The sequence below is a fragment of the Trachypithecus francoisi genome, unplaced genomic scaffold (assembly GCF_009764315.1).
Source record: "Trachypithecus francoisi isolate TF-2019V2 unplaced genomic scaffold, Tfra_2.0 Lachesis_group0, whole genome shotgun sequence".
In the NCBI taxonomy this organism is placed as follows: Eukaryota; Metazoa; Chordata; class Mammalia; order Primates; family Cercopithecidae; genus Trachypithecus; species Trachypithecus francoisi.
Window position 1 is genome coordinate 121,705,997 of NW_022681453.1, and position 1,153,433 is coordinate 122,859,429.

Consider the following 1,153,433-nt stretch of genomic DNA (forward strand, 5'->3'; position numbering starts at 1 on the left):
TACATAGGTACAACCATTGTGTATCCATAATAATTAAGAATAACATTTTTTAAAAATAAAAATGACAAAAAATCTTTAAAGAATAAAATAACAATAAAAGTATAGTATACTAAATACATAACACAGTATCATTGTTTTTATTATCAAATATTATGTACTGTACATAATTGTATGTGCTATGTTTTTTTTTTTTTTTTTTTTTTGAGACGGAGTTTCCCCTTGTTGCCCAGGCTGAAATGTAGTGTCATGGTCTCAGCTCACTCACTGCAACCTCTGCCTCCCAGGTTCAAGTGATTCTCCTGCCTCAGCCTCCCAAGTAGCTGGGACTACAGGCTCCCACCACCACACCTAGCTAATTTTTGTAGTTTTTAGTAGTTTTAGTAGAGATGGCATTTCACCATGTTGCCCAGGCTGATCTTGAACCTCAGGTGATCCACCTGCCATGGTCTCCCAAAGTGCTAGGATTACAGGCGTGAGTCACTGTGCCCGGCTTGTGCTATACTTTTACATGAGTGGCAGCTTAGTAGCTATTTTTATGTCAGCATCAACACAAAACATGTGAGGAATATCTTATGCAAGACATTTTGACAGCTATGATGACATTATGACAGCCACAACATTATGACAGCCACGGCATCCCTAGGTGATAGGAAATTTTTGACTTCATTATAATATTTTGGGACCACCTTTGTTTATGCAGTCCACCATTGATTGAAACATCATTATTCAGTGCATGACGATAGTGTATTAACTTTGTATTCTCTTTCATTTCTTTTCCTGGTTTTGACTTTTATTTTGGAAATTCTCATAATTACCATCATTTCTTATATCCTTCTAACTCTTAATGTTTTGCTCTTGCAGGTAAAACTCCCTACTTTCCCTCATCACTTTTCACTTTTAAGCTTTAGTTTGTTACTTTTCCCTCCTGAAAATTTTCTATCATCTTCTTTGCTACTCTGTGTCTTTCTTTTCTTTGAGACTCTTTTATTCACCCTTTCTGATTATGGTAATTTTATTCATGTTCATAAAACTCATTGAAGGCTCAATGTGTGCTAGGAACTGGGCTAGGTGCCATGAGCATGATGAATACTTAAAGTGTCTTTGGCATAACAGATTGCAAGGAGAGAAATATTTATACACACACACACACACACACACATATATGTATAATATATATCATATATATGAAAGATATGTATATATGTATATATACATATACATGACTATATACATATATATACACATATGAGGGAGAGAAGTAAGAGAGAGAGTGACAGGTTCTCAGTCTGTCACTCAGGCTAGAATGCAGTGGTATGATCATAGCTCACTGCAGCCTGAAACTTCTGGACTCCAGCAATCCTTTCACCTCAGTCTCTTGAGTAGCTGTACTACAGGCACAGCTAATTTTTGAGTAGCTGTACATCATGCCCAGCTAATTTCTGTATTGTTTGTTCAGACAGGATTTTGCTATGTTGACCAGGGTGGTCTTGAACTCTTGGGCTTAAGCAATCCACCCACCTCAGCCTCCCAAAGGGCTGGGATTACAGGTGTGAGCTCCTGTGCCCAGTCTGAGAAATAATTAAGAAATACAGTAGTTTTCCCTAATCCACACTTTGGCTTTCCACAATTTGTTCTCAATGATCGTCGTGGTCCAAGAATATTGAATGGAAAATTTTAGAAACAATAAATAAATGTAAAATTGTGCATCATTCTGAGTGGCATGATGAGATCTCATTCTGTCCTGCCCAGGATGTGAATCATCCATCTATCCAGTTTTTTCACATTGTAGGTGCCTGTTAGTCACTTAGGATCCATATCAGTTAACAGAGGGACTTTCATGGTATTTTGATGTGTGTTTTCATCTCTTATGTTACTTAATAATGGTCCCAAAATACAAGAGTCATGATGCCAGCAATTCAGATATGCCAAAGAGAAGCTGTAAAGAGCTTTCTTTCAGTGAAAAGATGAAAGTTTTGAGTTAATAAGGAAAGAAAAGAAAATTATGTTGAGGTTTCCAAGATCTACTGTAAGAACATATCTTCTATTTGTAAAATTGTGAAGAAGGAAAGAGAAATCTGTGCTAGTGTAGCTGTCACACCTCAGACTGCAAAAGTTACTGCCATGGTGTGTGATAATTGCTTAGTTAAGATGTAAAAGGCATTCAATTTGTGGGTGGAAGATATGAACACAAATGTGTTCTGATTGATGTCATTTGGATTTGGTACTGTATGTGGTTCAAGCATCCACTAAGGATCTTGGAATGTATTCCCCTGAGGTTAAGGGGGGCTACTCTACGTATAGTATAATGTGATAAGGGCCATGGTGAAAGGAAAAGTTTAGAACTGTTAACGGGCATCTGGGAGCACAACGAAAGGACCTCAACTCAGACTGAATTCAAGAAGAATTTCTGCATATGAATTCAGCAAAAGGGAGGTGAAGATGTTTTCTAGGCACGTACAAAACTCACCAGGTATGTTAAAAAAAAATGTCCTGGAGTACATTTTCCAGGCATGCACAAAGACCCAGAAAGGAGAAAGAAAATATGTGTGTGCATGGCACTTCATTAGTATTGCAACTAGTTCAGTTCTACTGAATCAGTATATATGTTACTTTCTGTGAAGTTACAACCTTTTGACCTTTCTGGTGTTTATATTTTTATGGATTTTGTTATTGTTTAAGAATAGGACTTCTCTATTCTACTTTATTGTAATTTACCACATGCTATAATTCAGCTCATAGATAATGGGTGCTTTATAAATGTTATTGACTAATTTCAGTGCCTGGGGCAGTTCTGTAAATACATTTCCAGGTTTGTCATAATGAGTGAGGATTGATATGTATGTTGGTCCTTTTAAGGGGAAGTAAGAATGTGATGATTACAGTGTTTTACTGGCAAACATTCAAGTTACTCTTGGTAAAGTATGTAGCATTTTATCTATCTATCTATCTATCTATCTGAAAAGGGCTATTCTATTCTGGAACAAACCACAACCTGGATTTTAAATCAGAGACTCCTGACATTATAAAGATAGAATGGGTTTTCAATGGTCCAGCCCCTCATATTACAGATGAAGAAACTGAGACCTAGAGAGGTAATAAATGAAAGAGACAACTCTCAGTTGTGATCAGAACTTTTTAATGTCATGTTTGCCTTTATTTCTAATACTTTTGAGAAAAACTTCTGTTGTTTGCCATTTCTGTTCTTTACACAACTTATATAATCAACTTTTACATTAGTAAATTTTTACATTAGTAAACTAGTATACGTAGTATTAATATATAGATTTTTTTCAAATTAAAAAGCAAAGGACTATAAAGAAAGGAGTTTGAGCTTCATATACATATATATATATACATATATATGTATAACTATAGCCAATATATTAGCTGTAGTTAGACTAATAAAATATGTTTTGTGTATTATAAATTTGAATATAATCTATAATTGTTACAATATTATATATATTAAGTATATATATATAATGTATAAAGTATTAATATATATGAATATAAATATATATTTATATTTATTCATTTATTTACTAGTCTCACTACAGCCAAAGTTAAGGATTTCTAGAGGGAAGAAAGTGGAGACTATTTTTTATTCTAGGTGTCTTATGGGGAACAAAGCTTAAATAAATTGCCTTAATTCTGTGATATCTTTCCTTTTTCACATACAAATGAATATTTAAAGATACATCTCCAATTTGTTGCTCTTGTTTGCTGGAAATTATTTTTGTTGAGTCACAACAGTTAATCTAAGTTAATATTCACCATGTTTCTATTAAAAAGGCAATGAAAATAACACTAGTCTCTTTCTACAAATGAGGATCTTGAGGCATTTCAAGATTAGGTTGAACAGTTTTTTTAAGGTCTCTCAGTTAATAAGTAGCATAACTGAGGTCAGTACATGGTCTGGGATATCAGTGCTACAGTTCCGCTCATTCCGCTCATCAGAAGAATAAGAGTGAGAGAAGGAAGAAGAAGGGAAAGGAAGAGGAAAATTAGAAATTGCTTTTGTTTATTCTCCATTATTCACAGTGTTTAGCACAGCCATACATTATTGTTTTCAATCTTCATACTAATCATACATACTTAATACATACTAGATAAATTCTATTTTACAGTTTAGGAAACTAAGTTTCAAAGATGTTATATTCTTTGCTTACAGCCACACAGCAAGTATTAGAGAGACTCCAAAACTTGTCTTTACACTGCTACACAAAACTGACTCTGAGCTGTTCCTTATTTCCTTATGGTTTAAAAAAATAAATGTTGTATAATATACTTTAAATTTGATTTCTGCAGGAAGAGTAGATTAGAAACACTCAAAAACAAAGAAACCAAAGTCTGTGAAGCATGGTGTACTGGTAATATCAATGCTCTTTTAGGGGAAAATATGAATATGTTTCTGGACTAAAGTAAAAGTGGAGAATTAAAAGTTGATATCAAAACAGAAACAAAGCAATGTGTTGTGAAGTACGCTTTAATAGGCGTACAGTGAATCAAAAGATATGATCTCACGTCATAGTAAAACAGGTCCTGCAAGCCCAGGTAACTCAGGAAGCAGAATGGTAATTATTCACAGAAGAAAGCAGGTAGTATACTGTTACAATACTACAGTAGAAAGTCAGAAGGTCACAGAGCTTGCAGGGTAGGTGACAGGACTTGAAACTGCTTGGCCCTCTTTAAAAAGAATAAAAAATGGGAGAGACTGAAGCAACTTTACCTAACACGTCTTTGCAAGGTAAGTACCAACAGCCTATGAAATGTTCACAATCAGAAACTTAAGCCATGTTGATTACAAAGTCTGTGTGTTTGTGTGTTGCACACACGCATCCCTGCATGCGTGTTCAGGTGCCCTGGCCCTGTTTTTAAGATGTTTTTTGCGAGTGAGAAAAGAGGTGGAGATTGTTGATTCAGAGGAAGCATGTTTTCTTAATTGTTTACAAAGACTCAGGCAACACAGATTCACAAATTTGTTGGAGGGTATGGAAAGCTTTAGCCTTAATCCCCAGTATAATGTTGAAGAAATGGTATAACCAACTTCCAGTGCATTTTCATGTTGGACCTTTTCCGACATTAACAGAAACTTGATTTTTGTCTCTACCTGTGGAATGTTTATTGGTAATTAAGTTTTGCCATCTCTGGGGTTTACCAGCTAAATTTCCTTGTAATTAATATAACCATTTTTTTAAGATAGAAAACAGGGTCAGGGGAGAGCCTATCAGTTTGGAGACTGTGATTTATTTCACAGGTGTTACTTAATCAGATACCTTTGTCCTTTGAAAGGATTGGCCTTGTTGACATTGGCTTGACTAGGCGTCTCTGGTTAGAGGCTTGTTAACAGAAACAAATTTAAGGTTACTCACATTTCACATTTTTAAGTAAGAAAAGTTATTTCTTAAAGAATAAAAAGAAATTAGATATTGGGCCTAATCCACATTTTTTATAGACTTCTAGAATACCATGAGGTCACATAGATCTGCATGATCCTAAAAATATTCACCTATTTTATAGTTAAATTATTGTATTTTTCTTTCATTTCTTTAATCTGTATGTAGCCTGCTTAAGATCCCAGAATCTTTTCTTATCTCTGCATATTTCCTAAAAGTCTTTCTTGAAATACTGTGTAAAATGCTACTCTAAAGCATTTTTAATTTAAAAGATTAATTTTAAAAGTCATGTAATAAATTATATTAAAGAAAAACAATAAGGTAAAATGATCATTTTGCATAATGAAAATAATTTATTTCTATGTGTCTTATGGTCAAATGGTATTATGTACAAGATTATAACATATTCCTTATTTGTCTCTAATATTTTTCCTTGGAAAGTATATAGGAAGCATCTAGGTTGTTACAGTTGTTCATATGATAATGATTTTACATAAAATGTTTATTACGGTTTGGCAACCACCTAAATAGCCTATCCTAGGCTGTGTGGGTGCATCACCTATCTATTCAGGGATCAAAATAAACTAAGGAGTAACCAGACCTGTCTCCACTTCCCTCATGATCCCTCTTTGTGTTAGGATCATGGGTAATATTTTTTAATTGAATCCCAGATTGTGTATAATTTTGTTTCTGTTTCTTTTTCTCTGGTGCTTTGTGTATATATTATGTTTCTGGTAACACATATGTTTCACTGTGTAGGGATAGCCTTCCCTTTCCCGTATCCATATATAAGTATAAAAATACAATTATTTTCAGAATTATTAATCAGAAAACCATGCATAAAATTTAACATAAGTGCTATCGTTAATAATTTGAATGGTGTGCTTTAAGTTCAAGAACAACGTGCCTAATCTGTAAACCTTTTGTAGTTGGGGAAAATTTGTTGTATACTAGGATGTTTTTGTTTGTATATTCTGAAAGCTTTTCAATAAAAAATTTATATTATCTTCTGGTCTTAATGATGTTTAAATGTATCCTTGGTAGGTCTGTAAATATTTCAGATCTATCTTCTTGGAGTGTTGAAATCCTTCCCTACCAGTTATATTTGCATTAAGATTCTTAAGAGCACCTATTAATCAAGTGAGAGTTAAAAAGAACCGAAGGTAGTTCAGTTGTTGGTTTTATTTCTGGATTTCTCTACATTATAAAGGCAATGAAATACCTTAACATTTTCCTGTTGTCTGTGTGATACCCTGTCCAAAATCTGAAATTGAGTTTCAAAATGACCAAAGTGAATGAAAAGTTATTTTCTAATGTTCCAATTTCACCTTTGACTTAATGGAATTTACAAAAAATTCTGAGATTCTTTCAAATAATACTGATTCTCAGCTCCACTTACAAACGGATGTTCTTTAGTGGAAATAACTATGTGAAAATAATATGTTTTGTATATTAAACATGTGGATGACTTACGTGTTTTGACTATGAGGATAATATATTATGTAGATTATCACTGGAACTCCATCAGGTGCTTTGAATAATGATTTTCTAAGGCCATGCATCTAGATTTTCTAGATTCACTGAATGATCTCTAATTACAATTTGAAAGGCTAGCCACAGATATTGTCAATGATTATTCATTATAGTGCTTTTTCTGTACATCTCTGACCCAATTTTACTCCCAGGGAGCTAATTGCATGTGCCCTGGTTAGTGGAGCCCATATGCCATTAACATTTAATGTTTTTGGTAGTATTGAGAACCCATCTTTTTCTTGAATAAAAGTGAAGTTATTCCAAAGTTATCTTGAGCTATGTGAACAGATTTTAATTAGCTTTTCAAACATAAAAAAGAATCTCCTCCTTTCAGTCCCAATGACAAGGTAACCCCAGCAGAGAACTGTGTAAAATTGTCATACATGAAGGTTCATAATATTCTCAGGATTCATAAAATAAATTATCTAGGTTAGGAGAGAATGCTAGAATTTTTTTCTAAACTTTACAAATATGAGTAAAGTACAAATAATATGGCATAAGGAATAGGGGTGAGTGCTTTCTAAGCATTGTTATTTGCGAAGGAAAGGATCATTTTTCTTGCATAATGTCTGCAAACTCACATGTACCACTGAGTGGCACTCTATCACTCCATCAGCTTGTAATAGGAGTAGAAGGACATGGCTGGGAGATGGGAGGGAGACAGCTCCCTTCCTGGAAGGGAACTACCTGGAATATGCCTTAGGCTAAAGTTTCTTCAGAGGCCATCCTTGAACTTATAAGGGCTACTTATCTCTTCTCTGCCTGGAAGAATGTCCATTTCCTACTTCTCCCAGTATTCTTATTAATAGGCAGGGTAAGTCCTAGTCAGAATTTTAAAATGGGGAAATAATCTATCAGCATGCAGCTCTGTGCTTCACCTGCTGAGCTCCTCCTACCTCAGGAATCCAGTTCCCATGAGCTTTTAACATGTTCTTTCTCTCCTTTTCATATTTAGTCGAAATATATTCAAGGCCACTTTCCTCTTTGGAAAGAATATGATATACTAATTGGCCCTTGAGATTAATTGGAAAAAAAAAAGTATTTCTGAGTTTAATGCTGGGACAATCTTGTGAGAGGAGGCATCTTTGAGTTAGGCCTCCCCTGGGCTATTGAATACACTTGGCACTCATGCTGCCTACCGGCTGCTTGGATGTTTTGAGTGTTTCTAATAATAGCTCTCCTTCTTACTTCAGTTCTTCTTAGTTCTTTAGCTCTAGGATACCCCTACTCTAAAGGCTATAAAACAGTAGAACTCTGGGGGAAGATGTTCCAAGTACAGAAAAGTTGGCTGGACCCTGAGGAATGCAGAGCTAACTCTAGCTAGCCATCAGCAGGAGGAGAGAACTCTTCAACCCACTGAAGGAGAATTTGGTTGTCAGAGTTAGGAAAAAATAATCTTCAGAAAATTAACATTTTTGAGCTAGAAGATAGAGAGTCTCAAGTCCAGTGTTTTTACTTTGTAGAGTAACAGAGATCCTATGAAGCTAGGAAAATTGTTTTCAGTTTCACAGAAGCCATTGCCAGAGGCCACGTCTCTAGCCTGGTGCTCAAAACTGCTTTTGCTACAGTTTTACAGAAGAATTTGGTGCATTATTTTCTAGAGCAATTTGCTTTCCTATTTCTAATGGAGAAAGCAGTCTTATTAATGTTTTCCATATTGATGTCTTTTAGTTTATATATTTATGGTCTTGAAAGCATTGTTGAGTATTCAGTGAGCTTATTATGGAACCTGTCCATCCAGGCTTGGGTTTTCTCTTTACTAAACAAAAGTTACATTAGCTTGTAAGACATTTAGTTAATTTTCATTACACTAGGAGAAGTTGCCTTGTAAGTTCATAGGCACATGTGTGGAATGTTTCTTCATAATAGAGTCATTGTTTAGAAATGATACTAATTCTATTTAAAATAAGTAAAAGAAAAAAAAAATGCTAGGCAGGAAGAGACTTAGTGTCTGTACTTCCAAGTTGGAGCCTGAGGATAATAGTACTTTGTCCTCCAACCTGTTATACTGGTTTGGTGTGCATGCTTACTTTCTGTGGTGGGAAAAATATCTCTGTATTCATCATCGTAACCCATGACTGTCAGTGCTTTGAAATCTTTCTGATGCCACAAAGAGGACTAACCAGTGTGTGACTCTTCCTTCCAAGCCTACAGAACTTTAATAGCATTTTCAATTAACAGAAGTGCAGGGAGCTCTTGTTGGACCTGTGTTCCATGAGGAAGGCTTTCACTAGCCCTTCATGATAGGTTCAAACACTTGAAGACCTGAGGAATTTCAGAGTTGACTTTTAGATATTGAGGTAACAGGGTGTCTTGGAGTTGAAATTTCCAGAATCTTTGCTGGGAAAGTCTCATAGTCTCAAAACAAAATCAAGCAAATTTGGAGCAAAGGAAGTTGCTGAAAATGTCAAGGCGTGAAATCCAAGGTGAGTCTGACCCAAAAGAGTGAGTTAGGCAAAGGTGCATGTGAAAAGGGCTGAGTACTTTTTCCAGGTACAAGAGAGTGTCTTTGCAGCAGGCAAAAGAGATTAGGAAAACAAAATCTGAAGTAAAGCCTAAGAAATAGTTAATGAAAGCAACCTAACTGAGCTTAGGAGCTAATATTTTCTTTGTCTTTCTAAGTGGAAGTGGAATCTTTACCTTATTAGAAATAAGATGGCAAGCAGCGTACTTGAATAGAACATGAGATAAAGGTGGTTAATGATGTGGTACTTAGTTAAAACCTGCTGTTGGAGGAAAAGCCAATTCTTAAACACTTTGAAATATAGAGCTTATTCCTGGAGTTTGTTTAATCTCCTTTGATTTAAATAATATTTTATGGTACTGAAATTGTTTCAAAGGGAAACATTTTACATTTCAATTAAAGTCACTGTGGAATCTTCTTGAAGAAAAGGTGATACATACCTACAGGATGACTTGATTGTCTATACATTATTATTAATCATGCAATAAAAACTTTTCCATCTATTTAAAAGTTTGAATCCATCTTTGAATTTTTCTTTGAACAAAAGATGCAGTAATAATCTGAAGATTATAAGTATATAAATGTAATTATTACTTTGTATGCTATTCTCTGGATTTTGGAAGGAGTTTAAATAAATTTAGCTAATTGAGTAGGACAGTAAGCCAACCTTCTTTGTATCACATTTTTTTGGGGGGAGTCCTATGAACCAAACATGTACTTGATTTATTATTGGAAAGTATTAGATTTGATATATCAGTGAAGGAATAACAGGTGACTGCAAAGACTGCAAAGAAAATGTTATTAGGATGACAATACACAAAAGGGCATTGAGCTTCAGTTGATCCCCTGAGCTTCTAACTACTCTTCAGGAAAAGTATGTGTAAATAGTTTTATTTGACAATGCTATTTTGTTGCTCTGGTGATAGATATGTTTAACCATCTGCACAGCTGAACACTTTGGGAGGCTCTTTCATAAATGATTTCTGTAATTAATATTGAAATGTAATTTACCTGTCTCTTTAAACCCTTGATGAGTGTAATGCAGGTTGTATATTATGTCCCAAAATATAAAAAATAAAGTTATAAAATCCTACCGACTAAAAAAGTCAAAAGAGAAATACTTTGAAAAGCCAACTGCTAAATTTTTTTTTTTTTTTTTTTTTTTTTTTTTTTTTTTTTTGAGGCGGAGTCTCGCTCTGTCGCCCAGGCTGGAGTGCAGTGGCCGGATCTCAGCTCACTGCAAGCTCCACCTCCCGGGTTTACGCCATTCTCCTGCCTCAGCCTCCCGAGTAGCTGGGACTACAGGCGCCCGCCACCTCGCCCGGCTAGTTTTTGTATTTTTAGTAGAGACGGGGTTTCACCGTGTTAGCCAACTGCTAAATTTAACGTAGTTTATAATGAACATGCAAAAGGTATGCACGTACGCTTGTTTAACCATATAATCAACTTTGCTGTATGACTTGAAACTTCAGTGAAAGATTCATTTTGAGATCTGATTAAACTGCGGAAATCCATTCTATCTCTTGATTCCTTTCTTCTCTGAAAAGTAAGCCCCTTTGAAAACAGGTCATGAGAAGAGAGGAATGAAGGATTACTGTACTTTATCTTCCTCTTTATTTATAACCTTTAATGCAATCATAGACCAGCATATCTTCCATTAAACTACTGATAAATCTTGAAGATTTATCCATCACATCCACATTTCTTGGAGGGAACTTTCAGAGATGGAGAAATACACTGCCTCAAAAGGTAGATTTTGCTTCCACTCTTGCTGATTCTTGGTATTGTTATAATACAGGGATGTAAATAAGAAATTATAGAGGAATCTAGGAATTTACAGAGGGCTTCATAGAGGAGAGATGATTTGAACTTTCCCTAGTGGTTTTGATAAACTAGAATAAGTGGCCAGAAGGAAAAAAGCCTTCACTGGTCAAAAGAACAGGCAAGACAAAGCATGGAAATTGTATCTATTTATGTATTTACTTGCTTTATTTTCTCCTGTCCTTGGAAACAGAGGATTTTTCAAAATTCTCTACTTTGCAATAGGCTATAAATAAATAAACATAATAGAAATAAGGTTAAGACAATATAACAGTTAAAATTTGTACATAAAATATATGCCAGAACGTGCTGAAAAACTGTCAAACAGGTCACAAATTTGCTTTCAAGCTTCCTAGCAGCCAAAAGAAAATAATAAATTGTTTTTCACGTTTATGTTGTTCAAATTATATAGAAACGTACCAGTCATTCAACAGATGCACAGATTTATTGATAGAGATGATGATAGAGACTGAAATCATTTCTATAGATGATAAGAGACAGGCCTAACTAGAAGAGAACATTTTTATTAGAAAACAGTAAGCGTTAAATTTAAAATTGTTATAGAGAGCAGGAAAATAGTATTATATAACTCATGTAAGAATATTGACATAGATGATTTTCTTTTGAGTTCCTAAAACTGTTGCACTATGCTGCCATATATTTGTCACAAAAACATTTCTGTAGAAAAAAACTTCAAATCTCTAGTAAATCTAAAAATAGAAAGGAAAATCATGGAAGAATAATTAAAAATATAGATTGTATAAGATCTATGTATTTACGTGATTTAAACATTTACACTGCTTAAATTTCAGAATAAAAACAGATTATTTTAAAATTTAGGCCTCTATATATATGCTCAAGTGTCTGTTCCAGAGTTCCTAATAAATTTTATGTAGGTGTTTTGCATTAATTTTGGTTAATGAAGGGTTCAGTGCAGTCACTATGGCAGATTTGGGGAAGAGGAGAATAGAGATAAGAATAAAGAAGAGCATATGGGCATTGATAATAATGACTTTATAACCTTCAGATGCAATGAAGTAATTACGTTGCCTAGAAATTATTTTATATGTAAGTAAATAGGAATTTGGAGAAAAAAATTAAGAAAATATTAATGTGTTTATTCTTGACTCTGATTTCTGATCAGTTTTAGGATCATATTTTATGTTTTTTTTCCAGTTTACAATTTGACCTATAAAAATTTATTTGGGGCATCATTTTTCTTTTCTAGATTAGAAAACCCATAACATTGTCTATATTTCTATGAAATACTTAGTAATTACTAAATCATATTTATCAACATACGTTGCTTAGTAACATAATCTACAATAACGTTGGTATATAGGTAATAGAATATTCTGGAAAAGGGGTCTATGCAAAATGCATTTAACTAAATTGATTAGTTAATAGTTTATCTTCATAATCACAAAAATAAAAAAGGGGAAAGAACTAGTAAATTGGGTACTAATTTAAGGCAGAAACTTACTAAGCTTATTTAAATCTCACAATGTTGGCCTTCTCCTTTCTTCCAGCAAACACACCAAGCTGATCCCCTATTAATACTTACATGTTTTGGTTATTTCTGCTGAACTTCCTATATTATGTTCCTTCTTGTCATTCAGTTATCAGCTTAAATATCTCCAGCCTCCCAGACTAAGCTAGCCAGCCTCTGTCTTAATGTGTGATTTTTAATTCTTTTAATACATCACCATAAACCATATTCCTTTTTGATATATTTGTTTATTGCCTATTTCACTGCAATAAAATGTTCTCTTCCTGAGATGAAAGGCCGTGGCTGACTTGTTTATTGCTGTATTTCTAGTGTGTAGATACATAACTAACATATACTGTGTTTTCACAAGTTTAATATGCTCAGAAAAAAACAAGCATAAAATGCACAATCTTATTCCTATGTGTCTATGCAATTTACATTTATTCTAACATGAAAATTAGTTGAGCATAAAGTAGCAGCATTTAACATGATCAGTACAAAACAAAATAAAACAAGAAGCTTTAACTAAAAGAACCATTAGCAAATAAAAAATTTTCTCAAATTGAAACAGACCTTTTTTCAAGAAGAATACTGGTTGGTATAGAGTCTCTTTATTCTGAGATTGGAAGCAGTGCACTGTTATTCAAAATTAGATAATTTGTTTCTCTTCGTTTTCTCTCGTTCTGTGTTACAGTGACTCTGGTTGGATTACCTAGATGAGCACTCAGATAATCTAAGAATGCAAAGGCAAGTAACAAATTAAACTTAGAGCAGCAGAATTTAAGGAGATAAGCTCATGAAAGAGTAAAAAGATTGGTTTTTGTTGGTAACCAGAGGCTAATTTGAAAGGATTCAGACATAATGCTAAGGTACTAGGTTTGATGGATGGCTGCGCATCTAATATAATTACATCTAGAAAAGTTGTGAGGGGTAAAAGGATATTTTGGAAGAAGGAGAAATGTAATGCTTTTACCTTTGGATAAGTTGCATTTGTGATAACAGTGAGGTATCTAAATACTAATGTATTCATTTAGTATGGTTTATTTTACATGATTGTTTTAGATATGGAGGATATGGCTCCTGCCTTTGATGAATTCTCAGTTCTTTGGGAAATATAGTGATGTGCTTATTTATATTTGTATATAGTAGGCATATGTTCCTTATTGGATAATTGTGAAAATTAAAAACATAAATTTGCCAAACACTTGGAGCAGTCCATGGCACATAGTTTACACTTCATAAATGTTTTTCTGTTGCCACAATCCTCACCACCATCATTTTAATTTTAAACCTCATCCGTAGTGTTATCCATCATCATAGTAATGATGAGCTGAATTTATGTGATTATGGTGGGATTTGAAGAAAGAATTTGGGAGACACTTAAGGTTAAATTGGTGTTTGCTTGTACTAAATGAGGAAGAATGAAGAGACTGTGAAAACTTGATTTTTTGCTTGGATGACAGCAAGAATGGTATCCTTAACTGATTTAGAGAATGTACGGTAGGGAACCGTTTAGGGAATAGAAATATAGTGAGACTGCTTTAAAACAATTATTCTAAACTATAATTGCATATTTTGATGAAAATGTCTAGGACTTAAATTGTAAAATTGAGACTAGACTTTGGGAGAGAGAGAGAACTAGGATGGAAATAAAGCTTTAGAAATTATTAAGGCAGAAATGGTGTATGACATTGTGAATAGGTGAGATTATACAAAAATGGATGGTAGAAGAAGAAGACAAGAAGAATGATAATGGAATATAAAGTCTGAGCAGAAATAAAAGAAAATGAAATGAGTCCATGGGAGAGAGAGAAGACAAAGATGACAGAGTTTTCAGAGGAATTCATGCTGGGAATTTCTATGTCAAATGAGAAGTATTAAAGGACAGAATACTCAAACAGCAAAGATTTGGTAAATCAAGCCTGGAACTAAGGTAAGAAATTCGAAAAAATACAACTGGGGAATCACTCGGAATGAGGTGAAAGGAGAAGATGAAATTACAGAGTATAATTTTAAGAAGCTTAAAACAGTAAAAATCCTATCATAAAGCCCAGGAAATAATCATGCTTTGGAAGTGGAAGAAAGAAGAGTGGAAAAAAGAGGTAGTTACACCACAACAGTTCTATGAAATAAATATAATTTTCCCTTTTCACAAATGGAAACTGAATTTCAGTGAAGGAAAAAGAATGAAAGTGGTCAAATAGAAGGAGTGTGCCTGAAGAAGTTGAGGACTGGATTCCTAGGGTAACTTTAAAGAGTATAAATGCAGATTTATCTTTCTGGAAGGAAAAATATGGGTGAGTGTAATGAGAAATTGGCTGGATTACAGAGAGTGGGTAATGGAGCTCTTGCCAGATGGATCTTTGAAGCAAAGGATGAGTTTATTTGGCTAAGAGTTAAGGTGGAGCTGTGTGTGGAGTGATGAATCCATGAAAGATAAATAAAAAGATTGGCTAGCCACAGCTGCAGTGACGTTATGCAAGATACAGTATCAGTGAATGTGGAAAAGCACTAGGAAAAAAATAAAATGCACTTTGGGAGGCCAAGGCGGGTGGATCACCTGAGGTCAGGGATTTGAGACCAGCCTAGGTCAACATGATGAAACAGATTCTACTAAAAATACAAAATTAGCTGGGTGTGGTGGCTCATGCCTGTAATTCCAGCTACTTGGTAGGCTGAGGCAGGATAATCACTTGAACCTGGGAGGCGGAGGTTCCAGTGAGTCGAAATTACGCCATTGCACGGCAGCCTGGGCAACAAGAGCGACAAAACTCCATCTGAAAAAAAAAAAAAAAAGCAGCCTGATTATAAAGTCAGTTTTCACAGAGATGTGAGTGAGTTTGTGAAAGTGTGTGTGTATAAGTGTGTGCATGTGCATGTGTTATCGGCATGTTTGCATTTTAGGTAGACATTGTTATTCTGGAATATTCAGTCTTCGTTGTGTGATACCACCCCCAAAATCCTACTTCAGCCTGTTATCTTCAGATTGTATGCCACTGGACTATAACAGAACTAGAAGAGAAAGTACATGTCATTACCAACCCATCCAGCCTTTGAAAAACAATGGAACACTCATGCTCCATTGCCCATACATTTTGATAGTGGTATATTCTATGTAACATTAGGAAAGCATCCATATATACCACTGGCCATATAGTATGAATGTGATATACCTATGAGACTGAAATGATGAGGACCTACTTTCATTTGACTCTATTTGAAGAAGGCAAAATAAGGTTGGTATGAGTGTTTACCCACTGAAATATGTCAAGACATTCTGATAATCTGTGATTGACATTAGAGTTTGTGTCATTATGTTGTTATTAAGATCACCAATAATAATGAAAAAAATAAAAAAAAACGCAATTAGGCATTTACTAAATGCCACTGAGGGGGAGAGCTAGGATTTAAATCAAGGAGAATCTGAATCAATTGTTTCTTGACCACTATATTTTACAGGTGTCCACTTTAAAAGTGCTACTTAAAAAAAGTAGAATTTTCCAGGAGAGTACTTTAAATGTTTACCATTTGTATCCATATGCAAAAATTACTGACTTAAATTTTATTATTGAAAAAATAATATTTCATTCACAGTCCTTTATATAGCTGATGTATCTGCTTTTCTATAGATACTGCATTTTATAAAAATTCATATAACTTCATGTACAACATAGTGCTTTCTATTTTGATGCATCATGATTCCTCTTTTCCTACCTGCCCTCACACTTTTGTGATATTTCCATCATACCTACATTCCAGGCACTTTTATTGAAGGTGATAAAACTCTGAACAAGTAGTTGAAAGTAAATGGGTTCTACTAAATTCAAGAATGTTTTGACCATTAATCTTCAGTTTGAAGTTTTAGGTGACCAAAAACTAGTATAAAGAAATATAGATTTACCTCTATAAAATACATGTTGAAGATGTTTTTAAACAATTGATGCTTTGCTGATGCAAAGGATATTTCCTCTTCAGTGTTTCTAACTTAACAAATTACATGTAAAAGCCATAAACTCCTTTATATCATCCATAAACATAATAAAAAATGTTACACCACATAACTTTGACTTAGTCAATAATTCTAGGCTTAGCCTTAGGGTTTGAAGAGAAAATTATTCTTGTTACACATTTTAATTATGCTATAAACTTTGGGAAATAGCTATTGATCTTCAGCATCTGGCATCAGAAAGTTGTTTCTTTCTCGTTCTGTAGCCAGTGAAAGTTTGCCACATAGGCTAAACATGAAGGATTATTATTTTTTAAAATTTGAGTAACTTAAGCGTTAGGAAACAAAAGATTATCTTCTCTATACATCTTTCTGCTGAAAACTAGAAACATACATCTGAGCTAAGAAATATACTAACTTGGCGGGGCACAGTGGCTCACGGCTATAATCCCAGCATTTTGGGAGGCTGAGGTGGGTGGATCACCAGGGGTCAGAAGTTCAAGGCCAGCCTGGCCAACATGGTGAAACCCTGTCTCTACTAAAAATACAAAAGTTAGCTGGGCATGGTGGTGCACGCCTGTAGTCCCAGCTACTCAGGAGGCTGAGGCAGGAGAATCACTTGAACCTGGGAGGTGGAGGTTGCATTGAGTCGAGATTGTACCACTGCATTCCAGCCTGGGCGACAGAGCCAGACTCTGTCTCAAAATAAATAAATAATAATAATAAATATATACCTTGTTGTAAGAAAAATGAGAATATTATCCCCAGTGCTACTCTTGATGATCTTTAATATTTTAATATAGAAATAAGGGAGCCTAAGCAGAAAATCTTTTTTGAAATTACAGACTTTAAGGTTCTTCAAAGCTTATATGAAATGATGAAGATTGTGATTATCATTTTGGAGCCGTTATTTCACAAATTTTCATACTTGAAGTAGTAATATGGGCAAAAACCTCATGCTGTTAAGATTAAGCAGATATTCTAACATCTGTGATGCTGATTATGATAAGAGTAGCTACTAACTGGTGAACTATCTTTAGGGGATAGGTGTTACTATAGACATTTTACAGATATGGCCATATTTAAGAGTCACATCCACACATGAAAATGGCCCTTCATTTCTCCATTTTACAGAAGGGTCCATGAGGTTAAGTAACTTACTCAGGATGATGCAGAAACTAGGTGGCAGAGCCGGGATTCAAACTGTCTGACTCATATAATGGCGGTTTACTTGAATAGAGATAGGCTCCTTCAGTTGCCATTTTTGGCAAGTTGAAAACTGAAAAGCATTTCACTGAAGTAGATTCATATTTAAATTTAAACATGCTAAATTTTGTATTATGCCTTTGTTCATCCAACAAATATTTATTGAAATATGATTATGTAGCAGGCATAGTGTTAGTAAGTGCTGAAGCTAAGCTAAATTCAAGGAGACAGGGATCCTAGCCACTCATAGGTTACCAAGGGAAACATTACACTGTAATGCGAAAAAGGAAAAACAAATGTATTCGTCTCTACTCACACACACACACACACACACACACACACACACACACATACATTTCATGTAGTTTCAGGTTTCTCTGATAAATATTCTGAAATTGCTCCTTGAATTTTCAGTACCTAATTAAAGGTATGGTAGTTTCCGTTTGATACTGCGATACCTTGTTTGTGAGTTTGGATAACAGTGGCCTTTGTAACTCCAGTCATTCATTAAAGATGCTATTCTGAAAGCATTGTCTGGGAGTTTATATTGACTTTTCTTGCAACTGGATATCCCCAACCTCCTCACAGTGAGAACTAATGAATATAATTTTCACCCATTTCTTCTCCACCCATTTCTTCTTAACCTACAATGCAATTAAACCCAGTGGTTAAAGAATCTGTTGAGCATTTCATGTATGCAATATGCTAATAGTAGCTCTGGATGTAATGGCTTGCATTAATCTATTTAACTTAGTTTTATGCAATGAATTAAAGTAAAACTCACTCTCTCTGTCTCTCTCTCTCTGTCTCTCTCTCTCTCTCTCTCTCTGTGTACATGTCTATCTATCTATCTATCTATCTATTTATTTATTTATTTATTTATTTATTTTAGATGGAGTCTCACCTGTTGCCCAGGCTGGAGGGCAGTGGCGCAATTTTAGCTCACTGCAACTTCCGCCTCCCGGGTTCAAGCAGTTCTCCTGCCTCAGCCTCCTGAGTAGCTGGGATTACAGATGCACATCAGCATGCCCAGCTAGGTTTTGTATTCTTAATAGAGATGAGGTTTCACTGTTCTGGCCGGGGCTGGTCTTGAGCTCCTGACCTTGTGATCCTCCCACCTTGGCCTCCCAAAATCCTGGGATTACAGACATAAGCCTCCATGCCTGGCTACTTTTTGTAAAAAAGTACAAGCATATATATTTAGGGTTATGTAGAATAATGTGCCTTTGCCAGTGTAGTGCTTTTGAACATACATCAGTCATGGAATTTAGGTATGATTGAAAGTTTACATTTTGAATAAATGAAATCTGGGAAGCCTATTATTTGCCAGGTCCTTATCCTGGGAATTGTATTTAAGTCACCTCATTTCACTCTCACAACAACATCTAAAGAAACTACTAGCTTTTCATTATAATATTCGTGCATGCCATTCTGTTTGGAAGGAAACATATGGAAAGAGGGAAATTTAAGCAGAGTAGATGATACTTGCTTCCTCCACAATGAATAAAGAATTCTGCGGTCAAATAAATTAAAAGATATTTCAAGAATAAGAAACCAGTTGTACAAAGGCATGCTGGCATGACTAGTGTGTTTGGAGAATTTTGAACATTAGTTAATGATATATGCCCAACAAACATTAAGTTACTGGAGTGCTGTTTTTCCTGAGCTGGCATCATACAAGCCTCCAGCCCACTGTTTACAATGGGGTTATAAGGCTAACAAAATTTTAAACAGAGTGGATGGTAGTATGCTGTTTTTACTTCATCTTGGTACGTGAGTACTATATAGTTAAGGCTTTGTGCCTGTTCACCAGATGGCACGTGAGTACATGTGCACATGTTGTAGATGTTACCCACATTTTCAGTGAACCGCTTTTGTGGAATGCTCCAAATTCTCATCATGAATTCACTGCTATATGTGAACAGAATATCAATGCTTCTTGACTACAGTCTCCCCTACTGATACTTAATGTGTCAAGTTAAAATACTTGCATAGTGGACAATAAGGTAGCATGGGGATTTCCTATCCCTATTTCCTGCCAAATTGACAGGTTGCATTGCAGCAGGTGCACAATAATGTGATTAAGAATGTAAGGGCTGACAAAACATGTGTGATGTGACTGCAGGCATTTTATGTGAGTGACATGTCATGGCAAATATTGTCCTCAAGAGATTATACTTGGGGCTCGAGGGTGTGAGGGCGATCTATACATGTGTAAAAGCATCATTGAGAAGGTGAGTACTAAGAAAAAATAACCTTGACTGGGAGTCTTTACATAAATGAAGTACATTGCAATTCAAGGTATATTTTTTGCTACTTAAATATTTTACAAATGTCCTATTTTTATGAGCAGATGAAATTCATATATGTCTTGAATAGTGTGATTATTTGACTGCTGAGCAACTCATTAAGCTGCCAGGACATTGAGAATCTGCTTTGTTAAAATTCCTGGTAGATGCTCACACCACTAATCCTAGCACTTTGGGAGGGTGAGGAGGAAGGATCCTTTGAGCCCAGGAGTTGGAGACCAGCCTGGCAACATAGTGAGACCTTATCTTTACAAAAACAAAAAAATTAGATGGACGTGGTGGCATGCACCTATAGTCCCAGCTGTTTGGGGGTGAGGTGGGAGGATTACTTGAGCCCAGAAGGTCAAGGCTGCAGTGAGCTATGATTGCACCACTGCACTCCAGCCTGAGTGACAAAGTAAGACCCTGTATCAATAATAATAATAATAATAATAATAATGATTGGTGAAAAAAATACAATTTTCATTCTGTCATCTAATTTATTTAATGAGCACATTTAGTCCATGTTATCAACCTCTCCAATTCTAGGATTTCTGACTTATTTTACATGTAAGAAAATAAACAATATTAATGTCATTGCATTTATTAATTTTCAGAAATGATAAAGCAGGAGTGAAAAGAGTAGACTTTGAAGGGTAGATAAAGTAGTTGTTCACGATGTACACACATGCACACACACACGTTTGCATAGAAATACAGGAGAAATATGGACTTCTAGTAACCATTCCATGAACCACTAGTTGACAGACCCCAGATTAAGAATTTTTGTGTTTATGTACCTTTTTTAACAGACAGAGTTCATAGATTTTATCAGATTTTCAGAGTAATCAATAATCTCAACAGCATTAAAATGTTTTCTAAAGTTCTTTCTATATCTAAAATTGTGTAATTAACTTTATATCCTAATACATTCCTGTTGAAACGTATTTGCTTTTCTCCAGAGAAACAGAAATATATCTTATTTTCTAAGAAAGAAAAAAAAAATGTGTGCCTCTTAATTTATCACTAAAATAACTAAAATTTGTGGTTATAACATTGTAACAAAAAATAATTTTTGGCATTTTTTGATCAGCATTTAAAAGCAATCTTAAAGTAATATCTTGCTGGTAATGATTAAGGTGGAATGTTATTTGCCTATTTTTCATTTTACATGGACCATTAAAGCCAAATGTGAGAGTGATAAATGATTAGGAGAAATGAAAAATAACTCAATCATGCTTATAGTAATAATTTAATTTTTAAAAATTTCCTATTATGACTAATCAACTTAAAAGATAGATAAAAGTGAAACCTTGTTTTTTTTGTTTTTTTTTTTTTAGGGAAAACTAAATTGTGTATTTCAAGAATTATATAAAAACAATATTTCAACCAAGTTTATTTCTATCATATCTATTGTAATGTACAATATATATTCATTTTATGTGATCAGATGTTAATAACAAATAATCTTGGACTGTAGCAGCATAATACATTTTGCACAAAATACAATAAAAATCTTGTCTCTGTTACTATATATACAAAGCAAGGAAAGGATAGTGAATAGGATCTGAACTCTTATTCTAAGACTCCATAAGAGCAAAACAGAGAGACAGGACCCAGGAGGCAGAGCTTGCAGTGCGCTGAGATCTGGCCACTGCACTCCAGCCTGGGCGACAGAACCAGACTCCGTCTCAAAAAAAAAAAAAAAGAGAGATACAGGACTCATTGACAAAATGGTGAAGTTGTTGATATTTTCTTTGTTTGTTTTTTACTCTTCAACTTGTTAGCTACATTTCCTTTCTTCCCTGGCTAACCATCCTCTAGCTCTTTTCCCCTCTGTCCCTCCCACCACATAACCTTCTTATAATACTTTGGCCTAAAATGAACCAACAAAATTGTTCACAGTAAATGTTTATAAAATATTTGTAATGGTAGAATTATAAGCATAGGTAGGAGATACAGTTTTGTGTGATATCATCTGCTCTGTGTCCTTCAAAAATATTACTAGAAGACAACTGTCAAAATTTAGAGTTCATATTATTCCACCCTCCTCTTTAATTTTTCCTCATTTACTAGGTAACACCAGAAATTCCACAGAGTGATAATCTTTGTAGCTAAATGGATTCTTTTGGCTTTGTTAATGGTTTATTATCCTTGTCTGTTATATTGAATTTCAACAGCCATCTTTTGCGAGATAGCACATAGAGGAGGAATTTGTGACAGGGATATTTCTTGTGTTCTGTCTTAGTTGACTTGGGATGCTATAACAAAATACCATAGATTAGATGGTTTAAACAATAGATATTTACTTTCCACCATTCCGGAAGCTGGGATATTCAAGATTAAGGTGTTAGCAAATGCAGATTTGGTGAGGCCTCTCGTCCTGGCTTGCAGATGGCTACCTTCTTGAATTTTTCTCACATGGCCAGGAGAGAAAGCACTGGGCTTTCTTCTTCTTTTTATAAAACATGAATCTCATTATGAGGGCCACAACTGCAAGGCCTTATCTCAACCTAATTATCAGCAAAAGGTCTCAGCCTTAAATACTATCACATTTAGCTTAGCCAGCTGAAACTGCTTAAAATTGCGAAATATGAATTTTGGGGGGAGACAAACATTCAGTCCATAAGATGTGCTATTCTAAGAAGCTACTGAGATGCTTACCTTTTAGGTCTATTTTCATGTATTTTACATCTATGTAGATATCGATGCACAAAACTTTAGATCTCAGTAATTCAGTACTGATGGTTAACAAACTTATGAAGTTAGTTTGTGTATCCTTAGGGATTAAAGTGATCCTTCAGTTATCTTTAATTGAGGCCTTCTTTCATAAATCAGCATGTGAAATAGATAGACATTACTTTAGTCTCCGTTCAATTCTCAATTATCCCTATTTCAGGCATTCAGAAAAGGCTCTCACATCTCTCCCATACCCCCAAATCCAACAACAAAGAAAACCATCATTTTAAATATAACCACTTAGTTCCAGGAATTTTATTAACTTTTAACCTTGATTTTTAGGATTCATTTGAGTTTTATCTACTCAGTATTAAAAATACAGCTTCCTTAGGTGCAAGAGTCATAACTATTAGTGTCTATAGCGCTCTTAAAGTATTTGAAGACAGGTGATGTAGAATATGGATCAGGGAGAAGCAGTAAGACCAATGGATAGCAGCTAGAAATCAAAAGGCTTTATTTAGCTGAATGTAAGGAAGGATTTTTGCATAGGTTAAAGTTGGTATGATTTTTCCTCATAAGAAAAATAGAAACTCACTATCATAAGACAGCGAATTCCTTACAAAGAATTATAGCCCAGCATAAGTGGAGTAACTGGTTAGGGGTAATATAGTGGAGACTCATGTAGCTAGAGATGGTGGCTTTTTAGGATACTTCCAAAACCAGGGTGTACTTAAATATTAGCTTTCTATGTATGTATTTGGCAGAAAATGAACTTAACAAAGAAAACAAAGTGATATACATGGACCTCTAAAATTTGGTTACATCGTGTCTGATTTTGAAATAGCTTTTCAATTAACTTTAAATATATAATATAGTAAATATATAGGCACAATCTATCAAGACCTTTGAAAACAAGCAAATTTCATAAAGTATTTTGAGAAAAAATACATATATATGATTAGACACAACGTTTAAACTGAGTGTGTAGTAAATTATTGATTGCCAAATTGAGAACTCAGATGAAAGATTCCTATATATTAGTTAATGCATTTTTTTCCAGAATATTTTTTTTCTCCACCTCAATGAGTCTACTCAATGGGATTTGGCCAACCTGTTGAATCATTGTCCTACAACAAAACGCATGGCCTAGCCAACTAGAACTACTTAAAATAGCATGAGAGAATATGTAGCTTTGAAGAATCCAAACCATTGCAAACTCCTACATGTTTTGATTTTGGCTTTCAAAACTACCTTAATTTAAGCAAAACCTTAATCCCAGGTTTTGCTTCCTGGGATTACATTTCTTTTGTTGCTCTGCACCTAATGTCTATGATTGTTTAATCCATTTATGGAGATGAAATGATTCTCAATCCCTTTTGAATTTTTTTCTTGTTGGCACTGAGCTCAATATCTGTTCTGCCACTCTTTTCTATTTGCCCCTGTACACTGTAGCAAGGATAGGTTAATTCTGGTTTCCTATAGCCCCCACCCCTTCTGCTGTTCATTAAAGACATCATATTTGATATCTGACTTTTTTTCATACCTCAGAAGATATTTGAGATAAAAAATCCAGTTAAATTGAAAAGGGGCCATGTGATTATTTGTCTTTTAAAACAATAATAATAAAAAGAATATGTACAGTGAAGAAGAGGATGCAATATGTCCACACCATGCATTCTTACAGGTTTTGTTGGCCTTGAATACGTGTATAAAATTCTATATTACTGTCTTTCTTCAATCTCAGAAAGCATATTTAGCTAAAGTTATTTTAGGTAGCCCTACATAAGAAAAAATTTATAGCTTTCCCAGTATAAGACAAGCCAAAACAACATTGTATTTTTCAATGTTATACAAGCTTAACTAGCCTTCCAGTGCAGAAGTTGAGCTTTCAAGGTATTTTTTTCTTACCCAGATAGCGACCTTTATATATGTAGTTTATTAATCTTAGTTAATGGGGCATGGAGAATAAGATAAATCTACTTTACTAAGAAACGCCTTGACTGCAGACTACAGACAGTTTTAATTGCAAAGATGAAGAAGAAACCTAATTTTGCTCCCTCTTAGTTTTGCCAAAGCCAAATTTCCTAGTTTATCCCCTTCATTGTAGATTGGCACAATGCTATCTCCAATTTAAAAGCAGAAAGAATTCGGTTCCTTATGTTCAATGACTTTGTCTTTAATATACATATTCTTAAGTGTCTCTGGTTATGGCCTCAAAACATACATTTTTAAAAAAACTTTTATTGTTATTTTTTCTATGGAGGTAAATGCTTCATTCATAATTTTGAAAGGTAAATTATTTTTCCTTTCATATGATGTTTGGATTTCAATGTATTAGATTTTAATACATAGAACAATCTATTTTGTATAAGCACTTGGTTCAAAATAATTAAAAATCAACATTTATAACTTCAAGTGAATGAGATATTCATAATTTTTTTCGGCCTTACTACTCATTTCCTAAACTATAGTCCCATTTTTCTTACTCCTCTTTGTAGCAAAACTCCTTTAAATAATTGTCCTTATTTCTCCCCTCATATTTTATCTGAAGCCCATTTTCTTCAGGCATTTGCTCCAACTATACCCAACGCTTCTCTTATTAGCATTACTAATTACCTTCGTTTTCTCAAATGTATTAGTAAATTCTCAATCCTTATCCTGCTTGGTCTATGAGCAACATTTGACAGTATTGGTCACTTCATTCTCCCTGTATCCCTGGCCTTAGAGTACCATGCTGTCTTGCTTTGCCCCTAATTTACTAGTCACTCCTTGTCAATGTCCTTTGCTGTTTTACCCACTTACACCTGCTCTCTTAATATTGGAGTGCCCCTGGGCTCAACCCATGATCCTCTCTGGCTTCCACTCCTCCCTCGTGACATATCAGCTCTATGTCAATGATTCTTAACTCTCCATTTCAGTCCTGGCCATTCTTGGAACCTTAGAGTCCTATGACCAATTATATACTCAACATATCTACCTGGATATGATTAAACGTCTCAAACTATGCTTTACTTCTGATAGTCTCTCCCAAACCTATTCTGGCATTGCACATCAAAGTTGGAAGTAACTCGTTTCCAGTTGCTCAGCCTAAAAACAAAACAAAAAACTCAAGTACAAACAAGCAAAAACAAAAACCATAAAATTCTACCCTTCTTTACAGCCTATATTTAGTCCATTTGGAAATGCAATATCTCTGTCTTCAGATACATCCAGATTTTGATTTATTTTCTTCACTTCCACTAATGCCATCTGGTCTTGATTGCCATCATCTCTGGTTTGAAATATCTGACTAGTCTTCTCATGGATTACCTTACTTCTACCCTTGCATCTCTCAACACAGACATGATAACCATCTTAGAAAATGACTGAAGTGCTTCTACTTTAGGGCTTTAAACTAGCTCTTCTCTCCCACTAATTCTAATCTCTGCCACTGTCTTCACATGACCTTTCTGTCTTTTTATCTGTGTCTTAACTCTCCCTGTTCTTCTCTTATAAGAACACCTATCACTAGATCAGAACCCACACTATATCCAAGATGATCTCATCTCAAAATCCTTCATTACTTTCGAAAAGACTCTGTTTCCAAATAAGGTCAAAAATCAGAGGTTCCAGGCAGACATATCCTTTGAGGAGCTGCCATTCAAACCATATCATTAAGCTTAGCACAGAACATATGGTATTCCACTTGTATTAACAGACTATCTATTTAGGATTGCAATCTCCCTTCTCCACTCTCCTTTTTACATTAAATCTACAATACGTTATTTCAACATTTCATGTTTTAGAATTTTTTAGGTTTTAGGAAGATTATATGGTACACAAAACATATTACACAATAGCCTCAATAGGGCTTGGGGCATCATACCCTAGTCAAACTTACTCATGTTTCGGTGGTGAAACATATGGATATTTGCATTTGGGATAAATAAGATATGTAATTAGGTTTATATTAGTTCAGGCCATTGTTTGTTCCCCAACTGGTTGGTACAAAACTTAGAGGAAAATTTTGAAGACTTTATGTGTGTTGGTTTATTATTTACTTGTTTATTATGCTTGTTTTTATTGTTTGTCTTTGTCTATCTAACTTGTACTCCATGTGGGCAGCATCTTTGAGTATTTACCTGTTTTATTACTGGATGTATCCCAAGCTCCTAGAATAGTCACTGGTATATAGTAGGTACTCAATAAATATTTGAGCATCTTTTTATGCTGCTCACCTCAGGAATGTTCTCTAGAAATCTGAATAAGATAAGTATGTGCAGAGAACAAGAAAGAAATGCAATTTCAAAAAGAGATAGATGAAGAAATGAAGTTTAACGTATCTTGTATATCTGCTGTTATATTTTATTTCAGATGTTGCAGATTTGGGGGAAGGCCTTTGGTGAATGAGCATTTGTGAATTGAATAATTGAATTATTTAATGAGATTTATCTAAAATGTTTTTACAGTGATAGATTTTAGGCATAAGAACAAGATTTGGTTCCTGTTTTGTATAACTTTAATAGTTTTTGAGAATAAGTCAGAAAAGAAACTGTTTCTTCCTGTATTTAAGGTGATACAGAACATATGATATTCCACTTATATTAAGTAAGATATTTGAATTTTCCAAACTTCTAATTTACCACTGGTTTTCCTAATCAACCCACTTGTTTTCTTTGTGTGTTTGTGGCAGTTCCTTTATAAAAATGCAAAACTATGTGAAGAACTTTAAAAATAAGTTTTAGTCACTAATTATAGGGAGCTAAGAGTTTTGTGTTTTTGGGTTTTTTTTTTTTGTTTGTTTGTTTGTTTTTAATATGGCCTTAAAACAATTAGAAAAGGACACAAAATAGTTAACTCGCTATATTAGTCAGGGTTCTCTAGAGGAACAGAACAAATATAATGTATAGGGGTATGTATGTGTGTTTGTGTGTGTATATATGGTAGACTATTAAGTATTCACTCACACGATCACAAGGTTTTATAATAAGCCATCTGTGGGCTGAGGAGCAAGGAAAGCCAGTCTGAGATCCAAAACTGAACAACTTGGAGTCCAGTGTTGAGGGTAGGAAGCATCCAGCATGGGAGAAGGATGTAGACTGGGGGGCTAGGCTATTCTCTCTTTTCACATTTTTCTGCCTGCTTCTATTCTAGCCGTGCTAGCAGTTGATTAGATTGTACCCACCCAGATTAAGAGGGGGTCTGCCTTTCCAAGGCCATTGACTCAAATGTTAATCTCCTTTGACAACACCCTCACAGACACACACCAGGAGCAATACTTTGTATCTTTCAATCCAATCAAGTTGACACTCAGTATTAACCATCACAAGTCCACCCCTTGTCAACCTGAACCCCTACACATCTCCTGAGATCATTCATAATCTTCAAATAAAGACAATAAGAAGGTCATAATTCACCTAACATGACAACTATCCTTCATACAACCGGAAATGCACTGATCTCCAACCCAAATACTATTACATAAAGTTAGCAATACTTAAATGCTATTGTGAAGTCAATAAATCTTATGTCACATGATAATGGAGAAAGGAAATAAAATGAATATATTTTCTTAGTACAAGTGTATACATGCACAAACATGTTTTTTAACAAAAGAAGGAGTGAATACTCATCACAATTACAGTCCTCGTTTCTGCAGCTGGTCACGTGGTCATAGCTGGTATTGATGACCACCTTCTTCTACTACCCTCTTCTACTACCCATTCTGTATTCCCTTTGCCTTCAGCAAGCACCTCAGCAGGTCGTGGTTTTTCTCCATAGGGTGATCCAAACCTTCATTCCTGAAGGGTCTGGGTCTTTTGTATTCCTGTCTGGATTGGGCAGTTGTAGTTTCCTGTTGACCTTAAACATAGGGCATGGTAATACTAAGAGACCCCCTAATGAACCTCCTGAATTCCATGCATACTCTTCCTTACCTCCATTGAGAAGTAGTAGGCTGATTGCATCTTGATAGTCTGGGCCAGTCACCCCAACCAATACTGTAACTCCCTTCTTAGCCTGTTGACTGAAGAGTAGGAGGAGCCCAAAGTGTCCAGGTGGCAATCCTAACTTCCAATTCAGTGGAATCATCTTTGTGTCTCCTGGTGATGGCATTCCTCCCTCTGGAACTAAGACCTCTAGGACAATAGAATGCAATGTGATGGGAATAGGAAGCAGAAATTTTGCTAGTGGATCACTAGTGGTGATGATGAGTGGTGCCACTTCCACTTCCACCCCTTAATTCCTGAACCCGTGAATGCTGGCTATGAAAGAAACAGTACCATATATTGGATGCTGATTCAGTGCATATGTGACCTTCTGGAGAACTTTGTGTCCCAGCCCTGAAAAGTATTGTCACCTAGTTGGGATTGTAATTGTGACTTCAAAAGGCCATTCCACCGTTCTATCAATCCAGCTGCTTCAGGATGATGGGCAGTGTGGTAGGACCAGTGAATTCCATGAGCATGAGCCCACTGCCTCACTTCTTTAGCTGTAAAGTGGGTGCCTTGGTCAGAGACAATGCTGTGTGGAATACCATGATGGTGGATAAGGCATTCTGTATGTCCACCGATGGTAGTCTTGGCAGAAGCATTGTGTGCAGGATAGGCAAATCTATATCCAAAGTGTCTAGGAGCTGCAACATTGAATGCAGAATCCCTACTTAGTGGGTCTGAATCCACAAATTCAGCCTAATCCAACTGTGTGTTTCTTTGACCATTATCTCACATCCTTAATATGCACTCCCATGCCTGTTCTCCAGATTTCTGTTTATATAAATTAGAAAACTCAATCTATCCTTTTTGAGTATAGCACACCTCCTCATAGGTCACACTCTCAACCTCATCTTTAGGGGCCCGCCAGGACTTTAGTGTACATCTAGAGGCAAACAGGGCTGTTGGTGATGTCTCCTGAGGAGAATCAACATTGTCTTGCCTGGCAACTGTCTCAAGGGAGGCCATCACTGTTGCCTCAGGCAGCACAGGGTTTATCTCCTCAGACAAAGGTGGGAAGGCTGATGGCAGCATGGGCTGGGGAGAGGATGTTACCACTACTGGGGATGGGGAAGCTGTTTCTTCTGGCAAAAATGGTTCATCACAGTTTACAACCTCAGTGTCCCCAGCTTCATCAGGGTCCTCCCAAGTGTCCCCATTCCAAGTTGCAGGGTCCCATTCTTTTCCAGTGAATACCCTCAGTAGACAGTTCCTGAGGCTGTGCATGGACCTTTCATTGCAGGTTAGCCACTCACATGATAAGATCTTGTGTCTGTTTTTCCACAATTTCAGCTCTTTGTCTGTAGGAGATAAGACTCTTATTCAGGGTAATCTTATCAGATTTAAGCCTCAGTATCTGCTTCTGAAGCCAGGAGACAGAATCCCTGAGTTCATCATTTTCTTTCATCACTTTGTCCACTGAACTTAGGGGCAACCAACCAGCTTCATTATGTTTCTTGGTTCTCCACATATGGTCAAAGGTATGATATATAGAATCACTAAATTCCTTGCCTCTCACAAATGGATGAATCAGGAGTGTCAAGTGCAATTATTTTCTGTAACTCTCTAAACAGTTTATGCCAAGGAGTATCAGTGTATTCCATACTATTAGAAGTAGAATTCTTTGCATTTTGGGGTCCAGGCATGTTAAGCAGCCAACTCCAGAAACCCCAAAATTTACAAAAGAACTCCATCCTTAATATGCTGTTCCTCTAGAAGCACTCCTGGTACCAAAATCTGTATTAGGGTTCTCTAGAGGTACAGAACTAATGGAATATATATATACAGACACACAACACACACACACATATATATACATATGTATTATATGTATTTTATATATTATATGTATTACATATTATATTATTATAATATAATATATTATATATATATATATATATATATAGTCTAGCAGTAACTAGCATAAAAATTAAAAATTAAGTAGTAACTCACACAATCACAGGTTCCCACAATAGACCATCTGCAGGCTGAGGAGCAAAGAGCCAGTCCAAGTTCTTTTTTTTTTTTTTTTTTTTTTAACGGAGTCTTGCACTATCGTCCAGGCTGGAGTCCAGTGGCTTGATCTCAGCTCATGCAAGCTCCACCTACTGGGTTCACGCCATTCTCCTGCCTCAGCCTCCCAAATAGCTGGGACTACAGGCGCCTGTCACCACGCCCGACTAATTTTTTGTATTTTTAGTAGAGACGGGGTTTCACTGTGTTATCCAGGATGGTCTTGATCTCCTGACCTCGTGATCCACCCACCTCGGCCTCCCAAAGTCCTGGGATTAGAGGTGTGAGCCACTGCACCCAGCCTGTTCGAGTTCTAAAACTGAAGAACTTGGAGTCCAGTGTTTGAGGACAGGAAGCATCCAGCACAGGAGAAAGATGTAGCCTGGGAGTTTAGGGCAGTCTCTCTTTTTACATTTTTTCTGCCTGCTTATATTCTAGCCGTGCTTGCAGCTGATTGGATTGTGCCCGCCCAGATTAAGGGTGGGTCTGCCTTTCCCAGCCCACTGACTCATATGTTAATCTTCTCTGGAGACACCCTTACAGACACAGCCAGGAATAATACTTTGTATCCTTCAATCCAATCAAGTTGATACTCAGTATTAACCATCACACTTGCCAAGAGGTGTCTTTATATATTTTAAATACTTGATAATGACCAAGGAAAGAAGAGTTAAGAATGATCAATTTTATCACCATTTTTACTGGAATAGGTATATTCTCCTGGTGCCAGACTCTGTTTTAATAATTTTAAATACAAATACACTTTTCAAAGCTATATTCATTTTCTCACATTGCGTCCGGAAGACTCTTTAAAAAGGGTGAATGCTATTAGGTGAAGTTGGTAATAGCAAAAATGAGTGGTGGAAACTTAACCCTATATTTTAAATGTAAATCTTAGTTGGGTTCCAGCTGACACTGAGCCATGTCTACCTACTTCTTTTATATTATCATTTCATTTCTATTGGGTCCTTTGGCCATGTCTTTAAAAATTACTCCACTTACTCTCTTTTCCCGTCACGGTAAGCAAAGAAGTAAATCCTCCAATCAAATAAACAACAGACAAACATGGGTACATTTTTGAGTTGTGCTTTTACTCTAATAATCAAGCTGTAACTCTCCCTTTAATTAGTATCAAAACTTTGATGCTGTAGCTTATATGAGGAGGTTCCATCTTCTTGCCTGCTGTCTGCCTAGCCTTCTACAGCCTGATGTCCACTGCTGGTATTTTGATGCTGTCCTAGATGGTAAATCATTTTAAGTCTAGAAGTTTGTTTTAGGCATCTTCCTTTTTGTCTGCTCTACAGTACTGAACAGTAAAAATGTCTAATTAATTAAATGTAATTTAGATGCTCTTTGTTAACCTTATCATCAGTGTCATTATCACTTAACTGAATACTGAAAGCTTGCTTCTTGAACATATATAATAATTGATATATAAAATAGATTATATGTTTATTAATCTATTTTTAATGTTATTAATTATATATGTTCTGTTTATTAATGTTTATTAGTAGGCCACCATATACATTCTTCAAATTTATCCTTGTTATTCATTTTCTGAGTTCAGTTTAAAAGTGCACTATGACATACTCATCCATTCAGTATTTTCTGATAGCCAGCCATGATGACTTACATCTATAAACCCAACACTTTGGGAGTCTGAGGTGGGAGGATTGCTTGAGCTCAGGAGTTCATGACCAGCCTGGGCAACATGGCAAGAACCCATTTCTACAAAAAACTTAAAAAAATTAGTTGGGTTTTGTGGTGCACACCTGTAGTTTCAGCTACTCAGTAGGCTAAAGCAGGAAGATCATTTGAGCCCAGGTGGTCAAGGCTGCAAGAAACCATGTTCACAATACTGTTCTCCAGCTTGGGCAACACAGAGAGACCCTGTCTTAATTTCTTTTCTTTTTTCTTTTTTTTTTTTTTTTTCTGCTTGAGCACCATTTTTGTTTACATGTGGATACAGTGGTGAAAAATACATGTAATTCTCTTGTCATGGAGCTTGAATTTAACAAAAGTAAGATAAATAATAAATAAAAATACAGAAATTAGGTTATATCAGCTAATGATCAAAGTTATAAAAAATAATGAGGTCATGGGATAGAGAGGGAGCATATAAGGAAAACTGATCTCTTTGGATAGGATTGCCAGGGTGGATGTCTTAGAGGATATAATATTTGATCTGATTTCTAAATGATGAAATAAACCAGCAATGTGAGGATCATGGGAAAAAGTATCCCTAGCAGAGAAAATTGCAGCAAGAAGCAAGACCTTGAAACTTTTTGACGAAGAAAAATTCAGAGTCTAGAATGTTATCAACAAAAACAAGAGAGCTATGCGATGATGTCGTGGAAGAATAGGCAGTGGCCACATAACAGAGGGTTTTGCAGCCTTAGAAATTTGAATTACATTCTGAATATAAAGAGAAGTAATTAGGTCTACAAAGTGAAATAGTGACATGAGTTGATTACCATTTTGATAAATGTAAGAAAGGAAATGCTCACTTACTACTGTAAAAATAGGTTACTGTTATTGGTGAATGTGGTAGTCTTCAGCTGATATAATAGGCTCACTTCACTCAAAGTTGATCAAAACTTTCCATCTACTGCTTCTAAAGTTGCTCTTCAATCGTTTTTAATTTCCACATACAAAATGATGGCTTTACTTATGTTAGAATGTGATCCTAAGAGAGAACTTGGTATCCGAGGAATCTGAAGTAGTGACTCCTATCATTCGGGGCATTTATTTTATCAAGCTTATCAACCTTGCTCTCTGAGCATTTGTATTCTGTGCTTCTGTTCTATTGTCTAGCAGTAACTAGCATAAATATGTAATTATATGTTTTGTTTTGTTGGTAACAGATTTCAAAATACTCTATTATTATGGTGCTGTTTGAATTGTGTTTACTATATCAGCATAAACATATAAATTGAGTCAAATTATTTGCTTGGTTAACTGCAAACCACAAGTTATTACAATGTTGTCAGTTTAAAAATGTTGCATGACAATAAAACCATTTGATTCTCTTTGTTCAGATGTGAATCTCAAAACTTTGTAATTGTTTCCTAAAATATATTAGGCACAATTTTTGCAGAAGGCAGTTGATATATTCTGTAGCACCTTGCAAGGACCCTACATAACTATTTAAACATGTTTTATAATTTCTATAGTGATTTGTGCCTTATTTTAGTGGATAACTTCTACTTAATTTCAAAATATATTTTCCCTTTGCCTAAGCCCCTCAGTCTTCTAACATATACAAACCAAAAATACCATTAGAAAATTCAACATATTTATATTAAAATGTTAACATTCTTTATGATGTTTCCTTTGAGTTTTCATTAGGTGATCCAACCATATTTTAAACTGCTATTAGTCTATTAGGCAATAAAATTGTTTATAATCCTTGCTATTTTATAATCTCTTTTAACTGCTTCTCTTTTCTTCTTCTTCGGGGTTTTAAATACAGACAAACAAAAGGATGTGGGATTTACACCTGACTTCCTCTAGCCATGTGCCACCCACCTTTAGTTCCCTCCTTCCTCTCCTGCTGGATGCCGTTGCTATTATTTTCCTGCTGCACTGTCTGCCCTGTGTGTGCCCTTATATCTCTCATTCTCCATCCTTACTTTTCTGCTTCCAGTGAATGAAAACGGAAAATCTAAAATCAGATTCAACATTGAGAGCTAGAGGACACCGTATTTTATCTTATAATCCAAGCACTAAAAAAAAAATAGCATTAATAATTGACAAGATATGACTAAATTACCTTGCCTTTCCATGAAAGAAGAAAAGAGACCTCCTAGAAATTCAAGTGATTATTTTAATTGTTTTTCTGCTCTTATGATTCTCTTCCTCCTCAATATCTGTATTTAGCTAAGATCAACATTCGTGTGATTATATGAGAATTCTGTCAAATGGGTAAACAGACAGTCTTCTTAATGCTAAAGCAACTGTGAAATAAGTTTATTTTCAGTTTATGGTAAATAAAAAAGCAAGTTTCCCTGAGGACTGGCAGCTCAGATGTGAGTGCGTGAATTTTTCCCCTCTAATGTTTCTTAAAAGATGTGAGTAGAGAAGTTGACAGTAATACTCTACATATGAGTTCAGGCCATGATTCCATATTGTGGGGGAGCTAGAGATCATGAATGTCCTTGAGATATTATCAGTACCATCACTCTAGAACACTGTTTATAACCATCATAATGATATTTCTAGTAATCTCTCATAATATCTTAGTGAAATAGATTACAAATAGTAATAAAGAAAAAGAATTTTCTGTATTTCACATTATTTAGTTGAAGTTACAAATATTTAGAAGTATAAGGAACAGAGTAAATTTCAAATGGAGAATCTCATACCATTCATTCATTGAGTGGTAGGAGTTAATGAGTTCTTATTATATACAGAGAACAGTTGTCTGAGAGACAGCAAAATAAATAAAACACTGTTCTTATCGTGGATGGTTTCAAAGTCTAGTATCAAATACATGTAAATAATAGCAAAAAAGGACTGTATAAAAGAAATATTTTGATTAGGGAAACTAAAGAATTAACTATTGAGGTTGATTTTTAGAGGCAAAAAGAAATATGTTTCCACATAAATATAGAAAGAACATTTGATAATGAAGATGTAGAATGAATAAGCACAGAGAAATATGAAAGGTGAAGTGGATAAGGGAATGACAAATTGCCTAGGTGACTAAAACTAATATGCCTGAGAAGGAATAGCTAAGAAAAGGCCAAAAACAAGTTGTGAGAACCTTTATATTCCATCAAATCATTAACATATGCGTAATACCAGATAACATTTGTTTCTATATCATTTGACAGGGTGTATGTGGTCATACTCCTGCTTTTCTTGATTCTGTGAACAATAATCACTAAATAAATATAAGATAGGAAAATCATAAAAATATTAATTTCTTTATTCTTGAAAATCAACTGCTTGTGGAATTAAGATATTCAACAAGTTTTTTGTGGCCATTACTTAATTGATACTGTCTCTTGGAAATAATAGTATATAAATAAGAAAATTATTTTTTGAATATGATAGGAAACTATCTCTTCTAAATATAGATACTTAAATACTTAAGAAAAATACTAGTAAATAGAAATTAGAAATATTGTAAATGAATTCCATATCAAAAACTATACTTTTATCCAGGAATGCAAGGAGAGCCTCAATAATAATAAATTTTATTAAGTAATAGATAAGTAATGCAACGTTTCACTAGTTGGGAAACACTTGCTAATATTACTAACCACTTTTTTTTTTTTTTTTTTTTACCGTATTAGCCCAAATGTGGCTTCACATTTTCATTTATTTATTTATTTATTTTTATTTTTATTTTTTTATTTATTTTTTTGTTTGTTTTTTATTATACTTTAAGTTCTAGGGTACATGTGCATAACATTTATATCATGTATAACTCCCCAATGCAATCCCTCCCTCCTCCCCCCTCCCCATGATAGGCCCCAGTGTGTGATGTTCCCCTTCCCGAGTCCAAGTGATCTCTTTGTTCAGTTCCCACCTATGAGTGAGAACATGCGGTGTTTGGTTTTCTCTTCTTGTGATAGTTTGCTAAGAATGATGGTTTCCAGCTGCATCCATGTCCCTACAAAGGATGCAAACTCATCCTTTTTTATGGCTGCATAGTATTCCATGGTGTATATGTGCCACATTTTCTTAATCCAGTCTGTCACAGATGGACTTTGGGTTGATTCCAATTCTTTGCTATTGTGAATAGTGCCGCAATAAACATATGTGTGCATGTGTCTTTGTAGTAGAGTAATTTATAATCCTTTGGGTATATACCCAGTAGTGGGATGGCTGGGTCATATGGTACATCTAGTTCTAGATCCTTGAGGAATTGCCTTACTGTTTTCCATAATGGTTGAACTAGTTTACAATCCCACCAACAGTGTAAAAGTGTTCCTATTTCTCCACATCCTCTCTAACACCTGTTGTTTACTGACTTTTTAATGATTGCCATTCTAACTGGTGTGAGATGGTATTCATTGTGGTTTTGATTTGCATTTCTCTGATGGCGAGTGATGATGAGCATTTTTTCATGTGTCTGTTGGCTGTATGCATGTCTTCTTTTGAGAAATGTCTGTTCATATCCTTTCCCCACTTTTTGATGGGGTTGTTTGTTTTTTTCTTATATATTTGCTTGAGTTCTTTGTAGATTCTGGATATTAGCCCTTTGTCAGATGAGTAGGTTGCAAAAATTTTCCCCCATCCTGTAGGTTGCCTGTTCACTCGGATGGTAGTTTCTTTAGCTGTGCAAAAGCTCTTTAGTTTAATTAGATCCCATTTGTCAATTTTGGCTTTTGCTGCCGTTGCTTTTGGTGTTTTAGACATGAAGTCCTTGCCCATGCCAATGTCCTGAATGGTACTACCTAGGTTTTCTTCTAGGGTTTTTATGGTATTAGGTCTAACATTTAAGTCTCTAATCCATCTTGAATTAATTTTCCTGTAAGGGGTAAGGAAAGGATCCAGTTTCAGCTTTCTACTTATGGCTAGCCAATTTTCCCAGCACCATTTATTAAATAGGGAATCCTTTCCCCATTTCTTGTTTCTCTCAGGTTTGTCAAAGATCAGATGGCTGTAGATGTGTGGTATTATGTCTGAGGACTGTGTTCTGTTCCATTGGTCTATATCTCTGTTGTGGTACCAGTACCATGCTGTTTTGGTTACTGTAGCCTTGTAGTATAGTTTGAAGTCAGGTAGCGTGACGCCTCCAGCTTTGTCCTTTTGACTTAGGATTGTCTTGGCAATGCGGGCTCTTTTTTGGTTCCATATGAACTTTAAAGCCGTTTTTTCCAATTCTGTGAAGAAAGTCATTGGTAGCTTGATGGGGATGGCATTGAATCTATAAGTAACCTTGGGCAGTATGGCCATTTTCACGATATTGATTCTTCCTATCCATGAGCATGGTATGTTCTTCCATTTGTTAGTGTCCGCTTTTATTTCACTGAGCAGTGGTTTGTAGTTCTCCTTGAAGACGTCCTTGACATCCCTTGTAAGTTGGATTCCTAGGAATTTTATGCTCTTTGAAGCAATTGTGAATGGAAGTTCATTCCTGATTTGGCTCTCTGTTTGTCTGTTACTGTTGTGTAAGAATGCTTGTGATTTTTGCACATTAATTTTGTATCCTGAGACTTTTCTGAAGTTGCTTATCAGCTTAAGGAGATTTTGGGCTGAGACGATGGGGTTTTCTATATATACCATCATGTCATCTGCAAACAGGGACAATTTGACTTCTTCTTTTCCTAACTGGATACCCTTGATTTCTTTCTCTTGCCTGATTGCCCTAGCCAGAACTTCCAACACTCTGTTGAATAGGAGTGGTGAGAGAGGGCATCCCTGTCTTGTGCCAGTTTTCAAAGGGAATTTTTCCAGTTTTTGCCCATTCAGTATGATATTAGCTGTGGGTTTGTCATAAATAACTCTTATTATTTTGAGGTATGTTCCATCAATACCGAATTTATTGAGCGTTTTTCGCATAAAGGGCTGTTGAATTTTGTCAAAAGCCTTTTCTGCATCTATTGAGATAATCCTGTGGTTCTTGTCTTTGGTTCTGTTTATATGCTGGATTACGTTTATTGATTTGCGAATGTTGAACCAGCCTTGCATCCCAGGGATGAAGCCCACTTGATCATGGTGGATAAGCTTTTTGATGTGCTGCTGAATCCGGTTTGCCAGTATTTTATTGAGAATTTTTGCATCAATGTTCATCAGGGATATTGGTCTAAAATTCTCTTTTTTGTTGTGTGTCTCTGCCAGGCTTTGGTATCAGGATGATGTTGGCCTCATAAAATGAGTTAGGGAGGATTCCCTCTTTTTATTGATTGGAATAGTTTCAGAAGGAATGGTACCAGCTCCTCCTTGTACCTCTGGTAGAATTCAGCTGTGAATCCATCTGGTCCTGGACTTTTTTGGTGGGTAGGCTATTAATTGTTGCCTCAATTTCAGAGCCTGCTATTGGTCTATTCAGGGATTCAATTCTTCCTGGTTTAGTCTTGGGAGAGTGTAAGTGTCCAGGAAATTATCCATTTCTTCTAGATTTTCTAGTTGATTTGCGTAGAGGCATTTATAATATTCTCTGATGGTTGTTTGTATTTCTGTGGGGTCGGTGGTGATATCCCCTTTTTCATTTTTTTTTTGCGTCTATTTGATTCCTCTCTCTTTTCTTCTTTATTAGTCTAGCTAGCGGTCTGTCAATTTTGTTGATCTTTTCAAAAAACCACTCTCTGGATTCATTGATTTTTTGGAGGGTTTTTTGTGTCTCTATCTCCTTCAGTTCTGCTCTGATCTTAGTTATTTCTTGCCTTCTGCTAGCTTTTGAATGTGTTTGCTCTTGCCTCTCTAGTTCTTTTAATTGTGATGTTAGAGTGTCAATTTTAGATCTTTCCTGCTTTCTCTTGTGGGCATTTAGTGCTATAAATTTCCCTCTACACACTGCTTTAAATGTGTCCCAGAGATTCTGGTATGTTGTATCTTTGTCCTCATTGGTTTCAAAGAACATCTTTATTTCTGCTTTCATTTCGTTATGTACCCAGTAGTCATTCAGGAGCAGGTTGTTCAGTTTCCATGTAGTTGAGCGGTTTTGATTGAGTTTCTTAGTCCTGAGTTCTAGTTTGATTGCACTGTGGTCTGAGAGACAGTTTGTTTAATTTCTCTTCTTGTACATTTGCTGAGGAGTGCTTTACTTTCAATGATGTTGTCAATTTTGGAATAAGTGCAATGTGGTGCTGAGAAGAATGTATATTCTGTTGATTTGGGGTGGAGAGTTCTATAGATGTCTATTAGGTCCGCTTGGTGCAGAGATGAGTTCAATTCCTGGATCTCCTTGTTAACTTTCTGTCTCGTTGATCTGTCTAATGTTGACAGTGGAGTGTTGAAGTCTCCCATTATTATTGTATGGGAGTCTAAGTCTCTTTGTAGGTCTCTAAGGACTTGCTTTATGAATCTGGGTGCTCCTGTATTGGGTGCATATATATTTAGGAGAGTTAGCTCTTCCTGTTGAATTGATCCTTTACCATTATGTAATGGCCTTCTTTGTCTCTTTTGATCTTTGATGGTTTAAAGTCTGTTTTATCAGAGACTAGGATTGCAACCCCTGCTTTTTTTTGTTCTCCATTTGCTTGGTAGATCTTCCTCCATCCCTTTATTTTGAGCCTATGTATGTCTCTGCATGTGAGATGGGTCTCCTGAATACAGCAGACTGATGGGTCTTGACTCTTGATCCAGTTTGCCAGTCTGTGTCTTTTAATTGGAGCATTTAGTCCATTGACATTTAAGGTTAATATTGTTATGTGTGAACTTGATCCTGTCATTATGATATTAACTGGTTATTTTGCTCGTTAGTTGATGCAGTTTCTTCCTAGCCTCGATGGTCTTTACATTTTGGCATGTTTTTGCAATGGCTGGTACCGGTTGTTCCTTTCCATGTTTAGGGCTTCCTTCAGGGTCTCTTGTAGGCAGGCCTGGTGGTGACAAAATCTCTAAGCATTTGCTTATCTGTAAAGGATTTTATTTCTCCTTCACTGATGAATTTGGTTTGGCTGGATATGATATTCTGGGTTGAAAATTCTTTTCTTTAAGAACGTTGAATATTGGCCCCCACTCTCTTCTGGCTTGTAGAGTTTCTGCCGAGAGATCTGCTGTTAGTCTGATGGGCTTCCCTTTGTGGGTAACCCGACCTTTCTCTCTGGCTGCCCTTAAGGTTTTCTCCTTCATTTCTACTTTGGTGAATCTGGCAATTATGTGTCTTGGAGTTGCTCTTCTGGAGGAGTATCTTTGTGGCATTCTCTGTATTTCCTGAATTTGAATATTGGCCTGCCCTACTAGGTTGGGGAAGTTCTCCTGGATGATATCCTGAAGAGTGTTTTCCAACTTGGTTCCATTTTCCCCCTCACTTTCAGGCACCTCAATCAGACGTAGATTTGGTCTTTTTACATAATGCCATACTTCTTGCAGGCTTTGTTCATTTCTTTTTCTTCTTTTTTCTTTTGGTTTCTCTTCTCACTTCATTTCATTCATTTGATCCTCAATCGCTGATACTCTTTCTTCCAGTTGATCGAGTCGGTTACTGAAGCTTGTGCATTTGTCACGTATTTCTCGTGTCATGGTTTTCATCTCTGTCATTTCGTTTATGATCTTCTCTGCATTAATTAGTCTAGCTGTCAATTATTCCACTCTTTTTTCAAGATTTTTAGTTTCTTTGCGCTGGGTACGTAATTCCTCCTTTAGCTCTGAGAGGTTTGATGGACTGAAGCCTTCTTCTCTCATGTCGTCAAAGTCATTCTCTGACCAGCTTTGATCCGTTGCTGGCGATGGGCTGCGCTCCTTTGCAGGGGGAGATGCGCTCTTATTTTTTGAATTTCCAGGTTTTCTGCCCTGCTTCTTCCCCATCTTTGTGATTTTATCTGTCTCTGGTCTTTGATGACGGTGACGTACTGATGGAGTTTTGATATAGGTGTCCTTCCTGTTTGATAGTTTTCCGTCTGACAGTCAGAAGGACTGTCTGTTGGTCTGTTGGAGATTGCTTGAGGTCCACTCCAGACCCTGTTTGCCTGGGTATCAGCAGCAGAGGTTGCCGAAGATAGAATTTTGCTGAACAGTGAGTGTACCTGTCTGAATCTTCCTTTGGAAGTTTCCTCTCAGGGGTGACTCCACCCTGTGAGGTGTGGGGTGTCAGACTGCCCCTAGTGGGGGATGTCTCCCCGCTAGGCTACTCAGGGGTCAGGGACCCACTTGAGCAGGCAGTCTGTCCGTTCTCAGATCTCAACCTCCGCGTTAGGAGATCCACGGCTCTCCTCAAAGGTGTCAGACAGAGTTGTTCACGTCTGCATCCCCCCCGCTGCTTCCCCTATTGGACTGCAGCTGTGCGCTGTCCGCAGAGGTAGAGTCTACAGAGACAGGCAGGCTTCCTTGAGCTGCTGTGAGCTCCACCCAGTTCGAGCTTCCCAGCGGCTTTGTTTACCTACTTAAGCCTCAGCAATGGTGGGCACCCCTCCCCCAGCCTCGCTGCTGCCTTGCGGATCGATCACCGCAGACTTCTGTGTTAGCAGTGAGGGAGGCTCCGTGGGCGTGGGACCCTCCCGGCCAGGTGTGGGATATATTCTCCTGATGTGCCTGTTTCCTTAAAGCGCAGTATTGGGGTGGGAGTTACCCGATTTTCCAGGTGTTGTGTGTCTCCGTTCCCCTGGCTAGGAAAACGGATTTCCTTCCCCCTTGCGCTTCCAGGTGAGGCGATGCCTCGCCCTGCTTCAGCTCATGCTGGTCAGGCTGCAGCAGCTGACCAGCACCGATTGTCCGGCACTCCCTAGTGAGATGACCCCAGTACCTCAGTTGAAAATGCAGAAATCACCGGTCTTCTGTGTCGCTCGCGCTGGGAGTTGTAGACTGGAGCTGTTCCTATTCGGCCATCTTGCTCTGCCCTCCTCCATTTATTTATTTATTTATTTTTATAGTTTAAGTTCTAGGGTACATGTGAACAACGTGCAGATTTGTTACACATGTATACTTGCGCCATGTTGGTGTGCTGCACCCATTAACTCGTCATTTTCATTAGGTATATCTCCTAATGCTATCCCTCTCCCACCCCCTCCCCACAATAGGACCCAGTGTGTGATGCTCCCCTTCCCAAGTCCAAGTGATCTCATTGTTCAATTCCCACCTATGAGTGAGAACATGTGGTATGTGGTTTTCTGTTCTTACGATAGTTTGCTGAGAATGATGGTTTCCAGCTTCATCCATGTCCCTACAAAGGACACAAACGCATCCTTTTTTATGTATTCCATGGTGTATATGTGCCACATTTTCTTATTCCAGTCTGTCACTGATGGACATTTGGGTTGATTCCAAGTCTTTGCTATTGTGAATAGTGCCGCAATAAACATACATGTGCATGTGTCTTTATAGCAGCATGACTTATAATCCTTTGGGTATATCCCCAGTAATGGGATGACTGGGTCAAATGGTATTTCTAGTTCTAGATCCTTGAGGAATCGTCACATTGTTTTCCACAATGGTTGAACTAGTTTACAATCCCACCAACAGTGTAAAAGTGTTCCTATTTCTCCATATCCTCTCCAGCACCTGTTGTTTCAGGATTTTTTAATGATTGCCATTCTAACTGGTGTGAGATGGTATCTCATTGTGGTTTTGATTTGCATTTCTCTGATGGCGAGTGATGATGAGAATTTTTTCATGTGTCTGTTGGCTGTATGCATGTCTTCTTTTGAGAAATGTCTGTTCATATCCTTTGCCCACTTTTTGAGGGAGTTGTGTTTTTTTCTTGTAAATTTGAGTTCTTTATAGGTTGTGGATATTAGCCCTTTGTCAGATGAGTAGATTGCAAAAATTTTCTCCCATTCTGTAGGTTGCCTGTTCACTCTGATGGTAGTTTCTTTTGCTGTGTGGAAGCTCTTGAGTTTAATTAGATCCCATTTATCAATTTTGGATTTTGTTGTCATTGCTTTTGGTGTTTTAGACATGAAGTCCTTGCCCATGCCTATGTCCTGAATGGTACTACCTAGGTTTTCTTCTAGCGTGTTTATGGTATTAGGTCTAACATTTAAGTCTCTAATCCATCTTGAATTAATTTTCGTGTAAGGAATAAGGAAAGGATCCAGTTTCAGCTTTCTACTTATGGCTAGCCAATTTTCCCAGCACCATTTATTAAATAGGGCATCCTTTCCCCATTTCTTGTTTTTTGTCAGGTTTGTCAAAGATCAGATGGCTGTAGATGTGTGATATTATTTCTGAGAGCTCTGTTCTGTTCCATTGGTCTATATCTCTGTTTTGGTACCAGTTCCATGCTGTTTTGGTTACTGTCGTCTTGTAATATGGTTTGAAGTCAGGTAGCATGATGCCTCTAGCTTCGTTCTTTTTGCTTAGGATTGTCTTGGCAATGCTAGGTTTTTTTTGGTTCCATATGGACTTTAAAGCAGTTTTTTCCAATTCTGTGAAGAAAGTCATTGGTAGCTTAATGGGGATGGCATTGAATCTATAAATTACCTTGGGCAGTATGGGCATTTTCACAATATTGATTCTTCCTATCCATGAGTATGGTATGTTCTTCCATTTGTTTGTGTCCTCTTTTATTTCACTGGGTACTTCTCCTTGAAGAGGTCCTTTACATCCCTTGTAAGTTGGATTCCTAGGTATTTTATTCTCTTTGAAGGTATTGTGAATGGAAGTTCATTCATGATTTGGCTCTCTGTTTGTCTTTTACTGGCGTATAAGAATGCTTGTAATTTTTGCACATTGATTTTGTATCCTGAGACTTTGCTGAAGCTGCTTATCAGCTTAAGGAAATTTTGGGGTGAGACAATGGGGTTTTTAGTATGGTATTGGCTGTGGGTTTGTCATAAAAAGCTCTTATTATTTTGAGATACGTTCCATCAATACCAAATTTATTGAGAGTTTTTAGCATGAAGGGCTGTTGAATTTTGTTGAAGGACTTTTCTACATCTATTGAGATAATCGTGTGGTTTTTGTCTTTGTTTCTGTTTATATGCTGGATTATGTTTATTGATTTGTGTATGTTGAACCAGCCTGCATCCCAGAGATGAAGCCCACTTGATGATGGTGGATAAGCTTTTTGATGTGCTGCTGGATTCGGTTTGCCAGTATTTTATTGAGGATTTTTGCATCAATGTTCATCAGGGATATTGGTCTAAAATTCTCTTTTTTTTGTTGTATCTCTGTCAGGATTTGGTATCAGGATGATGTTGGCCTCATAAAATGAGTTAGTGAGGATTCCCTCTTTTTCTATTGACTGGAATAGTTTCAGAAGGAATGGTACCAGCTCCTCCTTGTACCTCTGGCAGAATTCAGCTGTGAATCCATCTGGTCCTGGACTTTTTTTGATTGATAGGCTATTAATTGTTGCCTCAATTTCAGAGCCTGCTATTGGTCTATTCAGGGATTCAACTTGAGTGCCAGACAATCGGTGCTAGTCAGCTGGTGCAGCCCAACCAGCGAGAGCTGAAGCAGGGCAAGGCATCGCCTTGCCTAAGAAGTGCAAGGGGGAAGGGAATCCCTTTTCCTAGCCAAGGGAACCTGAGACACACAACACCTGGAAAACCCTAATACTGCACTTTACCCAGGGTCTTAGCAGAAGGCACACCAGGAGATTATATCCCACACCTGGCCCAGAAGGTCCCATGCCCACGGAGCCTCCCTCATGGCTATCACAGCAGTCTGAGATCTAACTGTAAGGTGGCAGCGAGACTGGGGGAGGGGGGCCCGCCTTTGCTGAGGCTTAAGTGGGTAAACAAAGCCTCTGGGAAGCTCGAATTGGGTGGAGCCCACCGCAGTTCAAGGAGGCCAGCCTGCCTCTGTAGGCTCCTCCTCTGGGAGCAGGGCATAGCTAAACAAAAAGCAGCAGAAACCTCGGCAGAGGTAAATGCCCTGTCTGATAGCTTTGAAGAGAGCAGTGGATCTCCCAGCACGGAGGTTGAGATCTGAGAACGGACAGACTGCCTGCTCAAATAGGTCCCTGATCCCTGAGTAGCCTAACTGGGAGACATGCCCCACTAGGTGCAGACTGACACCTCACAGCTCACATGGCGGGGTACATCCCTGAGACAAAGCTTCCAGAGCAAGAATCAGACAGCAACACTCACTATTCAGCAATATTCTATCATCTGCAGCCTCCACTGCTAATACCCAGGCAAATAGGGTCTGGAGTGGACCGCAAGCAAACTCCAACAGACCTACAGCTGAGGATCCTGACTGTTAGAAGGAAAACTAACAAACAGAAAGGACACCCATACCAAAACCCCGTCAGTATGTCACCATCATCAAAGACCAAATGTAGATAAAACCACAATGATGGGGAAAAAGCAATGCAGAAAAGCTGGAAATTCAAAAAATCAGAGCGCATCTCCCCCTCCAAAGGAACGCAGCTCATCGCCAGCCACAGAACAAAGCTGAATGGAGAATAACTTTGATGAGTTGAGAGAAGAAGGTTTCAGTCGATCAAACTTCTCAGAGCTAAAGGAGGAACTATGTAACTAGCACAAAGAAACTAAAAACCTTGAAAAAAGAATGGATGAATGGATAACTAGAATAATCAATGCAGAGAAGACCTTAAAAGAACTGATAGAGATGAAAACCATAACACAAGAACTATGTGACAAATGCACAAGCTTCAGTAACCGACTTGATCAACTGGAAGAAAGAGTATCAGCAATTGAAGATCAAATAAATGAAATGAAGCAAGAAGAGAAGCATGGAGAAAAAAGAGTAAAAAGAAATAAACAAAGCCTGCAAGAAGTATGGGATTATGTGAAAAGACCAAATCTACGTCTGATTGGTGTGCCTGAAAGTGATGGGAAAATGGAACCAAGTTGGAAAACACTCTTCAGGATATCATCCAGGAGAATTTCTCCAACCTAGTAAGGCAGGCCAACATTCAAATTCAGGAAATACAGAGAATGCCACAAAGATACTGCTCGAGAAGAGCAACTCCAAGACACATAATTGTCAGATTCACCAAAGTTGAAATGAAGGAAAAAATGTTAAGAGCAGCCAGAGAGAAAGGTCAGGTTACACACAAAGCCCTTTAGACTAACAGCAGATCTCTTGGCAGAAACTCACCAAGCCAGAATACAGTGGGGGCCAATATTCAACATTCTTAAAGAAAATAATTTTCAACCCAGAATTTCATATCCAGTCAAAGTAAGTTTCGTGAAGGAGAAATGAAATCTTTTACAGACAAGCAAATGCTTAGAGATTTTGTCACCACCAGGCCTGCCCTACAAGAGATCCTGAAGGAAGCACTAAACATGGAAAGGAACAACCGGTACCAGCCATTGCAAAAACATGTCAAAATGTAAAGTCCATTGATGTTAGGAAGAAACTTCATCAACTAGCGAGCAAAATAACCAGCTAATATCATAATGACAGGATCAAGTTCACACATAGCAATATTAACCTTAAATGTAAATGGACTAAATGCTCCAATTAAAAGACACCAACTGGCAAATTGGATAAAGAGTCAAGACCCATCAGTTTGCTGTATTCAGGAGACCCATCTCACATGCAGAGACACACATAGGCCCAAAATAAAGGGATGGAGGAAGATCTACCAAGCAAATGGCAAACAAAAAAAAGCATGGATTGCAATCCTAGTCTCTGATAAAACAGACTTTAAACCATCAAAGATCAAAAGAGACAAAGAAGGCCATTACATAATGGTAAAGGGATCAATTCATCAGGAAGAGCTAACTCTCCTAAATATATATGCACCCAATACAGGAGCACCCAGATTCATAAAGCAAGTCCTTAGAGACCTACAAAGAGACTTAGACTCCCATACAATAATAATGGGAGACTTTAACACCCCACTGTCAACATTAGACAGATCAATGAGACAGAAAGTTAACAAGGATATCCAGGAATTGAACTTAACTCTGCACCAAGAGAACCTAATAGACATCTACAGAACTCTCCACCCCAAATCAACAGAATATACATTCTTCTCAGCACCACATCGCACTTATTCCAAAGTTGACCACATAGTTGGAAGTAAAGCACTCCTCAGCAAATGTACAAGAACAGAAATTATAACAAACTGTCTCTCAGACCACAGCGCAATTAAAGCAGAACTCAGGACTAAGAAACTCAATCAAAACCGCTCAACTACATGGAAACTGAAACCTGCTCCTGAATGACTACTGGGTACATAACGAAATGAAGGCAGAAATAAAGATATTCTTTGAAACCAATGAGAACAAAGATACAACATACCAGAATCTCTGGGACACATTTAAAGCAGTGTTTAAAGGGAAATTTATAGCACTAAATGCCCACAAGGGAAAGCAGCAAAGATCTAAAATTGACACCCTAACGTCACAATTAAAAGAACAAGAGAAGCAAGAGCAAACACATTCAAAAGCTAGCAGAAGGCAAGAAATAACTAAGATCAGAGCAGAACTCAAGGAGATAGAGACACAGAAAATACTCCAAAAAAATTCAATGAATCCAGGAGCTGGTTTTTTGAGAAGATCAACAAAATTGATAGACTGCTAGCAAGACTAATAAGGAAGAAAAGAGAGAAGAATCAAATAGATGCAATAAAAAATGATAAAGGGGATATCACCACCGACCCCACAGAAATACAAACTACCATCAGAGAATATTATAAACACCTCTACGCAAATAAGCTAGAAAACCATTCTTAATAAAATTGAGAATAGTAAAATATTTTTGGCATATTAGAATATACTCTAAGGTGGCAAAACAGAAAGTCCCACCTATCATCATCCCTCAGCCACAAGGATATCAAGTTAACAACTATCTACACAGAAAAACACCTTCATACGAGCCCCAAATCAGGTGAGCACTTACAGTACCTCGTTTTAACTTTGTATCCCTGCAAGAGGAACTCAAGATAGATAAAAATCAGTCCAGAGTCTCTGATGCCACCCCTCCCTCATCCCCCAGCAGCAGCATGGTGCAGAGAGCCTCTCTGGGTGCTGGAGGAGAGAGAACACAATATTTGTGAGGCATCAAACTCAGTATTGTTCTGTTGGAACAGAAAGCAAACCCGGACCAAACCCCACTTACAGCTGACACCCCTTACAGAGGGAACATTAAAATCAGCCTTAGCCAGAGGGGAATCACTGATCACAGTGGTCTGAACTTGAGTGCTGGCAATCCTCGCCATCTAGGGCCAAAGTGCTCTTGGTCTCTAAGTGAACTTGAAAGGCAGTCTCTGCCATAAGGACTATAGCTCTTAGGCAAATCCCAGGGCTGAACTTGACCCAGAAGCAGTGGACTGGGGTAATAGATAATATCCTGAGACACCAGCTATGGCAACCAAGAGAGTGCTGGCATCAACCCTTCCCTAACCCCAGACAGCACAGTTCACAGCTCCAAAAGAGACTTCCTTCTGTTTGAGGAGAAGAGAGGGAAGAGTAGGGAGGACTTTGTCCTGCAATTTGGTTACTGGCTCAGCCGCAGCAAGATATCTCTACAACTCTGCATGAATCATAGCATTCCTGGGCTTGGGGTGCCCCCTAAAGCAGAAACTACTTAGTTCATAACTCACGTTCTTTCAAATATCTAGAAAGCTTTCCCAAGAAGGACAGGACAGCTACAAATAATATGAGGCGGTAAAGACTACAATAAATAACTAACTCTTCAATATCCAGACACTGAAGGGCATCTGCTAGAATTAACATCATCCACAAAACATGACTTAACCAAATCTACTAAATAAGGCACCAAGGACCAATCCTGGAGAAACAGAGATATGTGAACTTTCAGACAGAGAATTCAAAATAGCTGTGTTGAGGAAACTCAAAGACTTGAATTCAAGACAACTCAGAGAAGGAATTTGGAATTCTATCAGATAAATTAAACAAAGATATTGAAATAATTAAAAAGAATGAAGCAGCAATTCTGGACCAGTGTATTTGAAAATACAGTGTCAGAGGAGACCAAAAAAAAAAAGCACATCTATAGGATCTAGAAAATAGCTTCAAAAGGTAAAAATCTAAGAGTTATTGAAGCCCTTTAATAGTAGATATGGAAAGATAAAGGGATAGAAAATTTATTCAGATGAATAATATCATAGAACTTCTGAAACTTAGAGAAAAATATCAATATTCAATTACAAGAAAGTTATACTCCCAGTGCAGTGGCTCGTGCCTGTAATCCCAGCACTTTGGGAGATTGAGGTGGGTGGATCACCTGAGCTCAGGAGTTCAAGACCACTCTGGACATCATGGTGAAACCCCATCTGTACTAAAATACAAAAAATTAGCCAGGCATGGTGACATGTGCCTGTAGTCCCAGCTACTCAGGACGCTGAGGTGTGACACTCACTTGAACTGGGTGGTGGAGGTTGTAGTGAGCCAAGATCACACCACTGCACACTCCAACTTGGGCTACAGAGTGAGACTCCAACCCCCCCCCCCAAAAAAAATACAAGAAATTTGTAGAAAACCAAGCAGATTTAACCCAGATATGACTAACTCAACATATTTAATAATCAAACTCTCAAAGATCAAGGATAAAGAAAGGATTCTAAAAGCAGCAAGAGAAGAGAAATAATAACTTAAAGTGGACCTCCAATATGTCTGGCAGCAGACTCTTCAGTAGAAATCTTACAGGCCAGAAGAATGACATGACATATCTAAAGATGTGAAGGACAAAAACTTTTAGCCTAGAGTAGTATATCTGGCAATAATATCCTTTAAACATGAAGGAGAAATGAAGACTTTCCCAAACAAAAACAGAAGGATTCCATCAATATCAGACCCATCCTACAAGAAATACTAAAGGTAGTACTTCAACCCGCAAAAAAAAAAAAAAGGCTATTACTGAGCAATAAATAATCACCTGAAGGTACAAAACTTAGTGGTAATAGTAAGTAGACAGCAAAACATGGAATATGATAATGCTGTTACTGTGGTGTATAAACTATTATAATTCTAAGTAGAAAGACTAAAGGATGAACCAATCAAAAATAATAGCTACAACAATTTTTCAAGACATAGTCAGTACAATAAGATGCAAACAGAAGAAACAAAAAGTCAAAAAAGGTGTTGGATGAAATTAACATGAGGTTTTTTAGTTTTCTTTGTGCTTATTTCATTGATTATTGATGCAAATAGTGTTAGATTGTTATCAGGTTAAAATAATGGGTTATAAAATGTATTTGCAAACCTTATGGTAACCTGAACCAATAAATAAAAAAGATACAATGAATACACAAGAAAATACAAAGCGGAAACTAAATTATATCACGAGGGAAAATCATCTTTACTAGAAGAAAACAGAAATGAAAGAAAGAGGAAAGAGAAGACCACAAAACAGCCAGAAAACAAATCACAAAATGGCAGGACTAAGTCCTAACTTATCAATAATAACACTGAATGAAAATGGACTAAATCTCCAATCAAAATATGTAGACTGCCCGAATGGATTTAGAAAAACAAGACTCATTGATTGGTTGCTTACAAGAAACACACTTTACGTATGAAGACATATATAGACTGAAAATAAAGTTATTTCTTGTCCATGGAAACCAAAAAAGACCAGGATTCACTATACTTATATCAGACAAATTAGATTTTAAGACAAAAACTATAAGAAGAGGGAAAAAAAGTCACTATATCGTGATAAAGGGGTTAATTCAGCAAGATGATATAATAATTTTAAATATATATATGCGCCCAATATGGGACACCCAGATATATAAAGTAAATATTAATAGAGCTGTACAGAGAAATAGGCCTTGATACAATAAGAGCAATTGATACAATAAGAGCAATTCAACATCCCACTTCTGGCACTGGACAGATCTTCCAGATATAGAAAATCTGTCTAGGCACAGTGGTTCATGCCTGTAATCCCAGCATTTTGGGAGGCCAAGATGGGTGATCACCTGAGGTCAGGAGTTTGAGACCAGCCTGGCCAACATGGAGAAACCCTGTCTCCACTAAAAATACAAAAAGTTAACTGGGCGTGGTGGTACACACCTGTGATCCCAGCTACTTCAGAGGCTGAAGCATGAGGATTGCTTGGGCCCAGGAGGCGGAGGTTGCAATGAGCCGAGATCCTGCCACTCACTCAAGCCTGGGCAAAAAGAGTGAAACTCCATGTTATAAAAAAAAAAAAAAAAAAAAAAAATCAATGAAGAAACATCAGATCTAATCTGCAGTATAGATAACGTGGATCTAATAGATATTTGCAGAAAATTTCATCCAAGAACTGCAGAATACACATTCTTTTTCTCAGCACATGGATTATTCTCAAAATAGACCATATTTTAGATCACAAACAAATCTTAAAACATTCAAGAAATTGAAATAATATCAAGCACCTTCTCTGAAAAAAAATAGAATGAAACTAAATATTAATAACAACAGGAGTTTCAGAATATGTACAAATACAGGAAAATTAAACAATATGCTCCTGAAGCAGTGGGTCAATAAAGAAATCAAGAAGGAAATTGATAAATGTCTTGAAACAAATGATAATGAAAATACAATATACCAAAACCTATGGTATACAGCAAAGGCAGTACACAGAGATAAGTTTATAGCTTTAAGTGCCTACATCCAAAAAGAGGAAAAACTTTAAATAAACAATGTATTGATGCATCTTATTGAACTGGAAAAGGAAGAGCAAACCAAACCAAAATTAGCGTAAAAAAGAAATAATGAAGATCAGAGCAGATATAAGTGCAATTAAAATAAAATAAACAATACAAAAGACTCAATGAAATGAAGAGTTTTTTTTTCAAAGTTAAAAAAATTGACAAAACTTTAGCCAGATTAAGAAAAACAGAGAGAAGATCTTAAAGTAAAATCAGAAATGAAAAAGGAGACATTACAACTGATACTGTGGAAATTTAAAAGATCATTAGTGGCTACTATGAGCAACTATATGCCAATAAATTGGAAAATCTAGGAGAAATTGACAAATTACTAGATACATGCAATCTACCAAGATTGAACTAGGAAGAACTCCAAAACCTGAACAGACTCATAACAAGTAATGAGATAGAAGCCATTATAAAAGTTCTTCCAGTAAAGAAGAGCCTGGGACCTGATGGCTTTACTACTGAATTTTACCAAATATTTGAAGAATAACTAATACCAATCCTACTCAAACTACTCTCAAAAAGAGAGGAGGAGGAAATACTTCCAAACTTGTTGTGTGAAGCCACTATTACCCTGATATCAAAACCAGACAAACACATCAAAACAATAACAACAAAAAGAATGCAAACAAACAAACAAAAAACTGCAGGCCAATAACTCTGATAAATATTGAATAAAAAATCCTCAACAAAATACTAACAAACTGAATTCAGCAACATGTTAAAAAGATCATCACGATCAAGTGGGATTTATCCCTGAGATGCAAGGATGGTTCAACATATGCAAATTGATCATTGTGATACAGCATATCAACATAATGAAGAACAAAAACTATACGATTATTCCAATTGATGCTGAAAAAGCATGTGATAAATTTAACATCCTTTCATGATAAAAAATCTAAAAAAAACTGGGCATAGATGAAACGTACCTCAACATAATGAAAGCCATATATGACAGACCCACAGCTAGTATTATGCTGAATGGGGGGAAAAAAACTGAAAACCTTTCCACTAAGAGCTAGAACAAGCCAAGAATACCAACTGTCACCACTGTGGTTCAACACAGTACTGGAAGTCCTAGCTAGCACAGTCAGACAAGAGAAAAATATAAAGGGCATCCAAATTGAAAAAGAAGAAGTCAAATTATCCTTGTTTTCTGATGATATGATCTTATATTTGAAAAAACCTAATGACTCCACAAAAAAATTATTAGAACTGATTAAAAAAATCATTCAAGTTGCAGGATAAAAAATCAATATACATTTTGATTTTGTTCACAATGATGAAAAATGTAAAAAAGCAATAAAAAAGTAATACCATTTATAATAGTCACACATAAAGGTAAATACCTAGGAATTAACCAAAGAAGTAAAGGATCTCTATAATTAAAATTATAAGACACTGATAAAGGAAATAAAAGAGGACACCACAAAATGGAAAAGTATTCCTTATTCGTGGATTGGAAGAATCAATATTGTTAAAGTGTCCATACTACCAAAGCACTTTACAGAGTCAATGTGATACCTATCAAAATACCAATGACATTCTTCACAGAAATAGGCAAAACAATCCTAAAATTTATATGGTTTATATGAAACTACAAAAGACTCAGAATAGCCAAAACTATCTTAAACGAAACTAACAAAACTGGAGGAATCACATTACCTGACTTCATATTACAACACAGAACTGTAGTAACCAAAGCAGCATGGAATTGGCATAAAAACAGACACATAGACCAATGTAACAGAATAGAGAACCCAGAAAGAAATCCATACAACCACAATGAATTCATGTTTGATAAGTTTCCAAAAGCATATGCTGGGGTAAAGACAGTCTCTTCAATAAATGGTGCTGAGAAACTGGGATATCTGTATGCAAACAAATGAAACTGTCTCTCACTATATACAAAAATAAAATTGAAATGGATTAAAGACTTAAATCTAAGACCTTAAACTATGAAAACTACAAGAAAACATTGGGATATTGGTCTAGGGAAAGACTTATTGAGCAATACCCCACAAGCACAGGCAACCAAAGCAAACATGGACAAATGGAATCATGTCAAGTTAAAAAGCTTCTACACAGCAAATGACACAGCCAACTAAGTGAAGAGACAACCCATATAATGGGGGAATATATTTACAAATTATCCCTCTGACAAGGGATTAATAACCAGATTATATAAGGAACTCAACTCTGTAGGAAAAAAATAATCTTATCAAAAAGTGGGCAAAATATTTGAATAGATATACTTCAAAAGACAACATACAAATGTCAAACAGGTATAAGAAAAATTGCTAACATCATTGATCATTAGAGAAGTGAAAATCAAAACTAGACATACAATTTCACCTCAGTTAAAATGGATTATATTCAAAAGACAGGCAATAACAAATGCTGGCAAGGATGTGGAGAAACGTGAACCCTTGTACGTTGCTGGTGGGAATATAAATTCCCAGTATCAGCACTATGGAGAACAGTTTGGAGATTCCTCAGAAAACTAGAAATATAGTTACCATATGATCCAGCAATCTCACTGCTGGGTATATACCCAAAATAAAGGAAATCAGTATATGAAAGATATATCTGCACTCCTATAATTGTTGCAGCATTATGTACAATAGCTAAGACTGGGAGCAACCTAAGTGTCCATCAACAGATGAATGGATAAAGAAAATGTAGAGTCCTATTCAGCCATAATAAAGGATGACATCTTGTCATTTGCAACAATATGGGGCAGAATTGGAGATTATTATGGTAAGTGAAATAATCCAGGTACAGAAAGACAAATATCACATGTTCTCACTTCTTTGTGTGACCTAAGAATCATAATAATTGTACTCATGCCCAAAATCTCCTTAAGTTGATAAGAAGCTTCAGCAAAGTCTCAGGATACAAAATTAATGTGCAAAAATCACAAGCATTCTTATACACCAGTAACAGACAAACAGAGAGCCAAATCATGAATGAACTTTCATTCACAATTGCTTCAAAGAGAATAAAATACCTAGGAATCCAACTTACAAGGGATGTAAAGGACCTCTTCAAGGAGAACTACAAACCACTGCTCAGTGAAATCAAAGAGGACACAAACAAATGGAAGAACATACCATGCTCATGGATAGGAAGAATCAATATTGTGAAAACGGCCATACTGCCCAAGGTAATCTATAGATTCAATGCCATCTCCATCAAGCTACCAATGACTTTCTTCACAGAATTGGAAAAAACTGCTTTAAAGTTCATATGGAACCAAAAAAGAGCCTGCATTGCCAAGACAATCCTAAGCCAAAAGAACAAAGCTGGAGGCATCACACTACCTGACTTCAAACTATACTACAAGGCTATAGTAACCAAAACAACATGGTACTGGTACCAAAACAGAGATATAGACCAATGGAACAGAACAGAGTCCTCAGAAATACTACCACATATCTACAGCCATCTGATCTTTGACAAACCTGAGAGAAACAAGAAATGGAGAAAGGATTCCCTATTTAATAAATGGTGCTGGGAAAATTGGCTAGCCATAAGTAGAAAGCTGAAACTGGATCCTTTCCTTACTCCTTATACGAAAATTAATTCAAGATGGATTAGAGACTTAAATGTTAGACCTAATACCATAAACACGCTAGAAGAAAACCTAGGTAATACCATTCAGGACATAGGCATGGGCAAGGACTTCATGTCTAAAACACCAAAAGCAATAGCAACAAAATCCAAAATGGACAAATGGGATCTAATTAAACTAAAGAGCTTCCACACAGCAAAAGAAACTACCATCAGAATGAACAGGCAACCTACAGAATGGGAGAAAATTTTTGCAATCTACTCATCTGACAAAGGGCTAATATCCAGAACCTACAAAGAACTCAAACAAATTTACAAGAAAAAACAAACAACCCCATCAAAAAGTGGGCAAAGGATATGAACAGACATTTCTCAAAAGAAGACATTCATACAGCCAACAGACACATGAAAAAATGCTCATCATCACTGGCCATCAGAGAAATGCAAATCAAAACCACAATGAGATACCATCTCACACCAGTTAGAGTGGCAGTCATTAAAAAGTCAGGAAACAACAGGTGCTGGAGAGGATGTGGAGAAATAGGAACACTTTTACACTGTTGGTGGGATTGTAAACTAGTTCAACCATTGTGGAAAACAGTATGGTGATTCCTCAAGGATCTAGATCTAGAAGTACCATATGACCCAGCCATCCCACTACTGGGTATATACCCAAAGGATTATAAATCATGTTGCTATAAAGACACATGCACATGTATGTTTATTGCAGCACTATTCACAATAGCAAAGACTTGGAATCAACCCAAATATCCATCAATGACAGACTGGATTAAGAAAATGTGGCACATATACACCATGGAATACTATGCAGCCATAAAAAAGGATGCGTTTGTGTCCTTTGTAGGGACACAGATGCAGCTGGAAACCATCATTCTCAGCAAACTATCACAAGCACAGAAAACCAAACACCGCATGTTCTCACTCATAGATGGGAAATGAACAATGAGATCACTTGGACTCGGGAAGGGTAACATCACACACCGGGGCCTATCATGGGGAGGGGGTGGGGGGAAGGATTGCATTGGGAGTTATACCTGATGTAAATGGCGAGTTGATGGGTGCTGACAAGTTGATGGGTGCAGCACACCAACATGGCACACGTATACATATGTAACAAACCTGCACGTTATGCACATGTACCCTAGAACTTAAAGTATAATAATAATAAATAATAATAATAATAATTGTACTCATGGTATAGAGAGTAGAAGGATGGTTACCAGAGATTGGGAAGGGTAGAAGGTGGTTAGGAGGAGGGTAGATAGATAATGCGATAATAGATAAATAATAATAAATACATAAATTAAATAGATAATAGTTAAAATAGAAAGAATGAATAAGACTCTTTGATAGCACAATAGGGTGACTATAGTCAATAATGACTTAATGGTATATTTTAAAATAATGTAAAGGCTGTAATTCGATTGTTTGTAACTCAAAGGATAAATGCTTGAGGAGATGGACATGCTATTCTCCATGATGTACTTATTTCCAAATGCATGCTTGTATTAAGTACATCTGAGATACTGCATAAATTTATACATCTACTATGTATACTCATAATAATTAAAGAAATAAAAAATAAAAAATTACATAATGTCGTATGAAAAAAGACAGTCACTAAACTTTTCATAGAGCCATAGATTATATAATTCCATTTATGTGACATGCAACAATTAGATAATACTAAACTTTTGGAAATAAACACTGGATGGTAAAATTCTAAAAGAAAAGCAAGTAAAGTATCTTTGTGGAGAAGGAAGTAGTGATTAAGAGAACACAGAGGATGGGTTTCCAGGGTACTGACAATGTTGTACTTCTTGACTTGAGTGGTAGTTACATGGGTGTTCACTTGTTGCAAATCATTCAGTTAAACATGTTTATTTTGTGCACTTTTCTGTGTGGATGTTACATTTTACAATTAAGAAGTTTTTAAAATGAGACTATTTATTGGCAAGGAAACATATTCCTGAAGTATCCTGAAGTGAAAAAAGTTTACAAAAAAGATACATACTAGAACCTCAGCCAACGTTAAAACTACAAAGACGTTACATACAAAGTGCAAGAACTAAACTAGGATGCTTTTTATCACTATTAATAAAAACCTTTTTAAAATTTTTATTAGAGAAGTAAGACATGAAAGAGAAATGGGTAATATATATATATATTATATATATATAATATATATATATATATATATGAAGAGAAAGGATAAGAGATAATTATTTGAATATATGATACAGTTTGAGTGTGTGGTTCCACCCAAATCTCATGTTGAAATATAAACTCCAGTGTTGTAGGTGGGGCCTGGTAGGGGGTGATTGGATCACAGGGGCCAATGTCTCATGAATGGTTTAACGTCCTCCCCTTGGTGGTGTCCTCCCGGTAGTAAGTTCTCTTGAGATCTGTTTGCTTAAATGTGTGTGGCACCTCCACTGTCTCTGTCTTCTGCTCTGGCAAGGTGATGTGTCTGCTTCCCCTTTGCCTTCTGCCATAATGTAAGTTTCCTGAGGCCCCCCTCCAGAAGCTGAGCAGATGCTAGCATCAAGATTCCTGTACAGCCTGCATAACCATGAGCCAAGTAAACCTCTTTGCTTTATAAATTACCCAGCCATGGATATTTCTTTATAGCAATGCAAGAATGGTCTAACACAATATAATACAGTTTTTCCTGGGAAAAAAATTTCCAGTGATCTTTTTCTATGAATTCCAAGGGCATATGCTTACATGGCCAGAAAAGAACAACAATATCAGCAAAATGCAAAATTTAAAACCATTTCTATATTCCTGAAAGTCCTGACAGTAAAAAAAAAAGTTCTATTGCAAAAAGCAACAGAAAAACTTAACAATTTCAAAATAACTGTTAGCAAGATAAGTGTAGATTCTTTAAACAAAAAATTGAAAACTCATATTTTATATATTAATTTCAACCAAATTTCAGTCAATAGTTGTTTAGAAGTTCGGCAAAACAAAAACAAAACAAAACACAAATTTAAAGAAGATACTAAGGGAAAAGATATTGAGGAGAGAACCAGTTCTACCAGATATTACACCATTTACAAAACACTAACAATTAAATATTAGGTAATTGGCACAAGACTAGTGAAAACATTAGAATTTTATAAACTATCACAATTAGCTTTTATTATAGGTCAGATGGACAAATTAGAATCATAAAATTGGGTAGATATACTAGAAATGCTATCTCAATTCATGTTTTTACCAAAATATAATCAGATTTATTAAGGAGTTAAGTATACTTTTAATCAATGACAAATAAAATCTTAAATAAAAATAAAGCAGCATGTTTGCCTGCCAAATTAGCAAGTAAAAACAATAGAGTATACTGGTGGTAGTTAGGATAAATGAAATAGGTACATGTTTCTATGTGAATGTAAAGTCATACAATTATTTTGAAAAAAAATTTTGCAGTATAGATAAAAAACTTTAAAATTCTGTGTCAATATTGATCAGAAACTTCTGATAACCTAACAAAAGATTCTAATGCATAAACTTTTATATGAAAGATAGCATTATTTACATACCACAAAATTATCTGTAATATAATCTAAGTATTTTATACCATATGTTCTCATATGAGTTAAATCTCAGAAAAAAACCTGAAATAAAAATAACTAAATTTTAACAGAGAGTACATCTGTGATAGAATAACTGGCTATTTAAAAAAATTATCTAACATTTTTGTATGCATGTAATTTTTTAATGACAAAAGTATGCTATTTTTAAAATCAGAAAAATGTTTACTAAAACCATTGTGAAAGTAAAATACAGATCAATGAGCTTCTTTAGAGTTCCTTCCCCTATACTTAGTCATGAGTCTTTAACCTAAATTTATCACTTAATTACTAATTTAAAATATAATTTTGTAAAAATCGATCTATAATTATTTTAGGGACAGAGGGTTGAACACAAAATATAATTTTCACAAAGACACTTGAATATTTGAATGTTTTCAGTTGGAATTAGTGTGTCCAACTGTATTATAAAATTAAACCAATTTGACCATTTTATTTATTTGAATCTATGATTCCGTGCTTGTCACATGGCTAGGGGTTAAAAGTGTCGGTTGTGAAAATGTGATTCATTAACCTGTGTTTGAGAGAGTATTGATGGTGTTTGGACTTACCAATCATGTAGCAAGGAATTATTTTAACATGTACCAAGGAATATAATTTTAGCTTATATAATTCTAATGGGAAAGTTTTCAATCATTTCCAAAATATTTGTGTGATTATCTGAGATATAGATGGAGCTTCTGAGAATTACATGAGCCCTGTCTCTATGGGCAATGGAAGAATGTGGGTAGGAGGCCTAATACTCACCCTCCTAACCAAAAGACATAAAGGTAATTAACATCAAGTAGGCTTTAGAATGTTGTAAGTTTCATTAGGGGCTGACCTTCTGGTAATATTTCCTCAAATACGGGGCTTCAGGTAAATGTCTTTGAAAACATAGCTGTAATGTGAAGCCAAATGGGACCATCTGTGCTCAGTCCAATTTTAGGCCTCAAGATCTTCTGATGAAGAGAAGTTGAGTTTCTTTCTTTTTTTTTTTTTTGGTAAACCCTGAAGGGTCAGCCCTTTATCTAGCCAACTGCAAAGTCCAAGGCCTTGCTGCCACATGCCAGTTCCAGTCAGGTCAGAAAGAAAGAATGCTGGAGATTATGGATGGTGAGTGAGTGGTTTGGTGTACTCAGATCTGTAACTATACACTGGAATGGGCCAATGATCATGAGCACTGGTTTGAATGAAGGCAAGTCTAAGAGAAAAAATACAGTTTTGCACATATATGAATGGGCTTTATCTTGTGATTTATGTATGGCCCCAGGGTTAGCTTCCCTACAGAAGAACAAGAGACTGTAAATGTTCTCTCAAATGATCCTCTATTATGGAAAAGGTGTGGATATCTGAGAAGAGAATGATGCAATTTGTCTCAAAAACAGCGCCCCTTAAACTGTAATATATACATGACACACATGGGAATCTAGTTTAAATGCAGATCCTGATTGAGGTGGTCTGATGCAGGGCACGATCTACTGCCCAGGTGTTGCTGATGCTGCTAGTTTGTTGACCACTCTTTGTGTAGCATAGATCTAAGAGAAATAGCTAAATCCTTTTGTCCCGTCTTTATCATATCTTTTGATATTATATAGCAAAACAGATACAACCAATAACCTTATGTCTGTCTTTTTGACCGTATACTTAAACTCATTGACCCTCTATTTATAAATTTCTAAAACAAGTGATAACTCTTCCCTTGTGTTGTAGAACAAGTTAGAAATAATGTATGTAAAGTATCTACTATAGAACAGATTCTGGCTCATTGTAAATCTCTTCTCCATCCGATAGTGACTATTAATGTAATTATTACATAAAAGAAACGGGGGGTTTAACTAAAATAAGTTGCAACTAATCATTTGAATTCAGACTCTAAAATAACTCAAAAAGAGAATCTCGTGATCAAAGATGTACATGAAAGAATATTAGAACAAAAAAGGAAATATAATCTAGGTTATATTAATAGAGGTTAAATATTTATATTAAGGGAGATATTGCAGAGATGTCTGGAATTTTCAAGGAGATATTATGAGCTCAAAAGTTACTTATCTATTGAAACTTGTTATTGAATTATACCAAGTTGGACTTGGAAATACTGTGGTCAACTCCAAGGTTATTATTTTTGTTCTGGTATGCTGATGGATAAAGTGTACCTGAGGAGGGCGGCACTGGTGGTAATATATCCAAAGGCATTATCTGAGATATAGATGGAGCTTCTGATAAATACATGATTGGGAAATGTTTGAAAGAGATTAGCACATGTTCTCCCAGAAACAGAAGACTGGAGAGGAATTGAGCAGGTTAGGATGAGGAACCATGTCAAAGGAATAAAGAAATAGTCTTACCTCTATCATACTCCTGGGGCAAAACTGATACTTGGAAAAATTATATGTTGACGGTTGTATTCTTAATATAAAGAAGTTATTTCCAATTTCTCAAGTTTCCCCCCCAAATAGCCACTATATTCATAAGGTAACTGTTGTATTAATAGAATGTAAAAACAATGCCTTATATGCCATCGCTGTAGGAATTTAGACCAGACTTATGTTAAAACTGAAGAGTTGAGCTAAGACCTTCATCTCTAAATTCCAGCATTTGAATACATTAGATATTAGTCAAGAAATACTACTTAACTGATTTTGTAGGCACCAACAGAAATGATTTTATAGTAATAAGAAGACCCAATAATCTGTAGTGTTTTAAAGTTTTCAGAATGCTTGTATGCACGTTACCTCACTTAACATTTTAGAAACATTAATGTGCTAGTGTTTTAGCTTACCCCACCCTTATAATGAAGGCTTGGAATGGAGAAAAGCCTGGAAATGGTTGATAGGTTAGTGAACCAATGGTATCTGTGAGTCCCACCTTTTACTCACTAGTCTTTACTGAGTCATTCTAAAGGTTTTGACTTAACAGATACAACTCCTTTTCTTTTTACCTTTTAGTAGTATTTGTAAAAATTAAGTTACATAATTACAATATTAATTTAACTGGCATATGAATGTTTTGAGAATAAACACAATTGATTTTGACAAGCATACAATTCACTGGTAAAAACAAAAATCATGGGTATTATTCCAGAATCACTACTAGCTGGAAGGATGCAGTGTTCCCTGGATATTGTTGAATATATTTGCAAGGGAAATTTTCAGGTAATGTGATTAAGTAGTGACTGATTAGGAAAATTAAAACTTTTTTACAGTCATTTTTGTCCTCATGATCATCATCATCACCTATAAATATACTTTTTTATAAATATGTTTTGATGTGTGTCCTGAAATCCTTTCTGGCCCTGCAAAGGATTATAGATATATCTATAATCTATATCTCTTTGAGTTTATAGATGTATATAGATATATAGTTGTATAGATATAGATATATGTAGTTAAACATCCCTAATTTAAACCAATCTCCTGGAGTAATGCAACATAGACAATCTACGCTATTCGGGATGAGTAAGGGGCCAATCTATGTCTTACTCATCTTAGTGTTGCCAAGAGCCAAAATCTGGTCTCAGTAAAGGTTTGCATTGAATAATTATGATAATGTTGCAATGTTAGAGTGCTATATTGTGTGATATGGTACCAACTTACTAAGAATCTGAGTTTATTCTGATCAATTATATGTTTATAAATTCTCTATATCTGCCAATGAAGTAGTTAAATCACCTTCATTTATCAGATGGAAAGTGTGCCTTGAAAGTTTGGCATTCTGTGATTTGGCATTGTCTATGAAGCAAGTAAACACCAAAATTGACACATTTCCTGTATAATCAAAAGTTCCTACACATTACTAGCAATTCTAAATTGTTTTGCTAGTTGCACGGAAAGTCTACTAATGCCCAAAACATCAAGAACATACTAATAATCTAACATATAATAGTAAAAGTAATAAATTGTAAATCCTTAAGTGGGAGAAAATTCTGCATGCTTTCCCAGCTAGAGACCAGAAAACATAAGTTTAATATCCTTTTACAAATGAAAGAGCATCCTACATCTCTTTATGTTGACAGCTGGAGCTACCATTACTTTTATTTTGTTGTTCTCATACTCTTTATAGCTTGAGGCAATAATTCACTCAACTTGTGAAACAGTTACATCACCAGTTTTGATGCTCTGTATGTTTTCATGTGTATTTGGTGAATTGCTTTTATATTATTAAGCATTTTGTTCTGCGTTTTGTGGGATATGGGTAGTTTCAGTGTTAATCTAAATTCAGTGTAAGTCATAAACATAGCATTAAAACTTTTTTGATCTTTCTTATGGGATAGCTGTATTGTAATTTTTAAAGCTGTCACATAATTAGTAATTCTATAGCAGTTTTCTTATTTTAGAATGACAGAGTTTAAAATTAGTCCAGTGGTAAAATTTTTATATATTTAAAAAATATAAATCATAATTATCAATATTTCAAATTTACTATATTGTCTTTAATTCTAGCTTTTCCATAAAGCTATCTAATTTTTTCACATTCCAATTATTTATTAATATATAGCTGACAAGATCAAAACCTATTCAATGATTATGCATATGCTGTATCATTTAACTTAGTATTTAAATGCTGATTGTTCTAGACTGCAGCACCAACAATCAATCGTATATTGCTTAACTTGGCATAGAATTTGTTAAAGGATGTCACTTTTCTGGATATCCCTGCCTCTAAAATAGTTAAAATTAAATAAGAATTTTGATAAAGTTGATCATAAGTTTCAAAATTCATGGATTTTCAGTAGCATATTCCTAAAGTTAATTGGCATCAGTCCGGTGAAATGGCAGCATGCATTAAACTGTATTTGTAGATAAGTCTTTTTCATAAGACACATAAAACTATAAGCATTAGGGCAAGTAAAACTTTAAAAATAAAAACATGAAACTCAAATATGTAATTCTGTAATTCCTGCTTCATTTTTTTATTTCTGCCATTTAATAAAGCAAAACATTGTATCTCAGGCTATTACATTATAATCTTTTGTTTTACTGACACTGTTTTGTGGGAGAGTATGAGAAGTTGATTAATATGCCTGAGACAGACATGATAAGTCTCTGTTGTGGTATCTGATGTACAAGGGGCAACCGATTTCTGAGAGAGACCATCTAAGGAAATGTGTTTTCTGGATCTGAGACATCAAAATTATCTGGGGTTTTATTATAAGGTAAAAAACCTATGCCCATCACTCAAAATTTGATTTAGTACAACTGAGGTATACCTGCATATTAATCTTTGTTTACACACAAGTAATCTTAAGCATGCTAAAGTTTTCAAAAACACTAATATGTTAATATTTCATTTTTTCTTGATTCTTTATCATATTAAATACCTAGAAATTAGCATTACCCTCATTCACAGTTTAATACTACAATATAACCATGAAGTGCATTTCTGCATATTGTACAAAACAAACTGTTCAGGACATTGTACATTATATTTCTCAATGATCTTTACATGCAAATGCATATAAAGCATTCTTTTAGAACTATAATAGAAACAAGAAGGATTTCTTGAAAGAGTAATTTTGTTCTTTAATGTAATAAGAAACATGCAGTCAGTGTCTTCATCTCTTTTTGCTTTGACAGTATGGAACTGGGGTTCCAACCTTTAAGATCCCTGCTTCTTGGTATACATACCCTTTTGGAATACCCCTCCCTTGAGTGTGGGTTGGATTACTACTTGCCTCTAATAGAATACAAAATGACGGATGGAATGTGACTCCTGAGACTAGATTTTGAAAAGACCATGACTTTCATCATGAGTGATCTCTCTCACTTGTTCCAAGGGAAGTCAAATGTGTGTTGTAAAGTACCCTCTTGATAGGCCTACATGGCAAGGATTTGAAGAAAGCCCCTGATTAGCAGCTAGAGAAGAATTGAGATGCTATTTCCAACAGCCTGCAAAGAACTGAATCTTGCCAACAAGCATGTGAGTGGGCTTAGAAGCAGAATCAAACACAGCCATGTTTCATGTAAGACCACAGCTTCCAACAATTCCCTAACTGCAACTTCATGAGAAACCTTGATCCAGAAGCTTCCAGCTATACTAACCCCCAATTTCTAACTAACAGAAAATGTGAAATAGTATATTTAATTTTTAAGTGGTGAAGTTTTAGAATAATTTGTTATGTAGCAATAGATAACAATACAGAAACCAAGAACTTCATTAATCACCTCAGCTCAGATTCTAGTATCAAAATTTTTCTTATGTGATCACTAATCTTTCTTCTTATATAATTTTATTTATCACAGGTGAGTTTTATATTAAACTACTTCAAATCCTTTTTAAAAATCAGATTGTTATTAATAGTAAAAAATGTCACAGATAACTCATAACTCTTTGTGCCTAGTAAGTCAGCCCTCACCTAGACCATCTCTGTCATTTAATCCGAATTGAAATTGCAAACTCATTTATATATATATATATATATATATATATATATATATATATATATTTTTTTTTTTTTTTTTTTTTTTTTTTTTTTTTTTTCTGAGGCGGAGTCTCGCTCTGTCGCCCGGACTGGAGTGCAGTGGCCAGATCTCAGCTCACTGCAAGCTCCGCCTCCCGGGTTTACGCCATTCTCCTGCCTCAGCCTCCCGAGTAGCTGGGACTACAGGCGCCCGCCACCTCGCCCGGCTAGTTTTTGTATTTTTAGTAGAGACGGGGTTTCACCGTGTTAGCCAGGATGGTCTCGATCTCCTGACCTCGTGATCCGCCCGTCTCGGCCTCCCAAAGTGCTGGGATTACAGGCTTGAGCCACCGCACCCGGCCAACTCATTTATATTTGATCTGATAATTAATCAGACTCTTTCTCAGTAGAATTACCTTTCTAGTAGTACTTAGATCAAAATCATTGCATCACAGAATGCTAGCACTGGAATGTATCTTAAATATTCTGGAGATCAGCCCTTTCGTTTTATGGCTGAGTAATCTTAGGTCTAAAAAAAGAAAAAAAAGAGACACAGCAAATTACCCAAGATGAAGCTGCTGCTTGAACTGAGATCTGATGACTCTTTTCCAGTGCTCATTTGATTCCTTGATCATAAATTTACTGGGTGGTAGAAGATGCTAAGACGTGTTTTGAGAGATGGGTGATATGTAGCCCAGGTCTTGAACATTTTCATGTATACATTCCAAAATGGGATAGCTCCTGTGTACTAATATTTCAAAACTGCTATCAAATTTCTCATGGCTCTATATACTATAGAAGAATGTTACAAAAAACATTGAGATTAGAGTAAAACCACTTCCCTAAAAGGTAAGCTTATCTGTGACTATCTCTTACTACTAAATAACATTTTATCGAGTCCCTAGTGTCTTCCTTTTCTGTGATGACATCACAAAGTTGTCGTACTGCCAATCTTCAAAAGCAAAACATTGATGGTGTTCATTAGTAACATAATTAGGATTGCATTGTGGATCTACTGTATAGACAGTAGTTTGGCTTATTTCTAAGTGAATAAACAGAATGGAGATTAAGACAGAGGCGCTAAAGTTCCCTGCGTAAAGAGTCAGGTCTTTAATAGTTGACTAGGTGCAAGACTCCGAAAATTCATGTCAGTGTTATTATGAATGAAGATTTAACAACATAATGTGTAAGGAAATGTTTTCGACAGTGTAAGTTGCTTTCCAGCATTAAGTAGCATATTTCCTGTGTATATCAATTATCTCTTTCCAAAAGAGAGATGTTGGGTGTTTTCTTTTTCTTTTTTTTTTTTTTTTTTTTTGGCCTGAGATAAAATAATTTCCTTTATCTCCCACTTAATTTTGCAAGTGCTGACTAGCTCTTGCAAGTTTTATGTAAGTGCATGGAACGTTCTGGAATACCTCTCTGGTTGCACTTGGTGGTGAAATTATTACACAAATAAATGCCAGGAAGTCGGGGATTTGCTTTCCTATTACCATGCACTATCAGAGGCATTGGTATCATCTCTTGTTTAAATAAATTTCACCATGTCTTCACACCCCCAGGTGTTTAAATCAAATTAAATCAAAGTAGTTTTAGAGCCCAAGGACAGAATAAGTCACTACGGGAAAGTGTGACAAAGGAAATCAAGCACTCCAGATGGAAACTTCAGACTGGCCAGTATCTTTAAAATGTGAGTGCTGTATAAAAAGGCTTTATAAGCCATCAATCAACGATGGCTCTAGAAACAGGCCAGTGGCTACAGAAATTAGACTTTCTTCACTAAGCCTTAGAAATTTATTTTCAAAGTGGATTGAATTTTAGGTCATTTGTGCAGGTATGTCTCACGAAGAAAACAAAGTGATGGAGAAGGAATTTCTAATAAGATCTTAGTATTCACTAGAAATATAACATATTGCTTTCATAATTCATAGGATCTGAAGTTAATTTAATAAAAATTTGACATATTTACTAAAATAGGCAAGATTTGAACCTGGCTTTATTATGTTTTCATTTTTAGTTTACATGTTTGTTTCAAGCAAGATTAAAAATTCAGAATTAAAAATTGATGTTTGTCTGGATTTTTACATCCAATTATTAGATCTATGGCAGTATCCAGTCAGTTAAAAATAACAATGTAAAGCAAAACCTCTAATTTTAAAGGAAAAAAGGAATCTCAGTGAGGGATGGCTATAGCAACCTTGATGATATAGGAAAATTTGTGCAGAAAAGCCTACAGTAAACAGATTTTCTTAGACTTAAGTGATGTCCTTAGTTTATCCTACTCAAAAAAAAAAAAAAAAAAAAAAAACAGCTCTGCTTAGTTGTGTAGCTATTTCATCTTAACTGAATTCACAGTAGCAAAAATATGGATGTAACAGTATTAGCATTAGTTAAAATTTATAGGCCAGGCACGGTGGCTCACACCTCTAATCCCAGCAATTTGGGAGACTGAGGCAGGTGGATCACCTGAGGTCAGGAGTTCAAGACCAGCCTGGCCAACATGGTGATACCCTGTCTCTACTAAAAATAAATAAAAAAAATCCTGGCATGGTGGTGGGTACCTGTAATCCCAGCTACTTGGGAGGCTGAGACAGGAGAATCGCTTGAACCCAGGAGGCGGAGGTCACCATGAGCCAAGACCACGCCATTGCACTCCAGCCTGGGCAACAAGAGCAAAATTCCATCTCAAAAAAAAAAAAAAAATTATAGCACATTCTATACACACCAGACACTTGTGCAAACTCATGACCATATATTTAACTGTTAGAACAGCCCTTTGAGGTAGGTACTAGTAATAAGGAAATCATGCTAAATAATCTGTATTAATAAATCCCTCCTTTATATCATTATCCCTACTCCAAGATTTCGAATATTGTTGAAACATTCAAACTATTGATTGTGTGGTGGGCTAGTGCACAGACTGTGGGGTTACCTGCTTGGTTTCAAATACTGGCTCTGTCACTTTCTAGCTATGGCACTAGCTATTTGATCCCTTCCTACTTTTGAGTTTCTTTGTGTATAAAATGAACTCTAAAAGGATTATTCTTAGGATTAAAATGATATAGAACATGTAAAGCTATCTATAATAGAACCTAGCACATAGTATGAATATCATAAGTGTCAGCTGTTTTTATTATTTCAATCTCCTTCAGAATTAACAGGCAAGAAATGTACAACTATAGAAGTCATTTGGTTAATGTATATAACTAAGCAAGTTAAGTATTAGTTAAGTATTTTTAAAATATACATTTTCTGCCTTCAAGTTTCATATAATTCAAATAGAGATTATAAAGAATCACATATGCAATGTATAATATTTGCAATGTTTTATGCAATATTGTAGCACAAATAAAATAGCATTTTATCTAAATTGTATTAGAGATTTTAATCAGAATATAGATGATTTTTTAGAGATTCATTTTAAGAATAACTTTATTTTAATAGTTTATATGCATATATATTTAACATACAGATGTTCAGAAGTTTAGAAAACAAAAAAGTGTGAAGACTAAAGTAAACATTACCCATAAATTAGCAACCCACATTTTTCAGAAATTGACTAATATTTTGATATGCTACCTGAAAGTCTTTGTGTGTGTGTATAACTATGTAGTTTAAAATAACTGCATCACTTTTTACATAGAAATTTGTTTTCCTTTTTTCCACTCAACATTATTTAATACAGTTTTCCAGTTTATTAAATGTGGGTCTTATGAGTTAGCTAAGGAAAAGAGAATAGTACTCCTTGACTTTAGGGGTGGTGGGAACTGAGGAATAAGCAGTAAACATAAGAAAACAGTGAGTTTTATTTAGTGAATGGTGAGGTAATTTATTTGGTTTTAAAATAGCAGGAAAGGTAGGAGTTAATTTCACATATGAAGGTAGGAGTTAATATCCAGTCCTGCAGTCCAGGCCGGATGATGCTCTGTGGAATAGTGCGAAGAGCAGTGGGGAGTGAGGGGCCTCAATACCCACCATATTAGTCATATTCAACACTTCAACAACATCAAGTTTGTTACTTAATGGCCACTTCACCTGTGACACGTGACTTGACCCCCTCCTCTTCCCTTGTTTCTTCATCTTTAAAATGTGACATCTGAAATATGGGCCCCAAATTAATAATGTACCATTTTAGGCCAAAGCTGTCCCATGACTATTGCCTAGAATAGGAGAGGTGAACACAAGAGGTAGGGGCTGTGAATACTTTCACAAAACTGACAAGCAGTGTGAAAGGGAAACTCTGAAATATGAGCTGTCCAGGCTGCACTTGCATCTTGTTTATCTCATGGTTCTCAGGGGCCAGCACCTTACCTGGCACACTGAATGTGCCTGAGGAATGCTTGAAGCAATAAACCACAAATAAGTGCAATGGAATTGGCATCCCCCATAAGTCATTTTTTAAGATAAGAACATCTTTTCTGAAGTAGATTCTGAAAGCTGTTAAGTTTGGTGGTCTGGAGTATGCTTTTACTCGTTCTCCCTCACACTGGCAATAGAACACATAGGTCCACAGGTTTGGATATGAGACTCGGTTCCTGCTAGTTGTGTAGCCCCCTTCATTTTGACGTAGTGACTGGTTCATAAGGGAAGGACAGTCAATCAAATATATTTGTGGAATTAAATGTGGAAGAAAAATATTGTGCATTTGGTTAAAATATCAAGGACTGGATTTACCCTCTTTCCAGAAACAAATAAAAACTGTATACAGCATTTGAAGCAACGACACTTGACACTGGCATGAGGCAGTGGATGGAAGTGGTTGCTCAAAGATGGAAAATGAAAGAGGTGACTGGTAAGAGTGCCCCAGTGCACTGCCTGCAGAAAAATTGCAAGCTGGGTTTAGGGAGGGGGAATATAGGCGGAGCAGGGCTTTCTCCCAGCATTGAGAAGAGGGAGTTGGGAGTTTGGGAAAGCCCAAAGGTCACAAGAGTTTACATTCATTTTTATTACTAAGCTACTTCAATTTGGGTTTCAGTCATTTTTAAAGAAATGAGTCCTAGTACACCTTATATTCCTGGTCCATTTCCCTTGTTCCCGAGTTCCATTTTTAAGCTGGTAATACCTCAGACATTGCTGAAGTCTTGTGCCAACATCTGACAAGTGCTCTTTACTATGTAGCCTCAAGTATGTAAGCGGCAACAACCACAGCCTTTAGAGCGATTTTGGATTTAAGTTGTTAAAATGTGTTTTTAACTTAGTACTTTCTGAAAAATCTATTCTCCTGCAGACAGGCTTACAGCTATCTTCCATTAGGGCTGGAAATTGACTTTTTAACCACTGACACTTGACAGGGTGTTTATTTTCCAGTTATAACAATTGCCAATTGTCCACCAATTTCTCTTCTCACAAAAATAAAGAAGGTCAGCTGTGATGAACTATACTCTCTGTAGCCTCTCTCTGATGATTTCTTTATACCCATATTTGATATTGGTAGTTCTCTCATTTTCCATAAAAGAAAAAAGAAATGAAGACAATCAGTGCAGAATGCTGTTACTGGGGGTGGGGCAGCAGCAAGATATAAGTGTTTGCATGCTATTCTCAACCTGACTACTAAAGCCATCACCTAAGGAAGATGGAATGTCAACATGGATCCACATTTAAATTTCTTTTTGAAAAAGTTCTGCAACTTCAAGGTAAAGTGTAACCTTGCAGTTGCTAAGGTAACTATTTTTTGCCCCTCCTTAGGAATAGCAGAGCAAATTAGGTGAAGAAAACATTTGTAAATTGTCAATACATGGATGCCCTAAGGCTGCAATAGCTAAATGTTTCATTGGAATCCTAGGTAACCAAAATGTGGTCACCTAAAAGGTGTTTCTGTTATCAATCTGATTTGTTTCTTGAGCAATTTAACATACATGGATAAAGTCAAATTTACCCCTCCTTTTCTAGCTTTCGCAGTCTTTTTCCCCTTATTAATTTATGCAACTTAATGGCTTTCAGTGTTCCTAGGAATGAATCACAGGATGGAAAACTTCTAGATAGAATAAAATAAGACAAGGTTAATTGTCGGCAATGGTCTGTTTCATGATCAGCACAAATTTAGAATTGTATATTGATATTTTCCTGTTGCTATAATTCCCTAGGGCTTCCCTGTATTGTGGCATCATTAATCTCTCATCATTTTGTGGGCAGGGTTATTTATGAAAATATTTGGAATTAGATACTAATGGTTTGAACACGATAAAGCAGTCACTGTGTTTGCTTTCAAAGTACCCTAATGTATTTTTACGTTAAAAGGCATTGATAATATCTATTTTTCATGGTTTCTAAAATACACACATTTCCACATTTTAATATCCCTGAAATAAAGATGCATCTTCCAAGTGACAGTACCTCACAATTGCCATTGGGCATATTTTCACATTTTAAAGTATCCTGCAATACATATTATAATTAATGACATAATAGACTGGATGAAATAGAGTATTATGACTTATTGGTATGAAAAAAGTTTTGGTAGAACTTTCCCTATAAATTATTTTCAACTTGTCTTACCAACCAGTAAGACAAGTTGAAGGGTTTACGTAAATTGCTAAACCCTTATTTAATGAAACCATTTCTCAGCTGTCATGGCAGTGCTGTCACCTGCAAGTATTCCAGTGGCTTATTTAGGTGTCACAGGATCATCCCTCACTATTTTCCTTTGCAAACAGGGCTTCAAGACAAATGGTTCACTCTGATTACACTGTGAAGGGAAAACCATGTTTACTATTAATTTGTCTTTTGTTGCTGCTCCCTCAGTCTTGTGCTTGAGTATCTGATTAATGAGTAGCATGCATTCACAAGATACCTGGACTACTATGGAGGCTCTAGGTTGTGGTGGTGGTTTTTGCGGGCAGTTGCCTCCACCTCAGGCTATTCATTAGCTGTGTCACCAGGCAAATCAGTTTACTTTTCTCAAACTTGCAATCTCCTCTGCACAAAAAGGGATAAATAATTATTTTACTGATTTGGTTATTGCTGGAAAATTAAACCAAATGAAATACTATATTGCACAGTAATGGGCACTCAATATTTTATCGTTTCTGTTCTTTCTCTATATCTGCCAATCAAATTAATTTTTTGTACCAAATTAATGAAAAATAGTTTTATGTATTGAAAGTTTTAAATTATCATTACTATTCTTAATATGTCCATAATACCATAATAGGTCCTTAATACCATAAAAATATAATTAGAAAAATAGAATTAGAAAATGTTAATCTTATCTAATGGGGTGGTTTGAAGAACTGAAGGAGTTGATTCATGAATCCCAGACTAAGAAAAGCAAAATTCTAGAATTAGTTTTAAATATAGTTTTATAGTCTCTATAAGCATGAGATTATATATTTCATTTCCAGGATATACCTTTTTGGAGATATATATATATATACACACACACATACACACATACACACACACACACACATATATATCTTTTCTTTTTCTTTTCTTTTTTCCTTTTTAATTAGAGATGGAATCTCACTCTGTCACCCAGGCTGGAGTGTGGTGATGTGATCTCGGCTCACTGAAACCTCTACTTCCAGAGTTCAAGTGATTCTCCTGCCTCAGCCTCCTGAGTAGTTGGGATTACAGGTGCCCACCACCACACCTGTCTAATTTTTGTATTTTTAGTAGAGACAGGGTTTCACCATGTTGGCCAGGCTAGTCTCAAACTTTTGACCTCAGGTGATCCACCCGCCTCTGCGACCCAAAGTGCTAGAATTACAGGTGTGAGCCACCAAGCCCAGCCTGGCTTTATATTTTAATACAATTAAAAACCACATTAGATAATGAATATTTAGTATCATATGGGTTGCAGAGGGTAGGGACTTGGGAAGTTGATAGATCTGAATCTGTAAATTTGAATTTCTCTAATTTTAGACTTTAAGTAAGTTACTTATTTGAGCCCCATTTTCCTACAAGTAAAGTTAGACTAATGCTACTGTCATGGTAAGAATAAAAGACAATAATGCATATAAAATATCAAAAAGTATAATCTATGAGTTAGAACAGGTAGTAAATAAATGTACATTTTCTTGATAATCACAGACATTTCTTTAGAAAGGAAAATTTTCAAATATAGGTATAATTCAATTATAATGAACCTCAAAAGACATTTTAATGCAATTTTATTAAAGATTAATTTATTGGAAGATCAATATCTACAGTCAGAAGGAATTTGGAGACAAAACAAATTTGATGACCAGAGTCTTTGTAGCTGAGTGTTGTGGGTTTCAAACTCAATAAGGGAGGAAAAGTAAAATATCAGATAAATCTAATGCAATCTTATAATTATCTTTTCATTTTTGGATGTTTTTAGTGTATGAGTTTTGATGAAAAGGCTAGGATTTCACAGATTTTTATTTTACTTGATGGACTTAAATTTTAAAAATTATACTATAGTTTAACTCTACAAACTCTGTATTCTGGACAAATTCTAAGAGTTCTAGAAAATAATACAATGTTGGAAAACTAGTATCTAATTGCCTACTAATTATTACAACAGGAAGATTTGTAAACACAAATGGTTTAATTGTAAAGCTTAGAAAACATTTTTCATGGTCAATTGGATAGATTATTTCATATAAGCGTCAGTGGGGAGGTATATTTTGAGGGATGGTGGCAGAAGAGGTGTCATATTGTCTTCTGTGTTATCACAGTGATAAAGCTCATTTTGATAATGTTTGAGATTACGCATGTCAAATCATCATGGCTTTGTAATTAGGCTTTGTAATTAGACATACTGAAGTTGCTGTCTCCTCCCTGTCAATGAACAGAGTTTGACAATGGAACTTTGGATATCTTTCTAGACCCAGCTTTCCCAACTTTATGGTAAGGACAACTTCATAGAACTATTATGAGTGGTAGAGACAGGTTTTGAGCCCATGCTGCCTGGTTCTATGACTCATTCTATTGATGGATATGTTAGATGTTCAAGGTGTATTTTGTTTAAAAACTGTTATATTTGGATTTATTTATTATATTTACTGGAGAAATTGAGAGGAAAACAAAATAAGTCAATTATTTACATTGTTTAAAAATTGAATTATATCATATAATACCTTAATAATTTTAGGAAAAAAAGTGTAAGCTAATTTTGACCCAATCAATCTTACAACCTTGTCGTTAAATTTTATATTAAATACTATTCATTGTATTTCATTTGAAAAAGAGCAGGAAAAACACTTCTGGACATTGGGTTAGGCAAATAATTCATGACTAAGACTCCAAAATCAAATGCAACAAAAACAAAAAAAGATAAATGGGACCTAATCAAACTAAAAAGCTTCTGCAAAGCAAAAGAAATAATCAGCAGAGTAAACAGGCAACCCATGTATTGGGAGGAAATATTCCAGAACTATGCATCTGATAAAGGACTAGTATCCAGAATCTAAAAGGGACTCAAACAAATCAGCAAGAAAGTAATCCCATGAAAAATATGGGCAAAGGGCATGAATAGACCTTTCTTAAAAGAAGATATACAAACAATCAATAAACATTAAAAATGCACAACATTGCTAATCATGGAAATACAAATTAAAACCACAGTGAGATACCACCTACTCCTTCAAGGATGGCCATAATTAAAAAGTCAAAAAGGAAAAAAAAAAAAAAAAAAAAAAAACAGAGATATAGACCAATGGAACAGAACAGAGTCCTCAGAAATAATACTATACATCTACAGCCATCTGATCTTTGACAAACCTGAGAAAAACAAGAAACGGGGAAAGGATTCCCTATTTAATAAATGGTGCTGGGAAAATTGGCTAGCCATAAGTAGAAAGCTGAAACTGGATCTTTTCCTTACTCCTTATACGAAAATTAATTCAAGATGGATTAGAGACTTAAATGTTAGACCTAATACCATAAAAACCCTAGAAGAAAACCTAGGTAATACCATTCAGGACATAGGCATGGGCAAGGACTTCATGTCTAAACACCAAAAGCAACGGCAACAAAAGCCAAAATGGACAAATGGGATCTAATTAAACTAAAGAGCTTCCACACAGCAAAATAAACTACCATCAGAGTGAACAGGCAACCTACAGAATGGGAGAAAATTTTTGCAATCTACTCATCTGACAAAGTACTAATATCCAGAACCTACAAAGAAATCAAATTTACAAGAAAAAAACAAACAACCCCATCAAAAAGTGGGCAAAGGATATGAACAGACATTTCTCAAAAGAAGACGTGCATACAGCCAACAAACACATGAAAAAATGCTCGTCATCACTGGCCATCAGAGAAATGCAAATCAAAACCACAATGAGATACCATCTCACACCAATTAGAATGGCAATCATTAAAAAATCCCAAAACAACAGGTGCTGGAGAGGATGTGGAGAAATAGGAACACTTTTTACACTGTTGGTGGGATTGTAAACTAGTTCAACCATTATGGAAAACAGTATGGCGATTCCTCAAGGATCTAGAACTAGAAATAGCATTTGACCCAGCCATCCCATTACTGGGTATATACCCAAAGGATTATAAATCATGCTGCTATAAAGACACATGCACATGTATGTTTATTGTGGCACTATTCACAATAGCAAAGACTTGGAATCAACCCAAATGTCCATCTGTGACAGACTGGATTAAGAAAATGTGGCACATATACACCACGGAATACTATGCAGCCATAAAAAAGGGTGAGTTTGTGTCCTTTGTAGGGATATGGATGCAGCTGGAAACCATCATTCTCAGCAAACTATCGCAAGAACAGAAAACCAAACACCGCATGTTCTCACTCATAGGTGGGAATTGAACAATGAGAACGCTTGGACTCAGGAAGGGGAACATCACACACTGAGGCCTATTATCGGGGGGGGGAGGGATTGCATTGGGAGTTATACTGATGTACATGACGAGTTGATGGGTGCTGATGAGTTGATGGGTGCAGCACACCAACATGCCACAAGTATACATATGTAACAAACCTGCACGTTGTGCACATGTACCCTAGAACTTAAAGTATAAAAAAAAAAAAGTAGATGTTGGTGTGGATGTGGTGAAAAGGGAACACATTAATACTGTGGTGGGAATGTAAATTAGTACAACCACTGTGGAAAACAGTATAGAAATTCCTTAACAAGTACTAAAAGTAGAACTACCATTCAGTTCAGCATTGTCACTACTGGGTATCTACCCAAAGGAAAAGAAGTCACTATATGGAAAAGACACATGCACACACATTTATAGCAGTACAATTCACAATTGCAAAGATATGGAACCAACCTAAAATGCCCATTTACCAACGAGTGGATATAGAAAATGTAGCATATATACACCATGGAATACTACTCTACCATTAAAAGAAATGAATAATGTCTTTTTCAGCAACTTGGATGGAGCGGGAGGCGATTATTCTAAGTGAAGTAACCCAGGAATGGAAAACCAAATATTGTATGTCTTCACACATAAGTGGGAAGTAAGCTATGAGGACACAGAGGCGTAAGAGAGACATAATGGACTTTGGGGACTTGTTGGGGAGATTGGGAAAAGGGTGAGGGATAAAAGACTGCACAGCATGTATAGTGTACACCGCTCAAGTGATGGCTGCACTAAAATCTCCGAAATCACCGTTTAAAAACTTATCCATGTAACTGGAAACTAATTGTACCCCAAAAACTATTGAAATAAAAAATTAAATTACTTAAAAAAGAGTTTGAAAATGCAAACTTTTTTTAGAGTGATTAATACATAGCATCTAGTGTCATTATCTCTACTATATTTCATGCATAATGTTTTTAGCACTATTTCTGCCTGTTCATCATCCCTGGTACACCTGGTGGTAAAGTGTTTCAAATTCTCATTTGAAACTTTATTAGTTACATGCTGAGAGCTATTTTACAATTAAGAATTTGATTTAACTTTGTTTCAGCAATTCCAATTTTTAAAGTGTAAATTAATAACAGTCTGTAATAGGATCAAAGAAGGTTGAATTTTCCCATAGTCAATTGAAAACACATTACTACAATGATCCTTCTTTTCCAGTTCTTAACTGATCATGACTTTGTTCAATAACCTGTTGATGAAACAATTCGGAGGCAGCACGCTTGCATTGTGATTACTGTGCTTTAAATGCACTGTACGTTTTACGGCAAAAATGTACATTCAAAATGCTTGGTCATGACTTTAATTGAATGACATTGAACAAAGACCTGAAACTGAGTATAAATGTAGTGTAACTTTAGCTTTGATATTGTCTATGATGTTCCATAATAGTAGTAACATGTGATCCAGAAAATACCCTCTGGATTTCATTTCAGAATCTGCTGAATACTATTATTTATTTGAATACCTGTAGCACAAAAGAACCTTGGTTAGAGACACACTATTATCTTGCCCATTTCAAGTTGTTTATTAATTACTTCAAGTTGTTTATTAATTACTTGGAAAGTCTTTTCTAGGTCAAATGAGATGAATTATTTGAAACCTTTATGGTTTAGTTAAAATTGAAACTTAGTCTCACTTTCATTTGTTTTAGATCTATTTGTTACTTTTTGTTTTTGTTTTTGTTTTTTTGAGCCATCAATTTTAGGGAATTAAAAAGAGAGAAAATCATTAACTTCAACCTGGCCCCACAGATATTTGTGCATAACAGACTGTTGAAATAAAGATCATTTTCATCACAATTTTCTAATTTTCATCATAATTTTCTAAGCTCGACTGATACTTTGTGTATTTTAAAACTGAAAATAATATTAAAGATTTTCAAGAATGTTTGTAGAACTGTATTATAGTATACAATTCATATTAAATATCTATGATGAAAATAAAATGTTCTCTTTAAAAATATGACATGTTTAGAAACTTCCACTGCAATACTTAATAATTTTTACTATGTAGCATATTTGATCTCATATTAGAAAAGTAGTATATGATTAGGATGCTTTTGGGCTGATTATGAAAACATATCTGTACTTATTCAGAATATTCACTTGTAATTGCATGTAATAATTTTATAAGTTGAGTTTAGGGAGGGTATTTAGTATGCCTGCAGAAAGAAAATAACACACTAGATTTTGGAAAACAGTACTACATACTATAAAAATATATATATTTTGGAGTCAGTGTATCAGTGGGATATTAACCCCTCTGCTTACTCTTGGTGTGAACTTGAAGACTCTAACTTTTCTGTAAAAAATGGAAAAAAAAATTAATCCCTGTATTAGCTATTGTATGAGAAACTACCTCAAAACTGACTGACATAAAATGGTAAGAATTTATTACTGCTCACTAGCTTACAGCTCAGTTGGCTCACTTGTGAAACTGTACTCAATTTTGTGGATCATCTAGGTGATTGTGCTGATCAAGGATCTGGTGTTTGATTGGCTGAGGTTTACTTTAAGATGGCCTCAGCTGGGACAACTGAGCTCTCTTCCATTGAACAGGTTACCTCAGGATTGCTCCCATGGCCAAGAAGGGGGGTCCATAAGAGTGAAAGGAAGCACAAAAGACATTTTAGAACTAGCACACTAATGATTCTATTTGTGTCCTTCTGGTCACAGAAGTCACAAAACCAGTCCGGATGCAAGGAGTATGAAATACACTCTACCACTTGATGAGAATAACCATGAATTGCATTGCAAACTGTTTGGATCAAAGAAAGAATAAAGAATTGTGGCCACTTTTATAATACATCACAGACCCTGTCTAGCAATTTAATATTACAAGCATAATGAGAGATAATGTGGGTTCAGATTGAGACCACTAGAATAAAACAAATATTACAATAAAGCAAGTCATGAAATTTTTGGCTTCTCAGTGCATATAGGAGTTATGCTTACAATCTACTACAGCTTATTAGGTGTCCAATACCATTATGTCAAAAATGTACATATTTGAATTTAAAAATATTTTATTGCTAAAATATCCTAGGCCTGAGGAGAGGGAGGGAAACAGAAGAGCGGCTGGTTGGTGGAGCTCTTAGAACACAGTCAGCATTTGTATATTAGGTTTGCCATCTTATATGGTCATGGTCCATGGTGCCCCAAATAATTACAATAGGAACATCAAAGAACACTGATTACAGATCACCATACTAGCAGTATTACAACTTCAGCAGGTTGTAGTATTTTTGCAGATGGAGGTTCTGGCCTTGGTGTTGATGGCTTCTGACTCATTGTGGTGGTAATTGCTGAAAGTTGGGGTGCTTGTGGCAATTTCTTAAAATAATACATTTTGCCACATTGATTGATTTCCTTTTACAAAAGATTTCTCTGTAAAATGCAATGATATTGAATAGCATTTTACCCACAGTAGAACTTCTTTCATAATTGGAATTACTCTTCTGATATCTTGCCACTACTTTATAAGTTAAATTTATGTAATATTCTAACCCTTTTGTTGTCATTTCAGCAATGTTCACTCACCAGGAGCACACGCCATCTCAAAAAACCACTTTCTTTGCTCATCTGTAAATAATAACGTGTCATTCATTCAAGTATATTCATAAAATTTGAGCAATTCAGTCATCTCTTCAGTCCCCATTTCTAATTCTAGTTTTCTTGCTGCTTCCACCACATCTGAAATTATCTCCTCCACTGAAGTCTTCAACCTGTCAAAGTCATCCATGAAGGCTGGAATCAACTTCTTTCAAACTCCAATTGATAATGATATTTTAACCTCCTCTCATAAGTCATGAATAGTATTAATGGCATCTAGAATGATAAATTATTTCCAGAGGGTTTTCAATTTACTTTGCCCAGATCTATGAGAGGAATCACGTTCTAGCAGCTATAGCTTTATGAAATGTGTTCCTTAATAATAAAACTTGGAAGTCAAAATTACTCCTTGATCCATGTGCTGCAGGACTTATGTGTTAGCAGCCATAGAAACAATATTAATCTTCTTGTACACCTCCATCCCACCTCTTGGGGTGACCAGATGCATTGTCAATGAGCAGTTATACTTTGAAATAAATATTTTTTTCCTGAGCAATAGGTCTCGAGAGTGGGCTTTAAATATTCAATAGGCCATGCTATAAACATGTATGCCATCATTCAGGCCTTGATGTTCCATTTATAAAGCACAGATAGAGTCAATTTAGCATAATTCATAAAGGCCCTAGAATTTTTTGAATAGCAAATGAGCTTAAGCTTCAACTTAAAGTGACAAGCTGTGTTAGCTTCTAACAGAAGAGTCAGACTGTTTCTTGAAGCCTTGAAGCCAGGCATTGACTCCTCTCTAGCTTTGAAAGTCCTAGATGTCATCTTCTTACAACATAAGACTGTTTTGTCTCTACTGACAATCTGTTGTTTAGAGTGGCCACCTTCATCAATTATTGTAGGTAGATATTCTGGATAACTTGCTGCAGCTTCTACATCAGCATTTGCTGCTTCATCTTGTACTTTTATGTTATAGAGATGGCTTCTTTTGTTAAATCTTATGAGCTAACCTCTACTAGCTTCCAACTTTTCTTCTTTATCTTCCTTGCCTATCTCAGCCTTCATGGAAGTGAAGAGAGTTGAGACCTTGCTCTTAATTAGGATTTGGACTAAGGGAATGTTGTGGCTGCTTTATTCTTCCATTCATACCACTAAAAGTTTCCCCATGTCAGCAATAAGGTGGTTTTGCTTCACTATCATTCATATATTCGATGGAGTGGCACTTTTAATTTCCTTTATGAACTTTGTCTTTGCATTCCCATCTTAGCTAACAGGTGCAGGAGGCCTGGCTTTTGGTTTACCATGACTTTCAACATGCTTTCCTCACTAAATTTAATCATCTCTATTTTTCGATTTAAAGTAAGACATATACTACTCTTCTTTTCACTTGAACATGTAGAAGCCACTTTAGGGCAATTAATTGTCCCAATTTCAGTATGGTTGTGTGTCTTTGAAGAGGGAGGCCTGAGGAGAGGGAGGGAAACAGAAGAGCAGCTGGTTGGTGGAGCTCTTAGAACACAGTCAGCATTTGTATATTGTTTGCCATCTTATATGGTCATGGTCCATGGTGCCTTAAATAATTACAATAGGAACATCAAAGAACACTGATTACAGATCACCATAACAGATATAATAATAATCAAGAAACTACAAGTATTGTGAGAATTACCAATATGTGAGGCAGAGTTATGAAATGCGCACATGCTGTTGGAAAAAATGGCACTGATGAAATTGCTTGATGCGAGGTTTCTACAAAACTTCATTTCTAAAAAACACGATATATTATACAAAATGCAAAAAGTGAAGTTCAATAAAATGAAGTATGCTTGTATATCTAGACGATATTTTGCTGAAAACGTTTGCTCAATAAAGTTAATTTAATGGAAATTTACAACTTAACCACTTACATTTTTTATTTTACATGGCATTTATATGATTATTTAATCTTTTGCAAATTCTACTTCTAAAACTGCTTAAAGTAACCAGACTTAAATATAAAAATATTCAAATATGGCAAAAATTATAAGATTAATGTAGAATATAACTTTTAGAAAATATCTTCTCAGAATTTTAAAGGTGAAAAATCCATTTGGCAGGAAAATACTTTTACCCAGAATGTTTGCCCATGGATTGGAGCTCTTGGTTGTGCCACTTATTTATTAGTATCTGTTTTTTTGTTTTGTTTGTCATGGAAAAACATATGTATGAGACAACATATAAGATTTTACTTTTTTAATAATATAAACTATTTTGGCTTATGCCTGTAATCCCAGCAGTTTGGAGGCTGAGGCAGGAGGATTGCTTGAGGCCAAGTGTTTAAGACCAGCTTGGCCAAAAGAATGAAACCCGTCTCTACAAAAAAGAAAATAAAAAATTAGTCAGGCATGATGGTGTACACCTGTAGTCCTACCTTCTTGGGAGTCTGAGGTGAGAAGATTACGTGAATCCAGAAGTTCAAGACTGTATTGAGCTATGATCATGTCACTACTTTCTAGCTTGGGTGACAGAGCAAGACCTTATCTTAAAAAAAAATGATAAATTATGGTTATTTTAAACTTTTTATTTCAAAGTAATTTTAGACTTGCTGAAAAGTTGCAAAAATAAGACACAAGTTTCATATATCGCTCAGTGTGCTTCCTGTAATATTAACAACATAAATAGCCACAGGGCAATCTTCAAGACCTGGAAATTAACTGTAGTACAGCACTATTAACTAAACCACAGCTCTTGTTTGAATTTCATCAGTTTTTCTCCTAATGCTGTTTTTTTTTATACTTTAAGTTCTAGGGTACATGTGCATAACGTGCAGGTTTGTTACATATGTATACTTGTGCCATGTTGGTGTGCTGCACCCATCAACTCGTCAGCACCCATCAATTCGTCATTTATATCAGGTATAACTCCCAATGCAATCCCTCCCCCCTCCCCCCTCCCCATGATAGGCCCCGATGTGTGATGTTCCCCTTCCCGAGTCCAAGTGATCTCATTGTTCAGTTCCCACCTATGAGTGAGAACATGCGGTGTTTGGTTTTCTCTTCTTGTGATAGTTTGCTAAGAATGATGGTTTCCAGCTGCATCCATGTCCCTACAAAGGATGCAAACTCATCCTTTTTATGGCTGCATAATATTCCATGGTGTATATGTGCCACATTTTCTTAATCCAGTCTGTCACAGATGGACATTTGGGTTGATTCCAAGTCTTTGCTATTGTGAATAGTGCCACAATAAACATGCGTGTACATGTGTCTTTATAGCAGCATGATTTATAATCCTTTGGGTATATACCCAGTAGTGGGATGGCTGGGTCATATGGTACATCTAGTTCTAGATCCTTGAGGAATCGCCATACTGTTTTCCATAATGGTTGAATTAGTTTACAATCCCACCAACAGTGTAAAAGTGTTCCTATTTCTCCACATCCTCTCCAGCACCTGTTGTTTCCTGACTTATTAATGATTGCCATTCTAACTGGTGTGAGATGGTATCTCATTGTGGTTTTGATTTGCATCTCTCTGATGGCCAGTGATGATGAGCATTTTTTCATGTGTCTGTTGGCTGTATGAATGTCTTCTTTTGAGAAATGTCTGTTCATATCCTTTGCCCACTTTTTGATGGGGTTGTTTGTTTTTTCTTGTAAATTTGTTTGAGTTCTTTGTAGATTCTGGATATTAGCCCTTTGTCAGATGAGTAGATTGCAAAAATTTTCTCCCATTCTGTAGGTTGCCTGTTCACTCTGATGGTAGTTTCTTTTGCTGTGCAGAAGCTCTTTAGTTTAATCATATCCCATTTGTCAATTTTGGCTTTTGCTGCCGTTGCTTTTGGTGTTTTAGACATGAAGTCCTTGTGCATGCCTATGTCCTGAATGGTACTACCTAGGTTTTCTTCTAGGGTTTTTATGGTATTAGGTCTAACATTTAAGTCTCTAATCCATCTTGAATTAATTTTCGTATAAGGAGTAAGGAAAGGATCCAGTTTCAGCTTTCTACTTATGGCTAGCCAATTTTCCAGCACCATTTATTAAATAGGGAATCCTCTCCCCATTTCTTGTTTCTCTCAGGTTTGTCAAAGATCAGATGGCTGTAGATGTGTGGTATTATTTCTGAGGACTCTGTTCTGTTCCATTGGTCTATATCTCTGTTTTGGTACCAGTACCATGCTGTTTTGGTTACTGTAGCCTTGTAGTATAGTTTGAAGTCAGGTAGCGTGATGCCTCCAGCTTTGTTCTTTTGACTTAGGGTTGTCTTGGCAATGCGGGGTCTTTTTTGGTTCCATATGAACTTTAAAGCTGTTTTTTTCCAATTCTGTGAAGAAACTCATTGGTAGCTTGATAGGGATGGCATTGAATCTATAAATAACCTTGGGCAGTATGGCCATTTTCACGATATTGATTTTTCCTATCCATGAGCATGGTATGTTCTTCCTCCCTAACTCATTTTATGAGGCCAACATCATCCTGATAACAAAGCCTGGCAGAGACACAACAAAAAAAGAAAATTTTAGACCAATATCCCTGATGAACATCGATGCAAAAATCCTCAATAAAATACTGGCAAACCAGATTCGGCAGCACATCAAAAAGCTTATCCACCATGATCAAGTGGGCTTCATCCCTGGGATGCAAGGCTGGTTCAACATTCACAAATCAATAAACGTAATCCAGCATATAAACAGAACCAAAGACAAGAACCACATGATTATCTCAATAGATCCTAATGCTGTTTTTCTGTTCCAGGATCCTATCCAGAAGCCCACATTGCCTTTAGATTCTATTTCTCTTTCATCTCTCCAGTTTGTAAAATTTGCTCAGTCTTTCTTTGTCTGTAATGAATTTGACACTTTTGAAGAGTACAGATGAGTAATTTTGTAGAAAACCCCTCAATTTGGGTTTGTTGAATTTTTCTCACTATTGAAATGAAATGGTGTATTTTCCAGAACAACACTACTAAAATGATACTTTGTGGTCAGTCCATTATATCGATATGATATCAAGATGTATTAGTATTTCTTATTGCTAGTGTTATTATTAAGACTTATCAGTATGTCTTTTTGCTGGTGGTATTAACCTGATCACTGGTGAAGCAGATGTCTTCAAGGATTCTCCATTATAAAGTTATTATCTTTCCCTTGTTCGTAAGTATCTTTGGGAAGATACTTTGAGATCATGCAAACCTGAAGTTGTAGTTTGTAAACATCATTCTACAATAAAAGGAACAAGGCAAGGACTCCTTGGAAAAGTGGTCAATTCCAGAAGGGACAGGGTAAATACAAGATGAGCCTGAAATGTCTTGTGGTAATAGAATTTAAGAAAGTATCAGAAAAAGATGGGGGCTTATGGAAAAAGACACAGAAGCCAATAGCCAATTTTTCATGTTAAGCTCATGAAATTATAAAGCGTAGTTAGCAGCTCCTGAGGGCTGAAGTTGAAATAACTAGAACAACAAAATAAATGATCATTTCAGATTTTAACCCATAGAATTAAGTACATATCCATGAGTACGTAGTGAAACAAATAAGAAATCAGTAATGTTATTTAATCAATAACTAAATATTATTCAAGATGGAGAAGGACAGATATTCTTATACAGTAGAATTCCAGTTAATAAAAGTAGAAGAAAAGAGAGAAATAGAAAAATTACTGTTAGGCAAACAACATAGCAATCAATTTTATCCACTGATGGATTTTTAAATTAGTGAGCAAAAGTTTGAGGGGAAGCAGGATTTGCCTAGTATCTTTGATTTTTTAGAACAAGTAAAATAATTTTCTAAAACATTTCAATGTTTTATTCATCATGTAGTTTTCTTACCACACATCTAGATGCCACCATTTTTCAATATCCTATTCTCAAGTAAAGATAGAACAGTATTTAAAGTGGTTTTTTTATTTTTTTTCCTTTATTATAGTCTGGATAGGTATAGAGGAATAGAAAAAAAATCAGATTCCCTGGTACTTTTGACAGTATCTTCTGTGATTTTGTTAGCATGGCACTGTAGAGGTAGAATACAAAACCTCAATTTGTGATTATTTTTGGGTAGTTCATCAGTTCAAAAAAACCATGTCTTGTCCCCTGGCAGAGTCATTATTAAATGAACACATCCTGTAATGGTATTCATAAATCTCAGCAGCTGTTCATGAAATTGAGGCATAGGACTAGGTTTACAAAAGAAGGAGAAAAAACACATAATGGTATCTTACTTGTTCAGGAATGTTATATGCTCTGTTACATCACAGAGGTAGAAATAGTCTAAAAATTAAAGACATTACTATAGCCACCATCTTATTTTTATGTATTTTTCTTTATGTGTATTTATAAGAAAAAGTGAATGTAAATGCAAATAAAGAGAAAACAATCAGGAAATATAAATTTAAAAGCTGAATGACAAAATGTAAGGAACTGATTGATGCTAGAAGTCATTCAGTTCACTCTGTACATTTAACAATGTGAAAACTATAGCACAGACGTTAGAGATATTGCAAAATTTTGATGTTACCCTTATGTGACATTTGTTATTTATTTATTTATGGAGACAGAGTTTTGCTCTTCTTACCCATGCTGGAATGCAATGCGATCTCGGCTCACTGCAACCTCTGCCTCTGGGGTTCAAGCGGTTCTTCTGCCTCAGCCTCCCAAGTAGCTGGGATTACAGGCACCCACCACTACACCCAGCTAATTTTTTATATTTTTAGTAGAGATGGGATTTCACCATGTTGGCCAGGCTGGTCTCGAACTCTCGACCTTGTGATTCACCCGCCTCAGCCTCCCAAAGTGCTTGGATTACAGGCATGAGCCACAGCGCCTGGCCCTTATGTGATATTTGTAACAATATAATCATAATTAAAGGAATTTGACTTCTTTAGAAATGATATACAACTTTATTTTCAGAATCAGTTATTCACAACAGAAATTGCCAAGCAAATGATGATAGTTATCTCACAACCAATTTTAATATTTCGCTCATCACATTATAAAGCCTAGTTACAGTATTCATAGCTTACTATAAAATTGTAATTATAATAAAAAGGAGTTAGGAATAGGTAGTTATAGGAAGAGAGTATATTTCATTGGCGAATGCAATAGTTTGGAATAATGCTTAAATCCAAATATCATTGTCTTTGGATGGTCTTTTATTCATGTTTGACTCATTGATTACTTCATATGTACAGTGGAAGATGAAACTCATAGAGTCACTTGCCCATATAAAACTTATAATTAAACTCTTTGTGGCTAGGTGGAAAGGAAGAAAACTAATAAGAGATAGATAATTAGGTATTTAATTTTGATTTTATAAGCTGTTATATGGGAGATATGCATCTCTTAGGAGATGACATTTAAGCTGAAATTGACTGAAAAAATAAAGGAGCCAGTGATGAGAAGCCAGTCACAGCATTCCGAGGAGGGGCACAGTTTACGCCAAAGCACTAAGGCTGGAAAGAGGGCAGTTTATAGGAATACATGGAGCAGAGGAGAGCGGGGCTCTGTGTTTGCGGTAGGCCACATTAAGGAGTTTAGATTTTATTCTAAGTATAATGGGAAGTCACTGAAGGATTTCAGTGAGGAAAGTGAAATGTCCGATTTTTTAAAAGAATGATTCTCACTGCTATATCTGAGGAAATAATGATGAATGACACAGCCAGTAAAAGTGCTCTGATATTTTCTTCGTCTTTTTCCTCATTCTACCTTCCTTATTCCCCTCCTTTAAAAATGGTAGAATTATGCTTATAGAATTGTGATGAAAGAATTGTATGGCCTTAGAATAATCTTTTAGAGCATTATATATATATTAATGTATGCAAGTATATATGTGTACATATGTAATACTATAATTATATGCTGATACATATTATTCTGAAAATGTCTTCCATTTTTGCTATCTTTTTGAGAAAATAATTTTGTGCACATAGACTAATGGTCCCTTTCAAAAATTCCATCAGTTTATACCATTGGACTATGTATAGGAGTGGAATTACTGTCCTTGATCTTATTTATTTTCTTGCTTTACAAAATATTTTTATATATGAAAATGAGCAGGTCAATCAAAGTTGGACTCTTCTCCCAGTTTGCTTCCTAGTTCTGTAACTTTAGCCAACTTAATTAATATTTTGATAAGATTTCTTAGCCTTTCCTGTAAAATAGTAGCTACCTCATAAGATTTTTGTAAAGAATAAATGACATAATATATGTAAGGAAGTAAGGATTACCTCTAGCACATAGTATGTACTCAATAATAATGAAATCTTTTAACTTTTATCTCCTCTGCTCTATGTTTATTCCAATCAAAGCCACCTTAATTTCTCTCTTAGTGTACTTTGTGTAGACCATAGACTTCTGAGGAAAGTATGCGTATAGTATCCAGCAAGGACATAATTGAGGGAAGGCTCATTTAAATTTAGAAAGTAAAACGAAACTAACATTATCTGTAGTGCTTAATTTAAAAATTATTAGAATTTGGAAGTTCACGGGAAAAGTCAGTTTGGGAAGTTTTTAAAACCATAGGAAGAATAGATTTAGTGGGTTTATTTTTTGTGTATTATTCCCTGTGACTTTTTTAAAAAAATTTTTGTTTCTATAATATACACTTAGTTTAGCTTTACTTATGCTACATGTATGGACTTTAAGTAACTTAGAGTTATTTTGAGGAATTCTTTCCAGTGAAGGCAGGGGTGGTTATTGTCATTTTAGTGTTTATATTACTTGGATATTCATCAAAACTCATTGTTGTGTATCTTAAAGATAGCCTTAAACAAAGCCCTTTAACCCAGGTGGAAAAATCAAAATATAGTATGAATGAATAGCTTTGGAAAAGTATAAAGTTATATTATATACCAAAAATAACAATTAATAACAATAATATCTCTAAATAAGATGAACATTTATAATGCTATTTGCATATATCCCATATTATGATTGAATTAAGTAGAACTACTTTTTACCTAACTAAATACCAGACATACTGTCGAGTTTTTGATGAGAGGTAGTTCTTTCCTCACACTTTGAAGAGGACATAAGTTTTACACTAATGAAATATATTTCTTCCACTGAACAAGTATTGGGGGCTGAATCAATCAAAATACATTTGTTGACTCTGAAGCCATGTCTGTGTACTACCTAAAACCATGTAACAACCAAACCAGTAATATCAGTTCAGGGAATAATATCAGTTTGGTGAAATTATGTATTCATGTAAAATAATATAAAGTACAATAAAGAATAGGTGTTAAGATCATGGGTTGTGGAGCCAGGTACCTGGTTTCGATTTCAATTTCTGCTTGTGACCACTCAGGAGCTATGTGACCCAGAGGAAGTCGCGTAACTGCTCTGCCTCACTTTTCCAAACATAAGTGGGAACGATACTAAAAGTACCTGTATCATAGAATTATTATAAAGATTAAAGGAGTTTAATTATGTAAAACACTTCAAATAGTTATTAGTACTGTGGTAATGGTCCTTTAGTGTTTCCTGTCATTAAACATTCATTTGGTTTAGTCAAGCAGAAAATATAAAGAATGAATGGCTTATTCTCAGAATTCAGAAGGAAGAAACAAATTATGAGACATCCCTATGGCAGTACTAGAACGTTGACTACCTCTTCATGGGTAGATAAGATCCAAGTTTGCTGGGTTATAAGAACAAAGATGTGGACGTGGAAATTTAGAAAGTGTCTGGGATGATGTGAGATTGTTGATTAAAAGATCGTTGCAAGCATTTGATGAAAAAAGAGGTATGAAAACCAGGTTGGTTAGATCCTATGTTGTGAGGAATTGACATCTAAACAAATAGGGAGCTTCTGAGATCACATAACTTCTATTGCATGATTGCTTGTTATCTGTTTTCACCTTGAAATTTATAATTCATGAGTTTTAGACATCTTTTCTCATGTGGAAATGGTTGAGGAGATTCAAATAACTTCAACAATTTTTATGTGTTTTTAATATATGAAATCAATCGAGTGATGGCAGAATTTTGTGTTGAGATGAGTTTTTCTTGCGGTAGTATTTTTAAAATGTTCACCAATGTCAAGTTTCAAGATTTATTGGACACTCTAAAGACATGAAATTATTGTCGTAATGTTGACCCCTGATGGAGGCATGTGGTGCAGCTTGCAGCGTTTCTCTCACCATAACTGCAGAGTATAACATTTCATTGCTTTCTCCCCAGGAGTTGCTGCATTACCAGTTAGGATATATGTAACAGCATATCATTAACCAGGCACCATCAGATCATCAAAACAAAGAAACTACTCAAGCTGAATTATATGTTCTCACTCTGATAATAAGCATAGTGATATTACATAAAATCAAGACAGCAACAACAGCAAAGAAAGCCTGGACTAATTTTCCATACTTCCAAATACTAGCTTGTTACCTTTGTTTCTTCATCTGTTTTAATTTCTCTATATCTTTACAGGTATAGGAACCATTGGCTCCATAAAGATATGTTCACAGGTAAATGCAACAGAAATTAGATCTCCTGCAATTTAATGATATTAAAATGAAGAATCACTGGGCATATCAGTTCAATATTGATGGGTGAATTGCTGGGCTTTCCTTAGCTTCCCTCTTATTAATAAGACCTGCTAGACACTGGAGTGTCTTAGATGCTCCATTGCAATGGTCTATAAGCAAAAAAATACCATATAGAGTTCTTCATTTATGGTGAGCTTTGTATAAACCTTAACACTGCTTAAAATTCCCAAGATTTAGTTTTGTGACTATGATTTATAGTAATATAGTCAAGATTACCTTTAGTGTAATATGTTATTTAGAAAGCATCGCTTAAAAATTTGTAATAGAGTCCGGGTGCAGTGGCTCATGCCTGTAATCCCAGCACTTTGGTAGGCCAAGACAGACGGGTCACCTGAGGTTGGAAGTTCAAGACCAGCCTGACCAACATGGAGAAACCCCATCTCTACTAAAAATACAAAATTAGTTGGGTATGGTGGCTCATGCCCGTAATCCCAGCTACTTGGGAGGCTAAGGCAGGAGAGTCACTTGAACCTGGGAGGTCGAGGTTGCAGTGAGCCGAGATTACACCATTGCACTCCAGCCTGGGCAACAAGAGTGAAACTTCATCTCAAAAGAAAAAAAAAAAAACTGTAATAGAAACGATTATCTGCCTGTTGACTCTGCTGAATCTTGCTGCCATTTTACCCTTCTAATTGAGGGTGTTTCTACTGAATAATAAAGTAACTGCTCCTTGAAGAGGGAATTTCTTGGAACTTTTGTGTCTTAATGCCAGCCTTTTCTTGCCATAGTGTAGACACATTTTCCCATTCAGATTCTTGACTATTGAGATGTTTTTCTTCTACTTCAAGCTACTCTGTGTTTTATGAGCTGGGTCTTCCAGTTTATTCTGGGAATCTTTATATGAACTTGGGAATCTTTATATGACCTTGGGAACATTCAATTATTAAACCATATCAGTTTTTTAAAGGATGAATTATGTTGCCTCATTATAGGTTCTGACACTTAGTTAATTTTTGTGGGTTTTAGACCAACTATGTTGTTCTTTTTCAAAGCTTCATCACAAACAGTTTCTTTCTTCAGGTAAAATCATCTGTATAATTAAGATTTCACAGTAAATAAATAACCAATAAAATAGTTCGGTTAAAATTCTAAGCCTATTGTGTTACCAACTAGGTAACCATTTTGCTATACGAGCTAGAATAACTGATGTTATTCAAAGATATTTTCTTCACTCTAGGATATCTTTCATTTTTAAAGGAAAATGAACTCCCAGATTCTATAAATATGTTTGCTCTCAGTTATAAAGAAAACTAAATTGAGAGATATGGTCCTATTGTGAACTATAGTGAACAACATTGGGCTTTGGAACTAGGCATTACTGGGTACTAGCTTTTAAAAGGTTTTATAACCTTGGCCATATGCTTAACCTCATTATACTTCTATGGTTTGTGACTTTAGGCAAGTTTCTTCATTGTTCTGAATCTCAGTTTCCTAATTCTAAAAATTATGATAAATGTACATATTAAGGATGAAATAGGAATTCAGACATTATCTTTAAATAATATCTGTAAATGACTTGCTGTGTCCAACACACAAGCTTGGAACAATCAAGGATTCATCCACCCCATTTATTCAACAGTTATTTATTTGGTTCTTCTACTACTACTGCTGACAACAACAACAGTAACCTCTCTCCTATTTCTAGCACCTAAAGTAGGATTTCTCATACTTTACTGTCCAACAGAATTTCTTGGGAATTTGTTTTTTAAAAATATGTATAGATTTCTTAACCAAGAGACTCAGATTGATTACATGTGAAACGAGCAAAGAAGTATCCATTTTTAACTATTATCCCAGATGACTTTGTACTGGTAACCCTCAGATCTCACTTTTGGGAAATTCAATCTAAAGTAAATGACCATTTAAAAAGCTGTTTTCAGTTTCTGATTGAATTACAATAGCATCACAGCTTTAGATATTATTTTTTGTTTCATGACACATTAAGTTTAGTCATTCAAAAATATTTATAAAATATCAACCATGTGCCCGAGCACAGTGGGTCATGTCTGTAATCTCAGCACTTTGGGAGGCAGAGGCAAAAGGATAGCTTTAGCCGGGGCTCAGCCTGGGCAACATACTGAGACCTCCTCTCTATAAAAACAAAACAACAAAAAATAAGCAAAACAAAACTATGTGATAGGCATTGTGTTAGGCACTAGAAAATAGTGCTCAAACAAACAAAAAAACACGATTCTTGTCTCAAAGAATGTACAATGTTGGGGAAAGACAACTAAAAAGTAATAAAAAATGAAGTTTGAAGGATATTATGATTGAGGAATTACAGGATATTTTTAATGATTTGAAGTTTTTAATTGCCATCCTTTTGGGTGGAGCACTGAGAGGGTTTGTGAAAAAGCTTCCCCACATGAAGTCATAGAATCTATGCATTTTGTAAAACTACTAATATATTTTTTAAAATGAGTACGGCAAATGAACTGTCCTCCCTAGCATAAGATTAAGGTCCCACTTTTCCATTTCTAGGATATTAGCTTATGCAACTTCAGACATTTCAAAAGTTGAAAAGACCCACAAATTCAAACAACATTCTGTAAAGTTAATTTGATATGATTGTTCATATAGATGTTGGAAAATCAGCTGAAAAAAAAAATGTTCACTTTCATTTGTAATGTTTTTACTCAGCAAGTGCTCTTCCAATGTGTGACTCTAAAACAATATTAATGAGGAACTATTTTGTATTTGCCTGGGTGTTCTTCACAGATGTTAAGAGCCATTGGCAGACACGTGAAATTTTCTACAGTTCATAATTTAAAAATCCTGGTTCATGTATCTTTAACAAAAGCTGTGACCAATTAAAAAGAAAAAAACAAAACAGACCTTAGAGATATACTGGCTACTTTCATTATTTATAGAATAATTTGATATGTCTTTTGCCTTATCAGTCTCATATTTCAAAATTTGCAGTTGAATTGGTAGTGGTGGAAGTGACGGGGGGGCAATAGCATTGGAAAGAATTTAATTTTTGTGGTTTATACACATACAGACTCACACACACTAAGCTTGTGACTTAAAAAGTTTTGAGTAAAGAGTAAATATAAGGTTTACAATTGTAAACCTTTAGTATGTTATGTTCTTTTAGGTTTCTCTAATGAATGCCTTGTATAATAAATGTATTCTGAGCTAGAGATTAGCTAATAGTAAATAATATTGCAATAAAAGTTAGGAGATGGCATTCTATTTGCCGCTCATGTTTTATAATCATTTCTTCTAACATATATTTTTTGCTAGACTATAAGATTAATAAGGATGCAGAAAGTGTGATAAGTCTAGCAAACTTTAAAAAATAAAGATAGAATATTTTGGATAATTGCCATATTATTGCTGCTATGCATTTGCTGTATTTCTTTTCCCATAATGATGTCAGGACAATGATTATTCATTTTGCAAAAACGATATATGGAGAAGCTGATGTTGCATAACATAATATTATTGTAATTAATGAATTATGTTGTGGAGAAAACAGTGCTCTGGTGGTTGAGAAGGGAATTAATAACTTAATAACTGAAATTTCTATTAAACCTAAGGGTGAGTGTACACTGTTCACAATTTTAGAGTATTTGGTAGGGAACTGGGAGAGACAAGACATTGTTATATATATGTGCTTTCCATTTCCAAGGAGACAGTAATTTGAAACTGACTTTAGTTTTAAAAATAGGTGTTTCCTATATTTCGGGCGAATTTAAAGTATTACTTACTTTGTACTCTACATGTACCTTGAAGAAGTATTATTCTTATATAATAATATTAATCTGTTTAGATGTATTTCAAGATGCCTACTCCTAGACATGGAATATTTTGTTATAAAATGTCCATGAATTGTTTTCTGTACATAATATAGTTAAGTTTGAAGTAGATAAAAAGAATCTGAGAATCAAGTAGCCATAATAAAAGCTACTTACATGTTATATTACTAAAGGTCGCTTGATAAAATTAAACCCAAAAGTTCTATAGTGAAGGCCCATCTCAAAATAGAAGATAAGCCATTGTTAGGATTGTTCTGGTAATACTTTAGTCTGGTCCCACAAGATCATAGCACAAAAAATCTAGTAGTTTTTTGCTTCCTTTTTTGTTTGTAATTCACCTAAATGTGCTTCCAAAGTCCGACTCTCTAGAGCAATTGTAAGCAAACAGACAGCACTGACAGGCCATGTCAGTACTGATGCCTGCTTTTGTAAATAAATTTTATTGGAATACAGTCACACTTATTTATTGTCTTTGGAACTGGAGAGAAAGAGAGTTTGCAGAGGGACATAAGGAAACTTGCGAGGGTAGTGGAAAGATTTGTTGTCTTGATTATGGGGATGATTTCATGGGAGCACACATAAGCCAAAATGGATCAAATTGTTCATTTTAAATATGTGCAGTATAGTGTCCTTCACCTGTAACTCCAAAGGTTGAAATTTTTTTTAAAAAAAAACAGAGAAATAAGATTCGGATTTATTTATTTATTTGTTTGTTTATTTATTTATTTATTTATTTATATTTGAGACGGAGTCTCGCTCTGTTGCCCAGGCTGGAGTGCAGTGGCCGATCTCGGCTCACTGCAAGCTCCGCCTCCCAGGTTCACGCCATTCTCCTGCCTCAGCCTCCCAAGTAGCTGGGACTACAGGCGCCCGCCACCAGCCCAGCTAATTTTTTTGTATGTTTAGTAGAGATGGGGTTTCACCGTGTTAGCCAGAGGGTCTCGATCTCCTGACCTCGTCATCTGCCCGCCTTGGCCTCCCAAAGAAGATTCCGATTTTTAAAATAAAGCATATAAACTACCTGCCCAAACATTTTATCATTAAGTCTAACAGTGATAAAATGATCCTGTCAAATTGCCCTAAGAATTTTAACACTTTTAATGTCTGTACCAATCTCACCAGGGATTAGTAACGAACCTTTCACTGGTAATTAGCATCCCACAAAACACTCATTGAGTAGCAGGACTCTAGGAAATACAGAAGAAAGCTAAGCTACGGTCCCTATTCCTCTTAGATAATTACAATTAGGATAACAATGAAACAATAACGTAACAGGGTAAGACAGATAAAGTGTGGTTCCGAAGTTAGTGATTTAAGGCTTTTCAGTAGACAGTAGAATGAAAATCAGAAAGGTCTTTGGAAACTATCAGGCTAGGATTCAATCTCAATTTATTTCATTTCCTTACTCCTAGACTGTAGAAAAGTTATGAAACTGCTTAGAACCAATTTTGTTATAGAAGGAAATGACAAAAATAATATTCTCTTCATGGAGCTATTTGTATCTTTCAGAAACATGCATGTACTAGGCATTCAATAAATATTTGTTAGCTGAAATAAACAGCCTAAAAAAATTGCATTTCCAGGGTTGCTAAGCAACTTGTCAGAAGATAGTAGTTAGTGACTGTTGCTGATCTCATCTGGTTTATGATTTCTGTCTGAAGGCTGGATTTAAAACATTTGCTTTTGCGAGTCATTAACAAAGCTAACCTAGTATTATAGGCAATATTTGTAAAATTCAAAACTAGTTTCTTTTTATATGAGTATTGTAATTTTCAGGTTATATATGTGCCATAGACAAATATTTATTTTATATAGATATACCCTACTCTTTGCAAAATAGAAAAATATTTCTAGAAAGTGTGTGTGTGTGTGTGTGTGTGTGTGTATATATATATATATATATATATATATATATATATATATATTTCTTTAGCACTTCATTGCCACATTAAGTTCACTGAGTATTTGTTAAAGGTAATCTTTATGGTAATATATTGTGAAAAGTGTAAACATATTCCCTAGTTTTTTGTTTGTTTTTTTGCTTTACATTTTTATTTTAGGTTGCAGGGTACATGTGAAGGTTTGTTATGTAGGTAAACCCCCATCACGGGGCTTTGTTGTACTGATTATTTCATCACCCAGGTATTAAACCCAGTTTGCAATAGTTACCTTTTCTGTTCCTCTTCCTCCTCCCACCCTCCACTCTCAACTAGGCCCCAGTGTCTGTTGGTTTCTTCTTCGTATTCATGAGTTCTCATCATTTAGCTCCCATGTATAAGTGAGAGCATGTGTTACTTGGTTTTCTTTTTCTGCATTATTTGCTAAAGATAATAGCCTCCAGCTCTATCCATGTTTCTGCAAAAGACATGATCTCCTTACTTTTATGACTGCATAGTATTCCGTGGTATAAATGTACCACATTTTCTTTATTCAATTTGTCATTTATAGGCATTTAAGCAGATTCCATGTCTTTACTATTGTGAATAGTGCTGCAGTGAACATACATGTGCATGTGTCTTTATGATAGAATGATTTATATTCCTCTGGGTATACAACCAGTAATGAGATTGCTGGGTCGATTGGTGGTTCTGCTTTTAGCTCTTTGAGGAATCACCATACTGTTTTCCACAATGGTTGAACTAATTTACACTCCTTCCAAAAGTGTATAAGTGTTCTCTTTTCTCCAAAAACTTGCCAGCTTATTTGTTGTCTTTGTAATAATAGCCATTCCGTCTGTTTTGAGATGGTATCTCTTTGTGGTTTTGATTTTCATTCTCTAATGACCAATGAGATTGGACATTTTTTTCACATGCTTGTTGACCACATATATGTCTTCTTTTACAAAGTATCTGTTCATATCCTTTGTCCACTTTTTAATGAGGTTTTTTTTTCTCTTGTAAATTTGTTTAAGTTCCTTATAGAAGCTGGATATTAGAACTTTGTCAGGTGCAGAGTGAGCAGATATTTTCTCACATTCTGTAGGTTGTCTGTGTACTCTTTTGCTGTACAGAAGCTCTTAAGTTTAATTAGATCCTACTTGTTAAGTTTTGCTTTTGTTGTCATTGATTTTGGTGTCTTTGTCTTGAAATCTATGTCCATTCCTATGTCCAAGATGGTACTGCCTAGGTTGTCTTCCAGGACATTCCTATGTCCAAGATGGTATTGCCTAGGTTGTCTTCCTAGGTTTATAGTTTTGGATTTTACATTTAAGTCTTAAATCCATCTTGAGTTGATTTTTATATATGGTGTAAGGAAGATGTCCAGATTCATCTTCTGCATATGGCTAGCCAGTTATTCCAGCACTGTTTACTGAATAAGGAGTCTTTTTTCCATGGCTCGGTTTTATCAGCTTTGCCAAAGATCAGATGGTCACAGGTGTGTGGCCTTATTTCTTGACTCCCTATTTTGTTCCATTGGTCTATGTGCCTGTTTTTATACCAGTACCATGCTGCTTTGGTTACTGTAGTCCTGTAGTATAGTTTGGAGTAAGGTAATATGATGCCTTCAGCTTTTTCTTTTTACATTGGCATTACCTTGGCATTTTGACTATTACCTTGGCATTCTGACTATGTTTTGGTTCCATATGAATTTTAAAATAGTTTTTTATTTCCTAGTTCTGTGAAAAATGTCATTGGTAGTTTGATAGAAATAGCATTGAATCTGTAAATTGCTTTGGGCCATATAGCCATTTTAATAATAGTCATTCTTCCTATACATGAGCATGGGATTTACTTTTATTTATTTTTCTTCTCTAATTTCTTTGAGCAATGTTTTATAATTCTCATTGTACAGATCTTTTACTTCCCTGGTTAGCTGTATTTCTAGATATTTTACTCTCTTTGTGGCAATTGTGAATGAGATTAACTTTCTGATTTGACTCTTGGTTTGGCTGTTGCGGTGTATAGCAATGCTAGTGATTTTTGTACATTGATTTTGTGTCCTAAAACTTTGCTGAAGTTGTTTAGCAGATGAAGAAACTTTTGACCCAAGACTATGGGGGTTTCTGGATGTAGAATCATGTAATCTGTAAACAGAGATAGCTTAACTTCTTCTCTTCCTATTTGGGTGTCCTTTATTTTTTACTCTTGCCTGATTGCTCAGGTTAGGACTCCCAATACTGTGTTGAATAGGACTGGTGAGAGAGGACATACTGTCTTTACCATTTTCAAGAAGAATGGGGAATGCTTCCAGCTTTTGCCCTTTTAATATAATATTGGCTGTGCATTTGTGTAGATGGCTCCTATTACTTTGAGGCATGTTCCTTCAATATAGTTTATTGAGAGTTTATAACATGAAAGAGTGTTGAGTTTTTTCAAAAGCCTTTTATGCATCCATTGAGATAATCATGTGTTTTTTGTCTTTAGTTCTGTTTATGTGATGAATCACATTTATTGATGCACATGTGTTGAACCAACCTTGCATCCCAGGGATGAAGCCCATTTAATTGTGGTGGATTAGCTTTTGTATGTGCTGTTAGATTTGGTTTGCAAGTATCTTGTCAAGAATTTTTGCATCTATGTTCATCAAGAATATTGGCCTGAATTTTATTTTTCCTTGTATCTCTGCCAGTATTTGGTATCAGGATGATACTGGTCTCATAAAATGAGTTGGAGAGGAGTCCCTCCTCCTCAGTTTTTTTGGGAATAGTTTCAATTGAAATAGTACCAGCTCTTCTTTGTACCTGTAGTAGAATTCAGCTATGAATTCATCAGATTCTGAGCATATTTTTGGTTGGTAGGCTATTTATTACTGACTCAATTTTGGAGCTCATTATTGGTCTGTTCAGGAAATTAATTTCTTCCTGGTTCAGTCTTGAGAGGGTAGTTATGTCCAGGACTTTATCCATATCTTCTAGGTTGACTAGTTTTTGTGAATAAAGGTGATTGTAGTAGTTTCTGATGGTTGTATTTCTGTGGAGTCAGTGGTAGCATTCCCTTTCTCATTTCTAATTGTGCTTATTTGGATCTTCTCTCTTTTCTTCTTTATTGGTTTAGCTAGCAGCCTGTCTTATTAATATTTTCAAAAACCAACTCCTGGATTCATTCATCTATTGGAGGTTTTTTGTGTCTCAATTTCCTTCAGTTCAGCTCTGATTTTGGTCATTTCTTGTCTTCTGCTACCTTTGGATTTGGTTTGTTTTGCTTCTCTAATTCTTCCAGTTGTGATGTTAGGTTGTTAATTTGAGATCTTTCTAACTTTTTGATGTGGGCATTTAATGCTATGAATTTCCCTCTTTACACTGCCTTAGCTGGATCCCAGAGATTCTGGTGCATTGTATCTTTGTTCTCATTAGCATAAAAGAACTTCTTGATTTCTGCCTTAACATTATTTATGTAAAACTCATTCAGGAACATGCTGTTTGATTTTCATGTAATTGCATGATTTTAAGCAATGTATTTTTCAGTTTTCTATTTTTCTTGTACTATGGTCTGAGACTGTATTTGGTATGATTTCAGTTCTTTTACATTTGCTGAGGATTGTTTTATATCCAATTATGTGGTTGATTTTAGAGTATGTGCCATATGGTGATGAGAAGAGTACATATTCTGTTGTTTTGGGGCGGAGAGTCCTGTAGAGGTCTATCAAATCTATTTAGTCCAATGGTGAGTTCAGGTCCTGAATATCTTTGTTAATTTTCTGCCTTGACAATCTTTCTAATACTGTCATTGGACTGTTGAAGTCCGTCATCATTATTGTGTGCAAGTCTATTTCTCTTTTTATGTCTCTAAGAACTTGTTTTATGAATCTGGGTTCTCCTCTGTTGGGTGCATATATATTTAGGATAGGTAGGTCTTCCTGTTGAATTGGAGCCTTTACCATTATATAATGTACTTCTTTATCTTTTATGATTTTTGTTGGTTTGAAGTCTATTTTGTCTGAAATTAGGATTTCAACCCTCTGCTTTTTTCTGTTTTCCATTTGCATGGTGGGTTTTCCTCCATTCCTTTATTTTGAGCCTATGGGTGTCATTATGTGTGAGATGACTCTCTTGAAGACAACATACCATTGGAGCTTGCTTTCTTATGCAGTTACCACTCTGTGTCTTTTAAGTGGGAGCATTTAGCTTATTTACATTCAGGGTTAGTATTGTTATATGTGGATTTGATTCTATCATGGTGCTATTAGCTGGTTATTATGTTGGCTTGTCTGTGTGGTTGCTTTATACTGACAGTGATCTGTGTGTTTATGCATGTTTTTGTATAAGCATGCTGATAGTAGTCTTCCTTTCTATATTTACTGATGATATTAGTCTTCTTTTCTATGTTTACTGCTTTTTTACAGATCTCTTATAAGGCAGGTCTGGTATTACTGTACTCCCTCAATATTTGCTTACCTGAAAAGGATCTTATTTTCCTTTTGTTTAGGAAGCTTAGTTTGGCTGGATATGAAATTGTTGGTTGAAGATTTTTCTTTAAGAATGTTGAATATAGGCCCCCAATCTCTTTTTGCTTATAGAGTCTCAGCTGAGAGGTCCACTGTTAGCTTTATAGGCTTCCCTTTGCAGCTAAACTGCCCTTTCTCTCTAGTTGCCTTTAACGTTCTTTCTTTCATTTCAATCTTGGAAAATCTGACAGTTATGTGTTTTGGGGATGATCTTCTTGTGCAGACTCTTGCAGCAGTTTTCTGTATTTCCTGAATCTGACTGTTGGGCTCTATAGCAAGACTGGAGATGTTTTCATGGATGATATCCTGAAATACATTTTCCAAGTTGTTTGCTTTCTCCCCCTCCTTTTCAGGGATGCCAATGATTCATGTATTTAGCCTCTTTACATAATCCCATATTTCTTGGAGGTTTTGTTTGTTCCTTTTTATTATTTTTTTCCTTAAATTTTTGTCTAATTGTCTTATTTCAGAGAGCCAGCCCTCAAATTCTGAGATTCTTTCCTCAGCTTGGTTTATTCTGCTAATACTTGTGATTGCATTGTGAAATTCTTGTATTTTGTTATTAAGCTTTGTCAGATCCATTAGTTTCTTTTTTAGATCAGCTATTTCATCCTTCAGTTCCTGTATCACTTTATTGTGATTCTGAGTTTCTTTGAATTGGGTTTTGCTGTACTCCCAAGTCTCAATGACCTTTGTTTCTATACATATTCCAAATTATATTTCTGTCATTTCAGGCAGCTAGCCTGCTTATGAACTCTTGTTACAAAATTGGTGTGGTCAATCGGAAGACATATGACACTCGGGTTATTTGAGTTACAGGAATTCTTGCATTGGTTCTTTCTCATCTCTGCATGTGAGTCTTCCCTCAATTGCATTGTAGATTGAGTACAGGCAGTAGACTTATTTGTTTGATGTTTTCTCTGGACTGAGACTTTGTGCAGGGTCTTTATTTGAAGCTACTTTCTTGTCTCTGGTTTCCGAGTGTGGTATGTTAATGAAGTATTTTTGACATTGAAGCTTTGGGGTATGACCTAGTAAGTAGCACTTAAGTGTATTGGTCAGTGGGTAGACTCTTGCTCAACTGTGTGGCTCCCCTATGTTTCCTCACAGTTGCAGCCCTGTTCCCTCTCAATACTTTGAAAGTGTGAGTCCCTCTCCCTCTTGAATGCTGGCTGTGAATCATGGCTTGGCACTTCTGGGATGTCCACTGCAGCTCTGGGGCAATCTCAGTGTTTATGTTCCTTCCCCAACTTTGTGGCAGCAGAGGAAGGGACTCTATTAGTAGTTGTGGCCAAGAGGTTTTACTTGTCTCCTGGGGGCTCCACCCCAAAGAGATGCAGGTCAGCAGTCATCCAGTGCAATCAATCCAAGATGGAAGGTCTGTGCTATTGGCCCAGCCGGTGGTTCCCTATTTGGTGATGAGCAGTAGTGGGGACCCATGGGAGATTGACTGGCCTCTTCTACTTGGGTTGACTGAAGCTTGTTGGAGGTGTGGATAAGGTTCTTAGGGTCTTTGCAGCTTCATTAGTCCAAGAATAGCAAGTTCGGTTCCACTGCAGAGGCAGTGGCAGAGAAACTTTCAGTTGCCCCTGGAGACTCTGCCCGTGGAGTTGCTGAGTTGCTAATGGCCCGATAGCTCGGGTGGGGGTAACTGGAGGCCCAGGCCTGGGGGATCTGTCCAGAGAGGAGATGTGGGAACAGGCACCCACCTAACAGTCTGGCCACTTTTCCATAGGGTTGTTGCGGTATGCTGGGCACTCACTCCAGTCCCTAGTCAACTTGGATTTTCTAGTACCTGGAGGTATCACTAGTGAAGGCTGTGAAACAGCAAAGATGGGGGCCTGCTCCTCCCTCTAGGAGCTTCATCCTAGGAAGACATGGACATGTTGTCAGCCTGAACTCACCTGTAAGAGATGGCTAGAGACTCCAATTAGGAGGTCCCACCCAGTGACAGGGAACAGGATCAGGCACCTACTTAAAAAAGCAGCCTGGATGTGTTTTCATAGAGCAGCTGTAATATGCTGGGGAATTCCTTCTGCCCCTGGTCAGCTTGAACTTTCCAAAACCCAAGGGCTGTAATGGCTAAGTATCCCAAACGGCAAAGATGGCGGGCCATGCCTCCCCCAGGAGCTCTGTCTAAGGGAGGTGCAATGCTGCTACCAGTGGCTAGCTGGAATTCCAAGCCAGTCTTATCCTGTGAGGTGCCATGGAAGTATGGCCTGCAGACTGTCACTGCTTAGCATCCTGGAATCAGCTTCTTTCCTAGGGGTATGCATGAGGATCTAACCCCCTGTTTTGTCATGGTTCCAGATTCTTTTGTCAGGAAGCCTGGAAAGCCCAGGTATCTAAGGCTCCCAGGTCTTAGCCTGTGCCTGAGTGGCTGCTCTGCTAAGACTCCACATAGCTCTGTGTGTCAGACTGAAGACCCTGGTGGAGTGGGCTCATGAGGGGATCTCCTTACCTGGGGGTTGCGGCTATCCCTGGGAGAAGCATGGGTTCCCAGGGGTCAAACATTCTGTCACCACTTTCCTGGGCAGGAAGGTTCCACTGGCTCCATGTCACTCCCCAGTGGGCCATCATCCTGCCTTGAGTTTCTTTGTTCTCCATGGGTTGAGTTGTTTCCTTGATTAGTCCCCTTATGAGTACCTGGATGTTTCAGTTGAAAGTGCTGTATTTACTTGCCCCTTCAGTTCCTCTATGTAAGAGGCAGCACACTAGCTGCTTCTAGTCAGCCATCTTGGCTAACCCCTCGCCATCTCGGCTTTAGATTTCTACAAAACAATAATCGGAAAGCTCATGCAGTGCTTATAAACAATAGGTATAAATGAGTATCTGTATTTCTCCATTTGTGGAAAAAGAGGTATACCAGAATTAATAAGAAACCATGTACCAGGCCCTGAGCCAAGCACTTTTTCAAACATAATCTAATTTAATCCTTATAACTACTGTAAAAAGTTAGTACTGGTATCACTACTTGACAGATAAAGAAACTGAGGTTTACGAAGCCCCTTTTGCATGAGGGATGGTAACTGGAGAAGCAAATATTTTCACTCAGGCCTGGTTGATGAATATTTTCTGCTCTTCTGTGATACTGCATGGCCTATTATCTGAGGTTTGGCCTACATTTAAAATTCTAATCTTGAATCCCTGGGGCAAAAATTTGATAGCAAAATGAGTTATAGCACCTTTGGAAAGCAAAAGCTTGAACTACCCACATTTCCTGGATTCACTGAGGTTTTCCAAAGATATTCTTTCATAGAATTCTCAAATGTTGTAAGCACTTATATCCCTAGACTTCAAGATTGAATAAATGAGATTTGAACCTGGCTTGGTTCTATGGGTAATTGGGAAACCTATCTTAAAATTCCTAGAATTTGTGGCCTAGAAATTAGTTAGAAGAATGGAATTGGAGAGGTCCCTTGAAGACTTCCTTTTACTCTCAAAATATTCTTCAGAAGGGCTGGGCGTGGTTGCTCATGCCTGTAATCCCAGCACTTTGGGAGGCCGAGGTGGTCAGATCACCAAGTCAGGAGATCAAGACCATCCTGGTTAACACGGTGAAACCCGTCTCTACTAAAAATAGAAAAGATTAGCTGGGTGTGGTGGTGTGCGCCTGTGGTCCCAGCTACTTAGGAGGCTGAGGCAGGAGAATTGCTTGAACCCAGGAGGTGGAGGTTGCAGTGAGCTGAGATCGTGCCACTGCACTCCAGCCTGGGCAACAGTGAGACTCCGCCTCAAAAAAAAAAAAAAAACCAAAAACAAAAACGAAAAACTTCAGAATGAGATAGAAAAAATGTGACCCAATTCTGTGAATACTCCTTTTGTTTATTTCTCCATGTATTTCTCCAATTCTTGTCCAAGTTTCCTAAGCCTATCAAGGATTTGAGCTCCTAGGTACTTCTTCTTTTACTTAATATTTCTCAATGGAATGCCTTTTTATAAAAAGTAGTTAAATGTAATATACATTAGGTCTTTATTTACGTTAGGCCAATGTATGTTTGGTCTAGTGTAAATAAAGAATATGACAAGAATTCAGTAATTGAATCTATGGTAAAGATGGCAGATTTTGGGGTCACGCTGCCTAGACTTGAATCCTGTTTTCCTAGTTGTATAACTTTGGACAGAGTGTAATGTTTATGTGACTCTGTTTTCTTTTAGTTAAACAGGGAATAGGATGGCACCTATCTTACATAGGATTTTTTTTGAGAATTATGTGAGGCTTTCTACTTTTAAAATCACTTAAGACAGTGCATGGTATAGTATAAAGGAAGTTCTGAATGTATTTGCTTTTATTAATCATTTTTATTTATACACAGTTGAAACATGTTTGTGATTCTGTTTTCACAAAATAATAAAGAGCGAAGGAAGATGGAAGTGTATTATGAAGAAAGGAGAGAGAAAAGGAGAAAGAGAGGGAAGAAGAGAAAAAGAAAGAATGTGGAAAGGTAGATGTGAATAGGAAGATCCATTAGGAGTACACTTAGGTCTCTGACAGTTCTAACAGGTTTAAATACACAGTGAAAACTCTGCATACTTTCTTGCAAGCTTATATTCATTTATACTGAACATATAAATATTTCTATCTTATATTCATTTATACTGAACATATGAATATTTCTTAGGTAGTTGCTTTGCTACTATAGCTCACAGACTTAATAAAGGAATCTGCTACTTACTAACAAAAATAAACATTCAAAAGTTGTGAAGCTAGAACTGTCACTTAGTAACCCTTCACCTCAGCTCAAAGCCATATAAAATCCTTGATATATAACTGTGCTTAAACAGGGTAATTGCCTTGTGCTCAGTTAGAGCATCATAACTTATCTATACTGCATTTATCTCCAGAAGGGTCAAATGTATAATTTCTCTGCCACATGATACTGATTTTTCTTTATTATAGTTATTTTGGCCACGTTGTAGGTTAAAAGCACCTCTCAGCATTGTCTTTTTTCAAGTGCAACATGAGTGTTTTTTTTTTTTTTTTTTCTTTTCCTTTTTGCACAAGATTACATGTTCAGTTATCCCAACCCTTGCAAAGGAAAATTTATAAGACTTCCTGGAAAAGCAGAGCTGAAGACTGCGGTTTTATGGTTTCACTTTGATCAAATGTATAGGTGTAATCTGAATATGACCTTTTTCTAAGATTAACAGTTCCTTCCTTAAGTGCTGACCATGGTTAGGAATGGTAGTATTGTAATTTGAATTTTAAAAAATTCCCTGGAAAGTACTATTCTTTTCAAGACGTAAGAAGAATGTGGGACTCCCAGTGAAAATGGAATTTAGGAATGATGCTAATAGTTCTTCTGTATAAATTTATTATTCTTGGAAAAAATCATTGAGAACTTTTAAGAAACCTTTTATTTTTTTTTTCTTTGGTCTTCTAGTGTACAGGTTTATTAAAAAATTAATCCACATGAATAGCGATGTATATACAGATACACATACACACACATACACTCACACATATACACACACACACATATATGTACACATTCCTCTGTATGTACATATTCTGTTGTCAGTGGTGTCTAAATTATTATAATTATTATTTCAAAGACTTGCACTGAACTTTATTTTCTAATAACAAATATATTTTATTTTGGTAAACACATCACCATTTTAGTAACTAATATTTAATTTTGCTATATACCTACATAGATGTAAATATAGTTATCAACTGCTATTTTTAACATTTTATGTAATCATATTTAATTAGACATGTAACACCTTTGACATGAAACTTGACACATTGTTAATTTTTGCCAGTTAAACCCATAACTAAATTTAATTCTTTAAAATACAAAATGTTTCCTGAAATGTCATTAGGGCCTGCTTACACATCAATATATTCATGGACGCCCATATACAACTTATTTATTTATTTATTTATTTATTTATTTTTATTATTATACTTTAAGTTCTAGGGTACATGTGCATAACGTGCAGGTTTGTTACATATGTATACTTGTGCCATGTTGGTGTGCTGCACCCATCAACTCGTCAGCACCCATCAATTCGTCATTTATATCAGGTATAACTCCCAGTGCAATCCCTCCCCCCACCCCCTCCCCACGATAGGCCCCGGTGTGTGGTGTTCCCCTTCCTGAGTCCAGGTGATCTCATTGTTCAGTTCCCACCTATGAGTGAGAACATGCGGTGTTTGGTTTTCTGTTCTTGTAATAGTTTGCTAAGAATGATGGTTTCCAGCTGCATCCATGTCCCTACAAAGGATGCAAACTCATCCTTTTTTATGGCTACATAGTATTCCATGGTGTATATGTGCCACCTTTTCTTAATCCAGTCTGTCACAGATGGACATTTGGGTTGATTCCAAGTCTTTGCTATTGTGAATAGTGCCGCAATAAACATACGTGTGCATGTGTCTTTATAGTAGCATGATTTATGATCCTTTGGGTATGTACCCAGTAGTGGGATGGCTGGGTCATATGGTATATCTAGTTCTAGATCCTTGAGAAAATACCATACTGTTTTCCATAATGGTTGAACTAGTTTACAGTCCCACCAACAGTGTAATAGTGTTCCTATTTCTCCACATCCTTTCCAGCACCTGTTGTTTCCTGACTTTTTAAAGACTGCCATTCTAAGTGGTGTGAGATGGTAGCTCATTGTGGTTTTGATTTGCATTTCTCTGATGGCGAGTGATGATGAGCATTTTTTCATGTGTCTGTTGGCTGTATGAATGTCTTCTTTTGAGAAATGTCTGTTCATATCCTTTGCCCACTTTTTGATGGGGTTGTTTGTTTTTTTCTTGTAAATTTGTTTGAGTTCTTTGTAGGTTCTGGATATTAGCCCTTTGTCAGATGAGTAGAGTGCAAAAATTTTCTCCCATTCTGTAGGTTGCCTGTTCACTCTGATGGTAGTTTCTTTTGCTGTGCAGAAGCTCTTTAGTTTAATTAGATTCCATTTGTGAATTTTGGCTTTTGCTGCCGTTGCTTTCGGTGTTTTAGACATGAAGTTCTTGCCCATGCCTAAGTACTGAATGGTATTACCTAGGTTTTCTTCTAGGGTTTTTATGGTATTAGGTCTAACATTTAAGTCTCTAATCCATCTTGAATTAATTTTCGTATAAGGAGTAAGGAAAGGATCCAGTTTCAGCTTTCTACTTATGGCTAGCCAATTTTCCCAGCACCATTTATTAAATAGGGAATCCTCTCCCCATTTCTTGTTTCTCTCAGGTTTGTCAAAGATCAGATGGCTGTAGATGTGTGGTATTATTTCTGAGGACTCTGTTCTGTTCCATTGGTCTATATCTCTGTTTTGGTACCAGTTCCATGCTGTTTTGGTTACTGTAGCCTTTAGTATAGTTTTAAGTCAGGTAGCGTGATGCCTCCAGCTTTGTTCTTTTGACTGAGGATTGTCTTGGCAATGCGGGCTCTTTTTTGGTTCCATATGAACTTTAAAGCCGTTTTTTCCAGTTCTGTGAAGAAACTCATTGGTAGCTTGATGGGGATGGCATTGAATCTATAAATAACCTTGGGCAGTATGGCCATTTTCACGATATTGATTCTTCCTATCCATGAGCATGGTATGTTCTTCCATTTGTTTGTGTCCTCTTTTATTTCACTGAGCAGTGGTTTGTAGTTCTCCTTGAAGAGGTCCTTTACATCCCTTGTAAGTTGGATTCCTAGGTATTTTATTCTCTTTGAAGCTATTGTGAATGGAAGTTCATTCATGATTTGGCTCTCTGGTGTATAAGAATGCTTGTGATTTTTGCACATTAATTTTTTATCCTGAGATTTTGCTGAAGTTGCTTATCAGTTTAAGGAGATTTTGGGCTGAGACGATGGGGTTTTCTAAATATACAATCATGTCATCTGCAAACAGGGACAATTTGACTTCTTATTTTCCTAACTGAATACCCTTTATTTATTTCTCTAGCCTGATTGCCCTAGCCAGAACTTCCAACACTATGTTGAATAGGAGCGGTGAGAGAGGGCATCCCTGTCTTGTGCCAGTTTTCAAAGGGAATTTTTCCACTTTTTGCCCATTCAGTATGATATTGGCTGTGGGTTTGTCATAAATAGCTCTTATTATTTTGAGGTACGTTCCATCAATACTGAATTTATTGAGCGTTTTTAGCATGAAGGGCTGTTGAATTTTGTCAAAGGCCTTTTCTGCATCTATTGAGATAATCATGTGGTTCTTGCCTTTGGTTCTGTTTATATGCTGGATTATGTTTATTGATTTGCATATGTTGAACCAGCCTTGCATCCCAGGGATGAAGCCCACTTGATCATGATGGATAAGCTTTTTGATGTGCTGCTGAATCCGTTTTGCCAGTATTTTATTGAGGATTTTTGCATCGATGTTCATCAGGGATATTGGTCTAAAATTCTCTTTTTTTGTTGTGTCTCTGCCAGACTTTGGTATCAGGATGATGTTGGCCTCATAAAATGAATTAAGGAGTATTCTCTCTTTTTCTATTGATTGGAATAGTTTCAGAAGGACTGGTACCAGCTCCTCCTTGTACCTCTGGTAGAATTCAGCTGTGAATCCATCTGGTCCTGGACTTTTTTTGGTTGGTAGGCTATAAATTATTGCTTGAATTTCAGAGCCTGCTATTGGTCTATTTAGGGATTCAACTTCTTCCTGGTTTAGTCTTAGAAGAGTGTAAGTGTCCAGGAAATTATCCATTTCTTCTAGATTTTCTAGTTTATTTGCATAGAGGTGCTTATAGTATTCTCTGATGGTAGTTTGTATTTCTGTGGGGTCGGTGGTGATATCCCCTTTATCATTTTTTATTGCGTCTATTTGATTCTTCTCTCTTTTCTTCTTTATTAGTCTTGCTAGCAGTCTGTCAATTTTGTTGATCTTTTCAAAAAACCAACTGCTGCATTCATTTATTTTTTGGAGGGGTTTTTATGTCTCTATCTCCTTCAGTTCTGCTCTGATCTTAGTTATTTCTTGCCTTCTGCTAGCTTTTGAATGTGTTTGCTCTTGCCTCTCTAGTTCTTTTAATTGTGATGTTAGAGTGTCAATTTTAGATCTTTCCAGCTTTCTCTTGTGGGCATTTAGTGCTATAAATTTCCCTCTACACACTGCTTTAAATGTGTCCCAGAGATTCTGGTATGTTGTATCTTTGTTCTCCTTGGTTTCAAAGAACATCTTTATTTCTGCCTTCATTTCGTTATGTACCCAGTAGTCCTTCAGGAGCGGGTTGTTCAGTTTCCATGTAGTTGAGCAGTTTTGATTGAGTTTCTTAGTCCTGAGTTCTAGTTTGATTGCACTGTGGTCTGAGAGACAGTTTGTTATAATTTCTGTTCTTTTACATTTGCTAAGGAGTGCTTTACTTCCAATTATGTGGTCAATTTTGGAATAAGTGCGATGTGGTGCTGAGAAGAATATATATTCTGTTGATTTGGAGTGGAGAGTTCTATAGATGTCTATTAGGTCCGCTTGGTGCAGAGATGAGTTCAATTCCTGGATATCCTTGTTAACTTTCTGTCTCGTGGATCTGTCTAATGTTGACAGTGGAGTGTTGAAGTCTTCCATTATTATTGTATGGGAGTCTAAGTCTTTTTGTAAGTCTCTAAGGACTTGCTTTATGAATCTGGGTGCTCCTGTATTGGGTGCATAGATATTTAGGAGAGTTAGCTCTTCCTGTTGAATTGATCCCTTTACCATTATGTAATGGCCTTCTTTGTCTCTTTTGATCTTTGATGGTTTAAAGTCTGTTTTTATCAGAGACTAGGATTGCAACCCTTGCTTTTTTTTGTTCTCCACTTGCTTGGTAGATCTTCCTCCATCCCTTTATTTTGAGCCTATGTATGTCTCTGCATGTGAGATGGGTCTCCTGAATACAGCAGACTGATGGGTCTTGACTCTTTATCCAGTTTGCCAGTCTGTGTCTTTTAATTGGAGCATTTAGTCCATTTACATTTAAGGTTAATATTGTTATGTTTGAACTTGATCCTGCCATTATGATATTAACTGGTATTTTGCTCGTTAGTTGATGCAGTTTCTTCCTAGCCTCGATGGTCTTTACATTTTGGCATGTTTTTGCAATGGCTGGTACCGGTTGTTCCTTTCCATGTTTAGGGCTTCCTTCAGGGTCTCTTGTAAGGCAGGCCTGGTGGTGACAAAATCTCTAAGCATTTGCTTATCTGTAAAGGATTTTCTTTCTCCTTCACTGATGAAACTTAGTTTGGCTGGATATGAAATTCTGGGTTTAAAATTCTTTTCTTTAAGAATGTTGAATATTGGCCCCCACTCTCTTCTGGCTTGTAGAGTTTCTGCCGAGAGATCTGCTGTTAGTCTGATGGGCTTCCCTTTGTGGGTAACCCGACCTTTCTCTCTGGCTGCCCTTAAGATTTTTTCCTTCATTTCAACTTTGGTGAATCTGGCAATTATGTGTCTTGGAGTTGTACTTCTCAAGGAGTATCTTTGTGGCATTCTCTGTGTTTCCTGAATTTGAATGTTTGCCTGCCCTACTAGGTTGGGGAAGTTCTCCTGGATGATATCCTGAAGAGTGTTTTCCAACTTGATTCCATTTTCCCCCTCACTTTCAGGCACCCCAGTCAGATGTAGATTTGGTCTTTTTACATAATCTCATACTTCTTGCAGGCTTTGTTCATTTCTTTTTCTTCTTTTTTCTTTTGGTTTCTCTTCTCGCTTCGTTTCATTCATTTGATCCTCAATCGCTGATACTCTTTCTTCCAGTTGATCGAGTCGGTTACTGAAGCTTGTGCATTTGTCACGTATTTCTCGTGTCATGGTTTTCATCTCTGTCATTTCGTTTATGACCTTCTCTGCATTAATTATTCTAGCTGTCAATTCTTCCACTCTTTTTTCAAGATTTTTAGTTTCTTTGCGCTGGGTACGTAATTCCTCCTTTCGCTCTGAGAAGTTTGATGGACTGAAGCCTTTTTCTCACATCTCATCAAAGTCATTCTCTGACCAGCTTCTATCCATTGCTGGCGATGAGCTGTCCTCCTTTGCAAGGGGAGATGCACTCTTATTTTTTGAATTTCCAGGTTTTCTGCCCTGCTTTTTCCCCATCTTTGTGGTTTTATCTGCCTCTGGTCTTTCATGATGGTGACGTACTGATGGGGTTTTGCTATAGGTGTCCTTCCTGTTTGATAGTTTTCCTTCTAACAGTCAGGACCCTCAGCTGCAGGTCTGTTGGAGATTGCTTGAGGTCCACTCCAGACCCTGTTTGCCTGGGTATCAGCAGCAGAGGCTGCAGAAGATAGAATATTGCTGAACAGCGAGTGTACCTGTCTGATTCTTACTTTGGAAGCTTCCTCTCAGGGGTGTACTCCATCCTGTGAGGTGTGGGGTGTCAGACTGCCCCTAGTGGGGGATGTCTCCCAGTTAGGCTACTCAGGGGTCAGGGACCCACTTGAACAGGCAGTCTGTCCCTTCTCAGATCTCAACCTCCATGTGGAGAGATCCACTGCTCTCTTCAACCTGTCAGACAGAGTCGTTTGCATCTGCAAAGGTTTCTGCTGCTTTTTTTGTTGTTGTTGTTTAGCTGTGCCCTGTCCCCAGAGGTGGAGTCTACAGAGACAGGCAGGTTTCCTTGAGCTGCTGTGAGCTCCACCCAGTTCTAGCTTCCCAGCGGCTCTGTTTACCTACTTAAGCCTCAGCAATGACGGGCGCCCCTCCCCCAGCCTCGCTGGTGCCTTGCAGTTAGATCGCAGACTGCTGTTCTAGCAATGAGGGAGGCTCCGTGGCCGTGGGACCCTCCCGGCCAGGTGTGGGATACAATCTCCTGGTGTGCCCGTTTGCTCAAAGCGCAGTATTGGGGTGGGAGTCACCCAATTTTCCAGGTGTTGTGTGTCTCTGTTCCCCTGGCTAGGAAAAGGGACTCCCTTCCCCCTTGCGCTTCCCAGGTGAGGCGATGCCTCACCCTGCTTCAGCTCTCGCTGTTCGGGCTGCAGCAGCTGACCAGCACCGATTGTCCAGCACTCCCTAGTGAGTTGACCCCAGTACCTCAGTTGAAGATGCAGAAATCACCAGTCTTCTGTGTCACTCGCGCTGGGAGTTGGAGACTGGAGCTGTTCCTATTCGGCCATCTTGCTCCACCCCTTATTTATTTATTTTTGAGATGGAGTCTCACTCTGTTGCCCAGATGAGTGCATTGGCATGATCTCCACTCACTGCAACCTCCACCTCCCGGGTTCAAGCAATTCTCCTGCCCCAGCCTCCTGAGTAGCTGGGACTACAGGCCTGTGCCACCACGCCCAGCTAATTTTTGTATTTTTAGTAGAGACGGGGTTTCACCATGTTGGCCAGGCTGGTCCTGACCTCAGGTGATCTGCCCACCTTGGCCTCTCAAAGTGCTAGGATTATAGGCATGAGCCACCACACCTGGCCAGAATTTATTTTTTTATGAATGTTACATTTATCAAATGTCACTAAGGATAACTTTTGTCTGGTACTTTATTGTTACCATTACTACTTAACCAATCTTCCTAAAACTAAGTGACATAACACAGTAATTTTATTATCTTTCATGGCTTCTATGGGACAGGAATTTGGAAGATCAATGAAGATGGCTTTTCTTTCTTCCATGATGTCAGGGTTCTCTTCTGGGAAGATTTGATGGCCATGGTGACTCAAAAACTGGGGGCTGGAATCATCTAAGGCCATCTGCACTGATGTATTTGTCCATTGATACTGGTTTTAGACTGAGTCCTCATCTGGACTGTCAGTTGAAACACTTAGTGTCTTAGTTATTTCAGGCTGCTATAAGAAGATACAATAGACTTGGTGACTTATAAGCGACAGAAATTTTATTTCTCACAATTCTGGAGGCAGGGAAGTCCAAGATCAAGGTGCCAGTGAATTTGGTGTTTGGTGAAGGCCCACTTCCTCATAGACAGCTGTCTTCTCACTCTAACCTCACATGGCAGAAGAGAAAGGGGTCTCTCTGGTGCTTCTTTTATAAAGGCACTAATTCCTTTTATGAGTTCTCTACCCTCTTGACCTAATCATCTCCCAAAGATCCCACCCTCTTGACCTAATCATTCCCCAAAGTTCCCACCTCCTACTACCATCACCCTGGGGGTGATTATTTCAACATAGGAATTTGGGGGAAACATAAACATTCAGGCCATAGCACTTATCCATAGCCTCTTCATATGGCCTTTCTCAAACTCCACAGTAGTGTTTCAGATGCAAGTGTCCCCAGAAAGACAGTGGGAATCTGGTTTACCTCTTACGACCCAGCCTCAAAAGTCACATAATTATCACTTCTGCCATGGTTACAAGTCTGCCCAGTTTCAAGGGGTGGGGAGGGTTGTCACTGATACCATCTCTTAGTAGGCAGCGTGTCAAAGTCACACAGTGTGATGGGGAAAATTGTTGCAGCCATCATTGAAAAATATAATTTTTTATATTGATGTTAAAAACAATTCAGTAATCAGCCATTATTGGCTTTTAATATATTTTACACTACATTGACTTTAGTTCCATCTACAACCTCAAAATTTGGACCAGGACCAACATCAAAAATGAGCCATAATATAAACACAGAACACCATTGCACTGTGCCCTTTACAAAGGAATGTTAGTATAATCTTACAATTCAGTGTAGACAAATGATCAGTGTTCTGTCCTTTTAGGACATGGCCAAAGAAAACAAACAAAGTTACCCTTAGCTACAGTAGCTAAACATTCAACAACAGAATATGTCTTCATTGCTATTCAGAAGAAGTGTGGAGCAAGAGGAATACTAATATGTGCCAAATAATAGCATATGGAGATAACTATCCCATTCCCAGATTTTCTGTGCTCCTTTTCGTTCACCGGTCTTGAGCAGCAGTTCTCAGATTGCTATCCATTGTCTATTTGCATAGGGAACTACAGCCAGTAGGTCAAATCTAGCCTGACCTGTAGTAGCAAACTACAGCCAGTAGGTCAAATCTAGCCTGGTGTCAGTTTTTTATGGCCCAGTTTGCTAAGTATTGGTTTCATATTTTTAAAGGAGTACAAAAAACAATCAATGACAACAAAAGTAAGACACAGAGAATACCAAAGTTTAAAATATCTACTATCTATCCCTTTACAGAGAAAGTTTCATGGCCCCCAGATCTTATATACTTGATGAAAATGTAGATTCCTTGGTTTTACCCACAAACCTACTGAATATGAATTGAGAGTGGGAAGTAGATTTTGGGAATCTGCATCTCTGAAGAGTTCCCAAAAGTTTTATAATGCCTGGTATATCTTGATAATCACAAATTTTGGTTGTCCACAAATCCTTGGAAATATGCTTGGTTTGACTAATTTGACCAATGAACTGATTTTTATTATTATACTCTGCTGTGCAAAACATCCATATACATGATTATATTCATCACAGTAGAGTTTGTGTTATAGCTGAAAAACACTGAGTTGATAATTAAGTGAGCACTATTTTTCTAAAAATGCTAGGATCCTTTTTAAATTTGGGCTTTGATACTTTTAACATTTTTTTGAGCTATATATGGTGTTCTTGAAGACTTCAAAGCCTTTTTTAAAGAAGTCATCCTCGAAAATTATTCCCCCAAATAGTAAGGTTGTGCACAACTTTGTTTTAATTGTCAATAATTTGAAACAATTTTAGCATGCAACTATAAAAGACTAGTCAAACAAATTATATTCATGATATGACATACTTAACATCATAAAGGTAGCATTTTACAAAACTAATAAAATAGAAATATGATCAAACTGAAAATTAAGGAACTTACAAAATAATTTGTAATTTGATTTCATTTGAATCAAATAGCTATTTACATATGTATGTTTATATCTATCTCTTTATTCATCTATGTATCTAGCTATTTATCTCCTTTCCTCTCTATTTTTCTCTTTAGATAAAGGATGGAAGGATAGAGAAAAAGATAAAGGAGAGAAGGATGTTCCAGTGGTGTTAGCAAACATGCCAATCTGTATTTTTCACATTTCTATTTCTGTAATAAAGAAAAATAATTTTACATATAAAGAGAATAATGCTTAAAATTTCAAATTACATCATTTCCTGCACTGAAGACCTATACAACCCTATTTTAGTTAGAAAGTATTCCAAACTTCATTTTGGAATAATACCTTCATGAGTCATGTTAAGTTGAGATGTAAATGTCGTAAAAATACCTTCATGAGTCATGTTAACTTGAGATGTGAATGTAATTCTCAGGAGGGAAGACTAAGTCATTAGCTTTTTCAATTAGAACAGCAAACTAGGGACAGCCTTCTAGATGATATGGTAAGAAAGAACCTGCAAGCTCACATTATGAACTAATATGCTGACAGATATGACTCAACTAAAATGATCAAAAAAAGAGAAAATGAATGAATTTATTATCTCCAAAGTATAGAGAGAGGTTATGCTTGAAAGCTTATTTTATGCTGATACTAATCTGTGTTCTTCCCTCCTTTCTCTAAACCTTTTTTAATTTTAATTGATAGTAGATGGTGAGGCAGTATATGTTTAGATAAAGCTAATATAAAGAGGTCAGGTGATGAAACAAAAGTTGTGCTTAAGTAGCTTTTATATTCTTTTTACTTGTTGATAGAGAGATGCCTTCAACTTTAAATGTCGTAATCAATATAACTTTGTGTTACATCATCCTTACTGCAATATGTCTAGCAAAATACTTCAAAATATTTTACAAATACTTGCTGGTTAACTGTTATTTTTCTATTATTACCCCCACTCTGTTCTTAATGCCATAATTTCTCTTTCCTTAAAACCACTAGTGATGTCCTGTATTATTCAACATTGATTTATAGCCTTGGTCTGTTATTCTTCCCCTATATCAAACCCTTTACTCCAAGCATACCAAACTCCTTTCAGTTTTCTAAACCTAAGATAATTTTATGTTACTCTATGCCTTTGAACATGCTTTTTCTCTTACCTCTGTTGCCTTCCCCTGTCTAATTCATTAGACAAACTCTTATTCATTTTCAAGGCCAAAGATCAAACACTTCTTCTGTAAACTTTTATTTGCTGCATACTACATCTTTGGTACAACTAAATCTCCAGACCCATCAGATTCTAATTTGTGATACCACTATGGTAATCTGTTTGTCTCTGTAACATAGTTCTTACCACATTACATTGCACTAATTTTCTCTACGACACTTAAAGTAGGCTCTTGTCTTACTTATATTTTAATCTTCAGCACTCAGCACTTAGTAAGTATCCAATACATATTTGTCTTACAAATGAATCTCTATTTCCCTTCATGACTCTCTTAACATTAAGCATTCTGGCCTAATTATACAATTCTTAGACTGCAGCTCATATCAATTGCTGATTTTCCCCACTTTAGACAGGAATTGCATGTGATAGCAATTTTCCTATTACCTCAGAGATAATTGAATAAAGAAGAAAGTCAGGGGTGTTTGGCCCTAAATATTGAGTTCAGTATGCCCATTTATTGTGATTGCTTTTCTCTGAGCCACACACTACTGGAAAATGGACCATGACCTCAGTTTATTGAGGAAGGCAGACAGGAACAGATAATAGAAGGGAATATTGGACTGAAACATGGTAATGGGAAGACATTTAAGGAGGTTGCTGAGGTGGTTGTATTTGTAACCCACGGAAATTAATGCACTAAATTGGAATCTATGGTGTTGCTTTTAAAAGTGATGACAGTCGGTACTAAAGATGGATTTCTATCTGGGTATAAGGAAGCCTGCCTGATATTAGGTTTGGATGATGAGTAGTGGAAACAGATGTCACTGATTGCTTGGTACTGTCTCTGCATTTACACTTGTAGGTCAATTGAATATTATTGATATTTTAGTGCCCTCCTCTTTCACTCTCAGTTGTGTCCCAGTGATGGTGGTAGACTATACATCATATTAGAAATGAACCATCTCCTTAGGGGAAATTAGTGATAGGATAATGGTAGGAGGAAATATTCTTTGGGGGCTGCTAAATATATTTTCACATTTAATCCTTACAACAACTCTGTGGGAAGTTACTAGTATTATAATAATCACAGGTTTACAGAAAAAGAAATTGAGGCACAGAAAGGTCCAGAAATGTGCCCAAGTGATATGGTTAATAAACATAAAAGGCAAGTTTAAAATGAGGTCTTGTTTCAGAACTTACAACCTCAACTGGTTTGCTACATGGGCTTCTGGTTAAAACCATTTTATTCAGGAAGCAAAAACCAGGTCATTTAGGACCCAATCTTTCTTGCCTCTCCTCCCCTCCCCTCCTCTCCTCTCTCCTTTTTCCTCCCATCCCCTCCCATCCTTTTTCCTCCCCTGCCCTCCCCTCTTTCCCCGTCCTTCCAATAAATCATTATTAAATACCTACTACATGTCAGGTGTAGTCCTAGGCACTAGACTACACCAGTAAGCAAAACAAAATCCCTGCTCTTATGGAGTTCAAATAAACCTCAGGAGGTGGATATTTAAGATGTGTTTTCATGTATCCCCTTACAGATATTTTGGTGGAAGTCAATGTTGCCTCCTTTGTATAATATGAAACAATAAAATAAATTTGGCTGGGTAAGTAGAGTGGGAGGATGCAGCCATGAATATATACACAAATAGTTGAAGAACATTGTCTATTCCCTTGGGCCATGGCTGACTAGACATTCATATAATTCAGGAAACATTTATCGAGTGTCTACTGTGTGCCGTGCTCTGTTGCAAGCTTTTCCCCAGAACAAGTTACCACATTACTCTCAGAACAGCAAGAAAAGAGGTGCATGACTACTCCATGTTTCTATTTTTTCTAATGGAATTAATCACTTTATTTTTTTTTTTTTCTCATCTAAAACCAAACACACACAGAAACACACATAACACACACTCTGTTCTCTGTCCCCAGTGGTTAGATTTCATGGAAATTAAGGCATCTAAAGTTAAATAAGTAAGCCTTTTACTCTCTAATATAATGTGTTTACAGAAAAATTTTCAGGTACATTCTAATGCCACTGTTCCTTGGAGTCTACTTAGATATGACTTTGGCATATTCTGCCTGGGGATTCGACCCCATTAGTCATGACCCTATTTGCAATATTCCTTCTGGCACATCCACTGAAGGGGATCAAGCCCACTGCCCTAATCAGGCAACTTGAATACTGACAAAACAAATCAATAAGCTCACTGGAGAATTTTACTAAGCCTGGCATCAAATACTTGGGGTATTTAAGTTTATAAAATATTTCCACCCCTTTTACATTTAAACCATCTGAGAAATGTTATGCAGATGTAGCTTGAATGCAACTGTTTGTAGCTCCATTAAAGGTTAAATTTGCATAAAAAAATAAGTCATGAAATGAAAACTGTACTGCATTGAGGATGCATTATATTGTGATTGACAAAACTCCATTTTGCAGATTGACAGTGAGACTTAGATACATTTAGATAATACAGGGAAATAAACATCAGGATATCCTATGAAAAACAATAAAATAGTTGAGAAGGTAGAGCCATTTGGATGCTAACACTGGCTAAATTTAGATAAAAGTGTATATTGTATGTGTTTATAGTGAGATGTATTTGCTGATATTTTTGATCTTTTGGTCCAATGGGATATGATTTGGTACACTCAGTAAATAATCTTCTGAATGGAATGTAAGGACCATTAAAATGCAGATCCAAGAACACTATAGAGAATGTTAAATAATGTGAACATGTAGAATAGCCTAGTAAAATGGGAATGGGAAAATTCCGTGATCTGAGAGGTTTGCTGTTATTCTTCTGTCAGGGGAACCTATGCTAGCTAAAAGACCTTGTAAGAGAAGTTCAGAAAACATTTATACATGTAATTAAAGATTCTCTAACTTAAGACCTAGGGCATGCATCTTCTGGATAATTCATTGAATTTGCAGTTTTAATTGTGGTTAGTGTCGATTTCTGACACTTCTGCATCCGTTAACAACAATACATTATTTTTTAAAGTCTCCTTATAAAAATGCTTCATGAATCTAAATGTAACTCAAAGAGTAAAATTCATTACCTTTAGGAAATGTAATTGAAAACATTTTTTCTTTTACTCCAGTAAAGATTGAAATGGCTATCCAAGTAATGAAAGTGGTACAGTGAAAAATTACGGCCTCCACAGGCCATCAGTTACGGCACCGTCTTCTATTTATATGTAACCTTTTCTTGAAATACAACTACAAATATAATTCATGACACATTTTCAAAGTTGGCAAGTGTACCATATCAGGAGATTCTACCAATTTCCGTAGTTATTTTAAAAACAATTTCTTTCACGTTCAGTGCCAAATAAAATAAGTTCAGAGAAGTTTCACAGACTGATTCTCTGGGGTTCCTTAGGGCATCTCAGTGTTTTAAAACAATAGATGCCTGTTTGGATATTCTCTTCAAGTTTGTCCTTAAATTTTGGAAAGCAGTGAAAGGTTTTAGGATCTAAGAAGACTACTTAACGATCAGCTAATAAGGTTTGGGAATTTACTTAAAGATTATGACAAATGATGATACCTCTCAAATAGAGACACTGGCAGAACAATGCTTGTCTGGTGACTCATACATACCTTTGCTGAAGAGGGTGGTGTGTAGACAAAGGATTAAACAGTATTAAAGTTAAATAAAGACAAATAGAGATAGCAGAGCCTGAGGCTCCTGGCTTCTGAGGCAGGTTGCCCCCATAGGTAATAGTTCATTTGTCTTGTACAGTGTTTTTGTAACTTTAGTGAAGATCAGAATCACCTGGGGGACTTTTTAAAAAACAGATGATCAGGCTCTACCAACAGAGTGTCCGATTTATTAGGCCTCCCTGGGGTGGGACCCCTGAATTTGGATTGCTCAGAAATTTTCCCAGATGATGCTAGTGATACTGTTTCAAAAACTACACTGAAAACTTGTGATTTGTTCCAGTTTTTCCGGGTTTTGGTGCGAATCTTACTGGATTGGTTTAAATACTCTCTTTTTAAATTTCACTTAAGTCAATCAATTTCTGGAGATTATTGCCCAGTGATGATATTCACAAAATCTGATATGGAAAAGAAAAACACTAGGTTGTTAATAAGCTATATGATATCTAGGATATAGCTGTCTGAGGGAGTTAGCTTTCTTTTGGGGTCAGTGGGCACTCACCTCTGAAGAATTATTATTTCTAAACCCTGCTGGGCCCACTTTCTTCAAACCTCTTGGCAGTTTAAAGGGAGTCACATGAAGTCAGTTGCAGAAGATCAGCCTGGATAGACAGCATTCAATAGCCAAGAAATAACTAGGATATATCTGCAGATCTCATTTTCTTTCCATGATTAGAAGTAATCTTGTCATGGTAATCTTGTAGTCCTTTATGGACTCACTAAAGTAAGCATAATAGGTGATGTTGACAATTTGGTTTTTATTTGGCAGAATGATGTCTAAAAAATATAAAGGAATTTTGTCATTGGATGAAACAAATATTTATCTATGAGAGGCAGAGTGCTGTAGACTTTCTGGGTTCAGCTTCTTTCCTAGTTGGACATGGGCAATTTATTTAGCCCCTCTAGGCCTCACTTTTATCTCCTATAAAATAAAAATAAAAGTACATATATTATATAGGGTTTAGTGAGATAAAGTTAAAAACTCCTATAAATCACATAACAAATGCCTGCCACATGTAAATATTCAATTAATATTAGCCATTAGGCTTTATGTATAATCCATAGATAAATGGACTAGCTGACTCTATCTCTTGGAGGATCTAAAAACATTTCTTTGGGCCTGCCAGTTCTGGAGAAGGTGGAATGGGTAGACACAGTGAGGTTAGATCAAGATGATGGAATGGAGGTCCTTTTCCACTGGAGATTGTAACAAGAATGTGGGATGAGAGGAGCATCAGCAGGCATAGGTGCATAACAGAAGAAGTTTCTAATGAGGATTACAAAGGAGAAACAGAACAGTATTTTGCAACAATTCTCATAACTGAAGGAAATGATGAAAGAGAACTTAAACCTTTTTTTCCTTGACACAAGCCATTCTCCTCCTGTTCAGGGATGTAGCATTCTCTATCAGTACTCACCACTTTTACTTTCCTTCTGTCTTTAGCTTTAGTCACTCTCTGCTGTAGTTCTCCCTGCTCTGTTACTGTACATACAAGCTACAAGGGATGCTTATATTTTTGTTCCCTGATAGTCAATTTAGGCCACAAGACTGATTTAAAAAAAGGTGACAAGCATCCTGTCCTCATTCTAAGCATCTAAGCATCTGGGCCTGCTAAAAGGGCTTTGAAGCAATGCTGAGACTTCCTTGACAGCCAGGGGAGAACTGCGTCTGCCTTTTCTCATTCTTTTTCTCCCCTCCCTGCTGCAAGAATGGGAGACAGCACAATGAGTCAGAAGGAAGAAAGGAGGACAGGAGTAAAATAACAGATCAAGCCCCTCTTCCTCACTGCAGGCTAGTGAGCCTAGGCCAGGCCTGAACTACAGAAAGGTGACAAGCTTGTTATCGTTTGTGAGATACGAGATACCTGTTTTGACTTTTATTATTATATTGGATTTTGATTAGTATTTTTGTTATTAATACTTAAAAAGAGCTAGTTATACAATTCCAAAGCAACCTAAGCTGTGGGGTATGCCCCAGATAGCTTCTAGAGGCTGAGAAGGAAGACCCAATGGAAAAAGTTTTAAACTGTGGTGGGAGAATTTTTATTTATTTATTTATTTTTGTAGTTGTTAAGTTCATTCCAAGAAACATTCCATTGACCAGTGTAATATTTGCCTCTTTGATTTATTTTTAGGCTTGGAATAGAATCTTTAAATGAGTAGCATATTAACTTTCAGAGGTGACAGATTCATAGTTTATTCTACTGCTGTTTTCAAGAGAATAAGATAGTTCAATGAATTGAATAAAAGAAGCTTTGAGGCTCAGTGTGTCTAAATTAGATCAGAGGGGAAGGATGAGCAAAACAGGAAGACCAGGATTCCATTTTTGACTAATTAATTCCTGTCTCAACTTGTAAACTCTGCATCATCCTTGGCAAACTCATTTTTCCCCATTGCCAAGATAGTTTGTTAATGTAGTTTCCTTTCTCTGGGACATCTTTTCTTTCTCTGACAGATGAAAAACACCTACTCATCCTGTGCATCACTTCTTCCATGTAACCTTTCACCATAATCTAGTCCATCCTCTCCTCCAGAAGGAACTGACAGCTTGCTCTCTGTTTAAGCATTGAATAATATCCAGACTTTTTTTTTCTGTTTCTTTATTCCTTTATTATAATTATTTATTTACAAGTCTGTCTTTGTCTAATCAATTTGGACGTTATCATATTTCTATTTGCATTCCTAAAATGTAATAGCGTGCTTAGACTATATTAGGATGCCCAATGCCTATTTACTGAATAAGTAAATGAGGATATTGAAAGAGTGGCTTTGTCTCCAAATGGAAAAGAGATCAGGTAGGTGGTCCAAACTGTCAGGAATGGGAAGCACAGATAATAAGATCAAATGTGTTTCCCATAGAGTCCAGTGTTTGTTACATGACTACCTTTATCAGTCCCCAAGGGTTTATACTCTATTACTTCAATAGTCATTGAAATTAAAATTTAAGTGGAGTGATTCAGTAACTGATTACATGTGCAGTTCAAATCTGTTTTAGATTGTTTTTCTTTGTGAATCTTCTACGTGAAACAAGTGCCAGCACAAGGAGAGTTATGTAGTTGAAATAACAAAACTGCTACATTTGCATATCATTGTTTTCATTTTTTCTTCTTACATTACAAATAGGTTAATACATTTGTTGAATTTGGGATAAATTTTAATTCTTGATGAATTCTTTCTATATTTAGACTGCTTACATTCAATCAGTGTGAAGTTGGAAAGGACTATCTTGTACAGTCATAATAAATTTAATTATATCCGTTGTTGCTTGTAGATAATATGATTGCTTATATTAGGTTTGTTTTATGAGGCATTTATACTCACTTAGCTGTGCAATCAATTGTTTATGTAATAATTATCTTTCAAAAAGTAATTATTTCCAAAGTGTTGGCATGTTCTCTTGAAGTTTAAAACACAACAGTTTTCTATTGGTGTTTTGATGCTGGAGAAGAAGTCTAATTCAGGAAATTGTGAAATGAATTTGGTGGACATCTGCTTTGAGAGTAACTGTGACAACAGTTCCTTAAAAATTGTTTTATGGTAGTGTACTTAGAGACATTAGAATGCTCCAAGTTTTAGTTTGTAAAAACCAGGCCAATTTTCAACTGCTTTTGCAGGAGCATATGTGTTTGTTTGGCACTCTTAGGAACTCAGCTGGTACAATGTTACTGGTAAACTGTTGGATAACTATTCACAGGACTATGTCAGAGTATAGGCAACCTGAAAATAGGAATTGTTCATACCTTAAAATCAAGTAAAAATAGACCCTAATCTTGGAGATTATTATTTTGTTGGCAAAACAGATACTTTGTGCCATTGTGCTGCCTGCTGCCCACAGGCTCTAGAAACACACAGTTGTTGATTGTTCTGAGGAGTTATATCACAGAGGGGCACTACTGCAGTGAGTTCACAAAATGTAACAAGATTGCTGAACACAATACATAGGGGAATCATTGAGGTCCCTGGGAAAGATTCTAAAGTATGTACTGCGAATATGTTCATTAAATGATGATCTGGGAGAAATCATTGCAAAGATTAACATGTTTTTCTGGAAGCGTATCTATTGCATGGGAAGTAGTAATTTCTTATCTCTAGGCAAGGCAAAGTTGCATAAGCATTGAGAATGAAGAGTCTAAATTTCAGTGATCACATGCCCAAAGTAATGCCTTTAGTCCAAGTGACTTAAGTGAATACAGGGCTTAGGTACTCATCTTCTAGCTAGATTGTGTCATTTTAATAGGCAAGGCAATCACTTAGATTTGTTAGCAGTATCTTGTGTTACTTTATTTATGAGTTGACATCCATTGATTTTGACAACATTTGTCCTTATCTTATATGAAAGTATCAAATTCTTAAAGTTAATTGTCCCTTAAAGGTCCTGCTCATTCTAAGTGAGTTTCCTGGCCAGTTGGCAATAGACTTTAGGTCTGCTGATATGATGATGGGAGTCTTGCGGGGGCAAAGTTGGCTGCAGACTCTGCAGTTAATGCTTAGGGTAGCAAAAGCTGTTTTCACAAGGTCTGTTAGAAATGGCATGAACTGACCTTTCTATCAGGCAATAAGTGGTAAAGTCTAGATTCTACATTAACCTTATTGTTGATTTTACTAAATTATTCCAGTACTAAACTTTTCCAGTCATCATCATCCTCATCTATAAAATTAGGTGGTTAGAAGATGGTTAAAGTTCTTTTTAGCTCTATTATGGGTTACATCAGAATTAGTATACAAAATATCATAGTTGACAAACAACTCTGTCCTTTTTCTGGAAACACTTTCTAGAATATAGTTTCTGGTTTTCCTGGTATTAAGTGTGATCGTATAACTGAGTTCTGGCAATGGAATGTCAATCATCATTTGGAGAAAAAGTTGCTCTTTACTCAAGGACACTCATCTTGGAGTTACTATGAATAAGAAGCAATTGAGATTTGAGTGTTTATCTAGAAGTATTACCCTACTAATAATCTAGGGCTATCTAATTATAAGAAAATCTGCCAATAGAATGTGTTCTCTGCTTTACCCCTTCATCTAGATATCTATAGCATTTGTGGGATAATATTATAGCTCGTGTATAGGCAGAGGTTTAGAAACAAAATCTTTGATGGTATTGAGAAATAAAACATTATTTTATTCCAAAAGCTACTTTTTCTAAAATATGTAATGAATTTTCTGAAAACCAGTGCAGGGTATTATAAGTACTTCCAACTAACCTAGATAGAAGGACTTGCCTTTTAAAAGAATAAAATCAAATGCTCTAGGTTACTATGTGTTTCAGTTTCATAAGTATGCATTTTAGTATACAAACAACCAAAAAATTAGCTGTGTGTCACTGTGCATGCATATATAGTCCCAGCTACTCAGGAGGCTGAGGCGGGAGGGCTGCTTGAGCCCAGGAGGTTGAAACTGCAGTGAGCCATGATCATGCCACTCCACTCCAGACTGGGCTACAGAGCAAGACCTTGTTTCTAAAATATAGAAACAATATATAATATCCAATATCATTATATAATATTAATATAATATGTAATATAATGACATAATATTAGTAAAATATATATAATACAATAATCTTTTTATTGTTTGTAGAGATAAGGTCTCACTATGTTGCCCAGACTGGTATCAAACTTCTGTCCTCAAGTGATCCTCCCACCTTGACCTCCCAAAGCACTGGTCTTACAGATGTGAGCCACCACACCTGGTTGAGAAAATCATTTTAACTTAGATTTACATGTAAGATATATATATATATATATATATATATGCATATACATATGCATTTATCCATACAAAATTCAGAATACAATATTGATTCTTTATAATATTGCTTAAAAAGCAATCTTAAAAGCAAGAATTTCAAGGGAGTTCTGAAATTTGTAAGTTAATAATTTGATTCAAAGTTTTGAGTAAGACGGGGAACATGTATTTTTCCTGTTTAATTTGTGAAACACTGAACAGGGGAAGGAAAAAATGTCCCCTCTAATTCAAATATCCAATTATTCAACAAAGTATTGTTGTTTAATGGCATTCATTGTCAAAGTGACTATGACACAATTTTTTTTTTTTTAAAGCCTGCAGTTTACACGTAACTGTGAAAAGTTTGCTCTTGTGTGTGATTTCAAATTAGTGAAGTAGATCAGACATAATAAAAGCCAGAATAAAGTTGTGATATAAGTCACTGGTGCACAAAAGTTAAAGAAAAGTGAAGGAGTGGGACGCATTAGCTGAGAAGAAAGGTACTGAGGACGGACTCTTACCTCAGAGAGATAATTGCCTTCTGTCTGTTAAACTGGGAGCTGAAACTTGTCACCTTGGTTACGAGAGACTTGATGCTCAATAGTCAAAAGTGAAATGACGCCGGGCGCGGTGGCTCAAGCCTGTAATCCCAGCACTTTGGGAGGCCAAGACGGGTGGATCACGAGGTCAGGAGATCGAGACCCTCCTGGCTAACATGGTGAAACCCCGTCTCTAAAAATACAAAAAACTAGCCGGGCGCGGTGGCGGGCGCCTGTAGTCCCAGCTACTCAGAGGCTGAGGCGGGAGAATGGCGGAAACCGGGAGACGGAGTTTGCAGTGAGCCGAGATCGCGCCACTGCACTCCAGCCTGGGCGGCACAGCGAGACTCCGTCTCAAAAAAAAAAAAAAAAAAAAAAAAAGTGAAATGACTTGAAGAGTGTTAGTTTCATTGCTAAGTGGACTAAGAGAAAAGTTTTCCTTGGACAAATATAGTTGTCCCTCAGTATCGGGGAGATTGGTTTCGGGATCTCTTGCTGCTGATACCAAAATCTACTAATGCTCTATTCCTTTATATAAAATGGCATTATATTTGCATATAACCTACACATATCTTCCTGTATACTTTAAATTACCTCTAGAATGCATACAATACCTAATACAGTGTAAATGCTATGTAAATAGTTGGCACACTGTATATTTGATTTGTATTATTTTTCATTGTTATTTGTATTGTTACTTTTTATTTTATGCGTCTAATTAATTTTTACCTGCTGTCATTTGAACCCATAAATACAGGGTCTGCAGATATGGGAGGTCAACTATACATTCTGTTTAGATGGCTCTGGTGATACCAAGCTTAACGTATCTCACTTGAATCACTGATACCGAGCAAAACAACTGAAGATACTAGAAAACTTGGTGTGTTTCATGTAGCTTAGATATTTTTAAAAAGGCAAAACGGATGACTGTGAAGAATAATTCATGGTAAACTTTTATAGGATTAGTGTAAATACTTTAGTAACATTATACCTGTGGTTATTTTTTTTATTTTTATTTTTTTGAGACGGAGTCTCGCTCTGTCACCCGGACTGGAGTGCAGTGGCCGGATCTCAGCTCACTGCAAGCTCCGCCTCCTGGGTTTACGCTATTCTCCTGCCTCAGCCTCCCGAGTAGCTGGGACTACAGGCACCAGCCACCTCGCCCGGCTAGCTTTTTGTATTTTTTAGTAGAGACGGGGTTTCACCGTGTTATCCAGGATGATCTCGAACTCCTGACCTCGTGATCCGCCCGTCTCGGCCTCCCAAAGTGCTGGGATTTGGTTATTTTTAAAAAATAAGAAATTGTATCAAGGATATTGGCATGAAAAAATATGAATGTTATAGACTGTCTGAATGTTTTATCAAGATAGGAAAAGGGGGAAAAGTAGAAAAACACTGAAAAATTATGACTGATTGGATGCATGTTTCACTCTTTTGGGGAAAACCTTATCATAACTAGACTGTTTTTAGAAATGCTGTGACTGTACAGAATATCCCCAGACTTCCTTTGCAAAGTTAGTTGACCTATCATCTTCATCTCCATGGACATGACTTCAAGTTTCACACGGCATTGGGGTGATTGGTTTCATGTCTGTGTCCGCCATGGTCTTGTGCACTGGTGAGAATTAACTATTATTTATTTTGATATCACAGTGTTTGTGTAGTACTTGGCACACATTACAAGCTCAACAAAATGTTAGACAACTGAAAAATGCATCTTAAAATAGTGTTTAGAAAATGCAGTGGTTCGGCCGGGCGTGGTGGCTCAAGACTGTAATCCCAGCACTTTGGGAGGCCGAGACGGGCGGATCACGAGGTCAGGAGATCGAGACCATCCTGGCTAACATGGTGAAACCCCGTCTCTACTAAAAAATACAAAAAACTAGCCGGGCGAGGTGGCGGGCGCCTGTAGTCCTAGCTACTCGGGAGGCTGAGGCAGGAGAATGGCATAAACCCGGGAGGCAGAGCTTGCAGTGAGCTGAGATCCGGCCACTGCACTCCAGCCTGGGCGACAGAGCGAGACTCCGTCTCAAAAAAAAAAAAAAAAAAAAAAAAAAAAATGCAGTGGTTCGTAAATTTTTCTTTCAAATATAGATACTGTTAGAGACTGCTAAGTTTAGTAGAAATCTTAACAATGGCAGGGAAATATCTGATCATAATTTTCCAATTATTTACATAAAGAAAGAAGATAATCATTTGTTGTATTTTCTGACAATACAAATAATTTTGAAGGTCAAAATTATCATAAGGAATCTAAGCATGGAATGTACCATAATAATTTATTTCTCCATGCTTTTTGGCATGTTATTAAATCTTTTGGGAAAAAAATACCTTTATGAGCCTTTAAAATGGTATTTTAAAAATATTTATATTTTTCAAGATGTTTTAAACGATTCAACCTTTCTTTCTTCACATATAGTGAAATATTTATTCATTTATAAAAATTTCTAATGTACTTATTTGCCTACCACTATTTAAAGCACCTAATCCCTTTTACCTAGTGCTGGTATGAAAAAGTGTCTTTATTCATCGAGCTTACATTTTAGTGGCAGGAGTAGTAAAATTAAAGTATACAGGCAATCAAGAGTTCTTTGGACATGCTACATTTAAGAAGCCTAACAGATATCTACATGGGAATGTTGAGAAGGAAATGCATATGCCTAGAGCCTACGGGAGAGATGAGGGCAGAAGATAAAGATTTAGAATATAGAATAATAATGATATACAAAGCCCTGATACTGGATAAAATCACCTATGGAGTTTGTATAAATAAAAAAGAGAGGAGACCAGAGAACAGATTCATGGACACTTCAATATTTAGAGGTCTTGCAGAGTAGAATAATCCATGAAAAAGACTATAATGGAGGATGATATCAAGAAGCCTAAAGGAAAAATGTCTTTCAATAAGAAGAGAATAGCTACTTATATCTGGTACCATCAGAGGTAAAGAAAACAAGAACTGAGAATTAACTACTGGGTTTTACAAGATGGCAGTCCTCAGTGGCTCATATATTCCTACTGCTGCTTATAATAATAGTAGTAATAGTAATTTTAATAACATAACACCTCTCAGGGCCAGATACTGTTCTATGTGCTTAACAGGTATTAAACAATTTTTATATATACATATATATAATTTATATATATATATTTAATTTTATTGATGTGATAATTGAAAATATCTAATTGGATTGAGCTGAAATGAAAATGGGAGGAGGTGGTTGTATTGGTTATGTATTGCTACATCAAAAAAAAAAGTAATGGCTTAAAATGAGCAAACTTTTATTTTTCTCATTATTCCTACACATTAGAAATTCTACTTTAGTTGGTTGGTTCTAGCTCAGGGTCTCTCATGAGGTAGCAGTTAGGACAGTGGGTGGGTCTGCAGTCACCTGAAGGTTGCATGGGCCTGAATGATTCTCTTGTGAGATGGCTTAGTCACAAGGCTATTGGCTGGAGATCACAGTTCCTCACTGGCCATTGGCAGGAGGCCACAATTCCTTGCACTCAAGCCTTTCCATAGTGCTGGTACCAATAGGGCTGCAGCCTTTCCTACAAAGCAATAAATCAAGGGCAAATGAAAAGAGACTATGATAATGCTTTTGATGACTTATTCTCAGAAGTTACATACTGTCACTTCTGTCCTATTCTATTCATTAAAATTATGTCACAAAGGATATTTCTATGGAAAATTAGTTCCCACCTTTTGAAGTGAGTGTCAAATAATCTATTAACATAATTCAAGCCACTACTTCAGTGGTGAAGTGTAAAGATTCCAAATATATGCAAATATTGTGATTTTTTTTTTTGATAAGGGTAGCAGAGAGATGAGAAGTTAATTGAAATTAGATATACAATGAAATATTTTTAAAGACAATATTTAGGCGTATTTTGTGCTTATATGAAGGAAAAAACAACATGAAGGCGAGAAAGAGGACATGGAGGTCCTCAAGGAGGTTTGGTATGGGAAAGGATCTATATAAAAAGAAAGAAGCAGTGGATGCGTCTTTCAGAGAAATCAGAGGAAGTTAGAGAATGGTGGGTACACAGTCAGGTAGAGTGGGAAATTATTTTACAGAGGGAAGTTGGGGTAATTTTTAAAGTATGGTCTATTTTCCCTGGAAAATATTAGGTGAGAATAGCAGCAGAGAAGGAGAGACAAGGAGAGGGGTGCTGGGGATTTGAGGACAGAGGAAATAAGAACTGTGGGTTAGCTTGGAGAGTTGGACAATGAATTTGCTATGGAAGTTAAGTATGATTGTCTGACTTTTGTGAGTGCCCATTTGAGATTCATGATCATAAATATAAGTGAATCCAGTCAGCACATTTATACAATTATGACTATCTTAGACCAGATCATTATTACCATGTGCCTGAATTATTATAATAGTTACCCAATGTTCTTCCTTTCCTCAGGTTTCCCCTACTACTGCCACATCAATCTTCTTAAAACCCTTTTCTGCATAAATTAAGCTCTAGGTCAAAAACTTTGTTTCTCCTTGATCTTGAAGGCCAAGCACTTAGATTTTTTCCCTCAGCCTGTCATAATATGGCCATAGACTACATCCCCAATGATGGCAAACCACAAAATATTTTCCATGGTGCATTCATATGATCTGTTTTGTATTTTGGATGGGTTTTTCTGGTCGTTGTATGAAAACATATTGAATTAAGGCATTACCAGATTCACAGAGACCAGCAAGGAGGCTGTATCTGTAGCAAAATGTGATAGTGGTACCAAAGCATTAGCAGTCAGAAGAGAAGTGAGCTGATGGGGATGAGAGCTATTAGGAAGATAAATCTCTTGACTTCGATGTAAGGATAAAGTGATAGGGAGATATCTAGAGTGACAAACAGATTTTTCACTTATATGATTGTTAGATGGCGGTAACAGAGAATGGAAAAGGAAGAAACAAGATGAAGAGAAAGAGAAGTCCAGCTTAATACATATGAAATTTGACATACCCAAGTAACATACATTTGTAGATGTTCAGTAGGAAACTGGAATATTTAAGTTTGAGGTCTGAGTTCTAGACTGGGAATCAAAATTTGGTAATCATTAGCAATGAAATCATAGATTGGTTTGTTATCAAGTATTGATTATATATATAGGATTAGAGAAATTGAGACTATCTGAATCCCTGGAAAAAACTTTAAGGATAGAGGAAGAGATTCCCTCGGGAAAGAAAATAAATGACATAAGGGTAGCAAAAAATAAGTAAGTGTTATTACAGAAAGTATAGGAAAGAGCTTCTTAAGTCCACTAATGTTTATACTTAAAAAGAACTAGGATAAGATATACAATAGTGCTATTTGAACAGTAGTTCTCAACTGTATCTGTTAGCATCATCTGAAGGCCTTCTTTAAAAATCAAGTAATAACTGGATTATATGTCTAATAAATTAAATTGGAATACCTGAGTAGCAGGTAGTAGTGGTCCCCTTTTTAAAGCTCTCTGATGACTCAGATGCAGATTAAAGGTAAAGATCTACTGAGATAGAGTAATTTGACTGTTTCATATATTATATGCGTTAGGATAAGTGTAAATGAAGTTAGATTAAGTTGCCTGTGGCAATAAAATTTAGACAGCGCTATTACTGTGAAAGTGTAAGGAATATGAGCCAGGTATGTGTGGTGGATTGCAAAAAAAAAAAAGGAATTTATTTTAGAAATCCCACTTAACTCTGTATGTACTCTCATTTGCAATTTGACTTTGTTGCTCCTCTCTCAAGGGGTACAGTCTGTTTCTCTACCTCCATAATTTGGGCTGGCCCTGTGACTTGCTTTGACCAATGGAATGTGGCAGTAATGCTATTTCAGAAGTTCTGGGCCTAGGCCTAAAGAGAGCTTGCAGTTTTTTTTTTTATCATTTTCTTGCCTCCCTGAGACCACAAACTAAAGAAGCTCAGGTCACTTTCCTTAAGGGTGAGAAGCCATGTAAAGAGAGAAAGGGAGCTTGCTGACAGCCAGTGCCATCCTCTAGACATGTGATTGAGGCGACCTTGGACAGTCTAGCGCTAGCTGAACAATCAGATGACTGTGAACACATCAATGACTCCAAGAAAAATAACCAGAGAAGCCTCCTTTCTTAGCACAGCCCATCGAAACCCACAGAACTGTGAACAAATAAAACGGTTGTTGTTTAAACCACCAAGTCTTGGGGTGGTTTTTATGCAGCAATACACAGCTGACATACTAACATTAGAAACAATTAACCATCTTTAGATGTAACTGATGAAGCAGTCAGTTATAAATTCTTTTGTCTATAGATAATTTTGATATTTCCTGAGAAATCTATTTTAAGTCTCCCCTTACCACATAAACCTTTAATAAGCAGTGTATCTGAAACATGGGAGTATTGCAGACTACTGTTAATTATTCAGTTTGGTGCATTATCTAATAATTTGTCCTCCCAACTTCGTTTCCTGCCTCTTACTTTGGGTATGTTATTCAAAGAAAATAGCCAGAGATGGTCTGTTACTCTTGCTGCTGCTATTGTTACCATTCCTACTGCTACCACTATAGTAATAGAAACAACTAACTTTTGTTAAACATTACTATTTGCCAGAAGCCCTCCCATGAACTTGGCTTTCTGTGTCTCATTTTCTGCTAACACTGTGTTACCTAGAGACTGTTATAACCTTGGTTTACAGAGGAAATCAAGGCTCAAATACAACAAAATAAGGAAACACAACTAGTAAGTGACTGGAAAGTGATTTGATACAGGTTTGAATGAATCCACAGCCTGTTTTTCTAACTAGTTTTTTTTTTTTTTTTTTTTTGCCCAGGCTAGAGCGCAGTGACGCAATCTCAGCTCACTGCAACCTCTGCCTCCCAGGCTTAAGCAATTCTCCTGCCTCAGCCTCCCGTTTAGCTGGGATTACAGGCATGTGCCACCATGCCCAGCTATTTTTTGTATTTTTAGTAGAGTCAGGGTTTCACCACATTGGCCAGTCTGGTCTTGAACTCCTGATCTCGTGATTTGCCTGCCTTGGCCTCCGTGGTTTTAGGTCCCTTTAAAACCACACCCGACCCTAACTAGTTTTAAAAGTCCTTAGGTCTATATCAAAAGCATTTTCATAATATGCTCCCAAATTTTTCATTTGTGAATTTTCTGAAAGAAAGAGACTTTCGGGCCACTGTTTTTAAATAAGGAAAGAAAATTGCTATTCTTTGGGGACCTGCTAATGTGCTAAGCAATTCATCCATATTATCTAAAATAATCCTCATAGCCATCCGACATGACACATATCATCTCCACTTTTATGCCACATAAAATAGGGAGATTAAATAATTTCCCGAAGGTTATATGACCTGGAACTGGTATAGCTCAGACTCTAACACAGGTCTATGGGGTCCTAAGCCTCAAATTCTTTTTATTATGTTACTTTGGCTTTATCTTTAAATTTATATCCAGTGATGAACTTCATTTTATTTCCCAGAGACCTAGTTCTCCCATCCAGGATAAACAGCTAGCAGATACTCCATCCTTCATGTTATCTTAAATGTAATTGTCTCTGGTAAGTCTTTTCTGATCTCCTAGATTAGCATACTTTCCTGTTATATAGATGCAAGGCACCTTTTTTTCCCTTCTTACTTTTAACTTTTTCTATTTTTATTTCCTCAACTAAGTGCAAATCCCCATCCCCATAAAGATGAGGATATTTTGTCGTCTGCATCATTAAAATTTCAACCCTAGTACCGAGGCTGACACAGAGCAATCTCTCAATAAATCATTTTGTGAGTTAATTCATCAACTTTTAGGCTATGGACAGGCCTGGAGAAATGACATTTGTGTATTTACATTTTTTGTAACTAAAATCCCATAATATAGTAAGAAAATCTTGATGATAAGAGCAGAATAAATACAGCTTTGAGATAGAACAACACCTTCAGGATACAGAGGCCATGATAATGTAAAATTCTCCCTGCTTCAGTAAAAGTCTGTCATGCAGCCCATTGAAATCTTCCCCTTGATGGCTTTTTCCTCATTGTGTTCTCAAAGTGGTGTCTTAGGTCACTGCACTCAAGGAGTCTAGCATTGATAACAGGTTTGTTTCCATGGACACCAATCAGTAGCAGAAGACAGAAAATAAACAAGACCTAAACATAAAGCATTGATATCATATTGTATTCTTCATAAAATAGAATCAAGGAAAAGTACATAATTGAAATCAAGGTAAGAAAAATATGTCATGTGTCTTGGATCAAAATAGCAAGTCAGATGTTGAACTGAGTAAAATAAACTTGAGTTCTGTTGTCATTTCTTTCTTTTCAAGCTTTTTGGAAAGTTGTAATATTTAAATAAATAGGTGAGATTTATGTCTCATAATGGTTAATTCTGGTGATCACCTAGATGAATAGTTTTTTTTGGAAGAGATAACACTTAAAAGCTGACTTAGAACCAGGTAGATAAAAAAATGAGATTGATTGTATTATTCAATTTCATACTAGAACATTAGCACAGCATAAAGCCAATCCAAAGACTATATTTTAAGGCACTTGAAAATAATTATTTCAAATAAATACATAAATGTGAAAATATAATCTATGTAAATGGATGGTTATAGTGAATTAGTATATAACATTACTGAGTAGATTGCTCAGGGTTTCATTAAATAAAAAGGACTAAAGACCTGGGTTAGCAGGAAAAAGCTCTTTTGCTTCCATTTCAGTTGCTTTAGATTGTTAATCTGGTCCAAGATGATCAACTTCTCATTAATTATAATAATTAGAACTAGATTTATTGAGCATTCGTGTAATTTTCAATTACGCTAATAGTTGTGCTATCCTCTATTCATTAATATAAATGAGGTAAATTAGAACCATGGCATTATAAAGAAGAGGCAGAAGCTGTGGGAACTTTGGTGGATCCTCCCTAAATCCCATTAATTTAATTGTAATATGTTGTTCTTCAATATTTCTTTTCACTCTTTTTATTTTCCATTGCTAATGGTTCTTCAGATTGGTTAATGAGCATAGTAGGCTCTTAATTTAAGTGACTGCTATGGTGTGGTCTAAATCATATATACTTATATTGTCTCATTAACCCTTTCTCACATGTTCAATCAATAAGCATTTATGGAGTAGCCACTGATGCGATTTGGAATTATACATATCAGCATAACACAAAAGAAAGGAATTGCATTGTATTAGTCTGTATTCACGCTGCTGATAAGGCATACCTGAGACGGGAAAGAAAAAGATGTTTAATTGGACTTACAGTTCCACATGGCTGGGGAGGGCTTAGAAACTGGTGGGAAGTGAAGAGCATTTCTTACATGGTGGTGGGAAGAGAAAAATGAAGAGGTAAAAGCAGAAAGCCCTGATAAACCCATCAGATCTTGTGAGATTTAATCACTATCACGAGAAAAGCACAGGAAAGACTGGCCCCCATAATTTAATTACCTCCTCCTGGGTTCCTCCCAAAACATGTGGGAATTCTGGGAGATACAATTCAAGTTGAGATTTGGATGGGGACACAGCCAACCCATATCAGGCATCCCCTGTTTTCCAGGAGATCCTAGTCCAGAAGACATTGTAGATTGGATTGATATTGTTAAAGATATGAAAGCAATTTCAAAGTAAAAATTGTTTTCTTCATGGTGTCCTTAAATGTTTGCTTTCTATCTTAAAGATGCCAAAATAAATTCCCTTCTTCACCTTTTATATTTGTTTAGACATTCCCAGAAAAGCCTTTCTTGAAAACACTACCTAAATTAGGTACCCATTTTATGGTCTTTACAGATTTCCTTCAGTCTCAACTTCCTGTCCTTCTGGTATTGGGCAGAAATCTTTCTCAAATGAAATTTTATCTCTTGCTTTTAAGAAACTGCACAAAGAACAGGGTCTTCTTGCACCTGTTCTTTTATAAGTGCCTTCAACTCAAAATAGTCAATATACTCAAGAGTCATATTTAGGGGTAGCATATTCTTAGCTCCTTCGCATTCATTGAGCAATCTTGTACTGCCTTCTTTGTGCTAGACACTGAGAATGACTCTAGGGATGTCGGACATGGCAAGTTTCCTTTCTAAAAAGAACGTAGTCTAGTTGGAGAAACAGTAATGAGAGATGCTCATGCCACATTCAGTGCCAGAACTTGGATTTGAATTTTTTCCAGAGGACAAAAGTCTGTGTTTATTCCCACTAAAACACACTGCCATTTCAAAGGGATTTGGGCTTTATTAAAAACAATAACAGCATTATGATTCTAGCAGAGATTAAATATGGGAGTCATATAATCAGCATTTTCTATTTGTTTATTGTGACCAGAAAACTGGGAATAAATTGGGGGAAGGAAGGCATGAAGGGAGGAGGGAATGAGATAGAGATGCAGAGAGAAAGTATCAGGAGGGCCATTGCATATCCTGACAAAAGGTAATAAGCCAGTAGCAGTAAGAGGAAGAGGAAGGGATAGATTCCAAAGATGTTGAAAGAGTGAAATACAATAGATTTTAGCGGCAGATTAATGTGGAAGTGAGGACAGACATGGATGAGGCAAAGAATGGGATTACAGAAGATCTCCTATTTGTGGCTTGATCATCTTGGTGCATGGGCACCTTGGCATATCACCGACTTCTGTGCTGTTGCAATTCACAGAAGTAAGGAATGTGGGCTAAGAAGCATGTTGGTAAAATAGAAAAAAATTAAAGTTTTCATTTATTTTTGATAGTGTAGGGATAGGTTGAAAGGGGCCCTGAGTATTTCCTGAGATGTGGCAGGCATGTTTCTGCTGTTACAGTAGTTGTTATTGTTTGCTACCAATATCACTACTACTGCTGTCGTAGCTACTACTTATCCTCCCACTTTTGAACATTTATTTATAGCTGTGGATTGAGATAGGCTGCTCTATGTATATTTTCTTTGCAGTTTTCACAACAAACCTATGAGATAAATGTTCATCTTTATTTTATGCTGAGTAAACTGAGGCCTAGTGAGATTTAAGGGTTGCTAAATAACATTGCTGATTGTCAAGAAGTTAGTGAATGTCAGAAAGGAGATTCAACCCAATTCCAATGCCTATGCTCTTTCCAGTGCCTCCTGTCTATTCAATTTCAAATCATTTGAATATTAAGTACCTGTGAGACATCCAGATTTGCTTATTTGTAAATTGTGCATAATTATAACTGCCTAAATGCACAGGAAAGTGTGAAACTGAGATATGCTACCAAGTATGGAATATTGACAAGCTTTTGTTGAAAACCCTTTTTTTATCATTTGGTATTAATTAATTTCTAGAGAAGAATTTGACTGAACTGTGAATTACTAAGTGGTTTTTAATACTAGTAAGATCAAGGCTAAAATTTTCTTGGGAATGCTTGGTTTGTCTTCTATTTAATACCTCCAATAGTGAACAAAAATTATAGACTGGAAAAGTTGAAGCTAAAAAGAACTTTAGCGATTATTTAGTAAAAGGGTTTATATAAAGAAACTAAGTTCTAGACAGAATTTGCTACTGCCAGTCCTTAAATCATATCCAGACGTGTGTGTGTTTGTGTGTGTGTGTGTGTGTGTATATTTGTGTGTGTGTGTGTGTTTTGTTTGTTTTTGAGACGGAGTCTCGCTCTTTCACCCAGGCTAGAGTGTAGTGGTGGGATCTTGGCTTACTGGAACCTCTGCCTCCCGGTGTCAAGCAATTCTCCTGTCTCAGCTTCCCGAGTAGCTGCAATTACAGGTGCACGCCATGATGCCCAGCTAGTTTTTGTATTTTTGGTAGAGATGGGTTTTCACCATATTGGTCAGGCTGGTCTCAAACTCCTGACCTCAGGTGATCCACCCTCCTCGGCCTCCCAAAGTGCTGGGATTACAGGCATGAGCCATCATGTCCAGCCGTGTTTTCTTTCACCTACGTAACATAATAAAGTTGAGTGGTGTCAGCCTCTTTATCCTGCCCTTGAACACACCACCTCATTGGCTGCAGTCTCCGCCCCTCCATATTTTCTTACAGAAACTTTTCATTCATTGATCTGTCTAGCCTCATAGGCCTTATGTTTGTGATGCCTAATCTAGAGACCAGTTCAGTATTATAAGTTATTCAGTTTTACAGAGGGAAATAGAATCTAAGATTCAGGATGTATTGTCTTTCAGTCTGTTAAACCTACCATTATTTTTTGTGTGTGTGTGATAAAGAATGTATTAGTTTGCTAATGCTGCCATAACAAAAACTACTGACTAGGTGGCTTAAGCAACATAAATTTATTTTCTCACAGTTCTGGAGGCTAATAGTCCAAAATCAAAGTAGCAGTAAGTTTTGTTTCTCCTGAGGCCCTTCCTCGGCTTGCAGATAGTCACCTCTCTGTGCTCCCTAGTCTTTTCTCTACACCTGCATCCTTGATATTTCTTTTAATTATAGAGACATTAGTCAACTGTATTAGGGCTCACCCTTATGACCTTATTTATCTTTAATTACCTCTTTAAAAGCTGTATCTCCAAATACAATGCTATTTTAAAGTACTGAGGGTTAGGATTTCAATATATAAATTTCGATGGGTACCCAATTCAATCTATAACAAAGGGTTTTGGTTGATTACATAATCCCACTTAATTTAAACTGGTTGTGACTGTCCTTTCCTAGAGGGCCTATAGCACTGTTTTTAACCTCCATTATTGCACTGTTTTGTAGTTTGGTAATTTACACACTGGCTTTATCTTCATTAAAAGGTATAAAAAAATTTATAGCTCAGTGTCCCTTATGGCATACATTTTTTAAGAAGTTATTATTTGATAACAGAAAACCAAAACATTTTCAATTTTAAAACACTCACTGGTTCATTTTGCTTGTATTTCAACATGAAAGAAGAATGAGTGAAATAATTATTTTTGTTTTAGAAGAAAGAATTTTGGTTAAATTAAGATGTTGTGATAAAAACTATATGGTTTAGTCAGTCTTATTAATATTGAGGTTAATCTCAAATTCCAATGAGTTGCATGTGTTTATATCAATTTTATTTCTATGTGGTTATTTTATGTAAGATAATATTATAGCTCTAATTGATATTTGTTATTAAGATAACTAGATTTTGAAAGTTTATTTCATTGTATTTATAGGAACAAATGTTATTAAGTTAACACAAAACCATGCCTTGTTTAACAACAGAGATATATTCTGAGAAATGCATTGTTAGGCAATTCTGTCATTGTGTAAACATCATAGAGTATACTTTCCCAAACCTAGAGGGTATAGCCTACTACATATCTAAGGTATGCGGTATAGCCTGTTCCTCCTGTGGTACAAACCTGTACAGCATGTTATGGCACTGAATACTGTAGACAATTTTAATGTAATGGTAACATTTATGTATCTAGACATAGAAAAGATTCAGTAAAAATAGGATATTACAATTTTATGGCACCACCATCAAATATGTGGTCCATTGAAACATCATCATGTGGCATAAGATTGTATATCTCTTTTGCCAAGTTGAAAAACTTGTTTCAGGTTTAATTTTGCACTCCAGGAACCAAAATAGACGTGATATAACCTACATCTATGTAAATTGGACCACCCAGTGGATTTTTGTACAGTGACACATTAAAAATTGTATTGAAACTTTGTAAGTATTAACATACATTTAGTTTTTGTCACTGACCTGACTTTGCTGAAGCATTATTTTAAGACCATAACAATAACTATTGAATTTCATATCAATCAAATGCATCCATTTTCCTTACTGGTATTTTGCAGGGTTATTTATAAAATAACTTTACCATAGCTGAAGGGATCAGGGTTTTGAAACTGTCCAGCTAAACTTGCAGCACTTGAAGGATAAACACCCTTTGGCAGTTTGCTATAAGGAAAACTCTCTGACCTTTAGAGTGAGACTTATATGATTTTCTTTTAATTGTTTTAATTTAGTCATTTGTCCAATAAAATTTTTGAAATTTATCTAGGCATCTCAGGTACAAGCAATGCTTCTTATCTGCTGTGGAACTTGGGTAAGTCACTGAACATTTAATGGGCCTTGGTTTTACCTGTTAAGTATTACCTATACTTTTCATGGCAACTAAGGATATTAAATGAGAAACTGTTGTGAAAGCTCTTAAAACAGGGATAGGCACATAGTAGGAATTCCACTAATTATTATTTTCCTTCCAGTCTGGATCCCAGAATGTAGGCTACTACATGGTGATTGTCTGGAATTTAAATTATAGTAACAGAAGAGTTGGAAGATGCTTGAAAATGGAGCTGATATAATCAGGAGATACAATTGTTCAATTGGATAACATTTATTTAATTTTACTCATAGGCTTTCCTCGGTCCTTGCAGCCATTGATAGAGTGGTTGGTGGGAGACAGAGAGAAAGGGAAAGAGAGAGAGAGAGGCAAAATATTTGAAACATATTGGCATTATTTTTCTGTGATTTTCATGATGTGGTTAGATGTCTAATCAGGTTTCAGGGTTAGTTTTTCTCTTAAAGACAATTCAATTTTCAAAAATACTTTATTTTTGTAATTTTCCTTATTTGGGGAAATATAGAAACTATTCTTTACAGTCAATTTGTTTTTAATGAATTAATTGCCCTTTAAAGTAAAATTATTTGCCAGTTTCTTTCAGAGCTGATGCACTACCATCAGGTTGCCATCTGTCTTTACTTAATATAAGAATCATGGCATAGTACAGAGCTAGGGAAACAGACTGCGCAACAGCATATTGGATCCCGTTCCCACTGTCTTTCCCGAGTGACTTAACAACTCTAAAGCTGACTTGACATCTTTCTGCTTCTGTCATTCCCTTGGCTATATTAGATTAATAATGATTCTTGACTATGACAGTAATTATGTTATTAGGAGAACTAATAACTTCTATTAAGTGTTCATGGGAAGAAGTCCTAAAAGACATCCATAATAGCTACACTACTTCCAGTCATATTACAAATAAGACAGAATTGTCATGGCAGGCAGAATTCTAAAGTGGTCCCCAAGACTCCCATCCCCTGGTGTGCATACCTTGTATAGGTTGATGCAAAAATAATTGTGTTTTTTCCATTATGTTTAATGACAAAAAACACAATTACTTTTGCACAAACCAACCTAATATAATACTGCCACCGCCCCACCTTGAGTGTGGGCAGAACTTGTGAATTTAGTAGGACAGTCATTCCTTTCATTAAATTATTGTATATAACAAATGGTGATGGGCTGGTTGCTGTGATTGTATTATATAACCTGGACAGAGTGTTTTCTTCTGTCCTGGAAGAAAGCATTCAACCATGTTATGACTTGACTCTTGGAGCCATGTGGTAAGAAACCATGGGCAACTTCTACTTGCTGAGCAATCACTGGCTGACAGCTAGCAAAACATTGAAGACCTCAGTTCTACAACCAGAAGGAACTAAATTGTGCCAACAAGCTGATTGAACTTAGAAGAGGGCTCCGAACTCCAAATGAGAACCTTAGTGTGTCTAACACCTTGATTGTAACTTTGTGAGTTTCTGAGGGATCAGGCTATGCAAAGCTTAAACTTTTGACTCACTGAAACTGAGATAATAAATGTTTGTTGTTTCATGCTGCTAAGTCTGTGGAAATGTATTATGTAACAACAAAAATCCCAAATACAATCATGTACTATAAATGCAATAGACATAGGTCAGTCCATATTTTCATACTTAGATTCATTATTTTATAATTAATACACTATAAAATATGAAAAGAAGAACTTTTTTCTGTTTTGAAAGATTTGAAAGCAGTTTTGCAAAATGATTAGTTGTGTTTCCTTAAAACTATCTTACAGATTTTAATTATAATTTAATCAGGATGTTTAAATATTTTATGAAGTAATGGAAAAAATTGAGTCTGTGCATTGTATTTTTCATCATAGTATTGAACTTATACGCCATTTTCTTAGCTGTTTTATTTACACATAAGTAAAACAAGTATTTTTTTTAGTAGAAGTCCAATTTGTTTAATGTGTCTTCTTGTATGTATTTATTATATTTCTGGAAGAGAGCTATGAAGAAGTAGCATTTCCTTTGTGTTTGCCTTGATTCAGTGACTGAAGTACTACTGATTATAAAAGGAGCTGCTTAAGCTGAAAATTATTGTACAGTTTAATTTAATAGAATATGATACTAACATAATCAAGCCTTGAAGTGTGTGCCAGTTATATTTGGTGCACTCTGCAGGATGCGAGTGCTTGGGTAGATACACCCAAACTCATTCTCTGCTTTAGAGAAACCACCATCAAATACATTCATCAAACAGCATGTCAGGAAAATAGTCCATAGTAAAGTATAGCAAAATATTGTTAGAGGCCCACAGAAATTCATTATGTTACACTGAAACATTTTAATTTCTTTTCCAGTACCAATGATGATATAAATATAAGTGGATATTAAGACTTTCAGCTTCTCACTTCAGTCAGACTCTAGGATGTGGCAAGAGTCCTTGAAAGGCCCATTAGATATTGTTTCCATATGTTTGGAGAGTTCATCTAGTTCCCAGATGTGAAAATTACCAGCATCTTGGGACAGCTAGCCAGAAAATGTCTGCATTAATAATAATACTCTGGAGATGAAGGTAGGTATGTGTGAGATGGTGGGCAATTTTATAGACAACCCAGTGGACACTAAGGCCAAATAGGATGTAAAAATATGAAGTTTTGGGCCGGGCGCGGTGGCTCAAGCCTGTAATCCCAGCGCTTTGGGAGGCCTAGATGGGCGGATCTCTAGGTGAGGAGATCGAGGCCATCCTGGCTAACATGGTGAAACCCCATCTCTACTAAAAAATACAAAAAAACTAGCCGGGTGATGTGACGGGCGCCTGTAGTCCCAGCTACTCAGGAGGCTGAGGCAAGAGAATGGTGTAAACCCGGGAGGCGGAGCTTGCAGTGAGCTGAGATCCGGCCACATACACACACACACACACACACACACACACACACACATATATATATATATATAAACTTTTGGAGGACATTGTGCTAAGTGAAATAAACCAGGCCCAGGAAGAGAAGTACTACATGACCTCCCATTTCTATGAAATTCAAAAATGTTGAACTCATAGAAGGAGAGTAGAATGGTGGTTTCCAGGGGCTGGGGGCAGGCATTAGAAAAATAGGGAAATGCTGGTGAAAACATATGAAGTTTCAGACAGATAGAAGAAATAAGCTCTGGAGATCTACTATACACCATGACAACTATAGTTGATTATAATGTATAGTTGAAAATTACTAGGAGAGTCGATTTTAAATGTCCTTACCATAAAAATATGATAAACATGTGAGGTAATAGATATGGTAATTAGCTTGATTTAATTATCTCACAATGTGTACATATATTGAAACATTATATTTTATTCCATAAATATATACTTTTTATTTATCAATTAAATATAAATAATTTTTAAAAACTAAAAACTGACATTTTAACCAGTCTCAGGGCAAGCTCTAGGTAGACAAGCAATTTTATTGTTCTTCTTAAATTAAATGCTATTATCAAATTACTACCAAAAAGACCAAAACAAAACAGCAACAAAAAACTGTCAGTGCCAAGTGGGTAGGGACCATGTCAATTGTTTTCCTTTTGTATCACCAGGGCTCAGGATGATTCTGGAACATATAGGTGACTAATAAATGTTTGCGAAACAAACTAAATTATAATAGCATCTCTTCCTTAAAATGAGATAGCCCATAGAAAGCTATGAAAGTTGCTGTCCAAATGGTGGTGGTGTGGCCATTCTTGTGTGTTGTGCCTTAATTTTATCTAAGAATCACGTTTACACTTTTCTTTTAAACTCATTCTGGGCATGAAAGACTATGTACATAAAAGCAATCTTGTCTAAAAAGCCATGTTTTCATTTGTTCCCAGTTAATTCTTTCTATTATTCCAGACTATTGCACTTTTAACTGCATGTGTTATTTTTCTCCTCTAAACTTTGCCTTTGCCTTCATTTGTGTTGTAAAGTATCTAGACTAAGCATGAGCAGTAAACCCATTTTGGCCAATAGTAGTTCTAGACTATTGAAGAGAATTTGTATATGTTCAACAGTTATGTCTATGGTTCTTGTTTAAGACATCAATCCTTAAAAAATAGTCTTTTACTTTTAATTACTGAACAACGTCTTTATTTTTAGAGGGATGATTAATTTTTCTTTAGCATTTAGTTAGCACTGTCATTTGTGCTTAATAAGGAACTAAACATGTGTATATATATATATGTTTGATATAATAAAGAAGTAAATATATATGTGTATATATATTATATATGTGCGTATATATATTATATATGTGTGTATATATATTATATATGTGTATACATATATATGAACAACAAACCAAACCATTAAAAAAAGAGAGCAAAATGGCCAACTAGAGGAACCCACTATCGGTCTCCTTCACAAAGAAGGACCAAAACAGAAGATAAATGACTGTACTTCAGCTGACTAAGGAAGAACACTGAAATTCAGCAAGAAAGTGAAAAAACCTCCTGAGGCACAAAAACTCCGGAGGGCAGGGTAGAGAGGGAGGTGAAATACAAGGGATCAGCTTGGAGACAAGGACTCACAAGTAAGAGGAAAAGGTAAGTGGGAAATTCCTGGTTGTTCCTGTTACTAACAAGGAGGCCTGCAATCCTAGCTAGAAGGGAGCCCCAGAGTCTTCAGGCTCTGAGCTCAGTATACGAAACCACATAGAGTTCACATGGCTGTGTTCCTCCAAAGAAGGAAAGAACACATACTGAGAGCCCACTCTCCACTTCCCCACACACTCCTTGGGACCCAGGCTGCTATGACAGGAGTCCACTTTGGAAATGGAGACACCACTGGAGTACATCCTGCCCCAGGGGCCAATAGTACCTACATCTCTATAGCCCTGGGACCTTGCCATCATCTCACCTTGTCCATACCCACACTGAAGGCTTCAGTGCCAAAATGCCAGGTAGATTGAATTTTTATACACATTAATATGAAATATTTAAAAAATATGAGAACATTTAGAGCATGTTGGCTCACATCTGTAATCTCAGCACTTTGGGAGACCTAGCTGGGAAGATCCCTTGAGCCCAGGAGTTCAAGACCAGCTTGGGCAACATAGGGAGACTTTCTCTCTACAAAAACATGTAAAGAATTAGCTGGGCATGTTGGCATGTGCCTCTAGTCTTAACTGCTCAAGAGGCTGAGGTAGGAGGATTGCTTGAGGTCAGGAGGTAGAGGCTGCCATAAGCCATGAATGTGCCACTGCACTCCAGCCTGGGTGACAGAATGAGACCCTATCTCAAAAAAAAGTGGACATTTATATATTTACTAAATTTGAATAATTGAATCCATTCTTGATCTTCTAATTGGAATAATCAAATAATAACTTAACATCAAGGTATGAAGAGAGAATGGAACCCTATTCAATACACATTTAGAGTCCATAAAATTGTTATAGTTTGTATTACTGAGGAAAATTAATACAAGATAAAAAAGTAGAATGAAAATAAATGATAAACATTTGTAGCAGGAATACAATTTTTTAAATACAACTTTTCCTATAATTATAAAGGTAATTTTTTCATTAAAGAAAATTTGAAAATGATAAACATATAAAGAATAAAACCATCCATAAGCCTATTACCTGTTTTAATCAGTATTAACCTTTATGTATTTTTATGTATTTCATCTTAATCTTCCTTGGTATTACTGTCCAACTTTCTAAGTTATTTATATTCATTTATTTTTATATTCATGTGTACCACTTATCAAACTATTCATACATTCTATTAATGTGTGTCTGTGCAAACTTTTGAGTATGCTTTATCTGAAGGCAGGAGTGGGTAGCCAAGAGAAGTAAGAAAAATAATTAGCCAGTAAGAGCTCAAATAGGGATTGGATCCCAGCTGAACCCTTACTAGATGTGTAATCTTTTTTTGTTTTTGGTTTTTTTTTTTTTTGAGACGGAGTTTTGCTCTTGTTGCCCAGGCTGAAGTACAATGGCATGATCGTGGCTCACTGTAACCTCCGCCTCCCAGATTCAAGGGATTCTCCTGCCTCAGCCTCGCAAGTAGCAGGGATTACAGGCACCCCACACCATGCCAAGCTAAGTTTTGTATTTTTAGTAGAGATAGGGTTGCACCATGTTGGCCAGGCTGGTCTCAAACTCCTGACCTCAGGTTATCCACACACCTCGGCCTCCCAAAGTGGTGCGATTACAGGCATGAGTCACTGCGGCCGGCCTAGATGTGTAACCTTTTTAAAGTGACTTCACCTTTTTCTGCTTCAATTTCTTCATCAATAAATTAGTGTGGTTGAAAAGATTTGTACAAATTTTGTACAAAATGCTTTTCCAAAGTAACCTCCCGTGCAGAGAATTTCAGCCTGATTTAAGGCTATTAGGTCCTCTTTTAAGATGATGTCTTTTAGTTAACTCCAATATATTCACATAAAAGGCCTGTTACCTGCCCCAGCTTTCTTCCCTCCCTACCAGGATGGAACCCCAGGGGAATCTAAGGAAGGCAGTTGAAAAATACTGGCCCTGGATAATCCAGTTTTACAAAGATAATACTTATAAACAGGGATGATATTTAAAAATGTTTAACCACAAACTGAGCATAAACACTAACTACACAGAATATGTCCAGCTCTAAAGATCCCAGAAGACTCTATTGGGGACTGTGGCCAAAATTCAATGCTACCTATAATCAAGGATTTTACTTTTGGAATATTATAATTGTTTTATTATATATGGTCAAAATGTTAGATTTCTAAAAATATTGAGGTTCCAAGACAGTTTATTTAACAGTTACACAGTCTAAGTGTGTGCTAAACCCTATTCTAAATGCTTTATGTGCACCTCACAACCACGAGGAAGCAAACATAGAAAAACCTGAAGCACAGAGAGGTGAATAAACTCAGACAAGGACACCCTGGCAGGTGGGGAGTCAAGATTCTAACCAGGAAGTTTGCTCTTAAGTCTGGACTCGTATCTCTATGCCATCCTATGCCTTAGCATTAAGCGTGACAATGTGTTTAGAAAATACGGTGGAGCTGAAACATTTTAAGTTGAGAATTTCTCTCCTCTGTCTTCAGTGTACATATGATTTTAAGTTATTTAGTCATTTTTAATGTCAGTTTTTAATTTATGTATTCATGGTTGAAAGACTTAAAGAAAGGCCTAGATGCTAGTTGGTGAATCTCACCAGAAGCATAATAATTTTCTCAGTCTTCACTCTTTTTTATAATATAATTTATTGAAAGAGATGTTTCACACAGCTAACAGAATGCCTATCACAAAGTATGGAATGCCATTTACTAATTGCCACTCTATAGATATACTTGGTACTTGGCAATGGACAGGAGAAATCTGTTAATTTTGATTAACCATGCACTTTTAATACTTACTTTATGTTTTCCCAATAATAGCAAAATATTTATTATCATGAAAAACTTTGGAAGGTGAATCCATTTTCCAAATGTGGCTGAGGTAAAACTCTGAGCAATTATTAGTAATACTCAAATGTGATTAAACACTAAATTATAAATTGTCCTAGAATATTGTTTAAACATATTACATCAACTAATTCAAATTACATTTTAGAGCCCAAGAGAGTTAAGAAGAGCCCAAGAAATGATATAGTAGTTTTCCTGGAGGTATTTGTGTTTACTATATTTTATGTAGGCAAATATCTAATTTATTTTAAAAAGCAATATTAACCAGAAAATATCTGGTGATAAATAATTTCACAGGAAATAATTCATAGGGATGACTGAAATATTTTTTCTTTTTTTATTTACTTATTTTTGGGTGAAAAGAGACAGGAAGGCATGATTATTGTCTCTCAGAAAAGATGTTGCCTATTTAATCCATAAGAAGAAAAGGAATGCTTTAAGACAGTTTCTAAAATATTCTTCAGAATTTCTTAGTAAATTGGTGTTGGCTCTCTTAACCTTTTCTTGTAGTTCTTATTTTCTTCAGAGTTTTCATGCCGTCTTCTGGAGTCCTCCAAATTTTTCTTATTTGTTCAAATCTGTATATTCTTCAACTGATCACAGTATTGTAATAAAAGACTTACCAATATCTAGCATAATTTTGTTTCTTTCTTATATAAGCATGTCTTTTCTAATTATCGAAAATACAGAATTATATAGTAATCAATTTTAGTCAAATTAAATGTATTTTTATTACCTAAAAAACAGAGAAAAATATTGCAAATTAACTGAATAGGAATAGTATTATAGAATATTATCTATGTAATGTTGTCAGAAATGCTTCTTTTACTATTAAATAGAAATATTTCTGGCATTTGGGATTCTATAAATCTTAAGCAATGTTCTGCCTTTGATATTCAACCATATCCATCACTTTACATCCTTCATGAAAATCTTTCAATGACTTCCCGTTACCACCATGATAATGTCTAAACTCTTCACATCCCCAAAAGCCCTTTATGATTTGACTGCTTGTGACCACTTTGACCTTCTGTATTGCCAGTCTCTCATGTTGCTTGGACCAGGCCTACTCTCTCTTACCTGAGCCCACAGCCTATAATGCCTCTCTCACCTTTTCAACTCTTTCTCCGTTTACATGCCGCCTCCTTCTGGAGGCCACCTCTGATCTCCCTGGCTATCCTAGAATGTCATTTGCATAGCACATATTACTTCATGTTATAATTCCTATTTCGTTATCTGCCTCTTCAGCAGATCTGTACAATTTTTGAAGGCAGATACTATTTTATTCATCATTATATTCCCATAACCTGCTATAATACATGCCTCCCATATTGGAGGCATTTGATAAGTATTTGTTGATTGAATGCATGAATATTAAAGTGGTAATTATAGAGGAAGGTGGAGTGGTATGCCTCTGTAGTCCCAGCTGCTGCCGAGGCTGAGGCAGGAAGATCACTTGAACCCAGGAGTTTAAGGCTGTGGTCTGCTATGATCAAGCCTGTGAATATCCATTGCACTGCATCCTGGGAAACATAGTGATAGTTGGCCTCTATAAAAATAGTTTTAATAGTAACCTAAAGCATTCAGGAATCATGAAATATTTTCCAAATCAAAAAGAAAGATCAAAGTATTATAAGTATAATTTTAATATGTGTATCATTATTTAGTCAATTCATAAATATACTAATTAATATTTAGGATAAATGTAATGACTTTTTAAATTAGAATGTTTGTTTAATGCAGTAAGAGATTTTTAATTATGATATATAGGGCTAACAAATATATTATATTGATAGGGACACATTTTTCTGTATATTTTACTTGTTTGATATGCTATAAATAACTGTTCCTCACTTGATTATTGATTTAGTATGATATATGTCCCATATTGTCAAATTATTTATTTGAACAGTTCTAATTACATCTTGTATCTTCAAAATTGCATTTTTAAAAAGCTGCAGTACTGACAGCTTAGTGAAAAATGTACTGATATGAAAATATATTCAAAACTGAAGATTTGTTTGAACATTGTATTTATTAGCTCATAAAAGATAAAAATAAAACCCTAGGGTGAATTCTAGATTCTGTAAACAAACCTTAAATTATGACAATAAAGCCTTACTTTTCACTTAACATATTCAACATATTCAAAACATTAAAATAGTAACAGAAAGTTAAGTTGGTTTTCCCCCTACCCATTGAGACGACACAATTCACTTGCTTTTCCTCTAAATTAATACATTATTATTTTAAAATACTGCTACATTTAAGTATACTCATGAATCATATTATTTTTCAAGTGATTCAGGAGTCAGAAGAGAACTCTAAACTTAGTCACTGAGCATTATAAATACATACATGCTCCATAATTAAGGATGTGAGTGTAATCTTTATAAACCCCTACATTTTTTAAAGTATTTTAAGTGCCTTCAGCACAGTTAAAAAGTTAGCATGTGGCCATGTGATTCATAGTAACAAATCAAACATGCATGAGCCAAAGATTTTGTGTTATGTTTTCTGGTAGTGTACATGGGAAAATTTCTATAATTTCCTCAAAGAGAAACTGCCAAAATTTGGTACTTTGTTCTGAAAGAGTATTTTGCAGAAGTGTTCATATAGAGTTTAATAAATAATGTTCTCTACATATATAAAATGTAAATATACTATCAGTTTTTAGGCTTTTAATAATGAAAGCTGAGAGTCTGCATCGCTTAGGATCATGATCAGAAAACCCCGAAATGAACAGGACTTAACATATTATTTTTCTTATCTGTAAAAAGTACTGAAGTTAAGCAGTAGTGTTGGTTGGTGACTCCATAAATATTTCCAGTATTCACATGCCTTTTCTTTCTTTCCATACCATGACTGAGATATGGCCCTCATCCTCATAGCCCAATGTGACTACTAGAGCACCAGTCGTCAGATCTAATTTCCAGGCAAAATGATGAAAGAAAGGCCAAAAAGAGGGACTCCTCCCTGCTTCCTTTACAGACACTTTCTGGAGTCACAAAAGCACTTTTATTTAACATCATTTGCTGAAACTTAAGAACAAGGTCACAACTCACTTCAAGGAAAGCTAGCAAATCTATATTTTTAGTTGAACTTTTATCAATAGAAAGGAAAGGGGGAATGTGCTCCAGTAGTGACTGGCAGTGCCTACAACATAAAACCAGAACCCACTTCAACAACATCAGTCCCATGGGAGACAAATGTGTTTGAAAGAGGCAGGTTTTAGGTAGTCTGGTTGAATCCAGAGATAAAAGCTATATCTAGATCAGCAGTTTTCAGGTCAACAACAATTTATTGAGTACCTACCTTGTGCTAGATAGTTGGGAACACAACAAGGAACTGAGGTCATGATTTCTGACCTTCTAGAATTTATAATCAATTGTTAGCAGTATAACTTAAAAAAAAAAAAAAGCTAATCAAGAAACTCAGTACTCAGGTAGACTTTAGAGAGAGGCTTCTGATAATTTGAGGATTCATTATTGAAGATTTTGCCACTATTCATATATGGAAACAACTATTATTCCATAAAAATATTCATCAATGAACTGATTATATATTTAATCCCTACACAAACATTTCTCCAAGTTTAACATTAATATCTGTATCTCCGTTTAACAAAGTAATGCCTTTATCAATTTCCCTTGCCTAGTATTATTTACATTACTATGTAATGTAAGTAAATTGAAAAGTATAATGTCTAAGCCTTGCAATAAATGCAAGATTTCATGAATTTGACATAGGTGCTGTTGGAGAAATGATCAAATTATATGCAAAACCATTGGAAAGGGAAAGTGATGACATGTTAGAGAATGCTTCTGCTGTTTCATAGTAACCGGGTTTAATTAACAGAAGTGAGTGAGTGATGACATGGCAAGGTCAATGCTGTTGAAGGAACTTTTATTACTCCTAGTTTCCAAGAAGAGGCCCACCATCCTGCACAGGGTCACATATGAAATTACCAGGTTTGGTCAGGAAGTAAAAGGAATGAGGGGACAGTATGGCCCAGAGCTTCTATATTGCAGTTTCTGAGAAAAATACAAGGCACCACAGGGTAAACAGCTTAGGATGAGTTATTTTGAATAATTTTGGTGAGCTCTTGGCTATAGGGGTTGTCTCTGATACCTGGCCCTGGTAATTTAAGGCAGGGGAAATATTGGCTTGGCATGTGAAAGTTAGATAAAGAAGGTAGTAGAGGATATGAGCGTTGGCTTGGTTGTATCTGAGTCCCATTGGGCTGCTACAACAAAATACCATCAAGTGAGTACCTTACAAATAATGGAAATGCTTTTCTCATAGTTCTGGAGGCTGAGAAGTTCAAGATCAAGAAGCCAGCTGATTAGGAGTCTAGTAAATATTTGCTCTCTGCTTCATAGATGGGACCCTCTGACTGTATACTCACATAGTTGAAGGGGCAGCCCAGCTCTCTGAGGATCTCTTTTTAAGGGCAGTAATCGCACTCAAGATGATTCTGCCTTTATGATATAATCATCTCCCAAAGGCCCCAACTCCTAATACCATTACTTTGGTAATCAGGCTTCAATATATGAATTTTAAGAGAACATAAATATTTAGACCATAGCAACTGATTTGCATATGTAAGTGGTACTGACTGACAAGTTGTTTACTATCTCCATGAATTAGCTAGCTATGAGAAGGGTAGTTTCTCCAAGATGAGCAAGGCCCGAAGACGTCAAAATATCAAAACTTATACAAAATAAAAACTTGATGAATACATACTACCACATCACACAGTCTTCATAGCTTTCTTCTCCACTTCACCCCAACAGTTAGTCTCAATTCTCATCCACGTCTGCATCTTCAGACCCTTATTTGTAAATAAGATGCCCCATAATGATTATGATTAGTAAAACAAATTATAAAAAGAACTTGAGATTTTTAAAAAAATACACACACAATAACAATGTATTTCGAATACACCTCTGCAAACAAATTACAAAATGTAAAAATGTAATATGTTGGTCTAAAACCATATATATTAAATCAATGTCATATAAAACTATATTTTAGATTTAATTATAGCAATTTACATTGAAAAATTGTAGCACAGTTTTTGCTCGGAGATCAGATGGTAGCAAAAGTCTGCCTGAATGTGTATATTTGTAGGTAGTCTTCTAGTTGCACCAAAACTGGGTTGCTAGTCTACCAAATTTGGACTGATTCATGAATGTAGCTCGTTTAAATTTTTTTTTCCCAACACTACACAATAGAGTAGTGTTTCTGAAAGCATGGTTCTAAGAACAGCAGCATTGGCATCACTTGGGATCTTATTGTCAGTGCAAATTTTCAGGCCTCACCCCAACACCCAATGGATCAGAAACTCAAGGATAGGGCCTATGAATCTGTTTTTAAAAATCTTTAGCTGATTCTGATACGTGCCAAAATTTGAACACATCTGAAATGGGGAAAGAGAAATACAGATCGATATCAATTTTTTATATAATAAGCAATCACAGATGAACTTTAAGCTCCTGAAAATGTGTTATATAAGGGATTTGAGAAATTTGAAGTAAACTCGAAGAAGTTGAATGAACTCATCATAGGTAAAGCACTTGCGATTGAAGGGAGAAGATAGTTTGTTTAAGTACCAAGTGAAGGCTAGTGTTACCAGATTCTGTACATTATTCCTCTGTAGAGTTACAAGCTACACTGTAACGGAAGAAGAAATCTTTTTGCCTGTACTTCTAACCATCAACAGCTTGTGAATATTCAGAAAATATTTAGATATGTGATTTAACTTAGCATTTTGGTAAGATGTTAGAAACTTGCATAAGGTATATACTGAGGTGCTTCCTAAGGTCGTGATGAAAGTGTTTTGAGAAATCTAGCTCACCTAACACCAATGGTTCAGATCATATTTCCATACAGATGTGTCCTTGCATCTGAGCACATGGAACTTGGAATGTAGGGAAAAGCAAAACAAACCAAAAAACAGTGTCTGATATTCATGCTCAAACTAAAATGCTCAATAATGTTATGAGAATTAGATGATGTATTCATTGTTGATCAGATCTGAATCTAATAGAATCTTAGATTCTGAAGAAGTGTAGAGACATTTGGCAGAAATGATGTGACAATGTAATGATTTTAGAAGTGATTCACAGATGTTGGTGAATAGGAATCATACTTTACCTCTGGCCATCTTTGAGTGACAATATAAGAACATGTCAGAATTATTCTTTTCTCTATCAATGTATCTCTGTTTCAAGAAAAATCTTTTGTGGTACATGTGAACTGTGACTATCAAATGGGCACAATCTCCCTGGAATCTTGGACACAAAATGTGACCTTAGCATTTCTACCTGTATATCTAAGTTCTGGATAATGTGTCTGTATGAAAGTAGGCTGTTTTTTTAGTGCTGCCATAATGAAAGCAGAAGGCCATCATTAGTGGTATTATATAGGATGAGATTTGAAACAAGGTATATTTTCTGAGTTCTTAAAAAGGGTAGGCCAGGCACAATGGCTCACACTTATAACCTGAACACTTTGGGAGGCTGAGGCGGGCGGATCACCTGCGGTCGGGAGTTTGAGACCAGCCTGATCAACATGGAGAAACCTCGTCTCCACTAAAAATACAAAGTTAGCCGGGTGTGGTGGTGAATGCCTGTAATCCCAGCTACTCGGGAGGCTGAGGCAGGAGAATTGCTTGAACCCGGGCAGCGGAGGTTGCAGTGAGCTGAGATCACACCATTGCACTCCAGCCTGGGCAACAAGAGCAAAACCCCATCTCAAAAAAAAGAAAAGAAAAAGAAAAAGCAGCATGCTAAACAAGAGTACTGAATTGCTGATAATTGGTGACGATGACATCTATAAGTTTGTCACTGTCTATATGAGATTAATTTAAGTCCTTTTTAGGCAATAAAAATTATATATTTGAAATCTTAGCAGGTTATATATCAACATTAGCAATCAAGATTGCACCTCTCTGCATTATATATACAAATTTCTGATGATATGTAGATTACTATTAGAAAATACCTAACATCCACTGCTCAACATGTAGATGTGTGTATATATGTTCCATAAGGATTATTGTTATACTTTGTTTTGTTTAGTTGCTATAAAGTTTGCAAAACTACATTCTTTCATTTATTTCTCATAGTATTATTTCTCATATTAGCTCTTCCGTTAAATGGTGGAAACTAGACCACAGTTAGAAGGTAACTAATTCTGTACTCAAATTTAAGTTGGAGTTATTTGTTAATGTTAGGTAGCATATCTAAATTAATATGGACATTCAAAATTTGGGTATTATAAGGTGACTCTCTCAAGTTTTCTGAGCTAGATGTATTCTAATTGCTGATTAATTCCTGAAACTGTGCTTCTCTTACAGTGTTTCAAGATGGTTTAGAATGATAACTTCATAAATATTGGGTAGTAAATTACTTCCTAATGAAACGGAGTGATAATTACTTTTGAATAGTGGTAGACAAGGGTCAGTAGGAGGGTATTTATTTCTTCATGGACAAATTTTGCCACTCTAGGCAGACATCAAGCTAAAGTAAGTTTCTGCAGAGAGTGATGACTCATACGTTTTGTGTTTTCTGATGACAGGAGTTGGCAGTTTTTTAACACTTAAAGAGGAATTACAGAGTTTACGCTTTCAGACCAAACACTTGATAATCTTGTTAAAAATTTACAAACTAAATGCACTGCCCATTGACCATTTTGGCAGAGTGGGATAAATTTGTTAAGAGTATTTTGACCAATATAAATGCATTCATTAATGGCCCTTCATTTCAGCAATGTAAATGCTGAAATGTAGGGTTTAAAGGATATCTGTTGATTATGATAAAATAGGTAACCAGGCCGGGCGCGGTGGCTCAAGCCTGTAATCCCAGCACTTTGGGAGGCCGAGACGGGCGGATCACGAGGTCAGGAGATCGAGACCATCCTGGCTAACATGGTGAAACCCCGTCTCTACTAAAAAATACAAAAAACTAGCCGGGCGACATGGCGGGCGCCTGTAGTCCCAGCTGCTTGGAGGCTGAGGCAGGAGAATGGCGTAAACCCAGGAGGCGGAGCTTGCAGTGAGCTGAGACCCGGCCACTGCACTACAGCCTGGGCGGCAGAGCGAGACTCCGTCTCAAAAAAAAAAAAAAAAAAAAAAAAAAAAAAAAAAAATAAATAAATAAAATAGGTAACCAAAAATATGTACATGCTTAATAAAATATAAGTGGTAAGTCTGCACTTTCAGAATTCTTGTAAAATACCTATATTTTTCCTATCATCAAAACCAATACTAATCAGAGAGCATTATTAGAATTTATTTATTTTTTTAAGTTAGAGACAGAGTCTCACTCTGTCGCCAAGTCTGGAGTGTAGTGAGGATCATAGCTCACTGTAATCTGGAACTCCTGGGCTCAAGTGATTCTCCTCCCACAGCCTTCTGAGTAGCTAGGAGCCCAGGCATGCACTGCCATACCTGGTTAATTTTATATGTATATATATTTTGTAGAGACAAAGTCTCTTTAGATGGCCCAGACTTGTCTTGAACTCTTGGCCTTAAAGAGTTCTCCCACCTTCGCCTCCCAAAGTGCTGGCATTACATAAGCCACTGTGTCTGGCCCTATTAGAATTTTTTTAGACCATAACAATGTATTTGATAAACTGTAAAATAAGTTAGGAGTTAACGTGTGATGAACAGAATATGGTAGTATCAGTCATGGTTCAAGGTATGTGATCTCTGAGGATCTGAAAAATAAACTATCAGTGGAGATCAGCAGTTAAGACAAGATCAAGGATTTGAGTTCTGCTCATGAATCATGGAACTCTGAGCTAGAAGGAGCCATGAGAAACTCTCTGCTATAGGTTACTGTCAGGAGAAGCATTTATTTTTACTATTTTACAGCTGAAGTAACTAACATCCAGTTAAGCTTTAATTTTCCCAGGTACCTGTAGTTCATATACAGTAGAAGCAGTGAAAAGTGAAGAGGAAGGAAAATACGTTCTAGTCAGGACCTATATTACTTAACAAATAGTGTTTCATAATCCTGATGGTAACCATGCGATACAGATGTCATAATCCCTATTTTCTGAAATGAACAAAAAATGAACTAAAAGTTTAAAATAATCATTCAGCCAATGTATTAGTTTTCTGGTCTGCCACAACCACATGCCACAAACTGAGTGCCTTAAACAACATGAATTTATTTTCTCACTGTTCTTGAGGGTAGAAGCCCATGATCAAGGTGTTAGCAGAGCCATATTCCCTCTGAAGGCATTAGGAAAGATTTATTTCAAGCCTCCCTCCTAGCTTCTAGTAGTTTCTTGGCTTATGACAGCATAACTCTGATCTCCACATAGTGTTCTCCTGTGTGCATGTTTGTGTCCAAATGTCCCCTTCTTATAAGAAAATCAGTCATATTGCATTAGGAGCTGATCTTTTTGCAGTATGACCTCATCTTAACTAATTATATCTGTAATGACCCTATTTCCAATAAAATCACTGGCTTAGCCTATTTGTTTTGCTGTAAAAACTATGTGAGGCTGGGTCATTTATAAAGAAGAGAGATTTATTTGGCTCATGATTCTGCAGACTGTGCAAAAAGCATGGCACTTGCATCTGCATGTAGTGAGAGCCTCAAGATCTTTTCACTCACAGTGGAAGGTGAAGAGGAACTGATGTGTACAGACATCACATGACCAAAGAAGTAGGAGAGAGAGGGAAGGGAGATGTCATGTTCTTTTTAAAGAACCAGCTTTCATAGGAACTAATACAGTGAGAACTCGCTCATGACCATGAGGACAGCACCAAGCCATTCATGAAAGACCTGTCCCCATGACTCGAACACCTCCCATCAGGTCCCACTTCCAACACTGGATACCAAATTTCAAAATGAGATTTGGGAGACAAACATCCGAACAACAGCAGTCACATTCTGAGGTACTGGCAGTTAGGATTTCAACATAGGAGTTTTTGAGGAACATAGTGCAATTAGCATTAAATTGTAAATTTTTCTGGCTCCACATTTTACATTTAATGGTAGAAAGAAACATTTTGTTTTGTAAAAGGCCATTGAATGTGATGTTTCAATTTTTCATAAATTAGAAAAGGGAGGGAAGAAAGTATTGTAATGAACAATTCGTTGGAAAAAAATTATGTAAGTTTTATGATGTCAAATGAGGGATTTTGCTTTTTATGTTGTTGGTAGGGAGGGACAAGTTTTAGTAGGACAAGGTGATAGAGTGAGCTCTATCACACTATCATTAACTGCTAGTAATATGCAATATGGACTAAAGGAAAGAAAAAGTGATTATAAAGAAGATGAGTTTAGAGGCTATAACTAAAATATAAGCCTGAGTCTATAGGCCCCAAAAGAGGTAGTACAGTAAGGATGTGAACCTGAGTCAGGCAAGACCACTTTGGAAAAATGTATTTTATAAGATTTGGTGTTTAATTGCGTATGGATATAGAAGAACCAGGAATGATAGAGTTTCATGCATGGACAACTAAGCAAAATGGTAATCTGCATATACAGTAAGGAGATAGTACTTTTTGTTTTAATTTTTGACTTTATTTCTGGATCTCCTCTCATTGTTTTAATGCAATAAATGTATTTGCTACTTCACTTGGTCTTCATAAATAGCATTGGTTATAAATTCCTTATGAAAACCGTAAAAAGAGATTTCCTGTTGAAAAAAATATGGTGTTTTGGCCGGGCGCGGTGGCTCAAGCCTGTAATCCCAGCACTGTGGGAGGCCGAGACAGGTGGATCACGAGGTCAGGAGATCGAGACCATCCTGGCTAACATGGTGAAACCCCGTCTCAACTAAAAAATACAAAAAACTAGCCGGGCGAGGTGGCGGGCGCCTGTAGCCCCAGCTACTCGGGAGGCTGAGGCAGGAGAATGGCGTGAACCTGGGAGGCGGAGCTTGCAGTGAGCTGAGATCCGGCCACTGCACTCCAGCCTGGGCCACAGAGCCAGACTCCGTCTCAAAAAAAAAAAAAAAAAAAAAAAAAAAGGTGTTTTGTGTAAGCAAATCAATATGCATGAGGATAGACAAAGCTTTATCCATATGATATATCTTGGAATAGTGTTAAAGAATTAGATTTCCGCAAATGCCATACTACATTCCTGTGATAAACACCTCCATTAGATCCTCATACCCACTTTGGTTCTAAGTTTAAACTATTGATTTAATGTTTCTTAAGTTACTGGAAACCTAGGATATTTTTGCTGTCTTATCTGATCATGTTGGCATGACTGTGAGCTAGTCAGCTGTCACATCATCACATCTGAAACATATTTTATCAGTCTGTTATACAGTATACAATTTACATGGTATCCATTACCAATCCTGAGCCTAGAAAATGAAGCCAAGCCTTGCATCTCATAGGAAATAATATTTTCTAAATCAATTCAGAAGATTTCAGTTCCAAAAATATTAGATATAGTTGGAGGGTTTTTATAGAAGTTCTATAAAACAAATTGAAGTGAGGGATTGATTTTTTGAAGATGGTTTTAAATAAGCATAGCTTTTTAAAAAGTGTATATATGGAAAGCTGGGAGGAATTTTTCAAAAGTCGGTAAAACCAAAAAAAGCTGGGTCGTACATAGGAAAAATGTCTAAAGCTCGAGACAGATATAAGGATCATATTCTGCATATACAAATATATTTTCATTGCTGTCCTAGATTAGTGGCTCTCAACACTGTCTGCACATTTTAATCAGTTGGGGAGCTTTTAAAAACAATACTGATGGCTGGCTCTATTTCCAGTAAATTTGATTGGATTGGTCTGGGGTACATGGGACCGAGGTATCGGTGTTGTTGACCTTTCTGGAAGTGAATCGATTTGCAGTCAGAGGTGAAAGGCACTCCCCTAGAGCTTTGTCAACTTTGAAATTGCTTTGTTAGAGTCATTACAAAATCCTGTTCACTGTCAGAAATTCATATATTACCGTGACTAAAAATATAAGCATTTACATATGCATTATACATAAATACCACTTTCTATAATATTTTACACAACGTTTCTTTTTCCTTGTAATGAACAGAAACTAATTGAAAAAAAAAAGAGAAAATCTTGATATTTAGCTTTGTGGCACAAAGAAACACAAAAATGATGAATATTTTCAATTTGCATTCCTGTATATTTAGTCTTCATTCATTCAGTAAATTATTATTGAGTACAGCTGTATGCCAGGCACTAGTGTTATTGCTGTTGTAGAGCAGTAAATAAAAGAGACAATTTTCTTTGCTTTCATGGAGCTTACGTTCTAGTAGTAGATATGTAAAATTCATTTGTCTTTTAATATTCTTTAGAGGCATTTTCTTTGTTTTCTTGGGGGTTACCTACTGATTTTTCATTTTCTGTAATGATAGAAAATTCCTTTTAAAATAAATGTTTAAATATTACTATAGATTCTTTAAAAATATGTAAAATAATTAATAATCCAGGTAATATCTTGATATGTCAAAATTATGAAAATGTTACATAAATGATTTATAAAAACATATTCTTTAGAGGCATTTAAATTTTTTTCATTTGACATATGTTTTATTTAAATTTCATATAACAACATTAGCTACCATTCAAGTACAATCAGATTTGTCCTGCATCTTATTCTGAAACTCATCACCCTATGTACAGAACAACAAAAAGCTAGAAGACAGATAAAGGAGAAAGAAGCCAGAAGAGAATAAGCAATTAAAATATGCTTCTATATGGAGACGGAAGTGATAAAAGCTGTCCTTAAGAATATGGAACAGAATATGGAATACAAGCCTTGAGAGAATGTGCATATAATGATCTTTACTATTAGTTAGTATTATGTTTGAAAACATTAATATTCATCTTAAGTTGCATGTGTTAACATTATTATATGTGTTAGCACATGACTGAATAAAACTTTTAGGAAAGGTAATGTTTGTATGAATACAATCTTCTGATCTTGATTGTTTGAAAATTCATAGGAGTTTTCAGAGGAGATCTGGATCATTCAAAAGCAATTAATATTAAAATTGACATTAATAAATACAAATTATAAAATAAATCATAGTTTACTGTTTTATTCTGCTAAGCAATAACTCCATGATTTAAATGACATAGCTTCCTAGTAGTGAGCCATTAGAGCAATTACCTTTGATATCTAGTGACCCATTATAACGTAGCTGAAAGTTTAATAAGTTTAATAAAACTGAGATGTTGCAATGAATGTGGTCCAAATTAAGAACAATCAGGATTTAGGATTTTATTGTTTCTATATTTAATACTCTGAGAACCACCTTTAAACTCATTCAGTTTTACCAACACACAGTTGAAGACTGAATTTTCTGTTATTGTAGAGTAAGCTCTGGGAGAAAAGTGAGGATCTGTTGTGATAAGATCATTGTTGATTTGAAGCAATGTAATTTCTTGAGTTTACTAACAATGAATCTCTCAGGAACATTTTCTTGTCTGTTTGCAAGTCCAGTAAATATTTTAAACTCACAAGGTAATATTCTTTTGTGAGGGTATAGATAATATCTATTATTAGGTAAGATGTTGTTTTTGTGCATTTTTATTTACCACATTTCCATTCCTGCTAACTCAACATATTTTTACAGTTATTTTAGCAGAAATAGAATTTATTTCAGAGACCTGATTTTATCATTTTTGTTTCATTTCTTTCAGATTATTCCTTGACTTTATAAATACCTTCATTAATTTTCTAATGACCCTAAAATAATAATCAACTTTTTCAAAATTTTCTTTTCTTAGAAGAAAATGATATTAGAGTATGGAAATTTGTGATAATTTGCCATTTAAAAACTGAATAAAATGTATGGATTGCATATACTATTAGTCAATTTTGGAATGACAGTTAAATATATCAAATCTAGTCATCTGTGCATCTAAGTATCACATTACAGAGAAACGTATTTTTAAACATAGAACTGTGTGAATAACTGTTTTTTTTTTTTTTAGATGGAAATGTAGAGAAGCAATAAGTGAACCATTCCATCTTATTTTGTTGACTAGAAAGTGTTGGAGCTCTGGGGCTTGATACCTTGTCTTCTGCTTTCGTTTAGTCCTCTCTACCAGAGAGGGAGATAAGAATAGAGCATATCAAGAATCTGGAGGAGCTTCACAAAATAAAAACGTCTGTGTTCCCTACCTACAGAAAAATCAATATCTGGGATCATTGAGGGTATAGTTCAAACAAACTTATTTTGGAAAAGATAAATGCTCCCTCACCTTTCTCGGTAATAATTCCTGTGAAGTGGAATAGTAAGAGCTGCAGAAAGGAAACAATTAGTAAATTAAGAGAAGTTCAGAGAAAGAGTTATAAGGATTCAAAGGGGGAAAAGGAGGATTTATAATTGGAAACATAGAAACATAATATTCATTCATTCCTTCACCATGTTCCCCCTCATTATGAGTCAGAAAGAGTGTTCGATGCTGGGAACACAGGGGTGAGCAAAACCAGATTGAATACCTGGTACTCATGGAGTCTCTCTTCAAGCGTGTGAGACATTCTTTACCCAAATAAATAACAAGTATAAAATTGTAATTAAAATAAACATTATCAAAGGAAGTTTACATGGTATGAGAAACTAAGACAGGAGAATTGCCCAAGTCATGGAGATGACAGGAAGCTTCTTAGGGGAGGTGGCTCAAGTGGCCTGTGTGGAAAAAACATTTCTGCTAAAAATGTTTGTCTCTATAGGTAATTATTAGGATATAGAAAACATGTAAGTCGTTGCTATTACGAGTTAGAAAGATGAGGAATTAAAAAAAATAATAAGTAAAACAGCTTCCCAGGATTATGAAAACACAATACCACAAACTAAGTGGCTTAAAACACAGGAATTGATTCTATCACACTCCTTCAGGATAGAAGTCTCAAATCAAGGTGTTCATGAGTCCATGCTCTTTGAAGACTCTAGGGAAGACTTCCATGCCTTTCTCTTAACTTCCACCATTATGTACAATCTGTGGCATTCCTTGGAATACTTCAGTCTCTGGGATGCATCATCACATTTCTATTCTCTCTGTGTGCCTATGTCTCAATTTCTCTCTTCTTATACAGCATCAATCATTTTAGATCAAGGGCCCACCCTACCACAATACGATCTCATCTTCACTTGCTTACATCTACAAAGACCCTATTTCCAAATCCAGTCACATTCACAGCTTCTGGATAGACATGAATTTCCAGGTGTGCTGAGGGAAGGTGACACTGTTCAACTCAATACAATGTGAAACAGAAAGTGGCTAAAATAGCAGGTCAGTATCCAGTCTGTTATCTGGGTGTCATTATAAGTGAAAATAGTATTGGCTTGATGTTTGTGAAGACTTGATTCCAATCATGTATGGATTATTAAAGGGTGGCAGAGGGGTGTGAGGGTTTTCCGAGAAAGAGGGAAAAAATGTCCTGGGCACGAAATCAGAAGCCACGGTTCACTTACTATTCATGTCTCCATGGCATTTCAAATCTTTAAACATTCTTAACACTTTAAATATAGCAACCAGAAATCCAAATATATAACTGATTTTTAGTCAGCAGTAATGATTTTTTTTTTTTTGCATAATTACCTCATACACATTTATCACATTTTCCCACCACTTAAATTTCTGAATTTTATTAGCATTGTATGTCTTGTCCCTTCTACAAATTAAACTCTTTTATTCTTTTAGGGGTCAACAAAGCAGTATAATAAAATTCAAATGACCACTGAGCAATATGTAAGAGTATAGTAAAAATGAGTGGTAATAGAGACCAGTTAACTAGAATTTCTTCTATAAAGAAGAAAATCTGTTATTTCACTAATCTTAGTATATTTCAATTTAGAAATTCTCAAATTTAAAATTTAGAGGTATATATTATTTTTAATATATTTTTCAAAGAATTAGGTTTACAATTTATCTTGTTTATAACATATTTGTTTTATTATCTGCTTAAGTTGGTCAACTGCTCTCTTCATAGTTTCTTTGTAACAGTCATCCCTTGTCAATGGTAAGCACTATATAAAAGTTATTTTTGTAGTAACCCCATGGAAACGGAAAGATCATTGTGAATGGTGATTCTTTGCCTATTAGTGCTTCAGGGTTTAGAAGGCCATGTTTACCCCATGTTAATCCCATTTATTTATTCTGGCCATTTAGAGACAGTAAAAAGGCAGAAGATATAAAATAAAAACAATAGAAAAATAATGGCAAAAAAAGATGAGAAAACATGATACCCGAGACTATAAAATTTGTTTTTTAATTGGTACTTCCCAGAAACTTTCAAGTAATTTACACAATGTAGACTAACCTACACAGCTACACCAATTGGTCAAAAACTAAGGCATCAGGTAGATTATTATATCTTTCTCCAATGCTGTAATGGAAATAATTTCCTTAATGTCATAAACCCATTTATTTGTTTTATTAGTTTAAAAAATTTAAAACTTATAGCACAAAAATCAAGCTGATCACTTTAAAGAATTCAGCCTTTTTCTCTGTAAACAGGAAAACTTCTGCCAACCATTTCTCCTATTGAACAAGCACATCATTCACTTGGGGAAAGTTGTTTGGGTTTGCTTTTCTGTTCTTTTGTGTTGATGAATTGCAGGGTTTTCAGACCCCATATTTTCATCACATAATTTTCTGACCTTAATTATACTTCTCAGAATACTACAGGTAATGAGTAATGGAATTGTTCATAGTGCTTTTAAAGTTGCTTTTGAATAATGAGATAGGCCGGGCGCGGTGGCTCAAGCCTGTAATCCCAGCACTTTGGGAGGCCGAGACGGGCGGATCACGAGGTCAGGAGATCGAGACCATCCTGGCTAACATGGTGAAACCCCGTCTCTACTTAAAAAAATACATGGATGCAGCTGGAAACCATCATTCTTAGCAAACTATCACAAGAAGAGAAAACCAAACACCGCATGTTCTCACTCATAGGTGGGAACTGAACAATGAGATCACTTGGACTCGGGAAGGGGAACATCACACACTGGGGCCTATCATGGGGAGGGGGGAGGAGGGAGGGATTGCATTGGGGAGTTATACATGATATAAACGTCATGCACATGTACCCTAGAACTTAAAGTATAATAAATTAAAAAAAAAAAAATACAAAAAACTAGCTGGGCGAGGTGGCGGGCGCCTGTAGTCCCAGCTACTCGGGAGGCTGAGGCAGGAGAATGGCATAAACCTGGGAGGCGGAGCTTGCAGTGAGCTGAGATCCAGCCACTGCACTCCAGCCTGGGTGACAGAGCAAGACTCCGTCTCAAAAAAAAATAATAATAATAATAGTAATGATAATAATAATAATAATAATAATAATGAGATAAAAATATATTATAGAATTTTCTACCAGAACATCTTGCATTTATCAAGGTTAGATATCAATTGGAATTTCTTTTTTTTTTTTTTTTTTTTTTTTTTTTTTTGAGACGGAGTCTTGCTCTGTCGCCGGGGCTGGAGTGCAGTGGCCGGATCTCAGCTCACTGCAAGCTCCGCCTCCCGGGTTCACGCCATTCTCCTGCCTCAGCCTCCCGAGTAGCTGGGACTACAGACGCCCGCCACCTCGCCCGGCTAGTTTTTTGTATTTTTTAGTAGAGACGGGGTTTCACAGTGTTCGCCAGGATGGTCTCGATCTCCTGACCTCGTGATCCGCCCGCCTCGGCCTCCCAAAGTGCTGGGATTACAGGCTTGAGCCACCGCGCCCGGCCGGAATTTCTTAAATTTATGCCTTAAACCTTAACCTTTGAATTGCTTTTATGCTATTACCAAAAAAAAAAAAAAACAATGAAATTATAGAAATTCAGTGATTTGTTTCAAGAATGAATAACACACTCCCTCTGGATTGGGTATGTAATCCAGACAAGAGATAGTAATATATGATTATTAGTAATGTATAAAAAATATTGAACTGGAGACAGTTTCACTTACTCTGTGTCTAAGGATAAGGAGAGTCAGGAAAATTGGGAAGGAAGAGGAACACAGATAATGGAGTTGTTTCTCACACCAGGGTACATAGCAAGTAATTTTCTTCAAATTAAGATCTACTGAATTTTAAGAAAGCTAGATGTTATATTATATATTAAAGTAGGATTTGCCAACAGACTTAAGTTGTATACAAATACAACATGGCAAATCTTTCTTTAATCTTCTAATTCAATTTACCTATAGTTCCACTATTTTTCTAAAAATGTACTGAAATGACCTGGCACGGTGGCTCACACCTGTAATCCCAGCACTTTGGGAGGCTGAGGCGAGCAGATCATGAGATCAGGAGATCGAGACCATCCTGGCTAACACGGTGGAAACCTGTCTCTACTAAAAATAGAAAAATTAGCCGGGTGCGGTGGTGAGCACATGTAATTCCAGCTACTTGGGAGGCTGAGGCGGGAGAATGGCGTGAACCCGGGAGGCGGAGCTTGCAGTGAGCCGAGATCAAGCCACTGCACTCCAGCCTGGGCCACAGAGCGAGACTCCATCTCAAAAAAAAAAAAAAAAAAAAAAAAAAGAGGACTGAATTAAGGTCAGGTCACATTGAATGCTTTCAGAGTTGCCTACTTGAGCACTGCTGCTCCTACATCTTGAGTTGTATTCCTACCAAATACCCACCTTATTGAAAACCAGCAGAATCTTGTTAATTTTCTTTTATTTCAACCGTTTTGGGGGTTCAAGTGGTTTTTGGTTACATGGTTAAGTTCTTTTGTGGTGACTTCTGAGATTTTAGTGCACCAGTCACCCAATAAGTGCACACTGTACCCAATATGTAGTCTTTATCCCTCAACATCCTCCCAACCTTTCCCCCCAAGTCCCCAAATTTTATTATGTTATTCTTATGCCTTTGTGTCCTCATAGCTTAGCTTCCACTTATAAGTGAGAACATACAATATTTGTCTTTCCATTCCTGAGTTGCTTAGAATAATGGCCTCCAGCTCCATCCAAGTTGCTGAAAAAGACAGTTTGCTCCTTTTTATGGCTGAGTAGTATTCCAAGGTGTGTGTGTGTGTGTGTGTGTATGTGTGTGTGTGTGTATACACACACACACACACACATATATATATTATCTACTCGTTGGTCCATGGACACTTAGATTGGTTTCATAGTTTTGCAATTGAGAATTGTGCAGCTATAAACGTGTGTGCATGTGTCTTTTCAATATAATGACTTCTTTTCATTTGGATAGATATCTAGTAGTGGGATTGCTGGATTGTTAGTTCTACTTTTAGTTCTTTAAGAAATCTCCATACTGTTTTCCATCAGTGGTGCTAATTTACATTCCCATCAGCAGTGTAAATGTGTTCCCTTTCATTATATCCATGCCAACATCTATTTTTTTTTTTTACTTTTTAATTATGAACCTTCATTATTAAAAGAGTTCATTCCAAGGTGTTTTTTATTTATTGTTTTGATTTGTACCCTCAATCATTAATGGCAGACAGATAAAGACTGCAAATCCTTAAAGAAGAAGACAAATGGATATTAAAACAGCAAAAGGAGAAAATGCTAAATTGTGAAGAAGGTTAAAAAACAAGAGAGGGGGCGGACACGGTGGCTTATGCCTGGAATCCTAGCATTTTGGGAGGCCAAGGCGGGTGGATCATCTGAGATCAGGAGTTCAAGACCAGCCTGGCCAACATGGTGAAACTCTGTCTCTACTAGAAATACAAAAATTAGCCAGGTGTGGTGGTGGGCACCTATAATCCCAGTTACTCAGGAGGCTGAGGCAGGAGAATCGCTTGAACCCAGGGAAGCAGAGGTTGTAGTGAGCTGAGATTGCTCCACTTTACTCCAGCCTGGGTGAAAGAGTGAAACTCTGTCTCAAAAAAATGAAAACCAGCAAACAACAACATGAGGGTGATATAAGTATAAACCAAAGAAGAAATAAAAGAGTAAAAAAAAAGATGGTGAAGTTTGGTGACAACAGGGACAGTTTATTTAATCATGTTTCCTTAGATTAACATTTCCTTCATGTTTTTTACTGTTACATCATTAAAGTTCTAGTCAGTGAGAATGACATTATCCTGACACTTCTTTTATTGTTATTTCTTTCTTTTTTTTTTTTTTTTGAGACGGAGTCTTGCTCTGTCGCCCGGTCTGGAGTGCAGTGGCCGGATCTCAGCTCACTGCAAGCTCTGCCTCCCGGGTTTATGCCATTCTCCTGCCTCAGCCTCCCGAGTAGCTGGGACTACAGGCGCCCGCCACCTCGCCCGGCTAGTTTTTTGTATTTTTTAGTAGAGACGGGGTTTCACCGTGTTAGCCAGGATGGTCTCGATCTCCTGACCTCGTGATCCGCCCGTCTCGGCCTCCCAAAGTGCTGGGATTACAGGCTTGAGCCACCGCGCCCGGCCTTTTATTGTTATTTCTAATCTTCTACAAAAGTGAATGGGTATCTGGATATTGCAAATTACTTAATTTATTTCCTATAATAATAATAGCTAACATTTATTTAGCACTACCTCTATGTTAGGCATCATGCTTTGTGCATTATATATGAGTTCATTTGATCCTCACAACAATCTACAAGGATGTCCTATTATAATCTCATTTTACCATTGGGGAATCTGAGGCAGCCAAACATGGTGACCTGTTCACTGGAAACTCATATTCCCATCGCACCAAACACATACAGATATTGGTTTTATTGTAAACCTCAAATTTCAGAGAACACATTATTTTAGATTTTATTTGTCTTCTGGGCCAAACACTTCTTAAACTCAAGTTCAAGAAGAGAAAAGACTCCCTCAAGGGTCTGCAGTAGATAGACTGACGGAAAATAAATCCTGAAGCTTAATTTAGGTTTTCTGATCTGCAGTTCATTGCCCTCCATCACTAAATTTTAGGGCAGGTCAGTAGAACCTTAATCAAACCCTTGATATATTTTAAATTAATGTTCAAATCCATACAACCACTGCATATTTTCAGCTTACAAATTTTCACATGAATCTTGGAAGTAATCTGCATGTTGAGTCAGATTCTTTTACAGTACCTAAAAGTGAGCCATTGTTTCAGCACATAGGAAACTCATCTTAGGCCAAAATTGTTCCCATTTCTGACAGCACAAATCTATATTTTTAAGAATGATTTGCTCCATTCCAAGCAAAAGCTATATTTTAATCTATTTGCATATGTAGGTCATGGCTAAAACCCAGTTTATAGTAGTATCATTAAATTGTATCTGCTTCTGTTAGCAGTAGTGAAGAATAATCATCTATTAGAAGAATTAAAACTATTTATCAACCTTAAAAATATTGAAATTTTATCAGAAAATCTCATATCTGTAGCATTGTCCTGCCTGAGAAATATAAAGACGTTATGATGACTGCGAAAGACTAAAACATGCAATTAAAATTTTAAAAATAAAAATGTAAACACAATTGTTATTGATACATTTATTACTGGTTTTCCAGTATTTAGGGGGCACTGTTAATATTTCTTTATTTAGAAGTGGAACAAAATAACATTGTTAATAATGCATCTGCTCTATATTGTATCTAGGAATTTAACATAAATGTAAAATATTTTTCCCCAGTCCATTGGTCTCACATTATAAAAGTTTTCCAAAATTAAGTTTACTTTTTAACATTTAAAAGCAGGCTAGTGACAGCAGCTAGTAGGGGGAAAATTGTATGTTTAAAAGGTGAATATTTTTTAGTTTCATCTATAAATATTTATTTTTAGAATTGTCTTTCTATAATGTGCATGCTTTTCTTAAGAAATCTTGGCATTAGCCTTGACATTTATTAGATTTATTTGAATTGTATTAGATTTTGTGTACTCCAATTTACTGAAGAAAGCATATCTCTTACAGTGCTTTTCATAAATGCATCAGTTATTCATAGGCTAAACCCTTAATTAGTGCCACTGTCCACATTATTCTCTGATATTAAAACAGTATGATACCTTTATCAAAATAGCAAAGAATTTAATTGAGGGTAAGATTTGTTTGTGGAATGCTAAATACAGTTGGAAGTCCTGAATTGTACCTGATAAGTAGTTGCAGTAGCATTGGCTAATTAACTACTGAAAGTGCATATGTAATGTTAACTGAGACTGTTCAAACTTTGGACACAGACATTTTTCAATATTAAAATTATTAGACTTTATATATATTTATAAACATACAGATGAACATATATATATATATATATATATATAAAAGTTTTGCTTTGTGGGCTTTATTAGACTTTGCAGGCAGATACAAAAATGCTTTCTCACTCCAAATGGAGAACTTCTAGTTTTAGACTTAATTACCTTTTATTGGTGTGCCAAATAGGTATATTTGAAAAAAAGTAATAATAGTAAATTAGCTTTTAACTAAGAAATCAGAAGGGTCTAGTGTCTATTAAAAGAAATGTAAATTACTTCTCCAGTTCACTGATCTGACTTAAATCTAAAATGTAAACAAACTTCAGCTTGTAGCTCAGTTCAATTTAGCATTCATTTATTGACCACCTTTTATGAACCAGGTTCTTTGTTAGGCTCTGGAGACAAAAAGATAAATAAGACGTGATTCTTGTCCTTGAGGAGCATTCAGTTCATCAAAGAAAGACCGATCAATAATTGCATAATGTCAATACAGTGTGGAACTGCAATAGAAGTATATGCAAGTCTGTGCTCAGCCTGAATATACCATATGATTCTTTTTGAAGCTTTGCTAATATTCCATAGAGCAGAGGTTGGCAACCTTTTCTGTAAAGGGCCAGATAGTAAATGTTTTCAACTTTGTTGGCCATACAATTTCTGTCACGAGTACTCACCTCTTTCATTGTGGTTCAAGAGCAGCCATGCATGATAAATAAAAGAATTAGCATGGTGAATCCATACTAACCTACAGTGTATGGCAACCAAATAATTGGTGCCTGCTACTAGGACTGGACCTTTATCCTATTTACTCTTTCCATCACAGATACTTTATTCTTTCTTCCCTACTCTCTGTTTTCATCTCATTCTTTTTTCTTTCCTATGCTGATTCGAAGCTGGAATCCATAATCTTAATTAGTTATGTTTAAAGTACTAAAATCAGATTTCAGTCACTTACTTTATAAGAACTGTGCATCAATAATAATAGCTACCATTTAAAAAAAAATTTTGTATGCAGAGCATGCTCAAGTGTATTATAACTCACTTAATCCTTAAAACGACCATGAGAGGTAAATATTATTTTCATTTTACATGTATAGAAAGTTGACCTTAGAGAGAGCAAGTGGTTTGTTGAAGACTGCACAGCTGGCAGAAGACAAGAAGCAATATGTTAATTGTACTATGTCACAGAAATGACCTTTAGAACACTGCAGCATGCGCAGAAAACTCCAGTCTCATTTGTGGGATCAGTAGCTAGGGTGGCCAATTAACCTGTCCTGGTTTGTTTGGAAGTGAGGGGTTTCGCAGACAGGAGACTTTCAGTGCTAAAATGAGGAAGGTTCCAGGCCAACCAGGACAATTTGGTCACTATGTCAGCAGCCCCCCAGCTCCTTGATTCCAGTGTTTTTCACATTTGAATGTTGATAAGAATTACTTGCAGATCTTGTGAGCAAAATCCTGATTCAGACTCTGATTCACTAGGTCTAGATGGAGCTTGAGAATCTGTCTTTCCGACAAACTCTTAGGTAATGCTAATGCTGCTCATCTGTTTACATTTTGAGTAGAAAAGTATCCTTGCCCACTCTTGGGGCTCACTCTAGATCGCATGAATCAGAATCTGCATTTTAATATAATTTCCCAGGTGATTCACACATTCATGTTTAAAGAGCTCTATTCTGTTCCACTACTGATTGGTGTACAGTAATCTTCATTTGGGCATGTTTTTTCTTGGTTTAAATGGGCTTTCCTAATATGGAGATAAAGCTGAATAACTCCTTTTGCCAATCTGAGTTATTTCATTCTTCTGGAAGTCCAGATAACTCTTTTCTTGAACATTTACTTATCTGTTCATTCCTTATTTTTCATAATCCCCTGGACCTTTCTTGAACTCCATTATGTAAGCTCAGTCTCGGGTGTTCATTTCTGTGCCTATTATTCTGCAAAAGAAAATTATTCCACGTGAAAAAAATCAGATACTCAGTAATTTATTTTCAACTGTAAATTTGTTCATCAGAATATAGTACAGGTTGAGCATCCTAAGCTGAAAACCCAAAATCCGAAACTTTTTGAGTGCCAAGGTGATTCCACAAGTGGAAAATTACACACCTGCCCTCATGTATTATGTTACAGTCAAAACACATGCCTACAACACAGTTTCTTCAGTGGGTCGCTAAGAAAAAAATAGACTCTTCCAGTCTCCTTCAGCTACAATGTATCTTTTCTGTGCACACTTAAATTTCTTTATGCAATCATGCCCAAAATAGGTAATAAAATGGCATGTGTGCAGACCAGATGCACTAAGGGCAGGTTTCCTATGATGCCCCATGTAGAACCAAGACCTATGTGCATTGCCCATTACCCACTGTTTAGGCAATTTTTTGTTGTTGTCGTTTTTGCTTATTCCCTGCTCTGTGTGTAAAGATATTGTTCAAAATGTCACAAAGACCTGCAGATACCCCTATGGGCAACAGTGACAAGGAAAAGAAGAAGCATTTATTTCATATATAGCACAGGAAGTCAGAAACTGGACAGTGGTGGCGCAAGCGAGAAACATCTTATAGAAGATTATATTGTTTGAATGACCACTATGTATGACCTAAAAAGCAGGATGAGCTGTTGAAGTTCCATAATGAAAGTGATGAAGGTAAGTTAATGAAAAATAGAAGAACACTCCTTAAAGCTAAAAATGAAGATCTCTATTGTGTATTGAAAGAGCAAATCCATCACCGTTGCAGTGAACACATGCCACTTAATGGTATGCTAGTCATGAAACAAGCAAATATCTCTCACAATGAGCTGAAAATTGAAGGGTACTGTGAATATTCAACAGGCTGGTTGCAGAAATTTAAGAAAAGACACAGCATTAAATATTTAAAGATTTGTTTTAATAAAGAATCTGCTGATCATAAAGCAGCAGAGAAATTCATTGACAAGTTTGCCAGGGTCATCATTGATGAAAATGTGATGCAAGAACTTGTCTATAGTGCTAAAGAAACATCACTGTTTTGATATTATTGCCATGGAAAGACACAAACTACAGCTGATGAAACAGTTCCCTACAAAAATTAAGGATGCCAAGGACAGAATAACTGTGCTGGGATGTGCTAATGCAGCAGGCATGCATAAGTATAAACTTGCGTGATAGGCAAAACCTTGCATCCTCACTCTTTTCATGGAGTGAATGTTTTATGAGTCTACTGCTATGCTCACAAAAAGGCAAAGATCACAAGGGACATCTTTTCTGATTAGTTTCACAAACATCTGTATTAGTGGCCAGTGCTCACTGTAGAGAAGCTCTACTGGATGATATCTGCAAGACTTTTTTTTTTTAATCTCGACACTTTTCTGCTCAGTCTCCAGCTGAAATTCTCATTAAAAATTGTTCATGCCATGTACTTTCCTCCAAATGTGACTTCATTAATTCAACCATGTGTCCAGGGTATATTTAGAGCAGTACGAGTAGATATAGGCTGGGCACTGTGGTTCACACATGTAATCCCTGTGCTTCAGGAGGCTGAGGCAAGAGAATCACTGGAGGCCTGGAATTCGAGACATGCCTGAGCTGTGTGGTGAGACCATGTCACTACCAAAAAAAAAAACCAACAAAAAAGTAAATATTTAATATAAAAGTACTTTCTTAAGCAGCATGCTAGCAGCAATAAACAGAGGCATAGGTGTGAGAGGTTTTCAAAAGGCATTTAGCATGAAGAATGTTATGTGTGAAATTGCCAACATTCAGAAACAGTGACTAAAGATGCAGTTGTATAATACATGCCACGTACAACCTCTGGCCTACGACTATGCTCAGCGGTAATGATGAACAAGGTGGTGACTCTGAGGCATTCCATAAGTTAAACAAGAAAAAAAGTGGTGTCTGATCTCGTTACATATGAAAAAATATACCTTCAGAGTCCTTCAGTAAGCTGGAAGAAATAGATATGGAAGAAGCAATTAGGCTGCAGTTGTTCATTCACCAATCAGTAGTGAAATGGTTCTGAATCAAAGTTATCATGATAATAGTGACTATGAAAATAACATTGTTAACACCGCAGAAGAAGTGCCTATATACAACATGGTGAAAATGTGTAATGGGCTTGCTGAAGGACTAGAGCAGTGTGCATTCACAACAGAACAAACCATCTGTCACCTCATAAAGTCCAAAAGAGACTCTGAAGACAAAAAACATCAATGAGGCAGATGACTCTGGAGGAAACATTTGAAAAAGCCATCCAGCAGGATGCTTACTTCTCCCTAGTAGACCCACTTCCAGGACCCTCACCTGCTTCTCATGTTTCTTCTCACCTAAAAAACATATAGAGTGTACAGTAACCTTTTAATCAAAACATAGCATTGGCCAGGAATGGCAGCTAATGGCTGTAATCTCAGCACTGGGAGGCCAAGGTAGGAGGATCACTTGAACCCAAGAGTTTGAGACCAGCCTGGGAAACAAAGTGAGATGCTATCCCTATTAAAAATAAGTAAGTATATAAATAAATAAATAAATAAATAAATAAATAGCTGGGTGTGGTGACATATGCGTGCAGTCCCAGCCACATGGGAGCTTGAGCTCAGGAGGTCGAGGTCACAGTGAGCCATGTTCATGCCTCTACACTCCAGCCTGGGTGACAGAGTGAGACTATTATCATAGGTGGAGACTGAAAAGCTACTATTTTTTTCTTTTATGGTATTTGTTTAACAACTAATTCAGGTATTGTGGGGATGCTACTGTGCTAGTTACCTCAAACACATTATTTTTCTTGGTATTAATGGTATGTCATATTTTTATGTGTGAGGGAGTATAAGAAAATAATTGTTTATCGGTAGCATATGAATTCAGAATCATGAATGATGGTAATGCCAAACAATCACAAGTTGTCCACATGAGTGGCTCAGATAGTGACACTTTTGATTTCTGATGGTTCAGTGTATAATAATTTTGTTTCATGCATAAAATTATTTAAAATATTGTATATCATTACCTTCAGGTTATATGTATAAGATATATGTGAAACATAGATGCATTTCTTGTTTAGACTTGGATCCCATCTGTCTCTATTGTGTATATGCAAATATTCCAAAAAAAAAAAAAAATCCAAAATCCAAAACCTTTTTGGTCCCAAGCACTTCAGATAAGAGATAATCTGTATATACAATTGTGACAATTATAAATTACTGTTTCAAAATTCCTCCTCTGTGACACCTGAAAAAAAAAAGAAAATGAGTAAAATGAAATGTATTTGGAATAGGTACTTCCTCTTCCTAAAGTATTGCTTGAGTGTAATGAAAAGGTTATAGAAATTATACTGTCAGTTGTTATTTGTATGTATTCACTATATGCCCAGCATTGTTCTAAGTAATTTACATTTTAAATCATTTAATATTCAGAAAAATCCTATGGAGTAGATACTATTATTATCCCCAATTTTCAAGTGAAGCAGCTGAGCAGATAAAGGTTAATAACTTATTCCAGGTCAAATAAGCTAGAAAGTGGTCAAGCCAGGAATATAAATGACAGCAATTCAGGTCTAGTGCAAACAGCACCTAAGTGTTGACTGTATTTCACCCCTATGCTGGTTTCTTTCATACCATTGACCACACTTTATAATAACCTATCTTTATTTTTACTTTCAATCTGCCTTGCTCTCAATATTGAACCTCCTTGTGCAAAGGGATCACATTTGTCTGGTTCCCTGTTGTGTTTTAAGTCCCCGAAACACACTAGGTGCTCAGTAAATATTTGTTAAAGGAATAAATAAACAACAAAATATTGTAAGGTCTATAGTCTGTACAAATGCAAAGTATAAGGGGCATAGAAGAGAGGAAGAGAAACCCTTTCTCTTCCAAAGCACTCCTATATTATGAAATGTGACTCTGAAGGTTGAGTTGATACTTTCACAGCATCTATTGATTAAACATCCGTCTATCAATTTGGAAAATATTTTTAAAGAAGTTATACATAAATTATTTGGGGTGTACATACTTTGATTTTAGATTTAAGAGATCAAAAAGTCACTTTTTTGCTTTGGCTTTAATGCAGACTTTGGGCTTATTTGGAAATAATATTGCCGCTATCAGCCATCTTCAGAATATTTAAAAATCATGCTTCCTAAGTTAATTTGTAAGATGTTGCAACAGCATTTGGCTAAAAGCAGTAAACTACGTTTCCAATATACTTTGAAATATTTACTGTGGTTAAGATGTGCAGGGTGACAGCCTTAAATACCTCCTATTGCACTGAAATGAAATCTGTGCTTCAAACTTGCCAGGCTCCTAATCATTATCACCTCTTCCTTATGGTTCCCATCTGGAATGCCTTTTCCTTTGACTAGGCCTGTTGGAGGCCTTGAAGCTTTCAAAGGCCCATCTAAAGTCCCCCCATCACTATGAAGCTTTCCAAGAGGACTCCAGTCATTCTGATAATTTTCTCCTCTGTCGCCTGGCACTTTCACCATTCTCACAACCTCAGATGCCTTATTATGGAGGTGGAGTGTTCTTTTGTTATTCCCTTTGTTCTTTGTAGGTAATTCTTGTTTCTATATACTTTAGTTTCCTTAATGCAGCGATTGTATTTTATATGTCTTACCAAACCCAGAACTGTACAAATAACAGATGTGCAGTAAATACTCTTCGAATGATTCATTTGATCGGAACATTATCTAAAGTTACCTATGTGTCTTTTGTCAAAGTAATGCAGAATATTGTTTACCCCAGAACCTTTTCAAGCTCTTTAAACCTACTTCTAAATGCAGTTATAGCTGGTGCAAGGATTTTTTTTTTCTTTTTTTCTTTTATTTTTCTTATACAACATAGTTTCTTGTGATTGGGAGTTCAAGGTAGAAGGAAAGCCAAAAAAAAAAAAAACAAATTTGTCTTTCTGCTAGGTGTATAGGACCCTTGAGGTTTTTAACAGTCACCTCTAAATCAATTGAACAGATATTTTCACTGAAAGATGGGATGTAGTTTCTGAAACATTGAAAAGTTCCTTTGTCAAAGTATTATTATATATTACATTCAATAAAACCCAAAACATATTTGGACATACTTTTATTAAGCCTTTTCTTTTTGGATGTTGTGAGCATAAAACTTATGCATTCTTATATGTATATAGCTCTATAAAGAGGAGTATGCAAGTTCCTTTATAAGTCTTTGATTTTTGACACTGTTAATTTTGTCATTGTAAAATTCCTGTTTCAATTAATCACAATCATTGCAAAATTAACCTTATACATAGCTTATTATTTTAATAGAAAACTAGATTCTAAAGGTAAGTAAATAATCGATGAATGCAAATTAAACATTCTGTGATGCCTCTTCCTTTTCCCAAGCATTACACATGCCTAATTAATTTCTTTTATGCGATTAAAAAATGCTACTGTAAAGGCCCGAAAAAGAAGTGATGTGTATGTAACCTATTATAGTGCTAGTAAATTTGGGGTTAACTTACAAGTTAACAAGTATCAGATGGAGACTTTAGAAGTAAGTAGGCTTTTGTAAGCCAGAATAGCTGGGAGAAATGGTAGAAGTTGTGTTGAAAACAGATTTACCAATAGGCTGTAGGAGAATATGTGAGGCTGACTTAAGTAGAAAAATCTAAGGAAGAACAACCACACGGGTTATCTTCAGTCACGGGAGTAGAGTTGGGAAGATAAAGAGATCTCTGGTGAATATCCTAGTTCATTTTTGTGGTGTCTAAAAATGGTTTCCGGCTAACCATCAGAAAGAAGGCCCCTGGGGCTATAGATTTAGTATGTCTGGGATGAAATTTGAGAAGCTTCGTTTTAGAAAACATTTCCCAAAGAGTTTCAGATTATTGGCTAAACTTGAGAAGTAGCGTATGTCCTCCTTATCCTTGTGGGATACATTCCAAGACCCCAGTGGATGCCTGAAACCTCGGATAGGATGGAACCCAAATATATACTGTTTTTTCTTATAGGTGCATACCTACGAAAAGGTTTAATTTATACTATGAAAAGTTTAATTTATAAATTAGACACAGTAAGAGATTAACAACAGTACTATAATAAAATAAAATAAAATAAAAGTAATAAAATATATAAATAAAATAAAAACAGTACTATAATAAAACAACAGTACTATAATAAAATAATTATAACAATATGCCATCATCAGTACTCTTATGCTTTGGGTCCATTGTTAAATTAAATAAAGATTAAGTGAACACAAGCACTGCACCACAGCCACCATCAATCTGATAACTAAGAGGGCTTCTAAGTGACTAGCGAGGGGGTAGCATATACAATGTAGATACAATGGGCAAAGGGATGATTCATCTCCCAGGTAGGATGGGACAGGATGACTTGAGATTTCATTACACTATTCAGAACAGCACACAATTTAAAATTTACAAACGGTTGCCCTGGGTGCAGTCTCTCATGACTATAATCCCAGCATTTTGGGAAGCTGATGTGAGAGGATCAATTAAGGCCAGGAGTTTGAGACCAGCCTAGCCAACATAGTGAGAACACTTCTCTACAAAAAATTTGAAAAATAAATAAGCCTGCCATGGTCGTGCACATCTTTCATCCTGTCTACTCAGGAGGCTAAGGCAGGATTTCTTGAGCACAGGAGTTTGAGACTGCAGTGAGCTATGATCAGGCCACTGCACCTCAGCCTGTGGCAGAGTGAGACCCTGTTTCTAAAAAACAAAATAAAATTTACAAATTAATTTCTGGAGTTTCCCATTTAATATTTCTGGACTGTGTTCTACCACCCTTAACTAAAACTGTGGGAAACGAAACGGAGGATAAGGAGGGACTACTGTAATGAGTCCTCAGATTTCAAGAGGCCTGGCCCCAGGCCAACTTTGGGACCAGTAATTCAGGCAGAAGTTTCTTACACTAAGTAAAGAGAATCACATAAGCTCCCAATTTACCACTGACCCAGGCAAAACCAGATCTTATAATGGTGGTAGCTTTGTGTTCCATTTTGAGGAACTTGAGCTTTATGTTCTAGGATATAGGGTAATATACCCTATAAGGTTATAGGGTAAGGCAAGTCCCAATCTAGGCTAGGGTTCGGAGCTAATCAACCTTCCAAGATTCCTTGCAGTTCCATGTTTGGTCCAGCCATCATTTTTTATAAAGAGATGCCAGAAAATTTTATTCCATACAGTGAGCAAATTGAGTAAGTTCAGTAAGATGCAAAGGAAAGGTTGTTGTTGTTGTTGTTGTTGTTTTAATAAATGCTATATGTTTATTTTATTCCTTAAAAATAAGTCTTTTGTGAAAAAAGACAAATCTAAATGTAACATTTCAATCATATTCATCTAATATGTAAAATCAATCTGATGATGACCAGTTGCTAATGATAAATTTTATCTTTCTAGAGCAGTAGTTTTAAGCTTTGGCTGTTTCAGAACCACATAGAAATCTTATTAAAATATGGCTTGTTGGGCCTCACTCCCAAATTTCTGTTTCAGATTGGGATAGGGTATAAGAATTTGCATTTCTAACATATTCTCAGGTGATGCTAATGCTGCTGGTCCATGTTAATCTGAGAACCACTGTCCTAGAGGGTAGAGTAAGGACAGAGAAGGAAACAATTTTCATTAGTGTTTATCAGTATATAGTAAATGTAATACCTAATTTTTGTGAGACTATTGCCTAAAGGATGAAATGCCACATACAATCATTATATACATATTAAAATGTTAATATAGTTAACACACCACTGTAAATGAAAGCCATGTTTTCTAATCCAAAGAAGTAAAAACAGGGACCAGGTGATATAATCATTGAGCAGTAAGAGTATATGCTGATTTGACAAATTATGTATTATTACCCATGTAACTATTTTGATCTTCCTATAGAAGAGAGTATACTCTGCTGTCTTTGGAAGAAGTTAAAATGATATCTGCAGACTATATATGAAAATATCAATTAACTCTTATTTACCTCTAGACTGTTGCTTAGTAACATGGGTTTATATTATTTTGATTAAGTTTCCTTGCTTCTGAAAGATGAAGACATTGGACTCCCACTGGATAGTCACAAAACACTTTCTTAGTTATTTAATCCATGGATGCCAAAAATTCAATAGCAATATTTATTAGCTAATATTTTAAATGCAAAATCTAGGTCTGTTTACAACATAAGCAGCATTTCTTGATTTTTACATTTATGCCAAGTTTACTTATTGGTTTTTATCAAAATAATATATTTATGTAATATTATATAATAGGAAGAAATGAAACAAACAAATGTTGACAAAATCATGCCTAAGTAATTGACTTGCTTGCTATGATGTTTCTTGACTATGTTTGAGTTTAATCACACAAGGATGAACATGTTGAATTGACTGGAATTTAATATCACTCCCAATGGCAAAGAGCAGTGATTCGAACTGGTGTGTTTATAATTGTAGGGTGGATCTTGATTAACTCCATACAAAATATTATTATAATCTAATATTATATAACAAGCAGTTTTAACCCGGCCAATAACGTTGCTTTTAATCTTCATTCCCTTAGATAAACTAAGGGAGTGAAGGAATGATCTTTTTGACTATCTATAGTCGAAATCAAGTAAAAATTAATTAACAGCCATATGGACTAAAAGTATTAGCTTTATTTTTGTTTACTCAAAGCCAATTATACCACATCTTCCAAAGGGATAAGTGTACACTGGGGAGTATTTTGCTGAGAGAACATCACTTTCTAAGAGCCTTAAAGCACTTGACCTTCATTTGGCATCTCTAGTCTGTTCTCGTAACAGGTTCTGGCATCACCATCTTGCTTCTATGTTACTGTTTCCAAATGTTTGTTTTGGCAGCAAAATTATCTTAATATAGCTTTGTTAAGTGGTTCTATTTTCTCTCTGAACTTAAGGAAAGTTTATCTCACAGGATAAAAATGGAGAAACACAATGGTTTTTGTTTGTTTGTTTGTTTGAAGTCATGGATTCACCATCACTCTTCAAACAGTTTTAGGCCAACTGAAAGAGAAATGTGAAATAATTTTGCTGATGAGATCCTCTTGCCTATGTCTTTTAGTGAAATGATTTTGCACTTCCATTGACATCCGTTATCTGAACTGTCTATTCTAGCCTTAGCAGGACCTTTTCCACTTGTATAGTCTAGTGTCACAAAGCAAGAATATAGTCTGTACAGGATAGTTCATAGTTCTCAGACAATTCATAGCTATAAGATTCTACTAGACTCTGCATTTTTTACTTGTTTCTCACATATAATCAACATGATCAACATTTTAAAAATTATGGACGATTAGATTACAATGTTTGGTATAAAGTAATAGAGAGATTACCATCTTTAAAAAATAAATACAGGTACTCCTATCAGAATTACCAGATTTTGACTTCTACCAAAATGTCTTGGCTCTTGGGATTTGCATTGTTTTATGATTTACTGCATAACTCACCTCTCATTCTTCCAGAAACTGACTTTTTTCCTCCTTGATCCATAATTTGGGGCAGCCATATTTGTACATAGCCCTATTCTCTTGGCCATGGTTGTGGGGCCCATAGAAGGGCTTCTAACATGATCTTACAGATTCAGCCACAGAGAGGGAGGGAGAGAGGGAGGGAGAGGGGAGAGAGAGAGAGAGAGAGAGAGAGAGAGAGAGAGAGAGAGAGAGAGAGAGAGACTAATTCTAATTATTCCTAGTTTTGAAGCTTGAAATTCTAATCTAATGTATAATTATTGACCCAGCTTGTTGGTCACTGGACCACTTTCCATGTAAAAATTCAGTCTCAACAAATTTCTTTTCTATTGTCTACAGACAAATGTGATATAAGCAAAAGAGAATAGTAAAGCCAATATTCAGGTAAGCAGAGAAGAGAGTTGGAGAAACGATGGTGTTTAAGTTTGTAGTGGCGGGCGCCTGTAGTCCCAGCTACTCGGGAGGCTGAGGCAGGAGAATGGCGTAAACCCGGGAGGCGGAGCTTGCAGTGAGCTGAGATCTGGCCACTGCACTCCAGTCCGGGCGACAGAGCGAGACTCCGCCTCAAAAAAAAAAAAAAAAAAAAAAAAAAAAAGTTTGTAGCTCCAGTTGAGTCTGAAGTCTTATTCCATTCTGGCCTATAGCTCAGCTTGATTGTTCATTGAAACACCTCAGTATCCTTCTAAAAGTTTTTGCTTTTGCTTTATGAGGTCTGAGTTGGCTTGATGGTAGTTGTAGACAAGAAAGTTCCAACTAATACATGAGGACAGCAGAGGCCCCAAGGTATGATATGTGCCAAGAGACCCTAATCTCAAGCCATTTCAAGTGTATTACTAAGTTAAGTTCCCTCCAGTTTTCTCCCAGCAGACTATCTGGATATCCTAAGACTCTTTTGTGAATCAGGGTGGGATTATTAAGGATTGTTATTTTAATAAAATTAGTATTGTAATTGGAAAACATGTTAAAGCATGAAAAAACTGTAAAAACCTATCACAGTTATAGTCAATAAGAAGGTATCACAATTACAGTCAATAAGAAGGTTTTCAGTTTCGTTGTAAAAACCTAATCTTTAGAAAAAGCACAGAAAAAAGAATGTATGGCAATGTCAGCAAAATTAATGAATGTGTTAAGTTTGGGAATGCTGAGTTTGTCCAAGCAAAATTCCCTATACGGGAGACAATTGAGAGAATGTAGACAGTATTGTAAGCTAAGAATCTTTGAGGCATTGTGAGTTATTTTATTTATTTACTTATTTATTTATTTGAGATGGAGATTTGCTCTGGTTGCCCAAGTTGGAGTGCAATGGCCCAATCTCGGCTCACTGCAACCTCCACCTCCTGGGTTCAAGGGATTCTCCTGCCTCAGCCTCCCGAGAAGCTGGGATTACAGGCACATGCCACCACACCTGGCTATTTTTTTTTTTTATTTTTAGTGGAGACGGGGTTTCACCATGTTAGCCAGGCTGGTCTCGAACTCCTAACCTCAGGTAATCCACCTACCTCGGCCTCCCAAAGTGCTGGGATTACAGGCGTGAGCCACTGTGCCTGGCCCATGAGTTAATTGAGAAATGAAAATGTTTACTCCTGAATTGTCATTTTATATAGTTACTATCTTTGGTAAAATAACTTTTTTGTTTTTCATATTAATGTGTTATGGACATTATCTTTTTATCCTTCTAGAATAATGTTGAAAAATTACAGCCCTCAGGCCAAATCTGATCCACCACCTGTTTTTGTAAGTAAAGTTTGTTGGAACACAGCCATGCCTATGCATTTAGTATTGTCCATGGCTGCTTTCACACTACAACGGAAACTGAGTAGTTGTGACAGGGAACAGTTGCCTTGCAAAGCCTCAAAGCATAAGTACCCAGCCCTTTACAGGAAAAGTTTGCCAACCTCTATTCTAAAAATGTTCTTCCTGTTAAATATAAGAAAATAGACTTTCATTTAAACATATTTGTATAATCTCCAAAATTTCAGAAACAAAACCACTTTGTACGTGTAGAAACAGATGTATACATTTTATATTACTTTTGTCCAATATAGCCTAGATGTGTGTGTGTGTATATATATATATATATATATTTTTTTTTTTTTTTGAGACAGGGTCTTGCTCTGTTGTCCAGGCTGGAGTCCAGTGGTGTGATCTTGGCTCATTGCAACCTCCACCTCCTGGGTTCAAGTGATTCTTGTGCCTCAGACTCTCAAGTAGCTGGGATTACAGGGATGCGCCACCATGCCCAGCTAATTTTTGTATTTTTAGTAGAGACAAGGTTTTGCCATGTTGTCCAGGCTGATCTCGGACTCCTGGCCTCACGTGATTTGTCCTCCTCAGCCTCCCAAAGGGCTGGGATTATAGGCATGAACCACTGCACCAGCCCACAAATTTGTTTGATAAATGAATTAATAAATTGCCTAATTCTGATGATAGCTGTCTTGATTAAATGTTTCATTTGAGAAAATTCTTCAAGAATTTGAACCACACCCCTGAATGTTGTCTGACTTTCTAGTCCATCCAGAAGTGGCCCTTCTTTATATACAACTCTCCTGGTCTCGTAAGACCCTAGCTGTTTGGGACCAGGGGAAGTTTTCTTAAATTCCTTCCTCTCACATGTGCTGATTTTCACTCCTTAAGTTTTGATTAGTCCTCAGAACCAATCTTATAGTAATAATTTGTCACAACCTGAGGCATAGCAGCATTTAAACCTTGATCTTATGATATTTAAGGTGCATGTATTGCATCAGCCATAGGGTCACATTCTAAAAAAACTGGATCAGAAACTGACATCCAGGTTAAAATCTGACCTCTGTCATTTGCCAGGGGTGCTATTAAGCAAGTCATTTAACTTTTACAGTAGCCACCAGGGCTGTACATGATTACAAACATGCACACAAACATGTAATGGCAGGTGTCCGTATTATCTTCCCAACCTTATTTTCTGTGATTCTTCTTCCTACTGCTCCTCACACAGGACAGGTATGCCGTCACCTCTAAGTCTTTGCCCATGATGTCACTTCTGCCAGTTATGCATTCTGTTAGGTATCTGTATGGGTTACTCTCTCATATCTTTGCTTCCTTCCCTGGCAACTATGTTGAAAGCTACAATACCCACCTCCACCCCCATCCCTAAACACAATCCTTACTGCCTAATCTTACTCATTTTTAACATAATTTGATGTTAAATAAAATACATTTTACTGCTTCATATTGTGTGACTGCTAGAAATCAGCCTCTTTTAGCTCAAAAACTTTTTGACTATTTTGTTCCATAATGTATCCCCAGTATCCAGAACAAAAGTTCGTCATAAAATATAGGTTGAACAAATGAATGATTGATGCAAACCATTTGGACATGAGTGAATGACACATACCGTTTTAAAAGGATTTGGATGTTATAATTAAATGTGGGGAAGTTATAATATACCAGAATATAATATTCACCTGAAACTCCTTCTATTCCATTTATTGCAAATGTTACAAAGTTACTTGTATTTTACAGGACTACAAAATTATTTCTGCATCCCAAACACTATCTAATTAGATTTTAAATCCATAACACTTACAATAATAGAAGTGTAAAATTCATATTGCATATTCTGTTTCTCTCTCTCTTTTCCTTCTCCCTTCCTCCCTTCATCCATCCTCCATTCCTGTTTTTATTACCTCTTTCTCTCTTTTCTTTCATAAGGGTACTGGATCTCTTGCTTTTCACATATAGCTTAGGAATGCTACTTTCAAATTTTAAAGACTAATTTGTAGGTCTTTATTCATTTAACATTAGTTAAGTGTGTATTCGATTTTTTCAATGAAAAACATGTCAATTCAGCTAACATTTGTGAGATTACAAACAAATCAATTGTGCATCCTCTCATGGAAGCATAGACATATAAAGGTCATAACATGGCAAAAAGAAAACTGAATTTAAAAATTGTAATATTATAATTTGAGACTAGGCTTAAAAACACACCATTTGTTGAACTTAACACTTCAGTATCACGTTTAGCTCTACTGTTTACTATGTGAAAGGAAACCATGACAACAACATTTGGAGGCATTTTTCCATATTTTTCAATTAATCAATGTATATGTGTGCATGCATTTTTGAAAAGCTCTTGAAAGAACAGGATAAGCCCATTCAAGATAAAAGTACTTGAACATTAGGGAAAAGCCTGTTCTGCCATTAGAGAAGTGCATTAAGCAGTCGCTGTTTGGTCACTCTCATGTCACACTTTAGGACTGACTTTTTTCATCCTCTTGCCTGAGACCTGATAAAGCATAAAGATACTTAATTTTAGGAAGCACTTATGCTGGTATCCGTTCATCACAGTTCAAGCACTAAGGAATGCCTTTGCCTTTTCCTGTCTTATTGAAATCATATTAAATATGATGTGTTTCAGAAAACAGAAGAAGGAAATTGAAAATACATCACTTAGTTTCACAGCAGCAGTTAAAAATCAACTTAGATCTAAATTTTCTAACTTTTGGTAACATACTAAAATAGTTTTACTATTCCATAGTATAGTAATTTAGTAGTAAATAGTATAGTATTTAATATGCTAGTAAATAGTATAGTAAATTAAACAGAATAACTTATTTTGAAGAAAAGCTTGTTCATGTTATTGCAATAAAATTATTTTGTAAAATATTTTGGTGTCAAAATTTATAAAAATAAGTAATTTATGAGGGTCAAAGTGTTTTAAAACATCATATCAAAATATCATTGTAACATTAAACATATGAAAAATCATGTATTTAACTAAGTTGTTTGTTGACATAAATACTTGATAATCAGTCCTCTAATTATTTTTCTATTGTTTTTGGGGGAGGGACCTTTTATTTGCCTTATAAATCCCTCATTTCCAGGAACTCATCTACATTTTACAGAGGGGAAACATTGATATTCTGAATAGTATAATATTCATCTGAAACTCCTTTAGTATTTCTCAATTAAGTTAAAGTAAATTATTATATCATGTATTATATATTTTAATAAATAAAAAGACCAAATTATACTATTTTCCACTCATTATTTCATTTACTAAATATATAGAGTTCTTACTATATGTAAGTTTGATTTAGTACTATCTCATAAATTATATATCTAACAATGGCAATTTTTGTAATAAAATGTAGTGTATCCATATAATAGAATACTATGTGACTCATTACAATAGTACAGCAGTAGCATATTTATTGACAAGAAAGGATGCTTAGGATACATTGCTCAATGAAAAAATATTGATTATAAAACAATACACACCAGAAGATTCCAGTTTTTTGTATGAGTATATATGGTAAGATTAACCCCTGCTAAAGGGGTTATCACTGAGGTATTGATAAAAGTGCTTATCTCTGAGGTTTCTTTGGTCTTTCTGAAATGTGCTTTATTAAAATATATATATATATATTTAATTTGTATATATACATATATACAAATTAAAGAAATCTTATTAGAGAAGTAGAATTTTTAGTATTATTAAACCATGCATTTTTAATAATTAAATGCCACATTTGATCTCCCAGAAAAGGAAAATAACTACTTTTGTATGAACAGTCATAGGAATCATAATGGAATTGTGTTTCTTCCTTAGAATATTTTCTTTTCTTTTTATCTTTTATTGATACATAATAAATACACCTACTTTCAGGATACATGGTGATGTTTTGATAAATTCATATAATGTGTAATAATCAATTCAGGGTGATCAGGATATGTGTTACTATAAACATTTTCTTTGGGAACATTCAAATTATTCTCTACTAGCTATTTTGAAATATACAATAGATTATTGTTTACTATAGTCACACTAATGCTTTATTAAACACTGCATCTCATTTCTTCTATCTACCTGCATTGTTGTACCAATTAATCAGCTACTTGCTTAGAGCATTTTAGTTGACAATGCAACACAACTACTTACCCATAGAATGGGTTTGGTAGAAATAATAATTTAATTGGATGACTTAAAATAATTTGCTCAGGTTGCTTTTCTTTTTTTTTTTCTCACATTGCTTTTCATAGATACATAACTTATACCATATATCTTATATACAGATTTGTGCCCTAGTGGGATTAAACTAAATAAAATATCCAGACACTGTTTTCTAAGTTCCTGTTATGTTGTAAGCATCAAACTGAATACTTTATATATTCTGTTGCTAATCTTCACAACCATCCTTCAAGGTGGATGGAGGTTATTTGCTCAAGGTTGCTCACTAAGTGGCAGACCAGGGATTTGAATCTGTCCAGCCAATTCTGGCACTGCTTAGATGTCAATATAAACAGGGAGAAGGTCATGCAGTTCTGTACATGAGAATCCTTCCTCCTCGACCCTGGCACTGCTGAGATGTCAGTCTAAACAGGGAGAAGGCCATGCAGTTCTGTACATGAGAATCCTTCCTCCTCGACCCTGGCACTGCTGAGATGTCAGTCTAAACAGGGAGAAGGCCATGCAGTTCTGTACATGAGAATCCTTCCTCCTCGACCCTGGCACTGCTGAGATGTCAGTCTAAACAGGGAGAAGGCCATGCAGTTCTGTACATGAGAATCCTTCCTCCTCGACCCTTATGATATTGTCAGCGTGTCCTAGTTGATCCTCCAAAGTTCTCAGGAGTCAGCAGGCCTATTTTTATGTGATTGGTAATCTGATTTCCCAAAAACATGAAATGATTTCAAAGCCCTGCATGAAGACTCAGACTAAAAATAGAAATATGCCAGTCTCTTCCCAGAATAATTTTCTCTTTTAATGATCTTTGTTTCCCCACCTTGGATAATGTCCAATTATCATTAAATAATATTTCTGAATATTATTTTTTTGGAGCACTGAAATGGTTTTCTACAGTATTCCCTTCTTCAGAATAAAGAAAAAATCAGATTAGGACATTGGCCAGTCCCTTCTGTCTTCTGTGGGCAACTTTTGAGACACATGTGCATTTTTTAAGTATCATGGCTTTTGCTACTAAGCGGAGCCCCTGAAGTTCATTACTTCAGGAAATCAGAGTGGTGAGCATATGAAAGGTGGTCCTGCAACACTATCCTTCACTGGTTTAGGATCACATAAAACCTGTCAAAAATGATATCAGCATCCTGCACAGTCATGCCACATTTTGGATAAGAGGTCTCTATGTTTATATTCAAAATATCAATCATTCTAAAGAGTGACTAAAGCTTGTCTTTTAGTAGCACTATTTTCATTTGCAGTAAAGATGTACGGGGATGGCTCTTCCATGTTCACGGCTCTTATACCAATGTCAAAATTAGTATGTAAAACATCCACCAAATACGTACACAAGGTGAATTGGTCATGCCTTTCATAAAGTCCTATATATTTGAGATTTTAGTTGGCTCTTGCAGACATCTCTGGAAGCAGGCAAATTAACAGGTGCCAGGCCATTTTTTCATTCAGCAAAATAGAGAAAGCAACAAGAGATGGCCTAAAAATTATATTATTATATATGTCCATAAATTTGAGTTATTAATTTTTTATTTATACTGGAAATGTTTATAAATGTCAGAATAATGTTCATTTGGTTTTCAGACATAGTAAATATAACAGGCTGTTTGTAAACAGACGTGAAATACTTATTGGTTGATGACCAACTGAAAATGAGGAGTTAAGCAAGCTTCATTCTAGTTTCCCCCAGCTCACCATGTACACATCTACCGCAATGATTACAAAAATAATTTATCAGCTGGGGTATATTTACACTACACAGTTAAAATGGCATTCAACTTATTAAAAGTGACAAGTATCACATTGCTGTGTGGTCTTCCATGTAAATAAAAATCGGATTCTTCACACTGAAGAGCCACAACACTGGCAAAAGAGCATGCTAAGTTTACATAGTGCCTCCATTCCAAATAACATAACCAGTGTTTTATATGTATTGGTAAAGGTAGCTTTACTGTGATATAAAAAAAAAAAACAAAAAACAAAAAACAAAAACAGCATAAAGGCTGACCACTAAAACTTTAGAATCTTCACGGAAGCTTCCTTTCTTTTGGTAAGTGTTCATGCTGAAACATTTAACTTTTTTTGCCATTTTATCTTCTTGAAAGAGACCACCTCCTACTTTCCTCATTTTGTGAAATCATACTTTAATTATCTTTAATTATTATACCACTATGCCCTTAATCATTACCGATGATTACTGTAGGCATAATATTATACTACTCTTGCTGAGCTGACTGGCATTTATTTTTTGATTCATACTTCTAAAACAATTTTTACATAAGTTATGTGGACTATGCTGCTGTTTCTGGGTCACATTTCTTCTTGAAGGTGTTCAAGTAAAACAGCCCCAAAGTTCATACTTGTTTCATCTACCATGCTCAGCACAGTGTCTGCCTATACCTGGTAAGCCCTTCAATGCCTTGAATAAATTATTACAAAAATTATAATCAACTAAGAAATTAATCTTTAAGAAAATAACTCTACATTCTAATTTTGTTTTAATTATTTATTTTTATTGTCAACAGCTGTGTATTCATCTGTCTATTCATAGCAGAACTATAACATATATAAAGTAATTTTGTTTTCATTGCTCATAAGCTTCAGCTAGACATGGCTTTGGCAGATTCTAATCAGTAATATGATACAGAACATTGAACATCTACTTATCCTTGCTCCCAGGAAACTAATTGAATCATTAAGTTATGGCCATTAGAAAACTGACCAAATGGTACAAGCCTAAGTTATGAGTTTACCAGTGATCTAATTTCACTTCATTGACCATTTTCAGCTTCTTTCCTCCTTCCTTTTCCCCTGTGAAATGCCGTTAAGCAGTTGCTGAGCATAACTACAACCTACTTAAGAATGACATTAGTCTGGTCGCCCTAATACTAAGCTTGCAGTATATTATGCAGTATCAAATATCACTCAATATATTTGTAAATGTGTTTTTCTTTTGCATATTATTTAGTTGCAGCCAAAATTTACATACCTAATAAAATTCTTCAGCATCAGCCTGAGATATCCGCAGGTAGAAGCTTCAAGCGTATGCTGTTGGGAAGAAGGAGTTTGTTCTTCATTCCAGAAATAATGTGTGATCTTTATGACAACAGAGACTAGATCTCTCCCATTTTTTGACCATAACCCATCACAGTATGTTACACATAATAAGCACACAACTAACAAAGATGAGAAAATGAATGAATGAATGTTGGAAATCCACAGATTCTGTTGGGGGCATGCAGAGCATTTGGTAGTCAGGGACTTCTTTCTGCCATGGAGCCAGACATTAATCCTACCAGATTCCCAAAGTTATGAAAATAATACTCGAAAGATTGGTAGGTCTTGGTTCTTGATGATTTCAAGGGAAACCAGAAGTTGCTTCTCAATTGTTCACCAGTTAGCAAAGGGCACTGAAGTTGCTATTAATGATGTGATTTGTCAGGAATTTTCTTAAGATGAAAAGAACACTTACAATTCACATCTGTGTTTCAAACTGATGTTTCTTCAAAGCTTTAATCATGAATCTCCACCTAACTGCAGAGAATTGCATTTGAAAATATATCATTGTCTAGATTCTCTTATTCTATCCTAATTCTAAATGTGTTCCTTTTCCTTATGAACCTGATCCTGTTTGTGGCACCACCATTCTCCCCTTCATCAGGCTGGAAGCTTCAGTTATATTTCTGGCATCACTGGCACCATCATTATTTGGGAACTTAATAATTTATGACTGATCTATTGTAGTATCATCCTAACTGGCCTTACTTATTTTCAGCTTTTTTTTCAATAACAATGTAGACTATGTCTAACTACTGGGCTATGATCTCAAAATATCACTTTGATTCTGCCACATACTGGTTCAGAAGTCAGCAAAGGTTCTTCAATACCTTTGGGGTGAATAGCCTTTTCTGTTAAGCACTGTGTTTCTAGTACCTGTACTAGACAGGTACTAGACATGTATACTATACAAAGTATACATGGTCAATAAATATTTGGGTAAAAAATTATTTTATAAACCAATACAATGCCTAGTTATATGCTCCTCTGGGATACAAAGGTAAAAAATATACAACTCAGGTCTTCAGATAGCTTACAAGGTACTAAGGGCAACACACCCATGGTATGAAAAATCACAAATCAATTTGAGTGCACTAATAAAGGCGTGTACAAAATGCAATGGCCTCACCCTCTTGCCCCTCAAGTGTTTCATATTGAGCTTGTGCACAAGTCAAACTGCCAAGTCTTTTCCACACAATCTTACCCTCATTTGCAATCTCCACAGCCCAGCCCTTCTTATCTGCAAACCTGTCTTTTATACATTTTTGCTTGTTGTATTGCTCTTTAATAGGAGTGAGATGAGGGGAGTGTTTTTATATTTTTGCATGTACAGATACTTAAGCATTGTTTTCTAATTGATAGATTAAATGCAGTAAAGTCCATAAGTGCAAAGTTGTTAAGTACTGCATTTGGAGAACTTGGATATTATAGGGTGATATAGTTTAGATATTTGTCCCCTTCAAATCTCATGCTGCAATGTGATCTTCAGTGTCGGAAGTAGGGCCTGGTGATGTAGTCTGGATATTTGTCCCCTTCAAATCTCCTGTTGAAATGTGATCTTCAGTATTGAAAGTAGGACCTGGTGGGAGGTGTTTAGGTCATGGGATTGGGAGTTACTAATGAATGGCTTATTGTCTTCCTCATGGTAATGAGTGAATTTTTACTCTATTAGTACGGATGAGATCTGATTGTTAAATAGAGCTTGGTACCTCCTCCTTCTCTCTTGCTCCTTCTCCTGCCATGTGACACACCTACTCTCCTTCACCTTGCACTATAACTGAAAGCTTCCTGAAGCCCTCACCAGAAGCAGATACTGGTGCCATGCTTCTTGTATAGCCTGAAGAATGGTGACCCAAATAAACCTCTTTTCTTTATAAATTATCCAGCCCCAGGTAGTTACAGTAGTGCATGATGGACTAATACAAAACGGACTAATACACAGGGTACAAATAAATAATTTGTAACTACTATGGGATATTACTAGATTGGGGGCTACAAGGACTCCAATTATCTGCTTGATTTCTGTGAATGAAACATTGGACAATTACCTGACAAATGGATTTTGATTTTGGCTCATATTAAAAACCTACAATGTAGCATATGTCATGTCATTTATGTCTTCTCAAGTGGGCCTTTCTTCCAAGTCCATGATATTTAGACAGATAGAGAGAATGGTGCAATTAAAGATTATGAACCTTGCTGCTCCCTATAGCCATGGCTGGTTAAACCCAGTTAAAGCTCAGTTAATAAGGCCAGGGTCAATCATTTAATCCCGTTTGTGGTCCAGTTACCTTTCATTCTAATCCTGGCCAAATCCTTGCCTGCCAACTCTGAAAGGCACGGTTTGGCTGAGAGAGATTGACTGGGAATATATTGATGGATCAGTAGAAATAATTCTTACTCGAGAAAGACTGCTCAAAGCACATATTCCACCTGCACCATCTTAAATGATTAATTCATCCATCCACTTGAAATTTGTGAAGTGTCTACCTAAAGTCTAACACTGTACCAGACACTGGGGATACCAAAGATGAATGTGATACTCTCCCTGCTCTGGAAGAGCCCTGCAGTTTGTTTGTTTTAATAACCTCCAGTTTCCCAGAGTTGGTCGCTTTGACTATTAGGAATATTGTGGAATTTTCTTTCTCTGGTTGGTTGATTAGAAGATAGCTGTACTGAAGTAATTATTTGCATCTGAAAGTCTTCCAGTAGGATCTTTTGCATGTCAAAATATTTTCAAGGTCTAAATAAATAAATAACAAAATACCACTCTGGGCACTAGGGAGATGTAGAATACAAATATAGTCGCTCAGCTCTAAGAAGTATCCAAATCAGCACTCAAGTCATAAAGATGTATCCATTGGGGATAAATAGTATTTAAGAGATTTTTAAAATGTTAAACATATTGGACTTCTCTTGTTTTTAGTGTAATTTATTCATATTTAAATTTATGTCTCATTGTTTCTTATCATGTAAATAGTATTTATTCAATGAGACAGCTAATAGTCTAGTAGGAAAAGGGAGAAAGAAAATTTGTCTGTCATAAAGTTGATATTATTTTTTCAATTGAGAAACTAATCTGAGTTGGAAGTTCCTGTTGTCCAGAAGAAAATAAGAAACACCATTGGCTATAGAATTTTTATTGTCAAAAAGGGGAAAGCTTATCAACTTCTCATGTTTTTGAGGGGCTATGAAAAAAATGCTAGAAATACTTTAAACCTTACCATACAGAGATACTGAATGACATACTACTCATTGTCTGCTAAAATAATTTTATAACAAATATATTTCTTGATATCAGTAATAAAAATGAAACACTTCATACTAGAATGCAAAATAATGAATGTGATTCAACAAGAGACCAATCTCCTATAGACAGAGTACAGAGTATGACACTTTCAGGCATTACAACTTTACTGAGGAACATAACTCAGATTTCTGAGATGTCTGTTTGGGCTCCATATCCCTTTCTGTTTCTTTTAAATATAACTTAGCTAATTCACTGACAGGACTTGGTAATAAAATGTTGTCCCGACCAGCGGGATCATTAACACAGACCTTGAAGGAGGGGGTGGGAATTATGAGAGACAAGAGACACAAGAAATGGAGACAAGACAGTATTCTGATCAAGTCTCGTTTAATGGCGGCCGTGTAATGCCTTATATAGGCTGCCAGGTAAGAGGAAGGGCTCAGAGCAGGCGGGGAGGGGAATAATGAGCGACGTCATCGGACGCATGCCCGGTAGACTTAGTCATACCCGGATGCGGGAGGTAATCTACCCGCGGGCGGGAAAAGTTCGCGTGCGCGGGAAGGGTTGATGATGATGAAGAACCAGGAAGTGCGCCATCTTGTCTTTACAATGTGGAGTTTAAGCAACAGAGGCTGCAGCAATCTCCAAACCTCACAGCTCCGGACAAAATGTTAGATATATAATGGTTACTTTGTAAAGGTAACAGAGTTTTGAGATTGTACGATTCTGTGGGACTATAGGATAGCAGTGGAAAAATTCTTTAATATCAGATATCACTTGCTTCCACCATTTTTGATCATATTTATTTTAATTGGTATATCCTTCTATCCTTCAGTTTTTTTCTCCTAAGGAAAGGATAATAACATCAGTTTTCCTTTATATATAATTTTATGAAGTTAAAGATAAATAATAGAAATACGTAATTTTTATAAACCACATGACTCTATTTTATATATTATATTTATGTAATTATGTAAACTAATATCATTAAAGTGGAGTGATCTATATTAAAATTTGAACTGCCCAAGTACCCTATGATTAATATTCGTATAATTATAAATATCTGTTTGTGCTTTGTATGAAGCCAATGGAAGCTCAGGTACTGAAAAGTAGCAACAACAACAGCAAGAAAAAATGGAGACAATAAGCAGCAGCTGTGAGTGGACTATTGAAATGCAAAAAGGGCAGAGCGGATGCTTTGTGTATCTTAACCTGAAATAGGAGATACCTGCTAGGTGGATGATATCTTAAAGAGAAAATGCAAAACCATTGTCCTTATTTAAAGTGAGTAAATGTTATTAGAAATCTAGGTAAGAGGAAATGAGAAAAACTAAATGGCGCATGTGTAAAAATGTTCACTATTCCCAGAATATTGTATGCATTATAGTGAAAAAAATTTTAAAATAAATCTAAGACATTATCTTCAATAGTATAGGAGAACAGGATATCAGAGTGAAAAGGGCAGTAATTATCTTATTTTTTTTTCAGTTTTACTTTTTAATAAGCTGAAGAGAAATTGACAAGATTGAGTGCACTGTAGCAGAGGGTAGCAGCTTTCATTTGTCAGAGTAACGTGTACATTTTAGAGAATCTATTGATCTGATCGAGTTGCTGAATTTCTAAGTGATAACACAACAATAAGGGAGATGAGTCTGAGACTGATACCGCCACCCACGCCAGGCGTACAAATAGCGTTTCATGTATAAAATGTTTATTAGATATAAAGGCGAGAGAAAATGAGGATGTCTAAAAGCATCTGTTACCTTTTGAGATGATTTAAGTAAGATAACTAAAATTCTACATATCAGAAATGGAATTTGAATCAAATTCTCACTTTTTCACTTTGGTAGTAATGATTGCTTTTGATCTTAGATATTCAAGCTATAATCTGCTGATTATTTTTAAAAATTGTGTTAGAGGAACATTAGTGGAGAATAATAGAATGTGTGAACTAAAATCTAGGTGTGATGAGGGTTTTAATGTTTACAGTTGAGCAGAAGGCATATGAAAAAAAAGTTTTCATGTGTATGCATTTTATATTTTATCAGAGATGGGTGAAACTGCTCAGCACTGCGTTCTAAAAAGCTATTAAATAATGACACAGAATAGTGGGTGGTTGACAGAATCACCTTTAAAATCAATCATGTACAATTCCTTGATCTACCATTTTTTAACCATGTGATCTTCATCAAGTTAGATGAACCATCTGATTCTATTTCCTTATCAAGGAAAGTTATATAATAACATGTACTATATAGTGTGACTGTGTGTAGTAAATAAAATAAGTATTTCAAGTGCAAAATTGTGGCAACTGCTGTTGTTATCAAAGAAAGTACCTTCAAACTGCTAATGATTTATTTCCAAACTTTGTCATGAAACACCTTCAAATTTATAAGTGAAAGTGTCATGAACATAGAGGACATAAGTTTCCAAAAATATTTTAATAAAACACTAGAAGTATTTTAATGGGGAAAATATAGAATCCGAAAAGACTGGATAACAATACAAATCTGTATTCACCATCCCTCCATCTTGGTTTCATCTCTGTTTAGCCATACTTGTTTTTCAGGTTTTGTTTATTTGTTTGTTTGTTTGAGACTTTGGTGCCTAGGAGTGCAGTGGCATGATCTTAGCTCACTGCAACCTCCACCTCTCAGGCTCAAGTGATTCTCCCACCTCAACCTCCCTAGTAGCTAGGACTATAGGAGCACACCACCATGCCCAGACAATTTTTGCAATTTTTGTAAAGACGGGGTCTCCCTATGTTGCCTAGGCTAGTATCAAACTCCTGGGCTCAAACCATCCGCCTGCCCTGGCCTCCGAAAATGCTGGAATTACAGGCATAAGCCACTGCACCTGGCTGTTAAGCCATTCTAACAAATGAATTATTAAGTTAACAATAGAAGAAAATTCTTCTGTACTAAAGCAGTGCTTGATTCTATAGATTTAATGGGTTTATAAAGCTCCAGGCAATATTAATGAGAAAATACACACCTCTAAGCATATTTTGGTTTACTCTTATGCACTTTGAAGACTAGTGAAATGTTTGAGGACGGAAAAAACAAATATTTTTTCACGAGTGAGCAGGAGGCCAGAAAATATACCTAAAAAGTTCAGACTGGGCACAGTGGCTCACACCTGTAATCCCAGCACTTTGGGAAGCCGAGGCAGGCAGATCACCTGAGGTCAGGAGTTCGAGACCAGACTGACTGACATGGTGAAACCCATCTCTACTAAAAATACAGAAATGTAACGGGCATGGTGGCAGGTGCCTGTAATCCCAGCTATTTGGGATGCTGAGGCAGGAGAATCACTTGAACCTGGGAGGCAAAGGTTGCAGTGAGCCAAGATCACGCCACTGCACTCCAGCCTGGGCAACAAGAGTAAAACTCCATCTCAAAGAAAAAGAAATAAAATAAAATAAATTAGCCATGTGTGGTGGCACATGCCTGTAATCCCAGCTACTCGGGTGACTGAGGCAGGAGAATTGCTTGAACCCGGTAGGCTGAGGTCGCAGTGAGCCAAGATCATGCCATTGCACTTCAGTCCAGGCCACAAGAGCAAAACTCTGTCTCAAAAAAAAAAAAAAAAAATCAAATTGGTGAGCTAATGGGAAGCAGTATCTTCCTGATACAGATGAAAAAATACCTCTGGTTTAAAGTAAGGGGAGAAGACTGTGCTGCAGAGATCCTAAACTGCAATGCCTTCAGATGCAAGGCAGCTCAGGTAAGGAATATGGCATTAAAGATTGAAGGCAGCTGTGCTGTACTGGGGAGCACGTCTAAAAAGATTCAAATGGGTTATTTTGAAAACTCACGAGCATACCTAAGAAACATTTCTGCAGGCTGAATTTGGCCTGCAGTCTTCCCTCTGTCCCTAACTTATTGGGATACTCTGTATGTGGCAACAATACAATAATAGCAATAACAGTTTCTATACTTTGGCATTGTCTCTGTCACCTGTTTCAGTTAAGGGTGAATGGTATGATTCAGAGGGGTTGGATTTGTAGAGTCTTTATTTGCTCAGGTGTTATCCTTGGAAAGCATATTAACATTTTACCCTACACACGTATGCACCCACACACACACCACTCCTCTAAGAAACATAACCTTCATTTGTTCATTTAATGTATATTAAATGTCTCAGATATTTAATTTATAAATATTTAATATTTAATTTATCAGATATTTAATTTATTTAATTCTTAACCTGAAATAGGAGATATCTGCTAGGTGGATGATATGTTAAAGAGAAAATACAAAACCATTGTCCTTATTTAAAGTGAGTAAATATTATTAGAAATCATAGGTAAGAGGAAATGAGAAAAACTATCAGATAAAATATTTAATTCATCAGATATTTAATACATAAATATCTCAGATATATTGTCTCAGATCATAGAAGGTGCAGATATATTTAGTAAAAAGTAGAATTAGGCCGGGCGCGGTGGCTCAAGCCTGTAATCCCAGCACTTTGGGAGGCCGAGACAGGCGGATCACAAGGTCAGGAGATCGAGACCATCCTGGCTAACATGGTGAAACCCCGTCTCTACTAAAAAATACAAAAAACTAGCCGGGCGACATGGTGGGCGCCTGTAGTCCCAGCTGCTTGGGAGGCTGAGGCAGGAGAATGGCGTAAACCCAGGAGGCGGAGCTTGCAGTGAGCTGAGACCCGGCCACTGCACTCCAGCCTGGGCAGCAGAGCAAGACTCCGTCTCAAAAAAAAAAAAAAAAAAAAAAAAAAAAAGTAGAATTAATGCCAATGAATAAAAAATGAAGTTGCATACCAGTAACTTCTTAAATGCTCCCAGATCTGAAGCAGCATAAGTGAAGAAATACTGCATAAAACACAACACCGAATCCCGGTTTCACCTGCAAACACATCTTCTCACAACTGTTGTGTAAATCAGAACATTGTAGAAAAAACAATGATTTTATTATCATTTATGTACCATAGTACATAACAGTATGGTTTTATTATGTAATACAATAAGTTCAATTAAAAAGACCTATGTGACCAGATTATTCAAGTGACAAAATTAGCTCTAATAGCCATGGTGATATCATTTAGTTCCAAATTAGAATGACTTAAGCATTCAATAAGCTCTTCCCCAAATTCTTTTATTTCACAGTTTCTCTATCTCATCAGAAGAAGATATATGCTCTTTAAAGTTATCATAGCCTTAATGTGGTATATTTTCTAGGTCAAAAAATAGAAGATTGTGACACAGATAAAAACACTGGTAGAGGGCAACTTGCTTACCCTTACCTAGAATTTTTATATTTCTGGCAGTGACCTAGGCCCATATTCAATACCTTGAAATGGCAAATGGTTGCTTTTTAAGTTTTCAGGTCAGATCAGACATTTATTCTGAACATCTAGGTAAAGAAAAATGACATCTATTTGTTTGTTTTTAAACCCTTTATCTTGTATCTCGATGGAACTGACCTAAAGCTCTCTCTGGAATTATTCACGTGTGAAAAGGCAATGCAAGTCAATACAGGTAAGGGCATTTTATCTTGAAGCTGAAATTAACCTTCAGAAATTTTGCAATCCAGATGTGAGCTGCTCCACGTCAGCAAGTAGAGCAGCTATCACTTAACAGGAGTAAAAGGTTTCCTGCTCCAGTCAAAAGTAAACAAGGCTAGTTGATCCTAATATTTTTTTTTAATGTGTTTGAGTCACTGATTCCTTCTGCTTCAACAAGCTAAAATTCTTTTAAAAGCATCTTTGAGGAATAAGTTTCTCTGAAACGTTCACCCCATAGCAGAAACACTTAAAACAAAAATAACAGATACACAGTTACAATTTAACAATTTCTCATTTTGTTATATTTTCACTCACTTTAAAATATGAAAACCTTTAAATATATGTGTAAGGACAATTGTTATACATTTGTCATGGGATCAAAATAAGGATTAAGATTCCTAATATGTCCTTAGCAGAACTGAATTTAGAAGTTATTTTTACATAATTTTTCTCATGGCCAGAAGTAATTTTGTGATGTGTATCAATTCAAACCAAAGTTTCAGACATTTAAAATGAATTAATAAGATAATATTATTTAAGACTTTCATGACTATTTTTACCTCAGAAGTTCAGTGTTTTCCCTATGATCTAAAACTTTTTATACATTTAAATGTTAGAGAGTCTCTTAAGTTTACCAAATCAATGTTGATAATATTTTCTAAATAGTGTGAAATTCATAAGCTAAATTATCAAAAAAACATATACATGTATTTCAGGATCTAAAAGAATATAATACTATTCCACCTCTCAATACTTTTTGTCAGAAGCTAAAATTTGGAAAATAAAAATCAATTTTTAATTCTGTTATTTGCAAATTAAACAAAAATCTTAGTTGAGTGTTAAATGAGTCTCACTTCGTATTGTTTCTTTGTACTTCGCTTCAAATGAACTTTGTTTTGGAATAAAAAGTCCCATAAGTTGTATATTTTAGTGATGTAAACTGTAGTGTTATAGATTTCTTTAATAATTAGATGAATATTGTACAGTCTCTCCCTAAAAAATTATACATATATATTTGTAATATAAATGTATAATTTACATATATGTATATATGTATGTATTATGCATATATGTATAATATATGAAAATTATGTATGTATATTTGTATATATTATACATATATGTATAATATATAGAAATTATACATATATATATAATCAAAATGTGCATCCAATTTCAAGTTGTCCCAAATTTGTGAAGCCAACCAACAGTCCACAAACCCATGATGAGGACTTTACGTGAAGAACAAAAGATGTATGGTGGAAAAACTACTAATTCAAACTGAAAAACTTGTTCTTATACTTCAGCCTTTCTGAACTAGACCATGGCTCTATCTCATTCTTTCACATCTCTTTTGTGCCCAACTGCTTCCCTTACGTTCATTCAGGTAGAGCTGAAATTTTGATTTGAATGTAATCCTCTAGATGTGTGATTTTAATTTACAAATGGGGGACCCTACTGAACCTGAGTGACTGCTTTCTTGCCAAAGGTTGCACCATGCAAGGTTTACTAAAAACACACATTGCTATCTGCATAACTCTCTGTGATCCATCGGAGGGCTTACAAATAAAACAAAAAGGAAGATAAGTGTTGGCAAAGCCAGCATGCCAGTTTGCAAATATATATATATATATATACAAACTGAAAGATGGAAAATGGCATCCCAGTTAAAAGGGGAGAAAACAAAATTTGACCACATAACACTACACCTATGTAAACATATTAAATTTGTACTTTAGCATGATTATGTTGAAAAATGAAGTAAGTCTAAATGAAAATGCCTTGTGGTATAATGTCACTATAGGCAAGAAGAATAATACTCAGACACACTAAACCCCTCTGAGGTTTCCTTATGCCATAAATGCCACAAAAATGATCCTCAAAAAAAATGTATGTTTTGTTCCCCAAGAGATAATGGCTCAAAGGACATTATCTGTGTGTGTTCCAAAGACTTCTTTAGCATCATCCAATAGGTGCTTTAAATACTTGTTTTTTATAAAGTACTTTTTGTCAGACAATATATATGTTAGAAATTAGCAGATCCTCCAGTTGTAAAACCTTGACATTGACTATAATTGAGGAGGTGAGTGTCGGTGTGTTCATAAGTATTACCTGTCATTTGAAATATGACAGTGCTGTAACTGCAAGACCTTGGGGATGCTTGCGTGTTGCCACTGCCATCTGACTGCCTTAGTAACTGCCAGACCGTCTTCTTAATGCCTCTGACCCTGAGATAATTAACATGGCCCTAAAGGCCTCTTCCTTTTCCTTTTGCACATTTGTTGTTAAACAAGATATTTTCTGCTATTTATGCTTTCCTCTGATATAACAATGTGCCTTTAAGGAGGAAGGTACTTCAGTCCCATTAAGTTTTCTGTTATAGACATTGCTTCTGTGTACAAGTTGCTTGCATTCGAGTTTTGTTACTTTTCTGAAAATTAAAATATATTTCTAATATTGTGTTTTTAAGCTTGAGTTTTGATTCCTGTAAATGCATTTTACAATGAGACAAACAACTTATCTGAAATACAGGCACTTACTTTGATAGTTGCATTATGTATCATGTAGACTAGAAATGGCAAATTGGAGGCCAAAAATAAAAGCAAATTTAAATGTCTTTAGGGAAGATTTGGTAGGATTTTAGTTTCTACATTCCCAAGAGCACAGCCAAGAGTTAAAACAACCTGCTTTTACTTCCTTTAAGATAAGAGGATTGATTTACAATTAAGACGGCATAGACTTTGCAAAATTAGTTTGTAAATTGGCAATAATTTTTTGTAAGTCAGATTTAAGAAAATTAAAGAGAAAACAAGTGTAGCAGTACAAATCTTTAATGTAAGGAAGAATAAAATTGCAGAGTTTACTATTAGCAAGCTCTTGTATTTGTTGAATGTACTTAGTTTTATCAAAGAATTACATAATTGTTTATGAATGATTCATGGAATTGGGAATGTATCTTTTTATTTGTATACAGGCATGCCTGATTTTATTGCACTTTGCAGATATTACATTTTTTAAAAAATGGAAGGTTTGTGACAACCCTGCATCCTGCAAGCCATATCAGTATTCTTCCAAAGTGTGATATTAATGACTTCGAAATATTTCATGAAATTGATATTATAAATTTAAATAGTTAATAATTCATGATATTATAAAGCTGTTAAATACGTTAAGAACAAAATGTTAACCAACTGTAACTTTGTTTTTTAATTTTTTTTAATATGTCAACTTTAATTTTAGATTGAGGGGGTACATGTGCAGGTTTGTTACACAGTTACATTGTGTGATGCTTCGGTTTAGGGTGTGATTGGTTTCATCACCCAGGTAGCCTGGTACCCAATAGGTAGTTTTTCAACCCTTGCCACCCTCCTTCCATACTCTAGGAGTCTCCAGTATCTGTTGTTCTCATCTTTATATTCATGTGTCCTCAATGTTTAAACCCTACTTATAAGTGAGAGCATGTGGTACCCATTTCTGTATTAATTCATTTAGGATAATGGCCTTCACTTGCATCCATGCTGCTGCAGAGGATATGATTTCATTCTTTTTTATTGCTGTGTAGTATTCCATGGTGTATATATACCACATTTTCTTTATACAGTCGACCACAGATGGGCAATTGGGTTGATTCCATGTCTTTGCTACTGTGAACAGTGCTGAGACAAACATACAAGTGCATGTTTCTTTTTGGCAGAACAATTTATTTTCTTTTGAGTATATACCCAGTAGTGAGATCGCTGGATCAAATGGTAGTTCTGTATTTAGTCCTTTGAAAAGTCTCCAACTGCTTTCTACAGTTACTGAACAAACATTTGTTCCCACCAAAAGTGTATAAGCATTCTCTTTTCTTTCCAGCCTCACCAACATCTGTTATTTTTTTACTTTTTAATAATAACCGTTCTGACTGGTGTGAGATGGTATCTCGTTGTGGTTTTGATTTGCATTTATCTGATGTTAGTGATGTTGAGCAGTTTTTCAAGTTTGTTGGCTGCTTATATGTCTTATTTTGAGAAGTGTCTATTCATATCCTCTGCCCACTTTTTAATGGGGTTATTTGTTTTTTCTTATTGATGTGTTTAAGCTTCTTATGTATTCTGAATATTAGACCTTTGACAGATGCATAGTTTGCAGACATTTCTCCCATTCTGTATGTTGTCTGTTTATTTTGTTGATAGTTTCTTTTGGTGTGCAGAAGCGCTTTAATTTAATTAAATCATACTTGTCAATTTTTATTTTTATTGCAATTGCTTTTGAATACTTAGTTATAAATCATTTTCCAGGGCTGATGTCCAGATAGGTATTTCTGGTTTTCTTGCTGGATTTTTATAGTTTTTCTACTATAATTTTAAACAAAACTGTTAATATCCAGTATTATTAATATATCTGTGTAATTGCTTATTATTCTCCAAAAATTAGCAGTTTTTTACAAATGCTAGTGCTAGTGATATCAATGTGGTAAGCTCTATTAAGCTTTGAGTAAATTCAGTGATTTTTAAATTTTTATATCAAGAATTATATTGATCTTTATTAATATCTACAACATGCCAGGTGTTCACCAAAGAATCCTTATTTCCACATTAAAGTGTCAATACACAGGCATTACCTATATAGAACTTGTACCACAAGAACAAATAATATATAATTTAATTTTTTAGCCATCCAACAGCCAGCCTTTTTTTATGCTGTGCCTTTGCCTTTTACCTGGCAGGCTCTTTCCCAGATGTTTGCATGTTCAAATGTCTTTCTTCAAAGTTCTTCTCCCCAGAGGTTTTCCTGACTACAAAATTTAAAAAATATATATATAATTTCCTTCAACTCAACTATTCTCTAATTCTATATTTTTCACCATAGCATTTTCACTACCAGGAATCTTATTACAAATTTAATTGTGTCATCAAATTACTTAGGAGTCTCAACACATTTGGGCATAAAGTGGATAAATTTTTTTTTTCCAATCACTGCTTTCAACTGTAGCTTTTTCTCTAATCCTCTCTTAAAAGGGATGCCGTAACTTCCCAATCAGCACAGGTGAAGACTGTGGCCCACAGTTTATTTAAAAGGAAAATTGTTGAATGTGATCATGCTATATGACACATTTTTTGTTCATCAAAGCTTAATTGGGGGATGGAAGAGTAAATGAGGTAGCAAGTTTGGTGGTGGGGAGGGGTCCGTGGGTCTGGTTCCATTGGATGGTAATGGCTCTTATGATATTTGATGGTTTCCATAAATGTGTTGTTAGTGGTTTCATCCTAGCTCCCTCATTTTCTAAGGAACCAAAAAAGTTTAGAAAGCACTTTTTTGCCCACCCACATAAACTTCTCTGACCATGCTACCTTGTCCCATCTCCTGTTAATCTGCTGAGAACCACTCTATTTACTGTTCCTTCCTCATCAACGGACCTGTCTTGATATTTACTATTCTGGTTTTTTTTGCTCATCAACCGTCACTTACCTGGAAAGTCACACATTCTCAGCATATATCTAAATTTTATCATGTCACAGCAACTTAGAAGAATTCATTCCTAGTATGTGTCAGTTAAATTCCTTTTGTCAAGGTTATCAGTCATCTCCAGGTGCCAGATCCCATAGTTGTATCTCAGTCCTCATGTAATTCAATCTATTAGCAACAGTTGACACAAGTGGTCTCTCCTTTTTGCTTGAAACACTTTATTTGCCTAATATCCTGGATACCACATTTTCACTGGCTGCTCATTTTCTTATTTCTAACCCCTAAACACTGGAATATCACAAGATCAATGCTTGAAACTCTTTCTTCTCCCTTTATACTCACTCCTTATGTGGTTTAATCCAGTTCATGGAGTGAAGCACCATCTTGAATTTCACAACATCTGAATTTATAGTCTAAGAATTTTCATTCCAAACCTCTTTGCTGAACTTGAGACTCATATATAGAGCTGCCTATTTGACATTATCACTTGAATGTATAATAATATCTCAGATAAAACATTTCTAAAACAAAACATATGAAGGCTCACCACTGCGTACAGCCAAACCTGTTTTTCTTGTGGTCTTCTCCATTTCAGAATATCCGTGCTTCTTGATTCTCAAGTTAAAACTGTGGCATCTCCTTAATCTTCTTTTACCCATATCACATATAATCCATGAAAAAATCTTGTTGGTTTTCCTTTTCACGTATATTTAGGATCTGATTCCATCTTGCTACCTCCACTTTTGACACTCCATTTAATAAGCCCTCCTTGCTATTGAAAGGATGACCTCATTTATCTCCTGCTTTTTTAAAGAAAAGGTTGGTGTACTCTAACCACACTGGCCTTTTATTGTACAGCACATGTGCATAGTCACCTTTAAAGCCAGATACAAGTTCTGATTGTCCTTCAGTTAAGTTGGATGTAACTTGTTTGAGATCAAGTTGAAATAAATCATATTATGGTAAATGGTCATGATGCCAAACACAACCTCTCATTAGAAATTTTGTACTTGTTATCTTCTCAAATTATAATTGTTTCATTTTATATCTCCATGGCCAGGACCTTTATTTTATTTCAAGTCTCTACTCAAATGGTATCTTATCAAAGAGAGTTCCCCCGGCCACATTTTCTCTATTACTATCTATCCCACTTGACTATGTTTTACTTTTCTTCATGGCATGTTTTTTTTTACTATTATTGATAGTAAGGCATGCTGATGACTTAAGAGGGTAAATGCTAGATCCAAACTGCTGAGAATTAAGTCTTTGTCTCCTACTGCTTGCTTAATGACTTTGGGCAAGTTTTTAAAACTTTCTGTGCCTGAGTTCCTCCTCTATAAAACAGGAATTATTATAGTACTTCCCTCATAAATTGTTGTGAGTTAGCACAAAGCACTCAGAACAGCATCTGGCCACAGTAAGCATTCAGTAAGTATTAATTATAATAATATGAATTATTATTACTATCTTTTATATATTTCTTTAATGTGTGTCTTCTCTCATTAAAATATAACCTCGTTTAGTGTTTTGTTCACTGCTGTATTCTCAGTGTCCAGAAATATTCCTGGCGTATTGTAGGTATTCAAGAGATATTTGTTGAATAGTTGAAAGAAGAAGTAATAAAGATGGCCATAATAAATGAATGAAGGTTATGAGGGATATATAATTTACCCCATGACCAACTCCTCTTTATAACCTGCCATACTCAACTGGATCCATGGGTATCTAGTTGAGCAGGTAAATTCTGCATGACCTATGCCTATGTTGAAAATTGGTATTCAACACAATAGAGTTCAGATATAAAAGAGGTTTGAATTGGTTGACAGGTATGTTTTAAGAATACAATAGACTTAAAACAGCTTCCAATGAGGATAAACATTGATGTATGTCTGAGGGACAGAAGGATGAAGATAATCTAAAATGAAAAACAATGTGGTCCTATGCAAGGCCAATCCACATTAGTCAGCAGGTCAGGGTGCTATCAGTAGGAGAGCAATATAAGTTAAATGTGGAGGGTCTGTGACAAGGGACAGGGTGTCCGACTTTATGCTATGGGCCTTTTTCCCTGACTCTGTGCTCCTGAGGGGCACAATACTCTCATGGTTGTCAAAGTGGCTTAGTAGACATGAAGACTAGAGTAAGAGGAGGGGCATATGTGGTTGATGCTGTGTTTTAATATTGATATAGCAATGAATATATAAGAATGTGAAAAAACTGGAAAAGACTGGTTAAAATCATAAGGCCTTTAAAAATTCAGACATCAGATATTTGATTAAACAAAACGTATAGAATTGGTATATTTATGTTTAATTAGGACTTTCCTGTTAATTCAAAATCATTTAAGATATGTTCTCCAGACCTCCGATATCAGACTAATTTGGGAAGTTTATTGAAAATGCAGATTCCTAAGTCCAACCCTGGACTGACCAAATCTGAATATCTAAGTTACACCTGATATGCCTAAATTTTAAGAAACTGTCCTCTTCTGGCATATGATTTCCTTACTAAAATTCAGAATGAATGCTTTTAGCTTGTTTAGATGAGGCAAGTAAAGCCAGTGGACCTACATAAAAGTTAAGATATTTAAAGATGAAAGGATACTCAACAATTTTACTAGGTTAGTAATTTGGAAAGCATAATTTACTTTTTTTTACTTCATTTATGATAAGATACAGTAGTTGAAGTAAATGTTAAAATTCTTAATTAGAATCAACATGTCACTAAAATTATCTTTCAACATTTTGCTGGTATAACTATTAACTTGGTTTATCTTTTTCTTTCTCTGGTGTGTCTTCTGAACCATTTTTCTTTATATTTATCTCTTTTCTAATTATAAAGGTAATTATTGTCATTTTAGACATCAATAATATTTTTAAAAAGAACAAAATAATAGTGAGTTTTAATTTCTGCTCGTTTTTGCATGTTTCATTTTACAAAATCAGGATAGAACACACTTTTTTTTCTCTTTCTTTTTTTTATTATTATACTTTACATTCTAGGATACATGTGCACAATGTGCAGGTTTGTTACATATGTATACATGTGACATGTTGGTGTGCTGCACCCATTAACTCGTCATTTACATTAGGTATATCTCCTAATGCTGTCCCTCTCCCCTCCCCCCTCCCCACAATAGGAGCCGGTGTGTGATGTTCCTCTTCTGGTGTCCAAGTGATCTCATTGTTCAGTTCCCACCTATGAGTGAGAACATGCGGTATTTGGTTTTCTGTTCTTGCGATAGTTTGCTGAGAATGATGATTTCCAGCTCCATCTATGTCCCTGCAAAGGACACAAACTCATCCTTTTTTATGGCTGCATAGTATTCCGTGGTGTATAAGTGCCACATTTTCTTAACCCAGTCTGTCACAGATGGACATTTGGGTTGATTCCAAGTCTTTGCTATTGTGAATAGTGCCACAATAAACATACGTGTGCATGTGTCTTTATAGCAGCATGACTTATAATCCTTTGGGTATATCCCCAGTAATGGGATGGCTGGGTCAAATGGTATTTCTAGTTCTAGATCCTTGAGAAATAACCACACTGTTTTCCACAATGGTTAAACTAGTTTACAATCCCACCAACAGTGTAAAAGTGTTCCTATTTCTCCACATCCTCTCCAGCACCTGTTGTTTCCGGATTTTTTTAATGATTGCCATTCTAACTGGTGTGAGATGGTATCTCATTGTGGTTTTGATTTGCATTTCTCTGATGGCAAGTGATGATGAGCATTTTTTTCATGTGTCTGTTGGCTGTATGAATGTCTTCTTTTGAGAAATGTCTGTTCATATCCTTTGCCCACTTTTTGATGGGGTTGTTTGTTTTTTTCTTGTAAATTTGATTGAGTTCTTTATAGGTTCTTGATATTAGCCGTTTGTCAAATGAGTAGATTGCAAACATTTTCTCCCATTCTGTAGGTTGCCTGTTCACTCTGATGGTAGCTTCTTTTGCTGTGCAGAAGCTCTTTAGTTTAATTAGATCCCATTCATCAATTTTGGCTTTTGTTGCCATTGGTTTTGGTGTTTTAGACATGAAGTCCTTGCCCATACCTATGTCCTAAATGGTATTACCTAGGTTTTCTTCTAGGGTGTTTATGGTTTTAGGTCTAACATTTAAGTCTCTAATCCATCTTGAATTAATTTTCGTATAAGAAGTAAGGAAAGGATCCAGTTTCAGCTTTCTACTTATGGGTAGCCAATTTTCCCAGCACCATTTATTAAATAGGGAATCCTTTCCCCATTTCTTGTTTTTCTCAGGTTTGTCAAAGATCAGATGGCTGTAGATGTGTGGTATTATTTCTGAGGGCTCAGTTCTGTTGCATTGGTCTGTATCTCTGTTTTGGTACCAGTACCATGCTGTTTTGGTTACTGTAGCCTTGCAGTATAGTTTGAAGTCAGGTAGCGTGATGCCTCCAGCTTTGTTCTTTTGGCTTAGGATTGTCTTGGCAATGCGGGGTCCTTTTTGGTTCCATATGAACTTTAAAGCAGTTTTTTTTTTTCAATCCTGTGAAGAAAGTCATTGGTAGCTTAATGGGGATGGCATTGAATCTATAAATTACCTTGAGCAGTATGGCCATTTTCACAATATTGATTATTCTTATCCATGAGCCTGGTATGTTCTTCCATTTGTTAGTGTCCTCTTTTATTTCACTGAGCAGTGGTTTATAGTTCTCCTTGAAGAGGTCATTAACATCCCTTGTAAGTTGGATTCCTAGGTATTTTATTCTCTTTGAAGCTATTGTGAATGGGAGTTCATTCATTATTTGGCTCTCTGTTTGTCTGTTACTGGCATATAAGAATGCTTGTGATTTTTGCACATTGATTTTTGTATCCTGAGACTTTACTAAAGTTGCTTATCAGCTTAAGGAGATTTTGGGCTGAGACAATGAGATTTTCTAAATATACAATCATGTCATCTGCAAACAGGGACAATTTGACTTCTTCTTTTCCTAACTGAATACCCTTTATTTCTTTATCTTGCCTGATTTCCCTAGCCAGAACATCCAACACTATGTTGATTTCTTTCTTCCTTCCTTCCTTCCTTCCTTTCTTTCTTTCTTTTTTTTTTTTTTGACAGAGTCTCTCTCTGTTGCCCAGGCTAGAGTGCAGTGACACAATCTCAGCTCACTGCAAGTTCCACCTCCCAGGTTCACACCATTCTCCTGCCTCAGCCTCCTGAGTAGATGGGATTACAGGCACCTGCCACCACACCTGGCTAATTTTTTTGTATTTTTAATAGAGACAGGGTTTCACCGTGTTTAGCCAGGATGGTCTTGATCTCCTGACCTCGCGATCCACCCTCCTTGGCCTCCCAAAGTGCTGGGATTACAGGTGTGAGCCACTGCGCCCAGGTTCACACCATTCTCCTGCCTCAGCCTCCCGAGTAGCTGGGATTACAGGCACCTGCCACCACACCCGGCTAATTTTTTTGTATTTTTAGTAGAGACAGGCTTTCACCATGTTTAGCCAGGATGGTCTCGATCTCCTGACCTCGTGATCCGCCCTCCTTGGCCTCCCAAAGTGCTGGGATTACAGGTGTGAGCCACTGCACTCAGCCCATAGGACATGATTTTTTAACTTGATGTTTTACTGTTTTTTAACTTGATGTTTTACTACTTTTAAAAATATTTTCTTGTATCATAGTAAATGTTTTCCTAATGCTCCTGCTGGTGGTCACTATCTTATTTTTCCATCTGTTCTTTTTCTTTATTTTTTTCTTTATTATTTATTTTTTTTAAGCCTTCCTATATTTGCTACCCAACAACAACAATAACTCCTGTTTTCTCTTCACCAAAAGCAGAGGTATTCCTTTACTTCTTGCTCTGAATATGGTACAGTCAATCCCCCTATATGCAGCTCTTCCACATTCACTCAGAGCTACTCTCTCATACACAGGTAGGTCATGTCTTCTGAGACCTGGACAGTAGAGGTTCTGACCGAGTACCCTGCTTGGGCTTCCTTTAACTACGTTTCTCACCCATGGAGTCAAACAAGGCTAAAAGATTCTTCCAGTAACAAAACAAGCTACTTTTAGATTCAGATAGTTTATTACAAATATAGAGAGCGAAAACAGGATGATCAAAGGTGCCAGCTTCCCACTTGTCTTCCAGGACAATATTGACATGAAAGGGACTGGTGATATGACTAAGTCACATGAGTATTAGAACACCCTTTGCTGACGTGCTGCTTCCAGGCTGCAACCAAGCATTTTGCTAGCCTACAGCTGTACCCTAAAAGAAGGGTGGGGGAAAGAGGGCTTCATACCTCAGGAGAACCAAAGACATGAGAAATTGCCTCATGACAACACCCCTGAAAGATAAGGAGATGGGAGATAAATGGCTTTGTAGCATCTCCTCACAAGCCTCCTCACGGTTTGGGGGAATCACAGGGTGTTCTAACAGAACTTAGACTAGCTGGGGTTAATCTTTGCCTACATGGCCTCTGTGAAGATGTACAAGGTTACCAGAGTTCCATGGCAGAATGATTTCCCTATAATGGAGGGAAGCCTATCTGGATTCCACATTCCCCCTACCTCAAGATCAAGCTCTCTGGGTACCTGGACCTGGAGTTCTCTGTCTAAATGACCTCATGCCTGATTCTACCTCCTGTGTGAGCCTTTTTCCTAGGTAGATCGTTCCCAGTTAGACTGCATGCTGGTATACACACCCTAATTCTAAGGGGGTGACTGGAGTGTTATGTTTGTGTGAGTCTACAAAGAGCTTGGATAAGCAGGCCAGGGTATCCCCATTCATACTTGCAATGCCCCTTAGGTGCTAGACAGAGCTACTACATCAGAATCAAATTGTACTAATGAATGAAGCCTCTGCTGCCGGAAGGGAAAACTAAAGGAAGGGAGTGTGGATTAAAAAACCAAAGTAAGACTTTCTTGACCTCCCTCCTAATTGTTACCTAGTGATTAACTGAAACTGTAGATTCTTACAACAGAGGAAGAGAAATATGACAACCTTTTTTATTGTCGTGATAGTCCAAAAACCTTGAGCCTAGATGATTTTTCTTGGAGTAAAAGGCAATAAATATTATGATAAAATCTTTAAATTAAAGCATGAAGTGGAAAGCTTAACTTTTTTTTAAGGATTTGTGAGAAGAATGCTAAATGAAATGTGTGTATTTGCTAAGAAATCTTATTATAAAACACAAAATTTTAGAGATTTTGATCAATAATGTTGCCTACATATAATTGTTTTAATAAAGCTATACATTGAGTAAATAAATAAAATAAGAAAAAAAAAGAATTTACTGACACTTTAAATTAGGCTCACCTAAGGCATACACTTTTTGTTTTGAAGCACAAGATTATGACTAATATACTACCTATTTGCTCACCCCTGGAGCAGTATACACAATTTCAGGTTTTAGACCTTTGATAAGGCAAAATTGTTTATGCTTAAAATTAAATTCACAAAGATACCACAAAAATTTTACTTTTAGACTAGCCACCTACTTGTCCTGTTGACTGTTGTTTCAGAATGTAGCCATTTGCCATGAAGCATTTTCTTTTAGTTCCAATAATTCTTAATGAAGCTTTACATCAACAATACATAACTCAGAGTATACATCAGAGGCTCTTTTAAAATAAAGTCGTTGGTCCCAAACTGAATGGCCTACTGATTCAGAATATCTGGGTTTAGCATGTAATATCTAAATTTTACATGCTGAGGTGGAAATGGAACTTTATTTTCTTTTTATACTTTGCCTATATAGTGACCAAAAATTTATCATGCCAATGTATACGCTTTTGGAAGTGAAAGAGGGTGCTGTTAATATTGTGTTGGGACCAGAGGTATAAACTGGTACTGTCAAAAAAAGAACAAATGCCCGTCCTATCTAAAGGTGACTGAAATATGCTATTTAGTCAAACCAAATAAACAAACTCACTGATAGTGGAATTAATCACATGGTGAGATTACATCCAATTGTGGGCAAGGAATAGCCTCCTTTTATTTTTGGACCAAATATAACAATGAATATTCATTTTAAAGAAAGGAAAATATGTTTTCTTTCCTTATCTCCTTGTTTTTTTGTTTGCTTGTTTGTTTTTGTTTTTTTTAAAATAAATTTTCAGCTGTAAGGTTTTGTTTTTTGTTTTTTGTTTTTGAGATGGAGTTTTGCTCTTCTATCCCATGCTGGAGTGCAGTGGCACAAACTTGGCTCACTGCAACCTCTGCCTCCCAGGCTCAAGCAATTCTCCTGCTTCAGCCTCCCGAATAGCTGGAACTACAGGCATGTGCCACCATGCCTGGCTAATTTTTTGTATTCTTAGTAGAGACAGGTTTTTACCATATCGGCCAGGCTGGTCTCCAACTCCTGACCTCAGACCTGTTAGATCTTTAACTGACTAGGGTACATACACAATCCCTCCCCCTTTGTGCAGCTCTTCCACATTCACTCAGAGCTATTCTCTCGTACACAGGCAGATAGTATCTTCTGAGACCCAGACAATAGGGGTATGTAGTGTAATTTGATGTAGGCTCTTTCATAGTTGATCATCATGAATCATAAAAAGTAGATAATATGCTGTCCTACTTCGTATTCTTTGTGCTGGAGTGCTTTGACCCTTTACCATTATTTTGCTAGTTTTAAACTTACCAGAGAGATGAAACAGTAGGAATAGTTTGTGGTACTCTAAGTATAGGAAGTTCTATCTGTGAAGGGTTTACTGAGTACCACGAGTTTAGTATAGAGCAGGAAAGCCATATTCCATTTTTCCAAAGCAATTTCATTTTTTAAAATACTTGGCTTTGATACTTACGTAGCTTCTTGTTCTTTTTATTCATGTATTCACACATTCTTTCATTCCTTTAGTTTTGAAATTGAATATACAAATTTGTACAAGATTATACCTAACACTCTGTACTGACACTACTCAGTTTTTAGCTTTTCTTCACAAAAATGTACAGATCTTACACTTAACAAAAAAGATATACACATGCGCACATGCATATGGGCACACACACGCACTCAACCCCAGCCAAGATCTCTCTTATAAGCTCCAGTCTTGTGTCAATCTGTCTACTTAGCATCTTAATTTGGATGTTTCAAACTCCTGAATAAACATGTCCAGGCCCGAAATTGTAATCATTCTTTTCAAACTACTTTTCTTCCAGTGTACCACTTTTTAATAAACTGGTATCACTGTTTATCAAAACACCCAACCTCAGAAGGATTTCCATTAATTATCCATTAATTAAATCCATTAATTAAAGGAATAATTTCAGTACTGTTTCTCTCCTAACTAGTCTATAATCTCCATTAAAACAGAATCTGGATTTTCCCCCTTCATCATTGTATGTGCACCATTCACAGAGCCTGACACAAAATAAGCAGTCAATATTTGTGTAAAAGAGGACTAGACATGCAACTTAATGTGTTCTGAAGTATTTCTAGCCTTGTGGTAGAAAACTTACAGGGGTCATTTCCATAAAGTGTCAGTGCGATGTCAGGGACAAATGTGCCAGATTAGTAGCCAGAAGACTTGCTTTGATCTTTACCCCATCTTGACCTCCACTTCCCATCTGAATGTGAACTTTTCTGAGTATCATTTTATACCTCTATAACACTAATAATCTTTTTTCCATCTACCATAGTATACTACTTCAAGGCTCAATTGAGATAATAAATATGAAAGTGTTCTGTAAACTATGAAGTGCTGTATAAAAACTAAAGTCATTTATTTATAAAATCCTCTATTCTACTTTTATAGGCAAGGCCATAACAAATTCAGTCTCTGTGAAGGGTGTTCCTGCTTATGTTTCTTCCAAGATATATAATATTTATTCTGCACTAAGATATACAGAACCCCATATTTAAAAAGATGCATCAACTCAGGGTCCAGAAAATGTTCATGCCTGAGCACACAACAAGTAACTGTAGACACAGTGCTTGCATGCCACTGCATATTTACAATACATTTTCATTCATCCTGTCTTACTGCCTTAATTTTTCTGTCAGCTTAAAAAGTTGCTTTTTATTCATGCCATAGCCTTATTTTCTGCAACTGTCTCTTGAAATTCATTATTATCGATATTTTGCATATCGTGGATATAGCACTTTTCAGTCTAAAAAGTCACTTTTCATGCTGATGCTATGTTTTCTAGGTCTAGTGTCTGGAATATATTATTAACCAAATTTGGAGTACAGTGTTCTTCATTTGGCACTTCTTATTTTCAAGGTTCTTAAAAATATATTCCATATAATTAATACTTTTTCACTTCTGAAGATGTTAATATATAAGAAAATCTACATTTTACAAGCTGAGATGGAGGAAACCACGTTTAAAGTTTGCTGTTTCTGAGAATACATATTTGCAGAATGACTTGAAGTTTTGCTCATAGTACCCTCTCTTTTCTTCTTTAAACAGTTTCTAAGTAGTTATAAACTATACAAAACCATGAGGTCTTTGGGATTTTCTTAAGATATTGAAAGCCAGTGTCAGGATTAGAGTTATATTTCCTTTGTTTAATAGATCTTAGTAATCTTTTGCTCATGGGTGACACTCAGACAAACATCCTGCAAAAATAAAGAGAGCATCTTTAAAAGTGTGGTTTCCATGCATTTCCTTAACACATTTATACAATGACACTGTAGTTTTGGCTAGATGCTCCCTTCATTCCTTCTATGCTTTATATGCATTTGAAGGCTTTAGAGGAACATATGAATTTATAATTATGGATGCACTGTGTATGTCTATACCTGTATATCTGTATCTTTATTTTTATATCTCAACTTTATTGAGGTCTAATTGACAAGCAAAAATTATACATATTCAAAAGGTGCAATGTATATTTTAATATATGTATATATTGTGAAATGATTGCCAAGATCAAGCAAATTAATACATCTATTACCTTATAGGCTTATCTTTTCTATGTTTATGATGGGAACACTAAATACCTGCTCTTATATTTCAAGTGTACAAAACATTATTGTTAACTATAGTCACCATGCTGTACATTAGGTCCTCAGAATTTATTTATAACTGTAAGTTTGTTCACTTTAACCAACATTTCTCCATTTCTCCCAACTCCTAACCCAGGGCAACCAGCATTTTATTCTTTGCTTCTGATTTAGACATTTTTTAGATTCCACATATGTGCGATCATATGGTAGTTGCCTTTCTTTGTACTTCACTTAATATGATGTCCTCCGGGTTCATTTATGTTATCACAAATGGCAGAATTTCCTTCTTTTTTGAAGCCAAATAATATGTTACTGTATATATATACACACACATATATACTGTGTGTATGTGTGTGTGTGTGTATATATATATATAAAACCTGTTTTTATGGAATACTGTATATACACCCCATTTTCTTTATCCAGTTGCTCATCAATGAACATTTAGGTTGTTTCCATATTTTGGCTACTGTGAATAATGGTACAATAAATGTGAAAGTGAAGAGCAGATGTTTCTTTGAGATACTGATTTTATTTCACTTTAATATACACACAGAATTGGGTTTGTTGGATCACATGATACTTCTATTTTTAACTTTTAGCATACTCTTTTCCATAGTGCCTGTACCAATTTATATTCCCCCCAACAATGAATAAGGGTTTCCTTTACTCCACATCCTCATCATCACTTCTTATCTTCCGACTTTTTGACAATTGCCATTCTAACAGATGTGAGGTGATATCTCACTGAGATTTTGATATGCATTTCTCTGATTATTAGTGGTAATGACCATATTTTCCTATATCTATTGATCACTTTTATGTCTTCTTTTGAAAAATGTCTATTTGGTTCTGCTATAGTTTGGATATTTGCCCCTCCAAACCTCATGTTGAAATGTGATACCCAATGTTGGAGATGGGACCTAAAGGGAGTTGTTTTAGTCATGGAGGTGAATCCCTCATAAATTAATGCCCTGCCTAGGGAGTTAGTGAGTGTTCACTCTATTAATTCTGACCCATGAGAGCTGATTATTAAAAAGAGCCTGGCACCTCCCCACCTCTTGCTTGCTCTCTCTCCATGTGATCTCTGCACACACTGGCTATCCCTTTGCCTTGTGCCGTGAGTGGAAGCAGCCTGAGGCTCTCATCAGTTGCAGATCCTCAATCATGAACTTTCCAACCATCAGAATCAGGAGCCCAATAAAACTTCTTTATTCTTTGTAAATTACCCAGCCTCAGGTATTCCTCCATAGCAATCCAAACCAGACTAACACAAAGTCCTTTGCCAATTTTTAAAATATGATGATTTGATTTTTTTGCTATTGAGCTATATTATTTCTTTGCATGTTTTGGATATTAAGTCTTGCTCTGTCACCCAGGTTGGAGTTCAGTGGCAAAGTCTGGGCTCACTGCAACCTCTGCCTCCCGGGTTTAAGTGATTCTCCTGCCTCAGCCTTGTGAGTAGCTGAGTTTACAGGCACGCATCACGATGCCTGGCTAAATTTTGTATTTTTAGTAGAGATGGGGTTTTACCATGTTTGTCAGGCTCGTCTTGAACTCCTGACCTTGTGATTTGCCCTCAGTCTCCCAAAGTTCTGGGGTTACAGGCGTGAGCCACAGCACCTGGCCCAGTTTAGGTCTTTAATCTATTTTGAGTAGATTAAGGGTCCAATTTTAAATTTTGCATGTGGATATCTGTTTTCCCAACACCATTTATTGAGGAGGCTATCATTTCCACATTGTGTATTTTTGATGCTCTTGTCACATTAGTTGGCCATAAATGCATGGGTTTATTTCTGGGCTCTCATTTCTCTTCTATTAGTCTATGTGTCTGAATTAATGTCAGTACCATGCAGTTTCAATTACTAGAGCTATGTAGTTAAATTTGAAATCAGAAAGTGTTACTGCCTCTAGATTTGCTCTACTTGCTCAAGATTGCTTTAGCTATTGAGTTTTTAGTAATTCTATATGAATATTAGGATTGTTTCTTCTATTTTCTCATAAATGCCATTGTAGTTTTGATAGTGATTACTTTGAATATATAAATTGCTTTACTTAATACAAATATTTGAAAATGTCAATTCTTCCAATCCATGAGCATAGGATATCTTTTCATTTATTTATGTCTTCTTCAATTTCTTTCATCAGTGTTTTATAGTTTTCATCACACCTGTTTGGTTAAAATTATTCCTAAATATCTTATTCTTTTTGATGCTATTGTCAATGGCATTATTCTCTTAATTTCTGTTTTGTATAGTTTGTTGTTAGTGCGTAGAAACACAGTGGATTTTGTATGTTAATTCTGAAAAAAAAATACACTATATTTTTGTAGCGGCTCCAGAAAGGGACTTTTCTATTTTTGGACTAGTATCAGATCTTGAACTGGACTCAAATGTTAGAAATGAGAAGAATGATTGGAATCATTTCTCTCTCTCATCTCCAGTCTGAGATCATCTTGCTATTTTAATATTTGTGTTGCTTCTGTTGTCGCATTATATTTGTTGAAATATTTAGACCATAAATACATTTATTATCTGTCCATCTCATTATCTGTCTCATGTATTACAAGGAGACTCTGTAACTGTTATCTTCCTGGTAAACTATTAATCATAAAAGTTTTGAGCTGCCACATAAAACAATTAAAACATTCATGGTCATCCATATAATCTCCTGTCAGTTCAGATATATTTTATAGGTGAGAGTGATAAGCGTAGTGTTCAACCATTGAAAACTAATGATCAAAGTGTAATACTACATTTGTATAATTATTATTTGTTGTGGGGTCACATAGGTTGTTTGGATCCATAGAAAATGTGCTGGCAAGAGAATCTTAAAAGTATCAAAGTCTTACAGATCGGTTTTAATTTATTTCTAGTATCTTTCACTTCTGAGTCTTACTCAGCTGTTACTGCTTCTTAACCCTATTAATCTCTTAGTTATATTTTTATTTTGGTGGAGTCTCTCCTTGAATAATTCTAGTCACAGAGAGTGAAAGGGTACAATGTCTGATTCTTTCCATGCCTGAAAATTATTTGATTATCCCTTTACACATAATAGGATGATAGTTTAGATGTTTATATATATTTATCAGTTTATATTTTCTTTCCACCATCCCATTCCAAGCCTGAAGACATTGTTTTCTAACACAAAATTTTGCCTGTGTTGATAAGAAATCTAATGGTTGTTGGATTATTGGTATTTTGTGGAAAATCTGTTTTTTCATAAAGGCCTTTGGGATTTTCTCTTTCTCCTTGAACTTCTGAAATTTCACAGTGGTATAACTAAGTTTAAGTCTAACTTTCTTACTGCATCACACTCTCTGTGAACACTCCATCTGAAGACATGAATGTCCCTTTCAAGAAAATTTCTGTTAGTTCATTTTCTCTTCTCTTCTATTATCTTTGTTATTTCCTTGTACAGTGTTTCTGTTCTATCTCTGGGATCCCCAGATCATTTAAATTGTGTTTATAATTTTTCTGTTATCTTTTCTCAAAATACGGGGAGATTTCCTTGATTATTTATCCCCTAAGTTACAAATTTGGTATTTACTACTGTCTATTTTATTATTTTCAAAATCTGTGAAAGGTTTGAGATTTTAATTTGCTTTCAGGGTAACAAGTTAGCCTCCTATAGTTTCATGAATACTGGAAGAAGACACAAGACTCTTGCATCAGAGAAAAATGATTTATTACTCACAGTATAGCAGGCGATATGATAATCAAATTATTAAGTCAATTCTGTTGCGGCTGAGTCACACAGGGTGGCAAGGATGAGCCCAGATACTTGCTCAAGAATTACAACCAAGAAATCCCAAGCTTAGAGAACTAAAATATTTTAAGATGTATAGGAAGCATGCCTTCCTTCTACTCCAGCGATAAACACTATGTCTATCTTCTAAGGCTTTAAGCAAAACTTCCCTTCACTGTGGAGGGACATTATCACTATTTTCCAAGGCTTTTTGCTATTCAAATATTCTTGGAAAGAGAGTCTGAAACAAAAGGTAATAAGTGACTTGCTTCCTAAGATATTCAGAGATATGAGACACTCAAGAAGAACCTCCAACCATTAATATGTCTAGACTTTATGTTTTTTTTTCAATTTTGAAAATAATATTTTTTTAGTTTTCAGGATTCAATACTTCCTTTCTGCTTGATTCATTTTTACAAGTCTACATTTTGGGGAAGTAGAAAATTATAATATCATTTCCAAGGTAATTATCCCTAAGTTGATTTTTAAAAGTTATCTTCTATTTTCTAGGTCAGTGCTTCATCAACTTTTCTGTGCATGTGTCTTCTTGGATATTTGTTTAAATGCAGATTCTGAATTAGTGGGCTTTGGATGGGGCTTGAGATTCTAAACTTTTAATAAGATCCTAGTGGTGCAATGCTATTGGTCTTTGGGCAGCCATTTGACTATCGGGGTTTATTACCTTTGTTTCCTCAGGAACCAGTTCTATTTGTTTACCTTAGTTTAGCTTTTCATACTTTTTTTTTCATTTTTATGAAAATATTGTTGCCCATATTTCCGAGTGGAGATCTCAGACAAATAATATGAATGTCTGGTTTATCGAAGCACAGGTGGCAGTCATTTCATCAAAGCCCTCTCCATGAGAGAACTGGTGTTGGATTCCTTCTCAGAAAAGAGAAGTTTCTCAGAGAATAATGAAGTAAGGACTTCCAACAATCTGTTTCTCTGCAACAGCAGTAAGCATACTGGCAAAAACTGTCAAATTCATCTTTTTAGGAACTCAGCATATACAAAGGCTAACAACAATCCTAGGAGCATATATTCAAGGAAAACAGCTGCATTTCAAGAACAACAGCCAGCTTTGTAGCATTTTAATGTGCTGTTTTCATCATCTTCTTCCCAGCTCTGTGATATCTCTGAAAACCATCATCCCCACAAACATAGTGAAAGCCACCAGCCTAGAAGTCCTCCTTAGTCTGTTTAGGCTACTATGGCACAATACCATAGAGTGGGTATCACATAATAAACAGAAATTTATGTTTCGCAGTTCTGAAGGCTAAGAAATCCAAGATCAAAGTGCTGGAAGATTCGGTGTCTGGCGAGGGCCTGATTCCTGTTTCATAGATGGCCATCTTCTTACTGTGTCCTCATATGGTAGAAGGGGTGAGGGAATGCTGCAGAATCTCTTTTATAAGAGCACTAATCCCATTCACAAGGGCTCCACTCTCATGATCCAATCACGTCCCATAGGCCCCCGCGTTCTAGTACCATCATCACTTTGGGGGTTTGAATTTCAACATTTGAATTTTAGAGAGATACAAACATTCTGTCCTTGTCATATAACTGGAGGGGTAACAATTGTTTTGGAGTCCCCCTAAAGTTAACATTCACATTGAATTGTCATTATTTGATCTGTCTGGTTAAATGAACTTTGTGAAAAATGACAAAATACATGTATTTCCCATAGAAGGGTGATAATGTGTTTTTTTAATCATGGACTTTGATATGTAAAATTTTTTAAATTTCTTCTCTGGTTGGCAGGTCTGTAATAATTTTATTCTTCAAGCATTTATCTATAGTACACATAAATGACAGATATTACACTAGAGGATTTTCTGACATTGAGAAATCACTTTCCAATAATACTATGTATTTTAAAAGTTAGTTGTAACATACATAGAAACATTACAACTTACCCAATAAACTGCTAAAATAAGACAAGTGTAGCACAAGCTTTGTAAATGTACCCAAACTCACTCTCAAGTTTTAGTGAGTCACATGGTTTTAGATGAAATTTTACTAGACTCATCAGATTAATTTTTCCTTTAGTATTTTGATAAACTGATACAGATCAAAGAATAAAATTAGCTGACACAATTTTATATTATTAAAACATATGTGAAAAACTCTGACATTTTATAAAAAAAAAAACTATCTGAATTCCTGCATCTGATATTCACCTTTCATATATTCACAACTGGCAAATGCCTAGTTTTAAATAACACATTTGTGTGTGACCTTTTAATAAAATTACCAATGTCTTTGTTTAGAGTGCAGAGGGCATGGATTTCACAGAGCATTTCCCGCTAAATCGAGTATATTACTCCAATTTCATAGCCATGTTGTCAGGAAGTGGCACTTCATTAAGATAACGTGACCTTTAGAATATTCTTCCAACCTTTTACTATGTCTTTGGTAGTGGGATTTGTACTTTAATTTCTGTAGCTTTTTGATAAGTTGGAAATAAAAAGTAATTGAAGGCTACATTTTTTATTTAACTTCATCTATACACTGTATGTAGGTTTTTTTCCCCTAAAATGACAAACAATATCAGGTAAATGATTTTTGTTCAAACTAGGGATTATCTGCCAGGAAAATGTCTTTTAGGGTTAAAATCAAATTGACAAATTTATATCCATTGTGGAAAGGAAGAAAGGGAGAAAATGGCTATGTAGAAAAAAGCAAAAATTGTTCTTTTTTCTACTGCATTTTCAAAAACGTTGAGAAAGGCCCCCAAAGCCTTTTTTTCTTGTTTTGTGATGACAGTGAGATAATATGTTTTCAGTGTGCTTGCTGTGGCAACTTGAAATTGTTTGTTCATTTGAAGCCATCATGAAAGTGGAGATTTAACTTCTAAAACCATTTTTTTTTTTTTATGGTGAAGTCAAAGTAAGCAATTTAATGGAAAGAGGAAAGGAGATGATTGTTCTGGTTAGACTTGAAGTAGCATTTCTCAGGAACCATTTATGTATCATTTGGTTTATTTATAGGATTTAATTTTATGATCAGAATTGAGTTTTCCAATGAATATCTTAAAATATATTTACAGCTAAGTATTGTTTTACTTTAATATGTGGACACTTTTAGGTTTCAGAGCATGGATTTCTTAATCAGTTCTTTGGCAACTGTAACATTAAGGTTCTCTTTTTAATATATTTGAAATGGAGCATTCATGATACACCCTGGGAGTGGCTGCATTAGGTGAAATCACACAACCATATGGTGGCCTGAAAGCTGCATAGAGAGTTTTTGATTCTTTTACTAGATATGTTGCTTTAGACAAATCACTTAGTTTCCTAAGCTTTATTTTCTCTATTAGAAAAATAACAGTATAAGTTAGGGTTGTATTCAGCTGCAAATACAGCGGTCTCCCTTTATCCTTGGGGATGCATCCCAAGGGCCCTCCCCCAGTGGATGCCTTAAACCTTGAATAGTTCTCAACCCTACAGATACTGTTTTTATCCTAGGATCAGCCAGGATCACCTGATTATCTGCTTCAGGTAATCCTAGCTCATCAAGCCATGAAGATCTTGATGTTTTAGTATCAGAACAGATGATATTGATGACTAAGAGGTGGGTAGCATATACAGCACAGATGCACTAGACTAAGGGATTATTCACACCCTGGGTAAGATGGAGTGGGACACATAAAAATTTCATCATGCTTTTCAGAATGGTGTGCTATTTGAAATTTATATGTTTAGATAACCTTTGACCTGACTGTAGATAACTGAAACCATGGAAAGTAAAATCGGAGATAAGGGAGACTTTTTGTAACAGAAAACCTGGGTATAGAGGCCTAAAAAAGAGAAGCAACTTTTCTAAGCCAGGATGTCCGTAGTGCAAAGTAGTCTGGCTAGCCAACGCTATCATCAGGACTCCATCCTTTCTATCCTCTCTGTTTGAGACTGTAGCACCATGGCCACAAGAGAGCTGTTAAACCTCCAAGGGTTTTGTCCACATTCCAGGTAAGAGGAAAAGAAATACCAGAGTTTTTTTTTTTTAACTCTAGATGCTATTTATAAGGGAAAAAATAGACAGAAAAATAATAAATACCAACTACAAACATGGTAGGGCTTTAATCATGTTACCATTCTTTTCAATCACTATCAACCTGACAAACGTGCCTGAAATAACCATTCAGTTTACCCAGACACCACAGGGTGGTGTCCATTTGAAAAGTCAAAGCAATTCTTGATGTATTCTTAGAGTTCAAGATAAATAGATGTGCTACTACTTTTCTACCCTCACCCCAATTGCCATATCTCCAAATATCTTCATCATGGACCTAGCATCTTAGAAAGTTACAGTGATGTAGGGGTCTTTCTGTATTTTCCTCAACTTTCTTCACTACTCTTACCCTATTGACAATTTATAACCCCTGCACCATCTGGGAAACAGACTGTTGGCTGCCAAGTAGACTCATTAACGTTCCCCTCCAGGAACTCTTGCTGTTTAATTAGGCTGTCAGCTGGATTCAGGCAGTGAGAGCCTTAGGTGGCTGTGTAACAAATCCATGACTCCATGCATTCAGATGTCAAGGTCACTAAGATTCCCGCTTATGCTCAATACGAGAAAAGGAATCCAGATCGTTGGCTGTTAAAATCCAAGTGATCAATGACTTCACCTTAAAGGGGACTTTCCATAGTTAATTGAGATACTGAGTTATCCCACACTGAATTCGCAGCTGTGGCTACTACATTGTTTGAGAATCCTCTAACCCCTGGGCCATCATGTCTGGCATTCAGGCTTTCTTGTCAGAGATAGTCAATAGTGTTTGTAGAGTACATTCCAAACCCATACTGAAATTACTCTATGTGCCATAATTAAATGCGTCCAATTAATTAAGTTCTCTAAGAACAGTTTACTAATAGTGTTAGCACTTTAGACATATTTGATTTAAATAGAACAATGGTTTCTTTTTCGATGGCAATTTGGTAAAATTCTTCTATGAGAAAAATGCTTCTCAACTGAATGGTTTGGTTACTGTTGAGTAAACATTATCTAACCATCGTTAGTTTGAAGGAGAGGGAAAAACTTTATTAGGCAAAATGTGGAAACCTGGAGTTTTCTAAATCCAGAGAAGAACCATCAACCATAGGTGTCAATCAATTCTAGTACCTTTTGGTTGATTAAGTATTCATCTATCGGGCCGGCGCGGTGGCTCAGCCTGTAATCCCAGCACTTTGGGAGGCCGAGACGGCGGATCACGAGGTCAGGAGATCGAGACCATCCTGGCTAACATGGTGAAACCCCGTCTCTACTAAAAAATACAAAAAACTAGCCGGGCGACATGGCGGGCGCCTGTAGTCCCAGCTGCTTGGGAGGCTGAGGCAGGAGAATGGCGTAAACCCAGGAGGCGAGCTTGCAGTGAGCTGAGACCGGCCACTGCACTCCAGCCTGGCGGCAGAGCAAGACTCCGTCTCAGAAAAAAAAAAAAAAAAAAAAAAAAAAAAGTATTCATCTATCTACTGATTAAGTCATTTAATTTATTCATGGGTCAAATATTTATTTGTTATTCACCCTCAGCTAGGCCCTGGGCTCAGTTCTATGGATATATTAGTAACTCAATACAGGCAATGAGTAAGTCTCCATTCTACTGAGGGAGGCAGTTACTCATCTAAGAATCATGAAAACAGAGTATAATGAAACAATAAGTAAACATACCTACATCCATGAGATGTCATAATTGAGGGGTCAAATCTGCTGAATATGGAGGAATGATAAGTTGGGGGATGCCTAATCAACACTTGGTAGAGGGAGGCAGAGAGAACCTTCTGAAAAGAGAAAAAGCACGTGCAGACACTCTGTGTCTGTGGGAGCAAGACATTTGTATGAAAGCTGGTAAGCTCATTTTTAGAAAAGAGGTGGAATTACGGTAAGTGAGGTCTAAGGAAAGGCTTTCTGAGTCTACCCAGATTGTTAAACTATTTTCTCTAGGGCAGCTAGAGTGTCACCTTTCAGCAGTATCCTTAACATTAGGACCTGTGCTGTTTCTTCGGACTGTCTAAACTTAATCCTGACGTTGGTGAAAAGAAGAAAGGAGTGAATAGTAGATGGCTCAGTTTTGCTTTTTCCTCCTACCTGCTAGTCTTAACTGAAAAAGAATATGATGAATCTTCATATAATCCTCACAGTGAATTTAGAAAGAGTTGTCAGGGACATTGCTTTATAATGGGTTTCTTCTGGTGGTGTATTGGAAATGCTTGGCCCAAGAAATATTGTTATTAACCTTTAAATAAAATAATGACACTTTGTGTGAAGTCAGTTCTTTTTAAAGCTATTTTACCTGTTTCTGTATGTACATATTTCTGTATTTTTTCTTTAAACATACGTCATTCATCTCTTTTTCCTACAAATTTTTCAAAGGAAGTGAAATATTGTGTTATCTCTAAATAATTATTGTTTTCTTGCTATTTACAGATGTCAATAGGAGACTCTGAGCTGTGTTTATTTGTTATTTTCTTTCAAGTTTTTATTTTAAGTGCAATGATCTGGGGTGAATTTTAGGTCTTATGGAAAGCAGCCATATCCATGGACTACACAGAATCCTCAAAAGCAGTGACCTGCTCCTCCAGCATACCTGTTCCAACTTTATCATCTTCACTGGATTTGAAGTATTTAAATTCCATTTCCCATCAGAACTAGTTTAGAGGAGCCCTAGACTAAGCCATTTGCTTGAATGCTTCTAACACATTCCTCTAGCTTTGCCATATCTGCCACATCATCCCACTGTTTCACATCTAGCACGACTGAAAATAGCAACAAGTGGACATTTTTGGGCTTTCTTTGTTTCATTCTGGGCAAGCCATTCTTCCATTAGCCTCTTTGCTGCTTCACTTTCATCCTCCTTATCAGAGCCAAGGAAATCAATGTCATCATCATCTTTACTACTTGTAGCTCCACTTCCTATAGTGTCTTCAACATTAGCAGGAGCTATTTGCCCAAAGGTTTCTTCACTCCTGGCAGGCTGGCCTTTTCTTTTCATGAGACTTGATGTGACTATACCAACACAGGGCAAGACACAAGTTCACAGGCAATGGGCCAGTGACTGCTTCCAATACTGCCACATCTGCTTATGGTGGCACATAACCCTCGATGTAGCTCTTGTCTGCCAGGTAATTATTGAGCACGTGGAGGCCAGCAGGGCTTTTCAGGTCTCTGAAACCCATGATGTCAGCTATATCTGAGAGGTGGGTAGCAGCAAAATGAAAGAGAGCAAATTATGGGCGCCCCTGCTAAGACAGGGAAAAAAAGCTAGTTTCGGTTTATTAAAACCCAAAGACACGCAGAAAGAAAACAAACCCTAACTGTATTTAGCAAGCTCTCACAGACTTCACTTTTCAAGAGAAAGATGAAAGTGCTCATAGGCTGCCAGGGAAATCATACTTGTATTTCAATATATAAAACTCCCCTTCCTATTTCACTTATAAACATATCTGTGGAGAAAGAAAGGAAGAAAAGTTCGTAAATACAAATAGAATTTCATCCACATGTTCCCAAAGTGCTGTGATGTGATTTCTGTTTTATAGACTTCACTTATAAAAAAGGTTACAGAGTGTGAGCAATCTGTCAAATATTCCACAAATGGTAAGTGCTACATTTGATGGATAGGCATTGTTTTAAATGCCTTTGGTCTGGATAGTTCTTTAAAATGAATCTTAATTGTATGAATAGTATGTTGTGTTTAATTATTAATATTGAACATTGTTAATATTTATACAAGTAACTTTACAAATATAACTTAAAATGATCTTTAATATCTGGGCATTGAAGCTAATAGCCATACTATATTAGCTATTTCACTGTGTTAACTACAAGTTATACATGGTAGGACAAGATCTGGGACTCAGGGTGGACCACAAGCTGATTGTGAGTTTATAAAGAAATTCTTCAGACTGGGCACAGTGGCTCACACCTGTAATCCCAGCACTTTGGGAGGCCAAGGAGGGCGGATCACGTGAGGTCGGGAGTTCGAGACCAGCCTGGCCAACATGGAGAAACCCCGTCTCTACTAAAAATACAAAATTAGCCAGGCATGATGGCACATGCCTGTAATCCCAGCTACTCAGGAGGCTGAGGCAGGAGAATGACTTGAACCTGGGTGGTGGAGGTTGCGGTGAGCCGAGATCGCGCCATTGCGCTCCAGCCTGGGCAACAAGAGCGAAACTCCATATCAAAAAAAAAAAAAAAAAATTCTTCAAAAAGGCATAATATTTTTGAAATTATATAAAGACATAGTAATGTAGTCATCCATTTTTCTTTCTTAAAAAAATTGGAATAGGAGGTATTTAAGGGTAGAGCAGGGCAACAACCTCATTAAAATGCCAGAAAATATCACCAATGAGAAAAGCCTAAATAAATTGGAATTAGTTCATGTGCAGATGAAAAAACTAATGGTCTTTCACAAGTCAATAACAATTTTAAGCAGCAAGGAAAGCATGTTATAAGCAGAATTCTGATCAGCTGGTTTTATTATTCAGTGAAAATAAAGTAAGAGAAAATAAATCTACACTGGAATTTTAAACGGAAATATTATGTCTATTACATCTGTTGCTGTTACATGTGCTGTATGTTTTCCTGTTTACAGTCTTCATTCACAGACACTTCCAATGCACAACTTCATAGCCTTCTGCTAGGGCTGGCTAAAGCGATGGCAAAAGAAACCAAGTACTCTAGACTGTTCCATGGATGGGGAGGGAGAACATAAGTGGAAAGAAGGATATAGCAGTGCCCAAATTTGAATAAAAAATATCTAAACTTTAGATATTGCTTTCCTCAGTCTTGGGAAACTTAGATTATTTCTCTTATCTTCCATTCATTTTCCAAATATAAGGAATAAAATCAGTTATTTAGTTTTACCTGCTCACTTGCACAAATATATATAGTTTTATACACCACAAAATTGTATATCGTAGTAAACCCATGAGCTTGTGCCCATGTAATTTTGCCTGTATTAGCCATTCCTAAGTTCTACCAATGAAAGCCTTGCATTAAAGGAGATATATAGATGCACTTGGGTAAATATAAAAGTCTCCAACTGGATTAAAACAGATGGTATTTAACCACAACTGGAACTCATACATTATGGTAGCAGGAAAACTGAATCACAGGTGCAAGGGAAGCCCAGAAGTTTCCTGGTAAGTTTAAGAAAGAAAAGGGGGAAAGGAGTCTTTATTTTCTTCTATTTAACATGAACAAAACCCATTTAATTACTGTGAGAACAGTGGAAGGAGATGGTGTTGTGTTAACGTTGAATGAAGAGAGGATAAATGTCTAGTGCTTTGAATCTTTTCTAATTTAGCATTATTATTTGGGTGAGGTAATAGAGACAGCAACTTAATCTTGAAGGAAAACTGCAGGAGCTTGTTTTGGTTAAACAATGTACTTGTGCCATCCTGACAGGATTATTGATAGAGAAAGAAACTCAAGGTCACAGGCCTTGATATTTTCCTCATTCTACGGTAAACTTATTTTTGGAGATTGTTGGCTCAGCTAGTTCTTTGCTAGATGCTGGGAAGATAAATTTGAACTTGGGCTTGTGACACCACTTAACTTGTAATAATGATTGTTATCAGTGCCTCTCCATCCTGTTTGTAGGGCAGGAAGTTTGGCTATGTGTGTGGTTGTTTTTCCAACTCTGAATGACATTTGAAATCCCCAGCTATTTCTTCCAAAGTGGTGGTTAGGAATTACTACTATCATTGAACTATAAATGCACTTATATTATTTAGGGCAAGAAAATGCTGTTGATCCATTTGTCTCTAACTATAATGGGGCTAATTTTTTCATTTGATTTTATAAACTTAACCAATCATTTAGCAAAAACTATTTAACTATCATATATATATTTTATTCTGTTTTGGTTTGTGAAAACTCAAAGACACGTGGAAAGAGAACAAACCCTAACTGTATTTAGCAAGCTCTCACGGACTCTCTTTTCAAGAGAAAGATGGAAGTGCTCATAGGCTGCCAGAGAAATCATGCTTGGATTTCAATATATTAAACTCCCCTTCCTATTTCACTTATAAGTATATCTGTGGAGAAAGAACTGAAGAAACTTTGGTTTATTTAATAAAGAAAATTTTTACTTGTAAACTTTGTGATAAAAATGTATTTCATACTTAACATATTTTTTCTACACATATTTTTGTAAAATGGAGCTGCCTATGTTTTTTGTTTGTGAAAACAATATAAGTATACAGTTTTGAGAAAGTCAACTAGTAGATAAAAGTTCAGGAAAAGGAGATAAAATAATTATAATGCAAAGGTAAACAGTCTGTTTACCTTTAAGTGACAGCTGAATTATTGCATTGTCACAGAGTAACTCAGCAGGATTTAGGATTATGAAAATATTTGTATCACTTATTAATTAAATAGTATTTAAAAATTAAACAACTGATTTGATAAATATGAATGTAGCTGCCTAATATAGATAATTTTTAAGCGTTATTGTTAACGGCTAAAAATCTTGAGGAACAAATACTTCAAAAAATGGACTGGGGTGGGTGCAATGGTTCATGCCTCTAATCTCAACACTTTAGGAGGCAGAGTAAAATAAAAATAAACAGCCTGTTTTTGAGACACAGTCTTGTTCTGTCACCCAGACTGGAATGCAGTGTTGTGATCACAGCTCACTGCAGCCTCCACCTTCTGGGCCCAAGCAATCCTCTTGCCTTAGCCTCTCCAGTGGTTGAGGCCACAGGAATGTACCACTATGCCCCCATTAATTTTTTTTTTTTTTTTTTTGCTTTCATTTTTTGTAGAGATGGATCTCCCTACATTCCCCAGGCTAGTCTCAAACTCTTGGGCTAAACCAATGCTCCTGCCTCTGCCTCCTAAAGTTCTGAGATTACAGGCATGAACCATTGAACCCGGCCCAGTCTGTTTTTTGAAGGATTTGTTTCTCAAGCTTTTTAGTAGTTTAAAATAGCACTTTAAAATTATCTATATTAGGCACTACATTCATATTTATCAAATCAGAGTTTAATTTTTAAATACTATTTAACTAATAAGTGATACAAATATTTTCATAATCCTAAATCCTACTGAGTTATTCTGTGACATTGCAATAATTCAGCTGTCACTTAATAGTCAAAATTCCATGATGGGTAAAGCAATGTGAAGTTCAGAAATCCTGTATTCCCCGGGAACCAGGTCCATCCCAGGAATTTATTCCAGGTCTCTTCGACCTGTCGTCTAGATCTTACATAGGCTCTCTTTACAGGCAGGAATCAAAAGCAAATCAGTTTATGAAGTTGTATTGTGAAGATGGTGATATTGTTTGGGTTAGGATAGAGATTTGCCATGAAGAGAATAGTTTAATCTTGGGGAAAAGAAGAAAAAAACAACAACAAAACCACCAAGACAACAGGTTCAAACAATGTAGTTTCTTAAGAAATCAAGTGATGGTGCTCATTTCTCTAAGGTCCAAGTCCAGGATATGTTACTTATTTGGGATTGTATCAGTCAGGAAACAGATCGTATACTCAAGTTGAGTAAAGATGTAGGCAAGTTTAGGCAAAGTGCCTCAGGGATAGCAATCAGGGAGCTTTGACTGCCCTCTCCCTAAAGGGGAAGTGGCAGATGCAACAGTCTGAAAGGAGAGAGGTAGAAGACATTGCTGGAGTAGCTGTGGCCTTGAGTAAGGGACAGGGTCAACTTGCTGTGACTTATCAGGGAGGAAGCTTGGGGAACACACACTCTGACCTCACTCTCCTCCTGACCAGTTATCTCCAACTCTTGCCCCCCTTCATTGGCCAAATCCAACTAACAGACAGAGAGGAAGTGATCTTATTCACGTAGCTCATACTTATTAGCTTCTCTGGGAACAAAGCAGCCTGAAGAAGGGTGGAGCTGATCTGGAGAGGCCAATGAAAACTCTCTGCATAGAAATCCTTCCTGGTGGAGCTGTTTGTAAAACTCCAACAAAATTGGCTTGGTTTTAATCAAAACTCCAACTAAATCGGCTTGGCTTTAAGTAGAAGGAAGATTTTTTTGTTACCTTAAGATATGATTTAATAATACATAGTTTGAAAAGTACTTCATCTAATCACTTATTGATTTAAAAATTCATTTTCAACAATTAAATATATTAATAATATATCAGAGTAAAATATGAGAAGAAAATTGTAAATCTTCTAACCAACATTTAAAAAGAAGGAAGAGTCACTATGAAGGCAGCTAGGAGACCTGGAAATTCAATTGCCTTTGATGTCAGAGCTGAGTTTGAATCCTGGACGGAACTTTACTATTGAGACCGTATGTAATTTACTTACCTGGGCACTGTGCTGCGTGATGGACCCACATGTAGGAGATGCTTAACAATCTAGTGCTTCTATTGTTGTCAAGACTCCCTTGCTGAAGTCTTACTATAAATCACTGGGAAAACAAATGATACTTACTTTAGTATGCTGCAGAGCTTTGTAACCTTATTCTAAAACTGTTAATGCCTGTTATTAGATTCTTTCAGAGTAAAAAACAAAGTGAGCTGATTCTACATAGAGTTTGCAAGGGGATAGTCTTTATTAGATAGTTATAACCAGAATTAATGATCTTATTAAACCATGTCAAAAGACATACAAGGTACAGTAATCCCAGTTTAAATGGATGATTTCCTGCCAGTCCCATCTCTGTCACCAGTGAAGAGAACCAAGCCTGTGTAATTCAAGTCATTTTAGACACGTTTATGTTTGAAACAAGGAATGTTAGAGCAGATGTCAGAATACCGTTTTCAACATATGGTAAGCTCTTCCATTGCAGCTGGCTGCAATCCTTGTCAAAGGTCATCGAGAAAAGAAAAGACAGAGAGTCAGAAGTCACTATGAGCTTTAAAAGCACATTCAGGAAACTGCACTGTTATAAGCCATGTTCACTGAACCAGAGAAAAACCTAGCCCTTTTATCAATAATGTAGAGTGAATTGAAAGCTGATTTTGAATTTAGGTATGTAAGTTTCCATGTAGCTGTGAGCAAGAGAGAAATAGAGAATTGAATTAAGAAGGTCAGAGACCCTCTCACATAATGGTATTTGCTCTATTCTTATGGCTGTCAAGCTCCAGGTACAAGTGAAAGGATGTACAACGGGGACCAGTGTAACAGAATGCACTTTGAGATTCAACCAGTTAGCCCCTTCAGTGTCTGTATTCACTGCACTGCAGAGAACAAGTGGAAATCCTGAAATGTAGCCACCCTGCAATCACTGAAACAGGATGACTATTCCACCACTCTCCAGGACTAGGTGTGTGAAAGGAGAGGTTGATGAGAGGATATCTACATTTCAGGGAAAGACACAAATTATAGTAACCACAAAGAGAAAATGACATTGCACTCACTATGAGGGCAGAAATAGTTAGATTACCTGTCACCTCCTTTGAGGAGCCTTTCCTAACCCTCCAAGCCTGGGTTGGGCAGCTTTCTCGAGTGCTGCTGGACCTCCGTAACACTATCATGTAATGCTGTATGTAGTTGCTTAAATAAATTGTACACCAAACTGGAAGTTCCATGAGGGCAGGGACTGTCTCTTCAGTGCTCTATCCAGCACCTTGCACTGAGACTGCAACAAAGTAGATGCTCAGTACCTGCTTTTTCAGCAGCAGAAACAATCAAAAGTGCTTATAACTATAAAAGAGGGAAAACCCTTGTGGCTGTTATATGACTGCCCTTTTACCCTGAATGACTTACGGTGAGATGGGATTGTTTCTTGGTTAGTTTGGGTGCTTTTCCTGAAGATATTGTTAATAAATTCTTGTTCAAAAAACAAACTCTTGCATTTAGAGTTTAATCTGACAGGAAAGAAGGGTATCCACTCTGGATTATCCTTAATTCTTGCCCCATCCAAGACCTTGTCAGGCTTTCCAGTATCTGGCTGCAATCATCCAAAAACAAGTGAGATGTCTCTTGTGAACACACATGTAGGCAATCTAGTGTTTTCCCACAACAGAGACAACAGCTTTCCTGGTACCCATGTTGTCATTTAACCAAGAATCAATAAATTAAAAGGAAATTTGGAGGGATCCTGTAAATCTTTGTAAATGTCAAGGCCTATCTAATTATTTCCCTTTTGATTTTTAAAGTTAATTGCCTAAGCACTCAATACTAAATCCTCAGTTTGCTAAAAGAAGGTTGTGGATTCCTATTTTTGATCAAGATAGAGATATGCTGAGTTTTCTTACCTTGTAAAATGGATCACTTAAAGCGTTAAATATAAGACCTCAAACTATAAAAATCCTAGAAGCAAACATAGGAAACACCATTCTGGACATGGGCCTTGGGAAAGAATTTATGACTAGGTTCTCAAAAGCAATTTCAACAAAAACAAAAATTGACTAGTGGGACCTAATTAAACTGAAGAGCTTTGGCATAGCAAAAGAAGCTATCAGCAGAGTAATCAGACAGCCTACAGAATGGGAGAATATGTTTACAAACTATGCATCCAACACAGGACTAATATCTAGATTTCATAAGAAACAACAAGCAAACAATAACCATAGACATTAAAAGGTTGGCAAAGGACACAGACACTCCTCAAAACAAGACATACCAGAGGCCAACAAACATGAAAAAAATGCTCAACATCACTGATTATTAGAGAAATGTAAAATAAAACCACGATAAGATAGCATCTCACACTAGTCAGAATGGTTATCATTAAAAAGACAAAAAATAACAGATGCTGCAGGACTACAGAGAAAAAGGAATGCTTATGCACTGTTGGTGGGAATGTAAATTAGTTTAGTTACAGTGGAAAGCAGTCTGGAGATGTCTCATAGAACTAAAAACAGAACTACCATTTGACCCAGCAATCCCTACTAGGTATATATCCAAAGGAAAGTATATTATTATACCAAAAAGACACAGCAACTTGTAGCAAGGACATGGAATCCACCCATGTGTCTATCGTTGGTAGATAGGATAAAGAAAATGTGGTATATATACACCATGAAATACAATGCAGCTAAAAAAATAATGAAATGAAGTATTTGAAACAACATGAATGAAGCTGGAGGTCATAATCCTAAGTGAATTAACATAGGAATAGAAAACCATATACCACATGTTCTCATTTATAAGTGGGGGCTAAACATTGGGTACTCCTGGACATAAAGATGGAAATGATGGACACCAGGAACTACTACAGTGGGGGGAAAGGGAGGTGGGGCAAAGGCTGAAAAACTACCTTTTGGGTACTGTATTCACCACCTGGGTGATGGGATCTTTCAAACCTGAAAACCTTAGCATCATGCAATATACCTATGTAACAAACCATGTACCCCTCAATATAAAATGAAAGTTGAGCTTGTAAAACAATAGAATAAAAATGTGTTTTTATACTTCTTACTCCTCACAGCAATGGATGATTTTTAAAAGTTATATTTGGACATCATTTGAAATAATTTAAAAATTATAGAAATAAAGGGTAATATGAAAGAAGAAATTTCAGAACTTTCTAAAGTATATGAATAATATTCAAAGACTCAAGAGAAATAAAAACAAAACAAAACATTGAATGTAGTGATAGACCACTTCAAAAGAAAGGCATTTGTGAACGTTTTGAGAGACAAGGAGATTTTTCCATTCAGTGTTATCTCTCCCAAACTTGGGAGGATGTCTCTTGGGATTCTCTGTGACTGAAGATGAGCTCAAAGTTTAACTTAGTTATTGCTATCAAGTTCACTTTGTAATAAAGTGAAAAATTTAGCATCAAAGACAGCAAACTCTGGTAGTGAAAATGAAAATGAAAACTTATGAAGAAAATAGTCCTGGAGATAAGATTTATAATTTCGTCGTTTGTAAACATTGATCTAGTTATATTTTAACTCAATGAATAACCATCTGGGACACAGAAAATTTGTAATCAGAATACCTTTGAAAAAGTATGCACTTGGTATCTTCCATGGAAAACTCAACTGGGATCATGGGCTCCTCTAAAATGGATCAACCATTAAGAAAATTGCCAGCAATTATATGTTGGTTAAATTCCCTATATGCTACTTATGTTTTAATTGTTTGGGGGAGGAGAGACTTCCAAAAACTATATTTTAAAAAATCTTAAATCTATCAGTTTTCAAAATACTATCTTAGACATTTTATGTAATTCTCTGCAAAAGTATAAATTTATATTATTAGGATTCAAACACGGAATTAGACCTTGTGGTGATTCAGTGAAATAAGGAATTTTAAAACACTATTAGGTTAGCTTTTATTGCATATAATGAGAATCTCCTAGATGATGTAGAAATCATTAAAAATTAATTGTATAATTTCTGGACTTGTCTCAAAGTGTCTTGAACTGATAAGCCTTCCTAATCTTCTAGTATTGCTTCAGCTCATTGATGAAGTAAAGTGGCTGGCTTTTAAAAATTGATAACCTTATTATAATTACTAAAGTGCAGCACATTCAGTTTGCCTAAGGTGTTTGAATGAGTCACTACCCATCAAAGGAAAATTATGCTATGGTGCAGTGAATCCCAACATGTCAAATATGCAGATACTTTTTAGTAGACATATTATTTTAGTTGACCTTTTACTGTTTGTTGATTGAGAAAGCATGGTGAATTACTTTGAACGGATTGCTTTGGTATGAATTCAGTACCAGTTTAAAGTAAATACATATGTATTAATATATCACTAATATTTATTTGAAAAATAAAAGCACATAGTATATGTATTAATAGTATAACATATATTATGTATATGAGTGAATAATTTCTGCAGTAACTGTGCTTTCCTATATTTGTGAATTTGTCGACCTATTGCTCTAGACTCTTTTGAAGATATACAATCTCAGTATTATAAAATAGATCCAAGAAGATGTTCTATTAGTAGGTTGAAGATGTATCTAAAAACGGTGAGCTTCCTGTACTGAGGACTTAGCTGGCTTCTCTTGATGTTACAACAGTGCTAGAAGGAAGCCTCTTAGGTCACTTGTGTGCCAGTTAGTGCACTGCAGGGGCAAGCACGAACACACACAAACACCGACTCACTTTCTAGGTAAGTGCGAGTGTCTCCTAAAGTTCTCAGTCAATAAAAAACACATACCAATTAATGCCACAAAGTGAGTCTGACTTGTTTTAGTGTAAACAATATTTTTCAGCTCTGTTTTTATTTCTGACTATGCTAAGGTATTTTAAATATGTGCTATTATAGGTCATGTATTTCTTTACACAAATTTTTGGAAACATGACCTTATCATCAGATTTTCAAAGGCTGCTTTACTAAGTTGTCTCCATTTGCTTCTATTAAATTATAAGTGAATATGGAAGTCATTCTTTTCTCTTTTTGTTATGTCAGTTGTGTTCATATATTTATATATTTACAGGTATTACCCTTACATACCTCTGGGAGAGAGTAACACATTTGTAACACTCCTGTATAAAATGTTATATTTAAACATGTTATCTCATGCTGAACATGCTTGAAAGATTTGGTGTGTGAGATTGTGTTCCTTCCCTAATTAATTGGTTGTATCAGTTGACTGTGGAATGTTATCAGGTCCAATGGACCCAGCCACCAATGCCTTGTAGCAAAACAGGTTAGGGTATTTGTTTGAAGGAAATGATATTGTAAAACATTTGAAAGAAAAATGAGAGAAGCAGAAACAAAAGGATGATAAAGAAAAATCATAGGCAAATTTGAGCAATGAAACACATGAAAAGAGATGAAATAACTAGTTATTTAATTCCCTAGTGACTTCTTAAGTCTGGTCCTCACCAGAGTTTCAGTATTAACTTTCTGGTATTTTTTCATATCAACTGCTATGTTTTCAACTATATGGTGTGACAGTCATATATTCTGTCTTTTCTAGGATTGTTTCCAATTCACATATTCTTTTTTCCCTATAAGCATATTTGAACTTGTCAGAATATGTATACATTTTGTAGTTCAGAAAATATGGTCACAGTGTAAAACCCAGAATATCAAAATAAGCTCTAGAGTTTGCCATGGAGCCTTTACATTAGTTGCCATTCAGGACTGTGGAAAGAGTTCTACAATCTTTACACAAAAAAGGACAGGCTGGTGTTGTGATTAGGAACTAGGAAGTCATGTATCCTGAATTCGCATATTTATCCTGCCATAGGCAAGTGACATAACCTTTCAAAATCTTAGTTTCTTTATCTGAAAATGGGTTTCATTAAATAACCACTTTCAAAAGGTTTTATTTAGATTTGAAGTCGTGATGTAAATTCTCAATAAATGTTAGTTGTATAACAACAACATTTTACAGTTATCATCTTTTTTTAAATTAGACATCAAATATTTGAATATGAACATTTGAGGACATGTGAAATTATCTAAGCAAGTCTAAAATGAAAAGAGTCATACTTTAAATATGTTTGGCAAGAATTTTATTCCTTCTCTTTTTTCTATATCATTATATGAATATGTTACCTTTGCAATTTAAAATGGATTGTGGCTTATCCATCTTGAGCAGACATTGCTACTAGACTTCTCATTGTTACACCTATTGTTTAGAGGTCTCCAATTACTTTTGTTTCTACTGATTATAACTACATCCTAGGTTAATTACTGAAAACTGGAAAAGTTAATAAATATTTTAAGAGACACAAGTCACTCTGCTTTTTTATGAATAATTGCAATGAAAATTTGTATGCATGCAATTTTGTTCTATTTTCTTTTAATTTCCTAGGCTAGATTATATAAATAAACTATAAATATAGACATTTTAAGAACTTTGGTGTGTGTTCCTAAAGTGTTGTGCCCATTCATACTCAGTGTTTAGAGAGTGCCAGCCTTGCCACAAATTTGTTGGCAGTCAGTGATGTTTTAAAACATCATAAAGGAATTTTTAGGTCAAATGTATAAATTGAATACCACAATTGCCTTCTGTCCTCAGTTATTAATGAGACATTATTTGATAGTGATTCTTTTTCCAATGCTAATATCAGATTTGTTTGTTTTATATCTGAAAGGGTTAAACAGGATCAAAGTTTATATTGTTTGTTATTAGAGTTGCCTCAAAAAATTTTTATTTGGTCCTGTAACAAAGAAGTGATTGCAAAAGTGGTGATCTTACAACTTTGAGATCAGTTGTGGGAATACAGAGCAGCTCTATATTTCTCTTCTAAATCATCATCCTAAGTTATGCAGAAAGTAGTCATGTAGACAGTGTAATTCAATAGCTCCAAAGAGAGGTTACCACGGTTACCTGGAACATCAGACAGGAGGTTTGTTCCTAGGCTCATTGTACTAATACAATTACTTGTCTGAATTGAAGTGAAAATGTTCGAGTGTTATTTTTTTAACCTTGTTACTGGCACGAATTATATTTTCATTTTTTCTAAAGTATTGTGAAGAATGTATTTCAAGTCAGTTCTACAGTTTTATGTCAGCTAAATCCTTTGCAACGTGCGTGACCTACAGCTAAATTTTGGTGTTTATGTTCAGTGTTACTCAAGAGAGGAATGGAATAGAAACTAATGGTTATTGTGGTGCTGAATACTCATTATTTTATTATTAGTTTGATATATTCCTTATAAAAGACAGTAATTCGAATGGAATGACAGTCATAAAAAGAAAACCTCAGTTAGAACTTCTTTCACCATTTATTTAAAACTGCAAGCCCCCTCCCCTACCATTTGCACCCCACTTCCTATCCAGGGTTTTTCTTTCCATGCACCATCTCACACACTGTACATATTAAATTTTCCTGTTTGTTTGTTTTTTGTTTCTCTCATTCTACTAGAAGTGAGTTCCATAAGGGTGGGGATTTTAGCTTTTTTTCACTGCTCTACTCCCCATGTCTAGAAGCGACTGGCAGCACATAGTAGGTTCTCAGTAGCTGTTAAATTAATGAATGAATGTACCAAAAATTATGTTTCTAGAAAATGCATCGAAGGACAAGATGAAGCAGATATGATTAGATTTTTTAGAATAATTATTAACCTGTGTTTAACTTTTGACTCACATATCTCAGATATAGCAATCTAACATAATGGTAATCAAAAGCTAATAACATGTGAGGATATATTTGGTGATATGTAAGGTATTTTAGTTCAGATTTACTTTATTTATCAAAAATATTCTCAAAGCCAAATTTTTAATAGCCGGTAAATATAAGACATTAAAGTTAAGAAAAGATAGCATTCTGGGTATACTGTTTTGTATTTCCTCCTTTCATTCAATAATGTAAATTATTGTTATTGAATTTTTTGAAATAAATACATTAACTTTCCAGTCTTTGCAACTGGAGTACATCAAGTATTATTTATTCAAAAAGATTGTGGTTTGAACCTTCCCTAGATATTTGACTATATTAGGGAGTTACTGTTAATTGTTTTAGGTGGATAATAACATTATAGGTATATTAAAAAATAGTCTTTATCTTTTAAAATTACATACTGAAATAACTATACATAAAATGATATGTCTGAGGGTTTTTTTTTTTTTTTCCATCTGAGAGGAGAGTGAATGGGAATGTGCATGGGAGTAGATTGATGATCAATGGTGCTAGGAATGAGTACCAGGGGTGAATTGTTTATATATTATTATTTCTACTATTATGTTAATTAAGTATTCTTCATAATAAGAGAAAAAGGTCGAGTAAGAAGAGGAAGAGCAGAGAAGGAGAAGGAAGAGGAGGAGGAGAGTAGAAAAGTAGAAGAAGACAAAAATATTTATGAAAAATTAAAGTAGGTATTAGAGAGATATGTAAGCAATTCCATATAAAACAATGGACGAGACAGGGACAGTTAACATCATTGAACACTAATATATGCCAAGCATTGTTCTACATCCTGTAATCTTAGCAATAACCCTATGAGCTGGGTTTTATTATTACCACCATTTTTCAGATGAGAAAATTGAATTTCAGAGCAGCTAAGCAACTTGTCCAAAATGTAAGTGGTGAAGCTGTCAAACTGTCACTGAACCTAAGACACCACTGTAAGGTAGGCTATTATTTTGTCTCTAAGAGAGAGAAACTTAGAATTTTTATTGTATGCTTATTATAAGATCTCTTTTAGTCTGCTTTATTGTTATATATCACTCTTGTTTATATACAAGAAGGAAAATACAGAGTAAATTAAGCTCTTTCTAAAACATTTTTCATTCAGAGGCTGACTCATTCAAATCTTTTTGACTCAGAGTTATTAACGCTTGCATTTCTCCATGTAATGTCACCCTCTGTGCTATTAATGAAATAGTGATGCAATGTTCATTAAAACAATGCTCCATTTTAGTCTCTGGGACTTTCTTCTAAGCCAGTGATGCCCATTCTGCAAGTTTTGATGCTAATCATTTCCTGAACTTACCAAAAGATATCAATGGAACGTTTTCAGCAACAAACAGGACTCCTCATTCTTCCTAAAATGATTCTTAAATGGTTCAATAACTTGAAACCCAAGGGACAAAAGTTGTCTAGTCAGTCTCAGAATAACAACCAAGTTAACACATGCACAAACAAGTAAAATTGTGTCACAACTGACACCTGAATTATTATAACTGTTAAAAACTCACTATGAACGCACAGATATTAAAATAGAAAAAACAGTCTAAAAATAGATAAGGTAAATTGATTAGCTGGGTAGTAGGTACACAGGTGCTAACTAGTGTGTATAAAATATGTCATAACAGGCCAGGCATAGTGAGTGGTTCACACCTCTAATTGCAGTACTTTGGGAGGCCAAGGTAGGGGGATCACTTGAGGCCAGGAGTTCAAGACCAGCCTGGGCAACATGGCGAAATTCCGTCTCTACTAAAGATACAAAAATTAACCAGGTGTGATGCTGCATGCCTGTAATCTCAGCTACTTGGGAAGCTGAGGCACAAGAATAGATTGAGCCTTAGAGTTGGAAGTTATAATGAGCTGAGATTGCACCACTGCACTCCATCCCAGGTGATAGGTGACAAGGACTCTGTCTCGATACAATGAAAATGAAAAATGTCATAACAAAAGATTAGATGAGATGTGAAAGATATGTCAGGTCTTGCTTCTGCCAAACCCTGTATTTCATGCTATTTCTTTTTTCTTTATTCTAGAGAAGAATGGGTATCTAAAGACAGTTCTTAAAAGGGGCAGAGACAAAACCAAATATGCTCAATTTTAAAAGATAACTCTGATAGCAATGTGTAATATAGACTATTTCTGGCTAGACACAACATTAAGAACTAAGAAAAACACAGAAGGAATGAAACAAAAGGGGAAGTTGGTTGACTATCAACAGTGGGACTAGGAAAATGACAACCTCCGCTAATATTTCATGAATAAATATGGACATATCTTGACTTGTTACTTACCTCAACTTTCTAGAAGTCAAATGTATAAAACATTGTTAGATCTCAATGTGTTTTGATATCTAAATATAATGATAATTCTGTTTATTTTAGAGTTTCTGGTTATATGTTGGAATGTAGTCCAATATCTAGATATAATTAGGAAACAACTGACACAATTATACTAAGATACTTAGTTTTGAAATCTATAAAGCATATACACTCAAATGCAAATACTTTAAAGGTACTGTTTATGTGCAAAGATATTGTTCAAATGTAGTTCTATAGTACAAGTGATATGTTTGTGCAGTTTTGTAGTTTTTCAGTATCGATTAAAGTCCCATGATAATTGGCATATGGTATTCTGTAATAATACATAATAACATATGATGACTATAATTAAGGGCAGTGACTTAGACTTTGTCTTTTAATGACCCTCAGTGGATACTGAATGAAAGGTAATTTAAAGATTCATTAAGCTGTGTTCAAAAGAAAAAAAAAAAAATGTTTTCAAATGGCAGATGTACTATGAAGTTAAATGAATTTTATTCATATCTGCTCTTCAGTATTTTTTCAAATGACAAGCCTAGTCTGAAGTACTTGAAGTGTTTTAGGAAATTTAAAAAATGAGCATTTATTTCAGCTTATTTAATATTTCAAACTTTAAATGTGTAAAACGATTGGAGAGAGCCTGGAGATTTGGCTGTTTCTAAATCAAAGTGACCTTTAGCGTGACTTTGTTTGACGTTCTAGTCTGTGAAAGGAAAAGAAAACAACAATAACATACACAGTGAAGTTAAACAAAACATCTGGAGCACCCAGCATTTTTTCCGTGTATGCTAGCCCACCATTTAAACTTAAAGTCTTGTGTTTGAAAATATGTATGGGAAATCAGAAAAAAATCACAGACAGAAATATTTCTAACTTTGATTCTTATTCATAAAGCTGTCAAAAAGGCATTTAAAATATTTAAAATGTAATGAATTTGAGCTTTTTTATATATTTACCATTCCATTAGCATTATTAAACAGAAGCATAAGGACAATGCTATTTATATAGTAATATTATAAATATACTATAAGTGGCATGTGACTATTTACTAATAGAGGCAACTACACTTTTTTTAAAAAGTTGCGACCGGGCGCGGTGGCTTACGCCTGTAATCCCAGCACTTTGGGAGGCCGAGGAGGGCGGATCACGAGGTCAGGAGAGCGAGACCATCCTGGCTAACATGGTGAAACTCCGTCTCTACTAAAAATACAAAAAATTAGCCGGGCGCGGTGGCGAGCGCCTGTATTCCCAGCTACTCGGAGGCTGAGGCAGGAGAATGGCGTGAATCCAGGAGGCAGAGCTTGCAGTGAGCCAAGATCGTGCCACTGTACTCCAGCCTGGGCGACAAAACGAGACTCCATCTCAAATAAATAAATAAATAAATAAATAAATAAAAGTTGCTTGTGATTCTGATATCCTATATATAATGCTTTACTTTTTAAAAAATATATTCGTTATGGGTGTGTATGGTTTTTCTATTAGGAAATGCATGTATACAGAAAAGGAAGGGAGGAATCCTTAACCAATGCACTACAGAAAGTGAAAGCAAAACCTTTCCCTACCTCAAAGTTTCCTTTTGTAAGACTGGAATACACAGTTTTACCTCTGTACACCGTTTTTGCTTTAGCCTATACGGACTACCTACACTCTTAATGAGAATAATGATTAAATGAAGGAGTTTATTTATTTATTTATTTATTTATTTTTGAGACAGTCTCAGTCCGTCACCCAGGCTGGTGTGCAGTGGCACAATCTCTGATCACTGCAACCTCTGCCTCCCAGGTTCAAGCAATTCTCCTGCTTCAGCCTCCTGAGTAGGTGGAATTACAGGCATGCGTCACCATGCTTGGTTAATTTTTGTATTTTTATTACAGACGAGGTTTTGTCATGTTGCCTAGGCTGTTTTCAAACTCCTAACCTCAAGTGATCCACCCTCATTGGCCTTCCAAATATTGCTGTAATTACAGGCTTGAGCCACTGCACCCAGCCAAATGAAGAAGCTTTATCTTACATTTAGGAAAGAAAGGTGTAGCAAAATGCAGCACAGCAATAATAAGAGTATGTAATAATTTTTAAAAATTATTTAGATATAAATTACAAACCATAAAATTCACTCATATGAAGTGTGCAATTTGATGATTTTTAATTTATTCAGTTATAAAACCATCACCGTGATCCAATCAGTTGGTGTTCTACCTTCACTAGCAGTTACACCGTCACTCCCCATTTTCTCCACTTTTCCTGCCCCAGCCCCATGCAACCAGTAATCTTTCTGTCTCTATATATCTGCCTATTCTGGACTTAAATGTAAAGAGAAGTATCCAATACATGATCTTTTTGACTGACTTCTTTCACTTAGGAAGATGTTTTTGAGATTCATCCATTTTTTACTGTGTATCAGTATTTAGTTCATTTTTATTGCTGAATAATATCCCCTTATATGGATATATCACATTTTACTTATCCTTCCATCAGTTTATGGATATTTCAGTTGTTTCCACTATTTGGCTACTATGAATAATGTTGCTCTAAAACATTTGTGTACAAGTGTTTGTGTTATATTTTCATTTCTCTTGGGTGTATACCTAGAAGTAGAATATTGGATCACATAGTAACGTAATGTTTAACTTTTTGAGGAAACCTCAGACTATTTTCCAAAGCAGCTGCACCATTATACATTTCCAACAGCAATGTATGGGGTTCTAATTTCTCTAATATGCTTTCCAACACTTATCATCTATCTTTTTGCTTATTACTACCTTAATGAGTGTGAATTGATCTTTTATTGTGGTTTTTACTTGTGTTTTCCTAATGATTAGTGCTATTTAGTGTCTTTTCATGTGCTTATTAGCCATTTGTATATCTTCTTTTGAGAAATTTATTTTCAGATCATTTGTCATTTTTAAAATTGGGTTGCCTTTGTATTATCAAGTTGCAAGGGTTCTTTAGATAATTTGAGCTCAAATATTTTATTAGATATATGTTTTGAAACTGTGTTCTCGCATTGGTGGGTTGTCTTTTCACTTTCTTGATTATGTTCTCTGAAGCACAAACGTGTTTTTGTTAAAATCCAGTTTATTCATCTTTTCTTGTTGTTGTTGCTTGTGATTTCTGTAATGAAGTTTTAAGAGACAGAAATGTTGAATAAGTATGCTAGATCTTAAGTACATATTTTGAAAAAGTTTTCTAACATGTTTTTGGATAGAGGCATCCAAATTACTAACTATCTGGGTCTAAAGCAAGAGATTCGAGATATTGACATAAACAACTCCATATCAAAGAATGCTTTTTAATTTTTGGAATAAGATATAGACTAGGGAAAATGACTCTTCATGTGCATATCTTCTGGTTCAAGGTAAAATGAATATGCAAGCTTTTTTTAAAACTCAATAGGAAGGATCCCTGAAGGAGCAAAGACCATAAGAGAGAGCTAACTGCACATGCACACATGCATGTAAACACACACTCAAACTATTATTCATGTAAATCATTCAGGATGCCCTTGATATGCCTTCAATTTAGCTTTCTGTCTTTCATTTTTGATTCCTAGCAAATATAGGAATTGCCATATTCTAAGGGTAGTATTTCATGTATTCCAGAAATATAGACTATTTTTAGAATAACTATTAAGAGGTTATTTCTGTGACTATCATAGTCAACATAACTTATTTCTGATTTCAATTCTGAAATTCTTAAACTGCAAATTATGCAATCAAAATAGTTTTCAGGTTTCCAACTTTACCTTAATTCTAAACCGAATTTTCCAAGTTGGTGAGAGTCTACTGTGTCAATCAGACAACTAAAATATGTGTCTTTATAAAGTATCTATTCTCCCAGAGTTAGCAAGATTTGCTCATATATCATAATATAAGCCTATCCAAGCAGAATTGCAGCTGCTTGGTAGTACGAGTTTTATATACAAAGCATTGAAATCTTACACATGATTGGTTACAGGAAATGAGAATATTAGTTGTCCTAAACATTTTGCACACTGAAACATTTGTATCATTACTTATCTGGGTGGGAAGAACAAATCAAAATGGGATTCAATAGCTTGGACATCCTATATTTAGTGTTTTTTAACCAAGAACTAATTTGGCCCAGTGCCTAGTAAATATCTTCTACGCAATAAATCTGCTAACTCCTGTCATTAGAATTTAAAACAATTTAGATTCATAAAACCACTTAACTATGTTGTGTAATTTTAAAGAGAAAAATATAAGATTGAATTTTGCCTTTAGAAAGATGTCTTTGGAGTTACTGTCAGTAGTGTTGAATCATTTAGGACCGGATATTAGGTATGTAAGGGCAACAGAAGAGCCTGGAGCATATTTCATATCCCTTTATCCCTCAGCTCTTCCCCAAGGGCCCACTGCTATAGGTTGTAAATGAGACACTGGCCATCAGCAAATGGTTTCCACAGCTATCAGAGCAAGACCAACAACTAGTCACCTTTCTTTCAAACCAATTTTCCAGTAAACAGTCGGAACCATATGATTGAGGATATGAATGTAGAAAATGTATTGCTGTCATCATTATCTGAAGCAAAACAAGACAAAATTTATATAAGTATAATTATGTTATCAAATATAACATGATAAATATAATAGTATAATTATAAATGAATATAAAATGATTAAGTCAAGTGTATCCACTTTGAGTACTAACTAATTCATCAGCATTTAGTGTAAATGATTTCGATGTTCACTGGTATCTATCTGTATATCTTTCTGGGGTAATCCAGTTATCCTGCCTCACTGTAATAATGTCTTGAATACCAGCTTCTCCTTGATCTATATTATTTTGTGAAACTCAACTCTCATGGTGTCTTTATCCTGGAAGAATCTGGAATGACATATGAAGACTCCCTTCTTATCCCACCAATCTAAATTTCTTTCCTACTGACTTCTAATATGTACCTTTTTCTACATTAAGGGAGATCCCCTCACTGACTCCTACATACCGATGCATATTCCCACCAGCTCATCTTTATTATCTCTTTATTTAAAGCTTATCCATTTTAAAAAAGCACAGCTTTGGTTCTTGTTGAAGCCCTCTTTAACCTGACCATTTCTGATTTCTTAACGATAGACCCCACAATTTACTTCCGAATTGGATTTTAAAGTGTTTATATAAGTTAGTTTTTTCTTTACTGATAGATTATAATTTACTTGGAACCATTTATTGTACATTTTTGGTTTATATTTTCATGGCTCTAATATTGTACACATATTGTTATTGCTTAATAATCTTAAAGGCAATAATGATTTGGAGCCATTTGTGGAACACATACTCTGTCTTAAGAGCTGTGCTAAGTGATTGAAATTTTTCCACTGAAGGCTCACAGTGCCCTATAACCACTGTCGTTCTCTCTCCCTCTCTCTTCCTCTGTGTGTGTGTGTCTGTGTGTGTGTGTCTGTGTGTGTGTGTGTGTGTGTGTATGTGTGTTTATGAAAACAGAATAAGTGACGGAATCTTCAAGGCATCAATTTCTGGCCTAAGATCACACAATCAGTGGCAATTTGGGGATTCATACCCATTTCTGTCTTACACCCAGTACACAATCTTTACTAAGTTACAATGCAAAACTGTTATAGTTTTCTACTAATAATGACATCTTTAATCCATGTATAACAGGGGCTTTAAAAGGGCCTTGTGGATTTAACTGGAATGGAAGACTGGTTTTGGTTTTTAGAGTCTGAAGTTTATTATAAATATGTAGTTTATTATTTCCATACTGTTTTATTCATAAAGTGCATTATGCAGCTAATTTGGATATCATAAACTGGATTCTTTTCTAAGAATATATGAATTCAACTTTATCAAACTACGTTTAACTTGAAATTAATTCTTAGAGGTGATAAAGTATGCTGGATGAACAATATCATTTTTATTTATGGTAATTTTGATTCCAATATAGGAGGGCAGACAGGGAGAAGCACTTTATTTTTTAAGAAGAGGAGATTCAGTGAAACCTACCTTTATTGCATTAACAAAAGTCAAACGTGATTTACTTTTTTCTTTCCCTCCCTATTTTTAAAGAATAAATAAAAAATATTTTCTTTTTATGAACAATTTGTTCATGCTTTAGGAGCTATTTAATTAAATTATTACCTGCTGGAACACCATCTGTTTTTGTCCTAGAAATAGACATAGCTTTCTTTTACATAGGCTTGGTGAATACGTAGAAGGTGCCAAAAAGCAATAAATATTATCAGCAGATGGACTGAGGCTCTTCAATCTCTACACAGTCAGTCTTGATTGTTTTGGGCATAGCTAAATGGATTTTTCTGGATAAATTCCTTTCAAAATGTATTATGTACAGGAGGGGAGTTGGATTAATCTTTTCCCATAGATCTCTTCACATTATCCCCCTCGCGATGTAAGACATAGGACCTGGTTTAGTTTTTAACTCTGCGCTGTCCACATAACAAACACCAGTTCTGAAAGGCATATGTAAATAACAACTTTGTAATGTATTTAAGGAACTGGACGTTGGTAAACTCTAGGATAAATTTTCCAGGAACCATCCTCCAGAAGCCACTTCCTTCTTTCTTCCTTCTCATCTTCTGTCCCCTGTTCCCCCAGCAACAACCTTCACATCTGACACACAGCCTGGAAGTTCATCCTCTCATTCTAGGCTTTGTTTTCTTTTTCAGGGATTGGAGAAATTCAAGCACTCATGGTGCATATTTATCTCCCTACATCTGCAGTGTTCAGAATTTAGGGTGTCTGGGTGTGTGCATACATGTGAAATAATGATTCATTTAATTAATGTTAACCAATTTTAATTAATCAGTTGTGACCTTTCAGTAATAATAAAATATTAATAAATAGTACTTGAAACATACATTTATAAAATGACTTCATTTAGTTTTCACCAAAAAAACTAGTTTTACCTATGAAGAACAGTGACTTTTTCTGGAGTTCATACCTAGTAATTGTGGATGCAGATTTCAAACCTAGCTGTCTTGACTCCTGATAGTTTATAATTATTTTGTAATTAAAACAATAATAGTTACATAGGGTTTTACAGTTTATCAAGTGCCTTTATAACATTTAATTTTATTCATCAATTAATTTTCAAAAGTATATAAATGAGGTATTACTATCCTATTCTGAAGGTTGAATGAGGTAAAATACCTACCACCAAACATGTTGCTGGTAAAATGACAATTATCTGACCCTAAATTCTATACTTTCTTTAAGATGCTATACCTATTTGGAGATTATTATTTATTGAGCAACTACCAGGTTCAAGAAACAGCACTAAGCTTCAAAGATAAAAGATAACTCAGCAAATTAACTATAATTAAGAACTGAAGCTGAGGGCAAATCAGGCTGAGGAAGAACATGCACTGTGTATGCCTAGAAGAGGCTTGAAAGCAGGAAGTAGTGGGAAGGATCAGAATGGAAGTGTAGACCAGGACATGAAGGTCTTATATGCTTTGGAAAGGAATCTGCAATTTTATGTTGGTGGAGAATAGAATTTTAAGCAGCCAAGTGATATGATCAGGTTTGTGTTTTGATAAAAATAACTTGAGTAGTGTTCTGGTCTTTTATTGCTGAGTCAAAAAAACTACCCCCCAAATTTTGTGGTTTTGACCAGCAGTCATTTAATTATGTCTCATTATTTGATAAGGAATATAGGTAGGTCTCAGCTGGCCTATTTTTTTGCTCCACATGGCATTGACTGCTTGTCACTTGGTAGTACTCACCTGCTGGCAAGTCAGGTCTAAAGGGCCGAGATAGCTTCATTCGTATGCCTGGAACTTTAGTTTGGGTGTCTAGCTCTGCTTCTCCTCGTGGTCTCAGGGCCTCTCCATATGGTCTCTCCAACAAGGTAGTTTAATTTCTTGGTACTCAGGGCTATAAGAATTCCTTCTTTGTAAGTTATCCATGCCTTAATTACAGTGTTCATAAGACACCTCAGCAAATATATGTCTCACTGTCCATCTGCTTAAGAACCGTCACATTTAAATTAAATGATCTCTCTTAAGGTATATATCTTTTCTTAAAAGAGCATACATAAAAATGGGAGGAAATTATTGAATTATTTAGGGTTTTTTCAAAGTTATGGATTTAGTCAAACATTTCTATTGTCAAAGAATTATTATGAAACTACAGACAATACAAATATGAGTAAGATATAATTCTTGGAGGTGAAACCGAAATGAAAAAGTCAATTGTGAAAAAAATGAAAGGTAACTAAAATAAAAATCACAAACATAGGCAGCTGGTAGCCATGTGGTTGGGTGCAAAATGTGTTTGGGGGAGCCACTAGCGGTACGCGAGGACAGAGTATAGACACTCTATGTTTGTGTGAATGTGTGAGTTCCTATCTTCTCCCTACTTTTTCCCCAAAAGACTCTAAGGGGGCTACATACTGATGGAGCCTATGGGAAAAGGTCATACTACACAATTTTGTTAGGGCTTGATTTTGGGGAATTTGAGTTATGTTCTCCTGTGTATTTTATTTTTGGTGCAATTCCTAATATGCCTTCATGGGATTCCTTTCTGTAATCATGGAAGAGTGGTTAAGAACACAGATTCTGGAACCAGGCTGCCTTGTGTTCAAAACTTGCATGATTGAGGGCAAGTTACTTCAACTCTCTCTCTTAATAGTAACTTCATGGTATTGTCCTGATGTTAAATTACTTAATATAAGTAGAGGGCATATAGTGCTAAATAATTGTATGCTGTTTTTCCTGTTAATATTATACTCTTTACCATAGTGAAACTAGTTAAGGTCATTACTGCTTATAACTCGTGTTGCAATGCCTGCTCCTATTTTTATTATCATAATTTTTGTTTTCTTCATCCTTAAATATTATGCTCCTTTTTTTCTGCAGAAACTGAGATATTTCCATTGTGGGGGCTCGCAAGTGTTATAAATTACTCAGGAAACAAAGAGACCTGAGTAATTTTAATTTTAAACCCTTTACAGGATCATGAAAATAAAAATAAGGAAAAAGAGAAAAGACAACGGATATATTTTGGGTCCTAAGACATGTGGTTAAGATATAGATATTTTCACCAGGCGCAGTGGCTCACGCCTGTAATCCTAGCACTTTGGGAGGCTGAGCAGATCACAAGGTCAAGAGATCTAGACCATCCTGGACAACATGCTGAAACTCTGTCTCTACTAAAAATACAAAAATTAACTGGGCGTGGTGGCACGTGCCTGTAGTCCCAGCTACTTGGGAGGCTGAGGCAGGAGAATCACCTGAACCGGGAGGCGGAGGTTGCAATGAGCGGAGATTGTGCTACTGCACTCCAGCCTGGTGACAGAGTGAGACTCTGTCTCAAAAGATATAGATATTTTATTTGGGGATAATAAGTTATAATTATAAAGGATGTTTGAAACCAGAAGTCTCACCACTTGCAATAGCTGAAGAGAGTATTTGTGAAAGCATTAGGGAAAAGAGTCTTTTGTTTCATTTTTCATACAGCGGGTCAGAGACTATGACTCCAAACAGCAGGTTATGGATAAGTCAAATTTTACTATCATTTTGAAAAATAAAGATCTGATATATTTGGAATGATAGAGGAAAGCATAGTCTTTGTTTTGACAGTCATTTCTAAGAAAACATCCACTGGTTCTTTATAGTTTAAAATATATCATTCTCAATACCTAGAAAAAATGAAATGAACTTTTTATGGTCAGTTATTTTATTATTTTAAAATAGATGCCTTAGATATCAACAGTGAAATTATTAAGAATAGAAAGGTAAAAATGAAATAATGAGAAAGGCTGAAGGGAGGAAAACATATATAAATTTAAAAATAGAGGATGCATTACAGAAACAAAAAAATGAAATGGAAAAAGAAGCTAAAATTCATGTTGATAAAGTAATAATATTTGACATTTTAAATTAAAGATTAGGTGAATTCTGAACATTTTGCATACAATATTATAATAAATGACTTTTCAATGGTATCAGTTATATCAAAGTTCTGTTAAATGTTTTATATTTAATGTTTTTGTGGCTCTTACATTTTCATGCCTTTTGCCTGACATTTAGTTTCGTACCAGCATTACTTTTATGTGCCATTGGAGGTCTTTCATTTTTTATATTCCTGTTCATAAATAAAATATAAATGACATAAGAATTGCTCAATATGGTCTTTAGTAAATTGTTTAGTAGCTTGAATTTACCCAAAACTATTAGTAGACATGTCTATAAATTTGTAATAAAAATTAACCTCTCAATGTCCAGGTGTCATACAGATATAACATATTGCTAGAGTATTACTCATCCTTTCTTTTTAACTAAACATCTATTTTTATTAAAAATGCTAACGATAATTAGTACTATCATATATAAAGTTTACTTATGAAAAAATGAATTTTTTATTATTAAAATAATAATTTTGTTACTTTTTTCAGATAAAATTCTATTTTTTATATCAATGGGAAGCCTAGAAAAAATATTAATGTGAAATGTTAAAGTAAAAATGTATCCTTGTTTAGCTTGAGACATAGGTATATTTATGGATGTGACTTGTTAGAAGTAAGAATAGCAAAATCTTGGACAATTTGTTTCTCCCTTTTCATATGCTGCTTAGATAATTATTGAAAAGTAGTTTAATCTTGACTTTGTCATCAGTTAATTACAAGTTAAGTTTTATATTTTCTTAGTAATGAGTGAACTTCACAATTCTTGGTTTTCTTTCCATTAATGTATTGCTACTATATAGGAAAATATAATAATTCACTTAAACTATTTTTTAGATATAAGATTAATATACATGATTTTTAGTTTATAAGGAACACATAATGCAGTTAACCTAGAACTAAATTGTATAATGGTAGTATTTTGGGTTAAATTACCAATGCTAATTTTCTTTAGATTGTAGCCTAACAGTGTGTAAGCTGAATACTAAAATTTTAGATTTGGATCTTACTCTTGAATCCTTAAAGAATAGATTTTCAGAATTTACCCAATATAGGTTTGGGAAGTCAACATAATTTTGTTACTAACAACATTTTAAATGAACATAGACATACTGTACTAATGTGTTTCTCCGAGCTGCCTCCTTCTTTCCCACCACTTAACCACAATATCATGATATATTAACATTGCTTTCTAAAACAACAAGTATGAGAAAAGCTATTTCAGAAAATAAAAAGTACAGGTGCTAGGTGTACTGAATTACCACTGTGGGCCTTAAATAGTCTGTGTGTGTTATGATTGTAGGAAACAGAGGAATATAATTTCAGAATAAAGCTCTTCTAGTTTGTAGAAACCTGTTACTTTTTGAAAGTAAAGATATTTAAAAATTAAATCAATAAAGTACCTTTGAAACATCTGAAAAATAGAGTGCTTTAGTAGCCTTGTGTAGATACAAGCTTCAACTATCTATTCTTGGAAATCCAAAAGTCATAGTCAAAAAGCAGCAATTTAAGATCATTCACACTGGCTGAAAAGATAAAAAATTGCAGTGTATCTATCAAGCTATGAGGCTCCTCCTGGCAGATATCTCTCAAAGAGCCAAGTGGTGATTGTCTTGAGGTGTTAACTCTTGACACACTTGAAGCCTTCTTTTTCCGGTGTAAACTACACATAGTAGGGAGTGGACAGGATGAGTCAAAGGGTTTTAATGTCAGAAAACAGATCAGCAGCAGGTTGAATGTGAACTGTAACTGTCAAGTTCTTAGCAGAGTTGCTTTTCTCTTTGTCCCTTGGCAGCAGGAGAAAAAAAAAAAAAAATTATAAGTGTTGTTAAGAAGAGACAATAAAGTAGAGGTTGTGGTCTTTTCCTCAGAGCACTGTGCTTGGAAGCAATTCTTTCTTATTCAAAACCCTAGTGCCAGGAAACAGCCTGCCAGGGTGCTGTGGAGGGAAAACAAAAAGATCTGTTAGGTCCTGAATGTAGTCAGAGCAGATCCAGGGATCTGGGGATCCAGACAGGACTATTAAGATTGAAGGGTCATGGAGACGCCTGGTGCTTATTGTCACTTTGGTGCCATAACCAGTGATTAATAAGCCAATAAGATCTCTGCATTTGTTAACATTATGCTAACTCCAGGAACTCTTAGAAAGCCTTGATGTTTGTTCACTCTGATGGTAGTTTCTTTTGCTGTGCAAAAGCTCTTTAGTTTAATTAGATCCCATTTGTCGATTTTGGCTTTTGCTGCCGTTGCTTTTGGTGTTTTAGACATGAAGTCCTTGCCCATGCCTATGTCCTGAATGGTACTACCTAGATTTTCTTCTAGGGTTTTTATGGTATTAGGTCTAACATTTAAGTCTCTAATCCAGCAACCTACAGAATGGGAGAAAATTTTTGCAACCTACTCATCTGACAAAGGGCTAATATCCAGAATCTACAAAGAACTCAAACAAATATACAAGAAAAAAACAAACAACCCCATCAAAAAGTGGGCAAAGGATATGAACAGACATTTCTCAAAAGAAGACATGCATACAGCCAACAGACACATGAAAAAATGCTCATCATCACTCACCATCAGAGAAATGCAAATCAAAACCACAATGAGATACCATCTCACACCAGTTAGAATGGCAATCATTAAGAAGTCAGGAAGCAACAGGTATTGGAGAGGATGTGGAGAAATAGGAACACTTTTACACTGTTGGTGGGATTGTAAACTAGTTCAACCATTATGGAAAACAGTATGGCAATTCCTCAAGGATCTAGAACTAGATGTACCATATGACCCAGCCATCCCACTACTGGGTATATACCCGAAGGATTATAAATTATTCTACTACAAAGACACATGCACATGTATGTTTATTGCGGCACTATTCACAATAGCAAAGACTTGGAATCAACCCAAATGTCCATCTGTGACAGACTGGATTAAGAAAATGTGGCACATATACACCATGGAATACTATGCAGCCATCAAAAAGGATGAGTTTGCGTCCTTTGTAGGGACATGGATGCAGCTGGAAACCATCATTCTTAGCAAACTATCACAAGAAGAGAAAACCAAACACCGCATGTTCTCACTCATAGGTGGGAACTGAGCAATGAGATCACTTGGACTCGGGAAGGGGAACATCACACACTGGGGCCTATCATGGGGAGGGGGGAGGGGGAAGGGATTGCATTGGGGAGTTATACATGATATAAATGATGAATTGATGGGTGCTAACGAGTTGATGAGTGCAGCACACCAACATGGCATAAGTATACATATGTAACAAACCTGCACGTTATGCACATGTACCCTAGAACTTAAAGTATAATAAAAAAAAATAATAATTAAAAAAAAAAAAGAAAGCCTTGATGTTGTAACATTTAAAAGAGTAGGTTTTGAAATTTAACATACCAACTTACTAGCTGTGAGAACTTGGGAAAATGATTGCTAAGTCTCAGATAACCTCATCTATAAAATAGGGATAATAATAACACTTAACATATAGGATTGTTTCATTAAATGACATAATGGAGGTAAAGACCTAACTTTATAGTAATTCTTGACTCATTTTAAGAGTTCAGTGAATTGTGTATTAGCATATTATTTTGGATGATATATCATGGGGATCTTGTTATTCTGTACATCAAAATCTAAGTGCAAAAGATAAAAGGACATTCATAGATTTATCTGACTAGATACAGGAAAGTATATTCTCAATACAGAAATCTGCAACTGCAGAAAAAGATAACAGAAAAAAGTAAGATTAAAAACAAACCCTTCAGCGAAGACTGACAGCCTCATGCATTAACAACTGAGATCAGGAAAATGCTGATGGAACTCGAGAAGACCCTGTAGACAACCCTCTTTGCTATGCCTGTAGTGAAGCTCAGAACTACATTAAAACTCAATTACAGTGGCTTTCTTTTAGCCAGAATATGAACATTTTTTCTCCTCCACTCTTTTTTTATTTTGTAGGTTTGTGGATATATTTATCTCACGTATGTGTGTTTCTAACGTTAGCCACTTCATACACTCTGAAGGTAGAAAGTATGTAAATTTGATAGAAGTAAGAAGTAAATATTTCTGGAAACAAGCAGGAAAAGATACTCTGGAATCTAGGTGGAGGTGGAATTGGACATCACAAAGGACCAAGAAAGAAGGAGCCCATGGCAGAACAGGAATTATTTACACTCCCCTGAGAAAAGGAGTTTTGTGATATTAGTGATACTTAAAGTTATGTGGTAGATATCCTAAATAATACTAAGTGTTCACACTACCAGTTCAGGACACCCGTAAAATTTATTGTTTTGGTTCATACTAATCAGCTCTTCTGTTTGCCAAATCCTGAATTGAATTATATAATTCCGATATTTTAAAACTTTACCATAAATATAGGAACTCAGGTGAGCCTAACTAAGCATCCATTTAGGGTATGTTACACAAATTTCAGTTGTACACAGGGCTCCAAAGGCTGGCCTACTCAGGGAACTAGCAGGTGCTCATGCATATGCAAGTGTCTAAAACAAATTTGCATGAACCAACTGGTTTTCACCAACTAATTTTTTTTTTCAAATGGTTTTGACTGCATTTTGCAATTTATAGCTCATTAATTTGACATTCTATAAGCATACCTTTTACATGTCATTTAGTGATCAACGTAACTCAGGCTTCAGGGTGAAGTTTTAGTTTATGTTATCCAACTTGATTATCTACTGTGTCTAAATTCAGTGTACTACTCATTTTAGAGTAGGCTTTGACTGACATATTTATATTTATTTATTTATTTATTTATTTATTTATTTATTTATTCATTTATTTTTGAGACGGAGTCTCGCTCTGTCGCCCAGGCTGGAGTGCAGTGGCGCAATCTCAGCTCACTGCAAGCTCTGCTTCCCGGGTTTAGGCCATTCTCCTGCCTCAGCCTCCAGAGTAGCTGGGACTACAGGTACCCGCAACCACGCCCAGTTAATTTTTTGTATTTTTTTTTAAACAGAAATGGGGTTTCACTGTGTTAGCCAGGATGGTCTTGATCTTCTGACCTCATGATCCACCCACCTCGGCCTCCCAAAGTGCTGGGATTATAGGCATAAGCCACCAAGCCCGGCCTTCACTTATTTATTTTTTCTAAAATAAAGCACAAATAATAATTTCCATTACTTTATATATCCTATTTAATCTATTAGTGAAGCATGAGCAACAAATAATTATTGTCATTTCTTTTATGTGGTTGATATACAAAACTGCAATTAAATAAAGAGTTTCCTCATGCATTTACATACACTATAGCAGTTGCCAAGGCCATTTCAATAAAACCACAAATGGAAAAAAAAATCTCATTATACTGAAGAATTAAATCAGGAAACAGACTCTTCTGAATTACTATTTTTATAGTTTTATCTTTTGCCTTGCTTTCAAGTTGACACCATTAAAGCTTTCAACAACAAAAATTTATTCCACAAACATGGACTCTATTTGTATAAAGTAGGTTTATACTGAAAAATTTATGTCAAATGTTTTTTGCCTATAAAGAATATTCTTAAACTTAGATTTAAAAATTCCTATGGGTACTATGTAGTTCACTGTTAAAGTACCTAAAGTAATGCTCCACAAAGATGCACAATGAATGTCTTTTGATGATGCATTGATATTTCTAAGAAATGCCTTTGCCTCAAATCAATCCATTCAAACCAGTACATGATTTGACATTGAAAGCTTCAGGAAACACTATATGAATATTTTTTCTCATTGTACAATAAAGATTCAATCATGGATTATCATAGGAAATTGAGATCCTGCCTTATTTTTTAAAGGTAATCTGCTAGAGTCATTCATCTATTTTACTTGTAAAATAACTTTTACAAGTAGGAAAGCCTTTATATGTGTTCTTAATTCTAATAAGATCTGTACAGTCCGTTATACTGTTGGAGTTAAAATATTATCAGTAACATCATAGTCAATGAATCAATTCAAACTTCTATGATAAACATGGTGTTCTACAACAATATTTGTAACTAAGAATTACAATTACACATCACCAATTCCTGGAACTATTAAACAGAATTCTTTATTTCTCAACATCTCCAGGTCCTTGTTATTAAAGCCTGAGGTCTCAGGTCATAGTTTGATTTAATTTACCCTGCATTTTAAAGTTGTAAGCTCCAAATATTTCTATTTTCTTAGCTGTATAGAATTTATGGAAAAAAGAGTGAATCACTATAATTATTAGCATATCACTTACAGTGTGTTAGACTATGTTTTGAGCACATTAAATAATTTATCTCATTTACTCCTTATAATAACTTCAAAAATGTGGTAGTTATTATTTCTGTTTGACAAATGTGAAATTTAAGCACAAATGTATTATCTGGCTTAAATTACATAGCAAAACTGCTATTTGAACCAGATAGTCTCACTGTGAAGTCCACTCATTTAGAGATTTACAAGGTCAGAGCATTCATGTAATAAATTCTCTCATTATGACTGCTGAACAAGAAAGAAATACTGCTGTGATCATATTCCTAAGTGGCATAAGTAATATGTAACATTTTAAAAAACTTTTGTCTAATCTGTATTTATTATCTAAAATATTTGCCAGACACTGTGTTAGACTAGTTCTGCAGCAATCAGAGATTATATTTTACATATTAAATTTTCATTTTATTTCCATACTTACCTTTATTTTCATATAATTTACGATGTTTAAGCCAGTATTTGTGAAAGAAATAGCATTCGGAATAATCAGTTTATTTTAAACTATCACATTTTGAATATAGATGGATAGTCATTATTATGAATCTAAGTCTGTCACAGTCCAGAAAAATACCATTCAGTTCAACTTGTATCTGCTTTATTTTTATAATAGAGGGATAAGTGTATGTAAAAGATAAATGTCTTAGTATGTTGAATTTTAAAAACTAGTCTTTGGTTGTAGGCCTGGGTGGAAAGAGATGTCACCTAAGTGAATAAGATCTGTTGAAAATACGGAAAATATATTATACTTTTCATAAAATTGCATTTTATAAAACAGATCATGTGGTGCAATATAACATGTAAAGGTGTTACAGATATTTCCATTCATAGAAATGTCACAAGTTTCTATAACCTCCTCTACACTAAAGTATATCTCTTTTAGATAATTATTCATGCAGATTATAAAATCTACTACATGTACTTTTTAAAAATCACTCACATGGGATAATCTTAAAGTATCATGACAATACAAACTAACCAAATCATGTGCATCAGTAATAAAAAATTGAATGCCATTATTATGTGATTATGTCTAAGACATGCTGATTTTGTTGAATATTTGTCTTTAAATATAAAATTTTCATATTACTAGAGAATGTGAAGCTTTGATAAAAAGAAATGTGATATGTTTTTGTCTGAGAGGGTAGAGGTGTTTTTAAGACAGCTACATTCTCAGTGAGAACCATAGAATAATTTATGCTATCTCCAAGCTGAATATGTTACTAAAGTTTTATTTATTTGATAGTTTCTTTTTTGTTGAGTTATATATATATATATATATATATATATATATATATATATATGTTTTAAGTGAAGCAAACAAACTATCAGGGCAGAGATTTATGTTTATTTTTGCAACATGTCTATACTATTTTTAAGGCAAAATAATTTTATAGAAATAGTTACTAATTTTATAAATGTATATAATACATTTATATATACTATATATACATATATTGATATATAAAATATATAAGACATATATAATTGATTTTACCAAGTTAGTGATTAAAATGCTTTATCATGCATGTCATTGCATACTCATTTCCATGGTAATTTTCCTGAAATACTTTGGAGTTTGTTACATCAAGTGACTTCATCTACCTTTATCCCAGATGTGACTCTGCTGGAAGGTAGAATTTAGTGAAAATTTAATGTGTAATGAATCCAAAAGTGGTAGTAAGGGTGTCAGGCAGATATCCATCATGGTGAGGAGTTAATATCTCTATCTGCATTACATTCTAATTGATGGTTCTGTCTGACGTTTGAAGAGCGTTAAATTGCTGATGTACATGTAATGGAATGCCTATTGTCAGGCTAGAGATGAAAACTCTGCCTCGCCATTGCAGTTGGCTTTTAAATGATTTATAGAGAGGTGACTTTGAATGTTTGTGTTAGAGGTCAGAATTAGAGATCTCACATTTCTCTAGTAACTCCCATGTGCCAAGTCTTTTTTGAGCATAAACCAAGCTCTATGATTCAACTTGAGAGAGAGAATGAGAAGAGAGAGAGAAACACTGATTCATTAAAATGGGAGAAAAAAATCTAGAGAACTGCATGGAGAAATATCTGAGTAAGTTAATCTATAATGCATAAGCTGAACAGTTAAAGCAGTAAATATGATATCATATCAAGGTAACAGCAATTTACTGATGTTTAGGCCAAAGGGAAAAAAAATTGACTAGTGGTAGGAAATTGCAGTTTATAAAGCACATTAAAATAAATTGGTTTCTAAAGTGTTTAGAGAGTCTTTATTCTGCTTTATTTAGATTTTTTTCTATCCTCTGGTATTTTATTTTGACATTTTCTTTAAACCCTGTGAGATTCAGTTTCTTCTTCTGTAAGTTAATCAGCCATCACCTAACCTATCTGAATAGTTATTATTAACTTCAAACATTACTTCCTTTCTCTGCTTGTCTTGATTTTCCCAAAGACAGAATTCAAATGCTACACTTCCTTGAATCATTTTGGAAACAAGGTCAAACAAGAAGGGATGGAGGGAAGGAGGGAAAAAGAAAATCAGTGTAGACCCATGAGAACATTTAGTATATTACTTGATGATTTTTATATTTTAATCTCTACATACAGACTAAATGTTAGAAAACAAAACACTATTGTGTGTGTGTGTGTGTGTGCGTGAATATTATACATCCTCCCCTCCATCTCCACAATGTCTTGCAGAATTATATAATTATTAACTCCCCACCAATCCTTGACAGTTCTATCTCCTCTAAGACTAGAAATGTTCCTTCTAACTCATGTAGCTTATCCACTACTCAATAGATGCTTTGGGTTCACTATGTGAATGAATCCTAATGACAACACTACAAAGTTTATATTAATATTATACCCATTTCATATGCGAAGACCCTGTGTTGTAGGAAAGTTAAGTTTTTTGTCCAGTGTCACCTTCTCCTAGTTTTTTCCTCAGTATCTTTGGCCCTTGTGCACTATGCTCAGTCATAGCATACCACTCTAGGGTTTTCAAGTGGGGCATTCTTATCCTCCCTTTGTGTTTGTAAATTTTTCCCTTTTCTAGGTATTCTCCTCTCACACCCTCCTCTCTTGCAAAAGCAACTTAGAGGTCACTTTTTAAAAATAATTATTTCTTGTATTTTCTGATAGAATCAATCACCCCTGAGTTTCACTGACACTTTGTATATTTTATCTCACTTTTTTGTTTGTTTGTGCATTGTCTCTCTGATTTGATGGTTCCCTATTTGTGGAATACGGTCCTATTTATTTCTCTTCATTACTTATCTCTGCCTGGCATGCATCAGATAATTATCTTTATTGAATCAATGCTGGGTAAGAATGATTCCTAGATTTTAGGGTAGCATATGAAAATTCTAGTCAGAATTACAGTTTTTATTTTATAAAATGTAATATTTCGTTATATTTGAACTGCCTTAAAATTTAGGAAATTTTAATTATATGGGCCTCAGCTAGCCAAGATTGGAGGTAGGTATGGCCATAATTCTGTACATAAGTGCCACTCTCTTTGTGAAATCCTTGTTTTCTCTTTTTCATAGGAATTTACTTGTCCACCACAATTCCCAAGGCAATTAGCTAATCAATTATCAGTTGAACTGTGTTCTTTGCCCACCACAGTAGGACATACAGAAAAATCATAAAACATTGTGAGGGATCTAAGATCCAGCTGGGGTGAAAAATCTAATACACAGAATATTTAAGTATAAATACTCTTAATCTGCAGCCATAATACACCAGTGGGTTACTGAATACAGGCTTAAGACCACTTGCAGTTAATTAGCTCAGTTTTCCTAATACCACTCAGCAGGATACAACAAGCTGTCATCCAAAGCTGTGCAGGGGAGAAGAACCTCCATCTGCCACTCCTGTAGCAAGGTTATGAAACCAAACTCTCCTAGGCTGGCAAAAGGCTTTCCTCTTTGGATTGATGCCATCCCAGACTTTTATTTAAAGTTCACTGAGCCAGGCCAATTCATGTCACTAATTTCTTGGGACATCTCGGTCCTTTCTCATAGTCTTAAAGTTTTGTAATCTTTTTGGTAAGTTATGAATCTGTAACATAACAGATTTTGCTTCTTGTAGAATTCATACTTCATTTAGTTGTTGTGCCTATTCTTACAATGAATTTGTGTTTTTAATACTAGCTCTGGCAATGTAATCATTCCAGGGCTTTTATTATTTTTCCCCTTTAACTTACCAAATCACAGCTTTATTACTTTTGTCTTCAATTTTTAAAAGTTATTTTGTAACCATGAAGGTTTAATTTTGCCTTCTACATTGCATCATCCTTCAATATAATTGTGCATTCATGACTGTTGTTATTCTCCTGAGCTTCAAAAATTAATGGGGTGTGTGTGTGTGTGTGTGTGTGTGTGTGGTGTGTGTGTGTAATTTTGTTTTCTCATAGCTTTTCCACTAAATACGTTCTACTTTCGTTTTTCTTTTGTTTTCCTTTCCTATAGTGACATCAACAGAAAAGTATAAAATTAATTAAATAAAATACGAGTTTCTATAAGGATAATTTAATTCCCTGTATTATAATCACTAAAATTTTATGGATGCCTAATATGGCTTACTGTTTTGTTTTCACCTTGTTAGTTTTTTTAATTGTGTGTTTATTTTATTAAAATATATTTTTCTTATTTTCACAGGTAAAAAAATGGCCTATCAGAAGATCAATGCAGATCAAAGAGCTCCAGGACACTCACAGTACTTAGACAATGATGACCTTCAAACCACTGCCCTTGACTTAGAGTGGGACATGGAGAAGGAACTAGAGGAGTCTGGTTTTGACCAATTCCAGCTAGACAGTGCTGAGAGTCAGAACCTAGGGCATTCAGAGACTATAGATCTCAATCTTGATTCCATTCAACCAGCAACTTCACCCAAAGGAAGGTTCCGGAGACTTCAAGAAGAATCTGACTACATTACCCATTATACACGATCTGCACCAAAGAGCAATCGCTGCAACTTTTGTCACCTCTTAAAAATACTTTGCATAGCCACCATTTTATTTATTTTTGGGATTTTGATAGGTTATTATGTACATACAAATTGCCCTTCAGATACTCCATCTTCAGGAACAGTTGATCCTCAGTTATACCAAGAGATTCTCAAGACAATCCAGGCAGAAGATATTAAGAAGTCTTTCAGGTAGGTGAGAAGAAACAGATGTTGTTTGAATGCATTTCTTGGGAAAAATGTCTCACGGGGGTCTTGAACTAATGATTTTGCCGTGGTTCAGATCAGTTTTGCAAGCTGAGAAACATAACTTACCACCACAACAAGAATAGAAACTTCAAAAGGGGGGCACAGATTTTCAGATTTATGGTACTGCAATATAAATTTGTGATGCAGTTTTATTAATTACTAGTAAGAATCATAAATACTATGGAGACTGAAAGTCTCCAGCCACTGTATTTTCTCCCTCTTGGGGAGCCTCATTAGACCAAATTGGGATGCAAAGATTGCCAGATATACAGGTAATAAAAACTAGGACGTTAGCCATATGATTAAAGACTTTAATGATATCAGAATAAAATAAACCTGCTTTATGGGCTGAAGTAACTGTCTTCAAAAGCTTCAGTGATGTCATATAACTAGTGGATAACTTGGAAAAGCTGTTTATTATTTTATTAGCATACATGTTGAGTTGTAAAAGGTTTTCTAGTTTACATATTTAGTGAAGTGAAGAACTGGATATGCAAGATGAGGTATTACCTTCCACATATGTCTTCTATATTTGCAGAAAAAGAATAGTCCTAGGTGAATCATGTATGTTGTTTGTAGGTAGATAGAGTAGTGAGGTACTACTTCTCCGGGATATTCTTTCTGGGTTACGCTGATTTGTTACAGCTAAGATGTTGGCAGGTGTGCATTTCCAGGAATTTTCTCAGGGAAGCATGTCCACTGAAGATGTGTCACTTAATTCATGGGCTGAAATACCAGGTGTATTGGTGTTGGTGGATTCTACTGCTCTTCCTGAAGATTAGGCTTCAGTGACTGACAGGGATGTGTTCCCTATATCCTTCTGTGTCTGCTATTCCCTTTTGTATAAGCATCCCTGGATATTTAATATGTGGATAATAACACTTTTCATGAGACTTCCCAATGTAAAATTGTTTACATTGAGCTGAAAGATACGCTGTTATCTTATAATGAATGATTGCATTTATCAGGACCCAATGAATACATCCGAAAACTTCCTGAATAGTTAAAGTAAAAGGCATTTAAAGTAGAGAAATGTTTCCATCAGTGATTAGGAACTTATGAGCCAATCAGGGGATACTCAGGTAGCCCAGAGATTCACAAAATGGAGCCATTACTAAACCTAGACTAGAGGGAGAAAGCAATGGGACTGGAATGTCTGTGCACACAAGTACAGATGAGGGACGTAACCTCAGCTGGAGACACCACTGAAGATAGAGAGAGGGAAATAGTCCAGCTTCTCTTTTCCTTCTGCCACTAAGTGTCCTAGCAATTGTCCTATTGGCTGAAACCAGCAAGAGACTGGTGCCTTACAACTTGAGAAACTCATTCTGAAGGGATCCACTGCCTGCAATATAGGATGGAGCAGAAAAAGGGAAAGTTGCAGATAAATCTAACTGGCTCAGGATTTTATTAGAAAACAAACCAAGAAAATAGAAGGAGTCTATAAAACTATTTTTACTTTAACTTCATTAAGGACATCTGTTCTATTACAAAATGTCTTCTGGAAAAGGATCCATAGCATTAATTTCTTTTTAATGTTAAGGACAATTATGTGTATCTTTTTTGTTTGTTTGTTTTTCCTGAGCAGCTGGTTAGTTTTTAATTTATTGATGCAATGAATACCATAACCTAGTCTGCTTCCTTCTTTACTTTGACTCTTAGTAAATTTAGAGTCAAATTTATATTTGTAGGTTTATAAGGAACTTTATGACGTGCATTTTGTTTACAAACTAAGCTATGTATTTATTTTCCCTTCTTATATAACTTTGGCTTTCCTTGTCTTGTTTTAATTCATTTTTCAGCACTGTAGTCATCTTTAAAAGCTGACTTATGTCCTCTTTGCAAATAGGCAACTGATTATAAAATTTAAAATATATAATAATCACATTAAAATATTCATTATTTCTCTCAGAATGGAAGCTGCAAGATGGTAAGGATTATATTCCAGTCTTAGACTACAAAATCAACAAAATAACGTATGTGTCAAAGCTAGCTATGAAAGCATAACCACTAGCAATTACACTCCCGGGTAGTACTCTGTGATTAGACACAGATTCACAATTATGGGTCCATCAAGTAGCCATATTTTTTTTCTTTATTGAGATAACGTACTTTCTTCTTCAAAACAATTGTATTTTTCTACAGATATCTTTACAAACATAACAGCTCCTCATCCAAAAATAACTTCTCCCTCAGTAGTCATCCTAACCACATGTCATGATGAATCTCTGTGTTTACTAAGCAATCTTAGCCTTAATTCTGTGCCTCCTAGTAGTAGTAGATTCCTGCTATTACTTTTCATGAGTTTATTACCAATTTTGTGCTCTTACTGGCCCACTATTTTGTTCAATTGCTGTATCTCTTTTCTGTTGGTTCTCTTTTCCTGGACATGCTCTAAACCTGTGTCAGGTCTTATCAAATAGCCTAAAAGTTGTGCAATACAAACTATGTTCGTTCTATAATAGACTGCAGACTCAATGAGGGAATGGACTACACTTGTTTGTCCACCATTAAAATGCCATCATCTAATAGACATTGAGAAATTATTTTTTAAAGAATGAAATGAATGCATGAATAAATGAGAAACATCTGTTTAATTTATCAATTATATTATATATTTTTAAAAGTATTTTATCATTTAGATTTTTCATTATATTATAAATATATACAAAATATTATGAACATAGTATTTATTTATATTATATGATATAATTATTTTAAGTTATATAATTATATTATGATTACTCAGAGGATAGCCTGTGTTCTAATTTTAAAGAAGTGGCAATTTATATCAAAACCACATACTGTAAAAATATTGAAGTATCACTACTGACACTTCAGTTCCAGCTGAGGCATAAAGACAGTTGATGCTACATTTCTAAGACTAGCATGTAGCATGTAGAGCTTTGAAAAAATGAGAGTATGGGCCCAGAGATGATTATCCATTTTTGGCTTATGAGAGGTTGGAGAAGCAAAGGCTAGGTAGAATGGAGAAAGTGAAGCATTTTTGAAAAAGCTGCTGATGTGCTTTAAGTCTATCTCTTCTCAAGAAAGGAGTCTCAAATCCAGTGGAAAAAGTTTAACAGAACTATTTGGAAGATGTAGAGGTGGCAAAACTACTTAGAATAACTTGATATCTTTCTCATTCAGAGAATCCAGCCTCTTACCTCCCATATCTAAGTGGTAAGAGATTCACTGACTAGTTGCTGATAAAAGTGCAAAAGAAGGCCAGGCATGGTGGGTCATGCCTATAATCCTTGCTATATATGTATATATAATATATAGTACTTTGGGAGGCCAAGGAGGGCGGATTGCCTGAGGTCAGGACTTCGAGCCTGGCCAAGATAGGGAAACTCCGTCTCTACTAAAAATACAAAAAAAAAAAAAATTAGCTGGGCATAGTGGCAGGTGCCTATAATCCCAGCTACTTGGGAGACTCAGGCAGGGAGAATCACTTGAACCTGGGAGGAGGAGGTTTCAGTGAGCTAAGATTGCACCATTGCACTCCAGCCTAGGCAACAGAGTGAGACTCTGTCCCAAAATAAAATAAAGTAAAATAAAATAAAATAAAATAAATAAAAATTGCAGAAGAGGTAGTTGTTTTAGGTGGCATACAGCAAATGTTATTTCTGTCTGAGCTGAGAGGGAGACAGCAGGAGGCTTGGAGAGGGAAGAAGCTTGAGGTGTGTTCCGATGCCTGGGGGCTGTAAGCCAGGAGCTGCAGGAGGGTACATTATTACTCATGTCAAAGGAAAATGAGAAGTCTCCCGTTGTAGAATAAAGAGTCTCCAAAAAACACACAAAGCATACACCAGAAAAGTTTCAGCTGAGAACTCTTCCTGAGTAAACACGTTCTCTGATTCTCACTGAAGTGTTGATCACCAAAGTGATTTAATTATTTTGCAATTTATACTAGTTCTTGTTTTCATTTTTGCATCTTTTCCCAAGGCTAATTGCTATATTCTCCAATACATTATTCCTTTATTCCTGTTCTCCAGGATGAAATGTCATTGTTATCCTTTTGTGGATCAGAGATATTTGTGACTCTGTGTCAAGTGCTTATCCCTAATCTAATCAGCTTAAGTCAGTTGAGATGCTGGTTATCTTGTATAAACCATGATTACCTATGACTGTTGAGAAAGCTCTTTAACTTAGAAGAAACTTGAATGTCACAGGTGCAATAGTTCATTTCTATTATATAATAAAGCCACTAAGCCTTTAATAATGTATTTTTTATTTAAAGAAATGACATATACACATGTATATATAATTGTTGTTTTGCCATTGAAAGTAATGGTAAAAGCAGCAATTACTTTTGCACCAACCTAATAAATTCTGAAGATCATAAGCATATTTCTGAGCAGAGTAAGTATGTTGAAAACTTCAAAACACAGTTTGAAAATATAATATTGTAATAATAAGATATTTGAATAGATAAATTAATGAGGTTTAGTTTATTTTTCAATGCAGGAATGTGTTTGCCTTTGACAGCTGTAGATGCTGTGAAATGTTGAGACAAAAAGGAGAAAAATGTGTTGTATTCTAATTATGGCTAATATAGTTTCTTTTTCTTAATGGAAAGGGCATTATGGTTCTTTCTAATTATAACTGCAACATGTACAGAAAATTATAAAGAAAAAAGTAAACACCATCCGTAATCCTACCTCTTTTTAAAAATCATTGTTATTTCCTTCTATCATTCCCTATGAATCAGCAAAATTGTATTAGGCCATATATTCCTTTGACACCTGCTTTAGAATTTTTTTAATTAAAATATTAGAATCATTTTTCAAGCCAATAAATATAGATTTAAATCACTACATAAAATACTGCCTGGTATTCCATTATATGGATGCCATGTAATTTAACCTATTTCTTATAAAAGGACCTTTCGGTTTCCTCTGCAAACACTCTTGTACACAAATCCAAGTGTGCCTATTTAATTATTCCCTTTCGATAAATTCCTGGAAACAAATCACAGCTTCATGGAGTTCACATTTGTGTAGTTGTTTGCTTTGTGTCACCAAATTGTCTTCCAGAGCCACTAGCCGTCCAGGTTCTTATTTTTTATTTGCTTTTGATAGGCCAAAAATAATGTTGATAAAGGTTTTCTATGTGAATTGACCTTGTGCATTTCATTGTTCATATATGAGTTACTTTTTAAAGGAGTTTCCCCATGGCTTTTATTGGTTCTTTCCCATGGTGTTTATAGGTTCAGAAACTAAAATGTCATAATAGTAAAATAGTCAATCACAGTATGTATGGTACCCCATCTCTTTGGATTTCTTTTACTAAACACATTTTATCTTTCTAACTTCACAAATAAGATGAATAAATAATAAAATACAATCTCTAGAGATGTATCTATTTTTAAATGTTCGCATTATTTGGACAGGGCAATGTTTTTCATCATTGATACAAGTAAGCAAGCATGAATTAATTTATACTGTGAAATGATCTTTATAAGCAAAATAAAACACCATCTTTTCTTAGCTGAGGGTTAACTCTTAAAAACGTTTAGAAAATGTTATAAATTGGCTGGGCGCAGTGGCTCATGCCTGTAATCCCAGCAATTTGGGCGGCCGAGGCCGGCAGATTATGAGGTCAAGAGATTGAGACCATCCTGGCCAACATGGTAAAACCCTGTCTCTGCTAAAAAATACAAAAATTAGCCGGGCGTGGTGGCGCGGGCCTGTAGTCCCAGCTACTTGGGAGGCTGAGGCAGGAGAATTGCTTGAACCTAGGAGGCAGAGGTTGCAGTGAGCCGAGATTGTGCCACTGCACTCCAGCCTAGTGAAAGAGCGAGACTCCGTATCAAAAAAAAAAAAAGAGAGAGAAAGAAAGAAAGAAGGGAAGAAAGAAAGAAAGAAGAAAGAAAGAAAGAAAGAAAGAAAGAAAGAAAGAAAGAGAAAGAGTTATAAATTATCTTCAACAATACCATAATGAATAGCATCTTGTCTGGAAACCTAGTTAAAATGCTGCTTCAGATATAGGCATATTTTAGTCATTACTTAATATAATAGAAGTGGATTCCTAAGTCTCGTTTGTTTTCTGTCCTTCTGAATGTACTTTTACAATTAATCTTCTACTCCCTTTTCTCTTTCTTCTTTCTCCTCTTCCTCCTCCATTACTCCCTTTCAGCAACTAATTAGTATATTTAGTTTTCTTATGTGTAATATGGGTGGTGCATTTTGTGGTACTAATTGAACTTTACCATTGACACTATTTGATTAGGTTACCTGGCTTTAATGGCATCGAACCAAAGGAATGACAGATTCACTGCATATACACTGCCACTTCCTGCATCATGCTCTGTGTCCATGAATCACAGCACTCTTTATCACTGCACTCAGACCTTGCCTCAGAATTCTTCTCTATCCAACATTCTTGAAAGCCCTTATTATTTGATCAGAAGTACACAAGAGGGAATTTTCCATTCTTATCCTGTGATCTAGCTATGCTGGATCAAAAGATATAAATAAGTTCATTTAACTTACAAGGATGAATTTTTCTCTTCTGAAAAGATAAATTCCATAATTTTACCGGGTCAACTATCTACAGCCAAGAAACACAACTTATGACCACTCCATAGTGCCGAAGAGTTCCAGACAAAGTTTATCTCCTGAAAGGAGAAAATCTCTGTCCAAGCTATCTCGAAACAAAATACATATAATTTACTTTTTCACCCATATCTTTCTCACCAGCACTAATTTATCATCCTGTGACATAAGAAAATAAGCACCTGGGCTGCTTTCCTGTCCCCTTGTTTTAACCCAGGCATTAGGTTTGTTTACTTGTTACAATATTGGTGTCTTTCCTGTGCAAATAGTTTTCTCATTTTTTTATCTCTCCCTTTCCACACCTGCCACCCATGTTAACTTCCTTCCATTCAAGAACCACTGCACTTCATTTACCAAAGAATGTATAACTGAGCAAGTTTCCTGTTGAAGAAAGCTGACCAGTTATACATTACCTCCAGTCTTAAATGAGGGTGGCAAAGTAGTCCTTACCTAAAGATAAACTGGCTGTGGAATTCATGAAGACCCACAGACTGTTTTTATGGTTTTCAGGGCACTAGAAAGGCTAATATAAAATAGTGGTTTGTCTCTCCTCTGTCCCCACAGGAATATATTTTTCACTGACATGCTTTTGTACAAACACAAGATTTTACTGTTGTTCGATGATGGTGATGTCATCAGCAACTGTTCTCTTCTACTCTCCAGCCTTACTTTCCAATCATTTTTTTGGCCCCTCTTCACATTATTATTGTTATATTTATTATCATTATTTTGTACTTTGTCTTCTCTATTCTTCATGTTTTTTGTCTCTCTCTAATTTCAGTATTAAAATGAATGAGAGTAGGAAGATTGGGAGAAATGAAGAAAGCAATAAAGCAACTGCTATTTTAAGTGGAGAAAAAACATGTAAATGTATGCACGTAATTCAGTGTATGCAAACAATAACAGAGTGAATTTAACAGTAATAGAGTGATGGCTCCTAAAGGAAGTAATTAACTATCCTATTATTGATCTCTCCAGATAACAAATGTACATTGTCTTAAGTTTAATCAGAAAAGGAATACATAGGATAAGACTGATTTAATTATGCATAGAGTTTCATTGCTCTGAACCTTAAATAAGGCAACTTAATTCGGAGTTTCTCAGTGTTATGCAGAATGGCGTTAATTGTCTTAACTGGATTCAACTCACAGATGCAAGCTTATGACCCTCACAATCCTTAGGTATTTGGCTAGAGCAGCACCCACCAATAGGAAGAATAAAGATTGTTTACAGTAGGGCCTTTGACTGCATAACCTTCTCCATCTTAACCTATTAAAATACTCTAAAATACTGTTTGAGATCTGGCTCGAGTGCCCACTCCTTCATGGCAATTTCACTGATATCCCATCAGCTGAATTTTCTATTTCCTTTTGCAGCCCACAGTACTTCATTTCCTCTCATTTTGTTGGCATGAATCACTTTCTGTTTCATGGTGGAGAAAGAACTATGGGTCTGGCAGAGTTTAAATAGCATGTAGGCACTCAGTAAATCTTTACTGCGTGAGAAAATGAACCAGAATGCAGATCTTCTTGATAAACCTTCATTTCCATGTGGATTATCACTTTTTTTGAAAATGAAAATAATGTATACTTCTGGTTATTTATACCTCTTATTGACATTTTAATCATATATATATACATATGATTCACATATATAAAAATGGCTGTGTGTGTGTTTATGTGTATATATATATATTATATATATATATATGGGATATGTGTGTGTGTATATATATATATTATTCACACACACACATCCTAATCCGCGCTTTAGAAATTAAGCAAGATATTTGAGAATACACACACACACACACATACACACACACACATTCCTTTGATTTTTAAACAAATTTTATGTATGTACTCATAGCATGTACTAAAAAAGTTGATTTTGAAGATAGAGGATTTTTTTTCTTACATAAACATGAGCTGGGTGTCTACTATATTCCAAGCACCTGGCTAGTCACTCTATAGTTTTTAATGACATTCTGTTTAATCTTGAGAGCATTCTTTTTCTATAAAGAAGAAATGAAAATAAAGATTTCACAAAAGGTATTTCCCTAATCACAGGTTTTCAGGAGGTACAAAGTGGATCCCCTCACAGGTCTTTTTTTATCCTGCTAATTTCCACTTCAGGAAGAGGTTGTCTCAGTCTGGGCCATTTCTGCCTAAAGGTTTGCTTTTTTACTCTCAATGGTCAGGTTCAAAGGATTCCGTCTCTCTCTACTCCTCAGCCCCCATGCACTCACACATGCACAAAATTATTTTATCCATTTGGTTACAAACTGAGATTAGGTTAGTTACTTTCCTGGTAAGCAAATGTCCTTTTCTTAATCTTTTTTATTGAGTCTATCTGATGTAAAGCATCAGGACCAAGTTAGAGTGTTAAGGATCAAAATGTTGGAACCGTTAATGTTTCTAATTTATGTTGTATTATTAATTAGCAGGATCTATTTTACATAATTGCAGCGATTATCTTGTACTGTCAATGAACTATTTCCATCAGATATATCAGGATCATCTGTGATACTAGCTGCCTGTTCTGAAAATTGATCAACCTTAGGGCTAGTCACATTTTTCTTGTATCTTTTTCCTGCATTGACTATAATATGCTTTTCCATCCATCCACTTCTTGATCTTATTGGTTTCAAAAAAGGAACAAGATTAGTCAGTTGTAGTAGCGGGAAATAACAAACCTTTTACTTTGAGGATCAGATATATCAATTTCCTGTGGATTCATTTGATTTCCCCACACTCATGCTATAGAAAAGTTGGTAATGATCACATTTAGTAGAGTGCGGTGTAAGTGAAACATGGAAAGGTTGAGAACTGTTTGCATGTTTCTCTCTTTCACGTTCCTGTTTAATGTCAATGAAATCAAGATTCAAGTGGCAGACATGGTCCTTTGAGATTTGCAATTTGAAAATCCTAATCCATGGCTTTAGAAATTAAGCAAGATGTTTGAGAATTTCAGCTGAAACCATTAATTCCATAATCTCATAGGAGTAATTTACAGGGGAACATTTAAATTAAAATATATTTTAAAATAGATTATTTATGCCAAATGTATCAAATCAATTCAATACTTTATTGCAGTCACTTAATTTTTTTTTTCCAGTGGATATTTCTAGCTAATGAGAGAGAAAGTAAAGTTGCTGGGTAATTCAGGTACCAAAAACAGATGATGAAAACCCCACTCTACTGTCCCCTTCCTGGGAAACCATCACTGAATGGATAGGTAATTTTATTTTTGCAAAGTGTAGATGCTTATATAACCAGTGTAATGTTTAATTTTATGTAGCAACTAGGCTAATACATGGTACCCAGATGTTTGGTCAAATATTATTTTAGATGTTTCTGTGAAGGCATTTTTAAGATGAGATTAAGATATAAATTAGTAGGCTTTGAATAAAGCTGATTACCATCCATAATGTGGGTAAGGCTCACCTAACCCACTGCAAGCTTTAACAGGTAAAGACTGATCTTCCCAGAAAAGAAGTAATTCAACCAGCAGACTGCCTTTTGACTGAAACTGTGTTCTTGCCTCGGTCTTTAGCCTGCTACCCATCCTGCAAATTTTTGACTTGCCAAGCATTCACAATTGTGTGAGTCAACTCTTTAAAATAAACCAATCTGGCTCTCTTCATACACAAGCGCACACACACACACACTTATATCCTATATGTTCTGTTTCTTAGAAGAACCCTGTTTTATACATACAGATTTAGATAACTAAAATAAACCAATGTCATATGGTTGTAGTTTTAAAACTCTAGAATGATTTAGTCAGTCCTTAGGATTTAACTAATAATATGAAAAATTGATATTGAAATTTTTAGAAATTACCAATGTTCATTATTATCTTTATTTCATTAAAACATTTCAGATATTATTTTTAATGTGGTAATATTAAATCTATGAAAGCATAGAATTTGAAATTATATTCTATGAATCTAACAAATACTTCAAATATATCACTAAAAATGCTTAATCATTTTCTTCAGCTTATTCAGTTTGTGGCATCAAGATGTAGTCAACTACCCAAGCAAAAATTCACTTTCCAAATTTCACAAAATATCATTCTTATCTATAAAAAAAATGGTATTGAACTTCTCTTTCCTTTCATTATAACTGGAGAAAATATATTAAATTTTATATGCCTGATTTGGGAAATCAGTTTCTGTCTTCAATAACTGATTGTGTGTTATATCTGGGTCTTTTACAAATGAAGTGCACTTCTATTGCTTAAAAATTGCTTTCCTGTGCAACATGATGTAGTAATGAATTAAATCCAAATGAGCCTTATATTCACAATGTCATAATATGTAACTCATCCCCTGTGGAACTTTTCTATTATCTAATACAAGGCAAGCTAATGTCTTCCTCTCATGGCTCGCTTCTCAGAAGGGTATGCAGCTTTCAGTATTAGAAATAAAGAAAGAAAACTATGATTTGAAATCAAATTATCTTTTTATAAACTCTCTAAATCACAGAGAGCACCTTAACATGTCCTGAAATATGCAAATCTAATTCTGATAGAACAAGAAACAAAAGAAGCAGTTCCAATTCTATGGAGTACATTTGTATCTGTGAGAATAAAATGAAACTGAACATTTTTCTTTGAACAGAAATGTGTGCAGGTGATTTTACCTTCAATAAAAATAAGACAAGTGTGGGCGTTTTCTCTCTATTTCTTCACTTGGTTTCATCATATTAACTCTATTCTGTAGGGAACAACTTGTAAGATCAGCTTGTACCAATATTGTAGTTCAAGCTGCTACATAGATTTAAAAGCTCTAATTTATTAGCCTGATAATTTTTGTAATTTGATGAAACACATCAGATGTTCCCTTACTGTAACTTCCTTAGGCTTATCTGGAAGGTATATTTTAATTTAACTGGATATTTCAAAATGTGTGTTGCTATTTCATGTGGGTAAAGAGCAAAGATAGACAAATATTTATTTTAGTCCATTGGGACAGACAAGAAATATTGTGTCAGGTTTTTATAAGCTGTTATTTCTTGTGATTCCTGAAGGTTTTTCTCTTGGGGTGGCCTGGGCAGATTTTTTTTTTTTCTTCATCGTGTTCGTGTTCACGGTAGCTAGATCTGAGTCAATTGCTGCTGGGTATAACACGTGGTCCAGATCTAAGCCTTCCCTCCACTTTCTTATTTTAAGTAGAGAACAAATTCCTATAAGATCTGTTTTTGATGGTTTAATTTTTAAATTATATTTCAATCAAATAATTAAAATCACATACAACCATGAACAAATTATCTGTCTATGTAGAACAGTGCAAGGGAGTTAGAAGCAAGGTCAAAGCTATAAACTGTTATGGGGGAAAGTAGACACCTCAGCTTTCTATTTTAATGATTTATGCTGTTCTTAATCAAATTTACATTCCAGTTTAAAAATAACACCTAATATCCTATCATCACAAGACACATTAAAGGCCCCATTTAATGCCAATATATTTATTCATGTTAACAAATATTTACTGAGGGCCTACTGAGTGATGAGTACTGAGCTAGGTACTACAGACAAAGCACTGAATAAAATACACAAGATACCTGCATTTATGGTATTTATGTTTCCATTGGACAAACCTAGACAATAAGAACATACTTGTTTATATAAACAAAACACAATGACACAAAATTACTCATTGTTATAGGAATAAAGGAAGGAAAGAAAGAGGGAAGAAATATAGTTTGCAAAAGTATCTGGGTGATTATTTGGGATGAAGTGGTCAGTTCAACTTCAAATGAACACCGTGCTCTATGACGGTGGATCAGCCCCTCTTCTCCTCTTCAGAGATTCTAGGATTACCTGACAACTCACTGGTTGACAGAGCCTGACCCACCTCTTAACTTCGCTGAATGCCGTAGAGCTGTTTCTTTACTAATTTATTTGGTTTTGGCCATCACATTTACAAACAATAACAAAACAAACAAAACAAACCCACTTGTAAAGAGCAAGTTCAACAGAAAGGGCAGAGGAGGCTACGTTCTCCCCTCTTGCTGAATTTCTATTCATTTGTAACATTCCACGTGGAATTTTATTCTTCCAAACAAGCGTCGCTGCTCCATTCCTACCTCTCTCTTTAAAAATATTAAAAGTACAGTAATTGATTTAAAGTTCTACTTTTCTTCTCAAAATAGCCTCACTTCTACGGATTGCCTCATCACTTTCAGTTATTGTGTTTTGTGGGGTTTTCCCCATAGATTTCACATTACATACAGAACTCATATGGTATGAGTAATAAGAGAAATGTATTTCTGATTCTTCAGTCCTATTCTAAAAGAATCAAGTTAAGGATGATACATTAATCCTGGATTCTTGATTTCTTCATTTCATTTTAATCAGTTGCAATCATTTAAATTAGTTGAACTTTGCTAATTATATACAATTATGATATGATGACCAGTGGTGTATGTTAACTTTTTAAAAATGCAGGCCATATTAGTGAGGAAAATTCATTTAGAGACATGGAAATTAAACAAAGATGTTAACATCAATTTTCCTAGTATTAATTTATACTGCAATTTCAGCTCTTCATATGTATAGGGACAGGGTTTGGGGAAGGCATTCTGCGGCAGCCTTTTCAGTTGCCCTTTTGACAACTTATGGCCAAAGTGGGAAGAAGTTGGGGCCAGAGGATTTAACAACATTCAGTGTGTTCTCAGAATTGAAATAGTGGTACTTCTGTTGTAATCATGAAAGCAGAAAAGATAGTGATTGCTGATAGCAATTTTCATTTCAGAAATAAAATTATTTTTCTATTTGGGAATCAGAGCAAACTAAATAACCAACAGTACTGATAGTACTACAATAATCTATAACCAGAAAGAGAAATTTGGGGATTGTGGAAAATATCACTTAGAAAATAATTTGCTGATTGGTTCGAGAAAAAAGATGTGAAAATAACACAGGATGACCAAAAACGTTTAGTAAATCCAGGTGACAATTTGGGGTCAAAGAAACAAGATAATGACAAGAGAAACAAAATGAATTAAAGTTTTTATTTTTTCTACCTGATAGTTCCAGAGGGTTCCTGGAATAAGTGCACCTGGGTTAGAAAGTAATCTAGGACCACAACATTACTCTAGTGTCTAGTTTAGAAAATTCTTAGAAGAAGGGAAGAAAAAAGCTACACTGTAAGCTAATGGAAGAAAGAGTCAACAACAGTGCAGTTGAGAAATTACCATTCAGCTACTCAAATCTGAGAGGCCACCTCCCATATCCTGTGTGAGGCTGTGTCCAGGTGCGGGGAAGAAGGTGATTCTTTGCTCTAGGGAATATTTATCCAACCTAAGTCTGAGTCTGGAAAATGAATAATAATATGGATTGGAATCCAAAAAAAAGCTACAAAATTTAGCAGAAAATCAAACACACTTCTAGATCTCCTGTGACCTTGGAAAGTTGACCAGGTCTTTCCAGAATCTACGGAAGCTGTACACTCAGTGTTTAATAGAATTAAACACAGAATTTTTTTGTGTATTAACATAACTGTGTCATAGGAGTATTTATGTTTAGTGTTTCTGAAATTCTCCAGAGTTCTGGGAAATAGGAACATGCATCTAGAACTATTGTTGAAATACCAATTCAGGAGCTACAATGGTAACCTAGATATCAACTTATGATCTTTTTCAGATAGCTACTAACAGAATTTTTAGGAAAATAAAATAAATACAATTTAAAAACTGGTTTTCATTTGCTTCTGAGTTAATTGTACCCTAAAGCAATGGCTCAGACTTCAGGAATGGTCTACACATGCCATTAGCACAGATCACTTCCTAGGATGTTTAGACGTGGTTTTCTCTTGATCCAATGCTGCTGCCTTCTCTAGTCAGACAGTCAGGAAAGGGAAAATTAGGGTCATTCTACATATATTCATATTCCCTGTAGTGCCAGTACTATATTTCGGTATGGGCATTTCATGTTCTTGTGAAGATTTTAAATCAGGGGAATTTATATCACAGCAACACAACCAATTTAGAAATAGACTTGAAATTGGTCTGCCTAGGATCAAATTGCAACTCCATTACATCCAGCTAATGTAGTGGATGATCTTGAGCAATATTCTTAAATTTACAGTGACACAGTTTCCTCGTTTTTAATATGCAGCTAATAATGGTCCCACCTTCATATAAATGCATACATATATAAATAAGATTTAGATGAGAACCTGACACATAGTAAACAGTATTACCTGCTATTTATTATTACATTATTTTTGTTAATAAAAGATCCTCAGCCATTCTCCATTGGTAATTCGTCATTGAACACCATCCTTAGTAGGTGGGCTTCTTGGAATGTTGCCCAGCCCATGTCTCTTCTTGGTCTTTCCCGCCTCCCCTCAACTTAACATTCTTTTCCCCAAATTCTTGTTAATATACTTTTTCCTGTTTCTTCGAAGTCATACTATTAGGGTCTCACGTTCCATATTCCAAGTATTTTCCTGAATAAAGTTCTCTCTCTAAAAGTTTTGATGACAACTAAGATAATATTTTTTAACCAAGTACATAATCGTATTTGTAAAGTAAATTTTTATTCCGCTTTATAAGTAAGTCCAAATACTTTAGGGCCTAACACATATTTAGGGGCAATTCAGCCAGCCTACTGAGTTATACTCCTCTGTCATGACATTAGCTAGATAATTCCCGTCTGGCATTAGGCAGATAAGAAGCAGAGGCCCATTCTTCTCAATTCTTTAAAGGCACATACATACAGATGTTACATAGAGATGGCAATTTCCAGTTACAGAATTATTAGTAATTTAGTTTAATTAAAACATATTGAATGTCTACTCTGTACTTGCATTCTATTAAATGTAAAATTTAGTTAATACAAAGATGGATAGATCCTTTAGGAACATATACTCTTAGGAGAGTTACATAAATTTCTAAATAACTGTAATATAGGCATAATGACATCAGTGCAAAGATTGTAGGAGAGAAGGATAGAAATTCTGGTGGGGTAGAGTCTGTAGGTGCTTTCCTGAAAAGATGGGCATTGAAGGTTATAAAGGGTTTGGACAAATTAATACATAGATATGAGACATGACTTCCAGAAAGTTTGAACAAAGACAGGGAGGTAAGAAAGCACAGAAAAGTAAATGAGGGTTGTTGTGACTGTGCGTTTTTTGACAAGAGATTAGTTTGTAAAATATCAGCTTTCAGAAGTAGATTAGGATAATTTCATGGAAAGTTTTGGAGAAAAGTTGATGGTTAGAATTTGATTCTGAATACAATGAGAAATCAGCAAAAGATTCTGAGTAGGAAAATTGTAAGATCAGACAAGGTAACTCTCAAATGATGTATTAGAGACTGAAAACAAGAAGGACATTGCAGTGCTGGTTACAGGTGTCCCTTTCATAGTAGCCACTTCATAAATATTCATCAAATGTATGGTCAGTGAGGTATGTGCTGGTAGAGTATCCATGCAGAGGTATAGACAGAAAGACAGACGCCAAAATGACTGGCACAGTACACAAAATTGCTTTTAGATTTTAATGAAAATCTCCTGCCCAATTTTGATTAAAACTAAAATCCTTGAGTTTTAGAATAACAGCATCTATGTCGGTTTTTCTTGCTAAGATTCTATCAACATCTTTGAAAGGTCCCTTATTTTGCCGAGCTACCCAGCTAACAAGTTAGCTGGCTGTAGTTTCTTGGTTAGGTACAGAAGACATGAGATCTGTGGGTCAAAGACGAGAGAGAGTTTATCACAGAAGAGCAAGCAGCATAAGAATCATGTTTGCAATAGTGTTTTGATCCCCATTTCCCACAAGTGATGAAAAGAGGCTAGTTGGGCCCTGAACATGCAGTGGTTGTTTAAGAGGAGAGGAAATTTGTGCTTAAGGATCCTGCTGGACAATCAGCATACCTGCCTATTGCTCTTGAGGGAGATACTATATTCATCTTTTCAAAATTGTAAACAAACCCAGCCTTTTCTCTGGAGAAAGCATTGTCTCTGTTTTTCGAGACGTTTGTTACATACACATTCTTAGAAAGATAGTCTTGAAGAAAGGTAGTTTGTGCCTCTTGCTCACAGGACGTGTAAAAAAGTGAAAGAGAGTCTCACATAGAATCAAGTGTTATTTTGTCTCAAATTTGTCAGGTCTTAGTAATCTACTTTAACGTATTTAATACCTGCTTCATGCAAGTACTGTTTGTTAGGAAGTAGGAGTGGAGGTCTCAGAGGAATATAGTACAGTCTCTGGTTTCCAAGAGCTGAAAGCCTTAGTGAAGGATAGAGAGGAAAATATACCCCCATAGTGGAAGCTGACAGTCATAATTGTACTAATGCAGATATAGACAAAATGCCGCCTGGAGAAAGAGAAGAATTCTCATTGGAGGACTATTAAATCACATGGATGTGGCAGTATTGATTGTTAACACTTGGATTTAGCATTACAGCAAAAATAACTTTAATAAATCAAACCCAACCTGAGAAAAAACCTGGGACCATCTGGGAGGGATAGAGAATACTAATATTTGGAATTAGGATTTCTGCTATAAGGTAGCCACTTTAGGCTATGCGGAATGTGCATCATTAGGCTAAAGTAAATCTATTGTATCTTTTATTGTCCTAAATATATAATTATTTTCTAAAGGTACGCTAAACATATGAGTGTTTTACTTAGAGTTACTTAGAACATTGCAAAACTAACTAGCTATTCCTTATGATACTCTGATGAGGCATTACTAACCACCAGATGGCGATTAAAAATAATGAGGCAGACTATTAAAACTAAATGGATATTCTAGGATATGCTCTAGAACCTAAACCTTTTAGCCATGGTTCAAATGTCACAGTAATACAATGGGACTTAGAAAATCTTAGAGTGAAAATTATGCCTAAAATATGAAAATTGAGACATTATTTACTACATAGTGCTTGTTTGTGGGACGGGAGGCTTAGACTCATTACAGTATATAAGCAAGGAAAAAGTTTATAAGGTGACATTTATTGGCTACAGTAATTCATTTTGGCCAATGGAAATCACAAAAGAAAACTTTATAGTTTTGTTTTCTCTTTACAAATTACATTAGTGGTTTAACTAATCTGGGTCCTTTCCTAGATATATATGGTAAACTAAAATAAATATCTGAAACTGAAGCACTTCTAAACTTAGTTTTAAATGAAAAACAAAGATGATAAAATGTCATAGACTAAATGATAAAATATGTCTATCAACCTACTTAACCTGTCATCATATTTTTTATACACTAGACTTATGTTTTCAGAAATAAATACATATTTCTTCATAGTTCTTAAAATTACCTCTGACTCCTAGACATAGAGTTTTTGCTTCTGAGAGTAGAGCTTGCCTTGTCTGTCATAGGCCTAGCAAGCAGACAAGCATAATTTATTTATTTATTGTGGGCATTGATTTGTTATGCTTGTGATGTTTTTTCAGTCAAACTCCATTATTGATGTCACAAAGGTTAGGTACAGTTTCTTGACATGTTGGTACCAAAATCTCTCTGAGGAACATGACGATTAGCATATGTATATAAACTTGATTTTATTTTTTTAATAAAAGACAGTAACGAAACACTTTTACAAGTCACACATAAAACTCTGAACATTTGCAAATAGCAGATAACATGTATATCCTAATAATACTTTCTTACCCAATTTACAAGTATAATGTTTCTGTAAAAGAGAATGATATTAAGCAGCAAATGTAAATTTCTTCTATATTTTAATGGGTTAAGAATCCACTTAGAAAGTATTTGCTAGGCATAAGGGTTGTGAAACTCTCAAGGTCATTAGATGAGGAGGAGGTAATGAATGGTATTTCTGCTTGGATGGAATATTTCCTTATTTTGCTTCTTTCAAGTCAGATTTAAGAATTTCATCATTCTGAATAGCTCAAAATGTTCCTCTAAGTCTCGATAGTAGCAATAGACAGATCGCAGAACTAGAATGAGTTGCGTGATTGTTGTGTATCAATAATGAGTATGCTAGTGGGGCTTTGGATCATTAAAAAAATAATTAAAGCATAAAAATAAATAAAATAAAACTAGCCTTGGGAAAAACAATAAATTATCACTTTGTAATCACCAAATGATGTGCTTTAATGAGAACAGCAGGCAGGAGGTGGTAAACAAACCATTAAATTGTGAAAGACCAGTCAGCACATGATATAGTGGTGCCACACACAAGAGAACAATAACTTACTCAGTTGTCTCTTTTATTCAATACTCTATAATGTCTAAATCAAAGTTTCTAATGCATTTTTTAAAATGCAAGTTATAAAAATCTGCAATAGAGTTCTGGATCAGTAAGCACTGTCAGGATAGATTATAGTTCTGCACAATCTCTGCTGTAACAATATCATGATGAATGGAGAATGACACCAGCTGCCAATTTATCTCCTAAGATTGCTGCTTTGATGATATTGATTATTTCTGGGGCTTCTTAGACTCAAAATTATGGCTCTAGTACTCAGATATCTGTTTTGCAAAGTATGTTCTTAATATGGTTCATTATTTCCCCTTTGGCTAAGATGTGCTGGTCATCAGGTAGCAAAAAATTAAATCATTGCTTATTAGAACATGTGAGGATTTTCACAATTAGAATATATTAACTTTGTTTCATTTACAGAATAAACCCAAATAAATAAATTGTATTTATACATTTTTTTCCAGTGGACATTATTGACCATACGCTTACAGTGCAATAAATATTGAGGCACAGGAAATTTTAAAATACCTAAATTAGATTTACTCATTTCAAAAAACTCAGAAACTATTAGGAAGTATGGGATGAGAAATAATAAATAATAATATTCAATGAAATGATAAAGTTTGAATAAAGTATCATAAAACTAAACAGTATAAAAACATCTAACTAGAAACTAATAAAAAAGCTTTGATGAACAGGAGTGAATTTACAGAAGGATAACAAAAATTTGAATTAGTTTTGAAGGAGTTTTCCAGCCGGAGACAGGTACAAATAATATTCCAGGTATATGGTCTAAAGGTACAGAATGATTTGTAATATTTGGCCTTTAGTTCTACATGGCAGGACTATAAGATGTAGAGGCAAGGTTATTTAAGAAAGACAAAGGAGGTGGGAAGAGAGGCAGAGACAGAGAGAGAGAGGGGAAGGGAGTGAGAAGAGGAGGTAAGGAAAGGAGAAGAGGAAGAGAGAAAAATAGAATTATAAGTCAAAGTCAGATTATGAAAAGTCTTACATGACATCTAAAGATGTTTTTGGTTTGTTTATCTTTAACTTGAAGGTTGAGGAGTCACTTAGTAAGGCATATATATATGCCTTACTAATATATATTATATATATATAATATATATATTATAAAAAAATAGGAAACAGCATTGAGGATGAATTATATGAGGAAAAAGTTAAACAAGGCTGAGGGGGGTAAGGCCAGTGTTGTATCAATTCTAATTATTGCTTGCACTGCTATTGAAGGTTGAATCAATGCAAAACCCATGGAAATTGAAGGAAGGGAATGAATTTTGATGGTATTTTAGATGTACCATCAACAGTATTTGCTGCTTTGGCACTGGGTGAAGAAGTAAGGAGCTCACTTTTTCCTGATTGTACTTTCCTAAGACTGAGAAAAAGATGATTTTTAGATCACATAATACTTATGTTCCATCTTTTCCATGTATCCATTTAACAACCATGCTCTGGGTTCTTACTTTCAGAAAAGTCCAGTGCTATGGAGTATAATGTAATTAAAACCCCTATTTAATGTGCTATATTTTTCTGGCACTAAAAACACAGAAATCTATTAAAACAAATCCTCTAAAAGGTATGGATTTCTAAATAGTGTTTGTAGAGGCATCTGGTCTTCTGTACCTAGCAGTTTACTCCTTTGGGACATGTTCTTAAAGCCAAGAACTTAATCTCATAATAAAGGACTGTGTGTCGCTCCACTAAACTAGTGTTCATGCAGTTCTAACTGAAATGACAAGAGTGAAGGCCATTAAAAAGTAATGCTTGAAATCGATCAGAGATAATGCAATTGCATTGGCCCAAGTAATAATCAATTTTAATAATTGTGTGTTACAATGGTCTTGCAATAAAAAAGCTGTTATCTTCAATTCAGCTCATTTATGCTATGTCTAGATGATTGTAACACAACTGGTTGAAAGGTGTAGCTATTTTCAACACCTGTGCTGTATTCAGTTTTATTACTCACCCTTTTTGTTCTTTGAAAACCCCAAACAAAACTTGAGTTGTCTAATTGAGTGATAAGACTGTTCAAACCAATTCTTATTTTGTTGTTATATAGATATAATCTTAAAAAGTTAGTTTTCAAATAGAACAAGACTATTTTGGGCTAATAAATCAATCATTCAACAAATGATGTCTTGATTCAAAAGTCTTTCATAAAGCTATATATATGGATTCATTGAAAGAATTATTGATAAAGTCATGGACATCTCTTCTTGTTTATCTGATGAGTCCGCCTTTTTGCATCTGCCTTTTAAGTGGTATCCTACATTCTTGTGAAATGTTATTAAAAATTAATATCTTCTAGTTTAGGTTAATATTTTCTTCTAGTTTAGGTTAATATTTTCTCTCATCCTGACTAAAGACAAGTAATAAGGTTGAATCTGTTTACATAATAAGGAACAGAAATTTACTTTATGCTTGTTTGTGGGTCTGGCCAAATGGCCATACAGATCTATTAGTGTGCTGGTGATGGTTGGGTCATCACTCATTACATACTAGTTACCTGACCTATCTTAGGTTCTTTGTCTTTGGCTTTAACAAACAATAGCCATATATGCAACTGATTAAACATTCAAGCTTACTTTGCTGTTGTCCTTGGCTACCTCTTGGCCTACAAAGTGGAGGATAAGATGTTTCACAACCAGAGCATGGGGCAAATGAATGCGTAAGGAGAAAAGCAGAAACTCATTTTGGCGCCCTGCTCTGGACAGGGAAGAGACAACACTTTCATTACTGGCCGTGGTTGCAGCTGTTCCTGCAGAATGTCGGACCTGATTCAAGCTGCCTCAGGTAAGAGAGCTGAGGAGCACCCCCTTTTATGAAGCTAACTGGAAATAATTGTTGTTCTTATGGGAAAAGTCCAGGAAGTTCCAGCATCCAGTTAAAATGGAAACCTGCATGTTCATCCACATCACACTTTTGTTTATAAATTTGGGCCAACAGGCTTCCACTATTTTAGTTAGTACCCTGGGCATCTTCCCCAGGCAGGTCCTCATTCCACAGAGTACAGAGCCAAGACACCCCCAGATTCAAGATGGGTTTCTCCATATGTTCCCTCTGGCCACACTTTGGTTGACATTTTAATGTAACTAAAGTGCACTTTTTTTCTTTTCTTTCTCAGAATAGAAGCCAGTATTTGGGGGAGATTTTGTATAAAAGACAGGACAAGCTTCTACCACTTTTTACTGGTTGCATTCTTGTATCTGTGATCTCTGCATTTCTTTTTCTGTCGCATTCTGTCCTTACTGCCACAATGGTGACACATTGTAATAGTTGAAAGGAAATAATGAAAATAATTATGCTGTCCTGAATTGGTAGTTGATTAAACTCAACTTTGTATTGTTAAGGGAACTCTAGACAGTGAATAGGTGGAAGACACCTGGTGAATCCCACTTTTACAAAGGATTTTATTTTTCTGGTCATAAATAAGCCCCTGCCTATACTGATGTAAACTTTTGTTCATGATTGCCTCAGAATGGAAATAGAGGACCTTTCTGCATACTGGTTGATTGCCGCTGGACCACTGCAATCAACAGTGATAAGGATATGTGTTGGGTTTATTTTTGCACTGGAGAAGTTTTATTGTATGAATATCCAGTGCAACTCCCCAATTTCACGTGACTGTGAACCAAGCATTCGTTTTGGTCTTGGACTTGTTTTTCTTTTAAATGCTCCTTAAGGCCGGGCGCGGTGGCTCAAGCCTGTAATCCCAGCACTTTGGAGGCCGAGACGGGCGGATCACGAGGTCAGGAGATCGAGACCATCCTGGCTAACACTGTGCAACCCCGTCTCTACTAAAAAATACAAAAAACTAGGCGGGCGAGGTGGCGGGCGCCTGTAGTCCCAGCTACTTGGGAGGCTGAGGCAGGAGAATGGCGTGAACCCGGGAGGCAGAGCTTGCAGTGAGCTGAGATCCGGCCACTGCACTCCAGCCTGGGCGAGAGAGTGAGACTCCGTCTCAAAAAAAATAAAAACAAAAAACAAACAAAAAATGCTCCTTAAAGGTGAATTGACAAATAAAATATTAAGTATATTCGTGTTTATGAATAGGTGTAATGAGAGATTAAATATTAACAGTCAAGGAAAGTTGACTAGAAGACTTCCAAGAAGATAACTGATTGGCATATCATTAGTCAAGAAAGGGAGCTGTGAGCAGCACTACCTGATAATTGTCAGAATTTATCATCTAGTATTAATTTAGTTTATAAATTAGGGGTTTCCTGTTTAATGTGGCTTGCTTCCATCTGGGGTTTTGCTTGAAGCAACTTTATCTTTATTATCTCCTTCCACACCCTCTCTCCCCACTGGCCTCACCGCACTCACTTTTTGTATTTTCCAAGTAGAAGAAAAATTGATGTGAACATTATCTCAATCTGTTTTGTGCAGCCATAACAGAATGTCACAGACTGAGTAATTTATAAACAATACAAATTTATTTATCATGGTTCTCAAGGCTAAGAAGTCTAAGATCAAGGAGCTGGCATCTGGTAAGGACTTTCTTGCTTAATTATTTTACATCAGAAGGTGGACAGACAAGATAATATCAGCAAGAGAAAGGCAAAAGGGAGCCAAACTCATCTTTTATAATGAACCCACTCCTATGATAATGAACCCATTTTCATGATAATGACATTAATCCATTATGAGGTCAAAACCCTATGGCCTTATTACCTCTTAAAAGTTCTACAGTTAATACAGTTAAAATGACAAAGTTCAACATGAGTTTTGGAGAGGATATTCAAGCCATAGCAGACATATTTAAAAAATTACCTTTAAAAATTTTAAGATAGGAAGGACAAAATCACTTGGAAGAGTTCTTAAACCAAGAGATGACATTAGAATATGGAGATTATTGTTGATTATGAAGTGCTCAGATTTTTGAACTAAGCGATGACTAATGCAGTTCAGAACATGTATGGACGGTGGTACTAATAGATAGTAGGGCAGTGGTCCCAAGTCATGATTTCTGTCATGAAACCTTTTTAACTTGCCAGTACTTGGCATAGTGCCTACCCACACTAGTGCTTGGGTGCTATGCCCCAATATACATTTGACAATGTTCTCGATATACTCATTGTCCCACATTAATTACAGAAAAATGTCCAAATTCCTGATTATGGCTTCAGGTCATGACCTTGCTCCTCTATTTCAGATTTTCTCTTTCTACTGTGCCTCCAGTTGGGCTACCTGCAGTTGTCCAGATGTTCCCTACTGTTTACTTTCCATGTGCTCTTGGCTTAACCTGCTGCCTCTGCCTTACATGCCCTCGTCTGTATCTCTAGTGAATACATATTAATCTTTCAAGAGGCAACTTAGGTATTTCCTCCACTGTGAAACATTTTCAAAGTCCTTTCCAATCTTCTATAAAACACAGTTGACCATGTTAAATTTTGTGCTCTGTCAGTATACTAGCATTAAGCACTTAAGCATTCTTGATTATCAGTTTTGTTTTCTTCAACCATATCATGTTTCTTAAGAAGAAAGCTATATGTTACTCAATTTTTGTGTTTTTTCTTTTTGTCTGAAAATGTAATAATTTTACTCATGAAGGGATAGCTTTTTCCTCTTAAGGAAAGAGAAAATAACATCAGGGTAGCCATCTAAGATACTTTCTAAATCAGATTGCAAACCTCTGTTGTTTTTGCCCATCTCTTGTGTTTGTGTCTGTGTGGTTAAGTGGATTATCTAACTTGCTTCCACTTCATTTAAATATTTGACTTCTTCTGTTGTAGGGGTCTCTGCCACCTTTCATGAGAATACTGAAGCTATTTGGGCATTATCAAATTCTACAATCTAACATATAACTAAGCAAGATAATCATAGCAATTTTAAGTTTCAAGTAACAGAAAATTCAGTTAACATTGCTTAGACAAATAAAACAAGATGTTTGGAGTTAGGTGGTCACTGTTGTTGGTTCAGTTGATCATTGATGACATCACAAACCCATGCACATTGTGACATTGCCAGTTTCAACATCTTGGTTTTCATCCTTACACTTTTTACCTCAGAGTCATTAGAAAGCCCACTACAGATCTAGGCATCTAAGCAGGAATAAGAGAGGAAAGGCAACTCTAGCCACATTAATCACTTTTATCAGTAAGATAAATACTTTTCCCAAATCTTTCAACAGGCTTTCATTTTACATTTTGCATGTTTTTGTCATATGGTCTTCCCTAGCTGCAAGGGAGGCTTTTCAAACTTCTTTATGGAATTCAGCAAGAAGGAAAAGAGGTAAGAAAGAATGATGTGTTAAACAAGATTGCATGCCACACATTAGCAGGGGATGAAAAAAAGTGCTTAAATTATTATCATACATGATAGAAAAAGAATATATCATATGACACATTCTAATACAGCAATATGGGTGTTTCAAGAAAGAGATATCGCTATTTGGAGAGAGTATTGTGTCCAAAGAAACTTTATGAGATAATGTCCTCTCATATGGAACTTAAAGGTTAATAGAATTTAACAGGCAGACATAGAAATAGAATTTCAACAGGAATAGACAATATATTGGAGTAGAGAGATGAGCACTAAAGTTTTCTATTTAGGGAAGATCAATCTAGTGAGCAGTTTTCAAACATGGGTGAAGTGAGTCAGAGAAATAATAGGGAGAAGTTGATCATATAGAGTAACACTTTCTAATGGAACATTCTATGGTAATGGAAGTGTTCTATATCTGCATTGTTCAATATGGCAGCCACTAGCCACATGTGGCTACTGAGCACTTGAAATATGGCTATTGTTAAGTAAAAAATCAATTTTAAATTTTACTTATTTTCAATTTAATTGAAATTAAATTGATGGTTACATTTCAATTAAACTACCTGGTGACTGGTAGTTAACATACTGGATAGTACAGGGTGAAACACTGTGGGTCATTGTAAGTTGAGTTTGGTTTTTACTTTGAGAAGTTTCCAGAAGCTGCTGGAGAGTGTTAAGCAAAGGAGTGACATGATCCAAATTAGATTTTTATAAGATCACTCTACTACTTTGTTGAAAATAGCACTAAGTGGGAGACAGTAGGGAGCCCTATTGCACTAATCCAGATGGTAGATAGTGGTGGCTTGTACCAGGATGGTATAAATAGCAGTGGTGCAAAGAGATTGGATTCTTTATGTGTTTTGAAGGTCAAATGAACAGGATCCTTTGATTGATTAGATATGGAATGTGAGAGAAAATAAGTGATATAAGAATACTTCTACATGTTTTGGCCTAAGTGGCTGAAAGAATATATAGTTTACTAAATTAGATGAGAAAGATTTAAGGAGGCACCTATTTTGTACAAGAACAGAAGCTAATATCTGGAACCTAACAGGTTTGAGATGCCTACTAGACATCCAGTAACATATGTTAAGTGCATAGTTCAGCAGAATCTGTTTTGGAGATAAAAGTTTTAGAATTGTCAACATATTAGTGGCGTTTAAAGTCATGAGACTAGTGGAGATTACCAAAAGAGTAAGTGTAGAGAGAAGAGAGATGAGACATAAGGACTGACTGAGACTTGAGGCATTCCAACAATTTAATGAGGCAGAACCAGCAAAGGAGACCTGAAATTGGAAGGAAATACTGCTGAATTTAGAGGAAATCCAAAACAGCCAAAATTTGGAAATCTAAGAGTATGCAGTGTTCAATTTTGTCAAAATGCCCTTGCTATACATATAACAATGAGATCTGGCAATTGACTATTGGATTTAGCAAGGTGAGTGTATGTGTATGGGAGAAGGAGTAATTGGTGATTGCAACAAGAATACTTTCTGGGGAGTAGGGAGGGCAAAAGCCTCATTGGAGTGAATTCAAGTGAGATCAGAAAAGAGGAATTGGAGATAGGAAGAACAGATAAAAGAGGTGATTGACTTAGAAAAAAAAGCATTAGATCTAATAAATTCTGATTGTGCAGAATATGGGCTTTAATTTGATAGAGGGGGAAAAGGTACATTTTAAAGCAGACATAACTTCTTTTATTGGTTCTGGGATCAGCTGAGCTGTCTCACTCACTGCACACAGTATTGGCAATTTCACTGATTTAGAGCTGTCTTGTTAACTTTATCAGCCTATCAAACTGGCATTTCAAAAGTAACCGAACAATTCCATTTTTAAAATTCAATCTTAGTTCCAAGATATGTTAAAGGAAAATATGTATATTTTAAATGAACACATGTAGCTTATTTTCTGAGAAAAGGTGTAAGAATTGTATATCATAATGGAGAGTTTTATTGTCACACACACAAAAAAATCCAAAACGTTTTTTCCACTGTTAGGCTGAGCAATTCATCAAAGAAAATGTATTTAATACATAAATTAATGATTAATGAAGTTTCCTGAAGTTGAGAGAGAAATACATGAATATTTGCAACAGAAATCTTAAAGATAGTCCAGATTTATCAAAACCAAAAGGGATTAAGTTTTTTCCCAAGGGCATTCATCTTGTTCAAGGTACCTTTTTTTTTTTTTTTTTTTAATGTTTACTAACATTTTAAAAATTAAATGTGAGTTGTTGGTCTTGTTAAAGTATCATGGTAAATGGTGTGAGTATCTACTGTAGAATATGTTAATATTCAGTTAATAGGGGTCTGAGGGGTAAAGAAAGAGTATACTTAGGTGAATCTGCTGAAATCACCCTGAGAAACCAGGGCCATTGCTTTGAGCTTGGCCTCTCTTGAAGTAAATCTCAAGAAATGTTAGTCTGTTTGCCACTGCTCTGGGACACCATACACAGGTGTGCTCATGTAATGAACAGATCCCCAGACATCATGACATGTCATTCAGAAAAAGGTAAATACAATAAATATCCTTTCACTTCATTATCTTCCACCACCCCACAAAGTGAAGCATTTTAGTTTAGGTCATATATTATATCCCAGCCTGTGGTACCTTGGATGAGTTAGAACTGCTTTGGGAATCTGTGCTTCTCCTATAAGGTATCCCTGTGGTAATTTCCAAAGACTCATGAAGTTTACATAGCAAGTCTATGAATAGCAGAAATATTTACTTTCAGGACTGACATAGGACACCTTTGGGCATTATAAACTATGTTTACCTGGTTCATAGGAGGGCTTCTGCAGATATGCCAAGGGCAGACTTTTTCCAGTTATGATGTTGACCATAGCATAGTATTAACAGAATCTGAAGAGGAAGAAATGTCCTTTGCTTTTCTTCCAGTTAAACTATCATCTTAATTGTACATTTTCTGACCCTTATCTGGAAATATTACTATTAAGTACCCTTTACATTATTATATTTATACTGACTATACTTAAATTTAATAATTTCAGTTAGCATTATTTACTGTTCATACTGTTTTCAATATAAAATAAATATTATTAATAGCTGGACATGGGGGTGAATGTCTATATTCCCAACTACTCAGGATACTGAGGCAGGAGGATTGCTTGAGTTCAGGAGTTTAAGACCAGCCTGGGCAACATAGCAAGGCCCTGTCTCAACATAAATAAATGAATAAATATTATATAAGACATTTGATATAAAAATGACTTAAATAAAAACCCAAAATATTAATAATAGATGTGGTATAGTGTAGTTATAGTTCATTGATTTCAATTCTGTATACTTTTATGAGTTTTCCTTTACTGCTCAGTATATTTGCATTTATAATTGCAAACCACATGAATGGAAATATATTTTGTATGAAGTGTACACATCTGTGAATGTTATCATCCGTTGGCTAAGTAATATAGAAGGTTGTTAGGATTTCTCTCCTGGAAGAATTACAGTGTTATTGGAAGGCAAAATATAAATACAGGAGCATCTTAGATAATAATTTAGAAAATTAATGCTATTAACTATATTTAAAAGTGATTTTAATTGTGAAGAAAGTGCTCATGATTAAAATTAATTTCAATCTTTCTTTAGAAAGAAAAATGTAAGGTAAAGGTAATGGTTTTTAATTTCTTACATATTTGAAGAGCATGGTTGTCTAATTTTTCAACATTTGGAATCAATGATTTAATTTTCAATAATTAAAGATTAGCTACTTCAAAGAACCATAGGACCATTTGATTAGTATCATTCCTTCAATTTACCCTTTTTTTTCTCTTTTGTGTTTTTAGTAGGCAATCCTATCACCTGCTGAGATTTCATTTATTTGATTTTGTTCTGTATTCTCATCATTGCACAGAAGATTGGAAATGTCCTGCTGTATTGTTTCAGTTCATTTGAAAATTGAGCAGTAGGTATAAGGGAATACAAAGAGAAATGTATTTTCAATATCAAGATTTAGATATGAGTGAATTTCACAACAGGAAGTGTTATAAAACTCCAGTGTATTCTTTCATTTCAGATTCTTTATGATTTATATAGATTCACAGGATCAGAGGATGTTAGAAGTAGAAGAGACTGTAAATGCCATCAAATCCAATATGTTTACTTTGATTTTTAAATTTATTAAATTTTATTTTTATTTAAAATATTTAACTCACAAAAAATGCATATATTCAAGATGTACCGCATGATGATTCAAGCTATGTATAGATTGTGTACTAATTACCAATTTTTTTTTCTTTGAGACAGAGTCTCATTCTGTCACCCAGGCTGGTGTGTAGTGGTAGGATGTTGTCTCATTGCAACCCCTGACTCCCAGATTCAAGTGATTCTCCTGTCTCAGCACCTGGATTAGCTAGGACTACAGGTGTGGGCCCCCATGTCCCCCTAATTTTTTTTTTTGTATTTTTAGTAGAGACAGGGTTTTGCCATGTTGGCCAGACTGGTTGAATTCCTGGCTTCAAGTGATCTGCCTGTCTCAGCTTCCCAAATTGCTGAGATTACGGGCATGAGTCACCACGTCCTGCCACCAAAGTCAAATTAATTAACACATCCATTACTACCCACAGTTACCATTGCTTGAGTGTATGTGATGAGAACACTTAAAATCTGCTTTCTTATAAAATTTCAAGTAAACAGTACATTATTAACTATAGTCACTGTGGTGTACATTAGTCACCATGGTGTACAATAGATCCCTGGAGCTCATTAATCTTATAATTAAAAACTTTGTAGTCTTTGACCAACATCTCCCCATTCCCCACCCCCATTCAGTCCTTGGCAATGACCATTCTATACTCTGCTTTTATGAATTTGACTTGGTAGAGTCTACATAAAAGTATAAACCATCTGTGTTTGGGTTATTTCACTTAGCATAGTTTTCCAGATTAATATATGTTATTACAAATGGCAGGATTTCCTTATTTTTAATGCTGAATAATATTTGATTATTTATCTATACACATGTGTGTGTGTATATATATATATATATATATATATCTTACATTTCCTTTATCTATTTATCTGTTGACAGACATTAGGTTGTTCCCATATCTTGGCTACTGTGAGTAATGCTGCACTGAATATGAAAGTACAGCTATCCCTTTGAGATACTAATTTTAATTTCTTTGAATGTATCCCCAGAATGAGAATTGTTAAATCATATAGTAGTTATTTTTTAACTTTTTTAGGAACTTCTGTACTGTTTTCCATAATGATTGTACCAATTTGCATTCCCAAAAATAGTGTACTTTTCTCCACATCCTTGCCAACACTTGTCTCTTGTCTTTATGATAATAGCGATTCTATCAGCTGTGAGGTAATTTCATATTGTGGGTAGGATTTGCATTTTTTTAGTCAATAGTGATCTTGTGTACCTTTTCATATACTTGTTGGCCATTTTTATGTCTTTTTTGGAGAAATGTCTATTAAGGTCTTTTCTCCATTTTTAAAATCACATTGTTTGTAGTCATATTGGGTTGTGTAAGTCCTTTATAACTTTTGTATATTATAACTTCTTGTAAAATTTGGATATTAACTTCTTATCAGATATCAGATATAAGGTTTAGAAATACATTTTTTCCCATTCTGTGGGTTGCCTTTTCATTTTGTTGATTGATTCCTTGCTATGAAGAAACATTTTTAGTTTCATATAGTCCCACTTGTTTATTTTTGCTTTTGTTGTCTATGCTTTTGGTGTTATATCCAAAAAGTCTTTGTCAAGACCAATGCCACAGAACTTTTTCCCTATGTTTTCCTCTAGGCATTTATGATTTCAGGTCTTACTTCAAAGTTTTTAATCCATTTTGAATTGACTTTGGTATGTGGTGTAAGACAAGGGTCCAATGTCAATTCTTTTGTCTGGAGATAGTCAATGTTCCCAATACCATATATTGAAGAAACTATCCTTTCTCTATTGTGTATTCTTGGCACCTTTATCAAATTAGTTGGACACCAGGAGGCCAATGAGAGGGTCAGATAGAATTATGTATTTGATTCTCTTTAAACCATCAAATTTGACAAATGTATGTGTCTATTTGTGGGTTCTATTCTGTTTCACCTGTATATATGTCTATTTTTATTCTAGCACCATACTATTTTGATTACTGTAGCTTTGTAATATAGTTTGAAATCGGGACATGTAAAACCTCCAGCACTGTTCTGTTTTCTCAGGATTACTTTGGCTGTTCACTGTCTTTTATGGTTCCATACAAATTTAGGATTGTTTTTTCTATTTCTACGACAGATGCCATTGGAATTTTGATAGGGATTGCAATGAATCTGTCAATCACTTTGGGTAGTATGGACATTTCAACAATATTAATTCTTCTAATTCATGTACATGGTATATCTTTCCATTTATTTGTGTCTTTTCAATTTCTTTTACCAGTGTTTTACAGTTTTCCTTGAACAGCTATTTCATCTCTTTGGTTAAGTTTATTTCTAAGTATTTTATTCTAATTAATGCTACTGTCAGTGGAATTATTTTCTTAATTTTTTAATAGCTTATGGTTAGTGTATAGAAATGCCATCTGATTTTGTATGTTGATTCTGAATGTTTTTACTTTGAGATGATGTAACTGAACATAGGAAAGATTAAAACATTTCCTCCAAATCAAACAACTAGTTGGCATCATCTTTAAGCATATAATGCAAATTGCTAATTCCCCTGATAATCATCTATCTGGTCTCTGACTAGTGGTTTTCTGGGTGTTTCTATAGTTATATACACAATTAAGTTTGGATCTACCTGTTCACATACACACATTTGCAGTGACTATATCTTCCATGTGTGCATGGCTTGTCTACAGTCACAGTTTATATGCTTCTTTTATTCTGATTTGGTTTCTTCCCATCGTATCTTGTAATATGTGCTCAAGTGCCATGTGAGGTATCAGTAAAGAAAATGAGCTCCCTTGGAGAATGATTTTAGACAAATAGCTTCAAGGTAACTTGTAACCAAAGCTTAACTTGTATCTGCAACTTTTGTTTTCCAACTGCATATTTATTTGTGCACATTTTTATTGTATCTCCTGAAAGTGTGATGATACTAGTCGACATAATCCCTACATTTACTTCATGATGAGTGTCATCAGCTACTCAGCTTTTTTGGGGGGTCCTTTTTCAAGACTGTTTTGTAGCTTAAAAATGGAAAACAGCTGCAATGTATTGATCCTATGTACCTTGTATTTTATGTGCATAATCTCTAATTCTCAGATAACCCTTATACCTAAATATTATTTTTTTCTCAATATATAGCATTAAAAGACAGGTTGAGTAAAAAACACAGCAGAGTACAGATGCTGTCTCCATTTTCAATAGTTAATAAAGCACTTTTGAAGACTAGGGGTGAAGGTGAAGCATTAAATAAGGGAGATAAAGTATGATGATACTGAGCAGGGAATAACTTCAAATTCAAGACTATCATCACTTTTCTTAAACATTCTCCCACCACCGCCACTCTAAATGAGACCATGAATACCTGTGTACCTTCTTTGTCTTGGCTCCAAGATAATTGATTTTTTAAAATGCCTTTGAATTTTATCAGAATCATAAATCAAATTAGCTAAAGTAATAATTATGTAAACATATTATAGTTCAAATTATAAGATATAAAATATGTCCACATAGAGTGAAAACATAACATCCTACATTAATTGATGAGTAAGTTTTGACCTTTTTTACTTATATTATCAGAGTAATAGTTTCCTTATGTTATCTATAGCTCTTTATTAACAAATAGATGGCTCCTGTCCTACTACTAATGCAAATAATGTTTTGTTCAAAAACAATATCCCTCAACAGTGTAAACGTCTATGCTTAAAATCCCTGTAAGTGTTCTCGAGTACAGATTTCTTCACTGGGAGGAATGAGTTAATTCTCGGTTAATATGAAAAATTCTAATAGAGCATCATCATTACCTGTGAGGGGTTTATTTCAAAATCATTTAATATACTTGACAAGAAAATTGATAATTCATTGTATTGGGAAGATGAATGAGGGCATATATTTCTTCATACAGTAATAAAAAAAATCCTTGTATTTCCTTTGCTAATATCCCTAGGCTCCTCTCAAAAAATGATATGCACACAAAAACATATAAACAAAGATTTGTAGAGTAAGCATGTGTAAATAACCAACACTATAAAGCTTATAGTAGGACTTCTTGCTGGCATATGAAAATTTTTCATAAACACCACCAAGTTAGTCAAATAAAGTGATTAAAAATTACTGAGAAAAAAATCAATCAAAAAGAAAGATGTTGATTTCAAAATCTAAATTCAAATTGTAACAAGAGGCCCATAGAAATAAAGTGCAGATCCTGGAGATAATACTACCTTTCAGAGCAGAGCAGGTGATCCTGGAAAATCCTATGAATAGTAACTGGAGGATAGATAAAACTAATGTCAGAGATAGCTAGGTGTCTTGATAAGAAATCTGAGATCAAGAATATAAGTACATATTTAAGCAAAAAACACCAGAAAATGTGGAAGTTGTTCTGAGAGCAGAATTTTAGAAGCTAGATAGACTATCAGTTCTAGAGAAAAATGTTAAGAATAAGTCTGGAGAAGCTCATTATAGCAGCATATTAAATATGAGAATCAGAACCCTGACACAGAAGACTAATATAAATTTTATGCACACCCAAAGTGCAAGTGTTATGGGGTGAAGGAATGGGAATATGGGCAAAAGTTTAGTTGACTAAAAAAGCACATCTTTCAGTTTGGTAACCATTGTGAACCTACTCCTTAGGGTGTAGAGAGGGAAGATAAGGTGAGATAGCAAGGCAAAATATCTGAAGGGCCAGTGCTTCTGGTTTCTGAAGGAGCCAAAGTTACATCATTGCAGTTTAAGAGGACAAAGAAGACTGGGAAATCATGTACACTAAAGCTGAGACAGGACATAAGTCAGGTTGTGGGGCCAAGAGTTTAGAGTTGACTTGAGGGAGGCAGGAAGCTCTAAAGCAGTTTATCACTGTCTCATGGATATTTGGTGTCACTGTGTCTAGCTTAAATGGTCATTGGACATCTCTCAATAAAATGGATAAAGCTCAACTATTCCAGTGCTTTCGAATTGCTCCAAGAAGGATGGGTTAAAGTGGCACTGAGACTGTAGGTAGCAGGTAAGTTGTCCCAGGTATAGTTTGAAGGAATGATTAGGGGACCAGGAGGCCAATGAGAGAAAACTTTGTATTTGTTCCTCTTTAAGCCATTTAATATTGCAGACATTGTGATGCAAATTTTTATAAGTATGCTTGAAGAGAAAAATTAAAATCCAGCTGTTTTTTTTTTTCTTTCTGAAGATGCTAAATGGGATTTTCACAGTAATGAGGGTGTTCTTCAAAAATGACCTCATACTTTAAAATCTGCTACCAATTGAAGGCTTGATTGATGTAGGGCAACACTGTTTAGCAGATTTCTACTTTCTGAAGAGTCTAGTGTGATTACCATCTTTGGCAGTTAAGAGGTCACAGTGACCTTGTGTTTGCATAAGCCAACAAAAATTACGATATTTATTTGAAATGATTCATCAAATAAGGCTTTGGTTTTAAAAATAACACTTGGCAAGCTAATATTCTTTTTGGGAAAAAAGAGGTACATACATCTTTGGTGGGCAAAAATAAATGTCTGTGTTAAAGAATTCCCTTCATAAACCCCTAGTTAAACTTTTGTTCTGGGAACTTAATGATGGAATTTATTGAAATTGACCTCTTATAAGATGACAAGTAGTACTAAATATGTGTATTATAAAATTTAGTAGTCTTAAGCTTGTCTCTTTCTTTTATACTAAAGAAAAATATTTCTCATTACACAATAATAATCTCTCATTATGGAAAAATTGAAAAATGCATAAATATAAAATAAAAAATATATTGGTTCTACCCTAATTAGCACATTGATTGACATTTCCTTTGCACAAGTATGTATTTTTTTAAATGTTTTACCCACATATATTATTTTAACCAGTTGATTTAACCTAACTTTACATCATTAGAATTTCATAACGTATTATTTCTAATTATATGTTTACTTATTCTTAGTAATTATTTACAATGACTGCATGCTACACTATAAAGTGACATGCCGTAATTTATTTAACCCATCCTTATTTTTGTGCATGCAAATTATCACCACTTTTTTAACCTTATAAAAATATTTCTATAAATAATCTTGTACATTAAATATATTTCATATTCAGACATTTTTAATATTATATTTCCATAAGTGGAGTTAATATGACAAGAGACTGACCCAATTTTATTTATTTATTTATTTATTTATTTATTTATTTTGAGACAGAGTCTCGCCCTGTTGCCCAGGCTGGAGTGCAATGGTGCAATCCCGATTCACTGAACTGAAACCTCTGCCTCCTGTGTTCCAGTGGTTCTTCTGCCCCAGCCTCCTGAGTAGCTAGGATTACAGGCACCTGCCACCACACCCAGCTAAGGTGGTTTTTTGTTGTTGTTGTTGTTGTTTTGTATTTTTAATAGAGATGGGGTTTCACCATGTTGGCCAGGCTGGTCTCGAACTCCTGACCTCAGATGATCCACCCACCTCGGCCTCACAAAGTGTTGGGATTACAGGCTTGAGCCACCATGCCCGACCGAGATTGACCTAATTTTTAAATCACCTGATAATAATAATATCAAACACCATCTTCCAAAAGAACGTTTTACCACTTTATTAATTTCCCTCCATTAGAAAGTAATTTTTCTCTCTCTTCAAAGTCTGGCCATGGGGTGGGGGTGAGGGACCAGACCTACAGGACTTCAAATTGGATGGAGATAGTGAAAGAAGTTTCAAAGCAGAGGATGGTGTGAGAAAAAAATGCAAGAAAGGAAAGTAAATCCAAGAGAAGACAGAGGTTCAAAAAGTCAAAAAGAGAATTCAGCAGACTATCACTGTGACTGTTCTAGAAGACTGAATACGGAGATACGTAGACTGAGAAAACTTACTAAGCAGTGAATCAATGCTGAGGAGAATTAATATAAGTCATAAGCAATCTCCTAGAGGTAAAGATCCACAACTTCTTATCCAAAACTCCTGGGGGCAGGTAAGCTGACGTTCATGTTTTGGACTTTTTTTAAATTAACATCTTCTAGTAATATAATTTGTAACACCCCAACAGGGTTTGGGGTAATACAAGCAATAAACTATTAACATTTGTTTACCTAATTATTTGACTCTTAAGGGACACCTTAAGATTAATGTCAGTAACGATGAGATTTTTGACACCAAATGAGTTTACTGCAAACTTACGAAAAATGGCTTTGTTTTACAGAGTATTGATTATTATTATTATTATATTTTTTAAGACATGGTATCTCTCTTTATTGTTCAGCCTGAACTCAAGCTTCTAGGCTCAACTGATCCTCCCGAATAGCTGAGACTACAGGCACACATCACCATGCCCATGCCCAGCTACAAAATATTTTTGAATATAGGAAATACAGATAAGATATTGTGAATATACACTGCTATTGGCAGTTTGCTTTCAGATCTGTGGTACATGGGCAGGTAAATTGCACTAAAGAGCTAGAAAGAAAATTCAGACTTAAAAAAAAAATGGTTTTATGTCTATTTTTCTTTGTTTATTTTACAAATATATTTTGAAGAATTGCAAAAATTATGTATTTTTAATGTATTTTGTTGAAAGAAGTGAAACATTTTTCTTTCTTTGAATTTTTCTATCCAATGATATATTAAACACAAATACAAATCTTACCCTCTGACACTCAGGAATATTCTGTTTGAAAAATCTCTGGGTGGAAATTAGATTTTTTAAGCAAATATTTTGATTAAATATTTGGAAGACATAAACTATGATGTTACCCTCAGATTTATTCATTTTCTTGAGAATTATTGCTTCTCTTTCCCTTTTAAATTCATCTTTGTTCTGGAAATCATAAAAAAAAATGTGGCATTGGATATTTATACCTGAAAAAGTGATTCATTGAAAAAAAGAAGTTTGGTTTCCTTTCTACTTGGTAATTTGTATTGTGGAAATTTGTTTTCTCTTTGTACATATAATTTTATCTTTCTTACAAATGCAAAAGTCATTATTATCATATAAGAATGATGGGAACATACCTTTCTAAGCTTAGAAGAGGTAATTTATTTCCTGTGTCTCTGCTGTTCAAATAGATAGTTCTCTATCAACATTATTCTCAAATGCTACATAGATGATGATTCATATATCTTCCCTTAGTATCATTTTCTTATATTTTATTATTCATATTCAGAGAATTTTGTTCACTTCTAACCTAGCTCATTCTTTCTGTAATTTAAATTCATTATTCTAACCCTATCTTCAGTTGAAACAAAGAGTAGGTGCTTATCATCAAATTATATTTCTTCTTATATTTGAAGATTGCATTAGTCTTCAACTTTTATTTCTCTACAGTAAAAAGCATTTCTTAAAAAGTTATGCATTGCAAATTAGTTTCATGTCCTTTGTATTTGGGTCAAAAGCAAAACACAAAACTCTAACAAAGGGGTAACAACTGATAAAAATTTTGACAATTTATCATTCAGTCAACTAATATTTATATAGGGCTAATTGGGTGATGAGTCAGTAGGGTAATGGATAAAAAATGATTGAATTAAATGACATAAGTAGATTGGACAGCATTCTGTCTCTGAGGGGCTTATAGTCTACAGAGGAGATAATATGGATAAACAAAGGGATTTAAATTCAGTCAGGCAAACCTGGTTTTGAATCTTAGCTGTCTGTAATCTGTATTAGGACTTTAGGCACTTGAATAAAGCCCTCCGTGCCTAGTTTCTGAGGGGTAATTGTGGCCATCTGGTAGGATGCTTGTGAAGATTAAATTACATGCTGCATTCCACGTACCTAACTCAGTTCTGGACCTCAGTAATAGGTATAAGTTAAAGTGGAAACCATCCATTTAAATAAATATTGAGTACCCATTAGATGTCAGGTATTCAGGAGGAGCTAGAAAAATGTACTATATGCATGAGATCATATCCCTGTCCTCAGAAAGCTTATAGTCTTCTGGGAATGACAATCATGCAATACACCATAGTATGCTAAGTACATGATAAAGGCAAGACAGTGTGCAATAGATGGCGAAAAAAGGGACATATAACACCACCTTGAGGGGTCAAGGTTAGTTGTCTCAATAGATTGAGATCCAAAAAATAATAATTTGGGATTGACTAAGCAAAGAAGGCAGGTAAAGAGTGTTCAACACAGAGTGAAAAATACATACCATCGCCGGGAGGTGCAAGAGCAAGTGATTGCTGTGAAGTAAAACATTACATTTGGCTGGAGTGTCAGTTTAATAAAGGGAGTGACATAAGGGAGAACGTGAGACAGACAGGGCCCTGGCTACAGAAGAGAATGCCAGCCATGTAAAGAAGTTTGGACTTCATGGAAAAGTCAATGGACAGTTATTGATGTATTTTTGTGGAAGAAAACAGAGGGAAGATGTGGAGTAAATACAAATATTTGTGTGGTGACACAAGTTGAGCATGTTCCTGTCTGATATCTTACCCTTCTTCTTGGCAGTAAATCACTTAAGATGGGGCAGAAAGGGGGCAAGGAGTTACGGGGCAGTTAGGTTTCCACGGAGTGGAGAATTTTTAAAAATAACTTCAGTGGGGTTTTAATTGCCTATGGGATTGTAGAAGGATTTCAAAATATCATGAAGGATAAAGGAGTCCGTAAACATGTAGTATGGTAGATATGGATGTACACCAGATTCCTTTTCAAGGAGGGAATCACTGCTAAGCTATGGAGAGTGTGTTCAGCACATAGCTTCCTGTTGTTAGCTCAAAGTCTGCTTTAGGTACAGAAAGTCACCTCCCTAATAACTATCTTTCTTCTCCTTGCTTCTCGAAGACCCATGCTACAAAATGTGTTATCAACCTGAGAATGTTGATAGCTCCTTTTTTTTCAGCAGTTCTCAATAGGTCAAGTTTAGATGCCAGTTATGGAGACCACTGTTGCAGTCTAGGGTAGAGGTCTGTCAGCCAGGTGAAGTAGGAATACAACTGAAGCAAGAGATAAATTCAAGTCATGGATATGCAGTCTAAATAGTCATAGAGGAGAAGGTGAAGACACAAGTTTTCAAATAGAGAGACTAGAGGGCCAGATGATTCCTGAACTAGAAGTAAAAGCATCAGTAGCAAAGCTTGACTGGGATATCCAATATGAATTTTGCTAAAGAATTTTAAATATGTATTACAGTGTAGAAATCTATACATTTCATAAGAAAGTACAGCAAAGCTGCCATAGTGTTTAGAGGATATCAGTTTAGATTGGGTAGAAGGCATACTTATACAAATTGATCTGAGACTACAATGTTGAGGGTATGTATTCTAGTTTCCTCTCTGGATTCTCAGAGCCTTACCAGACAATTAAATAAACTAATATTGAGCTAAATGTTTAATGGCTTAATGTGTTCTGCTTTCAGATAATGCTTATTATGTAACAGGAGACTTCACCTTTTTATTCAAATGATCAAGGTATTTTAAGCACTGGCAGAGTGGTTGAAGATGTAATTTAGAAGGCCAGGAGAATCTTCAGTATCCCTCACAGAACATTTATATGTCACAGTTTTCTCTGAAGATGTAAAAATATAGCATCAATGAAAAAATACCATAGGTGTTTGCATTTTGTCCTCAGGATTAGTTTAGGAGCTCCAGAAATCTTATTCATTCTTAAACTACTCTCGACCTCATGACCAGCACAATGGATGACACATTTTAAACTCTCAATGCATGTTTGAAAAATACTATTTTGTAGCTGTGGCAATGTATTTAGTCTAGTATGATTCTTTTCCTCATTGAATAAATTTAACCATTTTTCATTTGTGCATCTAAGTACGAGAACTTTTCTAAAGTGAATTAAACAAGATGGCAAATGCCATTGTTAAATTTAAGATGCTTTAGATTAATGTCATTTATAATTTTGTGGAACCTTTGAAACGATTATTTTATTTTCATATATGCTTTTGCTCATATATAGACGTACTACCCTGACTTTTAACATTTACTGAGATCTTACTCTGTATGTTACTATATATTTTATCTTAATCCTCTCAACAACCTTGTGAAGTAGTAACATTATCTTCATTTTACAAACGAGAAAACCTAGGTACAGGTCTGTGAAGTAATTTGCCTGAAGCTCCTAAAGAGCTGGACACAGATTTAAACCCATGAATCAGCATCTGCAGCCCACCCTATTCCCAACCATCCTCTATTGCTGCACTTCTTTTCTTAAAACATAGTTTAAATGGCTTCTCCTAGATTTACTGAACTGCACCCTACGTCAGGTAACATTTGCAGTTCTATCTCATTCAGTATTTTATAGAGACAAGTTGGTTCTATGACTGAGTCTTCATTTCATTCTATAAGGATGATAAATCTTCCATTAATATTTGATTCCTACATGATTTTGGCTATTTGACATGTATTTTAACTTGTCAAACTCTATTTGAAGAGGGATATGAATACCTGTCATTAGTACATCTTTTCATTTGTGCTGTAGGATATTTTTGTACTTTCTGTCACATTGTAGCTTTTTAAATAATGCATGATCATGTATATATTGAACAGTGTTTGTTTTAAAATATATATTTAAATTTGATAATTTTATTCTTCCTTCTAGGGGAAATAATATTGGTCTTGGAGCATGTGGTATTTGCCTACAAAATTCTGATGCTTGACATCACCACAATATATAATTTGACTTTGGGCAAGGCACTTGCTTCAACCTCTTCATTTGCAAGTGGTAATATTTGCCATGAAGGATTATAAGAAGAACTGAATAATTATGCATATATTAATACACACATACACACACACACCCCACACACACACATGTATGCATAGTACCTAATAGTAATAGTGTCCATCTTGCAGTTCATTCACAATATGTCTCCACATTTTAGTGTACCTAAATATTCAGCAGTGTTAATTCATGCCAAGATAAATTGCAATGATATATGCTAGCCACAGTAATGACTATTCCCTTTGATTCTGAAAACCAATGCTGTCCTCTGAAAAAAATTAAATTGGGATGCTTTGTGTTACTTCTGAAAAGAGACTAGTGCAAAACTGCTAACTCTCCTCTATACCAGCTATCAGCAGTTGACAAAAACAGAACAACTTGTTTGGCATCTCAATATAATTTAAATATTGAAAGTGTCAGTAATCTAATTGTCAATGTTAGAAAAAAAAAAAGACAAACTAGCATCACATTTAAAAGTCACCTTTTAGAGAAGCTAGCATAGACTAAGATAGGCACTTTTAAAATGGGTAAATATACTTTATGAAAAATAATTCATTAAATCCTAAAATAACTGTAAACAAAACATTGTCTGGCACATGGAAGGCACTCCACAAGGATTTGGGGAATAAATGTATTCTCAGGTTTCTTTTTCTTTAGTGATGTGGAAGCTGCAGAACTGGTTACCTCCTTACCCAATGACATATAATCAGTAAATAATGGGCCTAGGATTTCACTACAGTATATTTAACCTCAAAGCTAGTGTTCCCTCCACTTCACCATGCTGGCTTGCTGTATGCAATACATTATTGTAGAAACAATATTGATGTTTTTCTATCTTCATGAGCAATTGAATGAAAGGAAGTTATTTTAAATTTCCATTAGGAGAAACTGAGCAAAATAATAAATGAGGACTTTTTAAAAGAACTTAAAATAATTTAAACAAATAATAAAAATATTCTACCTTATGACTTTTTTTTTTTTTTTTAGATTATTCTGTTTCATTTCCTCTTGAGTTACTGAAGAAGGCTATAAAACACTATCCTTGAATGGTGTAAACCAAGAATCAGCCTGTCATAATACTATAAGCTAGAATCAATTCTAAATTTCAGCTTCATGGAATTTTAAAGTGTGCGGAGTTGAAATGGAGAAATAGAAAAAGCCATTGGGAGTGCTTAGGTTAATTATTTCATTCTCATAATTTAAATATATCAGCTTTACAAAGTCTCCAATTTAAGATTGATTGGAGAATAGGAATTATTATAGAAAAAGCTCATTCATCAGTGGTTATTCCTAAATGTATATGAATCAGGTTGAGTTTTGTGTTTATTTTTTCTTCTGATTACAAAAGTAATACAGTCTAAAGTGTAAAACACTTTATAATGAGAAAATATAAAGAAAAAGAGTGAAACTTTCTCATGATTGCACAATCCAGAGATAGCCACTTTTAGCACCTTTCAATATTTCCTGTGTTTATTCTCACTAAATATATTCCCCACATGCAGGATCATGCTATATACAGATTTTGTGTGTTACTTATCTCAGTCATTTTTTCCTTCATATTTTTGGACAGCTCTTCAAATTTATTTTCTAAATCCCTGATTTCATTTTCCTCCTGTGCCAGTTCTTGTGTTTAATGCCTCCAATGCTGACTTTGATTTTGCGGTTGTGTTTTCAGATTTCTTGTAATTTTTACTCACTTAGACAAGCATTCTTTGACTCTCAGCCTGTTGCTTCCTTCATCTCATACAAGATTACAGCATTTCAAAGAGACTTTGGAATCCTGTATGTTTTCAATACAAGTTTCAAAACTTTCCTTTACTTCCTGGTAACAAGTCTTTTTTCTTTCCTTAATCAAAAACATTCCATTTCTTTATTCACCACTATGTTCCTCTTTCCTTGATTTGATGTATTACTTTTTCACACGTATCAGATTTTAAATATTTAATTTCATCCTTGGATAGAGAAGGATTTCCGGGGGGGGGGGCACGGGGGGTGTCCTAGCACTTACCAATAGGCAGGATAATTTTCCTTAGTCCCCTTATTCTTCATTTAGGTGGTGGCAAAATTTCCCTAGTGAATACCATGTTTTGATGACTCACATGGATCAATGTTCAGTCACCTCCTCTAGACCTTTTATCTGCAGTGGTCATTGGCTTGGTATCACTTCCTTTAGCTCTCTGAAGTTTTACCTTTGTAAGTTGCTCTTATTCTTCCAATTAGATTTAGACAAATTTCTATTTTCCAGTGACCTACAAAGCAGTAGCACTCAATAAACATAAACCCACAAATGCATATCTGTGTTAAGGACATTGAACAGGTTGCTTTCAGAATTAACAGAATTGGTTTTCTATATTTCTATTGGCTTGATGAGCAATGGATGAAACTTATTTGAAAGAAAATGTAGTTTTTTCTTCTTTCATTTGACCTTTCTTAAGCCTAGATTTATGAATTTGGGCTTAAAGATAAAGCTGTTTAGAAGTAGTGCTAAACCAAGGGACTTACTTTGTTTTTGGCTGATTTGCTGATTAAGCATTAAATTTTGTATTACTGTCTTGATAATTCTGTGTATTTTTTTACCTGAATTATTACTATTGCAAAAATAAATGCTTTCTGCTAATTTTACACAAAATTCTTATTTTGGCAATAAGTATATACTGTTCCTGATAATAATTGAACTAGTTAAAGTTTTTAATAGAAGATATTCTAAAACAATTCTTCCTACCACTTCAAATAATTCTGAAGTGTTTGAAATGTACTCTCTCTTTTGACAAATATTAATAAACTCCTTCTTTATCATTTCAGACATATAGCTAGAATCAGCCTAGGTACTAACTGACTCCTGTGGATGTGGAAATTGTTTTCCATGTTTTTGTAGCACACAAATTAGATTAATGTAATTCTCAGTTTCCACCTTTGTCAGAATTCTCATTGTAGAAAATGTGACACATACTGTATTTGGTAATAATATGATTCGTGATTCTTACAGAATAGTAAAAATCTCATTAGCTGAAGTCTCCCTGTGGCCTATTACTGTACATTTTCTTGAATTTTAAATTTGGCTCATGTGTATCTGTTGACTCTTAAATAATTTTCTTCATACAAAATAAATTCAATTCCACCAAAATTTATTTTAGGTAACTATTAGATCACAAAGTGAATCTCTGGTCTACTGAGAGAAAAGAGAAGGACTGTGGAAAACAATGGAAAATGATTTGAAATAAGCATCAAATACACACAATGCCCCCATTTTCACAGCTTTTATAGAAAAATGAATAAATATCAGTATTGTGCTTATTTGAGTTTTATAGTCTGAGTTTTCCCCTGTCTGCCCTCTGGTGGGACTACTAATAACTAACTGGCAAGCTAAAATAATTCTAGTAGAGAATGCTCTAAAAAATTGTAGATAAATCAGAGATGAAATGAAATTCACAGAATATTACTTTTATATTGCTTCACCAAGTAGGGCATATAACATATTACTAACAGTATGCTAGACTAACTAGATTGTGAAAAATGTATGGCTTCAATCACATGAACTAAGAAGAAAAATAATGAAAGAGACTGAAAGTTACTATTTTACTTCATGATGTGTATATATTTTCCCCTGTCATTACTTGACAAAATAGTGACAGGAAAACCAATTACTTGACTATTTTGCCTTCCATGTGTGAAATTGATGGTTTGACTTTTCCCCTTTTTAAAAAAGGAAGGTAGGTTTTTGTTTTTTTTTTTTACTAAATTTAATTAAATTATGATTTACTAACATCATGCAGATATATACTCTTCTCCCAAGATCTGAAATGGACCAGTTATTTTAATGGAAAAAATGCATATGATGTAAATGGCTTAATTTTCATATAGTCCCCAAATTATTTGCATTTGTGCAAATCTTTCTGGGTAAAAGCACTGATTTTGTCTGTCTCTTCTTTTAGGAAAACTCTGATCTTTTGAAGTAATTCTATAGTTAAGACAAGCAAATATGATTTTTAAAAAATAATTTCAAATTTATTTTAGATTCAAATGATACACATGCAGGTTTGTTACACAGGTATATCGCATGAGGCTGAAATTTGGAGTACCCATCACCTAGGTCGTGTGCACAGTACCCAATAGGTAGTTTTTCAAATCTTGCCATCCTCCTTTGCTCTCCTTTCTACTAGTCCCCAGTGTTCTATTGTTGCCATCTTTACATCCATCCATACCCAATATTTATAAGTGAGAACATGCAGTAGTTGGGTTTCTTTTCCTGGATTAATTCACTTATGATAATGGCCTCTGGCTGCATCCAAGTTTCTACACAGAATATGCTTTTGTTCTTTTTTATGGCTGTGTAGTATTCCATGACATATTATGTACCACATTTTCTTCATCCAGTCTACCACGGATGGGCACCTAGGTTGATTACAAGTCTTTGCTATTGTGAATAGTGCTGCAGTGAACATGTGAGTGCATATGTCTTTTTGGTAGAAAAGTTTATTTTCTGGGGTGTATATACCCAGTAATGGGGTTACTGGATTGAATAATAGTTCTGTTTTATGTTCTTTGAGAAATCTTCAAACTGCTTTCCACAGTGACTGAACTAATTTATATTCCCACCAAGTATATAAACATTTCCTTTTCTCTGCAGCCTCATCAGCATCTGTTGTTTCTTGAGTTTTTAATAACAGTCATTCTGGACCAGGCGAGATGGCTCGTGCCTGTAATCCCAGCAGTTTGGGAAGTTGAGGTGGGCGAATTGCCTAAGGTCAGAAGTTCGAGACAAGCCTGACCAACATGGTGAAAGCTCATCTCTACTAAAAATACAAAAATTAGCTGGGCATAGTGGCGGGCACCTGTAATCCCAGCTTCTTGGGAGGCTGAGACAGGAGAATTGCTTGAACCCAGGAGGTGGAGGTTGCAGTGAGCCAAGACTGGGCCATTGCATTCCAGCCTGGGCAACAAGAGCAAAACTCCATCTCAAAATAATGATAATAATAATAATAATAATAATAAAATAATACACATTCTGACTGGTATGAAATGGTATCTCATTGTGGTTTTGATTTGCATTTCTCTGGTGATTAGTAGTTTGATTTTTTTAACACTTTTTTTGGCTGCTTGTATGTCTTATTTTGAGAAGTATCTCCTCATTTTTTGCCTACTTTGTAATGGGGTTATTTGTTTTCTGCTGTTGAAATGTTTAGGATCCTTATAGATTCTGGATATTAGATCTTTGTGGGATGCATAATTTGTGACTATTTTCTCCAATTAGGCAGGTTGTCTGTTTACTCTGTTGACAGTTTCTTTTGCTGTGCAAAAGCTCTTTAGTTTAATTAGGTCAATTTTCTCAATTTTTGTTTTTGATGCAGTTACTTTGGAAGACTTGGTCATAAATTTTTTCCCAAGGCCCATGTTCAGAGTGGTGTTTCCTGAGTTTTCTGCTAGGATTCTTTTTTTTTTGTCTTTTTTTTTTTTTTTTTGAGACAGAGTCTCACTCTGTTGCCCAGGCTGGAGTGTAGTGGTGAGGTCTCGGCTCACTGCAACCTCCGCCTCCCGGGTTCAAGCAATTCTTCTGCCTCAGCCTCCTGAATAGCTAGGATTACAGGCGCCCGCCAACACGCCCAGCTAATTTTTGTATTTTTAGTAGGGACAGAGTTTCACCATTTTGGTCAGGCTGGTCTCAAAACCCTGACCTCGTGATCCACCTGCTTCGGCCTCCCAAAGTCCTGGGATTACAGGCGTGAGCCACCACACCCGGCCTCTGCTAGGAGTCTTATAGTTTGGGGTCTTAAACTTAAGTTAGTTAGTTTTTGGATATGGTGAAAGGTAGGGGTTCACTTTCATTCTTCTGCATAAGGCTAGACAGCTATCCCAGCACCATTTATTAAATAGGGAGTCCTTTCCCCATTGCTTACTTTATTGACTCTGTTAAAGATCAGATGGCCATAAGTGTACAGTTTTATTTCTGGGTTTTCTATTTCGTTCCATTGGTCCATGTGTCTCATTTTGTACCAGTACCATTCTGTTTTGTTTGCTGTAGCCTTAGAGAATAGTTTGAAGTCAGATAATGCAATACATCTGGCTTTTATTTTGTTTGTTTTTACTTAGGATAGCTTTGACTATTCAGGCTCTTTTTTGGTTCCATATGAATTTTAGAATATGTTTTCTAATTCCATGAAAAATGATGTTTCTAGTTTGAGAGGAATCACATTGAATCTACAGATTGCTTTGGGCGGTATGAGCATTTTAATGATATTGATTTTTCCTATCCATGAGCACACAGTGTTTTTCCTTTTTTTGTGTGTCTTCTATAATTTCTTTCAGCAGTATTTTATAGTTCTCATTGCAGACATCTTTCACCTCCTTGGTTAGATTTATTTTATTTTATCATTGTGCCTGTTATAAATGGGATAAACAAACTTGTTTTAAAACGTTTAGTGAAGCATAGATATTTTACATTTAAATTGTCAAAATATGTTTGCAATTGTCAACTTTTAATTTGCTAAAATAAGAAAAATAAACTATGATCAATTCATTATGTCATAAACTGAGGCCTATTTTAACATCAAAAAGGAAAGAGTCTCAAATTTTAGGAATTGCACCTAATTGTATTAAACATTTTATTAAAACTCACATCTCCTAATCAATATTTTTATGTAAAGACATCAAATGCCACATTGTGTAACTAACCTACCACAGTCAAGCTAAAACATTAGCTACATCTTCTTTTAAGTAATAGTATTTTCTTCTCATTTATACAAAACTCTGGTTAGTTGTCATGACAGCAGGATGCCATATATTTGAGGAAAATTCATGACACATTTTTGGTTTATAATTATTGTCCTTCTTTTAGTACTGATATTAAATGTTAGCGTTTTTGTTCTTTCCACTTAAAACATAGTTATAAAAATGTCTATCAGTAGCACCAAAGTAGTGGCTTGAACCTGAACAGATTCAATTCATCATTGGAGAAAACCATTTCCTCTTTATAGAACTGGATTAGTGAAGTATGGTATTTAAAATCTTGGATTCTAGAAAACCACCTGCTTCAGCTGAGGTATTCAGACAAAGACTCTTGGAAGTGGGCCACGTTTGTGCAATGCTCAAACCCATTGCTTACGTGTTTGACAGTAACATCTGGTAGCAACAGACGCTGAATTCTAGAGAGCCATAATTATTTTGAGAGAAGGAGAAGTTGTCTTACACAGTTATTATCATGCTGCTACCTCAGGTATTAGAAAGAGGCAATCATTTTGTACTTCCCTGGCAGCATATGTTTTTTTAATTTTGCAGATGAAATTTCTAGATCATATACAATGTGAGATTACGAATCATTCTATGTTTTTAAGCAATAAGTTTCAAAAAAGCATAAAGGATCAGATGCAAATGTTTTGTTGTCTCTGTATGCCTGTCTAAAAGCCATTGAGGTAGGTGACAAAAAATTCATGGCTAGCCTATTACAAATAAAAGTTGATAGCAATACCTCTCTTGGTTTCACACTCTATCCTGGAGCCAGTCATAAATAAGACTGTCAGATTTTGTACCAATGAAAAGATTTTTTTTCTTAGCTTTATCTCAGCTGTTAAGAATTCCCTTTTTCCATTTTTTCTCTCTCAGACAGATTATTATTAAAAAGGATATGACAGGTGCCAATGCATCTATATGTTGTCTTTTGGAGCAATATCTTATATGGTAAGTGCACCCACAAAAAATAGTTTTTTGATCACATTTACTTCCAGAAATAAGAAACTGACATTTATACTTTGGTAGCATAGCCAGTTCAGATAGCCCACCTTAATTTGCATTCATTTGTCATAGCTAATGGGAACAAGTAATGGTCGTTTTTAAGGGATATAAAGATTATCAGGGTAGGCATTGTCAAATACAAATTTTACCTGTCTTCTGCTGCTCCCTCTGAAATTCTGAATACAAGGTTACTATTCATTGATTTATACATTCTTTGTTTCATCAAACATTAATGATAGCCTACAATATATAAGGCATTCTGGGAGGTGTCAAATACACAGTAGTAAATGCAATAGGCATAATCCCTACCCTCCTGCAGTTTATAGATTAGTCATAGGACTTACAAATTCAAAGTCCTTCAGGGCCAAACAGGTAAAGATGATGAGTAAGGCCATGAATATAAGCCTATAATTAGTGCTGGGGGTTGTAGCTGAAGGAGAGTGATTGTGCTACTGGATGGAATTGAAATTCAAAATTTGTTTAAACAATGAATCATACTTACAAAAATAAAAAGACACACCTGCAGTCTGAGCACTTTATTTAACTGGCTCTCCACCCATGAGACAGAGCTTCTGGTCATGAATCAGAGAAGGGATGTCCCAGAGAGTGTGAGATCTGTGTCTGCATTTACAAGCTGGTTTTCTCACTTAGCGCATATCATGTGATCAACAACTGGGCAGGTAGGCACCTTGGAGAAGTCAGCTATGGAAGCCAGGATGAGTTGTTCAGTTCTTATTCACAGAGCAACCACATGTAACTGGCTGAATAGATCGCCTACCTTAGGCACTCATGGTCTATCATTGACTGGTGTTCGTGTTGGTTACACTGTAGTGCTGTCTGCTCAGATCACATTCAGCAGTTCTGGCTGATACACTGATTTGCTTTATTGGTAGTGACTTTTATCCAATTAATATCTGATTTATTATCCTACAAACTGGGAATTGTCTTTTAATTCATAGCAAATAGTTTAATTGTTTTCTAAAGGGTGAACTCTCATGAACTTATTTTAATGTGAATGTAGGTCAGACTATCTGTGGGCCAGGGGTCTCCAAACTGTTGAGCTGAGCATCATAGCAAAATAAAACAAACAAAAAACAACAATCAGAAAAACCCAATAATGATTTTACTATCCATCATACATACATACATGCACATATATACATACTACTCGACTTTATGGAAATTTAAAACTTATGTAAAAAGTTGAAATTTTTAAATGAATGAAATATCATCAAAGGCTATGGATTAAAATAATAGTAACAATAAAAATAATAAATCATGGCAACAACAAAAAATTGTAAATGCTAACATTTATTTGAGTGCCTATTACCATCTAGATACATCATCAGTGAAGGGAGCATAAGTAATAACCAAATGTATTTTCTAACTTATTCTATCATAAAACTGTTCACGTCTACTATAGTAATGCCATTCTTTTTTGCGGTTTAACAGATTAAAAGTAATGTCTTCCTTGTAGTTTGTATTTATTTTTAACAGCTGTTATCAATTGGGTAATGCCTAATTAAGTTGGATCATATTTGATTAATGGTTTGTGAAGCAGGGTTATGTTGTAGGATGTTATCAACAGTAATTCCAAAACTTTGAAAAGAAAATTTGGCACAACAATGTAACAAAGAGATCTAGTTTTCTTTAAGAAAAATAGCAACATTCGGTCGTGTTTCTAAGATCATAGATCTAGTTATTTGCCCTTGTCCCTAATAGGCCATCCCATGGTAAATTAACCTAATACAAACTTGTTTTATAGTATGAACATCAAAATATTGTGATTAAAAAGACAACTTTTGATTGTTTCCTTCTGCAATGATCCATGAAAAATTAGGACTATGATACTTATACTAATGATACTTATACTATTATTTATACTTTTTAATGTATGTGGGTACATAATTCTTTGGGAAGATTAAAGAGAACTGGCACATCAAAAATATTATATAGAAGTGAAATAAGGATCTGGTAGTGGTGGGGAAATACAATATGGATATTTAACAATTGCTACATTATGTAAAATTCTAATGTATTGGCCATGAGTGGTGGCTCATGCCTGTAATCCCAGCACTTTTAGAGGCCGAGGCGAGTGGGTCACCTGAGGGCAGGAATTCGAGACCAGCCTGGCCAACATGGTGAAACCCTGTCTCTATTAAAAATATAAAAAATTAGCTGGGGGTGGTGGCCGGCGCCTGTAATCCCAGCTACTCAGGAGGCTGAGGCAGGAGAATTGCTTGAACCCAGGAGGCGGAGGATGCAGTGAGCTGAGATCATGCCACTGCACTCCAGCCTGGGCAATAGAGTGAGACTCTGTCTCAGAAAAAAATAAAAAAATATTCTGATGTGTCTAAATAGGTTCCCAATAGAAGGTACCCAGGGAAGCCATGAGACTTTATTATAAAATAGAACAATTACACATTCATAAGTAGCAAATAGTACCTAAGGTTGAGATGCATACCTATCTCTTGTATTTTCGTATTTCTTATTTTCTCTTATATTTTTATTCTTTGAGAACCTGTGTGTCTTACTAACAGGAAGTATACAACTTACATCTTAAAGATCTACCTCTGAAATTTCTCCCGCTGAATTGCTCAAAACCTTAAAGGTTTACATGTTTCAAATGGTGTCTAGCTTTTCCAGCCAAATGGAGGGAGAGATAAGAGTCTGCTCTTCCCAGTCTCCAGCTGCTGTTGCTTTTCTGTACTGTCATGTCAGTGTTGAAGACGGGACTCCCCATCTAACAAATAATGTTCTGTGATGCAATGAGGCCTACTTTACCTAAAACCAGTTAAGGTCAGCTTGATTCCATGAAAGAGCACTTGCACTGTCTCAGTTGGAGGTTGCCCTGTGCATGGGTCTTAAAGGATGCAGCTCTTCATATACAGTTTGTTAGTTCACATATGGAACTTGTCCATGGGTCCCGTTCTACTGTAGGGACACTGGGTCAACACTGATCTAAGTTTTCCCACATTTTAAACTCCAAATTACTATTATGAATACATTTTAGGGTTCAAGTAAATTTAGGTTTTAAATAGTTTAAACAGAAATAATTTTATGCTGTATTGAAAGAAGAGGTCACCACTCATTATGGGATATCAAAAAAGTAAAGTAAGGACGAGCTATGTTAGTCTGACTGAGCAAGGTGAACTCCCGGTGTCATTTAGTTTGTTGGCATGCAGATTTCTGAAATGGGGGTGGGTTGACTTACACCTTGGAAGCTTTTTCACTAGAGTGAGTATACTGCTGATTGCCATCTTTCAAAGAGTGAGGCTGTCATTGATTGGTTGGCTTTCAGAGGCTGCTCACTGAAGGCAGCTGTAATTAACTGATTAGAATTTTAAAACCAGTTCTGAAATTGTAAAACAATTAGACTTTTTCTATACGTATGGGGATTTAAACAAGTCTCAACTTTTTCCCCAACTAGTGAAACTACCCACTTGATTTATAGGAACTCTTCTGAGGGGATTTACCCAGAGTTTACTCAAAGTGACTCCTTCTTTGAAGTGGTGGTTAGTGTAACTTAATTTTCTAAATGATAGTTTCTAGGTGATTTGAACATGCATACCTATTTTTAATACCTGAGGCTGCCTTTAGTGATTTCAAGGGCATTTTCTGGTACCTTTATCACTAGAAAAAATTCTATGAAAACCATATATCATTTTTGTTGCATTATCCTACTGGACTATGAAGATTGAATCCATTAATTATAAGCATAATAATATGGTAAGTCATCTGTCTACCCAAAAAAGGTAAATCTTAATTCTTATAGAGGCAACATACCATTGAAGTTAAGAGCATAGATTTTAAAGGACATATTATCTGTCACCTACTTAATAGGTAACCTTGAGAAATTTATTTAATCTCTCTTTCCTTATATGTAAAATGGAAGTAAAATATTACCTTTGTTATTGGGTTGTTATTAGGATTAAATAAATTGTTATCTGCAAAACGTTTAGGACAATCCTAGTACATAGTGCTATGTAAGGACAGCATGTGTATACTTGCTTGCTTTTATTATTAATAATATCATAGATTTTGTAAAGCCATTTTCTGGATAGTTGAGAAGATAGGAAAAAAGCTTTTCTTTATTTTTATTTTTATTTTTTTATTATACTTTAAGTTCTAGGGTACATGTGCATAACGTGCAGGTTTGTTACATATGTATACTTATGCCATGTTGGTGTGCTGCACACATCAACTCGTCAGCACCCATCAATTCATCATTTATATCAGGTATAACTCCCCAATGCAATCCCTCCCTCCTCTCCTCTCCCCATGATAGGCCCCAGTGTGTGATGTTCCCCTTCCCGAGTCCAAGTGATCTCATTGTTCAGTTCCCACCTATGAGTGAGAACATGCGATGTTTGGTTTTCTGTTCTTGTGATAGTTTGCTAAGAATGATGGTTTCCAGCTGCATCCATGTCCCTACAAAGGACGCAAAATCATCCTTTTTTATGGCTGCATAGTATTCCATGGTGTATATGTGCCACATTTTCTTAATCCAGTCTGTCACAGATGGACATTTGGGTTGATTCCAAGTCTTTGCTATTGTGAATAGTGCCGCAATAAACATATGTGTGCATGTGTCTTTGTAGTAGAATAATTTATAATCCTTGGGTATATACCCAGTAGTGGGATGGCTGGGTCATATGGTACATTTAGTTCTAGATCCTTGAGGAATTGCCATACTGTTTTCCATAATGGTTGAATTAGTTTACAACCCCACCAAGAGTGTAAAAGTGTTCCTATTTCTCCACATCCTCTCCAACACCTGTTGTTTCCTGACTTCTTAATGATTGCCATTCTAACTGGTGTGAGATGGTATCTCATTGTGGTTTTGATTTGCATTTCTCTGATGGCGAGTGATGATGAGCATTTTTTCATGTGTCTGTTGGCTGTATGAATGTCTTCTTTTGAGAAATGTCTGTTCATGTCCTTTCCCCACTTTTTGATGGGGTTGTTTGTTTTTTTCTTGTATATTTGTTTGAGTTCTTTGTAGATTTTGGATATTAGCCCTTTGTCAGATGAGTAGGTTGCAAAAATTTTCTCCCATTCTGTAGGTTGCCTGTTCACTCTGATGGTAGTTTCTTTTGCTGTGCAGAAGCTCTTTAGTTTAATGAGATCCCATTTGTCAATTTTGGCTTTTGCTGCCGTTGCTTTTGGTGTTTTAGACATGAAGTCCTTGCCCATGCCTATGTCCTGAATGGTACTACCTAGATTTTCTTCTAGGGTTTTGATGGTATTAGGTCTAACATTTAAGTCTCTAATCCATCTTGAATTAATCTTCGTATAAGGAGGAAGGAAAGGATCCAGTTTCAGATTTCTACTTATGGCTAGCCAATTTTTCCAGCACCATTTATTGAATAGGGAATCCTTTCCCCATTTCTTGTTTCTCTCAGGTTTGTCAAAGATCAGATGGCTGTAGATGTGTGGTATTATTTCTGAGGACTGTGTTCTGTTCCATTGGTCTATATCTCTGTTGTGGTACCAGTACCATGCTGTTTTGGTTACTGTAGCCTTGTAGTATAGTTTGAAGTCAGGTAGCGTGATGCCTCCAGCTTTGTCCTTTTGACTTAGGATTGTCTTGGCAATGCGGGCTCTTTTTTGGTTCCATATGAACTTTAAAGCCATTTTTTCCAGTTCTCTGAAGAAAGTCATTGGTAGCTTGATAGGGATGGCATTGAATCTATAAATAACCTTGGGCAGTATGGCCATTTCCACGATATTGATTCTTCCTATCCATGAGCATGGTATGTTCTTCCATTTGTTTGTGTCCTCTTTGATTTCACTGAGCAGTGGTTTGTAGTTCTCCTTGAAGAGGTCCTTTACATCCCTTGTAAGTTGGATTCCTAGGTATTTTATTCTCTTTGAAGCAATTGTGAATGGAAGTTCATTACTGATTTGACTCTCTGCTTGTCTGTTACTGGTGTATAAGAATGCTTGTGATTTTTGCACATTAATTTTGTATCCTGAGACTTTTCTGAGGTTGCTTATCACTTAAGGAGATTTTGGGCTGAGACAATGGGGTTTTCTAAATATACAATCATGTCATCTGCAAACAGGGACAATTTGACTTCTTCTTTTCCTAACTGGATACCCTTGATTTCTTTCTCTTGCCTGATTGCCCTAGCCAGAACTTCCAACACTATGTTGAATAGGAATGGTGAGAGAGGGCATCCCTGTCTTGTGCCAGTTTTCAAAGTGAATTTTTCCAGTTTTTGCCCATTCAGTATGATATTAGCTGTGGGTTTGTCATAAATAGCTCTTATTATTTTGAGGTACATTCCATCAATACAGAATTTATTGAGAGTTTTTAGCATGAAGGGCTGTTGAATTTTGTCAAAAGCCTTTTCTGCATCTATTAAGATAATCCTGTGGTTCTTGTCTTTGGTTCTGTTTATATGCTGGATTACGTTTATTGATTTCTGAATGTTGAACCAGCCTTGCATCCCAGGGATGAAGCCCACTTGATCATGGTGGATAAGCTTTCTGATGTGCTGCTGAATCCAGTTTGCCAGTATTTTATTGAGAATTTTTGCATCGATGTTCATCAGGGATATTGGTCTAAAATTCTCTTTTTTTGTTGTGTCTCTGCCAGGCTTTGTTATCAGGATGATGTTGGCCTCATAAAATGAGTTAGGGAGGATTCCCTCTTTTTCTATTGATTGAAATAGTTTCAGAAGGAATGGTACCAGCTCCTCCTTGTACCTCTGGTAGAATTCAGCTGTGAATCCATCTGGTCCTGGACTTTTTTTGGTGGGTAGGCTATTAATTGTTGCCTCAATTTCAGAGCCTGCTATTGGTCTATTCAGGGATTCAATTCTTCCTGGTTTAGTCTTGGGAGAGTGTAAGTGTCCAGGAAATTATCCATTTCTTCTAGATTTTCTAGTTGATTTGCGTAGAGCCATTTATACTATTCTCTGATGGTTGTTTGTATTTCTGTGGGGTCGGTGGTGATATCCCCTTTATCATTTTTTATTGCGTCTATTTGTTTCCTCTCTCAGTCTTGCTAGCGGTCTGTCAATTTTGTTGATCTTTTCAAAAAACCAACTCCTGGATTCATTGATTTTTTGGAGGGTTTTTTGTGTCTCTATCTCCTTCAGTTCTGCTCTGATCTTAGTTATTTCTTTCCTTCTGCTAGCTTTTGAATGTGTTTGCTCTTGCCTCTCTAGTTCTTTTAATTGTGATGTTAGAGTGTCAATTTTAGATCTTTCCAGCTTTCTCTTGTGGGCATTTAGTGCTATACATTTCCCTCTACACACCGCTTTAAATGTGTCCCAGAGATTCTGGTATGTTGTATCTTTGTTCTCATTGGTTTCAAAGAACATCTTTATTTCTGCTTCATTTCGTTATGTACCCAGTAGTCATTCAGGAGCAGGTTGTTCAGTTTCCATGTAGTTGAGCGGTTTTGATTGAGTTTCTTAATCCTGAGTTCTAGTTTAATTTCACTGTGGTCTGAGAGACAGTTTGTTATAATTTCTGTTCTTTTACATTTGCTGAGGAGTGCTTTACTTCCAATTATGTGGTCAATTTTTAGAATAAGTGCGATGTGGTGCTGAGAAGAATGTATATGCTGTTGATTTGGGGTGGAGAGTTCTATAGATGTCTATTAGGTCCGCTTGGTGCAGAGATGAGTTCAATTCCTGGATATCCTTGTTAAGTTTCTGTCTCGATCTGTCTAATGTTGACAGTGGAGTGTTGAAGTCTTCCATTATTATTGTATGGGAGTCTAAGTCTCTTTGTAAGTCTCTAAGGACTTGCTTTATGAATCTGGGTGATCCTGTATTGGGTGCATATATATTTAGGAGAGTTAGCTCTTCCTGTTGAATTGATCCCTTTACCATTATGTAATGGCCTTCTTTGTCTCTTTTGATCTTTGATGGTTTAAAGTCTGTTTTATCAGAGACTAGGATTGCAACCCCTGCTTTTTTTTGTTCTCCATTTGCTTGGTAGATCTTCCTCCATCCCTTTATTTTGAGCCTATGTATGTCTCTGCATGTGAGATGGGTCTCCTGAATACAGCAGACTGATGGTTCTTGACTCTTTATCCAGTTTGCCAGTCTGTATCTTTTAATTGGAGCATTTAGTCCATTTACATTTAAGGTTAATATTGTTATGTGTGAACTTGATCCTGTCATTATGATATTAACTGGTTATTTTGCTCGTTAGTTGATGCAGTTTCTTCCTAGCGTCGATAGTCTTTACACTTTGGCATGTTTTTGCAATGGCTGGTACCGGTTGTTCCTTTCCATGTTTAGGGCTTCCTTCAGGGTCTCTTGTAAGGCAGGCCTGGTGGTGACAAAATCTCTAAGCATTTGCTTATCTGTAAAGGATTTTATTTCTCCTTCACTTATGAAACTTAGTTTGGCTGGATATGAAATTTTGGGTTTAAAATTCTTTTCTTTAAGAATGTTGAATATTGGCCCCCACTCTCTTCTGGCTTGTAGAGTTTCTGCCGAGAGATCTGCTGTTAGTCTGATGGGCTTCCCTTTGTGAGTAACCCGACCTTTCTCTCTGGCTGCCCTTAAGATTTTTTCCTTCATTTCAACTTTGGTGAATCTGGCAATTATGTGTCTTGGAGTTGCTCTTCTGGAGGAGTATCTTTGTGGCGTTCTCTGTATTTCCCGAATTTGAATGTTGGCCTGCCCTACTAGGTTGGGGAAGTTCTCCTGGATGATATCCTGAAGAGTGTTTTCCAACTTGGTTCCATTTTCCCCCTCACTTTCAGGCACCCCAATCAGACGTAGATTTGGTCTTTTTACATAATCCCCTACTTCTTGCAGGCTTTGTTCCTTTCTTTTTCTTCTTTTTTCTTTTGGTTTCTCTTCTCGCTTCATTTCATTCATTTGATCCTCAATCGCTGATACTCTTTCTTCCAGTTGATCGAGTCGGTTACTGAAGCTTGTGCATTTGTCACATATTTCTGGTGTCATGGTTTTCATCTCTGTCATTTCGTTTATGACCTTCTCTGCATTAATTAGTCTAGCTGTCAATTCTTCCACTCTTTTTTCAAGATTTTTAGTTTCTTTGCACTGGGTACGTAATTCCTCCTTTCGCTCTGAGAAGTTTGATGGCCTGAAGCCTTCTTCTCTCATCTCGTCAAAGTCATTCTCTGACCAGCTTTGATCTGTTGCTGGCGATGAGCTGCACTCCTTTGCAGGGGGAGATGCGCTCTTATTTTTTGAAAATTTTTTGAATTTCCAGCTTTTCTGCCCTGCTTTTTCCCCATCTTTGTGGTTTTATCTGTCTCTGGTCTTTGATGATGGTGACGTACTGATGGGGTTTTGGTATAGGTGTCCTTCCTGTTTGATAGTTTTCCTTCTGACTGTCAGGACCCTCAGCTATAGGTCTGCTGGAGATTGCTTGAGGTCCACTCCAGACCCTGTTTGCCTGGGTATCAGCAGCAGAGGTTGCAGAAGATAGAATATTGCTGAACAGTGAGTGTACCTGTCTGATTCTTCCTTTGGAAACTTCCTCTCAGGGGTGTACTCCACCCTGTGAGGTGTGGGGTGTCAGACTGCCCCTAGTGGGGGATGTCTCCCAGTTAGGCTACTCAGGGGTCAGGGACCCACCTGAGCAGGCAGTCTGTCCGTTCTCAGATCTCAACCTCCGCGTTGGGAGATCCACGGCTCTCCCCAAAGCTGTCAGACAGAGTCGTTCGCGTCTGCACAGGCCCTCGCTGCTTTCCCTGTTGGTCTTCAGCTGTGGGCTGTCCCCAGAGGTGGAGTCTACAGAGACAGGCAGGTTTCCTTGAGCTGCTGTGAGCTCCGCCCAGTTCGAGCTTCCCAGCGGCTTTGTTTACCTACTTAAGCCTCAGCAATGGCGGGCACCCCTCCCCCAGCCTGGCTGCTGCCTTGCGGATAGATCGGCACAGACTGCTGTGTTAACAATGAGGGAGGTTCCGTGGGCGTGGGACCCTCCCGGCCAGCAGTGGGATATATTCTCCTGGTATGCCTGATTGCTGAAATCGCAGTATTGGGGTGGGAGTTACCCTATTTTCCCGGTGTTGTGTGTCTCAGTTCCCCTGGCTAGGAAAAGGGATTCCCTTCCCCCTTGCGCTTCCAGGTGAGGCGATGCCTCGCCCTGCTTCAGCTCACGCTGGTCAGGCTGCAGCAGCTGACCAGCACCGATTGTCCGGCACTCCCTAGTGAGATGACCCCAGTACCTCAGTTGAAAATGCAGAAATCACCCGTCTTCTGTGTCGCTCACGCTGAGAGTTGGAGACTGCAGCTGTTCCTATTCGGCCATCTTGCTCCACCCCCCGGAAAAAAGCTTTTCAACTTGTCATCATGTTTGCTTTATTTTTCTTACTTCTGAGGAATAATAATGGGTGTCTTTAGCACTTAAACTGTGAAATATTAAGGATATAGATAAATTAAAATACAGCAGAGAGATCAAAATCTCAAATGTCTGTTTACTTCTGATAAAAGCCACTGTTTGAGAGGATTCGTAGCAAATCATAGTAATGTCATTACTCCATACCCCTGTTATTTTAAAAAATAAAAGAATTTCAAAATGAACAATAGCAAGCTTTAGTTAAATACAAAGGGAGAAAATGTCAGAAGAGTTGAAAGTGTGTGAAAAAGTGAAAAGGATTCACTCAGATTTTGTTCTCATGAGGATATTACAAATTGACTACATTCGTATGACCTTGAGGATTTAAAAAACCCATCTCAGTCAGTGGTCCTCCACTCTAGCGGGGTGTAACAAACCCCTGGAGAGGTGGCAAAACATAGGATGCCTGCGTCCCATCTCAGGTCTCTGGGACTGTGGGACCTGGGTATCAGCAGTTACTGGGAGAGTTTCAGAGTTCTCCAGAAGAATATGAAGTGCAGCTGGGGCTGAGAATTGCTGGAATATTCCAGGTATCCCTTGGCTAGTGAGTAGCTGTTTTGTGTAACCACTGTAGCAGTTGCCTCTTTGACACGTTCTTCTTCACCAGGTGTAACTTGTTTGCCTAAATGTTGGCACTGGTGCTGTCAGAATCAAAGTGACCAAAACCAAACTGCCTAGCAAACCAAAGCTACAGAGCCTTCGCCACAGCAAAACTAGTTCAGGAAGCTTCTGGTAATATAGGAATGGGAGAATAAGATTCATGACAATCTTTATATTGAGAATTAATTCATGGTACTTTAAGTGCATAGTGGGGTTTTCTTGTCCTTTATCGTATTAATGATCTTTTCTATTTGCTTTATGCTATGTCTTGAATACAGCTATGTATGTGTGATTATTAGTCATCCTGTTTTAATAAATAGTTTATATTTCTCTAGATATTTATGACTATTACATTTAGAATATGTAGCCAGTGTTCCCCAATAACTGGGCATTGGAATCATCTCAGAGGCTTTTAAAAGAGACAGATCTTTTGGCCTCATCCAAACCGACTGAATCAGAACTTTGAAGGTGTAAGACAAGCATTGTGATGTTTAAAAAAAAAACAAAACAAAAACAAAAACTCCCCACGGGCTGGGCGTGGTGGCTCAGGCCTGTAATCCCAGCACTATGGGAGGCTGAGGCGTGTGGATCACGAGGTCAGGAGATCCAGACCATCCTGGCTAACACGGTGAAACCCCATCTCTACTAAAAATACAAAAAATTGGCCGGCCGTGGTGGGGGTGCCTGTAGTCCCCGCTACTTGAGAAGCTGAGGCAGGAGAATCGTGTGAACCAGGGAGGCGGAGCTTGCAGTGAGCCGAGATCTCACCACTGCCCTCCAGCTGGGCGACAGAGCGAGACTCAGTCTAAAAAAAAAAAAAAAAGCTCCCCACGTAATGGTAATGTCCATCTAAGTTTGAGAACCGCTTGTACAAGAGATGCAGATAAAGCACTGAGGGAAAAAAAAAAAAAAAAAAAAAAATGAGATGCTAAGAGAAAAGGAAACAAATGCATATTAAAATTTAGCGAACATTTTGAGGAAACAGTAGAATATATTCTTACAGAAGAAGTGGAATGTCTCTTTAAAGGTGTTTATTTACAAAGTGGTAGGTAAAATTCAGATGTCAAAATTTAAGGAGGTGGAGTAAATGACCCTTTGAGTTAGTGTTAGACTAGGGGTTCTTGTTTTCAAATTTAAATGGTCATGAGGGAGGAGTGAATACTTATTCTTCCACATTTGAAACTATCCCGGAACCTGAGTAAAATACTGAAGAGAATCATGGATTTAAAATGAGACCAGAATGCTTTTGATGGACGTTAGATTTCATGCTCTTTATTCTCAGACAAATCTTTAGATAAATACCTCGACTCAGTGAAGATAGTATTATTAATGTTTTGCATGAGTGAAGTTCATTATTCAAAGATGAAATATGTAATTAGTGTATATTGAAATACTTATAATGTGATCAATGATTGATTATGCTTATTATTTCCTACATTACTTTTTTATTTGAACACTGTGTTGAAATGTACTCCTCACAGCTCTGAGAGATATAAACAAGAGATATTCTGCAATTTGGTGTAGTAAAGTAATGTATCCTGTATTTCTGTGTTATTTTAAAGTGACATTTAATGATGAAATATTGATTAGTTAAATATTATTCTTTATTAAATTACTAAATTTGTGGTAGAAAAAGTAGTAGATTGTCTATCCTTCAAAAATACTGACCAGAGGACTTCTAGAACTAGCTCATCTAGCAGTAACAACTTAGAACTTCTCATGGGTTGTAGTTTATACAGCTAACCTACAGAAAAGTGGGGAGGAGGTACCTCTAGACCTATTGTGTTCAAGTTAAAAAATAGATGTTTAAAATTAGTTAACTTGTTGTATCCCACCTACCTGGGTTGAGTATAAAAGAGCTAATCAAGTCAGGTCCAACACATTGTCTTAACTCCATGATGACGTTTCTTTACATAATAAAGCCACTACCACCAAGTGTCACATTCAACCTCTGTCTCTATTTCTTTCTCTTTGTTTTTAAAATTGAAAATAGAAAGTTTGGAAAATTTTTAGTATGTACTTAGTTAATAAAAAGTCTAAAATAATATTTTAAGCTAAAGTTATAAAATTGAACAGACATATTAACCTTGGAACTATCTAACTCCAGTTGCACCTGTGAATTCTATCACCAGGACAGTAAAAGATTTTCCAAATCTAAATAAAATGCATCATGATCTGCAGACAGCAGCGTTGTGTATTTGTAAAAGCTAGAATTTTAAATTAGAGTTCAAATCTTGCTTAAGTGTTTTTCTATTTTACATCTTTCAATTCTCAAAACATCAGTTTTATCATTTGTAAAATGTAAAGAATAATAGCAGTCAGAGTTGCTATGATTAACAGTATGGTATTTGTAAATAACCTGACACACAGTAAGCATTAGGTAATAAATGGGCATTATTCATGTTTTAATTGTATATATCTGTAAAATTTACAACTAAACACCTCTGAATTAATCTCCTTATTAAGAAAGGCTCTAAGCTTGAACTGGACATCTCTTCTTCCATCCACATTTGAACAGTAATGTCATAGGATCAGCTGGCAGTCATTTACCACATATATAGCCAGAAAAGCTAGTTGAAAATGAAGAAGGACAAGAAATCATGCCACTAATTGGGATTTCCCAGTTGATTGTCATCTCCCCATGTTTAACTAGGAAGTTATCTCATAGAACAGTTTCTATCCTTTGGGATAGATGTAATTCAGTGCAATTCCAGATGGTGATTAACAGTTTCCTAAATAACTCACGGGACTGAAGTTGATCAACAGACAGAATGCCTTTCTTACCTGGTTGTGAATGGGCTATGCATTTAATTTATCAAAATCTAATTTTCCTGAAAAATTAAAATTAAAAGTTTGTTCTAATAGTCCACTCACCAAAACTAAAAGAATTTTAGAAAAGGCTTATGTAACTTTTTAAGATTTTTATTGGAGAACTTTGTACAAGAAACATATTCTTCCTTTACCTAAATCTGTTAGTTTTTGAGGTGTTTTCTTTAGACATGGAATCAGAATCTAGGTGCAATCATTTATTTCCTCAGTCACCAAACATTTGTTTTGTGCTTATTATGTGTAAGGTACACTCAGAGTCTAACTAAATCATATTCAATATTCCTTATAACAGTGCTTCAGGCACAGGTCAGAAGGGTTACTGGTTTTTTGACCCCATTTGGTGAGCAGAGAGACCATTTCTATTTCAAAATAAGGACAATTTTCACCCCAAGTAGAAAAAGCAAGAACACTGTGGTTTATAATATTTCATTTAGCACGAATGTTACACTATTTTGAATTGGTAGCTTGACAAAGCCATCCTCAGGAGTCCAAAACTCAATGGTTCAGTGCATTTTTCTGTGAAAGAGATGCTTTGGACCTGTTTGAAGATTGGAGAATAGGACTTTTGGATTCCAGCTTTACTTCAGAATATTCACTCTGAAAGTAATTTTATAATCAGCACATATCAGAAGAAAAATAAGTGAAGTAAAAATGGGGATGATATATTTTGCTTTATAAAGTATTTTGATAATTTTAAGAAAGCAAATCACACTATTTTAAATAATTTTTGTCTTCTGAGCTCCAATGTTTAAAATATAAATATAAATAGCGTTTTTTTTTTTTTTGTGGTGAAGATTTTTCTGCCAAGAAAAAGAAGCAAAGTGAATTTCTAATTGAAAATTAGAAAAAATAGGAAAAATAGAGTTATTGAAATTGTCAGAAAATATGAATAAATTTAAATGTTTGAAAGTACCCTAATTTGATAATGAATAGATATATTGAAATGATCCAACTCTGAAAAATTATATGCTTATTGAAAACAGATTATAAAAAGAAAATTTACTAAACTTTCACTGTTAGCCATTTTTTATTTTTGAATGTATGTTAATCAGAATGAACATGTGATAAAGTTAAGTCATTAGTGAATTTTTACATGATTTTTCAAGTTTCAGAAATCAAATTAAGAGGTAAAGGAAAAAGCATATTAATTTAAGAATTCAATTTGGATTCCAACAAAAGCATATAAATTCAGACTGATTTTTTTAGCTTAATAAAGATGGATGACTAAATTATTTTAGATTAATGTGTTCTTGATTTTATTTTCAGATATGCAATTAGCTACAAATGCAATGAAAAAAATCAGCCAATCATATCTGCAAGATTCTCACGAAAGTGTAAACAAGAAATTTTAAAGGAAAGTCTTGGGTTTGGTTGATATCAAATCTTCAAGGACTAACATATCCAAAATTAAAGAAGTATATTTGCAGCAAAAAGCAGCTGATTTGAGTAGTGTGTGTGTCTGAGCCTATAAAGATGCTCCAAACAGGAACTGAAACTTTATTAGAATTGTAGTCAAGTTTGAGAAAAAAGGGTTGAGTTTTGTTTTGCATACACACACATCATAATATGTATCTTTGAATTTAGCCTTCATGAGATTTTTGACAGGAAGTGAAATCATTTTGTAATGTCTCTAATGTTTTCATCATTTTCAGTGCCCAATTTATGCAATGTGTCTGGGATAACACCAACAATTTTTCAAAGTCTTTTGTAGGTAGTTCAAAGCTGTTTTACAGGCATGAGCCACTGTGCCCAGTGTGTCTTTTCTTATAAAAATATAAACAATACTTAATTGCTTCTCTGTAAGAAATAATGATTAATTCAAAATATTTGTAACAAAGACAAATAATTGTAATCTTGAATAGTCTCCAAGAGTTTCAAAGTTAAAAAACTTTTGCCATTTTGGGAGATATCAAATTTTTTGAAAAAGAATTTATGCCAATTTGGAAGTTATCTTTTTTCCTATATTTTGCTAGGAGTAATTCGTGAAATTAATATTTATTTCCAAGGATTAGCTATGTATCAGTAAAATTGTATTTATATTTTTAAGAAAATGATTATAATGAAACAAAATGTATCTTGGAATTGCTATTTCGGTGGGATAGTCATTAAGTGAATTTAGTCAAATATGTGCAAAAATTTTACAAAAAAGTACATATAGAAGCATAGAACTTCAATTACACCACAACCACAAAAAGATAACCATAAATGATTATCTGTAATCATTTCGTTTTAATGAGTTTGCTTGTGTCTGTTCTCCATGGCTTTTACAGTAATGATGTAGGCATCATAGATCTGATGAAAGTCCAGGTTCTTGTCTGCAAGCAACAGAAGCCAACTTTTGCTAACTTAAGCAAAATAACAACAACAAACATTTACTGAACAGATAATAAGTAGCTCACAAAATCAATGTGAAGACTGCAAAACAGAAAAAAAAAGATTGAAAGATGGGTATGGAGGAAATAAAAACTAGAATAAGGGTTAAGAAATGGCCACACAGACTATTGTATTAGGATATCACTACTGACTATGCCAGGAATGCTGTAAAACCCTAAAGGCAATGCCATAGATAATTATCTAAATAGCTCCATGTTGTTGCACTATTGCCTCAAGACTAAAATTCCCAAGATGGATCAGGTTAGGAGTCAGGGCAGAGGGTCCAGGTACTTATCATACCTTTTCAGCTTCAATAGTAGATATAGAATCTGTTTTCCACCAAGAGTAAGTCAGAAACCAACCCCTGCCCCTGTCCCACCCTAAGAATGATGTTAAGATGTTAGACAATAAAACATGTACATCATATATCAATTAACTTTTTTTGGTTTGCCCAAACTTCTATAGCAAGTAAAGTGCACTGGTTTTATATTCTTCTTATAGTCTAATCATACTTTATATTGCCCTATCATAAGGAAAGAGACAATGACGTGGCGGTCTGTATCTGTCAATCAATTATTATAATCGTTCTGATGGTGTCTCGTATACGTGCTGGTAATAACTGTCTAACAACTGAAGCAGTTTATAACATCCTTCGCATAACCTGAACTTCTAATAACATCTTAACAATTTTTTACACAGTCATATCTGGGTATGACTTTCTTTTGGAAACCTTTCTGTTTTCTATTTTATCACAGCTAAAGCAATTGGAATTTTACCTTGTAATCTTCTGAGCTTTTACTATCCATGACGGTTAGATAGTTTTTGCTGCTGTTGAAGGCCTTATATTAATTACAAGGTCATAATCTTCAAACAGGTTTAGTGAAAATATAAACTGAGTTTTGGGTAAAAGGCTATTAAATTTCTCCTTTTCTCTCTTTCTTAACCAGGAATTAGTATCATATTACCTATCCCTGTCAATTAAATGCCTTGACTTTCCCTTTTCCCATGAGAGCCCACATTTTATTTATCCACAGTGTTGTGTATACCTTCCCCCCTCCTCCAGAATATTTAAAATTTACACTGCACTAGATTGTGTTGTCTACATAGATATCCACAATAATGAAAACTATAGGTTGAAATCGTATCAATATGTTTAATGTTTAATAAATAATGTTTAAGAGGCAGTGTTGTGGAGTGGAGGTGGAAATATCATTTGCCATGTTTATGAAAAAAATACCAAAGGTTCTTATTTTCTTCAGCTTTGATTGATTGCCTCTCCTTCTAGTACAGAGCTAATACAAATTATTTGTGCCTCTTGAGTATGTAATGAGTCTAAAGTTGCACTGCATCCTCATACTGTTTGCAAACTCTGTAAGTGATTCTTGCCAGGAACCAGCACTCAAGGAGAAAGTTAATATTCCAGGATATTGATTTGATTTCATTTTCAAAGGAAATTTTGTCAAAGTAAAGCTGTAAGACAGGCGTATCTGGAAATTTGTTTGTGCATATTAATTTGTATGCTTGATCCTTTGTTGTCTTTTCTCTCTATAGGCAAATTGAGATACCTGTATATTATTTAAATATTTTGAATCAGATATTTGTGTTTTAAGTTTTAGAACATTTTCTGACCATACAAATATATAATCTCCAACTCTTTAAGCATGCAAATGATGTTGACATATGAAGAAAGCCTAGATGAAGTTACATAGCCTGGAACTAATCATTTCTTTCTTTTTTCAGCGCTTGAAAAAGTAGATCTTTGACAAATAATTTCTCTGATTTGACCATCATGATATATATTGTTTCTGAAAAGTGTCTTAGTGAGTTAGTCTGTGCTTATTTCAAAGAGACAAGCACAATTTTTGTGTTATACTTAAGGATTATATGAAATGAAGTTGATGTTGTAAGACTAGAAGTTATAGCAGAATAGGTTTGAATGACTGCAAAAAAATTGCCAGTTTTCCACTTTAAAAAGTTTACACCTGACACAAAGGAAAAGTTCAGAATAATTATGTGTGCTCTTTCAACATCCAGATTGTATAAACTTACTGGAAAACTTCCATACTCTTTTTAAATGAAGAATGGACCATGATTATGAGATATTTAGAAGAGTTATGAAGTAGTTGTTTGCAAATGTAGGTGCTGATTTCACCCTCAGAGGCTCAATTTTGTAGGGTGTTCTCTCTTTTAAATGAAAAAGAGGTACATGTATTAAGGTTTTTAGGTAGTTTACACAGATAGGAAAAAAACATGGAAATTTAACGTGAACTGAAGTTGATATAGCCAGACAGAAGTAAATTAATATGAAGATGGAGGGGAAACAGGACTAAGAATAAGAGTGAAAACCATAATATTCTACCTATGGAAAGTGTTGAGAGTAGAGGAGATGCTGAATTGTGTTTCATTGTTTGTCTATTACCAATAACAACTATTCATACATGACTAGTATAAAAAGACCTATAGGTCTATAGTCCTAATATTTTTTCACTTCCTATTCTATTGTAAATTGATTTATTTTTCAATTCATCTGTTTGGCCTCATGTGGTAGAGCTACATAGTTCTCTTTCTGTTCTTCATTGCACCTTTTGGTTTGTACAAGCCTTGGGTGAGTACCAGAAGGGCAACTGATCACACACTGGGGAATAAAATTCAATGATTCATGAGCATACACAGGAAAGAGCAAAAACTGTTAGTTCTTGAGGATAGTCTGCAAGATTCCATTCTCAATGATGCAGAAATTTGAATGTGAAACAGGTTCTGATCGTGACATTTTGCCAGGAATATCTAGTTGTATTGAAGTTCATAAAGCAAACACCACACAGGTTTGCATGCTTATGTAGGAAGTTTAAAATGTGATTGCATGTCCTAACATGCATAGTAGTATTTTCTTTTTCAATTAATTTTAAGAACTAGTAAGTTCAATTCCAAGACATTTTAAAAATGGCTATTTTTTGTTTTTTTTATCGACAAAATAAATGCATTCACATTAAAGAAAACTTAATATAGCCATAAAAAAATAACAAGGAAAAAGTATGAGTAACCCATTTTTATTCTGCATTTAAAATATATGTAAATATGTATATATGTGTGTGTATATATATACATATGGCATATAATAAATGCATAATATATTACATATATAAACTTTTATTTTGCAGTCTAGTGTGAGCATCTTTTTATAACATATTATTCTACTTTCGTCGATACTATCTTCCCATTCTTTCCCTCAACTAATAGAAATAAAAAGTTAAAGGAAAGATGCTGGGAAACTGAATTGATAATTATTTAACTTCTTTTAAACGATAAAAATATCAATTTTACTATTTATAACATTTTTAAGTTATTTAAGGAGTTCAAAAAAATGGTGCCTATTAGTTAACCAAGTACATATTGCAAATTGGCTTGTATAAAATAAACAGTAAGGTTGAATAATATTGGTTACTCTAGATAGAAAAATATTAATAATAAAAATACACATGATGTGGAAGTTAGATTGTATTGTAAGTTCCTAAACTGTGTTAATGAAATGAAAAAAATCATGTCAACCTATTTTCAATGGTAACAACTATAAGAGCTAACAGATTTGGGGGCGTCCCTCGGGAAAGACTGAGAACCACAACAAGCATTCTCTATAATGTATTCTGAGTCTCTGCACCAACTTCTGTAGGACTTACTCCCTGAACTACAATCAAATGTAACAGAAAACAAAACATTAGAAGCAGACAAAATGTAGAGAAAGGCAAATGGATGCCCCATATCTTTGAATAGAACTATTTTCTGCCACACCTCTTGCCACGTATGCCTTCAGCAGGTATTTACTGCACACCACTCTGGGCATGCAGTCCTGGAGACACAGGGATGAAGCGGTGAAGGTGCTAAATCTGTCCACATGACACTTACATTTGACTTCTAATCTATTATTACTCAATTCATATATTCTTCTTTCTATGAAGACTTTCTCAACACCCAAGCCGAAACAGATAATCTCTCCCCATGCTTCCACAGTACTTCAAAGAATTACCAATTGTCATCCTCATAATGTGCAATGTTTTAAAGTTACTCTTGCTTACTAGACCATGAACATCTTGAGAGCGGATTTTTTGGATTAGTCTTTCAATCTCCAGTGCCTCATAGGATTCCTGGCCCCAGATGAATTCTTGATAATGCTTATGTAGTGAATGGGTAAGTCAATCAATCAATAAGCAATAAGTGAATTGATAGAGTATCTTCAACAGAACAAACTAAAAAATTAAAAATTCATATTCTAAAATTTAAGTCTCAAAAAAGTTATAATTAGAAGTTAATAAAATCATGGAGTTGCATTTACATTTGTGTATCAAATCTTGGAATTTGGAAGAAAATATAATGGTGGTAAGACCATAACAGACATTCATGTGCAATTCCTAAGAAATGGTTTAGCTTCCCCTCTTCAAAAGGGTTCCTGTAAATTAATGAGCTTAGTGTGTGGTGTTAAGTATATTGCGTAATCTTTTTCAGATGTTGAAATGTTTATCACGGAAGGCCCTGCACATCCCCCGCCATGGGATGTACATCTCTTGCTGACTGACTTTCCTGGATCCCTCTCTCTGCCTGATACTCTTCCAAACACAGAGACACCACAGATTCCAGAGGTGTGCTTAGCATCTCTACTGCCTCCCAGTGCCCTTCACTCTGATTGACCCACCCTCTTCCTCTTATCATTGTTTGCTTATGTCTTTCTGTTTACTCTCTTTTCAGGAATAACTATGTGAACTTCAGCACCAGCCTCACATTAGTTCTTCTGCTACCATTTGCTGGCTTCTTCAATATCACCATCTCTTGCATATAATGGACTCCACATTTTTTTTTTTTACTCTTCTAAAGTTTAATTTTAAAAAATCTTACAAGAAAACTTACCTAATATATATATACACACTTGAATTGTTATATGCTGATGTGCTTTACCGTCATTACCTTCAGAATCATGACTTAGAAAATCTTACCCCTTGAACATAATTTTCTCAGAGTTATTCCCCATCTTTTCCCAATTCAATTGCATATAATCTTATTATACAAACACACAAACAAAACATGACAAAACTACTTTTATTATGACTTGTGCTTCTGATTCTCACCCCATTTCCCTGGCATCCTCAAATTTCTCACTCTCTCTCCATTTCTTCCCATTCATTCTTTCCTCAAACTATCTTCTATCTCTATTCCAGAGATAAAACAATTACAAAACCACTAGCTGCCTATCTATTAGAATATCTAATGGAAATCTTTCTGTCTTGATCCTACTGTCTCTCAGCAGCACTTAGAACTCTTGGCAACTATTTCCTTGTTAAGAAACCATGTTCTTTTTGACTTGCAAAACAGCACACATTTTCAGTTTTTTTATTGTGGTTGGCCATTTCTTTTTACACTTTGCTGACATCATATCCTCTCCTATAATACTGGAACCTAAAAGACCCTTTATCCCTAGATGATTTCGTGTATTTCCATGGATTTAGCTACATCTTTCTGCTGATTACACCAATATTTATACACCTGCCCTTGTTGTCCTCAAATTTCAGGTTCTATTGTCATAAATATAACTACCTCTTGACCTCTCTAACCTCATAGCTTCTCAAACTTTGCATATCTGAAATAGAACTCTTGAATTTCCCCTCACAATATCATAATCCTCACCCAATCTTACTTGCTTTAATATATGAGATCACCTTACACCCAGCTGTTCAACTCCTCACTCACATCTAATCAATCATTTAATTCTCCTAAATGTGGCCTGAATATGCTGCCTTACATCCATATTTTCTTTCACTTCCTAATCCAGGACATTTTAAGTTCTTTCTAGTGCTAATCTTCCCATCAGACCTTCCTGCCTCCATTCTTGTATCCTTCTAATACAGGGGTCTGCAGACTTTTTCTATAAACAGATGGTAAACATTTTAGACTATGTGAACCATACAGTCTATTGCAACCACTCAATTCAGCCATTCATTGTAGCAGGAAAGTAGTCATAGACAATACATAAAGTAATAGGTGTGATGGTGTTCCAATAAAATTTTATTTACAAAAAAAGAGGGTAGGCTCCTGCCATGCTACAGCTAGAGTGGGCTTTCTCAATGCAAATATGATGTCAGTCCTCTGCTTAACACCCACCCTGAATGACTTCTGACTATGTATAAAAGAAAATCCAAATGTATGGCTTTCAAAGCAATTCTTAACTTGGCTCTTTCTTTCCTTTCTCATTTTATCTGAGGTCCCATCATCTTCAATCTCCATTCTCCTTTAAGTTTCTTAAGCATGGGCAGGACTCAGGACCTGCTACATAATTTGCAAAGCCCAGTAAAAAATGAAAATGTGAGGCTCCTTGTGTCAAAATTATTAAGAATAGCAACATGGCAATAGATCATAAACTAAGCACAGGACTTCTCTGTGTATCAGAAGTGGCACACCTATGAATCCTGAATATCCACCCTATAATCTTTGAATATACGTTCTTCAACCCTGAACAATATCCTCCATCCCCACTTATCATGCTGCTTTTCCTCATCTTTTAAGCTTCAGTTAAAAAACAGCATTTTCTCAGGCAAGACTTTCCAACTACCTTGCCCAAAGTAGAACCTCTCTCTATACCCATGTCTTATTCCTTTATATTTTATTACAGTAGGCTTTTCATTTTTTTTTTTTTTTGCAGCAATTGTCATTACTGGAAATTAGATATATATTTTATTTGAACTATAAATTTTGATAGCATTATAATAATCACTGACTCATGTATTAATGACCCAAAACAAATAAGCATGGGTTTATAATGAAAACTGGTTATTGTGGTAGAGAAAATAATTCTGAGCAACTACTACAATTTTTTTCTTGAACCACATTTCTATTTTATTATTATTTTTGGTATATATGGGGGAAACAAGTTTTTGGGGACTAAATAAGTCAGTTGTGATGAGAAAGCATAGCTATGTAAGTTAAATTAAAAAAATATTTTTATGTTATTCCTGGAAGAATCTGTGGCAGCATAAAAATGAAAACAAATCTATTTAAGGATAACCAAAAACAAAGTCCACCTTAAGGAATCAAGTCTGCACTTTTAGGAACTAAAACTAGGCTACTTATAATAAATGCAAAATTTTACATATAGATAACCTAATTTATAGAAATGTTTCTTTGACAAGAGGAAGCATATGCATTCTTCCATAGAAGACTTTTCTGGCATGTTAGCATGAGAAATGTTCAAGAGAGTCCTTTTATAATATATAATGTGATTCCCAGGAAAATAAAGTATAATATAGCAAACAGTATCTTCAAGTTTAAACTGTAAATACTTTAAAAATAATTGTTCCTATGTACTGTTTTGATTTTAATAATCAAAAGTATGAAAATACTATCTAAAATTATATACTTTTTCATATTCAATTCTAAATTATTCATGTGATTTCATGAATGTAAAGATATCAATATCAGAGGCTGAGATATTGATATCATTTTTGTTTTTATTTTTCTTTTTGTTCTAATGGTTCAACTTATTAGAAGACTGAAAAAGAGACATATACAAAATCAGTTCAGGCCAATTTGTTTTCTTAACTCCAACATGAACATACATTATGGATAGTTTGCATTACTTATTGAATTATTTAAAATATGTGGTAGGATATCAAACCCACACAAAATCTTTGTTATTTTGCTATCAATATTTAAGGGCTGGAATTTTATTATTGTCCTCAAATAAGATCTAACATGTTAGTATATTCACGAGAAACAAAAGTTATTAGAGGAAGAGCAAAACAGGATAGCTGTATAGATTTTTTTAATGTGGATCATCCAGATTAATTTTACTGTTCAAATATATTACCACCAAAACTCAAGTCAATTGAATGTACAGGAGCCAAGCTGACATTTTAGCTGATCTTCATGATTGAAGTGGATCAGCTACTGAAGATTTTTAGAATAATAAAGTTCTAAATAAGTTTATTTGTAATAATATTGGAGACATACGGTTTCTACAAATGCTTACTTCAAACATAAATCTTTTTGTTATCAGTTTACTAAATACTTTTGGAGTAGTTATATCAATATTTTTCTCTCTTTTGGATATTTACAAATGCGAGAAATATATATTTCTGAAGTTTGGACAGCTAGGTTTAAGTACTGGTTCTGCTACTTACTAGCTGTCACTACAAGCAGATAATTTACCTTTTGTGAATCTCAGTTTTATATATGGAACAGTCCATGACAGCATAACTAAGAGGGTAGTTGTAAGAACCTGGAAGATTATATATATATATATATATATATATATATATATACACACACACACACACATACACACACACACACACACACACACACATATAAAATCTGTTGACATATACAAATGATAATGCTATTTTTGATGATAGTATTGACATAATTATTTTGTAAGACTGCAGGAACTGGCTGAAAGATTTTATTGCTTTTGGTTCAATGTGATATTCTCATTTCATAGTTTATTTTTCCAATTCTGAGTTTTTATTCCTTTTTATTTTTTCTTTATTGCCTTTTGCATCCTGTCCATGATGCATCCTTTGTCATTTCCTGTACTGCCAGTTTGGAAATACCCCAGAGTATATCATTATATAGGTTCAACCAGACTTTGATGTTAGCTGTTTTGTTGGATGAGGGCTATTCTATTGATTTATTACATGTTGTATAGGAATAGATGCCTGGATACACATATTTGTTAACTTTCTGATATAGTTTTCAGTTGCAGGTGGTGGTTTACACAATTTAACATCATTTTAAACTCTCTGGTTGAGAATATTTCAAAGCATTTCCTTGAATGAGTGAGTTCTACACATTTTATTTCCTTATGTTTAACTTTTTACAACCTGTTTGGGTTTCACTTTAATAGAAGTGTTTGAATAAGCCTACTATGTTGACAACTTTTAACTCCATTTAGATTTCATATGGTATTGCTCTGTTTTTTATTAAGTAACTGACATGCAATTTCTGTTATATAAAGTGCTTGAAATGAATTCCTAATTCCCAAACTATATTTCTCTTTTCCTCTTGAACCAGAAAAAATAAAAGTTTATAATAACAATTGCAAAATCATACCATTTATTCTGTTAACTTTCTTTTTTTCTACTTCATTACATGAAAATAAATTGATGATTTAGAGAAGGATTTTCTGTTGAAATTTTTAAAATAAAATAAATTATGTCTATATAGATATATACATAAGAATTTACTTCAGGTACTTTCTATAACAAAACTTGTCACTGGATACTTAACAAAAATGGAGCAATAGGGTATGCCATCTAAATGGAGTTTATATATATATATATATATATATACACACACACACACCACACACACATACATACATATATAAACACATATATAGTACTTGCCTAGAAGAGAGATAAAAGATGTGTTTAATATCTATTTGCCACTTCAATAGTATATCCTCTATATTCCTTGACTCTAAATATTATTCTATAACTGTATTCCAAAACACAAAGGATTTATATAGACATTCATATAGAAGAATAATCATTGGGACATTGTTTATAATAGAGAAAAATTGAAAACTAAAACAAACATCTCCTATTAGGAAATAATTAAATTATGCAAATTCACAACTCTTAATGTGATGTTGCCATTAAAGCATTTTTGGATTCATTGGTACATGTATGTAATGTCCTGTAAAGAATATAAGGATATAAAGGCTAAAAGGATACAAAATTGTATATTGAGCATGACACAAGTTTGGAAAAGTATATATAAGAGATTAAAAGGAAATACACTAAAATGCTAGTATTGGCTGCCATCACAGAGTTATAATACAGATGAATTTAGACTTTTTTTCTCATTCACATTTTTTTCCCCAAATTCCCCAGTTTTCATAAGGAATATGAGAGTTTAAATAGTTTCCTTTTTTATTTCATATATGGTGTCATACCTTTAAAATTTTCAAACCCTTAAGAATCCATACATCTCAGGCTTATAAATTAGGTCAGGTGCTATTATTCTGCATTTCTATTATACTGCCTTATTGTGTCACAAACTTTTTTACAGAGAAGCAGTGTATACTGGAGACAGAAAGACCAGGCAATTTTGAGACTGCAGTGTAGAGAGGAAAGTAAGCAATTTGCCAAGTAACTCCATATAAAGTCACATTTTGCCATCCAAACAATGGAGATGGACCATGACACATAGCAATCAAATAGCAGATTTAAGTCTCCTGTCATTTTATACTATTGCCTTTTAAATGGAGTTGTGTATATAATATATTAATTGTACTTCATTCATCTTGTGAGACAATGTGTGTAATTAGAAACATTATAATACCAATAGGTATATGAGGCATTGGTAGTATGGAAGGTGAATTATTTGTTCATTTTTATTCATTCTTCTAAGAAACAGGTATTGAAATTCCTCTGTCTAGCTACTGTGTTGCAGGCTAAAAAGCAGAGTTGTTATTTCTTCTGACTACATTATTATGTCTACATAATCTATTATAACAGAAGAACAGATGAAATGTAGTACATGCACACAAGGGAATACTAGTTGGCCATTAAAAAAAAATAGTGAAATCATGTCATATGCAGCAGCATGAATGAACTTTGGGTCATTTTATGTGAAATAAGCCAGACCCAGAAAGACAAATTTCCTATGTTCTTACTCATATGTGGAGAGTTTAAAATGTTAATCTCTTTTAGGCTGAGAGTAGAATGATAGTTACCAAAAGCTGGGAACGTTGTTTGTGTGGAAATTGGGGGGATAAAGAGAAGTTGGTCAAAGGGTACAAACATACAGTTAGACAGAAAATCTAAGCTGTAATGTTGGATATAGGGTAGATTAAGTGTAGTTAGAAACAAAGTCTTTTACATTTTAAAGTAGCTAGAAGAGAAAACTTGAAATGTTCTGAACACACAGAAATGTTGAATACTCAAGGTGATACCCCAAATACCCTGATTTGATCATTACACATTCTATGCATACTAAAAAAATCACATGTACCCCACAAATATGTGTAATGTTATGTATTCATAAAAAGATACACTGATAATATAATCATATCCCACAGTATAATAATTTTTGGAAGATACATATATATCTATCTAAATATATATGTGTGTATATATATCTAAATATATGTGTATGTGTGTGTGTGTGTATATATATAGTCATTTGCAACCATGACTTGAGTACTAAACCAGTGTAAATTTTGACCAGATCTAACAACTGCTTTGCCTATTATCTTCTTAGTCAATAATAGTAAAAGGTAATTTCTTGCATAAACAAAATATACACGCATTCCTGGTTAAGTAACAAGTTTGCTAACTCTCAATCATTATCCAAGTGATAACCCTGTAGTTCTTCAGTGCTTAATGTCTTATACCAGTGTTCAAAAGCACTATAAATATCTGAATATTGTATGTCACGCATTTGCTAAATACCCAGCATTTTGTAAAGAAATTTTGAAATCTGAGGAATTGAAATTATCCTCACTCTTGCAAGAAAAGTAAGAGAAACATACATGAGTAAGACACAAAGTTGCTTATGACTTATATTAATACTAATTATTATAGTATTATATACTGTACTAAAGTATAATTAAAGTATACTATAGTATAATTAGTATCTTACTAGATGGTAAGATACTAATTAAAGCAGTGAACACAGGAAATGGAAGATTTGGAATAGTAAAGGAATTTCATTGAAGAAATGAGGCAGTGAGTTCTAAATGGCATTTAGTACTTGGATTATTGAAAAGGAGGGAAAAATATCTCCTGAATACTCAGTGAATTTAAAACTGTTTGTTTTCACTTAAGGACCTTGTTGTTTAAGACTCAGACTTATTTTTTGATGTTTAATGTGCTATCCATTAGGAGTGTTCGAGCAAAGGAACAAAAGTACAGCTTTTCGGTACTCTGTCAAATATAGGTATTCCATACTGGTGTCTTCAAAAATACTGCAATGAAGTCAGGTGCGGTGGCTCACCCCTGTAATCCCTGTACTTTGGGAGGCCAGGGTGAGTGGATCTCCTGAGCTCAGGAGTTCAGGACAAGCCTGGGCGACATGGCGAAACCCAGTCTCTACCAAAAACACAAAAAATTAGCCAGGCGTGGTGGCGGCGCCTGTAGTCCCAGCTACTCGGGAAGCTGAGGCAGGAGAATGGCGTAAACCCGGGAGGCGGAGCTTGCAGTGAGCCGAGATTGCGCCACTGCACTCCAGCCTGGGCAGTAGAGCGAGACTCCATCTCAAAAAAGAAAAAAAAAAAAAAAAAATTAGCCAGGCATGTTGGTGTGTTCCTATAGTCCCAGATACTCGGGAGGCTAACATGGGAGAATTGCTTGAGTCTGGGAGGCGGGGGTTGCAGTGAGCCAAAGTCAGGCCACTGCACTCCAACCCGAGTGACAAGGTGAGATCCCATCTCAAAATAATTCCGATGACATTTTTCAAATAGTTGATTTGAGTGAAGCTAGAGTGATTTAATCTTAAATAGGACCTTTATTTAAGAACGATATTACATTTATATATGTTTTCCAACTTACTGGGCCATCTACTGGTGTCCTACATTAGTTGAAAAAGAAAATTAGTAATTCTGCCTCATTTTCATGTTCCCCATTGGTCTGTTTAGCTTTCCCTTTATTAATTGCATTCAAACTTCAAAGTTTCAAGCACGTTTATTAGTGAAAGTTACATCCATCTTTCTGTCTTCCATGCTCTCAGCATAGTTTGTTGCATTCAGTTAAGTGTTTTGAAGTGGACTTCTGCAATGTTCGTCTATGGAATTTAAAAGTTTTCTTTGATTTTGACCAATATCAGAATAATTGTCAATATTTTAATAGCAGACTTGAGAATTATATTGTACTTTTAAGGATGATTCCTCATTTTGATTTTTTTTTTTTAATTTTGGTCCTCCAGTTGTATGTAATTGTAATTTTCTATGGGATATTATTTTATTATTGGATCCTCAGTCATCCTTAAAAACTTTAGAACATAAATTTTAGAAAGATTTATGAATGGCAATAACACACTCCTAAATCTCACAAACATATATAACACAGCAAAATGTACTATAAAATGTGGACTCATTTGCACGCACTAATTATTGAACAATCCATATAAAAAATATTTTAAAATTCTTTCTTAGTATTACAAGTTATCCCGTGTTTAATAGCCTTCCCTCTTCATTCAACCAGCTCTTGTTCTCATGACCATATACATTGCCAACTAAGTAGCTTTTTATATGCCAAACTTGTTGTTTCAAACACTTATTTTTAGCTACTGGAAATTAGCACATCTTCATAGACTTCAGTTATGTACTTGCAACATTTTCATCTTATTTGAAAAGCAATATTTGTGCAATTATCTGAATATCTAATTGCATCTTTCATATTGCCCTCGGTATTTTCTACAAGAACATGAAAATGAAAAATTTATATTCTGACACAAGAAATAAAAAGCAATTTTCTTGTATGTACTAAAACAGAACAAAGAGAAAAATAAGTATGGCAAATACTATATATTTTTAAGTTTAATTGGATACTTATTGGACATATGAGTGTTATTAACCATGAAGGAAAATTAGAAAAAATAAAAGTTCATAAGTACGATTCTGATAATAGATTAATAGAGATTATGTTTAAATACTATGATATAACCCAAAGTTTATATAAACATATATACTATTCCATATGTGTGTGTACATATATATGTGTGTGTGTGCATATGTGTGTGTGTTAATAGATACACATCTCTGTTAATAGAACTCCAAAGAGAGAACTACATTTAATGTTTAACTTTTGCCCATTAGTCTTCTTGTACACTATTAGGAAGATAAAGAGTTAAAAGCATGAAAATTCAATGAAGATAATTTTTTAAATGATATTGAATTTTTTGAATGTACAATTTTTTTCTCTTCTGTTTTTCATTGTATCATTAACAATTTCATGACCAGAGATTATAGGAATTAGTTTTATTAAATTTATACAAATTCTATCCCGTAAAGACTTGGTTTGGGGTAGGATGCAGTGTAATACAAATGTGCAGAGCTAAAATAATCAATTACCCTTTTTCCCAGAAAGGGAGAAATGATCGTGATTTGTAAATACTTTGACAGGATTTAGTGTGTGGAAAAGAAAACTTTTAAACATAATTTTGCCTTTTATTTTATTAGCCATAGTTTTAAAACAGAGTTTTTAAAAAATTTCAATATAGCATTAAAGTCATTGACAATTAAATACATATTTTCAGTATTAAACAACCTTTTTTATTATCCCATGTAGTCTATGTTGGTTTGTAATTTCAAAACAATGTCCTTTGTTATGTTACATTTTAACTGCTTTGCTCTTTAAATTGTTTTCACAATATCTTGGTCGTTGCATTTTAAAATTTCCTGTTGTCTTTGTAAATTTCATATAATTTTATATTCTTCACATCACACTCTACTGTGAATAGCTGTATGTAGTTTTTAAAAAATTATTCAGTTTTCATCTGACATACACACTGACCTTCTTCCTGTTTCAACAGTTAATTAAGTGGTGTAGAATAATTGAGATGGCATTTGTCTTTCAACTTCAGTTTCAATAGTTCAATTATCTTCTCTGATTTTTAGCCAATAATATATTTATTTCATATCTTCACTCAATCTGTACTAGTAAATCTAACATTATGTTCTGAACATACAGAAATTATCTTCTTAATATTCAGATGTCACATTGGGAAGAGATGCATTTAGGAACAAAATTAGATGTAGCAGTGAATCATATAATATCCGCTTTATTTGTAATACATATCTTCAAAGTTTATCTTCAGCTGCCATCTTTTTGTATTCAGGCAGTTATTTATGTGCTAGAAAATATACATTATGATATGCTATTCATCTGGAAATTGTTTTGAAAAGACTAACATTCTATTTTGATAGTATGAGACAATTTTTATAAAGCGCATTTTCATCAGGAACTGGTTTATTTGAATGTGTGCATTTCATACTGAATGATTTTTATGTTTGCATGGGTAACATAATTGTAAATGTATCTTTTGTGACCAGAGAGCTGTAACTCTATCTCCTGCTGCCTTGGAAAATGACTTTTTTTTTTTTTTTTCAGAATTTAGATTTCCTTTCATTTTAATGAATTGTCGCTCATCAGACAGATACATGGTCATCAATTATTATGTGATAATAGCAACGTTTGCTTTACTAAATAGAATCAAAATATTTTACATAACCTTGACTGATAGTTCTATGAATCTTGAAGCAGTCTTTCAAGATGATATATTTTAGGCCCTAGCCCTTTAGTAGGTTTGCTTTTAAATCAGTCATTGTCAGAGAAGGTATCAGAATACAATTCTGGTAGACAGAATAATGGTTCCCCAATGATGGCCACATTCTAATCCCTGTAATCTGTGAATAAATTACCTTATATGGCAAATGAGATGTTGTACATGTGATTAAGTTAAGGATTTCGAAAAGGGGAGATTATTTTGGATTAGTAGAGTGGTCCCCTCTCTGATTCTTTGCCTCTTTCTTTCCCTTGAGAAAATAAAGTCAGAGAGCAGAGGTCAGAGAGGGAGGGAGAATTTAAAGATGCTACACTGCTGACTTTGAGGAGATAGAGTAAGGAGTCAAGAGCCAAGGAATGCAGATGGACCCTAGAAGTGGGAAAGTCAAGGAAATGAATTTTCCCGCAGAGCTTCCTGAAGAGACGGTACTGCTGAAACCTTGATTTTAGTGCCACAAAATCAGTGTTGGATTTCTGACCTCCAGACTGTATGATAATACATTTGTGTTGTTTTAAACCAGTAAATCTGTAGTAAATTGATACGGGAACATTAAGAAACTAATACATCAATCGTTCGTATATAGAAGAATAAACCGTAGACTGTGTGAAAGAAGGCAAGGCAAAGTTTAATTATAAAGTAGGTGAAGTTTGTCTCTGGAGTTCCTACTTCTTTTGGATATTTTCTAGTCAGAAAGAACCATTTCCTCCCTCATGCCTTAGCACAAGCATCTTGTCCAAATCTTTCTCCTCATATGCTCCAGCTTCTTGTGTCTAATTTTCCCTAATACCTTACTACTTCCCTGCTAGCTCCATTATACCTGTCCCCTACCCCATCATCATACGCTCCATTTATCTGTGAACTCTGTGCTTGTAATTTATAAAGCTATTATTTTAAAATAAATTATTTTTAAAATACACTAAAAAAAATTTATAAAGCTGCTATCTGACCTCTATTTCTCCATGAGAACATCTCTATTGCTATCAGGCTTTTCACACCTATTCTCTATCCTACTATTAAAGTCATTCAGAATTACTTGTAGAGAAGATTTTAATTCACATCTACATATAGAAAAGAAGCTTAGAATAAACAGGGCTTTTCTGACCCTATTCTGATCACTCATCTTACCACTAGTATCAAATTATCGGAATGAATTATCGGAATGAAAAAATTATCGGAATAGCTAACAGTAGTTAGCTATTTGAAGCAGCTGATTAAAATTTGTAAGGAAGCAATGGAAATAAATATACAAATTATTGTTACAAACCATAAAAATGCAGAATATAAAAGGAGCATCTATTGTATAACATACTCTGACTTTTTATTTCAGATAACAACAAAAACAATAATAGGTCCTAGTATATCCCAACCACTCTTCTAAATATTTTCGTACATGCACATATTTAATCCTTGCAACTACTCTATCCTCATTTAATACCAGAGGAACCTGCAGCACAAATAAGTGAGGTGATTTGTCCAATGAGGTAGGATAGAGTGTGTGTTTATGTGTGTGTGTGCGCATGCTGTAAGCACCTACAAAATAATCTAAAAGCAACAGCATTATTTTCTAGTGTCATGGGTATTGTCTATTAATAGGCTGTGAATAAGTTAAAAACTATATTGAAATATATCCTGTGCTAGCTACAGTATAAGAGCTGTTTTGGAGCATGGATTCAGAAGCCAGATTGCCTGTATTCAATTTGTGTTCTCACTCCTCAAGTTCATAGCATTTTTTCCACAGAGAAGTCATTTAACCATTCTGCTCCTCAATTGTTTAAGATAATACAGTTTTGTGTCACAATGGGTTATTAGGAAGGTTAGGGAAGTTAATATAGGTAAGTTACTTTGGAACATTATTTAATACAAGGTGAGGGCTTTGTTGGTGTTAGTTATTATGATTATTATTTTAATAGAAGAAAAGTCATCTAATATATATGTGCATTTAATAAGAAAAAAGTATACACATAATTTTGAATCATCATTTCTTTCATTTATCCCAAGTGTACATTTTTATCCTCATTTTCTTTGATAAATGTCAGATGAAATAATCTTGAGTAAACTAGTCTGGTCAATTGTGTATTTATGTGTAGCAATATTGAGATTGCTTCCAAGTTGAATTAGTAGTCAAGGGTAGAATTTCTTGGAATGATCACGTGAGTTTATTATAGATAGCGTCCAGTTTTCTTTTCCTCTGAAGACAGCCAGGAGACTCATAAGAAATGTTAATGCTGGAAAAACAGTGCCTTAAATCAGTGATCTTTAATATACATCCGAATAATCTAGAGGGCTGGTAAAAACACACGTTGCTAGTCTGCATCCCCACAGTACCTGATTCAGTAGGACTAGGCAGAAGCCCGAGAATCTGCATTTCTCTGTTTCAACTAATGATGCTGCTGGTCCAGTGGTTATACTTTGAGGACCAGTGCTTTAAATCTTTAAGCTACAGAAGAAGCAATTTGGAAGAGATAGAAATGTTTTAGAATTTTTTTTTTTGTCTTCAAATAACATAGAATTAGGCTAGCTCTACAAAAATATCAGGACTGTAGATTCAATAGCAGGTTGGCTATTGTGATAGAAAGGCTGATTTTAAATGTCACTTGATTAAGGGATTGAAAAGAATTGTGGATTTCTACAGACACTCTTCACCAATGTTTACCAAACTATTCTTTTGCCTAGAAATGTCTACCCTCCATGGTTTTCTAACCAAGCTCCTTCTCTAAGAATTATTTTTAATATCACAATTTTATTGAGAACTTTCTATGATCCACGAGAAGTTATTTTACTTTCCTGACTACTCATAACACAAAATATACTTCCATTGATAAATCTTCCAAGTTGTAGTTTAATTTGTTAATTTGCACATGGAGTTCATGCTATAGAGTGTGATCTCTTATTTGTCTTTGTAATTCCAACAGCTAACTCAGTGCCAGGAACATAAAAGTCACTAAATAAATAGTAGGTGAATGAATATCTAAGTAAATAAATGATTCCTAGTGAATTATGATAAAAGTGACCTTTGTTAGAGACAGGAGAGAGAGGGAGAAAAAATAATAGCTATCAGAGTGCTCTTTATTAAGACCACTTTGGACTATAATTTACTCAAGAAATGTCATTTCACATCAATGAGATTCTGAAGAAGGAACAAGTAGCCTATGGAATTTCACTGGTGTTTCTTAGAAATTCAAGATACTGCCAGGTGTGGTGGCTAACGCCTGTAATCCCAGCACTTTGGGAGGCCTAGGCGGGAAGATCACGAGGTCAGGAGATCGAGACCATCCTGGCTAACACGGTGAAACACCGTCTCTACTAAAAATACAACAAATTAGTCGGGCGTGCTGGTGGGCACCTGTAGTCCCAGCTACTCAGGAGGCTGAGGCAGGAGAGTGTCATGAACTCAGGAGGCAGAACTTGCAGTGAGTGGAGATCACGCCACTGCACTCCAGCCTGGGCGACAGAGTGAGACTCCGTCTCAAAAAAATAAAATAAAATAAATGAGTAAAAACGAATTCAAGATACTTGCTTATTTTCTTTCTTCATAATATGAGTATTTTTCTAGTGTTCCTGGTTGCCTGGAAACTTTTAGTTTAAAAGTTGGGCTTATAAAACTTTATACTTATTTGTAGGTTCCATAGACATGGATTACTTCTAGAGAGACTTGATCTTAGCTACTGTCACTATTATAAGGATTTTGAGAGGCTTGCTGGCATTTTAAACTATATCAATTAAATTTTTATTTTTATATTTATCATGGTTTATTTTGTTGCATTTCAATTACTTTATCAGCTACTTTAGCTTGATTTATACTAGTTCAGAATCTCAAGCAACGCATTTCAGATTAAGCTGAGATTGAAAAAATATTTCTGACAATCATTATGTCACATAGTATCAGTATGCATAGATTTTTGCCTTTAAGCACGTTCACTGACAACACTAACTCAGATTTTAAGCACATTTCAATTTCTGTAATTGTGTTGATGCTTCAGAACAGCTTTTTGAGGCTCATGTAGCAGGCCGTAAGGTGTTTGTTTATAGGTGCTGATGGGGAACTAGAAAAAGGTAGTTGTAACCAAAAAATGAGAATATTTAGCCTGTACTTTAACATGCACTGAATATATTAGAGTATATTGATTTAGATAACTGAATTTGGTTGAATTATCATTATGTTCTGAGTACATGTTTGTCAATTGGAGATTTAAATTTATTTAAGTAAAAAAGTTGGAACAAAATAATATCAATTGTCCCTTCTCTTAACATGTAAAAATGTCTAATACAATTACATATTGATTTTTTAATACAATGTAACATAGTTGAAGGGAGATAATACTATTCATGTTATAACTGTAAACCCAATACCACTTTTATATTGTTCTATGTATTATCTGTTACTATTACCGAATTCCAGTAAAAATGGGCACACAATTTGTAAGAGAATTTTCAGGGCTTAATCATTGCTAGTAAAGTCAAGACTGAAATCAAGATAATGAAATCAAGAATGAAGTAATCCTTCTGGAAAAGTTCACAGTTCAGCTCCCACACACTGTATTGCTCTATTAGTAAATGGTGGATTGTAAGTGGGAAGGAGATGGAAATTTTAAGTGTGCACAATTCATGAAATGAGAAAGAGGACTTACAACATTTATTCCAACCACCATTAGTTATTACTATAATCATCATAAATATCATTATTTTAATTATAATGTATAATATAATAATCAATATGATTATTATTATTCCTAAAGTGTATTACTTGTTATGTTACTGGCACTTCTCTAAATGCTGTAGTCCTTACAATGGATCCATCAGAAACATGCAATTATTATCTTCATTTTATTTACAGATAAACTGAATTTTAATGAGGTTAAATAATTTGCCCAAAGTCACATAGGTAATAGATTGAGCTGCATTTCATTTCAGGCCATTGAGCTCTAAAGTTTTTTGTAATCCCTATGCTATATAGCTGTGTGTGTGGTTGAGGCAGCTCCATCTTCATGCACGTCCAAGCTAACGCGTCTACCATGTTTCACACCTATGACATTTGAAGGCACCCATGTATTTTTAAGACCTTTGTTAGCATTTTGGTGAGCAACAGGGGAAGGCATCAGACCAAAATTTTAAATATATCTCCCTGTAATCTAGATCTATTTATCCTAGTTTTCCCACATGGTATAGTACCAAAACCCCCCAAAATCATATATTTGAAAATAGCAAACTTCAAATCCCTTGATTCTTTTTTAATTTTTAGTTTTTTATATTGAAAAATTATAGTCATATATATTTATGTGGTACAAAGTGATGTTATGATATATGTAGATAGTGTGTAATGACTGAATCAAGCTAATTAACATATCCATCAGCTCAAATGCTTGTCATTTATTCCTCCTGTGTAACTAAAACTTTGTACCCTTTGATCAACAGCTTCCAATTCTTCCCTGCCCCTAAATTCTGGTAACCACCATTGTATGCTTTGCTTCTTTGAGTGTAATAGCTTTACATTTCACATGTAAAGTGAGAACATGTGGTATTTGTCTTTCTGTACCTGGCTTATTTCAGTTAGCATAATGTCCTCCAGGTTCATCCATGTTATTGCAAATGACAACATATCTTTCTTATTTATGGCTGAATAGTATTCCATTGGCATATATATATATAGATATATATATGCATATATATATATATATATATGTGTGTGTGTGTGTGTATGTATATTTTCACTCTTATGAATAATGCTACAATGACATGAACATGAAAATGCTGATATCTCTTTGAGACACTGCTTTAGTTTCATTTGGATATATACGTAGAATTGGGTTTGTTGGACCATATGATCATTGCGTTTTTAACTTTTTGAGGATTCTCCACACTCTTTTCCATAATAGCTGTACCAATTTACATTCCCACCAAAATGTACAAGGATTCCTTTTATCCACATTCTCATGAACACTTATCTTTTGTCTTTCTGATAATAACCATTCTGACAGTCATGAGGGGATATCTCATTGTAGTTTTAATTTGTGTTTCCCTGATGATTAGTGGTGTTGAGCATTTTTTCACATATCTGTTGGCCGTCAGTATGTCTTCTTTGGAAAAATATCTATCCAAGTCCCTTGCTCATTTTTAAGTTGTGCTATTTGTTTTCCTGCTATAGAATTGCTTAAATGTCTTATGTATTTTGGATACTAGCTCTTTACCAAATGTATGGCTTGAAAATATTTTCTCCTAATTCGTATATCTCTTTTCTCTATTAATTGTTTCTTTTTTTGTGCAAAACTGTTTTTTGTTTATTGTTTTTTGACACAGGGTCTCTGTCACCCAGGCTGGAGTACAGCGGCATGATCGTAGCTCACTGCAGCCTTGTTCTCCTGGGCCCAAGCAGCCCTTCCAACTCAGCTTCCTGAGTAGCTGAGACTATAAGTGCATGACACCACAGCAAGTTAATTTTTTTTTTTTTTTTTTTTTGGTAGAGATGAGGTCTTGCTATGTTGCCCTGGCAGCTCTCAAACTTTTGACCTCAGCAGACCTTCCTGCTTCAGACTCCCAAAGTGCTAGGATTACAGGGGTGAGCCAATGCACCTGGCCAAAAGTGTTTTTTGTTTTTGTTTTTTGATTTTGTTTTAGTTTGATGTAATACCTTTTGTCTATTTTTGCTTTTGTTACCTGAACTTTTGGGGTCAAATGCAAGAAAATTATTGCCTAGACCGATATCATGTAGCTTTTCCTCTCTATATTCTTCTAGTATTTTTACAGTTGCAGAGTTCATATCAATATATTTTATCAATTGTTAGTTGATTTTTTAATATGATGTGAGATAAGGGTACAACTTCATTTTTCTGCATGTGGATATCCAGTTTTCCTAACACTACTTATTGAAGAAACCATTGTATATTCTTGGCATCTTTGTCAAAAATCAGTTTGCCATGATGCCTGGGTTTTATGTCATTGGTCAATGTGTCTATTTTTATTCTCTTTTATTCTGTTTTGATTACTATAGCTTTGTAATATAGTTTGAAGTGAGATACTGTAATGCCTCCAACTTTGTACCCTTTGTACAAGATTGGACTATTTGGAAGTCTTTTGGGGGTTTATCTGAATTTTAAGATTTTTTTTTTCTATTTCTGTGAAATATGTCATTGGAATTTTGTTAGAGATTATATTAAATCTGTGGATTACTTTGTGTATTAGGAACATTTTAACAATATCAATTCTTCCAATTTATAACCATGGAATATTATTTCATTTTTCATGTTTTCTTCAATTTCCTTTATCAATGTTCTATAGTTTTCAGTATACAGATCTTTTACCTCCTGGTTAGATTTATTCCTAAGTATTTTTTTTTAATTATTGTAAATGGATATGTTTTCTTGATTTCTTTTTCAGATAGTTCATTGTTAGTTATCAGGAGAACCAGCCCCCAATATTTCAATGTAAGTCCTTTCTGTTTTCCCTAAGTGTTGGCTGGTCTGAGAAATAAAGAGAAAGAGTACAAAGAGAGGAATTTTACAGCTGACCTCCAGGGGTGACATCATATATCGGTAGGTCCGTGATGTCCCCTGAGCCTCAAAATCAGCAGGTTTTTATTAAGGACTTTAAAAGGGCAGGGTGTGTACGAACAGGGAGTATGTCACAAAGATCACATGCTTTAAAGGGCAATAAAGATCACAAGGCAAAGGGCAAAATTAGAATTACTGTGAGGGTCTATGTTCAGCTGTGCACACATTGTCTTGATAAACATCTTAAACAACAGAAAACAGGGTCAAAGAGCAGAGAACCCATCTGACTTCAAATTTACCTCAGTGGGATCTTTTCCCCACCCTAATATGCCTGAGAGTACTGCAGGAGACCAGGGCATATTTCAGTCCTTATCTCAACTACATAAGACAGACACTCCCAGAGCAGCCATTTATAGACCTCCCCCCAGGAATGTATTCCTTCCCCAGAGTATTAATTATTAATATTCCTTGTTGGGAAAAGAATTCAGCAATGTCTCTCCTACTTGCATGTCCCTTTATAGGCTCTCTGCAAGAAGAAAAATATGGCTCTACTCTGCCCGACCCCACAGGCAGACAGACCTTTGGTTGTCTTCCCTTGTTCCCTAAAATCACTGTTATTCTGTTCGTTTTCAAGGTGCACTGATTTCATACTGTTCAAACACACATGTTTTACAATAAATTTGTACAACAGTGGTCCTGAGGTGACATACATTTTCACCTTAGGAAGATAACAGGATTAAGAGGTTAAAGACAAGCATAAGAAATTATTAACACTTAAATTATTAAGAGATTAAAGACAAGCATAAGAAAGTATTAATTTGGGGAGCTGATAAATGTCCATGAAATCGTCACAATTTATGTTTAGAGATTGCAGTAAAGACAGGCATAAGAAATTATAAAAGTATTAATTTGGGGAACTGACAAATGTCCATGAAATCTTCACAGTTTATGTACCTCTGCCATGACCCGAGCTGGTCCCTCTGTTCAGGGTCCCTGGCTTCCCACAATAGTTAGTGACTTTTATTTCTTTCTCTTGCCTAATTGTTCTGACAAGGACTTCCAGTATTCTAGTGAATAGATGTGGTCACAGTGGGCATCCTTGTCTTTCTTCATCTGGGAAAAAAGCCTTTTAACTTTTCTCTGGTGAGTATGTTAGTTGTGGGCTTGTCATATATGGCCTTTATTGTGTTAGGGTAGATTCCTTCTATATCTGATTTGTTGAGAGTGTTTTTTGTAAAAGGATATGAATTTTGTTAAATTATTTTTCTGCATTTAATGAGATCATGTTTTTTGTCCTGCATTCTGTTAACACGGTATATCACATTAATAGGTTTATGTATGTTAAACCACCTTAGGATCCCGGTGGTAATTTCCACTTGACTATAGTGAATGATCCTTTTAGTGTGCTGTAGAATTCAGTTTGTTAGGATTTTGTTGAGGATATTTGCATCTATGTTGATCAATCATATCCCTTGATTTGTATTTTACAAGCTAAGAAGCTTTCTATTTTGATAGAGTTTGAGTCCTATTATTTCTTACTTTGTTGACAGATCATGAGGCCCAACATATGTATAACAATTATACTCTATTCATTGTATTTAAAAATAGACTTTATTTGAATGTGCTTTGATCACTGTGTGGCCACCCTCAAAGTGAGAATGTTCCTCATTATTTTTCAAGCCCTCCAGCTGTCTGCCTTCACACTATGTTTCCATCATACCTATTATTGTTCAATTTTCTACCATGTTACTCTTCAAAAATCAATGTTTCCTGTACTATGATTTATGATGTCTCAACATGCTCTTAGGAAGTTCCTTTGACCTTCTTTGTCCATAGTTGCCTGTGTGCCCCATTTCCTAAAATTTTCATTGTAGGATAGATGCCATCTGGAAGAATGGAGTTTGCATAAGAATGACTTTAATTCTGTTTGATTAATTCTCCTTTAGAGCTTCAGAATTTTTTCCCTGTCATATCAAGCAAGGCTTGAGTTGCTGAATGAGCATTGAGTTATCTAAGTAAATATAAGACAGGGATATTTGTTAAATCTACAAATAATGAACTACATTCATTTTACCTGTTTACCCTCCACTGCACCTTTTAGCAGTGTTGTGACTATTTAGTACATTAATTAGTTAAGTTTTAATTTTAACTAAATTACTTGTTATAATGATCTCTTTCCTTTTCTGGAAGTACTGAGGGGTGCTGAAATTTTGCCACCAAGATAAAGCCATAATATGAAGTTGGAAAGTCCCATATATGTACAACTGTCCCTAAATAAGTGAAGATAATTAAAGTTACTTGTTCTTTGTAGTGCTTTATAGATTTTTGTAGTTAATGCTTTGGAATTTTAACCTGCAGTTTACTGCTAGTGTATAATAGAGAAAGTTTTAGCTTTGGAGCATTACTAATTTAGTTTGTCATTTACTAGCTTTGTTGCCTTAGGCAAGTTACTGAACCTCTGATTCAACTTTTGAATTTGTTCTTGAACAACACAAGGATAACACCTTCATTGCCAAACTTATTCCAGAAACTAAATGAGATAAGGCACATTAAGCACCGTGTTTATCAAATAATTGCCCCACCATAAAGAAAAATTTATTGTCATTTAAATTACTATTTGATCGGTTGTATATTTTGGTTGTTGTTTAGGACTCTTGTTTCTTTTGCCTATGAGCATTGTACAGATGAGAGATAGGAAAAGTATTTGCTGCTTCTTGACTCTGGGGAGTGATGTTTACTTTCTGAAACATAGCCATTGCCTGTGACATGCTATGCTGGGAAGATGCTCTGATGAAAGGCAGAATGAAAACCTATAAAACAACTCAAAGCCCTGTTAAATGTTGTACTTGGGATACCACATACAATTTTTTTTTCATTCTGATAAATTGGGGTGACTCCTTGATCTTATCTATACAGCTGAAGATGCATATATTCTATAACCTAGCAATTCTACTCCTAATTATATGCCCTAAAGAGACTTGTCTACGTATGCACAAGATATATGCAAAAGTGTTCTTAACAGTGTAGTTTATAAAAGAAAAATGTAAATCACCCTAAATAGGTAACTGGTAGTATATCCATACAGTGATGATGAAAATGTATGAAGTAGATTGGATAAATATAAATTGAATTAAAAAAAAAATGCAGAGGAAAGCATGCATCATGACGTTTTTATATGAAGTTTTAAATTATGCAAAGCAGTATTTTATAGATATTTGGTATAGATATGTACATATGCATAAAAGCATAAATCCATGCATGGAGATAATTAATACTAAATCCAGAATAGCAGTTATCTTTGATGTGGAAGGAAGATTATGGTCATGGTACTGGGAATGGCTTACTTATTAAGCTAGTATTTTTTATATTATTATTTTTATATAATTATATAAGCCTTTTTATCTCTAAAATATTTAATAAAATAATGTAGTTCAATATATCAATTATAAATAGCCAGAAAACAAGCCCTCAAAACTGGAAATTTTTTTCTATTCTTATCTCTATTTTACTTTCATCATTCTCTTAAAATTTGTACTTTCACACCAGGGCCTATCAAGGGGAGGGTGGACGGGGGAGGGATTGCATTGGGAGTTATACCTGATGTAAATGACGAGTTGATGGGTGCTGACGAGTTGATGGGTGCAGCACACCAACATGGCACAAGTATACATATGTAACAAACCTGCACGTTATGCACATGTACCCTAGAACTCAAAGTATAATAATAATAATTTTAAAAAATTGTACTTTCACATACATATTACTTTTAATTTGAAAATGTTAACATTCTGTATTATATATATTGGGTGAAATTTCAGTATCAAATTTTGGAAAAGTCATCCAGTATTCACTCCTAGTAACCTAACTTTGTATTTCTTCCAGCCTAATTGCTTAACAGCTGGAGGTGTCAGTCTGCAATATTGAATGGCATAACTTTGTAAGGCATCAGTTTAAATGTTTGACCACTTGAGTGATGTATGACATATTGTACACGTTGAAGAGATGAACTCAGGCAACTAAAATGAAGAAAATTACCTTATTTGTAGTGTCAGTCTTCATTATACAGTAATCTTACATATTACCATTTTAGATTCTGAGAGAATTCTCTTCCTCATGTGGCATATCAGCTGCAACTTTGACCTTTACTTTGTCACACAGGAATCCCAGGAACCAGTCAAGAACTGACTGCAAAACCTTCATCAGATGTTCTTACTCCTTCCTTACAATCATTTTTTATATTTCCTGTGACTTAAAAACAATGGTAGTTTGGCTAATTTAAAAATATGAAACATCTAATTTTAAAACAAATGCCCTCTTTTGTTTAAATCATTTTGAAAACAGCCAAGATTATAAAGTAGCGACTATCCATTGTTTTAAAATTTTACTTTATAGAAAGAGATAAAGAGATTTACACCTAAAGAGTTAAACTGTTTCTTTGTTAAATATCACTTGCTTTTACTTTGTTACCTTTTAATTTTAACATCAAGTGCAGAAAATTGTCTGGCAAAATGTTTTAATACTTGCTTGATTTGTCATATTGTGGTGGTCATGTGACCTTTTTGTCACATTGTGAAATTATTTGAACTGTTTATCTCTGAAGATCTGGTTTTCTGTCCCATCTCTCTTCCATCTCAGTAGGTGATGTACATTACCAATTCTGTTCAAACTAATTAATGTCTCGAATTTGCCTTTCTCTAGTGCTCAGATCCCTGGTAGTTTTATTTCATGCAATAGGGGAAAAAAATAGAATAATTTTCCTCAACTTAGAAAGCAAATAATATAATGAAAAAAGATTATCTTAACAATCCTTTAGTTCACTATTTCATTTTCTTTTCTTTTATAATAAATAAAATCAAATTCACAAAGCTAGGTGATTTCAGAGAGCCAGTATTTCTGGTAGACTCTGCAATTGTTAAGGCCCTGATGACTGGATTGCTCCTCATCTAGGGGAGGGCTTCCTACATTTTACTGACAGCTGTTCATTCACTTATTCATTAGCTCACATATTTATTTGATCATTCATTAAGTTCATAAACACTTTATAAACATCTACCATGCTTCTTATAATTGTTGCCTTGCAGGAAGTAGCAGAAAGGGAATAATCATAGATATAAGTAAGTTCATGGCTATAGGAAGTGCTGTAACAGAAGCATTGATAAAATGGTTTAGTGACTCAAGGGTGTTCATTGCCTATCTTTGTGTATTCCAGCATTTACATTTATTTTATATTGCTTTTAGCAATATGAAATACTTTTCCAACTTTTATGATGTTTTCCAACTTTTCATTTTTTCAACCCCCAATATTGTAGGCTTTAGATCTGAATCTCTGGTTTCCTCAAGTTTTTATTTTTTGTTCCCACAAGTCTTTGATTATAGCCAACACACTGTAGCTTGTAGAACGAAGTGCTTCCAAATGATTATTTTATTATGTATGTATATATCACCCGAAATATATAAAGACTAAAAATGTTTATTCTTTATTTGAAGACAAATCTATTTTTTAAATTATCTTTAAATATGTAGGCAACTATAAGTAATTAATCCTGGTGTGACTATCCCATGAAGATATGTGAGAATGATCTCACCAGTAGAATATGGAACCACTCAGAAAGCATTGACTGCCTCCCATATTATGTGCCGAGCATCATTCTGGGCTCTAAGTGCAATGAAGTGACTATAAAAGTGAGTGAACATGAGCCTTGCCTACAAGGAGCAAATAAATACATTATTAATGTGAACTGTAAGTGTTTTAATTGCACATACCCTCTTGTAATGCCAGCTCATTTCTTCTCCATTTTTCCTGTACATGTTTTCTCTGGTTAATATGTATTTTTTCAGTGATTTGAGTTCATGAATATGCTCTTAGCTGTTGTGGATTATTGCAACAAACTGATTCTAGGCGAGCAAGGCTTAATGCTCCACACATCCAAAGCTCTTTTTGTTCTGCAATACATGTTGTTGATTATGTTATTTTTTTTATTTTTTTTATTTTTTTTTTGAGACGGAGTCTCGCTCTGCCGCCCAGGCTGGAGTGCAGTGGCCGGGTCTCAGCTCACGGCAAGCTCCGCCTCCTGGGTTTACGCCATTCTCCTGCCTCAGCCTCCCAAGCAGCTGGGACTACAGGCGCCCGCCATGTCGCCCGGCTAGTTTTTTGTATTTTTTAGTAGAGACGGGGTTTCACCATGTTAGCCAGGATGGTCTCGATCTCCTGACCTCGTGATCCGCCCGTCTCGGCCTCCCAAAGTGCTGGGATTACAGGCTTGAGCCACCGTGCCCGGCCGGCGATTATGTTATTAACTCTTTTTCTGTCATTAATTTTGACAGAATGAGTATTCTGGTAGGCAGTTTTGACCCATAATACCTGGCAGCAGTGATAAAGTGATGATACTTGATCTACTACAAATAATAGAAAAATACTATATAGATCTTAAAATACAAATTGTATTGTGCCTGACCTGATGTAGCACCTGCTCCTCCACGGACCCAGACTCTAGGCTAAGTGGAACAATCATCCCCTAATATTGCTGCCTACACCTGAGCTATTATGATACCTCACCCCTATGGGGGCCCAGATTCTTGGCCAAGCAGGGGAGTCATGACCTCCAGTGCCTGAGCTGATGTGATGCACTTCCCCTTGAGGAACTGGAACCTTGGGCAACTCATGTAGCTGCACCTTCTGGGGCCACGCTAATGTAGTTCCCTATGTCCCAGGGAATCAGAGACATGACTGAACGGTGCCATCTCATCCTCCAGGCCAAATAGCTGCAAAAATTCAGCTTCCTGGAACTGGACTAGACCCCTGAAGTCCCAGCTGCTGAGGTTCCCTGACTCCCCAGGAAGTGGGGTTAACACTGTACTGCTCTCTGCTAACTGGTGCCCAAGCCACAAACGTGTACCATTCCTTGGTACTTACTCCTGTTGCACTTGGATTCACAGCCTAAACTCTTGCTGTGTCCTACCATCTCAAGGTCCAAAGTCACCATTGTGTGATACCCCAATCCCCCGGGGCTTGAGTTGCTGCTGTGCCCTGTTAGCTCTGGGACCAGAACTGTAGCTATGCCCTGATCTCCAGAACCCAAGCCTTGAGACCACACTTTTCTCCCAAAGCCATGTCAATGCTGCACCCTTCCTCCCAAAGTCAAACTCATAGCTATATCCCTGCTCCCAAGCCTGAGATATGGGGATGAGCCTCAGAGTCACACACCCTGGTTTTGTTGGTGATAGATATCCACCCATGCCTTGGAGAGTGAATCTTCATCTCATCGTTTCAACATAATAAGGGCTATTTGTGAAAATCCTACAGCTAACATCATAATTAATGGGGATAAACTGAAAGCCCTTCCATTAAGATCAAGTACCAAGCAAGGATGACCACTCTCACCACTTCTGTTCACAACAGTACTAGAAGTACTAGCAAGAGCAATCAGACAAGAAGAGAAAATCTTCAAATAGGAAAGAAATACATAAAAGTGTCTGTATTTACACATGACACAATCCCCTATGTAGAAAGCCCCAAAGATTGCACAAAGAAACATTTAGAACCAATAAATAAATTCGGTAAAGTTTCAGGATACAAAATCAATGTACACAAATCAGTAACATTTTCTACACAAATATTGACATAGTTGAAAAAGAAATCAAGGAAAAAATCTACATACAATCATCAAAAAATAAAATAATTAAGAATAAGCCTAAGGAGGTAAAAGTTTCTTACACTGTAAACTACATAACATTAATGAAAGAAATTTAAGACAAGTAAATTGAGAGATATTCCATGCTCTTGGATCAGAAAAATCAAAATTGTTAAAGTACGCTTACTATCTAAGACAATATACAGATTCAGTGCAATTCCTATCAAGATACCAAAAACATTCTTCACAGAAATAGAAAACACATCCTCGAATTCACATGGAATAATAAAAGATCTTGAATAACCACAGTAATTCTGATCAGGATATTACAATTCTTGATTTAAAATTATATTACAAAGCTATAGTAATCAAAAGTATGAAACTAGAATATAAACAGACACAGGGAACAGAAAAAGGCACAGTGAAACAAAACAGACAGTCCATAAATAAACCCAATCATATGTAGTGAAATTATCTGCCAAGTTTGATAAGGATGCCAAGAATTCACAGTGGAGAGAGGACAGTCTTTTCAGTAAATGGTGCTGGAGAAATTGGATCCTTATCTTACATCATACACAAAAATTAACTTAAAATGAGTAAAAGACTTAAACATAAGATCTGAAACCATCAAACTCCGGGAAGAGTACATAGGGGAAAAGCTCATTGACGTTGGCCTTGGCAATAATTTTTTTTTTATATTACATGAAAACTTCAGACTACAGAAAAAAAAAAATAATTAAATAGTACTACATTGAAGTAAACATCATCTGTATATAGCAAAGGAAACATCAACAGAATGAAGCAACAACCTACAGATTTGGTTAAGATATTTGGAAATCGTATCTCTGTTAAGGGATTAATATCAACATTTATAAAGAACTTATGCAACTGAATATCAGGAAGAAAAAAACCATTAAAAATGGGCAAAAAAAAAGAAGGACAAGGAAAACATAAAATGGCCAGCAGGTAAATGAAAAGGTGCTTAGCATCATTAATCATCAGGGATATGCAAGTCAAAACCACTATGATATATCATCTCACACCTGTTAGGATGCCCGTTATCCAAAAGTCGAGAGATAATAAATGTTGACAAGGGTGTGAAGAAAAGAGGACTCTTGATGGCAGTGTAGATTGGTGCAGTCATTATGGAAAACAATATGGTACTGGAAGTGTGGCAGTTACTAGGAGAAAATCAAAAGATGTAGGTCAGAGAATGAAAAGTAACCAATATGTAGAATGAACAAGTCTTGAAATCGAATGTATAACACAAGAACTATGGTTAATAACATTGTGCTGTATTTGGAATTTTTGCTATGAGAAGATTTTAGCTGCTCTTGCCACAAAAAAGGAGGGAGGGCTAACTATGTGAGATAATGAATATGTTAATTTGTTTCACTGTAATAACCATTTTACTCTTTATATGTGTCCCCTAATACCATGTTGCACACCTTAAGTATAGAAATTAATTTTTTTAATAAAGTCCCAAATATTATAGACGATTCAGGCACATTCAAATACTTGAGGCAATAAAAACTGAATATAGTCAAGTAATCAGGAATTGGTGGAAGTGTTGAGGCTTTACAGAGGGCCTCACAAATTCATTGTAGAGCAGAGTTGGATCAATATTTTTATAAGGGGTAACATAGGATGTACTGGTCATGAAAATGTTCTAATTTTGGAAGGAGGAGATTGGAGAGAGCAGGGGGGCAGTTGTCAAAAATGATGTCAGGGATTTGTCTCCATGTGGTATCCACAATACTAACCCCAGAGAGCACACCCTGAATGATATTTTTGTATGGGAGAAATATTTCATGGAAGCCGAGAGGAGAGAAGCTTAACTCTGTCAAGGATACTAGCAAAGGCTTTGCTGAGCAATAGTTTATTTGATCCCCAAAAGATATAAGGTATGCATTTTGATTTTATTTTATAGCAACCATTGTTTTGGAGAGAGTATGTAAGGCTAAACCTTTTGTGTAACAAAGATTCTCATTGATTTCTTTAAGAAGTTTGTGGAAAACACAAGACTAATTAGATCACACTTGAAATCTTGAAGTAAGACAGTTCTTATCTATTTCTAAGAAAATAATGGGTTTAAGAGTATCCCATGGAAAGTTTCTCCAACAGTGATTTACTTTACATTATTGTGTAATCAGTAATCTCCCAAATAAACACATTTGTTCTCCCCAAAATGAAATAATTTTAAGGTCCATTCTAAAAATAAAAACTGAAAGTGTCAGTTAGCTATATAATTGATTAATTTATTTGGGAATGAAACGTATTTGGGTTGTGCATGTTTTAATTTCCCTTCTATTATTCCTAAAATAAGTAAAACAAATATTGCAAACACTTTGGGCTTTACTGGAGTGTTCCTGGATTTGTTGCAAGGGATATACTTCATCTTGTGGCAAGACAAATTTCAGAGGAAAAAATCTCAGAACTCACATGTATTTATTTATAAATAAAATAAAGCTAGTTTTCAAAGCAGTGTTTTACTATTCAACAAAAATACACCTTCACCATCAGAAAATTAAACTTGCTGTCTTAGATTTTTAAGATTCAGTGCAGTGATTTTGAAAATAAATTGAAATTCTTATGTTATGATAGTATTATATGCTCTACCATTTCACTCATAAATCCATTTTGTCATATTAGTTTCATAGAAGGTCAGTTTTTACCTTTTCACATTTTAATAAATTACTACAAGTCTGTATAATGTATTTGAGTCATCATTTTCTAGAAGATTAGTGGCTAAAATTTGGTTCACAATGTATAGAGCATTCATTAATTTGCCTCCTGAGTTTCAAATGGATTGGCTACCAAAGGTAGAAAATTGTTAATTAAATTTCTCAGTGGGAAAAATTCATTGCATGGATTTTAATTATAACAACAGTCACTACTTTTGAATTGTTTCTGAATGATGGCTAACAACAATGTTAGCTAACTATATCTAGAAACCATTTCTGATGACTCCTATCCAATGTATACTCACCAAATCAGTAATTGTTTTGTTTATTGAAATAATGCTTTATGAATGTATTGATAATTTTCAACGTTATCCAAGGCAATTTTTAAATCTAAGGATTTTGATCAATTTAAAATTTTTGGTATAGCCAAAATATAATTTTGAAAACTGCACATTTTAGAGTTGAAATAGACTTTGGAGATTAACTGATTTATACATTTTTTTTCAGGTACAAAATGAGACTAAAATAGACCATGAGACTTTTTCAAAGTCACACACTTATCACTGGATTTGAAATAATAAAAGACTAATACTCTACTTAGATTGTTGATGTTTTGAAAGTCACCTGACTTTTGTAGTCTTTACATTTTTAATCTACAAAATGTCAGGGATACTTATTTAAACAAATGTGGTAGAACAGCAACAAAATCAAATGTCAGAAACCCTACGTAGATTCCAGATCTACCACTTGTTAGTTGTGTGTGTTTTTTTCCAAATGATTTACACTCTCTCAGCCTTGGTTGTCTTATTGTAAAATGGGGACTCATGAGCTCACAGAACTACTTTAGGTAGAAGATATAATGATAGATATGAAAGTACTAATTTTGGAGGGTTTATCTCAAGAAGAACTTAACTATTCCTCTACACGGGCCCTTATGCATGTGTATTGGTCAGAAAGATGAAAAACCAGCCATTCCAAAATTAGCCTACATTCAGGCCAAAAAAATGGTCTCTGTGAATATCCTACATAGACATTGACTCATTACATACTGTTATGGCCCCCTTTTTTATGAAATGGAGGGGAGATAAAAAATAATTTCACCTTTTTCTGTCTTCTCTTTCACAATATAGCCTTCCCTATCTTTACCCCATTCCATACCCCTCTACCTGTTTCAAGTATTAGAGACAGTCTCCAAAATTGCTTAATTAAAAAAACAAACAAACAAAAAAACTCCACTAGGCACTGCTTTGTTTTAGGGGAGTTTTAGTTCTTTTGCTATTGTATTAATATACTACTTTGAATTTCAAAATAGAACAGGTGTTTTTTTGGCTCTGTTTTTTGCAGATAGAAAAGCACTGGACATTAAGTAAAAGTTTATTTAGAATACAAAAGATAGAAAAAATATACAAAAACATTAGTTGCTATTTAATGAAACTTAATGTGATTAAACATAATACCATTAGGACTTTTAACAGACAAAAATAGATAATTTGTGTGCAAAGTGCTAGCAGCCCTTACTTGGAGCATAGAAATTACATGTATATCTTCAAGTGACTGAAAAATATGTCCTATATGTACGTGTGTTGGTGTGTGAAAACTGAAGTGCAGAATGTCATTGTGAAGAATTTTGTTAAAATATTTTTCCTAAAATTTAATACCTCATGTTATAGAAGCAGAATATATATATATATATATATATATATATATATTATATATATATATATGGCTATCATTTTCAAACTAAGACTTTTAATTAAATGATTTTTTACATTGGAACCAAAGCTAACAGGTTGAATGAAATTTTCCTTATGGCATCTGTTGCCATTTTTAGTAGGTGATTAGTCATTTTCTTTTTCTTGCAAGTATTTGACAGAAACTAAAACAGAGATGAATCATAGTTTCAAGCTGTTGCTCACCTCATCCCTACCAAAAAGGAGAGCCTGGAAATTGTCCCAACAAATCTAAGAACTAAATTCTGAAAATGCCTTAAGGGGTTTGACAGAAGTATTTAGCAATATGAAAATTACAGCAATCTGTCACATCAACTTTTAATGAAAGGTAGGCTATATGGAAACATAGATATAATGTAGTAAGAAAAACCCCAGTGAAAATCTTTCTGAACGTATGAAAACATATTTGCCTCTATAAATACTGAGTTTTTATTGGGTCAAGTTTTATAGAGGAGGAGTCCTTAATGATCAGGAGTTTATTATGCAGCTTAGATGAGGTATTTTTTAAATTCATAGCATTAATAATTATGGCTCAATTGATGTGTATTTACAATATTATTGTTGTATTAATACATACATTTAAGAATCTTGTTTTGTTCAAGTTGTTAAGATATTTTTTTCTATTTAAGGAACCGCATCCTTGTAATTCTGAATTAGTTATATTAAGAGTATCAAATCATTTAATAGTGAAGTTTTTCCCCAAGAAATTTAAAATTTCTTGGGAAATTTAAAATTACACAAGAGTCATGCCATTTTGTAGGAGTTAAATTTGGCTGGAGTCACCATTTAATCAATGTAGTGTTATTCCCTTAATTCTTGAGCTAAGTGGGACTTTAACTTAATTTTTAATTCTCTCTCTCTGTCTTTCCTCTAAGACTATATAATTCTTATAAATATGCACATGACCAGGTTGATTCTGCATGGAACTGTCATTTATGCCAGTAATGATAATTTATTTGGATAATTGAAAGTGCAAGAGACTCTAATAATGTCTACTTTCCAATCACTTTTTAAATTCATTTAAATATATTTTGGAGAACCTACTGTGTGCCAAGTATTGCTCAAGGTGCTAGAGGGAGGGGCAGTGAATAAAACAATCCCCTGATTTTACAACACTTACACTCTAGTGGAAGAAGGGAGACAATAAGCAGATAAATGAGTTAATATATGTTGGATGATGAAACGTTATAAAAAAATAAGTTATGGAAAAACAACCATCTTGAGATGGATCGGGTGGTGAAGAGGGGTTGCTGGATAATTGTTTATATAGGATGATATGTAAAGGTAGATGTATAGACGCAAAAGAATAAATGGAAGGGAGGGCACGAGCCATGGGAATAACTGTTTGAAAAGTGTTTCAGTAAATACCCTGACATGGGAACATATGTGACTTATTAGAGATTAGTAAGGGATTCTGAAGGTGATGAATGCAAAGAGGTAAAAAAGCAGATCGTATACGTGTTTTGAATTAGGTCTATAGATCGATGCTCAAAGATCATCTATCAGAAGGACATTTATATATCATCCTATACTGGCATAAATTATTGTTCCATGTTGAATTTATTGTTATGGGCCTGAAGGCTTTCATGGATTTTTAAAGTAACAGTGATGGTATCTTCAGTGGTATAATCCTTCCAGACATTCATGATGTCTCTATCCTTCCAGACATTCACGATGTTCTCTTCTATAGCATTTTGGCAGTTCTTTCCATAAAGTACCATGTGTAATGAGCTTTAAAGATCCTTATGACCCCCTGATCTAGAGACTGAATTAAGAGCTTATGTTTGGAGGCAACTAGATTATTTTAATGCCTTTGATGTTAAGCCCATGGGGTTTGGGTGGCCAAGGGTATTGTTCAATATTAAACTTTAAAAGATTGTCCCTTACTGGCAAGGTACTTCCTGACTTCACAGTCAATGGGTTGATGGAAACAGTCCAGAAAAAGGGGTTCTCATCGTCCAGGCCGTCTTTTGTATAATCAAAACTGTTGTTTATCTTTTCCTTTAGGGTTTGGGAGTTAGAAACTTAATAGAGAAAGGAAGACCTGATCATAAACCTGATTGTATTTCCACAAAACCATACAGTTAGCTTATTTCTTTCTGCCTTAAATCCTGGTGCACACTTCTGTTCTTTAGTAGTAAATGTCCTTTGTAGCATTGTTTTCCATATGGGGCACTTTCATCAGCATTAAAAACCTCTTTAGGAAGATATCCTTTCTCCAGGCATCTTGCTAGTGATATCTGGAAGCTCTTCCATTATTCTTGGTCAGCAGAAAGTGCTTCTCCTGTTGTCTTGGTATTTTTAAAGTCAAATCTCTTTCTAAAATTATTAAACCATCCTTAGCTGGCATTAAATTCTTCAGCTTTAGACTATTCACCTTCCTTTTGCTTTAAGTTTTTATACACTGACTTTGTATTTTCTCAAACTGTATTATTCTATAGATATGCCTTTCTTACTGTAATCTTGCACCCACCTCAAAGTTGCATTTTTAATATGAGGTAAAAAGGTATTTCACAAAAAGCACAAGATTTTTGCACCTGCTGGTATAGCTGCAGTAATGGTTTCACAAATTTCCTTTTCCTTTTTAACAATAGTCCTTACACTGGATTCATTTGTCTTGAAATGGAAAGCAATCATAGCTGCAGCCCTCGATCTAGGGTACATATCAAGTAATTCAGCTTTTTTGGTGTAATGTCATGTATTTTCCCTGCTTCTTGAGAGCAATTTTGACATCACTAGTGGCACTTTTTATGGGTCATGGTATCATTCCAGGTTTATGGTATTACACTAAAAAATAAGAAAAAAATAGATGAGAACCATAAGGGGTCATTTTTTACTGCAATATGCAATTTACTAGAGAGAGAAAGTGCTCACACAGAGATGAGTAGCATTACATTACATTTTAAATGGATACTTGCAACACTTAAGGCCCTGTGCAATAGCAACAGGAGGTGGCTACAAAATTATTTCAGTAATAGAATATGCACTACAATTAATTTTATGCAGTTATGTTTTAAGTCTGTATGTATCTGTATTTGTTTATATCTCTGTTAACTGTGAATGAGCCCATGTAGAGTCTGTAAGTTTTTGTGTGCATATGTTTTAATAAATTAAAACTTTTTATAATAGTTTTGTGTATGTTTTATGGTAGTAAATGATAAAATAGACTATATCTACATATATTTTATGCATTCATGACATAGCTTTTTTTCTATATTTCTAGACTATGCAATTAGTCTGTGAAGTTTTTCAGATTGTCATAAATCTCCAAAAATTTTTCCAATATATTTATTGAAAAAAAAGATCTGTGTTTGAGGGGACACACCCATTTCCAATCTGTGTTGTTCAGGGGCCAACTGTGTACATGGTTGAGAACTTTGAGGCACAAGAAAGAGAACTGATTTTTTGTAAGATTGTCCAACCTTTAATTAGTAATAAACATTAATTAATTAATTAATTAATTATTAAGATTTGTCAAGCAACTCCTATAAACCAAACATTCTTATCAACATCAGAAACATAGATACAGACCAAACTATCTGACATCAGGAACAGACTGTGTGACAAATATGAATTCAGGTGATTTACATGGGAGGTATCAGGAAGCTCTTCTAGAGAAATATGGAATTGAGAATAAAGGTAGGAAGCCAACAAGAATGCAATATTGAGAAAATTACCACTGAGGGCAGGTGAGGGTCACTCTTGCTGGTGAACCCTGCAACGCAGTGTGGAATAGTGCTTCTTGAATTTTCCATGAGATATTTGTGGGAAAGTACAGTACTTTCTTTTATTAAAATATAAATATCTAATCTGTTGTAGAAGATTTTTTGATGCTTAAAAATTAGATTTAACATAAATAAAATTACCCTGTAAAATTAATATAAAAGTTTTGAATCCCTTGCTTTTAATATCTGTATTTACTTAATCATAGATCAATAACAAACCATTCTCAGAACATATTTGGAATAACACAAATAACACATATTTGGAATAACAACATTGAATATACCTTAAAGTTGTTCCTCAGTGCTCACTCCTAGCAAGGACGATGTAAAAACTTATATTCAAGATAAATATTAAATTCTAGGAATCTAGTACCTTTCCTAGTTATAGAATTTTAATTTTATATTCATGTAAACAGTGAAGGAGATTTTTTTAATGTTTAAAAGTACATTTTTTCTATTCCTAAATATTACTTCATACCTCTAACCTTTACCTGGATTAATGTCTACTGTACACATGTACAATATTTTATGTAATCATTAGTTCCCAAAATTTACAACTGAAGCATAAAATTAGATACCTTGTTACATATGTATAAATAAATATACAAATATATGAAATCTACCTGCAGGCTTCTAGGATTTATACACTCACATAAATCCAATATATAGTCAGTACCTTCTCCACAGTGCTGGAGCTTCTTACTCACTTTGCCTTGAAATGATAATGTTGAAGGAGGGTTGCAGTGACAAACTACAAACATGCTGTGGGGGAATAAAGTTAAACAAAAGGACTTTCCACAACTTTCTAGGCTGAAACTTTTCGTTACACTGACAAGAAACCTGGCAAGTACTTTCAAGTTAAAATACTTAGCAGATTATTTTTTTCATTTTAAGGGCAGACTTTTTTCCCCAATAACTCTGAGGATTTTCATAAGATCACCATTATTTTTTTATGTAAAATAAATACAGTGAGCTTTGCTAGTTAGGTAGTATCCAGGTGATTCATGCACCTCAAAAATAGGGCCTATTTGCTGTTTTCATCAGAAGCTCAGAACTCAGATTAGTTGTTACTCAGTGTATATTTGCATCTGGGCATTGTAGACTTTAAGGAATGTTTCAATAAATAGTTTTAAGTAAAGCATCATGTTAGATGCTATACAATTATTTTGCCTTTGAAAGGGGATTGTATTCACCAGCAGGGTATGTGTTTTTATGTCTGGAGATAAAAGTGAAGGTGGCTGCTGCCAAAAGAGCACAGAGCTTTCTCCAAGGCCTCTTTTGAATGACACTGAAGGTGGAATGGTTCTCAGCTCAAGTGTGGCTGTTCTCTCTGGATTTATGCTTCATCTAGCAGGAGACAAGTTGAACTGTAGTTAGACATGTCTGAAGGTTGAAAAAACAGGTTATGTTCTCAATATCTTTTTTCCTCTGCTGTCTTTAGAAGTCACATATAACTCTTGGGAGAGTATGTTGCTGCTACTTCTTGATACCATGCTTTACTACTATCTAAAATTCTCATATTGTGCTAGATTATAATGCTCTCTTTACATATAATATGTTAATAATGTTTGAAAACATCCAAGGGATGAGACTGTGTGTGTGCCTATGTACTATTGTAGAACTATCTGCTTACACATTTGCAAGCAAATTGTAAGTATCAAATTAGTATTTGTTATATGAATGACTAGATGAATGAATAAATGTTCACTAAGGACTACGGTGCATACAGTGTGTGGAGGGAGAGATCAGAATTCACAGGTGTCCCTGGCCTCCCTGTTCAGCTTTAGCTTTACTCCTAGTTTTCTCTATATCTCACATGCGTTACTCTTTGTATGTCCAGGAAAACTGATTGATTTGCTGCATTAAAACAGTATCTTCTTAATCTTTTTCTTTGTGTGGGGGGGGGAAGAAATCTTTTTTTTGTTGTTTTTCCTTAGTCCATCTGAAGCAAAGTTGGTATTCCCAGGAGACTGTGGGAAAAAATAATACAGGTTAACCCAAAAGCAAATGCATAGGCTTGGAAATAAATACTCTTTCAGACTGCTACTTCCAAAATTCCAACTTAACATTAGTTCAGCTGGCATGGTTCTGTCCTTTTCAAAGGCTCTTGATACCCTGCTCAACACTTCCCAAATCCTGTCACCATCAATTTGTCTGAAACTAGCTACATTAAGCTGTTTTTACTTTTGCTTAAGCTTTGCTTCTTCATTTATTATTTTACATGACTCAATGGGCTATGAGTGTTTGAAAAGGTTATGCCTCTGGTGGGCCACAACTGTGTTCTTGGTTTTAGCCTGAGGAATGTTGCTAGTTCCTAACTCAATTTAAAACCATGATGATTGACATTTCATAAAACAAATAGGATAAAATCCTTTCTCACCAGGTTAACTAATTTCTCTCTTTTTTTTTTTCTTTAAGTAATCCTGTTTTTCTTCAAGCAAAAAAAAAAAAAAGAATATAATTGTTACAGCAATAATAAAATAAAAAGCAACAGGAGGGTTATTTTCCTACAATTTATAAAAGGATAAAATTATTTCCGTAATTGTAGGAGGAGAAGAAAAGGAAACTCACTGCCTAATATTGTGTCTATTCCAAACATGTCTATCAATATATCATCTTAGATGTTTCCTGATTGTCTCCAGAATCGGTTTCTAAAATGCTCAACGTAATCCTTCTCCTTTTCCACTTCCTCTAGCAGTTACTAGAACAACCATCCTATGCTAGGTGTTAAACCTGACTCATATCCAATGAGACATGAAAGCTAATAGCTTCGATTGCCTTAATGTTTTCCCCTGTATTTTCTCTGACAATTTTTCTTTCTCATTGTCATGAATTCAGCTTTAACATTTCTTACCTAAGTTACTAAAGAGACACTCTTTCCTGCAAACTTTTCTTGATATAGTTTCTTTCTAAAACACAAAACAGGTCATGACTCTCAAATGTTCCCATTGCCTATAAAAGGCCAAATTTAAATTCCAGACTGTACTGTACTTAACATTACCTCTTCAACTTGATTTCTTACCATATCCCTTCAATCCCATCCAACTCACATTATCCTAGTATTTTTCCCTCGACTCTTCTACGTGTCCTTTCCCAGGCTAACTTTTACAAATGCCTTAAAACAGCACAAATAGCACCTCTTCCGTGAAAATCCTTCTCAAAAATCTCATATACTTTCGGAATTAGGTCAAATTGTTCTGTGCTCCCATAACACTTCATTTCTTTCACTCTCTAATAACACAATGTTTTTGCTTTTTAAATGTCTGTGTACCTGTGGAATATAAAAAACCTGAAGGTTGGGACCACATCTTAACTCTATGTACCTCTAGTGCCTAACCCTTTCCCCAGGCAGATCAGATATGCTCCTTAACGTTTGTGGAAAACCACCACCACAAGAAGAGTAGATACATGGTTGATGAAAACATGTCATAGTTGATAAAAATTCAATACTAATTGTATGTATGCTTACACTTTTAGTTATATAAGACTTCCCACCCCCATCAGTAGCTAAAATATGTTCCAACTATTTAGTGATCTTCCACAAGTTTATTAAATAATTTTTCCCCTATGGAAAACCATGTTACGATTATTTTCTATTCTATTATTTCATGATTCACATATTCACATATCATGATTCTCATGGAATAATTACAATTTTAAGCTTCAGATTATATATATGAAAAACAATAAGACATTTTAACTAGGTTTGACAGTAAAAACAAATAATTTCAGACATTTCATCTTTGTCATGTTACACTGTTGCTCCAAGAACAGCACTTTATTTAGATTTTTTTCAGTTATTCTTTAAATAACCATATTCTTTTAACTTTGTCCACTAATTTCCTTTTGTATGCTTTCTACCATCTGCTGTGTGTCTCTTTCTCACTTAAGTATCATTGCTTTGCCTAGGTAGCTAGTTATTCAGTTGAGGGTACTTATTTGGAAAACAACAATAACAACAACAAACCAAATTTGCAAAAATATTTCTATGTTGCTAAAGGGAATGGCAGAGAGGAAGACTTGGAGGAGGTAGTGAGATTAATAGAAATACCTATTAATCTGTTCTTTCTAAGAAATAATACACTTGATTTTATCAATGTATTTCTTAACTTTATATATCACTTACAAGGTACTATCATGTTTTAAGCACTTTACAAATATTTACTTATTCAGTTCACATCACAGCTCTAACAGGGTCATTACTATTTATTTTTTTACATACAAAAACTGAGGCACAGACACTTACAGTAGCTTGCCCAATGTGTCAAAGTTGAGGATTTGAAGACTGCCAGTCTGGCCCAAAATCCATATTCCTAATCACTCTGCTTTGATGGCTTCCTTAGGAAGCTGAATTCTGACCAGCTTCCTTTGTCCACTGAGTATTGGACTTCATTTCCAGGTGGTAATGGTGGTCTCCAGACAAGGTAGTTCTATTGGCCTTGTTGCAGCCTCCCTCTTCCATTTCCCATCTCTCTGATCTACATATCTCTTTCCTTAGTTTAAGAACAGGTCTGATGGTTTGGTGGGTATGCTCTGGCTGTTTAATGCTGGATAAAGGAGTGGGTTCAAGAATGCTTAACATGCTGCATTGTAATGAGAAAGAAATGTCCCACAAAACATGCCAATAGCTTTCCCACTGATCCAAAGAAACGTGATTTTAGCTAACTAGACTCAAAGAGCATAGAGATTTAATGATCTATTTTTGTGCTGGTTGGCCTCCTGCCTGGAGGTGGTGCTTTCCAGAGAGCATCAGCTGTGGTAGTATGGAGAGTAACTGGTGGTGGGCGGGGCCCTAGAAGTCCCAAAAGTATATGTCCTTTGTCTGCAGCTACCAGGTTAGGTAGAGAAGGACTATCAGATGGGGCTGGCCTAGGCATGTCTGAGCTCAGACTCTCCTTGGGTGGGTCTTGCTGTGGCAGCTGCGGGGGATGGGGGTGAGGTTCCCAGGTCAATGAAATTGTGTACCTAGGAAGATTATAACTGCCTCTGCTGAGTCATACAGGCTGTCAGGGAAGTGGGGGAAGGCTGCCAGTTAAGGCCTCATTCACCTCCCATATAAACAAAAGGACCAGTCTCACACCCAACTTCCCCTGCCCCAATCCCCCGAAAACAGCCCCAAGTCTGTTTCCAGTTGGTGGGTGAGATGGACTTTAGAACTTGCCCCAGGCTACTCACCTCCCAGCTGCAAAAGGAAAGGGCTTGGTTCTTCCCGCAACTGTGGAGTCTGCTCAATGGATTTGCACCCTCCCCTGAGGTCTGGTCAGGAGGCTTCTTGACCCTTTCAAATAATTGTTACAAAGTTCAGCTGGAGATTTACTTCTCCCTGTGGTGTTTCCTGCCCCGCTCACCCTGCGCCTCTGGCCACCCTCCTGATGGATCCCTGTGATGCCAGGCAGGAATTGCCTTTTTTGGGACCCAGCGAGCTCCCAGGGCCTTTCTGCTACTTCCTCTACCCCCGTATTTCACTCATTTCTCTTAATTGACTCAGCTCTAGGTAAGGTCGGAACCTTCTCTCACAAACAGACCTTCAGTTACTCCAGTAGGGATATGTATTTGGGAGAGGAAGCTCTCCCATTCCCACTTCCACAATAGGAGCACTCATAGTATTGGGGGTGTCTCCTGGGTCCTGTAGGAGCAGTCTGCTTCCTTCAGAGGTTCTGGGAGTCTTCTTGGGATTGCTGGTTTGTTCTTGCAGTTGATCTGGAGCTAAAATTCACAATGCAAGTCTCCTCCCTCTTCTCTGTCCTGAACTGCAACCTAGTCCTGCCTCCTGTCAGCCATGATAATTTCTCATAAATAATATTGATAGACCATTAGCAAGATTAATCAAGAAGAGAGAAAATCCAAATAACCTCATTAATAAACAGGAGATATTATAACTGATACCACTGAAATGCAAAAGATCATTCAAGGCTACTATGAATAACTTTATGCACATAAACTAGAAAACCTAGAAAGAGGTGGATACATTCCTGGAAAAATACAACCCTCCTAGCTTAAATCAGGAATAATTCAATACCCTGAACATACCAATAACAAGCAGTGAGATTGAAATGGTAATTTAAAAATTACCAACAGAAAAAAGACCAGGGCCTGACGGATTGACAGCAGAATTCTACCAGACATTCAAAGAATTGGTACCAATACTTTTGACACTATTCCACAAGATAGAGAAAGAAGGAACCCTCCCTAATTCATTCTATGAACCCAGCATCACCCTAATACCAAAACCAGGAAGGGACATAACAAAAAAAGAAAACTACAGACCAATATCTTTGATGGACATAGATACTAAAATCCTTAACAAAATGCTAGCTAACAGAATCCAACAACATATGAAAATGATAATCTGCCATGATCAAGTGGGTTTCATACCAGGGATGTGGGGATTGTTTAGCATACGCAAGTCAATAAATGTGATACACCACATAAACAAAATTAAAAACAAAAATTACATGATCATCTCAATAGATGCAGAAAAAAAATTTGACAATATCCAGCATCCCTTTATGATTAAAACTGTCTGCAAAATCGGCATACAAGGGTCATACCTTAATGTAATAAAATCCATCTATGACAAACCCACAGCCAACAAAATACTGAATGGGGAAAAGCTGAAAGCTGAAAGCATTCTCTCTGAGGACTGAAACAAGACAAAGATACCCACCCTTACCACTCCTCTTCAACATAGTACAGGAAGACCTAGCAAGAGCAATTAGACAAGAGAAAAAAAATAAAAATAAAGAGCATCCAAATCAGTAAAGAGGAAGTCAAACTGTCACTGTTTGCTGATGATATGATCGTTTACCCTGAAAATCCCAAGGACTTCCCCAGAAAGCTCCTAGAACCAATACAATAATTCAGCAAAGTTTCCGGATACAAGATTAATGTACGCAAATCAGTCCCTCTTCTATACACCAATGGCAACCAAGCAGAGAATCAAATCAAGAATTTAACCCCTTTTACAATAGCTGCAAAAAAAAAAAAAAAAAAAAAAAAAAAAAAACTTAAGAATATACCTAACCAAGGAGTCAAAAGACCTCTACAAGGAAAACTACATAACACTGCTGAAAGAAATCATAGATGACGCAAACAAATGGAAACACATCCCATGCTCATGGATGTGTAGAATCAATGTTGTAAAAATGATCCTACTGCCAAAAGCAATCTACAAATTCAATTCAATTCCCATCAAAATACCACCATCATTCTTCAAAGAATTAGAAAAAAACAATTCTAAAATTCATATGAAACCAAAAAAGTCCCCACGAAGCCAAATCAAGGCTAAGCAAAAAGAACAAATCTAGAGGCATCACACTACCTGATTTCAAACTACACTATAAAGCCATAGTCACCAAAACAGCATGGTACTGATATAAGAATAGGCATATAAACCAATGGAACAGAATAGGGAACTCAAACTCAAATACTTACAACCAACTGATCTTTGATGAAGCAAACAAAAACATGAAGTGAGGAAAGGACACCCTTTTCAACAAATGGTGCTGAGATAACTGGCAAGCCACAGGTAGGAGAATGAAACTGGATCCTCATTTCTCACATTATACAAAACTCAACTCAAGATGGATTAAGGACTTAAACCTAAGACCTGAAACTATAAAAATTCTAGAAGATAACATTGGAAAAACCCTTCTAGACATTGGCTTAGGCAAGGATTTCATGAACAAGAACCTAAAAGCAAATGCAATAAAAACAAAGATTAATAGTTGAGACTTAATTAAACTACAGAGCTTTTGCATAACAAAAGGAACGATCAGAAGGTTAGACAACCCACAGAGTGGGAGAAAATCTTCACAATCTGTATATCTGACAAAAGACTAATATCCAGAATCTACAGCAAACTGAAACAAATCAGTAAGAAAACAGCAAACAATCCCATCAAAAAGTGGGCTAAGGACATGAATAGACAATTTGCAGAAGAAGATATACAAATGGCCAACAAACATGTAACACAAAGCCTAACATCACTAATGAATGATCAGGGAAATGCAAGTCAAAACCACCATGCAATACCACCTTACCCCTGCAAAAATGGTCATAAGAAAAAAATAAAAACAAACAACAGTAAATGTTGGTGAGGATGCGGTGATCAGGGAACACTTCCACACTGCTGGTGGGAATGTAATCTAGTACACCCACTATGGAAAACAGTGTAGAGATCCCTTAAAGAACTAACAGTAGAACTACCATTTGATACAGCAATCCCACTACTAAGTATCTACCCAGAGGAAAATAAGTCATTATATGAAAAAGATACTTGCACATGCATGCTTATAGCAGCACAATTCGCAATTGAAAAATTGTGGAACCAACCCAAATGCCCATCAATCAATGAGTGGATAAAGACACTGTGATACACACACACACACACACACACACACAAATATATGTATATATGTGTGTGTATACATACACATGTATATACATACATACATATGCATATATGTAGTGTGTATATATAGTGTATATATTATGTATATATTATATATACACAATACATATATATCGTGTACATATAATATATACATATTTTATATATATATAGTGTATCTATTATATATACATGATGGAATACTATTTAGCCCTAAAAATAGATGAATTAACAGCATTTGCAACTACCTGGATGAGATTGAAAACTATCGTTCTAAGTGAAGTAACTCAGGAAAAGAAAATCAAACATCATATGTTCTCACTGATATGTGGGAGCTAAGCCATGAGGATGCATAAGAGTGAGACAATGGACTGTGGGGACTTGGCAGGGAAGAGTGGGGGGAGGTGAAGGATAAAGAGTACAAATATGGTTCATTGTATACTACTCAGGTAATGGGTACACCAAAATCTCACAAATCACCAGTAAAGAACTTACTCATGTAACCAAATACCACCTGTACTCCAATAACTTCTGGAAAAATAAAATAAAATAAAAAGAGTATAGAGAAAACCAACACTTGGGAATGATGCTAGAAGTCATTGGCAGCACAGTAGAGGGGTAGAGCCACTGACATTTTTGGCTTAGGTCTGCTAATCCTTCCAATCTGTTTAGAAATGGAGTGACCTAGCTCAGTCGCCTTCTTTTTAACACTCAGTTAACTTACTCAGGTCTTTAAAGATTCAGCTCATGATTAATGAGAGGACAAAGTGGTAAAATGAGGAGAAAGCAGTGCATGCGAATATGTCACACTGGATGCTCACACATACACTGGAGATACACACAGAAACACAAGTATGCACACATATATGATTATATATGCATATTTATATATGCAAACATATATATTGTAACATATAAAGACAGGTTGAATGATAGTTGTTATAAATGCATTAGAGTATATACAGTGTGTAGAACTAAAGGACTCAATATTTGTTTAATTAATGGATGAATAACGAAATTAGCTGACCAAGTCAATTGTTGCAAGTATTTAAAGCAGGCTAGGTCTTAATATCAGCAATGTTTTCAGAAGCGATTGGAGACTTTGGAAGGTTTGGAATTGAGGGGAGGTAAACCACAGGTGTGTAAAGAAATAAAATAGTCTTAATTTTTATCTTAAGAGAATTTTTTTTAAAAAAGATTAAAACCATGATGGAAGTTAATACCAAATATCATATTAAAAGTTTGCTTTAGTTTCCAAATATTTAAGTCATACTGGATTTTTGGGTGACTTACTTTCTCCCATACAACAATGACTTCCTACATCTATTTTTCAGGATTAGCCATTCATAAAGCAAAATGACCCAATTGTATATTTTGGTCAGCAGTTCAGGTCATTACACATTAGAACACACTGCTACTAAAAGCCATCTTTTGTTTTATTTTAATTCCTCAACATCTGCATCTTTTAGTTGCTTATCCACACATTTCCTCTCTGTTTTCCCTTCTTTGATTATTCCTTCATTTAGTGTTCCAGTGATGAGTGTTGAACACACATTAAGCCGAGTAAAGCTTATTAAATCTTCCTTTTATCTGATGTTTAAAGTGTTTAAAAGAGAGCTGCTCTAAAAGAATCCAGAATTAAATGCACTGACAGAGCAGTGATGTCTTGTCTTTCATTTGATAAATAAAAGGAATGGACTTTGCTCTAGAGGAAAAGGAAACTGATTAGGCCACTGATTTTGAAACCATACAATCAATGACTTGAGGAGAAGATTTACTTACAGGAATATAAACTGAACGAGGACATAAAAGCTCCTATTGGAAAGAAATATAAAGTGCTCCAAAAGCTAAACAAATAGAAAGGGAGAAAAAATAGACAACACATCTTTTGAGAACAAAATGCTCACTGTTTCTTTTGTTTGTTCATGTTCCTCTATCTGACTGTTCTTTAGGGAACTGCACTTACTCAACCCATCCTCAGCTCTAGTAAATTTAATATTTTGATCCCACTGATACTTATTTATTTCTATACCAACCTTCCTTTATTTTTGCTCTTCACCTGTTGGCATTTTCACACCCACGTTCCACCAATTTGTGTATGTTAATTCTTTAAAAGCTATTCTGAATACTCGTCTCTTCTGTCTAAACCTATCTTGCTTTGTCACTAGATCTGCCACTAGATCTGCCAGACGTCTTAAAGTTTATAGCATAACAGCATGCACACACTTCTCTCTTGACTTTATCCGTGCTTTGTTTTGTACTCCATTCAGAACACGAACAGTCTCTAACAAAGGCTTTTAGTTGTCTCTGCCTTTGGTGGCCATCATTGCTCCTGTTCACTTGGCACTAGCTGGTCAGTCAGCATGTGCTCGATGAGTCAACTCTGTTGTGAAGTGGACTGCTGACAGCCAATCCCAGTAACTTGGCTGAAACGTTGAATATAATGTTTCTGTTTCACTCCCTAGAGAGACAACATTATATTACATTCTTCCAATAATGCATTTTTCCACTAAGCATACACAAATCTCTATATTTTTGAACTATAAAACTCAATTTAGATAGAAAGGAAATAGGTAATATGGAACATGGAGAAGTGCAGTAAGGCCAAAACAAGTTTAATAGATAATATTATTTGAAGAATAATATTATATTGTTTACAAAGGAACTTCTATTCTGACATTAAAAAACAAAAGCTTTGTTTAATCGAAAGGAAGACTTTATTTCTGTGAATGTTTGATCTCCTTTCTCTAACTTTTAGTGGGTCTTAAATAGAAGGTGTAGTAGGGAAAAGAACATAAAATAAAACATGTTGTCTGTTGCTAAATCAACTTAAAATGGTAAAAAAAATTGGTTTTCTGACTTCTCAAGATAACGTGCATAGATGTACTGCATTTATTCAGTAGCTATAAAAGATATTGCTGAAGATAAAAGCAGGAAAAAAAACATTTTGTTCAGTGCAGAGTCTGGAAGTGATGCTATATTCCGTCTATCCAATTACTGCCAAACTAGTCAGGGAGAAGTACATTTCTTTAAAGAGCAGAAGCATAACTAGTACATGGTTATATGACGGTTTAAACAAACATTCTCGAGAAAGACAACATTTTGTTCTTTAAAATGGCCACTTTTCTTTTAAAATGTCTGTGGTAATTATGTCATTTAGATAATGAGGAATAACAGTGCCTTAGTTGAACTTCTCTAACTTCAGAACATTAATCATAGGAAAATTAGATGATGTCTTGTACATGTCATTACATCACATGATCAACAAAAGATTAAGTAAGTACACATGAATAGATATTAAGAAATAATACATGCTGCCAACTTACAGTGATATGTTACTGACACATAGAGTAGTTATTCTGGAGATATATATATATACATACACATTTGGTGGATATTTATGAAGAGCAGAAGGTCCTCATAAATGATGGTAATGAATATTTATGTCATTTAAAGACCTTGAGAATCTATAAATATCATCAGTGTGAGGAGCTTTCTCACTGCTTATGTTCCAAAAAGATTAACACACTTACATGCAGCATTTTTTAAAAATTTAAATAAATAAAGTCTACAAGTCTTCATTTTCAATAGAGTGGTAAATATTCTTAGCCTGTGATGGGAAACCCTGAAAATAGCCAATGAATGTATTAATATTATACATACAATAGAATGAAATATATTACAAATTACAATACAAATAACAGAAATATGATGGATATATGTAATGTAAAGACAGCCCTTTCAAACTGCCAAGAAAAAGCCAGACAAGCAAACTGATTAGCCAAGGGTTGAATAGGGCATTTACAGAAGATTAAATCTGAATGGCTAAACAAAATATGAAAAGAGACGACTCAAACTCGTCGTCAGGAAAATGAAAGGATATATATAGAATGTTATGGTATATTATAAAGCATAAAATATTATTTTTGCAATTAGTTACAATAATATGATGATAAGAATGAAAAAAAGAAACATTCCATGTGATGTGGAGGGATATTCAAGAGGTAAGATTAAGTATAATAAGCAGGATGTAGAAAAGGACATACATTTTGATCTTTTTTGTTATGAAATAATTTCTACGTAGGTTTGTGTATGTACATGTTTATGTATTGTATGTGTGTTCTAGGTGAAAATATTGACGAATACATAATATAAATGAATATGTAATTATATATTAAATCTTATTCATATTGTATGTGAAGGTTACATATATTGTTAATGTGGAATATGAAAAAGGGTGATGTGGTGGGCAGGAGGAAGGTAAAATAAGCAAAAGAGAAAAGAAGAAAAGAAGAAAAAAGAGAAAAGGTTTAAAAACTTCCCTCAAAATAATATGAGATAACCAATTTTACATGACTGTATAACTATACAAAATTGAGTAATAAAGGTAAAAAAAATCATGTTTCCTAATCCAGCACTCTATTTACCATACTGTCTATGTCATTTTAAATATGTCTTAAATTTCAACATTTGAAATGTTAAAACATTTATTTTAAAACTTATATGCCCTTACAATTACTATAATTATAGAGGCTGAGCAGGATTTATTTATTTATTAATTGGCATTTTTCATAATCACTCTATTTGACTGATGTTTCAATAAGACCTAGTGTTTTCCATGTTGTAAAATTGTATTCACAGAAAATTAAATCTAACATTTGAAACAAAAAGTCCCGTTAGCTCAGAGCATTTTTAATATTCTAACCAGGATAAAAATCCCTTAATTAGTCCAAAGGATTAGAATTTTGAAACGGAAAAATTTATTTCAGTAAAGCTTTGGGGATGGGAGAAGGTGGGGGCATAGCTTCAATCTAAAGTGATATGCATTTTAATTTAATCTATTGAAACTGCCTTGGAAAAACTCTAAATAAATATAGATACTTCAGAATCTTTATTACGTTTTATGCACATGCTCAAAAATTCTCTTGGGGAACAGGAACTTGAATAATGGGCAGAATTTAAATTGTGTGGGTTTACGGGGAAGGCATTCCAGATGGAAATGAATAATAAAAAGAATCTAAGAAGTAGCTCAATGATTATATTTGATCAAAGGCTGACACTTCCTATTGAAACTAGTATGTTCTATTTAGAGAAAATATATTTGTCTTTATTTTAGAAACATGCCTCTGTTTTATACTAAAGTACCTTGTATTTAAAATGCTTACATATTTTACTTCTAACAAAATGATATGTTGGCCATTCCTACAGATTCCTAACTTATATTGTCATTTGTATTTATATAGTATCATTTGACTCTGAAATGTTGGCTTCATTAAAGTAGATCTTGGATGTATTCCCTCATGCTTTCTGGTGCCAGTTAAACCTAGTGTGCTTAAATATATGGGACTTGCTTGATTAACAAACAAGAATTAATCTAAAGATAACACATTGTGATGTGCAACTATATTTCTTAATGGAAATAATATGTACAAGGAACCGCTCTTAAATTTCCATGTTTTATTCTTAAAATAATGTATTCATTACAAAAAATATTTGCCCAATTCAAAAACTATTAGTCTACCTATTTTGTAATACCAGACATACTGATTGATGCTAAGGAAAAAATTCAGTCACTCACTAAAAAATTCTGCTTAACACAATAAAACAGCCACATATTACAAATTTCATATATATTTTTTTTGTCCGCATAGATGACATCACTCAGACGCACCTGTGGGATAACTGTTGTAATATTTAGTTTTTGTTTTTCTCTTTCAAGAGATAATTTAAAGAACACTTTATTACTCTCCCCTGAAAAATAATAGCAGTAAAAGTAGAACAGATGAAACACGTTAATCTAGAATTGTTCTTATTAACTTTAGTAATAAGATTCCTATATGGTGCCCATGCCCATTAAGAAAGCCCATTAAGGCTAGTTTATTTCAAATATACTTTGTAGAACATCTATACACTAGAGAACTATCAACTCACAATTACATTACTGTATGAGTTAATTAATCAAGTCATAGTAAGATTAAAAAACTGCGTTACATCCCATTAACTAGTAACGCAGAAAACAAAGCTAAAAGGGTCTGTTACATTTGTGTTAAAGCTTGATTATAGGATAAAATCAAATTTACTGAAGATATGCAAAAAGAAATCATATGTTAAAACAGTACGTCTTTCCAGATATAAATAATGACACGCATGAGGAATCAGAAAAGACCATGAATCATAAATTAATTTTCTTCATTTTTTTCTTTTTTTTCTTCTTCCCTCTCCTCGTCCCCTCTTTCCTCCTCCTCCTTTTTTTCTTCTTTTCTTCCTCCTTTCCTCACTCCATCTATTCCTCTCTTTCCTCCCTTCGTCTCTGTTTTCCTTTTCCCTTAACTCAGCATTGATTTGTTGGTTGCCCAATAAAAGCATAACTTTAAGTCAGCTTTCCCAGAAATGAGCTGCTCTAAAATAAATTTAAAAGCCTATTTTTGCCTAGACTTTAAGAAATAACAAAAGAGTTGCTGATTCAAAAACTTCGTATGACATACTTACATAACTTAGAAAATTGGTTAAAGCTTTATGAGCCAGATGTCAAGCTATTTGGAGGGCAGAGTTTAGAGTTGGCTAATCTGTGCCAAAATGGCTTTCCGGAGGTGATGAGGAAAACAAGTAGTGGTGGTGGCAGTGCATATGGCAGCCTCAGGTTGATACACTGGACTGGCTGAAGTCAGTGCAAGCCTAAAATAGAAACTACTAATTGAGAGCTTATGCTTATTGCTTATTAAGCAATTTATGAATATTAATGTTTTTTATTGTAACAGCAACTCAGTGAGGTATGAATCATTATAAGACATTTGTGCTTCCAAGAGGCTAAATATCTTGTCCAAGGTCTCACATCTAGGTAGTGGAAGAATCAATGCCAGACTGGCTCCCAGTCCCTATTCTTAAATACAGCGGTGGACTGTCTTTGAATGATCCAATAGGTGGGAGTAGATCATGTTAGCAATGAAAAGGGAGACGGGCTGTGACAAAACTAAATACTGAAGAATAAAGTTTGCTCTTTGTCCTATTAGATATTAAGGGAGGTTGTAGGTAGTTGTAGGGAAGTTATGTAATCAAAACAAAATTTCCACTTCCTGTATCTGGAGCTTTTTCTCAGACCACAGGGTCACCCGTGTCATGTCATGTAAGAACTAGTGTTATCTTCTAGTGCTATGGAGATATCCATGGGAAATTAGGCATTTGATATATCAAAATCAAATGAAGACCCACAGCTGTTGAAAGCGTGGAGACATACACATGACATATGTCTGCTTTTGACCTGAGAAAGAACAATCTAGATAGGTAACTATGCGTTTACATCGTGTAGTAGATACGGAAGACAGATTATGGTGAATTGAGCAGTGGATGAGAACTGAGTAGGCACTGTGCTAAGTCCTTTATAGGAATCATATATATATATATATATATATATATATATATATATATATATTCACACACACACACACACATACATACATACATGTTCCAAAAAGATTAACACACACACACACACACACACACATATATATTATATATATATATATATATTTTTTTTTTTTTTTGAGACGGAGTCTCTCTGTGTCGCCCAGGCTGGAGTGCAGTGGCCCGATCTCGGCTCACTGCAAGCTCCGCCTCCCGGGTTTACGCCGTTCTCCCGCCTCAGCCTCCCTGTAGCTGGGACTACAGGCGCCCGCCACCACGCCCAGCTAATTTTTTGTATTTTTTTCATTATATTTAACTACAGGAACCAGATAATGTGTGTACTGTTATGATCTCCATTTTCCAATAAGCAACTGAGTCTTAAGGATCTTTAATAACTTGCCCACGGTCATTTAGTTAATAAAAAGCAGAGTAGATATTTGAACATAATTTGTCTCCAGAACCACACTTTTGATCCCAACGTTAGCATTCCCCCTTCTCATATGATATGGGATATCCCATTTATTTACGACTCTACACCTATGGACTGTAAGAGGGAACTCTTATGGTTAAATCAAAATGCAATACTCCATAATTGTTTTGTTAAAGTAATGGGAAGAATTTTTTTGTAAAAATTTGTTCATTGGAATACCAGTATTGTATTTTATAAGAAATATATTCTCAGTATGAGACAACATGCCCATTTTATGTAAATGACTTTTTGAAACAAACGAAGATATTTGGAGAAGAAATACTGACCTTGCTTTTATGTTGATAGGTTATGTTTATTATTGTAATTTATCTGGCAGCATTTTTACCTAATAAATCAATGTGTTCAATTTATAGTTTACATGAAAATAATAAAAAGTTTGACACACTTCTTGGAAATCAGTCATTGATACTGTGTTAGCATTTACAACAAAGCTGAAAATTCTGCTGTATTTTCTGCTGAATTTTCAGCAATGCTATAAAAACCTCTGTGTCTTTCGGATGAAACACTCCTTTAGTAAAGGATGGCTTCCTGACAGTTATTTATCTTTGAAAGGCTATAAACCTTTGGATTAATTGCATGTTTTGTACAAATGTCAGTTACTAATTTCGTTTTGATAGCTCTATTCATGGCTTGTCTGAGCTTTAGGTGAATTAAGGTATTGCTTATCATCAGTCTTCTTTGTGTGACCCCTGAAAAATAAAAAATCAGATGTCATCAGTAAACCATTTTTTTCTTATAGAGTCTTGTACAGACAAGAAACATATTATTGTGCTGTTAGAACAATGAAGGTAGTAAAGATATTATGAATGAAATTTGAGCTAATTTTATTCATTTCTACTAAACTGGGTAACTTTAATTGTGTCAATATTATAACAAAATGTAATTAATAAGGATGTGATTTCATGTTCACATATTCCTTGTTAATTAAAGCCCTAACTATTAGGATCTGCAATTCAGCAGTACAGACATTCTTGTACACTAGTTCGGATCCTTATACATAAATGCTTGATGATGTTGTGGAGTTGACTTTATAATAAAAAAAAAATGCAAGGTATGTTTGTCTATTAATGGGGTTTACTAATTCACTACATGTTTATGGTACTTTAAACCATACAGACTAACTTTTATGAGCTCATTTAGTGGTTCTCAGCCACCACAGAACTCTTTTTTTACCAAATGAAGTTACTTGATATCTACACATAGTAAAATCACCATTACAGCTTCTGAAATCAATCACTATTAAGGGGTGATAAGAGAGAAGAGAGTTTCTAGTTAACTCAATCTTCCTGAACCTCAGTTTTCTCATCTTTAATGTTTTGATACTACTGTTTTTCAGAGTTGATGTGAACATTTATAAGTCATGATTATTATTACTGCTAATTCATTAAAAATCAGAGAAATATCACCAGCAAAACCTTACTTTTCTTCCAGGTCACTATTGTGTCTTTTTTCTTTAACAAGATCCCTGCACTTGAATCATACCCTTGTCTCCTCCCACAGCGGCACTTTTCCATACATGTCTTGCTCTTCTATGTCCAGGAACTGAAGACCTGACCAAGGATTAAAAACCTGTGTTGGAGCTGTGCTGCTTGTTCTCTGATTACCTAATAATTGACTGCTTACCTGGATTTTTCTCATTGTGCAGTGTTACGTGTCTCATCAGCAGACTTTGCACACTTTTCAGGCCACTCCTATGGCTTCCTTAATGTCTGAGGATCCTGGCCTCAGAAATTCTGCAAATAATGCTTCCTAACCACTGGATAGAAAGTCATTTTAAGATTACCCACTCACTCCTGGAAGGGGTGTGGTTGTCTCTATATACCTAATTAATGAATTCAGTTCTTAAATTTTTGCCACACAGGTCAGTTGGCACTCATTCCAATGAAAAATTTAAAATGGTCTATCAATTCAGGGCCTGCTTTTTAAAATATAAGTGAAATAATTCTTCTAGATAGTGTAGAATGTAAGACTAAATGGATGGGTCTAGTCAGACAGACAGGCTAGGTTCTAATAAACATATTTCTGAAGAAAAATGTAGGACTAGGTGGAATTACCTCTAAATAGAATGATTTATTTTCTATTAATTTCTATGACATGATGACATGTCAGTAGATCCTTAATGGATGAATAATTTTAGTGCCAATTTGTAATCATCCTTTCCAAAGATAACTTGAATGCATTTTCTAGCATGCCAATAATCTGTCACAAATGCACTGCCTGGATTCTTATTTGATTTGTAAATTTATGTTTTGATTTTAGAATGACAAGAAATAATATAAATGCAGACATGAGAAAAAAGATGACCAATTTTGAATATTACATACTATGATTCCTCCTTCCCCTTGTCTCATCTTTTCAAATATATCAGTGTTATTAATATTAAAACAAAATTAAATTTTGCTGTGGCCATCTCTTTATGGACTAATTTTTAGTTCTGTTCATTTTTAGGAAATCAGTTCAATTACCTCAGACTTAATGAAGCTTTAAGAGAGTATTCAAATACTCTTCATTTAAAGATAGATGCAGATAGATGCAACAAATTTATGAAAAATAAATAGTTCTTTCCAACACTACTTTTCTAAGGTCAGAGATGGCATAACTAAAAAGTCTACTCAGGCAGAAAAAGTAGATAATATAAATAAATGAATGGTAAGTAGATTATTGGGGATGGAGATCTTTAGTGAAGTACAGAGCCCTGTCTAAAATAGACTTTCTCCCATTCCAGCAGACTGTTGACAAGCAATTTTTTTTTTTTTTTTTTTTTTTGAGAAGGTGTCTCGCTCTATTGCCAAGGCTGGAGTGCAATGGTGCCATCTTGGCTCTCTGCAACCTCCACCTCCCGGGTCCAAACAATTCTCCTGCCTCAGTCTCCTGAGTACCTGGGATTACAGGCACCTGCCACCATGCCCAGCTAATTTTTGTATTTTTAGTAGAGACAGGGTTTCACCATGTTGATCAGGCTGGTCTCAAACTCCTGACCTCATGATCTCCCCACCTCAGCCTCCCAAAGTGCTGGGATTACAGGTGTGAGCCACTGCACCGAGATAAGAATATTTACATGTTGGTAAAACACAGGATATGGGAACACCCAATGTAATTTGAAGGAAACAAGTTTTCAACCTCTGGAGTGTATCTAAAACATTGATTCACAGGTGCTTTAGATGTTTTGCATACTCTTGTTTTCAGATCATGACTAGCAACATAATTGAATTAATGAAAAAAAATCAGAAAAATTTTACTCCGTTCATTTGTTTTTGGTTATGTATGTGATGAGTATACTTTGATGTATACTTTGATGTGTGAGTATACTTTGATGTATGTATGTGATGAGTATGCTTTGGCTGATTCCCACAAGTACTGTTATGTATGTTTCCATTATTGTTAATTTCAAGATATTTTAGCCTGGGCATGGTGGCTCAAGTCTGTAATCCCAGCACTTTGAGAGGCTGAAGTGGGCAGATCACCTGAGGTCAGGAGTTCAAGACCAGCCTGGCCAACATGGTAAAACTCCGTCTCTACAAAAATACAGAAAAAAAATCAGCCAACCATGATGGCAGGTGCCTGTAATCTCAGCTACTTGGGAGGCTAAGGTGGGAGAATCACTTGAACTCAGGAGGTGGAGGTTGCAGTGAGCTGAGATTGTGCCAATGCACTCTAGCCTGGGTGACAGAGCAAGACTCCATTAGAAAAAAAAAAAAAAAAAAGATTTTTTTATTATTCTATTTTAATTTCACCATTGACTTCTTGGTTATTTAGAAGGCATTATTCAATTTCCAAGAAGCTAAGAGGTTCTACTCTTTTGTTATTTATTTCTAATTTAATTCCATTGAGTTTACGGCATATATACTGTATGGTTTTGGTTTCTTTAAGTATTGAGACTTGCTTTATGGCCTACCATATAGGCAATTTTTGTAAACATTTCATGTGCACTTATAAAGTTATTGGATATACTTTTCTGTATATGTCAAATTGGTCAACTCATCTATTTTCTTATTTTTCTTTTTCTGCTTATTCTATTCTTTACAGAGGAGTTTAGTAAAATTTCTAACTTTGATTGCTGAGTTGCATTTTTGTACCTTCAGTTTTGCTTTGTAAGTTGTGAAACCTGTCTTACTTAACCAGATATCATGACAATATATCTGTTTCTACTTAAGAACTCAACCACTGCAGCTACACAATGGCTTCCAATAGGAGATAATCAGTGGTTATTTATTTATTTATTTATTTATGGAGAGTAGATATTCAGTGGTTATTTATTTATTCATATTTTTGGAGACGGAGTCTCACTCTGTCACCCAGGCTGGAGTGCAGTGGCTCGATATAGGCTCACTGCAATTTTTGCCTCCTGGCTTCAAGCAATTCTCCTGTGTCAGTCTCCCAAGTACCTCGGACTACTGGCGCCCACCACCATGCCTGGCTAATTTGTGTGTGTGTGTATTTTAGTACAGATGGGGTTTCACCATGTTGCCCAGGCTGGTCTTCAACTCCTGAGCTCAGGCAATCCACCTGCCTTGGCCTCCCAAAGTGTCAGTGGTTATTTTTTGTGAAAAAATATAGCTGAATATGAATGTGAGAATAAGTATCCCATGGCAAAGTCCAGAAAAATGTAGTTAGCACAGTGTAGGTAAGAGTTGACCATTGCCAAAGAAGTTAAGATGGTTTTGCCAGATTCTCCCATATAGAAAATTTTATATTTCCTTAGACATAGTAGATATCCAATAGGTACTTGTTGCAATGGTGAGAGTTCTAATATATTTGTTTCTTTCTAAATCCGGGAATATATTAGCTATCTACTTGTGCTTTCATGAACTAGATTAGCATCACTTTTCCATATTAAGTAGTATGAATTTAGGCACTCACATTCACACAATGACATCTTATGATCTAGACTAAAATAAGGTCCAACGTCTCTACTATTACTGGAAAACTTGAAATTCTCTGAGATGTTTCCTACTTATCTGCTTCTCAGACTTGATGCTGACAACTTACTCTGCCAACCTTCATTAATTGGCATGTCCATAAGCAGAACAGGAAAACTCATATCATTCAGTGTGTTGTTGGAAACCTCCCATTATTTTCTACAAGAAACATGAACTGGAGCAGTAGTTCTCAATGTTTTGGCCTCAGGACTCCTTTACATTCTTACATACTATTGAGATCTTCAAACTGCTTATGTTTTTGAAAGTTATATATGTCCGTGTTTAATTTATATAGGATTAAAACTGATACATTTTAAAAAGATATTAATTTATTAAAAAATAAAAATCCCATTACATGTTAAGAATACAGCATTTTATGAAAAAATAACTATTTTTCAAAGAAAAAACATTTAGAGAGAAAAGTGGCATTGTTTTATATTTTTCAAATCTCTTTAATGTCTGGCTTAATAAAACACTGCTAGATTCTCATATCTGTTTCTGCATTCAACCTGTTGTGGTATTTTTCCTCCAGCTTTATTGAAGTATGATTGACAAAACTGAATATATTTAGGGTATGCAACATAATGATTTCATATATGTAGACCTTATATAATTACCACAATCAACTTAATTAACACATCCATCACTACCCATAGTGTGTGTGTGTGTGTGTGTGTGTGTGTGTGTATGTGTGTATGTGGTAAGGACACTGTTCTCTTATCAAATTGCAAGTAAATAATACAATATTATTAACCATAGTCACAACTCTATATATTATATTCCTGGTATTTATTCATCTTCTTACTGAAAGTTTGTACCTTTTCATCATACCTCTCCATTTCTTCCACCACCATATACCTCTATCTCCTGGCAACCACCATGCTACATTCTGATTCTATTAGTTTGATTTTTTTTTTTTCTTTTAGATTTCACATAATTGAGATGATGCGGTACTTGTCTTTCTGTTTGTGGCTAATTAGATATTAGTATAGTATCCTCCAGGTTCATCCATATTGTTATGAATGGCAAGATTCCTGTATTTTGATGGCTGAATGAGAGTTCATTTTATAGATACCACATATTCTTTACCCATTCATTCACTGATGGGCACTTAGGTTGTTTTCATATCTTGACTATCATGAAAAACTATGCAATGAAGATAGGCATGTGAATATTTCTTTGAGATAAAGATATAATTTTCTTTGGCTATATATCCACAAGAAAATATGTAAAAATTTGAATCCAGTGTCTAGAATTGTACACTAAAATATCATGAATTGTTTTGGATTAAAAAGATGTAAAATAGGAGCTTTATAATTCCAACCATAAAATGAAGCTAACTTTCATATATATTTTCTGATGCAGTTTTTATAGTATTCTCAGTACTTGGGACAAATCATTTAGGAAAGAAGGAGAAGAAGGGAAGTTACATTTGTAAGTGTCTGGAGGTACTAGAGACTATGCTAAGGACTTTACATATGTTCTAAAAAACTCTAAATGCTGGAAGAAACTCTATAAAATGTCACTGTTCAACATATTTCCATGTTGAAACTGAGGGTGGACAATTGCAATGTTGAAACGGAGGGTTCTTAAGTTTTGAAGGGGAGGTGAAGGTTAAAGAAAGAGAGTTGGTGGCTCTACAGCAACACAGGTTTATGGCAAGCACAACCTACGGAGGTGGGAACCAGTCAGAGCCCACTGCGGTCTACAGGCTGGGATAATTATAGGTCTGGGTGGGAGTAGTCTGGGCGGTTTGGCTTGCTTCCTGGAGGACACTGATAAGATGTTCTTATGATCACGCAATTTGGCCCTTTTTCCAGAGGACTGTGATAGGATGTTCCTTGGATGTCTGCCCAGCAGGATATGATAAGGAAGTCAGGTGACTGGGCAGGATGTGCCTCACACCGCTAACCCCTGTGGAAGGTTTCACTCTGACCAGGGCCTGCAAAATGGCTGAGGACTTACAAAATGGCGCAACTTGGACTAACAAGGGTCAGAATGTATTAATATGTATAAGATCATCTAGCTTGTACGCTTAAACCAGAGGTTAAGCTCTCCTTTGCTGAATCCAAAAATCTAGAATCATTTTACTCTCCATCCTCCTCTTCCCAAAACTCCCATCTCCACCCACTCACTACCCACTGCCAAACTTTTGCTGAAAGTCCGCTCTCCTGGTATCATGGATAATTCATTAGGTTCCGTAGACTAGGTCCTGGCCCATTAAGAATAGTATATGTTAGAAATATACCATTGTCAATGCTGTTCATTTCTGGTCTGGCAAGAAACCTCTTTTTTCTGTTTTCATGTATACAGTAGAGATGTAAGCATGTAAATGATAGCTTATTTAAATACCAAAATGTGTAGCATGCTTCAAAACACTTTTTATCTCTATTGTTTTAGAATTTATATTTTTCATTTTTGTGTTCATACTATCATTACTTCCAAAGGCCAGCCATCTCTACAGATTTATTTCAATGTATTTCATAAATTTGGATGGGTTAACAGTTGTCTCATGATTTTTGTAACTTGCCATGTAAAGACAAGTTGATTTAATTAAGATGATTTCACTGCTTTGGTGCTGAAATGAGTCTGCCCAGGAAGGAAGGTAGTGTGAGTTAACAACTGAAAAATAACATATAAGTTCTTACAAGCTTTAAATTTTGTTCTGACGTAATCATTATAATTCATTGTTCTGGCATAATCTTTACCTGTTTGCATTGTCACAGAGAGATGACATCTAAAAATTATGTTTAAAATATATCTTCCCCATTATATAAAATTACCATTACTATTTTAGTCAGTCTTGCAGGGCTACTCAAGATTTCGTTTTCTGTATTAGAAAATGAACTAAAATAAGTGTATAACATCTTAAAATTATATTTTCAATATAGTCTTAAAGGTATATTTACTTAGTAAAAAATATTTCCTGAACATTGGTTGTGGTTACTATTTACTAAGTGCTAGACTTCTGTAGTTGAATTTTTAGGATGTGTTAAAAAGGGTAAGACTACTACTTGTCTTTTAAAAAGCTGAATTTTTAATATTTCTGAAAGAGATTAATAATCTTTGTGTTAATGACAAGAAAAAGGAATCATTATTAGTGTTTAAGTAGTTTAATTCTCAGTAAATATGCCTATTTTGAAGTGTGATAAAGGCTAATCATTTCTATTACAATCTTATCAAAATGGAAAAACTTTCTCCCAATTATTTATTCAGTAATCTGTTCACTTACTTGAAAAAAAAATAGAAATAATGACTCTTTTTATCAAAAGTCTCTGTGTATTGACCACCCAAGTTTATGTCATTGCACTAGAGAACCAAGCAGATGAAATTGAAGACTTGTATTGTCTTACTGATTGGATTAATTTGTCCATTCTGTGAGTCTGCTTTCAGATACCCTGTTGTGTTCTTCTCTTTTGAAATCCAAATATACACTCACTGTTAACCAGAGATGAAATTATCTACTGCACAAATGTGTACAAGAGTGAAAGATGTAGAGTTATAATACTGGATTTTTTTGTGTGGCACAGGTAATAATAGATGTGTTGACAGTTTGTTATATTTCTGTGTGCTCTGGCTTTTAAATCAAGCGTATCTTACTTATCTTCCTGTCATTGGAAACATAAATTGATATAAATATCCAATCAATTAAAGTATTTGTTGAGTATCAGCTTTTTGCCTGGGACTTAAGCAGAGGGCACTGAGCCCATCAGCATGCATTCTATTACTTGTAGAGGAGACAGATATGTACCATATTTTCCTTGATCAGAAGAGGAGAGACTATTACGTTCTCTGGCAGATAAGCCATTTCTGAACCGATTTTTAAATAGAATGTATAAAAAATCAGTTTTCTTCTTCTTTGTTCAGATGGTTCCCAAACTGTGAAATTCAGTCTATTGTAATTTTGACATAGCTACATTAATTTCCCTGAGCATCATTTTGTCATGAGCATTAAGATTTATTTCCACCTACCTCTTACTATGTAATTATTATTTTACCCAGATACAGTGCTTTCTAACACTCATCATTTTTATTGCTTTTGGGAAGCATCTCAGATTGGGAAACTAGCTGTTTTTTTTCTAAATAGTAGCACAGTATAGTGGAAATCTGAGATTCAGTGTAGAATAGTGGAAAACTGACTTATTTAATTTAGGATGTTTAACATCTTGATTGCATTATCTAGCCTTCAATTTCCTTGTCTGTAAAGTGGCAATCATAGTAGTTATATCAGAGTTTTTTGTGATTTTTAAGCATAATAGTGGACATTTAATATACAATTTGTAGTTAGTATGTTATTTTAGAAGGTAAGAAGTAGTTGAGCAAGAAACCATGGCTTCATTGGCATGCCATTAGTGGCTGTGTTGCAAGGGAAGGTTATGGGATGCTGTCTTTCCCTCTCAACCATTTAATTCCTTGCTGCTATGTTTGTAACAGTTTGTCATCTGTTTTAATATTTCCAAAGCAAAATTATGAGATTAAAAGGTAATTTCATCCTGTATAGTCTTTAAATTCATCACACACATATAGTACATGATTCACAGAATTTTACTACATTGGATACCAATTCAAATAACAACCTAATGAAATGTTTGCCTTTTTAATACTATCTTAGAAATATCACCTGATATAGTATGAGTATCTGCATATGTTATTATAAATACACATAAGAAAATGTTAGTGGGCATTAATAAATGTGCTGATTTTTTCCATGTGTACTGCTAGTTAATCTTCCTTTAGATGTTTTCTTTCCCCATTCATTTACAGTATACTCTTGGCATTCAACCTGGTGTTAGGAATACTACATGCATGGCTTCCTCCAATTCTGACATCACTGTTGCTCTGTGACTCATACAGTAGCAGGTGTTGAACATTGATATAAACAGAATTTTGTCTATGAAAGCCAAAATTCTCCCATTTCTAATTTCCATTGGCCAATGGAACATTAATGCCAAAGTTACTTACAAATTCAAGTCTCAGGCATGACAGTTCATTATGTTGCCTGCCAAAACTACTGGCCCATGGAAACCCTTATTTTAAAAATTAAAGCACAGTAAAACTCTCTGTCAAATAAATACCTTGTGATTTTAGATTATACACTTCTGTTTTTGCAGCTTTCTCTGAAATTAGTAAACTTAGATTATATTGCAGTTAATTCTTTAATAGAATTTCTCATTTAATACAGAAAACTACTTAATTATAGCAGAGTGATTCACCATAAATCCTGAAACATTTATTGTGGGGAAAAAAGGTATAATAAACTGTTGACATTCTCAATAAAATCTATTTATTTTAACATTCTAAATGATTTCATATTATTAATAAATATAATCCTTTGACTCAACCATTTGCATCCATAAGACTGTGTTGATGAAGGCTGATTTAAAGCAATTTAAAAATTACATAATTTTAGAACTATGAACTCATATGATCTCTTGAAATCATTTTCTTAAACAAGAGAAGCATATACAATAAACTTGATAAATTTAAAATAAAATTTTAAAAGACATGAGAACTTAAAAGTAATCTTAAGAAGACTACAATTTAAGAGTTATTTTTTAACTCATGATTAAGTATTTGAAATGTTGCCACTGTTTAGAAAGAAATCATATTTTCTAGACACCAGTATTTCTACAATCATGTGTGTCCAAAAACTTTGCTATCATCTTTTAGTATGCATTTTTTGTATTGATATACTTGTATTTTTTAGGTCTCTGTAAATATAAGCTCATATTCCCTTGAATCCAGTCAACAACTAGAGTATAGGAGAGTTGAATAATCTAATCTCTATTTGGTGAGATAATGTGCCAAATGGTATCACCTCAATCAATTTTGAACAAGTATCTATTCCATTATGAAAGTCTGTGGAAAAAACAGGTTAGGTCATAATTCTTAACTACTTTTCCGCCTTGGATATTGTGGGAGTAGCAATCAATACCTACAAAGAAATCATGTCTTAGGTGTTAGGTGCTCAAGTTAGTGCATTTCCGTTTTGAGTAATTTTTAATAGATATTCTGAAAAACGCATATATGCTGAATACATTATTACGTAAGTACTTTGAAGGACTACTATCCTGAGGTGACAGAATCATAAGAGAAATTCCCAAGGGAAAAAAAAAAAACCTCGAGGAAGAGTACTGTGGCATATGATGAAACCAGAAACCTAGAAATTAGAAAATTAATGTAAGGTAGCACGGAGCCCAATGAAAGAGCTGTGATTCAAAGAATACATTTTTTAAAATTTTTATATTGAAGTCATTAAATCAGCAGTTCATAGTTCTTCCATAATAGGATTATCAAGTACAGACAATTTTTAGTTTAAGAAAAGTTTCTCTTTTAATAATTCGAATAATATCCAACCTCTTCTAGAGAGCAGATCAAGAAGGAACGCTTGCTATCTCGTTTTGTGTGATTTGTATATTACAAGTCAAAATCAGAAGTGATAGCTGAAAGGAACATTACATACCAAATGTACTTTTAAAAATGGATGTGAAAATAATAAATAAAATATTTGTAAAATGCGTCACATGATAACTAAAATTATAATTCATTCTATTAGTCTAGCTTATTTTAGGAATGCAAGTTTAATATTTTAAAAATCTAATGTAATCCACCAAATTAAAGAAATAAAACATACAATTGTCTTAATAAATGTATCGGAATTTCTGACAAAATTGAATATCCGTTCATAAAACATCTATTAACAACATGAGAATGGAAGGAATATCTTTAACCCGATATACACATTACAACATGGATGCCTACTATCACACATTATTAATACTTCTTTAAATATTTTCTGGAGGTCATAGCCTGTGCAGTAAACCAAAAAAAAAAAAGTTAAATCTCTAAATAACTAGAAGGGATATAATAAAATCTTAATTATTTTGCATGTGATATAATTTTTTTAAGTAGAAAAAAGGAAGAAAATTATTATAATTAAAAGGAGAGTTTAGCAAGATTACTTTATAGGACAACTGAATAGTATTCCTCTACACCAACAATGGGAAATATTTTAATTTTAAAACATACTTTTATGTTAACATTGACCAGACACTTAACCATTGTCTTAATTTGTTCAGGCTGCTATAACAAAATGCCTTACATTAGATAACTAGTAAACAACAGACATTTACTTCTTATAATTCTGGAGACTGGGAAGTTCAAGATTAAAGTGCCTATGGTATCTGGTAAGGGCCTGCTCCCTCCCAGATGGTGCTTTTTAGCTGTGTCTTCACATGATGGAAAGATAATATAATATAATCACCTCCCAAAGACCCCAATCTCTTAATACTATCACCTTGGGGGTTAGGTTTTCAATATATGAATAAACATTCAGACTATAATATTAAGGATTTATTTTTATATTATTATAAGGATGGCATTTTTTCCCAAAGTGATCTTTAGTCTCAATGTGATTCCAGTCACAATGTTGGCATGGAAATTACTGAGCTCATTCCAATATTCATATGGAAGAGAAAAGAAAAACAATTTAAGATTTCCTGATGAACTAGTAGTGTGACTTGCCCATTCTGGATATTAAGACCTATAGTAAAGTTGTAATAATGAAAACAGCACATTATTATGGAGATGGAAGAAAAAGACAAATTGAATTGATTTGGGAACGCAGACACACCCAAACACATATGGTAACTCATATACGACAGAGTTATCATTGCACATTAACGGGGCATATTTGACAAGGGGTACTAGGACTCATGTTGGAAAAAGTGAAACTGGATTCCTGCCTCCTACCACATACCTGCACACATATACACACATGTTCTCCAAGTAAACACTGAAATGTGAAAAACAACTTCTTAAAACTTTTAGGAAAAAAATGAGAATAACTTTATGGCCACAGCATTGAGGATTTCTTAAGCACATCAGAAAATGTGAAAACAATTATATTAAAAGCTCTATGCATTAAAATTATAAACTTTTGTTTATCGTAAGACAATACATTGCAAATAAAAAGAGAAGACAAAAACTAGGATAAAATGTGTGCCATACATATGACCTAAAAAAGATTATTCAGAACATACAAAAACTTCTATAAATATAGGCAAAAATAAGAGCAGTTATTATACATAAAAGGAAATGTGAACAGCTAAATAATACATGAAAAGATCCTCACTGGTAATCATGAAAAAGCACATTAAAACCACAATGGGATATAATCTTACCTTCACTGGAGACGGAAATTGGATACAGGAGCAGAGGGTGGTAAAGGAAGCCTTGGAAAGCTATTTAGTATATCCTGCATTCCAGCAGTTGTACTTCTGAGTTAAACACATAATGAAATACTACTTTACACTCACTGCACTGACAAAAGTATTATATAAAATAAAATTTAAAAGTAAAATAAGATAATGGACAATACCAAGTACTGCTGAGGAATGGAGGAAGTAGAGCTGTCATGAAAAGATGACAAGAGAATAATTAAAATTCTTTTAAAAGCATTTTGACATTTTGAAATAAAGTTACACAGATGCATACCTTATGGACCAATGATCCCTTGCCTAAAGAAACTTTTGCATATATCTATCAGGAAACATGAAAAAGAATATCCAGTGCAGCATTGTTTACAATAGTGAAAAACTGAAAACAACTTTAAAATATTTATCTTAGGAAAATTGATTAAAAACCTGGAGGAATCTCAGACGCCCAATATCGAGTAAAAAACGCAAGTATGAAAGCCATATACAAATATACCAATTTTGTAAAAGTGAAAACACCTATAATTAAGGAAATTGTTAAAGAGATATACATATATGTGTATAAACCTATTTTGAAAAGACAATGGGAAACAACAAAATCAGATTGATGCTTACCCTGGGGATCGAGGCAAGTGATTGAATAGAGAAAAACTCTTCTTGGGACTTTGATAATATTAGCGATCTTCTACTTCATACCAGGATGGTTGCTTTGACTACTCTTTATAATTGTATATGCTCTATATTCCTTATATGTTTAAATTATTTCATATTATTAAAAATGATGTTGTAAAGTACATATCCCATAAATTGAAAGTGAAGACTGTATACATTTTTTCACTCATTAATTTTAGCTTAGTACTGAAAAATATTTAGAAATCCTCCACAATTGGTACAAATTATTAATTCTTCAGTTGAGCCCCAAAAGAAATATTTCATTTGCCTTTGGTGGCCCTTATGGTATAACACACAATGTTTTCAGTTGCTTGCTCCATAAAGCAACTGAGACCAACAAAAGGAATGGCAGATTAAACATCTTGCACATTCCCTGGTGGATTTATGTTCATCAATTAACTGTGTAGAGGAGCAAACAAAATATAAAGCAGTCTTCATATTTTTTTTCTCTTTGTCTGTCAGTGTTAACGATATATTGCTATGTTTGTATAAATGAAATATATATTTTGAAACCTCATTTTATATGGATTTTAACAGAACATTATTGATGCACCTTTGTAAATGACTTTCCTGTCAAATCGTGTTGTTTTAACTCAATTTGCCTGCCCCATCCCAAAAATACAGAGAGAATGCAATAGCAATGGAGAAAGAGGGTAGGAAAAGGTAGAGAACAGATAAAGTAACAACAACAAAACAAGGTGGAAGACAGATCCCTCTTACTGGTAATGAAAAATAATATAATTCTTCTCACCAGCTCTTCCATAAAATTTAGGTGGCACTATTGACTGGTCCAAGTAGATATTAAAAAAAAAAAGAAAAGAAAAGAAAAGAAGAGGGAAGAAAGCATGAATAGGAGTAGCTTCACAAAGATAGGAGATAACTGAGAAACTGTTTTTATTGCATCTTCCTGTGTAGGCCAGCTTCTAAGCTCTGGCCTCAGACTTACCTTTTATCTCTTGTAATGCTTTCTTACCACTATTATGTCTGCTTCTTATTTCTTTTCTAGGCATGTACTGTTGCAGGGGTGTCCAGTCTTTTGGCTTTCATGGGCCACATTGGAAGAACACTAATTGTGCTGGGCCACACAATAAAATACATTAACACTAACAATAGCTGATAAGCTAAAAAAAAAAAAAAAAAAAAAATTTAAAAAATCTTTTTAAAAAGTCTCATAATGTCTCACACCAGTTAGAATGGCAATCATTAAAAAGTCAGGAAACAACAGGTGTTGGAGAGGATGTGGAGAAATAGGAACACTTTTACACTGTTGGTGGGATTGTAAACTAGTTCAACCATTATGGAAAACAGTATGGCAATTCCTCAAGGATCTAGAACTAGATGTACCATATGACCCAGCCATCCCACTACTGGGTATATACCCAAAGGATTATAAATCATGCTGCTATAAAGACACATGCACACGTATGTTCATTGCAGCACTATTCACAATAGCAAAGACTTGGAATCAACCCAAAAGTCCATCTGTGACAGACTGGATTAAGAAAATGTGGCACATATACACCATGGAATACTATGCAGCCATCAAAAAGGATGAGTTTGCGTCCTTTGTAGGGACATGGATGCAGCTGGAAACCATCATTCTTAGCAAACTATCACAAGAGCAGAAAACCAAACACTGCATGTTCTCACTTATAGGTGGGAACTGAACAATGAGATCACTTGGACTCGGGAAGGGGAACATCACACACTGGGGCCTATCATGGGGAGGGGGGGAGGGATTGCATTGGGAGTTATACCTGATATAAATGATGAATTGATGGGTGCAGCACACCAACATGGCACAAGTATACATATGTAACAAACCTACATGTTATGCACATGTACCCTAGAACTTAAAGTATAATAAAAAAAAAAATATTAAAAAAAAAAAAGAAAGCTTACGAATTTGTGTTGGGCCACTTTCAGCGCTGTCCTGGGGCCACATGCAGCCCATGGGCCATAGGTTGAACAACACAGTTTAGGAGTTGTTAAGTAAACAGAGTCCTGGAGGAAATAAGTGAGAAAAATAATGTGATGGGCAAAAATAACAATAATATCAAGATAAACACTTAGATAATAGCTTGGATAGCAATAAGATTCTTTTAAGAAGGTACATTTTTTTCCCCAAAAGGAAATTATTCCTTTTTGGTCCCTTTTTATTAATATTTCAGCCATGAAACTGAAAAAAAATTATCTGGATTAAATTATTTTTATTAAGTTCTCATGTCTGATTCTGTTCTAGGTACTATACACAAATTTTTAACAGATTTTTTTCTTGTTTCTAGTATGTCATAAGCAAAAATAGTGTCACTGGATTATGGGATAGGTATAGGAATAAATATACAAAGTACAGAAAGTACAACACAGTTTCATATTGGTTTGGCAATCTGTGTTTTTGTTTTGATTTTATTGAAAACCGTGCTCATAGCATCATGTAATTTGGCATAAAATTTGTATCTAAAGAGCTCTCTCTGTATTATTTTAAATAGCAATAACTATATGTCAATCATATCATTTTACATGAAATCACCTTAACTATAACAAAGAAATGTCTCAACTGGAATGACACCTAGATTTTGGAACTGACTTTTAAGTGGATAATGTTGATGTTGATAGAAGGATCAGAACTAATAGAAGATCTAGTAGGCATTAATATCACTCTTCTCTGCAATGCCATAGAGCTGTATTAGTGGGTTTTTTGTTTTTTCTTTTTGTTTGTTTGTTTGTTTGTTTTTCTTTGGAAAGAGTCTCACTCTGTTGACAAAGCAGGAGTGCAGTGGTGCCATCCTAGCTCACTGCAGCCTCCAACTCCCAGGCTCAAGTGATTATTCCACCTCATCTCCCACAGATGCATACCAGGACATCCAGCTAATTTATTTTTTAATGTTTTGTAGACAGAGAGTGTCGCTATGTTGCCCTGGCTAGTCCTGTGCTTAAGCGACCCTCCCTCCTTAGCATCCTAAAGTGCTGGGATCACAGGCATGAGCTACCACATTGGCCTTCGTTCTTAATTTAAGAAATTAATTCATTCTGCTTTGATTTGTGTTTATGTTTCATGTGGTAGGGTCCTGTCTCATTTATCTTTCAGTATCCCACAACATGTATTAATATTGTTCATATATTGAACAGTCATATCTCAAAAGAATAAAGAATTATCCTTTTAAACAAATTTTTCTTTAAAAATTTATTTCAGAAATTTGGTACAACTGTATAAAAGTGAAGATGACATGGAAATTTCAAAGAAGATTCAGACTCAGTGGACCTCTTTGGGCCTAGAAGATGTACAGTTTGTAAATTACTCTGTGCTGCTTAATCTGCCAGACCCTTCTCCCAGCACTGTGACTCTGAGCAGCAGTGGTCAATGCTTTCATCCTAATGGCCAGCCTTGCAGTGAAGAAGCCAGAAAAGATAGCAACCAAGACCTGCTCTATTCATATGCAGCCTATTCTGCCAAAGGAATTCTCAAGGTAATATGGCCATTTGTCTCTGTCATTTACAGTGAGATGGAATTAGAAAACAACAGCTTTCATCTAAATTGAACTAACTGGCAAGATGCAACATACAAAAGTAACCATTAAATCTTCTCAATGTGGAGGTGCCAGGAAAGAGAAGGACAATGTGGCCTTTCTGACCCTTTTCTTGTCATATTTTTAAAGTGAAAACATGTTAGAAAAATTTAATTCAAAGGTGTCGAATGTGTGACTGAGTCATTCACATTTTGCTCTGTCGATACAGTGCAAGTCTATTTCATTCTACAGCTTTCAAGAGGCAAAATTTAATACACTGATATACAGAAAGGGAAAGAAATGGAGAGGGTTGTGTTTTGAGATTCTGTACACACAAAAGAAATTAAGTGGAAAATTGATATGATTATTAACACATTTAAGATTTGAAACACAACGCCCCTGCTTTCATGATGAAAAACATATGTGATAAGAAGCCAGGTGTGTATTATTTCTTCATCTTTTCTGGGTCAGCAGATTTATGATGCAGTGTTTTTTTTTTTTTTTTTTTTTTTTTTGGCATAGTGGTTAAGTGCAAGGCTTGTAGAGCCACGTGGACTAGTTTTAAATCTCAGCTCTCCAATTAACCACCGTTACTTAACTGTGGGGAGGAAACTGGGGCTGATTTCCTCATCTCTGTATTGGAGTCAATAATAATTCCAACTCATAAGATTGTTGTGAGAAAATATTAATATATGTAAATCTAGGATGATAGAGCATAGCCTATAGTAAGAACAATATACAAGTTAGATATAACGTGTAATTTGGTCAATAGTTTCTTTTATATGGGCAAGTTTTCTAACTCTATGTAAAAGTGTAATTTGAAAAAATACACTTAGTTTTTTTTTTTTAAATCAAACTGTATATTGCCTCATTTAATACCAATGAAATAATGTTATTTTTCTGACTGTTGTTAATAGCACAAATGTTTCAGAATCTAACTTATTATTAAATTTGATGAATATATGGGATGTTTAAATCATTTTAAATTACTTTGCATACATACTTGAAATAATAACAGTAAATGCTCGTTCCTAATAGATTTTGGGGGAGTGGGAGTGAGAGGCAGATTTTCTGGCAGTCCAGCATCGTTTCTATTCTGTGTATATCATACTTTGACTTTTAGCCAAAGAGCTGCATATAACTATTACTACCTTGAAAAGTCTTACCATTAATTAAATTTTAATATAATAGTAAATGTCTGCAGTATTTCTACTGTAGGACTCATGTAATTTGATTTGATTAATATTACGCTCTTTCTGGTAGGTAATAATGGTAACACACCTATATATTAATAAAAATAGAGGAAGGCAACTGTCACTCTTTCAGAAGCTTCGGCCTTAAGCCACGACTCTAAAAGTTACCCTGGTATTTTCTCTAAAACTCCTAACTCTGCCTAAGCCATATGCATTTTCAACCTCTTCTTTATCCCAATTTGCTCAGGTCATGCCTTCCCCTAAACAAAAGCATGTCTAAAACACAGAACATTCACAAAAACACCAGGAACTTGAGTGGGTCCTTGGAATCTTCCCCATCTCCTTGCTTTTCAATTTCCGCTGGTGAACATTGATTATTCCTTGAAGAAGGAGATATGCAAAACTCATGAAACTGTAACTTGCATCCTTATTTCCTTAGCATGGCTGTCTGTAATAACCCGCTGGGCCCAGTGGATTGAAAGTAGAATAACATTAAATAAATTCCTTAGATATGGATTCACCACAAAAACCCTCCCTCAACGCTCCTGCACTTTCATATTATTATGCAGTTTCCACCCAGACCAAGGAAAGAGATATCCTATCATTGTGCAGCTTCCCAGAGCCCCTTATGGGAGCATGTGCATGTTGGTCTTACTGTATGGTGGGGAGATTCACTGGATCTGGAAAATTAAATTTCTCTTACTCCTTTATACTCGGGACTTACTGCATAACAAGGGAGAGATGGGAGAGGAACCCTTCAGTTACAATTTGTTTACCTTGGTTTAAAAGGGATATTGGCCGGGCACGGTGGCTCACGCCTGTAATCCCAGCTCTTTGGGGAGGCCATAATCCCAGCAGTTTCGGAGGCCGAGGCGGGTGGATCACCTGAGATTAGGAGTTTGAGAAGATCCTGACCAACATGGTGAAACCCTGTCTGTACTAAAAAAAGTACAAAAAATTAGCCGGCCCGGTGGCGGGCCCCTGTAATCCCAGCTACTCCTGAGGCTGAGGCAGGAGAATCGCTTGAGCACGGGAGGCGGAGGTTGCAGTGAGCCGAGATCGCACCATTGCACTGCCACCTGGGCAATAAGAGCGAAAATCCTCCTCACCAAAAAAAAAAAAAAGGGGGGGTGGGGGGGTGGTAAATATTAACAGATATTGTATACTTCTAATTTCTGATTCATACTCACCACCAGCAAACCCTCATAATAATGGAGGTGGTGGTGGAGGGAAAAAAGTCAGGGAGAAGATCACTTGGAAGAATCTGTTTGGCCCTAGAGTTCCAATATTGGGCAAATCCACTTTCCTATGATATTTGTGCAGATATTGGACAGAGAGTATTAGAGGTAATTATATGTTTGCTTTTTATATTTTGTAAAAGACTAGGCTGAATCGCAAAAATGTTCATCACCCCCTTCATTCTAACCGATGATGCTGTAGGATGGATATGTAAATATTTTTCACCCATTATTTTCTTTATTCTTTCACATTCTGCAATTAGATAGCCTCACCTTCAAGTGTCCTGCGTTCAAGAAGTGTGTAAGAGTAATAAATTTTTGGCTATTTAGTGTCCATTGTTAGACTCCTTCACACAACTGAATGTCATCTCATTTTTAATGTAAAATAAATTTTTAGTTTAAAATAGATGTAATATTACTAATATGTAGAGAGGTTTAATATTTTAAGAAATAAGTTAAAAATGTGAATTTGCAAAATTCCATAGCTTCAACCTTCTTACTTTAAAAAACTGAGCCTATTCCCTTTCTTCTAGATATTTTTAGACCACACCAAATTCCAAGCAGTCACTGGTTGATTAGTTTATAAGGACCCTATAATTATGATTTTATTAAAACTAAAATGTATTCAGACAGGAAGTATTTTAATATCTTTTTCAAATTTAGCAGTCATTGTTTGTGAAGGTTAAGTTAGCCTCCATAAATTTTACTTGAGTACCATTTTTATTTCCTTGACAATTTCAAATCATCAGACCTTAGAAACTAGAAATGTGAATTCTAAGGATACCGATGGTGTTCTCCACCTCAGCCCCTCCCTCTCTCATTTAGAATTATAAGTTATAAGGGAAGATTAGTTGTATTCTCAGCATTTTGGTTATATGTTCGATATCTTCAGTAGCTGTCTTTTTAGATCCCTTTAAATGAAACAGTTGTTTTTCTTATCCAAATGTATGTGGTTCTTTCCTCTTCTTTATTTTTTTCTTTTTCACTTATTTTTTCTTGTCAAGATAGGACACAAAAGAAGAAACCAGTTTACTTAAAAACAATATATTTTAACTTTCAAACTAATGCATGTGTGTGTGTCTATAACAATGGCCTTTTGTGTTGTTTTCTGGGTTTGTTGTATGACAATTTCTATTACAGCATTCGGGACAATTGGGAGAAGATAGGGTTCAGTAATACTTTCTTGCATGTCTATGTCTTTCACAGTTAAGGCAATGAACACCTATTTCTCAGGATTTGACACTGTATTGAAAGAGCCAATTTAAAAATGAAAATCTTAAGATAACCAACCAGTGGTTTTATCTGTTCACTATCAAAGAGCACTCATTTATTTTTTACAAAGTTAATTATCTTTTCATTTTGCTAGTGGAACTGGGTTTTGTTTTGTTTTTTTTTTTAATGTCCCTGTGTAACCATATCTCTGAGAGTTTTCTACATGTTTATCTTAACAGTTATAAGTTTTTAAATTTCCTTTTATTTCACATAAAAGAAAATCAACCTCTACTGCAGATTTATGAAGTTTTCCACATATCCATAGTTCTAAGTCCTTATGTAGTATCCTCCCACCATTTGTAAGTGTATTAAAACTGCCTTTTTAAAAGAAGAGTTAAAAAGAAAGAAGCTTTTAAAATGCAACTATTAAAAAGGAGAAAATAAAGTTAACTGTAGATGTAGAAATACACTTCATGTTTGAAATATTTGGCCTAAACAAAAGGGATTGTTAAAGGAAACAAAATGCAATATGGATAAAACTAACACCTTATACTTGAAGAACATAATTTGAGAAATTAATTATGCAAATTAGATAGTCACTGTTTTAAGATTGTATTAATAATGCAAATCTATTATACTAAATACATATTGATTTAAATATCTATATCAAGAAAGCATGTGCTATTGATACTCTTTTTTAAAACTCATATCAGTATTGTTATAATTTTCAAAAGCAACTTCTAGGTGGATATTATATATGCATATAGAATACCTGCACATATTTTATATTCCTGTTTTAGGTATGTTACTGAAACTCACATATTCTAATAGCTGAGTCGCTGGTGATTTCTCTGTATCACTTTAAATCATTCCCTAATTCAAATCAAGCTTGAGTGGTTGCTACTGAGGATTCAGGAATGCTCCTTTTTGATTTTGAGTACATTGTGTTTGCATGAATTTCTATCTGGCAGAGACATTAACAAGTTCTTAAATTATTCTAGTCTGACTGCCAGCAAAGCTTGCCACAACTTTTTGCTTTTGACAAGGTTATTTGTAGAAGAGGAGTGCCCCTTTTCTTTGAAGAGCTGTCATGTCCATTCATCATAGGACCGTTTTGTATAAGCTTGCAATTTGTGCTTTCTGGTAACCGTCTAAACAGCATTTCTGATATCTGAGATCTACTTCAAAAACCTACTTAGTGCCAGCATGATGGATGGTGTACTTTACAACTTCTTTGTAATTCATCGTGCACTAGAAAGGTGACATTGTTTATGCCATCATAATGACAGGTGGGTCAGTAAAAGGGTCCTAAGGAAAGTTGTCCTGTCAGATGCAAAATACATAATAAAATGGAGACATAAATCATTTAGCATGTGTAAGATTAGCTTCAGGGAATAAACAGTGATTTATATTTTTATTAAAGGGTAAATATCAACTATAATATTATCATGGAGTTAAAGACATTGGTAGTGAGTGCTGAAAATGTCTAGTCAATTTTATAAATAGAACATATGACTTTTATGCAATTTCTATGCAATTATTTCTTTTGTCCTTTGTGAAACCCTGGCAGATGCAGAAAACTAAATCACATATTAATATTTGCTATACGTTGGTCAGATTGGTTCTGCCGTGTTGTTGCTGAGCAGGGGATTTTTCTCATTTACATACATTTTATGGATTTTGTATCTTTTCCTTCTGTAAAGCTTTATTTTTTTATCTGAAAGATAAGCCAAATAATGCAGTTTTATAGAGAAACTTATTTTTAAAAACTCATTAACTGTACAGAAGCTCTATTATTATGAAGATATGTGTCACTACCCTATTCCACAGAGAGCAGAGTTCAACAGCCCAGACTAGCATCCCTTCTTAATAGGTGTGCAAATGTGGGGTGGTCAGGTCAATTCTCTAGGATTCAGTGTTCTCATTCATATAAGGGGAATAGTAATAGTAACTTTCATGGTTTTTGTGGGGAATAAATGAAATAAGCCATGTAAAGAGCCTGGCAGTTAGTACTCTATCAATGTTAGCTATTATTATCCTGTAGAAAGTGGACACATTTAAATGGGAGAAATTAAGAAACTACCAGAACACCAGAACAATATATCAAGATTTGAAAGAACAGACTTTTATTGTATTTATCACATTATCTAAATATAATCTTCCTGTCTTCTGTTTAACATGACAAATACGAATCATTAGGGAAGAAAATGCCTATGCCGGTATGAATAAAAACAAACTGTACATAATGCCCTGATCATATGTTTAATTAAAATTGAAAGCTCAAAAAAATCACAAATGAAATGTTTTATTCCTGAATGCAGAATGATAAATCATGTTGAGTTGGACCTGAAAAGCATTGCTTGTCTTTATGTGCAAAATATCAATTTGTAGTGCCTTAACGTATGAAATCTGAACACTGTATCAAATATTTTCTCAGAAACTCTTAAAGTGAAAAAAATATAAACACTGCATGGAATCCTTGCAGTCAGATGCCTATTTTCTCATAGCTAGAAAAACTTGGTCTTTCTCTTGTATTTTGAATACTTTCAAAGAAAAGCAAAATTATCAACATTATGGCAAAAGGCAGAGCTATATGTATTTGGCTCTGAATGATTGCTGTTATAGAGAACAATATCAGTGAGCTAGGGAAGTGGAATGGAGCTGTAGTACTTAAACTTTTGTTTTCTGGATGGTAAGATGAAGCAACTATCTCACCAACAAAGAAATGTGAGCTTCCAAGTTTTTTGTTTTGTTTTATTTTGTTTTGTTTTGAGATGGAGTTTCTCTCTGTTGCCCAGGTTGGAGTGTAATGGCGCGATCTCAGCTCACTGCAACCTCTGCCTCCCGGGTTCAAGCGATTCTCCTGGCTCAGCCTCCTGAGTAGCTGGGATTACAGGCGTTTGCCACCATGCCCCACTAATTTTGTATTTTTAATAGAGATGGGATTTCTCCATGTTGGTCAGGCTGTTCTCGAACTTAAACTCCCAACCTCAGGTGATCCACCTGCCTTGACCTCACAAACTGCTGGGATTACAGGTATGAGCCACCATGCCCAACCCAGCTTTGAAGTTTTCAAATGGTGACAGTGGCTTTGCATATTATCAGTCTCCCTTATTTTTCTTTTGTAAAATCCATCTTTTGGCAACAGTGCACAAGTGTGAGATAAATGACTGTGAATGCAGCTGTTATTGTTATTTTTTTTAATCTGCATAAAGTCCCTTGGCCCAGTGTGACCTTCTATTTCTCATTTCATGAGCTCTGTTCACTAACCAACTAAGTTAACATAACAATTCCATAATTGCTTCTGTCATTTTTTTTAAAAAAAAATCATTTTATTTTATTTTATTTTATTTTATTTTATTGAGACAGAGTTTTGCCTAGGCTGGAGTGCAGTGGTGCAACCTTGGCTCACTGTAACCTCTGCCTCCCAGCTTCAAGCAATTCTCCTGCCAGAGCCTCCCCAGTAGCTGGGACTACAGGCATGCGCCACCGTGCCCAGCTAATTTTTGTATTTTTAGTAGGAATGGGGTTTCAACATGTTCACCAGGCTGGTCTGGAACTCCTGACCTTAGGGGATCCACCCACCTCAGCCTCCCAAAGTGCTCGATTACAGGCATGAGCCACCGTACTCAGCCCATAATTGCTTCTCTCATATTTGAGAACAATAACCGTGGGGTTAGTTTCTACATATTTAAGAAGATATATATTTTCCCTGTATTTAAAATTTAGAAAGGAACATTTTCAAAAAACTTGATCTAACACAACATATTGTACATAGTTAAATATTTGTTACAGAGAGTACATTTTCTACCCGTGAAAGAGAACAAAAGCCTATTTTACGAAGTATAGCTTTAAAGCAAAGGTAGCTAAATTCAACTAAGTGGTTAAGTGCAGCGGACTATTTTCCCTACTTCATTACAACACATGTGGCATTTTTAGTGAGAAAGTATTTGGATGCAGATTTTTAATTTGACTAAAAGTTATTTCTAAATATTTTTAATCCCTGTAATTACTATTTGACAGAAAAGTGCAGTGTTTTCATTTTTATTTCTGATTTGATTTAGGCACACTACTTGCAAAGTTAAGTGATAATGTAATTTTCTTATCAGATGTATGTTTTAATTTATATAAAATGCTTGTATTTAAGTATTTTGTTTCAAATAAGACTTACTTCATTTCAGCAGATGCTGCAAATTCAGTCTTTTCGGAACTAGAGAGCTCTGTAGAAAAGTTGGTTCTTAGGTTTATGCAGTGTTTCAACACATTAATCCAGGAAAATGCTGTCATGTTAGTTTCATAGTCTCCTGGAAGAATTTTCTTGAATGAATTTGCAACTCCTTCGATACACTTACCTTAATAAGTTGAGTATCATCTATTAAATAAAGTGCCCCATGATTATTAATTTGTTATTCCTTATATTTTAATCTGATACTAAAAGATTAACTGCCTAATGTAGCATATAGCCAGCTGGGTCTCACTAATATAACAAGAAACATTCAACTTTCAGCACATACATCCTGAGTATTTTTTATACGTTAATCTCAGGGGACACAGTGGTAAATAAGAAAGCCTTGGACCCTGCTGCATGCAGCTGGCAATATAATAAGAGAAACTGGCATTTAAAATTGCTTGGCTTGATGCTGCTATAAAAACTAGCAAATTATTTAAATATCTAATCTCCAGTTTCCTCATCTATAAAAATATTTACCGAATATTAATGTTCTGTAGATAGACTAAAACAATTGATTCAATCTGCTTAGTAAAATGTCTAGCACAGGGGACATAAATGGCTAAATATTTCTTTTCTTTTCTTTTTTATATCATGCCATAACAGTTCTGTATGGTTTAATCCTTTCCACAACACACACACACACACACACACACACACACACACACACACACATTCTATACTCAATTTTCTAATAGCTGGAGTTTCCTATGAACCACCTTTTGCCCTTATCTCTTTCTTGCTATTATCTACTTTTATGGAGACTTCTCCTTGGACCAAGGCCTAACTAAGCACAAGCTTTAACCCCTATCTCTAATGCATAACTGTTTTCTGTTTTCAACCACCTGCCAAAACGTCTACTAGTGTTTTGTTCTACTGCTTTAGAAGGACACACACACACACACACACACACACATACACACACACCATGCACACCAGCACAAACCAGATTATTTCAGCTGGTTAGTTGACTTTTTGCATCTTTCCCAATTCTCATGATCTCCCTGCACAGTTCCTCAGGAAACGATGCCCTGTTGGTCATCTGAAATAAATTATGGTGAAAATCTTTAAACCATAGAAATTTGCAAATGCTACACATCAGGACTTTTTTTTCACCCCAAGAACCATTTTCCTAGCATACAGCTGCCCAGCATTCAACCAGAAGCAATGGACTGGATTGCCAGTTACAGCATGGTCATAATATTAGGGTGGAATGGAAAGAGCCAAGAACACTGCCATGGGGTAGAAAGTGAGAGTGTGCTCAGTGCCCACTTCTGGTCCCCTACCTCTTTCATCTAGGGCCACAGAAGCCACTCAAAATGTAGTCATAATATTTAAAGGGGCAGGGAATTTCCTTCAGATTTCTCCAGGTCTGAAATGGGAAGATTAAGTTACCTTCTCGACAGAACTAATGGAAAATCAAGAGGGAAGTTATCTTTAAAAGTTATCTCAAGTTATTTTGAAATACAGACCTTCCTGGGATACTTCAGGCTTCTGGAACATTTTGCAAAATAGCTATTGACATTCCATCCTGCTTCTCAAGCAATTGGGACTGACTGGCTCACAAGCCCTTTGCCTGAACTTTCAACACAGCAACCATGTCTCTCCCTTGCCCTCCACTCATACCATAGGAGAGATGATTGACTTTCACAATTTCATTCTAGGACCCTTATCTCTGGAGCAATCAGCTAGCATGGTTGTTGATTATTTATTTTGTGTCTTATGATAGTTTTATTCCTAGTTTGCTTCAGGAAAACACAATAAATATGTTAACAATGGGAAAACTGATAAAGTTGCAGAAGCTCCCATGATCATTTATTAGGGACTTTCATGGTAATATATATGGAGTAAAGCTAACCTCTTTTACACTAATTTATTTTATTCATTCTCATGTTGAGAAAGACTAGTCTAGATTTACTTTCTCTATACCTCTTTTTTCATTTCTAGGATTTGTCAACCAAATGGGATCAAACAGTTTTAGTCTATGAACACTAAGTCTTCTTTTTGGTAAATGTTGAGCAACCAACCAAGATACTGTCACCTTGTTGAGCTGTACGTTAGCTCAGATTTACCACCCAACTGTTGTTCTTTCGTTCTTTGATAGATTTTCTGAAATTTTATCCTTATCCAATCCCGTCCCTGTAAAAATGCATAACTTTTTATTTCAACATTTACTAGTCATGTTTTACTCTCAGTATGTGTGATGCCTCTGTTTCATTTGGTACAGTTCCTCATTCCTTCAAGGACTATGTACTTCTTGCTGTCTCAAAAGTTATTCCCCAGGTCTGTGTATGGCTTCTCATCATTTGGATGTGAACTCCTTAGCAATGTCTTCCCTGACTTCCCCTAATTACTCATCACCCTCTATTACATTACCTCTATTTTACTGTCTTTGGGGCATGTCACCACTGAAAGTTTTCTGAACTGTTGATGTGTTTGTTTACTTTTTGTTGTTGTTGTTGACCTCTCAGCAGGAGAAAGTAATCAATAGGAAAGGGACCATTTGTAACTCATGGCCTCCCTATCTTCAGAAACTGGAATACAGTGTATCACATATTACCAGAAATAATTATCTCTTTAATACCCTCTTTCTTGGACTTCCCTAATTGTTTTCTCCTGTTTTTTCTTCCACTTCTCTACATATTTTTTCATAATCTCTTTTTTAAAAGATATATTTTTGCTTTAAAAATAACTCTGTGTAATATAAATAGCTAAAGGAAAGATGTTACGGCCAATTATATTTTATTTTTAAATGTTGACCAAATAATACAAAAGAACAGCTATATAATCTCTAAGGTACTATTTATTAAATTCTGGAAAAATGTTTAAAGTTTTGCCTTTCTTTCTGACAATCTACAATTTTTTACTCTAACCTGAAATATTAGATTAAATTTACATTATTTTTTCTATTGACTTTGGAGACTATACATGTAAAATATGGAAATGAAATCCTGATAAAACTGTTTCTGTTACAATAGTTTTAACTTTTTTTGTCCTTTGGATGTGCATTATATGTTAGATTGTAAAACTGAAGACATTTTGCAAATGTATTAAACAACTACTGTATGCCAAAGCAAGTAGCAACTCTGGCTTGTCTTTGTTATTTGTGCTATTGAAACATAGCCACTGTGCCCCAAGCACTGCATTCAGTGTATTACTGTAGCAAATATTTTTTTCAGCAAGTGTACATATTGCAGTAAAGAAGAAGTGATAGAATTGTGAAGTCACCCTTTTATCTGGTTCTTTACAACAAAGACAGCAAAATTGATTGTGTGTGTTATGCTTAATTCTGAATTCAGCAGGAATACACCAGTCTAGTCCACTAGCTAGTGTTCCTTCTAATTGATTGGAGGTCCATTTTAACTGACTAGAACTTGTGCTGTACTAGTTACTAAATATTTTAAATATCTCTCCTCTTGTGCCAACCCTTGTCTAATTGGTCTTGATTAACTGGAGCACTATTTTGAGAAGGAGCTTAAAAAGATGCTGATTGCTTAGTTATGTCTGCCACAGGAGTGGGGGAAAGCAGTGTTGGTTTTCATGCTTCAATACATTGTGGTCTTCATGATAATGACCATGATGGAAAGTCATTGAGTGAACTCAAAACAGAAGTACTAATATAATTCTAATAATCTTTGAATTTTGAAATCTTCATCAATATTAAGGTTCTAATGATTTTTAGAAAGAAAGAAGTAAACGTGGATGAACATGGTGATGTTACAAGTTTTTAATAAACATAAGCACTTTAATTGAAGTAAATTCAAAGCTAGATTACATATGATAGTAGGCAATTTCTAAAGCAGAAACTTGTTTTTAGGTGAGCAATACTTGTGATAGTATTGTACTTTGTCATTATCAGAAATGCTTGGGTTTATCATTTCTGAACTAGAGTAGAAAATTACTGTTTTAGTCAAAGCAGGCTTTTCAAACATTTTGTACATTCTGAGTCTATCTTAGAGAACTAGAAAGGCTCAGAATGATTGATTTGGTTGAAAATGTCAAGTCTGAAAGACTTCAATGCATTAATCATTTCATACACATGAATAATTTTTGCTGCCTCAAGGTGGAGAAGAAACATGGCACTGGAATGTTCCCCAGTGTGGAACCCCAGCCACCCACAGATGGACTGCACCGGGGACATTTTCCTGACTTAGTTAATTTTAATTACTGTTTTATTTATTGTGTTTAGCTGATTGTAGGAAATGATAATTCTGCTTTTCTTTTAGTTACTCTTCTGTTGCTTCTGCTCAGAGTGGTTTTTCCATTCCTATATAGATAGGAATGCAATTTTCCAAAATCTTGTACTCCTGAAGCAAACATCTAGCCTACTTTGTGATGTGTTTAAGGATCTTTACTATTGATAATATTAGGAGAAAGCAAGAGAAAAGATATGACTATCCTGAGAGTCTCACATTTTTAATTCTATTGGAATGAATGTAAAAGTGATTGTTTTGCCTTTGCCAGAAGTCTTTGGTCTCAAGAGTTACAGGAGATACAGAGTATGAACTTTGGGGTGTGGAATTCCCTACCTGGTAATTACATAAATAATTTTGCTTTGCTTTGACCATGTAATGTGTTAGACATTAGGTTTCTTTTGGACACAATGTTTTGTCCTTATATAAACTGTTAAAGCTATTAATCATTTAACTGGTATTTATTTACTATTGACTTCACGCTGTTTTAAGTGCTTGGGATAAATCAGTGAGGAGAAGAAAGATCATAGCCCTAGTGAAATGTAAGCATTGTATAAGGAAGAGACAATCAACATAATAAAGAAGCAAATTATGTGTGTGTACACATACACACACACACATATATAAAAAAATACATAAATAAATGTATTTAGCTAATTATTTAGTTATAGTTAGACATTGAAGCATGCTAGCTAAAAATAAAAGTAGAGTAAAGCAAATTGATAGTGCTGTTTTGGAGTGGGGTGATTGTAGTATTGAACAGGGTGGTTATAGTTGCCATAATAGCTGAAATTTGAAAGAAGACCTGAAAATGGCAAAATAATGAGTCAAATGAATCCGGAAGAGAGGGTGTATTTCTAACAAAAAGAAACAGCTAAAGCCAAGACCCTATGGGACCTATAGAACTCCAGCTAGTTACTGTAGTTGTGCCAGGGAGAAAGTGGAGAGTAATAGGCAGGACCAGCTACATAATTTGTAGACTCAACGTAGGATAAAAATGCAGAATGCTTTGTTCAGAAATTATTAAGAATTTCAAGATAATGACAGCAGAGCATTAAACCAAGCAGGGAGCCTTTTAAAGCACAACCCCTGTGCAACTGCACAGGTCACAAACCTCTAAAGCCAGCCCCAGTAGAAGAGATGAAGTCATAGAGCAGTATGAAGAGAGGATTATGTAGGGCATAATAGGCCATGCAAGAATTTTGACTTTCATTATCATCCATATTGGGTCCCAATGACCTAATTCCCTGTTGTATCTCAAAACTTTCATTTCACTAATGAGGACACTGAGATCCAGAAAAGTTCATTTACTAACCCAAGGTTAGACTGCTAAGTTTTTATTGAATCAGCTCTGCACCCTCTGCTTAATCCTCAAAAGGGCCCCTGCCTTTGCATTTACCTTCTACTGCCATCTCTAGGATACCTGCTTTCTCTTTGGCAAAGAATCGATAACAATGTGGTGACAAATTATATGGGGACGAGTCCGGATTATAGAGTCAGGCTGTCTATCTTTGAATTACTGTTGTACTATTGAGTAGCTCTGTGACTGTGAAAATGTTACTTACCATCTCCTTGCCTTGATTTCTTCATTTGTAAAAAGGGGGGATGATTCCAGTAACTTATCTCTTCTCTTTGAACTGTTGTCATGATTAGAGATGATAATGAATACATAATACCTATAACAGTGCTGGGTATATAGAATGTACTCAAGAAAAATATTTGTTTTTGGTGGTGGTGGTTCTGGATCTCTCCATCACTTTTATGTATTGATTTATTATTTTATGTATTGATTTATTATTTTCTGTCTTGCACCATCTTCTAGGGAGTCCCTAGCTAATTTCAACACATCTTGTCTCACTCTAAGTTCCAAATACAAATCTCTCTCCCTCTCTCTCTCTCTCTCTGTTTGGATATATACACATATTAATTCATTCATTCATTCATTCACTTATTTTATTTAGTTCCTACTGTGTGCCAATAACTGTTCTTGGCACTCAGAACAGAAAGATTGCTATGGCCACTGTGTGAATATATGAAGGTGTCCCTGTGTGTCTTTATCTGCATATCCCACATCTGTATGTAAATATGTATTCAAATATATATCCATACAGTATTATTGTATGATATTTTTCTAATCAACTGCAATCATAGTTCACTGGAAGCCTAGTTGTTTTGTTATTACCAAACAGTATAGATATCTCATTTTCAATGAATAATATAGCTATCTGACATAAGGTGTGTAGAGCCATTGTATCAAACAGATTTATATAGTTCTATCCGAAATTACCTTTGTGATATCACTAATTTTGGTCTAGATTCAATGTTTATTCTATCTAGTGTGATTATTGACATTTAGGGAGTACAACTGAATAGGAATAAGTTAATTATTTATTGAGTTTGGAAATAGCTATTCCTCTTTATTTTTTGTGTGCCTATATGAGCAAGTTAAGCTTGATCAGTTTGTAAAGTTTTCATTTGTTTATTATTTTTCTTTATTGATAAGGTAGACATTTTTTGTTTCTTGGCATTATACTCTATTTTCTCCCAAATTTTATTTATTACCTGAAAAAAGTATTTTTTTGTAAATTAAAATTCTAATTGAAGATTAAATCTTTCATTTGTGAAAGGTTTGATATTTAAAATAATAGAAGATTATCTATATTAGAGAAATTAATGTGAAATAGAAATGCATGATTTTATTCCCTTTGCCATATTAAACAATTTGACACAAAATATCTTTGAATCATTTTACCCTACCTGTTTTTTAAAAAAGATATAAACTTAATATTTACATTTTATTCTCTATCACTGATGATAGATATTTTTATTTTTCATTTAAATTACTTTATTGATCATAATATTTCTCTCTCACATAGGTCACATATATCTTAATGTATATAGAATATTCTCTGGAAACAAAAATCATTGTGTTGGAAGTTATTTTTTATTAGCGTCTAAGTAGCTTTGTTCCTCCCAGTATAAAAGTCTTATTTTGAGCTGAGTAAGAACTTTAGGGTACCTAAGTAATATATATTCTAGGGCCCCTCTATGGACTGACTTGTGTCTTCTTTCCCAAAATTCATACATTGATCCCAGACCCTCCAGTGTGACTATATTTGAGGATAGCCCCTACAAGAAGGTATTTAAGGTTAAATGAGGTCACAAGGGTTGAGTCCTGATCTGATAAGATTAGTATTATTGCGAGGAGCGGTGGCTCACGCCTGTAATCCCAGCACTTTGGGAGGCCAAGGGGGGCAGATCATCTGAGGTCGGAAGTTTGAGACCAGCCTGACCAACATGGACAAATCCATCTCTACTAAAAATACAAAATTAACCGGGTGTGGTGGCGCATGCCTGTAATCCCAGCTACTCTGGAAGACTGAGGCAGGAGAATCCCTGGAACCCGGGAGGCGGAGGTTGCGGTGAGTCGAGATCACGCCACTGCACTTCGGCCCAGGCAACAAGAGCAAAACTCAGTCTGAAAAAAAAAAAAAAAAAAAGGTTAGTATTCTTATGAGAATAGATACCAGAGAGTTTGCTCTCCCTCTTTTGCTCACTTTTTCTGTGTGTGTGTGTGTGTGTGTGTGGTGTGTTTGCCATGTGGGGACATTGTGAGAAGCTGATTGTTCACAAGCCAGTAAGAGAGCCATTGCCGGAAACCTAATTGGCTAGCACCTTGATCTTGAATTCGTAGCCTCCATAACTCAGAAAATAAATTTGTGTTGTTTAAGCCATACAGTCTATGGTATTTTGTTATGACAGCCAATTCTCAGAGATTTGGGTTTGATAGTTCTTAAATGGGACATGGAATCTGAAATTTTAACAATAGTCATTACTCAACTTGTTGATTTGCTGTGTTTAACTCAGTGGTGCCCTCAACAGTGTCTTTCTCTAGTGGCCACCAAATGCCCATTGTCCTTTCCAACGAAAAGACCTTCTGGAAGGTGACTCGAAACAATCTTGTGCCATCCTTGAATTCTAGTCATATAAGTTGGACAGCTTCTTTCACCTCTCTGAGCATCATTTTCCTTATCTATAAAACGGTGACAATGCAAGATTGCTATCTGAAGAAAATAGGATATTATATGCAATGTTCCTAGCACATAATAGGAGCTCACTAAATGTTTTCTTTTTCTTAGTTACAACATCCTTTTTACAAGTCTGAAGCTTGATCTGTGTAATAGTGTAATAGTACATTTCTTCATTAAAACATAGGATCCCTGTTAGCATGCCGTTGATAAACAACATCTCTGTCTAAATGATGTATTTAACACTTTATGGCACCCATAAAAAGAAGAGGGCAACCTATCTGATTTGGTTTCCAGAGGAGCCAGATGAGGGAAATGAGATTTTTATGGTTTTTATTTTAAAATGTTTGTGATCTATGGCACTCAAAAACCACAGAAGCAGTGATATATAGAATGCAACTTTTAAAAATTAACGTTTTAAAGTGTGGAAATCTTTGTGACAGCTCTGTGTATGTGGCCCACCACTCTTTGTTGTCATCCCAAAACTTTGATTCCTTTTTTAACATAGAATAAGATATTTTATTTCCTTTTCAGTTTCTGCTGTGGTGTTTAGTTCCTTGTTCTTGGTTAAAAAAATGAGTATAGAATCAGAATTAAAAATTAACATGTAGACTTTTAAATATTACTCTCTGGTAAAAAATAAAATTGTAAAACAAGAACTAAGTTGCACCTCTCAATTATTCTCTCTTATGTGCCAAGGAAGTCCTCGTTAGAAAAACTGTGGTACACGCAGAATGGATAACTTAAGTAACTAGATTTCTGCTCATTTGACATTTCCCACAGAGACCAGTAAAATGTGTCTTAATCATTGGTGTTTGGTCATAAGTTAACATAGTACCCCCAGTTGCTTGAGTGAGCGGTTTTCTAGTGTGAAGGAATAAATGAAGAAAGAAGAGGTTCATTGTAGCATCAAGAATATGGGGAGAAAATGACTTGGCATTTTATTATATCATTGTATATTAATTTGTGCCTCAGAAAAATTCAATGTGTTTTCTTACAGCTGTGATGTTCAGTTTGCTTGAAAATAAATAGAAAAGACTTTCAAAAAGGATCTAGTTTTAAGGCTTGCTTTGAAGGCAATGGATACATTTTTATTATTGCCTGCAAATCAATCAAAACATTGAGACCTCTGTAATTATTGATTTTTAATGCATAAGCCAGTATAAATTGATATAATGTTTGTCTGTATTGAGAAATAGTTTTTTGTGGGAAAAGCTAAAATCCTCTTACATGCTAAAACACTTTGATTTATTAACGTGTACTATTTAGAGAAGATGAGTTGAAGAGCTATTTAATTAAAATTGTTGACTCAGCCTATTGATATGTTCCAATAATGTTCATGTCTTTTGAAGAATTGGTATTTTCATAACTGTCATACCTTTCTGTTATACAGGCATATCTGGATTTATTGTGCTTCACTTTAGGGTGCTTCACAGATACTGTGTTTTCAACAAATTGAAGGTCATAGCAACCCTGCATTTAGCAATTCTACTGGTGCCATTTTTTCAGCCCCTGTGCTCAGCTCACATCTCTATGTCACTTTTTGATAATTCCTGCAATATTCCAATCTTTTTCATTATGGTTATATATGCTGGGTTTATCTGTGATCAGTGATCTGTGATGTTACCATTGTCCATTGTTATTATTTTGAGACACCAAGAAATGTACCCATATAAGCAAACTGGTTCAATCAATATTATTTATGTGTGTTCTGACTGCTGTACCCACCAGCCATTTGCCATCTCCCTCCCTCTCCTGGGCCTCCCTATTCCCTGAAACAAAACAATATTGAAATGCAACCAATTAAGAGTCCTACAATGACCTCTAAGTGAAAGGAAGAGTTATATGTCTCTCACTTTCAGTAAAAAGAAATGATTAAGCTTAATAAGCAAGGCAGGTCAAAAGCCAAGATAGGTCTCAAGCTGGGTCCCTTGTGTAAAACAGCTAAGTTGTGAATGCTAAGAAAAAGTTATTGGAGGCAATTAAAAATGCTACTCCAGTTAACACATGAATAATTAGAGAGCAAAACAGTCCTATTGCTGATATGGAGAAAGTCTGAGTGATCGGAATAGAAGATCAAACAAACCACAACACTTTCTTTATCCAAAGCCTAAGCCAGAGCAAGCCCTAACTCTTTTCAGTTGTGTGAAAGCTGCAAGGGATGAGGAAGCTGCAGAAGAAAAGTTTGAAGCTAACAGAGGTTGATTCACGAGGTTTAAGAAAAGAAGTCATTTCCATGACATAAAAGTGCAGGGTGAATCAGCAAGTTCTAATATAGAAGCTGCAGCGAGTTATCTGTAAGACCTAGTTAAGGTACTAATGAAAGTAGCTACACTAAACAACAGATTTTCCATGTAGACAAAACAGCCTTAGGTTGGAAGAAGATGTCATCTAATACATTCATAGCTAGAGAGAAGATGTCTAGGCCAGGCTTCCAAGCTCCAAAGGTGAGGCTGACCCTTGTTAGGATCTAATGCTGCTGGTGACTTGAAGTTGAAGTCAGTGCTCATTTACCATTCTAAAAATGCTCGGGCCCTTAAAAATTATGCTAAGTCTACTGTGCTGTGCTTTAGAAATGGAATAACGAAGACTGGATAACAGCAAATATGTTTATACATGGAATACTGAATAATAATATTCAAACTCACTGTGGAGACCTACTGCTCAGAAAAAAAGATTCATTTCAAAATATTATTGCTCTTTGACAATGTACCTGGTCACCCAAGAGCTCTGATGGTGATGTACAGGAGGTTAATGTTGTTTTCAAAGCCACTAACACAACATCCATTCTGTAGCCCTTAGATTATGGAGTAATTTCAACGTTCAAGTCTTATTATTTAAGAAATATATTTGGAAGATTGTAGCTTCCCTAGCTAGTGATTCCACTGATAAATCTGAGAAAGTATATGGAAAACTTTTTGGAAAGGATACACTATTCTAAATGCCATTAGCCACATTTGTGATTCATGAGAGCAGGTCAAAGTATCAGCATTAATGGGAGTTTGAAAGAAATTGGTTTCATCCCTTATGGATGAGTTTGAGGGGTTCAAAATTTTAAGGAGGTAACTACAGAGGTGGTGGAAATAGCAAGAAAACTAGAATTTGAAGTTGAACCTGAAGATGTGACTAAATTGTTGCAATGTCATGATGAAACTTGAACAGATGAAGAGTTATTTCTTATGGATGAACAAAGGAAGTGGTTTCTTGAGGTGGAATCTACTTCTAGATCCTGTCTTTCCAATTCCCATTGTTGAATGACAACAAAGGCTTTAGAATACTACATAAACTGAGTTCATTAACACAGCAGTAGGGTTTTTGAGATAATTGACTCCAATTTTAAAGAAGTTCTATTTTGGGTAAAATGCTATCAAACACCATGTCATGAGAGATATGGAGAAATATTTTATGAAAGGAAGAGTCAGTCGATGTGGCAAACTTCACTGTTGTCTTCTTTTAAGAAATTGCCAAAGCCACCCTAACCTTCAGCAACTGTGACCCTGATCAGTTAGCAGCCACTAACATTGAGGCAAGACATTTCACTAGCAAAAATATAAAAATGTACTGAAAGCTCAGATTAGTAAAGTATTTTTAAATTAAGGTATGATATTTTGTTTTAGACATAATGCTATTGCACACTTAATAGATTACAATATAGTGTGACCATAACTATTATATGTATTAGAAAACCGCAAAATTTGTGTGATTCACTTTATTGCAATATTTGCTTTATTGTGGTAGTATGGAACTGAACTTGCAATATCTCTGATGTATGCCTGTATACACAATCTGATCTATATCCTCCAAAACAAGTAAGGTTTTCCATAAACTCTACTACATACAAAAAAAGTTCATTTACATAATCAATTGAGTAATAGCCTTATTATAAGACGCTGTCAGTGAATCACAAATAATTAGTAGGTAGCTTAGAAATGAAATTAAAAATAGAAGTTTTTCTCACTTTTGCAATGTAATCATTAATATTTTGTGATCATTTACTTAATCAGACTTTTAAAATCATATATCAACAGTTATTTATATGGTAATGGTATCAGCAAACTAAAAAATGTATTAAAGGCACTGATTTAATCATTTTTAACAGGAATAAAATTATCATGAAAAATCATTCTGACAGAAGTGTTTTTAACAATTACATTTCCCTGGAAAATGCATTTGAAAGTGCCGCTTAACTTTTTAGAGATATTTTATGAGCTGTAATCATTTTGATTCAACACCTACTGAGTCCATAGCATATGCTAGACACCTGGGTGAGCATGGGTGTGTAATGGGCTCTTCACCAAGGAATTTCCTTGTATTGGAAACTGAAACTGGCAGACATGTCTAGTGAGGGCCTTAAGAGAGGCAAAAACAGATTATTCTGGGAGCCAGAGTAGAGAGAGGTCATATTTGGGCAACAGATAAATAAAATTCATCAGGTAGGTGACATTTGAAATGGACGTTAATGTATTCATAGAGTTTTTACAGATACAGATGAATGTGATGACTAAAGAACTATTTCATGCCAGAAATGTTTTCTCTAGCAGATTTACCAATCTCTTGGAGGTATTCATATGTTCCTATAGAAACAATGCTCTTTCTTCAGATGAATCTTGTATGGAAGTATTACATATAAAACTTGTTGAAGTGCATTAGTTTCACTCGAAAAGGATGGAAAGCGTGAGATCTGGATTCTCCATCTTTATCTTTTTCATGATTTGCCACAACGAACTGTTTTTTTTAAATCAGCCTCTCTGTGGATATATGCTATAATTTGAAACAGCAGATTTATGTTATAATATAATCATTGGAAAGCATGACAACTATTGTTTTAATAATAAATAGATATTACAGAAAGTAAAGCTAAAATCAATCATATTGGCTCATAGGAATATATGAATTTGCAGTTCAGTGCTTTTTAAGGAGAAGGGAAGGGTTCACTACATGAGAAGGTTTTTATTGGAATCTCCAGAAAGGTATGAGATTCTTTCTTTTTGGCATTAATACAAGAGGACTTATAAAAATGAGTAACATTGAGGTCAAATGTAACTCCAGGTGAGTAGTGCAAAATGTGACAGAAATGATAATTTGGGGCCTGGGTTGCTAGACTGGCACATGTGGTTAAACAGGTTGTATTCTGCATGACTCAAGAATTTGTCATTCACAGCTGGCTATTGCACAGTCTTGAACAGAGCATCATGAGCAGCTGTTCAGGATGACCATGCAAGTGAGGACGCTGCATTTAATTTGGATAGCAATAGAAAACATTTGAATTTTCTTTCAGGCCTGAGAATTATATAGTTGCTCTTGGACCTTAAGGAAATTAATCTTTCAGTGTTTTGTAAAATGGCTTATATTCCAGAAACATGAATGTAGAATATTCCAAATGTCTGTTAGAAGAATGAACTGTTTGTCATTTTTTAGAAGTGAGAGAGCAAAGCAAAAATGACTCACACATGTTCTCAGGTGCCCAGAAGAATTGTTGTACCTTGATGGAAATAGAAAGGTCATGTTTATGGTAATTGGGACAGGGTAAGAGACAGAATTAATTCTATATTGAACATTTCAAATTATTATGAATAATTTTGTTATACTAAATGGACAATTGGCTATATTTCTTCCTCTGAGGCTTTCTTTTTCTTTTTTTTCCCCCTCTTTCAGGCTGAAGTCATCGATGTGAGTTATGGAATGGCAGATGATTTAAAAAGGATTAGGAAAATAAAAAATATAACAAATCAGATCGCACTCCTGAAATTAGGAAAATTGCCACTGCTTTATAAGGTTGGTCCAATGGCTGTTATTCAGTGGTTGGGTGAATATTTTGCCTTGTTTTGTTGGAATTATATGCCTTTGTGAATGTGGAGTGTGTGTGTGTGCATATAGGTGTGTGAGAGAGAGAGAAGGGGAGAGAAAGAGAGAGAGGCAGAGAGTATCACAGAAAGATGGCTTTTCCACATTAGAACATTTTAAATTAAGATACTTAAGAAAAATATATTTATGCCCTTATTTCTTTAGAGAGAAAATACCTTAAGTCAGGTAACATTGAGTTTGTGGGACCTTAATAAAACTGGCATACTCTTCATAATGGTAGCTATCTGGAATAGCGAAAAATGAGAAACACGTTATCTTCATCTTATGACATATGTGAAACTTCTATTATCGGATGGACTAATTATCATGTTCTCTATGTTAGACAAGTATCTAGATGATTTACACCCGTTAGTGATTATTTTGTCAACTATATAACTACGGTTACTAACTGTGATCAGGATTTTAATTAAAATAGAATATGCTAAGAGAAGCAGAATTTTGATTTATTTTATTTGGATGGAAGTTTATTAACATTTATCCACAGATACATTTACATAATTAAAGCAGCTCAATCTAAGTTTCTGATGATGAACCACCACAGTAGATAGCCACTACTGCTAATTCTCACTTTATTTCCTTTTTCTATTAAAAAAAAAAAAAAAGGTTAGTGTAGTTATGTCAACAGAACTCTCTGGTTCTGAAGATATATTGGATTTCTCCTCATTCAACCTTAAATGAGCTTTGCTAATTCCCAGGTCCAAAAGCATTTCCAGGAATCTCTTGGCACACTCTATTAGGAAACTAGAGAACATCCTGTGTCTGTTTTTTTTATTATCTTCCAACAATACTCTTATCCTTAAATGAGTGTTTAATAGTAGATTAGACAGGTCGGAATTTTAAGATACTCTTGAAAACAGAATATACAGTGATACTAAATTTTTAATTTTTGCTGGATAAATTTTAATATGTATTAAATGCCTTAAAATAATCATATTTTGATCCAGAAATTCCTGTTCAATCAATGTATTCTAAGGTTGGGGTTGGGGTGGAGGGGGGGAACACAGAGGTGATAAACATAGTGATAACCAATGATGTGATAAAATATTAGAAATGATATATACATCCAGTTTAGTATTTGAAAATCATGCTGCTGTTATAGCTGAATATGGTATAACAATTTGACTTAAAGGAGAATATTTAATGACATGTAAAAATCCTCATAAATCAAACAAGAGATCAAGAGAACATTTATAATAATTATAATACTAATGATTTTATTATTGCCTATGAAGGTAACATTATTAATGACATGTGCTAGAAATTTTCTAAGTATTTAAAAAATGTGTTATCATATTAATCTTCAAGATAATCATATTGTTGAGATAGGGACTGTTTTTATCTTCAGATTATAAATGAAGTAAGACACAAAAAGAAAAAGTGACTGGCTCAAAGACAAAGAGCTAGTTAAGTGAAACAGTCAGGCTTTCGACCCAGACAGTCTCATTTCAGATGCCAAGTCTTGAATGTGTATGTATACTTGTGTGTGTGGAGGGTGGAGTGGGAGGAGCTAGAATATATCAATAGATAGAGAATTAAGAGGTTAAATTAGAATTTTTAGTTAGGATTCCATGATAAAGAAAAGTGAACATTTCAAAGTTAGCTACCAAACATCAATCTTTTAAAGGAAATAATTAAAAATAGGTTAGACTATTAAACCTATCACTCATATCTGAGGTAGAAAAGGTTTGGAGACTGTGGGGAGAGGATTTTATGAAGAGGAATTTTGGAGAGATTTATGGTAAGTTCAACTGCATGCCTGGTGACTGGAGCTTCAATGGAACCACATGGAGAGCTTAATGTATGTCCCCTGCAATGTGGGGGACATGGTAGAATGGTGTCTGATTTTATTTGAGAAGCCTAAAGGTAAGGGATGGGTTTGCTAAGCATTTAATAAATAAATACAAAAAAATTATGTGTGTTGAGATTGGCCTGCATCCCGTGAATTGGGAGCAGAAAAGTATACATGTGTTTCCCATGGGTCAGTCATAAGCACATGTGACACAGAGCCAGTGTAGTCTGCCTTCACGCCTGTACTAAAATTGCCACTTGTAATGGTGACTCATTAGACAGTGACCAGCCAGATTAAAGTGCCATTTGTCTAGATCAAGTAAATTGCAGTAGGTACTGCTTCAGTTAATTCACAAATGCCCAGGAGATCCAAAGGTAGCTTTAAACATCTGTGAGCCCCAGAACATGTGAAGCTCCTGTGGGACAAGCACAGTAACATAAGAAAAATCCTACCCACTGAGCCTCTAATTTCTAACCCTTGTCCAACAACAGATAAATAAAAGTATAGTTAATACATGGGGAAGGAAATAACAGACCACATCCCTCTCCCCAAAAGGAGACCTGAGCTGCTGGAGGGGTAAGAAGATACAATTTTAAATCAAGAGTAAGAGTAGAATTTTGATCATAATGAGGCTAGGAAACCTAATTACTTATTTAAGACTACTAACTCAAATCGATTATAGGACTTTTATTATTAACAATAGTCAGAGTAATGGTAAGACAGTCCAACTTTTTATGTAGATGTTTCAGGAAAAATGAACCTCTATGGATATTTTTAAAAGGGTAATGGGAAACAAAGTTCTATTGCTTTTGGTACATTACATGAATCTTGCTTGTTCAACCTTCCAGTGACAAAAATGTGCGTGGTAGGGGCCAATTACATAACTGGTTAGACAGAATTATGGATAGTTTCTCCTTTTCCTTTGTTTTGCATTTCTAAATATTCTATAATTGTTGTGTATTTATTTTGCATACAGAAATAAGCTTTTGAAGATTCAGGTTAAAATATAACCATTATAATTTTTCCTAACCCGGCCGGTCATGGTGGCTCACACCTGTAATGCCAGCACTTTCAGATCACGTAAGCCCAGGAGTTCAAGACCAGCCTGGCCAACATGGCAAAACCTTGTCTCTACCCAAAATGCACAAATTAGCTGGGTGTGGTGGCATGCACCTATAATGCCAGCTACTCAGGAGATTGAGGCACGAGCATCGCTTGAACTCAGGAGATGGAGGTTGTAGTGAGCCAAAATTTTGCCACTGAACTCCAGCCTGGGTGACAGACTGAAACTCCATTAAAAAAAAAAAAAAAAAAAAGAAAAAAGAAAAAAAAATTCTAACTGTGCTCACAGGTCAAATACTCAAAACCTTCACCAGTGTATAATGGATTAAAATAAAGCAAGTTTCTTCGTATTTGCTACAGATAATATTTACATTACAAAACCCTTTGACCATATCTACAAAGTAGTGGGTTAGTGGTTTATCTGGAATAGAGCACAATTATAAAGATCCTGATATCATTTTCCCTGATAATTTCCCTTCTAGGCCTATTAAATAAATTTAACAAGAATTTCTGTGTAGAACGCCCCTTGAGACAGAGACTTGCCACAAACTTGGCATTGTCTTCTAGAAAGAGGAGACAGGATATCCTCTCTTCAACCTTTTAATTTCCATTCTAGCCATCCCTTCTGTTTTCTGTAGGTTGTCCCAGAGATTTGGGGGAACTCATTGCTGCCGTATCTGTTAATATACATTCCATTGGTAAGAAAAAGGAAGCATGTATTAAACATAGTTATACAGCATGACTACAGCCAAATTTGCTTCAACTATCCATCAAATATATTCTGGAGCTAAAATTCAGAAATGAGGTAAAATGTAATTCAGTTGGGTTGAAAAAGGCAGAAGACCAACAGACTTCTTTATGAATCATAACAGCTAGTCATGATTCTAAATGAGCATTTGGTCTGGGAACATGCAGCTGAATGAGTAAAGAGAAGTTCATTTTATTTTGGCTGTGCAGTAGTTACTAAATCAGAGTTTAAAAATGATTTTGGGAGGGAATCTCTACATCTGAGCTAGGGAGGGAAAAGGGGAAGCATAATTATGATATTAAATTATTACATTATCTCTTGAAATGAGGAGAAAAATAATCTGCAGTCCTGAAGGAGGAGATCTCATTAGTTTGATCATAAATACTAAGAATGTATGTAATTTAATCTCTAGGAAGAGATTGATGAGAAAATCCCAACATTACAGGGTAGGAACTATGAACTGCAAACAGCTTTCAGATATGTGCTGTGAAATCCATATCTTGCTGCAGAAAAAGAGTCAACCAAGTTCCCCAGGTATAGTTGTGTGCTAGTTTCCTTAGGCTGAAGCCTTGGAGGAAAGGCTTTAGGTTCATTTTAGCTATGTATTTATAACAGTTTATTTTATGAGAGAGTGCTTTAAACATTTAAACTTTCAGACAAAACGTGAATTTGTCACAATGTACTCAAGTTTCTCTCTGACAACCTGACACATAGTAAAACAGATATGGAGACCTTCACAAATTCCCAAACTGCAGACTATCACTCTAGTATGGAAATTAATTTTGTAAAATATAATAAAAACATTTGACTTTCTACTTAGGATCGTTTCTACCAGAAGCCATAATAACAAAAAGTTACTGTGTACTAGAAGACAACTAGAAATCAAGTAAATCCCTCTGAAACATGAGGGTTGGGCTATTGTCTAAATCCACAGTACGTATCAGCTCCCTTTCCTGTACAAGTCAATTTTGTGTGCAGTAAAATTACAGATGAATATATATCTTGATTAATTATGCCATTTGTGCATAAATGACACAAAAAATCCAAAAACTCTATTTTTTGTAAATGGAGTAATATATATCACTACCTAGCACTTTGTGTAATATACTAAGATATTAGTCAATATTAGCTAGCTTTTTCATTATTCTTATATATTTTTTATGCTTATAATGACAATTTTAAAGGTCCAGAAATCCAAATGATTTCGTAGTTTCCTACAAATGAAACATTTTCTATGTATTCATCAGATAAGATTTATATTTTAATATAAATAGAAAGTAATATCAGCAAATGGCTTTTAGATATGTGACTTGACATCTACATATTGTTGTCCCTTATTGGGCCAGTATATAACTTCAGCACTGCTGAAGTCCATAAAGCATGCTTAGACAGACAAGCCTTTGGAAAGAGCCTGGAGGAAAATGAGAGATAGGAAATGAGAGATGTTATATTTTGTGCTTTCAAGTAAATTGCTTCTTGCAAATTAGGGAGGAGTAGCATTATTTAAACAAAAGCAGACAATACTCTGAATTTCAAACACAACTTAATCCAGAAAATAATTAAATTTAAAATATTGAGTTAGAGGGTTAGTGAGAAAATATTTATATATATATATAGGTGATTTATAGTCAATAGTCAATGAATGGACAATGGGAAGATCAATAAGAAATCTTCAAGTTTAGGCAGCTAAAGTTAATGCTGAGATATACTACATTTTGATAGCTTATCTTACATGAAGCATTTGCATACTTGTGATATTTGCTGAACTAAAAGTTTCATTTATTCTACTCTCCTTTTTGTTTCCCTTAAAAACATTTGTTCAATCCAAATGATAATTGCAGTCAAAAGAATATTGTTTTATTTATTCTGATTATTAGAAACCAACATTTACTCTACTTTTCTTGTGGTAGAAGTTGGTGGAACTCTATATTTTTCTTTCCCAAAAATAAAATCTGTAGAGGCATTTAATTAGTTAGCATTAAAGATATGTGGTGCCTAATACAATAGGTACAAAAAAAGAAAATCAATATTTTTACAGGTAAAACACTCACATTGTGTGTGTGTGTGTATGTGTGTGTGTGTGTGTGTGTGTGTGTGTGTGTGAGCTGTATGTATGAGCACTGATATAGCCTAACATAATGTGGCAGTGGGGCCAAAAATATAGGAAAGAAGAGAAAGACAACTTTCCAATTAAAGCTTTTGATACATCATAATTTTCCTTGATATGAATGAACTGAAGAAATCTCGTTAAGTGACATTCTATGAATATTTTAGATGAAAGCAAATCTCTAATTCAATGTCATGAATGATGTTTTTACATATGATCTCTATAGGAAGTCACACTTGCCTCTTTTTTATTAAGACAATTTTTGAAGATATTTTCTGAAAAAATTAAAAGAAAACACTATCTCGGTACTTTAAAAGAATATGCTTGTTCACTGAATACTTTAATGAGGCACTTCTTACCTAATTCTCAGAAGTAATTACAAAAAATAATGCCTCCATCTTTTATGATTCTAAGACTCCAGATCTGCTCCATTTGTCATGGAAAGCATGGTCAGTGCTAGAATACAAAATTGGAAAATAATATTTTAATGTATTTGAAAGCTAAATCTGCTGTTGTTTTCTAATCAGACTACTTTCTATTTTCCAATGCCTGAAGTAAGTTATTTTTTAAATGATTTAAACCAAATATTACTATATCTACAAAAGGTATTTTTTGTTGAGATACAGGTTCAAACATGAGTTATAATATAAAGACTTTAGACTGTGTCATTATTCTGCAATTCAGCAATCAAACTTTTAAAAAGTAAATTTAGCTCAAGAATAATTGAATGTTTCAACTTCTTTTCCTGTTTTTAAAGTGTTTTTCGTGGCTTAAAACCAAATAAAAGGATGTCTACAAATCTTCAAAGACTGTCAAGAATTGACTGCATAATTTAGAAGTCGTGCATGTGTTTTGCCTACATGAAAATATAATTTAATTATACTTTTGGACCATTTGAAAATTGTGACATCATAGCAAATGACATCATGTATCAGAAGGGTTGATTTCTGCATATTTCTTATTGTAATATAGTTGGCATTCATAATCCCTATGTTTTTATACAAAGTTAACAATATTAAATAAAGGTGCTTAGCATCTTGTTTTTCCTAATTAAATGTTATAACATAAATTAAGCAAAGTTAGATAGCAAGGAAGAGTGAGAGAAAACAGTGATGGAGAGATGAAGAAAAGAAGGGAGGAAGGGAAAGAAATAGCAGCTAATTCCTTCTATATAGTTTGCCCCCTAAAACTATCCATGTTTCAGAAATATTTTTATATGTATTATATAGCACTCTAAAATTTGAAACAGTAAGCTTTAGATATATTTTGATCTAAACTTTTTGGCAATTACTTGGACTTATCAATATAGATGTCTGCTATGTTTTTTTGTGCTAATACTGACCTCTCCTTTCACATTTTAGCTTTTCCCTCTTCCTCTGTGTCTGGTTAAAAATGTCCATTTTTCCTCCTGTTGATGGCTTCACAGCCCTTCCGATCTTCTGTATTGCTATCTGCTTAACTTGTAACTCATTTTAAATAGTGAAACACAGCATTGCAGGATGCAAGAATGGGAGAAACGAACTCAAGTTCAAGCTCTTCTACTTCATAGTTATGTGAACATAGAATATTACTGAACTCCACTGAAGTCACACAAGTTTTTTCTTATTTTTTAGTTTTTGGTTTTCAAAATCTCTGCATTGATGATAAAAATACTCTCAATCCATAGGGTTGTGTGAAGATTAAATATGAAAATCCATGCATGATAAATTATTAGTAAATATTAAATATTATAATTTGTATGAAGCCCTTAATATCTGTATGAGGTTCTAAAGAGAAAGGGCATGAATTTAATGATGGAGAAATGTGACAGCTCACTCAAACATGCAAAACTAAACTGAAGATAATAATATACTTATTTAATAAATCCATTACAGAAAAGTATTAGTCTCTCAAGATGGCACCTTAGTGTTATTCAGCACTAAGGATTATGTTGGTGCCATGTAGCATAATTTGATCTTTGAGTTAAACAAAAAAATTGAAGTCTTCCAATTGTTTTTGTGGAATAAGACAGATATAAATAAATGAAGAAATTAATGTTAAAAACAAATATAACTTGACTTTAAATTAAGGAGAAATATAAATAATGTCAAAACAAGGTAGTAAGTGCTTTAGATTTTTATATCCTTCAGTGTTTACTTTTATGCGTATACTTTTTATTAAGGTGATGGAATTATGTAATATTAGGAAAACAATATTTTTTAAAAATTAGAACTATATGACATTTATAGAATAATTGTATTCTAATACAAATTTTAATTTCTTTTCCAAAGTTGAGATATCTTGTATGGTTCCCAAAAACCATATCACAAAATTGTGTATATCTTGTAATTGCCCTATATCATAAAGTTGTAAAAAGTAATTGAAATAATATAATACATGTAAGTACTCAACACAATGCCTGGCACATACTAAACATTCCCCATAAGTCAGCTGACTTTTAATTTAATCATATGGAAAGGTTTTATCAAGAACTATATTTTCTCCTTGGAATATATTTTCTGAGTGGTTACTATTCTATGGACTCAAAATTTAAGTTTTGTCATTTGCTAAATGGTAGAACCCCTGGTCTGTTTGTTTTAAGTTAAAACTCAGAACTTCAAGGTTTACATTTATTTCAGGAATGATTATGATGTTGAAATTTTAGCTCATTATTTTCTTATGTATTTCAGTTTAGAATATCCTAAAACTGACTTTGTGATTTAGCATAGTTACTTTCACTTCTGTATTGATATTTCATAGGTAAGATGGGTGCTTAAGAAACAAGCAAATAAATAAACCCTTAGTTCTATGCCAATAGAGTTTTAAAAGAATTAACTTGAGGTTCAATTACTAGTCACTATATATATGGCCCTAAGTTCTCGCTCATTTTCTCTCTTTTTGTCTGACTGTCTCTTGATAAATATAACTTAATTATTACTATCTTGCTTAAGAACACCTTGCTAAGGAGTATTAGGTAGCAGTTTGAATTTTACTGATCTGTCACTATAAAATATGTGGAGGCAGAATTAAATTACTTTTGGAAGGAAACATTACTGAGAATTTAATATCTGTTTGGGAAAAAAGTATTTCTCCCTAAAACTTATGTAATTAAGATTATATCTGCACAATGTATGTGGTTTTGAAATCAATTAATGTCTTATTTTTATAACAAATTAAGCTTTAATAAGCTATAAAAACTTAAATCTATACAAACAGAAAATATTTTCAATTGAACTTTGAAGACAGTATACACTCAATAAAATATTTTAATAGGCAACAGCTAATATATATTAATTTATCCTCATAAATATTCATTAAATTGCTTTTTAACTGAAAATATATATTTGCTGTATTTATGCAAACACTATTGGGACAGGTTTATAGCTCATATATTATAGTTAAGAATAAAGCTTTTGTAGTTTTAATATTGAGCAGTTGAAAATAAAAGCCTTTATATTGCAGGTTAAAAAGTTAATTCTTATTTACTAGAGTTGCATTTTAAAATTTCATTAAGTCTATCTAATTTTATTTTGTATATTTTCTCTCATATTGCATTTTGGAATATACCCAGTAATCTCATTTATTTTAAATTTCTTATGAATTTTCTTAAATTAATAAATACATAATTACTTGAATATTATAACTAATATCTTATTTAAATATTTTAATAATCTAATATTTAAATCTAAACATACAACACAAAATTTTAATCAATATTGTAATAATTTTTCATTTTAGATCAATTTTTATTGAAAAATTAGGAAAGTTAGATTATATAACCTAGAAATATACATAGTATAATAGAAGACTTAAATTTTGCCTGATATTCATAATTAAGGAAGAACTACCAGAAAATCCTTCAGATAAATTTATATTTGTTCTTCAAGATTTAGTTCTAATTTCCCTCTTGTTTCATTCTAAATCTCATTACCTTGTTAGCTTGTTAAAATGACTGTTCCCTACCATTCAGTGAAGAGCTAGTGTGCTTGTGCTTCATAAGTAGATAACATACTTCTATTAAACTTCTTTTATAATTCTTATACAAAGATAATTTTCAGGAAGTTGTAGGGTAAATTTCATCATATATAAACATGAGTCATTGAATGAAATTCAGAAATAACTCTTATAGTTCCAACAAGGCATGCTTGCCTGACATTTTTCCAATACCCACATTAATGATGGTTTTAATATAACTTCTTTGTTTATAATAATAGCATATCTATAATTAGATAATAGTACAACCTGGTGATGGTATTATGGATATTAAAACACCTGTGATATAATCCAATATCGTATTCCTATTCTGTTAAAATGGACAATTTTGATACTTTGCTTTCTCTTACATTTTGGCTATTATAAAACCTTATAATTGGTTTTATACATTTTAAAAGTTCAAAGCTTTCTTAGCTTTAGAGTAAAACTAGTAAAATAAAAAGGTGTACTATTTGGTCAATTAAAATGCAATTGGTCCTTCTTCCAATCATACTATTAATATAACAGTCAGGCAAGCATTATTGTAGCTATTTCAAATCTTTCCTAAAAAAGAAATTTTCTGTGATTTCTACAGAAAGTTATTGGCAAAACATATATAAAGGTATTTTCCTTGTGGTTTTAAAAAATTATTACTATGACTTACTAAATGTGTAGGATTTTTTCCTTTGTTTTGGGTGGCTTTATAAATTGTGTGCTCTAATTGATTATAAAACATGTAGATCCAATCCACATTAAAAATAAGGATCATACCCTAATAAGGCAAATGCTTAGTTGTAGCCAATTAAGTCATTTATTTTTTTTTACCTCTGCATTCAGCTTTATAAAAACTCTCTGTTCACATTGCTAACTCAGAGCTCCCCAAACCTTCTTCAGTTTTGAATAATGCATGACTCAAAAATCAATTTATGCTCAAATAAACTCTGTTAAATTTACTTCGTCTTAAGTTTTTCCTTTTAAAAGGACAGTTTATATCAGGATAATACCGATTTAGTATCCTTCACATTGGAAAGTGGGTGAGAATATAATATCTGGGGTGACGGGAGTAGGGGCAAAAAGAGGTAACTAGAGACATTCTTTACAGTTCTGACATAAGTGGTCTTCATGTGTACATTTGCATCATGTGTACACGAGACGTCTCCATGTGTACATTTGTTTACACTTAAAATGATTTCCAACCTCACATCCCATGGGTAGAGAATCTGAACAGTTATATGGGATTTGAGTCCCAGCTCTACTATTTAATAGCTATAAGTCAGTAGTCAAACTTTTTAAACGTTCTAAGGCTTCATTTCGCCCTTGTAAAACCAGTATAATGATAGTGTTGTCTTCATATCACCTAGCCTTTAGTAACTGTTCAATAAACATTTATTATATTGTTATTGTTTTGTAACCATGGTAAGAAACAGTTCCTACTTTCACTGAAGATGTTTTAAAACATAGTTACTTGAATAATACAGGCATGAATCACTTAACAAAGGGGATACATTCTGAGAAATGCCTCATTAGATGATTTCTTTTTTGTGCCAGTATCATGGAGTGTACTTACACAAACTTAGATGGTGTAGCCTACTACATATCTAGTCTATATAGTATAGCCTGTTGCTCCCAGAATACAGATATTGCTGTACTGAATACAGCAGGCAATTATAATATAGTAGTAAGTATTTGTGTATCTAAACATCTCTAAACAGAAAAAGTACATAAAAATATGATATAAAAGAGAAAAACTGTTATACCTATAGAGGGCACATATCAAAAAGAAAAAGTAGAGCTTTTCCTTTTTTAATAATAAATTAAGCTTAGATTACTATAGCTTTTTTACTTTATAAACTTTTTACCTTTTTAAACTTTTCAACTCTTGTAATGAACACTTAGCTTAAAACACATTGCACACCTGACAAAAATATTTTTGTTTGTATCCTTGTTCTATAGAAGCACTTTTCTATTTTTAATAATTTATTTTTTTTAAAATTTTTTAAACTTTTTGGTTAAAAACTAAGAAACACAGACACATTAGCCAAGGTCTACAAAGGGTCAGGATCATCAGTATCACTGTCTTCCACCTCCATGTCTTGTCCCACTGGAAGTTTTTCAGAGACAATAACATGCATGGAGCTGTCATGTCCGATGATAACAATACCTTCTTCTAAAATGCCTCCTGAAAGATCTGACCCGAGGTTGTTTGTTTTACAGTTAACTATTTTAATGTTTTTTGTTGTTGTTGTTGTTGTTTTAAGATAGAGTCTCCCTCTGTCACCCAGGCTGAAATGCTGTGGCATGATTTTAGCTCACTACAACCTCTGCCTCGCAGGTTCAAGCAATTCTCTTGCCTCAGCCTCCCAAGTAGCTAGGAATACAGATGTGTGCCACCATGCCTATTTTTTTGTATTTTCAACAGAGACAGAATTTCACCATGTTAACTGGGCTGGTCTTGAAATCCTAGCCTCAAGTGATTCACCCTCCTCAGACTCCCAAAATGCTGAGATTACAGGTGTGAGCCAAAACACCTGTTCAAATTTTATTTATATATAAATAGAAGTACACACTAAAATAGCAAAAATATGTATAGTATAGTAAATACACAAAGCACTAGTATAGTTGTTTATTATTATTATCAAGTATGTACATAATTGTATGTGCTATACTTTTATACTGAGTATATTTTATACAATTGGCAGGGCAGTAAGTTTGTTGACAGTAGCATCACCACAAACATGTAAGTAATGTGTTGCACTACGTTAGGACACTCTGATGTCACTCGCTGATAGGAAAATATCAGCTCTGTTATAATCTTACGGGACTGCTGTTATGTATAGGATCATTCCTTGACCAAAATGACCTATGCAGAGCCACGACTTTGTCTGTATAATGCTAGTTTCCTTTCAGATACATAATCTCAGGTAAGCACTCCTTATCCTTATAAAAATTCCTGTGTAAGTAGGATGGTCACTGCTGTATGGTAAGTAACTACTTCTCAGAGAGTTTGAATGTCTTAACCAATGTTATACATTTATTTTGCAGAGAGCTAGGGCTGTTATTCCATACCTAGGACTCTTTATGACCCTCATGGTTTGTTAATTTATTTGTGTTTATGAATAAATCTTTAAGATAGCTTCTCTGAGTATTAGCACCATTGTGCCTTCCATCATGGTTCTTTACTACCAAATAAATATGTTTTCATATTACTTTCACGTGGTTCAGAATGAGAAAGATACACAGAGAAAGATGAAGGAAATGTGAGAAAATTAATAACCTGTGAAGTCAGGTAATAAATATGTGAGAATTTATCATACTATATTTTCAATTTCTATTAAAATCCTTAAAATAAAAATTTTCAAAATAAATAAGTGGGGGGAGAAAGCAACCAGGATTCCCAACAACTGCCTGAAAATGCCTCTAACCATTTTAGCATTAATTGAGCTTATTCACTTCCCCCATGGGAGCTGATTGAGTGGTTACAATACATGCTTTCCATTTGGACAAGATTTCTCATTTATGTGGAGAGTGTTTCAGTCCACTTCTGCCCTTAGTCAATCAAGCATACTAATCAGAGGATTCAGACTCACCAATTTAGCTGTCCAAAGCCCAACTTGACTTAAGGGGTGAAAAATATCACTTGATATTCTCCCTGCAGAGTATGGTAAAAATCAGCTAGTGGGTTGGATATGGTCATTACGATTAAATCACTCTTCATCCAAATTGGCTGAATTTTTATATTTTTATCAGATTGCTGACAGCCAAGAAGACATAGCCTCAGGCACCTAAACAAAACAATGCTGAATATGAATTGGTGTTGAATGTGTTCCCAAGCAGAGTGCTGGTGAAACCATAGGGCAATTGTGCATCGCAGCTCGTTTATTATGAGCAAAGAGTTCTCATTAACTTCTCCGGGAAAATGTTGCCATTAAATCTTATCTTGAATGAGAAGAATTTGTAACTTGAAAATGTTTATGAATATTTCATTAGAATCGTCTTAGGGTGCATGCTTGTGTGTGATAGCCTGGCAAAGGTTGACAGATATGTGGAATACTGTAATGACTTGATGGATGCATATGGAATGTTTAATGGAAAAAGTGAAAAGTGCCTGCTGGGCCTCTGTGAACCTCTTCCCAGTATAGTACTGATTCTACTGTGCTGTCAACAAAATCCTCACAAAAAGGAATAGTTTGTGAGTAAATGAATTGAAAATGACATGATTATTTTATTGCACTAAATAGCCCTATAAGAAATATGTTTGGGACTAAGGGTTAATTTTTTATTCTGTATTTATTTTTATTAAAATACATTTTAAAAATCCATATATGTATAAAGGAGTTCTTAACGAATAGGCATGCACATTTATTTACTGCTTTGGTGTCTCAAAATCCCAGAGGAATTTCACCAAGTTTCACAGTAATAGGGGGTTATGAGTAGTTTGGCAATAGAGCAGTAGACAAAGTCTATGAGAATCATAACAATATCAAAAAGCAAAACAAAACTTACTGAGTTAATCTTAGAAAAGAAAGAAAAATAAATACAAAAATGGAAAAATAATTTTCCCCAAGCATTGTTTATTGGTAGATTATCAAGTTTGGTTTGGTTTTCTCTGTTTTAAAATGATAGAAGAAATTTAGAAATAGATTTAAAAATAATTGATGGATTAGGAAAATGTGAATTATTTAATTGGGAGTTTTAAAATCTGTTACCAAAAAAAAGCCTGAGAAGAAAGTCAAACACAGTCTTCATGCATGTCAAAGAGTATTTATGGGTTATAAAATTAGGATCCTTTCCAATCTTTGCAAAAGTTAAAGCTATAAAATAGGCACTTAGGCCGGGTATGGTGGCTCACATCTGTAATCTCAGCACTTTGGGAGGCCGAGGTGGCCGGGTCACCTGAGGTCAGGAACTGGAGACCCACTTGGCCAACATGGTGAAACCCCATTTCTACTAAAAATACAAAAATTAGCCGGGCATGGCAGCACATGCCTGTAATCCCAGCTACTCAGGAGGCTGAGGCAGGAGAATCACTTGAACTCGGGAGGCAGAAGTTGCAGTGAGCCAAGGTCGTGCCACTGCACTCCTGCCTGGGTGACAGAGTGAGACTTGGTCTCAAAAAAAAAAAAAAAAAAAAGCAGCCACTTAAATTGTGCAAAGTATATTAAGATTACCCAGAATTATTTTATAAAATGAGATTGATTAAATACTGGAAAAGCTTACAAAGATGTCTGTGCCTGTCTGCTTTTAGAAATTCTAGAATATCTAATGAATTCTATAATATTTCCTGATTCCTTTTAAAATTAATTAGATATGCTTAGTATATGTTGCATACTAGCCATCCACCATTCTCTTTAGATCCCATTAGCCCCTAGTAAGAAAACTTCCAAACAAAAAATAAGAAGCCTGGAACGTTACCAAATATTAGTGATGGTTTTGTGACCTAAGAGACTAGGGAATTTGTCATTGGACTAATTCAATTCATTCCAGAAAGAGAGAAGATGTTGGACATTTTCATTTAACTTATGGCAAATTCTATGCTTTTTAAAAAGTCTGCTCCAGAAATGCATCAGTCTAACATGCCTCTTTATTTAAAAGAAACAAAGACAATTTTGTTAGTATTTCGTTAAGTAAATGAATTTATCATATTAAACTTCAAAGAAAATTATGTGAAGTAAGTATTATTCTTTACTATAAAAATGAGGACTGTGTAGGCAGATGAGTTTTTCATCTGTGAAGTTGATCATTGTCTCTGGTACTCTGGTAATAAAATCCTTGTTTGTACTCTGTTGTCCTAATACCAACATAGGACAACATGGGAAGAATGTTGTACACTCCCGCTGTAATCTTAACATGACCTACTGAGAGCATTTCAATCCTGGATCAGAATCATTTGATCTGATTTGAAATGATCAGAATCAGAATCAATTCAGATCAGATCATTTCTGGCTAATAAAATTATTGTTTGGACTAAGTCGGTATTATGGGAAGGGTGCTGTTGTACCCTCATGCTGTACTCTTAGCGTGATCCGTGATCATTTCAGTGAGACCCAGACTTGACTTTTATTTTCTGCTCAGTTGTGATTTAACCAGAATAAAATTTATCTTATTTTATTTTATGGTAACAATCAGTTTTTTGGGGATAATTTTATAATTCTTTCTAAAAGGGAATTGGCCTAACAATCCATTTCTGCTATGTATATTCCCAGAATAGACTCTTAAAAATGAGAACATTTAATTGGCCCTGTCCATTTGGTGTTTACCACATAGGACATGAAAAGCCAAATTGTTTGAAATGTGCCACTTATGCTTTATTTTATCATTCCTGTCTCAAAGAATCTTTGTGACAGAGTTACAGTTAATTGGTTTAGTAGATCTGATTACCATAGACCCTGATTTCTGTTCATAGCCGTGTTTATCATCTTAATGAGAAATTTGCTTTAAGCAATTTATTCAATCACACAAATGTATGATACATTGAACCTGCTACATTTGACATCAGATAAATATTGAGGTTTGAGAGGCTCACTTATGCTATAATATGTCATCCCAGGTACAGCCCTCTCTATCCCACAAAACAGTTTAAATTATTATTTTTTAATGTAGACAATATATTTGGAAAGATTTGAAAATCATATAATATGCTTCCCATTTCTCATATCAAATGAGATAATTCTAGGTATACAAAAACCTGAAGCTGTAGGTTATTAAATCTGTTTTCTTGGATTATTTATCTCACTTAAGGTAAGGAACTGATATTTTACTTTTAAGTATAACCTTTTCTAATAGAAGGGAAAATCAATGATTAAAATAGTTGTAGGAAAAATAAATATAATAATGGCAATATAGCAATAACATGTTAATGGCAATAACAACATGCAGATAAACTACAAATCAACATAAAAAGGATCAAAATCTGATTTATATTTAATCTTGAGTATTTTTCATTGATGTACTAAATATTTAGTCTATTTAAAATCAAGATTATGTAATTTTAGAGTCCTATCTAATGATTTTAATATATGTTTCATTTCTAATTGCAAAGCATTAGGTTTCATGGAAACAACATTATCTGTAATTTGCTTGTAGGTCTATGAATATATATGAACATGAATGCTTATTGTAGGTTGCAATATAAGTGTTTGATAGAATGCTGCAGTGATTTGTGTATTTATGTTCTCTTACAATTTATCTCCACACGTATGCCTATAGACATGACAAATTGACCTTCCTTATTCACCAGATACTAATTTGGTGCATATTTGCAAGTAACCAAGGTAATTTATCTTTCTGTAAGTATTTCATTTTAAAGTATTCTATTATAATAAAAATGTCTTATTACAAACCAATTTTTTCAATTGCTACTCTGGGTTACCTTCCATGTTAGAATATTCCATTCTTCATTCATTTAGTAAAGATTATCAACAAACTTTATATATTATACATTCTTAAATTTAATGCCAGAAATTAAATACTTAAATACTTTAATTCTTTGGTTTTAAGATAATAAAATATGAAACTTGCAAAAATCAAATTGTTGTTTAAGGAAATAGAAAAAAAAATTGACAATTTATTCTCTCTTTTAACCCTAATGTATTTCATGAAGAATATGTGTGTGCATGTGTGTGTGTGTTTTAAGAAATTATATTTTAAACACATTTTGTTTTGGATACACATCTATTGTGGATAAATAGGTGGTTTTTATTATTTTCTCCTTTTTGCATTTTGGTTTATTCAAAGTAATTTATAAAAAAACATGCATTTCTGTTAGAGCTTTTAAATTTTTTAACAAATTAAAATAGTTAAGTTTCTTAAATAATAGACATTTCTTTGGTTTTTTTCAATGTTTTAAGTAAACTGCAGTTAAGTATAAGTAGAAATGTTTCCCACAATATGAAAAATAGCATATCATTTTGTATTAATCTGTTCTCATACTGCTAATAAAGAATAGACTGGGCAATTTATTTATTAAAGGGGTTTAATTGAGTCACAGTTCCACGTGGCTGGGGAGGCCTCACAATCATGGCAGAAGGTGAAGGGGAAGCAAGACACATCTTTGTGACAGCAGGCAAGAAAGTGTGTGCAGGGGAACTGCCCTTTTATAAAATCGTCAGATCTCGTGAGACTTATTCATTATCATGAGAACAGCATGAAAAAACCCCATCTCCATGACACAATGACCTCCCAAGGGCTCCCTCCCACAACACGTGGGGATTATTATAATTCAAGGTGAGATCTGAACAAATTGTATCATGTTACAACAAAAAACTACCTGAAAGTACATAGACAGTGTTTTAAATTTCAAACGTTAATGTCAGTCAACTATTCAGCAGTGAAATAGTCAGATTTCAAAACATTAGTGAGCTATCTGAACTTCTTTATTTTGTTTTAACATGCCACAGTTTGCTTCTTCCTTTTAGAATAGTCAGCATATCAAAATTAACCAGTGAGAAAAGGGAATTTGGTGTTCAATGGATTGGGCTCTTGGGCTCTGGAATCAGTCATTTTGGGTCTTTAATCATTGCTTAACCTATGACCTTAAGAAAATTCTGTCACCTACAAGTTCATTTATTTATCTACAAAATTAATATAATAATATTTGCCACAAAGTGTTCAGTAAGTGAATTGAAAGTGAGCTACCTCTTCGAGATAACAGAAGCCCTTTGTCTCAAACAAGGGTAGGTGAACTGGGCCCATATTTTTTTACATATTCAGAGTTATATTTTCATTTTATTTACATAGGTATTCTTTTCATGCTCTTGAATATACGTCACAAAAAGGCATTATTCCCTTAATTGAGAAAAAAACTTATGAGGAAGACAAATACTACAAAGTAAACACTCATGAATTGTAAGAGGTATAACATGAAACACCAGCTGTTTCTGACTCATTATTTCGCCTTATTAGCTAAACTGTTCTTCAGTGCTCATGTACTTTTTACTGACTAAAGTTACCTCTGCATTTTGGTGGTAGTAAAGATATGTTGGCACTATAGAAGTTTTTCTAGTATCGTAAGATAGCCAGAGTACAATGGGGATAGAAATAAAATGTGAAAATCAAAAGCCAATTCCAATTTTATTTAAATAGATATTTGCCTATTAAAGACATACAAAAAGTAAACCCAGACAATTTCTAAGAATGTTCATCCTAATAGCTTCATAAATAATATATATTCATGTAGAATAAGTGACTTTCATAACGTTTTTAGGATGATCTTAAGAGTCTCAAAAATTAATCAAGACTTTTTTTCTTATATATTTTCAGAAAACTAAAATCTCATATGGCCTGTCCATTTATACACATCTGGACCATTTTATGTAGTTGGGCAGGACATGCAGTTTTTATCTTATGGGGCAACGTTCACAACATAGACATCAGAAATTTGTGTATTTTTAACAGCCATTTATGGGCAGATGGCAGTAAACTGTCTCCTTGTAACAAAATCAGTACATTATGACAAATTTTAGCCAGATGGAAGTCAAGTGTCTTGAGGACACTTGTCTTATATGTACCTCTTGCGCATATGGTGACTTTATGCATATTAGTAAGAGCTCAAAAATTAACCAATATAAAATTTTGACATTTTCTAACCCTAAAATGCAAAGATCAAATAGGGTAATGCATGAAAATTCTAAGTACTATCTATACCCAGGCATTCAAGAAAAAAATTAGTACTCATTTTATTATTATTAATATAATAATTATAAGTTTAAGCTTTATAATAATGATAGTAAGAAAACTCGTAAAACTATTTCCTTTTATAAAATTCCTGACCGTAACCTTATTAACCACCAGAAGTTACACCACCGTGGCACTTTCATGGTATAAATCATTTTAATGTTTTTTCTTCAGTCATAAACAATGAATTTCTGCAAAACTATATCCACATAAAAAAACTGCTTTATTTTTAATAAAAATTATACCCTAATGAAAATATTAACATTTATTAAACACACTTCTATAAGCTAAGTATACATAAGAACGTGAAGTAAAAAAAAGTTATGATAAAGTACTTTTCATCTATTATTTAAACAGAATTAATCAATCCATTTCTGAGTTTATTCAACTCCGAAGGTCCCCATTTCTCTTTGTGATACAATTAAAAAAGAATTCTTGCTCTAAAAAGACTTGAGGATCTCTTTGCAATTTTTTTTTGTTTGTTTGTTTTTTGAAACGAAGCCTCGCTCTGTTGCCAGACTGGAGTGCAGGGCCGTAATCTTTGCTCACTGCAACCTCCGCCTCCCAGGTTCAAATGATTCTCTTGCCTGCCTCAGCCCCCGGAGCAGCTGGGACTACACGCATGTGCCACCATGCCTGGATAGTTTTTTGTATTTTTACTAGAGACTGGGTTTCACTGTATGAGCCAGGATGGTCTCGATCTCCTGACCTTGTGATCTGCCCGCCTCGACCTCCCAAAGTGCTGGGATTACAGGCCTGAGCCACCACACCCGGCCTGCAAATGTATTTTTAACCCCATAGCTTTCAGCAGCTTATGGCAAGTAAGTAATTTTCACAACTCATGTGATGTGAAAACCTTTCAAATAATTGTAATTATACTACTATCTTTATAATTGTAGTAGATAGAAATAGAACTTCTGTAAATGTATACATTCTTTTTTCTTTAGTTTTCTTTAAGATGAGATCCATTTATTTCATTTTTCAATCCTAATAGTGCAATCAAACTAATTTGACTAATCCCATTATTCACTAACTCACCTCACCTTACCACCTAATCCCATTCTCAATTCCAGAGGCACAAATATATGCTAACTGTTAACAGCTGGACTTAATTCTAGTCAGGCGATGTCAACATCCTTATGGCAACTCTTAGCAAAAAACACTGATAATTGAACAAAATATACGTTACAATATGCTCATTCAGAGGCCAAGAGTATAGAACTATTGAAGCCAATATATTTTAATATATTTATTAAATTGTCTGGGTTTACTTTTTGTATGTCTTTAATAGACAAATATATGTTTAAATAAAATTGGAATTGGCCTTTGATTTTCACATTTTATTTCTATCCCCATTGTACTCTGGCTATCTTATGATACTAGGAAAACTTCTACAGTGCCAATGTATCTCTACTACCCATATATGGATACCACATGCTAAAATTTTTGTTTGTTAAGATTTCAGCTCTGTTGTGTCAGCAAGTACTCATGTTTTGACTAACGTATCTGATAATGAGCAATAAACTGTATCATGAGATTATCATCAATACTTAGTTCCTAATTGATTCATGTTTTCTTCCTGAAAGCTGCAAGATAATGCTAATGCTGTGGATCTAAAAACCAATACAGGACAGTGAAGGAGTCCAACGAATATGTTAATGTAGTTCAGTGGCCAAACATCCAGAGATACAAGTGTCTTCACCTAGTAGTCTTTTATTTTCCAGTATAACTTTCATCCAACAACCAAATTTATCTTTTCTTAACATAACCCTTATTGTATCAACCCATACTTAAAACTCGTCAATAGATTTTTTTTTTTTTATCATTAGACCATTTGGTCTTTATTTATCATAAAGACAAAATGCTTAGAATTATTTATGAATCCTTAAATAATCTGAGATTGTGTAATTCATCTTGTATAACTTCACTTCTTAGCTTCTAAAATATACCATTTACCCTCCTATCTCAGGGCATTTATCATTCTAGTTTCCCCTACTTGGATCTTCCTTCTATTCTTTTCCTACTCAAATTCTCTTCTAACTACAGATCACTTACTGTTACTTTCTTAGACAAGGGTTCCCTGATCCCACAAAATATTTCAAGCCTCATGTGTAAATGCTACGTAGTACCCTTTTCCTTAATGAATATGATGGTTTATCATTTAATGCATTTGTGTGATATTATTTGGTATAGGAATTCCCTACTACATGATAAATTCATAAAGGAAGAGGTGATGTTCATTCTTCTCCACTATTATATCTTCAGCTCTTAGCACCATGCAGTCCTTGATACATATTAGGTGTGTCTCAAAAATTATATGTTAAATGAGTTGATAACTTAATGGATGCATCTAGTGAATATAACAGAGAGAAATGTCAAACCTAACTTCTATTTTTCACTCAAAAATTGCTTCCTATTAGTTAACTAAGTAGCTGGGTCTAACCTTCTTATATAAAGTTCAAAAGAACAAGAGGAATCTTAGCCAGTATATGATTAGGCAAACACTCACCAGAGTGATTTTAAAAGTAGAAACTTTTCCATGGTGTGTCAACTTTTTGGATGATTTGTAGCTCTTTATTTTTCCCTTTTTGCTTTAAACTGTTCCTTATAAAAAGTCCTTTTCCGGTGAGAAGGTGACTTTGGACTCTACCAGTTGGCATACTTGTGTGATATCATTTGAATGCATTCCTTTCCATAAACCTACTTTTAAGGTAGGTAGCATTATATTGACTGTGCAGGTCGGTAAACTGAGGGAGAGCCTCAGTGGTTAATTGTATTGCAACTGCACTGTTTAATAAGTAACAGAACGTAGTTTGGAGAGTTGGAATCCAGGACTTGAAAATTCATGCTTTTTCTTATTCCACGTTGTAGTGATTCCATCTATGTATCCAGGGAAACTTACAAAATATTCATCTGTTGGACTATCATCTTACAATGCAACTTCCCTAAAAGTAAGATTATATTTTTGTTGTGCCATTTGGTGTAATAGGTCTACATTCCAGATGAAGTGAGTATACAGTTTTTTTTTTTCCTCTTGCAAAAGTTCACTTTGTGTATCCTTCATTTCAGAAGAGTTTATTTTCAAGCATGTGCAAATCTACCAGAGCAATTAGAGCTGTATTTTGTTCAAAGAAATAGATGGATCACCAGACTTACTCCCTACAAGTAATGCAGCCGACACTGACAAGTCAGATGCAAAAGGAACTCTCAAACTTTGATTCATTTTATATGGGACCCTAGGGAAAGTGGCTATTTAATCTAGACTAACGGAAGACATTTATCCTTATCATTGCCAAGGTACTTATTGAAATTACTAAAATATTCTAGCAACAGCTCTAGGAAAAGAAAACCCGTCCTATCATCTGAAAGGATTTACTGCTCATGATTCTGCCTGAAAGATAAACCACCTTAAGGTGGATTTTAATGACAGTTTTCATTTTGGATTCACATGTAGAGTGCTGATGCTTTTAGCTGAAAATATACCTTTAATTAAAAACATAAGAGATTTTTTTTTAAAAAAGAAAATCTCCATTTGGTCTAAAACACATAATAAATCTGTAGCTTGAATGTATTCTATTCATAAAATCATATATTATGTCTCTTTAAAATCACATACTTTAATTCCTAGTTCAAACCATCTAGGCTTTTTTTTTTTATGGCAGTAGATATTACATACTATTTTATTTCTTCCTGAAATTTGAAGCAGGAAGAATGATCTGGAGTGATAATGTCAGGAAGGCCAGCATGATTTTTAAAAAATGGTTCTGAATTTTACAACAATCGCTGTATAAGATCCTCTACATATTTGTGTGTGTGTGTGTGTGTGTGTGTGTGTGTGTGTATTATTAATAAAGATGTAAACTACAGGCTTCACTGAAGAAAAATATATGGCTATGGGAATTAGTCACTGAATAGATAAGCACTTCCCTAGAATTTTAGAAGCAAAAATGCCATGCAAATTTATGTTAAGAAATTGTGTGAATAGGATTTTCTCTTTTCTTTCTTGATGGAATAAACTGGAAAGTTGTCTTTCTCTTTCAGTTCATTTTAAAAAACAGTTTTAAATATACCCTTGGATTTAGAGAGGATCGTGGGAAACAGCACCCACATTCATCTATTTCTTGGTAGGCATCTGATCTTCCTGGAACTGAATAGGAATTTCTGTTTCTTCTTGCCGATCCACTATCTTTCCAAGTTTCTATTCTTTCCAGTTCTTCAAATTTTATATCGATTTCCTTTTTCTCAATGTAATCATTTCCTCCATTTACACCTTTGATTTAAATGTTTCCTAGTTTAGTAAAATACAAAGTCTATTTTGAAAAGAGCAAGGAGAAAGCGGTTTGCTGCTCCTCCTTCCTTTACCAAAATCCATAAAACCATTAAAGATTTTACCAAGAAATTAATATACTCATAAAAAAGGTTTAATGTTGTTAGTTTGTGATTAACCTCCTGAACTGCATTATACATTCATAGTAAACTGTGTTTGGAAGAAATCCTATTGCACCCTGCTAGGAGATAATGAGAGAATAAGATTAGGCAGGTTGTTGCATCTCAGCGAAAGCTATTGGAGATGCTGCTTGAAGTACATATTGTTACCACTGAATAATTACGATCACTTGCTGAAGAATCTTCCTATGAGATGGAAAAATAACCTATGTTTAGGAGACTCAAATTTGTCTTTCTTGTTCCTGATATGCTTAAACACATTTCGCCACATAAACACGCAGTGTATAATCAAAGCTTAGCAAAGTACATAGCAGGCCTTTCATAAATATTTTCTGAAACAATGAATAGATGTCTGTTCCCCACCAAACAGGGAGTTTTGAATCATTTTTGTTGACTTTTCTGACCATTTTTAATCTTTTTATACTGATGCTACATCAGTGTATAGGTATAAATGATAATAAGCAATTTTAATATGTTTTCTGTACATTGATGAAGAAAAAATTATCTCCATTATAATTAAAAACATAACTAAAATACAGTCAAATAAATTTGTACTTTTTTTCAAACTTGACTAGGTTCTATATAATTTTGCCATTCTACAAGCTTGATATAAAATATTAGTTAAACCTTGAAGAAAATTATATACTTTTGACATACTCAGTAAATGCCAACCTCCTCTTTGACAAAATAAATAAATCCTTGCTTCTCAAAATGTTGTCCATATACCAGCAGCATTTGCATCCTGTGTGATCTAGTGAGAAATGCTGGAGCTCTGAGCCCACACCAACCCTGTTCCATCAGAATCTGCATTTTAGTAAGTTCCCCAGGTCATTCATTGATATACACATTAACGTTTGAGATGCAGTGAATCTCAGTTTTGTTTTTCTTTAGAATTTAAATAATACTAAAATAATTCAAACTTTGTATATATATATATATATGTGTGTGTGTGTGTGGTGTGTGTGTGTGTGTATTATTAATAAAGATGTAAACTACAGGCTTCACTGAAGAAAAATATATGGCTATGGGAATTAGTCACTGAATAGATAAGCACTTCCCTAGAATTTTAGAAGCAAAAATGCCATGCAAATTTATGTTAAGAAATTGTGTGAATAGGATTTTCTCTTTTCTTTCTTGATGGAATAAACTGGAAAGTTGTCTTTCTCTTTCAGTTCATTTTAAAAAACAGTTTTAAATATACCCTTGGATTTAGAGAGGATCGTGGGAAACAGCACCCACATTCATCTATTTCTTGGTAGGCATCTGATCTTCCTGGAACTGAATAGGAATTTCTGTTTCTTCTTGCCGATCCACTATCTTTCCAAGTTTCTATTCTTTCCAGTTCTTCAAATTTTATATCGATTTCCTTTTTCTCAATGTAATCATTTCCTCCATTTACACCTTTGATTTAAATGTTTCCTAGTTTAGTAAAATACAAAGTCTATTTTGAAAAGAGCAAGGAGAAAGCGGTTTGCTGCTCCTCCTTCCTTTACCAAAATCCATAAAACCATTAAAGATTTTACCAAGAAATTAATATACTCATAAAAAAGGTTTAATGTTGTTAGTTGTGATTAACCTCCTGAACTGCATTATACATTCATAGTAAACTGTGTTTGGAAGAAATCCTATTGCACCCTGCTAGGAGATAATGAGAGAATAAGATTAGGCAGGTTGTTGCATCTCAGCGAAAGCTATTGGAGATGCTGCTTGAAGTACATATTGTTACCACTGAATAATTACGATCACTTGCTGAAGAATCTTCCTATGAGATGGAAAAATAACCTATGTTTAGGAGACTCAAATTTGTCTTTCTTGTTCCTGATATGCTTAAACACATTTCGCCACATAAACACGCAGTGTATAATCAAAGCTTAGCAAAGTACATAGCAGGCCTTTCATAAATATTTTCTGAAACAATGAATAGATGTCTGTTCCCCACCAAACAGGGAGTTTTGAATCATTTTTGTTGACTTTTCTGACCATTTTTAATCTTTTTATACTGATGCTACATCAGTGTATAGGTATAAATGATAATAAGCAATTTTAATATGTTTTCTGTACATTGATGAAGAAAAAATTATCTCCATTATAATTAAAAACATAACTAAAATACAGTCAAATAAATTTGTACTTTTTTTCAAACTTGACTAGGTTCTATATAATTTTGCCATTCTACAAGCTTGATATAAAATATTAGTTAAACCTTGAAGAAAATTATATACTTTTGACATACTCAGTAAATGCCAACCTCCTCTTTGACAAAATAAATAAATCCTTGCTTCTCAAAATGTTGTCCATATACCAGCAGCATTTGCATCCTGTGTGATCTAGTGAGAAATGCTGGAGCTCTGAGCCCACACCAACCCTGTTCCATCAGAATCTGCATTTTAGTAAGTTCCCCAGGTCATTCATTGATATACACATTAACGTTTGAGATGCAGTGAATCTCAGTTTTGTTTTTCTTTAGAATTTAAATAATACTAAAATAATTCAAACTTTGTATATATATATATATGTGTGTGTGTGTGTGTGTGTGTGTATTGGTAATTGTCACTTATTTTATTTTAATTTTATTTAAATTAATTCAACACATTTAGTTATTTAGAACTTCTTTTCTAAGGCTATCTTCTGTCCATAATCCTGGCTTTATAAACCAATTTTAAATAATTTTACATGGTGCATATTTTTGTGTTACTTTCCTTAGAAAATTCTTAAAAGTTTTTATTGCAAGTTAAGGTTTAATTGCCTCATATAGTAATATTTTCCATGTATAAGATTCTTAAAGTAAGCCATTAAGTCTCTCACTCTTTCATATCATTCATTTAGATAGTAGACTAAAACACCTTTGCAATGTGTATATTTTTATAAGTTTATCACTTTATCCAAATTTGATAAACATCACATTTTAAAAAATATTAAAACTGATTTTCAGTAAGACAATATGTATACATGCTGAAACTCTTTTGTGTATCTGTACCAGTGAGTTATTTTTCAAGTCGAACACCGATGTGCTGTAGAAGTCTCGAACATTGTCAGACTTCACATAAATACATTATATAATGTGTGTGATTAAATTTTTTTGTAGAAGTTGAGTTTTCAAATTCCTTCAAGAAGGCTTCTTTTGCTCTTGTGAATATTTCGATATTGTTTATACAAAGTATCTTATGAATATTTCAATTTTGTTTATACAAAGAGTATTTTTCTACTCTTGTTTCCCAAATATTTTCTATTTCATTTCCCATATGGAATGCTCAAGCTCTTCTCTGTCATTTAACGAAATACTTTATGAGTTATTTTAAGATTCACTTCTCTGATAAAAACTTCCCTAACAATTTACTCTGACTTGGATGTTTTATTTAAAATTCAGCTGCTCTCATGTTTTGTTATTGTTTCACACATATTATTTGCATCTCCACAAGATGAATTAATATAGGGATCATGTTTTATACTTCACCAAAATTAAGGAATGATTAGTTACCTAAAATTCTCCTTAAAATATTTTATGATTGAATTATTTTATAGTATAATACATACTACCAGGAAGTAAAAATTGAATGTTTTACAAATGCCTAAATAGGGGAAAAGACTGAGAGTTTTTTTTCTATACTTCACTAAGTAGAAAGTCCTAAAACCTGACTTATGTTTCTACAATTAACCCAAATCAATATGTGATGATTATAGCATGAGTGGAGTTACTAGACAATTGTCCTTTACTGTTCTGTTACTTGATAAAACTGGTCAGATAAAATTTTCAATTCTTATTCTGCTTTAAAGAACACTTAACAGACTACAGCTATATAGGTGTTTTGTATCACTGGAAAATCCTGTGACATCAGCTACTTTTACAATGTTAAAACCGCAGTAAGAGCCTTTAAATTTTCTTAAATGCCTTAAGGAGAAAGAGGAAGAGGGAGGGAGTAAAAAGAATATTATCTGAATAAAAATAAACCAACTTTGAAAAAATAAAAGAACTTCTTCAAATTTTCATTTATCTACCTGTCGCCAGCCCCTCACCCCCTACCAAACTCCACTGGAAGGCCTAGCTACCTTGAGGGTCACTAGATGCATGAACAGTTTTCATAAGGAAAGGGGGCAGGGATCATTCTGCAGTTCTGCAGTCTCATTTCCTTTAAGCTTCTGTCTCCCTGTCCTTGGGTTTTACGAGTCAATTTTTTAAATTTTTTTTATTTTTATTTTTTTATCTACTTTTAAGAATGAAGTATACAGGTACTACATCTGTTTTGGAAACTACCTTCCTTATTTTTTTTTAAATCCTCTAATTATTTGGGATTTGTTCACTAGCAGAAATGCTCCTTGTTGGAAGTATTATAAACAGCAATGACAATGGTCAGTAACAAGACTTTTAACTTTGAAAAAATCAGGACCATATAGTATTATAGACACAATGTTTGTTCCAGCATTGATAATTATCTAAGGGAAATGGTCTCAAATTGTTTCCAAAAATTGATAATATTCTTCTAAGTATTCAGATATACTCAATATCTATGTGCATTAATATTTTAAGATTAAGTTTACAAAATACTAAAGACTGCACTGTCACCTCTTTCCCTCTTCCATTTACCGAGAGACCAGGTAGACAGGAAGCACAAAGAAGGATGGATCTCAAATAAATGTGATTGATGCAGTTTGCATTTTCTACCTGCAAGATACCATTGTATTTGTTGTTATCCTTTAGACTACCTAAAATAATAGATTTTGTGAAATTAATAGTTTTTTCATTGCTCTTTACAAAATGTTTTTGTTCTATTAGTCAGGTCTGACTTGCATTTGGCACTCATTTTTTGGCAGTTTTCTTACTTCTGTTGGGGAAACTAAACAATCCTACCAACATAAAGAGCCCTCTGTACCAACGTTATGAAAAAAATAATTTATCATTCTGTACACATTAACATAATTACTTGCAGTTAAGGTAGTATGAATTTGACACAAAGTTATGGTAAAGCCTCACATTCCATACAACAAAGCAGAAATAACAGTAGCTTTTCCTATGTGCTCAAGGGACGAAGGTCTGCACCTGATATCAGGTTCCTGTGGGGCTCATGAGAGACCCCTGAGCTAATTCCAGAAGCATGTTTTTATATATTCAGTGGTTATTTGGCCACCACACTGAAAATAGCTCTACATCATAAAATCTGGACATGAACTTAATCAGTAGACAGATTTATCTCTATACCAAACGTTCTAATCTTCCTCAAAGAGGGACTCAGATTCGCTGACTCAAGGAAACACATTAAACAAAGAAGGGAGGACAAAAATATTCGATTTGCTTTTTATAAACAGAACAAAAAATTAAATTTATCCTTGCACCCTCAAAACTTCACTAGTCCCATTATCAAAAAACTCATGACTTTCCTGAAATCAAATGGATTTCTTCCCAACAGTATTAGTGTAGTTTGAAGAAGAAACACAGTTATAAGTAAATGGAAGTGGAATGCCCTGGAAATGTAAAAGAAAATTGCAAAGGATAATTTTTTTCCCTTACATTATTTATATATATATATATTTTGCTTGCTTTAAATGTGCTTTTGTGCTGGTGTGTATGTGTATGTCACAGAATATAGGTATAAGGATGACTTAGGCTGCCTTTCTTGCACCTCCTTCTAGAAGTTTGCAAAAGATGCTATAATAAAACAATAAGACAAAAGATGCTATAATAAAACATTCATCACCAGGAAACTAAATATTTGGGGTACCTTGAAATATTTCATTTTCTTATACTATTATATTCTGATTATATTCTGTCTTCCTTTTGGAAAAGGAAAATAAGTCTCATATTTCTTTAGTGCAGGACTTAATATATGGCTTAGAAGAAGGCAGGATTATTTGTGTGGAGTCCTGATTAAACAAACAAACAAACAAACAAACAAACAAAAAACCTGAGCTTTTAGCTTATCAATCCAACAATTTGTTTTCTTTGTCTCTTAAAATTTATACAGAATTCACATTCATTTGGCAGTGCCTATTCTGATAAGATGTGAAGAATCAGATTATTCCATCTTACAGAATTAATAGTGTTTCTTAACAGTTAGGAAAATAAATTAAAATGATAGTTAAATATCTACATTAAAATAATAACAGCACTTGTTTTTGTAATGTATGATGGGGGACTAACTCAGTTGTCCTTATATTCAAGAACAAAGGTATTCTCCTACATTTGGCCTCTGGTCTTAGATGAGTGAATAATCTAAAAAAGGCCAGGCTGAAGATGCAGCATCTTCATTGCTGGTTGCCAGTCCAACTCCAAGATTGTAACACAAAGCACCTAGTATTGTTGCAGGCAGTGCATCGAAAGACAAAGTATATCCTTAAAACCATGGTGTAAAGGTAACTCCATTAACTCCAGCTTCTATAGGATACTTTGCCTCCCATATTATGTTCACCTTTATGGATAATTACAGATGCTGAAACAGTCTCTTCATTATTAGAAATATTTCTGTTTTCTAGATTTTTGATTCTTAATTTTTTCTAGAAAATAAGAAAAAGCAAAGTGCATGAGCACAGGTTCTGAGAGAGGTCAAAGATAATATTTTAAAATCCTATAAAACTTTTTATGTGCTCACTAGTCAATAGGAGGATTTTCCCCAGAAAGATTGGCTACTTGTTTTTTAAAAACGTCTGGTACCTGCTGTACCACATGTTACAATAGGTACATTGTACAGAATGCTTCATAATAGAAAAATCTCACCTTCTTAGTCTATTTTAAAATGTCATTATCAGTACTTCCAAATTTTGTTAAAATAAAATAATACTGTTATAGTGTTGATTATTTTCTCATTTTTAAATAAGAAACCTTTAAGTGGCTATTTATAAGGAACACTTTGAGATCTTCCAGGATGAAGAAGTAGTATACATTAATTCATATTTGACCTGATAGTGTGACTCATTCATGTGGTAGTTTGTGGATAGGAAATTAACTAAGAAAAGAAATAATAATGTAATTTTCATTTAGCTACTTGTGCTTTGTCCTCAACTTTTTCTTTTATTTTTAAGATTGGCATTTGTGTCTTCAACTGTAAAGCATTATATTTAAAGCAGTTACATTCCAGTGTCATACTTTATAAACCGTGCTATCTGTATCTATATTTTAAATATCATTCATCATTAATGTATTTTAAATGCAAAGCATTAACATGTTATTATATGTATCATATTATGAAAAATACCTATTTAATATATTAAATCACTAATAAATATTAACCACTCCAGTTATTTCTACCCTCAGAGATAGTAAATTTGATTGAGAAAATAAGTGACATCTAGTCATAAAATATATTTTCTAGAATATAGTATGTCAAAGTGAAGTAAAGGTTAAAAGTGCATATTTTATTTGTAATGTTACATTTTTCACAATATGTTGTAGAAGCTTGTTCAAAAGAGTGTTGAATTTTTATTCAGAAAGAGAATACAAGCTGAGGTTATAGGAAAACAAGTATGTTTATGAAAGATAATTGCAAAATGCACTTTATCTGTTGAGATTAGAAGAAAATAATAAGTTTATCATAAGCATTTTAGTTATACAGGTTGCCATATTAAGTGGTGTAGACATTACTCTTCAATGGTGGAAAATGCTATAGCAGTTAGACAAATTTATTCAGACCAGAGGGAAAATAAAGCCTCGTGTCACTTTTCTCTGATTAGCAATGGCAAAAGGAGGAGGAGGAGGCTGGCAAGGAGACTTACTATGCATCCTCTTACTGAGCCTTGATGGGCCACGATGGGCAGAAAGCTGTAACTTCAAGGTTGTAGTGTGAACCAGGATATTAGCATAGGCACCTGTTTAAGGCCTTGACATTTACCCAGAAAGTGAGAAAGGATTTTACAACAGAGACTCAGCAGACCTGGAGCTTTAAAAATTTTCAAATTTCCAAGATCCAAAATAATGCTTTCCAACAATGTTTACGAAATTCGTTATTTCCACAGTGTTTGTAGAACTACCTCTATAATACTTACAAATCTACTTCTGGAGGGTAGTTCTATTTTATTCTGTTGTTTGATTGTTTCTGTAATGAGGCCATACCTTTTATTTTTATGGCTTTTTAATATCTGTTTTATATTTGATAATGCCAATCTTCTTATTTCTCCAAATTGTTTGTCTGTATTTTTAGAAACATTTGAAAATTAATTTTAAAATTTATTGCATGCAAAGTTACCATATTAACAATGTTATCTGGGCTGGGTGTGGTAGCTCATACCTGTAATTGCAGCCCTTTGGGAGGCCACAGTGGGAGGATGGCTTGAGGAGCTTGAGACCAGCCTGTGCAACATGGTGAGGTTCTGTATCTACAAAAGCAAATCATCAAGGCATGGTGGTCTCTGCCTGTAGTTGGAGGGTGGGGATAGGTGGGTCTGTGCCTGTAGTTGGAAGGGTGCGGGGATGGGGCTGAAGTGGAGTGGGAGGATCCCTTGAGGCCAGCAGGTTGAGGCTGCAGTGAGATTACACTACAGCCTAGGCAACAGACTGAGACCTAGTCTCAAACAAAACAAAACAAAACAACAACATTATTATCTTGTTCCATATAGTATCCTTATGTTTCTTCATTTCTTTTAGTAGTGCTATTTCCCCATGAAAGTGCTATAAATTATTTTTAAATTAATTCAAAGAAACTTTATGGTTTGTTATAAACAGTACTTAATGTTCTCTTGAATTTTTATTTTAAAAAATTATGGATAAACATTTCATGTATCCAGCAATGTGCAAAAATCATGTAATTAACATCCATTTACCCAGCAACAGGAAACGTTAACTACCCCCAAACAATGAAAATTGTCAACATTTTTAAAGTGCATACACCATGCACTTTATAAATACTTTTTAATATGTTAACTCAGTAACCCTCACAACGTACCTCCATTGAAGGAGGTACAGTGAGCTTTACTTCAAAGGGAACTGAAACACAGAGAGGTTACATAACTTACCAGGTTACACAGATGATGACCATGGGAGTTTGAATTCAAGCCCATGCTGTCTGACTCCAGAGTGCATGCTCTTACCCATGATGCTATGCTTTTTCCAAGTTTATTGTTACAGATACAGCAAAAAACTTATCCAGAAAGCCTTATGATATCTGGTATTGCAAGTCTCTGTCTTGTGAGTTGGAGAGGGAGGAAATGACAGATTCATGAAAAATGGAGTGGATACATTTGCCATTGAATCTTCAGTGTTTAGCACACTGTGTAGAACAGAGTACATTCTTAGAAAATATGTGTTGAACCAAACTTTCTACGTCATTGCAAGTGAATTTTTTTAAAAAGAGTAACTTGCTCCATTTTCCTATAGTTTTCCCAAAAATTTCTACCGATATCTATTGATATTATTATACAGTCAACTCTCTAATTATTTGTTTCTTTCAATATTAACATTTCATGTTTATATTATCATATAACATCTTATGATACATTAGACAGAATTAACCAATTTTAATGTTTAACTCATTAGGATTTAGACATGTCTACGTGTTTTTTTTTGTTTTTCTCGAGACAGAGTCTCACTCTGTCTCCCAGTCTGGAGTGCAATGATGCGATGTCAACTCACTGCAACCTCAGCCTCCCGGGTTCAAGTGAATCTCCTGCCCTACCTTCCCAAGTAGCTGGGATTACAGGTGCTTACCGCCATGTCAGGACATGTCCACATGTTTTCTACTTACACAAAGTTTAGGAAGAGAGTGAGATTTTTAGATTTAATCAACATTTTCATGACAACTGTAGGAATTACATTTTCTGCTTAGATTTTGTTTTTTTTCTCTCGCTTAGAATAATAACTTCACCTGTATTATTAGTCAGGGCTCTCCAGAGAAATAGTAATAGTAGAGTTAGAGTTTACACACACACCGACTAGGTGAAAGGAGAGAGAGAGGCAGAGAGAAAGAGAGAGAGAGAGAGAGAGAGAGAGAGAGAGAGAGAGAGAGAGAGAGAGAGAGACTTATTATAAGGAATTGACCCATGCAATTATAGAGGCTGATAAGTCCCAAGATCTTCAGAACAAGTTGGCAAACTAGAGACCCAGGAGAGCCAAATGATGTAGTTCCAGTCCAAGTCCAAAGGCCTGAGAAGCAGGATAACTAGTGGGGAATGTCCAGTCCAAAGCTCAGCAGACTTGAGGCCCAGGAAAATCCAATCTTTAGCTCAAATACAAAGACAGGAAAAATTTGATGTCCCAGTTTAAAAGCAGTCAAGCAGAAAGAATCCTCTCTTACTCAGGGATGGTAACATTTTTGTTCTATTCAAGCCTTCAGTTGATTGGAAAAGGCCCACCCACATTAATGAGAACAATCTGCTTTACTCAGTTTCCCAATATAAATGTTAATCTCATGGGAAAAGCAGCCTCACAGACATACATAATGTTTAATGAAATATCTAGGTACACCATAGCCCAGTCAAGCCGACACAAAGTATCCATCATAACACCTCAAATCAAGTATTTAAGGAAAATTTGCATGATTCTTCAAGTAATCTATCATCTGTCTTGTCTATTTATTAGTTCAATTATCTAACCATCCTTTCATCCATTGCTTTTCTTGCTGCTCCTTAGTCAAGGGTGTTTCTGTAGACTTACATCCAAGTGGTTACTCAGCCAACATACCTCAGTCTTCCTGAGCCAGTTGCTTAGAATCCATTCTGACTTGTCATTATTATTACATGTATTGCAAAACATTAATATTACCCCTGAATATAACCTCGATAATCGTCTGGTTGCATATTTGCATTATTGTGGATGTTGAGTGGAATGCTGAGCTCTGTGCTTGCCAAACTATATCAGCTACTTATGCTGTTCTCATCAAACATTTGAACTCTGGATGTCTCCCAGGAAGCTTTTTTCTACTATTTCATTTTGGTAAAACAGGCTACTTAGGAGGTCAAAAGAGACAAAACTGCTGATTTATCAGTCTTCTGAAAGCGATAAAATAAGGAGAGCTGAAAAACCTAGTAAAACTTGATCTCTTTAGGGATTAATATATTTGTGACTTTTTCTAAATTGTGATTTAAATAACTCTTTTGTGTGGTTTATGTAAGAATTTGAGCTGTTATCTTAAATATTAAATATTAAATTTGTAATTTTTATGATGCAACAATTAGCAAAAAATTTAACATTTTTGGCATGTCTTTCTTCATAAATATCAATTACTATTTTAAAAATATAAATACCTCTGTGAAATTTTAGATTTTAAGGATCAAGCAGACATTCTATTAAGGTTCACATGAATATATATTACATTAAAAATAAACTTAAACTTGGAGCATTTGCACCACCTTATTTTAAGGCTTCTATACAGCTACAGTGTAGTACTAGTATAAGGACATAAGTAGATGTCAATGGATAGAGTCCAGAAATTGGTATGCATTCATATGCTTTATTTTTGAAAGGTGCCAAAAAGAGAGAACCTTGACCCTAAAATAATATAGTATCCAAAAATTAACAAAACAGATCTTAGACTTAAAAGAAAATACTAAAATTAATAATATTCTAGCAGAAAACACGTGAAAAAACCTTTATAACTTTATAAGATTTTCTTAGTACACATATAGCCTCCCCCCACCCCCAAAAAAGAAAAATAAGATATAATTTTATAAGAAATTAAAATTTCTGCTCTTCAAATGACAACATTAAGAGAGTAAAAAGAAATCGGGACGTGATGGCTGTGCCTGTAGTCCCAGCTACTCAGAAGGCTAAGGTGGGAGGATCAGTTGAGCCCAGGAGTTTGAATCCTACCTGGGCAACATAGAGAGATCTTGTCTCAAAAAAACAAACAAAAGAACAAAATAAAATGAGAAGACACAGCCTGAGAGAAAATATTCTCAATATATAATTCTAACAAAGGACTTACATCCAGAATACAACTGTAAGAAGACAAAAAGCCCGTGAAAAGACTATTTAAACCAACAGGTGACTAGTAAGTCTATGAAGAAATACTTAATATTATTAATTTTCAGGGAGATAGAAATAAAAAGCATAATCAGACATCACTATAAATCTGTTGAATTACTAGCATTAAAAGGCTGTGTGATAAAACTCTGAGCAACTGGAACTCTAAAACATTGTGGCTGAAATATAAAATAATACAAATTCTTTGTAAAACAGTTTGGCAATTTTAAAAATAAACCTACTGTATAACCTATAATTTCTAGTCCTAGGTTTTTATCCAAGAAAAATGAAAACATAGCAGCTTATTCATAAAAGCCCCATACTAGAAACAATCTAAATATCCATCAACAAGTGAATGAATAAACAATTTGTGGATATTCATACAATGGAATGTGAATGAAAATGAGACAAATTCAAAAGAGTACATACTTTATGATTCCATTTATATGAAAATTTAGAAAAAGCAAATCTAACCTAGGGAGAGAGAAAGTAGATCAGTGGTTTCCTACATTTGGCAGTTGGGGGATTGCCAGAAATGGACAAAAAAAATTGTGGGAGTTGGGGGATGATGGAAATGTTCTATACTTTGACCTTGGTGGTGGTTACATGGGCATATATACGTTTGCAAAACTCACTGAAATTTGAAATTTATACCTTAAAACTAGTGGATTTAATAACATGAACACTATGTCTTAACCCATTTATGCCTGAGGTTGCAATTTATTGAATTTTTGTAATCAGACCTTAGCGATGACCTTGAGCAGTAGGATGTAACTCCCACGTGTTTAGCATTCCAGTAATAGAACGCTAGGCATAAAGTTTACTTAAAATATAAAATGAAGTATTGCAAACCTCACTATAACCACAGGACACAATGTTAAATCATGATAGACTCTTCCTAGATATCCATATCTGTTTGTCTTCTTGGTGAACGGAAATGTCTATCTTCAGTTTGAATACAGAAAGAGAACTTGTGTGTGTGTGTATGTTTTTCTACTTTTACTATTTCCTCAAGACAATAACTTTACTAGAAAAGTAACAATATAAATTTCCTTGGGCAGTGCTGCTGAGGTGATTTATTTTATGTATACACATAATTCATTATATATAAGTGTGTATGTAAAAGTATTCTAATTAACTATTTTACCATTTCTTCTCTGCTGCTTCCCTTTAAACTGAAATTAGATGTGTAAATGTGTCTGTTTGCTTCACCAACATGTGTGTCAATTGATCAATATTGGAGTAAAAAATAAATTAACATATGTTTCTTCTAAAGCCAAAAAATCTACTAATTTGCTGTGAATTCCAAGATATGTGGTCTCCTGAAGGTTTAAGTGTTCACTGAATGTTTCTTGTAATTTCATTCTAATAATAATCATATTCTAGAAATAGTTCTTTTGATCTAAATTAGACTTTTCCAATTTTCTATGCTTATTATATATTTGTGTATTTTTTAATAAGAAGGATAAATAGGTTTATCTTGTGGTTTGATTTACTTAAAGATAAGCTTTACCAAGTAATTAAACATTGCATGTCTAGTTTTTTAAGTGAACATAAAATATTAATTAACTGATTAACTTATTCCAACTTGTATATACCTAGCCATACCTGGGATTATATATGTTATTCAAGCTGGAAATAATTAGAACAAAGTTTAAGTGTTTTACAAAATAATGTGTCAACTATGAAATACCAGAGAAATATGATGATAATATTAAGCTGCTTTGGAAATGTAACATATAAGAGCTTTACTCCAAGAAATGAAGACTCCTGAGTATTCGTTGGGTTTTGTGAGATAGAATATCCATTAATGCAGTTACATCAATGCAATGATGTAGTGAAGAGAGGAGAGTTTCCACAAACCAAGACTGCTGAAAACAATCACCTTGAAAACATACAATGGAGTTTCAAAGCCGCAGTTAGCCAGTATAGTAAATGTGCCTTGAGTGATTAAGAGGCTGAGGATAATTATTATTTATACATGTTTTAAGAACATATACTAATAATGGCCCATTTAGTCATATACACAAAGCAAATACAATTTCTAAATTCTTTTCAATCTCATATTAGTCTCTAAAATAGTTTATATGTTAGCTTTACAGGTATTTTTAAAAACGTTATTCAGAGAATGCCATTTGAGAAACAGAATTTGCATTGACTTTATTCACACATTTTGAAACGTGCTGTCTGTCTTCCCCCATCTGATGCCCTTCTTTTGGTGCCTTTATCATTTCAGTAAATACACCAGGCATCAGTCTGTTGACGTTATATACAGAGTTTGCCACCGGCACAAATTCTTACGTGAATTTAAATGAACATGAACAAAAATGAAAAGCAAAACCCAGCAAATGACTTTAAGCCTGAGGAAGGGTTCTGCCCACTTGCCTAAAGTCTTCAAGGACTACTTTGATTTATAGATTTAGATCATGGGAATATAAGCCCGTATTTATCTTTGTGGCAGTTTTAAAATATAACTGCACTTTGAATGATAGAAACTTGGTATGTTTGTGTAGAAAGTGATTTTGTGGGCTGCCATTTTTTTTCTTGGTATATTCTCGCTGCAAAATGCTTAACTCTTTGGTTTGGCCCATAGATAATATTTTCATCTATTGTTACTATCTGTCAGTGATACATTTAAAATGGAGATTCAATAAATGCAGTCTGATTGTGAGTTGGGATACACACACACACACACACACACACACACACACACACACCTGAGGGCATTCTAGGTTTACCATATTCATTCTGGAGTTCTGATAATTCAGTCACCCATTCAACAAATTTCAATAATCCCCATGAGGTAAGCTGTGTGCAAAGGTCTAGGGATATAAAAATGAAGAAAACTCAGTTACTGTTCTGAAAAGATTTAGTGTAATTTTGGCTGTGTTAAGTCTAGTAGGGGAAGATATAGTCCTTTCAAGATCCTAACTCCAATTAATTATCTTGGCATAGAATTTATTTACATAAGTAGACAGGCATTGCAGAAGCAGAGCTACAGAGTAGTTACCAGATAGACATGGAATTAAACTCTGACTTTGACACTGAATAACTACATGGCTTTAGAGTGGCCACAGCTCTGAGCTTCAGTCACATTTTCTGAATGGTGTGTGTAATATATATTGTTACAAAGTTATTTTCATGTTTCAATAACATATAGAAAACAGCTAATAATTAGTAGTTATTGTTATCACTATTGATATGGAAAAAAACATGGGCAAACTGTTTTTTCTTCTGAGCATATATAAATATTTTCCAAGACAGAACATTTTTTTGAGCAACAACTGCTATGGTTTGGATATTTGTGTCTGCTTCCCCTCCAAATTCCAGTATTGAAATGCTAACTCTCAAGATGATAGTCTTAAAGGTAAGGCCTTTGGGAGGTGAGTCAGTTAGAGGGTTAAGTCCTCACAAATGGGATCAATGCCCTTATTAAAGATACCCCAGAGATCTCTTTCACTCCTTCTGCTATGTGAGGACACAGCTAGAAGATGACATCTGTGAACCAGAAAGTGAACCCTCATCAGACACAAATTGCCATTGCTTTGATCTCAGCTTTCCCAGGATCTAGAAATATGAGAAATTGATTGCTGTTGTTTATAAGCTGCCCAGTTTATGGCATTTTTTATATACCATAACAAACTAAATAACTAATTTGTGGACTCAGGTTTGATAGATCAAAGTGAATACAGAGTTAGACTTACTTGGCCTTTAGTATTCATACCATGAAGCCAAAGGAAGTTATAAAGCAGACATCCTAGTGCAAAGCCAGGCAGTGTCAAGCAGAGCACCTCTAACAGCTTAGTCCACGTACACTGAGCCGGCGGGTTACAACAGGTAGTAGGCAAGAGGAGTAAGATCCAGGGACATAAAATTCTAACCAGGGAATTTGATGGGGATTCTGCAGAGGTTCTCTGAAAGCCTAGAATATAGCCAGTAAAGCAGAAGCAGCTAAAGGCACCAAGCCAGACTAGACAAAAAGAAAAACATAGTGAATTATTTGTTTACTACATATACTTTTTAAGTTTATTGTTCTTCTTTTCCTTGAAGGTTTAATACCTTCTTATTTGCTCTCAAGCTTGCCTGGCGAGCTATGGTGTATGATACTTGCTTACATTTTTAATATTCACCACTGTGTATAGAAAAAAAAAAAGGCTAAAGTTTCCTGGTGTTCTGGAAAACAACCTTATAATGAAGCTTTTCTGGTAAACACTTTTGTATATTGAGAATTTACAGTGTCCTAAATAACACTTCCCCTTGTCATTCTCACAATCATCCTAAATGGGAGACGTTAGCAGTCACCTAAAGATATGACCTGTTGCTTTGAGAAGTTTTGCAACTTGCCCAAGATCACATAGCTTGTAGGTTGCAGAGTCAAGGTTCAAGTCTAAGACTGTTTAACCCTAAAGTTTGAAATTACCTATAGTTTCAAAAAAGTAAGTTTCACTTTTTGGAATTAGAAGTAAGACAATTTATGAAGATAAATCTATAGATAACCTTCTAATGGCTGTATCCAAAGGAACACAAGCAAGTACTGCTGTGTCAAGAGTATCAGAAATATTCAGTGCTGTTTTATTTTCATCTGACAGAAATATTATTTGGGAGAGTTAATTATTAGGATCAGTAGAAGTTCTGCCGTGCATGGGGGTCACTATAGCGCAGTCCATCCTCTTCAGCCTACCTGGGTCAAAGCATGATTGCTTCTTAATAGCTGTGTGACTGAGTAGAAGTGGGAAGGTACTTAGTTCCTCTATGTTTCTATTTTCTCATATTTAAGATGGGAATGATACTAAAATAACCTTTCTCATAGGGCTACTATGAGAATTACATGTGTCAATACATGCAGTCAGGTAAAAGAGTGTATGGCACAGAATGTGTCTAGTAAATATTAACATAAGTATATATTTCCAGAAATTCAGAAATGAGATGGTATCCATTGAAGAAAATATTATCTGATTATGTACAGGCCCTGTATGTTCAGAGTTTCCAGTGCTTCATCATACAGAGGACTAGTGTTGACCTTTTAGCAAAGTTGACTAAGTGGGATTGTCCATTAGAGTTCAACCACTGACTGCTGGACAGATTCATTTAGACATTTCAGAGACACGTTAGCTGAACATAGCCAAACGTGAATTCGTTTATTTTCCTGTGCCCTTTCTACTTCTGTATTTTTTTTCTCACTGAGTGGTACAGCAATATACCTCCTTACACAAGTTATAAATCAATAAGTCATCCTTGATTTCTCAGACTTCCTGCATGCCCTAGTACAAAAAAATTACTAAGGCTTGCAACTTTTAACAGCATGTCTTTAATCCTTCCTTTCCTCTCCAACTGTGCTTCTGCTTCACAAGTCCAGCTTTCCCTGGCTCTAGTCTTCTTTCATTCACACATATCTTCTGTGTTGCTGCCAGAGTGTTATCTGAAAACAAAATCTGACAATCATACTTCCCTACTTAAAATCTTTCAATACACACCCACACACACACACACACACTCCCTCTCTCTCTCTTTTAGCACTCTCAAACACCTTTCAGACAATTTCTTAAAGCACTAAAACAATCATACAAAGACTTTTATAATCTGACTCTGACCAGTCCAACCTTATCATTTATCATTCCTTGCCTTATACTTCATCATCAATTGAAATCTAACTGACTTGAATCCTCATGCCAAACCAGGCTACTCTCACTTTTGTGTTTGCTGATGCTGTATCTTCTGTTTGAAATGCATTTTCTTGGTGGCCAAGAAAGTCAGCCAAGTGGGTTTTGATAATTTCCAACTTAGTTTACATTCTGCTATCACAGGAAGCTTTCCTTAACTATCTTCATGATTAGTGAGTCCTTCCCTACTATCTCATAAAAATCTGAGTTGTATCTTTATCAATGCTTTGACTGATATTAAATCTGTTACAAGCTCTCTGAGGATATAGTCCATAACTAACTTTTCTGTATTCCTTAAATCAATGGCCCACCACCATACCCATTGGAAAAATGTAGGAGGATTTTCAATTCTCATAATGACTAGGAGGTGCTACATGTATTGAAGTAAATGGCCTAGGGAAGGGATCTTATATCCTGCATTGGTTGGGATAATCCCACAAATGGAAGAGCTGTCCTGCTCAAAATGCTTCCCATATGAAATTCTGCATTATTCACATCATGAAGACAATCTATCTCAACAGCTCAGAAATAACTGAGTTCCACCATCGACTTGCCACACTGGATCTCAAATAAGATGATCGTAGGCATGCATATGTTTAAACAGTTTCCCCATAACTTTGATATACTGTTCTGCTTAAAAGCCACCATTATAGCCCTTTGTTTTTCCTTTTAGCCTGGCTGACAGCAAGCTCAGACTTAATTTCCAAGAGGAACAGTATCTCCACCCTCCTTTTGGTAGATACATTTATTCCACATGTCCCATAAAGATTCATGAAGAGAAATCTATAGACAATTTTCTTTTCTTTTTTCTTTTTTCTTTTCCGGCCAATCCATAGACAACCTTATAACGACCATATCCAAACCTTAACGTTTCTTCTGTGTCAACACTATATTTTGAATGTGCTCACGGTAAAAATGCTAAGTAATAACAGTAAGTATAATTAATTTTATTGAGAAATTGAGTGAGGATATTCACTGGGCTCACTATTGCTCCTCAGAGGTTTACCAACAGAAATGAAGTGATTTGATTTTGAGCACTTCAGGAAATGAACTGCTTCATTTTCTGACTGAGAGGTAGGCAGAAGCCATGGAAGAGCAGCAGGAGCAGAAGACTTAGAATGGCCATTAGAGCTTTTGGATATTTGCCCTGCCAGGCTTGCAGAAGAGGCCACAAAGGGGCCCTATAGCAGGAGCTGACTAACTAGGGGATGAGCCAAATCTGACTCACACACAGCCTGTTTTTGTAAATAAAGTTTTATTGGAATATGCTTACTGGCCCCTAGGTACTATCTATGGCTCCTTTTGTGCTACCGCAGAAGTCAAGTCATCGCAACAGAGACCATATAGCCTGCAAGGCCTATATTGTATGGTTTATGTAAAAAATTGAGCTGTGTTAAGTCTATCTGGCCCTTGAAAGAAAAGTTTTGCTAACTCCTGCTCCTAAACAACGGTTTTCAGCCAAAAGCCAATAGATAATTAAGTGTTCAACATAGCAATTGTATTTAGCCATGTTAGTACATTAACATGAATTATCAGCTACCATCACCATAATAAAATTCCAAAACATGGGATAGTTTTTTCCATGAGTGTTGTAACCTCAAAGTGCAATTTTCACCATGAACTGCTAAAAATGTCCTTATCTTCTGGAAATAGTTCATGATTTATTTTGTAGAACAGCATTTATGAACCAGCTATTAATTCATAAGCAAGAATTATTTATGTGACAAAATTGCCTTTCCCTATTTGTCTAAGTTGGATAGTATGTCTTTATCGCATTCTCTCCAATTTTCAGTCATGTTTTGCTACATTTTCAGAAAACGTCACTATCATAGTATTACCCACTAACCATTGGTAATTCACTGTGTGTTGCTTATGGACTGCCATTACAGCCCTTACAGCAGGCCAGTTATTGAGTCCTAATAGTGATACTAACACATCTAAATGTAGACTTCATTTTGTTGTATTTTTGTCTGTGGCACATACGCATAACAATGTAGGTTGGAATAACTTAACTTTCAGAGAAACAATGGGCACACTTTCCATTTTACATAATGAATATTTAAATTCCTCCTATGTAAAAATCTGATATTGGCACATATGATGAATTCTGAAGATTTAATAACTATGAATACATTGTCTCTCATTGAAAAGTGGCTGAAAGGAGTTGCATATTCATGTTTGGTAATTGTTGTATTCCAGACGCTAGAACAATGCTTGACATATAGGGACCCCATATAAATACATGTTGAATGATAGTTGAATTAACAAACTATGCATTTTCATTTTATAACTTTTTCAAATAAGACAGGGAAACAAAGTGGCAAAATACTCATAGTTAACCAATGAATTTTTCACATTCTCTTCTTGGGTTTTATTTAGGTCTTTAGTGACACCATTGCCTGTTCACAATCAACCTGTGGTAAAGCGACTCTGCGTGATGACCTTGAGGAGCAATGGACTGGATGGATGTGGAAATGTGTTTAATTATTTTGTTAGTACAAATTATCAGACATGATATTCCTGACCAAACACTTTAATTTCATTGCTTTTGATTTCAGATTTTACATCTTAGTTGTTACTTTGTGGAAAATTAAGATCACTTTTCAGGAATCTGATAAAACTCAATCAACAGACTTCTAAAAAGTAATAATAACTTTCTTTGACCTTTGAAGTGAGAATCTCATAAAAGAGAGAATAAAAATTTGTTGTTCCTTTTGAACTTCATATTTCTTGGGTTAATATTATGCAACTATTCATCTAAAAATCCATCAAATTTTCAAATCCCTCTGCTTGCTCAAACCCTCACTCCCAGTTCTACTGGAACAGTCTGTCTCAGCCCAAAATTGTTATTTTCTTTCCAGTGGCCTTGCCTTCAGGAAAATAACCCCTTTCTTTCAGTTATGTTCTGTGCATTTCTATATTGGGTTCATTTAAATCAGAATTAAGCTATATTGTTTGAACTTAACCAGGAAAACAGTTTTGAGGCTTAAAAGAACTTTCATGTATATGGAAATGTACTTGTGTGAAATACCTTATACCTTAATGAGGTACAAATTGTTATTTATTTTTATCCTTTGGTTAAATCTTTCTATTTCCCTTAAACTACATTTGGGGCTATATATTGGAACAATTTCAAATGCAAGTAAAATGAAATACATCATTATATATTTATTTTGAAACTAAGTTTTATGTAGATTCTGTCAGAGTAATGACACCGGTGTAGGCATTAACAGAAAATGAGGAACAACTTAAATACTACAGGTTTGCGAAAGATCAAATGGTTGTAGATGTGGTGTTATTTCTGAGGCCTCTGTTCTGTACATTGGTCTATATATCTGTTTTGGTACCAGTACCACACTATTTTGGTTACTGTAGCCTTGTAATATAGTTTGAAGTCAGGTAGCATGATGCCTCCAGCTTTGTTCTTTTTGCTTAGAATTGTCTTGGCTATACGGGTTCTTATTTTGGTTCCATATGAAATATAAAGTAGTTTTTTTTTTTTTTTTTTTTTTTTAATTCTGTGAAGAAAGTCCATGGTAACTTGATAGGGATAGCATTAAATCTGTAAATTACTTTGGGCAGTATGGACATTTTCACGATATTGATTCTTCCTATCCATGAGCGTGGAATGTTTTTTTCATTTGTTTCCTCTCTTATTTCCTTGAGCAGTGGTTTGTAGTTCTCTTTGAAGAGGTCCTTCACATCCCTTGTAAGTTGTATACCTAGATATTTTATTCTTTTTGTAGCAATTGTGAATGGGAGTTTGCTCATGATTTGGCTCTCTGTTTGTCTGTTACTGGTGTATAGGAATGCTTGTGATTTTTGCACATTGATTTTGTATCCTGAGACTTTACTGAAGTTGCTTATCGGCTTAAGGAGTTTTGGGGCTGAGACCATGGGGTTTTCTAAATATGTTATCTCCAAACAGAGCTAATTTGACTTCCTCTCTTCCTATTTGAATATCCTTTATTTCTCTCTCTTGCCTGATTGCCCTGTCCAGAACTTTCAATACAATGTTGAATAGGAGTGGTCAGAGAGGGTTTCCTGGTCTTGTGCTGATTTTCAAAGGGAATGCTTTCAGCTTTTGCCCATTAATTATGATATTGGCTGTGGGTTTGTCATAAATAGCTCTTATTATTTTGAGATATGGTCCATCAATACCTAGTTTAATGAGAGTTTTTTGCATGAAGGGGTGTTGAATTTTATCGAAGGTCTTTTCTGCATCTATTGACATAATCATGTGGTTTTTGTCATTGGTTCTGTTTATGTGATGGATTACGTTTATTGATTTTCATATGTTGAACCAGCCTTGCATCCCAGGTATGAAGCTGACTTTATCGTGGTGGATAAGCTTCTTAATGTGCTACTGGATTCAGTTTGCCAGTATTTTATTGAGGATTTTCGCATCAATGTTCATCAAGAATACTGGCCTGAAATTCTCTTTTGTGTTGTTGTTGTGTCTCTTCCAGGTTTTGGTATCAGGATGATGCTGGCCTCATAAAATGAGTTAGGGAGGAGTCCATCTTTTTCTATTGTTTGAAATAGTTTCAGAAGGAATGGTACCAGCTCCTATTCGTACCTCTGATAGAATTTGGCTGTGAATCCATCTGGTCCTGGGCATTTTTTGATTTGTAGGCTATTAATTACTGCCTCAATTTCAGAACTTGTTATTGGTGTATTCAAGGATTCAGCTTCTTCCTGGTTTAGTCTTGGGAGGGTGTATGTGTCCAGGAATTTATCCATTTCTTCTAGATTTTCTAGTTTATTTGCGTAGAAGTGTTTATAGTATTCTCTGATGGTAGTTTGTAGTTGTGGGATCAGTGGTGATCTCCCCTTTATCATATTTTTTTGTGTGTATTTGATTCTTCTCTCTTTTCTTCTTTATTAGATTGGCTAGTGGTCTATTTTGTTAATCTTTTCAAAACAACCAGCTCCTGGATTTATTTATTTATTTATTTATTTATTTATTTATTTATTTATTTTATTTTGAGACAGAGTTTCACTCTTGTTGCCCAGGCGAGAGTGAAATGGTGCGATCTCAGCTCACCACAACCTCCGCCTCCCGGGTCCAAGCAATTCCTCTGCCTCAGCCTCCTGAGTACCTGGGATTACAGGCATGTGCCACCACACCCAGCTAATTTTATATTTTTAGTAGAGATGGGGTTTCTCCATGTTGGTCATGCTGGTCTCAAACTCCCGACCTCAGGTGATCCACCGGCCTCGGCCTCCCAAAGTGGTGGAATTACAGGCATGAGACACTGCACCAGGTCTGATTCATTGCTTTTTCGAAGGGTTTTTCGTGTCTCTATCTCCTTCAGTTCTGCTCTGATCTTAGTTATGTCTTGTTCTCTGCTAGTTTTTAAATTTGTTTACTCTTGCTTCTCTAGTTCTTTTAATTGTGATGTTAGGGTGTTAGATCTTTCCTGCTTTCTCCTGTGAGCATTTGGTGCTATAAATCTCCCTCTGAACACTGCTTTAGCTGTGTCCCAGAGATTTTGCTATCCCTCCCCTTGTCCCCAAACCCCCCGACAGGGATAGCATCAGGAGAAATACCTAATGTAAATGACGGGTTGAGAGGTGCAGCAAACCACTATGACACATGTATACCCGTGTAACAAACCTGCACTTTCTGCACATTTATCCCAGAACTTGAAGTACAATAAATAAGTAAATACTACAAAAACGCATGCAGCTATCTTTTCTGTTTTGCATTCTTAAAATATTGTTAATTCCAATTTCTGTATTACACATTTCTGAATCACTGAATATGAAAACTCATGCTAAAGCATAGTCAATTAGCTGTGATTTAGTCCATTGATGTAATGAGAATGGGTGCAGAAGAGAAATAGAAAGAAAATAATTATAGAAATACAGAATTTTGGCAGGATTGATAACTACTGATGTATACCAGAAGGAATGTGAACGATGAAATTCTACTGGACCAAAATAATCCTCCCCTTTTGTTAAGTGAAGAATTGGATCTATCTCTAAACTGTAACACCAGTAACAGTGGATATTCATTGTGGATTACTCAATAATTTTGATGCTTCCACAGTCTGAGGATATGAAGCTGTTTGCTTGGAACCCAGAGGGAGACAAAACACAAGAGAGATATGCATATATGATAAACTCAGTTGCCCTTCCAGTTGGGGACACCATTAACTAATTAAATCTGCTCTTGTAACTGGCGAGCTGCTAGCCAGAGGCATAAGGGATGATTTAATTTAGTTTAAGAAGATAAAGCATAGAATGAATTTGATCATGGTGATGCAGAAAGCAGTAATTGATCTTAAGGTAAGAGGAGAAAGAAATAATTTCTCATGTTTAAATGTGAGTAATTATGTAAGTACTCTGAGTTATCCGAGCTGTAATTCTCTGTTAAGAATCTTTCTGCTGAGCCTAAGTTATTACAATAGTTAAAGCATTATAGTTTGGGCTATATAATTCCATAGGAATTAAGTAATACTTACAGAAAGAGGATGAAAATTAATGAATTTTTAGGGTGAATGATGGGTAAGAATAAATCAAAGGCAAACATTTGTCTCACTGACATATGTGTTTCAATGGATTCACTTTTATCATTATTATTTGTCCACCCTAATTAATGGTAGTCCAGTTGGGGCTTAAGGGATTTTACAATAATAATTATGATTCATCTGACACCCTAGTAAACTTTTTCAATAAACTTTTCATACCATTTGAAATATGGAGTAGTTAATATATGCTTTCTTTGAGGAAATGCAGATAGTACATTCATTCATCTCCATGTGTAGGCTAAATTCATAGAACAGACATTGTGGAAAGGTAAAGATAGATTTTAAAATATATAAATATGCTGTATTACTTAAAATACCTTCTACTTTAACATGAGATTTTCTAAAATAATAAAGTGTGTTAGAAAATGCTATTTTCTAGTATAGTTCTGTATGATAAAAATAGTATCTAGTAGAGAGATATTTTATAAGTACTGGGGCAATAAGTCTGGTACTTACTCAATTTAAATACAGTCACAAATGTAAATGTATCTGCATGTGTGTGTATCCACCTGTCTAAACATGTGTGTGTATATATGTGTGTGTGTATGTGTGTGTATATATTTTTTTAATAAAGATTTGTGAGTAGAGTTAAGGATTGAAAGGATATAAGAAAATTAAAAGAGATCAAGAGAAAGAGAAGATTAATGTTTCAATGATCACTTGAAAGGAAATATTTAAAGCAATAAACATTGGTAATAAAAGACATTGACAGGTACAAAGAATGATCTGTAGATATGGCTTTAGGTGAAAATCATTTTGGGGAAATACATTTAACATACACATAACATACACATGGCATGACTGAAAAGACATGAGATTTGAAAACAGAGGTAGTTTTGTTTGTTTGTTTTCAGCCCCACTACTTTATGCTGATTAATTAGACAAGTTACTTAAATTTTTGGCCCCAGAAACCATTGGCAAGAGGGAACTGATAACACCTGTCTTTTACCGTTGTTGTGTAGATTCAACTGTAAAGTATGTGTCAGAATATAGATAGATATTCAACAAATGGTGGTCATTTCCAAGGATGAAACCTTAGGAATTACCAATAATTAAGTTGTATAAAAATCATATAATTTTTAAGACTACTGAAACTAGTAGCTTCACACTTTAAGAAGTTTTTGAGATTTGCATAGTTTTAACAAGGAGTGTGCCACCAAAAAAAATTTCCCATATTTCTGATCTTAATCTGATTTTGTACTTTCTTATTCCTAAAATGAATAGCTACATCTGGCATGAGTCTTTATATTAGATAGATAATCTCATGGTTATATATTATTAGTTTCAAGATTTTGTATAAGAATTCGGTTATCATATTTCTCTTAAACTACCTCGCATAGCGTTACTTGCAGAATTGTTGGTTTGGCCTCCATTCTCATTTCCATTCTCCTTATGGAGCATACTACCAGAGAAACTAGATGATAACAATGATTCTCATATTTTTCACAGATTAGAAATACATTTTACAGCAGTTTCTGTGAAAAAAATTTACAAGTGTGAAATGATGTGACTTTTCATCCATTTGATTTCACAATTTATCAATTGCCTTACTTTACTAGAATCCTTTCTAGATGTTAGTTACGAAGCCAATAGGACAGCAGTGGGCAGCAGCCTGTGGTTTAACATGGGACTTTTCATTCTGTGCCTGAAATCCTTGTAAAATTATGTTAGTAATGCGAAGGGAGTGGATAGTTTCATAAATTAGGACTTTTTTTCCACATGAAAATGAGAGAAAGGTAAAAGACCTATACAACCCAATCCAAATGGTGATTTTCTTAGTCTTATTTAATTTTGATAATTTCCAGACAAATTCATCATTGTGAATTCAAGAATGAAAAAGTATCATTATTTGTTCCAGACAAGAGAAAAGAGAAAGGGAAGAGAAATGCCACTCCATGCGAGTTATCTGTCTGGTTTATTTCACATCAGTGCCCATTATAATCAGGAATCATGAGCTTTTGGATATGTGTAAATGAATTTATTAGTGGATACTCTCCTTCTTTTCAACTATCCACATAAGGAATATGCTGACTGACCCTTCTTTCTTTTCCATTATCTTCTATCTGGAGAAGTTACAGCTATGTATGTATGTCCACAAGCTTATAACCTAAATATTCAATAATTGAAACCCTCTATGCAAGTCTGGCATGACTCTCTTCTTTGCAGATTTGGTTTTTATAATTGAGACAAAACGACACATGCCTGTACTCATTTCTATATTAATTTGGCATTGTTTCTGCCTCTTGCTGGCATTATTAAAGGCCTTTCCTGTGGCAGTCTCCTCTTTCGTTTCCCCATGAAGCCAGTGCTCATTTCAACTTGCAGGGTGTGCTCGGCAGCTGCCAGACCAGATGCAGCTGGATATTTTGTCTGATTTGAGTCTAGGGACATGGTCAAACTACTTTGGAAATATTTAGTTTATCCAGATGCTGCAACCTTCAGCTAGCTGTCAGTTGTGATGAATTTGTTCCGTTCTTAATGCTGCAAATATAATGTGCAAATACTTTTCAGACTCATACATTTTGAAATTATATGCTTTTCTCCTTTATTTTCTACCTTATTTTCTGCTTTTATATTAAATAATTCCTTTATCATACTTAAATTTGAACTGGTTTTTCTAATTTCTTAAAATGAGAATTAAGTTCCTGTGTAAACTATACATGAACTAAACTATAAACATAGGTTCCACTGTATTCCAAAAGTTTCATTGTTACATATTTCACTTCTCATTGCATTCTAGATGCTTTTGATTTACTCTGTGATACAAAGTTATTTGAGAATCAATTAATTTTCTTCATTATTTTATTAATTTCTGATTGGATATGTTAAATAGGTAAATAATATGGTCAATAAGAATCTAGTTATTATACTTTTTAAAAGATTCTCCTTGTGGCCACATGTATAGAATATTTTGTAAAATGCTTATATGGTATGTGTGTGTTTGTGTATGTGTGTGTATGTGTTCTCCAAGGAATGTAATTCTCTCTCTAACTGAACTTTATTATTAAACTGTCAAATTCCTGTATGTTCTTACAATTTTGACTTTCAGAATTTGTCCAATTCTGAAATACATAAATCTCTTATGTAATGCTATTTGTGAATTCTATCTTGAATTTCAAATACATGTTTACTTTGCCTTTAGGTTTGTTTAGTGCTTTCAGGTTTATGGCACATTCTTTATCTATTCTTTAATGTTTATTCATCATATAATATACACCTTCAATCTTTATTGCTTTTAAGATTTTTATATGAATTGTTTCTCTCTCTTTAATTTGCTGGTGTCTATTTGCTTATTTTCACAAATCTTTATTTTGTTTTAAGATTTTTTTATAAAAAAAAAATATTGCTAGGGTTTCATTCTCTTTCTCCAATTCTCCAATTCAAACATCTTTGATATCTATTTTGCTTTAGTGTAAAAATTTTTATTTTTTTATTTTTACTTTTTTTTCAAGCTTACTCAATTTTTATTTTTCTTTAAGCTTACTCAATGTTCATTAAAATATTTACCTCATGGTTTTGGGGTTTTCTTCTATTTTCTGATTTTACGTGCCCATCCAACATTATTAGACACACTTTTTTTATTTTCTTAAACATTTTTGAGATCCTTTGGTTAAAAGTACATTGCTACATTAATGATGAAAATAATGCTATTTTACATATTCCTTTTTCAAAGTATTATTGTATATTTCTCATTTATCTGATTTATTTTACCTATATAAGGCAGATACCTAGAAAAATGTACCTAGATAAAACTACTACCGAGTGCCAAGGTGACTTCTTTGAAGTCCTTGACAGGTGGACATTCCTCCTACACAAACTCTTATTTTCTGAAAAAGAATCCATACTCATTTTGTCTCCAGGCACCTCCAATGATCTCAGTCTGTGTTCTTATATAAAAGTACAGAGCAGCCAGACCCTGTGGCTCACGCCTGTAATACCAGCATTTTGGGAGGCCAAGGCGGGCGGATCACGAGGCAGGCGGATCATGAGGTCAGGAGATCCAGACCATCTTGGCCGGCATGGTGAAACCCTGTCTTTACTTAAAAAAAAAAAAAAAAAAAAAAAGTTATCCGTGTGTGGTGGAGCATGCCTGTAGTCCTAGCTCCATATGGAATCTACAGATTTCTCAGACTTGTGGTAGGCCCACTGTGATCTCAGTCTGAATCCTCATATACAAGAATTGGAAATGCAAAGACAGGAAGATTTGCTCACTTTTTGCCCAATAGTATACTATTAATTCCTGTTAAGGTTATTTTTCCATTTTAAAATTTATTTAAAACCAGTATTCTATTGTCACTATTAAGAGATCCATAACCATAGAAAAATCACAACCCCTCCCAGGATGACAATTTATTAAATTTAAAAATATATATACAAATAAGAAAAATAATGAGTCATCTTAAAAATCCCCTGTAGTAGCTGTGACAATTAAATAAGTCAAGTCTTGGGGAATGTCCTTTTTAAAAGTACTAGTTCAATTCGAAAAATAAATTATAATGAAATTTAATAGTAGTTCTATACCTGTTTAAATTTTTAAATGTTAATGTATGTTATATATGGTGCAGTCCTAGTAGGTATATGTATAGAAATTGAGAATAATAAAAATAAAGGTGTCCAGAATATTCTTGTACCCTTGAATATTTTGAGACATAAATATGAAACATGCAATCAGCTGTGAACGTTTGAAAATATAACAAAATTACAAAAGATTCAGAGGCATATACTTCTTTAACAATGTAAGCATTTATTTTGTCTTTGTCTATGAGCAATTCAATTATTTTGTTTCTGAAATAAATTAAGTAAAGCTTATTGAGTCTGATCAGCCCTTGTTTCCAGGGAATTGCAGTTCAATTTCATTTTTAATTAGAATTGAACATGGTAGATTTCTTAGCACTGGTAAGCAAGATCTAGCAATAAAATATGTACTTAATTTGTATTAAGTTTCTCAAATTTAGTGTAAAGAGTGAGTAATATGTCTGGTTAATATTTAAACACCTCACAATGTTCTGTTGTAGAAGTTTCCATTTATAAAAGCTGCTGTTCTATAACAAATTACTTTCACTTTCAAATAAACCTGTTGTCACAACACGAGCAAAACGTATTCAATTAAAAGAGAAAACAAAGTATAGTAATTCTTTACTCCCACTTGATGTGCACAGTAACTTGTAAAGATTCTACAAATGCGTATGAAAAGTAGATATGCTGGTTTAACACCATTTTTGCTTAAATATTATTGTTTTAATCAGGTTTAGATATGTTCATGTGGGATAGACATTTTTATAGAGAAAACTATTTTTTATGAAAGAAGAGAGACATACTTGCCATTGTGATAAACCCACATGGAAACAAGCTGTGCACCGTAAGATCAGTTGTGCTGATTTTTTTCTCTTTCAGCTTTTCACACCTATTTCTGTTCTGTGTCTTGTTTGCTCAATATCTCTCTAATGTTGTTCATCACATTGGGGATACTTGAGAGCTGTACATCTAAGTATCTGTTTTCATCATTTCTGTGCACTCAGACGTTAAACTGAGTACATTCTCTTCCTAGATTCCTGTCTTAATACAGTATCAAAGCAATGGAAAGGAGCTGGGGGATTGAGGGTGCGGAGGGCCTTGTGTTAGATGCCTAAGTCACCTGGGATACAGTCCATTGAAATAATACTCGGAACTATAAACCGTTAGATGTCTGTGATGAGAAATGTAGCATGTTGGTTTAACAGTGAATGTCTTGTTCAAAAGGTAAGTTAGAGTCAGAATGGACTTTTGTTGTCTTATCTCTTTAAATAATACCTAGGATTTGAATGACAATATACATGTGGGTAACTTATTTATTCACCCCAGATGGAAGAGGGATGCCTTTCTGGACTAGGGAAGTGGAATCTCTAACTTTGACCTCTGATGGGTTTGTACTGTTAAAAGATTTTTATCAATTACTGCCTGACAGGATTGCAAAGGCAACTGGTAATCTATAAACTATACAGACAAGTGATATGCACTCTGACCCTTCTTTGCCAACGTAAAACTTTCTAATTAGTGAAATTATTTCTGTTCTTAATTGAATTCTGTACATGAACTCGGCATCCAATTTGCTCCCTGATAAAAGAAGCTAGCAATAATTCATGGGCATATATATGAATCCTTGAGCGGGCCTAGGAGTGAAAATATCCCTTAGCTGTTTGTGTCTGTACTCATCCTATATAATCATACAATTAAATACGTTAATTTCAAGAGGGGTTGAGAAATTACATCTCTGTGAAGTAGATCACTTCTTTTTTAATGAAGAAAAAATGAATAATAAAGTAACAAAATTATTTCCCTGATTCGTAAGGAAAATTTAATAAATCATTTATCTTTTTTTTTTTTTTTTTTTTTTGAGTCAGCCCAGTCTGGAGTGGAATGGCACAATCTCAACTCACAGTAACCTCCACCTCCCGGGTTCAAGTGATTCTCCTACCTCAGCCTCCTGAGTAGCTGGGATTACAGGCTCATACCACCATGTCCAGTTAATTTTTGTATTTTTAGTAGAGACAGGGTTTTACCATGTTGGCCAGGCTGGTCTCAAACTCCTGACTTCAGGTAATCCACCTGCCTTGGCCTACCAAAGTGCTGGGATCACAGGCATGAGCCACTGCACCCAGACCATTATCCTATCTTTAAAAGACAAGCAATAAATTATAAAAGTATAAAAAAAAAATGTGATTAAAAAAAAATTACAGAAGAACTGGAAGACCTTAGGACTCATGGTTCTTCCAATCTAACAAACAATGAAAAACTAAGCCTGGTAATACATGAATGACAACAGAAGAGTAGCTTAAAGTTATATGAATATTGACTTTAGAAAATAAACTCATGCACTTTTGTTATTTTTATATCAAAAATCTTTTTTTTCAGGATAACTGTTTTTTTCAGCTTCCCTGACACACTTCTCACCACCCTAGACAAATGCAAATAAATCACATACCCTCAATTCTCAATCTGGTTTCCCCCTACTTCTTCTTTACCATAACCACCAAAATAAATAAATTGATTAATAATAAAATAAGGAGGAAAAAATAACTTGCATGTTATGTAGCGTTTTATGCTTCTGAAAATCTAAAGGTAACATATTACCTCCTTTGGATCTGCTAGTCAGTTTGTGTGTTTGGCAGGGCAAATGTCATCCATTTTTATGAATGAACTTCAGAGCTTTTCAGTGTCATGCCCTGCATGTCTCTCCTAATGGCTGGTTCAGGACAAGATCCTTACTGTTAGTCCAGTGTTTTTTCATCTGCTAATGTTGCTGGCACGCCAAACAAAAGAAAAACAATTAGATATATTCACAATGTACTACTAGTAGCTTATAATATCGTATGGAACTTGCAAACTGTGTAAGATTTGAAGTTTTTATGATAAAATTTCAAAAGTGATTTGACATATGCCTTTAATGATAATATTCATTTGATTTTTTTCCTCATACATTCCTTTTATACCGACCAGCCTTGGAGGAGAATTATATATAAACATTTATTTAAAGCAAATACTGCCAAAAGCTGACTTTATTGTTTTCTTTATCTTCATAGGATGATTCATAATGCTATAAATTACAAAGACATTGAACATCAAATATACATTTAGTCACCATTTTTTTCTCTTATATGTAAGAAAATTGGAAGCTCAGTTTAGTATTTCAGTTTTAAAGACAATTTTGAAGGCAGTAAAAATAGAAATATTACATGTTGATTCTTATACACATTGACAAATCAGAAAATTATGTATGTCACTAAACCTAACCAATAGCTAATTTCTGGTATTTTATTACCTTTAGAGATATTTTATTCTTATTAGTTATTATCTATGAGTTTCTCTCCCATTTATTATGTCTTTATTATATATACTCAGTTAAGAATATTGGTAGCTTAATAAAAAATTTAAATATAGTAAATTTTCAGACTAAATGATGAAGAACTCTATACTTTTTATTTGATCTTGCTTATTCAATGAAAAAAAAATCTATAATCCCAGAGGTTCATGCATGTCACTATATGGGGTCATTTTTTATCTCCTCACCCCCATCTCTTCCTCTCTGTCTCATACAATTGCATACATAAGCACTAAACATAAATAGTAGGTTGGTAAATCAGAAACTTACTGTCTTTATGACTTAATTTCTAACATATAGTACTAATATTATTTTCTGTTCCTTTTGAATATAATTTGTTTGGTTCAAAAGCAGCAGCATGTCTACAGATGAAAAAAAAGTGCATGCAGTTGATAATATTAACAATATATTTACTAATAAGGTTTGTATGCTTTCCCCCCAATATTGGCTGTGAGGAGTGGAATCATGTTAGAAAACTTATTAAAGTTCAATGCTCTTTATTCTTTTCAGTTCATAAACCACCTTAACAGGGGAAAGACCCTCTGCCACTGTGTTTTCAGTTCCTTGGATACTTCTTTCTGAAAATAAAAGAAATTAGGAAAATATTTTCTGGTCCCCACTCTGGAATTATATACTCAATCTAGAACATGGATTTTTTTTTTTTTTTTAAGATTGGGCTTCTTCCATGCCACAACCATTGCAAAAATTGTCAAATAACATGATATGAATTTTAAAAAGAAATCTATAAAGTTGCATTGTTATTTTTCATTATTTGGAAGCAATGTGACTTATTGGGGGAGAAGTACAGGAAAATACCATATGAAGACACATTTCTGTCCATTCATTTCCAGTCTGAAATGTATTATCTATGTGGTCTTCATCTTGTGATCCTTACATCATGGTTGCTTCATTTGTAAAATAAGAATAATTTCACAGTGTTATTATGAGGCCACAATGGAGAATTAGTTTAAGGTGGAATCAGTATATCTTATGAAACAGGAAATGCTCCCTTCCTTCCTCCCTTACCCCCACTCTTTCCTCCCTTCTTCCCTCCCTCCCTTCCTCCCTCCCTCCCTCCTTCCTTCCTTCCTTCCTTCCTTCCTTCCTTCCTTCCTTCCTTCCTCCTTCCTGAATTATGATGAAAGCTGAAGATTATATTCAGAGCTCTGCAGCAGCCCTAACTTTCTAAATAACTTCAAGTTTCTTTTTTTCCTTTACAAAAGCAGGAGGTCATTGCTTCTTATTAATCTTGCTAGAATTATTTAAATAACTTTAGATACATCAAGTAAAGCAATTTGAAATCCCAATTAAAGGTGTTCAGTGAATTCGAAGAAGAATGATATGATTATGCCTTGGATATACTCAGTCTGATTACAGTGAATTTTCCTTAATCATAATAGTCTTTTTTTTTTAACTAACAAAGGAAAATGAGTATATTTCTGAAATATAACAGAGAAACTGGAATCTTACAAGCATTTTTAGTGACATTCTTACAACACAATACATAAGTAAAGAGCCAGATGGCAAATCTATTAATAGAAAAACAATCTGTAAAAGAAAGGATAACATGATATTTGAGCTTCAGAAGTAAAAATATCTGCTTCAGAAGTGATTATATATTATGTGTCCAATATTTTTATTTTTCACATATGCCAGACCTATTTAATTTGAATAAATAAGAATGTGCTATGAGATATCAGGTTCATGTTTTTAAGTTTATTTTTATGTTATTATACTTATTAAATTTTAATCTAAAATGTCCCAATCTATTGTTTCTATACACATTAATCCCTATGACAGGACTTTGCAAAAATCCAGGTCTTTTTTTTTTTTTTTTTAACAATCTAAATAAACAGACATATAACTCTCACAGTATTGATTTCAGTGTCTTACTTAGAAAGCAGATCACAGTAAGAAGCATCTGATGTGTTTTATAAATTCACCCTTTACCCAGTCTATTTGTAAAGGATGGATGTATAATTAAAAGGAAAGGCATACTTTAGTGAAAAGATTACCAGACTTGAATTCGGAAAACTCAAGTTTGATTCCTGCCATTACCACTTATTAGCTCTGACCCTGGGCCATTCCCTTAACCTTCATGAAGCACAATTTCAGTGACTGGATAAAGAGAACTATAATAACTTATATCAAATGATCTGAGTAAAAATCAACAAATAAGAGATAGTGTCTGGCACATAGGAGATACACAGTTAAGTACTTGATAATTCGACCTAAAGTTGACTCAAAGACCTAGATCGTAACTACAATAATGTTTCTAAATCTTTGTATCGTTTGGCAGATATTTGTCTTATGTGGGTTTATTAGTTTCTAGGGCTGCTATAGCAAAATACCATAGACTGGGCAACTTAAACTACAAAAAATTATTTTCTCACAATTTGGAGTCTAGAAGTCCAAGATCAAAGGCTGATAGGTTTGGTTTCTCCTAAGGTCTTTCTCCTAGGCTCAGTGTGTCCTCATATGGCCTTTTGATTCTGTGCCCAAGCATCTCTGTTGTCTCTTCTTTTGCTTCTGAGTACCTGAGTCATATTGCGTCAGGGCCAACCCATTCGACCTCATTTAACCTTAATTACTTCTGTAAAGGTCCTATTTTCAAATACAGTCACATCCTGAAATATACTAGAGGTTAGGACTTCAACATATGCATTTTGAGGGAACACAATTCAGTCCGTAACAGTGAGACTTAAATGTTTCCGTAAAACTAAGGTCTTGCTTTTGTTACGTATTCGCTCTTCTTATCTACACGAAGATTCAGAAAGCTTTTCTAGCGATAGAGGCCAGGTGAACATTCCTCGTGCTGGACCAATGTTTTGAAGAAGCTAAATGATGGGAAAAAAAATACAAGCTTTTTCCTTTGGTTCTTGATATCCAAGTGGTAGTTCAGGATGCCATATATTCTGACCAGCAAAAACTAAAAAGATGAAGATAACATTTTAGTGGCTCAAAAGGATGAGTAGACAATTTAGGAGCATCAGTGAATGGATGAAATCCCAGTGGAATTCAACTACTATTCCCTTGCTAGACACTGTGAATAAGTAGACTGCCCAAATGACAATAACAGCATCCTCCTTCCGGATGAGAAAATATGTTTTGGTTAAAAGCAACAATAGAGGTTAATAAGAAGAGAAGTTGGGTAGCAGGAATCAGAAAAGTGGGTCGGGCACAGTGGCTCACACCTGTAATCCCAGCACTTTGGGAGGCTGAGGCAAGCGGATCATGAGGTCAGGAGATCAAGACCATCCTGGCCAACATGGTAAAACCACGTGTCTACTAAAAATAAAAAGTTAGCCTGCAGTGGTGGCGCACCTGTAGTTCCAGCTACTCGGAAGGCTGAGGCAGGAGAATTGTTTGAACCCAGGAGGCAGAGGCTGCAGTGAGCCAAGATTGTGCCTCTGCACTCCAGCCTGTGCAACAGAGCGATACTCCATCTCAAATATATATATATATATATATATATAATATATATATATATATATATAAAGAAAAGTGAAAAGTGTCCTTTCTCTCTTACCTTCCTGGCATTAATTTTCCTTGAATAACAAAATGTTACTGCCATGTCCTGCCCATATATTGCTAGTATTGTTTATTTCAGAGCTGATTATTTGGCAGTTCATAGGACCTATAGGTTTATATACTATACATCAAAAGAATGTGTTAGTATGGTGCCCTGCAAGAAATATGAAATCAGCCACCTTGCAGTTGACCAAAAATATTTTATTTATAAAAATATGTCTGCAAGATAAAATTACGCATTCAAACTTCATTGGGCTAGTCTCCACCACTTTCTTCATCTCTACTCTTAGATAACAAAACAAAACAAGAATCAAAATAAAATAAACCTATTTTTAATTATATATTTTTACAGAAGGATAAAGAGAGAGCATAGCACATTTAATTAAATGTATTGTGTATCAAATTTCAAGAACAATCTGGCTTAATACTTACTTTCACATTCTCTCTCTATATATATATGAGAGACAGAGGCTGTACATACTGTGAAGTAGTTTTGAAAAGTAAAATTAGCATTTTCTAGTATAATATGTATATATAGTTCTAACTATATATCTAATTATATGTATATCTAACTATATATCTAACTATATATTATATATAGTTAGATCAGATGCCACAACAAAATATGTTGTATAAGTTTTCTTGCCAGTAGGTGTTAGCAGTCAAGCAAAATAGCATTCATGTAATACACTTGTACCATATACATTATTTTTTTCATTCATTCGTTACTAGATACATATCATAATTTATTCATCAACTCGACAACAATAGAAATATTATTTTGTGCTAGGCACTCTATGAGGCATTGGGTAGAAAGCATGAAGCTATAAGGTTTCTGCTTCAAGCCAGCCACAATCTAGTGCCACTGAAGTTACCTACCAAATCCTTTTTAATTGCTGGGGAGAAAAACAAAATACACTTTCACTTGGTACACTGTGGGCATACAAATACTTCCAATGATGCATTCTTTGTTATTGTTGGTGATGGAGCTATAATGTAGCTTGATGGGAGTTGGCTGACCTTGTGTATAGAAACTTAAAAGTGTCACAGGATGACTACGAACTATTTCTCAGTCGCTAGTCTAGCACCCTACATCAGGTGCCTACGTTGCTCATGTTGGGATGTTAGCACCTATGAAAACCTGGACAAGGATTACATTGAGTTAAGCACTTAGTGGTTCTTTGAGCTAAATAAGAGAGGGTGGAGGCATATGTAAAGAAGGTTTGTTTAATGTTGCCTATATTCATTGAAAATGTAATTTGAAATATATATATATATATATATATTTTTAAGGAAGAATCATTAACTATGGAAGGATTAGTAATTATCAGTAAAGGACATTTTGAATAAAAATGTTAATAATTTATGTGATATTTAACTTCTCTCCTGGGAATAAAATACTTTTTGAAGAACTTTTAGGGTAAAAATATTCCCAATATAAACCAGAATGTTGAAAGCTGTGTTAACAGCGTTCATTTAACCCTGCATGATTATGCAATTGTCATATACATGCAGCAGTATATTTTAGGCTATAAATACTGTGAAATAGCTTAGAAAAATAAAATTAGCATTTTCTAGTATAATATTAAATTAGAGCTGAAAAGGAAGAAAGGAATAGTTTATTTACTTGGAAGAATTTTCATGTGTAGATTCTAAATATTTCAGTTTTCTTTATATTGTGGCTAAAAAAAGTTAAATGCAAAATTAAAATATTCATACTATATATTCTCATAAACCACATCATAACACTATTTTAAGGTTTTTTTAACAATAGAAAATTTGATTATTTTGGGGGAGAATATATTCCTCACCAATAGTTTAAAAGTAGATTTCATATTTGGCCCTATATTTTAAAATGCAATTAATGTGTCTTTATAAACATTTAACAAAATCATTGGGTTATACAACATGGTTTTTCATTTAGAGCAGAAAGGATCTTTGGGAACAATATAATTCAATCTTTACATTCTGTGGATGATGAAACCAAGGCATAGAAAATTTATATAAGTTGTCACATAGCTATTTAGTGTCAAGGTTGGAACCAAATTTCTGAATTGCTTTCCATACTAATGATTTTTTACCTCTCTTGGTTATGATTGATATATTTTCAAGTAACAGAAGCCTTGTCAAAGAAAGGGAGAAAAATCTTACCCAGTTCAAGTAAAAGGAGTACAGTGGAACCTGGAGTCTGTGCACAGTATTCCCTCTTTTGCCCACCCTCATCTACATTTTCTCTGACTGTCTGCTCCTTTTTTGTACACAGTTTCCGTCAAAAGGCTCATAGTTTCTAAACCCTGAGCAAGGTGGTTACGTGGTTGAGCATGGCAAAGGACCCCCCAGCCTATCACATATAGATATTTGAGAGAGAGAAGTCAGGGATAGTTGAAGCTCAATGTCAGGAAATCTTGGCCTAAAACTTGACCCCATTTTTCAGAAATTAGACCCCCATGTAGTCATCATTCTATATCTTAAGCTATCTCAAACCATAAGAGGTAGTGAGCAGGACTAAATACTTTTGCATGTGCCAAGGGACAGTCTTCCACCAGCTGAAGCAGATATCCCAGAGACAGTAGGCTTCACCCCTTTTATACAGGCTTGTCTTTGAATGTATTTTTAAAAATACAATCCTTCCAGAGTAGCATACTTTTTCTAAACATTTTAGACAACCCCAACCTCAGCATGTTCAGAATGTAGTTAACAATGCAGAGGAACACTTCTCATTTGGTTTGGTTCAGGCATTGTCTTTTTTTTTTTTTTTTTTTTTTTGCCAACTTCATTGGAAATCCAAAAATAGATAATTTCTGAAATTAAGTGTCTTTATTTCTAAATGAAGAGCTTTAAGATGGCCAGTGACAGATGGCGCCAGGGACCAAATTTGACAACATTGAACAGGTGTTTCTACCTCAGGTCAAACCATTGCAGGCAGACAATGGAAGAGGGAGCTAAATCACATATTGGGCTCTATCCCTTCAGGGCTGTGGGTGAGTAATCACTCTAGCCAAAAATAGTGTATGATTATACCCTGTTGCTTCATTATAGGCCATCAGCTATAGACAAATTCATGTTCTATATTGATTATAAAAGGGGTCAAAACATATTACCAAATATACTCAGAAGAGACACAACTGGCCATTCTAGCATATTCTTTTTGACTTAGATCTAAAACACTAGGTTTCATGAACATTAAACAGCCAAATAGTTATTGTACTTACCTTTACAGAAGGAATTTTTGAGGAAATTTTGACTATCCCAGTAAAGGAGGGTTAGCACATTAACAACAACAACAAAAAAAAGACAAAGAAAATGTGGATTCCCACATCCCTTTCTTCTGCTTGTGGAAGCATCACTCATAGAACCACTTTTGCAACGACCCTGAACCTGGCATCACAATCCCTCCCTAGACAGCTGTTCTTTCCCAGTTAATTGGAGGTAGTACTTAAGATGGAAATTTTTGGCCATCCCGCTGGTAAACTGAACTTTGTTAGATGTTCACAGACCTTGTCCTACTTCTCTCCATATCCCAATTCCAATGTTTTACTTTCAAAAAAGTGACAACCAATATATTGTTGTAGATGGATACGTGGCCCAGAAATCTTAAAAATAATTTTTCACAAGCAAGTAATTCTCAAAAAAAATGCAAATAGCCAGAATCATACAGAAATCGGTTTAACTTGGCTTGTAATTAAAGTATGTGTTTTTGACAAATTATTTTTGGGTACCTTGGTAAATATTGCTTAAAAAGAAATAATATTAATTGTTGGTGAGAGTGAAGGGAAGCAAAACCATATATAGCTAGTAAGACTATAAATTATTAGCTCCTCTAAAGGGAAAATAGCTTATCAAAAATCATATAAATGAATGATTTGACCTGGGAATTCCACCTGTGGAAATTTATTTCATGAAAATAGATATTTTTGCAGAGATTTTGCTACAAGCATGTTTATTGCATATAGTATTGAAAAATTATAAATTAAATAGTTTAAAATTATTGTAATTAACAAATTAACAATTAACAATTGTTATATGACCAACAGTCAGGGATTGGTTAAATAACATTTATGCCTGTCTATATAGTAGTATTTATATTATATATATATGTATATTTAACAGTATATGGTGATTTAAATTATATAAAATTGTATTTATCAACATAGACAAATGTTTATTATGTACTGATAAGCAAATGAAAGGAGATTGCAAAGAAGCATTTATGATGTGGTTTTACTTTGTAAGTGTATGTATGTATGTTCATAAATCCAAGTAAAAGGGTCTAGACACCCCAACAAGTTAACATTAACTATTTCTTGACAGATAAAATGATGGGACTTTTTTTTTCCTTTGCCTACACATTTTTCTCTGTAATGATCATGAATTGCTTTAGTAATAAAAGGTAATTTTTTAATATTTAGAAACTTGCTATCCAGGGAATTTTTTTTTATTTCTTTCCCTCAAAAAACTTTTATTAATTTTTATTTATTTAAAAAGTTATACAGAATACTGAAAGAAGTTATAAAAATGAACAAGTACTACTCCAATCTACAGAATGCCACTCTTAACATGTTGCAGTATGTGCATTCATTTATTTATAGATTTTTTGTTGTTTATTGAGGCATATTTTACATACTGTAAAATTTACCATTTTAAGGTGATGTGTGTATGATATATGATGAATGTTACAACCACTACAATCAAGATACAGAATATTTCCATCACCCTCAAAATTGCCTCCTCACCTTTGTAATTAAACCACTCTCCTCAACCGCTCTCTAACAATCACTGATCTGATTTCTGTTCCTAGGGTTTCAACTTTTCAAGAATGTCATGAACATGGAATTATACAGGAAGCAGCTTTCTTAATCTGGCTTCTTTCATTTAGCATGATACTTTTGAGATTCATCCGTGTTTCCCTTTTAATTGCTGAGTTATAGTCTATTATATTTTATATATTATTCTATAGTAAGCAAACATTCAAAATCATTCAATTGATTATTCTTTTCAAGAAGAGCTATTTCTGCATGTAAACATTAAACTCTCCCTCCCCCACATGGGTGGGGGTGAGGATTTGAAGAGTAAGTCTTAAATGTGGCCCTGTCATTCACACATTCTTTGCTCCTTTTCCTTTTCTCATTCCCCATTTTTCCTTAATTTCTTCCCTCCTTTCTACTAAAACACTGAGGGGAAAATAATGACAAAAGTCTGATATGAGTGGTTGTTATAGAAGACAACTGAGTCATTTCTGTTTTACTTAGGTTCTCAGTTAGTTTATTTAATCATAAAAGCAATGTATGCTATTCATTACACCAAAAATTGGAAGAGGATTTTTAAAGGACTAGAAAAAAATGACATTATTGTGACATTAAATTCTATATCTGTTTCTATTTTTGGCACATTGTTTTAAAATCATGCTATATATGCAATTATGTTTTATTTTTCCTAATAGGAGGGCTTTCCAAATATTTTCTCGGGGCTCTCCTGTCTTTAAGAATTGCTGGGCAGGGCACAGTGGCTCACACCTGTAATCCCAGCCCTTTGGGAGGCTGAGGCGGGAGTATCATTTGGGGTCAGGAATTTGAGACCAACCTGGCCAACATGGTGAAAGCCCGTATCTACTAACAATAAAAAAAATTAGCCGTGCATGGTAGTGCACGCCTGTAATCCCAGCTACTTGGGAGTCTGAGGCAGGAGAATGACTTCAACTTGGGAGGTGGAGGTTGTGGTGGGTCAAGATTGCACCACTGCAATCCAGCGTGGGCGGCAAAGTGAGACTGTGTTTCAAAAAATAAAAATAAAAATAGTTGTTGTGTCTAGCCTGCATCTGTCTCATTCATTCTCTCATTTAGCAATACTTTTGAAAACCTCCTAAGTGCAAGGTGTACAGTGATAGAGAAGATAAGCACAATCCCTGTCCTCAGTGAGTGGGTGCTGCCTTGCTTACTCCACTGCAAAAGTCAATAAGCAACATAAGCAGTAACTGGGGAGTGAAGTATGGGTATTAACTAAAGTCACACAATGAGCAGTAACTGCCTGTATTGAATATGACCTTTAGTCATATTATCTTTATTATCTCTATGTTTTCTAATTACTTTTCCTCTCTCATGAAAAACTAATAGAATTAACAAATCATGATTATTGCTTTCGTATCAGGTAGATCATACTAACATGACTAAAATGAATAAGATCTTTACCAAAAAAAATCAATTTAAAGAGTTAAAAAGAAACTCGGTATATTGTCAAGTTTGTCTGTTCCATCATACTTATCTGTTGTGGACTTACCAAAGAACAGAGAGGAATCTTTACATTAAATATGTCTCAAATGACAGGGTCTATTTTCAAAACATTTAATGACAGGGGCAGAACAAGGGCTGATCTTTCATAAAGAGACCCCCATAAGGTTACATGTAAATTTTTCAGTTGCTATATCTGGGAGATCTGGCTGGTACCTCCAGGCAGAGACCAAGATGACTAGTATACTGGGAGCTGTCAGGAGGTTCAAGACAGTGGCTATTTTCTAAACAGTGTGACAGTATTTCAACATTTTAATGACTGGTGTGATAGGCTCAACCGTGGAAAAAAATATGTTACAATACTGCAGGTGATTTCTGCTTTAGGGAAAGGCATAATGGTCACAACAACTCTCCTTTTAAAAGAAGAACCTTGTGTGTGGTAGATCCTCTATTAATCCAAAAAAAGTAGAAAGTTAAAATCCACTTAGTAAAGAATCATACAGTGAGGAATTCCATGAATAGACAATTGAAATAAAATATAGACATTATAGCAATGCTGGTAGAGATAGAGAAAAACAGGAGAAATAGAAAAGAGGGGGAAAAGAGGCCAGTAGAAAAAGCTTCTGGGCTTGATAGAAATCTGAAATATCTCCTTATTTTAAAAGAAAAAAAAAAAAAAAAAAACAGGAAAAAGAGTCATCTTATCATAGCCACATTGGCAAAATGGCACAATATGAAATTTTACTGTGCATGATAATATTTTTAATAGCTTGCTTCTCTCTTTTAGCTTTCCTTATTGGAAAAGGCTGGATTTGGAGGTGTTCTTCTGTATATTGATCCTTGTGATTTGCCAAAGACTGTGAATCCTAACCATGATACCTTCATGGTGTCACTGAATCCAGGAGGAGACCCTTCTACGCCTGGTTACCCAAGTGTTGGTAAGTTTGTTGTTCATCATTATTATACTTGTAAGTAAGCATTACAAGTTTGCAATTTATAAGTAAATGCTACCTATCGGGAATAGTGATGTCAAATAATTCTTATCATCCCATCTTATTTTTTAAAAAAACAATTTATTTTTCATATTCTCAAAATTATAGACTATCAATTTGTTGCTATAAATTGGATTTATACTATAATGTATTTTTATCTCAACAAATTACAGTATGAACAGATAGAAATGTATTTTATGTGTTATTGTGGATTGACTGATAAGACAAATTAACACCAGGAGTGGTAGGCACTCCAGGTAAGGCAATAGCGTGTACAAATACTCAGGAGCATGAAATGTCTGCTGCTTTGGTGCAGCTGTAATAACTTTAAGTCCTGGGTCTAGAGGTACACATGATCAAGTTAGGTGAGTAAAGTAGTAAGAAAAGATGCTAGAGAAGAATGGATTTAATATGCTTTTCTGGCTGTCTTTTTTTTTTTTTTTTTGAGACGGAGTCTTGCTCTGTCACCCAGGCTGGAGTGCAGTGGCGCGATCTCGGCTCACTGCAAGCTCCGCCTCCCGGGTTTACGCCATTCTCCTGCCTCAGCCTCCCGAGTAGCTGGGACTACAGGCGCCCGCTATCTCGCCCGGCTAGTTTTTTGTATTTTTTAGTAGAGACGGGGTTTCACCGTGTAGACCAGGATGGTCTCGATCTCCTGACCTCGTGATCCACCCGTCTCGGCCTCCCAAAGTGCTGGGATTACAGGCTTGAGCCACCGCGCCCGGCCTTTTCTGGCTGTCTTAAGGGACCTCATTGTTTTGGTCAATCACTGGAAGTATAGAGATGGCTACTTTGCAGCAAATATCTTTCTTTTTCCTAGATAGCTGTGTTCATGCTAGTAGGGATCATGTGGAAGAGAGAAAACAACTGTGATTTTGGCAGATGCTCACCACATCATTGAATTTCTGTCCAATGTGTCATTGACAGATATTCTGTTCATTCAACTTGGCTGAGGATAAAGCTCTTTGAATCTTCTTCCAGGGTGATACTGACCCATTAACCATGACCCTTCAGTCAGTAATTAAACTAATCCAAAAATTATGTAATTATTAATGTGTTCTGCCAATATTTTTCCCCCAAAAAGATCACAAAAGAATTTACTAGTTATCTTACTCAAATCCAGCTGCCTATTCTCTCATTGTTAACTTTACCAATTAATTAGCATCTTTCTCCAAGAAGGAAGGAAATTGAATCACATATGAGAATTATAACCTATGAATTTTGTTGCATCTACTGATTATTGATTTTTCTTCTATATGTTACAAAAGTATTCCTTTAATAATCCATGTAAATTTACTCCGAGATCTCACTGATCTGTACTTTGTGCAGTCCCATGTCTTAGCATTACAATTTTAAATTAGAATTAGTAGGCATCTATCTACAATTTCTAGACATCACCCAAAACACCAGTCAGCTCTCTCATTTGCAAATACACTCACTGTTCTGCATTGTAATTGCTCAGCTTCAGGAAGCTGCATTTGGCAGTTAACTCACTGTGGCAAGTCAATGGGCTGCAGTGCTACCAGAGAGAGTCTGTATGAGTGCTCTATCTTAAGCTGATAAGTTGTTCAGTTGGCACCATTACTCAGCATTTTCTTGCCCCAGGTCATTTCACAAATGCAGAATTCAGTCACAGGTAGCAAGTGTTGGTCAGAGTTGTAAGAAGTTTCAATGTGCTTTTTTTCTACTTTTTATTCTAAAATAATCTAAACTTCCTAAAATAGTTGCAAGTTTAGTATGTATAGAATCTCTGAAATGGTTTTATTCTGCCATCACCTTAACAAATAGTGTCTGGCTTCTTTTTATCCATGCTAATGTTCTTATCAAACAGTGGCACCCTTTCTTTCCTCTGATACTTTTTCATTTTTTACATGACAAAGTTGCAATTTTCCAAATTTTTCTGTTCTACTTCTCTTTTAATTAAAAAATCCATTTAAAAACATTTTTCACTTCTTTCATTTTACTGTAACAGTCAAAAGAAGCCACGTAGCACCTTGAACACTTTGCTGCTTTGATATATTCTTCTACCAGATAACTTAGTTTATTGTTTTTAAATTCTACCTTCCATAAAGCCCTAGGTCATGGACACAATTCAGTCAAATCCGTTGCCACTTTGTAACAACAATGTCCTTTACTTCAGTTTCCGGTACATTGTTCCTCATTTCTGTCTAAGACTTTATCAGAATGGCCGTTACTGTCCATATTTCTATTAACATTCTGGTCTGACCATTTAAGTAATATCTAGGAAGATACAGGCTTCCCTACAGCTCTTGTCTTTTTTTTAAAGACCTCACCAGAATTGCTGTTAATAATCCTAGATTTGCTTACAACAATTTAGGCTTCTTCTGGCCTGTTCCTTTTAAGTTCTTCCAGCCTCTACCCATTATCCATTTCCAAGCTGCTTCCATGTTTCTAGGAATTTATTATAGCAAAAACCACACTTCTGGTTTCAATTTTCTTAGTCCATTCTGTGTTGCTATAATGGAGTACCTGAAACTGAGTAATTTTTTAAAAGCAGATATTTGTTTCTTACAGTTCAGGAGGCTGGTCCTTCCAAGGTCAAGGGGCTCACATCTGGCAAGGGCTTTAATCAGTTCATCCAGTGGTGGAAGGCAGAATGGTAAGAGAGCGAGCATCCATGAGAGCAAGAAAGGGCCAAACTCACTTTTATAGCATGCCCCTCAAAATAACGAGCCTACTCTCATAACAACATTAATACATGCGTGAGAACACTTCATGATCCAATCACCTCTAAAAGCTCACACCTTTCAACATGGTTGAACATGTGTTTCATGTGTTTCCAACACATGACCTGTGGGGTCCACATCCAAATCATAGGAAATGGTTATTAGAGGGACTAATCTAAAACTAACTTTTTTCAATTTAAGAACTTTGTTTTATTCACCAATTTAAGGGTGATAAGCTGTAAAGAAGTAATTTAGAACAACCCAAAATACAAGGAGGTAGTTTTTAACTTTGTTTGTTTGGTTTTTAATATAAACAAAGTAAACACAGTCATTTAATGAACATTCCATATGCCTCATCCAGCTTTATTGACTGTCTACCTTTCTATCATTTTTGTTTTTTATCTGTACGTTCCCTCACATCCCCACAACAGCAGTATTTTTCAAGGTAAAATTTACATAAATTAAAATCCAGCACGCATACATGTAGGAGAAATTCAATAATGGGTAACTCAGGGTTGTTAGAACTTAGCTCTTATATAATATCTTAAGAAAATATAAAGATATTTAGAATAAATATATAGAAAAGTAACAAGACAAGGGAAAAGAGATTTAGCCTTTCGGGGGTAGCAAACTGTAGGAAGATAAATATATGGGTGGAAATTAATGAAGATAAAAGTTTTGTTTGAGTAAGGTTTGTTATGTAGTTTCTTTTCCTCTGCCCCTCTGGGTTAATAAGAGTCTCCATGAAAAGTCTAACCCTGACTTTTTGTAAATTGCGGGGGAGGCAGAGAGGGTTTTGTAAGGCACCGGGAGCATCTTCTGTTTCTCAGTTATCTTCAGCTCAAAGTAATCTTTATGCTAAAGTGACATATTTGGGGGTGGCATATTCTGACCCCCATGACTGGTTTCACCAACTTGCTGTAAGTATTTCAACTACACTAAACTATGATCCAAACAAATCTGATTTCCTAGGACCATATATTTCTGGAATTCTAAGAGACTTTATTGTTTATATAGCAAATATCAATTCTCAATTTAGAAGCACAAGAATCCTGCATTTTAGCCAAAGACTCAGGTAAATAGGGCATACAAACTGATATTTACATATCTAGTCATAATTATAATCCCAGTGATAGGTTGCAGTTAGAGTTGTATTTGGCCTAAAGTCATAAATCAGCTACATGGGGTAAGACCCAAAACAAACAGAAAATCAGAAAGATACAAGGTAAGCATAAAAAATAAGAAAGTAAGAAATATGTATCTTTAAGGAGTATTCCATTTGGTCTATGTTGAAACACGGAAAAGAAAACCTTTTCTGAATTTCTAAGTGGTAAGATTGTCTGAAATCTGAAGAACTGAAAATAGTATTAGGAATAACAAATCCTTTCTTCCATGTACTTTCTTTAATAATTTATCTTCTGAATTTTGTGTTGGCTACAGTGTTGATTTTAATTTTACTAACACCTCCAGGTAACTGGTAATCTGTTTACTACCAGTTAATTGTTTGTCTTGACTTAGACTTGAATTTCATTATATACCATTTTCAGAAATCCATCCTGATTTAAAGCTTTGTATCTACGTCCCTCTCTCTGGTTTTCTGCTACAATCTTTTGTTTTCCTTTTTATTTGTTTTAAATTCCGGAGAGAAAAGTCTTTTCAGTGGTTCTATTCTAGTGAAATGTATCAAATGAAACAGTTTATTTAATATTCCCAGTGTTACAATTCAGTGGATCTCTGTGTTGTTTATCTACTGTCTGTTCAACATCACCCCTGCCAAACAAAACTATTCAAAGAATAAAGAGTTATCACTGTAATTTGTGACAAGTCATCACCAGGTGTTCCTGGTCCAGTTACCTGGACAAATATCGAAAGACTGACTTGAGTTGGCACTAAATCAACTGAGACAATGTTGAACCATTTCCTGACTAGAATGGCAGAAAATATAAGTATGTGCCTAGTTGTCAAAGCAAAGTGTTAGATATTCACAGCATGAAATGTCTTGTCACTTGGTTGGGGAAAATAGTGTCTGAATTCTTACTATTTCACTGTAAGTGCCTGGTGGTTCTCATATGTGCTGTGCAGGCTTCAGATTTACATGTAATATTATTCAACTTGATTCTTAGAACCACTTGTGGAGTGGCTCATTGTTAAGCAGCAAAATTTTTCTGAAAGTTTATTCATAACGTGTTCAAAAGATTGATTGTTTAAATTCAAACTGCTCCTTTAGAAAGTCTAAATTTTGTTTTGAAAAATAATTTGGGTGACATAAGTTCTCTTGGCCCCCCAGAGGGAAATTTACAATTGATTGTTTGAATGTCTAGGATTATAGTCTACAGAGAACATTTTTGAGTGGTTATTGTTCATAAAAAAATCAGTGTGCTATATACTAAATTCATCATTTAAAATGTTGTTTACTTATTGTATTGGGAGCACTCTACTTTAAATTAAATGTGTACTCGATCAATAGAGACAGTTTGTTTTGTTTAAGAACTAAAGTTTTCACAAAAATCTATGATGAATTCTGAGAATGATAAAATCACTGCTAAAAAAAAATTTACCAATGTTTCTCTTGTAATGAATATAGAAGCTATTGAAACAACAATATGATTAGTTTAAAGATTGTGTAGCACTTTTTATTTTTTACCTTGCGTGGCTGCTTCAACGAGACAGCAGTAGCTGGCTTCATTTTGCAGATGCCTTTGGTCCCAGCTACTTGGGAGGCTGAGGTGGGAGGATCACTTGAGCCTTGAAGGTTGAACTGTAGTGAGTCATGATCCCATTACTTCACCCCAGACTTGGTTATAGACCTAGACTCTGTCTTAAGAAAAAAATTGAAATCATATCAAGTATCTCATCAGACCACAATGGAATAAAACTAGAAATCAATAACAAGAGGAATTTTTGAAGCTATAAAAATACATGGAAATTAACAACATGCTCTTCAATGACCATCAGGTTAAGGAGGGAAAAAATATTGAAACAAATGAAAGTTGAAATACAACATACCAAAATCTATGAGATACAGCAAAAGCAGTGCTAAGAGGAAATTTCATAGCAAAAACACCTATTATCAAAAAAATACAAAGATTTCAAGTAAGCAATCTAATGATCCATCTCAATGAACTAGAAAAGCAAGAACAAGACAAACCCGTACTTAGTAGAATGAAATATATAATAAATATCAGAGTAGATCTAAAGGAACTAGAGTTGAAAAAATACAAAACAACAATTAACAGAAAGTTGGCTTTTTGAAAAGATAAACAAAATAGATAAACCACTAATTAGAACAACAAAGAAAAATGAGAGAAGACCCAAATAAACAACATCAGAAATGAAAAAAGATATTACAACTGAAACCACATAAATACAAAAGATCAGGGGGGCTATTAGGAACAACTATACACTAACAATCTGGAATCCTGAGAGAAAATGGATAAATTTTGGTCACATACAATCTACAAAGATTGAATCAGGAAGAAATAGAAAACCTTGACATACCAATAACAAGTAATAAAATTGAATCGGTAATAAAAAGTCTTCCAACAACAACAACAAAAACCTGGGGTGGGATGGCTTCACTGCTGAATTCTACTAACCTTTCACAGAAGAATTAACACCAATTCTCCACAAACTAGTCCAAAAAATTGAAGAGGAAGAAATTTTCTGTATCTCATGCTATCATGCCAGTCTTACCTTTATACCAAAACCAGGCAAGAATGCAACAAGAACAAAACTACAGATCGATATCCCTGGTGAACATAGATGCAAAAAATCCTCAACCAAATACTAGCAAACCAAATTCAACAGTACATCAGAAAGATGATACAACATATGCAAATCAATAAACATGATATGCATGGTAAACATTGATAGAATGAAAGACAAAAACATGACTGCCTCAATGGATACAGAAAGCATTTGGTAAATTCAACACTCCTCATGATAAAAATTCTGAACAAACTCAGTTAAAAAGGAACATACCTCAATATAATAAAGACTATATGTGACAAACCCATACTTAATACCATATGAAATGGGGAAAAGCTAACAGCCTTTCTTGTAAGAACTGGAAAAAGACACGGACATTCACTTTCACCACTCCTATTCAACATAGTACTGGAAGTCCTAGCCAGAGCAGTCAGGCACAAGAAAGAAATAAAAAGACATCCAAATTGGAAACAAGAAGTCAAATTGTCCCTCTTCACAGATGACATGGTCTTATAGCTAATAAAACTCAAAACTCTTAGATCTGATAAATTCAGTAGAGTTGCAGGATAGAAAATCAACATACAAAATCAGTAGCCTTTCTATAAACCAGTAACAAACGAGCTGAGGTAGAAATCAAAAAGGCAATCCCATTTATGATAGCTTCGAAAAATACCTAAGAAAAAATTTAACCAAGGAAATTAAAGACCTCAACAAAGAAAACTACAAAATACTGATGAAAGAAACTGAAAAGAACACAAACAAATAGAAAGACATCTCGTGCTCTGGACCAGAATAATTAGTATTCTTAAAATGACCAAACTGCCCTAATCAATCTACAGATTCAATGCAATTCCTATCAATGTCATTTTTTTCATAGAATTAGAAAAAACAGTTATAACATTTGAAGGGAACCAAAAAAGAGCCCAAATAGCCAACACAATCCTGAACAAAAAGAAGAAACCTGGAGACATTACAGTACCTGATTTCAAAGTCTATTACAAGCATATAGTAAACAAAACAATATGGTATTGGTATAAAAACAGACACACTGCAGTTCAACCTTCAAGGCACAAGTGATCCTCCCACCTCAGCCTCCCCAGTAGCTGAGACCAAAGGGATATGCCACCTTGCCTGGCTAATATTTTTATTATTTGTAGAGACAAGGTCTCACTATATTACCCAGACTAGTCTCAAACTCCTGGACTCTAGCAGTCCTCCCACTTGGCCTCCCCAAATGCTGAGACTGTAGGTGTGAGTCACCATACCTGACTATAATTTTGATTTTTCTCAATTTGTTGAGACTTGTTTTGTGCCTTAACATTTAGTCCGTCATGGAAAATTTTCAAAATGCTGATGAGAAAAATGTGTTTTCTGTAGCTGTTGGATGAAATGTTCTGTCAATGTCTGTTAAGTCCACTTGTTTTTAAAGAGCAGTTTAAATCCAATGTTTGTTCATTTTCTGTCTAGATTATCTGTTTGCTGAGAGTGAGGTGTTGAAGTCCCCAACTATTATTGTACTGGGGTCTATTTCTCCCTTTAGATCTAATAATACATGCTTTATGTAGCTGGGCACTCTGGTATTGAGTGCATATATGTTTACAATTGTTATATTTTCTTGCTGAATTGACCCCTTTATCAATATGTAATAATATATCCCTTTACTTCCATTCTATATATGTCTTTACCGCAGGCAGTGGGCATGGTGTGGACAATGGCAGTAGCAGTGGCAGGATAAACCTCTCTTTGTGCTGGTACTGGTGGTAGCTGCAATGGGCCAGTCCTCTGGTCCACAGATGTTGTGTACAGGTAGATGTCAGCTGTGGTGGTGGCAGCAGGTTGGGTGAATCTGATCTCAGATCACCAAGAGGAGTTCTGATCAATCTCTCTTCATCCCTCCAGCGCCCACCACACCTCTACCCACAGCCTCTGATAGCTATCATTCTACTCTCTATCTCCATGATATAAACTATTTTTTAGCTTCCACAAATGAGTAAGAACATGCATCTTTGTATTTCTATGCCTAGTTTATTTCACATAACATACTGACCTCCAGTTCCACCCTTCAAAGGTGAATGGGGCAGCAGCAGCTGTGTTGCAGCCCTATTTCTGGTGAAGGTGGGGCTTCTTTTAGTAATAGTAGCTATAGGTAGGTGGCTAGGGAGCATGTGCCTCAGCCCCAGGTGGTGGCTGTAAGCAAGATAGCTTATCTTCAAGGTGCTTGGATAAATAAAATGTGGTATATATGCACAATGGAATACTATTCAGCCATCAAAGAAATGAAATCATGTCATTTGCAGCAACATGGGTTATTTATCCTTTGATTTTACATAAAATGCAGCATACTATAAATTTGCATTCATACTTTGTTGGAGGTTCCCCCCCCCCAACTTGAAAGTTATTCTATGAATCACTCCATATCAGTTCTTAGAGAATGACAATGATCACATTCTCCAGAAACAGGTACTGAGAGAGATTTTGGTTTGCAAGGGTTTTGTTAGTGATCAACACCTGTGGAAAACAGGGAGCACAAGCAGGATTGGACAAAGGGAGAAATGGAACTCCCTTTGTGTTCCATTTTGTTACCGGAACAGTCAAACCACACCTGAAGACACGACCTATCAGACCTGTTCATTGGTGGTCCAAATGGCCCAGTCTCTATGCCCCTTCTGCAACAAGTCATCGGAAGTGTGCCTTCCCTAGAATGGTGTGCCATTGTGTGAAGACTGGATTATTAAGGCAAACCCTGAAACTCTTAACAGCTGGAGGCTGTCTGCTGACAGAACTCACAGCAGGTGAGACCGCAGGCTCTCTCCTGACAGGGTGGGACATCATAGTGGAACATCTGGACGAAATCTCACCAAATCTACCACAGAAATTTGACTTTAATTCCATTCTTAGTCATGAGTTAGAAAGGCTAGAGCTGTGCTGTCCAATACGGTAGCCGCTAGCCATCTATGGCTATTTAACTTTAAATTAATTAAAATGAAATAAAATTTAAAATGTAGCCATACTAGTTGTATTTCAAGTGTTTAATAGCCAATATGGCTTTACAGAGAATTTCTATCATCAAGCAAAATTCTATTGGAATGACGAGTGCTGCAGAATAAATAAATGTCTAAAACAGTGTGATATTTCACAAAATTTGGTGGTTATAGATCATCCATGAGACAGTATCTGCACATAATCTTGATAATTGAGAATTGTTTGTATTTTTTACCACTTGAAAACTGTATTTACAAAGCAGACTCTAAGAACCACGTTAGGTATGCTTCATGGATTCTTTTATGGTTTAGTGTTGAACCAAAACATAGATGAGTGCTCCTAAAGTAAACATTTTTTATTTTTAGAATTCTCTGAAGAGTTTTTGAATTTTAAGTATGTAAAAATAAATCTTGTAATGTCACTTTAAAGTGTTACTGCATTTACTTCAAACTACTAGCATTGTAAATTTCAGTACCATACCATTTCATTTGAGAGATGTGTCTTTTATGAGAAATTGTGTTGCACTTTTATTTGGCTATCAACAGTCACTCAGTTCCACATTTTTCAGTGAGAATTGAAAGAATTGAATCTCTGGAATATTATGTTTTTTGAGAGCAAATCATCTAAGTGTTAGAGTTGAGGAGTATAAATGTGGACTATTTTTAAAATAAATTCAAAGCGAGGCTTTGGTAGCTCTTTTAAATGTGAAAAGAGCTCTGTCTGCTGGAAATATGTCAGGTAATTAACTTTCTTTCCCTGACACTTGAGTAATGAGCAGTGACACCACCTATATATTTAAAAAGATTGTGACTTATATACACGCATACCCCTCCATATGATTATTGAACACCTCACTGCTTCCTTTTGGGTACAGGGACTCCTGAAAGCCTTTCTTAATCTTCTTTCTTCTTTTTTTCCCCTTCCTTTCTCTTTAATTTCTCAGGCCACTATTTGCTAACATTTACAGACGTATCTGTGGTAAATTTGTTAAGGAAATGGAGAATCCAACTAAGCTACACTACAGATTTCTTTACTATAAAACTATTAGAGCTATTACTATTGTAATGTGTTTTCAAGTCTCTAAAAGCACTATAGTCTGTAAAATCTCCCAAATGTATCTAACCACTGAGTCATTTTTGAGGAATATCTGGAATTACTACTATACAGTCAAACCTACTGTGGGATTGCTGGCCTGAAGCATCTGCCATTCCCCTTCGTGCTACAAATCCTTCTCCACTTTTATGCCCCTACATAGAAATGTATGGTTTGTGTCTCAGCTTTTGCAGATTTTGTAGCTTAAGATATGTAAAAAATAATACAGAAAGTAGGAAAGGGCAGGGCTGATTAGGTCACATGGTGATGGCAAAGTTTACACCTGCAGGTGCAACTGCTTATGAGTCAGCAGGAAACAAAACAGCCAGCAACAAAAAATAATCTGGTTGATTGTTTAACAATTAAAGTTGTAATTAGATTTATAATTGAATTTTTTGGTGTAGTATAGAGTCTGGAAAATCGGTGTATACCAACTAATCTTTTCCCCAGCATGATCTGTTCCAGTTCATTGCTAACCATGTTCAAAAATCTGTGTTTTTTAAACACAAATTTGAACAAAACTCTTAAACAGCATTCTCTAACCAGTCCCTTGGGTGATTTTTCCATTTCAGTGGCAGAATGGAAAATGCAATTTTATCTTGGAAAAAAATGATGAAGTGACAGTTTTTATGATAATACAGATATGCACATTTTCAAGCAATAGGCTAAAAAGATACTGTGCTTTAGGCAATTATTTCTAGAATACACCTCATTGAAATTTTTCACCTGCTCCACAAACACACTTAAGTTGTTACCGTGGTATCTCTTTGAAAGTCTCTGTCATTTCAATATTCCAAGAAAGCTTTAGAATCATTAGTAAATGTTAAACCGAGTAAGCACAGCTTAGTTTAATATTCAGTAACCTTATTCAGAGTAATATCTCGTGTTCCTGGAATAGCTTTGGGTACAGTAGGGACAACTAGACAAAATCAAGAAACTTGCATTATAGTAACTATAATACACAGACCAACGAAGACTTTTTTGACAGTAAAAGGGGTTGCTCTGAGTAATTATATAAGACAATAGGCATTTACCAGGTGGTATGGTGGCCCTATTTAGAGTCAGACTAAGATTTCTCAATATATTTGACCATGGAATCCATGTGAAATTTAGTCAAGAGGTATTCTTGGTTGAATTGTCTTTCCAAAATTAATATGTTAACTAAAGCTTAGTCCCTCAGAGTATGATTGTATGTGGGGAAAGTCTTTAAAGAGGCAATTAAGTTGAAATGAGGGCACTGGGGCATTTCCCAATTGACCATGACTGGTGTCCTAATAAAAAGATATTAGGATACAGATATGGAGGGCACCATATGAAGACACGAAGAAAATATGGTCATCTACAAGGCCAGGAGAGAGGCCTGGAAAGAAATCACCCCTGCCAGTACCTTCATCTTGAACTTATAGCCTCCAGGACTTTGAAGACATAAATTTCTATTGTTTAAGCTTCCCACTCAGTATTGTTCTGTTAATGGCAACCCTAGCAAACTAATATACAAAAAAAAAAGAGCTTCTTTGACTTTATTATCATATAAAGTACAAAAGAAAGATATACAATTTTTAGCATGCCCCTATTTTCACCATCTTCTAGAAGAAAAACAAAGAAATGCTGAGTGTAACAACTATTAGATGTTTCACTAGTCTCTGTTCCTGATTAGGTGTAAGTAACCTTTTTTGGTTAATGATTCGATATTCATTTGGACAAGTTAGTATAACGAGTAAGAGCCTAGCAAACTACAATGAGAGTGATGTATGGAAACGCTGCCTAATAATTCAATTCTGTTCTTCTCCTTCACAGAATAAACTAAACTTTTACAGTTTTTACACGAGTAAAGCATATGAATGAGTTTTTAGATACACAAAGCTATGTCAGGAGTGTGGTTCTGGTGTAGAAGACTAAACTGTCATGCCTTAGGAAATCATGGGAATCTGAGAGTGAAGCTACAGGAGGAAGAGATTTGTTTTGAAAAGAGAGATGGAGGAGTGAAATCGCTGGTGTTTAGTTAACCCTAAGGGAGGATATGGCCTGAATGAAAATCCCTGTGATGGGAAAAATCCGATCCATTATAAGCATTGTGATGATTCATATTCAATTTTAAATTGTTACCTCTTTAGTGAGTGATCCCAAACCTTTTTTAAAAGGCTACTGAAGAAAATGGGTCTATATTAAGATGCTGCAGGGTGGTATAAAAAAGGCCAAGATTTGCATGAGAATAAGGAGATAGGAGTTGGGGACAACCTTGCCATTGGTTCTGCAGTAGATCCCAGTCCCTGTGGAGAAATTATAAAACATTTAACAGGACCCCAGTTTTATAGCAACAGAGGCACCAGGAAGGTTATCAATTTAGGAGCAGCAGAGAATTAAAAAAATATAAAAACCAAAAACCAAAACAAAAACAAAAAACAAGAACTGAGTTCCAGAACTGATGTGAAGAGTTTAGGAACTCTGGCAAACCCACCCACTAAAGTGTGAGCGGGAGTACAAGACTTCTTTGAGTTTCCCTGAAGTTAGGATTGGTGCTATCCTTTGGCTGGGACTGAGCCTCTTGAGGACCTCTCAAGTCAGTTGAGGTGAAGAAGGAGGTGAGTTCAAGAAAGTGAGTGAGTCCTCACCTCAGCTGCAGGACAAGCAATGCTGCACAGAAAGGAGGGAAGGCAGCAAAGTAACAGCATTGGTGGTGTACAGAGTTGAAGAGCGGTAATTAGAAACAGGGCAGGAGGAGTTTGAAAGTGTCACTGAAACACAGCCTGCAGTGCAGCCTCTGGCAATACAGCAGAACCCTGAAGGAGTGGGGAACAACTGTGGCAGGCACACTGGGCTGGCATGCAGTTCAAAGCCATTCTTCAGCAGACTTGAGGACGATAAAGTTAAATCTTGGATTTAATATTGCAAATAGTGACAGTCACATCATACATTGACTAGAATCACTAATCAAAAGATAGAGAGCCTGTGTGAAATGAGTAGGTTGGACAGGAGGATCCTGCTTTAGGTATCTTCTAGCTTGGAATTGTTAGGTTCCATTGGCTGAGTGCCATGTGAAAAGTTCCAAAGGTCCTATGTTGTTTGTTTTTTCTCTCTTTTTAACTCCACTGTTGTGTGCCAATAATGATTCAAAATTTTGGATTTATATCACTGGAAGGGATCTTAGAAGTTATAAATACATTCTATTCCGTACAAAAAGAAAGAAATAAAAGTCTCATCTCTTTAATTCCACAATTAAATACCCGAGTTCGTGAATGATGTCTTATATTTGTCTTTAGTTCTTTGTGCATCTAGCTTGATAATGAGGATATACTAGTCCTGAACAAGAGAATGAACATGAGAATGGGAACAAAATATGAGTGGTGTTCATTACATAGGCTGCTGACAGCTTTGAGAAATGTACCCTCTTCCCAGAAAACTGCATATAATAACATACTTCTAAAATTGCCTGTAATTTCAGAGGACTCATGGATACCCTAGACAAAATATCTTTTTATATACCCCTTACAGACTTTATCCATTACCTATCTGGATAGATACTATGTTCAGACGTAAAAGAAGTAAAATATAATTCTGGGGATGAATTTCTCTTGTGGAAAAAGGCTCAAAACTAATAAGTAAATGTGTTACAATCTGCACACCGAGATGATATTTCAGGAAAGAGTTGCGCCATTTTCTAAAAGAAATGTAACCTCAACACATCATTATTTAAAAGTCTATAATTTAGTTACATCGACAATTATTTTTACGATTTTGAGAATTTCATGTGTGTGGCATATGATATTCACAATTACTACTAAGTCTCTAATCAGTTTATTTTCTCTTCTCTGAGCCAAGAACCAAACAGGATAGGACCCATTTTGGTAAATTTAGCTAAAAAATTTGTATTTTCGTTTAGCAGGTTGTATAAGGCATAGAAGAAATGTTACAAATTTTATCTTGTTAAATATAAGGAATACTACAAATTTATAAATATTAGGTAACTATGATATAATTAGGAATGCTATAAAATCCCATCTGAATATAATGAGATAGATATTGATGAAATATGGCTGTCTTTTCCTAGATCATACTTTTCAGTGCCCAGGATGGCCAGATGATTCGTATCAAGGTGGAAAACAAGGAGAGAGATAAGTGAGACATACAATATCTTTAAATTTGCACTCTTTTTACCGGTCACAGATGGGATAGGAGCCCTCAATTGCTGGGATAATGCCCACTGGTACCTCTTGATACTTCTCTACTAGAGCAATGTCTACGGGACCTAGAGCAGTTGGACAGCTCTTTGTCCCCTTCTCAGTTCTACAAAGAGAAGGCAGTTCTCAGCAGGGAGTGTTGGGAGTAGCTTTGTGGCAGCAGGGCTTCTTCAAGTGGCCCTAGAATTGTGAAAGCAAGCCCCTGCCACACTATTAAGATGCTCATCATCAATTTTTTGGTAAGGATAGAGGTGCAATTAAAATGATCATGGCTTCTTTCTTTCCTCATGATGGATATGTGCTCCCTAAGAGTGATTTCCTTTATTTGATCAAGAAGCATTTCTCAAATGACAGTAAGAGAAGCACAAGGACGCAATACAACAAGTCCTTCTGTTGGAGAAGACAAAGATCCCGAAGGACAGAGATATATAGTGTAACAGTGAGTTCAGAATAGAAGAGTAAGATGTTACAGAACTGAGATTTGGCTGAGGTGGACATCTTCCTCAGCCTTGAAAATCAATTTCAGAGAAAGTGTGGCTTCAACTAAGTTTTTTTCTTTTGAATGAGATATGATTCACATACCATAAAATTCACCATTTTAAATGCCATGTTAAATACTGTTTTTTTGTGGTGTATTCACAGAGTTCTGCAAAAATCGTCACTAATTCAACCTATTTTCATCACTCCCAAAAGAAACTCTTTACCCATTAGCAGTTGTTCCCCATTCCCTCCTCCCTCCAGCCCCTGGCAACCACTAATCACCTCTCTATATAAATTCCCATACTCTGGATATTTTCTATAAAAGGAATCATACAATATGTGGTTTTTCATGACTAACATCTTTTATGCAGCATAATACTTTTAAGATTCATTCATATTGTAGCATGTATCAGTACTTTATTTCTTTTCATGGCTGAACACTGTCCCATTGTATGGATATACCACCTATTGTTTATCCACTTATCAGCTGATGGACATTTGGTCTTTTTTCACTTTTTGGCTGTTACAAATAATTCTATTACAAACATTCACATATAAGTTTTTTGTGTGAACATATTATACTTTTGATTCTCTTGGGCATGTACCTAGGAGTAGAATTGCTGGATCATATGGTAACTTTGTATTTAGTTGTTTGAAAAACTGACAAACTGTTTTCTATAGAGGATGCACTGTTTAAAATTCCCACCAGCAATATATATAAGGTGCCCAAGTTTTCTGTATCCTTTCTGTCACTCGTTATTTTTCTGTTGTGTTTTGTTGTTTTTTTAAAATTATAATCATCCCAGCGAGTATGACTCATTGTGATTTTGATTTTGTTGCCTATGCCAACATCACAGACATTTACACCTATGTTTCCTTCTAAGAGTTTTGTAGTTTTAGCTCTTCTATTTAGGTCATTTTGAATTAATTTTTGGATATGGCGTGATGTAGGGGTCCAACTTTATTCTTTTGCATGTGGATAGCAAGTCTTCTCAGTATTGTTTGTTAAAAAGATTATTCTTTTCTCATTGACTCTCTTGGCATTTTGTTGAAAACCTATTAAGCATAGATGAATGGGTTAATTTATATATTATTTCTATTCATATTGATCTATATGTCTTTCCTTATTCCAGTAATACACTGTCTAGATTACTATAATTTTGTAGTAAGTTTTAAAATTGCTAAGTATGAGTTCTACAACTTTGTTTGCTTTGATAATTCTTGGTCTCTCACATTTGCATATGAAGCCTCTACTGTTTTAAAAGTCTTTAATTTTAAAAAGTCTTTGTTTTAAAAAGAAGTGTCAGAGAAAAAAATATATATATAAAGTCTATACATGTGATAAGTTTCAGATAAGAAGCTACACAAGCACAAGCACTGAGATAAAAGGAGCAGGTACTTTGTGATGACTTGTGGGTGAAAAGTAGGATAGGGAATTATGTGAGATAAGGATAAAATAATAAGCTGAGTCAGACCACAAAGCGTTTGATCCTTAGGCAGTCTTTTAACCAATAGGTAGTGAGCATTATTAAAGTTGATGACAATCCTTTGTTACTTCCGTGTTAAGCTGATTACTCCCTCCTGGTATTTGCCAAATATTGTGTGTGTGTGTGTGTGTGTGTGTGTGTGTGTGTGTGTGTATCACTGTCTCAAATAATACAGAACTACATCTGTACAAAGTGAGTCAAGTCTTAGGAGGTGCTCTGGATATTTTATAGTTAGTTTTCTAATGTAGATGTTCAAACAAACTGTAACAGTGACTCTGACTTTCTTAAATTATGGCAATGACTAAAAAATAGCAATAAATCAAAAGAAAAATGCTTGCCATTACTTTTATTACTACCTTCAAACTTCCTTTTATGGTTCTTTGTTTCTGTTTTGTTGCCTAATCAAAACTTCACAACTGGTATTGTCCTTAGATACAGCTTTTCATCATGCCCAATGTTTGATCACCCAGGGTGAGGGAAGCTGTGACTTATACTTTAATCCTTTTGGAAAAGTCCAATACAATATGGTACCAATCAGTTACATGTGTCACTTTAGTGTAGTAGAATTTAACATAATATTTCTTTCAGATACCCCAGATTGAACAATAGTTTTATAAGTTTAAAAAACACATCTTCTGTCGTATGTATAGAAAATTCCGAGTAGTAGAATTGTGTTACTAATTTGTGTTAATAAGGAATAGCAGTCACTATTCTTTCTCTCAGTAGTCTCGTGCCAAATAACTTTCAACACAGTATATGCTTTGGGAAGTATAGAATTTTTCTATTGTGCACATTAAAAAAAATGATATTAGATGAATTATAATACCTTTCCCCTCTATCTACAATACATTGCCTTGTAACTTTTCTTAACAAACTATGTATAGTTATTAAAGTCCTTTGCTAAAGCAGTAAATGATTTGGCATATATAGAGTTTCTCCATTGCACACATGAAAAAATGAAGTTGGATGATTTAGAACACTTTTCCTCTCCACCTATAATGCATGTCCTTGTTATTTTTCTTAACAAATTATATGTAGTAATTAAAGTTCTTTGCTATGTAAATTACAGGACCTTTAAAAACTTTCTAAATTGTGTCGATGTTCACCTTGACAGTCAAGAAACCAAGAAAAGATTAAATTATGGAAATTAAGCAAGGACGCTTAGACAGATTCTTCTACAATCTACATATCTTTGGTGCTTTCTAGTTCACTATGCCACCTGATCTTTCCTGCATCTTGTATAAATCTTCTGCGGGTCTTCCTGGAGTTCCTGTGTGTCTTGATCATGTTTTTTTTTTCTTTCCCATTGATCAAACTAGAAAAGTAGGGGTGGGAGAAGATTGATAAAGAAGGATTGACAATGAAAATATTCCATGTATACAGGGCGATGTTACAAAATAACATTTCTGCTAAAACGTATTGAAAGTGAAAGAGGGCAGTAGAAAGGCAAGAAACAGAATTACAAGTTGAATGAGCAAATCAGTGAATGGAAACTCTGTTAGAATGACCTATGTTTTCATCTGTAAAGAGGAAAGAGAAAGCGATTGAACCAGTCTTAGCTAAAAAAAAAAAAAGAAAGAAAGAAAAGAAAAAAATCTTCCTTCTATGCTGCTTATTTCATTCTAATATAAACCCATTTATGTCTCCTAAACCCAGTTCTGAAAAAATATTGGTTTAATACTGACAAGCAATCTGTTATTTTCTCTGCCAGAATCACTCATGATCATGGACTGCTTTTATAAAATCCAGAAGAATTCTACTAGTGGTGAAGTAAGAGGTCAAAGTGTTTATGTGTTCGCATCCAGGTAGAGCCCATTGTATTTGGCAGTTTCTTTACCAGGTGCATAAAAATCAGTATTTCTTTCAACAGTATTTCTTTGGTTTCAACTTTGGCAGTTTACTTACATCCACCTTTGCAGCATGCCTGGAATTCAGTAGTGCAAAGGATAAGAAGTCGTGCCCTGGTTTCCTACTTTTACACAATATGGTAGAAGTAGACTACCCCTACTACTACTTCTCCTTCTGGTTTCTACATTTACACAGTAGGATGTCTGCTAATCAAGTATGCCTACTGTGCCCAGAGTAACTCCATAGGTGGGAATGTAAGGAACCTGTCTTCTGCCAACCTCTTTCCTTCTCCTTTTATGGGTTAATTGGAATTTTGGAAATAATTTGACATAACTTTAAAATTTTCATAATGTTTAAGTGTTTTTATCTTGGTATATATTATTTACTTGCTAACTATGGACTATTGACACATAAGATTATTGTGAAAATAAATAAAAACACTGTTCCCTGCCTTATCCAGAAATATTGGAGAAGTAGTTATGGATGGTACATTATTAATGCTGGTAGCAAACTAGATTTGTAAAACTTTTCAAGATTACAACGTTCATATTAATTTTTTATCATTTGATAGTCATTTCTGAAAAACAATAATTTATTAAACACATTATAAATCAAATGCTTTTATAAATGTCGTACAAGTATTTACTCTTACAACTTTATAACAATAAGTAAGGTAGATGTTTTTATTATTATTGCTGTTATTAATCCCCACTTTACAGATGAGGAAACTAGAACAAAAACATATTAAGTAGGCATGTTAACATATTACTACCTCAAATCATACAGATAATAAGTAGAAAAATTTAGATTGAATTCAAGTACTTTGAGTCCAAAGCACATGCTGTTATTCATCTTACTGTACAGTCAAAGTAGGCTAGTCACTCAAATATTATTATCACCATTTTGAAAAAATAATTAAATAAATATAAGTAAGCTAGTCAGTTATATATTATTGTCACCATTTTGAAAATAAACAAAAATTAAATAAATATCAGATAAGCTGAGTAACCTTCCTAAAGTACTAATATGCCATACATTTTATTCCATAATCCCATGGAATCATAATTAATACTATAACCAACCATTAGGAAATATTCAATGAGTGTTTGTTAAATTAAATAATATTAAAGAGAAGTAACGAAGGGATAATATTTAAGTACCATCTAATGTATCTTTTATTTGACGTCAGTTTTTTTCCTAATATCACCCTTACAATATTGGACCCAGTGAATGAGGGTGTCAAATACCACTTCTCAGAGAATGAATGTGTGATGCAATGGAAATTTCTTTCAGAGGAAAGGAGCTTTCTGTTGTAGGGCAAAGAGATAGTAAAAGTGAGAGCAGTTTCTAAAATGGCACTGTTGGTGTTCCAGATTCAAGAAAGAGATCACCTGGCAGACACCACTCCAACTTGATCCCACACGGTGATCACAGTAGAGGAGAAATGGCAGCATGGTGTATTTGGGCAAAGAGAAGTGCCAGAGTGACACTGGCATTTATGTAGCATGGAATGGAGCCCACAATTCCATAGTAATTGTCAATAAGATGTTTAATAACCAGATGACACAAGGGAAATTGCTGTTGTGGCTTGCAAAATGATAGAAGACAGCAACATGATCTTCATGTGGATATCGGACCCACTTTTCTGCAGGGGCAATAAAAAGCTTCTCATTGAACCAAATACTATCTTTGAAAATTTACCCTACCCAAGAAAGTGTTTAAGAGAAACAGACTGAGATTTATTTAGTTAGCAAATTTGTTCTTCCAGTTGTTGAGGGACAAAGGAAATTCCTGAGAAAGTGTATATCATCTGCAATAAGATTAAAAATTCAAGCAGTCTTTTTGTGCATATTTGACTGTAACATTTATATCTTTTTCTTATCTCAATGCAATTGTATTACATTTTTCTGAATATATAAATGAAATATATTCATTATAAAAATTCAAACAGTATACAAAAATATGAAGTAAAAAAGTTCTCTGAAATACCACACAGAGATAAACTTCACTGATATTTTATTAGCAACTGTTTTATGTATTTTTATACACACACGCATACACACACACACATAAATTATAAACACACATGCATGTGCAAATATGTATGCGTGTAATGTATTATTTTACCTGAATGGAATATATACATTCCATATGCTGTGCTTCTGCCCATCTTCCTCAATGAGTGCACCAAAACAGTTCATCCTTATCCCACCATAGACAGTGAAATTTTCTTTCTTTCATTTCTATCTAAATGTGTTTTTACCTAACAAAAGGCGCCTAGTGAAAATTAGGGTTTGATTTTTGTTAATTAACCTTTCTAGTGGGGTCAAATTATGTTTATTATATACACAGGCACTTAAAAAAAAAAAAAACTGTCAAATTGATTCAATGACCCCAAGATAGAATGACAAAAAAAAAAAAAACTGACATTTTTCAGTTTCTGTTTGCTGTGGTTAAAATCGCACAATGCGAAACGACTTCAACCCTCTCATTTCACAGATGAAGAAACCGAGGTCGAGAGGGTTAAATGACTTGCTGGAGCTTAAATGGCTTAGAAGCAGAAACTGTGTTCCTTGTATGGATTTTGCTTCTTTGGTTCTATTCAAGAAGCTAGATGCATGTCGTGAGTTGAGCAACTACTTTACAAAACAAAATAAAAATAATAACTACAATAACAGTAATCATTTATTGAGCATCTATTAAATGTCAGAAACTGTGTTGGGCCTTTATACAAATTTAGTCTTGCAAGACAAGTATTACTGTTAACATTTTATGGATGAGGAAATAAGGTGCACAGAAGGAAAGTCATTTGCTCACGTTAAGCAGCTCATGACTCTCAAGCCCGTGCTGCTGCTGTTACATCGGGCTGCCTTCCAACACTAGCAGCACCCGGAACCGGCAAGCTGGTGACTCAGAGCTTGTTAAGCTACCCTCAGCATTAATTTTCAGCTTTCAACGGATACTGCTGACATCTCTCCCTTTCGTCAAGTGGTGAATTCAGTCAAATAGGCCTTGAATTGTCTAATCTCTTTCCAATTGGCTAGCCCAGGATCCAGTAGCTGGTAAAGCAATTTTATGCTTTGTATTTTATAAACAGAATTGATGTGATGTAAATTGACTATTGACTATGCACTTACATAGGGTATTTAAACCTAAATATACTGGGTTTACCCCATAAGCCTTCATATTATACTCAGAGCACAGAGGGATAAAATAGTGATTGAATCAGCTACTTTTAGATTTTAAAGGAATATACTACACAATCACACAGTTAAGCTAAGGTAGGAAAGGAAAGAAAGAAAGCAGGCACTGTCATCTAGATAAATAACCCCGTCACCACTCCCCAAAATAATAATAAATGATGACAATGATGATGATATGATCCATGTGATCTCTTGGTCATGGCTTTATGCCAAGATTTTCTTTAAAAAGTGAAATGCGTTTACGTAACACACAGAACAAACACAGTAAGAATTGATGACTTACACAGGCAATGCAGATTTCTATTTTTTTATTATTATACTTTAAGTTCTAGGGTACATGTGCAGACCATGCAGGTTCGTTACACAGGTATACACGTGCCATGGTGGTTTGCTGCACCTATCAACCCGTTATCTACATTAGGTATTTCTCCTAATACTATCCCTCCCCTAGCCCCGCAACCTCCAACAGGCCCCGGTGTGTGATGTTCCCCTCCCTGTGTCCATGTGTTCTCATGGTTCAACTTCCACTTATGAGTGAGAACATGTGGTGTTTGGTTTACTTTTCCTGTGTTAGTTTGCTGAGAATGATGGTTTCAAAAAAGAAGGTTAGGTTTTTGTTTTGTTTCGTTTTGTTTTGTTTGAGATGGAATTTCACTCTTGTTGCCCAGGCTGGAGTGCAATAGTGTGATCTTGCCTCACTGCAACCTCCGCCTCCCGGGTTTAAGCGATTCCCCTGCCTCAGCCTCCCAAATAGCTGGGATTACAGGTATGTGCCACCATGCCCGGCTAATTTTGTATTTTTCGTAGAGGCAGGGTTTCTCCCTGTTGGTCAGACTGGTCTCGAACTCCCAATCTCAGGTGATCTGCCCGCCTCGGCCTCCCAAAGTGCAAAAGGTTAGTTCTATGCATAAATTCCATTTTTATACTTAGTAATGTTCCTAATTTAAAGAATAGTTACAGAGGATTATTATAGACTTGTGTATTAGTTTTCTAGGGTTGCCATAATAAAGTATCACAAACCAAGTAGTATGCAATACTGGAAAAGTATTCTGTCACAGTTCTGGAGGCTACATGTCAAAAATCAAGGTGTTGACAGGGCCATGTTCCCCCTGAAGGCTCTAGGGTAGGATCCTCCCTTGCATCTTCCTAGACTCTTGCAGTTGTCAATAGTCCGTGGTGTTCCTTGACTTGCTGCATCACTCTCATTTCTGCCTCCATCTCCCCATGGCTGTCTTCCTTCTGTCTGTGACTGTCTCTATGGTTCTTCTTTAAGGACACCAGTGGATTTACGGCAACCCTGATCTGTATAACTTACATCTTAATTATATCTGCAAAGACTCTTTTTCTCAAGAGGGCTACATTCACAGGTACTGGCAGTAGGACTTCAACATAGCATTTTGGGGAACACAATTGAATCCGTTATAACATTTCTCTGTTTTTAATTGACTTTTTCTGCATTACTACAGAATAACTGTTTATAAAATTTTGAAAACACAGTAGCAAAAAGAAGAAAATAAAGCATCCCTCTTAATCTTACCAAAGGATACTTATTCTAGTGTTTACATTTTCCCTCTGCATATACGTAGAGAAACGCATATACATAGTTGTGTTTCTTTTTCTTTTAATTAGTCTTTTGTGGGGGACATGTTGTTGTACTATGGATATATGGGGGTGACTGAAAACAAACATGGTCCCCACCATCAGAGAGTAAGAATGGAAGAGGGAGAAAGAATCCTAATCACACAAATAAACACATAATTTCACTGGACAACTGCTATTTAGAAAAAAAAAAAAAGATGTCCAGTGTAATCCTAGCTTGTTCTAGAGACTGAGGAAAGCAGTTGAACCCAGACCTGAAGTATGCTAAGCAACAACTATGTGGATAAGAAAGAGTGAGACCTACTAAACAGGGGAGGTGCAGGTACCAAGGCCCAGGGGGCAGGAAGTAGTAGGCCAAAGAAGAAGTTCACAGAAGACCACAGACTAGAGTGTGCAGAGGGGAAAATGAGGCATAAAGCTTTAATTCAAGAGGAAACTAGAAAAGGCCCACAGACCATGTTAAGAAGAAATGCTGTCTTCATCCCAAAAGCTTGGGGAAGTCACTGAACTCGCCTATGCAGAGTTTTCCTCTTTAAATATGACTCATTTTTTAAGAAAACAGACACTTGCTTCAGCCTTGTCTTCTCTTGCTCCTTCTCTTTAACTGTGTTTGTAAAATGTGAGAAAATGTGAACTAACAGTAAAGCACCCAGCTTTGTTTGAGGAGACTGATACTCAGTATTTCTCTGTTTGGGGGAGAGAGGATAGAAAGCCTAAACACCACTCTATTTGCGCCACGGTAGCCATATACCCTCATTGTTAAAAACTATGTCAAGAATCTGATGAGTCCTGAAATCAAGGTTGTTTGCTGGAAACTGTCTACCTGCTTGTTTCTTTCCCTCACATTAAAGAGAGCCTGGCTAGCATGTGCAGTGGGATTATTGGATGTTTGTGACTCCTCCGAAGGCACTTCAGGCACACTTACAGTTTTTCATGCTTTCCAGTTACAAACACAAGGCTTGATTAAAAAAAAAAAAAAAAGAGATAAACTTAATAGTCCTTAAGTCTTTCTTTCAATCAGAAAAGAATATTCTTGGCAAAGTCTTTTTCCCTTGTTTTAGTAGGCTGGCTTTTATCCTTTTCTTTTTTCTTTTGATACTCCTTGCTCTGTTTTATTTACTCATTTGTTAAAATATTAGACAAAATAAAGCAATAAAGGCAGTAAAAATATATACTCCTGTTTCAAACAATTTATTCTGATAAACTAATTAAAAGTAAATTCCAAGTTAAGTCTCATGTTGAGGTAGAGAAACAGTGAGAAGCAGATCTCTGTCTCTGAGGGAAAATGAGAAGAGAAGGTAGAGAAAGGCTTTTCTCCTGTTCATACACCCTGATAATTGGGATGGTGTGTTCAGAATGCACACGGACCTTTGAAACTCTGATGGACAAACATGTTTCAAAGGACCCAATAGGAGTCAGAGAGGCAATTCCAGAAGGGTGGGGGTGGGAGAGTCTAGAATCAGAACATTGATGCAACCATATCTACTTCTGTGCATTGTACCCACATTAGGCGTCTCTTTTCCTCCTGCTAAAGATTCAGGTGAGAGTTATGGCTGATAAATGGGAAAGGACAGGAATGGGAAGACAAAGAAATCATGAATTTTTTGTAGGGAGAAGTCTCTCACTTTAAGACATCTACATGAAAGAGCCAAAAAGTATTAGAGTAGACTGCCTCTCCTCCCTTTTATTCCTCTAGTTAACTCAGCGGCCTCTGGGGAAATATGTTTGTGTGTTTGGGGGCAATTTAAATTAAATTAACTTATTGAATCGTAAATAAAATTATCTCTGCTAAGAATTCAATCTTTTTTTTTCTCAAATGGATACTTTCACTTACCTACAAATTATCCTGGTACTTTTTTTCATTAAAAATAGAAATAGACGATCTTATAATTACCAACAGCAGATAGTTTTCCTAAAGGAAAAAAAAAGTAACTTTGAAACAATAAAATTATGAATTGCATATACTTTGGAGTGTGACTTTAATATGTTCAGTAAATGTGCTGCAAACTTGTAAATTGTATAGTGTGCATCATAGAATAACTTCAATGGGTCTTGCTTTTCAAGGTCACTTATGTGAAATGTAGTAAGTATTGGCTTCAACATAGCAAAACTCCACTCACTTTAATAATGTTATCTATGATATATTTTTTGATTTTTTTAAAAGATAGCTGTACATTTCTCAATAAAATGATAAATACTTATGATCAAGTAAATTGACACAATACATATGTGTTCATGTGTGTATAATGAAAAATCTGATGTGCATGCATATGTATAATTTTAGTTTCATACAGGAAATATTTTAGATATTATATGTACACATATAATAACATTGTATGTATGTATATGCACATAGGTACAATGTCCAAACAAGTATTTTCCAAATAATTTTTTTCGCTCACATACAACTACTACTATAGATTCAAAATGTTGAATAAATCAGTAGTTTTATCATTTATTTTGGACAATAGAAGATAGACAGTTGAATGTAAGGTATGAGGAAGGAATGTATAGACAACACTGGCTGCAGTAGGTTTTCCCCATATTGGACTGGCAGGAAAGCTGGTGAATTTGCATATGTGTGGAGATCAGGAGGTCACAACTGGGGAATTGAGATATCTTCAGGGTATTAATGAATCTGGTACAACTTACCTAAACAATCAAATTTCAGGAAAGATGGCTAGTTGGAGAGGAAGGGAGGGGAAAATGGAGAGGATATTAACAATGGGGGTTTTCCAGGAAATTCCCAGTTATCCATGTGGGGGTGGTGAATGTGTTTGTCTGATCTTAAAGCTACTACATCATAGAAATAAGGGAGACATTCTACTAAACCTCCAGTAAGTTTATCCAAACCAGCAAGTTGTGTGATGCACACTGCAGTAACAGGATTAACCCTCTGCAATAACAGGATGGACCCACACACAGAATTTGATTTGGATACTGATGCTTACAGTGACATGCATGCATCGAGAGGGTATGAAGAGGTTTATCATACATAGAATACGGCTTTCTGCAGATTTCAGGTGGCTCTCAAGCATGCTCTATATTGGTGAGAGACAGAAGGAAAGGAGACTGGCTTGGATTTTTTTTTTTTAAATGGGGGCTAGGGCATGGGACCAAGCTGTGGCTTCCTCTTTGTGGTTTAAACTTTCATTGGCAAAGGAGATAGCACCTGGGCTTTTTTCACAGCTTGCCCATAGGTGAGGCTGAGGAGAAGAAGGAAGGATGAGGCTTAAAAGCTATCAGCAGTCAAACATCAAAAAATGGAGTTGGACTCTTTATTTACACAAAGGGATCCGAATGTACTGTATACAGAGACCTCATCTGTCAAATTCACTACCCCAAAGTTACAACTGCAGATAATTTTGTCCAGAGATAAGGTAGGTTTAAAGCATTCCTTCAAGTTTCTTACCTTGTTAGGTGAGGCCTATCAAATCCTCAAATATTTTCCTTTCTGCCAATCATAGGATATAAAGTGCTGCCATTCAAGAACTATTCCTATGCCTCAAAGTCTCAAGAGAAGGAAATACTCAGATATTTCAATAAACGATGCCTTAATAGTGAGCAATTTAACAAAGGTGTGACACTCAGTATTTGTTTCTGGACTAAGATGGAGCAGAGAGAATTGAACAGCAGCTTGAAACAACGGGTACAATGACATAATAGATTTAAAAAAAAAATTGTGTGTCAAAATTGTGCTGAATTACATTTATGTGTATGGGTATGGGTGTGGGTGTGTGGGTGTTAGAAAAAGAAAAGACAAAAAGAATCTTTAGTCCAATGTGAGCTGTCACAGATAACTGAGTGTTAAACCTGCCACTTATTCCTAGCCTGCCTGGATTCCAGCAGGTATTCATATTTCTTCAGCTACTGTTTTCTTGAAATCAATGAACTCAGAAAGATAGGGCATTCTCACTAATTCAAAAGGATGATGTGGAATTTCTGTTATTTTTTAAAAAACTGTCTGTGTGTGTGCGTGTGTGTGTGTGTGTGTGTGTGTTTGGCTCTGTGTTGTTATTAATTTGCATAGTCTGATACTGCTGTGTCTTTGTGATTTAACAACGTTTGAATTAGAATGTCAGTATTGTTGAGAATGATGGCATGTACCAGTAGTCCCATCTATTTGAGAGGTTGAGGTTAGAGAATCTCTTGAGCCCAGGAATTTGAATTCAGCCTGGGCAACATAGCAAGACCCTTGCCTCTAAAAATACAAATAAAAAATAGAATATTTGTATTCATTCAGCATATATTCACTTCATATTTTAGGTATTCTCTTATCCCCAAATTATTCAAAATCCTTAAAAACCTAAAGATAAAAGGGCATAGTTTCTATATAAACAACTATCATAAATCACAACTGCATTAAACAATTTCAAAGGTGAGAAGACTAAGACATGTCAAATTTAGGTGATTTACTCAAGATCACAAGGAGACTAAATAATATAGCTGGTTTCTTGCTTTTCAGTCCATTGTTGTTCTACTATCATTCTGAGATTTCAAAGACACTTCAGAGACAATGTATGTTTTGTTGATATTCAAGCTAGCTTGAAAAAAGATCTAAAATCTAACAAGCATTGCTTTTAAAATATTTTATCTAATTCCCTCAAATCTAGTTTCCAAATATAGCAAATTTTTCACTCATAATATTTTGTCACACTGGTTTAGTGTCTAAAAATACCTTCAGTGGCCGGGCGTGGTGGCTCAAGCCTGTAATCCCAGCACTTTGGGAGGCCGAGACGGGCGGATCACGAGGTCAGGAGATCGAGACCATCCTGGCTACTACTATGAAACCCCGTCTGTACTAAAAAATACAAAAAACTAGCTGGACGAGGTGGCGGGTGCCTGTAGTCCCAGCTACTCGGGAGGCTGAGGCAGGAGAATGGCATAAATCCGGGAGGCGGAGCTTGCAGTGAGCTGAGATCCGGCCACTGCACTCCAGCCTGGGCGACAGAGTGAGACTCCGTCTCAAAAAAATAAAAAATAAAAAAATAAAAAAATAAAAATACCTTCAGTGTCTATGAGAGAGAGAGTCAAATGAAAACTAAAACTACCAAAGATGTGCCTTCATGATAACCAAGAATTAAGTGGAAATTCTGTCACTTGAAATTACCTGACAGCTAGAAGATTGATGTAATCTATGTAACACATTTGTTGTTTGTATATTTATCAATTGTTTTCAGAATGAGAATTATGGGAGTATTTTTCTGTTATAAACTTGTATACCACTACAGCTTTTTCTAAACCTGTGTCCCATCTTCACTCTCAGCCTTTTCAGCCTTTACTCCCAGCCCTTATTTCTATTGGTTTGTTAAAAGCTTAATAAATCATTCTTTAATTTTAAAGAAAATTATCCAACAAGTAGAGCAATAGTAACGTACCTTATCCATGACACCTTGATAATGATTGACACTTCAAGGCAAGAAATAATTAGTATAGTCCAACCTAACTTTAAATATAAATTATGTAGAAACCATTACTGTTTAACAGGCTAATGGATATTCTGAAGTGTATTATAGATTCAAAAATCAAGTGAAACATTAAATATTTGAAACAGGATCAATTTATAAACTTATAACTGATAGCATGAAGATAATATTTAATAAAATCTTAATGCTATTAGTAATACTCAAGAAATAAAGAGAAAAGAAAATATTTATTTTCAGAATCTTGTCATATTAGCTTGTTATTACACTCTAAAAAATGTTGACTTCCTGTTCAGGGATGATTCTCTCATAGATATGTATATTTTTTATCTATGTTCTATAAAAAGATGTTTTTAAAAATCAAAAATTGATTTATCTTTTTTCATTAGATTTGAATTATTTAAACTTAGCATATAGTATTATTTTTGTTTTTAGAGATGGGGTCTTGCTATATTTCCAGGCTAGAGTGCAGTGCCTATTCACAGGCACATCATAGCTCACTGTAGCCTCTAACTCTGGATCTCAAGTTATCCTCCTGCCTCAGCCTCCTGAGTAGTTGGAATTGCAATGTATACCACTATGCCCAGTTGCATATATTACTCTTGTTTGCAATTGACTTCTAGGGCACTATACATATATATAAATATATTTTTTATATAAATTTTTATATAAATTGTTGTTATCCAAAATATGGAGTTTTCACTCCATATTTTTCCAGAGGAAAAAGAAATTTTATGTAAAAATGTTATATATATATATATATATATTCTTTTTTTCTTTGAGGCAGAGTCTTGCCCTGTCGCCCAGGCTGGAGTGCAGTTGCATGATCTCGGCTCACTGCAGCTGCTGCCTCCTGGATTCAAGCGATTCTCCTGCCTCAACCTCCCAAGCAGCTGGGACTACAGGAGTGCATCACCACACTTGCCTATTTTTGTATTTTTAGTAGAGACAGGGTTTCACCATGTTGGCCAGGCTGATCTCGAACTCCTGACATCAAGTGATCCAGCCACCTCAGGCTCCTCCTAAAGAGCTGGGATTACAGGTGTTAGGCACCACGCCCAACCACAATAAAATAAAATAGCACAATAAAATTTTGACTATGAAATGAGATGTCTGTTCAAACAATCAACCAGCAAGTGCATGAGACCTGATATTTTAGGCACTATGGAAGGCAAAGAGAAAATATAATTACATTACATTACCTTTACTGATTGCACTCAGGCTGGCTGAAGTGTCAAGTGAGGCTATGTATCAAAATTCTTGAGTCCCATCTTGGACATCAGAAACACAGGTTTATAATCAAGTTTTGCTAGTTACTTTGAAATTAGGAACTTTATTTAAACACAGAAATCCTGCTCTTTCTCACCTGTAACGTAGTGATAATAATAATAACAATAACAATACCTACTTCAGAAGATGCCTGGGAACACTTAATGTAAACAAAATTTTAACATACTGCATTGCTTCCAATGTGGGTGTAGTAAACGGTAGCTGTTATTGTTGTCATCACCAGAAATGAAGTAGAGATTAATTAACAGTTTAATTTTGCTGGGTGTAGTAGCTACTAGAAGTGTTACCTAATGTGGCAAGTGAAGCTTGAACAAGACCTTGACAAATGGATAGTCAGATAACTAAAATATTGTTCCTAAGATAAGAATTATAAGCACAAGTAGGGAGAACATGAGATTTTTGAGGGTGCTGAGAACAACCAGACTGTAGTGAAAACTCCATATCTTGGATAACAACAAACAGTTTCAATAGGGATTTAAGATTATTTTGATAGAGGACCTTGGAAACCAATGGAGAAGAACCTAAACAGTGTTTACTAAATGCCTTCTTATCACTGCACCAAGTTGGGGGTAAGAAGAGTAGGTAGTAAAATGCAGAGGAAAAAAAAGTCTCTAAGTCCCTTGAGGTATAGTCCAACTGAAATCTTTAGAATCATGAATAGTAGAATTTTAAGGAATGTCAACTGCCTTCTGCCCCAAGGAGAAAAATAGTATCCATTGGGCAGGGTGCTTCATACCTGTAATTCAAACACTTTGGGAGGCCAAGAGGGGAGGATTGCTTGAGCCCAAGGGTTCAAGACCAACATAGTGAGACTTCTTCTCTACAAAAAAAAAAAATAAATTAGCTAGCATGGTGATGCATACCTGTGGTACCAGCTACTTGGGAGGCTGAGGTGGGAGGATTGTTTGAGCCCAGGAGGTTGAGGCTACAGTGAGCCATAATCATACCACTCTACTCCAGCCTGGATGACAGAGCAAGACCCTCTGTCAAAATTAATAATAATAATAATAATAGAAATAAAAAAAATAATAAAAGAAATAAAAGAAAATACAATTTTATTCATACTGAAGAGAATAACATAAGGAGCCATGAAGAGGTTCTTGAGAGTTATAATTGACGTTATAGAAGAAAAGCTAGGCACCAGAGTGCAAGACAAAAGGAAGACAAGAGAGTAGACATGAGAAAGAATTTGAAGCCACAATGGAAAAAGTGAGTTTGAGGATGCATGATGAAGTCCTGTAACAGGTGTAAGTTCTTGGCCAAGCATGTTTTTGTATGTTGACATGTGAAAGATGTCTGAACATGTTCATATAATTACTATTGTTATTCTTCCCTTCTCAGAGCAGAATGTGAAAGTGTGAGGTCCCGGGAGACTGGATGGTCTCAATAGCTCAAATCCTTCTTGTTTATTTTGGAGTCTCTTTGCTTAACAGTATTTTCAAACCGTGCTGTTTTCCTAGTCAATCGTTTCTCTTAACTCTCAATGAGTGATGGAACCTTCTCTTTTTAAAGCGAAATATCACCCTTTAAACATTTTTATATGCTCTCCTCACTATTTTTTATTCCATTTGGCTTGCTTTAATAGACATCTTCCATCCACATGGGATCCATTTTCTTCTTGCTCTTTGAAAAATGAGAAAAGTAACCTACACTAAGGAATAGGTCACAAAGATCAATGAAGGAAAAGTGACAGGCTATGCTGCTGTATTATTTAGGCTTGACTCATCTTAAGTTGGTTACATTTATCATGAAAAGTAAGAAATTTATTGGAGAAAGGAGTTTTATTCATAGGAAAATCAGTCTTATAATTCTGCCAACATTCTTAGTACATGATTTTCCTTTTCTCTATTAAAGAGAAGGATCATTCAGAGATCATTTGAAAATTATAATTAGAAAGAAAATTTCTTCTTATCTGTAAGAAACAACTGTCCAATAGATTTTTCCTTTTCTTTATTTGGTATCATGTTTTGATGTGAATTCTAATTCTAGTAATCATCAACCACCTTACAAATATTCCATCACTCGTGTTGACAAGTTTGTAATACAATATGTGCAACAAACACACAGGTATCAAATGGCTCATAGTCCTGAACCTACCAAGATTTGGCAGAGGCAAAGCAATATAAAGAATTATGCATTTTCTATTGTCTTTGCATTAAAAAAAATGATAACTTTGTGGCTATATCAGTCAAAGTAATGGTAGGTGTGCCCAGGGAGGTTCTATTTTATACTTTAAGTATTATAAATGAAGGGATTAGAATAAAGGGAATTGGGTTTATAGAGGCCAGTGTAGGAGATGGTGAGGAAACATAAGTTAGCAACATCAGGAAGTCATTAATGCCAGAAAACAGCTGACAGCGTGTGGCAGACTCTGGCAAAGGTGGAGAAGTTACCTAAGTTCAAACTGGCCCTGGGGGGCAGCAGATAGCTTAGTTTATGGAATTATCAAATGTAGAAAAACTGTAAGAACTGAAATGCATGCCATCAATGACGAAAACCATAAAATCCCAAGTGACATACATTTTTAAGTAATTGGTTTTCATGAAGTTCATAGAATGAAGCAATAGGAGAAATGGATTATTGATTTTGTCTAAGTTTTCTGCTTGTGGGCTTACTGTCCCTTTCTAGATACATACACATACATACAGTTTTTTTTTTTTCCTAATTTTGATATGCAATCATTTTCTTCTTATTTATCCTTCTAACTTTGTTACATTGGCTTATAATATGAACTTCAACTTTTTATGTTATTATGATAGTATTTTGGATTTTTCATTCTTTTTTACAGAAATGATTACTGCCTTAAGAGTCTGACTCAATTACTGGATTAGGAAGCCATTCTATTTTTTAAATTTTATTTTGAAATCAACAAACTAAAATGTTCTAAGAAAGCTGAAGGATAATCTGTCATGGGAGTAGTTTTAAAAAAAAAACCTAAGGAAGACAGACTCAAACAAGATTAATGAGGCTCAGAGCTTGAGCTATTGTCTTTTAACCTATGAAAGTGACAGCATATAAGAATTAAGATATAACAATGTTTTAATATTTTTCCAAAGGTAGGAAATAAACTCAATTTTTCTCTATACTGTACTGTGTTATCTTACTCTCATGTGCTCCCAGCACAGTGAAGTAATAGTTCATAAGAAGACAACATGGTAGTCCGGCAGTCACACATTTTATTGCTGATTGCCACCATTCTAAATAGCGTATCTTTAAAAGATAAATGAAGGTTTTGAGCACAATGCAAAACATGCTTATCCTTCCAAATTTGACATAGTAAGTCAATAGATCAAAAGGTTTAGGGCCATGCCTTTGGGAAACTGGTCCTGGGAGAGAATGAGCCCCACAGCTGTCAGGTGATAGGAAGAATGGAAAGGACTGTGAAAATGACAAGCCATGGAACTATAAAACAAAAATACTCAGGACCTGCTCTAGGGTTCTAAATGCTGGCTCAACACTTATTATTGAAGAAACCAATTATTTTTAACATATTAAAAATGTAGATTTAATTCATATCCACCAATATTCATTGCAAGCAGAAAATAGAGACCAGCAGTTATTGCATAATCTCAAAAGTAGCAATCTCTTACTATCAGTTAAACTCATTACCCGGAAATATTCTATTCTTGCCAATATACAATCATAATTTAAAATAATTAGTTGACAATTGTCTAGAATACTAAAATGACCTCCCAGAAAACTAATCACCTTGAGGGAGCATTACACTTTTTTCGCAAAGGACAAATGGTCACTTGAATTAATGATTTTTCCAAGACCATGTTAGAAAAATATAGTGTGATTATCCATTTTAATTAAAACAACAACGGCAATAACAACAACAAGCCACTCCTTTGTGTTAAGTGCAACTGGGAGAAAATACTGAGTGATAATAACTAAAATTCATTTCTGCCTTCTGTATAGGAAGGAGATATCTAATTATTTAATGGAGATAGAAATAATGAACTTTTTAATTCAGTTTGATCAAGTCATGAACTGTTTGCTCATACATACTATGTGCCTTTAATTTAATAGCTTGATACTGAAAAAATTACCAACTTTTAATTTATAAAGAATAACAATTATTTTTGCATTTTAATGATTATAATACAATGATAAAGCACTATACTCCTCAAAGAATTAAACATTAAATTACATGGAATAGAGGTATATTATGACATTAAAAGTTCTATGGGTTTGTCTTTTATTTTTCTTCTTTGAATTAATAGATGTATGTAGTTAAGAAATGAATTATTACTATAAAACCTAGGACCAGAAATGAAGAAAAGAGGGAGGAAGAGCAAGCAATTTGTTGTCCCACCTCTTCTGAACTCTCCAGACAGTTCCCTAAAAGGGGCCACTTTAATTATTTTTAACTGTCTCTTTTCTCATTTAGCTGTGTTTTCAATTACCATTTTATAATGTTGTTTTGTGAATGTTAAATTGATGTCTTTTTAAGAAAGGAGATGATTGAGTATCCTTACACCTAATACTCAATGCACTTCATCTCTACTCCCTATCTCCCTATTTTATTTATCTCCTATGTTTTAAACAAATCAGTATTTAGTGTTTTTGCTTGCATGACTATGTAATGCATTGTTCACAGATTAGCCATGTGGTATTATTTATTTCCACTAATTTCCTGTATGGGTTTTCAATTTTCTAAAAGTTCATATTTGTTTCTCTACTTGTTTAGCTTTCAAGGTATCTTTCATGAATTATTTCCCAAGTTATACAAACTTACTGAAAAATCTCTGAATGCATACAAATATATTAGATGATCTTTCCATTCCATTCTTTCAAGCTGAAGATACTGGAGCATGTTTCCCTCTTTCTTTCTCTTCTTTTTGTAAACAGCCTAATAATTCCCTTATCCCTCCCTCTTGCTTCTTTTCCTAAATCCTATGTTCCCCTTCACGTTGCTGTCTTCATTTTGGAGGAAAACATTCTCCAGTAACTTTTCAGAAAGAGTGGACAGGAGATAAAAGTGTTGAGATATAGCAAATTTGAAGATGTCTTTATTTAGCCTATACTTGGCTCGTTATTTGGCTAGGTATGAAATACTAGGGTAAAATCAATTTTCCCTCATAATTTTCTAACTTTTTTTTAGTTTACAGTGTTACAGATTCAATGCTACTATAATTCCTAATTGTTGTTTGTATAGGATGACCTGTTTTTCCACTTATTTCAGGAATCTTTCATGATCTTTTTTCTATATATGATGCACATTTGTATAACTCTTTTTTCATTTATTTTCCTATAGCTCTCAGGGCGTGTTGTCAGTGTGGCTACACATTTCCTTCGGTTTCAAGGAGTGTTCTTAAATATTATTTGACAAAATACCCTCATTTTCTGTGCTCATTTTTTAATTTTTTTTTTTCATGTGCATTGGGGAACAGGTGGTGTTTGGTTGCATGAGTAATTTCTTTAGTGGTGATTTGGGAGAGTTTGGGGTACCCATCACCCAAGTATATACACTGTATCCAATATGTAGGCTTTTTTCCTACACCCCCTTCACACCCTCTTCCCCTGAGTCCCCAAAGTCTGTTGTGTCCTTCTTATGCCTTTGCATCCTCATAGTTTAGCTCCCACTTATGAGTGAGAACATATGATTTTTGGTTTTCCATTCTTGAGTTACTTCACTTAGCATAATGCTCTCCAGTCTCATCCAAATTGCCGCGAATGCCATTAATTCAATCCTTTTTATGGCTGAGTAGTTTTCCACTGTGTGTGTGTGTGTGTGTGTGTGTGTGTGTGTATCACAATTTCTATATCCACTCCTTGATTGATGGGCATGTGGGCTGGTTCCACAATTTTGCAATGGTAAATTTTACTGCTACAAACATGCATGTTGAAGTATCTATTTCATATAATGGCTTCTTTTCCTCTGGGTTGATACTCAGTAGTGGGATTGCTGGATCAAATGGTAGTTCTACTTTTAGTTCTTTAAGGAGTCGCCAGACTGTTTTCCACAGTGGTTATACTAGTTTACATTCCTGCTAGCAGTGTAGAACTGTTTCCTGTTCACTGCATCCACACCAATATCTATTGTTTTTTTTACTTTTTGATTATGGCCATTCTTGAAGGAGTAAGGTGGTATCACATTGTGGTTTTGATTTGCATTTCCCTGATCATTAGTGATGTTGTTTTCTACTGCTTTCTAATGCAAACTTTGAGTATTTGACTATCTATATTGACATCTCAGTTTCTTTACTTTTCTCTTCTATTATCTTTTCTGTGTATCTTATCTTGTATTATCTTATTGCATTATCTTGTTGTATTTTATTTCTTTCTTTTTCTTTTCCTTTTTTTTTTTTTTGTTTGTTTGTTTGTTTTTGAGATAGAGTCTTGCTCTGTCACCCAGACTGGAGGGCAGTGGCGCGATGTTGGCTCACTGCAGCCTCCTACCTTGTTCATGCTATACTCCTGCCTCAGCCTCCCGAGTGGCTGGGACTACAGGGGCCTGCCACCACATCTGGCTAATTTTTTGTATTTTTTAAAAGTAGAGACAGAATTTCACCATGTTAGGCAGGATGGTCTCGATCTCCTGACCTTGTGATCTGTTCGCCTCGGCCTCTCAAAGTGCTGGGATTACAGGTGTGAGCCACAGCGCCCAGCCATATTTTCTTATCTTGTTTGTTTGTTTCTGTCCCTGGAATGTGCCTTGATTTTTTCTTTCAACTTTCTATTTAGTTTTGATATCTACTGTCATATCTTTGATTTCCAGGATCTCTTTCTTGAATTCGGATGTATAATTTTAAAGTGACACTATCTTGTTTAATGGATATAATATTTTTCATAATATTACTTACAAGGATGTGTTCTTTCAAGTTGTTTTCTTTCTATGCAATGTCTTCTTTTTTGTTTTTTTTTGGTGCATTCTTTTTTTTTTTTTTTTTTTTTTTTACCATTTGTTTGCTTTGTTTATTTTGTATTATGACTTTTCTTCCAATATTATTGATTCTATGCTAGACTTTCTATTTAAAAATAAAATACCAAAAATATAACTGGAGTCTATGCATGGCCATAGGGAAAGAGGTGCTTGTCTGGGGATTTTTTTTCCTTTTATGAGATAGAATCTTTCTTGTGTCTCTCTGTCTCTGACTCTATCTCTCTGTGTCTTTGCTTCTCTCAATTTCCAGTGTCAAATATTGGTAATTTCCCTTGGTTCAACTAAACACACACATACACATAAACATGCATGTACCTTAGTATGAAATCACTCTCTTTTACATTATTTTTATATCATTCTCATTTTACTCTATTTTCTCATGTAGTTAAAATAAATATTTGCCACTATTCTTTAAGATATCTATAACAGTGTTAATGAATTAGAAAATCCGTAACAAGTATCTCAGTATGTAACTAGAATATTGCTATGACTTTAACTCAAGACATTCTCCTGGGTTTTGTAATCTTTCAGATAAAATTGATATTGGGAAACAATGCATATTGAAATATCCTGTGTATTAGAAATAGTTTCCTAGTTAGCTGCTTTGAAAACAGATTTGACATTCAATTTGAGTCTTTTGGGAATTAACATTAATGCATTTTTATCATCATTTCATTATGATTTGAAGCAGTTATAGTTGTGTTTTCTGACAGCTGTATTTCAGGAGTAAAGTGGCTGTGTTAGTGAAGATATACCCCTGACCAACCTATGTAATTAGATTTACTGATTCAAATATTTATTCAAATAAAGAAAAGACTAATACATCTCTGTGCGTGCACACTCACACACTTGTGTGCTTGCATGCCCACCATCTCTCCTCTCTCATTCCCTTTTCTTAGAACTATATAACGGTTCCTAACTCATCTCTTTTATCTTAAGATCAGAAAATATGTCTTTCTCCTCTGCATAAAACAAAACAAAAAGAACAGTTCCACTTTAGGACCATCAATGGTGAATACTGAAAATCAAAGGAAGAGAATATGATGATAGGTGAAAAGAAGGCAAGAGAAAATATAGCAGGAGAAATGTAGCAAATTTCAGGTTCTGAGGAATTGATTTGAAGTCTTATAGTGTTATAATTCCCTTGGGTTGTACATTTGGGAATGACATTACCAGTGTTCCACTGTTTTTTAAATTCTTGTTTAAATTACTCAAACTTTTTAATATTCCCCCTGAAACAAATAATACATAACCTACAGTGAAGGAAATTATTTTTGGAATACAGCAGCTGAGACCCAAACTTAATGTTCCCAAAGCACACCTACTTCCACCAGTTCCTTCTTGCCTAAATTAATGGAAGTCTAATCTCCATTTTTGAAGACAAAGAGACCCTTTTTTTAAAGCAAAGTATAAAATGGCAGATAAATGTATTGCCTTACATGAGGAGCAGATTATAAATCTATGTTTGTGTCAGTATAATTCGGGTATTTATGAGAATAAAATAAATACTCAAAAGACAGATCACAGAGGAGGAAAGGAGACATATCTTGGAAGAAGAGTCAAACTGACATTTTTTAACAAATATGTTTTACTTATGTTCTCTGTGACTACCTAGTAACATAGGGAAAGTACATTTCTGTTGGAAAATCTGATATTGTTAGTGTATTAAAATAATCTTTCTCTTAAATTATCAAAGGAGAATTATGCATCGTATAGCACAGCTTTCCATATAACTTGCTTTAGTCACTGTTTGGAAATTTATTCTAGACCAATTGGGTGGATGATATATTTGATTCCATATTATTAGCACTACTTTTAAAGAGAAAAACAAAGTGAGTATATCAGATAATTATACTGTAAACATTTTCATAAAGTTCTATAAATTTTAGTCTAGAGCATATGGAGAAAGATGAGTGTGTGGGATACAGTGATGAGTTGCAGCAATAATTTGTTTTTACATATTAATATAAAATAAATATTGACATGATATTCTTACATATTACATAATTTCATTATTTTCGTGAATTTTTGCAAAAATCTAGTTAGATAATATTATTATCCTCATTTTACAGAAGAGAAAACTGATCCTAATTCACAGAGTGTTAGTAAATTTTCTTAAACTGCTACTAGTAAATCAAATAGAAGTCTTTTGGCTCCAAATCATATTTTATTTTCACAAAGGCTAAATCATTATGACCCAGTGTATACTTTGATACATTTATGTAAAATTAGATTTTATGGATTTTTCTGATTCCATCAAGTCAAAATAACATGTTGTGTGGTCATCCTTCTCAGTACAGAAATCAAAATACCAGGTCTGAAATTGTGTATACTTTTGAGTGTGATGAGATGGAACATTTGAAATTGTATGACCTAAAAAATCTGAGAGACATAGGATACAAGACATGCTTAACATTAATTATGAAGCTTTGATGTATTTTCAATGGAATTCATAATTTTCAAAATATTGTCTGATGAATTTGAAAGCAACTGTAATGAAAATAGTTACATTTTACAAACTTGAATCTCTAACACATTTTGCTGTCTTTTTTTATACTTTGAAAGGACTATAGCAGGTGTGTATGTGTGTATGTGTGTGTATGTGTTTATAGCCTATATATATATATATATATATATATATATATATGTAGCAAATACATTCATGTGCCAGTTAGTAATGGAGATACTGTCTGAGAAATGCATCATTAGGTGATTTCATTGTTGTGAGAACATTATAGTGTGCACTTAACACAAACACATTGTATAGCCTCCTAAACAACTAGGCTATGTGGTATAACTTATTACTGCTAGGCTACAAGCCTGTGTAGCATGTTATTGTACTGAACACTGTAGGCATTTACAATGCAATGCTAAGTATTTGTATTTCTAAACATACCTAAACACAGAAAAGGTACAGCGAAATATGATATGAAACATTAAAAAAAAAAAATGCTACTCCCGTATAGGGCACTTACCATGGAGCTTGCAGGAGTAGAAGTTGTTCTGGGTGAATCAGTGAATGTGTAGTGAGCAAATGTGAAGGCCTAAGACATTACTATGCATTACTGTAGGCTTTATAAACACTGTACACTTAGGTTACACTAAATTTGTTGTAAAAATTCAGTAATTGCACTACAATGTCACAATGACAACAATGCTACTAGAGTTTTTCAGCTCTATTATAATCTATGGAACCACCCTCATATATGTGATCTGTTCTTGAGCAAAATGTCATCATGCAGCGCTTGACTGTATATATATGTAACAAGTATGTGTGTGCCTCTGTGTGTGTATATATATATATAGATGCTACATTTACATATGCCTGATATGTGCATGTGTAAATATATATGTAACAAGTATGTGTGTGCCTGTGTGTGTGTGCATATATACACACACTATGTATATATACCTGATATGTGCATGTGTAAATATATATACACACATGTAGCAGGCATATGTATAGGTAACATATATATGTGTGTGTGCATGTATATATGTGTATGGCAGGGGTTTTGTGTTAGAACCAAGAGCCTGGAACTGGTACAATGAAAATATTTCACTTGAAAGGTATGCTAAATAAAAGTCCCAAGTTTCACACATTTTTTAAGGATCAAGGTGAAAAACTCAAAGTGAATTATTAGGGAATCATATCTACTTCTTCCTAAACCCTCCGTCTGATTGTGTTCTAAAATTTAATAAATACTAACTGATCTTTCCATCTCCATAAAATTCTGTGAGATAACAAAATCCTACGTTCTGTTTTCTGAAAGATGGTGATCTGCAAATGTAAAAGTTTCCCTTAACCTCCAAAAAATAATTGGGTTAATCCAGCTACCACAAGTGTGAAATTTAGAAGCTGCTTGCTAAGATTGAATTTAATATTGTCACATCTGAGAGCTGCTTGTCTGATCACGTTGCCACTGGACAAAGCCTTACTACAAAGGATAAAAGAATGATTATTTCAATATCCAGTCATAGTTCATCATCGAACTCTGAGTAAAATGGAGAAAAAAGACATTTTATCTTATATGACTCTATGCATTTCTCTGGGAAGTCATTTATCTGGTTACTATCTAGGAGAGCAAAGATAATGGGAAAAATCTTCCATTATTCTCAACTATAATTTTACATATGAAATTTTAATAAAATAGGTTTTTGGTTATTTCTTTTAAGAGCCTTCAATATAAGAAAATGAAATATTAGAAACTTGTTTTATAAAATATATTTGTGAACCATAAAACCCCATATAAAACGGAAATTATCATCACCATTAACTACTGATGCTTCTAATCTTATTCTCTAATGGTTAAAAAATGACTAGAATGTAGAATTACTGCCAGTATATGTTGGGGGATTTTATAAAAATAGGTGTATTCATTTGCATGTTAAGCAAGAGTGTGATTTCTGATGTCCATGAGAGTCACTTGCTGCTTTAAGATCTGCTCTGCTGCTGACTCTACATGTGTAGCTTTGAGAGGTCCTTTAGCCCCTCCAGCTTTCCTCATAGGCAGGATGTGGCTATTGTACTTGGTGATATCCCAAACATGCTTCCGATCCCAACATTCCATGGTTCTGTGATATTTCTACCTTATTACAAAAGACATTCACTTTAAAAGTATAAACACTGTAGTAACTTTTCTCTTTCATCGTTTTCAATAAAAGTGTAATGGAAGTAAACTGACAAGTTTAGGAGGCTTTCAGAGCATAAAGGAGAAAGGCTGACAGCTCTTGAGAACCTCTTTGCTTTCAGCTGGGAGCAAGTAGAGAATGCTTGGTTTCTGGCCCTGAATGTCATAATATTTTGTTCAGAAGCACTGAAATGTCTGACAACACTGTTGATTAAAAATGAGAATCATTAGGCCATGTCTGCCATTATAGAATGAAGGGTAGTTTGAACAGTATGGAAAAAACTATCCCAAAAAGATGATTTGTCTTAGACAATATTAACAAAATTTCAAACTATGATATGTATAGTAATTTGCAGTAATTCACTTTTCTTAATTTTTTTATATTTAGCTTCATCTTAAAAGTTCCCCTTCATTGGTAATGCTTTGAAAAAATACTGGATTTAGAATTATGAAGGGACTATCAACTAATATTATGGATGATATTATTTAGAAACCATTCTGTGCGCTATACAAGTCCTTTGAGAATGATATGATCTGGGCATGGTGGCTCATGCCTGTAATCCCAGCCCTTTGGGAGGCCAAGACAGGTGATCTCCTGAGGTCAAGACTTCAAAACTAGCTTGGCCAAGATAGTGAAACCACATCTTCAGAAATTAAAACAAAATTAAAAAAAATTAAAACAAAAAATTAGCTGGGTGTGGTAGCAGGCACCTGTAATCCCAGCTACTCAGGAAGCTGAAGCAGGAGAATCGCTTAAACCCAGGAGGTGGAGGTTGCAGTGAGCCAAGATGGTGCCACTGTCCTCCAGGCTGGGCAACTCCATCTATTAAACAACAAACAAACAAAAAGATAAGCACTAAAATGGCTATTTTTCATCTTTCCAAATCTGTAATACCTGGAAGTTCTGCATGACCTTTAGGAAAACTACATCCACAAAACGTTCCTTCTAGTTTCCTAGTAAGTTTTAGAAGAAATATCACCATTCTGAGCTAACTTTCTTAGGGCAAATTCCTACCATAACATGAAATAGGCAAATACAATTACTCTAAAAAAAGTTCAGCCATAGCATCTTAGAGTTTAAAGGAATAACCCTTAGGAGTTCACATAATTTTTTTCCCCACTGCTTCCTAGGCAGACCTCATTTAATGTAGCTGGCATGTTGCCCTGCAGACTTTACTGAACTGCTAGTACAGAAGTCGCTATGTTTTTAGCAAGCCCATTCATTTTTGTAAAGCTCCATCATTGCATTTTTCATTATACTGATCTAATACCTAGCTGTCTTTAGCTTGCTCACACTCTGCTTTCTGGAGCCAAAATATATATGTCTGTGTGTTTTCTATATCTACCTAGTATCAATTAGAGTTTCATGTTTTCCTGCATGTAACAGAAAATTCATCAACAGTAGACTTCTCCAAATACTTCTCTAAATATTTTTCTCACAAAACGAGAAGTCGAATGAAGCATTGGTGTCAATTCATTGTCTCAAAGATATTAGACCCAAGGTCTCTGTCTTTTCCTCGTGGTTGCTGATGAAGGCTGAAGCTATAGCCATCATTGTAATATTCCACTTGGAGAGAGAAGAAAGGCACATGCCCACTAAGGCCACCTGATCTTTTAAGGGGTCTGTTCTTAAAGTCCTGACCACAATATGTCTCATGGGCCTTAGCTAAAATGGGATTTGATGCAATAAATTTTATACCTGGGCACATTGCCATACTCAATAAAATTGTAATTCTATTAATGAAGAAGTAGGGAAGAATTGGGGTAGTATCCAGCACTTTCTGCCACACTAACCTTGCAGTATTTTAGGATGGCTGTAAGATCCCAACTAAGTTTTCCCTTTCTCTGGCTAAAAGCAGTTCCAGTTACCTTGAGCATTATTTTTGCCATCTCTTATTATGAGCATCATCATCGTCCCAAAGTGGAGTACTTTTTAAAAATATGTTAGAAAGAACAGGACATAATATTACATTTGTGATCAGACAGTGGCCATACTGTCTCCTGATCTGTACTTAGTGTGTTTTTATTCAGGCAGCCTCAGAATGAGGAATAGTTTTGGTAACTACTTGGCTTCAATTGAACATGCAACCGATCAAAGTCATATGAAATTGTTTTACATGGAATGATCTGAAGCTCAGATTTCCCTGTTCCATATTAATTTTTTTGTCAAACATATTGAGAATTAACTTAAATATAATAAAATGCACCTATTTAAATGTAAAATTTGTTGAGTTTGGCCAGTGTATCATGACCACAAACGAGATACAAGGAACGTTTTTAACACCAAAAATTTATCTCATGTTCCTTTCCTGTCAATCCACTGCCACCTAATCTAGTCTAACCACTGATCTAATTTGCATTAATAAAGATTTATTTTGTCTATTCTGGAACTTCTTATCTATAGACATATGTAGTAATATCTTTTATGCCTGGCATTTTTTGCTCAGCATGTTTTTAAAATTCATCCACGTTGCGTTTATCATTAATTTGTTTGTGATTATTGCTGAGTAAATTCTATTTTATGCTTATATCAGTTTGCTAATCCATTCTTTTGCTAATTGTCATTTGGACTGTTTCCAGTTCGAAGCTATTATGAATCAAGGTAATATGAATGTTCATGTGCAAGCCTTTTTGTAAACATGGATTTTTTTCTGTTAGCAAATATGCAGGAGTGAAATTGCTAGGTCACATAGTAAGTGTATTTTAACTTTATAAGAACATGCAAATCTATTTTCTAAAGTGGTGGTACTGTATTACACTCCCACCAGTAGTATATGAGTCTCCTTGCTCTACATCCTTGAAACACACATTGTCAGTCTTTATTTTAACCATCTGTGTGTATTTCACTCTGATTATAGTTTTAATTTTGATTTCCCTGATAACAAATGATTTTTGAGCATGTTTTTATATGCTGATGGCCATAGTATATCCTTTTATGGAAGAATCTGTCTATGCATATTGCTCAGTATATATGTACATACTTTTCTTTACTATTGAATTTTTTATGTATTTCAGATGCAAGCCATTTGTCAGATATACATATTGCATATATTTTCTACCAATTAGTGGCTTAAATTTCATTTTCTTTATAATTACTTTTTAAAAACTAGTTTAGAGTTTTGATAAAGATAAATTTATTTATTTTTATTTTATTGCTCATATTTTTAATATTATGGCTTTAAAAGCCTTCCCCTTTCCCTATCGTAAATACATTTTCTCATTTTTTCTTTTACTAGTTATATATGCTTGGCTGGGCACAGTGGCTTACTACTGTAATCTCAGCACTTTGGAAGGCCGAGGTGGGAGGGTCATTTCAGATCAGGAGTTCAAGACCAGCTTGGCCCACATGGTGAGACTCATCTCTACTAAAAATACAAAAATTAGCTGGGCACGGTGGCAGGTGCCTGTAATCCTAGCTACTCAGGAGGCTGAGGTAGAAGAATTACTTGAACCTGGGAGGTAAAGGTTGCAGTGAACTGAGATCATTCCAGTCTGGGTGACAGAGTGTCAAGTGCCACTCCATCTCCAAAAAAAAAAAAAGAAAAAAAAAAAAAAAACAGTAGTTACATAGGCCAGGTATGCTGGCTATAATCCCAGCACTTTGGGAGGCGGAGGCAAGTGGATCATTTGAGCCCAGGAGTTTGAGACCAGCCTGGGCAACATGGACGAAACTCATGTCTGCAGAAAATGGAAAAATTAGCTAGGAATGGTGGTGTGTGCCTGTAATGCCAGCTACTCAGGAGCCTGGGGTGGGAGAATTACCTGAGCCTGGGGAGGGAGAGGCTGCAGTGAGCTGTGATCGCACCACTGCACTCCAGCCTGGGTGACAGAATGAGACCCTGTCATAAATAAATAAATAAAATAAGTTGTATAGTTTTACCTTTTACCTTTACAGTGTACATTTGTGTAAGGTGTGAGGGAAAACATATTTTTTCCCATTTAGTTAGAAAGTTAGCCAACAGTATTTAGTGAAAAAATCTTACTTTTCTTATTGATTTACCTTGGCACTATTGTTGAAATAAATTGCTCATGTAAGGTTCAGTCTACTACTGGACTCTCTATTCGTTCCAGTGATCTATTTGTCTGTTCTTATAGCAATATAACCAAATTGATTACACTAGCTTTGTAGTTAGTCTTGACATTTTTTTTTAAAAGTGCTATTATTCCAAATTTTTTCTCTTGCAAAATAATGTTAGTTCTTAAATGTGCTTTGAATTTTAATATAAATTTTAAAATAAACGTGTCAATATCTATAACATAGCCCATTCGAATTTTGACTAGGATTGTGTTGAATGTACAGAGCTATTTGGAGAGAACTGAAATACAGTATTAGCAATGTTGTGTCTGCCAACTCATCAACCTGAAAAATCTCCTCATTTATTTAGGTATTCTTGAATTTGTTTTTCAGCAATGTGATTTGAAGCTGTATTATTATATGTATCCCTATTTAAGTTTGTTATATATTCTCTACAATTGACCTCTTTATTATTATAAAATGTCCAGTTTAAATCTCTATTAGTATTTCTTATCTTGAAGCTTTGTTTGATATTAATATAGTCACTCCAGCCTCTTCCATCCTTTTAGTTTTAACCAACATTTCTTTATATTGAAGGGAGTTTTGTGTAGATAATATATAGTGAATTCTGCTTCTTTATCTACTTTGACAATTAATTTCTATGTTCTTCTCATTGACATTTAACCTAAATGTTAATATGTTTGGCTTACATTTACCATATTCCTATTTTCTATTTTTCCCATTTGTTCTTTGTTTTCTTTTCCTTCCTTTATATTATTTGTTAATTGAGTATTATATTTTAGTGTTCATTTTACCTCCTCTATTGACATTTTAGCTATGCATCCTTTTCCTGTCCTACCCTCAGTGGTTGCTCTATGGTTTACAATATGCATTTTAAAATTATTTCAGTCTACAAATATGGTGTTATTCTATTTCATATATAATGTAAAAACTTCATGACAGTATACTTTTATTTTTCTCTCCCATATTTTGTTTCATTTTAGAATGCTGAATTCAGCAATTGCTATAGACCAGATTATATATTGTTATTATTCTCATTTTATATAACCAACTATCTTTTAAAGAAACTGAAAGAAAGAAAAAAAGTATTTTTATACCCTCATAGTTATTAATTTCTTCATTTCTTTTTGTAGCTCTGAGTTTCCATCTGGTAACTTTTTCCTTCAGCCTAAAGAACTTATCTTAATATTTTTTGTGGTATAAGTGACTAATTCTTTTTTTCTGCTAAAAATTGCTTTATTTTACCTCAATTTTAAAGGATATTTATACTACAGAAGGCCTTTTTTCTTAATTTTTCTTTCATTGCTTTAATAATGTTGTTCTATAGACTTGTGGATTACACTGTTTCTGGTAATTTGTTATTATGTTTGTTTTCCTGTATGTGGAAAGCAACTGTTTTATTCAAGGAGCTTTTAAGAGTTTTTATTTATTATTGGCCTTAAACCATTTGGTTATGATATGGCTTGGTGTTGTTATCTGTGTATTTATCTAACTTTGTGTTCTTTACACTTTTGGGATTTGTGGACTGTTATGTTTCATCAGATTTGGGTATTTTCCAGCCAGTTTTATATTTCCCCATTTGAAAGTCTGGGACTACGTTTACATGTTAGAGAGCTTGATATTATCCCACAGATTACTGAGGTTTTGCTCTTTTATATAAGCCTTTCTTTATATTTTACCATGCTTCAGCTTGGGTTGTTTCTGTTACTACGACTTCACATTTACTGAACTCTTCTGCAGTTTCTAATCTACTCTTAATCTCTCCCAGTAAATTTTTCATTTCAGGTATTGTGCTTTTTTTGACTTTAAGAGGTTCATTTGATATTTTTAATGGTTTTTATTTATTTGCTTACCTGGCCTTCTTTAAAAAATATATATATATATTGGATTTAGGTCAGATGTGGTGGCGATTGTGGTGGCTCACACCTGTAATTCCAGCACTTTGGGAGACCTAAATAGGCAGGCTGCTTGGGGCCAGGAGTTCAAACCCTGCCTGGCCAACATGGTGAAACCCCATCTCTACTAAAAATACAAAAATTAGTTGGCCGGTGGTGCACACCTGTAATTTCAGCTCCTTGGGAGACTAAGGCTCGAGAATTGAATGAACCCAGGAGGTAGAGATTGCAGTGGGCTAAGATCGTGCCACTAGACTCCAGATTGGGTGACAGAGTGACACTCTGTTTCAAAAACAAACCAAAACAAAATCATCAAATTTGTTTATAATAGTTTGGGGTTAATTCATCATCTTTGATATTATCAGGTTTTTTTTTTTTAATTGTTGTTCTTACTTTTTTCTCGGACTCTTACTTGATTTTGCTTCTTCACATCTCTACTATTTTTGTGCAGATACTGAACTTTGTGAATGTTACATGGCTACACATACAGATTTTGTCTCATTTCTTTAATGTTATTGATAGGGACAGGGGGGCAGAGAAATTCTAGGCAGACAGGGGCTGCTCCTTGTCTTGGCAAAGCCCCACTCTCAAGCATAAAAGCCTGTGACTGTGACCCAAAGTGAGAACTTATATCCCTGTTTTCCTGCTGAAATGTATCCTTTTCCTAAATCACCCATGGCCTGTGTTGCACCCCATCCTATGTCTATAAAAGCCCCAGAATCAGCTGCTGGAAAGATGAGGAGCAGCTGGACTTCAGAGACTATGTCTGGACATTAGAGAGAAGCAGCTTGACTTCAAAGGGATAGCTTGAGGGCGTAACTTCAGAGAAGAATCCGGCTGGAGACTGCTGAACTTCAGGGGAAGATTACCTTCCCACCCCATCCCCTTTTCAGTTCCCCTCCCTACTGAGAGCCACTTTCATCGGCAATAAACCCCATCCCCTGCATTTACCATCATTCAAATCATTCCTGAGACCTCATTTCTCCTGGATGCTGGGCAAGAGCTTGGGATCCATGAGTGCAGATAAAAGAGGGCCCACTGAACTGTTAACACTTAAGCCACCCAAAGATGGCAGAGCTAAAGGAACACTGTAACACTCCCTCTGGGGCTTCAGGGGTCATGGGCACCCCTAACCCCAGACACTGCCATGGGGCCTACATGAAGTTTGCTCCTGCTGACACCCAAAAGCACGCACCCTGACTCCTGCTTCTGCTTACCTGTGCACTCACTCCCACAAGGGGTGGAACAAAGCAGATGGGAGTTAATGGAGTTCACCTCTGCTCCTGCTATTGCACTCCAGTTCCCGCCCCATTCACTCACACACCCCCTCCTTCAAGGAGTGGAGAGCTGTAGGCTGAGCTGTGGGTCCTGCAAAGGGGTCAGGGAAATATCCTGCTTCGTTATGTTGTGCTTTGTATTGTCAGGTAGTTCATTTAGTCGTGAACCTCAGTAGTCCTTCACTTTGTGTTCCTTGATAGTGATTGTTTACTTAGCCTCACTCAGTGCATGCACAGCTTAGATTGCATCTGAAATCTCAAGGGTACCCTTATGCAAATTTCTGGAGTACTTTCTATGTAAAGCTCCTACTTCCTTGTATCCTGTCCTGCAAATACCAGCAGTCATAGCCTTTTCAAACTCTGATATTTTGTTTTCAGCTCAACACAACTGGAAAGTGTTTCTGGGTGGAAAACTTGGACAATCATAAGGCTCACCTTGTTGCCTCATTTCAGCATTCAAAACATGTCACTGAAAACAATAGTGTCCATGTTTCTAGTTGTATACACTGGGAGAGCTACTCCTGCACCTGCTGCTTCATCATGGCTAAGAGTAGATAAGCTTCAGGCACTTATAAATGTAGGACATCACAGTTAGTCTTAGTAATTTGCAACTTATAGGTTGAAATCCACCTTTTCAACATGTCCACATTATTTGGCTCTTAGCTAACACTCCCAAGATTTTTATTGGCTGTGTATTTTCAAATGCCCAGCTTGTTTCTACCACCGGAGAACAGGCCCATGGGTGCTGAGCACAAAAGTAAATGCCATGACTCTTTCTGATTGAGTGTGAATTTTGTATACAGATTGTCTGTCCCCAAATTTTGGACCCACTGGTTAATAGATTGCATCCTTGGGCAAGTTACTTAACCTGTTTGTTCCTCTCTCTTTTTTTCTTTAAAATAGTCTCCTTTCATTATTTTCAGCTAGCTCATAGGCATGTGGTGAAAAATAAAGGAGTTACAATATATGCAAAGCACATAGGACAGCATCTGCTACATACAGTTAAAACTATTATTATTAATTCTGACCCTAACTACAAACTATCCATATTCTCACTTCCCATCTACCTGTCTTTTCAGCTCAACACAACTGGAAAGTGTTTCTGGGTGGAAAGATTTAGGCATTTACAAATTCAGGACTTCACATTTTGACTTAGTCTGTAGTCTGTTTTTACGTTTCCTATGGTTTCCAGTAACAGTTGTCCACAATCCATATCCTTTTTTTTTTTTTTTCTTTTTTTGAGATGGAGTCTCACTCTGTCACCCAGCCTGGAGTGCACAGTCTTGGCTCACTGAAACCTCTGCCTCCTGGGTTCAAGCAATTCTCCTGCCTCTGCCTCGGCCTTCCAAAGTGCTGAGATTACAGGTGTGAGCCACCACACCTGGCACACAATCTTCATCTTAATTCCCTCATTTTTGTAAATATTCCTCAAGGATTTGTCTGATTGAGCATGGCTTATTATCAAGCCTGTGATCCAGAGAGCTTTACATTTCCCACCCAAATTTCTGATTAACATACGTCATTAAAGAGTACCAGGAATTAAATTTTGTAGAATGCCACAGAGAGGTTGGTGGAAGGTTGTATATGTTTACTCAGAGAGACATATTAAAATACCGACATCCATGTCCCTTTTTCTTCCTCCACTATCATTCTTACTATCTACCCAAAAGGTTGCCCTAGAATGTGCATTTTGAAAGGATGTCTGTGTATTTGTTATATGTATTTTTCTCTCTATCCACAATGTGAGAAATATAGCAACAAATACATTTCTCCAACTTGTCACTTTTCAGCATCAGCATTCAATAATACATAAATTCTACCATTCAGGTCTCATTTTTCCATTTTTTTTCTGCAAAGAATTACATGACAAAAATAAAGTCAAAATTATTGCTGAAATTTCTGTATAATATACCTGCAACATCCTTTCAAGCTATCAATTAAGTATCCTTATGAAAATAAAGAAAATAATACAAACTTTGTTCATAGGTAAGCCCATACCATGCTGTATTTTAGAAAACAATCTCTTTTTTCTAGATATGCGGAAATCATGTATTTAGTAATATACTGTAGAATTTTAAATAAAGGTTTTTATGTTTTAAGAAACTGCAAACAGCATATTGTCTGAAAGCATATATTACAGATGGCATTTAACTATATTTCTTTGCTTATGACACATTTCATTTTGCAGAGTATAGGAACTCTGTGTCTGAAAACTGAATATAATGAAATCTGAGCATTACTCAATTATAAAGCTTTAAACATTGATTTTTAAAATTTTCAACATGTTTTTTCTATGGAAATATTTCCAACTTATGAGACAAAAGGTGCTAAAGAATTAATAAAAGTTACCCTTTACTGTATGACGTTAGTTATGAGAATATGTCTCTTTTTTGACATTATATAAAACACTAAAAGAAAGGTTTTATAATGAACCTGAAAATATATTTTATTGCATAGTAGAAATACTTTGTCAGCATCTTATACTTCAGATCAGATTAATAAAATATAATTCAGTATCAATTTGTATACACTTTCTACAGTTATTATGGCTGAATAAATGTTTCTTATGCATTCTTAAGGTATTTTGGTTATTAAGCTCTAAAACATTAATATTTTACTTGTTTTCTATGCAAAATAATTATTTTAGTTCTATTTGACAGTTTGAACTTTAGTTGTAGCGGGTAAAGCAAATAAATGCAATATATATTTCTCCCTTGTGAAAAAGCTTAGTTACAGATAAGTTTTGCATTTTTTATTGTCTAAAAATATTTTCTCTATTTAATAATTCCTCAAGTATGTGTATTTTAATACTTATTTTCAGCCTCAAAAAATCATATTTATTAGTAATGATTCATAATAATCTTGTTAAATTAAGGAATTTACATATTTTTAATATCTCATTTAATATGTTTTAAGTGCTCTTTTTACAAATGTAAGTTTTATTTTCTTAGTACATGTATTTACTGAATTTTTATCAGAATAATATTATAGAGCTATAATGAGTATAGACAACATTTCTGTTCCTTTAAATAAGAACTCACAAAAAAATTAATGATTTGGCTTATAAGGTTATTTTATTTATTTATTTATTTTGGTCTTAGAAGGTAATTGATAGGTACAATTTCATGTGAGTAAGATTCAAAGAATAGCTGAGTGTAAGTTTTTGTGGGACGTGTGTCTCACTGTGGAGCAACAAGTGACTGGTGGGTTTGGGACGGTGAGAACAACCACAGATAGTGGCAGCAGTGGGCCTGAATGCTGGAATTTTGATGCCACCTGTCAGTGTGATGAGATTGCTCTTTTGAAGGATGGTTTTTGGTGTCCTGGTTTTCCTATTAACCCACTTACTACCATACTGCTCACTTTCCCTTCTCTGGGACTAACTGCTGTGTCTTGTCTTATCTTTGATATAGAATCTTAAACACTTTCAGTGGAAGCTCTTAATTTAGGATATTGGTACCACAGGAGGGGAGCACCTTAGAGAACTGAAGCACTCTTGTATTTTTTCACCTTCCAGGATAAAAGCATGCTGTTTGGATAAGCACTGAAAATGGTTCAAGGAAAGAGTCCTAGCTAAAAATAGAAAAATAAATGAAGTCAAACATGAAGAAATTTTTCAAATGGTTCATGAAATAGTATGACATTATTTTAAACTTCCTTAAAAATTGAAGATTTTGAAGAGTAAACACATGCCTGGTGGTCTGAGGCAAAAATCCTCATGCTTGTGAAATAAATATTTGTAGACAGGAATCTTTCTGTTTATTTGTTTTTTAATATGATGTTTTACGGAAGTAATGGAAACTCTTAAACACTGCACATAAAATTTAGAATATATTAACATTTAAAATAGTAATTTGTCATCTGTTCTTTATTGAATTCTGAAAAGATGAATAGCCACAATACAAATGACCCATGGTTATAAGAAAGTATTACTCTTGGAGCCAAAAGAATTGCAATTACAAGACTGATAGATTTTAAAAGTTCAATAAAGTAACCATAGTAGTTCAATAAAGTAACCATAGTAGTTTTGTTTAATCTAAAGCATTTTAAACTTATTTGAATTTGATCTCTCCTTCTCCAACCATAAAATAATTTTTAACATTTTTGCATTATACTACTGTTTTCCAGAAGAGAATATTAAAAGCTGGGCACAGTGGTTCATACCTGTAATCCCAGCACTTTGGGAGGCTGAGGCAGGTGAATCACTTGAGGTCAGGGCTTGGAGACCAGCGTAGCCAACATGGCAAAACCAAAATACAAAAATTAGCCAGACGTGGTGGTGCACCTGTAATCCCAGCTACTTGGGAGGCTGAGGCAGGAGAATTGCTTGAACCTGGGAAGTGGAGGCTGCAGTGAGCCTAGATCATGCCACTGCACTCCAGCCTGGGCAACAGAGCAAGACTCCATCTCAGAAAAACAAAAGCAAAACAAAAGTGTCTGTCCTAAAAAATACGTAAATTGGAAATGTGATGACATGTAGGTGAAAGCAGCTTGCTGATTGGAATTCGTAGCCCCACAGGTTGTTATTTAGTATAATTTCCAGACTTAACAGAAGATTCCTGAAAAATAAATTTAATAATTCAAATATGCCATTTTTTACTGTATAAGAGGTGGCTAATTATGAGCACCTTAAAGTTTAACAAAATGCATTTAATGGATTATGTATGAATATTGGTTTCACTTTCTGGAGATGAAAGACATTATCATTATGCTGTGATAAATGCTGAAACAACTGTGGTTTTTTATTGGTTAGTGCTATAATTAATTTTAATAGGGTATTTATGAGTTTCAACTACCTCTAGATTACTTTAAAACTAAGCACTGAAAACACCATCCACATGTTTTGTTATTCTACAGGTGATATAAGTTTAATTGGGCAGATAATCCAAGTAGATTTTTATTCTGCTTCCAGGATATTACTTTCACTTTAATGGTTTGAATGCTTCTTATCACTATTTTTGAATATAATTAATTGAATTAAAATGATATTTTTAATACTGTATGATGAAATAAGTTTAGTAAAAGTGTTGGCATGTAATGTATTGGCCAAAAATATTATTGAATTTGATAAACCCCAATGAGTATAAATTCAAAAAGATGAAGTTTTAACTTCCTTTTCGTATTTTATTTTAAATACAGCCACTTTTATGTTTTCTTTTGTTTGTTTGGTAGAGATGAGATATCACTTTCTTGCCCAGGCTGATCTTGAACTCCTAGGCTCAAGTGATCCTCCTGCTTTCACCTCCAAAAGTCTTGGGGATTACCAGCATGAGCCACCATGGCCAGCCTAGCCTCTCGTATGGATTGGCAATTGACTCTACAATTTTATTTTCACATTCGTCCATCTATTAAACAATTCCTTACACCATATACACAAGTCACCTCATGATGGATTAAAGACTTAAATGTAAAACCTAAAACTATAAAAACTCTGGAAGATAACCTAGGAAATACCCTTATGGAAATAAGACTAGACAAAGATTTCATGATGAACACGCCAAAAGCAATTGCAACAAAAACAAAAATTGACAAATGGGGCCTAATTAAACTAACACAGCAAAAGAAACTATCAATAGAGTAAAAGACAACCTAGAGAATAGAAGAAAATGTTGGCAAACTATACATCTGAAAAAGGTCTCATATCCAGAATTTATAAGGAAATTAAATTTACAAGCAGAAAACCATTAAAAAGTTGGCAAAGGCCATGAAGAGATAGTTTTGCAAAGAAGACATACAAGTGACCAACAAGCATATGAAAAAATGTTCAACATCACTAATCAAAATGCAAAGACAAACCACAATGAGATGCCATCTCACACCAGTCAGAATGGCTATGACTAAAAAGTCAAAAAATAACAGATGCTGATGACACAGCAAAGAAAAAGGAACACTTATACACTGCTGGTGGGAATGTAAATTAGTTCAGCCATTGTGGAAAGCAGTCTGGCAAGTTTTGAAAGCCTTTAAACAGAGATCTTACTATGTATTGCACTGGAATGTATTCAATCCCGTAACACAGAGGTCTTGTTTTGTATACTGCTGTGTCCCAGTTGCCATGCATATAGTAGCCACTCAAACTACCTGTTGAATAAAGGAATGATTCTAAAGACTGGAGAATCAGCAACAAAACACTATGTAGTCCCCATTCTGAACTGCTTAGAGATTAATAGGCACTTGTAGCATTATGTAGAACATATACAATGAAAATGAGCATAAGAATTGTAAGACTGATTCAGGACAGGCAAGCCCCAAATGGGAGGGTTCTTGGTTTTGCTCAGGAAAGATTTCAAAGGTGAGCTGGTGGTGTTAAACAGTAACTTTTATTGAAGTGGCAGTGTACAGCAGCAGCAGAGGTATTGTCCTTACTGAGCAGTGCTACCCCATAGGCGTGTGCCCAGAATAGCAGCTAAGAGGCAATTCTGCACTCATATTTATACTCACTTTTAATTGCATGCAAATTAAGAGGCAGTTTATGCAGCAGTTTCTAGATAAGGGTGGTAACTTTTGGGTCATCAAGTCATTGCCATAGAAAGGGGCAGTAACTTTGGGCTGTTTCCATGGCAATGGTAAACTGACATGGCACACTTTTGGGTGTGTCTTATGGAAAGTTGCTTCTGCCCTGGACCTATTTTAGCTAGTCCTCACTTTGGTCCATTGTCTGGGCCTTGTCTCCAGAGTCAAGTCCCACCTACTACATTTGCATCACTTAGGAAGAATCTAACCCACATTTTAGAAAGGGACCAAGGATGGCTTCCTTACAAGAGGCAAACTTTGGCTTATGCCTAAAGGATGAGTAGATTTTTTGTTGAAAGGAAGGATTTAACCTTTTTCAAAGAAGAGGGATAACATGTACAAAAATCCAAAAGGTGATAGTAGTAAATATTTGAGTTTTTTCCAGTTTGGAGTATTTACAAATAAAGCTGTTGTAATATGCATGTACAAGACTTAGTGTGGACATGTATCTACGTTTTTCTTGGGGAATTCCTATGACGGAATTTTTGGTTTGGTATACATATGTTTAATTTTATAATAAACTGCCAGTTTTTCAATATAGCTGTCCAGTTTTACATTCTGACCAGCCTATTAAACATCACATATTACTTCCCGAACTAGATATTATCATCATTTTTACTTTTGGCTTTTCTAAAGAATTTGTAGTAGTATCTCATGTGTTAGTAGATTGCATTTCCTTAATAATAAGCATATGTTTATGAAATGATTAACCTTTCACATATTTTTAGAAGATATCTTTTCTAATCTCTGGCCTAATTTTTAAAATTGGATAGTTTGTATTTTTATTATTGAGTCATAAAGTTCATTCTATATTCTAAACACAAGACTTTTGTTGAACATTGTCTCCCATTTTGTGGCATACCTTTTTGTTTTCATAAAGATAATTTTTAAAATTTAAATGATTGGTTTTTCTAATGTATCCATTTTTTTCTTTTGTAGTTTATATTCTTCAGGTCTTAACCTAAGAAATTATTTTGTCTAGCTAAAGTTGCAAATATTTTCTTATGTGTTTTCTTTGAGAAGTTTTATAGTTTTAGCTTTTACATTTAAGTCTATGATCCATTTCAAGTCAGTTTTTTGTGATGGTTTTTAATTTTAATAAATAATTGTAATATTGATCTAAACATTCCTTCTCTTTATTTTTCATTTGTGATGAATGTAGGAGAAAAGTTAAGTAGCATAACCAAGGTCACATCTAGTAGTATATAGAGTCAGAAGTGGAAACAGATGTAGCTTACTTCAAAACATTTTGTACTATCTAACATAAACCCGAATTTACAAAAGGGAAACTGAACTAATGACAGAAGTTATAGATGATAATTTAAATAGGTAAACCAAATAATTGTTAACCAACAGCCAACTTAAATATAAAAATGGCCTCCAAATTGGAAACCTTTGATTCTCTATAGGATAATCTAAATTTTTAGGTAGGAATTTTTTTTGAGAGTTTCAACTATCAAGATAATGAATTTACTCAATGTAAATTGTCAATTGCTCCTAGTTAATCATTATTTAGAAATTTGGGTCTAACAGACAGAAATAAAATTTCTAATTTGCTAATTTAAAAATATCATCATGGAAATACATTGCATATTTAAATTCTCATTTTTAATTCATTTATTTATTCAATAATTAATTAAATACCTGCTATTCTCTGTAAAAGGTTAATAAACATACAGAGATAAATATCACTTTATCAAAATTAAATTATTAATAAAATATTACATTTTATATAATATTTGGCAATTCAAAGATAAAGTAATATTTCTACTTTTATTTGGCATCCAAGAAAAATTTTATGAGTATGATACAGAAAATATGTTGAAGTCCATTCATATTTGAGAAGTATAGTGAATTACTTTTTATTACTTAATTCAATAAGATTAATTGAGTGTTTTGTATTTGTGAAATAGAAGTGTTTTATTCTTACAAGGTTAAGCAGCCTTAACATCTGAACTTCTTAATATCTTAATTTCTGTGGTCTGGAGTATACCTTTTCCCTTGATTTTAACATCTTTTCTCTTTCTTTACTAGTTGTAGCTCTCAAGATTCTATTTTATGTAAATCATTTTTCAGTGATTACTTGCTCCTTTGTATTTTTGAGACACTTATTGACTAATAATTATTTTGTGTTTACATCTTACCACATATAAAGAAAAATCAGAGCATATTTGCAGGTGCTTATGCTGATGTCCTGGTGCCTTGGCAGATCCTTTCCAGTGACATCTGTCCATCACTGAAGGCTTACTCTGTCATTAAAAGAAAGAAAAAAGTTAACTCTTGTATTAGTCTGTTCTTGCCTTGCTATAAAGTAATACCTGAGACTGGGTAATTTATAAAGAAAAGAGGTTCAACTGGCTAACGGTTCTGCAGGCTGTACAGGAAGCATGATGCTTGCATTGGCTCTGCTTCTGGGGAGGCCTCAGGAAACTTTCAATCATGGCGGAAGGTGAAGGGGAAGCACGGACATCTTACATGGTCAGAGCAGGAGCCAGAGAGGGGGAGAGGGGCTACACACTTTTAAACAACCAGATCTCGTGAGAATTTCATCATGAGAACAGCTCTGGGGGACGGTGCTAAACTATTCATGAGAAACCACCCTCATGAATCAATCACTTCTCACCAGACCCCACCTCCAACACTAGGGATTAAAATTCAACATGACATTTCAGGGGGAAAACAAATCCAAACTATATCAGCTATTATAAGGTTAATTTTAAAAACATTTTTATTCACATATCATAAAATTCACCATTTAAAAATGTATAATTGTGTTTTAGTATATTCACATAGTTGTTCAACTTCATCACTATCTAATTTTAGAACATCTTCTTTTTTCTTCGTCTTTTTTTAGAGACAGAGTCCCACTCTGTTGTCCAGGCATGGTCTCAGCTCACTGCAACCTTTGCCTCCCAGGTTCAAGTGATTCTCATGCCTCAGCCTTCCAGGAAGCTAGGATTACAGGGATGCACCACCACACCCAGCTAATTTTTCTGTATTTTTAGTAGAGACAGGGCTTTGCCACATTGGCCAGGCTACTCTGAAACTCCTTGCCTCAAGTGATCTGCCTGCCTCAGCCTCACAAAGTGCTGGGACTACAGGTATGAGCCACCACGTCCAGTCTAATTTAAAACATTTTCTTCACCCCAATAGGAAACTCCACACTTTTAACAGTCCCTCTTTATTCTTCCTTCCGCCTAGTCCCTGGCAACCACTGATCTACTTTTTTTTGTATGGATTTATTTATTATGGGCATTTCATACAAGTTGCATAATATAATAGATCATCTTTTGTGACTGTCTTCTTTTACTTAGCATAATGTTTTCAATGTTCATTAATGTAGTAGCATGCATTGGGACTTCATTCTTTTTATGGCCAATAATTTTTTATGGCCAAATGATTTTCCATTATGTAAATATCCCATATTTGATTTATCCCTTCCTTAATTAACAACATTTTGGTTTTTTCCACTTTTGGCTTTTATGACTAATGCTGATATGAACATTTGTTTACATATTTTTCTGTGGATATATGTTTTTGATTTTCTTGTTTACATGGAAACAAAAACAATTTCTGTCTGCTAGACTCAAATTCTAAGCACGGAATTGTTGGATCATATGGTAACAATTTTACATTTAAACTTTTGAAGAACTTTCAAAATGCTTTTCAAAGTGGCTGCACAATTATATATTGCCACCAGCAATATATGAAGGTTCTGATTTCTCCACTTTCTTGACATTTACCTGTTATTATCTGTCCTTTGTATTATAGCCCTCTAGGGACAGATAATGTAAGAAGTTATGGTTAATTATATACATATTCTCTTCACCTGGGGGGAACTCTAAGACGATATACTTAAAAAAAAGATAGGAGGAATATACATTTGACAATAGCCTTCCAATATTTGTAGCTATCCAAAGATTTACACACTGGAGTTAAGGAATCACTAATACAAGTAAATCATCTTAGAATTAAAAATTATACTTTTATTAACTTATTCAAAAGATCTCATTTAAGTTAATATTTCAAATGTTTTGGATCTTTTTTCTTTTTAATTTTTAATTATTATGGATACATAATCACTGTATGTATTTACAGGGTATATGTGATATTTTGATACAAGCATACAGTGTGTATTGATCACGTAAGGGTAACTGGGATATCCATTACCTCAAGCATTTATCATTCCTTTGTGTTAGGAGCCTTTCATTACAGTCTCTTAGTTGTTTTGAAATACATGTTGTTGTTGTTATTAACTATAGTCATCCCTATTGTGCTACCAAACATTAAATCTTATTCCTTTTATTTTATTTTATTAAGTAACAAATAATAATTTTATGTAACTATAGGGCACAATATGATGTTTAGATATATCTATATATTATGGCATGATTAAATCAAGCTAACTAATTTATCTCTCACTTCACATCCATGTCATTTTTGTGTGTGTGTGATGAGAACATTCAAAACCTACTCCTTAAGCAATTTTGAAATATGCAGTGCATTATTATTAACTACAGTTATCATGTGGTGCAATAGATCAGTGATACTTATTCCTCGAGTCTAAATAAAACTTTGAATTCTTTGACCAACATATCCCCTAGAGATATATAAATCTGTTTTGTTTTGCTTTCTGTTTTTTTCCATCTTTTTAATCTATTTCTTGCCAATATGATTCAAGGGCACAACTGGTGAACCTAGGAGAGTAGAAGGGGAAAAAAATGTTCTTCCTCTCCTACACTACAATTAAACCAGAGAAGTTCTTTTACTTAAGGTGTTATGAAGGTGGTTGTAGCATTTTTTTAAGAACTGTCAATCCCTTACTCTTTAATGAACAGAGACAAATATAGTTTACTATATGTTTATATGCAGCAAACTAGAAAAGATATGCAGTGGGCTCTACTATTCTCTAGTTCTTTCTCAGTAATCAACTGGTAATAATTTTTACCACTGCGACTAAGACAATAATTCTGGCTCTGGCAGATTTTTATCATGTGGCTCATATAATTCTTGTTCCACACAACCCTGTTTTCATTAGAATGCTTGCTTCTTTCCTCAAGGCTCTTACAAGAAATTAGATATTCTTATCATTTGCCTATTTATTTTGGTAATAGCTGAGTAATGTTGAATCTCTCTTTTCTCCCCTGCCTTATTGCTCTATTTCTGTATTTATCCTCTCTCTGAGAATTTGTCTCTAGTGAAGACATTTTCTCTGTGGGTTTACCAACTGCATTATTTGTTTTACTGTAATGGTAAATATTCCTATTGTCTGCATTCTCTTACTGACTATAATGATAATTTCTTTTTGGAATCTGAGTTGGGAAAAGCTGGTATCCTAAACTCTCCTAGATTTCACTGATGACATAGATTTTGTATTCATTTGAGTACTTTTCTTGGAATGTTATATTGGAAAATTTGAAGAGTGTGCACAATTTGGAAAGAGGCATTGTTATCATTATATCCTCTGAATTGTCTGGACAAATAATACTTTGGTTCTTCGATTGATTTAACTTTATCATTATAAATTAGGTTTTAGTTTCTTTGGTTCCTTGGATAACAAGATAAAATAGTCATAAACTTTAGGCTTCTATTTTGTATAAAAATAAACTCTTTTTTTTTAATATACTAATAATGTTTATTGAGGTGTTATGCCCAGACCGTTTGTTCCCCGAAAAAGACCACCAGAGTCCAGAGTCAAAGCCAAGCGGCAAGGATCTTTAATGCAAGTTCGAACTTGGTCCCTCCGTTCCACAACATACAGGAGGGCCCTGAACAATGCGTGCACTTGCCTTTTATAGCCTAATGTAAACAGGACTTGTAAAGTTGCAGAGGAACGAGGGAATTCTCTAGGTTACAGCATTACAATTGGTTAACATTTTAAGTTTATACATTTAGCAGTTTTTTATTGGTTCCCGCGCTCTCACAAACGGCTGTGTTCTTATCGGGGATTTTCCAGGTGGTGTCCTTCTAAAGTTGAGATATATGGTAGTCTTTGAATTGAAAGATATATGGTAGGGAGACATATGGTGGGATGAGCCCAGGAAGTTGAGGGATATATGGAGGGGAGACATATGGTGGGATTTGTTTATACTGGGCTCAGGAAGTTGAGAGATATATGGCAAGCACTAGTAATTAGAACAGAAAAAGAACAAGACAGGGACTTTCACATTGCTTGTCTATACAACATCTGAAATCTATAGATAACATTATCGGTTAGGTCCCGCGTCAACTTTTAACTAGGCTCAAGGCGCCGCCCGGGCTGTCTGCCTGTAGGGTCAACTTCTAACTAGGCTCAAGGCGCCGCCCGGGCTGCCTGCCTGTAGATTTCATTTGGTCTCTTTCAGAGGGAATCAGGATAAAACTAAAATAACAGACAAAGTATGTAAGAAAGAGGGATAATTGAAGTGAAGGCATTTTTTTTTTTTTTTAGGTGGACAGGAAGTAGAATTTATTGGTGAGTATTAAGAGGGGGCAGCACAGTGGAAGCCCTCCTGAGTGCAGGGCCTGCCACTTGTCCAGAGCGCCACGATTGGGAACGTACTTGACCCATCTGGGATAAGCCGCTTCTCAGCCACCATGTCTTCAAATTCATTGGCATTGAACTTGGTGAAGCCCTACTTCTTTGAGATGTGGATCTTCTGGCGGCTGGGGAGCTTGAACTTAGCCCTGCACAGGGCCTCCACCACACGTTGCTTGTTCTGCAGCTTGGTGCGGATGGACATAACTTGGTCAATGTGAACCCTGGCCACAGTGCCCTGGGGCTTTCCAATGGCACCTCGCATGCCTGTTTGGAGCCTACACTGGGGTAGTGCAAGGTCAGAAACATGAACATCCATCTGAAAGGACTGTCTCCAAGGTCCCTTAGAGCAACCCATACAACAAACAGGCTGCATCACTACCAGGGAAGCTGCTGTTTGCAGCCATTGCACACTGGGCCCCCATGAGGAAAGGAACTCAGTCGGCTTAATTGGCTGCAGGAAAAATAAACTCTTAAATGCATGCACTTCCTTTCAGATAAGAATTTTCCATACTCTCATTGCTAAATTATAATTTCTCTTTAATTTATTTGTATAATAACATTTCATTATTATTACCAATTTTATTTCCAGAAATTATTACCAATTTATTTATTAGCAATTTTATTTATTTATTAACAATTTTTGTTTTAATTATTTATTTTTATTTTATTTTACTTTATTTTTTATTTGTTTTATTTATTTATTACCAATTTTATTTCCAGAAATTAAGAATAAGTATGAAAGTAGAGAATGCAGTGTTTTTTTCACTATGTAGAATAAAATAAAATAATGAGCTACTGCTCTTGGGCCTTATTTAGGTCATGTTGAACAGACTTTGGCCAAGGACAGAGTCCTATGTTAACGGGGACCTCCCACCAACTCAACATCTATACATAATTAAGACATTTTGAGTGTGGTTATTTTTTAATGACCATTTAGTATTCTGATTAACCTGAACATTCAAGCTTCAGGCACTTATTTCATCATGTAACTCATACATAAATAGAGCACATTTGTATAAATGAAGGCCCAATGCAGCAATTTCCATTCAAAGCATAAGGACAAGGAAATTATATACAGAAAAATGATACAACCTATTTTCATGAATGTCTCCTAATTCACCCCAATTTTCCTGGTAAATTTGATTCTTGTTTAATCTACCCTGAAATTTAAAGGAAGCCTTCAGTAATAGATTCCATTTTGAAATTATTTTTCTTACCTTACTTTTAGTTTGTCTCGTTTGCAATAATATGTAATCATATACATATTTATGTGCTGTAGGCAAGTGAAAGATGGCTTCCCTCCACCCTTCTAGGTTCTTCGGCTAGGCTACCAATTAAATTGACAGAAAAAAAGGTTGAATAATGGGTAGAAATATACACTTACAAGAAATAAGACTCGGTGTTAAATAGATTAGCGGAGTGAATATAGTTAACATTAATCAATTGTACTTTTCAAAATATCTAGAAAAGAATAATTCAAATATCTCTAGCATATAGAAAAGATAAATATTTCAGGTGATGAGTATCACAGTTACCTTGATTTAACTATATGAATGTATCAAATTATCACGTCTGCCTTAAAAATATGTACATCTTAATATGTATCAATGAAAAACAAACAAAAGTTTTTAAAAATAGAAACAAAAACAAATGAACAGAAGAAAAGTTATACAAATTTATTACATGCATGGGGGCATCACATACAACAAAAGTGAATACCCCCAAATCCAGCAACATCTAGAAGCTTATACATGCCCAGGGGAGAGGGGAGGGGAGATTTTGGCAACTTAGGGGAGAATAAAAGATTTTTAGAAAAGACAAATGGCCCCTCAGATAAATAGGTGATAGGCTGTGATAAAGTCTGTGTGAGCATAGGATGACCTCCCATCTCCTCTCCTGTTACAAGTTACTCTTTCTTGGTTGATGGGATTATCTGGGAAGGGATTCATGACAATTGAGGTTAAAACTCTAGACAATTTCTTGATATCATCAAATATTTCTTTGCTTGACTGTTGGTTTGATAGACTCATACAAACAAGGTAGGTTTACACATTGAATTTGAATGATAGATCATCATTTGTTTTTATTCTGTAGGTTCCCCTCCCATATTGTCCTCCTCTGAGATTTATTTTCAAAGAAGCTGTTCATTTGTTTTGTAGAGTTTTTCACAGTGCAGTTGTTTCTGCTTCCATCCTAATGATATTATTTAAAATCTTTGCCTGACCTCTGTGTCCTCTATAAAATAATTCTTAAATCCAGAGTCCTAATCTGTTTAGATTCAAATTTTTGACAAGAATACTTTATAGGTGTATTGTATATTTCTGTCAAGAGGCATGTATCATCTTTTATTTTTCCATCTGCCTCTCTATTTATCTTATTAGAGTTGATTTTGGGAATTGCCTGAATTCATTACAGTAGTCCACCCTTATCCCCAGTAATGCTTTCTGCAGTTTCAGTATAGTTCAATGGCAGTCCAAAAAAAAATTAAATAAAAAATTCTGGAAATAAACTTCATAAATTTTAAATTGTCCATCATTCTGGGTAGAGTAATGAAATGTTGTGTTGTCCGCGCCTTCCAGCTCTGTCCTGCCTGGGATGTGGATCATATCTTTGTCTAGCACATCTTATGCTGCTTGTATGTTAGCCACTCAGTAGCCATCTTGTTATCAGATCAACTGTTGTGGTATCCCAGTGCTTGTGTTTAGGTCATCCTTATTTTACTTAGTAATAGTCTCAAAGCGCAAGTTAAATGATGCTGACAATTTGGATACGCCAAAAAGAAGCCATAAAGTGCTTTCTTAAAGTGAAAAGGTGGAAATTCTCCAATTAATAAAGAAAGAAAGAAAAAAAACTTATGCTGAAGTTGTTAAGATCTATGGAAGGAATGAGTGTTATATCTGTCAAACTGTGAAGTGGGAAATTTTTTTTTTTTTTACTACTTTTGCTTTACACTTCAAACTGCAAAAGTTACAGCCACAATATGAGATAAGAACTAAAAGTGGGAAAGACATTAGATTTGTGGTTGGAAGACATGACAAGAAGTGTGTTAAAACTGACTTCAGTCATGTTCAGTATTGTTTGCAGTTTCAGATATCCACTGGGGGTCTTGGAATGCATTTCCTATGGCTAAAGAAAGATGACTGTATTTCATAAGAGTATTACAAAATTAAAGTGTTTTATTTCTGTCATTCCTTATTTATGTATTAGCTAGAATACTTCTATAAAGAGAAAAATTATCCTGTGGTACAAATTTTGTAGGATACTTAGGTTAAATGCTTGATTACTTCTCCTCTTGTATCCATTTTCAGATTGATACATTACTTCTCTAGCAACTTCCAAAGGTACCCAATGGATTTATGTTTATTGTCGTTATAAATTTAGGAACCATTTTACGTTCAAATATGTACAAAATCATTCAAATTTAGTGATCTTAAGGTGAATCAAAATATTAAACCAAAACCATGTGTACAGTTGAAAAGTAATATAAAAGAATAAAACAAAAATACTAGAGAAAGATTTGTTGAATATACTAAAAGAGCGGTTTGTGTTTAAAAACAGACTTTCCTCAGTTTTTGGAATGCTAATAGTACTGAAAAATTGATAGAAAATAAAATAGAACAACAAAATTCCACTAATACATTTCTTTCTTAAAGTCTACAGTGTGTTTTATATTTATTATATGCAGCATCTTTTCCAAACACTATAACTAATCATAAGGAATATTCTCAACTCCATGAAGAAAGGATTATTATTACCATTTTACATTTGAAGATATCTAACCTTCTTAGAAAGCTGATTGACAGTTAATATTATGGCTATTCCCTGTTTAACTTTCCTAAATTCCTTAGGGGATTTATGAATGGCTCCAGGAGGCCCACCATTCTCCTTAACTATATGTGTGCATGTACATTTTTCTAGAGGGACTTTCCATAGCTATAACCAAATTTTGAAAGGAAACTATAATCTCCTATCCTCCTAGAAAGTCAAGAACCAGTGCAATACCTGAGTTGATTAATAAGTGTGTGATGAAGACATTGAGAATTCAGAAGAGTCTGGTCATTTTTTATTTGCACAAACATTATGAAGATCTATCTGATAGTAGAAGCACTAGCTAGCCATCTTACTTTAGATGTATACATTTTTCAATATACATGATTTTCTATCTAAAAACTTATATAGAGTTTCAAATATATCTCCTTAGTTTAAATGTTTTCTGATGCCATGTAAGCCTTAGTATAGACATTGCTAGACATTATGTACTCTAGCTTTAAAATTTCAGTAGGTATACATTTGTCAATGCCATAGAATACAAGAATCAATGTTGAATGCAATTATATAGCACATGCTTACAAATATTTCAGAGGGTAAAGGTTGATAATGAAAACACAAACATCTAAATAAAATATAGATTGTAAATAACCACCACCTGTTTTAATGTACACGCTTGGCAAGAGTACCGAGAAGGAAACTCAGGCTGATTTCTCCCCCATCCCCAACAGTGAATTCCTTATTAAACACAGACTGCCAGTCCTTTTTTAACATAACTTTTCTATATTATTCATATAAATTTTGTTTCAGCAATATTATTGATGTCATCTGAACTATTTTTTAGTGGATTGGTCATTTTTTATGATAGCTCTGTGTCCTTCATCCTAGACTCCACATCTAACTGTCAGAACCAAATCATAATATCACTTACTCACTATCAATAGAATTTCAAAAATACATTCATCAATTTATGTATAGTTTTAACACTGTATTCTAAATACTCTATTTTAAGCACAAATTGTTCTTTTATAGAAAAAAAATGCTTTTACCCTGATGGGTATTCTATTTTATTTCTGCTTAATGGTACTTTTTATCATTCTGTTCATTAAGATAATCATCCTGGAACCATAAACACACTCAATAAAATGCTTCAGGGGACAGATTACCAATATTTCTAATTAAAGATACTGTTGACCATAAGCTAATTAGAGTAAGCAACATTTTAAGCATGGTACAGACATTATAAAATTATAAATTACTAAAATTAAAGGTAGTGTGTAGTTAGAATTTTATAAGGCTACATAAAACAGTTTTACATTGAAGTAAAAATATAGGACTGGATTTTTTCCAATGAAATTTTATTGTTTTTTAATTTTGTAATTACTGGCGATGATGCCACCTGGCAAAATTTATATTTATATCCAAGAAGGAATAAACACTATATTCTACCTTCATTCACATTCTGTTTGTTTATTTATTTATTGTTAGTTCTGGCTTCATAAGTTAAGTGGTAAATTGAAATATTATCTTATTAATATAAGCACAATTCAAACCTTCACTTAAATAATTCAAATGGAGATTTTTTCTTCTGGCTTGAATTAATCTACTTTGTTTTATGATGGAGAGGTCATTGTTAATGAGGAGAAACATTAGTAAATGAATGATTTATCCTGTCTTTGTATTTGTGTAAACAAGATAACTGTGAATAAATCTTTCCTATTTTACTCTGAAAATGCAATTCTAGAATGTATTAAGCCTTAAGCTGGAAACTGAAAGGACTGAGACAAGTAAAGTCAACGCTTTGGAAAAGCAGAGGCTAGAAGAGGGGCAATCTTGGCTTCAGAAGTCAGGTCAAAGAGGAGGCTTTGCTTGTCAGGATCATATTCTGTGACTCAAACAGTGGCTCCAGGGGAGAGAACAATGTTTCTTAGGAACACTAGAAGAATGTTTGTCTGAAGCTCAAGAAGTCAAAGACTAATTGAATTCTAAAGCAGAATGAAACCCTCAGGATTCCATGATAAACTCAGAACTGTATGCAAAAGGCAGAACAGAAGTGGTTACAATAATTCTTAAGTAATTCTCAAGTTAGCAGGGAAGAAGGAATAAGATTTATTGGCACCAGAATTATTTGTGCCAGTATATACATGGGAAGAAAAATAGAACTTTTAATTCAAGATTTAAAAGTGTTCAGGTAATGCTGAAAAACATTATACTCTGCTTTCCACTCCCTGCCCCTCAAGGGAACCACTAAAAAACAAAAAATTGGGCTTAAATTCCGTGATCATTTTACTGTTTTATATTTGGCACATTAGATATAAAGATTTCTTCAAAATTACTTCTGGCCATTCTATAGGAAATCAGTCCATTGCAAAAGACGTGGTAGTAGCTATTCAATACAACCAGCAAGCCAAACGTTTCAACTTTTAAAACAAGGAAATTGGTAAATTCAGGAAACTATTCTGGTGAAACTACTATGTACATAATTCACAAAGAAATGAAAACACTAGGATGTGGCCAGATGCTTGAAGCTTATATACCATCTTTAGGCTAAACAAGGGGAAAATGGTTTTGAGCTTCAGGATGAGGGAAGCAAGTTGGAAGAAGTGAAGGAGAGGAAGGTGTGGTAAATAAGGGTTTTTTGTTGTTGTTGTTGTTTGTTGTTGTTATGCAGCTATCAGTTGGGTGGTAAGAGTGGTCTCGAAGAGTAGCTTTCTTTCTGGTAAAAAGACATTTTTATAAATAGAAACTCCCTTTATAAATGTAAATTTCTTTTGCAAAAGAGGAAATGTATACTCTAGTTTAGGCAGTTAGCGGGCGCTAAAGAGCTTTCTCTATATTACTGGTCCTCAATTGCCTTTAGTCAAAATAATCTGTATGCCAAACAGACATATTTTGAAGTGGTATATTGTGGTACACTTCAACCTGCACCTGTACTAAGTAGCACCTTTATCAGCAAAATTCTACTGTTCTGAGTAGGCAACACCAGATAAATGTTACTCTTCCCACAATTATGTCCCAATGAGGCCAATTTCTGTCAGGGTGTGTTTTGAGTTATATGAACCTTTTTGGAGCATCTGGTGCATGAGACTTATGGTGTGTAGTAGAGTGATAAGGATTATTAGCGTATGTTCAGTAATTTTCCTCACCAGTGTAGATAAACCTAAAAGAATACAATGGTGTGTTCTCAGGTTCTCTGTTTAGCATGTCGAGATTCTCTTATGGAGAAACCTTTTCTCTTCTCTATTACCACCTACCTCATGTTGGGATTATTTAGCTACATCTTTTCTTCTATACTAGAAGATCACTAATGTACTTGCCACCCTTGAGTATGGGTTGGACTGGTGACTCCTTTCTAATTAGAATACATAAAAATTGTGGGATGTCACTTTCAATATTAGATTACAAAGAGACTGTAGCTTCCTTCTGTGGGCCCTCCCTTGACCTCTCGCTGTCTCACTCTGAGAAAAACCAGCTGTCATATTGTGAACTTCCCTTTGGAGAAGCTCATGTAGCAATCTGAGAGAGGCCTCAAACCAAACACCCAGTGGGGGGAGTAAGGCCCTCAGTCAATGGTTTGTGAGAAGCTGAACATTGACAGCAAACCATGAGTGAGCTTGGAAGTGAATACTCTGAGTTAAGCCTTCAGAGGAGACCTCAGCTGAGGTAGAGGCTAAGTTATTGAATTCTTGACCTAAAGAAACTGTAAAATAATAAGTATTTATTATTAAGCTGTTAAGTTTGCGAATGGGGGTGGAGACTTGTTATATGGCACTAGATAACTAAAGCACATACTAAGGCAGAATCTTTTTCTGAATCATTTCTTTATTCCCCAAATAACTGCATAGTCCCATGCTTTACTATGGATTACCTGGATCATACTAGATGCTCAATGAATATTTCTCAGATTACACTTTGAATAATAGCAGACAAAATCTATTAAATGCTAACAATGTGCTAAGCATTGTTCTAAGTGTTTCACATATATTTATACTTCTAATCATTGCAACCTCCCTTTGAGGTAGGTTCAGTCATTCTCTCCATTTTACTAATGAAGAAATTGAAGTTTGGAGATATTAAGAAATGTTCTCAAGATCACGAAACAGGGCCGGGCGCGGTGGCTCAAGCCTGTAATCCCAGCACTTTGGGAGGCCGAGACGGGCGGATCACAAGGTCAGGAGATCGAGACCATCCTGGCTAACACGGTGAAACCCCGTCTCTACTAAAAAATACAAAAACTAGCCGGGCGAGGTGGCGGGCGCCTGTAGTCCCAGCTACTCCGGAGGCTGAGGCAGGAGAATGGCGTGAACCCGGGAGGCGGAGCTTGCAGTGAGCTGAGATCTGGCCAGTGCACTCCAGCTTGGGTGACAGAGCGAGACTCCGTCTCAAAAAAAAAAAAAAAAAAAAAAAAAAGATCATGAAACAGGGTCCTATATTTGAACCCCAATAGTCTGGCTCCAAATTACATGCTTTCAGCCTTCATGCTTTTCTGCTTCACTATGAAGTGATGAATACTTGCTCAATGAAAGAATGAATCACCTAATCATTTATAACACTGAAACTTACATATTTAGCACTTACATTGTGTCTTTTATTTTTCCTGGATATGTAATGAACACTACTTAGAAACGTTAAAGCTGTGGTCTACAGATTATGTTTTTAAACACGTTATTTGTTTTAAAATATTTGACTACACGTGAAGAATCAGAAATAGGTAATTTTAAAATAAAGAAAAATGTGTCTAAATTCAGAAGACAAATCCTACATTCCAGTGAAATACGAATTCTGGAAATATGAAATCACAGCTCTTCCTCCCTTTCTTCCTTTCTCTCCCTGAAGAACATCTATACCTTTCCAAATAAAATACCTACTTTTAGATGTAATTCTTGAAAGCGTGAAAATAAAATTTATTTATTTCCCTCATATTTTTCTCAATTCTACTTGTCTAACATTGATTTTTTTCTATTTGTAACGCAGCACAACCCAATAGGATTTCCCATTGTTTCTTTTCTAAAACCGTGCACCTGCACCATCAATTATGCCAGGAAGAGCTAGCACAACTTTGGAATGAAAACGAATGATATGCTATGAAAATAGAGACAAGACAGCTTAGAAGATTGATTCTGAATTATAGAGCTGCTTCCTGATCTGCAACCACCCAAATTCTTACAACTTAACAGCTGGTTAGTGAGCACAGAACAGACCAAAGGCTTGCCTCATGACTTGAACGAGGGCAGTTTGCACAGTTTGTGGTGTAGTTACCACCGAAAAGACTACAAATCAAAATCTTTTAAACTAAAGCACTGGAATAGTTCTGTTTCCAATTTTTTTTCATCTTTAAAATAGGAATAAAGATATTTAAAATTTTAGAGTTGTTTCAGGAATAAAGTCAAATCACATATTTGGAAAATTTATTAATGTAATTGTCAGTTAATATACAAATGCAAAGTATTACCCTAATTATTATGATTATCTTTGAAATCATATTATTTTTAATTTTACTACTATGCAAAGTTATCTTTTTATGATTTTTAAGTTATAATTTTCAATTTATGAAGAATTATAAGAATAGTGCAAAAATGCATATCCTTTACTTAGATTCATCAATTGTTAACATGTAGTGAATCTATTTTATTAAATCATTTTGTGCTCACCCATGCACTCTCTCAGGCATACTTTCTTTCTGAATTATTTGAGAGTAAATTATCTCAATAACCTGGGGATAAATTAGAGGCATCAGTTTTTTATCATACATACTTCAGAGTGTATTTCCTAAAAGAAAAGCCACTATTTACATAACCACAGTTAAAGAATCAAAATCAGAAAACTTAATATTGATATAATGCTCTTGTCCAACACACTATCCATACTCAAATTTTGAAAATTGTCCTAAAAATGTCTTTGGTAGCTATGTATTCAACCCAACCATTCCCCCTTTTTGGAGACGAATTTAAGCCTTTTAAAAATGCTTTTAGTCTTTCATGATCTTGACACCTTTTTAAGTACACAAGCTAATTTTTTTCTGTAGAATTTCCCTCATTTGTCTCATATGCACTGTGCCTTAATTTATATATTTGCCTAGAAATGCATTAGGATAGAATTTCTAAGGCAATTTTGAAGAAGTCAAAGAAGCAGATAGCCAATATGCTCTTTGCTATTCCCGAGGAAAAAGGAAAGGAAACTGGCGCATATTCCTTTGGATTTCCAACAGATTAATTTTACTTTGGTTATCATTGAAAACTGTTAATATTTTTTACAAAAGCAAAAACAGACCAAATGAAATCAATGATGTTGAGGAGATGAAAAAATGTTGGTTAGTGGGCACAAATATACAGTTAGATAGAAGGAATAAGTTTTAATGCTTGATAGCAGAGTTGGGGGACGATAGTTAACAACAATGTATTGTATATTTTAAAATAATCTGAAGGGAGGACTTCTACTTTAGGTGATCATATTCTGGAGGTGATGGATAACTTAAATATCCTGACGTGATAATTTTACATTTTATTCCTGTGACAAAATATCACATAGCCTCATAAATATGTACAAATATCGTGTGTCAATTTAAAAACACACTGCTGAATTTTTTTTTAAAAAGATATATCACCTTGAAATTAATTGTGTTTTATACAACATATTCATCAATTGTCATATTCAACAATTCATCAATTCATCAGATACTAGATTTAGACACAAATCTGTAAACTGATAATTGTGTTTTCTATGTTTTTGATAACCTGTAGACATAGATTATACTACAGTAATCTCCAATTATCTGCAGGGGATATGTTCCAAGACCCCAAGTGGATGACTGAAACCACAGATAGTACTGAACCCCATTACAGTCAATCAGAACATGTTTCTATTCATGCTAATGCCTTTTCCATATTTACTAAACACTAATCATGTACTGTGACAGTAACTTTCCAACAGCAAAACTAACACAATTTTTTTCCCCTCTCACAATTTGACAGACAATTCATTCTTACCTCCAATTTTAGCAATCTCAGCATGTGGTTTTTTTCTTTCTTTATTAAGTTGAGAACTTTCACCTTTTTATTTAAGAAAAACACTGCTTCTCTTTGGCATATCACAATTGCCAGCATCACTACTTTCGTGCTTTGGAGCTATTACTAAGTAAAATAAAGATGACTTGAACACAAGCACAAGCATTAGGATACCAAGAGAGTTGACCTGATGACCGAGATGGCTACTAAGTGACTAACGGGCAGGTCCATAATGCATACAGCATGTATGTATTACATGCTGGACAGGGAGATCGTTCACATCCCAGGCAGGACAGTGGGGGACAGTACAAGATTTCATTACACTACTCATTACCCCACTCAGAAGAGTGTACAATTTGAAACTTATGAATTGTTGGCCGGGCGCGGTGGCTCAAGCCTGTAATCCCAGCACTTTGGGAGGCCGAGGCGGGTGGATCACGAGGTCAGGAGATCGAGACCCTCCTGGCTAACACGGTGAAACCCCGTCTCTACTAAAAATACAAAAAACTAGCCGGGCGCGGTGGCGGGCGCCTGTAGTCCCAGCTACTCGGAGGCTGAGGCGGGAGAATGGCGGGAACCCGGGAGGCGGAGCTTGCAGTGAGCCAAGATCGCGCCACTGCACTCCAGCCTGGGCGACACAGCGAGACTCCGCTCTCAAAAAAAAAAAAAAGAAAAGAAACTTATGGATTGTTTGTTTTTTGAAATTTTCATTTAATATTTTCAGATTGCAGTTGATCATGGGTAACTGAATCTGAGGAAAACTAAATTATAGATAAGGGGATCCCACTGTTACTCATCTTTTCTATCATGCCTTGAAGATTTATTCATTCCCCAAAAATGTCATACTGTTGAAAAGGGCAGCCAGTTTCTCAGTAGCTATCCTTTAACAAATTGAAATAGACTAATGGAAAGGCAAGGTGATGCGCTAAGTATGTATTCCTTTAGGAATTCCAAGATCCCAACAACAGTCCTGAATCTATAGGAAACTGATCCATCATTGTGAGTTAAAGCTTCAAAATGACCACATGCCTGGAATGTTAATTCAGCAAAGATCAAGGCAGAGCTTCATTTGCCATTTTCATTTAATCTTGTTAAGTATTAATTGCTGATTTCTGTATAATATTTGCATACTCATGACAATAATGACAGCTAAATCCATGCCCAAAAAGGCCACTGTTTTCATATATAACTTGCTACAATAATAACAGCTGCCAGTCTCATGAGGAACTTCGCTGTATTATTTTATATTTTATGAGCAATGAAATGGCAGTGTGAACCAACCCTTGACCTCTGACTTCAGGAAATATATGAACTGCTTCTCTTCTAGTTCCTTTGTTACTTTGCATATTACCAAGCATTGGAACAAAGCAAACATGGTTTTAATTTTCACCTGCCAAAACTGCTAAAATCAATCTTGCTGTATTCAATAAACAACTCACTGTGCATAGTTGGGTAAATTTTATTAGTTGATGAATACCAATGGAATCTTGCCGTTAAATCATAAAATAAAACCCATATATGTGACAAATATCTCTCAGTCCATGACCGTCTTCCTAGGTAATCATATATGGTATGAAAGATGAATTTTCTTATGACCTTATGCATACAGGACAAAATACAATGATGTTGTAAGTCATGAGCTTCATACAAAGTAGTTTGTTCTTAGTAAAGTGTTGGAAAATACTCCCAAGACTAGGAAGCCATCTTTCAGTACTGATTTGATCTAATAGTTAATCAAGGGTACTGTCTCTCGTGGGTCATTTATTCAGTTAACAAACTTTTATCAGATCCTATGCTGTATCAGATCATATACAAGATATGATTCAAGGTTCTTGAAAGATAAAGATGGATTGAGACATATTACCACCTTTAGGGGACTAATGGTTTAATTAGGGAAGAAGCCATATGAGCAAATTATTAGCACAGAGTGACAAATGCAAATTATTATCAACATGCTCTCTGAGAAGTAGAACGTAACCCTTATTTGGGAAGAGATAATATGAAGTTTCATTTTCTTTATAAGTTTCTCCTCCTCCCCACTTTAGGTTTAGGTTACTTTCATGTGAATATGTGTATGTTTCTACCATAGTGTTTACTATACCATATTAAGGTTTGAGCTCTTGCTAGCTGTATGACTGTGACAAGACAGACCTGTAAGTCAGTTTCTTCTTTTTTAAATGAGGACAATTCATTCATTCATTATTGATCAAAACAATGTTCTCTTCTACACATTTTTAAGTGTAATATATTTTTAATATTACTTTAGTTATAGGGCTCAAATGGGGATTAAATGAGTTAAATCAGATAAAGCATTTAGCCCAGTATCTGGCACATGGTAAATTCTCAATAAATGCTGGCAACACATTTATTATTATGTTGCATAATTTTGTTTAATACTATATCTCTAGTGTTTTTTATCTTTTAACAGCATGGTCTAAATATGTGTTTAAAGTATTTGTATTTTTTTCTCCATATCACGAAAATCTTGAAAGTTGGAGGAGACTCAGATAAAGCTCAGGTAGATTAAGAGGTATATTTATTTTCAGAGTTCAATAGTACATGTATTTAACAATTTAACTTGTGACCAACTTTCTTTTCCACCAGAGCCTGGCCCACTACCTGATGCATGGTAAGAGATAAAACATATTTGTCATATTGATTTAACTTGACCTTATGAATTTCAACCAGTTGTGACTTTACTTGGAAGGTCAGCATCTTCAAGTTAGGAACGATTAAGCCAGTCATTGAACAATTTCTGTTTCTCCTGATAAATGCTTCTCCCTCTGTCACCTGCAAGAATAGCTTCTTCTGAGAAGGAAGAAAACCCATGAAACTTGGTGTTTTCAAAAAACTGGATGAATGGAGTTCACCTTTTTACCCTCCAATAGGGAGTTAGGGCAGACTTTCATTTTGGAAGTTTTATAGTAGATACCTTTATTTTAAAGATATTGGCTTAATTCAATCACTTTCTATATACTGAATTTTACCTCATAATGCCATTTGTAGAACTTTAATTTAGCAAGCATTTCAGAGTCTGATTTCTTATTCTTAGTGTATTCATATAACATAGGTATTACATCTTGCTACAAAATGCCAAGATTTTTAATATGAACAATATTTGATAAGTAATTAATGTTCAATACATTTATTACTGAGAGGTACATCACTAATCTTTTATTAACTGCTTTTCTTCTGGATAATACATCCACAGTATGAATTTCCACTGGGACCTACAGTTATTAGATCAGGTAGATTGAAGCACACCATAGCCAAATGGATTTTTTTTTCTTTGCATTAAGTCCCAAAGCAGCTGTCGTCATGAACTAGAGAAGCCAGAAATCTAGGTCTTAGGTTATACTTACTGGCATGGTTTGGCTGTGTCCCCAAGCAAATCTCATCTTGAATTGTAGTTCCTATAATCCCACGTGTTGTTGGAGGAACATGGTGGGAAGTAATTCAATCATGAGGATGGTTTTGTCCATGCTGTTCTTGTGACAGTGAGTGAGTTCTCACAAGATCTGATGGTTTTATAAAGAGCTTCCCCCACCACCTTCACTCTGCACTTCTCCTTGCTGCTGCCATGTGAAGAAGGACATGTTTGCTTCCACTTCTGCCATTATTGTAAATTTCCTGAGGCTTCCCCAACCCTGCGGAACTGTGAGTCAATTAAATCTCTTTTCTTTATAAATTACCCAGTCTCGGATATGTCTTTATTAGCAGTGTGAGAATGGACTAATACACTTGCTTACTGAACTTGAGACCTATTTTACATTTAAAAATATATATTATAATGCCTTGATACTTAATGGTATTTTCATATTATGGAGTCATTAACAGTGTGGGTGCTACTACATAGAAAAAACAACAGCAACAGCAGCCATCTGTCTATATTGTCCACTTGAGAATTTAGTTTCAACCTCCTGTTAATGAGATGCTTTTATTGTCACATTTTTTTTAGTTTTTATTATTTTATACATTTTTTTAAAAATATGAAATGCTTCACAAATTTGCATGTCATCCTTGCACAGAGGCCATGCTAATCTTCTCTGTATCATTTCAATTTTAGTATATGTGCTACCAAAGTGAGCAATTCCCACCATTTCTAAACAGTTCTAAATTATTTCTTTTTTTTTTTTTTTTGAGGTACGCAGGGGAGTGAAGTGGGGCACAGGTATAACAGAGGGATTTGCCTACAATCCATAGCCAAACATGGAGGGCACAATAAGGTCACAGCTTCATGGGGTGAATGTTTATTTCTGAGTCCATCGAATTCCCTGAGGGACAGGAAGGCTGAGCAACAGTGACATCCAGTTATAATTATTTTACCTTGTTGAAAGCAGGTTCAGTGATCTGGGCAAGTCCCTTCTTATTCTCTAACAACAACATTAAAACATGAAGCAAGTGTGATTTCTGGATAGAAAGATTCTCCTGAGAATTCCGTGGGTACATCATGTTTCATTTGTTGTAATATATGCACTTCAAGTTTCTGGGTCAAATGCACACATATCTTCATGTGGCTTATGTAAGTATCATGGAAAACAGTTTACAACTTACTGTTTACAGTTTCACAGCCCTTGAGAGAAATGATGCATTAATTTTCTGGTAAGATTAGGGGTCTTTTTGCTTTATAGGGGAATTGGGCTAAGAGTTTCCCTAAACACCCAGGTTGTAATCCCTGCCATGTTATTAACAACACAGTAAAATCAGTTTATCATTTTAGTCTTATCTCTTCATTTACAAAATTGAAGTGTTGAATTGGATATTCTTTAAGGTATTGTGCCCCCAAAACAAAAAAAAACAAATGAACAAACAAAACTATTACTTTTCTTGTTAAATATTTCAGTGAGAAAGTTTTTGTTCAATTGGAGTGAAAGGAAGTGTGTAACCCATCATGCTTGTTTAGCAGTGACATCGACAGAGCCAAGGATGATTTATTTGTGCATGCAAGTTAGATTTCCTGGTGACGGAACAAGAGAAAGACACTAATTAATTAGAGACACAGAAGGAAGTAAAAAGACAGCCCCAGACTTGACCCTCAGCAGGATTTGAAGCTGACATCTAGGAAACTTTCATTCTTAATCCTTGATGTTTCTGTTACTTTTGTTTTTTTTCCATCCTTTGCAAGCACACATTGCCCCTGTCCTTTAAAGTCTTCTAATTCCCCTCCTCTGCTAATTCGTGTCCACATGACGAAAGCACTGTATGGTTCTCATTATATTGTTTTCAAACTCTATTATCTGCTTTAGGGCTACGTTACTCTTAGAGAGACCACTAAAAACAATTATAAGGAAGTTTTTCCAGACATTTTTCTTAGGATATCTTTTCAGAAAAGGAACTGTTGAGATGAACTACTGTATATGACACTTAAAGGTATTGATAAATATTGTCAAACTAGCCTCCAGGAAGATTATACCCCTGGAGGAGAGTGCCTGTTTCCCGGAATTACATTGTTGTTTTATTTTAAACATTTCCAAAGGGGTTTCATTTTAATTTACATTTATTTGTAAACAGAACATTTAAGTTTATTAGTCATTTTATTTCTTGTTGTATGAATACACTATTTATGTTACAGGATAGGGGTCCCGATCCAGACCCTAAGAGAGGGTTCTTGGACATTGCGCAAGGAAAAATTAAGGGTGAGTCAACAGTGCAAAGCAAAAGCAAGTTTGTTAAGAAAGTAAAGTTCTGAAAGAACAATTACTCCATAAACAGAGTAGGGCATTCTTGAAAGTAAGAGGAGTAATGTGTCCACCCTAGGTACAAAACCTTTTTTTTTTTTTTTTTTTTTAACCTAGGTTAAAAACAAAAAAAAGAAAAGAAAAAATAGAGTACTTTTTTTGTAACCTAGGTACTTCCTTTTACGTAGGTTAAAAAAAAAAAGATGATGAGGAAATATGCTCTGCTACAAGGGTTTGTGATAAAGGATTAATTTTCTTAATTACTATATTTTGCAAGAATCAATATTACTGACTATAAAGCAAAATTACGAATGCCTTTGTTCTCAGGTTATTGGGATATCAGGACACTCCCAAGTCTGAGTCTGTTTAGTAAACATCATCCCTCTGTTTCCTTAACCCTAAGCATGTAAAGGCTGGGAATAGTTAACTTTCTGGGAATGCAGCCCAGCAAGTCCCAGCCTCATTGTCCTAGCCTGCACTCAAGATGGAGTCGCTCTGGTTCCAAAACCTGACATATCTCCCCAACTCCTTTACAAGAGGACCCTTAATCCTAAAGGTATAGTCACTTCCGTGGTCGCCAGAGAGATGTTACAGGAAAGGATCCGGATCAAGACCCCAAAGAGGGCTTTTGGATCTCATGCAAGAAATGATTCAGGGCGAGTCCATAGACTAAAGTGGAAGCCAGTTTATTAAGAAAGTAAAGGAATAAAAGAATAGCTACTCCATAGACAGAGCAGCGCTGTGGGCTGCTGGTTGACCATTTTTATGGTTATTTCTTGACGACATGCTAAACAAGGGGTGGATTATTCATGCCTCCCTTTGTAGACCATATAGGGTAACTTCCTGATGTTGCCATAGCATTTGTAAACTGTCCTGGTGAGGTTACTGTCATCACCATTTTGGTTTTGGTGGGTTTTGGCCAGCTTCTTTACTGCAACCTGTTTTGTCAGCAAGGTCTTTATGACCTGTATCTTGTACCGACCTCCTCTCTCACCCTGTGACTTAGAATGTTTTAGGAATTCTAAGTCTGGGAATGCAGCCCAGTAGGTCTCAGCCTTATTTTACCCAGCTCCTGTTCAAGATGCAGTTGCTCCAGTTCAAACACCTCTGACATTTATGTCTTGCTCACTTTCCTTTTGGTGTATCTGTTCATTTTCCTATTTAATCCAGCTCTTTATGGTAATGCTATAGCATAGATTCCAACATTTTATGTAATGAATCTCTAAAGTGAAGATATTAATTGATATGTTCCAGATATCAAACATGTTGGGAGCAAAGTTGATTTTTATTTTGAAAGATAAGAGGGATGATTATTTCTGTAGTTTTGAACAAATGAAATGCACCCTCATTCTCTATATGAAAAGGGACTGAAGTGAGCAGTCAATAAATATTTGAAAGAGGGATACATATGTGAGTTTAGAAAAGAGAAAAAAGTCAATCTGCATTATTCCCACAATATTTTTGGGCTATATTTCATCCTGGGATAATTCATCCTGTTTCTCCTAAGTCACAGAGACAGTGATTTTTAAGGTATTACTGTCAATCATTCCTAGGTAACAAGCACAGAATCAAGGGCTTCATCAGTACTGGCCTTGTGATCTCTTTTATGTTGCAGAAACTCCTGTGTAAAGCTCACAAGAAAAGTGAACATTTTTAGCTTCCTCTAGAACCAGGACCATGTTTGTCTGTGTCCATCTTTGAGGCCATTTCTTAATCTCTACTTAAAAGTGAAAGATAAATGGGAATAAAATAAGCTACATATTACAAGATCCATAAGAAGAGACAAAACAATAAAAATAAGCACTTACATTGAAAGCACTGAGTCAAGCAAAATGAACTACAACAAAGGATTAAGGTAAATTTGCCAGCCAGATTATTTATAACCCAAAACAATAAAACAAACCCAGGATATAAAGCTTAAAGTTCAATTCTTAAAATATGTCTAAAGAAAGGGTTGCAGAGTATATATTTTATATTGTACAATCAACCTTATGGTCTGGGTCAGTTACTAATGCCACTCTTTCCTACTCTAACTATGATAAATGTCATTCATCAATCCAGCATTATTTTCAACTAGGACTAGACAAAGCCCTAGAATGTTTCTCAACAGAACTCTCTAAGCAGCTATTATCCATCAAGAAGGTGGTATTTGAGTTAACACATATTACCATTTCAATGCTTGACTCATCTGCTAAAGGTAGGTACAGTTTTATTAATTTAAAGATAGGAAAGCCAATCAGCTTTTATGCAGCAAGTTAATTCTTTCTGTAAAGTTAGCAGCTTTCTAGTAAAGGTTTCTTTCTCAGCTCTTGAATATTCTTTAAGCCAGAGCTTTCCAACTGGAATACAAACCAATAGGTCAAAACAAGTACAGGTACATAGAAGTTATTGATTCCTCAACCTTGAGAAGGCCAGGTGGGGTTGAAGATACCAGAAATCCTGGGCTATTACTTACAGCCGTAAACAGCCACATCTGTGTACTCCAGTGTGCAAATATTATTGTTTTCTATACATATGCTGAAAAAGATGGAAAGTTTTGCTTTGAATTATGGAACAAACAATCCTGCCCTAGTCAGAGACATTTATTAGTATATGAGTGGTTTCTTTTAACTCTTACTCAAAATGTTAGAATTTTTCAAAATCATCACAATTAAAAAAGTCAAAGGATTTATATTTTGAATGGAATGTGTGTATATTTATGTATGTACAATCATGTGTCACTTAAAATCCGGGATATGTTCTGAGGTGATCCTTAGGTAATGTAGTCATCGTGTAAATATCAGAGAGTGTGCTTACACAAACCCAGATTATATAGCCTAACACATCCCAAGGCTATAGGTATAGCCTATTGCTCCTAGGCTACTAACCTGTGCCTGTAAGACATGTTACTGTACTGAACATTATAACACAATGGGAAGTATTTGTGTGTCTAAAGAGCTAAACACAGAAAATGTGCAACAAAAATACAGCATCATAATCTTACAAGATTACCATCATACATGTGGTTTGCCATTGACAAAAACATTTTTATGCAGCACGTGACTGTATTTATTATATGTATACATATTTCTCAGTCTGAGACACAACTAATTTTACCTGGAGTGAAATACATCATTGTGTGCTGCACTTTCCTAGGGCACAGCTATTTTTTGGTGAAGCTCCTTCCATTTGAGCATAAAAGTCCAGTAGACGATCATGAGTATTTAAGGAGCATTATTTGATAATGTAGGTTATTTTGGTGGCAGGAGATGTTAAAACACTAGTTGAGATTAACTTCATGGAGTGACTTCCTAAGGCACTTATATCTTCTCTTTCTCATTCAAATCTGTCTAACTTGCATCTCTCTAGACACTTATAATTGTGGTACTAGAATGATATGAATTAATAGGTTGATGGAAAATATTTCTTAATAAATTAAAAATTTTTAGGTACAATTTATTTTTAATGGCCAGGTATGTATATTATGGGGCACTGAATGGGAACCAGTTTGGAAACATAAAACCAATTGTAATTTACACATTCAGTACAAACAAAACTACAAAGTCAATAAAAAGTAAATTGACAATTTAATGTGACAGATGATTACGTTTAGTAGAAAGCAATCACACTTAACATCACAAATATGAGCTGATTACTCCAGAGCAATTCTTTGGGCCAAGCAGACTGATGTTTCCTCTTGCCTCATAACTGGGTCTCCTTCAACCCTTTCTAAAATTGCTTTTAGAGTGATCATTGCAAATGATTCAGTTCTTTGAATGACACCCTACTGCTTACTATAATACACAAATATAAGTTGGTGAACAGAATCCTTTTTATCTGAGTCTTGGTTACCTCCAGCCTCATCTGTTTTTAACGTAATCTATAATTACATAAACAGGTCTATATAATTTGTACCAGCTGTACTATACTAAGTATTTGCAGTCTCCATAGATGTCATCCTGTTTCTTTTCAGAGCCTTTCCAATATGCCATTCCCACTATCTTTGAAATTTATTCCAGCTAATGGTCATTCCTTCAGAACTGGGTTTTAGTATCTTCCAGTAAACCTTTTGTAATACACTCCCTTCCCTCCTCTGGCTCTGAATAAATTGGTTCCTTCTCTGTGCCCACCACAACAGCCTGTGCATTCCTTCTTTGACCAGACTTAACACTGTGCTGTAAATGATCGATTGATTCTACTTGCCTGTGAGCTCCCTGAGAGAAGGCTGAGGTCATATTCACACCTCTTGCATTTTTAAATTCTATTTTGACACTTTTACATTCTTCATAAATATTTTTGAAATGAACAAAACGAATGAACTCACACTTCTGGAGTTACCGTGCATGCTAGTTTCCAGTTTGAGCTTTATTTTCTGTTTGTTCTATTTTGTTTGGGAATGTGTGTGTATCCTCAGAATGCTGAATGCAAGAAGGATAAGAAGAGGTTTGGTGTGAGTTACTTCCCTCAGAGGGCTTCCTATGAGATATTTTTCACCTTCCTTTTCTTTTTTGCTTTGTTTCCATTCTTATTTTTGTCTATTCCCCAGCTCTCCCTCCTGTCTGAAAACTTTATTAGATCTTTTACAAGTTCAGAGTCTCTTTTTTTTTTTTGAAGCTGTGCAGTAGAGGTATACAGAAAGTATACCTTGGAACCAGATTAACCGTTTGTTTTGTAGAAGTCTAAGAGATGCTTTTATTTGGTTGCTACAATATGTCAGATCAGTATGGTGTGGGTTTTCATTTAGGCCTTTGAATGGGTACCAGGTGGATATGCCAACATAAAACCAAATAACAACATTAAAGCCTTGGTACTAAAAGAGATAGCTCTGTAAAGGAATATTATGTAATTTTCTCTGTTTTCCACCCACTTTATTTTACTAGTCAATAGGCATTGTCTAAAATTCCAGAGAGTCATTCATATAGCTAAAAGGAAAATAATGTCAAATTTGAGTTATTTTGACAATAATAAAATAAGAAATTCTACTCAAATCACGAATGATGATAGATATATTTGTTTTTGCCTTAGCTTTCATTAAGTTTGGTAGAGAAGAATAATTTTTAAGGAACTCATTAGACATCACTGACATGCTTAAGAAAAATTGGCTGCCGCAAAGATTTGTTTGTGCACAATTTCTAAACTCACACGGGATTAGAACTGAACCAGCACTGGATGACATCCTGTGAGTTCATTAATATTTACATTTTATGTATTTGTTTATGCAACAAATATTTGTAAAGTGTTAAACATGTGCACAGCTTTCTTCCATGTCTTGGGAATAGTAGTATGAGAGAAGGGCCTATAGTTTTACAAAATACAGGCTCCCTCCACCTTGTTTGTAACACTTCTGTATAGCCATGCATTTTATTATACATACTCAAAACATTTGAGGGATGTAGATGACATAAATTAAAACGTCTTGGTTTCTGAGCCCCAAGCTAAATTATATAAAGCCATAATTTCTCACAGTTACCTGTGATCCACTTTCTGGCAATATCTGAAGTAGCACAATGTAGTGGAAACAGCAAGTACTTGCTTTGGAGCCAAAAAGCCTGGTTTCTGATCATCATCAGTTCTGCCAGAAACTCATTGTGCAATCCTAGATAAATAGCATGACCTCCCAGGTCTTTAGGAAATAACATTAGATTTTCTCTAAATGTGCTTCTATCTATGATTTTCTACATACAGAATATAATAATTTGCTAACGAAGGCTCCCCATAATCACCGAATAACTGGTACCCATCTCTATTCCTGAACTTCTAATAGCCACAACTTATGAAGGAAGATCAGTTGCAAAAGCCATGTGAGTCTAAGCATCCTCTAAACAACAGCACGCATATCCAAAGCAATGCAATGTAGAGAGTCAGAGAAGGCATATGTTGACTAATGTTACACAAGATCCACTAGTAACTAACTGTACATGTAACACAGTAACTAGATTTAAATTCTTACTAAGTCACATGAAACCTTTAATATGGAAATACTAGCAGTGGCTATTACACGTTAGAAAAATGTAAAGTCATTTTCCCCTGCTTTTGTAAACTGCTGAGAATAGCTATGGTTATAGTTCTAAATGGAATTTCATTAAAGCTACATCTGAACCATGTACAAGTTCACCTCATATATCAAGGACCATCAGCACTTTACTACTATCCATGTGGTGGGATAAATTACTCTGGCAACACACATTTCTGGGAACATCATATTTACTGAGGCTAGCAATTAATCACTTAAAATTGTGTTTGAATGAAATGTGTTTCCAGGAAAATATTTTAATTTTATTATCTTTTTTATAATTTCACTAGGCAAATTAGATGACTTGAAATAGAAAATGGATTTCAACAAAAAGTAATTACTTGATAGTACAATCCATACAATCACCTAAATCCAACTTTATCCTGTGAGGCTTAGTTTATTGTAACTCATGAATATATAGATTTTGATTCATTTTAAGCTGCACATGTCTACATTAACAATAGAATTAGTGTTCTTCAAGATTTAAGATGCAATTTTAAACATCTTTTAAACATAAAGTTAATTTGATTTTGCTTTGATAATTACCTGCATTTTATTTATAATTTTATTCCTATAAGTTATTTTTATAAGACCATCTTATCATTCAACATAATAAATAATTATTGTGGTGTTGTTCAAGTAGATATGTGATTCTAAATAGCCAAAGAAAGTGCCATGCATACTTTAGCAAGCTCATTTTGAGGAGGATAGGTAACGATAAGTTAACTCTTGTGAACGTTAGTAAATATGCACAAACTTTTAATGTTACTGAGATGAACTTAAGGTTTATATATGATAATTTTTTTCAAATATGGAACTTTTCCATAAATTATTAACGTTATTTGAAAAGTTTGCAGACTTTCTTTTGATAATTTCTTATGCATAATTAAATGTGTTTTTCTTTCTGATATATTTTCTTTCTAACATATTTTGTACACATTACAATTTATTAATCCTGGTGCCTTAGTAATTTCTTTACATATTTGCTGGAGAAATAACAATAAACAATGATAAGAACCTCTCTTGAACACCTTCTATGTTCCTGGCTGTCAGGCCTTGTGTTACATTTTTTGTGAGCATTGTCTCATTAAATCTGCCAATAATCTTATAAGGTTAAGTACTATGCTATAATTAACTTCATTTTAATATTTTGTTAGTGATTTTGTATATGAATACTGTGGTAAAAAATATTTCATATTTTATTCTTGATTCTAGAGATTACTTGCACATTTCTTTTTTTATTCATATTTATTTATGTATTGAGCAGCAACTAAGTTCCAGGCAGTGCTAGAAGTGCTGGGAACATAGTAAGTGCTGATGATTTGGTAATGAATAGGACAGACAAGATGCTTACCTTCATTGAGTTTATATCTGGTGTTGCAGTACAGACACTAACATGTAAACAAATAATATCATAATTTCCGGTCATGATTACTACTAAGAAGAAAGTAAACCAAGGTAATAGCTGCAAAATGACAATGGAGTGAATGAGAAAGACGGTGATGTGAAATTAGGTCAGAGAGTTGGGCAGGAAGCAAATTATTCAGCAATTTGTAATTTTTAGTTTTAAATTTTGGATTTAAATTGTTAAAGACAATTATCCAACCCTGGCTTTAAATACAGCTACGTAACCATTAGGTAGAGTATCCTGATTTGAGTACTGTCACTCCTGACTAAGGTACAACATTTTTACAACTCTGTGAAGTTAGAGATTAATTTAGGGAAAACTGATAATGTGAAATGATTTTTCCATCTATCCAGTAAAAAGGTGGGACTGCCTAAGTGGCTGCTTAAATAAGTTTAGTCTTGCAGTAGATTTGAATAGGGTAAAATTTCTTATTACTATTTGTTTCAGCAAAGTATGTCAGTGTTAACATTAATATCATTATTATAAATGTCTTTATTACCCTTTTTGAAAATGATCTGATTCTACCTCTTGAACACTTATTACATAAATCGTGGGACTGTACTCCGTTTTCTATCCTGTATATATACCATCAAACATTTCCTTGCGTTGGCATATTTGTCTTTTGTTTTTGAAGTTTATTTCCTACTGCCTTTTGAGACTATTTTCCACTCGTTATCCCACCCACTTCCTTCACATTTTGTGCATTAATTTTTTTTTTTCATTATTTTGTTATGGCTTCCTGGTTCAGTTTTCTTCAAATAAAAATCATGGATTTTTGCATTTTATTGAAAATGTCGTCTGGGCGCGGTGGCTCATGCCTGTGATTCCAGCACTTTGGGAGGCTGAGGTGGGCGGATCATTAGAGGTCAGGAGTTCAAGACCAGCCTAACCAACACGGTGAAACCCCGTCTCTACTAAAAATAGAAAAAAACTTAGCCAGGCGTAGTGGCGCGCACCTGTAATCCCAGCTACTTGTGAGGCTGAGGCAGGAGAATCACTTGAACCCCGGGGGCAGGGGTTGCAGCGAGCCGAGATCACACCACTGCACTCTAGCCTGGGAGACAGAGCGATACTCCATCTAAAAAAAAAAAAGTGTCAACTAGTTATCTGAAATTTTCTTCTGATTTCTATGATAAATCATTTTTCTCTTATTTGCTAATTCTGAAACAAAGTTATATTATATGGTTGATAGGTGATTAATGCCCAGTTGACATCCACATTCTTAGCATATATCAGACATTCATAGAGTGTGGCTGGGTTCATTTTAAAGAAGGATCTGCTTATATTCCATATACTTAGTTTTAACATAATCTGATCTCAAGGAAAGTAAAGCACTCTATATGTTTTGTATAGACCTCTACATTACAAACCTCAATATGTATTACCTTCATGTTTCCCTACTACTACCCAGGGAAAAATATATTTCTGTAATGCATGTGATTTACCCTTCCTTTCATTCATTCATTTTCTAGGAAATATTTTCTGCTAATAAATATAGGAAAAGAGATACTTGGCAATAGAGGTAGAAAGTGAGAAAGGCACTCCACTGGCTTCAGACTGCAGTAGTCAAAGACATGAAATTGAGGAATGGTTTCTGGATGCCAAAGATTATATTTCTAAATCAGAATGCATGAAACTGGGTAAATCAGTTTGTTTTATTTTCTGCCAATAAGCTACAGTGAACCTCTAATTGATTTCAAGATTAAGTTCCATCAGTCTTGTCATTACAGCTTAGTAACAGGTTGTCTAACCTAGTTTTTAGTACTATAATGGGAATCTTAAAAAGGTATATTAGAAACTTCTTATTATAAGATTATACTTTTATAATGGTCTGCCAATAGGTTTAATTTACTTGGTGGTGATTTGGTCATTGAACATTATTTTAATAAAATCTAATTTGTAGCTTTCTCTCACAAAGACAAATACTTTATGATTTCATTTTTGAATCTTAAAAAGTGTATCTCATAGAAACACAGTAAAAAGTCATTGGCAGAAACAGTGGAAAGGGGAAGGAATGAGAAGAGGCAACATGTTGATCAAAGAGAACAAAATTTTATTTATAGGAGAGAATTCAGTTTTGGTGATCTATTGCTCTGCATGATGACTACAGTTAATAGCAATGCATTGTATGTTTCAAAATTTTACAAATAGATTGTTAATGTTCTCACTACATAAAAAAGTTAGTGATGTGATAAATATGTTAATTAGCTTGATTTAAGTCTTCTACAATGCACAACAAAAATCAAAACATTGTTTTGTAGCCCATAAATATACACAATTATTATTGGTATATTAAAAAGAAATTTAAAATTTTAAACAGATATATAAAAACTAATAAATATTTAATATCTCATAACCAGGATAGCATTCTTACTGCTTTGGAATGACCATTTTCTTTGACACTTGCCTTTGAAATAATAAAGAATCCAGTTTACACTTGAAACACCTGATAAAATTTCAAAAGAATAAAGAAACTGAGATTGTATGTAATGTTTCAGAATGAAGACTGAAATGATGTGTTTTGAATCATCATAAAGACTGCGTTATGGTAAAATAGATTGGTCTGGTTTATTTTGAGAGGCATAAAAATGTTATCATCTCTTTAATGACCTTGTATTATCATCATCAAAATCCTAAAATGTGCTTCTATTCTACTTTTTTCTCTTATTTGAATGAATTACTGTTAAAGGACATTTTGTATTGGCAGTAAATACTCACATGATGGAATAGGTAGTCAAATAGATGAAAAAGTTGAGAAAATTGGGGTGAATGGAGTGCTCAGTTTTTAATAGAATCTTAGTAGACTTATTCATAAACTACAACTAAGCTTTATTCATTTTCTTGGGTTTTATTTACAGTTATTTACACTATACCCACATAACTTTGTCCAACTAAACTTAATTTTCCATCTAGTTTATATTACATTTCCTGCTTTAAAATGTATATAGCCACTATTCTATTTTCTTTTTTTTTTTTTTTTTTTTTTTTTGAGGCAGAGTCTCGCTCTGTTGCCCGGACTGGAGTGCAGTGGCCGGATCTCAGCTCACTGCAAGCTCCGCCTCCCGGGTTTACGCCATTCTCCTATTCTATTTTCTTAAATGACTTCGTTACACATGGAGGTTTTTTTTTCAATATGAACTCTAGGTTGTTTCCTTTTCTATGTATTCTGAATATCAACCTTATATGTTCTATTTTAGAAGCATAATCTTATTAAACCATAAACTCTATAGTTGTGGAGACATGGAGAAATTTCTAAAAGTCATTAGAGATTCTCTTTTTTACTTGTTACTTAAAAAAAAAATGAAAGAAAATAAATATGTTATTTGAGCTAAGTGCCTACCTACTTCTTGCGAAAGTTGTCTAGGATGTCATTGATTTGTGATTGTGTTCCGTTTTTACTTCAAAAACTATTTAGTCATCATTTTGAGTAATATGCGTCAATAACTTACGATGCGTGAATCTTACCCAAAGATTGTTGATTCACCTTGCCTATGAAAATACTATATGTATGTTAAATCTAATTACAGGTAGACCTTATTATAAATTACTTGAAATAATACATATAAATATAAGATTACAAGAAATCTAGGTGTAGTTTATTTTATTTAAACAAACAGAAGGAGAACATTTTTTTTCCAATCTGCCTCCCAAGAGTCTACCAAGTTGTAATAGATGACTTGTAAATTCATTAATTTAGGTAGTTCAACATTTTTCAGTTATTAAAGTAAATATGTATAGCATGTTAACTATTTTACCTTCAGAGCAATTTTTTTCTTATTTTAGACATATTTAATGATGTATAAACTTATAGAAAGAACACTGACGTAATCAGATTATGCATTTGTTAATATAACTTTTATCAAGAAAGTGCAAAATATTAGAGTAAAATCACAAAGTGCAAAGTTTTAAAAGTAAAATTAATCATTCAAAGGGAAGAATCAGGGGATATTGCTGAAGTGTGGATGGCTAATGAAGTTAAAGAAGCCGATATTATTTAAAAGTAGAAAGACAAGTAACTGAAGAACCAAACATAATTGTATAAGGATTAAGCTTTGGAAAGAGATAGGAAAGAATAGCCTAAAGTAAAATCTCATTTTTTATATCAGGAAATAAATTTATATTATCTAAATAATTCATAAATCTAGAAATAGTGCTATAAAAGTAATTACTAAAAGCACTAAATATGGACATATTTAAAGATAGTGCCTTCGGGAAATGGGCTTGGGGTCCAAGAGGAAGAACTTGTAGATTACTTTTCATCATAAGCTCAACTGTACTCTTCTTTTGAAACCATGTACATACACTATTATAATAGGAACATTTCTTAAAAGTTGATTATCTTTTGAAATTATCTCTTAAGTTTCATTTAAAAGATTCCAGATGGCTGAGGTGTAACCCACAGAGAAGCCCTGTGTGAACACTAATTGATGTAGAACCAAGAACTCCAAAGAAAAATTCAGAAAACAACAGATCTTCTGCTACACTCACTTACTGATGTATTCCACAGATGTCTATGGAGGACTTACTCATGCCAGGCATTCTGTTAAAGCACTGGGAAATGTGAGCAAAAATACCCAACATCCTTGCTCTTATAGAGCTTCCAGTGTAGAGGAAAAAAATGGCCAGTTAAATAATTTCACAAAAATGTTGATTTTTAACATATTTACATGATATAGTAAGCACAAATAGCTGGTAGCTCCAACGTAGGCTTTTATGAGGGAGTCAAAGTCAGGGAGGACTCTCCTGAGAGAGTAATACACAATTATCAGAGGCATAAGTAGGCCTTAGCTTAAAGAAACCGGCAGATGGTTCAGATTTACAGTGAGCAGCATAGGTTACGATGCTGTGAACAGAACCAGCGTGAAAAGTAGACAGACACCCTCCTTGTTGCAAAGAGTAAAGGAGAGCAGGATGTAAGATAGAACTGAGGGTGAAGGTAGTGGGACAGACATCACAGGCCATGATTAGGATTCTGGTCTTTAATAGTGCAATAAGAAGCCATTGAAATGTCATAGAGATCATATTTATGTTTCATAAAGTTCTTTTGGATGTGGTGTTATAGGTCCATTAGACAGGCAAAAGAACAGATCTAGTGAGGGCAATGAAAGAGTGTGTCAATAATCCCTGGATGGGAGTGATTATTGTCTTAGAATAGAGAGGTAGTAGTAAAGATTTAAACCATATGAATGGAATCAACAGATAAATATCAGGAAGGGGCAGCAGCGTTCTCTATTAAATTGTATGGAGGAGGTGGCCTTTAATTTCTCAGTTTCTGTATACAAAAATAAGTGAATTGAAAGAACATTGCATTAAGAGGAACTGCAGAAAGTAGAGCAGCTTTGAATTATGCTCTTAATTTACTTTGGACAGACAGTGCAATACTTGCAAAAATTCAGGAAGAGGGATTAAGTAGAATGTATGTTAGAAATACTGGTCTGATTTTCAGAGAAGAGTGCGGACTGGTGGTAAAAATTTGAGTCAACTCTATGGATGTTCAAATTGAAGGCCTGGGTGTGCAGAAGTTGTCATGGGGGAAAAATGAAGTAAAATATAATGAAGGCTTAAGACATGGAATTGGGAGACCTCCAACTTGTAATAAAATTGTATAAGGGAGGAGTTGAATAAGCAAACAGGAAGGAGAAATGCTTATAATCCTAGAGAATGATTCATGTGAAGAAATTTCATTTTGTAACAAAGAAAAGGGGTGGGTGAAGGGGGCAGAATATGACTGTGTCCATTTGAAATCCAGTCAGTCACAAGCTAAGATGTCCAAAATCAGAAACAAAAGTATTTTAATTTTCTTTGGTAATGAACTGTTTTAAAAACAATTATATTGTATCACTGACTAATTGGTCAATGTTTGTGTTCAACAATGCGAGATCAACTCATCAGAGCCACTGGGAGCTTAACTGTGCATTGGCTCTGTTGCTTGCAAAATTCCAGAGCTTAGTCTACAACTTCCAAGCAGAGGACAGGCTAGAGTCAAATTATGAGATCATATAGCCAGAAATTCTAAAAGACTAGGTAAATTCTGTAAACCCTGATTGAAGATAGCAGGCTGCTTCTAAATGCCCAAGGCTCTGCCCAAATGGAGAATTTCTGTCTGAGTCAGAATCCTGATTCTGGTAGCAGTCACGTGACAGTCTGAATTCAACATTGTTCTTGTATTTGAATTATAATCAACGTATTTTTATTCTAAGTTGATGTCTCAACAAATGTTGGAACACCCATTATCAATTCTTACAGTCTCTTCCCCCACTTTTTATGCTAAGGATGACACAAAAGATACCTAGATTATGTACGTGCATGTGTGCGTGCATGTGCACATGTATAGTTTGTGTGTGTTCATATAATTTTGCTGTGTTGGAATTTATAGCACTCTAAATAAGCAAGCAATTAATGGATAAATGGATGTTTGGGTTTTTACAAAAATTGAATTTTACTGTAAAAATATTTTCAGTGTATGTTATATGATGCAGGAGGGAAAAAATTAGAATATGGATAGCTATGCACTAACGAACAATTCAGTTAAACTGAGTTGTACTCTTGCCTGTTATCATTAGGATGGGGGTTATCTCCTAGATATTATTCTTTCCAAGAAATAAGCTGTTTGTACATATCTCGTTGCTTGACATTATCATTATGAAACATCAAAACACAAAAGAAAAAAATACCCAGATGGTGCTGTGAACATTCTCATGAATAAATCAGTTCCTTCACTACATATGGCTCAAATGGGTCTTATCTCAAAATAAATAAGTAAACAAATAAAATAAAATAGAAAGAGGAAAAAATTATAAATTAATTCTTGAAAAACATATGCATTTTCTGTATCTTGTGTTATAGTTTAATAAACATCAGCCATTCCTGAAATTATCCACCTGATAATTTCAAGTATTGGGACATTTTGGGTCAGACTAACTTCTGGTATACTAAGGAATCAGATACTTTATTTATTTATTTTATTATTATTATTATTATTATTATTATTTTTTTTTTTTTTGAGACAGAGTCTCCCTATGTCTGTTGTCCAGGCTGGAGTGCAGTGGCATGATGGTGCATACCTGTAGTTCCAGTTACTGATAGGCTGAGATGAGAGGATCCCCTTGAGCCTGGGAGTTCAAGGCTGCAGTTAAGTCATGATCATGCTGCCGCACTCCAGTCTGGGCAAGAGAGCAAGACCCCATCTTAAAATAAATAAATAATAAATAAATATAATTTCAATCAGAAATATATTTCACAGAAACACATCAGTATATGAAAAAAATTGCTAAAATTAGTTCTTCCAATAGTTTTCTAAAATGGCAAAAACATTGAAACAAAAAACATTTAATGCTCTACTGTAATATTTACAGTGTTGTGATTAAAAGTAAATTATAAAGTAGTACAGATTTATTTTTATAAATGTAAGCACTAGCTTTTTAATTAGATATAGCAAAATTAATTAATGTTTAGACATAATTTGCATTCTGAAGACTGCTATTTGTTTTAATTGAATCACCAATTCCTTACTGGAATTAAAATTTATGCTAAACACAACAGTTTTGTTTTAATAACTTTGAATTATGTTTATCATAACAATAAATGATAACAGTTATAGAATTTAAGAAGTATTGTGATAATGACAAGATCACTGATGTTAAGTAGAAGGAAGGCCTTTTGTACTTTGGAGAAGAAGTTAGATGTAATACAATGCTGTAAAAGTAGGTTTCATAATTGTACACAGATAGCTATAAAATTCAAGAACAAAGTTTTTATTGCTAGCGTGTAAACTTTTAGCCCTTAAGTCTCTTTTCTACATTCAAATTATTTGTATTACATAGTTCTCTAATATCAGGTTTGCAGAAGAGAGAAAGTATTAAATGAGATGACTGAAAAAAGTGTGAAAGCTGTTTGCAATTCTATGATACATGAATGTATGTGGATGATAATGTGTGAAAACAAATATATGATGCTGAGTCACTTAAATTGTTATGTTAAGTGACTGTATATTGTCTTTGAAATTTAAAATAATTAAAGAATATAATATTGAGGGATAAATCAGTGTTACGATGGACTTTATAGAGCAATAAGCAGTTGTTTAGCATATATTTAATAATTAAAATATTTAAAATTTGGTTAAAATTGGGTTAAAAATTTTAGACAGAAAACAAGCAGCCAAAATACAGAGGAAAAGAAAAGAAAAAAAAAGTCCAGTCAGGGGCCAAAACTGTACAAAATTCAATGGTTTCTAAAATATTCGATAGATAATACTCCTTTCTATGAGACAAGACAATGTTAAGTAAAATGCATCTACTCTAATTAATTACTCAGAAGCAGAAGAAAGTAAATAATTATTGAACTAATTCTGAAAGTGGACATAATTAGCACATTAATCATCCACCATAAATTATTTAATTCAATAATAATCCTGGAAGAAAAATTAGTATTACACTCAGTAGTAAAGTGTTTTGCATTTAATACTCATCATCATAATGCTGTCAGCTGGAATAAACGATGCCTTCAAATATTTTTTTAAAAATATTTTGGTTAAATTAAATTGTTAGGATATATTAATTTATGCTGAGTAGGATAATGAGTTTAAAAAAAACCATTCAGTAATTATCTCAGTGTTAGAATTTCTCTTAGACATAAACTAATTAGCTCTCCACACCCCAGCATAAGCTTTATCTCATTGGTACTGGAGTTTAAAAATTCTAACTAAAATACTGAAATAAGCAGAGGAAACATATGTAAAATAAGATTATAATGAGTTCTTTACAAAGGCACTTCAGAGCTATCTGACATTAAAAAATTAAATGTTTAGTGTGTAACACATATTTAGTTTTATCTTTTATCCAACATTCTGATATTTATCAATAAAAGTCTATAAACACTGTGACATGACAAAAATACTAAAAATACATCTGAGTATTGAAAGCAAGCTGTGGAAAAATAGTTCTTCCCTTATAGGCTCCTGAGTCTTTTTATGCAGATCTGTTTAATGGATTGAGCTCCTCTGAATCTTGCTTGACTGACATTGGGAATGATGTGGAATTATGCTCAAAGAAAGGAAAATAAGCAGGAGATGAGGAGAGAGAGCTGGGAATTCTCCATTGGTTTAGTTTGGGAAATCAAAAAAGGAGAGCTGAAGTATATGAGAATGAGATCAGAAAGGAGAAAAAGAGAAAGGGAATATTAGGTATTTTTGAGGTTATGATTAAAATCTATTTTTTGTATCTTGGAAAGGATTTAGTAAAGATTGCATTTGTTTTTGTCTGCTAAATAGCAGACTTCAAGTACATGGCCTCAAGGCAGGAGCAAGAAGCTTTTTAATGGGTAACACATACTTGTTGTCTAGTTTGGGGACTCTGCCAAATAGCCAAATTTTAAAAATAAAAAAGTGTTTCACTTTTGTAAGGTTATTGTCCAACGCATTATCGCTGGATTCAATATAAGCTTTCTACGAGTAATCTGTGGGTGTATTGAATTTATAAAGTATATTAAATGTTCACATATTTGACTAATGTTTCTAGAAATAGGAACTTTATGAGATTGAATAGCAAGTATAATTTTTCCTCCTCTGAGCAATGCATCACATAAAATAAATATGTATAAAACCTGTAATGTAGCCTAGGTGGTTCACTTTCTCATTATCCATGGAAGATGGCATGCCAGCCTTCACTGTGAATTTAGAAGTGATTGGTACATAATAGCCTAATTGGTATTGGTCGATGAAAAACAGTGGAGTCAATGACAATAATGGTCAAAGGGGAGAGGGCAGATAATTAGAAAGGAAGAGGAGCACATATCAGAGTAGGCTATTTTTCCACTTGGTTTTATATTGCTTTGAAAAAGAAGAGTTTTGAAGCTTGTATTGAGACTCAAAGACACTTGAATTTTGAGTAGTCCGAGAGCAACAGCAGATAACCACCAGCTTGTCTGTTGCAGTTCACATGCATCAGATGTGATAAACTTTCTTGTTGAGTGATCATCACTTTTCTGTTTTCTTTTTTCTTTGTTTTTTATTTTTTGGAGTCATCAATACACGAAATGGTTAAATAGTGTACTCTAGCTCACAGACCTGTCAAGTGTCAGAGCAGGGATCCAAACATGAGCAGTTTTGCTTCAGAGTGAATTCTCATCATCATTTTATGTGCTGCCTCTGGGGAAAAATGTACTGGGAGAGGGGTCATTCAAGTATCCTTCTCAGTTCCTTGTGATGAGAGTTTCTGAAATTCTTGTCCTGAAGGGGGTAGATAAATTGAATTAGGTTTATCCTGGATACAAGTCAGTAAGATATAAATATTTCAACAATATGTTTGTATATCCTCTGTTTTATATTTCTCAAAATAATTTTAAAAACACAAAAGCCTATAAATAGATGAAACTATGAAGTGGTCTACTAGAAATCCTGCATTGGAAGATTTCTGGAGAAAGTTATCCAACCGTTTCTATTTTCCAGTATACTGCATATTATTTAGCAAGTATACTATTATTAGGTAACATTCATTTAAATTCAAGTGTGTTCTCAAAGAGACCTGACAAAGATTAGGAAACAAAATAGTGCCATCGTACTTTCCTTTTTTTCCTCTGTGCCTTCTCTGGGTGCTTTAGCTACTGCCCACTTTCCCATGATGACCTGGATATGAATATTTAAGAAATTTCTACTGAGTCTGCAATATAGAAAAAAAGTGAGAAGAGTGTTATATTGAGGAATGCAGTAGTTGGGATGAAGTATTTGACTATGAGGAGTTATTGCAGTATGCTTCATAGAAGAAGTGATATTTCCAGTGTCCATGTTTTTTTAAGAAAAGAAAAATCAATAAAACAAGCAGTTATAGTAGAAGGCCCCAGACCCAATTAGACATAAGGACTGCAAAGGCAAGGTTTATCTGAAGAATAAAAAATATTCTAAATTTTTTTAATGAAAGCTCAGGGATGGAGTAGACGTCGTTGACCTCAGTTTCCTCATATGCAAACTATAGACGTTGACCTAACTCAGTAAGTAGTTTTCAACCCAGGCTGATCATCAGGATCACCCACCTGTAACTATACAGATGCCAGCAGTTAGATGATTTCTAAAATCTTGTATACCTTTACTTTTATGAGAAAAAAAAGAGAAATGTTTCTTTTCTGAAGCACTTGAATGTCTGTTCTGCATGTTTTAGCCTGATTACTATATAATCCTGTTTAGATTGGCACTTTCATCCTCTATCTCTGCTGAGAGGAGAATTGGTGAGATGGTGTCCTTTGCATATTTGAACTTAAATTTTTCTACACATGAAGGGTCACAGAATAAGATGATACATTTTGAATGATTACAACTTCATTTTTCTATAAAATTGTTCAATATTTCCAAGTTGAGCATACTCATTAAGACATGGTAAGGTGATAGACCTACAGTTTAGGTCAACATTTATTTCAATTTGGATGTTCCTTTGGAACATACAGCCAGTGAATTCCAAATGTGAAAACTTTTTTCTGTTAATAGCCCAGCATATAGCAAAGTTAATAAAAAGTTTAAAAAGCATTTCTTGAAAAGATAATTGTTTAAAAAATTAACTCCATACCCATCCAAGTTATAATACCCATATTAGAAAAGCATTATAAATTTGACCATCTCCTTTTTCTCAAACAGCTCATTAAGTGTTGGATTACACCATCTCTTAAAATTCCTTTAGATTTTATTATTACACAGTTATTTATTTGATGAAGGAATTTAAAAACAGGTCAAGGATTGTATCTAACTGGCAATAAAAGCAGTGAAAGACCTTTGTTAAATTATCAAATATTATCATTCTTTTCTACTATATTTGTTTGCCTATCTGCAACCACATAAAAAAGTGATTCAATTTTTTCTCATAAAATTTGAATACAAATATTCTGATCATACTTAGGCGCGGTGGCTCAAGCCTGTAATCCCAGCACTTTGGGAGGCCGAGACGGGCGGATCACGAGGTCAGGAGATCGAGACCATCCTGGCTAACACTGTGAAACCCCGTCTCTACTAAAAAATACAAAAAACTAGCCGGGCGAGGTGGCGGGCACCTGTAGTCCCAGCTACTCGGGAGGCTGAGGCAGGAGAACGGCATAAACCCGGGAGGCGGAGCTTGCAGTGAGCTGAGATCCGGCCACTGCACTCCAGCCCAGGCGACAGAGCGAGACTCCGTCTCAAAAAAAAAAAAAAAAAAAAAAAAGAAGTTAGAAGTATTTAATTAGAAGTTATATTTCTGGAACAGATATAGAATATACTGTGCTTTTTTTCTTGATTGTTGCATTTAGTTATTCTTTAAGTTTTCTTTGCATAATAAAGAAATTATAAAATATCAAGATGATTTCTTAAATCATTTTGTATATATATTGTTACTGCTTGAGACCACATACAGTTCAGACACAGGCGTCACTCCCACATAAGAGCCATCTCTTAGGGTGGATAAAGTGGTTATAAATACGAAATACCAAGTTATAGATGCTCTGCCTTTCAAATGGTTCTCATAGTGTAGTTCATACAGCAGCAGTACCAGCAGCATTACCTGGAACTTAATCAAAATGTGAATTATCGGTCTCCACTCCAGACTTTCTGAATCATAATTCTGGCAGTGGTGTCTGGAAATTTGTATTTCCATATGTCCTCAAGGTTACCGTGATGCACACTAAAGTTCAAAAACCACTGGTCATTTTCACCTATCTAACTTTTTATTCTTAACTATAATGTAAGAATATAACTTCTGATTGTCCCCTGAATTAATTCTTGGATTCTTGTTTTATTTTATTTGAAAGAATTTTATTGTGTTAGGAAGGAGTACACAAAAGTGCAAACAAATTAAAATACAGATTGCAAGCAAACATTCAAAGTAGCTTTGGGATAGCCATACCTTATTGTTACGGCCTCACTCATTTATTGATTGATTTGCAAATAAATACAAGTTAGGATCATGATAAATACTGTGAAAAAAACTAAAGCATAATAAGGGAATAAAGGATGTGCATGGGATGGTATTATATATGCTATTTTTGTTGCATTCTTGAGGAGGACTTTGATAGAGAAGATAACATTAAGAAAGACAACTGGGCCGGGCGCGGTGGCTCAAGCCTGTAATCCCAGCACTTTGGGAGGCCAAGACGGGCGGATCACGAGGTCAGGAGATCGAGACCATCCTGACGAACACGGTGAAACCCCGTCTCTACTAAAAAATACAAAAAACTAGCCGGGCGAGGTGGCGGGCGCTTGTAGTCCCAGCTACTCGGGAGGCTGAGGCAGGAGAATGGCGTAAACCCGGGAGGCGGAGCTTGCAGTGAGCTGAGATCCGGCCACTGCACTCCAGCCTGGGCGACAGAGCGAGACTCCGTCTCAAAAAAAAAAAAAAGAAAGACAACTGAGGGAAATGAATGTGTGATCCACACACATTTGAAGGAAAGTATTTATCGGCCTGTGACAGCAAATACAAATACCCTGGAGTAGGAGTTTATCTGCTGTGATTGAAGAATAGCAAAATATCAAATAGACTAGGAGAAAGTGAAACAGTGGTAGGAAATAAGGTCAGAACAGGAAGGACACACCCCATCATAGGCCTGTACTCCCAGCTACTTGGGAGGCTGAGTCAGGAGAATCACTTGAACCTGGGAGGTGGAGGTTGAAGTGACCCGAGATTTCACCACTGCACTTCAGCCTGGGTGACAGAGTGATACTCTGTCTCAAAACAAAACAAAACAAAAAACAATGACTTATGTTGTATCATTGTTATGTATTTATAAATAAGGTCCACTTAAAGGCAAGACTGTTTATGAATTCCTTTTTTTCATGCCCTTTCTATTTCTTTATAGAATCACTGCCACACACTCACATACCAGACTATAAATGAATATGACTGAATGTGTCTGCAAGGGTATGCACAGGTATGTAGTGTTAACAATATTTATGGCAATTGATGTTTTAATAATCAATGTTTGAATCTCAGTTGCCATTGCAAAGTAATCCAACCCTTGCTATGATAAAACCATATTCCAACCTTAACCTTTCTCATATGCAAAGTTTAGTATCCAAAAATTCTAATATAATAAACATATATTTATTATTTTTACTGCCAAACAGCATTTTTGTACTCAACTTCATAGCTTTATCTCATTTGCTATTTTAAAAATATAGGATTAGCTGATCAGCAGCTGGCTATTTCTAATGGCAGCTATGCAGCTGATAGCTGATAATTACTGTGTCAGAGAGAGTGCTGTATTTGTAGGATGCACAATTCCGTTCTTCACTTTGTGATGACCAGAAACAGAATGTGCTAAGCAACCTGAGCAACCTCATGATGACTGTTCACATACATAATGAGTTTTGGTAGGTAATCATTTTTGAAAGATTGCTAGACTAATTTTAACTCTTCTAGATATTTAAGAGCAAAAAACTGGCCGGACGCGGTGGCTCAAGCCTATAATCCCAGCACTTTGGGAGGCCAAGACGGGCGGATCACGAGGTCAGGCGATCAAGAACACCCTGGCTAACACGGTGAAACCCTGTCTCTACTAAAAAATACAAAAAAAAACTAGCCAGGCGAGGTGACGGCGCCTGTAGTCCCAGCGGCTCGGGAGGCTGAGGCAGGAGAATGGCGGGAACCCGGGAGGCGGAGCTTGCAGTGAGCTGAGATCCGGCCACTGCACTCCAGCCTGGGCGACAGAGGAAGACTCTGTCTCAAAAAAAAAAAAAAAAAAAAAAAAACTTCACTTCTGATGGCCTAAGGTTTATGACTCAAGAAAAAGTGTGACCGGTTAGGTTATTTCTTGAATATTGTTGTTCTTTAGTTACTTTTTAGGACTTAAGACTCAGAAACAATCAAACTACTGAATCAACCTTGAAAACACTCTGAAAGCCTGTTTTTAAAAATTTACAACAGACGAAAGAACTAGATGAAAGAATCAGAATATTTCTAGTAGATTTGGGGAGTAGTTTCTCATATTGCATATTGCAAAGGCATTTGTACTTCCAGCAATTAAGCACCTTAAATCCCTACATTTATGGAAATAGAAAATGAAAAAAGTTCAAAACATTTAAATGAATTTTTTTCTACATTCTTTCTGAAACAATTATGCAATTATCAAATGATTCACTTTATATGCAGTAGTAATTGCTGTTCAAAGGCAGACGCGTATCTCACATATATGTTAAAAATTTAGCTAAGAATATTATAAAGCATTTTGACAAATTTTCTGGATAACACAAGCAAGATTTCACAACAGTGGCAGGTAATAATTTACTTGGAATTCATAACTTGAAATGTTTTTGTTTCTCTCTGAATAGCCATCATTGAATGTAAATTTCATACTCTTAAAAATACTACGTTTCTTGTTTTCTAGACTAGATGACTGACACTTCATTGGCCTTTTCCAATAGGCATATTTTTAAAATTTGCATATTTTTATACTACTCCTCTAAGGTAGGAGTACAATAAAATAATTCGATTGACTTTCATACATACCCAAATGTTCCTTCAGGTTCCTCATGCTGATAGAATCATACTCTTGTAACATATGGTATAAATTCTTGTGGATTGGGTGTTATAGAAACATGGACTTATAATGCCTCTTTCTTTCACATATTAACTATTCATCTGTGTTAATACAGAACATCTTTTTTTCATGTAATCTTCACTTTTTTTGAAACCATGTACTCAGTTAAGAACATAAATGGCACTAATCTAAATCATAAAGTTCACTGTTTCATCTTTACAGCTGTGTCATCATTCCCCAGATTTAGATATTTAACATTTCTAGCAACCCTCAAATTTTCAAACTTGTTTTTTATCTTATATTTATAAAAGCTACCTGAATACTTGATGGCATACAGCTTGACTTCTGTACCTTGACTTCTGTACAGTAGTGTTCACTACTGTACCTTTAGCATATAGCTAGAGAATGGGAAGTACTCAATAAGTTGTTTTGAAAGAAAAGAAACTCCTTTGCGACATAATGCTGAAATGAAGGAATTGTTTACTAACTGTAATATATTTCTCAAAGATTTCAGACTTCATTCCACTTTTATAACAAAATATTCAGTCACTGAATCACCTACTCCTGTTTGTTGTCCAGCAGACAGGACATTCTTTTAGTTTAGGTGGGAAATCTGAGTGGCTAGTTTGAGGATGAGGTTGAGGAGTTCAGCCCAGGGTTACCTAAGCATGTGGAGTGTGAGGAAAATTTGCCTGGCACTCTCAGTCTAGAAGTTTACTAGACTCCTGCCTCTCTCTCAACTCCTACATCTTTTCAATCAGTCTTCATTCTAGCTCCTAAGTCTCAATTCTTTCCATTTTTTTTTTTTTTTTGTCTCAATTGTCTCCACCATGAATAAAGCCAACTTTGATTCTCACTGGGACAACTATAGCTGCCTCCAAACTCATCTCACTGCATCCTCTTTTAAAATTTCCATTCCATCTCTGATATATGATAAACAAGCTTTCAAAACTCCAAATCTGATCATGCCATACCCCGCTGTGTAAAACTTGTAGTGTTTCCTGTTGTTGATTTTTAAGATTATATAAATGATAGCACACTATGTATCTATTTTTATCTGGCTTGTTCCTTACTTAGCGTGTTTTAGAACCTGACAGTTTTGATTGCTTATGGTTATATATTTAAATACAGAGTATGAAGTAAAAGGGCTTAAGAAACCAAATGAATGATACTGGTTCTTTCTGGAGAGGGATGGAGGGAGGGCAGTAGTTCTACAGATAGTAAAAAAGACTCTAACTTTATTTGTATTGTGTTTTTTAGAATAAAAAAGTGTATATATATTAAAATGTTAACATAAATTCTGTTAACTCTGGACTATAGAAATGTGTATATATGTATACACACACACACACACACACATATATATATATTCCTTATTTATGCATTTCGGGATTTTTTTAATTTCTCGATTTTTCAGAAATGCCCTGGGGAGAGCAGGAAAACCTAACTGATTATCTTGCTCTTAAAGACAAGATATGTTTCATGCTATAAACGCCCTATATGAATTCTTTGACTTCCTTTTGCACCACTCCAGTCATATGACCTCTTCCGTTTCCTCTGGTACACTGTACTGTTTCTTAATCCAAGGACTTTACATATGCAGTTTCTTTTGCTTAGAAGGTTTTTGGACGATAGGAATATGTGTCCTATCCTATAGTGCTAATGAGAGAGAAAAATAGGTGCAGCCACTTTTGAGTACAATTCATTGGGATATGTAAAAATTTAAAATTTGCATATTTTCTGACCCCAAATCCATTTCTCCATAGCAGCCTTACAGAAACCTTCACACATATGCAAACGGATATATGTACAAGAAAATTCATGGAGGTTTTTATTACAATGGGAAAATTTGGATTTGTCTAAGTATATTAGAATACTATTAGAATTATGGAACACTATGCAATATCCACAAAGAATAATGAAAGAATAACATCTGCAAACTTTAAGAGGTCTTTAAGTCTTCTTTACAGAGTGAAAAGGAAATGTCACAGAGTAATATATATACATATATGAAACTATTTAAGTAAAAGAAAGTAAAATAATAGCATTATACAATTGTTTTAAAAATGTCTATGCATTAAAATACTGTAAAGTTTAGGAGACATTTTATTGGTGAAAGTTGCCTGTTGGTAGAACAGGGAAACAAAATGTAGAGCATGACCAAAATGGTCTTTAGCTTAACTTCAATGTTCTTGTTTTTATAATAAGAACAACTTTATGTATTTTACTTAGATAATTAAAAATTAATAAAATTACCTGCCATCCTCCAAAGAGAAACAATGATTATTATTCTATGGATCCTTTCATCTTTAATATTCTGATTTTATATTCTTTAGCCATTAAATTATGCATTGAGAACTACCATTCTAAGTTCTACCATTTTCCAGTAATTAACCTGCATATTTTATAAAAATTATAAGGTTCCTTGTTCTTTGAGTTATATATGTATATGTGCATACATACATATACATATATACATGTGTGTTAACATATATATGTGTGTTAATTTGGAAACTTGAAAGCAATGAAGACAAAGATTCTCTATGGCATTATTTTTAAATATACTCTAATTGAAAGTATTCAGTACACAACTTTGGGATTCCAAACTCACTATTAAAGGGAATATTTCATCTTTTTGTTGGAATTTTCTTTCATATTATTAACTAAATTATATAACTCTAGTTTGTCTTCTAGCTAAAATCAGTATGATGAAGCTGATGTTATCCTCATACTTACATCTTACTTACATCTCTGTTATCCAGAGGCAGATTCACTGTCGAATAGTGTAACTTTGTGTCTCTACACGTTATTGTTTCTTCTCCCAATTTTTCCTGTCTCCATAAATTGTTAAATACGTAAGAGTAGCATAGAAGTCTATCTATAAATGTTTGTTCTCATACTATATCTAAAAAGTCTGGACATTGTTTATTGATAACTATAATGCAGATTTAGACTATTGAGTCTTTAATGCTATGTCATTAATTTGACATTAATGTTTTACAATTTCCCATTGCTTATGGAGAACCATTTAATTTTAATATCAGCCTTAGATCAGTATATAGGTGATACAGATATAATGCTGAATCTTTTTTTTTTTTTTTTTTTTTTTTTTTTTGAGACAGAATCTCACTCTGTCGCCCAGGCTGGAGTGCAGTGACATGATCTTGGCTCACTGCAAGCTCTGCCTGCCAGGTTCATGCCATTCTCCTGCCTCAGCCTCCCAAGTAGCTGGGACTACAGGCGTCTGCCGCCATACCTGGCTAATTTTTTGTATTTTTAGTAGAGACAGGGTTTCACTGTGTTAGCTAGGATGATCTCGATCTCCTGACTTCATGATCTGCCCTCCTCAGCCTCCCAAAGTGCTGGGATTACAGGCGTGAGCCACTGCTCCTGGCCATGCTGAATCTTTTAAATCTAGCATCTCTTTGATATTTTTATTGAAACTTGAAATAATTTTGAAACCTTTGAAAAGTTCAGGTAAGTCCTAAATGCCTTCAGAAAATAGTTGATGTCTTTTGTACTGAAAAATGGATTCAACTTTAACATCACACCTTCTAAAAATAGCCATCTTGCTTTCATATGATTTCTATATTCTTTGAAGCAACCTTGCAAGTGTGTCACTCCTTTTGTTTTATTTCATACCAAACGTTCTATGAGAAAGTGAGCAAAGCCTGTCCTATGATCTGTTTTATTCGTGTATCTCAGTACACTTCACGAGTCAGGCATACTGCAGAAATGTTAATTTTTTTCCTCACAGGAACCTCAAAAGAATTAAAAAAGCAGTAGTAGGACAATATGCAGTATCAGAAGGAGGAACAGAGATTGGATTTTTTTTTTTTTTTTTTTTTTTAGTTCTGTTGGACAGTTTATGGATAGTATTTGTCACAGGAATAATGTGACTCATTTATATTGCTCCTATTCTTCTGTGGAGCTAAAAGCACTTTAGAAGCATTCTCATTAATCCTCAAGCTTTGCTATGAGCTATGTATTAGGCAGCTTTTATTCTCACTTTATGGGCTGGGAAACTCCAGTTTAAGGAATGTCAGTATGCAGGCATTTGCAGAGTGTTCCGAAAACTGTCAATGGGGTTAACAGTAACATGTGGACTCAAAAGCTCTTTGTATGCAGAAGTATTCTGTGTGAACAGGTCAGGACATTTTACTTTATTTATAGGCTTTACAGTAATACTCGTCCGATGAAGCCAAATACTAAATATAATTATTTAAAATATTCTGACTCTTCTTTCCCTTCAGGCAAGTCTTCCTACTGAATCCGTGTGATTAATAGGACTTTTATTCTTATACTCATCCAGGATTGAAACCTTAATTGCCTTCTCTTAATTACCTCATTGCCACTACTCTCTTCAATGGGTTGCCAAGTCGTGACCGTTCTCTATTCCCAAACTTTTCACATGGATCTTTACCTTTCTGGGTCCAGAGACATCCTAATTCATGCAGTTATTACTTCTTGTTGAGAAAAAAATAGCTTTTAACAGTAATGACTTCAGAATTTTAATTTTGAAAGCTAAAAGAAGTAGACTATGAACCCACCTCTATAGCTTACTAGCCATATGACTCTTAGCATTACATTGTTTCTGAGCTTTAGAGTTATTTCTATCACATGAAGATAACAATAGCTAGTTTGAAAAGTCGAATCGTCATATATAAAGTGCAAAAATGGAATGAGACAATATATTCCAAGTATCAAGCTCTGCGCCTGGCACAAATGGGATCTGTTTTTACTGTTTTCATTATGAATACAATACATTGTGAAACAGAATTTTTCCAGTTCTGTTGCTTCTGCATTTCACTCTCAGATCAAAATTTCTAAAATCCCCTTTAATGGTACTAATTATCTGCTTAAAACTCCATAAAAAATCTCCCAGTACTTACTCAATTTTTTTAATTTGATATATAAAACCCACCACAATAAAGACTCTATAATTTTAGTCTTAATCAACACCATATGTGGTCATCTCCAGTTAACCTTGGCTCCTTGCCATTCCCTTTTCACTGTTTTGTTTTCCTCCCACAGCTCATTTAATCATGTTGATTCTTTTGCCTGAAACCAGCTCCCCTACAATCATTTTCTGTGAAGTTTGAAACATATATGGAAAAACCCTGTCAAAGCCAGGCTCATTCTACACCAGATGTAGCTAATGAGAAGAGTTCTATTAATTGTTGTTTAGGACTCTAGCCACTACTTTAAAAGCACTTCTTATTTTCCCATGAGGAGACAAAAATCTTGCTCGATGGAGCCAGACTTTGACATGCTGACCACTGAGCATTCATGGGACCATGTTCTGACAGTTATTCGTCGGCAACTTACTTAAATTGTTTCCTCTGACTATATCACTGCACTTTCCAGGTATCTGTTCTCCTTCATCAGGTGTTCCCAGTCTCTTCATGTCTGCTGAAGCATCTTTGCTGGTTCATTTCACATTTACTGGTCAAAGACCTGGGATTTTCTGGCTACTCTATCTCTTTCATTCATTAAATAGTTGCAGTCATAAAGCTGGAATGTTTGCATTTTCCAGTCGCCTCTCAGCTCTTCTGGTTTCCTCTCTGTTTCCATCCCAAGCCACAAATATACAATCAAATAGAGTTGCCAGACAGGAACCTGTTCTTACTCTGGAATAACTTCTTGGACTCTTTTTATTTTCCAGTTAAGATCCCACTCATTTCCTACCTCATCTAAGAAACATTCACAGTGTTGAGGAAGAGTGACACAAAACATTCTTTAAATGGAACACTGGTGTAATATAACATCATTGGGTTGTTAAGAAGATTAAATGAAGGAGCTGAAAAAGAAAATTTTGGGCAATGTGAATAATCTAGACTTTTGTTCAAGCTCCATTATCATGGAAACGCTTTTAAAAGATGACTGTGTATAGGGCTGTTTGAAGTCCTACAGACAGAAACTAACAAAGACACCATTCCTATCCCTTAAGAACACTCTAGCTTATTAACAGGACCATTAGCGCTGTACTAAGTACAGCCATGTCTCTCACTGTGCTGCTATAGCCTTTGCTGTGACTTCAAAGAAAACTCATTATTAAGTAAAATAACCTTTCAATGCACTGAAAAATATTACCTTATAAGACAGTAGGCAACGCATTACCTTACACTTTTATCCTTGGCCTTTTTTTTTTCTCTTTTGGATGTGAATTTGGGTTCCATTTCATAAAGTACTTCAAAGAAATGTACATCCAAAACCACTTACCAAATTACATTCACCAAATCATAGAACTTTAATGTAAGAAAATTCGTGTATGTATAAATTCAGAATAAGAATTAATAGAATATTTCTAACTAAAGTTCTCTGTAGAGACACTTTTCAATGATGAAATGATGAATCTGTGTCTCATTAACCAAGGGAATTTTTCCCATGGCAAGTGTTTTAAAATATCAATATTTTTCTTCTGAGTATATCTTCTCTCACTATATACCATCACTGCAGCAAGAAACTGGAGTGGTAATCGGGTCACAGTTCTACATGTGATTAAGAGTAAAAATTAATTTTAATAATATTGTAAGAAAAATGATAAACAGGGAAGGGAATATATTGAAATCTTTTACACTGCCCGTTCCAAACATGAGGGGCATTTCTGTAATAATAGTAGGACATTCACCTCAAATTTAGATGTAACTACAAAGAGCCTCTTTCAACATGAAAATGGAAAGATTTCTATTAAATTAATGTCAAGAAAATGCTGTATATATGATGAGTTTAAGGACTCAGAAGATATGGAAAACTATCCCAGAGTCACTTCCTAATTAGAAGTGGAGCAAAGGCCAGATACTGGTCCCTGAACCCCAGGCCAATCTTCTTTTCTTGTGTCAATGTTACCACGTCAAAAACAGGAAATATTCAGGAAACTACAAATAACTGAGAAGTACTTCATATATGCTAGCTCATTTATTCTAGCAACATCTGTATCAGGGAAACAGGGGTTAATTATTTTCCACTTTTATTATCTAAAAAATAAGTCAATCCAGAAATAAGGTACTGAACCTCTGTCTGTTCATTTAATCAGTCTCATAACATAAAGTAATGTGTTCTTATGATCTTGCATGAAGAATTAATGGTTGCACACTTTTATAACAACAACAAAAACAAAACACATTCATAGTTTATTTGCTGTCTTTTAAAAGTGTTAACTACACTTTTTCCAAGACTAGAAATTTTGCAAATCATTCCAATGTTTATACCCTTCAAGTAAGAGATGGAAAGCTTCTCAGGGGCATGTCTCTGAGGCAGTTTACTTAGCTTATATTACATGTAATGTGCAGATGGCCAATTATTCCAATTATGAATCTAGACTACTCTCCTCAGAGTAAAGAACAAACTAGATATTTTATCTGTCTCTTAGTTTGTTTTTCTTATGATATAGTTTATGGTTATTTCCAAATGTTCATGTTTTTAGAATGCTTTAGGGGATAAAATAGTCTTGGAGTAGACCAATGAGGAATGCCAAAGAATAGAAATGTTTACAATTACATGCAATAGGGAATTAATGATCATATATACAATTTTTTCTCTGAAATAGATTATAAAAATATTTATCATTATCTAAATATTACCACTGCTGCTATAAATCTAAATTTTCACTGAAAATGACAAATATATTGATATAGACTTCGCAAGATAAAATCCTTCACCAGAGAAAGTCCTGTTTCTTGGGTAGAAAGTTCAGGTTACAAAATGTCTTTAGAGAATACGTTAATGACCATCATCTGCTTGAAAACACAGGATTGTTCTTTGTTTTGATGTGACTATATCAATATGTACGAAAACAATATAAACCATTTAAGGTAAGTTTCAAAATATATTCTCATAATTCTGTAAATAATAATTCAATTACAGGACACACTAGATTTCAACTAACATGTAATTAAGTACCATGCTTATGTCCTGTATAATGGCCAAAATCTGGTTTAACACTTTGCTTAGCTACACATTAATCAAAACATTTTCATATAAAATAAAAATTATCCTCTAATTGACTGTGAAGTTTAGCACAAATTCCAAAACTGTATAGCCAAAATTTTATACATATTTAAACATATTTATTGGAGGGAAGAGAATGATGGTAATTTATATATTATAGTCCTTTGTCCCCAAATAATTGTACCTAACCAATATAAATGTTGAGTTTATGTGTCTAAACATAAAAATATTTTTAATCATGGGGAAAGTTTTCTAACCTTTTTTGAGCCTGTTTCCTACTGATGATCAATATCTATGGATAAGCTAATTGGAAAGGAAGACCCAAATTAATATTAACAAAGTCTTTATCTGTATAGTACTTTTTAAAAAGTAAAATTATACTCTGCATAATCTATATTTCTTTTAGTATCAGAATGCATATTTTGCTTACAAATGAGTATATTGCTTTCTACTCCCTTTAGTGTAAATGTAAATATAACTGTTGTTATGACACATTAGTTAAGTATTAAAGTATTATGATATTTACTAGGGAACATAGCAAGATGTTTTTACTTAGGTCCGGACCAATGAAATGAGAAGATGTGAACATCTGTGTCTTTATTTTTACAATTTCATACTTTCAAATTTTATATCGTGAATCATGAATTTTAGGCTTACAATTAGACAAAACAAAACTACTCATTTAAACTTCAGTAATTAATTCATCAGAAAATTGTCACTAATCCCCTTCCTTTTACTCTGAGAATAATGCATAGTACAAAGCATTTTTAAAGTCAGTTTCCATTTTAAATAATAATCTAAACGATACTCTGCTGACTTTGACTAGGATCGATAGAAAATGGTAATATTTATAACCAGTGGGCAGTAAGATATTGAAATAATAAATGATCAGCTGTATTGACAAGGACAACAAAATGACTAACCAATTTAGTGTACTGGTCATTTCAGAAAAAAAACTGTAAATTTAGTGAGCTAAAATAAAAATGAAAAAACATTTGTGCCAGTTATTTAAAGGTCTGATTTGTGTCAAAGTGGCAGCCCTCTGGAGAAAGTCAAATACAATATTCCAGGATAACATCGCTGATACCAGTTTGTTCAAATGATTCATAAAAGTGCAGCAGAAAATGTGTTTTAAAATCTCAATTTTTTTTCAGCTCTGATTGTTTGGTTCTCTGGTAAGTCCACAGTATTAATACTTTTAGTTTGTCAGTCTTTTATTATAATAAATTATAATAGTTAAAATCCATGAAGTGAAAAATGTAAGTCAAATCACTTAGCTATTGTCATATTTAATTGTGACTGAAATGAAGTGTTATAAATGCAATTTTTATCTTTGCACCACCAAGTTTATTTCTGAGGAAAGGACAAAAACAAAACCAAATGCTCCCTGACCATCTTATTATTCATTTATTTATGTATTTATTTTTATTTTGATAAGTTTTGGGGGAACTGGTGGTGTTTGGTTACATGAATAAGTTCTTTAGTAGTGATTTCTGAGATTTTGGTGTACCCATCACCCAAGCAGTGCACATTGTACCCAATGTGTAGTCTTTTATCCCTCACCCCCTCCCATCCTTTCCCTCAAGTCCCCAAAGTCCACTGTATGTTCCTTATGCCTTTGTGTCCTCATAGCTTACATTACCTCATAGCTTAGCTACTACTTATGAGTAAGAACAGATGATGCTTGGTTTTCCATTCCTGACTTAACTTAGAATAATGGTCTCCAATTCCATCCTGGTTGCTGCAAATGCCATTATTGTGTTCCTTTTTATGGTTGAGTAATATTCCATGGTATACATATACCACATTTTCTTGTTGACTGATGGGCATTTGGGCTGGTTCCATGTTTTTGCAATTGTGAATTGTGTGCCTATAAATGTGCGTGTGCAAGTATTTTTTTTTTTTTTTTTTTTGTATAATTACTTATTTTCCTCTGGGTGGATACTCAGAAGTGGGGTTGCTGGATAAAATGGTAGATCTATTTTTAGTTCTTTAAGGAATGTCCATACTGTTTTCCATAGTGGTTGTACTAGTTTACATTCTCACCAACAGTGTACAAGTGTTCCCTTTTCACCACATCCCTGCCAACGTCTATTTTTTTTTTTTTTAATTTTTTGATTATGGCCATTCTTGCAGAAGCAAGATGGCATTGCACTGTGATTTTGGTTTGCAGTTCCATTATCATTAGTGATGTTGAGCATTTTTTCATATGTTTATTGGCCATTTGTATATCTTCTTTTGAGAAATGTTTTTTCATGTTGTTAGCCCACTTTTTGATGGGATTGTTTGTGTTTTTCTTGTGTTTGTTGTGTTTTTGTTTTGTTTTGTTTTGTTTTTTGATGATTTTAGTTCCTTATAGATTCTGGATATTTGTACTTCGTCAGATCTATAGATTGCAAATATTTTCTCCCACTCGGTGGGTTGTCTGTTCACTGCTGACTGTTTCTTTTGCTGTACAGAAGCATTTTAGTTTAATTAAGTTCTATCTATTTATCTTTGTTTTTCTTACATTTGCTTTTGGGTTCTTGGTCATGAAGGCTTTGCCTAAGCCAGTGTCTAGAAGGGTTTTCTCCAATATTATCTTCTAGAATTTTTATGGTCTCATCTTAGATTTAAGTCTTTGGTTCATCTTGAGTTGATTTTTGTATAAGATGAGGGATGAGAACCCAGTTTTGTTATTCTACATGTGGCTTGTCACTTACCCCAGCACCATTTGTTGAATAGGGTGTCCTTCGCCACTTTTTGTTTTTGTTTGCTTTGTTGAAGATTGATTGTAAGTATTTGGCTTTATTTCTGGGTTTTCTATTCTGTTCCATTGATCTATATGCCTGTTTTAATACCAGTATCATGCTGTTTTGGTGACTATGGACTTACAGCATAGTTTGAAGTCAGGTAAGGTAATGCCTCCAGATTTGCTCTTTTTGCTTAGTCTTGTGTTGGCTCTGCAGGCTCTTTTTGGTTCCATATGAATTTTAGGATTTTTTTCTAGTTCTGTTAATAATGTTGGTATTTTGATCAAAATTACATTGAATTTGTAAATTGTTTTTGGCAGTATGATCATTTTCACAATATTGATTCTACCCATCCATGATCATGGGATGTGTTTCCATTTGTTTGTGTCATTGTCTTTCAGCAGTGTTTTGTAGATTTTCTTGTAGAGGCCTTTCTCCTCCTTGGTTAAGTAATTCCTAAGTATTTAATTTGTTTTGCAGCTATTGTAAAAGGGGTTGAGTTCTTGACTTGATTCTCAGCTGGGTTGCTGTTGGTGTATAGCAGGGCTACTGATTTGTGTACATTTATTTTTTATCCTGAAACTTTGCTGAATTCATTTACCAGTTCTATGAGCTTTTTGGATGAGTCTTTAGGGTCTCCTACTTACATGATCATGCCACCCACAAAGGGCGACAGTTGGCTTCCTTTTTAACAGTTTGGATGTCCTTTATTTCTTTCTCTTGTCTGATTGCTTTGGCTAGGACTTCCTCTCTGTCCATTTCAAATTTATTATTTAGAAATAGCTTATAAAAAGACATGCTAATCATTTTGAAGGAGACTGAGAATGTTAATTTGTGGTTTACTGATATAATTAATTTGGGGGAAGGTAGGCAAATGGTTTTTATTCTTTTCATTCTTCTTTTTATATATTAGTCATTTTAAAATTGTATAAATTGTACTGTAAAAAAAAACCATTGGCTTTCCATATCCAGGTGTTTCACATCCATGGATCCAACTAACTGCAGATTGAAATTTTTTGGGAAAAAAAATCCCACAAAGTTCCAAAAAGCAAAACTTGAATTTTCTCCGTGATGAGTACTATGTTGAATTCATGTGAATTAAATGATGTGTAGGCATTGTATTAGGTAATATAAGTAATTTAGAAATGCTTTAAAGTATATAAGAAAATGTAAGTAGGTTATATGCAAATACTAGGCCAATTTATATAAGGGATTTGAGCATATGCAGAATTTGATATCCACAAGGGCTCCCAGAACCGATTGCTGGCAGGTACCAAGGGATAACTATGTAATGATTTAGGCCAGTGCTGATCTAATGTGCATACAAAGCACCTGGGGATCTTGATAGACTACAGATTCTGATTCAGAAGACCTGGGGTGGGACCTGGGATTCTGCATTCCTAGTAAGTCCCAGTTCATGCAGATGCTGCTTGTCCGAGGACTACGCATTGAATAGAAAGGATCTATGCAACATTGAGTGAGCAGCAAGGATCTCATGTTCACACACACACACACATACACACGAGGTGCACAGGGTTGAGTTATGTGTAATCCTAAATTCTGAAGTTGTGCTTATTCTTCTCATTCTCCATCATCGTTAAAACACACCAGGCCCTCTTTTATTTAACCAGCACATTTTTATGTTATCTAACCTATCAGTGCCTTCCTCTCAGTATGTGATATTTCTAATCTCTGAAGGTTTATCTTCCCTGATGCTGTTTGGGTAATTGGCACTTGTATACACTGGCTTTTATTTATTTATTTATTTATTTATTTATTTATTTATTTTGAGATGGAGTCTCACTCTGTCACCCAGATTGGAGTGCAGTGGTGCAATCTCAGCTCACTGCAACCTCCGCCTCCCAGGTTCAAGCAATTGTCCTGCCTCAGCTTCCTCCCGAGTAGCTGGGACTACAGGCATGTGCCACCACACCCAGCTAATTGTTGTAATTTCAGTAGAGATGGGGTTTCACCATGTTGGCCAGGCTGTTCTCTATCTCCTGACCTCAGGTGATCCACCCTCCTCGACCTCTCAAAGTGCTGGGATTACAGGTGTGAGCCACCATGCCTAGCCAACACTGACTTTTCAATTAGGTTTAAAAGTATCCCATCTTGTCACACATATCAAAAAAATGATATATATATACTGGCTACTAAGAGAGCAGGTTTTCTTTACACAGCCAACCAGATGAAATTGAAGTGGGCATCAAAAGTTTGAAAAAGCATGACATAGAATTAAGGAAGTACAATTAGAACACATCTTACTTATTTTAATGTTAATTTCTTGTAAATTTCACCCACAGTAACTTTGGCTCTAGGTCTCTGAACTAATATATTATTTTTATGTCAGCAGTGAAAGACACTTTGGTGTTACCTTGGTAGTTCAGGAATTGTAGATGAAATGACAATAGTGCCATAGTGAAATTATTTATTTGTGACATTTCAAACAGTGAGTCAGTGATGAAGTCAGACTTAGGACTTCGTGTATCCAATTTCCTCATTATACTACGTGCATGTAGCATTGAATCAGGGATTGAATTACTGGTATAATGGGTCTGTTTTAGTCTTTATCTGGATTGCAAAGAGTGCATAATGTGAACAGAGAATTAGCTAGCTACTAAAATAAAATTTGGTCTCCCTCAGTCTTTATGAAGCATAAACAAGATTCAGAGTATGATATAAATGCTGCAATCTAAAAGTTAAAATGCTAAAATGTAATGTTACAGTCTTTTTTGTTGTATGGTACTCTTTCTTTCCAGGCACATAATCCACTTAATTTTCATCTCATATCTAATGAATTCTTATAGTTCATAAATATGCTTTAAAATATCACTGAATAAAAATAGTACATGTGTTTAGCTTTGTTCAGAACCTCTTAATAATGTAAGAAAATAAAACTCTTCTCTCAGCTGTTCTACAGTAGACATAGGTTTTTTTAAAAAAAATCTTCTGTCTATAATTTAATCTTAGTGTCCTTTAAGTCCTGCTTTTAGTATCTGCTCTCAGAAGTGAACTGTTTGTCAAAGTTCCATTAAGCTGAAGGTAAAAAATTAATGAAGGACTTACTTTAGATATTTCAAAACTAATGCAAGTCTGTTAGTCATGCAGCACAAAAAATCAAAGATTTGGGTATGTTCAATTATGGTTTAGGGTTCACTCATATTTAACATTTAAATGAATTGCTTCATAAGCTTAATAGAGTATTCTAGAGAAAAATGGAACGCAGTTATTGATTTTTATTAACATAAATATATCTTAGAGATTATTTTATTTATTTAAAGACTTTTTATCTACAAAAGTTAATTTTAGAGCAAGGATAATCAGTTAATTGATAGAGATAGATGGGTTTTGAAAGTTTATTTAATATGTCTGCTGGGGGAAAGTATTAGTAAGCCAGGGAGAAAGCATAACTATATAGCAAGCATAGAATTATAATTTATTATTCAATTGTACCCCAGCTCAATTTTGTCAGGACTCAGAAAACCATTAAGACATAGGCATTAAGATTATTTTTCAAATAATTGTTGATTCTTTTTTCTACCATTAATTATTGAACTCCTGTTACGTACCTGACAAAGTGCTAGGCATTGTGTATCATATGATGATGTAAATGACTTGGTCCTTGCTTTCAAGAATTTATAGTTCAGAGGGAATAAACAAAGTGATTTTATATAGTGATAACGTTAACTGAAAAAAAGGTGCAGATATAGCACACAGAGCTGAGGGCGCCAGAGAAAGCTTCACATAGAAGATGACTTGTGGCCGGGCGCGGTGGCTCAAGCCTGTAATCCCAGCACTTTGGGAGGCCGAGACGGGCGGATCACGAGGTCAGGAGATCGAGACCATCCTGGCTAACATGGTGAAACCCTGTCTCTACTAAAAATACAAAAAAAACTAGCCGGGCGACGTGGCGGGCGCCTGTAGTCCCAGCTACTCGGGAGGCTGAGGCAGGAGAATGGCGTGAACCCGGGAGGCAGAGCTTGCAGTGAGCTGAGATCCGGCCATTGCACTCCAGCCTGGGTGACAGAGCGAAACTCCGTCTCAAAAAAAAAAAAAAAAAAAAAAAAGAAGATGACTTGTAAGTTGGGCTTTGAAGGAATTGAGTACTTTATACGTATGTGATGCGTGAGAAAAACAAGTGAAGTAAGAGGAACGGCTTAAGCAAAAACATGGAGGATGTAGCTCATGGAGTATGCAAGGGAATAGCTTAAGTTTTTGCTTAAGATGCATGATAAAACTGATAGGAAATAATATTGAAGAATAGGGTTTGAGATTGTGAAGGGCCTTGAATAGCAAGCTAGAGTTTGGTGTTTGAATTGGGGAGAGGTGTAATCATACAGCATCTTAAGAATTTCCCACCTTCATGAAAACTTCAGAATGATAGACAGCACATGGCGCATCAATATTATTTCATTACCCCATGCACTTTAAAAGCTCCAAAGGTAATGACTGAGAGAGAAAATACGTACTGGAAAAACCAGATGGCTATCCCAGCGTTTCCCAGCTAGCCTGTTCAGACATTGTCTGCTTTGAAACATGAATCAGTTTGTCCTCAAGTGCAGCCTGGAGCAGTAGGAGACTTGAGGCTCATCACTTTTGGCTGAGAGCAGCCTCCTATGGTCTGAAAATCCCTTTGGTTTACCTCAATAGGTTGTACAACCACTAGCATCTTCTACATAAATTATGCAGGGCCTGGTACCTTGACATGCCACCTGTGCAGTCTCACAAAGTCCCCTCTCCAAAGGGCCCCACACTTGATTTAATGCTCTCCTACTGCCATATTGAAATTCTTCATACTTTTTGAACAAGGAGTCCCACGTTGTCATTTCACTGTGGGTCCTGCAAATTATATAGCCACTTGTGGTTCCATGAATATGAAAACTGTTGGGAAATAATGACCTACACTGTGGTCCAGATGCACTGTTACGTAGATCTATATAAGGGAGCAATGAAATTATGAGGCCAGCACTGCTCTTATATAACAAAATGGATTCTAAGTTTAAATCTTTATTATTTTTTCTTCAAAGCTATGACTTCCATGGCTGCCATAAGTCTAAGCTAAATATAGCATTTTAGCCTTGTCCTCCAGATGATAAATTAAGGAAACACTCCTGTAACATATTTTCTCATTTATAATCTACTCCTGCTGTAGCCTGGATACCAGTATCATTGAGCTCTGCACCCTCTGAAGTCCCATCAAATTAAATTCTGAGAAAAACCGTTAGCAGTTATTTTCCCTAATAAAAGTTCTGAAAAATATAGCACTGCATCTGAAAATATCACCGGCTGCCTAATAGAGTCATTCTGTTGTGTATTTCCTTTTGTGAGTCAGTAAAAATATATAAACTGAGTATTAGTTATTTCCTTAAGCATAGTTTGTTTTCTCCATTATCTCTATTCTATTCATACACTTTTTTGTACTTGTGTTATTATAACTGTTTTCTCTTATTTTTATTTATTTTTTGTTTTTTGAAGTTATAGATGCATTTAGTTCATTTAAATAGTCAAATATTTCTACAGGCTTAATTTATAAAAATGTCACCTTCTCCTTCTCTTCCCTGTGTCTCTTCTCTCCTCTCTTTAACTCCCCAGGGCAAATATGTAATTGTTTTTAACCTCTTTAGTAGTTACTTACCTTTTATGTTTACCTTCCTTTTGCTCAGTTATGTGTTTGAGTTTGTTTTTCAGTTTTATCCATTATATTGACTTACCACTTTGAGAGATAAAGACTTAACTTTCGCAAGTATTCATGTACATCACAGCCTGACTTTTTCCTTTTTCTCCTTTTTCCTAAAAAGGATAATTTTTGTGTTAAATCAACAGTCATTATTTATATTATTATGACTATGTAAATATTATACATATTGTTCAATGATTAAATTTCTTCTTATACAACTTTTGGTCCCTTTAAGCTAACAATTGTCTCCCTTTATAGGTTTCTTATTTTTCTTTATAGCTAGACACTCTTCAAACCCTAACCCTCTGCTCTTACTGTAAATATTCTCTCAATATGTTAGCACACATCTGGTATTCTCATTCATTTGGTCTTCATAGAGACCTCCCTCCCCAGCTCTGCCGACCATCTGCCATCATTCTCACTAGGTCTGTGCCCAGGGGCCAGCCTGTGATTGTTCTTGGCTGAGATCTCTTACTCAAGAATAACAAAATTAAGTTGATTTGAAGTTCAGTATATGACTGGGATGTATTGACTGATAAATTTCAATGTAGGATGTTGTGGGTAAGTTGTTTCTTTGTGGGTAATAGACCTGTTTTTGGTATTTTTAGATATTTTCTATTGATGTCATCATATTTGCTAAGAGTGAATCTTCTATTGCCCTACCTGGAGAGAAGGTTTCTATATGCCAAAAGAGAAAATATCTGAGGAGTCCTGGCAATCACAACAAGACCTTTTTTTTTTTTTTTTTTTTCCATGACCAAGTCTCACTCTGTCACCCAGGTTGGAGTGCAGGTGGCATGGCTTGACTCCTTGCAACCTCTGCCTTCTGAGTTCAAGCTATTCTTCTGCCCCAGCCTCCCAAGTAGCTGAGATTGCAGAAGTGCACCACCAGACCCAGCTAATTTTTATACATTTATTAAACATGAGGTTTCACCTTGTTGGCCAGGCTGGTCTTGAAATCCTGACCTCAAGTGATCCACTCGCCTTGGCCTCCCCAAGTACTGGGATTACAGGCATGAACCACCGCACCTGGCCAACACCATCCTCTTTGAAGTGTAATGTTGCTCATTGTATTTGGTGTCTCCCTGTTCAGACTCTAACTCTCAGTTTTCTGCTGAAGTGGAGAAGGAACAGGCACCCACACAGACTGGGTGCGTGAGAATTCCAGAGGACAAGCCATTTCACAATCAGGATTTCATAAGATCCTCCTGTTTCTGGTCTCTTTTGCAGCCCTACTTTAATAAATACCTGGTGTTGACAATTTCTAACCCTTTCTTTATTCAGTGGTACAAACAGCATTCCCAGCTTCCCTACTAAGAACTTAGGTTTTAGGTTCCCCCCTCATGTCCTACATCACTGACACTTACATATCTGCTTTCCAACTAGAATCGTATTACTATCTATTCTCCTGGCCCCTGTACATTTATGCTTTTTCATTATTTTGTCATCATTTTAGTGGAGTTTTATGGGACAATGTAGGTAAGTGCATATGTGCAATCTGCCATCTTTAACTAGGATATGACATTGTATTTGGACTAAATTTTTACTGAGTATCTCAAATCATGTTAATAAGTAAACAGGGTATAACTAAGGAGTAAATAAATGAATGAACATAAACTTACCAGTCATAATTTAAATACTCATTACAGATAATTTTCCTTAAGTGTTTTAAATTTCTGTTTACTAAGGATTCTCTTCCTTTGTCTTTTGAATACAGATGGAAGTTTTAGGCAAAGCCGATCAAACCTCACCTCTCTGTTAGTGCAGCCCATCTCTGCATCACTCGTTGCAAAACTGATCTCTTTGCCAAAAGCTAGAACCAAAAATGATGCCTGTAGCCTTCTAGAGCTTCCAAATAATGGTAAAGTATTTAATATTATTCTCTGTATTTTACAGTTTTTGTAAAGACCGTGATCATTTTTAATCTCCTAAATTGATGTATGTAGGATTATTCTTTTCAAAAATGTTGACTTTTGACGAAGTAAGCATTATTTTCTTCTGTGGCTCTTTAGCAGCATGTTTGGGAAGTAATTTTGATAAAGACTGAGAGTTGACCAAAATGAGAGATTAGAAAAAGAAACCATTTTGAACTGCTACACAGAAAAGTCGCTTTATAAATAAAGCATTTTTGTACAACCATGAAAATCTGCTTAACATCGCTTACCGGTTTCAGCTTCAGCAGTCTCACTGCCTGCCAAGATTCAGTGGATAGCAGGCAGCTATCTAGGGTATGAAGTCTTTTAGTATAAAGTATTAAAGCCTAATTCCTGCAATTGACTAAAAAATCCCTTTGTCTATACGCATCATCTCCCGGGAGATGCTTCTTGTACTGCAATGCAGTTTGTCAGGCCTTGTTGGACCACGTGGGATGAAACGGAAGTAGTTAAGCTACCTGTGGTGGGATGAAAGCCTTGGGCTGCATCTTATTCCTGCCTCCAGTCTCAGCATTAGGGTTCTAAAGAAAACACTCTCTTTATAATTTGTTAAATTTGTATCTATTTGCTAGGAACTACAACTTGTGGGCTCTGTTTTTTTGTGTCCAGACCTCTGGGCTCAATAGTCATATTTTGTCTCAACTGTTTTTCTCTTGACAGCAAGAACATACAAAAGAGAAAATGTGTTGAAGAAATATGTACAGAAAAAAATCTGAATACATTAAGGATTTCTCTGTTAGGATATATGCTTTTCAAAATCCTATAGATTGAGAGCCTCCTAAACTGATTACCAATTAAATAAGATGGGAAAATCAGAAGATAATAATAAACCAATGTCCTCAAAGCTCGAATGAAGAAGCACTCGAGGAGATTTTTGTTTTGGTTTGGTTTTTTTCTGCCATTTATTCTGAGCCCAACAAATTGATTCTGGGCTCTATTTGTTAAGATATGTAAAGAACACCACAATAATAGTGTAGTTGTAAGAGACACTGGACTTGTAAAAGACCATATTTAAGCCCAGATTTAAATAATTAATTAATTCAATATATATTCAGAGCCCCCAATACATTCCAGCCACTGTCCTACCCTCAAGGAACTGACAATCCCCGTGCTAGCTCCATGCCCTCTCGTATGTCATCTCCCACTGCAAACCTCTATGTCTGTATCTACAACAGAGAGCTACACCTTTATCACCTTAAATAGTTGTGAGAATCAAAGTATGATATGTCTATCAATTCTTTGTTTTTCACTTTTTGTGTTATATGTTACATCATGTATTTTTTGAGACAAAGTTTTGCTCTGTGATCAGGGCTAGAGTGCAAATGGCTTAATCATAGCTCCCTGCAGCCTCAAACTCCTAAGCTGAAGCAATTATCCTGCCTCAGCCTCCCAAGTAGCTAGGACTGCACATGGGTGCCACCACACTAGACTAATTTAAAAAGTATATATTTTTGTAGCCACAGGATCTCACTTAGTTGCCCAGGCTGTTTTTGAGCTCCCTAGATCCAGTGGTCCTCCTGTCTCAGCCTCCCAAGGTGTTAGGATTATAAGTATGAGCCGCCATAACTGGATTAATTTTTTTGTATATTGTAAAATGTTACATAAATATTAAGAAGTATCTTTGTTATCAAATAACTACTTAAAAAAAGAAAAAAAGCGTAGACATGTCTTACTCTATTGCCTAGGCTGGAATGCAGTGGCATGATCATGGTTCACTGCAGCCTCAATCTCCTGGGCTCAAGTGATCCTTTTGCTTCAGCCTTCCAAGTAGCTAGGGCTACAGGCACATGACACTACACCCAGCTAACTTTGAAATCTTGTTGAAGAGACAGGATCTCACTCTATTGCCAGGGCTAGTCTCAAATTCCTGGGCTCAAGCGATCCTCCTGCTTGTCTCCGAAAGTACTGGGATTACAGGCATGAGCCATTGTGTCTGGCCTAACTACATTAATTTTCTTCTTAATATGCAGAATAATGTACTTGCAAAGCAAGATGACACCCTCCAGCTGCATTTCCATAATAAATTAACAACAGGCATGAAGTCTACGAGAAGAGTTGAGATGTACACCAGTGTTAAAGCAAGAAAGACAGGCCTGCTTTTTAAGAGATTATGACTTATGAAGTTATTCTCATGGATATTGTTATGTTTTTAGAAAAATTGTTATGATTTTTAGAAAATTCAAAAAGATATATTTAAATCATTGAGAAGACATTCATGTTATAATGATTCATTTATTTTTTAAAATACAGAATATACATTTAGATTTTCCAAATACTGATTGAGTAGTCTCACTGAGTCTGGTAAATCAGTATTTGGAAAATCTAAATATATAATTCTATATTATAAATATATAATATCTATATATATTCTATATAAATTCAGTTTAATGTAGGATTATAACCCTTTACCCCAATGTTTTGGACAATAATGCTCATAATTTTTCTGAGATAATTAAGTTTCTTCATAGATATTATAAAATGCATTAGTTATTCACAGTAATGTATATCAGGGTAGGATATGAAAAGGATACTGAATGAGGTACTGTCATTTTAAGCAATAACAGCAATGCTTCTTGTTTAAGGATTAAAGAAATAATTTAAAACATATTATAATTATAACATATTGTTGAATTTTCTAAGTATAGCCCTGATCTTTAGTGTCTGAAAATCTTCACTCAGCAAGTTTGGAATGGGCACATTAAGAATATGTGTGCAAATCCACTAATTATTTATCCTACCCATTTAACCCTTTATGCACACTAAATCAAAATTCTCTAAAATTCAGACAAAAATGTAATAGAATTTTTCTACTATCAATCAAGGACTACATTTAACACCTCTAGTGTTAAAGTGAGTCATTGTTCAAATTTCAGAAATTGAGTCTTGGTCCTGTTTGTCCAAACTTGGATTATCCTTGAACCAATCATCATAATATAGTTGATGTATCTGTCAATAGGCTTGAGTCAATCAGAATCTATTTCTAGGGATACTGCCAAATCTACTCATAAAATGTTGATGGGAAATGCTGGCAACAGTTCAAAAAGGGAAAGTGGCAAATGGATGTTGAGAAAGCAAGTGTAGTTCAAGGATGATACAAGTCTGGCCAAGATGCAGTTTACAAACTTTAAGTAATGACTTGCTTCATCATTAAAGGTCAACAAGAAACCATGTAGCTCTGGGATCTTCCTCTAACCATCTTGAGACCATGGGAATGGAATGCATCCTACCTGAAAATAAAGTCAGCATAGGAAGGGATCAGATGTGTAAAGGGGAGAGAAAGATAGAAATAGAGATAGAGAGAAGGTGTGGGGAAAGATGGAGAAGCAGAGAAAAAGAAACCCTTATTTACATGATTAGAGCCCTAAAAAAAGCCTTGTCTGAAGCCAAATCTATTGAACTTTTCATATATATGAGTCAATACATTCCTCCTTTGTTTCAGCCTATTTATATTTGGTTTTGGTTATTTGCAACTAAAAGCTATCTAACTGATAAAAACCATAACCCTTAAACTAAAGAATTGAATGACTTCATGCATGAGATAGGCGCAGCAAATTGAAGTGGATAACTGGCCATTTGTATGGACATCACTGCAAGAACTAAAAAAAAAAAAAAATGTATGAGGAATGGAAAAAGAATAAGGAGAAAAATTCTTGCTTAAATAGATTGTTTGCATTGATTAGATAATTGGATACTGACTCCATTTCATTTCAAAAGGTCTTTTTCTTTGTAGACCTGACTCATTCATTCAAGGTATTGTCAATATTTGTCTTTGAAGTTCAGTCAAAACATAGAAAACTTAATTTTCACATATCAATCTGATCTTGTGATTAAAACTCATGACTATAGTGATTAAAAGGGAAGAAGAAACTTTAAAATCCATTAATGAAATTTAAGGTGAAAAGTTTAAATGAATCAAGTTAAAAATAATCATTTTAATGTATTTGATGATTCATTTATTTTGAAAAAATAATTGTTTACATGTTGCTTAAAACTTATCAGTGATGACAAAATTTTACATAAATAAATTTGGATGATGTCTCTTCAAGTGGATATACTATGTATTTTTTGTTATTATTTCCTTATTTACAATTCTATATGTTTTATCAAAATTACTTTTATTATTAAAATGACATAGTGTCTAACTGATCATCTTGTTTATAATTTTTACATATTTCTAATGCATTTTGTAAATCTATCTTCCTAATCTGTTAGTAGTTATTTTAAACAATGCATTACTAGCATTTCTTGAGTACAAATTTAAAAACATGTATTGAACATATTATCTACAAGTTGTAGTTACACAAATATTTGTTGACAAATGGTGCCTTTTAACTTTTCAAGAAATATCTATTAGCAGGAAATGTTAGTACAATTGAATTCAACATTGTGTATTCTTACATGTGAAACTAATCAATCTGTTCAGAGCAGCCTTGGAATTGCTACATGTGAGAAGTTCCAGTATATTATGCTACTCTCCTTAAAGAATGCCTTGAGATTTTCTCTTTCTCTCTCTTTCTCTCCCTCTATCCACCTACCTATCAATTTATCTTGGTAGACAATGGAGTAGTATGATCCAATATGACATGGCTTCCTTTAAGTTCCAACATAACAAATGACAAACCTTTTTGACCATAACAAAGCAAAGTATTTTTTAGTAGACCTTAAAAGAAAAAAAAAGAAAAGGAAAACTATAAACTTGGTTTTGAGCAGAGAGGGCTTTAATAATGTTGATCAAGCTTTTCCAATCAACATGGAGGAAAATATTCAGAAGAAATGGGGAAATTTTTAATTTGTGCAGACAACTTCTATATAGCATGCATATAGATATAATGGCTGCTCTGTATCTGAATAATTCAGAGAGCTAGAACTGTTTCGGGAGGACTGATATGTGTGGAGACAAATGCCAGATCAACTGTCTTCAAGCAGTCAGTTACATAGTGAGCATACGAGTCTGAGGTAGGAGTTGATAATGGAGTATTTCGTAGAACTAAAGATCAACATTCATGAGCTCCCAGTCTGAAGTCCTTGGACAAAAGGAAAAAGAGCTTCAGAATTCACTTTGAAGGACTGTTCATCAGGGATCTTAAATGGAGTGAGCGTAGCGGGGAAACCTATTGTCCAAAATCCACAGAAAGTAGAGTCAATTCTCTGTTTCCTGGGGAGTGAAGGCTGGGCTTACCAAAGGTAACGCAGATCTGACATTCACCCAGAACTTCTCAAGTTTCCAGGATTCTGTCTCAACAGTTTTGATTTTAGAAATGATTCAGCTGGAGTACAGTCTAGAGTTTTTGTTTGTTTGCTAAAAGACTTAAAGACAACCTGAGATGTACACTTGAAAGCAAAATTATTTTAAAAAGTGTTTTCTACTTTTTAAATATTTCTCAAGGTTTTTATAGCTTCTTATATTCTTAGCATATAATTTTTCAAATACCTGTCACGTTTTACAAATTATAGAAATTCCAACTAAACTTTGGAGTTTATATGTGTGATAAAATCCATTAGCATACACCGTATCTTTGTATTTTTATGTTATGGATCAACACTGTCATTTACTAAACAAAAACTTCCAGAGATTCATCACTGCCTTTGTGTTTCTATTATTCTGCTATTCCTTGCAAGTATCCAGTATTTCTCTTTATTATTCTATTCAATATTATCCAAACGTATCTTGCATGTATGTGTCTCTAAGTTGTAAAGGCCCATTACACTCTAAATTCTTATGGTTCAGTACAAGTGTTATTTTCTCCACCAAAAACCCTTTAGGGTTTCATTCAAGTTGGACATAGCCTCTCTTTATTACTCTCTCATGCATTTGGCATTTGTATGCTATTTGGCATTATGATATGATATTCTTCTGAAGCAGAGCATAAGCAACTGAATTTTCATTAGAATATGTTGTTTCCTCTTTATAATTCAATTATTTGAGGTTTTCTTTATGGTTCAGGATATCATCAGTGTTCTATGAGTATTTGAAAAGAATGTATACTGTGTTATTGTCTGTTCTACACATGTCTACTTAGACTAAGTTCCTTAATCAGGTTGTTCAAATATTCTGTATATTATTCATGTTAAAATCTCCTACTGTGAATATAAATTTGTTCATTTTCCCTTGTAGTTAGTCAATTTTCACTTTATATGTTTTGAGATTATTTTGTAGGTGTTTATAAATTCAAATATATCATATCTTCTGGAATAGTTGAACCACTTATCACATGAAGTGATATTCCTTGTGTGTAGTAATTCTTGTTTTAAGTTTGAGTAGGCCTGATATGAATTTTGTAGCACTATTTGTATTAGTATCTTTATGCTGTGTATTTTTTGCTTTCAACCTTCCCGTATCTTCCCTTTATATATGTCTCATTAATAGCAAATAATTTCCAATTTAAATGCAATCTGATAGTCTTTTAATAGGAGCATTTGGTCCCTTTCATTTAATGTGATTAATATGTACTTAGACTTACAGTTTTCATCTTAATTAAGGTTTCTTCTTTGAATCACATATTGTTTTCCTTTAGTTGTATTTTTTCTTTATATTTAGATTTTTGCCATTAAATTTTTCTCTCTGTTATTTAGAAGTTATAAATACATTTTGTATTCTTTTATAATTAATCTAAGAAATTACAACTTCTTAGACATCCCATGCCCCTGCTCTGCTTAGTGTCAGGTAACTTTCTTTGCACTCTTGGGAGGAAGTGGGGAAGTTCAGAACTTTAGGATTCCTACTTTATAGAGGGAGAATCTTTTTTAGAACCACCTTCTTCATCCCAATTTCGGTAAGCCCAGGACTTTGTCTTCTGACCTTTGCATCCCACGAGACCATCAATATTAAAGGGTTCTCTTTGTTTACCAAATTCCCTTAGGTTGAAGATAGCCTCATAGTTTTATTTACCTGGGTTCCCATCACAACTTAAATTTTGACCTAGTAAGTTCTTAATTTCTTGCTAATTCTTAGATGCTGTTAACAAGATTTATTTTGTATTTTATTTGTCATTATAAGTTATTATCAGTGGGTGGATTAATCTGATATCCTAGCCCACCATATTTTTAGTAAAGAAAATCTTCTCTTCCTTTCCATCCATTTATTACCTGACAGCAAATATGGACTCAGAAAATTGTGTAGATTGATTGACATATAAATCAGGTCATCAGGAAAAAAGGATCCACTAAAAATGTGCAATTTAAGAGAATTTAATCAAGTGCTTATGCACATGGTGTGGACAGGTAAAGCAAAACAGAAAAGAGATACCATTGCTACTGCCTCCAAACCTGGTCTAGTAATTGCTACTACCTGTAAACATGAAAGGGCAAGAAGAGAGAGCAGTTGTAGGAACTGGCCAGTACTTTAGTTATTAGAGAAGAGCTGTGGCTTTCAGCCAAGCAGAGTTGTCACTGCATAATGTGGACAGTCAGGGGGGTACTGGAAAATAAATACTCCAGTCTTTCACTTAACCCAGTCTACTGTCCTCTTGTTGATGCCTTCAATTAGGTAAACTAAACCTGAAGCCAAAGAATAAAAGAACCAGGTAGATGTAATGCATAGAGGTTACTTCTCCTGGAGTAAGGTTAATGGAGGGTGACAAATAGATGTGAATGAACAAATAGAAAATATGCAGCAAGGACAATGCTTCAGGTGATTAGTAGATTAGTAAATTAGTGCTTCAGGTGATTAGTGCTTCAGGTGATTTGGTAGACAGCTGAGAAAAAAATTGTCAATTTTTACATTTCTGAGGGATACAAAGAGAGTAAAAGTTATTTTTTCTCATATTTATATTATTTAGAATATCTTCCTAGTTACATAACTTTACTAAATAAAAAGAATACAATTTAATTCAATGTTAATTGTTTTTCCAAAAGTATGGAAGCTCACATGAGCTGGATGTATGGATGTGAAGATGTGTATGCATGTATCAGATAATCAGGGGACAGCTATATGTACTTGAAAGTTTACAAGTTACGATGACATAGAATCTAAAGCAGTTTATATTCAGATTTTCAGGCAAACAGTTGGCATTTAGGAAAGGTATCTGCAGACTGCAGCATCTCAGTCATCAAAACTCCCTCTAGAACAGATTCTAGTCCCCGTGAGGATCAGGAAAATTAAGAAAATAAAAGAACAATCTGGAAGTCCAATCCTAGAAAAAAGTTCTTTTCTAGAGCCACATCAGCAAGAAAGGGACTCAAGTATATGTAATGGGACAAATACTCAATTAAACTTAGAGACTCTAGAAGATCTATGCCTAGGAAACTCACAAATGCTTAATTATTGGAATTGAGACTCAGAGTTAGCAGCAAGTGTTATTCTTCAAATCTCTGTGAATAATGTTGGAATTTTTTCTAGATATTTGGTATAATTATTCAAAATACAGGTGGAAATGAAGGTCTGTTAGTTATCCAGGAAGAAGAAGATTGGGAACCAATTAATCTGGCTCTTAATAATTGCAACAAAAATGCGAGACAGAATTGTCTCTGGACCATAAAATTGGCAGTAGTTATTTTTCTCTGAACATGATGAAATTAAGGGATAGAGAGAGGCAGCTATTTCATGTCTCTTAGCTCTGACACCCCTCACCCTATTTGAATACAAATTGTTCTCTTAGTGGAACACATTTTTATATCTTGAAATCTTTTAAACTTCACATGTCATAATTAAAGCTGTCATCAAATTTTACATGAAGGGCAGAAATTGGTAAATGTGAGCTGGAAATGTAATTTTTAACTACCAGTACACACACACATACACACACACACACACACACACAGAGCAACTTTTTGAATAATTAACTGCCCCTAAATGTTTTCCGGGAGTTTCTAATTACAACTTTCAACCGGGATTTTTTTTTAAACTTGAAATAAATGTACAGAAAGTTGCAAGAATAAAAGTATTTTTTCTTAACTACTCAAGAGCAAACTACAAACATAGTGAACATCTCTGACTTTGTCAGTGAATTCTCTGACAAACAATGACATACTCCTACACAGATGACACAACCATCACAATCAGGAATTAACCATTGGTGCATTACTACCATGCACTCCACAGACTTAATTCAACATTTTCCAATTTTCCCAGTAATATCCTGAATTACAATAAGATCCAAACTAGGCACATGTGTCACACAAAATTGTCAAACCCACCATTTCCTTCAACCTGGAACAGTTTCTGTCTTTTCTTGACTTCCTTTGCTTTGCTACCTTTCGATGTTACATACCAATTATCTAGAGTATTGTTCCTCAAATCTGTGTCTATCTGATGTTTTCTCATGAGGATATTCACGCACTGAATCTTTAACAGTAATACTACAGAGTGAGACTATGTTTTTCCCATTGTATATTATGAGCTGGTGCATGATATTACCATGTACCAGGGAATAATTTGTTCCCCTGTATGTAATCAGTTGATGCCATTACTCCCTCCACAATGGATCCAACCTTAGTCTCTGTCTAATATGGGCTATTCACCCTATATCAAATGTTCTACCTGCCCCTACCACGATGTAGTTAACTTCCTTACTTTACTCAGGCTCTAACAATGTGTGTTCTCCAGCTCTTAAAGACAGATGTCCTTCTCACTCTGCTTCAGTTTGTCCCGTCTCTAGTGATGCTGCTACCTTTGATCTCTTGATTAAGGTGGTGGCTGCCAGGTCTCCTTATTGAAGTTACTTTACAATTGCTTTCTTTTATACTCAATAAGCATTTGAAATAATGTAGCATACTGCCTCAAACCCCTGCTATCTCTAGCCATTAGTATTTGTGTTCACTGATGCCTGTTGCCCAGTCATTTCTATGATGATGCCAATGGTGACTTTCCAACTTTTGATTTTTTGTTGTTGTTGTTGTTGTTTTTAAGACACTTTCAGTCTGTCACTATAGTGCAGTGGCATCATTTGAGCTAACTGCAGTCTTGAACTCTTTGGCTCAAATGATCCTCCTACTTCAGTCTCTGAGTAGGACTAGAGGCATGCACCACCATGTCTGGCTAATTTTTTTTTTTTTTTTTTTTTTTTTTTAGAGGCAAGGTCTTGCTGTGTTGCTCAGGCTGGTCTCAAACTGTTGGCCTCAAGGGATCCTCCCAAAGCTTTAGGATTACAGGCATGAGCCACCACTTCCAGCTGTAATTTTATCATCTTTACACTTATTAGTTGAAATTTCACTGTAAAGAAGAGATTTTTCTTTTTTCTATTCATTTCTTGATATGATTTTTTTAATTTACCCATGCCAGTATTGAGTCATTACTTAATTAGGATTTATATTCATAATAGATTCAATAGGTTATATACCAGAACTATTTATATCTTAATGCTCAGATTGTCAAATGTTAGCCAGTAATAGCAACTTCAGCTGGATTCTGTGTCCTTTGACATGTACTTCGTGTATTTACTTAGTTTTTGGCACCATAAGACGTACCAAATCATCTTGTACTTTTCCTGTGCCAGCTCTGTTGTCAGCCATTTCTCCAAAGACTCTAGGTCCTTTAAGTGGAGAATAGTCTAGAAAAACAGATCTGGATTCATCTATTGCTAATGAAGTGTTGCTTCTCTCCATACTACTCAGTGAACAAACCTAGGAAAATATAATTATATTTTAATATTATATTTTATGTAAATATATAAAAATATATCTATACACTCAGATTTATATCTGTATTTACTTTTAAATCTATGTGCATGGGTGTTATACACACACATACACACAGTTTTATATATATGTATGTTCTCTTGGATATATATATACAATCAACAACATATATAGATATGTTCTCATGGTTTTATATATAAAAATATATAAATTAATATAAACTCATATGTCCTCATGGTTTTGTATATAATATACAATTAAAATATATTAAATTTTATAATCTAAATATAAATATAATTAAAATAAATTTTATATATATATGTAAAACCAGGAAAACATATCAACACTGAGTTTTATTTATCTTTCCATGTTTGTAAGTCTTTTCTCTAGCAGTTAGAAATCACCTTCTCATTAAATGGAATATATTTACTTAGGTAATTAGATCCCCTGTATGTAATCAATTGATGCCATTACTCCCTTCACAATGGATCCAACCCTAGGCACTGTTACATACAGGCTATTCACTCTATATCAAATGTTCTGTCTGCCTCTACCACAGTCTGGTTAACTTCCTTACTCCACCCAGGATCTAACACTATATGCTATTCAGCTCTTAAATTCAGATGGCCTTCTCACTTTGCTTCAATCACTTATCTCATTGCACTATTTCCCCTGGCGGTTGCTTTCCTCCTCAAATTCAGGCCTTCTCACAAACAGGTACACATGCAGACACACACACACACACACACACACACTTAGACACTATCCCCACCATCCTTGGGCCCTGATATATCATGCTGGACCACAGGCCAAAATAGCTAGATCCTGAGATCCACAACCACCATCAAAGAAAATTAGCACAACAAATACATATACCACCCAAAGTTACCAAATTGGAACACATGGTATAAGAATTTAAAATAAGGATTAAAGTTAAACTCAAAAAGAGAATAAAATATATTAGCAATATAAAACAAAAATCAGAAAACATTTTTAAAAATGAGAGGAAATAATAGGTGCAGAAAATAAGATAATTGAAAGAAATACAGTAATAGGGTAGGTAGATAGATACAGTCATAGATAGATGTAACTGAAGAATAAATTCAAGAACTAGAAGATCAGATTGACCTTCTAGATCCAGACAGGCTGGATCTAGGATAAATAAATACAAAAGTACAACTAAAAGATACAGTGGATTAAAATGGAGTTGTAGAAACAATATTAGAGGAAGGAAAAAATGAGAGAGAGAAAATGGTCAAAAAAGTGATGATAAATTTTCCAGAAAAAAGGAAAAAACACACCTATATATTTTATAATTAAATTCAAAAAGCACAAAAATAAAGAGGAAAATTCTAAAAGTTTCTACAGTGAAAAAGGGTTCAATGTTATCCGGTGCTACACTAGGAGGAGACAATCTCTCTAGGTTTTAATTCCACCATCCCTGGGGATTTGGAGAAGAACTACCCCAGAGTGCAGGTTTGTTCAAGCCTTTTTGCAACAGTGCCTTGCTCCAGTAGATTTGGGAAGGCCTGCTAAACCCAATTTCTGTTCCACTATTTAATCCCTCCTTTTTCATAGTTTGTTCATAATCATACATGTTTTTACCTAAGTTCAATCATTCTGTATATCCCTCTGTATTCTTTTCTTTTCACTTATAGCATATCCATGTTTGTATATATTATTTTTATATTTAACAGCCACACATTTTATCACAATTTTCTAAGTTATTTCCCTGTTTCAGATGTTATGTTGTTTTCTATTATTGCTATTATAGATTATACTACAGAGGCCGGGCGCGGTGGCTCAAGCCTGTAATCCCAGCACTTTGGGAGGCCAAGACGGGCGGATCACGAGGTCAGGAGATCGAGATTATATTGCAGAGAGTTGAATTATTCTTGTAGGATACATTTCAAAGTACAGGATTGCTTTTGTTATTGCTATGAAGAGTAATATTGCCTTACCAATGGATTGTTCAAATTAGCAATGCCAACAGCAGCAGATGTGTCTTTACAGCAAGTTTATTCAAGATCTTTCTGATATTTATTATTAAAATTTAAAATGTGATTATGGTGCTAACTCTAGTGAAGAAAAAGAGACTCTATGCATATTTATTTTCAGATGTGAGTATGGAATAATATAAGGATTGTAAATGCACCAATCATCACTCTGTAAAAATGCACCAATCAGCACTCTGTGTCTAGCTAAAGGATTGTAAATGCGGCCGGGCGCGGTGGCTCAAGCCTGTAATCCCAGCACTTTGGGAGGCCGAGGCGGGCGGATCATGAGGTCAGGAGATCGAGACCATCCTGGCTAACACTGTGAAACCCCGTCTCTACTAAAAAATACAAAAAACTAGCCGGGCGAGGTGGCGGGCGCCTGTAGTCCCAGCTACTCGGAGGCTGAGGCAGGAGAATGGCGTGAACCCGGGAGGCGGAGCTTGCAGTGAGCTGAGATCCGGCCACTGCACTCCAGCCTGGGCGACAGAGCGAGACTCCGTCTCAAAAAAAAAAAAAAAAAAAAAAAAAAAAAAAAAAAAAAAAGGATTGTAAATGCACCAATCAGCACTCTGTAAAAATGCACCAATCAGCGCTCTGTATCTAGCTAAAGAATTGTAAACACACCAATAAGCACTCTGCAAAATGGACCAATCAGCACTCTGTAAAACTGACCAATCAGTACTGTACAAAATGGACCGATCAGCAGGATGTGGGTGGGGACAGATAAGGGAATAAAAGCTGGCCACCCCAGCCAGCAGCAGCAACCCACTCAGGTCCCCTTCCACACTGTGGAAACTTTGTTCTTGGTGCTCATTGGTGCATTTACAATCCTTTAGCTAGACACAGAGAGCTGATTGGCGTGTTTTTACAGAGTGCTGATTAGTGCATTTACAATCCTTTAGCTAGACACAGAGTGCTGATTGGTGCATTTTTACAGAGTGCTGATTGGTGTACTTACAATCCTTTAGCTAGACACAGAGCGCTGTTTGGTGCGTTTTTACAGAGTGCTGATTGGTGTGTTTACAATCCTCTAGCTAGAGAGAAAAGTTCTCCAAGTCCCCACTCGACCCAGGAAGTCCAGGTGGCTTCACCTCTTAATCCCCCCTCTAAACAGGACACTCCAACAACTGTTGGGAATTGGGCCATGACCACTCTAGCTACTTCAAGTAAGAATGTGGTCCAGTAAGAATTAGTACATGTGTGTGAAAATGGTTATTGTAAATTTTAAGCACTATATTAATGCAAGGTAATATTGCAAGGAGTACAGTATACATATTGTGAGGTTTGTTCACAGCTAACTTAGACAAAAATACATTGAATTTTAGAAAACCAGAAAAGATTCTTCATCTATATCTATATCTAAAATAAGCAGGAAAGATCATTGAAAGGTATAAGGTAAAGAGTCTATAAAGTTCACTTATGTGGATCATCTGGAACAAACCTTGAGCAGGGAATTAGACAGTCAAAACAAACAAACGTATGAGCCCAGTGCTATGACAATCTTGAAAAGGCAGAACTATGAGACAGTAAAAAGATCAGTGGTTGCTGCCAGGGGTTTTTGGGGAGAGAGGGAGGGAAGGAGAGATGAAGAGGTGGCACATAGGGGATTTTAGAGTAGTGAAGCCATCCTGTATGATACTATCATGATGGATATACCTCATTATGCATTGTCAAAGCCCATCAAATATACAACACAAAGAGTGAACCCCAATGTAAACTATGGACTTTATGTGTCATTATTGGTCTATCAGGTTAACAAATGTTCCACAGTAATGCAGGTGTAACAAATGTTCCACAATCTATCAGGTGTAAGTAACAAATGTTCCACAGTAATAGGAGGCTTGGGAGACAGAGGGTATTTGGGAACTGTGTACTTTCTGCTCAGTATTTTTGTAAACCTAAAATGCTCTAAAAAACAAAGTCTATTAATTGAAAAACAAACAAAAATGCATAGTACCTAAATTAAAAACACAATGCTCAGGCTCTACGTAGATTTACTCACAGATAGATAAGGCACTCAGGCATTCTCTAAAGGCCTCTTTACTTTTGTTTTGGTTATTATTTTAACGAATTCAGTGTACTGATGATTTTCCATTTAATTTGTTTGAAAGGGTACATTGAGGGAAAGAAGTAATGTATTTATTATAACAATTTCTATCTAGCAGTAGGAAGTGAACGTCTGTGGGCCTGCCAGCATAATGTGGCTACTTTGTATTACCTGCTTTCAAATTTGCCATGCTCTGCCCTGACACTAACACCTAGCTACTCTTAAACCTCTGCTTTAAGGAAAACTTTAAAGATCCTGTGAGCCACTTCCCAACCCAGACTTCTCAGGATCTGTCAAATACAGGATTAACACATTTCATCTCCAGAGACTATGTCAGTTCTGTGACTAAAGTCCCTCCTGATTTGTGTCTTTGCTTTATTTGCAAAATTTTTGAATATCAAACATAAACAGAAAAATTCAAAGAGGTAGAACGATTAGTACGGATTTAGAATAGAGGTAAGGAACCTACAAACCCAGATAGAAATAAAAACTCTAATATATGAAAACATGTAGGCCAGGCACGGTGGCTCAAGCCTGTAATCCCAGCACTTTGGGAGGCCGAGATGGGCGGATCACAAGGTCAGGAGATCGAGACCATCCTGGCTAACACGGTGAAACCCTGTCTCTACTAAAAAATACAAAAAACTAGCCGGGCGAGGTGGCAGGTGCCTGTAGTCCCAGCTACTCGGGAGGCTGAGGCAGGAGAATGGTGTAAACCCGGGTGGGGGAGCTTGCAGTGAGCTGAGATCCGGCCACTGCACTCCAGCCTGGGTGACAGAGCGAGACTCCGTCTCAAAAAAAAAAAAAAAAAAAGAAAAAAGAAAAAAGAAAAACGAAAACATGTACAGCTTTAAGAATCTTTATCTTTTTATATTGTGTAATGCTTTATTTACCATTTTTAAAGTCTTAATAAAATAGTGAGTCATACGGGAAAGGTTATTGTCCACATGTTCTTTATCTGAAAATAGAAAAGTATTCAATATTCTTTGGAAATATTTTAATCTATTTTTTTCCCTTTTTAAAAATATGAGTTGCCCACATCTCCTGAAGGTCTTCTGAATGCTCTCATAATGAACCCTCATTGTAGAACTGAATGTAAGGTTTAGAAGTGCCTATTTATGGCTCTGAGGTTCAAAGATGCTAGCAATTGTATCTTAGTCATCATTGCATAACAAGCACCTAAAATAGAATCTGTACAAAGTATTGAATAAATATTTCTCAGAAAAATTATAACTTTGGTTATCTGAGAACATTCAATTCTGTGGAATTCTTTTGCTGATGATATTGGATAAATAAATTTTAAGGTTTAAAAAATACAATAAAATATAAAGAAACAAAAGTCTTTAAATTTTTATTTTTTTCAGAAGTAAGAGTCGTCAGCATGCAAGTTCAGACAGTGACAAAATTGAAAACAGTTACTAATGTTGTTGGATACGTAATGGGCTTGACATCTCCAGGTAAGTAGGGTTAAATATTTATAATCTACACGTTTTATGAAACTTTACAAAGATATATTCTGTAATAATTTAATATCATACTTAAAAATCCTACTTTAGATGTAACTAGAAATTGTCCCACTCTTAGAGTAGATAAATTTGAAACTAAGAAGTGGGTCTTCATTCTCTTTCCTACCATATCTCTTGCAAAATAAATCTTAGTGGGGAGAGAGAGAGAGAGAGAGATGGGGGTGTCTCAGGAGGGGATGAAACAAGAAACAGAGTTTAGATTTGGTAAACTGGCATGTTCTACAAAAGCCAAAGTTTTCTTTTTTTCTTATACTCACCATAACACCATTGAAAATTTTATTTTTATCAAGAAGACATTTTAAAAAATTATTTTTTTTTTCCCTCTCTGCAGCCTCCACCTCCCGAGTTCAAGTGATTTTTGTGCCTCATCCTCTTGAGTAGCTGAGACTACAGGCACCCACCACCATGCCCAGCTAATTTTTCATTTTTTATTTTTCGTAGAGACAGGGTTTCACCATGTTGGCCAGACTGGTCTTGCACTCCTATCCTCATGTGATCCACCCACCTTGGCATCCCAAAGTGCTGGGATTACAGAGATGAGCCAAGCGTGCCTGGCCAAGAAAGATTTTAGTTTTTAATGATGTGTTTTTTTATAAATACAAATTTTGGTCTCCAAATTTAGTTGTCCAGTTTTAATCTACGTCTCACTCTGCATCCTTGGTCCATTGCCAAACTTGTCAAATGTCTGCATGGCTTTAGGTTTTCAATGTGCTTATGAAAATGGTCACTTGCAGCTACTCAGGAGGCTGAGGCAGGAGAATCGCTTGAACCTGGGAGGCGGAGGATACAGTTAGCTGAGATTGTGCCACTGCTCTCCAGCCTGGGCAACAGAGAGAGACTCCATCTCAAAAAAAAAAAAAAAAAAAGGAATCTTCAGATATTATGTAGGCTAATTAAGAGATTAATAGCAATACTGCCAAACACATTGTAAGACTGAATCACATATTACTGCTTAATGTGCCTGTAGCATTTAATAATCTTTTTATTACACTTTTGCTACTTCTGTTGATTTGGGGACATTTACACAAGTTCTCCTTGGAGAATTATTCTTCTTCATGACTTTGGTAAAATCGGCCTCGTTGCTAGCTCAGAATTTTAAGATCAAGTTTTATAGCCTCCCAGTTTCTTGCTGGCCAACTCTTACAAAGTTCATGAAAGCCAGTTATTTTCTCTGATTTCTTTACAGGTACAATGTTGAACAACCTCTGATTATAGTTCTTTAAATACAAGATATAAAAAAATTTGAAAATTGTTACTATTGAATTTCAACAAATTTCCATCATAAGGTTCTCTATTGAAGCACTAGAATATTTATCATCACTGATTCATTCACAAGTTGTTATTGGAAAACCCAGTTGTACAAATTATACTAGCTTTAGAGTGAAGAAAATTCAATCTACAAAATATACTTCTGAAATTAAAAAAATCAATTTTACCATTAGTATTCTTCAGTGAATTATGCAAAGCTTCTGAAATGTTGCTTATTTGAATTTTACAAAAAATTGACTATTTACATGACATTTTATTTAATAACTTTGAAGATTAGAAAAAAATCATCAATTAGCTTTGTTTGTTAGATATGGTTTATTTAGAATGCAGACAATTCCAAGCAAAACTTTGAGACATTTATGGGAGATAAGTGAATAAATTATTGGGTTTTTAACATTTGTGGACACATTATCACACTATGTATACCATTAATTAAATCTTTTTCTTTTTTTTTTTTTGAGACGGAGTCTCGCTCTGTCACCTGGCTATAGTGCAGTGGCACGATCTTGGCTCACTGCATCCTCCACTTCCCAAGTTCAAGCATTTCCCTGCCTCAGCCTCCCAAATAGCTGGAATTACAGGTGCCCACCACCACATCTGGCTAGCTTTTGTATTTTTAGTAGAAATGAGGTTTCACCGTCTTGGCCAGGCTGGTCTTGAACTCCTGACCTCGTGATCCACCTGCCTCGGCCTCCCAAAGTGCTGGGATTACAGGTGTGAGCCACCGTGCCCAGTCCCATTAATTAAATCTTAATAAAATGTTGGCAGATCAAATCCATTGCCAATTCCTGTGTGGAAAACTAAACTATCTTCATACCGTGACATTTATTGTAAGGTAGCTTTTTGGTGTTATAAGTCAAAGGGTGATTCATTTATTCCACACATGTGTAAGACCTCCTTTGCGTTGAGCATTGTTCAAAGTGGCTCGCAAAATAGTGACTCCTAAAATTCAAAACAACTAAATGTAGGATGTACTGTTTGTTTTCTTACCTTAGAGATGAAAATACTAAGGCATCAAAAGTTGAAATAAGCTTTCCAAGGTCACACAACTAGTGACTTGCAAAGCCTGAATTCTAAACCAAGCAGGCTGGATTCAGGGTCTGCACAATTTACCATCCAGTTGTGGGACATCTGGTAATAAAATGATATTCAATGAAGAAAAACTTTTACATAGATATATGAAGATACTTGGTCAGATAAATTCAGATATGTTATTATTACCAATAACATTCACTGACAACAAAATCAAAGGAAACTCTCGAGGGGCATTTTCAGCTTTATTATCAAAAATATTCAGTAATGTACATTGAATAGGCTACTTCCATGTGTTAGGAAAGCTCTCCTAATACTGTATCTAATACATTTTAAATGATTGTATGAAATAAAATATGTAAAAAGCAACTTTTATAACAGTTGAATGACTTTTGATATTGGTGAATTTTATTTTTTTTTTTCTTCACAGGAAGGAGAGGGCCTACAATTATAAGTTGGAAGCTGTAATTAATTCCCTATGGAATTAATTTATTGCAGAATCCATACATGACTACCATATTTTTAATATTTAATGCTACTGTATAAGTGCTTTCTTATATGTATTAATAGTTTATTAATATTTACTGAGCATATACACATTGTTTACAGGGCACTTCCCACTCTTGAGTCTGGAAAAATGTTAGGTAAGGGTTTCATTGTGGCGTATTTGTATGCTTCATTAATTAATATTCATGTTATAAAGGAGAGTAATATGGATCTAAGCTTTGGATTCATAATTGGGTTCAGCAGCTGCCTCAGCTTTGATATACGCAGATGTGTGAATTAAGAAAGTGGGCAAAAAAAATTAAAGTAGTATTAATTATTAGAACAATTTTGCTTAATTATTGCTCAGTTGTGCAGTAGGATTATGTAAATGTCATTAAATTTATTGTTAAGTTTTACATTTTTTTAAATGGCTCTTATCCCTCTCTATTTTCAGACCGGTATATCATAGTTGGCAGCCATCATCACACTGCACACAGTTATAATGGACAAGAATGGGCCAGTAGTACTGCAATAATCACAGCGTTTATCCGTGCCTTGATGTCAAAAGTTAATAGAGGGTGGAGACCAGACCGAACTATTGTTTTCTGTTCTTGGGGAGGAACAGCTTTTGGCAATATTGGCTCATATGAATGGGGAGAGGTAAAGCAGAATATACATTAATTACAGTGCTTTTCTTTTCTTTTCTTAGTTTGCTAAAGTAGACAAAGTAAAATTTTCAAAGCCAAAGGCAATAATGTGCTTCTCAACTAAAGTGTCCTATTGCCTAATTTGCTGAGATGGCTTATAAGAATAAGACCGAATTAGAGCTAGACCACAGCAAACTACATATGACCTTCAAATATCTTATCCCTATTGTTACCAGACTTACAAACCCCGATACAGTCTAACACACAATAGTGTTCACCTTGTTATTGTATTTCTCCTTAGAAGACGGGATGACCGGCATTGGACAAAAAAGGATCAGACGATACATTTATCTTTCTTTTTCTACACTTTCTAGGAGTAATCTGGAATTAGGGAACAATCTCCTATATTCAATGTTTATTACCTTAGCATTACATTTTATCTATACAATATGGATCCTGAATGTAAAATACATTTTAAAATCCAATTTTTTCTCCTTCCTCCACTCCACCCTTTCACCCTTAACTCCCTACCTTTCTTTTCCTACCTGCCTATCTATTGCCTACCTACCTACCTAACCACCTTAGGAAACCTGTATCCAAATGAAATCTAGCATGCAATGAGGTACAGTTAGAATACAACTGAAATATTGGAGAATTTAAGTCTCAAATGCTTCTGACAGATCTGTGTCTCATAAATGCACTGTATTTTTAATGGAATATGATAACTGATAATTGGATTGATATAAATTCTATTTACTTTTGTGATTTGTTTTAAAAAAGAAGTTCAGTAGATATATGTAGACAAAAAACACTACATAATTCTACTAGGAAAGTAAGATAATTTAATACTATAGTTTTTTCACTACTTCAGCTTTGAGGAGAAAAATTTAATAGGAAATTATTTTGCTACATTTTTATTTTTAATCACCCAAAAATGATAACATATCTATTAAATCAAAGATAATATTTAAAAAGATATAGAAAAGAACATAGCAAGTATCTTTTTTAATTTGAAGGAAAGAAAAGACTTAAAGATGAGAAAATTTTTTTCAGTGTAAAATTCATCCAGACTCACACATTGCAAACTGGAATGCTTTTCTGTATGCAAATGAGTGGTGTGTATGTTTGAGCCATATTCAAAAGAACTACTTCAAATGAAAAAATTCCTTTGCTTAAAGAATCTTTTTAAGTTGACACATTTGTAAGTAAGCTGGAAATGAAATAGATGAACCAACCTCTCAAAGTCATATTCCAAATTACTTTAAAGATTGGTAAACAAGTTAAAGAACAGTTTAGGGAATATGTTTGTAATCTATACCATTTTTAATAAATCAGAAACAATTAATGTTTTAGTTTTCCTGTAACATTAAAGCACATATCTTTAAAATGTCTTAAAGATTCTTTTCAAATTCCAAGATGTATTTTGCTGTATCAAACTATATTTTAGGTCTTCTAGATACCTATCTAGTAACTTTCACAATTAATTTATGTTAATTCTAAATTAATACATATATTTCTGAACTATGTTTTAGAATAGGCTAGGCTTGTCTAAATTAATAGTTTCTAATGTAAATATCTCAAACCCCAATGGATGGGAAAATTTATTGTAAAATTTAGTTGAGCATCAGGCATCAGAGCCTGTAAGTTGAATCAATGTGGGCTTGCATGTGTGTCAGCAATAGTTTTTGTCAAAGTAAGTTGATATTTTTGTGGTTAATACACATTCATTTTTAAGTTTTTGTGAAGTCATTGCACCTTTTAATAATTGTATATTTTCTTAGTCAATTATGCTAAAAATACAGCAACTGCAATGTGGGAGTTCACAGGAAAAAAATGTTGTTAAAAAGGTTGTTTGTATTCAAGACAAGTACCAGTGTCTTTGAATGTTTATATATGTATTTACATTTGGCAACTCGTTATACATTCATTTACTGGCATTTTAGGTGACTAGATGGGCAAAGACATATGAGTAATGAAAATGGTAAATAATATACATTTGATTATTGGCTTATAAAATACATTTTTATAATTTACTGTGTCTCACCAGATTGTTCAATGCAATTCATGAAGCCATTTTGTAAACATCCTGTTGAAGAGAAATTTAGAAAATTGCTAGTTGTCCTGTTTTGCCTACTCATGTCAAATGTACTCCTGAGAATGAAAGAGTTTATGTTAGTTTGAAACTAATTTATGCTTTAAATATATTCCCCTATGAAGGGGAGTGAGGAAAGCCCTTATTGACATGTCACATTGTCCTATTTAATTATGCTTGCATAGAAACCTCTGGAAACCCACAGTTGTAGTTAGGAGGATTAGGTGATGTTGGTCAATAAACTTAAAGTGGAATCATAGACAGACTTATTAGAGAAATTATTAAATACTGATCTTGATCTTTGAGAAAAATTATACCATTTTGCTAAATAGGTTCTATACTTTCAAAAGTACCATTTATTTTGTGAAGAATCTTCATTTGTCAGAGGCTATTGTGGAAATATTATAGATATTGGAGTAAAAGAATTCATAGCTCCAATTCTCTTTACCATAGAACATGTCATCTTAGGCAAGATTAACTTCCCTAAGACTTGATTCCTCCAATGAGTCTACTAATGCCTATCTTATGAGGTTCTCATGAGAATTATATGTCTATAATTAATTATATGTCTATAATAATATGTCTATAATTATATGTCTAACATATAGACAGTGTCTGTGTGGTAGTGTGCTAATAGAAGCTGATATTTCATAGCACTTAAGTAACAGATAGTTCTGAACAATAATTATAGAGAAATTACTCAAGCTTAAAATTCATCATTTATGTGCACTTAAGATGTTTATTAATTTTAAATGATTGTATTTTCCACTCTCTTACAGAATTGAAATTCAACATAATTTCAATATGTTGAAATTATGAATTTTCAACATAAAATATGGATAACAGTGAAAATATGCAGGATTTATGTTTCTGTCCCTGATTTCTTTTAGTTAGCATTGTGTTCTCCAGTTCCATCCACGTTATCACAAAGCAGAGAAGTTTCTTGTTTTTCAAGGCTAAATTATATTCCATTGTGTATATATAACACATTTTCTTTATCTACTCATCTGTAACAGAGTGTAGAATTGTGGTTTCAGCCTAGGGTATGGAAGGAATGGGGAGAAAATGGTCAACTTCTATTATGTATTGTGTGGTGTGGTGAATATACTTAGTAATAGAGTATTATACATTTCAAAATTGTTAAGTAAATTTTATGTGTTCTCATCACAAAAAAATGTTAAGTATTTGGGGTGATGAATATGTTAACCAGCTTAATTTAGTTATTCCATATTATATTCATAAATCATAACATCACTTTGTACTCCATAAAATTATACAATTTTAAGCTATTTACAATAAAAAAAAAAACAGGATGACATTATCAATTTGGCAGGTGTACGAGTCCTTGTAGTCTTTCATTTGATAGTGTTAGAAGAAGAAAGACACTTTCCTAAGTTATGACATAATGTAATCTTTTAGGACATTTCTGTAGAACTGCCACCCACCATGACAATTATTTGTTAAATGCTTGCACAAAAGAGCAGGAAAATAACAGAAAGACTTAGTGGTCATTCTTAATAGGATCAGTGGTCTTCAATTTTGTGCGGTAAGGAGCAGAAGAGAAGTAGAAAACTATTCTATGGAATCATTCAGTGCTGCTTGTGTGCATGAAATGCATCATGTTTTTTTAAGGTAATATTTGCAAGATTACATTGTATTATGCCCCATTTTGCTCATAATACAGGGTTATTTTGTGCAGAGTAGCTCATTGCTTCAGAAGAAAAGGACTGGTTTTATTCATCACTGGAGTGGTTTACCTATACCTCTCCTCTTATTCAGTGACTCTAAAATTAAGTTGCATTCATACTCTATAGTTGAATCCATACTATGTTAACCTTTGAAGGACATTTTCTGTTAAAATTTGACTTTGTCAGGAACATGCTTTAAAATATTTTATTATATGTCATATCTAACTCATCATTCTTGTTTAAAATCCTTGTGTACACTATTAATAGTATAGGATCACTTTGAAGGTAATTATGGCCAAACTCAGTGGCTCATGTCTGTAATCCCAGCACTTTGGGAGGCCAAGGCGGGTGGATTATGAGGTCAGGAGATGGAGACCATCTTAGCTAACATGGTGAAACCCCGTCTCTACTAAAAATACAAAAAATTAGCCGGGCGTGGTGGCGGGCGCCTGTAGTCCCAGCTACTAGGGAGGCTGAGCCAGGAGAATGGCGTAAACCCGGGAGGCGGAGCTTGCAGTGAGCTGAGATGGCACCACTGCACTCCAGCCTGGGCGACAGCGCCAGACTCTGGCTCAAAAATAATAAATAAATAAAAATATATAATAAAAAAGAAGGTAATTATGCAATATAATAATTTTAAGTATGAATTGTTCATTATTCAGTATCTAACTAATAAAGTAGGATCTATTTATTTGTGTTACAGATATATCCTTTTTTTGATTTCAGGATTTCAAGAAGGTTCTTCAGAAAAATGTTGTGGCTTATATTAGCATCCACAGTCCCGTAAGGGGGAACTCTAGTCTACATCCTGTAGCATCACCATCTCTTCAGCAACTGGTAGTAGAGGTAAGATGAACCACTATTGTATCAAATGATTATGCAAAACTGCCCTTTTCTCTATATTTTAGCATTTCTTGATTTTTTTCATTTGTTTTTAAAAAGGCTTCAAATGTTGTGTGTTTTAAGAAATGACCTATTGCTGACATTTTATCAATATGTCGTAACTAATTTCTTATGTGCTGGAATTCTTCACTTGCTACTCTTTTCACTACATCTATGCCAATATCTACTTTTTTAGCTTTTTAATATTGGCCATTGCGGCTGGGGTGAGGCGGTATCTCATTGTGGTTTTTTTATTTGCATTTTTCTGATGATTTGTGAAAAAAGCATATTGACTAAATTGTAAATGACACAAGACTGTATAGAATATCTAATCCTTTGTATAGCAATATGTAGATTACAAAATATTTGATCAAGTTCATATGATAGATTTAAACATATAAAGTGAAATCTTTAAAGTATTAGTATCAAATACTGCATTTAATTTTTTTTAGAAACTAAATACATATAGGATGTTTTAATACAAATGCCTCATGCAAAGTAGATTATGAAATTAAAGATAAGATTTATCTCCAAATAATAGTTTTATTATTTTATTTTATTTTATTTTATTTTGAGATGGAGTTTCACTCTTTTTGCCCAGGCTAGAGTGCAATGGCGCGACCTCTGCTCATTGCAGCCTCCACCTCCTAGGTGGAAACAATTCTCCTGCCTCAGCCTGCAGAGTAGCTGGGATTACAGGCATGTGCCACTATGCTCAGCTAATTTTATATTTTTAGTAGAGACAGGGTTTCTCCATATTGGTCAGGCTGGTCTCAAACTCCCGACCTCAGGTGATCCACCCACCTCGGTCTCCCAAAGTGCTGGGATTACAGGCCTGAGCCACTGCTGCTCTCGGCCCAAATAATAGTTTTAAAATTAAGATGCAGAACAAACACATATGCACCTCTCCTTCTATGCTGCTGTTCTGCTCTTAGTTTTCAAAATCATCTTTTCTAGATCACAGAATGTGTTGATTTTGCCTTTAGAAAAAGAGAATTTGATCATCCATATATTAGACAGTGTTCTGTAAATCTTAAAATAACAATGAAATTTCTAACGGGTTATTTTGGGAAAACCTGTAGCATTTGCACATATGAAAGTAGTCCATCTAACCATATTCTATTTAAATGTTGCTTTTGCAGCACCTGACAGAAACTGGCAAACCTGATTAAAACTAAATAATTATATCAGTATTGTAAAACTGTGCAAGGGATAGACAGTGTTTTTTGTTTGTTTGTTTGTTTAATTTTAATTTAATTTAATTTTAGAGACTGAGTCTTACTTTGTCTCCCAGGCTGGAATGCAAGTGGCATGATCATAGCTCCCTGTAACCTTAAACACCTGAGCTAAAGCAATCCAATGCCCTCAGCCTCCCAGGTAGCTAATCCTATAAGCATGCACCACCATGCCCAGCTAATTTTTTAAAAAATAGTTTGTAGAGATGGGGGTTTTGCTGTGTTGCCCAGACTTGTCTCAAACTCCTGGCCTCAAGTGATCCTCCTGCCTTGGCTTCTCAAAGTGCTGGGATTACTACCATGAGCCACCACATTCAGCCAAATGTTGTTGTTGTAGCTGTAGTTGTTATTGTTGTTAAGTCTCTGAAAAAGCAGCAAAGATATTTTTGTAGTTTCTTCTTTAATTTCATGTTTTTCTTTTTCTATAAACAAAGCACCACAAAATGCATACATATATCTCAAGTCAACTACATTCGTTGGAGTTTTTGAGCTCCAAACTGGACTATAGTATTATTTCTTCATTGTGAATATCCCATTTGTTGCAAAGTCTACTGATGTGCTAAATATTTAAAGAGAACCCAAACTGTGCACAACATTGCTTTAAGTGTTGTAGGGCACACAATAAGCAGATGAAATGCCCCTGTTTCCCAGGAGCTTATAATTTTACCAAGAACTTCAGATGTGCATAAATAGCTAAGATATAAGAGTGAGTATGATATGTGCTATCCTAGAATTCACAGGAATGGGAAAATATGATTGGTTTAATTTGGAAACATGTATTATGTAAGAGTGGCAAAAAACTGAATGGACTCAGAATCTTAAACAAATTTAGCCATCTGTGCTTTCAAACCTCAATCTTTCAATCAAGTAAAAAACAAGCAAACAAAAGCAGTATTTCTCTTCAAATCACAAGAAATAATGCCCATTCCCATTTTCTTGCTCAATTGAGTGCAAAGTTGTTATTCTTCTGCTCTTTTCTTCTTGTGTGAGGGCTACTAAAATGCTACAACTTTGTCAACTGAGGTACTTATACAGTTACTTCTCTAACAGTCTCTGTGCTGTTTTACCTTCTGCCTGACCATGCCACAATTCTTTAGGGTATAAAAACAATACATGTCTGACATTTTTGCTTGAGTGACAGAGATATTTATTAATTTTTTCTTGACTTTATATTTACATATTCTGTAATAATAAAAATAACAACTAAATCTTGTAATAAATCTAAATTAAACCTTGTTATACCCTAGAGCTTGCACAAGCTCTTGGGTAAATCAATAGATATTCCCATGAAACAATACCACTAGGCTACAATTTTAATATTTGAAAGGATTTCCCCAGGTCAGGCATCAGAGAAAAGGCCCCAATCATCTTTCTGGGGAGGAACACCAAAACATTGGGAGCCATGTTGAAACTTGACCACTTGCTGAGAAACAAACAGCAGATAGCTTACCAAATCCAGAATCCTATAAAATAGCTTAGAACTTCACAGATGTTTCTTGAATTTCTTTCAGTGTGTATATAAATCAATATATAAATATATCATCAAGCATCTTTTAGAACAGATGTTACTACTTTTCTAAATCTCTTCTAATGCTTTCGAACCTGGCTTTTTATTGACTGCATTAACACATCATAGTTGAATTTTAGACTAAAGTCAATTCATAATGATGATATTTAGCATATTAATTTCCCAAAGAATTATAGAACTTATTTATTTTGTAATTGAAAGCCTATAACTTTGTTTGGAAAATACCTGCATATTTTACTTTTTAGAGCTTTTGAAAGGGGAAAAGGCCAAATGAATTAAAGTCCTAACCAGAAATAGCTTAATTTACTGTACCTTTGTTCCCTTTGTCTTCTATTTTTGCTCTCATCTTGTTACATCATTTTCATATTTATGTGTTTGTTATTCCAACTTTAACCAAAGACTTCTATCTGCTACTGGATTTCCGTAATATGCTTTTGCATATACAGGTTGTTACAAATAGTCACTGTGCAAAAAATGTGGAAAACAATGTGAGATGAACAGTCCATGCGTTGCTCTGGGTTTGGATGGCATTACTGCCTCAATAGAGCCATTCAAGGGTTTTTGTTTTTTGTTGTTTCATTTTATAGTGTTTCACTGGTGACACAATTTAGACTTATTTTTTCCAAACACTCTTTTTTTGGTTACTTGCAACTTTTTTTTTTCCCACAAGAATTGTTGACCGAATATATAGTAGCAGATTACAGAAGGTATGGTGGTAAAATAAAAATAGCTGTCTTCTCACTCTGCTCTTGACAATTTAATTCAGTACTGAAACAAAGCTTAATTTCTCTTCTGCTTGCTGTAGGATATAACAGTACAACTGACGTTGAAACATTCTGTAAATCTGTCTTTCATGACACATGACACAGATTCTTTGGGGTTTTGTTTATATATTTTTGTTTTGTTTTGTTTTTAATGAGAGAAATTCTATTTTCTTATTCACCATGAACTGCAGTTCTTTTCTTGGGGTGCTCCTTAATTTATCTTCCTTCTGCTGATGTTTTTGCTTCTTTCTAGTCAACAGAAGTGACCATAAAGACTAATTAACTGATTTAAAACCCTTCTTTACACTGCTTTACCACTTCGATAAAGTTTCACACTTAAAATTGTGATTCTATTGGCAGGTTTATCTATCTCCTAAGTTTACAAGGTTTTGCTTTGTGTTAAAACCAATGCATCTCTCCAGTTTATTACTGTTTTTTACAAGGCTTTCTGTCCGGTATATACTGACAATATGTAAATCCCTTTTTATTTAGATCTAGATAGCAAGAGAAGTCTTAGTGAGATTCTGCTTAAAACTCCAAATTTCAGAAGGCAGCTGATTTATATATTTGAACTATGTAACCAAAAAGAAATCCAAACAATTTGAAACTTGAAATACTAACTCATTTAGCTTGAACACAGCCATACCATCATAATTAATACCACATTGTTAGAATGGCTTAAGCTGAGTTACTTTTTGTCTGTAATATTTTGACGGATATACTGGACACAGGCCTCTTCAGGACTTGAAAGAATGACTGTTTATTCAGGACCGATATTAGTGAATCACTACTGTTGGGAAGTTAGATAAAATTCTGTAACAGCATCATTAATGCCATGTAGTACACTTTTCCATTTAAAAGATGAAACTTACTCTGATAAATTGTTGCTTTATTCCCCCCTTAAACACTAAACAAGTCTTACATGTTTTGGTTAAAAACCTATCACTAATGCTATCAGTTAATAATTTACATAACACTATAGTAGTGATATTCGTTCTTATGACATATGACATTTTATATGGTAATTTAATGAATAATGAAATAGATTTAAACAGTTTTATGCTGAACAAAGAAATAACACTCTCAAGAATAAGTACTGGGGTTATTTTAGTATCTGTTGTTACGTACTTATCTTTGATAAATCGTGTAAATTGTGGATTCTTGGTTTTTGCCATTTCTCTTTTTAAGTTGTAACCTGATTAAACAATTTTGTATTTGAATGATTTGCTTGAATCTTTAACAAAATAATTTTGTTCAATGAAAGAAAAGGTAATCAATGTAATAATAATGTTAAATAAATGATTAAACAAACAAATATACCAATGAACTTGCTTTAAACAAGCAATTCCCAGTGTGCCTTATGAAAGGTATACAAAGTAGAACCTTCAGTATGTTACCTTGCATTATAAACATCCAAAGCTAAATAGAACATACAGCCTTTTCCAAACTTGTTTTATTCTGGAACATTTTCCTTCAGACATCTTGTGAAAAATGGCCACAGGAATGCTGCTTTAAACAAACCCTGTAGTATTTAAAATATGAAATTGTACAAAAACTAAGTATGTTTCCAATATCTTCACTTTGATAATGAATTTTGCAAATGTCAAGATCCACAATTTGCATTTTTCAGTGCAAATACACTTTTTCAGAAGCACAACTCAATATACAGTGCTGAGAACACTTGAAGGCACTGATTACTCCTTCTCTTTGATCTGTAATTTCACCTGCAAATGTATAGCCTTAAGTGTCCTATAACCTGACATGAATCTCTCCATAGTTACTACTACTAACTGTATTTTTAGTTGCAAAATTATAATTTTAAGGTGAGAATTATAAAAGAAATCGAACAGCAGAACATTGAGCTATTTTAACCCTGAAAAAACAGTTCTCCTAAGGGCCATGAATAGTAATTTTATGTGTGTCTTCACGGTTTACAGAAACAATTTCAATTCAGCCTAAGGAAGAATTCACAAATAGGAAGAATTACCTTCATATGCTCAAACACTGCACTGATGTAGGGAAGAGGAAGTGAATATTTTTATGGATGAACACTTTAGTCAATATTTATTTATAGAGTAATTCATTCATAAAGTCATCTTTTATTTGTGTTTGTTTGTTTTGTTTAGCCTTTATAATATATAAAAGAACCTATAATTTATTTCTAGGTGCCTCTGGTTTCTAGGCTAAGAGCTTTCATATTTATAGTTTATTTAACTATATTGTGCCTTAACAAATTCTGGCTCTAAATCTACAAGCTATATATGATAAATACTGGTGAAATACAAGAAACCATGACAATTTTAGGTCCAGTGTTAATGTTTACAACTCTTTTCTGAGACTGTGTAACCACATAAACATAGCACATTGTTGTAGACATATATCAATGGCAACCATCTCATCCACAAGCAACTCTAACTCATTTATCTTCAGTAATCAATGGTAACTCCAGAAGGAGTTTAAGATGGCAGTAGCTTGGGTTGAAATATATATAATCTAGTGAGGTTTAAGGAGAAAAACCTATTTTAGAATCATAGCATCAAAAGTAGTATTCTATTCCACAGCACCCTTTTTCAAGTAAAGTAATCCAGAATTATTTACTTTGAAATTTCAGAATCTAAATGAAAGGTATTAATTTATCCATTATGTTTTACATAAAGTTGTCAACCTTGAAATAAAATAGTTTTTTACAGCTTTATACAGCCTTCTAAAATATTAAGCAGATTTCAGTAATATTCAGTAGGTAATCATAGGATCCGAAAATAATAAGGCATTGTACAATCCCTAAATAAGGTGGGCTGCTGCTCTAGTTTGATAAAGATTCACAAAGGTGATTGACATTTTCACTTTAACCTAGAATTTAAATAAAAGAACTATGTATATTAGAAAATAGCTCCTTGAGAACTAATATAGCTCCTTTTATTATCTTATCCTGCTCTTTGTAAAAAGTATATAAACTATACATGAGCAAAAAGAAAAACATAATTCATCAACTATAATTTTACTATCCAGAGAGAAACACTGAGAACATTTTTATTTGTGTAATGCATGCAGATTATCTTCTTACCTAAAGGGAAATGTGATCTGCAGTTTTTTCTTTTAAAATTCTACAAGTAGCTGCTATTTTTTATTTATTTATTTTTATTTTTTATTTTTTATTTTTTGAGACGGAGTCTCGCTCTGCCGCCCAGGCTGGAGTGCAGTGGCCGGGTCTCAGCTCACTGCAAGCTCCGCCTCCTGGGTTTACGCCATTCTCCTGCCTCAGCCTCCCAAGCAGCTGGGACTACAGGCGCCCGCCATGTCGCCCGGCTAGTTTTTGTATTTTTAGTAGAGACGGGGTTTCACCATGTTAGCCAGGATGGTCTCGATCTCCTGACCTCGTGATCCGCCCGTCTCGGCCTCCCAAAGTGCTGGGATTACAGGCTTGAGCCACCGCGCCCGGCCAGCTGCTATTTTTTAAAAAAATCATATATTATCATTGGTACATAAGTGAATGTAGATGAACGATATGTGGGAATTCACTGTAATATACTTATAACTCTTTTGTATATTTGAATTGTTTTTGAAAATAAAAATGACCTATTAGTATATGTGTATTATTTTATTATATCGCTATATCGCCTTTACTAACCAATTCATTTTCTTTAACATTTATATACATTTCAAAGATTTCTTTGTCATTTACTAACAATGCCACTAAGTATGTATATATAGTTGTGTCTACATTTTTTTTTTTTTTTTTTTGAGGCGGAGTCTCACTCTGTCGCCTGGACTGGAGTGCAGTGGCCAGATCTCAGCTCACTGCAAGCTCCGCCTCCCGGGTTTATGCCATTCTCCTGCCTCAGCCTCCTGAGTAGTCGGGACTACAGGCGCCCGCCACCTCGCCCGGCTAGTTTTTGTATTTTTAGTAGAGATGGGGTTTCACCGTGTTAGCCAGGATGGTCTGGATCTCCTGACCTCGTGATCCGCCCGTCTCGGTCTCCCAAAGTGCTGGGATTACAGGCTTGAGCCACCGTGCCCGTCCTACATACTCTTTTCCCTTTTCAATTAGAAAGCTTGGGGATCAAAAAGCTACTGCTTCAAATGTTGACTCTAGGACCACAGTACCATAAATTGATAGGTATTTGGAGCAACTTCACTCCTGATGGTGTAAAATGGTGCCATCACTTGAAAAAATGGTTTGAATACTTTTTATAAAGATAAACATGTATCAGTCATATGACTCAACAGTCACGAGTCTAGGTATTTATCCAAGAGAAATGAAAATACATTATACAACAACACACACAAGCATGTTCATGACAGCTTTATTCATAATAGCCCAAACAACCTAAATGTCTATCAGGAGGAAAACAGATACATTTTCTGTGGTTTACTCATGTAATGAAATACTACCTAGCAATAAAAAAAAGCATAGTCTGTTGGCAGATACAGCATCATGGGTTCATCGCAAAACACTGTGACTTGCAAAAGAATCTAGACACAAAACTACATATTATACAATTATATTTATGAAAAGTCCTAGAACTAACCTATGGTAAAAGAAATTGGTGTGTACTTCTGGACTGGAGTGCCATTAGATATAAACTTTAATACATGTATATTCAGTGTATCTCCAGAAAAAAAATTCATCTTTCAAAAGTTCCAACTCATGCTTAAAGACACAAAAACTTACCATTGCACTGAGGCAAAGCTTACAGTACTATTGGGAAAAAATATTAAAAGTTATTCACTTTTCAATAAAAAAAAATTAGAGTAACTAAAATATACTTATCTAAGGGACACATATTAGCCAACATCTAGAAAAATCTCAGCATGAATGTTAAAGTAATCATTAGATTCCAAGTCTACTAAAATTACTATAATTTTATATTCAGTGAATTCTTCAGTTTGCACAGGAGGCTTCTTAAATCTGAAGTTTTCAAGAGGCTGCTGTTGACTATTAAATTTCCAGTGACCAAATGTATCTCACAAGATAAAATCACATAAATTGTTAGCTTTGAACATGGAACCGTACACTGCAGATGTAGAGTTTATTTCGCCAAAAACTTTTTAAGTGACTAAAGCCATGGTTTATGGTATGGTCTTTTAATCTGTCAATGTCTTTAAAAGCACTCATTATAACAATATAGCTTCCAGCTCCCTTTGAGAAAATCTTTCATCATGTCATGTAAGTTATCATTTGGATACGTTCAGAAATATCTTCTCAAAAGATATTTTCATCATGTTTACAATTCACACAGATTTCTAAAAGACAGTTTTTCATACAGACCCATTGCTTCATTAAAAGTACTTAATTCATGTCTGTGTTTTCACTAACCTATGAATTTTGTTTAAATTATCTCTCCCCTTCAGTTTACAAAATGATAATAAATTTAGGACACATTAATACTCTGTCTGGATAATACTCTGATATCAGTCTGGAAATTTTATGAGGAAAGGATAGTAGAGATTTAACATAATCTTTTGGGATAAACACCTGATACTTTTACTTATTTTCTGGATCTTTAGTAATTTCCTTAAACATTTTACTAGATGTGGAGAATTAGTTTTTATTCATAAGTGTCCTATCTGCTCATTCCAACAACATCTTTTGGACAGGAACACCCAGTTAGTTGAGTCCACTGAATTCAAATAAACATACCTGTTCCTTAAAATAAATGTACCTGGCCGGGCGCGGTGGCTCAAGCCTGTAATCCCAGCACTTTGGGAGGCCGAGACGGGCGGATCACGAGGTCAGGAGATCGAGACCATCCTGGCTAACACTGTGAAACCCCGTCTCTACTAAAAATACAAAAAACTAGCCGGGCGAGGTGGCGGCGCCTGTAATCCCAGCTACTCGGGAGGCTGAGGCAGGAGAATGGCGTAAACCCGGGAGGCGGAGCTTACAGTGAGCTGAGATCTGGCCACTGCACTCCAGCCTGGGTGACAGAGCGAGACTCCGTCTCAAAAAAAAAAAAAAAAAAAAACAAACAAAAAAAAAAAAAAACAAAACAAAATAAATGTACCTGAATAAAGTCTGAATTTCGCAAATGCACAAAATCACTACTTGAGAAATAAACCTACCCAGAGAATAGTACTAGTTTAGCAAAACTTTTATATATCAAGTTGCTGTGTTATATATAATAACATATATTTTCAACCTCTGTAGCCTAATAATTGCATCTTATTCTATTGAAGAGATGTACAGGAAGTGTATGGAGATATGTTGGGGGAAAAAGGAGTAATTAAGTCTTTAGAAAGCATGCACATAGTAAGCTCTGTGCCAGGTATAATTGCAGATTATGCATCAATGCAGATTTAATTGCAATTGACTTTACTTTTTGGCTTTTTTTTTTTTTTTAACTTTCCTTTTCTCCTTTTCCTGATCCTTTAAACATCCCCCCCCCCCCCCCCCCCCCGCCCCGGCTTCTTTACTAAACTTTTTTTCTTATTTTTCTATTATTTTTCTTCCTTTCAAAGTACTTAACAATAAAGTGCTTGCACCTAATATGTCTCCTAATTTATCATTTAATTTTTTTCCACTTCTATTAATATATTTTTTTGTAACTGAATTTGACCTCAAGTCAGCTATGCTCAGGGCTAGAGCTTCAATAATGTTTGGTTTTCATAGTCATCTCAAAGGAATGCATTTGATGTTTCAGGACTAGGTTGCAGAGGACCATTAATTCAAACGCAGATGTCCCATGTTGAGAGCAATAGGCTGCTGGTTACTGGTTTGGGGAAGAAATAATTGAATGTGTGCTTGGATGATTGAAAGTCTCAGCATTGGGTACTGAAAGCAGTGCAGACATTTTACTGAGAAGAACAGAAGGGAAAATAAGTATTAGTTTGATGCAAAAGTAATTGCTGGTTTTGCCATTACTAATATTTATTGAGCATGTGCACCCCAGGTCCTATACTAAATATGTGTTTATATATTATTGATTATTGCTTTCTGGAAGCAAGCTTACCTCACATTTTTAAAGCAGCTAGTCCTGGAAGCAGAGTAAAGTTATGACCAACTGAATCTCTTAGTCAAACAGATAACTAAAGAGCAACACAGTTTAGTAGAAAGACCACTTTGGGCAAGGGCTGAAATTATAAGAAAAAAAAAAAAATACAGATAAATACCATTTGCCATGAATGGTGTACCCAGGTGCACCAAGAGTAAAATGTTTCCTCTTACTACAAAACTTTATCTGTTAGGAAAACATATTTAGAAAAAAATTGATTAGTTACTTTTATAAAATACACATATTTGTGAAAACAGTTTACAGTTTTATTGGATCAACATTGTAATCAGTACTTTCGAGTCACTGAAAATATGTATTTTTGAAAGTATCTCTTATAAGAAATAATTATTTGCAAATGCTATGCAAGTAACATAAATCATGTTTACAAGATACCTTTTAATCATGTTATAAAATTGCTGTCATCACAGTTAAAATGCCACTGTATTGATATTGTGTGTTTCAAACTAAGGATGCTAGGTAGTCATTTACTGTTGCCGTTTATTCTAAGAAAAGAACATAAGTCAACTCACTTTCTTTAATAAAGAAAATAAATTATATTTTAATAATGTCAAAATCATTCTTAAAATACTATAGTAGGGAAGCATTTTATAAAGTAAAAAATGTACAGGGATATACGTCATTTCACAGACCTTTTGTGTATATAAATTGATTTAGTGTTGATTAGACTTGAGGCTAATGAGGCCAAGACTTGCTAAAAGCTGTAGTTAATGACTGCATTATCGATAGCAAATTACATTGGTTAAATTGCCAGCCTTACCCAGTAGCATGAGCAGTTGATCTTTTTTTCTTTGCTTTTTTTGTCATATGGAAACAAGAAGTGAAAGTTTGACTATGTGGTTCTCCGTTAAGACAACAGAACTGTTAATTGCTGTTCTTATCAGTGTACTCATTTCCTGTGTACAGTAGTTCTAAGTGGAAATATAGCTACCAGTTGCTTTAATACTTCCTGAACTTTCCCAAGCATATTGGTTAACAATGGATAACAGTAAGAATGCAGGGATCAAAACATTTGTATATGAATGTATATCTAGAAAAAGTGATCCTGGTTTAACAATGTATTGGCTTCGTAATATCTTGCCTATTGCTTAACCTCTCTCAGTCTCAGTTTTGTTTCATCTTTCTATAAAATAGGAATAATTCTCATGTTATTGCTATGGACTGAATGTTTGTGTCTCCACAAAATTCAGATGTGATTCCTCAATGTGATGGTGTTTGGAAGTAGGACTTTTGGGAGGTAATTAGGTCATGATGGTGGTGCTCACATAATGGGGTTAGAGTCTGAATTAGGCAGGATTCTCCAGAGCAATAGAACTAATAGAATATACATATATAGAAAAGGGAGTTTATTAAGGAGAATTCACTCATGCGATCACAAGGTATTATTCCCACAATAGGCTGTCTGCAAGCTGAGGAGCAAGGAAGCCAGTAGTGGCTCAGTGGGAGTCCCAAAACCTCAAAAGTATGGGAGCTAACCATGCAGCCTTCAGTGGCTGAAGGTCTGAGAGCCTCTGGAAAACCACTGGTATAAGTCTAAGAGGCCAAAAGCCAAAGAACCTGAAACCTGATGTTCAACGGCAGGAATCATCCATCGGGGAGAAAGATGAAGGCTGGAAGACTCAGCAAGTTAGTTTTTCCACCTTCATCTGCCTGCTTTTTCTAGCCACGCTGACAGCCATTGGATGGTGCCCATCCAGAATAAGGCTGGGTCTGGCTCTCCCAGTCCACTGACTCAAATGTTAATCTCCTTTGGCAACACCCTCACAGACACACCCAGAAACAGTACTTTACATCCTTCAATCCAAACATGTTGACACTTAATATTATCCATCACAGAGCCCTTATAAGAAGAGACAGGAAAGAACTTGCTTTTCCTCTTTGTTCTCTGCCATGTGAGGATGCAATGAAGCGACAGCTGTCTGTGGACCAGGAGATAGACTGACAACAAAACTCTGACCATGGTGGCACCCTGATTTCAGAGTTCCAGCCTTTCAGAACTGTGAGAAATGCACGTTGGTTGCTCAATCCGCCCAGTTTATGGTATTCTCTTATAGCAGCCTGAATTGACTAAGACATTTGTCTTATCTACTTCAAAAAGTTGTTCTGAAAATCAAGAGATTTTGTCAAAAGCAAGTTTAGATATTGCAAAACATATAAACCTTATTTTTCCACTGCAAGACTGTGGAAAAGTCTTGCAAGACGCAAGACTACATCATATCTGAAGTACAATTAAAAGGAATAACATATTACCTTTATCCTGCTCCTCAAAACAGAGTGCAAGTATCCTAGCCTTCCCAAATCTCTTTTTCTGGGAGGGGACAGGCTAAAAAGAAGGCTCACCTCTGGGATTCATGGAGTCTAATCCTCACTATGTACTCTCTAGTTCCACTTCCTTCACTGAGACTCATCTCTTAGTGACTCAAAGGACATTTCTTGCCCAGTTAGCATTTCTCTCTCTATTCCTTGACCAGTTTTGGCTTCACAAATGATACATTTTGTGTTTTGAAACTCCACATTCATACTTCTGACTTCTGTTTTTTTGTCATCTTCAGGCTGTGTGTGAACTTACACCCGTAAAACTCTGGGGCTATCATTCTTAAATAGCTTTGCAATGAGAGAGGCCCCACCCACTCTCTAGAATGAAGCTTTTTAAATGTTGCAAAATTTCTCTTGGAGGCTGGTTTAGAAACTATGTGAGTGCCATAACACACATTACTACATGAAATGTTTTTTTTTTTTTTCTTTCAGTCTTTTGTGCAATGTCAGACACCTTAACTCTCACTCAGTTGTTTAGGACAAAGACCCTGGAGACCTCTTTCACTCCTCTCTTTATCTCATACCACTTGTACATTCCAGTGGGAAGTCCTGTTGGCTCTACTGTCAGCATATAACCAGGATCCAACTGTATCTTACCACCTTCTCTTCCTCCACTCTTGTCCCATGTAAGATGATTTCAGTAGCCTTTTAACCACTTTCCTCCCCAGTGCCCCATACGACCCATTCTTAGCATAGTAGCCAGTTATCCTTGAAGACTTAAGTCAGATCATGCTGTGCCCTTTCTCTCATTTCACTTAGAGTAAACGCCAAAGTCTTTATAATGGCCTGAGAGGCCCTGCAAAACCTGGCCTTCCTACTTGACTGACTCTATCTACTACTCTCCCCTTTGCTCACTTGGCTGCCATTGTGATTTTTCACAGTGAGAGCCACCTCATCTACCTTCTGTAATTTGCAACCCCCACTGCACCCAAGCACTACCAAATCCCTTACCCTGTACTATCATAACACTTATAATATTCTATATAATCTACTTATTGACTGTTTCTACCATCAGTCCCTCCTTCTAGATGTAAAGCACAGGAGGACATTGAGGCATAGTTGTCTGTTTTGTACCCTGATGTATTCCTGAAACCTAAATGAGTGTCTGGTACTTAGTGGGTTCTAAAATAATTGTTCTACAAATGAATGAAGCATAATTTATTTGTCCATTCAAAGCACTATCCATGAAATAAGAGCAGATTTCTGTGTTTCTTCCTCCAGATGCCTTAGTTCCAGGTTTGATGATTAGTCCTCAGTATATCCACAGAGCTCTTATATGAAAAGAATTCTTCCTCTTCTAACACACATAATGACCTATGAAGATCTTAAATATTTTGGCCCTTTCTGGAGTCTAATCCACATATCAATATAAATTTTCACAATTATTAGTACAATGTACACATAATGACCTATGAAGATCTTAAATATTTTGGCCCTTTCTGGAGTCTAATCCACATATCAATATAAATTTTCACAGTTATTAGTACAATGTCTTCTTAAATAAATGCAAGCAGTATCTGAACAATTTAACGTAAAGATACATTTTAGTAGAAAAATTTACTTTGAAGACTGTGTGTATGTAGCAGAAAAATGTGTCTAATCCAGATATGGTAAATAACTTCTTGACAAGGCATAGAATGTCTGCCATTCCCAGGTTTGTTAGAAATGCATGTTTTTAAATTATTTCCTTTACTGTATATCTATCAAAGAACTATGTAGTCTGGGAAAGACTGGCACCAATTTAAGTAAGGGGACTAATAGGCCAAAACAAAGCAAACACTACTGAAATGGAAATGCCAAGAAGAAAAGTGACATGATAAAGTTGACATTATTGAAATGGAAAACAGTGTAGTGTTTAATAGCATGAATAGCTGAGATATTCTCTTGTCAGAAAAAACATCGCCCTTCATTGAAATACTTCAACTTTTGTTTAATTCTACATCAAAGATGTTTCTTTGAATGTTTGACATAATTAGTAATTTCTTTTGTTACTCTTTCAAAAGAATTTGAACAAAGATTGTGGGCACACATAATGTGAATTAGAGGACAAACATGAATTAGTTTGAAGACCTAGACCTTTATTTACTCTAGTGTTGAGTCTAACTATAATCTAGAATATGTAGACAATCTGATGACCAACAAGCATTCCATTACTCGACTAAAATGTGTGGAATATGTTAAGCATTACTTAAAAATCGTTTCTATGCCTGCTTTTCTATTTGTCTGGTGTGTATGTGCTGGTATGTGCATTTGCACACATACATGCACATTTGTCTATGTGTAAATTAAAACATTCATGAAATATGATTTTTCTTACATTTGAATTTTAAAGTTTCTCTCAAAACCAATAAGTTAATGAGTAATAAAGTATTTTTCCCCTGTCATATGTTCTAATTTTACTTTTAAGTAGATCTTAGGTTAGAGAAACTGAACCCATTGTGAGATTAAATGTTTGCCTTTGAGATTGTGCTAAGGCCATGCTTCACATGCCTGCTCCACAGAAGTATATTTTTCTACTGATAAGTTATTGGAAAAGGATGCAATAAAACATAAATTTTATGAAAGCGTGTTTGTACTTAGACCAGAATCCCTTCCAGGACATCTCCTGCTTGATTAGAAGAGGCTGGAAGATTTAGTCATGCAGAATAACATTACCACTGGTTATATGCCAGATATATAATAAAGAGCCAGTCTGAAGAGCTGGTGGCAATGGCTATTGGCATGAGCATGAAATGGCTGATGGATTTCCCTGTGGATGGCAGCCATGGCAGCAGTTACTGGGGCTTAACAGACCAGGATTTAATCTTAACATCTAGAAATAAAATAAAAACTACTATTGAGGAAGAATGAAAAATTACATTTATCAAAGTGATTGCTCTTGTGGATAAGGATTTACGCTGACTCTAAAACTTCAAATAAAACCAAGGGTAGCGTAAAAAGATGTTACACAAGTATTTAGAAAAATATATTAAAGGAATATTTTGACAAGGCAATTAAGTAATACTATTATATTAAAAAATTTCACACCTATGATCTCAAAGAAGAATGGGTTATAGTTAGGGTATCGTAATGAAAATCAAGCTACATATTTTATATTTGGTTGCATGGATTGACTAATTAAAAATAGTTAAATTGGCATATGGTGGTCATAGACATGTATAAAATGAAGCCTGTTTTCGTTACCCATATTACAGAATATTAGAAAGAGGAGAAAATGCCACAGTGAACAAATAAGGCAGATGTTTTAGCAAGTAATTATGATTTAAAAGAGAAAGACGTAAGTTGTTAGCATATGAAATTTTAAAAACTTGACAATTCTAGATAAAACTTTTCAGTTCTGGACCACTGATCTGAAACTAACAGATGTCATATCATAAGAAACTAAAATGCATTACCATAGTGTCTTATGTGAAATAGGGTAATGCTTAGTTTTTTTTTTTTTTTTCCCAAGAAAGAAATGGCCATGTATGCTATTAATTTTTAGAAGTAAGCTAAGTTTGCAATTTGTTGAGTGAAAACAATTAAGTTAGATGGAATACACAGTCTTCTACTCCTTGTAGAAGACACTCCTTTTGAGTCTTCTACTCCAAAACCAAATATACTCTCATTTTAAAAATGGAGCATATTCCTTATGAAACTACTATAAGTAGAAGTAGTAGTCTCTAAATTAGTATATGACAATTGACATTTTTGCTTTTAATCTACTCCCTTTCTTTTAGGAAAATAACACCTAGATTTTTCTGGGTACTGATACCCTCCTCCGTTTTTAGGCAGATGATATGGGTAGATTGTCCTGACCCTCACTTCTAAAGGTGGGTCCTACTTGGCTTAAGCATTGCGGCCCATATCTCTGTCAACCATGATCAGTTCATGGATGGACATATTACACAAACGGAGCCAATGAGGTAGTGAGGTGTTGACTGCCTTTCAGGAAATAGGAGCTTTTTCTCTTTCTTTTGAGAGTGCTGGGAAAGATAACCCTTTCTTTGCTCTAATGGTGTGAAGACAGGTCAGAGAGACAGGGCAGTATTAAGTCCTTGATGATAACCTTTAAGTTGCCAGATCAATTCTTGCCCACTTTAGACTTTCAGTTAAGAAAGTAATGCATTCCCTTTATTGTTTTAATGAATCTTTTTCCTCGCTTAAAACATAAGTAACTATTTGTATGGAAAGTACCATCAGAAGCAAGATGGTAGCAGTAATAGACCCTAAATGTGGGAGTGAATGAATTGAAAAGGTACAAAGGAAGAAAATGGAGATCCCCTCTCCCCCACCAAACAGGGAGGTAGGCAATCCGTGGAATATCATAGCCGAATAGCTGGGTTAATTATTACCTTATAGTTAGGAATTCAAACCAAGACTATGCACTTGAGGTACGAGATTTTAGAAAATTTTAGAATGTTGATATATAATGACTGCATCTTATAGCCTTCAAATAAGGTTACTTTGAGCAATTGAACCCAAGGATGGATAGAGACTTTTTTAAAACGTTTAAATTCCTTTCCAGCAGCCACATTTAAATCAGTGTGTCCAAGCTCTAAGAACATTCAACAGCTGCCACTTCCAATACCCCAGAGCTGCAATATTTCCTTCTTTTTTTCTCTCTCTGTTTATTGACTTGAATTTTTTTTGTTTTAATTGTATTTTATTTATACTGAATCTATAGTAAATTTTGTCTCTCCACTTTTTGGTCTGTGTATTTGTCTTCTGTGCTTATCTAAAACTTCTTAAAATTTTGTCTTTTGAGTGTGCTTTTTTTCTCCATTTGAAGTATATGTTTTAAATTTTTATACAGTTGAGCTTTTAAACTTTTGCTATTAAGAGACTAACTTTAGGATTAAGTTTGTCACAGCTGAAAGTTTAAAAATCATTCCCAATATATGTTTCTAGTTATTTACTGTTTCATTTGTATGAAATTTGATTTTTGAATAATAGAATAATTTTCCACATTGTTATTATACTTATTAGCTGTGGACAAGGCACACTAAATTTACTACAATATAAAGATCCTTACAGAACTAGCCTTTCTGACTGGTAGGCCATGCCACCCTGCCACGTTACACATGAGGATTACCTGAGAAGCCATAGAGAGCTTGCAGCTCTCAGTACCTGCGATCTATCTCCATCTGTGGGCATATACCAGCATTTATAGCAATGATACAAATGTTATCAGTTTTTGTGTGCCATAAAATGGAAAAAAGACTGAGAATCACCTTTTACTAAAATTATGATCAGAATAATTTGCAAACGAATTTACTATTAAAAAAACTCAGAAAAAATACTTTTGATATTTTCTGGTCTCAGCAAGGTTATCCATTTCTTAGAATGAGTCCACCATGCAAGGTCATAATTGAACCTCTGTGTAAGGCTATGTAGCAGTTACAAAAGTACAAATATCAGACTTATGTAACTTGTTTAATACAGGCATATAATAAGAATTTTTTCAAAAGAATTTCCATGGTAAAATGTTCTTTTGAGTTTTGACATGAGAAAATGCTGCCTCTTAATGTGGAATAATACTGTTTATCTCTTATAGTTGAACGCTACATCAAAAATTTTTCCTTCCACAACTCCTTTTAGTTCAGCATGATTGGACTCAGTTGCTGCTCATTCTTTAGTGTATGGAGTAGTCAATCAGGCAGCTCTGAAAAGTGCTGAAATGAAGCCCTTGAAGTTGAATTTGCGGCTTTGAGAGACAGGATACTTTTCATCTTCATTCCCACATTTTATCATTGTCCTTAAAGTATCTTAGAAAGAAAAGAAAGACCTTAAGATATATGGAGTATAAAATGCTAATCAGGTAAGAAGATAAGTGCCATTCAAAGGGAGAGATGAAACCCACATAATGGATCTTGATTGTGAGTATCTGACAGTTGTGCCAACATAGTAGTGCCTTTGGCAGGGAAGCAGTACCTGGAGAGAAACCTGTACCCATTTTTCCATAACAATTCCAAGCATTAATAGATCGTTCACATGCATTTAACCCATTATGTAATTCACATACATGTGAATTACTAAAACACACACAGATATGCACACATATTCATATGCAAATGTAAATTATATATGTTCATCTATATGTAAACATCTGTATAGGTATATACATATATTATATAGCTGTGTAAATATTATCCCACTAATTTTAAATAACACCTTTAAAAATAATTACTGGAATATAAGAAAACCATCTAGTCCCCTTTATTTTCATAACTGCATGACTGATATCTAGAACATATGGCTCTTTCTTCCATTAAAAACATCTTCGTGCTCGCTTCGGCAGCACATATACTAAAAACATCTTCAAGCTCTTTTTATCATTAAGCATGTTATAAATATGCTTTTATTTACACGGAAAATAGGTTCATGATACATTTTTAAAGTGAAAAATTATGTTTATAACAGATATTTGTGTGTATACATATGTTAATGGGCATAACTTATGTACATATATATTTCTGTATATTTATATTCATATAAATATACATGTACTTATACATATGTATATACACATATAAATGTTAATAACTAAATACTGTATGCACTTAAATGATAATAGTGGGGTCATGGAGTTTTTGATAGTTTACTTCTTATTTCACACTTGCCTCTATTTTCTGAACTTGATAATAAGCACATTAATTGTCATTATGTTGTTTTGCATCTCTTTATTTGGATGCCTCATTGAAAACTATTGTCAAACTCTTAAATAATAGACATACACATACACTCAATGAAAACTGTGCTATCTGTTGAGTCTTCTTATTCCCCTAGGAGCTGGGAAGTTCAGATACAAGTTTTAGAACTAAGTAGGATTAGCTTGGATTTATTGCTGTAATTTCATCCTCTCTATCTTGTTTGTAACATACAAGGCTTAAAAAGTATTGTCTCATGTTAAAAATATTGCGTACTTCTTGTATACAAATTTTAAAATGAAGAGAAACACACAAAAATTGTAATTGTTTATAATCTTACCATTTTGGAAATTATACTGTGAGTCTTTTGTCTAAATGTGTATTTATTTGTATGTATAAATACCTGATGGCAAGGGACAGCAGGTGATAGGTCCATAGTACTCATAAATCTACATACTATATATAAACAACTTGATTTTCACTTAATGTATTAACTATTTTCCCACATTGTTAATTAATATTCTATAATTTGTGATGTCTGCATATTTTGAAGCATTTAAACCATTTTAATTTTTCTATTAAAATGTGGTGATAAACATGCATACATACATATGCATTTCTAGCAATTAGAATGCCAGAGTAACAATGTCTATTTATTTTTAGGAATTTAACACTTTGTGAATCTTTAAAATAAACCTGTAGCTTCAGGAGATCAAGAAAATTATATATTCCCTGTATGACTCGAGTTCCTAGGGAGAATTACAAACTTTCAACAGCTCCGAGGTCACTCATAAGCTGGAAATGAATGGAAGGTCAGTTTCTTCAGTTGTAGTTACCAGCATCATCTCAGAGTAGAGCATAATTTCAGTATATTCAAACTCTCCAGAATCCATGCTTTTTCATTATGAAAAAGCACAGGAAAAATGTTCTACACTGATATGACTAATACCCACAGGTGATTTCCAATTGGGACCTAAGACCCCTCTTTAAGTACTATCTTTACATATCTGCTCTCCCTTGCCATCGGGTATCACAAGCCTTCATACATATATCTGTGCTTTCTTCTCACTGTAGTATTTTGAGGATTTTAAATACAATATGTGGTCTGTCTTTTCCAGAGCAAGAGGCTTTTGATATGCGATGCATATTTTGCCTGGAAATCTATAACTGACTTCTCCAAATTCCTTATTTTGTCAAGATTTGCAGTTATTTTCTCTCCTGAAATATTCTATTGTCCTGCTTCAGTCTGGAACAATTGCTTACTAAGCCTGCTGCACAGTTATCATCCTGGAATTTCTCATTGCTGCTCTTTTGTTTTGAATCGTCTGTATAGGCAATCCCATATGTATATATATATATATATATATATATATGTTTAATTTTAGATTATTTCTAGATCATGCTGGAGCACATCAAAGAGTAGCTTCCAAAGTATGCAAATGTGATACATTATTGAATTCTTAAGTGTCCAAACATCTTTAATTTTAGTCCTACCTGTGATTATTAATTTGATTTCATATATAATCTTGGTTGAAAATTATGTTCTGTCAAAATTTTTTGTCATAGGTCTGGTAATGTTTTTATTCGCTCAACTTAAGATGAGTCTCACTCCATCCTGCACTATGCCTGGTGTTGATGAATGCTAAGTCATTGCACTGTGTCCAATTCATTCAGAGAAGAAATATCCAGCCTTCTGCCTGAAAGATTGGAACCTCTACATGAAAGGGGGACTAAGGATAGCAGAGGTGTTAACTCTTCAAGTATAGACTTTCAACTTCTAGGTTGGTGCAAAAGTAGTTGCAAAAACCACAGTTACTTTTGCACCAACCTAATCTTTCCTGAGTCATGTTTTGCTTTCTTCCTATGCTGTCAGGGGACCTTTAAGTTCTGAAGCTATCTTGAGCTTCTGCTTAGTGGATTGAATCTCTTTGCTTGTACCCTCTGCACACACTCTATCGTCATTTTCTTACCCCAGATAAATGATTTGCCACTTACTTCCCCATGTTCTAGCTCTTCTATTGATGCCTCTTCTCTTCTCCTCTGTGTTTTTGAGAATCTTTGATTGTTTTTATTCTACTTTTTTTTAATTTTAATTGTGTCTGAGGAAGAAGAGATACACAAATGTGATTAACCTGCCATATTTTTTAGAAAATGGTTTTATGTTACTTTCAGTCACCCAAATATGTCATCCAGTGTCCTAATTAATAGCTGCTCCTAGATTTTACTTCTTCCAATTATATATTTTATTTATGACTTGACAACTTCTTTACATGATTTAACCAAATTCATCCCTCCATTTATTCAAGTGCCATCTACTCTAATGTGACAAAATATGTCTGACACCCACTTCTACCTGTGGCAGACATGTTTCTACTTGGAAGCCGGTGTCACAGTCATTAATATGAGATAATGCAAAAGTAAGTAAATTTAAATATTAAAACAAGATACAGTGTAATTAGATGGCAAAATAAGTAGACGCCAGTAAAATTCACACCAGAATTCAAAGTTTGTCGGAGGTAACAGATTAAATGACTTTTTAAATTATAGTTTGTTGAGATTTCAGCAACTTTAAGACTTGCATTGCATGTTGCTGTTGTTTGTTTGTGATTTATGATGTCTTCTAACTTGTATTATATCTTAAAAAGTTAGACAATTTGTTATGTTTCTCTTTTTGATTTTAATATTTTCTTCACCCATATGTTTTATATATTATTTATATAAACTTACTATTTCAATCAACAAATTAAATTAATCTCCTGGCAAATCAGATGCACACCAATTTCATCTTTGGATTCTTTCACTTAATAATGTCTTTGTATTGAAGCTAACACTATTTTGTTGTTGTTGTTGTTGTTGTTTGATACAGGGTCTCACTTTGTCACCCAAGCTAGAATGCAGTAGTGCTATCACAGCTCACTGCAGCTTTGACCTCCTAGGCTCAGGTGATTCTCCCACCTCAACCTCCAAGTAGCTGGGACCACAAATGCATGCCACTACACTCAGCAGTTTTTTATTTTTATTTTTTGCAGAGACAGGGTTTGCTGTGTTGCCCAGGCTGGTCTCAAACTTCTGGGCTCAAGTGATGCCCCTGCCTCAGCCTCCCAAAGTTCTGGGATTACAAGCATGAGTCACCAGATCCGACTGCTAACACTGTTTATTGAACACTTTGTATATGTCAGATACGGTGCCAAGCACTTTACATAGAGTATTTTGTTTAATACCCCTTATCACATACATATTATTATAACATGGTTTTATAGATGAGAAATTAAAAGCTAAGTTTTTATATAACTTGTTCAAGATCACACAGCCTATATTAATGGGGTACAAACCAAATGGCTTGTAGTGTTTTTAATTTTAACTTTAATGTTTTTAGAGACAGGTTCTCGCTGTGTTGCCTAGGCTGGAGTGCAGTGACATGACTATAACTCACTGTAACCTCAAACTTCTAGGCTCAAGAGATCCTCCTGCCTCAGCCTCCTGAGTAGCTGAGACTTACAGGCACCTGCCACCACAACTGGTTATCAGACAGCCGGTTTTTTATAGCCCAGCCCCTAACTAAAACATTATACCTCCTGATACAAATCAGACACAAAATAAATGTCTAGTAAATAGATGAATGTAAACTTTACTAATCTTTTTCATCCTTAAGAAGTTCACACATTTGCAGAATTCACTTTTTACAAAATGTGTAAGATTTTACTACCTACTAAGTGTGAAAACCTCTACCACAATTTTTTTCTTCATTTGTATTAATTTGCAGTCATTCATATAAAATTTCAATTTATACCCTTTTTAGAGCTTTTTGAAAATTGTAAATGTCTAAGGAGAAGTTTCAAGTAGACAATGACCATTATATCATATGGTTGGAACAAATGACTGACAATAGATAGATTAGCCAAACGCTTAATCTAAATTCTTAAGGTCAGTACTGCTTTTCTTTTTCCTTTGAGTGAATTTTGTGAAAATAGCTAACATATTACAAGGATAATATTCAACTGCTATTTTAATTAGAAAGTAAAATCTTATTTTTAAAAATGCATATGCAGTATATAAGTGTTGCAGTATAGGCTCTGGAGTCAAACAGCTTGAGTACAAATCATAACTAAGTTTCAGTTTGTTCCTCTATAAATTGGAGATAAAGAGTTTTGTTTTGTTATCAAATGCAATATTGAAAATGCTTGAAAAGCACTTGATATAGTGCCTCTCACACAAAAACCATTCAATTAATGTTGGTGTGCATGTAATATTTAGAAAGATGAAAGAAATTGCAATAATTAATAAGTATAAAGCAGAAATTCAGTAGCTGAAAAATGCAATTTAGTTACTGAAGAATGTATCAGAGTCCCTTACCAGCCGAACTGATCAAACAGAAGAACTAGTGAACTTGAAAACAGACTATTAGAGATAGCACAGTCAGGAAGGAGAAAAGAACAAAGAATAAAAAAGAATGAAAGCATGCCTACAAAATATAGAATATAGCCTCAAAAGGGCAAACCTAAAAACTATTGACTTTAAAAAGAAGGTAATGAGAAAGATCAGAGTAGAAAGTTAATTAAAAGGAATAGTATCAGAGAAAATACTAATTTGTACTCTTCAGAGCAGTGTATGAGTGTAAACCAAGAAAGTTTTGATAGGAACACAAACAATAAAATATGAAAGCCTTAATCCCAGTCCAAGAAGGCTTTATTAATGGGAACTGAAAGATTATTGAAAGTACATTTTGATATTTTACAACCTTGCCTGTGACTGACCTACATTACCACTCTACTAAGCATACTATTTTGCCTGGAAATAAACTATCTTGGAGTTCATTTGTAGTACCATGTGGGTTATAAAGTTCAGGGTCTATCTTGAGTTAGGATCATCTGGATTTTTATATGTGATTTTGCTTTCTAATCTCTACATGAGTATTATGAACAGATATACGTAAGAGTTGGACTTTATCTTTAAAAATAATATATGAATTGTCCTTCCTGCTGATTTACATTTTAGGGGCATTATTTAAAAAGCCATTTGCATCAGAATTGTTTTTCCCCAAAGATTCACATGTTGAAGTCCTAACCCAGAGTACCCCAGAATGTGACTGTATTTAGATAGGGTCTTTAAAGAAGTAATTAAGTTAAAATAAGGACATTTGTGTGGCAGCCCTAGCAAAGTAATGCAATCATGGTAAAGCACACCTCAGAGATCCTATCTGCATTCTTACATAATTAATTTTACTTAAAAACTTTATTTTCAATGATTATACTACTTAAATTTACCATGCTAAGAATTTCAGGTTATTTTCTCATTTCTGAGAAAGTTTTCAGTATACAGAGGCTACTCTACATAGTTATGATGCATTTTCTTTGTATTTCACTGTAGGGTTAATGCAGATTAAAACTAGGTATTTGAGGTATGACTCATTATTGGAAAACCCATACTTCAGTGTGTGATAGATTTGTTAATATCCAAGGGGCCTTAGTGCAATGACAGGAATACATACGACTATTTTTACACTGTCTAATTTCCTATTTGTTTTAGTATTTTTCAAATGATTAACGTGTCACTAATAAAACTAATAAAATATGCGTATAGCCAATGAGATTTCACCAAACATTTAAACTTTACTTAGAAACTTAAACACTGAATTCCTTCAACAAATCTAGCATAAGAGTCTCTTAATGCTTTAAATTTTTGTTTAAAAATTAAACATATAATTATTTTAAATTACTCTCTTAAATTGGGTAGAAAATGTTAAACCTGTGTATTTTTTTTTTTTTTTTTTTTTTTCCTGAGCTCTAGTCTTATTCCTGTTTTTAACTTCTGAAGTTTTAGTTCTTAGATCTACTGGTATTTTTTTGCACCTGATTTAAGTTCTAGGGTTTCAGTATGAATTGTGGGATTTATGTGACAGGTCCATGATTCAGATTGGAGCTTTATGTGGGCATTTCAAGATTATTCTTTTTAAGTCTGTTTCCAGTTGGACAGATCCCACTTATTTAATTTTGCTAATTTCATCAATTATTGCACAAATTATTGCCTCTCATATATTAGCTATATTTTTATTACAATATTTGTCATTTCCTCAAAATAATACTTGATTTGAGTTTTCTACTTGTAGGAAGCCTGCTATATATTTTCTTTATTATAAATAGATAAAACCAAGTTTTCAACTATGGGTCTGAGTAGTCTAAAATGGTGCAGGTAAACATAAAGCTTTTGGCCTCTCTGGTTCACTAATATTGGAATATTACTTTATCATAGTCCAAGTAGAGTGTCAATATTGACATCTATATTTATTCCTACTAGCAATAAATCTTGTTATATATGCATGATAGTCATATACACTAACACAAAAATAAATACTGAATGACTACCCCATGCATGACCCTCTTCTAGGAGCTATGGGATACTGCAAAGAGAATTCTTCTACCTCCTAGAATCATTATCCTTTAGAAATAAGATAATGCGCATACACAAATAACTCTAATGCAAGGCAGGGAAAAAATAGCTGCCATTAGTGAAGTCTAGATAATCCAGAGTGAGGTATTTTGCAGGGGAGGAATTGCATGTACTTTTGGCTGGAGGAATCTGAGACAATTACCTCAAGTAAGGTATTGAAGTATAGATGGTAGTTTTTATATGTAGTGGGGAAAAAAAAAATTCTAGGCCAAATCAATAGTATGCAAAAAGGCACAGAAGTAGAAACATGGATATGAGCCTTCTTTGAGAGCAGAGAGGTTTGTTTACTTAGGTAACAAGGAGGATCAGAAGGTGATTTCATTCATTCATTCATCGAGTATACTTCTAATGGGGGCTTCCTATGTGTCAGAATATGTTACACACAAGGGCTACAAAAAAAAGGTAAAATAAAAGCCCTGCGCTCTAACATTTTACTTTCCATAGCTAACAATTATCCTGTGCCAGGCATGCTTAATGTGCTTCTCTATTATCAAGTACTTTAATCTTCTTAACGACATTGTGATATGGGTGTTATTATTATCTCCATCTTTTTTTTTTTTTTTTTTTTTTGAGACGGAGTCTCGCTCTGTCACCCAGGCTGGAGTGCACTGGCCAGATCTCAGCTCACTGCAAGCTCCGCCTCCCGGGTTCACGCCATTCTCCTGCCTCAGCCTCCCGAGTAGCTGGGACTACAGGCGCCCGCCACCTCGCCCGGCTAGTTTTTTTTGTATTTTTTAGTAGAGACGGGGTTTCACCGTGTTAGCCAGGATGGTCTCGATCTCCTGACCTTGTGATCCGCCCGCCTCGGCCTCCCAAAGTGCTGGGATTACAGGCTTGAGCCACCGCGCCCGGCCTATTATCTCCATCTTACAGATGAAGAAAGTGGCTCACAGAGAAATTAAGGTACTTTAAAAAATGTACATAGCTAAAAACTGGCAGATCCCAAATGTGAACTTAAGAATCTGGTTCCAGAGTCTATTCTCATCAACACTACATTTCGCTGTATGAAATAGTGGATTGAAAAATAATTCTCTACATATAAATACAGATAGACAGTGAATGACTTTGAATTACAAGCCAAGAAGTTTGACCAAATCAAACTGTAATTTAGAATGATAGTTCTGGGAAGAGTGAATAAGATCGATTGGAACAGGGAAGTTTTACAAGTGGGTGGCTACTGCTTTACTCTAGATGACAGATGAAGTTTTGAGTTAGGGTGGTTTGTGTGATAATACACAGAAGAGGATTTTATAGGGGTAGATTAATCAGGAATTGAATAAGAGAACAAGAGTCAAGTATAATGGCCTGGGCATCAGTCAGGAGTCCATAGATTACAAATGACAGGAAGCCAACTCAAACTTGCTTAAACAAAAATGAAAATGTATTGGTTCATATATTTGAATCAAGACAGTCTGTCCATTACTATTTCTCAGAACTGCTTTCCTTTTATTGGCTTCATGTTCAGGCAGGTTTCATATATGTGGTGGTGAAGGTGGGTCCTGCCACCTCCAGAATTACATTACCCTAGAAGTTAAAAGATTGTTATCAAAAGGGAACATCTCTTCCATAAGTTTTAGACAGAATATATATATATATGATTCTCATTGGCTCAGCGTAGGTCAGATGTTCACACTTGGAGTTGGAGGTTGGGTCAGCCCCATTTTAGTAACTTGGACTGAGAGAGAGGGAAGATTTCCAAAAAGAGTGGGTACAAGACAGATAACAAACAGGTAATCACCTCACACAGTTTTGAGCCTTAGTGATTGAGGGTCTGATAAATGTCCTTTATCTGAAATAAGGCACATAGGGAAAAGAGCAATAGCAAGTTTCAGAATAAAAATTAATCACTTGGAGACACATTAAGTTTGAACATTTGGATAGAAATGACTAGTGAAAAGTTTGAAATTATGAAACTTGAATTTAGGAGAAAGGTAAATGCTAAATATAACAAATTAGAACTCAAGTGCCTAGCGAGATGATTGCTGTGTTTGTACCCACAGATGATTGCTATAAACTGTGAACTTTAGTAGTTTTAAGAAAATTGATAGTCACAAATAACAAAAAACATTCCAAAGTCAAGTACTATCATGGAAACCAAGAAGCAAGCATTTCAAGAAGGCATATTAGTCACCAGGATCAAAAGCCATAGTAAGATCAAGAAAGGGCTGATGAAAAACACATTTGATCTACAAGAATGGCAAATCAATGGAGACTTCGAAGAGAACAATTTCAAGTAAAATAAAAGCACATTGTGGGGAACTAAAGAATAAACAAGGGAAAATAAGGTGGTCATAAATTCCTATTCAGTCTACTAAATAGCTAGCTATGTGACTATGATGGTTAGTTTTATTAAAACTTGACTTCACCAGATATTTGGCAAACCATTATCCTGGGAGTGTATTTGTGTGTGTGTGTGTGTGTGTGTGTGTGTGTATGAGTGTGTGTGTGTGTTTGGATGAGATTAACATTAGAATGAGTAGGCTGAGTAAAGCGGATTTTCCTACCTAATGGGTGTACCCCTAATGCAATCAGTTGAAAGGCTGAAAAGAACAAAAAGGCTGACACTGCAACAAATGAGGCCATTCTATAAGAGTCAGGCTAACACTGCTTGACTGCTTCGATCTGGGACATCAGTCTTTTCCAGCTTTGAGAATTGAACTGAAACATTGGCTTTTCTTGCTTGAGCCTCATAGCTTTAAGACTGGATAATATACACCATCAACTCTCTTTGCTTTCAGGCCTTTGGACTTGGACTGGAACCACATCACTTCTCCTGGGTCTCCAGGTAGCCCACTGCAGATCTTGGGACTTGACAGCCTCATTAATCATGAGTCAATTTGTTATAATAAATGTCTCTCTCTCTCTCTCTCTCTCTCTCTCTCTCTCTCTCTGTCTATATGTGTATATATATATAGTTCACAGTTCACATATGTGTGTGTGTGTGTGTTTGTGTGTGTGTGTATACGTGTGTGTGTGTGTGTGTGTGTATATATATATATATATATCACTGAAGAACCTGAACATCAGGATATGTCTATTTATTCTTGTCCCACCACTGTAGTTTGAACACAGGTTCACAGCTGGAGAGGAATTTTGCCTCATGAATTGTACCTCAAATCTCACCCATACAGGAGTTAGATATATTTATTTTTTTCATTTTAGTTTTTGCAGGAAGACAGGCTTTTTAATAAGATTTTTTTCCCTTTTTTTTTTAACTGTTATTTTAGTTTCAGGGGTACATGTATAGGTTGTTTTATAGGTAAATTTCATGTTGCAAGGGTTTGGTGTAGATTATGTTGTCATCCAGGTAATCTGCATAGTACTGGATAGGTGATTTTTCAATCCTCACCTTCCACCCACCATGTACCCTCAAGTAAGGCCTTAGTGTCTATTGTTTCCTTCTGTTTGTTCATATGTACTTGATATTTAGCTCCCACTTACAAGTTACAACATGGAACATTTTGTTTTCTCCTGCATTAATTTGCATAGGTTAATGGCCTCCAGCTGCATCCGTGTTGCTGCAAAGGACATGATCTCATTCTTTTTATAGCTGTGTAGTGTTTCATGGTGTCTATGTACCACCTTTTCTTTATCCAGTCTACCATAGATGGGTATTTAGGTTGATTCCATGTCTTTGCTATTGTGAATAGTGCTGAGATGAACGTACATATGGGTTGTGTCTGCCCGAAGACAGAGATATTGGAACACACCTGTGTGACCATGACTTATCATCTTTCCACAGCCCCAACTACCATCTGACAAAAACTACATGATAGACCCTGAGTAGAATTTTCCCACTGGAACCTAGTCAACCCACAGTCCATAAAGATAAGAAAAAATATTGTTTTAATCCAGTATGGTTTGTTTCATAGCAAAAAATAGAAAGAATAGACACTACTAGTAGGAATGAAAAAGTCTAGGGACAATGTTGTTGGCTTATTTTTTTTGTTGACTTTTGGTTTGATTTATTTAGAAAGTAGACCTGAAATATACGTAATCTGAGGACTTGAATTCAGAAGAGAGAGAAACTTACAGGAAAGTCTTCACATAATGATAGCAAGAGCCTGGAAAAAACAATAAAAATATATTCAAGATCCTAGGGAAAGGAGTTTGTCTTAGCAAGCAAGATAAATACCTCTTCCTCTGAGAAAGAATAAATGAGAAGAGAGAGAGAGCAAAGTTTAAGGTGTATAGTAAGAACTACAAGAGGTGTAAGATAGTAACAAACTTTCTCCATTCATTTTAGATTCAACTGCCAAAGACTTACATCATTGGATTTCCTTCTCCTTCTGGGTTCTGGTGATTGATATCACTTTGAGACCAATCAGAAACGTGAAAACCCAAGGTCTTGAGCAGACCTCAGCAGGCTTTGGGCCATTTACTACCAGATTCCCTTTTGACCTAAGAATTCTGACTACTGCTATCATTACCTTTTTCTGATACCTCAGGGCACTAAAATTATGAGCTGTAGCACTTAAAGATTCCTTTAACACAGATATTTCATTGCTTTTTGCTCAGGTGAAATGGAAAAATAAAAAATAAAAAAAAACCGTAGATATAGAGTGGTGCTTCGGCAGATCTGCCAGTTTATCTTTTGCAGTATGTGCCATGTAAACATTTCTGACTTTAATGCACTGCACTTGCATCATCCGTGAATGTTTAGTTTCATTGCTGCAGAAGTGATTTCCAAAGGTCATCTTACAACAGATGAAAACTTGAAGGTTCATGCAATTTATATTCATTTTAGATAATATTGTACAACATTTAGAAACTATCATCTTCCATTCTCTAAATGTTTAATCTAATAATTTTAAAGATAAAATATGTTATCTACCTTTTGGAAGCATATACACTTGCTATGAAAAATCATATTCAAATATGGGTTGAAAAATGTAAACTGTTCTACTTACTTTTATTTAACAGATTTTAATTCATCTCAGTCACATGTCACTGGACTAAGATAGTAAGAGATAAAACAGAATATTTCTAGGAGTGTAAAAGTTACAGGAAAGACTTAACTAAATTTAAAGATGTACTTATTTCATTAAACAAATATTTCTAGGAGTGTAAAAGTTACAGGAAAGATGTACTTTTTAAGATGTATAAATTTAAAGATGTACTTATTTCATTAAACAATATATAAAGTAGAGGCTTTTTAGATGTAAGCTCTTGGGCTGCTTAAATATACTTCATAAATATATGTTAAGCGATAGTTATCATGCATAAATATTCTTGTCATAAAAAATGTTCCATACTTGGTTATTTATGTGTTAGGGGTCATAGTTATAAGGTGCCCCTGATACCTTTTAGCCCGACTTGCTATGATGATGCCCCTTGTTCACTCTCTTCCTTTAGAGGGGGAATGACATGCACAGGACATGTCAGCCAGCTCTGTCATGAGTAGTCTAACAGTGATGAAATGGAGTACATCTGCTATCAGCCCCTCTGTACATCCTCTTCTCCCAATCTTCAGTCATTCTCTCATCACTAGATCGTTCTTATTGACCTATAAATGGACAATATTTTTTCCTACCCTTAGGAAAAAAAAAAACAATACAAAAGTTTAATAAATCTTTTTTTTTCCACTGGTCTCACTCTGTCACCCAGGCTGGATTGCAGTGGTGCGGTCTCGGCGCACTGCAAGCTCCGCCTCCCAAATTCACAGCCTCCTGAGTAGCGGGGACTACAGCTTCCCGCCACCACACCCGGCTAATTTTTTGTATTTTTAGTAGAGATGGGGTTTCACTGTGTTAGCCAGGATGATCTCGATCTCATGACCTCGTGATCTGCCTGCCTTGGCCTCTCAAAGTGCTGGGATTACAGGTGTGAGCCACCGTACCCAGCCTATAAACCTTTCTTTCAATGTTGCCTCTGTCTGTAGATACTGCTCTGTTTCATCATGATTCTCTTCTTCTCTAGACACCCTAAAGTTGTTTTACTAACAGTGTCTGTTTCTAGGTCTTCGATCTACTTCTCTTCAGATAGTATCCAGTTTGCACTTTTGTGACTACTGCATGGAAGTTGCTTTTGCATTGGAAAAGGGCAAAGATTCAATGGGGACATTTTGGTTCCCATGTCCAGGTGTCTCTTTTCAGCTCTTAACTATCCAGCCTGATCTAAATCTTTCTTATTGTTTTGATTATTAGGCATTGTTACTTTTTTGTTTTTTGAGATGGAGCTTCACTCTTGTCGCCCAGGCTGGAGTGCAATGGTACAATCTCGGTTCACTGCAGCCCCTGCCTCCCAGGTTCAAGCAATTCTCCTGCCTCAGCCTCCCAAACAGCTAGGATTACAGGTGCCTATAACCATGCCCAACTACTTTTTTATATTTTTAGTAGACATGGGGTTTCACCATGTTGGCCAGGCTGGTCTTGAACTCCTGACCTCAGGTGATCTGCCCGCCTCGGCCTCCCAAAGTGCTGGCATTACAGGCATGAGCCACTGTGCCTGGCTATTAGGCATTATTATTTAATGTTTTATTTTCCTACTTCAACAATCCAGTTTATTGTCATCTCTGTATTCATCTCCTAAATATTTCCCCTCCACATTCATGTACATGCATAAGCCCATGGTTTTATCCTTAGGTTTTTTTCTTCTTTTTCTTCATACTCAGGTTGTTCTTTCATTGATATAAAGAAATACCTGAGACTGGGTGGTTCCTAAAGAAAAGAGGTTTAATTGGCCCATGTTTCCATAGGCTTTACAGGAAGCATGGTGCTAACATTTGCTCAGCTTCTAAGTAGGCCCCAAGAAGCTTCCAATCATGGCGGAAGGTAAAGGGAGAGCAGGCACATTACATGACAAAAGCGTGAGCAAGTGATAGAGAGTGGGGCAGAGGTGCCATACATTTTTAAATCACCAGATCTCATATGAACTTAGAGCAAGAGCTCACTTATCACCAAGAGGATGACCCAACTCGTTCATGAGGGATCTGTCTCCATGATCCAAATGCCTCCCATCAAGCCCAACCTCCAACAGTGGGGATGATAATTCAACATGAGTTTTGGTGGGGACACACATTCCAATTATATCACTCTACTTGGGTGATCTCATTAAATCCTGTGGGTGTCAACTGCCATCAACACCCCAGGTCACCTGAACCTCTCTTTTTAGTGCCTATTTACCTCCTTAAATATTTTCAACACCTCAGCTCCAATGTAATCAATGTTTATCTCTTTTCCATCACTCCTCAGACTTCATGCTCCTCTTCTATATACTCTCTCAGTTAATGAGTTATCCATTTACTTAATTTAATATCTAGAAATCTACCTATTATCTTATTAACTTGAACTTTATCATCAACATTCTACCATTTTTTGGCATACAAAAACAGCAGTCTTCATATTTCTGAACGTAATTGTTTTTATTTTCTTTTCCTCTTGCTTATTTAGCCAGTCACCAAATCCCATACATTTTACTTCAGAATGTCTCTAAATACATTCATTCTTCTCAGTTTTAACTTCCATTGCCACAATTCAGACCTCTTATAATAGCTTATTTACATTATTGAAATATTTTAATTGGTGCTTTTGGGTCTATTGTTTCTCATTTTGAAAGTTTTTTGAATATTCACATTACATTGTCTTTAAGAATAGAGGACTCTGCATGATGGGTCACGCCTGTAATCCCAGCACTTTGGGAGGCTGAGGGAGGTAGATCACCCGAGGTCAGGAGTTCAAGACAAGCCTGGTCAACATGGTGAAACCCCATCTCTACTAAAAATACAGAAATTAGCCTGGCATGTTGCAGTGCAGCTATAATCCCAGCTACTTGGGAGGCTGAGGCAGGATAATCACTTGAACCCAAGAGGCAGAGGTTGCAGTAAACCGAGATTGCAACATTGCATTCCAGCCTGGGTGACAAGAGCAAAACTCTGTGTTAAAAAAAAAAAAAAAAAAAAGAATAGAGAACTGCAAAGCCCCTATGTCTTTATGTCTTGCATGTCCCTATACTATAATATTTATTTTCAGTATCATGGCACTCATGTCCTAGTTGTTGATAACTGCCACAACTTCACTAGTAGCCATCCTCAGGTGCCCCACAAGACCTGGTCCTATTCAGGCTTCCTACCATCAGACTTTCATGAGTGGCTTGCTGGCTCAGGAACATCTTTTGCCCTGTAGTGCTGCAGATAGCAATTCCAACATGAATATCTTTCTTATTCTTCCTCTCTTGGGGACATGTAGTTCATTGTACATATATCACCTGCTCCATGAGATCCTAATTGATGTCTTTACTTCTCATTCCACTAACACCATAAGAAAAAAAATCACTCTTTTTTGTGGATATTATAAAGGTTCTATTGTAGCAATGGTCACATTGTATTAATTATAGGTGTTTATTTATTTGAAGTTTTGGCTATAGTATTGGCTCTTTTTGTGCCATAGACTAAGTACTTAAGTGTTAAATGAATTAATTAATAAGCAGATGAGTTAATGAATATGTGTTAGTCCATTCTCCTCTGCTATAAGGACATGCCAGAGACTGGATAATTTATAAAGGAAAGACGTTTAATTGACCCACAGTGGAGCAGGGCTGGGGAGGCCTCAGGAAACTTACAGTCGTGGCAGAACAGGAAGCAAACACATCCTTTTTCACATGAGACCAGCAAGGAAAAATGCAAGAGCCAAGTGAAAGGGGAGGCCGGGCGCGGTGGCTCAATCCTGTAATCCCAGCACTTTGGGAGGCTGAGACGGGTGGATCACGAGGTCAGGAGATCGAGACCGTCCTGGCAAACACGGTGAAACCCCGTCTCTACTAAAAAAATACAAAAAAAACTAGCCGGGCGTGGTGGCGGGCGCCTGTAGTCCCAGCTACTCGGGAGGCTGAGGCAGGAGAATGGCGTAAACCCAGGAGGCGGAGCTTGCAGTGAGCTGAGATCCGGCCACTGTACTCCAGCCTAGGCGACAGAGCGAGACTCCGTCTCAAAAAAAAAAAAAAAAAAAAAAAAAAAAGTGAAAGGGGAAGCCTCTTATAAAACCATCAGAACTAATGAGAACTCACTATCCCCCAGCACAGTATGGGGGAAACTGCCCCCATGATTCAATTACCTCCCACCAGCTCTCTGCTATCTCATGCGGGGACTATGGGAACTAAAATTCAAGATGAGATTTGGGTGGAGACACAGCCAAATCATATCAGAATAAAAATTGGAGTTCCCTTCTATGTCTCAGTTTTGTTCATTCCCACATGCATGAAACATATCAGTTGGCTTTGTCATGACTAGTCTGTCAGCAATGACACCATGGGTAGATCTGCAAGTCTCCTAAAAAGAATATTACCACCTGCTGGTTCAGTTGTACCAACTGTTTGGAAATGCTTTAAAAAAAACCTGGTATTTATAATGTGTTTTACAATTTCCAAAGTCTTCCTTTATAAACTGCCTCACTCACTTTTGCAACAACTCCGTAAAATAGGCACTGTTACTGGCAGACACTCAGAAAAGTTGAAGAACTTATTCAAGGATACATAGGAAGGCAGGGACAAAACTATGAAATCACTAAAGATGTCATACTTTGTCTTGCTATTTGTACTTTGGATTCAGAATGCCTGGATTTAAATCCCAGGTCTCCCACTTAGTAACCCTAAAACCCCTTTCATCACCCCTAAAATCAGGATGATAGAACTACCTACCTCAAAGGTCCTTGTGAAAAATAATGGACTTAACATGTCCACAGCTCTTAACAGGGTGACTGTCATATATTTAGTACTCTACAAATGTTATTTGTTACTATGGTGATGATGTTATTGGTCCTGTCTATCAAAGAGGTACTGGACTGGTAGCCTAGATAGAATATCTCTCTCATCAATTAATTTAAGAGGTTAAATGCAAAAAAGTTTGTGAGTCTGAGCAATATCACAGATGATAGTAAGATAGTAAAAGTCAAATAGCTGCATAGCTAGAAGGCCAATCACTCCTGCTGTGGTGGTTCCTAGAAGACCTGACCCACGCTAATCATAATTTAATCTCTTGGCATAGTGGTGAGTAGCTGTAGTCCCAATTACTCGGGAGGCTGAGATTGGAGGATTAATTGAGTCCTGGAGGTCAAGGCTTCCTGTGATCCCACTACTATACTCCAGCTTGGGGGCAACACAGTGAGACAGTTTCAAAAGAAAGAAAGAAAAAAGAAACATGTTTCTTGAACTTCTGGAGCATTTTCATAAGTAATTGAGTCCTATGTTAAATGTTAATGATTCTGGATCAAGTCTGCAGAGGCTGTATCATGGTCAATGATATCACCAATTTAATAAAGGAATAACTGAACTTTTAAATAATTATAATATTAATACATTGAATTTATAAGGCATTGTTAACTGCTCCAAAGCTTTTTATTTCCCCTATTTAAGATTTTATGAGGAAAAGCCAATTCTTAAAAACTGTATCCAACTTTATTGGTACTTTATAGAGAGAAAGAAATGAAAACTTCAGATGATAACAAATCTGCTTTTCCACAATTATTTTTATCATATAAAAGACAGAAGACAGAAGATAAAGCAAGAATTTATGGTAGTGTCAATGTGGTGAAAAATGTTCTTGAGTAGGAAGCCGAACTACTATACAATTTTCTTGAGAGGACCAGCAGTCTTCCAAATGAGATATTATCTGCTGTCACTTCTATGAAAAATATAGCACCTGCTTCTGCATGTTTCTTCTTCTCTGAACAGTTCTCCTGGGTGAGACCTGAAAGGTTGGCCAGCAGAAGCAAACAATTTGCCTTTGTTTTCTTGGATCAGCAGCCCCTGACCTCACATTCTTTCAAATTCAAAGTTGAGCTGCTATTGTCTAGTTTTCAGAGAGTTCATCTATTGTCCAGACTTCCCTGTTTGCAGTGCAGAGTGAAAGAACATATTCAGAAGCAACTTTACAAGAAGCTACTCTAAAATATACATGCAGTTATTACTTATTGAACATGCTGTTCTGAGCTCAATGCTGCCCCAGTTTCTGTGGGCTTCTTATTGCAGTTTTTCAGGAAGTTAGAAGTGAATAGCATAGTCCACAGTCACAATTTACTCATTTACTTATTTAATAAATATTAGTAATGAAACATGTTCATTAAACGTGCAGGGTACAATCCCAGAGATGAAAAGAAAATAAAAAACCTAAGAAAAAAATAGTCTAGACCTGAACTGCTCGATAGTGTAGCCATGAGCCATATGTGGATTTTAAAGTTTAAATTTAAATTAATAAAATTTAAATAAAATGAGAAATTGAGTTTCTCAGTCATACTAGCCACTTTTTGCATGCTCAAAAACCATGTGTCAGTGACTACCCTGCAGAGTGGCATAAAAGAACGTTTTCATTATTACTGAAAATTATTTTCTAGTCTAGAGATTAGCATATCCAATAATGTGCATATTCTGATAAAGCATAGTTTAATTCTGTTCATGATAGACAATACTGTGGAGTGATCCAACCTATTTTAGCCAAGGTAGGGAAAACGTAATTGATGACTATATGTAAAAAACAAGCTTTTACATTTATGAATTATGTAAAAGACTATATGTAAAAGATCTTTTATTAGTTCTGTCCTTTTCTAAAATGGGAAATATGATTCACAGTGGGTATCTAAGGGATGTCAATGTCATAGTACAATAGACAGCAGCGTGTGGCGTCTTGGATCCCAAGGGCTTAAGAAAGATGTACACTGGTAGTCAATACAGTTATAAAATTATACAAAGCGTTATCAAGCTTTCTCCGATGTCAAGGAGTCCTGTCATAGTAGGCAAATCAATCTATAATAGGTGGTCAGACAGACACCTGCCTTTCCAAAGGGTGAGAGGATCAAAAATGTAAATTTGGGAGACAAAGCTAGACATAAGAACCAGATGTGAGCAGTGAATCAACCACAAGGCAATCTACGTGGATTTCATTGAACAGGCCGCTTGCTTTCTCTTCCAAATGTGTTGATTACGAGGCTTTACAAGTGACCTCAATGTCACTCTTTTCCAGAAACAAGATGGGTAACTTTGGGTTGTTTAGGGTCATGGTTAAGATTAATGTGGTAAATGTGGCATGATAATTGAATGCGTCTATAACCCTTATAATTCAAGTAATTTCTTTTTTTTTTTTTTTTTTTTTGAGACGGAGTCTTGCTCTGTCACCCAGCCTGGAGTGCAGTGGCCGATCTCAGCTCACTGCAAGCTCCGCCCCCTGGGTTTACGCCATTCTCCTGCCTCAGCCTCCCAAGCAGCTGGGACTACAGGCGCCCGCCACCTCGCCCGGCTAGTTTTTTGTATTTTTTTTTAGTAGAGACGGGGTTTCACCGTATTAGCCAGGATGGTCTCGATCTCCTGACCTTGTGATCCGCCCGTCTCGGCCTCCCAAAGTGCTGGGATTACAGGCTTGAGCCACCGCGCCCGGCCTCAAGTAATTTCTTAATAAACACTTGTAGTTAATTTTCTGTCATACTTTTCTTAGTGCACACCTATAAATTCATTACTTGTGGATTTAAGTGGTAAGTTATGTTATAGTGAATAACATTATCACTCATGTTGGAAAATGTATAGGTTTATTAGCATTCATAATGTATTAACTATAACATCATGAAAGAGAAAACGATAATATTCACTCTGAAAATATGAGGGTTTTCATCACATTTTTTATTGTTTTTATCTTCTTTATGAGTACAAAAGACATTTTAGTGGACATTGTATATGGTTATTTCAGTATTAATCACTGCAGTGGTATTATGCCAAATCGCATGAGCTTATCAAATTTGGATTTGTGATCTCCTCTTTTACCTGTTTGGTTCTATATAATCCTCTCTTCCAGTTGGAATGCACCAAAAGTGCAGGTAGGGGAGTATATAGAGAAAAGTACAGCAAACAGCTACAAGCAGTGGAGTGTTGTCTTTGAGAAAGAAGTCCTGATAAAATCTGAAATATGGGCCATACAAGCACACAGAGTCTGTGGCAATTATTAAGAGGCACACTAGAGGCAAATAAAAGAAGGAAAACCAGATATAAATGAGAAGTAGAGCTAATACGGAAAGGAGTAAAAAAAGTTGCAAATATTAGTCCTGTGTGTCTAGACACATGTCAGCAGTTAGGATTTTGATATTTTCTAAGCAGACTCTGCCTGAGTGTCTAGTCTCTATAGCACAGTGGCTCTTCACTGGGGATGAATATCTGAATTACCCATGGAGCTATAATATATATATATAAATTCTTAAGCTCCACCTCCAAGAAATTCTGAGGTGTATCCCATTTAGGCTTGTGCACATGTATCTGTTTAAATGCAAGTACTTCTTTGCCTACCTCTTGTACAACTATCAAAGGATTCAATCTGGGTCATAGTATTTGACCAATTTTCTTTTCTTCAAATCATGTGAGTTCACTTTTTCTTTTTGTGGATTTGTAGAAAGCTAAAGTAATGTTGCAACAACTTGTCCCATTAAAAATAGGCTATAAATTAAAGCAAGAAAATTCTGTCACACAGAAATAGCTAGTATCAAAGAGAGCCTGAGATTTCTGCTGGTAGAGGCCTCAACAAATAGTCTTGCTCATGACTCCTCTGCTTCTTGCCATTTCTCTACAGTCATTGAGAGACTGCCATCCTGCCTTCAGAATGCGGCCAAGAAAGGCATTGTAGAGGCTGGTGTTTTGATGATGAATCTTATGATTCTTGATCTTAGTAATTTGTTGTCTAAATTCACTGAATGTTATTTGAGGAACTGGAAGGAGTAGTGTTCTGTACATGGCCTTAGTTGCAAGCAACAAAAGAGGATTCTAGCTAATTTTTTGGGGGGGCGGGGAAGCATACTAGATAAATACACAACTGCCGAAAGAGTCTTATTAGAAAGCTGGAGGACCCAGCTCTGAACTAGGCACAAACCAATGAAAGTTGGGCATCAGATAAGCCAGCAAATCAAATCCACTAAGACAGCCTGGCTGGATGGACATTACTGGCACTGGCACAGCCTAGAACTCTCCAACAGCTTCTCATTGCTGCTGTGAATGATTTCCCAGTTGTTTCTGTATTTTTTTCCTCTCTCATGAGACATAGTTCCAGGAGGGAACCTCTGATCACTAAGGCTATATCATATGCCTGTACTCAAGTGTGAGAGCAAGAAGGAATGTGTCTAGTTGCTTCAATTTTTACAGGGGAAAATGCAGCTCTAATGAACATCTTTCACTTCAAAATCCTTTTAAAATAAAGCTGTTTTATTTTAAAATAAATAAAGGAGAGGTATAGTCTTTAGGGAAAACGTTTATGACAGACACTATTCATAATGCCCATTGGCAATTACCATTGACTAAACTGAGCATGTGATACATTTGCCCCTTTGACAGTTAGGAAACAAAGTCTCAAAGCTGCATGGAATATGTCTTATTTGCTGAGGCCATTTGTAACATTGATTGTTGTCACTAACATGCATAAGTGTTGAGGGTAAAGAAACACCAGCAAACAGAAAGTTCTCTAGGACTAGGTGATAGCCCTATTATTTATCTTTTGTTTAAATATTGGCCCATATCTCTCCAGACTGAGAAACTGACTTTTACCCTGCTTACATAGGCAGGGAGAAGTTGTCTTAGGAGTAGAGAAGAGTTGACATCAAGCTTTAGGGCTTAAATGTATCGATATGTGTGAGGTAAGTGCTTGTGATAAGCTATGCAAACTACTTCATGGTACCAGTGTGATCCAAATGTGCACTGTTAGTTGAGACTTTCCTAATTTAAAGGTCTGGGATTCAATAATCAAATCTTTCTAAGATTTTAGCCATGAACCTGAAATCTTCAAATGATGAAGGAAAACAACTTATTTGCCAATTATTGTTTTGAATGCCAGTTAGAAGAAAGAAAAAATATCTTGAGGAGCATCTTTTTATTTTGGAAATGGGCACACTTTGAACTATGGATGGCTCTAAATTGCGATCACTTTACTCAATTCATTCTCTGTATATTCTGAAATTTTATTCAGTCTTAATGATTTCAAATACAGCCGTAAGAGGACTCAATATTTTCTTTTAATGAACTTCCCTCCAAAATCTGGACATCTGCTTGTTAGTATCACTTCTGTTAACTCTAAGTTGTTTTTAAGTAATTTTCTTACCATCTCTGTAAGTTTAACATGAAGTACCAGCCTTGCCCACCTTATATGTGCCACTTTTGGAGATGATACAGTTGTCTAGCTAATTTTTATGTGCCTGTATCTACATCTATTTATCATTCTAAAGATTCTTCAAGAACAATAAAATAGTCTTTAATTTGTGTTTATGTAGTAGTATTTTTGTTTGTTTGTTTGTTTGTTTTGTTTTCTTTTAGACAGAGTCTTGCTCTGTCGCCCAGGCTGGAGTACAGTGGCATGATCTTGGCTCACTGCAACCTCCACCTCTCTGGTTCAAGTGATTCTCCTGTCTCAGCCTCCTGAGTAGCTAGGACTACAGGCTTCTGCCACCATGCCCGGCTAATTTTTTGTATTTTTTTAGTAGAGACAGGGTTTCACCATGTTAGCCAGGATGGTCTGATTTCCTGACCTCTTGATCCGCCCGCCTCAGTCACCCAAAATGCTGGGATTACAGGTGTGAACCACTGTGCCCTGCCCATGTAGTATTGTTTTTAATAATAATTCGATCTTTAGCTATTTTAACACATGGGTTGATGACATTGTATCCCAATCTATGCCCTTTACATTTCTTCCAAAGTTTCTACTCCTGAATACATAATCTTCATAAGACTTATAATGGCTCATATCTCCTCCAATTTATCGGTAGGTGGACAAATATTTCCTAGTGGCTTTTACAGTTTCGTAAAAGGATGATGTCCAACTATGACTTTAAATGAATGATTATTTTTCATGACATCATGCATTAGTTATCTTTGAATGGTCCTTATTGTGCAACAAGGGCTAAATAAAGAGCCAAAATACTTTTTTCTTTATTCATATCAATTTAGAAAAGATTTTTTCTTATATATTTCTGATATCACACAAGAATATTACAGAATTAAAACTAAATTTTTGACACATACCAATGCTTCATATAAATATATTTCATGGCAAATTTTCTATTTTCTCAAATTTTAAATTTAAAGATTAATACAATTCTTTCATTAATATCGAAAGCCAGTTACTAGCCTACAATTAGAATTGACAACAAAACAGGTAGTAAAGCGGCATTGTTGTCTGTGGTAAATACTTGAGGTTCATCGTCTCATGCCAAGTAGTTTAAGGGCATGGACACACAAAAGGAGTGAGTTTAGGAGTAGAATCTCCAAAGGAAAAAGAAAGATAAAGGAAAACAACTCTCTCTCTTGAGAGAGAGAAGGGCACCCAAATGGGAATTCAAGCCCATGGCGAAGTGCACTGGATTTTATAGACAGGCTTGAGGAGGCAGTGTCTGATTTACATAGGGCTCGCAGATTGGTTGAACCAGGTGTGATATTTACATAATGCGTGGGGAAGACTGGCCACCCCACCCTAATCTTATTATGGAAATGGACTTTCCACTTGGTCAGTGCCATGTTGTCTGCTTCTTACTGTATGCATGACTGGAAAGGAGAAAAGAATATGGAGCTTCCATTTTGAACATGCCTAGTCCCAGATAGCCTTTTCTTAGTGGCACAACTGCCAGCATTCACCCATGCAAGTTTCTAGCTTGCTCGTCTATGTTTGCAGCTCAACTTTACAGGCTGCTCTTTGTTAGAAAAGAAAATAATTTGGGGCTGCATTTCATTAAAAGGAAAATCTTCCGAGGACTTCCTTACACTCAGTATCTGCCTAAATAATTTCTTAACTCCTGCATCAGTAAGAATTGCATTCATGAGTTTCATCCTCTTTCCTAAATTTTCAAACAATTAAACCAGATGGTCTCTCGTTCCCATAAAGCACATCATAAGCAGGAAGAGCACCCGTAATCCCATAAAGCAGATCATAAGCAGGAAGAGCACCCATAATTCTTTACGTCTTCTTTCTCTTACAGCATGTCATTCAGAGTGGCCACACAAATATGTATACATACTGTCTTAGTCCATCTTTTGTTACTTATAACAGAATATATGAAACTGGTTAATTTATTTAAAAGGAAATTAATTGCTTACAGTGCTGGAGGCTGAGAAGTCCAAGGTCATAAGGCCCCATCTGGTAAGATCCCTCTTGCTGATGGGGACTCTCCAAGTCCCGAGGTGGTACAGGGCATCACATGGTGGGGGGACAGACATGCTAGTTCAGGTCTCACTTCCTCTTTTTATAAAGCCGCCAGTTCCACTGCCATGATAACCTATTCATCTATTAACCCATGAATGGATTGATCCATTCATGAGGGCAGAACCTTCATGAACTAATCACCTCTTAAAGGTCCTACCTCTCAATACTACCACATTGGGGATTCAGTTTTGTAGATCAAAAATCAACTTACAAAAGGCAAATTAATAGGAAAAAAGGCATACAAATTGTTTTAATATGTATACATAGGAGCCTTCAGAATAAAGACCCAAAGATACAGGGGTAATTATTCACATTTATGCTTAAGTTCAACAAAGCATTGATAGCTTTGTGGAAATATGATTGAACAAAATGACTGTAATCTAATGTTAATAGCCTGATTGGGGAACCCTGTATGGCCTCTCTGTATAGATTCTTCTTGGCCTCTCTGAGCATGTATTCCTTCCTTCTGGGTGTAGGGCAGGGACCCCTCTGGAATGGGTCTCTTATAACCTACAGACAAACCAACTAGGTCAGATTTTCTTTATGGCCAATTTGTACTTAGAAAGACAGAGGGAAAATTAGAATGATATATTTAGGTTTTATATCTGACTTTTAGAAAAGGGGATCTGGTTTCTATTACACATTTTGGGGAAGAGAGATTCTAGTTGCTCCCCTCAGGGGAGAAGGGCACTGAAACAGGAGCGCAGGAGGGTGGAGAAAAACTTTTGCTTCTGAGGCTGCCACTGAGGTCTTCATTTTAGGATGCTGTTTTATGAGCCCCAATAGTTTCAACATGGGTTTTGGAAGGGTCATTCAAACCATAGCATATACACATAAATGTGTGCACACAAATACACATAAAAATATGTCAGTTTGCAAAATAGAGACAGACTTGAAACACATAAAACACTCAATATATATTTACTGAGTTAGTAAATAGAAACATTATGGAGATGTCCATTAAAATATAAATGATCTGACTTGTATGTTAATCATGATGATGAAATCCAAATGGTTACCATGACAAATAGAATTGAATCCACTTAATTCCTATTCACCAAAATGAAAGATGAAGTGTATTACTAGACTACTATAAAAGAAAATTCCTGTATATACTTTAAAATACTAGAAGTATAAAATATTGAAACGCAATGTTTTTGGTTATTATCAGTACAATTATCCACATTGCATTCATATCTTTTCTATTATCTTTGAAACTTTACAAGTTCTGACCATTTCACTAGGATGTGCAATTAATGACATCAAATTTCAAATCAATCTATTTTTAAACTTTTTAGTGATTCTGTAGAGGCTTAGTGTTAGAAAGAGTCTTAGATAAATGAATAAGATGTAATTGGAGAATTATCTGTGGGTTTTAATTATTCTTGCTAATGCTATAGTTTCTGTTATAATAGATAATTAAGGGAGACATGTCTTAGTAACAACATATGTGGAAAACTCAAGAGATTTTATTTGGCAACAAGCTAAATATGAAACGACAGTGTTACATAACTGTTAATAGGCTAACTTTAAATTGCATTAATAAACTTTATATAAAGGAATAGGGATAGTAGTCACTCTATCTTTCACTATTCTTATTATACCACCTGTGGAGCATTTGCATAAATTCTAAAGAATGCTATTTAAGAAGGCCATATACCAGAAGAAAGTGAGTAAAATAGTGAATGCATCTGAAATTGCAGGATATGAAATATAATTGAAGTAATTGGTCTGTCAAGCCTAGAGTAAGAACTTAGGTTGGATAAGAAAGCCTCCCTCACATATGTCAAAGGGATTAGATGTATTCTTATAATTTAAGTAGATGTAACAAGGACCAATGGAGAACATTAGAAAAGAGTGCTTGTTGACTGGCCAAGAAGAGTGAAAAATCCTCTCCCATTTATAGATTTCCAAAAAAGAAGAAGAAAATAAAGGCCTACTTTTATGAGTAAAATGAGAATCAAGGGTTAGAATCTAAAATTTCATGATCTGTTGGCAATTTGAGAGAGAGAGATGATTGTCTGCCATATAAAAATGTAATACTGTCTCCCTTCAGCCCTAGAGAATACAGATTTAGATTAGAATGCTTCCAACAAATCTAAATGTATCAGTTTCATAATATTGACAATGCACAAATCTGGAAATGTTATAAATTAAAAGCTAATATATCTAGTATGATAAAATATCTACAGAAATTTTATTTATCTCAAGGGAGTATACATTTTTCCCTTTTTTTATAATTTTCTGAATATTTAAAGTGAACATGATTTCTTATAATCTGAATAAAATAATACTATTTTAACTTGAGACAAAATAAATGTTACTCTCTTTGGAATGAATCTTGTAGTTAATATTAATTTGTATATTTCTACAGTTCTCAAAATAAATGGATTTTTGTTGTTCAAAGTATATACAATTTAATTCATTCTACCTTTTTTTTTCCAGTGAGTAAGCACAGTATTCTGCTTTTGATGCTAAGTAGTTAAGTATCTATAGAAGGTGCTTTGGGTTGAATTGTGTTCCCCAGAGAGATATGTTCAAGTCCTAACTCCCAGTACTGAGGGATGTGACTTTATCTGGAAATAAGTTCTTTGCAGGTGTAATCAAGTGAAAATGAGGTCATACTGAATGAGGGTGGGCCCTAATCCAATAACTAATGTCCTGGTAGTTAGAGAAATTTTAGACACAGAGACGCACACGGAGAAGGCCATGTGAAGACAGGGGCAGAGATTAGAGTGATGCTTCTACAAGCTAAGAAGTGCCAAGGATTGCAGGCATCCACAAGCTAAAAAGAGCCAAGGAAAGATTCTTGCCTAGAGCTTTCGAAGAGCAATGTTGGGATTCAGAGCCTGAGACAATGAATGTCTATTGTTTTAAGCTGTGCAGTTTGTGGTGCTTTATCACATCAGCCCTAGGAAATGAATATGGAAGAAAATTCTTGATGATAGATTTTTTTTTTTTTTTTGAGACGGAGTCTGACTCTGTCGCCCAGGCTGGAGTGCAGTGGCAAGATCTCGGCTCACTGCAAGCTCCGCCTCCCGGGTTCACGCCATTCTCCTGTCTCAGCCTCCTGAGTAGCTGGGACTACAGGCGCCCGCCACCACGCCCGGCTAATTTTTTGTATTTTTAGTAGAGATGGGGTTTCACCGTGGTCTCGATCTCCTGACCTTGTGATCCGCCCACCTCGGCCTCCCAAAGTGCTGGGATTAGAGGCGTGAGCCACCGCGCCCGGCCAGATTTTGATTAAATAGGAAAATTCTCAGGATACTATTAGTAAGAAAAACAATAATCAACATTTTTCGGCTTTCTAACTAAGAAACCAAGTCATTATTTAAAAATGTCTTTCCCATATTATTTTCCTTTAGTGAGTGCTATAAAGATTGTATTTAATTTTCATATTAGCTATATAAATAAAACAGTTGATCGAATAATCAAATATTTTAAACTAAAATCTCAATAATTTGGAGAGAAACATCCTTAGGTCTTTGCTTTATTCTCTTCTAAGCATATTATTTAAAATTATATTTATTTTACATATATATTGATTTACTATTCTTCACTATAATGTAAGCTCATTAGTTGTTTTAATATTGACTGGTACATAGAAAATATTAAAAAAATTTGTTGAGTGCTCCTAATATATGAACATCAGCAGCTTCAGGCTTAGCACATACAGTAGGACAAAAAGTTTCAATTGCTTGGGTTGACTTATTAAGGCCCCACTGAGGTCATGTCCCATATCTGGAGCAGTAGAATGGTGTGCGCTGAAATGGCATGCTCTGGGTTAGTGTGCTTTTCAGTGAAAACAAAAGGTGGGTCAGACTAGTTACATCTCAATGATCAGAATAGGAGGTGAGATATGAGTTCTCAAATAAAATGTGGTCTGCTCTAAGTAAGATATAGTTGAAAGTTGCTAGTCATGTAAAAGCAACAAATTTAACGACAACGGCCTTTGTCATGCATGTCCGTGTGAAGAGACCACTAAACAGGCTTTGTGCGAGCAATAAAGCTTTGTAATCACCTGGGTGCAGGCGGGCTGAGTCTGAAAGGAGTCAGGGAAGGGAGATAAGGGTGGGGCCTTTTTATAGGATTTGGGTAGGTAAAGGAAAATTACAGTCAAAGCGGGGTTGTTCTCCAGCGGGCAGGAGTGGGGGTCACAAGGTGCTCAGTGGGGGAGCTTTTTGAGCCAGGATGAGCCAGGAAAAAGAATTTCACAAGATAATATCATCGCTTAAGGCAAGGACCGGCCATTTTCACTTCTTTTGTGGTGGAATGTCATCGGTTAAGGCGAGGCAGGGCATTTGCACTTCTTTTGTGATTCTTCAGTTACTTCAGGCCATCTGGGCATATACGTGCAAGTCACAGGGGATGCGATGGCTTGGCTTGGGCTCAGAGGCCTGATAGCCTTTGTTAAATACTTTTTCTCATACTTGATCTCACTTCTGATATTGTCTTCTCAGTACACATTTAGTACACAACCTCTAATTTTAATTTAAAACATGCCTGCTTTCCCCACAGAAAAGTAATCTGAGTTATTTTGATTTTGATTATGGAAATTGCTTTTGGTAAACTGTAGTTGAGGAGTCTTTTCTCTCATTTCAGTTATTTCCGTCGACAATATTCAATTTCTCTACATATCCCTTAAAATCACCCAATTGTATATAAGGTTCAATTGCAAGAAATAAACATTTATGAAAGTTTTCCTGAAAGACACATAAGCTACCATTCCTTTAAATGAGGTTCTTAACCTGGATACACAGTGAATCCATGAGCCCTGAAAATTACATGTACATTTTTTGTCTACATATGGGGGATTTTCTGGTTAAAGAATCCATAGTTTTTCTTAATGGAATTAGTGGTTCTACCAAGTAGTGAAAACAAGTTTTCTAGGGACATAGTTATCAAATAGGGTTGATGTTGCCCCTGGAAACGTTTGTCAATTTTATTCAGTTGTAATAACTGGAGAGTCCAGAGTTGTTAGAAGTGAGGAGGGGAAGTTGTTACTGGCGTCTGATGGATAGAGCGCAGAAATGCTGCTAAACATTCTAAAATGTATCAGACAGTCTTCCACAACAAAAATTAATCTCCTTTATAATGTCATTACTAATGTCACTGTTTAGAAATCTTGCTCTAGATAATCTAATATTCTGCCCCTTTATACCCAAAATTAATACACTATTTAGAAAACTTGCTCTAATCTAATATTCTGCACCTTTCCACCCAAAATTAAGACACATAAACAGATTATAAATAAAGTTTTGGTGCCGCAAAAGAAATAGCACTTGAATATAAAATTTTCTTTTTAATTCTCAGCAAGGCAAGTTACTTCTCTAGAACAGAAGCAATGGAGCAATGATGAGCATACATTTGGATAAGGGAGGGAAAGGGGTTCTTATCGCTGACACACGTGGCCCCTGATGCTGTGTCCTTCCCTTTTTGGCTAGGGTTAGACCGCACAGGCAAAACTAATTCTCTTTGGCTAATTTAAAGAGAGTGACGGCGTGAGTAGTTTGGCAGGAAAAATGGTTATGACAGAGCAGGTAATTGAAATAAGTCAGGGTGGAGCAGGTAATCGGAATGAGTCAGGGTAGAGCAAGTAATAGGAATGAGTCAGGGTGGAGCAGGTAATTGAAATAAGTCAGGGTGGAGCAGGTAATCGGAATGAGTCAGGGTAGAGCAAGTAATAGGAATGAGTCAGGGTGGAGCAGGTCATTGAAAAAGGTTGCTTTACGAGCAAGTCAAGTTTAAAAGTAGAAAGCAAAGAATTGAACATATTGACATATTGATTCTTTGAAAAGAAATTTTGAACTCATATCTAAGTGCAAAATAGTTGAACTGTATTATTTTAGTTTGTCTCTGATTTATTATACTTCTTGTTTGCTAGCATGATGCTGTCACCCAATTTCAAGGTATGTTTTAAAAGTCTTTCTCTGGAAAGTGATTTTATGTTTTGTGGTACTGGGAATGGTACATCCCACACAGACTTTGTCTTATATACCTACAGGTTTTCTTAGGAAAATCTATGATTTTAGGAAGATCAACTCTGGTATGTCTTCAGGATAATTTGAAGTAGAATTGATCTCACTTCTTTTTTTGTTTTTGGTCTTTAGGAAGATGTGAATTCAACTTGAGAACCATCATCTAATCCTCTGAATAGTGTATTAATTTTGGGCAGAATATTAGATTATCTAGAGCAAGGTTTCTAAACAGTGACATTGGTAATAACATTATAAGATCTTTGAATAATGGTCTTATTCTGGCTTTAATTTTTTTCAAGTCTTTTCTTTCTAACTTGTAATTTTTTATTTACTTTTATCATAACTGACTTTTAATATAATCTACATTTGAGGAGATGAGGTAAAAATAAAATCCTGTGGCTCATAGGACTTAACACAAATGCTAACATCTAAGTAGTACATGATTTCTCTTCCTTATATAGTTTATACCACTTAATTCTGTAAATATCAACACTATTTCATATTGCTCTTTCTCTTTAAATTATAGGCTATACATCTTCCAATCATTTTTGTTTCTTCTATGGTTACAGTCATTAGTATATTCCTTTTATTCTATCAAAAATTTTTAATACTTATTGTGCTAGCAGACACTGAAGATATGAATGTGAATAAAATAAAGTATTTTTCTCAATATGTTAACAAGAGAGATAGCTTGTTAGCAATCAAGATATATTGTTAACAAACATGTTAACAAGTAAGATAGCTACGTGTAGCTATCATATTAAAAGGAAGATAATTACATATGTGTTACCAAGTGGCATAGCTACATAAACTAATAATGATAGAGAAATATATTAACCTTATAACAGGAACATGCTTTAAACTTGTATATGTCAGCAAAAAGAAGGCATGATCAAATTGGGCAGATGGTGATTGACAGAGAAGGGTGCATGTAACTGAACAATCTCTACTTTTTAATTTAAAAAATATTTAAGATATAAAGTGATATATGTGTATTGCTAGATAGCTATAAACATATAAATGTATATAGATAATAGATAGATTCTGGAAACTTCTTATTGCTTTTCAAATTTCTTCTGGTTTTTAATATGTTATCTAATTTTTCATTTTTTAACACTTCTGTTTATCACCTTAGTTATATTTATATGTAATCTACCCACTTAATAAGGAAACTAATCCAGATCATTTTAATAAAGGTAAGCAGGACAATACTCAAAATTAACCTGGGTAAAACCTAAGTATTTTATTATTCTATGTTTTCTTCCTCTACCCTATCCCATTTCTCCACTCACTGCCAATTTACTTATTCGTTCTCTGAGTCTAGCCTGCTGTGGACACATCTAATGTGAATGGGAATTAATGTAAAGTTTTATAACTTATTAATGTGTACACATTTAACGATCAAAGCATTTAAAACTAAAAAGTTTTTAGGCTTTCTCAAATCTAGTTTTCTAAAGCTTTATTCCTCAATAATTATTTTGGAAAAGGATTTTTTTTTTTTTTTTTTTTTGTCAAATGCATTTGAGGAAAACAGAATTAGTCAAAGTTGAGTGAGTTTTTCAAAAATTGATGGACTTTCTTTGTGCCTTTATTTGTGCTAATGAGCAATCCTCAAGGGGTGGGATTAAATAAATGTTTTCCTATAACGTTTGACTATGAAATGCCTAATTAAAAAGATGTCATATATTACAAAGTTTCTTTTTACAATGTGGTATTTAAATGATTATATATTCATAATGATTATATATTCACATATAATAAATATATAACATATGTGAATATGTCATATATATAATAATGTGCTTTATGGCAATGACCTGGTCATTGTTAGTCATGATTATTTTTCCAAAAAGTAATGTTTTAGCATTAGTCTTTCTCTAAGGGATATAAAAGCCAACCCTGAGCCAAGTTCTGTTGGGAAAGTGCTTCCAAGAGCCCTGGTAGATTTTAATATTTATCAGAACTGTGTGATACAGAACAGGAATGCCTGGAGCCTTTGAAAAGAATAATCTAAAATTCACAACCAGTATCTTTAAAATGTAAAGTATCAGCCTTTTTGAAAATGAGGACAGCCTTGTCAAATGCTAATCTTGGAACTACTTAACTGCTGTTTTTGCAGTAGCAACTAGTGTTAGCACAGAGGAAAAAATAACATTAGAACAAGTCATGCATTTATAGTAAGCTTCAGTTTATGAAAAAGATACATATTATCCTTATTCACTTGCATTGGTATAGCTGTGCTTTAGAATATCTTTGGGTGTATGTATAGATGTTAGCTAGAACTGACCTTTATTTTACAGTTAAATAGTTAGAAGGAGGAATTTGCAGTCATTACTCCCTATCCTTGCTCTGTAAGCATTTTACGCATTCCAAAAATAGTTGGAAAATTTGCACAGATTAAGTCATTTAGATTTTGCTTAAAATGAGAGCCAAAATTTAAATGAAATGAAACATCTTACTCTTTGTTAATTATTTTTTTTATTTCTATAGTATCTTTAGGTCAAAGTGTGTTTAAGTATTTATTGTTATTTCAGGTTATCTAAGCAGACAAATATAAAGTGTATTAAAATGGGAGGTTTGTTAAGAAACTGGCCAGAGGTGAGGTGGGGGGTGGGAGTCATTTCTCTAGGCAGAGGTTTAATGAAATAGATCTTCCAAAAAGACGTAAAAACCAACCAGCAAACAAAAACCCACTGTTGTTGTGTTTTAATTTATTCCAGGGGTCCACCAGCAGAGATGGGGACCTTTCTTCTGGGGAAAACCAAGAGCATTACTTTCACTTTTAGGTAGTGTTTGGGTGAATCCACTTTCAGAAATTAAAGCATTTAGCTAAAATGCTCCTGGGTTTTTTTATTAGCTTAAAAAAAAAACGGAGTTACACTCCAGGCTTGAGATCACAAGTCCATTTCTAAAGATTTGTCTTTCTTTCCACCAATTTTTGTCACTCTCCTTGTGCTGTTTCCTTTTCTTTGAATGATTGGCAGTAAGAACCTTAAAATGAATGGAGCCTGAGGGCTTGTTATCTGAGCACCCAGGAAGAGAAGATCTTGAGGAATCTGCTAATCTGAGGAAGAAAAGGGACCTGCCACAACTAATTGAGGTGGGAGGAAATTTAGGTTTGGACTGGTATTTGCCCTCAAGTGAAATCATGGTTAGAGCTTTGCTTTTACATTGTCTTGAAGACTGCATTAGCCAGTTTTCAGTGTGGCATATTTACCTGCCATCGTAGCTGATGAGGCCCTTCAACCAACATTGTAGCTATAGATGGTAGTCAAGTTACCTATAATTATAATCTAGGTTAATGATGGATTGGCAATATCTTCTTGATGGTCAATAACCCACCAACATTTTCTTATGATAAAATACTTTTAGTTACTCAGCTAAACCAAAATACACTTGAGAAATTATTGTTGGATTAGGCAGTCTTCTAAGCCCCATCTACCCCTCTACAATTTTGATTCCACCAATAAAATAGATGATCCTAGATAGTACAGAAATAATACTCAAATGAGTGAGTTAGTCAAGTGGGTCAAAATCACTGAGTTACAAAAGGCATTTTAACATCCCCCTCACAATATGTGATATGTACTGAGTTGAGTACCATTTTAAAATAATAACTACTTTTTAGCTTCTTGGTTAAGATCAAGGGCAGTAGCATTTTAGAGATAAATTTAAATGCTGTACATCCCCTAAACATTTTATATTATGCTTCTAATAGATTAAGATTGTATAAGTTATTATAAGCATTATACATGCATATTTGTTATGTCACATACACTTTGCTATACATTTGAAAAATAGTTATACACAGGTTATATATTGACTTATTCTACAGACAATTATTTGTGCTCATATTCTAGGACCACTTACCATGATCTCATGGTCTCTCCTAGGGGTTGAAGATCCACAGGTTCTGAATCTTGTTGATTCTCAAGAGATAGGATATGGCACTCTGTACAGGGGTTAGTGTGTAGTTTGAAAAAGTGTACTCATATTTGCATAATAAAGCACTTTTGGTTGGTGAAGTTCTCAGAGAAGGAAAGTGAAAGAAAATCCTGAATTAAGTTATTTGGTGTGTTAGGGTTCTCTAAAGGGACAGAACTAATGGGATAGATATATATAAATAAAGGGGAGTTTATTAAGTATTAACTCACAAGATTACAAAGTCCCACAATAGGCTCTCTGCAAGCTGAAGAGCAAGGAAAGCCAGTCCGAGTCCCAAAACAGAAGAACTTGGAATCTAATGTTCAAGGGCAGGAAGCATCCAGCACAGGAAATAGATGTAGGCTGGGAGGCTAAGCCAGTCTAGACTTTTCACGTTTTTCTGCCTGCTTTACATTCTAGCTGTGCTGGCAGCTGATGAGATGGCGCCCACCAAGATTAAGGGTGGATTTGCCTTTCTCAACCCAGATTCAAATGCTAATCTTCTTTGGCCGCACCCTCTCAGACCCACCCAGGATCAATACTTTGCATCCTTCAATCCAATCAAGTTGACACTCAGTATTAACCATCACAAGTCCACCCCTTGTCAACTTGAACCCATACATATATCCTGAGATCATACATAAACTTCAAATAAAGATAATAATAAAGTCATAATTATGCCTAACATAATACAGCTATCCTTTGCACAACTGGAAACGTACCAGTCCCCAATTCAAATACTATTATATAAAGTTAACAATACATGCTGATATGAAGTCAATAAATCTTATGTCACATGATAAAGGAAAAAGGAAATAAAATGAAGATATTTTCTTAATACAAGTACATACATGCATGAACATGTTTTTAATAAAAGAAGGAGGAAATACTCATGACAATTACCATCCTTGTTTATGCAGCTGGTCATGTGGTTGTAGTTGGTATTGATGACTACCTTCTTCTACTACCCATTCTGTATTCCCTTTGCCTTCAGCAAGCACCTCAGCAGGTCACGGATTTTTTTCTGGTAGAGTAACCCAAGCCTTCATTCCTGAAGGGTCTGGGCCATTTGTAGTCCTGCCTGGATTGAGCTGTAGTAGTTTCCCTTTGACCTTAATCACTGGGCATGGTAATAGTAAGAGACACGCTAATGGATCTCCTGTGTTCCATGCATACTCTTCCTTAACCCTGTTGTGGATTAGTAGACTGATTTCATCTTGATTTTCTGGGTCAGCCACCCCAGCCAACACTGTAACTCCCTTCTTAGCCTGTTGATGTAAAGGTAGGAGGAGCCCAAAGTGTCCAGGTGGCAATCTTAACTTCCAGTTTAATGGAATCGTGGTTATGTCTTCTGGTGGCAGTATTCCTCCCTCTGGAGCTAAGACCTCTACCCCAGCAGATCATAATGTGGAGGGAACAGGAAGCAAAAATTTTACTAGAGGTTCAGTAGGGGTGATGGTGAGTGGTGCCACAAGGGATGCCACTGCCACCCCTTGATTCCTGGACCTGTGATTCCTGGCTATGGGAGAAACAGGACCATATATTGGACACTGAATCAGAGCACACATGGCCTTCTGGAGAACTTTCCCCTAGCCCTACAAAGTATTGTCACCTAGTTGGCATTGTAATTGTGAATTCGAAAGGCCATTCCACCATTCTATCAATCCAGCTGTTTCAGGATGATGGGGAGCATGGTAAGACCAGTGAATTTCGTGAGCATGAGCCCACTGCCGCACTTATTTAGCCATAAAGTGACCACCTTCATCAGAAGCAATGCTATGTGGAATACCATGATGGTGGATAAGGCATTCCGTGAGTCCATGGATGGTAGTCTTGGCAGAAGCATTGTGTGCATGATAAGCAAATCCATATCCACAGTAAGTGTCTATTCCAGTGAGGACAAACCTCTGCCCTTTCCTTGATGGAAGCGGTCCAATATAATCAACCTGGCACCAGGTAGCTAACTGATCACCCCAAGGAATGGTGCCATATTGAGGGCTCAGTGTTGGTCTCTGCTGCTGGCAAATTGGGAACTCAGCAGTGGTTGTAGCCAGGTCAGCGTTGGTGAGTGAAAGTCCATGTTGCTGAGCCCATGTGTAACTTCCATCCCTTTTACCATGGCTACTTTGTTCATGGGCCCATTGGACGATGACAGGGGTGGCTGGGGAAAGAGGCTGACTGGTGTCCACAGAACGGGTCATCTTATCCACTAAATTATTAAAATCCTCCTCTGCTGAGGTCACCCATTGGTGAGCACTCACGTGGGATACAAATATCTTCACAGTTTTTGACCATTCAGAGCAGTCCATCCACATACCTCTTCCCTAAAATTATTTGTCACCAATTTTCCAATCATGTTTCTTCCAAGTCACTGACCATCCAACCAAACCATTGGCTACAGCCCATCAATCAGTATATAATCACAAATCTGGCCATTTCTCCTTCCATGCAAAGTGCACAGTCAGGTGCACTGCTTGAAGTTCTGCCCACTGGGAAGATTTCCCTTCATTGCTGTCCTTCAGGAATGTCCTAGAAAGGGGCTGTAATGCTGCAGCTGTCCACTTTTGGGTGGTGCCTGCCTATCGTGCAGAAACATCTATGAACCAGGCCCTAGCCTTCTCTCCCTCTATCAACCAATCATAGGCCACTCCCCATGAGGCTTGCAGTGCAGGCTGGTAGATAGAAGGTAGGGTAGCAGGAGTGAAGACTATGGGCATTTGAGCCACTTTCTCATGTAACTTACTTGTGCCTTCAGGATCTGCTCAAGACCCATCACGTATATACCACTTCCATTTGATGATGGAATTCTACTGTGCACAACACACTTTATGGCTAGATGGGCCAGAAAACACCAAGTCATGATGGGCAGTTCAGGTCGTGTGGTGACTTGATGACCCATAGTCAAACATTTAGCTTCCATCAAAGCCCAGTAACAGGCCAAGAACTGTCTCTCAGAAGGAGAGTACTTATCTGCAGAAGATGGCAGGGCCTTACTCCAAAATCCTACAGGCCTCCACTGTGATTTACCTATGGGGACCTGTGAAAGGCTCCAAACAGCATCCCCAACTGCCACTGATACCTCAAGCGCAGTTGGATCTGCTGGGTCATGTGGCCCGAGTGACTGAGCAGTTTTCACAGCAGCCTGGACCTGTTGCTGAGCCTTCTCCTGTTCTGGACCCCATTCAAAACTGGCAGCCTTTAGGATCACTTGATAAATGGGCCAGAATAACACACCCAGATGAGGAATGTATTGCCTCCAAAATCCAAATAGGCCCACTAGGCATTGTGCCTCTTGGCCATAGGAGGGGTCAAATGCAGCAGCTTATCCCTCACCTTAGAAGTAATATCTTTGTCAGATGAGTAGATTGCAATCTACTCATCTGACAAAGGGCTAATATCCAGAATCTACAAAGAACTCAAACAAATATACAAGAAAAAAATAAACAACCCCATCAAAAAGTGGGGAAAGGATATGAACAGACATTTCTCAAAAGAAGACATTCATACAGCCAACAGACACATGAAAAAATGCTCATCACCACCCGCCATCAGAGAAATGCAAATCAAAACCACAATGAGATACCATCTCACACCAGTTACAACGGCAATCATTAAAAAATCAGGAAACAACAGGTGTTGGAGAGGATGTGGAGAAATAGGAACACTTTTACACTGTTGGTGGGATTGTAAACTAGTTCAACCATTATGGAAAACAGTATGGCAATTCCTCAAGGATCTAGAACTAGATGCACCATATGACCCAGCCATCCCACTACTGGGTATATACCCAAAGGATTATAAATCATGCTGCTATAAAGACACATGCACACGTATGTTTATTGTGGCACTATTCACAATAGCAAAGACTTGGAATCAACTCAAATGTCCATCTGTGACAGACTGGATTAAGAAAATGTGGCACATATACACCATGGAATACTCTGCAGCGATAAAAAAGGATGAGTTTGCGTCCTTTGTAGGGACATGGATGCAGCTGGAAACCATCATTCTTAGCAAACTATCACAAGAAGAGAAAACCAAACATCGCATGTTCTCACTCATAGGTGGGAACTGAACAATGAGATCACTTGGACTCAGAAGGGGAACATCACACACCAGGGCCTATCATGGGGAGGGGGGAGGGGGGAGGGATTGCATTGGGAGTTATACCTGATATAAATGATGAATTGAGGGGTGCTGACGAGTTGATGGGTGCAGCACACCAACATGGCACAAGTATACATATGTAACAAACCTGCACGTTATGCACATGTACCCTAGAACTTAAAGTATATTAAAAAAAAAAAAAAAAGAAAGAAAGAAATGCTTTCTGGTCCCCACTGACCAAATTGAGGGTATACAGCGAAGGCCAAATCAAGAGTGGGTGAAATACAATAATAGTTGCTTCCACATCAAACAAGGGATCATAGAGTCATGGGGTTAGGTGTTGAATTCAACTTCGAGATATTTCACAAATTTCCAATATTTCCAAAAACTTGTATTTGTAGTATTTTTAAATCAGTAAGTATATCTGTGCCAAGATGACTGAGGGATTGACATATTTGGAGCTATATGTTTAAATATTTTTTAATTTGTTGAATGATCATTAATAAAAAAATGAATGGTTTAAGCAAAAAAAAAAAAAAAGTAATATCTTGACAAGTCCCACGCCACTGGATACCTAGACATTTTTCTGAGGTACAGGGTCCCTGAATTTTAGTCAGATTTTTTTCCTATCCTCTGGCACACAGATGTCTCACCAATAAGTCCGGTGTGTTTGCTACTTCTTGCTCACTGGATCCAATCAGCATAATGTAATCGATGTAATGGACCAGTGTGATGTCTTGCAGAAGCAAAAAGTGATCAAGTTCTCTCAGAGTAAGATTATGACACAAAGTCATAGAGTTGATATATCCCTGAGGTAGGACAGTAAAGGTATATTGCTGGCTTTGCCAGCTGAAGGCAAATTGTTTCTGGTGGGCCTTATGGACAGGAATGGAGAAAAAGGCATTTGCCAAGTCAATGGCTGCATACCAGGTACCAGGAGTTGTATTAGTTTTCTCAAGCAATGAAACCACACCTGTTACAACAGCTGCAATTGGAGTCACTACTTGGTTAAGCTTACAGTAATCCACTGTCATTCTGCAAGATCCATCTGTCTTCTGCACAGGCCAAATGGGATAATTGAATGGGGCTGTGGTGGGAATCACCACCCTTGCATCTTTCACATCCTTGACGGTGGCGCTAATCTCCACAGTCCCTCAAGGGGTCCAATATTGTTTTTCATTTACTATTTTTCTAGGTAGAGGCAGCTCAGATGGCTTCCATTTGGCCTTTTCCACCCTAATAGCCCTCACCCTACCAGTCAGGAAGCAAATGTGGGGATTCTGCCAGCTGCTAAGAATGTCTATGCCAATTATGCATTCTGGCACTGAGGAAATGACCACAGGACCCACTGGACCCACTGTAAGTCAGACCTGAGCTAAAACTCCATTAATTAACTGACCTCCATATGCCCCTATTTTTTTTTTTTTTTTTTTTTTTGAGACGGAGTCTCGCTCTGTCACCCAGGCTGGAGTGCAGTGGCCAGATCTCAGCTCACTGCAAGCTCCGCCTCCCGGGTTCACGCCATTCTCCTGCCTCAGCCTCCTAAGTAGCTGGGACTACAGGCGCCGCATATGCCCCTATTTTAACTGGAGGTCCAAAATGGCATTTTGGGTCCCCTGGAATCAACATCAGCTCAGAGCCAATGTCCAGTAGTCCCCAAAATGTCTGATCACTTCCCTTTTCCATAGTACAATTATGCTAGTAAAAGGCCGGAGTTGTCCTTGGGGAAAAATGTGAGAAAGATTAACAGCATAAATTGTCAGTAGTGTAGTGCAGTCCTTCCTCAAGGGGACTTGGTCTCCCTTTCATTCATTGAGTTCTGGGTCTGTAAATTGGCTTAAGTCTGGAAATTAATTGAGGGGCCATGATTCTCTGTTTTTATAATTCAAATTAGTCTTTTGTCCATTCGACCTAGAAGTTTTCTGCTTATGTATATAAAGTAGGAATGCAGTAGACTTCCTGTCAATTTTACTTTTAGGAATATTGTGATTAATTAGCCAATGCCAGAGCTCTACACAAGTCAGACTATACTGATTGCCGATTTTTCTCTGCTGTCCATTACTGGTGCTAACCTACCTTGCCTTTTACAAATGAGTGTCACCACCTGGCTCCTGCCACCTTGGGATCCAATTATTCCCATTGTATTTAAATTTTGTAGCTGAGTGACTGTGGATCCCACTGTTAGATCTGACATACAGAGAAGAGCAATTACAGGCCTCTTCAAAGATGCAGGTGCTACTCTCACAAATCTGTTTCGCAAGGCATTAGTCAAGGGTATATCTTCTGGACCCTCCCAGCTGGGATGAGTAGGTCTAAAGTGACTAATCCACTCCATCATCCCAGTCTCCCTAAGCCTTTGGATCCCTTCCTCTGCATTAAACCAAAGGGAGATCAGACATTTCCAGCTTGGTCACAGTGAGTCATTTTTAAACTGTATTTCAGTTAACCAAGCAAATAAACTATTAGAACCTTTTTTAACTCCCTGAGCTGCAACTTTAAATGCAGTCTCTACTTAGTGGGCCCAAATCAATAAATTTAGCCTGTTCCAGCTCTATGTTCCTTCCACCATTATTCCATGCCCTTAATATACATTCCCATGCCTGTTCTCTCAATTTCTGCTTATATAGATTAGAAAACTCAAGCAATTATTTTCGAGTGTAGCACACCTCCTCATGGGTCACACTCTCACCCTCACCTCTATGGCCCGGCTGGGACATTAGCCTTGTTATGGGTCTAGAAGCAAACAGGGGTGTTGGTGGTGGCTCCTGAGGAGAATCAATATTATCTTGCCTGGAAACTGCCTCAGGGGAGGTCATCACTGTTGCCTCAGGCAGCACAGGGTTTATATCCTCAGACAAAGTTGGAAAGATTGATGGCAGCATGGATCAGGGAGGGGATGCTGCCACTACTGGGGATGGGGAAGCTGTTTCTGCTGGCAAAAAAAAATGTTCATCAGAGTTTACACACTCAGTGTCCCCAGCTTCATCAGGGTCCTCCCACACATCCCCATTCCAAGTTGCAGGGTCCCATTCTTTTCCAATCAATGCCTTCACTTTAACAGTAGACACCTGGTGAGGCTCTGCATGCACCTTTTGTTGCAGGTCAGCCACTTGCTTGATAAGAGCTTGTGTCTGTTTTCCACATTTTCAGCTTTTTCTCTACAGGAGGTAAGACTCTCACTCAAGCCAATCTGAGCAGATTTGAGGCTGAGTATCTGCTTCTGAAGCCAGGAGTTAGAATTCCTGAGTTTATCATTTTCTTTCATCACTTTGTCTGCTGAACTTAGGAGCAACCAACCAGCTTCATTGTGTTCCTTGGTTCTCCACATATGGTCAAAGGTATTATGTACATAGTCTAACTAAACTCCTTGCCTCTCACAAGTAGTGAATCAGGAGTGTCAAATGCATTTATTTATTATAAATAATCCTTGGATGATTTATAATAATTTATATTTTTAAATTGTATATTTTAAATTATATTATTAAATTATATTTTTATAAATTTTTTATAAATTTATAATTACTTAATAGTTCTTAAATAATCCAAGGATTTTTATAAATTATTTATAATAATTATAAATATTTATAATTTTTATAAATATTTAAAAATTTATAATTATTTATAATAATTTATAAAAATCCTGGGATTATTTATAATAAATATTTATTATGCCAAGGATTAGCAGTGTTCTCCATACTATTAGAAGTAGAGTCTTTAGCATTTTGGAGTCTAATCATATTAAACAGCCAACCGAAACCAACAAAATAACTCCATCCTTAATATTCTGTTCCTCTAGAACCACTCCTGGTACCAAAATCTGTATTAGGGTTCTCTGGAGGGACAGAACTAATAGGATAGAACAAATAGATAGATGGATAGGCAGATAGATGGATTTTATTAAGTATTAATTCACACTATCACAAGGTCCCACAATAGGCTGTCTGCAAGCTGAGGAACAAGGAAAGCCCATCCTAACTTGGAGTCTGATGTTCAAAGGCAGGAAGCATCTAGCACTGGGGAAAGATGTAGGCTGGGACTAGGCTAGTCTAGTCTTTTCACATTTTTCTGCCTGCTTTATATTCTAGCTGCATTGGCAAATGAGTAGATGGTGTCCACCCAGATTAAGGATGGGTTTGCCTTCCCAGCCTCATGACTCAAATGTTAATCTGCTTTGGCAACAGCCTCACAGACACACCCAGGATCAATACTTTGCATCCTTCAATCTAATCAAGTTGACACTTAGTATTAACCATCACATTTGGAAAGGAGAGTGTTGAGACCCAGCAGAACATACAAAAGAAAGAGTGGTCCAGATATGAGACTTCAGAAATAGATAAGACTGGAAGCTGCAAACTATGTGAGATTGTACCAGAAAGGAAAGGAGAGGGAGAAGCATAAACAGTAAAATGTACTGGCTAGAAGCAGCCTCTAGAACCCCAGCTGGGGAGAGGTTCTAGTAAGGCTTTCTCCTTTGGAATCATATTTCTCCCTTATTCTCTATCTGGTAATCATTAATTGAAAAAGATAGTTTATTTTAAAATATGATTGTGTTGAGCTGAAGTTTCTATAATTTGTAATATGAAAACGTATTTTTTCTTTTCCAAATATAAAATTATATTTTACTACTATGTATGAATTGTTCAAATAATTCTACTCACCCATTTATCTTGAGAACTTCTGATTTTCAAAAGAAATGCCTCCTTGAATAAGAACTATTGATCTAGTCTCACCTCCTCTTTTTAGTAATAAGAAAACTGAGGTTCTGAAATTTAATTGTTTTTTTCAAGAGCCTGGATCACATAAGTAGAATCTCAAGTGGAAAATACAGAAGTAAAAACAAAACAATCCAGAAAGTCAAGGTATTTATTTGGGAGATGTTACCCAATTTTTTAGAATTTCTGCATAAGGGACTCGCTATCAAATGGGGCAAAGTTCCACTTAATTTGATGGTGAGATGCCTGATATGAGGACATTCAAGTAGATGACTTAAAAAAAGTCTATTTCATATAACAAGGTTAAGATCCTCATAAAGTGAAAGACTATTTTTAGAGTTGATTGTATTGATTTTCTGTTTTTCAGAATGCCCTTAGTTTTGTCCCCATCATAAAGGCATAGCCAGAAATTCTTTTTTTTTTTATTTTTAATTTTTTTTTTTTTTTTTTTTTTGTGACAGAGTCACAGGCTGGAGTGCAGTGGCCGGATCTCAGCTCACTGCAAGCTCCGCCTCCCGGGCTCCCGCCATTCTCCTGCCTCAGTCTCCCAAGTAGCTGGGACTACAGGCGCCCGCCACCTCACCTAGCTAGTTTTTTTTGTATTTTTTTTAGTAGAGATGGGATTTCACTGGGTTAGCCAGGATGGTCTCGATCTCCTGACCTCGTGATCCGCCCGTCTCGGCCTCCCAAAGTGTTGGGATTACAGGCTTGAGCCACCGCACCTGGCCCAGAAATTCTTATTATGAGAAAGTAATTCTATTTTTTATAAACTATTTTCCTTTCACTGTGTGTGTTTTTAAACCCCCTTTCCATTTTGTTTTCCAGTGTTTTGTTTTTAAAATTTCTTCTCCAAGGTTTGTATTGCTGCCTTTCCTTGCTTGTAGTAAAGACAACATCTGTGTATTTTCAATCAGATCTGTTTTTCTGATACACATTTGAACATTTTAAGAAGTAAGCAGGCTGGATGTGGTGATTCACGCCTGTAATCTCAGCACTTTGGGAGGCCAAGGCAGGTGGATCACAAGCCTGACCAACATGGTGAAATCCTGTCTCTACTAAAAATACAAAAAATAGCCAGGTGTGGTGGCATGTGCCTATAATTCCAGCTATTCAGGAGGCTGAGGCAGGAGAATTGCTTGAACTCAGGAGGTTGCAGTGAGTGGAGATTGCACCACTGCACTCCAGCCTGGGCGACAGAGCGAGACTCCATCCTCCCAAAAATACAAATAAAAAAAAGAATTAGAAATAAGCAAAATTAGCACTGTAGAAACGTGAAATCTGTAGTCCTTTTTATTGCATGTATGTATGTATACACACATATAAAATAATTGTCAATGGAATTAATAAATTCACATGCATTATTTACTTAGCATAGAATTTAGAATTGAGTGAGATGGAAAAAAGAAATGCCAGATAAAAGTTATATCTGTAAATTACACTTCCATAATATAGTAATAAAAAATTAAACACTGATTTCTTCTGATCAAACCCTTAAATTGATATCCCGTATGAGAAAATTCCTAAAATTGAAATTTCAACACATCTTAAAAGCAATTCAAACAAACTACTTATATCTTGCTGTATAGAAAGATTTATGTGAACTCTAAAATGTTTAATTTTTAAGTGATTCTGAAACATTTCAAGTACAAGTGAAACTTATAGGAAAAATGACATTTAAGTGGGTTTTGTCTGAGCCAAATGATGCTGGTGACGCAAAATAAAAAGGAGCACACAATTAATCCTAAATGTGTCTTGTACCCATGATCCTAAATGTGTCTTGTATAAATGACTTTTTTTTTTTTTTTTTTTTTTTTTTGGAGATGGAGTCTTGCTCTGTCACCCAGGCTGCAGTGCAGTGGCCGGATCTCAGCTCACTGCAAGCTCCGCCTCCCGGGTTTACGCCATTCTCCTGCCTCAGCCTCCCGAGTAGCTGGGACTACAGGCGCCCACCACCTCGCCCGGCTAGTTTTTTGTATTTTTTAGTAGAGACGGGGTTTCACTGTGTTAGCCAGGATGGTCTCGATCTCCTGACCTCGTGATCCGCCCATCTCGGCCTCCCAAAGTGCTGGGATTACAGGCTTGAGCCACCGCGCCCGGCCTTTTTTTTTTTTTTTTTTTTTTGAGACGGAGTCTCGCTCTGTCGCCCAGGCTAGAGTGCAGTGGCCGGATCTCGGCTCACTGCAAGCTCCGCCTCCCGGGCTCCCGCCATTCTCCTGCCTCAGCCTCCCGAGTAGCTGGGACTACAGGCGCCGCCACCTCGCCCGGCTAGTGTTTTTGTATTTTTTTTTAGTAGAGACGGGGTTTCACCGTGTTAGCCAGGATGGTCTCGATCTCCTGACCTCGTGATCCGCTCGTCTCGGCCTCCCAAAGTGCTGGGATTGTAGGCTTGAGCCACCGTGCCTGGCCATAAATGACTTTATACCCATGGCTTCAGTTCTCACCTATGCCAATGATCCTCACCCTCTTCCACTTGCATTTTGTATTGCCAGCTTTTTTTCTTTCCAATTAACAGAAAACACAATTCAACTGGGTATTTAAATGATAAAGGAGGCCTATTGACTCGGAAGTAGTTAGGACTATGCCTAACTAAGTAAAAGAATGATCTTTCTCCTTTTCTTTAGGATTTATTGACTCTATGACTGGTTTTCTTACAGTCAGGTTTGTTCCCAAACTGGTTTATCTCAAAGTTACACAACAGTTGTAGTAGTTCTTGCCTTTCTTTCTTTGTTCACACTGTTAAAATAAAATAAAATAAAATAAAATAAAATAAAAAAATAAAATAAAATAAAATAAAATAAAATGAAATAAAATAGAACGTATCTTTTAAGGGCTTCGTCCATACAACAAGAGACCTACTTGCTCAGAAGTCCTCAGGGTCAAAATCTCTGCTGACCAAGGGAAGGTTTTGTACTATCTGGCTTCAACCTGCTTCCCTAAACCAATCACTGTGGCAAGTTATTAGAGCAATCAGATCCACACCTAGAACGAATGATTGAGTAATTCTACTCAGTCATATGGCTGCTATGTAATACAGAAATAACAAATTAGATTTTGGAGAGATAACAATGTCCACTATTCTGTATTTTCTTCTAATACGTTTTCTGTTTTAGGTTACGAAAGCAGAGACCTTGAATGAGCATAAGTGAAAACGTTTGTTGGATAAAAAAGGACATACGGCAATATTGAGGAATGTATTTTTGGAAAGACAGGCTAATATCCCAGAACTTGAAAATTATCAGCCATGCCTCAGTTCTTCTTCGTATTGCTTCATGTTCTTTCCTCTCAGCTTAACTCTGTGTTTCTGTTTTACTCTCCTGCTACTCTCCAGGAGAGTTGTCTTGCTCGGTTTATTTAACAGACAGTATATTGTCAAGAAAAAAAGATGCGAGGTCCTAGTTTACATGGCCTAACACCAACCTACCCATAGCAATGCCTAGTCACACTTTGTGTCCTAAACTCAAATTTCTAGTGACTCACCAGTCCAGTTCTACCGAGTGTCCATCCATTTGTGGTTGTGGGGGACAATGCAATGTCACTTGATTTATTTTCCTCTTCAAGGGTGAGAAAAGGATAATAGCAGGAGGGAAATGACATATTTGTGTACTAAAGGAACATGTATTTTAAATGTTGGGAAATTGAACCACCTGTTTCTCAAGTTGGAAACCTGAGAATAATTTTTTGTGTGTTTCTCAGTCCTTAAAGTCTCACTTCTTCCTGAGGTAGCATGATATAATAACTACCTGTAAATGGGTGAGATCTCAGGCAATGTAAGTGCTTTGTATATAGTATCTCATTTCATTTTCTCAACAAACTTATGTGAAATGCACTACTATGTCCACTTTTTAGGAGTCAAATTGAGGCACAGTACAATTTAATACCATTGACAGATGGCAAGTCTAATACTGTATCCCAGATCGATCTGATAACAAAACCCCAACTTTTTGCACTGTTCACAACCATCTGCACATGGGCTTTCAAACCAGGCAGATTTTTGTTTGAATTCTGGCTCTGCCACTTCATTTGCTATAAAAATCAGAGGACAGCAGAGCGCCCTTGAATTGTCCTTAAAATAAATTCAAAAGTAAATAGCTATATATTTGGCAAATAGAAGGTTTTCAATAAATACCACTTTCTGCCCCATCTAATCAATGGAATAATATTTTTGGGAAAATTATGTTGGAATTGAAAGGGCAGTTAAACATCAGTTTAAATTTGGTAGTTGCCATTTAGTAGCTTTCTGATCGTAAGCAGGTTACCTAACACATGACCCTCAATTTTTTCATCTATAAAAGCAAAGCAGTACTAATTTTGCCTACAATGGTTGTGATTGAATTGGATAATATGAGGAAAGTCTTTTTTGCTAGCCTAATTTTATGATGTATTTACTGTACTGAAAATATAAGTCAAAATTCATTTAATACACCTAACCTATTAAACATCATAGCCTATCTAGCCTACCTTAAAAGTGCTCAAAGCACATTAGCCTCCAGCTGGGCAAAAGCATCTAACACAAAGTCTATTTTATAATGAAATGTTAAATATATCATGTAATTTATTAAATTTATCGAATACTATCCTGAAAGTGAAAAACAAAATGTCTATATGGTTACTCAAAGTACAGTTTCTACTGAATTCATATCACTTTCACACCATCATAAAGCTGAAAAATTGTAAGTTGAACTCTCTTAAGTCCAGAACAATCTGCACAATGGAGACCAAGATACACTTTTTTCCTTTTTTTTTCCCTCAAATACCCTAAGACCAATATTTGTGTGCAGTTGTTTGTTTGTTTGTTTTTTGAGACAGTCTTGTTCTGTCACCCAGGCTAGAGTGCAGTGGCATGATCTCAGCTCACTGAAACTTCTGCCTCCTAGGTTCAAGTGATTCTCCTGCCACAGCCTCTCAAGTATCTAAGATTACAGGTGTGTACCACTATACCCAGATAATTATTGTATTTTTGGAAGAGATGGGGTTTCACCATGTTGGCCAGGCTGGTCTCAGACTTAGCTTCAAGTGATCCACCTGCCTCAGCCTCCCAAAGTGCTAATTATTGAGCCACTGCACATGGCCTATATGCAGCTTTTAATCTTCTCTTGAAAGGAAGTCATTGTCAACAATCTCTAATGCCCAGAAAAGTTTTTAGAACAATAGAGGGGAGCAGAAGATTTTTTATATGAAGTGGCTGTTAGTGTAATGGCTTTGAATTAAAATCCATCAAACACCATGAAAAATTTACAAGTGATCTCTTGCATAAAATCACTTTTATTATTAATATTTTAATGTTTTAATAAACTAAGGGAAGTTTCTAGACACAGGAAGATAACTTGGTATATTTTGCAGAAAATGAGCACATAATGAAAATGAGAATTTCAACTATATTTCCAGATGTATGTTACAACACTTCTAAAGAAAACCCTCCAATTTTCATATGTATCTGTTTCTTGACATTTGTGGGAAATTGGTTCCAGGTATGTCCAAATCTGTGCATATTCATGTGCTGCAGTTGGTCCTGTGGAACTCACATGTAGGAAAAGACAACCCTCCATATTCTTGGGTTTCACATCTTGTGAATTAATGATGTATTTCCATTTTTTAGTAGAGATGGGGGTTCACCATGTTGGCCAGGCTGGTCTCCAACTCGTGACCTCAAGTGATTCACCCACCTCGGCTTCCCAAAGTGCTGGGATTACAGGCGTGAGCCACTGTGCCCAGCCTTGTATTTTCAATTTGACTTTGATTCCAGAGGCAGAATCCATGGACATATGGAGCCAACTGTAATTATTAAAAAAAAAATCGGATGTAAGTGGACCCACACAGTTTAAATTCATGTTATTCAGGAGTCAACTGTATGTTAATTCTGAAATATTTTGATAAGTCAATTCAATTCACTTGTGACCTTGAAGTGCCTTCAAATACCTTATTCTTTAGGTGAACTGGAAAATGAAAGAACTGGAGGAAAATGGATAATAGACTGGATAGAGGTAAATTCTTTTTTTTTTTTTTTTTGAGATGGAGTCTTACTCTGTCGCCGGGGCTGGAGTGCAGTGGCCGGATCTCAGCTCACTGCAAGCTCTGCCTCCCGGGTTCACGCCATTCTCCTTCCTCAGCCTCCCCAGTAGCTGGGACTACAGGCGCCCGCCACGTCACTCGGCTAGTTTTTTGTATTTTGTAGTAGAGACGGGGTTTCACTGTGTTAGCCAGGATGGTCTCGATCTCCTGACCTCATGATCCGCCCGTCTCGGCCTCCCAAAGTGCTGGGATTACAGGCTTGAGCCACCGCGCCCGGCCTGGATAGAGGTAAATTCTTGTTAAAATTTTTGATATGCCTGCCTGGGCCCTGTGACTCACACCTGTAATCCCAGCACTTTGGGAGGCAAAGGTGGGTGGATCACGAGGTCAGGAGATCAAGACCATCCTGGCTAACACAATGAAACCCCATCTCTACTAAATATACAAAAAATTAGCCAGGAGTGGTGGCAGGCGCCTGTAGTCCCAGCTACTCGGGAGGCTGTGAACCTAGGAGGCGGAGCTTGCAGTGAGCCGAGACCACATCACTGCACTCCAGCCTGGGTGACAGAGTGAGACTCTGTCTCAAAAAAAAAATTTTTTTTTTTTTTGAGAGCCCATTACTCTCATTAGGATACATTATCCTGGCATCATTTAAAGCCTTATTTGATGTTGCTTCAACCTATCACTTCACCTCCACTACCAGAGATTTTCTTACGTGAATCCAGTTTTATCCAGTTTCTCTGACATATTTCTTTTTTTTTTTTTTTTTTTTTGAGATGAAGTCTTGCTCTATTGCCCAGGCTGTAGTGCAGTGGCGTGATCTCAGCTCACCGCAAGCTCCACTTCCCAGGTTCACACCATTCTCCTGCCTCAGTCTCCCTAGTAGCTGGGACTACAGGCGCACATCGCCAAACCCAGCTAACTTTCTGTATTTTTAGTAGAGACAGGGTGTCACCGTGTTAGCCAGGATGATCTCCATCTCCTCACCTTGTGATCCGCCTGCCTCGGCCTCCCAAAGCGCTGAGATTACAGGTGTGAGACACTGTGCCTTGTGACGTATTTAATTTCCAAAGAGAAGCAACTCACTGTTTCACATAAATTCTTATCCACCTAATACCCTGTTTTTCCCAGTGCCCTTCCATTTCTCTCCTGACTGCCTATTGATGTAGGTTCAAACTCCTCCCATATCATGCAAGGTTTATCTCAACATTATTGACAGAAGACTGACGAAGATACCATAAGAATGTCTTGTAGGTCAAGTAAAACTAAATGTTTAGATCTGCTGCAGTAAGAAATGAACACCATGTTGATATTATTAGTAATTAGGAATTGAGAAGTGGAGGTCAGGGGAGGATATTTATAGAGTTTGGGGTGTTAAAGACAAATGTACCAGGTGTATTAGTCCATTTTCATACTGCTATGAAGAAATACCCAAGACTAGTTAATTTATAGAGAAAAAAGAGGTTTAATGGACTCACATGTCCACATGACTGGGGAGGCCTCACAATTATGGCAGAAGGGGAAGCAAACATGTCCTTCTTCACATGGTGGCAGCAAGGAGAAGTGCCAAGCAAAAGGGGAAAAGTCCCTTATGAAACCATCAGATCTCATGAGAACTCACTCCTTATCATGAGACCAGCATGGAGGTAACCACCCCCATAATTCAATTACCTCCCACTAGGTCCCTCCCATGTTATGTGGGGATTATGAGAACTACAATTCAAGATGAGATTTGCATGGGGAAACAGCCAAACCATATCACCAGATAATTAATGGTAAGATTTTATTTAGGCTATTGAAATAGAACTTACATTAATAAGGAACATCTCTAAGAGGAGGGAAAAAATGTGGAATTTTGATAGAGGTGAATACAGAAAGACATCAAAAGGAAGTCTTATCTGATGTACAAAGGCAGGGAGTTCTCTAAATATCTGAAGACAGAAAAGTCCTTTGTGGTTAGTTATTTATGAGAACATAAAAGCATATCTGTGTGGAGGGGTAAGGATGGAAGTAGGAGATAGTTTTCAAAAAACAAAAAGTAGGAGGACAGGGCTCAGATAAAGTTCAACAATGTCAGAATTCTGGGCTCAGTTGAGTTATGATGGTCTTCTAATGTGGAAAAATGGGTGGCTTTGAGCAAACTGTAATAACTTTATGATTGCTAGACAAAGCAAGGTGAAAGTCATGAATATAACCTTGATGAGTAAATTACTTTTGATAAACAAGCTTTTTGCAGTAATGAGCAAGTTATTTGTCTAGACAAATTGGTTTGCAGAAAATTTCTGATTCAAACAGTAATGCTAATTTACTGGCTTACAGCTTTACCTTCCTGCAAGAATTTTCTGGAACAAATAGGTAAATCATATTGACATGACAGAGATGGTCTCAGTTTTGAGTCCTGATGGTTAAGATATATGGATATAGGCAGTTTTTATTCTAAAACGTAACTTTTCCATAAATTTTTAATGAAATTTTTCCTATCTTTTTCCACCACAACCAAACTAAACTGTTGAATCCTTATAATAATTGTTTGGTGCATTATTATTTTCTTCTCATAAAAGCCACCTGTGTACTTGTCACTATTCTGCATATTGGAACTCGAAGGATGAGAGTGGGTTTGGATATTTGCCTATTTTATAATGTTTTTCAATGCTCCTTCTCCCTTCATTTGGCCTCACTCTTTTACTCCTTTTCTCCTTTGGATACCATCTGAGACCTTTTATATTCCCTTCATTATGTCCAAGTCGATGCCACTCTGCCTGAAAATCCAGTGTTCACCTAGACAAATTTTTTCTGCCTATGTTACGGTCTATCTAGAATTAGCTTTTCACTTGTCCCCCATCCAAGATATTTCCATGATTTACCATTCAGCAAAATTGTCTCTGGCAAGCCTTCTTTCCAATGAAATGAATACCCAAGGATAAATGTACAAACATTCAAGATTCTTTTGATGGATGGTCTTTCTATAGTCCAGAATAACAATAATGCTAGTAGTATTAATAATAATATTTTCAAACATTTGCATGACAAACAATAATATTCAAGAATTGTCCATACCCATTTAGATTTTTCCAACAACATTGTTAGACAGGCCAGCAATTTGACAGAAAAATAAACAAGATCAGAAGTCTTACATGACTTATATGATCTCACTCAACTAGTAAATAATAAATATCCAGAATTAAAAGGAAATCCCCTCATCTAGGTCCAATGGCCCAAATAGCCTTAGAGTAGCCAATCATTTATGCTCTGACAGCCCTGACTAGTGAAGTTAGTTTTAACTTGTAGTATTAAATCTATAACTAAGTCTTTAAATATAACAATAATGGTTGTTATATTTACTAATTTATTAAATTGACACCAATGAATACCACCACTTACCATCTTGTAAAGGAATGAATGATTTCTACAGTTTCTATGTTTGCCTTTTGTATTGTATTTTTTTAGACATTATTCCACAGTGTTTGTTGTGTTTGCAGACACTTTCCACCTTGAATAATATTGTTGGTTCTGTGATTGTTTAATAAGAGATAACCTGATAAAAGCACTGTATCTGGCATGTAAAGCACCTTGCATTACTATAATGTTAAATATTAATTATCATGCTGTTTAGATGCTAACAAACTTCAGTCCATGTTTTAAAACTTATTTTGCCTTCCAGGGCTTGTTAGTTTAATAAAAGTTTAACCAAACTGTTAAATGCCAACCTACATGAAAATGAATATTAATGTTCTCAATACATCAAAATTCTGAAAGATCTGCACATAGAAAAGTTTACTTCTTTAATATTTAAGCATTGTAATCTAGGTTTTGCATTTCCATTCCATATCACCATAGATCTATTGATAAATTTAACAAATATTTACCATGTACCTACTTTCTGCAAGACAAAACAATTTATATGGTGTGAGATACAAATAAGGCAGATAAAACATAGATGTAATAGAGTACAATACAGCTTAAAGAAATATCAGTGAAGAGGGCAGCAAGGAAGTGGAGACTGGTAGACTAAATGCTGAGGTACTAAGACACCATGAGCATTGTGTTCACAGGATGGATAAAAAAAGACTTCATTGCGTTTTTTGATCTTTGTTGGTTTAAAGTCTGTTTTGTCAGAAACTAGGATTTTAACTCCTGCTTTTTTCTGTTTTCCATCTTTTTGGTAGATTTTTCTCCATCCCTCTATTTTGAGCATATGTGTGTCCTTGCATGTGAGATGGGTCCCTTGAAGACAGCATACCAATGGGTCTTGGTTCTTTATCCAGCCTGCTACTCTATGTCTTTTAACTGGGGCATGTAGCACATTTACATTTAAGATTAGTGTTGATATGTGTGGATTTGATCCAGTCATAATGATGTTAACTGGTTATTTTTCAGACTAGTTTATGTGGTTGCTTTATGGTGTCATTGGTCTATGTACTTCAGTGTGTTTTTGTAGTTTATGGTAATGGTATTTCCTTTCCATTTTTAGTACATCCTTCAGGAACTCTTATAATGCAGGTCTGGTGGTAACAAATTTTGTCAACATTTGCTTGTTTGAAAATGATCTTATTTCTCCTTTGCTTATGAAGCTTAGTTTGGGCAGATAAGAAATTCTGGGTTGGAAATCCTTTAAGAATGTTGAATACTGACCCCCAGTTTCTTCTGGCTTATAGGGTTTCAGCTGTTAGTCTAATTGGTTTCAGCTGTTAGTCTAATTGGCTTCCCTTTGTAGATGACCTTTTCTCTCTAGATGCCTTTAATATTTTTTGTTTCATTTCAACTTCAGGTAATCTGATAATTAAATACCTAGGAATACAACTAGCTAGGGAGGGGAAATATATCTACAAGGAGAAGTACAAACCACTGCTCAAATAAATCAAAGATGACAGAAACAAATGAAAAAAAATACATGCTGTTGGATAGGAAGAGTCAATATCATTAAAATGGCCACAATGCCCAAAGCAATTTATAGATTCAATGCCATGCCTATTAAACTACCATCAACATTCTATACAGAACCAGACAAAACTATTTTAAAATTCATATAAAACCAGAAATGAGCCCAAAGAGCCAAGACAATCCTCAATAAAAAGAACAAAGCTGGAGGCATCACTACCTGATTTCAAATATATTACAGGGCTGTAGTAACTAAACAGCATGGTACTGCTGGTACAAAAACAGACACATAGACCAACGGAATAGAAGAGCACCCAGAAATAAGACTACACCCACAACTATCTGATGTTTTACAAACTTGATAAAAACAGGCAATGGGGAAAGGACTCCCTATTCAACCAAAGGTCCTGGGATAATCGGCTAGCCATATGCAGAAGATTAAAACTGGGCCATTACCATATACAAAAATTAACCAAGATGGACTAAAGGCTTAAGTGTGAAACCCAAAACTATGAAAACCCTAGAAGACAGCCTAGGCAATACCATGCAGAACATAGGCATGGGCAAAGATTTCATGACAAAGATATCAAAAGCAATTGTAACAAAAGCAAAAATTGACAAATGGGATCTAATTAAACTAAGGAGCTTCTACACAGCAAAATAAACTGTCATCAGCATGAACAGACAACCTACAGAATGGGAGAAAATTTTTGCAAATTTTGCTTCTGACAAAGGTCGAATATCCAGCATCTATAAGGAACTGAAACAAATTTGCAAGGAAGAAACAACCCATAAAGAAGTGGGCAGAGGACACAGACACTTTTCAAAAGAAGACATATATGTGACCAATAATCATATGAAAAAAAAAGCTCAACATCATTGATCATTAGAGAAATGCAAACCAAAACCATAATGAAATAGCATCTCATACCAGTCATAATGGCTATTATTAAAAGTCAGAAAATACCAGATGCTGGTGAGGTTGTAGGAAAAAAGGAATGCTTATACACTGTTGGTGAGCATGTAAATTAGTTCTACTATTGTGGAAGACAGTGTGGCGATTCCTCAAAGATCTAAAGATAGAAATACCATTCAGTGCAGCAATCCTATTTCTGGGTATATGCCCAAAGGAATACAAATCATTCTATTATAAATACACATGCACACATATGTTCATTGCAACAAAATTCAACATAGCAAAGACATGTAATCAACCTAAATGCTCATCAGTGAGAGACTGGATAAAGAAAATGTGGTACATATATACCATGGAATACTATGCAGCCATAAAAAATAATGATATTTATCCTTTGCAGGGACATGGATGGAACTAAAGGCCATTTTCCTTACTCAACTAACACAGGAACAGAAAACTAAATACCACATGTTCTCACGTATAACTAGGAGCTAAATGATGAGAACACATGGACACATAGAAGGGAACAACACACACTGGGACCTATTAGAGGGTGGAGTATTTGGAGGAAGGAGAGGATCAGGAAAAATAACTAATGGGCACCAGGCTTAATACATGGGTGAGAAATAATCTGTATAGCAAACCTCCATGACACAGGTTTACCCGTGTGACAAACCTGCACTTGTACCCCGAACTTAAAATAAAAATTAGAAAAGACTTCACAGATATCATTGGAATAGTTGAGTGACATGGTAAATTGTTGTTTTATGTACTCCTAAGCCTTGCTAAGTTTCAGCACTTCTAAGACTGCCTTTACGCCTATGAAAGACAGTGCACAGTGCTAGAAAATGGAGATTCAGATATAAATTGTCCTGGTTACAGCTAATGCTCAAATTGCATAATGATTTGGTAAATGGTACAAAGTGAAAACAGTCTAACTGAAATATGAATATACAGAGGAAAGGATCATTAGTGCCTGCTGAAGGGATCCTTTACCTGTGTTTTAAAGTATTAGTGGGTGATTCATAGATAGTAGTTAACAGAATCAAAGCTTCATAGGTTGATTCTAATGCTTCTACCATTTATTACTTCTATCACACTCCAGACAAGGAAATGCCTGAATTGTGTTCCTCAAGGTTTCTAGCTATCTGGATTGTCTTGCAATCTAAGAAATTCAAGCTCTCCTTCTGAATTAATATGTCATGAAATTTTTAAAATTTTTCTCATTTATAATATAGAGAAAGTGACTTTTTGGTACTGTATACATACAATTTTGAGAGTATCACTTATTTTCCCTTACACATTGTTTTATTCTTTCATTGTGTAGTTCTATGATGTGATTAAGACTCTTTTCATTACTCTATAAATAATATCCCACTCTTTTTGTTTAGATTTGGAAAGCCAAAATAGAAACCAAAAAAATTGGATGTGGGTATCTGTTTAGACATCTAACTGTCATGTTATTTTCCTTTAATGAACATTACAATTTATCCATATTTCAGTTGTGTACTCTCTGAATGTTAAATCTATTATTTAAATTACTTTTTTGCATTATAAATACTCTATTGTTTTGGTCTATATGAATCTAATCACACATTTGTACTTAATTTTGTTCATTATGAAAATTTATCTCATTTGTCATCATAGTAGTGAACTCTTATGTCTCCATGATAAGAGATGACAGTACAGCTTTTTGGAGACAGAGGCTGTGAGCTTGAAATTCCTGATCCACCACTAATCATAAGACATAGAACATTCTATTTCTCATTTTTCTTATTGTGAACTAATGTCAATAATTAGAGTTAAGTATTGTATGTTCACACATTTAGTGAATGCTCATTATATGTTAAGTGTAGGCAATACAGACAGTCTACAAAAAACTTAAGTCTTTAAGACTTATAGTCATAAGGTATTATTACGCTAGCAGTGGAGGAGACACATCTCCCTTCCTAGATCAGTCACTGACTGGGGCCTGTTAATTGAACTGACGAAATACAGATTAACAAAATAAAATTGTATCAATTTTATTTGATGTTATATTTTAGTTTTTATGTCTATACAGAGGCTTTTGTATAAAAGAAACACAGACGCTAAAGAAATAGGTAGGCCCAGAAGCTTGTAGATCATTTTAACAAAGAGTGAACCTTGTGGATATGTGACAAGACAAAGAAAAAAGGGGTTTAAGCTAGGGTCGCTATTATTAGTTAAGTGTAGGATCACCTATATAGTTTTAAATCCTAAGTTTTCTTTCTATTCAATCATGCTGTGAGTTTTTATTGAAGGGGAAATTAACAGACAGCCATGACATTTTGAGCGGAATGGCCAGAATATATACTGTCAACATGATATTTTAAAAGTATTTGGGAGACTCTGGAAAACATAATAGAACTGTTAGTGTACCTAATCTAAATAAACTGGTTCCACTACACTGGAGACCTGGATATCAAAAAGCAAATAAAAAGTGACTTTCAGAGAAGAGAGAAATGTAAAAGGAAGAGGAGCATACATTTTCCACTTTGAGGTTCATGGCACAAGGAAGATTCCAGACAAAATAGTAACTTGCCTAGGTAGAACAAACATGAAGGCAAATATTAAAATTTATTGTTTATAGATCCTATAAAAAGGCAAAAGCTATAGCCAAGTTTTTTAAACTGATAAAATAAAGATACTGTTAAGGATACTGATTGTTATTTTAATCCCTTCTTACAGGAAAGCTGTGATTGTAGATTCTATATTGTGACACTTGAGGAAGGTCTTAATATTGTCCTTAATCTGCTTGGGCAGGAAGAATGCATTATTCTGATCTCAGTAACATATTTGGAATAAACAATGATGGCAAAGAAATAAGGATCTCCAGTTGTACAGTGGTTATTCAGCCAATATTTCTGGAATGGGAATTTCCAATAAGGCAGCAAACATGGAAATTTCTGTGTATCAGGAATCTCTAGATATATACTATTTGAGGGGAAACTCACATATGCCTAAAACATTTGGCTGGTGCCATTTAGTTTGGAAGAAACAAAGCCTTGGATTGATTCAATAGCAACAGTATATCAAAAGAGAAAAGAAATAGTATTATGGAATTCAAGGTTGATTTCAAATGGATTTATCTGTTGTGGTAGAGTTGGGCATAATTACGGAATTTGTCTGAAAAGCATTTTTTATCAAAATCTATTTGGAGTTTGTATAGTGTGAGAGAGAGAATGTGTGTGTGTCTCTGTGTGTGTGTGTGTGTGTGTGTGTGTGTGTGTGTTTCCTAGCTTAATTTTCTTAATGGAACATTTGCTGAGATGATTGTGAATATGGCTAAGCTACAGGCAATACTTAAAAGTTTAATGATCTGAACTGACCAATCAAGAAAAACAAGTAATTATGGGATCCTTCATCTGAGGATGAGAAAAACTCTTTCATTATGATGGTATCTAGAGACTGCAGCAAGATAGGCTTTCAGAGAGTGTCAGTGTTGTAGGGTGGGGAGGTTTTAGGCTAAGCAAAGACAGTAACAAAAACAATAGAAATACAATATAATCTGTAATTTCTTGGTCAGATCTCTTACTTTTGACAGTGGGATATATAAAAGAGCTGTTGACTGACAAGATTGGTTGGCTTCACATTTTTAAAACAGTTCATACATAGTTGTTAAATTTTCCCCTACGCAATTAAAGGGTCCCACTCATAGTATTTGAGAAGTGTCATCCCTCTCAAAGTGAGGATTATTCTCCACTGTGCCACTTTGTATATGACAAAGTTCACACAAGACAGAATTATTTTTCTAGGTTATCCCCTGGTATATTCTGTTTGTGATAAATGTAGAAATTTAATGTCAACATATCATTATTTTATTGATTTATATGATCAAATTTCTTGGTTTAAACCTATGTGCATATATGAAATATGTAAGTATGTAAAACCAAGTAAAATATATAAAACTATGTACATATTGTGTATTATATATACTATAAGGGGAATAACTATTTATAACCAAATGTCTAAGTCAGCATCAAAATGATTATAAAGAAAACATTTGTTAAGTAGTGATATGCAGTCCATTGGGAATGCAATGAGATAAAATGTTGCTGTTCCTTTATTTGAGGTGTCTAAAAGAACAGTGTATTCACTAATAAATTATGTCTTCATATTTGCTTCTTTCTTCTCCTTTCCAGAAGGCCTCTAGTGAAAAAAGAAAATAGGGTATTAAATTTTGCATGCAAATTTTTAGTAGTTTGCAAATGACTGAGGGCAATTCTGCCTATTAAACTATTTTATTCCCACTACTGGTATTTTAGGATGTTGAACATCCAGTTTACGTTGAAATATACAGCTATACTTTTATATTACCAAGATTTACCATATTATGTGGTTGTCAAAATCGGAATATTTCTTTTTTATAAGATATTTAAAGAAATATTCTATTAATATGTGTGCTCTTGTCACATAGTCTTATAGTGCTATATTGGAAGCTGAATATTTAATGAAAGCATAACAAGATGTGAAGCATGTATTAAACAATACATTAACATTTCCTCTTTGCTTTTGTTATATTTTTATACCTTTTTTTGATTTAGAAACATACTGATGAATGTAATGCATTATAACATTTTTCACAGGTGGAGATTCAAGTGTACACCTATGATATGCCATAAATTTCTAGAATTAATTGCTTAATTCAATAGAGGATAGGGAAGAAGTTTAATATAATCTCATTTAATTTTAAGCAATTGTATTTTAAGAGATACTTCTGGTGACAAATTGGTTATTTTTATATATTTCATCATTTTTATTTTATGAACTAAATCAAATGTTATAAAATTGAATTTACTCTTAAAGATTTAGATTTACCCTTTACTTTTTTGCCTTTCAATACATTCAGTGTACAAAAAGGAATTATAGGTAGCTTGTTAAATATCCATGTTTATGCTTATAGCTAGTGTATATTTGCTGACCATGATATCAAGGTCCCAGAAAGTAAACATAAATAACTCATCTCATATCTAAGTCAATATATCAGTTATTTCATGTAGCAACTGCTACATGAAATTGCTACATTGTTGAATAAATATGCCTAAAACCTAAGAACAGTCTATATATTTTAGATATCTCCTGATCATTGGGCTCTATGCCAAATGATTGAAATTAGGATAATTTAGGTTTGGAATGTCCTAAAATAGCAAATCATAAGGGATGAGAATATTTTAAAGTTCCCTGAAGAAAGTTTCTCCCAGAATATTTTTAGGATGCTTTTTCTTCACCATGAGTCCAAATCCTTCCATGTATTTTAGGATTAAGTTGTATCTTCTCCATGAAATCTCCAACAGCTATATACCACATGAATCTTGTTTTTCTTTATATAGCTCTTGTACTTACACATTGAACTAGTTTTTTTTCTTAATTACATATTGCTTTGGACTTTTGTAAAAGTTTGACATCATGATGTTTTATTTGCTTCAAAAAGCACAGTTCCTGAAAATGATTCATTTTGGGAGAAATATTTTAAAAAATTCCAGAGGCTATTCCCAGGTGGTAATGGTACTGAGTATTATAGCCACCAAATTAGGTATTTTATATGGTAATTTAAAATTTTCCATGTAGTCATTTTTAAGTATATTTAATTTTTCTTTTTAAGGATGTTTATATTGAAGATTTTATCAGTATTGATTAATTTGTTAATTTGAGAAATATTTATAAAGCATCTTCTATCTACCAGCCATATTATACAAGATAGGGGCTTTTATGGAGTATGCATCCTAGTGGAAGGAGTCAGATGATATACAGAGTTAATAAAGAAGTAAACAGAACATTATCAAGTGATAATGAGTACTATGTAGAAAATTTAAGCAAGGTGACATGATAGGAAGTGGCTGACTGCTTCATATTGGATGGTCAAGGAAGTCTTCTGGGAGGGGTCTCGTGGGATATTCAAATTAATAATGGAAGGAGCTGGCCAAATATAGACCAAGGGGACAAGCATTCTAAATACTGGAACCAAGTAGTCCTAAGTGGAGGATGTTAACTGGTGAAGCAGAGTACAAGAGGAGACTTGTGAGGCAGCAATCGGGAGTCATGTCAGGATGGGCTTTGTAAGCCAGGGTCGGTTTTTCAGTTTTATTATGAATGCAATGGGAAGCCCTTGGAAAGTTTAACTCAAGAGGGAGCATTGTCGCAGGATTCACATTTTTTAAAATAAGTATTTTTTCAAAAGCATTTTTCATACTACTTGCCTTTATAATCATTATCTTTAATAGCTAAAAAATATATCATGACATGTAATTTAAGCGTTTATGTTTTGGGGTACTTAGGCTATTTCTAATATTCCCTACTTATATATTATTTTCAGAAAGTATAATATAGGTAATGATATGGTCAATATCTTTATGTAAATAGATTTCTTCTTCTTTTAGGTTACATGGGGGTAGTTTCTCAGAAATAGGGTCATTGGGTAAAAGGATAAAAATATCTTTTTTCAAGTACTTGATACATCCTGCTAAATGACCTTCTAAATGATGGTACCAATACAATTTATTGTAGGGTTAACAACTTTAGAAATCATTTAAAAATCTTGTTAATTTAATAAGCAAAAATCCCATGATTACATTAGTACATATTTAACTTAAGATAAAAAATATTGCTTAAAGTGAAAAATAAAAAACACAGCTGTATAAACTCTAAATTATCTCAGTTTATATGTATACATTTTACCTGTTATCAATTGCTATTTACCTTATTTTAACCTGCTATACTGGTCTAATTATAATACACTGTGCTGTTTTAAGATCTTGGAAAGCAGCCTGAATCTTGGCAATGTAAATCTAAGAAAGACTTTTATAGATTTTTCTCAGAGCCTCAGGGATAGGATAATTTGGCATAAAGCTAGTCACTTTAGGGATAGCAGCTTACAAGTATGAGCCAAGACCCTATCTATTGGTGAGTCCCTAATGTTTTTGTTGTTTTTGTTTCTGTTTTGCCTTTCTTTACGTAGTTTCATGTCAGAATGAGGGAAGAATACAGTACTGTTTGGCTCCATGGATGTGAAACAGAAGCCCACACTTAATTGACAAAGTGATCACATTAGTAATTTACCTGTCCACTACAGTGCTCAATTGTCAGAAAAGAATCTTCTAATTAGCAATTCTTATTGCTAAAAAGTTCTGTCAGTCTTTCAAATAGTAGTGAGTACATTTATTGCATTATTTACTAACCTCTTTGCTATTGCCACAGATTTCTTATCTGTAGTCAACTGTACTGAATTTGTGTTAACATCCTGAAGTAATTTTCAAATCCGTACACTCTAACCTTTAAGGCACCCTTTAAACAATATATTCCTTATCATTTAAACATTTCATATGGGTAAGCATTTCCTACCCAACTGTATCACAAGCTCCTTGAGTATATAAAATATATATTTGTTCATAATTTATGTTTTCTAAACCATATCATACTTAGTAGGTGTTCAGTAAATAGCTGTTGATTGTGCAATGGTTATAAAATATGAAATATATATATACACACTATATACATACATATGTATATAGCATAAATATCTCTGATTATTTACTGGGATGCATATTGTAGATAACCCTGAGAGATTAGAAATGATAATTCTTAATTACTTGTTGAGAAAGGAGCACAACCTTGCCTAATTATTAGTGTCATATCTGGCTTATGGTTTCTGAGCGACAGGATTCTTAGTGGAAAATTTTACCTTCTCTTGAATGTTTGAGATCACAACTGAATTGACTTTCAAAAACGAAAAAGTCTCTTCATTCCTCTTAATTCTCTGTTTAAACTTTCTTTAACTTTTAAGAAGCCATTTTGAAGAACTGTTGCACTGATGCAGCCAAGCCAGAGAAGAGCAGACTCCAGAGCTAAGCATGTTGTCTCTGAGTAGCCAGTGACTCACTTCAGCATTTATTAATGGGATCAGCACCATACAGTATAAGGGGAGGTAGTGATAACAGCTTGTCTTTTGCTTCCTCCTTGGCACACATTCACCAAGAAAGTAAGGTTCAAACAATGGAGAAGCTTTTGAAGCAACAAATATTTAAAAAATATTTTGAAAAGTCGTGAAGACTATTAAAATAAAAAACTGACGGTGGCTCAAGCCTGTAATCCCAGCACTTTGGGAGGCCGAGTCGGGTGGATCACGAGGTCAGGAGATCGAGACCATCCTGGCTAACACGGTGAAACCCCGTCTCTACTAAAAAATACAAAAAACTAGCCGGGCGAGGTGGCGGGCGCCTGTAGTCCCAGCTGCTCGGGAGGCTGAGGCAGGAGAATGGCGTGAACCCGGGAGGCGGAGCTTGCAGTGAGCCGAGATCCGGCCACAGCACTCCAGCCTGGGCGACAGAGCGAGACTCCGTCTCAAAAAAAAAAAAAACAAAACAAAACAAAACAAAACAAAAAAAAACTGAAATAGGAGTCAGGTTCTACTGGAGCCTCTACTACCTGTTGTTTTTGATTATTGGGAATTTTTTACCTACCCATACCTCAGTTTCCTCATCTGTCAGATGACTATAATACCCTAATTACCTCAGAATACTATAAAAATGTAAGATTCTTTAGGTTGGAATTCTGTCTAAAGTGTAAAGAATAAGATAATATACCTTAAAAAACAGCTCTTAAGCTAATAGTTTATAAAATAGTAAAAGATATACTTTTGATTTCAGATGATGGGAGTTGTACTCCAGGTGGAAAGCTATTATAGATTTCTGTATGAAATTGCTACTGCCATTTAAAATTGACATCATTTTGCTGAATGCCAAATCTATAACAACAACAACAACAACAAAATCTCAGGAAAGCAGACCCTGGACTATGGGGAATAAAGTTATTTTTGAAAAACGTCTCGTTTCTCTGAAGTCACAGAACTATCTTACAAACTTTTCTTCTATATATCTTAACTGTTTTTAGAATAGTAGCAATTCACTTGACTTCTCTAATCTCTTATCCCTTATTTATTGGCGTTAACATTAATGGGGATAATTTTCAGACGATTTTAGCAGTCTCATTCTTAGAAATAGTTCAGGAAAGGTCATACTGCTCTCTGCACGGCAGGCAGCACAAACAGAATGACAAAATGTTTATACTGACAAAACCTAGAAATGGGACCAAAGCTGTACCTTAATTCAGGGTTTACACCGGCTCATTGTCAGTTTTGAAAGTATTTATGGAAATGTACATAAACGTGTTTAAGGAGCATCTTCATCCACTGGGGCTGCTATAACAACATACCATAGACTAAGCAGCTTATAAACAACAGAAATCTATTTCCCAGATTTGGAGGCTTGGAATTCCAAGATCAAGGTGCCTACTGATTTGGTGTCTGGTGAGGGCTCATTTCTTGATTCATGGGTGAGGACCTTCCAGCTGGTTCCTCACCTGGTAGAGGGGATGAAAAGAGATTCCTTGAGCCTATTTTTGAAGAGCACTAATGTCAGTCATGAGGACTGTACCCTCTTGACCCAATCACTTCCCTAGGAGTCCCCCTTTCCAAGCCATTACCTTGAAGGTTAGGATTTTAATTTCTGAATTTTGGGGAACACAAACATTCAGAACACAGATAAGAGTTTCTCCCCAGAAGGAAATGAACCGAAATATGTAATAAGTGTGTATGAATACATCTGTACAGTCGTTCTCTAAGACTAGAGAGCAAAGACTGAGCCTCGATATATTTCTCAACACAAAATTTGCTGTAAATAACTCCTATAAAATATCCTATGGAAAATACATGCTCATTATATTTCTTTTTCATCTACCAAATTTACCTCAACATTTCTGTTCTTTTAATTTATTTTCATTTTTTATTTTTGTGGGTACATAGTAGATGTATGTATTTATGGGTTACATGAGATATTTTGATGCATGCATGCAGTGTATAATAATCACATCAGGGTAAATCACCTCAAGCATTTCTCCTTTGTGGTTAAACACAATCCAATTAAACTCTTTTAGTTATTATAAAATGTACAATTAAATTATTTTTGACTATAGTTACCCCATTGTGCTTGCAAATTCTAGGTCTTATTCATTCTAACTGTTTTTTTGTACCCATTTACCCTCCCCACTTTCCCCCAATTCCCAACTACCATCCCCAGCTTCTGGTAACGATCCGTCTACTCTTTATCTCCGAGAGTTCAATTATTTTAATTTTTAGTTCCCACAAATAAGTGAGAACACATGACGTGTGCCTTTCTGTGCCTGGCTTATTTCACACAGCACAGCAACCCCCATTTCCATCAGTGTTGTTTGGTTCCCTTTTCTCCACATCCTTGCCAGCATTTGTTTTTGCCTGACTTTTGTATAACCGCCATTTTACCTAAGGTGGTATGATACCACGTTGTAGTTTTGATTTGCATTTCTCTGATGATTAATGATATTGAGCACCTTTTAATATACTTGTTGGCCATTTGCATATCTTCTTTTGAAAAATGTCTAATCAGGGCCCGGCGCAGTGGCTCACGCCTGTAATCCCAGCACTTTGAGAGGCCGAGGTAGGCGGATGACGAGGTCAGGAGATCAAGACCTTCCTTGCCAACATGGTGAAACCCCATCTCTACTAAAAATATGAAAAATTTAGCCAGGCGTGGTGCCGGGAGCCTGTAGTCCCAGCTACTAGGGAGGCTGAGGCAGGAGAATGGCGTGAACCTGGGAGGCGGAGCTTGTGGTGAACCGAGATTGAGCCACTGCACTCCAGCCTGGGCAACTGAGGGAGACTGTCTGAAAAATAAAAACAAAGAAAGAAAAAATCTAATCAGGTCTTTTGCCATTTTTTAAATCAGGTTGTTAGATTTTTCTTCCTATAGATTTGTTTGAGCTCCTTATATATTCTGGTTGTTAATCCCTTGTCAGATGGATAGTTTGCAAATATTTTCTCTCATTCTGTGGGTTGTCTCTTCACTTTGTTGTTTCCTTTGCTGTGTAGAAGTTTAACTTGATGCAATCTCATTTGTCCATTTTTGCTTTGTCTGTGCTTGTGGGGTATTACTCAAGATATCTTTGCCCTGTCTAATGTTCTGGAGAGTTTCTGCAAAGTTTTCTTTTAGCAGTTTCATAGTTGGAAGTCTCAGATTTAAGTCTTTAATCCATTTGAATTTGATTTGTATATATGATGAGAGAAAGGGGTCTAGTTTCATTCTTCTGCCTGTGGATATCCAGTTTTCCCAGAATCATTTATTGAAAAACACTGCCCTTTCCCCAATGTATATTCTTGACAACGTTGTTGAAAATGAGTTTACTGTATATGTATGAGTTTATCACTGGGTTCTCTTTTCTGTTCCACTGATCTTTGTTTCTATTTTTATGCCAATACCATAATGTTTTGGTTACTATAACTCTGTAGTATAATTTAAAGTTACATAATGTGGTTCTTCCAGTTTTGTTCTTTTTGCTTAGAATACCTTTGGCTTTTCTGGGTCTTTTGTGACCCCATATAAATTTTAGGATTTTTTGTTCTATTTATGTGAAGAGTATTATTGGTATTTTGGTAGGGATTACATTACATCTGTAGATTGTTTTGGGTAGTATGGACATTTTAACAATTTTGATTTTTTTCATTACATGAACATGGAATATCTTTTTATTTTTTGTTGTCCTCTTCAATTTCTTGCATCAGTATTTTATAGTTTTCATGGTAGAGATCTTTCACTTCTTTGGTTATAATAATTCCTAGATATTAATTTTACTTGTAGCTATTGTAAGTGGAATTACTTTCTTGATTGCTTTTTCAAATTGTTTGCTGTTGGCATATAGAAATGCTACTAATTTTTGTATGTTAGTTATTTATTGTGTAATTTTTTAAAATTTATTAGTTCTAATTTTTTTGGCTGGAGTGTTTAGGTTTTTCCAAATATATGATCATATCAACTGCAAACAAGGATAATTTGACTTCCTTCTTTCCAATTTGGATTCACTATATTTTTTTTTCTTGTCTGATTGCTCTAACTAGGACCAGTACTAAGTTCAAAAACAGTGCTGAACATGGGCATCCTTGTCTTTTCCCACATCTCATAGGAAAGGCTTTAGGTTTTTCCCCATTCAGTATGATGCTATCTATGAGTCTGTCATATATGGCTTTTATTATGTCAAGATATGTTTTTCTATGCCCAGTTTCTTGGGGTTTTTTTTTTTTATCATGAAGGGATGTTGAATTTTATTAAATGCTTTTTCAGCATCAATTAAAACGATCATATGATTTTTGTCCTTCATCCTGTTGAAGTTGTGTACCACATTGATTGATTTGCATACGTTGCACCAATCTTGTATCACTTGGATGAACCCCCACTTGGTCATGATGAATGATCTTTTTACTGTGTTGAATATGATTTGCTAGTATTTTGTTGTGGATTATTGCATCATTATTCATCAGTGATATTGGCTTATAGTTTCCTTTCTTTTTTTATATGTCTTTGTCTGGTTTTGGTATCGGGGTAATATTGGCCTCATATAATGAATTTGGAAGCATTCCTTCCTCTTTCATTTTTCAGAAAAGTTTAAGTAGCATTGATATCAGATGTTCTTTAAATGTTTGGTAGAATTCAGCAGTAAAGCCATGGAGTCCAAGGCTTTTCTTTGCAGGGACTCTTTTTTATTACAGCTTTGATGTCTTTACTTGTTTGTCTGTTCAGGTTTTGAATTTCTTCATGATTCAATCTTTGTAGGCTGTATGTGTCTAGGAATTTATTCACTTCTTCTAGATTTCCCAATTTAGTGGCGTAGTTGCTCATAGTAGCCACTAATGATCCTATGAATTTCTGTAGTATTACTTACAATGTCTCCTTTTTAATCTCTGATTTCATTTATGTGGATCTTCTCTCATTTTTTCTTACTTAATCTGGCTAAAGGTTTGACAATTTTTATCTTTTCAAAAAAACAACTTTTTGTTTCAATGATCTTTTTGTCTTGTTTTCATTTTAATTTCAATTTTGTTTTCAATTTTGGGTTTGCTTTGATCTTTCTTTTCTAATTATTTCAGATGCATCATTAGGTCTTTTTTTGTTTTCTTCTTCTTTTTTGATGTCGGCACTTATAGCTATAAATTTCCCTCTTAGTACTTCTTTCACTGTATCCCCTGGTTTGTTTCAAGAAAGTTTTGTTTGCAGTGCCACTATCTCAGCTCACTGCAACCTGTGCCTCCCGGGTTCAAGCGATTCTCCTACCTCAGCCTCCCTAGTAGCTGAGATTACAGGCATGCGCCATCACGCCCAGCTAATTTTTGTGTTTCTAGTAGAGTAGCAATTTTGTATTTTTGTATTTTATCTACCACTTCTGTAGATCTTATAAACATGCAAGCCCTACCAGATTAAGGCCCTACACTTATGACTTAATTTCACCTTTATCCTCCCCTCATAGACCTTATCTAAATACAGTCATTTTGGGAGTTAAGGCCTTAACATATGACTTTTAGAAGGGAACACAATTCAGTCCGTAGCACTTTAAGTGAAATCATACAGGGTATCTTTTTTTGTGTGATTAGGTTATTTCACAGCACAATGTAGACTTTAACATTTGATGTGTTAAGTTTGAAGTAACTATTTGACATCCAAGTGAGATGTCAAGGTGGCAGTGGTGGGAGGACATACTAAATAATCATTTGTGTGCTTTTTTTGTCTATCTGCAAAATGCCAAATTCAACACAAAGTCTCAGATCAAATTAGTCTGTATTTGATCTGTCTGTATTTCAGAGTGATTTCAGTTCCCGATGTGGGGAACAGAGAATTTCCCAGATAAATTTTGAAATCTGACTTTTTTGGAATCCCAGTATGGGGTTAAAGAGTCAAGAATACCAGACTTAGAAACTATGGTGGAAATGTTGGTCTTATCACCACCTGAGTGACCATAGATGATTTACTTAATCTCTTTTGGCAATGATAGCTTTAAAACAGGTTGAAGGTAATTATAAAGATATTGTATATGAAAACACCTGGTGAAGGAATATAAGTATGTAGAATTACAGTAAGAACTACAATAAGCATTTGTTAAATCTAAATGTATTTTATGTATTATGTACATATTATGTATATGTTATTTGACATATTTTTAAATGGTAGTTCACTGCTGTTTGGATATATTTTTACCTCTTTTGTTTTCAGTTATACCACTATTTTTGATACTATTTTTTCTTGTTTTACCATCACAGATTTATCTTGATTCTATTTATATTTTATTTAAATATCTAATGAGTTTATATAGATTTCATCTACAATATCAATTTCTGTAATTATGTAGTGTTAGAAATTGCTGTGTAAATAAAGGAATTTTATTAAGAAAAAATGTAATTTAATTTAGGAAATTAAAAAATGTTTGATAGAAAATTTCTTGATACTAAATGAACAAGTATGTCATGGTTATTCTATGATTTCTCAGGCATAGATAATCATCTTTTACTCAGCCTAACCCCAATTAAAAAACGTCTTCTCTAATATTGTGTAAGGAATATAAAAGGAATATAATCTTGAACAGATTTGACTTTCTAAATATGATCATTCTACATCTTAAAAGGCAGGAGAAAATATAGTTTTAAGGAGATTTGGTAGAAAGGATTGTCAAAAATATAGGAGGGGTATGTGTGTGTGTGTTGGTTATGTAGTGGTAATGATAATGTATAATAATTACAGTATGTAATAAGTGTTTTACATTGATGAGTGATTTTATATTTTATATAACTTAGCATTATTTCATTTATTCTCTTCAGTCTTCTAATATTATGAATATATTCCTTTCTTACATTTGGGAAATTCAAGGCTTCAAGAAGTGAAGCAAGTGCCCTATGGTCACACTGCTAAAGAGAAGCATCATTGCTTTTTAAGGAAGAATGCAAAATTGTCCATCTCATCTGCAGTCATGGCTTTGACTGTTCTTTTATATTTATCTCAAGCAACTGCTTTTCACAAGATATTTTGTGATATCTGTACATACTTATCGACTTCCTACAGATGCCTAATGGGATTCTTAGTTTACTTGAAAGCAGGATTTGCCCAGCAAGAAATTAAGAAAGAATGCTTTTTAAAATTGTTATGATTCATAAAACTACCTGAAGTCAACTTCAAACTTCCTGCACTTTGGCACTCCGAGTCTAATTATGTTCAGGTCTAAGCCTACTCTAAACTAGATGGTGTTTGTGTAGTTCTTCTCTTCTTGACCATTTTGTCCCAGCAGGAGAATTAGATGATAAGTGGATTGATCTCAGTTTTACAAACTCTTATAAGTACCTATTTTATTGTGCTGACCAATATAGGGGCAATAGATTAAAAAAAAATTATCTGCCTTCAAAAACATGTAGGAGGAGAGGCAGAAAAAATACAAAGGTGAACTAAGTTAAAACAGTGATATAAGTGAAAGACTCCTTAGTACATTCTGACCAAGGTAATGGCGCTTACAACTGGTGCAAAGAAATCGAAACATGCAAGGATTAGCACTGGGGTCTGAGCCATGGGAGTATTTGGGTGTCGTATACCCAGTGCTCCTTGAATACAATCGTGGCCCACAAAGGTCTAAATGGGATCACTCCAGCAAAGCTATTCTGAGGATAGCAGTTATTTTGGCCCATGCTTTTAAGATTATGCGATGATGCTGTCATCTGTCAGACTTGGACATATTACTGCTGATGGTGTTATTTCCTCTGCCTGATTTCTCACTCTCAGCACTTAACCTGCTTGAAATGGTAATGTGTGGTGATATGCCATCCACATCCTTTTGCCCTTCTGTTTGCCAAGTCTGTATTTTTGAATTCTTTTTCTCCCTGTGCCCTCCTAAAATTAAACGAATTACCTCTAAAAAACCTGAGAGCACCTACCTGATTTACAACTGCCCTCTAACTCTGGTCACAGAGAGGACAGCAAACTTCTCCCTGGTATCTAGAGAATGATGCTAATATGCAAAATAATTTGAATTGTTTCTTTGCTTCTGGTTTAGTTTTATAAAAATGTCTGATTTTTTTTTTAAAGGAATGTACTAAACTGCTTCATCTACAGAAGATTTAATTTAAATATTTCATTACGCATATTTGCAGCCTGAGAGAGTTAATATGGATTTGAAAATCAGTTAGATTTTTTTCAGTTAATTTTTTTAATGCCTGGCAGCTGGAATACATCACTGACATGCTGACACCATATTATTGAAAATAGCATTGCCTGTGAGCCTAAGAGAAGCTTTTTAAGACAAACCTCAAGAAGGCTGGTGAAATAATAGCTGAAGTTATGTTATGTCAGCCAGTTCCTCAGCATGGAACAGCATTGTGAGGCCAGAGTTGTTATCCTTCACTGAGACATAAAATCTATATCTTGATTCTTTTGGTCATTTAAGGTCCTATGGGAATTGTACCCAGAGGGAGTGTCCTTTTATTCCAGTGTGTTGACCAAAGGTCAAGCTGGATGGGACAGTCGTATCTTTTCAATGTGTTCAAGGTTTCATTTACATATGATTAGAGTACAATTTTTGGAAAGGCTCTGGATTTGTCATTCTATAAATAGTTTGCAATTTGTGAAGAAGTAGGTTTAGCTGCTGGAGTGACCAATATCAAATCTACTAAAAAAGTGCCAATGTGGCAAAGGAATCCATGGAGTCTTTTAATCTAACAAATTATTTTTAACTTCCATTTCTTTTACATTGAAAAGGTAATTTTAGTTTGGGTGATTAATCAGCAGCTTAACAGCTCTTTCTCTATAAGTTGAGGAACTTATTCCTTGTTCCCTTAGCTAAATGGTAGGAAAAATCTTTAGGCCAGCGGTGGAGGTTGAAGAGAGCAACAATCTAAGTTAGAAACTTCTGCCTGCCATTCCATTTACTATTCTTATGTCTATAGGGGATAACAAAGCTTTTAGTCTGTAACATGGAATAAAAATAACTCATACAATTGCATTATGATCTAATATGATGTCCATTTGTAAATGCTAGGCCCTTATATGATTGCCTCCTTGGACTAAGTGAGGTGGTCCATATTTAGCATATTTTGATAATACATTGATAGTTGCCTAGAAAATGCACAAACACACAAACCATGTAAGCAAGAATGTTCCTGAATTATAATCATAAAATGGATGGTGTTTTGCTTTCAGTCTTGGCCCACCATCTTTTGGCTCTTTCTTGTCTCCTGGTGTCCTGCTGGTGAGTTGGGTTGTCGATTTAAGTGTCCCTTACCCCAGCAGAGGCCTCATGCTGTTGTACCATTTCCAAAATCTCTGTAAGAGACCCTGTTTTTCCTAACAAACTGGCAGTTTCTCTTATCTGTTCTCTCCCCAGTGGTATATGCATTTTTGATGGTCCCAAATCTATTTCACAACTCTAAATACCCAATTTCTCCACTGTTAGGCATTTCTTCAATTGTGAATATTTCAGAAACGGGGCCATATCTGTTACATGGTTTGTTTATTTCCTATGTCCAAACAAAAGCCTTTTTTTTTTTTTTTTTTTTTTTTGTTGTTGAGATGGAATCTCTCTCTGTCCCCCAGGCTGGAGTGCAGTGGTGCAATCTTGGCTCACTGCAACCTTCGCCTCCCAGGTTTAAGTGATTGTCCTACCTCAGCCTCTCGAGTAGCTGAGATTACAGGTGCATGCCACCACACCCAGCAAATTTTTGTACTTTTAATAAAGACGGGGTTTTGCCATGTGGGCCAGGCTGGTCTTGAACTCCTGACCTCAGGTGATCCACCTCCCTTGGTCTCCCAAAAGGCTGGAATTACAGGCATGAGCCATCGTGCCAGGCCACAAAAGCCCTTTTAAAGTCTTTTTTCATACTATATCTTACAATCAAGGGAGTCTTAGAATTGGGAACACATAATGTATAGTTCAGAAGGAATTTTTAAAATGTAACATTTCACACCTGTAATCCCAGCACTTTGGGAGGCTGAGGCGGGTGGATCATGAGGTCAGGAGATCAAGACCATCCTGGCTAACACGGTGAAACCCCATCTCTACTAAACATACGAAAAAATTAGCCAGATGTGGTGGCAGACGCCTGTAGTCCCAGCTACTCAGGAGGCTGAGGCAGGAGAATGGCATGAGCCCGGGAGGCGGAGGTTGCAGTGAGCCGAGATCGTGCCACTGCACTCCAGCCTGGGTGACAGAGCGAGACTTTGCCTCAAAAAAAAAAAAAAAAGTAACATTTATTTTTTGGAGAGGTGCTTCATTTACAGAAATACAAAAGTAATAAGCAAATAGACAATGGAAAGTTTTTCTTCTAAACCCATTCCTCACACCAGTGTTTCTCCCCAGAGGCAAATGGCATTTGTACGTATTAGAGCATACAAACTTTTATTTTTAATGTTTGAAATGCAAATGTTACCTTACAGAATATTTCTGCACATTATTTTTTATGTAAAAAATGTATCTGGGAGATTGTTCATTATCAGTCTGTAAACAGATTCATTTTTCTTTCTAAAGACTATAATTTCATTATATGTGTGCAATCTAACTTATTTACATTTTGTAGAATTCGTATTTTTTTCCTCAGTATGAGGCACCAGATTCCTCACATCCTTCAAGACACAGTCCATATTCAAACAAACTTGACAAAGGTTTTTGGGAATAAATATAAAGGTCACTTTATGTGTCTTTTATATATAAAGGCATTTATAATAATTTTTCTGAGTAATATCAGTTCATCATTAATTTTTTATATGTTTATCCTTCTTTTTTATATATTATAGAAGCTAGCTATTTGTGAAATGATTTGTAAATATTTTTCCAGGTTTTCATTTATGTTTGTGTATGGTAATTTTTGTCATACAGAAAAAGTTATAATTTTATGTAGTAGGACTAATTAATTTTTTTTATCTTCTGGGTTTGTGTCATATTCAAACATGTCTTTTTCATTCTGAGGTTGTTAAAATTATCTTCCATTGTTCCCACTACAATTTTATGATTTGGATTTTTACATTTTAAAGATGGATTCATCTGGAATTATTGTGGTGTAAGATACCATAGAGTAGGTACTATTTTATTTCTTTAGTGGAGGTTTTTATTTAGATGCAACAGTTTGGTTGAAATGTGAATATTTTCTAATGTTTTAAAAGAACAAACCTGTTTTTATTGTTACACAAAGTCTTAAGTGGAGAGAGAAAAAATGAAAAAATCTGTCTTCTTCCATCTTGTGACTACTGGTGAGGGATCTTAAATTGGTCAGAGAAGAGGAAGAGGAAATGAAGGTCAATTGTTGAGGAAGTAGAGAAGAAGACACCAGCTAGAAGCTGGAGAAAAAATAAGAGCAAATATTTTCATGTTTCTCTATTTTTCTCTTAGAGATTGATCTTTAAAGCACTCAGTGCATAATGAAATTTTAAATCTAATAAAAAGTATTTCAAATATAAAAGAACATTTTTCTATATCTGATAACAAGATTAAGGTTGTATAAATTAACAGAAGAGAGATAAGAATTAGAGGGTGTTTTTCAATTTGGCAATGCTACTTGTGTAGAATAGAAGATGAGCAATTTTTCACTAAAGCTGAAAATACTTTTTGTTAACATACAGTAAGTAGGTTTTAAATCTTTGAAGAAACCCTGAGAAATTGGAGATTTTGAAAACCCCATATTATGGGTTGAATTTTTCTCCTCACTCTGTCACCCAGCCTGGAGTGCAGTGGCATGATCTCGACTCACTGCAAACTCCGCCTCCTGCATTCAAGCAATCCTCCTGCCTCTACCTCCTGAGTAGATGAGACTACAGGTGTGTGTCTTAACACCCCGCTAATTTTTGTATTTTTGGTAGAGACACAGTTTCGCCATGTTGGCAAGGCTGGTCTCGAACTCCTGACCTCAAGTAATCTACCTGCCTTGGCCTCCCAGAGTGCTGGGATTACAGGTGTGAGCCACCATGCCCGGCCCTGAAAATTTCTATTTTATGATAAGATGAAATCTGGTGTTCTTCCCGTACCCAATTTAATCTTTAATAAAGGCATTGAAAGTTATATATATTAATTTTTAATTTTTTTTTACTATTTTGGAGATATTTTGTTTATGAGAAGCTCATTAGATGTTGGCATTTAGAATAACTTAAACTTCTAGTATAAAATAGGAGAAAAAGTCAGTAATCATAACCTCTTATTTCCTATCAAAGATTATTAGAAGACATCTGTAATGCATCATTCAATATGGGGTATTGGGTTCACATGTTGGCATAAAAATACAAGTTAAATAAATGAAGAATACATGGCACACACAGTAAATAAATATTGACAAAAAATTATAGATGTATAGTTTGTTACAACTAGATCTGGTGATGCAATATGATAAAAATTTTAAAAGACCCATGGAATCCTAAAAAGGACAAATTTAGAAGTAGTTTAATTCCCATGCATTAATGTGGTTTGTGAGCTGGATATATCAATATAATACATAAAAAAGAGCATTCATTTGAAGTGAAAAGTTCTGGGATTAAATCTCAATTCTATTAATTTGGAGGCCTTAATTGTCTAATTTGCAAAACACTCTATTTTGCTAGGAGAGTTTCCCTGCTGTGAGCTATTTTGGCAAGCTGCTAAGTCCTACATAGACCCAGTCTCAAAAATTGTGTTTTAAATGCTTCAGTTAAAATGCACAGGGTTACAAGGAAAGCAATGATATTAAACTGCAATTACCTAAGTAACATACAAATTTGCATTTTTGCAATATATAGGCTTTTTAAAATTAACACATTAAATGACAAAAGTCAGCAAAGTGTCTCATAACTGCAATATGTCCAAATTAGTGATAATTTCAATTGATATTTCAATGTTTTGGCAATAACTGAAATATATTATGAAAACATCTGATTTTATTTGGTTACAAATTTACAAGTACTACTAATATTGTAACAAATGATATTCGGTTCCTGGCCGATTTCATAATTGAATGGAATGTTGCATTTCAGTTAGAAGCAAGTGAAAATAAAGATGCTTTTTTTTTTTTTTTTTTCCTGGTTCACCAAGTTCACAGATCTGAAATTCTTTCTGTGGATCTCGGGATAAGAACCCTTGGGCATTAGGATCTTTAGGTTGTTTTCTCAGTTTCAAATGTAATGATTTATCCATGATCCTTCAATTGTTTACATGTTCACATTGCCTAGGACCACATCTATAAAGTTCTAAACTAAAAATGTTATAACAAAATTTTGTCAAATTACCTCCAGCTAACCAAATAACACAATTCTCCTCACTACCATTAGTTAGAAATTAAAGTTTAATTTTTCACTAGTTTTAATGAACATTTCTTAACAAACAAAAAGGTGACCTACCTACCATCGAAGACTGCCTATGTTAGAATTCCCCAAAGAAACAAAATCAATAGGATCTATCTTGCTATAGACTAAATGTTTGTGTCCCCTCAAAATTCATATGTTGAAGACAAAAATAACATGTTAATGTTATTTGCAGGTTGAGACTTTGGAAAGTACATAGGTCATGAGGATGGAGCCCCAGTGAATGAAATTAATGCCCTTATAAAAAGAGAGGTAGATACAAGATCTCTCTCTTTTTCTGCTCGTCATCATGTAAGGATACCATGGGAAAACTGGCATCTGCAAACCAGGAAGAAGGCCTTCTCTAGAACTTACCGTGATGGCACTTTGATGAACTTCCCAGCCTCCAGAGTCATTAAAAATATATTTCTGTTGTTTAAGCCACCTGTTATGGCATTCGGTTGTAGCTGCCCAGACTAACCAATACACACATACACACACACACGCACTTTATGTATAAATACATTAATAACATATAATTATGATAATATATAACTATATGAATTTGTGTGTGTGTGTGTGTGTTTGTATTTGTATGTATAAGGAGATTTATTATAAGAATTTGGCTCACCAAGTTATGATGGCTGAAAAGCCCAGAGGTCTGTGGTTGGAAAGATACAGAACTAAGAGAGACAGTAGTGTAGTACTAGTCTGAGTTTGAAGGTCTGAGCACCAGGAAAGCTATTAAGTTTCAGTCCAAAAGCCAACAGGCTTGACACCTTATAAAGCTTATTTTTGGGGGGTTCTGAACCAAAGAAAGGAAAAGACCAATGTTCTAGTTCAAGGCAGTCAGACAGAAGGAGTTCTCCCACTTCCCTTTCTTGTGGGAAGGTCATTCAGGTCTTCAGCTGATGAGATGAGGGGCGTCCACATTGCGGAGGGCAATCTGCTTTACTCGGTCTGTCAATTCAATGTTAATTTCATCTAATAACACTCTCATAGACACATTCAGAATGATGTTTGACCACATATCTGGGCATCCCATGGCCCAGCCAAGTTGACACTTAAAATTAACCATCACACTGCCCTATAGCAAAAAATCGTTTTTTAAACATCATTGGTATCATTGTAATAATTGGTACATTAGTACACTGTAAAAACCAGAAAAACAGTGAAATAAATTATTTCTACAAAATTGAACTTACAAAACTATAACTGAAATGACAGTGACTTAATTTTATTATGGTGTATAGACTATGGCATTTTTATTTTGAACGTTACACTTTTCTTGCCGTTCAAGTAAATAATCAACTTAGATTTCCTATACATGTAGACTAAATGCTTATGTACGCAGGAGAAAACAGAATGTGGGGAAATAAAACATTTGAATTATTAAACAGATTTTTAAAATACTTTTAGAAACTGGTCAATGTGTCCTGGCATCACTATTTAACTAATGCAAATATTGACTTATTTTTTTGTTATCTCACTTACATGATCATTTGCTATGAAGTTTTGCCTTTCAGCTTAAAATTGTACTTGCAACGAGCATGCAGATTTAGGAGTGAGGTAGTGATTTCATTTCAGGTCTTCTATTGACTTGTGGGTGGAAAATTAAGCTAGTGACATAACCATGGTCCTTGCCTGAACTTGCTCATTTTATGAACTGGAATAAAAAGTCTTGTTATCAAACATTAAATATGAGGCATTTTGAACTCCTTGGATGAAATTCTTAATATGAATTTACTCAGCCTTGTAAATAAATTTAAAAAATTAATTGACCTGCACAAATTTGTTGCCAACCTCCCCTCTTCCATGGTGCTTAACTTCTAGTAAAATGAAGAAAATTAACATTTCTTCCTACTTGTCTCTCAGATATTAATGCGTATGAGGGTTTAGTAGATCAATGTCTGTTACCTCACATGGATCTATCATAATCCACTGAAGTGCTGTGAGGAAAAACAATTCACATTAGGATTGAATATAGATGTACGATCCCTTCAGGTCTGTGAATTTGGCCTTAAATTCATTACCTTAAAGTAATGAATAATGAAGATTTAGAGAATAGTGTTTCTATGCCAGGAATGTTTTTCTCTTAAGGGAAATCCCTAGATAAAATGACCTGGGGGAAAAAAACTTCTCAAATCTGCAAATTGGGTTCCTGGCTTTTGGGTAATCTGGGCAACTTGGGCTATCTGACTTTTTAACTTTGAAGCTAGTTAGAAACAAACGCATGAAAGGACAAAATGAACACAGGCTTGAGGGTAACATGCTACTTCCCCTCATCACTGGTTAAATTAGAGAAGGAAGTAAAGAATGAGGTAGACATAGAAAGAGAGAGGAGGAGAGAAGGTTGTGTGTGGAGTGGGGATGGGGTGGGGGAATGGTGAATTAAGCCCTCTGCAAGGCCATCAGAGAAATTCTGGGTTCAGTAGGTGAGAAACAAGCTCCAGGAGTATTCCTCAGGAAACTGTGTTGTCCCTGAAGCCCCCATCTTGGTTTGGCTTTCTTGAAGCATTTTCCCTCTCTTTTGGCTTATGACCATTAGGCGACTCAAAAGTTAAGTGCTCCCAGCATGGGTCATGCAACCCTTTTTTTCTGTGTGCTGTCCCCTCTCCATAAATAGTCCACATTTAGCATCAGATACGTAGTTTAATAGATCTTAACCCTCAAAATAAAATTGTAAGATATTTCTAGATAATGCTCACTCTGTTGCCATCTTAGTTGGTTTATCCCCCACCCGACCCCGCCCCCACCCCCACCCCCCAAAAAGTTTTTATATGGCAGAGGCAGCAATATAAACCTTTAGGGGAAAAAATTAGACTTTTAAATAAATAGGCAAGGCAGAGCAAACTATAGTAGGAAGAATGCAGAAATATTTGGGGGAGTGTAATCTTGAAAGCTGAATGCTGCCCTTTTGATTTGCCTGAACAATACAAAACATGTAAATATGTACTTAAGAGAACCATGGAAATGGAATGCAATGAAAATATTAAAGCTATATGATAGTGTGTCCGGAATTGGTGGGTTCTTGGTCTCACTGACTTCAAGAATGAAGCCGTGGACCCTCGTGGTGAGTGTTACAGTTCTTAAACATGGTGTGTCTGGAATTTGTTCCTTCAGACGTTCAAATGTGTCTAGAGCTTAATCCTTCTGGTGGGTTCATGGTCTCGCTCTCAGGAGTGAAGCTGCAAACCTTCGTGGTATGACAGCTCTTAAAGGCAGCGTGTCTGGAGTTGTTCTTCCTGGTGGGTTTGTGGTCTCGCTGGCTTCAAGAGTGAAGCCGCAGACCTTCAGGGTGAGTGTTACAGCTAATAACAGCTGCGTGGACCCAAAGAGTGAGCAGCAACAAGATTTATAGCAAACAGCAAAAGAACGAGGATCCCACAAGGTAGAAACAGACCCCAGACGACTGGCACTGGCTACTTAGGGCCGTCTGCTTTTATTCCCTTATCTGGCCCCACCTACATCCTGCTGATTGGTCCATTTTACAGAGAGCTGATTGGTCCACTTTACAGAGAGCTGATTGGTCCGTTTTGACAGAGTGCTGATTGGTACCCTTGCAATCCTTGAGCTAGACACAGAGTCACAGAGTGCTAGTTAGCTAGATACAGAGTTAGCTAGATACAGAGTACCAATTGGTGCATTTACAAACCTTGAGCTAGACACAGAGTACTGATTGGTGCATTTATAATCGTTGAGCTAGACACAGAGTCGCAGAGTGCTAATCCTCCAAGTCTCCACTAGGTTAGTTAGATACAGAGTACCAATTGGTGTATTCACAAACCCTGAGCTAGACAGAGTGCTAATTGTTGTATTTACAAACCCTGAGCTAGACACAGAGTGCTGATTGGTGCACATACGATCTTCCCCCTAGATATAAAAGTTCTCCACGTCCCCATCCAGTTCAGGGGGCCAGCTGGATCCTGCACCAGGGCCGCAGGTGGAGCTGCCCACCAGTCCCAAGCCAGGCCTGCACTCTTCAGCCCTTGGGCTGTCCATGGAATCTGGTGCCAGGGAGCAGGGGGTGGTGCCCGTCTGGGAGGCTCTGGAAGGAAGCCCACCGTAGGGGGAGGAGCTCAGACATGGCAGGTTGCAGGTCCCGAGCCCTGCCCCGCCAGGAGGCAGCCAAACCTCCGGAGAATTTGAGTACAGTGCCGGCAGGCTGGCACTGCTGGGGGACCCGGCACAACTGCCGCAGCTGCTGGCCTGGGTGCTAAGCCCCTCACTGCCCTGGGCCGTCGGTGCAGGCTGGCTGCTCCGTGTGCAGGGCCCGCCCAGCCCGCACCGCAGGAACTTACACTGGCCCACCAGAGCAGCCCTGGTTCCCACTGGCGCCGCTCGCTCCACATCTCCCTACAAGCACAAGGAGGAGGCTCCGGTCCCAGTCATCCCAGAGAGGGGCTGCCACAGTGCTGCCGCAGGTTGAAGGAAGGTGTGGAGGGAGAGGCGCAGGTGGGAACCGGGGCCATGCCCGCCGCTCACAGGCCAGTGTGAGTTCCAGTGGGCACGGGCGCGGGCTCCTCAGGCCCGCATTGCTGGCCCAGGACATTGAGGGGCTTAGCACCCAGGCCAGCAGCTACGGAGGTTGTGCAGTCCCCCAGCACTGCTGGCCCTCATGCACTGCTCTCAAGTTCTCATGGGCCTCAGCTGCCTCCCTACGGGACAGAGCTAGGGACCTGCAGCCCGCCATGTCTGAGCCCCTCCACTCTGCGGTGGGTACCTCCATGGCCCCAGCCTCCCTGACGAGTGGCGCCGTCTGCATTGTGGTGCCCAATCCCATCAGCCACCCAAGGGTTGAGGAGTGCAGGCACAGGGTGCAGGACTGGCCGGCAACTTGGCCTGCAGCCCGGGTGCGGGATCCACTAAGTGTAGCCAGCTGGGCCCCTGAGTTTAGTAGGGACTTGGAGAACCTTTATGTTTAGCTAAGGGATTGTAAACCCACCAATCAGTACTCTGTGACTAGCTCAAGGTTTGTAAATAAACCAATCGGTACTCTGTATCTAGCTAATCTAGTGGGGACTTGGAGAACTTTTCCATCTAGCACTCTGTGTCTAGCTCAGATATTGTAAATGCACTAGTCAGCACTCTGTGTCTAGCTCAGGGTTTGTCAATACACCAGTCAGCACTGTGTGTCTAGCTCAGGGTTTGTAAATACACCAATCAGCACCCTGTGTCTAGCTCAAGGTTTGTAAATACACCAATCAGTACTCTGTATCTAGCTAACCTAGTGGGGACTTGGAGGACTTTTCTGTCTAGCACTCTGTGTCTAGCTCAGGGATTGTAAATGCACCAATCAGCACTCTGTCAAAACGGACCAATCAACACTCTGTAAAATGGACCAATCAGCTCTCTGAAAAATGGACCAACCAGCAGGATGTGGGTGGGGCCAGATGAGGGAATAAAAGCAGTCTGCCTGAGCCAACCACTGGCAACCTGCTGGGGTCTCATTCTTTGTTCTTTAACTCTTTACAGTAAATCTTGCCACTACTCACTCTTTGGGTTCACAGTGGCCTTTATGAGCTGTAACACTCACCATGAGAGTCTGCACCTTCACTCTTGAAGTCAGCGAGACCACGAACCCACCAGAAGGAACAAATTCTGGACTACCATCTGTAAGAACTGTAACACTCATCGGGAGGGTCAGCAGTTTCATTCTTGAAGTCAGTGAGACCAAGAACCCACCAATTCCAGACACAATAGTAGCTATAGCAAGAACAGAGAGACTAGAAGAGAACTCACAGTGGCTTCAAAAATAAAGAGGCTGAGGCTGAACCAGAATTGTGCTCTATGTAACTGTTAGAGTAAACAAATGTTGCCAGTAGCTGGGCCCAGTAGTCCCAGCTGTTCAGGAGGCTGAGGTAGGAGGATTGCTTAAATGCAGATGGTCAAGCTCAGCCTGGGCAATATTTGGCAACATAGTGAGACATCATCTTGAAAATAAAAAGAAGAATTGCAAGGATTGATTGGAGTGGGGTCATTTGTGCAATCTTAGAAACACGCATATGTGAGAAACTAACACCTTTTGTCAGAGGGCAGCTATTACGTAACTAAATGTTTATATAACTAACTGTGACAATGAAAATATCAAATGTTAAAGGTAAATACAATGTTTATTTAAAAAAATTTTAATAGGCATATATTGTAGAATTTGAAATTGTTAATTTTTGACCGTGCCATTTTTCTGTTGAGAAAAAAAACTTCGATCTAAGGGGCATGGCTGAGCATTTGTGAATGTTAAGAATTAACGTATGAAAAATGAAGTTGAAGCCAAACTATATTTTCATTTATGTTGATTAGGATGCTTTTGCTGTCTTGAAAAGACATACATGTTACTTCATTAAAGAGAAAGTAGGTCATTTAAAAATGATTTTTACTTTCATTAGTCAGGCATCTGGAGAAAGTAAAAACCAGATCTTATCATATCCTCATTTAATGACATAAAATGATGCAACAATCTCGGTTTTGCAAATTCAAATGCCTCTGGCCCTATTCAGTAAACCTGAATGAGTAGAGCAGACTGAATGTGAGGCACTAGTGATGGATGTTAATAAATGTCTTGCCTCCCCTAGGCATTCAAATTCAACTTAAAAACAAACAACAACGACGACAACAAAAACCTAGCTAAACAAATACCTCCAGAGGTACTTGGGATTTATAACATGATATAAAGTAGTTTGTGTTTCATGATCTAGTGCTTAAGACTAGCTCTTCTTTGGGACTATTCAAGACCCTCCTTATACTGTCCCAGCTTAAAATAAAACCCCAGGAGTCTTAAGCCAGAGGAATGTGTCAGAAAATGAAAAAGGATTACCCCCTTTTCAAAAAATTCAGCTTTGAAAAGAAGCCAGTTGGTGGTGAGGGGTGGAGGTCACCATAAAAAGGATTAAGTTGCTACTGATTAGACTGTATGGTAAAAACATTAGTTTTCTATTTCCAAAGTGGTTAATCAGTCAAGATAGTTGTAAACACATTAAACAGAAACACTGCCTTGTCTGTAAACTGAAACCCTGACTTGCTTTGTAAAGGTTCATACTGGCTTTCCATTTTAATTGATGTTTAATTTTGTTGCAAAGATCTTTCCATTAGATATTCAAAGAAACTAGATAGTTATTGAAACATTATTATATGTTTATAACATCTAGCACTGTAGTTGAAAAAAGTTGGAATAACTAATTTTCTTAATATTACACCACATATTTTCCAGTCTCTTGATAAATGTTAGCAAAAGACGAGATGATCTGCAAAGGAAAAGTGGGGAGCTTTATTTACTATTAAAACAACAATCTGTAGACTAGGGAGGCATAGATTTTAGTATAAGTGAAAGTGTATTTTCTGAAGAACAAAGGGAGGTTCTAGCTTAAATAGGGAAAACTACCCCCTCTGTTCTCAATCAGGCCTGTTTATGTAAATGAAGGATTCAAACTTGTTTAGTTCTGATTGGTCAAAATAGTAGAGTACTGATTGGGTGTTTTCTATGCCTCCAGAACTCTCTGTCAAACTTTTGATTGGGTGTTTTCTATGCCCCAAATGAGAACTCTGTGTCAAACTTCTCTTTCAAAGGGCTGGTGAGGGGCGGTTTCTAGCTCATTTCTCTTGTGTCTGGTTACAGGAACTGTTCTGACTCAGGGTGTAAAGCAAATGTTTGTGGAGCTGCTTTTTCCAAGTATGCACGTGGCTACTCTTTCTCACTCTAGCAAGGCCACCTGCTTCTGTTTTTAAATTTAATCGTCCCTGTTAACCACAGGGACATCTATCTCCCCTGTAGAGCTTGAGTCTTATTTTACAGTTTTATTTTATATAGATTATATTTTAAAGTATATTTGAAATTATGTCATGCCAAAGAAGCATGAGAGGTTGAAAAATGGATGTCTTGACTCAAAGACAAACATGGATTGAGTACATACTTTATGTGCCTGTTACCACATGTGCTGTTCTTACATTTATTGCCTCATTTTCTCACAACTGCCCTGGAGATTGGTAGTCTTCCACGTTTTATAGTTAAGGCCACTTCATCTCAGATTTTTGAGAAATGTATTAAAAAAGACATTTTAATAAATATTAATTAAAAGACCTTTAGTTTTTTTTAGATGTTTGTTTTATTTTTGTAAAGCTACTGTCGTTTGTTTTGCATGCCAGCCAACTCTTAGTTTAAGAAATAATAGCCTATATCATCTTATATTACCCAGATCTTGCACTTAGCTATGTGGTTCACTATGATCCACTGTAGTTGTTGGCCTATACTCTTAAAACATCTAGTAATATGCTTTCAGGAAGAAATGGAGAAAATTTCTTCTCTAGTTTTTTATTTTTATTTTTATTTATTTATTTGTTATTTATTGAGGTAGAGCCTTGCTCTTGTTGCCCAGCGTGGAGTGCAATGGTGCACTCTCAGCTCACGGCAACCTCTGCCTCCTGGGTTCAAACAAGTCTCCTGCCTCATCCTCCCGAATAGCTGGAATTACAAGCACCTGCCACCACACCCAGCTAAATTTTGTATTTTTAGCAGAGATGAGATTTCACCATGTTGGCCAGGCTGGTCTCAAACTCTTGACCTCAGGTGACCCGCCTGCCTCAGCCTCCCAAAGTGCTGGGATTACAGAAGTGAGCCACCATGACTGGCCTCTTCTCTAGTTTTTAATAAACATTTTAAGAAGAACAGAATTATACCCTACAATGCATTCTTTAAGTTTATGGGAAAACTTATTTAAAAAAACAAAATACTACACCTTCTTAGAGACTCAACATTCTTTTTTTTTAATATTATATACCTTTATTATCAGAAAACTTACGTGAAACACTTATTCACCAAAGAATAAATATCTTAGACATACTAAAAACAGTCTTTGCAATCGATTCAACATTTTGCTATGTTCTCTATTTAGTTTTCTTCCACCAGTTTTTCTTGGTTTCTCCTGAATATGAGCATCCATAAAAGCAATAGTAATAATACTTTATACGTTGATATTCTTTTTTTTTTTATACTTTAAGTTCTAGGGTACATGTGCATAACGTGTAGGTTTGTTACATATGTATACTTGTGCCATGTTGGTGTGCTGCACTCATCAACTCGTCAGCACCCATCAATTCATCATTTATATCAGGTATAACTCCCAATGCAATCCCTCCCCCCTCCCCCGTCCCCATGATAGGCCCCGGTGTGTGATGTTCCCCTTCCCGAGTCCAAGTGATCTCATTGTTCAGTTCCCACCTATGAGTGAGAACATGCGGTGTTTGGTTTTCTGTTCTTGTGATAGTTTGCTAAGAATGATGGTTTCCAGCTGCATCCATGTCCCTACAAAGGATGCAAACTCATCCTTTTTTATGGCTGCATAATATTCCATGGTGTATATGTGCCACATTTTCTTAATCCAGTCTGTCACAGATGGACATTTGGGTTGATTCCAAGTCTTTGCTATTGTGAATAGTGCCGCAATAAACATACGTGTGCATGTCTTTATAGCAGCATGATTTATAATCCTTTGGATATATACCCAGTAGTGGGATGGCTGGGTCATATGGTACATCTAGTTCTAGATCCTTGAGGAATCACCATACTGTTTTCCATAATGGTTGAACTAGTTTACAATCCCACCAACAGTGTAAAAGTGTTCCTATTTCTCCACATCCTCTCCAACACCTGTTGTTGCCTGACTTTTTAATGATTGCCTTTCTAACTGGTGTGAGATGGTATCTCATTGTGGTTTTGATTTGCATTTCTTTGATGGCCAAAAAGAACTCAAACAAATTTACAAGAAAAAAACAAACAACCCCATCAAAAAGTGGGCAAAGGATATGAACCGACATTTCTCAAAAGAAGACATTCATACAGCCAACAGACACATGTAAAAGAGACTCAACATTCTTTTAAATATTGTCGGAGTTATCAGAGTTCAAATTAAACCTATGATAAAAAATGCTTTTGAAGCAACAACAGCAAGCAAAGCTTGAATTCTGGCCAGTGGTAGTTATGCTTCAGTGAGCGTCAGAATCAAAGAGGAGAGTTACAATGCAGATTCCTGGGCTCTACCACCCATTAGGTAGGACAGTGTGGAGCCTAAGCATTTGCATTTTTAACAATCTCCAAGGCGACATTGATGCTTCTGATCTGTGGACCGTGTTTTGAGTAGTACTTATTTAGGGATGATCTGGGAAGCATAGTGTGTGTTAACAATTTAAATTATGTTTTTCAGAAAAATAATTTCAACTGTACCAGAAGAGCTCAGTGCCCAGAACCCAATATCAGTTCTATACAGATACAAGGTGATGCTGATTATTTCATCAACCATCTTGGCGTTCCCATCGTGCAGTTTGCTTATGAGGACATCAAAGCATTAGAGGTGATTGTTTCTAAAAAATGCAAAACACACACACACAATATAGCAGACCTGCAAAATTTGGTTTTATCCTGGCTATTCAATTTTCATATCAAATAGTTCACTATAGAAAAGAGAGGCTTCATTTAGAGAGTTACTCTTACTTTTCAGAGGCTTTGCAATAGTATTTGAAAACATCAGCTCTTTTGAAAAGTGTTGAATTCAATTTAAAAAGATTTATACTGTCACTCACATTTTCACACAGTGCTCTGCAACAAGAAATTTGCAGTAGTTGGATTAACATCAAAACATAATTGTAATCTTCAGTATTCACAGAAACAGATGACATGTGCAATAGATTCTCCTCTCCTTGCCCAAAGGAAAATGCATTTCATGTTCTGTATGTTAATATGAGTCTTGTGGATTAGCTACCCAAAGTTTGTCAATAGTTTGCCTGCTTAGAAAAGATAGCACTTTTTTTGTGAGGATGGAAGGATTTTTTTCCAAAGAATATCACAAAAGCATGATTCACCTTAATTAAGTCTCTGTTCATCCATCTTTTGGACTTCAGTCCTTCTAATCTTTCTCAGAATTATGTCTCAGGAAACTGTTTCTCTGTGGATCTAACCCTGTTGGGACATTTCACCTTCATTTACAAATCATTTATGCATTATTCGGAGCTATTTGAAAACCTCTATAGTGGCTTGCTTGAGGTAATTATTGCATTAACAAAATAATGGCTGAAAAGTACAGTAAAACCTGCCTTGCTCTTCAAATATAAATATTCCTCAGAAGGGGTGCTTAAATTATGTTTGTATTAGCTCAACTTCAGATATGCAATATCTTAATTATTAACAGCTTTGAGTAATATTTGGCTTTATGTTTCTCTGCAACCACACAGAAAATATTTTAATTCTTATTTATTATGTGTCTAATTCATCTTGGTTTAGTTTTAAGACAAGAATTTAGGGAGAATAGTATAGCCTTGGGAATGAGACAGAAGCCCTGACTCTGACACTTACTAGACAAATTATTTAACACCTTTCAAAATGATTTTACAAATGAAGTACTTTGGTATATTTATGGACTCTATAGAGCTGTGGTGAGGATTAAATGAGACTATGCATGTAGAGGGTTTAGCTAAGCTTGAGCAGATAATAAGACCCCATTATTGCAGTTATTATTGTCTGATTTTAAGTACAACATATGAATGAGCCACTTATTAGTAAGACTGATAATAGAATAATAGCAAGAGTAACTTCATATGAAATTGTTTGGGCAACAGCTCGCAGTGCTCCGATTAGTGCGTAGTTTGAATTTGATGCTCATCCTGATCATAAAATGGAGTAGACAGCTAGACTAGATGTAGCTAGAATAAACAAAAGTCCCAGGTTAAAGTTGATTAGGGGGTTGGGTATAGGAAGAGGGGTTCATAGGAGAAGAGCAATGGAAAAGGCCAAGGCTGGTGTGGTGATGTAGAGAATAGTAGTAGACATTGAAGGTTTTAAAGGTTCTTTGGTGAAGAGTTTTATTGCGTCGGCCAAGGGTTGTAGTAATCCGTAAGGACCAACGATATTGAGTCTTTTGCGTAATTGTATATAGCCTAATAATTTTCACTCAATGAGTGTGAGAAATGCTATAGCCGCTAATGCAGATATAATGAGGAGTAGAAGGTTTGTTGTTGACATGATGTTAAGAAGAGGAGTTGAACCTCTGATTGTAAAGTTTTAAATTTTATGCGATTGCCGGGCTCTGCCATCTTAACAAACCCTGTTTTGGGGTTGGGTGTATGGTGTTTTGTTAGATTGAGATTAGGTCATCTATGGAATGAGGGCACTTTATGAAGTGGGCCCTATTTCTCTTATCCTTTCGTACAGGGAGAAATATAGAGTAGATAGAAAACGACCTGGATTGTTGCAGTCTGAACTCAGATCATGTAGGACTTTAATCTTTGAACAAATGAACCCTTGATAGCTGCTGCACCATTAGGATGTCCTGATCCAACATCGAGGTCGTAAACCCTATTGTCGATATGGACTCTAGAATAGGATTGCGCTGTTATCCCTAGGGTAACTTGTTCCATTGGTCAAGTTATTGGATCAATTATAGACGTTAGCTCGCTTTGGCTTGTGCAGTCTTAGCATAGCTTGTTCGGAGGTTTAGTTATGCTCCGAGGTCACCCCAACCAAAATTTTTAATGCAGGTGTAGTGGTTTAAGGGTCCGTAGATTTATGTGATTTTGATTGCATTAATAAATTAAAGCTCCATAGGGTCTTCTCGTCTTATTATTTCACGTCCGCCTCTTCACGGGCAGGTCAATTTCACTGGTTGAAAGTAAGAGACAGTTGAACCCTCGTGGTGCCATTCATGTGAGTCCCAATTTAAGGAACAAGTGATTATGCTACCTTTGCACAGTCAGGGTACCGTGGTCGTTAAACATGTGTCACTGGGCAGGCAGTGCCTCTAATACTAGTAATGCTGGAGGTGATGTTTTTGGTAAACAGGCAGGGTTGAGTTTGCCGAGTTCCTTTTACTTTTCTTAACCTTTCCTTAAAGCATGCCTGTGTTGGATTAACAGTATAAATAATACTGGCTTGTTTGTATTTATTAATATTGGGCTGTTAAGTATCGGTGAAGTTTTTCGGTCTGATTTAGGCTTATGCGGTGGAAAAAAATTCATGTTACTTATACTAGCATTGTTGCTTCTATGAAATGATAGATTAATCCAGGGTGATGTAAGGAGTTCAGCAGTATGCTTGGAATTTTTTAGATGATTGATGCTGAGCTTGAACGCCTTCTTAATTGATGGCTGCTTTTGGGCCAACTATGGGTATTGGATTTTTTACTCTCTACACAAGGTTTTTTCCTAATGTCTAAAGAGCTGTCCCTCTTTAGACTAACAATTAAGTTTACAGGGGGATTAAGTGATTCTTCAGGTAAACTTAAGGTTGAACTAAGATTCTATCTTGGATAACCAGCTGTCACCAGACTCGGTAGGCTTGTCACCTCTACCCATAAATCTTCCCACTATTTTGCTACATAGAGGGGTGCGCTCTTTTAGCTGTTTTTGGGTAGCTCGTCTGGTTTCGGGGAATTTGGCTTTAGTTCTGTTTGCGAAATTGTTTCTAGTTAATTTATTATGCAGAAGGTATAGGGGTGAGTCCTTGCTATTTTATGCTTGGTTAATTTCTTTCATCTTTCCCTTACGGTACTGTGTCTATAGCGCCAGGGTGAAATTTCTATCGCCTATACTTTTGTATTGGTAAATGATTTAGTATATGTTAATTTGATATTAGTGTTGATTAGATTTAGGGCTAGTGTTAGCTCAAGGCAATCAAATGGTATTGAGATCTTCTGGGTGTAAGCCGGATGCTTTATGTTAAGCTATGCCTTGATTTATCCCTATGCTTTATAACAAATGACCTTGTTGATACTGCTTTAGTGGAAGAATTTTTAAAATGGATTTGTCCCTTACAAAATGTGAATGCTTGAGATGAAATAATTTTGTATGAACTCTCTGAGGAACAGAGTAACCTTTGCTTTCTGTGTTAACCTATAATAGATATTGGTATACAGCTATTAAGAGAAATTTTAAATATTAAAAAGGTTTTACCCATGATGTAAAAATATTTGTCCTATGCCAATTAGTAAAGCAGGTAAGGAAATTAGAGCTTTTATATGAAGTTGCAGTTACAAATATATATGGAAAATAGATTGGTGGATTTGGAATTAGGAGGCCTGAAATTTTAAATCCCTTCATGTTAATGGTCCAGTTACATTGGTTTCTGGGCCTCTGCTTTTTAAAAAAAAATCTGTATCTTATTAAAAACAAAATAAGGATAGGTACAATGGTTCATGCCTGTAGTCCCAGCACTTTAGGAAGCCGAGACAGGCAGATTGCTTGAGCCCAGAAGTTTGATACCTGGGCAACACGGTGAAACCTTGTTTCTACAAAATAATACAAAAATTAGCTGGCTGTGTTTGCAGGTGCCTATAGTCCCAGCTACTGGGGGGTTAGGAGGGCTGTGATGGGAGGATCGCTGGAGTCCTGGAGGCAGAGGTTGCAGTGAGCCAAGATCACACCACTGCACTCCAGCCTGGGTGACAGAGTGAGACACTATCTCAAAACAAAAACAACAAAAACAACAACAAAACAAACCCATAATATCTACCACTTATTGCTTATTTACCACTTATTGAGTACTTGCCATGCTAAGTATTTTATACCCCTTATATCATTTATTATTTAAAACATCACTATAAATTAGCTTTTATTATTAACTGTGTTCTGGCTGAGAATGAAATGGAATTTAAAGGCTAGTAGCTTATCCAAGGTCATAAAGATAATAAATGGCCAAAACAGATGTTCATCGAAGATATGTTTAACAGTAAGCCTATGTTCTCAACTATTGTACTAAAGATTGCAAATTGGAAGCCCAAGGGCAAGAGATAGTCTATCAATATATTTTGTTTGACCTGTACATTATTGAAAAATTTAATTCCTTGAAGTATTGTATACTTTTTCTCCACGGAAACAGTCAACTAAATGGGCACTGCTCACTAGCCTGCCATGTTATTTGTCCGACAGTGCAGTTAAGAAAAATATTTTCTTCAACACTTGTTTCTATCAAAGATTAGGAGATGAATACTCAAGTAAGGGTCACATGTCTCACCAGACTTGTGTCACTTATAGTATCTGTGTGGTCCCTGTAGGGACTGAGCTCATTATCTCCATACTCATTTTAGTAAAAGAGTTAAAGTGAATAATTTTATAGCTGCTTCCACTTTCAAAGTGGTATTTTCTAAAAGAGCTATTTTTATTATTATATCCACGGTTTTGAAGAAATTATCTATTTGACACTTATTTGGGTGATTATAATGCAAACCTTCAAATTACTATCTATCTATATATATTTTGTCCAGCAAGGTTGATCATGGATCTATTATATTCAATTTCAACAACTGAATCATGATAATAGGTGGAAAATTGAACCGTAGGAAAATAAACTAGTGCAATAGAGGCCAATTTTTATGGACATGTCTATAAAACATGATACTTTTTAAATATCTATCCCCAATATTTCAAGCTATTCCACATTTGACACCAATGGCTTTTACCTGTAATTTCTCTGAATGCAAATGTATTGCATAAAATTGCTTAAAGTCCCTTTGATCTTTAGCTTTTCTTGGTATCTATCCTCTAATTTTCCAATAATTAACTTTTACAAATGCATCGCAATCTATGGATTTGCCAAATATTAGAATGATTCCTTCTCATAAAATAGTGCCCTGTTAATTGAAACATCTCCAGTTGTAAGCTTCATTTAAATAAGGTTTTAGATTTATAAACACCATTGCACCTGTTGGGAGAAGCATTCTGTACAGATTAAATACAATGCAGAGATTGTCAAAAAGGAAAAGACAGATGCTTTCTGATTAAGAATGCAATATTTATGACAGTCTGGCGATCCAATGCACATTTCCTCTGTCACTTAGCAGCTGTTTTACATTTTTGTTTCAAATCAGTATATTTATTCTCTACAGGGCATGCCAGAGGGTCTTTCTTAGTATATCAAAAAAGCAATCCATGCCCTAGCAAGCTTCATATCACAAATTGAAGCTCTGATTCCTCGCTCTGTTTAACCTTATATTTTTTTCTCTTCTGTTTGAAACATTCTATTTTAAACCCAATTTACCTCTATAGTAGAGCATTTAACATTTAAATAATAATGAGATAAAAGAGTATTATAGCTTTTGTATAGCAGGAGTCCTGGCATAATTGTTTCAATATCATTTAATAACCCAAGGACAGAAATTCAAGTAGCATAGGTATTTTGAAACTCTTACTAATTTTTTTTAAAACTAGATAACTCTGATACCAATTCTAATTTTTAAAGCAATATACAGCAACATATAATTATGTGTGTGTGTGTGTGTGTTTGTGTGCACGCGTGCGCATGTGTGTGAACTTTAACACTGAGGTAATTCTATGAGATAAAAGCCTGTGTGTGTGTGTGTGTGTGTGTGTGCGCGCGCGCGCGCATAAGTGTGAACTTTAACTGAGGTAATTCTATTAGATAAAAGTAATAAAAGTAGTTCATTTGTGCAAACATAATGCAAATACAGTTTGACAATACACATATACACATGTCGGAATAGTGTAACTCATAGTTTACGTGCTGATTTTTCATGTTTTATTCTAAGTAGAATAATTTGTTACTTAAATAAGAGGTCAGTCTTTCATTACTTTTTCTATTTGGAACTGAGTCATGATCAATGTTAGGTTAACAGAAATAGCTCCAAAGTCCATTAAAAGTTCTTGATTTAAGGAAACAAAATGGTTACATTTAGCTGTTTATAGGTTCAAGTGATGTTTTGCAGTATCTGATGAAATCCCTTTAATGTGGGTAACTACAAAATTTATACAAAGTCACTTAAGAATGAGATTTTACCTTTTCTACTTCAACGTGTGCCAATTGAAAAAAAGATGAAAAGGGGTTCATTGGTGTCTCTAGATCATTGTCTTTCTTTGTAACTTATTTTTTTAAATGTCTTAAAATATGGTATTTAGACATATGCTGTTATTATTTTCAGATCAGACTTGCTTCATTTAGTGCTGGGGTTCTCAACATTTTGGTCTAAAAATCCATTTACCCTCAAAAGTACCAAAGATTCCTCAAAACAGTTTTGATTATGTGTTAATACCTACATAGTAGAAACTAAAAGTGAGAAAAATGCATAATATTTATTTTAAAATTATTTCATAATATCAATAACTAAATTAGTATTACCTTATTATAATTATTATCAATATAAATAAATCTAATGCAAATTAATGAAAATAACTTATTGTATTTAAAAATATTAACCAAGAGAAAAATATAAATGAGAAGAGTGATGTTATTTTACAGTTTCGAAAATCTCTTTAAGAAAGGCTGAATAGGCCGGGCGGAGTGACTCATGCCTATAATCCCTGCAGTTTGGGAGGCTGAGGCAGGCAGATCACCTGAGGTCAGGAGATTGAGACCAGCCCGATGAACGTGCTGAAACCCCATCTCTACTAAAAAATACAAAAATTAGCCAGGCGTGGTGGCAGGTGCCTGTAATCCCAGCTACTCAGGAGGCTGAGGCAGGAGAATAACTTGAACCCTGTGGGTAGAGGTTGTAGTGAGCCGAGATGGTGCCATTGCACTCCAGCCTGGGCAAGAGGGAGACTCTGTCACAAAATGAATAAATAAATAAACAAAGCCTGAATACAAGACAACTGGATTTTCATACCTGTTCCTGCATTATATTGTATAACATGTTGCTTTATTGTAAAAGTATGAAGAAAAATCTGGTCCAATATTTTATTCATATAATAACAAGTATTTTTCTTTGGAGCTACACTGAAACTTAATGAGTGTTAGTTTCCTAAAGGTTAATATCAATGTGGAATCTGAATCCATCTTAATGAACTTTTTGTACTCCACACACTTGTGAATGCAGAGTGAAAATGAGAGTAAAAAAGGCATATAATGTTACTAGCATTATAAAAATAGTTTTGATCTCCTGATCTTTGAAGGTCTCTGGCCCACACTTAGAGGAATCCTTATTTAAGGAAATGGACTTGGTTAGACCAGTCTAGTTTATTTGTTGTGATGTCTGACAAGGCATTCAACTACATCTTATTCAAAGATTTGAGCTGTGATTCTATATAAAACTGTGTGTGTTTTCTGGGCATCTTTGAGTATTGCTATCCCATTCACCTTACAAACAACATGAAGTAGAGAATAAAACACTCCCATAAACTCTGGCTCTGCAAAGAATTCTGCTTCTTAAAGGCATTTCTTTAGAAGAGAAGGTTAAACCCCAATCACAAATCAACAGTTATAGAGCACAATTGAAAACCTTGATTGTACAGTATATGAAACGCCTGTCACAAAGGAAGTGCTGTTAAAATTACTGTATGCTTCTAAGAGACTGAGGAATAAACACAAGAAGTTGAAATATGAGACAAATACTAAAAAAAAAAAAACCATGGAGATACACTTAAAACTCAAATGGATAATTTAAAAGATCATACTTCAGATTGCCTAATATTTTGAAATGGCTACAAGGAGGACAGCTTTCCCTTAGCAGTTGTCCTTGCTTAGAATTCCAAATAAGAAGATTTGTTCTAAATGACTGTCATCATTGGATCAAAATATATAACATACATACTATATTTTAATTCTAATGCTGTTTTCAGTGATTATCTTGTGATCATCCTTGTTATGATGGAGACAGTTTTCTAATAAAGTATTTTTAAAAATAATTTCAACAATACTACTTGCAGGTGGGTTTAATGATAAACCATGTTATAAAATTGACAGCAGTCAAGTTAAGAATATAGGACAACTTCAACATACTTTATTAACTGCTAACAGACATTTGTTATTTAGCCAGCAGTTATTAAGCACTTGCTGTGATCCAGGCACTGTGTTAGAAATACAAAGATGAATAAAACATGCCCCTCTTTCCCTCAAAGTGATCACAGTCTAGATTCAAACTCATTCATATAAACAATTACATAAAGTAGGTACAGTGGTGGTTCTTATCAATAACTTCCATTTAACCAACACTCAGAACTAATTGATAGTTTCCACTCCTTTAAAACGTAATGGCCAACGATCAAAGATTTCTGAAGCTCATCATAGTAAGACCCTTTCTGGAGTTTTGCACACTTGTGTTCTCTCAGGTTCAGTGATATGCTTGCCTGGAGTCAACTACATTCTCAAATGTATACAGATGCTACTCGACTTACCAATGGGGTTACAGCCCAATAAACTCACCGTATGTTGACAACTTCATGTCTACAATGCATTTAACACACCTAACCTATCAAATATGTTACCTTAGCCTAGCCTATACTCAGAACTCTTTTGGTACAATGGTCAATAAATTACATGATGTGTTCAACAGTTTATTATAAAATAGTCTTTGTGATACATTATTGAGCCCAGCATCAAGAGAGTATTGTGATGCATATCACTAGCCCATAAAAAAGACCAAAATTCAAAATTTGAAGTATGCTTCCTACTGAATGTTTATCACTTTCACACTATCATAAAGTAAAAAAATTGTGAAGTCAAACCATCATAAGTTGGAGACTGTCTGTATATGCCCTCTGCAAATGCAATTTTTTTCATGATTAGATAATGTAATTGTTACATAAGCTTGTGAATCATGAGTATGAAAGGAAATCTAAGAAACCTATATTTATGACAGTCTGAAAGGATGAGCTGCAAATAAAAAATCTGATGTTTGGGGAACCAACCAGGCAACTATCAAAGACTGGAGGAAATTGATAGTAATCTGGATGCATTCTGAAATCAGTTTACTTCATGAGTATTTTTTAAAGTTTTATTTTAAACAAAAGGCAGTAATGCAGATAATGTATAGTGCAAGAAAAAAATAATAGAATTGTATTCAACAAGCCAACATTCAGAGAAAAAGCCTTGGCTTCGCTTCAAAATATTGGCCAATAAATATGCACTCATAGGTTTTTAATTCAAATACAATGTTTTACTTAATTTGATTTCTTTTTAAAAAACTGATTATATGAACTAGCTTCTAATTAATTAACCTGTCAACTAGTGGGACAAATCATGTTTGCCAAGAGGACTTCCAATTTACAGTAAAATGATAAAGGCAAGGTAGAGCAAGGAAAATTATATTTAACATACACTCGTAATGTTTGTGCCAGGCATTGTTCTCTTTTATACATGTTAACTCACTTAATTATTGTAGTTATAAAGTAGTAAGTAGCACCAATGAGGAAGGTACTATTGTTACTACTTTTTTTGTATGTATTTTTTGTTTTTTGTTTTTTTGTGACGGACTCTGGCTCTGTCATCCAGGCTAGAGTGCATTGGTGCAATCTTAGCTCACTGCAACCTCCACCTCCCAGGTTCAAGCGATTCTCCTGCCTCAGCCTCCCGAGTAGCCAGGATTACAGGCATGCGTCACCACGCCCAGCTAATTTTTATATTTTTAGTAGAGATGAGGTATCACCATGTTGCCCACGCTAGTCTCGAACTCCTGACCTCAGTTCATCCACCCATCTTGTCCTCCCAAAGTGCTGGGATTACAGGTGTAAGCTACTATACCTGCCCTACTGTTATCACTTTTATTAAAGATGAGGAAACTGAGCACAAAGCAGTTATGAAAACTGGCCAAGGTCACCCATCTGTTAAATGATAGAATCAAGATTCCAACCTAACATTCTATCACCAGATTTCTGGACTCTTTTCTCTACTTTTATGCTGTTTCTCAGGGTTTTCTAGATAAAATGATGTACAGTCATGTGTCTCTAATGATGGAAATATGTTCTGAGAAATGTCATTAGGTGATTTTGTTGTGTAAGCATCATGGAGTGTACTTACACAAAACTAGGTGGTATAGCCTCCTACACACCTAGGCTATATGGCATAGCCTATTCATCCTAGGCCGCAAACCTGCACAGCATGATACTGTAGACTGTACTGAATACTATAGACCATTATAATACAATGGTATTTGTGAATCTAAACATATAAAAAGTGCAGTGAAGTATAATATAAAAGATAAAAAACAGTACACATGTATAGGGCACTTATTATGAATGGAGCTTACAGGACTGGAAGTTTCTCTGGGTGAATGAGTGAGTGGTGAATGAATGTGAAGGCCTAGGACATTTCTGTGCACTGTTAAAGACTTAATAAACACTATACACATAGGCTGCACTAAATTTATTTTAAAAATCTTTCTTTAGTAATAAATAACCTTAGTTTACTGTAACTTTTTTACTTTGTAAACTTTTTTTTAACTTTTTGACCCTTTTGTAATAACATTTAGCTTAAAACACAACACATTAAACAGTTATACAAAAATATTTTTTTCTTGCTATCCTTATTCTATAAGCTTTTTTCTATTTTTTATAAATTATTTATTTATGTATTTACTTTTAAAACTTTTTTGTTAAAAACTGAGACACAAACACACACAGTAACCTAGCCCTCCGCAGCATAAGGATCTTCAAGACCTCACTAGGCCACAGGAACCTTTCAGTACCATTGTACTCTTCTGGGACTACCATAGCATATGCCATCCATCATTGACCAACATGTTATGCAGGACATGACTGGATTTCTAAAATACCTTTTATCTTCCACTAGATTCATAGTGCAGTATATTTTTCTAGTTTTCCATACAAAGGTCCTAAATGTTTTAGCTTTGGCCATTCTCAACTTTAAGTAACAGCTATAAATGGGTAATATTTCTTAGCTGAATTGAAAATAAACTGATAATTTATAAATACTGGCAAGAACTAATGTTAATGTTTCCTTATAGCAGTTTGCTTATTGTTTTACAAAACAGAGCCTATAACTAGATTCTATGCATCTAAAAGTTTATATTTCCAAAAAATATAAGTGGAATGAATTAAAGGCATTATAGGAAAAATATGATAAAATCAACCTACTGTAATCATGAGTATTTAGTTTCCTAAATTAAAAAAAATAAAGACATGATGTTAGTTTTTCTTGTCTCTTCATTCCTTGGTAATTGTCCAATGTAATGGACAATGGTAATGTAAAGGCTAACTGCTTTTATGTTGCCTTTGTTCTATCCCTTGTTTCCTAATTTTATTTCCAAGTTGATTTTGGAATATGAGGAGATGAACAAGTTCATGTCTTCTAATTTTGATGACAATGCCACATTTCTTTGAGTAGAATATTTTTAGATTAAAAATATTTGGAAACTAATTTAGATGATTTTTTAAAAATTTAAGATTAAAATGTTAAGAATAGTTTTGATACCCATATGCTCTAACAATAAACTCCAGTAAGAAATGACTCATCTGGAGCTCAAATAGCTGTGGATGATGACTATGGCCATAAATGAATTTCCATGCCCTATTCTTGAATCTCGACAACTACATCTCATTTTAATTGCATTTCGAATGGCAGGTTTCTATGCCTGTTTCATAGCTTGCATACACAGAAACTTATCTTGTTTTTATTTTTTAAATAAGCAAATGTTTCTGTGCAGACTACAAAGAAAGACACAGTAGCTTTGAAGTCTCATAAATGTTAAAAAATTAAAAAAAAATAGATTGAGGCCAAGGCTACTTGGCTTATAAAGATCACTATTGCTTCTCTATGAAAGTTTTGGCTTTTACATTATTCTCAGGAGGGCTACAGTTGTCTTCAGTCTCCTTTCATGATGTTTCTGTTCCTGAGACTTTAAATGAATGGAAATAATGCTGAAGAGAACAAAGTATTTACCAGTATTTTTATTTCTACAGTCTCTTGTCAATAGCTTTAGCCTTGAAATTACTCTTGTCTGATATTCTGTTACAAGTAAAGAACATTTAAATTCTAAATAGTGCAATGTTTATGTACTACTGAGAAGTGGACAAAAGTAGGAAAAAATAAACTCTACCTTTGTGTACAAGGTCATTTTCAGTTTCCTAAACCAGTACTTTGTTGCTTTATTTTTATTCATGATGATTCTTATTAGAGCATAAGAAATTTTACATATACTGCATGCTTACAAATAATTTCTAATTAATGACATATATATATATATTAATTCAACCGTAATACATATAAGAAATTTTGGGTAAATGCTTCTGGGACCTATGCTTAGAAATAATAACATTGGATTAGGACATTGCCCATGGCAAAACATTGGAGTTAAATTTAGGGTGCTTTGTCTCCCAGTACTAGCCAAACTGCCCAGGTTAGGAATACAAACCCCATTGACTATCATTGGTTTGAAGACTCCCAGCAGTTCAGGGATGATTTTGAACAATCCAAGTGATTAAAGTAAGGCATCTTTGGTGACAGGATGGTCCCAAGAGTAGTGAGTCCACAGATGTGCATGGCCCTGACTCCCTCTGATGGACTAACAACAACAACACTCATTGATTCACTGATTTTTAGAGTAGCATTGATCATGGATCCCAAACATTTTTATTCATTACTCTATAGTAAAAGGAAATAAAAGCTTAGACAGATTCATTCAATTGACTGAAAGTTTTAAAAAGAGTTAATTGCAGACTTAGTTCTCCCTACTCGCAGTGCTTCTAAACTCCTATATGTTTTATGCTTGCCTTTTCTCACCCATGCAGTTCAAACTCATATTGTTAAAGGGTCAACAGTATTTACAATGTTTTAGTTGATTCTGAAATTTAGTCTATTTCAGCTGATTAAACTTGATATTTTATATTAGCTCACAGATGAAGCCAGAGCCTGAGCTTCTCCTAAATTTTCAGGTGAACATGAAGCAATGGTAGCAATGAAGGCATATATACCATATGGAAAAATACTAAATATTTAAATGTTATGAATCAAATTAAAATACTGTTAAACAAAACTTTATCTTCCTTCCTAACTTGAGAAAAACCTTCCTAACTTGAGACTCCTGAGAATCCCATGCCCAAATGTGGTAAAAGAGGAAGTACTAGTCCCCAGGTCCCTGATTAGTGATTCTTGACCTATTTTTCCTTTGCTGCCTACCTAGACTCCATCTCATACCATGAGAGACCTTGCATATATGTGTATGGACACCCCAGTTTGCATTTTTAAGCACAGTTCATAACCCACACAAATAGTTGCTCCTTATCCACTTTCCTGACTTTGTATTACATTGTGAAGGGACAGATGACAGACCTAGATGTGATAGACCTGGAGGTGATAGACCTGGAGGTGATAGACCTGGAGAAGAGGGCTACTCAATCACTGGAAGCAGATATGGGGCGATTTGGGCAGGGAATGCTAGATTCTAGAACTCAGAGTAACTAGAAGTTGATCTAAAAGGGGAGTTGTGGACTCTGTACACATCTATGTTTATTTAACTTTGAAAAACCTCAGGGTAAAAAAAAAAATGCCTAGACTGTACAACCCACAGTTTGAGTATGCCAAAAGACAATAAGTCCTGGTATAGGAAAAGTATGTATATTCTTGAATAAACCTGATCCAATGCCTTAATCTTGTTACCTTAGATTTGTCCCTAAGAAATGTGGAGACCTGAACCAATTATTATAGTCATTGGCAATCTCAATTGGGTTTTGGTCTAAACTGGGTTTTAAAAGGTGTAGCTATTCAGTGGTTGTGACCTGAACCTATAAGGTACTCAATACAGCAAACTATTCCCAGGATATGGTTGAAAATAGGTTTCAAAATGTAATATTATAGGGGTATAAAAAGTAAGAAGTTGTCCCAAAATGTAGAATGTTCAGTTAAAGAAACACAGTATATAGAAGATGTGTTTTTAAGTAAGAGCTCTAAGAGCTCAATGTAGGAAACTTTCTTTCTTTCTTTCTTTTTTTTTTTTGAGATGGAGTCTCGCTCTGTCACCCAGGCTGGAGTGCAGTGGTGTGATCTCGGCTCACTGCAACCTCTGTCTCCCAGGTTCACACCATTCTCCTGCCTCAGCCTCCTGAGTAGCCGGGACTACAGGTGCCTGTCACCACACCCAGCTAATTTTTGTATTTTTAGTAGAGACAGGGTTTCACCGTGTTAGCCAGGATGGTCTTCAACTCCTGACCTCGTGATCCACCCACCTCGGTCTCCCAAAGTGCCGGGATTACAGAAGTGAGTTACTGTGCCCAGTCAGGAGACTTTCTAAGCAAAGAAATACATAATTAAACTTGATCAAACTACGGGCAAGCTCAAAATGTAAACTAATTGCCATCAAATCCAATTTAAAGATTATGACCACATACTACCTTGAAAAGTTTGTAGAATGGTGTGTTTTATAACCCTTAAATGGTGTGTGTATACATACCAAAATATTTTAGACAAAGAAACATCTTTGGATATTTGCTGACAGAGGATCATTAGAATTTATGGTTTGAATCTTAATGAGAAACATGTAAATTCTGAATTAAAACAGTAGAAAGAAAGAAGGAAGTGTTGGTTAAGGATTTAATCTGAATTTATTCAAGTTACTTTTGTTCTACTGGTAGCCATCGTACTTTAGTTTATATCTTGTAGACAGAGCACTGCTACGTAATATAATATAAATAAAATATTACACCAGAAAACTAAATAGTCCTACTATTTGCTTGAAACATTGGTACTGGTAATTTTACATTTGTTTAATAAATGGATGAATCAATGTGTGGATACAATTTTTTATTACTATTTTGATCATGGCTACTATGTGCTCACAAATATTAATTCCTTCCTTTCCATCCTTATTTTCTTCCTTCTTTCCTTCCCTCCTTTCCTTTCTTCCTTCCTTTCTTCTTTCCTCTCTTTCTTCCTTTTAAAATTTCTACCTTTAATTAAAATTTGATCATTGTATGTATATAATTCCTATTTATCTATCTAAAATAATATTAATATAGCTTTTCATGTTATTTAAAAACATGTAAACAGAGCATTACCTGGTTGTATCATAATTGATATAACTATTAAATGCTCTTGGATATTAAGTTTGCCTGCATTATTTTGTTATCATAAGAAAGCTTTTGTTGAGCATTTTTAGAATTGATGTTTGTTCCTCTCTCTAGTTCTTCTAGGATAAATTTCTAAGCATAAAGTTTGGACCAAAGTTTAAATATTTAAGCCCCTTGACAAAACTGAAAAACAAAAACAAAGACAAAAACCTTCCTGAATGGTTGTATATTTAAAAACCTTAATGGCAGAGCATGAGAGTGCTCTTTAAAGTCAGCTTGCCAAAAATGTGCCTTTAAAAATATCTATTTACCAAATCTTTGTTTCAATTGATTTTTTCATATATTAACATAATCAATGTCAATTGATTGACCAGCTTTTTTTTTGGGGGGGAAGGATAGTTGACATAGTGTCTGTATCTGGAAATAAATATAGTAACATATCAACATATTTAAATCTTCTTCCAGATGTAAGAATAGAAATAATATGGTGTAGAGGTTAATTTGAGGACTTATCACAAGACATTATAAATTTATAATTAACTTAATAATCAGTACCAAGATGGCATTTATAATGGAATCTATGTTCGAATTTAGCAAGGTATGAATCTATCTGCAGATCAACATACTCAAATTTTGGAGGCTGAACTTCATTAAAGCGTTTGAAGTGTTGAAGCTAGGAAATAGAAAATGCATGATGACCAGGTTGACAGATGTCAGGGATTGGCTTATGAAAGTCCCACTATATTGTTTCAATCTACTACAAGGACATCGTATATAGAACCCTTTCAACAAAGTCATAGAAGTTCCTAAAAGGGTGGGAGAGAGGATACAATGAAAATAATTACAGTTAAAAGCGTGCACAAATCAGGGTTTAATGATTTCAAGGACATAATTTTAAAATTATAGGTATTTGCTTTCAGTACTGAGCAAAGGTATATGTGTGTGCTTAGGGATGAAGGGGGGTACGAATTATTAAGAGGCCCAGGGCATGATTAATGTTCCTGTCTAGCGGGTATGCCACCCCTTCAAAATAGCTTGTGCTGTTACTACACTATGATTAACCTGTAAGGCAACAGAAAAATAGACTCATACTGCATTGCACTCTATCATTCCCTGATATTTTTTAGGAGGTGTCATAGGAAAAAATGACACTTCAACTTGTGTAGGTGAGTGGATGGGGTTAGTGTGGAAATAGAAGGTATAGAGTCCTGAATATAAATGCTATTTATGATATCTCTATTTTGTCTGTTTTATTATTGATTTTTCTGTGGTTTCATACATAAAGCATTTTTTTCTCAATTTGAAGAATGAAATTTAACTTAATTTAAACAGAAGATTTAACTGATGCTAAAAGAAATATCAAGCACATAGGCTTAGAAGTTTCCCAAAAACATTTGTTAAACTAGTTTATATTTCTGAAAAATATTCCAGAGGGGAAAAAATGGAAAGGAGCAAATATGGTTTGTTAGCAGAAAGTAATTCATTTTTTTTATTTCTTAAAAATGTTAATCATCATCCCAATTAGGTTTAATTGAGCACAAACTCTGTGCAGAACACTATGCTATGAATTAAGAACAGGTGAAGCTAAGATATCATCCATGATGCTTAAGGGGTTTATAATCTCTTTAGAGCATTCAGGAATGAGTAAAAATAAACAAATGACAATAAAAGTAAAGTGAAATTCAGTACCAAGTAATTTCTGTAGACACTAAGGATATCTGAGCCATATCAAACCGAGTGACTCAATTAAACTTTTAATTATTTTTATTTTTCTAGAAATATATATGTATATATGCATGTGTGTGTGCATGTGTGTGTTTATATATATGTATGAAAATGTTTTATATCTATAACATTATCACAGATTCTTGGACAACATTATGCAATATGCATATACCCATCATAGATGAAGTAAACCTCAAGAGTAATATAGTGGAAAAATAAAATCTGAGGCTGTAGCTATCAAATGATAAATCAGAGAGATAGTCATTTCAGCAGAGAGCAGGTCTTACAAGTCTGCAAACCACTGTACTCTGGAGCTTGAAGTGACTGCACTATAAATGCTATTTTTTCATAGTAATGTTCAGGGTCAGTTTCTAAAATCATCCATTGATTGGCTACCAATACAATTCGTATATAGAAGTTGCTGGGTATAATAATATCTTTTTATATCAGAATCTAGACTTCTGGAAACACTCCCTACACAGGACATAGCCGTAATTCCATTGATGCAAGCACTATTTTTGAAATTATCGTTGACCATTTTGTTCCTCACACCCTAGTCTATTCCTTACTTTTTTTTTTTTTTTTGGTCAGCCACTCTATTGCTGAGTTCAATTATTTTTTCTTACAGTCTATCTTATAGCTATCATTTAATCTTTAATAATTGTTACCTAATTCAGGCAATTCATTATTTCTTCACATCTAGATTTTTGGTTTCTTTACACATAAACTTTAGTCACCTTTTCACAACCACATCATACTATAAACTACTTGGAGACTAACTTAAAAAGCTGTTTTGATTATGTACCCTCTCCTCTTAATTTCCTTCATTTAACACCTTTCTATGCTTTCATTAAACAATTCTTTTTTTAAAAAAAATAATTTTATTATATTTTAAGTTCCAAGGTACAGTGCAGGATGTGCAGGTCTGTTACATAGGTAAACGTGTGCCATGATGGTTTGCTGCACCAATCAACCCATCACCTAGGTATTAGGCTCCGTATGCATTAGCTCTTTATTCTGATTCTCTCTCTCCCACTGCCGCCCACAAAAGCCCCCAGTATGTGTTGCTCCCCTGCCTGGGCCCATGTGTTCTCATTGAACAATTCTTAATAATACCACAAATAACATAATATTTCCTGTTAACACAATTATTTTCTTAATCATTGTCATAACATCTAAGAGGGTAATGCCTTGAAGTGGCTTATGGTTTCTTTTTTCTTAATAGTGAGTATGCTCATCAAGCTAGAGATTTTGTCAGCATATTTGTATGGCACGTTTTTGCCTAGAGTGTAGAACCATGAAATAGGACATTGAAATGGGTTAATCCCTAATTAAACAGTGTATTAGTTTCTTGGAGTTTCCAAAGTACCACAAACTGAGTGACTTAAACAAGAGAAATTGATCGTTTCATCATTCTGGAGACTACAGTTCTAAGATCAACGTGTCAGCAGGGAGGACTGGTTCTTCTGAGGGTGGCAAGGAGAAACCATTCCATGCTTCTCTTTTAGCTTTTTGTGGTTTGCTGCCAATGTTTAGCATTTCTTGGCTTGTAGAGCATAATTCCAGTCTTCACATGATGGTTTCCCTTGTCTGCTTTTGTGTCCAGATTTCTTCTAAGGATGCAGTCATATTAGGGCCCACTCTCAAAAACAAACAAACAAACAAACAAAAAAACAGAATAAAAACCTCATTAACTAAATCATCTACAAAGACCCTCTTTCCCAATAAGGTCACATTCACATGTATTGAGAATTAGGGCTTCAGCATCTTTCGGGGGGACACAATTCAACTTGTAACAAAGAGTAAGATACCACCTTTATGTGGACTGCAGAGGATTGTTATTTTTAGGAAATAGGTTTCTTACTTCAGCATGTTGCTATTTTTTTTTTTTAATTTCAACTTTTATACACAGGCAGTATATGTGCAAGTTTGTTATATGGGCATATTGCACAATGCTGAGGTTTAGGGTACAGATCCTGTCACCCAGGTGGTCAGTGCAGTACCCAATAGGTAGGTTTTCAACCCACGCACCCCTCCTTGGTCTCTCTCTCATCAAATAGTCCACAGTATCTGTTGTTCCCATGTTTATATTAATGTGTGATCAATGTTTAGCTCTCACTTATAAGTGAGAACATGCAGTCTTTGGTTTTCTGTTCCTTCATTAATTCATTTAGAATGATGGTCTCCAGTTCTATCCTTGTTCTTTCAAAGGACATGATTCAGTCTTTTTTATGGCTTCATAGTATTCCATTGTGTGTATATATATGATCTATATATATATATGATATATATATATATATATATTCTATTCAATCCACTATTGATAGGTACCTAAGTTAATTCCATGCCTTTACTTTCCATCTCTTTGCTATCACAAACACCATAGTGATGAACATGTGAGTACCCTTGTCTTTTTGGTAGAATAATTTATTTCCCTTTGGGTATGTACCCAGTAATGGGATTTCTGGGTCAAATGGTAACTCTGTTTCTTTGAGAAATTGCCAAACTGCTTTCCATAGGGGCTGAGCTAATTTACATTCCCATCAACAGTATATAAGCATTTGCTTTTGTCTGCATTTTTGCCAACATTTGTTGTTTTTTGCCTTTTTAATAATAGCCATACTGACTAGTATGAGATGGCATCTCATTGTAGTTTTGATTTGCATTTCTCTGATGATAAGTGACGACGAGCATTTTTTCATGTTTGTTGGCCACTTCTGTGTATTCTTTTGCAAAGTGTCTGTTCATGTCCTTTGCCTACTTTTTAATGGGATTGTTTTTTGCTTGCTGATTTGTTTAAATTTCTTATGGATTCTAGATATTAGACTTTTGTTCGATGCATAATATGTGAATATTTTCTTTTATTCTTTAGGTTGTCTGTTTATTTGTTGACAGTTACTTTTGCTGTGCAGAAGCTCTTTAATTAGGTCCCACATGTCAGTTTTTGTTTTGTTGTAATTACTTTGGGACATAGCCAAAAATTCTTTGTCACGGCCATTGCAAGAAGGGTATTTCCTATGTTTTTGCCTAGGATTTTTATAGCTTGATATCTTACATTTATGCCATGAATCTATCTTAAGTAAATTTTTGTATATGGTTAAAAGTTGGGGTCTAGTTTCATTATTCTGCATATGAGTAGCCAATTATTCCATCATCATTTACTGAATAAGGAGTCCTTTCTCTATTGCTTGTTTTTGGTGACCTTGTCAAATATTAGATGGTTGTAAGTGTGTGGCTGTATTTCTGAGTTTTCTATTCTGTTCCATTGGTCTATGTGTCTGTTTTTGTACTAGTACCATGCTGTTTTGATTAGTGTAGCCTTGTATTGTAGTTTGAAGTTGGATAGGAAAATAAGTCAAAATATCTCTTTTCGCTGATGATGTTTTGATATTTGAAAATCCCTAAATACCCCACCAAAAGGCTGCTAGAACTGATAAACAAGGTTATCAGTTTAGCAAGGTTTTGAGAAACAAAATCAGAGTACAAAAATCAGTAGCATTTCTAAACACCAATAGTGCTCAGGCTTGGAGTCAAATCAAGAACACAATCCCATTTATAATAGACACAAAGAAAATAAAAACCTAGGACTACAGCTGCCCAAGGAAGTGAAAGATCTTTAGAAGGAGAACTACAAAACACTGTTGAAAGAAATCAGAGGCTACAGAAATGAATGGAAAAACATTCCATGCTCATGATTTGGAAGAATCCATATGGTTAAGTGGCCTTACTGCTCCCGAACAATTTATGCCTATAAAACTACCAATGTCATTCTTCAGAAAATTAGAAAAACTATGCTAAAATTCATATTCAAACAAAGGGGAGCCTGAATTATCTGAGAAATCCTAAGTTATTCTTCTATTCATGAAGGTTTTCATTAGATCCTATAAATTACATATAAAAATATCTAATTTTTCCATTTTTAATTCCTTTTAATATTTTTAAAGATAGATTCAGAATACTTGATATTAAATTTCAATTCTGGTTTTTTTTTTTTTTTTTTTTTTTTAATAACTTCGGCAGTTTGGGTTAGGAGGCCCTGAAGTACTGCCAAGTGACATGCTGTGCATTTGTTTATGTTCCAGTTAGCTGAGTTCATTGGTCTGCATGATTATCTAATCACATTACTATACAATATTGCAAAGAAGAAGTCTGCATAAGCTTTTCATGATTGGTCATCATAGAAAATAGAATCTTGATTTGCTATGGTTCCAGATGGTGGTTTGCTTATAATAGTTTAGATTTAATCATGATCATTATAAACTAAACAAAGCTAAATTATACTATTTTAGAGAGACTTTTTATGTTATTTGCAACCATAGACTCTCACAGAAGGCACATCCTTATCCATTGTAGAGATAGGAATAGACTATTATCACTATGACATTCGTTGAACATTGACATTCTCTTCACCACAGAAGAATTTAATCCTTAAAATTAGTGTTTCCTAACTTTGAAGTTATTTATTTGCTATTCATCTTTTGAGCAAATTCAGATAGAGATTTTTTTCCCATGTGGAGAAGTCTGCTTTCCAGTAACATGGCAGATATGTTGAGATTATTACTAATATTATCCATTTGTTTGAGAAAATATTTTAGTGTACATTACCATAAAATATCCCTAGTATTTTAAATTATTTATTGGCAAATAGAAATTCAGTATGTAATATTTTATGCTAGCTGTCCAGAACCTAGCTCTATATGGCTTACAGAACATTTATTTTTACCACCTAAGTCATAAAAGTTGTTTTCCATATCTTCAGTCAAACTTAACTACAGGCAAAAAGAAGCAGAAAAATTACCTGTCACATTATTCACAGGCCAGACCAAGATACTATAATACTATGGCCCACTAAGCTAATTTAGAAGAAAAAATGTAAAGAGGTTTTTAAAAGATGGCATTTATATGTAATATATGTAGAAGGGTTTAGAGTTTTGACAGTTTGAGATTGTATCCTCTTTAGAGAGAATGCATAATGACTTTTATTTCTTCTGAAATATGCATAACTTCTTGAAGGTAACTTTCAACTCTTATTAGCACCTTTCAAAGCAAGTTTTCCCTCTCTATGAAAGCAGAGGGTACAACATATCTAAAATTCGAATAGAGTGAGTGTTTACTTATCAACAATTCAGTCATTTTTCCTCTTGTTTAGGATTTCCATTCCTTTAACTTGTGAAGGGAAAATCCGAATATGGATATAAAAGTTGAAGTTTGTTGTTATATCTGTGGTCTCAATAATCAATACTGCAAGACCATGTCTAATTCTACCCAGAATGATAGATGTGTTAAGATCTTTTAGTGAGAATGAGTTTGTAAAAGTGTGGTTTTAGGAGTCAGACTCCCTGGATTTAAATTCTAGCCTTGTTTCTTACTGGATTGTAACTTTTTATAAATAATATAATGTCTTTAATCTTTGATCTCTTCATCTACAGAGTGAGAGTCGTGATACCTGCCTCATGATTATGTTGAGTATTACATCAGGCTTTCTCGACCTTAGCACTATTGGCATTTTGTCCCAAGTAATTCTTTGTTGTAGAGGGCTGTCCTGTGCTTTGAAGGATGTTTAGTAACATCACTTGCCTCTACCCACTAAATGCCACTATAGTTACTGTTATCACCAAGTTGTAATAACCAATATTGTCTCCAGATATTGCTAAATCTCCCTCACATCAAAGGATAAAATTGTCCCCAGTTGAGAATTCTGAATTACATGAATATCTACATCTATATTTGTCTTGAATTAGAGTTTGCACAGTTTCTAGTATAATGCTCCATAAACTTTAGCCATGATTATCTTATATAAAAAATTATGATATTTTCTCTGAACAGCCATATGCTTAAAGAACATGAACATTATCTCTATTCTCTCCCTACATGTGTGCATGTGTATAGACATATATTTCTGGGTATTTGTGTATATATAGATATATGTATACATTGTATTATCTATCTTCCAATTATTATTCTACGTAATGAGGGACATCACAAAACAGATAAAACCATCAAACCTTGTTAGTTTCATGCTCTTTGCACTAATTATTTTATAAATCATCAAGACTTTGTAAAAGTCTTGTTTTGAATGACTTTGGACTTCAATTTATCTAATTCTGCTATGTGACCCCATAGGTGGAACACCTAGATAGGAAATTATATACAGTAGACTAAATAGATTATTATCTTTTATACAAAGTCCTCCAGATTGTAACTAGTAAGGATTTTTCCGCTAACATCACAGTTGGGTCCAAAAAAAAAATAATTCTAAGTTTTTTTTTTTTTTTTTTTTTTTTTAATGCTATTGATTCTTAAAATGAGAAGGAGCATGTGAAAATGGAAAAACTGGTTCCGGTAATTCCATTTTCTTAATGTTAATAATAACAACATCTTGATTTGTTTAGTTTTCTACATATTTCAAGGCCTTTTTCCCTTGTTTCATATAATAACCAGAGCTCTGCTATTTAGGTTGGGATTATTGTTGCCATTTTATGGATGATAAGACTTTCTTTCCCACTGTTTCAGGTTACTTAACCCTTAACAGTGCACTCAGGTACATTCCTCTAACAGGCTTTGGTAATGCTTTTAGTGCATTACTCTTCGTGAATTGTGCTCTTAAAAATTCCCTGGACACTCGTTTAGTTGAGTTTTGTAGGAAGAGCACACTGACATTGTTAAGGTTAATGACTCAATGTTTTACAAGTTGAAACATACTTGAAGTTACATTGATTGTTTGGATCCTTCTTTTATTCAACAATGTGAAGGCCTTGACTGCAGGTATTATTTAGTGCCTTGGAAGAACATCTTTCTTATACTCTTAATGGTGTAGCCTCAGTGGTAATAACGTATTAACAAACCTAGCACCACTCCAGCAATGATACTGAAATGTGAACTATAAAAATTACTGCTAATGAATTTACACTGGCATATAGGTACTGTAGGATAACAATCATGAAGAATTTTATTGATTATGTAGTGTATTCATTTGAAAGCATATCACATAGGAATCATTATTAATTCCATAGTCCTAATAAAATTACTGATAATCTCAGTTTCAGTTTCTTGACCAAGGTTATAATTATAATTACAATAATAATGACTAATATTTATAGATGTGTTAGTTACTATAAAATGAGTATCCTGTTAAACATCTCATTACATATAAATTCATTTATTTCTTTGAAAGTTTAAGTAGCCTTTATGATCATGTAAATATGAAGGATGAATCTGAAGCCAGGTGCCTGATTTTAGAGTGAGTTTTCAGCTTCTGCCCTACCCTTCCTCAAGTACATTCATAGAGATGGACCTTGAGTCAAGTCCCCCAAGTTCGTTCTCCAACTCTAAGTTGTATTCTATTTGTATTAACATTCAGGCTTCTTCATTCTCATTGTAGTTTCATTTTTTCCCCTTTGTTTTACTGTGTGTGTGTGTGTGTGTGTGTGTGTGGTGTGTGTGTGTGTGTGTGTGTGAGAATACACTCATTTTCCAGTTAATGGAGGTAGAACATATATATCTTTACTCAGTAACAGATTTCTACAGTAGTTGAGGCTTTCTTTGACCAAACTGGTATCTTTATTATGATAATATTACCCATTACTATATGTACTAATCAGCATTATTATAGAAACAGTTTAAGATAGTTGCCTACCTTTAACATTATGTGAATACTTGAAAGTAATATTTAGATTAAACATTGTTTTATGAATTCAAATCTTAGGCTCATATCAGCTGTGTGACAGCAGGGCAGTGTTATATCCCACAGTTTCTAATATTTAAATTCAATAAAATAAACATCAGGTATATCGTATACAATTTAAGATTTTGAAAGTGTAAATCAAACTGCACCTAATATTAAAGACATATATCATTTTATATATGTGCATGTATATTTTGTATTAAAATAAATATTCAATAGATATATTGAATTTCATATGCAAATAAACTTGATATATAATCAAATCATTATATATCTAACATATATATGTATATATTCCTCTTTCTGTATAAATCTGTCTGTATTCTTTTATCCCCTTAGTCTCAAGACACTCATTTTTAAATGTATGTACATACACATAATCTCAAATTTCTTAAGTTTCTGAAGAATCACATCTTACTGCATAGCAGATGTTTCGTCCTTTAAGGCATAAACTATCAGTGAAAAGTATTAGATGAGCTCTTGGAGAGACATGGAAAACCTACATATGTTAGCTTTTGTAAGCTTAAAATGAATTAATGTTTTTCTGAGCATTTTTCCTTACTGATGTCTGTACTTCATTTGCCTGTTGTCCCACAAATGTGTTTTAGTCTTAACCAAAGTTGAGCCAACTAACCAGACCATGTGGCATTGCATTATATTCTATGACAAATGGACCCTGTTTCATTTCAAAAGATTTGAACTTGAAATCACTCCCAACGATTTTAAAGCAAATGTCTTTCCTCCTGTCAACCATTGCCTAATTTAGTCTTTCCATCTGCATTTCTAATTACGATAAAGAAAAATCTGTGTTAAACAAAGAGGGTTTTTTCCTCTTAGAAAAGACAGTTTTAGGCATATAGGCAAATGAAAGATAGCATTTTTATTTATGCCTAAAATGACTTCTAATTATTTAAATTTATTTTTGATGTACCTGATGTTTACTTTGAAACACATTTTAATATTCTTATGAATGTTTATATAACCCTTTACTTTTAATGTCTTAAACTAATTTAAATGGAAATAATTAATAACACCATATTATTTAATATCAAAATATTATATGTGTATGTTCAACAATTATATTTAAATTGTTATTTTTATACTTGATATAGTGAATGCATTTCACCAATGCTTTCTTACACCAAATAGTAAAATAGTTTTTATTAGTTTTAGCTCTATGATGGGTGGACACAATATGAAAAATCCCACTTTATTTTGATAAAGTGATTGAATATAATGCATGTGTCAGGAGCACAGGATATCTGGTGATATGGAGCAAGTTATAAGTTCACAGCAATATACTGGCATAAAGAGTGTCAGAATCCAACATTTTAGACTTTTCTTCTCTTAAAATACTCTGAGTAGGTTGAACAAACTGAATGAATCATACTATCTCCCATAGAGATATTTATTGTTCTAGGTAAAAATTGAAGTCAGTTGATAAAATGGCTTGACATACACCCACACAGTAGCTGACCCATGAATAAAAAGCGGGTTTCATTCCTAACACATAAATTCAGTATCTTTCATAAATGCCAAATGCCAAAACCAAAAACCAGATTGTCAACGTTAATTATGTTTTTTATAATGTCTTTAGTCATAAACCATACTTTCAGTAAAGATATATGGCCATAGTTATATTGTAGAAGTACTTACCAGAAGTTATAGAATTTTTGCTTTAGCAAAATCAAGCCATGTGCTTCTTAGAATTTGTCAGCATTTATTTAAATTTTTATCAATTGCAAAAATTGATCAACAATAAATAGTTGATATTTTTATAAACCGGGCTTTAGATAGGTATTAATATATATATACTTTTGTGATTGTATATTCAGTTAGATTTGAACTTTGTTATGTGTATAGGGATTTTTCCCAGCATTAATGATCTATAAGCATCTCTTCAAAAAGTATGAATTTAAAAGTCTTATCTACATATTGTAACTATTGATAGAAGAGTAGACAGGAAAATGAAAGATAAGGCAGAGAGGTATGATATAGTTTAATATACAGGTGAATATGTGTTTATATCCATTTCTATATAAATTCCTCATGGAGTAATAGTTACTCTGCATTAATTAGCTAATGATTAATCAGTAATTAATTTAAAACTTTGTTGAATGCATAATGTAGGTATTTTGCCATATTCTGAACTTTAATATGCAGTGATAAGTACTATATATATCTATATATGTAACATGTATATAGACATAATATGTTATGTATTTATTTGTGTATGTGTGTATATATATATGTAGAGAGAGAGAGCTAAATATAATGTGTGTGTATATGTAATGTGTGTGTGTGTATGTCAACACACACACACATTATTTTTAGCTCTTTCTATATATATGGCCCAATAAAGCCCAATAAGGTCAAAGAGAAGCATTTAATTCTGACTGGGAAGACTGGAAATGATAATTGATCTAGACTTTAGAGCACCAGTAGATATTTATTATGCAGAGGAAATAGCAAAGTTAAAGGGTTGGAACAAAAATCTATGCTGTGATTCAGCATTATCAGTTTCAGCACAGTGTTGTGGGAACTGGAAAGAGGCTGTAGAGATAGACTAAAGCCAAATTATGAAGAGCTTTAAATTCCATATGCAAGATGTGTAACATTTTCAAGCTTACAGAAAAGTTGCAAGACTAATAATAAAATAATACAAGTAATAATTCATAGCCCTATATTTACCCAGATTCATCTATTGTTAACACCTTTCTCCATGTATCAATCATTTGTTCTCCCTTTCTCTCCTTCTCTCTATATAACTTTTTTCTTGAAATATGTCGGAGTATGTTATATACATCGTGTTCTTTTACCTTAAATGTGTCTTTGTATGTTACCCAGGAATAGGAACATTCTTTTACACACCTCAATGCAGTAGCAACTTCAGTAAATTTAAAATGAACACGATGTCTTTCATCTAATAAACTGCTCATATTCTAGTTTACATCGTGTTCTTTTACCTTAAATGTGTCTTTGTATGTTACCCAGGAATAGGAACATTCTTTTACACACCTCTATGCAGTAGCAACTTCAGTAACTTTAAAATTTTTAACACGATGTCTTTCATCTAATAAACTGCTCATATTCTAGTTTTTTCACTTGGCCTAATAATGTCCTTTATAGCCTTTATTTATTTACAATACAAGATTCAATCTAGAATCAGATATTTCATTTAGTTACATTTTAAAATCTCATTTATTTAGAATATTTCCACAGCCCTACTCCATCTCTTTTATTTTTTAAATACTTTTTCGGTTTTATACTGTGGTAAAATATGTATAACATAAAATTTACCATCTTAAACATTTTAAATGTACAGTTGAGTTATAATACATAGATTCATATTGTTTGAAACCATCACCACTATCCATTTCCAGAATTCATTTCATCTTGCAAAACTGAAATTCTATACCCAGTAAACAATGATTCCCCACTCCCTTCTCCCACCAGACCCTAGCAACCACCTGTTTGGACTATTCCAGGTACCTCATGTATGTGGAATCATCCAGTACTTGACTTTTTGTGACTTTCATATTTCACTTAGGACAAAGTCCCCAAGGTTCTTTCATGTTGTAGCATATGCCAGAATCACCTTCCTTTGTAAGGTTGAATAGTATTCCATTATATGTACAGGCTACATTTTGCTTATCTAGTCATTTGTAGATGGATACTGGGTTGTTTTTGTTAGCTACTGTCAATAATGCTGCAGTGAACATGGATATAAAAATACCTCTTGGCCGGGCGCGGTGGCTCAAGCCTGTAATCCCAGCACTTTGGGAGGCCGAGACGGGCGGATCATGAGGTCAGGAGATCGAGACCATCCTGGCTAACACAGTGAAACCCCGTCTCTACTAAAAATACAAAAAAACTAGCCGGGCGAGGTGGCGGGCGCCTGTAGTCCCAGCTACTCGGGAGGCTGAGGCAGGAGAATGGCGTAAACCCGGGAGGCGGAGCTTGCAGTGAGCTGAGATCCGGCCACTGCACTCCAGTCCGGGCGACAGAGCGAGACTCCGCCTCAAAAAAAAAAAAAAAAAAAAATACCTCTTAAAGCCTGGGCAACATGGCAAGACCCCATCTATAAAAAAAAAAAAAAAAATACAAAAATTAGCCAGGCTTTGTGACACACACCTTTGGTTCCAGCTACTCAGGAGGCTGAGGTAGGAAGATCACCTGGGCCCAGGAGGTCGAGGCTGCAGAGAGCTGTGATAGCACCAGTGCACTCTAGCCTGGGCAATAGAGTAAAACTCTGAAAGAAAAACAACAATAACAACAACAACAACAAATATCTCTTCAAGACCCTACTTTCAGTTCTTTGGGATATATACCCAGAAGTAGAATATCTGAATCATATTGTAATTCTACGTTTAATTTTTCGAGGAACCGCCATACTGTTTTTAGTAACAGCTGTCCCATTTTACATTCTCACCAATAATGCAAAGAGTTCCAATTTCTGCATATCATTGCCAAAACTTGGTATTTTCATAGTTATATTGTTTCATAGTAGCATCATAATAAGTGTAAGGTGGTATTTCATGGTTTTTTTGTCTCATATGACATTGACATTTTTTAAAAGTCTTCCCATTTCTTCTATTGTTTTAATAAAATGTTCCTCATTTTGGGTTTGTCTAATTTTTCCTCATGATTAGGTATAGGTCATATATTCCTACCTGAACCACTATCTATATAATGCTCAGGGTTTGATTCTTTATATGAATCAGTGAAAACTAAAAGATTTTAAGCATGAAAGCATCCTCATCAGGTGTCCATTTTAGAAAGGTGGCTTCAGGCCGGGCGCGGTGGCTCAAGCCTGTAATCCCAGCACTTTGGGAGGCCGAGACGGGTGGATCACGAGGTCAGAAGATCGAGACCATCCTGGCTAACACGGTGAAACCCCGTCTCTACTAAAAATACAAAAACTAGCTGGGCGAGGTGGCGGGCGTCTGTAGTCCCAGCTACTCGGGAGGCTGAGGCAGGAGAATGGCGTAAACCCGGGAGGCGGAGCTTGCAGTGAGCTGAGATCCGGCCACTGCACTCCAGTCCGGGCGACAGAGCGAGACTCCGCCTCAAAAAAAAAAAAAAAAAAAAAAAAAAAAGAAAGGTGGCTTCAATGTTGAAACACAAGATGGATAATAATCATTAAGACCAACTGGACGGCTACTGCAATAGTCTGGGCAAGAGAGATTGGCAATGAGGATATGGTGGCAATGCTGATTAGCATGAGTCCTATAACTCTGGATAATCCATGGCTTAGACAATATCACAGGTTCTGCTTATTCATACTGACTTAGAACTAAGTACAGGATTCCAAAATCTTAAAAAGTGTTCATTCCCTAGCTATTCCTTTATGAAGAAAGCCTTTTACCTTTCATGCTTGCTAGTACCCACACTCTTACCAGAATCAGCAGAGATCTGATGTCAGTCATCTACTCATGACCTCAACGCCATCAGACCCTTTGCAGCTCATTATAATTTTACAGCATAGACTCCTAGTTTTAAATTTTTGGAATAGTAAATTTCTCCCTATATTAATATCTGTGTTATTCATAAATTATTGAACTAAAAATTGCATCACTAGATCATATCCTCAGGGTGAATAAAATAACTACTTTCTTCAGAGTATTCCCCTGTAGCAATACTCTTTTCCTTTGGTGGAAAAAAGCAATCCAAAGGAAAATATTTTTCACAAGACTGATGAGGAAGAGAATCTGTGACCACATTCTTCTAGCCTGCTTATCTACCTGGACCTCTCAGCAAGTTTTAGCAATTTTTCTTTACATCACTACAATATTGTATGTCCTCAGAAGGGACAAAGGGAAAGGAACAGAGAGTAACAGAACAAAAGAAGCCTTGTAGCTCCAAAGGTTGTTGATCTATTTCTTTTTAAAGTGCCAAAGTATTTAAGTCTGAGGAAAACCTCAATACAAATGAAGATTTCATATCCAGCACCTTGGTTAAAAACAGGTGCTGTTACTACCAGTTTGATGAGGGATACTTGGTAGAGAAGCAAAGCCACTGGAAGAGCAAATCCCAATCCTGATATTTAGAGGAAAAGGAAGTATTGGTTTCCCTTTTTTGCCAGTCTAACTCAGAGAAACTAGCCCCTTTCTTTTGTATATGAAAATGCCTTTGCTGCTAGGGATGTCGGAAAATAACTGAGGGAGAAAGGGAATAACAAAAAAAAAAAAAATGTTTTGTCACCTTAAGGGCAAAAGATATTTTCTTTAAGCTTAAACTCACCTAAAATATGCATAATATTTGAGGTGTAATAGTGCAGAACTCCTTACAGCTGAAACCACTAGCTATTCACTAACAGATCTTTCTAGTAGAACAACAGATGTGGCATCTACAGCTTTTGAATCTCAGCTGTGCATTCAGATACTTGAATGGACTGTGTTTAATTTATTCTAAATCCATATTACGATTTGCTTCTACTTGAGGCAAACAGAAGAGTGTAAGGAAAATCTAGCATACTTCTGTTCCTTTGTCCTAGTTTTCTAGCTGAAGTGTCAGAGAAGAGCAAAGCAATTTTGAGTCACCACTTGCTTTTGCTGTAGACAAGTAGGTGGGCAGGGAAGCTTACATTTCAGCAGCATGTGTGGCTGTCTGTGGTAATTTTGCTGGGTCAGTGCATATCCTTAACATAAAATTTAACAAGCAATTGAGTTGCTTATGTTTATTTTTTTTGAAATATATTTTATACCACACCAAGTGGAGAGAAAAAGAAGACCACAAAAGTTATTGAACTGCAGCTCATTCAATGAATGTATAAAAGAAAATTACACAGAGAGCGTAAGAAGGTGTATTGTGAAGTTTGGCTTCTTTTTGAACCTGAAGAAAATTCTGGCATTCAACCAAATGTTTTTCAGATGAGTGTTCCATTTAACTTAGATTACATATTTTTTAAATTCGAGTGTTATTCGTAAATATCATATGCACACAATGTTAAAGAAATGGAAAGCAAATAATAGTATAAGGAGAAAAGGCAATTTATAATCTCATATTCCTTGTTACATTTTATTGTATTTTTCTCAGATGTTTTCTAAGTATTTTACATGAATGATAGTAGTATGTGTATAATTCATAATTATGTTTTCTTCCTTCCACTCTGCTAACTTGATATGTATTTTGTTATATTGAAAACTTTTACCAACTCATAATTTGAGACAGAATCACATTTGTGTAATCCTTGATAGATTTACATATACACCATAAATAACCTAATCTCTATTTTATGGGCAAAGACAGTAGAGTATACAGAAATAGGTGGTTTGGAGGGGTCAATATATGACCTACTAGTTTCTGTTTTTTCAAGGGTAGTAAAACATCATTTAAAATGTTAGAAAATCTGTTAACAACTACCAGGTAGTTCAAATTGGTTATAAATTGGCATTTCTTAAAAACGTGTGATTATGCTTCTCAATCACACCTGTAAAAGAGGGAAGACGTTGACCCTTAATAAAGGATTTTGTGAAAATGTATCTTTTAAGATCAATCTTATTACTCAATTTTAATTGTTCTGAATGAAGTTCAAGCATCCGTGAGTTTTAATCCAAGTGATTTTAATGTGCATCTAGAAATGAGAAACAATGGATTAGAGACAGAAGAGCAGGTGACATGCTCTTCTGTCACACACACACACACACATATCATATTGAATCTGAAATTTGAGAAATTTCAAATTTTACCATATAACTAGAAATTCAAGTGCAACATTGCTAAGGATTTTTGCCCAAGGTCACTATGTCAGTGACAAAACCTGGATTAGAATCCTGTCATTTGATTCCCATTGCTACCAGAATGTGTGGCCACTCAAATATCATGTCCCACAGATGTCATTATTAATGAAATTATTTCTCACTTAGTGGAGATAAGTAATTAATAATGACATTTGTGAGACACGACATTTAATTTTGAATTAATTTAGCCCATAGTCCACAATCTGAAGTTGTGGCATACTTGCCAATTTCAGATTGTGGACTATGGGCTAACTTGTTCAAAACATCATTTTTATTAAAATATTGTTCCTCTTTTAATCTTTTCATTAAGATTAGCTTCACTTTTTCCTAAATCTGCATTTTCTCTTTTAAAAAATTTCCACAATATAAAATTTATTATAAGCAGTTTATCTGCAAAGTATGTCCCGTGTCTCAGTGCTTATTGAACAGGAAATACATTCTGTAAAGACACAGAGAGCCTGCAGTACAGACACAAGAGATACTTTTATTCTGCTCTTCTTTTTATCCTCTCTCCCAGTGTGTCTTTTGCCTTCATGCTTCCACAGACTTTGGCGTACATCTTGAATGCAAAATGAGACAATCCTTTAAACATTGTTATAACAATTGTGTGGGAGATATAAAATTTGGGAAACAATGAGTCTTTTAGATATAAGCTGATCTAATAATATTTTCAGTTTTATAATAGGTTAAATTCATGGAAACTATACTGATTCTTCATTTTTCCATCACAAGCTTGGTGAATGTCTGTAACATGCAAAGTATAAATTGCTTCCAGAGTGGTATCATAATTGAAATTGCAAATGTTACCATTTCTCCACTATGCTTAGCTTACATTTTATTTATATCATGGACTTTTATTATTTGTAAAATATTCACCAAACAAAATAAATGCTGATGTGTACCACTACTCTGAGTCATCACCATTAAACATATACCAAAAAGATAATCCTCTTGATCGAAGGCCCAGTGTGATTATTATTATTATTATTTTAGTAGTAATAATTGTTTGTAGTAAGTGCTCTTTCTGTGTTGAGCCAGTTTCACTTTGGAGCAGTAGTGTATAATTGCAGGATCATGAAATAGAATGAAAATAGATACCCAGATTAACAAAAAGTTTTCAGTGACAGGTCTATTGGTCCACATAGGGAGTGAACACTGATTTTGACCTTATCATCACAATTCAACTGAGCCAGCCAGTAGGAAAAAAAAAAAAAAAGTAGTCAAACACTGGAAGCGATGAGATGTGTACAAAGAATTTTAAGGATATTAAATAGAATTTTTTATTTAGAATCCATAGAATTTTAAGGATATTAATATAACTAAAGACTTCCATTTAGAAATTAGAATGGTTTTATTAAAAGAAGTAGGGAAAAGATTTCCATTAAAGAATGTTAAAATACATATGTATAGTATTTATAACATTGTCATATATGTAGTATATATGACACATTTTTTTAATACAGATATGGAGTATGTTTCTTTCCTTTTTTAAATCTTTGTAGTTTACTTACATATGAGTATTTCTGACTGTGTATATAATTCTTCCATTTTGGGGACTATTGTTATAATAAATACATTACCAGAACTCATATTTTGTTTATTCTCAACATTTTTTCTTTCATTAAAGTGTGTGAACTGAGCAGTGGATAAAACTCTAGATGGTGGACAGCATAGCGTAGGGGAAATTAACTTACACACTTCTTCCCTCTCCTGTCTCCCTTCCAACTGCTAATCACTAGTCATCTTTGTATTCTGAATGACTGGCAGTTTTGATGAGGAGTTTAGGAAGGGTACTTGGCAATATTAAGTGCCACTATGGTGACTAAAACAAGCACTAGTCTCTCAAAGTCTATCCTGAGCTGTCCCAAGATTAGTTCTTTTTATAGTCGGTAAATCAGTTACTTTCTTTATGCTAGTTTTCTTCAATGTAAAAACAAAGGAATTTACATAATTTATAATATCTTTTCCAGCCCTTAAATATCAATTCTAAATTTAAAATAGAAAGCTAAAAATTAATTTCTAAAGATTAATAAACTTGTGTTTGTTGAGATTTTACTCTTATCCATTTATATGTTAATGACTTAAACATATATGATCTCAATTAAATACAAGTAGGAAAACAGAGGATCACCCTTTGTAAGTAGGTTTTTCTAGCTTTCTTAGCAAATTAGGAAATGAGAGTTGTTCTGCAAACAACAATCTCACAGCTAATGGCATTCATCCACATTTCTGTGTGTTTATATATTCCTGTCTCTCTTCTTTTTTGTTTATTTAACAATGTCAGTGACTGTGTGTTTTTCTTTTTACATATTCAATGTACAAATAATGACCTATAGCATAATAAACATTCGTTGAACTGTTACAGATGAGGGAGAAAGGATGAGAATAATTAAGAATTTTTCTCATGACCACACAGATGGCTATGATACTTTATTCTCAGGATCTTTAGCCACTGTATTCTAGTTTTCTGGTTTTACAATGAATTACCATTATTTACTATGTTGAATTTTTAATCCACAAATAATACTATAAAAATTCTATCAAATATTCTGAACATTTTTGAGTCATAAAGCCATCTTACCATCTTCTCCCCTTTTGTGTGGAATTTTTGATCATTTGTGATTCTGATAAAGATTCAGAGATATTCTATTTACATAAACATGTTTATCAATGTATCTGAAGAAATACTAAGAACTGGAGATGCAATTTAATAAGATCCAGTAATATAATAATAGTAATGTGTTGGCATTTACTGAACAGTTCTCTGTGCCAGCAACCATTCTGAGTGTTTTGCTTATTGTTCTCATTTAATAATATGAAATATTAATATATAATTATTAGTATAGATATGATGAAAATACAGTATGCTATATATGCAAATATGATAACAATATGCAATAGTACTCTGAAGGTGATATCAAGATCCCAATATTACATGTGAGAAACTGATTTCAGAGAGCTAAAGTGCATAATTAAAGTCAAAAGTGGTGAGCAGCAGAGCTAGAATTCAAACCCAGGCCCCAAATTTCTACTTAACTAAGTGTACCATGCTATCTGTATGGAGAGTTTTGTGAGAATTATTGCTCATCAGATTTGCTTATTCTATTAAATCATAACAAGATAACTTAATTATTGTATAGTTACATGCGGTACTTTGATTAAGGCACTTTTACAAAGGCAAATAATTTCAAGTGAAATTAAATTTGCACACTCAACTTTTTAAAAATACCGTATAAATGTGAAATTTGCTAAATTGTAAATAGTTAACTTGAGAGAGAATTGTCATTTGTAAAATATTCGTCATAAATTTTGTTAAAAGAAACAGTTTTTCTATTTTTTTCCAACTTGAAATCTCCCTTCAATTGATTCATAAATCAATTAATTACCATTGAGAGACCTGAGGGCAGCAGGAAATTGGGTCCAAGTTAAAAAGGAAAAAGAGGCAATTTGTTTCAAGTCTAGAAGTTTAATGTTCAATTGAAGTTTAATCAGAAGTGACCCATTGTCTGAAAAGTAGAACATCAATGTCTTTTTAATTTCACTGTCATTAAATCAGGCCTGGAGAAAATCGAGATAACTGATTATTCTCAAATGAAAATTAAGGAAAGATTCTATCAGAAATCAACTAAAAGCATATTTTCTTTCTTTATATTTTAATTTACAAAGGAAATAGTCTGTTCTATGTTGGAGGTTGGATAATTTGTTGAAGTGAAGCATAGTATATAGTCTTCAGAAACATTCATTGAGAGACAAACTAAGCCATACATGTTTTATCCACCGGGGCTAAAATAGTGGCTTTCTTTAACAACTATTCATTCAGTTAAATGGAATTTTTGCTTTAGTGAATTGCAGAATTTAGTACCTTTATTGATTTCCAAATGAATAAATGAAAAGAATGATTAAAATAAATGGATTTAGCTAAAGGAAAACATTGCCCTAAATTACAGATTTTCTAGAAATCATTCTTAGTCTTTGAAATTAAATCTATATGTACTCCCTAGAAATACATAGAAAAATGAAGACTTGCATTTAGCCATTGGTAAGTAGTATTAGGAATAGAAATATATACATAATTTATCCAGGGACATCTGACTGTATTAATATGAAGTCATTCATATGTTGCCAAATTAAATACCATGATGTGGGCTACAGGAGAAGAGGGAAGGACACTTGAGGACAGATTTAACCATTCATTTCTAGAATGGTGTCTTTCTTATTTCTGCATAATTTTACATATTGGGCTAATATTTGACAAAAAGATTCTCAAATAGCAATGAGTAACACAGTAAGTGATAAAATCTAGATAAACTACTGTTCCTGGTTTCATTTCCCTGGGTGTTTTCACCCAGATTGTGAAACATGAGGTCATGACTATAAAGGTACTCTCTTCCTATTCTTAGCCAAAGGACTTTGAAGGGCTATAATATCTCTCTCAGGATTTGACGAATGTATTTGTTTCTTCTTTTTTTTTTTTTTTTTGAGGCGGAGTCTCGCTCTGTCGCCCGGACTGGAGTGCAGTGGCCAGATCTCAGCTCACTGCAAGCTCCGCCTCCCGGGTTTCCGCCATTCTCCTGCCTCAGCCTCCCGAGTAGCTGGGACTACAGGCGCCCGCCACCTCGCCCGGCTAGTTTTTGTATTTTTAGTAGAGACGGGGTTTCACTATATTAGCCAGGATGGTCTCGATCTCCTGACCTCGTGATCCGCCCATCTCCGCCTCCCAAAGTGCTGGGATTACAGGCTTGAGCCACCGCGCCCGGCCTATTTGTTTCTTCTTAACCTGGTGTTTAGATTATTTTGCCCTTAACTTTCAGACCTTTAAATCCCCCATTTGTTTCACAGTTGATTAAATACAGTCCTGAGAAAAGCACTGACTGTTTAACAGAAAGCTTTTCAAGAGGCTAACAGGCTCTGACCTCAAAGAAATGCTGTTGTTAAATTCACCTGAGGCTTTACCAGAGCGACTAGGTTTTATTAATACTAAGACTGCATTAAAGTTTGAAGTCCTTATGATTGAGACAATTTCTCCTTACCACCCCAAATCTGAGAATATCATTCCTTCTTTTCCTACCTTGCAATTTATTTGTGTAAGTTCCGCATTCTCAATGATATACAACATGTAATTTTGTATCTTAATAATGTTATTCATTGTGTTACCATGATGTTAGTTGTGGCACCTGTATCCCAGGGATAGCCAGGATCCACCAGTTAGAGCTGAATCACTTATAACAAAATATGTTAGCAGAGTTGGTAAACAGCTGGGGCTCTGAGCCTTCAGATCATCTTTCCCTCATCCATAATGACTCCTCCTGGACCCTCCTCCAGGACATCAGATGATTGGGTGTTAAATAATTATAGAATCACCTATTGGTGTGTCTGATATGCAGGACATCTATCTCCCCAAAGAAAGGAGACAAGCTGAAGAGAAAAGAGCCCTCAGTTAACCATTTAATGACTTGATGTTATGGTACTAACTCCTTTACTAAACAGTCCAAACTCTATGTGAAAAGAAAGATATCTACTCTTTACTAATTAATGAAATGATCCAAAATATTTTGGAAAGTTATAGTTTCCTATGTTCTGTCTTAAAAATTGAAATATGGGCCGGGTGCGGTGGCTCAAGCCTGTAATCCCAGCACTTTGGGAGGCCAAGACGGGCGGATCACGAGGTCAGGAGATCGAGACCATCCTGGCTAACACGGTGAAACCCCGTCTCTATTAAAAAATACAAAAAAACTAACCGGGCGAGGTGGCGGGCGCCTGTAGTCCCAGTTACTCGGGAGGCTGAGGCAGGAGAATGGCATGAACCCGGAGGCAGAGCTTGCAGTGAGCTGAAGTGAGCTGAGATCCGGCCACTGCACTCCAGCCCGGGCGGCAGTGAGACTCCATCTCAAAAAAAAAAAAAAAAAAGACGATAGAACAATACTACAGTAAGAAAAATACTATAAATATGTAACTACCATTTACATAGTATTTACAATGTATTAGATATTATAACTAATCTAGAGATGACTGAAAATATACTAGTATGTGTGTAGATTATAGGCAAATACTATACCATTTAATGTAAGGGAGTTCAACATGTTGTGAGTTTTAGTACCCATAGGAATTCTAGAACCAATTTCCCAAGCGTATCGAAAGACAACTGTACCTAAGTAGACACTGCCTCACAGTACAGTATATAGGCACTCAGTAAATTACAGCTACAGAAATTGCTATCATTGAACTCATACATAGTGTATCCAGAATTGGTGGGTTCTTGGTCTCACTGACTTCAACAATGGAGCCCCGGACCCTGGCGGTGAGTGGTACACTTCTTAAAGATGATGTGTCCAGAGTTTGTTACTTCTGGTGTTCAGACGTGTTTGGAGTTTTTTCCTTCTAGTGGGTTCGTGGTCTTGCTGGCTTCAAGAGTGAAGCTGCAGACCTTTGCATTGAGAGTTACAGCTCTTAAGGTGGTACATCTGCAGTTGTTCGTTCCTCCCGTCCACAGTTGTTCATTCCTCCCAGTGGGTTCATAGTCTTGCTGGCCTCAGGAGTGAAGCTGCAGACCTTCGCCGGTGAGTGTTACAGCTCACAAAGGCAGTGCAGACTCAAAGAGTGAGCAGCAGTAAGCTCTATTGCAAACAGCAAAACAACAGCCCCACTAGGTTGCCACTTCTGGCTCCGGCAGCCTGCGTTTATTCCCTTATCCGACCCCATCCACATCCTACTGATTGGTCCATTTTACAGAGAGCTGATTGGTCCGTCTTACAGAGAGCTGATTGGTCTGTTTCAACAGGGTACTGATTGGTGTGTTTACAAACCTTTAGCTAGACACAGAGTGCTGATTGGTGCATTTACAATCCTTTAGCTAGACACAGAGTGCTAGACAGAAAAGTTCTCCAAGTCCCCACCAGATTAGCTAGACACAGAGTGCTGATTGGTGCATTTATAATCCTCCAGCTAGACATAAAAGTTCTCCAAGTCCCCACCCAACTCAAGAGCCCAGCTGGCTTCACCTAGTAGATCTCACACCAGGGCCATGGGCAGAGCTGCCCACCGGTCCCCTACCACATGCTCACACTCCTAAGCCCTTGGGTGGTGATGGGACTGGGTGCCGAGGAGCAGGGGGTGGTGCCCATCAGGGAGGCTCAGGCTGCATGGGAGCCCACTGGGAGGAGGGGGTGCTCGGGCATGGCGGGCTGCAGGTCCCAAGCCCTGCCCCACAGGGAGGTGGCTGAGGCCCCGCGAGAATTCCAGCGTGGCAAGGCTGGCCGGCAGTGCTGGGGGACCTGGCAAACCCTCTGCAGCTGCTGGCCTAGGTGCTAAGCCCCTCACTGCCTGGGGACAGTGGGGCCATCCAACCACTCTGAGTGCAGGGCCCGCCAAGCCCGTACCTACCTGGAACTCACGTTGGCCAGTGAGCGCCTGGCGCAGTCCTGGTTCCTGCCCGCACCTCTCCCTCAAGCAGAGAGAGCCGGCTCCAGCCTCAGCCAGCCCAGAGAGGGGCTCCTACAGTGCAGTGGTGGGCTGAAGGGCTCCTCAAGCACCGCCAGAATGGACACTGAGGCTGAGGAGGTGCCAAGAGCAAGGGCTGCTAGCACACTGTCACCTCTCAATCCCCCCTCTAAAGAGCACAACCCAACTGCTGTTGGTAATTTGGTCCATGACTGCTCTAGCTACTTCCTGCTGGATAGGGGAGATGAAGGGGTCCTGCAGTTGTAATCGTTTTCTAGATAATAGCTTCTTGACTTTTTTCAGTTTCCTATTATTACTCCCACATACCAAAATTTTATGGACTTATTTTCATTTGCAATGCCAGAAGAATTAAAGGATAACAATATTGTGTATAAATACATTTATTTTATAAATTATTGAAATGTTCTGATATGTATTAATTAACACATCAAATTAATGAAATATTTTTCTTTAGAACTGCACGTATCCTTTACCTTCCTTTTCTTTAGCTACTAAGAAAGACTTCATTGATTTCATTAATAAAAAGGCATTTATATTTAATACTCATCTAGTTAAGCCTTGGAAAGTGTAGAGAAACCAGAAAGGGCAGTCAAAGAATTCTATGGCTCTATTCATTCAACAAGTGCTGTAAAACAGCTCAACAATCACTTAATTGATATATGTGATAAATTTTATTATGAATTTTAAAATCTCAAAACAAACTCTAGTGTTTTCAGTTTCGCTTCACAGGCTCGAACGCTTCTTATTTTTGTTTTTCAATTTCTGTAGTGTTCTCTGTATTATCTGGAACCGTCAACCTGGCTTTATCTGAGTACTTGACATGCAGGGTTATGGAAAGTAAGCAGCAGTAGATTGACGAGGAAGATGTGAATTCCAGTCCAGATTCTGCCACTTACTAGCAGAATCTGGTCAGATAAAGCCTCTGAATTTCAGTCTTCTCATCCATAAAGTGAGGGGGATTAACAACAGTTTACTAACCTTAAATAGTTGTGACTATACCTGTATCCCATATCTCATGTTCCCCATAAATATGGGCATACACTATATATGAATAAAAATTAAAAATTAAGAAACAGTGTATATTAAACCATCACATAAAACCTTAAAACACTCAGTAAATTTTAAGAAATTATGGAATTAAGAAGACAGCAGACAAGATTTTAGTAATCTTAAACAGATGAGTAGGAGAGAAGATAAAAATTACCAATACCTGGAATAAAAGTGAAGACATAACCTAGATCTCATTAAAAAGGTAAGAAGAAGATGATGTGAACAATTTAAAAACAATATATTGGACAATTTAGGTGAAATAGAGAAATTATTTGAAAAGCAGAACTTAATTAAAACTGACCTAAAAAGAAGGCAAGACGGATCTCTTTAGGATAATAGAAATGTCCCATAGAAAAGTTGTTTTGCTTTGAGGTATAATTTATACATAAAAAATGCCCAAATCTTAAGTTTTAAGTTAGATATCTTTTGACAATTGTATATGAATGTAAATACCACCCAAATCTAGAAAAACAAATTTATTTGTAGCTAACCCATAACTATTTAGTTAATACAGCTTTTATTTGCACCTTACCTAAATGTTCTTTTATAAATGTAAAATACTTCCATTTTATAGTTAGTCCTGAATAGAGGAGAAGGAAGGCAAATGTCTGAACTGGAATTGAAATCTTAAGATCTGTTCTTAGAAGCACTCTTCCAAGCTTTAGTTTAGAAATCTTATTGAAGACATGGGGATTATAGTGTGTTAATTGGTGGATCCTAAAGTGATCCTAGAACTTGTGAATATGAACTTATATGGAAAAAGGATATGTGCAAATAAAATGAGATTATGGATCTTGAGATAACTGGGTGGGCTCAGAATCCTATGACAAGTGTTTCTCTAACAGAGAGAAGAGATGACACATAGAGGAGGAGGTCATGTGAAGAATAAAGCAGAAATAAGAGCTACACAGCTACAACTAAAGAATATTTACAGCCACCAGAATCTGGAAGAGTCAAGGAAGGAATCTCCCATAAAACCTCAGGGAATGAATAGAGGGGTGCAGATATCAATATGGACAGCAAAACAAAAATGCTCCTGAGTTCTCAAACATCTTTCTAGCTCATAGCTGGTGGTTTGTTTTTGTTTTTTGGGTTTTTTGTTTGTTTGTTTGTTTGTTTATGAGGCATAAGCTGAAGGGTATCTAGGCTTCAGAAAACTCTCTTTGGGTGTAAATGAAAAAAAAAAACACACAAAGAATATTATTATTTTTTTCTTTCCTGGTATGAAATCATGCTGCATTGGTCACTTGCACAGTGTTACCTGCAAACAAGTTGTTTGCCTCTTTCTCTTCTTTTGCTGGAAGTAAACAAACAAAAACAAAACCAAATTCTCAAGGAAGTTAAAGGGAGAGGATGTAAAAAGAGATCTCTCTGTGACTCATAAGTAGAGTTAATAATAAACACTTTACAGTTAGTGCTATGAGATCTTAGAATTTGCGGGGCTGATAAATACGATCTTGTATGTGATCAGTCTTTTTTTAAGTCAGCTTATTAATACAACCAACCTTTCCAGAGTTCCTCCTCATTTTCCTGATCTTGATGCCAGACATTCCAAAATGGATTCTTCTTTTTAGAATGACAGCACAGATTTGGAAGCACTAACAAACACTAATCACTTATTTTACTGCATGGGATGTTTAGTATTTATTAAGAAAGTTTAAGAGCTTGGCCATATCTATTCACTCAATTATTTACCTTCAAAATATTAATTAAAGGCATTCATTATAAGATGACTTCATTTGTGAAATACTCTGCTAAGTGAACCTTTTATTATTTCTTTGTAGTTGTGCTTTAGCTTTCTCAGCCTCCTGAACTGACTAGAAAGTGAGATGTAACAGAAAATTACATAAACGTAAATTACTTGCTAATAATACATGGTATGTATTATGGATAGGATAAGCACACATTCAGTGATTAAGGCTAAATACATCAGAGATTAGCTTGAAGAAAGCCTAAAATATGAATACTGCCCCCAATGGATGTACTTTATTGGCATATAAGAACTTTAAGACTGAAAACATATCTGGATTAATTGAAATGATTCACATTTTTAAGATTTGCATTACAATTAATTACCCCCACCTCAAAAGTACTTTATAAGAAATAACAAAATGTTTAAGAATTCCGGACACATATATGTATACACTGACACACAGAGTTGATTTCTAACATTGAGTTTCTAACAACTGTTTTGTGACATTGTAGAATTAATCACTTGATTTTTTTCATGTTTTACTTTGTATATTTGGGTAGAATTAACATTTCTAATATCTCTTCCAAGTCTAAGATAAGGATACTAAATCAATAGCAATAGAAGTACAGAAGTGCCTCGAATATTTTGAATAAAGCTAATGCTATAAACTTTCCTAGGACCTGAAAAGTGTAATATGAAACTGATTGTATCCAGAAAACAATGTGCTAATATTGTTCCACATTTGACCCTTGGATGGTTACACTTCTGTTTAAACTCCACATTACCTCAGATCTATATTACTTTGAATAGTGATGAGAATGTCATGTTTCAAAACTTATAGGTGTTATTATATTTTTTCCTCAGTCCAGCATATTATGAATGTCAGTGCCATTCAAAGCTTGTTTGCAATGTTTTAATTTCATATATTAAGTTAAATTTAAGTATTGATGTGTATGCCTTCTGATTGCAGAAAAGAGAATATCACAATGCGAGAGATGTACATGGGACTTTTTAGATTTAATTTTATTTAGTCTAAGCAAGGAGTTTTTGATGATATCATTTAAACTGTGCATAATGTTTTTGCTGCATATGGAGAGTAGATGAGTGCTTGCAGGAAATTGGAACAAAAGTTGGGGAAATGATCCTTGTTAACATAAACACACAGAATCTTGGGATGTTAATAACTTTGTTCATAGAAAGGTTTCATGATACAGGAATGAAAGTGTGGGCTGTAGACTCGAATAAACCTGGGTTTGAACCCTAGGTCTACCATTTATTCATGGTATGACCTTGGGTTAGCACTGAACTCATTGGTTCTCATTTGTAAAGAGGGAGTAATAATAGTTTCTGCCTGATAGGTATTTCTGTTGATTAAACTAGGTGACATATGGAGAGTACTTATCCCGGTGCTGATACATGGAAAGCACTATAGTAATTCTAATCATCCCAGACCATGCATCTTTGAGTGCCAACTAAAGAGAAGGCATTGATTTTGTTCAGTTTAATCGCTACTAACCCTATGTGACAAAATGTTTTAAATTATTTTTCTGAAAAACATGCAAAAGGGTTCATTTTGGTGTGGTGGTGAGTTGAAGTTTAGTTAACTCACTGTAGTCTAGAACTGAATTAAACATGACCCTGGAATCTTTTCTTCTCCTTCTTCTCCTCCATGTATGTGCTAACACTGAATTTCACCATATTTATGTCCCACCCTCATTTCAACATCTTTGTTTCTATTGGTTCATCTACTTACAATGGTTTTTCTGGGTAACTTTATTGAACTTTGAATTCCTTTTCCTGAAGACTATGACCCAATAATTTATTCCACATCTTTTTTTTTTTTTTTTTTTTTTGTATTTTTAAAATCTTTTCTGGGTACTTTCTCTAGCATTAAAAATATGTCCACGTTGGCTGGGCACAGTGGCTCACGCCTGTAATCCCAGAACTTTGGGAGGCCGAGGCAGGAGGATCACGAGGTCTGGAGATTGAGACCATCCTGGTTAATACGGTGAAACTCTGTCTCTAATAAAAATACAAAAAAGTTAGCCAGGTGTTGTAGCAGGCACCTGTAGTCCCAGGTACTCAGGAGGCTGAGGCAGGAGAATGGCATGAACCCGGGAGGCGGAGCTTGCAGTGAGCTGAGATGGAGCCACTGCACTCCAGCCTGGGCAGCAGAGTGAGACTCTGTCTCAAAAAAAAAAAAAAAAAAAAGTCCATGTCATTTTAAACACAGTGAATACACTTTTTTTGTTGATTCTTTAACTTTCTTTAGCTAGCAATCTATTTTTTTAACTTTTCAAGATAATCTTAATTTCTAGAAGGAATAATGTAGTTCATAGTTAATGTCTCACTTCTCATATTTACTCCTCACCTGATTTTATTCTGTATCCTGTTCTTGCAACTCCAGAGAATCTTCTCTGACAAAAGAAACCAGGGATCTCTGAAATGCCCCCTCTAAGGGATAATTTTCATCTTAATTTTATTGTATTTCCTTGCTTTCTTTTCTGTATTGATTATTTATTCCCATTCTCTACTTTTTGACTCCCATTGAATAACAGTTACATGCTTCTCCATACACTTTTCTGATAATTCCATCTATAACATCTTCATGAGTTTTGCTTTTACCTTCCCACCTCTTAAGTATTGGTGCCACTTAGATATCTTACCACTCAGAGATCTGTTCTACACTCAGTATGCTTCTGAGTCTATATGTGTTTCACATTACATTTTAACTACCATGTATGTTTCTCAAATTATTGTTATATCTCCGGTTCAGAATTTGGTCTTGAACTTCAGACCAATATAGTCACACACTAGATGATTTTTTTGAATGTCCCACAAACATCTCACCTCAAGTATTTAAGATTTTCTGCCCTAAACTCTCACATTTCTATAATTTCTAAATTAATTAAATATCAATCTATTTATTCTATCAAACAAGAATGGAACATAACAAGTTGATGTGTCTGAAGAGTCTCCTAGACAAACAGAAATGACCACTTGTAAACAGAGATCAGGATAAGAGATAGTGGTGGGGCGCTATGGATCTGAAGTTGGTAGGTAAAGCTAGAAAAGCAGGTAAATCTACCTACAGAGCCCGTGAAAATGAGACGGTTGAGGGTAGAATGCCTAGAAGCAACATGAAGTTCCAAAGAATAAAATAAAATCAAGTTATAGGTAGAGAGTAATACACAAATTAAACACGAGGAAAGTCAAACCATGGAGTTCAGACAAAAGAGTTGAAACATAAAGTGTGCTAGATATTGTTAAAAGTTACACAAATGACAAATAAGTTAGGGACTGTGGATGGCAAAATTGATTTTTACACCATATCCTTGATACACTTCTATTATCAATATCCGTTTTTCTGTAACATTCTTACTATGATCTTCAAGTGGCAGACATTCAGTATTCAGGTTTCCATATCTTGATTTACTTAAAAATTGCTTCATTTTGATATATCAATAAATTTTTCTAAACAAAAGCACTTTCTAAATTGTTATATATTGCTTTACTTTCCTTTGTCCATCTACAGATGAAAAATATTTTTGAACAGCCATGATTTATTGTCAATATAATAGCAACAGAAGACTTTCATAAAGCACATATTCTTATTTGTAATCTTTTATTTTTTACATTTAGCTGTATAAATACATGTTTATTAAACATAATTGTTATATTCATGTGTATATGAAAAAGAGTGGTATGTTGTCTTAATATTTTGAAATGAAGCGATATTTGGTTTTTACATGTCCAAATCCCATTAGATTAAACTCTGTGAGATTAAGGACCAGGTACTATGTGTAGTGGAACACCTGGCATACAGTATGTTAGCTGAGTATTTTTTAATGATAAAATAAATGAGGCACTAACAACAAAGAATGGTATGTCAAGAGATAAGTGAAGGAGCAAAAGAAAGAAAGGGATTACCTTGGACAATAAGGAATATATTCATAATTTAAATTAATATGTCCTCCCACTGAATAATTGAAAGTTCAATAAAAATGTTGTCAATTATAACTCCCAACGTATATCTTTATGGGATCCTTCAATTTGAGGCTTGCTGATACTTTATCTCTGCACTATTTATGAAGTTTTCTTTCTCCTGATAAACTAGTAAGATAAAACTACTTATGAAATTTATTTAAAACTACTTATGAGGCAAATTTTTAAGGATTTCAATTATTAATCATTAAATGAAAATGAATGCAATAAATTGTTCATGGCAAACTTTCAATAAAGTATATTCAAAGTTATCTCTATTTGAAAAAGAAAATATCTAAATGCAAACTGCATACTGTTTCTCATAGGATCATGGATTTCCTTTAGTTCAATATTCTGCCATAATCAGACACTTTCTATATAATATCCTTGACAAGTCTTTGTTGCTTACACTACTGTATTAGTCTGTTCTCATGCTGCTATGAAGATATGCCCGAGATTGGGTAATTTATAAATGAGAAAGGTTTAATTGACTCACAGTTCTGCATGGCTGAGGAGGCCCCAGCAAACTTATAATCACTTCAGAAGGTGAATCAAACATGTCCTTCTTCACATGGCAGCAGGGAGAAGAAACGTGAGTTCCCAGTGAAGGAGGAAGCCCCTTATAAAACCATTAGATCTCATGAGAACTAACTCACTCTCATAAGAACAGGATGGGGGAAATTGCCCCCATTATTCAATTATCACCACCTTGTCCCTCCCACAGTATGTAGGGATTATGGGTGCTACAATTCAAGGTGAGATTTGGGTGGGGACGCAACCAAACCATATTAGTTACCATCATCAATACGACTGCCACAGCATCACTATGATATTTATTTTTTAGCAACACTAACACACAGGAGACTAACATAATGTCTCCTGTGTGACAGGCATTGGACAATTTACATAATCACTGGGAAGCATACATTATTACCCAGAGTTCTTAGATAAGGTAACTATTCCTTTGGCGAGTACAAGACTTCAGATTGTTTAGTAATAAAACTAAAATTTTAATCTATGTCTATGTTGACTGCCTAAAATATCCCAAAATCCTTATTGATAACCAAAATTAAGTTTAGTAGGCTTATTGCATTAGGGGAGAATGTCACCTTAACAGAGGGCATTAGTTTGTTAGGGCTACTGTAACAAAACACCACAAACTGGGTAAATAAAACAACAGTAAAGTTGTTTTATTTGTTCATTGTCTCATTTTTCCAGGTTTTCTCAGAGTGGGTTCCTTCTAAGGGCTGTGAGAGAGAATCTATTCCATGTCTCTTGCCTAGATTCTGGTGATTTATTCCCAGTCTTTGGTGTTCCTTGGCTTGCAGACCCAAGACCCAGATCTCTGACTTCATGTTCCCATGGTGTTCTCCCTGTGTGCATGTCTGTCTCCCCTTTTTGCAAGGACACCAGTCAGATTGGTTTAGAGACCCATGCTACTACAGTGTGATCTTGTTGTAACTTAACTAGTTACGTCTGCAATGACCCATTGCTGAATAAGGTCACATTCTGAAGTACTGAGGGTTAGGATTTAAACATATTTGTGAAGTTCTAATCCCCAGTACTTAATTATGTTATATACATTTGATAATAACCTAACTTATTTTTTGAAGGAGACAATTCAACTCATAACCCTGAGTTTTACCAGGTCCTCAAAATGAGGAAATTAAGAAAGGACATTTATGATATTTTAAGCCTAAGCTGTATGAGTTTTTTGGTGAGTCTTACAAAGTGGAATACTAGTTGGAACTGGGCAAAGTTTCTAACAAATTAGTTTGAGATTGGTGGACACAATGAGAAGAGGAACACAAAGCATGTTTTGATAACAAGTCTTGATACATATGCTGCTTGGTTGATTCATAATCTTATCCAAAGTTTGAGTATGTGTTGGAGAAAGAAGTTAGGTTGCTTTTCTTGATCTCAGTATTGTTAAAAAATAAGCAGTGAATTACCTTGTCATAGAATTGTTTCATATATAGGGAAATGGAATTATCTTGGTTTCAATCTTTATCTGTGTAACTTCAAAGCCTATGAACTACATCATTTTACCTTTCTCTTCCATCATTGATATATGCCACGGTACTCTGTAATGCTGTTGGATTGCTATACTAGTTCTAAAAAATTCAGCTTAACCTTCTTGCCCTGTTGCAAACGTTGTTGGCATACATTGGGTTAAATCTGTCTTCCTTATGAAACTCTTCAGAAAATTGTCTATCTATCTATTTGTCCATCTTTCTATCATCTTTCTATTTATCTATCTTATCTATCTATGTTTTCTATTTATCTATCTGTGATCTATCTGTCTATTCATACACATATATTGTATCCAAAGTCTTCTGTTTTCTACACAAATAATCTGGTTTCCTCAGGTTTTCAAAAAAAGAGAGTTATATTTATATTGTGAACAATAATCATTTTGTATCACCCTGATAATGTTGGTAACTCCAGCAATATTATTTTAGATAGTAACATTATCAGCATCCCATGTCTTCTTGCATTCTGAAACTTGACTCCATTTGCAAGTACAAAATGAATTAGAGTGTCTCTGATGAGTTTCAACCACCTTAACACTAGAGTTGATACAGTGTATTACCACTTCCTTGGCAACATATAAAGCCATGTGGCAGTTCTACCAAAATATATATTACTATTGTTTTGAAGTTCATTTGACAGTATCTAAAATATCATGCACTCTCTGCCTTGGCATTTCTAGGTAATCATGTTTAGGAAAAGCATTCCATTCCTCCAGTTGTAAAACATACAATATATAAAATAGAGATGGGATTTCAGAAATGGATTTTATAGTCAAGATATTACCAATAAGTCTGCATTTGAAAAAAAAGGTAGAGAGAATGTCAACTTTTTTTATTTTTTTTGGCAAGAAAATATTTTTTGGTAAATACACGTAATGTCAAGAGTTATAAAATTCTACTCATTTTGATTTATAAATATTCTGTGATGGGTAATTAGATCGGGAGAATGAAATCCAGCAATCAACAGAAACCTTAAGACAATTTAGAGTCCTTTTTAATCTTTAAAGAAAATCCAATAAACACTTGAAAAACAAAATCGATGAAGAGTTTTAAATGTTTCTTTTTTGATTTGCTGCAGGGTCCAAGTTTTCTCTACGAGGCCCTTTTTTCTACACAAGCAACAAAAATTGAAGAAATGGATCCGTCTTTCGACCTTCATGAAACCATTACTAAGGTAGGGGAGAAATGCATTCATAAATAGGTGGGAAGTATTTGTTCTTCTTTACTGGTAGATGGAGTAAAGGAACATAACCAATCAAGAGAAATCACTTTAGATTATGGGGAAATACAAAATGGACCTTTGCATTTTTCTGTCTTCAATAGTTTGTTTAAATAGTTAAGGTACTTTTTATGATACTTTTTAGTTGCAGAAAAAAAGGCTACTTTTTAAAATGAAAAAGACTGCATTTATAATAAGAAAGTCTTTTACTGCATGGCAATCATACTTATATTTTTAACATACAGATGTCCCCCAACTTGTAATGGCTCAACTTTCTATTTTTTGACTTTATGGTGGTTCAAGAGCACTACGCATTTAGTAGAAATACTACATCAAGTACCCGTACAACCATTTCGTTCTTCACTTTCAGTGCCGTATTCGATAAATTACATGAGATGTTCAAGACTTTTCTCTATAAAATACGCTTTGTGTTAAATTTTGTCCAATTGTAGGCTAATATAAATGTCTGAGTATATTTAAGATAGGCTAAGCAAAGATAAAATGTTCAGTAGGTTAGTTGTATTAAATTCATTTTCAACATATATTTTCATGGACATAACCCCATCATAAGTTGTGAAACGTCTGTATTTTTATAGCAGTGAGTGAATTATATAAAGAAAATTAAAATTCACAGTATGGAGCAAATAAGTTTAATGTTCCTGACATCACATGGCGTCATATGGATTTTTACATTTACCAATTATTTATTTAACCTATCATCACCTGCCTTTTGGGGATAGCCTTTGTAGAGAATACTGACATTTTAGTACCATTAAAATAATCTCTCTCTATATATGTGGATTATTTATATTTTTATATTTATGTATGGATTATTTATATATATGTTTTCTTGAAAGATTGAATCATTCTTAAATTTTAGTGAAACTTTATGTAGCTGTTTTTTTCTTTTAAAAAGAGGAAATATGGTAAAGCAAACGGAGTGAGCGTCAATAGAATGAGCTCGGAATACAAAGACTAAAGCCTGTGTCTGTCTTTGACTCTGAAAAGCCGTGTGAATTTATTTTTTTCCAAACCTTTAAAATGAGAGGAGTTCGAGTTACATTTTACTTAAAATTATTCTAAGCTCAAAATATCTAAACCTTAGCTATACATTTATTATGTTTGGCAAAACCACCTAACAGGAAGCCTATCCCAGTTCTTAATTTAGTTTTTATTATCTCTCTCCTTTGATCATATTTTTTTTGTATGTAACAGGATAGAAGTGCCCCCAAAACACCTCCTTAGTATTCAAAATCTTAACTGTATTTTTAATATTTGGAGATCTTATATATATATATACACACATGTACATACACACACACATATACACATATATAAACATGTATTAATGAATATATAGTTTAGTGAATTCATATATATTCATAAACATAAATGATATATTTCTAATACTTGGAGATTTTATATACATATGTATATATACAGACACACATAAACATTCACGAATGGATATATATTTTTATGAATTCATATACATTCCTATACATATATATGAATATATATTTACATGAATTCAAATACCATGAAAATATATATATATATTTGTTCACATGCTCTAGACACTCAGAGTCTACATTTATTTATTTTTAAGCACAGCATTAAAAGCATTAAATTTTAGGGCAATGAAATAGTAATATTTTCTCCATTTTTTTTCTGCTTTTGTGTGAATCAGTACAATCAAGGATTTTTGTGGAAGGGATAATTTGAGGCAATGTTGACAGGAGACATACAAAGAAATGATGGTATCTAGCATCAGAAATCCTCAGCCAGAGAAAATGCTAGGCTTTTCATTTCAGAGATATAAACATATACTGATCCTCAGTGCCTGAATTCTTGGCCACACTAAAGAATTTCAACTCCTGAGAACATGTTGGGAAGCAAGAATTGGTCAGAAATGGAGTACAGGGGCACAGAACACATCCCGAACATATGCAATTGTTCTTTTTTAATTAGTGTGAAACAGACAGAAAGTTAGAGGCCATTAGAGAGAAGTTGACAGATTTGTTCACATATATTGGAATATATTTTACGTGTGTTTTCAAATATGTTTTATGTGTGAACAGATAGTTATTAACCCATTAAGTGGATGTTGGAAAGAATTATATGTCCAAGAGAAGATAAAACCTGCTTAAGTTCAGAAGCAAGAGTTCCATGAGTTTTTTTTATGATGACATATAACTTACCCAGTGTTGATTCTGTTTCCTCATTCATCATGTCTACTTGCACTCATGTTGGAAACATTGGTCAAGGAATAAAATTGTGCTTCACAAGTTCAGTCTTATTTCACCAATAGCAGAACTGAGAAACCATAACATGAAGTAATTAATAGATACTTCATTTTAATGTCAAGTTTTATCAACAGCAAAATGAAATATATAGAGGGGCTGAATAGAGTACCTAAGTAGGAAATATGGGGCGTGGTTTTAGTTTTATCTTAGCTACAAAATTGTTATTCTATTTAGGAGAACTTTGTTTTATTTTCTAAGACAAAAAGGAGTATACTCATAATGCCCTTCCTCACTAGGATTCTGTGATGTTGAAATAGATGATGTATACATTTTCTCTAGAAACAAAGTGTGTATTTAATTCAGTATTACTATTAACTCTTTAAAAAAACTAGTATTAAAATCTTTCAAGTAGGCCCTTATCTGCATTTTCTGAATTTCGTTTTTACTATTATATATATATATATATGGATAATATAGATATAAAAACATAACCATATTAATGTTAAATGCTAAAAGTACACTAAGTTAGTGTGTACAAATAGAATATAAATTTTAATTTATGAAGAGTTGAGGCCTTAGAGTACTTTTTTTCGCTAAGGATAAATGATATTTTTATCAACATATCACAACATATCACAGGTACAGTATGCTTCTATTCTGAATAATAGTGTGATATATAAATAACACTCAGTTTTGAAATTTAAAAACCCATGTAGGTATACATTCTTGGTTATCAATTATGACAAAATCAATTTTCACAAAAATATGAAAAACATTTGGTAAAATTATGAAGCACAATTATTACTAGTATTATGCCAATATTAAAGCATTTTCAAGAACCTAGAAGTAATTGAAATTCTGTTATTTCTCCCAATAAAAGTTTGTATTTGATATAGCATCATAGCACAATCACATATTTTATATTACCTAATTAATTAAAAATAAACATAAGCAAATCTAATGTAAATATAAACATGTAATACAGCTATTATCCACTTCCAATGAGTAACTCTTTTTCTTCTAGACTTTGCTGTAGATTACAAGTATGATTTCATGCCAAATTAAATTTTAATTTCTACATATCAGGAAGTTAATAATTTATAAATAGGGTTTTGCTGAATTTAAACAATATTTTATTGTATTGTATCATTTGTATAAATTTATGAGGTAGAAGTGCAATTCTGTGACATGAACAGATCTCATAGTGGTTTGGTTAGGGCATTTAGAGTATTTATCTCCCAAGTGACATACATTAAACAATAAAATAAATAAACCATACTCATACATGGGTTGTGAACTGTGAGTCTTTGAAAGTAGCTGTTCACTGTTTTCCTGTAGTTCTTTTTTTTTTTTTTTAAACAAAGTTTGAATTTCTCTTGGCATTTGTCTTTTTGATATAGAGCATGAAACACAAGAAAGTAATGAATGAGGCTCAATGTTGATGCCAATAGGTGTAATTCATCATGGCTTCAATGACAGTCCAGTGGTACAGTATAAGTTGCTGAAGGGTAACACATGCTGCATCAGTGTTGAAGATGTTTTTCTTATCTCCTATAATTACATTAAAATTATCATAGAAACTGAACTAATTCCTTCTTTGACTAAACCTAAACATGAATTAAATGCCAATGTAAATCCTAGGTGCTTAATCCTTTAATAAGTGAATAAAAATGGCCATATTTCACGTTTTAAAGTAGGCTTATTTCTCCTTCCACATCTAGGAATTTTCTAGTTATGTTTCTAAAGTTTCAACATTTAGATCCTAAATTATTCTTAGCTATCTATACATTCTAATAATCTACTATAGTCCCAACATTCAGCAAGACACTTGGAATACCCAAATGGTTACTACACAGGAGAGATCTAAGAGAATAAACAAGGTAAATAAATCATTTTAATTAATTATATCATACTAAAAGAGATGATAGTAATGTGAACAAAATATGGGAGGAAAGAAGATGGAGCTTTTGCCTCCAATATGGTTTGGGTCTGTGTCCCCACCCAAATCTCATGTCAAATTTTAATTCCCAGGTGTTGCAGGAGCGGCGTAGTGGGAGGTGATTGAATCATGGGGGCAGACTTCCCCCTTATTGTTCTCATGATAGTGGATGAGTTCTCTTTCTCACAATATCTAGTGGTTTAAAAGTGTGTGGCAATTTCCCCTTCTCTCTCTCTCTCTCTCTGTCCTACTCCCCCATGGTAAGATACACTTGCTTCCCTTTCCCCTTCTGACATGATTGTAAGTCTCCTGAGGCCTTCTAGCCATGCTTCCTGTACAGCCTGTGGAACTGTGAATCAATTAAAACTCTTTTCTTCATAAATTACCCAGTCTCAGGTAGTTCTTTATAGCAGTCTCACAATGGACTAAAACAGCGTCTGACTAGGAGATCTGAGGAATTCACCAGAGAGGTGACATTTTAAGAATTTAAGGAATTTCAACTTGATCTTAATGTCAATGAATTTCTTTTGACAGTGCTTTAAAGATCAGGTCGTTGATGAGAGTGTGTGAAAAATAATGATATGTATTTTGGAAAACAGAAGACAGATTTGTGATACAGGTTTAAGATTGAAGGACAGGATGTATGCTATAGGAGACATGAAATAGAGTGAAGAGTCAAAGATAATTTTAGTAGTTCTATCTCAAAAGTTGACATTATTGCATAATTATTAATTCAATTAGGGGCTGGTTTGGAGAATGTGATGATGACTTTGACATTGGATATGTGGAGTTTTGTAGCGCTATAGAGCACCTAGTCAGATACATCAAGAAGGCTGTTGAATATGAGGTTGTAGCTGAGAAAGAAGTAGGGTCTAGAAATGCACTGTCATGTATAGTAACCACTAGTCACATGTGGATTTAAGTGAAAAATAATTAGATTAAATAAGAGTCAAAGTTCAATTTCTCAGTAGCATTAGCCATAATTCACATGCTTAGTGATCATGTATAATAGTGGCTACTGTATTTGGGAGCACAAGTTACAGAAAATTTCCATCATGACTGATAATGTAGATGATGTTACCTTTAGCAACATTGGTCCAGATGAGGAAGAGTAAAATGAGACAGGCTAAAAGACCCAAGATAGAATGGTTCATGTAATCCTCGAGAAAGAAATATTATAAGGAGAAAATGTTCAAAAGAGTGTTCACCCAATCAACTGCTCACTCATTATAACTTTTGAACCAATTTTTTAGAATTCTTGTTTTCCACTTCATTTATGCCCAATCCTCAGATCTTTGCTATTCTCAGTAAAAAGCTACACATGGTTTGTTCCTCATTACTTTAGTCTACTTTTAACAGATGCAATATCCTGTATTTATTTTGTTTTTGGATTTAATATATTTTATTAGCACTTTCTTGCTAAAATACTGCCCCTAATAAACACTCAATTAATGATAATTGGTAACTTGTATTAAAACAAATAAAACAAAATACTGTAGCTACATTTAGAAGAAAAATACTTTAAAAATCAAATGTGAATATAGGGCACTTGGAGTGCCAGAAGAAGCTCTATCTAATATATTATGGGATAGATAGTACCTTTTATCTGGCACCTCAAATGCTGTATAGTATATATAAAAATCTCTGAATATGAATGGTACATCTAGTGAAACAAAAATGCCCTGATCTGTGTGGTACCATGGAAACCAGCAAATGACCTAATTCTGCTTGTAAGTTTCCTCAAGAAATATCAGTTTACTTGTCCTTTCATTGCTTTTCTCACGTTCGGAAAAAAAAAAAAAAAATCCTTATTTTTCAATGGTATAGATTATATAAGATTAATGATATAGGGTTTTCAAAAGATCCTGCTTACATATTACAAAAACAGGAGGAAATAGATATACGTTTCTTCCTGTTTTTGTAATATGTAAAGAGGATCTTTGAGTAAAATTATGTGGGTATTACAATATGACAAAGAAAAAGTAGTAGGAATATTATGGTATTGGTTTTCATTATATATGTTAAGAAGTGTCAGAGTGATATTAAATTTCAGAATAAGAAAATATTTGTGTAAAGACTGGATATCAAGGTAATTTTTATAGAGTTTAAATTCTAGCAGTAGAGTTATAGTTTCCCTTACTTTATAGCTATAAATTTTAACTCAGTTTTGCAGTGGTGTGAATAAAGGTTAACAGTGGAGTCATCAATGATTTAAAAATTTAAATAATTTTAATTGTTAACCATTTCTGTAAATATTAATTCCATTTGGCTGTCAGTTGTCCTTTAGAATCAATTAACCTTGGTCACTTTCATTAATAGATTTATATTTGCTAACATACTATTTTAAATACATGACTTGCAAAATATAAATCTGAATTATTTTAAAATGTCATGTTTAAAACATGTTTGTATCAGTCATTGTAATATTCCTAAGATTCTTGGAGCATGGTAACTGAAAACTTAAAATGATCTACTCATTTTATAACTATAGAATAAAGAGGCAGACTAAACTGTAGAATAAATTCTCTTGAGATGCCATTCTAAGATACAGCTTTTAAAACTATATCTCAGTAGCATTTTATGAAGTAAAAGAAAAAGAAAGATCCCAAATACCTCTTATTTAGTTTTTTGAGTTTCAAAAATGTTAATCAAACTAATAGAATTACTGGTACCGTTTTTTAAATGCTTAGAAAACTTGGCTATAATTTTTTATCTGAATGAGCAAATCTGTCTTCCAGGTATGTCTAATGTTGATAAATTGTTTGAATAAAATATGAAAATATTGTATTCTATTTAAGAAAACAAGTTTAAGGATATTCTAATCTGTGTATTTGTACATTTGAGGTAATTCTGAAGCTATGGATTTAGAGCTTTTTTAAAAAAATTCAATTTTTTCTGTGATATCAAATTATTGTTACTAGATGCAAAATGTGTCCGTAGAGATTTGTACTTCTAGTTTTCATGACATGAGCTAAAACAAACAAACAAAAAATCCCAAATATGTATTTTCAATGCAAAGATTGTACTTTGTAATAAAGACTGTTGGTTGGAGGTACTCAAGGGAGATGATAGCATATTAAAACCAACCCCTTACACTTTGAAGAGGAAATAATATAGGTGTGTGTATTTTCCTCATAAGTGCATAATTTAACTTAATATGTTCATTTACTGAAATTGGAGATTGTGCCAACTGTATTTTCTCTTGCCTAGAGGGTTTGGTTTATTCTTTTTCATTATGCTGAACAAATATAATTTGTAAAGACATGCCTTATACTATCAGTTTCTCTTTTGTCTTTTTGTTTTTATTACTCAAAAGTCAATTATTACACAATATGTGATTGTCAAAATTTGACTCAATTTTTAAACAGAAGTTAATCATCAAAGTAAATACTTCACAAATTCATCAAAAGCTACCATATATTAATTGTTATTAGCACTGATTAAGATAGGAAAAGAAGGCTGCTATTATTTGAGCATACTTTTAAAAATCTTATAAATGCATAAAGACTGATTTTGACATGTATTTGTTACAGAATCTAAATGTATTACTTGTATAAATCAGAATGGAAAGTTCTTTCATCACCTATAATTAGTGTGACAATTTTTTAAAGGCACAATGAAACTATTTTAGTAAGTTTTCATGTTTAATTCAGGAAATGGTAGTCTCATTCCATAAAGTAACATTTTTGGTGATAGTTGAATTTTGTATGCTCTAAATATAAGTCTTTCTTTCTTATTTTAGGGATCTGTCAATAAGTTGAAACTGAATTTCAAATTTCGATGTTAATTTCTGCATTTTTTCCTCACTTTCAAGACGAGCTCTACCTTTCCATATAATTCTTGAGTAATACCATTCTCAAGGTGCTGTAGAAGTACAGAGACAAAGGGCAGAATACTGAACGCATAACAGAATAACTCTAGGTCGACAGATCAAATGTCCCTCCAAAAATGTGTTTAAACAAACTTTCTGTGTAATAAAAAGATTTAAAAGCTCCAGACAATATATCCTTCAAAAAATCAAATGTAACATAGCATAACAGAAGAATCTGGGAAGGTTTTGGAACCTGTTATGACAGAGTTTAATGTTGATATTAAAGTGTTCTGGAGACAGTACTTACTGTCCCCATGAACAACTATAATAAAAGATCCCCCTATATGAACACACACACGCATATATACACACATATGATATGGACTAATTAATGGCTCCGATTTTCAGTGCTAATCACGCTAATCAATCTTAGTATTGATCCTTGGAAAATGCTGAATTGTGTGTGTGTGTGTGTGTGTCTGTGTGTGTGTTTGCCCTCTTGGTAGACCTCTGCACATAATGATCCTGAGTCACTCATCCTCAATATATCACCCTAGACTGCCACTAAAAGTTGATTGGTTTTGACAGATAAGAAAAACTCATTTGCCAGCCTGAATCTAAAATGCTCATCAGTTATACTTTTTACCTTGAAAGAGGTGGGTTACCCTTAGAAATGTCAAGGAATCGGCTGGGCATGGTGGCTCACGCTTGTAATCCCAGAAATTTAGAAGTCTGAGGCAGGAGGATCGCCTGAGGTCAGGAGTTCGAGACCAGCCTGGCCAATATGGTGAAACCCTGTCTCTACTAAAAATATAAAAATTAGCCAGATGTGGTGATGGGTGCTTGTAATCCCAGTACATGGGAGGCTGAGGCAGGAAAATCACTTGAACCTGGGAAGTGGAGGTTGCAGTGAGCCAAGATCGCACCACTACACTCCAGTTTTGGTGACAGAGCAAGACTCCATCTCAAAAAAAAAAAGAAAAGAAGAAAGAAAGAAAGAAAGAAAGAAAGAAGAAAGAAAAAAAAAAAACTTCTAGGAATCACTGATTTAAGAAACCCCACTAAAGTGATGAGCTCTGTAAGCATGTCTACTAGCTAATACACAACTGACTTTTTCGATAGTAATTTACATTCAAAATATAAGGCACTATAAAAAATATGAAATATTTTAAGACACAGTTTCTTTCTGTCTTTTAAGGGTTAATATTCTTGTCAATGCCAGAAACATTTGAATGCATACCGTGTATAGCGGGATATTTAAATATTTGATTTAATTCATTACCCAAGATCTTCTTGTTGAAAAGATTTTGTTGAGAACAAGTGGTCATTAATTCACTTATAGTTATTGCTATTTCTCCATTTCAACATTTGATCCAGCTTTTAACCAATAACCCATAATTGCCAATGTAATGAAATAAGCATACAGATATTGTGACACTATCCACTTTAAATATTCTTCAACTTTGCTGTCAGCATTTACTCATGCCCCAATTTGATTTCTCATATTCTAGTCTGAGATATATTTGTCAGTGTTTGATATATGGCATGGCTATCAGTGATTGGTGTGTCAAATAAAAGTCCCAAATTTTTATTTCAGTAATAGTTTAGAAGAGCTTCTCTTCTAAAATTTTTCTTTGTCATACACAGACAAAAGCAAAGATGTTGATATTTGATCTAACAGTTGCTATTGTTTGGTTTGTTTGACCTCTACAAACCTCATGTTGAAATTGATGCCCAATATTGGAGGTGGGGCTTCAAGGGAGGTGTTTGGATCACGGGGGGTTCCCTCATAAATGGCTTGATATCATTCTCAAAGAAATAAGTGAGTTCCCACTGGAGTTGGTTGTTAACAATAGCCTGGCACCTCCCCAGCCCCCTCTTGCTCTCTGGCTTGCTCTCACCATGTGATCTCTGCACATGCCGTCTGCCCTTTGCCTTCTTTCATGAGTGGAAGCAGCCTGAGGCTCTCATCTGAAGCAGACGCTGTTGCCATGCTTCTTGTACGATCTGCAAAACCGCGAGCCAAATACGTAATATAAATTTATTTTCTTTATAAATTACCCAGACTCCAGTACTTCTTTGTAGCAAAACAGACTAAGAGCAATTAAATACGCACTTTTGCTTAGGTGCTTGAATTGGTAGTAATAATGAATTTTATGGACTTTAGAATTGAAATATCAGAGATGCATATTTAGGGACCTATAGAGATATTACATTAGTTGCTATATGGCTCAGTTATTAACATCAAATGTAATATGTAAAGAATGGAGGAAGGGATAAAAGAAATGTGTGACATTGGAATAATTTTAAAAAGAGCAATATGTACCAGATAATTTAACAATATGTGATAAACATGAAAAAAGATTTGTAAAATACATGAATGAACAAAGCATTTGAACAATTAGTGTGTGATTGTTAGCTCGAATCATAAGAAATTGTATCTAAATTCAATAAATAAACATTAACCACAACTCCTGAATGCCAACCAGTTTATATGCCATAGAGATATTTATTCAATCCACGTAACTGATTTCCACAGCAAAGGAAATGAAAGAGGGATTCTGTGATTCCTTTTCACCTTTTCTTACCCACTTGTTTCTTCAGAGAAGATTCAGATAGAAGACTCAGATGCTCTTACTAAAATGATACACCGTTCAGTTTATTCACATCCTTCAGAGGGCCCTGGGGACAACCATGTTGCCACTTCTGGGGATTTTCCTGATGTCAGAGAGTTCGTTGTGAAACCAACCTGTTTGACTCCAAGTTTCATTCAGAAAATACGGTCACAGTGCCTAGACTTTGTGTCTTAAGTTTTAAGAGTTGGCCCAAGGTGACTGTATTCTCTCAATTGGCAACATGGATTGCACAGGTATAGCTTCTTTCAGTACTAGTTATTAGGATCCAAATGCATGAGCTTTTTATATACCTACTATTATGATTAAATTCAAAATATTTTACTTTAAAAATAAATTACTTAGGCAGCTTTGTAATGAATTGTAGTTGTTCTTGTGTGTACTTTACTTCCTTTAATAGATTACAGTTTCTGTAGTGAAATGTATCCCTTCTTGTCCGTCTTTATATGTCCCAACATGCCTAACAGTGACTTTCACTAATCAGCCATATTAATGACTTGTGATATGTTTTACTATATAAGTGGAATCTCTTCCTTTGAAGATCTCTTGATTGGCAGGTGCTTTGTCCCCTTTTCAGCGACACCATAAAGCATCATATTTGCCCTAATGTTGCTGGGGTTGAGAGTCACAGTTAAGTAACAGGAATTAAGAACTTCACGGATCTTCTCTAGCAAACAGTTCCACCTGTTAACTAATCACTTCACTTGTCCATACTGGCTTATCTACTGAACTAGTTTCTGCCAACAGCAGTTTTTTTTTTTTTTGTTTTTGTTTTTTTTTTCAAAAGAGTTATTCTTAAACGTAATCTATTTTTAAGTATACAGAGAATAGTGAATACTTTTGTGGTTGATACACTAAGTTTTCTCCACACCTTTAGCTTACTTTTTTATTTTAAAAAATCACTTATTGGATATATTTAAAGTCCTCTCAGTTTAAAATCTTTAATAGGAACATTTTCTATGGTTTACAGTGGGTGTTTTAAACACACCCCGCTCCGGCCCAGTTTAGAAGAACAAAGCTAAGAAAGACCAAGAAATTTGGCCGGGCGCGGTGGCTCACGCCTGTAATCCCAGCACTTTGGGAGGCCGAGGCGGGTGGATCACAAGATCAGGATATCGAGACCACAGTGAAACCCCGTCTCTACTAAAAAAGTTAGCCGGGCGCCGTGGCAGGCGCCTGTAGTCCCAGCTACTCCGGAGGCTGAGGCAGGAGAATGGCGGGAACCCGGGAGGCGGAGCTTGCAGTGAGCCGAGATCTGGCCACTACACTCCAGCCTGGGCGACAGAGCGAGACTCCATCTCAAAAAAAAAAAAAAAAAAAAAGAAAGAAAGACGAATAAATTATACTTCATCGTATCTGCTTGTAGAGTTTAGTAATCTTGGCTAATTTCTCACTCAGTGGAAGGGGGGTGTGAAGACAGTTGGATATGCCAGAATGGATACAGTAAAAGACTGGGAACATGGGACCAAGTAGTTAGTGCATGAACTAGAGATTGAAGAGAATCTTGGAAAGCAGAGATGTTTCAGAATAGAAAGTTTAAAAATGTGATTTGTATGTCAGATGACTTGAATAAATAATAAAAGTATTTTACAACAAAGAAAGGTTTTGCTTTTTTGTAACAATGTGAGCTTCATTAAACCTCTCTAGATTACATTTTTTCTTTCAGTTAAATAGTAGGATTCATTCTTCCTGTGGATTACCCATAGATGCACAACAAAGAATAATTCATATACTATTAATAAGAGAAAGGTGACAGGCCACAAATGATGCAGAAAAGTGATTTAAGCAAGAGAGACAATGTCACTTATATTAATTTCTCAGCACCCTTAATTGTGAAGAAGTGTCAATATTCATTGGTGTCTTTTTCCCCTCATGTTACAAATTCAAATGAGGAGAAAAGAACTAATATTTATTGATGATATATGTGTTCTCACTTTATCCTCATAATAATCCTATGAAGAAAATATTTTTATTCTCCTTGTACAGAGAGGTGAGATATTCATAGATTACAAATGATTGGTTCTGATTCCCAGGAAGCATCATTATTTTACTCCACAATGCCTTTTTCATAAATATTTATTTATAGTATATAGAAAAACTCTCTTTATTCACAATAGCATTAACTGTCTTACCTCTCATTCATTTGAAGAATATATTTATTCTGTCACACAATCAATGTTTAATACACATGAGTGTATATGCATACCATGTTCTAATTAATGATAATGCAATGTTTAACAAGAGATGTATGTTATTTTTGATTTTTAAAAAATTTAAAATCATATGGAAAATGCAGACAACCAGGAAAATTACAATATGATTTTATTTATGTCTCAATAAGCATTGCAAAGGCTCTTAAATAGGGACAGAGAGAGTCAATACATAGATTCATCACTGAATTGTCTATTTCAATAGGCAACTGCTTTCTCAATTCCTAGCAAATGACTGAGAAGTCCTGTGAAAGTCAGGGTTAAAAAAAGGTATGCATTTATCCACTGGCTCCTGTACCTCATTGCACAAATGTCCAAATGTGACCCTTCTCTGACTTCATCTTCCGTTTCTTGTTTCCTCTAACCTCATGACTAGCTTTCTCTAGAACACTCTCCCTTTGAATATGCATGTGGCTCACTCCTAGGCTTCTGGCAGGTCTCCATTAAAATGCCATTTTGTCTCTCAAGCCTTTCCTGGATATGCTCTTTAAAGTAGCACCCTCCCTCATCCCTACCTTCTCATTCAACTTTTTCTTCAAAGGTCTTACTTTTTGTAAATTATAAAATTATTATTTATTTTTTCCTTTCTTCCTCTTCCCTCTTTGTTTTCTTTTCCTTTTCCCTTCCTTCAGGTTTGTTTTTTTTTTTTTTTGTCTTGCATCCACTAGAATATAAGTTCCTTGAGGGCAGGGACTATGTCTGTTTGTATCCCAGTTTTATCTTCAGAGGCTGACTCATAGTTGGTGCTCAGTAATTATTTGTTGAACAAATCACTAAAGAGCAATATAAAGCATACCATGGGAATAAACAAAAACAATGTGATTGCTTCCTCTCAATGCAAGTCTTCTTATCTACTCCAACCATGATATATTGACCATTTCACATAAAAGTAAACATGAGGAACTTGTCATTTCCTCACCAGTTTCACATTTGTCTTCCCAGAGTACATGCACTTACATTCTGATTCCATACCCAACATAGGCACTCTCTTTCTCAGGCTAAATTTTCCTACTTATAGCTATTTTGTAGATTATTCAAATTTATGAATTAAGTAAGAAAGTATGAAAATAAATATTATTTCCATAACAAATCAAATTGAAGCATAAAAAGTATACTTGTTTTCATGATTCAAATGCCAGGTATAATAGTTACCAATACATACCATTAAAAATGAAACTATATGCTATAATTTTTATTGGAAATTACTTCATGTGCACAAAAGAAAGTATACAACACATTTGTGTCTTAGAGAATGATCATAAACTGAATTGCCATATTACCACAATCCAGGTAAAGAAACAGAACAATGCCAGTCCCTTAAAAGACCCGTCCCTGGGTGTCTCTTCTCAATCACCATTCTGAATCCTTATAAAAGGAATAACTATGTGTTTAGTTTTCTGAGAGTTCTTTGTTTGCATTTTTAAATGTTTTCATCTCTATATGCATCCTTAAACTATATTTTTAGGTCTCCCCATTTTTTAATTTATAAAACAGAATTAGAGGGTATGCATGCTTTTGTGCTTCTTTTTTTTTAATTCTGTAAGATTTACTCTTGGCTGGGCACAGTGACTTGGGCCTGTAATCCTAGCACCTTGGGAAACTGAGGTGGGTGGATCAGGAGGTCAGGAGTTTGAGACCAACCTGACCAACATGGTGAAACCCTGTCTCTACTAAAAATGCAAAAATTAGCCGGGCATGGTGGTGTGCATCTGTAATCCCAGCTACTCAGGAGGCTGAAGCAGGAGAATCGCTTGAACCCGTGAATCAGAGATTGCAGAGAGCCGAGATTGTGTCAATGCACTCCAGTCTAGGAGACAGCATGAGACTCTGTCTCAAAAAACAAACAAATAAATAAATAAATAAAAAAGATTTACTCTTGTGTCCATAAAACCTTCAGATTCAAGAATGTAAAATAATGCTTTTATTGATTACTAAAGATCTTCATGAAAGAAGAAATAAAGGAGATGGACCACCAGGAAAAACCTGAAGACTGTAAAAGTCTCACAATGTAATACTTCTGTGTCACATATCTTCTTCTATATAGAAATATGCCCAAGATATTCTTTATAGGAACCAAATCTTTATAGGAACTGTTTAGTGATACTCAGAGGAAAGCAGCCCTATTTCAAAGTACACAAATGTAAAATGACCTCTAGACTATATTTGAAAAGTGATGGCGCACACCCAAGATGGCCGAATAGGAACAGCTCCAGCCTCCAGCTCCTAGCATGAGTGACACGGAAGACAGGTGATTTCTGCATTTTCAACTGAGGTGCAGACCAACACCTCACACCTAACATGGCGGGGTCCACCCCTGAGACGAAGCTTCCAGAGCAAGAATCAGATAGCAACACTCGCTGTGCAGCAATATTCTATCTTCTGCAGCCTCCGCTGCTGATACCCCAGCAAACAGCGTCTGGAGTGGACCTCAAGCAAACTCCAACAGACCTACAGCTTAGGGTCCTGACTGTTAGAAGGAAAACTAACAAACAGAAAGGACACCCACACCAAAACCCCATCAGTACATCACCATCATCAAAGACCAAATGCAGATAAAACCACAAAGATGGGGAAAAAGCAGTGCAGAAAAGCTGGAAATTCAAAAAATCAGAGCGCATCTCCCCCTCCAAAGGAATGCAGCTCATCGCCAGCAATGGAACAAAACTGGATGGAGAATGACTTTGACAAGTTGAGAGAAGAAGGCTTCAGTTTATCAAACTTCTCAGAGCTAAAGGAGGAACTACGTAACCAGCACAAAGAAACTAAAAACCTTGAAAAAAGAATGGAAGAATGGATAACTAGAATAGTCAATGCAGAGAAGACCTTAAAAGAACTGATAGAGATGAAAACCATAACATGAAAAATACATGACAAATGCACAGGCTTCAGTAACTGACTCAATCAACTGGAAGAAAGAGTATCAGCGATTGAAGATCAAATGAATGAAATGAAGTGAGAAGAGAAGTGTGGAGAAAAAAGAGTAAAAAGAAATGAACAAAGTTTCCAAGAAGTATGGGATTATGTGAAAAGACCAAATCTATGTCTGATTGGTGTGCCTGAAAGTGACGGGGAAAATGGAACCAAGCTGGAAAACACTCTGCAGGATATCATCCAGGAGAACTTCCCCAACCTAGTAAGTCAGGTCAACATTCAAATTCAGGAAATACAGGCAACACCACAAAGATACTCCTCGAGAAGAGCAAATCCAAGACACATAATAGTCAGATTCACCAAAGTTGAAATGAAGGAAAAAATGTTAAGTGCAGCCAGAGAGAAAGGTCAGGTTACACACAAAGGGAAGCCCATCAGACTAACAGCAGATCTCTCGGCAGAAACTCTCCAAGCCAGAAGGGAGTGGGGGCCAATATTCAACATTCTTAAAATAATTTCCAACCCAGAATTTCATATTCAGTCAAACTAAGTTTCTTAAGTGAAGGAAAAATAAAATCCTTTAGAGACAAGCGAATGCTTAGAGATTTTGTCACCACCAGGCCTGCCCTACAAGAGGTCCTAAAGGAAGCACTAAACATGGAAAGGAACAACAGGTACCAGCCATTACAAAAACATGTCAAAATGTAAAGTCCATCAATGCTGGGAAGAAACTGCATCAACTAACGAGCAAAATAACCAGCTAATATCATAATGACAGGATCAGTTTCACACATAACAATATTAACCTTAAATGTAAATGGACTAAATGGTCCAATTAAAAGACACAGATTGGCAAATTGGATAAAGAGTCAAGACCCATCAGTGTGCTGTATTCAGGAGACCCATCTCACATGCAGAGACACACGTAGGCTCAAAATAAAGAGATGGAGAAAGATCTACCAAGCAAATCAAGAACAAAAAAAAAGCAGGGGTTGCAATCCTAGTCTCTGATAAACCATGAAAGATCGAAAGAGACAAAGAAGGCCATTACATAATGGTAAAGGGATAAATTCATCAGGAAGAGCTAACTATCCTAAATATATATGAATCCAATACAGGAACACCCAGATTCGTAAAGCAAGTCCTTAGAGACTTACAAAGAGACTTAGACTCCCATACAATAATAAAAGGAGACTTTAACACCCCACTCTCAACAGTAGACAGATCAAGGAGACAGAAAGTTAACAAGAATATCCAGGAATTGAATTCAACTCTGCACTAAGCAGACCTAATAGATATCTACAGAACTCTCCACCCCAAATCAACAGAATATACATTCTTCTCAGCACCACATCACACTTATTCCAAAATTGACCATATGGTTGGAAGTAAAGCACTCCTCAGCAAATGTAAAAGAACAGAAATTATAACAAATATCTCTCAGACCACAGTGCAATCAAACTGGAACTCAGGACTAAGAAACTCAATCAAAACTGCTCAGCTACATGGAAACTGAACAACCTGCTCCTGAATGACTACTGGGTACATAAAGAAATGAAGGCAGAAATGAAGATGTTCTTTGAAACCAATGAGGACAAAGATACAACATACCAGAATCTCTGGGACACATTTAAAGCAGTGTGTAGACGGAAATTGATGGCACTAAATGCCCACAAGAGAAAGCAGGAAAGATCTAAAACTGACACCCTAACATCACAATTAAAAGAATTAGAGAAGCAAGAGCAAACACATTCAAAAGCTAGCAGAAGGCAAGCAATAACTAAGATCAGAGCAGAACTGAAGGAGTCACAAAAAACCCTCCAAAATATCAATGAATCCAGGAGCTGATTTTTTGAAAAGATCAACAAAATTGATAGACCACTAGCAAGACTAATAAAGAAGAAAAGAGAGAAGAATCAAATAGACACAATAAAAAATGATAAAGGGGGTATCACCATTAACCCTACTGGATTAAGAGAATGTGGATATATATGTGCCATAAAAAAGGATGAGTTCGTGTCCTTTGTAGGGACATGGATGCAGCTGGAAACCATCATTCTCAGCAAACTATCTGAAGAACAGAAAACCAAACACCGCATGTTCTCACTCATAGGTCGGAATTGAACAATGAGATCACTTGGACACAGGAAGTGGAGCATCACACACCAGGTCCTATTGTGGGGAGGGGTTAGGGGGTAGGGATAGCATTAGGAGATACACCTAATGTAAATGACGAATTAATGGATGCAGCACACCAACATGGCACATGTATACATATGTAAAAAACCTGCACGTTGTGCACATGTACCCTAGAACTTATGATTAAAAAAAAAAAAGAAAAGTGATTCAAGTATATGTTTTCAAAGCAGGAGTGACAATATGGGATATCAAATATACATTCTGAAACTAAGATAAGCAGAGTGAACAAGATAATGCACATCTCTGAAAGGAAATCCAGAGATATATTTGAAAAGAAAAAGAGTCACAATATTTGTTTAGAAGAACAACAGTGTATTTGACTTGAAACACTATACATTAAAGATATGTAAACCTGGTTTTGTGTTTTAGAGTAGTTGGAGAAACTTTGATTGATAATGAAGAGGGGCCTGGTTTTCCTACTCATTCTCCATGTTGATAGATGTAGCAGCAGTTTATTTTCATTGCTGTAAAGCATTTTATTGCATAAATGTACCAAAATTTGTTTACCTATTTTTCTACTGTTGATGGGCATTTATTGTTTCCAAAATTGATTAAGAGTATTCTTGTACATGTCCCTAGTACAAAAGTTTCTCTAGGATATATATGCTGGAATGTAATTACTGCTTCATAGGGAATTAATATCTTTAACTCTACTGGGTAATGCCAAATTGGTAGAATAGTTGACTGTCAATGCCTGAAAAGACTAGAATGGCCTGTTGATAAGGCAGAACTTACTGCACCTACTTCGCAAAGGAAGAGCACTATCTTGACTGAGTTTAGTATTGTAGTATCTCAGTAGGTGCTATCCTGGATTTATGTAGGATTTGGGTAACTGAGCTCAAATTTTAAGGTGGATGTTTTAAGTCAGAAAAATGTCAGAAGATTGTCAGTGAGAAAAATGTGTTACAATCATTTAGAATTGGTGGACATTGTGAAGGGAGGATTGTTGATAAAGAAGCTCCTTGTCCAGGTGAGAAGAACAAACTATTTTTCTGGATATATTGATTAACAGAAATTTTTTGAAGCAAACAGTGACATTATTTATTAGCTTAAAGCTTTATCTTCACAACCAAGAATCTCCTGGAATAGTTATGGACACAGGCTGCCTTAGCTTTTAGTGCTGATAGATAAGCTAAGTGGAGGCATATATTCTTAATTCTTGAAATCAAATGTGTGACAATTTTCCTTGATATGATCCTCTACCAAACTTAATTTCATTTGGTTTTGTTTTTTCATTTTTTCCAGTCCGATATGTGTAAGAGCTGCCTCATTGTGGCTTAAATTATATGTGTTTCTCTGATTGCTAATTAAGTTGAGTGCCTTTACATATGTGTATTGGTTTTCTGGATGTTTTTTATGTTTTCTAAGTGCTTGTTAAAAATCATTGCCAATTTTTGTGGGTTTTTTTATTGATTTGAAGCAGATATTTATACACTCTGGCTATAAATTTTTTGTCAATTATATGTGTTGAAAATATCTGCTCTCAGATTTTGACTTTTATTTTCACTTTTTGAATTATATTTTTTATGAATAGTTCTTCATTTTCATGTCATCTAGTTTACCAGTATCTTTATGTTTTAGTCCTTAGAGGTTCTTAAATTCCTACCTACTCTGAGTAAATATTCTTATATTATACATCTTTATAGTTTTTTCACACTTATTTAATCTGCCATGATGTTGATGATACTGAGGATAATTGTGATGATTTAGTTAGGGGCACAATTTTCATTTTTCAATCTAGTTTATTGAGATTTCCATTCTTTCTCAATGATTATACAATAAAAGTACACTACATATCAAGGTGATGTAGATGCATGGGCTTGTTTCTGAGCTCTCGATTCCATTCCTCAGTCTATTTGTTCATCTGTGTACGAACGCAATACTGTTTAGAGAATTTTAAAATCAGACATTTTATCTGATAGTTTGTGGGTCCTTATGTAATTCTTCTTTAAAAATATCTTGAGTATTCTTGTCTTTCGCATTTCCATATAAATGTAAAAATTACCTTGTCAAATTTCACAAAAGCCTTGCTGAGATTTTTATTTGAATTAAAATAAATACATAGTTGTCCAATAAATATTTGCTTGATAAATAAAATATTGCTTGATCCAGTGCTGTTGATTTTTCACATTACTAGCATCAAACAAAGTGATTGCAATAGCAAGGTAAACAATTGAAAATCCTAGTTTTATAGCTGTTTAGTGCTGAAAATATCCTAAGTCATCCTTTAAACAATTCATTTTATAGATAATTGACTGCAATCTACAGTAGTGAAGATTAAGACTACAGAAGCTATGTAACTAAGAATCAGGTGAAGCTGTTTTTTTTTTTTTTTTCAATATCTTTCATTTGCCCAACAAAATTTTTACTCAGCACCTCTATATATCCGTGAATAATGAACAAAGTAAGAAACTATATTTTCTCAGTGTTTCACTATATCATACTTCCTCACATCCCCAAACTCATAAACTCCACAGAGCAAATCTTTACTAAACACATTCTAAGTGCTGGACGCAGCATTAGTTGAAAATAATATGGTAGTAAACAGAAGAAGGATGACTATCTTCCTCAAGGGGCTGACACTCCACAGGATATAGGTATCACAAAAATATGTGTATAAATACAAACTATGCTAAGGCTTTGAAGGAAAGTTTAGAATAACACTAGAATATGACCAAGACTGTGGGGAGTCCTACCTAGTCTGGGACATCTGAAAAAATTCTCCTGGGGGGCATTTTTAATTTTTCTCTACAGTGCATGTAAGAATTATCTAGTTACAGAGAGAGAAGAAAAAGAGTCAAGCAGAGAAATCTGTATGACTGAGGTCTCTGAGGCAAGAGAGAGCACAGCCTATTCTAGGAAATGAAAGAAGGCCATGTCTCTGGACACCAGAGAACAAGATAATGGTGGTATAAGTCAGACAAGAGGTAGGCGGGAGTTAGTTGATAACATAGGACCTCATTATGCACCAGATAGTTTGAGATAGAAAGCAAGTTTCCAAGTCAGTGTGAAAGGGTTCTAAAAACCAATAAACTGGGGGTTTCCAAAGTCAATATTCACATTCTTTAAAGTAGATAACGATGACTGATTCTATTGATTTGCACTCGGCAATAAACAGTATCAGACAGTAGAGCTGACTCATCTAAGTGGTAATTGGTTCAGTGGTCTGACAATGATTAGATTAAAACAGTAGGAGAAACCTGTGAAGATAATCCTGTATAAAATAGATAATTTTGTCAATTTGTAAAACCTTAAACTGGAAATCTAGCTTAAAATTAATTCATATGTAATTACAAACAGAAATATAAACTATGTAAGTCTCCATCTTTTTTGTCTTTTTCAACTTAATTCATTTCAAATTTTTATGTATAGCTTTGAGACTAATATTTCTGTCACCAATTATGGAACTCAGATATTTTAAAGACTTCTTTTCAGTATACCAATATATTTAAAATTGACATTTTACTTTTAAATATTAGAATTAATATTTAAACAATAAGAACATGTTCCTACATATTCAAAATAATATTATTAGACCTAACAGAATTACTACCAATTACTCAATATTATCTAATATCTATTTTATATTAAAATTTACCCATTATCTTCCATATCACTTACGTGGATGGTTTATCCAAATCCAGATACAATTTGGGACAACCACATTGCATTTGGTTAAGCCTCTGCATGTAGTCATTGCTCTCTTTTTTATGACACCAATCTGTTGAAGAGACCAAGCTAATTGTCTTGTCATTAGTTTTACCTTTGGGATTTATGGTGTCAGCCTATTCCTCTATCCCTATGATGTTCTATTAACTGGAAGTTAGAGTTAAAGATATGGTTTCAGTAATATTAAGCATTTTTGGCTAGAATACAACATAGATGATGTATATGCCATATTGCCTTCCATCAGAGACACATCTTACCTGATTGCAAGATCATCAGTGGATTTCAAGATTGACCATTTAATTAGGTGTGATATCTGATTGACCTTTCTTGTATAGTTTCCCCTTGTTTTCAGAAAATCATAGCTCTGGTATATCTTTATCCAACCAAGTGTTAAATTCCCCATTATAATAGTCAGGAAAGAGTAGAAAATGCTGAAGTAACAAGGAGTTCAAAACTCTCAATAGCTTACAATAGCAAAAAATTCTTACTCATTCAGAATCTGTAAGTTTCCACTTCATGATGACTCAGAACCACATAGCTATATGAACACACTCTTTACCAGATCCAAGGCAGAGAAAGAGCAAAATGGACAAGGGTGCAGTGGTTCTTAAATGTTTCTGCCTATAAATGACACACCTTGTTCCTATTCATATGAGATTCACCAAAGCGAGTCATATGGCCATGTCTAACTTCAAAGGATAGAGAAATGCATCTTACTGTGCATTCCTAAGAGAGAAGAGGAAGAGGTCACATCTGCTATCCATTTATCTAGCTAGTAGTTTTAGTGGTAATTGATGATTTTTGCCAGAATTACTAGTTTGGGTTTGTTATTTATTTAAGATTCAATGGGTACATGTGCAGATTTGTTACCTGGGTATATTGTCTTTTTATTAAAAAAAAAAGACAGAAATGTATATTGATTCAAGTTGCTAGTTGAGAGTTTTCCTCATTAAAATACAGATGCATATAACTTTCTTTCAGACTATAACTATTGCATTCAGATTATTCTTTCATATTTTTCTTGATGACAAGTCCAATTAGAATATCTGATTACAGAATTTACTATACTTTAATTTTCAAGAGTCTCTTAGATAGAGGACTGGAATCTACAACCACGAATCGTTTGTAAAGATTGAGATCTAATGGGCAGTTTTTGGTTGATACATTTGCTACTTAAGCTTCAGCAGGAAGCACAATTTACTGAGAAGCACAATGATTTCAGGTAATGTTTGTGAAGTGCTTTACACCTGGAGCCCTGTATAAACCTAAGAACCATCTGAGTAAGACAAGCCTTTGCAGCAGTTAGATTAGTGTCCACAGAGGACTTCTTTGACAGTTACTATGGCATTATGGCAAAAAGAAAGTCTCTAGCCAGCCGCTCTCATTTCTTGCGCTTGTTAGTTCTCTATATTTATTGTCTATGGGTTTCCCTTAGAGCAATCAGAGGCAAAGGAATTACTTTACAAGGTTGATTTGGTCTAGATCTGGTGTACCCCCAGTAGAGCTTTGTCATAACATTCAACACAAAGTGGTGAGCATTAAAGCCATGTTTTGTCTTTCCATTTTGTCTCGTGCCAGCTTGTCATATCCCAGTTCATATGACTGGAGATTTAGCATATTTGCTTTAGGTATGTTTCTGAAAATAGTACAATTGGACCCTTGGGTGGGGGAGCAAATAAACTACAAGCACTTATAGCAAGTTTCACTTTATATTTTTCTTTTTTTTTTTTTTTTTTTTTTTTTTGAGACGGAGTCTCCCTCTGTCGCCCGGGCTGGAGTGCAGTGGCCGGATCTCAGCTCATTGCAAGCTCCGCCTCCCGGGTTCACGCCATTCTCCTGCCTCAGCCTCCCGAGTAGCTGGGACTACAGGCGCCCGCCACCACGCCCAGCTAGTTTTTTGTATTTTTTAGTAGAGACGGGGTTTCATCGTGTTAGCCGGGATGATCTCGATCTCCTGACCTTGGGATCCGCCCGTCTTGGCCTCCCAAAGTGCTGGGATTACAGGCTTGAGCCACTGCCCCGGGCCATCACTTTTTATATTCACTTCACTTTCCTTGTGTTATCCAGAACACATGGCAGTTTTGCTTATTTCACTGTTTTCCCTTGGTTTTCTCACCTGTAAGAAATGCGCATAAAGTGCAGACATAACAGGATCTTTGAGGAGAATTTATTAAATAATTAAGTTAAATAATATATATAAAATTTATGGCATAAAAACTATTTTTGAAAATGATATAATTCATATTTAGAATACACAAATTAAATGAGAATTTGAAACCATAGTACCCCTGTTGGCAATAATTCAAGTGAAGCATTTTGAAATTCAGATAATTTTCTTTTTCTTTTTTTTTTGCTTTCTTCCATATCTTAATGACTGTTGAATTATAAAGGATACTTTAATTTTCAATATGTGCCAATGTCACATACACTTTAGACTTTTATACTTTGCCAGCAAATGTTTCCAGAGCATTCGCTTCAACTGGCTCTTTTAATTTTATTTTTGGATATTTATTCCAATCCATGCATACTCCAGAGAACTTTCGTTAGATCAGCCATGTTCTATTTTTAAAATATTATTGCTAAACTTTATTGTATCTCATGAAAACAGTGTAGCTTAAAAAGGTATTATTTTCCTCTTTATAAATCCCAACTCCAAAGATAATAAGGTTGAGCTTTGCTTTTTCTATGAGAAGAATCAAATACTTTGCCTGGGGTCATTCATCTTCTCTCTTCATACCTTCAGTTGTCCCTTTTGTAGACTAGTTACAAGTATTTCGTACAGAAATAAAAAAGTGTTTTAATGCTGGTGAATACATCTGTCCTGCCAAAGGAAGTTGCTATTGGCTACAGAGATAATTCTTTTGGCAGAAGCTTAATTCTTATTGTTTGTATATAATTACCGACTTGGATGCCTGTGAGAACAAGATAATTTATTTTAAAACTCTATGGATGGACCACAACTGCAGATATGGCATCAGCAATTTATTTCATAATATGTTAACCAGTGTACTCTGTTCTGCAACCTCATTATTATATCTCTTCAATTCAAGACTGCTCATTATTCTTTATAATACAGTTTTGTGAGAGAAAAAAGATAAAACATAAAATAGTCTCACATTTCAGGGGAAGTTCCATGTTCCAAGACTCCACTGGCATTATCAGAGACCTTCAATGAAGAAAGACTCTTTCCTGGCCTTCTGATACTTGCCAAGCTCTTAACTGTCCCATAAGCATCTCTGAAAAAAAATTGTTGGCATACGTTTTATTCTGCTTGGGCTACCATAACAAAATACCACAGACCAGGTGACTTAGGCAATACAAATTAATTTTCTCACAGTTCTGGAGGCGGGGAAGTTCCAGGTGCCAGGAGGGTTGGTATCTGGAGAGAGTCTCCCCTTGGGTTGCAGATGACTGCTTCCTCATCGAGTGCTCACGTGGCCTTTCCTCAGTGCGCATGGATAGAGACAGAGAGAGAGTGCAAGCTCTCTGGTATCGCTTCTTATAAGCTCAGTAATCTCATCAGATCTTGGCTCCAGCCTTGTTACCTTACTTAACTTTACTTTCTCAGAGGTCCTGGACCATCTCCAAATATAGGCACACTGGTGGTTAGGATTTCAACATATGAATTTTAGATTTCATCCATAACAGTGTGCTTGGCACCTAAATTTTAGATTTTCATATTTACTATTCATATCAACACACCAATTTTGTATTTTTAACTCCCAAATAAAAAAAGGTACTCTTTGTATACTATGGTACAATTTGGCAGTTTTTACAAAAGTTAAACATAAGCTTATCCTATGACCCAACACTTCCACTCCTAGGAATCAACACAACTCAAATGTTCATAGTGGCATTATTGAGAACAACCCCACACCAAAAAAAAAAAAAAAAAAAAAAAAAAAAATCAGATTTCTATCAGTTTTGCAAGCAGATAAATAAAATGTGGTATATCCATGCAAATAATAAAAAGAATAAAATACTGACACATGCTTCAACATGGATGAACTTCAAAAACATTATGCTAAGTGAAATAAACCAGATGCAAAAGGCTACATATTGAATGATTGGATTTGTATGAAGTGTCCAGAAATGACAAATTTATAGAGACAGAAAGCAGAGGTAGTCCAAGACTAGGTTTGGGGGACAGTGAGTCTTTCACAGGACTGATTGCAAATGGAACCCAAAGGAATTTTTTTAGGGGGTGGGAGAAGTTTGATGGAAGTACTCTACAGCCAGACTGTGGAGTCGGATGCACAACTCTTTACATTTACTTAAAATCATGAAATAGGCTATATGCAATGGATGAATTTTATGGTATATAACTATACCTCAATAAAGCTTTTAAAATACTAACACTTGCTTGTATAAAATATGTGTTCCTGCATCATTTCAGTACTATCAAAGTGAAATTCTTGCCAGTTTCCATTAAGATTAAGTCCTACTCTTCCCCTGAAATGATGAATGGTTTCTGGAACAAATTTCATTGTTATTATAACTCCTGCTTTAAGGGAAGACATCTACTCTCTATTACTTTAGAGGACGTTTTCTCATTCATCCAAACTTACATTTCTTAGTATTTCTTTACATGAAACATTTTACTTTTCTCTTATTAAAGATGCTTGACATCCAGATCATCTGTCAAATGTACTAGGAAAGGAAACATTTAGGGTGTTGCAACATGGTGTAACACAAACTGCCATACCATTCTTTGGACTCAGCAAACCTTAGATTCAAATCCTAGCTCTCCTTCATGCTGAATGATATTATCGGAGTTACATAACTTCTCTGAGCTTATCTCCTCATCTCTGAAATGTGGATGGTATCATGAGGATTTTTGGGAATACAAACAAAAAAAAAATTAGTATAACTTGTTACTACAATATCTACAGCATTGTTTATATAGCTTATGAGTATTAAAAGTGTTTTCTTTTTTAATCCCTGAAAAAAAATTTTTAGTATTGTGTATAATTCATGTGTTTTACTAATTCAGATTTACATTGCCTTTTTTTTTTTTTTTTTTTTGAGACGGAGTCTTGCTCTGTCGCCGGGGCTGGAGTGCAGTGGCCCGATCTCAGCTCACTGCAAGCTCCGCCTCCCAGGTTTACGCCATTCTCCTGCCTCAGCCTCCGGAGTAGCTGGGACTACAGGCGCCCGCCACCTCGCCCGGCTAGTTTTTTTCTATTTTTAGGAGAGACGGGGTTTCACCGTGTTAGCCAGGATGGTCTCGATCTCCTGACCTCGTGATCCGCCCGTCTCGGCCTCCCAAAGTGCTGGGATTACAGGCTTGAGCCACCGCGCCCGGCCTACATTGCCTTTTGCTTAATGGGATTTCTCTGAATAATTGAAGAAAATTATTAAATCAGTAACAAATTATAGTAACATAGTGAACAACAAAACTGTTATTTTGAATATAATGAGCACATCAAAATAACTTTTCAAGGGTATTATAAGAAGACAGATCATGTCAAATTTTTGTGGTATGATCTAAGTCGTTTTTACTCTATGTTATGAGCTTGAACAAACCTATAGTATTTAATGATTAAATGATACAATCTACTAACATGTGCTTTGGTGAGAAGTGACTGGCTGGTTTTACTCTAATTCATTTTAGAGAGGTTCTTATCACAGCTAATCCAGAGAAAAAGAGAGTTCAGTGTATTCCTATTATTTAAAGACAGGACAGCAGCAGTCACTTGGAATTTATAGGAACAACATAACAGAAATAGGGATCCAGATATTGTTAAGAGTTTATATAAGTCTCACCATAACCCACTAGATTTTTTAAGGTATGAAATTATTTTTATCCTTCAATAATGGAGACTAACCTTGGCATAACATGTATATTTGAAATGTTTCCAATCCATTTCTTAGCATTTTGTTATGGCTTTGTAATTTGTGCAGGGTTTTGTTTATCATACACTTAACTTTGTATCAAATATTAAATATGAAAAGTCATATAACTGCACAACCAATGTGTGCCAGTCATTTTCTGGCCATTTAAAAATGCCTTGTACAAAACAAAGCAGAGAAGCAAAGGAAAACAAAATAGAAGCTTGCTCTTGAGAAGCAAAATTTCTTTCTGAATTGGCTCATGTTCAGAGCAATGTTTGCTCATAACATAAAAGCCCTATTCTTTTTTATTAAAGTGCATGGTACACAAGCAGACACAGTGAGAGGAGATACTGTACATCAAATTTATATGTGATGCTAGCTTGTTTGTCTTTTGTAAACAATCTATTCAGTAACAAAATGAAGATAATTCTGTAACTTCTGTTATACCTAAGAGCATTTTGAAAGAGTTAACTATTTTCAGTGAGTTCCCACTCTCTTGAGCAATAAAGCCTAGATCTCTAGTATTCCCTTTTCGGACATCGACATGGACTTTAATTCTTTTTATGGGGAGGCAGTGAAGGTAAAAGCAGATGCCAGGATGAATGAAATGTTTAAGACATATTTGTTTTGCATATGAGTTTAAATTAAGGGGGAGAATTTTAAAGATTTGTTGGCAACAATGCTCCCCTCACCCCACCAAATACAAATCCCATATGGGAGGCTTGAACTGTTAAAATGTGCCATAGTAATAATATACCATGCTTAGGACTTTTTATTTTCAAAATGAAAATAAGAATCATCTGTAAACTATGACTTTACTTTGATTGTAAAGATACAATAGGCAGTTGATCCTTGAACAATACAGGGGTTGGGGAACTGACTACCTACCCATGGAGTTGAAAATCCACACATAACTTTTGACTCTCCCAAAAATTAACTACTAATAGCCTGCTGTTAACTGGAAGCCTTACTGATAACATAAACAGGGAATTAACACATATTTTATATGTTATATGTGTTATACACTGTATTCTTACAATAAAGCAAGCTAGAGAAAAAAGTGGTATTTATAAAATCATATAAAGAAGATAAAATATATTTACTACTCATTAAATGGAAATCACATCTGTATTGTCTCCACATTGAGCAGGCTAAGGAGGAGGAGGAAGAGAAGGGGCTGGTCTTGTATCTCAGGGGTGGCAGAGTTGGCCTATGTGGAGGAGATGGAAGGGGAGGAAGGAAGGCAGAAAAAATCAGTGTAACTTTACAGAAATACAAGTAATTTCTGACTTTTTTGCTAATCCTTCTTCCACCATTTTCTTTAGTTTCAGGGCTCATGTCGTAGAAGGGTCTATGTCATAAAAGCAATCAAAAGCAATCTCAAATAACTGAAACCCTTCTGCTAGATTTTCTAATGTTAATTTGTTTTCTGGAACTGCTTCTTCTATATCTTCTTCGTCTTCATCTGGCACTGATTTGGAAGCACTCATTTCCATCAAGTCTTCTGTTCATTCCTGTGGCGTAACGTCGATGAGTTTTTGCATTTCTCCAAGACCTGTGTTTGTAAGCCCTTCACTGCCCCAGCCCCCACCACCTTTTTGTTTGCCATATCTGCAATCTCTTTCATGATGTCCTTGATTGGCTGTGTCATAAATTCCATGAAGTTATGCACAACATCTAGACACAGTGTTCCACAGGAATTTATTGTTTCAGGCTTGATGGCTTTCATGGTTTTTTCTATAACAACAGTGACATCCTCAAAGGTGTAATCTCATAAGACTTTAATGAGGTTCTCTCTTTGGGGTTTTCCTTTCCATAGAGTACTATGTATAACGAGCCTTAAAATTTCTTAAGACTCCCTGATGTAGAGGCTGAATTAGAGATGTTGTGTTTGGGGTCAACAACTTTGGTGTTGAACTCATGGGGTTCTGGGTGACCAAGCACATTGTACAATATCAAAAGAACTTTAAAAAGCAGTCCCTGATTGGCAAGTTACTTCCTCACTTCAGGGATGAAGCAATGACGAAACCAATTCAGAAAAAGGGTTTTTGTGTTCATGGGCTGATTGTTGTACGATCAAAAGACTGACCCCAGCCGGGCGCAGTGACTCACGCCTGTAATCCCAGCACTTTGGGAGGCCGAGGCGGGTGGATCACGAGGTCAGGAGATGGAGACCATCCTGGCTAATACGGTGAAACCCCGTCTCTACTAAAAATACAAAAAATTAGCCGGGCTGGTGCCGGGCGCCTGTAGTCCCAGCTACTCGGGAGGCTGAGGTGGGAGAATGGCATGAACCCGGGAGGCGGAGCTTGCAGTGAGCCGAGATCGCACCACTGCACGCCAGCCTGGGCGACAGAGCGATATTCCTTCTCAAAAAAAAAAAAAAAAAAAAAAAAAAAAAAAGACTGACTCCTGGATTTTATCGTTTATCCTTTCAAGTCTAGGGGTTAGCAGCCTTATTGATAAGTGTAGTTCTGATCATACACGTGACTGCATTTGCATAAAACAGTACAGTTAGCCTATCGTTTCTTTCCTGCAATTGTGGTGTTGCTTCTCTTTCTTACGAGTATGTGTTTTTGTGGCATTTTCTTTTTCTAGAATGGGACACTTTTATCTGCTTTGAAAAACTGTTCAAGCAGGTCGCTTTTCTTCTCAATGATTTTCTTGATGACATCTAGGAACTCATCTGCTGCCTCTTGGTTGGTAGAAGCAGCTTTTCTTGTTATCTCAACATATTTTAAGCCAAACTTTTTTCTAAAACTATTAAACGGTCCTTTGCTGGCATCAAATTCTCCAGCTTTAGATCCTTAAACTTCTTTTTGCTTTAAGTTATCATACATTGACTTAGCTTTATCTCAAATCATATTAGTCTATAGGTATGCCTTTCTTATAGCAATCCTGCACCTACATAAAATTGCATTTTCAATACAAGATAAAAAGGTAGTTCACAAAAATCACTATTGGCATAGCTATAAAAGTGCAGCTGCGGGCGTAGCTGTAGCGATGTCTTCACAGATTTATTTTTCTTTTTTTATTTATTTTCTTATTATACTTTAAGTTCTAGGGTACATGTGCATAACATGCAGGTTTGTTACATATGTATACTTGTGCCATGTTGGTGTGCTGCACCCATCAACTCGTCAGCACCCATCAATTCATCATTTATATCAGGTATAACTCCCAATGCAATCCCTCCCCCCTCCCCCCTCCCCATGATAGGCCCCAGTGTGGGATGTTCCCCTTCCCGAGTCCAAGTGATCTCATTGTTCAGTTCCCACCTATGAGTGAGAACATGTGGTGTTTGGTTTTCTGTTCTTGTGATAGTTTGCTAAGAATGATGGTTTCCAGCTGCATCCATGTCCCTACAAAGGACGCAAGCTCATCATTTTTTATGGCTGCATAGCATTCCATAGTGTATATGTGCCACATTTTCTTAATCCAGTCTGTCACAGATGGACATTTGGGTTGATTCCAAGTCTTTGCTATTGTGAATAGTGCCACAATAAACATACATGTGCATGTGTCTTTGTACTAGAATAATTTATAATCCTTTGGGTATATACCCAGTAGTGGGATGGCTGGGTCATATGGTACATCTAGTTCTAGATCCTTGAGAAATCGCCATACTGTTTTCCATAATGGTTGAACTAGTTTACAATCCCACCAACAGTGTGAAAGTGTTCCTATTTCTCCACATCCTCTCCAACACCTGTTGTTTCTTGACTTTTTAATGATTGCCGTTCTAACTGGTGTAAGATGGTATCTCATTGTGGTTTTGATTTGCATTTCTCTGATGGCGAGTGATGATGAGCATTTGTTCATGTGTCTGTTGGCTGTATGAATGTCTTCTTTTGAGAAATGTCTGTTCATATCCTTTGCCCACTTTTTGATGGGGTTGTTTGTTTTTTTCTTGTATATTTGTTTGAGTTCTTTGTAGATTCTGGATATTAGCCATTTGTCAGATGAGTAGGTTGCAAAAATTTTCTCCCATTCTGTAGGTGGCCTGTTCACTCTGATGGTAGTTTCTTTAGCTGTGCAGAAGCTCTTTAGTTTAATGAGATCCCATTTGTCAATTTTGGCTTTTGCTGCCGTTGCTTTTGGTGTTTTAGACATGAAGTCCTTGCCCATGCCTATGTCCTGAATGGCACTACCTAGATTTTCTTCTAGGGTTTTTATGGTATTAGGTCTAACATTTAAGTCTCTAATCCATCTTGAATTAATCTTTGTATAAGGAGTAACGAAAGGATCCAGTTTCAGCTTTCTACTTATGGCTAGCCAATTTTCCCAGCACCATTTATTAAATAGGGAATCCTTTCCCCATTTCTTGTTTTGCTCAGGTTTGTCAAAGATCAGATGGCTGTAGATGTGTGGTATTATTTCTGAGGACTCTGTTTTGTTCTATTGGTCTATATCTCTGTTTTGGTACCAGTACCATGCTGTTTTGGTTACTGTAGCCTTGTAGTATAGTTTGAAGTCAGGTAGCGTGATGCCTCCAGCTTTGTCCTTTTGACTTAAGATTGTCTTGGCAATGCGGGCTCTTTTTTGGTTCCATATGAACTTTAAAGCCGTTTTTTCCAATTCTGTGAAGAAACTCATTGGTAGCTTGATGGGGATGGCATTGAATCTATAAATAACCTTGGGCAGTATGGCCATTTTCATGATATTGATTCTTCCTATCCATGAGCATGGTATGTTCTTCCATTTGTTTGTGTCCTCTTTTATTTCACTGAGCAGTGGTTTGTAGTTCTCCCTGAAGAGGTAATTTACATCACTTGTAAGTTGGATTTCTAGGTATTTTATTCTCTTTGAAGCAATTGTGAATGGAAGTTCATTCATGAGTTGGCTCTCTGTTTGTCTGTTAGTGGTATATAAGAATGCTTGTGATTTTTGCACGTTAATTTTGTATCCTGAGACTTTGCTGAAGTTGCTTATCAGCTTAAGGAGATTTTGGGCTGAGACAATGGGGTTTTCTAAATATACAATCATGTCATCTGCAAACAGGGACAATTTGACTTCTTCTTTTCCTAACTGGATACCCTTGATTTCTTTCTCTTGCCTGATTGCCCTAGCCAGAAACTTCCAATACTCTGTTGAATAGGAGTGGTGAGAGAGGGCATCCCTGTCTTGTGCCAGTTTTCAAAGGGAATTTTTCCAGTTTTTGCCCATTCAGTATGATATTGGCTGTGGGTTTGTCATAAATAGCTCTTATTATTTTGAGGTACGTTCCATCAATACTGAATTTATTGAGCGTTTTTAGCATGAAGGGCTGTTGAATTTTGTCAAAAGCCTTTTCTGCATCTATTGAGATAATCATGTGGTTCTTATCTTTGGTTCTGTTCATATGCTGGATTACGTTTATTGATTTGCGAATGTTGAACCAGCCTTGCATCCCAGGGATGAAGCCCACTTGGTCATGGTGGATAAGCTTTTTGATGTGCTGCTGAATCCGGTTTGTCAGTATTTTATTGAGGATTTTTGCATCGATGTTCATCAGGGATATTGGTCTAAAATTCTCTTTTTTTGTTGTGTCTCTGCCAGGCTTTGGTATCAGGATGATGTTGGCCTCATAAAAAGAGTTAGGGAGGATTCCCTCTTTTTCAATTGATTGGAATAGTTTCAGAAGGAATGGTACCAGCTCCTCCTTGTACCTCTGGTAGAATTCAGCTGTGAATCCATCTGGTCCTGGACTTTTTTTGGTGGTAGGCTATTAATTGTTGCCTCAATTTCAGAGCCTGCTATTGGTCTATTCAGGGATTCAACTTCTTCCTGGTTTAGTCTTGGGAGAGTGTAAGTGTCCAGGAAATTATCCATTTCTTCTAGATTTTCTAGTTGATTTGCGTGGAGGTGTTTATAGTATTCTCTGATGGTAGTTTGTATTTCTGTGGGGTCAGTGGTGATATCCCCTTTATCATTTTTTATTGTGTCTATTTGATTCCTCTCTCTTTTCTTCTTTATTACTCTTCCTAGCGGTCTGTCAATTTTGTTGATCTTTTCAAAAAACCAACTCCTAGATTCATTGACTTTTTGGAGGGTTTTTTGTGTCTCTATCTCCTTCAGTTCTGCTCTGATCTTAGTTATTTTTTGACTTCTGCTAGCTTTTGAATGTGTTTGCCCTTGCCTCTCTAGTTCTTTTAATTGTGATGTTAGAGTGTCCATTTTAGATCTTTCCAGCTTTCTCTTGTGGGCATTTAGTGCTATAAATTTCCCTCTACACACTACTTTAAATGTGTCCCAGAGATTCTGGTATGTTGTATCTTTGTTCTCATTGGTTTCAAAGAACATCTTTATTTCTGCTTTCATTTCGTTATGGACCCAGTAGTCATTCAGGAGCAGGTTGTTCAGTTTCCATGTAGTTGAGCGATTTTGATTGAGTTTCTTAGTCCTTGGTTCTAGTTTGATTGCACTGTGGTCTGAGAGACAGTTTGTTATAATTTCTGTTCTTTTACATTTGCTGAGGAGTGCTTTACTTCCAATTATGTGGTCAATTTTGGAATAAATGCGATGTGGTGCTGAGAAGAATGTATATTCTGTTGATTTGGGGTGGAGAGTTCTATAGATGTCTATTAGGTCCGCTTGGTGCAGAGATGAGTTCAATTCCTGGATATCCTTGTTAACTTTCTGTCTGGTTGATCTGTCTAATGTTGACAGTGGAGTGTTGAAGTCTCCCATTATTATTGTATGGGAGTCTAAATCTCTTTGTAAATCTCTAAGGACTTGCTTTATGAATCTGGGTGCTCCTTTATTGGGTGCATATATATTTAGGATAGTTAGGTCTTCCTGTTGAATTTATCCCTTTACTATTATGTAATGGCCTTCTTTGTCTCTTTTGATCTTTGATGGTTTAAAGTCTGTTTTATCAGAGACTAGGATTGCAACCCCTGCTTTTTTTTGTTCTCCATTTGCTTGGTAGATCTTCCTCCATCCCTTTATTTTGAGCCTATGTATGTCTCTGCATGTGAGATGGGTCTCCTGAATATAGCAGACTGATGGGTCTTGACTCTTTATCCAGTTTGCCAGTCTGTGTCTTTTCATTGGAGCATTTAGTCCATTTACATTTAAGGTTAATATTGCTATGTGTGAACTTGATCCTGCCATTATGATATTAACTGGTTATTTTGCTCGTTAGTTGATGGAGTTTCTTCCTAGCCTCAATGCTCTTTACATTTTGGCATGTTTTTGCAATGGCTGGTACCGGTTGTTCCTTTCCATGTTTAGGGCTTCCTTCAGGGTCTCTTGTAAGGCAGGCCTGGTGGTGACAAAATCTCTAAGCATTTGCTTATCTGTAAAGGATTTTATTTCTCCTTCACTGATGAAACTTAGTTTGGCTGGATATGAAATTCTGGGTTGAAAATTCTTTTCTTTAAGAACGTTGAATATTGGCCCCCACTCTCTTCTGGCTTGTAGAGTTTCTGCCGAGAGATCTGCTGTTAGTCTGATGGGCTTCCCTTTGTGGGGAACCCGACCTTTCTCTCTGGCTGCCCTTAAGATTTTTTCCTTCATTTCAACTTTGGTGAATCTGGCAATTATGTGTCTTGGAGTTGCTCTTCTTGAGGAGTATCTTTGCGGCGTTCTCTGTATTTCCTTAATTTGAATGTTGGTCTGCCCTACTAGATTGGGGAAGTTCTCCTGGATGATATCCTGAAGAGTGTTTTCCAACTTGGTTCCATTTTCCCCCTCACTTTCAGGCACCCCAATCAGACGGAGATTTGGTCTTTTTACATAATCCCATACTTCTTGCAGGCTTTGTTCATTTCTTTTTCTTCTTTTTTCTTTTGGTTTCTCTTCTCACTTCATTTCATTCATTTGATCCTCAATTGCTGATACTCTTTCTTCCAGTTGATCGAGTCGGTTACTGAAGCTTGTGCATTTGTCACGTATTTCTCGTGTCATGGTTTTCATCTCTGTCATTTCATTTATGACTTTCTCTGCATTAATTAGTCTAGCTGTCAATTCTTCCACTCTTTTTTCAAGATTTTTAGTTTTTTTGCGCTGGATACGTAAAGAAAAGCTCTGAGAAGTTTGATGGACTGAAGCCTTCTTCTCTAATCTCATCAAAGTCATTCTCTGACCAGCTTCGATCCGTTGCTGGCGATGGGCTGCGCTCCTTTGCAGGGGCAGAAGCGCTCTTATTTTTTGAATTTCCAGCTTTTCTGCCCTGCTTTTTCCCCATCTTTGTGGTTTTATCTGTCTCTGGTCTTTGATGATGGTGACGTACTGATGGGGTTTTGGTATAGGTGTCTTTCCTGTTTGATAGTTTCCTTCTGACAGTCAGGACCCTCCACTGTAGGTCTGTTGGAGATTGCTTGAGGTCCACTCCAGACCCTGTTTGCCTGGGTATCAGCAGCAGAGGTTCCAGAAGATAGAATATTGCTGAACAGTGAGTGTACCTGTCTGATTCTTACTTTGGAAGCTTCCTCTCAGGGGTGTACTCCACCCTGTGAGGTGTGGGGTGTCAGACTGCCCCTAGTGGGGGATGTCTCCCAGTTAGGCTACTCAGGGGTCAGGGACCCACTTGAGCAGGCAGCCTGTCCTTTCTCAGATCTCAGCCTCCGTGTTGGGAGATCCACTGCTCTCTTCAAAGCTGTCAGACAGAGTCGTTCGCATCTGCATAGGCCTCTGCTGCTTCCCCTGTTGTTTTTTTAGCTGCGCCCTGCCCCCAGAGGTGGAGTCTACAGAGACAGACAGGTTTCCTTGAGCTGCTGTGAGCTCCACCCAGTTCGAGCTTCCCAGCGGCTTTGTTTACCTACTTAAGCCTCAGCAATGGCAGGCGCCCCTCCCCCAGCCTCGCTGCTGCCTTGCGGTTAGATCGCGGCAGACTGCTGTGTTAGCAATGAGGGAGGCTCCGTGGGCATGGGACCCTCCCGGCCAGGTGTGGGATATATTCTCCTGGTGTGCCCATTTGCTTAAAGCGCAGTGTTGGGGTGGGAGTTACCCGATTTTCCAGGTGTTGTGTGTCTCAGTTCCCCTGGCTAGGAAAAGGGATTCCTTTCCCACTTGCGCTTCCCAGGTGAGGCGATGCCTTGCCCTGCTTCAGCTCTCACTGGTCGGGCTGCAGCAGCTGACCAGCACCGATTGTCCAGCACTCCTTAGTGAGATGACCCCAGTACCTCAGTTGAAAATGCAGAAATCACCGGTCTTCTGTGTCGCTCGCACTGGGAGTTAGAGACTGAAGCTGTTCCTATTCGGCCATCTTGCTCCACTCCCTATTTTTCTTTTTTTTACAGTAGTCCTTATGCTGGTTTCATTTATTTGCAAATGGTAGGCAAATGAAGCCACAGACTTCATTGGGTGATACATATCAAGAAATTCAACAACAAAATGTCATGACTTTTCTGTGTTTCTTGGGAGCACTTTCATCCTAGCATTACCAGGCACCCTGTGTATAGGTCCTTTGGTGTTATTTAAGGTTCATGATATTTCATTACATAGAATGAAAATACACAAAAGTGCAAGATATCTTTTTTATCACTGTGATATGCAATTTACTGGAGAGATGAATTGTTCAGGTGACTACGATGAGCATCACACTGAGCTCACTCCAATAACAAGTGGTAACTACAAAATTTTTACAGTAGGGATAGTATGAATTATAGTTACTTTTATGCAGTTATGATTTAATAATGCATCTTTACATTTGTTAACATTTATCTCAACTGTAAATGATGCCATGTACTCTGCATTTGTGTAACTTTTTATAAAATTTTACTCGTTATTCTTATAAAATTTGTGTATATTTGGTGGTGTATATTTGTGCATATTTCGTGGTGTATATTTGTGCATATTTGGTGGTAGTATATGATAAAATGGACTAGTATCTACATATATTTCATGCATTCTTGGCACACGTAACTTTTAATTTTCTTGCTATTTCTAAGCTATGTAGTTCACAGGCAAGTTTTTTCAAGATATTGGAAATCTCTAAGAAAGTTTTCCAATACATTTACTGAAATATATAGACATTCATATATATATTTCTTTTTTAGCTGGAGTTTGCCAAACAATTCATAATTATTATAATGTGTTTGTGTTTTTCTTCCTAAATAGTGAAGAAAACACATGCTTTCAGAGTCTTGGAATGTGTGGTATGCACTCTGTGATTGCTGAAAGTGCTTTTGAAAATCACTAGAAAGTCACCGGTGAAAATCGCAGACATATTCATCAGCAAGAGAGATTTCCTGTTATCCCAACAATATGTAGCAGTACTTTGGAGTTAAGTATTATGTAACAAAGGGCACTGCACTTGTACTTAAACAAAAAAAACTTAAAGTATTTCAAAGTATCAGATCAGGTTGTCATATTGCTTTAGGCTACCATTACTTTTCCATTTTCTATTCTCACAGTATGGCAGATGCATGCTATAGATGTTGGAATTTACACTTGGTTCCCTGTGGAAGAAAAATTAATATACAAAGAAAAAAGTAATAGGCTCTTTGTGAAAGAACTTTTCTCTGGTAAATATAACTTTCAATTTAACTAAGATCTAATTATTTATGCTTTGAAACTTCTGAGGATGAATAGTCCTGAAAACAGTCATATGCTTCTTGAGAATGCACTTTCAGGAATTTTTCTCATCTCTCAATTCAAAAGAAATATTTAGACAAATCTTCACCAACCCAAAATATATAGTCTGATATCCAATTTTTACCTACCATATAACACTACATTTAGAAAGTAATTTTTTTAAAATATAGTATCTCTCTAGAGAACTACTAAATGGAATATGCCTAATTGGAAATTCAAACTCTTTCCTCAAAGCTTTCCGGAGGAAGAAAGCTAAAAGCTTTGTAGTCTGGTGTGTGTGTGTCAATGTGTGTGTGTGTGTGTGTGTGTATGTGTGTATGTGTGTGGGCAGGGGGCAGGTGTTGGTAAACAAATTCATTAACTATCACTCTTAAATTAATCAAAATTATTCTCCGGAAAGCAAATATTTTGCTGAATCATACCTATAACCTGGCTTTGTGTCAGATAACTAGCGTTAATGCCTTGAATGAATACATATTCTTGCCACCATAACTTGGCCATTATAATTGAGCACCTATGATGTGCCATATATTGGACGTAGAAAATTCATGTATCACTTTTATTTAACCTTCCAAATAGCCTTGAAAAATGAGTGTAAGTAAACATACTTACATATAAGAAAACTAAAGGATCAAGATGATTAAGTAACTTTGTTGAGGTTGCCAACTGGTATTCAAAGGTGACTTCAGTAAATTAGTATTAAAATGCCAGATATTTTTCCCTCCAAGAGTCAGACTGTCTCTTGTTTCATGATTCTAAGTTCACTAGAATTTCAGGATTCTAAGTACTTGTTAAGAACACTGCTTGTGTGAATACACTATTAATATAATCATTTAAGTGAATAAATAAAAATGAAGCCTTAAAAAAGCAATTCAAAGGTTTAATCACTATAATTTGTGTTCAAAAATCCACTATAGGTCTCCAAACACAAAATAAGTATCAGGGACATTAAATGTAAAATAACTTTTTATTTTTGTAAAAATCATAATTTTGTATTGCTTGTTATCATATTTACCTATTTTTTAGAATAAAGATACTAAAATAAAATGTCAGGATTTCATCTAAATGGAAGATAATTTCTGCTTGTTTGCTAATTGAGGGTTGGATAAAATGAGAAACTTACAAGCATGTTGGAAAAAAATACTCATTTTACTGGTTTTAATTAGCACTATGGAATTTTCTTTTTTACCAGTGTTGCCAGGTTACAATCTCTGCCAATGAACTTAATCTAATACGTATGTGAGAAGGAAAAAAGAATATGTATATATATAATAGACACATATATACATGCACACACATATTTTTAAACTTATTTTTTAAAGAGAAAATTTGTGATTCTGTGGAAGAAAATGACTGATCATAAACATTTCATTATTCTAGATTCTGAAATTACTCTCTCTACTTGGATTGCTAGATTGAACAAAATTAGCATTTTATCTTGTTACTATAACCTCAGAGATATTTTTTACGTATGCATTTCACACTTGCTGCAGTTGCTATGGTTTATGTAATCTACAGGCAGTGGTTGCTATGGGTTACGGTACCCAAATGACAGAGCCCCACAATATAGTCTTTTCAGATTTTCAGAGGTCTTCCTCAAATGTAACTAATCACTCTACAGAAAATAACGTCTAGGTTAGTGGAGTATTATCCGAGAAATTTATTTACTGGTCTTTAAGATTGATATATTATTTTTAGACTGAAACTCTGATACTATCTTGAAGGACTTTTTTTTTCTGTTCAGCAGTGATTGAGGACTATAAAACTCTTTGAGAGTTTAATGGGTAAAATATGCAGCAGGATAGAAATTGAATATGATAGCATTTCTGCTTCTTTGCAAAACAAGGAACGACAAACAATCAGAAATGCTTCATATGGTTTCATAATTGATTCAGATATATATTGTTCCTCACATGCGGAAGTATATGTATATGTATATATAGCACTAGAAAATGTTTGAATATATCCAAACAGTCTTAATTTTGAAGGTTCATTGTAATTTGAATTGAACAGGATATTATTATCTAAAGTTGTACATCTGCCTTCATTTAGTTTCAAAATTATCAAAACAATGCTTCCCAGAGTATCCCACAAATAATTATTCTTAGTAGGTCTTATAATTTGTATTGTCTTACTTGTCCAAAGATACTAGGTACACACACACACACACACACACAGAGTTGTATTTGCTATATTCTGCATTTACATGCTATGGCTAAAGAATGTGAATTTTATTATTTATTTTATTTTTTTTTTTTGTTTTTTTTTTGAGATGGAGTCTCGCTCTGTCACCCAGGCTGGAGTGCAGTGGCCGGATCTCAGCTCACTGCAAGCTCCGCCTCCCAGGTTTTTTTACGCCATTCTCCTGCCTCAGCCTCTCGAGTAGCTGGGACTACAGGCGGCGGCCACCTTGCCTGGCTAGTTTTTTGTATTTTTTAGTAGAGACGGGGTTTCACCATGTGAGCCAGGATGGTCTCAATCTCCTGACCTCATGATCCTCCCGTCTCGGCCACCCAAAGTGCTGGGATTACAGGCTTGAGCCACCGCGCCTGGCCCAAGAGTGTGAATTTTAATGCTCTGGTCCACAGTCTTGAATTCTAGGCCATCTGTTTATTAACCATGTCACTACGGGAAATTTAGTTAAACTCCCAAAATATTTGCTGCTTTATCTGTAAATTAGTGATAATAATACCTATCAAATCGGATTGTTGTGAAGATCATATGCCTCACATATAGCAAAAACTCAATACCTGTTAGTATTATGTATTTATTGATATTTATTACCAAAGCCTTTAATATTTTTATGACTTTATTTGAATTTCATGTGAATACAAAGAGCAAAATGGGAACATTGATACTCTCCAGTTACTATAGTATAATTTTTCTGAATGGACAATCAGATGTATCACAATATTTTAAGGAAAATTCAAAATTTTGTTAGCTTTTAAGATTCTAGTCCTTTCATCCCAGGATATTATTGCAGTATACTCAATAAAATGTTCATTATTTCTTGGTAACCAGCAGCAGCACTGCAGTCTATTTTATATTTTCTTAAATTTCTATGATTTATTATTGCTCGAATTTTTAGTTATTGGAATATTGTATCACCGTAGAGCAAATAGGATGAACAAAAGTAGGTCTTGACGATAAATTCAATATTTTGCTATTTCAAAAAAGAAAACATTTGACTTTATACAGCTGAATTGACTAAATTCAGTATTGACTTTAAAGCATTCAATTAGTAATAAAGGCTTTAGAATCTTTAGTCTTACTCTTAAAAATAAATCAGATGAATTTATCATTTTGTAAAATCTAATTTGATCTTGAGATTTCTGTATCACACCCCACTACCCAGTCCAAAAGGAGATAGACTTCTATAAATATCATTTGGGTTCTTTGTTTTTTAATGCTTTGTTAATCAGCATGTTTCCAAGGAAACTGAATTCAGTTTTCAATTGGGTGCTTGCCTGTCTTAATCTGTTCAGGTTGCTATAAGAAAATACCTTAGACCTGGTAATTTATAAACAGGAATTAATTGCTCACAGTTCTGAAGCTAGGAAGTCCAAGACTAAGGTATCAGCAGATTTGATCACAAAGGCGGGATAAATATTGATCACCATGGGCTTCAAAAATGGTGCTTTCCTGGTATGTCCTCGTGTGGTGAAAGGAGTCAACAAGCCTCCAGGCCTCTTTTATAAGGGGACTAATCCTATTCATGGGCTCCACCCTCATGACTCAATCACTTCCTAAAGTCCCCACGTCTTAATACTATTAAATCAGAGATTAGGTTTCAACATGTACGTTTTGGAGGGACAGACACATTCACACTGTAGCACCACTTAAGATAAACTTGAACTATTCAGTCTTCCTGGATCAAGAAAATATGAAATATTAATGTTGTCATGACTGAAAAAATTCACTATGATGCTATGTCATACTCTTTTTTCATTGATATATCACAATAGTGCATATTTTGGGAATACATGTGGTGTTTTGACACAGGTACACAATGTGTAACGATCAAATCAGGGTAAGTGGGATGTCTGTAAATTAGTGATAATAATACCTATCAAATCGAATTGTCACCTCAAATATTTATCCTTTCTTTATGTTTGAAGCATCAAATTTCTTCCCTTCTAGCTATTTTGAAATATATAATAAATTATAGTTAACTATAATTTCTCTACTGTACTATCAAATACTAGAACATACTCCTTTTATCTAACTGTATTTTTGTACCTGTTAACCAATTTCTCTTCATTCACACCCCTTTCCCTTCCCAGCCTCTGGTAACCACCATCCTTCACTCTGCCTCTTTGAGACTCACCTTTATAGCTCCCACATATGAGTGAGAACGTGTGATATTTGTCTTTCTGTTCCTGGCTTATTTCATTTAATCAGGGAATCCATCCATGTTGCTGCAAATGACAGGATTTCATTCTTTCTATGGCTGAATAATATTTCACTGTGTATACATACCACATTTTCTTTATTCATCTATTGATGGACACTTGATTTCATACCTTTCCTATCGTGAATAGGTATGCAATAAATATGATGGTGCAAATATCCTTTGATATACTGATTTTCTTCCTCACCAGCACTGGTTATTTTTTGTCTTTTTGATAATAGTTATTCTAACTGGGGTGAAATGATATCTCATTGTAATTTTGATTTGCATTTTCCTGTTGATTAATATATTTGAACTTTTATTTTCATATTCTTGTTGATTTGTATTTTTGTTTGTTTTTGTTTGTCTTTTTTTTTTTTTTTAGAAATGTCTTTTCAGGTCTTTTTCCATTTTTAAATCAGACTTTTTTTTTCCTGTTGAATCATTTGAGTTCCTTATATATTCTGGTTATTAATTCCTGGAAGGATGGATAGTTTGCAAATATTTTTCTCCCATCTGTAAGTTGTCACTTCACTTCGTTAATTGGTTTCTTTGCTGTGGTGAAGCTTTTTAGCTGAATGTAATCCCATTTGTTTATTTTTGCTTTTATTGCTTGTGCTTTTGAGCTCTTTCTAAAAATTCTTTTTCCAGACCAAGTTCCTGTAGCGTTTTCTCATTTTCTTTTAATAGTTTCATAATTTCAGATCTTATGTTTAAGTCTTTAATTCATTTGGAGTTGATATTTGTGTACATGGTGAAAGAGGAGTCTAGTTTCATTCTTCTTCATGTGCTTAGCTAGCTTTCCCAACACTATTTATTGAAAATACTTTCTTTTCCTCATTGTATGTTCTTGGTGCCTTTGTCAAAGATGAGTTGGGTGTAAAGTATGAGTTTATATCTGGGTTCTCTATTCTGTTCCATTGGCCTGTGAGTTTGTTTTTATGACAGTATCAAGTTGTTTTAGTTACTTTCTTGCTTAGTAGTAATCTTTGAAGTCAGGAAGTGTGATAGCTTAAACCTTTCTGCCCAGGGTTGCCTTGGCTATTTGTGTCTTTTGTGGTTCCATACACATTTTATAATTGCTTTTTCTATTTCTGTGAAAATCATTATTGGTATTTTTGCACTGAAGCTGTAGATTGCCTTGGGTAGGATAGGCATTGTAATGATTTTAATTCTTCAATTTCCCACAAACATGAGATATCTTTCCATTTTTTTCTGTGTTCCTTCTTCAATTTTTTTCATCAGTCTTTTACAATTTTCCTTGTGCTGACCTTTTATTTCCTTGATTAGATTTATTCCTAGGTATTTTATTTATTTATAGCTATTGTAAGTGGAATTACTTTCTTGATTTCTTTTTCAGATTGATCACCCTCAGAACATAGAAAAGCTACTGATTTTTGAGGTTGATATTTTAACCTGTAACTTTACTAAATTTAACAGTTCTAAGAATTCTTCGTGGAGTCTTTAAGTTTTAAATATAAGATCATGGCATCTTCAAACAAGGATAATTTGACTTTTTTGTTTCCAGTTTGGATGGTTTTTATTTCTTTTTCTTACCTAATTGCCCTGGCTAGGACTTCCAGTACTAAGTTGAGTAAAAGCGGTGAAAGTGAACATCCTTGTCATGTTCCTAATCTTAATGAAAAGGCTTTCATTTTTTTCCACATTCAATATTATATTAGCTGTGGACTTGTCACATACAGCCTTTACCATTTGAGTTATGTTCCTTCTATGCCCAATTTATTGAGGCTTTTTATTATGAAATGATGTTGATTTTTATCAAATCCTTTTTCAGCATCTATTGAAATGATAATTTGTTTTTGGTGTTTGATTTTGTTGATGTATCACATTTATTGATTTGTAGATGTTGAATCATCTGGCGTCCCAGGGATGGTTCCCACTTGATCATGTGAATAATTTTTTAATGTGTTATTGAATTCAATTTGCTAGTATTTTTTGAGGAATTTAGCATTTACGTTCATCAGGGATATTGGCCTATAGTCTTTTTTTTTGGTTTTATCTTTCTCTGATTTCTGATTTTCGTATCAGGGTAATGCTGACCTTGCAGACTGAATTTGGAAATACTTGCTCCTCTTCAATTTTTGAGATACTTTGGGTAGAATTGGTGTTGGTTCTTCTTTAAATGTTTGGTAGAATTCAGCAATGTATATATTAGCTCATGGGCTTTTGTTTTTGTTTTTGTTTTTTGCTGGAGGGGAGACATTTTACTACTGCTTCAATCTTGTTACTCATTATGGATCTGTTCAAGTTTTCTATTTCTTTATGGTTGAATCTTAGTAGATTTTATGGGTCCAGGAATTTACTCATTTTTCTAGACTTTCCAATTTGTTGCCATATAGTAGTCCAATTCGTTCATAATAGTCTCTGATTAGCCTTTGTGTTTCTTTGACATCAGTTGCAATGTTTCCTTTTTCCTCTCTGATTTTATTTGAAAATTCTCTCTTTATTTTTTAGTTGTCCTAGCTAAGAATTTGTTGATTTTATTTTATTTTTCCAAAAAAGCAACTTTATGTTTTGGTGATCTTTTCTATTTTTTTAGTCTGAATTTCATTTATTTCAACTCTGATCTTTATTATTTATTTATTTCTACTAATTTTGGGTTTGTTTTGTATCACGAAAAATAATATAGGATTAAAGTAAAATATGTCTTTATAAAAATTAATTTGAGAGTTTTATGAAGAATCCAATGCATTAGAAGCTTGGCATAATTAACATGAGGTCTAACTCTTCTTTTTAAATTAAAATTGGCACAAGATTTAGAACTTTTAATTTATATTTACTAGGAAATTTAAAAATTCGGATTGGTGGTGTTTGTAATATTAAAGAATACATAATTCCTAGAAAACATATTAAAATATTTTAATTTTAGACCTGGATATTGGGTTTAAAGAATGTAAAATAGATAAATCATATTTGCATGATGTATTTTTGTGGGACAGTGATTAATCCTTTTGAGACAAGATTCTTCACCAGTGTTTAGGAATATAGTCTATTTGGGAAAAACAAAATGAAGGATATGGAGGTATATAATTCACTGGGCGATAACAATGGGGATAGAAAGATCAATTATTGGAAAATTTAGAATATTTTCCACTCTTAAGGCTGGTATAATATTTTATGACAGCTTCTAATTCCTTCTCCTAAACGCTCATGTTCATAATTATATTTGTGCATCTATATCAGTGTGCTAGATTTAAATAGTCTAGCCTAGTAGAGGTATAGAACTACCCTTTTAGGCTGTTGGGAGAACAAAAATATAGTTAGGAGTTGGTATGGAAAAAACAAACTTATTGGGAACCATCTAGCTTTCTCCTGAAATGAGTTATTTTCTTGAATATAGATTTCTTTGTCTGTTGCATGTCTACTACCCTATCTATTCAAGTCAAAATTAGCTCATGGTTTTATTAAGGAGCAGAAACATGCAAGGACTATTTTATAAAAGCAAGTTGTAGTAGAGGAGCCATTCTTGATTAGTTTTTAACTTTATTCATCTTCAGTATCTATAGCGCCTAGAACAGTGTCTGAGTCCTGACACACAGATTGAACATCTGCTGAAAAGATTCTGAATAAAATATTTATATATTCTAAAGATCTTATCCATAGAACAATATTTATATTTTTGATTTTTTGTGTTAAAGCAAAATAATAAAAAAGTTAATTTGAATGAATGGTGAAAATATATTAAATTGAAATTATTATAAGCCTTTTTACCTGTTCCTTCCCAGGTAAAAACTATAAATTATTGTCATGTTCACTTTGACTTGTATTAAGTAAAATGAATTTTAGATGAAGAGGAAAAAATATAATTACTTATATTTGACTAAGTGGTTTGATTTTTTTTTCCTATCAAACCCTATCAAAGGTTTTACCTTATCGTATTTCCAGTTTACAGTGAAGGTCCTTTTACTAATTTCTTATGACACAGTGAATTTCTCTCTCTTCATTTTGATGGTCCCTTAACTTGTATTTCCATCACCTGGGTAATGCAACTGACAAGTGTGTATATGAACACTGACACATCTCATCGATATACATTGTAGTCAAGGAGAGTAATTTGCCCAAAGATCATAGCCTGCCCAGCAATTTATCTCAAACCTGCCCAGACAGACACAACAGTCTAGCTCATCCATCAAAGTTCATGATGTAAGCTCAGTGGAATTTGAAACTTACAATAAGAAAATGAGATTGGTGTAATCAACATTTTATGCAAGGTGACATAGAACAAACAGTTACAAGGCTGTATTTTAAAACAGTTATTTTTCAACATATAAACAGTCAAGTTAGCCTGAAAATAGGTATCTTTTTAAATATGTTTTTTCAGGTTATGGCTTACGACCAACTTTTAGGGATTTCCAATATAAAAATTTCCAAACCAAAAAACGTGAATTAAATTAAAGAGCAACACTTGAAATGTTTTTACTTGAGAGAACCATAAAGTGTTTTAAAGTCCTAAATACCGAGAAAGGTGAGTTGCAAATATAAATCTCTGTATTGTTTCTGCATTGCCATCCATTTTCATAGCCTCAAAAATTTTAAATGCTAGAATAAAGTCTTTCATTATTCAATCTTAGCACAATAAACATTAATACATCTCCATTTCATTATGATAGCACCTTAACATTAAAAAAATGTTTTAGGCTGAGTGCGATGGCTCACACCTATAATCCAAGCACTTTGAGGGGCCGAGGTGGGAAGATCATGAGGTCAAGAGATTGAGACCATTCTGACCAACATGGTGAAAACTCTTCTCTACTAAAAATACAAAAATGAGCTGGGCATGGTGGTGCGTGCCTATAGTCCCAGCTATTAGGGAGGCTGAGGCAGGAGAATCGCTTAAACCCAGTAGGCGGAGGTTGCAGTGAGCCAAGGTCGCACCACTGCACTCTACCCTGGCAACAGAGTGAAACTCCGTCTCAAAAAAAAAAAAAAAAAAATTAGTATATTATCCTATTTTCAAAATTTTGTTTTCCAGAATGAGCACTGGAAGTAGACAGATAATGATATCCCTGTTTTAGAACACTGAAATTTTGAGAGATTAAGAAACTTGTTCAAAGTCACAAAACTGGCTCATGAAAATTCCAAGAATAGAATCTAGATTTCCTGAATCCAAGACTTTTCTTCCAAAATGCAAGACTGCCTTCTGTGGTACTTCTGTGTTTCAGAATGTGTTGGTGTATGGCATTAAGTAGGGCATCAGAATTTCAGAGCTGAAGTAAATATTGGAGACTATCTTTTATAACTTCCCTGATTTTATAGAGAAGAAAATGAAGTTCAGACAAAGGGGGCAGAACTGAGATGAGAACTCAGGTTCCTAGAGTCATCAATCAAATGCCCTTTATAGAATACCAAGCTTTTCCTCAAATACTCATTCTAATATTTGCACATGTTAGAGCATGTGAATTTGTTGTCTCTGTTTTATCACTTGTAGTATAGAGACAATGTTTTCCAAAACAACTGTTCCACTATGCAGGATATTATAGATGTTTTATTTAAAAGTACCTATTCTCAAATCTTGTGCATACCCAGGCACCAATCTAACATGAAAAGCTTCTGGTTGGAAATTTAAACAAAAAACACCATTATTATGCACCATGAGCCCACCAAAAGAGTTCAAATTGGTTTTATTTGTTATCTTAGCTTTGTAGATAGCAGAATCAGTCCCTGGAGCATAACTATACAATCTTCTGAGTATTATGTTAGGATAATATGAATTTCTTAAATATTGGTTTCAGTTTATATTTGGAAGTCTTAGAACCTTGGTAGTATAGATTACATTTTAATACAAATGAGTGGGTAGATAAATAAACAAAAATCCTGTTTTTAGGTAGGCTTAGAAAATTAAAGTTTCAGTACAACTAATAATAAGAACAAATTATATTAGCACTTAATTCAAATAATAGAACTCGAATTAATTAATCTACTTCTTCCTGGGATAGACTTCTTTAGTTTTCAGTCATATGTACTTAGTACAGGGTACACTTTTGACAAATAAATATGGCATGGTGTGGTAAATATACTAAGTTCTAGTTTTTCAAATACTCCCTTTTATATTAAAAAAAATATGAAACTTAAATCTCTGCTGTCAAGAAAGAAAGAAGGGGTGGGACTCTGAAGGAATTAAATTGACTAATTTCTATTGGTCAGATAGATGTTTCAGACCTCAAAATTGACCTCAGCTCAGATATTTCAGAAGATGAAATATGAGCAAAATCCAAATTGTCACATGTTTAAAATCTTAATAGATCTCCTTATCTATTGAAAACTTTTATTGTCTTTTTGGTTTTAAGATTAGGAGGTAGAGAAGGTGGCTGAAACCCATGATGGAGTTGTACTCTGTTGCTGTGGTATTTTTCTCTTGTTTCTTTGAGTACTATTTTTAATTGATGCTGATCAAGAGAGAAGAGACCACAAAGATTCAATATCATAACTTTTGTGTAAATTGTATCAGATTTAACAAACAGAAAAACAATAAACTGGAAGTTATAATATGTACACCTTGCTTTTCACTTGTCCTTGAAATTCTCTGCTATCCTTAGATGCTCATAACCTCAGATATCTGTTTTTTTGTTTGTTTATTTTTCTCTCTGTAACAAGAGAAGTTAGACCCAAGGATGTCTTTTTGCTTCTACCTGTGAGTCTATCATGAGAGGTCACTGAGAATGTCTGTTTGAATACTTCTGTTTAGTGGTTTTAGTACTCTTAAAAATCTACCCTATTCAAAGACGCTTCATCCTAAAACAGTTCCTTTATCATTTCACAAATTCACTGGGCACTCACCGCATAAGAGACTATCCAGCCTGCAGTGTGGAAAGTGCGCCCGTCATCACACAGCACTGATAGGCTGCAGTAATTACATTGGTTTAATATGACTTTCTCCTTCAACTGGCAAGAGTTACTGTAGCCCCTTCTTCAGAGGAACTGTTTCATTACGCAATATGTGACCTCTCGTTGGAGTTTATTATTCTAATAATTACTCAGAGAAATGGAGAAAACTGATTACCTTAGTCTTTTTAGCACCTTTGTTCTTTACAATGAACTTTTGTAGCTGCTAGAGTTACTAAAACGCCATAATATCCCTTAAGTTTAGATGCTGTAGCTATTGGAAGGAGAACCACTGTGGCATTTGATATGTTTTATGTCATGGCCACAGATCTTTTTTATGAGCTATTGTTTGCTCTATTGTGATAACCTTAAGAATAGCATAGTAATTTAACTTCAGTATTATGGATGACTTTCACTGCATTTTCGGATATTTTTGTTTTTCAAGCACAAAAATGAGACTGTCTAAAAACTGAAGCTATGCTACATATGAATGAGTTTAGTCTTGTGTAGGTGACCACAGAATAAATAACAGCAATTATACAGCACAAGAAAACATTAATGAGAGGAAAGAAAACTATACTTAAAGTCATTCTTGGTAGTATGTATTACATTTATTTTGGTATCCACATCTTAATGATTTATATTTGTTTCTCATGATTTCTATCCCCTTTGCAAAATTAATTTCTTCTCAACAGCTTTGCCTTCATAGCAATATCTGTAGTATTTGTACATAAAGATATTTTTTCCCTTTGACAAAACTACCAGATTGTCTCAGTTTTCCGTATGATAGAATGAATAAACACCAAGAAGGGCTTGAATATAGTAAAGAAACAGTCTTACATGTTTGTGTATTTGTTTTTCAGATGTAAATTTTGTGATTTAAAAGTGAACATTAATTGATAGCAGTTATTATTTATTAAGCTCTTACTATGAGCAAGGCACTGTATCATGTGTTTTCTATTCATTGTTTTTGGTGGGTGTTATCTCCATTTACCCAATGGAGAAGAGAGGCTTAAAAGTTATACTTTAGGATAATTTAGCAAAGTTTTAAAGAACAGATCATTCTACTATGGGTCATTGATAGTCATTAGTACCAAAGCATATCTATTGCCATATATTCCCATATACTATTCTAACTTCCTAAAGCAATTAAACAAAAGAGAAAAGTGCAGCCTAAACAAAATAAGAGTTATTTCAGTTTTTAACTCATTAATACTTATGTTTTTCATGTGAGTTAAAGGTACTGATGACTTTTGAGTTTGAAATCATGTGACAATCTATTTTAACCAAATTACTGTAATATACAAGATCCAGAGATATGTTCCTTAGAAGCCTCAGTGGTCATTATGACAATAAGTTGTAGGAAATCATGTGACAATCTATTTTAACCAAATTACTGTAATATACAAGATCCAGAGATATGTTCCTTAGAAGCCTCAGTGGTCATTATGACAATAAGTTGTAGGATGATGCAGAATCTTTCTAGGTCACAAGTTGGAATCACCTCCAGAGCTTTCATCACATTTTATAATGTCCTGATGGTATGCATCTTTATTCACTGAGAGATAAAAATATGTTTTCAAATTGTTAAAGTTAATCAAGTGAGATTATAACCACAAAATTCTTATACCTGGCATCTAAAATATTCAGTAAATTTGAGTTTTATTATTATAGTTGTAATATTAATAAATTAAAGCCAAGTCACACATTGAATGACTAAACTGAAAAACACTATTTGCAGCCTGGAATGATGGCAGTTTCAAGGGAGAAAAATCCAAAATTTCTTAAATTAGTGGCAACATGAAGTAAGTGAATAGTTTCCCAAATGAAAGATAATAAAAGACTCTATTCATTTAAATAGTGTCTTTCACTATTACTGTTACTATACTATTTCACTATTGATAATTTTATTAGAAATAGTAATAGGGAAATAGTATTTCATAGGGAACTTTATGCTATTTCACTATTACCATCCAATGATAGACACTTCATTTGAATGATTAGACATAGTCTGTTATTTAAAACACCCCTTTCAGTGCTTGATCATATTTTCAAAATCAGTAATATAAAAATGCAGTAATAATAGCAAACACAAATGTAGAGCTTACTGTATATCAGGAATGATTCACTTTACATCAATTTGTTTACTATTCACAATAACTTTATGAAGTGAGATCTATTATTATTATCTCATTTTATAGATGATGAAAGAATGCATAAACCTGAACGGTAACTTGCCCAAGGTAATGGAGCCAGAAAGTAGCAAAACTAGGATTTGAACCCAGGCAATCTGGCTCCAGTGTCTATGTGCATAGCTAACCCTGGGACAATCAGCAATAATCACTTTAAAGTAGTTACAAGAACTACATTGACTAATCATATAAAGATTTGTAAAATAGAGTTTAAGAATAATTAAACTTAATTAAATTGACGTTAACATTATTTTTATATTTTAATCAAAATTATAACACATTTAATTATGTTAAATTTATATATTTTCCATCATCAACAGGGATTTTCAGTCCTCCAAGATATATAAGTTTTGTTTAAATGAAATAATAGAGGAACATCTGGTTGTGTCCTCCAAGATATATAAGTTTTGTTTAAATGAAATAATAGAGGAACATCTGGTTGTGCTTGACTCATGGCATTTCAATATTACCACACAAAATTATCCAACGTTTTCGCAAATTCTGTTTTTGAAGAAGCCTTATTATTTTCAAGTACATCATACATGAAGACTGTTATAAGTAAAATGCTATTTGTCTCACTTTCAAAAAATTCACCTCAAAAGAAAAATATGAGGTCTACTGGAGAAGTTTAATTCAATTAGAGAACAATTTAGAATATTCCTAGCACATATGTAAATTACCTTATTTTGATCTTCTGAGCAACAAGTGAACTCAAGTTGTTAAAAAAAAAGTAAGCAAAAAAGCAAGAATAAAAATATTAGACCCTAAACAAAAGGGAGATGTTTTAAATGTGTCTCAAAGGATACATTATTTTACTTTTGTTTTAAATAAACAAATCCATTTAAGTTTTAAGTCATGACTTACGACTTGTGAATTTGAACATTTTTTCAAAGGAAGTAAAAAAATAACTTGAACTTTTTTACTTACTTTATGTATTCTACAAGTTTCTGCAAAATGTTAACTCCATTTTTTTGAAATGAAAATAACCTCTCAACTATTTTGTTGGAGATACCTGAAATTTGGATGCATGAGTAACTTTTGACATTATGGGAAGAAAAAAGTTTATGGTTGCTGCAGCAATTGCATGTATTTGTATAAACAACCAGTGCCTTTCTCTTTAAATTGCTAGCAACTGCTGTCTTCTCTGTTAATGATCGTTTCAGATATCTTGGGAATTGTCATTAAAGTATTGCTAACAGGTGACATCTATTGTTATCTGTTGAGAAAATGTAGGGAATTTTACTTACATATTTAGATTCTATTATGAATGAATCTTTAGCTGTTTCAGCTTGGTTTCTTGTTTGCCCCAAAGAGTTAATCACTAAAAATCATAGGTGAGCCTCTTCTCTGATGATTTGTGTCTCATTTTCCAAATCGTTTCAGAGAAGACTCTAAAGTATTGACAGCTTGCTAGAGTAAGTGGCTGAATTCCTTGGAATTACTCAGGAAAAGAGAACCTCTTGTTGAAAAAGTCATATTACATACAATAAATTACTATTTTAAAAATATTTAAAGAGAAAACTGTCACCAAAATTTTAGCTACTTTAAATTCTCGTCCATAATGGAAATAATGTTACTATTTTTAAAAATATATTTTTCTTATGTTTTCCAGAATGAATCATTGAAACTATCAGTGATTGTATAACGAGTTTAAATTATTCTAATTCATTACTATGTTCCAAAAGTGTTATAATGCAAAAATTTGTTCTGATACAATTATGTTGTATTAATTTCTAAGGCAATATCGAACACTGCTAAGCTTCTAATCCATGATTTCTTTTTATTAAAGTTTTACCAAAGAAGATCATTTTTCCCACCTTTGGAACATTGCTATTTCAGGATTTAAACATAACTTTTATTACTTAAGCCTGGTGGAGCAGGAGTTGCTGAGGGAAGGAAATGTTGCTGAATTAAAACTTGAACTGGAGTCAACAGTTAATCATTTTTAGAAATTGTGCTGGCTTTTTAATGGTGCTTGGTTGAAACTGCTAGAAGCACATTTCCATCTTAACCCCATCCAGGAACATTGGTTTATGACTAAATCGTAAGTGCCAGATAATGAGCAGTGAGCATAAATACCGATTCTGCCTTTACTTTGCTATTTTTCTGCAGAGCTATCTTTCTAATAAAGGGAAGTTGATCCTCTTGTCCTGGATACTGTGGAGAAAACTCAGCTGTTAGTGCCGTTAACTGAAAATACCGCTGATCAAGACTGCTTATACTTGGCAGCTGGGCAAAGGGAATAGGATGTTTGTTTTGTTCGGTTTGTTTTTGTTATTTTAGCTTTAGAAAAAGACAGGGAAAGTAAATTGCATAACTCATTACAAAATCTGAACTTCAAAAAACTGAGCTAGCAATAGAAGCAGCAGCCGGTTGAGGGTCATAAATCGGAAGTTTGAACTAAAACTAAAAGACTAGGATTTATAAATTCAATCAAAATGGCAAGGGACTTAACACTGATTTGTAAATCTGTCACTTTTTATCCTTAAGGTGCAAGAAAGATTTTAAATAAAAAATATTTTCAGTTTAGACTGTATTGGCATTATTAGCGACTCTCAGAATTTGTAAATCTGATAATCTTGTAAATACAGCAAAATGTTGGAAAATATATAATAATTATTTTGTGTATTTATAAGGGTGTTCTGAGGGATTTAAGCTTTTTTGTTTATAGATTGCTTTCTTAAAATTATCAGGTTCAAATTCAAGATTTATCATCTTAGATGTCCTCAGTTATATGTTACATTGGCCAAGCCATAGTTATTTCATGAGGAATATTAATGAGTTTTATAAGAATAGATGTAATCTTTCATACTGAGCCTAGATCTGATCTTACAAGGTTATTTCCCTCTTAATACTTATTTCCCTTTTTATTGTCTGCTCTATCTCCAGCTGACTCACTTCTGTCATCTTTATTTTACCTATACAGAATATCTTTTTAAAAGGCAGAGTCATTTATATTCTCTCTTGTGAGAATAAAACTTTTGTACAAGTCTAAACAGTTTAACAGCATCTTCACGTTGCAAAAACTTCTTATTTTGAATTGGACATTGTTTTGCCTGCCAAATTAAGGGAGAGTCAGAGCATCATCTTCAAACTAAATGGAGATCAATAGCTATATAATATTATTCATGTAAAAACAATCTTTCTGCCCTTTTATAAGAATTTATTTTCAAGTTAGTTTTGTCAAGGCTTTATGTTGATAGATTCACATATCAATACAACCGTAGAATCTTTGGAGTAGAACTGGACCTTATAAGAATTTCAACTGGCTTTAAATATTAAAAACTTTTTTTTTTGTATTTTTTTGGTGTAAATTTGACAAAATCACTAAAATGATTTTAACCTTAATTTGCTTTTTTCAATTATAAGATATTCAGAAGATTCAGAATTCTAAAGTTACTGACAAGGAAACTGTGAACAATTTCCTTATGTTTATGTTCCCTGATAGCACAGTTCCTCTTCTTATGGAAACCAGTGTTTCCAATACCTTCTGGTAGAGTCTCACTATAAAAATTTCAGTCAACCCAAAGCAACATAAACACTAAAATTTTTACAAGTTAAATCCCAGCTTCCCGACAACTATTATTCATATTTGTGAATATGATTTTAATCATCTCTCCGTGCATACATGCAGGTGGAAAATAGGGATAGATAAATAAATTATAGATATTTTAATAAAATAATATTTACATATTAAGAAAAGAGTTATATTTATTTTTGCTTCATTGTAAGATACATCGGTTTTCAAAGATCCCTATTATGTTATCAAAATTTAGAAATCCTGAAAACATGGAGATCCTAGATTCATTATGCTCTTTTTGCTAAGTGTTCCAATTTGATAGCATTCATTAAATCCTTGCTTTGTGAGATGTTAAAAATAGCATACTTTTTCTTATTATTATACTTTAAGTTCTAGGTTACATGTGCATAATGTGCAGGTTTGTTACATATGTATACTTGTGCCATGTTGGTGTGCTGCACCCATCAACTCGTCAGCACCCATCAACTCGTCATTTACATCAGGTATAACTCCCAATGCAATCCCTCCCCCCTCCCCCCTCCCCATAATAGGCCCCGGTGTGTGATGTTCCCCTTCCAGAGTCCAAGTGATCTCATTGTTCAGTTCCCACCTATGAGTGAGAACATTCGGTATTTGATTTTCTGTTCTTGTGATAGTTTGCTGAGAATGATGGTTTCCAGCTTCATCCATGTCCCTACAAAGGACACAAACTCATCATTTTTTATGGCTGCATAGCATTCCATGGTGTATATGTGCCACATTTTCTTAATCCAGTCTGTCACTTATGGACATTTGGGTTGATTCAGGTCTTTGCTAAAAATAGCATACTTACTACATCCTCCTCTGAATCCCAAACCCTAATTCCTAGCATTTGTTCTTTGTTATTTATATTATCAAAGATTAAAATTCTTGCATTTTGTTTTGTAAAAGTCATTTCCAACTGACAGATTTTTTTGTGTTTGTTTCTTTTTTTTTTTTTTTTTTTTGACATGGAATCTCTGTCGCCTAGGCTGGAGTGCAGTGGCACGATCTCGGCTCACTGCAAGCTCTGCCTCCTGGGATGACAACATTCTCTCAGCCCTCCGAGTTGCTGGGGGACTATGGGCACCCGCTACCACGCCCGGCTGTTTTTTTTTTTTTTTTTTTTTTTTTTTTGCATTTTTAGTAGAGACGGGGTTTCACCATGTTAGCAAGGATGGTCTTGATCTCCTGACCTCGTGATCCACCTGCCTCGGCCTCCCAAAGTGCTGGGATTACAGGCGTGAGCCACCGTGACCGGCGATAGTTTGTTTTTTAAATTGAAATGGATTCTCTACTTACCACCAGTTTTATTACCACATTTTCATTTTTGAGTGTTTCATTTTAATTAGCTTCTTATTGGGTTGGATCATTTTTTTGAATCACTTTTGTTTTTATGTTTAAAAATGAGAATCATTTACATGATCATTTACATGATGTCATATTTGTAAAATAAAGTAAAAATCCCACTTAATTTGGCCTTTTGATGATTTTTCATTGGAAGGCTAGGCATAGCATTGAGTTGCACTTCAAAACACTGTATATGTACTTTTGTGGAAACACTACCGTATTTTCTAGTACAAAAAAAACCCAAAGATTAAAAATTCCTTTTGTAATTTTGAGAAATATCAAACTTAATAGCAAAAAAGCAAAGTATAATACTGCTACATGACATTATTTTTTGCTTTTCTCGTGCTTTCTAAATAACTACTTTGTGTGATAAACCCAAATGTAAAGGGCAATTACAAAAAACAGATACCTACATGTACTATTATACTAACGCTTTATTGAGAATATTTTATTGGCAGAAGATACCAATCGCACTTGGAGCCACAGTTAGCAGGATAGTATATGGCTGTTGGTTTATACCATGTACATATTTGAAATCTTAATTCCTTATTATTGAATGCTATCATTACCATTCTGGTAAGTCCTAAAGTTGGTCTCTGTATCAATAGATATGAAATGACTTTTAAAGTACCCGTTATGTAATTTGCAACATCATATAACCATTCTGAGTTTTTGCCCCCAAATCTCTCTTAAGGAGACTTACGGTAACCTCTTTGAGTGTGACTAGTGGTACAAATGGTCATTCTTCATGCCTCCTCTACCTCTGGAATGACCTGAACCTCTGTCTCTGACCAACTGGAACAACTTGAGATTCATTGCTAGACTGGCTTCATAAAACAGAGATAAGATCATTCACTTCCTTCTTGTTATTAAAAGTAAAGAAAGTGTATGCTGTGGCTATATTTTAGAACTGTGAGTAATACTTCCAATTAGATGAATACAACCCATTGAGGAGTGAGTTAGTAATAATTTATGACAGATTTTGCATTTTCATCTCTAGCCCTCTGAAAGCTATATCTGTAGCAATCAGAATAGGAACTTTCCCATGTTTGAATTAATTTTGAAATCAGGCATATTCCTGTTGACTCTTGTCACCATGAATACTCATGACAGGTCACCTGTCTCTTCTCATTTTGCTGATGAGCTCATCACATCTTCTTTTGCTTTCAATAAAAACTGGTTTTATTTTCCTCACTTAAGATCTTTTTCATTAGACAAATAAGTTTTTCAGCCTTTCTTGTCATTATATGCATACACAATCTCAAGAATGTTGTTTTTTCTTTAGTTGTAGTGCACTATTGTTTATACGGTATATTGAATATAGTTTTTCAGGAAATCTTCAGCAAGCTTAGATATTTTAGCCAAGTTACACTTTAGGGTGTGCCCATCAATGTCTTACATGATACATAATCTTATGCAGGTAAAAACCCGTATCAAGTATTCCATACGTTTCATCAGGGGCAAAGTAATGTGTTCTTCTTAGATTGATCTTCTCACACACTAAATCAGTCTCCCAGGTGTTGCAATACATATTATCATCTCTCCCTCCAAATAACATTTGTGGTCTCTTGCAAGCACTACTATAGATGCAAGTAGATGACAAGCAATATGCTTTATAGTATTCAGCAGCTGCTTACTTTACCTATTGACCAGTTCCTGAATTGGCACCAGCACCAAGCAGATAGAGCCATCCTCCCTCTTAGGAAGGCTGATAACTAATGTGGATGATGGCAGATAGTAAGTAAGATGTTCTCCCAGATTCAGACTGAGCTACTCCAATCCTATCCCACCACTTGGAGCAACTAGCTACTCTTGAGCTTGAATGGCAATGGGTTCAGGAAAGTTCTGTTTTGCAGTTACATCCATGATATGTACAGAGTCGTTTTCTTCATGCAGAATCAGAGCTGGCTTCAGACAGTTATGTCCTCTCACTGTAACTTTCTTGCTTCTGTTTGCTTCTACCTCTTGTGCTGTGTCTACCCAAATCAGTGTGCTCTTGATAAAAAACAAACAAATAAAAAATGCTTCTCAAATTTGACATTTCATGAAGATTCCACTTCTTTTTAATTAGTTTCTCCCCAGAGTTCCCAAACTTATTTCCAGAGAGAAACCCTTACTGACTTCCTTTTAATCAAGGTACATCAAAACCCACTTCCTGACTTCCTTTTAATCAAGGTACATCAAAACCTATATCCTGGCCAAAATCTGTTATTCAAGTAAGTAAACATGACACCAGTGGTGTGGGTGTTATGGAAAAGCTGAAGAGAATCAAATGTGATGAGTCCGTGGAAGTGCTTCAGTAACAGTCAAGCCTTGAGAGGGTGGTGACGGCTGAAGAACAGCAAGGACAGGAACCACAACTACATGTTTAGAAACCAGGAGATATAAAGTTTATTTTTATTCTTTAAAAAAGAGTTTATATTTACCTTTGTCTTTAAACCCTTGCATACTTGAAGGAGCCTGTCTGTTGCCTTAAAAGATAAAGGACTGGCCGGGTGTAGTGACTCACGTCTGTAATCCTAGCACTTTGGGAGGCCGAGGTGAGCAGATCATGAGGTCGGGAGATCGAGACCATCCTGGCCAACATGGTGAAACTCCATCTCTACTAAAAATACAAAAGTTAGCTGGGCGTGGTGGCACATGCCTGTAGTCCTAGCTACTCAAGAAGTTGAGGCAGGAGAATTGCTTGAACCTGGGAAGCGGAGGTTGCCGTGAGCCAAGATCGCGCCACTGCACTCCAGCCTGGCAACAAAGCGAGACTCTGCCTAAAAAAAAAAGAAAAAAGATAAAGAACTACTTGCCTATTTTTTATCGTTATTATTATTAAATTAAAATTTTAACCTGGATTTTTTGGTGGCTGATAAATAGTGTAATGGGGTGTGTGTATGTGTGTGTGACTCATTTATAGTGGGGTCACATAGAAATACAGATCTTAGAGAACCAAAAATAGCTCATCGGTAGTTTATCCTTCATTACCCCATCTTCTCAACCTCTTCCAGGGACTCCTTCATCTAATTATCTAGGAACTATAGCTCATTAAACCTGTGAACTTGTTTTACAAAAAAATCAATAGAGTGTTTTGTAAACTCACAAATATTTGAGTTGCTTTGTGTATATATTTTTAATAGCAACAAGGCTGTTCTTCATAGGCAAAGTGAAGTGAAGGAGCGAGTTAATGAATTTAATTATTATAGATGGCCAATCTGAACAGTTCAAGCAAACATTATCTCTTCCTCAGTAGAAAATTTTTCTGCTTGAATTACTCTGATAATTGCCTCAGGTCTCCACTTTACCTGAGTAGGCGGTCTTCAGCTGTCTCTATATATTCATAGATAAATTAGACTTGACTGAAAGAATTAAGCCCTCTCAGGAATTTTATGGGAAATTTGGAGGATTCAAAGGGTTAGGCAGAACCTTGTAACTGGGCCACTAAAGAACAAAGTGACAGCATTTTTGTAGTTTCAATTAAGGTGTATGTTCTCATGTCGGAGGTTAAGTTTGTTGTTTTGTTCTGTCTCTTAAAAATGTATATTTTGTAATTGAAAATATAAACAAGAATATCTTTTAGCAGGGAACACAATATTCTGCCTATTCAATATTCAGATATTTTGATATCTGACAAAATAAAAATGAGTTGAAGTAAAAAATAGTGGCGCATTGCCCTTTCCTGTCACCTGAACTCAGTAACATGGCACTGTGTATGTATGACCTTGGATATCATTTGACAATGAGAAACACAACAGGGACTTTAGCAGGAATCCTTCAGAGTCAGCAATAAGAATGTTGTGCTACATGCACACATATGTTTACTGCGGCACTATTCACAATAGCAAAGACTTGGAACCAACCCAAATGTCCATCAGTGATAGACTGGATTAAGAAAATGTGGCACATATACACCATGGAATACTATGCAGCCACAAAAAAGGATGACTTCACGTCCTTTGTGGAGACATGGATGAAATTGGAAACCATCATGCTGAGCAAACTATCACAAGGACAGAAAACCATCACTGCATGTTCTCACTCATAGATGGGAATTGAACAATGAGATCACTTGGACACAGGGTGGGGAACATCACACACTGGGGCCTGTTGTGGGGTGGGGGGAGGGGGGAAGGATAGCATTAGGAGATATACCTAATATAAATGAGCAGTTAATGGGTACAGCACACCAACATGGTACATGTATACATATGTAACAAACCTGCACGTTGTGCATATGTACCCTAGAACTTAAAGTATAATAATAATAATAAAAGAATATTGTGCTGAATATCTGTTACCATGGGTTTTAGTTATTGTTTTTGGAGAAATGCATTTGGTATAACTCAATTGCCTTTAGAAAAAGTAGTGATATTTGAGGTATAGGCTAATGGCTGATAAATGAATGATTCTAAAGTAAGGAAGAAAATTACAGCAATAAAATGTGATTTTTATAATCTAAACTCTATTTTTGTTCTTCTGTGTAGTCTTCTTGAGAATGAACTTGAATCATTGTCTGTAGTGTGGAATTACTTGTGAACTGGAGCAGAATATAGTTGCGTGTGTGCCATTGCATATCTGCTTATTTTAACTTACGGTTTAATTCTATAGTTCTTTTTAGCAATCTTAATTAGAATACCATAATCCTGAGTCAAACCAATCAATATGAAATCTATTTTACCCGTGATAAACAAATGACTAGCTGGTATTAATGTCAGCAGCTGTTGTGCCTGAGAAGTGAAAGAAGGCTATATTTGCTAGTGATTTTCTTACCACGAAAATTGCTTATGTCATGCATTTCAGAGACTCAATTTAAGCAAAAATTTCCCAGTGAAGAGTATAACAAATAAGCAGAAATAGAATTTAGAATTTGAGCTCAGACAACTCAAGATGGTACAGTATAAAATCAACTTGGTAGGAAAAAGAAGGTGAGAAAAAAAGGATGCTTTCACATATTTTCACCTGCCTGAAAAAAGAAAAAAAAAAAAAATGTTGAGGGAAAAGATTCTCCTTGCCTTACGATGAAATTTGCACTAATGGTACCAAATCTTTGAGAACTTTGAATAACTCAGAATGCCCTGAGATTGATAGCAATTCCTTAAAATATTATAGGTTCAGAAGCATTTTAGCCTTAACATCCCATTTCTGGAAAGCCTTGCTCTTTTGATTGTTTAGTGTCTTTAAGATACTTTTCATTGTTACACATAAAAATATTCTATGGTGATTTTGACTGCATAGGAAATGTCTAATGTTTCAGTGAATAGATTTTGTCTCCTATTTGGGAGCTCTCAAAAATAATGTGTATGTGCTTTTCATTGATTTATTTACTTGTTCTAGCACTGTGCTAGGCACTGAAGAATCAAAAATGTTATTTCCTTGAAGAATCAAGGTCTAATATCAGTGATAGATGGGTATATACATATTGAAAGTCAAACAAGTAAATGCTAACAGAGATTTAGACCATGTTAAAGGAGAACAAATTATTTATTAGTTGTCTTCATTTAAAAAAAATATATATTTTTCAGCCTTAACCTACCTTCAGGCAGTGTTACATGTTGTACATCCTTGATCCCATTTAGTCCCCACAAGACTCTTATGAGACGGATGTCACTGATATCCTCATACTACAGATAAGAAAAATGAAGTTAAAAATGGCTGCATTTCTGGGCCAAGGCCAAGCATGCATCCAGTGACTGCCCAAACCTGGATTTACCTCCAGATCTGTTGCATTCTTAATAATTAGCTTAAATTTCTTCCATGTGCAGGAATTGTATTTTATGACATACCAGTATCAGTGAATGTTCAGTTAAAAACATCCTTTATGGCCAAGTGCGGTGGCTCACGCCTGTACAAATCCCAGTACTTTGGGAGGCTGAGGCCAGCAGATCATGAGGTCAGGAGATCAACACAATCCTGGCCAACATGGTGAAACCCCGTCTCTACTAAAATACAAAAAAATTAGCTGGTCGTGGTGGTGCACGCCTGTAGTACTATCTACTCAGGAGGCTGAGGCAGGGGAATCACTTGAACCCGGGAGGCAGAGGTTGCAGTGGGCTGAGATCACGCCACTGCACTCCAACCTGGCGACAGAGTGAGACTCTGTATCAAAGCAAAGCAAAACAAAACAAAACAAAACAAAACAAAACAAAATCCTTTATAATTCTTATCTAAATTTATTTTTCATTCTCTATTTGTATCATCTACTTTTTTACATTTTAGTAACATTCTACCACACAATAGAATTGAGAAGTACTTATTGACAAGATTTTAAAAATAAATATCAAATATTTACAGAATAAGTACAGTATAATGCATCCTGGATATTTAAAGTCAAGTTCTTGCAATCTGAATGTTTATACACTCAATGGATCAGAAATATCTTTTATTACATTCTTCATGGTACTCTAATTTAAACTAAATAACTAGTTTAGTTCAAATCACGTTGTACTTTCTAAATTTAAGTGTGATTGTTTTGAAACCACAAAAGCTAATAAGTGATCTGCAGTAACAGATTTTCTTGTCCAAAACTTGTGTGCGTTTTTATTATAAAGCCTTAAAATCATACACATATATTAATATCCTTTCTTAGATGAATCTAAAAGAAGTGTTGCAAAAACATTTGATAATTTTATTCAAAATGGCTGTTTTGATTCTTTGAAGAACACTCTTTATTCCAAACACAAAACAAGGGATAAACTATGAAAATAGACAACTGAAGAGTAATACCAATGCAATCATTGGCAATGCGGAGTTTATTTCCTGTACAGTGTAAATGTCTGAAAAATGCAGCTGTCTGAATGGAGATCAAAATCTGACTCAATTCTTGAAGACAGGGGCTGATGTAGAGCTCTGCTGAATGTGAAATTAGGTTAAAAAGTTAAGCCCAATTTTTCTTTTAAAACATCAAAATCAATTTCTACCTGTAACTATAGTCTAAATAATAAGCTGTAAACTTAAATAAGTTAGTAACTAAACCAAATTATCTGTTGGTTATAGGTTGTTTTCAAGATTACTGTTTCTAATAACTTCATGGTACAAGAGTGCCAAAATCCCATTATAACTTCAGTTCAGGGCTGTGTGTCACCAAGCATAATACTACTGAATGATTCTAGAGAGGAGACACTACAAAGAGAGAGAAAAATAAAACAAAGTCTTTGCACACAAATAAATTTCAACCTGCAAACTCAAATTCCAAATAAGAAGTCATCTGACTATAAGAAAGATAGCCAAAATATATTTAGAATATAAATTCTATGTAGAAGAAATGGTTGTAAAATTTTATATGTGTTTATTCTAAATTTAAGAAATAAGAATAGATTAAAAGTAGATAGAAAAAATACTTTAAAACTTGAGAATAAAAATCTAGTTATTGAAATTTGAAAAATGCAATAATATTGCATTTGACAAGATACAGTTGCAGAAAGAATTAATGAATTGGAGGTTAGCACCCAGGAATAATCCACAATACCGCACTGAGAGAAGAAGAAATAATAAATATACAAGAGCAGCTACTGAAGATTGTACAACAGATTGAGGAACTCTAATATTTACACAAAACAAATATCGGAAAAAGAGAACTGAGACAATGGCAAAAATATAGTCTTTGAAAATATAACACAAAAAGAATTTAAAAGTGATATTTTTGAAATCAATGCACAGCCCCTTAAACAACTTATTTTAAAGTCAGTATTTGTTATTTTTGGTTTGTTAATTTTTTTTTCAATTTTATAGGCATGTTTACATTTGTCCTTGAACTATAGGGCTATGAATTAGAAATACATTTATTCATATTTCTCTAATTTTCAATTGCTTACTATAATTCTTATTGTTAAAACATCAGAAAACATTCTTATTCTTTTATTAAAAATGTCATAGTTTATTTAGCTTATCTGATATAACTGTATAAAATGAAAATGTAATACCCTTGGGGAAACATATAATAAAATTAAAAGGAGAGATCTCAAAGTGAATCAGTATAAAAGTCAACAAGCTGAACATAACGCTCTTGTGTTTGCTGGAATGCAGCTGGATGCAATGTTGATGTAAGAAACAGAAAATTGTGAGAGGTGATGCAAGAAACAGAAAATTGTGAGAGGTCTTTAGAAAACAAAATGGAAAGCGTGAAGTATAACCAATGACAATGTCTACATAGCCAAATATTTTCAAAACAAAAATAATAATTTAATAATTTATCAGAAGTTCATATGGAATACTTGTTTATCAAAGTAAACATTTATTTTAAAAGTAATTCTTAGCATTTTGTGTTAGATTGTGGTTCAATTGTATTTTTCCAGAAAATTGACTAATTTTGGTCAAATTTAGCACGTAGGTAAAGATGTTCTTTAACTTAAAGATGGAGTTTAAAAATTAAGGTTGTGGGATGGAGGACATAGTCATGTTCTTGTTTCTTTCAAATGAAAACTTGCTTTATCAAAACTAATTTCTATTCAGATTCCTAAGGCTTTAATGAAAGGTTTTATTCTTAAAATTTTAATACATAATATATATGTATTTAAGGTAAATGATAATAGGTATTAAGGTGTAATTAGCAAATATGTGAGTCTTTGGTTATTGATATATACAAGTTTATATTTAAAATCTTATTAATAAATATATAAAGAATATAAAGCATTCAGCTCCTTGCCTTGTCCACAGAAAACACACAATATATATTATTTGAATAAATGAGTTAAATTTTGTTATTTGTAAGTGGTGGTTTCTTTTAGTTTCTGATTCTTTGTTATTTCATTATGCTGAAACATTCTATTAAATTTAAAAATATATAAGGTGGTAGTCTTTTCCTTCACAGATTTTCCAAAATTTAACAAATAATGTAAAGTATAGCCTACAAATGAGACAGAGTGTTGAAAAATAAGGAAGAAAAAAAACGTGGAAGATAAGAGAGTAGTACGCAGTCTGGGTAATATACCCAGATCATAGGACTAAGCTTTGTTTATTACTGTTTATTGTAACACTATGCACTTGGAAATCAGGATGGATCATTTTATAGTAGAAGCAATTTTATGATGAGCTTTTAAAACTGTTCTTTAAAGTACTTTTGTAAAGGAGATGCATTATATTGACAGTGTTAAGAGTCAGCTGACTTTTAGGATATAGCAATCCCTTTTTAAAAAAAGATATTCACAGGCCGGGCTCGGTGGCTCACACCTGTAATTCCAGCACTTTGGGAGGCCGAGGTGCGTGGATCACGAGGTCAGGAGATCGAGACCATCCTGGCTAACACTGTGAAATCCTGTCTCTACTAAAAATACAAAAAATTATCCTGGCGTGGTGACGGGCGCGGTGGCAGGCGCCTGTAGTCCCAGCTACTCCGGAGGCTGAGGCAGGAGAATGGTGTGAACCTGGGAGGCAGAGCTTGCAGTGAACAGTGACAACAACAACAAAACATGCCATGCTGTCTGAGAAGGAAAAGCGTTATTTCATTTTTTATAGATTAAAAAAAAAATCCAAATGGAGCAATGTCAGTATCAAGTTACATCAGAGTAATTACCAAAGCCTATAGTTAAGCTATTTTTAACTTAAATAATAACCTTCACAAGTCTAATACTCATAATCATATTTCTATCATTTATATTTTTAAAGCGATCTTATTAAACCTAATCTCCAAAAGTACATTATATAAAGTTATTTTCTAAATCCCAAACACCTATATAAGAATACTCTGAATTAACAGATTTAAAAATTATGTTTCAGCCCAACACAGTGGCTCACACCTGTAATTCCGGCGCTTTGGGAGGCTGAACTGAAGGATCACTTGAGACCAGGGGTTTGAGACCAGCCTGGGCAACATAGTGAGACCCCATCTCTACTAAACAAACAAATAAATAAATAGTTGGGTCTGGTGACACATGCCTGTAGTCCCACCTACTCGGGAGACTGAGGCGAGAGAATCACTTGAGCCCAGCAGTTTAAGGCTGCAGTGAGCTATGACCGCACCACTGCACTCCAGCCTGGGTGGCAGACATAGGACTTGTCTCAAAAAAAATTATGTTTAGAGATATGTATTAAATTGATATGTAAACATATTTGAGTAAAATATGAATTAGAAAACATGATTTTATTTCCTCCTCTACTATACTATAGATTTTTGAAAGAGCTTATCATTAACATCTAATTTTTAAATCAAATGCACAGTGAAGTAAGTAATTTGGTCAGTCAGAGATTATTTGTGGGAAAGTTTTATAGAAGAGGTTTGCATAATTTTAAAATTTAGTGCAGAATTCTCCTGGCATGGTTAACTCTTGATACCTCACTCCCATATCTGAGTTCAAGGAGATACATTTGTTCAGCAATTATGTATTAGCTCTTTGGATCCCTCCTATACCGCTGAAGGCTCAGGATCCTGATAGGCAAGTAGTACCCTCCTTAAGGTTTCATCAACCCTTTAAGCTTTGCCCACCTCCATCTATGCAGGTCTTAGCCACGCCCATCAGCTTTCCTCTGACTCCTAGCATCAAGTCCAGTTGTAATCTGCCAGAATCTCCAATTTTGTGCTAGTCTGTTCATTTTAGACACATAGATAGTAAAATAAATGAGAAATGGTTGTTAACTTTGGTTTGCTTACATTTTACAAAGGAGACACATGGTCTCCTAGGGTTCTCAGAGAAATAGAACCAACAGGAGGTGTGAGTGTGTGTGTGTGTGTGTGTGTGTGTGTAATCAAATATATAGAGACAGAGGAAGTGATAGACAGAAAAAGAGAGGGAGAGTTATTATAATAGTTTAGTGTCAGTCCGAGCCCAAAGGTCTGAGGACCAGGAGAGGTGATGGTGTAGTTTCCATCTGAAGGGCGGCAGACTGGAGACCCTGGAAAAGCTGATGTTTCTGTTCAAGTCCAAAGGCAGGAAAAAAGTCACTGTCCCAGGACAATGACATTGGTTAAGAAAGAAACCTTACTTGAGGAAGAGTCAGTCTTCTTGTTCTATTCAGGCTTTCAACTGATACTATGAGGCCCACCTACATTAGGAAAGGTAATCTGCTTTATTTACTACACATTTAAAAGTTAATGTCACACCAAAGCACCCAGAGTGATGTCTGACCAAATACCTGGGAACTCTGTGACCCAGTCAATTTGACACAGCAAACTAACCATCACAATGTATAAACAAATAATTGTCCTAACCACCATTTCTGTATTTGTTGGATTTAGCTGCTTTTCCTCCATAAGATTCTGCCTTATTGTTCTTAGATGTCTAATGGTTCCTCATCAAGGAACCCTATTAAAAACTGATTTAAAAATTTTCAGCTGTTGTTGTTCTGTAATAAAATAAGTAGTTGTGGAGATTAGATGATGTCTACTACAAAAGTAACAATGAACAAAATCAATAATTAAGGTTATGTACATTCTTTAATTGTGAAGTATATTAGCAAGTTAGTTTGAAGAATAACTTTATGCATTAATTCCACATTTATAGATACAGACCATCATTTAAAATATAAGAGAAGTTGTCATCAGATTTACTTGCAAACTTCAGAAATGTTTTTCATTTTCAATTGGACATTAAATTTTTAAACATTTAATAGCAAGCAATTAAATCTAACAATAAGCAAGTAAAGAGATTTTTAATTAATGTATGCTTTAATGAAATTTTCCTTCTTCGAATATTAGTGGATATTTACATACAGACATACATATTAATACTCTTTTAGGTAAAGAATTAAAAGTTCAACTTTGATTAAATAATGCAATTACATTATTAGCTTTAGATTATTTTCTTCATGAAGATTTGTATAACAAATGGTTTCAAACAGATTCCCTGGTAATGTTTGCTCCAGAAAAGTATTAAATATCATTTTTTCCATGACTCTGAAAAATATATTGCTTAAACATATTGTAATTTGAAGGAAGCCCAAGGTCAGAGAGAGGTTATGAAAAAACAAGAGTGGTAAAAACTGCTACAATTCAATTACATGGTGTTTACTATGAGCAAGTTATCTTCTGTTTTCTATACCTACTATCTTATTTAATATCATTCTATGGCATTTACACTATCATTCCCATTTTCAGATGAGGAAACAAATATTAGATGTCAAGTAGTTTGTTTAAGGTACAGAGTCATGAGGTGGCAGAGACAGAATTTGTATCTCATTCTAGATAAATGATTTGCACTAAGCCAGAGAAAAACTCCCTTTAATAAAGCTATTATAAACTCCTAAATGGTGGCTTAAATGGCAAACTCAATAACAAATAATCTGATATAAATTTTTATAAATAAACAAATCAGGTATAAAGTTGGGTTTTGCAAATTAAGTATTTAGAAATGAGATGTGATTATAAATTAATGAAAATAACTCTCATATATAGATTATGAAGGCATTTTCAAAGTAGTTTGTTCCAAAAGTATTTTGAACAATACCAGTATTTTCAATGTAGGTATTATGCCATTGTGGCCCAGAGTAATCAATTGCTAATATCCACTTAACATGTTATTGTTTACGCATAGCTTTATGAGAAGAAGAAATTTGGATGAGAACATCTAGCAGTTTATATAACAGCCCATTTAATCTTCATCACAATCTTTTGATATAGAAGAGTTAGTGGTGATGACTGGTCCTGAGTTATGTGACTAGCAAACAGAAGACTGAGAACGTTGTTCCCAAAGCCTGTACTCTTTTCATGCACTATGCTGCCTTGGTATTTGTTACAGAACTGGTAAAGCTGCAATGTTTGTTCCCTCCAAATCTCATGCTGAAATGTAATTCCTAGTATTGGAGACAGAGCTGGTGGGAGGTGTTTAGATTGTGGGAGTGGATCACTCACGGCTTGGTGCCATCCTTGTGATAGTGAGTTCATTCTTGCTCTGAGTTCTCAGGAAATCTAGTGGTTTAAAAAGTGTTGCACCTCCCCCACCTTTGTCTTGTTTCCACTTGCCATGTGATGCACCAGCTCACCCTTCGCCTTCCGCCATCATTGTGAGCTTCCTGGGGCCTCACCAGAATCAGATGCTGGCACCACACTTCTTGTACACCCTGCAGAACTGTGAGCCAATTAAACCTCTTTTCTTTGTAAATTACCCAGTTTTCAGGTTTTATAGAAACTTAAAAACAACCTAACACAATAACTCTGAAGAGTAGCCAACAGTCTCAAAGTTTGAATTAATATTCTGTTTGTTAATGAATGCTAAAGTTAAGATACTAAAGTTAAGATCCTATATGTAAGCTCTGGGAATCAGAATGAAATGACATTATTAGAATGACTCAGTGGGTTCGTTAGGATGAGAAATTAATGAACGACCTGGTGCTCAAGTGACCCAAATAATATTTTAATTCAAATTTATTTTCTTGATATTTATTATGTTTTCTATGAGGAATTAGACAAAATTTTACGCAGTTAACTGTCTTTTGTCTTGAAAAAGAACAAGATTATTGAATAATATTGTGGAATCTTATGACCACATATTGTCAGGAGTTCAGGTGAGCTGGGAGAGACAGAGCTGGGCTGGCAGGTGGCAGAGTAGCCAATTAAAGCCACAAGCCAAAAGGAAAGATTTAGCCTTTAATCATCTACTTTAATGAAGTGCAAAAGAGTACAAAAGGGAAGAAAATGTAAATTCCTTGCTGTTCCTTTTTTCCCTCATGGAATGGTGCACAGTCCAGGGACAGGTAGACAAGCAGAGACACAGGGATCATCTCTCTGTTGTGGGAGCCCCCAAACAAAAGGCTCAGGCAGTTTATGGATGGTGAGATGGAGAGGAGGGTGAAAGGGAAGGGCTAGGAGTGGAAAGTACAGGGCACTGAGTCAGACTGGGGAAAAGTGTCTTCAAGATTTCTCCTTTGTTCTTCACTCCTATAAGGCACCTGAAGAGAAGCTCTGCCCAATGCCTCAGAGAGGCCTAGAAAAGGAGGCACCTGGACTGACAAGGCTGATGTGTAAACAGCAAGACCAGCCAGGTGGGCCTGAGTCCTGGACTGCAATTTCCTTCAGAATCTGCAATGCTCTGTCTGTGCACCAAATCTGATGCAAGGTGGGCAGTTATCTCCCTGATGGCTGCCCAGTAAAGCTTTTGTAATTGCTTATGGTCAGGCCTAAAACATCACACATAGTTTTTTGTGTTTTTGTTTGTTTTTTTAGATGAAGTTAATTTCATGGAAATATCTGACAAAGGGTTTAATATAAGTATGTGTCAGGTAATTAAATAAAAATGAAAAACAGCTTTTATTAGAAGACAAAATAATAAATTAGCACAAGTGAATATAAAAAACTAATACAAGTGTTAGATGTAAAGGAGATCATTGTAGAAAACTTAAAATCCCGAAGATAGAAAATATCTTCTCAGGAATCACTTTAAAATGATGAGATCATTTGAAAGAAAGAACTGAGAAACATATAAAATGTGTCACAGGAAGAGAGAGATTTTTAAAATATGAAAGTAGAGTTAAGATATATGCTAGATAAGCTAGGAAGCTTCAACTATATATAATTGGAATTTTAGAATAATAGAAAAAACTGAGACAAAAATTTGCTAATAATTCCTATAATTGATGAAAGATAATATAGATTGAATTTTAACCAGGAGCTTGACTTCTCACTTATGATTTCAAATATAAAGTTAGTCAAACCATGCCTATCACATGGTTATCTGGTAAATGTAGTATTATTCCTCCTCAGTCACGACAAACATTCCCAGTAAATCCTGCTGCACCTTCCATAATGTAATTTACAGGATAAGTTGTCTTAAATGTTTCCTTTCTTCTTGGTAAGGAGAGTTGTACTGGTCTCTGATATTAAGAGAATTGTCATTCTAACATTCTTATTCTTTACTTTGAATTTCTTCAAAATGTCCACCAGCTTTAGACTAAAAGAACTCGCAAATTTGAAATGTTGTTTTACCCAGTGGGCATTATTAGCTACATTCCAAGAGTATTTTTAGATAAGAGTAAGTATCACTCTTCTTATCACCTTTAAAGCCCTTTTCTCTTTTCAACACTAAATTCCAACTTTGGAATTATTATCAACTGAATTTAATTACATTATTAAGCAAATATATTGAAGTGCCCTTCAGAAAACCATGGAGCTTTCATAATACTTCCTGCACTGAAAATTATGCTTAGGAAAAAAATCAGTATGTACACAAAACACATAGAGAATATAGATATATTGACTATATAAATATATATAGAATGTTGGATTCTGCAATCTTTCATGCCACCTGGGAGAATTTCTATTACAGATTTCCTTCTATGACTTGTGGGTCATTCATATTGGGCCAAAATATAAATGTAGATGTGACTATAAAAGGTGAAACACACACAGAGCAGGACTAGTGTGCCTTTAGAGAGATAAAGGCACTGGAGAAAAAATATCCAGGGCCTTTGTACTGTATTCTCACATCTGTCAAGAGAGGAGAGAAAGGAAGCACATCGTAAGAGGGTCAGAAGGTATGTAGCACAGCCACATGATGATACTATCATGAGGCAAACATGAGAAAAATCTGTTGGCTCTGATAAACATATTAATTTAAGATCACACCAAAATGTTATTGTTTCTGGTTTTGTGTCTTGTTTCATCTCAGTCATTCAGATTACTTTGTCTCCTGGATTATGATAGGGTCTAAGAGACAGGATTCAGTATTCTCGAGTCATAAAATCAGAAGGGTCATGAACAATTAGATAGAGAGTTAAATTCTGGCCATGAGGTAGGAGCATTGAAGGCAGTGTCTTAATACCCACATTCTCTGAATCTTCAGAAAATGAATGTTTCGGAACCTTTTAGGATTTAGAGGGAGGAGATTAATCAATTTTCTAGCAATTGGAGGATGATAAATGATAAATGAGAATTAATTACATTAATAATTTAAGGTGTATAAAAGTGTCATTCATAGCATTGTATTTAACAAGCTGTCTTTATTGTTTTAGTGTAAAAATAGTGATAATACTTTTTATGGATTTGTTCATTACACAGTCCTCAAACTCTGTTTTCTCCATAAAATCTTAAATACCTCTACTGTCAGTTCTTCTATGCTGGTAATTTTTCAAGATCCTAACCCTCATATTTTAAAAAGGTCTATTATTGATCCACAAGTTGCCTATGAAATATATCTTTACACTTGTACTTGAATCACTTTGTAATAATAAAGTTTTAAACCTGGAAAACCCAATATCATTTGAAAAAATATTATAAACAGTAAGAATTTCAGTAATAACTTTAGGTACCAAATTAATCATTTCATAAGTAGCAAAATTCTATAGAGACAGAAATTGTATATATGTATATATAAAAGTATATATAAATATATTTATTTCTCTCTGTATATATATACACACAGATTATATATATAATAAATACATGTACAAACACAGATGAATAGAACAATTACTATAAAAGCACATTTCTTATTAATTTTATCTGTAGGTATGTTTTCTTTGCTTTTATAGTCATAGCTTTTATTATAATTTCTGATTCACTGTTTTATTTGTGTGTGTGCATGTATACACACATAAAATTTCTGTCTCTGCAGAGTTTTGTGTCTTATGAAACTATTAATTTGGTACCTGAAGATATTACCAGAATTCTTACTGCTTGTAATATTTTATCAATTGACTTTGGGTTTTCCAGGTTTAAAACTATCATCAGTTTTTCTCTTCCTTGTCAATTTTTACATCACTAATTTAAATCTCTTTCCTAATTGTGTAAACTAATGGCTATCGGAAATATATATAAAAAATGCTGATACTCTTCAGTTGACCTATTTCAGGTTTCAGTATGAATGACTTTAGTATATCCACATCAAAAATGGAACTGCTTGTTACTATGTTAAGATTTTTATAATAACATTTATGAATTACAGTGGTTTGCATTTTTATAACTTAACATTTTAAGGTTTAAGATCAATATTAAACTTATATAAAAATAATTTAAAAGCGTTTCTTATTTGTGCTCTGAAACAGTTTATCAATATTTGAATTTTCTGCTTTTTAAAGGGTAAAGTTTCTGCATTTTATGGTAAACCTTTCACCTTCAGGAATTACGTTTTGCTGCTACTTTCTTAAACATGATGCTGCTAAAGTCTTTCATCTCTCTTCCTGGCTCTCTTCTCATTTTCTTTTGTGTAACTTTTGCCTGATCTCAAGTTTTATACCTCTTATATGAATCTGAAATTTTATTATTCCCAGAATTCTTCTGAAAATGATGTTTGTAGATTGTTTTTCCTTCTGGTTACATTTCTATGATTTCTGGGACTTACCTGTGTTCACAGGGATTTCTCTTGTTTTCAGTTTTTTTTTTTTTTTTGGCCAATTTTCTTAAAACTATAAATCATGCCTAATTAATTCATAATTATTCATAATCAGTTTATAATTGCATCTTGAGAATGATATAGATTTTGGATCTGGAAGTGGTAATTTACTAGAATAAATGGTGACTACCTGCGTGCACAAAGGAGATTCTGATAAACAATGGGATTCTATAGTAGACATTGTGGTCACGTCTCTGGGATTCATTCTAGCCCTCAGCCATTGTGTGGCAATTCTGGAGTTTCCATATTTTTTGCCACAGATCTAGTTGGCTGAAACTAGTCAGGATATGGCACTATCCTAGCCACAGTGATTTTCTTTTTTTCCTGAAGAAAAGTATGTGAGCTAGGTGGATACAGTCATAATTTTATTTCTGTTTGGAAATCAGTGGTGGAAAATAAGACTTTGTGGAATTGTACTATGAAGTTTTCATCCACTTCACAGCCACAAAGAGAAGTCAAGCTTAGGATGAAACTGAGAACTTGAAGATAAAGTGGAAAAATGTAAAGAAAGTAAGTTTTCCGTGCTCTCATTGAACTGTGGAAACACAACTATGATGATCCCTTAACATCTAATTTTTTTCCATCAGTCTTAGCTAGTAACTCATGTTTAAGTCAGTTTATTTTTGGAGAAGTGTATAAATTCAGGGAGCTGTCCGCAAAACCCATAATTACTCTGATACCAGTCATTAGTTTAGGAGTCCCAAGACCAACCTCATATTCCATAATTTGTACAACTCACAGAACTCATTAAAAGCTGTAAAGCTCAGAGTTTCAGTTTATCACAGTGAAAGGATACAGATAAAAATCAGCCAAGGGAATAGATGGATGAAACAGAGTCCAGGAAATTTGGAAGCGTGGGCCATCTAGATTTTCTCACCCATTGGAATCATGTACAGTGCTATTTTTCCCCAACAATGATGTGTGAGAATAAACTTGGTGTTTTGACAGAGAAATTAATCCAAGCTTTAGTGTCCAGAGATTTTATGGGGGCCCCATCACATAGGCACAGTTTACTGCTGTTGTGGTTGAACTCCATCTCCAGTCCCTCCAGAGGTTCATCTGTTACAATGGCCTACATTCCCCTGCACTTAATTGTGTTTTAAATTATTTGATACAGCTAAATTCCACTCCAAATCACATCAGTACACAAGCTGGGGTAACCCAATGCACTCAGGCAAACAAAGACAGTCCTTTCAGATGTGACATTCCAAGGGCTTAGATATCACTGACCAGGACCCAAGGACAAAGGGTAGACATCTCTTTAGGCAAAATTAAATTCTTTACTACATGTTGGGCAGTGCTGTGGTTCTAGTTCTTCAAACTAAGAAGCTAGGGAAGAGACTGATAAGATGTTTTTGTCAGATTTGACTCTTATTGTAGGTAGTTCCATTTAGAATAAAAACATTGAGTTCTGAAATTTAAAAAAAAACAAACATTCAAAGAAAAGAGACAGATTCTGTTTGCTTGTTTGGTTGTTTGTTTTTGACAGAGTCTTGCTCTGTCGCCAGGCTGGAGTGCAGTGGTGCAGTCTCGGCTCACTGCAAGCTCCGCCTCCCAGTTCAAGTGATTCTCCTGCCTCAGCCTCCCAAGTAGGTGGGACTACAGGTGTGCACCACCACACCCAGTTACTTTTTGTATTTTTAGTACATGGTTTCACCATCTTGGCCAGGATGGTCTTGATCTCTTGATCTCGTGATATGCCTGCCTTGGCCTCCCAAAGTGTTAGGATTACAGACATGAGCCACCACACCCGACCAGTTTGATTTTTTTAATTACCAAAATAATTTCTACATGTATGTTTCTCACAGGTTTTTAAAACGTCTACAAATCCCTATATATTTCTTCACAGTAGAGTAATGTCTTGGTAGTGCATTAATTTGTTCTTATGGCATCAGCTATTGTCTTTACAACCTCAGAATAAGGTTAGAATATTGGTTGGTACAATGCAGACACTATATAGTTGATATTATTAAAGTTTCCTGAAATAAGTGAAATTACCAAAAACTTACACAACAGACATGACAAACATAACCCGATGCAAAGGTATATTTAATCCTCTTGCACAGTTTACCTAATACTTATTTTAAAAATAGTAGTTCCTTTTTAAATAAGGACATTATTTCATTTCTAACAATGAAAGCCTAACAATGAAAGCATGTCTAAGAAATCAAAAAATAAATCACACAGAGTATATAAGCAATATGTTCTAGAGAGTGGTAGTGAATCCTTGATGTGAAGACGCTGACATTAGAGTGGTGAAAGAATACAGTTACAGACTTTGGTTGTTCATTCTTGTTATTTTCTTGGAAAAATTAATTTTGGTGGCATTCATATGCAATGAATATCCAGGAATTCCAGTGCTATATACTCTGACTAAGTGTGTCTGCTTTGAATTCTGTAATGGATTCCTAGAGATAAGGAAGGAACCAGCATTGCTAAGGGAAAATAACATATAAGGCACCTCTATGAGATGTCCATATGACAAACAAAAAGTAAAATTCTGACTTTAGGGATGCTTATTTGCTCTTATCTCTGACTCCTTTGTCCTTTGTCAGTATTTTTAAAAAGTACTCTTCAGTCTCCCTGTTCAACTATCAGATTTTTAAGAATATGGAAACAGAAATTCAGGTAAATAAGTTATTTAATCCAATGACAGACCTTTCCCAGCAGTGTACCAGTGAAGGTTTGGGGGTCTTTCAACAATGTAATTGTTAAACCCAAAATTAGATTAAATATTCAGTTGTTAATCAGCAGTCTCGACTTCATTGCTGTTAGACTTTCTGTGCCTTACGTGTTTGTATTGCCTAATTTGATGTGCTTGTGGATAGATCCATATAGGTGCTTGAAAAAAATCCAATTCCTGAGATAATTGGGTATTTTTAAAATAAAATGCACCCTTGCAATTTTATGTAGAGTGATCTTTTTTAATTGTACATAAACCGTGGTTTCCAACAAGATTCTTTCGGACATGGAATAGGGACTTTTCTGTTTTTCTACTCCTTCCATCAGAATATTCTCAAATTGCAGATACCACATCACAATTCTGTTGCTAAAGTTTCTTTTTCCAACGTCTGTTATAGTAATGTTCATAGTGAAGTTTAAAAGAATCCTTGTTGGAAAAATGCCCTGCCTTCTTTGCCTGGTGACATATTCTGAGCTTTTACAGGCACACATATCACTCGCTTTATCTGTACAGTTAGTACTATTTGTTCTTTTAGTATCGAGGCTACTACAATGAGCAGAAACCATCCTTTTCAGATAACAGTACTAAAAAACAGTTAAAATAAATTTTAAAATGTTTCCTTAAAATGGCATAATGCTTCCAAACATAGATTTCAAAGTACAGGAGATATTTTGGGGAACATCCTTTGAGGAATAAACAACTATATGTTTCAAATTTGTAACCATTAAATTTAATAATATCTAGTACTCAAAACTCTAGATGGTGATACACTTTATCAGTAATAATTAGCGTGGGCGTGCTTATTAGATTAAAATGGCAATACAATGTCCTACTTAAAAACTTTAAAAAAAGATGAAGCTAATAGCTCACCATCTCACTGGGTATGCAAAATAGCAAACAAATGGCATTGTGCTGCTTTTGTTATTCCTTGATCTGGATCTTTGTAAATCTGTCTCTGAAAGAAAAATGTGATGAAATATTTTCTAGATTGACCATTAATTTTTATAGCAAGAGTGACAAATATTCAGATTAATTCTAACACCTTCAGAAAATTAATTTGATATGTGGCATTCACAAAAAAATTGTTATTCAAAAATGTTTATGTAACATATATTAGTGATCATTTAGCACATACAGAGTATTCTGCTTGATGCTATGAAGATAAAAGTGAGCCAGACATAGGTCTTCCCTTGAGCCAGTTAGTAGCCATGAAGAAAGATGAAGCATACACAGCAAACTATAATATAGTGAGAAATAAAATAGTGTTATGAAAGAAATGTAAATAAATTAAACTTCAGGAGAGAAAGATTTCTTTTCCTTCCAGCTTGAGGGATCATTTGGAAGTCCTTTTAGCCAGGCCTTGAGAGAAAAGATGTAGGGAACAATGGATATAATTGATACTCCACATAGAAGAAATAAAGTGATCAAAAGTCCAGAGATGCAAACACTTTTTTTTTTTCATGGTCGTTTATTGTAGGATATAAAGATGCAAACACATGGGATGTGTTTGTGAGACGTGAAAGATTATTTCCCTGGACTGTAAGGGACATCAAGGAGAAAAATTGGAGATAATATTGAAAAGATTCTTGGTTCAAGACACTCATTTAAGATGATGACTTACAGTCTTAATTTTCTGCTGCTATGATAGAATACCACAGACCAGGTAATTTATTAAAAAAAAAAAAAAAAAGAAGAAGTTTATTTGGCTCACAGTTCTGGCAGCTGGGAAGTCCAAGAACATGGCACCAATATCTGGAAAGGGTCATCCATGGCAGAAGGCATCACATGGTGAGCAATCTCAAGAGACAGAGAGAAGGTAGGGGCAACATTTATTCTCTTATTAGGAGTCCACTCCTTACTAACCCACTTCTGCAATAATGGCATTAATTCATTCATGAGGGTGGAGCCCTCGTGACCTAATGACTTCTCAAAAGTCTTACCTCTTAATACTATTACAATGGCAATTAAAGTTCAGCATGAGTTTGCAGGAGACATTCAAATCTTGGCACTCACTATGGAATTTTAACCTGTCTAGGAGCATTTTGGATATGTCAATCAATCAGAAGGCAACATCAGGCAAGAAAGCCTCACAATTTAGATTTTATGGTGAAATTTAAACTGGTCTCTAGAGGTAGCTTATAACTTTGGCCACCATCTTGAGCTCCTGCAACTGGAATATAGGAGCAGTAGAATGCTAATAGATGTGATTCCTCTCATGCCTTAGGGGAGAATACAGAGAATCCTGTTTTCACACAATGAGTCTTTTATGTGTAGGCTTTACTACCCCTTTTTTGTTGAACAACTGCTGATAATGTGCTAGCACTGAAGCTGCACACACACACACACACACAAAACCTTACTTATGAGGGTATATTGTTACTTTTGATTTTAAATGTAGAAGTTGAGTTAGAGTTATGGGATAACTCTGAAATTGAAAGTAAGATTTGATGCCAAAGCTAACCTGTCCACTATTTACTCTCATAATCCCATACATTATAATTGTCCCAAAGTTAAGTGCTCGACTGACTTTTTCAAAAAACAAATTTATATATTTACATACACACATGTATAAATGTATGTATACATATAAACATATATATGTGTGTGTATGTGTATATATATTTATATATGTATATAATCTTCAAGCAAATTCCTATGTACACAGAGTGCAGGAAGATTGATTTTGATTTTGATGACTGGTGCCTCGAAAGAGTAAGATGGTTGTATCATTAAAGAGTTAAATACAGCCCACCTTTCCGGTATTATACATTAAGAGTAGACAAATTTAGTAAATAAATAGAATTTGGAAGTATTTATGTCATGTACCACAAGTTACAGTTATTTAAGTTACAGACATTATAACCACTTATCCACATTAATACAATTATCTCCAGCTTGATAATCTTTGTAAGCATAGAGAATTCAGTGAAATAGTATTTGGTCTTGAAGACCGTAAAGCACTCAGATCCCATTTATTTGAATATTATTTCAAATACATACTATCCTGCAGCATGATAGAAATACAAACGCTGAGAAGATTGCTGAGCACACATAAAAGTATCTGGCACTAATTCAGTAATATACAACAACACACTAAGCTCAGACTTTGAATAGTTAGACTCTAAACTGTCTGGTTCTGTAAACCAACACTGTCCTACAGATGCACTCCAAAGTTTGTCCCAAAGTACATTTCTCCTTTACGTATTTAACTTTTTAAAATAATATATTTCTAACTATGTGATTAAAAGTAGGTTATATAAAGGAAGGAATTCTGCAGCAGTGTCCAAGCTCCAGCTGAGCAAATTTTTGCTGGTAATATCTTATTTGAATCCATTAGCTTATAAGTTCGGGAAAAATAGAAGATCCGTAAAAATAATGTTGAGGATCATAAATCTTAATACTAAGCACTACATATATATAATCGTTATAATTAATTGAGTCTTTTGTTTGTTTTCCTGTTACCCATATAGATGACAGGCAACAAGAGATTAAGAATAAAGAGCTATGCTGTTTTCTTGAGTAGTCCTCTGTCTTAAGGACTACTAACATACATGAAACATGCGCTAGATCTTAACTTGATGTTTCTCAGGGAGGAATAGAGGACATTAACTCTACATTCAAGAACATGTCTGGAGCCTCTCATTGATATTTCAGGAGGTGCTTCTACCACACTAGCCCTCTACCCCTCAGTTACTTGTGAGGTGAGAAATTCACTTCTTCAATTATTTTCTCAACTTAGGTCTATCACAAATAAGTTATATTAAACAAGTATTAATTAAACACCCACTGTTTACCTTTTATGAAACTAGAAAAATTAAGTGCAGAGTTAGAACACACACACAAATCAGTATATTTATTGGGTGCCACTGAGTGACAATTAGAAAGATATTTTTATATGCTATACTGCTTATCAAAGGAATTTTTCTCAGCATAGTCATTATAATAGGTCCTCTTAAATAATTGATAAATGCCAAATCCTTTAATACTTAGTTTCAAGACATTTTAAACAATATTATACTTGTAATGTCAGAGGACAGGAGATTTGAAGACATGGCAGAATGTCTAAAGGCATTTTCTATAGTCCAGTTAGAATACCAGAGATGGTAAACTTTTATGACTTCCAAGCTGTATTTTTAGGGTTTTGCTTTTAAAGGTAAAACCTATCATACTAATTTTCTGCATCCAGAAGTATTTACTTCCCTTATATTTGCAATCAACTGTGAACTACCACGCTCTTTTGAGAGCAGACGTTAAAGTATCTGTAAAGGCCTTGTTTGATTGTAAATATTATACATTGGATTATGTTTATGCAAATTTATCTTAGCTGTGTGTGAAAATAAGACTGGCCCTTGAAAAATGCTAAGTGCTATGTTTTCCCCCAGCTTCAGTTGAGGCAGTTGATTGGAATAAATTGAGAAGGCTCAATATTGTCATGAGGCTGATAGGATATGCATTTTTCAAAAGCTTAGGAAACTTTTTTGTCCATGAATAAGATATAAGATAATAAAACCTTATATATTCAGAGAGAAAAGGCTACTGCAGCAAATTTAATTAAAAGACAAAGGTGTTCTGTTAGGAAGAGAGTTACCAAAGCTGTTCTGACAAAGGTAACTGGCTGTTCTGAAATGGAAGAATCTGATGATACATATTGAAGATCTTGTTGCTCTTTGCAATGAGTGTGTGATTTGCAATGAATATATGATTTGCAATACATATGATATTTTTTTAAAGTGAGAGCTTTTACTACCTAAAGTTACTTACAGGAGGCTATATGAAAATGTGAAAAGAAAGTATGGGATCATTGGTTTTTAGAGCACCTTAAAAAGTCTCTCAAATCTCCTGACTTCCTAATTGAGGAAATTATTGCAAAAGATGTAAAGTCTGTTTTTCATCATCCTTTCTAAACTTACCCTGGTTTATATTTTTATATTAAGTTAAATTATAACTGATCAATATTCTTTTATTTTTCACATGAAATGAATATTTATCATGGAAAAAAAATCCCCATCAGTCTAAAGTAGTAATATTTCACTTGGCAAGGGAAAGGCAAAAGGGAGCATTAGAGAGGAACCATCAAGAACATTTTAGGATGCTCTAGCCTGAGGAACATTGGTAATGAAAGGTTACTACTGTGGAGATAAATGAAGACCACCCAAATGACAACAACCCAGGTGTACTTATTCAGAGCTTGCTAGAGCAAGGGAGACGCTCACCATCGCTTGCATTTGGCAGAAAATCAAAGGCAGGCAGAAATGTGCATTAGGTTTACAGTGCAGGAGGAGACGGCTTCAGGTCTGTGCTCATTGGAGGCTGTAGGGCTGGGGAAGCTGGAGGTGGGCTGACAAGAAGTAAGGCACCCTATGTACGTTAGGGGAGCATATTTGACTTTCCCTGGTTGGTCTTGTGTAGAAAGTGGGGGTGAAAATTAAAGAAACTATCAGTTATTAATCAAGTCTGGCTGTTTTCAGTTGATTGCTTAAAGTTTTGGTTTGGCTTTTTGAACTAATCATTGCAGATTGTAAATTAGATTTCTACTTTTATATGGGATCTGGCCATTGTCAATTTGTATATTCAGTGTCTCACTAAAGACCCATATATCTGGTATGCCTATGTGTGCATGTATTAATGTTTGGATTTCAGACATGTATTTACCAAGAAATGGCATGCTTTGCATTAACAATTGCACATGTGGGCACAGGAGGAAAAATTGCACACCAATAGGCTAGTTGGCTATGATTTTACCGTGTTAAATGTATCAAGCAGAATGAAACAGTAGCGGAAGCAAACACCAGTGCAACTCTATAATTAACCACAATATTAATATCATGACTGTGCTTGTTTGTATAAAAGAAAAAAATGACTTCCAAAGACCAATTTTTATAGTAAGTAATATCTCCATTTGTCTTTCATATTTCAAAACATGTATTCAACATGATGGCATTATTGTAATTGAATTACCACCTCCATTTAGGTAATATTAACACTGCATTCAATTTTTCTGTCTTTTTGTTGTGAATTGCATATTTATCAATTGTATTATGTGCCTCTGTTTTTAGAAACTGAATGAAAACCACACTAATTTGTCCAAATTTTAATTTCCTGAATAATGAACTTTAGCTCCCATAAGAGCTAATATTTTCAGCAAAATTTATCAGATTCTTCAGACTCTAATAGTTATTTACACTTTCCTCTGTTTTTTTCCTTGAAAAAATAAATTATGAATATGTCAAATATGCTATTTCTAACATTTAACAAGATAACACATGGCTTTATAAAATGGCACTCAAAAAGAAATACAAAGTTAATCTTATAATTTTGTTCTAATAGTTTATAGAGGTCTGGAGCCAAAGATTTGTTGTTCTCTCTCTGCAAGTCACAAAGCACTAAGAATGTTTTTGTTCAAAACTGAAAATCTGTCTGTATATTTATAAAAAGAATGTTCACTGGTGAATCTGAAATATAAAGTTAATGTTATTAATAGGTTCTCCTTCAAAAGTAAGTTCTCCTAAAAATTTTAATTTTACCTTTCTTACCAAGTCTTTTAATCAAAACATCTTAAAAGAGAGCTTACTATGGGAGACTTACTAGGCTTTACAGAAGACAGAAAAAAACCTAAAAAGACAGAATCACTGCCTACAAAGTTACCAAATAACAAAGTATACTAAATAAAAAGAAAAATGGCACTATATTAAAAATGTCCAATAAAGTCAACCTTTGCTTCTCAGTTATAGTCCATTGTAAGACACAAAACATAATTTGTTTTTCACCCCATAGCAGATCCTGATATAAGTTTTTCAAAATGTCCCTAACTTTAGAATTCAACTGCTGCTAAGGATAAAACTTTTCTTCCAATGGATCTAAATAAGGAAAAGGAACATCTTCATTTCTGTCTATTTCGTATACTCTAAGAATCTCCTCTACTTGGGAAACATATATTAGTGTATTAAATTGTCAGCAAAAAAATATTTGGAAGAAAATAATGGTATAGGTCAAAAGAGTAGATCTTTAGATCATGTATTTAAATCGGAAAAGAAACACACATGAAGAAAAGAAAAAAAAGAAAAGAAAAAGAGTAGAGAGAGACGTTTCTCATAACTAGATAAGCATGACAGTTCCACCAATGTGCTACAAAATATCCTATGTAATTTGCTTACTGTGTTTTACCTGCTGTATGGCTTGCTTTAATTGAATGTTGTCTCATCATTGACACATCCTCTGAAAGCTTAGAAAAACATTCCATTGGAGATCTAATCTAGGGTTAGAATAACAATTAAAATGCACTAGCACTCACAGAATTTCTCTCATAAATAGCTCTAAATATCAGGCATTCTTGATTTTCCCAGCTTGTGAACAGATTTTTCCTTTTTAAGTAGAGAGAAATTTCTGTTGCAAGTGAATCATTAAACCTTGGGAACAAGCAGTGTAGTTATAAAATACTTCAGGAAATCTATCAAACTGGCTAGGGATTCCCCAAGGTACTATAAGTCTGACAAATATGGCATTTTTTACTAGTCTGAGGAGAGACTGGACAGTCCCCAATACATGTACTGACAGTCCCCAACACATTAATGTTTTCATTAAGTACCTTCCTTTTCTTAAAACTCAGCCTAAGTTGGCTGGGCACGGTGGCTCATGCCTGTAATCCCAGCACTTTGGGAGGCCAAAGCAAGTGGATCACCTGAGGTCAGGAGTTCAAGACCAGCATGGTGAAACCCCATCTCTACTAAAAATACAAAAATTAGTCAGGTGTGGTGGCTGGCACCTGTAATCCCAGCTATTCGGGAGGCTGAGGCATGAGAATCGCTTGAACCTGGGAGACAGAGGTTGCAGTGAGCTGAGATTGTGCCACTGCATTCCAGTCTGAGTGACAGAGTGAGACTCCATCTCAAAAAATAAAATAAAATAAAATAAAACATTTTAAAAAAACGCAAGGAACAAAACTTAACCTAAGTTGTTAACTGTGAGCTAACTAAATTAACCTGCATTCGTTTTCTTTTTTCATCTCTTTGACGTGATGAATACATTTTATTTTTATATCAGTTTTCTTAAAATGCATTCATTCATATTGACTATTATGACAGAAGTGTAGTTAAATACTTAATTGACTCCTGAGTTTCCTTTGGAAGTTCAGGTCCATCCCTTAATGAGATTATGATCCTGTTGTAACTGAAAAATCAAAGTAAATGGGTATGGATTCTAGGCTTAAGAAAAGATAATTTTGGTGACTAGTGACTCTGTGAGGAAAAACTTTCTTTCATCTTTTTCCAGATGTCTTCTCCCTAAGACTCTCTGAAATTCTTCTGGTCTGTTATAAAATACAATTTGAGTATGAAAATAGCTAACATATGGAAAAACCTTAGTACTGTGCTTGCAATACACTAACTAAATACTCCATAAATATTAACTATTATTAGTAGAAAGTAGGGCTGTTCACTGTGGAAAAGAGGCTTCCTTTTTCCTTTGTCATTCAGTACAAACATGTGAAATGCCCTGGAAGATATAATCTGTAAAGTTTATTTCTATTTTATGAGTTTCAGTAACAGCTACTTCAAGGCCATACCTATAATACTTCTGTATAAACCCCTTTCCTTAGCACCACTTTACTTATCTTTATGGCAGAAAAATAGATATGAAATAAATTTTTTGACAGTCTTTTGCCAACACAATAAAAATATGAAGCAGGAAGCTAAGGAAAGTTTTGTTTCGTTTCATTTTCTCTTTACCTTCTGAATTCCTTTACTTGGTCCTGCCTCTTTTATTCATCTAAATCCCGGGTATGTCCTCGCTACCCACTGACTCTCAATACAGAATCTTTCCACATACAAACACATGTTCTTCATTGATCTATACCTTTGTTTCTCCAAATCTTTAAAATTGGAATTTTGGTGACTTTAAAGATTCTCAAGCATGTTCATATTTCCCCATGTCTTATTTGCACAGCTGTTTCTGCGCTAATGCTTCACTTGGTGTCAAGGTGTCAAAGCTGAGTAAGCCCTAGAATCTGCCCTTGAAGTCCAGGGCCTGTGAGGAACTAAAAGTTCATGTAACTATGATGAAACATGTGAAAGCATCATACACATATTACTATGGTAACAAAGAAAGGATGAGCAATTCTACCTCAGAAAGTCAGTGCTAAAACCATCATTCACATGGAGAATATTTGTCCCTACATATAAAAAATTAATCAGAGTCTTGCATGGAAAGACATCCCAGATGGAGAGCACAACACTTTCAGAGACATTTGCTCAGAAACCACAGTAGTGGAGAACTGTGGCATTGCTGGAGAGAGGAGGAGTGGGAGAGATGCTGGAAAGAAGACAGGTGATAGAATAATAAGAGGACCTCACATCAACCTTCCAGCCTGTAGGGTTCATTTTATCTTCATTTCACAAAAGAGCAAAATGAAGTCCATAGACTAAAAAATGACATAGGAAATAAACAGCAGAGCTCAAATTCAAGACCAGATCTTCTCCTAAAACCCATCTTGCATGCTTTCTGCTACAATATATGACTAGTTGGAATTTCTTAAATCAAAGTATTAAATCCCTAAATACAAGAAATTAGACTTTAGTATGGTATATGCTAAAAGGATCTTTTAGACAGAGCTCCTTTTACAAGTGTTCCAATTACCTCATAAACAAGTCTTTTCCTGAATGTATATTGTTGCTTTTCTCATAGTAAGGAAGTTGGAGGTGAGGAGAAAGAAGAAAGAAAGAAAGAAAAAACTAATACTGATTGGGTGCCTTCTGTGAGCTACAGATTATTTTATGTGTTACATTTTATAGGTATTTTTTATACTATATTATTTGAATGCTCACAACCATTTTGTGAATTAAATATTATTGCCACTTTTAAAGATGAGGACTCTGAAATTCAGATATAAAAAAACTGGCCCCACTGACTTGTCCAGTCATGCAGCTAGTTAATGGTCAACCTCAAATTAGAATAGGAGTTAGCTTGACCCAGACCCAGATCATCTCATTCCTTTATCTAACTGTGCTCCTTGTGAATGGGCTCAACAGCAAGCTCAAAACAAGACCAATCAGCAAACTAAAACATTGATGAAGGAAATGTTTTAGGACAATGTCTCTAAGAAAGGGCATTCCTTGGTGAAGGAAGTAACATGGCATTTTCAGCTTAATCAAATAATAACTTTGTATTTTAAATAACATTTGGACTTCAAATTTGGACTCCAAACAGAAAGAATGATGAGATCAGGGAACTATATGAATGACAAAATAGATCATGAAGCAGCATGAAGAAGAAACAATGAGTGAATGGGAAGAGATACACTACCTAAAGTGGGAGATATAGAGTCTCTTGTTCTCAAGGGCTTTATTTGCCCACTCAAATCATATCTGTCTTATAAGTATGCCCAAAATCTGTGAATTCATACATTAGTCCCTCCTTATTGATGGGGAATACTTTCCACGACCCCTAGTGAATGCCAGAAACCATAGATAGTACCAAACTCTAAATATAATTTTTTTATGCATACTTAGTTATGATAAAGGTCAATTTGTAAATTTGGCACAATAAGAGATTAGCAACAACAATTAATAATTAAATAGAGCAATCCTAACAATATACTGTAATGAAAAGTTGTGTGAACGTGATCTCTCTGTTTCTCTCAAAATATCATATTGTACTGTTCTCACCTATTTTTGTACCACAGTTAGCCATGGGTAACAGCTACTGTAGAAAATATAACTGCAGGTTAGCAGGAACTACTGTATTTACCAAAGGATCATTGTCCCATATAGTCATGTTGTCTCCTAGAATCCTAATAGCTAAACATTTACAATTATGATTGTTGACCAACCTAAATTCTAGAACACATTGATACTTTAGCAGAAGAGGGTAATTAACTCAAGCTCCTGGCCTAGAAAACATCAGTGTTTGAGAGACTGCTTACCATCAAGAGAGGGCTCCAATACTGGTCTGAGTCTTGTCTAATCATCTTCATAGATCTTGCACACTCAAGTTAACTCTTCGATATTTAGCTACTTTTATCCAGGGCACTCATCATAATGATCATATGCAATCCTCTGTATTTGTATTCTAAGTGGTATGTCTTGCTGAAGACAGAAGCATTTAACTACTTGACTATATGTATATAATGAATTACTTAGAATAAAAATGAAGAAGTTTGACATGATAGTTTTTTTTTTGGCCAGAAATTTTGCTGGTAGTTGAGCTATATGTCACTTAGATTAAGAAGTCATTATGATAATTTTTAGTATTAAAAATAATCGTGTAAATCATAAGCATAGTTTATTAAACATGTGCAGATGTTGTTCTGGACCAGGGCAAGATAGTAAATATTTTGGCTTTGTGGGTCATGTACTGTCGTTGCAACTACTCAGCTCCCCTGGCACAAAAGCAATCAGACAATATGACAGTGAATGGACATAGCTGTATTCCAATAAGACTTTATTCATGAACAGTGAAATTTAGATTTCGTATAATCTTCACATGTCATGAAACATTGTTCTTTTTAATTTTTTCAACTGTTTAGAAATGTAAAAACTATTCTTAACGCATGGGCCATACAAAAAGAAGGAGTGGGCTAGATTCACATGGGGGCTTTAGCTTTACAATGCTTGCACTAGACAGTTACGTTTCTCATCCAAATTTCACCATCTATTTCAAGACTTCTCATCCATATTGCATAGATAATGGAGCTAAATATAGGAACATCAAACTTTGGCAATTTTCTTGACTTCCCTGAATCTCAATTTCTTTATATATGTACACTAGGGAGAAATTCTTTTATAGAGATATTATGGGAATTTAGTGAAATATTTATTTATTCAATTATTATTAAGTTATTTCTAGTTGTAGAGTCTTCCCTGAAATACTAAAGTTCAGAAAATATACAGTGTAAAGGGTAAATCTTGACCCTGCCCAGATGAGGCTTAGAACCAAGTTTCTAAGATGTAAGCTAAGTATGAAGTTATAATTAATATGATAGAAGCTCTGATGGGAAAAAAAAAAAAAAAAAACTGTTGGCCAAAGGGAGACTACAGCACAAGTGCATATTCCAAGTTCAGGAAAAACCTCCTGGAAAACAGTGGTGTCAAACAGGGCTACCAAATGATTCATTGAACGGAAGACATGGGGGAAAAAAGCAAACAAACAAAAAACATTTCAGTCAAAGACAATGCTGTGGGTAAATTCCAGAGGTGAGAAAGAATTGACCCATTAAGAAACTGAAAGAAGAGCAGGGTGTGGTGGCTCACGCTATCTATAATCCCACACTTTGGAAGGCTGAGGCAGGCGGATCACAAGGTCAGGAGATTGAGACCATCCTGGCTAACACGGTGAAACCCCATCTCTATTAAAAATACAAAAAAAAAATGCCAGGCATGGTGGCGGGTGCCTGTAGTCCCAGACATTTGAGAGATTGAGGCAGGAGAATGGCGTGAACCCGGGAGGCAGAGCTTGCAGTGAGCCGAAATCGTGCCACTGCACTCCAGCCTGGGCGGCAGAGCAAGGATCCATCTCAAATAACAACAAAAAAGAAACTGAAGGAAGTTCACATGACTAGAACACAAACTTAAAGACATAAATATAAAACTGGATTCAGGAAATAATGCTAGAAAAGTAAGAAGCCATATAAAGACATGTTCGTAAGTCTAGAAGTGATCTTAAGAACAAAGGAAAGTTCCTGAAAAGTTGTGAGCAAGGAGAGCATATTATTAGATTTGCATTTTGAAAAGGTCATTCTACTGCCATTTGAAGAATGGATTAGGGAGTGGCAAGAATGAGTCCAGGGAGGCCAGTTCAAAAGTAGATGCTGTGATCCAGATGAATAATATTAGTGGCTCAGATTCGAGTAGTGGCAGAAGAAACTAAAAGAAGCAGTCAGAGTCAAGAAATATTAAGTTATTTGATTTATTTTTATTGCATCCAATGTTCTGGGAATATAAAAATAAACAGACCAAACTGCCTGGTTGTCAGTATGATGGACAAAGTAGAGTCAGATATTATTTCTGACTGGTAACATGAACTAGGATGAAAAAAAAAAATAAAGAAAAGCAATTTGGTGTGTTTTAATTAAAAACCCTGACTAAAATTTCTCATCATTATTTCTTACAGTTCTTTAAAGGGGTACATTTTCCCCGCTAAAGCCATTTAGGGCCAGAAACAAAAATAAAAAGAGACAGTGAGTTTATGGCTCTCTAAAACAGCTTTACTATTCTTTCAACTTTCTCCTACCTTTTATACCCAGAGAATAAAAAAAAAGAAAGAAAAAAAAATGGAAGAGAGGAAATATATGACTGCAGTGACAGAACAAGTGCAGATATCACTGATATGAACAGATATCAATAGAAAACTACTCATGAACAGTGCCTCCCCTAAACCTGATAATAGACATTTTCTTCAAGGTAGAAGATGCTGTACTTTCCAACAGCTTACCTGGAGCTTTTATGTATTAATTGAGTATGCTATTGAGAGTTCGGTTCTTGGGGTGATACTCTTCATTCAAGAGGATTTCTATCAAGATATCAAGATATCAAGATCTCCACCAGTTTTACAGGGGCCATCTTACCTCAGTTTTCTATATCCTGGAACCCTTTAAATAGTTAATGCCGCAGATATTTTCCTCAGAATTATATTGCACTCCAAAATAATTCAAATTTGGAATATTTTTGGCTAGCGATTATTCTGCCTTCAGTTTAAATGGTTTCCATAGGTAAACATATCATGCTGTGTGTGTGTAATTGGACTCACCTCACACTTCCTATTTTATATGCTTTACATACAGAAAAACATATTCATAAATGATATTTCCAGAATACTCCAAAGCAGAAGGTGAGGCCATTACAAAGTATCCTAGTTAGGTGAACAGAGACACATAACAAATGGAGATCTTTGTTTAAAAAGTATACTTTGCGGCCGGGCGCGGTGGCTGAAGCCTGTAATCCCAGCACTTTGGGAGGCCGAGACGGGCGGATCACAAGGTCAGGAGATCGAGACCATCCTGGCTAACACGGTGAAACCCCGTCTCTACTAAAAAATACAAAAAACTATCCGGGCGATGTGGCTGGTGCCTGTAGTCCCAGCTACTCGGGAGGCTGAGGCAGGAGAATGGTGTGAACCCGGGAGGCGGAGCTTTCAGTGAGCTGAGATCCGGCCACTGCACTCCAGCCTGGGCGAGGGAGCGAGACTCCGTCTCAAAAAAAAAAAAAAAAAAAGTATACTTTGCTTACAAAGTATAAAATAGTAAGTTTATTTCTTGACCCACTCCATTGGTAGCGTCTATGAAGCCCTCAGCCCCCAGTGGACATGTCCACCAGTTGCGTAGGCTTCTATGAAACTAAAGAAAGTGTATTACGCTGGAAATAATAGACTTGACAATCACTCTCTTTGTATATGATATTTGAAACTATGGCAGTTGATGGAAGTACCTAGTGAAATTGTCTGGAGAAATATCAGCATTTGACAAACCTCAGCAAATGAAACTGAAGAAGAGCAGCTAAGAAGTAGAAGATAAGTAAAGATCTGGCATCCACAAAACCCCCAAATAGCCTGTTTCTTTTTTTATTTTTATTTTTTGTTATACTTTATGTTCTAGGGTACATGTGCACGACATGCAGGTTTGTTACATATGTATACATGTACCATGTTGGTGTGCTGCACTCATTAACTCGTCATTTACATTAGGTATATCTCCTAATGCTATCCTTCCCCGCTCCCGGCACCCCACAACAGGCCCTGGTGTGTGATGTTCCCCTTCCTGTGTCCAAGTGTTCTCATTGTTCAGTTCCAACCTGTGATTGAGAACATGTGGCAAACAGCCTGTTTCGAGAAGGTATATTGTGCCAAAGGCTCTGTAAAGGGCCACTGGGTTCAGGAAAGCAGTCAACGATGATCTTGACAAAAATGATGTCCATAGTGAGGCTGGAAGTTTGATGCAGTGAGTACAGGTCTAAGTGTGATGCGAGAAAATCAAGACTGAATTCAAGAGCTCTTTCAAGAAAATGGGCCCACAGAAAACAGGAAAAAGACAAAATAATTTTTGGCTGGTTTTCTTGTATTTTTTTAAGATGGAAGATACCTGAACATGTTCCAGTAGTGATAGAAAAGAATTAGCAGGGAGAGATTTTAAAGGCTTGGAGAGAGATAGATAACAGAGAAATCACTGGTAAATCAGGAAGAAAAGGAATCTAGGAAAGAAACGGAAGGTCTGTTTTTGAAATGATACCATCTGCTGTTTGCTTACATGGAAACAGCAGGAAAGTAGGAAAGTGTGAGGTATGGTATACACCTGTAGGCTACATGTCAGGCAATTGAGACATCTCCCTCTGAAGATTTTTATTGTGAAGTAGCTAAAAGTTAGGGGAAACAATTAAGATGATTGATTTACATAATCATTTTGAAGAATGGATTATTGAAAGCAAAAAAGGCCAGATAAGCATTAATGATTATGAGTTAATAGTGGTATTTAATCTACTTATTTCTAAAATAATGAAATTTCTACAAGTGTCTAGGAACTGTTTTGTTCTCTGTAACTATTTCTACAGGATGAGTAAGTAGTTTCTATTATATATAAATATTATATATGTGTAAATATGTATTCAGATATATATATACACACATATGTAGGATCATATACACATATAGACACTATAAATTAACAGTGAGGGTATGGAAGAACATATATGTCTGCATTTTGAGATATGTTTATATATGTGTATATATATCTACATAGAAAGACATATGTACATATAAATTTAAACATATACATATATATGAAAAACTGTGAAATATATTCATATGCATTCTTTTGTACCCTCACCATTCTTTTGAAGTATGTTATTTATTGCACACTTTGTATAGTTGTACTCTCTCTAAAAACAAATTTAATCTACATGTAGTTGATCAGGGAAAATTATCCCATGATTTTGTTATTTTGTTGTTCAAGAATAAATATAGCCCAGAATTATTCTTGATGTTGCTATGAATTCTATGAACCTTCGTATAATTCCATCCAGATGTTGAATTTTAGCACTTACCTCCAAAATACCAAGATATTGTTCAAATGATTACTGGTGTAGCTGTTAATGAATTATTTCAAATTTACCTTTCCTCAGTGCTAAAAAGAAAATATTTCCTATGCATGAGAAATGATAGAAAGACGAGAGCCACTTCAGAATAATCACTAGGGGAGAAAGGCATCTAAGACTATATATATTATTTTAATTAAGGGTGCTTGAAATTGTATATGGCTTTCTTTGAATAATAAGCATATACAGATGAGGTATGATTAGAAAATGCAATCTCTATTACAGTTTCAATTAAATCAACTTCATTTCAATAATGTTGAATGATTAGATAAATTTTTATCAGAATCATACTTTGAGTCATAATTCAAAGAATCAATTTTTTTAAAATTCTGCAATGTGGTGTGCTAGATAAGACAACAGGACTTTAAAATTAATGGAAGAAGTTTGACAGTGATTAAATTATATGTCTTAATCAGTCTGATTTAATATGACTAGTGGATAGAATTTTCACTTATTCACAAAAGACGACCATCTCAGTTAGTCAACCTTATAATTAGTGAGAAATAACCCTCAGAAATTAGTGTGTATACCATATGAAGAAGAGTTTACTCAAATAATACATAACCTATTTACCTTGAATTTTTCATTGCTTGTAAAATGTATTTTTATTTTAAGCCATTAAACTGTGTAACATTTGAATGAGATTATTCTTGTTGCTGTTTTCTGTTCCAGGCTAAACCAGGATAATTAGTTATGAGGAGATACAAAGTATTGCAAGATGACATGTTATATACTTATTTGTTATCAAAATACAAAGCTGTCAGTTTTTTAAAAATTGAGATTAGCATTTATATTTAAATCTATTTTAGATGTAATTTTAATATACATTTGTCTCTAGGCAACTAAAATATAGTATTCAACTTTATCCAAGTGTCTTTCATTATAGAGAAATATACATTCACAAAAGATTTCTTCAAAAGTTGCATTATCCATATATTTTTTAAGGAGAAGCATGTGACATGATCTATTTGTCATAATGATAAGGTATATAAGATATTGTATTGAGATATGATTTAAGTTTATAGAGAAATGCTGATAAATGTTAAAATGTGTTATGCCTAGATAAGAAGGTATAGTTAAGAAATAAAAACAATATTTGATGCTATCAAATCATTATATTATAAATATGTAAAAGCTAGTTAAAAGGTTTGATTTAAATTATGTCTTTTCTTCTGTATTGACATTTCAATGAGATTAGTAAGTCACATTTATATCATCCATCTGCATGGCAATATTAAAATACACTTTCAATCTTTCATGTAATCCATGTAAAAGGGATACATAAAACATTAAATAGTAGTCCTTGTCTCTTCTTTGCTGAGGTGAAGTGAAGGTTTTAAAGCAGGAAATCCTGGAATGAGAGAAGAAGGTAAAGTTTAAAAAGAACCGATGAGGAGAGGACCCCTTTTGTACATGCAACTGATAATAGTCAGAAATGTTTGAACTGCCTGAAATCCTAATCACTGCAATAAAGGAAAAAGTACTATTCTCTCTGGCCCAACAGGAAAGAGTCAGTCAAAGACGGTGATAATTTCTCTAACACAGAAATATATGTGTGCCAGTGCCTACTATGCTTTCATCATGTATAGATGCATCAAGAAGTTTCTGTCTGTGGGAAACAGGAGCACACCAGACAATGAATCCATCAACACCTTGATTTTGGACTTATCAGTCCCCTAAACTGTTAGAAATAGGTGTTTGTTGTTCATAAGTCACCAAGTTTATGGTATGCTTGTTATAAGCAACCTGAATAGGCTAAGACATGGACTTGAAAATATTCTGCAGCTCCAAATTACTATCTACGTTAGAAATCCAACAGACCAATACTGTATGAAGCTACTGAGATTTGGGGGGTTAGATTGCTTTTGCAGCATAATGAAGTCCATAACTCTAGCTGATGATGTAACTGTAATAAAGTCTCAAAATCTGTGCTCTTAATCTAAATGTTGTAACAGTAGCTACGATTTAATAGGAAAACAATCTAGACACAATTTAATAATGATTTCATTTCTCTTTCAGCCTGAAATTGGAAGTCAAACTGTGATTTTATTTTCATATAAAAACTCTGAATTAGTAGATTTTCCTGCAAGGTGGTAATAACAGGGTTAATGTTCATAGATAAATAATCACAATGTTATGAATTTATAAAATGCTTAGTAGTTAAAGACTACAACAATTTAAAATGAGCTGGCTTTGCCAGTTTTTACTTGCCCACCCAACAGTTGTTTTTCACCAACAGTTCTGAACTCAGTTCATTTTAAGTGTACATATTATTTTTCTTTGGGAGAAAGAATAAAATATTCATGACAGTCTGTGGTGATTCATACATTTTTGTTACTCAGAAATAGCTAACTTCATTAATTCTTAAGAATGTCTTTTACTGCCCCAAAACACAAATAGTATGATAGCATGTCTGGGGAATTGGCTGCTGAAATGTATTTAAAAGAATTCTATGCCTTCTAATATACAGTGTTTTGAGAAAGAGTTTAAATTTTAGAATATCAGGTACAAATCATGTTATTTAATAATTGATAAAGGCTGTTCCTACACAACTTTGACATTCTGTCATTCTATTCAGGTCAGACTTTAAATAAAATCAGTATTTTCTTTTTTTGTTTGTTTGTTGTTAGCACCCCAAATGCAAAGCCTCATTTTTTTTTTAAAGTTCTGGGATACATGTGCAGAATGTGCAGGTTTGTTACATAGGTATGCATGTGCCATGGTGGTTTGCTGCACCCATCACCCTATCATCTACATTAGGTATTTCTCCTAATGCTACCCCTTCTCTAGCCCCCAACTCCCTAACAGGCCCTGGTGTGTGATGTTCCCCTTCCTATGTCTGTGCGTTCTCATTGTTCAACTCCCACTTATAAGTGAGAATATGCGGTGTTTGGTTTTCTGTTCCTGTGTTAGTTTGCTGAGAATGATGGTTTCCAGCTTCATCCATGTTTCTGCACAGGACATGAACTCATCCTTTTTTATGACTGCATAGTATTCCATGGTGTATATATGCCACATTTTCTTAATCTAGTCTATCATTGATGAGCATTTGGGTTGGTTCCAAGTCTTTGTTATTGTGAATAGTGCTGCAATAAACATACATCTGCATGTGTCTTTATAGTAGAATGATTTATAATCCTTTGGGTATATACCTAGCAATGGGATTGCTGGGTCAAATGGTATTTCTGGTTCTAAATCCTTGAGCAATTGCTACACTGTCTTCCACAATGGTCGAACTAATTTATGCTCCCACCAACAGTGTAAAAGCGTCCCTATTTCTCCACATCCTCTCCAGCATCTGTTGTTTCCTGACTTTTTAATGATCGCCATTCTAACTGGCATGAGATGGTGTCTCATTGTGGTTTTGATTTGCATTTCGCTAATGACCAGTGTTGATGAGCTTTTGTTCATATATTTGTTGGCCACATAAATATCTTCTTTTGAGAAGTGTCTGTTCATATCCTTTGCCCACTTCTTGATGGGTTTGTTTCTTTTTTCTTGTAAATTTGCTTAAGTTATTTGTATATTCTGGATATTAGCCCTTTGCCAGATGGACAGATTGCAAAAAGTTCTCCCATTCTGTAGGTTGCCTGTTCACTCTGATGATAGTTTATTTTGCTGTGCAGAAGCTCTTTAGTTTAATTAGATCCCATTTGTCAATTTTGGCTTTTGTTGCTATTGCTTTTGGTGTTTTAGTCCCTATTTAGTAAATGGTGTTGGGAAAACTGGCTAGCCATATGCAGAAAACTGAAACTGGACTCCTTCCTTACCCCTTATACAGAAATTAACTCAAGATGAATTAAAGACTTAAACATAAGACCTAAAACCATAAAAACCCTAGAAGAAAACTTAGGCAATGCCATTCAGGACATAGGCATGGGCAAAGACTTCATGACTGTTTTCTCTTTTCTAAGTTATCTATTCTCATTTAAAATAAGTACTAATGTTTGAGAAAGACCAGATTTTCCCCTAATATTCTTTACATTACCATTAACAGCAATAATGTATTAATTATATGGGAACCTTTCTTTAGTGTTACTCTTACATCATCTTTTAGGGAGTAGAATAACGGAAGCCTAAAGAAGTGGTTTCATGTCCAAGGTCACAAGGATATGGACAGAACTAGGGTTAAAATCCAGATAAACTGGCTGCTACACCATTGTCACTCTGTTCTAGTAGACGAGTTCATCCTATTTTTGTTCCATTGTTTATGGACTCTCTTTAGTAGATGTTTAAAATGCTTAAAACAATAGTAGTGTCTTTAAAATCTCATATCTTTCTTTGATCTATCTCTAATTGGTACATATATCCATAGTAAATACCAAAATTACAAACATACTATACCTTGAATATTTTTTGCATGGACATTGTAAATGTTATTATTAGATGTCTTTATTATTTCTCCATAGTCCTTGTTACTTGATGATAACTGATCAAAGCATGTTAGGAGGTCAAAAATTCAACAAATGACTATAAGATGGACACTCAAGGCTGTGCATGGTGGCTCACACCTGTAAACCCAGCACTTTCAGAGGCTGAGGGGAGTGGACCACCCAAGGTGAGGTGTTCGAGAACAGCCTGGCCAACATGATGAAACCCAGTCTCTACTAAAAATACAAAAATTAGCCAAGCATAGCGGCTCATGCCTGTAATCCCAGCTACTCAGAAGTCTGAGGCACAAGAATCACTTGAACCTGGGAGGTTGCAGTGAGCCAAGATTGTTCCATGGTACTCCAGCCTGGGTGACAGAGCCAGACTCTGTCAAAAAAAAAAAAAAGATGAACCCTCAAATATTTGATGATATAGAAATTACTATCTTTACAAATCCTTTATTCATTCATTCAGTAACTGTTTATTTAAACCTACTGTAAGGAATGAGCTGTGATTAGGTACTGTGTATATAGTCATTAACAAATAGGCAAGACAGCCACACTCAAATAACATATATAATATATGTAATTTATTGGAATACATGTTATATACAACATATAATATATTGGAATACACATATGTATATATTATATAATATGTATTATATATTATTATATATATTATATATTACATATATAGTGTTCAGATATATGTATATATAATATATATGTATATGTGTGTGTGTATATATACATATACACCCACACTAACAAAAAGTCTATGAAACTAAAAGGCCAACTGTTCTGAGAGATAAAAATGTTGGGGGAAGTTGAGAGAAATTCTATTTCCCTTTGTTTGACACGGAAGCTTGACTAAGAAGCTCAAAATTAAGCTGAGGGTTAAAGGATGAGAATGAGTCAGCTCTACAAAGAATTGGAAGCAGAGCACTTCCGTCAGTGGGAAAAGCACATGCAAATTCATATAGGCAAAAAAAGTCTTAGAATGTCTGGAACATAAAAGTGATTGAGAGGGAAAGTGGCTCAAAGTGAGAGTGAAGACCAGATTGTTATAGGCCTTAGGATGCTGGCTGATATTGGAGGGCAATGAGAAGCCAAGTTTTAAGAGCAAAGTTATATGATCTAATCTAAGTTTCAAAAACAGATAAGTCATCCAGACTGTATATAAAGAATGTTTTGGAGGAGTCTAATTTTAGTAACTTTGGAGATTGACTTAATATAGACTTACTTTCTGGTACATAGTTATAGAATGCTGGATACATTTAAAGCTAAACAAGCAAATAAGTAACTGACTGGAAAAAGAAAAGTATTCCTTGATGTTAGAAAGAATGAATAATACCAAACCAGAACTGTCATTTATTAATCTGATGCTACAGTTGTCCAGAAAATTAGATTTGGCTTTAGACTCTAAGTTCAGGCCCTAGAGTTTGAATACCCACTTACGGATAAAATAACATAGCCTTTGAATTACATGATGAAATCTGCATAGAGAACAATCTTAGAAAGACTGGTAACTTGGCCTCAAGTGATCCTCCTGCCTTAGTCTCCAAAAGCACTTGGGATTACAGGTGTGAGGCATGGCGCCCAGCCACACTATCCTTTTGATGCAGGGCTACAAGCACTGATTCCTACATCTGCTATGATCTGAGCGCAAGATTTTGAATCCTTCACTAAATTATTCCCTCAATTTCCTCTAAGAATGATTTAGCCTTAGAATAAGTCACAAGATTTTTTGGTTTTTTAAATCAAAAAATTAATATACTAGGCCTGGTGTGATGGCACACACCTGTAATCCCAGCACTTTGAGAGACCGAGGCGGGAAGATTACTTGAGCCCAGGAGTCCTATCCAACATGGTGAAACCCTGTCTTTACAAAAAAACACAAGAATTAGCTAGGCATAGTGGTGCAGGCCTGTGGTCCCAGCTACTTGGGGTGTTTGCAGGGAGCATTGTTTGAGCTCAGGAGGTGGAGGCCACAGTGAGCCAAGATCGTGCCACTGCCACCCAGCCTGGATAAAAGAACGAGACCCTGTCTCCAAAAAAATACAAGGGGAAAAAAAAAAGAAAAAATATATGAACAGCAACCTTGAAGGAGATGATTGAAGTTTAGAGTTTAGTCTGATTTTAACAGTGATCTCAAGGGAGCAGATTTTTTTCTTTTCTTTTTTTTTTTTTTCTTTTGAGATGGAGTCTTGCTCTTGTCACCCAGGCTGGAGTGCAGTGGCACAATCTCGGCTCACTGCAAGCTCTGCCTCATGGGCTCAAGTGATTCTCTTGCCTCAGCCTCCAGAGAAGCTGGGATTATAGGCACCCAGCTAACTTTTTTTGTATTTTTATAGAGATGGAGGATCACTTGAGGCCAGGAGATCAAGACCAATCTGGGCAACACAGCAAGACTCTGTCTCTACAAAAGTATTTAAAAATTAGCCAAGCCTTGTGCCACACACACCACTGCATTCCAGCTTGGCAACAGAGTGAGACCTTGTCTCAAAAAAAAAAAAAAAAAAAAAAAAGGATAATGTGATTATTTTGGTGTAAACCTCTTTTTGTACCAAAACACTAGCATTGAATTTTTTAAAGTGAGGTATGATTGCCATTGTCTCATCCGCTTTGTGCTAAAATGCTTTTTCAGTTGTGATTGGGGTAGGGGCCAGGATGAATCTCCTCTGTAACTCTGACCTGAATCTTCAGGAAAGAGGATTGAGGAAGAAGGCCTTGGTTAAAATAAATCAGGTTGTCAAGCAGGGGTGATTTTGCCCCCATGGAACATTGGCAATGTCTGGAGACATCTTTTAGTTGTCACAAATGTGGGATGGGAGTTGCGAAAAAAGAAAAAAGAAAGACTGGTATCTTGTTAAATGAGTCACTAGAAATCTCTATTTACTACTGGTCCAATATGTTGCTAAAAGAAAACTTGCTCTACCTAAGATAAAAGAGTATGTTCATATTGAAAGTACCATGAAAAATTGACATCCTGAACTCTACCACATGTGGAAATCGTTTACAGTTTTAAATTATTCACATCATGGGAGAATCTCCAAGTTAGAAACATAAAGTAAAACTTGTTCTAAACTGATGAAATAACTATTGCGCATGACAGTTACAAATGTAAACTGCTTTACAGTAATATTTTTAAATATTTCCAAGATGATTTTTTTAAAACATAGATTAGGTCACGTCACTTCTCACTTAAACTCTGGTTTCTCATTGCACTTACAATATCAGTTAGCAGCCTAAATGCCTATGACAATCTGATAGCCAATCTCACTTGGAACTATAGCCTCTTAGCTCATTCAGGCTGTGTACCAAAATGCTATAAACTCAGTAGCTTATAAACAACAGATATTTATGTCTCACAGGTCTGGATGCTGGGCAGTTCAAGATCAATGCATTGGCAGGTTCGTGTCTTGTGAGGACTGTTTCCTGATTCACAGGAGATGCCTTTGCACAGTGTCCTCATGTGGTAGAAGGAACAAGCTAACTCTCTGTGGTCTCTTTTCTTTTTTTTTTTTTTTATTTTTTTTTTTATTATACTTTAAGTTCTAGGGTACATGTGCATAACGTTTATATCATGTATAACTCCCCAATGCAATCCCTCCCTCCTCCCCCCTCCCCATGATAGGCCCCAGTGTGTGATGTTCCCCTTCCCGAGTCCAAGTGATCTCATTGTTCAGTTCCCACCTATGAGTGAGAACATGCGGTGTTTGGTTTTCTCTTCTTGTGATAGTTTGCTAAGAATGATGGTTTCCAGCTGCATCCATGTCCCTACAAAGGACGCAAACTCATCCTTTTTGATGGCTGCATAGTATTCCATGGTGTATATGTGCCACATTTTCTTAATCCAGTCTGTCACAGATGGACATTTGGGTTGATTCCAAGTCTTTGCTATTGTGAATAGTGCCGCAATAAACATACGTGTGCATGTGTCTTTGTAGTAGAGTAATTTATAATCCTTTGGGTATATACCCAGTAGTGGGATAGCTGGGTCATATGGTACATCTAGTTCTAGATCCTTGAGGAATCGCCATACTGTTTTCCATAATGGTTGAACTAGTTTACAATCCCACCAACAGTGTAAAAGTGTTCCTATTTCTCCACATCCTCTCCAACATCTATTGTTTCCTGACTTCTTAATGATTGCCATTCTAACTGGTGTGAGATGGTATCTCATTGTGGTTTTGATTTGCATTTCTCTGATGGCGAGTGATGACGAGCATTTTTTCATGTGTCTGTTGGCTGTATGGATGTCTTCTTTTGAGAAATGTCTGTTCATATCCTTTCCCCACTTTTTGATGGGGTGTTTGTTTTTTTCTTGTATATTTGTTTGAGTTCTTTGTAGATTCTGGATATTAGCCCTTTGTCAGATGAGTAGGTTGCAAAAATTTTCTCCCATTCTGTAGGTTGCCTGTTCACTCTGATGGTAGTTTCTTTTGCTGTGCAAAAGCTCTTTAGTTTAATGAGATCCCATTTGTCAATTTTGGCTTTTGCTGCCGTTGCTTTTGGTGTTTTAGACATGAAGTCCTTGCCCATGCCTATGTCCTGAATGGTACTACCTAGATTTTCTTCTAGGGTTTTTATGGTATTAGGTCTAACATTTAAGTCTCTAATCCATCTTGAATTAATTTTCGTATAAGGGGTAAGGAAAGGATCCAGTTTCAGCTTTCTACTTGTGGCTAGCCAATTTTCCCAGCACCATTTATTAAATAGGGAATCCTTTCCCCATTTCTTGTTTTTGTCATGTTTGTCAAAGATCAGATGGCTGTAGATGTGTGGTATTATTTCTGAGGACTCTGTTCTGTTCCACTGGTCTATTTCTCTGTTGTGGTACCAGTACCATGCTGTTTTGGTTACTGTAGCCTTGTAGTATAGTACTTCTGCAGAGTGATCCATTTATGATTCATAGATACACATCATCCACCATTCACCTTTATCTTCTCATTACAAAGTGCTTCTAACCCCTATATTTTGAGATCCTGGGTTTCAGAATATTAGACTTGATGTAGACATGAGTTTCTCAGCTTTACGTATCATAGGATAAAATGTATATAACAAAAGTTGAATAGCTAACATCTAGCTATAGAAACCAAGTTGATTATCAGACTTGTCCTGTTTTGAGGTAATACTGCCCTTAAAATGAAGCCTTATACCTGCCGCTAGCAGATTCACATATATAAATTAGAGGCACTAATCTTGATCTCTTGTTATAAAAACTAGTTCCTCTGTGGGATCTGGCTGTTCTTAAAATGGGAGGCTCTTCCTTGAATTAGATTTCAAAGTGTCAGTCTCTTATGAATTAGCTTAGCATCATTTTCTGTAGACTGTATCAGGACTGTAGATGTTTGTGCTTGGAATGCTGAAATTTGCATCTCAAAATTTCAAATTCTCTGATTTCTTGTTATCATGTGTCTTCCTGAGAAGATAGAGGGAACACATCACATGGATGAACTAAGTTTCTTAAATCTGTGGTCTCTTTTCTAAGGACACTAATCCCAATCACGAGAGTTCTGCCTTCATGTTCTAGTCACCTCTCAAAGACCTTGCTTTCTAATATCACAAACTTGGGGGTTAGAATTTCAACATATAAAGTTTGGGAGGACACATTCAGGCCATAGCACCCTCTCAGCCATTTTTATTTCTTCAAAACATACATAGACATATGTGCACGGAAGTGTTCACAACAAAAATTATAAATAATGGTAGAAATTGATCCACTGTGATAAGCATACAAAACAATCCATCTGAACACAACAATCAATGCTGAAATAAACTATGAGTTTTTTGAAATTATTAAATAATTTTAAAAAATGGAAATCATAATGAAAGGATTGATCATGAGATAGAAAGTAATTTTAAAAAGAATTACTCTAGAAATAACATAATCAGTGAAATTAAAAATACAGTGGATGATTGAAAAAGAAATGTATATAAATGTTGAGAGCTATTTGTTGAAGTGAAACATAAATGTAAATAAGTAACCCAGAAAACATCAAAGGAAGGAAAATACAATGAAAAATGAGAAAGTCATATCTTTTGACCCTGTCATTCTAAATTCCAGAATAAGAGATTGGGGGAGACGCAGTATTTGAAAGCGTAATGGCTGATAATTTTCCAATATTCATTAATGAAGTCAATTTTTATTCTGAAGATCAAATCACAAGTAGGATATATTAAAAATAAACCCACATCTAAAAGAAATTGTGATGAAGTGGCTTGTAGGGATCAAAGAGAGGTTGCCTAAGTAAGAATAACAACTAGACTGAAACCAAGGACTCCTTCATAGCAGCAAAATAAAATAGAAATAACTTCAAAATGTTAAAGAAAAATAATTCACAACCTAGAATTCTGTACTAATCTAAAGTATCATTCAAAAGTGAGAAAGAAATGAAGATATTTTTAGAAAAAGGCTGAGACAAGTTTGCCACTTATGGGCTTTCACTGAAATAACTACTGAAGAATACATTCAGTAAGAAGGAAATTGAATCCTGTTATAATGCAAAGATAAAAGAACTAACACTGTGCCAAAAAATGGTGACGATGTGGATAAGTATAACTAATCTTTGACTATAAAGAAAACCACACTAATAAGAATTACTAGAAAATATCAGACAATGTAAGAGAGAAAAAGAAGGGCTTTAATGAGTTGTAAGCATCTCGTGTAGTTCATGGTTGGGAGATGGGTACAGATATTGATTACCTCTAGACTTTGTTAGTCAACTGAGCTTGCCTAAGATTTAATGTGCCTGACCAAATAAATAAAAAATAAAAATAGAATATACAATTCAATCTATTCAGAAATAAAAGAACAAGGAAAAAAAAAAAACCCAGTCAAGCTAATATACTTCAAGAAGGAGAAAAGGAAGTAAAGAAAGCTCATTGTCTAGAAAACGCAAAATGATAAAATAAATGCAAATGTATCTGTAATTATAATAACAGAGTAAATATTTTTAAAATTCTCAGACTGGATTTTTGACTTTAAAGAAATGCGGTTACATATTAATTTCAAGTTGTACACTATCAAAGAAGGCTGATGTAATAATATCAACATCAGCCAAAGTAGACTTTAAGGCAAAGTTCAAACTTAGAGGTTTTTCTAATTAGAGGATGAGCTCATAAGGTTTCTAAAATGAATAGTTAGGAAGATACAGCAATTCTGGATATACAGGCACCAACTAACATGTATACAAAATAAAAACTGATCAAACTGTAGGAAGAAATCAATACATCTACTATCAGAATGTAAAATCATTATTACATTTCTCTCTAGAGGTATAGAGAAATTGCGAGTAAATTGTTATAATATAAGAGCTGGGATGGGAGGTGGAGTAACTACATAAGATAATGTACCTAGACATGGTGAGTGTCTTAGAGAGAGACTGTGAGCTACTCCTGGAGAAGTTAGAGCTCAATGAAATCAGGAGATTGTTTTTTAATGCATTATAATAAAGTGTCATAAAATGCAATGGGCAGATTTTAGAGCTCACTACTATTTGCATATTTTTTGTATATGGTATGTTTACCAAATTTTCCATTTGTATTTCATATTCTCATCATACACACATGCACACATACCCACACACCATCAATTTGGATTCATTTCTCACATTTTGTTGTCTGTAAAAGTAATGTATTGAGAGCTTTAAGACCTTAATCCCAGTTCTGGATTTGCCTCTAAAAGCTATGTAATGTTTGGCAAATCAAATCATTTCAACTTTCAACCCCTATATTCTTATCTGCAAATTGAGGTGATAAAATCAAACGGAGAGGACGTATTTCATCAATTGCTACTCCATAAATTTATCTAAAATGTTTGACTTTTTGGGAATTATAAATGCATATTTAAATTATGTATTTCACAAGTATATATTGTGTAGCAATTAGTTTTTCCATTAAAATGAGGACAAATTATTTATTCCATGAATGACACAGTACATATCTGAGATAATAAAACCCAGGCACCTCTTAATCTGCCTGAGTAAATGAGGTGGTTAACTAGAGCATAACACCAGGATATGTCCCCAGTTTTTTAAATAAGTTGAATAAATGGGCACTGAATTATTGCTACCCCTACAAAGACATTGTTAGCAATTTATCATAATGAAGGTAAAAATAAAATATGTACATTACTAAACATAGCCTCTTTTGGTGCTGTTTTCCACTAAATAAATTACATTTTAAGTGAAATAAGCTTTTTGTTATAATCTACCAGAGCCTTCATAGCCTGACCTCAATCTATATCATTACCAGTATTGCATAATATAATCTGGTAGATTTGTTGATAGGGTTAAATTAAATCATCTATTCACAGTTACAGTGAAAGGTCTGGCACATAGTAGATTTTCAGTTAATACTTGTTCCTTTCCTTTGCCTGCCTTTAGAATATGCAAAAACCATAGATGCACTATATAACCTCTTTATCAGACCAGTGTCCTAATTTCTTTGCAAAAAGTGAACAGTCATATGATACAATGATGCATAGTGTAGTGTTTCTAACTTTTCTGAGGATCTAAACATACAAAGCTCACACAAACTTTAGAGAACAAAGGAAGCAGGTTTCCTGAAGTTTATGGGTAGGTGTCCTACTTCTGCTACTTAATCGGCATCTAGGGGCGGGCTCTGCTGAGCCCCAGCCTATAGTCAAGCTCTCCTAGAAATAGAAGAGACTGCTCCATTCACAGCATCTATATGAGCAAGTTGCCTAAGAAACATGAGATTTGTCAGAGCTCTGGCAGCTGGTTAAAATCCACTTCGGGTCCAGAAAATAGTCACAATAATAAGCTCTTCAGATAGCCCTCGACTTCTGTTATTAGATTGAATCCTTCAATACTCTCAGTACTCCTCAATAACCAACCATATGCTAAAAATTTAAGAGAATATTGTGCCTGGGTTTTAGAGTAAACCCTTACAGATGAGGTAACAGAGGCCCATAGAAGTTCAAGTAGTAAATTGACACATTCTAAATTAAGGCTAATGTGTTTTCAACAATAAGCATTTAGATATTATACTTTTTGGTGATGGTGGTAACATGGTAATATGAGTACCAATTGTTAGATAAAATTAAGACATGAAACCCTTTCTGTCTTCACTTTTCCAGACCAGGCTTTACTTTGGCCTATTATGTGGAATGTCTTAAGCCTTTTTCCAGGTTAATTTGTTAGTAATCACAGTGTTTCTCTAAAAAAATCTAATTCTTCAAGACATTCCAAGACATTCCAATATAAATAGAACATCTTTCTCCTTTATAAGGAACTTATTGAGAAGGAAGAAATATATATATTGCAATATAATCATCTTCTCCAACTTTATTTTCATTTTCTGCTTTAAAAAAATCCTTCCATCAAGACTGATTGACTTAGTGTTAGGATCAGAATTTTCACTTACCTGTTCCTCTTACTAAGAGTGCTGCCTTTAATTCTCTCCACATCTCTAAATTGTATCCTTCCTTTAAGATCCAGCAAAATGGAACTATCCTCCAAAAACTGTTCTTGGTCTATTGCTGTTCATAGTAACCAGTGTTCTCCTATTTATTTAATCTTTGAGATGTGACATTTCATATGTTCTTTTTGTTTTTCTTTGCTAATAGCATGCAAACCATCCAAAGCCCCTTTAGTACAGGAACTATGTCACAGTTTTACCATTTAACTGGGGACTACTGAATTATATGTAGAAGCTTTATAAGCATCTCATCAAGATAAATATCACTTAGACAAAGGGTACTGATAAAAGTATAAGGTCATATGACATAGTTTAACTGGTCAACTATAAAGGTACTAAAATTCTTGATTTGTTGGGCTATGTTATATAGGACATCCTGGGATATTTGAGAAGCAAGGAACTATTAATATAAGAGTCCTGTTTATCACTAAGCAACATGTAAAGAAAAAAGAGAAATCTTGGAATTTCTAGAGCTTGACAGTGTGCTCTGTTTATGCAGGTTCTTATTTACATACATATATTTTTGGATTCAACTAAACAATAGCATCTAGTTCTAAGAAAGTTACTGTAAGAACCTTGTCATGAATATAATCACACATCAAAGGATCTAAAGCCCTTGTGGTGTTTTTCTATTTTTAAAATGTCAAGTCTCACTTTGTAGGATGCAATCCGCAATAACATTTATTGCATTTATAGTTGAGAAAGAAACTGCATTAACAATGTAATTGCATACAGTCAGGGTCACATATATTTTGACCATCATTTAAAATCTCACTAGGTAGAAGCAGCAAGTTCAAAAGAACAGTTGTTTATTTTTTTCATTCCCATATCTCTACATCTCTCTAGTGACTTCATTGTCCCTATAAGATAGAAACATGGTGTCATTATTTTTTAATGTTCATATTTTTTGAAAAAATGAAGCAATATTCCAAGATATTATTTTTTACAAAACAGAATTATACCAGATGTCCAAATCTATAATAGAACAGAGGTTTATTTTTTGTTGTTTTTTCAACTGGCACATATAAAAGGAAATAATTATATTAATAATTTATATCAAAATAATATAGATCTATTAACTAAATAATTGGCTCTCTATGTGATTGCATTCATTTATTACCAAGATGATCTTTGTTTAATGGTTGGATATTAGAAGGAAAAAACATTTTTGTCCTTTACTAAAGCACTGTTTTATTAAATTCCTAAAGAGAAAATTAAAACCACAGTATTTCACATGTACAGATACTCAGCATTATGCCTTGAAAATACAATTTCTAAGAGAATTTTCTCTTTATAGCTCTTTATGAACGGCTTCTTCTGTCTTGATGCATTATGTGTGCTTGTTATATGTTTCTTTAACATTATTACAAACTCTGCTAAATCAGTTCTCTAATCTTTCTATGATTAATTGATTTGGATAATGTACAAAGTACATTATTTAATAAACATAACATTAATCTTTTAAAAATACACAACCACTACGCTCTTTGTCACACCACAGCTACGATAGTATTTGCCACTACTCTAGAGTATCTTAGAGAATTGTTTTACTTCATAAATCTCTCCTTCCCTTTTTTAGGTTCAGGAAAGCAGGATCTACAGACATGAAAATTAGCACTGGACTGTATCAAAAGTTATAATCCTGGTAGGATCACTTGCTCAGGTCTTTATTTTAAATAGGTGTAACCAGTCCTTAATTATTCCTTGGAATCATATGTTCACATTTGGTAAATATTGGCCACTGGTATTCCTGATTTGCTAAAATTAGAAAAGGGCTTGGAAAAAAATTTCAAAGGTGCTAATTAGGGTAACAATTAAGAGTTCAGATCTGCAGCCAGAATGCTTGGGTTCAAATCTCAAAATTGCCATGTACTAGCTAAGTGGACCTTGGGAAATTTAATTAACTGAGCAATGCTTCTATTTTCTCATGCAAAATAGAATAAGGGTATTGTAAGGATTCAATGAATTAATTTATATAAAGAATTTAAAATAATGCCGGGCATATGGCAAGAGTGCAACAAATGTTAGCTGCTGTTATTATTATTAATGATATCATGTTAAAGATAGTTATTAGAGAAATAAAATGAAGATACTTAATTTGTCAATCAGCATATGCAAATTACTACTAAACATAGTAAAAAAGTAAAGTTAATATCTTGAAGTTTATTTTTCCAGAACACTAAGAAATATTAACCTAGTTTGGTCCCTCTCTAGAAACAATATGACCAGCAGAAAATACAAATATGTTACAAAGTCACAACATGACTACATCACTGAAAAATAGTCATTACAAATGCCAAAAAGCTAATTTGTTACTTCCGAATTGATGTGTGGATATATTTTCTCCACTGTAGTAACAATTTAATAACACATAGGTGATGACAGTCACCAAAAGAGGAGAGCTATCTTACATTTGGGGAAAAAAAAAAAAAAATTATGAGTTTACTTTTCTGTGGCATGGGAATAGAAAGTAAGCATCTATTTTAGTAATAGTTTTGCAAATACTAAACTTTATCTTTGCCTGAGGCTTTCTTCAGCCCTGGAAAGTTGCCAGTGAACAGGACAGTTCAGAGATTAAAATGTAACACCTCCGTGTAGCAATGCCCAATTGGAAGCTAGTGAATCAATACACTGCTCCCTTGCCCCTTGAGTGGGAAAATCCTGAGGCTCTGGCTCTCAGGTTTTCTCCAGAAAGGTTAAGCTTCAGTCATCCACAGTGATAGCTGACTTGATAATGTGCCTTCTATTGGCTCTCTTGTCTTCCTTGTCTCTCCTTCCCATCCTACTACCCTCACCTCTCAATGGACTACTTGTGCTCAGATTTCATCTCAAGTTTGTTGTTTTGAGGGGGAATCCAAACTAGGATTCCTGGTAAACTGGAGATGGTGTGATCAGAGTTTAGGCTGAGAAACTAGACAGGAAATGGGGCTTTCAGCGGAAGCAGAAGCCGGAAAGGAGGATTTGAATCAGGGATTTATTTTCCTAGCCATTGGTTTCTTGACATCATGAGTCACCTTATTCTATAATGCCTTGGTGTTGGCAGGTGTTAGTACATATTTGCAAAAAAAAATATATACTGTTAGCAGTTTAGGGCTAAGTGAAGAGCCCAACTCTTTCATAATCAAATTAAATTTCAGTGGAGACATGCCTTGTTTACATCTTCTTGCTTTGTTTCACATCCCATCGATTTTTCATCATGTCCAAGTGGTCCCGAGAGCCTTTGCATGGTCTATCAGCTCCAGAAACTTGGCAGCTCTGCAGGGAAGGCATGTGCCAGCCTGCAAACCCAGTGTCTCAGTATCCTCATTCAGCTCTTGGCCACTGTTAGAGGCATGGTGGTGACTAAAACAGCAGTTTCTCAGCATGCTGAGAGAAAAGAGCTCTCTTTCCTCCAGAGATATTCACAGCTATGGCCATTCCACTGTCCAAACTGCTGTTTTCAAGTTTAACACTGTTTGCTCACACAGGTCTTTACGTTCACACACAGTATCCTTTTGGTAGGCCCGTGGACCAAACAGGATAAGTCACAGGAGCTCCTAAAAATGGCCATGAGTCCTTGAAGCAAATTGCCCTATCAGGGGCTATTGGAATTCTTCAACAACTTTGGAATCCTTTGCTAAAAGATAACATACCACCTAAGGTAGTCTTCATTTGAGACTACCTCAGTCAATCAAAATGATTCTAATGTCTTTGAAAACTTAAGAAGGAAAAGTGGGATCTTGAACTATTTCATTCCTAAAAGGTTAGAGATTCCATGACAGTTTTCCTATCTCTTTCTTCTCCAACTGTTGGCCTTCACAAATGTAAGCAGTGGAAGCAAGGTCTTTGGCAAGGCCTCCTAAGCATTCCACCAAAATCTTTCTACGGAAAGAAACCCTCAAGTCATCCACTGGCAAGAACAGGAGTGTTATTCAGGTGTTAGGAAGTCTCCACTTATCCATGAAACTCTCTTGGGGCTCTCATGGTGGTTTTTGTTGGGGCTGAGAGAACAGGTGTGGCATTTAAAATTTTCCTCACTAGTTTCTGTGACGTGGGTTGGATCTCAAGCTTCCTTTTTGATAGTTGTGGAGGCTGTATAAGTTCTTGCTTTTTAAAGACACTTTTACTTTCAAGTAATTTTTTTCATATATAAACTTGTCAAATTATAGTTGAATATTAGATACTGTAAATTTTGCTATAGGTCAAGAGGAGCAATGGAAAGAAAGTGAGATAAACAGGTCTGTTTTTTGAGAGTACACAAGAAACATATCCCAAACAAGTAACTGCACAACTCAGAAGATGATGTGGAGAATGTGTTGGAGCAGACATTTCAAACAATTAGGGAGTTTGTGGAGTATTCCAGATGAAAGACAATGACAGTCTTAAGGCTATATTTTAATCATGTTATGGATACATGGATTTTGGGCAGTAATTGTGCATTACATCATTTAATTTCTAATTTTGGGGGGAAATAGGTTGGGTATGTCAGGAATACATCTTTGATCCCTCTCCTCTATGGATACTGCAGCTTTGGAAAGGGGTCATGAGGACTGGAGGCTGCTTCTCATTCTACTCATCTTCAGGAAACTCCCTCCACTCCTCTTGTCCATGGTTGGCTGCCCTAAGGTTTGTTATCCACAGGATGTTTGTTGTTAAATTGGGAGGTTTCTAGTATAAAGTGGCATAAATCAGAGTCATGTCACTTCAGCATGAACATAACAGCCTGAAGGGCATTATGCACCACAAAATCCTGTTGTAAAGACTCTTGCCAGGCTATGATCTATCAGGTTATGCCTCTGGTCTGAAAGTTAAAAGGAGTGGAGCAGACTCCCTGAAGATCACTGGATCATGGCCGTATGACTTCAATGAGTTTGAGGGTTTTCTGATCCTTTGCCCCACACTCCACACACAAACTTACTTCTCAGTAACTGAGAACTCCATTTCAGTCACACTGGTTTCTTGTTTCTCTAAAAAATCTTGTTTTACTCTAAAAGTAAAAAGAAAGTCTTGGCTGTTTTCTACCCCAGATTTCTGTTCATTTTATTCCCGTGGTCGAAAATGCCTTTCCCATTTTACAGTCATCTAGATTCCTGCTCTCCAAATATATGTGTATGCTTATGTGGTATGTTTACAGTGAAATAGAAAATGGTGCTTTCTAGGAAATAAATTATTCATATTTACTAATTTTATACTGTTAACTTCTTTTTCCAATTGTGTAAAAGTGGAATGACTTATCTCTAACAGAAAAGTAAGTTCTAAAGAGAGCAACTATCTTTTACGACATTTTAGCTCTTTTCTCTCCCCCATAGCATGGTAATGATCACACAATAAAGGATCAATAGCTACTAGTTAAGATGGTTCATGATTCATCTACTATTTGTCATGGTGTCTTATACCGTGTGTTAAAGTGAACTAACAATGGCCTGAGAAGGACTCTGTACTTATATATTTGAGTCTTCGTGGATGAACTGTAACCTAACTAATAGGTAGACAAGATTCAAAACCTAACTTAGGAGTATGTGCCTGTAACAATAGCTGAGTCTTTGTCAATCTCAGCAACCACACTTCAACCACTCATACACTGCTGAGTGTTCAAACTGTGTTCCATTAAGGCAAATGCCAATCTGTAACCAATCCAGCTGTTTCTGTACCTCACTTCCAATTTCTATACATCACTTCCCTTTTCTTTGTCTATAAATTTGTCCTGACCATGAGGCATCCCTGCAGTCTCTGAATCTGTTGTGATTCTGAGGGCTGCCGGATTCGCAAATCACTCATTGCACAATTGAACTCCTTTAAATTTAATTCAGCTGAAGTTTTTTTTTTTTTTTCACATGCCACAGTGACATCCTAGTTTTCTTTTTTTTTTTTCCGATGGTAACCTATAAAACAGGTGTGATGCTTATCTCACAACATCAACTTTCAGAGTGGGGCTGTATTTCATTTTAAATTTAATTGAGGACATAAAAAAATCCCATGATAATAGTTTAACTTACAGCTTAAGTGAAAGGTATAAACTATGGTTACTTTAATCTGGGTATATAAAAATATAGAAAAGCCATGCAATGCTCAGCCATGCTGTGGCTAAAGAGAAATTACATTATAGACTCAAGGCAATGATATTATTTTAGTGAACCTGTATATGTTTTACTGCATTGTCCACTCAATAAATGAAAACTTTGTTAAAAGCATTTATTGAAAATGCAGTCACCATACTGTGTAATAGCTACAATAATTAAGGGGAGAAAATGTGTCCTATTTCTTAGATATTGACAGTTTAGTAAATAAGTTTTTTCTTTCTACATTGGTCTAGTGAGTAAGAGAAAGACTTGTGACGAAGTCAAAGAATTAGTTATCCCCTATAAAAGTTTATCTTTCTTTGGCCTGAAGTAATTTTAGTTGTATTTAAAGGTGCAAAAGAGTATTTTAAGAAAACTTAATACACACACACACACACGTGTCTCTGTGTGTGTATACTTTTTCCTTAAACTTTGTAAGTCATCTGTTACCTTGTTGTCTCATAGGGTGATATTTATATTCTTAAAAATCTAGAATAAGTTTCTATGTATAGTTTTTATCTTTTGATAATCAGATCTTGCCTAATACCAATGAGACCACTAACTCTAGAAACATCAATATTATTTAGTAAGAGAGGAAAGCCTTTGCAATGTGGTGATTATTAACTCAGTTTTCAACACAATGATCCTTTTATATGTTTTAAATATTTTTAGTTCTGTACAGTTTTTTATTTCTAATTTATTCTTCTTTCATCTTCTGCTCAGGGCTAGTATGGTCAGACAACAGTGGAAAAGGAAAGACACCAGGGTCTTGAGGCACATGTGTGCTTGTAAAGTCATTGCATTGTAATTTCACAGATATTGAATAGTTATTTACTTATGCTATGTGCCACAGGCATGCAAATATCACAGATGTTCAGGATTAGAAATAAGATATTACAGGTATTGACGAGTAGTATTACAAGAAACATAGGTTTTTGTATTTTTTTCTTCACCAAGAAACACAGTAGTATAGTGGAAAGAACAGTTGGCAAGAAGTAAAGAATTCAGAGTGTAGCTTTAGTTTCCCACAAATAACCAACTGACAGATTTTTTTCTAGATTCTGACTTAAACCTCGTGCTATAGCAAAAAAAGTAGCACAGGCCTTCAAATCGATTACACTTGGGTAGGTGACTTGAGCAAGTTAACTAATCTATGAGAGCCTCAATTTCTTTTTTTATATGAACATGATACCTGCCTTGCTGAGCTGTTGTGAGAATTAAAGAGAATGATATTTGAAAACTTCCATACAGCTTTGATGCCTAGTAGGTGCTCCAGAAAATTTGGTTATTGATATTTTAACTTTGCCATTACTGTTAACTGTTCTCTGTGAAGCTGATTCTCAGTATTTTTAACACAAGGTGTTAATTCCCCATCTACCTGTCTCTTAGGGTTGTCAGGATAATGAAATGAGACATACAGTTATAAAGCACTTTAAAAAGAATAAGACCTCATATGAATGTAAAGGAAAGTTGTTCTGGCATGCCTGAGGAAGACCGAGTTTCAGAGTGTGTAAGAATATGCAGTATGGCTCATCTCTTTGTGCTGCATGGCAAGGAGTATACAAATCTTCCTCTTGCTTACGAAGCTGCAAAGAAAGCCAATTTAGTCTAAGCATTCCATAGTGGGCCAGATGTTTCTGAAGTCTCAATCTTTGTTGCCAGTTTCTCTTTGAAAGAAATAGCAAGGTAGTTGGCTTATATTCCCATGTTCAAGGTGCCAAGCCACTCTTAAAAAACAAACACAAGAGCTTTCTGCAGCAGCACTCAAAGAAGTCACCTTTCTCCCTCCTCCTTTTTCTCTTCTTTTAATCTTTTGTAATGTGTGGTATCTAGATTCTACGTGTAAACAAAACATGTCTTTTCTGGAGTCCCTATTATACAGTGCAAATTGGGAAAAAAAAATCCATCATAATCCTTCTTAATTTCTTTTAAAAATCCTTTTTATAAATAATTTATTTTTATATTTTGGTGTTTCTTGTATGATTTGGATGAAGTGAGGTGGAGCTGATGGATAATTTATATCAATCTATGGCAAACAATATATTTCCTGAAGTGCAGCGTGATCGAAGTAGGCAGTTTCCCAGGATTTTTGTGACCACTACGCTGGTGTAGGGGCAAAAGGAAAGCTTTCCCTCCACTCTCTGAAGGTTTGCTGAAAGTGAACTGACAACAGGCAGACTAATAGGAGAAAAAGGCATAGATATTTATTTCATATGCAGGATGGGGGGAATTGCATAGGATTACCCAATAACTCAGTGGACTATAGAAATATATTTATGTGCCCTTTATTGTAAAGCAGAGAGAGAGATGAAGAATTTAGATTATTCTTCTCATGAATGATAAATTATTATTAGGGATAATAAATGGACCTGGGAGACAAAATTAATTTGTAAATGATTCTCTTTAGTATTTGAATCATCCTTAGAGGCAACACTATCTGCTTGAAAAAGTCCATCCAGGTGTGGTTGCATCCCTCACTGACAATGAGATTTCCAAGAGAGGATGAAAGGTAATTGTGTTCCTCTTTGGAGGTTCACAGTTTTTACATGGATAAGAGAACTTCAGAGAACATCCTCACCTTTTGCTTTGAGAAAGACAGAAGTGTTGGGAGGGTACGGGGCAAGCAAGGGCAGAGAGACTTTGAGGCTCTTTCTTTAGCTCAGTATGTCAAAGTCTCATGTGGTAGAATACTTTTCAGCACCCCAATATTGAGGATAAGTCTCTGCAAAGGTATATTAGAAATTGGTTGCTACATTTGGGAGAAAACAAAGGAATAAAAGATTATCAAAAGTGGTTCTTCAATGAGAACACATGGATGCAGGAGCGGAATAACACACACTGGGGTCTGGTAGGGGGGTAGGGTGGCAGGAGGGAGAGCATTAGGAAAAATAGCTAATGCACGTGGGGCTTAATACCTAGGTGATGGATTGATAAGTGCAGCAAACCACCATCATGCACATTTACCTATGTAACAAACCGGCATATCCTGCACGTGTACCCCGGAACTTAAAATAAAAATCAAAAAGGGGTTCTTTCTTCTCTTTATTTCTAATAAACACATTTTCCCAAGCATATAGAAGAAGATCAAATTGAATTGTATTTTTATGACTTGAATTGTGCAAACAATTGGGAAATATAACTTTTAATATTGTATTAGTTCATTTTCATACTGCTGATAAAGGCATAGCGGGCTGGGCGCCATGGCTCACGCCTGTAATCCCAGCACTTTGGGAGGCCAAGGCAGGTGGATCACAAGGTCAGGAGATCGAGACCATCCTGGCTAACACGGTGAAACCCCATATCTACTAAAAAAAAAGTACAAAAATATTAGCCAGGCATGGTGGCAGGCACCTGTAGTCCTAGCTACTCAGGAGGCTGAGGCAGGAGAATGGTGTGAATCCGGGAGGTGGAGCTTGCAGTCAGCCCAGATTGCACCACTGCACCCCAGCCTGGTGACTGAGCGAGACTCCATCTCAAAAAAAAAAAAAACAAAAACAAAAAACCACATACTGATGACTGGGCAATTTACAAAGGAAAGAGATTTAATGGAGAACTCACAGTTCCATGAGGCTGGGGAAGCCTCATAATCATGTCGGAAGGCAAGGTGGAGCAAGTTACATCTTACGTGGATGGCAGTAGGAAAAGAGAGAGCTTGTATAGGAAAACTCTTGTTTTTAACATCATCAGATCTCATGAGACTCATTCACTGTCACAAGAACAGTATGGGAAAGACCTGCCGCCAAGATTCAGTCATCTCCTACTGGGTCCTTCCCACAACATGTGGGAAGTATGGGAGCTGCAAGACGAGATTTGGATAGATTTGGATGGGAACACAGAGCCAACCCGTATCATTGCACCCCTGACCCCTCCCAAATCTCATATCTTCACATTTCAAAACCAAACATGCCTTCCCAACAGTTCCCCAAAGTCTCAACTCATTTCAGCATTAACTCAAAAGTCCATAGTCCAAAGTCTCATCTGAGACAAGGCAAGTCCCTTCCACCTATGAGCCTGTAAAATCAAAAGCAAGTTAGTTACCTCTTAGATACGATGGGGATACAGGCATTGGGTAAATACAGCCATTACAAATGGGAGAAATTGATCAAAACACAGGGGCTACAGGCTCCGTGCAAGTCCAAAATCCAGCAGAGCAGTCAAGTGTTAAAGTTCTAAAATGATCTCCTTTGACTCCATGTCTCACATCCAGGTTATGCTGATGCAAGAGGTGGGTTCCCACGGCTTTGGGAAGCTCTGCCCATGTGGCTTTGCAGGGTATAGACCCCCTTCTGGCTGCTTTTACTGGCTGGTGTTGAGCATCTGTGGCTTTTTCAGGTACACAGTGCAAGCTACCGGTGGCTCTACCATTCTGGAGTCTGAGGATGGTGGCCCTCTTCTCACAGCTCCACTAGGTGGTGCCCCAGTAGGGACTCTGTGGGGGCTGTGACTCTACATTTCTTTTTTGCACTGCCCTAGTAGAGTTTCTCTATGATGGCCTCACCCTGCAAACATTTTTGCTTGGGCATCCAGGCATTTCCATACACCTTATGAAATTTAGGCAGAGGTTCCAAACCACAATTCTTGACTTCTGTGTACCCACAGGACCAATACCATGTGGAAGCTACTAAGACTTGATTGAGGCTTCCACCCTCTGAAGCAACAGCCTGAGTTGTTCGTTGGCCCCTTTTAGTCAAGGATGGAGCAACTGGGACTCAGAGCACCAAGTCCCCAGACTGAACACAGCAGAGGGACCCTGGGCCTGGCCCACAGAACGATTTTTTACTCTAAAACCTCCAGGCTTGTGATGGGAGGGGCTGCCGCAAAGGTCTCTGACATGCCCTGTAGACATTTTCCCCATTGTCTTGATGATTTAACATTTGGCTCCTTTTTACTTGGACAAATTTCTTCAGCTGCCTTTAATTTCTCCATAGAAAATGGGATTTTCTTTTCTATCGCATTGTCAGGCTGCAAATTTTCCATACTTTTATGGTCTGTTTCCCTTTTAAAACTGAATGCCTTTATCAACACCCAAGTCATCTCTTGAATCCTTCTCTGCTTAGAAATTTCTTCTACCAGATACCTTAAATCATCTCTCTCAAGTTCAAAGTTCCACAAATCTCTAGGACAGAGGCAAAATGCCACCCATCTCTTTGTTGGAACATAACAAGAGTCACCTTTGCTCCAGTTCCCAACAAGTTCCTTATCTTTATCTGAAACCACCTCACCCTGGATTTCATTTTCTCTATAATTGTCAGCATTTTGGTCAAAGTCATTCAACAAATCTCTATGGAGTTGCAAACTTTCCCACATTTTTCTGTCTTTTTCTCAGTCCTCCAAACTGTTCCAACATCTACCTATTTCCCAGCTCCAAAGTTGCTTCCACATTTTCAGGTATCTTTTCAGCAGTCCCACTCCTGGTACCCATTTATTGTATTAGTCTGTTTTCATGCTGCTGATAAAGACATACTGAAGACTAGGCAATTTACAAAGGAAAGAGGTTTAATGGAAAACTCACAGTTTCACGTGGCTGGGGAAAGCTCACCATCATGGCGGAATACAAGGAGGAGCAAGTCACATCTTTCAAGGATGGTAGCAGGAAAAAAGAGAGCAGGGAAACTCCCATTTTTAACACCATCAGATCTTGTGAGACACATTCACTATCACAAGAACAGCATGGGAAAGATATACCCCCATGATTCAGTCATCTATTACCAGGTCCCTCCCATAACACATGGGAATTATGGGAGCTACAAGATGAAATTTGGGTGGGGACACAGAGCCAAACCGTATCAAAGTTTAAATGGAATTTGCACCTTGTTGAATATATATATTTGGATATGTAACAGAATAATTTCCTTGTAAATTATATCTTTTATGCGTTGTGTCTCAAGTTAGTGTGCTAATTTCCCCTGTGTGGTTTCACAAGACAATGTTTTTCATTCACTAACCACATTTCATAGTGCATTAATAATATCAACACGGTCACATTTCCCTGTGTGCTGCCTTCAGGGTTATGAGAGATGTAGGGACATTCCTTAAGTCCAGGTAAATATTAAATATCACTTATGAGAGAGAGAGAGAGAGAGAGAGATAACAATGGCACTTTCTGTCAGCCCTAAGGTCCTTTGGGATGTGTATGAATGCCTATGACTTGTTCAGCCTGTTAAGCAGATGCTAGTTCAGCTGTAGTGCATGTGTCAATATTCAGACAGTTTTGGGGTGGGGTCATGGGGGAATTATGCATTTATAAAAATTACAGATATGAGCTTTGGGGATGCCTTTTAAAATCTGTATTTATTTTAAGCATTGATCTCAAAGATGTATTAATACTATTAGTTTCGATTATAGAAAGTTATAAAAATTAAAAAAGCAATTAGGAATAGAATAAAAGCATGAAGGAAAATCGTATCTAAGATTTTGAAGAAGTGTTATTGGAAGCCAAATGTGAAGATCTACCAGTGAAGACACACCAACAAAGAGTCTGTTACAGATTGGGAGGCTTTCCTAAGGAAGTTTAGAAGACAGGAGGAAGACAATTCATATCAGAGTTGTTCTTTTTACTGGAGGGTATAATACAGAAGTTACAATCACTGGCTACAGATATCAACATACAGGTTACAATGTCTGCATACAAGACAATTGGCAAAACTTCCTGATTCTGAAACAAATCAGCAAAACTTCACAATTCAAACACAAATCAGCATCCTTTTCAATGTCGTTACGTTATGCATTCATCAGTATGTAATTTGGGGAACTCAGAAAAAAATTCTTTACTCGGTGACAGGATGTTACCATAAATCACAAAACAAGTAACTTGGAAGCCTGTTTACCTTCAAAGTAAACTGCCAAATGTGGCCTGTAGGTTATCAAATAAAATAGATCAATCATTAATTTTGTCTGAAGTTTTCCTTAGTCCAATAGCCAGGCATTGATTTTCAGATGCTCCTCTCTACTGTTTGTTTGATCATGTGATATTATGAACTGTAAGGAATTATTTAAAGTCTAAATATTACAATTCTTTCAGTTAGGGAAGCCATTTCTTAATATTTCAGCTCACAAAAGGAATGATATATTTCTTTATGCTATTCTGAGACATGAAAAAGAACTGAGGACTTTTTATTTATAGAAAGATAAAATTAAATAAAGATTTAAAAGAAAAAGAGATTTTATAAAACTATATTATTCCTGTGTGTTTTTGCTCCTCTAGATGTATAAAAATACCTGAAATAATGAAAAACAAACAAATGAAAACTCCTGATTACTGAATGCTAGTATTTTCTTTTTCCTTTTTTTCTTTCAGCTCTCAGGAGAAGTGATTTTGCAAATTGCCAACGAACCTGTTCTGCCCTTTAATGCAATTGATATAGCTTTAGAAGTTCAAAACAACCTTAAAGGTAATTTTCCTTTGAATTGTAGTAATTTTACCAATGAAACATTGTTCAACTAATTTTCAACAAGAAATGGATGAAGTCGTCAATGATCTTACTAGCTATGGCAATGCTGTCCTTCCTGGAGAGGATGATCCTGGGAAGGGCCTGGAAGAATTTTAGCTTTCAATCAACAAAAATGAGATGCACGTATATGTAAGCATAAAGGAGAATATCAGATTTTAAAGGATGGCCCATCTATTTTATCAAAGAGATTTATAATTCTAAGTTTCTGTTATTATTTACAGGTCTCATATAGAATAATATAGTTCAATGATCCATTTTTTTTTTTAACGTCGTACCTAACAGTCAATCAGTTCAAACAAGACTGGTCCAGAAGTTTCTCTTTTGGAGTTGGTTTCTGTGTGGTATGGGCTCCATTCCATTTGACTGAGATATTGGCTCAGAACTTAGATCAAAGATGATAAAGAAGAAACCAGGCAATGATTTCTGAATCTCTATTTCAGTTCCTTCATGTTTGGTGATATCTCTCTCAGCAAAATTCTCACCCCACCCTAATAATTACCTTCATTTCCCCTTCATCTACATACAAATCTTTCAATTAGGCTCCTAATTTGTCTTCATTAACCAAATGCAAAGGTCAGTATTGTGATTAAAGATTTCACCCGCCTCCTCTTTGAGTCACACATCTTCCTAAACAGATCTTTAATGAGTCATTTGTGGACAACTATTTCTCAATGAAAAAGTCAGTATTTTAACTGTAGAGCTGAAGCAGTAATCCTTTGAAAATGGATCATTCTAAAAAGCCCAATATTTCCAATAGCTGAAAATTTAATCTTTCTCTCTTTTTTTTTTTTTTGATATGGAACCTCACTCTCTGTTGCCCAGGCTGGAGAGCAATATGAGGCTAGAATTATATGATTAATTATTAATCTGGTTTGTGTGGATGATTAAGGACCCTTTCAACATCTGAAGAAAATTATTATCCTTCTCTACAGAAAGTTAAATGTATACAAACATTTTTGCATGTAATCCCCATGGACTTCACATCTCCTGAATCAAGTTTTTCATTCATTTACAAATATTTATGAAACAAACAAACAAAACAAAAGCAAACAGCAGCTAGATAAGTAACCAAAATTAAAATCCCTGCTCCTAAGAAACATATCTACATATTCTCATAGTGGAAGAAAATTAGCATAAATAAAAGCAAATCTGAAAATAGTATTATGCTCAAACTAATACCAATCACAAAATGCCATAATATTAATTACTTTGATACAAATTTGCATTCCCAAAATAAATGTCATAGCAGAACATAGCAGTTATATCCAGAGTATGTTGGAGAGCTCTGACCTGAGAATGTAAATTTTGGATTCATCGTAGATGAAATTACCAGGGGATTGCATGTAGAGTACAGAAAAGCTCTAAGACTTTTGAGGCACTCCTACCTTTAGAAACTGGGATAAAAGGTAAAATTATAGAAGGAGACCAAGGAGGAGTGGCCAAAAAATAGTAGAAAAACAAGTGAATCTTATAACCAGAGGCTGAGTGGATAAAATATTTCAAAGAGGAAGTAATCAACTGTATCAACTGCTGGTAATGGGTAAAGAAAAGGATAACAGAAAATTGACTACTGGATTTAGCAATGTGGAAGTCGTTGATGATCTTAACAAAACCATTTTAGAAGATTAGTATAAGCAAAAGCTGGATTAGAAGGCATTTGAAATAAAATGAGATATAATAAATTGGGGATATGTGGTGGTGTCAGAGGCATTTGAACCAGAATGACTCCACCTTGAGTGAGGGCTAGTGACTCCACCACACCTTGAGTGAGGCTGGGACTTGTTAGGGCCACATGCCCGGAAAGTTAGGCATTCCTACTCTCTTGATGTTTATGGTGAAAGGAACAGATTGATAATGTTTACTCAACAGACCCAGACTTGGGAGTGTTCCAATATCACGATATCTTGAGAACAAAGGCATTCCTAATTTTGCTTTAAAGACAACAGTATTGATTCTTGCAAAATATAGTAATTAAGAAAATTAATCCTTTATCACAAACCCTTGTAGCAGAGCACATCCCCCCATGATCTTTTTTATCCTGTATATAAACAAGCATTGTACCTAGGGCAGACATGTTCCTCCTCTTACTTTAGGAAATGTCCTGCTCTGTCTATGGAGTAGCTGTTCCTTCACCACTTTACTTTCTTTTTTTTTTTTTCTAGCCTTTCATTGTTGTTGAATGATTTTACCTCTCTAGTTTCTTTCTTTTTTTTTTTTTTAGTGTAAAATTCTTTTTTTTTCTTTTATTTATTTATTTATTTATTTTTATTATACTTCAAGTTCTAGGGTACATGTGCATAACGTGCAGGTTTGTTACATATGTATACTTGTGCCATGTTGGTGTGCTGCACCCATCAACTCGTCAGCACCCATCAATTCATCATTTATATCATGTATGACTCCCCAATGCAATCCCTCCCCCTTCCCCCCTCCCACTTTACTTTCTTAATAAACTTGCTTTTGATTTGCACTGTGGACTCGCCCTTAATTTTTTCTTGTATAAGATCCAAGAATCCTCTCTTGGGGGTCTGGATGGGAACCCCTTTCCTGTAACAGTGATATAGGTGGTAAAAAAAAAAAAATATGGAGTCAAGGAAGTGTAGCATGTTTTTATTTTGTTGACAGTGATCTAGTGGAGAGGTAAAATTTGCTGACAGAAGAGAGTAAAGGGAGAATCACTGGACTAGTTTTCTTAAGTTGGGGAAGCACAAGGATTGAAGACTTTGCATTAATTAGGAACTGTCATAGTCCATTCAGGCAGTTATAAGAAAATACCATAGATTGGATGGCTTATTAACAACAGTAATTTATTTCTTACAATTCTGGAGGCTGAGATAACCAAGATCAAGACATCAGCAGTTTTGCTGTTTGGTGCGGGTTCATTTCTGGCTTCAGAGTTGGCCATCTTTTTGCTATTAACATGGTAGAAGGGTTGAGGGAGCGGTCTTGTGTTTCTTTGAAAAGGGTACTAATTTAATTTTTTAGGGTTCTGGCCTCACGAACTAATCAATTCTAAAAGATTCCACCTCCTAATACCATCATTTCAGGAGTTAGATTTAAATATATGAATTTTGGGGGGACATAACATTCGACCAAAGCAGGAACACAGTAGTCCATCCGTGAAAATGTGAAGGGAGGCAGAATACACAGCAGATGGGTAACCTTGGTGTTGGGGTTCCTTGGCAAGTTTCTTTAGATTAGAAAAGCATAAAATAACTGTTTTTTTTTAGGAGGGTAAGAAAGTGAAAAATGATGAAAATATAAGCTTTTGGGGGCAGCATTAAGAGCCTAGAAGAGATACATATTATAAATTAGATAATTCAGCATAATTTTGGATTTTTTCCAGCCTTCAGAGGGGCATGCAAATATAGAGGAGAAAAAATTTCTTTCCTCACTTATCACTAGGTTGATGGTTGAGATGCCTATAACAAAAGACACATTAACAAGTGTGAACTCAAAATATCTAAGATAGGTCTCAGTCCACTTAGAAAGTTTATTTTTTCAACATTAATGATGCACCCATGACACAGACTCAGACATCAATTTATGTATGTAATATACGTACATTGGTTTGTTACAGAAAGGCGGGACCACTTGAAGGAGGGAGGGGACTTCCAGGTCATAGGTAGAGAAGACACAAAAAGTTACAATCTTTTTAGTTTCTGATTAACCTTTCACTCAATAAACAATTTACAGGAATAATCACTTATGCCTTAGTCTGGTTTAGTGAAAAAGTAGGGCAAGGGCAGCGATCAGATACGCATTTGTCTCATGTGAGCAGAGGGATGACTAAGTTCTGTCTCTCCTTTGTCCACAAGGAATTTCCTTGTAAGGGAGGCATGTAGCTTTTTTCCGGTCTTTATAGATACATATGTAGGAATAGAATGGGAGGCAGGTTTGCCTGACACAGTTCTCAGCTTGCCTTTCCCCTTTGGCTTAGTGATTTGAATGTCCTGAGATTTATTTTCCTCTCACACAAGAGAAAGGCATGCGAATTTACGTCAGTTTTGCATGACACAGGAGCCTTCAGAAACAAAGACCCAAAGAAAGAGGGAAATGTGTGTACTTTTATGCTAAGTTTGATGAAGAGTTCAGAAGTATGATTAGAAGAAAAAAAGATATGATCTAATTGTAATAAGTTGGGGGAATTTAATAAGATTTCTGTTCAGATTATTCTCAGTGTCTCTATCTCTTTGAGGACAAGTATGTTTCTTTTCTCCAGGTGTAGGGAGGGTGTCTCTGGAATAAAAGTTTTGTCTTACTTCAGAGGAAGGTCAGACAAATCTTTTTTTTTTTTTTTTTTTTTTTCAGACAGAGTTTCGTTCTCGTTGCCCAGGCTGTAGTGCAGTGTTGCGGCGCAATCTCAGCTCACTGCAACCTCTGCCTCCTGAGTTCAAGTGATTCTCCTGCCTCAGCCTCCCAAGTAACTGGAATTACAGGCATGCACCACCACACCTGGCTAATTTTTATATTTTTAGTAGAGATGGGGTTTCACCATGTTGGCCAGGCTCTCCTTGAACTCCTGATCTTAGGTAATCCACCTGCCTTGGCCTCCCAAAGTACTGGGATTACAGGCATGAGCCACCATGACCGGCCCAGATAATTCTTTTATGGCCTGCTTCAGGGGAGAGGGCCAGGAGAAGGTCAAAGACAGCATCTTGCTTCTATTGCTTCCTCAATTGCAAGGTGCCATATTTTAGGGTAGGGTGTCCTAAACCCTATTACAGGCATAGAACAGGCAGAGTTGTGTTTAACCAGGGCTAGACCTTTTCTGTGAGAAGGACAATGAACTGCATAGGATGAAGAAAACTGGATGTACATAAAGGATGTATGTAATGAATGCATTATGGTGGACTAAAGTGTTGTAACTGGGGTTGGAATAAAGTGAGGTTACGAAGGGAGTGAAGGCTAGTGAAAAGGAGGTAGGACCAACAGACTTCATGTCACGATGAGACTGAAGAATTGACAACACGTGAGCTGACGAGGCAGGAGGTGGTAGTCAGCAAGTTGGATTTGTGAAAATGAGGTCATAGAGTGCAGACACTGGTAAGGACAGTGTCCAGGCCAGTGTATGACCATGAGAGTGTGGTACGTGGTTGCTAGAAGAAAACAGGCTAAAGAAAAGAGAGTATCTCTATGTGGATATTGAAATTGCAAATAATTAAAAGTTGTATAAGAGTGAGTGATGATGAGTCAGGAGATAAAAATCTTCAAAGAATGAGTAGTGATCTAGAAACACCTTATATTATTCTTCTAGGGTTGGTGGTTCAAAAGCACAGGGTGAAAGAGCACTGCTGCCTACGAGAGCTAAAATGCAAGTGATATCATTATGGGAGAACCAGATTTCGATTAAAGCAAGAAGGGAAAGAAAATATTCTCAGAATAGGCCAGGGAAATTAATAACTCTTTCTTTAATAGTTATATCTAAGTGTATGTCATCACAGGAGGAACAAAACAAAACAGAACAACAACGATTCTATGGAGACTTTCACTCCAAGCCAGACACCACTATATCTAGATGAATCTGTCCCTAAAATCCAAGGTTCTCAAATGGATGATCCGGAGTACTTTGGCTTCTTACAGTTATATCAGACTTCTGCAAAAGATGAAGAATGTTTTCTTTGGTTGTTGGTTGTTGTATGTGCTTAGTTTTTTTTGGATGTGAAATTCTTTGGGTCTTCCTGTCACTTTCACTCAGAAAGATGAGGCCAGACTTGAGATGTGTCCATGTTAGAAAAATCAAAGCAAAGCAAAACAAAATGTAACCAAACAAAATAGGCCAAAAAATTATTTTACCATGTCCTGTGTGTTCGATAAAATTAATATAAATTTACACCTGTAAACTACGCATTTTTGTATTTTACTTTTTGTGACTTAAAATAATCATGGTCAAAGATTATTCAAATATTTGCTAAATTGTAGGCATCAGTTCTATTTTAGTTATAACTTACTTCTAAAAATGGAATACAGTAAAGGTCTAATGTGTGAATAATGGAAACCACTTATCAACACCTAAATAAATATTGCAGTTTTAATTTTAGCTACAATGCTAGATAAGTTCATTAGCTAAACAGAACTCTTGTACTGTGTTAAATGAAACATAGAATTTTCCTGCTTAATACAAGCTTAAATTGTTGATATTTTTCTTATTTTTATGAGAGTTCACAGTGATTACTCTTAAATTCTCAATTACAGTGAAAAAAAAAAGTGACCTTCAAGGCTGAACTATAAAATACTGTTTCTCCTTACTGCAAACAGTATAAATACGAAGGTCTCTGAAACCCAATTGCATTTTCAGTGGTGTAATTTTTACCACTTGACAACCGGCCATCTTGCTTATTTATTACACTAGTTTACAGTAGCAGCAGACCATTCTCAACCATTCTCACAACCACCAGAAAGAAGGATAATTTACCAGCGAATAATTTGTTTGGGTTGATTTATTGGATGGTTCTTGAAAGCTCATTTTGACTGAGTGACCTTGGCTCTTAATATTTGGTCAATGCCAAGCACATAATGGAGAATGAATATTTATTTGTGATATATGGAGATATAGTATAAATAGTGATGGATAAGATAGTTGATATACTTCAGATGAATCAATACTTGTGACAAAAAATAAATCCAATTTTCCTCTGGTATCCATGGAGAATTGGTTCTCAAATACCAAAATCCATAAATGTTCAAGTTCTTCATGTAAAATGGTGTAGTATTTGCATATAACCTGTGCACATCCTCTAACACACTTTAGATCATCTCTAGATTACTTATAATATCTAATTCAATGTAAATGCTATGGAAATAGTTGTTATACTGAATTGCTTAGGAAATAATGACAAGAAAAAACAGTCTGCATATGACAGTACATAAACCATTTTTTTCACAAGTATTTTCAATCTACAGTTGCTAACTATATGTCCAAAAATTGCATTTAGAATGCAATGATACTACTTTGCAGGGACAGAGGAAGGTATCAAAAACAAACAAAATACAACCCTACCCTTGAACCTTAGAGCAGACTAAAGAGTAAGTGCATAATAATCTTACTAAATTTGCTGTTTCTCACCTTATCCACTTCTTAATGTCTAAAACAGCACTTTAAAACAATTAATGTCTGTGTAATTCTGATGTTTCTTGCTTAATATATGCTATTTTTCTTCATCAGATTTCTTAAATGGCATTATCATAAAGACTTCATATGGCTAAATAAAGTAAAAGTCATTTTCATTTGATCTAGCTATGTACGCATTTATTTAGTGCAAGCCAGACTCAGCAGGAAACATAATTTTGAACTCTGTGGCTTATTGCCACCTCCTGATTATCTCACTAAATGTAAAATAGTTGCTGGCAGCATTTCCTCCTGTTATTTGAATAACTGACAATGAGAATTTGGTCTGACTTTTTTCTTTTTTTTATTAACTCTGATAATTCATTAGCGTCAATCACTTCATTTTTGAAGAAAGGATAGTATTTCAAGGTGATGATCACACTAAGGAAAGCATTCTGTGTCCTGTTAGATTTGTAGTTTCAATTTTTAAGTGTTACTTTTTTTTTGTTTTTTTTTTTAACAGTTGCAAGTGATTGAGATCTATCGCATATGTTTTCTCTTTCTGAAAATAAAAAGTGAGTTTCCCAACCAGCAAAATTAAGTTATACACTATATAGATTGCATGATTCTATTTCAATTTTGATTTAATTACTATCAATTCCAGCTCTGGACTGTCCAGTAGATAGTGAAGTACACTGGGTCCTCAATCCTGTCCCCTCCCTCAGAAGTCCAAGGCAGCCTGACTAAAATCCAGACAGTTCCAATAAAAGATTTTGTTCTCATGGGAATTCTGCATCATGTTAGATTTCTAGCAGTTTGACCTGAGCTGGCATTTCTAAAGCTTAACTTTTTCATTTGACAAGGACTTCAACTCTAAAACATTAAATGAAAAGTATCTTATCTTGTTTGCTCAAATAAATAGAGAAATTTAATAAAAGGTTAGCCATCTACTGGAGGCAAGTGCCTAAAACTACATTTAGTCTCAATCCCCATTACATTTTTATATAGATGGTTCCAGGAATTCTCTCAAATGCCAAAATCCATGAATGCTCAAGTTCTTAATAAACAATGGTGTAGGATTTGCATATGACCTGTGCACATCCTCTAACACACTTCAGATCATGTCTAGATTACTTATAATATCTAATGCAATGTAAATGCTATGGAAATAGTTGGCATACTGATTTGGTAATCCACACTTAGTTCAAAAAAGTATTTGAGGCAACTGGCTCTTTAAGTCTGATTGTCTCCCCATTGTCAGAGTATGTCTTCAAAACTAGTTTTTCTTTCTCACCATTTCTCTTTGAACTCATATTTATTATCACCTAATGTCCCTTAATTATTATCATAAGCATGTTGTTCCTTTTTTCCTTTTGTTTATCTTCTGTCTCACAATTTGTTGCTATTCACATGGCTTCCCATTGTGATCATCATTTCCTTCTCCAATCTGAGTACTTCATCCAAATTCCTTTGAAGTTTTCTTCTGAGTTACCTACATTTTATATGTGACACTACATTGATTGAAATTGATGAATAACTTATTTTTCCAATTCTCCCATCATAGTAATGGCCTATTCTATTGTAACCTTTTTTTTTCCTAAGGTGTATTTTTAGGATAAAACCTGTGCCCATGACAGAATAGTGCCATAATCCATTATGCTATGAGTGTTGCCTCACTGGCAGACTTTTTAAAATGTTTGTTGGTTTCTTTGTTTGTGTAAAGATACTTTTAATCTTGGCTTGTAACAGAACATAAAGTACCCTTGCCTTGATGTTGATTAATTTTATTTAAGCCTTTTTTTCTTTTTCAGTTTCCTGTTGTAGCCAATATACAATTAGACTCACATGTGATATTAAATACGCAATTTCAACTTTCTGCCTCAGGAGAATGATAGGAATAAACTCCACCTAAATTTAATTCATTCAGGAATGTTTTTGCTCATATTTCCCAAGCAGCCGGTAGCCAGATCATGTAGTCACAAATATAATACACTGACAACATAGGTCACAAAAGAGCCCATGGTAATATTTCTGCAACAAATGGACAGACAATTTAGGGAACCCACTGCATGCAATGAGTTGAAAGTCTTGCTAGATTTGCATCTGCATTGGCTGCCTGGATTATTGGATAATCTTTAGAATGCAGGAATATGTTGCTTATTTTGTTTTAAAGTAACCAGTCTAATCCTTCTAAACCTATCACTTTGGCATCTTTGCAATAAGATTTCTGTTTTACTCAGTTTAGCTATAATTACCCATTATTTTCTGGCATATTTCACCCTTAAATAATATCTTTTTATCTATTCATTATAAAATCTATGTTAGATTATTTGAGTATCAATAGTGCAATCGCTCTCACATTTTTTCACTACCTGAGTTGTTTGTTTAACATCTTTAAATCACCAGCTGAGATGATTCATTGTGATTCATACTAAAAAAAGCAGCATGAAGAATAGAAAATGTATGATAAAAAGGACTGCGTTGACTCTGGCTGAAATCATATTGGCAATTTCTTTTCTTTTCTTTAGTGATACCACAAGATATTTTTAAGATGACATTAGGTAACATACATTTTCCCCCCAAATAATCTTCTACTCTTTTAACCACTGTATTATGCAGAACATAAATCATACTTTCTCTTGTCACTACAAGTCAGTGAAGTCTAAGCTATGATTGTGCAATTGTTAGCACCTTTAAAACTGTGGTAAGCTCATCCACAGGATAATAGGTTCTGGGAAATACTATTAAAGAAAAAGGCTACATTTGTTTGATACAAAAATGTTGTTTTAGAGGATGACCAGTACATTTCACTTTTAATTTAAAATAAAATTGAGTACACCTTTAAAAATACAGCCAAAAAAAAAAAAAAAAAAAAAAACAACAACCGAAAAATTGAAGTAAACTAAAATTTAAAACTTGTTGGAGTATGAAAGTCCAAAGAGATCATAATAATAAGCAGTAAAATCACTCTTTAGAACAGGAAAATTATAGGCTGGGCATGGTGGCTCATATCTGTAACCCCATCACTATAGGAGGCTAAGACAGGAGGATCACTTGAGGCTAGGAGTTCAAGGTGAACCTGGACAAAAGAGTAAGACTCCATCTCTGAAAGAAAACTTTAAAAATTAGCTGGACATGGTTGTGCAAGCCTTTGGCTGTAGATACTTGGAAGGTTGAGGTAGAAGGATCTCTTGAGCTCAGGAGATCGATGCTGCAGTGAGCTGTGATTGTACTACTGTACTCCAGACTGGGAAACAGAGCCAGACCGGTCAAGAAAGAAAGGGAAGGGGAGGGGAGGGGTAGAGGGGGAGAGGAGGAGGGAGGGAGAGGGGAGGGGGTGGATGGGGAGGGGGAGGGGGACGGAGGGAGAGGGGAGGGGGACAGAGGGAGAGGGGAAGGAGAGGAGCGGGGAGGGGAGGAGGAGGGAAGGGAAAGTTTTAAATTTTTCCAGGAGGTTGGGGAACAAAGTAAATGCCCAGGAGTTTATGCTAAGTTGAAACTAATTGTCTTAGTTCATTTTGTGTTGCTAATAACAGAATACCCAAAACTGGGTAATTTATAAAGAACAAAAATTTATTTCTCACCATTTTGGAGGTTTGGAAATCTAAGATCAAGGAGCTGGCAGGTTCAGTGCCTGGTAAGGGCCCAGTTTCTTCTTGTAAGAAGGCTATATCCTTTGGAGGAGGGGAACACTGTTTCTCACATGGCAGAAGAGGGGAAAACAAAGAGAGAGAACCCACTCCTGAAAGCCACTTTCTAAAGGCATTAAACCCACCCATGAGAGTCGAGCCCCCAAAGCCTAATCACCTCTCAAAGGCTCCACCTTCCAGTGCCGTTACACTGACAATTAATTTTCAACATGAGTTTTGGAGAGAACGAACTTATCCATAGCATGCATCAAGCTATTGACTACCTCAGGTAAAATGTGGTTTGTGCTGATCCCAGGTTCTGGCAGGTAGCAGCATGTGTAAATTCAGTGGATACAGTCATTACTGTCGTTAATGGCCTAACCCAGAAGTCTTAGAAGCTTTAAGTGGATAGTGGATAAGCCATTATGAAATGACTTTGAGCTTGTGACATGCTGTTGGAAGGTGTTTTAGGATACTGTATCAAGGGTCCTCAGAAGGAATAAGATTTCTGGGAAGAAGTTTCTCACTTTAGAGGCTACTCCACGAAGCTCCAGATAGTGTGTTAAGTTCCTTGCATTTGTTATAATATTTTAACTTACTCTAGCTCAATGAGCTGAGCTGAGGATTAAGTCCAATTTAGAGATTAAGACACTGAGCCTCAGAGGAGTTTGTGTCTTAACCAGATGTATAATTAGTGGGAGAATTGGGGCTTGAATCTAGGTCTATCAGATTCCAAATCCCCTCAGCCTCTCTGCTACACCACACTGCCTCATGAACTGTCTTGAGGGCAGGATGCTGCAGGATGATGGTTGGCTAGAAGGCAAAAGATTCCCTGAGTAGAAGGCATTTATTTTCCCCAGAACATCTTAGAGTCTTTCCTGAATTGACTGGCCTAGATCTCACTATCTATTTTGGTATCTATTGACTAACATTTCTCTCTCTCTTCTTCTCTCCCTGCCTCCCTCTCTCTCTCCTTCCCTCTTTCTTCCTCTTTAATTAATATTAATACTTCTTACAATATCCAGCTCCATTCTTTCCATAACAAGCCAGAAAAATGGGAGGATTTGGGTTAGAGGTAGATTCATCCTCTAGAATAGTGAGGACTAAGGGATGAGGATGGAAAGACATTAATATTTTTTAAAAATGGAACACTCTCCCTCAGCTGCTTTAATATAGATAACATTCCATAATTTTCAAGAGTTCATTTAAGATGTCCTGGATTTTCAGGCAGTTTCATGATCTATCTCTCAAGGTTTACTTCTTCCCTGGACACTTGTCAGATCATTCTTATACACAACGAGCTCTTCAGTCATCCTCATGTGTATTTATTTCATGTGACACTTATTGTATAATTAGATGCATTTCTACCTAGATCAGGAATTTATTAAGATTAAAAATTTAATCTTACATATCTTTGCTTCTTTCTCAATACTTTCAGAATAACATACAAAATAGGACTCAGTAAATACCTACTGAACACAGGTATTTTACTTTGAGATGAGGGAAAACAGAACAAATGCAAACTATTTTTGTTTGAAATTTGCAAGTTCATTGCAGTTGTCTCAAATAATATCAAGATAGTTTCAGCAGATAGTCAACTACATTGTATTATATTAAGCTTGATTTTTAATATTTGCAATAAATCAGCATGTTCTACCATACTATAAAAATTTATTAATGGTTTGCTTTTCACCAGGAGCAATGATGTAAAAGAATCACTTTTTAAAGTTCACTGTTTAATTCCTTTATCCTTTATATTATTTCTTTCTTTGTTCTTCAGAAGTTTGAGATAGCAGCCCATGGGGAAAAATGGCACTCAATTTATAAGCACAGCAAAATAAAATTAGAAATCCTTATTAAAGTCTATATAAGAAGTAATATGGAATATGATACATTGGGTTGGGGGGGCACAGGTTGAAGAAGTGATAAAGAGTAACATCTCTGAGGAAAAAAAAAAAAATCAGTAAAGCTGTTACAGTACTTTTTCCATAACTTAAAAAAATGGGTTTGTAGTAACTTGTGTTTAATTTGTGTGCTCTAATAACACAAACTTGCATAAATAGTGATTCATACACTTAGAAACTTACATGATTATTTCTCCAAGGAACCTAAAGGACAGTAGTGGTAAGGAATTTATTCATGACCACACTGATAGCAATTAAGTAAACCAGACTGTAATCTATCTTTTGAATATCAAGTCCTTGGTCTGTAAACTCCATGTATATAATTTTAAACATAATTGTATTAATCATCTCTGAGAGAAATATCTAGTTTCCTGTTAATTTTCTTTGTTCAAATGTACTTATTATTTTTTAAACTTGAACTGTGAACAGCCTCAGTTTGTCCTCTTTTCTCTGAAATTCACCATGCATTAAGTAGAGTTTTATATAATCGTAGTTTTTATGGAGTTTTTGTAGGGCATATTTTATTTCAATTTAGTTTAATTTAACTTATCATTACACTAGCCTCTTTTCTTTTAAATATTTTTCTTTTTTTTCTTTTTTTTTTTTTTTTGATGCTGAGAGACATGTTATTGTTTCCAGAAGAAAATGGTCAGTAAACTACTTAGCTGAAGACAAAAGACTACCCTTCCCCCAGGATCACAGTGCACAAAAAGCAAAATGTCAAACAATAGTACCTCAAAGCAAAATAAAGGTCTGAGGATGAAGCCAGCTCACTTGTAATCCTGTTAAAGAATGAGAGTCACCGTTTAGGTCCAATGTACTGGGAACATTTGCTAGCTCAGAATGCAATATTGGTAGAATTTGCTAAGAATTCAACCAAGGATGCCGAAGGCATTCGCCAGCTGAGGCTCGTTTTTCTGGAACCATTTCTAACATCGGGATCAGGAAATCTGTAAACTGTGCAGCATCTTCATGGGGCCAGCCATACTTTTCCACAAGTACATCAAAGAGGCTCCAGGGCTTCAGCTTGGTGATGTGTCGCAGTTCTCCATACACGCCGTGCTCCAGATGTCCGCAGGGGTGCTGTACCCCGCTCCTATTAAAACCTCTATGGAGCGGTACTGACGCGTCTGGATGTCTTCCGTGAAGTGTTTATGCACCCAACAAGCGTTTCCCAGGTCAGCAATTTTTACTCTAATTTTATCTGCATTCCGTGGATCCAGGGGATTCACCAACAAGTCAGCCGCCCGGGTTTTTGCTTTTGGCAAATCCCCAGTACTGGAGGCTGAAACCATCCTGCTTCTGTCATGGGATGGACTGCTCTCCTCTTGCTCAGTAAGTGGTGATCCCTCAGAAAGCACAGAGCCGCAGGCCACAGGTTCTAAGGATCCAGAGAACAACGAGGTGGAAAACTCTGGGAACTGTGACTCGGGAATTTTATGTCGTCCATTTGGCAATTCACCGTTGAATTGTTCATAGGAGCTGCTATATGTGTAATCACTTTCTGCATTTGGCTCATCAAGATTATATTCCTCAGGATTTGGGCAGTCTTGTTCATCATCCTCTTCATCGTCCAGTTGCTGCTCCAGTGAGAATGGGCCATTCTCAATATGGCCATTGGTTTTAGGTGATTCTATCCACGTAGGGTCTATGTTCACAAGTTCCTGATCTACATCATCTTCATCTTTTTCAATGTTTTCTTTCTCAGCATCTTCTTTCTCTTCCTGGTCCTCAGCTTCACCATTGTCCTTTGCAGTCTCTGTCTCGGCCGCCTCCTCTAATCCTGTTGTTTTTAGTTTCACCTCTGGGCAGTATTCGCCATCCTGGTCATTGGAAGGCGCAGCTGAGGTGATGTTTTCTTCTATTATTTTCCTTTCAGCTTCTCGCTCCAGTTCTTCTATCTCCTGCAGGCGTTTCTCTAATAACTCAGCCTGCCTCTTCTGTTTCTTCTTCAGTTTTTTCTTTTTGTTTTTAGATATTTTTCCTATAGGTTTCTGCTGTGGAGCCGTACTCACTGCAGACCCTGAAGGAGGAGGAGCACCTGCTTTCTGCCACTCAGTGGCCTCAGTTGCCATTCTTCTCACATATGCATCATCCACACACATCAAGATGTTTTCCGGCTTTATGTCAGTATGAATGATCTTGCACTTACTGTGTAGATAATCTAACCCTTGAAGGACCTGTCGAATGATACTCTTCACACAACGTACTGGGAGGCCTTGATAGTTGGATTTGATGATCCACTTGAGGAGATGGTGGCCAAGCACTTCGAAGACCATACAGACATGTATCCCATTCATGCCTGAAATCTTGAAGTCGTCAATGAGCTGAACCACCATGTCTTTGTTTGGGTCACTGGGATCACTTTCTCGAACACATTTGAGCAATTTTATTTCATCCAAGGCTGTCTCCGTATAATGCTGGGCACTTTTTACAACTTTCATTGCAACAAATCTTTTCCCCTGCATATCCCAGCACAGCCAGACAGTAGAGAAGTGGCCCCATCCAAGCTTTCTAATAACATGATACCGGCCATTGAAGAGGTCTCCAATTTTCACTGGATGATAGCCACCTTTGCAGTAGTCCGCAGGGTCCTCTTGTTCCTCATCATCTGATCCCAGGATCTCCTCCTCTGGCTCCGGGGGTGTGGGGTCTGGCAAAGGTGGCGGTGGTGGCGGTGGTGGTGGAGGAGGAGGAACTAAAGGAGCTTTCTGTTGCGGCTCCGGCTTTTTCGGATGTTTCTCTCTTTTCGGCCTCCGCTTTCGGTGCTGAATGGCCAGCACCCGGCCGGTCGCGCAGCCCGCCGCTCCATGCGCCCTTCCTTGGCCGGCGCCTCCGCGGGTCTCGCACCACCTCTCTTCCCGCGGCCTCTTCTCTCCCTTTGCTCCCCTTCTCTCCTTGCATCCCCATGAGCGCCGGTTCCTCCTCTCCGGCGGGCGTGGAAAGGGCACACGACCAAAAGCTGGGAAACAATATTTTTCTTTTATTTTGCAATTATAATGGATTTTTAGTAAGAAAATAAAGGAAATAGCATTTGTTGATGCTTATTATGCACCAAACATCTCCCTGAATGATTTTGTAGACATGGTTTAATATAATAATACATTTCAAAAAAGACATCTCATCATTCACCATTCACTCAACAAATGTGTTAATAAATGACTACCATAAAACAGATATTGTGCTACAATCTGGGGATACAAAGAGAAATAAAATGTATTTTCTGATTATATAGGGTTCTTTCCAGTCAGAAAGAGTAGAGAGGGCAGATAAGGATCAAAATATTGCAGCTGCTATGATAAAAGTATGTAAGTTAATTATTTATTGATTAAATGGTAAAACTGTCACTTTTAGGTGCCAGGGAAATGGCAGTGAATAAAAGACACAAACCTTTTCCTTAATAGAACCGATATTCTAGTAGGGATCCCAAGGAGCATAAAAGACCAATCATTTGAAGTCACAAAAGCTTAAGTAGGAAAGGTAACATTTCTTTCTGGTCTGATTTAAAAGAACAAGCAAGCTCTAATTGGCACAGAAATGGCTACTAGAAATCTTTGGAGCATCATTTATATATCAAAATGATTGAGTGAACATTGAAGATAGAGCTACTTTTCAATTTGTAACCTCATACCCTTGAAGTAATGCGTACGATGTGTTGTGAGTGGCTAGTTTCCACTATCAGGGTCCTTTCTGGAGCTAGTCAGTTCCTAAAACTGTCAGTTCTCTACGTCCGTACTACCATGAAAGGTAAATTCATTTAAAGCTAAATAAGGTAGAATGGTACAATTTGTCTCACTTGATTCAGTAGTAATGTGTTCGATTCTGTAATGTACGTTAGATCAGAACAGATTTTTCTTTCTTAAATGGAAGACTCTCAAGGATGTCGAACTTGTTTTTTCTGTTGTTCAGTCTTCCTAGCATAATCTAAATGTGCTGTATCCATCTTATTCTTTCCTTGTGCAGAGAGACTCCCTGGAAGTTATCTATGCATTAACTTTGCTGAACCATCAAAGTTTAGGATAAACTATTTTCATAAAATGGCATTGAGTAAGTTATTCAGGGGCTAGATTTTCCAGATGACCTAAAATACCCATTCTTGCAACCTCATTTTGTTGTGAAATCAAATGAGATAATTAATGAATGTGAAATGCACTTTGGAAACATCAAATGCCAAAACCTTGTGAACTCCTACAATTGATTTTATTCTTATTGTTAATTTCAGTGAACAGGGAGCTGCATATTAGCCTCAAGCATTATTTCTCCTTCTACCACAATTTTTAACTAGATTGTGGAATATTGAAAATTAGCAAAAATGACTATGTTCTCTAAGAACATTTCATGTAATCCTACCTGTGAATCTCTTTGTAGCCCTTATAAAACTACTTGTCTCTTTACATGCTTTTATTTGTTATCAGATTTTTTTTCTAAACATACTTTATTGAACCTACTTTGCTATTTAGTAAACAATTATTGAATTTCAACACCATGCTGGGCACTAAAGACATTGAAATGTAAAACAGTCTCCATCAAAGGAAGGTGAGAATAAAAAGTTATCATTATTTTAGAAGTTGGTAGTTCTATGACAAACATTTAATGTATCAGCTATACATATAACCTAGTTTTCCTTTTCTTAGCATATCACCTCTCTGTAATTTTTCTTAAATATGTATAGAATAATCTGAGTAGCATATTGAAATCAAGATTCTTGGCTCCGCCCCTAGAAAGAATCAATAGTTCTGGGAATCTGCATTTTCATAAGAACCAAGTATAATGGGAACTGGTAACCCTTGGATTTTACTTAAGAGAGTCCTTTTGTGATGTTTCCCTTTTGCCCAGGACTTCTCCTAGTGAAGGCCTCAGGAGGCCTCCATTCATCACACCATCTCTCTGTCTCAATGTCAGCCTTTCAAACTGCCAATTAAGGTATCCAGCTCTACCTTCCTTCATTACCTTGACTTGAAGTGATCCTCTGTAGTGATGTGCCAGTCTTGTTGAAGTCAGTTGTACCTAGTCTCCTGAGAATGATACCAGTAATTGTTGTCTCACTTAAATGCTGATTCTAATGGTGAGATACCTAGAAGAAGATGCGAGGAAATGCCCCTTTCATGACATGGTGAGAGAATGATTTTTAAAGAAAGTCTTGAATCACATCAGCTGAGAAGTGCTTACCCATAGGGAAATACTGAACAAGTATTAATCATTTAATCCTCTATAAATAAATCTATGAAGCAGGTACTATTATAACATTATTATTGCATTACTACATGAAGCAGGTACAATTATTATATTCGTTTTATAGATGAGGGCACTGAGGCTCAATAACTTTACCAATATCACATAGATACTAAGTGGTAGAGCAGAGATTTAAACTCAAATGGACTGCCTCTAGAGTTCAGTGGACAACTATACTAGTGTTGCCTTTCTCTTTGTCAAAGGTATGTCCTGTGGACCTTTGCTACCACCATTCTTTTCAGAATGACTTTTAGTAAGTTACGCTAACAATTGGAAAAGAAACAAAAACAAACACAAACCTCCAAAGTAAAACAAAACAATGCAAACACTACATAAAATAGTTTTTAGTGTATTCTTAGGTCAAAGATATATTTCAACCTCACATTTCAGGACATTTCTAACGAAAAAAGAAAAAGAACCCAATATACACATGACAACATATAGTAACATATCTCAGGTTCTCAAGAGAAAAGATCACAATTCAATTTTTATTTTCTTCCCTGAAATACAGTTTACTCTCTGGTGAACATAAATTTTTGAGCCAGAAAGATCAAACTTCTAATTCTGTCCTGTTATTTACTTGCTTGATAACCTATGACAATTTTCTGACCTTACTTAGTTCTCATCTTTTATGAAATGTGACAAGCAAGTTTTCGTCAGTATTAAAGACATAGTGCCTGGAATATAGCAATCCTTCAACAATCAGTACTGTACATATTTACCATTGTTATTATTATGAGCAGTTATAAACTTAGTTTAGTAGAATATAAAAACAAGTTTAGACAGAATGCTTTGGGCAAAATAAATATATTCTCAAAGTTTACTTGATACTGAATCTTTTTCCTTGCACAGGTAAGGTTCAAATACATATACCCTTGCTTTTGTCAAGTGACAAAAAAAAAAAAAAAAGAGAGAGAGAGAGAGAACTGTCAATGACAATTTCCTCTTCCTTCTTCAGTGGTCTGTCTGGTTTATCACTTAGAGTCCTGATGGGAAAATGCTTAATTTGCTCCCGTGAGAATGTCTCTTCTGAGATGGGCTCATTTATCTTCTCCAGGTGATCAACCCAACACTCATCAACTGTTAGCCATGGCGTCACGCCTGCGGGAGAGTGCTGAACTTTTTCAGTCTGATGAGATGCGACCTGCTAATGATCCCAAGGAGAGAGCATCCAGCCGCATCCGGATGCTGAATGACATTCTCCAAGACATGGAGAAAAGCTTTCTGGTGAAGCAGGCGCCACCAGGTTTTTATAGGTAGGATGCATGTCTCAAAAATTATATTTTTTGCCCTAAATTAAATGTTTACGTTTAACTTTCAGAATATATATCTTCTATGAACATAACAGTATTTAAAAGGAAACTATAAAGCAGTTACTCATTTGAGGAACTTCCCCCCCAAAAGAAAAATTAAACTGCAGAAATATAAAATTACAGAAACTTGGCTTCGCAGTAGCACAGAGAAAATGAGTAAGAATTGTCTTACATTAATTTCAATATGAGTCAAATATGATACGGCCAATGAAAAAGCAAATAGAATTATAGGTTGCACTGAGAGAAATGTACTTTCTTGACTAGATCGGGGAATAGACCCATGCTATTTTTTCCTATGAAGATCCCATCTAGATTAATGTATTTAATCCTGGAAACTACATTTTTATGTTGGCTTTCAATAAGTTTAATATTTAGGAGAAAGCGGGATTTAGATGGATATTGAAACAACTGAAGAATTAGGCTTGTTTGGTTGGAGAGTCACATGGAATGCCCTCTGAAAACATTAACAATTATATGGAAGGGAGATTAGATACAGATTCAGAGAATACTATAAGTACAATATGGCTTTGTTTTTGAAGTTCCTTATATAGTAGAAGATAAATGAAGAAAACATGAAGTTTAAAAGATTATGGTACCCATCAATCATCATAAAACCACGTCATTATAACCACAATGAGAAACCATCTTACACCAGTCAGAATGATTATTATTAAAAAGTCAAAAAATAACAGATGGCGAGAAAGCGGAGAAAAAGTAATGCTTATACACTGTTGGTAGGAATGTAAATTGGTATAGCCTTTATATATACTTGGAAAACAGTATGAGATTCCTCAAACAACTAAAAATAGAATTACCTTTCAACCCAGAGAGCTAATTTCTGGATATCTACCCAAAGGGAAACAATTTTTTATATCAAAAAGATACTTGCATTCATACGTTTATCACAGGACTAGTCACAATGGTGAAGTTATAGAATCAACCTGAGTGTCTATCAACATATGATTGGATTTAAAAATTTGGTATAGGTACTCTATGGAATACTAAGCAGTCATCAAAAGGAATGAAATCATGTCTTTTGCAGCAACATGGATAGAGCTGGAGTCCACTATCCTAAGTGAAATAACTCTGAAACAGAAAATCAGATACCACATGTGCTCACACATGAGTTGGAGATCAATAATAGATACAGATGGAATATACAGAGAGAAACAGGCACTGGAAACTGCAAAAGAGGGAGAGTTGAAAAGTCACATACTGGATACACTGTTCACTATTTGGGTGATGGGTACACTAGAAGCCCAAACTTCACCATTACATAATATGTCCATGTAACAAACCGGCACATGTACCTCCTGAATCTCTACACTTTTTAGAAAAAGATTATGGCATATTTAAACAGTTTTTACTTAACTGATAATTCTATGAGACACAACATATAAATACATACTCTTCTGTTTAATACATACATATGTAATGTATTATATGACACATTTAGTGTATGTATATGTGTATATATAGTATACATATGTATATATTTGTGTATATATATTTTATATATGTGTATATGTGGGTATGTGTATGTATGTATGTATAATTTTATGTAGTGTGGAAGTCTAAATTTGTGGCCCTTTAAGAATGAAAGTTCTGGCCTAAACAGTCCTCCTACTCCATTCTTTCCCCAGTATCTCTTTGCCTCCTGCTTCTTCTCATGATATACCCTGGTCTAGACATACTATGTATAAACAAAGGTTTTAACTAGGACTAAATAACTGATGTACAGGTATAGAAATCTTAATTACATATGAGAAAAAAGTAAAAGAATAAATGTTTTGCTATTATAAAGCAGCAAAAGCCTTATCACTGCAGACATTAAACAATAGGCTGGGTGGCCCTAAGCACCTGAATATTTGGACCACATGAGGTTTAAGGTGCCCATTAGTACTAAAGTTCTGTGACCTCACATGTCACTTAATCTTTCAACATCTTAATTTCTGTATCTATAAAAGGAGATGGTGGAATGAGACTCCTTTAAATAAAAGACGTTTTTAAAGCCTGGTATTTGATAATTTTCCTTTATGATTTTAAACTCATAAAGGTATGAGTTTAAAGATATAGTTAAGACACTTTGTAAGCTCCTTGTATTTTTTTAAGCATCAGCATTTTTTAAGCTGTCACCTTAAGTTACCTTCCCTGATGAGGTACATTCTAGTGGTGGTAATGGGGAAACAGAATGAACAAAGTAATTAAATAAATATAATGCTAGATGTAATAATTACTGAGGAGAAAAATGAAACCACATTATTAAATCTAGCATTATTAGAAAGTCATAAAGTAGATAACTTAGGTTTTTAAAATATATTTTGTAAATTATTCTATTTACTTTTAAGAAAAATTCAGAAATTATTACAAATTATACGGAAAGAACATAGTTTTGTATAACATAGAAAGCTTTCCCCATTTGTCTTTTTTGGCACTTGCACTGGAAATGGAAGACCCTTCTATGTTTTAAATTATGCATCTGGTAAACTTTTTATTATCCTTTCAAAAATGTTTATGAACTCAATTTACTTGATCATGCATTTTGAGTAGAAAAGTAGATATTTGTCTGCCCCGAGTTAAAAATGATTAAACATTTTTTTCCTGTTAGTAATGTAATTACATATACCTTGTGTTATCATTATGCAAGACTCAAAGTGTTGATTATAATAATGTGCTAACTCATATAACAAACTTTAGGAGTGAAAGTTTTTGGTTCACTATTTGAAATTGTGCTAAACTATTACTATAGTTATTGAAGGGATACATGTCTGCCTTTCTTTTCCTTAGCTCTATTAATTCATGTTAATTTATTGATTTATATATATTAATTTATGTGTGTATACATATATATACTATAACAGTGTAAATAGATTACTTTCATTTAGATGTATCTGACTGACCTTTATCTCAAAATTGTCACAAATTTGTGCTTCATTTATAAAATACATAACAAATCATCCTACTTCATGTTTTTTCTTGATAGCTAATTCACATTTCTAAAAATTATTGATGCAAACATTTCAAAATTACAATAGGATTTCCACTCTCAATGCTTATAAGCACATTCTCAATGGGGAAAGAAATATTCAAAGTAAAAATTTGAGTTGAAGCAAATGAAAAGTAGATTGATTATTTATAGCGATAATTATATAGAGATAAAATAAAATTGTTAATTATATTGTACAAAAGAACATTTGGTGAACAGGGTTCAATTTCTTTTTAATGTTAAACAGTCTTTAGAGATGTTATTCACTTAAGAATCTCACTCTTTAACCCATTGGACATACAGAATTCTCATCTAACACACAAGAAAGAAGTGAAAAATGATTGCATTTTAAGAAGGTTCTTGACGGAACTTTACTGTATAAAGCCAAATACTTGACTTTGCATTTAGATCATGTCCCAAAAAATATCATCTCAATAAAAGTGCCACTAAACATTGGAGAATATTATTTTTGGAATATGCAGAATAATATTTCCAATAATCTGGAAACAGAGGATTCAAAGATTTTGAATCCTATGATGTTGCATCTAAAGCTGGCTCCTCATTGAATGCTGCTCTCTGCAATACTGCTGGAAACTGGCAATATAAGATCCCTACCTTCAAGGAGTTTAATTTAATTCAAGAGCTAAAATACATAAATTATATATCAAATACAGGTAGAGAATACTTACTCAAAGTACCCAATGAATACTACAGCCAAGAAGTACTTTTGTGATTCAGTGAAGAGAGAAAGTATTGTCTTGTGGTAGTCAAGAAATACATTTTTTTTTTTTTTTTTTTTTTTTTTTGAAATGGAGTCTCTCTGTCACCCAGGCTGGAGTGCAGTGAAGCGATCTTGGCTCACCGCTACCTCTGCCTCCTGGGTTCAAGAGATTCTCCTGCCTCAGCCTCCAGAGTAGTTGGGATTACAGGCACATGCCAATATGCCTGGCTAATTTTTGTATTTTTAGTAGACACAGGTTTTTCACTATGTTGGCCAGGCTGGTCTCAAACTCCTGACCTCGTGATCCACCCGCTTCAGCCTCCCAAAGTGCTGGGATTCCAGGCGTGAGCCGCCATGCCCAGACACAGAAGACTTTATAGGGAAAGAGAAAGATGTATTTGGGCTTGAGGGAATGATAGTATGCCCATTAAATTAAGGTGCATTTCCAGGATGACAGTTTGAAGAAAGACACAAAGGAGAAGTTGTGTGTGGTGTGCTCAAGAGTGAAGTACAAAAGGTAGACTAGTTTGAATGGTTATTGGTTCATGGTTATGCAAAGGTAGGTAAGATCAAGTTGTGGAGTCCCTTAAATGTTCTGTTGAGAGGTTTGGGCTTTATTTTTCAAGGACACAGAAAAGCCATGGAGAAATATGTGTTGTTAGGAGGATTTATCTGGTGTTCCTGAGAGGGTGCACTGGAGTCAGGAGAGAGCAGAAACCTTTAGGAAGAATATGGGAGTAGCAAAGGCATGGGGTGAAAAGAACACGATTCGCCATGTTGGTATCAGGAATGAAGAGCCAAGGGCCAATTTAGGAGGTGATGTTTACGAAGAATTGGTTAATTTAGTGATTGTGTGGCTCTAAGAATCTCGTTGCAGATTGATTTTAGAATTTCTCTAGGTCTAGGTGGGAAAAGAGGATTGAATACTGGAAAGGGCCTCTTCTCTGCCCCATTTATCTAGCCAGTTAGGTAAAGCACTCTGTGTCTACATGTAATTATATGAAGATCTGTGGATAAAGATAATTTCTAAAGTCATTTCCAGCTCTACAGACTATTAAGTCTCACAACCTCTGTTTTCAAGGGGACATCTAATTCTGAGTGAAGGGAGAGGGAAAGGGCACCGGGATAGACTGCAAACCCATAAATGAAAAAGCTGTGAAGTACGTTGGAAGTACTGAACTTGGTCAGTAGTGGGGAGCCAGTAAAACAATATCTATGTTCAGGGACCACGTCAGTGAAAGTATGTTGAAAATTACAAAGCGTCACGAAAATATCACTACTATCAAATTCGGCAGTGTAAAATTTGACTTGTTGCTCTTGAGTAGACAGGGGATTCTGTATTTTCTTAAGAATTCTAAATCTTCTATCTCATTCCTTCCTTTACTGTCATTCCAGTAGGCAGTGCTCTACCACTCCTGGGTACTGTGTGTGTCTGGAGAGATCTCTGGGCATCTGCGTTTTGCCATTGGATCCTTTTTTGTTCCCTGTAGTTTTTACTCTACAAAAGCAGAGCAAGGAGTCTGACCTGGTAAATCTGTGCATTCCCACTATAAAAAGCTTTTATTAAACAAATTGATAGTCTTTATTTTTTAAAGCAGGTTTAGGCTTAGAAAATAATTGAGCAGAAAGTACGGAATTCTCGTATGACTCCTCAGCATCCCGTCTTCCTAGACACAGTTATCCCAATTGTTAATATCTTGTGTTGATATATTTGTTACTATGAGCCAATCTTGATACAACATTGGTGAATAGATACAAACTAAAATGAATAGTTTAATACCAGGGTTCACTCTTCAGGTTGTACATTCTTTGGGCTTTGACAAATGTATAATAATATGTACCCACTGTTGCAGGTCACATACAATAGTTTTACTTCCCTAAAATCTCTTGTGCTCCACCTATTCATTCCTTCCTACTGAACCTCTGGCAACCACTGATATTTTCACTGCCTCCATAGCTTTGCCTTTTCCAGAATGTCACATATTTGGAATAGTACAGCATGCAAACTTATTGGATTGGCTACTTTCACTTAGCAATATGCAGTGCATTTTCTCCATGTTCATTTCTTTTTATCACTGAGTAGTATTCCATTGTATAGCTATACCAGTTTGTTTATTCATTTATCTATTCAAGGGCATTTTTGTTGCTTTCAAGTTTTGGCAGTTGTGAATAAAGTGGCTGTACATATTTTGGTGCAGGCTTTTTTGTGGGCATACATTTCAATTTATTTCAGCAGATACTAAAGTGTGCAATTGCTGGATAATGTGGTAAGCCTATGTTTAGTTTTGTAGGAAACTGCCAAACTGTCTTTCAAACTGGCTGTACCATTTTTCATGCCCACCAATAGTCAATGAAACTTTCTGTCGCTCCACATCTTCATCTGCATTTGTGTCACTGTTTTGGATTTTAGCTATTCTAATAGATGTATGTTGATATTTCATTGTTGTTTGAATCTGCAGTTCCCCAACGGTATATGATGTTGTGCATCTTTTCATATGCTTATTTGCCATCTATATATTTTATTTGATGTGGTATCTGTTCAGCTCTTTTGCCCATTTTTAAAATTGTGGGGTTTTTTTCTTATTGTTGAGTTTTCAGGCATATTTTTATACTTTGGACACCAGTCCTCCATTAGATACATGTTTTGCAAAAGATTTTCTCTCAGACTATGGCTTATCTTTTCACTCTCTTAACAGCGCCTTTTGCAGAGCAGAAGTTGTTAATTTTAATGAAATTTGAAAATTAAATTATAATTTTAATAAAAGTCAGTTTACCAAATTTTCTTTCCTGTGCTTTTTGTATCATACTTCAAAAGTTATTGTCAAACCCAAGGTCACTCAGATTTTATCTTATATTATCTTCTAGAAGTTTTGTAGTATTGCATTTTACATTTAGTCCTCTGATCCATTCTGAGTTAATTTTCATGAAAAGGATAAGGTCTGTGTTTCAATTCTTTTTTTTTTTTTTTTTTGCATATAAATGTCCGGTTGTTCCAGCATTGTTTGTTAAGACTCTCCTTTCTCTGTTGAATTGCTTTTTGTCATACAATATAGTTTTAATATTGCTTTTTGTGATAAGCATCTCACTTGTTCACATTAGAATAGCTTTCAAAATTAAGAATACCAAATAACAATGATATTATAAGAGAGCACTAGACTTGGGATCTTTAAAAGTAGGAAGAGATTTGAGATGAAAATTTGTCTTTTTCTTCTTAAATGGTCTGCAGCAAGATAATTAGCATTTCTGAGCATCAGTTTTTCATCTCTAAAACAGATCTCAAAAGATTATTAATACTTCAGACTCTGATAATGTTCTCATTTCCAAAGCTCCCCCATATCACTATTAACCAAGGGAGACATATTTAAAAATTAGGTGACACCAGTTCTCTTTTCCCAGAATCACAGCAGTGAAGTATTTCCTTTAAGTTTAATTTTCAATATATTGTCCTTCCCTTTATTAAACCTTTGCTTATTGCCTGCCAATTGAGGGGTTGCAACCTCTCATAGAAAATAGAGTTTGAGGAGTGACATTAAATATACAGTTAAGAAAAGAGTAAATAAAATATCTAAGTAGCACTAGCTTCTAAAATAAATCTTGGGTCTTTAAATGACAAACCTTTTCTAGTAGAAAAGACTTCTATCAAATCACTTTCTTTAGGTGTTTGGGGAGTACTGTTGTATAAGCATCATGGTCTTCTGGGGCATATTCTCCTACATGTTTTAAGTTTTGACATTTAAACTACTTTTTAGATTTTGGAACCAACCATTTTGTGGTTGAAATGTAATATCTTTTTAAAAAGTGCATCTTCTTAGCTTATTTTAGCCAATTTCAGCAAGATTTCCAGCCTTATCACAAATTACTCCAGTGTTTAAGGGTATGAGTCCTTGAGGTTACTGTTGTGCCTCTATCTCCTTTCTTCACTCACCCACACACTAGCTTACATAGTCTTAAAATGAGGGCACCCATACACTAGCTTACATAGTCTTAAAATAATTATTGCCCTCTCTTTTATTTAAAGTGATTGCATTAAACTGAACAGAAACAGAAAGATCTTTGATTTTAATCTTTTAGTATACAAATAGAAAGCCATGGGATTTGAAAACTGCTCCCAACAAAAATATAATGACAAAGGATTTCTACTAATATGCTGCTAATAATATGTGTGTCAGGTATATGAACATGACCCCACATTTATGCATTAAGATGACACATCTCCATAAAATCTCATCTTTATTCTCTCTCCACATTTAAAGAGATAGCAGTTAAACAGTAATAAGGGTTTCCTTTCTTCCCCATTCTGACACACACATACACACACACACACACTGCTGCATTACTGTGGTAAGATAGGTTTATCGGGAAATTTTACAAAAGGAGAGGTAATTTGGTGTGGCTTTGGAAAAGAGAATCAGAGATTCACTCTTTCATTTGTGTTAATCTGAAAGGCGTGATAAATCAAGAAAGCAAACATGAGCTAGTGTCTAATTCTGACTGCTAGATAGAAATAGGACTCAGGAAAAGTGAACATCCTCCAACACCACCATTGGAGACGAATTAAAGTCGAATTATTATATTTAAAACAAAACTATTGATTATGGTCTAGTATCCCATTGTTATTTTTTATGTATGGTATTTCAGCTACATCTTGGCTAAGCAGACTACAGGGACTATCTAAGTAAATATACGTACATTATTCTTTCTTTGGGAAAACACTTCTGAGTTCCAACAATGGCCATAATCAGGAGTTTGGGGAGCACAGCCCATTTGTAATTTGAGGGACAATACATGTATGTGTATATACATCTGCATGCCTTGTGTATCTCTGGCATTGTGTCCTTATGGAAGATGTCACAGCAGGTTCATAATAGAGGAAATTATTTCAGAGATTGCCAGAATGACCCTGTGGAAGTTCAGGGGACCATTTCAAGCTAATCCTAGCCAAGACCATTTTTTTTGTTGTTAGCATCCTTGAAAGCAGAAAAATAGCAATGTAAATGTCAAGATGCTTCTGCCTTTAACCAAGAATAAACAAAGAAAGCAATCCACTAAAAGTATTTTTCAAACACATAAGCTCCCAAAACTTTGCTTTTGAAAGATGTTAGAATCGGTTTATACTTAGGCAAACAATGACATGAGACAGAAGTATTAAAAAGCCACATTTCTCAGGTATTATACGATTAATTTCCATCTACATATTCAGTACATACGTAAAATTAAGAGGTTGAAACCCAACCCCCCCCATCACTTCAGAATAACAATGATCTCATTATACAGTTTTCATGGTGTTTTAATTAGAGTTAGTTATATAAGTCCCAATAGAACCTCATGTTCCGTGTTTGATTAGGATAATGACTACTTTGTTCGGTTTGTACTTTCTTTTAGTGAGGTGTGGGTGGTCTGAACGGAACTAAAACCCCAGCATTGTTTCTCTTGTCATTAATTCTATCAGCAATGCCTCTGATTTCTTTAGACTATGAAAAATAACTAGTGATTAAGAATTACCATAATGCTTTTAACATATTTTAATAGCGACCACTTGCACAAAAGAATCTGTGTATGAATACAAAATTTTATAATCTACACAATGACAATGTAAAATTTCCAAAAGAAGGTTGAAGACCTGGCTCATATACAAAATCTTTGTAACGTTGATCATTATATACATTTCCTTTTACCCGTTTATGAATAAATACATACATTAGTTTTATAATTATGTATCCTTTCATATTTTTAAAGTTTCCACTTCTAAAAGGAGCAAAAAAGCTCCCAAACTTTAAGAAAAATCAGATTAATATACTGAAATTCAAGCCTCATTTTTTTCAATCACTCATTTTGTCAATATTAAAACAAAGAACATATCCCATTTTAACAGACAGCATTCAAACACAATTTAACTAGACATTTAACAACTTGTTTTAAAAATTTCAATTGACAATGAAATAAGAGTAATTAGTCTAAGATCCAGTCTGCTAGTATCAAAATAGTAATCCTTTTGTGTATAACTGTTTGGGTTTTATAAAAATGTTTCTTTCAGTTTTAAGGTACATCCTCATTTAAAGTGAGAAAAAAATTACTGTTGTCATATTTGCAAGTCAAGACCCATTGCCAGTCTGACAGTGAGTTGTGACTTGATGGTACATTGAATAATTAAGACTAGCAATAACAACAGTACTTTCTATAGAGGATGATTTGTTTATACCAGGCACTGTGCTACACATTTTTCATGTATTATTTGTAACACTTCTAATAATTCTGCCAGATTAGTCTTATTATTCCCTTTATACATATAAGAAAACCAAGACTTAGAAAAGTTAACATGTGGCAGAAATGGGATTCAAACCTAGTTTGTTTTCTTTAAAACCACTACTCTTTCTGCTAGACAATACGGCATACATTTGATCCAAATTATCCCTAGTTTGCTCAGATATCACCAATAAATTTAATTAGATGTTAGTGTTAATATAGCCAAATGTGTATAAATTAAGTTTTCCACATTTCAGAATTACATCCCTAACCTTGATAGTGACAAAATTGCATCTGTGAGACACCAAATTTATCCCTATGTCTGGAAAACACATATGCCTTATTGTCCTAAATCAGTAACATTATCTTGTCTCAAAATAGTGTCTATCCCTTTGTGTCTCTGTAAATCTTAGATGTAATTTAAAAAGTAGGCATATTTCTCTGCCAAATCTCATATACTATAATTAAAAATGTTTTTACGTAAGTAACAATATAGTATAGAGGAGGGCTCAGTAGACTGGGAACTTGAGAGTTGTGGGCTGAAGACACAAAAGACTCCAGAATAAGTCTCTTAACTTCCATGACATTTACTCTCTAATCAATTAGGTAAGAAGAGATAAACTAGTGAATCTCTAAGATAATGAAAATATTAGTTGAGGAAGTGTTCATAACTAATACAAATTGACTTCCATATTTTTAAATGCATTTCAGGGAAATAATTATTTCAATGGGGGAAGAAAAATAATGAAATCTAGGTTCGCTATGAAGCCATGTTAGACATTTTAGCATTTGTTTCTCTCTCCTTTATTTTATCTGCTATTTTATTTTATTTTATGGGTATACATATCTTTCTGATTTAATATGATCCAAAGAGAATTAAGAGAAAGGATCATGCTGAGTATTTTCTTTGTTCTGAAGCACCTGAAACCTCATTTTGCTACATAAAGAAACTGAAGTTTCCAATTGCTGTGTAAATCATGTGTTTAGTAGATGAAATGCTCAGGGATCATTTTGCACTTGACATTTTCTAGATTACGAGTAGCAAAATTTTCTTCTTATAATAAGAAAGTAGATCTGTAAGCCACACATGGAGCAAGTATGGCATATTGAGATGATACACAAGGAAAGGACAGGGAGCCAATAGGCATGATTCTATAAAGCACATATTTAGTCCTGTACACCATCCCCAGTGGAATCCTTTGTTCAAATGAAAGCTTACATGAGCTACACTAGTTGACAAGGAAAGGAACATGAATGTTGCCTCTGTTTCCACAGTCACCCAAAGGAGTACCTGGTTTGCCAGCCACTACACTTGATTGTGCTGCTTAACCAGGCCTTTCTTGTTTCCAAGCCATCTCTCTCTCCGCATACTCCCAGGGGCTCCGTATACAGTTTTTTGATCTATCAGATTACTCATCCAGTTTGGTATTTTCCCTATGGTGTTGGTAAGGGCTCTGAAGTTCAGAAAAATTACTTTCTCTTTTCTTCAAAGTTACCAGAGATGGTAAATTACATAAATTAGTTAAGGAATAGAACCTGGTTGCAGTCATTCTGAATTTTATTTTAAAAAACAAATTCAGTCAGGCATTTGTTTTTGACAAACAAAAGTGGCTCACACCTGTAATCTTGACACTTCGGGAGGCAGAGGCTGGAAGATCTCTTGAGGTCGGGAATTTGAGACCAGCACGGCTAACATGGCGAAACCCCATCTGTACCAAAAATACAAAAACTTTGCTGTGCATGGTAGTGCGCCCCTGTAGTCCCAGCTGCTCCCGAGGCTGAGACAGGAGAATCACTTGAACCTGGGAGGAGGAGGTTGCAGTGAACTGAGATTGCTCCACAGCACTCCAGCCTGGGCGATAGAATGAGACTTTGTCTCAAAAATAAAAATAAAAAAAAAAAATTGTAGTAGCTTCACAGACTAGAGTGGTATAAAAAGAAGATTTAAAACAGAGTTTGAATAAAATGGTCATATTGTGAGCCAAAAGAGAAGCAGAATATATTTTATCTTACACATACAAAAATGGATATTTAATACTTTGCTGTTACTCCTCTCTAGACTATAAGATTAATGCCTATGGCTTGGGTGATATTTTGTTTCTTGCATTTCCTGATTCTCTTTTTAATCTTACTACCTTTCTTACCTGTAAGTTAGAATTTGATGTCACTTTTTCAAAATACTTATCTAAAATTACTACTGATTCCATTATACTTATCAATTCATATGCTTATGAATTAATATGCATATGCAAAACTATACCAGGCACTGAGAATACAATGCTCAAAAATATAAATATCAACCTTACCCTTCGGGACTTTACTTTCTGTTGGGAAGAAACAGAAAATAAGCAGACAAAAGAACAAATAAATATGTAATCACAAACTTTACAATTGTCTTGAAGGAAAGAAACATCACCTTTTCCTTTAAGGTAGCTAAATAGATTTGGGGGAGTAACTTGGGCCGAGACTGAAAAATTAAACAAGGGCCTAGAGGCCACAGAGAGGGGTTAAGTCTTATTTTCAGGACCTTTAATATCTGATTATAGGTAGATTATAACATACTTTTTGTCTATTTATGTGTAATCTTCATCATGTATTCTGTGTATCGCTGATTGCTACATAGAAAACAGATTTTAGAGGTAATGGAAGAAATGGAAAAATTAGCACTGATGTGCTCTTTTAATCATCTAGGCATGTCAGTCAGGATTTTCCAGAGAAACGGAACAATAGGACAATAAAAGATTGCATATATATGTGTGTGTGCATGTGTGTGTGTGTGTCCCTATGTGTGTGTCTCTGTGTGTGTCTGTGTGTAATTTTAAGGAATTGGCTCATATGATTGAGGAGGTTGGCAAGTGTGAAATCTATGGATAAGGAAGGCTGACAACTCAGGGAAGAGTTGATGTTATAGTCTTGACTCCAATATCTGTAGGCAGGCTGTAGCAGGCTATAAATTTACTTAGAATTTCTATATTATATTAATAGTCCAAGGCAGAGTTCTTTTTTCTTCGGGATACCTCATTTTTTGCTTTTGAGGCCTCCAACTGATGAGATGAAGCCTACCCACATTATCAAGGGTAATCTCCTTTACTTAAAGTCAACTGATTGTAAATCTTAATTGCATCCGTAAGACACCTTCACAGCAACATATGGACTAGTGTTTGAACAAACAACTGGGCAGTATTGCCTCACTACATTGACACGTAAAATTAATCATCACAGAGATCATGTTGGTGGAAACGCAAATATAGAGAAGATTAATTTGTAACATTTTGGACGTATAATCTACAAAAACTTGGTGATGGATTAGATATGAGGATAAAGATGTGGGAAGAAATCAAGAATAACAGGTCTTTCCCATGAGGAGTGGGTTTTAACAGCTATGATGTAGAAAGAATGAATCTTTTCTAAATGGGATTCTGCTGACTTCAGCTCAAATAATATGATTGACAAGGCAAGATTAATTTTGTTATGCACTTTAAATGACTAAATGATCTTGAGAAGAAATTCTGTTTGTATCTGTCTAGTTATATTTGGCTAATCCTAATGTAGACTAAAAATTTGCCTTGCCTTCTCTTTCTCATCCAAAATAATTACATGCAAATAGTAATCTAGTCTTTATGCAATAATGTGAAATGGGAGGAAACATAGCCAAATATTTCTGGAAGGGATAGCCTTCAACTGTGCCAGGTACAGTGCCTCCAATTCTTTTATTGCTAATCATAGTAGGTCTCATCTTCTAATCAAAGCTTACATATGCTACACCAGGGAGTTTGGATGATATGCTAACTCAATCTAATTTTACACAATATAATTCAAAAGCCAATAAAATGTAGCCTTGTCAGACACAAAAGTTTTACGGGGAAGAATGTAATGTAGGCACCAAATGTTAAGTATCCTCTCTACAGGTGGTTTGTACATTTCCTGTGTTTCCAATTTCTCTTTTCTTTTCTTACCATGAAATTAAATAGAGAACTTTGAACAATGAAATAACAGGCATTTTTTCAAAGCTGATTCATAATGCCATCTTTTTTCCTAAAATAGAATATCAAATAGGTGAATAGAAAGTCATTTCAGACACGGAGAGTTAAGAATTAAAAATGTAGTAAAATATTTTTCTAGATTAACTACTAGAGATTGATGAGTACTTATGCTTCATTTTACTTCAGAAAATGTTTGCCCTTTTATTTTATACGTTTATTATTATAAGTCACAATTGAAAGACTTGATAATCCATAAAATCATATTTTCCAAAGTCAAATTATTAATTTTGCATACAATTTTGATTAGGTTTAGACAGGTTCCATTTATCTTAACTCATTAGTGTTATGTTAGTAGATTTTCTATGTAGATTAAACTTTCTCTGAGTAAATCAAAAGTTTTGTGATTCTCATTTTACTTACTTCATAAAATTGTAATATCTATTATGTAAAAGGCATAACCTAAATGTATTAGTTTCCTGTGGCTTTCATAACAAATTGCCATAAATTAGGTGACTTAAAACAACAGAAATTTATTCCCTTCCAGTTCTGGAGGCCAGAAGTCTGAAATCAAGAGGTCAGCAGGGCCACATTTTCTCTGGCTCTAAGGGAGAATCCATTTCCTGTGACTGTGGCATTCCCTTGTTTGTGACCATATCACTCCAATCTCTGCCTCAGTCTTCACATGGCCTTCTCTTCTTTGTGTATCTATTTAATCTCTCCCCATCTCTCTTTTACAAGGAGACTTGTGATGGGATTTAGGGCTCATTCGTATAATACAGGATAATCTCCTTATATCGAAATCTGTAATCACATCTGTATTAGTCTGTTCTCATACTGCTAACAAAGACATACCTGAGACTGGGTAATTTATAAGGAAAGAGGTTTAATGATTCACAGGCCAGAATGGCTGCGGAGGCCTCTGGAAACTTACACATAGCAACAGCAAGAAGGGCTGAGCAAAAGAGGGAAAAGACCCTTATAGAACCATCAGATCTCCTGAGAACTCACTCACATCATGAGAACAGCAAGAGTGAACCGCCCCCAAGATTCAATTACCCTCCACTGGGTCCCTCCCAAGACACATGGGGATTATGGGAACTATAATTCAAGATGAGATTTTGGTGGGGACACAGCCAAACCATATCAACATCTGCAAAGACACTTTTAGCAAATAAGGTAACATTTATAGGTCCTAGAGATTTAAATCTGGACATATCTTTGCAGTCACCATTCAGCTCACTGCACCAGATAGTACAAGGCATATGAGTGTAGATTAGACAGTGACTTTCTTCTGAATAGATGTGCCAGTTTGTTAAGCTTTATTTTGTTGTTGTTGTTGCAATCGCTTCGGACTAGGATTCTACAAACTGCATTTTCACTTTGCCGGTTGACTCCCTGATAAACTCTAATAAGAAGCACTAAAAGAAAGCTGGAAGCCAGAGGGAGTAAGAAAAGATGCTTCTTTCTATTTACAATTTGTTCCTGTTTTAGCTTTCTTTTCCTGTCATTGTCACCCTAACAATGCTTCTTCACCTAAGTAGAGACAATTCATTCTAGTAGTAGAAGTTAATACTGATTTTCACTTTTTCCAACATTAGTTAAATCAGACTCATGATACTCATCAGAGACACCAGCGCAAGTGGACTAAAGTCCTTCCTTACAAGTCTGGGGTCCAGTTACACAGGGTTCCATCTCTGATCTCAGAGACATCAGTTATAGCTAAGCAGTGGCCCCTATTCAGAGGCCTGAGTTTCAACTTCACAGGATGCTTCCTTTGATCTTCTAAGCTTTAATATTTCCAAATATTTCCATTCTCCAACCCTAGGAATAGTAGATCCTTCCTGCTGTTGTAACCTAACCTCTGTGACATTTTAGTGTTTCTTCTGCAACACTTTAGTGTTTCCCGTGCCTTAGAATCTAAAATATATATAAAATAAATTCAACAATAACTGCCAAAAAGGTGAAGAAACAGTTACAGAGAAATCGAGGAGTAAAAGGATTTGTGTTATTGTTTTCTTCAGCTGGGGTAGGATTTAGGCAGGCATCATGATAACAGGTAGATGGTACTTAAACAGGATCTTATAATTAGTAGACTCCAGTCTTCAAGAGATGCTAAGGAGAAAGTGGAAGGGTATTTCTCAAGAAAACCTTACTGAAAGGTATCACAGTTGTTATGTTTCTCAAAATCCACTTAAATAATATTTAACTTTCTCTTGTTGATTGAAGGTCAAGTTATATATTCTTTTATAATACAATAAAGTCCTCAAAGAGAGTCATTTGCCTCTATGACAAAATAACTACAGATAGTCTGCTACTGAAAACTAGAAAAGTGAATTAATACTTTAGTGTTTTGTTATTTTTCTTTTCATTTCTGTATTGTTATTGGTTACTTCTAATTGATGTCATTGTGTCTAGCTGCTAGAACCTGCTGGTGATTGCTTCAGTTATTCAGTATTATTCCAACTCTTTTAAGGGACAGTCTGTTGGACTTTGTGAGTTATTTGCCCTTCCAAGGGCAAATAATTTTAATTTGATTGCAGTTATTTTAATTTGATTGCAGTGTTCAGGAAGCATGACCTCAGAATAAGTAGGAATGTTACTGTCCATAAATAAAGTCATCTTGATTGTAGCTCTCTTTCTGGTATAGGAGAGTATAATTTTAACTTTTCATGTAATTCAGGGGTATTCATCTTAAAGTGATAATCAGAAAAATGTTTGCTGAGAGATCTTTGAGACCTAAATGTGTTTAGCTTAACAGGACAATATCTAAAGTTCTCTAAAATGAACACATGTTATAAGATCATAGAAAAAAAAAAAAGGACAATAAACACTAGCTATTTGCTACTGATTGAAAAGCAATGAATTAACATAAGTGAATTCTGCCAGTAAGGTTGACTGAATTTGAGACCATAAAGCCAACTATATATCCACTCTTCCCCCATATAACATATGTGGTTTATTGTGTCCACATAGTCTCTTTTCAGAGATTGAAAATTATACTATGTATGAACTCTTGATGACTGAAACACAATTGGAGCTTGAAGGTCAAGGTAGCAAACTGTATCCTAAATTCCTATTTATTGATGATATGTGGAACAGTTAGTAGTACACTTTGTGCTGCTACAATTAAAGATCTGTCAATGTTTCTAATATACACTATTATTTTAGGATTCGATAACATGACCACTAATCTTTACTCTGAATTATATGATGAAAGGCCTCAGCAGTGGGAGGACATCTTCAAGTTCTTTTAACAAGATTATAAGATTTTTATTTGCTTTCCTTGGTATTAAAATTCTAAACAATAAGATTTATGGTAAGCTAGACATAGACAGGACCTCTATACAGGCAGCATGCAGCAAAAAATGTTTGGTTTATATAAATGTTAAGAAATAAACTGCTGGCCGGGCGCGGTGGCTCAAGCCTGTAATCCCAGCACTTTGGGAGGCCGAGACGGGCGGATCACGAGGTCAGGAGATCAAGACCACCCTGGCTAACACGGTGAAACCCCGTCTCCACTAAAAAAATACAAAAAACTAGCCGGGTGAGGTGGCGGGCGCCTGTAGTCCCAGCTACTGGGGAGGCTGAGGCAGGAGAATGGCGTGAACCCGGGAGGCGGAGCTTGCAGTGAGCTGAGATCCGGCCACTGCACTTCAGCCTGGGCCACCCAGCGAGACTCCGTCTCAAAAAAAAAAAAAAAAAAAAAAAGAAATAAGCTGCTGTTTCAGATTTCCATTTCATTACCTATATTCATTTTAAAAGAAAAGGTTAGGACAAAATTTTTTTAAATCCTTATTTTTAAAAAACGCCTGGCTTATTCCAGCAACTCCCTTATCAGATGTCTATAAAGAGTATACAGAGGCCGGGCGTGGTGGCTCAAGCCTGTAATCCCAGCACTTTGGGAGGCCGAGTCGGGCGGATCACAAGGTCAGGAGATCGACACCATCCTGGCGAACACGGTGAAACCCCGTCTCTACTAAAAAAAAAAAAAAAAAAAAAAAAAAAAAAAACTAGCCGGGTGAGGTGGCGGGCGCCTGTAGTCCCAGCTACTCCGGAGGCTGAGGCAGGAGAATGGCGTAAACCCGGGAGGCGGAGCTTGCAGTGAGCTGAGATCCGGCCACTGCACTCCAGCCTGGGCGACAGAGCGAGACTCCGTCTCAAAAAAAAAAAAAAAGAGTATACAGAGCCTAACAAAATAGTAAAGTAGATATAAGTAGTTATAAGCCTGACTCATTGGTTTGTTTTCAGGAAAAAATAATTCTGAATAAATTTTTAAGGAACTCAATTAGCTGTTTAGTTAAAAAATAGCCTGTGGTTGTGTAATCTGGACTTATTGATCTATGCTGTTCAATGTGGTAGCCACTAGCAATGTGTGGCTACTGATAATGTGAAATATAGTTAGTGAAAATTAAGATAAGTATAAAATATGTACTTGATTTTAAGACATACTACCACAAAATAAAAATGAAGTGAAAATGTAGCATTGATAATTTTTATATTGATTCATGTTGAAATTATAATATTCTGTAAATAAAATAAGACTACGTCACTTATTTCTTTTTTATTTAGTTTAATTTACTACTAGAAAATGTAAAATTACACATGCAACTTACATTATAGTTCCACTATACAGTGTTGCTATAGATGTTCCCAAATATCCAATATTTTTTCTTATACCCAATTGACTTGAATTGACTCAAGGTAGGATGTTGGGCTTATGATGTGTCTAAGATATGATCAGAAACTAGTAAGGCCTTTTTTTTTTTTTTAAAGAAATTCTCCATTACCCCAACTATGGTTGGTGATGTTGTTATAGGTGTCTATGATAGTGGATGGCAAATGTAGAAGCGGGAAGATATAAAAAGGAAAAGTAAATATGGGGAGTCCACAGGATTGAGTGTCTGAGACATTAAGTAAAACAAAACAAAACAAAACAAAATTCAAATTTAAAATATTTGTTGAATGTAAATTCGTTCATCTGTCATACTTAATATAGAAAATGAATATTTTCTTTATCTGTGAATAATATTATTTTCAGATGAAATTACTTGCAATAATAGCTGTTACTCAAAATTCACCTTATAGCTACTAAACTTCTGTAACTATAATCTGATTTCTCTAAAGCCCCATTAAAACAAACAAACAAACAAACAAAAACTCTGCTATTTGCTTCATTCATAAATCCTTTAATTCAGCAAACATTTATGTGCCTATCCTATTCTAGGCATTATGTTTGAAACTAGATGATCCAAAGGTAAAGTACTTTCTCTTTAAATTCTCATTAGATGTTTCCTTAGCATTCTTTTGCTAATTTGCAATGTCTGTTCGCCTGAATTCATCTAAGTCTGTAATCATGGATGAAATTGCTTTGGGCACCCCATCAGAAAGAATCACTGAAATCTAACCCCAATGTGTTATCACACACTACACAGATACCACAAGAGTCAATAGAGAAGCAATAATGTGTTAACATCACAGGAGTCCCAATGGGCTAGAAGAGTTGTAGCTGTGGTTAGCCAGGACACTACCACACTTGTAGTATCAGTGGACAATAGCAAGTAAATTATATTAATAGAATTGAGTCATAAAGTATTTTAACTGAGCCAGCACAGGAGCTTTCCGTCTTTTTCATCCCTTTATGTCTTACCGTGTGTATCTTTTTCTCTCTCACTTCTGTCTAAGAGTAAAAGTGATTTTTTCCAAAGCTAACTTGGTCACCTCTCTTCTTGCCTCCTTCTCCTACCTTATGGCCTTGCTCTATCAATTTTCAGAGCTCTTCTCACCTTCATTTCTACACATTATCAATCGTTCTGGTTGCTGCAGTGATTTCTGCCCTCTGATTTGAAAACATACTTCCAAGGCCTGTCTTAAAACAAATCAAACATTCTCCCCTCAACTCTTTCATATTACTGTACTCTCCTCCATTTGACATACCTCCCTAGTAGCCTGTTCGCTGCTTTCATCCTGTGTTGCTCATTCATTCTTTAAGCCTGTAACATTGGCTCTCCTTCCCCCATCCAACATTCTAATTCTCTTATTGTCCTTATATTACCAACAACTGCCATTCCGAAAACACAGTCTTGTTCTTCCCCTGTAGTCCTTATTTGTTTGGACCTCCCTGAGCAATTCTTTTATGGAAACCATCGGTTACCATTTTTAGTAAAGTGAATACTACTTAAAATCTGTCTTCAACTGCTTAATTTTATTTTAGCAGATTTCCCCTTTTATTTACCTGATGCATTCCCTTTACATTAAGAAGCAGTTATCCCAAAGTCTGCATCTCGAAGACGGGACTTTGATCCCAATTTTGCTTAATAAAAATTATTCAAGAAATTTTATAGAAAGTTTGTCAATGATTAAATCTCAATTCATGATTTTTTTCCCCTCTATCAAAAGGGGCAGGCATTCAACAGAGATACAGTGGATAAGAAGGGAACAGAGTCAGAGTTTACGAAGCACATATCTGAAGGTTATATTCTTTATTTTTATATTTTTGCTTTTGGAACAATGTCTTTGTTATGCTCAGACAATACCTGCTGGTTCAACCCTAAATTGCTACATTAAAAGAGACACAGATTTAAATGTTTAGGGTGGGTGGGTGAGTGCTTAATATCTGTAATAAACTAACTCCATTGTTACAAAACACTCTCAGGCAACTATCTCATACTATCTAACTTGACTTTGAAAGGGAACCAGTGTCATGGAGTAAGGAGGAAAATTTATTTGCTGTCTTCTTATTGATGAAACTGTGAATTTTTGTCAGTTTTGGGTTTGCTATACTCTGGCAAGTTGGAAAAGGTCTATTTTATTGTTTCCTTCAGAAGCTTTTTTTCTGTCATCCATGAGTTTCAAATTTAGCTCCTGTTGGAATATTGTTTTAAAATAAATCCAAAAGCAGTTAAAATATTGAAATTAAAACCCTTTCAATAATGTACTCTTCTAAATCTTGACTCTACTTGTCAAGGGCTGTGTGATGTTAAGCTAATCTCTCTGCATCCAGTTTCTTTCTCTATAAAATGGAAATAATAATAGTACCTATGACATTAAGTTGTTTTGAGGATTATATGCATTAACGTATGCAAAATGCTTGGAATATGGGTAAGCATATACTAAATGTTCAAGTATTAGTTATTACTTTTATCACTATTAATTTATGCAATCAAATGTATTTACTATCTACTGCTTAGAAACCTGGAGAAATACACAATGAACAAGAAACTCGTGTTCTTCAGTAGCTTTGCCAAGAAGAGACAAGTATCTGTCAGAGTTACAAGAGTGTGTGACTAGTGGTATGATAAAACCATCAGCCTCTGTGGTTGCACTCAGAATAAATCAACAAACTCTGCCTAGGGTTGTTGGCAAAACATGAGTAGTTGGACTCTGAACTGTGTTAAATTAGTGCTGTAGTTTATCCAGACCACAAAAGTCTTTCCTTTCATCAGAATCTCTGAGAGTCAGTAGCTGGATCTCCTCCGATACTCCAAGTCAGAAAATGTAGAACTTTTCCTCAGTAATTTACCATGATCCTTTAAAAATTACAAAGAATTTGCTTCTCTCAACCTAATGATGAACTTCAAGATACATTTTCTCTAATAGTTTAAAATACATTTAGCGTAATGTTTTTATATGCAGTCTGTGTGTCTGTGTGTATACCACTACTGTTGGCTGTCTGATTATTCTGACCGGCATATATCTTTTCAAATAATCTTTCTTCTTTGTGACTAACATATGTCTGGCTAGAAAACCAACACCTTCCTATCTAAAGCAATATAAAATTTAAAGTTATTTGGTGGGGCTGAATTACTAGGGATGTGGAGGAAGGGATTCATTCCCTGTGAAGCACAGTCCAGAGTGCCAGATAGATTTTTCCTGGTTTGGCCATAAGGATATATACAGAAAAAAAGTAGCACTAGGGAAGTAGAGTAGTTACAGGAAAAAAAGAATGTGTGGCATTTTCAATTAATTAATGGCATGGTCAAATATAAAAGGGTAGCTAGTTTATTTGTATAGACTCTTACAAGGCATGATATGTACTTGGCCTAGAAGTGACCTATAGAAGTGGTCTCTCTCTTGTTACTGGAAAGTTCCTTTTGGACAAACTCTTTCCTGGGCAGGAGATGTCATCTGATGGTCTCACAGCTCTGTGTTACTAAGGCCAAAGTCAGTTGAGAATTACGGGGCTGTGGGCTTATGCGCCCATGGAAGCCAAATGCAAACATATCAAATAATAGCATAAGTAACATATATAAAGCTTTTTATTGTATATGCCAGGCACTGTGCTAAGCACTTTACATGTTTCAGTTCATGTAATTATTATAAAAACTCTAAGTTGTTAGGACTAATATTTTCCGTTTTACAGGTGAGGAAGAAGAGTTTCAGAGTTAAGTAACTTTAATGTGCTCCAGATCATGGAGAGAGAGAATGGTGGTGATGGGGCAGGAAGCTTGTCTTGTAGGGGTAAGGGAGGCAAAATTTATTCTCTACCCTCCTAGAGCTTCTTGTTGAGTCTAAGAGTTAAACTTACCTAAGGCAGATTAACAGGAGAAAAGCATACAAATTTTATTTAGTAATTTTTACACGTACATGAGAGCCATCCCACACACACACACACAAATGAAGACTCAAAGAAATGAAGTTGAATGCTTATATACTAGGCTGAACAAAGAATAGTAAATTGTGGAAAAGCGGCAAGACAGAGGAGTGTGGGCTAGGGCAGTTAATTGTGGAAAAATGACTAGGAAGATAAGATTGGCTGGTTAGTTCAACAGGATTTATTTGTGTAGATTTTTGTCAGTCTCCACTTCCCTAGTGATAAGCATCTCTTTCACATAGGAATTTAATCTCCTGCTTTCAGGAAGCAAAAGGAAGTTCAGAGTGCCCTTCTTACATCTGCTGTTTTTCAAATGTTTTTTACTCTAAATAACAAATAGGACAAAACAGCATGTTTGGGGGCAGTGTGTTTTGATCTCTTACATGGGAAACAGCATGAACTGTACACTTAGATGAACATAATTTTGATACTGACCACTTAGTATTTTCTTCTTATTTTTCCCTCTCTCTGTTATTGATATTACTTTTTAGATGTAATTCACTTTTTTCCAAAATGTTTACTTCTTTAAAGTGTTCTTCCTACCTCAATAGGGCAAAAATAATGATGTATTTTTTATAGCATTAAGCATATAAAGGCATGATATGTACTTGGCCTAGAAGTGACTTTATGAACTTTGTTCAGTTACTAGAAAGTAACTTCTTTCTAAGCCCTGTTAGGTATTCAGGTGAACCTCATACTATGCATTCAAGTAGGATAATTAGTGATATGAGTAGTATTTCTGTAAATAAATTTTTATTTTGACAAAGCAAATATGATGCAAATTAAGATTTGGGAACATAATGGGAATATAATGAAAATTAAGGTTTCTTGAAATGAAAAGAAGAATATGGTAATTTGAGAATATCAAGACAGGCTGCTGTGGAAATTTTCAACAACCTGTAAGTAATACAAGGTTTTCTATCTTCAATTTCATGTCTATAAACTATATTATCAGCCCTTTGGTCTCTTAGAACAGAAATATGTTTGTTTAGTGTGGAATGTCTTTTATTCTTATTGATTTTTATTACTATAACATGTAGTATTTCATAGTATAATTAGCAGCTTACTGTTCAGTTATATGATTGGGGAAGGCAAAACACTTAGAATTTGTCCTCATAGTCTAGTGTAGGACTGATTAAACACAACATACTACACACACACATGCACACACACACACAAACAGTATGTGTATACATATCACATATACAAATGTACATATACATGTATTTTTACATAAAATATATACATATATACACACATATCTCAAAAATGTACATAAAAATAGCAAATACTAAAGTAACAAGAATGGAAAAGAAATGGTTCCAAAATACCGTCAGACAAGATTTTTAGCTGAACGGACACTTTATGTGTGAATAAAACCACAGGACGGCAAAGCTGGTATGGTTTATCCTCAAAGCCTTTATTTATTCACAGCTGTTCAATAGTAGCAATAACGATTGTTATCACTGTACCTCATCTCCATTTGGAAAGTGAAAAGCAATTTTCAAATTCCATTAAAAAAGATAAAGCAAAGTTTACCTTGCTACATGGAGTTGAATAGAGACATTCAATGAAGCCATTTTTTTAAAACTGTAACATGTCAAAATTTTAAGAATAGACATCATTGGAAATGCTTTGTGATAAATATATCAATATCACAATTATTTGCTGTACTTTAAGGATTAAAATATCATTGTTTTTGTACCTTCCTTGCTATATGTTCCTTGCCTTTGGGCTCAACTCTTTAATAGCCTTATTTTCAAAAAGTACATGAGAGATTAGTGGTGAAGCTAATTACCTATTACAAGTATCCAGCATATATTTTTCTGAAGAGCATTTTTTTTTTTTACTTTGAAATGTGTAATTTCAATTTGTAGTCAACACTTATTTTTAAGAGATTAAATATCTGAGAACTCAGTTAAAAATGAAACCGTAAATAAAGTTGAATAGGCACTTGTTGGAAATTTATATCCTCCTACTTTCAAGTTATTTCTCAAATTGACAAATGTTTTTAAAAACGATTCTTATTGTTTTTAATGGGATTTTGATGAGTGTGTCTAACATAATACAAAAAGGCAAACCTATGTTATAAAACCACGTGCTGAATAACAATGTTTCAGTCAAATATGAGCCACATATACTACAGTGGTCTCATGAGATTATAATGGAGCTGAAAATCTCCTATTATTGCCTGGTAACATAAAGAACAATGCACGACTCATGTGTTTGTAGTGATGATGGTGTAAACAAACTTACTGCTGCCAGTCATATAAACATATAGCACATATGATTAAGTACAGTACATGATACTTGGTGATAATAATAAAGGACTTCAACCCTAGATGATGTAGTTACTATATGATACTTTGAATTGTTATTTTAGAGTATGCTCCTACTTATAAAAAAAAGTTAACTGTAAAGCGGCCTCAGGAAGGTCCTTCAGGAGGTATTCCAGAAGGCATTGTTATCATAGGAGATGACAGCTCCAAGTGTGTCTCTGAAGACCTTCCAGTGGAACAAGATGCAGAGGTGGAAGACAGCGATATTGATGATATTGATTCTGTGTAGGCCTGGGCTAATGTGTTTGTATCTTCATTGTCAGCAAAAAAGTTTAAAAGTTAAAAAAATTAACATAGAGTTTTAGAACAAAGATATTTAAAAATAAAATATTTTTCAGCAGTAAAGTGTGCGTTTTAAGCTGTGTTATTACAAGAGTCCAAAAGTTTTAAAAATTACAAAGTTCATAAAGTGAAATAGTTACAACAAGCTAAAGCTAATTTAATACTGAAGAAATAAAACTATTTTAAAAATAAATTTAGTATAGCCTAAGTGTACAGTGTTTATAAAGTCTACAGTAGTAATGTCCTAGGGCTTCACATTCCTTTACCACTCACTGACTCAGAGAAACTTCCAGTCCTTCAAGCTGCATTCATGGTAAGTGCCTTATACAGGTGTACAGTTCTTTTACTTTTTTTTTTTTTGAGACAAGGTCTCACTTTGTCACCTAGGCAGGCGTGCAAGTGGTATGATCTGGGCTAACTGCATCCTTGACTTCCCAAGTTCAAGTGATCCTCCAAACTCAACCCCCAAGTAGCTGAGACTACAGGTGTGTGCCACTATACTCAGCTAATTTTTATATATTTTGTAAAGATGAGGTTTGTCATGTTGTCTAGACTGGTTTGGAACTCCTGAGCTCAAGCGATCCACCCACCTCAGCCTCCCAAAGTGCTAGGATTATAGGCATGAGCCACTGTGCCAGGTCATTTTTTAGTCTTTTATAGTGTACTTCTAGTGTGCCTTTTCTATGTTTAGATGTGTTTATGTATGCAAATATTTATCATTGTGTTATAATTGTATTCTGTACACTACAGGTTTGTACTGTACAGGTTTGTAGCCAATGAGCAATAAGCTATACCATGTAGCGTAGATGTGCAGTAGGCTATACCATCTATGTTTGTGTAAGTACATGCTATCACATGTTTGCACAATAATGAAATAATATAATGATGCATTTATCAGAGCATATCCCTGTAGTTAAGTAATATATGACTGTAGTTTAATTTTAAGCTATAGCCATTAGTACTCGTAGTCATGGCTAGATGGTCATATAAGTAAGTATATTTCTTAGAAAACAATATTGAAATCTTACTCAAATAATTATATGAAGGCAAAGAATTATCAAACATAATCATTTATGAAAAATAAAACTATATAAACTTACATAACAGGCTGCGATATCCACTAAAATTTTTATTAGCATATCATGGTATTTTTACAAGGTAGATTTTACATGATATTTTTGCAAATTATCTCCAACATCTCTAAATTATCTCTTTCTGAGGTAGGGAAGATAAAATATTCAAAATGATTCAAAATTTAATTTATATTTCAAGGTCTTCATGAACAAGAAAAATAGGTGGAATTCCTTAACTTCAGAGTTTCTTTTGTTTTATTGTAAGTATATTAGCCAAATATGCAGAAGACCATAACTCTGAAACTGTTCAATCACTCCCATTTAAATTAACTCAAAACTCAGCAATCCCTTTGGAACTAAGATTGTTTTTGTAATTCTTTCATATCCCACATAGCAGTTGGTGCCTAATAAATACTTGATGAATGAGCTCTCAAGGTAATTATTTTTCCTTAATTTCTGTCAACTTCTACTGTAAAATTCTTTCTAAATTTTCTTAGATATGATGAGAGTTTCTATGATTTTATTTGTATTAAAATGTAGACTCTTTTGGATATGTCTTCTCTGTGTTAAAAGTATTAAAATTCTGTCATCTAACCATCACATATGACTTAATCATCCTAATGTATTTTATACAATTGAGGAATTATCTCACAGACTACCTGACATTTACATAATTTCAACTGAGAACATACTCTACTACTTTAGGTCTTGGCTTTTGTATGGCTCAGAATTCACTGAGTAATGTTGTTTTCAGGATATTGGATTAACATGCCTGCCAGAACATTCATTAAGCATGGAACAAAATGTCAAGGTGACTTGTATCAAGATGTCTAGTACAAAGAACCCATTACTTTTATTCTTCTCTATTTAGGGTCATGGTTCCAAAGGGTACAGTTAAGAACTGCATGCATTATTTTCTGCGTATATTAAATATTAGGTTTCCAGAAAAAAAGGTGGATATAGATTAATAGAACTGAGCCCGCAAAATAAAGTCAATTACTTTAAAAACTAGTATGTACTTCAGATAGTGACACACATCTTACAAAAAGAGCTAAACATCCATGAAACTCAGCATTATTAATAAAAAATACAAATGCATTTTGTTTTCCTTAAGTGTAATTTAATAAATTAATAATGGATTGAGCAGTTGTTTAAACACACAGTGACCACAGAGTCTAGAGCATCTAGTAAATAGGAAATGTAACAATTATTTAGTTGTCTCAGATTTCATAAACAGGAAAAGCAAGGGATTTAGAATACAAAATTTCAAAAGACTTACTAGGATTGGCTAACTTAATTACTAACACCAAATAATTATGACTTTTTCTCTTCATTTTGATAACTTGGTTTATACATGCATTGATTACTTCAACAATCCTATGCATTACTATCAAGAAAATAGGCTAGATAATCTTCAGTGAAGCAGGGTCTGTGAACAGGAGTCTGAGTAATGACAGACGTTTTTCTTTGGGTCCACAAACAGCCCCAGATCCATTTTTCATCTAGTACTTCAAGTCACTACCACCAGTTCATGAGAGTTGGAACTCAAGATGTTACCTATGTGCCTTCTCAGTTTTTAGGAATAGAGTTTTGACTAAATACCGCCTGAAGAATAAACATCCTTTTATGTGACACAAGCAGAACCAATAGATGTTTAGATGCTTGAAAAAGCATTTTATTTTAACTGAAACACTCATTATGAATCTTTTGGTATAAGACAAAGAACTTTTCTTTGAGTATTGTTCTGGGAGTTGGAATTCTAGATTTACTTTCTTGTTTAAACAACACATATGATGCATCGTCTAACATTCCTAGTTTCAGTTTCTTCACCTCAGAGCAAGAAATAGGTATTTGCAATGCAGATTTTGTTCTACCTTGTCAATATACTCCTTTCCTCTCCTCCTCTCCTTATTAATAATCTTTTCAGTTATGTCTCCACATATAATTGAATAAAATTTTCAAATTTCATCAATTAATCTATGTAAGTCTGTCCAAAACATTCAGGTTCATTTTCAAAAAGATAACTCTTTCCTTCACACTTTAACTATCACTATTTACATAATGTTAATTAAATCGTATAATTTTGTGTATAATTACACATGTCACCAGAAGAAACTAGTTGGGGAAAAAAAAAAAAAAAAAGACAAGACGTCTTTGTATATGTAAAACTCACTGGGGGAATTGTTGAGTTTATGTGGGTGTCATGCATTAGGTTTATGTTAGGGAGCTGGGAAAAAAATACAGACTCAAAGCATCTCAGATCCATTGCATCTGAATCTCTTAAGCACCTTTAAAAGTTTTGCACATTAAATTGGTAATGATCCCTAGAACATTATAGAATACTTGCTAATATTTAATATGAGGAGAAAATGTGCTATATGGCAGGGCAGCAAACTAGAGAATAATTCTAAAAGAATCCTATGGAAATATACTTTTCTATTAGCAGTGTAGAGGATATTGCTCTTCTAAAATTTATTTTTGAGTGCCTGGTATCAAACTTTGTTTTCTATATGGGGGGAGTCCCCTGTGAGCTTAGCTGGAAGCAGGGCATATGTCTCTCCACAGAAGGTGAATCAGAGTTCAAATATTTGTATTTAAGCTAGGGTAAAGGCACGTGCCCTAAGCTTAGCCAACTGGATGACCCCTCCCAGGACTTTACATCTGAAAGAAGAGAAACCAAGACATTGGCACAGTTCAACATTATTCGCTCTTGTTGTGGACAACCTCTGTCAGTGGCAGAGCAGAAGTAGAGGCAGCAAGATTATCATGACAGAGGAGTGTTCCCAATGCAAAGGTGGCAGTGGGGGTGTCTCAAACATTGATGTCCTAAACTGACTATTTCTATAATGGGATCTTGGCAGTATTCTTATACTTAGTTTCCCTTGGTTACTGACTGGTTCTCAATGTCTTCTATTATTTCTGTCAACTATTACATATAGTAAATAGTATATAAAATATATATCTAGTATATTTTCTCAACAAATTAATTTTATTCTTAAATTGGACATGTTAATCTCTGTCGGATATAACCACATGCACTCCTATTTTGTGCTGGGTACCTGAGGACAGCACAAAGGACCCACTTCAACCCTCTAACACTCACAGTTGACAGTGTGGATGAATTTACTTTTAGAATTCCCAAAGCAAAAAAAAAACAACAACTGATATTTCTACTATTTACTCACAACTTGGAAATTCTTTTCACAATTCACTTTAACATAATCACTAAAAATGCCTGTCTAGTACTTGCATTAAAAGAAAAACTGAATGATACTTTGAAATAAGATTGTTTTACTTTTTAAAAGTTGTATAATACGTTGTTTTTGTGTCCATTTGTTTACAAATTAAAACCACAGCATTTTCATTTCCTTGTGCCAGCAAAAGTTGTTAAAAATAGTGACACACCAATAAACTGTGAGATTTACTCAGCTAAGAAAAAGTACCAAAGTGCTCCTTTAAAACATTAATTTTTGACACATTTTCAAAGTGAATATTTGTTGTGTTATCTTCTGTAACAATTCTTAAAAATAAGAAATGTGATGTTTCTAGTTTTTGTAATTTACATTAAATCATTCTTTCGTTAAATACCTCAACATTCATAGTTTCAATAGGTCAATTGCTGCATTTTGTACTTACTTTTCATTCTAGCTAAAATTAAGCAAACATTACAATGTTCTGTTGATTTTGAAGTGTTCAAATCATCTTGAATACTTGCTATTCAAGAGAAACCATGTATTTTTGACCCCAAGGCAATCATTTTCAAATGTCAACTAAATGAATTATCTAAACTCTTTAGGTCAAAGAAAATTATATCTATAATTATAAAAGAAAATACATGTTTTTCATAACTGTAGTAAGTAATCAATAAGTTTAGTATATCTGGATACATTTGATTGAAAAGAACACAAAGTCTTACTTGCATTGGCTTAACTCACATAATTGAAAATCAAGAGGAAATGCAGATGTTAGGCTGGATTGATGCAGTATTGCAATCACGTCATCAAGGAGTAAGTTTCTTTCAGTCTCTCAGCTCTACCTTCTGTAGTATAAGCTCATCTTAAGACTGATTTCCTCCTGGTGGGGTAAAAGAAGTTGTGGCATTTATAGATTTCATATCCATAACCCATACTTTTCAAAAGGAAAAAGTGGATTAGCTTTTGCTGGTTCTTTCAGAAATCCAAGGAACTACTGCTTTTAGAATTCTGCAGGAAACTTCTTCTCAAATGTACTTGACAACATTTGGTCACATACCTATTTCTGAAATAATCTGTTTGGTTAAAGAATTGTCTTATGCTTAATTAGGACTGTGTTACCTGAATCAACATTATGACAATTGAGATCAGATAACCCAAGTTAAATTCATACCGTGAGGAACTGCCTCTGGAGATTTTCTCCTAAACCATAAAGCACACAGTGAGCACTGCATAGAATATTTGTAGACTTTGTACTACATGACAATGGACAGTGTATGACATAGAGAGGCAAGATAAAATTTATAACAAGACAGCATTTTCTTTTTTTTTTTTGAGACGAAGTCTCTCTTTGTCATCCAGGCTGGAGAGCAGTGGCATGATCTTGGCTCACTGCAAGCTCTACCTCCCATGTTCATGTCATTCTCCTGCCTCAGCCTCCCGAGTAGCTGGGACTACAGGCGCCCGCCACCACGCCTGGCTAATTTTTTTTTTTTGTATATTTAGCAGCGACGGGGTTACACCTTGTTAGTCAGAATGGTCTTAATCTCCTGACCTCATGATCTGCCCACTTCAGCCTCCCAAAGTGCTGGGATTACAGGCATGAGTCACCATACCTGGCCCAAAGCAGCATTTTCTAACAGTTGAATATAAATATAGAATAAAGTGAAGAATTTTATAAAACATAAAATTAAATAACCTCATACCATATAGTATTTATTAAAAGCATTATAGAAACAATAAGTTCAAAATAATATTTTGATTTATTCATCACATGTTTGGCTTCCAACCTAGACTGTAAACTTCTAGTTTCTATCCCTAAGCAACTAACACAGTGACTTACTCATATTAGATATTTAATGAAAGCTGTTCAGTAGAATAAGCAGAAAAAAATCAATACTGGCTGAATTACTCACTTTGTTCAAATAGATGCAGCTTAAATGACAAACTTTTGGCTTTAGACTGAACTTCCAAACAAATAGTCCACATCCTTCTCATTATTAAAATCAGAAAATAAATGAAAAAAAATAAAGCTGAATTACCTATTTTGTTTGGTTTTGTGACCTGAGCATTACTGTTTGCCAGAGGTAATGGAGGTAACTAAAGAACAATGGAAAAAGGACAATGCAAATATTTAGGGTGTAGATGAAAGGAAATGCATCTTTATATTAATTGTCAAAAGCCTGTAGGGTATTCAAATAAAATTGTCTTTGGAGGGTGACAGGTTCTACCTACTGAGTGAAAGCTGAAATACTAGGAGATAATGAGTTCCAAATAAGAAAGAAAAGTTATCTAAATATTGAGTTTGAGTTCATACATACAGTTAGAGATAAGATGAAAGAAAATAGCTGCAATGAAATATAAATAAAAACAAGAAACCAATTAAATGAGTGTGAAAAAAAGAGTAGTCAACCATATCACTCTCTTCTCCAAATTCTGAAAGGCACTAAGGATTGTGTTAACTTTATCTGATTTTAGTCTTCTTTTTGAATTAGTAGAAGGTTTTTTAATGCAAAAATTTAAGTTTTCTTTATTGTTAAGCTATCAAGCATCGTATAGTGGAATGGGAGTCTTACTTGAATATCCTAAAAGATAACTTCTTACTCAGGAAACTTCTCTTGAAAAACAATGTAGTTGGCCGGGCGCGGTGGCTCAAGCCTGTAATCCCAGCACTTTGGGAGGCCGAGACGGGCGGATCACGAGGTCAGGAGATCGAGACCATCCTGGCTAACACGGTGAAACCCCGTCTCTACTAAAAAAAATACAAAAAATCAGCCGGGCGAGATGGCAGGCGCCTGTAGTCCCAGCTACTCGGGAGGCTGAGGCGAGAGAATGGCGTAAACCCGGGAGGCGGAGCTTGCAGTGAGCTGAGATCCGGCCACTGCACTCCAGCCTGGGCGACAGAGCGAGACTCTGTCTCAAAAAAAAAAAAAAAGAAAAAAAAAGAAAAACAATGTAGTTAGATGGACTGAGAACTCTTGACAGTAACTGCAAAAGAACACAGTTGTTTATTCCCTCTACAGTCCCCTGTTCTATTTTATATTTAATTATAAATGAAAACAGACACTTTTATCTATTTCTTGAGTCATACCTCTTCAAGATAATTCGTATTTTAAAAAATTATGCTATGATGGTTTTCATAGTCAACTCAGGCTGCCTAAGACAAAATGCTATGACTGGGTGGCTTAAACAACAGGCATTTATTTCTCACAGTTCTCAGGACTGGGAAGTTCAAGATCAGGGTGCCAGTCTGGCCAGGTTCTGGAGCGGGTACTCTGGCTGGCTTGTAAGTGGCTGCCTTCTTGCTGCATCTCTGGTACCTCTTCCTCTTCATATAAAGGCTCTAATCTCATCTTGGGGGCTGTATCCTCATGACCGTATCTAAATTTAATTACACTGAAGGCTCCACTTCCTAATATCATCCCACTTGCGGTGGCTAAGGCTTCAACGTGTGCATTTGAGGCAGGAACACATTCAGTCTATAACAATGGCTGACCTTGGTTTTTGTTTTATGTGAAAAGTCCATCTGTCACTCTGTGAACGGATTTTTAAACTTTTAATAAATCAGTACAGATATCCTAACTTTGTAATGCATACCTCATGAGGACTGTGTGGCATGATTTACTAATGATATTTCCTGAGTTTAGCTAGTCATTTAAGAACTGTCAAATCCATATTGTACTCTGTCAATGGGCACGGTGGCACACGTCTGTAATCCCAGCACTTTGGGAGACTGAGGTGGGTGGATTGAGACCATCCTGGCTAACATGGTGAAACCCCATCTGTACTGAAAATGCAACAAAATTAGCCAGGCGTGGTGGCACGTGCCTGTAGTCCCAGCTACTTGGGAGGCTGAGGCAGGAGAATGACGTGAACCTGGGAGGCGGAGCTTGCAATGAGCCAAGATTGCACCACTGCACTCCAGCCTGGGCAACAGAGCGAGACTCCATCTCAAAAGATAAATAAATAAATAAATAAAATAAAGTAAAATAAAATAAAGAACAAATTCTCATGGGAAGAAAAACACTAACAAATTTTATAAATTACCTATTGCCTCATTGAAAATCACCTCAAAATCTAATGGCTTAAAACAATAACTGTTTTTTCCTGCTATTCTTCAATATGCCATTTAAGCTTTACTTAGCTAGGTGGTTCTTCTGGTTGGGGTTGACCTGTGTCTTGTTATCTGTATTTGTGTCTGCAACCAGTGACTCTTCTGTGAAGTTGTCTTGGGGCTAGCTAGTAAAGACAAACCTCTACTGACCAGATCCTTGTGTTCTTTCCTCTTCCAGCAGGCTTACTAATCCCGTATTGTTCACATGGTAACATGGTGGTTTTGCAGAGACGGAGAGGGAGAGGGAGTAGGGGAGAGGGAGGGAGAGGCAGGGTGGGTGGCGGGGGGGGAGAGAGAGAGAGAGAGAGTAGCAGCATCGTGGCTTGCCAAAACTGTGGGGAGGTGAGGGAGCGAGAAAGCACCATATAGGAGATTTTGAGACATGGGCTTTCTAAATATGCTATATTCTGTTGGTGAAGGCCCAAACCAAGTTCAAGAGGTAAAGAAGTAGTCTGTGCCTCTTGATGGAATGAGCTGCAAAGTCTTATTTTAAAGGAGTTTCCATACATAGATGAAAATAATTGCAGCCATTTCCCTCAACAATATACCACACATGTCTTTGTGCCTTAGTGTCTGCAGAGTGAGCTTATGGCTTGACAATATCAATAAAGTCTTGATTCTCATTCTGCTTTTGCTAGTATAGAACTAATTCAAATTTAGCTCAAAAGATACGTGTAGTATAAATAGTGTAGCCACGCATTTTGTGCATTCTAATGGATGTAGTCTCCAAGTAAAATAATCTCTTCTGATGTTGATATAAATACAGTAATCCACTGTTAACTATGGAGTACAGTTAGTATAATCCCTAAAAGAATTAGCAACAAGTGTATGAAATTTAGCTGGCCTTTTCTCTCTGCATTCAGCATGTATACTCAGTCAGTTTTGAAAGACATGACTTATTATTTAGTGTGATTTCATTTAGGAGTTTCTCAATATGGGGTATAATGAATGTTAATTCAGACTTACAATGGATGGCATCCTGTGCCCATTTATGAATATAAGAAAGAACATTTGAAAAAGAGTCATCATTTCCGTCATTAATTTACTAATTCAAACACATGGAAATGACTCATGAAGATTTTAGTTGCCTTTATTTCAAAATTCATTTTTTTTTTTTTTCAGTTTTCTTTTGCTTTAGTTGAGAAGAAAAGATTTGTCAGTTGAGTAAAGATATTTCATCTCCTTCACTGATACTGCCGGGAGTTATTAATTAGGTTTCTGAGTTTGGCACTATTCTTTCCTGGTCACCATGATGTGTCATTGAAACAGGCTCATTAAAATGAGTGATGTGTGTTGTAATTTCATTAGTGTCATCAATAATATATTATGCTTTCCTTTTAGTAGTCTCTTTGTGTTGCGTGTGGGTCAGGATAACTGTAGGAATTACATTTATAAGATCCAAATTGTTACATATGAGGAAAGATAGTCATGAGGGTGGAATTAATGTTATTTTACACATGATGACTACCAAAATGATTTCAATTAAATAATATTTTAATTAGGTCTGATGTCTCTACATGCCATTCTAAGATACATGTTCTGTGTATGCAAATAAGATGGTGATTTATTGAATTAGATCTATGCTAACACAATCTATTCTTCTTGCAGGGAACCTTTTGTAAATTGGACTGAAACAGGTGTGTTGAAGAGCAGGAATGATTCAATAAGGAATATGAGTCCTTGTGGTTGTAAAGGACAGACTCTTAACATGGAAACTCTTAAACTATATTCTCACCTTCTTTCCACCATATTTTTTTTCTGCCAGACATGTACCTTTTGACTGGCTATTTGTCAATTCCTAGTCTTTCCTAATCTGAAAAATATGGGTTTATAATGGAGGAGAGACACACTTAGGGACTCTGATATAGTGTTTATTGTTCATATCTTTTAACTCTATTTGACCAATTCAATTTTGGTGACATTACATGGGAATTCAAAGAGATTTTGAATTAGAAGCTTCCATACGAGTATTGATCTAATTGAAATATTTACAAACAAGAAGCATTTGCATATTAAAAATGGTATAATAGTGGTTTTGCTGTCAAGAGATGATTCTGGGAGTACTTAGGATTAATGGTTGAATATGTAAAAGTTCTCAGAGCCAAGAAATGAGAACATATGTGATAAAATGTAAAAATGTGATTTTGTTTTAACCCTCCATTTAAGTATTAAAAGTAATGTAATGCTATATTTTCATAAATGATTCAAAATGCAAAAATTTACTTTATGTAAGCAGGAAGCTAAGTGGTTTTCAGTACACAAAAGAGGAACTACTTCTGAAAATCAATAGGAGAAATGATCTTTCTCATGAAACATTAAAGGAGATATTTTTGTTAGCCCCAATTTGTTTTTAAGGTAATACAATTTATCTGGGTGAAAAACGTATTTCTACTATTATAATAAAGATCATCTAAATCAAGTAACATCAGCAGTTACCCAAAATGAAGGTTTTTTTAAATGATGGTGAAAAAAATCTCAGTCACTTGTATTCTACTAGAATCTCGGTATCCTAGCCTTATGCTGATTTGTATCCAATTTGAGTAGAAATGGATATGAGTGTTTATCTTCTGTAATAGCTTGCCACAAGCCTACTGCTTGAATCATGTAGCATATGGAAAATGTGTTTAGCTACTTGCAGAATTTCTCAAACAAAAAAAGATTCATTTCTGCTCATATGGCTTGTTTACAGTCATTATAAAAGCATGTTACTATGTTGCTTACTAGGTAGGAGAAGCAAGTGTTGGCCTACTCCACATTCCATTGCATTGGCCTTTAGGAAATGTCCATATTGATTTTCAGTTATAAAATAGTAAATCATTCTAATTTCTTGTGTTTTAGACCTGCACATTTTAGGATGTATTTTTATTCTTCTACATTATATCTCTTCTAGATATTTTATGGTAGTTATTGACACATTTTACAAAAATATAAATAGAGATGTTCATGCTTATGTGAATTGCCATCACAGGATTAATCTGTAACTTATATGAGCATATTTTATTAATAACATCTTATCATTAAATTAAATATGGATATTTAACATTTAATAAGCACAGAATGTATACGTGGAAATGTACTTCATGCCATTGGGTTTTGAAAATGTGGAAAAGCCATTATAACAGCCTAAGAATCTTTAAACATGCCCCCCATAATATACTAGTTGCAATGTTACAGCTCATTTAAGGAATAGTTCTTGATATAATATTTTTGTTTGTCAGCATACTAAACAATATGTCCTCAACGTATGGAAATAAAATGTTTGATACAATTTTAAAAATATAGATTGTACTCTCTCTTAAATTCTGGAAATATATTTGCCATTTAATGATTCATAAACATGAAGCTCATAAAGTGAAGGAAGAGAATTCAAAACTATAAATATGAAAAATGATTAGTTTTTTATAGTAGTTTATTCTTATTAGTAAAGTAGTATAAGTTGTCTACAAAGCAGTATTTTTTACATGGCTGAATAATTAAAATGTTTTTAATCCATTTTTATCTAAAATATCTTGATTACTAAATGACTGTTTCATCATTTATATATAACTACATATACATATATCCATTTATATTTATGTTTGTTTAAATAATAGATTATAAATGTAAATATGTTTGATATGTATCCTGGCACCAGAAGCCAATTCTTTCTCCTAAATGACAAAAAACGTTATGTTAGCCTGAAAAAAACTAACTTTTGTTTAGGTTCTGTCATGTGCAAAAATATTCTAGGCAGCTTCATCTCCATTTTGAACAATTCTACAGTTCAGTCAAAGTGTCTCTAAAATTATTTGGTTTCTCATTTTTATGAAATAAAATTTTTCATTTAGGGAATATTTAGGGAAACTTTCAATAAGTATTTCACTAATTCTCGCTATTGCTATTTTGTTTAAGTCATTTTGAGATATTATCAAAACATTTTCAAAAGTTCTCTGTATAAAAATACATGTATACATATGTATATGTACATACATAAATAATCTCTTACATGATTATATTCGCATGGTTGAATGGCTTCTTCTGAAAATCCCTTTAATGTTAAGAATACCTGGAGAATAGCAAAGGGAGAACGTCTGCTTTAAAGAATGTTCTGCGTCTGGAAGTAGAAACAAAATTTTCCGAGTATACATGGAGTCTAACATTTCCTGGTGCTGGATGATGAATCAATTTTGTGATTACTGAACATACAGTTTATTCCCAGATCGCATATTTCTCACCTGTAACAGAGGGCTGGAGCAGTTGTGTGTATGGGCATAGAGTGTGCATTTATTTCCCAGGCCAGGTGACCAGAATGTGGGTCAATCTAGCAGTGTTGGTGATGAGGCAGGTGGAGTTGTCCCCAGTGCCAGAGGCAGTTCTATCCCTCTTTTATGTGCTCCTTGGGCTACAGAGCTTCATCACTCCACAAGGCCTTGTACCAGAGCATTGCTCACAACCCTCTTCCACCTGGGAAGTAATTTTCTCCCTCCCATAATCAGGGAATATATTTTTCTTAATACAAACTATAAACCTGAATTCAAGAATATTCAGAATTTTGAGAGTATCTTTCTTGCATTGCTCTATTTTCTTAATACAATGCCAAGTTTACTCATAAGCATGAAGATCAAGGATATTGGACTATTAGAGATAGTTCCCATTTAAATTTTTCTGTCTTGAACATAATCATTGAAATAATCTCTCTATTCAAGAATCTTCTTTTCCCACCACCACTCATCATATACTCGTTTCAACAGAAATTGCTCTCAAAAGATACAAAATCGACCGTTCTTCAATGAATTAGGGCTTAAAATGCAAAATAAGCTGAATTGATATAACTTATACCAACATTATTGAGGGTCTACTGAGTTCCCAGCACTGAACTAAGCCGGATAAAATTTTAACTAAATTAAATCACCATGGCTAAAGACCTCCTAGCTTCCCAGCACTGAATTAGACTTGATACAGAAGTAACGTGTTCTTCACTCTGAAGTGTAAAGCAATGAGATCATAACATATCCTTGAAAATATGGATCAGGATATCACAACAGATAAGACACGGAGACAGATAAATGAATATCAGAAGCCAATTGGATATGTAAGGAAAGTGAATGACTTACAGTGTTCTGGCTTGCGGGATTAGGTAGATTTCACTCCCCATAAATGCCTACAGAGTACATGGTGAAAAGTGCTGGCAAGACTGAGACAGTGAAGCACTGCTGAGAGAGGAAATGGTGATCAAGAACTCAATCAAGTTGATGCTGGTGCTGGAGAAAATTACAAATTAATAAATTTTGTGCTGTGGCCCTGATTCCATCTTTTCAAACTCAGTCATCGCTGTGTAACTTAAGTCTTTGTCACTTTTTGTCTGGACTAAGTGATCTTCTGTTCTCCAGACACTATATTACAGCTAACGTAATTATTCCAAAATGAAATATAATCACCTTTCTTTCTTGCTTACATCCTTTCACTGGTTTCTTATTGCTTATAGGAACAAGCTTAATCTTTTTACCTTGGTATACCAGGCCCTATATGATATGGCTATGACTTGTTCTCCCATGTCTGCTCCTATCATTGCCCAGTCTGGCCCTATACTCTGATCTTACGAAAATGCTAACATGGATTTCACTAAGGATATCATGTTGTTCTATAGTTTCGTGTCTTTGCTTATGCCATTCCTTCTGCATAGGATGCTGCCCTGTCTTCATCTCTTTTAGCTTTTTTCCTTTCCTAAACTTCTGTAACTGGTAGCTCCCCTCATCTTTCAAGATGCTGTTTAAATATTCTCTGTTTTAGACCTTTTTCTGACCTTTCCCAGTAGCAATCTATCATCTGTTATAGCTAGACCTTACATCTCTACTAAAACAATTAGAAAAATGGATTTAAGTTATTTACATGTTTGCCTCTTTTATTAGACCATGGGATTTTAGCTAGTTTGGGTTAGAAATAAGACAATGATGCAATGATTCATAACTTTCTAACAAAATACATCTATTGGTATTTATCAATGAATAAAGGTGACTATGTTAGACTTTCCCAAATCAAATTTATCTTTCTCAGCAATTTGACTAAGTTACAGGTCACTATTTTATTATGCATCCCACACTTGTGAGAAGATGGTATTCTAGATGTCAAACATATATAAAAGAACAGAGAATAGTGTAATGAATTCTATTACCCAGTTTCCACAGTTATCAACTAATGGTCAACTGTGTTGCTTCTATACCGTCTGTAGCTCTACTCTCTCATCTTCCCTCCAAATATTTGAAGCAAATTCCAGACATAATAACATTTCATTTGCAAATATTACAGTGTGTATTAATATTTCTAAGTGATAAGGGCACTTTTAGAAAACATTGATGATGCCATTATCACATCTAAAATATTTGCAATTTCCAAATGTCACCCAATAACTAGTGTTCAGTTTTGCACTACTTCTTAGATTTTAAACTGTTTAAATACAAGTCTAGTAAGGTCTATGCTTTGTGAATAGTTGATTTTTTTCTTTTCTTTTTTTGGGGGGGGCAATTTTGCTCTGTTATGGATATTTTGCCAATATTCAGAAACGTGTTTGGTTTTTACACGAAAGGAGGAGTGCTACTGATATCTTGTGCGTGGAGGCCAGGGATACTGCAAAACATCCTACAATACACAAGGTGGCCACCACAATAGAGAATTATCTAGTGAGACTAGGAAGAGGATGACATTGAGAAACTCGGATCTATAGGTTCCTCCTGCATTATATATTGTATTGCAATTTATTTGTTGAATAAACTGAGTCATTTGTCTTATAAAGTTTTCCACATCTATATTTTGTTAATGATACATCGTGGTATAATTTAACATTGTTTTCTGTTTCTTGCATCATCAGATTCATATACAATTTTCTTTTGCTATCAAAGCTGCTTTTTTTCTGTCTCATAGATAGTGTTGTGTACTTCCACCAGGAGGCACATAATGTCTGATCATCTCTCTCTTTCTCATCAGTATGGGAAACTATTGGTGATCAATGTCTAAATTTGTTAATTCATTAGGAGTTGAAAAATAGTCATATTATGTTTTTATAATTTATTCATTTATTGAAAACATCACTGACTCTTAGAAATATTCATTCCAACGTTTGACAGAAAAATAGCATTGTGCATGAAACATTTATGCATTTTGTATTTCTTTTCAGAAACATCCTGTACCACCTTGATGAAAAGACAAGCCGGTTTTCAATACTTGTGGAGGCTTGGGAACACGGCAAACCCCTTGCATCAAATGAGACCCTTCAGGAAGCCCTGTCAGAGGTGTTGAACAGCATTAATTCAGCTCAGGTTTACTTCAAAACAGGACTTGATGTGTTCAGGAGTGTCTTGGATGGGAAGAATTGAGAAAACTGAGCATTTTTTAAAGTTTGCTTACAATTCCACAAGCAAAAGCTCTAATTTAACCAGATTTTCTGACATTGAAGGCTTATTTTCCCCAATGGCTTTTTGACAAGTATAAAGCTATTATTACATTGTATTTTTTAAATGTAAATATAAAAAGAACATTTTGCACATTTAATATTTTTTGTAGCTACATTTCTGAATATGTAAAGCAAGTTATTGAAATAGGACTTAAAAATTACCTATTAAAAAGAAATCTGATATATATATATATATATATATATATATATATACACACACACACACACACACACTATTTTGAGGAGAAAGTTTCAAGAAGTTCTGGAGTATCTTTGTTCCTATAGGCAGAGCATAGGGGAACACAGTTTATTCTCTCTGATAGAGCTATTAATGACCTAGTTTCTGTAAAAGAAATGAAGAGTTGATATGGTTCAGATTAACTTCACTATTAAGTGTTCAATATGAAGAATTCAAGTATTCTGACTGAGTTGACCTAAACCACTTTGAATGTTTCTATTTTATGAAATGAAGTTTCTCTTCTTAACACAACTAGATGTAGTAATACACTGGTTATGAAATTGTATTTTTTTAAGTATTAATGAAAAAAGAGCCATAAGCATTCCAGGGAAAAATCTCAAGGTAGCTACACAGAGCAATTTAAATGCAAATCTTTTTCGTAACAACTTACAAGGTGACTAGCTTTGAAACCCTTAATTTGCCTCAGTTGATTTTCTAAGAATTTCAGGAGTGATGTATGTCTTAAGAGGGAGAAAAACATATCTTATTACTTTTTCTCTTGTTTCTTTTGGAAACACTGAAACAGAGACTACTCTAAAATGAAAGCATCTCACATTGGTTTTCTTTCTTGTATCTTTTCTGAAACTCCTTGCTGTAAGGCAGCTTTCACAGAGTACTATATATTTTCCACAGTAAAGTAGCAAAGTTTCTCTTTGAAACCCAAAATATCTTCTAAAGTATCAAATTTCTATTTCTGCCTCTGACAAAAATAACTTGCTATGAAAAAAATAGTTGTTTTTATCAATACAAGCTCCTTAATACTATGAAGAAACTTTTGGTATTTTTTCTTCTTTATCCTTAATTGTGACTAAGATGGAAATCTAGAAAATACTCATGCTTCTAAGTTTCTACAGGGTTACTGTAAGAGAGTATCTCATCTACACTTCAATTCTTCTCTCATGTGGAAAACTAAGTTTTTTATATTGACATTGTCGTTGAATAGCTCTAGCAATTACTATTATTCTCTCAAACACTAAAATTCTACCTATTAAGTGTCAGGTTAAAGTTCTAGTTTATCTTTAGAAGTTTATTTGAAAAATGATTTTCCTATACTGGATAAAGCAATTCCCCTTAGGAAACATAGCCTCAGAGTATTTCATATAAATTTTCTCTACCTAATTCGAACATACTTCCCCATCACACACCACCAGAGCAGCATTGCAGACAGTCTGTGTATGTTTAAATTTTCACTTTTTATGGATGAGCATAAACCTAGTCTTAGTCTAAAGGCAAACTAAAGTTGAGGGAAGATAATTAATCAATATTCATTAATTGATTTATAAGGTTCAACACTTTCTACCCTAAATTATTTTTATACGCTCAAGGCAAAGCATGGAATTGAGGCAATTAGCTAGATAATTTAAGCAGAAACCCATTTTCATGGAAATTGCCTGTGTGCACGTATTTTTAGATGAAAAATGAAACTACCTTACAATATTATTTTTTACCAATGTATTTGTTTGAAAACATTTGCCATGTTGAAGAATGTGTATAGGAAAGGGCTAGAAATAAACAGGCTTGTGCATACCGAGACATTCATGAGCTTTCTTCCTCTTCAGAGATCATCAGAAAAGAGGTGGGAATACACATGCAGGTGCATGTGAGCCCAAACGCCAGAAAGTCTTATACCAGAAGAACTTAAATATTTAACCACAGGTTGATGTGTTCATTCCTGTTATTCATTTACAGATGAAATTAAAACAAAGAAAGGCAAACTATTATCAGTTTGGTAGTTCACTATTTTAGAGCAAATTTCTAAATGAATTTATTCCCATAACCTGCAATAGCACTGAGAGCAGAAAATATGTTTCTTCTTCATCTTTGTTTAAAGATTGCATACCTAGGTAAGTCACATTGTATAGATAAAAACTTTCTTCTGTATTCCTCACCTCTAAATTAAATGTTATTTCTATTTGAAAAGTGTAGTTAACTATGGTTTGTATTAGTCTATTAAGAGATACATGGAGAAATTTAATTATAACTAAAGCAGATGTCCAAAATTCTATACATGCTGCTTTACATCTTTGCAACAAACCTCTTAACTAGCAGCATTATTTCTATAGTGTGATTACCTGAGGATGCCTCCAAATGTACATCATTTCACTCCCCTCCCCACCCCACCCCCAATAGATCCAAATAAATAAAATCCTGAGCAAGTTAATAGCAAGTGTTATGTGAACTGGTAGTAGGTTTAAATTGTTGCTGAATTGTCCATATGCCTGGTGCTTCTCACAATCTTTCATACATAGAATGATGCCTAGGAAATAATGAATCATGAATATTCTCTGAAGAAAATGTGGCAAAGGCGTAACAGTGAAATTTATGTTCAGGCAGGGTATGCATGAAATACTGCCCTTTATGGAAAAGCATAAGTCTCAGAATCAAAAGAAAACCTAAGAAGGATTCTGGTCTAAGCCGTGAGATCTTGCCTTCAGCCAGAGAAGGCACTATCAGTTACCCCCACCAGATGTAGTAACTAAACCCAAAGTGAGTAAGAAACTTGGACATAGTCATGTATTTAGTTAGTAACAAAAGCACCACTGGAATTTAAGCTTCTCTGCTTTCTCATGCAGTATATCTTGCTTCTCCCTGAGGAGACAGGGTTATAAATGATCTTTTCCAGTGCATTCTATGTAACCAGCCATTCTATCAGATGTTGCATGGGCTGGTTTTAATTCGAGGCTAGTTCTTTCTCTGACTGTACCTGACAAACAAAACTGTCCCCAGGAATTCAGGCAAAGGACACAAAGACTGGGTACTTGAGAGAACGTTGAGCAAACTATTTCTGTAAGAGGGCAAGTTAGGCCAGTGTTAATTAAATAATCTAAATCACCATTTCTCAAAATGTGAAATTTAGAAAGACAGGGCTAGGAATCTACGTCTTCAGCAGGATTTCCGGATGTTTCTTACACACACTGATGTTTAAGAATTTCTAATCTACATTAATCATAGGTTCCAACGTAGGTTCCAAGAAAATTCTAGTTGAAATTTCTAGATAGATCGAAGAGTCACAGTAACAAGAAAGACATAAATCTTTGTTATTAATGGAATCATTATGAGAAAAGAAAAGTGGACCCATTTTATCCCTAAGAAAACAATTCAGTTGCAGCTTATATTTGCGCCTGCTATATCCCAGGCACTGGTGTTCTAGAATTTTTCCATGTATTTTTTTTTTTAATTCCCACAACACCACATTTAAAAATGAGAAAACTAGGTTGAGTGACTTGTCCACAGTTTCAAAGCTAATAAAAATGATGAGGCATGTTTCTCTTCTGGGCTCACTGTGTTCAGTTCTTTGTTCTTACACTGAGTGCTGAAAAAAAAAAAAATCAGACTATTTTCATTCTAGAAAGTGATATAATTGAAAATTTTAACATATTTCTCCAAAACTGATCAGACTGTGCAGTCTGTCATTTTTTTGGTATAATAAAGGAGTTTGAAGAAACAAATGACATCATTCCTGATGATGGTAGCCCCTCCAACAATGGTGTATATATTTAGGTAAAGTTTGAAGATATCTAAAGAGCATGAAAAGGCAAGTGCGCCATTGTGGAATATCATGACAAGTAGGCTTACAAACAGTAAAAAGAGACCAGAAACCACAAGTCTTACACTTTCCTTCTCTAAATGTTTATATAATTTCAATTAAAAAAAGAAAAGCAGGTGCTGTGATTTAGAACCACAGTTTTATGTTATTTTTAAAAATTCAGAATAACCAATTGACTTTTTAAATTAAATAAATGTAGAGCATATAGTAAGTTTCCCCAGAAGAAAGATAGATGTTCACAAAAATAAAATAAATGATTATTTGTGACCATCTTACTAATGATGAATCAGCATCTTTGCCTCAAATGAAAGTCTATAATTATTTGTACGACAAATTGGTAGACCTAGCCAAAAATATTCTCATGAGACATTCTGTGATATGTGTAACTGATTACTCCAAAAATAAAGCTTTCTGTGAGGGTAACACATTGTCATTTCATTGGTTTAATGGGCTATTTAAATGTGCCTTATCTGCACATTTCCTTAACAGAAAGGAATTGTTTTAAATTACCAATCCATATGTTGAGTGGAAAGGAAGTTGGCCCACATATTCCAATAAATATATCAGCAACATAACAGTTTCATCACGGGACCGTGGATACAGTGCAGGGAAAAAACAAACAAACAATACAATATTTGAGAAAATAAATATTCTGCCCAGCCACACTAGTGAGTTTCTATTTCTTTTATGAGTTTAAATTATCAACTTTAAAAAGCCTCATTAGAATTTGCTATTCAGAAAGACCTTAAAAACCCTCACAGAGTTCTAAGCATCCCATTCATTGAAAATACTTTTCAGTTAAGTAGATTTGTTTTGTGTACTCCACAATTTTAGGTGACATGAATTTGAAGCACAGCAAAAGAAATGTATAAAAGATAGCCTTTTCTGGTCATTACCATGTCTACTCAAGTTTCTGTTTTCTAGGTACACACTAACATTGTAATTTTTCCCCCTGAGAAGTAATTTTGAGATCTATCAGTCTCAATTTAAATGATCTATTAATCAGCCAGAGTTTTAGTTTTATAATATCGTTCCATTGTCTGACAAAGATATACACACTAAAGTGCCTTTAGCAGGCTTGGTACCTTGATTATTGCAAGATGACATATTTCTTAAGACATTTATAATCTTATATTTGGATTTGATCTGAATTTACAAATAAAAGGGTTAAACTGAGGCAGTCTCAAGCAGCATTTAAGAAAATGAAGTGGCTTCAAATTTTAATGTTTCTGGTTAGATTATTTTGTTTAAATTATACAATTATATAATTTTCTGTAACCAAAATGGTAATTTTGATGGATTTTTTTAATGCCAAAATCCAATCATCAAGGACAAAGAAATGCATGATTACTCTGCTGTCTTATGCACGATTCAGTCAAGAATTAACTCAGAAGCATTTGATTCAGTGCTTACATCTAGACAAAGCTTTAATGAGTGCAGACACAGCCTAACAATATTTCATTTAATTTCTTTGAGGGCTTAAGCCAATAAACACTGAGGTAGCTTTTCTCAGAAGGAAACAGATTTTATTTTCCAGGTGCTAATTAATATGTACCACCTAAGTCCCCAAAGGATCACACAGGTGCCTGTATCATGCCATATGTCATGTGCTATATTCCTGCAAGCTCAAGAGAATAATATACCATCATTATTATGAATTATTATGTTGCATTGAAGTTAATGTCAGTCTTTTTTTTCTAATTAAAGAACAAACTTGGCATGTGAATAGAAGCTTAGCTAGAGAAGTGGAGTTAGAGTCCCTGTTTTAATGAACTATGTATATTTTTCAATCAAAATGTTTAATTATTTAATTATCTAGCCTGCTCGGTAATCATAACTCTCCAACTTCTTCAAAAGACCTTTATTCAATGTATTACCACTCATATGGTCATTACTTGGTGTGTGTTTTATATTTTGAATTTCTTAGATGCTTTCAGTGTATGTGCTAGTGTTTTATTAATATTAAAAATTTTTGTTTACTTCTATATCAAACTGCCGCAAATGGACTACCTTATTTTGAAAGTTAGAATAAAATGCTATTACTCTCTAAGCAGAACTTTAGCATATCTGTTTGATAAGAAACACAAACAAAATATTTTTCTATGCTATTGCAAATTGTCCGCAGGAAACAAAATGCCAGATGGTTAAATTTAGCTCACATAATTATATTCCAAAGATGTTATAAATAATTCTATTTAGCATCTGAGATAGGTCTCTATTAGGCAATTTCATGTTTACTTTTCTAACAGAAAGGTTTAATGGCAAATACATGCTTTATATTCTAACTTGCTACTTGGAGAATATGGATATTCTGAAAAGAAAAACCCTTTCTAGAACACTTTGCAGGGCTAATTTTTTTTTATAGATATCTAGAAAATAGCCTGGGCAACAAAGTGAAACCCTGTCTCTCTCTCTAAAAAAAAAGTTACTAGGGAGGCTGAGGCGGAAGAATCATCTGGGCCCAAGAGTTTGAAGCTGCAGTGAGCTAAAATCATGCCACTGTAGTCCAGCCTGTGTAACAGACAGAACCTATCTCAAAAAAAAAAAAAAAAAGAAAGGAAAAGAAAGTCACATGCTGTTGATAATAGTTTTATATGTGTTTGGAATGTTAATATGGGATACATACATTTAAATGCATTTAATACTTTAATCATGTATGCAATGTAGCAGCATTTAGATATGTAAGATTTTAGAAGTAAAATCTCAGTGGTATAACATTTAAAACACAGCCTTAAAATGAAGAATAGGGAAGAGCAGGAGAAAATTTATAAATTAACCTAAGGTAAAATTTGGAGGAAAATTTTTCCAAATAAATTTGCTTTGATTAAAAATAAATATCTCTCAAGAGTTGTCCCAATTACTAAATTATGTTGAACTGTTTTGGTGTTTAGCCTTGTTCAAAATAATTTGATTATCATCTGTGATTCAGAAATATTTTCATTGTACAGAGATTTCATTGTCATTGTAGTTGTTGTAACTGATTTCTAATGATATTGATTTAAAGGTATTTGTCTGTAGTTTTAAAATTACTATGTAGGGTTGAATGTCTAATTTCTATAATGTGTGGATGCCCATCAGATATTTACTGCATTCTATATTTAGCCAAGTGTGATCACAATTTATTTTATAACTTTTTATGTGTTACATAACTCAATATGCATCTTACTTAAGAAATTATGTTGTAATTTAGAGTGACACAAATGGATTGAGATACCACGTTCATTAAAAATATAAGTGAATATTTTATATTTAAGTTGTTTAAATATTTGCACATTATTGAAAACATAGTACTATGAAATGAAGGCACCATTTAAAAAACGTGTTCTGAGTCACAAATTTCATGAATGTGTACAGTGAAATGTTAGTGTTTAAAACACCCAGTTTGAAATTATTAAATACAGGTAAAAACATTGCTATACTGTGTTTTTATGACAAAATATACAGTATTTTGTGTATGCAAATGAATTAGTTATTACTCTATTTTATTAATGAATTATTTTTACATAATGTGTATGACACCCAAACAGATGTTCCCTTGTTTAGGGAAAATTCTATAATATTTTATCATCTTTTTTGTCCTTGCCTTCCATTCTTTTCTTGAAAATTTAATTATCATATTGGGCCATTTAGATTTGTAGTTTGTGACAAGTTCGAACATCAAGTAACAGTACCTGTATCAACTGCAATGTTAAACAGTTTTATTTTCTCAGATTTGCTCTAAAAAAATCCTCTCAGTTATTTTTCACATAGAAAAGAATGTTCTGTTTGCATGGTGAGTGTAATAGATTTCATTCATTTATTCATTCAGAAAATATTTGCTAAAAACCTCTTCTAGACCAGGCACCGTATTAGGCACTAGTGATACAGAGATGATTAGCACAGATGAGCACAATTATACTTTTGGAGTTTCACAGTCAAATAGGATACAACACTTCAGTTTAACTAGTAGCAATATCCATGGATAGTACAGTTTATTGCAAACATATTGGCAGAGCAGAGATGGTTCAGAGGTGCCATATGCTCAGGCCACATGCCAGTCCCACTGGACCTTCCTTAAGACTCTCTAAATAACAGTGTTCTTTCTCTAACATCTCTGCTATACAATAGCCTGCATTTATTAGGGGCATAGCACTGTGTCAGACTGGTTGCCAAGCATCACTTGGATGAAATCTTTTAACCTTTAAAATAACCTATGAGATGGGTGTTATATCATTTTGTTCCATTTGATGGATGAGAAAACTTATGGTTAGGGAGATTAACAACTTGTGATAGTTATTGTATTACTATATACACACAGCTACATAGCTATAAAAAACTTTTTTAAAAATCTGAAGGAATATATATATATATATATATACACCTTGTGGATATGTAGACACACACGAGGTAAAATTAAAACAACACATAAAGTTGTGTATTGCTTATAGATGTGTATATATGCATTCAAAATATTAAAATCCAGACTGAAAAAATAAACACCTTGTTTAATTCACGATAGTAGGAGGGAAACAAGTGCTAAGGGTATGATACAGAGGACAGCTTTAACTGTAATGCTTTATTTCTTGTAAAAAGGAGCTGAAGCAAATACAATAAAACAGTAGGTGGTAGATTAGATTATTATTCTTATTTCTTTTCATCCTCCCTTGTCAATTTAGGAGGTAGGCACATGTGTGTTTATGTAATTCTTATTATGTTTGTGAATTAAAAATAAAACTCTCAAAGTAACACAAAATCCTAATAAAGTGGTCTGATTCTGGAGCCCACACTTACAGCCACTAATCTAATCTGCCTTTTAAAATTTTATAAGCATGATCTCTTTCTTGTCTTTTTCTTCAACTCTGCTAATCTTATAAAGGCTGCGTCCATAAGGCATGTTTGTGACATTCTAAATGCTCATAGTTGTAATTTCAAGGCAGTTACATGTATTATCCAATTTTTTTCTCTTCAGTTCTTCTCTATCACAGTAAATACACTAGATTCGCAAATCAAGAAATAAAAATCATCTGTGATTCTTCTCTTTACCTCTCTGCTTACATCCAATCCATCATCATGTTGGCTTGCCACAAAATACAGCTCAATTCTGCACATTCCTCCATCACCACTGCTGCCATCCTACTCAATGCCACTATCTTTTCTCCCCTGCATTACACTAGTCATTATATCTATTTCAAGCAAAAGGGATTTTAAAACAGGAAAATGATTAGGAATTTATTAAATGTCCAGAGTAATGAAAACATAAAAGTGCTGTTTTTCAGAGACAGTAACTCCAGGAAACCACTACTGACCTTAGCGCTGGAGAAGCATAAAGGAAGAAATCTATGATAACCCAGGAGCTAACATTCTACTGACACTCCTGGAAACTGTTGCTGCTGCTGGTGTAACCACTGCATGCCAGACTTAAACAACTGCCACAGTGTAGATCAGAAGCTTGGGAGTCTCTGCTCCCTCAGACTCCCCTACTAGAAGCACGAAAAAACAAAATGAAACAGCTTCCACATGTTTTTACCTTTTGATCCTTATAAGTGCCTTTAATTGGCAGATCCAACTGGGATCCAGCTGGCACAAGGGTCTGTGGAATGTGCATGCATGTTCCCAGCTCTAACATTATGAGAGAGGATGTAGGAGATGGGTATGGGATGTGTCCATACAGACCATGGCTGACACGGTCTTCAAAATGATTTTTCTATGAAAGCATAAATGAGTGCACATACCTAACTCTTATATCTTGCATGTATCAAAATCCCTTGTTTTTTTTTTTCTCTGAAACTATGTAGCTAATTTAACCATATAATATATAATAAAATAACATAAAATGGCTTTAGTGTAACTGTTCCATGCTAATTTATAATCAACAGGGTGATTAACTTGAGTGCAGAACTAAAAGAGCAAAAGACTTGTAGACACACAGCCTTACGTTTTTTAAAGGAGGTCTATGTAAGGTGATATCAGAGCAGAGAATAAAAATAATAAAATCTTATAGAAGCCAAGAAAGGTTTCTCAAAGGAGAAAATATTTGTGTTGTGTCTGAAGGTTAACAGAAGTACTTCAGGAGGAAAAGGAGAATGATGGCATCCCAGGAAAAGGGAACAGCATATCCAAATCACACAGGATAAAGGATAGGACATTCCCTTAGTTTTGTACTTCAAAGTTTCTGTTTCTTTTTCTCAGCCTCAGCAAATACTCAAATTTTTATATTATGGTTTTTGTGAACAGAACAACTTCTGAACTGCTTATATTTTAATTTAGACACCACGTGATATTATAAAATGCTTAATGTGACTAACTTATAAAATAAACTGAAGAGATATTTATCATAATATGGAAGTCATAGCATTAGTAGTTTCCCATCATATTTGGCATAAAATTCATATGTCTTAGGATGATTTCTAAGACCTTTCCTGGCTGACTCCCATTCTTCCCTTTCCTTCTCAGTGCCTACCTCTTTTCCAACCCACATTTTATACTACAGCCTAATTGAAGAGCCCAAGTTTTCCTGTATGTGCCATGCTTTCTCATGTCTCAGTACCTTTGTGACTGCTTTCATTCTTTCAGTGGAACAACCCTCTGTTATGCGTATACCATGGACACCTATTTTTTCTAAAATAAGATCTTATTGATAAAGACATTTCAAATTTTCTGTGGAAAATTATTCAAACCTGCCTCATAGCACATTATATTGTCATGTGGGGTTCTTATAGTTCCTGGGATGTGATGAATTAATTCTTTGTTGCATCTCTAAGCCACCCTAAATTATGTCTGTAATTTTGTCTTTGATTAAGCTACAAAGGTTTGGTTTCTCTTATTCCCCCCTCCACCAAAAAAAAAAAAAAAAAAAAAAGAGAAGAAAAAGTTTTTAAAATATCCCACCAGATTTCTGGAAAAAATAGATACAAGTCCAGAGAAAAAAATATGCAAATTAACACTGCATTGCTAACTGGGGCGTCAGCCCCAAGTCCTTTTTTTATTTGAGCATCTTGGCTATACATGGAAAAAAATCTTCAGTTTACATTGTTTGGCCTGAATAACTTAGGAGACTGAAAGTATTGCTCTGCCTATTCAACATGAAAACCCAAAGTCATAGACAATTTGAATTCTTCCTTGTTTGCTTCAAGTATGTGGTAATCACTTTCATTCTTTCTTCTTTATTCTCAGCAGGTCGTTTCATTTCTTCCTTCTCCAAACATAGAAACTTAACTGTATTTCCATGCAAAGTATCTTCCTTTCTTCCTAAAATGTTAGATAAGTCTTGCATATTCAATTCCATTTAAGAAAAGAGAACCTCATGGACAACAAGAACAATAAAATCAATAGCCTATCTCCATTCTACTTCCACATATAGGTACTTACCTTCCTTTTGCCTCTCAGTCATAATTCAACTTTTTTCAGACACTAAATGTCATTATGCTTTTTCCTTCATCTCCTGCTAATGTTCCAATCCTGGACAATCTGGCTAGAATTCTCAATATTTTATTCATCAAAGATTTAAATAAATGCAATATAATCTTTCTAAGGGAGGTTAACTATAATTTATTGTACAAATTAGGACACTTTCTTAAAAGCAAAAGTATGCATTAATAATAATTATTCTAGAAAATCAGAAGTTGGGTATATCATGGATCAGGACATATGATCACCCTTTTATCTCCAAGGCACTATGTGTAATGAATGTGTTTAAATTCTCATCTTGTATGACTCTAGTGATATTAAAGTTTTTTGACATTTCTGCTTCCTTAAAATATTTACCCCATGACTTTCAATAAGCAGCATTTATTAGCCTAGTTTCTCTCATTTAGAGTGCTGATGGAACTGTCATAGTGGTGCCTGACTGGAGGCTGCCAAGAGCAAAGGTAAAGGGTGTAACAGTTTACTATGACCTTTATGGCTCATTGACACTGGGAGAAGACACTACTCAAAGCTTCTCCACATGGAGGGAAGGAGAGGAGTAGAGTTTGCCTCATAGGTCACAATCCATGGCATAATAATCAGACACCAGAAGGAATTGATTACAGGCTCCTGAAAAATAAATAAATAAATAAAAGAAATTAAAAAAAAAGAAACCTATCTAATTAAAAATCTATCTAATTAGAAATCTACAAGCATAAAATTTACAGAAGACATGTCCAGAGAAAAAGTCTGAGTGGATCCCAGAATCTCCATCTGGGAAGATTAGTGAAGTTTTTTTTTGTTTTTGTTTTTTTTGTTTTCTTGTTTAATCAAGTCCATAAAGGTTGGGGAGACAGCCATTTCTTCAAATGTGTGGATACCAATGCAACAAACAAGTAACAAGAAGAGTCAGGGAAATATGACCCAGTCAAAGGAACAACATAAATTTTGCGTAAAAAACCCTAAAGAAATAGAGTCCTATGAAATATCTAACAAGGAATTCAAAATAATTGTTTTAAAGAAGCTCAGTGGATTATAAGAAAACACAGCTGGAGAAACAAAACCAGGACAATGATACATGAACAAAATGACAATATCAAAAAAGGAATAAAACATATAACAAAAGAACCAAATGGAAATTCTAGAAGTGAGGAATACAATAACTGAAGACAAAAATTCATTAGAGTACAGTAGCAGACCTAATGAAAAAAACTGCTCATTTGGGCAGTGTGATAAAAGTCTGGGATGTTGGAGGCATATTACACCCTTCTTCCTTCCTCCCAGGATAGAAGCCACAGGTTCTGCACCTTCTTGCCTATCTAACAGATATGTGCTGACTCCATCAAATCTTTTGCTCCTTTCCTTTGTTCTTAGCTGCCACCTAAATATCCAAACTATGCCAGTGACTTCTGTGCACTACATGAGGTGAGACAGAAACCAGTCTTTTGGGCAGCATCCTGATAGGATGGGTGTGTTGAATATGCACTCCACACTCTCTTCCCCCTCACCACAAGGATAAAGTTAGGGGCCAAAGAAATCTCTCTCCACACTGAGCTATGCCACCTTGCGGGAGGGCCTGACAAAGTTAAAGTAAAATTGTCCTTCTTATCTATTTGTATATGGATGTTCTCCATTTTGTGCTCTTCTGGGATACTGCAACTTCTTAACTAGATTCTGGACTTGTTATAAAGGTGTTTGGTCTGTATATCATTGTTAAGTCATGTTGCTTTAGGGGAATGAAGACTGGGACTTTCTATTCCACCATGTAACTGACATCACTCCCAAATTTGTTTAATATTTAAAAAGAATTAATCATTCAATATAGTTTATTACATTAAAACAAAAATTTAAAATAGTATACCTATATATCTCATGCCTTACACAAAAGTAACTTAATGGATCATAAGCTCAAATATAAGAGCAGTAACTATAAAATATATAGAAGAAAACACATTTAGAAATATTTATAACCATAGGTTAGGCAATGAGTTTTTGATAAGAAACGGAAAGCGCGTGCCTGTAATTCCTGCACTTTGGGAGGCTGAGGTGGGTGGATCGTTTGAGGTCAGAAGTTCAAGACCAGTCTGGCCAACATGGTGAAACCCCGTCTCTACTAAAAAAAAACACAAAAAATTACCCAGCTACTAGGGAGGCTGAAGCAAGAGAATCACTTGAGCCTGCAAGGTGGAGGTTGCGGTGAGCTGAGATGGTGCCACTGCACTCCAGCCTGGGTGAAAGAGTGAGAGACTCTGTCAAAAAACAAAAACAAACAAACAAACAAACAGAAAAACAAAACAAAAAACAAAAAAACACAAAGCCCAAACAATAAAACTTAAAAAAAAAATCAATAGGTGAGACTTACTTATTTAAAACTTTGCTCTTCAAAAGACGTTTTTAAGAAAAAGAAAAGGCGAGACAAAAATAGGTAGAAACTATTTACAAAGCATATCTAGTAAAGTTGCTGTATTTAGAATGAATTAACAAGTCTTACATTTCAATAATAAGACCCCTCAAAAATCTAACATTTAATAACATTGGGCAAAAAAATGTGAACAGATACGCCATTAAAGAATAGTTATGAGGCTGGGCGTGGCAGCTCACTACTGTAATCTTATATTTTGGGAGGCTGAGGTGGGTAGATCACGAGGCCAGGAGATCTAAACCAGCCTGGCCAACATGGTGAAATCCCATCTCTACTAAAAATATTTTAAAAATTGACTGGGCGTGTTGGCCTGTAATCCCAGCTACTTGGGAGGGTAAGGCAGGAGAATCACTTGAACCCTGGGAGGCAGAGATTCCAGTGGGCTAAGATAACACCACTGCACTCCAGCCTGGGTAATAGAGCAGAATCCATCTAAAAAAAAAAAAAAAAAAAAAAAAAAACGTGGCCAGGCGTGGTGGCTCACACCTGTAATCCCAGCACTTTGGGAGGCTGAGGTGGGTTGATCATGAGGTCAGGAGATTTAGACCATCCTGGCTAACATGGTGAAACCCCATCTCTACTAAAAATACAAAAAATTAGCTGGGCGTGGTGGCAGGCGCCTGTAGTCCCAGATACTCAAGAGGCTGAGGCAGGAGAATGATGTGAAAATGGGAGGCGGAGCTGGCAGTGAACCGAAGTGCACCACTACACTTCAGCCTGCATGACAAAGCAAGACTCTGTCTCAAAAAAAAAAAAAAAAAAGTTATGAATGGCAAAATATATGCAAGTAGGTCATATTGTGTTACCACTGCACAAAAAAGTGACAATACCACATTATTGCAGCAAGGTTATGGAGCAACCAAAACTCTTACACATTGTTGGTAGGAAGGTCATATGGTATAGCCACTCTGGAAAAAAAAGGACAGTTTCCTATAAATTTAAACATACATACAATGTGACCCAACAATCCCACCCCAAACTTGTTACTAAAAATAAATAAAAATTTATTCCTCAAGAAAATGCGCACATGTCATAATAGTTTTTTGCAGGTTTTTTTTTTATTTTTTAATAAACTAAGAACACATTGTAAGATATCCATACAACAGATTTCAGGCTTATCTCTGAGATATTCCAGGTTTAATTTCAGACCACCACAATAAAACAAATATTGCAATAAAATGAGTTACACAAGTGTTGGGTTTCCTAGTACATACAAAAAGCTATGTTTACACTATGCTATAAAGTGTGCAATAGCATTTTGTCTAAAAAACATGCATATCTTTATTATTATTATTATCATTATTATCATTATTATTATTATTAGAGATGGAATCTTGCTCTGCCACCCAGGCTGCTGTATAGTGGCAGGATCTCAGCTCACTGTGACCTCCACCTCCCAGGTTCAAGTGATTCTCTCATCTCAGCTTCCTGAGTAGCTGGTACTACAGGCGTATGCCACCACATCTGGCTAATTTTTTGTGTTTTTAGTAGAGACAAGCTTTTGTCATGTTGGCCAGGTTGGTCTCAAACACCTGACCTCAGTGATCCACCTGCCTTGGCCTCCCAAAGTGCTGGTATTACAGGCATGAGCCACTGTGCCTGGCCAATTAATTTTTTTTTTACTGATAAAAGCTAATGATCACCTCAGCCTTCATGAAGTCATAATCTTCTTGTGGGTGAAGGCTCTTGTCTTGATGTTGATGGCTGCTGACTGATCACAGTGGTGGTTACTGAAGGTTGAGGTGGCTATGAACATTTCTTAAAATAAGGCAACGATGAAATTTTCCCATTGATTGACTCTTCCTTTCATGGAAGATTTCTCTGCAGCATGCAATGTTGTTAGATAGATAGCATTTTACTCATAGTAGAACTTCTTTCAAAATTGGAGTCAATCTTCTCAAAACCTGCCACAGCTTTATCAACTAAGTTGCTGTAATATTATAAATCTTTTGTTGATATTTCTATGATACATCTTCTTCACAAGAAGCAGATTGTATATTAATAAACCACATGTTTTGATCGTCCATTTAAGTATGATCATGATAAACAACAATTTCTCATCGGTTTAAGTATGATCATGATAAACAACAATTCAGTACCAACTTCAGGCTCCACTTCTAAATCTAGTTTTCTTGTTATTTGCACCACTTCTGCAGTTAATTCCTCCACTGAAATCTTGAACCTCTCAAAGTCATTCATGAGGGTTCAAATCAACTTATTCCAAATTCTTATTAACATTGATATTTTGACCTTCTCCAGTGAATCATGAATGTTGTTAATGGCATCTAGAAAAGTGAATTCTTTCCAGAAGGCTTTCAACAGACTTTTCTCAGACCTATCAGAGAAGTATGTTGGAAACAAATTTTCAGTGCCACAAAGAAGAATCAGCACTCCAGCAAAAAGTTTTATCAGCAAGACAAACTTACTTCTATAGAAAGGTGCATCTCATGGATGGAGCAATGGCGAGAGCACACCAGGCAAGGAGGGGGAAGGAGTTCTTAGCCCTAATGCAGCTAGTCCCTACTGCTGTGTCTTTCCCTTATTGGCTAGGATTGGACTGCACAGTCTAAGCTAATTCTGAATGGCTATTTCAAAGAGGGCAGGGGTAGGAGCTGGAGCGGCAGGGTGAGTAGTTTCCACGGGAAGAACGGTTACAGAGCAGGTGACTAAGGATGACTAACACCAGGTGATAGAGGCTGGGGGAGGTTGTTTACTGAAACTAGGGGCAAGGAGGCATAAATAATGAGGAAGTTAAACTTTAAAATGGAGAACAAAGAACAGGGAAGCTGAACATACTGACATATTGGTTCTTTGAAGAGGAACTCAGAACTCAATGTACTTAACAATTTTCCCCCTCTTCAATGTTAAAGGAAGTTAACAGGCTAAAACCTTTGAAGAGGAATTTGCTGTATTCTACAATTAACTATCTATGGTGACTATAGCTTTATGAGTAATAAAGCCTTAAATAATATGACTTGAGAGTAGAAATTACTCCTCGATCTACGAGCTGCAGAATGGATGTTGTGTTAGCAGGCAGGAAACCATTAATCGCCTTCTACATTTTCATCAGAGCACTTGGGTGACCACTTGCATTATCCATGAGAAATAATATTTTGAAATTTTTCTTTTTCCTGAGTAATAGATCTCAACAGTGGGCTTAAAAGATTCAGTAAAATATGCTATAAGCAGATGTGCTGCCAGCTAGGCTTTGTTTTTCCATTCATGAAGCACAAGCAGAGTAGATCTGGCATAATTCTGAAGGGCCCTAGAATTTGATGAATGGTAAATGAGCATTAGTTTTGACTTCAAGTCACCAATGCTTTAGTCCCTAAAAGGAGAGTTTACCTGTCCTTTGAAACTTAGAAGCCAGAAAGTAACTTCTCTCTAGCTGTGAAAGTCCTAAATGACAACTTGTTGTAATAGAAGCCTGTTTTGTTTACTTTGAAAATCTGTTGTTTAGTGTAGTCACCTTCATCAGTGATCTCAGCTAGATTTTCTGCATACCTTGCTGAAGCTTCTACGTCATCACTCGCTGCTCCACCTTGCACTTGCCTGTTATGAAGACGGCTTCTTTCCTTAACCCTCATGAACCAACCTCTGTGAGTTTAAATCTTTTCTTCTGCAGCTTCATTACCTTTCTCAGCCTTCACTGACTTAAAGAGAGTTGGGGTCTTGCTCTGGATGAGGCTTTGGCTTAAGGAATGTGTGGCTTCTTTGCTCTTCTATCCACACCAATAAAACTTTCTCTATATCAGCAATAAGGCTGTTTTGCTTCTTTGTTATTTATCTGTTCACTCGAGTAGCATATTTAATATCCTTCAAGAGCTTTTCCTTTGCATTTGCAACTTGGATGTTTGGCACAAGAGTAGTAGTTTTCTACCTATCTTGGGTTTTGACACGTCTTCCTCATGAAGCTTATTTCTAGTTTTTGATTTAATGTAAGAGATGTGCTACTCTTCCTTTCACTGGAATACTTAGAGGCCATTATAGGGTTATTAGTTGGTCTAATTTCAATACTGTTGTGACTCAGGGACTAAAAAGGCCCAAAAAGGAGGGGTAGAGATTGGGAAATGGCTGGTCAGTGGAACAGTCTGAATATGCACAACATTTAATATTGTCTCATATGGACACAGTTGGTAGTGCCCCAAAACAATTATAGTAGTAGCATCAAAAAGCACTGATCACAGATCACCATAACAGTTGTAATAATAATTAAAAAGTTTGAAATATTGCAAGAATTACCAAAATGTTACAGAGACAGGAAGTGAGCACATGCCGTTGGAAAAATAATACTGATAATTTTTGTTGGTGCAAGGTTGCCATAAACTTTGAATTTGTTAAAAAAGTGTGGTATTTGTGAAGTGCAATAAAACAAAAAGCAATAAAACAAGGCATGCCTATACTACCCAGGAATTAAAAGGAGCAAATTATTGATATACACATTAACAAGAACAAATGATAAAAGCATTATAGTAAGTGAAGTAAGCCATATTCAGATATCTAATGTTAGGAGACAATTTACAATGGTATTTCCACACATTGTGACAACTTTTACCGAAGATTCTCTTCTTAAGGATGTTTATTATTCAAAGTCCTCAGAAGGAAGAGATAGTATCTCCCTTCCTGCCAGAAAACAGATCTGTTTACTGACCAGTATAAGGAAGATATTTTCTCCCACTTGGGTCAAAGGTTGTGCAGTTTTACCAATAGTCCTTTTAAAAGATTGGAGGTATGATACACTATGGGTTTACATAGATCCACTTGTGTGCAACACCCTGCTGGATCTGCTTTCACACCACCAGCATGAGGTTTGGTAGGACAAGGTGAATGGATGAGAACATAAACCTCATAATGCCTACTGTGTTCTGTGTAATAAACTTTCAAATCCATCTGGGACACTCTCTTCTTACTGGTTAAATGTATGAGCCTGTGGCAAGTCAATCTAGCAGCTACACCCACTGTGTTGACGTTGCTATGGAGCTGCTTGATAATTATATCATGTAAGATTGTATTTATGTGAGATTCTAGTAGAGACTGTAGTGACAAAAGCCAATCAGAGTTTGCTAGCAGCTAGATATATGTTAGGGGTAATAGTTTGATTGCAAAATGGGCAAAGGGCAACTTTTGAAGAAATGTGCACATTCTATATCTTGATTGTGGGGATGGCTACATGAATATTTAAATTTGTCAAATCTCATTAAATTATGCATTTAAAATTAGTGAATTTTATTACATGTAGATTTATGCAATTTATGTAATTATGTAATTTATGTAATTTAATGAAGTTAATTAAAATTTCTACAAAGAGTTTGAAAGAAAGAACAGGAAAGTGAGGGAAAATAAAAATAATAGAGGATATAGTTTAGTACAAAGGACAGTCACCTTAAGGTCCCACTGATTTCCTAGCAAAATGAAAAAAACAGTTGGTCATTGTAGACATGCTAAAAAATTTTAAAGTACCAACTTTAGATAATTCTAAAAGTTCAGGGAAGTAAAACAAAATAAAACACAATTTTTAAAAATCAAATTTCAACAAGTTCCCAATAAATGAAGAAGCACTTAGCATCAAACCTCTCATCAATGACTTCTCAGTTTTAAGGGAAAAATAGTTTTATCCTACAATTTTATGTCCCATTAACTCTTAATGTATCCTATGCCACCCTATACATTTTCGTCTTACCTACATTTCTTATTTTCTGTGTTCTAGTCTCACTGTCCTTCTATCACAATCACGAACTTTCCCAGCACCTTCCTGGCACCGTGCTTTATACATACTATTCCCAATGCAGGGGATGCTCTTGCTCTATTTACTAGTTAGCTAAGTTTTCAGAATGCAGTTAAATTTTTCACCTTTTCATGAAATTGTGCTGGGGTATATCAAATATCTCTATTGTTTGTTCTCATAGCAACGTGTACTTTTCTGTCAGAAATTACTTCAGTTACCGTTCTAATTGTACTTGTTTTGGTGTGTGAGTGAGTCCGCTACTAGAATTTAGGTTTTGTTAATGAGTCATCAATTTCTTGTTTTCTCACCATTTTATCCCAAATGCCTCATGTATCTTGCACCAAGTAGGCATCCAATATTTATTTGTTCAATTAATGAATAAAATAAACAAAAATGTGTAAAAGAAACTTCTTAGAGCAGTCTGATTTATTTTCCTGCCCTTATCTGGAAAAGGGAAGAGAAAAGAAAGAAACATATTTGTTTCCAGCTAATGGCTTGAACACTAAAGCCCGGAGAAAGCACTATCTCACATGGTCAGTAAAGTGCCAGTTAAACCAAACATTACCGTAACTCTCCTCTTCATGAGAGAGGCGGTGAGAGGTGAAAGGCAAGAAAGAGGAGTGCCCGTGTTTCTTCCTGATCTTCACCAGTATCACTTTCATCCTTAGAGATGATTGCTTCTGCACCTTTTCCTTGGAAACCACTTCATTTTCTACTTTAAGAAACTTGAGGAAAGCTCTTGTCTGGAACTATATTGCTCTTATTCTATTTATTGCTATAAATTTTCACCTTCTTCTAACCTGTTTCTACCATTTTAATGGGGTCTTAAAATGGTAAAGAGAAAAATATTATGTTTAATGTTCCATCTTGAAATGGAAGAGCTCCATAAATTCTAAATTTCAATCGTTTTTTTGAAATTCTTTACGAAGAAAACACCAGTTTCTACTGCAAATGACAGTGAATAAAATTGTTTTATTTTTCTTCATTCCTGACAATAAATAACAAATTATGAAAAACATTTTGTACAGATATAAAAATGCACAAAAAGTATAAGACTGGAAGAATAATATTATAAATAAGGGATTCTAAAGAAAAGACCTTCTGTGCATAATTTTGGGATAACAAAGTCTGAAACAACATCAGAACTTGAGCAAAATAGGAAGGAAATAGATATAAAGCTATGAACTCATTTAGTTTTTGCTAAGCAAAACAATTATTTGCAGGAAAAATATCTAACTCTCTCTTTATCGCTCTCTCCCTCCTTCATATATATATATATATATATATGTACACTAGCAAAATGAAAAAAACAGTTGGTCATTGTAGACACGCTGAAAAATTTTAAAGTACCAACTTTAGATAATTCTAAAAGTTCAAGGAAGTAAAACAAAATAAAACACAATTTTTAAAAATCATATATATATATATACACTGCCTCGATTTTTTTAGCACAAAATTATTTGGATTATCTAAGACAAGCCACCTGGAGTTGTTTTGATTAGAATCAAAGTAAACATAAAACGTATTGACTCTATTTGCTTAGTGGACACAATTAAATTTATGATGTATATAACACCATCAGCTTATTTTGAAAGTAAAGTTCTCACTTCCTTAGGTTACCAAGGGGCTCCTCTGCTAATGATCCCCCCTGAAAATTTTAGCTCTTGTCATATTAGTTATAATTTATATGAAAATGTAGAATGCTAGGTAGTAAGTTAGATAACAAACCGAATCCAAAAACACTGGAATAAAAGAGTAAAATGAGTCAAAAATTCAACTGCCCAAGTAAAAGATATATAATACCTGTATTAGTATCCCTATATATATAAAATTTTGACCTAATGTTTTAGCTGATTTAATTTCGATAAGAGCAAATGTGATCTGACTGTCAAAATGTGCTAATTTAATCTCATACTGTATTCATAGAAGTATAACGCAGGGCAAAGGAGGTGATGGCCAATCTGTTTTTTATGATGGAGCAAATTGAAGGTGTTATTCAGTACTGCACACCAATTTAAAAGAACACTGATAAACCAGACTTCCTCCAAAGGAACATGACCAGAATGTTGAAAAGTAAAGGAAGCATATATGTTTCCAGCTAATGGTAGAGCTCTAAAAATACGTTATAGCCTTTCAGAGCTATTTTGTACTCCCAAAAATGAAAAAAAAGAAATATGTAACAAAACAAGTAAAAGGAAAAATTACTTAGGCTGGAGGAGGATCCCTGAGTAGGCCAGAAGCCACGCAAATTTCCAGAAACCCAGGAGTGCATAGAGAAGAGAAATGTCCTAGGCCCATGACCCCCACTAAGGCTAACCAGAGATGGAGGAGAGTCAGGAGCAACTGAGGGTGAAAATCGTGACCCAACACAGAGCATCCAAATGGAGCAACATCTGCATATGGCCACCTTTTTTCCATGAAGCTCCAGCTGGATTATCAGCCCCCATGTTTAAGCAGTAGGTGAAGTATATTCTTTCAGAGAGAGAGATTTCTCTAGAAGACTGGGTGAACCAGAGACACATGGGGAGTACCTGTGATCAGAAAACACAGTAGTCTGTGTCACCTGCGTCCGTTTGTGTGAAGCGAGCACCAAACAGGTTTTGTGTGAGCAATAAACAATTTTAATCACCTGGGTGCAGGCAGGCTGAGTCAGAAAAGAGAGTCAGCAAGGAAGATAGGGGTGGGGCAGTTTTATAGGATTTAGGCATGTAGTGGAAAATTACAGTCAAAGGGGGTCGTTCTTTGGCAGGCAGGGGTGGGGGTCACAAGGTGCTCAGTGGGGGAGCTTCTGAGACTTACTGTCCAGGAGAAGGAATTTCACAAAGTTAATCCATCAGTTAGGGTGGGGCAGGAACAAATCACAATGGTAGAATGTCATCAGTTAAGGCAGGAACTGGCCGTTTTCACTTCTTTTGTGATTCTTCATTTGCTTCAGGCCATCTGGATGTATACGTGCAGGTCACAAGGGATATGATGGCTTAGCTTGGGCTCAGAGGCCTGACAGTCTACATCTCCACACCTTAGCATTCTTTTCATTCTCACAAACTCACCTTCCTCTCCCTTACTACTCAAGTGTATACGTATTAGAGGCAGCAGAGTCTAAGAGAGAATCTCAACTACCAACAGTAAACACACTGGATATATTAAATGCATTTTTAAGTTTGAGAGATATATGAGGATAATGCTGTCATAAAATTCAGATGTGTACTTCTAGTAGGAACACATTAGGAGCTTAGGTTTCAATATTCCCACATTTTGTCTGGAAAAAAAGAAAAGAAAAATATACAGTATATCCAAATTGTGGTTTAGATCGATTTCAAGGAAACTTACAAGTTCCAAATTACCTCTAAGTGACCAAAGTCAGAGGCTGACAGGAAGCCGACACAAGAAGCTGGGGACATAAGCCGACACAAGAAGTGGGGAAAACGAGAGTGCCAGGGGGGCCTAATTAATGAAAGATGTCAGAAATTGCTGAAAAATATTCACACCCCAAAAGAGTAGGAATGCACCTTCTAAGAGGTAAGTGCTGTGAGCTCAGCTAAGATGAAACAGTTTAAGCAGTGGGGAAGAAGAACAAGCAGGCTTAGAGATTGCTCAGTGGACTCAGAGGAGTCCCAGAAAACATTAAAAAAAAAAAAGGTGATGAGATCCAGATCATTTATTGATGGCAGCCTGTGAGAAAATCAGGAAAGAAAAGACCTAGAGGGATATACAATTCTGAACCAAGAGGGGTTCTGAGAATCCAAATGGCATTTGTGCCATTTATCAGAAGGAAATAGTCCACTGATATAGATGAGGAGCAGGGATCTCTTGAGCTAGAAAGAGGGAGGGATCAGTGTCATGCGCCTCTGTGTGAAGAGACCACCTAACAGGCTTTGTGTGAGCAACGGGGCTGTTTATTTCGCCTGAGTGCAGGCAGGCTGAGTCCGAAAAGAGAGTCTGCAAAGGGAGATAAGGGTGGGGCCGTTTTATAGGATTTGGGTAGGTAAAGGAAAATTACAGTCAAAGGGGGGTTGTTCTCTGGCGGGCAGGAATGGGGGTCACAAAGTGCTCAGTGGGGAGCTTTTTGAGACAGGATGAGCCAGGAAAAGGAATTTCACAGGATAATATCATCGCTTAAGGCAAGGACTGGCCATTTTCACTTCTTTTGTGGTGGAATGTCATTGGTTAAGGCGAGGCAGGGCATTTGCACTTCTTTTGTGATTCTTCAGTTACTTCAGGCCATCTGGGCGTATACGTGCAAGTCACAGGGGATGCGATGATTTGGCTTGGGTTCAGAGGCCTGACAATCAGAGTCTGAAAAATCACTCTCGTCTCTCCCTGCTTCTTTTCAGAAGCCATCTGTCAAGAGTTCAAGAAAGTCCAACTGATATATTCGTGAGAAAAAAGAAATATGCGTGCAAAAATACTATTAAGTAAACAAGAAAGAAAGAGAGCAGTATAGTTTTCCTATAGATTATGAAAGATTTTGTAGAAAACAACTCATGTGCTCTATGGATTAATTCATAGAACGATCTATCTTCTTTGCCCCAGGACGAACACCATGAGAAGAAAAAGAGGACAGAAGACAGGAGAGCAATCTGGGAAATACCACAAACCTCCTTCCTTTCCCCTCCCTTCTGCTCCAAGCCTTTGGAGCCAAAGGTTTCTGTACTGGAGAAAGAAGGAAGGCTTTGAATCAAATGTAAGATTGAAAACTGCCAAAGTTTAAACAAAGTGTTGACTGAAATGAGATTGTTTTAATAAACGTGGAAAGGTGATAGAAAAGATGAAATCACACAAACATGTCCTCCAGGAAGCCTTTTGTTCAGCTGTTGATGGGTGTTTGGACGAACGGAGGCAAGATGGCACACTTCCGGGTTCTTCATCCCCCCAACTTTTCCCGCGCGCGCACGAAAATGCAGCCGACGCCCGGGAAGGTGCAGACCAACTGGGCATGCGCCAGGTGACGTCAATCTGAAGAGACCAAGATTTACCTGGTCGCACCTGCGGAACGCCCCCGGACACGCCCGTGCCCCGCCTATCGCCCTCCCACTCCCAGAAAAGCCGCTCCGGACGAGTGCCACACGCGGACTTCCCAGCTTCCCCACTGCGGTCGGGACTGTCGGAACTCCGTCCGAGAGCAGCACGGGGAACTCTGTGGGCCTCATTTGCCGGAGGCCAACAGACCTCTCCTCACCCACCTTCTTCCCCTGAAGCTAGGTGACCAAAATAAACTTGCAGTTTTGCTCCTACCCTTGCCTAGTCGCTGGTTCCTTTGCGCCTGATCTGGTGGTCTTAGAAAAAACAAAACAATGGGTCTTTGACAGAGAATAGTGGGAAGAAGAAACTGGCAAAAATTAAAATTTTAATCAAACCAGTCACATTATTTAATTTGATTTTCAGACCATGAAAGTAGCTATTAATATCCCCATTTTACTGTTGAGAAATTTTGAGCCCAGAAAAGTTAAGCTTGATCATATGTGAACTATGTAATATGCAACTGAGATCCTCCAAATTCAAACAATCCTATTTTAATGTCCCTGCACCAAAAAAGTACTTAAAATGAACATGACCCATTCATGTCCTTTATCTACTAACATAAACTTTTGCCATACATATCTCCACATTTCAAACTCCTCTCCATAGTTCAATGTTAATTTCAAATATTACCTTTTTTCTGAAACCTACATTTACCCATTCAAAACTATAGCCACAGAATTAATTTCTTCTTCTCCAATAATCTCACAGAATTTTATGAAGACTTCTGTTGCAGCCTACCTGTGATATTGTATTTATGTCTGCTCTGTACCCATGAGATAGTAACTTCTTAGGAATAAATTCTGTCTAGTTATTCTTTATGTTGCTCATACCACATAGTGCATTATTTCGCACGTATTAAATATTCAAGTTTTTTTTTAAATTAAATTATACACGCAGTATTTTAAATGCCTTGAAGAATGGGGTTATTGAGTGTGTAATCCTGGTCTGACCCAAAGTCTTATGCACGTTGTTGATCAGTCATTTATTGACTTGAAAGAATGAATGAGTATTAAATGTTAAGGAATATTAATGGTAAAGAAAGAATATAAATATTAATATGAAAAAGAATGGAGTAAACTTTGCAGACCAGTAGAAAAACTGGGAAACTGCTCACTCATTCTCCAGGATGGATTAGATGTTATCTTAAAGCAGATCAGAGGAAATGTCAAATAAGTGCATGAAGTCACCGGTTGTCACTTCTTGAGATGGTTACTTTGACAGTCAACTCGAATGAACCAGTGGGTGTCACCTATGTGGTTAAACACCATTCTGGTTGTGTGTGAGGGTGTTTCTGGGCGAGATGAACATTTGAATCAGGAGACAGTAAAGCAGATTGCCCTCCCAATGTGAATAGATCTCACCTAAGTCATTGGAGGCCTAAAAAGAATAACAGAAGGGTAACTAAGAAATAATTTTCTCTCAGTTTGACTGTCTCTGAGCTATAAAATCGGTCTTCTCCTGCCTTTGGACTCAGACTCAGACTGGAACTTACACTATCAACAGTCTTTGGTCTCCATTTTGCTGACTGCAGATTTTGGTACTTCTCAGTCTCCATAACCATGTGGACCGAGAGAGAGGGATTTAATGTTAATTTTAAATATTAAATCCTCTGGTAATATTAAATCCCTCTCCCTCTTGTTATATATTCATACATATTATATATTTTCAAGAAAAACACCAGACCCAATAGGATATGTGTGTGTATCTCTTCATATACCAAATATAAAACTCACGCAATCAGAATCATTGTGAGTTTTCTATTAATATAAACAAATCACCTCAAACTTTGTGACTTAACACAAAATTAATTTATTATTCAACAGTTTCTGTAGGTCAGGAGTCCGGGCACAGCTTACCTGGGTCTGCTGCTCAGGGTCTCAAAAAGTTGCAGTAAGGCATCAGACAGGCCTTCAGTGTCATTTGAGCTTGGGATCTCCTTCCAACCTCATGTGGCTGTTGGCAGAATTCACTTTCTTGTAGCTGTGTAAGTTACAGTGTTGTTCTTCTTCAAGGCCAAAAGGAAAATGTCTCTGATCTCAAGGAAAGCCTAACCAATCTTTTAAAGGGGTTCATTTGATATGATTAAGTCCTACTGAGGATAATAACCTCTTTGATTAAATCAAAATGAAACTAATTAGGGGCCTTAATTACATCTGCAAAATCTCTTCACCTTTGCCATATGATGTAATGTAATTATGGGAGTGACTTCCATCATATTCACAGGTCATTCTTACATTCGAGGGGATACACACACACACACACACACACACATATATATATATATATATATATATATATCTCAGAGGGTAGTAATATTTGGGTCATCTTAGAACTTTACTTACTTAACCTAGTTGATTGTCTTAGATTATATCTGATATGTCCTTTGCATCTTCCTTGCCTTTAATTTCTGAAGACTCACTGACATTAAAAGTTTAGAAATCCTGAGAGCTTTAAAAATGAAATGGCTGGCCGGGCGCGGTGGCTCAAGCCTGTAATCCCAGCACTTTGGGAGGCCGAGATGGGCGGATCACGAGGTCAGGAGATCAAGACCATCCTGGCTAACACGGTGAAACCCCGTCTCTACTAAAAATACAAGAACTAGCCGGGCGAGGTGGCGGGCGCCTGTAGTCCCAGCTACTCGGGAGGCTGAGGCAGGAGAATGGCGTAAACCCGGGAGGCGGAGCTTGCAGTGAGCTGAGATCTGGCCACTGCACTCCAGTCCGGGCGACAGAGCGAGACTCCGCCTCAAAAAAAAAAAAAAATGAAATGGCTAAAATGTTTGAGATCCTTAGAAATGCCCAGATTGGAACTTGAAATACAATGCTATCAGAAATAAAATAAAGCTCTAGAAAAGACTGAAAAAAAAAAAAAAAAAAGCCCAACCTTACTTCTTATTATTTATTAGAGCAGAGGATGTTTCTATGAACTATATAAAGTGAGGTCAAGATGTTCTTCTTTGGAATGGGCTGGAAATATCCCAGTGCTTTCATGAAGCCTCTGGATTTCATCAAGATGACATATTTTTTAAGTCTCTATAAATCTATTATTTCCAGGATTTTTTCATCTTTTTAAAATATATAGTACAAAATACATTTAGCATATTCTGTCAAATTAGATCATCTCCCTTAAATTGGAAAGGTGTGGTTAATACATTAAACACAAGCATTTGTTCTTTCATTTTCTATAATATTGAATGAAAAGAAGTTGTATAGTATATAGATTTCTAGCTCACAATGAACACTGTTCACTTTTTTTTAAGAGAGAAAGAGAAATAGTTTTACAGGGTAGTCAGATTGCCAAGCACATAATTCAAACCACTGCCATGATTTTTTTTTTTTTTCTTTTCTCCTGAGATGGAGTTTCCTCTTGTTACCCAGACTGGAGTTCAATGACACGGTCTCAGCTCACTGCAACCTTAGCCTACCAGGCTCAAGAAATTCTCCTGCCTCAGCTTCCCAAGTAGCTGGGATTACAGGCTTGCACCACCTCGCCCAGCTATTTTTTGTATTTTTAGTAGTAGAGACAGGGTTTCACCATGTTGACCAGGCTAGTCTCTAACTCCTGACCTCAGGTGATCCGCCTGCTTTGGCCTCCCAAAGTGCTGGGATTACAGGTATGAGTCACCACACCTGGCCTGCCATGACTTCTACTTTGTGAATGATAGCAACTTTCATGGCATGTAGTGCTTCCTGTCATATAATCATGCTTGTAAGGAACTATAATTGTTTCAATTATTAGAGAAAGGAAAATACCATCCTAAGCCTCTGCTTGCAATACAATGTAAGTGATAAACATTCCCAATTCCAGAATAAAAAATCAGTCTCTCAATTTATTTTTATAAAAGGCTCACGTGGAAAATTGCAAAAGAGATTGGGGCATCAATTTGATCTCTAGGAGAGAATAAGCAGAAAAGTTGAAGTAGCTTTGCTTTCTTTGGCTAATTTCCATTCTTCCCTCCTCCATTCCAAAAACAAATGGCATAAGATAGCTTATCCGATAGAAATTCACTCATTTGCTTCTTACTTCACCTCTGTTGGCATCTGTGACTATAGTAAATTTCCCTTTGGTTCACTGCGGGTCAAGGACCATAGAAAACTATTCAGACTTTAGGGTGAGATAATCAGTAAGAAAAAACCATTACTAAACGGACTTTGAATTACTGGTTACCTTATATGATTCTAGTGTGACTGCTTAAAAAGGAAAGAAAAAGAAAAAAAATGAAAAAGAAAGGAAGTAAATGGAGGCAATCAGAGAAGAATGCATTAATTACTTGGAAAAATCATGTTAAACTGATCATATTCAAACACTGTTCTCTCAAGGACTAGCTCACTATGCATAACATTTACAGTGTTACACAGGATTGTATCCTTGGAGAAAACTCTCAGTTCTTTCTTCAATTCACAGTCACTTGTATATTATATAAATCTTTATATACAGTAATAGTCAGGAATCCAAGTAATCTATCATATTTGATCAAGACAAACATAAATCATTTATTCATGATTTACCATTCCTAGCTTGAGTCATTGATTCATCTCCAGACAAGACAAGGTCAGTACCAAAAAAAAAAAAAAAAAGATTAAGCTCCCTGCCCTTAGGAGAGAACAGCTTAACCAACAAATTCATCTTCACATCTGACCTCATGAATCTTGACACTGGGAGTACTGTAAGAATAAAAATAGCCCTTATAGATGACTCTTTACATGAAAATGTCTGTGTAAGAGTAAAAATACAGAGTGGAAGAATTAATGATGAAAATATGATGGGTGTGTCATCCTCATCCTCACAATAGGGCAATCTGATTAAACTAACTTACAATTACCTATACCTATCAGCATTTATTTTTCATATGTTTTCCACATCAATTCATGGCTTTTGCAACTTTACTTCTTCCCAGTCTCCTATCCTGTGGCACCTCATTTTTCACATATACCATTAGCTCATTTGTGTAGTGATGCTTAGCTATGAATTAGGAAAAGTGAGAGGTGGGAAAAAACAGTAGTATCTTTTGAATCTCTCAATATGATGCCACAACAAGCTATAATCAAATAGGCATGAATAATAGGCTTCTAACCCTGACTATCAGGATCAGGGCACTCTTTGGCTCTATTGATTCTTGTTCTGCTTCCCCACCTAACTTTTGTCCTTTATTTCAAACACACAGACATAACAGAGTAAACCTGTATACTGTCTTAGCTCAGGCTGCTGTAACAAAATATCATAGATTCGGTGACTTAAACAACAGACATTCATTTTTTCACAGCTCTGGAACCTGGAAAGTCCTTGGTCAAAATGCTGGCCCATTTGGTTTCAGCTGAGGGCCCACTTCCTGGTTTGCAGATGACTACATTATTACTGTGACTTCACAGCATAAAGAGAGAGAGGGCTCTATTCTCTCTTCTTCTTGTTGTAAGGACATTGATCCCAGCATGGAAGGTACCAAAGTATATACAATTAGTATATACAATTCCCTCCCAAAGGCACGACTCTAAATACCATATCGTCAGGGGCTAGAGCTTCAACATATAAATTTTGAAAGGAGGCAAATCAGTCTATAGCACATACATACAGTCACATGGCATACGTATTGTGTTAAATGTAGACAATATTCTTGTAAATATATCTGATAATTCTGTTTTCTGCTCAAAAGTGTTTGGATGGCTGAGTTGATTTTTCATGGTGTTTCGGATAATTTCCAACTTTCTTAACATAAGAATACAAGATAGTTTTACTACTTGACTCCAATTTACTTGATTTCTATGTTTTCCTTTGTTCTACCATTCTCACTTTGTGCTCTAACCACAATGTGTTTTTCTAACCTTCCCTCAAAATATTTGATTTTTTCTATGCCTTTGCATATACTGTTCCATTTGCTTGATATGCCCATCCATCCCTTGGTATTGGAATAAAGCTGTATTCATCCTTTTAGACTGAGTTTCTAACCTCTCCTTTCTCCCAGTGGAGTTACTTTTATCTTTAATTTCATCCCATTTTTTCCACACTTTTATTACAACACTGAAGCTATGAATTTTGCTGTTACTTTATGCATCTATCTCTCCAACTGGACTGTGGTTCCCTTGAGGAGTAATTTCTAACAAAACTTCTTAATTTGATGAACTCATACCCATGCCTGATACAAGGTAACACTTACTCTATGAAAAAAGGAAGAATGAATGGATGAGTCCAGTCATTAAAGAATGAATGAGTGAGTCATTAACTTAGGCCACACAGAGAACCATGAGACAAGTTGTTTCTCGGTACTTCTTGGCCCTGTAAATACTCACTTCTTTCACACTATACCCTCTTCTTAATCTGTTCAGTTTTGCCTGTGTTTGTGCCACTCCAGCCTTGCAAACCTGCTACTTAGCTACATCCTCCCTTGCTTCCTATTGCAAGAGATCTTGATGGTGTATGTTACCTAAGCACCTAAGCAGCGTTTCCCAAACTTACTTAACCATAAATCTCAAACGGGATGCTTATTAAAGAGACCAATTCTTGAGTATCACCTCAGACCTACTGAATATGAAACTGCAGGAAATGAGCTCAGTAATCTGCATTTTTAAACCTGCTCCTCAGATAATTCTGAAGAAGTGAGAATAACATGAACGGAGAGTATGTTATTATTAGGGATGTTTCTCCTGTTTGGCGTAACTGATTCCTCGAGTGCCCACTTGTCTTTAGCTTGGGACCTTATTAAGCAAAGTTCAGCTTCCTCAAATCTAGAAAGAACACCCTCACCTGAATGCTTTTCCTAACATTGGTTCTTTGGACTTTTAGGGAAATTAAAAAATTAGCAGCAATGGCTGCTGCTAAATCCTAGACCAACTCTGGATATTGGCAGTCTGCAAACCAGTTCTTATGAGGTATGACAGTGCTTGCTCTGTGGGTTTATCCCTAATCAGACTAGACTCTGAGGATGTATGGATTCTCTGTAGAAAGTACAGATTGGGTGTCACTCAGGGTTGAAAATGAGAATGAAGACTAAGTACTTATCATAGATTCTGGCATGGGGAAGGCACTCAATAAATATTATGAATTAGTGATATATCTATTGTTGGATGGACGACATATATTTCTCTTCTTCCTTTGATTCTAGCCCAAGGAAACCCATACCATATAGATTTTTAAACTAAATTCTTAGAAATGTGAAAAGAGCCTAACTGTGTATACTAGTTATACTGCTAAAATTAGCTTTGATTAATTGCAAATTATAGATGTATATAAAACATCTACACATCTATAATTTGCAATTAATCAAAGCTAATTTTAGCATTATAACTAAGGCTCCAGGTGTTTGCCTAACTGTATTAGTATTACAGGAGCCATAAACTCATTTTGATGATCCAATAGGCATACAGATGCTTTAAGAACACTTTTATGAATACTAAGTATTACTGCTTGTGTTAATTATTACTGTATAACAAACAACCCCAAAACTGTGTGCCTTAAAACATCTACCATTTATTATTTTTCATGAATCTGTGAATTGACTGGGTGGTCTGACTTAGGCTGAACTTGGATGAGTTAGGCTGGGCTCACTCATATATTTGTGGCCAGCTCGGGGGTTGCTAGGGATAGTCTAGTTGCTATCTCAGCTGAGATTGCTTATCTTATCCTATAGAAGAGTATCCCAGGTTTGTTCAAATGGTGGTCACAGGAGTCCAAGGGAGAAAAGATGCATGCAAGTTCTCTTGACGTAGGTTTGGCACTGATACAATGTCATTTTTATGGTATTTCATGGGTCAAAACAAGTTACAAGTTTATCCCAGACCTAAGGGGTGAGAAAGACTTCATCTTTTGAAGAGAGTTGCTGAAACGTTATCGAAAAGAATACAGTGAATGTATTATTTAAAGTTGTTAATGCAATCAATCTGCCGTGTTAGTCTTTGTGGCAAAATGTCTCACTGAGTTCTGAAATTATTTATATAAAAAAATTAGGTTATGAGCTAAGGTCAAAATAATGTCTTTTGACTCGTTATCACTCAACTATAAGAAAGCCATCAAACCCTTCAATCATTTACTTATCTTTAAAATCATAATATAAATATTATTTATGGGTTATCAATATTAATATAGTTATTAATAATATTATATAAGATAAATCAGGACAGGTGGGGTGGCTCACAACTATAATCCCAGCACCTTGGAAGTCCAAGGCAGGTAAATTACTTGAGTCCAGGAGTTCGAGGCCAGCCTAGGCAACATGGAAAACCCTCGTCTCTACAAAAAATACAAAAATTATCCCTGCTTGGTGGCATGTGCATGTTGTCCCAGCTACCAGGGAGGCTGAAAAAAATGGTTTCAAGGGAGAAAATATGCATGCAAGGTCTTTTGCATGTATAAGGAGGTCATACATTATGGGAGGTTGGGGTTATAGTGAGCAGTGATTATGTCACTGCAGTCCAGCCTGGAAGACAGAGGTACACCCTGTCTCAAAAATGAATAAATAAATAAATAATCTATAAGATAAATAAGTGAGCACCTACCATCGTGCCGGGAAAAAGATAAATCTATAGATAAATATGAGATTTGATGGAAGTAAAAATAACAGATTGTGGCTTTTATGTTTTCTTTATAAAATGTATTAACTAGACTCACAATTTTTTTTTAGTTTCCTCCATGTATTACCATTATACTGGTTTTTCATGATATTAAAATTATTTGGTAATCTTCATCAATATCATTCATCCTTCTGAAACATAAACTTTCCAACTAATTCTTTCATCTTGACTGATGAGTAAGCATTTTTGTTCTTTTTATCAATGGGGCTTTGCATTTTTAAGAAACAAAAATGATATCTGGCTAATTTAAACAGAAAGGAAATGTGTTCAAAGAATAGTGAAACACTCATAGAATTGACAAAAGTGTTGGGAAACCAAAGTCAGAAAATGAAGTCAGAAATGTCCAGGAAAGTCACATCAGAAACAGTTTTCAATAACACTGGTTAAACTCAAATGCTCTTGACTACACTGTGGGTGCTTATGAATAATTTTTAACTCTCCTCTGCGCCTCATGTCAAACCCTCAAGATTTAAAGCCCTTTGCAGGAATATCTGATTGACTGAGGCTAGGTCACACAGCCTCACTATGACTGTCAGACAACTGAAAGAGGGATTGTTTGTCTGCTTCTGCTTTTCACTGTAGAAAGCCAGGCCCTGCAGTTAAGCTTTCTTAGGATCCCAATCAATAAAAACAATGTTTGGATGCTGGGCAGACTAAAATAAATGCCCACTGTAATCTACTCCTTCACATGCTCAATATCAATTCGTCACATTATAGTTTAAAAAAGAATTCTACGCTCTGGCATGAAATAAATGCTAGATACTTATATCTAGCATTTACTTATATACATTTACACTCTTCCCAAAGACAGGCACCTGATGGTTTATCCTGTTTAATATCCATCCCTGTCCTACACCTGCTGTGAGTCCCACCTCAATATTCTGAAACCTGAGTATGGAGGGGAATTGAAATGTTAACCATCACAACGTTCTGTAGTGCTAAAGAGGAAGAGAAAAGTAAAATTTCTGTATAAAAAGTAAATATGAAGATTTTAGTGAGAAAGTAAATATGAACAGAAGCTGTAGTTTTATTTTATGCAAATTATTTATGTCATAGTAAGTGCAATTGACTATAAATTATAGTATTTATAATTTTCTTTTTATACTATGAGTTCCATATTCACATCATCCTAGCCAAAACAACCTTCTTTTTATCTGTTTGTCCCAAGTCATGGGAAACTCAAAATGGTATTTAATAAGCGTTGCAATGTGCCTTCATGAAAGCATCTCTTTTGAATACTATTAATTACTTATTGATACATAGAAATTACCCTAGAACTTAGCAAATCCAAACAATAGCAATTGTTATCTCACACCTCATATGAATTCAGGTACAACTTAGCTGGGTTGGCTTGCTAGGGTGCCTCACAAAGCTGCAGGCAAGATGTTGGCTATGCTGTAATCTCATCTGAAGTCTCTAGTAGGGGAAGACCCATTTCAAGCTAACTTAGGTGATTGTGGGCAGAATTCAGTTCTTCATGGGCTGCTGGACTCAGTCCCTTTCCATGTGGGCCTGTTGAGAGATGGGGAGCTTACGGTATGACATCTGCCTTCCTTTAGAAGTGAGTGAGGAAATAAGAGTGGTGAGCATTATTAAAGCCAGAGTCATTTTGTAGCCTAAGCTATTAAATGGCATCCCATCACTTTTTCTGTTTCCCATTCATTTGAAGCAAGTCATTAGGTCCAGAACACACTCAAGGAGAAGTAATTATGCTAGGTTGTTCAATGCCAAGAGGCGTGGATGACTGGAAGCAATTGTAGAAACTGACTACCACTAGCACTTAGAACTGTAAGTAGCAGATCGCAGTCTTGGGTATAGAAAGCAAAATTTGCTCAAGTAAGTCATTAGTTAAAATTATGACAAGCATCATTCCTACTTACATGTTCTGGCTCCAGATACAGGTATTATGGCTTTGGAAGAAACAACATGTATTACTTGTCATGACAGTAATTCAAACAGGAGTCTCAAAGCTAGTGACAGAACTGCAATAAGCTGTTCTATCATTCCTTAAGTTTAGGAAATATGATATAAGAGAAATCTAAAAAATATGATATAAGAAAAAACCAGTGGCTTCCATGAACACCAAAACAATGCTTTATTTATTTCATTGTTAAAATTTATTTCTCAGAAGAAATATTTTTCTATATATTGGATGATGTATAAAGACATTCAGTCAGTCCACATATTGCAAGGCTGGCAGAAACCTGATGGGCAGGGAAAGTAAATCTGAATTCAGTGCCTATTTCAGTGAAGAAAAAATGATTTACTGTGCCAAGAGTCTGGTGGAACAAATGATCACATTACTGTCATCAGGCCGGTCCCCATGGGAAGCGGCACTTCCCTGGAGAACCAGAGTTGGCACCTGCTGCTGCCAATGAGCACTTCTTGATTGTAGCAACAATGTCATCTCTGAACTTGGCCTCGATGTCTCTGGCCATTTGCTCATGTGCCTATTGGGTAAAGATAGGGGTTAAGCTGGAGACTGTGGAGGAAAGTCTATTGACATCCACAAACAATTTATCATTTTACTCTGACTATGAACAAGCTTTTCTGAAGTTTAGGTGCTTTGTAGTAGAATATTTTCATAGGACCCAACTATTCTTACATTCTGGGTCTGTTCTGAAGGGTAAAGCCTTGTACCTATCTTCGTACTTTTTATCGATAATTTATCTATCTTAATTCTTCCAAATCCTTTGACTTTGGCTGAACCACAAGCCATTGCTTTCAAACTGTTAAGAAGCTTCAATTCAGGTTACACCTCTTTCTAGAGAAAAAGCAGGTAAAAAGCCAAACCAAACAAAAAACACAAACTGGAAACAAAAAAAAAAAAAATACTGTGAGGATTCACCTTATGCCTTCTCTTTCAGAATAACACCAAAGTTTTGTAGCACTCTTCTTGGGAAGACCTATAGTTAGGTGTCTAAGAAAAATACACAATAAAGCCTAATATACAGATGGCATTGCAAGATACATTACCACAAGTTAGGTATCTATCCTCATGCATTCAAAGCTGGAGCCTCAGTTAAAATATTACAATACCATTTCTTCTTAAAAAAAGGTGAAAGAGATGCAAAGTGCATGAATTGTTCCTTCTGTTTTGAGGGAATACTCAGTCTCTAAATTTCTCCCATCTCTTCACTCTTTTGGGTGAAAGTTGTGTTTTCATCTATGAAGGTAGACAAAATACAGGTCATCTAGGTCATACAAAAGTCATCCAGGATGCTACTTTCATGACCTGCTTTACTGTTTCTATCAGAATTATGATATTAATGTAGGAACCTGCATTTTCTGCCATAAAATTATTAGATGATTAAGTTTTCCCTAGAGCTGGGAATTTGAAATAACATTGATGCAAGATGGTAAAGGTACAGCAAACCTCCTTTCCAGACAAAAGCACAATGGAATAGAAAAAAAAAATTAAAGAGGGGGACACCAAGAGGGCCAAATAGGAAGAGCTCCAGCCTCTAGCTCCCAGCGTGAACAACACAGAAGATGGGTGATTTCTGCATTTTCAACTGAGGTACTGGGTTCATCTCACAGGGGCGTGCCAGACAGTCGGAGCTGGTCTGTGGGTGCAGCCCAACCAGCGAGAGCTGAAGCAGGGTGAGGCATCGCCTCACCTGAGAAGTGCAAGGGGGAAGGGAATTCCTTTTCCTAGCCAAAGGAAATTGAGATACACAACACCTGGAAAATCGGGTAACTCCCAGGCTAATACTTGCTTTGCCAACAGTCTTAGCAAATGGCACACCAGGAGATTACATCCCACAACTGACCCAGAGGGTCCCATGCCCACGGAGCCTCCTTCATTGCTAGCACAGCAGTCTGAGACCTAATTGCAAGGTGGCAGCAAGTCTAGGGGAGGGACGCCTGCCATTGCTGAGGCTTAAATAGGTAAACAAAGCTGCTGGGGAGCTTGAATAGGGTGGAGCCCACCGCAGCTCAAGGAGGCCTGCCTGCCTTTGTAGACTCCACCTCTGGGGACAGGGCATAGCTAAACAAAAAGTAGCAGAAACCTCTGCAGATGTGAAAGTCCCTGTCTGACAGCTTTGAAGAGAGCAGTGGTTCTCCCAACATGGAGGCTGAGACCTGAGAATGGACAGACTGCCTGCTCAAGTGGGTCCCTGACCCCTGAGCAGCCTAAGTGGGAGACATCCCCCACTAGGTGCAGACTAACACCTCACACCTCACATGGCTGGGTATACCCCTGAGACAAAGCTTCCAGAGCAAGAATCAGACAGCAACACTCACTGTTCAGCAATATTCTATCTTCTGCAGACTCTGCTGCTGATACTCAGGCAAACAGGGTCTGGAGTGGACCTCAAACAAACTCCAACACACCTGCAGCTGAGGGTCCTGACTGTTAGAAGGAAAACTAACAAACAGAAAGGACACCCACACCAAAACCCATCAGTACATCACCATCATCAAAGACCAAAGGCAGATAAAAATACAAAGATGGGGAAAAAGCAATGCAGAAAAGCTGGAAATTCAAAAAATTAGAGTGCATCTCTCCCTCCAAAGGAAAGCAGCTCATTGCCAGCAACAGAACAAAGCTGGATGGAGAATGACTTTGATGAGTTGAGAGAAGAAGGCTTCAGTCAATCAGACTTCTCAGAGCTAAAGGAAGAACTACATAATCAACACAAATAAACTAAAAACCTTGAAAAAAGAATGGATTAATGGATAACTAGAATAATCAATGCAGAGAAGACCTTAAAAGAGCTGACAGAGATGAAAACCATGACAGGGGAACTACGTGACAAATGCACAAGCTTCAGTAACTGACTCGATCAACTGGAAGAAAGAGTATCAGTGATTGAAGATCAAATGAATGAAATGAAGTGAGAAGAGAAGTGTAGAGAAAAAAGAGTAAAAAGAAATGAACAAAGACTCCAAGAAATATGGGATTATGTGAAAAGACCAAATCTACGTCTGATTGCTGTGCCTGAAAGTGACGGGGAAAATGGAACCAAGTTGGAAAACACTCCACAGGATATCATCCAGGAGAACTTCCCCAACCTAGTAAGTCAGGACAACATTCAAATTCAGGAAATACAGAGAATGCCACAAAGATACTCTTCGAGAAGAGCAACTCCAAGACACATAATTGTCAGATTCACCAAAGTGGAAATGAATGAAAAAATGTTAAGTGTAGCCAGAGAGAAAGGTCAGGTTATCCACAAAGGGAAGCCCATCAGACTAACAGCAGATCTCTCGGCAGAACCTCTACAAGCTAGAAGACAGTAAGGGCCAATATTCAACATTCTTTAAGAAAAGAATTTTCAACCCAGAACTTCATATGCAGCCAAACTAAGTTTCATAAGTGAAGGAGAAATAAAGTTCTTTACAGACAAGCAAATGCTTAGAGATTTTGTCACCACCAGACCTGCCTTACAAGAGATCCTGAAGGAAGCACTAAACATGGAAAGGAACAACCGGTACCAGCCATTGCAAAAACATGCCAAAATGTAAAGCCCATCAATGCTAGGAAGAAACTGCATCAACTAATGAGCAAAATGACCAGCTAATATCATGAGGGGATCAAGTTCACACATAACAATATTAACCTTAAATGTAAATGGACTAAATGGTCCAATTAAAAGACACAGACTGGCAAATTGAAGAGTCAAGACCCATCGGTCTGCTGTATTCAGGAGACCCATCTCACATGCAGAGACATACATAGGCTCAAAATAAAGGGATGGGGGATGATCTATCAAGCAAATGGAAAACAAAAAAAGGCAGGGGTTGCAATCCTAGTCTCTGATAAAACAGACTTTAAACCATCAAAGATCAAAAGAGACAAAGAAGGCCATTACATAATGGTAAAGGGATCAATTCATCAGGAAGAGCTAACTGTCCTAAATATAAATGCATCCAACACAGGAGCACCCAGATTCATAAAACAAGTCCTTAGAGACTTACAAAAAGACTTAGACTGCCATACACTAATAAAGGGAGACTTTAACACCCCACTCTCAACATTAGACAGATCAATGAGACAGAAAGTTAACAAGGATACCCAGGAATTGAACTCAACTCTACACCAAGCAGACCTAATAGACATCTACAGAACTCTCCACCCCAAATCAACAGAATATATATTCTTCTCAGCACCACATCGCACTTATTCCAAAACTGACCACATAGTTGGAAGTAAAACACTCCTCAGCAAATGTAAAAGAACAGAAATTATAACAAACTGTCTCTCAGACCACAGTGAAATCAAACTAGAATTCAGGACTAAGAAATTCAATCAAAACTGCTCAACTACATGGAAACTCAAAAACCTGATCCTGAATGACTACTGGGTACATAACGAAATGAAGGCAAAAATAAAGATATTCTTTGAAACCAATGAGAACAAAGATACAATACACCAAAATCTCTGGAACACATTTAAAGCAGTGTGTAAAGGGAAATTTATGGCACTAAATGCCCACAAGAGAAAGAAGGAAAGGTCTAAAATTGACACCTTAACATCACAATTAAAAGAACTAGAGAAGCAATAGCAAACACATTGAAAAGCTAGCAGAAGGCAAGAAATAACTAAGATCAGAGCAGAACTGAAGGAGACAGAGACACAAAAAAATCCTCCAAAAAATCAATGAATCCAGGAGCTGGTGTTTTGAAAAGATCAACAAAATTGATAGACCACTAGCAAGACTAATAAAGAAGAAAAGAGAGAAGAATCAAATAGACTCAATAGAAAATGACAAAGGGGATATCACCACCAACTCCACGGAAATGCAAACTACCATCAGAGAATACTATAAACACTTCTACGCAAATAAAAGTAGAAAATCTAGAAGAAATGGATAATGTCCTGGACACTTACACTCTCCCAAGACTACACCAGGAGGAAGTTGAATCCCTGAATAAACCAATAGCAGGCTCTGAAATTGAGGCAATAATTAATAGCTTACCAACCAAAAAAAGTCCAGGACCAGATGGATTCACAGCCGAATTCTACCAGAGGTACAAGGAGGAGCTGGTACCATTCCTTCTGAAACTCTTCTAAACAATAAGAAAAGAGGGAATCCTCCCTAATTCATTTTATGAGGCCAATATCATCCAGATACCAAAGCCTGGCAGAGACATAACAAAAAAAGAGAATTTTAGACCAATATCCCTGATGAACATTGATGCAAAAGTCCTCAATAAAATACTGACAAACCGAATCCAGCAGCACATCCAAAAGCTTATCCACCATGATCAAGTGGGCTTCATCCCTGGGATGCAAGGCTGGTTAAACACACACAAATCAATAAATGTAATCCAGCATATAAACAGAACCAAAGACAAAAATTACATGATTATCTCAATAGATGCAGAGAAGTTCTTTGACAAATTTCAACAGCCCTTTGTGCTAAAAACTCTCAATAAATTTGGTATTGATGGAATGTATCTCAAAATAATAAGAGCTATTTATGACAAACCCACAGCCAATACCATACTGAATGGGCAAAAATCTGGAAGTATTCTCTTTGAAAACTGGCACAAGATGGGGATGCCCTCTCTCACTACTCCTATTCAACATAGTGTTGGAGGGTCTGGCTAGGGCAATCAGGTGAGAGAAAGAAATAAAGGGTATTCAGTTAGGAAAAGAAGAAGTCAAATTGTCCCTGTTTGTAGATGACATGACTGTATATTTAGAAAACCCCATCCTCTAAGCCCAAAACCTCCTTCAGCTGATAAGCAACTTCAGCAAAGTCTCAGGATACAAAATCAATGTGCAGAAATCACAAGCATTTTTATACACCAGTAACAGACAAACAGAGAGCCAAATCATGAATGAACTCCCATTCACAATAGCTTCAAAGGGAATAAAATACCTAGGAATCCAAATTACAAGGGATGTAAAGGACCTCTTCAAGGAGAACTACAAACCACTGCTCAGTGAAATAAAAGAGGACACAAACAAATGGAAGAACATACCATGCTCATGGATAGGAAGAATCAATATTGTGAAAATGGCCATACTGCTCAAGGTAATTTACACCAATGCCATCCCCATTAAGCTATCATTGACTTTCTTCACAGAATTCGAAAAAACTGCTTTAAAGTTCATATGGAACCAAAAAAAGACCCTGCATTGCCAAGACAATCCTAAGTCAAAAGAACAAGGCTGTAGGCATTACGCTACCTGATTTCAAACTAGACTTCAAGGCTACAGTAACCAAAACAGCATGGTATTGGTACCAAAACAGAGATATAGACCAATGGAACAGAACAGAGCCCTCAGAAATTACCACACATCTACAGCCATCTGATGTTTGACAAACCTGAGAAAAACAAGAAATGGGGAAAGGACTCCCTATTTAATAAATGATGCTGGGAAAATTGGCTAGCTGTAAGTAGAAAGCTGAAACTGGATCCTTTCCTTACTCCTCATATGAAAATTAATTAAAGATGGATTCGAGACTTAAATATTAGACCTAAAACCATAAAATCCTAGAAGAAAACCTAGGTAATACCATTCAAGACATAGGCATGGGCAAGGACTTCATGTCTAAAACACCAAAAACAACAGCAACAAAAGCCAAAATTGATAAATGGGATCTAACTCAACTAAAGAGCTTCTGCACATCAAAAGAAACTACCATCAGAGTGAACAGGCAACCTACAGAATGGGAGAAAAATTTTGCAATCTACTCATCTGACAAAGGGCTAATATCCAGAACCTACAAAGAACTCAAACAAATGTTCAAGAAAAAAACAAACAACCCCAACAAAAAGTGGGCAAAGGATATGAACAGACACTTCTCAAAAGAAGATGTTCATACAGCCAACAGACCCATGAAAAAATGCTCATCATCACTCACCATCAGAGAAATGCAAATCAAAACCACAATGAGATACCATCTCACACCAGTTAGAATGGCAATCATTGAAAAATCAGGAAACAACAGGTGCTGGAGAGGATGTGGAGAAACAGAAACACTTTTACACTGTTGGTGGGACTGTAAACTATTTCAACCATTATGGAAAACAGTGTGGCAATTCCTCAAGGATCTAGAACTAGGAATACCATTTGACTCAGCCATCCCATTACTGGGTATATACCCAAAGGATTATAAATCATGCTGCTATGAAGACACATGCTCAAGTATGTTTATTGCAGCACTATTCACAGTAGCAAAGACTTGGAATTAACCCAAATGTCCATCAGTGACAGACTGGATTAAGAAAACGTGGCACATATACACCATGGAGTACTATGCAGCCATAAAAAAGGATGAGTTCGTGTCCTTTATAGGGACATGGATGCAGCTGGAAACCATCATTCTCAGCAAACTATTGCAAGAACAGAAAACCAAACACCGCATGTTCTCACTCATAGGTGGGAATTGAACAATGACATCACTTGGACACAGGACGGGGAACGTCACACACCAGGGCCTATTGTGGGGAGGGGGGAAGGGGAGAGATAGCATTAGGAGATATACCTAATGTAAATGATGCGTTAATGGGTGCAGCACACCAAGATGGCACATGTATACATATGTAACAAACCTGCACGTGGTGCATATGTACACTAGAACTTAAAGTATAATAAAAAATATTAATGGTGATTATCTCAGGGTACTAAATTAGGAATAATTTTATATTTTAATTTTTATCTTTTCTGTAGTTTCAAAATTTGCCACAAACATGTACATTATTCTTACATTTAGAAAAAAAAGGAAAAATATGTATTAATGAAGTATAAAAAATTCAAATTAAAAGCTGGGCAACATTCATCTGGAGTCATATTAATTAGGAGAAAAAAACCTACAACAGCACATATAATCAGATTCATTTGCTGATTAAGTAACTATAATTTGTGTTATTTTCCATGATACACCTCCAACTTTTGTACTCAGCCCAAAGTTTAAGTGGAGTTGTGACAGAAATCACTATTTTGTATCTTCAAGTTATTAATGATGGTGTTGATTACTAAAGTAATTAATGTAATGTAACCCATAGAGATGTAAAAATGTTTTTGATTTACTCTTTTTTGTAGAAAAGGGGCCTCTGCTTGATATTGTCTGTGAAATAGTCCCACATCATATTTTCTACCAAATTAACTCACTCTTACCACACAGCTCAGGGAACCAAATTGGGGATTCTTCTTATTCCCTAAAGTATCTCCTAAAGATATAGTCTATTTTGACTAGCTATTTGAGGAAAATATGAAAAAGAATTGTTCAGGATTCCACTGAGCCACATTCCCTTCTTCATTTAATTTCCTGGGCCCCCAATCAGCTGGATAATCACAGTGGAATTCTACATCTCCAGGAAACTTCTGTTATTTCTCACCCAGTGATCAACAAGTCCCAAAATGGATATTTTCTGTTCTCCAGCACAGTCTTCCTTATAGATGATTCCAGATCTTAAAGGAAAGATAAGAGAAAGATTAAGCAAGCAAATCACGTATTTGATGTGATTTCAGAATATTTCCCAAACTGTTCTGGCTTCTTCGTAGCATAAAGGACTTTGGTTTGAGTACTCATTCAGATAGCGGAATTGGGATGAATGTCAGCAACAATCTAATCTTGTGATTCAAGTCAGGCTTCGCTCACTAAATCTGTCTCTTTTTCAAAAAATAGCTAGCTACTCACCAAAATAGATTTCCTTTTCTCCCTTGGCCCACAGCAAGGTGACAGTTCCACCTTTTTCTGAAATTGCATGTGGCTACATGACTGAATTCTAGTCAACTGAATAGTATCAAACTGATGTTTGCCACTTACTGGTTTTACCCACAGAATCATCTTCCATGGATTCCTTCATAGTCTTTTCCCTTCCAGAGTAACCCAGGGTGCCCTGTGGAAGCTACACGTTGAAGTTGGCAGAGGCACCATCAGCCTGGGTCAACGAATGGCTTTTGGGCACCGTCACCTCTAACCTAAAGAAATCCTTTGTTAAAAAATAGAAAAAGAAAATTGTCATTCTTTCCTACCATTTACATTTTATTATACAGATTTTTAATTTGTATCTATTGAATTTATAAACATAATAGGGTATACATATTCTGGAATAATTGTGCACATTCTAATTGTGCATATTTTATGTCCAGGTTGAAGGGTTCCCTCAACCTATAGCCAGGACAACCTTGGAGTCTCATTTGAGCAAGAACTAAATTTTGTGATGTTAAGCCATTATCTGTATTTACATTATACATATTCAGATATATATATATATATATGGTATATTTTCAGTATGTTTAGAGTGTATGTATGTGTATTTGGCATCTGCCTACATGACTAATATAAGGTTTAGTGTATTTCTCACATATAGGGATTCTAAGAATCTCAACGACCAATTAGGTACCACCAAAGATCTCAGACCATACCAATTATCACAGATTCTTTCCTCCTCTCATGGTAACCATGGCCACTTTGTCTTTGAATCATATAAGGGAGCTCATTTCAACTGCATTTTCTCCTAATAATATATGGTGATTATTAAACACAACAAAAAATTTTTAAAGCACTTTTCAAAAATTCTTATATGCACCTCATTGTCTTTTCTGGGTCATTTGGGAAACACAGTAAAAGAGCAGGTCACAAATGATAAATGTTTTCTAGCATTTCTGACCACTAAATCTTTGAATTCCATGATGCCAAGAAAAATACCTTATTTCAACTTCATTTTTTATATATTCTCACTGAATTCAGGTTTTGGTAAGTAAGCTGTTTGCTTAAAATATGTCCAGGTATTAGAATGTGCACAATATATCCTATTATGTCTACAAATTAAATAGATATGAATTAAAAATCTGAAAAATAAAATGTAAGAGGTAGGAAATAAAGACAATTTTCTTTCTTTTATTTAAAGAAATTATTTCTTCAGGTTAGAGGATAAGCAGCCACACCAGGCAAGGGAGGGAAGAAGAACTGCTTCAAATAGCAAGGCAGGTTGTGTGGAGTTTGGAATTCAGGGTATACAACATTCTCTACATCATTGCATATAGGCCCAATACCAGTTCTTGGACTCATATCATATTCTAATCAAAGCTCTAAATTTCCCAGAAGAGAACTCGTGATTAGTTGAATTCAACTACTATTATAATTTGACAGACTACAGATTCAAATGTTGCATTTGATTCTTGGCTCCTGTAGTCCTACAAACATAGCTATAGCATGATCACAGAAAATTTGTGTACTTTCATGCTGTGAATTGAGAATTTAGGATTTTGAGCTTGTCATTCTCATTTTTAAGCCGTCCATTGTCCTAAAAAAGTAGCCAACCAACTCCATTGTTCCAGAAGTCCTCTTTTCTTTCTCATTATTTTAAAGAAGAGGCAATTCAGTTTTATAGAGCCTTGCTTTCAAAGGACATTTGATCTCAGAGGAACACCATTGAAAATTCAATTAGAAAATTTATTGTTGCAAATTCTAGTCCTGCAGAATCATATTCCTGAACACCAGCAGGATTTTCTTTAGTTTCAGGCCCAAAGAGGCAAGATAACTGTCTTAGTTTGTGTGTGTTGCTATAAAAGAATATCTGAGGCTGGGTATTTTATAAAGACAATAAGTTTATTTGGCTTATACTTCTTTAGGCTGTACAGGAAGCATGACACCATCATCTTCTTCTGGTGAAGAACTCAGGCTACTTCCACACACAGAAGGAAAGTGAAAAGGAGCTGGCATGTGCAGATTACATAGAAAGAAAGGAACAGGAGAGAAAGAGAAGGAGATACCAGGCTCTTTTCAACAACCAGATCCTATGGGACTAAGAGTGAGAACTCACTCATTCCCACAAGAATGGCACTGAAAACATTTATGAGTAACCACCCCCATAATCCAAACAACTCCCACCATGTCCCACCTCCAACACTGAAGATCAAAATTCAACATGAGACTTGGTGGAGTCAAATAAACCATATTAACATGATAGCAATAGTCAATTCTAGATCCTTTGACAGTTTATTACCTGTCATGTCAGTATTCTTGTCGGTATTCTTGATTATGAACAACAGAAAACCACTCCGGTAAACCTAAGTAAAAATTAAATACATTTAAAGACAGTGGGATAGTAAAAATATCCTATAGTAGGAAGTATGGAGAGCCAGCTTTCAGAATGGGCAGAGACAAAATGAGACAAGCCCAGCAAAGATTATGCCTCAGGCATGTCTCTTTAGGACACCACCTGTCTCTGGCATCCCTGTCACTAAACATTTTCTGAGTTCTTGAACTGCTCCATCTCTGAGTTCCTGCCACTGCACTATTGTACTCTGCTTTATGGGGCAGATGCTTTAAGTATAGGTCATGCAGGGATTAATCTCTGCATGCTGTGCAACTCCCAGATGACAAGACATTTGGATTAGGAGGAGCCCAAAATTACAAGTATCCACTACAGTTAACTGGGTAATGCATGAGCAAGTAGATTTAAATTTGTATTCTTCCATTATCCCTTTGAATAATTGATGCAAAATGCTCTGATTATAAGTAAAAATTTCAGCCAAATCATCCAAAGTGTAATTGTTTGGAACCAAGCAACTTATATACACACACTCGCCTAACCTAATCTCTAGTTGCTTCTTCGTGGAAACGTGATTATTTAAACGACAGAACCAGAGATTAGCCATGATTACTGAAAGCAGGATCATGGTTCATGTGGAGGTCATACGCACACAGCATTCTTCTGCATGCCTCCTTGCTTTAGGGGTTCACGCATCCTTCAGTGTGTTCATCATTGCTTCGGGGATTACACAAAGTGACTTAACCTCCAAATCCGATTTCCGGATTAAAGGAGACAGTTCTGATTTGGCCACCTGCTAATCCAAATACCTGTATTCCCAGATTGACCTGAGCACTGAATTTGGACATAGCAAGTACTTTGCTTCTGGATAAAACAGTAACTTTGCCCTGTTTTGATATATGTGGTTAGTTCCTTTGGAGACTTTGTAGGAATGAAGAGTGATTGTCTAAATAGAATTTGGGTATTCCTGGGTCCTCTAATTAAATAACAGAACCTATCATCAAAGCATAACTCACCACTGAAGATCGGCTTTACTAATTAACACATGACTTTTATCTGAAATGTTGGTATTTTGCAGAGAGAACTTACTCGTTCTACACTGATGAACTACTCTTTTGATTCCTTTAATGTCTGTCACTGTTTGAAATAACTAACTCAATATAGTTCCTCTTTAAATAAAATGATAGCTTGAGATAATTATAAATTCACATGCAGTTACAGGAAATAACACAGACAGATCCCATCTACCTTTTACCCACTTTCCCCTGTATTAACACTGCAAAACTCTAAAAAAGATCACATCCAGAATATTGACATTGAACCACTATGTTGAAGAGTTCCATTACCAAAAGGATCTCTCATGTTGCATTCCTTATTTCTATAATTTTGCCACTTAAAGAGTGTTATATAAATTGGTTCATGTAGTATTTAACATATTTGGATTAATATTTTATACTTAGTGTATTGCTATGGAGTTTCATTCAAGTCATTACATGTTTCAAGAGTTAATTTCCTTTCATTCCTTAGTTTCTATGATACGAGTGTACCACAATCTATATAACTGTTCACCAATTGCAGTACCTCTGTGGTTTTTCTAACTTTAAGCTATAACAAATAAGGCTGCTATGAATATGCGTGTACAACTTTTTGTGTGAATATAAATTTTCATATATCTGGAGTAAACCTGCAGGAGAGAAATTACTGGATTGTATGGTAGTTGAAAATTCAGGTTACCGAGAAATTTCTGAATTGTTTTCCAGAGTTTCTGTAATATTTTACATTCCTACCAGCAGTGTATTAATGATCCAGTTTCTCTGTATCCTTGCTTTAGATTTCTTTTGCCTTTCTTCTTCTAGACTTCTTTTTGAGGTGAGAAATTAGATTATTGATTTAGGAACTTTTCATTTTTTATTGGTATATGCACTTGACATTATAAATTTCCCTCTCAGCACTGCTTTGGCTGTATTGCACAGGTTTTTATATGATCTATTTTATTTTAATTTAGTTCATTTTATTTAGAAATTAGTTGTTTAGTTTTCAGTGTTTGGAGATTTTTCTGTTATCTTTCTATTATTGATTTCTTCTACGATTTTTTGGTGGTGAGACACACGGTCTCTATGATTTTTTTTTTAATTTATTGAGGTTTGTTTTGTGGTTCAGGATATGTGCTATCTTGGTATATATTCCAAGCATACATGAGAAGAATGCATAGTTTGCTGTTGGGTGGAGTGTTCTAAAAATGTCGATTGATCTTGGTTGATAGTGTTGAATTCTTCTGAATCCTTGCATTTTTTTTCTAATTTTTTGCCACTTGTTGAAACAGGGTGTTGAAATATTCAACTAGAATTGATTTTGTTGTTGTTGCTGTTTTCTTTTTTAATTTTAAAAATTAAAAAAATAAAGATATTGGTCTTGCTATTTTGACCAGGCTGATTTGGAACTCCTGGCCTCAAACAACCCTCGCATCTCAGCCTCCCAAACTGCTGGGATTACAGGCATGAGCCATCATGCCTGGCCTCAACTAGAATTGTAAATTTGTCTATTTCTCCTTTCAGTTCTATTAATTTTTTTGCAATTCTGTTGTTTGATGAACACACATTTAGGATTTCTACATCTATTTGATGAATTAACCTTTTTATCATTAAATAATGTAGCTTTCTGTCTCTAATTATTTTATTTGTTTTAAAATCTACCAAATCTAATATTAATAAAACCATTCATGCTTTCTTTTGATTTAATATTTGTGTGGCATATCTTTTTTCCATCCTTTTAATTTTAAGTTGCCTCTACTATAGCTTATAGCTGAACTGAGTTTCTTGTAGATACGATATAGTTGAGTCATGACTTTTTTTTTTTTTTTTTTTTTTTTGAGACTGAGTCTCAGAGTCTTGCTCTCTTGCCCAGGCTGGCAGGCAATGGTGCAATCTCGGGTCACTGCAACCTCCATCTCTTGGGTTCAAGCGATTCTCCTACCTCAGCCTCCTGAGTAGCTGGAACTACAGGCTAATTTTTGTACTTTTAGTAGAGACAGCGTTTCACCAAGGCTAGTCTTGAACTCTTGAACTCAAGTGATTTGCCAGCCTCGACATCTCAAAATGCTGAGATTATCGGTGTGCGCCACTGTGCCTGGACGAGTTGGGTCATGCTCTTTAATTCACTTTGCCAATCTCTATCTTTAATTTGGTGTATACAGGCCATATATATTTAACGCATTTATTGATATGATAAAGCTTAAGTCTGCCTTTTTTTTTAAATTTGTTCTTCCTGTTTTTTATTTTTCTATTGCCTTTTTCTGCTTTCCATTTTAATTCAACAGTAAATCCACAGTAGTTTCAATGTATCTTTTCATATAGCTTTTTTAGTGTTGCCCTGGTTATTACATTATGTATACATGTTAACTATCAAATCCTACTGGTGTTGCCAGTTAAGAGAAGTATAGACATCTTATCTCTCCTCATATTCCCTTATCCTCCATTCATAATATATTTGCCTTATGTACATTTAGAACCATATTAGACTGTGTTATAATTTTGCCTTATGAATCAAATATAATTTAGAAACTCAAGGCAAGTAGGAAAATGTATTTACCCATGTTTTTACTCCTTACATTGTTCTTTCTGCTTCTTTGATTTCCAAGATTCTTACTATTTTTCTAGTTTAGTGAACTTCCTTTAGCCCTTTTTCAGGGTCAGCTTTCTAGTGCCCTAGGAAGCTGTTTTTCCTTCAACTGAGTCTTCGTTTTTCCTTCAATTGAGAAGGCCTTGATTTTCTCTTCATTCTTGAGCATATTTTCACTGGATATAAGATTCTGAGTTTAAAGTTCTTTTCTTCTGGCACTTGAAAAATTTTTGCCTTTCTTTCTGATCTTTATGGTTTCTGAAAAGGAACTGGCTGGCATCAATCTGTTTTCCCCCTATAGATAAGGTGTCATTCTCTTTTGTTACTTTCAAGATTTCACTTTTTTTGGTTTTTAGCTTTCAGAAATTTGGCTATGATGTGTCTTGGTATAGATTTCTTTTGGTTTATACTGTCTGGGATTCATTCCACTTCTTGAATATGCAGGTTTATATTTTTTGTCAATTTCCAAAAGTTTTTAATTTATTTCTTCAAGTATGATTTTAGCTTCACCCTTTTTCTCCTCTTCTTCAAGACTGATGATACAAATCTTGGAACTTTTCTTATAGTAGTACATGTCTATAAGAATCTATTTTTTTTCTTCCACAGTGTACATTTTCTCTGCTTTTCAGATTGTATACTTTTTATTCAAGCTCTAAGTTTATTGATTATTTCCTCTGTCGCTTTCTTTCTGTTGTTGATCCCATCCATTGAGTTTCAATTTATCTTTGTACTTTACAGTCCTAACATTTCAATTTGTTTCTTCATATCTTCTCCTTATTGACTGTGGTTTTATATTTTTTGCTGAGACTTTCTATATTCTCAATTATTCATATAATATTTATAATTGCTCATTCAAACATTTTTATGATAGTTATTAAGATTTTTGTAATTCTGACATTTTTGTCACCTTGGTCACTGTTGATGTCTATTTTTTTATTTGTTTGGACATCTTCCTGATTTTAGGTATGATGAATAATTTTTTATTGGAATATGGACTTTTAAAATTAAATTATGAGACTGCATCTTATTTAAACTTTCTGTTTTTGCTGGCTTCCTTTCACATTTCTCTGACAGAGGACAATTGGGTAGAGATTTGTTATTCCCACTAGACGTAGAAATCCACATTCCCCATTTGGTCTCCATTTACACTAATTGGGGAAATTATTACATCTGAGAGGTGTGAAGGAGGACATTCTGGCTCCTCACTACTAGGCATCCTCTGATAGCTCCCTGGATGGGAGAAATAAGATTGTCTTGTTACTGTTCCTTATGTGGCATCTGCTGATATTTCTGTGGTGCAGGGCAGGGTGACCTAGTTATCAGTGGGCAGGTGTGAAAGTACTGATTTTCCAAGAGGCTCCCTTTGATATCACCCAAGTGGGGAAGAGGGAGAGTTCCTCATTACCACCAAGTGGGAGTGGAAGCTCAGGCTTCCCATGTGGTCTCCTCTGACACCTTAGGGAAGAAGAGATTTGTTACCACGTGATGAAAATTAAAGCCCCAAATTCTCATTTAGTCTTATTTGACATCATTTCAGTGGGGGAGTTAGGTGCCTCTTTATGCCTAGGAAAGAGTGTAAGTATAGACTCCCAACTAAGCCCTTTCTGTTATGGATGTGGTGGGGTCCCCACAGTTTCTACTGTGGTTTTTGGCCAGAGTAGAAAATTTATTGTCTAAGGTTTTGCTTCTTGTTATGCTGGCCCTTTCCAAATCTTTTGTCTGCCGACAGCAGGATTTTGTTGGGGCTTTTTTTTTTCTTTTTTTTTACTTGTTCCCAATGAGATGTCCAGATTGCCAGTTTCTTGGGTTCCAAGTCTGGTGTATATATAAGTTCAAAAGAAAAGCTCAGCAGTGCACCCTGGTGTCATCTCTGGGTTCCTGTGGTCCCAAGCCTCTTTCCTCTCAACTTTGCAGAATTTTTCTTTTTCTTTTTCTTTTTTTTTTTTTTTGTCCAAGGATTTTAATGGCCTTCTGTGGGAGATAGAGCGAAAAATGTTCCATTTTCCTGGAAGCAGTTCAGTCTGCTTTTTAAATAATAAATTCATATTTTAAATACACTTTAAATACATTTTTTAAAATAAAAAGTAACTAATCACTGAATCTTTTTCCTTAAGAGGAATGATACCTCAAAGTACCTTTTAAGTCTCATTTTGTCTCTTTTTGGCTTCTGTCAGCACTTAGAGGAAAAACATATACTTAATAGTACTCTTGCATGTAGTATTAGTATAACTGAAAATGCATATGCACATCATGTTTCATCTGAGACTGAGATCTTCCATTTTCTTTCATTTTTAAAGAAAATCCAAGCTTATCAGATCTTGAGTCTATCACTTTTTTTAATAACAATATTTAAAACAACAATTTTGCAATGTGTTAATGCAGATATCTTTTATTGAATCACTCCTAAACTATCATTCCAAATATCAGCATTTACATTGGTATAAATTTGAAAATACTTCTTATGTTACAGTCATACAGTCAATATGTATTGTTCAATTATTCCAAATTTATCTGTAAATTATTCTTGCAATATTTAAAGTGGACAATCACATAATCACTTATTAGTATTAACATAATGGCCTATCATCTGAGCTTGCAATATTTGTAGAAAGTCTGAAGAATCAAGCTTGCTAATTAATCGCATCAAGTGCTATATTAATATTAAGTAGCACTATTGCTACCTGATGGCAGTGTTTGTTTAAACAGAGGCTTGTGTCTAACTCAAAAGTTTTATTTTAAGGGACTGAACGCTCAGTATTCACTTAATTTTATTAAAGTCTTTTTTCACCTTTTAGAGTGGCAGTTCAGTTAGAGAGTAATGCATTGACTTTGAAATTTGACAGCTCACTATACAAATCTTTTTCTGTTACTAACATATGACTTTGTACTTCTATATATAAATTAAAACATAATAAGATCCATGTTGTTGCATGGGTAATAATATGAAAGATGTATCTGCACTTCCTTGTTTATTGTAGCACTATTTATGATAGCTAAGATATGGAATCAACTTGTGTCCATCAATGGATGAATGGATAAAGAAAATGTGGTGCATATTCCATACACTATGGAATATTATTCAGCTATAAAAATGAATAAAATCCTGCCATTTGCAACAACGTGGATGGAATCAGAGGACATTAAGTGAAATAATCAAGGCACAGAAATAATAATATCCCATATTCTTACTCATACGTGGGAGGTAAAAAAAAAAAAAACGATTTTCGTAGAGATAAATATTAGAGTGATGTTTTCCAGAGGCTGGTAAAGGTAGTGAGAAGGAAGAGATAAAGAGGGGTTCATTAATGGGTGCAAAAATGCAGTTAGAAAAAAACAAGGTCTAATGTTCAGAAGCATGATAGTGTGACTGTAGTTAACAATAATTCATTGTATATTGTATATTTCAAAATACCCAAAAGAGTGGAATTGGAATGTTCTTAACACAATGAAATGATGAAGGCTTGAGGTGATGGGTGTCCAAATTACTGATTTGATCATTACACATTGTATGCTTGTATCACAATATCATATGTAACCCATAAATATGTACTGCTATTAAGTATTTACAAAAGTTAAATATATTTTGAAAATTTAAAGTTCAATGATGTGAAGTCATTTCCCGCTGAAAAATATATATTAAAGGATTATATACACAGGTATTTTTAGTGATGCTCAGCAAACAATGAATGCACTGACTTGATGAGAACACAAGAAACATGGATTGTTATAGAGATCTAAAACATAAAATGGAAGCATATTATTGTATTCTTTATGTATTAGTTAAAGGGTGGGCTTATGTTACTTTATGTCTTTCAAAGTGAGCTTATGTCCTGATGATTTATGATATTTCATCTATATTGACACATATTATACATTAAAAGGGTGAGAAAATGGACACAGAGAGCAGAGTTAAAACAAAAATATCCAATATAGAATTATATATATTTCATAAACTCTAAAGAGGACTTGGGGTAAAAAGGGTCAAAATTAATAATAATAAAAGCACTAGGGCTGGGCACGGTGGCTCACACCTCTACGCCTGTAATCCCAGCACTTTGAGAGGCCGAGGTGGGCAGATCACCTGAGGTCAGGAGTTCGAGACCAGCCTGGCCAACATGGCAAAACCACGTTTCTACTAAAAATACAAAAATTAGCCTGTTGTGGTGGCTGGTGCCTGAAATCCCAGCTACTCGGGAGGCTGAGGCAGGAGAATAGTTTGAGCCCAGAAAGTGGAGGTTGCAGTGAGCACCACTACACTCTAGCCTGGGCAACAGAGGAGACAAAAAAAAAAAAAAGAAAGAAAGAAGAAATAAAGAAAAAAAGAAAGAAGAAAGGAAGAAAGTAAGAAGGAAGGAAGAAGGAAGGAAGGAAGGAAGGAAGGAAGGAAGGAAGGAGAGAGAGAGAAAGAAAGAAAGAACTAGTATGTAAAAATAAAACATATAAAACAGTCTTTCAAATGCTGTTTCAGCCTGGCATCTGGGGTCTGTAAAATCCCGTCCTCTTTAGTGTGGGCAGAACAGTGAATACAAGGACTCGCATAACTCTAAAAGGAAAGGTTAGTTCTTCCAAATATATCCTCTGTGTCTTAGATATGTAAGTGTAGTTTGGTCCAAGATGGGAAGATGTTTTCCTGATTCATTTTGTTCCCTGTGGTTTGAAGCCAAAACAATGGCTCAATAGAAAAGAAACTAAAAGTAGGAAATTCATACTGGGAAAAAGTGTTGAGAATTGTCTTTATAGCTATAGCTCAAATCTGTAACTTCCACACTTCTGTTTGGAACTCTATTCCTACATTTCTAAATGATGACTTAAAAATAGCGCCTTACCTTTGCAAGCTTTTAAAAGCATACTGTACATCTAATTATTCATTCATTAGTTAATTTACTATTTTAGTCAATAAACAATTAGTAATGTACATTTTCTAGATATTTTATTTGGTGATGAGAAGACAAAGATAAATAAGACAAGGAACCTGCTCCCAATAATAGAGCTTAGTAGTGCATATGTATAAATATATATGTATGTGTATATATATGTGTGTGTGTGTATATACACACATGTATAATCAAACTAAAAAGTATAAAATGATGTAAGGGGATTTAAAAATGCTTATAGACTTACTGACATATACTACTTCTCTAACACTGTAATATTTTCATAAATAATTTATAAATAGTACCTTCTCTACTCTGATGATTATTTTACAATGGTATCTAAGATTTTCATGTTCAGATTATTTAATCTTAGTACATACTAACTTAAAATAGTAAAACTCACTTTAAAGGCCATGATTTCTATTTTATTATTCAAGAAACATTTATTTTAGTAAAGATATGTAATCATATAATTATTTAATATTAGAGTTGGAGAAGATTTTGAAGAAAAACAAAATCCAGAGGACTAATCAGACCTGGCTTTTCTGAATAATAATACAATGCTCATCCCCTTAATAATGCATTAAACAAATGTTTAGTTAGTCTGTAGACATACCAATTTTATTTTGAATAAGGCAGGCTATAATACATTTCTGGCTATCATGCCTTTGAAGTACCTCTGGTTACACTGTTGTGTGTTTTGCAGCCACACTGGGGTAGGCAGAACTCTAAGGTAAGGCTCAGGATCCCTATCCCCTAATGTGCATGTCCTGTAAAATCCCGTCCTCTTTAGTGTGGGCAGAACAGTGAATATGATAAGATATCACCAACCCCCCACCCCCAGATTAAGTTACTGATCAATTTATTTTGAGTTCAACAGAAAGCAATTTATCCTGCGTGGGTCTGACCTAATCAGAACAACCTTTACAAGAAGATGAAGGAGCAAACAATGATCTGCTAGTCTCAAAGATGAGCTAAGCTTCCATGTTTTGAGAGGAAGAAGCCACATAGTAAGGACCTGAGAGAGGCCTCTGGGTGCTGAGAGCAATCCCTAGCTGACAGGTAGCAGGAAAATAGAAACCTCAGACAGACAACAGGAAAATGAATTATGCCAGCAACCTGTGAGGTTGGAAGAAAGCCCTGAGCCTTAGATGAGATTGCAGTCCTGGCTGATACCTTAACTGTAGCCTGGTAAGATCCTGAACAGAGGAGCCAGCTAATGCATAATCTTGAAGTCACACATGATGATGGCAGGAGTGAGGTAAAAATAACTATTAAGATCTAGGTGACAACGTCTTTGCTAGAGGTAGGGGGATGTAAGCAAAAGGTTTGTAGAGGTCTGTAAATAGGGAGTATATGGGCTAAATTGGGTCTCCCCTACCCTCTTGAAAATTCATATGTTGATTATTGCATTTGGAGTTAGGGTCATTAAAGAGACAATTACATTGAAGCAAGGCAATTAGGGTGGGCCTTAACCCATAGGACTAATGTCCTTACAAGAAGAGGACATTAGGACACAAACAGAGAGGAGAGACCACAGAAAGACTCAAGGAGAAGATGGCTATCTGTAAGCCAAGGCGTGGGGTCTCAGAAGAAACTAACGCTGCCAATACCTTAATCTGACTTCTAGCTTCCAAGATTGTGAGAAAATAAATTTCTATAGTTTAAGCCACCCAGTCTAGTACTTGTCATGCCAGCCTTAAAAACCTAATACAGGGAGTAAGATACTTATCAATCAAATAAGTATATTGGAATGCAAGTTTTGACCCTCAGTAGACCCCGGGTAAGCATGTCAATTCTGTTTGCCCATGCTTGCCTGTAAGCAGAATCAGTTGAAGGAATAATCATGAAGTTAAAATAGTGACTTTGGTAGGTCCCAGTTTCCTCACTTTTCAATTGTTTTGGCTATTGCAGGTGAGTCTTATCTTTCTACTGACCTTCATGGGTCATTTATTTTAGTACATTGTTGAATATAGGAGACCTTGCCCTGCTCCCCAGAGAGCATTATCATCCCATATCATCAAAATGTTTAAGCAGAACTTAGATGATTGTATAGAGAAGACAGAATAACTCTTTTAAAGTTCGATGTTTAAAATATACTACACATATTGTTTTGGGCTAACAAATAAAATTTAATGGCTTAAATTTGAGATACTATCATTTTAAAGTTTCTCACAGGCTTACAAAAAATGTCTCCCAGTATCCAGTCTTTCAAATGCTGTTTCAGCTTGGCATCTGGGGTCTGTAAAATGCCCACCTCTTTAGTGTGGGCAGAACAATGGATACAAGGACTCGCATAACTCTACAAGGAAAGGTTAGTTCCTCCAAATATATCCTCTGTGTCTTAGATATATAAGTGTGGTTTGGTCCAAGGTGGGAAGATGTTTTCCTGATTCATTTTGTTCCCTGTGGTTTGAAGCCAAAACAATGGCTCAATAGAAAAGAAACTAAAAGAAAGAAATTCATACTGGGAAAAAGTGTTGAGAATTGAAAAATCACAATGAGCCTTAAGAAAACATATGATAAGAATAAATTCTGATAGGACTAGAAGATTTTAAAAGCCTGTGTGTGTGTGTGTGTGTATTTCACACATATTTATGCTTATGTGTGCACTGGTCATAATGTTGAATATAGTTCTTATATTCAATACCATAAGGCATTCAATGTTAAAGGCTCTTTCATGTTGCAAGAGAAAGCAAATTTCTTCAGTTAAAGGAAACTCATTGTCAGGATGTGCAGTAGGACCTTAAATTGGAATGCTTTGATTAAGGCATGAATCTATGTATAATATATGTTTTATTCTAATGTTGCACTTATAAAAACAGCAAATTTTTGAAATAGATAACCAGAAACTGGTTATATGACCTTAAACCCCGTTACTGTTAGCAGCAATACAGAAAGGTCAAATGAGTAGGGAAGATTTTTTTGGTAGGAGCCACTACAATTTCAACCCTCCCCTTTCCCCCAACGTATCTGAAGCCTTCTGTGATCGCAGAGTAGAGAGTTGCATCTTAATTTGTAACTGCACTTTGATGACAGTCAAAAGTATATGAATTCTGGAGAAGTGGTATGGAAACTGTCGCAGAAATTTTCGTTTGAGTCATTTTTTCTGTGGAGTGACTCCTGGAAGTGGAGGTTGAGAAGGTATTGGTAGTAACCAGTTTAAGGTGTCCTGTCCACATGAAGAGATTTTCAATTAAAGAGTCAGTCAAAAAATCCTCAGCAAATCCACAAAAGTGCCCCCATGTGAAATTCAACTGTAAATATTTGTGAGGCCCAGAGAAAATAAAATGCCCTTCCCTGACTTTGAAATATCTGCTGCAACAATGGAGGGATCAGGAAAAAAAAAAAAAAAGGATTTACAAGTTAGGCAAGGAGAAACAACGATAGGTACGTAAAGAAAGAAAGGCATCAACTTTTGCTGCACTGCAAGAAGCTAGTTCCAACCAGGTCTTAAACTGGGATGCAATTGAGGGAGAAGATTTAGTTTCAAATCTAATTGGAGTCCTGGCTATTACATGTAACTAGACGTTTTCTTTTTCAATACTTCATTGAGACTACATTTGCAGTTTAAAGTGATTATAAGAATTTTTCTTATTTAAGAAGGATGAGAAAATTTATAGGACAGCCTGAGCTTGTATGCAGGGGCAGAGGAGTAGTTGCTCCCACCAAGCAGGGATGAAAACACAGTGGGACACAAAATAAAGTGACTTTTATGATTGGTTCTCCTTGAGTTCTGCTTGTTAGAATTACATAAGAGAATAAAGGAGAGCAGGGAACAGTCTTAGTGGCCACATACTCAGGCTTCACTGAAAATGGATTGTCCTGGAGAGAACACAGCAGCTGATTTTCAGCCACTGGGAGGTCAGATCATCAGAAGGATGTCGCCACTGCTCACTGACACAGTGGCTGTGTCTGTACAGTTGCTGATTCTGAGCTTCCTCTCATATATATCAGAATGCAATATATTCTGATAATTAAAGAAAATATATTATATGTATTTATAAAAGACCCCAAAGCATATTATATTGATACAGCAATTATATATAATACATATAATTGCATGGAATTATAATATATACCATATACATCTGTAAACTTAAAAAATAGATTGATATAATATGTTATATAAACTGTAGGCAACATTTCACTCTACACCAGATTGCTAGAATAAGAAACAGTTTTGGAAGGCTAAAGTGTAAAATTTGACTGTAGGCAGGCAGTCGCAATGGACACTATCCTTAGGTCAGGAATTTAAGCTTGTTCTTTGCCCTGTGTCTACAAGTCTAGTTCTCAATTTCTTCATCCAAAAAAACAAAAAAATTTACAGGACTGGAGTCCACAGTCCCTCAGGCCCCCAACTATTCTAACATTTAATCATTCTCATAGATCAAGTAAATGAAGCTTGTACCACACAAAACTGACAATCTGGTTTTAGGTTAATTTCACAGTTTTAAGTCTCCTTCCTCAGATTCCTACTCTAGTGATCCTGCATGATAATGGATTAACCCAATAAAGCTCTGAAGGTTAAGACTTATATAATACATATAAACCTGTTAAGATAATGTCTCTGGAAAAACTAAAAGAAGGATGAGAAAATTTATAGGACAGCCCGAGTTTGTATGCAGGGGCAGAAGAGTAGTTGCTCCCACCAAGCAGGGATGAAAACACAGTGGGACCTTAAGGTATTTTCAACCTTAAGGTATTTTATGATTCTTAACTCTTCTAAAATTTCATCCTGTATGTTCCTTCTTGGTCTGGTCATAACATAGATCCTTTAAGTTAGCAGAACATGGCCTTATCTTGCCTGATGTGTAGGTAATTCCAGTTTCCAGGTGAAGACAGCTCACCTGCCTATAGGCATCAGTCTTATTTTCAAGCAGTGATTTCTTGGTTCTATAAAATACTTTTTTGGGTTCTATTTGTACTTGACAGCTTTGCTTCCTTGTGCTGTGGAACTTTTTTTTTTTGAAACCAAGTCTGGCTCTGTTGCCCAGCCTGGAGTGCAGTGGCGCCATCTCCACTCACTGCAAGTTCCACCTCCCGGGTTCACGCCATTCTCCTGCCTCAGCCTCCCGAGCAGCTGGGACTATAGGCGCCCGCCACCACGCCCGGCTAATTTTTTTGTAATTTTAGTAGAGACAGGGTTTCACTGTGTTAGCCAGGATGGTCTCGATCTCCTGACCTCGTGATCCGCCTGCCTTGGCCTCCCAAAGTGCTGGGATTACAGGCGTGAGGCACTGGCCCGGCCAGCCGTGGAACTATTAAAGTACTTTTTTTTTTTTCTTTCCTGTCTTTAGCAAATGACCCAGGCAACAACGCTGCCAGTCCATGCTGAAAGTTTATGGCACTGAAGCCTGATCCTGTCTGGCCTCCGGGATCTTGCAGGTAACTGTGCTATTAAGTACCCTTCCCGCATTACTTTCAGAAACTGACAGCCAATAAGGAAAGGCTTGGGGAAGTATGCTGACATTTTGGAAATAGCCAATTGAAGCGTCATGAAAGAGAGAACTTAAAAATAATTCCCAGCACAACCTTCTTTGACAGACAACTTTGGGGAACTTTTCTTGCCAGATGCCAGGAGAGAAGTTTGAGTTTGGTGTCTTCCACATTCCTCATATGATCCAGTACTGAGAAAAAAACCAGATGTCCTAGAAGAGAGAAAAAAAAAGTGCTTGAAACAAGACATATGTAAATCAGTGCTTGGAAAATAAACCCAGAATATGCTGCTCAGTGATACTCTTGGCAAACAGAGAAAAACAGAAGGACAAGTAGCAAACTAACTCTAAATCATTATACCAATGATGATTTAATTAGGTCAAGGGCATTTTTGCTTATTTTCAGCCTGGATTTTATCTTATATAATTGGACTTCATAACTGATTTTCAGCTTAATGCATTTGCAAAAATGTACTTCATACTGCCTTCATTATTTTCTTGATACTTGAAAAATTAGAGACATTGCATCATTTTAAATTAAAAGCACATTTTACTCTTAGACTATGCAGATTTCTCTTGTACATTCTGAACCTGTGTTATGTATAAAATTTTAGTTGACATCCATGAAAGATCCACACTCAGTATATGCAATATAGGCCAGCATGGCTAGTAAGTCCCTCAAGTTGCAGATCAGACAGTTGTACTCTTTGGGAGTACATCTGAAACAAATTTTGAAAGGTCTAGAAGTTTTGGTTGGCAAAGAATTGAGCAAGAAATCTCTTGGGCTTCCTTAGAGAAGTTTTCCTGAAGGAAATCTTTTTTGTGTGTATATATGACATTTAGAAATGAAAGTCAAACATTAAACCTTTGGTAAGACCCACATTCTTCTTTTGCTGTATTAGTTCATATTCAGAACATCTGAAGAACAATGTAGGCATAAAGTATATTTTAGGAAAAGATGCAAACTGGGAGAATATTTTCTTAATATAATAAAATGATTTCTGGCAACATGATAGTCAAAGTTTTTACTTATTATTAACAAAAATAATTACCATTTATACTCCAAGAGTTCTTTAATCTCCATAACAAATCTGAGGTCCCTTTTTTACAGCTCTGAATCTGAGACATTAGCAACAACATCAATATAAGTCCCTTTACTTTTATGGACAACCATATTCAGTTGCTATTTTTATAAGTCAAAAATGACTAAATATCACAATCTCACATGATTCAACCTAAATGATAAAGCAAGACTATCAACAATAAATACAATCATAGAATTTCCCTATAGTTATTTTTTTTTACAGACTAAATCTATCAGCATTTAACTGTAGTCTCATTAAGGTCACATATCACATTGAAATAGCAATTTTAATAATTTGTATAAATCAATAAATAACCTCTGTATTTCTGTATTTCTTTTTTATTTTAATTTTTGAATGATTTAAATACTACTTAGGTGTGGCAGCCATCTTATGTGAAGATCTTATTATCTGATTATCTGAATAACTTATGATGTAGTGAATAGAAGTATAAATAGAGACATGTAATTTTATTTCTACTAATGGACAGTAACTAGCCCATAATTTTTGTTTATGCTTATTAGTGATTGTTAATATACAGTTACATTAAATATTTTTCAAGTTATAAGTAGAATATATGCTGCACATTTGCATCCAACAACTATTTATACAGTGTCTCAAATAAAGAATACATGATTATGCAGACTTAACTTCATATTGGAGTCATGATATGAATTTATTCATCAACTTGGGAAATATGTATTGAAATTCCAGCTCCTATGGTTGGAGAAACAAAACAAAATAGACTTGGTTTGCACCCTTAGGGAGCTAAGGGTAAACTTCCTAGTAGAGATTTAAGTTCGTGAATTATCAAATGACAGAACATTTTGAACATTTAGAATTGTATAAATGTGAAATTAATGCCTTTTGAGAGAGTGAGCTTTTTGCCTTTGATATTTTTCTTTCTTTCATTCATGTCGTTCTTTCAACAAAATTCCAAATGAGTACCTGTAATTTGTTAGAGCACTATCTTAAATGCCAGTGAAACCATGAAAAATGCAAATAGAGCTCTATTTGTCCAGAGAGGGCTCACTTTCTGGGAAAGGCAGTATAATGCTGTGGCAAGAATGACTTTGGAATCAAACAGATTTGAATCTGAATCCTGGCTCCTCCATATATTACCCATGTGTACATCTTGAGCCTTTAGGTCCTTTCCAGTGAGATAGAAATACTACTTTATAGAGTTAGCAATTTTGAAAGAAAATTGGAATGCCTTGTGTCAACTGGTAAAACAGACAAACAAACAAACAAATAAACAGAATCATATTGGGATGTCCAGAATATATTTTGCTGATAGGTAACCTACCCATAACAATACAAGTACCTAGGACTAGCTGCATGCACTCTCACATCTTCAACTCTTCTTGTTGTATTCTATTTAATGTCCTGTTTCTCATATGCACACATTTGAATACATATATAATTCAAAATATTATTTTAAATGATATAGTACAATTGACTAAATTTTCCCTTTTGCATTTTACATTTTATATTTTTTTAATCTTCCCTTTTGCATCAATATAGATACATCCTCTATGTGTTATATATCAGGCAACTTGTATTTGATGATATCCTTTTGATTTAATGTATTTTAGATTATACATACTTAATATTGACGTGTCTTATTCTGCCCTTTCTTGGATATAAACCCTTTGGTGAACTGAATACCGCAACTGACAACAATTATAAATTTCAATTTTTATGGAATCTTGTAATTTTAAGGAAAATTAAGGGTCACTTTTACTATCATGTCTGTAAACATGCTTTTCTGCTTATCTGCACAAAATCCATCTTTTAAAATACAGTTGCTAAAAGCATGAAATAATGAGATCGTGCATATAAACTACATAGCTATTCAAACAATAATTTGTACATAGTAAGTAGCTTTAGAAACTACCAATAACTAAAGAACAAGACCAATGAAGACTTTACCATGTGTTAGGCAATGCATGTCCTGCTTTACAAGTACTATCTTATTAATCAGCTTTTATTCTTTTTTTTAAATTGTTGCAGCAATTTAAATGAGACAAGCCTCATTTAAAAACCCATTATAGAGATTAGGAAGCTGAAACTAACAAAGGTTAAGATAATAGAACCAGGAAGCATTTTATATAGGATACAATTAAATGCAGAATCCATCATAAAAATAGAGCAATTTTTCTGCTTGGATCAGCTGCTTCTAAGGCCTTTTGAAAAGCTTGATATCAATCTTCTGGCTTCAATTATTGAAAAACAAGATGCAGTCCTGAAGTTGTAAAGAAGTCGTGTCTGAATAGACATGCATTGTGTTCTAGGGTGCTCAGAAAGTTTTTCACAACCCCTATTCCATCTAAGATTAGGGCACTGGGGAACTTATTCAAAGACCTGAGTTTCATATGCGAAATCTACAGCCCAATGAGAGCATCTCTGCCTCCACACCCCAGAAACTCTTTGTGTGTCTTTACAGTATCTGGTAAGATTGGAAAATATTCTTGTATGCAGCTTTATGATAAAGCTCTCCAGCAAGGCCTCTGAACTTAAACAAAATCTGGAAAAGCTTGTAGACAGTAAATCTTCATCATACATTTTGAAAGGGTAGGCTCTGTGGGAGAATACTCTTCATAAAACAATAAAAACTTTTCCAGGAAGATAAAAACATATTCAGAAAATAGATATTTCACTTTCTATCATTTGTTATAATACCAAACTCTCCAAATAAAATCTTGCATACAATAGGACAATTATTAAAGCAGATTAAAGGAATTGGATCAAGTTGCAATCTATAACCATTATATTAATATCTTTATAGTTCAAATGCTTTATAATGATAAAAATACATGTGCATGTGCATGTATGTATGTGTGTTTATATACATACAGGCATGCCTCATTTTATTGCAATTTCCTTTAGTGTGCTTCACAGATATTTTACTTTTTTTAGAAATTGAGGGTATGTGGCAACCCTGCATCAAGTAAATCTATCAATGCCATTTTCCTAATACCGTGTGCTCTCTTCATGGCTTGGCATTACATTTTAGTAATTCTCAAAAGATTCCCCACTTTTTCATTATTATTATATCTGTTATACTGATTGGTGATCAGTAATCTTTGATGTTACTATTGCAACTGTTTTGGGGTGGCACAAACTGCACCCACATATGATGATGAACTTAATCAATAAATATGTTTGTTCTACAGAGTGCTTCACCAACTGGCCATGACTCGTCTCTCTTCCTCTCCTCAGGCTTCCCTATATCCCAGGACACAACAATATTAAAAATAGGCCCAGTTAGTTACCTTACAATGGCCTCTAAATGTTGAAGTGAAAGGAAGAGCTGCAAGTCTCACTTTAAATGAAAAGCTAGAAGAGCTTAGAGAGAAAGGCACGTTGAAAGTTGAGAAAGGCCAAAAGTTAGAACTCTTTCCCCATTTAGCCAAGCTGTAAATGCAAAGGAAAAGCTCTTGAAGAAAATTAAATATGTTACTCCAGTGAACACATAATAATAAAGCAAGATAGCATTAATGTTGATATAGAGGAAATTATACTGGCCTGGATAGTAGAGTAAAGGAACCACAACATTCCGCTAAGCCAAAGCCTAATCCGGAGCAAGACCCTCAATTTCTTTAATTTTATGAAGGCTGAGAGAGCTGAGGAAGTTGCAGCAGAAAAGATTGCAGTGAACAGAGGTTGGTTTATGAAGATTAAGGAAAGAAACCATCTCCATAACATAGAAGTGTAAGGTAAAGCTGCAAGTTCTAACTAGAAGCTATAGCAAGTTTCTCAGAAGATCTAGCTAAGATAATTTATGAACACTAAACAAAAGATTTTCAGTGTAGACAAAAGTCTTCTATTGGCAGAAAACACCATCTAGAAACTTCATAGTTAGAAATAAGAAAATGCTCATGCCTATGTCCTGAATGGTATTGCCTAGGTTTTCTTCTAGGGTTTTTATGGGTTTAGGTCTTATGTGTAAGTCTTTAAACCATCTTGAGTTAATTTTTGTATAAGGTGTAAGAAAGGGGTCCAGTTTCAGTTTTCTGCATATGGCTAGCAAGTTTTCCTAACACAATTTATTAAATAGGGAATCCTTTCCCTGTTGCTTGTTTTTGTTAGATTTATCAAAGATCAGGTGGTTGTAGATGTGTAGTGTTATTTCTGAGGCCTCTGTTCCATTCCATTGGTCTGTATCTCTGTTTTGGCACCAGTACCATGCTGTTTTGGTTACTGTAGCCTTGTAGTATAGTTTGAAGTCAGGTAGCATGATGCCTCCAGCTTTGTTCTTTTTGCTTAGGATTGTCTTGGCTATGTGGGCTCTTTTTTGGTTCCACATGAAATTTAAAGTAGTTTCTTTTAATTCTCTGAAGAAAGTCAATGGTAGCTTGATGGGGATAGCATTGAATCTATAAATTACTTTGGGCGTTTTGACAATTTTTATGATATCGATTCTTCCTAACCATGAGCATGAAATGTTTTTCCATTTTTTGTGTCTTCTCTTACTTCCTTGAGCAGTGGTTTGTAGTTCTCCTTGAAGAGGTCCTTCACATCCCTTGTAAGTTGTATTTCTAGGTATTTTATTCTCTTTGTAGCAATTGTGAACAGGACTTCACTCATGATTTGTTTCTCTGTTTGTCTATCATTGGTGAATAGGAATGCTTGTGATTTTCGCACATTGATTTTGTATCCTGAGACTGCTGAAGCTGCTTATCAGCTTAAGGAGATTTGGGGCTGAGACAATGGGGTTTTCTAAATATGCAATCATGTCATCCGCAGACAGAGACAATTTGACTTCTTCTCTTCCTATTTGAATACCGTTTATTTCTTTCTCTTGCCTGATTGCCCTGGCCAGAATTCCCAATACTGTGTTGAACAGGAGTGGTGAAAGAGGCCATCCTTGTCTTGTGCCAGTTTTCAAAGGGAATGTTTCCAGTTTTTGCCCATTCAGTATGATATTGGCTGTGGGTTTGTCAAAAGTAGCTCTTATTATTTTGAGATACGTTCCATCAATACCTAGCTTATTGAGAGTTTTTAGTATGAAGGGGTGTTGAATTTTGTCAAAGGCCTTTTCTGCATCTATTGAGATAATCATGTGTTTTTTGTCATTGGTTCTGTTTATGTGATGGATTACGTTTATTGATTTGTGTATGTTGAACCAGCCTTGTATCCCAGGGATGAAGTTGACTTGATTGTGGTGGATAAGGTTTTTGATGTGCTGCTGGATTTGGTTGGCCACCATTTTATTGCGGATTTTCATATTGATGTTCATCAAGTATATTGGCCTGAAATTTTTTTGTTGTTGTTGTGTCTCTGCCAGGTTTTGGTGTTTGGTATCAGGATGATACTGGCCTCATAAAATGAGTTAGGGAGAAGTCCCTCTTTTTCTATTGTTTGGAACAGTTTCAGAAGGAATGGTACCAACTCTTCTTTATACCTCTGGTAGAATTCGGCTGTGAATCCATCTGGTCCTGGACTTTTTTTGGTTGGTAGGCTATTAATTACTGCCTCAATTTCAGAACTTATGATTGGTCTATTCAGGGATTCTACTTCTTCCTGGTTTAGATTTGGGAGGGTGTATGTGTCCAGGAATCTATCAACTTCTTCTAGATTTTCTAGTTTATTTGCCTAGAGGTGTTTATGGTATTCTCTGATGGTAGTTTGTATTTCTGTGAGATCAGTGGTGATATCCCCTTTATAATTTTTAATTGCTTCTATTTGATTCTTCTCTCTTTTCTTTTTTATTAGTCTGGCTAGAGGTCTATCTATTTTGTTGATCTTTTCAAAAAACCATCTCCTGGATTCATTGATTTTTTTGAAGGGTTTTTCATGTCTCTATCTCCTTTAGTTCTGCTCTGATCTTAGTTATTTCTCATCTTCTTCTAGCTTTAAGCCCACTACTGAGACACGATGTTCAGGAAAAAAAAAAAAAGATTTATTTTAAAGTATTATTTATCAATGACAACGTACATGGTCACCCAAGAGCTCTGATGGAGATGTGCAAGGAGATTAATGTTGTTTGCATGCCTGCCAACACAGCATCCATTTTGTAGCCCATGGAACAAGGAGTAATTTTGGCTTTTAAGTCTTATTATTTAAGAAGTACATTTTTTAAGGTTATGGATGCCATAGATAGTGATTTCTCTGATGGGTTTGAGTAAATTAAATTGAAAAACTGGGGTAAAGGCCCCAGGTGGTAGGGTCTAAGTCTAGTATTGCTTTCAGGGAAGTCTTAAAACCTTGCTTTTTCTTGTACAGACCTTGCAGTAAACATTGAGTGCTCTGAACTCATAATCTATCATTTTCTTCTCCACATTCCTCTGAAAAGAAAAAACAACCACACCCATTTTTGATATAAATACCTGCATCAATCAGGGAATTAGAGCCCCTGTATTATAGGAATCAGGTACTTATTACAGAATTAAACCTTACAGAAATATAGGCGGAGCAAGGCAAATAATGGTCTGGAATAAGGATTAGAAAGAAGAGAAATAGTTGCTGATGCATCTGCCAGAAGCACTAGCTTAGATGGACAGATCAGAACTTTCAGGAGAAGCTAATAAGCCAAGAATAGCCTGCTACAACAGGTTATGAAGGATGAACACTGAAGAAGTCTATGATAATCTGTTATCTCTGGGTAGCCACTACCTGCGGGTCTTCATCCAAGCATCTGGTAGTGCATTTAAGGCTCCTATTAGCAGGGCTACCAGCCGAAAAACTAGCTGGACCTAGTAGAAAGGCGGGAATGACAGCCCCTGAGGCTGTCCAGCATCATATTTTACTACCGTGGACTTCTAAGAGTAAAGTTGTGGCTTTACCATTAACTTCCAAATGAAGTGAAAGTTTCTCTCTGAGCAACTCTAACCAAGAAATATGTATTTAAAAAAATAATATCTTGGAAACTGCAGTGACTGTCTTAATGAAATTAACATAGCAGAATCCAGCATACTTGCTGCAGGCCTAAAGCAATGCATTTATGATATATTTTCTCACTCCATTTCCTCTAAATCTAAATGTAACCTTTTTCTGGCTGTTTTTGTAAAACTTTTGATAACTTTAAATTTATAGCTTAAACTCCAATAAGAAATGAGAGAGTCTATCTGCTTCAAAATTTTCAAGAAAAAATGTTATCCCATCATATTGTTTTGATTGGCTTGCAAATATGTGTCTAAACCAGTCACTGTCTCTGGTGGAATGGAATATTTTGTTTGGCTTAGGGTAGTTAGTACTCACTGTTAAAACTGGTGATGAGATCAATCCTATTCAAATATCAGGACCACCTGTATGTTTATACAGACAGCTGCATATTGTCTATGTAATGATGCTCTTCTGAAATTGGCTAAGAATGGAAGAGAAATAGTACTGGCTCTCTTACACTAACTGAAGAAAAATTATCCATGCTGATGAAAGATATATCTTCACAGTCAAAGAGTGAATTTAGTAGCATGCAATATTAAACAAGCAAAGTATACATGGATATATCTTCATGAAACTTTCGGATTCCAAGCATAGAAATAAAACATTAAAAACTTCCACAGAGCATAAAACAAATTGTCTAGTCAGAGAAGAGGATTAGGTTGTCATCAGAAGTCCAAATGACTATATTAAATGTTTAAAAAAATAGAAAACAATCTTTAGAGTTTTAAGAATTTTAAACACATGCCCCCAACTAAAGTTCAAATATGTAGAAAATATAAAGGTATATTTGGATATGAAAGGGCTGAGAAAAGTACCATCCATCATTCTGTCCAAAATTAATTACTCCAGGATGTACTGCAAAATTAAAAGGATTTAAACAAGAAGATATGGGATAAATAATACTAAAAAATCAGTTAAAATAGGTCATTATTGATACAAAATGTAAAGAATTTTTTTAAATTGCCATCTATGTCAAAAATCTCAGAGCCTGTGCTGGGCAAGATACAAAGAAAGATGGTCTATTGTGGCAATCTTATTTGATTTAAAGTAAATGTGCTACTTCCAGTGTGACTTGATAAAGCAGTATAGCAGGGACATCTAGAGTAGGCATTGGCTGTTTTTCAGCTGCAACTTTTACAGATCCATCTATTTTCCCTGACCACTCCTGCCTCCCTCCAAAAAAATGGCTAAAATGGAATCCTTTACTCTAGCTGTATTATGTAGTGGCTAACTACTTTCTGGTTAAAAGATTTTGTCAACTGTGAAGCTGCAGAGTGACATGTATGAGACAGAGCTTTGCTGTTTACTCTTAATGCTTTATTCCATCTTAATTCATTAGTAATTAGATAGGATTTTACCAGGTAGTTAATGCTCCTTTGATTTCTTATCATTTAATACTGCTAAGATTTAAAGTAGAAGTAATTTAGATTGTTTCGTTCCAATAAAAGATTGGCCTTTTCCCCCTTTTTCTTGTTATTATTATCCAATAGAATGGGTTTATAATCAAGTGGGAAAATGTGGAATATGTACATAAAATAAGAAATAAAAATAAGCAGATAGGAATAGAAATGGTTAAGAGAATGTTATAGAATATGCTATAGAGATGGGCACTTGCTAATTGTAGTTACAGCTCTTCTTTTATTCTCAATATTAACATTCATAATTTGTGAGACTTAGCATGTGTTGACTTTAAAAGTGCCATCAGAACTGGGATAGAATAGATATTATACACTTTAGTATTCTCCTGCCCCCTGTGAATACTTAAGACACTTTTCTTGCATCTAAAATGGACAGTGTTGACTTATTTCGGTAGGTTTCACATCTCCTGTAACTTTTGTCTTCATTAAGTCACAATAACTTTCTAGCTGTCTCTAATAAAGCCTTTGCCTTAATATATTGTAGCTTCAATAAAAGTAGAAAAATCTGTGTCTAATTTAAAAACACATATTTTATGTTTGTAGTTAATGTTCCCCATGGCATATTTAATGAAACTAATCAAGTAACCATATACTTGGGGGAAAAAAAAGAAAGAAAGAAAATGCACACAAGCAAAAATCCATTCATTCATACGATTTCTTCTATAAAAATCTTTCACATGTAGGGAGAAAGAAGAATAAGAATTAATTAGGAGAAATCTCTAAATATTTATAGCTAAATCTGTATCATGGGGGATAGTATGTAGGTTATGTTCTTTACTCTCTTGAAAGATTAGTACTTTGCAAACTATGTTTTAATGATTTTTTTTTGAAATGTGTCATTATTTATAGCTGATTCACTCCACTTTGAGTAAAGTGTATCTCACCTGTTCTTTAGCTTACTGTGGCAGCATGTGGGTGGAATTAAAAAAAAAAAATCAGTATACAGAAATATATGCAGTGCCATGGTCTCCCAACTGTTTTGTACTTTTGATTATTGAAATTACGTTAAAAGAAATTAATTGTGTTATATTACAAGTAACTTGGCATAAAAATGAAATGGTGAGTTTTATTATTTTATACATAGCACACTACACATTAATTTTAATAAATAATCATAGTTTCTATTTTATAAACCAGAAATATTTTATGAAGTAGCATATTAAAGAATTTGGTGAACTCCTCGAAAAACAAATGCCAAACTTAAAATTGAGGAGAGAGAGAAGCTGAAACCTGGATCTCCATGAGAAACAGCAAACACTAGTAGAAACCTGGGAAGGTATCCCTGGTAATCTCAGCAGCACAAAGCAGCTACCTAGTGCGTTTCACACTAAGATGATTTCCTAAAGAAATGTATTTATACCGTTTTGGTGTTTCTCTGTCTCAGTTATCTATCACTGTGAAACAACTCAAAACGTAGTGACTTCAGGCAATGATGATTTATTGTTTCTCATAAGTCTGTGGGTTGGGTGGGTGCTCAGCTGGTTGGTTCTTCTGATGACTTCCTCTGGAGCATTTCTTCATCTAAAGACATTCAGAAGGTTGGCAAGGCCGAAGGATCTGAGACAGCCCTATTCAGATATGCAGGGCCTTACTGCTATTTGGCTAGCCCTTCTTTTTCTCTGTCCACATGGAATCTCCTCATACGGGGGCCCAGTCCAGCCATTGCAAATGGAGCATTCTAACAGGGCAAAGGAAGAAGCTGGAGAGCTTTTCAATGCCTAGAATTTTGCATTCATACAACGTCGCCTGCCACATTTTCTTAGTCAAAACAAGATGCAAGTTCAGTCCAGATTCAAGGTATGGTAAAGTAAATTCCCCCTCTTGATGGAAGGAGCTACAAAATATCACAGCAATGTGTTTCAAGTCAATTCCATTCTCTTTCCCTTTGTCTCTGTCTCTCTCTCTCTCTCTGTTTTAGGTTTATTTGCATGTTATCATAAAAAAGGCTGACTTTTGTCTAATGCAGGAGTCAGGAAACTTTGTGTACAAGTTTAGATAGTAAATATTGACATTTTAAGAAATTCTAAGTTCTCTGTCACAACTACTGACCTCTACAGTTGTAGCATGAAAGTGTCCATAGACAATTCATAATTCATTGGCTATATTACAATAAAACTTTATTTACAAAAATAGTGGCTAGATTTGGTTCATGGGTCATTTGCTGAACACTGGTGTTACAGATTGAATCATATCCCCCTGCCAAAAAGAAGTTCTAAACTTGGGTACTTCACAATGTGATTTTTTTTTTTTTTTTTTGTCTTTTTCTTTTGAAAATAAGGTAGTGGTAGATACAATTAGCTAAAATGAGATCACACTGAAATAGGGAAGGTTCCTAATCTAGTATGACAGGTGTCATTATAAGGGCAGAAATTGGAAAGATGGCAGCTGCAAGACAAAAATGCCAAAGTTTGCCAGCAAACCAGTAGAAACTGGGAAGAATTATGAAAGAACTTTCCTACAGATATTGGTGTGGTCTTGTTGACACTTTGACTTCAGATGTCTAGCCTCCAGAAGCGTGACACAACAAATTTCTGTTGTTTTAAGCCACTCCTTGTGTGGTACTTTGTTACCATTGACTGAGGAAACCAATATACCAGATGTTATGTGTAATGTGGATAAATTTCACATGTTATTTTTTTTTATACTTTTCTCTTTCTATTTTATTTCCGGATTGCTTTTGAATCCTAGGCAATACCCACCTTCCTGAAAATAGAGTGAACCAAAAGCTTTGAACTTTACCTTCCTTGACATCAAAAATGACGATTTGCATCTGACCTTTCCTTGTTAATGGTAGCCAGTCTGATCAGATTATTTCTACTAAGGGATTCATAAGTGGTGTTGAATAGGATATTTTGCCTTTCTTATCTAACATTTGTATTTCAACAGAACCCTGAATGCATTTATTTAAAACAATAATTCTCAAGTTATTTGAAATTTAGCAGTAGTTTTCTGTTATTCATCCATAACAAAATTTTATCTGAAAACTCAACACATAAAAACTAATCCTGGCATGGTTGAAGCTGATGTGGGAAGCCTGAAGCTTTTCCTTTTCATTTTCTTCCTGATTTGTGTCTCCTCATCTCTTAAGGCTCACTGATGAATTCCCGCACCTTATAGAAAAGAGATGAAAACTGGTGTTGTAAAAGAGTACTCTTATTGAGACTTCTGGCAATGAAGACAGGAATTAGGGAGAATGAAGACAATTTCAAGTGGCTAGATCTCATTAGATGCATGGTTACCAAACTCAAGCATAAGATAACAAAGATAAGAAAGATAAGAAATGTTGACTAAGTGTTTAACTGAATATCAGATTAAATAAGAAGAAAAAATAAAGGTTTATTTCATAACTAACTAGATGTCATATCTATCCATCCTTTTCTCTAATGAGAGATGCTACTTTCAACAATGGCTGTTAAAGTGCCAAGAGGCAAAATTGGGAAAGGTTCTCCAGGCAGTGGGCATCCTGGAAGCAGCTACATAGCAATGTATGTGGTTGAAAACACAATTAATTGTTTCAAAGACTGGCAATACAATCCCTCGGAATGTACTCAGTTGCTAATCTTTTTTTTTTTTTTTTTTTTTTTTGAGACGGAGTCTCACTCTGTCGCCGGGGCTGGAGTGCAGTGGCCGGATCTCAGCTCACTGCACGCTCCGCCTCCCGAGTTCACGCCATTCTCCTGCCTCAGCCTCCCGAGTAGCTGGGACTACAGGCGCCCGCCACCTCGCCCGGCTAGTTTTTTTGTATTTTTTAGTAGAGACGGGGTTTCACCGTGTTAGCCAGGATGGTCTCGATCTCTTGACCTCGTGATCCACCCGTCTCGGCCTCCCAAAGTGCTGGGATTACAGGCTTGAGCCACCGCGCCCGGCCAGTTGCTAATCTTTTAACAATGTGTGTGTGTGTGTGTGTGTGTATGTGTGTGTGTGTCTCATGCTATTTTTAATCAAGATTCTAGACAATGCCATACAGAGCCATTACTATTATGCACACAGAATAAATAAATTTATTCTGCTGAATTATATTGGAATAAGTTTAGCCAGATAAGCTAATATTAATTATATCACATATTGTTGTCTAAAAATAAAGAGATTTTCTATGAAATACAAATGAATTTATATGATCACCATTGTTATTTGCCCCAGGCAAGAAGAGAAGAAATGCAGGTAATTTCAAAACAGACTGATACTTTAAAAAAATTACTTCATGTTTATTTTTAGACTGAGATGCTGGTTTATTTCACAGACAACTTTGCTTTCACATAGTTGAGTTACTCTCTGACTATGAACCTCACTATGATTTCTTTTTTCTTACTTTGCTAGCTCATTTATATCTCACTTTCCAGGCTTTCTCTTTCTGCAATGTTTTGTTTTGCACATTTATTTACCACTTTCTTATTGAGCAGGAACTTAAGAAACCATGTAAAGAGCTATTAGTAAGAGATGAATTCGGGATGGACGATGCATGCACACATGCAAACACCAGCAACATATCTTCTAAGGTATATTAATTGGTTAAAATCAACTCGGTTTTAAGCAGGATAATCAAGGAGGAGGGTAAGTAAAGAAGGGGGCTGTAGATGAATCCAATCCTTCTTATAACAAAAGAAGTCAAATTCTATAAATTGAATCATATTAAAATCATTAAAATCATTATGTGAACATTACATAAAAGCACAAATCCCTTTTTTACATGCTTTTTGTTTAGGAACACAAAAGTAATGTAAATTGATCTTTGCTATAATAGTCTGATTTTGCTATTTCTTTTTTTTTTTTTTTTTTTTTTTTTGGAGACGGAGTTTCGTTCTGCCGTCCAGGCTGGAATGTAATGGTGCGGTTTTGGCTCACTGCAACCTCTGCCTCCCGGGTTCAAGCAATTCTCTTGCCTCAGCCTCCTGAGTAGCTGGGATTACAGGCATGTGCCACCACGCCAGACTAATTTTGCATTTTTAGTAGAGATGGGATTTCACCGTGTTGGTTAGGCTGGTCTCGAACTGCTGACCTCAGATGATCCACCTACCTTGACTTCCCAAAGTGCTGGGATTATAGGCGTGAGCCAACATGCCCGGCCACTATTTCTTAAGTGAGTTCTTTTTTCTTAGAAAAATTAGAAAAAATCCCACAAAATTCTGTACTATCTGCTAGCTCATCGCCCTCAAGATTGTAAGCATTTCTGGCCCTCCACCTAGTAAACCCACCATGCTCTTAAGATTCACTGTGCCTAACTGGAGTGTGAGAGGTAGTTGGGATAATGAATCATCTATAAATTTTATCACTCTACCCAAATTATAGTCTACTCATTCCACAGTGTACACTTAGCTCCCTACAGGGCAACCATTTGTACTGGTCTACAGCCAAAGATTTTTTAGGGAGAACTGACAGCTCCAGATTTAGTAGACTTGACAGCAAGTCTTAATACTGAAGTGGTCTATCTATAACCCTCTTTTTTCTCCTTTTCCTGTTTCTGCTAATAAAACAACTTGCAGCAGCTAGAGCAAATAATTCTCTTATTTTCTGACTGTGCTTGTAACATTTCCACTGCCCTCCTTCTGCATGGGGTTAAGGTTACTACTGTCCAGGACTCTGAGAAAATTAACATATGGATTTCTAGAAATCCAAGACCTGGGACAACTAAGGTGTGATTTTGATTTTTTTCTATAGGAATTATCATAGCACAGTATTATTATTGAATATTGAGGTTCTGGAGTCCATATTTCATTCTTCTGATATCTTTTAAAAGTCTTCTGATGTGTCTCTCCCTTCTAATAATATGATAAATGAAATCCCCTACTCTTTCCCTCTTTCAATTTGGGCAATTCACAGGTGGTTGTAAGTACTTAGTTTTATTTAGGACTGAAGAATGAAATCCCTTATTCATAGGTATAATCTGGCCTCTTTTTTCCTATACTTTGAACAACATTATAAATACTTAAAGTTGAACTTTTATAAAATCTTAATAATGCATATCATTAGTGTCATTATTCATAAATCTTATAGCATTTTCTATTATATAATGCTCAATAAAATGGAAATATTATACTTGTATTGCTAAATGGCAACTAAACATTTCTGAATGGTTATAAACTCATTTAACTTGTTTGTCTTCATTTATTCAAAGTATGAACATGTGTATTACTTTTTGAAATTAAGCATAAACATATTCTCTGGAACACACAAAATCCAAATCAAGTTGAAATTGACTTTTCCTCCTTTTTTCGAATTAACAGCTGTAAAGAAGACCATCATCGAAACTAATTTGCAGTAATGTAGCTCTTTGATGCCATAAATGCATGAAATACACTAAAGAAAGCTAATTGAATTTTTAAAGACCACTTGCAATGCTCAGATCAGGTATTTTTATATCAAATATACAGGAAACATTCAATTAGGATGAGACATAACAATACAAATCTTACAGATTTAAAGTGCATACCTTCTTGTACAGATGAGAGAAAACGATTTTAAACACAATTAGTTAATTAGAATGTATGCAAATCCTATCAAAAGGAATACTAAAAAGTTTCAAAGTTAAGATACTCCTGGAACTCAAGGAAATAGGAGCACTAGAGAATAAATGCTTTATACAGATTATTGTAGCATGAGTGTTATTCTCCAGTGTGTGCTGGCAATACTCTTTAATCTTCTTAAACTTCCCTAAGTGACTTCCCTTTCTGGAAGTATGGCAAACTGGATATTCTATACAGCTGTAACATTGAACATAACCATCAAACTAAATTACAAACAAACAAACAAACAAAAAACCTTGTACTAAGTCCTCTAAAATAAATACTCTGAAGCTATAAAGTGAAAAAGTGGAACTTTAGATTTTCTAGTTTATGTGCATAGAGGTGTTTATAGTATTCTCTGATGGCTGTTTGTATTTCTGTGTGGTTAGTGGTGATATCTCCTTTATCATTTTTTGTTTTGTCTATTTGATTCTTCTCTCTTCTTTATTAGTCTAGCTAGCAGTCTATCTATTTTATTAATGTTTTCAAAAAAGCAGCTCCTGGATTCATTGATTTTTTGATGGATTTTTGTGTTTCTCTCTACTTCAGTTTTATCCTGAGCGTGGTTATTTCTTGTCTTCTGCTAGCTTTGGGGTTTGTTTGCTCTTGTTTCTCCAGTTCTTTTAGTTGTGATGTTAGGGTGCTGATTTGAGATCTTTCTAGCTTTTCGATGTGGGGATTTCGTGCTATAAATTTCCCTCTTAACACTGTTTTACCTGTGTCCCAGAGATTCTGGTATGTTTTCTCTTTGTTCTCATTGATTGTAAAAACTTCTTGATTTCTGCCTTAATTTTATTATTTACCTGGGAGTCATTCAGGAGATGGTTGTTCAATTTCCAAGTAGTTGGGTAGTTTTGAGTGAGTTTTTAAATCTTGAGTTCTAATTTGATTCCTCTGTGGTCTGAGAGACTATCTGTTATGACTTCAGTGCCTTTGCATTTGCTGAGAAGTGATTTACTTCCAATTATGTGACCAGTTTTAGAGTAAGAACCATGTGACACCAAGAAGATGTATATTCTGTTGTTTTGGGGTGGAGAGTTCTACAGATATCTATATGATCTACTTGATTCAGAGCTGAGATTAAATCCTGAATATCTTTTTAATTTTCTGTCTTGATGATCTGCCTAACACTGATATTGAGAGTGGGGTGTTCCTACTAATATTGTGTGGGAGTGTAAGTCTCTTTGGAAGTGTCTAAAAACTTGTTTTATGAATATGGGTGCTCCTCTTCTTTGTTTTTTTATTTTTTTGTTTTTTGATCTTTGTTGGTTTAAAATCTGTTTTGTCAGCACCTAGGCTTGCAGCTCCTGCTTTTTTCTGTTTTCCATTTGCTCGGTAAATTTTCCTTCTTCCTTTTGTTTTGAGTCTGTGTGTGTCTTTGCATGTGAGATAGGTCTTTTGTATACAGCACACTGATAGATCTTGACTCTATCCAGCTTGCCATTCTGTGTCTTTTTATTTGCGTATTTAGCCCATTTACATTTAAGGTTAATATTGTTATGTGTGAATTTGATACTGTCATCATGATGCTACCTGGTTATTTTGTAGACTTCTTTATGTAGTTGCTTCATAATGTCATTGGTCTATGTACTTCAGTGTGTTTTTGTAGTTGTTGGTAACGATTTTTCCTTTCTATATTTAGTGCTTCCTTCAGGGGTCTTGCAAGGCAGGCTTGGTAGTGATGAATTTCCTCAGCATTTTCTTGTCTGAATAAGATTTTATTTCTCCTCAGCTTATGAAGCTTAGTTTGGCCAGGTATGAAATTCTAGGTTGGAAAATTTTTGCTTTAAGAATGTTGAATATTGCCCCTCTCTCTCTTCTGGCCTGTAGGGTTTCTGCTGAGAGGTCTGCTGTTAGTCTGATGGGCTTCCCTTTACAGGTAATCTGGCCTTTCTCTCTGGCCACCCTTAACATTTTTTCCTTCATTTTGATCTTGGAGAATCTGATGTTTACGTGTTTTGAGGTTGATCTTCTCTTGGAGTATCTTACTGAGGTTCTCTGGATGTCCAAAATTTGAATGTTGGCCTGTCTTGAGAGTTTGGATAAGTTATCGTGGATAATATCCTGAAGTGTGTTTTCCAGCTTGGTTGCATTGTCCCTGTCTCTTTCAGGTACCCCAATCAGTCATAGGTTTGGTCTTCTTACATAGTCCAATAGTTCTATGGAGGTTTTGTTTGCTACTTTCATTATTTTATCTCTAGTCTTGTCTGCCTGCCTTATTTTAGCAAGATAGTCTTGAGGCTCTGATATCCTTTCTTCTGCTTGGTCTATTCAGCTATTGATACTTGTGTTTGCATTATGAAGTTCTCGTGTTGTGTTTTTCAGCTCCATCAGGTCATTTATATTCCTCTCTAAACTGGTTATTCTGATTAACAGCTCCTGTAATGTTTTATCATGGTTCTTAGCTTCTTTGCAATGAGTTAGAAAATAATCCTTTAGATCAGCAACATTCATTGTTACCCATCTTCTTAAGCCTACCTCCCTCAATTCATCCATCTCAGCCTCATCCTTGCTGGAGATGTGTTGCAATCATTGGGAGGAGAAGAGGCACTCTGGCTTTTTGAGTTTTCAGCATTTTGAGTTGATTCTTTCTCATCATCATCGGTTTATCTACCTTTGATCTTTGAGGCTGCTGGAATTTTGGGTGTGGTTTTGGTGAGGTCTTTTTCGTTGATATTGTTATTTTTGTTGCTTTCTGTTTGTTTTTCTCTTAGCAGTCAGGGCCCTCTTCCATAGGGCTGCTGCAATTTTCTAGGGGTCCACTCTAGACCCTATTCTCCTGGGTCCTTCCTGCCCCTGGAAGTATCACCAATGGAGGCTGCAGAACACCAACGATGATAGCCTGCTCCTTTCTGTGGGAGTGGGAACTCTATCCCAAAGGGGCACTGACCTGATGCCAGCGGGAATGTTCCTGTATGAGGTCTCTGGAGACCCCTGTTGGGAGGTCTCACCAAGTCAGGAGGTGCAGGATCAGGGACTCATTTAAATAAGCAGTCTGGCTACCCCTTTGCAGAGCAAGCATGCTGTGCCAGAGGGAGTCCTCCTCATCTGGGCTACCCTGACTCTCCAGAGACAGCAGGCAGAAAAGACCAAGACCGCTGATCCATGATACCATAGCCAGCCCTCCTCCTAGGGGCTCCTCTCAGGGATATCGGAGTTCTGTCCATAAGCCCCTGGCTGGAGATGCTGAAATTCCTGCAGGAAGTTGCTGTCCAGTGAGGCCCCTACTTAAAGAAGGCTTCTGGAGTTGAACTGTCCCAGCTGTGGTGCTGTGCAGTCTCACTGGCACTGGTAGCATGGGAAAATGGCCAACTGAAGCTGCAGTGATGGTAGCCACCCCTCCTCTGCTGGAACTCAGTCTTCTTAGGCAGTCTCCAGCCTGCTGCCCTGGCCAGTGGGGATTCCAAGCTTTTTGCTTATAGGGTTCCACGGGAGTGGGACCTGCTTAATGAGACTGCTTGGCTCCCTGGCTTCAGCCCCCCTCCCAAAGGAATGGATGGTTCTCTTGCCTCACTGGAGTTCTCAGAGCCAGAGTATGCAAAAACTCCTCTGTCTCAATATTTGCTCCAGCAGTCGCCCATCCAAGTAGCCGCCTTGAGTCTGCACAGCCCTGTGCCTGGGACCCAAAATGCTGGTGGCATGGACTCTTGAGGGATCTGCTGGTTGCAAGGATCCATGGGAAGAGTGAAGTTTTCAGGGAGGGGTAACACAATCCCTCATCACCTCCCTTGGCTGGGGGAGAGAGCTTCCTTTGCCCCATGCAGCTCCTTGGTGATCCCTCCCTCCACCTTGCTTTTTCTCACTCTCCATGTGTCACAGCAACCATCTAGTTAGTCCAAGTGAAAAAACATGGGTACCTGAATTGAAGATGTAGAATTCACCTACCGATTTCATTCTTGTTGGTGGGAGCTGCAGGGTGGAGCTGTTTCTATTCGGCCATCTAAGCTGTTGCCTCTGGTTTTCTCTTTTAAACCAGATTGTCATACAGCATTAATAAGAGTCAAAAGATTTTTGTTCGCCTTTTGAATAAAATACAAAAAAGATCCCCCCACACACATTTCTTTGTCAGATATGTCTTTAACCATGGCCATTTTAAGTCTTGTCCACAATTAATTGCTTTATTCTGATGCGTCTTATAAAAAATCTTTGCAAGCAGTTTTAATTCTAAAGTGTTATGTCTAAAAAAAGTTAATTGATTTATGTATACTGTTCCATTATTGGAACACTAAACATGTGAGAGTTATTTATATCCTACTGCTCAAGGTCATCGCCAAGGTCTCATTGCAAAAATTTTTTTAAATTGCAACCTCAGGAATAAATGGGTTTTAATGGAAAAGATGAAAAGGACCCTTACATGAACTCTTCTGAATCAGGGTTCTAATAACTTTAGGATAATATCATTTGGATTGGGTAAGAATTCTTAGAACTCTATGAAGAGACTGACCAACTTACAAAACTGTTAATCCCAGCAGGATAATAATTATTTTAAAAACTAAGAAAATACTTTGGCAGATTTTAATCCTAAGTCAAACAATACCGAAATTGTTAAGATATGTAATTTGAATGAACTCCATGATCCAAGTCAAATTACCTATGATAAGCCATTTATTAAGCAGTGCTATGCATCTGAATTGGAAACACAACATTGGTATTGAAGATTATATAAATCCAATGTTAAGCACGGATTCATGGAGAGCATGGACAGTCACTTGGTCCTTCTTCAGTCCTGAAAGTTTTCATTATTAAAATCTATGTGTTCCATGACTCATCATAAAACAGATAAAATGATCCAAATTATGAAAAAAATATTGGTGTGGTCACTGTTTTAAGTTGCTAAAATGGTTTGTGACCAATGTTTTGTTGGTCAAACCCATATTCCTGAAAACATAATCAAAACTTTAGGTACATTTCTGCTACCTGCTCATTCATTTGAATATTTATAAAGCGATCTCAGTACATTTTTATTTTCAGTACATGTTTTCTGGTTGCATAGAAGATTTCCATGCAGAAAGTCTGATGTTATAATAGCTAAAAGATTCTTAGGAAATGCTTATTTTATGGGGTATTCCTGGAGAAATCTCCAGTGATTTGTACTTGTTTCAATATACAAGTTGTAAGACATTTAAATAAAGTATTATGGATATGATAGCTAGCTGAATTGACTGGATTGCCTTGGTCAAACATACTGGAGATTGATGGCAATAAGATCCTCATCCAGTAGAAAACACAAGTTGACACTTCTTTAAATAGTCACTGAAACAATAGAACGTTTTCTATCTTCCTCTGCTAAACTATGAAAAGACTAAATCCTGCAAGGGTTTAATGCATTATGCCAAAGTGTATTTTCACAGGTAAAAGAAGCTTTTCATGATCTACTGATCGAGAACAATCAAACTCTTTACAGTTTAGTTTGTTCTTCTGGAAACTACATCAGAGAAGGCTTGCCTTTGTCACCCATACTGCAGTAATAATTTGGGATCTAGAATCTTAATTTCTAATTTCACAACTTAGAAAGGCCCCTCTAGACCCTTGGAACTGTATTCCCTGTTGGAGACTTTAAGGTAAAGCTAATTAGGGAAGTTTCTTCCCATAAGCAGATGATATCCTGGATATGGATAGTTCTCCCAAGATTATAGATCAAGACTTCTCAGCCATCATGAAACTCTTACTTTTCTATTTTTTTTTTTCCTTTTGCTTATGATTCTATGAACAGTATAACAAGAGAATGGGATTTGTGTGCACCCATGAGGTATAATTTCATTTTCGAAGAATTTTGTAGCCAACATTATACATGGGCAGTCTTATGCCTCAATAGATGAAAAATGAAGGGCTAATGTGGGCTAGGAATTTTAATGTTACCTTTGCTGCTCCATAATCACCAAAGAACAGAACATCGGTCCACTTCTCTTAACCTACATCATAGGTTAAAGGAAACATTGCCAAGAAGACATCACCTTTCTAGATGGGTATCATTTATCAAGTCCCTTTTTCTGTGCCCTTGAATACATATAAATGAAGCAATAATTAGAAATTTCTCTCTTATAATAGACTATATGGGAGATCCTACTGCAATGACTATGATTGCACAACAGACTTCTTTAAATTATTTGGCTAATGTGGTGTTACATAATAGAATTGTTCAAGATTATCTACTGGCTGAACAGAGAGGAATCTATGCAGTTGCTGATACTTCTTTTTGCGTATAGTTGATATATCAGGTTACAGAGACTCAGTTACAGGGGATTAACCAATGAGCAATTTGGTTAAAACAGATAGACTCCTCATCTGACTCATTCTTTGATCTATTTGATTTTGGTTGGTTTGGTTCATGGGGACCCTGGCTAGGGAAAATACTTCAAACTCTTGGTAGGATCCTCCTTATAACCATAATAGAAGTCTCCCTGCTGCACTGTATTCTCTCAAAAGGTTTAAACATTTGCAGGCAGACATCCATAGAATGTCAAATGGTCGCATGGACTGGAATGACAAAAACTCAAATAAATGTATGATCACGACGACACAGTAACCTATAAATGACATGTCGAGACCAGAAACTAAAAATGATTGCAACCGAGAGTAATGCCAAAGCCCTAAGTTTTGTTCACATTCTCACCTATATGACAAACTCACCAATAGGAGGAAATTGATAACCAAAATCATGGGAGGTCACTCTGTCACTCAGGCTGGAGTGTCATGGGGCGATCTTGGCTCACTGCAACTCCACCTCTCTGGTTCAAGTGATTCTCCTGCCTCAGCCTCCCGAGTAGCTGGGATCACAGGAGTGCACCACCATGCCTGGCTAATTTTTGTATTTTTAGTAGAGATGAGGTTTCATCATGTTGGTTAGGCTGGTCTCAAACTACTGGCCTCAAGTACACTGCCTGCCTCGGCCTCCCAAAGTGCTGGGACTTCAGGCGTGAGACACCATGCCTGGCCCTTTATCCTCAATTCTTAATGTGACATCACTCAATTACTTTTTGCTTTTCAGCAGAGGATAAGCACTAACAGTGGCTCTCATAGATTTGCAGCTATCCCTAATAGAAATATCCCAAAGCGCCTATGGCTGTAATATTGAAAGAGAGAAATGATCTACTTTCTCCTTGGTGCTGTGTAGGGCACTGGTCTACACAGTGTGGAATGATGGAAAAAAATGTTATTTATATAAATATTTTAAAATATAACTATAGATAAATGTTTAAGTTTATTAATATTTAGAGTAAGGATAGTCAGAGGCACCTCCACATTAATCATAGTTCATATGGTCACATGTAAAGGTATTTTGAGAGAAGAGCACACGTACTTAATATGGACATAACTCACAGTGCTGCATTCACATATTATCCACTTTTAGCAAATAGTGAAATGACATATTTTTACACGGATGATGCTGTTTACATGAATTTATAAATTATATACTTTTAATTGAAACCAGTTAGGTATATCTTACTGCATTTTAAGATAGACCAATCATGAACATTTGAGAAAATATTATATATTATAACCTAGTATATAATGTTCAGAAATGGTTATAGAAGTAGCTTAATATGTTCGGGATAAACATAAAAAAAGCAAATACAATGATTACATATCTAGACTGTGAAACCTCAGATATCATTAAACGTATGCTATTATTATGAAACGTACAATGAATGAAGCTAGTTCTAGTTGCTGGAAGGGTGCTATAATGTCCAAGTGTTCACTTTCTTCATTACTCAAAAGGTTTCATTCTACAAATACAGCGGATCCCTTAAAAAAAAAACAATTGGCTTTGTTTTCATGGTGCCACTTCTACTTTCAGTTTGACTCACCGCTCCACATTTTCTTTTGCCTCAGTTTTTTTTTCCCCCTAAAGTGGGATTCCACCTTGAATGACAGCCTTTGTTATATGTAATATGTCCTGCTTCTGTGCATGTAGACACTGCCATAATGTAAACAGACAAAGTCACTTAACCAGTAAAATAACCATACAACCAAAATAGTGAAAGGTTTACATCTTATGAAGATAGTTGGTATGACAACAGAAACTCCCAGATGGATCCTCCAGCAAATTGGAGGAAAGCCAGATGATTTCCTAAATTAATTTAGAGTTTCTGTAATACACTGTTATCAAATTCCGCAATTGATTTCAACAGCTTCCGTGGCAAATTTAATTAATTATCTAATATCTATTCCTATCTCCAATAAATGCAGACATGCATATCTGTCTTGCTCATCATCAGATTGATGTGGATATAGAATAGGTACTCTATTAAATTTTCATTGGTTAAATATATTAATCACTTAATATTGTTATCCTCTAGAAATGCCTTCAATCTGACCGTAGTTCTTCAGAATTTTGATTTCTAGTGTTTGATATAATAGTTCAGATATTTATGTACTATATAGAGGTTAGTAATATACCCTAACTTGAACTTCCAATCTACTGAAGCCAGTAATATTTTTGTGTTTTTCTTCTCATAAACTATTGAGTCATATTTTTCTCCTTAGACTCATGTATTTTCTGATATATAAATTATTACCACTATTATATTTTAAATATTATAATATTTGATCCATCTGGAGCCCAATACTATCATTCAAAATGTCCTTCTCAGCATTTTGATATCTGAAACACTCATTATCAAAGTCAACATCTAAATTTAAAATAAATGTTGAACAGATCAGAATTGAGGGCAAATTCTACAATATACAGTAAAAGTCACTTTCTAGTTAGCCATCCGTTCCTTTCTTAATACTACCCCAACACAAGCATTAGGCCATTGCAAATTTGCCTAATGGCATACTCATTCAATGTACATTAACCCATGTTATCTATAAGCATTTCATGAGATTACTTGATAACTATGTTTCTAGATTCTAGATTTGGAAACTTAAACACTAGTTACTGAAGTTAGGTAGGAGAGTGCAGCCTGATTAATTAGATTATTGAGAAATTTTAAACAAATAACTTGAAAAATTACTGATGACAGTGATATAAAGAGCATCATCTTGCATCAAATCAGTGATCATGAGATAGGATATTATTTCCTATTAAGGCATTAACTCTCTTGTCCTGTCTAAAACCTGAATAGTATAATAAATATTTTTCTGCTTATGTCTGCCTAGCACCTCCTGCACATATTTTTTCAACAAACATTTTTTTCATGTATATCTCCCTATATAATACTGTAAAATATTCTTTCATAAGAAGGAACTAGTTTTTGTTGACTAATCAATAGACAGAAATACATTTTCTTTACAATTTTTTTTTATTATACTTTAAGTTCTAGGGTACATGTGCATAACGTGCAGGTTTGTTACATATGTATACTTGTGCCATGTTGGTGTGCTGCACCCATCAACTCGTCAGCACCCATCAATTCATCATTTATATCATGTATAACGCCCCAATGCAATCCCTCCCCCTTCCCCCCTCCTCATGATAGGCCCCAGTGTGTGATGTTCCCCTTCCCGAGTCCAAGTGATCTCATTGTTCAGTTCCCACCTATGAGTGAGAACATGCGGTGTTTGGTTTTCTGTTCTTGTGATAGTTTGCTAAGAATGATGGTTTCCAGCTGCATCCATGTCCCTACAAAGGATGCAAACTCATCCTTTTTTATGGCTGCATAGTATTCCATGGTGTATATGTGCCACATTTTCTTTATCCAGTCTGTCACAGATGGACATTTGGGTTGATTCCAAGTCTTTGCTATTGTGAATAGTGCCTCAATAAACATACGTGTGCATGTGTCTTTGTAGTAGAATAATTTATAATCCTTTGGGTATATACCCAGTAGTGGGATGGCTGGGTCATATGGTACATCTAGTTCTAGATCCTTGAGGAATCGCCATACTGTTTTCCATAATGGTTGAACTAGTTTACAATCCCACCAACAGTGTGAAAGTGTTCCTATTTCTCCACATCCTCTCCAACACCTGTTGTTTCCTGACTTCTTAATGATTGCCATTCTAACTGGTGTGACATGGTATCTCATTGTGGTTTTGATTTGCAGTTCTCTGATGGCCAGTGATGATGAGCATTTTTTCATGTGTCTGTTGGCTGCATGAATGTCCTCTTTTGAGAAATGTCTGTTCATATCCTTTGCCCACTTTTTGATGGGATTGCTTGTTTTCTTCTTGTATATTTGTTTGAGTTCTTTGTAGATTCTGGATATTAGCCCTTTGTCAGATGAGTAGGTTGCAAAAATTTTCTCCATTCTGTAGGTTGCCTGTTCACTCTGATGGCAGTTTCTTTTGCTGTGCAGAAGCTCTTTAGTTTAATTAGATCCCATTTGTCAATTTTGGCTTTTGCTGCCGTTGCTTTTGGTGTTTTAGACATGAAGTCCTTGCCCATGCCTATGTCCTGAATGGTACTACCTAGATTTTCTTCTAGGGTTTTTATGGTATTAGGTCTAACATTTAAGTCTCTAATCCATCTTGAATTAATCTTCGTATAAGGAGTAAGGAAAGAATCCAGTTTCAGCTTTCTACTTATGGCTAGCCAATTTTCCCAGCACCATTTATTAAATAGGAAATCCTTTCCCCATTTCTTGTTTCTCTCAGGTTTGTCAAAGATCAGATGGCTGTAGATGTGTGGTATTATTTCTGAGGACTCTGTTCTGTTCCATTGGTCTATATCTCTGTTTTGGTACCAGTACCATGCTGTTTTGGTTACTGTAGCCTTGTAGTATAGTTTGAAGTAAGGTAGCGTGACGCCTCCAGCTTTGTCCTTTTGACGTAGGATTGTCTTGGCAATGCGGGCTCCTTTTTGGTTCCATATGAACTTTAAAGCAGTTTTTTTCCAATTCTGTGAAGAAACTCATTGGTAGCTTGATGGGGATGGCATTGAATCTATAAATAACCTTGGGCAGTATGGCCATTTTCACGATATTGATTCTTCCTATCCATGAGCATGGTATGTTCTTCCATTTGTTAGTGTCCTCTTTTATTTCACTGAGCAGTAGATTGTAGTTCTCCTTGAAGAGGTCCTTTACATCCCTTGTAAGTTGGATTCCTAGGTATTTTATACTCTTTGAAGCAATTTTGAATGGAAGTTCATTCCTGATTTGGCTCTCTGCTTGTCTGTTACTGGTGTATAAGAATGCTTGTGATTTTTGCACATTAACTTTGTATCCTGAGACTTTGCTGAAGTTGCTTATCAGCTTAAGGAGATTTTGGGCCGAGACGATGGGGTTTTCTAAATATACAATCGTCATCTGCAAACAGGGACAATTTGACTTCTTCTTTTGCTAAAAGCATACCCTTGATTTCTTTCTCTTGCCTGATTGCCCTAGCCAGAACTTCCAACACTATGTTGAATAGGAGTGGTGAGAGAGGGCATCCCTGTCTTGTGCCAGTTTTCAAAGGGAATTTTTCCAGTTTTTGCCCATTCAGTATGATATTAGCTGTGGGTTTGTCATAAATAGCTCTTATTATTTTGAGGTACGTTCCATCAATACCGACTTTGTTGAGCGTTTTTAACATGAAGGGCTGTTGAATTTTGTCAAAAGCCTTTTCTGCATCTATTGAGATAATCATGTGGTTCTTGTCTTTGGTTCTGTTTATATGCTGGATTACGTTTATTGATTTGCAAATGTTGAACCAGCCTTGCATCCCAGGGATGAAGCCCACTTGATCATGGTGGATAAGCTTTTTGATGTGCTGTTGAGTCCGGTTTGCCAGTATTTTATCGAGAATTTTTGCATCGATGTTCATCAGGGATATTGGTCTAAAATTTTCTTTTTTTGTTGTGTCTCTACCAGGCTTTGGTATCAGGATCATGTTGGCCTCATAAAATGAGTTAGGGAGGATTCCCTCTTTTTCTATTGATTGGAATAGTTTCAGAGGAATGGTACCAGCTCCTCCTTGTACCTCTGGTAGAATTCAGCTGTGAATCCATCTGGTCCTGGACTTTTTTTGGTGGGTAGGCTATTAATTGTTGCCTCAATTTCAGAGCCTGCTATTGGTCTATTCAGGGATTCAACTTCTTCCTGGTTTAGTCTTGGGAGAGTGTAAGTGTCCAGGAAATTATCCATTTCTTCTAGATTTTCTAGTTGATTTGTGTAGAGGCGTTTATAGTATTCTCTGATGGTAGTTTGTATTTCTGTGGGGTCAGTGGTGATATCCCCTTTATCATTTTTTATTGCATCTATTTGATTCCTTTCTCTTTTCTTCTTTATTAGTCTAGCTAGCGGTCTGTCAATTTTGTTGATCTTTTCAAAAAACCAACTCCTGGATTCATTGATTTTTTGGAGGTTTTTTGTGTCTCAATCTCCTTCAGTTCTGCTCTGATCTTAGTTATTTCTTGCCTTCTGCTAGCTTTTGAATGTGTTTGCTCTTGCCTCTCTAGTTCTTTTAATTGTGATGTTAGAGTGTCAATTTTAGATCTTTCCTGCTTTCTCTTGTGAGCATTTAGTGCTATAAATTTCCCTCTACACACTGCTTTAAATGTGTCCCAGGGATTCTGGTATGTTGTATCTTTGTTCTCATTGGTTTCAAAGAACATCTTTATTTCTGCCTTCATTTCGTTATGTACCCAGTAGTCATTCAGGAGCAAGTTGTTCAGTTTCCATGTAGTTGAGCGGTTTTGATTGAGTTTCTTAGTCCTGAGTTCTAGTTTGATTGCACTGTGGTCTGAGAGACAGTTTGTTATAATTTCTGTTCTTGTACATTTGCTAAGGAGTGCTTTACTTCCAATTATGTGGTCAATTTTGGAATAAGTGCGATGTGGTGCTGAGAAGAATGTATATTCTGTTGATTTGGGGTGGAGAGTTCTATAGATGTCTATTAGGTCCGCTTGGTGCAGAGATGAGTTCATTCCTGGATATCCTTGTTAACTTTCTGTCTGGTTGATCTGTCTAATGTTGACAGTGGAGTGTTGAAGTCTCCCATTGTTATTGTATGGGAGTCTAAGTCTCTTTGTAAGTCTCTAAGGACTTGCTTTATGAATCTGGGTGCTCCTGTATTGGGTGCATATATTTAGGAGAGTTAGCTCTTCCTGTTGAATTGATCCCTTTACCATTATGTAATGGCCTTCTTTGTCTCTTTTGATCTTTGATGGTTTAAAGTCTGTTTTATCAGAGACTAGGATTGCAACCCCTGCTTTTTTTTGTTCTCCATTTGCTTGGTAGATCTTCCTCCATCCCTTTATTTTGAGCCTATGTATGTCTCTGCATGTGAGATGGGTCTCCTGAATACAGCAGACTGATGGGTCTTGACTCTTTATCCAGTTTGCCAGTCTGTGTCTTTTCATTGGAGCATTTAGTCCATTTACATTTAAGGTTAATATTGTTATGTGTGAACTTGATCCTGCCATTATGATATTAACTGGTTATTTTGCTCGTTAGTTGATGCAGTTTCTTCCTAGCCTCGATGGTCTTTACATTTTGGCATGTTTTTGCAATGGCTGGTACCGGTTGCTCCTTTCCATGTTTAGGGCTTCCTTCAGGGTCTCTTGTAAGGAAGGCCTGGTGGTGACAAAATCTCTAAGCATTTGCTTATCTGTAAAGGATTTTATTTCTCCTTCACTTATGAAACTTAGTTTGGCTGGATATGAAATTCTGGGTTGAAAATTATTTTCTTTAAGAACGTTGAATATTGGTCCCCACTCTCTTCTGGCTTGTAGAGTTTCTGCCGAGAGGTCTGCTGTTAGTATGATGGGCTTCCCTGTGTGGGTAACCCGACCTTTCTCTCTGGCTGCCCTTAAGATTTTTTCCTTCATTTCAACTTTGGTGAATCTGGCAATTATGTGTCTTGGAGTTGCTCTTCTGGAGGAGTATCTTTGTGGCGTTCTCTGTATTTCCTGAATTTGAATGTTGGCCTGCCCTACTAGATTGGGGAAGTTCTCCTGGATGATATCCTGAAGAGTGTTTTCCAGGTTGGTTCCATTTTTCCCCTCACTTTCAGGCACCCCAATCAGACGTAGATTTGGTCTTTTTACATAATCCCATACTTCTTGCAGGCTTTGTTCATTTCTTTTTCTTCTTTTTTCTTTTGGTTTCTCTTCTCGCTTCGTTTCATTCATTTGATCCTCAATCGCTGATACTCTTTCTTCCAGTTGATCGAATCGGTTACTGAAGCTTGTGCATTTGTCATGTATTTCTGGTGTCATGGTTTTCACCTCTGTCATTTCGTTTATGACCTTCTCTGCATTAATTAGTCTAGCTGTCAATTCTTCCACTCTTTTTTCAAGATTTTTAGTTTCTTTGTGCTGGGTATGTAATTCCTCCTTTAGCTCTGAGAAGTTTGATGGACTGAAGCCTTCTTCTCTCATCTCGTCAAAGTCATTCTCTGACCAGCTTTGATCCGTTGCTGGTGATGGGCTGAGCTCCTTTGCAGGGGGAGATGCGCTCTTATATTTTGAATTTCCAGCTTTTCTGCCCTGTTTTTTCCCCATCTTTGTGGCTTTATCTGTCTCTGGTCTTTGATGATGGTGACGTACTGATGGGGTTTTGGTATAGGTGTCCTTCCTGTTTGATAGTTTTCCTTCTGACAGTCAGGACTCTCAGCTATAAGTCTGTTGGAGATTGCTTGTAGTCCACTCCAGACCCTGTTTGCCTGGGTATCAGCAGCAGAGGTTGCAGAAGATAGAATATTGCTGAACAGCGAGTGTACCTGTCTGATTCTTCCTTTGGAAGCTTCCTCTCAGGGGTGTACTCCACCCTGTGAGGTGTGGGGTGTCAGACTGCCCCTCGTGGGGGATGTCTCCCAGCTAGGCTACTCAGGGGTCAGGGACCCACCTGAGCAGGCAGTCTGTCCGTTCTCAGATCTCAACCTCCGCGTTGGGAGATCCACTGCTCTCCCCAGAGCTGTCAGACAGAGTCGTTTGCGTCTGCACAGGCCCCCGCTGCTTCCCCTGTTGGTCTTCAGCTGTGCCCTCTCCCCAGAGGTGGAGTCTACAGAGACAGGCAGGCTTCCTTGAGCTGCTGTGAGCTCCACCCAGTTTACCTACTTAAGCCTCATCAATGGCGGGCGCCCCTCCCCCAGCCTCGCTGCTGCCTTGCGGATAGATCGCCACAGACTGCTGTGTTAGCAATGAGGGAGGCTCCATGGGTGTGGGACCCTCCCCGCCAGGTGTGGGATATATTCTCCTGGTGTGCCCGTTTGCTTAAAGTGCAGTATTGGGGTGGGAGTTACCTGATTTTCCAGGTGTTGTGTGTCTCAGTTCCCCTGGCTAGGAAAAGGGATTCCCTTCCCCCTTGCGCTTCCCAGGTGAGGCGATGCCTCGCCCTGCTTCAGCTCTCGCTGGTCAGGCTGCAGCAGCTGACCAGCACCGATTGTCTGGCATTCCCTAGTGAGATGACCCCAGTACCTCAGTTGAAAATGCAGAAATCACCGGTCTTCTGTGTCGCTCGCGCTGGGAGTTGGAAACTGGAGCTGTTCCTATTCGGCCATCTTGCTCCGCCCCCAAGATTTAATACTTAATTTCACACCCAACCACCTGACTTGGGGATCACCAGTAACAGAGGATACAGTCCGTTTTCAGTAGAGCCTTACTAGCAAAGGATTTTTATTTTTGTTTTTCAGATACAGGATCTTGCCCTGTCACCCAAGCTGGAGTGTAGTGATGTGATCACAGCTCACTGCAGCCTCCCGAGTAGCTAACTTTCTTTACAATATTAAGTGTACTCTACATAAATCTTGTCATATTAAAGAAAATACTTTTTAAATGGTTGACTAATCAGTAGAGAGAATTACGTTTTCTTTACACTATTAAATGTACTCTATGTAAACCTTGCCATATTAAAGAAAATACTTTTTGAAAGTCTGAGGTGCCCAGAAAAAGGGCCATTGGTAATGAGAATGTCCTACTTGTCCCTGATGAGAGATAAAGAGAAGTAAAAGCTCACTATCAATTCTAGAGATAACCTTCTTCCATTAGCCCCAATGAGGTGCCTTACCCAATTAAGTTTACCGGGAGTCTCAGACCCTTGACCCAGCAGACAGCTTCCTGCAGTGGCAAAGAGGCAGCTGCCTGAACATTTGTCTTTGGCGTCTCAACTTCTGGATGAGCTCTCTGGTGGCTCACGGACTCCAGAGTTTCCCCTTGAGCAATGCAATTCATCCCCTCCTCATTTGATGCTATGGGGTTCCTTCCCTCTCTCTTCCTGTTTTCTATGCCTGTTGGGACAAACAAAATTTGGCCAAGTACTTGGGAGCCAATTTTGAATTGAACTAATGAATTGAATTGAATTAAGTTGTATTGTATAGGTGATTTGATTTATTAAAATACATTAATTACTTAATATGTTTGTTTAGGCATATATACAGATATAGTGATATGTGTTGTGTCTAACATGCTATCAAATTGGCCTCTAATTAACAGAGTGATCGTAAATTAAATAAGAATAGTCAAAGCTTATCAGTTTGAAGTGAATGTAATGTCTTCTAAAATTTAACTTTAAGATTTTTACCTGGGTAAATCATTGATTTTCATAGGCTTTTAAAATGGTTAAAATAGCTTTAAATGATGACTAGCTTTGTATGGTATCTCGGTACTTGGAGGTGGTTCATTGTTAAAAGTGAAAGAATTAAATACATGTGAATGGAATAGATGCTTACATAGTGAAATTATTGTGTTTAAATCTTAAAATGGTAGAATGTTTTTTATCTATAGAATGCCAGTGTCTGGTAGGCAGTTCAGGACTTTTTCCTTCTTAAATTTATATAAAATATACCAAAGAAATGTAGTCTTTATTGGGAAAAACACTTTTGTCTAATTTGGAAGTTATTAAAAGAGAGTTTCAAAGTACGAGGGAGCCAGTAAGCAGAAAAGAGAGATGTAAAGAATGTTATGAATAGAAAATATATTATTTCTGTTTTGCAAGGAAGGAATAAAAAAAAAGTAAATTTATATGAGCAGAGATCTCGTATAATAAATTTCTTGTCCTAGAGTTAAATGACTGGTTATTTAAGAAAGAAAGCACAGGACAGCTCAGAAAGTTCAAGCATTTTGTAGGTGGTCTGCCTAGTCTGGGAAGGTGACAGTAGTGCCCCCTTCCAGAAAACAAACACTGTTCAATCATCCTCACAGGAATAGGGGAAAAACATCTCTATAGACCCAATAAGGCAACAAAGATAAACTTCATAGCCTATAGGCTCTCTTTGTGCATTCCAGCTGGGCTCATTTTTGTTTGTGGTCATAAATAGGAAAAACTCACATCCTGTAACCACTCCCAACTTCCTAGAGATTCATGTGTTCTTTTAAGAGTAGCTTTCCCTTATAAATGAAAAACTTAGACCTGAGGTGAATGTACATTGGCCAGCCTTGTCCCTCAGGGATCACTGTCTATAACCCATAAGACTCAAGAATAACAGAGGTAAGTGAGCAGATTAATTCTGGCAGGAATCAGGGAAGTGATAAGACTAGCAGCACCCTGGGATGGCTTTGCTTATCATTGGTCAACTCTAAAGAATTTGACTCAAACCCTAGAATCCTTAGCAATCAACACAGCTCAGACAGTAAAGGAATTCAAGAGTCCCCAGATTGTTTGGTAAATGTAGTTCTCAATAACAGGCTAGTGTTGGACCATCTACTAGCTGAACAAGGTGGAGTCTGTGAAGTTATTAATAAAACCTGCTGCACATATATTAACAACTCTGGACAAGTTGAGATTAACATTCAAAAGCTCTCTGAGCAAGCTATCTGCCTACATGGATAAAACCAGGACACTGGCCCCAACTATATCTGCTCAACTATGAAAAGTATCTTTCCAAGTCTCACCTGTTTTTTCACTTACCTCTTTTAGGACCTTTGATAGCTGCCTTGTGGTTACTGATTTTTGCCCTTGCTTGTTTAAACTTAGTAAAGTTTGTGTCTTCTAGATTACAGCAGCTCTGGGTAAATACAATGCTGGCACAAGGCTTCCAAACCATCCCACCGGCTGACCTGGAGAATACAAGCCTCCTGTCTGTGGGCCTCTTAGATCAGGTATCCAGAGATTTTTACTCCTTTGGTGCTAGGAAGGACCTATGCTCATAAACTCAGCAGGAAGCAGTTACAGAAGAGAGACTTCTGCCTTTCTGCAACGCTGTTAAGATTAAGGAGGAGTTTCTAATCTCTGAGTAGGGAGTGAGCTAGGAGGCAGGCCTCAACTTTGGTGGTGGGGCTTGGACACTGGACCAAATTGAGGACTAGCTAAAACAGATCCAGGGCAAAAGTAGATTTCCATAATACATGTCTACCATGTGTGCAATGTCAGTTTACCATTGCCATGGCAACATTCAGAAGTTACTGCTCTTTTCCATGACAATAACCTGACCACCTGGAAGCTATCACTCTCATCCTAGAAATTTCTGTATAAATTGACCCTTGATTTGCATTTAATTTAAAGTGGGCCTAAAAATGACGCGGAACTGCCTCTGAACTGCTATTCTGGGCACACTGCCTATGGGGTGGCCCTGCTCCACAAGGAGCAGTATCTAGATGCTGTACACTGCCACTTCAATAAAAGTTGCTATTTAACACCACCAGTGTGCCATTGAATTATTTCCTGGGCAAAGCCAAGAACCCGACCAGGCTAAGTCCCAGTTTTGGAGTGTATCTGCCCTGCATCATTATTGCATTATCATGTCTCCTTTATGGGATAGTTAACAGCATTTTCCAGCTAGTTTCAGCAACCCACAAAACCAGATTGCCAGCATATGAGCCTCTGCTACTGGGAAAGATATTGCTGGAACAAATACAGGTGGTTGAATGCTATTTTCAAAACTGGTATTTCTGACATACATAAAATTTCAGTTTCTGTACCACCCCATTCTTCAATCTCATTTTAGAACTTGATGCTATTTGGTTTCAGTTAAAGAAAGTACATCATTCATAAAATTTGTAATTTGCTGCACAAATTGTTATATTGTGGTGAATGAATAAAGTTTAGATAAATGTATCTCTGGCATGAGTTTGGTCTCATTTAAACAGAAAGTAATAAATGCAATAAAGTCATTATCCTTTTCAAGTTCAGGAGTTCTTCAGGCTGAAGTACACACCAGTTCACTTGGTAGTATGTTTGTCTCCTGCTACATGTATATTCAGTATCAGAAAATGCCAGAAACACATAGGATACATACCAAATAATTCAAATAATAAAAGTAACAGACAATAAGACTTTTTGTTTGCAGTGATGACGGGGGAAATGGCAATCAAGGTAGATTAATGAGATGAATGATAATTCTCATATGGAAAAGAATGAATTTTCAGTTCCAGCAAGTGAAGAGGATATGCCTACTGAGAACATAAATAAGAAAAATCAGCTGTTGAAAATAGAATCTGAGGAATATTTGTTCTTATCAGATAATGAATTAGATCTTAGTGATGAGAATAATAATGATTCTATTACTGATGCAAAAGAAAACCAAAAGTAGACTTGAAAATAGGCCCATGAAATGGCTTCTTTGTGAAAAATGGAATCTATAAATTCTTAAGCAGAAAAATAGGAAAATCTAAGGATAAAAGGGATAAATGAAACCTATAACAATGTCTTGAAAAAAAGATTTTTAAAACTTTTATTATTATTGGCATCAGTTATAGAACTAGTATGTTGAGAAATTCATTTATAATTTTAGCTCAAATCTCTACTACTAATCTTGAGTACACACTATAATAGTAAATCATGAAAGTTTCAGAAAAAAGCTGGTTAAGTGAAACAACTGCTAATATTTTATTCTTCAATGCATCTACTAATCTATTTGAAACATTTGTTGGATATATGTCTAACTTACCTAAACTGAGAATTCTTAAATCTAAGAAAGTGTTCTAAGTTAGCATACTTGTAAAAGTGAACAGGTTATTTAAAAAGAAGGCACACATCAAGAATATAAGGTATTTATAAATATGAATACAAATAAATGACATTTATAAATATTTCTCAAGTATGTGTAGAAATAGAAAAGTGAGAATAATTTTCCTTCTCTTCTGGAGGTAGATAGGAGAGAGGATTTGATTCATATGTACTGAAATTGTATAGTGTTATTGACACTTGACACTTTGTTTATGAAAGACAGCTAGTGAAAAAATTCTGAGAAAATGAACAGTTTTCTAAATTTTAGGAAGGTGGATATTAAGAAGATCAGCAGAAAGATAGCTAAGTTTTCAAAGCTGATGTAATATTCATGATGCTGAAGAGTATGGGAAGATTAAAACTAGTCTTGGCAAGGCTGAGTTTTGAGGTCTGGAGCAGTTTTCACTTCCAGGACAAATTTCAGCCTATGTTTAGCTTTGAACAAAAAAATTTTTTTTAATTTCAAATTTTTGAGGAAAGATGAGGATTTGGCATGATATTTCGGAGTGTGGCCCAACCAGCTCTCCTGTTCCCTTACTCAAAGTGCAAAGTTAACACATAAATCCTCACATTGAAGAAGAATTCTGGCCAGGCACTGTGGCTGATGCCTATAATCCCAGCAATTTGAGAGGCTGAGATGGGAGGATCACCAAGTCAGGAGATAGAGCCATCCTGGCCAATATGGTGAAACTCTGTCTCCACTAAAAATACAAAAATTACCTGAGTGTGGCGGTGCGTGCCTGTAATCCCAGCTAATCGGGAGGCTGAGGCAGGAGAATTGCTTGAACCAGGGAGTCGGAGGTTGCAGTGGGCTGAGATCACGCCACTGCACTCCATCCTGGCGACAGAGCGATACTCTGTCTCAAAAAAAAAAAAAAAAAAAAAAGAAGAAGAAGAAGAATTCTAAATCAAAACTTACGCACACAACAGAATAGAAAATCCACTTTAGCCACCAATATTAATCAGCTTAGATCTATCTTACTTTTCAAAAAATGCATGGGCAAAACTTTGCTAATTGAAGAAAACCCACAGTACCTATAAGAAGGATCATAATAACCAAAAGATCAAACACAGGAAAGAGAGAAGTCACTGATTAAAGGAAATATAAAAGAAAATATTGGCCGGGCGCGGTGGCTCAAGCCTGTAATCCCAGCACTTTGGGAGGCCGAGACGGGCGGATCACGAGGTCAGGAGATCGAGACCATCCTGGCTAACACGGTGAAACCCCGTCTCTACTAAAAATACAAAAAACTAGCTGGGCGAGGTGGCGGGCGCCTGTAGTCCCAGCTACTCGGGAGGCTGAGGCAGGAGAATGGCGTAAACCCGGGAGGCGGAGCTTGCAGTGAGCTGAGATCTGGCCACTGCACTCCAGTCCGGGCGACAGAGCGAGACTCCGCCTCAAAAAAAAAAAAAAAAAAAAAAAAAAAAAAAAAAAGAAAATATCTAAATTTCTGCTATTAGCAAGATACTACTTTTAGAAATTAAAATAATGATAAATTAAAAAATAAAAAATGAAGGTTACAAGATCAAATGAGAAAACTTGTCTGATTACAGACTAAAGAGAAAAAATGAGACTAAAAGAAGTGAAAGTTTAAACACATAGAGGATAAGTTCGGAAGATTCAGTATCTTCTCAAAGATTGTGAAAATACGACAATAGGTAAAATTGAGATTTAGCAATAATCTAATATTTCCTGAAAGAAAATATTTAGGGCTGAGCAAAAAGACTAGTATTCAAAGTTCATGGGTCCTCAAACTCTAAATAGAGTTCGTATATACATGTATTCAACAAAATTTGCGTATGTCAACCATGTCATGCTTTTCTAAGAACTGAGGATATAACTCTACATGTAACAGATCCTTACCTAAGGAAAAGTCCTTTTGAAAGTTAAGAACAGCACAGAAAAAAAGAAAAAAACCCTAAAAGCATCTTGTGGAGAAAAAGCAAGCTACCTATAAAGATACAAGCATCAAGCATTCGTACTGGCATTAGCTTTCTCATCAGCACACTGGATGTCAGAAAGAGTGCAGTGAAGATTTTAGAGTTTCAAGGCCAGAGGAGATTCTGCAAATCCAGACACAGAGATAGCCATAGCGGAGAGTAAGGGCTAATGTTGCCTATCTAGGGATAAAACTGAAGCAAGTAAAAGCCAAGCATTTGTCACACTGGTTTGGTGGATTCTGCCAAGATGTGCATGAGCTTCTCTTGGGCTAAGTGCATAAAGACTCTCACTGTGCTTCCCTTCAAAATGTGCTAACAAGTAAGCCTTTCAAAACATATGAAAGCTTTTTATCAATATATTGGAGGCAATGGGAATCTTTAGTATGAGATTCAAGGTGTATATTACTTTGTTCTCACATTGCTAATAAAGACATATCTGAGACAGAGTAATTTATAAAGGAAAGAGGTTTAATTGACTCACAGTTCACATGGTTAGAGAGGTCTCACAATCATGGCAACAGGCAAGAGAGCTTATGCAGGGGAACTCCCATTTATAAAACCATCAGCTCATGTGAGATTTATTCACTATCATGAGAACAGTATAGGGGAACCTGCCCCTATGATCCAATTATCTCTACCCGACCCCGCCCTTGACATGTGGGCACTATTACAATTCAAGGTGAGATTTGAGTGGGGACACACAGCCAAATCATATCAAGCTCGTTTAAGATCTGGCATCTATTTATCATTTCAATTGATAGGTTTTTAAAGCAATATTTATCTTCCAAACTGACTCATTCTGTCTACTCAATGTCCTTATGCATAGTGTCCCTTTTCTTTTCTATCCCTAGGACACTTCTTATTATTAACCTTCATTTAAAATGTCATTGTTCCTGAGAAGATTCCTGCAATAGTGCTGGTTTTAGTCAGGTGCCCTCCTTCACGCTTCCAGGACACCTGGTGCAAATTTCTCTTTCAGGATGGAAAACACTATTTTTGGTCATTTGAGGGCAAGCATGTGCCTTGTACATTTCTGCAATTAGAGTAACTAGAAAAGTTATTGAACCTTGGAGGTTCTAAACAAATGCTTAGTGATTGAATGAAAAAAGAAGTGGCTGGCCTGTTATTTGGGGCTGAGGGATAATTAAGAAAATGTAATCCAAACCGCAATGACTTTGAGATTTGAGATAGACCACAATCTATGATATTCAAAAGAGGTTTTAAACTTGAAGAGTACAAAAATAAAAACGGATCTTTAAAAATAATGATTGAATCCACATCACATAACATTTAACTTCAGCATAAAAGTATATGGTTAGTGATAAATCCTGTTCTTTGGATTCAGGTACCAACTTCCAGTTTTGCCTCAACCAGGAACTATACAGAACACTGAGCCAGTGTTCCTGTTCTGATCTGATATGGATTCACCTTTCAGGCTTGATTGATCTTGCACTATGTGAATTGCATTGCTATTGTTCTACTAGACAAGCTTTGGTAGTTTCAAGGCTCTTACTTTTATTTGGAGACCATTTTCCTCCCTTAAAAATGCGATTGCTTGGCCGGGCTCGGTGGCTCAAGCCTGTAATCCCAGCACTTTGGGAGGCCGAGACGGGCGGATCACGAGGTCAGGAGATCGAGACCATCCTGGCTAACATGGTGAAACCCCGTCTCTACTAAAAAATACAAAAAACTAGCCGGGCGACGTAGCGGGCGCCTGTAGTCCCAGCTACTCGGGAGGCTGAGGCAGGAGAATGGCGTAAACCCGGGAGGCGGAGCTTGCAGTGAGCTGAGATCCGGCCACTGAACTCCAGCCCGGGCGACAGAGCAAGACTCCGTCTCAAAAAAAAAAAAAAAAAAAAAAAAATGCGATTGCTTGAAGTTTGCTTTAATTAACTTAGCCTAACATTGATTTTTACAAAGGTTAGAATCTTCCAATAATGCAAATTTTTGAGCATCTAGGCTCAATGAAGCAATTTGCATGTGGGCTTAATGTAGCAATTTGCATCTCTGTGTTTTCTGTGTTCTGTTAAGCATCTTTGCTGCATAGGAGAGGCATTTGGTCATGGTCTAAAATTCACAGGCCTCAAATTTTGATTTTACCTTTGATACAAACCTTCTAGTGGATAGCAAAATTTCATTGCATTTTGCTTTGTTTGTGTATATTACATGCATGATTATGAAAATGTTAACATTTAAAATATCCCATGAATTTTAGATCTCTCTTTTAATATTTTAGACCTCTTGTTTATTATTTATTTTTAAGCTACCAGAAAACCCTGAAGATTAAGTATGTTTTCTCAATTGCAGAGAGGCCCTCTGGCTGTTCAGTTGTGCTTTCTCCCTTCAGCTATGAGATCTACTATGCTGAAAAAAATAAAATAAAATAAAATAAAATGTTGTGTTCTACCCATTTAAATGGGAAATAAGACTTCGTATTTGGATTCAACTTTCCTAAAAAAGCTTTACCATTAGACAATTTGGGCTTTTTATAGTTTGGCAGTGGTGAATTTTATCAATTTAAACTTTAATAAGGAGCTAGCTTTCTAAATTAGTAAAAGTTATGAAAAACTTACAAATGAAATTTAAAACCATTATTTGGGATATTTGATGGGGCATATTGAGATGCAGAAAAATTAGATGTATTCAAAGTATATTCCAAGTTCTAGAATACATTAAGAGCTAGGAGAAGCAAACAAAGCAGTAATTTAATAGAACTAGCATGGGTTCACCAAGAACAATTTGTATGAGGCTCTCATTGTTTAGTGTCTCAAACTCTGTGCCTTTTCAAATAAATCACAAATATCTTGAAACTTTATCACTCAACTTATAGCTCTTCAAGACTGTAGATGCTAGTTTACATATTGTTGAACTTCAGTAAAGAAATAATTGAGTTTTGAAAAAATATAGTAGATAAATCATACCATATTTAGTCACATAAATCATCATGATATGTAAAATAATATTCTGGACAAGATAACACATATTTCATCAACTTACATGATGATGACTTAGAGATTTTTCTTCCTAGGATGTTTAGCTTGAACTGACAAAGTCGTTTCAAGGGATAAAGGATATGCTGGGAGATAGAGTTGCCCAAGCCATCCCTAAGTTCAATTATTTCCTAGAAGAACTCACAGGACTCAACATATAGTTGTACTCATGGCTATTATTTATTACAGCAAAATGATATAAAGCACAGTCAATGGAAAGTGTACATAGAATGAATCTGGATGAAATCAAGGCTGAGATTCAAAAAGTCCTCTTCCAGCAAAGTCACAGGAGACATGCTTAATTCCCCCAGCAGTTAATGTGACAGCATGCGTGAAATATTGTCTAGTGGAGAATCTCATTAGAAGAGGCCAACTGGATTTTTATTGGAGACTGGCCACATAAGCATCTTTGACTTAATATGTACCAAAACTCCAGATTCTCAGAAGAAACACACATGATCTGAGCAAATCATATTGTTTGTATCAACAGTTTAGGTACAGTGAGCTACTGCAGAATTCTGAGAATGGTGGGAATACTCACAAAATCCAGATGCCAGCCAAGAGCTTACTACAAACCTAAAAATAGGATTTTCATGCCTGCTATATTCACCTTTTGCTTCACAGAAATAAATAGCAAATTATCATGTGTTTTAATTAATTTTTTGCAATGAACATTTACATTTGAATTACATATATCGCTTTCTTTCTTTATTTGACTAAATTGTACATTGTTGCATCCTGAACAACGATAATGACTTATATTTAATAGGGATTCAGTAAGATTTTGTTAAGCAAGTGAATGAATAAATAAATTAATAAGAAAAGAAATTTGCTGGCCAGACACAGTGGCTCAAGCCTGTAATCCCAGCACTTTGGGAGGCGGAGGTGGGTGGATCATGAGGTCAGGAGATCAAGACTATCCTGGGTAACACAGTGAAACTCTATCTCTACTAAAAATACAAAAAAATTAGCCCAGTGTGGTGGTGGATGCCTGTAGTCCCAGCTACTCGGGTGGCTGAGGCAGGAGAATGGCATGAACCCAGGAGGCAGACGTTGCAATGAGCCAAGATTGTGCCACTGCATTCCAGCCTGGGCAACAGAGTGAGACTCTTGTCTCAAAAAAAAAAAAAAAAAAAAAAGAAAATCTAAAGGAAATAACTGTTTGGTGGAGAGGAATTAGACTTGTCCTGTATGGCTGTGCTCAAATTTAAACTAGTTTCAAAGGGTCAGAGCTATCAATATAAAAGAAAACTTTCTAAGACTGAAAGTCATCTGCAAACAGAAGACCAGTACTTAGATATTGAGAGTTCAAAAACAGATAATGAGTGTTGGAATGAATGTTCTAGTTCATGTGTTGGATTTGTTGATTGATGGGTTAAAGTAGATTCCCTCACAGTTTATTCTGATGCCAAAAGTTGATGATACCTTGCTGTGTTTTCTCTAGTGTGTAAGCAGTGCAGTTAAGTTTGAAGGCAGGACAAGGAAGGGTGGAGATACAGTAGGTGTGTGCAAGCCAAATCAACTAGTGATTTTCTTACCATACAGAGTTTAGAAAATAATTTTGAAAATGTATTTTGAAAAGTATTTGGTCAGCTACTTTATTAAAATTCAGACTGAGTAAAGAGAGTGCATGGGAAGAATTCTTAAAGATGGTATTCATCAGAGTGAACAGGCAACCTACAGAATGGGAGAAAAATTTTGCAATCTACTCATCTGACAAAGGGCTAATATCCAGAACCTATAAAGAATTCACTCAAATTTACAAGAAAAAAACAAACAACCCCATCAAAAAGTGGGCAAAGGATATGAACAAACACTTCTCAAAAGAAGACATTCATACAGCCAACAGACACATGAAAAAATGCTCATCATCACTTGCCATCAGAGAAATGTAAATTAAAAGCACAATAAGATACCATCTCATACCAGTTAGAATGGCAATCATTAAAAAATCAGGAAACAACAGGTGCTGGAGAGGATGTGGAGAAATAGGAACACTTTTACACTGTTGGTGGGACTGTAAACTAGTTCAACCATTGTGGAAAACAGTGTGGCGATTCCTCAAGGATCTAGAACTAGAAATACTATTTGACCCAGCCATTCCAGTACTGGGGATATACCCAAAGGATTATAAGTCATGCTGCTATAAAGACACATGCACATGTATGTTTTTTGTGGCACTATTCACAATAGCATAGACTTGGAATCAACTCAAATGTCCATCAGCGACAGACTGGATTAAGAAAATGTGGCACATATACACCATGGAATACTACGCAGCCATAAAAAAAAGATGAGTTTGTGTCCTTTGTAGGGACATGGATGCAGTTGGAAACCATCATTCTCAGCAAACTATCGCAAGAACAGGAAACCAAATACCACATGTTCTCACTCATAGGTGGGAATTGAACAATGAGATCACTTGGACACAGGAAGGGGATCATCACACACCGGGTCCTATTGTGGGGAGAAGAGGGGAGGGAGGGATAACATTAGGAGATATACCTAATGTAAATGATGAGTTAATGGGTGCAGCACACCAAGATGACACATGTATACATATGTAACAAACCTGCACATTGTGCACATGTACCCTAGAACTTAAAGTATAATGAAAAAGAAGAGAAAAGAAAAGAAAAAGATATCATTGGTTATTAATTACTACGAAACAAATTATGTGGTTTAAATTAATGAACATTTATTATCTCACAGTTTCTGTGGCTAAAAAAATTGTGGTTTTAGCTAGGGGTCTCTCATGAGCTTGCGTTTAAGATGTCAGCTGGGCTGCAGTCATCTGAAGGCTTAACAGAGGCTGGGCCACTCACTTCCAGAATGCCTCACTCATGTCACTGTTAGAGGCTTCCACTCACTGCTGACTCTGGCAGGAGGCCTCAGTTCTTTGTTCAGTGACTATGACCATTGACGTGATTATCTTTAATATTTTTAGGGCAAGGCAGTCAGCTTTTCCCAGTAAAAGTAACCTAAGAAAGGCAGCAGGGAAGATGCCATAATGCTTTTTATGACTTAATCTCAGAAGTTACGCAAATTACTTTTGCCACATCAGATCTTTGAGAACTGAGTCACTAAATCCAATCCATTCTCAAAGGGAGGGAATTCCTCATTAATTCTCACAAAAGGTGACAATATTCCTATTTATAATTTTTATGAGACTACCACAGTTCGATAGCAGATGTTTAGTCCATAATTCAATTGTCCACTAGTTTTTAAATCATCAGATTTTTGATTACTTTAAAATTGGGGAAATTATATCTTTTTAAAAGACTTAAAAGCTTTAATATTTAAAAATATTTTCTAAATCAAATTCTGATGAAATCTAACAAAAAGTACCTATTAGAAGGAGTCACATGTATAGCTTCATTTATCTTGACTCAAATGATGCTGTCACTCTTATGAAATCTATGGAATGCAAATGTGAAGAATAAGTGGATCAATTTACCTGAATTGCTGAGTCCCTGATTCCTGAGTTTCAGATGTAGGAACTCATCCTAGGTAACTAGCATAGCCTGATCAGGATCCTTAAAATAATTCCATGCAGAGAAGATAGTTTAAACTAGAGATTCAAGCTAATGCATTACCCTAACAGCTTGTTGGGAGAGCTCAGTTCTGTCTTGTCATGAATCTGAGACTAGAAGTCCTTTAGAGCTCTGTCTAATACTGCGTTCTGCTTTGGGGAGCAGCGAGAAGAAGACTGTAAACTAAGAGAATTGTGAACTTAATTTCAAACTGGGGAAATTCTTAAGTCTAGGTATTGATATAGATCACCAAGGGCTCTTTGTAGATTATAAAAATGCCCATGGGACTAGGCAGTTTCGACTATCTACCCTCAATCATGTGGTCATGAGAAATGGTGTGGCTTTTAGAAGTGGGTCTCTGCCCTCACCTTTGGATTGCTCAAATCCCACATTCTTAAACAATGGTCTGTGAGGGGTGGATGAAGAGAGAGATATAAGACATTGTTCACCTTATGTCAGTGGACTTTTAAGTAATTAGAAATATAAAAGAGATATGAGCTTATTTGTGATATAAATTGATGAAATATGTGGTTATAGTATTGCATTATAACACATGATATGTAAACTATAAGGTGAATGTGTTTTAAGGGGTGGAGGTGTCTTTCAAGTTAGAAATAAAAATGTACCCAAAGTGTGAGAAAAACATGTTTGTGTGTGTGTGTGAATGTAGCTGACATTATTGTGCTAAATGTGTGTTGTCTTTATTTGTATTATAGATGAGGAAGAGATTTAACATCTGTTTTCTGCTTTATGTATATTTAAAGGCCTGCGTGATGCCTGTCATAAGGAACTTAAGGAAGGTAGTCAGTTATAATTTAAGGCTCAAGTATAATGAAAAAGGGAGAAATTACATTTAAGAAAATCACTTCAAGTCACTATGGAGCCTGTTCCTAATGACAATATAACTGGCAGAACCTTTGAATTTCTTACTTATTTTTCCAGGTTATTGCAGGAGGTTTACAACAGTAGGCGAATCTGCACCTGAATGAAATTGCTGAATCAGTTGTGCTGTTTTAATAGCAAATCTAGTGAGTTGAATAACTGCCAAAATACTTTAGTTCTCAAGGAGAACCATAAATATTCATCTTAGACTGAGTCTTTGCACACAAACTAAATTGAAGGACTTAGGAGTATTACTAGATCTTTCAGGCCAGAAAAGAAAATAAAAGTAGAAATTTCACCTGAGATGTCAGATAATAGAGACCAAGGGGAATGTTTTCTCTTCAATTATCCTGGTATTTTCTTTCATCTTCTGTTTCAGATTCAGATAAATTCAACAAACCTCTTTCTATTATGCAAAGCATTTAAGTAGACACAGTGGAGAATGTGGAGATAAATGACTTTGTCTTTGCTCAGGATAAGATGGGAGCAGTAATGGAGTGGAAATGGCTACCATTCAGTTTGGTGAGAACACACTGTACATCTGTCGCTGTATTAGCCATCTTTTATGTATTTTTATCTTCTTAAAACAGATTTTCTTCCTCCTGTAACTATGTATTATTAGTTAAGTACTGTTTTTCTGGGTATCCAGAAAATAAATCTGATAACTGGAGAACTTATGTAACTGAACTAAGAAACTCACATTTCTGGTAAGTAATTAAGGCAGAATTCAAATTCAAGTCACTCATATTTCAGAACTGACAATGAATAATTAATGTTTATTTGTTGAAGTCAATTGGATGGGTATGTGTCTTTAAGAGTAAACATTCTTTGGACAGACATTCAATTAGAACTCATCATCCCAGCTCTCCTAATTTATGAAATTTATGAAGAATATAGGCAATATACAATCACTTTATGACAGTGTTGTTTCTACTATTTACATTTCAATGATGTACTTTCAGTACAAGTCATGTACAATTTCAGAGTTCTATGTGATTCCCTGGTTACCATTTATATTTTGTCTACATTCTCATTTTACTTACATACCATATGGATGTTGGAGCACTGCAACAAATAAAATCAGTCATTTTTGATAAGCAATTTTAGAGAGTTTAAAATGAGACATACGGGCCAAATGACAAACTCTAGAAACTGCCTTTGTGTTATATACAAAAATGTTTTACCCAACAAATGCATACATATGAAGAAGGAGGCCAAAAGGATCTAACCATAGCTTCCCTTGTGCCATTGTGTAACTGTCGCCAGCTGTCACGCCAGAAGTTGTAGATCAATTATTTACAGTTATAAAAGCAAAATGAAAATAATGATCTAAGTTTGGACTCCTTAAGTTTAATCATGATTAGATTTTGTTGTAAAACCAAGGCATTTTAAGGAATCACTTCCAGAAGATAAAAAAGTATAAAAAAGACAGACTTCTGACTTTGATTCACAGTGATCTCACACCAAATGTGAACAATTCACTTCACCATGGTTACCAATGAAATTGTTTATGCAACTCACACATATGGATGTCTCTACTTATAGTCCATGACTCAAGAACATGGATGTTTCTTATAGATACAGTCCCTTGAATATTGTCATTATCTTCTTCATGTCCAAAAAAAAGCACTCAGTACATATTAAGCATGTTTCTTAATTTGTATTTTATAATATAAAAGAAAATAAATCTCCCACAATGTGACTCCCTACAAAATCAATTGTCCTTTCAATGTAGAATAAGTTTGACAGACACAATGTTTTTATTCTCAAAAACTTTAGTGGAAAACAAATAGCACCAACACAACTGTACAAAATATAAGCAAGAAAATGATAGTATTGGACTGACACAGACTAGAAAACATTAGCATTATGTTTATTCAACACAAAGTAGTATAAATAATGATTTGGCATGACTGATCTTATATCTACATTTTCTGGTGGCATAGTTAAACTTCCATGTATTTATTAAAGTCCAGCTTTGTGCACAAATGTTTCTCTAGGTACATAGCTGCCCACCTAGAAAATATTGTGTAGTCTAACTTAAAGTTAAGTGTGATTGTGTGACTAAGCTCACCAATAGAATGTGACATGGATGACAAGGATCTGAGCCTTTCATCCCAGGACACATTTATCCATGTCCTGTTGTTAGGAATGTATTTGAGGCAGTGTCTCAGCTTCTACCACGCAGAAGATTACAATACTACAGGTGAAATTGGAACAACAAAGAACAGAAACCTGGCTCTCTGACAAAATGTAGCAGAGATTCCATGATGATCTAGGCCTTTCACTTAAGGACTACTACAATAAAGAGGGGAAAATAAACTTTTTTAATAGTTCTTGTACTTTTGGGTCACTACTGCAGCAGTGTCATTCTAATTAAAGCACATGGAAAAGACCCCTCTTTTAGCCCTGGTTTCCTCATTAACAAAATAATTATATTGTACTAGATGGTCTCTAAAGTCTCATCAAAACATAATATTCCATAAAATTGATCATTTTATTTCATAGCGAATTGTTCAAAAGCTGGAAAATAAAGACTGAAAGAGACTCACCTTAGTTAGCAATTATTCTTTTTTATTTTTATCTATTTATTTGTTTTGAGATGGAGTTTCACTCTTGTTGCCCAGGCTGGAGTGCAATGGCACAGTCTCGGCTCAACATGACCTCTGCCTCCCAGGTTTAAGCGATTCTCCTGCCTCAGCCTCCCTAGTAGCTGGGATTACAGGCATGTGCCTCCACGCTCAGCTAATTTTGTATTTTTAGTAGAGACAGGATTTCTGCATGTTGGTCAGGCTGGTCTCAAACTCTCGACCTCAGGGGATCTGCCAGCCTCAGCCTCCCAATGTGCTAGGATTACAGGCGTGAGCCACAGTGCCTAGCCTTTAGTTAGCAATTATTACATAAATATAATGAAAATAAATTACAAATTAAAAAATATATAAACATTTATATGGTCTTGATAGACTTTAGTTCTTTTACATTCCTTTAACTGGGAAGAAAAAAACCTGTGGAGATTCCACAGAGAAATAGGCTTCAAATGTATTACTAATTTCTTTATTAAATTTATTACCACCTTCTCCATAATGCTATAGGAAATTGACATATGGTGTTATACAGAACTGATTAGAGAGAGATAAGACAAAAATAAGAGTGAATAGTTTATGCCATAATTCAAGATTAAGAAGTTCCGAGGCTGATAAAATAGGTATTAGAAATCGAGTGACGTGTGATTTTTAGACCAGCCAACCTGGTAGGTATACAGATGATGACATTTATCTGTAAGTATGTGATGCTGGGCAAGTTGTTCAACCTTTCAGTTCCCTCATGGGTAAAATGAAAGTGAAAATAAGGTCTATCTCAGGGTATTGCAGTAAGGTTTAAAACAGGCAATGCCCATAAAGGACTAAAGTGCCTAGTAAGTGTTGAATAAGTGCTAGCTATTTTTGTTATGATAATATTGTTATTATTAAGAGAAGTAGTCTTGTAAGTTATCAAAGATACTGTTTGCCCAAACATTGAAAAATGTAAGCACCAAGTTAAATAAGATAAGTGATCTTCAAGGAGTTTGCAATTGACTTGAAACTAAGACTTGAATATGGAGAATTAATTCATGAGTAACATATTATATGCTCTTGCACAGAAATACAGTAAGTATTCAAAAGAAGGAGAGAACACTGTGAAGTGCAGTGGGCTTTATGGAGAAAATAACATTGAAAACCTCCAATAAGAGTAATGAAGTCTTGAGGCATCTTATGTGCTGAGTATTATTCTAAAATTTTTATGCACTTGGTTTAACTAATCTTTATAATAATTATATGACTATATAACTTTAATCTCTATTTAATAGATAAGTAAACTGAGATATTGAGAGCTCAAATAACTTGTCCAAAATTGGTAGTATGTGATGAAAGCTGTATGGGAACTGGCAAACTGAAACTGGGGCCAGGTCACTGCAGCGTGAAATTATACCAAGTTCTTATAAAAGAGAAATCAATGAATGAAAAGGCTATACCATTCCAACTGGTGAAGCTATGAACAAAATCAAGAAGAGTTTGAGTATAGCTTACATCTTAATCACAGAGGAAGCATCTTATTGGAGCATTGACTGAATAATTATAGTCACTCAGTTATTAAATTCTGTGAATTTATATACATATAATTACATTTTAATATAAAGAAATGTCATTTTTACAGAAATCTTGAAACTATATTTTAATCATTAACCAGTGTTATTTATTTGGTTACATAATTCTACTGATATATGTCTAATCCCTGGCTGATGAAATATTAAGAGAAATATAGTTCTCTCCTTAGAGTTCTGAGCTTTTTGGAATGCATAAAAAATTAGGCCAGGAAAATGATAAGTAAGCTTCTACTCTTTAATAGAAATGACGTTAAAATACATCCCTATTTTCAGCCACTAGCCCATTGTATTAGTCCATTCTCATGCAATTTATAAAGAAAAGAGGTTTAATTGACTCACAGTTCTGCATTGCTGGGGAGGCCTCCAGAAATTTAGAATTTTTGTGGAAGGGGAGGTAAACACATCCTTCTTCACATGACAGCAGGAGAGAGAAGGGCAGAGAGAATCGGGGGAAAGCCCCTTATAAAACAATCAGATCTCATGTGAAATCACTCACTATCATGAGACTAGCATAGGGGAACTGCCCCTATGATCTAATCACCTTCCATGAGGACTCTCCCTCAACATGTGGGTATTGCAATTTGGATTACAATTCAAGATGAGATTTTGGGTAGAGACACAGTCAAACCATATCACTCATTTTAAAATAAGTTTTCTACATGAACAACTTAAACTAAAAAATGCAAGAATTTTATTTAAAGAAAAATTGATTGGCTCAAAAAATATTACACAAGTCTACTGTGAAGTATTTGCTGGCATAATAAAACCCTTGCAAAAATATGTCTTGCTTTTAACTAAATTTAATTTTATAAATCAAGCCCACTTTCAAAAGAAGGAAAATAGCACCTAGTGTCATTTTTTAGCAATAGTTTTACAGCTGAATATTTCAACAGTGAGTCTTGGCATCCATAAAAGGGTTTAAACATCAATTAAAAATAAATAAATAAAAGCTGACCAAATGGCAGTGATGCTGTGGTAATTCTGCTGACTTTCCAAGCAAAAAATATTCTGAGGTCTATTTCCCTGATGTTATTTACATGCTACATTAACAATTTAAAATCATATCTTGTTTAAAAATGTTCTCAAATAATGGTTTGTCTTAGTGGAAAAATACAAATTGGTATTTGATATCCAGATTAAATACATAGTCATTTTAAAAGTATTTCCTGTTATGTTGATGTGCTAAAAGTCTTTTATTTTATAAATATAAATTAAAGTGCTCAGTCATATTTTTAGACTAGAACTTATTTTATATCAACAATCAATGGTTAAATTAAAACAACAAAACAAAATATAGCAGATGTCAAACCTAACAGTGCTCTTATTCTTACTGGATTAGTTTTTATAAATATCAAACTGAGACATCAACATTTATCAGTTTCTTATAATGTAAACAAATTAAATATATCTAGTTCATCTTTATTCTTGCTATTGTGTTTAAATTGTCAGGCAAGTCTTATTACTATCATTCTGCTATTTACAAATAAACTTGTATTTTCAATATAGATGAATTTATTTACTCAAGAATTGTGTTAGGCTCTAGGCCATGGAGCTAAATAAAAAAACTATGATCCCTGCTCACATGAAATTTATAATTTACCATGACGGGTTCCTCTAAAAAATAATAATTTTTAAATCAATAATTTAAAAAATGAATTTGTCATAATGGTATATTTTGAATGGCTTTAGCAGAATGTCTTCTGTCAGACACTTCCAAGTTTTAACAGGAATAATAACTAGAATGCTTTATTTCCTTGTATTTATTTACCTAATTTTTAGATCATAGAATTAGGGTTTTTAATCTTTCTTACTCTGATTTTCTTTTATGCAAAGCACCTGAATATAAAGGTGTCTGGAGAGACACACATGTTTAGAGGGGGCTGTATTTGAGTTTGGCCCAGAATTCTTTGGTCGTATTGAGATTCATGAAATGCACATATAAGTACTTCATTCTTATAACCAAAAGTAAGAGTTCAGAAAAGTTCTTAACACTTACAAAAGACATCAGTCATGCACTTTGCAGCACATAGATATGTTTCTGTTCACATTATTCCAAACATTGGAGAAATGTAGACAAGCTAAATGTGAGTAAATTTCAGTAACTCTATGTTGTTCTATTCTAAACTGTATCTGCCTTTCTTTAAAAATATTAACATCTATTAAAAACAACTGAAATGTAATCCGTATATTTCTAAAAGAATTTCTATTTTCTCTTCCAGATATACTATTAAAAATAATTTACTTTATTCATGGAAAAAAATCGATTGATTTGTTCTGTTCAAAAGGGATGGAATGACTGATGTTCATAATGATGCAAGAAATGTGATGGAGGCTTTAGGGAAAGGGAATATATTTGCCATGGGGTCCCCTTTATTACTTTCTACATTTTGCCAAAACTTTCAAACAGAATTTGGTCTGCTTTCCTTCTTCCAGAGGTATTCCTGTATCACATTTTCCTATTGCCCTGTATTTCCATTATTATATCTGTTATTCATATAGTTATCCTGAAATTTAATGACCTTGATCATTCTCTAATTAAGCTATGTGAGGTGAGGCTCTAACTCCCACTTACAGTTCCAATGACTGTGGTGGCCTCACAATCATTGCAGAAGGTAAGGAGCAGCAAGTCACATCTAATATGGATGGCAGTAGGAAAAGAGAGAGAGTTTCTGCAGGGCAACATCTCTTTTTAAAACCATCAGATCTCATGAGACTTATTATGAGAACAGCACAGAAAAGACTGGCCCCCATGATTCAATTACCTTCCACCTTGTCCCTCCCACAACACATGGGAATTCAAGATGAGATTTGGGTGGGAACACAGCCAAACCATATCATTCTGCCCCTTGTCCCTCCCAAATCTCATGTCCTCACATTTCAAAACCAATCATGCCTTCCCAACAGTCCCCCAAAGTCTTATCTCATTTCAACATTAACTCAAAAGCCCACAGTCCAAAGTCTCATTTGAGACAAGGCAAGACTTCTCCACCTTTGAGTCTGTAGAGTCAAAAGGAAGTTGATTACTTCCTAGGTACAATGAGGGTACAGGCATGGGGTAAATACAGCCATTCCAAAACAGAGAAATTGGCAAAAACAAAGGGCTGCAGGCCCTATACAAGTCTGAAATCCAGCAAGGCAGTCAAGTCTTAAAGCTACAAAATTATCTGCTTTGACTCCAAGTCTCACATCCAGGTCATGCTGATACAAAAGATGGGTTCCCACGGTGTTGGGGAGCTCCACCCCTGTGGCTTTGCAAAGTACAGCCCTTCTCCTGGTTGCCTTCATGGACTGGCATTGAGTGTCTGCAGCTTTTCCAGGCATATGGTGCAAGCTGTCAGTGGATCTACCATTCTGGGTTCTGGAGAAAGCTGACCCTCTTCTCACAGCTCCACTAGGCAGTACCCCAGTAGGGACTCTGTGTGGAGGCTCTGACCCCACATTTCCCTTCTGCACTGCCCTAGCAGTGGCTCTCCATGAGGGCCCCACTCTTGCTGCAAACTTCTACCTTTACATCCAGGCATTTCCACACATTTTTCTGAAATCTAGGCAGAGGTTTCCAAACCCCAATTCTTGACTTCTGTGCATGCACAGGCTCAACACTATGTGGAAGCTCCCAAGGCTTGGGTCTTACACTCTCTGAAGCTGTGGCCTGACCTCTATGTTGGCCCTTTTCAACCTCAGCTGGAGCAGCTGGGAGGCAGGACACCAAGTTAGGCAGCACACAGCATGGTAACCCTGGGCTCCAGCCTACAAAACCACTTTTTCCTCCTCAGCCTCTGGGCCTGTGATGGATGGAAGAAGCTGCCTTGAAGACCTGTGACGTGCCCTGGAGACATTTTCCTTATTGTCTTGGCGATTAACATTCAACTCCTAGTTACTTGTGCAAATTTCTGCAGCTGGCTTGAATTTCTCCTCAGAAAATGGGATTTTCTTTTCTATTGCAGTGTCAAGCAGCAAATTTTTGGAACTTTTATGCTCTGCTTCCTTTATAAATTCAATGCCTTTACCAGCATCCAAGTCACCACTTGAATGCTTTGTTGTTTAGAAATTTCTTCCACCAGATACTCTAAATCATCTCTCTCAAGTTCAAAGTTCCACAAATCCCCTAGAGCAGGGGCAAATTCCCCTAGAGCAGAGGCAAAATTCCCCTAGAGCAGAGGCAAAATTCCCCTAGAGCAGAGGCAAAATTCCCCTAGAGCAGAGGCAAAATTCCCCTAGAGCAGGGGTAAAAATGCCTCCAGTCTCTTTGCTGAAACATAACAAGAGTCACCTTTACTCCAGTTCCCAACAAATTCCTCATCTCCATCTGAGACAATCTCAGCCTGGATTTCATTGTCCATTCCATTATCAGCATTTTAGTTAACACCATTCAGCAAGTCTCTAAGGACTTCCAAACTTTCCCACATGTTCCTGTTTTCTTCTGAGTCCTCCAAACTGTTGCAACCTCTGCCTGTTACCCAGTTCCAAAGTCCCTTCCACATTTTCTGGTATCTTTTCAGCAGTGCCCCACTCTACTGATACTAATTTAATGTATTAGTCTGTTCTCACGCTGCTGATAAAAACATACCTGAGACAGGGCAATTTACCAAAGAAAGAGGTTTAATGGACTTACAGTTCCACATGTCTAGGGAGGCCTCATGATCAGGGTGGAAAGCAAGGAGGAGGAAGTCACATCTTATATGAATGGCAGCAGGCAAAGAGTGAGAGCTTCTGCAGGGAACACCTCTTTATAAAACCATCAGATCTTGTGAGACTTATTCACTATCACGAGTACAACATGGGAAAGACTAGTCCCCAGAATTCAATTACCTCCCACATGGTCCCTCCCACAACACGTGGGAATTCAAGATGAGATTATTGTGGGGACATGGCCAAATCATATCACTCAATTAACATATGTCATGTGGAGAACACTCTATTTATTTCAAACACTGCTGACATTCTCCCATTGTAAGTTGATTCATAGAATCATGTATTCTTTTTAAAATTCATTTAAAGACTGAGTGATGCTTTAATTTTTATTCAATTAACAAATTTTTTTAGCACTTAAGTTTGAAGATGAAAATAGAATATGTATTGGATTCTTTATGACTTGGAACTATTACAATTTACTAAAACAAGAGTAAGTGTAAGGAGTATTCACCTGCTATCTACTTACCTTTTACTTTTTAAATACAAAATGCTGTAATTTTTTAACCTACCCCTTTCTTCCCCCCCCAAAAAACCCCAAACTATAGTATCTACTTCTAAAGACTGCTTTTCTATAAATAAACAGTGAGCATTTTTGTTATTTGGTCTTTCTAGACTTGGGGAAGTTACATAGATTTTTAAAGAACTTAGTACATTTTCCTTCTTAGACAGATCATTAAAATTTTGAAGTTATTAGAATAAGTTAAAGTGTTTTATATGTAAGTTAAAATGCTAAATTGTAAATACCCTAATATATAAAGTATTAGAAATCAAGAGGTGATTCAATGAAAAGAAAAGAAAAGAAACACCAAACATATGCAGATGCTCCTTGACTTACAACGTGGTTACATCCAGACAAACTGATTATAAGTCAAAAAATACTGTAAATTGAAAAGGCATTTGATGCCTGGATGAACCCATTGTAAAGTTGACAAATTGTAATTTGAACCATCATAAGTAAGCGACTGTCTGCATTTAATAAGATAGATGAAAATATAGAGATTGAAAAATCTAATTCTAGCGGCATTGGATTTCTCAGCTGTGAAACAATCACGATGGAGAGTCATCTGTATCAAAGGGTTTATTGTCTATAACCATGAAAATAATTTAAGTGTACTTCAGTGTTAGTAGTGTATGTTTCCGTACATCATAATATTTCCAAGTTATAAAGAATCCAATATAAATTATATGTATAACTTCAAATTTAAGTGCTACAAAATTTGTTAATTGATTAAAAATAAGTGCATCACTGAGTCTTTGGAGGAACCTTGAAAATAATACATATGAAAAGCAAATAATTTTTTGTTTAAGTTTAGAATTATTTTCACTAAATTGTTTTTCTTGGTAAGAATTATTTTCTGTAAATGGATCTTAATGGTCTTATGTTATACAACTCCAGGGGGCAATATTCAAGTGCCATTAATGCAAAGCACCATGTGAATGACAACCTCAGGGTTGAGCATCATGGAGGCCCTGCTGTCTATACTCTATACTGGTCCTCCTCTGGTTATTGTGAGACTAATAAACACAGAATCTGTCATGTCACATCACTATTCATATTAAAATGACAACCATCACTAACTGCATAATTTCCAGGGCCCACCGCAAAATGAGAATGTGGAATTCCTTGCTCAATAAAACAAGAAAAAACGTTTAAAAATTTTATTTTACAATCTCTATTTTCCTGCCATGGGGTTTTTCCCTTTTCTATTTAATGTTACACTCCTTCAGTCACAGAAATAAAAAAGAAACAATTACAGAAGGAGTCCAATACCTCACAGGTTCATGAGTTCCTGCCCTGAAACGTGTTGAGCCAACCCTAATCTTCTCTGTCACTGGGCCCAGAACCCAGGGGAACTTTTCTGAGCATCATTTCCTGCGCTACTGCACTGTTTGTAAACCCCTGAAGCAGGTTCTGGTGACTATATATCATATAAATTAAGGTAAGTTTTATAATTAAGGGGCACCTTTAATAACCTCCCTGGAAAAAGAAGCAAAAACCAGCCTGATGTAGGACAAATGGAAAAATGAGTAAAAATGCTTTATATATGTTAAAATGCTAAATTTTAAATACCCTAAAATAGAAAACATTATAAACCAATAGGTGATTTAATTAAAATAAAATAGACACTAAACATGTGCAGATGCTCCTTGACTGATAACGTGGTTACATCCAAACAAACTGACTGCAAGTCAAAAAAATACTGTAAATTGCAAAGCATTTAATGCCTGGATAAACCCATTGTAAATTTGACAAATTGTAATTTGAACCATTGTAAACTTTTTGTAGGATAGTCACCCTACAGAAAGTAAAACTCAAGTTGGCCTTGGAGTTCACCCATCACAGAGGATGGCCAGAAGACCAGTCACTGGGGCAACCATCACAGAGGAGGGCCAGTCGCTGAAATGAAATGAAATAAAAATAGTAAATTGTATAGGAACCCATGAGTGAAAGTCCAGAGGTGAGGTTAGCTTAAATATTAGTTTAATCCAGTGATTCTTGTTCTATTTCTATATGATCCTCTTTGCCCCTCTTCAGATCCTTTCATCCTGAGGCAGGTACTATGATAGTTACAATAGTTCCAGGCCTAATATCCAGTTAAAACAATGTCCAGGAGAAGAGTAAAGTTCTCAGTCACCCAACTCCAGGCACTTTCAGAACAAAAACAGCCCCTGAAGATGCCTTGTAAACCTCTGTTGGAGTTTCACTGACCTTGATTGAATCAGATGCCCATTTGTGAACAACTTACTGTCAAAAAATTCTAAATAAACTTTACGCCTATTAGAAGCATCCCTGGAGATGGGAGTGGGCTCCAGTGAAAAGTGTAAATCTTGAGAAAAATCAGGTTTTTATTAAAAAATTTCTACTGGGAAACGGAAATAGTGAATAGTGTACATAATGAATTGTCATTAAATAATGCTGATAAGGTATGTTTATTGATTTTTCCTGGGTAGATAGAGGAGTTATAATGGTATGATCCTTGGTCATACCTGCAGCGGCATTTATGTAGGCACAGCCAAGCCAGACAGACACAGTTTTCAGACAGTTTTATTTTATTTTACTTTTTCTTTCCTTCTTGAACTGTTATTTATTATTTATTTATTATATTAGTCTGTTTTTACCACTGCTGTTAAAGACATACCAGAGATTGGGAAGACAAGGAGGTTTAATTGTAGTTACAATTCCGCTTGGCTAAGGAGGCCTCAGAATCATGCTGAGAGGTGAAAGGTACTTCTTACATGGTGGCAGCAAAAGAAAAATGAGGAAGAAATAAAAGCAGAAACCTGATAAGCCCATCAGATCTCGTGAGACTTAATTCACTATGACGAGAGTAGCATAGGAAAGACCAACCCCATGATTCAATTACCTTCCCCTGGGTCCCTCCCATAACACGTGGAAATTCTGAGAGATACAATTCAAGTTGAGATTTCAGTGAAAACAGTGCCAACCCATATCATTCTGCCCTGGCCCCTCCAAATCTCATGTCCTCATGTTTAAAAACCAATCATGCCTTCCCTCCAGTCTCCCCAAGTCTTAACTCATTTCAGCATTAGCCCAAATGTCCATAGTCCAAAGTCTTATCTGAGGCAAGGCAAGTCCCTTCTGCCTATGAACGTGTAAAATCAAAAGCAAGCTACTGACTTCCTAGAGACACTGGAGGTACAGGTATTGGGTAAGTATAGCCATTCCAAATTGGAGAAATTGGCCAAAACAAAGGGATTACAGGACCTATGCAAGTCTGAAATTCAGCGAGGCAGTCCAATTTTAAAGCTCCAAAGTAATCTCCTTTGACTACAGGTCTCATATCCAGGTCACACTGATGTAAGAGGTGGGTTCTCATGGTCTTGGTCAGCTCCGCCTCTGTGACTTTACAGGGTACAACCTCTATCCCAGCTTCTGTCACGGGCTGGCATGGAGTGTCTGCAGCTTTTCCGGGTGTGCAGTGCAAGCTGTTGGTGGATCTACCATTCTGGGGTCTGGAGGAAAGTGGCCCTCTTCTCACAGCTCCACTAGGCAGTACTCCAGTAAGGACTGTGTGGATGCTCTGACTCCATATTTCCCTTCTGCATTGTCCTAGCAGAGGTTGTCTGTAAGGGCTCTGCCTCTGCAGCAAACTTATCTGGGCATCCAGGCATTTCCATACATCTGAAATCTAGACGGAGGTTCCCAAACCTGAATTCTTGACTTCTGTGCACCCAGAGGCTCAGCACCACATGGAAGCTGCCAAGGCTTGGGGCTTCCACCCTCTGAAGCCACAGCCCAAACTGTACATTGGCCCCTTTCAGCCATGGCTGTAGGGACTGGCACATAAGGCTTGGTCCCTAGACTGCCCACAGAACAGGAACTCTGGGCCTTGCCCATGAAACCACTTTTCCCCCTGGGTCTCTAGGCCCGTGATGGGAGGGGTTGCTGTGAAGACCTCTGACATGCCCTGGAGACATTTTCCTCATGATTTGGGGGATTAATATTTGGTTTCTTGCTGCTTATGCAAATTTCTGCAGCCAGCTTGAATTCCTCCCTAGAAAAAGGGTTTCTCTTTTCTATCACATATTCAGGTTTCAAATTTTCCAAATTTTTATGCTCTGCTTCTCCTATAAAACTGAATGCCTTCAACAGCATGCAAGTCACATCTTGAATGCTTTGCTGCTTAGAAATTTCTTCCACCAGATACCCTAAATCACCTACCTCAAGTTCAAAGTCTCACAGATCTCCAGGGCAGGGGCAAAATGCTGCCAATCTCTTTGCTAAAACATAACAATAGTCACCTTTGCTCCAGTTCCTAGCAAGTTCCTCATCTCTATGTGAGAATACCTCAGCATGGACCTTACTGTCCATATTGCTGTCAACATTTGGGGCAAAGTCAGCCAACAAACCTCTGGGAAGTTCCAAACTTTCCCACATTTTCCTGTGTTCTTCTGAGCCCTCCAAACTGTCCCAACTTCTGCGTGTTACCCAGTTCCAAGATCACTTCCACATTTTTGGGTATCTTTTCAACAGTGCCCTACTCTACTGGTAGGAATTTGCTATATTAGTCTGTTTTCACACTGCTGATAAAGACATACCTGAGACTGGGAAGAAAGAGATTTAATTGGACTTCCAGTTCCACTTGGCAGGGGAGGCCTCAGAAGCACAGCGGGAGGCAAAAAGCACTTCTTACATGGCAGTAGCAAGAGAAAAATGAAGAAGAAACAAAAGCAGAAACCCCTGATAAACCCATCAGATGTTGTGAGACTTAATTCACTATCACAAGAATAGCATGGCAAAGACCGACCACCATGATTCAATTACCTTCCCCTGAGTCCCTCCCACAACATGTGAGAATTCAGGGAGATACAATTCAAGTTGAGATTTGGGTGGAGACACAACCAAACTGTATCATTTCCTTATTTATTTTTATTTATAATTGATACATAATAATTATACACAGTTATACATATTAATAATTGTACATATTATAGGGTACAATATTAATAGGTTTCAATGCATGTATACATAGTACAATGATCAAGTCACAGTAATTACTTATTCATCACTTTAAACTTATTATTTCTCATATGGTCTCACTCATATACGGAATCTAAAAAAGTTTTGTTCATGGAAGTAGAGAGTAGAATAGTGATTACCAGAGGCTGGGAGGGTAGAGGGCAGAGAGGTACGTGGGGAGGTTGTTCAATGGATAGAAAGTTACAGTTAGACAGGAAGAATAAGTTTTGGTGATTTATTACACAGTAGGGTGATGACAGCAAATTACACTGTAGTGTATATTTCAACGTAGCTAAAAGAGAATATTTTGAATGCTGTCACCACAATAAATGATAAAAATTTAATCTTAACATGTCTTTCAGGGCCCCTTATAATTTTTTCTTCCCTTAATATATCTCACTAGATAACCAACAAACACATGAATTAACCATAAAGAAATACTTGAATGGTCCAAATGTATGGTGCTCTATTATTTTTTTTTCATCCCAAGTTTCTAGCACTTACTGAACTTTGAAGGCATACACATGAAATTAATAAAGGATAAGAGCATTAGGGCTGCAAGGTATCACATTTTGGTAAAAGTTCAGTAAGATAAAACATTTCATACTTACATATATCTAAAAAATAGTTAAAACACATGAAGAAAAATGACAAAAGTACAAGAAAATTTTCATACATTTATAATCATCGTGATTATCAAATTTTCTAAAATCTACAGATTCAATGTAATTCAAATAAAATTCCAAATACTTTTTTTCTTCTAAAATACAGATAGGAAAGCAAAAGGCCAAGAATATCCAAAGCATTATTGAAAAGGAGCAAGATAAAGTGACTTGCCTACCAGATATTAAGATTTAAACTTATTTTTTGAGATAGAGTCTTCCTCTCTTGCCCAGACTAGAGTGCAGTGGCCTCACTGCAGCTTGAACTTTCCAGGCTCAAGTGATCCTCCCACCTCAGCCTCCTGAGTAGCTGGGGGTATGGGCATGTACCACTACACCCAGCTAAAAGACTTACTCTTATTAGAGTAAGCAAATTATAAAAAATACATTGACCAATGTAATCTCTTAAAGCCCTGATATTTGACAAAACATGGTATTGAAAATTCATGAAGACAGCATGGACCTTTTTCTTATGCAATGTTGGGATAATTCATGGTCCATATGGGGGAAATAAATAGAGTCTAGTGTTTATTTTATTTCTTATGCAAAAATTTATTCCAGATAGAGAAAGGACATCAAGACAAAACTTTGAAATACTTCAAATAATATCTTCATAAGTTTAGAATTGAAAAGTTTCCCTAAACAATTTACTAAGGAACCTATCGTAAAATTTTGACAAATTTGTCTACTTAAAAATGAAGTATTTTTGTTTACTAAGATGTCATAAAAATGGGGATATATTTTCAACAAAGTATTATTATTCAGAATGCATAAAAGGCTTTCAAATTAACATAAAGAAGACAAAAAAAAAATCAATAGAAAAAGGAAGGTAGGACATGAACACATATTTTACCAAAATAAGAAAATATGAATGGTAAGTAAACATTAAAAGGATGTTCAACCTCACTTGTTATAAGAAAATGAAAATTAGATTTTATTATTTTATCCAGTAGATTGACTGATGTTTATAGTCTGGTAACACCAACTGTTGGAGAGGATGTGATCAACTCTTGTTTACTGTTGATTGGTGTGAAAATTATTTTAACTACATGTAAAAGATATTTAATGTTAATAAAATTTTAACATTTTATAAATCAGAATGTATGGAGAGTCTATGATAAATAGTTCCTACATGTGACATATAAGATATTCATCTCACTGTAACATAAGTTCCATGAAAATTGGGAAACTTTTTGTCTGTTTTCTTTTTCTATTAAAACAGTGCCTGGTACCTGGAAGATGTTTAATTGACATATACTAAATGAAATAATGAGGAAAATCACCAAAACCTTTCTTCTCAGAAGAATAGGTAAAATATAGTATATTCATATAATAAAATTAATATCAAATTAAAAATTAATAAACTGTGGCTAAATAGTATGTTCAAAAAATAACATGATATGTTGCTTTTGTGGAATTTGAAAGCAAAAAGAAATAACTTATATTTTAGGGAGATAAACATATATGATAAACCTGTTAAGACTTCAAAAAAATTATAAACAAGGGGTAGGGGAGGGAGGGCAAAGGCTTGAGGAGGAACATATGTAAATCAAAGAGTACTGAAATGTTCTTTATTAAGTTAATAATGCTAGGTATTAAGTTACTAAGTTAATAATGTTAGCTAAGTTAAGGGGGTGTTCAAAGGAATTATTATACATTTTAATTTATGTATACTAGATGTTTCCTGTGTGCATTATTTACATAATTAAAATAATAAAAAACACAACTCTAGAAAACAAATTAATAAACCCCTTTTAAAAAATGTATAGATAATTCTGCACTTGTGACACTCAGACAAAACCTACAAAATATTTTTGCAATTACATAGTTGGCCAGTATAATCTGGCACAGGGACAAAGTTTCCCACTACCTACCTTGTTACATTTTCAAAAAGTACATACCTTCCAATTTGCTAGATTAATAGTTAGAATCTTGTAAGATTTAACATTTTTAACTAGATTTTAAAACTTTAAATAAGAGTTCAGAGCCTACCAATTTGGAATTGGCAAAAAGTGAGGGTGAACCAGGTCAATATGTACCGTTGCACTATTTAACAAGAATTGGTACTTTAAGCAATTCATTATACTAAGGTTTGAAGTTTAAAAAAGATTTTTATTTTTCAGTTGTTTAAACTTTTCATGGATATAAGAACATACTGTTTAAACTATAAATAATTACTCTTCGAATCACATAGAAGGCTTATCTATTTATGTGAGCAGGATCTGAGGACTTCGTTCATCAAGAGATGATCTTTTTCTCCAGAAACTTAAATATATAAAACTTAACTGTTTACAAAATACTAATGAACCTTATTTTCCAATAATTCCAGTTACTTTCTTTACTTGTGGCTTAAAAATGGGAGCTTTTTATATAAAATCTCCTTTTTAAAAGATTAGGAATTTCCAATACTTGAAAGACAATACCAAATACTCCTTAATTCTAAATTCTATAACCCAATTTGATTAGGATTCAATATGGTTTGTATTGACCTAATCCAAAAATAACCATAGAAAGAACAATTGGAAATGTTCCAGATGAATAAGAATGATAGTAAAAGGAGGGTAATTAGGCTAATATGTTTAATGTTCTGAGAAGAAAACACATGGAAAAGAATTTCTCCTATTCCCAGGAATATAAGTCATCTCAATGTTAAAGAATTACTGAAAGAAATGTTGAATAATCTATCTCCGTGAAAAACATACTATTTAAATATAATGTGTTAAAGCACTTAAAAGACAGAATATTTTAAAAGCATATTTAGAGTATATTGATTATAGCCATAAATTTATATACTTCTTGTGTAAATTCATTACTATAATCCATTAAAAATTACCATTTCAGATGGTATTGCTCTATATAGCATGCTAGCAAACTGTAGTAAAGCTGATTTATTCAAGGGAATTATTCATTTAATTTCACCATTTAGTATTTATGCTCAGTTTCCATTCATTTATTCATTTCATCTTTATTCATTTATACATTTATCAAATATTCATTTAAATGATTTTCATTATAACTACCAAAACTAGAGGGTGAGATTTGCAGTAAATTTATTTTTTAATAGTTTTATTCTTACAAAATCCTCTGAGCAGATAAAGGCTGCTTGACCCATCATACTCACATCTCTTTAAATTTTTACAAATGTTGCCTATTCATTTTCTTTCTTTATTTGGCAGTTTTTTTTGCAATTTCACAGAATTGCTTCACATTACTCTTAGTAGTTTATTTAATATATGACACATTAAATATTTACTTATACAATGAGTATGTTATATGTTATAGTATAGATTTCAGATAGTAGTCATTGAGGAATCTTTACTATTCAACAGCCAAGCAAACTTTTTTCACACTAGACAATATAATAATTTGCTAGTTTTCATTTGTTCCCTATTCATGTTTCATTAACATTGTCCATGGTCATCTGAGATTTTTTTTTCTGCCGTATAATTTCTTTTTGTTGTTTATCCAGTAAAACCAATCTTGCTACTTACAAAAACATAAACTAATTAAAATTTACACTGCTAATGGAGCCGTTATTATTATTATTTGTTTAATGATGATTGTGCATAGAGTCTTGCTAGTCCAATGGAGCTTAAAATATTGCTTTCCTTTGAGCTTTAGTTTGGCCATACGGCTTCCCTTTTCTGCAAATGAGCATTTTCCCACATGTATCAACACAGAGAGAGAGGGACAAAGCCAGAGGCACAGAGAATGGGACAATTTTTCCTATTTTGAATTTGATTATTGGTTTTATTAAGGGTAGTCACGTAAGAGAGAGTTTTTATTTTTTGCAGTTGTTGATTTTTCCTCCCACCCTTATCATTCATGTGCTCTCATTTTCTGTGTTTATTTCTGCCCATACCTTTTACTCTATTTCAGCTCTTTTGTGTGTTATTGATTTTGGTTTCTTGCCTAGTCTTGGTTTTTTACTCTTCTTCTGAAAATCTGAAGTTAGAGTCCCTTGCTCAGAACAGTTCTAGTCCAATAGATTAATGATCAGGAGGTCTGATTCTAGTCAAGGATAATTCTTTCTCCCAACTCTTCTTGTGATAGTTTCAGAGAACAATCTAATAAAATCTGCTCAACATTTTTGCATGTAATTTCCTCCCAATTTAAATTGCTACTATTGAGTGAGAGTAAAGGAATTAGGCAACACCCCTTATACTAGTCTGTATTTCTGACACCAGAAGGTAGGAACACCAGTATTTCCTGTTTAATTATTTAGATATTAGTCTTCTTGTCTGTTCTGTTACATATTAGGCTTCCTGTTAAAGGGTGGGAGATAAAAGGTAGCAAGATCCAAGGTAGGAAGCCATTGTCATGTTCTTCCCTTTGAGTTTCAAATTTTATTTAAGGTCAGCAGGGATGCATAGATAAGCTCAACAATGCCAGTACAGATACATAGAAGTATGAAAATTGTGGAGAAAAATGAGTGCTAATATAGTAGCCAAGTAATAAAGAGTTGAGCAAAAATTCCATTTGCCATAAATTGATCTACAGAAGATCTGGAAGAACATTGCTGAGGGGTATACAAACAATCCCAAAGGTTTTTATAGAATTTAGAGAAAAATGGATGGAATAGGTTCCTCCTTATATGTAACTTGATGATTATACTAAGTCACAAGTGTGCTTGGGTAAAAGAGCATTCTGGAGCTGTGTTGCCTAATGTTTGTTTAAATTCCTTTTCTTGAAACTGTGATTATGTTCAATTTTTCTACAGGATATATTTTCTACAGAAATATTTTGAGGGTATGTATGGTACTTATCATTTTTGAATTTTAAATGAAATTTTTATAACAGGACATAATTTATATAAATCATAATAGCTATGTAAACAATGAACACTAGCCTCTTAGTTCAAGTATCTTCAATGTCAGTAGTCAAAACATAGAGAAAAATTCTTGTGTTATTCCATTTTATATATTTATAAAGAAATACTGGAGGCTGGGTAATTTACAGGGAAAAGAGGTTTCATTGTCTCATGGTTCTGTAGGTTATACAGGAAGTATGGAGTCAACATCTACTCGGTGCTGGTGAGGACCTCAGGAAGCTTACAATCATGGTGGAAGACAAAGGGGGAAACCCACATATTACATGGTGAGAGAAAGAATAAGAGAGAGGTGGGGAGCTGGAACACTTTTATACAATAGAGGTCTTACATTAACTATCAGAGAAATAATTCACTCATCACCAAGGAGATAGCACTAAGACATTCATGAGAGATCCACCTCCGTGATCAAAATACCTCCCACCAGGCTCCACCTCAACATTGGGGATTACAAGTCAACATAATATATGGAGGAGACAAACATCCAAACCATGTCAATTCTCAAGAAAGCCATTTACCCTAGGTGCTATGTACTAATGAGAACTTTAGGTAGCAACAAAAAGCTTGGAGAGATTTAAGTCAACATCTTAAGAGATTGTGTTTTAATGCTTTAGTTTTGTCCACAAGAGAATCAAACATTATATATAAATGCTCTCATACATAAACACATAATCCTCATGTTTTATTCTTGCCTCAGTTACAGTCTCTTAGATAAGTACTTGTTACCCATCTATTGTGGGTCATCTTTCTATGCATTCTTTATTACTTTAAAAAACTATTTTTTATTATTTGTCAGTTACAATATCAATGACTTTGTATGTGGAGGACTCAGAAGAAGACAGAATAATACAAAGTCATTGATATTGTAACTGACACAGAGCCTATCTCCAGATCTATGAGTGGCCTGACCATATAACCTCTACCTCAACAACTTAATCTGAAAAAAATGGCATTCTTTTAAAATATTTATTTGTCTTTAAGCCTGTTGTTTCTTTCCTTAAAACTTTCTACCCTCCCTTGCCTAGTAAACTCCTCATTCTCTGCACCAGCTTATTTGTCAGCACTTTCATGAAGCTTTCCTATATAGTTAGTTCCTAAAGTCTGTCGCTCCTTTTCATTGCTTCACTATAGTTTTGTTCACATCTTTAATACTGTTATTTTATACAGCACAGAAGGAGTGTATCATAGTGGTTAAGATCACGGCTACCAGAATCAGACTATCTGAGGTCAACTCATGACTCAGAAATTCCCAGAAGATGACCTTTGGCAAGTTATATGAGCTGTCTGGCCTTCATTCATTCATTCAAAGAGAAGTAATACTAATAAGTTAAAAGTTGTTGGATATTTCCTGCTTCAGTTGTGACATGTAAAGAGCTTGGAAGTCACACTCCTGTCCTCACAGCAAGAAAAAGGTGAACAAACTGAAACTCAATTACTTTTTGTGACCCCAACAGAGAACTGAAGTTTCAGGGCAAAACAGAAATCTAGAGAGATGGGACCATCCAGAGTCAGAGATGAGAGCTATCTACTTGAAGCAAAAGACTCTGAAGCTATGAATTGGTAGAAACACTTATGAGGTACTTTGGATGAATTGTGAGAGGCTGAGTATAGACTAGTATGAGAGTGAGAGTGAGAAATGCCTGGGGTCAGCAGTCATAGAGGGCCTCATATTTTGGGGAGCTTTACCTGTGGGAGCCCTGTTGAGTTCTCACAGTGAAGATCAGAGACACTCCCTCATGACTCTGACAGTGACCAGGGAAAAATAAATCATGAAATATGCCTAGACTTCTGTACAAAAAATAGACTCTGCTCCAGGGGTGAAGACTTGGTGGACTTATCCCATTGGAGAAAGTGTATTCCTCCCACTCCTGCCTCCTCTAGCTTCATGGTGGAAGTCAATAAAGTTTTAGGGAAATCGATTGGGACACAGCAAACAGAAAAAGAAGCAGGAGACAGGGAGAAAAAAACAAAAGACAAAAAAGCTACATCACTGGAGAAGTACTTTTGAATGTCACAGTTCTAAGATATAGGTCTGTTAAAACAGTGAGATGTAATAAGATGTAATAAGAAGACTACAGAACGCTCTCCATTCCCTACACCTTATCATTACACTAACAGAACTCCAATATAGTAACAGTTGAAAGAGCTACAAGACAGACTGTTTAAGACAATAGTGTTTAGGTAAATCCAAAGTCAAGAGGTGAGACAAAAACAAGCGTCTAGCACCTATAGCTACAGGACACATTGCAGTCCAAACCATATTAGCATAAATCCTCATAATAAAGGCCTATTTAGCTCATTTTCTGTTATCCAATATAACATGTTCTTGGCTTTCAACAAAAAGTTATAAGATACATCAAATGCAAGTATTACACAATCTGAAGCGATAAAGTGATCATCAGAACCAGATTCAGGTATGACACAGATGTTGGAATTATCAGACAGGGATTTTGAAATGATCGTGATTAATATATTAAATTCTCTAATGAAAAATACAACATTTAAGAGCAGATAGTTAATTTAAGCAGAGGTACAAAGTTTAAGAAAGAATCAAAAAGAGATGCTAGAAGTCAGAATCACTGTAACAAAAATAAAGGATGCCTTTGATGGATTTGTTAGTAGACTTGACATAGCTGAGGAAAATATCAGTAAGGTTGAAGATAGGTCAATAGAAACTTCTCCTCTAAAAAGTTCAGAAAGTAAAAGAAATGTAAAATGCAGAATAGAATATCCCCAAACTGTAGAACAATATCAAAATATACTTGTTGGAATACCAGAAGGCAAAGAAAGGGAGAATGGAGCAGACAAATATTTGAAATAATAATGCCTGAGAACTTTTCAAAAGTAATGACACTAAACTACAGGTTTGGAAATTTCAGAGAACAGCATTCAGAATAAATACCAAAGGAGAAGGAGATAAACCATATCTAGAAATATTATATTCAAAAAGGGGAAGTTCCTTACATAGATGACCAAGAATAAGATTTACAGGGGATTCTACTTCAGAAAGTGTGCAAGCAAAAAAAGAGTACAGTGAAACTTATAATATGTTGGATGAAATAGATCCTACTAACAAAGAAGTGAAATTATCCTTCAAAAGTGAAGGAGAAATATATTTTCTCAGACTAAATTTAAAAAAAGAAGAAGAAGAAGAAAGAAGGGAGGGGCATTAATTAGTAGTAGTCCTGAACTGCAAAAAAAAAAAAAAACAGTAAAAGTTCTTTAGGCAGAAAGAAAAATGGCAAATGGCATGCCAGAAACTTGTATCTATATAAAAAAGAAAAAGCACCACAGAAGAAAAAACATGAAAGTAAAATAAAATATTCATTCTCTTATTTTCAATTTGTTTAAAATATGATTATCTGTTTAAAATAATATTATCAGGATATTGGATAACTAAAGTATGAAGATCAGTGAAATAAATGCCAACAATGTTATGAAGAATAAAAAGGAAGAATTTGGAATACTCTGTATAGTGTGTATCTGATATGGTTTGGATCTGTGACCCTGCCCAAATCTCACTTTGAATTGTAATCCCCAATGTTGGAAGTGGGGCCTGGTGGGAGGTGATTGGCTTATGGGGGGAGGTTCTAATGGTTTAGAACCATCTCCCTAGTGCTGTCTTGTGATAGAGTTCTCATGACATTTGGTTGTTTAAAAGTGTGTGGCACCTCCCCTGCCCCTTCTTCCTCTTGCTCTGACCATGTAAGACATGCCTGCATCGCATTCACCTTCTATCATGATTGAAAGTCTCCTGAGGCCTCTCCAGAAGCCATCATGCTTCCCTAAAGCCTGGAGAACATTGAGCCAATTAAACCTCTTGTCTTTATAAATTACCCAGTCTCAGATATTTCCTTATAGCAGTGTGAGAATGGATTAATACAGAAAATTGTTACTGGGAGTGAAGTATTGCTATAAAGATACCTAAAAATGTAGAAGAGACTTTGTAACTGGGTAATTGGCAGAGGTTGGAACAGTGTGGAGGACTCAGAAGAAGACAGAATAATGAGGGAAAGTTTGGAACTTCCTAGAGACTAGTTGAATGGTTGTGATAGAAATTCAGGTAGTGATATGGGCAATAAGGTCAGGCTGATGAGGTCTCAGATAGAAATGAGAAACTTATTGGGAAATGGAGCAAAGGTCACTTTTGTTTCTTAGCAAAATAATTGGTTGTATTGTACCCCTGCTCTAAGGATCTGTGGAACTTTGATCTTGAGAATGATGATTTAGGGTATCTGTTGGAAGAAATTTCTAAGCAGTAAAGCATTTAGGATGTTGCCTGGCTGCTTCTAGCAGGCTAACTCATATTTGTGAGCAAAGAAATGATGTAGAATTGGAACTTATATTTAAATAACAGCATAAAAGTTTGGAAAATATACAGCCTGGCCATGTGGTAGAAAAGAAAAATTCACTGTCTGGGCAAAAATTTAAGCCTACTGCAGAAATTTGCACAAGTAGAAAAGAGCCAAATGTTGATAAATAAGACAATGGGGAAAACACCTCGAAGGTATTTCCAGACACTTTCTTGGCAGCCCCTCCCATAACAGGCCTAGAGGCCTAGGAGGAAATAATGGTTTGGTGGGCCAAGTCCTGGGCCCCTCTGCTTTGTGCAGCCTCAAGACACTGCTCCCCACATCCCAGTCTCTCCAGCTCCAGCTGTGACTAAAAGGGGTCAAGTTACATAAATCTGGGGCCATTGCTCCAGAGAATGCTAGCCATAAGCCTTGGCAGCCTCCCTGTAGTGTCAGGCCTGTGGGTGTGCAGAGTACAAGAGCTGATGCTTGGGAGTTTCACCTAGATTTCAAAAGTTATATGGAAAAGCCTGGATATCCAAGCGGAAACCTGGTGCAGGGTGAAGCCATCATGGAGAACATCTACTAGGGCAGTGTGGGGAGGAAACCTGGGGTTGGAGGCCCCACACTGAGTTCCCACTGGAGTACTCCATAGTGAAGCTGTGAGAAGAGGACCACTGTCCTCCAGAACCTGGAATGATATATCCACTGACAGCTTGCACTGTGCACCTGGAAAAGCTGCAGGCACTCAGCACCAGTCCTTGAGAACAGTTATGGGAGCTGAGCCCTGAAGAGCTACCTTGGGAGCCCACCCACTGCATCAGTGTGCTCTGGATGTGGGACACAGAGTCAAAAATTATTTTTGAGCTTTCAGATTTATTGACTGCCCTTCTGGGTTTTAGACAGTTCTTTTGGCTGAAATCCCCCTTTCAGAATGGGAGTATTTACTCAATGCCTATACCCCCACTGTATCTTGAAAATAACTAATTTCTTTTGATTTTGTAGGCTCACAGGAAGAAGGGATTTGCTTTGTCTCAGATGAGACTTTGGACTATGGACTTTTGAGTTAATACTGAAATAAGACTTCAGGAGCCTGCTGGGAAGGCATAATTGTATTTTGAAATGTGAGACAGACATGAAATTTAGGAGGGGCCAGAGGTGGAATAATATGGTTTGGTTCTGTGTCTCTGTCAAAATCTCATGTCAAACTGTAATCCCCAATGTTGGAGGCAGGCCATGGTGGGAGATGATTGGATCATGGAGGGGGGGGAGGTTAATGATCTAAGACTATCCCTCTAGTGCTATCTGGTGATAGAGTTCTCAGAAGATTTGGTTATTTACAAATGTGTGGTACCTTCCCTCTTTCTCTCTCTTCCTACTGCTCCAGCCATGTAAAATGTGCCTGCTAACCCTTTCACTTTCTGCCATGATTGAAAGTTCCCGAGGCCTCCCCAGAAACCATCATGCTTCTTGTATAGTGTGTAGAACAGTGGGCCAATTAAACCTCTTGTCTTTACAAATTACTCAGGCTCACGTATTTCTTTATAGAAGTGTGAGAATGAACTAATACAATATCCAATACACATAAAGTGGTATAGGGTTGTTTGATGTAAAATAGATTAACTTACATTTTATTTGGTAAATTCTATAGTGACCAATTTTTTTTAGAAGACAAGTACAATTAATACACTAATATATGATATAAATGAATCATATATATGGTCAGTTAAAATCACAGAATTCGGAAAAAATTGGAGGAAAAAATAAACAAGGAAAAAACTATGAGAAATAGAATACAGTTACAAGCATAATAGATAGTCACCCAACTATAGCATTCAATAATCTCTTTAGATGTTAATGTTCTAAATATACCAATTAAAGATAGAAATTGTTGAAGAGGATAACAAAACCAAACCTAGCTATATGTCATTTACAAGAAACCCATTTTAAATATAAAGATACATCTGGGTTAAAAGTAAAAAGATAAAGAAACACACAAAGTGCTAATCAAAATAAAGCAAAGGAGCTATATTAATTTCAGACAAAGCAGCCATCAGGAAAGATAGAGATTATTAGGGCTAAAGAGCGTTATTTAATGATAAAAGGGTTAATTCTCCAAAAAGACATAACAATCCAAAATGTGTATACCTCAAACAAGAGAACATTAAAATACATGCAGTGATATTGATAAAACTGAAGGAGAAATAGTCTAACAGAGGCACTATTACAGCTGGAGCTTTCAATACTCCCCCATTAGTAATTGACAGATGCAACAAGAAGAAAATAAAAATATATTTAAATTGAACAGCTTTATCACTGGTGTTCAGTGATTTTTTTTTTTCATGATCACATGGAACATTCTTCAAGGTTGACCACATTTGTGCCATAGAAGGCATCTTAAAAATATAAAATAATAGAATTAATACAAAGTATGTTCTCTTACTACAATGAAGTTCAAGTAGAAGTCAGTAACATGTAGATAACTGAAACAGCTCCAAATATCAGAAAATTGACACATTTCTAAATAAGCGAGAAGTCAAAATAGAAGTCTCAGTAAAACTTTAAAACTTTTGAAGTAAATAAAAATGAAAACAAAATGTATCGATACTTAGCTTTTTTTCCTCCAAGATGGAGGCATAGAGGCTTTGTTAGCAAACTTCATTTACTTGGAAATAGCAAAAGAGTGTGTAGAGATTCACATTGTGAACTTTTATCAAGGAAGGAATATGGAAGCTCAACACAAAAATGAAACAAACTTTGGATACTTTGAAAAATATGGTGGGCAGCAGACCACACTGTGGGTCTGACAGAAAGTTGTGAGTCCCAAGTTCCTGAGAGGGGAAGAGTGTCTTCACAGTATATATTTCCACTTGGGAGTCAGGCAATCCAGGCCACAGAGGAGCTCCTTGACTCTTCCAAGTGCAGGATCCAACTCGGGGATAAGTGAAGAGACTGTGAGAAGGAGAGGCAGCAGGAAGTACTTTGCACATGCTCCCAGACCTTGACACTAATAGGAGAACATTCCTGATCTTAACTCGCAGGGGGCTGCACAGAAATCTGTCATCCAGAACGAGCATTAGTCACTGGTTTAGAGAATCTCAAGAATGAGATTTTCAATCTAGTCTTAAGAGGAGGAGGAGCCCCATGACCAGATCTGAGAGATGAGTGTAGCATGGGTTTGAACTATGGGCATAAGAGTTGGGCTGTCCCTCTTTGCAGGACTGGAGTCAGAGGGGTGTGGCCTGGGAGTCCAAGTTTTTGTCCCTGGCGGGGAGTTTTGTGGCATAGGGCAGTTTCGTAATCTGAAGACAGATTGCTTGTGTCTTGACTTACTGTTTCAACTTGCTGCCAGGAGTGGGTCATGGGAGGGAGCCTTGCTGGGTCAAGGGTGTGGGAGTGAGGCAGGTGTCACTACCATCTGCTAGGTTGTGGAGCACAAACTGCTTCTCTTTTCCCATGCTGACTCTTTGGCACAAAATAAGTTGCTCTGCTCCTTCTTGAATCTTTGCCTCAGTTGCCTGAGCACTGCCTTCTGATCCCTGTTATGGCTGTTGCTTGTGCCTATCATTGGGGAGCCTGAGTACAGCTCTGCCTGGCTCAGCTCTGCTTAGTTTTACCCCAACAACCTGCCTCAGAGACAGAGCATGGGACTGGGATTCCTGGAAGTCCCACAGCACAGCCTATTGCCTGCAGCTTCCCAGTATTTCCGGTTAACAAAGGTCAAGCAAAAGCCCAACTGCCATTATCACAGTTGGCTCTCACCTGCAAGTGCCACCTACTGGCCGGGAGACAAACCTGCAAAGCTCTTTTTGTTTTTCACATCTGCTGATACAATTGCACTACATTTGAAAAACAAAAGAGATTTGCATGACCAGTGTTCACACCACACTCTACTCAGAGGAATTTGAGCCTGCTCCCTGACAGGGCACGTTACTACTACACTAGGCATTTGGGAAAGCCACCACAATAAGACTATCTGTAACCAAGAAAATCATATAGTCTATAGAACTTTCTTGCCACCTGTATCACAGGTGGTACTTGTGCCTGCCATTGCAGGACACTAGAGCAGGCCAGCCCGGTCCAGCTCCACCCAGCATCACTCCCACACCTCAGGACTGACTGCAGAGCCCTGGACACTCTGCATTTTATGGGTCAACCCATTGCTTGAGGCTGTGGAGAGGTTCTCCTGGTAAAGATCAAGTATCATCCTTCCTGCCACTCCTGCAGCCAACTCTTACCTGAAAGTGCCACCTACTGGCCTGGAGGTTGAACTGCACAACCCAATACAAAATCTGCTGCCAGAAGCACACAGCTCTTAGAAATGAAGTAAGCTTTTTAAGACCTCTGTCAACTCTGCTCTACAGGAGGCCATGAGTCTGTTCACATGTTCAGTACACCACTACTACAACTGATATTTGAGAAAGCCACACACTAAGGCTATCTTTAACCAAAGAATTCATCCAGAGACTGCCCGTGAAAGTACCCAGAAGCAAAGCCAAATGATCCCTGTTCAACAGACAATATAGTCACATCATTAAGGTGAGAAAACAAAAATCCCATTTAAATAAAAGTAAATTATAAAATAAGAAGTGACATTTTTCCAAAGGAGAAGGAAACAGCATAACAAATCTGTAGAAGAAACTGGGTGTTACACCACCACCAAGAATCACTCTAACTTTCTAGAAATGGATCCTAAACAAAATGAATATTTTGAAATAGCAGATAAATAATTTAAAATATTTACTTTAAAAAAACTCAATGAGATGCAAACCAATACAAATAAATCAGAATATCAATTTAGGATATGGTTTAGGATATGATAGAAATTTACCCAAGAGGTAGATATTTTTTTAAAAATAAAACTTATGAAAATAAAAAAAAACTGAAGAAATTATGAAGTACAGTTGAAAGCTTCAACAATAGATTAAACCAAACAGAAGAAAGAATCTGAGAACTTGAATACAGGTTTTTCAAAAATACAATCCGATAAAGATGAAGAAAGATAATGTTTAAAAATGAACGAAGCCTTCAAGAAGTATAGGACTTCTTAAATATCTGAACCTATGAAGCATAAATATTTCTGAGGGAGAAGAAAAAACAAAAAAAATTTAAAACCAATTTGTGGAAATAACTGAAGAAAACTTCCCTATTCTAACAAGAGATCTAGACATTCAGATACAAGAGGATCAACAACTTCAGAAAAATACATTGAAAAAAGATCCTCATCATGATATATACTCATCAGATTGTCTAAGGTCAACCTAGATTAAAAAAACAAAACTAAACTAAACTAAAACTAAAATCAACTAGAGAAAATATCCAGCCATCTACAAAGAAAACTCCATCAGACCAACAAAGAACTTCGCAACAAAAACTTTACAAGCCAGAAGAGACTGGGGTTCTATTTTCATAGCGCTTAAAAAACCAAATCAAAATTGTCAACTCTACATTTTGTATCCTTCTGGAATATACCTCATGAATGAAGGAGAAGTAAAGTGTTTACCAAACAAGCAAATGATGAGAGAATTTGTCATTGGTACTACAAGAAGTGCGCAAAGGAGTTCTAAACATGGAAACAAAAGGTCAATAATAGTCATCACAAAAACACATGAAATATAAAACTCACAAGTCTTATAAAACAGTTAAACAAATGAGGAAGAGAAAGAAATGAAATGGCAATGTTAAAGAACTTCACCAAACCACAAAGATAAACAGCAAAAAAAAAAAACAACAAAGAAACAAAAAATCTGTAAAGCAACTATATGACAATTAATATTCTGAAAAGAACAGAACCTCAGATTAATTTTACATTCAAGATATTAATCTTGAATGTGAAAAGAGTACATGCTCCAATTAAAAGGTATAGATTGGTAAAATGTGTAAAAGAAAGGAACCAACCATATGCTGCCTACAAGAAACTCACCTTACTGGTGAACACACTTATAGACTCAAGGTGAGGGGTTGGAAGAAGATATTCCATGAAAAAGGAAACCAAAAGCAAGCAAGAATAGCTATACTTGCATTCAGTAAAACAAACTTTATGTCAAAAACCGTAAAAAAAGATAAGCAATTATATATTTATAAAAAGATCAATTCAACAAGAAGGTATAACAATCCTAACTATGTATACATTTGACTCTGGAACACTCAGACTTGTGAAACAAATATGACTAGATCTAAGAAATACAGAAAAACAATAACAGTGAGAGACTTCAACACCATACTAGCAACACTAGACAGATCATCACAACAGAAAATCAAGAAAGAAACGCTGGACTTAAATTGAACTCAATATCAAATGGACTTAACAGACATTTACAGAACATTCTATGAAACAACCACAGAATGTATATTCTCATCAACATGTGGAATGTTTTTCAAAAATAGACCATGTATTCGGCCATAAAACAAGTCTCAATACATTTTTAAAATTGAAATCATACCAAGTATCTTCTCTTTTTTTTTTTTTTTTTTTTTTTTTGAGGCGGAGTCTCGCTCTGTTGCCCGGACTGGAGTGCAGTGGCCGGATCTCAGCTCACTGCAAGCTCCGCCTCCCGGGTTTACGCCATTCTCCTGCCTCAGCCTCCCGAATAGCTGGGACTACAGGCGCCGCCATCTCGCCGGCTAGTTTTGTATTTTTAGTAGAGACGGGGTTTCACGTGTTAGCCAGGATGGTCTCGATCTCCTGACCTCGTGATCCGCCCGTCTCAGCCTCCCAAAGTGCTGGGATACAGGCTTGAGCCACCGCGCCGGCACCAAGTATCTTCTCAAACCACAGTGGAATAAAACTAGAGACCAATTCCATGGATGTAAACAAAGTTATCTTGGATGATCTTTGGGTAAAGGATTTAATTAAGACAAATATTAGAACATTTTTGAAATGAACAAAAAGTGAGATAAAATATACCAAACCCTCTGGGATATAGCAAATGCAGTGTGAAGAGAGAAGTTTATAGTGGTAAATGACCATATCAAAATAATGGAAAAATCACAAATTGACAATCTAACATCACACCTTAAGAAAATAGAAAAATAAGAGTGCACAAACCAAAAAGCTAGGATAAGTACAGAAATAACAAAGATTAGAGAAGAACTAAATGGAATTGAGACAAAAAATACAAAGTTTAATGAAACAAAAGTTAACTTCTTTGAAAAGATGAACAAAATTGATAGATTTTTGGCTAAACAAACCTGGAAGATAGACAATTCAAATAAACACAATGAGAAATGAAAAAGGAGACATTACAACTGATACCACAGAAATAAAAACCATCATCAGAGACTACTATGAGTAACTTTACACTCACAAACTAGAAAAGCTAGAGAAAATGGATAAATCCCTGGAAACATACAACCTTCTAAAAGTGAACAAAGAAGAAATAGAAATCTTGAACAGATCAATAACCAGTAGCAAGACTGAATCAATAATGAAAAATCCCTCAACAATCAAAGCCCAGAAACAGAACGATTTACAGCTGAATTCTACCAGAGGTACAAAGAACTGGTACCAGTCTTACTGAAACTGTTCCAACAAAATTGAGGAGAAGGGAATTCTCCTTAACTTTTTACATAAATTCAGTAGCAACATGATACTCAAACCAGAAAAGGACACAAGAAGAAAAGAAAGCTGCCAGGCACGGTGGCTCAAGCCTGTAATCCCAGCACTTTGGGAGGCTGAGATGGGCGGATCACGAGGTCAGGAGATCGAGACCATCCTGGCTAAAACGGTGAAACCCCGTCTCTACTAAAAAATACAAAAAACTAGCCGGGTGAGGTGGTGGGTGCCTGTAGTCCCAGCTACTCGGAGGCTGAGGCAGGAGAATGGCATAAACCCAGGAGTCAGAGTTTGCAGTGAGCTGAGAACCGGCCACTGCACTCCAGCATGGGAGACAGAGCGAGACTCCGTCTCAAAAAAAAAAAAAAAAAAAAAAAAAGAAGAAAAGAAAGCTACAGACCAGTATTCTTGATGAGCATACATGCAGAAATCCTCAAGAAAATACTAACACACTGAATCCAACATTACATCAAAACTATAATGTACCACAATCAATTTGGTTTTATTCTAGGGTTGAATGGATGGTCCAACATACACAAATCAATAAATGTCATTCACCACATAAACAGAATAAAAAACACAAACCATATGATTATCTCAATAGATGCAGAATGGCTTCATGATAAAAACCCTTAACAAAGTAGGTATAGAAGCAACATACCTGAAAATAATAAAAAACATTTATGACAAACTCACAAGCAACATTATACTGAATGGGGAAAAGTTGAAAGCATTACTCATAACAACTGGAACAAGACCAGAATGCCCATTTTCACCACACCCATTCAGCACAGTACTAGAAGCCCTAGTCAAAGTAATCAGGTAAAAAGAATAAATAAATAAAAGGCATCCAAATTGGAGATGAAGAAGTCAAATTATCATGTTTGCTGACAATATGATAAGAAAACCCTAAGACTCCACTAAAAGGCTAGATTTGATAAATAATTTCAGTAAAGTTTCAGGATATAAAATCAATAGCATTTTGGAACACTGGTAATGATCAAGCTGAGAACAAAATCAAGAAGTCAATCTCATTTACTGAAGCTAAAAAACCCAAAAATATAGGAGTATATTTAGCCAAGGAGATTAAAGATCTCTACAAAGAAGCTACAAAACAATGCTGAAAAAAATTATATGTGATAGAAGTAAATGGAAAAATATTTTATGTATATGGATCAGATGAAAATAAATGTAATTAAAATGACCATACAGCTCAAAGCAGTCTACAGATTCAATGAAATTACTATCAAAATACAAATGTCATTTTTCACAGCATTAGAAAAAGCAACCCTAAAATTCACATGGAACTAAAAAAGACCCCAAATAGCCAAAGCAACCCTCAGCAATAAGAACAAAGCTGGAGGCACCATATTACGTGACTTTAAATTATATTACAAAGCTATAGTAACCAAAACAGCATGGTACTAGTAGAAAAATAGGCACATAGATCAACAGAACAGAATAAAAAACCCAGAAATGAAGTCACATGGCTATAGTCACAAATATTTGTGGTATGTCTAAAGAAAAATGGAATAAACTTAAAGAGTTCCAAATACTCAAAGCTGAAACAATTTGAGCAACAACAACAACAAAGTGGTATTGGATTATAATCTAAATAATAAAATAAATATGCCTGGGTCCATAATAATATAAATAACTGGATGAATACATAAATAAGTGGTGTAGAATAGAAAAACTCACATGTGGAAGGATTTCAAATTATATATGTGGATACCCTGAGCATAACTTCTCACTAGTAAGTGTTAGCTGTGTATAATGACTCTTCAGAAGAGTACGGTCTAACAAAGGGAAAAAAGTAACTACTCTGAAGAAACCTGAAAAATACTATCTCAACCAGTTTTTCGATGTTACCACCAATAGTGATAAGTCTTTGATATCATTTACCTTTGATGTGATGCAAATAGTACTTTACCTCTGTGTTCTTTTCAAAAATCTGAAAGCCCAGTCTACTCATGAGAAAAAACATCAGATAATTTTAAATAATACAACATAAAACCAAATCCCTGACCAGTATTCATGAAAGCTTTCAATTTTATCAAAAATAAGGAAAGTCTGAAAAACTGTCGAAGCCAAGTAACCTAAAGAGATGTGAAAACATACTGTAATGTGATATCCAGGTAAGATTTTAGAGTCAAAAAAGAACATTAGGTGAATACAGGAAATCTAAGTATGGACATTATTTAAAATCATGTATAACATTGGTTCATTACTGTGATTTTATTAGTCCATTTTCACACTGCTGTAAAGAACTACCTGAGATTGGGTAATGTATAAAGGAAAGAGGTTTAATTGACTCACAGTTCCACATGGCTGGGGAAGCTTCAGGAAACTTACAATCACGGTGGAAGGCAAAGGGAAGGCAAGGCACATCTTACATGGCAGCAGGAGAGAGAGAGAGCAAAAGGGAAAGTGCCACACTTTTAAACCATCAGAGCTCATGAGAACTAACTGTCACAAGAACACCATGAAGAAAACCACCCCCATGGACCAATCACCTCACACCAAGTTCCTCCTTTGACACATGAGGACTACAATTTGAGATGAAATTTGGGTGGGGACACAAAGGCAAACAATATCAGGAACAAATGTTCCATGCTATAATGGTTAATTTTATGTACCATTTTGGAGAATCAGGTGCTCAGTTATTTGGTTAAACATTATTCTAGCTGTGTGTAGGAGGATGCTTCTAGATGAGATTAACATTTGAGTTAGCAGGCTGAGTCAAGTAGATTGCTATCCCTGATATGGGTGAGCTTCATCCAATCCATTGGGAGCTTGAGTAAAACAAAACAGGAGATAAATGAGAACGTGCTCTCTTTGCTGATTGTTTTCAAGCTGGAACTTGTCCTGCACTGGAACTGATACTTGCACCACAGAATTCTCTGATTCTCAGACCTTTAGACATAAGCTGGAATTTATACCATTGGTTTTCCTGATTCTCAGGTCTTTGCAGTCAGTCTGAAACTAAACCACTGGCTCTCGTGGGTCTTCAACTTGCAGATCACAGATCATGGGACTTCTCAAGCTTCATAGTCACAAGATCCAAGTCTCTCTATATATCTATGTCTATAGATAGATATCCATATATCAATCTCTATATATCTGTAAAAATATAGAGAGATATATCTATGTGTGTATGGGTATATATATGTACACACACACAGGCACATATCTATATCCGTTTCTGTTCCTGTTAGTCTACAGAATCCTGACTAATACACCAATCACTTATAGACTCAATGCTATTCCTATTAAATTGCGAATGACATTCTTCACAGAATTAGGAAAAAGAAATAATTTTAAAATTTATATGGAACCAAAAAAGAGCCTGAATAGCCAAGGCAATCCTAAGCAAAAGAGATAAGCTGGAGGCATCACATTACCCAACTTCAAACTATACTATAGTATTCAAAAACGCTGCAGTAACAAAAACAGCATTGTATCAGTACAGCATGGTACAAAAACAGACATATAGAGCATTGGAATAAAATAAAGAGCCCAGAAATAAAGCCACACCCAGAACCATATGACCTTTGACAAAATTGAGAAAAAGCAAACAGAGGAAAGGACTCCCTATTCAGTAACTGACGTTGGGATTACTGGTTAGCCATGTATGGAAGATTGAAACTGGACCCTTTCTTTATGTCACATACAAAAATTAATTCAAGATGGATTAAGAATTAAATTTAAAACTGAAAACAATAAAAACCCTGGAAGATAAAGTAGGAAATACTATTCTGGACATAGGACCTGGCAAAGAATTCATGATGAAGACATCAAACGCAATTGCATCAAAACAAAAATTGACAAATGGGGCATAATTAAACTAAAAGCTTCCACACAGCAAAAGAAACTATCAACCGAGTAAACAGACGGCCTACAAAATGGGAGGAAATGTTTGCCAAGTATTCATCCGACAAAGGTCTCATATCCATCAACAAGGGATTTAAACAGATTTACAAGCAAAAATCAAACAACTCCATAAAAAAGTAGGCAAAGAATATGAACAGACAAGTGTCAAAAGAAGACATATACATGGCCAACAAGCACATAAAAAATGCTCAAGATCACTAATCATTAGAGAAATACCAATTCAAACCACAATGAGATACTAACTCACACCAATCAGAATGGCTGTTACTAAATAGTCACAAAATAACAGACACTGGAAAGGTTGTAGAGAAAAGGGAATGCTTATACACCACTGATGGGAATGTAAATTAGTTCAGCCATTGTGGAAAGCAGTTTGATGATTTTTCAAAGGACTTAGAATTATCACTTGACCCAGCAATCTCATTATTGGGTATATACATAAAGCAACGCAAATCGTTCTACCAAAAAGACACACACACATGTTCATTGCAGTGTTATTCACAAAAGCAAAGACATAGAATCAACCTGGGTGCCCATCAGTGATAGACGAGATACAAGAAAATGTAATACATATACACCATGGAATACTATACAACCATAAAAATTAATTATTTCATGTCCTTTGCAGCAACATGGATGGAGCTGAGGGCCATTATCCTAAGCAAACTAACACAGGAACAGAAAACCAAATACCACATGTTCTCACTTATAAGTAGGCACTAAATGTTGATTGCATATGGTCACTAAGAAGGATTAACAGATATTGGGGCCTACTTGAGGATGAAGGGTTGGGGAAGGGCAAGTAGTGAAGATTATAAAGAGGATACTATGCTTATTACTTGGGTGATTAAATAATCTGTATGCAAAATCCCCTCAACACACAATTTACCTATTTAACAAACATGCACATGTACCCTTGAACCTAAAATAAAAGTTAAAAAACATTAATTAAAAAATTTATTCTAAAGAAATGATGGTGTGGAGTATACGGGAATTCTCTGTCTCCTATTTTTGCAATTTTTTTTTTTTTTTTTTTTTTTTTTTGAGACGGAGTCTCGCTCTGCCGCCCAGGCTGGAGTGCAGTGGCGGGTCTCAGCTCACTGCAAGCTCCGCCTCCCGGGTTTACGCCATTCTCCTGCCTCAGCCTCCCGAGTAGCTGGGACTACAGGCGCCTGCCACCTCGCCCGGCTAGTTTTTTGTATTTTTTTTTTAGTAGAGACGGGGTTTCACCATGTTAGCCAGGATGGTCTCGAACTCCTGACCTCGTGATCCGCCCGTCTCGGCCTCCCAAAGTGCTGGGATTACAGGCTTGAGCCACCGCGCCCGGCCTATTTTTGCAATTTTTGGTAAGTCTAAAACTATCTAAAGTAAAAAGTTGAATTCTCAAAAATTAAACTCATTAATGTTGGTTTAATTCTTCATAGTATTGTAATGTAGATTAATGAGGCCAACCTATGTAAAGCTTTTAGGACAATGCCAAGCACAAACTAAATGTCAACAAATACTACCTATTATTATTAATGTATCATGCATTTTTTTTATCAATTTCTTACAAGACTGCAATTTTCTTGTCTCTGCCTGAGACTTTTTATTTATTTTTGTAATCTCTTGGGATTGATTTTATTATTTCTGCATATGGCAGACTGTGGAAATTGAAAAAGAAAACCTGAAATGAATTATTCAATAAGTAAGTATGGAGAATATATTTTGTGTTTTGTACTAGTCTGTTTATTACAGAAGTAAACAAACAAACAAAACATAAAATGTTTTAAAGAAACCTAAATCTTATCTGGTGGGACTTACTCTTTATTGATTTATTTATTTTTTGCTATTTTCTATTTTTGAACTTTTTTTACTCCATCTTACTGTGAATAGAGTTAATATAAATATATGAGTTAACTAGATAATAAATAAAAAGACATAGAAGTAATAATGTGGTGTCCAATATATACATAACTCTCCCAATTACACATATTAACTCTTTCTGGGAAGAAATGTTTAAGGGCTGAGTGACCTGAAGTCACACCTTGCAAGCTGTGTGCTTTTAGCAAGTTTCTTAGCCTCCAAGTTTCAGTTTATCCCATTTATAGATAAAGGAGTGGTTATTATGAGAAATAGGCTACATAGATGAAGGAGCTAAAATAAATAATGCATGCTCAATAAATTGCCACTAGTTTATGCAGTTATTCCAGCAATAAATATTCATTATTTATCATTTTTGAACCTTGGGTGTTGAAGAAAAAGTGTATCACTGACTAGGTAGGATGTTAAATACGTTCTATATTATCTGATACTGATATTATGATAAGTGAGTAGCACCAAATTGCTTCCCAATTAAGGAATTTTCAGAGGTCTTTTTCCTCCATCTCTCTATTACAAATAGAATCACAGCTTAATATTGCACCTAAAAATTATGTCCCTTACAATATGCTTTTTTCCTGTATTTGATGTCTGAGACTAAAAATAAAAAAATTCTAGAAATACCAGCACATTTATTATAGATTGTTTTTCACCTTCAAAATCATTTCATGTCTCATTGACGCATTACTTCTCTGTCATTAATTTTCCTCATCCCGTCTTTGGTATCTCATTTTTCTTGTCACTCTTATTTCTCTTTTATCTGTCTATGACTGTGTATATGTAAAGATTGTCATATTTTATTGCCAATTTTGGTTATGAAGTATATTTTCCATCTATTCAGGTTTTCCCCCTCAAATTACTTCTGTTTTATTTTTGTTTTCATAAACCATATATTCACAGGTCTAATGACATTCTTAGGCACACAAATGATTTCCTGTCTCTGCTGCCCTCATTCTTGAGAGCATGTGACTTTCAGATGAATCTATTTTTACTGAAACTCTTGCTCATCATTTTGTTTCTCTCTTATTCTAATCATGGATTTCTTTAAAGTGCCTCTTACAATCTTAGTTTCTATGCTTCTCAAAGAAGCAACTCTGTTTTATTGCCTGAATCAGTGTCAAGAAACCTCCCAGTAGCCTTGTTCCTCGGTTTGAAAATGATTGTCTACAAGATGTGACATGTATAATGAATTGAAGTTTGCCAAGCCTTTAGGTTCCTTGGATGAAGTTGAAATGAGTTGAAATCTTGCTTGCATTGATGCAGGGGATGATGATTTCAGAGTTAACTTTGTTTCACCATACACCACTAAGCAGCAGTTTTTGGCAGAGTCTTTGCTGGGGATTTCTCCAGCAGCTCAGGTAAAACTGTAAAACTCAACAAAAAATTCCTCTAGTTTACTTCTTATTTTTATTTATTTATTTTTTTTTTTTTGAGACGGAGTCTCGCTCTGTTGCTCGGGCTGGAGTGCTGTGGCCGGATCTCAGCTCACTGCAAGCTCCGCCTCCCGGGTTTACGCCATTCTCCTGCCTCAGCCTCCCGAGTAGCTGGGACTACAGGCGCCCGCCACCTCGCCCGGCTAATTTTTTGTATTTTTAGTAGAGACGGGGTTTCACCGTGTTAGACAGGATGGTCTCGATCTCCTGACCTCGTGATCCGCCCGTCTCGGCCTCCCAAAGTGCTGGGATTACAGGCTTGAGCCACCGCGCCCGGCCTCTAGTTTACTTCTAAGTGGAAGAGAGAGTAGATGCTCTTTCACAGGCTGGAAAGGCACTTATCATGTTGAAAGGATCAGTTTGGCACTGAAGATTGCTAATGGGGTCTGTAGGATGAGTCACAATTTATAAGCATTTCTGGCAGAGGGTTGAAGGTTTTATAACTTAGTGAACTGAGGGCCAAAGGACTGTGTCTTAATTTATGGGGAAATAGAAAAGATTTAACATCATTCTTCTCTTGTCAAAAAGTAAAGTTTTACTTTTTTCCCCATGGAGTGTCGTGTGTGTGTGTATCTAACTCAGTGTGGTTACATTAAAAATACCAGAGGCCTAACCTGAGACAAGTGGCTGCCTTGAGGGGGCTGCACTGGACTAATGCGTCTCGGAGTTGAACCTGCCCTGACACCGTGTTTTTGAGGTCAGTCCACCCACTGCTCTCATCTTGCTACTCAGATTCCTGGGGAAATACGCCTAGTCTTCAATGAAAAACTTTGAGTAAAGGTTTGGGATTCTAAAATGAGGTCTTTTCTTCTGTTCTCTTCCTTTTATTTATAAATTGAAAGAAAGGATTAGTATAAGCCATTATGGCATTACATAAACAAAAAAAAGCAACTATTGACTGAGTGCCTTCTGTGAGTTAAGTACTTTTCTTGAGCTTTACATAAATTATTTCATTGAGTCCAACAAGAGATGTTATGTTCATTTTAGGATTGGTGTAAAGCAAGCCTTTCTGAGGTCAAGCAATGTGATTGAAATCACTCAGCTAGAAACAGGGGAGGCTGAATTCAAACCCAGATTTCTGACTCTAAAGTTTGTATCTTCAATCAACTTTTCACTTTATTAACACGCTCTTTGCCACTCTCTTTCCATGCCAAAATATGCCCTAGGATGACATAAAGGAGATAACTTTTCCCCTACAACCTAAGCAATCAATATGCTTATTACCTTACAAAGAGTTGTTCAGAGAAATAATAACATCAGGCACATGTATCACATTGATGCTTCAGAAATTGTATCGGTGCCCCATCAAATAAGCGACTCTGGGGACTCTGGGGCTCCATAAATAATACTTGAGATGTATAATTTCAACTTTGGCTTTTTTCTTGGCTCTGGTAACATTTTGCATCCTCTGTGAGGTAAACTCTGAAGACTAGTACAAACAGAATGTAATAGTTATTTTAACAAAACCAAATCTGGCTTAAGCTTTATAAGACAGATCTGCTTAAGACCCAGTGGAATACCCTCAAAATTGTCCCATAAAAGTCCAAACCACACATCTTTATTAGATCCTGCCTCAACCTTTGAATCTTATTTTCATCTCTACCTTTACCAATTCAGTTCCCTTTTGACTGAAATACTATCATTCCCTTCTTTACTCTTCCTGCCTCTCTGAAAAAAATCCTAATCAGCCTTCTTCTTAGTAACTACCTTTTTCACTAACAGAAACTGAAGATTCTCTTGAGCAGTGGAAGGAGGCTTGGATAGTTGAAGCAAATAGAAAATTTTAGAGAGGAGGCAAGCTCATTGTTGATTGTAGAGAGGAGGCAAGCTCATTGTTGAATGTTCACTATCTGCTCAAGAATTTTAAAAAGGGTGAAATTTTGTGGAGAAGCTACACATCAAGAAGTAGAGATGAAGACAGGAAGTATAGAGAAGAGCCAATGAGGATTAAAAGAGTGTTACAGCACAGTCAATGAGAGGCATGGATTTGAAGTCAGGTAGCCTGGGCTCAAAGCCAGTTTTAAACTCTCTAACTTTGTGATTGTGGATGTGTTATTCCACTTCCATAAACTTGAATTTTCTCTTTGAGAAAACTGGGATGATATCTATAACAATAAGTTGTTGTGAGCATTAAATGAGTTAATCATCATAAAATAATTAACTCAGAGTGAACTGTTAAATTAGTAGTAGCTATAAGGATTCAGTGAAGAAGCCTTGTGAGAGAAGATGAGTTACATCTTACTTATCTTTGTGCCTGGCATGTGGTAGACATTTGGTAAATGTTGGCTTAATGAATGATTCATGTATTTGGCAGAATGGATTAGAGAAATGGATTGTAAAATAAAACAGAAGTGTTACGAACTGAATATTTATGTCCCCCAAAATTCATATGTTGAAGCCCTATCCTAATATATAGGTGTTTGGAGATGGGGCTTTTGATAGGTAACTAGGTTTTGGTGAGATCATGAAGGTAGAGACACCGTGATGGAATTTACATCCTTGTAAGAAGAGAAAGAGGAAACTGAGCTTTCTTTCCCATCACCATGTGACAATGCAGTGAGAAGGCTGTCTGCAAGACAGCAAAAGGGCCTCTTATCAGCACTGAATATGCTGGCACCTTGAACTTGGACTTCCCACACTCCAGAAATGTGAAAAATAAATGTCTGATGTTGAAGTCACTCAGTGTATGGTATTTTCTTATTGCAGCCCAAGCTGATTAATACAAGAAGAACAAGTTAAAAAACACCCATATAAAGAACAAGCTCAAACCAAAATCTATTTCTTTGAATATTTTTATCGAGAGACAAATGTCATCATCTCTATTCATTAATTGTTAGTAGTCAATATTGCTGTCCCACACTATCAATACCTTCTTTGGGATCCTTCTCTCAATTCCTAGAAATGTTTTTTCAGGGCATACCTTATGTCAGGCTTAAGGGGTTTCAGTGGAAACAACCAGGATGTCTCTAATTCATGAGACCATTTATAATACTTGATAAATGAGTTCGTCCTATGAAAATGCATATTTCAAAACTGGCTAACTTTAAAGCTATCTCATTGAGCGCTTAAGATATTTTCAGAAGAAAATATTATATTTTGCAGAGTGAAGGGAACAGGCCAATTTCCACAGTTAGCTCCACTGCTGATATCTAGGAGCTAAAATTCTTTGCTTTAAAAATATGCTTTAGCACAGAGCATTTCTCATAGTTCTGCCTTTAAGGGAAGATAAGGTGTTTTAGTTCCTTGTCTTACAGAAATAGTGAACATTAGGTTACATTTAAAGCATTACATTGATCCAACCAATAACTCTAGAATTTTACTGTAGGGTATTCACATGTAATTTCAGGTATGAATTACTGTTCTCTAATTATGACTCTAATTATCTTTTTATACTCCGGTCAGTTCATTAAAACTGTGCTGTTCAGTGACTACTCTTTTATCTTCTTCAGTACATCCATTGTTGCAACCTTTTGGCCAAATGCTCATCTTCACATACTAAACTGAGGTTTGCCTGCAGTCTGCAGCTGACTTTTTTATACATTTAGACACATATTTTGTCTAAGTGCATTGGCTATACTTTGAGACATCTTTAAGGACTTAAAGAAAATAATTTAAGCTATTTTAGTAGCAATGCTAAAGTGCATTTCAACAAGGTGGGAGAATGTAAATCTTTATTTCAAGGCTTAAAAGCCTTCACTTTTTTCCTAACATGAAAACTACATGGCTTAGGATATTCATGTACCCTAGAGTAATTTTGAAGGTAAGAAATATAGTGAGACCATTTGTTTGGTCTTGATGTATGCATAAAAGCAGGTACGAGGAGAAGGAGAAGGGGCAAAATAATAAAATAATTTTGAAAAAATAATTCATAATTTTATTATGACTGGTTTTACTGTGAGTTTAATCATGGCCCTCAAATTATTATGTCCATATCCTGACCACTAGAACCTGAAAATGTTACCTTATTAGACAAAAGGGTCTTTGCAGACATAATTAGGAATCTTGAGATGAGATTGTTTTGAATTAGCCTGGTGCCCTAAATCCAATGACAAGTATCCTTTTAATACAAAAGAGAACACACAGACATATAGAAGAAAAAAGTGTGTTAGAAAGACAGAGATTAGAGTGATAGAGCTGAGGAGGCCAAGGAATCTCTACAGCCACCAGGAGCTGGAAGAAGTGGGATCTCCTCTAGAGCCTTCAGAAGAATAACAACCTTGCTGACACCCTGATTTTAAATTTCTGACCTCCAGAACTTTGAAAAAAAATATTTCTGTTGTTTTAAACCACTAAGGTTATAATTATTTGTTATAGCAGCTGCTATACATTGGTTAAACAGGAACTATTCAAGGCATTCTTATTGGTCATATTTCTCTCTTGACATTTTTATCCTATGTAAACATATGGAAAATACTGTTTTCAGTATTTGAAAGTAAACAGCATTTGGAAAAGCTTTGAAAAATGTTATTCATTTTAATCTGCATTTTATCATCCTCATTGATGGTCTATTTTTGGTTTAATGAAGAAATAATAAATTACTTCAGAAGATTATATTAATAGTTATTTAGGAATACACTACTATCACTCCAATTGTACAACACTTTGTATCTATAAAAGAATGTTTGTTTTATCTGGAAAGAAGGCTAAGGCAGAAATCATCTGTTTTATTGATGATAAATTTGAGATTTTTCATTCATTCATTGATTAAATAAACATCTATTGAACACCTAAGTACCATTGTTTGGTAGAAATTCAACAGGAAATACCTAAACAAACATCCTTTCTTATGAATCTTACATTCTATTACAGTTAGAAAAGAGATTTTCAAAAAAGATAACAAATAATAAAGTATATATTATTAAAACAGGTTGATGAGCAAAGAGAGCTGTGTTAGAAGGGTTACAAATGATATAGTCAAATATCTGAGAAACTCTTCAAGAAGGTGAGGAAGTGAGTTGTGAGGATACATGGGGAAATGATTTCCAAACATAATACATAGTCAGTGTGAATATCTGTGCCCTATCACTCAAGGAACTGTAAACAGGACAGAGAAAGCACCCAGGAGGCTAACAGTAAATGAAGTCAAAGAGATAATAATTTTATTTAAATTTAAATTTCAAATATGTTTTGTGCTACTTGAGGATTTTGACATTTTTTTTTTCTGAATGAAATGCAAAATATCAGAAGGTTCGAATAAAGGGGATAAGGTCTAATTTGTGATTTAAAAGGCATGTTCTCTCTGCTGTGTATAGATGATAGGTGTGAGAAGGTAGAATGAAGAAAATCGGGAGACTGCTGGAAGCCTGGTCCAAACAACTGTGACCAGATTGTTTGTATCAAGCAATGTAGATAGTGAGAAATATAAAATTAAATATGGCTTACTACCAGATTGGACTTAGTGTGTATATTATACATTTTTAAACTTTATATATTACAGGTACCTCAACATCCCTGTATTAGTCTGTTCTGACATTGCTAATAAAGACATACCTGAGACTGGGTAATTTATAAAGGCAAGAGGTTTAATTGACTCACAGTTCCACATGGCTGGGGAGGCTTCACAATCATGGTGGAGGATGAATGAGGAGCAAAGTCACTTCTTACATGGTGGCAAGCAAGAGAATGAGAGCCAGTGGGGGAAATGCCAGACACTTATAAAACCTTTAGATCTTGCGAGCACTCACTCACTATCAAGAGAACAGTATAGGTGGAAAACCACTCCCATGATTCCACTATCTCCACCTGGTCCCACCCTTGACACATGGGGGTTATTACAATTCAAGGTGAGATTTGGGTGGGGACACAGAGTCACGCCATATCAATCTCCACAAACAAGCTGTGAGCACCCCACCCAGGTGACCTGATGCACCAGTGTGATAAGGCAGGTTCCTGCCACAAGTTCCCCTTCTTGCCCTTCCCTGACTATAACCTAGTGACATTTCAATGTACCAGCAAAATTTTCTCATGCCTTTTGCTTATGTACTTCACTCTGACCCCCCAATAAAAGCATTTGCCCATGGATCATCACTCCCTCTCGGCTCCCCAGATGGTTGAACCTGCTCCCTAGGAACTCCTTCCATAAGACCCTACTGCATGACTTGCCATGCCTCCTGTCTTTAGAACCTGTGCATATAATAAATTCTTTACTTTTATATGCCTTGCTGAGTGTAATATCTGTGGTCATGTTGGAATAATCCTTAAAGACCCCACAAGACGGCTATACTCTCCTGTTTGCCACACAGGATGGGAGAAAAAGAGGAATCAAAGCTTATCCCAAGATGTTTAACCTGTTTCACTGGAAAGATTAAGCTGTCGTTAACTGGAAGAAAGATGACAATAGATAGATTATATGTGGAGACATAAGATCATGGATATGATAGCTTTCAGATATGTATTTAATCTACAAAATGTTGAGTAGGTAGTCAGAAATATACTGAACTGAAGTTCAAGGAAGAGGTCCAGGATAGGGATGTTTATTTGGAAATCATTAGGATACAGATATTATTTAAAAGGCTGCAACTGAATAAAATCAAGTTACATAAATAGAAAAAAGAAGAGGTCCAAGGACAGATTCCGGGGCACTTCAAAGTTTGACCTCAATGACATAAGAGGAAGAAAACAAAAAGTTTGTGGTTCCAGAAGCCATTAGAAAAAAGCAACACCAAAAAAGGTTCTTAAGGAGGAAGCTAGATTAGCTGGACAGCTGGCAAGTCACTATTATGATAGCTATTAGTTGACTATTGGATTTGGCAATGTGGAAGTCATTGCTAACCTGAGAAGAAGTTTGGTGTAGTGGTAGGGACAATTTCAAGATTAGAGTGGATTTAAAAGACAGTAAGAAGAGAGGAAATGGAGAGAAAAAATATTGACAACTCTTTCAAGGGATTTAACTATAAAGAACGAGAAACGAAACCGTGATTATGTAGAATGAAGAGGAGCTGTGTCAAAATGACTCTTTAAAACAGGCAAACTAGCAGGAACAATCCAACACAGGGAAAAAGCTTGATAATACAATAAAAAAATGAGGAAGTTCTAAAGATATTTTAGAGTAGGTGGGGGAGAAGTAAACTTTAGAGTATAAGTCAAATATTTGCTATTAAGTAGGACCATAATCACTTCAACTCTACTAACAGAAGAGAGGAGACTTTGGGTCCAGATACCAGAGGGTACCAAGATGTAATGTTGAGAGAATGTCCTTCAGATTGCTTTTATTTTCCAGTGAATTAGAAAAAAATATCATCAACTGAGAAAAAGATGGGGTAGGGGATATTAGCAGATTAAAAAGAGAATGAGGTGTAATATTCAACAAGGAGTGTGACAGAATGAGTGAAGAAATGTTTGTTCCATGTTAGATTAAGGTTGTGTAACTTTGCCAAGAATATCACAGAACAAAATGTTTTTCTCTTTTAGGTTCATCATATCAGGGGTACATGATATGAACAGGGCTTATCACTGGTGATGTTGACTTTGATCTCTTGTTTTCATGTGGTTTCTGCCAGGTTTCTCCACTATAAGGTTGTAATTTCCATCTTGTAACTAGTAAATACCATGCATGGGAAAACTATACTATGACCCTACTTTTCATCACAATTTTTCTCACTAATTTAGTACCATTTAATGACTCTTGTCTGTAATAATTATTACTGTGTCACTGGTACAATGAAGATTTGCTATTTCCATCATTCCTTCCATGTTTATTAATTAGAATCCTACTTCTCAGAAAGTGCTGCACCTTTTCTGACATTTATTTATTTAATTAGTTAATTATTTCTATCAGAATGAACTTCTTTATATTATTCTGGAGAATACAATCAAATATCATACTTGTTCATATTCTTGCTCAAATTGTTCCATCTCTGACCATTGTGTTATTCCAACATGCCTCTATCTTTTCTGAGTCACCCTGTGTCATTCCAACATGCCTCTATCTTTTCTGAGCACTTCCTTACTTTCTGGAACCGCAAGATATTATTATAGTTTCATCTTGTATTTGCTCCACTTCAACCCTAGAATCAGCTGTTTCTTCAAGAATTCCTAGTTTCTTTCATTGGTAAATGGTGTTTAGAATTCAAAAATCTTCATGCTGGGTGTGCTTTTTGCTTGTAGGTCCTCTCAGTGGACAGAACTAAGGAATATATTTATGCATAAAGACACTTCTACATGTATCTACATGTGTCTATTTCTCTGTCTCTCTCTCTCTAGAGAGAGAGAATATATATATACTCATATATTCATATATATACTCATATATATATTCATATATATACACTCATATATAAATATATATTCATATATATATATATATATATATATATATATATACTCAAGGAAATAAGACAGGACACAAACAAATGGAAAAACATTCCATGCTCATGAATAGGAAGAATCAATATCGTGAAAATGGCCATAGCGTCCAAAGTAATTTCTAGTGGATATATATGCATATATAGATCTATATATATAGATCTCTATATATATCCACTAGTTCATGCTGTGCATGTGTGAGTATATATATATATATATGTACTAGTTCATGCTGATATATTGGATTCTGATTTAGTGCTACGGGGTTTATTGTAGCCTTTTCCCTTTGAATATTTGTAACTCCTTTTCCCCACTGTGAGACATTTACCTCTTGTTACCCAAAATGTATTCATTTGCTTTATCCTATTACACACATAGTTTCCGAATTGTTCATCCATATCCCTATGGAGGAAAACTACTCACTAGAACAGTATTTGTGTGTACTTCTTTTGAATGTAATCTTACAGTATAAAGTTGAAATGTTGTGTTCCAATGTTGTTAGGTTAGGTTAGTATTTATTCCCACTTATTTAATTTTTCTTGCTATTTATTTATAGTACAGTTAAATCTGCATATTGGTGTTTGTATTCCATTTTAAGTTCCCCTCACGTCCTATTTGATTTAAATTATTTATTTATATTTGGAGTATGTGAAACATTTCCACAGTTCTAAGTCAGAGTGATACGAAAAGATACTCACAGAAACATCACCTTCTCCCTGTCCCTACTATCCCATTCCCATTTTCTCAATACTCTCCAACCTACCCCCCTTAAAACTTTAGGTAATAAATTCCATGAGTGTGTGGTTGAAACTTCCTGTATTTATTTTTCAGAAACAAGTAGATGCATTAACATTTTCTTACATTCATCTTTTTTAATACATAAAGGATCTCATGCTATAGGTATACTGTTGTACTTTGCTTTCTTGGTTTTTTAACATATATCTGAAATGACATCATATCAGTTCAGAGACATATTCCTCATTCTTTTTATAGATTCATAATCTTGTGGAGTTACCATAGCTTATTCAAACATCTTATTCAGATGGGTCCCCATGAGGCCTTTTCTGTATGAGCATCGAAGAGTATTTTATTTAAAATAGCATTATCAACTTCCTAGGTAAGAAAGTTTGTATGACTTATTCTACTATTGCAGGTTATATATTGCTATGGCAGATTATATATTTCTCCTTTTTCCAGTAGAAGGATTATACTTCACTGTCCCTTTAATGTAAAGAGTAGTTGTGTGGTTTGTTTTGGCCAATAATATGTATACAGAAATAAAATGTGTACTTTTCAATTATAAGTTTTAAGAATTAGCTCATTGTTCCCCAGGGCTTTTTGTCCTTCTGCCACAAGATGGGCAATGTCTTTGTTAGGGTTTTCTCTGGCAGTCTGGAATCTGGAATGAAGGCAGTGTAGAGCAGAGTTGCAGCCACAGCACAGTGATTGTGAAATGTGATGAAAAAATAAACCATCATAGTTATAGGCCACTAAGACTTGGGATTTTATGTTAGTACAATAAAATTTAGACTAACCTTCTTGAAATTACTAAGTGGCATATCACATATGAGTTAACGTAATAAATAGAATTCATATCATCAGTGTCAGTTTCCTTGGCTGTTACAAGAAGACACCACAGAGTGGGGTTCTCAAATAAGAATTTATTCTTATTCTTAAATCTTATTCTTAAATAAGATTTACTTCTCGCAGTTCTAAAGGCTAGTAGTCCAAGACCAAAGTGCTGGCAGAGTTGGTGTCTTTAAGATCTCTTTTGGTAGCCTGTAGATGTCTGATTTCTCATTTTGTCCCCATATGGCCTTTACTCTGTACATGTTCAGTGAGCTGAAGGGATCTCTGATGTTTCTTTCTCTTCTTATGAGGATATTAGCACTATCACATTAGGGTCCCTATCTTTATCATCTCCCTTAACTTTATTTCCATAAAGGCTCTACCTCCAAATACACTCACATTCGGGGTTCAGGTTTTAATGTGTAAATTTTGGGTTGCATAATTTGGTCTATAACATGTTCCTACCAGGAATTAAGTTGTTGGAGAATTTTGAAAATGTACCTTTAAAGTACCCTAAGCATAATTATTATTAACTCTGAAATATGAAGTTATTTATATCATCTAATATATAACATCATTTTAAAGTTTTGTCCAATTGGTGAGAAATTGCATTATTGATATTATACATTAATGTTTCTCAGAAAATTTTTCTTGGTTTATGTTCTTTATGTTAAAAAACTGCCCTAGGTGCAAGTGTTTTGGTAATTCAGAAACGTACATTCTTAAGGTGGTAATTGATGACTGCTTATATATAATCTTACTATACTTGCAAATTTTGTCTATTCTTAAGATGTAAGAGTTGGTCTTGTGTTTACATTCTTTGAAAGAAAATATGGAATAATATAGCAATTCATGTAGCTATTTAGCTATATAATCTTGATCAGTATCATTAGCTGTAAAATGGCAATGGTATTATGTACCTCACAAGCCTGTTCTCAGGATGCAATGAGCTGATTACATACATAAAGTCTGTAGCCCTATGTGAGTGCTTTATAAAGTGATCTTCAGGATAAAAATATAAGTTATCTTGATTATATGACCATAAAACCCATCATTTAATTTAATCATACAAATTAATTTAAAGACATATGACAGTTAATAGGAATAAATTTTTCTTTGAGTATAAAAAAACTATAAGACTTCTTAGGTTTTATGATGCTTAATCTATTATATTCTCTATTTCAGGGAGAAAAATATGACTTTAAGGCAAGATTATGAATACTATGGTTTTGCTTTTCCAGAGATGATTGTTTAGTATTCTAGACTAAGATATGGGGAAATTGGTGGCATAAGAAAATATCCTTGTAATTATGAGTAAACTTCCCATTACTCATTTTTTGTAAAAATAAATAAAGCTAGAAATATTTTCTGCTACAATCATATGAAACTTCTCTATGTGGCTCTTTGGCAGCAGTATCCCTTTAACCTAAAATATAAGAAGATACTTTTTATTTTCCTCTTTGTTTATAGCTATCATTTAATTTAACGATGGCCTCTTCTAGGCACTCCCCATCTTTTGTCCACTCCTTTTCCTTCTATCGTATGTAGATAGATAATAAGAGCATTAATTATATCACTTTTATTGGATTACATCTGGATATCCCTCAGAAGTTTTATTCCATTTATTACAATAAAAGTAAATTGTTTATTTTGCTCTTAAATAATGGTAATGATTCATGACTGGACTTAAGAGAAAAGCTTTAGAAATGTAAAAAAGTAAATTTCAAAATTATAAAAATATTAAATTCTATAAAAATTAATATTGTTATTAATGATATTTTTGAAAATAGGGTGCTCCCCTCCAATTATTTCAGGAATATTTTTTATGAGTATCTCTATCAAAGGAATGCATGTACACATCGTTTATACCATAACATTCATGGCAAAGTCAATATCCTAGAAGCTGGCTAGTTCCTATGAGCTCATATTCCAATTCTCTTATCTTTTCTTTACTCATTAGCTTTCTAAAAGTTATTTGTGTTATATGTTTCTTCCATGATTTAAGTTTTGAAGAAAAGCCCATATCTTCTGCATTTGACTTTCTCTTTAATCCCCATTAGATTACCTTTTCCATAATATATTTCTAAGAATCATTTTACAGTATAATTTAAAATATATAGTATTTGTAGAAGGAGAAACTGAGCAAGGTGAGTACATCTATGTGGGGATGGGAGAGAGTCCAATCCTGGATATAAGAATCCAAGTTAAGTGTGGATGGAGAAGATAGGAGGAGCAGAACGGGATGGGGTACTTGTAGGTTGTGTGTCCCAGCACATGGTTTTGAGTTTCAGCAGGGTAAGGATGACATGCAGGCAAGGGAGAGTGGAGACTGTTTCAGTGTGAGGTGTAAAAGTCCAAATGAAGTCAGGAAAATAACTGTGCAGGACGCAGCTGTGGTGACAACTTGGCAAAAAGGTTTAGGTCCAAAGTGGATTGAGTATCCAAGAGAGGGTAAAGTATATAACTCTTGGCAATAGGAGATTGGTTATATTCAGGGTAACTGATCAAATAAGTTCCTGTGTTAAAGAAAATGAAGGCCTTGGATAAAAGGTTAACCAGTATGAAAAGGGAGAAAACTAGAATTAACTAACCTGTGTTGGATTGGAATTGGAGATATTGGTGGGAATTCGTGGATTCCAATATATCTAAAGACACATTTATTACAAAATAATCACAGATGCAATTTTTACATGTGTATACATGTATGTTTATGTGCATTTATGTATATATGCAAGTGTATGTATATAGGTATGTGCAAGTCTACATAAAAACATGCATGTGCACAAGATCTCTGTCCACTGAAAGGTCTAAGGAGCAGGTCACTCTAATAGCAAGGAGCACATTTAGAACCTAGTTTTTAATTCTAATTACCATTTCACTAAAATGGACCAGGGATCCTTCAGCAATAGGTGATTCCAGGTTTGAGACAGGAAAAAAATGAGATGGACCTGAATAGCTTCTTGTGTTACAAAGTAAGGAAATACTCAAAAATTTGAAAGAACATGTCAGACTCACACAGAAACCAGTTTGAAAGAATGCAACTGGCAAGATGTAGAATGATTGGAGCTTCAAAATACATGATAATAATGGGTAAGAATTCACTGAATAAAATAAGAATTAATAAATGAATAACAAAATAAATCCATAACTAGAAATCTTGATGAGAACAAGATATTTAAGGAACTACAAGTACTTATCCACCAAATATTTCATAAATGTAAAAGAACAAATGTAATATTAAAGTGGAAAGGCTTGACAGATACCATTTTCATTAAGTAATCAGTGTAAACAACACCAGTAATGAGAAATCAAAACTATGTGCCACCTGATGGAAGTTAGAAGAACATAACATCACATCTGTGATTCTTTTCAAAGATGTAGAACTTTAGTGTAATAATGAGGAAACATTAAACATACCAAATTGAGGAACATCCTTCAAATAACTGGCCTGTAATCTTCAATTTTCATTTTAGACTCAGGGAGTATATGGGGAGATTTTTTTACAAGGGTATATTTCCTGATGCTGATATTCGGCTTCTTTTGATCCTGTCACCCAGATAGGGACAGTGCCCAATGGGAAGTTTTCCAGTCCTTGGCCCCCTCTCTCCCTCCCTCCTTTCCTTTTCTTCATCTTTCTTTTTCTTTTTTTTGAGCCAGGCTGGATTGCAATGGCACAATCTTGGCTCACTGCAACCTCCTCCTCCTGGGTTCAAGTGATTCTCCTGCCTCAGCCTTCTGAGTAGCTGGAATTACAGGCTCACACTACACACCTGAGTAATTTTTGTATTTTTTAGTAGAGATGGAGTTTCTCTGTGTTGGCCTGGCTGGTCTTGAACTCCTGACCTTAGGTGATCCTTCCACTTTGGCCTCCCAAAGTGCTGGAATTACAGGCATGAGCCACAACTCCAGGCCCCTTCCTCCTTTCATAGTCCCCAGTGACAATTGTTCTTGTCTTTATGTCTGTGTGTACCCAAGGTTTAGCTCTCACTTATAAGTGAGAACATGTGATATTTGGTTTTCTGTTTTTCTGTTAATTTGCTTAGGATAATGTCTTCTTACTGCATTTGCATTGCTGCAAAGGATACGGCTTCAAATGTACCACATTTTCTTTAATCATCCCTTGATGAGCTCCTAGGTTGGTTCCACATCTTTGCTATTGCGAATAGTGTTGTGATGAAAATATGAGTGCATGTCTCTTTTTGGTAGAATTATTTATATTCCTTTGAGTATATATCCAGTAATGGGATTGTTAGGTCAAATGGTAGCCCTGATTTTAATTGTTTGAAAACTCTCCAAACTCCCTTCCACAGTGGCTGAACTAATTTACATTCCCACCAACAGTGCATGAGTTTTCCCTTTCTTCTGCAGCCTTGCCAACAAGCAGCAATAAACATGAAAAAATGCTCACCACCACTAATCAGAGAAATGCAAATCAAAACCACAATGTGATATCATCTCACACTAGTCAGAATGGCTGTTAAGAAAACGTTTCTTTATTTTGATTTTTCAAAGGAAGTAAAGGGTAAATAGAATAACCAGATGAAAAGGAGGAAAGGAGTTTTTGTTGTCGTTTTGTTTTATTCTTTAAAAGAATAACATCGCCGTATTCTATCAGAGATAGATTGAAATTTAGACTTTTTTACATAAATATTTTATGCATTACTTTATAGTTAACTTCTAAGTACTTCTAGATTTTTGTTAATGTTGCAAATGGTTATTCTTTTTATGAAAGATTTGGAAGAAAAAATATGTAGTAATAACTGAAAGAGTGAAAATTACTAGTATCTATAGATACTATAAACGTTAACATAGAAAACCTCAAAACAGTAATAGAGTATTGAACTATTGAAACAAATAAAAGAGGAGTATTATGTCCAAACTATTTGAGTGAAAAACGGGAAGTTCTCTCCCCAAAATGCATGAAGATAAAACTGAGCAAAATTGTGAAACACAATCATTTAAATATCTTAAAACTTGACAAAAGTAATAAAATAATTTAAGATGCATATCTACTAAATCTTGGGAATAAAATTGAAAGTCTGTGGTGATTTCACCTCACACAGCTTTGGTATTCACCCTTCCAGCTTCATAGAATGAAGATTTTGTATGGAAATTTGAACAAGGCAGACAGAGCAAGCTGTGAGGTCTGGCAGGTCTCTTGCCCTGCCTGATGGGAATGACTTTATTTGGAGTAGAACATGAAAAATTCCATGCCCAGAAGCATTATCAAAAATAACGATATCAAAGGACTAACACTAGCAAAGCCCAACATTACAGCTATCTCGAGGTCATAGAAGTAGTTGGGCAAAGTAGAACTTAGCAGGGAGATCAAGTAAGCTGGAGAGACAAAGAGGAATTTGCTAAAAACCTACTTATCTCTGGCATTCTGGAAACATGTGCACATATGAAAGGTTAAGCCCACTTAGGCAAGATTAGAAAGGACTTTGACAAGCTGTTCATCTCTAGCTGAATATAATATCCTGAGAATGCAGAAAACATAAAATGGGAAAGATTTGAAAAGTGCCTGAATTTTGAAAGCACTTCTGAAGCCATGCATAGATTCATTGATAATGTGTATAAGCCTTTCTGGGACAAAGTGATAAGTAAAATCTCTGACCTATCACTAAGGTATGCTAACCCAGAGATAACACTAAGAAGCCAAGGCTAGAGATAAAAACAAGAATTTAAAAGTAATTGAGATGAGACCCCAGAGGGTATACACCGTGAAAGAAACAGTCCAAATAATTAATCTAGGTAATTCACTATATAAACAACTAAGAAACCAACATCAGATTAGGGGAGAGAACTCAGAGTTAATACAATAAATTATTTTCAAATTAAAGTTTTCAACAACAACAAGTTAAGAGACATGCAGAGAAACAAGAAGATGTGACTCCACAGAGGAAAAAGAGCAGATAATCAAAATTGTTTCTGAAGGGACCACAGAGGTAAACTTAGCAAAGACTTCAAAACAACTGTTATGCATCTGTTCAAACAACTAAAGGAAATCATGTTTAAAATTTTAAGGAAACTATAATGACAAAAATTTATAAAATAGAAAATATAAAAAAAAATCAAGTAGAAATTCTGGGAAAAAGAATGAAGAAAAATAAAAAGATTTTGAAAGACATCAATGTATGTATGCCATGGAGTTTCCCTAAGAAGAGAAAAAAAAAAAAAATAGACACAAATTATTTGAAGAAGTAATGACAAAAAATTCCAGAGATTTGATGCAAAATGTTCATTTACTCACTTCAAACCTCAACTTTGAGTCAGATAAATATACATTCATAGTAAAATGAATGTATCTGATCATAGTAAAACTTGAAAGATGAAGAAAAACAATTTTGAAAGCAGCAAGAGAAAAAAGCACTTGTCATATCTAAAGACACTGTAATAAGATTGATGGCTAACTCCTCATCAGGTACAATAGGGGCCAGAAGAAAGTGAGAAGACATGTTCAAAGTGCTAAAGAAAACTCAGTCAACCAAGATTTCTATATCTAGCAAAAGTATCCTTAAAAATGAAAGGAAAATAATGGCATTTTCAGAAAACAAAGGCCAAGAAAATTTGTTGCTAGCAGACCTGCCTGACAATAAATACTAAAGAAGATTTCTCAGAATTAGAAACTCCTTTAAATTTAATATGGAACCAGAAAAGAGCCTATAGAGCCAAGACAATCCTAAGCAAAAAGAACAAAGCTGAAGGCATCATGCTACCTGACTTCAAACTATACTAGAAGACTATGGTAACCAAAACAGCATAGTACTTACACTAAAACACATATAGAGACCAATAGAACAGAACAGAGGCCTCAGAAATAATGCCACACATCTACAACCATCTGATCTTTAACAAACCTGACAAGAACAAGCAATAGGGAAATGATTCCATACTTAATAAATAGTGTTAGGAAAAGTGGCTAGCCATATGCAGATAACTGAAACTGGATCCCTTCCTTACACCTTATACAAAAATTAACTCGGCCGGGCGCAGTGGCTCAAGCCTGTAATCCCAGCACTTTGGGAGGCCGAGACGGGTGTATCACGAGGTCAGAAGATCGAAACCATCCTGGCTAACACAGTGAAACCCCGTCTCTGCTAAAAAATACAAAAAACTAGCTGGGCGAGGTGGTGGGCGCCTATAGTCCCAGCTACTCGGGAGGCTGAGGCAGGAGAATGGCATAAACCCGGGAGGCGGAGCCTACAGTGAGCTGAGATCTGGCCACTGCACTCCAGCCTGGGCGACAGAGCGTGACTCCGTCTCAAAAAAAAAAAAAAAAAAATTAACTCAAGATGGATCAAAGACTTAAATGTGAGAACTAAAACCATAAAAAACCTAGAAGAAAACCTAGGCAATACCATTCAGGACATAGCTATGAGCAAAGACTTCATGACTAAAACACCAAAAGCAATGGCAACAAAAGCCAAAATTGACAAATGGGATCCAATTAAACTAAAGAGTTTCTGCATAACAAAAGAAACTATCATCAGAGTGAATAGGCAACCTACAGGAGAAAATTTTTGCAGTCTATCCATCTGACAAAGGGCTAATATTCAGAGTCTACAAAGAACTTAAACAAATTTACAAGAAAAAAACAAACAAGTGGGCAAAGGATGTGAACAAAAAGTGGGCAAAGGATGTGAACAGACACTTCTCAAAAGAAGACATTTATGCAGACAAGAACATATGAAAAAAAGCTCATCCTCACCGGTCATTAGACAAATGCAAATCAAAACCACAATGAGATACCATCTCACGCCAGTTAGAATGGTGATCATTAAAAAGTCAGGAAACAACAGATGCTAGAGAGGATGTGGAGACAGGAATGCTATTAGTCTGTTGCTGGGAGTATAAATTAGTTCAACCATTGTTGGAAGACAGTGTAGCAATTCCTCAAGGATCTAGAACCAGAAATACCATTTGACCCAGGGTCTATTACTGGGTCTATAACCAAAAGAATATAAACATTCTACTATAAAGACACATGCACACGTATGTTTATTGCAGCCCTATTCACAATAGCAATGACTTGGAACCAACCCAAATGCCCATAAGTGATAGACTGGATAGAGAAAATGTGGCACATATACACCATGGAATAATATGCAGCCATAAAAAAGGATGAAATTATATCCTTTGCAGGGACATGGATGAAGCTGGAAACCATCGTTCTCAGCAAACTAACACAGGAACAGAAAAATCAAACACCGCATGTTCTCACTCAAAAGTGAAAGGTGAATGATGAGAACACATGGACACAGAAAGGGGAACATTACACACCAGGGCCTGTCAAGGGGTCGCGGGCTAGGAGAGAGATAGCATTAGGAGAAATACCTCATGTAGATGAAGGGTTGATAGGTGCAGCAAACCACCATGTCACGTGTATACCTACATAACCCAAACCTGCAGGTTCTGCACAAGTATCCCAGAAGTTAAAGTATAATAAAAAGAAAAGAAAAGAAAAGAAAAGAAGTCACACCAGATGACAATATGAATCCATTTGAAAAAATAAAGATCACTAGGAAGGCTAATTATATGAATAATCATAAAAAAGAGTATAAGTATAGATTTACCTTTTTTCTCATCATTTATTTAAAAGACAAGTGTGTAAAATGATAATTATCAAAGGGTATTGTTTGGGCTAATATAAAGAGGTAATAGATGAGACTATAATATCGCAAAGGAGGTGGGTGGAAATTGATGTGTATAGGAGCAACAAATTGCTACCAGATTGTTTATCAAATACACAAGAGTAGAATGCAATCTATAAAAATTAATCAATTAGGCTCTGTCAAAATTAAAATCTTTTTTATTTCCAAAGATAACATTTAGAGAATAAAAAGATAAGTCATACACTGCGAGGAAATATTTGCAAATTATATGCCTGATAAAGAAAATTTACCTGAAATATTTAAGGAAACCTTATAACTCAATACTAAGACAAACAATGGTTTAAAAGAATTAAATTACTTGAATAGCCGTTTCACAAAAAATTACATAAAATGGTCAATAAGCACATGAAAGTGTGCTTAAAATTTTTTACCATTAAGAAAATGCCATTAAGAAAACCACATCTTGTAAAATAGCTATAACAAAAACAACAAGCAATAGCAAGTCTTGTCAAGCATGTGGAAAAACTGGAACTCTCATACAGTCTTCATTGGAATGTAAAATTTTGCAGCTACCTTGGAAAACAGCTTGAAAGTTTTATAAAATGTTAAACATACTTTGCTATAGTAACCAGAAATATCACTCCCAGATTTCTATGAAATAGAAATAAAAACATATGTGCATATAGAGACCTGTGTATGAGTGTTCATAATGGCATTTTAAATAATGGTCAAAAAGTGAAAACTGTCCATATGTTTATCAAGGGTGAATTGGGTGGACAGAATGTGATATATCCACGTAATTGACTATTAATCAATCAAATGGATCGAATACTGACACAACATGGATGAACTTCAAAATATTATGCTAAGTGGAAGAAGACAGACACAAAATTCCACATGTAATTCCACTTATATGAAATTTCCATATATGAAATAGCCAAATCTATAGTGACTGACAGAAAGTAGTTAGTGGTTACATGGTGCTGGACAACAGAGAGTAACTGAAAGTTGGGGTAAAGAAAACATTCCTGGCTAATACGGTGAAACCCCGTCTCTACTAAAAAAATACAAAAAACTAGCCAGGCGAGGTGGCGGGCGCCTGTAGTCCCAGCTACTGGGGAGGCTGAGGCAGGAGAATGGCGTAAACCCGGGGGGCGGAGCTTGCAGTGAGCTGAGATCCGGCCACTGCACTCCAGCCTGGGCGACACAGCGAGACTCCGTCTCAAAAAAAGAAAAGAAAAGAAAAGAAAAGATTCTAACTTTTCTTGTCCTTATGGTTTTACAATTTTGTACATTTAACAAAAAATTATTAAGTTGAATATTCAAAATGAATAAATTATATGATATGCAAATCATATTCCATGTGGTAGGCTGAATTGTGATACCCAAAGGCATAGAGATCCTAATCGCTTGTAACTGTAAATGTTATCCTATATGGCAAGTGGGACTTTATAGATGTGATAAAATTAATAATTTTGAGATTTAGAGATTGTCCTGGATTATTCAGGTGACATCGAATTGTAACACAAGTGTCTTTAAAAAATGAAGGTGGAGAGTATTTTGATGACAGAATTAGAGAAGGCAATGTTATGATAAAAGCAGAGATTGGAGTGATGTGGCCACAAGCCAGAGAACGCCAGCAACCACCAGAAGTATGAAGAAACAAGAAACAGATTATCACTGGGAGCCTCTGAAAAAAGCCAGCCCTGCCAACACCTCGACTCTGATATTGGTGAAATAATAGACATATAAGTCAAAAGAACAGAATACAGAATCCAGAAACAAACTCCCAGAGGTATGTCTGTATTGGTTCATTTCATGCTGCCATAACAGAATACCTGAGGCTGGTTAAGATGAAGTTTATTTCTCTCAATTTTTGTGGCTGGAAAGTCTAACAGCATGACAGCAACATCTGCTCAGTTTCTGGTGAGGTCCATATCTTGTGATAAGACATGACAGAGAAACAAATCAGCCTGTAGGCATGTACAAAGAGCGAGAGGACCAAGGCAACTGACTCACTTTATAACATTCCACTCTAGCAGTAACTTACTCAGTCCTGAGAGAGAAATAACTCACTCATTTATTCCCCCAAAACTGTGTTTATCCTTTTGTGAGGGTGGATCACATATGATTTAAATGCCTCTTAAAGATATTTCCACCTAACACAACTGCATCGGGTACCAAGCCTCCACGTAAGCTTGGATGACAACAAACCATAATCAAATCATAGCAATGCCCAAATGATATTTGTCAGAAGTGAGAAAATTGATGGGAAAACACTCACCTTTTCAACAAATGATACTGAAGCAATTGCATATCCACATGCAAAAAAAAAAAAAAAAAAAATGATCCTCAACATAGTTCTCACACTTTTACAAAAGGCTCTTCGACATAAGTATGTAATGCAAAACTTTGAAACTTTTAGAAAGAAACAAAGAAAAAAAATCTTTGAGACTTAGAACTAGAAAGGAGTTTTTGGGCTAAACACCAAAAGCATGACTCATAAATGAAAATATTAATAAAGTATACATCATTAAAATTGGAAAATTTTACTCTGCATAGACCATGTTAATAGGATGAAAAAATGTTACTAAATGGAAAAAAATATTGGCAAACTGTATCTGACTAAGATTGGTATCTGGAATATACAAGGAACTCTCTGAAGTCAACAGAAAAAAATTAAAATTGTATTATAAAATGGGCAAAAGAAATAAAGAAATATTTTATTGTATATAGCATAAATGGCAAATAATGTTATAAAAATACTTATCATCATTAGCCATTAGGGAAATGCAAATTAAAACCACAGTTAGAGATGATTATTTATTCAATAGAAAGACTAAAATAGAGAATATAGTTTTGTGATGCATAGTGAAATTTTAGTCAACAATGAATTGCATATACAATGGTGGTATCATATGATTACAATGGAGCTAAAAAATTTCTATTGCCTAGTGAAGTCATAGTCATTGACATATGCCAGTGAAATGCATTATTCATGTGTTTGTAGTGATACTGATGTAAAAAACCTACTGCACTGCCAATTGTATAAAAGTGTACAGTAATGTCCTAGGCCTTCACATTCACTTACTACCAACTTACTGACTCACCCAGAGCAACTTTCATTCTTGCAAGCTGCTCGGTAAGTATTCACGGTAAGTGCTTTATACAGGTGTACTACTCCTTAAATCTTTTATACATTATTTTTACTATTCCTTTTCTATGCTTAGCTGTGTTTAGATGCAAAAACACAACTGTGTTACATTTGCCCACCATGTTGGTTAGTAGCCTAGGAACAATGAACAGTAGGCTATATTATCTAATGTAGTACACAGTAGCCATCTAGGATTGTGTAAGTACCACCTCATAATGTTCACACAATGACTAACTTGTCTAATTATGCATTTCTCAGAATGTATTCCCCTTGTTAGGTGAAGCATGACTGTATTGATAATACTCAGTGCTGGCAAATATGTTAAACTAGATCACTTATGCAATGTTGTAGGAATGTAAAATGATATAGCTACTCTGGAAAATAATTTGGCATTAAAAAAAAAAAAAAAAAACTAAACATGTAGCTACATATAACCCAGAAATATCACTCCTGGGCATTTATCTCAGAGAGATAAATATGCATGTTCACACACACAAAAAACCTATACAAGGATATTTGTATGAGCTTTATTTTGAATTACCACAAACTGAAAACAACTCAAATATCTTTCAATGGGTGAATGATAAAAATAATTTAAAAACTATGTCATAACCATACCATGAAATATCTCTCTGCAATAACCAGAAATAAACTATTGATATACACAGCAACCTCACTGAATATCCAGAGAATTATATTGAATAAAAAAAGCTAAATTCGAAGAATTATATGCTGTAAAATTCCATTTGTAAAACTTTCTTGTAATGATAAAATTATAGAAATGAAGTAAAGATTAGTGGTTGCCAGTTGTTAAAAGGGGAGTGAATGGAGAAGAGAAATATTTGTGGCTATATAAGAATGACATGGAAGATCCCTGTAATGATGGAACTGTTCTACATGTTGATGCATCAATGTGAATATTCTGGCTGAGAGATTATTCCACAGTTTTGTAAGATGTTACCACTAGGAGAAACTGAGTACAGAGTATATGAAATGTCTATTATTTTTTACAATTGCATGTGAATCTATGATAATCTCAAAATAAAATTTTAACCAAAATGTATTGAAGAAAAGAGAAAGAAAGAACAAATCAGAAAATGAGATAATCTATTTGTAGTTTATACGTCTAATAAAATTTCTAACAGGGATATAACAAACTCCTGCATATCAATGAGGAAAAGACTGACAATTAAGAAAATAAAAACTGGCCGGGCGCGGTGGCTCAAGCCTGTAATCCCAGCGCTCTGGGAGGCCGAGACGGGCGGATCACAAGGTCAGGAGATCAAGACCATCCTGGCTAACCCGGTGAAACCCCGTCTCTACTAAAAATACAAAAAACTAGCCGGGCGAGGTGGCGGGCGCCTGTAGTCCCAGCTACTCGGGAGGCTGAGGCAGGAGTGAACCCGGGAGGCGGAGCTTGCAGTGAGCTGAGATCCGGCCACTGCACTCCAGCCCGGGCGACAGAGCAAGACTCTGTCTCAAAAAAAAAACTAGAAAATAAAAACTAAGTAAGAAACTTGAATATGTCTTTCACAACAAGGATAGAAACATGATTAATAAACATACAAAAAAGTGTTCAATCTCATTAATAGGCAAATACAAATCATATTCTATTCTTTATATCATTATACATGACCAGAATGGCTGAATTACCAAGCTTGACAATGCTGAATATTGGTGAGGATGTGGAGTAACAACTCGTAAACATTGTTAGTGGGAGTGGAAGTAACTATTTTGTAAAGCTGTTAAAGATCATTAACTATAATCATATATTTGTCACCAAGTAATTTCACTTTTAAGTATTCATCCACAAGGATGAATGCATATGTGATTACTTAGAAGACTATTTTTGTAATCATTCTAAACTGGAAAAAAACAAATGTCTTTACATGTTAGAAAAGATCACATATTATGATATATTCATATAATGAAATCCTGAATATGTCAGCAATGATAATGAACAAGCAGTAATCACACGTAACAGCATGAACTAATGTTATACATATAATATTGAGGGAAAGAAGCATCAACAGACATATCGTGTTCTTCTCATAAAAAGGCCAAAACTCTCATAAAAAGGCCAAGACTAAATTGCAGCATAGAATTCAGGTTAATTGTTACCTTTGGTGTTTTAATAGAGATTTGGAGTTGCATTAAAGAAACTTCTGGATTAGTAGAAATATTGTGTTTCACACCTCTGTGCTTACTTTTATGCAGTCATTGTGCTATATATTAATCATTTGTGTGCCTTTATATATGTATGCTACACTTCAATGAAAATAAGAAAAATATAAGTCAATAGTTGGACACAAAGCATACCTTTATCAAGTAAAAAAATTAACCATGTATTCAGATACAATTGAATATAACTTTTGAATCACTGGAATTTTAAACGCATTTGATCATGTATCATTTGGATCATAATAGTAATTAAAAATGAGATTACAAAACCTTTTGAAAGCAATAAAAAGTGGCACATGTCATTATAATTTTGAGTCACAGAAAAATCTATACTCATAGGAAAAGGTATTATATATGTGCTTATATTAGAAAGCAGTATGACTAAAAATTTAAAAATGATTACTCATTTAAAATTTTTAATAATACATCAAAAACAAAAGGAAGCACAAGTATATAACTGAAATTATTAAAGCAAGAATAACAAATGATACAAAGTTTGGGTGAATACAATATTTTTCTTTTGAAAAGATGAAGAAAATAGATATATCCCACATGAACTCAGGGTAAAAAGAGAGAAACAATATAGAATAGGCATGCAAAAGACAGACGTTTTGAAAGGTAAAATGGAAATACTATTCTTAACTCTTTGGAAACAAATTTGAAAGCCTAGAGAAAATGGAGCGTTTCTACCTAAATTATTAAAATAAACCCAGGATCATGAAGAAAATGTGAAAAGACCTTTAAGAATGCGAAGATAATTAAAGATCAACTTTAAAACAAGCACTAACACCTGACTTTTTCACAACTGATTTCTTTCTCATGTTTAATGGATTTTTAGAACTTCAAATACTATTTAAGGTATATTTAACAATAGAAAAGATAGAAATCTCCTAATTAATTTTACGAGGCTAAAAAAAAGACAGCATCAAAAAATTATAATCTCATTTACATATGTTGAAATGTAAATTTTAAACACAATTTATTGCAAACTTAAACTCATAAAACTTTAACATAATACATTTAAGAGGAAAATACATACAAGTAATAAATAAAAAGAAAACTGCAAACATGTTATTGAAGGACATAAAACAATATTGAAAATGCAAAGTAAATAATTTTCTTGGGCAGAAAAAGTACAACAGAAGTGTAAACTTTTCCAACATTAATATATAAATTTGATATAATTTTATTTAGGATATCTAAACTATTTTTTCACATTTTGGAGTTAAATTAAATGGTACTAAATTTTAACTGTAAGAATAGTTAGAACAGTAGGAGCAAGTGGTATGTAGTAGTAATATGAGACTTTTTTAATTGAAAGTAAATTTATTCAGAAAGTAAAGGCATAAAAGAATGCCTACTATATATGCAGAGCAGCCCCGAGGCCTCCTGGTTGCCCATTTTTATGATTTTTTTAAAATTTTTTTATTTCCATAGGTTTTTGACGAACAGGTGGTATTTAATTACATGAGTAAGTTCTTTAATGGTGATTTGTGAGATTTTGGTGCACCAATCTTCTAGGCAGCATACCCTGAACTCGTAGTCTTTTATCTCTCACCGCCCCCCACACTTTGCCCCATGTCCCCAAAGTTCATTGTACCATTCCTATGCCTTTGCATCCTCATAACTTAGCTCTCACTTATGAGTGAGAACATACAGTGTTTGGTGTTACATGCCTGAGTTATTTCACTTAGAATAATAGTCTCCAGTTCCATCTAGGTTACTGTGAATACCATTAATTCCTTCCTTTGTATACATGCCACAATTTCTTTATCCATGTGTTGATTGATGGGCATTTGGACTGGTTCCATATTTTTGGAATTGCAAATTGTGCTGCTCTAAACATACATGTGCAAATATCTTCTTCCTATAATGACTTCTTTTCCTCTGGGTGGATGCCCAGTAGTGGGATTGCTGGATCAAATGGTAGACTATATTTTAAAGCCCTGTAATCAAAGCAATGTGGTATTGACAAAGGGCTTGGAAAGATATAAGAAAGAAAATCCAGAAATATATTACACTATATATGAGACTTTATTGATAATAAAAATAACATTGAATTTAACAGGTTGTCTCAACAGATTATTCCACATAAAGTAGTATTAGATGATGTGTCAAGTTTTATATGTAAAAATGTATTCCTAGATGAAATAAAGACATTTCACTTAAATTAGTAAACATCTTTTGATGACTACTTATAAAATCTAAGGATGGGACAAATATTAGGTAAAAATGTATGTACAAACACACAGTTTTGTTATATATTTCAATTCTTTAGACAATTGTTCTTAACAGAAATAAAATTAAATGTTTATGTCCTAAGAATTTATCCAAGGCTAATAAAATGACTTTTTAATCAGTGGGAGTACATCTTTAGAAACAGGACCCTGGACTCTTCAGCAACTTCCTTGCAGCAGATCTCAGGCAACTTTAATAATAATGAACTTTTCTTTGAAAGATCATTATTACATTTTGTTTCTTCTTGTCTTTGTCTATATTTTCTTGGCTCTGTTATTGGAATACTCTCTGGGCTCTAGTTCTCTCATTTGCCCTTGCTCAGACTTCATAACATGGCTAGTCTCTGGCTCTGCTTTCATGTTAGACCAGTCTTTGAAGATCTGCTCTTTTGCTCTTTTGGTGTAATATAACTATCATTTGCAGCAATACTTAAGAGATATCAAAATGAATGCTAGTTCTAAGCAACACTACTAAGAACTTTGAGCAATTCAAATACAAGGAGCATCTTACCTATCCTAATGAAAAACTCTTCACTGATAAAAAAACAATGATACTTGTTTTAAATAAAAAGGTGCTGACTTGTGGGACCATTCCTTCCTATGCAAGGAGCATTCTCATAACACAACAAATTTCTTCTTTCTACCACATAAAAACCCAGTCCCCTGAAAGAGTGGCTTAGTGAATTCCTTCACTACTGTGTTTTCATGCCTGGCAAATATACAATTCTGTGGTCACTGACTTGATTACTATAGCCTTTTTTGTTTTTTACTCCCTTTAAATACAATTTATTGCAAACTTAATATGCATGATACTCATGTCAATTCTGATGGTTTGTGAGGACCCGAATATGCTATGGAGTAGAGTTTCAGGTAGACATGCAACCTATCATGTTGAGAATATTTCTGTCTTTGCAAAAACATCTCAGCAAAACTATATGCTATGTTTCTGAATAATTTTAAAACATAGACTCATTCAATAAGTTCTCACTTAAATTCAATGTCAGAACAAACACTACTGCTTGCTTATACAAACCAGAAATACATTAACCTGCTGAATTTATTGTTCATCTCTACTCAAAATCCCATTTTGCATGCACGGTAGTATTTGTTCCTCTATGTCTTTTTTTTTTTTTTTTTTTTTTTTTAAGATGTGCACTTTTATTCAACTGGTCTCAAGTCAGCATCCAAGTAAGCCCTAGCTACCTCCACCCACTCCCAGGGAGACCAAAAGCCTTCATATATCTCACATAGGGGGACAAAAAGTGGGGGGTGGGGGGGGTGGGCACGAAGGCTGATCATTCAAAATAAAACAAACTAAAAAAGTATTAACGTGAAGATTAAAACAATTTTGCATTACATTATTTACATGAAAGCAATGCTATCACCTTCCCTGTGTGGACTCAGGAGAGCACCAGGACATTTTCCTTAGAGAAAAGTGGGGTGGCGTTTAGGTGGGCGAGGGACTTCCCATAACAATGCATCTCACGCTATTTGGAATGACTATTAAAAAAAGAATAATGTACAATCAAAGTCCTAGACCACATTGTAGAACTTTGGAGGGTGCTCGCTCCAACCGACTGTCACCTTCGTTCCTGAGTTAAGCCAAAACAAACAAACAAAACAAAACCAAAAAACATATAGAGCCATGCCAATCTCACTTTGTTTTCTGTGCAAGTTAGGTTTTGTCAAGAAAGGGTGTAATGCAACTAAGTTACAGTCTGCCTAGAAGCATTTGCGGTGGAAAATGGAGGGGCCAGCCTCATCACACTCCTGCTTGCTAATCCACATCTGCTGGAAGGTGGAGAGGAGGCCAGGATGGGGCTGCCTATCCACAGGGAGTACTTGCGCTGGGAGGAGCAATGATCTTGATCTTCATGGTGTGGGGCGCCAGCGCCGTGATCTCCTACATCTTGTCCATGATGCTAGGGTACATGGGTGGTGCTGCCAGACAGCACTGTGTTCGCATACAGGTCTTCGTGAATGTCCACGTCACACTTCATGATGGAGTTGAAGGGAGTTTCGTGGATGCCACAGGATTTCATGCCCAGGAAGGAAGGATGGAAGAGCGCCTTGGGGCAGCAGAACTGTTGGTTGCGGATGGTGATGACCTGGCTGTAGGGCACCTCATGACTCTTCTCCAGGGAGGAGCTGGAAGCCACCACGGCCATCTCCTGATCCAAGTCCAGGGCGACCTAGCACAGCTTCTCCTTGATGTCACACGCGATTTCCTGCTTGGTCATGGTGGCGAAGCTGTAGGTGCTGGGTGAGGATGTTCGTGTGGTAGTGAGTTAGGTCATGGCCAGCCAGGTCCAGATGCAGGATGGCGTGGGGGAGGGCATACCCCTCGGAGATGGGCACAGAGTGGGTGACCCTTCGCCAGAGTCCCTCACCATGCCAGTGGTACGGCCAGAGGCCTACAGGGACAGCACGGCCTGGATGGCCACGTACATGGCTGGGGTGCCGAAGGTCTCAAACGTGATGTAGGTCATCTTCTCGTGGTTGGCCTTGGGGTTCAGGGAGGGGCTCGATCAGCAGCACGGGGTGCTCCTCGGGAGCCACAGGCAGCTCGTTGTAGGTGTCATGCCCGATCTTCCATGTCGTCCCAGTTCAGGGTCAGGATGCCCCTCTTGCTCTGGGCCTCCTCGCCCACTATGAGTCCTTCTGACCCGTGCCCACTATCACGCCCTGGTGCCTGAGACGCCCCACAATGGATGGGAAGACGGCCCCAGGGGCATCGTCACCCGTGAAGCTGGCCTTGCACATGCCGGAGCCCTTATTGACTACAAGCTCAGCGATATCATCATGGTGAGCTGGCGGCGGGTGTGGATCTGTGGCGGAGCAGTGAGGGCGAGGCTCTGCGCTCACGGGGCGGACGCCGTCTCCGCGGTCCTCTTCTATGTCCTCTGTGTCTTTTAAGTATTTGTATATTGTCTTATCTTAAATGTTTCTGTTGATAACACCTTTAAGTCTTGGGGTTACCTTATAACTTCATGTATAGTAGGTGAATCTTAAAATTTATGTAAGGACTTAAATATGTCCCTTTTTATTTATCACTAGAAGACTGTTTGTGTCATTTTGACTGACATTACAAGCCAAATCAGCTGGTGTGACTGCAAATAGAATATTAACACGGGCTACGAAAGAAAACATACGAGTCTGACTAATAATGTTGATGCTTCTTCTAGAAAAAAATGTCCCTTATTCTTATGTCTCCTGTGGTTAACTTTCTCTCTTTTTTCTAGCCTACAAAGGTGCTAGAGTGGCAAGGCTTTACATTCAAATGACCATATAAAGTTGTTTGTGTGTGTGTGTGTATGTGTGTGTGTGTACTTAAATTAAAAACATTTTCTTTTAAATCTTCAGTAAATGCAAAGTAGCTTTAAATGTTTGAAACCAACAATGTAGACTCATATGTGTATACACACACACACACACATACATACACACACACATACATACATATATATTGTGATATTTATACCAATTGATTTAGAAATAAAAAGTTTCCTTTGGGAGGCCAAGGCAGGTGGATAAACTGAGCTCAGGGGTTTGAGACCAGCCTGACCAACATGGTGAAACCCCGTCTCTACTAAAAATACAAAAAATTAGCTAGGCATGATGGCACACGCCTGTAATCCCAGCTACTTGGGAGGCTGAGGCAGGAGAATCGCTTGAACGCGGGAAGCATAGGTTACAGTGAGCCGAGATAGCGCCATTGCACTCCAGCCTGGGTGACAAGAGTGAAACTCCATCTCAAAAAAAGAAGGAAGGAAGGAAGGAAGGAAGAAGGAAGGAAGGAAGGAAGGAAGGAAGGAAGGAAGGAAGGAGGGAAGGAAGGAAGGAAGGGAGGGAAGGAAAAAGGAAGGAAGGAGGAAGGAAGGAAACGAAAAGTTTCTACTGATGTGGAAGAAATACAATTTGAGTGTGTTTTCTTCTTAATACTAGTTCATAAACTCTTAAATCGTTATCTAATAATGTTCTGTTCTATCATTACTTTTCTGAGAAATGAGGTGGTTTTAGACAATTTTCAAGGTTCTTTCCTTTTTGTCTTCTTATTGCCAACAGTTTTTTATTTCTAGTTATTATTATTTTTCAATGTTCGATTTCATTTACTACATTATTTAAATATTATACGTGGGTTGAAATTTCTGTAACCAATGGTTAACTGGTAGGTAATAAAAAACAAAATGACTTGGGCATTCAAGGACTATGCTTTCAAATATTTGAGTAAAATCTATGGTTTAGTATATTAATTCTAATGTTTGATCACTAAGTAATGCATGACTAAATGCTTTATTGATGCAATAATTTCAGATCCATTTTCTACTTGACAAAATACAAAATAAAACAAAACACAAAATAAAACAAAACCTTTTCAAAGTTAGATTTTATACAGTAATAGACTTAAAACTTGCCTTTCTTTATCTCTGGCAGTTATTGACCTTTCTTACAAGAGATTATTAGCTAAAGATCACGGCCTTTTTATTTTGTTACCTTAAAGCTGAAGAATTTATTATCTCATCCTTAAGGCTATGGCAGATCATTTTCTTCATGGGCTGTGTAGTACATAAATAATGTAAGACTTAAAAGTCTTAGAATTCCTTTATCAGCAGATAGCAAAGTACTTAAAAAATCATTTTCCGGTTTGAGGTAATAGGCTACTTTTATTCTGAATTTACTCAAGGCTTTGTGAACTGCTTCTATATGGGAGATAAGCAAGTGACACTGGACAAATCTAACAGCAGACCTGCCTCAGACTGAATCCACCCTCCATAAAATTCACTGTAAAGAGAATTGATGTAAACACAACTTTAGTGTTTAAGATTATAATTTGGATGCAGCCACCTCTTTTATTTCCATTACTGGGTTTCTGCCATGGCTGTTAGTACAGGAATGAAATAATTTGGATGATGGAAATGGAACTATGTAGTAAGATTGAGGAGAAAACTGCATAACTCTGATGCTCAGTAGAAATATTTTGGAAATTGGAAACAGAATGGCCATATTTACTTTCCTTAGTCAAGTTTAAATAAGATAGGACACAGGACGGGCCTGACTGACAGAAATATAACACATTTCTCAAATACTACAAGTTCTATTAACACCCAGGATAGGAGAAATAAAAGTCGGTATTACACTTTTCAAAAATGTATGTACTGGAATTTTGCCAAGTAATTATGTAGCAAATTTTGACCAGCTTTAAGATGGTTATCAACAGAGGGTTCAAACTTTTCTGACTCTAGAAATTCAGAGGCCTAATTAAACTTAGCTATATTCTAAAAATCACTTTTACTTTTAAAGCTGTATCAAGAATTGGCTTATGCATTTTATTCCTAAGATGTTAAACTGCTATCACCCAGAAAGAAACAAAAATCTTCAATGAACCTGTATCATTTTCTGTGTTAAATATTTGATGGTCAACATAATTCAATTAGCTGGCTTTGAATAATAATAATGAAAAGAACAAAATTTCAGTGTAAATTGTATAAATTAAATCTTTTACATGTATAGTATAATAATTATAGGTATTCAAACACAAATAAACATCTTAATAAAAAAATTTAAAATCTTTTTGCCTCACTCACTTTATTTCATGCCTCAATAGGGATCTAACTAATAAAGCAATAAAGATAATTAATGACATATTTTTCAAAAATCTTCAACAAATGCTTTAAAAAAACGAGTCTTAGGTAAACTGTAATTGAAACAAAACAAATTCAGCCAACCCAAAACTGTATTATGTAATATTTTTACTTTTTGATTCTTTTCTCCAGTTTTTTAGAGCAAAGGAAAAATAGAATTATCAAACTTTCAACTGAAGTTATGTATAGTTTAGGTCTTTTATCTGGTTTAACTAATTTAACATTCTCATTTTAAAGTAACAGAAAGTAAAATCTGTATAATCTACCTCTCCAGATCTATTAATCTCTGCAATAAAAATTTTAAATAGCATTCTACATTTGCTATCACAATGGTGTCAGAAAATGGATGTGATGTTTTAAATAGTTTAATATGAGAAAATTAAGTTGATATTGTGGGAAAACATGTTACAAAGCCAATTAGTAATTAATTTATTTCAAAATATTTTTCTTATAATAAATTATAGCAAATATTTATCTAAAACTTAGTTTAGGAAGATGAAGCCTGAAAGATAAATAAGACATGTATTGAATTAAAGAAGCAGTCCAATGAAGACAGACAAATAAATATTTATAATTAAAGTTATGATTAAATAGGAGATAAATAAAGCTACAATTATGTGGTAAAAGGATTTTCCAAGCAAGGTGTAATTTGGTGGAGATAGATGGGATATATATGAATGTTTAAATAGTTATGCAAATATTAATTTGTAGGGTATTTTTAATGTGAGCGTATGAGTAATGTGCTATAATAAAATACATTAGGGAACAAAAATGATGGACCTAAATGTGGGTATTATTTGTCAGGTAGAAAAAAATGTGAATGTGAGTTTATTTAAACATGGTAATATTATCCTACTAGTATGATAATATTTCTACTGGGCCCATAAAACATTTTGTCAACCTTTGTTTTATACTATACATTACTTACAAAACAGGGCACAATTCCTCTGCTCTAAAGGAAATACATCCCGAAGAAGTTAAAAAAATAAAGAAAAAGAAAAAAAAAATGTTATTTCATGTAAATGTGCTCTTAAGCATTTTGAATAAGTAGGTCATTGACGTGGTACAAAAGCTTTTCCAGTGTCTCATGTAAATATGCATTTGACAGTTTAGTAAATTTCAGGTCAGTGGTCCAATAGACCAAAAAGTCTTGGGGCTATTGGAGTGTATCCTGTAAATGCACATTAAGGGAAGTTAAAAGTTGCAGATTATTGACTTGATTACTGATGCAAAGTAATCAATACAGTTTAACAGGTAATTAAATATCCTGTCATAAAAAGTACATTTATAGAGTGCAGTCATAATTTATTAACAGACTGTAATGTAATATCACTTTTAAAGTTATTTGGTTAATGTTGACATTCTTTTTTGGTACTTCTTCTTTTCTTTTCCATTTTTCTTCCATGTATAAATATGCTTCACTTTAATAATGCTACAGACTTTTGCAAATTTTCATATAAACTTTCAGTAAACTACTTAAATGGAAACCATCAAAATTTTTTACTGCATTGTGATTTTATCAATTATACAGATAGTGATTATGTTTTGGTTTTAATTTTCATTTTTATTTTAGAATTATGTCTACTTGTTGTAAGGGTGGATTGCGTGATGCTAAGGTTTGGGCTTCTATCAATCCCATCATCTAGATAGTAAAAATAATACCCAATAGAACGTTTTTCAGACATTCCCAACTGCCTTTGAAGTCTCCAGTGTCTCCTATTCCCATCTTTAGGTATATGCGCACCCAAGAATTAGCTCCTACTTTTAATTAATTAGCCCCTACTTCTCTATTTTATAAAATAGTTTCAGTATTAGTAGTACCAATTTTCTTTGTACATCTGGTAGAATTCCGCTGTGAATCTACCTGGTTCAAAGCTTTTTAGAATCAGTAGATTTTTCTTTTTTACTGAGTCAATTTTAGAACTCATTATTTGTCTGCTCAGGGTTTCAACTTTTTTCTGATTCAACCTTAGGAGGTTGTGTGTTTTCAGGAGTTCATCCGTTTCTCCTAGATTTTCTAGTTTGTGTACATAGAAGTGTTCATAGTCGTCTCTGAGGATATTTTGTATTTCTTAGGATGAATTTTAGTGTTACCTTTGTCATTTCTGATTGTATTTATATGGCTCTTCTCTCATTTTTTTCTTTATTAATCTAGCTAATGATTTAATGATCTTGCTTACCCTTTCAAATGAATAACCAAGTTTTTGTTTCCTTGATCCTTTGTATAGTTTTTGGGGCCTCAATTTCATTTAATACTGCTGTGCTTTCTTTTCTTCTGCCAGGTTTGGGATTAGTTTGTTCTTGTTTTTCTAGTTTCTTTGATTGTGATGTTAATTTGAGATCTTTTAACTTCTTCAAATAGCCATTTAGCATTATAATAATTCCCCTTAACATTGCTTTTGCCACATCACAGAGATTTTGATATTTGCGTCTCTGCTTTCATTTGTTTCAAAGAATATTTTGATTTCTGCCTTAATTTCACTGTTTACCCATAAGTCATTCAGAAACTATTTGTTTAGTTTCTATGTGATTGTGTAGTTTTTGAGAGTTCTTCTTTGTATTGATTTCTACTTTTATTTCATTGTGGTTCAAGCATATACTTTGTATGATTTCCATTTTTTTAAATTGAGACTTGCTTTATCACCAAGCATGTGGTTGATCTTACACTATGCTCATGTTCAGATGAGAAAAATGTATATGCTATGGTTATTGAGTGTAGTGTTACATAGATATTTGTTGAGTCATATAGGTCAAGTGTCAAATTTAAGTCAAGAATTTATTTGTTAATTTTCTGGTTCATTGATCTGTCCTAACGCTTTCAGTGGGTGTTGAAACTCCCCATTATTATTGTGTGGCTGCCTAAGTCTTTTTGAAAGTCTAGAAGTAATTGTTTTATGAATCTGGGTGCTCCAAAGTTGGATGCATATATATTTAGTATAGTTAAATTTTCTTGTTAAATTGAACCTTTTATCATTATGTAATGACCTTCTTTGTCCATTTTTACTGTTGTTAATAAAATGTCTGTTTTATCTAATACATGCATAGAAATCTCTACTTTTTTTGTTTTCCATTTGTGTGATAGATCTCTTCCCATCCCTTTACTTTGAACCTATGGGTGTCATTACATGACAGATGGAACTCTTGAAGACAGTAAAAAGGTGTCTTGTTTTTCTCTCCAACTTGCCACTTTGTGTCTTTTATGTGGGGCATTTAGACCATTTACAGCTAAGGTTATATTGATATGTGAGATTTTGTTCCTGTCATGGTGTTGTTTGCTTGCTTTGTGGTGATGAATGTGTTGTTGCTTTGTAGGGTCTGTGGGCCGTGTATTAACGTGTGTTTTTGTGGCAGTAGTTTTCCTCTTTCATTTTCAAGTTTAGAGCACTATTAAGTAGTTCTTGTAATGCTGGTCTAGTGGTAGCAAATTTGCTTAGCAATTGCTTGTCTGGGAAAGGTTTTATTTCTTCTTTGCTTATGAAGCTTAGTTTTACGGGATATGAAATTCTAGTTGGAATTTATTTTCTTTAAGAATGCTAAAAATAGGCTCCCAGTCTTTTCTGGCTTGTAAGGTTTCTGCTGAGAATTCCACTATTAGCCTGATAGGCTTCCCTTTATAGGTGATCTAACCCTTTTCTCTAAGTGTCTTTAAAATGTTTTTCTTTCAGGTTGACCTTGAAAAGTCTGATGACTATGTGCCTTGAAGATTGCCATATTTTATTAGCATCTTACATGTGTTCTCTGAATGTATTGTTTTTGCAATTTAACCTCTCCAACAAGATTGGAAAAATTTTCCTGGATTATATTCTTAAATCTGTTTTCCAAGTGGCTTACTATAATGGTTAATATTAGATGTCAACTTGACTGTATTGAAGAATACCTAGATGGATGGTGAAGCGTTGTTTTTGGGTGTGTCTGTGAAGGTGTTGCCAAAGGAGATTAACATTGGAGACACTTGGCTGGGAGAGGAAGACACACCCTCAATGTAGGTGAGCCCTATCCAATCAGCTCCCATTGTGGCTAGAATAAAGCAGCTGGAAGAAAGGGGATAAGAAGCTTGTGGAATCTGCCCACTCTCTTTCTTCTAAACTGGAAACTTGCTTTCTCTTCTCCAGCCATGGACGTCAGACTCTGGGTTCTTCAGCCTTTGTACTTTGGGACTTGCACCAGTGGCCTCCCAGAGGCTTTTGTGCCTTTAGCCTTAGACTGAAGCTTGCAGGATTGGCTTCCTTGGTTTTGAGACTTTCTGATTTGGACAGAACTATGCTACTGGTTTCTCTCTTTTCTCAGCTTGCAGGTAGCCTATTGTGAGATTTCACCTTGTAATCATGTGAGCCAATTCCCCCTAATAAACTCTTTTATATTTACAAATATCCTATTGGTTCTGTACCTCTGGAGAACCCTGACTAATATACTTACTCTCTCTTCTTGCTTAGGAACATAAATGAGTGGTAGGTTTAGTTGCTTTACATAATCCTATATTTCTTGGAGGATTTGTCCATTTTTTGAAATTCTTTTTGGCTGATGGGCTTGATTCAAAGTACTGGTCTTCAAGCTCTGAGATTATTTCCTCTGGTTGGTCTGGTCTGTTTTGAAGGCTTCAAATTGTATTTTGAAATTCTCATAGTGAATTTCTCAATTTCAGAAGTTCCATTTGATCCCTTCTTACTATAGCTATATCATATTCAAATCTTATATCATTTTTCTGGCTTCCTTTGATTGAATTGAATTGAAACTTTCTCTTGGACCTCATTGAGCTTCCTTGCCCTCCAGATTCTTAATTCTGTGTCTGTCATTTCAGACATTTCAATATGTTTAGATTACATTGCTAGGGAACAAAAGTGTAACAAAACATTCTGACTTTTTAAATTGCTAGAATTTTTGTGCTGATTCCTTCTCAAGAGAGCTGGCATTTCCTTTTATTTTTGAATTTGATGTCACTTGGATGGGGCTTTTTGTTTTGTTTTTGTTCTCCTCTTGTGAGTTAGACAGTGGTGAATGTTGTGTACAGTTGAATGGCTTTGTTTCTGAGTGCTTTCAGAAGGCCAAGGCTTTGTACAGAGTCTTAGGTTGTATATAGGTTCCTGTGATGGGTTTCAGTGGCACTGCATGTTGGAGGAATGTATTTTTGTTTGGTAGTGTAATTCAGCCTGTAGTCCAATTAATAATGCTTATGAATATAGGTGGGCAGATAAGCTCTTGCTCAGCCATGTGCTGCTTTTGTACTTCAATGTGTACATAGCAGTGTGCTGGAGAGATGGCAGCTGGTGAGACATGACTCCCTCTCTGAGTTGCTCCTGGGCTGTGATGCCATCCCCTTCAACTATCTGTGCCACGACTATTTCCTGTGCCCCAATGGGAGCTTTGGCAGGCCCTGCTCACCCATCCCTTAGGGCAGTCCTACTTGAGGGCTAAATCACTAGGAGATGACTCCCTGGGGGCCTGCCAGTCCCTTATCCTTGTGAGAGTCACAGCAGTTTGTGGGGTGTGTCTGCTGGTGGTGTACTGGTCTGATGGTGCACTGGGTCTGATGGTGTACTGAGACAGGAGCAGAATATCCCTGGGTGGGGCACTGGTACCCTAGGTATGCAACTTGGAAGGTACCTGTAGGCTGAAGTTTTCAGCCCAGGAGATGGCTGTGAGGACCACCAAGCTTACACTCCCCCAACCCAATGAGTCTCCCTCTGGCATCTGCCTCAGGAACCGGATTGACCAGCTAGGCTTATCCCAAGCCTTCTGTGCCAGATCACTGAGCTGTTCCAGATGCTCTGGGCTACAGGACTCCCTAGGAAAGAAGCTGCAACTGGCTCTCAGGCCACGCCCTTCACAGACCAGGCTTGTGAAGGGAGGGATGTCCTGCACTGGCACATGAACCCATGTCACACTCTTCTTTGTCTTCTGATAGTGGGGGTTCCTTTCCTGATTGAGCTTAGGCCACAGATAGTTCAATATCCGTGAGTGGTGTGCTTAAATCCTGGGGAGTTGGGACTCGGCCCATGGATTTGTCCTCTGACCCCTCAGGTTAAAGCACTGGCTGTGCAGGGCAGGGAGATTGTTAGTGGGGTATGGGGGTTGGGGGAGTGGCTGAACTGTTCTCAGGCCACTAGCAAAAACTCAGGTGGGGTGGTGGTGACTGTGCTGTGGTGATCCTCCTGCAGGAGCATCTAGGCAGGCAGTCTTGAGAGGTCCAGCATGTGAGGGAATGTAGAGGACTACGTGCTCGCAAAGGAGACGTTCCCGATAAGTCCTGCTCTTGCAAACAAAGCAGGGCATTCCCGATAAGTCCTGCTCTTGCAAACGAAGCAGGGCATTCCTTCCCTGCAAACAGGGAGGACAAAGGAGCCAGCTGGTAACAGCAGACCCTGGGGGCTTGTTTATGTGTAAACATCTTGAAAATCCAGAAAGTCAGGGAAAGGTCAGAAAAACAACAATGTGTCTTGTGACTTGGCAACATTCCACAAACGACTGTATAAAATAAAGTAGAGCATGCCATTCGAGGTGGCCGCCATGTTTGTCTTGTCTTGTCTTGTCTTGTGTGTTCATTCCTTTGTTTAGGAAACACAGGGACCCCAACAAGGGAGTGCGTGGATTGGATGCATTCTGGTCCCACAGTGGAAGCCCAGTTCTCCCTGGCCTAGCAGAGGGGAGCAGCTGCTGCCACTCAAAGCAAGGAGAGTCTTGGGTGATTGGCATCTAGGTCACATTTTGGTACAGTTGCCAGTGCTGGCACCTGGAATCTCTGAGCAGGGTTCCCAGCTTCCACTCTCTACAACTATCATGTCTGCATTGCCTATTAACTTTCATTCTTTCTTTCAAAAGACCTGTTTGGCTAGGTGCAGTAGCTCACACCTGTAATCCAAGAACTTCAGGAGTCTGGGGTGGGAAGATTGCTTGTGACCTGGAGTTTGAGACCATTTGGGGAAACATAGGGAGACCCCCATCATTCCATAATTAAAAAAACAATAAGCCAAGCATTGTGACACTTGCCTGTAGTCCTAGCTATTTGGGAGGCTGAGGCAGGAGAACCACTTGAACCAAGGAGTTTGACGTTGCAGTGAGCTATGATTACAACACTCCAACCTAAGTGACAAAGTAAGAGTCAATCTCTAAAAACAAAAACAAAAAAATTGTTTAAATTGTGTGGATATTTACTCTATATTTTTGTTCCTCTCAGTGATAAAGGTATTCCTGGCTGTGTCTAGTCAGCCATCTTGTCTCCTCCAGGTAATGATCTTGGATGCATGTTAATATGAAATAATTTAAAATATTTTCTTTCAAATTTTCCTTCAGAACAAACTTATGTTTTATATTTTGGAAAGAACTTGAGTCTTATCTCTTCTGTAATGATTGACAGTTTAGTAAGCTTTCCTGTTTATGCCACTGATAACTTATTAAACTTTTCCTTGATGGACTTTTAAAATTATTCATTCATGTTTTGCAATTATATCTGTTAACACATATAATTATTTTATTTAGACAAAAATTAGTCATTTAACTAAAAACTATTTTATTTTATTTGACTTTGAGGCTAGTGTATATGAGCTCTGAATCAGACCATGTTTGATATATTAGTTTTCCAGATAATAGTAATAAGGAAACATTTTAGTCAAATAAATGCAGTTCATATATGATACATAGAACATGTTCTACAAATGTTTCATATTATTATTATTATTATTATTTTTTTTTTTTTTTTTTGAGACGGAGTCTCGCTCTGTCGCCCAGGCTGGAGTGCAGTGGCCGGATCTCAGCTCACTGCAAGCTCCGCCTCCCCGGGTTTACGCCATTCTCCTGCCTCAGCCTCCCGGGTAGCTGGGATTACAGGTGCCCGCCACCTCGCCCGGCTAGTTTTTTGTATTTTTTTAGTAGAGACGGGGTTTCACCGTGTTCGACAGGATGGTCTCGATCTCCTGACCTCGTGATCCGCCCGTCTCGGCCTCCCAAAGTGCTGGGATTACAGGCTTGAGCCACCGCGCCCGGCCTATTTTTTTAAATTACATGAAAGGGCCGGATGTGGTGGCTCACACCTGCAATCCCAGCACTTTGGGAGGCCAAGGCAGGAAGATCACCTGAGGTTAGGAGTTCGAGACCAGCCGGGCCAACATAGTGAAAATCTGTCTCTACAAAAATACACACACACACACACACAAATTAGCTGGGCATGGTGGCAGATGCCTGTAACCCCAGCTATTTGGGAGGCTGAGTGGGGAGAATTGCTTGAACTCAGGAGGCAGAGGTTGCAGCGAGCCAAGATCACGCCACTGCACTCCAGCCTGGGCGACAGAACGAGACTCCATCTCAAAAAAATAAAATAAAATTACATAAAAGGAAAATATTAATATTTGTAAATAAAAAAATTAAGCATACTTATGAAACACTGTTTTTGGTTTTAAAAATTAATATTTAATATTTTCAAAAGTTTTACTTGGATCAATACTTGATAGATAAATGGTCCATCTTTTCATTTACTTTTTTCCTCCCATACTTGAGCTATTTATTTCAAAGAGAGACGCCTGAATATTTTGTTGCCTAGTGTTACTTCCAGGAAGAACTCCAAACCTTACACGTCATGCATGATTATGTAAATTCCTTTAATATCTAGTTTCCAGCTTACCTTTCCTGCCTAAACTCTTTACAGACCCACCTCAAAACCTATTCACAATTAGTAGGTTCCAGAAGCTAACATGCTGTCATAGTAATATGTCTGTAAATATTACAGTGAGAATATGGAGAATGTAGACTACAGGCATATTTTTAATTCAATTTTTAGATGAAAAACTACTCCCAGGTATGCTAGACATCGATATTTCAAAATGAATGAGACATAATTACTGCTCTCAAAAATCTTTACTGCTCTTTTGGGACCCTCTTTAGTCATTGTTTTGGAAATCTTTCTTTTTATTTCAAAATAAAGTTAAATATATCTTCTGAATCTTACAACTTCTTTTACATACCTCCACTGTAAACGTAAACTTGCTTATTCTGTAAAGATCTGTAAATCTATTTATATTATATGTATTAAATTATTTTCTGTGTCTCTTTGTACTCAGAGATAAGGATGCCTCAGGACACCTCTTACATGAGGATCTTATGACCTGCTTCAGGGGAAAGCCAGAAAACCTAGGTTTTATGATCTGCTTCAGGGAAAAAGGGCTAGGGACGGTCAGAGTAAACTTCTTACTTCTGTTGTTTCTCAAATTGTTTCAGTTTAAAATAGTATTTTAAGGTGTCATATTTTGGAGTAGGGTGTACTGAACCCCCCCCCCCACACAAACACATTTATAATTTTAAAACCAAAAACATTATTACCATTTTATAGAGTAATTATTTATTTAAATCTACCTGTATATTTTGTCTTTCTTTGCATCTTCATGCTTTTAATATATGATGATTTTTCTTCTGTCTAACAGATTTTCTGGCCAGGTGTGGTTGCTCACACCTGTAATCCCACAGCACTTTGGGAGGCTGAGGCAGGCAGATTGCTTGAGCCCAGAAGTTCAAGACCAGACTGGTCAACATGGCAAAACCCTATCTCTACAAAAATACAAAAAATTAGCCAGGCATTGTGGTATTCACCTGTGGTTCCAGCTGCTTGGGAAGCTGAGGTGGGAGGATCACTTGAGCCCTGGAGGTCAAGACTGCAGTGACCTGTAATTGTGCCACTGCACTCCAGCCTTGGCAACAGAGTGAGACCTTGTCTCAAAACAATTTTTAAACTTTTCTATAATATTTCCTTTAATTAAAATCTGTTGAATAGCCCTTTCTTCCTTTTTTGTATTCATATCTAAAATGTCATTATTTAACTACATATAGAAAAATGTATGCAGCTCTGCAAACACACATGTATATGTAAATACAGTAGTTTCCCCCATCCATGGGGGATACATTCCATCGCCCCTGGTGGATGCCTGAAATGACTGATGGTACAAAACTCTACATAATGCACAAAATGCTTTTTCCTTCTTCACAATATCATGGATGGAAGATTCATTCTTATTGTAGATCCCGGCAAATTCAGAGTACATTTTTTTTTCTTTCCTTAAACAAAGACAGTTTATCTTTTTACTTAAAAAAAACACTTTGGCTGACTCTCTTTTTGGACTCAGTCTGCCTGCACCCAGGTTATTAAAAAGCTTTATCGCTCACACAAAGCCTGTTTGGTGGTCTCTTCACACGGATGCACATGACATTTTGGTGCCGTGACTAGGATCAGGGGACCTCCCTTGGGAGATCAATCCCCTGTCCTTCTGCTCTTTGCTCCATGAGAAAGATCCACCTATGACCTCAGGTCCTTAGACCCAACAGCCCAAGGAAAATCTCACCAATTTTAAATCGGATAAGCAGCCCCCTTTTTACTCTCTTCTCCAACCTCTCTCACTATCTCTCAACCTCTTTCTCCTTTCAATCTTGGCACCACCTTTCAATTTCTCCCTTCCCTGACTCTCTTTTCGGACTCAGCCCGCCTGCACCCAGGTGATTAAAAAGCTTTATTGCTCACGCAAATCCTGTTTGGTGGTCTCTTCACATGGATGCACATGACATTTTGGTGCCATGACTCGGATCTCTCTGTGTCTCTACTCTCTCTTTTCTCTGGGCTTGCCTCCTTCACTATGGGCAACCTTCCACCCTCCATTCCTCCTTCTTCTCCCTTAGCCTGTGTTCTCAAGAACTTAAAACCTCTTCAACTCACACCTGACCTAAAACCTAAATGCCTTATCTTCTTCTGCAACACCGCTTGGCCCCAATACAAACTTGACAATGGCTCTGAGTGGCCAGAAAACGGCACTTTCGATTTCTCCATCTTACAAGACCTAAATACTTTTTGTCGAAAAACGGGCAAATAGTCTGAGGTGCCTTACATCCAGTCATTTTTCACACTTCGTTTCCTCCCTAGTCTCTCTTCCCAATGTGATTCCTCTCAAATCCTGCTTCTTTCCCTCCCGCCTGTCCCCTCAGTCCCTACCCCAAGTGTCGCTGAGTCTTTCCAGTCTTCCTTTTTTACAGACCCATCTGACCTTCCCCCCTCCCAGGCTGCTCGTTGCCAGGCTGAGCTAAGTCCCAATTCTTCCTCAGCCTCCGCTCCTCCACTCTATAATCCTTCTACCACGTCCTCCGCTCACACCTGGTTCAGCTTACAGTTTAGTTCTGCGACTAGCTCTTCCCCACCTGCCCAACAATTTCCTCTTAGAGCAGTGGCTGGAGCTGAAGGCATAGTCAAGGTTAATGTACCTTTCTCTTTATCCGACCTCTCCCAAATCAGTTAACGTTTAGGCTCTTTTTCATCAAATATGAAAACCCAGCCCAGTTCATGGCCTGTATAGCAGCAACCCTGAGACACTTTTCAGCCCTAGACCCCGAAAGGTCAGAAGGCTGTCTTATTCTCAACATGCATTTCGTTTTATTACCCAATCTGCTCCTGATGTTAAATAAAACCCCAAAAACTAAATTCCAGCCCTCAAACCCCACAACAGGACTTAATGAACCTCACCTTCAAGTTGTACAATAATAGAGTAGAGGCAGCCAAGTAGTAACTTATTTATGAGTTGCAATTCCTTGCCTCCACTGTGAGACAAACCTCAGCCACATCTCCAACACACAACTCCAAACACCTGAACCACAGATGCCAGGAGCTCCTTCAGAACCTCCTCAAACAGGAGCTTGCTACAAGTGCTGGAAATCTGCCATTGGGCCAAGGAATGCCCGCAGCCCCGGATTCCTCCTAAGCCTTGTCCCATCTGTGTGGGACCCCACTGAAAATCGGACTGTACAACTCGCACAGCAGCCACTCCCAGAGCCACTGGAGCTCTGGCCCAGGGCTCTCTGACTGACTCCTTCCCAGATATTCTCGGCTTAGTGGCTGAAGACTGAGGCAGCCCCATCGC

General features: G+C 35.3%; 2 protein-coding genes, 2 long non-coding RNA genes, 2 other non-coding genes and 2 pseudogenes across 8 annotated transcripts; 1 reads left to right on the forward strand and 7 right to left on the reverse strand.

The window, feature by feature from the left end:
* The first annotated feature begins 4,466 nt into the window (after nucleotides 1–4,466).
* On the forward strand, nucleotides 4,467–972,424 carry NAALADL2 (N-acetylated alpha-linked acidic dipeptidase like 2). 3 transcript variants are annotated; one of them, XM_033211735.1, is made up of 14 exons: nucleotides 4,467–4,747; nucleotides 262,165–262,666; nucleotides 399,216–399,489; nucleotides 421,276–421,395; nucleotides 487,738–487,888; nucleotides 607,093–607,236; nucleotides 623,293–623,385; nucleotides 626,696–626,901; nucleotides 631,395–631,514; nucleotides 736,483–736,629; nucleotides 786,462–786,557; nucleotides 906,001–906,094; nucleotides 925,025–925,223; nucleotides 965,953–972,424. In XM_033211735.1, exons 1-14 carry the CDS (start codon nucleotides 4,705–4,707, stop codon nucleotides 966,149–966,151), a joined length of 2,388 nt encoding a protein of 795 aa, XP_033067626.1. In that variant the 5' UTR covers nucleotides 4,467–4,704; the 3' UTR covers nucleotides 966,152–972,424. The 3 variants fall into 3 exon arrangements, with proteins under 3 accessions (XP_033067626.1, XP_033067628.1, XP_033067627.1); XM_033211736.1 differs by lacking the exon at nucleotides 4,467–4,747 and adding an exon at nucleotides 9,035–9,355; XM_033211737.1 differs by lacking the exon at nucleotides 736,483–736,629 and having other exon boundaries at nucleotides 4,469–4,747.
* Nucleotides 225,601–227,081, reverse strand: LOC117084522 (annotated as a pseudogene).
* LOC117083751 lies at nucleotides 400,392–436,010 on the reverse strand. The gene is made up of 3 exons (XR_004437200.1): nucleotides 435,510–436,010; nucleotides 407,343–407,391; nucleotides 400,392–401,101 (listed from the first exon to the last, which is right to left on the reverse strand). It is a non-coding gene; the product is annotated as an uncharacterized LOC117083751 (long non-coding RNA).
* LOC117084683 lies at nucleotides 550,004–550,137 on the reverse strand. Its single transcript, XR_004437589.1, has one exon. It is a non-coding gene; the product is annotated as a small nucleolar RNA SNORA70 (small nucleolar RNA).
* LOC117084569 lies at nucleotides 564,436–564,542 on the reverse strand. The gene has a single exon (XR_004437502.1). It is a non-coding gene; the product is annotated as a U6 spliceosomal RNA (small nuclear RNA).
* On the reverse strand, nucleotides 919,352–921,562 carry LOC117083749 (SRSF protein kinase 2-like). Its single transcript, XM_033211738.1, is given in 3 exon segments — nucleotides 919,352–919,787; nucleotides 919,790–921,463; nucleotides 921,466–921,562. Coding segments are annotated over 3 exon segments (1,944 nt in total). The 5' UTR covers nucleotides 921,548–921,562; the 3' UTR covers nucleotides 919,352–919,599.
* On the reverse strand, nucleotides 941,122–945,210 carry LOC117083750. Its single transcript, XR_004437199.1, has 3 exons — nucleotides 945,148–945,210; nucleotides 943,827–944,033; nucleotides 941,122–941,903 (listed from the first exon to the last, which is right to left on the reverse strand). It is a non-coding gene; the product is annotated as an uncharacterized LOC117083750 (long non-coding RNA).
* A 164,774-nt stretch (nucleotides 972,425–1,137,198) lies between the features above and the next one.
* Nucleotides 1,137,199–1,138,708, reverse strand: LOC117077197 (annotated as a pseudogene).
* Nucleotides 1,138,709–1,153,433: the final 14,725 nt, after the last annotated feature.

Coding starts and splice junctions, on each gene's coding strand:
- NAALADL2 (XM_033211735.1), top strand. CDS start 4,705: ATGGGAGAGACTGAAGCAACTTTACCTAACACGTCTTTGCAAG. Junction 421,396..487,737: donor AATTGCCACTGCTTTATAAG/GTTGGTCCAATG, acceptor TCTCTCTTTTAG/CTTTCCTTATTGGAAAAGGC. Junction 487,889..607,092: donor GCCTGGTTACCCAAGTGTTG/GTAAGTTTGTTG, acceptor TTTTGAATACAG/ATGGAAGTTTTAGGCAAAGC.